Source organism: Schistocerca gregaria, chromosome X, assembly GCF_023897955.1.
Source record: "Schistocerca gregaria isolate iqSchGreg1 chromosome X, iqSchGreg1.2, whole genome shotgun sequence".
Taxonomy (NCBI): domain Eukaryota; kingdom Metazoa; phylum Arthropoda; class Insecta; order Orthoptera; family Acrididae; genus Schistocerca; species Schistocerca gregaria.
Genome location: NC_064931.1, coordinates 482126864 through 483227648, shown reverse-complemented (window position 1 = coordinate 483227648; position 1100785 = coordinate 482126864). Strand labels below are relative to the sequence as shown.

Genomic DNA, 1100785 nt, shown 5'->3' with positions numbered 1-1100785 from the left:
CCTTTATATAACAGGATAACATAAGAATAACTTCGACCCAGAAAGATTAACTTTGCACAGAAGTAAGTTGTTAGATGTGTTTAAATTTGAAAATTTTTTGATAGAAGGTACAGAAGACGTAATGCTCTTTTCCTCAAATATGCATATCGATGAATTGATTGCAGAAGTGATGAAACTGATAACGATTGCTGTAACTGTTTCATTTTCTACGTATACAGCAGACCATTCTTTCTTCACCCTTAAAGATTAAAAACCTAACTGCACAACACCATGATGCAAGAGTAATAGAAAGACAACGCTATCATGTGTTTCCACAGACAAGAAGCAGAAAACTTTTACTTTAACACTGTGTCGAACATTTAAATCAAGTGTTCCACTGTTAGTAGAAAAACATTCTTTATGAGTGAGAAGCAGAAATTAAATGAAGATTTGATACTGGACCTCTCCTCTTCAAACCGGAAACATACTTCAAGACACAGTGTGCCAATGACAAACATTGAGAAAGCTACAAAGAAGAGACAAACGTAAAAAACGTAAACAAACAGTTTTACAAGTCTTTAGTGTATTTTTGTTTCTGTCGTTTAAAGTACAAACGTGCGTGATTTTTTTCACCACACGCGTTTCGCTTTGAGGTAAAGCATCATCAGAGGTTTGTAATTAAGTTATTTACATTTTGATGTGCTTTTAGGTCGAAAAACAGTTCGTTAAGAATAGATTGATTTGTACTTATGGTGGTGGTTTGGCTGATTTCTCGCTTACATTGGGAAATGCGATCTGCTAGCAAATCGTTGTTTTGGAGACCGATAATATTGGGCTAGTGTTTAGATGTTCTGCAGCACTATGCATTGCTAATGTTTTTCACAACACAACTATAAATCAAAAGCTCGATGGTACATGTTTGTTGTTTTTACAAAAGCCATAACACAATATTCCTACAAAACACTGAAATATTATTTGTGAGTGAAAAACACAGTGAAATATTTATTTATACACATAATGTAGGTGATATTACTCCACCCAACATTCTGCAGCTGTGCTGGAATTCTTATCTTTTGCATATCCTATATGAAATGCACTACATGTGAATCTGACGTCTGTTGCAGATTTTTATGATGCTGTGATGTTAATGACCAGTAACGTACAAAACTCTTTTTAAGATGCATAGAAAGGTGAAACATTTACAGTTTACAATGTTACTCACTCTGTAGGGATAGCATACCCCCAAGGAATGACTGCTGACAATATCATTGCTGGATTTAAGAGGACAGGAATATTTCCTTTAGATCGCCTTGTGTTCACTGAAGATGATTTTCTTCCATTCTCTATTGCTGACAAACCTCTAAATGAAAGCCTGGAAACACACATCACTCGAAAAAGACCTAAAACCTGAAACTGATGTGGGACACCCAGCACATGATGAAAGTGAAGCACAGTCTATAGCATCCAGTTCTTCACAATCACATGGAAAATCTGCATCAATGTCTTATCTCTCTCCAGAAGAGATATTAGGTTTCCCAAAGACAAAGAAAAGTTGCAGCCGCCGACGACCTAAAGGAAGAACAGTGATTGCCACCGACACATTAGAACGGAATGAATTACAAATAAAAAGGAAACGAAAAGACATTAAGGGACCTAAAGCAAAGCGAGCTTTATTCCTAGTTGATGAAACTGATGGTGATAGAAGTGAATTAATTTTGCAAGATTCTTCAGATGATGAGACCATTGATCAGATACAACTACTTCCAGAACCGGAAATGGTTAACTTTGAAAACTTACAGTGCTCACCCAAAGTGGATGACTGTTTTAGTAGAGTCATCCGAATGCAAAATAACATTTGTCCGGAAAAGTTTGAAACTAGAGAACAAATGTCATGCCTGTAGTTCCAGATATTTCGTTCTTTGACAGAAAATGCATAAAAATGTTATTGCCTAACTCTTCTACAACACATAGGAAGACAAAAAGACAACAATATGTTGTTTCATTTGAGATCAACTTTGCTTCTCATCATGATCACTAGAATTTGAGACAATGTCTCAATGTACCCACCATTAAAAATTCATGGGTAGAGTGAGCACTCATGATTAATTTTTTAAAAGGAAAGACAATACATTGAAATATTGTTGTACAACTTTGAATATACTTAAGCACAGTATCCATGGTTGTAAGATATTAAATCAATAAGGATTTTTTAAAAAACAGTGTCATTTGGATTTCAGTTTTTGTGTCTCAGTGTTCCCCTATACAGAGATCCATCATGAGGTACATCTCCACCATATGAGTAATGGGTCTGAGCATCGTGAATATATGCTGAAACTGGTAATCTAGCTAATGTAAAATATTGACTGTTTTAACAGTAAGCAAATTCGTTGTAAATTCATTGTAAGCTTGGCCAGCAGGTGTGGCCGTGCAGTTCTAGGCGCTTCAGTCTGGAACTTCGCAACTGCTACAGCCACAGGTTCGAATCCTGCCTCGGGTATTGATGTGTGTGATGTCTTTAGGTTAGCTTGGTTTAAGTAGTTCTAAGTTCTGGGAGACTGATGACCACAGATGTTAAATCCCATAGTGCTCAGAGCCATTGTGAGCTTCATTGATAGCCAGCATTTTCCATTTTTCCTTCTGTGATATATGATATGGCAATTTTATAACCTTTCCCTGTAATTCTAATGCATGTAGTATGTTTAAAAACAAGAAAAGTCAAAAATATGACGACACACACGTAAATTGTTTCTGTGCATTCATTACATTTTTAAGCACTAGTTACAAGTTATTTCACATCTTTATTTATTTATGTAGGTTTTCTTCATTTTTCTGTGCCTGTGTACAATATGGAAGAAGTTAAATTGTAATGAGAACTACAGGAAAAGAACATGTTTTAAATGATCTTAAGAGTACACTGAAAATATAGCTCACAATTTATTTAAAATACACTAATGCTTATGTGTGCAAATAAAATAAAACAATCATTTCATATATACTGGGTGTCCCAAAAAAACTCCACAAAACTTTATGGACAGGTTCCTTTTATACAAATGCACTAGCTGGACAGTGTGTCTAAGGTGCTCAGCCTTACCGAGTTGCCTCCAAACACGTCTCACTGAAAAGTAAAAGCTCTTATGGAATTGATGGCATTTCCAGCAAGATACTTAAAGCTTGTTCCCCACAGATAAGTAGGATTCTCAGCCACGTATGTAATACCTCTTTGGAGCAGGGTGTTTTCCCCTATAGACTGAAATATGCCACTGTAAAACCATTGCATAAAAAGGGGGATACGTCGGATGTCAACAACTATCGCCCAATCTCTCTTCTGACAGCTCTATCAAAAATTTTTGAGAAAGTAATGTATTCAAGAGTGTCCTCCCATATATGTAAAAATAAAGTACTAACAAAATGTCAGTTTGGTTTTCAGAAGGGCTTTTCAACAGAAAATGCTATATACACTTTCACTGATCAAATATTAAATGCTCTGAATAACCGGACATCATCCATTGGTATTTTTTGTGAGCTCTCAAAGGCCTTTGACTGTGTAAATCATGGAATTCTTTTAGATAAGCTAAATCATTGTGGTTTGAGGGGGGCAGTGCACAAATGGTTTAATTCATACTTAACTGGAAGAATGCAGAAAGTTGAAATAAGTGGTTCATGTAATGTTAATACAACAGCTGATTCCTCAAACTGGGGGGGGGGGCTATCAAGCACGGGATCCCACAGGGTTCGGTCTTAGGTCCTTTACTATTCTTGATATACATTAATGACTTACCATTCCATATTGATGAAGATGCAAAGTTAGTTCCTTTTCCTGATGATACAAGTATAGTAATAACATCCAAAAACCAAGAACTAAGTGATGTAATTGTAAATGATGTTTTTCACAAAATTATTAAGTGGTCCTCAGCAAACGGACACACTTTAAATTTTGATAAAACACAGTATATACAGTTCCGTACAGTAAATGGCACAACTCCAGTAATAAATATACACTTTGAACAGAAGTCTGTAGCTAAGGTAGAATTTTCAAAATTTTTAGGTGTGTCCATTGGTGAGAGGTTAAACTGGAAGCAACACATTGATGGTCTGCTGAAACGTCTGAGTTCGGCTACGTATGCTATTAGGGTTATTGCAAATTTTGGTGATAAGAATCTCAGTAAATTAGCTTACTATGCCTACTTTCATTCACTACTTTCGTATGGTATCATATTCTGGGGTAATTCATCGTTGAGGGAAAAGTATTCATTGCTCAAAAACGTGTAATCAGAATAATTGCTGGAGCCCACCCACGGTCATCTTGCAGACATCAATTTAAGGATCTAGAGATCCTCATAGTAACCTCACAGTATATATATTCACTTATGAAATTTGTTGTTAATAATCCAGCCCAGATCAAAAGTAATAGTAGTGTGCATAGCTGTAACACCAGGAGAAAGGATGATCTTCACTATGCAGGGTTAAATCTGACTTTGGCACAGAAGGGGGTAAATTATGCTGCCACAACAGTCTTTGGTCACCTACCAAACAGCATCAAAAGCCTGACAGATAGTCAACCAACATTTAAAAATAAATTAAATGAATTTCTAGATGACAACTCCTCCTACTCATTGGCTGAATTTTTAGATATAAATTAAGGGAGGGGAAAAAAACTAACTTAAGCATTAGTGTCATGCAATATTTTGTGTAATGTAATATCTTGTACAGACATCTTTCATTAACCTGACACGTTCCACATCATTACGAAGTGTCGTATTCATGACCTATGGAACAAGTATTAATCTAATCTCCAACGATTGTCTGGTTGAAGGCATATGCGACAATCATCTGTGAAGAGAGCGCGTTGTGAATCCTAAGCAGTCCATTCGGCATGTTGTTGGTCCTATCTGTATCGCGCTGCATGGTGTCGTGGTTGCAAAGATGGACCTCGCCATGGACGTCGGAAGTTAAGTTCGGCATCATGCAGCCTAATTCGCTCAGTCTGAGTCGTAACACGACGTCGTGTGGCTGCACGACAAGCATTATTCAACATGGTGGCGTTGCTGTCAGGTTTCCTCCGAGCCATAATCCATAAGTAGCGGTCATCTAACGCAGTAGTAGCCCTTCGGCGGCCTGAGCGAGACATATCCTCCACATCTGAACAACATGCGAGACGTATCCTCCACATCTGAACATCGCTTTGGTTGACTCAGAGACACCTGGACACTTCCCTTACTGAGAGTCGTCTCTAACACAAAGTAACTCCATCGTTTTCATTGGCGATCGTGGCAATCAGTCGCGATCACTGACTAACAAACAATATTGGGAGACATTCCACCTACAGTCTGTCAGTGTACAAAGTCTAGGGGAGGTCTAGGGGTAGACGCCGGCGTCTATAATTCTGACACACTAGCGTCGTTGGATGATGTTTCCCGAAACAAGGCCAGATAATCGATTTGTTTGTCAAGTCACCCTCTACAACACCCGAAAGTTTTTCGTAGGATTCCTGGAACACCGTGTACGAGGTGCATTCAAGTTCTAAGGCCTCCGATTTTTTTTCCTTATTAACTACTCACCCGAAATCGATGAAACTGGCGTTACTTCTTGACGTAATCGCCCTGCAGACGTACACATTCTTCACAACGCTGACGCCATGATTCCATGGCAGTGTCGAAGGCTTCATTAGGAGTCTTTTGATCACTGGAAAATCGCTGAGGCAATAGCAGCACGGCTGGTGAATGTGCGGCCACGGAGAGTGTCTTTCATTGTTGGAAAAGCCAAAAGTCACTTGGAGCCAGGTCAGGTGAGTAGGAAGCATGATGAATCACTTCAGTGTTGTTATCACGAAAAAACTGTTGCATAACGTTAGCTCGATGTGCGGGTGTGTTGTCTTGGTGAAACAGCACACGCGCAGCCCTTCCCGGACGTTTTTGTTGCAGTGCAGGAAGGAATTTGTTCTTCAAAACATTTTCGTAGGATGCACCTGTTACCGTAGTGCCCTTTGGAACGCAATGGCTAAGGATTACGCCCTCGCTGTCCCAGAACATGGACATTTTTTCAGCACTGGCGGTTACCCAAAATTTTTTTGGTGGCGGTGAATCTGTGTGCTTTCACTGAGCTGACTAGCGCTTTGTTTCTGGATTGAAAAATGGCATCCACGTCTCATCCATTGTCACAACCGACGAAAAGAAAGTCCCATTCATGCTGTCGTTGCGCGTCAACATTGCTTGGCAACATGCCACACAGACAGCCATGTGGTCGTCCGTCAGCATTTGTGGCACCCACCTGGATGACACTTTTAGCATTTTCAGGTCGTCATGCAGGATTGTGTGAACAGAACCCACAGAAATGCCAACTCTGGAGGCGATCTGTTCAACAGTCATTCGGTGATGCCCAAAACAATTCTCTCCACTTTATCGACCATGTGGTCAGACCAGCTTGTGCGGTTCCGAGGTTGTTTCGGTTTGTTGTGTCACGATTTTCTGCCTTCATTTAACTGTCACACTCAAGAACGCACTTTCGATACATCCATAACTCCATCACCACATGTCTCCAACTGTCGAATTTCAACTGGTTTCACACCACGCAAATTCAGAAAACGAATGATTGCACACTGTTCAAGTAAGGAAAACGTCGCCATTTTAAGTATTTAAAACAGTTCTCATTCTCGCCGCTGGCGGTAAAATTCCATCTGCCGTACGGTGCTGCCATCTCTGGGACTTATTGACAATGAACACGGCCTCATTTTAAAACAATGCGCATGTTTCTCTCTCTTTCCAGTCCAGAGAAAAATAATCGGCCTTAGAACTTGAATGTACCTCAGATATATACTGTGTGTGGTGTGTGTGTGTGTGTGTGTGTGTGTGTGTGTTTTAGGAGTCGAAAGGTGTATTTTCTGTTGGTATTTCAGTAAATGTTTGTAATTTAGATTTTGCATTGTGTACCAGTAAACTGACTAATTTCGATAAAAGAAACATTTAAATGATCTATGGAAGATGTAACTAACTAAGCCCAAATAGTTAATGCTTATAACGTCTTTCATGCAACGCTAATTGTCAAAAGAAAGCATCGGTTTGTTTCCCATCATAAAGGAAATTATTTTTAAAGCGGAGTTTTAAGTGTCCTTTCGATAGAACCCTCCTAAATTTGTCTAATCCGATATTCATTTTCTCAACGCATTAACAGAGACAGTAAATTCGATTCAGTAGCGTAGCATGTCTGGCGGTTGCAGACAGCGCGGACGATGGCAGTTGTGGCTGCTGCAGTACTGGCTATGTTTCCAGTTTTAATGTCCTTTTTAATACATATCGATAAAACAGGTATCGCACCAGACTAATCTGGGGCCGTACTTTCGAATGGTCTCGTAAAATTTCGCTTTAAAAATTATTTTCTTTGTAATGGAAAACGGACACTTTCTGTCGACACTGGCTGTCACATGAAAGATGTGATAAGCTGTCTTTGTTTGGGCAGACCCTAGCTGCACAATGCAAAAATGAAATGGCAAATAATTGCCAAAACACCAGAAAACGTGTGCGTGAAGACTCTTAGGAGAGATACAGTGTATGTACAGGTCGTCCGTCATAAATAGTCTCAAAACCTTGTAAGGGAGCTGCAGTGGAGGTTGTTCTGAGAAGTAATTGTTAAGAAAAATGTTCGACACTGTTCTGTTTCCGAATTATCTAGTATTCAAGTCAGCCAGTCAAATAGTTGCGAGCGCAAAATCAAGCACTTGCATGCAAAGAAATATGTTAATACACAAGATGGATGTCCGCCCCAGTAGCCGATCTCGACTACCGGCTGGGTCGGAGTTGTCCTAATTATCTCCCCCATATCATATATCATCATCTCCTCATCCCCATCGACACGCAAATCGCCGAAGTGGCGTCACCTCAAAAGACTTGCACCAAGCGAACGGTCTACCCGACGGAAGGTACTAGCCACTCGACATTTCATTTTTTTCACAATATGGGCCACTGAGTTGTGTTTAATTAGATTCATGTCTAATTAAAATCTGTTTATTCCATGTGAAAAATATGGAACTGAAACTATCTTATCACTGAAGAATTTTGTCAAAGATCTCAATAGACTTTTTCCAAGATCGGTTTACTCATATTAAATGTTTGAATTTGTTTTTACTAAATGTTTGTAGATTTATACTTCCTCTAGGACGTTCCTGTAGCATCCTTTTTTGTCTCTGAATAATAGGAAGATTAGTGGTTATGTCACTGTAGTGTATGAATCTACTAGAAAGATTCGTACTAAATGTGGAGCAGTTTATTTGCTTTTGTTTGTATGTTCCTTGTCTGTTATAATAAAATTTTGTCTTGTTGTACGATGTAGATCATGTTACATTAGAAAAAAAACTTCACAAGTTTATTCTGCTAGTCACTTGGGCAAATTAATATCAGAAACTTGCTACTAGTACTTTGCAGAAGTGTTTCAACTAGCATTGTGCCAAGAGATGGGCAAGTGGAAGTTTACAATGTTGTGCTTAAAAACCATAGCAGACACCTCCATTGGGGCAATATTATTGTCAAAATCTAGAGGAAAGTAAAAAAATTAAGAAAAAATTTTTGTTCAAGAAATGGATACATAGGCGTATGTAATAAAGTTTTCAAGAAAAATTGGAAGAACTAAAACCAGATGACTTCACTCCAATTAAACATTTCCTGAGAATGTCAAATCTACATGGATACTCTTCAAATCACGTTTAAGTGCCTCACAGAGGGTTCATCGAACCACCTTCACAATTTTCTGTTATTCCAATCTCGTATAGCGCCCGGAAAGAAAGAACGCCTGCATCTGTCGGTACGAGCTCATTTCCCTTATCCTGGTGATCGTTTCTCCCTATGTTGGTCGGTGTCAAAAAAAATATTTTCGCATTCGGAGGAGGAGGTTGGTGATTGGAATTTCGTGAGAAGATTCCATGGCAACGAAAAACGCCTTTGTTTTAACGATGTCTACTCCAAATCCTGTACCATGTCTATGACACACACTCCCCTATTTCGCAATAATACATAACGTGCCGCCCGCCTTTGAACTTTCACGATGAACTATGTCAGCCCTATCTGGTAAGGATCCAACACCACACAGCAGTATTCTAAAAGAGGATGGACAAGTGTAGATGTTAGCATTCTCTTTAGTAGACGTGTTACATTTTCTAAGTGTTCTGTCAATAAGACAGTCTTTGGTTAGCCTTCCGCACAACATTTTCTGTGTGTTTCTTCCAATTCAAGTTGTTCATAATTGTAGTTACTAGTCACTTAGTTGAATTTACGGCATTTAGATTTGACTGACATTGTGTAATCGAATTTAACGGATTCCTTTTACACTCATGTGGATAACCTCACTTTTCGTTATTTAGGGTCAACTGCCAATTTTTCCACCCTACAGATATCTTTTCTAAATCGTTTTGCATTTGCTTTGATCTCCTGGTGACTTGACTAGCTGATAAACTATAGCATCATCTCCAAACAACCTAAGACAGCTGCTCAGATTGTCTCCTAAATTGTTTACACAGATAAGGAAGAGCAAAAGGGCCCATAACACTACCTTGGGGAACGCCAGAAGTCAGTTCCGTTTTACTCAATGACTCATCAGTTACTACGAACTGTGACCTCTCTGACAGGAAATCACGAATCCAGTCACAACTGAGGCAAAATTCCGTAAGCACAAAATTTCACTACAAGCCATATGTGTGGTACAGTGTCAAAAGCCTTCTGGAAATCTAGAAATACGGAATCAATTCGAAATCCCTTGTCAGTAGCACTCAACACTTCGTGTGAGTAAAGAGCTAGATGTGTTTCACAAGAACAGAATTTTTTTAAATCCGTGCTGACTGTGTCAAACCGTTCTTTTCAGTGTAATGCATAATGTTTGAATACGAAATATGTCCCAAAATCCTGCTGCCTATCGACGTTAATGATATGGGCCTGTAATTTAGTGTATTACTTCTCATATCCTTCTCAAATATTGGTGTGTCCAGTTCAACTTTGCAGTCGTTGGGTATGTATCTTTCGTGGTTATATGATCGTTAAGTATGGAGCTGTTGCATCAGCAGACTGTGAAAGGAACCTAACTGGTATACAGTCTTCACCGAAAGACTTGCTTTTGTTGATTTATGTTGCTTCACTACTCCGAGGATATCAGTTTTTACATTACTTATGTTTGCAGCTGTTCTTTATTCTAATTCTGGGATATTTACCTCGTCTTCTTTAGTGAAGGAATTTGGGAGGGCTGTGTGTAGTAACTGCTTTGGCAGCATTGTCGTCGATAATATTTCCCTTGGTGTCGTACAGAAAAGGCATAGACACTGTCTTGCTGCTAGCATACTTCACATAAGGTCACAATCTCTTTGGATGTTCTGCCAGGCTCCGAGACAATGTTTCGTCGTGGAAACTACTATAAGCATCTCGCATTGAAGTCCGCGGTAAATTTCGAGCTTCTGTGAAAGATCGCCAGTCTGGGAGATTATGAGTCTCTAAATTTGAGATGCTTTTTTTCGTTGTTTCTGCGAGTGTGTTCTGAACCGTTTTGTGTATCGGATCCATCGTTTGCTAATTTATTTGGTATAAATCTTTCAGTTGCTGTCGATACTATTTCTTTGAATTCAAGCCACATCTGGTCTGCACTTACATTGTTAATTTGGAAAGAGTGGATATTGTCTCTCAGGAAGGCGTCAAGTGAACTTTCACCACCTTTTTTGAACAGCTATATTTTTCGTTTACTTTTGTAGGATTTGAGCGTTATGGTATTCAGTATCGTTACCACAACCCTGTGCTCACTAACCTCTATATCCATTTTGATGCTCGTTATTAGCTCAGGATTATTTGTTGCTAAGAACTGTGTTTTCACAAGCGTTTACTATCCAGTGTGATCATGAACTAACTGCTCGAAATAATTTACGAAGAATGTATTCAGCACAGTTTCGGATCTTTTATGCATAACTCCGGATTTGAACATGTATTTTCGCTATCATATCAAGGGTAAATTGAACCAACTATAATGGTTTTAATCTTGTACATGTTTGAGATTAAACTCAAGTTTGACGTTTCAGCAATTACATCATCTGAATTGGGAGGTCGGTAAAATGATCCAATTATTATTTTATTCTGGCTGCTAAGAATGACCTATGCCCAAGGGCGTACCCAGGATCTGAACTGGGGGGGGGGGGGGGGGGTCTGGTCATACTAGTCTCAGGAAACAAGGACTCGAGACAACATACAGCACTTCTTATTAAATAAAACAGTAAACGAGTGAAAAACTGCTTTTAATAAAAAATTTAAAAACAAGAATGCACTTGTACAATCCCAGAAAACATGCACCATTTCTTATTAAATAAAACAGTAAACTAGTAAAAAACTGAATATCTTCTAGAGTGAGGGGGCAGCTGCCCCCCTGCCCCTCGCTGGGAACGACCTTGCCTATGCCCATGCTAACTAACAGGAACTATCTACTTCAATTTCGCGACAGCATTAACTACTTCTAACAGCAACACGCCACCGCTGATTGTGTTTAGTCTATCCTTTTGAAACACAGATTTTTCGCAAAAATTTCGGCTGAACTTAGCTCTGGCTTTAGCTAGCTTTCAGTGCCTGTAATGATTTCAGCATTAGTGCTTTCTACCAGTGCTACGAGCTCTGGTACTTTCCCAACACAGCTACGACAATTTACAACTGTCATACCAACGGTTCCTGTATCCACGTTCTTCCTTTGTTCGGCCTGCACCCTTTGACACTGAAGCCCTTTGTGTGTTTTCCTGAGACCCTCTAACATAAAAACCGCCCAGTCCAAGACACAGCCCCAGCTACTCATGTAGCCACCCCCGCATGTAGTGTTTTCCTGACCTATTCTGCAGAATCCGAAACTCGTCCACCCTATGGCGGAAGTCGAGGAATCTGTAGCCTACACTGTCGCAGAACCATTTGAGCCTCTGATTAAGACCCTTCACTCGGTTCTGTACCAGAGGTCACAATAGGTCCTGTCGATTATGCTGCAAATAGTGAGCTCTGCTTTCATCTTGCAAACAAGACTGGCAGCCTTCACCACTTCTGTTAGCTGCTTGAAACCAGAGAGAATCTCTGTGCTCCACATGGCATCCAGAACAACACATTGCACATCTGGAAGGGCTACATCTGGTATGCACATGGAGTGTACATTGGCTTTCCACCCATTCTTGGCAGCCATGTCCCTAGGGGTCACCATAACACGCTTAGCATCAGAGTTCCAACTACCAGTAATCCTACCCTTTGTGGTTACCTGGATCTTGCAGGCTGAGAGGTTTCCTCTGAAACAGAACAGGTGACTGCATCTGGCTGAGCGACAGTGTCAGCCACAGACACCAACTGCAACCTGGTTGACAGACTAACTGGGGAGGCCTTACCTACGGCCCCCTGGGAAATCTTTGGCAGCCTGCCACACCCTGAGGCGACCTCCCTATCGACCACAAGTGAGGGATCAACCTCAGTGCGAACAATAACTGGGCTGGCCACCAGGGTGGACCAATCAGCCAGCCAACAACAGTGATGCCCATCCACGGCAACTTTCAGCTGTGTAACCGAAGTTATTACAGCCTGCAGTTGACAGCAAAGTGTCACCAACTCGACTCGCATGCACACCCTAGTTCTGAACATGTTTTGTCTTCTGCGCAATCAAGTATTCGAAAACAGGATACAAAAATGCATTAAACTGTCATAAATAGATCGTATTTCAATTGCTATTTGATTTTTAGTTAAGAACAAGAAAATAAGGCACTTACATATATCTCAAATAAAGTATTTACTACCAGAAACATAGTATCTCATCTGAGTCACAGTGTGCAATATGAAGTTTATTATTTTGAAATTTCATAAGGTCATTCAAATATTCACTTAAAGAGAAAAAATTACAAAATAGTTACCTTGTGGGTGATGCCTGCAGCTGTATTGAGATAAAGTAATCACTTCACCGGTCAAAATGAAATTTGTATTACCACATACCCAAGTAGTACTACAAACAATTGAATTTTCATCTTCTGCAAAAACTTGCAGAAGTGCTTGCTATACTATACATTTTAATTTGTTTTTGTTTGGAGCTTGAAATACACTCCTGGAAATGGAAAAAAGAACACATTGACACCGGTGTGTCAGACCCACCATACTTGCTCCGGACACTGCGAGAGGGCTGTACAAGCAATGATCACACGCACGGCACAGCGGACACACCAGGAACTGCGGTGTTGGCCGTCGAATGGCGCTAGCTGCGCAGCATTTGTGCACCGCCGCCGTCAGTGTCAGCCAGTTTGCCGTGGCATACGGAGCTCCATCGCAGTCTTTAACACTGGTAGCATGCCGCGACAGCGTGGACGTGAACCGTATGTGCAGTTGACGGACTTTGAGCGAGGCCGTATAGTGGGCATGCGGGAGGCCGGGTGGACGTACCGCCGAATTGCTCAACACGTGGGGCGTGAGGTCTCCACAGTACATCGATGTTGTCGCCAGTGGTCGGCGGAAGGTGCACGTGCCCGTCGACCTGGGACCGGACTGCAGCGACGCACGGATGCACGCCAAGACCGTAGGATCCTACGCAGTGCCGTAGGGGACCGCACCGCCACTTCCCAGCAAATTAGGGACACTGTTGCTCTTGGGGTATCGGCGAGGACCATTCGCAACCGTCTCCATGAAGCTGGGCTACGGTCCCGCCCACCGTTAGGCCGTCTTCCGCTCACGCCCCAACATCGTGCAGCCCGCCTCCAGTGGTGTGGCGACAGGCGTGAATGGAGGGACGAATGGAGACGTGTCGTCTTCAGCGATGGGAGTCGCTTCTGCCTTGGTGCCAATGATGGTCGTATGCGTGTTTGGCGCCGTGCAGGTGAGCGCCACAATCAGGACTGCATACGACCGAGGCACACAGGGCCAACACCCGGCATCATGGTGTGGGGAGCGATCTCCTACACTGGCCGTACACCTCTGGTGATCGTCAAGGGGACACTGAATAGTGCACGGTACATCCAAACCGTCATCGAACCCATCGTTCTACCATTCCTAGACTGGCAAGGGAACTTGCTGTTCCAACAGGACAATGCACGTTCGCATGTATCCCGTGCCACCCAACGTGCTCTAGAAGGTGTAAGTCAACTACCCTGGCCAGCAAGATCTCCGGACCTGTCCCCCATTGAGCATGTTTGGGACTGGATGAAGCGTCGTCTCACGCGGTCTGCACGTCCAGCACGAACGCTGGTCCAACTGAGGCGCCAGGTGGAAATGGCATGGCAAGCCGTTCCACAGGACTACATCCAGCATTTCTACGATCGTCTCCATGGGAGAATAGCAGCCTGCATTGCTGCGAAAGGTGGATATACACTGTACTAGTGCCGACATTGTGCATGCTCTGTTGCCTGTGTCTATGTGCCTGTGGTTCTGTCAGTGTGATCATGTGATGTATCTGACCCCAGAAATGTGTCAATAAAGTTTCCCCTTCCTGGGACAATGAATTCACGGTGTTCTTATTTCAATTTCCAGGAGTGTAATACATGAGCAAGGTATCGACATTTATAGTGAAGACGTTACTAAAATATTTAAACACAGGTTTTATCCAGTTTTCTGTTTTACTAGTGTTTTGTGAAGGGACAGAATTTGTCTCACAAGCAGCTAACGATACAAGGACTGAAAATCTCCCAGGATAAGGAGAACCCTTGTGCCAAGTGCCAACACGCTGTTTCAACGATGGATGAGTAGGCAGAAGGTAAGGCACTCACTCTCCTACCCTTGGAGTTGAAACCACTCCTGGAGGTGAATGAACCTGGTATGGCCAACGGCATAAGATATGTATGACAAGGGTAAACCACAATGTTAAAACCAATGTGGTATCTAGTCCCACTGCAGTGTGCTCTAAGGTCCGGTTGTTACTGAGAAAAAGGATTTACCGAGAAATATTGCAGCAGAGACTTTTTTGCTTGGAAAATGTTTTTGGGCTAAACGAGGTTCGATGGGAAGGAGAATTTTAATCAGGAGAATACGAGACAATTTACAAAAGACTGAAAAGGAATGAAAATGGGGTTGAGTTGAATACAAGAAACATCTAGACAAGAACATGGAAATGGTTATTCCAGTTAGAGGCAGGGTGTTAGCAGTGAAATTAGATAGAATCCTGTGGATATATTTATTATTCAAGTTTACATACAAACATTAGATGAAAGCGAACAGGAAATGAACATAATATATGAGCAGATTGAGGAAAGCTACAAATAAATTGGGAGATTGCAAGTAATAACAGTAATTATGAGAGACTAGAATAGTATAGTGGTATAAAAGGACAGTAGTACATGTTACATTACGACGATTCTGCCTCTCTCCATTCCATGGATTTAATGACTGATAGTTTGAGGAAGCTTATAGTGATAGGTTCTATTCAAAACAGCTATTATTAGCAGATCACCGGCAGTACAGTTTATTATTTAAAATATTATTTGCTCTTAATACTTTTAAATATGCAAAGTTTATCAATTTTCCGAAATGCCACCATATGTCACTGATCGGTTCACACTGAAATTCTAAAGTAAGCAATCGTGTGTGACGTGTTAAACGCGAATTAGCAATTTCCTCCAAACAATGCCAGCAGGAACATCGTCTGAACTTAACTCGACTGACGATTTAACACTCTCCCCACACAAGGGCCACACTACATGCTCTCCCCCAGCAACAACATTGTGCAAAGCATTTTCAGTGTGCAGAGATTACTTTAAACTTGTATCTCAGTAAAATCAGAGGCACCTGCAATATAGACTACAATAAAGCAAATCAATAAATTTGAGATGGAATGTTATAGATGACATATCTCGACATGTGACGATATAGAATGCTCACACGTTCCTGGATCTCAGAAAAAGTTCGCCTGGAAATTTATAGGGACAAAGTTTATCTGTGAGACTGATCACTTACGAAGGGACCAGAAGACAAGAAAGACAGAACAGAACAAGAATACATGGTGTTAAACTGGCAAGCTTTTGGATTATTAACCCTCAATTGGTTTTACTACACGAAAATATATGTTTAAAGTTAAGGTTTCTGTGACACTATCATACATTTCTTTATACTGTGACCACGAACGTATTGGTAGAGAGGGCAAAAACAAAACATTTAACGGTAGATGGTGACAACAGTACTGATTGATGTAAGTGTCGCTATTAATTTTTATAGGCACATTTTTAGTGCACAATCTGTCTCCGCCCATAAAAAAGTATACTTTGATTTAGCAACACTGTAGTTAAGAAATAAATGAACCAAGCATACTAACTAATGAAGTACTGAGCAGTTTACTGTTAAGTTTCTGCTTTCACAACAATGTAAATCAACTGATCTTATCCTATTTTATCCGTCATTAGAACGAACAAATTTTGTATCAAGACAAATTTTCTCATTTGTATCACCATACTAAGCAAATATCAAATTTTTGCTTTATAATAAAACAAAAGTAATTACATAATCAATAAAATGTACACACAAAATAGATAAACATTAAATGTTGAATACACTAAGGTTAAAAAATTAATAAAGGTAGTGGAAGAAGCAACTAGAAAAGGACAGTTTTGTGGCATGCAGTGCACACATTTAATAACACAAATACCTAAAGGTTCGAAATACTCAAATAGCAGCACTGTACTTTGCAGTTTTTTTTACATACATTCATTGCACTCGTGCATACTCTGCTTTTGTAACGAACCCGACACACACTGTAAATACATCACATGAAATTGAAGATGGCGTGGCTGCGCTGCTCCACGTTACACTGTTAAAGAGACGCCTCTGTGTTGCCAGCTATGGGATGACGACGGCGCAGCCAGTTCCCGCAGCATGGCCTAGTGTGTCGTCCGTCTGGTGCACCATGGACTCCAGCGCCACAAAGGAAAAGATTTGTCAGCTTTTGGCTTTGCGTGTAATGACGTCGATCTCCTATGAGCCATCATCTTGCACATTAACAAAAAGAGAGAATAGCGAGAAGTGTTACTTCGATACAAAACGCACGCTGTTGCATCATAAAATTAACAGTCGCGTGCAAGTTTTCCTAACACTGCACCATGAAGTAGCTTCAAATATAACATCGCTCACCCTAATACATATTGCCAGTCCCAAGTAACTTTCTTTGCGCACATGTAATATGTTTACACACTAGTCCACTGTTAGTAATAATGCACGAAAATAATAGAGGGGAGTATGCTGAACCAGTTCCTTACACTGCGTCACTGGGAAATGTGCTCAAGCAGTCTACCACTTTCTAATACAAACATTACAGGAAGATCTCATTCCTACAACATTATTCATTTCTTTCCATATATCTATGGTACAATTTAATGTTCACATGATGTAGTTCAAGATGCTTTATACGATTACATTTCGCGAACTCAACGTAAATTTGAATGTGCTACCTGATGTCATGAATCATTTCCTCTATCAGCGTGGACACATTATATATATATATATATATATACACTGTTGCTTCGATTCAGTTACCTGTCTTTTGGATAATTCTAACCCTGCAGACGCTTCTTTTTCTCTGACTAATCTGATGAAATTAACCTTGAATTCTTAAACTGGCAGTCATCCATTCGATCGCTAAACTGTTGCTGTTGTGCACAGAACTAGCGTACATCATCTATTCCAGGTTGATGTATGTGTATCTCTGGTGAACTGTGTCTAGTAAATCTTTGTAACCTGTCCTAAAGAAACATTAACGGAAATATGTTCCAATATTGTTCATTTTGCAACAAGTAAACACTGCCCCTTTTAAAAGTTTCCTTGTCATGGGCACACTCATTTTAGCCAGTTTAAATATTCTGCCATACAGTTTCTTTTCTTCTTCTGAAGTTAATATGGTGGGTCTACCGACTTGCTGTTAAAGAATACCACTTGAATTTGATTGCATCAAGTCCAGTAAGGGATCTGGAATTCCTTAGCAGTAGTTTTCACACACATTCCATCCGCAATTACATCTGACGCATTCCCTCAAACTTCTCGTGACCACTTTCCTCACTTTCTGGATTTGTTATTGTCTCGCATATTTTATCCTAAAAGCGGAAAAGTATTCATTCATTTAGGCTTACTTATTTTATGAAGATAAAGTCGTCAGCATTAGGCTTCATAACAACCTCCTGTCAGAAGAGTGTTCACATGTCCCAACTCTCACATAGACCAAAATCAATTATGACAGAGGACAGTGAGGTGTGAGTGTCAGGCACTTGGGAAGCGGAAGGTGGGGAGGAGTTTACTGCGTGGACAGTGTCCAATACAATGTCACCTTGAAGGAGTATGTAAACTGACAACCCCACTTGAGTTCTGCAGGGTAGCTACTGTGGATGTTGGAGCCGACAGCAATAATGTACACTCCTGGAAATTGAAATAAGAATACCGTGTATTCATTGTCCCAGGAAGGAGACACATTCCTGGGGTCAGATACATCACATGATCACACTGATAGAACCACAGGCATATAGACACAGGCAACAGAGCATGCACAATGTCGGCACTAGTACAGTGTATATCCACCTTTCGCAGCAATGCAGGCTGCTATTCTCCCATGCAGACGATCGTAGAGGTGCTGGATGTAGTCCTGTGGAACGGCTTGCCATGCCATTTCCACCTGGTGCCTCAGTTGGACCAGCGTTCGTGCTGGACGTGCAGACCGCGTGAGACGACGCTTCATCCAGTCCCAAACATGCTCAATGGGGGACAGATCCGGAGATCTTGCTGGCCAGGGTAGTTGGCTTACACCTTCTAGAGCACGTTGGGTGTCACGGGATACATGCGGACGTGCATTGTCCTGTTGGAACAGCAAGTTCCCTTGCCGGTCTAGGAATGGTAGAACGATGGGTTCGATGACGGTTTGGATGTACCGTGCACTATTCAGTGTCCCCTCGACGATCACCAGAGGTGTACGACCAGTGTAGGAGATCGCTCCCCACACCATGATGCTGGGTGTTGGCCCTGTGTGCCTCGGTCGTATGCAGTCCTGATTGTGGCGCTCACCTGCACGGCGCCAAACACGCATACGACCATCATTGGCACCAAGGCAGAAGCGACTCTCATCGCTGAAGACGACACGTCTCCATTCGTCCCTCCATTCACGCCTGTCGCCACACCACTGGAGGCGGGCTGCATGATGTTGGGGCGTGAGCGGAAGACGGCCTAACGGTGTGCGGGACCGTAGCCCAGCTTCATGGAGACGGTTGCGAATGGTCCTCGCCGATACCCCAAGAGCAACAGTGTCCCTAATTTGCTGGGAAGTGGCGGTGCGGTCCCCTACGGCACTGCGTAGGATCCTACGGTCTTGGCGTGCATCCGTGCGTCGCTGCGGTCCGGTCCCAGGTCGACAGGCACGTGCACCTTCCGCCGACCACTGGCGACAACATCGATGTACTGTGGAGACCTCACGCCCCACGTGTTGAGCAATTCGGCAGTACGTCCACCCGGCCTCCCGCATGTCCACTATACGCCCTCGCTCAAAGTCCGTCAACTGCACATACGGTTCACGTCCACACTGTCGCGGCATGCTACCAGTGTTAAAGACTGCGATGGAGCTCCGTATGCCACGGCAAACTGGCTGACACTGACGGCGGCGGTGCACAAATGCTGCGCAGCTAGCGCCATTCGACGGCCAACACCGCGGTTCCTGGTGTGTCCGCTGTGCCGTGCGTGTGATCATTGCTTGTACAGCCCTCTCGCAGTGTCCGGAGTAAGTATGGTGGGTCTGACACACCGGTGTCAATGTGTTCTTTTTTCCATTTCCAGGAGTGTAGGTAGGAAATGTATGGTCTGGTGAGCAAGCCATGGGGGGGGGGGGGGGGTGGGGGTGGAATGAGGAGATCAAACGGAGATCGTGGGGCAAGTAAAAGTTAGAAATTTGATGACGAGGGTAAGCATAACGTGTTCAGTGGGAGGATTGTAAAAGGGTTGTGGCTGAGCAAGGATTTTCTTGAGGTGGCCGATTGCATCTTCACCTCTAGCCAGAGGATGAGAATTATCTATATGGTGGAGGTGAAGGCATAAGTTCAGATGATATGATATGGTTAAAGAAACGTTTCATTAAGGATAAAGGTTATGACAGTATGCATTAAAATGGCCTAGATGGTAGAGAGGGAATGCATGTTGTAGTACAGGATGTTGTATTGCTATCACACTATGAGAGGCTAGGGAGTGGGTTGTGCAGGTGAGAAATGAAGAGCATTTGAAAGAGGACACTGGAACTGGTGAATACAAAGTGGACTTGTTTTAAGCAGCATATGGTTCAGGCACTGAGGTAGAAAGCAGAGTGGGCTGCAAGGCAAATTCGTTGGAAGGTATGATGTTGGAAGTGGTAGATTTTTGCAAACAATGGTGAGGAGTCTGATATCTTTGGAAGTGGGGGGGGGGGGTGGGAAGGTGGAGTTTTTGATTGGTGGGACAGGCATGGTTAATTCTGGTTTGATTGGTGGGGGCTAGGCTTTTCAATTGGAGGAGTAGGTAGGATGAGTATCATTGCAGATTGGAGGGGAGGCCAGGTTTAGAGATTGCTTGACAAAGTGGGAGGTTGTACAGTGAGAACAGATTGGAGAATTTTGTGATTGAGAGTGATGTGGTCATTACAAAGTAGGCACCTTTGGCAATGGTGGGACTGGAAAGACATTTAGAGGGTTCGATTTTGTGGAACCAGTTCTAAATCAGGGCTCCTCCTTTAAGAAGGTGAATGACTGAAGGAGCAAACTCGGTAATATCATGCATGAGGAAGAGACATTGCAGATGTGAAGAGCTGTGCAGATTTCTTTAGCAGGATGGGTATTGAGTTCGAATACCACCTCCTCTGCTATGATCTCAGGGCCAGCCCTTCATTACCATGGCAGTCAGGCTGGGGTTGGTTGATTCGAGAGGTGGTGCTGAAGGAGGTGAAGTAGGCATGAGTGCCAAAGGTGGTGGAGGCTGTCAGAGTGGGGTTTGTGGATTTAATAAGCATTCAATTGCTGTGAGACATGACTGTGGCTATGGGAAGGTGTGGGACATACACCTTGATTTCAAGAATGATAGATTTAGTATTAAGGAGTCTGAGATCAGGGAAGGATAGGATGAAGGTGGTGGTGGTGGTGGTTGGGATGTTTAAGGGGGACTAAACAGCTAAGGTCATCAGTCCCCCATTCCAAAAACAGGCGAGACGAAAATTTACGGAGCAGGTAAAACCCCAAGAAGGGGAGGAGACGCCCCTCCCCCCATTCACTGAAAGAACACCAATGTGGCAGCGAACGCTAGAGACAAGAAGAGTACAGACGAACACCGGACAGAAAGAAACGGAAGAAAAGGAGAGGGCCGGAGACTGGTTGACTGACCATGAGAACAAAAAAAATAAAAAAGAAAAGGGAAAGAGTCAACCATCCAAATACACACTAAAATCTGCAACCAGTGAGAGACTCGAAGACAAGAGACGCAGAAAGGGAAAGGGGCAGGACCCCGCTAAATGGAACCATAAAAAGGACTAACACGGATAAAATTTAAAAAGTCGTCAGCCATGGAGGCATCGTCGCTTAAAACCAAAGGCAACATGCCCAGGAGATTAAAGGACTACCGGAGGGTGCGCAGTCTGGGACACTCCAACAAAATGTGGGCGACCGTCAACTGGGATCCGCACTGACACAGGGGGGGATCCTCCTGACACAAAAGATGTCCATGCGTCAGGTAGGGATGGCCGATGCGGAGCTGACACAGGATGACAGAGTCCCTGCGAGAAGCCCGCAGGGAGGACCGCCACACATCGGTCATCTCCTTAACAGCCCGCAGTTTATTCGGCGAAGTCAGGCTATGCCACTCGTCATGCCACATCCCAAGCACCTTACGGCGCAACGCCAGCTGCAGATCACGAGCCGGGAGGCCGATCTCCAAAGTGGGGGCGTCGATCGCCCCTTTGGCCAGCCTGTCGACACGTTCGTTCTCCGGGATGCCAACGTGACCTGGCGTCCAAACAAAGACCACCGAACGACCAGAGCGGGTAATGGCAAAAACAGACTCCTGAATAAAGGATACCAGAGGAGAAGAGGTATAGCAGTGGTCGATAGCCTGGAGGCTGCTCAGGGAGTCACTGCAGATGACTATGGACGTACCTGAGCAGGAACGCATACGCTCAAGAGCGCGCAATATGGCCACCAGCTCTGCAGTAAAAATACTGCAGCCAGCCGGCAAGGAGCGCTGTTCAACATGGGCAGCGTGAGCAGAAGCGTAGGCAGTACGAGCATCCACCAGGGAACCATCAGTGTAGACAGGCTCACAGCCTGAAAATGAGGCGAGGAGCGCAAGAAAACGGCGACGGAGGGCCACATGCGGAACCAAGTCCTTCAGTTCCCGTGCCAAGTCCAGGCGGACGGACGGCCAGGGCAGGCACCAGGGAGGCGTGGGTGCACGGACCCGGAAGGGTGGCAGAAGAGGGAACGACCCCAGTTCCGACAGCAGGGACTCGACGCGGACAGCAATGGAAAGCCCAGACCTAGGTCGCCGGTCGGGCAGAGGGAGGATCCTGGCAGGGAAAAGCAGGCGATGATTGGGATGGCCTGGTGAGGAATGCACGTGGACAGCATAGTCGGCGAGCAGTCGGTGGCGGCGAATCCGCAGTGGAAGAACCCCGGCCTCCACCAGTAGACTATCCACGGGGCTCGTACGAAAGTGCCAGTTGCAAGCTGAACCCTACAGTGGTGTATGGTGTCCAATAACGTCAACACTGAGGGTGATGCAGACCCATAGGCCAGGCTCCCATAATCAAGCCTGGACTTCTCAAGGGCTCTATACAATAGCAACAGCTGGTTGGGTTGGTTGGGTGTGGGATTGAAGGGACCAGACTGCTAAGGTCATCGGTCCCTTGTTCCACGATAAAATCACACGAAATAAAAACTGTCAGTCGTTAAAAACGGAGAACTGAGACTAGGGACGACACAATACAAGAAAGACAGACAAAGACCAGACAAACGGAACTAAAATCACACCGAGTGTGAAGGTGGTTGGCCGACCATGAAAATAAGGAAAAGCCAACCACCAAATGACATTAAAACCCACAGTTTAAAACCACAGGCCAAAGGCCCAAGTCAATACAGGAAATAAAAGGACAAACACTCAAATCATACGATAAAAACCCCCTGCCCGAATAAAACTCAACACGAGGTCCGCCATAGCAACGTCATCACATAAAAGGGCAGAAAGGGTATCAGGCAGCGCAAACGTCTGCCTGAGTCCTGTTAAAAGCGGGCAGTCCACCAAAATGTGGACCACCGTCAGAGCTGCCCCGCAGCGACATAGCGGTGGGTCCTCCCGGTGCAACAAATGGCCGTGCGTCAGCCACGTGTGGCCAACGCGCAGCCGGCAGAGGACGACAGAGTCCTTCTGAGAGGCCCGCATGGAGGAGCGCCACACACCGGTCGTCTCCTTCACCACCCGAAGTTTGTTGGGCGTGGGCAGGGTGCGCCACTCGTCACCCCAGGCACCAAGCACTTTCAGGAGATCACACTCCAAAAAAAGGCCGAGTTCCAGAGCCGGTGAACTCACTGCCTGTTTAGCCAGCGTGTAAACCCGCTCATTGCCCGGGATGCCGACATGACCTGGGGTCCAAACAAAGACCACGGAGCGGCCGCAACGGGCAAGAGCATGGAGCGACTCGTGGATGGCCATCACCAGACGGGAACGAGGAAAGCACTGGTCAAGAGCTCGTAAACCACTCAGGGAGTCACTACAGATGACAAAGGACTCACCTGAGCGGGAGCGGATATACTCTAGGGCGCGATAGATGGCAACCAACTCGGCAGTGTATACACTGTTCCCGGGTGCCAGCGACCGTTGCTCACAATGATCCTCTAGAGTAAGAGCATAACCAGTGCGACCAGAGACCATCGAACCGTCGGTATAGGCCACAGCAGATCCGGGAAACTCGGCAAGGAGAGAAACAAAGCGGCGGCGGAGGGCCGGAGGAGGGACCGAGTCTTTCGGACCCTGTGCCAAATCCAGCCGAATGCATGGTCGGCGCACACACCAAGGGGGCAGACGGAGATTGGCCCGGAAAACAGGCGGGAGAGGAAAAAACTCAATCCCACACAGTAGAGCCCGGATGCGAACCGCGATCGTACACCCTGACCGGGGCCGCCTGTCTGGAAGATGGACGATCGAGTGCGGGAACAGGAGACGGTAGTTGGGATGCCCTGGCAAACTACAAACGTGGGCAGCATAAGCGGCCAGAAGTCGGTCGCGCCGGATCCCCAATGGAGGAACACCAGCATCCACAAGAAAGCTGTCGACAGGGCTTGTCCGAAATGCTCCTGTGGCGTGTCGGATCCCGCAGTGATGGATGGGATCCAGCAATTGCAATGCTGATAGCGATGCCGAACCATAAGCCACACACCCATAATCAAGGCGGGACTGGATCAGCGCTTGATACAGCCGGAGAAGGGTGGACCGATCGGCACCCCATCCGGTGTGGCTAAGGCAACGGAGAGCGTTTAAATGCCGCCAGCATGTTTGTTTAAGCTGCCTAATATGAGGCAGCCAAGTCAACCGGGCATCAAATACCAGTCCCAAGAACGGATGCGTCTCTACCACAGCAAGAGGTTCACCGTCAAGGTAAAGGCGTGGCTCAGGGTGAACCGTGCGACGCCGGCAGAAATGCATGACGCAGGTCTTAGCGGCCGAAAACTGGAAGCCGTGCGCTACAGCCCACGACTGCGCCTTGCGGATAGCGCCCTGCAGCTGGCGCTCAGCAACTGCAATGCCAGCGGAGCTGTAGTAGAGGCAGAAGTCGTCTGCATACAACGAAGCTGCGACGGACGATCCCACCGCCTCAGCGAGCCCATTGATCGCAATTAAAAACAGGGAGACACTGAGGACAGACCCCTGTGGGACCCCGTTCTCCTGGACCCGGGAGGAACTATGGGACGCAGCAACTTGCACGCGGAAGGAACGATACGACAGAAAATTCTGAATAAAAATCGGGAGCGGGCCCCTAAGACCCCACCCATGAAGTGTGGCCAGGATGTGATATCGCCAAGTCGTATCGTACGCCTTCCACATGTCGAAGAAGACGGCAACCAGATGTTGGCGGCGTGCAAAGGCTGTACGGACGGCAGACTCTAGAGAGACCAGATTATCGACGGCAGACCGGCCTTTACGGAACCCACCCTGAGACGGAACCAGAAGGCCTCGAGACTCGAGGAGCCAACTCAACCTCCGGCTCACCATACGTTCTAGCAACTTGCAAAGAACGTTGGTGAGGCTTATGGGGCGGTAGCTGTCCACCTCCAGCGGGTTCTTGCCAGGTTTCAACACGGGGAGGACGATGCTTTCTCGCCATTGAGACAGGAACACACCCTCAACCCAGATGCGGTTGAAAACATCTAGGAGGCGTCGCTGGCAATTCACAGATAGGTGTTTCAGCATCTGGCTGTGGATGCGGTGTGGCCCAGGAGCCGTATCAGGGCAAGCAGAAAGTGCACTCTGGAATTCCCAGTCGCTGAAAGGAGCATTGTACGACTCCACGTGGCGCGTGTGAAAGGAAAGCCTCCAACTTTCCAACCGCTCTTTCCGGGAGCGGAAGGCCAGTGGGTAATTCGTAGATGCGGAACACTGAGCAAAATGCGCTGCTAACTGGTCCGCAATCGTGTCGGAGTCAGGACACACCACTCCATTCAGCGAAAGCCCAGGGACAGAGACAGGTGGCCGGTAGCCATGGAGTCGCCTAATCTTGGCCCAAACCTGCGATGCAGAGGTACGGACGCCAATGGTGGAAACATACCGTTCCCAGCACTCCTGCTTCCGTTGGCGAATAAGGCGTCGGGCACGGGCATGGAGCTGTTTAAAAACGATGAGGTTCTCCAAGGACGGGTGCCGCTTATGGCGTTGAAGAGCCCGCCGGCGATCTCTAATCGCCTCTGCGATCTCGGGCGCCCACCAAGGCACAGTCCTCCGCCGAGGGGACCCGGATGAACAGGGAATCGCAGATGCCGCCGCAGAAACGATGCCGGTGGTGACCGACTGAACCACCGCATCAATGGTGTCATGGGAAGGAGGTGCGATAGTGGCGAGAGAGGAGAACAAGCCCCAATCAGCCTTATTCAGAGCCCATCTGGAGGGGCGTTCAGAAGAGTGACGCTGTGGTAGTGACAGAAAGATGGGGAAATGGTCACTACCACATAAGTCGTCATGGACACTCCAGTGGATGGATGGTGAAAGTCCGGGGCTGCAGATAGAAAGGTCGATGGCCGAAAATGTGCCATGGACGACGCTGAAATGTGTCGGCTCTCCCGTGTTTAAGAGAGAGAGGTCAAGCTGCGAGAGAAGAGTCTCGACATCTCTACCCCGGCCAGTAATCGCGGCGCTACCCCACAGGGGGTTATGAGCGTTAAGGTCGCCCAGTAACACAAAAGGAGGAGGCAGTTGTGCTATCAATGCAGCCAACACATGACGCGAGACATCACCATCTGGCGGAAGATACAAACTGCAGACAGTAATAGGCTGAGGCGTCCACATCTTACAGCGACAGCCTGTAAAGGTCTGTGAAGAGGTACACATTCGCTGTAGACAGAGTTAAGGATGTAGACGCAGACTCCACCTGATACCCTCTCATAAGCTGCCTGGTTCTTGTAATAACCCCAATACCCACGTAGGGCAGGGGTCCGCATTGCCGGAAACCAAGTTTCCTGTAGGGCAATGCAGATGAGTTGGCGAAGCTCAGCAAGGTGGTGGAAAAAAGCGCTGCAGTTCCACTGGAGTATCGCTTTGTCCATGTCCGAAAAAGGCATGAAGGGACCGAGGAGGCAGATCACGCCACTGGGTCACCTGCTGCCACCGATGGAGGACCAATACAATCTGCTTCCATGGTGTCTGAGGGTCCGGCGAGATCTAGGTCCTCAGCGGACGCCCGGATCTCCACCTTATCCTCGGACGCAGGGCCTGTAGGGAGCAGTGGGGTGGATGCCACCGCGTGTTCCTTGGCCTTAGAGGTCTTCTTCTTCGTCTTGTCTCTCTGGTCCTTGGGTTTCATTGGCTGGGAGGGCTCCAGCGAGTCAGTCTCCGGGACGGAGGAGGAGCGGGAAGCCCTGCGACCAGCCGCTGGTCTGCTTTTCTTCCATTGGCTGACGTCACCCTTCCCAAAGGCGGAAACCTGGGAAGGAAAGGACCCAAGGGACCCTTTCCGTGCTATTCGAGCCGGGGAAGTTTGAGGCTTCCCCAGCTTAGAAGTGGGGACTGATGTCCCCGATGGTTGGGGGGTTGCTGCTCCTGAGGCAGGTAGTGCAGGAGCAGCAGGGAGTGAAGTGCCCCCCACCATCAAGGGGGCAGGTGTAGCATTCCGGCTCTGAGAGGTGGCAGTCTGAGGGAGAGCTAATGGGGCCGTAACAGTAGTAGCCGCGGCATAAGAGGCAGTCATTCGAACAGGATGGAGGCGTTCGAACTTCTGCCTGGCCTCAGTGTATGTCAGGCGGTCCAGGGTCTCATACTCCATGATCTTGCGCTCTTTCTGGAAGATCCTGCAGTCCGGCGAGCAAGGCGAGCAAGGCGAGTGGTGCTCTCCGCAGTTTACACAGATGGGAGGCGGAGCACATGGAGTATTGGGATGTGATGGGCGTCCACAATCTCGACATGTGAGGCTGGAAGTACAGCGGGAAGACATATGCCCGAACTTCCAGCACTTAAAGCACCGCATCGGGGGAGGGATATATGGCTTGACGTCACAACGAGAGACCATCACCTTGGCCTTCTCAGGTAAAGTATCACCCTCGAAGGCCAAGATGAAGGCACCGGTGGCAACCTGCTTATCCCTTGGACCACTATGTACGCGCCGGACGAAGTGAACACCTCGCCGCTCTAAATTGGCACGAAGCTCGACATCGGACTGCAATAGAAGGTCCCGATGGAATATTATGCCCTGGACCATATTAAGACTCTTATGGGGCGTGATTGTAACCGGAACATCCCCCAGCTTGTTACAATCGAGTAACCAGCGGGACTGGGCGGAGGACGCCGATTTGATCAAAACCGAGCCCGAGCGCATTTTGGACAAGCCCTCCACCTCCCCGAACTTGTCCTCTAAGTGCTCGACGAAGAACTAAGGCTTCATGGATGTAAAGGATTCACCATCAGCTCTCGTATACACCAGGTAGCGGGGCGAGTATGTTTCGCTGGCATCCTTAGTCTTTCGTTCCTCCCATGGTGTAGCCAGAGAGGGGAACGATTTGGGGTCATATGTAGTTGCGTTGTATTGAGCCCTGGAACGCTTAGAGACTGCTGGTGGCTGGCCGCCAGCAAGAGATGATGTACCACGCTTCATTGCGGGTCATCCGCCCTGATGCCACCTACTCCGACCAAGGGCCCTCCCCATGGGCGCCACCCAGCCTCAGCAACGACCACCTGGCAGGATGGCCATTGCTGGGAGTCCCAATGCCCCAAGGAGATCTACTCCTTGGCATACGTGGGGAGTTAACGGCGCTGGCATCAGCAGAGCGATCCCTGTGTAGTCAGGGGGCTACAACCAACAGGGTACATGGCGGCCCCACCACAACGGACTGGCTACCGTGCTGGATTTCAGGTGATGTAGTCCAATATCGTCATTGGCGCATAAAGCGACACAGCATAGCAGACTGCAATAAACTGCACCCAAGAACAAATCCACGCCCAAGAGATGGTAGGTGAGCGGGACTGCTAAGCGATGACGACAAACCTGGCTAGAGATGGTAATGCATGATGGACACATCGCTCCTTGTAAGGCGCCCTTCCCCAATCGGCTCGCTCTTCGGAAAATTTAGAAGGATGGAGGTCAAACCCGATAGGGGACCATCTCACAAGGCCAAAACGTTTGAGACTCCTTTTAGTCGCCTCTTACGACAGGCAGGAATACCGTGGGCCTACAATCGCAACAGCGTGCAGCGATCTGCACCCCAAGACACGTGGCTCAGGCAGCGGAGGGCGTTGAGGTGCCGCCAGCACTTTTGCTTCAGCTGAGTAATATGAGGAACCCATGTGAGCCAGGCATCAAAGGCGAGTCCTAAGAAGCGGCTAGTGTCCACCACTTCAAGTAGGTGACCGTCGAGGTAAAGTTCCGGATGAGGGTGGACCGTCCGACACCTGCAGAAGTGCATAACGAGTCTTGGCTGCAGAGAACTGAAATCCATGAGTCAGAGCCCATGACGCCGCCTTGCGAACGGCTGCTTGCAGCCTGCGTTCGGCGACTCCCGTGGTCATTGAGCTAAATGAGATGCTGAAGTCGTCGGCATACAAAGAAGGAGACACTAACGACCCCACGGCTGAGCCAGACCATTAATGGCCACTAGAAATAAGGAAACGCTCAACACCGAGCCCTGCGGGACCCCATTTTCCTGTATATAAGATAAACTAGAGGCGGCACCGACTTGCACCCGGAAAGAGCGGCGCAATAAAAAGCTTTGAAGAAAAGCTGGGAGCTGACCACGAAGACCCCACTCACGCAACGTAGCAAGGATATGATGCCTCCATGTTTCATATGCCTTCCGCAGATCAAAAAATACAGCAACGAAATGCTGACCACGGGCAAAGGCCGTACGGATATCAGATTTCAGCCGCACCAAATTGTCTGCAGCAGACCGGCCCTGACAGAAGGCACCCTGGGATGGATCAAGGAGACCGCGCGACTCAATGACCCAACACAAACGCCGCCCCACCATACGTTCTAGCAATTTGCACAAAACGTTGGTGAGGGTAATGGGACGATAGCTGTCCACCGTCAGAGGGTCCGCACTGGGTTTCAAGATGGGGACAGTAACACCATCTCGCCATTGCGACGGGAACACGCCCTCGCTCCAAATGCGGTTAAAGATGGTGAGGATGTGTCTCTGGCAGTGCCTGGAGAGATGCTTCAGCATCTGCGCATGGATGCAGTCCGGTCCTGGTGCCGTATCAGGGCAATCGGCGAAGGCAGCGAGGAATTCCCTCTCGCTGAAAGGAGCATTGTATTTTTCAGAATGACGTGTGTGGAATGATCACGGCGTCCGCTCGGCGCGCTCCTTTAGAGAGCGAAAGGCGGGAGGGTAAGTTGCAGTCGCAGAGCTCGTAGCAAAGTACGCGGCAAGGTGGTCAGCAAGGGCGGCAGCGTCAGTGCAGACAGCGCCGTCCAGGGAGATTCCAGGGACACCCATAGGGGTCTGGTATCCATAAATCCGCAGGATGTGGGACCACACGAGCGACAGGGAGACACAGGAGCCCAAGGATGAAACGTACCTCTCTCAGCACTCCTGCTTATGCCGTGCAATAAGACGACGGGCCAAGGCACGGAGCTTCTTAAAGGCGATGAGGGTCTCCAGAGACGGGTGCCGCTTATGATGCTGGAGAGCCCGCCTACGTTCGCGAATAGCCTCAGCCATCTCTGGCGACCACCAGGGGACAGCCTTCCTCCAAGGGAGTCCAGAAGAGAGGGGGATGGCAGCCTCAGCCGCAGAAATAATTGACGTGGTCAAGACACGGACCACCTCGTCAATGTCACCCTGTGGGGGAGAAGCAATAGTGGCAGCGGAAGTAAAAGCCGGCCAGTCAGCCCTGTTGAGTGCCCAGTGGGGCAGGCGCCCAGAAGAATGACACTGGGGCAGTGACAAATTGATGGGAAAATGGTCACTACCACACAGGTCAGGATGCACTCTCCAGTGGAGGGATGGGCCAAGTCCGGGGCTGCAAAGAGAGAGATCGATGGCCGAGAACGAGCCATGGGCCACACTGAAATTCATGGGAGCACCGGTGTTCAAGAGGCCGAGCTGAGCCAACACATGCTCCACGGCACGACCGCGGTCATCAGAGACAGTCCCACCCCATAGAGGGTTGTGGGCATTGAAATCGCCCAGAAGCAGCAATGGCGCCGGGAGTTGAGCCAGCAGTGCAGCCAAGACATGTCGGGGGAGCTGCCCATATGGAGGAACGTAAACAGAGCAAACAGTAATAGCCGGCAAGAGCTCAATCCTGACAGCGACTGCCTCTAAAGGCGTCAGAAGGGGTACTGGCGAGCTACAGACAGAGTGGTGAACAAAGAGGCAAACTCCACCTGAAGCTCGTTGACAGGCAGTGCGGTTCTTATAGTATCCCCGATAACCGCGAAGGGCAGGGGTCCGCATTGCTGGAAACCAAGTTTCCGGAAGAGCAATGCAGAGAACAGGGGAAACACTCAGAAGCATCCGGAGCTCAGGCAGGTGGCGGAACTAACCGCCGCAATTCCACTGGAGAATAGAAGCAGGAAGGGACTGGGAGGGCGTGAAGGCGACCAAGAGGCAGACGGCGCCTCAGAGTCAATGGCCACCACCGGTCGAGAGTCAGCTGTGTCCATAGGAGAGGCCCCCAAGGGTTCCGTGAGGGCGAGATCCGCGGCAGAGGCGAGGATCTCCACCTCATCCCCAGAGCCAGAACTATGTACAGCAGGCGGTACTGAAACCGCTGAGCGTCCTCCTCCTTGGACACGTTCCGTTCCTCCTCCTCGCGTCGGTCCTTTGGTTTAGAGAGCTGGGAGAGTTTCTCTGAAGGAGCATCGGAGGCTGACGACGATGTAGAAGCCCTACAACCAGCAGATAGCGGAACCTTCAGCCACTGGCTGACATCCGGCGGGGTAGGAGAAGAAACGGAAGAAGGGAGGGCCCCGAGGAACCGGCAGAGGCAACGCCGGCGGAGAAGGAGGGGGAGGGGGAGGGGGAGGGATCGAGCCCCCTGGTTTTGGAGCAGATGTCACTCCCGAAGCATGTGCGGGGGGAGTGACAGAAGAGGGTTGCCCCCAACTGCTAAGGGGGCAACAGAGGAAGGCTTGCCCCCAGACACGATGGGGGCAGACAGATGTACGGCCCCGAGGGCCCACTGAAGGTGGCACAGATGAGGCGACAACTGCCGCCCGCGAGGGCGACGATAATGTGGCTGCAGCATAGGATGTTCGAAGTGGGACAGGATATAACATTTCAAATTTAAGTTTTGCCTCACGATAAGTAAGCCGGTCCAGGGTCTTAAATTCCATTATCTTCCGCTCCTTATGAAGAACGGGGCAGTCCGGCTAGCATGGAGAGTGGTGTTCCCCACAGTTGACACAGACAGGCGGAGGCGCACATGGAGAATCGGGCTGAGAGGGGCGGCCGCAATCTCGACATGTGGCGCTGGATGGGCAATGGGACGACATATGCCCAAACTTCCAGCACTGGAAGCACCGCATCGGGGGAGGGACGTATGGCTTGACGTCACAACGGTAAACCATTACCTTGACCTTCTCAGGCAATACAGCACCCTCGAAAGCCAAGATAAAGGCACTGGTGGCCACCCTGGTGGTCTTGGGTCCTCTGTGTACATGACGGACAAAATGTACACCACGTCGTTCCAAGTCAGCTCTCAGCTCGTCGTCGAACCGTAACAAGAGGTCGCGATGGTAAATAATCCCCTGGACCATATTTAAGCTACTGTGGGGAGTGACGGTAACAGGGACATCTCCCAGCTTATCACACAAGAGCAATGCCCGTGACTGGCGTGGGGACGACGTCTTGAGGAGGATGGACCCATTCCTCATTTTAGACAACCCCGCCACTTCCCCAAACATATCCTCCAGGTGTTCCACAAAAAACAGAGGCTTTGTCATAAGCAAGGAGTCACCATCAGTCCTGCTGCAGACAAGGTATTGTGGTACATACGGCTCCGGCTTGGCACTAGATCTGGGTCCCTCCCACGGCGCAGCCAACGAGGGGAACGACTGAGGGTCATATTGTGTAGCATCAAATTCAATTCTGCCTCGCTTAGAGACGCTGGTGGCAGTGCGACCACCAGCTTGGTGCGATTTATTGCGCTTCATTGCGCCACATCCGCCCAGATGCCACCTACTCCGAACGAGGGCTCTCCCCAAGGGCGCCACCCAGCCAAAGCAACGGGTACCTGGCTGATATCCCATTGCCCGGAGTCCCTGTGCCCCAGACAAGATGGGCACATACTCCTTGGCATGCATGGGGAGGTAACAGCTCTGGCATCTGTAGTGCGATCCCTGCGTGGTCAATAGGCTACCACCAAGAGGGTACATGACGACCCCACCACAACGGACTGGCTACCGTGCTGGATTTTAGGTGTTGAAAGGGTCCACAGTTGTTGTGGGCGCTAAGAAGGGGATTGCGCACAAGACGAGGAGGCAACCCAGAAGACATGGGGTGTAAATCCCGCCACACAACAATAGATAGCATGCAAGATGGTGGTGCACGATGGACCAATAGAAAAACACCATGTAAGGCGTCCTTCCCCAAATGGCACGCACTAACAACGGAAATTTTGAAAATTGCATGTCAAACTCAAGAGGGGACCATCACATAAGGCCGAAACGTTTGAAACTCCTTTTAGTCGCCTCTTACGACAGGCAGGAATACCGCGGGCCTATTCTTACCCCCGAACCCACAGGGGGGGATAGGATGAAGATGTGGACAACCAGGAAAGAAGCGCTGGGAGGAGTGGTGTCCATTTGTACAATGGAATCCAATTTGCTTTGGTGTCTTGTGAACAGTGCTGGTAGTACTTTGATTTAATGGGATGAAGGGGAGCTGGGGAATATGTCAAGGTATTGGTACTTCCATTTGGCTTGAGTTGGTGTGGCAGTTAGTTGATTGGATTACAGTTATTGCTGATTCTGCCATTGCTACAGTGACACATCCAAATGCTATATTTGTTTGTAGTAGAGCATGGGAAATGGTCGGAGTTGGAGAAGCTGGAGGTGAGATATAGGCAAAGGAAGTGGTGGGAGTTGGGGAAGGGTAGACTAGCTGAAAAAAAATTACTGCAAATCAAGGTGAGACAATGTGAAAGAGATGGTGCACGTTCAGTGGTGGATTTGAAGAAGTGCTTCACATAGTAATAGTGATAGCAGGGAACAGGGTGGTACAGATGATGGAGGCAACAGGGCTAAGGGACACAGCACAGGTAGTACATGATTATTACCATGGACGAGTGTGACAGATGGAGCATGACAGCTGGGGTAAATAGGGAGATTTGATGGTGAGGACAACAAGAGATGAAGGCCGCAGTGATAGTGGCAGTGGCGGTGTGGCTGGTGGCGATGGAGACGCTGACAGACAGAGGTGGGAGTGAAGAAAGCGACACGAGTGTCATGTCAAGAAGACTGCAGCAGAGCGGCGATAATGATGGTGATGACGCTGAGAGTGATGAACGCACATGAAAGAAATCTTGACAGTATGAACAAAGTAGACACAAACAACAGGTATTGTTTTCAAAGCGTAGAAATGGACTCCAACAAGTCTACACTGGACAGGAGATGAATTATTGGTGAACCATGATCTAGCACGATGGAGTGCTCAGGCCAATCTACTCAATAGGGATGAGGAAATCTAACATTCATGTAAGTTGCGCCAGAATGAGGCACCTGTCTACTTATATGCAAGTCAAACCATAGCCTTCAGAAATATAGCAAATATATATGGTGAGAAAAGAATTCACAATAGCAATGGACTGAGACATGTTGTATGCAGCATCATAAAACAGACGACTGTGTTAGGTGTAGGACTCGACGCCACTGAGTGAAGAGATGTTAAACAAAATGGTTCACAACAGCACACAGTCTATCCATACACAGATTCGTGGGACATTACTAATGCATGTCCACATACCAGCCACTGGACTAGGCTCAGGTTTCCCCTCAGAGTGACAACAGCCACTTGCTCCCACCACACATGGCAAGGAGAACCTGCAGCCCCCAGCCCCCCCCCCTCCTTTCCCACCACTCACATGCACTGGTGACTGGTGGCTGCAATGAAAGTTCTCGGAAAATGAAAAACTTGCGTTCAGTTCTAAAGTACTTATCCACTGGTAAGGTATCGTTAGAATTAGGTAAAATAGCATTCCAGAATGGTATGGTAGCATTTATCGGACGAATTTAGAGACAACTAGAATCACAGCTTGTCAGTGCATCCATGTGAAAGTTCAACAAAGATGGTCTGAGAAGTTCCCAGAGAATGTGACGATTCGTAGAAAAGTTTCAACATCTGTTGCTATGAAAATATAACGTGGTCTTTCTAATGAGACAATCGGACGAAAGGAAAACGTCGAAGAAATTCAGAGACGTTCGGATGCTCTTATCGTGAAATATTAATTTGAAAGTTTACAGAACATACATTTGCAAACAGGTAGCAGAACGATTTACAGCCATGGACGTACATGTACTGAGAAGACAGAAAAAAATGAGCGTTTTTATGGAACCACATAGTTATTCTCCTATAGCTATATTTGCAAAAAGAAAAAATGGTTCAAATGGCTCCAATCACTATGGGACTTAACATCTGAGATCATCAGTCCCCTAGACTTAGAACTACTTAAACCTAACCAACCTAAGGACATCACACATCCATGCCCGAGGCATGATTCGAACCTACGACCGTAGCGGTCACACGATTCCAGACTGAAGCGCCTAGAACGGCACGGCCACACCGGCCGGCTCGGTTTGCAGGTGGAACAGGAAAAGCAATGACTATTAGTGATACAAGATATCTTCCATTAGTTAGTTACTTATGTAGTTAAATGATCCGTAGGTCATCAGAACGATTCTTTTATCGAAATTATATGGCAAGAGCCAGTTTACGAGATATGTGTACGTAATTGGTGTTAACGTCAACGAACACACATTTTAGTGCTACTCATGCAAATACATTAAAAAACTAGTATTTTTTATTTAATCATTTGCTGAAAAGACCCACTTCACGTGGATAATGCTTTCATTTGTTTTCTGCAAACATTCCAAATCACTCGAGAGCATAGTAAAAATAAACCTTGAAAAACCCTTAAAATGTTGGTATACCAAGCTAAAAGCACTCAAATGCTAAAAAATGCTCTGCAGTACTCTGAAAAATTTCACCAATAGCCCTATATAAAACTACTCTGTCAATAACTTATTTATAGAACACTGACATTGATACATGCGTAAATAATATACCAGTGGCTCCCTCTGTACCAAAAAGATCAGACTCCCCGTCCGGAGTTCGCCGACACCCTCGATGGCTCCTGCCCACCTTTGAGAATTTTAAAGATGATCATGTACACAAACAACCTCAAAAGTAGTTCGATGCGCCTGCAGGTAGGCAACTCTTTGACATGCCTGAAAATCCAGTTTCCTGCAGCGAATTTTGTGGGGATCAACGCCCTAGGAAATGGGGTGGTTTTATTGGCGCCCTTTATGCCACTTCCTGAGGACTTGGCGCGCCGATTCGGATCGGCATTGTGTCTGAAACGTTTCCCTAGACCGGTCATAAGAAAACCGTGTGATTTCAACGCTGGACGTAGGGGTAATAACTTCTTCATTTGCATCTTCATGATTACTTTGCAATTCACAATTAAGAGCCAGGCAAAAAGGACTATCGAACAACCTTCAACCTATTTCTCTACCACAAACAATCCTGTTGGACGAATATCCGCAGCTGAATATTATACTAGAGGTTGAAAATACCGCTTCAGTTGTAAACTGCTTTTGTTATCACGACCGGTTTCGGGCTCTCATAAGCCCATCGTCAAGTGTCACAACTCTGCTGTGGGCCCCTTGCGCCGCGGTGGACGTTTACTAGGCGCGGTAATATAGGTCCACTGCGGAGCTCGGGTGCCGCAGAACAGTTGCGACACCTGACGATGGGCTTATGAGCCCGAAACTGGTCGTCATAAATTTAGAACTGAAGCGGTATTTTAAACCTCTAGTATTTCTCTACCCTTCCACCTTGAACAGCGCGCGGGAAAAACGAAAATTTAAATCCTTTCATGCGAGCTCTCATTTCTTTTGTTTTACGCTTATGTTCAGAAAAAATAGAACACCAAGGAAGAAGAGAGATAGGACGTTCATATTCACAGGATATGTACATTAGTATGTTCTACAGAAATGATTATCATATCAGTCATCTGGGTTCAGCATGTGTCCTGTTGCCTAGTAGGCACAGGGTCCACCATGGGCCCTGATAACTTGCTCCATGTGTGATGGCATCGATGTGTATAAGGTGTGAATGGGGTCTTGTGGTATAGCCATCTGTGTTGCATTCATCTGGTTGCAAAGTTCACCTGTGGTGGTTGGCAGTGGATCACAGCACTGCACCTGTCATTTCACTATAACCCCCACTTTTTCGATTGGCGACAGTAAGACATTTTTAGGTAAGAAACAATTTATGAGTTTCTTATTTGGTGGGGGGGGGGGTACGTTTAAAAATAAAATAGGATTGTAGAAGGGATAGCTGTGGCAAAAGAAAACACTGTCCATTTCACTAAGGTCACTACAATCAACGAATACGCGAGTTCTGAAGAATTCATCATAGCCTTGGAAGAATTACGACGACATTTTTCTAAACGTTTTGAGGGCACTGCCAATCTTGCATCGGTTTTCGAGCTTATTTGCTGTTTCACTTGAAAGCAACCCGTTGCATGTGTATGTACAGATTCGCCTTGTAATATTTATGGCTTATTCAGCCATTATATTAGCCTCCAGGAAGCTGTTCCCAGGGCAGTGGAGATGCAAGAATCAGAGATGACGCAATGGGGGATGAGGTACCGGTGACAGGAGTTAGATTCGGTACCATTCGAGTGGGAAAGACTACCTGCATGATGCTGCTGCTCTGTGATTGGCTGCTGTGTTCGGCGGTAGGGCGCCAAAACGTTAAATTTTAGTTGCTATTATTAATTAAACCTGTCATCCAAATTACTTTATTTTCTTAAACAAATATCTCTCAACAGCCAGCTATCAGTAAGTCATTTCAAAATTATTAAAATTACTAAAACAGAAGACTGACGATATTACTGCCGATCCACTTCGGTGGTGTTCGGGTCACGCCTTGTTAGCTTGGCGCACGAAGTGTCTCAGGCAGTCCGGCTCTCCAGTTATGACCGTTCCAGTAGACACACATGTCTGTGGCAGGATGTATTTCATGTTATTTTAGCCAGATATAATGACTGTGGAAAGATATGTTCAATACGTTGTGATCAAGAAAAGTTTCTCGTGTCTATATCAATAAAAACGCGATTGGTATCCCAAATGAGTTAGTTTATTCGTAGCAGCAGTTCCTTGCGAAGTAAATTTCAGCCTCAAGAAAAAGAATCTACGACGTGCGTGCTGTTTTCTGCGCTGGGGACATCATGAAGACAGCAAGTTAGTGAAGTGTACAAGAACTTATGTATTCCACACAGGGCAGTGGAAACAACTAGGCACCTCACGTGTACTGCATGCACAGTACAAATGTGCTCAGTGACGTCATCTGCAGTAATGCAGAGGAGGTAAAGAAGGATGAAAGTATTAACACTATCACTTATTCCCTTTTCTTGCCGTAGCCTGCAGTGTTATTCCAGAGTAAAGGCAAATTCTTTTATGTTCAAACTGTTCACGAGGTACACTTTGCTTTTCTCGGAAAGAGTTTACACAACTCCAAAATAAGTTTGCAAATAGGATAACATATTTCGATCAACATATGACTTTGAAAGGCTTTTTTCGAATATGAAACTAAAGAAATCATGATTATGGGCAACTTGAGTGCGAAAATTTATTAAATTGTCTGTGCCTAACCATACGCTGACAGTTTGTACAAGATAAAAATTAAATAATACCGAAAATTTGTTTAGTCTGTGACCTATGTTGGTGAGAAATATGAAACACAAAACCAAGTCATATGTGGTGTGCCTTCATTGCCATTTAAATGCAGTGTGTTCCAATATCACACACTTCCCCCTCCTCGATGTCAGACAACGTAGCGTCGTGGTGGGTGAAGCGTACACCCGGGGAAGAGAGCTGTGGCGCTCGTGCCAAGTCATTGCTAGTGTGCTGAATTGTTGGCCGCTCCTGCTGTAGACTGTCACAGTTATGAGAGAAGTATTCTTCAGTAGCATCTTCTAGGTTCCAATCAACATAATTGTTATCTATTTGTTTCAATAGTTCTGACTTCGTGTGCAGCTTTTAGATATGTTGCAACTCCTTTTTCCATGTTGTTAACTCCACATGAAAATGGTGGGAATCTTTGACATTTAACTTCTCCGTCCCTGTGCTTATGTGATGTTCAGAGAAGCAAAGAACCTCTATAACTTCAGAATTGTTTACATCTTCTAGGCATGCAAAAATCTCATCTATCTTTTTGAACAATCTAATGTTCTACAGAAACAAATTAATTTTTCTGTAAGCTATTACATATATTATGACCCTGCTCTGCCCCAGTTTCTTTCAATACCAGTAGCAGGAACCAGCGGGTGCGAGATAACCGTGACCCCGACCTAGAGGTCATGAGCCCCGCTCCCACACCCCTCTACTTTCGTTATTTCATAGTACTATAATTATGAAGTGCTGCATATGTTGTAAATGTTTAAAATGCTTATCGATGCACGTAAATAATTATCTACCTATAATCGACATTACGTTTCTTTTAATTACAGCAGCAGCAGGTTGTAGGTTTTTTTTTTTAAAATATCCAAGCACAGCACTGTCTCTGCATTTGTGCGTTTACACTGACCGTGACTGATGACGTTGACCACGCGGATTTACAAAAAAGAAGCTCTCCATTCTTACACCACGCTGTTAAACATTCAATTTTCTATGTTCAATTTATTTTATTTGCGCAACATGATATGATGGCAGCGCTGATGAATATCTTGAGGCGACTTCCTGTTATCGCTAGTAGGGAGGAATATCCGGTAGCATCCCACATTGCAGGTTGTGTGCATCAAGGACAAGCATACACCAGGAGGCAAACTTATTATCTTTTGATTGACAGCTCCCTAACACAGTTCTAAGTGAATTATGACCCCCTGGGGATAATCCATCCTAAGAAACCCACACCCCTCCTCCCCGTCCACCTTCTCCCCATGCTCCTTCCTAACTCTTCTAGGAACTCCCCTCATAGATACAACAACAGTTTCGATATAAATCTGATTAATTAATAAAATCCATCAATTAATGAACACCTCCCCAGTGGGAATATCTAGCCCTCCCTCTCCCCACCCCCACCAACATTGTCGGGGAAAAGACTCAGTTCATTGGCCATTCGACAGTAAACCTATTGCAGTGTATGGAATATTGTTTAAACAATTTAGACAATTTGCAGAATATCGTTTATCTTTAAACCATTAATGGGTACAGGGCGCTGTATAGAATATAGTTTAGTTATTTAGAGAATTTGGTGGGCAGTCGATTGCAGTGCATTGGATATTGTTTAAATAATTTCTGGTAGACAAAACATTGTGGAATATTGATTATTTAAACAATTTATGGGATATAAGGCAGTATTTGGAATATAGTTTAATTAGTTGAAGAATTTCTCGAAAAATTGGCTGCAGTGTATGGAATACTGTTTCTTTAAGTAATTTGTGAGTGACAAGGTACAATGGAATATTTAAACAATTGCGCGCTTTGTTATTCTGGTCGCACACGGAAATGCTGAGTGGGCTTAGATTATATTTGAGCTGCAGTCAGTGATGGTAAGACATTTTCCTCACTTGTCGAACACTGGTGTCCAAGAATAGAGAGGAAAATCAGAACAATTACATGTTTACAAGTTCATGACATATTTCGAAACCCAAAACACATCGCGAAAAAAAAAACAATTCGAAGCACTGTCCTACAGACGAGAAAAATACTGTATTTTTCAGCGAATTTTCGATGTCTTACAAATCATTGTATGGAAATGCTCTAACGCCACAAGGATGATTAGGGGTGGGGGGGGGGGGCAGTATCGCATCCGTCCCAACCAGGAGGAGGCTGGCCTGCTTTTACTTGTTTCTGAACGCTCGAACAAAGATACATCACGTGACGTAACGCAACACTGTACATACACTGCTCTGCTCCATTCTTGTTCGATCCAGTCTGTAGACTTCTATACCCCCTCAAACGATGTCATGTCACACTGACGTCACGGAATTTTCTGTGAATGGAGCATTCTGATTGGTTCTTAATTTACCCACCAAATTGACGCTGCTCGTGTGGGAGCACAGTCCGACACTATCTACAGACGCATAAATTACGAGAACTCCAGCAGCAAACTATTTTTTACATATCGAGAAACATACAGCAGTCATATTGCGCTGACAGTTAAACACTGCAAAAGTGCTCTACAGATCATGAACGGAATGAAGTGCAGTACAGTAGCCACCATTTGGGGTCTCCCGCGTGTGTTTGTATCGTCAGGACGCCACCACGAAGTTCAAAATCGCCAAATGTCCTAATTACAGATCATGCTATTAAATGCCACCGACAAGGTACCGGAATCGGCCTCCTTTGATTTTTAGTTTTATTTACACGTCAAGTTCCGTAGGACCAAATTGAGGAGCAAATCTCCAAGGTCATGGAACGTGTCAGTACATGAACTTATAACATAAAATAACATAAAAATAAATGTTCACAAACCTGAAAAAGTCGGTCCATAAGTTTAAGTAAACTGTATCGGCAATACAATAAGAATCAGCTTAATTTTTCAAGGAACTCCTCGACAGAATGGGAGTGACATGAGGAAACTCTTCAGTTCCGATTTGAAAGCGCGTGGATTACTGCTAAGATTTTTGAATTCGAGTGGCAGCTTATTGAAAATGGATGCAGCAGTATAATGCACACCTTTTTGAACAAGAGTTAAGGAAGTCCGATCCAAATGGAAGTTTGATTTCTGCCGACTATTAACCGAGTGAAAGCTGCTTATTCTTGGAAATAAACTAATATTGGTAACAAGAAACGACAATAAGGAATGTACATATTGAGATGTCAATGGCAAAATACCCAGACTCGTGAACAGAGGTCGACAAGGGGTTCGTGAACTCACACCACTTACTGCCCAAACCGCCCATTTCTGAGCCAAAAATATCCTTCTAGAATGGGAAGAGTTACCCCAAAACATAATACCATACGACATAAGTGAATGAAAATAAGCAAAGTAGACTAATTTACGTGTCGAAGTATCACCCACTTGATACCGTTCGAATAGTGAAAATGGCAGTATTAAGTCCTTGAACAAGATCTGGAACGTGGGCTTGCCACGACAGCTTACTATCTGAACACCTAGAAATTTGAACTGTTCAGTTTCACTAGGCCTAATCATGTGCCCACTATGTGAAATTAAAATGTCAGGTTTTGTTGAATTGTGTGTCAAACTGAAAAAACTGAGCCCTACTGTGATTTAGCATTAACTTATTTTCTACAAGCCATAAACTTATGAACTGGTCCATTTGAAACAGAGCCAATGTTGCACACAACATCCTTTACTACCAAGCTAGTGTCATCAGCAAACAGAAATATTTTAGAGTTACCCATAATACTAAAGGGCATATTTATATAAATAAGGAAGAGGAGCGGCCCCAACACTGATCCCTTGGGCACCCCTCACTTGAGAGTACCCCACTCAGATCCCATATCACAGCCGTTATCAGCATTGTGAATAATGGCCTTTTGCTGCCTGTTGCTAAATTAAGAAGTGAACCAATTGTGAGCTACTCCCCTTATTCCGTAATGGTCCAACTTCTGAAGCAATACTGAGAGATCAACAGTCAAATCGCTTTGTTAAATCAAAAAATACGCCAAGTGTTCGAAACGTTTTGTTTAGCTTATCCAGTACTTCACAGAGAAAAGAATATAGCATTTTCAGTTGTTAAACGACTTCTAAAGCCGAACTATACATTTGATAGCAAATCTTGTGATAAAATTATCAATTAACCTTACATACATAGCCTTTTCGACAACTTTTGCAAACACTGAAGGCATAGAAATAGGTATAAAACTATCTACATTATCCCTTTCTCCCTTTTTATAAAGCGGCTTTACTACTGAGTACTTTAATCGCCCAGAAAACTGACCATTGCTAAAGGAAAAATTACAAATATGGCTAAATACAGGGCTATCATGTGCAGCATAGTACTTTAATATTCTGCTAGACACTCCATCATGACCATGAGAATCCTTAGTCTTCAGTGATTTAATCATTGACTCAATCTCCCTCTTGTCTGTATCACAGGAGTATTTCAGAAGTCAATATCAGAAAGGAATTTGCTAAGAAATTCATATGATTCCCTGTAGAAACTAAATGTTTATTTAATTCACCTCCAATGCTCAAAATGATTGTTAAATACTGTACATATATCTGATTTATCAGTAACACAAATATTACTGTTAACTGACTTCATATCATCGACCTTGTGCTGCTGACCAGACACTTCCTTCACAACTGACGATATGGCTTTAATTTTATCCTGTGAATTAGCTACTCTTTGCATACCACATACTTTTTGCCTTGCTAATAACATTTTAAGCACCTTACAATACTGTTTGTATGGGCTACTGTAGCTTGATTGTGACTACTAACATTTTGATACAATTCCCACTTTGTTATACATGATATCCTTACCGCACTAGTCAGCCAACCGGGCCGTCCATTACTGCTAGTACCCTGTTTAGGATGTTCTAATGGAAAGCAACTCTCAAAGAGCATGAGAAATGTTAAATATTTATCTATATTATCGGCACTATAAACATCTCGTTCCTTGACAAGTTTAAAAACTCTCCATTGCTGTTGGATTAACTTTCCTACGTAGTTTGTAATTAAATATGACAGTGGTTTGTGTACAAAAACCTTTTACTGTTAAAATTTGTGCACCATGGCCTGAAATGCCATTCACCCATTTACTAACAGAATGCCCATCTAATAATGAAGAATGAATAAAAATATTGTCGCTGGATGTGCTACTGTTCCCCTGCAGCCTAGTTGGAAAAAAACAGTTTGCATAAGATCATATGAATTTTAGAGATCTACTATCATCTTTTTTCTTGCACAATTATATACAAAATTAATATTGAAGTTACCACATAACTACTTTCTGGTACTTCCTATGAAGTGAATCAAGAACCTCCTCTAGCTTAATGAAAAAATGCTCTGAAGTCGGAGTTAGGGGACTTAAAAACAACAACAATTAGAAGTTTAGTTTCGCTAAATTCAACTAATGCTGCACAAATTTCAAATATCTGTTCAGTGCAATGTCGTGATACGTCTATGGACTCAAATGAAATGTTTTTATATATTTTTTTTACATACAGAGCCACTCCCCCAATCCACAAGGAACTCTTTGAGAAACAGCCAGCTAATCTGTAGCCTGGTAAAGGAAGCGTTTGAATTGCCAAATTATTTCAATGGTGTTCCGATATACCAATAATTTCAGAGTTAACATCTATTGGCAGTTCACTAATTTTATCACTAATACCTCATTTTGATGAAATGTGCTGATTCCTTCTCTACCTGGGAACATTAGATCCCCTGGAGGTGAGCCCTTAGAGGCACTTCCTTTAAGCAGGTATACCTATCAGCAGACTTAAGTCTAAAAAAGGTGCAGCTCTAACACCAACTACTACAGGCATTTTTCCATGAGTGACACCCCCCCCCCCCCCCACACACACACACACTACACTGCCACTTACAAGCTTATCCAGCCACCCCTTCCCATACCTATTGAGGTGCAGGCCATGCCTAGTGAAACCCCATCTACTGATAGACCCAACTGGCACCACTGAAATGTGGTCCATGCCCTCCGCCATCAGTGCCCTCCCCAGCCGCACATTAACGGGCCTAACAGTCGCATTAAGGTGAGGCCGATCATGACGCTAAAACAGTTGCACGAAATGCACATTAGTGCCACCAGTTTGAGTAGCTATCTTAACCAAGTCACCACTGACATATTCCCTGTCCCTATCGAGACTGTTCCCTGCTCCACCCACTATCACTACCTGATCCTCCTCCGTAAAATTCTTACGTAACTCCCCTATGCCGTCAGTCACTTGAGTTAACTCTGCACTAAGCTGCACAATGTTGGTGACCTGGTACTCACTCCCCAACACTTCCTGCAACTGCTGTCTCACACATCTCTCGTGGGAACTACCTAGCAGCAGAAATTTCTTCTTTCTTTTAGACTTTGCAGCTAACCTAGGCCTCCTAGTTGACGAGGACTGCTGCATGTTCCGTGCATCTATAGCTACACAAGGCTCCTCTCCCCTCAACTCTGACAGTTGGTCAAATCTATTTCAAATACGCGAAGTAAAACTGTCTGAATACCTCCTCTTCCTAGCTATCCTCTTGCCAACTGCCAGTTCCCATTCCCCTCCACCTTTCACCCTCAACCTATCTAGTTCCTCCTTTGCACATTGTAACTGCACCTAAAAGGCCCAGATCTTATGCACCTGCTCCTCTATTAACTTGTTTCTACTACAGATTCTGCATTCCCACGAGAGGATCTCCCTAAAATGACCACTGGCTTCCCCCCAATAAAATACTTTTAAAAAAAACCCACACCATAACCCACTACTCACAAACCTACAACAGAGCCCACACTTCCCACTCATGGTAAAATTTTGTAGTTACTGAAAAAAAAAAAACTATGTCTACGTTATCAAAGATCAGTTACACCATTAGAACTATTTAAGAACTAACAATAATGGTCTCGAAATTCTCTGCCTACTAACAAAGCAGCTACTTGTATTAATACTACTACAACACAGCCGATACCAATACCAGCAAAATTTCACAAGATTATTAGCTGAAACCAAAAAATTAAAACACTGTAACACTAAGCGAAGTTAAAACACTGAATGAAAATTTTACTGAAATATTTCACTAGAAAGAATAATAAACGTCAGTTGAAAACTAAAGCATGAAATTTACTAAACGATTTCAACACACTGAAAACTCTATAAAAACACAGCTAGCGAACGATTACAAAAGCTTATTAAGTCGTTATTTCGCCAAAAACCGGCACGCAACACCACTTACATCTATTAAATTTAAAAACTGTATTACAGAGCACAAATAAGTTCATCAGTACTTAGCATAAAACCGTTACAGCTGCAGTGCACGCCGCAAAACGTAAACACACGGCTTGAGGCGCAAGGCTTAGACGAACGACGAAAGCACACTCAGATAATAGACCACTCGAGTCAAAAACACAGGAAGAAAGACTGAGATTAATGAAAATCCACTAATAAGTTACTTTTACGGCAAATATTAACACAAATAAACTTTAAAATAAGTAAATGAAGCCTAAAATTTATAAAATATTAACGAGCTATTTCAACAGCAGTGCAACACTCGTGACGTCACACGTCATGCTTCAGCGCTCTTTGTACCTACCTGCCCATCACAGGTTGAGCTAATCAGTTCTCACACGAAATGTAGATTTTTCCCTTTTATGCAACTTATTTTCAGAGGCAGAATAAATCTGCGCACACACGCGTTTTCACATCCCTGAAGTATCATTACCTGTTGTGAAAATTGTGTAACAGTATGGCATAAGTTGCATTTCCTCTAAGTATTTTCTCATCAGGCAGAAAAATTCTGTTCTAAGCAGCATAATATCTGTTACGTTATACATCACAGGACTAGAATGTTAAACTAATTTTTGGCTCATGACGGAGTGCTAAGATCTACCTCTGTCACAGGATGCCTCCTCAGTTTCGAACTCCCTTAAAGTACCCAAATGCTTCACAACATATGAAGTCTCTTAAGATAACAGCACAGAGAAGTTGTAAATATCAGGTTTATGCTATGTATCACCTCAGAAATTCGGTAAGACATCTGATTTCATTACGATGCCCTTGTAGGAGGCTGAAATTTCAGTAAAAGATATAGCCCCAAGAAAACCTGATTATTGCTCCAGCTCAGGAATTACACCCATAGTACCCTAGCCATCGCTTCCACCCACCATTGATAACATTTTAGTAAGCTAAATAATTAAATTGATCGTGAGAGTCACTTTGAATGGCGAGTAGTTTCTTTTTGTCGGGTTACACTCACCATGTAGCTGAAATGGGAATTCCTGGAGGGAAGACGATGTTCTTTTCAAGGAACACTGTTGAGAACCGACGTTTGAAATTGACCACATGTTCTATCATTGGCAACAAAGGTTTCGTGTTTTCGCGCTATTAAAAACATGATCACGATGACTATGTTACCGTCACCCTGAATAAAAAACCATCCTGGTTCTACAGGAACACACAAGAGTCGCTGATAGTATTATGCTCTCTGGTAGAAATTCTATGTGCGATTTGGAATCAGGTCTACCAATCCTATGGAGACATCTTTTAATGATTACAGCCAGTGGTGAAATACATTCATGCCACTCTCATATCTCGAAACGAGTCACCTGCTGCAGCCACATGTAGTAAGTGTTGCTTCACGCAGTGGAGAATGGCAAAACAGAGGCACGCCAGCGACCGAGGCATTGCGAAGTAGGCAAGCACAGATAGCCTTGCTGACAGCAGCAGTCTACCAGCAGGCTGACACAAGGACGCACACAGACCGAGCACCGAGCGAAGCCTGGAGATTGCTGAGTAAGGGGAAGTGAGGCCAGCACGCTATGTTACGTTGCAATATACAGCGGAAGTAATAACGAAAAGCTACCACCGAGGGTAAAAAACGTCATCCTGCCAGATATAAATAGTGGAGCGCAGGCAGCAACAGACAGAAGCCATTAGGAAGCAGTTCGAATCTGAGGACGGACGTGGTCTGTGTCCGAATGTTCAGTCTTCGTAGGTGGCGATTCCGGAAGTCTGTTCCAGCTCGCAGGTGTCATCCGTTGGCCGCCAGATGTCAACTTCAGCCCTGGAGGTCAGCCCGAGTTCGGTCGGCACCATGGCTGACTAACTATAGCGGGAACTTCCAACAGGACTTGCCACAGCGAGGTCTTGGTCACAGGCGCCGCCGGGGACTGACGCCCGGACTCCACGACAACCCGGCCCCATAGCGCGCAGTCCGTGCATGACGGGACCTCGCGGACATCGTGACTGACGGCTTCTTAGACGTCGGTGCAGCAGGCATCGGCAGCTGACCTCACGGCGACGTGGCTCCGTGGGCGTGCCCGTACTGGGGCGCCAAGCGGCAACTAGTTCATCTCAACCACAGGGCATTCTGGCTTCAGCAGCAGTTCATCTCAACCACAGGGCATGCTGGTTTCAGCGGTGCACTGGTGGCCTGAGGCTCCAGAGTGTGCGATCAGCGGCGCGCGTTGCGCGCATTGTGGGAGAATCTACACAGCAGCATCCAGGCACAGGGATCAGCAGGGCTGGGCAGCGACGACGAGGGAGAAATTGTAAAGAAAGTTCAATAAAGAATTGTAAAACTCCACGCCATCTCAGTCTTTGGCGCAGCCACTGTGTCTGCTGCTAACAAGTGGTGCAGAAGTCATAACACACCTTTTTCGAACCTATCTACTAAGGATCCCATACAGCAAAACTCCAGTGTGGTTTTTTAGGCAATTCGTCTGCATCTTATAACTGTTCCTCAGTTTCTGCCCCCCCCCCCCCCTTTCTGCAGCTTTATCCCTGTGATGGTTCCAATTTAAGTCGGAACTGAATGGAAGTCGGAGAGCGCTGTAACTAACACCTTCTGTATCCTGTGGAGAAACAGGGTGAGCCGAGTTAATCCGACAGGGTCGTGTTTTGACCACTTGTTGGAAAAGTGAATATGTTGTTGTCACTCTGCCAACAGTGTATATTGTGTAAGGCCGACGCCAAACGAAACTTTCTGCTGCAACATGAGGTAGTAGAAAAGACAGTATATGAAGTTATGGTGGTGTTCCTTATCGGGAAAATTAAGAAGACTCCATATCATACAGGAACTGGAAGGTAGATGAGGACCTTGCTCCTGCATTGTGGCGTATCTCAAAACTACATGCAGGTACTGCAGTCCAAGGGAGATATTCATCTCACATGGTGAATTTATTTATACCTGTCACCCAAACATTCTCTCCCTCCTCGTTATTTTGTAGCATCCAACAGAGAAAAACTATAAACTTTACAACTCCACTAACGTCACCCAGTAGACAACTCGGTAAGACATTTCCTGGGGGTCTTCCGATATGTCAAAAACAAATGCCGTCTGCATGCTGGCGTCGAGAATATGTCGGGAGCCTACTAAATAAACGGAAATTGGTCCACTGGAGCAGGTAGCCCGTTATCAACGTCGCTTCCACAGACCAGTGCAAAGTTTCATCACCTGTACTGTAGGAGGACCATTTCCCACAGACTGTCGTGAGAGAAGGTCCTTGTGTTGTTCTTTCATAAGCAATTTGATGCATTGTTTTTTTTTTCTACTATAACACATCCAAGCAGTATATGACAACAGCTATGAACACCATAATCATTTTGTTTTATCCACCACGACTTTGAGGTCTGTGTCAGGTGCTAAACCAACATTAACACGTGCCGATCCATTGGCTCTCAATGAAAGCTGGCATTGCTTCGTTTAAAGTGTGCTCCTCCAACAATGTACAGGATGGTTGAAATAAAAGACAGATGCGGTGTTTTTTTATTGACAAAAATGTGGAAGACATCGCAACATTTGGAAACTGGAAGAATTTGCGGCATTGTGGAACGGTTCGAAACAGCCGCCCAAATTGACTGGTGGCCTCTACATTTAAACTTATCTTCCACAGTGACATAATAGTAGATGTCTAGGTGATCTGTTTCAACTGGTTCCTCATATTGCAGTCATGTACGTGATTACTGTAGCGAGGAGGCCATTCCTGGAAGGCGCTGCTCCCACCAAGACTCTCTTCCTCTCAAAAAAAGGGACATCAGTCAGCCTACTAGTGGATGGATCGGATAGAAAAGACACCATCCATATGGGGCGATGTAATGTAATAAGCACCACAGTTGTTAGTGCCATCAATTTTAGCAATTTCACCAGTTTTTCCGTAATTTCAACGCTGACCAGTGCCATGACAGTATGCTCCTCAGTTTCTGTATCATCGCTAAAGTTTCATGGTGAATTCTACACCAAAGTACACCAAACAGCGCCCAATACCAATGCAGTTAGGAAATCTACATATTTCTCGAACTTCAAACATCGTGCACAATTTATGATTACGATTGCCCATCTACCATTATGTGGATGGCAGCCACAGAGAATTCTCGCAATCTTAGGATAAAATTCTAGATCTCTCCGCATTGTCTTTCACTAACCCTCCCTACAACACTGTCCACGATTTAATTTGCAGCTGATCAGATGTAGGAGGGTACTAAACCCACTATATTCCACTTCTCGTGAAAGAAAAGAGCAGGCCGAGTCCAAGTCTGCTTTTCAGCGAAGACTGTTCCGCAAAAATCTTACTCACGGCACCATCTAAGTGCAGAAGATCTCTCCAGAGAGATGTTGAGGAAGTTAGCATCCCTAATTGGTGTCTAGTAGATATGACCTTCTTATGATGATATAACAAAAGGTTAAGAAGAAACGTGTGGTTTATGCATGATGGAGCTCCAGATGGACGTAGTTTGAAACATTTTATGTAAATCAACCGTGCTGTCAGCTTTGAAGTATTGTTTCTATACCAAGAAGATATCAGAAAGTGAGATATGATCATGAAACATAAACACTTTCCAAAGACTAAACGGTTCCACAGTTAAACACACTATAAATCTAGAATGGCGCTGTTTCCGACCTATTAGTCATGTGGAATGCAACACTGTCAGTATTCGAGTGTAAGAAATACATTTCCAGCGCATGACATACATTCTCCATGCAAGTTTCTCTACGATAAAAGATGGTGACATACTGTAAAGTGATTAAACTACTACCTTACACATGAAAGAATACATCAATTCCTTGTGACACAAACACTACATAGGTTTCCAGAGGTGAATGACGGCTGCTGTTTATGAAGTTGAAGCCTGATTACGGTCCGGAAATTATGATATTTTCAGTACAGTCCTATGGAATGCCCGTCGGCAGCCGAAAATGCATACGAAGAAACAGTGACATCTTACAAGGAAATGAACACCAAGATTAGTAGCCAGAGAAGATGTAAAAGACACGTCTGAGTTTACCACCATCCCTGGAAACCTTCCTATTGCACACATATGTCATGGTCCGATGATAGGTTGATCTGATAGTGTGCAGGTTAATATTGTCGTTTTGCCTTGACGCCACATCCCTAGAATGGCCCCTCTTTCCGCTATTAAGATGTGTTTATGTAGCATCATTTTACTGTCCTCCTCCAGGACACGCAATTTTATTGATTTTGGTCAGTACTCATTTCATGGTACTTTTCTCTAATTTTACATATTGTCAGTCAATTTTCATAATTTTACGAAGTTTCGGTTATTTTATATATTGCATCGTATTTGCCTCAGTTTTTACGTGTTTCACGTTGATTTTTCGTGATTATACCAGGTTTCCCTCAAATTTTACTAATTGTATGCCTTTTTCAAATTTTTCCACAGTTTTCCGTTTGTATATGTTTATATTGCTGACATACCCATGTGCTGTTTGATTTTCTACGAGAATATTTGCCTATCTTATACACCATCCCACTAAAAAAACCTATGACTTTTCCCCTGCCTTATGATCCACATGCACGCGATTTGATGGGACGAACATGAAAAGTATAGTAATTGTCAGTTCGTACCTATACGAAACTCACCACTCGGTTTATGTCCAAGATGTGGCGGGGAAATGGAGTTCTTTGCATACATCTTCGTTCATTGGGTAGGGGTTGGATTGTTTGGGGAAGGAGACCTGACAGCGACGTCATCGGTCTCATCGGATTAGGGAAGGACGGGGAAGGAATTGGGCCGTGCCCTTTCAAAGGAACCATCCCAGCAGTTTCCTGGAGCGTTTTAGGGAAATCACAGAAAACCTAAATCTGGATGGCCGGACGCGGGATTGAACCTTCGTCCTCCCAAATGCGAGTCCAGTGTGCTAGCCACTGCGCCACCCCGCTCGGTCATCTTGGTTCGTCTAGAGGAGGGAGGTGAAATTGGTTTTCCATCGATGAACATGATTCGTCACACATGTGTTCGAAGACCTCTGCTGACAGTGGTGTGGGGATGTTTGCTGTCAAAAACTGCAAGTAGACAGCGCTCTAAGTCACAACAGAACAAGCATTTGTATACAAGTCGATCGCAAGTTATATCACATAACTAATGCAACCCAAGACAGCAACGGAAAAAATGGTTAAATGCGTGATAAATGACCTGCGGTGACTTCTCCCTCTGTAGAGTGCATCATCAATCTAGCATTAAATGATACCTTGTTACAACCCCTCTGAACCGATGATTCCATCTACTTTCTGTCATATGTAAATTTAGAGGCAGGTGGTTCTCTTTTCCAGGAAAGCATCAAAGACAGCAGCTAACTTGCATGTATCACAATTTCCTCAATAGACATACAGCTGAATGTTGTTAAAAACCATACAGAAACTGTTCTGTACAGTATTTATTAGCTGACACTGTATAGTTGTGATTAGTAGAGATTGCAGATAATCACACCGTAATTACTGATTGTTAAGGCAAAAAACACCTGAACAGTCTCTTAGGAATATGGTCACATCATCACTGTTTGTTTCGCAATACACCGCAGCTGGCGGCAGGAGTGTTCACAAGAGTAATAGGTCAAAGTTTCTATGGCCCCACTCTGCATTGTTGCCAAACATATCCAAGATGGCAGATCCAAGGTGGTGGTGATATGTGACAACATCACAATGACGTAATACCGGGAAGTTTAAATTTTGGCGGGAAAATAGTTCAAATGGGCTACCTCCACTAACCTAATCCCCTCCCCTCCACACTCCACTTCCCTCCCCTCACCCAGAAAATGACGGGAAAGTTGTGGATAGAAAAAAGGTCACTGGGGCTACCTTCACTAACCTAAGAAAGTGGTGGGAAATATGTGGAGGGAAAATAGGTCAACTGAGCTACCTTTACTAACCTAAATCATCCAAACACCACCTCTTCCTTGAAATTGGCGGGAAAAGGACTCAGTCTGGTCCAGCAGCTAGAAAGGAAGAAGTGTATTTTATTAACCTTCAGTGTGAAGTTAGAACAATTTATTTAAGGTTGGATTTCACATAGTTTATGATTCTGATACAAAACTCTCGCCCTGGTGTGCTTGGGGTCACAATACATAGGCTACTGACCTGCAAACTACTCGTAAATTACCGAAATAATGTAGTACACTGATGTACAGACACGCAACAACTCGTAAATTGTCAAAATAATGCATGTAAAACGCTCTTTAAACACACTCAGTCATTATAAACTGTCGAAATAATGTTTTGCACAGCCTACATACTTGTTCACAAAGTAATGGCTTGGTTCAAATGGCTCTGAGCACTGTGGGACTTAACATCTATGGTCATCAGTCCCCCAGAACTTAGAACTACTTAAACCTAACTAACCTAAGGACGTCACACACATCCATGCCCGAGGCAGGATTCGAACCTGCGACCGTAGTGGTCACGCGGTTCCAGACTAAAGCGCCTAGAACTGCACGGCCACAACGGCCGGCCACAAAGTAATGCAACTGAAACGTTCACTATGCATAAAATTGCCAAAAGGTTGCATGTATAATGCTCTGCAAAGCCGCTCATTTTATCTACATCTAAATCTACATCCATACTCCGCAACCCACCTGAAGATGTGTGGCGGAGGGAACTTTGAGTACCTTTATCGGTTCTCCCTTCTACTCCAGTCTCGTATTGTTCGTGGAAAGAAAGATTGTCGATATGCTTCTGTGTGGGTTCTAATCTCTCTGATTTTATCCTCATGATCTCTTCGCGTGATATCAGCCGAAATAATGCAGTGTACAAACATTCATTCGAACTACCATTTTGAAAGTCGACCATGACGTATCAGCGAACTGTCCCCCACGGGGATCCAAGTCAAAATGATGATCAGATGTGCCGGCCGTGCACAGCGATATAACCTTATCATATGCGAGACGCGTCTGGCCCCACGCAAGTGTTTATCTCCCCAGCGTATATGACACATAGCCGCGAGATTTTTACCTAGTGACTCAACCTTGTAGGTGCAGCTGAAAGGTTGCCAATGTTATACTGACATCTCATGTTTATGTAAATAACAGCCAAGTCTCCCTCTGGACGCGCTGTAGAAATCTTTTGCAATGCTTTCAGAAACTGTTTATGAAAATATCCCAGAATAACACAAGATGCATTCTTCCTTGCGATCCTAAAGGGACAGCCCGTCCGTTATACAAGGTGCAACAATAAATTAATGAGACTGATGTGGAAAAACTGTTGCTTACTGTTTTAATCAAGTTTAGTGTCTGTCTCCTTCAAAGTAGTTCCCTTCTGATTGCACACACTTTTTCTACATCTACATCTACATTTATACTCTGCAAGCCACCGAAAGGTGTGTGGCGGAGGGCACTTTACTTGCCTCTGTCATTACCTCCCTTTCCTGTTCCAGTCAAGTATGGTTCGCGGGAAGAACGACTGCCGGAAAGCTTCCGTGCGGGCTCGAATCTTTCTAATTTTTCATTCGTGATATCCTCGGGAGGTATAAGTAGGGGGAAGCAATATATTCGATACCTCATCCAGAAACGCACCCTCTCGAAACCTGGACAGCAAGCTACAACGCGATGCAAAGCGCCTCTCTTGAAGAGTCTGCCACTTGAGTTTGCTAAACATCTCCGTAACGCTATCACACTTACCAAATAACCCTGTGACGAAAGGTGTCGCTCTGCTTTACATCTTCTCTATCTCCTCGGTCAACCCGACCTGGCACGGATCCCACACTGATGAGCAACACTCAAGAATAGGTCGAACGAGTGTTTTGTAAGCCACCTCCTTTGTTGATGGACTACATTTTCTAAGGACTCTCCCAATTGTACGGAAGCAGCCTACTCACGCCGTATAAAATTCACAGCAGTCTTTCCATTGTGTGCCAGCCAGTCCGCTGTAACTAGCTCTGACGTCATAAATGTTGCGCAATACTTTAAGAATCAAGTAAATGAACTAAAACGTTTCTAGCATGTCAGGAGTAATATTATATCATTATGTGTTGAATATCAGTTCAATAGCTTTAACCATTTTCGAGATTTGGACGTTTTTCTGTAAAAAACAATGGTGCAACAGAAAAGAGCTAGAAAGTTAAAAATTTATATTTAGATTCCTTTTGCATAATAATTTAGTGGAAACAGTATTCTGGATCTCACAAATTAAAATTTAAGTTGAAATTCATGATTTTCTGGTTTTCGTCTTAAAAATTAAGGATTCGAGATAGATTAAGTAGGTGAATGAATAAAGCTAGGATGTTTAAATTTAAGTGGAAGGGAGATACGCTACAACCATAAATATGTGAGAAGTTTCAACTGAATAACTATAAAACTATAGCGATAGCGTATCTCCAAAGGGCAAGTTCAGAGCTCGTCTACTGCGTGCAGTGTAATTAAATTAATTCTCTCGCCCAAAATATTGGACTTAGCCACGTCAGACTTTTATTACGATTACTTACCTGTGTGCTGATTGCACATGTAAATTGAGAGCTTCATTGGCCATCAGCGAAGGAAGCAATAATTTATTTGATAACTTGAATTGGTGCATTACTAGTCCAGCGGCTAGTCGGGACAGCGAATTTAATCAAGCGTTCCCTTAGCCGTCCGCACCGCGGCTTTATATATAAGAACGCTGCGCGAGGAAATCAGCATACGTTCCCAAGCGGGAGAATTCCGCCAGTTTCTGCGAGACGAACACGTGGACGTCTGTCTCGTCACAGAAACTTGGCTGAAGCCGGGCGTGGACGTGCGGGCGGCGAACTACCGCTGCTAGCGCACCGACCGGGCCACCCACGGCGGCGGAACGGCGGTGTACGTTAAGACGTCGCTGCGCCACCACCAGATGCAACTCCCGGAGACGCCAACCCTGGAGACGACCGGCGTCGTGGTTAACACCTCCGTGGGCCATGTAACATTCGTGGCGGCCTACTGGCAGCCGTCAGGACACCTCCACCCCAGGCACATCGAGACGCTGCTGTCGATGCGCGGGAACCTGTTCATCGGCGGCGATCTCAATGCAAAACACCCGGAGTGGAACTCCAGGGTTACCACCATCAGCGGCAGACGGCTGCTCCGCGTCGTTAACGACCACGACGCTGTGGTGCTGGTCCCTACGGCCGTCCCGACGTGCTCGACATCGCGGTTGTGAAAGGGGCAGCACACAACGCGATCGCGACCACTCGCTGTGCCCTATCTTCCGATCACCTGCCAGTGATCTTCGACCTGGACGCAGACGGTATGGCGCCACCTGAGCACCGCAGCGCCCGCCTCAACACCGACTGGGCGCACTTCCAGCAGCACCTGGCGGAGGCGGTCGCAGCAACACCTGATCCTGACGAGGAGGGGGTGGATGCAGCACTAGCAGCATTCACCCACTACACACTTGCGGCGGCAGATGCAGCAGCGTCGCGAGGACCGCGGAAGCCGACGGTGGCATGTCAACGGCGCGCCACATACGTGCGGGAGTGCCGCAGGGGTCCATCCTTGGCCCCCTGCTGTACTCCCTCTTCACTGCCGTCGTCCCGAAGACGACGCCGAGTGTTCATCTGGCGCTCTACGCCGATGACACCGCGCTGTACACGCGTAGCATGAACCTGCAGCTCGCCTGCAACGAGATTGGAGCCTGGGTCACCAAATGGCGGCTCAAGTTCAACGCCGGGAAGAGCCCGACGCGCTGCAGCAAGTACGGATCATGGGAGGCCCCATCCCGTGGTCGCGTACTGGAAAGTACCTCGGCGTCACCATGGATCGACGCCTGACCTGGGGACCACACATCAGGGAGCTGAGGGGCCGAGCGCTTGGACGGATGCGCTCGCTCTACCCCCTCCTCAACCCCACGACGACACTGCCCCCCCCCCACCCCCCACTGCGGCCTCACGCTCTATCTAGCACTAATCAGGCCAGTGCTGGAGCACGCGGCCGTGGTGTGGGGAAATGCCGCAGACACGCATATTCAGACGCTGCAACGAGTGCAGAACAAAGCCCTTCGTCTGGCGCTCCACCTACCAAGGGACTACGACACTCGTATGCTACACGACATCGCGGGAGTTCCGTTGCTGAAGCGCCGCTTCCGCGCGCTCGCAACGAACTTCTACGAGTCGGCGAGGACGTCCGGGAACCCGCTGATCAGGGGACTGGGAAACCAGATCCACTGGTGTCCAGCGACCAGATGGCCGGAGCGGTTGCTGGAATAATGTCCATGCAGCCAGAGTGGATGACCAGCATTCGTGGCTACGAGATGACAATCAACAACGAGAGGACCATTGAATAACAAGAGATCCACGACGCAGGAACAGCAGTTGATCTGCTTAACCTGCTAAAAACCGTGCAATGAATTACACGTGAGTCACGCAGTAGAGGAAAAAAAGGCCCCAGTTCTCTCCAGACGCTGATCTGCGCACCACCTGTGCCGGGAGTCGCGTCGGTATCATTTCTAGAAACAGCCTCGGATGCCGTTATAAGTTACTCGGGATACGTGTAACCATGATATCATTTTCGAGTGAAGTGTTAATTCTGGGATGACTTTAATCATCTATCTTCAGTTCGCGTATGTCGTATTTTCACGTGCCGCCGCGGGGCAGACATTCTACCATTATTTAGCGTGGCGTTTGATGAACATTATCATCAAATTATGGCGAGCATTCACTTAAACATTTAATTTGTGCAGTTACAGTTGCATCAGCGCATTAGACTCTGAACTGCTCTGGTAGTTGGATTGTCTGGATTCTTTTTGGTCTGTGACTTTCAGAATATAGTGAACATTTTTGAAAGAATCGTTTTTGATGATGAATCCCAGACAATCTCCTAATTCCTCAGAGCTATAAGCTGTAGCTATAAGTGCATTTCTCAGCTGAAGTGGGCAATAGGAATTCTAATTACAGGCTTCACGTTTTGTTAATCACTTTCTGGTTGCCAATATTGTAGTTAGAGAGCCAGTGTTGCGAACGGCAAACAACAGCATTAAATAAATCATAGGAACATTCAATTAACAATAAATTCCATACGCCGTCCCAAATATGGTGCATCGTTGGGAAACACATTTCCACATTACATTTCATTTATTCAATTACTAAATTTCCACCCGCCGCCCCACACAATGAATCCCCACCTGGCATCCGCCTTACTAAAAATTAATTTTATATGATCATTCCACTTCAAATCGTTCCGTACGCATACTCCCACATATTTTACAGGAGTAACTGCTATCAGTGTTTGTTTCGCTATCATATAATCATACAATAAAGGATCCTTCTTTCTATGTATCGCAATACATTACATTTGTCTATGTTAAGGGTCAGTTGCCACTCCCTGCACCAAGTGCCTATCCGCTTCAGATCTTCCTGCATTTCGCTGCAGTTTTCTAATGCTGCAACTTCTCTCTATACTACAGCATCACCCGCGAAAAGTCGCATGGAACTTCCAACACTATCTACTAGGTCATTTACACTCCTGGAAATGGAAAAAAGAACACATTGACACCGGTGTGTCAGACCCACCATACTTGCTCCGGACACTGCGAGAGGGCAGTACAAGCAATGATCACACGCACGGCACAGCGGACACACCAGGAACCGCGGTGTTGGCCGTCGAATGGCGCTAGCTGCGCAGCATTTGTGCACCTCCGCCGTCAGTGTCAGCCAGTTTGCCGTGGCATACGGAGCTCCATCGCAGTCTTTAACACTGGTAGCATGCCGCGACAGCGTGGACGTGAACCGTATGTGCAGTCGACGGACTTTGAGCGAGGGCGTATAGTGGGCATGCGGGAGGCCGGGTGGACGTACCGCCGAATTGCGCAACACGTGGGGCATGAGGTCTCCACAGTACATCGATGTTGTCGCCAGTGGTCGGCGGAAGGTGCACGTGCCCGTCGACCTGGGACTGGACCGCAGCGACGCACGGATGCACGCCAAGACCGTAGGATCCTACGCAGTGCCGTAGGGGACCGCACCGCCACTTCCCAGCAAATTAAGGACGCTGTTGCTCCTGGGGTATCGGCGAGGACCATTCGCAACCGTCTCCATGCAGCTGGGCTACGGTCCCACACACCGTTAGGCCGTCTTCCGCTCACGCCCCAACATCGTGCAGCCCGCCTCCAGTGGTGTCGCGACAGGCGTGAATGGAGGGACGAATGGAGACGTGTCGTTTTCAGCGATGAGAGTCGCTTCTGCCTTGGTGCCAATGATGGTCGTATGCGTGTTTGGCGCCGTGCAGGTGAGCGCCACAATCAGGACTGCATACGACCGAGGCACACAGGGCCAACACCCGGCATCATGGTGTGGGGAGCGATCTCCTACACTGGCTGTACACCTCTGGTGATCGTCGAGGGGACACTGAATAGTGCACGGTACATCCAAACCGTCATCGAACCCATCGTTCTACCATTCCTAGACCGGCAAGGGAACTTGCTGTTCCAACAGGACAATGCACGTCCGCATGTATCCCGTGCCACCCAACGTGCTCTAGAATGTGTAAGTCAACTACCCTGGCCAGCAAGTTCTCCGGATCTGTCCCCCATTGAGCATGTTTGGGACTGGATGAAGCGTCGTCTCACGCGGTCTGCACGTCCAGCACGAACGCTGGTCCAACTGAGGCGCCAGGTGGAAATGGCATGGCAAGCCGTTCCACAGTACTACATCCAGCATCTCTACGATCGTCTCCATGGGAGAATAGCAGCCTGCATTGCTGCGAAAGGTGGATATACACTGTACTAGTACCGACATTATGCATGCTCTGTTGCCTGTGTCTATGTGCCTGTGGTTCTGTCAGTGTGATCATGTGATGTATCTGACCCCAGGAATGTGTCAATAAAGTTTCACCTTCCTGGGACAATGAATTCACGGTGTTCTTATTTCAATTTCCAGGAGTGTATGTAGATTGGTATCAACAAAATATTTTCGCATTCAGAAGAGAAAGTTGGTGACTGAAATTTAGTAAATAGATCTCGCCGCGACGAGAAACTTCTTTGCTTTAATGACTTCCATCCCAACTCGCGTATCATATCTGCCACACTGTCTCCCCTATTACATGATAATACAAAACGAGCTGCCCTAGTCTCCAAAAGCCTTCTGAAGCTTACCGTAAGATGTCGTCGTATTTTCACCCAATTTGACGCAAAAATGAATGGAATACCGTTGCACAATATTATGTGGTTCAATTTCTGTGATGAAAGACATAAACACATGTTGACTTACTGTAGCACAACTCACGACTGAGCAGTTGCATCGATGTGCTGCTCAGACTAAAAGCAGCTTATAGACTAAGGTCAAAGATATTGTGCCTACACAAACCTGCAGTGTTGCCACATCTGGTAAAGAAAATCAGTCTGATTACTTTATTGTCGCACCTCGTATATCAGTCCCTTCTCGGAATTCGTAAAGAAATTGTTAACGGTCTCTTTTGTTGCTGTAGGGAGCTTTTGTCTGTTATGAAAACTGCTCAGAATAACATAGAATGCATTCTTTCTGTTGGTCCTAATAAGGCACGCTTTTCATCATGTGTTACCCTTCGCAGAAGTCATAATGTCTTGCTTTCAACATACATCTCAGAAACGATATAAGTTTTGCTCATCTTCTCACCACTAAAAGCATTTATCATGTCAGTGCATGGTTGCAACAACACCATTAATCCTAAAACATTAGTCCTAAAAATGGCTGGAATTTTCGGTGTCCTACAGCTACTGGTCTGGAGATGTCCTAATGCCAATTTGGCGGATGAGGGACAGCATTCTCCCAGAGATGGATGGTCTGCTTCAACTTGTTTTCGTATGCTTGAACATAGAAGACATCACGTTACTCTCAAAATTTTCCGTAGATGCCTCGCCTCTATCTTGTCTGGACCAGTCTGTAGAGCCTCCTATGTCCCTGCACAAAGGATGTCTTGTGAACGAATGAAGCATTCTGATAGGCTATTACTGAATTATTCACGCTAAATTACTGATGCTGCCAGGGTGGGAGCACTGTCCATCATTTTTTTTCTGCAGACGAAACTTTCAGTGGCACAACTATTTTGTGCACATTGTCATATTGCACTGACAGTTTAATCCTGCAAAAGTGGTCTAAAGATCGTCAAATACCGACAGATACTTCCTCAATTACACTGCTCTGCCACTTATGAAAGGAGCTTCAACATTTCAGCGTGGAAGAAATCCCCAACCCAGCTATATATCACCACATACTGCAACGATGTACTGAACACACAATTCGTATACTGCGCCTTATGAAATGACCACTTCTGCATCCTGTATATAGCTATCGACTATCAGACACTCGCACATACAACACGAAGAGAGACAGCATAAGCACATGCGTCATAGATATTCCTCGCAGCACTAGAAATTTCCCACGAGGTCGGGCGGTCATCCACCGCACCTCTGTTTTGCTAACACGTCGCTCTGACTCATATCACCTGAGTTGGGCCAGTGGGCCCCTTCTGACTGTAACTTGCGCCATGCAAACCGCTGTGTTTACTCTTTTCAGCAGGTCTACAGCTGTGGCCTCCATTCTACTTTGCAACCGCTGGTTGTGTAACTTACTGCCAACATTCCCATGCCCGGCTGTAACTTGTTCGCCCCAAAATATTGCCCTAAAGCTAATCTTTTCCCATCTTAAACAGTGGTGCCACTGCAATTCAAACAGTGCAGTAACAGTAAACACATAAGTGAATCCGGGTTTTCTAGAAGGTAAAACACGGCCGTACTCACCCAGGGTTGACAGAACTGTACAATAAGGGACACAAAAACGACGGAAACTAACATAGCCTATAACACAATACGAACCACACAACTGACTGCAGACCACCTAATGGTAGGTAGAGTATTGTGAGTAAGACATCATAATACCCTGCTGACACATTTGACGGAGTACCTATGCAATGACTGTGCTAATATAGTCAAGCAAGAGTCATGCAGCACTTCATATACACATGTGTATATTTCGGAACCTATGCTTTTCCAGACTCATGTTTATTGGACTTGTTTCGATGAGTACTAGCACCATTCAAAGAATTCGATACTTCTTTTTAACACACTGAGTACTCTTTGAGACAACTGGTGATGATGGGAGTCAAGTGTCTTAGCTATCGCCTTGATATCTCCACATATATATGTCAGTTTTGTGCTGACTTCTTCAGTTTTCTGGTTGACATATACGTAGTTCACACTGCTGCATTCCAGCATTCAACACCTTGACATTTACAGCCCCTGTCTCGACAAGAGTTTCCAGTTCCGTTAATTTATCATTGGTTACCTAGATTTTTTCCATCAAATAGACCTGTGTGCTTTGCACTGTCTGAATAATTGTGCGACATACATGCAATTTGTCCATAGTCTACAGTATACTTGATACAGCAGCGCTTTGATACACTGCCTTTTATGCAGACTTTCACTGAAGTTTCGTGTGCATGGACTCTCATTCAATTTCCTAATTCTATCGACAATAACCAGAAAGCCACACTGTGAGTTATTCTAGCAATCCCTACATGTTGTGACGAATTCATTGAGTTAATTCCTACATGTGCTTCATACATATGGTTTAAATTCAGCTTTTCCTGTTTGAAACTGATACTAAGGTTCACATTGTACCCGACCCAATGCTTCAGGATGCTTGAGTATGTGTGGCTAAAATAAAATATATTTACAAATATATTGACTTGCATATGGCGACCAATGCCGAAATATTTGTGTACACTTTGAGACAACTGGTGATGATAGGAGTCAAGTGTCTTAGCTATCGCCTTGATATCTCCACATATATATGTCAGTTTTGCGCGGACTTCTCCAGTTTTCTGGTTGACATATAGTTCACACTGCTGCATTCCAGCATTCAACACCTTGACATTTACAGCCCCTGTCTCGACAAGAGTTTCCAGTTCCGTTAATTTAACATTGGTTGCAATCCTGATTTTCCACTGCAATGTCATAAAATATTAATACGTTGTTTGGCTTTATTTTGTCAGGTGGTGTAATATCATTGCTTTTGCTGAACGTCTGATATGTTACTCCCTCGATGCCACGCAAAATCTCGTGCAATAGCTGATTTTTTTCCGAAACAGAGGTTTTGAAAAAATATATACATGCTCGAAGTGGATTCCCTCAGGATGTGTTAACAGTATTAGAACGAGGTAGTTTTCCCACAGTCTGGAGGCCCAATAATTGAAGCACGTGTAATATTGGGACGTAACAATCCATTTATCGATTTCTTCTGGTTTCCAACTTCATCCAAGATGGCGGCTTATATACATGGCAACAGCGCTTGACATCATCCAAGATGGCGGCCGTGAGGTCATCCAAGATGGTGGATTTTGGTGGAAAGATAGGTCAGTTAGGCTACCTCCACTAACCTAAACCCCCTCCTGCATAAAATGGCGGGAAGTTCAAATTCCATCAGGACAATGCAACACACCTAAAAAAAATGGCGGGAAAGTAGACCACTTGGGCTACCTCCACTAACCTAAATCATCTGACCGCCAACTCTTCCTAGGAAACAGTGGGAAGAGGACTCGACCTGTGGTGGACATTAGTCTTTATTTTCATGCACTATTTATTTAAACAATTAGTCAGTACCACCATCCAGTGTATTCACCATGAGGTCCAGACTCCAACTGACCTAGTACACAGTACAGCAAGAAAAGGGCCCTGGTACTCGTTCTGCGACGTAATCCAAGATGGCGGCCATGACGTCAGCTGATGACGGAGGTAAACAGTGTTTTCGCCATGAGGTCCGGGACTAGTACACAGTACTGCCTCCAGAGAACACTATCATCCCTCTCATCTGTTTGACCGCCTTCTCTGTCCCGCGATTCTGACAGGAGTCGTCTGAAGTGTATAGATCGCACACGCACACATATTGATGTGACAGCATCTAGCCCGCACATGCATATGTGTTCTAGAAACCTGCTAGTGATCCTAACGGAACACGTGTAATGTGTAACTGAAACATCGTCCATCTAACAAAGTTCTCAAGTCACATCACTATATAAAAATATGAACCAGGTCGAACTCTCGGAAATTCTATAGTGTCCCACAAATACTTAATCTAGTGTTCTGCACTTCAGGATGCACATGTGCTTACCATTGCTGACGCTAAACCTATGGATACTGATGTCACAGATAGCGCTACAGGAATCTGTTCCAGAATAGCATATTCTGCTTTCTTCCTAGCGATCGTAACGGAAGTTACGAGCTGCGTCCAGATGTTATGCTCGATGCCACCCATTCACGCATATGCTCTCCTTAACTATCGTACCTCTAACAGCACATTGATATAAAAAAAATCACGCAAATTAATTAAATCGATATTTTTCACATGTATATGGTAGTTTTTTGATTAGGATCATCCTATTTGTTGATGAAATCAATCGAATACAGTTTAAACAAAAGATCGCTTGTAAAAAACACATCCCGCCACTCAACGCCACCACCGCCCCGCCGCAACGGCAGCTGGTGCCGCTGCCCCCACCCCCGACCTAACCCCGGCCATGGCTGCCACAGTATCACTCTGGCGTCCGTTGGGCACCCTCCCTCAGGCTAGCCTCCTCCGCCGTCACATCCTCGCCAATCACGTGAGGTACAGCACTCACCTCTGTCCACCTCACCACAAAACAACAAGGCGTGCTCGCACTGATCCCATATGCGAAACGACTTCAGGATGCACATGTGCTTACCGTTGCTGGCGCTATACCTATGTCAACCAGAAAACTGAAGAAGTCAGCGCAAAACTGACATATATGTGTGGAGATATCAAGGCGATAGCTAAGACACTTGACTCCCATCATCAACATTTATCTCAAAGTATACTCAGTGTGTTAAATAGAAGTATCGAATTCTTTGAATGGTGCTAGTACTCATCGAAACAAGTCCAATAAACATGAGTCTGGAAACGCATATGTTCCGAAATATACACGTGTGTGTACGAAGTGCTGCATGACTCTTGGTTGGATATATTAGCACAGTCATTGCATAGGTGCTCCATCAAATGCGTCGGCAGGGTTTTATGATGTCTTACTCACATACTCTACCTACCATTAGGTGGTCTTCAATCAGTTGTGTGGTTCGTATTGTGTTGTAGGCACCAACACCCTTTCAGCTCAAGGTGCACAAACATCTGATGCCGACATTTCAGGACTGCTGGATTGACTGGGCGGCCCCACACCTTGGCCTGCTTGTTCCTCTGACCTCTAGCTGGAACTGATCTTTGCCATGGCAATCATCAATGTGCAAACACTACAGGGTTGTGTCTTCAAAGTGTGCCACCAGGTACAACAACAACAACCGGGTATACTCCAAAGGATGCATCATTCTGTATCTGGTGGGCAGAGGGGTGTATTGTCATAAATGGACATCACGTTGGACACCTCCTGTAAACACATGTTTATCGCAGAATGTATGAATTTCCGAACCCATGTTTATTGGACTTATCTCAGAAAGTGTACATTTCTAGACCCATGTATATTGGACCTTTTTTTTGTTTCGATGAGTACTACCACCTCTCAAAGTATTCGTCTCTTTTTTTGAACACCCTGTATAAGTTTTAAACTTTACATGGATTAGCATACAGCAGCATGCTGTCGAAAAAGCATAAAATTACTGAGGTGCGGAAGGCTATGCGATGGAAAAAAAAGTTCAAATGTGTGTGAAATCTTTTGGGACTTAACTGCTAAGGTCATAAGTCCCTAAGCTTACACACTACCTAACCTAAATTATCCTAAGGACAAACACACACACCCATGCCCGAGGGAGGACTCGAACCTCCGCCAGGACCAGCCGCACAGTCCATGACTGCAACGCCCGCAGACCGCTCGGCTAATCCCGCGTGGCTATGCGATGGAAGTTGCGATTGTTAAAGTCAGGGCAGTTGCAACCACATCAGAATCTCTCGGAGACGTTTAAGCCAGTAACCGACAGTGTGAAGGTACTATCACACAGTATGGATGGAGGCAGAAAAGAAGACGAAGAATAAGTAGAAGCAGAACAGAATAAGAACATGCTATTACTGTCGTAAGACGGCGAGGGATCGGGGCGCTGGTGAAAAGGGCTCAGCTTCTCATCAAAGCACAACAGTTTGCTGAACGCTCGCAATTTGCTACATAATTGGAAACGCAAACCTTTTACCACGTAGTAGTGTGGCTTGAATGCTAGTAAACGTATCAACAGAAGATGGCGGCCGTATTCTCGAGTATCTACCATTCGAACTTCATATCCCCCGATAAAATTTTTGTGGACCTGGAACGAAATTGAAACAGCGTCTGTCTCGTAGTGATAGGGGAATTCATATCCTACACAAAACATGCAAAGAGCAAGACATTTATTATGCTGCAAATAAATATCGTCGAATTAGAGAACAAATATTAGGTGATAAGGCTAAACAGATACGTCAAAGAAAGGAAAATAGTATAGTACAACGTATTGCTGCATTCGTGGTCGATAAGGCAATGCGTGCCAAACAAACTGGGTGCTGGAATAAGGTTCAAGCAAGTAATGAGTGCAGCTAGCCGTACATTGAAGAAGAAGAAAAAACGTATGGGGTATTTAATAAAACTGCCTCGAATCAGCGGTGACAGCGGCTGTAGGTGCAGAAAGGAGGTAGGAAAAGACGTGTTAAAACCCCCAGGGCCTGCCAACACCAAAGACATCTGGTGGAATAATTATGTTTCGTTAGCTGCAGGAGCCGCTGCCATAGCTCAAGCAGTAAATAATGCTCAAAACGCTGAGAAGCATTTAACAATCAGTATAGGATTATATGTAAAACCATACAGGTAACTGCTTTGGTTGTATATAAATAAAAGAAAGCACATAGCGATCACACCAGACACACCGCTTAGAAATATGGATCTGTTTAAACTCATCAGAAAACTCTAAATCCCGAGATTTCGCTACTTGAGGCAATGTGAAAATCCACACAATGCAAGATTGTCAGTCTGGATGTTGAGTGACGATATGGAAGTCATTGAGTTGCGTATGTCTAAAAAACCGGAATCAGATCTACTACTTTGACTAATCCCGCTCTTTTAGGCCGCCTGAAGAATTGTGTCGTTACTTCACCGTCAGGAACTAGAAGTTGTATAATTTTCGACGCAACTGAGGCTTCAGTTCATAACTGTGGAAATTTCTGCCTAATGTTTCTTCTGACAACTGCATAAAGACAAGTAATATGTACGAGGATCGTTCAATAAGTAATGCGCCACTTTTTTTTTTAAGCCATTAATATACATAGCCAAACGTCCTTGCTGGTGCTTCATATTTGATGTTTGTTCTGTGACCCAGAGAAGTTTCTAACCATTCTGGCAGATGGTAGAAGCATGCTACAGCGTCAAAATGGCGTCTACATCGACTCACGTTACAAGCAGCGTCCTGTTATTGAATTCTTGTGTGCATAAAAAGAAACCGTGGTGAACATACATAAATGTTTGTGTGCAGTGTATGGCGATTCTGCAGTTGATAGGAGTACAGTTGGGAGATGAGTAAAGAAAGTTACAGCCTCAGGTAATGCAGAAACAGAGCTCCATGATCAGCCACGCTAAGGACATCCTGTCACAACCACTGCTCCACACATGCTTAGTCGTGCAGTCGACAATTTGCTCAGTAGGTCAGCATTGGAAGTGCGTCTGCAGTGATCGAGACTCTCGAATATTCAGAGGTGCTCACAGTGGATTTCACGAATGCTCACACCGCATCGCAAGATTCAAAGAAAGGGCATTTCATCTCAATTGTTGGAGCGTTTTGAGACCGACAGAGAGGCCCTTCTGTCACCGTTCATTACGGGGGACGAAAGCTGAGTGTAGCGCTTTATGCCGGAAACAAAAAGGCAGTATGTGGAGTGGCATAATCCTCATTCAGCACAAAAGAAGGAATTCAAGGCATCCCTTCTGCCGGAAACGTCATGGTGACAGTCTTTTGGTATTGTGATGACGTCATTCCCGTGGATGTGGCGCCGGTTAACCATCAATTCAGAGGCATACAAGAAGAATCTGAATAAACACAAGAACCGTTTCCACCGTGTTCGATCGGACAAGAATCCAGGAGAAATCTTGCTCCAACACGATAATGCACGCCCACACACAAGTCTGAGAATCCAGGAACATACCACAAAATTGGGTTGGACATCAATGCCTCATATGGCAATCTGAGAAGCCGTCTATGTTGTTTTCCAGATGACGCTGTCGTTTATCGACTAGTAAAATCCTCAGAAGATCAAAACAAATTGCAAAACGATTTAGAAAAGATATTTGTATGGTGCGAAAATTGGCAATTGACCCTAAATAAAGAAAAGTGTGAGGTCATCCATCTCAGTGCTAAAAGGAGTCCGTTACACTTAGGTTACGCGATAAATCAGTCAAATCTAAAGGCTGTAAATTCAACTAAATACTAAGGTATTATACTTATGAACAATTTAAAATGGAAGGAACACATAGAAAATGTTGTTGGTAAGGCTAACCAAAGACTGCGTTTTATCGGTATGACACTTAGAAAATGTGACAGATCTACTAAGGAGACTGCCTACACTACGCTTGTCCGTCCTCTTTTAGAATACTGCTGCGCCATGTGGGATCTTTACCAGATAGGACTGACTGAGTACATTGAAAAAGTTCAAAGAAGGGCAGCACGTTTTGTATTATCGCGAAATATGGGAGAGAGTGTCATTGAAATGATACAGGATTTGGGATGGACATAATTAAAACAAGCCCGCCAAGTGGCCGAGTGGTTCTAGGCGCTACAGTCTGGAACCGCGCGACCGCTACGGCCTTGGGCATGGATGTGTGTGATGTCCTTAGGTTAGTTAGGTTTAAGTAGTTCTAAGTTCTAGGGGACTGATGACCTCAGAAGTTAAGTCCCATAGTGCTCAGAGCCAATTAAAACAAAGGCGTTTTTCGTTGTGGGGGAATTTTCTCACGAAATTCCAATCGCCAACTTTCTCCTCCGAATGCGAAAATATTTTGTTGACGCCGACCTTCATAGGGAGAAACGATCACCAAGATAAAATAAGGGAAATGAGAGTTCGTGCGGAAAGATATAGGTGTTCGTTCTTTCCGTGTCCTGTACGAGAGAGGAACAATAGGGAATTGTGAAGCTGGTTCGATGAAGCCTCTGCCAGGCATTTAAATGTGATCTGCAGAGTATCCATGTAGCTTTAGATGTAAAAGTAGATCCATCCTACAGTCCAGACTTCCATCTCTTTAGGCTGCTTAGAGATTCTCTTTGGGGAACACTTTGAGGATGACAATATTGTCAGCCATTCAGGGAAAACATGGCTACGCCTACGGGATAAGAGAGCTTTTACTAGCAGGGAATACATGCTCTTCCACAACGTTGGGATACGGCCATAGAACGTGAAAAATAGGACATGGACAAGACATGTTGGTGTATATTGTCACCAAATTCTGACTCTTAACAATAAATATGATCTGAAAAAAAAGTGAGGCATTACTTACTGGACGAGCCTCGTACATCACTGCCTTATTTGAGGTTGATATGCAATTTCATTCACTCTGGCCCTGAAAGAACGTTCGTTCAAATTTAAAGCGGACTACTTTCCTCCAATATATCTGAACCTGCGGTTGTGGAGTATAGAACTGATTGGTCTGCAAACAGAAACAGCATAGCTAATGTCACACAACTAAATAATAAACTGCATCTAGGGAGTAGGGAAGTTGTAGTAATACGTCCTGGCTCCTGTGACACTGACGATTTAAATGTGTATATAAAACGATCTGTAAAAGGATCTGATCCACACGCAAACGTTAATATGTTTAAAACAGAGATAAAAACAACAGAAGAGACAGTGGACTTCAGTCACAAAAGTTCAGTAGGATCTCTGCTAGGTTTCTCGAGGGGCCAATTGCTGGTGCATGAAAATGATACAATTTATGAGTCGAATCAGCCAGTGGTCATGCTGCCAGTCAGTATCATTTGTGCAGAGTATAATATAGCGACGAATTCTTGCTTTAACGACAGATTAGTCCATGTTATACACGCATTCTTGCCGCAATGAGTCCTGGTTATTAAACTGCAGAGGTTCCCGGTAATCCGAGATGTCTCCCTGAAGCTATTCAGACATTAGACCACATCGAGATGAATATCATAGATCAGAATGCGAATCTAGTCGATTTTTTGCGCTGAGAAAATTATAGTACGTCTTCATCTGAAGTAAAATGATGGGTATTAAGTATAAATGCGCATTACCGACCGATCAGAAGACCGCTTTGCAGCTGGGCAGCAGGTGATAACATGCGAGAATTACGAGTATCTTAAATCCATTGGACTGAAACCTCGCAATGATGTCACTAACACAAACTGTCTGCCTAGCAAAGCTTAATAATAATGATAAAGTACGAATTATTATTCAGCATCAAGATTGACTGACACTTCCAAACAATAGCTTCCTATATTTGGAGAGGGTATTTACACATAAGAAAGTTGGGGCATAATCAGTAATATCACGCCTTACACGTAACGCTTTGACCTATCGGTTACAAGAAATAATGTAGGAACATATTAGAGTTCGAGTCGACCACAACGGAAATGGTGGAATCACATCTACACACAAGACAAAGGTCACTTCGTCAACACCGGATATGAATTCTCTAAAAACGTAGGATGGTTCATAGGCTCATCGATGAATAACTCCTTTAGTGTCTGCATTCCTTTCAAAATAACGAGCTTCTTTGAAGACAGCAATCGTGTTGTGATGATGCTAAGCAGGAGCCGATTCTAATGCTACAGATAACAACTCAAACGTTCAAGGACAAGGGAAAGAATACCATAAAATTGTGCTGGAAAAATTGATATGGAAAGTACTACATTTATCACTATCAGATGAAGAAAATCTGAAACTTTTACTTGTGCAACTGTTCTTCTGTTGAGAGTTATTTGAATACCCGATCGTTCCACAGTCATCTCGCCAAGCATGGACTCTTACGGCTCCTATCCAGCTATAAACGCCTCACTTTATTATTTTGGCGCTGTAAACAGGCAGGGAAGAGAGTCTTGAAAAGGATTCAAGCATATATGAAACTGCAATATAAGCAGTACTAGAGTTTATCTAAACTCCCAGTTCCCAGTTTTTTCGTACAATAATTCACAGCTGGACTGGAGTAGAAAATGTTAACAAGATTTTACATGTCATATTTCGAGACTGATGTTGGTTTTGGATCTGGAAACAGAAGGATTTTGTGCCCTCGAGCACTTGAAGAAGCTATACAGACAACATAGGTTTATCAACACTCCAGAAAACGTACAATTTCCCCACAGTAGGGTCTATATCGCAATATAGGTCACAGTATGACATTTTAATGGATAGTTATCGCCTGTTACCTGCTTAAACTTTATTGGTTTTTCGTACTGTAAACTTATTTCAATGTTATTTCCATTTTGCAGTACAACATGCAATCATTATACATGATGTAGTTGTCATCAGTTAGATGGAATTTTACATAGAGTGTGTACAAAAGTATACTCTGCATTCCCTACTGTTGTATCATGAACAAGTATGTATTTTCCATACCATTTACAGTTTTTTTTCTATTTCGTCAGCTTATTTACTTGGTTCTGGTATAGTTGCATTAAATTGTTTAACGTGTTTATATACTGGATTTGTATGAGGTTATAATTTCCTTGCTGTCCTATATTGTGAATAATTACATATTTTTTGTAAGATCTAACAGCATTATAACTTGAGCCAGAGATGCTGTATGTTTAAGTTTGCTTATCTCTAACATAAATACTGCAGTTTGAGTTGTTGTTAGTGCAGTCTTTGTATAACACTAAAACTGTTAGCTGGAGTTTACATGTAGGTGTTGGGTTGTACATTCTTGCAGTGTGCCCTTATATAAGCAACTACAGACTACCTAAGAGACTTAAAGAAACAATGACTGAATGGTATAGAAACAAATTAATATATATAAATAATTAAATAAAAGGAAATTAAGGCAGTAATCCCTCAGGATATTAACGTTGGCTAAGCAGACTCTTGGATTTTTCTGTAAATGTATTCACAGAAGACAAATTTATTTTGAGTGATGGCCCTACACAGGAGAATATTATATACAGTAGTAGAGATGAGATCAGAAACAACTGTTATAGTAGTGTGAGCAGAGCAATTTTAGAGACTAACTACCATTAACCAAGGGTATTGTGCAGTGTACTCAAATTTACTAGCCTGCATAAATTCATAATTCTTAACAAATTCAACCAAATCTACAACTTCATCTAAATGACTACTCTAGAATTCATACTTAAGTACCTGGTACTGGCTACTTACCAGTATCCCCCCCTCCCCCAAGGTCATTGCATGGCTAACAGACCAATACGACATTTTATCCATGTCTTCTTTGCGCCATTGATTAACTGTGTTACTGGAAATCTCTTATACTTTAACATCATGGCATATTTTCTCATACTATTTATTGTTAATACACTTATACATTTTTATTATCAGTTGTCTCATTGTTTTACCATTTCATTCTTTGACTTCTTTTTGTACATACCATTAAATACAGACATTTTTGTCCCTATTACAAGCACGACAAATCTGTTGTACATTCCACCAGTTTTGTGTGTAACATTGATTAAATTTGTATAGATTAATATTTTTTATATTTCAAAATTTTCATGCACACTTTTGACTACTTTTCACGTACCATACTGAGTTCACATACTTGTTTCTTTTGTTATAAATTTCATACATTTTACTTTCTATTTTTTTTTAAATCCTACTATCCAATCTGAATCATAATTTATTGTAGTAGTATCTCATAAATCACATTTTTATTAAGATGGTCTATTATGTGGACATGCACAATTATTCTGAGTGTCACCAGTACACAGTTGTATGAATAGTAGATTCATCTTTTTGTATTTCGTAAGAGGAGCACATTCCTGTAAACTCTCTACTTAAAATTTGATTGATATATTGTGTGTTTTAATTTCAGAGAGCATATATTGATTATTTTCAATTTTAGAAAAGCTTTTTTTTCTTATTATGTTTTACTTTTTGTGTCTTTTACATATTTCCAATGTAACAAAGTTAAGAGTTGCCCCTACATTCACAGCCCTGACTCACATGTTATGGAGAGCAGTAATCCTCGTCTTTATTGTGAGGGCATTGTGAAAACAACATGAAATAAGACTAAAATTATTTTTAAAATGCTTAGAACTAACTTTGCATTGGAAGGGCTAATTCCGACCCATTTTCTTTCCACGAGATGTGGTGTGATGAGACAGATCTCTCAGTACTATCTCATATATAGTTCACATATTGTAGCTTTGTCATGATTTACATCACCACTAGACTTGGGTCATTCTCGAACAGACTAGTGCAAAGGAAGAGTTCACTAAAGTGGACAGAAGGATGGAAGAACGATTTCTGAGGACTGATTGTTCACCATTCACTTTGATCATTTCAGGAACGATCAGTGGCAGGCCCTTCTTCCCAGAATGGTAGTTGCTAGCTGATGTACCAGGAATGCTCAGTCATCATTGCCACAACTGCCAGTCCTCATTCTCAACACTGTTAGTCCTCATTCCCAGTACCGTCCTTGTTCCAGAAACATCTGCGACCTATCTCGGTCCTACCTCCTTCTCATTCTTTTTCGGGTAGCCACTCATCCCATATCAACTTTTTTATACATTTTAGGTCTCTTCGGCTTGGTTGAAAAACGAGGTTTTGATAGAAATACCCTTTTTAATTGTATAGTAAGAAAATTTCTATAAAACTTGCAATTTTCACTTTTCTTCCAAAAATGAAACATGACACTTACAGAGCCTCTTATTTTCCGTTTTGTTGTTTCCCAGTACTGCCACCAATTTGATTTCTTTGCACAAAAAAAGAGCTGTTTGGGGTTTCAGCTCCAAAGAAAAAGGGGAGGGGGCCTCTCCATTTGAAAAATCGTAGGATGGAATATAAAATCATATTTACTTTTTATCTTAAAAATATTGTTCAGAAATAAATTTGTACTTTATTACTTTCAACTTAATTATTAATACTGTGCTGCTGCATTAACTTTAAAAATACAGCATATAAACCTACTTTTTGCTAAGCCTGTGAGGCAAATATGACAATAAAATCACGTTTAATTTTAAACTTAATTATTCTTCAATAATTTTTTTGCCCTGGAACAGTAAGGGAGTACTCAGACACAAACTGAAGTGCACTCAATTTCTGTTCATCTTTTTTAAAATCATTTATTAGTGTGTTCCATGAATTGACCCCTATCTCAATCAGATCATTTACATTTAGTTTAGTAACTAGACGTAGATTTTGACATCTTCAATTGCATGTCACTGTGAACAATCTGTCTTAAGGAACTTGTCACAGAAAGCAAATTCTTTAAATATTTTTGGGTTTTCATCGATTCCTACTTGAATCCTTGTGTACCTTCATAAGTTGGAAAGAAAACTGTTGTTCTACAGATCGGAGCGTGGAATGTCAGATCCTATAATTGGACAGGTAGGTTAGAAAATTTAAAAAGGGAAATGGATAGTTTAAAGTTAGATATAGTGGGAATTAGTGAAGTTCAGGGGCAGGAGGAACAAGACTTTTGTTCAAGTGAATACAGGGCTATAAATACAAAATCAACTATGGGTAATCCAGGAGTAGGTTTAATAACGAATAAAAAAATAGGAGTGTGGGTAAGCTACTACAAACAGCATAGTGAACACATTAATGTGGCCAAGATAGACGCGAAGCCCACACTTACTACAGTAGTACAAGTTTATATGCCAACGAGCTCTGTAGATGAAGAAGAAATTGAAGAAATATATGATGAAATAAAAGAAATTATCCAGATAGTGAAGGGAGACGAAAATTTAATAGTCATGGGTGACTGGAATTCGGTAGTAGGAAAAGGGGGAGAACAAAACGTAGTAGGTGAATATGGATTGGGGGTAAAAAATGAAAGAGGAAACCACCTTGTAGAATTCTACACAGAGCACAACTTAATCATAGCTAACACTTGGCTCAAGAATCATAAAAGAAAGTTGCATACATGGAAGAAGCCTGGAGATACTGACAGGTTTCAGATTATATAATGGTCAGACAGAGATTTAGGAACCAGTTTTTAACTTGTAAGACATTTCCAGGGGCAGATGTGGACTCTGACCACAATCTATTGGTTATGAACTGTAGATTAAAACTGAAGACATTGCAAAAAGGTAGGGATTTAAGGAAATGGGACCTGGATGAACTGGCTAAACTAGAGGTTGTACAGAGTTTCAGGGAGAGCGTAAGGGAACAATTGACAGGAATGGGGGAAAGAAATACAGTAGAAGAAGAATGGGTAGCTTTGATGAAGGAAGTAGTGAAGGCTGCAGAGGATCAAGTAGGTAAAAAGACGAGAGCTAGTAGAAATCCTTGGATAACAGAAGAAATATTAAATTTAATTGATGAAAGGAGAAAATATAAAAATTCAGTAACTGAAGCAGGCAGAAAATAATACAAACGTCTCAAAATGAGATCGACAGGAAGTGCAAAATGGCTAAGCAGGGATGGCTAGAGGACAAATGTAAGGATGTAGAGGATTATCTCACTAGGGGTAAGATAGATACTGCCTACAGAAAAATTAAAGAGACCTTTGGAGAAAAGAGAACCACTTGTATGAATATTAAGAGCTCAGATGGAAACCCAGTTCTAACCAAAGAAGGGAAAGCAGAAAGGTGGAAGGAGTATACAGAGATTCTATACAAGGGCGATGTACTGTAGGACAATATTATGGAAATGGAAGAGGATGTAGATGAAGATGTAATGGGAGATATGATACTGTGTGGAGAGTTTGACAGAGCACTGAAAGACCTAAGTCGAAACAAGGTCCCAGGAGTAGACAACATTCCATTAGAACTACTGACACCCCTGGGAGATCCAGTCCTGACAAAACTCTACCATCTGGTGAGCAAGATGTATGAGACAGGCGAAATACCCTCAGCCTTCAAGAAGAATATAAGAATTCCAATCCCAAAGAAAGCAGTTGTTGACAGATGTAAAAATTACCGAACTTTCAGTTTAATACGTCACGGCTGCAAAATACTAACGCGAATTCTTTACATACTAGTGGAAAAACTGGTAGAAGCCGACCTCGAGGAAGATCAGTTTGGATTCCATAGAAATATTGGAACACATGAGACCTTACTGACCCTACGACTTATCTTAGAAGCTAGATTAAGGAAAGGAAAACGTACGTTTCTAGCATTTGTAGACTTAGAGAAAGCTTTTGACAATGTTGACTGGAATACTCTCTTTCAAATTCTGAAGGTGTCAAGGTTAAAATACAGGGAGTGAAAGGCTATTTACAATTAGTGCCAAAACCAGATGGCAGTTATAAAGAGTCGAGGGGCATGAAAGGGAAGCAGTGGTTGGGAAGGGAGTGAGACAGGATATTATTCAAACTTTATACTGAGCAAGCAGAAATAAGTTATATTTAAAATTAGCATTGGGTTCCTTGTACACCTCATCCCAGTCTAACTGCTGAAGATTTTCTCTGAAATTTCTAATTGATGAGTCATTAATTGAAGGCAGGACTTTGGAGGGTAGTTTTGAATTACTGAATGGAGCTATGTCATATACTGTATCTAGCTGAGCATCATGATCAGAAAGCCCATTCTCAAAAGGACAAGAATTTCTGTTTTTAAACCTGTCTTGGTCTATAAAAGTGTTATATATCAATTTGCTGCTGTCCTTTACTACCCAAGTAAGAAAATTAATGACAGATGTCAAATTGAAAGAACCGTGCAAGACTTACAGGTCATTCTTCCTATTACACTCTTTCAGTGAATCAACATTGAAGTCCCCATAAACAATAATTTGATTTCCCCTATCTGACAGATAGGCATCCAAGTTTTCTGGGAATAAATGAAAGTTCCCTGAAGGGGACCTATATACTGTTACAATTATAAAAGAACACTCCTTCGGTTTAAGTTGACAGGCACATGCATCTAGACAAAACTTTTTTGTATCTAAGCTTTCTACACAGTGATAACTTTTGACATATATGGCAACTCCTCCTCTCACCTTATTCTCTCTACTCATATGTGCAGCTAGTTTATAACCACTGATGTTTACCTTTTCCATATCAGACACAATGTGATGCTCAGACAGGCATAGTATATCTAACACATTATTAGATTCAATGTCATCTAAACAAACCAGGAGCTCATCTACTTTATTCTTCAATTCTGGAATATTTTGGTGAGAATGGTAAAATTAGTTTTTGCTTTACTTTTGTGAGAATCTATTTTTTTCATTAATCCACCAATATTTTGGTTAAATATGGTAACATCATTATTTACTTTCCTGATATGAGAATTTTGTGAGTCTTGGACCCCTTTAGCACCTGCCTGCCTGAACTTCTCATTGCACACTGACATTAGTCTAAAAAGAGGTACATCCATGAGTACTAGTGTCCCCCCCTTATGCATTTCACTGACAACCCTGCCAGTTTACCCTTCCCTTTCCTATTGAGGTGTAGGCTGTGCCTTGTGAAATCCCCCCTTATCAATACCCTTGACAGGAACCAATCCAATGTCTGACAGCAGGCACCAGCCCAGCATTGGTATGGGTCGTTGCTGAGGCTATTTTCACCAGGTCAACCTCAATACTGTAGCACTGATTCCTATCAATACTGTTTCCCACTCTACCCACTATCATCACGTGAGCCTGCTTTGTGAAATCCTTGCAGAAGGAACCTGTATCCTCTACCACCTGGCTAAGACTTGCGCTTTGCTCGAAAAAGTTTGTGACCTGGTACCTGTCGCCTAATTTTTCCAGCAAATTCTGGCCCACACCTCTTCTGTGGCTGCTACCTAGAAAAAGAACTTTCATCTTACTTCTACCTTTTTTTGATACAGTTGGTTTCCTAGTGAGATTCTGTTGCATCTTAACTACATCTACTTCTACTGGAGCCTCTTCCTTACTTAACTGTGGTAGCAAGGCAGATCTATTGGTTGTGCCAATTGGTAAATTGTCAGACACTGTCCTCTTTCTGTGGTCCCTGTTCCCAGCTACCACTTCCCACCGCTGATTACCCTCCTGTCCCCTTAACCTCCTCAGTTACTCCCTCGCTCTGTCCAAATCAGCCTGAAGGGCTCCTGTTCAGCTATAATCATATCTCTTGAGCAAACCCTGCCAAAGAATGGAAGAGGCTCGTTTGCTTCCCCAAATCCCACGCCGCTACAATTTCCCCACAGCTGTCACAACAGCTGCACAAAACCCCTGAACTAACTTTCCTACTGCAGCTCACACACTTAGTATCCACGGTAGTTTGGAAATTAGTTAATAGATTTACTAAGTGATAACGATAATATATTAAATACAGTTGCAAAAGGACACTAAATATGTTTTGGAAACTTATATGTAAGTAAACTATTATCAAATGCACTAAAATTTGTGGTACAACACTAAATACGCACGATCAAAAATTAAGCTAAACAGCCGAATGAAACGAAAGCGAACTTTCTGCAATAAGTGGAAGAATACGTAAATAAAAGAAAAATCTTTAATGGCAAGCTTGGTGTGCATACTAATGAACGTATTTAATTAGTTAATCTATACCAAATGTACTTAAGATTGCGGTATAACGCTAAGTATGCACACACGGAAAGTAAGGCAAAGCCGCGAAATATAAACAAAACGAACTATTCGCGATTACTGGAACAATACGCAAATAAAAGAAAAATATTTAATGGTGAGCTTGAAAGGCACCACAATGAACGTATTTAATCAGTTATACTACAGTAAATACAATTCCAGTTGCGGTATAACACTAAATATGCACACTCGAAAAATTAGGCCTAAGCAGCAGTTAGTAAACAAACGAACTTTTCGCGATTACTAGAACACTACGCAAATAAAAGAAAAACTGTTAATGGTGAGCTATAAGTGTACACTAAAGAACGTATTTAATCAGTTAAAAGCGTTCAACTACAATTAATTACAACCCAAATTACTTAACTTTCACAAGAGCTCTGTCTCTGTACGTGCGGCCTTGTTCAGCGCTACCAACCCTGTAATTTCCTAAATTACTAGTTAATAGAAACCTTTAAAATGGTGGCCATGCTTAGAATAGAAAGGGTCAGTAGTAGTAATCTTTCAGATTGTGACCGTTCCCAGGATCATACACTTAACAATTGATACTGTTCTTTCAGTAGATACTAAAAAGGAGATTCTAAGTAGGAATGGCTGAAGAGATGGGTGTAAAATTTCAATCTGGACACGTAGTGCTAAATAACATGCACTTACATCTATGTCACATTCACTGCCTATAATGCCTGTCTTTCATAATCATTAATGTACGTGAACTTGGGCCATTAAACAAATAAATTTTGATTTCACACAGCAGATAATTGGAATCTATACAAGCATATAGTGGTAGGTGATTACAGCACAACTACACTAGGCTTTAGCTCAATACATATTTTTTAATTGGCTTATTACTTTCTCTAAAAGGTATGCTAATATTCCATTAGCATTATTCTTTTGTATAGGTGTATGTGGATGGATAGGAAATGGAATGCAGAATAGAAAAATCATTACAGAGACGTAAGATTATTTTATCATGAATGCTGATGATTTATTCATGTCAGATATAGAACTGCCACTGATATCACTTAAAAACATATTTATAAAATGTTTTTAAGGTGCAAACAGAGGTGTACAATCTAACTCATGACTCCAATGCGTAATTCTTTATTAATTAGGGGGGTATCTTGATCGTTGTGAGTGGCATCAGCGTTGTGTTCAAGACATCTAACTTGCAGAACATGAGACAAGATTCATTTAAATTCACATGAATTTTTAACTGTGCAAGAGTGAGCAACAGTCCATGCTATAGTCTACTCCCACTGATGCAAGCGAGGAATGAACAGAAAGGGCAGTGAATGGTATTGTCTCAAAGATGAATGGTCATAAACATTTTTATTGATAAAGAAATAGTCAATGAATAATAATTCTTTGTCTATGAAGCTATTCATTAGAGGCAGAATTTCATGATCTACAAGATGCATGGTCGTGTCAACTGAAAATTATGCAATCACAAACACGTGGCGCCCTAACAGACGAGGGTGATCACATGAAACACAAAAATATTCCAGAATTTAACCTATTATTCCTCACACTATGCATGAGTGAATAAGTGATCAAATTAGCAAAGGGGGAGCTCGTAGTACATGGCGCATTAGACTCAGGACACACATGGTGGTAGCTCAGAGCCAAACAAATCACACTTCCATCTGTTTACTCTCAGCTCAAGAAATTAAATAATCAAAATCGGAAAAGGGATCATGAAACGCATATCTAACATAACAAATCTGCTACAGAATGTATTAATTAACCCTGCAAACTACAATATCACATTCACTTACCATGATTCACAATCAAACAAAACATCTCAAGGGATCATATCTGTTAACTCACCAATTCGCTGCAACAGTAATAAACATGGCGCTTGGCTGAAACAGTTTCTCTTTTGAACAGGTAGTGGAAAGAGATCCTGATACATCTGACCAAATAAACCTGAACAGCATTCAGACTTAGCATTTGTCTTTGGACATGTACACTGCTTTTGCTCTCTGCTATTATCTCCCCACAAGGTGAAGTTGGAAAGGGTTAACGGCTATGTTTGCTAACTCTGACCACCTGTGGAAACATTTGAAATCCACTTGGACACATCCCCTTATTCATTCATGGTCATAGAAAACATGCATAACGAAGAGGACTTATATAAGCAAAATAAATAAACAAATTGGTATTAACTTGACAGAGTAGTTTCTGGCATTAATGCGGCACAACCACTATGGAAGATTTGTTAGAAATCGGAGTTTTATGAAGCGGCTCTGACTGACCCATTTCAATGTTGTTAAGCATTCTACACCAATCTTCAGCTCATCTACATGTTCTGAAAGCACTGTACGAATGAGAAATGTAACCTAATCAAACAGCCAATACGCTACAAGTATGTGAGAAACTTAAACATCGTCAGAAACACACAATTGCAAAGCCAAGCATATAAATAACTTACCTACACTGTAGTGTCATGAGTTAAAAATGTGAACTAATGATCATTCTGGATATTTATATTGGAACTTATGATGTTTCACCAAACAAAAGTTCAGTACCTCTTCGACGCATTATTGATGTACATATTTTTTGATCTTATTTCTGTCACTATTTTCAATAAGCTCAGGACACTCATCATACTGTTAAAACTTTGTCTGAATTCCTCAGAGGTTCCCAGTAATGACTACTCCCTCCAGAAATGTGTATTACTGGTGTTGAGAGAAGTACCATAAGGGACTTTGCTCCATACTACTGTTCATTGTGATAGCTAGCCATCGACTTACCACAGCCAGCATTGGAAAGAAGTACCATCTGTACCATTATGTCTATCTACGCTTTCACTAAGCCAGTATCTTCACCAGTACCTAAACTACAAACTGATAATTTAACATTAAATGATTAAATGCAAGCGATCTATTAAGGCCCTTCTTCACTTACTATGTGATTACAGAAATGTTAATGAACTTGAGGAGTTAATTAACTTTGTAATGTCAATTCATGTTGTGACATCTGACATTACTGATTTCCAAAAGGACACTTTCATAATACTACTCCACTCCAAGCACCTCTTACACTATTGAAGGTCTACCTACTCCACAAAGCTTCTAATCCACACAGCTTCCCTTGCAGCTATTATATTACCTAACTTTCTGGCCACATACATTTATCGCAGGCTTTCCACCAGGGGCAGCCTACAGCCATCTCTACAAAAAGATTCAACACATACTGTTCCCATTCAATACAGTATTTGCTACACAACTTTTCTGTCTTAGACGTACTTGAAAACATAAATTTTAGGAATGAAGTAAGCATAGTACAGTGGTAATAAGAGTGTCTCCAGTTGCCAGATATCTTAATGTTATCTGACCCTGCAACTTATCAAACCTAATTTTATAGAATTTGTAGACTTAGAGAAAACTTTTGACAGTGTTCACTGGAATAATTTCACTGAAATTATGGGGTAGCAAGTGTGAAATACAGAAAGCGAAAGTCTATTTATAACTTTTACAGAAACCAGATGGCAGTTATAAGATTCGAGGAGCATGGAAGGGAAGCAATGTTTGAGAGGTGTTGGAGGAGATTGATTTTTAAAGAGGAGTAGGATGAGGTGGTCAGAGAAGGGGACAGGGGAAGCATGTGATGAACAGAGAGGAGGAGGGGATGGCCAGAGAGAGTGTGGAGGAAGATGAGTTGAACAGAAGAGGGGGCAAAAGGGATGGACAGAATTAGCGGAAGGAGGGGATTGTATTGTATTGTATGTTTACTGGGGACCTAGAAACGACAGAGAGGCTCCATTCCGGCCACAGCCGCAGTGGTTCACAACCCCATCGATGATAGAGACGTTAAAATTACGGCCATGTAATGTCAGCATGATCAAATTTACACTGTTATTGGTCCCTGCAGATAGTGCGCTGTACCAATATGTTCCCCAAAGACACGTGCAAAAATGCGATTTTTCATGTGGTCATATCTTAGGTCCCATTGATCGTGTAGATGAGCGATGAAATGTCTTGGATAGCGTTTGGCCTAGCGACTATTTGTATACCTATCAGAAGGATGAGCAGACTCATAATTTCAACATTACACACTTCCTCCAGCCCTTGCACATTGAGCAAATCAGTTGGTTGTTTTGTGTTAGGTCTGGTTTAGGGTGACCCTCAGGCAGCTTACAAAAAAATCATTTGTTCATGGGTGGTTCCTGAGAAAACCATGAAAAACCATGACTTTTAGTAGAAAAAGTACCAGTTGTGGTGATGGTCATTTCTGTTATATTACATCAAGGAAGATCGTCGAATTTTTTACCATATGGTCTTAAGGCGATGTTTGTGGGGAACTTAGAAATTTTTTTCGATATCATTATCCGTTGGTGAGATCCAGAGGTTCAGAGCTACTGTACTTAAACACTTAAAACATGAATACAATACCTGGTCTGGGGCATAAAAATAGTTTTAACTGACATGGTGAACATTTGGCAATGGTTCTAAAGCCATTGTAACGGGCATGAGGTCACCAAACTAAGTTTTTAGTCAGCATTTTTTCGCTAGTAAAAATTTATGACACACCGTATCTTTGCACTGGGCACTTCATGCCAATACAAATATGCAGAAGTGGTATTTCAGTGATAAAAAATGGTCTGGAAAGAGTTTTAACATGCCTGAAAAGAACTTAAAATGACTACCAAAAATTATGTAAAACTGGAAAAACTGAAAATTCAGTAAAACGTTCCTATAACATGTTTACTTTTTTAAGATATGAATCACAAGTCCGGCGATTATGGTAAACTGGGATTCATGAGCAAAGCAGACAGAAAAATTGAAAGCAAAGGATTTTGTGTTGACCTTATATTGTACATACTTATTTGTTAATCAAAATATCCACGGATGTACTGCTGGTCTATAGTGTCCAACGGGCACAATATTTCGGCGATCAAACATGTCGCCATCATCAGGTGAACTGACGGACTGAGCTCCTGTGAACGCGCCGGCACGGAGATCCGTATGCTATGGCTGCTCAGGGGGAACTGGGTTCGGTCGAGGCGGCGGCCGATTTAAATACCCTCCCTCCGCCGTCCGCGCCCCGCGCCACTGTAGCGCGGTGGAACAGATTGCGACGGCGTCTGAGATGACGTCGGTGTGATGGCTCTGTCCGCCGTGGTCGTCACAACTATGCGTATGTTCGATTTACTCTTGATTAACCCAACCGCTGGTTCCCAAGCCTTGCTAAGATTATAGCCACAGTCACGGTTTATGAGGTCGTCATTGGTGCGAATTTCGATGGCCTCTCTAACAACGCTGTCCCAGTATCTCGACGTCTGTACCAGAATCCTCGTGCGGTCATACTCCATAGCGTGATTTTCCGACAAACAATGTTCAGCGACCGCCGACTTGCTCGGATACATCAGTCGAGTGTGCCTCTGGTGTTCACGGCATCGATCCTCGACGGTACGCATCGTCTGACCAATATACGACTTGCCACATTGACACGGAATCTGGTACACGCCGGCCTTCCTCAAACCGAGGTCATCTTTGGCGCTTCCCACCAGTGCACGAGTTTTATTCGGAGGACAAAACACAGTTCCGACCCGGTGTTTCTTCAGAATGCGGGCGATTTTCCCCGAGAGTGCGCCTGTGTATGGAATAAATGCAGTGCCTAGCTCCTCCCTCGTGACTTCATCCATCTCAACAGGTTGTGATGCAGTGGTTGGGCGGAGAGCACGTTGGATCTGCCACTCTGAGTACCCATTTTTTCGAAATACAGTTCTCAGATGTTCCAATTCCTGGGGTAGACTCTCTGTGTCAGAGATAGTGCGCGCCCTATGTACTAGAGTTTTAAGTACCCCATTCCTCTGTGAAGGGTGGTGGCAGCTGTCTGCGTGCAAATACAGATCGGTGTGTGTTGTCTTTCGATACACCCCATGACCTAGGGTGCCGTCAGCCCTTCTCCTGACCAAGACGTCAAGGAAAGGTAATTTACCCTCCATTTCAGTCTCCATAGTGAATTTGATGTTGGGGTGTATGGAGTTTAGATGTGTAAGGAAGTCAAGGAGTTTATCCATACCATGTGGCCAGATGACGAACGTGTCGTCCACGTAACGGAAAAAGCAAGTAGGTTTCCATTCGGATGACGACAGGGCTTCCTCCTCGAAGTTCTCCATGTACAAATTCGCTACCACCGGTGAGAGTGGGCTACCCATGGCGACTCCTTCCGTTTGTTCGTAGTATTCTCCATAAAAAGAAAATACGTGGAAGTCAAGACATGCCTAAAAAGTTCAGTGGTATTCTCGTCAAACCTCTGACCAATCAACTCTAGCGACTCTCGCAGGGGTACCCTCGTAAACAAGGAAACGACGTCAAAACTCACCATGATATCTGACTCATCCAACCTGAAGCTATCAAGGCGTTTAACAAAATCCACGGAATTACGGATGTGATCAGGGCATTTACCCACATAAGGACTTAATATTCCCGTCAGGTATTTGGCCAACAAATATGTAGGTGCCCTGATGTTGCTGGCAATGGGGCGTAATGGTACCAATGACGACCTCATAAACCGTGACTGTGGCTATAATCTTAGCAAGGCTTGGGAACCAGCGATTGGGTTAATCAAGAGTAAATCGAGCAAACGCATAGTTGTGACGACCACGGCGGACAGAGCCATCACACCGACGTGTTTCATAACACTTCATTCACTACACACACACACACACACACACACACACACACACACACACACACACACACACACACTGGTGATCTCTGGGACATTTTCTGTACCGCAACTTCCCATTTGCTTTTCTAAAAAACTGGGTCAGCATTCCTCGATAATAAGCGAGATGTTAAGCTCAGAAACATGAAGAGGTGTTAGTATTGTGCTATACATAGCTTGGGGGTAAGTATTTCTAGAAAGAAAAACAGAAGGAAAAAAACGTAAAGGGAAGGTGTTATGTGGAATGTTGGATGTTTTATAATCATTATTATTATTTTTTTCATTCGTATTACATTTTTTTATCAAACCCCTCCTCTGTTTTTTCTACGTAATCCTTCAATGTATAAAATGTATTGCATAACAGGTACTTTTTAACTTCCTTCTTTCATCTCTTTTGGTAATTTATTGTACCGTTTTATTCCTTGGTAGAAAATGCTGTTTAGAGTTTTATGTTTATTTTTTTCTTGGTAAATGTAAGTTAAGTATATTTCTTGTTGCATGGTCATGGACAGGGCTATTTGTGCATTAATTACCAATGTTATTTTTGATGTGTACAACTGACTGATAAATGTATTCACATGGAGCAGTTAAAATCCACCATGTTTTGAACAGATCTTTACAATGAACTTGACTAGCATTTTTGGTTATTTTTCTTATGGCTCTTTTCTGGAGTTTGAAAATTGTGTTCATATTTTGCGCCTTTGCTTCCCAAAAAAGAATGCCATAGCTATGAATTGAGTGTACATATGAAAAATATATAACTAAAATACACTGCATGTTACACACGGATGATAGGATTCTAAGGGCATAACATGCTGATGACATTCTGTTTGCAAGCACCTTTATATTTTGACACCACTTCAACTGAGAATCAATATTCATTCCTAGAAATTTTGCATTTGTTATACAGTCTGTAGAGGTGCCATCTACATGTAATTTAACACTGTCATTTTTCCTCTTCAAACTGAAATTCATGCCATTAGTTTTCTTTATGTTCAATGTCACTTTATTGCTTATTGACCAATCATAAACTTGCTTAAGAGTTTCATTTGCTTTCTCGGCAAGGAGTTCTCTTGTTTTCGCAGTGACTATAATATTGCTGTCATCAGTGAAGATAATTTTTTCACCAGGAGCAACACTACTGGGAAAGTCATTGATGTATATCAGGAACAGTATTGGTTCTAATATGCTACCCTGGAGAAACCCTTATATTAATGTTTTTTGATGCTGCTAAGTGTTTTACTAAAGGTTGAGATCTATTTGAAGTATGTGTTATCTCTACTCTTTGTGCCCCATATGTTAGGTATTACTGAAACCAGTCATTAGCTACCACTCTTTTTTCTAATGCTTCTAATTTATTTAATACAATCTTGTGGTTGGCTGAATTAAACGTCTTAGAAAGATCCAGAAAAATTCCTGTGACACACTCATCTTTATCAAGATCATCAACTACAACTTTTGTGAATTCTACTATGACTGACTCCGGGTTGTTGCCACTTCGGAAACCAAACTGTGATTCGCTTAAAAGATTGTATTTATTCAAATAATTCATTAATCTGTCTTCCATAATTGCTTCTATTAATTTTGATAATGCTGACGGCAGCGAAATGGGCTGGTAATTTTCTATGTCTTCTGCATTACCTTTCTTAAGCAAAGGTACAACTCTCACATGTTTCAACTGCTCTGGAAATGTCCCTGATGCAAAGGATTCATTTATAATATTTGTCAAGGGGCCTCGTATAATCCCTGTGCATTGTTTCAGGACACACATTGGTACTTCATCTAAGCCTACTGACTTTTTACTTTTTGGTTTTTGAACAGTTTTATTGATTTCATTCTCTGTGGTTGGAAGTAACGTCATTGTATTTAGGTGCAACATTATTTACACGTGTTATGTTTGTTTTGGGGAATTTTTGCTGTAACTTCTCTGCTATACTTGAAAAATGGTCGTATAATTAGTTTGCTAAGTGTTGTGGATCATTTATTACTTTATACCCCTCTCTTGGCAGCGGCCTTGTCGCATTAGATACACGCGTTTCCGCGAGATCACTGAAGTTAAGCCCTGTCGGGCGTGGTCGGCCCTTGAATGGGCGACCATCCAGGCCGCTTTTCACTGTTGCCATTTTTCGGGTTTCACTCAGCCTCGTGATGCCAATTGAGGAGCTACTCGACCGAATAGTAGCGGGAGAGTGGTGTGCTGACCCCATGCCCCTCCCCTCCTCTCCGCATCCTCCACTGGGGATGACACGACGGTCGGATGGTCTCGGTAGGCCACTCGTGGCCTGAAAACGAAGTGCTTCTTTTTATCCCCCTCCCTTAGCAGTTTCTTATTGTGCATTTGTTTGCCTCTCCCTCTTTCCTATTATATAACATCCCAAACTGCTTTGCTTTTATTCTCTGCATTATATATTATTTTGTCATTAAATTACTTTTTTGCAGCAATCAGCACCTTCCTATACATCTTTTTGAATCTATGATATAAATTTAAGAATTCTGGATTATTGCACATCTTTTTCATGGAACTGAGGTGTTTAAGTGTTTGGGAGGATTTCTTAGTGCCTGCTGTTATCCAGCTGTTGATACAGACATGCATACTTTTGGAAATGCCTTTTCAAAGTTCAGTTTAAACAATGTGCAGAGTTTAGAGAACTTCATATTCACAGTGGTTTCCTCATACACTTCATCCCAGCTTTGTTTTTCTAGTTCTTTTGAAAAATCTTTTATTTCGATTTATGATAGATATCGTTTGTAGGCTTGTAGTTTAGGGAATGATTCGATGCCTGATTTTACTGTTGTTATTTACAGAGATGGTCTGATAGTCCGAGATCTTTTAGAGCTACATCACATTTTTCGCTGTCCATATTTGTGGCCACATGGTCAATTACTGATGCAGTCGTTGTAGTAATCCTTGTTGCACTATTGACCAATAGAGAAATGCCAAAACTTTAAAGGATGTTTATGAAGGTGCTGCTGGATTCATTTATGATATTAGTGTTGATGTTAATGTGCCCACACAGAATTATGTTGACCTTTGTCCCTGAGACTTTATCTAGAACTTCTGTTAATTTACTGAAAAAAGTGTCCACACTACCACTGGGAGATCTATACACACACAAAATGATTAATTTCTTGGTGATATCAAGCCCTGTTAATTCAATAGGTGATATTGCAAAGTGTTTATCTCCACTTACTGTACTGAAGTCATGTCTTGATTTGAACTGTGTTCCTTTTCTGACATAAATACATGATCCTCCACACCTTGGAGTAGTTCTGTAGTAGAGTTTGCCTTTTCATACGATGATAATACTATATGTTGGATTTCTGTGTCTCTACACCAGTGCTCGGTAATACAAACGACTGTGCAGTTCAAAGATTGGAGCTCAACTTCTAATAGTTATATTTTATTGTTTATTGAATGTGTGTTTTTATGGAGGACTGTTAAGTCTGTGAAATGCCCCATGTTACTGTTTCCAATGGTTTGTTTTTCTTTGTGTCATCTGGTGTATGTGATATGTGAAGTGTTAAAATCTGCTGGAGATACTATTTAGGCATGGGAACCTGTTGTCTGTTCTTCATAGTATACACTGCATTTATAAAAGTAAATTCCAACAGGGAATATAACACAGAAAACGAGCGAAATGGGAACAAGTAAGCTACATGTGAATAGGAAAGTGTACCAAACGTCTTAGCAGCAAGTTTTAGAACGGTAGACTGATGATCATAGATGTTAAGTCCCATAGTGCTCAGAGCCATTTTAGAACGGTAGATTGGTGGAACACATGCAGACACGTGTTCTCTGAAGACAGTCTCTGAAATATGGTCATTTGACGTCTATTTCCAGCCAGAAGCGTCAGCGCAGCCATGCGTTTCGCTGGTGCGAGACACTCTCGTACTCGCAGCACCTCTATTTGTCTCAATTCAGGGTTTTTGTGTTATCAACTAGTGGGGCGATATCTCGCAGGAGATTCGATGTATTACTTGTATGTCATCTCTGTCGTTTTTAAACGTCAGGATGTCGAAGTGCATTTCATGATATCTTCCCGCTGATTGTTTTGCTGATATGTTACATCTTTGGAAAACACGGCCAGCATCATCTGCTGTCGCACGAGTGTGTCGTTTTGTAGTTGTAGTGTAATAGTGTAAATTTCTGTTTGTGTTGACTTAAGAAGAAAGACAAAATGGTTTTAGCAGATCTAGGACGAAAAATCACCTCGGCGTTGAGGTCTCTAAGCAATGCCACGGTCATTAATGAAGAGGTAACACTCTTTACTATAAAAACATTCATTGTTGATTAACAGCTGGCACTTTATTTGTGATTTACTGTTGTTTGAAATGACTTAGTTTTCTGCGCTAATAACGTTATATAAGAAAATATTGATTAAAACGAGGATTACGTCACCTATACGAGTGATTCAAATATTTTTGTATTTACTTTGTGGGGGAAAGATTTTCTGAATAAACATAACTCTTTCCAATTGCTTGGGCAGACTCAGTCATGGAAGTACTATACCATCTCTATGTTCCTCAGTCTTTTACTTTTAGTTGCTAGAAATGTTGTTGTTTTAGAATCTATCAAACAGCGCAAAAAATTCTAGTTATTACTGGAGAGGTGTTCATCTCGAATTAATTGTTGAGGAACCTGTATTGAAATTTTCTGTGTGTATACCCACTGCTGCAAATGACTTGAGCGTATCACACAATAATGATAATCTGTGTTGTCGGAATTACCTAACACAGGACTTTGATAGAAAAATTTTATATCTTGTAGATTTTTATCATATTTAGTTCTGGATACAACTTTTCCCACAGTTGTTATTTGCTTTCGAAACTTGCCAACAGTCATAATCTGAAAATAAAACGCTGAAGTGTGAAAAGATGTCTTAATTGTTAGCATTTTCTTGTGGCTGACAGCTAGGTTTGCTACCAGCAGATCATGAACTTCCTTGGAGGACGCTCATCCATTGTTTCCATTAGGCCTGTGCTCAATTTCTTAAGGACTTGAAGCGCATTCCTAATGAGTTGGTTGTCCCAAATATCTTTCTTTCTGTAACTATCTTATTGTAACAATTATGTGCACATGTTAGTTGTTTTCATATAAGTGTGCTATATGACATAGTAGTCAGTACAATGAACTACTGTTAACAAGGTGTGTGCCGTTAGCTTACATCACAACTCCCTGACTTACAGTTTATTTCCTTAAATCACATCAGTCATATAACATCCTACTGAAGTAGCAAATAGTACAGTGTCGTTTTTAAAATGGAGATTGCCCAGATATAATCAATAAATACATATGCTCTCTTTGTTTTCAGAGTTTAAGGACCTGTAATCTTCCTCTTAGACTACTGAGATTGGTTGTCATGATACGAAATCTCATTGCTTGACTCCGCTTTTAAGTTTTCGCTTGTTTGATTAAGTTTAATCGACGATGGAGCATTGGCGGGTATTTTGTATGCATACCTACATATGTCAAATCAGTGTTAGTACAGTTTTTGTTCTTTTTTCTTTTTTTAAGCAGAATGGAAGCTTTCTTAAACTATATGCCTCTCATAAAAGGTAAGAATTCATGCTTGTTGCTCTATTCTGTAATTTTCTTCGCAATCTCCAGGTGGTCTTCTGCGCTATATCAATTTTTGAAGCCAGAATATTCATTTCCTCATTAAAATCTGATAGTTTTTTGCTGCAGATGATCATAGTTCATTGACAGGGTGTTAACAGAGCTATAGAAGTTGAATGGTTACTTCATTGTGCTTATACCAGGTTTTTGGAATGGTCTTCTGGAGAAATTCCTTAAACAAATTTGGAAGTTCCTTTTTTTTTAATATTTTCCTTCCAGCTTTAACATTTTCTTTTGAAATGCCTTTATTTCTTTGCCCCTTAGCTCATGTCCCATGCTTTACCTGGCATTACTGCTGGAATTTCATTTTATTTATTTATCTACTAACTGTGTGTATGATTCACATCTTGAACCACACAAAGACATAAATTAATTTTACAATGTTTGTAGGTTACAATTTTATGAGAATTGTTAGTTACTTTGTCACCTGTTATCTTATAAATGTAGATACATTCATTCACCTTTGAATGTCTTTACATACAGTTGATCTCTTCAAAGATAATTGTTATCTGTGAAAATATATATAATTTATAAAACAAATACTCTCAAAATTGTCACTAAGTTCAAGAATATAATACAAGGTAGATGCACCGCATAATTAGGTAAAAGACTCCAACAAAAAATAATTACATAAAAGATCAACTACAAGATAAATGCTCTATAGAGCATGACGATATGATAAGTGCAAGATGATAGTAAAGTAGTTACACAATATGGCATATGTGATTACATAATGAAATCGGTTTGTTTATTTGTATTTCATTCACATCAGAAATGTAAGTAATTTGTTACATGCTCTTGAGCAAAGTAAAATCCTTTACGTTTTGTACATTTTACTATTCTAGATTGAAATATATTTATTGGCACTCTGTAGACACTTGGGTAATTTTTTTTAAGTGCTCAGTGCCAAGGTAATATAGCTGTGAAGAGTCATTGGCAGCCTAAAATATTCCATCTTAATTGTATGCCCACTTTTTGTGTTATAATCATGGGTTTGACCTTAGGTCATACATACTTAGGTTTTCTAACAAAAAGACAAGGCAGTTGTAGACATGAACGCTAGCTACTGTCATTCTATTTAGTTGTTTGAAATAGTATTTACATGGCAGTACCTCATCTTCTATCTTCCAAACTTCGCAGAAGCTCTCCTGCGAATCTTGCAGAACTAGCATTCCTGGAAGAAAGATCCCTAGTGAGTCTCGGTCCGGCACATAGTTTGTCTGCCAGGAAGCTTCATGTCAGCACACACTCCGCTGCAGAGTGAAAATGTCATTCTGGAGTCTGTACATAATTCATATGGTCTTTCTTTTACCATGTAAACACTAATTTTCAGGCACAGATTTACTCCTTAGTTGCATTCCATACCACATTGGAGTGGGAGAGTGCAAAATATGGATATAATGATAGTTCTTTATTGACAGTGCTCTTCAGCTTGTAGAGTAGATAGATGACAAGTGTTACTGAATGATATACTTTTCACTTTCCGTGTGTGGGTATCTCAAATGTTGAAATGTGGTACCTAGCCGTACAAGTGTTTTTGTCAGATACATTTCAGAATAGTTTCATTTGTTTCACTGTATTCTATCATGTTCCCATTATAATTTCCGTGAAACTTTGGTGTTGGGTGCCTCTTTGAATTTATGATTCTTTCCATCTGCTCTCTTGGTACCTGCAACTTCTTTTGATTTTTGCATAAGTGAAGTTGTTAAACAGCAGCTCGTTTCATTTGGTAAGAGTTACTTAGTGCCATCCTCCTGGGATACTGAAAGAACTGTGCTTGAGGCTATATTTTCTAACAGTTGATTGTGCACTACCACCATAATGCTCTGGACATCAGCTATGTCCCTGTGCCAGTATCCAGGATATTAAGGACCAGTTAAAACAGTTGTAGCCCAGTTTACCTCAGGAGAAGATGCAACGGCTTTGTGATACACTTTCCAAAGTAATCAGTGTGTGCATACAGGTCAGAGGGCATATATCATCATACTGATAATGGGCTCATACTGCCAAGTTCTTTGAAATTTATCTGTATTTCATAATTACTGAAGTAATGTCACATATATTCTCTGCCCCTGGAGTTTCCTTCTGTTTTCTCCTCCCATTCTGGGTGCTTCATTTTCTTCTTGAAGCAGGGTTGTATTATTCCCTGTAAGTGTTACAGAGATTAGCACAGTGAACTAATTTACAGTTTTTGATGCAAAGCTCCATGGTGCTGAAGGCAAAGGAATAGATGACATGTAATCATACCACCAAAGTTCCTTCTTAGCTGCCCTTCAAGCTATCTGCTGCTTATTCTCAGCAGATGAATAACTACAGGACATTTATTTATGTATCACACTCTTTGGGATCATGCAAGAGACCATTGATCATTGAACCAATCAGTACAGGGTTTACAGAATGCTGATTAAAAAATTTATAGCCGAGCAAGGTGGCACAGTGGTTAGAACACTGGACTTACATTTAGGAGGATGATGGCTCAAATTTGCACCCAGCCACCCTGGTTTAGGTTTTCTGTGATTTCCCTTGATGCTTCCGGCAAATGCCAGGATGGTTCCTTTGAAAGGGCATGGATGACTTCCTTCTCCATCCTTCCCTAATCTGATGGGACGGATGACCTCCACATCAATATGATCAATTTGACTGACACTCAGACTAGCTTGGCGACAATAAAATTTAACTTTTGATGTAGTTCTGTATTGGGAACTGTATGCATTACGTTCTGTTCTCTGAAACCATTGCAGATGTTATTGACTACCATGTTAGCTGCATCATTTATCTTACATGTATTTCACAAAAACAATTGTGTCATTGACAAAGAAGAATTTTTTGTCATCTGTCACATTTAATGGCAGATCATTGATATATATCAAGCAAAGCAATTGACACACATCAAAACTCTGTGGTACCCCCACTTCTTGCCACCCTGTCACATTCAAACCTCTTCCCAGTTATATTAGTGTACATTTTTCTGCTTGCTACTTTCTGGATATGAAGTAAACCATTGTTGAGCCTTTCCCCTAATCCTATAATGTTCCAATTTCTGCAAAAGTATTGCATGCTTCAACAACGAAATGCTTTAATTAAAGAAAATACTGTTCTCAACGTATCATTGAGACCTGATAGTGTGTCTTGGCAAAAGAATAAACTATATTTTCTGTACATACCTTTTCCTGAAATCAAATTGCAAGTCTGACAGAAAACTGTGTGTACTGAGGTATGACATTACTCTTTCATTCATTGCTTTCAAAAAACTTTTCAAAGCAGAGGAAGCAAAAAAAAATTGTCTGGCAGTGGTCCACATTCCCTTTTTCATCCTGTTTATAAAGTGGTTTCACTGAAGAATATTTCAGTCTTGTCGCAAAATTGACTGTGCCTGAAAGACACATTGCACAGGTGAATAAATACAGAAGTAATGTGTGGTAAGTGGATCTTCATAATCATACTTGAAGTTTCATCGTACCCATGGGGGCCCACTCTTTAATGATGTAATAGTGGATCCAATTACATCTTTTATTGTTTCCCATAATAATAATGGATTCAATTACTTCTTTATTTGTTTCCTGTAGCTGCATGTGACGTAGTTCTGTCAGAGCACGAGCTTTTAAGAGATTGACATATTTACCTGTACCAATAAATTTTTGAATTAACATGTTGATCATGGACAAGATTGATTATTAAATATTTTTCACATTGTTGATGGATCATCAGTAGTTCCATTCTTACACAAGATGGGTATAAAATGCTGAGTACAGACATTCTGCCCTGATACCTCATTCACAGTTGACCATATAGCTTCAATTTTGTTCTGAGAGCTTTTTATTTTCTTTGTATAATGCATTGTTTTAGCCCATTTTATGAAGTTTCTCGGCATGTGTTAGTATTTTCTCTAGCGAGATTCTACTGCTGGGCTGTGGTGACTGCCCTTCGTATTATAATTCAGTCCCTATTTCCTCCTACGTGAAATTTTAATGCCATTAGTAATCCAGACCAGTTTTATATTAGTGTTCCTTTTGGTTTCTGTAAAAGTTGTTGAGGCAACCGAAAGGGAAACAGTGGTTGAGAAGATAGTGAGACAAGGTTTTAACCTATCTCTGATGTTGTTCAGTCCGTACACTAAACAAGCAATAAAGGAAACAAAAAAGAAATTTGGAGAAGGCATTAAAGTTCTGGGAGAAGAAATAAAAGCTTAGAGGTTTGCCAATGACAACATAATTTTATCAGAGAAGGCAAAGGACTTCAAAGAGCAGTTTAACAGAATGGACAGCATCTGAAGAGGAGGATATAAGATGAACAATAACAAATGTAAAACAAGGATTACCGAATGCATTTTTATTAAATCAGGCGATGCTGGAGAATGAGATTGGGAAATGAGACGGTTGGTGTAGTAGATGTGTTTTGGTTGGTTGGGTTGTTTGGGGGAAGAGACCAGACAGCAATGTCATTGGTCTCATCAGATTAGGGAAGGACGGGGAAGGAAGTTGGCCGTGCCCTTTCAAAGGAACCATTTCGGCATTTGTCTGGAGCGATTTAGGGAAATCGTGGAAAACCTAAATCAGGATGGCCAGACGTGGGATTGAACTGTCGTCGTCCTGAATGCGAGTCCAGTGTGTTAGCCACTGTGCCACCTCGCTCGGTGTGTTTTGGTATTTGGGCAGTAAAATAAATGATGATGGTCGAAGTTCAGAGGGTATAAAAGGTGGCCTGGCAATTGCAAGAAAATCTTTTCTGAAGAAGAAAAATTTGTTAACACTGAATATTGATTTAAGTGTGAAGAAGTATTTTCTGATGGGTTTTGTCTGGAGCATTGCCATGTATGGAAGTGAAACATTGATCATTGCCAGTTTTGACAAGACGCTTTTGGAATGTGGTACTAAAGGATAATGTTGAAAATTATATGGATAGATAGCATAAATAATGAGGAGGCACTGAATAGAATTGGGGAGAAAAGAAATTTGTGGCACAACTTGACTGGAAGAAGGGATTAGTTGATAGGACACATTCTGAGCCATCAAGGAATCACCAATTTGGTATTGGAAGGAAATGTGTGTGTGTGTGTGACTACATAGGCTTTTCCCAGCGTAATAAGTCTTGAAAGTCTCTTCAGGTGTGCTGCCGGATCCTAAAATCAAGCAGCAAACCCGAAGAGTCTCTCTCTCTCTCTCTCTCTCTCTCTCTCTCTCTCTCTCTCTCTCTCTCTCTGTGTGTGTCTGTGTGTGTGTGTGGGGGGGGGGGGGAGACAAAGATCACGAGATGAATACAGTAAGCAGATTCAAAAGGGTGTAGGTTGCAGTAGTTATTGGGAGATGAAAATGCTTGCACAGAAAAGAGTAGCTACATCAACCACGTTTTTGGTCTGAAGATCACAACAAAATCAGTACTGCATATCTACCTGCAGTTGTTTTTATATGGAAAGAGCTGAAAAAGAATGTGATAAAGGTTTGAAGAAATGTAATATATTTGTTCTTCAAATGGTAGAATTCTTTCCAAGTTGGCCCTTCGATATTGACTTTAAATGTGTTCATTGTAAATTGACTCATATCTACAAACCTTTTGTTCACTACTTTCGGACATGATTGTGCCTTGAATCCTTTCTGTATTACAATACGTGCATCATGATCTGTTAGGCCAGTACTTGTTTTTCTCTCACTGACCCCTTCAAGTAATCTATGACCATTTATTTCATTTACCTATTCATCCATCGATCCATCCATCCATCCATCCATCCATCCAGGGATCATTACCCATTAATATAAAACTTGCCATCACAAGACAACAAAAATAATGATCTCCAGTATACATACACACAGAATATTTTAGTATGTTTATGAGGATACAAGAAGTGGTAAGCCATGGTCTTGCTGAAGGAACCTTTCTGGCATTTGCCTGAAATGGATTAGGAAAAACTAAATCAAAATGGCCAGACAGAGAAAACTTCATCCTCTCAAATATGAAATCAGTGTCTTAACAACTGCACTTCCCCCCCTGCAGGACTGGGGGTAAGAATAGGTCTGAGGTATTCCTGCCTGTCATAAGAGGTGACTAAAAGGAGTCTCACACATTTCAGCATTTGTGTGATGGTCACCTGTAGGGTTTGACCTCCATTCTTCAAATTTTTTCCAAAGAGCAATTCAGTTGGGGAAGGGCACCTTACATGGTGCATAGTGTCCATCGTGCCCTGAGATCTGTAGTCCGCTTTCTCGACATCGCATTGCAGTCCCGCCCATTCTCCATCTCTTGGGTGAGGTTACCTTCCTGGGTACATTTTCCACCACACACTTCGCAGTGTCGCTTTCTGTGCCGACGATGACCATGGACTTGTTTGCACCTGATATCCAGCATGGTAGTCAGTCCATTGTGGTGGGTCCGTCATGTTCCCTATTGGTTGTAGCCCCCTGACAACACAGGGATCGCTCTGCTGAACCTGCACCATTAACTCCCCACATATGCCAAGCAGTAGATGCCTGTCATCCTGGGGCATCGGGACTCCCGGCAATGACCATCCTGTCAGGTGGCCTTTGCTGCAGCTGGGTGGCACCCGTGGGGAGGGCCCCTGGTCGGAGTGGGTGGCATCAGGGCGGATGACGCACGAAGAAGCGTACCACGTCATCACTTGCTGGTGATCAAACACCAGCAGTCTCTAAGTTTCAGTACAATGCAAGGAAATATGACCCTAAATCATTCCCCTCCCTGGCCACACCATGGGAGGAATGCTAGGCTGAGGATGACAGCGAACCTTATTCACCCAGGTACCTCGCATGTACGAGAACTGATGGGGACTCCTTTGTTTCAATGAAGCCACATTTTTTTAGACCATTTAGAGGACAAGTTTGAGGGAGGTGGAGGGAGGACAAGTTTGAGGGAGGTGGAGGGCCTGTCCAAAATGCGGTCAGGGTCAGTCTTGATAAAAACAGCATCCTGTGCCCAGCCACGGGCATCACTCGCTTGTCACAAGCTGGGGGATGTTTCCGTTACCATCGCACCCCATAAGAGCTTAAATATGGTCCAGGGTATTATATTCCACAGGGACCTTCTTTCGCAGTATGATGACGAACTGCACACCAATTTAGAGCGGCAAGGTGTTCATTTTGTCCATCGGCGTCCGAGGGATAACCAGGTTGTGCCTTTATCTTCGCCTTCGACAGTGACACATTGCCTGAGAAGGTCAAGGTGATGGTCTACCGCTCCGATGTAAAGCCATATATCCCTCCCCCCTATGCAGTGCTTTAAGTGCTGGAAGTTCGGCCATATGTGTTCCCGCTGTACTTCCAGTGTAACATGTTGAGATTGTGGACGTCCATCACATGCCAATACTCCATGTGCCCTATCTCCCATCTGTGTCAACTGCGGAGAGCATTATTCCCCTTGCTTGCCACACTGCAGGATTTTACAGTGTGAAAGGAAAATCATGCAATACAAGACCCTGGACAGACTGACCTACACTGAGGCTAAGAGAAAATTTGAGCATCTACATCCTGTGGCTATGACCACCTCTTACGCCGCCGCTACGAGAACAGTTGTTGCCCCATCCATTCCACAAATTCCAGTCGGCTCTCTGAGCCAGAAGATTACACCTGCTCTCTTCATGGTTGGGGGCCACTTCCCTCCCTGTTGCTCCCACACCACCTACCTTGAGAGCACTGCCCCCCCCCTCCCCCCCGCCAACCGTTGGCGACGTCAGTCCCCACTTCTCAGCCAGAGAAGTCTTCTTCGGCACCTTTTGCTAGGAAGGGGTCACACCCTTCCCACGTTTCTGCTAGTGGGAAAGATGACTCCTGCCAGTGGCTGAAGTGCCCAAAAGTAGCTGGTCATAGGGCTTCATGATTATTCTCGGACTGAATCAGTCAATCCCTCCCAGCCAGAGAAACCCAAAGAGCAGTGAGAGAAATCCAAAACCCCCAAGACCAAGGGACTTGCGGTGGCACCCACACCATCACTACTTAGAAGCTTTGATGCTGAGGATGAGGTAGAGATTCTGGCGTCTGCTGAGGACCTAGATCTCGCCAGACCCTCGGACACCCTGGCTACAGACAGCTCAGGAAATAAATAGGTGGCAGCAGGTGACCCTGGGGTGTAAACTGCCTCATTGAATGTTCCATGCCTTCCCAGCCTCACGATTACAGTGGAATTATGGCGGTTTTTTCCAACGCCTGGCTGAACTATGGCAACTGTTAAGCTTTACACCTCCTTTCTGCATTACCCACCAGGAAACCTAGTTCCCAGTAGTGCAGAACCCTGCCCTCTGCGGCTATAAGGGATATTACAGGAACTGTAGTTACAATAATGGAGTGTCAGGTGGCATTAGCATCTGTGTCCTGAACTCAGTATGCAATGAACCTGTGCCTCTTCAAACCCCTCTTGAAGCTGTGGCTGCCAGGATAAGGACAACATAGGAAATAACTGTCTGCAACATATATCTTCCTCCAGATGGTGCAGTACCCCTGAATGCATTGGCTGCACTGGTTGATCAACTCCCTAAACCTTTCCTACTTTTGGGAGATTTTGACGCTCATAACCCCTTGTGGGGTGGTACCATGCTTACTGGCCGAGGCAGAGATTTCGAAAATTTACTGTCACAGCTCAGCCTCAACCTCTGTGTGCTAAATACAGGTGCCCCCAAACATTTAAGTGTGGCACATGGCACATATTCAGCCATTGATCTCTCGGTTTGCAGTTCTGGCCTTCTCCCATCTATCCACTCGAGAGCACATGACGACCTGTGTGGTAGTGACCACTTCTCCATCTCCCTCTCACTGCCCTGGCATCAGGCCCACAGATGCCTGCCCAGATGGGCTTTAAACAGGGCGTACTGGGAATCTTTCACCTCTGCTGTCACCATTGAATCTCCTCCAATGGTGACATCGATACATCGATGTGATGGTTGAGCAGGTGACTACAACTATCGTTTCTGCAGCAGAAAATGCGATCCCTCGCTCTTTAGGGTTCCCCCTGGTGAAAGGCAGTCCCTTGGTGGTCACCGGAAGTCACTGAAGCAATTAAGGAGCATCGGCGAGCTCTACAGCGGCATAAGTAGCACCATTCCCTGGAGTACCTCATAGCTTTTAAACAGCTCTGTGCCCACATTCGCCATTTTATCAAACGACGGAAGCAGGAGTGTTGGGAGAGATACGTCTCAACCATTGGGTGCCATATGTCACCTTCCCAAGTCGGGGCAAAGATCAAACGTTATTTTAGGTAGCAGACCCCATCAGGTGTTCCCTGTGTTAACATAAATGGCGTGTTATCTACCAATGAAAACACAATTGCTGAGCACTATGCTCGAGCCTCTGCGTCGGAGAATTTCCCCCCAGCCTTTCGCACTCTCAAAACAACGGCTGGAATGGAAACTGATTTTGTTCAGTACATGCCATGGTGAATCCTATAATGCCTCATTTACAGAGTGGGAGCTCCTCAGTACACTGGCACTTTGCCCCGACACAGCTCCTGGTCCAGATTGGATCCACAGTCAGATGATTAAACATCCCCTTGTCATCTTCAACTGGATCTGCTATGATGGCCTCTTTCCATCACATTGGCAGGAGAGCACCACCATTCTGGTGCCCAAACCCGGTAAAAACCTGCTTGATGTGGATAGCTATCGGACTATCAGCTTCGCCAACATTCTTTGTAAGCTGCTGGAACGTACAGTGTGTTTGCGATTGGGTTGGGTCCTGGAGCATGTGGCCTACTGGCTCCATGTTAGGGCGGCTTCCACCACGGTCGCTCTACCACTGATAATCTTGTGTCCCTCGAGTGTGCCATCCGCACAACCTTTTCCAGATGCCAACGCCTGGTTGCCATCTTTTTTGATTTACGAAAAGCATATGACATGACCTGGTGACATGATATCCTTCTTTCATACCAGTGCACACTCCACTGCAGAGTGAAAATCTCATTGTGATATCCTTACCACATTATGAGAGTGGGGTCTCCGAGGCCTGTTTCCGATTTTTATCCAGAATTTCCTGTTGCTTCATACTTTCCATACGTCCAAGTTGGTGCCTCCCATAGTTACATCCCTACCTAGGAGAATGGAGTCCCGCAGGGCTCCGTATTGAGTGTAGCTCTATTTTTAGTGGCCATTAACGGCCTAGCAGCAGCTGTAGGACCATCCGTCTCACCTTCTCTGTTTGCAGGTGACTTCTGCATTTCATAGTGCTCCTCCAGTACTGGTGTTGCTGAGCACCGCCTACAGGGCGCCGTTCATAAGGTGCAGTCATAAGCTGTAGCCCACTGCTTCCAGTTTTGAGCCACTAAGTATGTGTCATTCACTTCTGTCGGCATCATACCGTTCATCTGGAACCAGAACTTTATCTTACTGACGATCCACTCACTATGGTGGAGGCATATCGATTCTTAGGACTGGTTTTTGATGCCTGATTGACTTGGCTACCTCACCTTTGTCAGCTTAAGTGGAAATGCTGGCAGCACCTCAATGCCCTCCGCTGCCTCAGCAACACCAACTGGGGTATATTTCGCTCTATGCTGCTGCAGCTCTACAGAGCCCTTGTTCAATCCTGCCTTGACTATGGGAGTGTGGTTTACAGTTTGGCAGTGCCCTCAGCATTGCGTTTACGCCACCCAGTGCACCACTGTGGCGTTTGCCTAGTGACAGGTTCTTTTAGAACAAGTCCAGTAATCAGCCTCCTTATGGAGGTCGGAGTCCCTCCATTGGTGGTTAGGCATGCACAACTGCTCGCCAGTTACGTTGCACATGTTTGTAGTTCTCCTGCACATTCAAATTACTGTCTCCTTTTCCCACCCGTGGCAGCCTGTCTCATACATCGGTGGCCCAGATCAGGGCTAATGATTGCGGTTTGCATGCGATCCATTCAGTGTGAACTGGAGTCCTTCCTTTTATACTTATACTTGAGGTCCATTCATATACACCTCCATGGTGTACACCTAGGCCACAGTTTTGCCTGTACCTTTCATATGACCCTAAGGACTCAGTTAAACCTGCGACTCTCCGCTGCCTCTTCCTCTCTTGATTCTCTGCATGTACCGGGGCCATGAAGTGGTTTACACTGATGGTTCAATGGCCGATGGTCACGTTGGCTTTACCTATGTTCATGGAGGACATATAGAACAGTACTTCTTGCCCAATGGCTGCAGTGTTATCACTGCAGAGCTGGCAGCCATTTCGTGCTCTTGAGCACATCCGCTCACACTCAGGCGATTCATTTCTCCTGTGTACTGACTCCTTGAGCAGCCTACAAGCGATCAACCAGTGCTACCCTTGTCATCCTTTGGTAGCGACCATCCAGGAGTCCATCTATGCCCTGGAACGGTCCAATTGTTCAGTGGTGTTCGTCTGGACCACAGGTCACATCGGAATCCCAGGCAACAAACTTTCCGACAGGCTGGCCAAACAGGCTATGTGGAAGCTGCTTCTGGAGATGGGCAACTCTGAACCTGACCTGCGTTCTGACTTATGCCGCAGAGTTTTTTGGCTTTGGGAGACGGAACAGCACAACAAACTGTGTGTCATTAAGGAGACTACGAATGTGTGGAAGTCTTCCATGTGGGCCTCTGCCAGCTCCACATTGGCCATGCTTGGGTGACCCAAGGTTACCTCCTGTGCCATGAAGACCTGCCTCAGTGTTGATGTGGCACCTGCTTGACAGTGACCCATCTTCTGGTGCACTGTCCCACTTTGGCTGCCCAGTGACGGAATCTTCAGTTTCCAGAATCGTTGGCTGATTTAGTTTTATGTTTTAGTCATTAGAGTGGGTTTCATCATTTGATCTTAGTTTTTGCGTGTGCCCTTTGTCCCCTCCACCCTACTGCTTTTAGGGTGGAGGCTTTCCTATGTTGCAGAGTGGCTGGCTTCTCCTTTTTATTCTCATGGTATGCCAGCCATAGTCATCTGCTTTGTTGTTTTACTCTTTTCATCCCATTTCTTGCATTTCTGTGGTTTTCTTGTCTGTCTTTGTCAATTTCCACATTTGTTGCTCTTCGTCGTTCTTGTGGTTTTTCCTTTCATTCCATTTTGAGTGTTCAGTGTCATTTGTTTTATTCTCACACTTGTGACATTGTTTTCTTTGGGACAAGGGACTGGTGACCTCGTATTTTGGTCCCTTCCCCTCTCTTGTAAACCAACCAACCAATCAAATGCACTGCCTTATTTGGCTGCTTCCTGGGCCACCCACATGTTGTTAAGGTTGCTTTGAATATGTCATAGAAGTTTTGCTGGGAAGCCCTTACACATTCTCCATACAGTCCTGATCTTTTCTTATGCAATTTACTTATTTTTAGGGCCCTGAAGAAAAATGTTTACGTAGGAAGAATAGGTGAATGCCTAGGTAGAATCATAGTTCTGTAGGCAACCAAAACTTCTTTCCATGAAGGCATTGACCATCTTATCTTGCATTGGGATAAATGTATGACATTTACAGCAGTTGCTTTTGAAATAATAAACAGTTTACTTACTTTTTTCCATTTGTCTCATTTTCATTTCACTGGCCCTTGTATTTTAGTAATTTTGTTCATCTCATTGAGCAGATTGTTATATAATTTTGTTCCCTGTTACAAAATGCAATTTTGGGTCCCCCCCCCCCCCTCCCCCCTTGGTAAATGCTAGTTCAATCTAGCTTTTGTTAAATGTTTGTTTATGGAACTATTGCTGAAGTACTTACAATGTTTTCCCTCTCACACACAACATATTGATAAATGCACTCACTTGAGGCATTAAGAATACCCAGTTTTTAAACCGTTCTTTACAGTAACCCTGACTCCTACTTTTGGTTACTAATCTTGTGGCCCTTATCTGAAGTTAGAGAACTTCGTCCATGTTTTGCACCTTTGACCCCCAGAAAAGAATCCCATGGCTAAGAATTGAGGGCTTGGGACACACCTATGTGTATGTGTGAATAAAAATTTCTGCTCTACAGTACTGCAGTTTTCCTGAACATTTGTTGGAAAGTATGTACCAGTTTGTAAGATTCAAGTAAATCCATAAACATTCTCTTCTCTGGGCAATCAGTCAGAAAGTTTATTTTGAAATCCTGATCCAAAATCAACCTAGAGTCTTTCATAAGAAGCAAGCTTAGCATAGCATCTAGTCTGGTGAGGAAAACCATGTAGTGTGAACTGGGGGCTCTGTAGAGGCCTACAATGAATATATATGTATCCCCTTGAAAATTCAGACTCCTCTGCACAACCTTCAAAAATTTGGTATTTAAAATATTTTGACATGTCAGCTCTTTTGAATGAAACATATTATTTAGCACAAATAGCCACTCCTTCTTTCTGCAATGAACTCCTTGTATAGAAATTGAGTAAGGTGTACGCATCAAAGGAAGCTTTAATAATTTTTTCACTGTGTAGATAGTGATGTGAGGTACTGATAATGTCAGTGTCAAGATCTGATAGCAGTTCACCTACTGTAACTTTACTTTAATTTCCCTGATATTTTGAGGAAACAAGCATACTGCACTTTCTGATCTGCATTCCTCATTGATTGCACCAACTTCCAGCATTAAAGTAGCCATTATCAATCATGGATACCCCTACTTGCCTCTATTCTTAAAAAAAAAAAAAAAAAAAAAAAAAAAAAAAAAAAAAAAAGCTTGTCTCCCATGTCTACCTTTGGAGCAGGGAGATCTCATTCTGCTGGGTACTATAGTATGCAGGAATTCTGGGAAATCGAGCAATAAATGGAACCATTAAGGGTGTCTACATTAATAAAACAATGTCAGAATGTGTCATCCCCTTAGATGCTCTCACATTTATTGTTAAAACGCAGAACCATGTGTGAGTGTGAAGAAAATTGGCTGATGTTAACAGTCTATTGAAGCCAACTTTTATGAAATTTTTCCATCCTGCTGCTTAACTGAGATTCTCCTTCTAAATGCACATCTCAGTAGGATGCAAGCATACAATTTGAACTCTTATTTTAGCAGAAATGAAAGAAATGCTGTATGCATTTTGTATTTTGTCAGAATTTTCCTTCCTAGTTTGGTGGGTAGGAAATTTTAACGTGTTCTCAAGGTAATAAGCTTGTCCATTTATTTTGTAATTTATCATCCAGCCACATTCCATAAAATGTTTTAACCCTTATTCAGATGGCTATTCGTATTTTAAAACATATACGTTGTTAGAGTTTATGCAACTCATAGCACCTGTGTAAATGGATGAGACCATGGAAGTGTGTGTGATTTTTGGTAATAGGCGGGTGTTCAGAATTAAAGCAACAAACTGCTATTTCCCCATCCTGCGTCTAATTCTCAATATAATCATATAAATTGTCAACAGGTGTCATTACAACCATGTTCTGCATGGAAGATGGCATTCCAATCAACAGACAACCATGACAGCAATGACAGTCAGAGCACGTATCAAGTGGGGTAGTGTTTGCAGAGTAGTCCCACCCACAGTTGCTGTGAAAAGTCACAGACGGTGCAGTATGGCACAGAGAATACTCCTACAGTCCCTCTGCTGTGGAGGGCCATCCGAAGAGTGGAAGCAGGAGAGTCGCAAACTTAATGTGAGTCATTCTGTTGTTTCTTGGACAAAGCAACAGTTTATAGAGACCAAAACTCTATTCCAGAGACCAGGACAGGACCAACATCATGTGACATCAGAAAGAGCAGACCGTTATTGGTCTCTGGCACATGACAGTACCACCTTAATAGTGCACTGCAACTGGCATCTGACCTTGCAGCATCCCGTGGACATATTGCATTGGAGCAAATGGTCTACAGAAGGCTTCAGTAGAGTGGCCTTTATTGTTGGATATCTGCTGTCTGTTTACATCTGGTGTGTCTTCACTGAAGGGAACATCTAAAGTGAAGTCGTCAACATGCAACCTGGATGGTCAAATGGTGGATCGATGTTGTTTAGACAGATGAGTCCTGATGTGGTCTGGAGAGCGATTCTTGGCGGATTCGCATCTGGGGTGGGGGACGTGGAACTCGATTTTGGGATCCAAACAATGCAGATAGAGACAGATATCGAGGAGGATTCCTAATTGTGTGGGCAGGGTTGACCACTCAAACACCTCTTCATGGAATTGTGTGGGTGAATCAGCAAGATTTAACTGCTGTCAGGTACCATGACGAGGTCTTTGGGATCTCATGCATGGTGGTTGTGAGAAGTGCTGCAAAGGAATGTTGAACATTATGGGAGCAGGGGTATTGGCTTAACTGCCTATATCATGAAGAAGGTACAACTAAAGAGGAGAATGGAGGTTGGGGGAGGGCCGTGGGAATTACTTCAACCTCAAAGTGAGTTGTGTGCCCTGAAGTGGATATTTCTTAAGTCAGAACAGTTGTTAGCAGACAAACTCTGAGCCATTTGTTGCATCACAGCTGTATCAGGCTTACTCAGTCTACAGGGCTCAGTAAAGTAGAAGGAGGGGGGGTAAAAAAAAAACCCTCAGCAGAGAATGAGGAACATTGGTTAGTGTTAATACACAACCAATTATGATAACGAGTAAAAGCTATTCTGAAAAGCAGTTATTATTAATTGTAGCAAGATATGGCAATGTCTCAGACTATATTTTTTGAAACAGTAATGTCTGAAAGGGCCATTGGCTTCACCAAAAAGGAAAATGTAGAATAAGTATTCAACATTCTTAGTTTGTACTAGGGTATTGTAACATGCAAACATCTGATGCACATCCAAGATCAGATATGAAGGAGTAGTGCCTAGCAGAAAGTGTTTCAAGTATATTCAATGTCAGGAAGAGCAAAAAGGAAGTGTCACAAAGAAGTTGGTTTTGTTCTTTTCTTTTACACGCAGACATTATTTTAAATTGCTATTTAAAGGTAAGGTCCTGTATTCCAATTCCCATGTGTAACTATAATTTTCAAGAGTTTGGAGATTATATTGCTACATGTCGAGACAAAGCAAGGTACGAAAAATGTGTACCAGATCTGGTAAGCATTTGACGTGAAGCTGTATTATGATTGCTGAAGAAATCATATATTTCATTGTGAACCAAGAAAGTGAATACCACCCTAGACTTTTGTATGTCATTTGCCTGAGCCTCCAAGAAAAATATAAAGTTGCATGGAGTCACAAGGACACATGATGGTACTGCATTGTGTACCCTGTGCACTTCCAACGTAACATCCACTTCCAACATGATTAAAGCAGATCCCACCAGTGAATAAAAAGGCAGTTCCAACTATAAAAATACACAGTTAGGCGAAGAGCCTTTATAAAATACAAATAATGAATATCCATTGTTAACTACACCACATTCTCCAAGAAAAGAAAAGAGAGCAGGGAATGCAAAACTTGCTTTAAGAAGACAAATCCTTAAAATGGAAAAAGTTAAATCTCGTACACCAGGTGGAGATGGCTGTGAAATAGCACTCGACACACAGATCAAGAATGATAATGTCCTATGGCATCTCCTTTAGTCTTCATCATAACTCGGATGGAAATATAAGATCAAACTTGCCACTGAAATACCTCTCTAATTCAGTGGAATATGAAGGTATCCAAGCTTCTTGTGGAAGAATTGAAGCTTCTTGCACATGCTTGTGTCCTACAGGAGATACATTTTAAAAACATTGACATACCTGTGCTGAAGAACTACAATCTACATAAAAGGCACGAACTTGTTGAAGACAGAGCCAAATGTCTGTCTACAGTTGGCTGGGTTTTCAAATGTTTACTACTCCTTACTGATCCAGCTTAATGGTTTCTTACTGTTCTCACAGAATCTACACCTACACACATACTGTGGAAGCCACAGTATGGTGCATGGTGGAGTGTACCCTGTACCACTACTAGTCATTTCCTTTCCTACACCTCTCGCAAATAGGGTGGGGGATAAACAACTGTCTGTATGCCTGCATATGAGCCCTAATTTCTCATATCGATGAGCCCTAATTTCTCATATCGTATCTTCATGGTCCGTACGCTAAATGTTTGTTGGCGGCAGTAGAATCAGTCTGCAGTCAGCTTCAAATTCCATGTCTTTAAATTTTCTCAATAGTGTTCCTTGAATAGGTCATGCCTTTCCTCAGGGATTCCTTTTGAGTTCCCAAAATATCTCCGTAATGCTTGGGTATTGTTTGAACCTTCTCCTTTACAGATAAACTACACTTTCCAAAATTCTCCAAATAAACCGAAGTCGACCATCTGCCTTCTCTGCCACAATTCTCACATGCTCGTTTCATTTTATATCCCTTTGCATTATTACACTCAGATACTTAAACGATGTGACATGTGTGAAGCAGGACACTACTAATGCTGTATTCGAACAGTTTACGGATTTGTTCTTCCCACTCATCTGCATTAACGTACATTTTTCTACATTTAGAGTTAACTGCCATTCATCACAGCAAGTAGAAATTTTGTCTAAGTCATCTTTTCTCCTCCTACAGCCACTCAATGACAGTATCTTCCCTTACACCACAGCATTGTCAACAAACAACTTCAGATTGCTGCTTACACTGTCCACCAGATAATTTATATAAATAGAAAATAACAGTGGTGCTATCACACTTCCCTGGGACTTTCCTGACGATACCCATGCAATTCTGCAACAAACCAATGTTAAGGATATTAGTTTGTAATCTTGTGGATCCGTTCTTTTATACTTCTTATATACAGGAGTCACCGATGTTGTTTTTCCAGTTATGTGGGACTTTGCACTGGACGAAAGATTCATGATAAGTGCAAGATAAGTATGGAGCGAATGTCATAGAGTACTCTTTGTAAAACTGAATTGGGATTCTGTCCAGACCTGGAGACTTAAGTTCCCAACTCTTTCAGTTGTTTCCCTATGACATGGATGCTCTATTACTATGTTGTCCACACGGGAGTCTGTGCAGTTGTCAAATGATAGTATATTTGTATGATTCTCCTGTGTTAATTATTTCTTAAACGTTAGGTTTAAAACATTTTCCACTGAAAAAATGGTTTGTTCTTTGTACCTGCCACATGCCGCTGTAGACCTAGAGGCTCGTAGAGACTGTTGTAGACAATTCTCTACCCAATCAACATCCTCAAAGAATTCAATGTACATAATTTGAAATGGGGGCTCTATGAACATCTCAAGTGGTCGAATTATAGAGGACCTCATCCAAATTAAAGAAATTTGTTATGGGTGAAGGTTGCAAAGTACACTCCTGGAAATTGAAATAAGAACACCGTGAATTCATTGTCCCAGGAAGGGGAAACTTTATTGACACATTCCTGGGGTCAGATACATCACATGATCACACTGACAGAACCACAGGCACATAGACACAGGCAACAGAGCATGCAAAATGTCGGCACTAGTACAGTGTATATCCTCCTTTCGCAGCAATGCAGGCTGCTATTCTCCCATGGAGACGATCGTAGAGATGCTGGATGTAGTCCTGTGGAACGGCTTGCCATGCCATTTCCAACTGGCGCCTCAGTTGGACCAGCGTTCGTGCTTGACGTGCAGACCGCGTGAGACGACGCTTCATCCAGTCCCAACCATGCTCAATGGGGGACAGATCCGGAGATCTTGCTGGCCAGGGTAGTTGACTTACACCTTCTAGAGCACGTTGGGTGGCACAGGATAAATGCGGACGTGCATTGTCCTGTTGGAACAGCAAGTTCCCTTGCCGGTCTAGGAATGGTAGAACGATGGGTACGATGACAGTTTGGATGTACCGTGCACTATTCAGTGTCCCCTCGACGATCACCAGAGGTGTACGGCCAGTGTAGGAGATCGCTCCCCACACCATGATGCCGTGTGTTGGCCCTGTGTGCCTCGGTCGTATGCAGTCCTGATTGTGGCGCTCACCTGCACGGCACCAAACACACATACGACCATCATTGGCACCAAGGCAGAAGCGACTCTCATCGCTGAAGACGACACGTCTCCATTCGTCCCTCCATTCACGCCTGTCGCGACACCACTGGAGGCGGGCTGCACGATGTTGGGGTGTGAGCGGAAGACGGCCTAACGGTGTGTGGGACCGTAGCCCAGCTTCATGGAGACGGTTGCGAATGGTCCTCGCCAATACCCCAGGACCAACAGTGTCCCTAATTTGCTGGGAAGTGGTGGTGCGGTCCCCTACGGCACTGCGTAGGATCCTACGGTCTTGGCGTGCATCCGTGCGTCGCTGCGGTCCGGTCCCAGGTCGACGGGCACGTGCACCTTCCGCCGACCACTGGCGACAACATCGATGTACTGTGGAGACCTCATGCCCCACGTGTTGAGCAATTCGGCGGTACGTCCATCCGGCCTCCCGCATGCCCACTATACGCCCTCGCTCAAAGTCCGTCAACTGCACATACGGTTCACGTCCACGCTGTCGCGGCATGCTACCAGTGTTATAGACTGCGATGGAGCTCCGTATGCCATGGCAAACTGGCTGACACTGACGGCGGCGGTGCACAAATGCTGCGCAGCTAGCACCATTCGACGGCCAACACCGCGGTTCCTGGTGTGTCCGCTGTGCCGTGCGTGTGATCATTGCTTGTACAGCCCTCTCGCAGTGTCCGGAGCAAGTATGGTGGGTCTGACACACCCGTGTCAATGTGTTCTTTTTTCCATTTCCAGGAGTGTAGTTAGCACACTGAGTTTGCGTAGGTAGGTAGGTAGGTAGGTAGGTAGGTAGGTAGGTAGGTAGGTACTGTTTACTAGACACAATTCTCATATTTTTGTTTGTATCAGAAAGTAAATCAATTTTGTGACATTTTGTAAGTTCCTAACCAGGAGCAAATTATTTAGTCTCATCTGTGTACTTTGGTTTTTTTAATCTCTATATGTTAATCTAATTTATTAGACACAGTCCTTTCGTTTTTGGCAGAGTGTACAGTAGAGTTCCACACTGCATGTTGGTAGTTCTTTGTTTGTGCGTGTAGTGTAGTTTTCCATGGTCTTTAGTATGGACAGGGACTGTGATTGCTGTGTGCAGATGTGAGCCCCGTCAGTAACACTTTGCTCTCATCTCCAGGCTGTGTGTTGCCTTTGGTTACACAGCTTGAGGCTGCAGTAGATGGGCATTGCTGTTGTGGGATGGCAGTGGGCATCCAACAGACTTCCAGCACGACCCCTGAGTCCAACGATTGGTGTGCACCAGTGGCCAACCCAGTTACTGCTTGCTTGCATTGAGGTTGACTCCTCACCCGTGGTCGAGTGGGAGATTGCCTAGAGGCATCGCAAGCAGCGAAAGACTTCCCAGGGGGTCGAACCTAAGGCCTCCCCAGACAGTCTGACCAACAGGCTCCAGATGTTATCTGTGGCTAGATGCAGTCGCTTCTCCTGTTTCAGAGGAAACTTCTCAGCCTGCAAGACCTGGGCAGTCACAGACGGTGGGATTATTAGTAGCTGAGAGCTCCAGTGTTAGATATGTTATGGAGCCCCTTAGGGATATGCCTGCTAAGGAGGAGCAGAAAGCCAGTGTGCACTCCGTGTGCATACACCACCCGTAGAGTCATTCCAGATATGGAAAGAGTGTTCCGGATGAAGAACACGGGGTGCAGCCAACTGCAGGTGGTGGCTCACTTTGGTACCAATGATGTGTGTCACTTTGGACTGGAAGAGATTCTTCCTGGTTTTTGAGCAGCTATCAGAAGTGGTAAAGGTTGCCAGTCTTGTTTGCAAGATGAAAGCAGAGCCCCCCATTTGCAGCGTAGTCAACAGGGCCGATTGCGGACCTCTGGTACAGAACAGAATGTAAGATCTGAATCAGAGGCTCTGGCGATTCTGCGTCCATGTCCATGTAGGTTGCAGATTCCTTGACTTGCACCATAGGGTGGTGGGGTTTGGGGTTCCACTAAATAGGGCAGGAGTCCATTACATGCAGGAGGCAACTACGTTGGTAGCGGGGACTGTGTGGCATGGACTTGGCAGTTTTTTAGGTTAGAGGGTCTTGGGGAAACAAAAAAAATGGCTTCAGTCTCAAAGGGTGCAGGTTGAACCCAGGAATAACATTTATCTAGAATCAGTTGGTATAACAGCAGTAAATTGTCGTAGCTGTGTTGGGAGAGCACCAAGCACTAATAGAAAGCATTGATGCTCAAATCGTTATAGGCACTGACAGCTGGCTAAAGCTGGAGATAAGTTCAGGCAAAATTTTTGCAAAGGACCTAATGATAAGAAACAGTAGGCTAAACACACTTGACTCCTGTGATTTAGTTGGGTTAGAGGTCATTCTTGGCAACTGGAATAAAATAATAATTGGATCCTTTTACTGAGCTCCCAACTCAGGTGATGAAACACACTTTACCTCGTAGCAACAAATAATCCTGAACTAATAATGAGCATCAAAATGTATACAGGGATTAGTGAACACGGGGTGGTTGTAGTGATACTGAATACCATAACACCCAAATCCTCCAAAAATAAACAAAAATATATATATTCAAAAAAGGAGGTAAAAATTCACTTGACAACTTCCTGAGAGAGAATCTCCACTCCTTCCATATTAACCATGTAAATATGGACCAAATTGGCTTAAATTTGGCTTAAATTCAAAGAAACAGTATTGGCAAACAATTGGAGAGATTTATACCAAATATATTAACAAACGACAGAGCTGATCCCCATGGTACACAAAACAGGTAAACAGGTCAGAACACAGTTGAAAAAATAACCAAAAAAGCATGCCAAATTTAAACATCCATAAAATCCCCAAGATTGACAATCTTTTATATAATCTCGAAATTTAGCATGGACTTCAGTGTGAGGTGCTTATAATAGTTTCTACAATGGAACCTTGTCTCAAAACGTGGCAGAAAATTCGGACAAATTCTGTTAGCATGTAAAGTATGCTAGTGCCAAGATATAGTCAATGCCTTCTCTGCATGACAGCAATGGAAATACTATCGATGACAGTGCTCCTGAACCAGAGTTACTAAACACAGCTTTCTGAAATTCCTTCATCAAAGAAGATGAAGTAACTGTTCTGGAATTCAAATAAAGAACAGCTTCCAACATGAATAACTTAGAAGTAGATGTCCTTCGAGTAGTGAAGCAACTTAAATAACTTAATAGAAGCAAGTCTTCTCGTCCAGACAGTATAGCAATTAGGTTCCTCTCAGAGTATGCTGATACAACAGCTCCATACATTTAAGAATCAGATACAGCCGCTCGCTCAACGAAAGAGCCGTACCCAAAAACATGAAAGTTGCGCAGGTCACACCAGTATTCAAGAAAGGCAATGGTTAATCCACTAACTTACAGGTCCATATCATTAATGTCGATATGCAGCAGGATTTTGGAACACATATTGCATTCAAATATTATGTATTACCTCAAAGAGAGTGGTATATTGACACACAGTCAACACAGATTTAGAAAACATTGTTCTTGTAAAACACAACTAGCTCTTTACTCACACAAAGTGTTGAGTGCTATCGACAAGGGATTTCAAATTGATTCTGTATTTCTAGATTTCCAGAAGGCTTTTGACACCATCCCTCACATGCAGCTTGTAATCAAACTGCATGCTTATGGAATATTGTCTCAGTTACGTGACTGGATTCATGATTTCCTGTCAGAGAGGTCACAGTTCATAGTAATTGACGGAAAGTCATCAAGTAAAACAGAAGTGATTTCTGATGTTCCCCAGCATAGTGTTGTAGATCCTCTGCTGTTCCTTACTTATATAAATGACTTAGGAGACAATCTGAGCAGCAGTCTTAGGTTGTTTGCAGATGGACTGTCATTTACCATCTAGTAAAGTTATCAGAGGATCAATACAAATTGCAAAATTATTTAGAAAACATATTAGTATGATGCAAAAATTGGCAATTTACCCTAAATAATGAAATGTGTGATGTGATCCACAAGAGTGCTTGAAAGGAAGCTGTTAAACTTTGGTTACACGATAAATCAATCAGATATGAAGGCTGTGAAGTCAAGTAAATACCTCGGAATTACAATTATGAACTACTTAAATTGGAAAGTATACATAGAAATTGTGGGGAAAGGTGAACCAAAGACTGGGTTTTACTGGCAGAGCATTTAGAAGATCAACAGATCTACTAAAGAGACTGCCTACTCTCAACTTGCCCAGCATCTTTTGGAGTACTGCTTCATGGTGTGGGATCTTCGCCAGACAGGGTTCACCAAGTACATTGGGCAAGTTCAAAGGAGGACAGCATATTTTGTGTTATCGAGAAATAGGGGAGAGAGTGTCATGGACATGGTACAGGATTTGGGGTGGACATCATTAAAACAAAAGTTTTTCTCTTTGCAGAGGAATCTTCTCACAAAATTTCAATCACCAACTTTCTCCTCTGAGTGTGAAAATATTTTGTTGAAGCTGACATACATAGGGAGAAATGATCATAGTAATAAAATAAGGGAAATCAGCATCAGACAGAAAGATATAGATGTGTATTTTTTCCGTGCACTGTTTGAGAGTGGAATAATGAGAATTATTTTGAAGATGGTTCGATGAATGCTCTTCCAGGCACTTAAGTATGATTCGCAGAGAATCCCTGTAGATGTATACTATGTGATCAAAAGTATCCAGACACCTGGCTGAAAATAACTTAAAAGTTTGTGGCGCCCTCCATCGGCAATGCTGGAATTCAGTATGGTGTTGATCCACGCTTACCCTTGATGACTGCTTCCATTCTTGCAGGCATATATTCAATCGGGTGCTGGAAGGTTTCTTGAGGAATGGCAGCCTATTCTTCAGGGAGTGCTGCACTGAGGAGAGTTACCAATGTCAGTCAGTGAGGCGTGGCACAAAGTCAGTGTTTCAAAACATCCCAAATGTGTTCTATAGGATTCAGGTCAGGACTCTGTGCAGGCTAGTCCATTACAGGTGTTGTAACTGCTACCAGGACGGTCACGGGGTAGCACTGACACTGACGAAAGGCGCGGCGGGACCCGCGGAGAGGCCCGCGAACAACAACACAACAGAAAAAGACGGACACAACCAATGTAGGAGAGAACGAATACGACAAGACCGAACAACAGAGTCACAAGGAAACAAACTCGTACACAAACCAGGAAGAAAGCAGTCTAGCGCAAGCGAGGTGCAAACCGACGTAAGTCAGATAAGACTGACTTGATGTGCGAGTGGCCGGCTCTTAAGTACACTCTCGGGGGCACCGCTATTGGCCGCTGGGACCACGTGTTCCACTGGTGGTGACCCCACACTAAAAGTGGGACAGGAGGCACGTGCCGCCACAGCTTACGGTGCAGCGACCTCTATGGGTCTTCCGACGTCCATGACGTCTGGCGCGAATTCAAATTCTGCAGCGTGCGGTACCAGAACAGGGATGTTATTTTTGTGTACCACTCTGCCACAGGCAGAACAGATGCTCGATCACGTTGAAAGGTGCAGTCGCCGTCCCCGAATTGCTCTCCAACAGTGGGAAGCAAGAAGGTGCTTAAAACATCAATGTAGACCTGTGCTGTGCTCTTGCCGTGCAAAACAACAAGGGGTGCAAGCACCCTCCATGAAAAACATGACCATACCGTAACACCACTACCTAGGGATGTTTAGGAGTGTGGAAATCTCCTGTACAGACATATGACACAAGTGGCACTCAATCATCTGGCCAACTTCGAAGTCCATGAGTTCTGCGGAGTGCCCCATTCTGCTCTCTCATGATGTCTAATGACTGCTGAGGTCAATGATATGGAGTATCTAGCAGTAGGTGGCAGCATAATGCACCTAAGATGAAAAATGTATGTTTTTGGGAGTGTCGGATACTTTTGATCATATTGTGTATATATGCTAGGATGGTTCCTTTGAAAAGGCCAAGGCGAATTTCCTTTCCCATCCTTATCCTTTCCAACTTGTGCTCTTCTCTCTTATGCCTATCGTCAACAGTACGTTAAAACTTTTTCCTTTCTTCCATAAGGAAATGCGTCGTTTGTGCAGTGGGCAAGGGACACACCTCAGCTTTGCAACTGAGTTGATCTCAGCCATGGGCCTCTCCTCTTCCTTTTTCTTACTTGCTCTTGTGGATACTGTTCTTAGGTTATTGTAACCATTTGCATTCAAGTGACTACTTCCTTATGTTTACTTGCCTGCTTCAAAAGAGCTCATGAAGATACACACATTTCAGTGTGAAATGGATGTTGTTTGTCCAGCTGTCAGTATCAGAGTGATCCTCTAAGTCACTAAACCATTCATCACAAAATCATTGAATCAGATTTGAAGATAGACTGCCTTCTGACATTAGGGGCAAGCAGATTGCTCTGCAGAGGTCCAGATGCAAACTGTCAACAGAGCACATTGCAGTATTTCAAATAACAAGAGCAAAATCAAGTACAGCAACTATAGAAAGCTGGAGATCATGATAGAAGTTAATAACATCAATCATTTGTTCCACACCAGCTACCACTGTATTGTAGTCAGTGGGATCTCTGGTAAAGGTAAATAAACATTGGTTGTTGCTGTGGCGAAATGAGGAAAACCAACCAGAAATTGTACAGCTGTCACTTATCTATAAGGAATGTGAAATGCCTTCTAACATTGGCTAATGTTACAGCACCAGGCCTAGAAACTAGAATGATGATTGCAAAATCAACCTATAAAATCTGTAGGTATCCGTCTTGGACTTTTTAATTTTATGTGGTCTGAAAGAAATTACTTCAGCTTCTGACAGGAAGCCAGTAAAATATCTCTACTAAAGCGGGAAAAGGTTTCTATATCCTCTAGTATTATAATGATTCTGTTGTTACCTGCTACATACGAAAGATTTTGGAACATGTGATGAACTGTCACCTAAGTTGTATTCTTGAACCTGTGTAACTCATCAGCCACTTCCAGACTGGTTTCAGTGAGTACTATTCAGTGCTGAACAGAGGCTGTATGATACAGGAATTTTTCCTACAGAGGTTGCATCCTGTAGCCATCTTTTGCAACAGTGAAGAACTTACGGTACAACATGAACATTTAACAGTTAGAGGGAGCTTTGCCAGTGAGGTTAGCATGGATGATTTTCAGCATATTTAGAATTCTTACCAACTGGAGAAAGAAAACTGGCGTTCTACGGGTCGGAGTGTGGAATGTCAGATCCCTTAATCGGGCAGGTAGGTTAGAAAATTTAAAAAGGGAAATGGATAGGTTAAAGTTAGATATAGTGGGAATTAGTGAAGTTCGGTGGCAGGAGGAACAAGACTTCTGGTCAGGTGACTACAGGGTTATAAACACAAAATCAAATAAGGGTTATGCAGGAGTAGGTTTAATAATGAATAGGAAAATAGGAATGCGGGTAAGCTACTACAAACAGCATAGTGAACGCATTATTGTGGCCAAGATAGATACGAAGCCCACACCTACTACAGTAGTACAAGTTTATATGCCAACTAGCTCTGCAGATGACGAAGAAATTGAAGAAATGTACGATGAAATAAAAGAAATTATTCAGATAGTGAAGGGAGACGAAAATTTAATAGTAATGGGTGACTGGAATTCGGGTGTAGGAAAAGGGAGAGAAGGAAACATAGTAGGTCAATATGGACTGGGGCAAAGAAATGAAAGAGGAAGCCGCCTGGTAGAATTTTGCACAGAGCACAACTTAATCATAGGTAACACTTGGTTCAAGAATCATAAAAGAAGGCTGTATACATGGAAGAAGCCTGGAGATACTGAGAGGTTTCAGATAGATTATATAATGGTACGACAGAGATTTAGGAACCAGGTTTTAAATTGTAAGACATTTCCAGGGGCAGATGTGGACTCTGACCACAATCTATTGGTTATGACCTGTAGATTAAAACTGAAGAAACTGCAAAAAGGTGGGAATTTAAGGAGATGGGACCTGGATAAACTGAAAGAACCAGAGGTTGTACAGAGTTTCAGGGAGAGCATAAGGGAGCAATTGACAGGAATGGGGGAAAGAAATACAGTAGAAGAAGAATGGGTAGCTTTGAGGGATGAAGTAGTGAAGGCAGCAGAGGATCAAGTAGGTAAAAAGACGAGGGCTAGTAGAAATCCTTGGGTAACAGAAGAAATATTGAATTTAATTGATGAAAGGAGAAAATATAAAAATGCAGTAAATGAAGCAGGCAAAAAGGAATACAAACGTCTCAAAAATGAGATCGACAGGAAGTGCAAAATGGCTAAGCAGGGATGGCTAGAGGACAAATGTAAGGATGTAGAGGCTTATCTCACTAGGGGTAAGATAGATACTGCCTACAGGAAAATTAAAGAGACCTTTGGAGAAAAGAGGACCACTTGTATGAATATTAAGAGCTCAGATGGAAACCCAGTTCTAACCAAAGAAGGGAAAGCAGAAAGGTGGAAGGAGTATATAGAGGGTCTATACAAGGGCGATGTACTTGAGGACAATATTATGGAAATGGAAGAGGATGTAGATGAAGATGAAATGGGAGATATGATACTGCATGAAGAGTTTGACAGAGCACTGAAAGACCTGAGTTGAAACAAGGCCCCCGGAGTCGACAACATTCCATTGGAACTACTGACGGCCTTGGGAGAGCCAGTCCTGACAAAACTCTACCATCTGGTGAGCAAGATGTATGAGACAGGCGAAATACCCTCAGACTTCAGGAAGAATGTAATAATTCCAATCCCAAAGAAAGCAGGTGTTGACAGATGTGAAAATTACCGAACTATCAGATTAATAAGTCACAGCTGTAAAATACTAACGCGAGTTCTTTACAGACGAATGGAAAAACTGGTAGAAGCCGACCTCGGGGAAGATCAGTTTGGATTCCGTAGAAATGTTGTAACACGTGAGGCAATACTGACCCTACGGCTTATCTTAGAAGCTAGATTAAGAAAAGGCAAACCTACGTTTCTATCATTTGTAGACTTAGAGAAAGCTTTTGACAATGTTGACTGGAATACTCTCTTTCAAATTCTGAAGGTGGCAGGGGTAAAATACAGGGAGCGAAAGGCTATTTACAATTTGTACAGAAACCAGATGGCAGTTATAAGAGTCGAGGGGCATGAAAGGGAAGCAGTGGTGGGGAAGGGAGTAAGACAGGGTTGTAGCCTATCCCCGATGTTATTCAATCTGTATATTGAGCAAGCAGTAAAGGAAACAAAAGAAAAATTCGAAGTAGGTATTAAAATCCATGGAGTAGAAATAAAAACTTTGAGGTTCGCCGATGACATCGTAATTCTGTCAGAGACAGCAAAGGACTTGGAAGAGCAGTTGAACGGAATGGATAGTGTCTTGAAAGGAGGATATAAGATGACCATCAACAAAAGCAAAACGAGGATAATGGAATGTAGTCAAATTAAGTCGGGTGATGCTGAGGGAATTTAGATTAGGAAGTGAGACACTTAAAGTAGTAAAGGAGTTTTGCTATTTGGGGAGCAAAATAACTGATGATGGTCGAAGTAGAGAGGATATAAAATGTAGACTGGCAATGGCAAGAAAAGCGTTTCTGAAGAAGAGAAGTTTGTTAACATCGAGTATAGATTTAAGTGTCAGGAAGTCATTTCTGAAAGTATTTGTATGGAGTGTAGCCATGTATGGAAGTGAAACATGGACGATAAATAGTTTAGACAAGAAGAGAATAGAAGTTTTCGAAATGTAGTGCTACAGAAGAATGCTGAAGATTAGATGGGTAGATCACATAACTAATGAGGAGGTATTGAATCGGATTGGGGAGAAGAGAAGTTTGTGGCACAACTTGACCAGAAGAAGGGATCGGTTGGTAGGACATGTTCTGAGGCATCAAGGGATCACCAATTTAGTATTGGAGGGCAGCGTGGAGGGTAAAAATCGTAGAGGGAGACCAAGAGATGACTACACTAAGCAGATTCAGAAGGACGTAGGTTGCAGTAGGTACTGGGAGATGAAGAAGCTTGCACAGGATAGAGTAGCATGGAGAGCTGCATCAAACCAGTTTCAGGACTGAAGACCACAACAACAACAACAACAACAACCACCACCAACTGAATGCTGTAGAGTTAAGGCGGATAATGAGAATTACATCTGCCAAATAAGTATTAAAAGTTCAAGTACTGTGATGTACAGTGTAGTGTCTAAAATAAAGAGACACAATAAACCGACCAATGTATTACTGTGTGAGAACATAAAAATTTTTAATTCGAAGAATGGAGACAAGGGAGTAGCTGTCCAAAATCTTAAATGTGTGAGAAAGTGCTCTTGAGGGGGAAAAACAAATTAGTAAATGCTGAATAACAGCCAACTGGAGGGAATATTTTTATGAACTAATTAACTGTTTAAATCCACAAGATACTTTCAGTACAACAATGGCCAAAACTGATATTTGAGGCAGGAACATCACCAAATGGATGATGAATGGCAACATGAAAATGTTTTAAAATTAGCTGCCTGATAATGATCAGACATCAGCACTTACTAGAAGGAAGTTGGAATATACAAGCACTCCTTAATCCATAGGCTTCACAAGTATGATATGTGAAATTTGGAGTTGGCTTGTGGAAATGAAACCTATTTAGAAAAGTAAAGGGTTGACAGCAAAAACTAGTAGGACCAATTTCTTAACATAACTTACAAGCCTCTTTCCCCATTTGCCCCTCAATCTCTATTTTATCTTCTTGAAACCATACATTCCAGTGCTGACAACAAAATTGTACCTTCAGCAACATTGGGTGTATAACAAAACTGTGCATTTCTTTTTTTCAATGGTTTTTCTTTTTTTTTTGGGGGGGGGGGGGGGGGGGTAAGTTGGGCATGGCAACATATGGTTGTAGTTTGTATAGAGACATGAATGTATTCAACAGGCCAACAAAGTTTCCTAAGATGACTCAGTTGGACGCAAAGAGCTTACGAGTTGTAATCAAACTGGATTACATGGCATATAAATGTCTCATATATGCAGGTAACATAGTACTGCTAAGAAAGAAGGGTATATATTTTGTAAAATAATGTAATTCACAGTTCAAACATGCATGAAAGATTGAGTTAGTGACTAACCAAGATAAAATCAAATACCCAACACTTTTCATAAAAATAGACTCAGTTAAAGCCTTAGAAATGGATAACTGCACAAGTGCCAATAATGGTAAACAGTTGAAATATCTTGGCAACTGGATTAGTAACTCAAGTGAAAGAATAGATTTAAATGGAAATATTGTTGCAAGATCAAGATGCTTTTTCACTTTTAATACCTCAAGTTGAAAGCTCTGTCAGTCACCACGAGGATAAAATATTTTATGTAATTGGCATGTGCCGGCAGCTGTGCCCAAGCAGTTCTAAGTGCTTCAGTCTGGAACTGCGCTGCTGCTACGGTCGGAGGTTTCAATTCTGCCTCAGGCATGGATGTGTGTGACGTCCTTAGGTTAGTTAGGTTTAAGTAGTTCTAAGTCTAGGGGACTGATGATCTCAGATGTTAAGTCACATAGTTCTTAGTCATTTGAACCTTTTTTTTTTTTTGTAATTGGCAAGTGTTCAGTACCAAAAGTACTTTGGACAGTTGCCAAGTATGAAAAGGAAAAACATTAACTAGTCATGGAATGTCAGTTAGCAGAATAGCTTAGTAAGTTGTTAATATTACCAAAATTCTGCAGAAATGATGTGATTTCATTACTTATTGTTTCAGGTCCTCAATGCTATGCTAAAAGAGATATGTGCTGCTCTCCTAGAAGCTGATGTGAATATAAGATTGGTTAAGAAACTTCGTGAGAATGTACGCTCGGTTATAGATTTTGATGAAATGGCAGGTGGTTTAAATAAGAGGAGAATGATACAGAGTGCTGTCTTCAAGGAGCTCGTTAAGGTTGGTTTTAAATCCCAGTGCATTACTGCGTCACACACAGAGTGAGAATGGTACTTAACAAGGATAATCTCATAATTTACCATGCGGGCTATTGTTGTGTAAGAAGTCTTTCATAATGTTCACATGGTGACATAAAATTAAATGTTTCATTAACTTAACGGTCCCAGTCAAGTTAAAGAAGTAAACTATTATCAATTTGTGACAGAACATTATATTTTATTTATTTATAGTAATTATGTTCAATATTATTTAGTTTCCTTGCAGAAGAAAGTCGATTGTAAAATCAAAGTACTCTTTCTGTGTGGTGACTTATGCAGATGAATTTGCTTTGAAATTCCCAGTATTTTAAGATGCTGTTAGTCAGCTGATACCAGAAGAGATTTCATCAGTGAAATTTGTTGAGGTAGCCACCATTGCCATATGTCAAAATTTTTAGTAGTGTTCATTTTGAAAAACTGCAGTATTTAGAATAAATCACATACAAAATCTTGTTCTGTTTCCACATTCAACAACACTTTTTAAATCTAAGTTCAGTTTTTCATTGTAATTTGACTGAAGCAGTATAACTGTCAGTGAATTCTCAGGTCCAACCGTATGTTGGTTTACATTCTTCTATTGAAAATGATTCACAAATTTTGTGTAATTAGGCCAGGTTTTCTCTGAAGTTTGTATTCATTGTAATTACCTATTGGATTATATTACTGTCATGCTATTTGCTGTTTTCAGTTAGTCGATCCAGGTGTGAAAGCACACCAGCCTGTGAAAGGAAAACCGAATATTATAATGTTTGTCGGGCTTCAAGGTTCTGGAAAGACAACAACTTGTACAAAACTAGCGTACCACTATTTGAAGAAGAATTGGAAGGCATGCTTGGTTTGCGCAGACACATTCCGTGCGGGTGCTTATGACCAACTCAAGCAGAATGCTACAAAAGCAAGAATTCCATTTTATGGGAGGTAATATGTAAAAACAGGTCTAAAAAGTTGATCTGCATGTAATTATCTTTATTAATATTTTCTTTTGTTTAATCAAATTTTGTTGCTTTCATTGAGAATCAACAAATAAAGAAATATTGGGTGGATGTATGAGAACCATAATGAACCAAAAAAATATCACCTGTTACCTCTTGTTTTAAATGGCTCTGCCTGCTCAGAAGGTGGTATTTGTGAAAATAGATTGTTCACATAAGCTTTTATATCAGTGTCATTGAACTAGTAACATTCATAACATCAGTAATGGGTTTTCCAACTGGATAGATAATTTTTTGTTTTTAACTTATCAAAATGTGTTTTTACGATTGAGGAACTGCCAACCAAACATTATTTCATTAGTGAAACTGTCACATTTTAAAGAAATGCCTTAAAGTGAAAAGAACTGTCATTTACAGCCCCCCCCCCTCCACTCACACACACACACACACACACACACACACACACACACACACACACGCACACACGCAAAGTCTGAAACACATGGTTTCCAAATCTCAGAACAGAAAGATACTGGAGCTTCCACTTATTAATACAAGGTAACCATAAAGTACTGCTGTCATTTTAAAAAATCATAACTTGGAAACTATTTAAGATAGAAAATCAGGGTTTGTTGTAAAAAAAATTTAGCAGCTCTCATAGTTTTCTACTGCTGTGCCAGAATATCAGTGTGTGCCCCCACTCTCTCAAGGTGATATTAGAAGTCTGCACTAGTACAAGTCAGCATTGCATCATCAATAGTTCTGATTGCAACATTTTATTTATTTTATTTAGACGTCAAGTTCAGTAGGACCAAATTGAGGAGCAAATCTACAAGATAATAGAATTTGTCAGTATATGAAATTACAACATATAAGTAATAACAGATAAAAATAAAATGTTTATGAATCCAAAAAAAGTTAGTCCATAAGTTCAAGTCAACGTAGTCAACAATACAACAAGAATCAGCTTAATTTTCAAGGAACTTCTTGACAGAATAGGAGGAGTGACCTGTGAAGAAACACTGCAGTTTCCATTTGAAAGCGCGTGGGTGACTGCTAAGATTTTTGAATTCGAGTGGTAGCTTATTGAAAATGGATGCAGCACTATACTGCACGCCTTTCTGCACAAGAATTACAGAAGTCTGATCCAAATGCAGGTTTGATTTCTGCTGAGTATTAACTGAGTGAAAGCTGCTTATTATTGGGAATAAGGTAATACTGTTAGCAAGAAATGACAGTTTTATATATATATATATATATATAGAAGCCAATGTCAAAATACCCAGACTTGTGAACAGGGGTCGAACGACCCGTTTCTGAGCCAAAAATATCCTTTTAGAATGGGAAGAGTTACCTCAAAACATACCGTATGACATAAGCGAATGAAAATAAGCAAAGTAGACTAATTTTTTTGTTGCACGGTCAGTCACTTCAGATACTGTTCGAATAGTAAAAATGGCAGCATTAAGCCTTTGAACAAGATCCTGAATGTGGGCTTTCCATGACAGTTTACTATCTATCTGAACACCTAGAAATTTAAACTGTTCAGTTTTACTAGGCCTAATCATATGCCCATTCTGTGAAATTAAAATGTCAGGTTTTGTTGAATTTTGTGTCATAAACTGTAAAAACTGAGCCTTACTTGTTTTCTACAAGCCATGAACTTATGTCATGAACTGGTCTATTTGAAACAGAGCCAATGTTGCACACAACATCCTTTACTACCAAGTCATCAGCAAACAGAAATATTTTAGAGTTACCCATAATACTAGAGGGCATATCATTTATATAAATAAGGAACAGGAGTGGCCCCAACACTGATCCCTGGGGCACCCCCACTTGAATGTACCCCACTCAGACCCCACATCACAGCCATTCTCAACACTGTTAATAATGACATTTTGCTGTCTGTCTGCTAAAGTAAGAGGTGAATCAATTGCGAGATACCCCACGTATTTCTGTAATGGTCCAATTTTTAGAGCAATATTTTGTGATCAACGCAACAAATGCCTTAATTAAATCAAAAAATGTGCCTAGCATTCGAAACCTTTTGTTTAACCCATCCAGAACCTCACAGAGAAAAGATAATATAGCATTTTCAGTTGTTAAACGAATTCTAAAGCCGAACTGTACATGTGACAGCAAATTGTGTGATATAAAATGATAATTTGTCCGTACATACACAGCCTTTTCAATAACTTTAGCAAACACTGATGGCATAGAAATAGGTCTAAAATTGTCTATGTTATCTCTTTCTCCCTTTTTATAAAGCAGATTTACTACTGAATGCTTTAATCGTTCAGGAAACTGACCATTATTAAAGGAAAAATTACAAATATGGCTAAATACAGGGCTAACATGTGCAGCACAGTACTATAATATTCTGCTAAGCACTTCATCATAACCATGAGAGTCCTTAGTCTTCAGTGATTTAATTATTGACCCAATTTCCCCCTTGTCTGTACCACAGAGGAGTATTTCAGAGATCAATCTTGGAAAGAAATTTGCCAAGAGAATTATATGATTCCCTGTAGAAACTGAAGTTTTATTTAATTCATCAGCAATGCTCAGTAAATGATTGATGTATCTGTTTTATCAGTAACACAAATATTTTTACTATGAATTGACTGTATCGTCAACCTTCTGCTGCTGACCAGACTGTTCCTTCACAACTGACGATATGGTTTTAATTTCATCCTGCGAATTAGCTATTCTATTTGCATACCACATACTTTTTAATTCTAATAACATTTTTAAGCACCTTACAATACTGTTTGTAATGGACTACTGTAGCTCGATTGTGACTACTTCTAACATTTTAATATAATTCCCTCTTTGTTCTACATGATACCCTTACCCCACTACTCAGCCACCTGGGCTGCATATTACTGCTAGAACCCCGTTTAGAATGTTATAATGGAAAGCAACTCTGAAAAAGCATGAGAAATGTAATAAGGAAAGCATTACATTTATGTTATCGGCACTATAAACATCCTGCCACTCATGTTCCTTGACAAGGTTTAAAAAACTCTCTATTGCTGTTGGATTAACTTTCCTACACAATTTGTAATTATGTGTGACATTTGTTTGAGTAAAATAGTGTTTTAGTGGTAAAACTTGTTCATCATGGTCTGAAAGGCCATGCGCTCTTTTACTAACATAATGCCCATCTAGTGATGAGGAATGAATAAACATATTGTCTATGGTTGTGCTACTGTTTCCCTGCACCCTAGTTGGAAAAAACACAGTCTGGATCAGATCATATGAATTTAGGAGATCTACCAACATCCTTTTTGTTGCACCATCATATACAGAATTTATATTGAAGTCACCACACATAACTAATTTCTGGTACTTCCTACGTGAATGAAGAACCCTCTGTACCTTGAGCAGAAATGCTCTGAAGTAAGAGTTAGGGGACCTTTAAACAGCATCAATTAGAAGTTTAGTTTCACTAAATTCAACTGCCCGTGCACAACATTCAAATATCTATTCAGTGGAGTGCCGTGATACATCTATGGGCTCAAATGGAATACTGTTTATTACGTACGTAGCAACTCCCCCACGAAGGACTGGTGTTGTGCACATGTGATCCTTGATGTAACCCCACCAAACCAAGTCTAATGGTGTGACTTCTGGAGAATGTAGGGGCATAGGGACCAAAGAATGAGATGATAATGACCCATTCCCTCTCCCAGGAAATATGTTATGTGGGGCATCCCGCTCATTCAAATTCCGATTTTGTGGTACCCCATGTTGTTGAAATTCGATTTAATGATATCTCTATGAAGAAACATTACCCTACCACCCTATTGCGCATTAGGCCATGCCAAACATTAAGCTTTGTGCTGTCACAGATGTTTCATGCATGTTGTGTGGGTTGTTGGAGTCCAAAATCCCAATGTTGTGGTGACTCACATGTCCAGAAATGTGGAACATTGCTTCATCTGAAAACAGGCACTTTGCCAGGTAATTTTTGTGAGCATCTATAGAGGCCAACACGAAAAACACAAATGCCTACTGCAGATGAGATCATTTGGCAGCAATGCATGGACCATTTGCACTTTGTATGTAAAATGGTGTAATTGGTTACATAACACGTAATGAGCAGTTGATCTTCTTTGCTGAAATTTGTTTGATGCACAATGAACTGACTTGTGCTGGCTGCATTGAAATACAAATTATACACTGTCAACATGTGCTTGAGACAAAGGGCAGTTTTCATTTCGAGGAATGTCTTTTGACACTGCTCATCTCTTTCAAATTTTTGTTTTTGCTTGTGCTGCCCTCTGGTACTGGCATTGATAATTCTGCAGTACCGTTGTCACATACATGGATTCTGCGTGCCAGATGACACAGTGCACCTTCTCGTGGTCTGACACCATTTTCATGCACACTCATAAGTCAGATCTGCAACAAAGGGCAAACAAGAAAAAGTTTGAAAGCTCCTAAACATTTTACAACAAACATTGATTCTCTATCTCTGATAGTTTCCAAGTTATGATTTTTTTGAAATGATAGTGGGACTTAATCCCATATATTTGTTTACAACAGAATGAGTGAAGATGGCCACTGTATAGTGGAGGCCTTCAGCAGTAGGTAGGCACACAAACTACGTCAAGAACATAGTAGTCCATGTTACCACCCTACAGTATTCCATCTTCCTTCAGATAGCAGCTGCTTGTCCGGCAAAAGTCTCTTCCTCTCTTCATAACTACTCCAGCCAATGTCCATCTAAACCTGCTTTATAGTCAGGCCTCAGCCTCCCTCTATACTTTTTACCTTCCACACTTTCTTCCATTACCAAATTAACTATTCTTTCGTGTCTCAAGATGCACCATATCAGCTTTTCTTTGTCAAGTAGTCCCATACATCTCTTTTCTCCTCATTTTGTTTCAGTACCTCTTCATTGTTTATCCTAATGACTCGTCTTATCTTCAGCATTTATCTGCATCATCACATTTCAAAAGCTTCTATACTTTTTGTGTCAGCATTTTTTATCATCTTTGTGTCACTTCCACATGACACAACTCCAGGCAAATACTTTCTGAAAGTTTCTTGCTATTACCAGTCTACATTTTGTACCTGCTTTACTTCTGCCATTGTCATTTACTTTGCTGCCTAAAAAGAAAAACTCATCTATTGCCTTTAGTTTCTCTTTTCCTAACCTAGTATTTTAATTTACTACATTCCCTCAATCCTCTTTTACTTTAGTTGATGTTCATCTCATAAGTTCTTTTCAAAAAACTTTCTATTCTGTTCAACTGATCCTTCAAATCCTTTGCCATTTATGGCAGGATTACAGTGTTGTTGACAAACCCCAAAGTTTTTATTTCTTCTCCTTGTTTTCAAATTTCTCCTTGGTTTCCTTACTGCTTGTTCAGTGTACAGATACAGTGATATCAGGGGTAGGCTACTACCCTGCCTTACACTCTTCTCAATTACTACTTCCCTTTCATATCTTTCAACTCTTAACAACAGTTTTATTTCTACATAAATATTAGATAATCTTTCACCCCCTTGTATTTTATCCCCACTACCTTCAAAATTTGAAAGAATGTACTTAAATCAACTTTATGAAAAGCTTTCTCTAAATATACAAGTGCAATACATGTGGATCTGCCATTCTTCATTCTACATTTAAAGAAAAGCTGTAGGATCAATATTGCCTCATGTGTTCCCATACTCCCCTTCACCCAAGTTTCTCCTCCCCCAGGTCAGTGTCTGTAAATCATTCCATTCATCTGTTGGTAATACATGCCATTATTTTGCAGCTATGACTTATTAACTGATTGTTCTGTAATGTTCACACGTGGAAGCACCTGGCTTCTGTGGTACGATTATTACTACATCCTTCTTGAAGTCTGATGATATTCCCTGTGACTTGTATAACGTGCCTGCCTGGTGGAGCTATTGTGTCATGGTTGGTTCTCTCAAGGATATTAATAATTTTAAGGGTATATCGTCTGCTCCATGTGCTTTGTTTCAATATACATAAAAGTCATATTTATTTTTTTCTCATGTTGATGGTTAAAAAGCTTTCTAACTAAATGTGAAAAAGCACTGTATTAACTTTGATTACTACCATCTGTAAAGCTGCTGTGCACTAAATTTGTGATGTAAATATGATCATAAAACCACATTTCCTTGTAAGAACCCTTGTTCTTTGATAGTTGCTTTTTATGCCATGGAAACTTATTGCGATTCTCAGATAAAACTTGTGACACATACTGCTTCTGTTCATCATTTTTTGAAAATTATTTACTGTAGTCCCCCATGAGCTAGATGCCTATCTTATCTGGATCATTTACAACTTTCAGATTAATAACTGAAAATCTTTATTTTCCTGCCACTGTGAAGGACCTGTCTTACATAATTGTCACCCAAATCAAATTTGGTAATAAATACTACTGTTTTATTTGAAGCAAACTGTTAAATACCATTATTAAAATTTTCTGCGAGCTGATTGATGTCTACTTCAATTTTTCTAATATTTGCCTCTAATGCAGTGCATATACCATTTCCATTTTTAACGCAGAAAATTAATGAGGATTAAAAGTGGCCAAAATGACAGAGCAGGCGGGAGGTACCACAAAAGATTTTTCAGTTTTAATAATTCTATGTGTGGAATATAGTGGATCAACAAATGTTATTGTTATTTGGTTTTGGAAAAGGTACTGAAATCCAAATACACATACATTGCTTTAACTTTTGAAGAGATGAGAATCATACCTCAACGTACACAGTTGTGAAAATATGCAAATTGCATTCTCTTCTTGTTGCCATAATTAATATTTATAACAGAACATACATATATCCTAATTATAAATGCATTTTGCCATCCACCCTGCATGATGGATGGCATCAGAGCATAGGTAAATACTCCACAAGATTCTAATTTGACAAGGCACATACCATTGAACTCTAACCCTTCCAAATAATACTCTGTTCTCACATTGTATCTCAAAGTAAAATGAGGATTCAAGACATATCAACTTGATCCCAGTGTTCTGTGACTTTCAGTACTGAATTGCAGTTTGGAATTTGTTAACGTTATTTCCTGACCTAGTGTTTTGAATTGTTTTCAAAACTGATCTAGTCAGACCTGTGTTTCCACACATCATTTCCACAAAAACTCTCCTAAGAATGATTTAATATATTTATGCCTGCAAGGTAGATACAAAAGGTCTTTAAAAAAATTCAGTCAAAACACTTGCACCACTAAAAGTGCTTGTATTTGGTAGTTTTATCTGAAACTAATTCTTTAACATAGGACTAAAAACCTGATTCAACATGGTTTTGTAGACAACTTTTGTCTGCTCCTTTCCATAGTAAGTTAAGTTTCATAGTGTCATTGTAGAAATTAATGCTTTTTCCCAATTAATCATCACATCTCGTATAGCTGGGAGAGCACTTTGATGCTTAGTTAATTTGTACATGACAAATTATAAATGAAAACCATTCACATTTATTTGATATTGGCAGTTTGTTTCATCAGAGTAATATCCTAGCAAATAAATTATGTACTATAAATGAACTATAGACGAATACATTGTACACTCTCCTCGGAGGTGAAAGACTGCTGGATTGGTCTAGGCTCGACCATCAAAAGGGGCAGCTCAGCACACTTACCAATGAGAATGCAATCAGCTAAGAAAATTAAGTAAACAATCTGTCTATATTAGGTAATAATGAATTTATCACTCAGAAGCAATATTTTGCAGAGGTTGATTTTTTGTGTGTTTACCAATTTTGAATGCCAAAATTTCACACTGCTCATTTTTACATAAAGTAGGAACAAACTAGGGGTGTAGCCCAAGAGAGTGCCAAATAAGAGCCACCATAAAGTTGCTGACTATAGCTGCTCTTAACATGGAACCCATAAACTATTCATTTATTCTCTTCCTTAAAAGGCTGTAGATTTCAGTGATGATTTTTGTTTGACATGCTATCTGTCAGATGACTATACTGAAGACCTTGGTGTGCCAAATAGGCCTAAACTTTAGATACAAAATTTATGGTAAAATAGTAACAAGGACATGAAATGTTGTAACATATACCATGATATTTAATTACCAACAAGGCTTTTTAACTGGAAGGTGCTGTACGGGCTGTGTATTTAGTATGACACAATTATTTGAAAGACACAGATGTATCCGTAATCTTACACATTTGTAGGCTTCATAAATTATATTAAAGCTTTTGACAAAGTGGCCAGACACAAATTGTAGAAGAGGAAGGAGCTTCAGCCCACCTACTAACTGTTTTTTAAAACTGCTATTTAGTGTAAATGGGGGGGGGGGGGGGGGCGGGGGCAAGCACATAACTGTGAGTAAAGGAGTCTGTATTATTTAACTTTTGTATGGACATCATCATTCACAACTGGAAAAAAGTTTTGCTCTGAAATATGATAAAGAGCTACCAAAGACAAACTGTTTGCAGATGATGTAGTAATCGTAAAAGATTCAGAAAATGATTTACAAAAGACAGTCCACAAACTGTATTTAATCAAAAAGTTATATACCTTTGAATTATCTTTAAAAAAACTTATATACAAGCATCTACAAGGAAATGTTTGGCAAAAGAACAGCTTTTGATATGAGTCCAATGTGTCAAAAAGGCAAGGTTTTTAAATACATTGTGTACAGAGTGTTTCAAAAATACTTTTACAATCTCTGGGGAGAGGTTGCTTACACCAAAACAAGGAGAAAAGCTATAAACATATGTGTGAAAATACTTTGTTTTCAAGTTTTTAAAGAAAGTTAAAATTATAGGTGGTAGGAGCACATAAGCATATAAACTCATAATAAATGCTCAAAACGTCGTCCTCTTGCTTGTAAACATGCATGCTCTCATCGAATCATGGACTGTTGCACCATTTCAAATATTCTCTGATGGTTTTGAATGGTATTGCAGGCTTCCTTGATGCGTCAGGGAGGAGTTTCTGCATCCCGATGATCAATTGCATAGACAGAACATGTGCGCCCTGGTACTCATCATTCTCTACGTATCCATATGTCATTGTAGATACTAGCCAGTGCATCTCAAACAGTGAGACTGAAATGTGCTGGTACTCCATCATGCGTAAATCACATGTTTGTTCTTGTGTGCAGGGGAACATCTTCTAGTAAGTCTTGGAGGATGTTCTGAGCAAAGTTCCTATAGGCAGCACTTATAGGATATGGTGGGAGAACGTATGATCCTCTCAGTCAGCTATAATTCCAGCCCACATATTAATCGTAAACTGATGCTGATGTCTAGCCTGTACTGTAGCATGAGGATTGGTGTTTGACCATATGTGTTGGGTATGGAAAATGTTATTCCATCTTTTCCAAATGTTGCCTTGTTTGTAAACAAAATTGAAGAGATAAGCAACAGGCTAGCAGTTCATGCATCAAACCATCAGCAAAAGGTCTCCATGGTGGGTGGTTGGCAGGTGGAAGGCCCTGCACACTGTGTTGATGATATGGATACATAAGTTGCTCGTGAAATATCCTCCATGCTCAACTTGAAGATGGTGCCACTGTTCCTGTCTCAGCAACACGATGATACGCAGCATCAAAGGTTGGATGACTCTGCTGTCTTTGGTCTGGAAACACCATACAATACAGCCTTGCAGCCTGATGTCCATTACCATTTGTGTGGCTGCACATAAATACAACTACCTATAGTACATGTGCACAGTAAACACATTGAAGACAAATGAATGCCAAATGTAAACAAGTCTCCCTGGCAACACAGCCCCATCTAGGATACTAGGAATCAAAGGGGTTCAGAGATAAGTGCAATTTTTGGGTTGTTCCTAGAAAGCCGTTGAAAATCAGATTTAATTAACTTGAAAAATGAGTGATGTCTTAATATTTGGAATATTATGTTTTTTTCATGTTTTGCTGTGAGGAACCTGTCCCCAAAGTTTGCAAAAGTATTTCTGAAATATCCTGTGTATTCCATTATCTTTCTGGCGTATGTCCAGTACATTATTAATTCTTGTTCCAGTACATCAGCTGACACTGTCAGCTATAATCAAGGTGAGTGTTTTACAAGGTTTTTAAGTTAACAATACTGTGGAGTAATCATGCATGTGTCAGAGATAACACTGTTAGTAACAGAAGTATAAGTCCTAGATGAAACTTTACGCATCTGAAGAGTAAAACTAAGCAACTGCAGTGCCAGCAAATCCATGGTGCTTACAAAGTATTTGGTTGATTATTGTGAATGGTATATTTTAGTATGCCAGGCAGTAAAGACTTGGAACAATATTTCCTTTTAAAGCACAGAGATGAAATTGTCTAACTGGAAGCCTTCGCCTCAGTTGAGCAGGTTGTCTGTTAATTATATTTCCACAGCTTCCTTAACCACTGAATCCCAGTAGGATGTGACTGGGGCCAGTCTCTTTACTTACCCATAATCCACGGAATAGCCAGTCAAATTACATTGTTCAGCCACTGCAGATTTATTAGGCTGTAGAAGACAGATCTGTCACTGGTGTTCAATGTAACACACTTTTGCAGTGCATGTAGTTTGTCCTATGTACCTTTTACCTCACTCACAAGAAATTTCAGTGAGCACCTGAAATACACCCACCTTCTACAGACCAATAAGTCAGCAGTGGCTTAACACTGTATTTCCACTGCTCACTCCATGTATTATGAGAAAGTTCAGATACTGGCAACAGCCTCATCCTGCTGGGATCAAGTGGTCAAGGAAGCTGTTTAAATACAATCAGCAGACAACCTACTCAACCGAGATGAGGATTTCCAGCTCAGCAAATTGTGGAAACTCATTTCACATCTGCACTTTCAAAAGAAGTATTGTTGTAAGTCTTCATTGTGTAGCATCCCATCACATGCCATCTGTAATAATCAACCAGATACTTCGTAAGAACTGTGTATTTGCCGAGTCTGCACTTGTTTTATATTACCCTTAGATGCATAAAATTTTGGCTGTGACTGATGCTCTTGTTACCAACAGTGTTACCTCTGGTGTATGCATGGTTACTGCACAGTATTGTGTAAAGTGATTTAAAAGTCTTGCAAGTGATTCACCTTCAGAACGGCTGAAAGGTTGTCAGTTGAAATATCAGAAAAAGAATTAATAATATCCCAGATGTGTGTCCAAAAGATGATGGAATATTTGATCTGCTTGGGATAACCTTTTATATAATTAACATTTAGACAGTTTCAGAGATATTAACTTCAAAATAAAAGCATTCTATATCTTATGTGGCACAACTAAAACAAGTTCAAATGACAGTGCCAGTGTTGAGATGGTGATGAAATTTTATAAAACTGTGGCAGTCCCTATAATCTTTAAAGAACAGAGTGTTACTTCTTAACAGTAAAACAAGAACAAAGGATCCAGGCAGGAGAAATAATTTTTTATGTTCAATTTTTAGAACTCTGAAGACCTGAATGTCCCTAATATAAAGATACAGGACTGAGATTAGACGTAAAGAGTAGCAACCAAAACACACCAGATGAAATGGCTAAACCTCTCAAAAGAATGAAGAGCAATAAATATTTTAAAACATTGCATTGCTATAAAGCCATCTGGTGACATATGTCATGGCAGTGAAGTGATGTGTATCTCGCAATTAGTTGTATGGAAGCAGTTCAGCATGATGTGTAATGTGGAGACATGACAGAATGCCAGGAGGGAACTATCATGTTGGGATGCACCCATGATCACACTGTGAATGTAGCTACATGACTTTTTTTGTCTATAAGAATGGTGTGCCACTAGCAGCCACCTAACATAGTGTAAGAAAGAACAGTGGTTGTAAAAAGATAGTAATAGACAGGAACTAGAGGTGAGCGTGGCAGCATGTCAGTGACAATCAGTATCAAACCTGACAGGAACTGCTGCTGTCAATGCATGCAGGTCAGTCTCAACCAGTTTCCAAGCAAACAATGAGGAGTGAACTACATGTAGTGGTCATTTGGAGTCGGGGTACCTCGCAAAAGATCATTGCTCATGTTAACTTCATTGAACCAAACAACACAGAAACTGGGCAGTACGTGATTGGAAGCATGTACTGTGATCTGATGAGTAACAATTTTGTGTCCTTTCAAGTGATGCAAGGTATCGAGTACATTGACAGCTCAGTGAGTGTGTGGAGCATCTAATTCAGGCCAAAAGTGATTCTGTGAGATTTTGAGGGTGTTTTTCACACTGTGACCTTGGATCACTCATTCAGGTTATCGGGAACATAGTATGTTCATTTCAACATTCTTGGTGACCAGGTGTTGCCTTTCTGTAGTATTTTCATGGTGAATATGTTTACAACACTCCAATCTTCAGGGATGACAAGAGCCCTGTTCACACAGGTGTGTGCATACATTCCATGTTTGACAAACACTCGGTCACCCTATCAAATATCAAATAGTGTACTAAATCACCCGATCTTAATTCCATAAGACAGCCAATACATTTGCAGTTTGGTGCCTCCACAGGATTTAATTATCAATGGATCACATCAGCCAGATGTAACATACCTGAAGAAAATTATGGACTCTCTTCCTTTCCAAATTCAGGCCGTTATCAAGTCTAGAGGTGGTGATAAAATGTGTTAGCAAGGTGTCTCCTGGTGGTGACAATTTGTTTATCTGGTGTGCATATATCCATTTTTTTATTATTGTCATAATTTTGGAAGATGTGAGTATTGTAATCGAAATAGTGACTTTTGATTCTCTAGTTGTTTAAATAATGTTACACTTTTTTAGTGGGAGAGTTGGGGAGGGGGGCTTGCTGATAGTCCAGGGCAAGAATTTGTAACTGGAATTCCTCTAAAGCCATTTAGCATCATGTACATGCCTTACACTATTTGTACAGGTGTCTAAAATCAAAAAGGTCCAAAAAGTGTTTTCTGCATTTCATAGCAATTGTAGTCATTTCCATTAGCTTCCATAAGTAGTAGTTCTCCAGTTGATTGACTAGTATAACTTATTTCACAGCAGGATTATAAATATTTTCTGGGGCAGTTTTATCTCAGCCTTGTTGTTTGTGTATTGTAAGTCCTGCAAAGTTCAAAAAGTGTGTTTTGCAGCATGCTCTTTTCTGTCATTTCATGTCTTCTGATGTCTTAGCATTATTGTACCTTTTCCTATAATATCCCACTGAATAAATAATTTTAATTTTGATGAATATGTGCTTGGGTAGGAATCTAATGTTCAGATTTTTTCAACATTTTTTTCACTATCACCTACTTAACTTTACTGCCACAGCAGTTAGGAGTAAGTGGTTGTTATGGATACTGTATTGTGGACTTTTCTTTTTTGCTGTAATGTTTATGATAGACATGTCAAATTTTGGCATTCTTTTACTTGCTTGCAGTACTCCACAGGTATTCTTTGTTTGCTTTTCTTCAATGTGTGCAGGTGTCTAAAATTTGTTGAACTTCTGTTTCAGTGAGTCGTCATCTCACATTTCCTATTAAGTTAATCATTTATCTTTGTCTCTTTGATGCAGCTACACTGAAGTAGATCCTGTAGTTATAGCACAAGATGGTGTAGAAATGTTTAAGAAAGAAGGCTTTGAGATAATAATTGTTGATACAAGTGGACGACATAAACAAGAAGAATCACTTTTTGAAGAAATGTTGCAAGTTTCAAATGCAATTGTAAGTAATATTCTGAAGCTTCTTGTTTGTTAATTATTTTACTTAACTAAACTCAACATATTTTTTTTATTCTCATCAGAAACCAGATAATATCACATTCGTCATGGATGCAACAATAGGTCAGGCCTGTGAAGCACAGGCTCGTGCATTCAAAGAGAAGGTTGACGTTGGTTCAGTTATAATAACAAAGCTTGATGGACATGCTAAGGGTGGAGGTGCTCTCAGTGCGTAAGTGTTACTTTTATTTTGTAGAATTGTTGTCACTACCGTCTCAAATTGTGATAAATTTTCAGAGGCTTTCCTTTTTCTGTTTTAGTGTTGCAGCTACACAAAGTCCTATTATTTTCATCGGAACAGGAGAACATATTGATGACTTTGAACCATTTAAAACTAAACCATTCATTAGTAAGCTTTTAGGGATGGGTGATATAGAAGGTTTAATTGACAAAGTAAATGAGCTGAAACTTGATGACAATGAGGAATTAATAGAAAAGATAAAACATGGGCAGTTCACATTACGTGATATGTACGAGCAGTTTCAGAATATTATGAAAATGGGTCCTTTTTCACAAATAATGGTGAGTTGCTTTCTAATAGTATATAAAATTTTCAAATAGTACAGAGCTGATAATCAGTGAGTCCTGTGTTTCCCACAGTCAGTATTTATCGATTGTCATTTCATCTTGTTTTAGGGTATGATACCTGGGTTTAGTACAGATTTCTTATCGAAAGGTAGTGAACAGGATTCAATGGCCAGATTGAAGAGGCTCATGACAATTATGGACAGCATGAATGATGGTGGTATGAAATTATTTCATTTTATTTCTATAGAAACCGTTTATCTGCAATAAAAATTGCCTTCACCCTAATTAATAATTCTTTGTGTCTGCTCATTTTCCATGTGGTTTAATTTTATTTCAGAATTAGACAGCCGCGATGGTGCAAAACTATTTACAAAACAATCCTCAAGAATAGTGAGGGTTGCACAAGGTTCAGGAGTGACTGAAAGGGAAGTTAAAGAACTTATCTCACAGTATACAAAATTTGCTGCAGTTGTAAAGAAGATGGGTGGAATAAAAGGATTATTCAAAGGTGGTGATATGGCAAAGAATGTAAATCAAGCCCAGATGACGAAACTTAATCAACAGATGGCGAAGATGATGGATCCTAGGGTTCTTCAACACATGGGTACTTATTTTCATTCATACATATTTATCTTTAACTGAATCTTCTCTTTTCTTCTTGGTGGTATATGTTGAACAGTTGTTGTAGTGAAGTGCATATGTAGAATATTGTTAAAAATTAGGCTTTCACTACATTAGTTAATTCACAAACAGAAATTGTTCAATATAACATCATCACTTCATCATCGACAAAAAACATTTATTGATGTAGTGTATCTGAAGTTCTTTTGACAACAGTTACATTTTATTATTTTGTGTTCTGTGTGATGATGATGCTTACTGTATTTTTTGAAACAGTTTGTAAATAATCACTGCAAAGTACTTATAAGACACACAAAGACAAATGGACAGTTCATACACATAGTAAAGATCATAGTTGTATGTGTGTGGCAATAGCAACTGTTTCTCAAGTTATTGCTGCATACACAGGTCATGGGAGTAAATCATTGACCATGTGAAGCTCAAACAGTCCTGTTCATTTGTACGCTTAATCCCTTACTTTCTTTCTGTTGCCCTGTAGCCACCTGATGCATGGTTAAGAATTGTATGTTGCCTCTCCAATTTTGTGGAGAACCAGCCATATTTGTAGTATTACCATGGGATTGTCACTCCCAAAGGCATTCTAAAACTTATTGCCAGCCCCTCCTACCCCCCCCCCCCCCCCCCCCCCCACCCTGCTCTTCCAGGACAGGAATTTGTGTACCCTTCAAGTGTGTGCATAAACAATGTGACAGTTTTTGAAGTGGGTGTGCATTGTGTAACTGAGGTGGGACATGGGAAACAGCCTGTTGTATATATGGAAAGAAGTGGGAAACTGCCTAAAAATCATATCCAGGCTAACCGGAACAGCAACCCCCCTCATTAGTCAGCTAGGCAGATTTGATGGGGGCAGTGTGCTCCCTGGTGTCCTGGTAGGGGTCATATGATGAACTTGGCTATATGGATGTGTTATTCATACACTTGCTGTGGACATCAAAAGGATAATATGGTTCTTTGTTGCTAAGCTCAACACGAACAGGAGTTCCAAGATGTCAAATAGCTGAAAATCAAGAAAAATCTAATAGTGCTTGGAGAAAGATGGAAGTAAGTTTTATGACAGCAGAGTATTTAAACTCTTCCAAGGCTGTGAATGCAGAGCTTCTAGGAAAGTGGCCATGCTTCACCAACCACTGCAGGGCACAAAAGTGGAACTGTGGGGCCAATGCAAACCATTATAGAGCCCTGTCAATCTCAAGGTGTACTTTGTGTTTTTGGGGTGGATGGCTGTTGAGGCAGTTCAGTCAGGGGGGTGCGCACGTGTTTGTGTGGGGGTGCACATGCAGTTTTCTGCATAATGGAGGAGGCATAGTATACTTTGTAGCCTCATAAACATCATTACAGTGCAAGAGAGGCAGAACAACAATCATACAATCAACCAAAATACTTAAGTACATATTTGCACTCAACTGTGAGAGTAAGTTGTAGACACATCATGTTGAGCAGGGAAAAATACATAACTGGTGTAGTATTTCATCATATAAATAATGGATGAATGACACAGCTGCAGGCTTTCCAGAAACACCAATTATGTTTAATGAAATTTAGTCAAACATTTCAGCTTCCCAGACAGTTGCCACTTCCCTGTCAACTGCTAAACATAGTACAAAATTCAGATAACCTTTATTAGATAGTAAATGAGTCCCTGGCTAGGACTTTGATGCCTATTATATACATATATCACACAAAAAAGTTCCTTGAAAAGCTGGGCTCTACTGCATTATGTTTTTTGTTGTTTATATCAACAAAATGTGCTCTGGTGCATCCTTATTGTGAGACAAAACCCATTTTCACCATCCGAATAGTAAACAAAGGTAGAATGAAGCGGAACAAAGTTCAGAGCAGCATGTCGAGAGTTCTGCATGAAATTTCTCATAGCTGGTGAAAACTGGGAACTTACACATTTTCCATCATTCATTTCATAATAATTCTCACCTTACAAGATGTAAATTGTGGTTAATTTTGTCAAAAAAAGTTTTATAATTCCCCATCGAAAATGATCAGCAAGCATATCCTGTGTGTCTCCTATCACAATAAATAAGTGAACTGCCCCGAGTTTACTATAATTTTAATGGAGTATCTCTTAACACATGTTTAACTTTTTACAAGCTTCTCAAAATTTGGTTTGCAGGGTTTGTATAGGCCCAATTTTGGCTCCAATAATGTAGTCAGATTTTTGTGTACCTGATTACAAACCAAACAAACATGAACTAATATCTCTCTGCAGACCCGGAGCTGTTGTGTAAACCAAGGAACATTGTGCTGCAATCAGCTTTTCAGATGAACAAGATAACAAATGAGCCATAGCACATGTGAATCAATGATCAAACTTAACTCTTAGTGATCAGTTGGTTTTGGACTTACGTGGCAGACTATATGAGTTTTATGAGAGACCTCCCGCAGGACACAGTAAACAGTGTAAGCCTGGCAACCAGTCGCAACATATACCAGACACTTCGTTGTGATTCTGTGTCGACAATAAGCAGACATACTAAAGAAATGTTATTAAAAAAATCGAGATTCTCTGCGATCATGGTTAAAAAATTTTGTCAACACAAAACAGGAAATGATTTGCACTTCGATAAGACTTCCTGTAATGTGGTATGTCAGGTAACAACAGACTTGGTAACAACATAAACATAACACACCTTCAGTAAAGAATATGTGATAGCATGTATTATATCTGATATATTTTGTATTAATGAAATCACAAAATGAAAATTAATGTTACCTGTCTCTTTGTGCAAGTCTTTTTCATAAGTACTTGAAGAAATATGCAGCAAGCTCCGGATTGTCCAGGTTAATACAAAACTCAGGCTACAAAACATGGATAGTCCAAAATAAATGTTTTTTACTGGGAACGGCAATTTTCTGTATCTAAGAAATAAGCCACATGTCACATTTGAAAGCCCACTGCATTGCTTACAGGTTACTCACCAGAAGCTGACAACTATTTTAAAAAATTATATTTAAAACACACTGTACTTTGAATCATCCATTTGATTTTGCAAAATAATCATCAGTTATTTTCTATTCCAATTCACATTTTTCCTGACGATAGTTCTCATTTGCTAAAGTGCCTGATTCTGGGACACAGGGAGGAATGCCAGCCCTAGATCGAATACTCGTGGATTAATGATACGGGGTGGTGTGCTGGTCAGCCTGGATGTTGGTTTAGATGGTTTTCCACATTCTTTTCAGTGAATAGTGTGTTGGTTCCACTACACACATTAGTTATGTGATCTACCCATCTAATCTTCAGCATTCTTCTGTAGCACCACATTTCGAAAGCTTCTATTCTCTTCTTGTCCAAACTGTTCATTGTCCATGTTTCACTTCCATACATAGCTACATCCCATACAAATACTTTCAGAAACAGCTTCCTGACTCTTAAATCTATTTCTCTTCTTCAGAAACACTTTCCTTGCCATTGTCAGTCTACATTTTATATCCTCTGTACTTCGACCATGAGGAGTTATTTTGCTCCCCAAATAGCAAAACTCATTTACTATTTTAAGCGTCTCATTTCCTAATCTAATTCTCACATCATCACCCGATTTAATTCGACTACAGTCCATTATCCTCGTTTTGCTTTTGTTGATGTTCATCTTATATCCTCCTTTCAAGACACTGTCCATCCCATTCAACTGCTCTTCCAAGTCCTTTGCTGTCTCTGGCAGAATTACAATGTCATCGGCGAACATCAAAGTTTTTATTTCTTCTCCATGGATTCCAATACCTAATCTGAATTTTTCTTTTGTTTCCTTTACTGCTTGCTCAATATACAGATTGAATAACATTGGCTACAACCCTGTCTCACTCCCTTCTCAACCACTGCTTCCCTTTCATGTTCCTCGACTCTTACAACTGCTGTCTGGTTTCTGTACAAATTGTAAATAGCCTTTCGCTCCCTGTATTTGACCCCTGCCACCTTCAGAATTTGAAAGAGAGTATTCCAGTCAACATTGTCAAAAGCTTTCTCTAAATCTACAAATGCTAGAAACATAGGTTTGAATTTCCTTAACTTATCTTCTAAGATAATTTGTAGGGTCAGTGTTGCCTCACGTGTTCCAATATTTGTACGGAATCCAAATTGATCTTCCTCGAGGTCAGCTTCTACCATAATAATAATAATAACCTATATATGCAGAAACGATTGGTTCTCGACACAACAGAAGAAGCATCATACCAGTCCCAACATGACAATGACCAGATAAAGGGCAACAGACAGGAAGGAAGAAGGAAGGTAGCCTCTCATATTTTGGAGAGTTAAAGCATCAGTGCAGTCAATCAAAATTTGTATGGCATACTGTAATGACAGATAAACACATTTTTGTGCTCTTATGTATGTATTGATTGGTTCCCAGTTAGTCGCATGTTTGCTCTCGTCTGTTACAGAACACACTTTGTTCACTACATCCGTGTCACATACCGGCTCAGAGCCAGGTTCAGAGACATTTCTATTAAACCAGTCACACACTTATTCCTGATGTACTGAACCACCAGAAATTTATGTCCTAAAAGAAAATATTGGTTCTGGTTATAACAATACTTCAGGCTTCATTTTTTATTTTTCAAAATTTGTCAAACTATGCATGGATAATCCTCACCTTGAAGATCAGGAGCTTGCTGTATATGATAAGTACAACCACGTAATAATATTAGTTTCATACACAGAACAACAAAATTTGAACTTGAGAAAGTTACCTACTATTGTATTGAGCTTGTGAATATTTCTAGAACTAGGTGAAAACTGTAGCTACACCAGCAGTGTAAAATGTTACATGAAAATTTACTTCATAATGATGTAATGGCTGAGTTTGTTTATGCCACTGAGATATTAAAGAACAAATATAGAGGCCACAGCCTTCACTGTACTGAGAGTAAAATTTATTTATAATATGTTTCAGAAACTGTCAAAGGGATTCATTGTACTGTTAGCTTTTAAAAATCTGCTCATTACTTTATATTTTATCTTCAGGCAAATATCGTCACGAGTGTATTCTTTATAGAACATGCAATGATTTTAAACCCAAGTGTGATAACTATGAATTATTTAGGAATGACAACTCGCTGTTAGGCAGAAGCCCTTCATCGTCGATAGGTACACAAATGTACAGAGCTTGGCTAGCTTTTGGAATGCACTTTCTTTTCAAAGCTTGTAGGGAAACACACACACACACACACACACACACACACACACACACACACACACACACACACACACACACGACTCTCCCTAAATTGTGCTCAATTGACTGCCAGCTCTTTCACGGCCCATGCTGAGTGTACTGGGGTGAGGGATGGAGATAGGCGGGAGGGGGTTTGTGGGAAGCGCCTTATGAGAGAGTGGGGAACCATCTGTGGGCCAGCTACTGCCTTGTTTTTGGCAACAGTTTGGCAGTGGCCATTCATTCTAGCTGACAACTGGTGGTTTTTCATATCAATGTATAATTCTGTGCAGTGGTTACAGCAGAGCTGGTACATAACATGGCTACTTTCACAGGTGGCCTTGCGCCTGATGGGGTAGAATAAGCCTATGATGGGTGGGTGGATTGGGCACGTCTTGCATCTGGGTCTTCCACAAGGGTATGATCCGTGTGGCAGAAGATGGGGGGTGGGATGGCATAGGGATGGACTAGGATGTTGTGGTGGTTGGGTGGGCAATGGAACACCACTTTGGGTAGGTTTGGATGTATCTTGGCTAGGATGTTCCTCATTCCAGGGCATTGGGTGACAATGGGTGTGCTTATTTAAAGCATTCATGCTAGTAGTCAAATAGCTAAGATCAGCAAGAAAAAGAATGTAAAGCTTGAGACTGTAACTTGTTCAGATAAGTTACAGGTATTTTCGTTCTTACGAGCATATTATTTTGCATGTGTTTAAAGTTCTAACATTTCCCTGTAGTAATTTACATTTTTTTCCCTTTCTGCTTTAGGTGGAATGCCAGGACTTCAGAATATGATGAGGCAGTTGCAACAAGGAGCAACAGGAGGTCTTGGAAACCTAATGGGTTTCGGAAATAAGTGATAATAGGTTTAACAGTGATGACACATACTGCATATTTATTCTACATTCGAGTATGAAAATTGCAGTTTGGTTTATTTATAACTTCCAAATAATTACTCAGTGCAAAAAAGAAATGGAGTATTCTGTCTGCGATCTTAATAGTTACGAAATTTGCAGAATGGTATCTAGAATTTGGACATCTTTGCATGCCTGTTACAAAATTGAATGTCTTCTCAAATTTAACATTTGAAATGATTTGAATGTAAATTGAGAAAATGAGAGTAAAAATAGCAAGAAATAAATTCAGTGGGCCTGCATGTACAAGTTGTTGTTAAACTTTCAAAAGTATCATATACAAATTTTTCTACTAACTAAAACCCAGTAAAGAGAAGTGTACCCCACTCACCTGATTAAAATTTTGTATGGCAGGCAAAATAAGTTAAGTATATCTTTCTTTTGAAGAGACACACAATGTATGAAGGGAAAGAAATTGGCAGTCATACTGTAATTTAAGGGTATAAAGTGAAAGATTGAAACAATCCTCCATGATTTAGGTGAAAATGCCTTGTCTTGTAATTTTTTCCATTCAGATTTCATGTTCGACATCTTTGTTCCCATTTCACAGTAATGACTTGTCATAACAACATGGATAGCTGGTCATCTTAAATATATTTTTCAGTGTGTGTGTGTAACCAAGACCCACAAATTCTGTGAGTAGATCTGGTTCATGAAGAATTGTGGTTTTGTTACCACAGAGTTGTTACTATGGCAGGCACCTGACTGGTTCCCAGGAAGGAGACAATTTCTTCAGTATCCTAAGGCACTGTGGGAGTCTCTTTCAAAAAAAGAAAAAAAAACACAGCATGTGTGCATTTCCTATGTTTCTGTAGATGATTGTGTCTTTGACAGGTTGTATGTGTATAAGGATGTGCTCACTAGTTACAGTTCCTGGAGGGTAATTTTGCATGACTGTTGCACTTTTCTGTACCAGAGTCCAACTCTGGTAAATAGCAGCATTCTAACAACAAATACCTTAACTTCACAGTATTTGTTGTTCTAACAACTTATAAAGAGGTTTGTGGGCACTGTACAGAAATATAACACCCTGATAAGTGGAATTTTATGGTGCTTACTATGCTTCAACACCTTTATATTGCTCCTAATAGAAGTCACCATTCAGTAGTACCTATTATTTGTCCATCGTCTGCCTGCAATATCACCTCATAGTTGTGCTAATGTTATACCAATCATTCCCAATGGTTTTACAGTATTCGTTTGGTTTGTTTCAGTCTGTTACAGTTTTCTCAAAATGAACTAAACATTTTGTGCATCACACAATGAGCATGATCGTCGATTTGTCATCTAATAATTTACACATGGTTTTTGGAGTGCTAATGTGATTATTATTATTATTATTATTATTATTATTATTATTATTAGTGCAAAGCAGAATTAATTTTATTGTGTGATTCATGGCAGCTACTTAAAGTATGTGCTTGCATTTGTATTTTTGGTTTTGCTTTTCGTGAGAGATCAAATGGGTATCCATCAGTTAAGACTTTGAAGTTAAACTGTAAGAAAAAATACACATATACTCTTCAGACTCCACATGCATAGCTCTATTACTAACAGTATATTGATACTGCATGAGACACCCATAGTGTGTTGTGTGGCAGTTTATCTTTCATCCTAACATGTTTTAAAATAATAATACTCACTGCTTTGACAATCCAAGCAATATAAAGAAACACTTTTTTCATGTCTAATGTACAGATCTTCATCTGTGCTATGGTCTGTCTAGTGATACTCAGTATCCTGTTGTTGCATAATTTCAAAAAGTCTTTTTGTTTTGCTTATTGTTACCACTAATTTACATTCATAAGGGCAGTAAGAAAGTATGAAAATGGAAAAAAAAAAAGCAATCCAGGGCACCACTAGAATGAATGTTGCCCTCGTAATTATACTACATACATGCTCAAGTTATTAGATTAAAATCATTTACCTTGCAAAAGATAAATTTATTACAAACCTATATACAAGAATTTACATTCATGCACTTAATACCAAGCACGCCTTTATTCATCGTAGATGGTTGTGCTGTGGAATTGTTTTCATCAACTTTTCACATGGTATGAAAATATTTCCTGTAACATCTCTTCTTTAAAGTTAAAACTACACATTTAAATTGATGATAATTATGACAACAGACATTATAATACCTGATTAACATTTAAAAAAGTATAAGGCACAGGGACATAACAGCCAATGACTTTTCTCACAAACAAGAAGTAATGCTGTTTATACTACTAAATCACTGTGTCCACTTAGAGGTGCACTAGTAGTGTGCCCACACTGTGAAAATTAAATCATTGTGTGATTTATTACAAAAAGGGTGCATCTGCAGCACTCTAAAATGTCAACATCAAACAAAAAGAGGATATTTCTTTAATTTATGCAGTTTAATTTCAAAGTATTAGAATAACTTGCTTTAGTCTAATAATTTGAATACACAGTTTTCTTAATTTGTGCAAAGAGACTGCACTGTCATTCTTTGAAGAAGTACCTTCAGAGGCAGCCCACTTCAGTTTTAAGTTCTGCAATTTTCATTTGGTTCCCTCTTGGCTTCTGCACTGCTCAACTTGAGATGTGTGGGCCCTACCTTTGTCTGAAGCAGTAGGTATAGGTATATCGTGTGTGTGTGTGTGTGTGTGTGTGTGTGTGTGTGTGTGTGTGTGTGTGTGTGTGTGTGTGTGTGTGTGTGTGTTGGGGGAGGGGGTTACTAGAGTTCTGAGTATTCTTTGCACTGCAAATACAGGAAATGTAAATACATGATGTTTTATAAGTGGAGGCCATTAATGCTACTGAAGCATTGAGTGCTTATACGACTAATACGGTGTGTGTATTATTATAATCTGGAGACGTGGCTTTCCAGTAATGATGACCATTATTCCTTCATCATGTATGAATACATGATACTGACAAAATAGCTGCAGTGAGAAGTCCCATAAAGTTTGAGGATGACTAGTATAACAATGACGATGATGATGATGAGTATGAATTATTCCAGTACTAATAATGAAGATCTAAGTGCAAATTTTGAGATGGCCAAATTCAGGTGGTCATCCTTTTGTACCAACAGAAATCACATTATACTCTGTGTAAATAAGAATTCAAATGTATTTCTACAACCCTCTGGCGTGGAAAACTGTTTGCTAAGACAGTCTGTTGCGACAGTGTGAAGAATGTTCAGAACAGTATGTAATCAGGAAAGAATAATTAAGATCTCTACTGATGCTGTGAAGAAAATGACTTCATTGATTGCTAATATTACCTGTTCACAGGTTATGAGACCAGAACACCACAGTATGATTTTTGCTGCTTGTCGCAATATCATACATGCATTAACAGTTCTATCTGTATTACATATCTTAATATTTAATCCAGCTTAAATTGTGAAGTGAAGAATTTCTGCAAAGGAATAATTCAAAAATTATTAATTTTTTTGAAGTATCTGAAAGCAAAATATTTGCATAGCACTATCCTGAGTGCACAACATTCAACAGAAACTAACATATGTGCAAATTATTTTCTATCTCATTAATCACTTTCATTATACGTGTTACTTAACCGTTTTGCTGCTCTGATCTTGTGTACACATCCTACTACGCTGTTCCCCAGGTGCTGCGGACACGTATACACGCGCCGCTTGGGTTTTTGTACAGTCCTATGGATGTTTGGATGAGTCCTGAGCTGCTGACTTCTCACTGCTGCAGAGAAGTTACTTCCATATCTCTGTGGATAAAAAAGTTTGAGTATTTATTGTACAACATGTGTACCTCATTGTGTGCTATTATTCACCAAAAAAAAACCTCATTTAGGTATCTTGAATCATTTGAGATATGACGGTTGTCATAACCACGATTTGTGATGCGCAAGGACGTGAATGGGTGCATCATATGCGGCCACATTTAGATATGAAACCCAATAACTCAAGAAGGAAATGAGATACCATTCTGCTCTCAATTTTAAATAATATTTTGATATCTTATATATATTTCATTCACTTCACTCTATGGGTTAAAATCAGCCATACACAAAGCTTACGCAGTGTGTTTAACCTCTGCAGAATCTATAAATTTCACTCAGTGCTTTACTTAATTTTCTGCAGTGCAGTAACTATGGCACATAATGAAAAGAAATTCAGCTCTTTATAAAGCACAAAGATGTCAGTCAAAAATCAACTTGTTTCAAGTAATAGTTTTAAAAAAATTGTGTAAGTATTTCATATCGGTCAGAATGCTGTCTCTCAACACAGGTACCAACATTTGGCGAGCAATGTGGCCATAACAAAAACCATACTCAGCATGGAATGTAGAAAGCACATCTGTAGCAGCGAAAGGGTTAACAATATTTACTGATGAAAATTTTCCAAAACAAGGTGTCAGAAACAAAAGAATATCATGGCCTTTAGCTTAATAGTGTTCCTTCTCTTACGTAACTCCTTACCAGTTCTTGCATCTTAGCTCACAGAGGACTTTATAAGCCAAAATAACTTTTCGTTTATTGAAGTCACCATTCCCCTGTTCACAAGCTAGTACATTCTTCCTCATTGTCTTCACTTCATGATAGTACATTCTTCCTCATTGTCTTCACTTCATGATAGAAAACAGCCTGAATACATGTACGCTAGAGCTGTATCTATTTTGTTTAGTTATCATGTTACAAAAATAAGAGTAATCACAAAGAAATTGAAGGAAATGGACTCCACATTTTATATATGGAACTGAAATGAAGTAAAGACACCAAGAGAAATATGGACAAGTAGATGAACATTTGGACTGACTCAGGATAGTGCATTGTAAACATTTGGCATATCTGAGATAACTCACAATGATGAACCAAGAGGTTGAAAAGTATTGGCACTGATGTCATTCGATTTCTCTCCCCATACATCCAAATTTGGAGACGAGTGTCAGTATCACTTGCATACTTCCATTATTTACTTAATACAATCCTTTTGTGAAGTGTTGATACTAAAACAGAATGTTTATTGAAACATGATTACTATAATTTCGTCACTAATCCGCTCCTTTCACTTGACAAATCAAGTCTGAAATAAACCATATAATTTAGATTTAACTGACGACCCTTTACTAACTACATAAAATGTTATAAAACATATAAAAGTAGACATATGATGTGCCTTACATAATCTTTGCACAGATGTTACTGTCTGTTATTTCCCCCTATACTGTTAGTTTTGTGTGCTTCGATTACTGCTTTGCATAGCTGCTATAAGATATACACTCATTAGCAGTTGAATTAGAGGTACATACTGATTAGCGTGTAGCACTCTGTTTTGACCTGACGATACTGGTGTCTTGTCATGCTACAGACATTGAGGTGCTAAAAGGAATTTTTGTGGAGAGGGTGAGGGATGGGGAGAGACATACTGACCGACAACCGCTCAACCACTTACCACAACTAATGGAAAATAGACAGAGCTATTTTCAGGTCATGCATCTCACGATTGGTGTTCTACATATGCTCAATAGGGTTCATTTCATGTGATGGATGGGAGCTAGAGCTGAGGAGGATGAGGACAAGGGGGAGGGGGAGAACACACAAGCAATATCATGACTGTAGAGTGTTCTTCAAATCATTCTGACATTGTTGAGGAATGATAGGATGGTGGATGGTGCTTTGTCTCGGGGGTCACACATTGCTTGCAGGATTCTGTAATCAAACTAATTTATGCATGTGGCTGGATCGTATGTTTTTGTATTTTTCTGTAGTGGAAGATTAAGGCACACTAATAGGAGCCCTATTTAATCCTGTGCAAACATCCTCCACATAAGAGCACCTTTACTACATGCTCCAGTGGTGTCCTGTTGATAAGTGTGGTGCATTGTTTTATGATGTTTTTTATGTTGTTTGATGTGTATCAGCACATATCATTACTCCTTAATCCCCGGTGACCTTTCTCCATGCTTTGGAAGTCCGGTGATGGTGGTTGTGCACCCATGCTAATCTCTGCACCCTGTGACATGCTATGTACAGAGGTACATATGTGGGCCAGCGGCTTCTGTACCCAACAGCATGTTGGTGTTTCTGGAATGATACTGCTTCTCACTGGTTATTGTTCCCCAACATTAACTTAATGAGTGATTTGCTTCACTGTGACTAGACAAGTCACAGTTAGAGACCACAACAGTTGACCCTAGCAGCAGCAGTCTTCTTAGAATTGAGATACTCTGTTTAGACTTGACACAATAACATCTGAAAATTGCAGTGCCTGCATGGCCTTGGATATGAAAGGTTCCATGCATAAGAAAACAATAATTTGGCTGTGAACAAACACACTGATGTTGCACATCTTGCACTCAACTGTCATATGAGTGGCCAGTTTGAGGTCAGTCGACTTTTCAGTCATGTGACCAGCTATTTCTAATGTTATTGCTGTTGAGTGTTTGATGTGATAGACTTTAGGTACAATATTCCATATTACATGCAAAACTGTAGCCCCCTCGTGTGCCCTCTACTAGCTGTGTGAACCAGTTCACAGGTCAGATGATAACAAGGACATGCAGTCTCCAATAGAACAATACCTAGTAAATAACTCTATTGTCAAACTAATGTAGAGACTGGTGACTTTTGTATTTTATACATTAAAAATTAAGTCCATTGTTATCATGTTGTGGTAGTTTTAAATACAGGACTTAGTAATAGATACATATACATTTAGGTGTTAAGTGGAAATAGTCCACAACATTCAGTTCATTTGAAGAAAATATTGTTGTGGTAACATTACTCTATGAATAGTTTGATGGAAAATTTATCAAATGCTAAATCTATCACATAAATTGTATAAGTAATTCTGACACTTCTTGCGAGGCAGACTGATTGCTGGTTCTGTCCTGTACCTTCTTCTTCTTATTATTATTGTTTGATAGACTTGTTCCTTTGTATAAGATGATAATGTTATTCGCCTGTTGTGAGAGGATCACCTTTTCAAGTCTGCAGATAGATATTTAGTTCTATGTCTCATATTACGTAACATAAAACTGTACCAAGGACTATTACAGCCTGTGTTGTTGTCTGCTGAAAGACATTTCACATTTTCAAGAGTGTGTGTGTGTGTGTGTCACATCGTCATCATCATTATTAGTAGATAACATTGCAATGTATAGGAGGTTTTAATATGATTCATTATATAGTTTTATTTATCTTGCACACATTGGGGAGTTAGTTTTCCCCTGCTATAACTGGGTGCCACACAAGAAGACAACAGCGCGATGCATTCTGTGCAGAGAGTGACAGAGTTCCTTGTGGTGGCATTAGTGTGCGCTGTGTGTCTGTCCCATGCTCACACTCCAGTCATTGCCAACTGGTGATGAATGGGTGAGCACGACACCCAGCCACTGTTTCTATTTCTGATTCTGCCTAGCAGAATTTACATGCTCGAGAAACTATCAGTCACTTCTTGATGTAATACTCATAATGTTTGCTTTATGTAACACATAATGAACACTACAGTGGCTAAGTAACCTCACTATACTTACACTAACGTGAGAATGAATGCTAAATGTTCACACACAACCCAATGCACATGCTACCGACATGTTGCAGAATTATGCTTTTGGCTGGTGTGTCACATGGTTCACTGATCTTCGTCACTGCACATCACCCCACCACCTGCCTTCTTGTGTGCGCGCTCCACTATATCATCATATCACCTACATTTCTATTGTCGTGTGAACATTTGCCTCAGAAACCTGTTATTTACATTCCTAGCAATGATTACTTGCACATAATTATTTTTCAGGATTGTAAATTTCAATTTTATTTTATTTTTTTTTTTTTTCAGAAACTCCATAAACCATGTGTCCTTTTTAGCCTTCTTTATATAGTTTTCTATCCTGCCGCTCTTACGTGTGCATGCCACAGTAGACAATATAGACAAATAAATTAATTTTTAGTAAAAGTAGTTCTTTTTGCATATTTTGCAATTTACCTTTTCATCATTTGCTGTAATTCACCAAAAAGCCTTCCTGCAATGCGTTTATTGTGTTGGGGGCAGGTTTTATATTTATTTTTCTTTTCAGATTTCCCCTCTAGTGTTTTCCATTGCAGCTGCTCAATTATAATGGCATATCACATGTACATTTTCTGTATAGCCAGTTTTTGCCCACAGCACTTCTAACAAAATGCTAATGTATGCTTCAGATTGTTATTTTCCTACTGGAGCTGATCATCATTGTCGTGAGTACCCATTGATATGCATCTGTTGTAAAGAGATTGCGGCAAATCCAGTAGTAACCAACAACCTCTAAAGTAGTCTGAAAATTATAGTGGCCTGCTATTACCATTGTACTATCACAGAAATTTTGCTTGAAATATTCTGCAGAGGCAACTGCTGTTTCCTTAGCAAATAAAAATGTCCTGGTACTAATCATTACATACCTTAGACTGTTTCAGATACACAATTCGTACATTCTGTGTCATATATGACCTTGCTACTTCTGAAACTATACTACACAAACAACTATCTTTTGTTGATGATGTTTGTATTTGTGATGAAATTATTAAATTACATCATTATTCCTTTATTGACCAACACTTTATATGTCAGAAACAATATGTAAGGGATCGAGGGTAGACAATTTATGATAGTATATAAGCGAGTGTAAATATAGTCAGTGTTAAAAAGTAGCGTAAATTTTGGTGTGTACTGTTTAAAGCCACATTTACACGGAGTTTAAAAACACATTTCTGTACATGACATTGTCTCTGACAAAATCTGCAACATGTTCGCAGCTATGTTCATGGTTTGTATCTCCATCTGCCCTAGTAACAAGTATTTATGTATGTTTATTAGCATCATCTGTTATGTCAAAGCTAGTGGCAAACACTTCATGTTGTGTGTTTGAATTGCATTCTATGCTATGTCCAACAAAAATGGTGAATTATACGTGGTGCTGTGTTAATAATAAAGGAGAATATAAGGAAGCATTGGTGGTTAAGAACAGACTGTACAAGATGTGGCAGGAGTTACATGCTGTGCAAGCAGAATTTGGAGGATGGTGCTGATTTTTGTAACTTCGCCAGGATATCACCGTCCGGTTTTGAAATTCTAAAGAATATGATAGAGCCATTTGTTTCAAAGAAAAACACACATTTCAGAAAAGCAGTTCCTGTAAAGCAAAGAGTTCGTGTTGCTATTTATTTTTTGGCAAAGCCTTGAACATTTATTCAGTTTCTCAAAGCCAGGTATAGCTTATACAGGATGGTCAGAAACAGTACGAAGAGTTTGTGAGAGTGTTGTGAGGTAGGTTCTGCTGAGAAACAATTGTTCAGAAGAAAATTAGTTAGTGCATCATTTGTGATGTAATTAGCATGGCCAATCAGACCATTGTGCATGCAAATTCAAGTGGTCCCAGAGAAAGTGTTTTTTGTTTGGTTTTCTTAAAATGAACCTGAGAGCAATAGAAGAACTAGACATAGGACAGTAGTACGGATCGAACGTGAGCCAAAACCTCAGCACTTTTGTGCACTGTTGTTCATGCTATGAGAACAACTGACACTAATTGTATTTGGTGGTCCACTTGAATTTGCATGCGCAATGGCCTGATTGGGAAACTTTAATGTTAATTAACTCGGAAACAGTGCAACATATTGAATTTTTTTTCTTAACAATTATTTCTCTGCACAACCTACCCTGTAACCCCCTTACAAGCTTTTCAGATTGTTTCTGACCATCATGTATAGTTTCAACAGTTTGTCAAGGCAATTTAAGTATGTAAGTAACATTGACAGACATGTTTTATTGCAAATAAATACTTTCAGTACATTAACAAAGACAGTGAGTCCATAAAGTCATGATCCAGTTTTGATCAGTAACAGAAAAGCAATCAAACAAGAAAGAAATATGAAACAAGAAGGAACTGAAAGACACACTCTCATTGTGTGTCTACCTGTTCAGCACAGTTCAATGTCACTTCAATTTGTTGCTCTACACAAATCTAATTGGTATTTCCTTCCCACACACTTGTAAGGACATCTAGTGTAACAGAGTGAATTGTGTCTGTGGTTCTCTGTTTTAAATGATTGATGACATTGATACATTCTCTGCACACAAATTGCTTCACATAACCCCAAAGGTAATAGTCTGATGGTGTTAGGTCCAGGGATCTTGGTGGCCATGACTTAAAACCACCCCTTCCTGTCCACCACAGGGGAAATTATGTATCCAGAAACTTGTGAACCGTGTTCGTGTAGTGTGGAGAGGAGTGTTGTCTTGTTTAAGAGGACTCTTTGTGGAAATTGTGGAATTACAACATGTCAGGGTAATTGTTTGATGTCGTAGTCTGCTCTGCAAAGAAAAACAGGCCCTTAACTACTTCATGTGTCAGGACGCACCACACATTCACCTTAGAGGTGTTACGTTTATACACAATGTGGGCATAAGGAATTTCAGAAGCCCATATTTTGATGTTACAGTGATGAACATGACCACAGTCATGGAATGTGGCCTCATTGCTAAACACAATCTTCCTCATAAATTGTTCTTCATAATCAGTCTCGTTAAACTTAACTGTAACAAACTCTAATCATTTTGGTCTATCAGTCCGTTTGATAGTATGCAATAATTGCAATCTGCAACCCGAAAAACAAATATGTTACTTTAAAACCTTATGAACAGCAATCTTTTTTAGGCTTAAGCCTCAAGTGCGCGCACACCAATTTTTGGTGCTCCTTAGGTAGCTGTGGCATATAGCTTCTTCAGACTTGTCTCTTACCGAAGGCCCTTTAACGGCATATCCTACCAATTAATGTTATTTCTATGTGGTGGCTCTTCACTGTACATGTGATGATATTCAGATTGAACACTGCGCACATATTCGAATTTAGCAAGCTGCAAAAGACAGTGAACTTTCCTTTGCACCATCCACATCTCAACTGATGTGGCCTGATGTGCTCCTGCTACATGGTTTGTCGTGTTGTGTCACCACCTTGCCCGGGTACACCATTTAACTTCATTACATAAACTCTTTGCAATACTGTCCAGTGTAGAGAAAGCTTCAACCTTTCGTTTCATTTATGTTAGCCACAACCAGCGCTCCTAACTGCACTATGACTTTACAGACACACTGTATAATCAAATCATCTTCATTATCAACACAGCCCTCCTCTTCCACAGTTATGTTATAGTTGGTACCAATGATTGTGGTGAGGAAATTTTGTCAGTCCTCCTGCCACATCCAAGCTCACTGATATTTTCTCTGTCCTCTCGCATAAATCCATTTCTGCCTCAAAGAGAACCGGATACAGTTTGTCTGTACTGTATTTGTAGATACCTCAGTTTCTTTTCCATGTCACTGCTGTTGCTGTTAAGAACAGCAGTGATTTACTGTATGGAGTCCTGTTTTAACTTGGATTTTTTATAATTTGCGCTTCACACACTCCACATGTACTCTTCTCACAGTGTGTTTGATTTTGACAACATATGTTTGAAGTTACCAAGCTGTATGAGACAACACAATTGCTATAGTCTGTTACATGAAGTAAGTCATAAAATAAACAAACACTAGTGCCACACAGTGGTATTTAGTGGCTGCAGGCCAGAAACAATGTTATGCTTGAAACTCTGTATAAATGTGGCTTAACTGAAGAGTGAATGAAATTAACGTTTCTGGTGCAAATTATTCAGGTTACAGTTTCTGAAACAAAGTAAGTGTTCTGGTTGTTGTTCAACTATTCTACAGAAGTGTCTGTATAACATTACTGGATGATCACATGTTGCATGCCTGATAACTTTTCATGATGGTGTGTGTATTCAGATCACCCAGTTTTCTTCATTTGTTATAAAATTAGTGAAATATACCATTTTTCCTTTAATAGGTAAAATTGTATACATCTAATTCAGTGTGTAAGTGATCAGGTATGGAATAGGACTTTCTACTGCTAAATGATGGTGAAAAAATTTGTAGACATGTGATACATGTTTGTACAGAGGCAGATGTAATCCGGACTTCTCAATCATTTTTCCAAGTTATTTATTTGTACTGATCACTTGAAGATATAGCCATGGAGGCCAAAATCAACTGATTGTTTGGAAACAGACATTTCTCTGTAATTAAACCCTAATAAAGGAAAGATAGTCACTTCATAATTTTTATGCAGGCTGTGGATCCCAGTTCCGAGAAATTATTTGTAGTAAAGTTGCTGTCTCTGAATTTCCATTACAAACATTCTCTTTCTAATTTTGTTGTCAGTTAAACAATCAGACTCATACCCAAAATTGTTAGTTGTGTTTTCAGGGAAACTGTAATAGGTATTTGTAAATAAACCTGGAAAAATGATGAGAACTGGTTATACAGTTCTACCATTTTATACGTCTGGAATTGTTTCATACCTTTAATGTGTGTTGGTGAAAGCTCATAAAGAGCATTCACCTGCAGAACTGACCATCCGAGCTGTTGACTGGAGCATGTAAATCGTGTATTGTGTTTTTATATAAAACATATATGAAAGAGAGGCTGTATCTTTATATGATTAATGTAAGCTGTATAACTCTGATATTGCCCCTGTTAATCTTTAGGCACAAAGTACAAAATAACTGAGGTTATAAATTTTGCAAAATTTGTGAATGTTGCTACTTTGTGTGCATTTAGATTTGCCAGTTTACTGTGTCATACTCTGTAAATTTTACTGTACAATATGTATAATATATTGTTATTTTTCTGTGTGTTAGAAGTTTTTGTATTTTCATGTCATTCTATGTGTATATATATATATATAAGTATTAAACTGTTGTAAAAGATCTGAGATAATTTTCTTATTAGTTTCAAAGGGCATCATAAGTGAAGAAAAAAATTCTTTTCTGTTTCCATCAACATTTTGTTTAATAAAAAACAAATGTTGGAGAAACAAATCAAGCAGTTGAAATGGGAACATTACATGTTTTACAACAAAACCTTAATCTTTTGATTAATTTGTATTCTATTATTACATATGTGAAAACATAGTCTGACAATTCCCTCATATGTTGCAGTCTTTTCCTCAGCTTATGTGAAATATTTTACCGTATTTGCAGAAGAAAAAATTGATGTGTGTTGATCAGTTCTTATTTGGGAAATGACAAATGTACAAATGAGTCACATTATAGTTCTTTAGAGACAAATTAAGCTGACACGGTGCTTTGTCAACTTCATCCATGCGCACGAGATTTTGAGATGCATGATATTAATGGATGCAACAGAAAATTTGAAATCAGCATTTTGGCAGCTGTGTAACAGAAATGTATTCCATGTCCCACTGAGCTGTTGTACTGGTCAGATACAGTAAAACTATGACACTACAAGAGAAAAAAATTAAAATGAATCAACGAACTTACGTGTATATTGTTGAACCTGGACATACTTATGATTGGCACAAGTAACAATCAGACAGCGGCATTCTTTTTTCATCAGAGAGAGATAATGAACTTAAAACCACCAATTTATGTGTACAGTGTAGTCTCCATATTTGTGGATCTTCACCCTGTAGGCAGGCTGAACATGTTTACGATGTATGTTTTGCAATATGTAGTTTAATAGTGAGTGTTCCTTTTTTTTCACTTACAACAATACTCAGTCTCTTAAGTATTTTAGTATGGGCACAAAAGACAAGTGCCTGTGACTGTATCATCAACATGTCCACTTGTCCTTGCTCATATCCTTTTGTATCATCTAAGTAGCAGTAGTTGTTGTTTATAGTTAGGACTCTTATGTACTGTTACCTCCAGCTAACCATCATTTAACATAGTTTGTACTTTTTATTCCCACATTGCTGTATGTGTAATCCTTGGGGTTTGAGAAAAGGGTGCATACTCTTCAGATTACTCCCAGGTTCTCACAGTTCCATGCAACGAATCGGCAGGGGTCCTGCTCCTAACTGAAATTTGAATATAGTGCTGTTCTGTATAAACATCCCTTTACACACATTTTAGGGGAAGGTACCTGTTTTCATATCTTTTATTGCAATGTAACTGTACCTAAAGGCTAATTCACTCGAGAAAACTATGGAGTTACAGAACAGAATTGCTGGTGAGCACCTACCTTCAGCAGGCCAAATTTCAGTACTGTCAATAGGCACACATGAAAATATCTGGCACAATCCTTTTTTCCAGAATGAATAGTTCCTTCTTCACCAGAGTAGGGAGGAGGGGAGGGGAGTGCAAAGGAGGGGGGGGGGGAGACATTAAAAAAGCAGCCAACGCCAGCCTATCGCTGTCTCCCATATTGGAAGGAACTATTAGTTCCGAAAGCTAGGATGTTGTTGTGTATTTTTATATGGGCCTAATGGACGTACTGAAGTTTCATCTCCTGAATGTACATACTGCCAGCAACTATGTCTCATTATTTTGTAATGTAATTACTTGGTGCACCATTGAATACAAGTGATCTTGACTTCAACATATTGAGTGCAATATAAATAGAAATCGCATCATCAAGCAGATTTGAGAGCTAGACCACATTCAGGAAACTCGTGGACCATATGTATACAGGACAAACCTTTAAAAAAATGAGGGGGGGGGGGGGGGGGGAGATACCACTGCTTACCCTGCCTGCATGTTTGTGTGGCATGTCACCCATCAAACATATCTGGGACATGGTTGGCAGCTTGGTCATTACAGTCCTCTAGCAACCATTGTTGATGCTTTCTAGACATGCATACAAATTACATGATGGGAGAATCCTCAGGAACATATCAAGTTTCTTTAGTTTCATGCCATAACATTTAATGTAGTGTTAGTTTGTTCCATATGTAATAGGAGGTTCATTTCAGTTATATTACACTTTTTTGTGATGCAATTTTACAGAGGTTAGTATATTTATTTTTGTTTCATTGGACCTGTGTGTCAGTGACACGTGATCATAGACACACCAATAGATAACCAAAACTTTTTAATCTTTGACTGGGGAAGCCACATACTTTTCATGGGAATTATCCCAGAATTTGCCATACGAAAACCTAAACCTGGATGAACAGCCAGAGATCTGAATTGTCATTCTCCAGAATTCCAATCAAGTGTGTTAACTATTGCACTGTGTTGTTTGTTGTGCTATTCAGTTCAAAACTGGTTTGATGCAGTTTCCCATGCTACTCTGTTCTGTGCAAGCCTCTTCTCCTCCAAGTAACTACTGCAATCTACATCTTTGTGAACCTGATAACTATATGCATCTCTTGTTTTACCCCCACACTTCTGTCCAGCACTAAACTGGTGACACCACTGATGATTCAAAAGGTGTCCTATCAACTGATCCCTTATTTTAGTCAAGTTGTGCACACAAATTTCTTTTCTCCTCAGTTCCAATCAGTATCTCTTCATTAGTTACATGATCTACCCATCTGATTTTCAGGATTCTTCTGTAGTACCACATTTCAAAAGCTTCTGTTTTCTTCCACGTTTCACTTCCGAACAACTGGTGCACTCTTGACAAATACTGTCAGAAAAGACTTCCTAATGCTTAAATCTATATCGAGTGTTAACAAATTCTCTTTTTGGGAAAAGCTTTTGTTGCCATTGCCAGTCTGTATTTTATGTCCTCTCTACTTCGCCCATAATAAGTCATTTTGTAGCCAAAATGGAACTCATTTACTACTTTTAAGTGTCTCGTTTCCTAACCTAATTCTCTCAGCATCACCTGATTTAATTTGACTGCATTCCAGTACCGTTGTTTTGTTTTTGTTGATGTTCATCTTATATCCTCTTTCCAATACATTGTTCATTCCATTCAGCTTCTCTTCCAGTTCCTTTCTGCCTTTGAGAGAATTGCATTGTCAGCAAACTTTAAAGTTTTTATTGCTTTTCTCTGAACTTTCTTTCTCAAAAATTTTTCCTGCACTTTCTTTACTTGCTGTTCAGTGTTCAGATCGAATAACATTGGGGATAGGCTGCAACCCTGCCTTACTCCCTTCTTAACCCTCCATCCCTTTTCTGCCCCTTGACCCTGATAACTGCTGTTACACCCTGTATTTTACCCCTCCTACCCTCAGAATTTCAAACAATTTATTTCAGCTAACATTGTCAAAAACTTCCTCTAAGTGTGGGCTTGCACTTATTTAACCTATCGTCAAAGAGAAGACATAGGGTCAGTAATGCCTTACATGTTCCTGAATTTCTTCATAATCTAAACTGCTATTTGTGTGTAAAATCTTTGTAGAAGATCCTTTAAAGTTGTGGAGCAATCACCACAAACTTTTGTGTGGGGTGTTCATATATTCTTTTATAAGTGATCCTAGGCAGGTAACATATTACCTCCCATAATACAAGGGAGGCACTTTCATAGGATTTTTAAAAAGGCACTTAACAATGGGAATTGGTGCAAGCTGTTCAAAATCTTCACAGAAACAAGTATAGGCTTTATAGAAAGATGAGCAATGCACAGTGTGTACAAAAATTAAGAGGGAACAATCATAGTTGAAGACCAAGGCAGGAGCACTTGCATTAAAGTAGAGGAATAAGGCAAGCATACAGTATTTGTCCTTTCCTAGTTACCCTTACATCAAAGAAGCAATGAAAGAAATAAAAGAAAGGTTCATAACTAGGCTTAAAATTCATGGTGCAACAACATTGACAATAAGATATGCTGATGACAGTTGTGTCTTTAGTGAAGTGAGGTAGAATTACAGAACCTGTTGAACAGAATGAACACACTGCAAGGCTCAGGATATGAATTTATAGTAAGCCAAAAGTACTGAGGAGCAGCAGAAATGAGATTAGTGACAAACTTAACATCAAACTGGGGATGATGTAGTAGACAAAGTGATGCATTTCTGCTACCTTGGAAGCAAAATAATACATGTAAGACAAAGCAAGCATGATACAAGAAAGAGACTAGCTTGGGCAGAGACAGTATTGCATGTAAAAAGAAATCTATCAGGTCAGACATAATCTTTAATTTGGCAAATTTCTGAGAATAAACTTCTGGAGCACAGTATTGCATGGAAGTGAATCAGGGGCTGTGGAAAATAAGTGGACTGAAAAGAAATGAGGTGGTTCTCTGCAGAACCGCAGAGAAAGAACCACTTGGAACACTAATTATGGGTGGGATGTGAGGATAGAATTGATGCTAAGACAACAGGAAATAATTCCCATAGAGGGCAAAAATTACAAAGACTGAGATAGGAATAATTACAATACATGAGAGCACTGAGTGTAAATGCTACAAAGATATAAGGTACAAGAACAAGATTATCTAATAGATGTTTGTCTCACTTTGTGTGGCCTGGTGTCACTGAACATATACTCATCCCATCAGAAGGTTTGTTGATGGCTACACAGCAAGAGTAATACTCAATTGACTTTGTATGGTCTGACTTTGTCCTGGCTTCAAAGAACTGAAAACACAAGTCTCAAAATAAAGATAAAAATTTCATCCAAAGTGTTTTCAGTATAAACCTATTTTGAGTGTTGCTGCTGTAGACTGTTGCTAAATGTTCTTGCAGATTCATCACTTGCATACCTAAATGTGTATAACTTCCTATGAGCAAGTTCTACAGTTGCCCTATGTCTAGGATCATAAATGCCACTACTTTTGCTTTATCATAATATGTAGTGTCTGGAAATATTTCAGAGCCAGTCTCATTTGAACAATCTACACTTCTTTTAATACAGTGGGAGACAAGTTTAAATCACAAATTAATGATTCTGTTTGTCTGTCTCTGTCTGCAGGTGCAATTTTGAGAGTACTCCAGAGCAGTGTTGTAGGGACATTGCTGGTTGTACTCTGGTTGATAATGTTAAAAAGCTCTGTGAAGTTGTTAATGGATAATGCTGTTGTATATAGGAAGCTCACAACACAAGAAAGCTAGCAAAATGCAGGAAGGCTTGCTGTGATTAACAGTTGCTGCAGGGACTAGCAGTTGACCTCTTTATGTAAATAAATATAGCATGTTATACATAAATAGGTGTAAAAACCTGTTGTTATTCGACTACATGATTGAGGACTAAACATTGTAAACAGTAACAAACACAAAAAATGTGGAAGTGACGTGGAGGAACTCTGATTCAAAACTATTTCTAGGAGAACCAGATGCATGGCTGATTAATTTTAAGGAAATTTGATTAACCCTTGAAAGAAAGAGATAGGTGACAAAACCCCCGATTCCAGAGTGTTATTGCTCACCAGTCTGGGACTGTTGCCTGATATGATTAGCTAGAGAGATAGGATTAATTCCAAAAGCATGCTTTCCAAGATGTGTCAAGAAACAAATTACTTCCTCACACATGCAAAATGGCCATCACGAGAAAAACTGAAGAATTTTGAGTCATTTTTCCTGCCCACTACTTGCCATAGGAACTGGATAGGTAATAAATCATAATGGTACCAGTAGTGCCCTCCTTCATAAACTGAAAGATGATTTGAAAATTACAGATGTAGATTGTATCAGATAGTATTAATACAACTAGTAGCCTCTTCCAGAAATAGTGACATACAGGATTATGAGTTAATAAATATTTTATTGTTTTGCTTCTTTATACATTTATGAAATGTTATTTGAGGTACAAGTGATGGATCATTCCATGATGTGTATGGACAACAGTTTGTTATTGACACAGTCATGACTGACTTTCATGAGCATGATGTGACCTGAAAATGCTTTCATTCTGAAACAGAGGAAAAAACAGAACAACATCCTAATAATAGGTGTATTTAGTGTAAGGACTTGAAACTATAATACGCTGCCTATTAAGAGAAATGGGTGTTTAAGTAATTAGGTTAATAATAATAATAATAATAATAATAATAATAATGCAGGAGCATTCCTAGAATGTGACCATGTCCGTTTACAAGAAACTGGCATAGTTCATTAAAACATGCATCTCTCATTATCCTCATCTTTGGGACTATTTCATTTCCATATTAAAAATGTCCTAATTTATACATTTTTTCCATGATTTTTTTACATCTTCCCCAAAGAAGTCAACAGTCTTAGATTATCTTTTTTTCTCATCATATTCTCTCTCTTCACACCTACATTGCTCCACAAAATGTCTTTAATTTAGACACATTGTGCATTGGTGACACTCACATTGTGCATCAGTACTGGAACATAATGTATATCACACTTTTGTACAGAATGATTAGTTTCCAGCTGTACCTCTGTATTGTATTTGCACACTTCATAGTCTTTCAGCTTTCTGTAACTGGTTGGAAGTGCCCTGATTATCTCACCTGCTCTTCTCTTTCCATTGTGTCATCAAGTAGTTGCTATTGTCTTAGAATAATTGTTATCACTTCATTCTTCTTTGCAATAAAGTATATTCCATGATGTCTCACCAACTCCTGCAAAGAGACTACATGCTGCTGAGCTTTCTCTTCTTATTTCTCCACAAACCTCTGACAGTAATTACTCTGAACCACAGTGAGGACTGAAAGTAGTGAAAACTTATTTTTCTTTGTTAACATAATTGTCTGTGTCAGTTATCTTCTTTCCCCTTCAATCTTTTACATTATTAACTTGTTTTAAACTGTCTCTTATCATAGAGACTTCAATTTCCATTGCATACTAAAGCACAAGATGTGCAGTGTGGCTGCAGCATTCTCCTTTATTCACAACATTAAACTTCCAAGTTCTGTTAATGTAACTGAAACCTGTTCTTGATCATTAACTGCCTCACTTAGGAAACACACATCCCATTGACTTGCTTCCAAGTTCTTTGTTTTATTGCTTTTATTAATTATTAATGATATTGAAAAATTTGCTTTTTCATTCTTTGCCCATTATAGTCTATTATATGTGTACTTTTGCTAATATCTGTAGCTTACCAAGACTTCTCATTTCGTCTACTCGTGATCAGTTTGTGAATTTTTAAAATGCCATATGCTGTTCCTGGCAGCTCTCTAAAAATAAAATGCTTCAATTACCAGGCTTCCTTTTATTTTAAAACCAATTTCTTTTTGGATTTGTTGCTGTAGCACTTAATGCTGCACTAACCTGTTTTAGAAATTCCTTGCCAAGTTTGCATGTGAGCTCCTTGTAGCTGCCACAAAAGTTTCAATTGCAAGTTCCTCACTCTACCATGTACTTCCAAAGTCACTTCTTTCTTAAATACACAAACATTATCTCATAACATGCACAAGTACTTTAACTTAACGATCATAATAATAGCTGAATTGTAAAATAAATATTGAATGTTTTTATTAGTTCTTGCCGAATTTTTGAGATGGAAGGATCACATACTAGTGTGAGGATGAATAAATACAGGTATGGGCAACTGTACTGAGATCACCAAAATTAGTGATAGTGCCATTGGTGTTTCTTCCTTCAATCAGTAGGTAAGAGATATCCCTAAATACTTACATTTTTGTGAATTTTATGGAGGAATTTTACATACTTTAATCAAGGCATCTAGTCTTTATATTGTAAAGGCTATTACAAACCTGTTTCTATAATAACATATCGTGCCATTTACATCTGTTGCACTACATCTTATCAAATCTGATACGTAAAGTACAAGGGTTGGGGTTAGAGTCCAGTATCAAATACGTACAAGAGAATAATATACACACAGTTGTTCTCCCAGAGTAGTTCATGACTTATTTTGTCAACACAGAACAAAAGGTTCGCATTTAACATAAGCCGAATTTCACGTCCAGTCAGTAAGAATATAAACTTTTGAAACCAGCTGAACAAATTGCGCTGTACCGACAGTTCTCAAACATGAAAGGAAACAATTTTTCGTTTGCTAGTAAAACGCTAGGGCATGCGTCAAAGTGTTTATGCATATAGAGCCATATTTCGTGTCATTTAAACAACATACGTTTATTGTAGTATCAATCTACTACTATCTTTACTGATCTTTCCAAAAATTACCACAAATTTTTTGCGGTTTTGCACTTGTTATTATTATTTCGTTTTATGGCAGTGTTCGCCCTCACTAATTGATGCATTTCTGTGAAGTAGATGTGTTGTTGACAGTTTCTCTAAAATTGTATTAATGGTAAACAAAAAACACGACAAAAAAAATCGTAGGACGTGCGGCACATATGTATTACCACTGTTCCAACTAAATAAACTGAATTTCAAGTTTACTGTTCTGCGTCAAAAGCTAACTAACTAATGAACCAGCTGAAGTATACCAGACGTATTATCGCGATGAGCGCTTTTGGAAAGCTATATCCAAATAGTTCGTTTACATTAATAAATTATCTTCGCACACGTACGACTTCCTGAGTGACTTGCCGTGGCAATGTTTTGTCGGGACAGACGGTACGACCACGAACAGACGGCCGTGCAGACTGACTACCGTAGACACAGTGTGGCCAATACGTGAAGACTAAATGTTATGCCTGTAATGTTAACAAGTACGAATTGAATTGTTTTAGGAGTTCTGAATAACAGGCGACTTTTCGATGATTAATGAATTCAAATAGGAACAACTGTACGGATATATTGTTCTCTAATGATATATGTCATATTGTGATTTTGAATGTAAGCAAGTTATGTTGGCAACACTATCAAATAATAGAAGCCGCAGCAGTCAGCAGTTTGGAAATTGCAGTTTACGTGAAAGGATGGCTTAAGAGCGTTTGTACGCGGAATGCCAAGCTTTTGGTCGCCTGTTGTTAAAGCCGATGGGCAGTTGCTTGTGACACACTCCTTACATTTGTGTGGGTAAGTATATCCTGTTACTGTTGTGTTTAAAATTGAAGAAAAGACATTCTAGGGTTCTGCTGAAGCCGAGATTCTTGAAGTGTTGTTAGCCGGCTTGAAAGTTTTCTTCATTTATGCCATACATGGACTGACACACTATTACGAAACAATAACCTTTCATTGTCTGATATTTTCTTTACGTTGACATTTCGTGTAATTGACTACAAAATAAATAAAAAATGTTATACATGTTAATTGCTGGTTTCAGTTGGTCCATTTCAAATTTTTGTTAGTTTCACGTTAGATGCATTTTCGATTAATTGTAATGATCTGGAACGAGTAATTTTTCCATTCACATTAAACATTCATATGTAAATAGGGTTACATGCTGACAATTAAAATTTTTATTTTTGACATTTAACTTATCCTAGAGTAAGTGATAAAAAATTTTAGTGTCAGTATTTCTGTGCTAAAGACAACCTTAATGAGGAATAATTAATGTCATGTTTTTTTCTGGTACTGCAATTATGCACAACATTGTCCCTTCTGAATGGTAGTGGATTATCTACAACAGATTTCATAAGAAAGTAAATATACCGAGAAACAGTAGTCAAAATGATTTAATCCTTAAACAGATGGCTACAAGATGAGCACCACATATTATCCATAAATCACCTTTTTGAGTATCTGAATTTCTGCTTTGAGTTACCCTAAAACATTATTCCAAATGACCACCTCATCCTCATCGCCACCTTAAAGCCACATTAATTCGTGTCGGCGTCGTTCCTTATAGTCTTTATCCTTATCCAGTATTCTTTGATTCCTAAATTTTGCAACCTAATTCGTCCTTCTGCCCACGATGATTTTGTCTTGGGTCTGATTCTGTCGTGGAAACTTTTGACAATCTGAATTTTTTATTTGAAAATCACCCTGTTGTAAATCTCTGTTTCCTGTATTCCCATTTGTTCCAGATCCCTTTTTACCTCGTGGATCCATTGTACTTTGCCTCTTGTGTTCGTTGTTGTTGTTGTGGTCTTCAGTCCTGAAACTGGTTTGATGCAGCTCTCCATGGTACTCTATCCTGTGCAAGCTTCTTCATCTCCCAGTACCTAGTGGAACCTACATCCTTCTGAATCTGCTTAGTGTTTTCATCTCTTGGTCTCCCTCTACGATTTTTACCCTCCACACTGCCCTCCAATACTAAATTGGTGATCCCTTGATGCCTCAGAACATGTCCTACCAACCGATCCCTTCTTTTGGTCAAGTTGTGCCACAAACTTCTCTTCTCCCCAATCCTATTCAATACTTCCTCATTAGTTATGTGATCTACCCACCTAATGTTCAGCATTCTTCTGTAGCACCACATTTCGAAAGCTTCTATTCTCTTCTTGTCCAAACTATTTATCGTCCATGTTTCACGTCCATACATGGCTACACTCCATACAAATACTTTCAGAAATGACATCCTTACACTTAAGTCTTTACTCGATGTTAACAAATTTCTCTTCTTCAGAAACGCTTTCCTTGCCATTGCCAGTCTACATTTTATATCGTCTCTACTTCGACCATCACCAGTTATTTTGCTCCCCAAATAGCAAAACTCCTTTACTACTTCAAGTGTCTCATTTCCTAATGTAATTCACTCAGCATCACCCGACTTAATTCGATTACATTCCATTATCCTCGTTTTGCTTTTTTTGATGTTCATCTTATATCCTCCTTTCAAGACACTATCCGTTCCATTCAACTGCTCTTCCAAGTCCTTTGCTGTCTCTGACAGAATTACGATGTCATCGGCGAACCTCAACATTTTTATTTCTTCTCCATGGATTTTAATACCTACTCCGAATTTTTCTTTTGTTTCCTTTGCTGCTTGCTCAATATACAAATTGAATAACATCGGGGAGGGACTACAACCCTGTCTCACTCCCTTCCCAACAACTGCTTCCCTTTCATGTCCCTCGACTCTTATAACTGCCATCTGGTTTCTGTACAAATTGTGTTCGTGTTCGTAAGAAACTGTTATTTGAGGTGTCAACCCCAACCCCCGTCCCATTCTAAGACTGTGCCCGAAAAAACGCGATCCCTCTTCTTTTCCTGGTGGCATCCGAGATTCTCTCTATCTGGATGCACAGTTCTTGGTTCGCTCGCCTTCTGTATTGACCATCTCCTGTTCTCGAGACCCCAATATCCTCCTGAAAATCCTTCGCTCCATAAGTTACAGTCTCATAAGTACCCCAGTCCTTTCAAGGTTCAGAATTCGTGCTGAATGTAAAGAAGCGCCAGGGCAGACCACTGTGGGCAATGTCTCAGTTTTGCGTTGATCGAAATATTCTTATTACCGTAGACGATCATAGTTAGTTTGCATATTGAATTTTTTTTTTTTTATTATTTTTTTTTTTTTTTTTTTTTATACGTGTTCCCAATGCTTCTGTTTCTGTCAGACCAGGTTCTGTCCATTCTGACAGGTATCTCTCTCCTAGGACCAGCCTTAGGCATGTGCAAACGGTGCAACCGCACAGGGTACCGCACAAAAAATTAAAAGGTAATTTGAAAACTGTCTTCCGTAATTTTTATTACTGATAAACTGAAAAAATGTTTCTGTAACCACTTTTAATGTAATGTAATTCAATTATATACCCACTGTGACACGACTTTGGCCACTGGAGTACGTCCCAGAAAATTACGCGTCCATCGGAGTGGAGGAACCAGAGGCTGTGTTACAGATGCTCTATAGTAATATTTGTTGTCAACATATGACTAATACTCATGTCTACATTAAGAGGTACGCGATTCATTGTTTCTCGGCGCCTCTCCGCCCCCTTCTACTCACTGTTGTGGCTAACAATCGGGCATTACATTATTCCGTCAGCAGGTGTTTCCCACAGAATGATTTGTTCATTGTGGTCAGTTTAAACGTACGGTACTTCCCCAGTTCACACTGTTTCACGCCTGGTGTGTGCACACTGTGTGAAAATACAGTGTATTTGCCTGTCCGTTGAAGTTCAAAGTGCCATGTCGTGACAGGGACATATTTAGAAAATACGATTCAGGTGCTCAAAAGTTCAAGAAAAGATACAACATGAAAAATTTTTGAACTCACGAAAAGACGCTTTCGAAAAATTTCTTCGAGCAGAAACTCCAGACAGTGAGGCTAAAGTGTGCTTACAGGACGATGGCCTCTCGCCATGTGGTGCTTGAGATACAAGTGAACATGAAGCACTGGAATGCGGACTGCCTGTTATCCCACATTCAGGTAGGCCTAGTAGCAGCAGTTGTGAAGTACATACAAAGTCCGACCCATGCATCTGGCCTAATATGTTATCATCCATGATAAACGAAATTGTACAGAAAGGCCCTACTAAAATTTTAAATTTTAAATTTTTAGTTTCCTTAAGTGAGAACAGAAGAAAATTTTCAACTCATTTTTACGTAAGAACTTTACCAAATGGAGAAAAAGGCATCGTAAATGGCTTGTATATTCGAAATCTACCAACAAAGTTTTTTTTTGTTGTAAATTTATGGATCTCCTTCAAACAAGCTGTCAACTGGAAAAAGAGAAGGAACATTGACGTCAGGTTCAAAAAAAGAATTATACTCGCCGTCAGCTACCTAGCTCAACATAATGTGGCCGTAAGGGGAACCAGCGACAATCTCCGTCAAGAAAATAATAGTAATTTTCTTGGTTTGATCGAAATAACAGCAGAATTTGACCCTGTTTTGCAGGAACATTTAAGTTAGGTAAAAGCTCAAAAAATTCATGGCCATTATCTTGGGAAAAACATTCAAAATGAACACACAAATGTGCTTCTCAACAAAGTAAAAAACTGCATTCTTTATTTTGTAAAAGAAAGTAAATATTTTTTCTGTCATGCTTGATTGTACTCCTGATAACAGTGAACAAATTATATTGGTTGTTGGGTTGGTAAATTTATCAGAAAACACAGTGACTGTAGAAGAGCACTTCAACAACAGTAGAAAGTCTGACATCCTTTTGTCGAGACTAGATCAACTAGGACTCTATATTCATGATTGCAGATGCCAAAATTACGATAATGAAGCAAATACGAAAGGTTATCGAAGTCATGTTCAAGAAAGAACCCTAAAGTGCAATCCAAGGGCATTTTATATGCTATGTGCCAGCCATAGTCTTAACCTTGGTTATCAGATGCGACAAAATTTACAGCAAAAGTACTCAATTTTTTGTGTTATTCAGAGAATATACATTGTTTTCAGAGCATCGACTCAGAGATGGGAAATCTTATTGAACAGGGTACCTACCAACTTTAACAATGAAGAAGCTTTCAGATACTCGATGGGGAGTGTCAAAGCGGTAAGGTGCTAGACAAGACAAGTCAGAGACGCCCTTTTTGAGGTGAGCAACAGCACTACTGAATCGAAAACAAAGAGCGAAGCACACTCTCTTGCTGTGAACGAATTAGAAAGCTTCGAATTTATTGTAGACTTTGTCATATGGTATGATCTCTTTGCCGTTAACGCAGCAAGAAAAAGGAAAACATGGACGTGAAAGTAGCAACTAAATCCCTCGAAAGTCTCGTGAAATTTGTTGAGAAATTCCGCGAAAAAGGTTTTGTTAATGCAGATCAGCGGAAGAGATTGCTGGAAGTTTACAGACTGAACCAAAATTTGGAGAAAAAAGGATTGGCAAGAAGGCAAAGCAATTTGATTATGAAGGTGACGACATGGTTTGCAGAGCTCAACTTTCTTAGGAGAAATGCAAAATCGATTTTTTCTACCCTGTCGTTGACACAGTGTTAAAAAAATCTGAAAACAACTCTTATGTTAATACTGAAATACTTGAATGACATTGGAAACCCATTGCCCAACATTTATATTGCCTACAGATTTTGTTAACTGTGTCAGCGACTGTCGCCGCCGCTAGCTGTTCACGTTTAAAGCTCATGAAGAATTATTTCAGAAGCAGCATCTCACAAGAATGCCTGTCTTCTCTTGCCATGCTGTCAGTGGAACACGACGTGGTTTCAAAATTGAATTCTGAAGATATTATTGATGGACTAGCTTGTCAGAAAGCAAGGAAAAGATGGTTTGTGTAAAATGTGTAAAGCAGAAAACCCCATAGCGTTTATAACATAAAACTCATTTAATTTGGAGTAAATGTAGAACACAGTCAAGCGATGAAAACATTTAAGTGTATATCCTGAACAAAACTTGAGAACCTTAATGAATTTTGAATTTCATTAAATTGGAAGAATTCCCATAGCTAATTACATCTAATTATTAACATTTTAGTACTTAACGAAGCCTGTTCAGAGTCCTTCTCTGATTGATTATTTTCCTATCACGACAGTAGGTCTGCTGTTACAACAGTCTCCTGAGATATTGGTAGTATGTCAGTGACGAAACTTTGAATTGTTTTGAACATAACGAATATCACCTGTGTTAAGAGGGATGCTCGCGCGCAAGTTTTGCACATGGATCCGCGCCAGCCGAGGCCGGCCCTCGTCTGCCTTCGGAATTTTCCCCCCTGTTGTCATCCATCTAAGAGTTTACTTAAGGTTTGTCATGTATCGTGTCTTCTCGATAGAGATATGTAGGCCTGCCTTAGCGGCTTAGCTTTGTAGCTGCGTGATTTGATTAACTGTCTCTTCTAATAATTCAGACAACATGTCGACATCGTCTGCGAATGTCACACCGTCTACCCGAATTCCTTTTTTCTTGTACTCCAGTCGTATTTCTTCCACTCATTTCATTTCTCATCGCCATTCCTGATCATTATCAAGTACCGGTACACAGTTACAGAGCAAAGGGGAGAGCTCGCCTCCCTTTGTGACTCCGGTTTCGCATTTTTCTTAAACCTCAATCCCCGAATTATTAACGCTCTTGGTGACAGTCTTGGGTTTTATTTCCTTTACTGCCAAGCCAATTCATTTTACTGCATCCAGGACAGAAACTGACCGTGCAAGAGCAAACGCACTTTCGGCTTCCTCAACACTAAGGATAAGAGATTGCATCAGTAATCGCCTAACCCCGTGGTCCATGGGTTGTGTGAGGCTGGTTGAACCTGGAGGGATCCAAGCCAATACCACGTTTAATAACTTTACTTTCGGGTGGCAGGTTGCATTGTCTAAGAAAAGGAGAACTTGGCGATTTCCTTTTTCCATTTTTGCATTGAATGAGTCGAGGCATTCTTCCATAAGGCCACTCACCATCCACGCCTTTTCATAGCTTCGCCATGTGACTGGAAGCTTACTGACGTCTATGTTTTTGAAACAGTGTGGTTTTGCCGCCATTCCAATCACCAGTGGCTTCTCCATTTAACCTAATATGTTTCCACGCAGCAATACAGTGAGTCCTTCCTTGGACGTTTCTCCGCCGGTGCACTTTTCACTTCTAATTTCTAGCTATTTTTAAGGCAGCGCGCAATAAAACAGTCCCGTTTCATCGGCATTGAGCTCGTCTTTCGGACCATAATTCACAATTGAGTTGGACAGTATTGTCTTCCATTCTGTTGCTACACTTTCCTGCACATCCTTAGCTTCCCCACACACTTCATTCCACACGATGTTGTGCGTAGCTTTGAAACTGTCCAGCCATTCTGTGGATGCCTTAAACTCCGTAATTCCAAGCTCTTTAGCGACTTTTAGAAGTAGTTTCATGTCCGCGCACATAGAATCATTCCCACACTTTTTCGGTAATTTATTCATTTCCATTCTTCTTCGGCTTCCTTTTAATCTGCCCGTTCCCTTTCATCCATTCGTCCCGAATCTTATCCTTGTTTCCTAAAGTCTCATAAATTTGTGTTTTACCGCATTTGAAACGCAACATTATTTTGCGCACAGAGAGTTTGTCTTTCTCACTCGCCTCGATTACATTAATCTTTTCGTTAAGTGTTAACGACATATACCGTCGTTCGACGTCATGTTACTGTATCTCATAAAGTGCTACTAGTCAACTGAAACTGGTAGAAAATAATGACCCTGCCGGGTAAAACCATTGTTTAACGCAACACTACCCACCTCTTTCACTGCGCACATTAGAGCAGAATGACGGTAGATGCGCAACAGTGTTACTGTATGTGTCAGCGTATGTCAATAATGAGGAAAACGAGAAAGCCGACAAACAGAACGCTGACGAACGAACCGTTTCCTTTGATGTACTGTACCGACACTGAGCGTAACTTACTCGTTGTTGCACAGAGCGGCGCGGTTTCGGCCCGCACCAGCAGCGCCGCGCTGCGCTGGACCTATTTTCTTGGTTTTGCGCCGCTGAACAGAGGTGTTAAAAGTAACGTCCTTGTAGAGTCGTGAATAACTAATGAACTGAGGCTCTTTTCCGCATTATGCAATGAATTACTATGTATGTTCTATGATTTGCTTTCCGTTTCCGTGTTAGGTACGTTCCGTTTTATACACAAAAAAAAAAAACGTATAAAAGTGCACTGAATGCGTCGAGACTGAAATACTTGTGCGGTTTGGGCAGATTTCCGAATCATACACGTGCCGATTTGAGCAAGTTTTACTGTCTTAATATATAACCTATAAGCAACCCCCAGCGGCTTGCTCTCATACCGTGTCTAGTTTCATTGACTGTTGCTGGCAACGATGTATAACAACCATTATTCACTTACACTGAGTAACTTTAGTGCCATTAATTCGGTTACCGTTGCAGTGTGTGTGTGTGTGTGTGTGTGTGTGTGTGTGTGAGAGAGAGAGAGAGAGAGAGAGAGAGAGAGAGAGAGAGAGAGAGAGAGAGAGAGAGAGAGAGAGATCTCGTTGTATTGTGATGTCAAAAGCGAAACTTGAATGTTCTTCCTATGACGGATACATAGAAATATGGCCTTTCAAATACATTTATAATGATAGGTAGTGACGCATAGATCATTTTTTCCAGGTGTTTGAAGATCGTCCTTACTCTCTTCGTATGATTGGATTACTGTGGATTTTCTCCCGATTTTGGTACCAACATTTATGGCAACCCTAGATCTACCTTATGTCGATTTGCTGACCTTATGTCCAGTCAGTAAGCAGTAATTACTTCCCCTACTTGACAAATGCTCGATTATAATATAAACTAATATCGCACAACTGCAAAACCCCAGCGGCGTTCATGTACTATTAAACATTCTGCGATAACACTCGGATGTAACGCGAGAAAAGACACTTGTGTGCAAAACAAAACTTAAGGACGAAAGTGACTTGCGCATGACGTGTCACTGACAGGTAACATAACTCGATGGGCCTTGGACAGTACATAGAAGGAACTGCTGCAGTTTAGCACACAAGGTAACTGAAAGAAATCTGCAATGAGACGAGTAGAAATAACGCCTCCATCAAAGACAATAATTACACTGAAGTCACCGAAATTCACGTTGGTCCCCTGGACATTACGTGAGGCGGGACATAGTTGTTAATAGGTTGTGTGATTAGAACGGCTGGCACTGCAAGCTGTGCAACGTGCTCCCATGCTTGCCACAAAAATGATAGTTGTTTGTTGTGGTAGGGCGTTCCATTGCTCCACCCCTGTGTTTGACCGCTGCTGGATGGTCGTTGATGCATCTGCACGTGCTGCAATACGTCTCCCCAACAAATCCCACTTGTGCTTGACAGGATTTAAGTTGGGGGAACGTTCAGATTAGTAAATTCGCCGAATATCGTGTTGTTCCAAGAGCTGCTTCACCTGCACTGTTCGATGCGGTCGTGCACTTTCATCCATAAGAATGAAGTAAGGGCCGAATGCACCCCTGAAAAGACGCACTTGGGAAAGGAGTGCAGTGTCACAACAAAGTTTACCGGTAAGCGCGCCGTCTTCAAAAAGTTCCCACTTCTCTCTATGGGGGTGCGTTAATACGCGCGGGAACATTGTCCAACATGATCGTTTTGGTGGTGCGGGTATTATGGTGTGCGGAGGCATAATGTTGCATGGACGTACTGACCTCCAAATCTTTGTCATGACCAAGGTACCATCATGAATTGTGGTCACTACAGTCTAGTTATTGTCTTGGAATAATAGTGGCATTTCTGTTCGCCTCGCTGCGTATTTCTTTCGGTTACCTTCTTTACTTCACTGTAGCAGTTCTTTCTGTGTATGGTCCAAGTTTCATCGAGCTATGTATGTTACTTGACAGTGAAATTTAGTACAAAAGTTACTTTCGTCCTTCGGCTGCACACACTAGTGTGTGTTAATCTTGGTTTTCATTGGTGTACAGATCTGATACTATCATAGCTTCTTATTTGGGTCGATTACATATTATGTATATATATGTCATGTGTTTAATAACTGTCGTTCACCACTCGCAGTGAATGAAAGAATTATTGCCTTTATTTTATGGAATCTTGGGCAAACATTTTTGCTGGAAATAATGCCTTGTACAGGCGACCACTTGTGCGTCATTGATAACCATCATGACTGCATGGGGCGACAAAAATATGGAAACACCACGATAAATAGTTGCTCGAACATAAATGCAGGTGCTAGACAGACCTGCGGTTTGCACTGTTGTATTTGACCACAGTCAGCAATTGCGCTATGTCCTCAGTACTTTGCATGTGTCTGTCGGGGTCAGAACAGTGTTCTGTGTAGTTGTGAGTGCACGCATTATGTCGGAGCTACGTGGACACGAATGTGGGCAAAAACGAGCGTTGGAACTTAATAGTGGCAACTATTTATTTACAGCTCGTTCAATATAGATACGTGTTTCGAAATTTTACCGACCTTCAAAGTAGTAACCAGCATTGTGTATAACCCGTTGCCAGCGCAGGTTCGAATCCTGCCTCGGGCATGGATGTGTGTGATGTCCTTAAGTTAGTTAGGTGTAAGTAGTTTTAAGTTCTAGGGGACTGATGACCTCAGAAGTTAAGTCCCATAGTGCTCAGAGCCATTTGAACCATTTGAATCGTGAGTTGTTTAATGAACAATTCTTACATTCGTCAGTTCTGATTTATGTAAACCACAGAGAATCTAAATCAGAATGACGTGACAGGGATTTGAACGTTACACCTTTTCGAATACAAATCAAATGTCTTAACCACCCCTCTAACTTTGGAGGTTGATATACGAGTGCATTGTATTCCAGGAACACTAAAACTACATATAAACATGTAAAGTCTTCAGAACAGTTTTCATAATACGATTGGGCCCTCTTTCAGTAACAGAGCTAATGACTCAGCACCCAAGAAGAGAACCACCTCTTTCGTTACAAAGGAAGGACCAGTGTCGGTTTTAGTGCGTGCGTCATCTATGGTGAAGAGAGACTAAAATTTCCTGTTTCGTATTAGTGGAATTATACTTTTACATACGGCGTTTTCTTACCATATTTTTATGTTGTGGTTCGCACCGTAAACACTCAAATTTGTTGTTTTTTCAGTCCATATTGATATGGATAGACTCATTGTGTTAGCCTATAGTTTTGTACATCACTTTGATCTTCATTTACTGTGTCATTAGGCGCAACTATATGTTAATATTTGATTTTATCATTTTTTCCAATAATACCACAGGTTTGTGTGAAAAAAAATTAAAAATAATAGAGTGCAACTTAAATTTATACCACCAGATTAATTCGGTATACGCCACGCACATCCTATTGACAGCTGAAAATAGTCACATTTGCAGCTTCTAGTTTTGAGCCAAATAAGATTCAATAGTCAGTCGAGGAGGAGGAAACCATTAATCTTCTTATTAAAAATATATCAGAGTTAAGAATTCGTTTCATTAATTTAACTTGACGGAGACTGAATTAGGAAATTCGCATAGCCATGTAATTGTCACAAGTGTATGTACGTCAGCCCAGAGAGGTTTGGAGAAAGTTAGTTCCCGAGTGAACTGAAAAAAAAAAAAAAAAACTGGTGTTCATGAAAATAAAATTGAAGCTAACGTCTCCGATAAAAGTGAGAGTAGAAAAGTAGTTTTGTGTGGATAGCTGTTGCCGCGTCATCTACGACGCTAGGCAACCGTTACGTGCAGAGGACTGTTATCATGAAGATGGTTACCATTATGCAGAGATGGCTGCGTATTTAAACTAAAGTGCATAAACAGAAATCCCTTTAACTGGATAAAAACGAAATTTACCAGTAAAATACCGCCATCACGTAAGTGGCGTCCACAAGATGCCCAGCAAATGTGACTTGCTGCTATGGTTTCCTCAGTATATTCACAAAAGTACTGGGAAGTAGCACAAAACGAATCGGTGGAAATTTATTACAAATGACTGAGCCTACCGAAACATACCCCACAGTAAATAACAGTGGGGGGAGGGAAGGTTAGGATTTTAAGATGCCGCGGATGGTGAGCTCAGCAGAGACGGAAAACAAGTCAGTATTGAGCAGGGACAGAAATAAAATCGACCACGTCGTTTTCGAAGTAAACATCCCGACATTCAGCTTTAGCGATTAAGGGAACCACGAAAAACATAAATATCAATGATTGCACAGCTGTTTGAAGGCCGCGCATCCTGAATCCGACTCCTGTAACTTTACCTTAGCTCCATTCTCCATAGCTCTGTACCTTTTCCTGCTGTATTAACGAGCCAGGAGGGGAAGAATCCACGTTATGATTTATTAACGTGGCATCAGAACAGCAGGGCATTCTCCAAATAGCAGATACTATCTACAGACGTCACATCATTAAATGCTGAATCGGAATTACTTTTATTATTATTTGAAGGCCATGCAGAGTCTTTAACACGCCATCGCACTATTATGAGCGGGAAAAACATTCAATGGAATATCATTACAACACCATCCTCCAAGACGACGGTCGATATCAACTATTATTTGATTTCATTAAGTATTCTAATGCAAGGGGAGGATCATTTTGTAACAAATATGGCGGACAAGATTGATACTGTCGAACAAAAATTAATCCATGGGAAAAAATCGCTTTCAGTTTCATGACACGGTACATTACCGGAACTCAAGGCAGCCATTTGTAGACTAGACATGACTGACTATATTGCTATTCCTAGGTTCGAAGAGTTAAAATACAAATATTCGAAGTGTAGATGTTTCTTAGACAACGATTTACCAGACTTTCAGCATCCTAGATTCAGCGGATGTTCTTAGTACGAAACAGACCTGCGGCATTATAGCGCTGTAGGGAGACAACGAAGCCAATTAAAGACAATCAGCTAAGTGCAAATTACACATATCAAAAAAAGTTTTGCATCGCCCCAGTTCCCAGAACTCCTGAAGATCGGTGTTGACTGTGAATATTGTATCACAGACATAGTCCCTTTGACTGTTCAGAGACGTCACTAAACACACCCAAAGATGTAAACAACCATGCATGAACAGCGCGTATTAGACGGAGGAGGTCCGACTGCCGATCAGTTACAGTTATTTCACCAGGAAGGAGGCACACGTCTTGTGTTGTCTATTGTTCAACGAAGCCTAGACGGTCAGTACCGCGGTTCGATCGCGTCCGCATTGTTACTTTGTGCTTGGAAGAGCTCTCAACGAGGGATGTGTCCAGGCGCCTCGAAGTGAACCAAAGCGATGTTGTTCGGATATGGAGAACATACAAAGAGTCGCTTAGGCCGCCCAATGGCTACTACTGCAGTGGATGATCGGTACCTAGGGATTATGGCTAGGAGGAACCCTGACAGCAATGCCACCATGTTGAATAATGCTTTTCGTGCAGCCACAGGACGTAGTGTTATGACACACACTGTGCGCAATAAGTTGCATGATGCGCTACTTCATTCCCGACGTCCAAGGCGAGGTACATCTTTGCAAGCATGACACCATGCAGCGCGGTACAGATGGGACCAACAGCATGCCGAATGGACTGCTTAGGATTGGCAGCACTTTCCTTTCATCGATGTGTGTCGCATATGCCTTCAACCAGACAATCGTCGGAGATGTGTTTTAAGGCAACCCGATCAGGTTGAAAGCCTTAGACACACTGTCCAATGAGTGCAGTGAGGTGGAGGTTGCCTGCTTTTTTGGGGGTGACATTATGTGGAGCTGACGTAGCCGCTGGTGGTCAAAAAAATGGTTCAAATGGCTCTGAGCACTATGGGACTCAACTTCTGAGGTCATTAGTCCCCTAGAACTTAAGTAGTTAAACCTAACCTAGTTAAACGTAAGGACATCACACACATCCATGCCCGAGGCAGGATTCGAACCTGCGACCATAGCGGTCTCGCGGTTCCAGACTGTAGCGCCTAGAAGCGCACGGCCACTTCGCCCGGCGCTGGTGGTCATGGAAGGCGCCGTAAGGGCTGTATGATATGTGAATGCCATCCTCCGGCCGATAGTACAACCATATCGGCAGCATGTTGGCGAGGCATTCGCCTTCATGGACGACAATTCGCGCCCCCTACGTGCACATCTTCTGAGTGACTTGTTTCAGGATAACGGCATTGCTCGACTAGAGTGGCCAGCATGTTCTCCAGACGTGAATCCTATCAGACATGCCTGGGATAGATTGAAAAGGGCTGTTTATGGACGACGTGACACACCAATCAATCTGAAGGATCTACGCCGAATCGCCGTTCAGGAGTGGGGCAATCTGGATCAACAGTGCCTTGATGAACACGTGGATAGTATGCCACGACGAATACAGGCATGCATCAATGTAAGAGGACCTGCTACTGGTTATTAGAGGTATCGATGTGTACAGCAGTCTCGACCACTACCTTTGCAGATCTCGCGGTATGGTGGTACAACATGCAATGTGTGGTTCTCATGAGCAATAAAAATGGCGGAAATGATGTTTATGTTGATCTCTATTCCAATTTTCTGTACAGATTCCGGAGCTCTGGGAACAGAGGTGATGCAAAATTTTTCTTCATTTTTGTTGACGATTGAGGTGGTGTCATCGACCTATAAAGCCTAAAGGGCGTGCTGCAATGAAACTGACAAATTTCAAGAATATTAGGCAATACTGATGAGCTAGTCACTAATCTGTCATTTTTCCCCTTCCTTTACGCTGAGACCACCCTTCTAAATGGACATTTCCTGCTTCCACACTTGTTAGATGAATGCGCTGACCAAACGTGAGAAGTTACTTAGCAGAGACCGGCAGTAGGTGCAGTTAGGTTATGAGCTTGCTGCTGGCGCGTTTTACTTCGACTGAACTGTGTCGTGGTATTTTCATGTGTGCATGCAGAGAATGTTCAAGAACACACTAAATTGTTGTTAGTTTCTCTCGTAAATTCGCTATTGAGGTGAAGCCAAAATCTAAACAAGGACATGTCTTTTAGTCTTACAATAGGGAAAAAATTCTTTTTGTATGGGTTGTTAACGCTGAACGATTAGTACTGACTTAGGCTGCAGTCAAAGTGGCACCGATATCGGTGGATTCCGCTGACGACCGGCGTAGGCCAAACACGGCCGATCTTTTCAGATCAGTACACCAGTACGTGCGTGGTAACACTGTAGCCGATCTCATGGCCCGAACGTACAGACTTCGGAACATAATCGGTGAAATTCAAATCAGTTTTTGTTCTGTCACATCCACGGACGTTCCCATTGAGGAAATATGGAATGTGAGAATCTGATAAGTTTAGTCCAAGAAAGAGTGAGTTTGTAGTGTCCTGAGGATGAAAACTCCATAATCGGGATATAGCTTGGAATCTATGGATTGAAATAGCAGGTTTATTGAAACAACAAGTAGGCAAAATCTTTATTGGAAATTTAAGCGTAAATTATAAAAATAATTTCAAGTGAGAAGGGTGACGTGTCCAGTGCTTAAAGTTACTATAGTGGACCTTTTTTGGACTGTGGTAGACTGACATTAATTGTCTGCAAATTATTATTACTGATTACTAGCGTTTTATCCCAACAGTGTGGTGACTCTGTTATATGAAGTGGTTTGAATATGTGGTGTACGGTATGTATGTCCACTTTTCATTTATTGGGTGTTCAGAGTAGCTTATGCTAAACTTTATGCTTGTCTTTCACATGCATGTTGAACGACGGTCATTTAAGGTTAATTGACGTATGTCTGCACAACTTCAAATAAATAGAGCGAGACAGTGTGTTTATCTTACTTTTCAAGGTCACCTGGAATCGTCTCGAGTATGTAACAGAACGTTTCCCCCATCAGTTCATAATTCGTAAAACTTACGTGATTATTCCCTATAACTGAGGACAGTTTGTGCTGCACTCGCCACGTTCGTTTCGAGGTAGGTATAGCTTATTCACATCCATTCGACGTCTTTTTAATAGCAAAAGCTTTAATGCAGCACTCACCTCCAAGCAGAGGCGCCGCGGCATCCATCCCACCCTAGGAGGTCAAATCTGACCTACTTCATGTACAGGATAAATTCTAACCTAACCTCCTTGACCCCGGCAAAAACTGGAGGAGATTGGATGCACTGTGACCACGCTGTTGCCCGAAGTTATCGGGCGATCTCTGGCGACGGTGACTGACGACCGCTGCTGGTGCCACTGTAAGCGCAGCCTTAGGTAGAGCAGTGGTTAGACACTGGACTTGCATTCGGGAGGACAGGTATTCAGTTCCCTCGTCCGGCCAACCAGGTTTGTTTTCCGTGGTGACCCTAAATCGCCCTATAATGCAAGCATGGTTCCATTGAAAAGGGCCGGCCAAGGTGACCGAGTGGCTCTAGGCCCTTCAGTCCGGAACCGCGCGACTGCTACAGTCGCAGGTTCGAATCCTGCCTCGGGCATGGATGTGTGTGATGTCCTTAGGTTAGTTGGGTTTAAGTAGTTCTAAGTTCTAGGGGGACTGATGACCTCAGATGTTAAGTCCCATAGAACTCAGAGGCATTTGAACCTTTGAAAAGGACTTTGCCGATTTACTTCTCCAGTCTGAACGTGTTCTCCCTTTCTAATGACGTCCTCGCGGACAGAACTATAAGCCCTCCGTTTTGTACGTATAGTGGCATCTCTGAGATTTAATGGGAAAGTGTTACATCCAGAGGAAAAAACACCCACTTAAGATAATCGTCGAGGAAAATCGAATCAATCAGGCATTGGTTCAAATGGCTCTGAGCACTATGAGACTTAACTTCTGAGGTCATCAGTCCCCTAGAACGTAGAACTATTTAAACCTAACCAATCTAAGGACATCACAAACATCCATGCCCGAGGCAGGATTCAAACCTGGGACTGTATGGGTCACGCGGTTCCAGACTGTAGCGCCTAGAACCGTCAATCAGGCATTATTTGATAAATAATATCGAATATATAGAAGAGAGCTCAGTTAATTGAGTTAAATACCTTACTTCTTTCTTGAATGTAAAGCTTTCCTTAAGCCGAACTGTGCTACGGTTAAAGCGAAGCTATATACATAAACAGAACCGTATGGCTCAAGACTCCAGTGACTAGCGACACAATTGGTAATTGTAGCATAGCAGGGGACTGCATGTGAACAGAAAGAGCCACAACCGAATCGCTACCCTCTCCAATATTCGTTTTAGTTTGCCTCTTTCTGTGAAATCAGTTGCGTTGCCACTGATGACAGCGGTGTAACGTGTCAGGAGCTAGTTATTGGCGGAAATTTCGGAGTGGTTACTAGAGAATAAGATCTTTCATCTCCATGGCTGCGGGTGACTTCTACTTTGAAACGTGAACTGGCTACGTTCCTTGAGGAAATAAATGTTCAAGATCCCAACCTTGAGAAGTGAATAGCTTTTTGGCAGAGGCAAAAATATTAATAGCAGTGGTCATGGAGTTATGTTCACGTGTATTTATGGTAAAAATTGGGATATCCCGTGTTTCATGTTTAATATTCATATTCCTTAGCCTGTACGTTTCAAAATTAATTGACTGTACTCTACGGGACAGTAATCTGGTGATCCCAAAAATAAAATCTGTAATGCTGTACTAAATTTCTTCTCAAGAAAGAAAACAGTCTCCTGAAGGAGACGCAATAACGGTTTCCAGTACACACTTTCTTTCTTTAAAACGGCGTTACCTTAAAATTGGTCATGTACTCTCAACACAATTCACATTTTTTCATACACGATATCTTGTATATTAAGAAAATAGGTAGATTTCTGAAAGGCGTTCTTCGCTGTAGAATATAGTCGACTGATGACTTAGATACGACGGTGTGGAGTATCTTCTCAGGCTCAAATAAATTTCTAGCTTTCTTTAAATATGGGTAAGTGCTGCTGGATAATGTCCTTAACAAAGAGAACGACACTGATACTATCGTGTTAAAGATTAGTGGTAAACTTCTGGGGGCTGTCACGTCGTTTTAATACGGGAGAGAGGGGTGTTATTACTACAAATCGATCTGAAATTGAAAAAGCGCTTGAAACACGTAGAAGTGAAATTTAGTATAACAGTAGCATAACACTATCAGTATTAAAATGGATGTATGGGCACGTTCCGAAACCCAATAAATTAAAAACAAAAAAAGTAGATGGTGGATAACCTTTTACAAGACGCTAGTGCACTCATTTGCGTAGCAGTGCCCCAACATTTTCAGATCCTTCCTAATAGACCTAACAGCAGATGTCAAAGAGAAGTATTCCAGCTATCAGAATATTATCAGACACACTGAAAAATTATCGACTGAAAAAAAAAGCCACGACCAAGGATCGAATATGTACGAGCGGTTTGGTAGGCTAATACCTTGACTGTTCTACCAGCGACTTCGCTCTGCTGGGCACATTGAATGACTGGCTCTCAAGCTTTCATCTACATCTACATGACTACTCTGCAATTCACATTTAAGTGCTTGGCAGAGGGTTCATCGAACCACAATCATACTATCTCTCTACTATTCCACTCCCGAACAGCGAGCGGGAAAAACGAACACCTAAACCTTTCTGTTCGAGCTCTGATTTCTCTTATTTTATTTTGATGATCATTCCTACCTATGTAGGTTGGGCTCAACAAAATATTTTCGCATTCGGAAGAGAAAGTTGGTGATTGAAATTTCGTAAAAAGGTCTCGCCGCGACGAAAAACGTCTATGCTGTAATGACTTCCATCCCAACTCGTGTATCATATCTGCCACACTCTCTCCCCTATAACGCGATAATACAAAACGAGCTGCCCTTCTTTGCACCCTCTCGATGTCCTCCGTCAATCCCACCTGGTAAGGATCCCACACCGCGCAGCAATATTCTAACAGAGGACGAACGAGTGTAGTGTAAGCTGTCTCTTTAGTGGACTTGTTGCATCTTCTAAGTGTCCTGCCAATGAAACGCAACCTTTGGCTCGCCTTCCCGACAATATTATCTATGTGGTCCTTCCAACTGAAGTTGTTTGTAATTTTAACACCCAGGTACTTAGTTGAATTGACAGCCTTGAGAATTGTACTATTTATCGAGTAATCGAATTCCAACGGATTTCTTTTGGAACTCATGTGGATCATCGCACACTTTTCGTTATTTAGCGTCAACTGCCACCTGACACACCATACAGCAATCTTTTCTAAATCGCTTTGCAGCTGATACTGGTCTTCGGATGACCTTACTAGACGGTAAATTACAGCATCATCTGCGAACAACCTAAGAGAACTGCTCAGATTGTCACCCAGGTCATTTATATAGATCAGGAACAGTAGAGGTCCCAGGACGCTTCCCTGGGGAACACCTGATATCACTTCAGTTTTACTCGATGATTTGCCGTCTATTACTACGAACTGCGACCTTCCTGACAGGAAATCACGAATCCAGTCGCACAACTGAGACGATACCCCATAGCTCCGCAGCTTGATTAGAAGTCGCTTGTGAGGAACGATGTCAAAAGCTTTCCGGAAATCTAGAAATACGGAATCAACTTGAGATCCCCTGTCGATAGCGGCCATTACTTCGTGCGAATAAAGAGCTAGCTGCGTTGCACAAGAGCGATGTTTTCTGAAGCCATGCTGATTACGTATCAATAGATCGTTCCCTTCGAGGTGATTCATAATGTTTGAATACAGTATATGCTCCAAAACCCTACTGCAAACCGACGTCAATGATATAGGTCTGTAGTTAAATGGATTACTCCTACTATCCTTCTTGAACACTGGTGCGACCTGCGCAATTTTCCAATCTGTAGGTACAGATCTATCGGTGAGCGAGCGGTTGTATATGAGTGCTAAGTAGGGAGCTATAGTATCTGCGTAATCTGAAAGGAACCTAATCGGTACACAATCTGGACCTGAAGACTTGCCCGTATCAAGCGATTTGAGTTGCTTCGCAACCCCTAAGGTATCTACTTCTAAGAAACTCATGCTAGCAGATGTTCGTGTTTCAAATTCTGGAATATTCCATTCGTCTTCCCTGGTGAAGGAATTTCGGAAAACTGCGTTCAATAACTCCGCTTTAGCGGCGCAGTCGTCGATAACAGTACCATCGGCACTGCGCAGCGAAGGTATTGACTGCGTCTTGCCGCTTGTGTACTTTACATACGACCAGAATTTCTTCGGATTTTCTACCAAATTTTACTTTCTCTCTTTCCAAGTATTAATCCCGACTTGTGGGTCTCCTGGTTAATCGGATGTGGCATTTTAATTTTAAGAGGTGGCTAGATGCCCTTCCTATTAAAAAAACAAATGTGTGTGAAATCTTATGGGACTTAACTGCCAAGGTTGTCAGTCCCTAAGCTTACACACTACTTAACATAAATTATCTTAAGGACAAACACACACAACCATGCCCAAGGGAGGACTCGAACCTCCGCTGGGACCAGCCGCACAGTCCCTGACTGCAGCGCCTTAGAAAGCTCGGCTAATCCGCCATTCCTGTCACCACGCTGTACCCCCTCGGAAGGAATTAGTGTACCCCAACTGTCTGCATCTAGTGTAATCCATGGAACAGTGCGAATTTGTTCAGATGTCCGCGAGCCGTGTAACTGAGGCGGAATGTGTGGACCAGCCTGACATTCACGTAGCGGGATGTGAAAAACCGCCCAAAAACCACATCCAGGCTGGCCGGCACACTGGCCCTCGTCGTTAATCCGCTGGGAGGATTCGATCCGGGGCCGCCGCGGCTACCCGAGTCCAGGAAGCAGCGCGCTAGAGCTCTCGGCTACCCTGGCGGGTGATGACAGGCACTGAAGCTACAGCATTGAAACACAAAAACGTTCATAACTACTAAATTATTAATGTCTGACTCCATATAAAATTAATCAAAACATTTTTTTAGGCGATCTTTTCATGTATGGCACTGAAAATGCCGAAATACGTGTGTCTTCATTTTCAGTATAGAACGTCCTTGCAAAACTTGATCAAAATCAGTGATCCACATGTCTGGCCCACCCCTTGTCAGTGCACTTATTTAGATATGTATGTAAGAAAGGTAGGCCGTATCTTTCTACTATTTCGTTTAGATTAGCTGTCCAAGTGGCTTTTTATTGCATTATTTTAACACAGTGTTGAACACCGAGTAAATTTCTAACTGTCAAGATCGCTAAAATCATTTGTTCATATAGATGACAGGTTCTGGCAATTCTCTGTTGCCATCTTCGGCCCTCTAATAGATGGGACCGAAAATGCTACGTTACAGTGACTGACATAACAGCACATAAGTATATCCAGTTCAGTCCCATCTTTTGCAGATCCGAAGATGGCAACAGAGAATTGCCGAAACAGCTCATCTATATGAATAAATGATTTTAGCCATGCTGGCAGTTGAAAAGTTATTCAGTGTTCATAATACTACATATCGCCACAAGCTGACGATGTCAGAAGTCTTAAAAGACTGAACACCAGGATATTGATACAGCTTTCACAAAGATCACGCCAAGTGCACAAGACGAGAAGATCTACTATTATGCAAGGCATTTGACACTGCTGACCTGGACATCTTACTTTTATATATAAATCTTACTTTTAGATATAAATTAGATCGTTAATTTTTTTAGACAGCCACCTGAAGGTCACATATGGAATAGATGGTTCAACTTCGTGGCAGTGGAAACGTGTATTGTGGAGTCGCACTGGACCCATTATTTTCTTTGTGTTGTATTAGAGATATTTCATATGCTTTGCCATAAAGAGGGTGACCTAAATCTGTATGGTCAAAATTATACAGATAGCAGCGGATAGACAGAACAGGGATTTTGGCGTAGACCTGAGAAGAAGAAGAAGAAGAAGAAGAAGAAGGAGGAGGAGGAGGAACTAGTGGTCATAAATTGATATTTAGATTTTTATTACCATGGATAATCTTACAGTAACAGCTTAAGCTCATAGGAACAATTCGAAGTGACGCTGGCGGACGTAATGCATACATCACAGCGGTACGTAATACTTGATCGCACGCTCTCAAATACCCCTGTTGTCCATTGTACAATGTTGCAGGCAAATAGGGTCTTATCGACCATTTGACCTTCCCCCGGGAGGGGGGGGGGGGGGCGTTGGACGATGGGCATTGAATCTGTGTCACGTGTGACTTTACCTTAATGTAACTGTAATGCTTTCAGCCCTGTGGTTTCTGTTGTTAGTGCAACATTAAACTAGCTGTTCACTCTGTGATATTATTTTGCTTTGTCCACCGCTGACACATAGTATGGGACAGGTCCATTATTAATTACTGTTGTCGCCTTATTAATGTTGTTTGGCGACGTAAATGTTACTTTATGGAGACTGATACAGAACTTGTTACTTCAAAACTTGAGGTTTTATGTCAGTTGCAATATTATTTATTGACTTGTTTTTTTGCAGCTTGGTTATGCTTGAAAGAGGATTAAAGGGGTTAATCTTGCAAAGGAAGCTAATGATGCACAAATCATTGTTGTTTTTGCCTGTCGTGAGCATGTATGGAAAATGGTTGAAGGTCGGTGAAACCACGAGTAGGCGACAAGGTGTGAAACGCCCACGCCTCATCACAGAGCATGGAAATCGGAGACTAGCCCACTCCTTAAAGCAAGGTAGTCTACGATCTGTGGCAGATCTTAGAACAGAGTGCAATGCTATTGCAGACGCAAGTGTTTCTGGAGCACACCTTTCAGCGCACATTGTTGAACATGGAGCTCCGCAGCAAACGACCTCTAACGTATCAATAACATCGCCAACTAAGCTTCCGTGGGCACCAGATCACCGAGATTGGACTGTGTAACGATAGAAATGTGTCATCTGGTCGGATGAATAACATTTCTTGTTACACCACAGCGATGGTCGTATTCTGATAACGCTGTCATCCAGACGAACGGCTGCTCGAAACATGACACCCCCCTCCCGCCACGGGCGCAAGCCGGTGGGAGCAGTATTATGCTATAGGGGACATTCATTTGGTCTTCCATGGTACCTGTGTTAGTAAACAAAGGCATCATGGCAGCTGTGGACTACGTGAATATTATTGCAGAACATCTTGCAACCTTTCGTGCTTGATGTTTTCCCCGTCATTGTTGTCAACTTCCAGCAGGATAAATTCTGTCTGTGTCACAAGTCAAGCCAGGATCGTGCAGCAGTTGTTTGAGGACCATGATAGTGAATTCACGCTGATGTCTTGGCCACCTAATTCGCCTGCTCGTAGCCCGATGGGACACATCTGGGACGCTATCTGGCGCCAACTCTGCGCCAACAAACCATGCGCCCGTAATTTAAGCCAGTTGTGTTACTTGTATGTAGACATATGGTGCCTTTTACCTCCAGAAACCTACAAAGGGCTTCTGAAATCCATGTCACGTAGAGTCGCTACAGTATTACGTTCCATCGGTGGAGCAAAACGCTACTAAGCAGGTGGTCCTAATGTGACGCTCTCGCTCTGCTAAACAAACTCACGATGATTTTTATAAAAGACATATTTGTGACGCTCTCGCTCTGCTAAACAAACTCACGATGATTTTTATAAAAGACATATTTACGCCAGTGACTGTAACACTTTATTTATTTCACGATTGCAATTTCGGCCATTATCAAGTGCAGCTGAAAAACACAGAATGTTTTTAAATTATTTAACAAGATCGTTGTGTATCTTGATATTCGACCGATTACACAAAATGAACAATGCAATTGCGTAAGCATGTTACTTCCTTTTTTGTGACTTTAAGCCATGTCAACTTAAACAAGTATAAAACGTTAATTAAACTCACGATGAGTCTCGCGTATCTTCTCTGCCTCTTTAGTCCAAGCTGGTAAATATTTGTAGCGACCGAGCAGTGTTCAGAAAAACAAACCAGTCGAACTTTTCTTATCCTTCTGTTCTCTGCATAATTAAACGATGGAAGCAACAGATTCACGCTACAGTTTTTCAGAGATCGGTTTCTAAAATTAATCTGCGTGCCGTTTTCGAAAATTTTATCTTTCTAGTGTCGTATTGACTGTTCTGGCCTGTTAGAGCCCTATTTTATGTAATAAATAAACAATGCCTCGTCTCTATTGACGTTATAGCCCATACCTTGTTAAAAAGTTCTGGTCGGACAGTGCATGTTATTTTACTGTTCACTGATTTTTAGGGTTCTTCCTCAAATATTAGGCTGCACCATTTCGAAATGGTTCAAATGGCTCTGAGCACTATGCGACTTAACTTCTGAGGTCATCAGTCCCCTAGATCTTAGAACTACTTAAACCTAACTAACCTAAGGACATCACACACATCCATGCCCGAGGCAGGATTCGAACCTGCGACCGTAGCGGTCGCTCGGATCCAGACTGTAGCGCCTAGAACCGCACGGCCACTCTGCCGGCCATTTCGAAACATAGCAGCATTATCGACAGGCAAAAAGTAAAAGCAATCATAGTTCTTCACTAGACACCTTACCTACGGCGAAAGGTATGCCATTGTCTTTTTTTTTTCGATATGCTCCAGAACACAGTGCTAATGAAATTAGTCTCCTGCTGTTGGCAATACAGCTACTAAGGGAGGGGGCGAGGTTTAGGGGGGGGGGGGTTACATAACGAAACAATTTCACAATATAGTTTTTGCAATAGGTAATGTGACAGCCACCGGATGTAACTTGTGAATCTAATGAACGACGTTCGAATTACCAAGACCACTAGAAAATCTGTCAGAGTACAACGCCAAATTTCTTCTTGCGCCGGGAGGTACATATTCTCTGGACGCATTATCGAAATATGAGTCAGCGAGCGACTCGTGGTACATTACGGGCAAATGCTATTCAGTGTAATGGCTCTAGAGTGGCAGGAAATGTGTAACAACTAGGAAACTGTTAATAGTTGTGATTGCAGTGCAACGGACCAAACTGTTCACGTAACTCACCTGGGCAGCTGTGACAGTTTTGATTCTAAAAGAATTAGTCGTGAAAGGAAAGAGAGAGAAAATGTTTTATATCGTCAGCTGGTATCGCCACCATTTGCGGTCGGAATGATTGAATACTGTGTCAAATGGTAACCAAGTAATTTTATCTCACAGTTTGTAAAAACAGTACTTGATGAAGACCTGATGCTGCTTTCAGTCATTCTGGTGACGGCCGGTAGTAGCCCGTTATAAAAGAAATTGTATGAGTGTGTCAAAGAAGATGTTAAGTGAACAAATTCTATTGTCACAACAAAATGTCATATATATGGAGACAGAAAAGAAGGGTAGGGAATACTGGCAAGGTATCACAAGTTCGTAATGAGAGATTAAAAATATATCTTCCCATGGCTTTAGTACGAATACTGCTGCACAACTACGCCTTAACAGACATAAATTGCGTGTGATTTTATAAATGACTGAAAATATGTGTGTTGCATTTCTTTTAGTGATAAGTGCGTCAGTTGTAGCTAGATTGAAGCTCGTCTATCCACTATTAACCATTTATAAATGTTATTTCACCTCTAGCATGTGTATTTTACGTGTACAGTACATTTTTCCGTAGCGAACTTCGAGAAACTGTTGGTATGGAGTGTCTTTCCAGCGTGTAACAGCACCATGTTCGAACAGATAATATCCTTCCATGATAATTCGGTTGGTAGTGACCGAACGACTTTTGATGACACGTAGCCTAGTAAGGAATTCCATTTAGTTATGCCTTCTCTGCGGGTTTAGATGAAACCAACAATACTACGCGGAAGGCGTAAGACTGAGTGATATTTTTGTGTTATGTGTCAGCAGTGCTTTCGCAATTGGATGTCTTCTAGCCGGCTGTAATGCTCTTGACTTCCTCATAGTGACAAATACGGGGAATTCCCAACGTAGACAAGGCTACTAGCTTGTATCAAAAAGGTAATCACGATGCTAACTCTGCAGCATTTCCTTAGTGAATGTGTTCTCTGATATTTGCAAGAATTCATTCTTTAAGATAAAGGCGACTTACCTAGATTAAGCTTATCCATGGCCAGTTGGTTTCATATCACTCATTTTTATAGAATATGTATACATACACACGTTATCCACACATTCGTTATGTATGCATATTCTGTAAAAATGAGTGATGTGGTGCCAACTGATCATCACGATGGAAGCAAGCAGATGGATACTATCAACATACCGCCCATACTGTCGCAAGCCAGCACCCAGCATTATTCTTGAAATAGCTACGTAACTTCTTAAACACCATCTGAAGATGAGCATAAAACGGTTCGAAGACTAGTTCATGGAATGAATAAATAACTATTTCAAAACATTGACTGGTTGCAGTTTTACGTACTTACATTTACATTTTGTAGTTTTCTGATAAAAAAATTTCATAAAATATTCCTTTCCTTCTTCAGATGTCCATGGTTAGTAATTTTTTTATTTATAATTACTGTTTTCCCTCATTGTTTCTACAAGAAGACTGCAAAATGGTTCAAATGGCTCTGAGCACTATATGACTTTAACATCTATGGCCATCAGTCCCATAGAACTTAGAATTACTTAAACCTAATTAACCTAAGCACATCACACAACACCCAGTCATCACGAGGCAGAGAAAAAGAAGACTGCAATTAGTGATAAAGATGAGTCTTATTGTTGATATTATCCTCTCGCGAAAACGTTTATTTATGAAATATTGTCTTTGTCTGTTGATACAGTGCATGATGATTATATTTGTTTTGTGGGGCTCTGAACTGCGCAGTTCATCAACATCGATCTTCTGCAAATCACATTCATTGAACCACATTCACAATAACTCTCTATTATGCCAATCTCGAACAGCGCGCGGAAAAGACGAACACCTATTTCTTTCCGTGCGAGCTCTGATTTCCCATGTTTTATTATGACGATCACATCTCCCTATGTTGATCGGCGTCAACAAAATATTTTCGCATGCGGAGGAGAAAGTTGGTGATTGAAATTTCGTGAAAAGATTCCGCCGTAACGAAAAACACCTTTGGTTTAATGATGCTCAAGGCAAAGCCAGTATCATGTCAGTTACACTCTCGCCCTTATTTCGCGATAATACAAAACGTGCCCCCGTACAAATTCCCAATCGTTTCACTGTCCAGTCCCGCCACTTTTCCCTATGATGATGAGATGATGAGAACAACAGGAACATCCATTCCTCGTGGACAGAAAAATCCCCGAAACTGTCGGGAATCAAACCCGTGATTCAGAGGCAGCAACGCTAGCCATTAGACCACGAGCTGTAGATTGTTGCCACAATGGAACTAGACATTTCAATTACAGTATTGATACACCACTGTTTCTAATACTTCCAACGGAGTGAAGACTCTTACATAACACACAAAACACTGTAGTATTGGGGCAACATTCTACGAGTGCACTCTGCATTGTTGCCAGATATATCCAAGATGGCAGCGATGACGTCATCCAAGATGGCGTCGTGTAGATTTGGCAACAGCGCATGACATCATCCAAGGTGGCGGCCATGACGTCTTTCTAGATGTCGGCTTTTGGTGGGAAAGTACCACGCCTCTCGCCCCTCCTCCAGAAAAATGGCGCGAAGTTCAAATTCCAACAGGATAATGTATCACACCACGCTTATCTCTATCAACCTTAGAAAAACGCGGGAAGATAGGTCACTTGGGCTACCTCCAATAACCCAAGTCACCTGACCGCCACCTCCTCCTATGAACTGGCGCAAAGTTTGAATTTTGGTGGTAAAGAAAGGTCACTTGGGGTTTTGCTACCAACCTAAGAAAATTACGGAAAACAAAGCTCACCTCCACTAACCTAAGTCACCCTACTGCCACCTCTTCCTAGGGGTCGGTGGGAAAAGGACTCAGTCTGCACTAAGCTGATGGTGACATGAAGGAGTGTACTCTATTTACTTTGGAGCAATTTAGTTAGGGATGGAGTATATTTATACAGTGATACAGAACACACGCCCTGACATGCCCCACAGCATACACACCTGCAAACTACTACTACTACATAACTCATGTATGCTCTACACACACACACACACACACACACACACACACACTTGCTAATTGTAAACTGTCAAAAATAACTCATTGCACAGCCTACAGACATGCAAACCACTCGTAAATAATGCAATACATTTACATCCAGAGAGCCAAACAACTCCGAAATTTTCAAAATAATAATCCATCTAAAAGACTCTGCAAACATGCTTGCTAATTGTCAACTATCAAAATCATGCACCAGTCTTTATTTAAACAATTATAGACAGCACCACCATCCAGTGTGTTCACCAGAAGGTCTGGACTCCCACAGAATTAGTACACACTACCACCAGCAGAGGGTGCTGTCGTCAGTGATGTCATCTGATAAGGCAACTACCATTATTCAAGATGACGGCATACAGTGTGTCCACCACAAGGCCTAGTACATATTGACACCACCAAACAGCGACTGTGGACTTGGAATGACTTTTCGCCAATGCCACATCCACCTGGACTTGGAAGACAAAAGTATACCATCTGGTGAACAAGATGTATGAGACAGGCGAAATACCCTCAGACTTCAAGAAGAATATAATAATTCCAATCCCAAAGAAAGCAGGTGTTGACAGATGTGAAAATTACCGAACTATCAGTTTAATAAGTCACAGCTGTAAAATACTAACGCGAATTCTCTACAGACGAATGGAAAAACTAGTAGAAGCCGACCTCGGGGAAGATCAGTTTGGATTCCGTAGAAATGTTGTAACACGTGAGGCAATACTGTCCCTACAACTTACCTTAGAAGCTAGATTAAGGAAGGGCAAACCTACGTTTCTAGCATTTGTAGACTTAGAGAAGCTTTTGACAATGTTGATTGGAATATTCTCTTTCAAATTCTGAAGGTAGCAGGGGTAAAATACAGGGAGCGAAAGGCTATTTACAACTTGTACAGAAACCAGATGGCAGTTATAAGAGTCGAGGGACATGAAAGGGAAGCAGTTGTTGAGAAGGGAGTGAGACAGGGTTGTAGTCCCTCCCCGATGTTATTCAATCTGTATATTCAGCAAGCAGTAAAGGAAACAAAAGAAAAATTCGGAGTAGGTATTAAAATCCATGGAGAAGAAATAAAAATGTTGAGGTTCGCCGATGACATCGTAATTCTGTCAGAGACAGCAAAGGACTTGGAAGAGCAGTTGAATGGAACGGATAGTGTCTTGAAAGGAGGATATAAGATGAACATCAACAAAAGCAAAACGAGGATAATGGAATGTAGTCGAATTAAGTCGGGTGATGCTGAGGGAATTTAGATTAGGAAATGAGACACTTAAAGTAGTAAAGGAGTTTTGCTATTTGGGGAGCAAAATAACTGATGATGGTCGAAGTAGAGAGGATATAAAATGTAGACTGGCAATGGCAAGGAAAACGTTTCTGAAGAAGAGAAATTTGTTAACATCGAGTATAGATTTAAGTGTCAGGAAGTCATTTCTGAAAGTATTTGTATGGAGTGTAGCCATATATGGAAGTGAAACATGGACGATAAATAGTTTGGACAAGAAGAGAATAGAAGCTTTCGAAATGTGGTGCTACAGAAGAATGCTGAACATTAGATGGGTAGATCACGTAACTAATGAGGAAGTATTGAATAGGATTGGGGAGAAGAGAAGTTTGTGGCACAACTTGACCAGAAGAAGGGATCGGTTGGTAGGACATGTTCTGAGGCATCAAGGGATCACCAATTTAGTATTGGAGGGCAGCGTGGAGGGTAAAAATCGTAGAGGGAGACCAAGAGATGAATACACTAAGCAGATTCAGAAGGATGTAGGTTGCAGTAGGTACTGGGAGATGAAGAAGCTTGCATTAGATAGAGTAGCATGGAGAGCTGCATCCAACCAGTCTCAGGACTGAAGACCACAACAACAACAACAATGACTATGTAAAAATAAGAACCGAGTCGACCTCGCTGAAATTCTGTATTGTTCCAGAAATGCTTAATGCTCACTTTCTTGATGTCTCAGCATGTATGCACGGAAGTTCTTGCCCTAACAGAATCTGCTTACGAAAATAGCCCATAATAACATCAAATGCAGTGTTCCTCGCGGACTTAATGAGGTACCCCCTCGATCACGTGTTACCCTTCCTGCTTTCAACACACACAAACGTACCCTTCACTATGTAGAGGCTCCTATATCCCAGCACAAAGGATGTCAATGAATCGAGCATTATGATTGGCTCTTATCGAATTTACCCGCCGAATAACTGATGCCATCGGTATCGAAGTACCATCCATCTTTTCTTTCTTTCTGCACACGGGACTTTCATCAGTAAAATTAATTTGCACACGTTGCTAAACTGCACGTGCAAAGTTGTCTACACATCGTCAAATACATATTAGACGCACAAGAATATTTGAAGCCAGGAACATATTTACCAGTCTATCTACTTCCGCCACAGTCTGACACCATTCGATGTACACGTAATTTATGTTCTTGACAGTTGTCCTTCTGGACACCAATCGATGTAAACGTAATTTGTCCTCTTGACGGTTGTGCTTCTTAGAACGAATCTCAGTACCTATAGCACACATAATTTTCCACGTAAAAAATCTCTCGTGGTTAACCATGTGCTGTATCTATATGTCGCTCACGATAGGACACGCTGTCATCCTCTCTAGTCATGCCACACATAAAGCCTAATAACTTTACAAGTCAATATTTACACATTTTACACAACATAAGCCCGTAACTTTACACCGAGCGAGGTGGCGCAACACCGAGCGAGGTGGCGCAGTGGTTAGCACACTGGACTCGCATTTGGGAGGACGACGGTTCAATCCCGTCTCCAGCCATCCTGATTTAGGTTTTCCGTGATTTCCCTAAATCGTTTCAGGCATCATGGTGTGATGCATTATCCTGTTGGAGTTTGAACTTCGCGCCATTTTTCTGGGGGTAGGGAGGGGCGGAAAGGTGGGCGTGGCACTTTCTCGCCAAAAGCCGCCATTTTGGGTAACAGTACTTGCGTCGTCAGTGACGTCATGGGCGCCATCTTGGATGACGTCATTGCCGCCATCTTAGATGCATCTGGAAAAAATGCAGCGTGCAGTCATATGAACGTTGCCCCAGTACTCACAGTATGGCATGTAAATGAGTAGAAGCAACAGAAACTCTAAATACTTCTTTGTTTATACTGGGGGAACTACACTAATGGTACCAGTCTTTAAAGCGAAGTTATGCCTGGTAAAATGTGATTTAGTAAAATATGTACGAACAAACTTACTGGCAAATCTCAAAACGTGGAAAATGTTTTGGAAACAGGATGAAACGAGATCTGTTTTGGAATGTCAAATAGGAAGATTGTTTCGTTGAATTGAGTTCTAAAAATTGCACTTCATTTATCTGGAAAAAAATTTTGGTATGTTGTACCTATTCGATGACGTTATCGAAAAATATTCGTTATACTGATCAGCTAAGCAAAATTTAAGGAAAGGACAAGCAGTAGAATTATCCAAGTGCTTAAAAATTGCTGTAGTGGGACGAACATCCAGCTGATTTCCCCTTGGTGGGCGGCATATTTGTAGTTTTTGTTGGCTGTGGAGTGGGAAAGTGTGACCAGACAAAACTTGTTCTTTATAGTTTTTGACGCCGCAAAGACACAGTATGTTGATAGAGTACTTAGACAAAGAAAGATGGCAGTAGCTGGGCACTGCAGACTTAATTCGGTAGTACACAAGGTGAACGAAAAATTAAAATTCTTTACTTAATCGTTGCTCAGTTTGTCAACACAAGCGAGATTTTTTGACGTCATTATGGAACTGGTAGAATACGACAAAAAACTTCAAGACAAAGAGTTTAATCGTATTATTCGACGACAATAATTTTGTCATCTTCCCATTTGAAATTCTGACGTTGATTTCTTTTCCTCTACTACCAAGCGAGTTATCAATCACTTCATCCTTAAATGTGTGTAACACATTTACCGGGAAAGACAGGTTCACTCAGTTTTCTAGTAATAGGCTTGGTGCTGTACGTCTGTGACACTAAATGTGTTTATTGAATAAGAGTGTTGAATTTCATGTATCAGTCGGTAAAGTTGTATGAGACATCACTTTTAGTCGACACCAGAGGGTGTCTTATAAAGACGTTAAGCATATCTGAGATGTATCCCAGCAAGCAGATGTTCGTCCACATGTTACTCTGTACTGAACAGACCTGAAGTATTATTAATTGTCGACTTTGTCACCACACTTATCCAGTAACTATTGCAGCTGCACTTTGGACTCCGAAAAACTGTCTAGAATGCCTCTTTAGGTATACGCTCTGATTATATACCAGTTGATGCCAGTGCGTGTAGACGCTCATACTGCTTCGTCAAATAATGTTTTTGGCCATATAATGTTATTCATATGGTCTATAAATTTAATCGTCTCTTAGTTCCCGTAACGAGTCTTCCATTGCATCGAAGAGGCGAAGTGTTTAAGACGCCGGACTGCTATTCAAGAGGAGCAGGGTTCAAATGCCCATCCGGCCAAGCTGATTCAAGCTTTCTCACCTTTTCCCTGTATTATTTCGAGCGGATGTGGGGATGGCTCTTTCAGAATAATCCTGCTACCGACTTCCTCCGCATTTCTGTATCTGAACTGCGCTCCGTCTGACCTCAAATTTGACTCAGCGTTCAACTATAACGATCTACCCCTTGACCTAAATGGGCAGTACAGATCTTATTGTGATAGATAATAAGTTCCCTGTGAAGCATGGCATTTGATTGTGAGGGAAGAAATTGTAACTCATCATTTACCGAGCCGGTAGGGGCGGATTTTCCCAGTATATGTACATTATCAATTGTACTATAGTGCTGACTAGCGAAAAGACTAAATCTTGTTTGAAGGCTGTTTTCCCACTGTCAAATACTATATGGGCTGTACCAGCATTTTACTTCCTCCGGTGAAACCAAACAGTACCGACCTAGTTAGAGTATATACACTCCTGGAAATGGAAAAAAGAACTCATTGACACCGGTGTGTCAGACCCACCATACTTGCTCCGGACACTGCGGGAGGGCTGTACAAGCAATGATCACACGCACGGCACAGCGGACACACCAGGAACCGCGGTGTTGGCCGTCGAATGGCGCAGCTGCGCAGCATTTGTGCACCGCCGCCGTCAGTGTCAGTCAGTTTGCCGTGGCATACGGAGCTCCATCGCAGTCTTTAACACTGGTAGCATGCCGCGACAGCGTGGACGTGAACCGTATGTGCAGTTGACGGACTTTGAGCGAGGCCGTATAGTGGGCATGCGGGAGGCCGGGTGGACGTACCGCCGAATTGCTCAACACGTGGGGCGTGAGCTCTCCACAGTACATCGATGTTGTCGCCAGTGATCGGCGGAAGGTGCACGTGCCCGTCGACCTGGGACCGGACCGCAGCGACGCACGGATGCACGCCAAGACCGTAGGATCCTACGCAGTGCCGTAGGGGACCGCACCGCCACTTCCCAGCAAATTAGAGACACTGTTGCTCCTGGGGTATCGGCGAGGACCATTCGCAACCGTCTCCATGAAGCTGGGCTACGGTCCCGCACACCGTTAGGCCGTCTTCCGCTCACGCCCCAACACCGTGCAGCCCGCCTCCAGTGGTGTCGCGACAGGCGTGAATGGAGCGAAGAATGGAGACGTGTCGTCTTCAGCGATGAGAGTCGCTTCTGCCTTGGTGCCAATGATGGTCGTATGCGTGTTTGATGCCGTGCAGGTGAGCGCCACAATCAGGTTGCATACGACCGAGGCACACAGGCCCAACACCCGGCGTCATGTTGTGGAGAGCGATCTCCTACACTGGCCGTAAACCTGTGGTGATCGTCGTGGGGACACTGAATAGTGCACGGTACATCCAAACCGTCATCGAACCCATCTTTCTACCATTCCTAGACCGGCAAGGGAACTTGCTGTACCAACAGGACAATGCACGTCCGCATGTATCCCGTGCCACCCAACGTGCTCTAGAAGGTGTAAGTCAACTACCCTGGCCAGCAAGATCTCCGGATCTGTCCCCCATTGAGCATGGTTGGGACTGGATGAAGCGTCGTCTCACGCGGTCTGCACGTCCAGCACGAACGCTGGTCCAACTGAGGCGCCAGGTGGAAATGGCATGGCAAGCCGTTCCACAGGACTACATCCAGCATCTCTACGATCGTCTCCATGGGAGAATAGCAGCCTGCATTGCTGCGAAAGGTGGATATACACTGTACTAGTGCCGACATTGTGCATGCTCTGTTGCCTGTGTCTATGTGCCTGTGGTTCTGTCAGTGTGATCATGTGATGTATCTGACCCCAGGAATGTGTCAATAAAGTTTCCCCTTCCTGTGACAATGAATTCACGGTGTTCTTATTTCAATTTCCAGGAGTGTAGTATCTACTTCAAGTATTGAATTTTACCCGCAACGTTCTCTCACAGCTACATGCTCTCGGCTTGCGTGCCCCCATTCGCTGAAACCTTTTTGTGTACGTAATATAGCAGTAACCTTGCTGTCGGTATCTGTCAGATATAATCTTGAGCGGTCACGAAAAAACACTGTGTGGTTCCACGTCATCCATGCTCTCAAAATCGAAATATAGTAGGTTTTTAAAACGTATTTTATTTAATCTCTACAGAGCAGAAGATATGTGGGTAATAAAAACGTTTTGTCACCGCCCTATAAATACGCATGGCGAAATTCTGTGTAGGGGCGATGCCATAAACTCATCAGTTGCTCTAGGTATCGTAACGCATTCGAGTAAAGCATTAACTACGTCAACAAAGACTATATGCAAAGTTCTTTTATTTTTTCTTTTAGCGATATTTTTTCTAGCAGTGTTTCAGACAGTTATTCCGAAATAACGACCGTAGGATCCCATTTAAGACTGTAGAGAATGAGTCGTAGAGCAATAGGACTGCACTGTGGCAGTGATGTTCGTTGGACATTTAGAGAAGCTGGGGAATAGGTAACACACACACACTTACGGCTGAGAAAATTTTGACTGAAAACCGCCCATATCTTGGGCAATACGGCATTCTCCATGCAGTACCATCGGCCAGTAATTCATGGGAATCATAGGACCTGTGCGTAGACATTTGGTGCGACATATCTACGGAAACCTACCAAAGACTTGTTGAATCCATGTCACGCAGATCTGCTGCTGTGCTGCGTTCCGTAAGTGGACCAATAAGCTATTAATGTTTTGACTTATCAGCGTAAGTTGGGAGAGGGTTCAGTGTGGAATGCTGAATGCTTGGAAGTGCACCATTCAGTAATTGTGGAGACGAAGAACTGCAAGCACATTTTTATTTCTAAGGAATTTGTACATTGGGTAATTTCAAGTACAGTAAACTAAAGTGATTTTCAGAAAGGAGATGTAAGTTTAAAATTTTAGTAAATTAGCTGCATCACTTCCAAACTTGGATTCAGATAGTTTGAGTTTTAAAAGCAGTTGCAGTCAGCAGTACACATCGGCCGTGTGTTTATCCTGTATGCAGAAAATTAGACCATGACTGACTTTTCGAATTAGCGTCAGAGTTCAGCAGAATATCGAATAGACAAGTCAGTACTAACTTCTTTTAAATGGATCAACTTTTTTTTTTCTCGTGGTTCAAGTGAATCGGCACAATGCTAGCATTTGAATAGGAGATAATCGTTCCTTAGTCGATTGGCAGTGATTGGATTTGAATTTTGACGTTATGCACAGCTTTTGTATGCAGAATTATTGATATTTGTTTTAAAAGAAGTAATAGACTTGATATGATATTTGGACGTGATACAAAACTATTTGTTTCCCAACGACAGTTGGAATTGGGTTACTTTTATTGTGGCACAAAAAAGTTGCCGGCATCGCTGCTGTTTCTAACTAGATGCACTAAAAGATAATGTTTGTCTTCAGTTTCCTCGCAGATCACATAAACCGATCTACCCTATATTCATGCATCTGCTTTTTAGAAACAATCTTTGTTTCATGTACGCCTATTACTGCTCATCTTCTAAATCTGAAGCTTTGCAGTTTTAATGCTGTGAATTAAGTGACGCGATAAGTTGCTTCGCATGTCTCGAGGAAATGACCACCATTTTTCTCCTGTCGCTCATTCTGAAAGCATCAAACTTTGAACCTTTACGTCCCAGCTGATGCAATTTAAAATATAAATTTGAAATCAGTCTCTGGTTCGAAAAGTCTGCATTGTACTTCGCCCAGATTTGGTCGTATAAGTTTACATGGTTCCTGCAATAAGAAGCGTCCTGTTGTGTGCTACAGTTTTGTAGCCACGCGGTGTGAGGCGTCTTCTCACGGTCTGCGCTGCTTCCCCCCGTCGGAGGTTCGAGTCCTTAGCGTAATTTAGATTAAATAGTGTTTAAGCTTAGGGACCTCAGCAGCTTGGCCCCGTAAGACCTCATCACAAATTTCCTATTTTCCAGTTTATAGGCTTGCGGTGAGGTAGCTCAGCAACCAGTCGTCAGGTGCACAACAAAACATAGGTTGGTTCCAGCTGCTGCAATCGACTGATTTTTCTCGTGCGAAGTTTTATTCTGTATTTTGAAGTAGCAGCTGATAGGATATAACATTACACAGGCAGTGTAGTAATACCGACTGTGGTCGTGTATTGAGTAGTGTCTTGGAAATTGGCATCCACGTGAGCTATAATCTGCGATTCTGCAAATGAGTTCAAGAAATATGCATGTGGTTTCTGGCCAGTGTTGCATTAAATTATGTGGTAAAGAAGAAAAAGTGTTGCCACAGTTCATCATTCAAGGGTAAAAGTAGAAACACTGGACATACAACGAAGCAAGACTGACTCTCTCTCTCTCTCTCTCTCTCTCTCTCTCTCTCTCTCTCTCTCATCTTCGACAGAACATAGGCAAACACGTGAAATAATATTCTCTCACACCGTTTTCAGTTTTCGTCCTTATTTTCCAGTACCGATCGAATAGAGTATAATGTAATGATGAGCGTGAATAGATGTATTTGCGTGCTGTTAATATGGATTAAAATTTGAACCATAGACCTATCTCTGCTGTTTACTTTCTGTCCAATAGGGAATCCGCTTCTCTGCCATGTTGTAAACAATCTCTTCTCATTCATTTCTTTTTCTGTTTCCCTCCCATCTCATCTGATAATCTTACATCATTATTTCTTGCTCTTTCTGTCACCAGTCAACTTCTTCTCAACATTACTTCCTTCTGTATTGTTGTCACAAGTTCCTGATACAAGTCATTACGCACATTCGATATGAACGTAATGCGGAAATTGCTTAATGAGACTTATATTATTAAATTCCACATACGCATTACAATATATGTTCTTTTTCTTCTTCCTATTATTATTATTATTATTATTTTATATTGTTCGTGTACTATGCAAACTGCCGTGGTAACTCGATAGGGATGTGTGGCTAGAAGTAACATAATGCCCGAAGACCCCAGTCTTGCCAGGTGAAATAAATGCACAAATAAATAAATAAACAGTGGCAGAAATTCAAGTTATGGCTTACAAACTGATCCTGAGGAAGGATGCATGTCAGTAACCGACCTTGAATGGTCATTGTGGGCGTGACCAGAATTATATTCAGAATAAGATATATTGCCTCAGAAGCGCTCCAGTATCTTATCTGCTGCAGATAATACACTTCTCGTCGATAGATAGCACAGTACACACACAGTGCCACAGTGTCTACAAAGGTGTAGGTCAGTCGTGGCAGAGTCCCGTCTCTCGTTTGTGTACGAAGACAACCATCAGGTGTCACTGATGTATTTGAGCTGTTGTTATTAGAGGACTCGATGATGTGCTGTAATCCAATAAACATATTTCATGGCGAGACCCTAAGTTTAACGCTTTGCTACACGAAGTATGTCTTTGATGGGTGAATTCCAGGTAAGTGGGTTACAATTGAATAATAACTACAAATGTGAAGCTTTTGGAGGCGATGAAAATATTATTATTTTGAAAGTTGGAAAAGTATAACACCTAACGTTTATCACACTAAAAAAAAGTGTGGCTGCCATGCCGAGACATTAACTTCGAATTTTGCATTGGTTTTTTAAACTGAACCAGATGAACGTCGAGATGATCCTGAAAACGCAGTGGGTCACTTTCTTCTGCAGTCCTTATCAATTTTTGAGATGTGCTTCATTTCTGGCGGTATTGTACACAATAATTAATTTAAGGACCAATGAGCTTATTGAATTGATTGTACCCGTAAAGGGGTTTGAAAGTATTAGTGAGATGTAGTATGTAAGCATGGGTGGATGTGTTTCATGTCTTCAGAAGATAATTTCCTTCTACTGATTTTTATTTCTATTCATTTATATATTTAGTACCTGCCTTTGAAGATTAAACAACGCTACATTGTGATTCATCGATAATTGTAAGGGAAAGTTAAAGGTGAGAGAAACAACTCGATTTTGTTAAAAACACTTGCCTATTATCGGTGCAAAATACCTGCATAGAATGCAGCAGGAGTTCCGCAATCCCTGCCTCAGGACTATACTATGCAAATAGTAGTACAAATAACGTACAATGTGAATAAAATTTCTGATATCCGCCATTCCAACGGTATGGAGACGGACACGGAGAGTGGCAGCGATATTTTGTGTACGGCTCAATAATTCCGTCTTCGACAGCTGCAGGCCTAGTGATCGCGGAAAACACGTCACGTGGGGATGGCCGTTGGCTGTCTACTGTAAATAAATACCGGACATGGGAGCAAGCAGTTCGTGTTTTGTTACTGAACCCATAATTACGCCGACTCTCGAATACCGCTATTACCTCGCTTTCTGGACCTGGCCTTTGACCTTTGTTGGATTGTGTAGTGTTGTGTAAGAAAAATCTGTGTGTCGTCCATCTGTTCTGAATCGGGCTCACGTTACTAGTAATCGTAACATTCGCTGTTTATTGCGTTTTCGGTTGTCGACGTAGCGTCGACTTGTTTTCCATACGCTGTGTGATTTACGGCAGTGGCCTGTAGAGTTTAGTGACAGGCTAATGAATGGAGTTCAGTATGTAGCCGACAGATGGCTCTTAAATGTATTCTAAACATCAACTTAGTAAACCACCAATATGTGGTTCGTGGTGTGATGACGCTGGTTTACAGAAGCTTGTTGATAGTGTTTTCAATTGCGATAACGAAGTGAGTGATGCAGATTCTGAGGAACTGCAATCATTAGTTCAGAGTGAATCTTGTTACGAAAGCAGCGATGGAAGTGACGATACTGATGACTGTACACTGACTCCTTCAGCACGTATTCGTATTACGACGCACTCTAAGCAGAGTGAAAGAGAAATGAAGAAATGATAATACCTGTAATCTTTCCCTTCAGTGTTTACACTGGAGTTCGTGAAGATTTATTGAATAAATACAAATCACAGCCAGCATTTAAACTTTTTTTGTTTAAGAATATATAGGGCCATTGTTCGAACTTATTCTTGATGAGACCAACGCTTTGCGCAAAAAAAAAAGAAAGTTGAACAATAAAGACCGAAAGAATAAAAGAGAAAGACAAGTGGATAGAAACTACACCCGATGAGCCTAGGACATATTTTCCATTAGTTATTGTGATGTCACAAGTGCGAAAATCTAGAATTTAATTATAATGGAGGGAAAACGGGTATTCGGAGACACCTGTTTTTAATTAAACAAAGAGGAGAAAGATTCACCCTTACTTAACGGTTTTTTTTGGCATTTCATGAATGATGAAAAATAAGATCAACATGATAAACTGAAAAATTTGATCAGTCATTGAGCATTTTTTCAAATTTGTCATTTGTGCTCTCCATACTAGGACGTTACTCTAGACGAAAGTGTAGTTGAATTCGGAGACTGTCTTGCATGTGTTGAACGCAATGTATCTATATGTACAAGATTTGGTATGAAATACTAAAAAAATCGTGACTCTAGGACTGGCTACTGTCTATCTATCACTTGAGCCTTGTCCCGCAGTTACACAGGGTCAGCCATCGTTAATCGGATTTGGCATGTTAATGTTTAAGGGGTGGCTGTATGCGCTTCCTGCCGCCACCCCGTACCCCCCGGGACGGAATTCTTGTACCCCAACTGTCTGCGTCGAGTGTAATCCATGGAATTGTGCGAAAGTGTTCAGATGACTGCGACTCGTGTAACTGAGACGGAACATGGTGACCAGCCCGGTATTTACCTAGCGGAATGTGGGAAACCGCCTAAAAACCACATCCAGGCTGGCCGGCACATCGGCCCTCCTCGTTAATCCGCCGGGCCGATTCGGTCCGGGGCCGGCGCGCCTACCCGAGTCCAGGAAGCAGCTCGTTAGCGCTCTCGGCTACCCTGGCGGGGTAGGACTGGCTACTGTCTCTCGTTCAAAATTTGTAGACAGCTCCTAGCCTCCGGTCAGTGGAAATGTAGTGGCAAACATGTACGAATCATTGTTAGGTAGAGGTAACATTGTTTAGAATAATTAGTATTCTTCCCATTATAAATTTAGTAGACTGACGGATAGACAGACAAATGTTGTAGACAATCTAAGACAAAACAGAAAAAATACACCCCGGGACATCTCTTATTTTGTGAAGGCATTTCGGAAGGCTGTGAGTTACTAAACACAGCCTTCCGAAATGCCTTCACAATAAAAGACGAAGTAAATATTCCAGAATTCAAATCGAGAACAGCTGCCAGCATGAGTAACCTAGAAGTAAACATCCTGGGACTAGTGAAGCAACTTAAATCACTTAATAAAGGCAAGTCTTCTGGTTCAGACTGTATACCAATTAGGTTCCTTTCGGAGTACGCTGATGCATTAGCTCCATACTTAACAATCATCTACAATCGTTCGCTCGACTAAAGATCCGTACCCAAAGACTGGAAAGTTGCACAGGTCACACCAATATTCAAGAAAAGTAGTAAGAGTAATCCACTAAATTACAGGTCCATGTCGTTAACATTGATATGCAGCAGGATTTTGGAACATATATTGTGTTCGAACACTATGAATTACCTCGAAGAGAACGGTCTATTGACACACAGTCTACATGCGTTTAGAAAACAGCGTTCCTGTGAAACACAACTAGCTCTTTATTCACATGAAGTGTTGAGTGCTATTGACGAGGGATTTCAGATCGATTCCGTATTTTTGGATTTCCGGAAGGTTTTTGACATTGCAGCACACAAGCGGCTTGTAGTGAAATTGCGTGTTTATGGAATATCGTCTCAGTTATGTAACTGGATTTGTGATTGCCTGTCAGAGAGGTCACAGTTCGTAGTAATTGACGGAAAGTCATCGAGTAAAACAGAAGTGATTTCTGGCGTTCCCCAAGGTAGTGTTATAGTCCCTTTGTTGTTCCTCATCTATACGAACGATTAGGGAGGTAATCGGAGCAGCCGTCTTAGGTTGTTTGCAGATGACGCTGTCGTTCATCGACTAATAACGTCATTAGAAGATCAAAACAAATTGCAAAACGATTAAGAAAGGATATCTGAATGATGCGAAAATTGGCAGTTGAAAAATGGTTGAAATGGCTCTGAGCACTATGGGCCTTAACATCTGAGGTCATCAGTCCCCTAGAACTTAGAACTACTTAAACCTAACTAACCTAAGGACATCACACACATCCATATCCGAGGTAGGATTCGAACCTGCGACCGTAGCGGTCGCGCGTCTCCAGACTGTAGCGCCTGGAACCGCTCAGCCACTCCGGCCGGCTGGCAGTTGACCCTAAATAACGAAAAGTGTGAGATCATCATCATGAGTGCTAAAAGGAATTCGCTAAACTTCATTTATACAATAAATCAGTCTAATCTAAAAGCCGAAAATTCAACTAAACTCTAGGTATAACAATTACAAACAACTTAAATTGGAAGGAACACACAGAAAACGTTGTGGAGAAGGCTAACCAAATACTGCGTTTTATTGGCAGGACTCTAAGAAAATGTAATAGATGTACTAAGGAGACTGCCCACACTACGTTTGTCCGGCAGCTTTTAGAATACTGCTGCACAGTGTGGGGTCCTTACCAGATAGGACTGAAGGAGTGCATCGAAAAAGCTCAAATAAGGGCAGTACGTGTAGTATTATCAGGAATTATGGGAGAGAGTGCCACAGAAGTGATACAGGATTAGGGCTGTACATCATTAAAAGAAAGGTGTTTTTCGTTGCGACGGAATTTTCTCACAAAATTCCAATCAACAATTTTCTCCTCCGAATGCGAAAATATTTTGTTGACCCCGACCTACATAGGGAGAAACGATCACCACGATAAAATAAGGGAAATCAGAGCTCGTACGGAAAGATATAGGTGTTCGTCCATTCCGCGCGCTATACGAGACTGGAATAATAGAGAATGGCGAAGGTGGTTTGATGAACCCACTGCCAGGCACTTAAATGTGATTTGCAGAGTATCGATGTAGATGTAGAAGTACAACAAAATTGAAACATGTAGTGCGTGAGAGATGGTCCTCTTAACACTATGCGATAACACAGACATTTGTTTTATATGTAGTAAACATGTCTCTGTTGACATGATGGGAATAGACAAACTAAGAAAAAAGGAGAGTCAATCATCCGGAGAAGACGCAATAATACCTAAATGTGCCGTTGAGTATCAGAAGGGAATGGCTACTGTAGACGTTCAGTTCTAGATGACAGCTCTCCTTCCAATCGTTCGACGCAGACTGAAGGGGTGTAGAAAGATTTTTCATCTTCCTTATACGTTTTTTCAACTCCTTCATTGTGTATCACAGTGGAAAGATAAAACCCGGTACGCTGACTACAGGACCAACGCTGCACAGCAACTGCTAGAGTGTTTACAGCTATCTAAGTACTCTGTTCACGAGCGACCATCAACGAGTACCAGCCCTATGAGACTTCAGGAAAGAAAAAACTTGGGCTCATTTACCAACTGGAAAAAAATGCAAAAATCTGTGTTGTGTGTTACTCAAGAGGAGAAATAAGTAAATGTGCTTGGCCATGTCAACACAATGGTGTTGCTCTATATTTAGAAGACTGTTTTGAGGCCTACCGTACCCAACAGTCATACTAGCTGATACGTATTAAATCTGATTTCATAGCAAGCAGCAGTGTATTTAAATACGAGTTTACTGGCTTAACTTTTCACAGGCAGGTGACACGGCCTCTTCTCCATTAATGTGGACATTGTACTGGTTGTGGTGTGTAGTTTATATTATATTTGACGTGCTTTCTGAATGTTATACATTCAGATCTCAAAATTATGGAGTTGTATGGATCAAATATTCAGTTGTAATCACGACAATAATATTTTAACTAAGAGGAATCTGGTAATATTGCTACATGTGAAAGTAAGGACGCAAGGTACACCGGGAAACACACCATGAGCTTTGAATGGCTCTTATCGTGGAGTCCATCCACCGATTTCATACGGAAGATCAATTTGGAGTGTGATGCCCTCGCGTAACACAGGATGCACAACGGCTCCCCACGCAGTGCACCTGTTCTAGCAGCGTTGATTGCAGTTACCCCTGCCATTGATGAATATTATAAATTGTCCATGGCGGCAGTGTTACAGCTCCAATGCTTCGGCCTAGAGCCCCTACCCATTTCCAATCTGTTCATGTCCGGGGCGTTCTCGATACAGGTGATGTTATCACGTTGCAGGTACTCGACCACTCAATCTGGACCCAGATCAAGGCGCACCACACGAAACAGGCGCAAATAGTTTTGTAGGACGAATCCCTGTACGCCACAGGAGACACATGCAGTGGCGTATGTGCACGTAACATGCCGTCCCAAACGAGGAAACTGCCGACGCAATACCTGCTTCTTTCCATAATACTGAAAGGGTTGTAAAGTGTTCTAGGTGCATACCAGCAGACTAGACAGGAAGAATGACTTAGTAGGCTAAAGTGCGCCTCACCTGTGAATATGGCACCATCCTACTGTTTGTGGGCGCGTACAGTAGGGAGACACCACGTCTGCCGTGCAACGCGGTGCTTTTCATGTGAGGATTTGCATCATTCGGGTTGTCGAAGGTGACTTCACGCATTCTGGCAAGGGGTACAGTATGTGATCCAGCAGCAGCCGAGAGATCTCTAGTAGTTTCTTGTACTAGCAGGCACTTAACAACGATCTTGGCATTGGGTAGTGACACGTAGTCAACCTTGCTCATACTGCCGTTGAATGTTTGCCCCCTCCTCTCCCTCGTTGGAAATGTATCCACTGCCCTGAAATGTCTCTACGAGCGATATTTTACTCTCTCCCTCCTCCTCCCTATCCCCGCCCGTCCTTGGGCTTACTGCGGCCGGTTACTAATCTGCCAGTGATCCGTCACGCGTGACATCGAATTGTGTTCTCTGTGTCAGCTTACTTATCCAACACATGCACACTGTCAGCGAAGACCCACACATGACAAAGTCAGGATCACGTATCTTAGATCTCTGTCCACGCGGAGAATCGCAGCCGTAATAAGCGTTCTCGTACTGGCGTGCCATGTCCGTCCTGCCCCACCCAGTTTAGGCCGAACACTGTCACAATGTGTTTTCGTGGATCTAGACGAGACTTAACTTGCGGACATGCGTGTGGAATGGAGAGGAGCAGGGATCCGACAGTGAGTTTATCTTTTCATTCCCACAATGAACGTGGACTAATAAAACTACTTAAAGCGGAGGGAGAATATTGTTACGTAATATTCATAGTTCGTGCTTAGAATATATGTCACCAAATAACTGGTTCACTAGTCATTCTCAAAATCGCAGCGCCAGACAAAACTTAACTGCATTTTCATCATTTTTATGCGATATTTCTTGTGCATGTGAGAGCTTTTGCTTTTTGCTATTGGTCTTTAAGATCTTTAGTGTTCTCTTAGACCATTGATGCCGAAACGTTGTCATTAAGCCGATAAAACTGTAATGTTTACGAATTAAGTTAAGAGTACGGTTACTCACATTTCCTGGCTCTTGTACTGAAGCGACTGTGGTTTATTGCTGCAACGTGCATACAAATAACATGACGATTTCTAGCTCATAAAATAAATGCGGGGTGAACCTGAACTCCTCCCGCAAAATTTCGGATGTTGTTCCGGGATATTTTCTAAGTATTTTGGTAACAGCCTAAAAATGCTCATATCGAAGCACAAAATATGCGGATATGTTACGGTTTATTTAAAAGACTGGCTGAAAAGTGGGGTACCAGCTGTCTCATTCTACCGTCCTCACCACCGTTAAAATTTTTCCCAAATATTTTGGCATGTGAACACATAGCTGTAAGTCGCTTATATCCAGCCACTCCGTGTTCCCCTTTCTCACCCACTCATTCAGCCGAACTCATTGCCATTATCTCTTAGTGCCTCTGTCATTGTCTTCTGTGTCACAGCCACAGTCCCCTTCGTTCTGTCCTACTACAACAGTCTCCTCTTACTGTCGCTGTCTCCCTCTTGCTCTCTCTTACTTCCAGTATCTCATTCCTTCCTTCCTACTGCTGCTGTCTCTTCTCACTATCACTATCTCGCTCTTCCTCGTCGTCATTGTCATATACTCTTCCTCCAGCGGGCCGGGTGTAAGAATAGACCCGAGGTATTCCTGCCTGTCGTAAGAGGCGACTAAAAGGAGTCTCACACGTTCCGGCCTTTGTGTGATGGTCTCCTGTAAGGTTTGACCTCCATTTTTCAAATTTTTCCAGAAGAGCGAGCCAGTTGGGGAAGGGCGCTTTACATGGTGCATCGTGTCCATCGTGCATCGAGATCTTTAGCCCACTTTCTCGTCATCGCATTGCAGTCCCACCCATTCTCCATCTCTTGGCGAGTACACCTTCCTGGGTGCGTTTTCCACCATGCACTATGCAGTGTCACTTTCTGTGCCGGCGGTGACCATGGACTTCTTTGTAACTCGTATCCAACCACGGTAGCCAGTAGGTTGCGGTGGGGCCGCCATGTACCCTCTTGGTTGTAGCCCCCTGACAACACAGGGATCGCTCTGTGATGCCTGTGCCGTTAACTACCCACGTATGTCAAGGAGTAGATGCCCGTCACCCTGGGGCATCGAGACTCCCGGCAATGGCCATCTTGCTAGGTGGCCTTTGCTGTGGCAGGGTGGCACCTGTGAGGAAGGCCCCTGGTCGGAATGGGTGGCATCAGGGAGGATGACACGCCATGAAGCGTAATACTTCATCTCTTGCTGGTGGTCCGCCGCCAGCAGACTCTAAGCGGGCAAAATCTAACTTTAATGCTAAGAAATATGACCCCAAGTCGTTCCCCTCCCTGGCCACACCATGGGAGGAATGCCAGGCTAAGGATGGCACTGAAGCTTATTAGCCCTGGTACCTCATATGTACGAGAGGTGATGGGGAATATTTCATATCCATGAAGCCTCAGTTTTTTGTGGATATGTGGTGGACAAGTTTGGGGAGGTCAAGGGCTTGAGCAAAATGCGCTCTGGGTCAGTTTTGATAAAAACGGCATCCTCTGCCCAGTCACAGGCATTACTAGCTTGTGGCTAGTTGGGGGATGTTTCTGTTACTATCACGTCTCATAAGAGCTTGAATATGGTCCAGGGTATTATATTCCACAGCGACCTTCTTTTGCAGTCTGACGACGAACTACGCGCTAATTTAGAGCGGCAAGGTGTTCATTGCGTATGGCGCGTCCATCGGGTCCGAGGGATAATCAGGTTGCCACTGGTGGCTTCATCTTGGCCTTTGATGGTGACACTTTGCCCAGGAAGGTCATGGTGATGGTCTACTGCTGTGACGTCAAGCCCTCCCTGATGCGGTGCTTTAAGTGCTGGAAGTTCGGCCATATGTCTTCCCGCTGTACTTCCAGCCCCACCTGTCGAGGTTGTGGACGTCCATCACATTCCAATATTCCATGTGCCCCGTCTCCCATCTGTGTCAGCTGTGGAGAGCATCATTCACCTTGCTCGCCAGACTGCAGAATTTTACAGAAAGAGAGGAAAATTATGAAATATAAGACTGTACCGACTGACCTACACTGAGGCTAAGAGGAAATTTGAGCCCTCGCTAGAAAGGGGTCCCTTGGGTCATTCCCTTCCCGGGTTTCTGCTAGTGGGAAAGATGACACCCGATAGCGGCTGAAGAGCGCAAAAGCAGCTGGTCGTAGAGCTTCAACCTCATCCTCAGTCCCAGAGATTGATTCAGTGAAGTCCTCCCAGCCAGGGAAACCCAAGGAACAGCGCGAAAAATCGAAAAAAAGACCCCTAAGAACAAGGAAATTGCGGTGTCGCCCACACCATCGCTACTTACAAGATCGGCATCTGAGGATGGGGTGGAGATTCTGGCGCCCGCTGAGAACATGGATCTCGCCGGACCCTCAGAGACAATGGATATAGACTGCTGAGGCAAAAAGTCGGTGGTAGCAGGTGACCCTGAGGCATAAGCTGCCTCATTGAATGTTCTATGCCTTTCCAGTCTCAAGATGATGTCATCCACCAGTGCAAATGCGGCGGTTTGTTCCACCACCTGGCTGAGCTACGGCAACTGTTAAGCTTTACACCTGTTTTCTGCATTGCCCTCCAGGAAACCTGTTTCCCAGCAATGCGGATCCCTGCCCTCCGCAGCTATAATGGATGTTACAGGAACTGTAGCGACTATAACAGTGTGTCAGGCAGAGTTTGCGTTTATGTCCTAAACTCAGTCTGTAGTGAACCTGTGCCCCTTAAAACCCCTTTTGAATCTGTGGCTGTCAGAATATGGACGACACTGGAAATAACTGCCTGCAATCTATTTTTGCCTCCAGATGGTGCAGTACCCCTGAATGTATTGGCTGCACTGATTAATCGACTCCCTAAACCTTTCCTACTTTTGGGAGGTTTTAAAGCCCATAACGCTTTGTAGGGTGACACCGTGCTTACTGGCCGAGGCAGAGATGTCAAAACTTTACTGTCTCAGTTCAACCTCTGCCTCTTAAATACAGGGGCCGCCACACATTTCAGTGTGGCTCGAGGTAGTTACTAGGCCATTGATTTATCAATTTACTGTCCAGGACTTCTCCCATCTATTCACTGGAGAGCACATTACGACCTGTGTGGTAGTGACCGCTTCCCCATCTTCCTGTCACTGCCCCAGCGTCAGGCCCACAGACGCCTGGCCAGATGGGCTTTAAACAATGTGGACTGGAAAACTTTCACCTCTGATGTCACCGCTGACTGTGCCCCACATGCTAACATCGATGTGATGGATGAGCAGGTGACTACCGCAGTCGTTTCTGCGGCAGAAAACGCGATCCCTCGCTCTTTAGGGTGTCCACGGCGAAAGACAGTCCCTTGGTGGTCGCCGGAAGTCGCTGAGGCGATTAAAGTGCGTCGGCGAGCTCTACAGTGACACCCTTCCCTAGAGCATTTAATAGCCTTAAAGCGGCTCCGTGCCCGTGTATGCCAGCTTATAAAACGACGGAAACAGGGGTGGATGAAGATCAGACGTCTTTTTGGGTACCAGACCCCAGCAGGTGTCCCTGGCGTTACCATCAATCGCGTGCTATGTACCGACGCAAACGCGATTACCGAGCACTATGCTGAGCACTATTCTCGAGCCTCTGCGTCGAAGAACTACCCCTCAGGCTTTCGCACCCACGAACGGCAGGTGGAAAGGAAAGTCCTCTCGTTCACTACACGGCACAATGAACCCTATAACGCCCCATTTACGGAGTAGGAGCTCCTCAGCGCAGTTGCACATTGCCCCAACACAGCTCCTAGGTCCGATCGGATCCACAGTCAGAGGATTAAACATCTCTTGTCTCACTACAAGCGCCATATCCTCGTCATCTTCAACCAGATCTGATGCGATGGCGTCTTTTCATCGCAATGGCGTAGGAACACCATTGTTCCGGTGCTCAAACCCGACAAAAACCCACTTTATGTGAATAGCTATCGGCCAATCAGCCTCACCAACGTTGTTTGTAAGCTGGTGGAACGTATGGTGTGTTGGCGGTTCGGTTGGGTCCTGGAGTCACGTGGTCTACTGGCTCCATGTCAGGGCGGCTTCCGCCAGGGGCGCTCTACCACTGATAATCTTGTGCCCCTCCAGTCTGCCATCTGAACAGCCTTTTCCAGACGCCAACACCTTGTTGCCGTCTCCTTTGATCTACGCAAAGCGTGTAACACCACCTGGCGACATCATATCCTTTCCACATTATACAGGTGAGGTCTCTAAGCCCCGCTCCCGATTTTTATCCAGAATTTCCTGTCGCTCCCATAGTCCCCCCCCCCCCCCCCCCCCCTATCCAGAAGAATGGGGTCCAGCAGTGCTCTGTATTGAGTGTATCGCAATTCTTAGTGGCCATTAACGGTCTTGCAGCAGCTGTAGGGCTGTCCGTCTCACCCTCTCTGTATGCAGACGACTTCTGCATTTCATACTGCTGCACCAGCTGTGGTGTTCCTGAGCGGCGCCTACAGGGAGCCATCCACAAGGCACAGTCATGGGCTCTCGACCACGGCTTCCAGATTTCGGCCACTAAGTCGTGTGTCTTGCACTTCTGTCGGAGTTGTACCATTCATCCGGAACCAGCGCTTTTCCTTAATGACGATCCACTCACTGCAGTGGAGACATATCGATTCTTAGGACTGGTTTTCAATGCCCGTTTGACAGACTACCTCACCTTCGTCAGCTTAAGCGTAAGAGCTGGCAACACCTCAATGCCGTCCGCTGCTTGAGCGACATCAACTGGGGTGTATTTCGCTCTATGCTGCTGCAGCTCTACAGAGCCCTTGTTCAATCCCGCCTTGACTATGGGAGTGTGGTTTATGGTTCGGCAGTACCCTCAGCGTTGTTTTTACTCGACCCAGTGCACCACTGCGGCGTTCGTCTAGCGACGGGAGAGTTTAGAACGAGTCCGGTGACCAGTGTCCTGGAGTAGGCCAGATTCCCTCCATTGCAGATCCGACTTGAACAACTGCTCGCCAGTTACGTTGCACACATTCGTAGTTCTCCTGAGCATCCGAATTACCGCCACCTTTTCCACCAGCGGCGGTTCATCGGCGGCCCAGGCCAGGGCTAACGATTGCGGTTCGCGTGCGATCCCTTCTGTCTGAACTGTAGTCCGTCCCTTTACCACCTCCCATCCAGATCCATCCGCATACACCACCATGGTGTGCACCTAGGCCGCAGATTTGCCTGGATTTTTCGCATGACCCTAAGGACTCAGTTACTCCTACCACTCTCCGCTGTCAGTTCCTCTCGATTCTTGACGTGTTACGGGGCTCTGAAGTGGTTTACACCGACGGATCGATGGCTAATGGTCATGTTGGCTTCGCCTTCGTGCACAGAGGCCATTTTGAACAGCATTCCTCGCCCGATGACTGCAGTGTGTTCACTGCAGAGCTGGTAGCCATCTCTCGTGCACTTCATTATATCCGTTCATGTCCCGGAGAATCGTTTCTTCTGTGTAATGACACCATGAGCAGCCTACAAGCTATCGACCAGTGCTACCCTCGTCATCCTTTGGTAGCGTCCATCCAGGAGTCCATCTATGCCCTGGACCGGTCCCGTCGTTCAGTGGTGTTTGTGTGGACCCCAGGACACGTCGGCAATCGAGGCAACGAACTTGCCGACAGGCTGGCCAAACAGGCTACGCGGAAACCGCTTCTGGAGATAGGCATTTCTGAACCTGACCTGCGTTCTGACTTATGCCGAGGGTTTTTCGGCTTTGTGAGACGGAATGGTATAACAGTACACACAACAAACTGCGTGTCATTAAGGAGACTACGAATACGTGGACGACTTTCATGCGGGCCTCTCGCAGGGAATCAGTTGTCCTCTGCCGGCTCCGCATTGGCCACGCTTGGGCGACCCACGGTTACCTCCTGCGCCGTGGAGACCTGCCAGAGTGTCGGTGCGGCGTCCGGTTGACAGTGGACCATATTCTGGTGCACTGTCCCATTTTGACTGCCCAGCGACGGAATCTTGGGTTACCGGACTCGTTGCCACTAATGTTATCTGTCAACGCCTCATGGGCTGATTTAGTTTTACGTTTTATTCGTGAGGGTGGGTTTTATCATTTGATCTAAGTTTTAGCGCGTGTCCTTTGTCCCTCTGTGTTCTCCACCCTAGTGCTTCTAAGGTGGAGGTTTTAATGTGTTGCAGAGTAGCTGGCTTCTCCTTTTTTATTCTCATGGTCAGCCAGCCATGGTCATCTGCTTTGTTGCTTTAATCTCTTCATCCCGTTTCTTGCGTTTCTGTGGTTTTCTTGTCCCCTTCTGTACATTTAAATGTTTGTTGCCCTTCATCGTTCTTGTGTTTTTTCTATCATTCCGTTTTGAGTCGTCAGTCTCGTTTGTTTTATTCTCACACTTGTGGAATTGTTTTATTCGGAACAAGGGACTGATGACCTCGTAGTTTGGTCCCTTTCCCCCCTCCTTTAATCCAACCAACCAATCATATACTCTGTCTCTCATTATCACTGGCTCTCACCCATTTCTAATTTCTCTCTATCTTTATTCCTTCCCTCAGGTATTGTCTCCTTCACTCTTTTCCTAGCACTGTTCTATCACTGTCAACCATGTTCACCTGCCGCTGTGTCCCTCGCTTTCTCTCAGATATCTATTGCGTCCTTCGTTCTTTCTGTCACAAAACTACTGTTCTGTTTGTTCCTGTATTTATTACTTTCCTGTTTCTGCGGTAGCTATCACTGTCTTCTTCTCTCTCAGCATAAAAAAGCGAAAAGATGTTCGCTTACCAACATTTTTGGGAAAATTTTTAAAGGTGCCGAGGAAGATGGAATGAGGCATTTGGTACCCCTCTTCAGTGCGAGTCTTTTAAAGAAACAGGAACATATTCTCATTTCTTGTGCTCCCTTCTTTCTCCGTTGCCACAGGGCGTATGACTCAAATGAAAATAAATGCGGAGGTAAGTAAAATTTAGATAGTTTACATATGTGAAATTGTAATGACGCAAAACTTATTTTACACCTCAAACCGGATTTTACGTGAAAAAGAGAAAGAGAGAGAGAGGGGGGGGGGGGCGTGGGGGGGGGGGGGGGGGATGGCTCTAAGCACTATGGGAGTTAACAGCTGAGGTCATCAGTCCCCTAGACTTAGAACTACTTAAACCTAACTAACCTGAGGACAGGGGATCTCAAGTTGATTCCGTATTTCTAGATTTCCGGAAAGCTTCTGACACCGTTCCTCACAAGCGACTTCTAATCAAGCTGCGGAGCTATGGGTATCGTCTCAGTTGTGCGACTGGATTCGTGATTTCCTGTTAGGAAGGTCGCAGTTCGTAGTAATAGACGGCAAATCATCGAGTAAAACTGAAGTGATATCAGGTGTTCCCCAGGGAAGCGTCCTGGGACCTCTACTGTTCCTGATCTATATAAATGACCTGGGTGACAATCTGAGCAGTTCTCTTAGACTGTTCGCAGATGATGCTGTAATTTACCGTCTAGTAAGGTCATCCGAAGACCAGTATCAGTTGCAAAGCGATTTAGAAAAGATTGCTGTATGGTGTATCAGGTGGCAGTTGACGCTAAATAACGAAAAGTGTGAGATGATCCACATGAGTTCCAAAAGAAATCCGTTGGAATTCGATTACTCGATAAATAGTACAATTCTCAAGGCTGTCAATTCAACTAAGTACCTGGGTGTTAAAATTACGAACAACTTCAGTTGGAAGGACCACATAGATAATATTGTCGGGAAGGCGAGCCAAAGGTTGCGTGTCATTGGCAGGACACTTAGAAGATGCAACAAGTCCACTAAAGAGACAGCTTACACTACACTCGTTCGTCCTCTGTTAGAATATTGTTGCGCGGTGTGGGATCCTTACCAGGTGGGATTGACGGAGGACATCGAAAGGGTGCAAAAAAGAGCAGCTCTTTTTGTATTATCACGTAATAGGGGAGAGAGTGTGGCAGATATGATACGCGAGTTGGGATGGAAGTCATTAAAGCAAAGACGTTTTTCGTCGCGGCGAGACCTTTTTACGAAATTTCAGTCACCAACTTTCTCTTCCGAATACGAAAATATTTTGTTGAGCCCAACCTACATAGGTAGGAATGATCATCAAAATAAAATAAGAGAAATCAGAGCTCGAACAGAAAGGTTTAGGTGTTCGTTTTTCCCGCTCGCTGTTCGGGAGTGGAATAGTAGAGAGATAGTATGATTGTGGTTCGATGAACCCTCTGCCAAGCACTTAAATGTGAATTGCAGAGTAGTCATGTAGATGTAGATCACACATATGCATCCCCGAGGCAGGATTCGAACCTGCGACCGTAGCAGCCGCGTGGTTCCAGACTGAAGCGCCTAGAACCACTCGGTCACTGCGGCCGGCGGGGAGGGGGGGGGGGGGGACAGGAGAGGAGATACCTTACAATGTTTTTTCTCCGTCTGTCGTATTCAGGTCTCACTGGATTTTACGTGCATATTGTACGTGTACTAGTAGGGTAACTTTGAACCTCTATACCTCCGAAACGGATAAAGATATGAAGAAAAGTTTCAAGGTTTTTAGAGATCTGCGTCTTAGGAATACATAGTAACAATTACAGCCATGTAATGTGCATAGCCGTCTCGGAATCCGCTGGTGGCTTGAGGTACCTAAAAACCCAAGTTGCTAGTATATTTCTCGACAAAGGATAAAAATTTTTGAAAATGGGGGTATAGTTCTTCTAGATAAATACCTAGAGTATATACCTTCAAAATTTGAACAATTTGCTGTTGTTACGTATTTAGTATTTAGATTTCGCCTTATACCGTATTTTAAGTGTAGAAGTAGGATAACTTGGAACCTCGGTATCTTGCAAACGGATTAAGATATCAAGAAAATTTTAAAGATTGTTCGAGATCGGTATCTTCGGAATAAATCAGGACTGTCTATTGTCAGTGTGAATGATTGTGTTGCTAGAAACAAGCCCATTTCATGACTCGAGGTCCATAACGTGGTTGTACGATGCTGTGCGGCTAAGTTAACAGTATGTCTGTCCTGTCAAGTGCTAGTCGTATGGGGCCGCTGAAACTCTTCGTGGTGTCAGGTATGGCCCACCTGAATCTGTGGATACCATATTCACGTGATAGTCGCAAGATCCCGACCATGCTAGTAGCAATATCACGGAACGATAAACCTCAGTCTCGATGGACTACGATCCTACCGCTGTCTTAATTGCGAGACGTGTCTTCTTACACGACACATAACACAATCTTCTCACGAGCAAACAACAGTTAAGAAAGATTTCTGATTGAGAAACTGGCTACGTAATCTCTCCATGTATACGGAATGTGGATGGCACTATTCGCACCTAGTTTATGCGGTTTAGCTGGAATGTTAATCATTTGCATACTCGAGCATGTTGTACACTCGAACATGTTGTACAGTCCTTTCTAATTTTACTTTAGTTGTACGCCGCTTTGATCACGCTGCAGTTTTAATGGCCAGCGGTGTATCTGGTACAGTGGAAACTATCCTCTGCCGTGCACCTAACATGTGTTTGCAGAGTTTGTATCTCGCTGTAGACGAAATAGGTCCAGTGAACACGGCGTCTAGAAGATAGCGTCAGAGCGGAGTGGCGTCCGGTAGGAAGATGAGTTGCGGCGGCTGTGATGAATCGCGTACCGGCGAGGGAGAGCTGGTGCGGCGGGGCAGGTTTTGCGTGCGCGGCTGCGCGCGCCACGGACACACGGAGGCCGGTCGTGACTGCCGACGCCGCTGATATTCCGGCAGCTCACATTCTGGCTCCGGTGAAAGGCGCTCGGCGCCGGCCCTACCCTACCCTGTCTCCTCTCCCCTCCTCCTAACTCTTGCATGCGGGAAATGCGCTACTTCCGCCGCAACGCTGTTCACTCGATCTGGAAAAAGAATGCTCGTGTTAAGTAGCACCATCCGCAGTTTTCTCTGTCTCCTCGTATTCGCATTATTACAAATGCACTTAACGTAAATTGCCCTCGTCCGGTGATGATAGTCTTACGATTATAATTATTTTTTCCAATTAAGTGCTGGGAGTTTCAAGTCATTACCGTCGCTTTCCAGATTGTAATCGTCGCCGTCAGACCACTAATATTCCGATTCCGTAGTCGTTCACAGCCTCGCAGCTTGCCGGCAGCTTCATTTCGCATTTCCCGCTTATTAGCAAGTGCCGGACCGCTGTTCCAGAGGAGGGGGAGGGGAAGGACATCAGATTGCTTGAAAACTTCTAAGAAACTACAGTGACAAATGAGGAGATCGTAAATCGTGTCCGGCCATCCTGATTTAGGTTTTCTGTGATTTTCCTAAATCGTTTCAGGCAAATGCCGGGATGGTTCCTTTGAAAGGGCACGGCCGATTTCCTTCCCAATCCTTCCCTAACCCGAGCTTGCGCTCCGTCTCTAATGACCTCGTTGTCGACGGGACGTTAAACACTAACCACCACCACCACCACCACCACCACCGTAAATCGTGAGTTCCGCGGAAGGTGATGCGTATCAGAAGGAAATTTTAGCTGAGATGTCAAGCACAGGAAGTGATAAGTGACTTGGGTGTGGATATCTAGCGACGGCGCGTACCACATCGAGCGAGGTGGTGCTATGGTTAATCCCATTGGGGAGAGGCGGGATTCGGATCACGGGCTGACCATACTGATCGAGACTTTCGGTGGTTCCCCTAAACTGATTAAGAGAAATGCTGCGACGTTCCTATGACAAGTACTCGGCCGATGCCCTCATCAATTCTAGTTTGTTCAGACTGTGTGCTCCGTCTCCAGTGACCTCTTAATCGAAGGGCGTTGAACACGAATCTTCCGTCTTCCCATTCGCGTTTCACGTCATATTAAAAACTGTGTAGATAAGGATCAATGTTCGAGGTAGCCTCCACAGTAGTTTTTCCTTTTCATTGGTTACAGAGAGAGGTTTTAATTTCGTGAGTTGATACTCCAGTACCTATGAGTTTATTTATCGAGTGTCATTTTTGTTTTGAAGTTAAAGTTCTCAAGTTGTCTTTGAGTTAACTCAATTGTATTTTTCAACTGAGATTATAATTTGTTAGCCAGTTCTACTATATCGTTTCAGCATACCGCATGTATTACTAATTCTGAGTATGCTGACAGGGCAAAAGGTGCCCATAATTAAAGTTCCAGTTTCAAAACGCTGTAGAAAGAGATCCTCTGCTCACAATGACGTCAAATTTGAACGGGGTATTATTGACAAAGGGGAAGTGTCATGGAACAGAAATTTTAAAAAAAATTGAACAAATTCACCAATAGATGTGCTGTAAGCGCCTGGTTGGCGAGAAATGACAGATGAATCCCATTACGCCGGCCATAGTTTGAGTTGCACATTACAGCATCGGTATTATTCAATGTGCATGATTGCACAAGTTTGGCAGTCAACAGTTGTAGCACTGTTGGGTAAAACCGTCCATCACTGCAAGGTCGTACCACATTGGATAGGAAAAATCGGTTTTTACCTGTCCTGAGGCCAAAAACCGCATAAAAAACAAAATGACATAGGTTTTTAATTGTCCTGGTGCGACAATCACATAAAAATCGAAAGGACATTGGTTTCTAACTGTCGTGAGTCAGCCGGTGCAAGACATGATCGATATGCTGTCCAGTTTTCTGCCACAAGGGGGAATCGAGAAACAACATTTTCCATGACACATCGAAGTGTGTCGGGGGTCACTTTCAGAATGTATTGCGCAATGCAGGTCTTCAGTTAAGCTACGTCCGTTACTGGAACACTGATCACAGCGTCTTTCAGATAACTCCAAAGCCAGAAGTCATGCTGATTAAGATCAGGTGAACTGGCCGGCCAGACTGTAGGGAAATTATCGCACATAATTCTAGTATTTCCGAAATGGCTCTGCAGCAGGCGTTTCACTAACTGTGACATGTACGGAGGAGCGCTACCGTGCATCCTACCCATACACTATACGGCGTTCAAGGGTTGGACTGACATTGGTGCGCAAAAGACTCTCATAGCGTTTGCCAGTGACGGTACAGGTAACATGACACACGGGACTTCTCGAAAAAATAGGGCTCTATGATAAACGACGCTGTCGACCCGCACCATACAGTCAGTTTTACAGTCTGAAGTGCTACAGGTTGATGTGTGTGCGGATTTTCTGTTGCCCATATTTCTGCAACTCTGAGTACTGATATGTCCATGGAAACGGAAATGGGCTTCGTCTGTCCCCAGAAGGTTCCATGGCCATTCATTGTCCACGCGAGCAAGAAGAACGTTCGTCTTTCTGACAGGTCAGCAGGAAGCAACTCCTGAACGTGGGTAATATTGTAAGGATACCAACGCTGGATGTTTCTTAGGATTTCATTTGCAGTCTGCTCGCAGGCATGTCCAGCGTTCGGGCAGTTCCAAGTGCGCTGCATGTTTGCACACCAGCACCAGACCTCACCTGCAATGCTGTGGCCATATCCTCGACAGATGTCAGATCAATTGCTTTCCTCTCTCTGCCACATAGCACTTCAGAGGAACCTGTCTTTTTGAATTTTATTTTCATTTTCTAGATGCCTTTAGCAGACATCAGACTAATGCCTTTTTCATACGCTTGAGTGTTCGAAATGTTAGCAGGGGTACTGGCTCACAGGCACCGTTCTTCTAAAAGAGATTTACCACTACCGCGCGATGCTTCAGGGAGACAGTGATGCCGAGCATCTCGGACACAAACTGAGGAACAGCCCTGTGCCGCGCGTCTGTTGATGTGCATATTCTGATGCTTGTAGCGCCATCTATTAGTCAGTTCTACAAGGACGCTCAGAGTTTCTACATGTGTCGGTGTTTCACCTACAAGAATGTGGCGGACATTAGTTATGAGAGGCTTCTAGCCTATCATATACAGCAAATCAAACATCTTAGTGAAGGAGATGAAGGTAGACGATTGGAATTTGGTCGTTGGCTAATTTCAGATGGCCGAGTAATCCTGTTTACTGTTGAAACCGCTTTCCGTCGTGACGGTGTCAATAAAATTCGTAACTCACACTGATAGTCTGGGGAAAACCCACGTGCCTTTTGTGGAGACGCATTATCAAGACTAATTTCCTGTAAATGTGTGGTGCGGAATGATAGCCACTCATGATTGGGCCTGTTGTGTTGCTACATCGTCTTACAGGGGCCCCTTTATATAGACTTCCTTATAAACGAGATTCCAGCGTTACTGAAAGAGGTGACTTTGGCTACAAGAATGATATGATGTTCTGGCATGTCTGGCCCCTGCTCATTCTAGCCATGTAAACCTAACAGTCCCCGGAAGATGGATCGGCAGACATGGTCAAGTTTGGTGGCGTCCAGGGGCCCCCGGACCTTACTTTAGCGTTGTGCCTGTAGGTATAGTTGAAAAGCGAAGTCTACAAAGAAAAAGTATATACAAGAGACGACTTGATCGTTCTTATTATGAGTAGTGCTGCCCTCATAAAAGAACCTATGACGACCTCAGAAGAGTTACACGTGGTGTTGTCAAGAAAATTCGGAAGTACGGTACATTGAAGACGGGGGTGCAGATGAACACGAAATATATCTTTACTGATTACATATGACTTAACTTCTGTAGTTAACTTAAAACCGTGTGTGTTTTAGCAGTGTAATGTAATTTCCAGAAATAATATACGTACTTGTTTGAAATAATATTACAGAAAGGTTTAGGAATCAGCAATGAAACTAATAGAGGACGACATAGCTATTATCACCACCTATCATCTAGACAAGATAGCTTTAGCAGGACTCATAGTTCATGTAAACCTCCTGTGATTAAAGTGGCCCATGTATTCCGTCCATGTCGTATAACACAGTGCGAAGGCATACCTACTCGTGCTACGTTCGCACCTACGTTAACAGCAGGTAGCCCCTACGCACGGTTTCAGCTGCTCGCAGGTGGTGCGCAGGCAGCTATTGAATAATTCATCTGTTTGTGAAACAAGTTTCCGTTCTGCAGTTTGAAAGGAGTTTAGCATTATTTAATCACAATCGTGTAGCTCTCCTACAGCAGGCTGTAACGCTGTAGTGAAATTTATGAACGTTGGAATCTGTTGCGTCTCTCTATTCGCTGATGAATAGTGATTGCGAGATCTTCTAGGATGTATCTGGATCGCTGCAGTTGGCGGCTCAAAGCAACGTATCATAGTAATTTGATTCACTATCCTGAATATTTAGCCAGTAACCAGAAAAGGAGAGTGGCCAATATCGCTTGCTTGGTTTGACGCATATCTAGAACCCGAAGTGCGCACTAATGGTCTGTTTCTCGCTCCTTGGTAATCTGCCAGCATTTTACTGATGTGACAGATTATCTGAGTTCTAGTATTTTTTACGAACGCATATTTCATACTTCCATACATTAGGAAGAGTATGTACTGGGCGGAATATGGTGGATCTTCCTAAAGCACGTCTCTCTACATTCGTGAATGTAACTGGACTGACTGACAAATGTCAGACGTCCAGTAAGTGGAATCAAATGGACGTTCATTAAGGGGTGGATGACCAGGCTTCGCTGATAATTTTTCGAATCCTTGTGCCCTTACGACAGCAAGAACTCAAAGAAAGAAGAAATAAAATAGAGAGAATTTCCAACTACAAACTACAGTTGAGCGCTTGCGCGCACTCGTCTTCCCCCCTCCCCTCCCGCGCCCCCTCCATCACACACACACACACACACACACACACACACACACACACACACAGATATGAGAGCGCGCAATATCAGCTCCCCCCCCCCCTCTCCCCCCGACTTTCACTCGACACTCAATCGTGCAATAAAGCAGAGAATTTCAAAAGGGAAAATAGTAAGTTGAATTTAGATGTAGTGAGAATTGGTGAAGGTCGGTGGCAGGAAAAACAGGACGTCTGGCCTGGTCGGTGCAGGCTTATCAACACAATATCAGACAAAGATACTTCATAATTGGCCCTAACAGTAAATAAAAAAAAATTAAACGTCGTTAAGTTACTATGAATACATAGTGAACCCATATAGTAACCAAGACAGACGTAAAAGCACCACCCAGTACGGAAGTATATGTTTATACGCTAAACAGCTACGCTAATGACGAAGAAACTGAAAGAATGCATGGTGAGGTATAGGAAATTTTTCAGATAGTTAAGGGAGGTAAAAGTTAATTGTAATGAATGAATGGAATTCTATTGCAGAAAAAGGAAGACAAGAAAAAATAGTAGGAAAATTTGGACCGGAGGAAGGAATGAAAGATGGTGCCGCCTGCTAGAATTTCGCAGAGAGCATGATTTAATGATTGGTAACACTTGGCTTAAGAATCATGAAAGAAGGCTGTGCACGTACAAGATTTCACATTGGTATATAATGTTCAGGCAGAGATTTCGTCAGCAGATTTTAACTGTAAGACATTTCCAGAGGCAGGTGGGGATTCTGATCATAATTTATTCGCTATGAACTGCAGATTAAAACTGAAGAAATAACAATACGGTGGGAATTAAAGGAGAAGGGATCTTCATAAACTGAAAGAAACATGGTTTATTGAGAAATTCAAAGTGAGCTTTAGGTTTTGATTGAGAAACGAAGGGAAGGAATACAGTAGAATGAAGCTCTCTGACGGGAATACAGACATCTAAAAATGAAATTGGCAGGAAATGGAAAAAGGCTGAGCACAAACGGCTGGATGACAAACACAAGGCTGTAGAAAGATGCAAGATCATAGGAAACATAAATGTCAGCTATAAAAAAATTAGACACATTTAGAGAAAAGAGAAGCAGCTGTCAGCTGTAAGAATATCAAGAGCTCAGACGGCAAAACTGCACTAACCGAAGATGGGAAAGCTGAAAGATAGAAGAAATATTTATAGAGGATCTATAAAGGGGAAACAAAACTTGAGGAGAGCATTGTGGAAAGAAACGGGGAAGTAGGTGAATATGAGATACGAGATATCATACTGCGAGAAGACTTTGACAAAGCTCAGAGAGACCTCAGTGGAAAGAAAGTCCCTGCAGTATTGAGATCCTTCCGAGAGACAACGATGACTAAACTATTCCATCTGGTGGGCAAGATAATGAGACAGGCGAAATAACCCCAGAATTCCAGAGAAATGCAATAATCCCAATTCCAAAAAGACAGGAGTTGACATGTGAATAGTATAGAATCATCAGTTTAATAAGCCATAGTTGCAAAATCTTAACATGAATTATTTACAGGAAAAAGAAATACCGGTAGAATCTGACCTCGGAAAATCATTGTGGGTTCAGGACAAATTTAGGAACACTTGAGGCAGTACTTGACCTTACGTCGCTTCTTAGAAAAGAGCTTGAAGAAAGGCAAACGTACGTTTGTAGCATTTGTAGATTTATAAAAAACTGTCGACACTGTTGACTAGACTGTGGTCTTCGGGGTTGTGAAGGTAGCAGGTGTGAAATACGGGGCGAAAGACTATTTACAACTTGTGCAGAAACCAGATGGCAGTTATAAAAGTCGAGGAGCATGAAAGGGAAGCAGTGTTTGAGAAGGGAATGAGACAGAGTTGTACTCTGCCCTCCATATTATTCAATATGTACATTGATCAAGCTGTTAAGGAAATCAAGACGAAATTTGGACAGGGAATTGAAGTTCAGAGAGAAGAAATAAATTCTTAAAGTTTGCCGATGACATTGTAATTCTGTCGGAGGCGTTAAAGGGCTTGGAGGAGGAGAAGGAGGAGGAGAAGCAGAAGAAGAAGAAGAAGAAGAAGAAGAAGAAGAATATTAGTAGTGTTTAACGTCCCGTCGACAACGAGGTCATTAGAGACGGAGCACAAGCTCGGTTTGGGGAAGGATAGAGAAGGGAATCGGCAGGGCTCTTTCGAAGGAAGCGTCCCGGCATGTGCCTAGACCGATTTACGAAAATCACTGGAAACCTAAATCAGGATGGCCGGACACCGGTTTGAAAAGACTTGGAAGAGCAGTGGAACGGAATGGGTAGTATCTTGAAAAGAGGTGTGTGGTCAACAACAGAGGAGTAAAGGTGGCCGTTTTGGCCGAGCGGTTCTAGGCGCTTCAGTCCGGAACCGCGCAGGTGCTACGGTCGCAGGTTCGAATCCTGCCCCGGAGATGGATGTGTGTGATGTCCTTAGGTTAGTTAGGTTTAAGTAGTTCTAAGTTCTAGGGGACTGATGACCTCAGATGTTAAGTCCTATAGTGCTTAGAGCCATTTGAACCATTTAAAAAAAAGTAAAACAAGGTTAATGAAATATAGTTGAATTAAATGAGGTGATCCTGAGGGAATCAGATTAGAAAATGAGACACTAAAAGTAAAAGTAGTAGACGAGATTTGTTATTTGGACAGGAAAGTAGTAAAGAGGATATCAAAAATACAGATGGAATATAGCTAGAAGAGCCTTTTTTATATAAAAAAAGAGGAATTTGTTAACTTCTAACAAATGTTTAAGTGTCTCGGAGTCTTTTCTGGGGGTTTTGGTCTGAAGTGTTACCTTGTACGGAAGTAAAACGTAGGGGATTATCAGTTCAGACAAGAAGAGAGCAGCAGCTTTTGACATGTTGTGGCGCCGGCCGAAGTGGTCGTGCGGTTCTAGGCGCTGCAGTCTACAACCGCGATACCGCTTCGGTCGCAGGTTCGAATCCTGCCTCGGACATGAATGTGTGTGATGTCCTTAGGTTAGTTAGGTTTAACTAGTTCTAAGTTCTAGGGGACTAATGACCTTAGAAGTTGAGTCATATAGTGCTCAGAGCCATTTGAACCATTTTTTGGCATGTTGTGCTGCAGAAGAATGCAAAAGATAACGTGGATTGATCGAGTACCTAATGAGGTACTGCATCGAATTGGAGAAAAAAAAATTATAGCACAGTTTGAATATTAGAAAAGATCAGTTGGTAGGACACATTCTGTGGTATAATGGAATAGTCGATTTGGTCATGGAGGCAAGCGTGGGAGGTAAACATTGTAGAAGGAGACTTAGGCATGAATAAAATAAGCTGATTCAAGTGGATGTAGATTACATTAGCTACTTAGAGTTAGAGAGCCTTGCACATGATAGACTAACGTGGAGAGCTGCATCGAACCAGTCTTCGGACTGGCTCTGAGCACTATGGGACTTAGAACTTAGAACTACTTAAACCTAACTAACCTAAGGACATCACACACATCCATGCCCGAGGCAGGATTCGAACCTGCGACCGCAGCGGTCACGCGGTTCCAGACTGAAGCGCCTAGTTTTCAGTGATTTTCGTTGGTTTTCTTCATTGACTGTATCACGAAAAATACGCAGATATGCCGGTCTATTGTCAGTATGTTGTTGCACAGCAAACGGGTCATCTCTTCGTAGATAAAAATCCTCAGTGAGTTGGTGTTACTAAAGCACACTGTATGATACCACTTACACAGTGTAGATAATTGCGCTGATTTCAGAAGAAAGAAAGTGGAACATTCCTCTAATCATTCCAACCAACATGATATGGTTGGTTGATAAACGTCATGTTAACCGGAGTTAAAGTACTGCATCGCATAATGGCATTGAAATAATACAACTTTAAATTTCAGGATCTTCATATATAATATGCATCTAAGTTATTAAGGACTGTCTGAGACCCGGCGTTGCCCGGGTATATATTTATTTCGGTTCCATTAGCCCAACTACTGCGCCCTACTCTCTCTGTCCATCTGCTCCTTCTCCGTCTTTCCAGCTCCTATGCCTACTACTCCTCTTAGTCCGGCTCCTCCTGCCCCTCTCTCTTTTCCTCACTCCCTTTATTTCCTTGTCTTAGTATGTAACAAGCACAGCTGGGGGGATGTTCGTCACTTAACAGAAAGTAGCACGTGGCTGTCACGTGCCCAACAATAGCCTCTGTGTGTCAAAGGCAAAGTAGCGGGCAATGAGCCCACATCGCGACGTATGTATGACGTATATGTGATATGTACACCGGCGTAACGCCGATGTCGCCGATGTATACGCCATATTTATATGATTGTGTGTTTTGATAGAGTTGAAAATAAAGTATATTGATGAAATACTTCTTCATAGATATTTCCTGCAAATCTTACAGCTGCTTCTTGCTTGGTGGGAGACTAAATACACATATCAAAAGGTGTGTGCAGTTCCAGCAAATGCAACACGTGATGGACCCAATCAGGTAATGCATCTTCTTACCATTCTGTTTCATAGTCATTGTTTGTTGGACAGTAGCGGTGGTCTCGCGGTTCTAGGCGCGCAGTCGGGAACCGTGCGACTGCTACGGTCGCAGGTTCGAATCCTGCCTCGGGCATGGATGTGTGTGATGTCCTTAGGTTAGTTAGGTTTAAGTAGTTATAAGTTCTAGGGGACTAATGACCACAGCAGTTGAGTCCCATAGTGCTCAGAGCCATTTGAACCATTTTTTTGTTGGACAGTATTCCTCCTGTCTAAAGTCATATGCTCCTCCGTTGCCATACCTGTCCATTCTAGATGCAGAAAGCTGTGGGCACATATCTCTGATACATGTTCACAACAAAAAGAGTAGTTAGTCGTCTTTGTTCAAAGCAAGCGGCTCATCAATTGAACAATGAAACATGGACTTACGCACAGACAGTGAAGAAATGACGGCGCTTGCGCAAGCGAATTATAAAAATTAAAATTTCTCGAAGGGTGTGGGGACGAACTTGGACGCTACTGTTCCCCTGGGGAGCCCTTCGCACTTTCGCAAAAACGCGTAATGCCATTGGTGACAAGGCCGAAGTGTGAGGGAGAGGGAATTCTGGGGATAATGTAATTGCCCGAGTGTTGGATGCTGGCGTCAGCGTTCTTTGGGGTCGTACCTGCAGTGCCCTCTGCTGATCACTATTAAGATTTATCGAGACTGATAAAAGTTGTAGACACTGGGTAAAGGTTGTTTCTACTAGACTGAAGAAAATCGCAGTATCCACATCTGACCAATAGAGCTGGTTTTCGAGCGTCTTCTGGATACTTTCATCTTTCCGAAATAATATAAAAATTCACAGATTACACGTTCAGGACTGAGGTACAATAAAAGATACTAACGATTTATATCTAAACTGCCTGACAAAAAATGTAAACCCAGGGGCGGTGTTGGATGTCAATGTGACTTCGTACAAATGGTTCAAATGGCTCTAAGCACTATGGGACTTAACATCTGAGGTCATCAGTCCCCTAGACTTAGAACTGCTTAAACCTAACTATTCTAAGGACATCAAACACATCCTTGCCTGAGGCAGGATTCGAACCTGCGACCGTAGCAGTCCCATGGTTCCGGACTGAAGCGCCTAGAACCGCTCTACCACAGCGGTCGGCCGACTTCGTACACATAAATACCATCGTCGGATATGCCAATGATTAGAGCTGCAATTCTCTGTAACAGGTAGAACGGTCATAGCAGTGTATTAGTGTTGTTACCAGGTCTGGTAGGGAATATAAGGAGCGTGAGCAGCGTCAGATGCTGAGTGATCTCTGTCGTGGACTCGCGTGAGACAGCGGTATCAACACCTAACGGTAACAGAACGGGACCTCAATGTGGTTCTCTCTTTGGTCAGTTATTAGAATTTTGCAATACCTGGATTTTCACGCATTCGGATGTGACAGTGGCCCGACGTAAGAATTGCATGACAACGAGGAGGCAGGCACACTCGTTGTCAAGATTCCGGTCGACAGTATCTGGATCGCCGTATTACGCACGAAGCTCAGCTAACCCCTTCACATCTGCGCCTGCCATCCGAAAACAAATGATGGGCGTCCCTGCAACATTGTTTGACTTCTTGCACCACTGATGGGAGAATGTCCGCAGCTGAATTACGGTATTACCGTCCCATCCGAATGCTGTCATTAACATCACAACAGACATGGCTGTGTTTGAAGTGCTGCATTGACCGGGCAGCATGGACTGCTGATAAATGGCGTCGCATTGTGTTCAACGATAAATCGTGGTTCTGCACTACTCCGGGTGGCCACCGTCGGAGAGTATGGCGGCTACCTGGGGGAGGTTCCATCCTTCCAAGGTTTTGGAAAGGCACAGCGGTGTTACTCCTGCCGTCATAGTGTGGGAAGCCATCAGTATGACTTCAGGTCACAGTTGTATGTTAACTGGGGACCTAGAAACGACGGAGAGGCTCCGTCCCCGCAGCAGCCGCAGTGGTCCACAACCCCACGACGACTATTGCAGTCACTTCACCCCTCCGCCGCCCCACACCGAACCACTCTTTCAGGGTCATTGTGCTGTTCGGCCCTCGGTGGACCCCCCTAGGGAACGTCTCACACCAGACGTGTGTAACCTCTGTGTTTGCATGGTAGAGTAATGGTGCTGTACGCATACGTGGAGAACTTGTTGGCGCAGCAATCGCCGACATAGTGTAGCTGAGGCGGAATAAGGGGAACCAGCCCGCATTCATCGAGGCATATGGAAAACCGCCTAAAAACCATCCGCAGACTGACCAGCTAACCGGACCTCGACACAAATCCCCCGGACGGATTGGTGCCGGGGACCAGGCGCTCCTTCCCGCTCCGGAAAGCCGTGCGTTAGACCGCTCGGCTAAATGGGCGGGCCTGCAGATCACAGTTGGTAGTGATTGAAAGAACTATAACTGCTCAAAGGTGCGTCAAGGACATCCTACGCCCTAATGTGTTATCCCTCATGCGACTTTTCAGCAGGACAATGCTCGTACACACATGGTACGTGTCTGTGTGACCTATCTGAGTGATTTTGAAGTACTCCCGAGGACAGCAAGACCTCCTAGGCCGGTCTCCGATAGAACATGTGTGGGAACGGCTCGGATGTCAACTCCGATCCAATGTCATTATGTAGGGTATCAAAGACGAGTTTCAACAGTAGTGGGCCAGCTTGCGTCAGGGTAGAAGACAAACGGCTTTTTGACACCCTTCGCATCCGAATCACTGCTTAAATCCAGGTTCGGGGGAGAGGGGGGGGGGGGGGGGAATTACAACGTCGGATGAATAAGTGATGGGCTTATACCACCAAGTTCTTCGTAAATATGACTCGCTTTTGTAATCACTGAAATTACATTTCATTTCCTGCTCTCCTTCAGGGTGCTCTATTTCTATGTCAGACACTGGCTACTGTTAGCCACGGACCACTACACAACAAAAAGGTACGGAGATTTAAGGATAACAGCCACTCATTCTGAAAAGAAAATCGCAAAAGGTAATAAATTTTCATTTAATAAGCATAAACACAAGGATCCCACTGTTATAATCAATACTCTAATCCCCTGCCGAGTGAAGTGTATGTAAAATTGTCTGCGTTCGATATTTTTCGGATATAGTTAACTTGCGCATGCTCAGAAGTTGCGCGTTAGGTTGGACAGAAGTAAAAGGTAATAAATTAAAGATCGTTAAGACTGTTCTAATGCATTTAGTTAAAAAATTTCTTACATTTGATTAATAAAATAAAGTTACTTAGAGCAAAACTGAGAGTACGATGAAGTTGAGAGGAATACCAGTTCGCCATCCGCTGAGAGAGAGATGCCCATAGTCATTTTTTGGGGAGATGTGGAGAGAAGAGGGGATAGCGTTTCTGAAACGTCCAAGTTTATAAACTGTAGGCGTACCTCCGTGGTTCAACTGTGTTGTGAGTGGTTTAATGGAGTCATTGTGGAAATCGTCACGGTAGAACCGAAAGCTGACCAACTAAAACCAGAACCGCTGGGCCACTTCGGCCGGCTTTACTCCATCACCTGAACTGAAGTGACGAGACGACGAGATATCCTTTGCAGTCTCCTGAAAATTCCAAGATATTTTCTGTGACCGTTTTTTTTCAATTATAAACGTCTCGCAGCTTCCATTGGACGAGGATTTCAAGGAAGAGCACTTCGGAATCATTTCTGGTGCATCCGTAGGAAATGATATGTTCTTCGTTGGAAATCTTGAGCGTTCTACTATGAAGTTGAAGGTGAACATTGCCGGCCGCTGTGGCCGAGTGGTTCTAGGCTCTTCAGTCCGGAACTGCACTGCTGCTAAGATCGCAGGTTCGAATCCTGCCTCGGGCATGGATGTGTGTGATGTCTTTAAGTTAGTTAGGTTTAAGTAGTTCTAAGTCGAGGGGACTGATGACCTCAGATGTTAAGTCCCATAGTGCTTAGAGCCATTTGAACCATTTGAAGGTGGACATTGCCGGTACTATCCTATGTCAAATCTGTCCCATACAAACACATCTTTACAGTACTCCTGATTTTAGTAGTGATGTAATATACTTTACACCAAGGTGACGAAAGTCATCGGATAGCAATATGCATATATACAGATGGCGACAGTATCGCGTACATACGGTATAAAAGGGCAGTGCATTGGCGGAGCTGTCTGTAATTTGTATTCAGGTGATTGATGTGAATAGCTTTCGACAAGAATATGGTCGCATGACGGGAATTAACAGACTTTGAACGGTGAATGGTAGTTGGAGCTAGACGCATGAGACATTCCATTTCGGAATTAGGTAATTCAATATACCGAGATTCACAGCGTCAAGAGTGTGCCGAAAAGACCGAGTTTCAGGCATTATCTCTCACCACGGCCAACGCAGGGGCCGACAGCCTTCACTTTACGATCGAAACCAGCGCCGTTTGTGTAGAGTTGTCAGTGCTAACAGACAAGCAACGCTGCGTGAAAAACCTCTGAAATGTATGTGGGACATACGACGAACGTATCCATTAGGATAGTGCGGTGAAAGTTTGCGTTAAGGTGCTATGGCAGCAGACGACGTACGCGAGTGCCTTTGCTAACAGCACGACATCGTGCGCAGCGCATCTCCTGGGCTCGAGACCATATATGTTGGATTGTAGGCGACTGGAAAATCATGACCTGGTCGGGTTCGAGTTTGGCGCAAACGACACAAAGCCATGGACCCATGTTATCAGCAAGGCACTGTGCATCCTGGTTATGGCTCCATAATGGCGTGTGCTGTGTTTACATGGAATGGACTGGGTCTTCTGGCCTAAATGAACCGATCATTGACTGGAAATTGATACGTTCGGCTACTTGGAGACCGTTTGCAGCCATTTATTTACTTCATGTTCCCAAACAACGGTGGAATTGTCACTGGGCTACAACTGTTCACGATTGGTTTAGAGAACATTCTGAAGAATTCGAGCGAATGATTTGGCCACCGTGATCGCCTGACATGAGTAGTAATTATGGACTGCTATAGAGGCACATGGCTGAATGTTTCTGCAGGGGACTGTCAACGACTTGCTGAGTTCATGTTACGTGTGTGTTGCTGCATTACGTCAAGGAAAAGGAGGTCCGACACGATATTAGTAGGTATCCTTTAAATTTAGTCACCTCGTTGTATTTTTGTTTGCTCATGTAGGCTCTCTCAGATCCACACCTGTTAACTTTCTGCTGATAAAATGTTTTCCCGCAAAACAGACTTTGTTACCCAGATCATTTGCGCTACTTAATTCATATTGGTGGGTATCATTAAGTTCTCCATCTTTTATTCAGTTCCAGTTTTGCGTCGTTGTCTCCCGTATCAATCAACAATTACGTCTTCTCCGAAGTTTGTGCTTCTGTGATGTCGATGTCCACTTCCTCTGAACTTCTGGTGCGAGGGTGCGCATGGAGACTTCTATGAAAAACTATTAATTTGAGTATAATATACGTATGTCTCTCGCAGTTCTTACTTAACAAGGCAGCATCAATATGTGTGGTTGCATCTTCATAGTTTTGGCGGTCGATCAGACTTTATGAAGGTGCTTTGTCATGAAGTCTTCTCAGTCGTGCTTTACTGATGCCCAGATGCCCAAGTATTTCAGAATTCTGCCTGTCGTGATTATTATATTGTACGTTAATGCTCGTATTTCTCTATTCTTTCTGTTCGGATTGTTGCCCTCTTCAGATTGCCTGAGGCAGAGCAATGTGTAGTCAATATAAGAGTCTGACCATTCCGATCACCACATAGTTTTATCAACGGTAAGAACTTCAGGGTGATGTGTGCCATTAAGAGGCGCTACGGAAGATGATTTTGTATGCAGCTTGCTGTATAGATGTTAAACTGTGTATCGATTCCCGTGGTAGTTGTCGTGGTACTGGTCTTCCTTTCCGTATAAGTTTTATATAGAGGGAGACGATGATGCAGCTTTAGCTAGTCGTGTTTCCGCATCCGGCACATATGCGTCGTTGTGTCAACTACCTGTATACCAGGCACGATTAGCCGATACGGCTTTCGCATACAGAAGACCGCTGGCGGTATCTTGTTTCACATGGCTTCCCTCGGCAGTGGCATACGGCTTCGTGATGGATACGGCCACACTCGCGTTTTGCTAGCGTAGCGGCGACGTTTGTTTTCAGCCGCGAGAAGAGCCTACTGACTAATGGCGCGCTCGCGCCCTGTGGGAATTGGTGAGACAGGTGACGGCTTCGATTACCCAAATATTACCAAGCAATCATGTTCTTACTCTTGTCACTGTAATGTGAAAATACTACATAGCATTTCTTGGCAGTTGCAGTCAGATTACAGATTATCAGTTAATTTCGTCTTTCTTGGGAAATTTTATCGATTGCCAACACAATTTAACAGGCTCAATGTCAGCGATTATAAGTGCAGTGATTCTTTGCTTTTCAAATCGTAGTCCAGTTCTCAATTGCAACTACCCTTAACGTTGAAAAATAGCAACCGGATTAATTGTTTTGTGATCATTATGTTCGTATTTTGTGACACTAAGCGAGAAAAGTTCATCTATGTAAACTTGAGTGCTTCTTTTCTACTAGTGTATGTACGTGGAAAAACAGGTGCCTTTTACTGTCCATTCATATATCGAATCTCTAGGTTGTCATCGTGTATTCGGTTGCCACCTTAGTACTGTTGCAAAAATGTAGGATTAGCGTTAGGCGTCCCATGAACATGGAGCTTACAGCGTCAAAACCCTAGTTAGGTCGAATAGATATGAGGGAACGACATAGGGAGAACTTTATGGGGATACCTTACGGGCATTGACCTGAAGTGGATTATGGAAGGCAAAGGAAACGTACTTAGGGTGAACACTGCTTCTGCTGAAGAAGAGTGCTATGTTTTAAGGACTACGGCGCAGACTGGGGAAGCGGAAGAGCGTTCTCCTGCGTTAGTGAGTAGGTAAGGAGGCGGCGTGGGAAGTGGTAGTGCGTGCGGTCAAGCAGGCGGCTCAACTTCCGTGGCCGGATGTTGGGATTAAGTATTGCCTCTCGTGGACACGCTTCTCGCGCCGCGCGCTGTGCGCAGCTGTTGCTCAGTCGCCGACAAGGAAGCAGCGCAGAGAAATTTGTTTTACGAAACTCTAGGGCCAGCCTAGTGGAACGTTTACGCCGCGTCGTTTCAGTTCTGGATTCTCAAGACTACGTTGCAAGTGGCTGTGTGTTGAAAAAATCGACCATTGCAAGTGGCAGACAATTTACGCTCCAATAATTTATATTTTGTAGTGCTTATTGTTTCTAATTCGATTGCATCTTACCACCAGCGCCTGAACATGGTTCGTCCATGCATTGCGTTCCTGAAATTATCTTGGCTTTCAAGTCTGCATAGAATATTGACGATGGGTGCAGATAATACTCTAACTGCAACTTTGCTTGATGGTAAGTCATCGAGCAGTTAACAGGTACACAGAGTGGAGACCCAGCGCGCAGAAAGGATGCCGCTAAAATTGTCGTGGGTGTAAGATAAAGGCCAAAAATAGCGAAAAAAGTTTCAACTTGCCAAACGTTTTCTATTGTTATGACAATTACTGATTTTAATAAACGCGTACAGATGGCATCATTGAGCAGGAAAGTAAAGGCAGTAGACAGCCATACGAGATGTGGCTATAAAATAAAGGGCCTATTGCTGTAAAACATTTTATTTCAAAAACATTAGCATTTAGCTATTGTCGTCATCAATATGCCCTCCTCTTCTATTCCTACAATGCTCCATGCGAATTTTTCATTGCTGGAAACACTGCTGGAAATTTTCCTATGTGAGCTCCTTGACGACGCGTGCCGCTTTTCCTTTCACTGCTTCAGTGGACTGAAATCTTGTTCCATTTAGTGCAGATTTAACATTGCAGAGTAGATAAATCAGATGGTGCTAGGTCAGACGAATAAGGTGTGTGGTCCAGCAGTGGGATTCTGTACTTCGTTAGAAACCTCTTCACAGACAATGCGCTATGAGCTGGTGTGTTGTCTTGATGCAGAACCCATGCCTTGTTCTTCCACAATTCGGATCTTTTTTTAAATTTTTTTTCGGAGTTGAGCAAGAACCTCAATGTAATAGTGTTGATTAATAGTTTGACCTTTAGGAACCCAATGAAGGTACACAATTCCATGAATATCGAAAAACACAGTCATCATCGCTTTGAATGTTAATTTGCTCATTCGAGCTTTTTTTCTCTGCCAGTGAAGCTGGGCCCTTACAGTCCACGGATTGGCGCTTAGTTTCTGGATCATAAGTGGAAAAACCAAGATTCATCATATGTTATCACTCTTTCCACGAAATTAGGATTGGTATTCAAGGTGTCTGTACAAACATTATCAAGAGGTTCTTTTTGTTCGATCACGAGACTTTTCGCCACCAGTTTCGCACACGCTTTACTCGTGTTAAATTGCTTATCCCAAGTTTACCTAACGTATTCTGTTAGTTCCTACAGTTTCAGAAAGCTGTCGAATACTTAGTCGACGGTCAGATCGAGTCAGATTCCCTACATTTTTCATATATTCTTCCCTTTTTGATGTTGAAAAACGTCCCGGGCGTCAGTCATCTTCGTCTTCTCGGTGATGTTGGAAATGCTTGAACCACTCAAAAACTCGCGTTCGTGTTAAACAGTCTTCGCTATACACTTCTTTGAGTAAAGGACAGATTCCACTAGCAGTTTTTCCAAATTTCGTGTGAAACTTCATGACAATTCGTTGCTCCAATATTACACTTGGCAAAACAAAATAACAACTCTTACTAACAGCTCTTACACAAACGAAGGCGACGGCCACACTGATTTGTCTAAGACACTAGAGATGCCGCATTCGACTGAGAAGACTTCACGCTTCACAGCTATTGGTTGTTAGTCTTTGGCGAATGCTTGCTTACTCTGTGAAAGCATCAGTCCCATTATTTTATAGCCACATCTCGTATTTTTTTCGCTGCACCTTAACTCCACTTCAGCTTTCCAAAAATCTGATGGTTCTACGTCTAGACAACATACTCGTATTTAGCGCAGAAAACGAGCTAGGCGGCGTGCTTAAGACTCTGGTGTCACATAAGGGGGCAGCAGGATTGAAATTCAGATTTAGGTTTTCTGTGGCTTCCCTAAATTTATTAAAGAGAATCCTGGGGTGAATCTTTTGAAAAAGACACAGCCGATCTCTGTCTCCGTTCTCGTTCAATCGGTGTGTTAAAACTGGTCATATTTCCTTCTTAACATATAATCTAGCCTCAGGATAAAGAAGTCAAGAAGATAGAAAGATAGAAAGGAAAATCGTGCCACACTAACCACTCTGTTAAGGACGATACAGCAGACGAAATGAAAACTCATTGCTGTCTAGGAAGCAACATTAAGCAAGACAAGCGACGTTTGACAGCGGAAGCAGATTGATGTGGGGAAGAAAACTGTTTGGCAGGGAAGGGCTCCATAGGAATCTGATTTGGATGTTGAAGATGGTACTGAAAATGTGCATGTGGAACAGAGCATCGGAGTGAAATGCGGACCGTGGGAAAAACATGAGGAGGAAGGAGATAAAATGAGAAATGGAGAGCAGTGAACAAATTGTAAGATAAAGTGGGTAGTATAAAAAGGTTGGAAATAAACCTTTCAGAGATACTTAAGAGAATAGTGGACAGGTTAGTGGAGCATCGACGTATTAATTCAGACCTACTTTTGGCGAAAAACTGTACGGTCAGACAAACATAACAATCTGCAAGACATGTAACTGAAGATGCTCAGTTATACAGATGTTAAAAGATAAACACAAAATAAACAACATAGAAGACGGAATCCAAAACGAGTCAAAAGAAAGGCTGAAAAAGTGTTGAGTTGGTGGATTATGTGGCGTCGGCGTCTCCTTAGAGATGACACGACTCAGTGGTGATGGTTGTCCCAGTCGGTATGACGTGGAACTGCGTCCGTCGCTCACGACAACGCCACCCCGCCACCCTGTAACTAGTAAGAAAACACAAACTCCTCGCGTGGTTTGGTCATATTTCAGATACAGTCTTTCGTGATTAATGTCAATATTCGATAGAGCAGCGCATCAGAATGTGTAAGCCGCTCTTGCTGCTTCTTTTTGTTATGCCCTAGATAATGGATGTTGAATATTAATAATATAAAGTCTTGAATCTTCAGTTCATCACTCAAGTCGTTTGGCGTCGTCGAGCCCCGCGTTGTAGGCGCCAAATAATGTGGCGTCTGCGTCTCTTTAGAGTTGACACAACTCGGCGGTGATGGTTGTTCCAGTCGGTATGACGTGGAACGACGTCCGTCGCTCACGACAACGCCACCCTGTAACTAGCAGAAAAACACAAACTCGTCGCGTGGCTTGCTCATATTTCAGATACCGTCTTTCGTGATTAATGTCAATATTTCTATAGAGCAGCGCGTGAGAATGTGTAAGCCGCTCTTGATTCTTCATTTTATTATGCCCTATTAGACAATGGATGTTGAATATTAATAATATGAAGTCTCGAATCTCCATCCATCACCCAAGTCGTGACCACATAATGGAATTGCGAGGATGTTAAGTTGATAAATTGTTATTCCGTCGTCAAAACGTCGCTATGTCGCATGTTCAATAACTGCACGACGTAATTCCAGAGATAACATATACTTAAGCAGTGTTCAGAATGCGTCGTAATCTTGGGACAAATCTATGACTGTTCACTGTTAAATAATCATGAATACACTTTTCACTTCATAATATTCTAATAATCAATTAATTTTCACTAATACATCTGATAACGTGTATTCAATTATGTAGGCAACACGAAGAATTAAAGTTTGAATCCAATTTTATTGTTCCTTGTAATTAATTGTCCCTACGCTGAGCACACACACCGATTTCTCACTCAGTGAATTGTTTCCGTTTGCTTCAGTAATCCTGTCGTTGACAACTGACAACTCGGCGCAATTGTACGTTCTTCGTATTGGCGTTTGTATGTCACCTACTCGAGACTAATAATTGTTTTTCTGTCGGCGATTTTTGTTTTTCAGTGTCCTTGAATGTTCGTGCTTATTCAGTATCACGAAGGCTAAGTCCGATCACACATCTCACACGATTTAACTTCGTCGCGAATCACCGTATCCCGTTATCTTGCTAACAGTAAAGATGACTTTGCTTTAGTATGACTTCTGAATAATGCTTCAGTCTATATCGCAAAACTTTCGATTACCTTAAAACAATCTATTAGCGCTTACATGCATGTTACGATCCCAACAGTACTAGAGAGCGACTAGATAGCAACTGAAGCTAACATTTCCATTTCCGAGTTACATTGTAGTCACACCGAACTTCCTTTTCGATGCGGCTACAACTCTCTTCTATGGTAAATGTTATCTTTTGACAGTTTACCATCTGGGCTTTAACGTTCGTTATTAATCATTTTGCAATTCTTTCTTTGATGTTTTTGTTGCATATCCTATCATATTCTTTCATACAGTCTCTATTTCATGATAAATATTATTATTCACATGACATCGTGCATTCCTGTTGATCAAATTATCACAAGTGTAAAATTTGTCGTCAGTAGCTGACGCCACTGTCAGGGTGACTAATTTTCCTACTTCTTTTACAACAAAGGATTGTTTATTAGGGTTTCTGTAATTGGGGTGTTACAGTTGGCATGAATTTCATGTTGAGGTGAGTGTTCTGTCACTTGTGTGCTTCTGCTGTGGCGTATGTGACGGCCCGGAAAGGCGAAGCCGATAAGTTACACTGAAGGGCCAAATGAACTGGTAGGCCTGCCTTATATCGTGTAGGGCCCCCACAAGCAAGCAGAAGTGCGGCAGCACGACGTGTCGTGGACTCGACTAATGTCTGAAGTAGTTCTGGAGGGATTGACACCGTGAATCCTGCAGGGCTGTCCATATATCCGTAAGACTACGATCGGGTGGAGACCTCTTCTGAATAGCACGTTGCAAGGCATCCCAGATATGCTCAATAATGTTCATGTATGGGGAATTTTGTGGCCAGAAGAAGTGTTTAAACTCAGAAGAGTGTTCCCTGAGACACTCTGCACTAATTCTGGACGTGTTGGGTGTCCTGCTAGAATTGCCCAAGTCCGTTGGAATGCAGGTGATCAGACAGGATGCTGACGTACGTGTCACCTGTCAGAGTCGTATCTAGATGTATCAGGGGTCCAACATCAATCCAACTGCACACGTCCCACACCATTACAGAGCCTCCACGTGCTTTAACCGTCACCTGCTGATAAGCAGGTTCCATGGATTCATGAGGTTGTCTTCATTCCCGTACCTGTCCATCCGCTCGCTATAATTTGAAATGACACTCACCCGACCAGGCAACTTGTTTCTAGTCATCAACAGATCATTGTCGGTGTTGACGAGCCTAGGCGAGTCGTAGAGCTTTGTGTTGTACTGTCATCAAGGGTACATGAGTGGGGTGCGTCGTCGGCTCCAAAACCCCATATCGATTATGTTTCGTTGAATGGTTTGCACGCTGACACTTGTTGATGGCCCGGCATTGAAATGTGCAGCAATTTGCGGAAGGCTTGCGCTTCTGTCACATTGAATGATCCTCTTCAGTCGTCGTTTGTTCCGTTCTTGTAGGATCTTTTTCCGGCCGCAACGATGTCGGAGATTGATGTTTTACCGGATTCCTGATATTCACGGAACACTTGTGAAATGGTCGTACGGGAAAATCCGCATTTCATCGCTACCTCGGAGATGCTGTGTCCCATCTCTCGTGCGGCGACTATATCACCACGTTCAAACTCACTTTAATCTTGATAACGTGATATTGTAGCAGCAGTAACCGATCTAATAGGTGTGCCAGATACTTGTCTTATATCGGCGCTGCCGGGTGCAGCGCCGTATTCTGCCTGTTTACATATTTGAATACGCATGCCTATACCGGTTTGTTTGGTGCTTCAGTGTATATTCAGTTCACACAAAAAATATAATCACAGACATTAGGGTAACTGTGAAAATAAAGTGTGATTTGTGAGAGTGCTGTATCTCATAAGATCGAGAGAACAAAAAAATGGCTCTGAGCACTATGGGACTTAACTTGTGAGGTCATCAGTCCCTTAGAACTTAGAGCTACTTAAACCTAACTAACCTAAGGACATCACACAGATCCATGCCCGAGGCAGGATTCGAACCTGCGACCGTATCAGCCGCGTGGTTCCAGATTGAAGCGCCTAGAACCGCTCGGCCACCGCGGCCGGCTCTAGGCGCTACAGTCTGGAACCGCGCGACCGCTACGGTCGCAGGTTCAACTCCTGCCTCGGGCATGATTGTGTGTGATGTCCTTAGGTTAGTTAGGTTTAAGTAGTTCTAAGGGACTGATGACCTCAGAAGTTAAGTCCCATAGTGCTCAGAGCCATTTGAGCCATTTGTTGAAGAATAAGGTAACGAATGCCCTAATTTATTATAGAATTTGACGTCATAAATTTCAACGATTTCGCGTAACTAGTCCCTTTCGAGCGTCACCTGTGTCTATTTCTTGGTGTTGTTTTCTTTGCTACCGGTGTATCTGTAAGTGAAGGTAATTCAGGCCTGGGGATTCTACTATGTGGAAGACGATAAGTTTGTAAATGGGTAGTTTATTCGAGTCGCCTATACTCCGATGAGATGTTCGTAGCAATAATGAGAAATGTATACGTACTCGGGAAAACTGGCCGTCTACGATATTGGTAAGAGTATTCGCCGAAGTTGGGTAAAATGATAATTGCTGCAAACATTTTTTCTTAGCTTTTACCACATCGAAAGTTTCAAAATATGCAGTGTGTATATTCACATTATATCAATTTGGTTAAAAGTGTGTAGCTGTTTTCACATTTGATTTACCTCTCTAGCGTCTTTAGTATTAATGGAACAGCTACACAAACAGTAACTAATCATTCTACATGCAACGTAACTGGGAGTAACTTCTGTGTTCTCTGTAAAGCTTTAAATGCCGTATTTTTGCTTTTTAATGGTACAATCCCTTGATGATGCTCGAACTACAGTAAAGTAATACGACAAGAAGCTTCAGTACGGAATGAAACAGTTGTAAGATAAAACAGTTGCCGAAAGCCAGCCGGAGGTAACGATACCCTCACAGAATAAATGAGATAGAGGAGGAGGAGGAGGAGATTAGTGTTTAAGGTCCCGTTGATAACGAGTGCATTAGAGACGGAGTACAAGCTCGGATTATGGAAGGATGAAGAAAAAAATAGGCCATTCTCTGTCAAAGGAACAATCCCGGCATTTGTCGGAAGCGATTTAGGAAAATCACGGAAAACCTAAATCAATACGGCCGGACGCCGGTTTGAACCGTCGTCCTCCCGAATGCGAGTAGAGTTCGCTAATCACTGCGCCACCTCGCTCAGTAATGAGATAAAAAAAGCCTTCTAACATGTAGGGGAACGTGACGAATGAGATGTAAGAACTTTTCTACTGCATATCCCATTTCATGAAACAGCAGAAATGATGTTAAATCAAGCACACCCGTCATTTGGCTAGCTCACATTGCATCTCCATGCATTTGATCTGGGCAGGGGTGAACCTCCTTTGTTTGTACGTCGTCTCCTTTCGACAAGACTATGGCTGATGCACTTGAAGGAAGTGCATATATTTGCACCCCTTATTCGCTGTCTGTAGTATGCTGTGCACCATCGCCAACATATGGAGAAGTGAAAAATAGACTGAGGGGGCCACTTCTCCGAGGGTGGCTGTTAGTAGGGGGTTCAAGTACCTCTCATGTTGGCACTCAGCATTGTCAGTGTCCTGAACAAGTTATTCACTGTCCTGATTGCTTGGCCTGCAAACACCATGTGGGACACAATTTCCATTTTGTGTATGCTGAATGATAGGAGCAGCTTGTATGTATTCGAACAATTCCCCGATCCTATGATACTTACTCTAATGTGAGTAGATACTCACCTCCCTGTTGTCAATCTCGCTGTCTTCTCTGTGTAGCTTTCTATGCAGCTCCTCATGAGAGCTTGTACTCGAAAGACACTTAGCTCTGAATACATGAAAAGCGAATGTAAATGTTCCCAGTGCCATTAGGGATGTTTCCTTCAGCGTTTTCTAGTATTTTAACGAAAACATTCTCCAAGGTCTTCATTGCTTGTTTGACCTTTGTACTTCTCATGTCCACTACAAAGAAATACTACTCAAAATGCGTTACAATAACGCAAAATATTTTTAGAGCTACTCTTATCAGATCCGTTCTAGAGTTTATTCTTCCATCAGAGACGATCTTTTGAAACAATATCAGCAAGTTTGATATCAGAAAGTCTTTCAGTGTACCTTACCAAGTCAGGCCTTATGATTGTCGTATATACTCTACTGCTGACATGCGAAGCACTGTGTCAGGAATCAGAATAAAGAAAATTCGACCTACTTATACTAGACAAAAGATCGTTCTCGCGAAGGGCCACCAACTATTTCGACTTGTAACTCTTGATTCAGAGTCATTGTTTTAATCTGATATTTTTTGAGTTTCTCCGTAATAGAAAGTTTGTATCGTCATCGAAACACATGTGTATATAAAAGCTGTCTTTTTCCGATTCGCTACTGATACCTTAAAGCAGTGCCTTGCAGCATCCCAGAGGTGGTGTATCTGCACACAGCTGGGCTTATTTCTCAGTCTTTCTTCCAATACTGTTATGATAATGTCGTCTTACAGGCATGTATTTTGAAGCAGTGTTTAAAACAAGAAATTTTGATGCTATCGACGTCAGAAGTACAGAAATTGGACAAAAATGTGCACACAACGCATTACCATGCCTAATACGGTGTAGGGAAATCATTGGCATTCAAAACAGCTTCCAGTCGTCTCGTTATGGATAAATAGAGGTTCTGTATGGCTATTTAGGGCATCTTGCACCATTATTCAGGTGACGATGATAGAGGTGGACATCAATCACGTATCCTTTTTCCAAAGTAGACCACAAAAGCTCAATAATATTGAGATCTGGTGATTATGGTCGCCAGGGGACATGTTACAATTTATCTTTGTGCCCAAAAAACCTGTCGTGGACGATGCGAGCTATGTGAACAGGAGCCTGTCGGCTTGGAATACAGCATCACCATTGTGGAACAAACATTGTGCCAGGGGATGGACTTGATCAGCATAAAGGGTCACATGATCCTTGGCAGTAATGCGACCTTGTAGAGTAACCATGGTGCCAAAGGAATACTTCGATGTTGTTGTCCAAATCACCCTCGAACCCCCGTCATGTTTCTAAACTCGGTCAGAAGTTAGATGCAGTGGGAAACAAGACTCATCTGACCAAATGGCATTCTTCCATTGCTTCATAGTCCAGGTTCTATGGCTTCGCCACCACGTTTTCCTGACAACGCGCATTTGCATCAGTGATGAGTGGTTCAAATGGCTCTGGGCACTATGGGACATTCATTTGAGGTCATCAGTCCCGTAGAACTTAGAACTACTTAAACCTAACTAACCTAAGGACATCACACACATCCATGCCCGAGGCAGGATTCGAACCTGCGACCGTAGCAGTCCCACGGTTCCGGACTGCACGCCTAGAACCGCGAGACCACCGCGGACGGCCCCAAAGGTGATACAGGTGATACTGTTATTACATAGAGCCTGTGAAAGAGTGTCGGAAACGGCATAGCTGGTCGGATGTTCACTTGCTACTATAGTGAGCGTCTATGGAAAGTGGTGGAACGCTAGTGAAACTACCTAGAACCGCTCGGCCACTCCAGCCGGCTGATGAGTGGTATTGGAATTCCAGCTAGCCCTGCAATTCCCAGCATATGGAGCTTCCTTGGTGTTGTTTTCATGCTGATAGGATGCGCAAGTGCGACATTCAGTTCTGCAGTGAGTTTTGCACCTGTCTTCTCTTTCGGCGCAATCCTCCTCAGTGTTTGTCCGCCACGATAACTCGACACACACTTTCGTCCGCGATGTGACTTAGTGGATGATGTTTTTCCGCTTTCCCTGTATGCGGTATAAATAGTCGATACATTTCCTCGTGAAACACCAAATATTTAGGCTACCTTCGTTACGGAGACACCCACCATACGAGCACCAACTATTTGACAACGTTCAAATTCACTAGCTCCGATACAATGGATTCATAACTACACAGAACACTGTTCTGAACATTGTTCTGAACACGAGTGACACTTACAAAATATTGAGAACATAGTATAGGTGTCGAAAAAATGGTTGAAATGGCTTTAAGCACTATGGGACTTAACATCTGAGGTTATCAGTCCCCCCTGCTTAAACTTAACTAACCTAAGGACATCACACACATCCATGCCCGAGGCAGGATTCGAAACTGCGACCGTAGCAGCTGCGCGGTTCCGGACTGAAGCACCTAGAACCGCTCTGCCACAGCAGCTGGCGTATAGGTGTCGTTCATGGTTAAACACAACAGCGCCAAGTGCAGTCTTGACTATCGTCAGCATTAAGTTCAAGCAAGCGCTTCTCGCGGTATTTACATATTTTTGTCCTGCCCTAGTAAATACTTTTTTGTTTGTTTGCTGAGTTCAACCATTAACTCCTATTACTAACAGTGACACTCCATAAAATGGATACGCTGGATGTAGGTATTAAATTCAACGCTTTCGCATGCGTATGTGCTTCAGTAGTTCTGTGTGAACGTCCAGACGCAGGCACTGCGGAACCGTTTCAGGCGCAAAACTGAAACTTACTTTGAAGTTCCTGTACAGCCAGCTCGTAACTTATCTGGTAAACATAGGGAATGGTAACTGGTCACCTCAGTAAACTGTAGCTGTAATGGGGCACCCACGTATCCAGTATCCAAAAATTACTTGCTATTGTCATTGTGTACTAATGCTTCCAACTGCTTTACTGTTTTACTCATTTATGTTGGGAAAAGTGTAGAATCTTCTTCCTTTAGAATACCGTTGGTGGGCGGCTTCTGTTGTGTCGGGTTAGTGTTGCTGTCCGGAAAACAGAGGCCCGATTCGAGACCCGTCTCGGTCGTGAATGTGGGTTTCAAAGATGGTTTTGGTGTTTGGTCGTGTGAGGCCTTACAGGAGCAAATCTGAGATTGAAAAAAATATATTTCATTGTATAGCGAACCAGACCGATGCATATCCTTAAAAAGCCTGAATTGTTCCGTAAGTGAAAGCCAGTTGAGGTATGGTGTAGATGTTTTGATTTCCCTGAGCCGGTAAACGTCATCAGCTGTTTACCTACCGTCTCATTGTATCACATACAGCTTTGTTTTTCCGACAGTTGGTTCTGTTAGCTCGTCTGTGAAGGCAGTGCCGACCATTAACGGTCAAATCTTTTATCGGCCGTAAGCCATCCTTAATACCGCTTTCCGTCACAGTTCGCCGTCAAGGGCAGCGTGCACCTTACCTTGATACATTCAGCTGAGAATCCGCTAGCGGCTTATGTTGTATCCTGCAAGAATACATTGACACAGTGCCGAAACGTAATTCAGAGGATTTCGACTGTTTCGCTGTCAAGTAAACTATGTTGATACCGTTTGTTAATATTGGGAAGGCTGTTCTGTTCCATGTGATTTACTACCCATACGTAACAGATCAGAAAGAATTTTTGTCTGGAGGAGACACACATAACATTTATATGGAACTGTGTGTGTGTGTGTGTGTGTGTGTGTGTGTGTGATCTGCTCGACAGTGTATAACGAAGAAAACAAAAAGAGAAATAAATATGTCAACACTAGAAAAACGATAGAATGTAGGAGAAACGAGACCTATTGATAAAGCATTGCTTTAAGAGTTAGATACATTTCTTACAAGTTCTTTTGTATTTTTAAAGTTTCTGTAGCGACCTTGTAACTGCTGTTATAGGAATCTGCCCGTTTCGCAGGACATTCGTTATTGACTTTCTCCTTTCATCTTAGCATATGTAGAAGTGCTTCCAGCCACTGACGTAAAACTAATGTTGGCTTTGACAAGGATCAGACCTTCAAGTGAATAGTGAAACGAAATCTTTCGATCGAGAAATGTGTTAATAGATGACACTACTTCGTGATTTCACAACTAGTCTGATATCAGTATCTTCATTGCACTGTTGATAATATCAATTTATTACACCACACGTAGAAAGTGAAAATTTAAGTCTCTTCAGCGATTCTGCACCCTTTTCTTGCCATAACTATCTTTTTTCCTCCAAGTACTAAATTATGTTCATAACTGATAGACAATTTGAAGTTGAATGTGTGCTTTATAATCACGTCAGGCCCTTAATATTTCCTCATATTGTGTTCGATGAACCGTATTGTAGGAGACAATGTCATAATTGTCAACACAATAGCTCTGTCGCAAGATGCACTTAAAAGTGTTGCACAGTACGTATCGAGCTTACGTGCATCCGTGCATTCTACATATTTGTATTATGAAATCTAAGCTGTACGTACCGTTGAAGGATGTCATCCTTGTACACTGCAGCTGTCACAATACCGCTATAAAACACTTGCAGTGGCTTGCGTCTTCCTAACATTATGCAGTCTCCCACAACGTCGTGATTATAACGTGCTCTAGAGGCACGGCGAAAATCATTGTCAACGTTAAACCAGAACTCAGCCGGAAAGAGTGCTGGTGACGTGTGCCTTGATCCACTCTCGGTGGACAAGGGCACAACAGACGCCAAGCTACGCTGTGACTTAGTGGGAGGGGAGAATGAATCTGATGAGCTACCATGTGTACAGAGCCACTTCTCAGAGCTGGCAAAAAAAATTCTGACGGGAGCCGTATGACTCAGCGACGGCCGCAAGGTCTCTAGCCGGGATTGGTACTGTTCTAGCAGCGCGTAATCAGGCACTTAGATAACGATCTTGGCATTGGGTTGTAATACATGATCGAGCTTAACCGTACTGCCTTGCAATGTTTCCGTATTCCCGGGATATTCACGAAAAATGCGAAAGGACGCTACAAGAAACATTTAACTGCCGGCCAACTCCGCATCGACTGTGGCTGGCCGCTAATCTTTCAACAATGCGGCCAACTGTAATGCCATCCATACGTATTCCATGTGTAATTCTATTTCCTTACTATGCAAATAGTGTTCCAAATGCACACAACCCGCAGTCAGAATCATTGTACACAGGATCTCGACCCACACGGATTGTAACACACGCATTACAAGGTCTGGTGCTGCTTTGTCATGTAGTCACGTCTTTTCGTGATGTATTGCAACAGTTTTCCGCATAATGCCGCCATGATGCAAGTGCTTTTCGTAGATTGCGAAAATCATTTATTTTTTGGATGTGACTGTACTAAGATACTAGGTGGTGATGCGTTTGTCGGATGGGAACGTTAAACTATTTCCCCCCCTTCGATGTTCTAAAGTTGACTACGTGTCGCTGGGTTTCACACTCTCCCAGTCGTTCTGTGTCCATATCCGTTTATAGCAGCTTGCAGTTCCCAAGTCATCCCCTAACGAATCTGGACCAGTGATTCGATTGCACTTCACGTCACACCATACATTCACCTTTGAGCTACCCCAGAGAAATTAAAGTTTTGATTGTGTGTTCTCAGAGCCTCATATTCTTTCATTATGGGTATGTATCTTGCTTGAAACACGGAAAATTACCTTACCACTAAAACTAGGTTGGCGAGCGTGTCATTCTCCGATATTCGTTTTAGCATCTCCACCGCTAACCTTTTTTTTTCCAATTTGCGCTTTTCATCTGGCTATAGTGCATATGAACCGCAACAGTTACAGGCATACAATCATACGGTGTTCTGTAGGACCTTATGGACTGTGGGTCGTAGTATCTGTAACAGTCTGTAAGGAGCACGAGTGGGTTTTATAGGACAGCGCACTGTTACTGTTGTACGGTCATTTCGTGCATTAGCTAATACTGAAAAAGTCATCATGAATTTCTTGTGCTTTCCGCGTACTGACGGCCGTTGTTTTGGTTTACTTCCGTACTTAGTCCTATTGTTCACCTGAATGTGTGAGTCAGTAAGATTTCATTAGGATATCTCATGTTTCATTGAAACTGTTTGGTAATCTTGGGGATATTCTGTTGTCTTCCATAATTTTTCCTAAAGCAACGAGGTGAATGCATGAATGCAGAAGTTGCTCCACTGAAAAGGTTTCGACCAATTACTATCCGTTCCCACCATTCATTTGTAACATTGCTCCCCCTAGCCTTTTCATTTTAACAGTATAGCATTCTCAAAATAGTGCTTGTATCTATCTACAAATGACTGATTCGCTCATTGTTTCATTCCCGTTAACAGTGCTTAACTAACGGTGAATATGTGACGCTAAAATGTTTCGCACTTCAGAAATTTGTAGTCGGTGGCTGATTCTGTCTCGTTCATCTTTATAAACAGTTTATCATTCGCACACAGATAACAACTAAAGACAAACGGCGTGTATTCCTGGAAACAACGTTTTCGTGGTGGCAGTGCGAAATGATATTTGCATTGCAGTGTTAGAAGGATTCATCAGCGGAGCTTACGTTTCGTGTGAACTATCGTACATTCAAGAACACATTCAAGAACACTAGCCGGATGGATTCTAATGAAAGGCAACGAGCAGAGGGCGTGACTAAAAAATCACGTGCAAGATTCATGTATAATCCCGGCGACTTCGTTAGACTACTGTGCGAAATTGATAACAACGTCTAATGTTAATTATCTGCATTACACGAGACCTTGCCGTATTGAACTCCACCGGGTGCCTCAGTTCCAGATCGCGTGTCGAGCTGCTAAGCGTGCGAGGTAGCAATGAATTGTGCGTTGCACGGAAAAAGAAAGTAACCTTGAACGCATTCCACATCGACCGTCTTGCTCGATGCAGTTCAACTGCGGAACTTCGTAGTGCCACGTCATTACGGAAAAGGGCCACTGAATTATTCGTTTTGTTCACTGTTGTTTCAAAAGTTCACATACGTCAAGGTAAACAGAGCAGTTAAGCCTACTGAAGAGATCGCAAGGCAGATTACTGAGACCATTCTGCGGCAGGCTGTAGAAACTAGTGAATATGGTGGTCCATTTTTTCAGTGCAGCGTGCTGTGCCAATTTTGCATCTACATGGAATCCCAACTCCATTTATTACTATGATTTTCTGTTCGTTTGGTAGTGTCTGGAAGTATCAACTATGGAATCTTTCGCTTGTCAGTTATAAAGTTTGTGTGTTTGCTGTCTGTATAAGACTTTTTATCTGGCCCTGCAGAATTTAATAACAGTCTTGCTTTACAGAAATTACTGTGTACAGAACTATTTTTTCGGACTATGTAGTAAAATACTTGTATGTATCTTTCCCATCCACTAGAATTATGGACAGATTGCTGCTTCTCACTATAAAGTTAAGTAAACTGGAAATTTGTAGTAAGTTCCTATGGGACCAAACTCCTGAGGTCATCGGTCCGTATGCTTACACACTACTTAATCTAACTTAAACTTAGTTAAGCTGACATGTGCCCATAATTGTTAGCACATAAAGGTATATGTGTTTTTCCTTTGTTAATATCAATATTGTTTGCACAATGTTGGCGTAATGCTGCTGTTTGGCATGCTGTATGTTTGTCTTTCTAAACGATGCCTAATTTGTAGAATATGTAAGTTGTTCTTGAGGGCATGGATATTTTTTTCTCATTTTTGTAGTAGTTTTCCAGTCCAATCCAGAAGTGGGACACGCAGCTGGTAGGTGACTAACTTTTGACTGCACGAAATCATGCCTGTGGTTTAACATTAACAGTACTGTGTGGTTCAGGTAGTCAGATACTTAGCACATGCTATGACTGCCGCGGTAATGGGCACGGATGTTGGCGATCTGCCGCTCATCTTGCAAGTGAGGAAGTACGTTTGAGAACGAACTATGACCATGGTCATATGCACTGCACCGTTGTCGTTGCAGTCGGTTCTCTTTTCTTCCTAGACGAACTATTGTGTAGTCTACGCGCGAAATCACTTTCCAGTCAGACGAAAGGAACGACCCACCCCACTGCATTAATTGAATACCGTAATTATGAATGAGCTCGTACTTGTCATTAATTTGTTCGTACGGCTGCGTTCACCACAAATTTCTCGACGTTTCTCGTAGTTAGTTAGTGGCATGTTCCATGGATCATTTGTACGATTAATCGTATGTAAATATGACTACATTCCTGACCGCTTATAAGGTAATTTTTTTAATGTAGATGTGAATTAGGAGTAGTCTGAGAGAAATTTTTTCAGTTTGCTTTCAGATTTAACTTTGTTGTCTATCAAACAATTTATATTATTTGGAAAGTGCTCAGTAATCTTGGTGACAGCGTTGTCCAATCTTCTAGTACTGTAGCTACGGGCGTCATAGTTTCTTTTGAAATGTACTGAGTTATTTACAAAACACTTCATGAGGGAATAAATACACTGTGAAGTAATAGTCAAAGTGTCTAACTTCTTAAACAGATGTCTACAAGATGGTGGTTGGTGAGCACCACATATTATTCTTACATCAAGTTTTTGAGCAATGAAGACTTTATTAAAGATGAGTTTCCCAAAAACATTATTAAGTATGATGTTACTGAGGTAAAATAGATAAAATATTTTACTTTACTGACTGTCTCTTCCCAAGATTTTCAATCATTCTAAGTACATACGTGCCTGAACTAAGTTGTTCTAAGAGTTCCAAAATGTGTTTCCTCAGTTAAATCCTCATCAATATGGACCTCTAAAAATTGGGAAGTTTCCTCGCAAGTTATAATTTTCTTACCATCAGTCACGCTTATCATTGGCGTGGTACTTGTTGTTGCGTAGAACTGAAAGTATTGTGTCTTTATTGAAATAGAGAGTGAAACCAGTTCTATTTTCCTATTTAATGCTTGTAAAATTTGGCGAGTAAAGGTGTACATGGCTTTCTCAGTTGTCTTCTAAGACCCAAACTGTGATTTCCTGAGAATATTATTGTTTGGTGGGATATTATTCTAGAACACACCTCCCCCTCCCCCCAAAAAAATGGGAAATAATTCCAATAGTAAAACGTATCGATAGTTACTGACATCTCTCCTGTCACCTTTCTTATGTAGGGTCTTAACAATGAATGGCATGTTTCAATCTGTCTTTGAAGATGCTCTGAATTAGTGATGGATTACATATTTCAGTATTTCCCATCATCCGCCATCTTGGTGTTATGCAGTCAGTCATTGATGATGTCATGTGTGCACGTGATCGCAGGTTCGAATCCTGCCTCGGGCATGGATGTGTGTGATGTCCTTAGGTTAGTTAGGTTTAAGTAGTTCTAAGTTCTAGGGGACTGATGACCTCAGAAGTTAAGTCCCATAGTGCTCAGAGTCACTTGAACTATTTTTTGCACGTGATAGACAGATGTGTAACCTTCAGGATCGCATGATAACCGTGAAGGTCAAAGTAAACCAGGTAGTAGGTCGACATACTGCTGACTCCTAGCAGATTTTCTGCACTGTTTCTGTTTTTGCTGTGCCTGTGCAACATAACTCGTTTTGTTTTCTTCATTCTGTTATTGTTTTTATGTATCTTACTGAATTTTCTTATTTCTTTACATCCTGTCTTTGAAATTTCCGAATATTTTTATTTAGTTAAGGTCCTATTGTCCTGTTTGCCCGAAACTCTTGTTTTCTCTTTAATATTTGCCTTTTTTCATTTGAGGTTTTCTTTACCTTTGTTCCTGAATATTTTTTTTGCGGAAAACTTCCAAATTTTTAGGGGTACACATTGATGAGAATTTAAACTGAAAAAACCCATTTTACTGTTTGCACAAGTGCATTTATTAAATAGTTGACACTTTTGTTTGTGTCTGTACAATATTAATTTCCTGAGATGTTGAACTTGTTGCTTAATTTAATCTGGATTTTCACGCAGGCCTTCTATAAATCTCATAATGTAAACTTTTGATTTCTTGCGTGATCTTTTGTTTTCTTTGTAGCAGTGTATCTTTTTTTGTTCTGCATCTTGCGAGTCTGTAATCCTTTGCAGTTCCAAAGGGGTTTATGACCGTCACATCTTGATATAATCCCACGTATCTGGTATGTTACATTTTTAATCCAACAGTATGAATTCTCACACGAACTCGCAACATGAAACAAATGTAAGTAGAAAGTAGTACTGATAACGGGATCTAGAGAGCTCTTGAGTGTCACATGTCGAATTCGAGTGCGTTGGCGTCATGCATCTCAAAGCCTGCGGCGCGACTCGTTGCTTAATCTAAAATCGCGATGACAAACTGTAGCCTCGAATGTGCGTGGTATTTTTTTCTGTTGTAGATATGTTTGTCAATAGTTACTCAGCAAATACTTCCCATAAACGAACGTTTCACAGACACAGTGTGGTGTACTGCCTGCGTTATCAACGTCATGGCTGAATTTGCGGTCGTGTCAGGTCGCTTGTCATGTGCATTTTACCGACACATTTCAAACAGGAACTGGAATCATTAGATTCAGGCAGCGAATTCGCAGGGGAACTGTGGCCCATTTTAAAGCTGTAGTCGCCCAATCTGTGGAAAAATATATATCCGGGATAATAACTAAAGATGATAGGAATATCCCTCGCTGTATAAACAGTATCAGGAAGCTTCTTAAGAAACAGTGCCTATTGCAGAATAGCGAGATCCGAAGGACAACGCGAGAAGCCTTCTGTAATTATCATAGCAGAACATCACCAAGAGACCTGTCTATCAACAATAAAATGTGTTGACTCTATATTAAGGCTCGTCACACAAAAATCTATTTCCAGACGCGTATGAACGAGAAAGGAACCGAAATAGAAAATAGCAGAAGAAAAGCGAAAATATTGAATTCTGTTTTAAAATGTTCCTTCAAAAAGGCAAATCACTGAATGATAGTATCATCCAATAGCCGTTCCGCTGTGCTGCTAGCAGTCTTGGAAAGCAGCTTAAATTGACAAAACAAAATAACGGCCAAGGGTCCAAAACAGTCCCTGTCGAATTTCTACAGAGACGTTCGGAGTGAATTATCCCCGCTGTTGACCATAATTTACCGTAGCTCCCTTGTGCAGACATATATTCTCTAACTGGAAAAAGAGGACTGGTCATACACACCTAGAATGAAGTAGAACTGATTCACAGAGCTGTAGTCCTGTATCATTTAGTCTAGTCTATTTGTAGCCGAATACTGAAATATATTGTGATTTCAAAATTTACGACGTATCTAGGAAAACAAACTTTTCCATGGAAATCAGCATGGGCTTCGAAAATATCAACCACACGAAACTTGACCTTATTTTACGCACATGATGTTCCCATTGCGATGGATACAGGAAACAATGTTAATTCGGCGTTTGTTGACTACTGAAAAACGTGTGATTCAGTGTCACATTGAGGCTTCCGAAAATAAAATATATACCTATCCAATATCTAACCAGGTTTGCGACAAGATAGAAAATTTCCCGGCAGGCGGAACGCAGTCATCTGCAGACCCTGAAGTAATATCTTGTGTGTTCCAGCGCAGTGTAAGAGAACCGTTGCTGTTCAAATTATACATGAACGACTTAGCGAATATTAATGGTTCAAATGGCTCCGAGCATTATGGGACTTAACATCTGAGGTCATCAGTCCCCTAGAACTTAGAACTACTTAAACCTAACTAACCTAAGGACATCACACACATTCATGACCGAGGTAGGATTAGATCCTCCGGCCGTAGCGGTGGCGCGGTTCCAGACTGAAGCGCCTAGAACCGCTCGGCCACATCGGCCGGCCGAATATTAATAAGTTAAGTTTCAGACTTTTCGCAGATGATGCAGTTACCTACGAGAAAATTTAGTTTCTTAAAAATTGCAGTTATATCCAGCTAGATCTCGACAAAGTAACAGCCTTCTGGACAACTTGTAGTTTATGTAGAAAACGCCGAATTGTGCGCTTCACGAAACGCAAAAGTGTGGTATCCTAGGACTATAGCGTAAATGAACCAGAACTAGAGTTAGTCATATCCCAAAAATATTCTGGAGTATCAACGTGTGTAGATATCACTTGAAACTACCACAGAGGCTTAGTTCTAATGAAAGCCAATGACTGACTACAATTCACTCGTTCGATGCTGGCCTCACAACAGTGTGTCTACTAAACACAGAGCACTTGAACGGGCCATACTTAAGTAATGTTGATGTGTATGGGAACCAAATTAAGTGAGGTTAATAGAAGACATAGAGCGTATGCAAAGAAGGGAGATGTGAGTGGTCACAAGCTTGTTTGAATACCGAGAAACCGTAACGGAAGTATAGAAAAATGTTAACTAGCACACACTCGAAGAAAGACGTCATACGTCTCGCAAGAAACTGCGTATAAACTTTGAAGAACCGTTTACCAGGACACAAACCATGAATATTTTTCAGCCCCCTACGTAACGATCCCGTAAAGACTGCGAAGATAAATTAAGGCAAACGACAACACGCACAGGGGCGTACAGACAGTCCCCGTACCCGTACTCCATCCATGAATGGAACGGGAAGAAGACTCAGTATTGGGTAAGTAAAAAAGTACCCTCTGTTATGCACTCCAGTGATAGCGTGCTGTTGACACGTACCAACTGGATTATAATAATAATAATTATTATTTATTTATTTATTTTCTGTGGCTTGATGAGGATGATGCCAGGACACATTGATTTGCGTTCAGTACTCACTACATATAAATCGGTTAAAAATGAAGTAACATACAACTGTTGGCTGTTGTTCTGAATTCTCTTCGTAGAAGACCCTAATTCGTTCCCTGAGAGCCGTGACCACAGAACTTCATGAGACGCACTGAAATACAGCCGGATCATGCCTTGTAGATACTGTAACTCTGATGTTACCGACCGTAGCACTCGCACGGTTCCGGACTGCGCGCCTAGAACCGCGAGACCACCGCGGCCGGCAATGCCAAATTTAAACAGACGCAAATCCCCAAATTTGGCGATATTTTACAGAAGCTGGAAATTTAGCGCGGACTTCAGTGCGATTCAATGCGAGATGGATATAACAGTTTCCACAACGAAACTTTGTCTCGAAACTTGTCAGAAAGTCCAAGGAGATTCTTGTCTTACGTGAAGTATGTTAGTGGCAAGAAACAATCCATGCCTTCTCTGCGCGATAGCAATGGCGATACTATCGAAGACAGTGCTGCCAAAGCAGAGTTACTAAACACAGCCTTCCCAAATGCCTTCACAAAAGACGAAGTAAATATTCCAGTACTCGAATCAAGAGCTGCTGCCCATATCATTAACGTCCATATGCAAAACGATTCTGGAACATATATTGTGATCGAACATTATGAATTACCTCGGAGAAAACGGTCTATTGACACACAGTCAACGTGGGTTTTGAAAACATCGTTCTTCTGAAACACAACTAGCTCTTTATTCGCATTAAGTGTTGAGTGCTACTGACAAGGCATTTCAGATCGATTGCGTATTTCTGGGTTGCCGGAAGGCTTCTGACACTATACGACACAAGCGGCTTGTAGTGAAATTGCTTGCTCATGGAATATTGTCTCAGTTATGCGATGGCTTCGTGACTTCCTGTCAGAAAAGTCACAGTTCGTAGAAACTGACGGAAAGTCATCGAGTAAAACAGAAGTGATTTCTGGCGTTCCCCAAGGTAGTATTATAGGCTCTTTGCTGTTCCTCTTCTATATAAACGGTCTGGGAAGCAATCTGAGCAGCTGTCTTAGGTTGTTTGCAGATGACGCTATCGTTTATCGACTAATAAACTCGTCAGAAGATCGAAACAAATTGTAAAACGATTTAGAAAAGATATCTGAATGTTGCGAAAATTGGCAGTTGACCCTAAATAACGAAAACTGTGAAGTCATCCACATGAGTGCTAAAAGGAATTCTCTAAACTTCGGTTACACCATAAATCCAGTCGAATCTAAAGGCCGTAAATTCAACTGAATACCTAGGAATTACAATTACGAACAACTTAAATTGGAGGGAACACACAGAAACTGTTGTGGGGAAGGCTAACCAAAGACTACGTTTTATTCGCAGAACACTAAGAAAATGTAACAGATCTACTAAGGAGACTGCCTACACTACGCTTGTCCGTCCTCTGCACGGTGTGGGATCCATACCAGATAGGACTGTCGGAGTACGTCTAAAAAGTTCAAAGAAGGGCAGCACGTTTTGTACTATGGCGAAATATGGGCGAGAGTGTCACTGAAATGATACAGGATTTGGGCTGGACATCATTAAAAGAAAGGCGTTTTTCGTTGTTACGAAATCTTCTCACGAAATTCCAGTCACCAACTTTCTCCACCGAATGCGAAAATATTTTGTTGACACCGACCTATATAGGGAGAAACGATCACCACGATAAAATAAGTGAAATCAGAGCTCGTAAGGAAAGATATAGGTGTTCGTTCTTTCCGTGAGCTATACGAAATTGGAATAATAGAGGATTGTGATGGTGGTTCGATGAACCCTCTGCCAGGCACTTAAATGTGATTTGCAGAGTATCCATGTAGAGTAGATGTAGAAGTACCTGCAGTGTAATTTTAATTAATTTTTCGTTTTAATGATGATTTTAGCTGGTTTATTTGATCTATAATCACATTACCGACAAATGGTGCTGTAACTTCAACTCTACATGTGTGGGTAAAAAGAAGGAAAGAAAATGGTGGTTGCTCAAGGTGGAACCCGTCCAAAAACAAATTTTATTTTTTGAGCAAACACAGACACAAGAGTGAGCTTCAGCCTCTCGATCGGTTTAATTCGATACAAATTAGAACCTTCATCTCCCTTGATGCGTACATCCAGTGCAGCCACAATCTGCAATTAACCAAATATAAGATGGTAATCCAATAAATTAGGAACATAAGCGTTACATGACGTAGAAATAACAATTCGTTCAATACACAATTCAGGATTTCTAACGAACTAAGGTAATTTATTGACTATACGTCATGTAACTCAGTCACTCTGGTCAATTTCTCATTAATGCAATAATTATCTTGTATGAAATATAACTGACGTTTCTAACAAGTATCTAAAAGGGTAAGGAAAGAACTGCAAATGAAACTGCTGGAACGTGGGTATTGTGAAGCACGTTTTAATTGTAACGATCTGAAACTTATGTCATTGTGGCTCACCAGAATTGTCGTTAATTTGGCACCCATCCCTATTTGAACATTAAGGAGAATCATCTGTGGCTATGTACAAATTCACATGAAAGTGAAGTTTTGATTGTGCAGCAGTGTGTGCACCGTGTAGAAAACTGTTTGCCGGATCGGGACTCGATCCCCGAATCTTGGCTTTCGTGGGCAATGCTCTTATCGAATGGGCAATCCAGAGGCAACTCACCACAGCGCCTTACTTCCGCCAGTGTGAGCACTGACTCCGAAAGGCAAGATTTCCAGGTGTGAGTTCCGGTCCGGGGCAGTATTTTAATCTGCATCAATGTTTACATAAACTGACGTGACAAAAGTCGTGCTATAGCGATATGTACGTATACAGATGGCGGTAGTGTCGCGTACACGAGGTATAAAAGGACAGTGCACTGGCGGAACAATCTCTCATTTGTACTCAGGCGATTCATATGAAAAGGTTTCCGACGTGATTGTGGCCGCATAACGGGAATTAACACTTTGGAAGCGGAACAGTATTTGGAGCTATACGTATGGAACATTCCATTTCGGAAATCGTTAGGTAATTCAATATTACGAGATCCGCAGCATCAAGAATGTGTCGAGAATAATGAATTTCAGACACTACCTCTCACCACGGAAAATGCAGCGGCCGACAGCCGTCACTTAACGACTGGGACCAGCGCCGTGTGCATAGAGTTGTCAGTACTAACAGTCAAGCAACACTGCGTGAAATAACCGCGGAAATAAATGTGGGACGTACGACGAACGTATCTGTTAGGACAGTGAGGCGAAATTTTGCGTTAATATTGTTGTGGCAGCAGACGACAGGCGCGAGTGCATTTGCTAACAGCACAACATCTTGCGAAGAGCATATCTTGGGTTCCTGACCATATACGTTGGACCCTAGCCGACTGGAAAATCGCGGGCTGGTCAGAAAAAGACCCGATTTCAGTTGTAAGAGATGATGGTAGGGTTCGAGTGTGGCGCAGACCAGACAAAGTCCTGGACCCAAGTTCTCAACGAGGCACTATACAAGCTAGTGGTGGCTCCATAATGGCATGGGTCCAACTGAACCGATCATTGACTGTAAATGGTTACGTTCGGGTACTTGGAGACTATTTGCGGACATTCATGGATTTCATGTTCCCAAACAACGATGGACTTTGTATGGATGACAATACGCCATATCACTGTGCCACGACTGGTTTGAAGAACATTCTGAACAATTCGAGCGATTGGTTTGTCTACCCAGATCACCTGATATGAATCCCATCGAACATTTATCTAACATTTATGGGAAATAATCGAGAAGGTCAGTTCGTGCACAAAATATGGCAACCACAACACTTTCGCAGTTATGGACGGCTATACAGGCAGCATGGCTGAATATTTCTGCAGAGGACTTCCAACGACTTGTTGAATCCATGCCACGTCGAGTTGTTGCAGTACGCCGTGCAAAAGGTGGTCCGACACAATATTGGGCGGTATGCTGTGACTTTTACCACCTCAGTGTCTTAACACGGTATGTCGTAACAATTCCTGCCATTACTAAACCAAATATACTGTTGCTACTTAATTTGGGAGGAGAGTTCAAATATCAACAATACTGATATACGTAATCCGTGGTTTTGCTTCGGCTGTTCGCTTCGACAAGGCCACGGATGATTTCTTTCCGTTTCCCTATCTATTCTGATCTTGTCCATCGTCCCCAAATTCCTTAATACGCGTACCATTTAATTCAGATCTCCCTTCCTTTTTTATATTGATGTTTCCGTGTTTAAGCTAAATGTCTTAGAACTTAAATATTCCGTTCATTATATAAGAACGAATTTTTTGAGCTAAGTATTATTTTGAACTTTGTGCTCATTAGTTTTGTTGCAAGGAGAGGTCGATGTTAAGCTGCCATTTTGGTATAAATAAGTGAATTTATTGTGGAAAGCGTGTGCAAGCTTCCTCGTGTGCTGGAATTGCAACACGTTGTAGAAACTTTCCTCGCTAGATGCCAAACATCAGTAATTTTTCCCTTTCACCCTCAGTGGCTTCCTGCTTTGAGGTAGATTTATGAGAAGAAAGTATCCTCCAGAAATAGGTAAGGAATCGTACTTTGCGACCGTGAACATCATCTTCGTAACGTGATGAGCGTATTTTTAACAATGCTCACTTGAAGTTTTACAGTTTTCGTGCTCTGAAATGTGACTTTTGTGTGAACACTCGTTGATAACATTCTAATTTGTTTGTCAAATTGTGCTGGTCGGAAGCAAAGCCAAGATAAAATACGCAGTTAGCTGAAGCCTGCTTTAAATTATTGTGAAGTTGGTTACACTGACCAAGAAAGGCATGCGTTCAGGTTTCTGTCCTGATGATGCACACATTTATAATATTCCACTAGCGATCATCAACACGAATATTCCTCTGTGACTGATAAACAGGAAGTTTTGAAGTTCCTCTTAAAAACTCATAGGGTTGATAGACGGCGCTGGTAGAACAATTTGAATAAGAATCATTTTCTTGAAACGTGTCATGTTCGTTACAAAGGACACAATGTATTCTCCTCTCTTTCGTCTGTTGTATGAATGACTAATAGCAGTTGACCGTGAATGTGATAAGACTCACTTATAAAAAAGTACCTAATACGAACAATACCAAACGCTAGCACATTGTGACGTAGATATGAAACGGGATACGGACCACAGTCAACATGGATTTAGAAAGCATCATTTTTGTGAAAGACAACTAGCTCTTTATCCGCATTAAGTGTTGAGTGCTAGCGGGCCGCGTGGTCTCGCGGTTCTAGGCGCGCAGTCCGGAACCGTGCGACTGCTACGGTCGCAGGTTCGAATCCTGCCTTGGGCATGGATGTGTGTGATGTCCTTAGGTTAGTTAGGTTTAAGTAGTTCTAAGTTCTGGGGGACTGATGACCACAGCAGTTGAGTCCCATAGTGCTCAGAGCCATTTGAACCATTTTGTTGAGTGCTATTGACAAGGGATTTCAGATTAGTCCCGTATTTCTGAATTTCGGGAGGCTTTTGACACTGTACCACACAAGCGGCTTATAGTGAAATTGCGTGCTTATGGAATATTGTCTCAGTTGCGTGACCAGATTCGTTATTTCGTGTGAGGGAGGTCAAAGCTTGTAGTAATTGACAGAAAGTCATCGAGTAAAACAGAAGTGATTTCTGGCGTTCGCCAAGGTAGTGTTATAGGCTTTTTGCTGTTCCTTATCTGTGTGAACGATTTGGGAGACAATCTGAGCAGCCGTCTTTGGCTGTTTGCAGACGATGCTGTCCTTTATCGACTATTAAAGTCATCATAAGATCAAAACAATTTGCAAAATGATTTAGAAAAGATACCTGATTGGTGCGAGAATTGGCAGTTGACTCTAAATAACGAAAAGTGTGAGGTCATCCACATGAGTGCTAAAAGTAATCCGTTAACTTCGGTTACACGATAAATCAGCCAAATCTAAAGGCCGTAAATTCAACTGAATACCTAGGAATTACAATTACGAACAACTTAAATTTGAGGGAACACATAGAAAATGTTATTGGCGAGGCTAACCAAAGACTGCGTGTTATTGGCAGAACACTTAGAAAATGTAACAGATCTACTAAGGAGACTGCCTACTCTACGTTTCTCCGTCCTCTTTTAGAATACTACTGCGCGGTGTGGGATGCTTACCAGATAGGATTGACGGAGTACATCGAAAAGAAGGGCAGCACGTTCTGTATTTTCGCAAAATAGGGGAGAGGGTGTCACTGAAATGATACAGGATTTAGGGTTGACATCATTAAAACAAAGGCGTTTTCCATTCGGCGGAGTCTTCTCATGAAATTCCAATCACCAACTTTCTCCTCCGAATGCGAAAATATTTTGTTGACACCGACCTATATAGGGAGAAGCGATAACCATGATAAAATAAGGGAAATCAGAGCTCGTACGGGAAGATATAGGTGTTCGTTCTTTCTGCACGTTATAAGAGATTGGAATAATAGAGAATCGTGAAGGGGGTTCGATGAACCTTCTGCCAGGCACTTAAATGTGATTTGCAGAGTATCCATGTAGATGTAGATGAAATAGGCCATCAGTGGAAGAAGAGACAGTGTGTGGCGCGTGACAACTCTAATTTTCGCTTTTATGTTAGTGGTAGGAATTGCCACCAGATTACTTAGTTTGTTACAACAGTAGCAGTTACTAGATGAATCGCTCTTTCACCCTGATACGCGAGAAAATGAAATACATTGTCTTACGCGTTTGTTCCTGTAGTAAGGAAACGGTACATTCCCCGACATGAGTTAAGTAATAATCTACCCGACGCCTACATACCGTGTGAGTTTGTAAAGGATATTTCGAAATACTCTGCATTTATAACTAATACTAAAATAAATGTGTAGTTGCCAGTATTAGCTTTCGGTGTGTGAAACTATTAATCATATGTAATTCTGTTCATGGCTTGGAATAGGACTCTGTTTTCAAATCGAACATAACTGCCCTCTTCACTTTACAACATAAACAGACTTCAGAGAACTGCAGATGAAGAAATGTCCCTTCACTACCAGTTAATTACTTAGTCGTTTAGTAATTGATATAAATGCGGTACTGCTAAATCCCTCGTCATGATGTAACTCCAGTTCTTTGTGATGAAGGTACTAGTGGTCTCGGCAAATAAAAATCTAAAAATTGCTCAGTACCATTCGGAAGTCCTTTAAACAATACCTTAGTAATATGGAAATTTGGGGGCAGAAATAAGAGGAAAAGGTCCAATCAGAAATCAGTTGTCAGTGTTACTATCGTTGCAGTCGTTTAAAAAAGAGAAAATGCTATGGGAAGTAGCAATCAGGAATATAAATTAACAAGTGGACCAGCGAGATATTCAGACACATGTCTTCGGACAGATGTTATCATGTATGCCTTGTAGCTCGACATACAAATTTCGTGTGTATGAGAAGAGGCTTGTCATTGAAATGACTTGCCGGCCTGCTTCTACAGAACGTTGCCCTTAAATGGCTTGGCAGCTGTTTTCTCAGAGAGCTTGTTAACGTGGCAAGCTGGTCTCTTGAGCTGCAGTAATGCCGCCATGCTTTCTGCTGGGCACCACACCCACAGCTTTCTCTCGCTTAAAGGTTGCGAGCCCTAATCGAATGCAATGGAAATGATCGGCGGCTTTCGATCACATGCCGTGTCGACGTGGTATGAGCTACTTGTAACATCTGATTTTAGTTAGAACCTTTCGCTCAGATATTCAATCCTTAGTTCTAAAGTTGAAATGAAATTTTTTTATTTAATTTTTTTCAGTTTCCCTCGTTGCACAAATATTGTTACAAATTTGTCTCAGCAAGATATAAACTTGTCAGATTTTGTGCTGAAATAACCCTCAACTCAAATCATTTATCCTTTATTAGCGTCTTCATTCTGACTTTCCCTCTTGCGAGATTACTCACTGTCACAAGCAGTTGGAGACGTCAATTTCACCACCCAGAAGCATTACGTGTATCGTTTGCGGGAGAGAACATCGATTGTGGTCAGCGCTTTCCCTTTGATCTATTATTGCCCATCGGGAAACAACTCCCGGGAAAGATCATTTTGCATGGATTCCCTATTGTTGAATACAAGATTGTCTTTATTACTTCCCGAGTTAATGAAGTCGAAAAGGACACTGTCCCCTATAGGAGTGTGAACATGGCCTTACATGTTCTGACATGCTTGGAAGTCAGATCATTACTACAGTTCTGTCCTCTTAGTTGTTTCTTCTCTATTACTGACCAAGATCAGTACTAAAATAGACGATAAAGATAAAAATTTAGTATCTCTATGAAGAGATTAAACACTACAATAATATTTTACGATATAACTAGCAATGACTGAAATAAACTGTATACAATTGCCACGAACCATTTGCGTTACTTTTTGTCCTGTTTCCTATTGATGATATAGGATACGACTAAGGAAGCCTTGGACTCATCAAGCATACTGGAATTTGTTTTCCGTGAATGTAGTGAAATTTTCATTATAATGGATGACTTTCAGGCAATGTGCTGAACTGAAACACTCAAGGTGAAAAAAAAAGAAATCTTCGCTTCTTCTGACGTAGTTAATTCACTTGGCAACAAAATTTGAAATCTGCCGACTGAAACGATTTACCAAACCATACAGCAGTGTTTCAATAAAGATTTATTGATTTTTATGACCGAAGGTTCCTCCAGCGAAGAGGGCTGCGTGCAAGCATTCAGCCACTAAGATTTTCCCTGATACTAAAGCAGACTTCACCATCACAGCTTTTACACTGTACGTATATATTTAGTGACTCAAACTGAAATCAATAAAAAAATAAAAATTATCGAGTTGCATAGACCTTCGGAAAATACTTTCTGCAATACTTCTATGATTATCTACTAATTCAGACTATTAGACAATGCTGTATGTTCGTTTCAGTAAAAAATATAGTTCAATAGCTCCAGCCAAATGAAACCTTTTTGTAATAAAAATTTGTGTGACTGTCTACGTTGTTCCTTTTTAAAACGTCCCTTGGAAGGCCTGTTTTTTTTTTCCCAAAATACAAAGTGTAGACGAAGTTCATGTGATACGTACCTTAAGTTGCAACGACCCAGCAAGTGGATTTCGGAGAAATTTTGGCATTCTGGTTGCAACATCTAATCCAGCTCCATAGTACTTTCGTAGTGTTGCAGGATCGTATGCACACCCTTCAGCCACCTCCTAAATTCTCGATTAAATTCATAGGGGGCGAAGGGGACGAATAGGTTATTGTCTGGAATTCCTCGGAATATTCATACGATTGGCAATTCTTTGTAGTATAAAGATTATAATAGTAAGACCATCTCTTATATCTAATCATGAAGACATTTTATTTAAACACTTCATTAATCGTGACACATAGAGTGGTTGGAAAAGAATATGGAAACACCCCGAGAAATGCGTACCTGAACATAAATACAGATGCTAGCACAGCCTGCAGGTTGTGCTGTTGTATTTGACAACGAACAGCATCTGTGCAATATCCGCAATACGTTAAAAGTGTCAGTCATGGTCAGAACGGTGTTCTGTGTAGTTGTTAGTCCATCATGTCGGAGCAAAGTAACTTCGAACGTGGGCAAATTGTTGGTGCACGTATGGTGGGTGCTTCCGTGACCTTGGTAGCCGAAATGTTTGGTGTTTCAAGAGGCACCGTATCGACGGTTTATAGTGCATGCGGGGAAAGCGGAAAAAACATCATCCGCTAAGTTACAACGCGGATGAAAATGTGTGTCGAGTGATCGTGACGGACGGTCATCGAAGACTGTGGAGAAAAATAAGAGGACGGTAGCTGCAAAAGTCACCGCAGGGCTAAATGTCGCACTCGCGAACCCGATCAACACTAGAACAACGCGAAGGGAGATGCATAAACAGGGAATTGCAAGGCGAGGTGCAATACCGAAACCATTCGTCAGTGATGCAAATGGCCGTAATGGGAAATCGTGGTGCGTGGTGTCGAAACCATAAAACCTGTACTATGGAGAAATGGAAGGAAGTAATTTGGTCGGATGTGTCTTGTTCCACACTGTTTGCAACTTCGGGCCAAGTATGGAAACATAGAAGGTGTTCGGTGATAATTTGGGCTGTCATATCGTGGTACTGCATTGGCCCATGGTTACTCTGCAAGGTCGCATTACTGCCTAGGATTATGTGACCATTTTGGCTGCTACTATACTTGCTCGTCAATGGCGATGCTGAGTTCCAAGAGGACAGGGCCCCTATTCACACGCTCGCGCATCGTTCAGAACTGGTTTTGTCATCGAGAGGATGAATTGTCGCATGTCTCCTGTCAACCATTGTCACAAAATATCGATATTATTGACCTTTGTGGTCTGCTTTAGAGAGAAGGGTGTGTGATCGATATTCACCTCCGACGTTGTTACCTGAACCTGCCACTAATTTGCAGGAAGAATGGTATAAGACTCCTGTAAATACCGTACAGAATCTGCATTTATTCGTTCCGAAACGATTGGAAGCAGTTTGGAATGGCAAAGAGTTTTCTACACCATATTAGGTATCGTAATGTGTTGTGTTTATGGTGTTTCCATATTTTTTCTACCCCCTGTACGTTGCAATACACCGTAGAGCTGCATTCAGCGTCCGTAACGTAGACGAATAGTTTCTCATAATTTTTGCAATAATGAGATGGATACAAAAAGAGGAATGAAATTAATTTATACAATGGCACAACACCCCACACAGGTAAGGAACTCGGAACATCCGAATCGGCTGTCAGCTCGAAACAAGTATTGCCATTATTCGTACAGTCAAGCAAGATCTGTACGCTGTAACCAAGTGGTCACTTAATGAGACGTTGGCTCATACTCGATGGGCTTAACAGAAATTGTCCCAACAGATTTCTGTGTACCATGGAAACTAAAATCATCATTTCACTGTCCTGACAAATGTACGTCTCGTAGTTCCAACATTAAGAAGTGATGAAACGTTAACTAGAACGGCGTGCTGAAGGTTTCCGATAATTCATACTAGTCTGTCCATTCGCGTTTTATTAAATGATGTACCTGTTTGCTGGATACTCCTCATCCTCACTTTGAATTAGGATCCATTGGAGTTTTCCTCTGTCCTGAACGGATACATATCCCCAAATGGCGAAGAAACTGTATTTTCCCCTACTTCTGTGCATCCCACAAATACCGTGAACTAGTATTTCTTGCTTCATGATAATAGAAGCTAACACGTATATATAGTTAGCGATTTCTTTAAAAAAATATTTGTGTTGGGGGGAGGGGGGGATGTATTTTTGACATAACTTAAAACAAGTTTAGTGATGTAATCTGTTTCAACCATTAAAATAAATTTTGCTTTTCTGGTCCATATGGGTCTCTTGTATCAAATGTATTTCCGTCAGTGCTTGGAAATGTTTCCCGGAAATTTATCTTGATTCTTAAGAGCGTCGGAAGTCAGAAATATTGTAGTCAGCGAAGTAAGCAAGGAAGCTTTGAAAATTTGAGACTTTCTCTATTAATATGAGTTGTAGCTAGGGAAACAACATCGCTGCTACAAAGTTTCACGAGCAGTTTGATTTCTGTTATGGCACGTTGATTTGCCTTCTTAGAACTTGTTTAGCCTTTTAGCAGCACCACCGATTTCTGACACAAGTGTTGGCTATTCAGTCTGCCATGCTGCAGTAGCTCGCCCGTCAACTGCGCGCCATATGTGCTACGGGGACTGTGCTTCAGTTATTCCGCTAGGGACATAAAGCTGCTGCGTGGTAACCATTCACGGTGCACCTAGATTTTACAGTAATAAGTTAACATTAGTCAGTTCTTAGCCTTCTACAGTATCCCCTTTTCCGTCCATCTATTAAAGTGCCACTTTTTTCAGCTCTTCATGTACTCGTCGATCGTTTCAAACAAATTCCTTTTCAGTGAGTATTCTTTGCTATATAAAAATACATCTTCACTAGCACGCCACCGTAGGATTTAACATAATAGATAACTTTTATGTTTATTTAATATCACTATGAAATCAGTTAGTGGGCATCCAATGACTTGTTTCTGTACCAGTCAGTTTTCTTGGTAACGAGTATTTGTTGTTTTGCAGAATTCATGTGCACGTCACTGTCTATTTGTCTATTTACGCTAAGAGAGATCATGAAACAGTTTCGAATATCGGTTTCTTCTGACAACATCCTAAATTGTGATTTTTTTTTGTTCATGGAAACAGGCGAATTTTTGTACGAACATGACAATCACACTTTAGATAGTTGTCAAAACAAACGGATATTCGAAAATATGTTTCATGATCCCTCTTCGCGTAAAGCCGGCCGCAGTGGCCAAGCGGTTCTCGGCGCTTCAGTCTGGAACCGCGCGACCGATACGGTCGCAGGTTTGAATCCTGCCTCGGGCATGGTTGTTTGTGATGTCCTTAGATTAGTTAGGTTTAAGTAGTTCTAAGTTCTAGGGAACTGATGACCTCAGATGTTAAGTCCCATAGTGCTCAGAGCCATATGAACCGTTTTTCTTTGCGTAAATAGACAAATACAGTGACGTGCACACGAATTCAGCAAAAACCACAAATACTCGTTACCAAGAAAATAGTCTGGTTCAGGACCAGTTCATTGGGTGTCCACTAACGGATTTCATAGTGATAGTTCATAAACATAAAAATTATCTGTAATGTAAAATATGACGGTGGTATTCTGATGAAGATGTTTCGTAGAAATTAAACGAAAAGTGCTTCAAGCGTACTAACAAAAACATGCAATTGTTTCATTTTGACTAGTTTTCTTAGTTAATACCAATCTAAAAAAGTAATTAGTAAATGAGGGCGAATCGACTTACATAGACTGCTGAACCAAAACATTATGACCACTGCCCACCGCGAGGTTGGTTGTCGCCTGGTAGCGTTGCGAGAATGTGATACGGTGAGGAAAGTCATTCTAGCGAACACGGGCCGCGAATGGGGATATCTGCTGACATAAGCGACATTGACAAAGGTGATACAAAAAACAAAAAAAAAAATGGCTCTGAGCACTATGGGACTCAACTGCAGTGGTCATTAGTCCCGTAGAACTTAGAACTACTTAAACCTAACTAACCTAAGGACATCACACACATCCATGCCCGAGGCAGGATTCGAACCTGCGACCGTAGCAGTCCCACGGTTCCGGACTGCGCGCCTAGAACCGCGAGACCACCGCAGACGGCCCCAAAGGTGATACAGGTGATACTATTATTACTTAGAGCCTGTGAAAGAGTGTCGGAAACGGCATAGCTGGTCGGATGTTCACTTGCTACTGTAGTGAGCGTCTATGGAAAGTGGTAGAACGCTAGTGAAACTACCACTGGGCGGTAAGTGGTTGGACATCCACGACTCTTGACAGAACGTGGGATTTGGAGACTTGGTGCTCTGTAAAGCAGGATAGGTGGTGATCAGTGGTATCACTTCCACAAGAGCACAATGTTGGTGTACGCGTAAGTGTTTCGGAGCACGCTGTTCATCGTACATTGTTCAACATGGGACTCCGCAGCAGACTACCCCTACGTGTTCACGTGTTGGTCCAGCGACATCGTCAATTACGATTGCAGTGGTCAGGGGATCGTAGAGATTGGACTGTGTATCAATGGATACGTGTTGCCTCGTCGGATGAATCACGGTTTTGCTACAACAGGTCGATGGTCGTCTCCACAAATGCCGTCATCCACGCGAACGGCGGTTTGAAATGTGGGACCGGTGTTATACTGTGGGAGACGTTCTGCTGCGGTCGCGTGGAACCTGTGGTAGTAATCGAGGACACACTGACAGCTGTGGACCACCTGCACAGCTCCATGCTTGATGTGTTACCCACCGGCGATGTCATCTTGCAGCAAGATGATTGTCCGTATCTCACAGCCAGAACCTTGCCAGAGTGGTTTGAGGATCATGATAGTGTACTCGCGTTGATGTCTTGGTCATGAAATTCGCTTGATGTGGATCCAATGGAACGCATTTGGTTCGCTACCAAGCGTCATCACCGGATACACAAATAAGCGGCCCGCTGTCGAAGGAAATCACACGACTTGTGCGTGGACACCTGGTACAACATACACTCCTGGAAATGGAAAAAAGAACACATTGACACCGGTGTGTCAGACCCACCATACTTGCTCCGGACACTGCGAGAGGGCTGTACAAGCAATGATCACACGCACGGCACAGCGGACAAACCAGGAACCGCGGTGTTGGCCGTCGAATGGCGCTAGCTGCGCAGCATTTGTGCACCGCCGCCGTCAGTGTCAGCCAGTTTGCCGTGGCATACGGAGCTCCATCGCAGTCTTTAACACTGGTAGCATGCCGCGACAGCGTGGACGTGAACCGTATGTGCAGTTGACGGACTTTGAGCGAGGGCGTATAGTGGGCATGCGGGAGGCCGGGTGGACGTACCGCCGAATTGCTCAACACGTGGGGCGTGAGGTCTCCACAGTACATCGATATTGTCGCCAGTGGTCGGCGGAAGGTGCACGTGCCCGTCGACCTGGGACCGGACTGCAGCGACGCACAGATGCACGCCAAGACCGTAGGATCCTACGCAGTGCCGTAGGGGACCGCACCGCCACTTCCCAGCAAATTAGGGACACTGTTGCTCCTGGGGTATCGGCGAGGACCATTCGCAATCGTCTCCATGAAGCTGGGCTACGGTCCCGCACACCGTTAGGCCGTCTTCCGCTCACGCCCCAACATCGTGCAGCCCGCCTCCAGTGGTGTCGCGACAGGCGTGAATGGAGGGACGAATGGAGATGTGTCGTCTTCAGCGATGAGAGTCGCTTCTGCCTTGGTGCCAATGATGGTCGTATGCGTGTTTGGCGCCGTGCAGGTGAGCGCCACAATCAGGACTGCATACGACCGAGGCACACAGGGCCAACACCCGGCATCATGGTGTGGGGAGCGATCTCCTACACTGGCCGTACACCTCTGGTGATCGTCGAGGGGACATTCCTAGACCGGCAAGGGAACTTGCTGTTCCAACAGGGCAATGCACGTCCGCCTGTATCCCGTGCCACCCAACGTGCTCTAGAAGGTGTAAGTCAACTACCCTGGCCAGCAAGATCTCCAGATCTGTCCGCCATTGAGCATGTTTGGGACTGGATGAAGCGTCGTCTCACGCGGTCTGCACGTCCAGCACGAACGCTGGTCCAACTGAGGCGCCAGGTGGAAATGGCATGGCAAGCCGTTCCACAGGACTACATCCAGCATCTCTACGATCGTCTCCATGGGAGAATAGCAGCCTGCATTGCTGCGAAAGGTGGATATACACTGTACTAGTGCCGACATTGTGCATGCTCTGTTGCCTGTGTCTATGTGTCTGTGGTTCTGTCAGTGTGATCATGTGATGTATCTGACCCCAGGAATGTGTCAATAAAGTTTCCCCTTCCTGGGACAATGAATTCACGGTGTTCTTATTTCAATTTCCAGGAGTGTATATTCTCAAACACACCGACAAACAGTTGAATCCATGAAAAGCAGAGTCGGTGACCATTGCGTTTCAAACATGGACCAACAAATTATTACGCAGGTAGTCATAATGTTTTGGCTCGTCAGTGTATATATGCGGAACCAAGACAACGTATATCCTGTGTACGTTTATTTATGAGGACGGGAACAGCTGTTTCTAGTTTTGTGTAGCTAATAAATTAAGTTGACAACGGCAGTCACCGCCACTACCAACACACCGACAGCAACAACAACAACAATATTATTTCAGCACAGTATAACCGCTTTAGCGCTTGCACCTTACGTCGAAATAGCATTATACAGAAAAGGGTGGAGAGTAATGGTGAAAGTAGTTGATCTTGTCAGCGCAGACATTTTGTTGTAAGGTCACGTCCAAGGAGATGAATGAGAGCCTAATGGTACGGGAGCGCTGCTTTCTGGTCACGTTCCAGGACAGCTACGCCGTTGTCGAAACGTCTGATGCGATAATATCAGTGCGAGCGGTTCGCTCCACGCCAGCTGCGGTCTTTTGTGCCGAGTGAAGTTACCTTCATTCACTTTTACAGGTCGTGCCCACTGCACAGCGGGGGCGTGAGACTTGTTTTAGATGCGAGAATGCCGTAACCTTTCTCCTTGCAGGTTAGCTGCAGTGAACTGTGATAATGTGTGCAGGTGGGGGGAGATGGAATTGACTGGAGTCGAGAACCTGTGACGATTGCACGCTGTAAGAACTGCGAGGCCTCACTGTGACGCAAGCAGACACGTTAAGCAGCGGGTAGAACGTATATCATTTAACAGCCATGGTAGCTCTACACACACGTGTGGCTACCAACATTTGAAATCTACTGTCAGTGTTTTGAACAATACACGGATGGTATGGCACGGCTTCTTGTATACCCTCAATAACCCCAAACGGAACTTATTACAAGTCGTTAACAGCTGTCTTAGAGTTTTCCATGACTTTTTAGCTATTTTGTTTCACTTGTGTCACTGCCTTCCACAACATTGTGTACTGATGAAGCCTCAGTTTTTCTTTTGCAAAACGAAAAACTCGTGTAGAAAATTTCTCTTCTTGTGGAATTGTTCCTCTGCATTCCGCTCCCAAATCTCATGAAGATCCTTCACCTCTTTAGTCACTGTCCTTCTTTCGTTAGAAGTAATATGATAAGACACCATAAACTATTGAGAGCTAATAGTAATTGATTTGAAACTTCGTGGCTAATTAAAACTGTGTAGCTTACCGAGAGTCGAACCCGAGACCTTCGCCTTTAGCTGGAAAGTGCTCTATGGACTGAACTATCGAAGCACGACTCAGGACTCCCCTACAAAGCTCCACTTTTTGCTAGCACCTTATCTGCTACCTTTAGAACTTCACAGTTCTCCTGCATATCTTGTGGGATTAGCACCCCTGCAAGAAAAGAAGTTTCGAAGATAGTGCATTCATACATGGTCGGCCGTGTCATATTAACGAAAAGCTTGCGTCAAGTATCATAGTTAGGGCACTCTTTCGTGACCCATGAGTATATAAATTGTAACTGCCGTATCAGTATAAAAGTAAACCCTGGTATAATCACGAACTGAAAGCAAAATTTTGTGGTTGATAGTAATTAAAATGAATAATATCAAACTATAGTTGTTAATCAAAATATAATCCGACAAAATGTTACAGAGTACTGGTTCATACTCGTAATATTTTGACACTAGAACAGCAGTTTTATAATAAGAATTCTTTTAATATTTTAACACCTTAAAACTTTCTTTGATCTGTGTTCTACATTGACGTACGACTTCCTCTATGCTGGAACTGCCGAATATGACCCTTACGATCTGTTCAAAACATGCTTTTGGCAATGACCCAAGTCATTTAACTCACATTAGTTGTTATAGCAGAGGAGTAAATATGGTTACACATTTTGGAAGCATGACTGAGTACAGGTAAAACTCGCTTTGCAGGTTTCATTCTAAGAACTCGGTGAACTATCCAGATATGCACAGGGAAGACTGTACAATGACTATAACCAGCAAATACAAGTTTCTCCGGAAGGTCATCTGTTTGACAGTAAAGTGATAAATATTAACCTCCTTTCGGTGTAAGATGTCTGTAACGCTGGTAACGTAGATTAATGACTTTAATACCGCTGTCAAGAGATGGAATATTACCAAGAGTGTCTGACGTTTTCTAGATCATATGCTCAACTGGTCATGGACTAAATACGCGGGGGAGTTGTGATGGAAGCTAAAATATACCTTACAAGATGTTCTGAAATGTATGTAGGGTACTAGTTACTACGGCGAAAGTCAGCACGTAGTGAGCAGTGCTTCAGTAGTAACATTAGGAAAAGTAAAATGAAGGTCTTACGTTAAGGGATTTTTGACATCGACGAAAATTCATTGCGTCGTGGCAGCACTGTACAAACGCAGTTGTGGCAGGACAACGCCGAAACAAGTGGTTTGCACTGAATGACTGTATGAGGCCGCTGCAACAGTATACGTTGGCGGAAGTCTTGGGCGTAGTGCTTGTAATTGTCGTGTGCCTTTGGCACCACGTATTTCAGTCGTAGGTAAGAAGGTTGGTTCAGTGAACACACGGAGACGTTACAGTTAGCACATTAGATGCTGCGCACTGTCAGCATAATGTGACCCAAGAGTTAACGGCTGTGGAAAAGATTGCAGGGTGGAGGCAACATTCGACGATAATAGTGCAAGGTCGACAACATGCTACAACACAGCGCCAGGTTAGTTGCCTCGGCTTAAGTGCCAGAAGATGTTAAACCAGTGCATCAGCAGCCGTAGACAGAAGGTGCAAAGCAAATTATGTCGCACACAACTCTTATCGGAATGTGAGATTAGGGCCTCGCTCGGCGTCTCGCAAGATGCATTACCCTTACATAAAGACATCACGTGAAAGTATCGACGTGATTCTGACCCAACATGAGTGGAACCATCAGTAGTTGAGTTTTCCTGCACACGGGAGGGTTTTGGCTGCGTACGGGAGCTGATTCAAGCCGTCTGTTCATTTAAGAGCGCCCTTTCGGCACGCACAACAGTGACAGTATGGTGAAATGGGCCCGATATGGCGGCGGCAGTGTTCTCGTCTTGGTCATCAACTACAGAACTCGATAAATTAAAAATTAATTTATATCCTTCGTTTTGTAAATAAAAACCGCCTTTTCCTGCTGCAATGTATTTTATTTCTTCCAGACGCGTTTCGCCTTTTACTTTAAGGCATCTTCAGTGAGCTCTCGAATAAAACAGTTTTGTTTTGAGATGTGAGATTTGTACATTATAAAACAGTTCACGTCTCGTTTTTTACGTAATAAGTGATTACTTCGAGTGCTTTGCGTTTTTGTTTGGCATCTGCGTGTCCTGTCATCTGGTCACATGCTGGAGGTCACACTAATAACTTGGTAAGTGAAGTCACAGGGCGACCTCCAGCATGTGACCAGATGTGAGGAAATGCAGATGCCAACGAAAAACGCGAAGAACTACAAGTAATCACTAATTTACGTCAAAAACAAGACGTGAACTCTTTTAAAATCTACAAATATCACATAGCTTGATCAGCCAGAACATTATGACAATCGACCTGCTATCGAAGTAAACCCATCCAGGCGACAGGAGCGTCACCTTGCGAGAAGTGACTGTTAGTCAGACACACACGCGGTGCATGCAGTATCAATGAGTGTGCTGTCCGTGTGTAGAATGGGGTAGGCGCGTATCTATCTGAGTTTGACCGAGGGCAGATTGTGATGGCCTGGAGGCTCGGCACGAGCATTTCGGAAACTGCACGACTTGTCGGGTGTTCGAGTAGTGCTGTGGTGAGTGTCTTCAGCACGTGGCGAAACCAAGGCGAACCACGTCCAGACGTCGTGTGGTTGGGCGGCCACTCCTCGTTACACATATTGAACGTCGTAGGCTGGGCAGAGTGGTAAAACAGGACAGGCGGCCACTCCTCACTGGAGATATCGGATGTCGTATTCTGGTCAGAGTTGTAAAACAGGACAGGTGGCGAACTGTGGCGGAACTAACATCAGACTTTAATGCTGGGAAGAGTACAAGAGTGTCTGAAAACACAGTGCACTGAAAGCTCTTAAGGATGGGCCTCCGCAGCCGACGACCCATGTGTATGCCAATGTTAACAACACAACATCGGCAACTACGACTGAAATGGGCACGTGACCATCAGCACTGGACGATGGCGCAATAACAGAGCGTTCCATGGTCTGATGAATCCCGATACCTTCTTCATCATGCCGATGGGAGGGCGCAAATCCTTCGTCTTCCAGGGGAAGAGCTCTATGACACCTGTACTGCGGGACGGAGGCAAGCTCGAGGCGAATCCATTATGCTCTGGGGAACATTCACATGGGCATCCATTTGGCCAGTTGAGCTCGTGCAAGGCGCCATGACGGCCAAGGAGTATAGTACGCTCGTTGCAGACCACGTACACCCCTTCATTACGATAATATTTCCCGGCGTGAGTGGCATTTTTAACAAGATAACGCGCCATGTCACAAGGCCAGGAGTGTGAGTGAGTGATTCGAGGAACACAGTGACGAGTTCCAGTTGATGTGCTGGCCTACCCAACTGCTAGATCTGAACCCGCTCAAACACATCTGGGATGTGACTGAATGTGGCGTCAGAGCTCATCGCCATCCTCCCTGCAATTTACGGGAATGAAGTGACTTGTGTGTGCAGATGTGATGCCAACTCCCTCCAGCGACCTACCAAGACCTCATTACATCCATTCCACGATACTTCGTCGCTGTTATCCGTGCCAAAGATGAAAATACCGGCTATTAGGTAGGTGGTCATAATGTTCTGACTGATCAGTGTATCAAAACAAAACTGTATCATTCTAGATTCCACAGAAGATGCCTTAAAGTACAAGGCGGAACGCGTCTGTAAGAATTAAAATAAATTTCAGCAAGAAAAGGCGGTTTCTATTTACAAAACGAATATTTCTGTGCTCGCTGCGGATGATGGCTACGCAAAAATACTTGTAATTTATGTTGTGTGTGTAACATTTGGTTTCAACTTGTTTTGTTACTGGAAGACTGCTTTCTAAGAGAACTGTGTATATTTTCTTCTCGTCCATTCGTAGTAGAATATAAATAAAGAGCCACTTCAGAATACACTGAGATCGATGTACGTTAATTGTATTGACAGTAATACTTCAGCGTGTGCATTTCAGTCTGCTTTCCATTGTAATCGGTACGTTGCACCTTGCTTAGTTTTTTACGGGTGGCGTCACAGGTTGTACATCTTGTTTAGTCTTTGCAAATTTTCGTCAAGTGAAGAAATCTCTAGCATTACGGTATTTTCAGAGTGCAATTGACATGTAGACAGTGCAGCTTGAGGTCATATTCCTGCCATCTACCTAAGGGACACCCCAAATACAAGCAACCACGTTACGTCGTTCGTTTTCAAACAAATATTTTAACATCTCTGAGACGCCATCAATATAATTCACAGAAATAGACTGAAAATATATTCCTTTTGAATGTTCCGCTCTTTTGTTCAGTACCCAATATTTAAATATATTATCAATAGACCAAAATGGTTATCACCGTTGTATTTTTCTCGCTGAGTTCATCTCTAAATTATCAGGTTGAAAACACAGATTGTCGCAGGAAGAATGATCAGTATTTGGGTGAAACGCTCATATCAAGCCAAATACCTCGTATGTACGTAAGCCATATTCCCAATGATTTCCGAGATAAAACTCAGTGAACGTACATTTGTTCTTGGGCTAGTGATGCGTACGTGTGTATCTCACCCTAATCGATGGATTGGTGGTGGTGGTAGTACAAACTGGCAACCAAGATCGTCATACCTTACGCCTTAGAAATTTGTTTATTGGATTGTATGAAGTCTGAGGTGTACAAACGAAAGGTGAATACGAGAGATGAACGGTTTGGCCGCATCAAGGACGCTGCTGCCCTCGTTAGGGAACGTGCAGAGGCACTACCCGACAAGCAACGAAATATGTTCTCCCAAGAGAGCAAAAATGCATTGAAGTTGACGATGGGATATTCTAATACTTACGTGAACTGTCAAACTGATGTAATATGACGTGTACGCTAATGCATGGGGGTGAATGTGTTAAAAATACGTGTTTTTGAGTCGATGCGTGGCAAAACGCATGCTGTAATGTTTACTAACCGTTTTACATGTGTTAACTTGACAGTGTGTTTAATTACACAGAGAATAAATAATAATGTACATTAAATGTGTCCTACATCGGAAACCATTCGGAATAAGGAATATGGTCATGTGTAGTTTTTTGCTTCAGATGATCGTTCCTGTCATATCCCTGAATGTTGATTATTCCTCCTGGGACTCCCTGTATATTTTATTACAATATGCCCTTTCGGAAGCCATTTATCAAGTGTGGTATATAACATGTTGGAAACGAATTTGTGTGTGTTCACCATTGTGTGATACCGCGATTAAATTTGCTGGAAACCCAATTAACAAAGTATCGCAAATGCACCTAATGATCGGGAATTTGCTGTGAAACGGGGTGCTTGCCGATACAGTTTCTTGTGGTCACAAAAATGCGTCGGTGCACACGCGCGCTGTGTCTCTCATTGTTCTGCTAATACGATACGCTGCCGGCCTGCCTCTCTAACATGGCGTCCAAGCCAGACGGCCTTTTTACTGGCCGGTGCCCATTTATAGGGCCGCCACCGTATTTTCGTCTCATTCATTCTCGTCGGCTGCCTCGTTTTTTGTTAGACGCCCCGTGGGGCGACCGCGTTTGTACAGCTCACGTCTTTTACGAACGTCTGGTGCAGTACATGTCTTCAGATACCGACGTTGAGGCAGTAGAGGTTCTTGTTACGGTCATGTTCATCAATGTTCTCCAGCTATTCCGTATCCCCCTTGCCCATAGCATTAAGCTATGTGGTGTTACCAACTGAATACTTCTTCCATTATAAAAGGACAACAATATTCCTAGGCGGTGCTCGGTGGAAATTAGCTGCTTTGGGTAATTTGCGAATAAACTGCGAAGGGCGGCCGCTGTGTCCGAGCGATTCTAGGCGCTTCAGTCCGGAGGCGCGCTCCTGCTGCGGTCGCAGGTTCGAATCGTGCCTCGGGCATGGATGTGTGCGATGTCCTTAGGTTAGTTAGGTTTAAGTAGTTCTAAGTGTAGGGGACTGATGATCTCAGATGTTAAGTCCCATAGTGCTCAGAGCCATTTGAGCGATTTGAAACTGCGAGGAAGAGAGTAAAGAATCGAAATCGTGATTGTCACATCTTTTATTGCTAAAAGCCGATATATTACGAGCTATTTTCCAATTCAAAAATGCAAGTCGTATTTTGCAAACAGTAGCAGCATTGTTCTGCTGATGACGACCTAGGGCAAATACGTTATCCACATATAAGTTGCTTGTATTTATCTTTCTCCTACCTACACTGTCTTACGAGAAGGTATCCCCCCCCCCCCCCCCCCTATGAGATGCGGAATTGACCATTAGATTTCACGAGAGTCCAGTGTAAAAGGACGCACGGAGTGTTGTCAGTAGAGAAGCATTAAGAGCACAATAGATTGGTCGGCACAGCTCAGTGTCTTCGGACATAAACTAGTCTTTGGAAGTCACCTGAGCAACAAACCCATCAGGGACATTTCAACGCTTCTATAGCTGCTCAAGTCTACCTTTAGCGATGTTACTGTAAAGCGGAAACACAAGGAACAATCACAGCTAAACTAAGACCAGGTAGGCATCTTGTCCTGACAGACAGGAACCGTCGAGCATTGCGGAGAGTGGCTGTAAAAAATTGCATGAAATCCTCGGAAGGAATCACTCGTGAGTTCCAAAATTCACAATGACTGTGAGCAGTGAGTAAAAAAGAATGGGGTACAATAGTCGAGTAGCTCCTCCCTAGCCACACATTTATGTAGTCAGTGTTAAGCGACGGTTGAGGTGGTTTAAAGAGTGACGTGACTGGTCAGTGGATAAATGGAAACCATTGATTTGGAATGACGAATCATCCTATACCGCAAGGGGATCCGAGGGAAGGGTTTGGGTTTGGCGAGCCGGCCGCGGTGGTCTCGCGGTTCTAGGCGCGCAGTCCGGAACCGTGTGACTGCTACGGTCGCAGGTTCGAATCCTGCCTCGGGCATGGATGTGTGTGATGTCCTTAGGTTAGTTAGGTTTAAGTAGTTCTAAGTTCTAGGGGACTGATGACCACAGCAGTTGAGTCCCATAGTGCTCAGAGCCATCATCCGGGTTTGGCGAATGCGTGGAGAACGTTACCTACCATCATGTGTAGTGCCAACAGTAAAGTAATGTGGAGGTGGTGTTACGGTATGTGGGTTTTGTTCTGGGTTAGGGTGTGATCCTCATCTTGAACTGAAGAAAATGCTAAATGCGGAAAGATACGAACACATTTTACAGCACTGTGTATTGTATAAAGTAGAGAAATAGTTCGAAGTATCACCATGACAATGCACCCTGTCGTAAAACACCATCTGTGAGGCAATGGTTTGTGGACAGTAACGTATCTGAAATGGAAAGGTCTACCCAGAGTCCTGACGTGAACAAAGTGGAACACGTTTGGGATAAGTTAGAACGTCGACTACACTCCAGACCCCAGCATCCAGCATAACACTACGTTTTCTAATTTCAGCACTTGAGGAAGAATGGGCTACTATTTCTCCAAAGACGTTCAAACGCCTGGTTGAAAGTTTTCCCAGCAGAGTTCAAGTCGTCATAACGGCAAAGCGTGGACACACCCGATATTACTGTCTGCTAGTGTGTGTGGTGATACTTTTGATCAGATAGTGTATATATGTCTCCCATATTTGTGACGCTACAGTGTGAAGTATAGCCTTGTACCAATTTCAGGAGTAATGTTTATGTTGTGAATCGCTACGGCACTGAAAGAAAGAAAACAAAAGAGAAAAGCTTCATGTCAGCTGCCATATACTTTTGGAAATCACAACAGCCACACTTACCGTCTGTTCGATGGACAATACTCGTATGTTATATTCTCTCAGCACAAGATGGTGCTTACAACTACTGCAATGTGTTAAGAGCTTCCTACCGCCAATTCGTTCTACCTGGCAGAGCAGTCTTAATAATGAGAAGTATGCTCTGTCATGAGTGTACGTAACGGTTTCTGTCTTGGTGAATTATCTGTAAATCCGCATTGAAGCGGCAACTGTGACAACCTTCAAAGTTAATCCCACATGCGTAAATAGGAAAAAAAATTCAAGCAAGTTAGCTGCTGCCCCGGTGATATCAGGTGCCTTTACTGGAAGTTCATTTCTGCCCTTAGTAGCCAGGTACATTACAACGAGTAAGCAAGAAAGAATGAGGCAAGGACTGCATTACTTCATAAGTAGCATAACAAATTTCGACTCACATTCTTCTGAATATTTTTAAAACCTTTTTTAAAAAAAGATTCAGTCTTTCTCTAGTGTATTTGACTCACTCATGATCTGGCATGTTTTTCGCACGGAATATACAATGCCGTTTCGTGTATATGATAACAGTATGTTTAAATTCCTGGACGCACGGTATTTACGTGTTTCCGATCACTACTGCATGCGAGGCATTTCGATCGCTGTCGTTCGCTGTGAATGTGAGGCGGTGGTTGGGGAGGAGGAGGCGGTTGTAATACCGTAATTACAGACTGGCATATAATTCACTGGTAAATGAAACCCACTAGTGAAGGGATTATATTGTTGAACACTCATAAACGTTCAAATGAAACTTTACACCATGCTTATGTCCTGCATAATTCTAATTTTTTCGATCGGGTAACCTATTTCTCGAGACACTTTTGACCACAGAAAATCATACGTACAACCACCGGTATAATGGCGGTAAAAGTAATTTTAAAGACCCACAAAATTTTAGCTCCAGGGACGGCTCGTGAATCGTGTCTGGATTGCTCAGTTGGTAAGAGCATTTCCCACGACAGACAAAGTTCCGATTTCGAGAGCCGCTCTGGCACATTTGCCGGTAGGTCTCAAAACATGGCACATTCCGCTGCATAGTGAAAGATTTATTCTAGAATCGAATATTCCTTATCATTAATTGTGTATTTTTCGTTTCTGCCTACTCGGGTCACTATTATCCCCAGTGTTCTAATATGCTGTTCTTTTACAGGTTTCTAACCATTTCATGGGTAATGGTCACTTATAGATTTTTTTTTTGCTCGTTTCAGTTGCTTCACACACTACAGATCGTCTTTACTATTTACTGCTTTATAAATTGAAACTTTTTCACTTGTCGTCCGTTTTACATAATCAACGTCCCTCGTAAAAAGAATCGAAAGACGAGAGAATGTTGTGTCTTATTGATGTCGGTTTGATCGTGGGCGAAGACGATTTTTGTCATGACACCTGTACCTTGTTTTAGCACCTGCTTGTTTCAAAAACATTTCTTAAACAAAACGCCATTGTAGAAAGTGAATAATAGCACCTACTTCGCTTTAGTTCCTTTTTCTATCTGTTACAGTATGTGTTGTAAGACAGGAATCGTAAATAAACTCGTTTGTAATTTCCGTCCTACAATTGACCAGATATGTTTGAGACACCGTTTCTCAGTTTGGAAATGTCATAATGTTTATTAGAGTGGAGAACCATTGGTTGTAGGTGGTTGGTTTCTGTCTGAGTTTTTTTCTGACTTATACTTGACCGAAACCGTTCCGGCGTAGCTGTCATGCCTCGACAACGCAGGCTAGCTGCGAAGCGTGATCTTCGTGCTGCTCAGCCATCTGTGTGCGCAACGTCGCGGAACATCTGCAGTGCTGGCTGGTGTCCTTTACTTCGTCGGTAAAACGATATGACTGGGCGAGCCCAGCGGTATCTCTAGTTTTCGCTTGTTTCATAGCAATCCGGATAAGCCACAGGTGTGTCGTTGTTTGTGTCGATGTAGAGAATGAAAGAAATAAGTAACGTTATTGGACGAAGATGATACTCTTTTTCAGCGACATAGTATTCGATGTCCCTAAACACTGTTACCTATATCAGTTTCATTGGCCGAAGTATTGTTAGTGGAAAATTTAATGTTAAAAGAAGAAGGAATTGGGGGGGGGGGGGGGCAGAATTATACATTGATACCTGTTGGTATAAAGTAACCTTAGCTCTTTAACCTGCGAAATACGGAAGTGAACCAGACCCGTACGAAATCGGACACGGGATTGACGGCCATTGGTGTTTAGCACTGAGCAGCTTATTTGTGTGATTTTTTAGGTGATTCCCCACACTTGTTGAATAGAATTCCAGGATGAGAGTATTCAGTCATCAAAAGAAGTGCCACGTCTACAATTTGGCGATCAAAGGTATTTCAGGTGCAAACCATACGAAGTGGAATAACGCCTGAAATGAAGCATTAACGATGCAAAATTACTTCTTTAGATAAGTTATTTGATGTTTCTTCAACCTGAAATAGCTGCACTGTTGGTGATTAATCAGTCGCGTCAGTTACAGTTGTATGTAGCGAATTAATATTCTCAGTGTTACTTGTTGAGATAACATGGGTTTTGATTTAAAATGTTGATTTTGAATCTTTTTAATCGATGGAGAGTGTTTAGAACGTCTTACGGAGGTTGCGTCTTCGGAGCCTGTCAGTTCGCTAGTAAATGTGCGTTTAATAGATTAAACAGGGTGTTACAAATACGAGCGTAGGGCCAAACTATAAAGATGGTAGAAGATCCTAATTTCATTACTTTGAGTTAAGGAGGTAGCGGTCAGAAATTGCTTATTTTATGCTGACATCAACACCTTGCACCTGAGAGCAACAACTTATGCTCATAGCAACTGTTCGTAAGTGCTAATCGCAAGTTTCAATACATGCATTACAACGCCGCATAATTTTAGGCCACACACTCTCTCAATATCTCTGTTGTATTATGAGAAGCTCATTCTGATTTTATTATCCGGAAAGTCTACATTCGCACATCGCATTTGTCTGTTGTGTAAAGAGACAGACAGAAAAGTCCTAACAGACGAATCCCCTTCACCATATTTTGGAGTTCCATACGCCGACGACTTCATGTAGCCCCACAAGAAAAAATAAATAGGGTTGAAGTCCGCTCCACAAGAAAAAATACGTAGACGTGAAGCCCGCGGTCATCGAATCCAACGATGAGAATATTTGTTGTTCAGTTGTTCATGAACATTAATGTCGAAATGTGGCAGTGCACCACCTTATTGAAGTCATATCCTCACGCGGAGGAGGTGTGCAGTCTCCAACAACCGTGCCAGCACATACTAAATTAACACTAGGTAGCGTTCACCATTCAAGTGAGGTTACAGCAAATAAGTTCCAATTAGTTGATCTTCAATAATTCCAGCCCGACTCTGTAGAAGACATACCAGTAAATAATTAATTTTCCAGAAACAGGTTGTAAACTACAGGAAGCTGTCCATAGTTGAGAAGAGAGGTTCCAGAGTTGTAACAACTAGTGAAAAATGAATGTATATGATAGACGTGTTATTAACATACTTAGAAGTGGTACACGATGCGTTCACATGATCTAGAGACGATCGTAGAGTTGCCGGATCTCATCTTGGAGAGGAGTGTCCCACGCTACTTAATCAACATCTATGTATACTTTTCAAGCCACATTGTGTGTTGTCGCATAGGGTACTTTGTGTACCGCTGTCCCTTACCTCCTTTCGTGTTCCAGTGGCGAATTGTGCGCAAGAAGAACGGTTGTTGGTCGTAAGCTCTCGTGGGAATTCGAATTTCTCTAATTTTACCTTCAGAGTATTTTCGAGAAATAGACGTAGGAGGAAGCAATAATATACTGACTGACTTGTGTGGAGGAAATACGCTCTCAGAACTGTAACAATAAACCACACCGTGGTGCACAACGCCTCCCTGGTAGCATCTGAAACTGCAGTTGGATTAACATATCCGAAACGCTTTCGCACGTACTAAACGAACCTATGAAGAAACACGGTGCTCCTCTTTAGATCTTTTCCATTTTCTCTATCAGTCCTATCTGGTACTGGTCCCAGACTGATGAATACATTTAAATATCGAACGAACGACGGCTTTGTATTCTACCCTTCCTGAAGATTCTTAATACGAATCTCAGTCCGGCATCTGCAATTCATGGGATTTGCTTAATGTGATTGTTCCACTTTAAATCACTCCGTACGCATACTCCCAGATATTTAGTGGATGTGATTGCTTCCAGTGATTGTTCAGAAATCGTATAACCGTTCAGTAACAGGTCTTTCTGCCTATTTATTCACAGTACATTACATATGTTTATGAGGAGGATAGACTGGCAATCCCTGTAGTAAGACTCGATCTTCTGTCGGTCTTCCAGTCCTGCGCTACAACATCATGGAGCTTCCGACGTTATCCACTTGGTCATTTATATACAATGATGAACCAAAACATTTCAGTAGGATTCCGAAGGTATGTGGTACCTGATGTCTACACATAGGTCACGAAATTCCCACAACTTACAAACCAGCGGTTTGTGGGCGCAATTCTGGCAGCCGGTAACGTCCAGTGTGTTCTATGGAATTTTGTAGCCAAGACGTCAATAGTAGTTCTATACCATGCTCCTGAAACCCCTGTAGCATGATCCTTGCCTTGTGACACGGACAGTATGTTATCCTGCTGGAAGATTTTTGTCATGGTGCCTTCGATTAGTACCTCAGGTCCCATGGTAGAAGTCCAAGTAAATGTTCGCCGTAGCATAACACTGCCCATACCGACCTGCGTTCGTGACGCGGTGCGTTTGCAGCAGCCGTGCGTCTGCATGACGGCTTATCCGGACACGACCATCGACCGAGGTAACAAGAAATGAGATTCATCGAGGTAAGACAGATAATTCATCAGACCAGATGACACAGTTCTCTTGATATATAGTGCAGTCTCGATGCTCAGGGGCCCACAAAAGCTTAATTGACGATGTCGTTGGGCCAACATGGGAGTACGTTAGCAATTGTCTGTTGCGGAGCCCCCTGTTCAACACTGTGCGCTGAACGGTGTGCTCCAAGGCACCTGTGCTTGCACCAGAATTTTGCTCTGTCGTCAGGTCTGCTACAGATCTCTACCTGTCCTGCTCTAGAGCGGGCAAGCCGCTGACTTCGACGATCGTGGTGAGGCGTATATGTCCAACAACTTGTCGCCTAGTTGTTGGTTCGCCGTCCTTCAACCACTTTCCATAGATGTCCGTGACAGTAACACGCGAACAGCCGATCAGCTTCGCAGTTTCCGGGGCGTCAGGCCACAGCAGTCTTCCCCGTGTCAGATTCGGTATTTGCGGCCCACATTCTAGCTAGAATGTTTCCCGATTCTTTTCTGCTCCGCTTTGTATTCTTTTCTTGTCGCATCACATACCCACAACAACACTAGGTGGTATTCAGTCTCATGGTGGGCAGTAGTCAGAATGTTTTGGCTCGCCGGTGTATATCGTCAACAGTAATGGTCCCTTAACACTTCGTTGGGGTACGCCTGAAGTTCAAGAAAGATTCCTGTCGATTAAGTGTGACAAGCTATGTTCTGTTTTGCTAAGAACAGCTTAATGCAGTCACAGAGTTAGACTGAAATTCAATACCCTTATATAAGCAGCAATCAAAAAGTTTCCGTGCATATATTGCTTATATGCAATTTAGTGCTACTCCGTTGCGGGTATGTAAGCACCGACATGTAGGCAAGGGATTAGTGTGGCATTCGTGTCTTTCCAACTAGCCTACGTAAATGCGGAAGTGTGAACTATAGCGACGTTATTACCAAATGCTTCCAAACAGGACCACCAAGCTTCCGTTCTTTTTTTGGCTGCCAAAGGACAGGCAGCGTTAGCATCCATCGGAGGCTGAAGAATGAGTATGGGGCAGAATGTCTGTCGGAAACCATCGTAGTGCAAAACTGGGACAAGGGGTCCTGCTGCTTCATGGTAACGCACGTCCCCGTATCTGAAATGTCGCAACGCAGAAGTTAAGCCAATTCAAATGGGAGACATTCGAGCACCCGCCCTATTGTCCTGATCTCTCCCCACGTGATGATCACTCTTTCGGTCCCTTTCAAAAGGCCTTGAAGGATCGACAGTTTCTGTCAAAAGATTATGTGCAGTGCGCAGTTACGGACTTTTCCAGGCATCAGGACACGGTGTTTTATCAAACAAGCGTCTTCAACCTGGTGCGTTGGTTGGATGATTGCTCACGGCGATTTTGCCTGATTGGCATACCGATTATGGACTGTACAATCTTCGAACGGAAACTTTTATGATCGACTCGTTATATTTTGTTCATATGGGAGAGTGCAAATCTGTATCGAACACCTTCTACCTATTATATAATATGTTCAGGAGAAGTTGCTGCTAATATATAGCAAACCAGACTACATTCCACTGTGTTTCACACTTGCTCAGAGTCGTGTATGCTAGCCTTGGAAGTTGCTGAACATCAAGGAAAGCACTTTGGGTGCGCTAGAGTGTGTGCACGGGCATTGTCCTGGGTGAATAGCACATATCTCTGACGTCGTAGGACGTCAAGAGAATGTACTACAGGATTCTCTTGGCGCACCCTCCAGTGTTCCGTTTTCCCTCAACACGGTTGTTCTAGATTATGGTACCCCACACGACCGGATTGCGTCCTGATCTCACATTAGCGTATCATTAATTATCTATGAACTTTACAAAGATTTAAAAACTTCCGTAAAAGTCTTTGCGAAAAGTGCACTATACTCACTTGCTCATAAAATTCCTTGTGATAAAGAAACGACCATAAGCAGAAACACAACTCAATACGGTAAGTGCACCAGAAAGCAATATGGTAGACTCAGCACTCAGCTGACGTTACCACAGCAGATAGCTAGTAGCTCGCGCATGTGCAGTGAGATCACTAGTACCGAAATTAGAATTGCCCTATTCCTTTATCCTTAGAATTACAGCGCGTCGCTACTAACGCGATCATAACAGTAAGCCCGTCCACACCATGGACGGCCGCCATTCACGCAACTGACTGCCAATCGATTACAAAATAGTTCATCGTGCAAAACGGACATAAGATGCGCTGTTAACCATGCGAGGAGCAATGCTTGCTCGTCTGATGCTCCAGTCTTAGCTTGAATCTATATGCAGTTGCCGTCCGGAATCGGAACAACCTTCTTTAGGGCGTTGCACAAACACTGATACCTGACACTTATCGTCAAAGCGTTCGGAAGTTCTTTTGGCAATTCCGTGGTAGGACTATTCATACTCCCACAATATAACTTCAATGAAATTCAATTGGCTCTCGTCCAATTTATCCACTCATGTTTACTAACACAGTACGATGCTCAAATGAAGTTATAATTTTAACATTTTCAAACTTCTACTCCGTCAACTGCATAGCGCTGTGAGTCATTGCGGTTACCAAAATTGGGTTAATCAAGAGTAAATCGAGCAAACGCATAGTTGTGACGACCACGGCGGACAGAGCCATCACACCGACGTCATCTCAGACGCCGTCGCAATCTGTTCCACCGCGCTACCGTGGCGCGGGGCGCGGACGGCGGGAGCGCGCCGCGGGCGGAGGCGCTCATAAAGCATTGTTTTCCGAAATCAGTCATTATGAATATATCTACGGTTTGTTATACAATACCGCTTTCAATTGCTTCATAGATCCGTGCAGAAAGAAAGTGGCTGCACTGTGTTAGCGATTGCATTTTAGGATTACTGGAAGAACTGATGTCAAAGTGCTCGTGTTTTTACCTTAGGGAACATAGCTGGGTTTAACTGCGGTCATGTGTGGCAAATTTGTGGCTGCTGTGCTGGAACCTGGTCAGCACCGTTGGTCCTCCATTACCGCAATCTGCATGCACACTTCAGCTACCACCGTTGCACATGAGGTCTCAGCCCCCGGGTTGCGAGGAAGGCACGAACCTTTTTCTTTTTTTATAACAATGAAAAGTCGGATAAATGGATGCTGAAGCGGAACGCTCGTTTTCGTGCAGGATCTGGAACGTGAGTCGAACACAGTCGTATATTTTACTTCAACAAGCCTAGTTAGACATTTCTTCTATGTTCTAACCTCTTAACAGAATGACTGAGAAACTCCCAGCGCGGAAGGCGCCCGAAAACCAAATCATGTGCCAACTATATTTTCTTGAGATGAATATAGTGTTAGTGTTTTTCGTTTTAGTTTTAATAACGATCTCTGTTCTCGAAAGCAACCGGTTTCTGACAGTGAGCCGGTAGCGTCATGTGGGCACATTGGGAGATACACGTTGATTAGCAGCAAAAGTGCAGGGTTGCGCAGAAAATTAAATGGCGATTAAAGCAGTTTAAAAATGCTGTAGATGGAAGAACATAATGGCAGAAGCAACCTCAGTAAGGTATTATTCTACATCTCAGTGTACGAAGTATGTTTATATTTATTGCCGGCTGGTTGGATAGATATTACACAATCTGCTCCTGGTACTCATTTGCACCATCATGAAGCGCTTCTAGCGCTTGCATTAATTATTATTGTTATCATTATCTAATAATGCACAGATCTAGTTTTTTATTGGTACTGTAGGAAAAAAGTATAATATCTATCTGGCGTAACAGATGAACAAGTGAGAGAGAAACAACGAATCCTGTACTGACTGATTGTAGAATCATCTTTTTGCAATGTCTGTAATACTGACTAAATTTATTGGGCCATAGCGAGTTGTAAATTTACTTCCCAAATGAGCTACTGTATATACATCGTAATCTTCACTACTACATAACCTTTAAACGATTTGAGGTAGCTAAGCAATATTTGAGAAAATACGATAATATGTAATTTAAACACTTTTAAATGCCGCTTTAGCATAAATAACAGTTATCAGAGCACTTGGCAACTCTGCGAGAAGAAAAATTCACAAATCAGTCTTTTTTTGGTATTTAGCCTTTTCTAGACGATCGTTTGCAGAAACTTTTCTGGCCTCATTGTGAAGGAGACGCGTTTTCACGAATCATGCAGTTACACCGCTATTATCCAGTGATAGTTTTTACATTTATCCTCTTCCAGAGACATTCTGTAAAAGACATCACAGAATGTACACGATATATACTGATATACACGTAACATATGTACATGTTGCAGACAACTGAAGTACAGATCAAGAGTCTAAAATCTGAATAACAACTGACTGACTAAACCTGCAATTGACACGCTTTCAATCCTTATATAGTTTTAGTGTTTGGTGCTCGAAACTTCTGGATATTTGTAGTTTTCTAATTACAGTACTCACGTACTTGAAAAATTTATTTTTACAGAATTACGTTCTTTTAGAATCGACAATTTTGTTGCTGTAAAACAGTGATAGGCCTATCAATTTTTAATTTGATTTCAGTTTTAGTTCTGAAATTAGTAGATTATGAAACTTACACTTTTTTTCGAGGCCGAAGCTCTTCTGCCCGTGTTTGCTCACAAATAGTTTTTTTGGGAGGGATCTGCCTTGAGAAAAACACAAATTTTATCTTTTCTTTTATTTCCAAGACATGTTTCGCTGAAGTTACAGCATCATCAGGTGCTCTTATTATGTTTTTTGTCACCACATACTGTGGTTTTCCTAGATTTTTATATTTTTTCTTGCAGTTTTCTTTCACAGGTCGTCATTTTTTTTCTGGCTTTCCCATTATCTTCAATGTGAAGACCTGCACTAAGTAACTTTCACTGTCACCGTTTACGAACTGCAGAAAGCTGTCCGCATCTTGTTTCCGTAATTTTTAAACAGTGAAAGTGAAATTTGTTTAGAGTAGGTCTTCACCACAACGTACGCTAACAAGAAAGGTAATAAAAGCCCTTGATGATGCTGAAATTTTAAGCGATACAAGTTTGGGAAAAAAGACAAAAATTGGCCTATTCTCCAAGAACAAATCTTATACTCCTTTGGTTAGTTTTTTTTGTAATTATTCCTTAAATAATTTTTTCGACAAAACCAACCATCGGTAATACATGTCTAACTAATTAAGTATAAACTGAGATGAAAAACATTTTGTGAAGTATGACATACGGATGAAATGTGCTGCGAGTTTCAAATGAAATTTTTATTTCGTCTAAGAATTATGTACCAAATTGTGAATTTAATGACTGGTATCGTACACTTCATAAACAGAATGTAGCTTATCCCTTGATGCTTTATAGAGTGATGATTGCAGCGTTGTGTTATTCGGGGCCCAGTTTTCATATAGATACGAACTGTTTTGCGGAACTAAATACAACGATGTGTATTGACAAACTGTACATCAAGAGAATCTCAGAAATATACATAGTGCACAAGTAATTATGAGAAACAGATGATTAGTGATAACGAACTTACACTCTAATAATCTCTACAGTCATACACGGAGTGCTAATGATGGTTACGAACATGAGCCATTATAACTTTTGTCATCGGTGTAATTGTTTCAGAACGACTCCTCAAACGTCATTACTTTAGCTGTTCTTTGTTGTCGGTAAACACGGTGGAGAACATTTTTCATCGTTATGGTAGACTCAAGCGCAATTTGCTTGAGTGCAGCGATCGGAGAAGCCTGTTTGGGGGACCAGGAACGAGCCAGTATATCAGATATCGTTTGCTTGCTACTGCAAACAGGCTGGTAATTTGACTTTGTGGCCACCGCGGATCTATTACGTTGTTAACACTATTATGTTCTGCCAGAAGCACAGAGCGGTGAGTAGCATTTTATCTAGAGGGATACTGTAACTTTCAACTTGTGGTTTAGACATTAACTTCCAGCTGCTAGGTTCGATAACGACCAATCGTTGGTTCTTTGAATGTACCTGAACATAGGGCTTTTGCCCGTCAACAAACAGTGACATATGTAAGGGCGGTAGACGTTGTTTATTGCCTTTAATTTTCCGTCGTACCAACTTTGGAACTTTATGGGTAAATTGTGGGACATTAAACGTGAAACCTTGTGTGCCTACTGTTATTATTATTACTGTTATTCCTCCAATAGTGAGCTTGGTTTAAATAAACTCTGGAAACCGTGTACTTCCTTTTCTCCTCGGTCAGAGCAGCAGTATTTTTATGGCCAGTACCTGCCATGGATATCAAATTTCCGCATTACCGCCGCAGACAAGGTGGTCTGCCTTTGACCTTCTTCGGCCTTGTATTCGTACCGAGCGAGGTGGTGCAGAGATTAGCACACTAGACTTGCAATCAGGAGGACGACGGTTCAAATCTGCGTCCGGCCATCCAGATTTAGGTTTTCCGTGATTTCCCTAAATCGCTCCAGGAAAATGCCTGGACAGTTAATCTGAAAAGGGCACGGCCGATATGATTCCCCATCATTGAAAAACAATCAGAGGTAGTGCTCCATCTCTAATGATTTCGATGTCGACGGGACGTTAAGCCCTAATCTTCCTTCCTAGATCCCCAGTGTTCCTAAACATCATTCACCCGTCCTTGTATGCGTAAACAACATTCGCCAGCCCTGTCTCAAAATCTGTGCATCTAGAATAGATTCCACACGACTCCATGCATCTAGAGAACGTAAATTGTGGATAAATTTAGGCTGGAAATTCAGATTAGAACCTGAGATCTGTCTCTACTGCCAGACACCATATCGCCACCCAATAGGATGTGCTAGATGATGTCATTGGAGTGATCCTGAACACTTCATAAAAGGTCGGAAGAAGGAAATAGCAATCAACCTCTCTGGCTGGTTATAGAGGATACCCTCATTGTCGCCAACACTCATTGTCTAACTGTCGGACTGATTTAGACGTTTATTCAGAGGTTGTTCGGTTTAAATGTTCTGACAAGATATTATTGGTCAGTTTTCAGTGTTGGCTTAGTTCTCGTCTTGCAACAGGTATGGTGCATACGACCTTGTGACCGATAAAGTTATCGAACCCAAAACATTGTCACTTCAAGTACCCTTGTTATCCGTGGCGGTGACTGAGTTGCTCTAGGCTGAAAGTAAATGTCTGTATTGTCTGGAACGACTGAAGTACAGTCACTGGGAACCAGCAGCAGTGGAAGTAGAGTGGCTAAATGCAGTGCACACATTTTGTCAGTGTTCACTGTTCTTCAAGCCTTCCAGTCTACCGTACTAAATTTTATTTTTACAGCACTGCTTTTACTTATTTGACAATCTCAGAAACCGTGTTAATTTTTATTAAATTGATGTTTATACTGTTCAGTCATAACGGCTTTTCACATGACATTGGTTATACGCAACGTATGAGACAGTACCTGTGGAGATGACCCAACCGACCAATGTCGTGTCTTCGAAAGAACGTGCTATGATAAGATCACTAGTAGTAAACTTTCTGTCTGTATAACGCTGGTGCACATTTTGTGAATTATGTCCAAAACTTTGATTATTGGAGATTGTGATAAGCCGGAGGAGCACCAGAAGAAGTGCTGGCAGACAGTTACGGAGTAATGTGTTGCACTTTATTCCTCCCTGATCATTGAGGTGACGCCACAGGAAGCGTTGAGAAGCCACTATGAACCATGGCCGCTCAACCGCCTCCCAAAGCTATCGGAGATGGGCCGTAACTGGATCCTGAGTGAGAGTCGGCGATACAAGATCCTGACAATTGCTGTGGGACTGGTGCGTTTCTTTCGCGCATCTACTTTAACCAATCGCATGATGCTATTTTGTATACGTCTGTATGGCAACGGCACAAAGTTGTCACAGCTGTATATACAACTACTGTTTTCGCTGCAGCTTTTTGAACTTTGCAGTTGAAAGCTAGCAACAAGCGCTGCCAGATGTCAGGAATCATCTCTCGCCGACCGTAGTATAGACGCGCACATCGCGTTCCAAGCATGCTTAATAGGATCGAAGTGAGGTCAAATGGAGGGGGGAGGTGAGCACATAAGCACCATCAAGTGCACGAGTTTATTCAAACCATTCTGACAATTGGGGAGAGATTGGGTGGTATATTGTCTCGCTGAAAATACAAGTCACTTTCGGGACGTTGGCAAACAAATGGGCACACGTCGTGAGACAGTAGGTTCCTGCCCGATTCGCCGTTGAGAGACGATAGCAGATGTATCAGGACCACCATTTAATCCCCTGAAAACATCCTCCACACGAAAATACCACCACCACAACTTGGCTGAACGGTAACCAGTTGGCCACTGGGATGCATCGCCACATTTGGTTTTCGACATATTCGTACCCTGCCATCGGTGTATGCCATCGTGTACAACTACTCATCAGTCGAGGCACACCCTTTTTTCTATGTTTCGAGCGTCCATTGGCGGTGCTCTTGTGCCCATACTGGTATTTTTGCTCTGTGACGTTCACGAGCTTAAGTACACGTGTGGGAGCGATGATATGGCTTCTTACCGGTTGTTGTCCAGCGTCTCACAGGCGAGTGTTTTACTGTATTGGAGTCATGTATCCGTTAATAAAAGTCGATGTAGCCCACGGCAGCACCTGTCATCAGTTCTTCGTTGTCGACCGAACTTGACGCTGGTGTCGGCGATGTTAACATATTGAGGTACCCACGGTACACCCTAGGCTCGGTAATATATGTGGAGACCAATACTTACACAGTCTGTGAGGTGTAGTGTTTCACAAGTCGGATGCGGACAGCCGCAATGATACACGCTAATATAGGTCGTCTTACCCATCCTGTGCGCGACACTGATACTAATCATCAGTGCAACTTCTAACCATATCCCAGTCTCGTGACATGTCGGGCAACTCCGTTCGCCTTGGCCATAGAAGCACTATCAAACCCATAAGTGATAGTGGAAGAGGCCTGGAGAACTGTAAGTGTCAGATAGATTATATAATGGTAACACAGAGATTTAGAAACCAGGTTTTAAATTGTAAGTCATTTCCAGGGGCAGATGTGGACTCGACCACAATCTGTTGGTTATGAGCTTAAGACTGAAACTGAAGAAACTGCAGGAAGGTGGGGATTTAAACCTGGATAAACTGAAAGAATCAGAGGTTGTAGAGAGTTTAAGAGAGAGAATTAGGGAACAATTGACGAACACGGGGGAAAGTAATAACGTAGAAGAACAATAGGTAGTTTTGAGAGATGAAATAGTGAAAGCAGGAGAGGATAAAGTAGGTAGAAAGACGAGGACTAGTAGAAATCCTTGGGTAACAGAAGAAAAATTGAATTTAATTGATGAAAGGAGATAATATAAAAATGCAGTAAATGAAGCATGCAAAAAGGAGTACAAACGTCTCAAAAATGAGATCGACAGGAAGTGCAAAATGGCTAAGCAGGGATGGTTAGAGGACAAATGTAAGGATGTAGAGGCTTATCTCACTAGGGATAAGATAGATAGTGCCTACATGAAAATTAAAGAGACCTTTGGAGAAAAGAGAACCACTTGCATGAATATCAAGAGCTCAAATGGAAAACCAGTTCTAAGCAAAGAAGGGAAAGAAGAAAGGTGGAAGGAGTATATACAGGGTTCATACAAGGGGGATGTACTTGAGGACAATATTATGGAAATGGAAGAGGACGTAAATGAAGATGAAATGGGAGATGTGATATTGCGTGAAGAGTCTGACAGACCACTGAAAGACCTAAGTGGAAACAAGGCCCCGGGAGTAGACAACATCCCTTTAGAGCTACTAACAGCCTTGGGAGAGCCAGCCGTGACAAAACTCTTCCATCTGGTGTGCAATATGTATGAGAAAGGCGAAATACCTTCAGACTTCAAGAAGAACATAATAATTCCAATCCCAAAGAAAGCATGTGTTGATGGGTGTGAAAATCAGTTTAATAAGACACAGCTGCAAAATACTAACACGAAATCTTTACAGACGAATGGAAAAATTGGTAGAAGCCGACCTCGTGGAAGAGCAGTTTGGATTCCGTAGAAATGTTGGATTACGTGAGGCAATCCTAACCCTACGACTTATCTTAAAATATGGGTTAACTAAAGGCAAATCTACGATATTAGAATTTGTAGACTTAGAGAAAGATTTTGACAAGTTGACTGGAATACTCTCTTTCAAATTCTGAAGGTGGCAGGGGTGAAATACAAGGAGCGAAAGGCTATCTTCAATTTGTACAGAAACCAGACGGCAGTTATAGGAGTCGAGGGGCATGAAAGAGAAGCATTGGTTGGGGAGGGAATGAGACAGCGTGTAGCCTATATTCGATGTTATTCAACCTGCATATTGAGCAAGCAGTAAAGGAAACAAAAGAAAAATTTGGAGTAGGAAATAAAAGTCCATGGAGAAGAAATAAAAACTTTGAGGTTTGCCGACGACATTGTAATTCTGTCAGAGAGAGCAAAGAACCTGGAAGAGCAGCTGAACAGAATGGACAGTGTCTTGAAATGAGGATATAAGATGAACATCAACAAAAGCAAAACTAGGTTAATGGATTGTAGTCGAATTAAGTCAGGTAATGCCGTGGGAATTAGATTAGCAAATGAGAAAGTTAAAGTAGTAGATGAGTTTTGCTATTGGGGTAGCAAAATAACTGGTACACTGGCAATGGCAACGAAAGCGTTTCTGAAGAAGAGAAATCTGTTAACATCGAGTATAGATTCAAGTGTCGGGAGGCCCTTTCTGAAAGAATTTGTATGGAGTGTAGCCATGTATGGAAGTGAAACATGGACGATAAATAGTTTGGACAAGAAGAGAATAGAAGCTTTCGAAATGTGGTGCTACAGAAGAATGCTGAGGATTAGATGGGTATATCACTTAACTAATGATGAGGTATTGAACAGAATTGGGGAGAAGAGGAGATTGTGAAACAACTTGACTAGAAGAAGGGATCGGTTCGTAGGGCATTTTCTGAGACGTCAAGGGATCACCAATTTAGTATTGGAGGGCAGCGTGGAGAGTAAAAATCGTAGGGGGAGACCAATAGATGAATACACAAAGCAGAGACAGAAGGATGTATGTTGCAGTGGGTACTGGAGATGAAGAAGCTTGCACAGGATAGAGTAGCATGGAGAGCTGCATCAAACCAGTCTCTGGACTGAAGACCACAACAACGACAACAATTGATAGTTACTACTTGATTGAGTGAAAACACTTGAGTTTATATTTCTCGTTATTTTTTGACTAAGTTGTCAGTAAACTGCAGTGTGTCAAATCGAAACTGGCTGTGACTGAATTTTCATCCTCTTCGGCATAATCTCAAGTAAAAGCTTTCCAGCACTTGTGATTAACTGTACCCGGCATTTGTACAGCATATGACGTGTATAACGTAGCAGGATGCTGCATATTGCACTCATCTACAAATTAGGCTGTGGGGGGGGGGGGGGGGGGGGGTAAGAGTGCGTGACGAGCGGGAGATTGAGTAGAGTGCAGGGGCCACGAGATAGGCCGCTCCCACCCACCAGATCAATACTACGAGCCGAGTCTGCACCCACACTTTCTCCATTGCCGCACCAGTCTGCCCTACAGGTTGGCAAGCGCCAGCCGCATGCTACGGCTGCTATAGGATTTTACCTTGGCGAATAGCGCTGTGGCGAGACTGAATATAGTAAAAAACAAATCCACCAAAAATAAATGCAGAATATATTTATTTCAAATACCAGATAAAAAAATCGCTTGACGTCTTCCTAGGAGACACTCCACACTTTCCAAACCATCTTAGCGTAGACCAGATGTGGCTTAAATTCAGAGTGTAGTATCGAGGCAGTTGAGAGATTTATACCAAATAAATTAATAAGAGACGGAACTGACCTCTCCCCCCAGCCCCTCCCATTCGCCCCAATAGTGCACAAAACACGTCAGAATACTGTTGCAGACATGAGCAAAAAAGCATACCAAATTTAAAAGAACACAAAATCTCCAAGATTGGTTTACAAAATGTTTTACAAGATGTTTTACAAAAGCTCGAAATGTAGCACGGACTGTTACTAAGCACTGTTTCCCGAAATACCTCCACCAAAGAAGTAATGGTAAATATTCCATGATTCGAGTTATGAACTGCTGCCAACCTGAGTAACTTTGAAGTAGATATCCTCGGAGTAGCTGAGCAACTCGACAACTCTAGTCAATTAATAAAAGCAAGTCACCTGGTCCGGATTGTATACCAGTTAGTTTCCTTTCAGAGTGTTGTTGTTGTGGTTTTCAGTCCGAAGAGGGGTATGATGCAGCTCCTCATGAACTAACTTACGCTAAGGACAACACACACACACACACACACACACACACACACACACATGCCCGAAGGATGACTCGAACCTCCGGTGGCAGGGGCCGCGCAGTCCGTGACAGGACGTCTCAAACCGCGCGGCCATCCTTCTGAATCTGCTTGCTGTATTCATCTCTTGATCTCCCTCTACGATTTTTACCCCACGCGCTCCCTTCTAGTACTAAATTGATGATCCCTTAATGCATCAGAACGTGTCCTACGAGCCGATCCCTTCTCTTAGTCGGGTTGTGCTACAATTTCCTCTTCTCCCCAATTCTGTTCAGTACCTTCTCATTAGTTACGCGATCTATCCATTTAATCTTCAGCATTATTCCGTAGCATGACATCTCTAAAGCTTCTATTCTCTTCTTGTCTAAACTATTTATCTTCCATGTTTCACTTCCATACATGGCTACACTCCATACAAATACTTTCAGAAAGGGCTTCCCGACACTTGAATCTATACTCGACGTTAACAAATTTCTCTTCTTCAGAAACGCTTTTTTGCCACTGTCAGTCTACATTTTATATCCTCCCTAGCTCGACCATCATCAGTTATTTTTATTCCCAAATAGCAAAACCCATTTTTTACTTTAAGTGTCTCATTTCCTAATCTAATTCCCTCAGCATCACCTGATTTAATTCTGCTACATTCCATTATGCTTGTTTCGCTTTTGTTGTTCTTCGTCTTATATCCTCCATTCAAGATACTGTCCATTCTGTTCAGCTACTCTTCCCAGTTCTTTGCTGTCTGTCAAAATTGCAATGTCATTAGCAAACCTCAAAGTATTTATTTCTTCTCCCTGGACTTTAATTCCTACTTCAAATTTTTCTTTTGTTTCCTTTACCGTTTGCTCAATATACAGATTGAATAACATCGGGGACAGGCTATAACCCTGTCTCACTCCCTTCTCAACCACTGTTTCCCTTTGATGCCCCTCCACTCTTATGAGTACTATCTGGTTTTGGTACAAATTGTAAATGGCCTTTTGCTCCCTGTATTCTACCCTTGCCACCTTTATAATTTGAAAAAGAGTATTGCGGTCAACATTGTCAAAAGCAACAATATCAGAAATTGAATACGCCTTGATGCAAAACAATACTTTATTTGTTTACTTCTTTATTTTCCGAAACTAGTTTCGGCGACAAAAAATAGCAAAGTTATACAAACACAGTAACATATTATTACATTTTTACTGTTTGAAATATAGTTTCGTATGGATACTTTCATACTAACTTCTTTGTTGTATATTATGGCATGTTTTTAAGAATTATTCTCGCTGTTTGCGGCATATTTTCTGAGCTTTTTTCTGTTGCCCCTTTTTCTCAGCGTACATCATGTCATCTGCAACTGTGTGAGCGGCTGTTAGTAAGCAAATACTAAAAGGTGGACTTAGTATGGGGCAATATACACTTGCGGTTGCGGTAGTGTTGTGGAATCCAGTTTTGGTGTATACTGGGCTGCTAATTAGTTATTATTGTACTCACTTTCGTTAGACGGCATGTAAGTGATTCGGTACAGAGAAAAACTAAACCTTCGCACTTTGTTTATTATCAAGAACATTACACCGTCTTGCTGTTCTCGTGTGTCGCGAGAGGTGTATCGCATGTTGGGAGAAGGCAATGAAAACTGTAGCGGGAATTACGACTACTACTGTTCCATATATATTTATCTGTGTGTGATGGGGAAGTGGTTCTTTTGCGTGTGTGTGCTTTCTGTTATGTGTCCTTGGTCAATTCTCTCAGAGCGGTAAAGAGTGTGCTGTTGCAAAGTATTGTGTTTCCGTTTATTACATTTTTCTCTTCCACTATGCCGTCCAACGAACGTGAGTACACAAGTAACTAATTAACAGCCCATTACACACCAAAATTAGATTTCACAACACTACCACAACCACAAGTGTATATTGCTAACATACTAAGTTCACCTTTTAGTATTTGTTTACTAACAGCCGCTCACACAGTTGCAGATAACATGATGTACGCTGAGAATAAACGGCAACAACGAAAAGCACAGAAAATATGCCGCATACAGCGAGAATACGTCCGAAAAACATGTCATAACATACAATAAAGAAGGTAGTACGAAAGTATCCATATTTCAAAAAAGGAACAGCAAAAATGTAATAATATGTTACTGTGTTTGTATAAGTGTGCTATTTTCTGCATGTTTTAGATTTAAAGAAGCCCACTGATGATGGTGATATTTGTCGCCGAAACTAATTTGGAAAAATAAATAAGTAAACAAATAACAAGGTGTTTTGCATCAAGGCGAACTCAATTTCTGATATTGTTGCTTTCTAAGCAAACACGGACGAAAGGGAAGAGTTCCAAGAGAAGGTTATTGTCAAAAGCTTTCTCTAAGTCTACAAACGCTATAAATGTAGGTTTTCGTTTCCTTAACCTGTCTTCCTTGAGAAGTTGTAGGGTCAGTATTGCCTCGCGTGTTCCTACATTTCCCCGAAATCCAAATTGATCTTCTCCGATGTTGGCTTCTACGAGTTTTTCCATCCTATTGTAAATGATTCGTCTTAGTATTTTGCAGCCGTTACTTATTAAACTGATTGTTCGATAATTTTCACACTTGTCAGCACCTGCTTTCTTTGGAACTGAGATTATTATATTCTTCTTGAAGTCTGAGGGTATTTTGCCTGTCACATACATCTTGCTGACCAGACGGTAGATTCATGGCTGGCTCCCCCAAGGCTATCAGTAGCTATAATGGAATGTTGTCTACTCCTGGTACCTTTTTTTTTTACTTAGGTCTTTCAGCGCTCTGTCAAATTCTTCACGCAGTATCACATCTCCCATCTCATCTTCATCTACGTCCTCTTCCATTTCCATAATAGTGCTCACAAGTACATAGCCCTTGTATAGATCCTCTGTATAGTGCTTCCATCTTCCTGATTTCTCTTCTTTGCTTAGGACTGGTTTTCCATCTGAGCTGCTGATATTCATACAGGTGGTTCTCTTTTCTCCAAAGGTCTCCCTAATTTTCCCGTAGACAGTATCTACGCTATATGATCAAATGTATCCGGACACCCCCAAAAACATATATTAGCTGCAGTGTGCTGCCACCTACTGCCAGGTACTCAACATCAGCGAACTCAGTACTCATTAGACATCTTGAGAGAGCAGAATAGGCCGTTTCGAACGTGGTCGGGTGATTAGGTGTCACTTATGTCATACGTCTGCACGCGAAATTTCCACACTCCTAAACATCCCTAGGTCCACTGTTTTCGATGTGATAGTGAAGTGGAAACGTGAAGGGACAAGTACAGCATAAAAACATACAGGCCGACCTCGTCTGTTGACTGATAGAGACCGCCGACAGTTGAAGAGGATGAAATTTAGGCGGGAGGTGAGAAAACTTGGCTTTCATGGTCGAGCGGCTGCTCATAAGCCACACATCACGCCAATAAATGCCGAACGACGCCTCGCTTGGCGTAAGGAGCGTAAGTAAACATTGGACGATTGAACAGTGGAAAAACTTTGTGTGGAGTGACGAAGCACGGTAAACGACCCGATGGCAGAATGGGTATGGCAAATGTCCGGTGAACGTCATCTGCCAGCGTGTGTAGTGCCAACAGTAAAATTCGGAGGTGGTGGTGTTATGGTGTGGTCCTGTTTTTCATGGAGGAGGCTTGCACCCCTTGTTGTTTTGCACGGAACTATCACAGCCCAGGCCTACATTGTTATTTTAAACCCCTTCTTGCTGCCCTATGTTGAAGAGCAATTCGGCCATACCGATTGCGTCTTTCAACACGGTCGAGTACGCTTTCATAATGCATGGCCTGTGGCGAAGTGGTTACATGACAATAACGTCCCTGTAATGGACTGGCCTGCACAGAGTCTTGACCTGAATCCTATAGAATGCCTTTGGGATGTTTTGGAAAGCCGACTTCGTGCCAGACGTCACCGACCGACACCGATACTTCTCTTCAGCGCAGCACTCCTTGAAGAGTGGGCTGCCATTCCCCAAGAAACCTTCCAGCACCTGAGTGAACGTATGCCTGCGTGAGTGGGAGCTGTCATGAAGACTAAGGGTGGGCCAACACCATACTGAATTCCAGCATTACTGATGGTGGGCGCCACGAACTTCTCAGTTATTTTCAGGCAGGTGTCCGGACACTTTTGATCACATAGTGTGTCTTATTCCTAGTGATATATGCTTCTACATTCTTACATTTGTCCTTTAGGCATTCGTGCATAGCCATTTTGCACTTCCTGTCAATATCATTTTGTAGACGTTTGTCTTCCCTTTCGCCCACTTCATTTATTACATTTTTATATTTTCTCCTTTCATCGATTAAATTCAATATCTCCTGTGTTACCCAAGGAATTCTACTAGCCCACGTCTTTTTGCCTACTTGATCCTCTGCTGCCTTCACTATTTCATCTCTCAAAGCTACCCATTCTTCTGCTACAGTAGTCCTTTTCCCTGTTCTTGTCAATGGTTCCGTAATGCCCCCTCCCCTGAAATCCTCTACAATCTCTGGTTCTTTCAGTTTTTCCAGGTCCCATCTCCTTAAAGTCCTCCCTTTTTACGTTTTCTTCTGTTTTAATCTGCTGTCCATAACCAATAAATTGTGGTCAGAGTCCACATCTGCCGTTGGAAATGTCTTAGAATTTAAAATGTGAGTTCTAAATCTGTCGAACTATTATACAATCCGTCTGAAACCTTCCGGTGTCTACATTTCTCTTCCACGTACACAACCTTCTCTCATCATTCTTAAACCAAGTATGATTAAATTGTGCTCTGTGCAAAATTCTACCAGGCGGCTCACTCTTTCATCCGTTCCCCCCCAGTCCATATTCACCTACCACTTTTCCTTCTCTTCCTTTTCCTGCTGTCGAATTCCAGTTCCCCATGACTTTTAAATTTTCGGCTCCCTTAACTATCGGAATAATTTCTTCAATTAATTCCTCAATCTCCTCCTCATCTGCGGAGCTAGTCTGCATGTAAACTTGTTTGTGGTGGGTGTGGGCTTCGTGTCAATCTCGGCTACAATAATGCGTTCACTATGCTGTTCATAGTAGCTTATCCGCGTTCCTATTTTTTTTTTTTACTCATTATTAAACCTACTCCTACGTTACCCCTATTTGATTTTGTATTTATAACCCTGTATCCACCTGACCAGAAGTCCTGTTCCTCCTACCACCGAACTTCACTAATTCCCACTATATCTAACTATAACCTAGCCATTTCCATATTTAAGTTTTCTAACCTACCTGACATTCCACGCTGCGATTAAGGGATCTGACATTCCACGGTCAGATCCGTAGAACGCCAGTTCTGTTTCTACTTATAACGACGCCCTTCTGAGTAGTCCCCGTCCGGAGATCCGAATGGGGGACTATTTTACCTCCGGAATATTTTACCCAAGAGGACGCCATCATCATTTAATCATACAGTAAGGCTGCGTGCCCTCGGGAAAAATTACGGCCGTAGTTTCCCCTTGCTTTCTGCCATTCACAGTACCAGCACAGCAAGGCCGTTTTGGTTGATATTAAAAGGCCAGATCTGTCAGTCATACAGACTGCTGTCCATGTAACTACTGAAAAGGCTGCTGCCCCTCTTCAGGATGATGATGATGATGATGATGATGATGATTGGCTTGTGGCGCACTCAGCTGCGCGGTCATCAGCACCCATTCCAAATTCCAGTTTTTACACAGTCATTTTTTCCACAATCCAATCTACTGACTGTCACACATGATTATGATGAGAATGATAATGATGAAGAAGAAGAAGACAACACAAACACCCAGTCCTCGGGCAGAGAAAATCCCCAACCCGGCTGTGAATCGAACCCGGGACCCCGTAATCCAGAGGCAGCAACGATAGCCACTAGACCACGAGCTGTGGACCCATCTTCAGGAATCACACTTTGTCTGGCCTCTTAACAGATGCCCCTCCGTTGTGGTTGCACCGACGCTACGGCTGTCTGTATCGCTGAGGCTCGCAAGCTTCCCCACCAACATACCGATACTTAAGAAAGGAAATAGCAGTTACCCTCTGAATTACAGGACCAGATCACTGACATTGGTTTCCAATAGTGTTTTGGAACATATACTGTGTTCTAAAATTATGAACTACCTCGAAGAAAACATAGTTACCACGGAATCGTTCTTGTGAGAACAAGTAGATCTTCATTCACACGGAGAAATGGATGCTATCGACAGGAGATCTCAACTGGATTCCATATTTCTAGATTTCCAGTGTGCTTTTAACACTGTTCTGCACAAACGACTTCTAATCATACTATGTGCCTACGGAGAAACGTCTCAGTTGTGCGACTGGATTGGTAATTTGCTGCCATAAAGATAACAGATCGTAGTAATCGACAGAAAGTCATCGAGTAAAACAGAAATGATATCTGGATTTCCCCAGGGATGCGTTACAGCTCCTCTGCAGTGTCTAATATACACTACTGGCCATTAAAATTGCTACACCACCATGATGACGTGCTACAGACGCGAAATTTAACCGACAGGAAGAAGATGCTGTGATATGCAAATGATTAGCTTCTCAATGCATTCACACAAGGTTGGCGGCGGTGGTGACACCTACAACGTGCTGACACGAAGAAAGTTTCCAACCGATTTCTCATACACAAACAGCAGTTGACCGGCGTTGCCTGGTGAAACGTTGTTGTGACGCCTCGTGTAAGGAGGAGAAATGCGTACCATCACGTATCCGACTTTGATAAAGGTCGGATTGTAGCCTATCGCGATTGCGGCTTATCGTATCGCGACATTGCTGCTCGCGTTGGTCCAGATCCAATGACTGTTAGCACAATATGGAATCGGTGGGTTCAGCAGGGTAATACGGAACGCCGTGCTGGATCCCAACGGCATCGTATCACTAGCAGTTGAGATGACAGGTATCTTATTCGCATGGCTGTAACGGATCGTGCAGCCACGTCTCGATCCCTGAGTCAACAGATGGGGACGTTTGCAAGACAACAACCATCTCCACGAACAATTCGACGACGCTTGCAGCAGCATGGACTATCAGTTCGAGACCATGGCTGCGGTTACCCTTGACGCTGAAGCACAGACAGGAGCGCCTGCGATGGTGTACTCAACGACGAACTTGGGTGCACGAATGGCAAAACGTCATTTTTTCGGATGAATCTAGGTTGTGTTTACGGCATCATGATGGTCCCATCCGTGTTTGACGTCATAGCGGTGAATGCACATTGGAAGCGTGTATTCGTCATCGCCATACTGGCGTATCACCCGGTGTGATGGTATGGGGTGCCATTGGTTACACGTCTCTGTCACCTCTTGTTCACATTGACGGCACTTTGAACAGTGGACGTTACATTTCAGATGTGTTACGACCTGTGGCTCTACCCTTCATTCGATCCCTGCGAAATCCTGCATTTCAGCAGGATAAATCACGACCGCCTGTTGCAGGTTCTGTACGGGCCCTTCTGGATACAGAAAATGTTCGACTGCTGCCCTGGCCAGCACATTCTCCATATCTCTCACCAATTGAAAACGTGTGGTCAATGGTGGACGAGCAACTGGTTCGTCACCATACGCCAGTCACTACTCTTGATGAACTGTAGTATCGTTTTGAAGTTGCATGGGCACCTGTACCTGTACACGCCATCCAAGCTCTGTTTGACTCAGTGCCCAGGCGTATCAAGGCCGTTATTACGGCCAGAGGTGGTTGTTCTGGGTACTGATTTCTCAGGATCTATGCACCCAAATTGCGTGAAAATGTAATCACATGTCAGTTCTAGGACAATACATTTGTCCAATGAATATCCGTTTATCATCTGCATTTCTTCTTGATGTAGCAATTGTAATGGCCAGTAGTGTATATATAAAAGATTTAGGAGGCACTCTGAGCAGTCCTCTTAGATTGTTCGCACATTACGCTGTCATTTACTGTAGAGTAAAGTCATTAGAAGACAAAAAATTATTGCAAAATGATTTAGACAAGATAAGAGTATACTGCGAAATATGGCAACTGACTCTACATAATGAATAGTGTGAGTTTACCCACATGGGTACTAAAATTAAGCCGTTAAGCTTCGGTTACACGATAAATCAAACAAATCTAAAGACCGTCAATTCAACTAAATACCTAAGGGTTGCAATCACGAACAGCATTAATTGGAACGATCACATAGATAATGTGTTGGCAGAACACTTAGAACATGTGACGGGTCCGCTAAACAGTCAGCTTACAGTACGCTTGTCCGTCCTCTTCCGGAGTTTTGCTACGTGGTATGAGATCCTTACCAGATAGGATTGACGGGGACATCGAAAAGGTTCAAAGTAGACCAGCGCGCTTTGTATTACGCAGGTTGGAGAGGCAGTTATTAAAACAAAGGCGCTTTTCATTATGATGAGATCTCTTCACGAAATTTCAGTCACCAAGTTCCTCATTCGAATATATTTTGTTGGCGCCCTCCTATATAGGGAGAAATGATCTCGCAACAAAACAAGATAAATCAGAGCTCGCACATAAGATTTAAGTGTTCGTTTTTCCCGCGTGCTATTCCAGAGTGGAACGGTAGAGAAATAGTCTGAAGGTAGTTCGATGAACCCGCTGCCAAGTACGCAAGTGTGAATTGCAGAGTAGTCATGTAGATGCAGATGTCTTGAATATAGTATCCGGTGCAGAACCATGGCTTCTTCTATTTCTGCATTGCCCATAATAATGATGATCATAATTTTGATATACTTTGCATAAACAAAGAGAGTCAATGGTTGTTGGCTGCAACTTCGAAAATTTTTGTTCAATATTTTATTAGAGCCTTTAGTGATTCGTCGTTTTCTGCAGTGATCGCTTGAAAATTCATGCCAGGAGCACTCGTATGTTATTATGTTATTTAGAAATAAAGGTCCAAACATTTTCCTATCTCACACAAACCACTTGTTTTTTATTTCTTTATCAGTACTGACAAGATGTCACTATTTAAAAGACATTTGCTTTGACTTAATATAACGTATGTCTGGCTTGATTAGTCTCTCAGTTTACTGAAATTAAATAAACAATTGCTAACGCTGTCACTGTCGAGATGAAACTCTTACTTGCAATAGCTGCAAGATATGTACATATACGATATTGATTCTGCACTGTACCGCAATTGTGTGTAAAGTTGTATTCGTCACATATATTTTAAATCAGTACTAGTAAAAACAACTGTGTAACTTGTTTACCTGCAGTGATTGTGGGGACGACCGTGGGGACAGTACATACAGTCAACTTTAACAAAACTGTTTAAATTGTGTAAGTAATTAGTTAAATAAAATATTTTTATTGTGACTGGTAGCTGTTACATATTTTTAAATGTGTATATACTACTGCAGTATAACCTGACTCGCAACCGATTATTAACAAAATGTTTGATTTCGTTTGATTATTTTTCACCATTACTGTTTAACGCTGAGCAAAAGTAACGTTTTCATAGCGCCGCGCATGTGAATTATGCAGATGAAAGTGGATAAGTGTCAGACTGCATATCCAAAGATCCGAAGTTCGTTATTCAGTTGTTTCTATAATTCATTCTGTCGGTAATATATATATATTTTCCTCTGGCAACTATCTGTATCTGTGATTGAGGACAGCGTTACCTTACTGAAATTTTTGTGATATTCGTGTGAAAAATGTTGGATAATGACGTTGCCGAGTAACTGTTTATTATTTTTGCTTTCCTTTTCGAAGAGTGTGAGTAGGTAATACAGAAGCTTTGCCGCTTCCATGTAGCCGTTTCAAAAGGATCTGTTACCTATACTGCTTATTTAGTAAAAGTCATCTAGCTTTTTCACTGCGTGTATTTCTGTTCACTGTAGAACAAGTATCTGAGTTCATGAATCGCAATACATGTCGATGTTGTTACACAATGAAGGAAACATTACTAAATGTCACAGACGGAAGTTCTGACGGGACTGCTGAAAACTGATTTCAGGTTTATTATTTGGTTTTGCTCAGTTCTTACTGGCAGATAAAAAATTATACGAAATATATGTAGTATTTATTTGCAATGAGTCACATCCACAATGTAGCCGCTACGGAAAAACAGCGTCATGGTCCTCAACTCCGATTCTACTTAACTCCGATGCTACAAGGCTCGGGAACTGGGTATATCGTAATTTTAAAAATACGCGTAGTTCATTCGCATGAGTAATGAGTTTGAAGCCTCACACCACTCTCTCCTATTAACCGAACTCGCGTTCTAGTACGCAAGCTAATAAAACGCGTTTGCAACACAGGCAAGTTTTTTGTTGAATATAACGCATTCATAAATGGCCAAGTATTCATAAAAATTCACTCGAAAGGAACTGGTACGGTGCTGTTCCAGCGTCGGTTGTGCTGAAAGCCCTCTTTGTTATGAGTCTGGGAACGTTATCTTAAACTGATAGTGTTGGTACACAGTCTGCACTCAACAAAATTATTGCTAGGACTACGCAGAAATCTTTCTTCGTCCAGCCATTAAATGAGAATACTGTTTTAACACAGCGCTGGGGCTGTATTCTTACTGGTTGCAGATAATCTTATCACAGTCAGTGGCAGTGTAGCCCTTATCTGCATCCAACCAAACACCTGAGATCGCTGGGCTCGTAGACTTGGGCTTACGGCATTGTGGAAGGGTAACGTGCTTTGGCCTCAGTATGTATGTTGCGGTCGCGTGTTGCATGCGTCCATTGCGAATATCTGCTTTAGAAATTCCCAGTAGTAACTGGAAGTTTGTATTGGAGAAACAGATGGACTCTCTTAATCGATGATAGTATAAACGTTAGTGTCTCGTGGTGACAACTCCTGTAACAAGCGTGACACCCTTAATTCTTTTATTGGTTTTTATCAGATGTCATTGCTTCGGTGGCCACAAGTGCACATAATGGACATTCGGACCGAGGTATTTATATTACTAGGCATACTTGGAATGAACTGCTTATATATTACAGTATATCGATTAGATCTGTTAGAAACATTGTACATGTACTGTCCCTGATAAGGAGCACAGATTGTTCGACGGTGTGTGGTCGTAAACGCGCGCGCTTGAATGCCTGTGTCAACTACGTTGCTGCACGGAACTAAAAGTATCTTGGAGAGTTAACAAGTTTTTGGAGAGTTACCAAGTTCTGTACATAAAATCTTCTACATTGTTCGGCCGAATCATGAATCTGTTAAATTCTACTGTCATATTGGAGAAATTGAATGGGGACATGACGCTGCCTAACAACGTAGAACTTTCACTTTCAATGACATCGGCTATGAAAACCCAATGAGTTACAAAATTTGCATGTTTGTTTGTGTATACATTTCATATAATTACATTGACGAAAAAAATCGCAGTGACAAAAAGTAATTAATGTACAATATTGAAATTTTGGGACTACATTCGTCTAGGTAACATATGTAAGTGTTTAACATTTCACGATCACATGTTAATGTAAGGGCGAGATAAGCCATTGCAAATGTGAAATGCTGGTTCATTAATAACCGGTGTAAATGCCAGAATGTTGAATGCAAGTATGCAAACGTGTTCCATTGTCTTGTACAGGTTCCGGACATAAGTTTGTGGGATGGAGCTCCAAGCCTGTTGCTCTTAGTCGGTCAATACAGGGACGTTTAATGCTGTTTGTAGATGACGTTGGAGGTGTCCGATGATGTCCCATATGTGCTCGATTGAAGACAGATCTGATGATCGAGCAGCCCAAGGCAACATGTCTATATTCTGTAGAGCAATTTGGGTTACAACAGCGATGTGTGGGCGAGCGTTATTTTGTTGGAGAAAACTCCCTGGAATGCTGTTCATGAATGGCAGCATAAAAGGTCGAATCATCCGACTGACGTACAGATTTGTAGTCAGGACGCATGAGATAACCACGAGAATGCTCCTCCTGTCATGCGAAATCCCATCCCAGACCATAACCCCAGACCTGGCACGCAGAGAGGCTGCTTGCAGGCCCTCAAATTGGCCGCCTCCTAACTAACACACGGTCATCACTGGCACTTAGGCAGAACCAGCTTTCGTCAGAAAACTCAACAGATCTCCACCCTCCGCTCAATTGAGCTTACGCTTGACACCACTGAAGATGCAAATGGTGGGGGTTTGGGTTCAGTGGAATGTACGTTACAGGACGTCTGGCTCGGAGCTGTCCGTGAAGTAACAGATTCGCAAAAGTTCGTGGTGCCAACTACTGCTCAAATTGCTGCTGCAGATGCAGTACGATGCGCCAGAGCCATACGCCGAACACGGTGGTCTTCCCTCTTGGTAGTGCAATGTGGCTTTCTGGAGCCCGGTCTTCTTGTAACCGTACATTCTCGTGACCACTGCTGCCAGCAGTCATGTACAGTGGCTACATTTCTGCTAAGTCTTTCTGCAGTATCGCAGAAGGAACATCCAGCTCCTCGTAACTCTATTACGCGACCTCCTTTAAACTTAGTGAAGTGTTGGTAATGACGTCTTTGTCACCTTAAAGACTTTCTTGACTATCATCAACTCACCACTTCCTATCTCAAAGGTAACTAACGCTCACGACCGTTACAGCTTGTATTTAAAGCAAACCTGACTTTAATTCTCATCCTGGCGCTACTAGCGCCACTTCGAGCAACTGGCGCGAAATTTTAAGGCATAATCTTTCAGACACAGAAACATGTATGCCAACTTTCGTTTATGTGGTGTTGCCATTCTTTTTCCATCAGTGTGTATATTCGTTATTAACACACACATGTGTTTTTGATAACTGCAGAAAAGCCGTTTTTTTATTATAATCGATGGGACAGTTTAAAGATTTGTGTGAATGGTTCAAATGGCTCTGAGCACTATGGGACTTAACTGCTGAGGTCATCAAATGGTTCAAATAGCTCTGAGCACTATGGGACTTAACATCTATGGTCATCAGTCCCCTAGAACTTAGAACTACTTAAGCCTAACTAACCTAAGGACATCACACAACACCCAGTCATCACGAGGCCGAGAAAATCCCTGACCCCGCTGGGAATCGAACCCGGGAACCCGGGCGTGAGAAGCGAGAACGCTACAACATGACCACGAGCTGAGGACTCCGAGGTGATCAGTCCCCTAGAACTGAGAACTAATTAAACCTTACTAACCTAAGTACATCACACACATCCATACCCGAGGCAGGATTCGAACGTGCGACCGTAGCGGTCGCGCGGTTCCAGACTGTAACGCCTAGAACCGATCGGCCACTCCGGCCGGCTTGTGTGAATGTTCTGCGTCTAACGAAGTAATTAATTTTGATGCACCGGGTTGAGTGAAGTGACCACATCTGTGCTGAGTCAAAGCAGTTCCACTGAAGATCCAAAGAAACGGGTACGTGCAGGGCCCCCTGGAGCACGCAGAAGTGCCGCAACACGACGTGGCATTGACTCGACGAATGTCTGAAATAGTGCTGGAGGGAACTGACACCAAGAATCCTACAGGGCTGTCCATAAATTAGTAAGAGTGCGAAGGGGTGGAGGTCTTTTCTGAGCAGCACGTTGCAAGGCACGCAGTGGACCTTCAGCTCCGAAAGCCCATATCGATAATATTTCGTTGAATTGTTCTTACGCTGGCGCTTTTTGATGGCCCAGCATTGAAAACTGCAGCAATTTGCAGAAGGGTTGCACTTCTGTCACGTAGAACGATTCTTATCAGTCGTCGATGGTCCCGTTCTTGCGCGATCTTTTTTCGGCCGCAGCAATGTCGGAGATTTGATGTTTTACCGAATTCCTGATAATTATGGTACACTCTTCATCACTATCTCGGAGATGCGCCAGACACTTGTTATGTTGTATAGGTGTTACCGACCACAGCGCCATATTCTGTCTGTTTACATATCTTTGTATTTGAATATGCATGCCTATACAAGTTTCTTTGGCACTTTAGTGTATTACGATTGTAGTGGAAGACGTACTGTTCCTGCCCTCTCATTCCCCACGTTATGCAGACATAACAGCACAGCAGGGATTAGTGTATGTAAATTGCACCTTTCTCACATCCTGTTTCTATTGGGTAAGGAAACCCCGCTAAGAAGGCGTCGATCACAAATGAAAACGGTCTTAACTACAAACGGTGCTAAATTATTCTGAAGATACACTTTTGTATTAGTATTTGACGCTGAAAATTGTTAGCGAGGAGACCTTTGCATAATTTAAGAGGGTTTAAAACAATAAGTTGCACTTTATAGTGGCAGGGCAAGCATCTGTTCTTGACTACTGCACTACAGTTCAGAGTGCCACACATACATGACAAAATTTCTAAACCTAGTCACCAATATTCCGTAACAAGAGTAAGAAGTTCTACGTTGGTCGTGGAGCCATTCGAGAACTGGTCCCTCCCCCCCCCCCCCCCCCCCCCTTTTCCCCAGATGTTCTTGAACGTGTCCAAAAGATGGAAATCACATCGTGCAAGATCTGGACTTCCCGATTATCATCACCCAAGTCTGTGCGGCCTAGGTCAAATTGTTGACACCATTTCACGAAGGTTCGGCGCAAAATTGCAGTTGGTCCATAAACCGCCATATTTTCAGGGTGTATCTGTGCAACTCAAATGTTGTACTCACAAGGATCGAGCTGTCCAAAGTTGGAGTATGTTTCTAGTTGCCACGCCAATTTACTCGGACACTGGGAAGCATCTGTAACGCTGTCTGCAGGGAACCCGAAACATGCACTTCTGACACTAGTGTTACGCAATGGTCTTAGCTTGGGACGACAGTTATCTACATAGAGAACAAGAGTAGTCTTATCACATTTGCCTGGGGATTGTTGATGATACTCTTGTCTTTGGTGAACAGTCGCCATCTAGGACAATGTACAGGGTTCTGTTACTTAAAATGTCTTCGAGCTATTCACGTATCGGAGGGTCTATTCTGTATGCTCGGACCTTTGTTAACATTCTGCAGGGGAGCACTGCTTTACCCTCAAGAATCATACTGTGCCACGTACTCCTACTATGGGGTACGTTTCCATTTGCCGCACCATTTCAGCCGCGCATTGTGATGCACCTATTACCCGTACCGCAACAGAACTGTGCCTGCAGGACAACCCAAACATGTACTCTATTCCGACAATACGCCACTCTTGTTGCTTAGTGGTCTTAGTATAGGACATGTGTAACATACTTTCTGGTGGTACATGGGTCGTTATTTCGTGATGATGATTCTCGACTACGTTTCTATTACTCGTGTTACATAAATTATTGTGAAATGTACACAAGCAGGCTAAATGGAGGTTGCGACGAAAGTTAACAATTCTTTCTTTGGCTCTCTATCAAATTATTCTTTTCACGAAGAGCTGCGTGCCCCTATCAACACTTTTTGTGTGGTCGTTTGAACTTGTATTTGCGCTTTTGTTCCTAGCTTAATCTTGGATTTTCACGAATCATTTGTTCGAGAAACAGCATCAGTGCAGAGAATCCTTTGAATTTACGCCCTATTAGAAGTGAAGGGTGGAGGGAGATAGTAAGGAATCGGAAATTAAAAGGAACCATATAAAGTATAGTAGCCGGAAAGCGCACTCATAGTGATAAAAAGTATTCTGTAGGATGTGCTTTCCCACGCTGCATTCAAGGATGTCGTATTATCTCACCTTTCCCCCCACTGTGGAATTTGTGTGCTACAAGGGAATACTAAAATCATACTTATGTTATGTCTTCTGAAAACTGATTGCTTTTTACAAACCGTTGGAAATTACACTCATGATTAAGTACTGAAACATCATGACACGCCGTATGAAACTATAAGGAATCTCTGTAAAAGATCACATTCTAATTTCATTCGTCATAAGATGACCTTGTGCCCGAATTATAAAGCAGAGAGGAAAAATTCCATTACTACCACAGAGCTTGCTAAACGCATATGAAACGGAGAGTTTAATTTCACTACCTTTAAACCAAAGACACTTCTTTTAAAATAGTACTGATTAATCTCTAAATCTGACCGCCATAATTTAAAATGTTTATTATTTTCCGACATGATCACAATTATCCTTACAGATGTATGTTCCCCCGTCTTAGAACGGCCATTTTCAAGTCCAGTTGCTGCACACTAGCATCTGTAGATGGCCATTTGAGATGCTCGAAACCGGTCATGTGTAAGGACAATTGTGATTGTGTTGGAAAATCAGAAAAAAACATTTTAACTTACTCGATGAGGTTTCGGAATTGCACCCGGATCATGTTGACGTCTTGCCCCAATATTTCGACTGGCTATCGTCCAGCGATCTTCAGGTGAGTGTGGCGGATACTCGCAAGATGCCAACATGATCCGGCAGCAATCCAGAAACCTCATCGAATATTCAGAACGCCGAGAAAACACAAAGAATAACATTTCAACTATTTTAGTAATCGCAGTCGTCTTCACACGATACAAAGACGTCGTAATTGTCATTAAAGTGTCACATGCAATTCCGCAGCTTTCACTAATGTGGCCTCTCAGACTTAGTCCATGCAGATGTATTACAAATGTAACGAACAGAAAGACAAACCATGTGACGAATATGATCTATATATCTCGAATGTTCACTGTCTTTATCCTGTCAGTAATCTGTCATGAGAAGATGCAAGGGTAGTTCATGTGCACACTATTGCTGGTGCGTTTCCAGCGCGGAACTGGTAAGTTTTTGTTAAGGACTAGAAATCTAACTCTATTCCACTGTTTGAGTAAGAGACCGCCTTACGCTAAGTATAATGGTGCGAAGGATACGTGTCGAGTGAATGAGTTTTAACTACAGCGCCGTGTGCGCAGTGTTGAACTGAGATGCTGTTTTGGATATGGAAGGTCGGTGTGTTTTAGGCGCCGGGCGTTGGGCAGGGATCCACGACACCGGAAATCAGACAACTACGCAGCGGAAACCCCAGTACCGAACAGAATCGGTCCTGCCGATGGTGGGTGGTTAGGGGAGGGAGCTTGTGTTAGGGGGAGCAGGAAGACTGACAGAGCGTCCCCAGGCAATATACTGCTGCTCAGGGCGGCAGCGCCACAACAGTAGCAGGTTACTTCACATCATTAGTTGAGTTTTATAAGGCTAAAACAAACCAATTGTTTCTTTGTAAAACTGTTACTACGATAATTATTTAGCATAGGTTTTGCATTTCGAACATGTTTTCATGTAAGTAGTTGTAATGCTGGAAAAACCTATGCTATTAACATTTTAAAACAGCCGTAAGCAAACGATATTTTAATTGCATTATATTTTAAACGCTGAGGTGTACTGATTTCCATGTTTGAACATACGTTCGGGGAGAATCTGTTTTTTTTTTTTATCATCAGAATCATTTCCTGCCATTGAAGATTTAGGCCGGTTGGAAACTCCCACGCTTTAGCTTAGCCTTTTCTGCTCTGTTCTCACATACGGTGATTATGAAGCTTACTTTCGAAATTAACCTACAAGGCACAGGGCATGCTGCTTCTTATGCATGAAGAAAGGGAGGGTGCGTCTGTCTGAAGGCGAAATTCGAATACCAGTAAAGTCAAGCAGACTCTCGGCCGCAGAATAATACTTCAGAAAAGTAGCTGCAATATATAGAATCCTATCTTGTAGTTTGAACAGCCGGTATGTTCCTGGTGGTTGCACGATTATTTGTAATTATGAATTTTGTCGACGTCAGTCGTTCTTCAGCTAGACCGGGCGGCGGAGCGACATAGTGTCGGTTTAATCTGTTGTTAGATGCTAAGGCAGCGAAGTGGCAATTGATGGCGAACCTCGAGTATCACGACTTCATTGAATTCCTTTAAATTTTCTAACTGTAAGAAATATAGTGCTGCCACTTATTGACGTTTTCCATATTATGCAAAAATCATGACATTTGAGAGGCATTCCATACTGATTTACAAATTTTCCCATCGTTTGTGGTGTTCCATTTGACTCATCATTACAACCTCAAGTATGTAGTACTTTGGTGTAGCTGTAGGTGGCAGGACTATCGCTAGAAGTGTAAACCCTGCACAGAGCAGCCCATTTACCCGGCTTGCTTTCATTATGTGAGCGGACAACATGTAGTGTGACCATAGAGGACGGCATGGCTTCTGTGGAAGGAAGATGTAGGGTATAAACACTGCGGATATTCACTCGCAATTGGTGGGAGAGTTTAGAGAGCGTGCACCGTCACAAAAAGTACTCTAGCAAAATCACGGCTGCCATGGCTAAAATGGCGTCCGAGGCAATGCCACACCCACTATTTTCTCCCAACTCGGCCCCTCTAACTTCTGTAGGCCCTCCTCGAACTATGGTTTTAGAGACTGTCGTATCCACCGCAGGACAACAACTCGCAGTTCTTGAAAGTCTACGGAAAGATGTCCGCGCAGAGGTTTCATATAGCCTCGAATAGGTGGTAATCAGGAGAATACAGTGGGTTTCGCAGCACCTGGAAACCCACTTCATTTATGGCAATCATGATTTTCCCACCTTGCTACAATGACGTACGTTAGCGGTGAAGGTTCACATGACCACCGGGTACCAGTTTTATACCGTCTACATCGCTTCAAAGCTACCAGTGTTTTCCTTCAGGGGAGTTTGGTGCAAGCAGCTTACGTCCTCGCTGGTACGTATTGCGTATCGCTCGTAATTACTTTGTCATGATTAAGTGATGCGTACAGAAACACACTGGTCGTCTAGGAGTAGGACAGTGAGGGGGGGGGGGGGGGGAGGGGAATAGCTTTTACGAAGTATGCCTTCACTAAATACCATATGGTGACTTGCGGTTTATGTACATGGAAAAGCGTGTTGATGTTGGAGCCGAACACTGTATAGTGAGGTCGCTGAAGTCGCTTCACTGAGTAGTTTTGAAGTCGTTGGCCAGCGTGGAGCTCTCGAGTGGAGCGCGCGACTCACATGCAGAGTGCGTGGGCTTCTGTTCCGATAGCGGCGCTAGGCGACGCGGTGCGCTTTGCTGGTCGGCATCTCCGGTTGCGGAGGCTGGCTCGCAATGTGAGCTGTGGTAACTCGAGAGCACGCACCCGCACGCGACACTTCCCTCTCGCAGTGCGCTGCCCTTCCTCTTCGCCGGAGGCTGCACCTTCCTGTTTGCCGACAGTTCAAGAGTTCCGAAAGTGCCGCTGTACGACTTCTTGGCTTCCTTAGGAGTTCTTGGCGGACAGTTGTCATACTATTGCAAACCATCACGGTTCCAGGACAGAACTGTGTACAGTTTCTTAACTAATCACACACACACTCACCCATTAGGGGATTTGATGGTAAGTAACTTAATATGTGACCTTACTTCTCGATGAAAATATCATGAAAAGTGTCTTTTCGTTTGACACAATACAAATACCAATCACTTTTTGAATCTAAATATCGACGTTGTAGATATCAGTTTAAACTGACTTTGTCTCATATTTTATTCGCTAAGCCCATTTTCGTACGCTATATAGCAGCAACTGTTACCCCGTTGACACTTCATACAACATTACTAATGTGGCGTCGAAGCTAAACTGGTTCACTGCCACACGAGTTGTCCAAAGTTTTAGGATTAGAATGTGCTGAGCTCTCTTGTCACTTTCGCCATTCGTAATGGCATCTAGCGTAGTCTTCATCACTGGTCAAACCAACTTATCTAGAAAATCTCTGTAGGCTAGAACAGCTGCTTTGGTGTCACTTATCAGATCCATGTCTTGTTATAGTTAGTAAGTGACTGCATTTCACATTTTGACGCTACCCAATTGTACATCATGCTCACAGTCTGAAAAAAAAGGCTGCGCCTGACGATTGCATTGCCCACCCCAACTCTCTCTCTCTCTCTCTCTCTCTCTCGACTTCTTCACTGTATTTGTGTGCACCCACCTGTTCCATTCAGTCCCTTTGTTCAGAGCAGGCACGAAGTTAGTAGACGCCGCGGTGAGCGTACGTGTCTCTGTGGAGGAAGTGAATCCTCGTCGCACTGTACGCCCCAAAACTAAATGTGCGACAGCAGGTGCTAGAGTCCTGCAGGTGGCAGTTGCGTATAGAACCTCCTACTGGCTCGTCGCTTTTCTGTGTCACTTAAGATGACTTTCACATACACGAAGTTTTCTTCTCAATGTGAAAGGTGCCAAGTCTCGCCTTTGGTAGGATTCCATGCTGAATTACAAGTTCTTCCGTAACTGACTGGGTAAGCTGCTTCTCTGTATGGAGAAAGGCAAAGATACATCACCGCCAGCTGTGCCATGAGTGCGAAACCACTCAGGCCGCCAAACAAACCTGAATATTTATTAACAATACTGCGTTAGTTACAGTGTGGTTGATCAATTTTTAATCGCTATAGAGGTGCCATACTGTCGTTTCCGTACCCATTTTCAAGATATTTTTCTAGACTTAAGCTCTAATTTTCTGTACGCTGTCTGAAAGTGTCGCTTCACGTCTAATTATGTGATAGCGGCAGAGAGCTAAAACGCTGGATTCGCAATGAAGAGGAGCACAGTTCTTGGTTTTCTGTCGACGCTGACTTATTACCCGTCGTTGGCATAATCGCATTAAGGCAAGTAGCGGAATGGTGCTTCATCTAAAGCGACGGCGATCTCCTTCCTACGTTGTTGGCTGATCCGAGCTAATCCATGTCTGATAACTTCGTTGCTGACAGAAGACAACGTAAATAAAAGGGAAAAAGTAACGCCGTTGTGGCCCAGAGCGAGAGAAAGGCAGTGAGGAGTGAATTCATAAGTGAACGGATCTACCCAAACACCTCGTCCATCGGGCTGTTATTGGAAGGCTGAGACTTATTAGGTAATGCACAAATAAAAACAATTTTCTGAGTGTTAATGTTGAAACAAATTAGCACTTTTCGTTTAATTTAACAATTGCAGTTGAGAAAATAGCTATGATGATATATTGCAGTTGTATTCTACTTCGCCAGTGTTTCAGAAAACGTTCACAGATTAATCGCCGTTGTCGTAATTCGTTAGTGCCTGGAAGTTGATAAATATCTGGCAGTCCTCTTCGTTTTTAATTCTTTTCATGCCGAAAATAGTCTTCTAAGTAAAAACATTGCACTCTCTCTCTTACTGTAATGTCAATTTATTTTGCATATTATATTTCCAGTGTATGAACTGTTCTTACAAAATCTCCAGACAAACAGAAATCCCCTTACGGAAGCAGAGATTCGAATTAGCTTACAGCAAACAATTTGACGCCAGTACAATTGCCAATCTCAGTATATACTGTTTAAGTTGCAAGAGATAACTGGGAAGGTCCCATTGCAGTCAAGCCTAGATTAGGTTAGGCAAGAAATGCCACCATTCGTAAGGTCTAACTACCCGTTCTTGTGAACCTGTATTTAATTGCTGTGCGTCATTAATTAACAGGAGCTGTGGAAACGATTGTACTGTTCTTTCTCGTGAACTTCTCTCTGTTAATGTTGAACGGAAGAAATCTAATGCCATGATGCACGCAGACTTCAGCTAAAACTTCTAAAGAGAAAAGTAAGAATAAAACTGCCCTTCATCGACAAAGCGGTAAAAACGTTTTATATTACAGATATCTATTAGAACTGTTCGACGAAGATTTTGTCTTGCTTTATGGGAAATTTTGTGTGAAGAGCTATGATTAGAGTAAGACGTCATAATCAACCACGGACTGAGATGGCTTAGTGTTTATCAGCCTTGGCTCTCTTTCGGAAGGAGCGAGATTCTAAGCCACGAGCGATAATGCGTTTTAGCTTTACCATGATTTTTCTAAGTCATTTTAAGCCACGTGACGGGAAGCTACCTTTGAAAAAGATGCGGCCGATTTCTTTCCGCACCGTTGTCCATTGCGAGCCTCTCTTAATTTTCTTATGACTTTGTCGACGAGTCGGTAAAACTTAATTTGCCCTCCTTTTCCTGTCAACCGTTTGATTAAGCCATGCGTATAGTTTTCAATGGACTTCAGTGCATTTTGGCAGTAGTAGCTTTGATTGGCATACCAGCAGTAACAGCATCTTAAAGAAAGTCCGGAACTAGTTACCTAGCGTCAGAGGCTAGAACGTTAAGTATATTTACTAGGGTTAAAATATTTCCGCATGCACTCAAGAGTCATTAGCGACCTAAAAATATACTTGCTGTATGAGGAAACTCTTCATAAGAATCAATGTCATTGTATTAGTAAACGCAACACACAAGAGAACAGTTTATAAAAATTCATCTTGTGTCTACAAATGAACACGTATCTCCAATATTAAGTTACGAAATTGGACACCATAATTTCCCAAACCAAATTGAGTATTATGAAACATTACATGCGTCTGTAGGATGGGTTTGCAGTGCCAGCGGCACTGCAGCTATGTTGGCCACCAAGACTTGCTGTGCTACTTCTTAATATCAGGCACAGCACGAAATTAGCTTAAGTTGCTTACATAAACATTTAACGTCACGAACACATTAGAATACGACTCGGATAGGAATATCCGAAATGACATTAACAGACAACATCTGATTACTCCAGCTGTATGAACTGCTTTTAACGTTGCGCTTACCAAAGTACTTCAGGAAAAGGATTCCCATGGTTTGGTACTTTAGAAACTGAATTAGTAGTAATCTCAATCCCAACGATATCTCTCTCTCTCTCTCTCTCTCTCTCTCTCTCTCTCTCTCTCTCTCTCTCTCTCTCTACCTCCTACCTATCCCTCCCCCCCCCCCCCTCCCCTGCGGGTCTGGGGGTTAGAATAGGCCCGAGGTATCCCTGCCTGTTGTAAAAGGCGACTAAAAGGAGTCTTCCACTTTTCGGCCCTGTAAGTTCAGGGCCCATTTTATGGTTTGGCCTGCCACTTTCCAAATTCTACAGAAGCCATATGGGGAAGGACGCCTTACGAGGTGCACGAGTTATCCTTATTTTCGATCTCCTGAACCTCTTGTCATGGCTTTGCATCTCCACCTGCAATTCAACTATTTGCGCGAGGACACTTCCTAGGGTATGCCATCTTCTTCCATTGTCTCCTGTCCTCTTTCGCTCCCATGACGATATTGGTTTTCTCTGCGCCCAATATCCAGCACGTTAGCCAGTCTGTTGTGGTGGGGCCGCCGTGAAACCAATTGGCGGTAGCCCCCTGACAACAGAGGGATCGCACTGCTGATGCCTGAGCTGTAAACTCCCCACGTATGCCAAGGCGTAGATGCAAGTTTCCCTGGGTCATCAGGACTTCCGGCAACGGCCTTTGTTGTGGCTGGGTGGTGCCCGTGGTGAGAGCCCCTGATCGAAGTGGGTGGCATCAGTGGGATGACCTGCAATGAAGCGAACTAAGTCATCTCTTGATGGTGACTGTACAGTGCCAGCAGTATCTAAGAAGAACAAGATCGACTACAATGCTGACAGATATGACCCTAAATCGTTTCCCTCCCTTGCTACGCCATGGTAGGAACGTACGGCTGGGGAAAGAAGAATGCCATATTCGCCTCGGTATTTAGTCTCTAGCAGAACGGACGGGGACTCCTTTCTACCTACGAAGCCCCAGTTTTGTGTTGAACGTCTTGAGGATACGTTTGAGGAAGTGACAGCGCTGTCCAAGATGAGAAGCGGTGCAGTCTTGATTCAGACAGCATCCCCAGCCCAACCCCGGGCGTTACTCGCTTCTGACCGACTGGGTGGTATTCCTGTTTCTGTCACTTCCCACAGAAGCCTCAACATGGTGCAGGGGATTATTTTCCATCGCGACCTCCCCGTGCAGTCTGACGACGAACTTCGCGCCAATCTGGAAAGGAGGGGGGGGTTCCATTTCATCCGGCGCGTTTACAGGGGACCCAAAGACAACAGGACTTTAAACAAGGCAGACTGAGAAGCTTTCACCTCTGCTGTCACTATTGAATCTCTCCCACATGGTACCATCGATATGGTAGTTGAGCGGGTCATTAGAACGATCGTTTCTGCGGCGGAAAACACGATCCCCTTGTTCTTTAGGCTACCCCCCAGTCTGGACGAAGATCAGACGTGTTTGTGGGTAGCAGACCCGAACGGGTGTCACTAGAATTAACATCAACAGCGTGTTATCTACCGACGCAAACGCAATTGCTGAGCACTTTGCTGAGCACTATGCTCGAGCCTCCGCGTCGGAGAATTATCCCCCAGACGTACCCTCAGACGGCAGGTGGAAAGGAAAGCCCTCTCGTTCACTGAACGTCACAATGAACCCTGTAATGTTCCATTTGCCAAGTGGGAGCCCCTCAGCAACCTTGCACATTGCCCCGACACAGCTCCTGGGCAAGATCGGATCCACAGTCAGATGATCAAACATCTCTGGTCCGACTACAAGCGACATCTCCTCGGCATCTTCAACCGGATCTGGTGCGATGGCGTCTTTCCTTCGCAATGGTGAGAGAGCTCCATCATTCCAGTGCTCAAAACCGGCAAATACCCGCTTGATGTGGATAGTTATCGGCCCGCCAGTCTCACCAACGTTATTTGTAAGCCGTTAGAACGGAGGTTGGGTTGGGTCCTGGAGTCACGTGGCCTACTGGTTCCATGCTAGCGCGGTTTCCGCCAGGGTCGCTCTACCACTGATAATCTAGTTTCCCTCGAGTCTGCCATCCGAACAGCCTCTTCCTGACGCCAACACCTGGTTGCCGTGGTTTTTTTATTTACGAAAAGCTTACGACACGACCTGGCGACATCATATCCTTGCCACATTATATGAGTGGGGTCTCTGGGACCCGTTCCCGATTTTTATCCACAATTTCCTATCGCTCCGTACTTTCTAAGTTGGTGCCTCCCATAGTACCCCATCCAGGGCTCTGTATTGAGTGGATCTCTATTTTTAGTGTCCATTAACGGTATAGCAGCAGCTGTCAGGCCTTCCGTCCCACCTTCTCTGTATGTAGACGACTTCTGCATTCATACTGCTGCTCCAGGACAGGTGTTGATGAGCGGCGCCTGCAGGGAGCCATCCCCAAGGCGCAGTCATGGGCTCTAGCCCACGGTTACCAGTTTTCAGCCTCAAATTCGTGTGTCATGCCCTTCTGTCGGCGTCTTACCGTTCATCCGGAACCAGAACTTTAACTTAATGACGATCCACTTACTGTAGGGGAGACATATCGATTCTTAGGACTGGTTTTCGACGCTCTATTGACTTGACTTCCTCACCTTCGTCAGCTTCAGCGGAAGTGCTGGCAGCAACTCAATGCCCTCCGCTGCATGAGCAACACCAACTGGGGTGCAGATCGCTCTACGCTGCTGCAGCTCTACAGAGCCCTTGTTCAATCCTGCCTTGGCTATGCAAGTCTGGTTTATTCGACCCAGTGCACAACTGGCAACAGGAGCCTTTAGGACGAGACCGGTGACCTGAGTCCTGGTTTAGGCCCCCTCCATTAAAGGTTAGGCGTGCACAACTGCTCCCCAGTTACGTTGCACATATTCGTAGTTCTCCTGAGCATCCGAATTACATTATCCTTTTCCCACTCACGGCGGTTCATCTCCCGTATCGGAGGCCCAGGTCAGGGCTTACGATTGCGGTTCACGTCCGATCTCTTCTGTGTGAAGTGGACACCTTGCCTTTACCACCTATACTCTAGGTCCATTCACGTATACCTCCATTGTGTACACCTAGACTGAAGGTTCGCCTGGACTTTTCACATGGTCCCAGGGACTCAATCCCGCGGCTCTCCGCTGTCACTTCCTCTCGATTTTTGCCATGTACTGGGACCATGAAGTGGTTTACACTGACGGCTCGATGGCTGATGGTCACTTTGGCTTCGCGTATGTTCATGGGGGACATATTAAACAGCATCCCTTGCCAGATGGCTGCAGTGTTTTCACTGCAGAGCTGGGGGCCATTTCTCGTGCTCTTGAGCGCATCCGCTCATGCTGTTGCAAGTCGTTTCTTCTCTGTACTGACTCCTTGAGCAGCCTACAACCTACAAGCTGTCGACCAGTGCTACGCCATTCTTTGGTAGCGATCATCCAGGAGTCCATCTATACCACTGGAATGGTCCAGTTGTACCGTGGTGTTTGTGAATACCCCAGGCCACGTCGGAATCCCAGGAAATGCACTTGCCGACAGGCTGGTCAAACAGGCTACGCGGAAACCGCTTCCGGAGATCGGCATCCCCGTAACTGACCTGCAATCATTATTACGGTGCAATGTTTTTCAGCTTTCGGAGACGAAATAGCGTAATCTCAGTACGCACAACAAACTGCATGCCATTAAGGAGACCACGAATGTGTGGAAGTCCTCCATGCGGGCCTCTCGCAGGGACTTTGTGGTTCTCTGCTGGCTCCGCATTGGCCATACGCGGTTAACACATGGCTATCTCTTCCGTCGCGAGGACCCACCTCGATGTCACTGTGGCTCACATATGACTGTCGTGCACATCTTCCTGGACTGCCCACTTTTAGCCCCTCTGCGGCGGACTTTTAACCTTCCAAGCACCCTGCTTCCGGTGTTGGGCGACAATGCCTCCTCAACAGCAGATTTAGTTTTACGTTTTACTCGTGAGGTTTCTTTTATTGTACCATCTAAGGGTGAGCACTTAGCCTCCTCTCCGAAACCGCCACCTTCCCTCTATTTTAACTCTGTCGTACTATCTTTGCGTATGTTTGTCTTGGTGGTCGTCTTTTCACTACATATGTTCATCTCGCCATGTCTTTTTGGGGTGGATATTTTAATGTGTTGCAGAGTGGCTGGCTCATCCTGTTTTATTGTTGTGGCCAGCCACCCCAGACCATCCGCTCTATGGTTTTACTTCTACTTTCCCTTGTGGTGTATGTTTTCCCCGCTGTTTGTCGGTTCCATTCGTTTTCTTTTTAGGTGTTGTTCTCCATTCCTTTTCCCCCTCTTACTTTCTCAGACGTACTTTGGGCGTTTCTGTACATTGAGCCTTGCTTCCCTCAGGAAAAAAGGACTAATTACCCTATAGTTTAGTCCCTTATACCCCAAACCAATCCAACGAATCTCTCTCTCTCTCTCTCTCTCTCTCTCTCTCTCTCTCTCTCTCTCTCTCTCTCTCTCTCTCTCTCTCTCTCTGTGGGTGTGGGTGTGTGTGTGGGGGGGGGGGGGTGGCTTCCCAATAATAAATACAAAGTAAGATTTCACATTTTCAAACATGAGCTGCAGTAATATGTTCAATTGCAACCACTAATTTGTTACAGGCAAGCAGACGTTGTCCTTTATTTGTAAGGGAATTACTACGTTGTTTCCAGTTTAGTTTGTCAAACAGTAGGGTTTTGAAAGGAGATTAGAAGAGGTGTCAGATGTTTCCATGACATGGCGTAAACTTTAATGGAAGCAGATGCATTGCGTGTGATATACAAATATTGAGTATGGATCAGTAAGAGTGTTGATAACTTTCAACAGCTTCTTCATTTCCTTTCCGCCAATATACAATGAATTACTTAGTTTTCAGGTCACAATTTCACCTCATGCTCACGAAACTTCTGCGCTCATTCTTGTACGATCGTTTGTTCTTTCACTTGGATCGTCGGATGGCAATGAAGGATGGAAGTAATTGGAAAGTTCGGGACGGAGATATTTACTGTCAAGGACGGAGGCTGCGAGTTGGTCTTACATTACTGGCCAGCCGAAGTAAATATGTAGACCGTCTGGAGCTGGCGGGCAGGCCCGTAATCGGTTAGAATGTAGGTCCGCTCGCGCTCACGTACCTGTTCCGAGGCGAGAGTCAGCTGCTGGCGCGGTATCGGTGCCGGCGCAGCCGTTTGAACTTTGCAGCGAAAATGCCAGACGCAGCACATGGATACACAGGAAACAGGAACTTCCTGCGCCGAGCAGTGTGTGTTCCTTCAGGTCGAACTTCAACAGATTCCTCGTGTGCTTTAAAAACCGGATGTTTTTTATAATGTGATGCGGGAAGATAATGATAAGAATGTACTAGAAGGTTTATGTTACCCGAGATGGTTGTAACTGACAGCTCGCTATGAAGTAACTAAGCGTCTGAGAACAGATGGTCGCTTGATGTCTAAGTTGATTATTTGGATGAACTTTTTTGGCACTAAAGTTCAGGTACTATCTGAAAAATCATGAATAATATTATGTAAACGAGGCAACATTGACTTCAGGAATACGGATTTCTTCGAGCTTGTTGCAGCTGAAGGTGTTGGTTCCATGCTAGGAGCTCATTTATTGCATGATTGAATGGGAGCTGTACCATGTGATGTCACATGTCTGAAAAGATACGCAGCGCTAGTGAACATAGTTTCACTGGGGAACGTTACCCCTAAATTAGTAAATGAATCATAAAAAATTAACTTTTTTAAAAAAGTTCTTTGGCTGTTACGAGAATTCGTTTTCTTTGAAAATTCTAAGAGTAACCCTTTGTTCTAGTAGTGGCCTTGTAGATACATTAGTTGAATTACAAAATGGTTCAAATGGCTCTGAGCACTATGCGACTTAACTACTGAGGTCATCAGTCGCCTAGAACTTAGCGCTAATTAAACCTAACTAACCTAAGGACATCACACACATCCATGCCCGTGGCAGGATTCGAACCTGCGACCGTAGCGGGCGCTCGGCTCCAGACTGTAGCGCCTAGAACCGCACGGCCACTCCGGCCGGCAGTTGAATTACAACCCATGTAGAGGTCTATAAGTTCCTCTTAGGAACTATTCGCGAATGGAATGAGAGAAGTACGTAAAAGCATGGAGCAATGAAAAGTTTCCTTGAAATGAGGGGAGGGGGCCGCCGGAGCGGCCGAGTGGTTCTAGGCACTACAGTCTGGAACCGCGCGACCGCTACGGCCGCAGGTTCGAATCCTGCCTCGGGCATGGATGTGCGTGATGTCCTTAAATTAGTTAGGTTTAAGTAGTTCTAAGTTCTAGGGGACTGGTGGTCTCAGAAGTTAAGTCCCATAGTGCTCAGAGCCATTTGAACCATTTTTTGAGGGGGGGGGGGGTATAAGTCATAGTAACTGACAGAGACATAACAGTAGATAATTTATTGTCTGGATAGGTGAAAGAAACGAACTCAAAGAACATAAAAAACGTTTCACATGTAACAAAAAGCGCAGCATAATTAGGCTGTATACTGTTGAACGGCTGTGTGGGTTCCTATACCCATAATTACCATGCTACCCGAGTGCTATTCAAGAAACACAAACTGTCAGCCTCCTACAGCCTATTATGAGACTTGATGCATGATTGATTGTAACTCAAGTAAAAATGGTTCAAATGCCTCTGAGCACTATGGGACTTAACTTCTGAGGCCATCAGTCCCCTAGAACTTAAAACGACTTGTTCCAGACTGCAGCGCCTAGAACCGCACAGCCACTCCGGCCGGCGTAACTCAAGTACGTTCATTTGACGGATTATACAATACAATAGCTTGAAAAATGTAACATAAATGAAAACAATATTTGAATCCGTTCAACGGCAGCCATTGTGTCAGAATGTAATCGTTCTGATAATTTTCTTTTTAACAACAACAGAAGTAAGCTATAGACGGATGTGGACAATACGCTATTACATTAGATATTTTTTATTTTGAAGGCGAAATATTCATCAGGAATAGTAACCCTGGATGACAAGCCATACCACAAACCTGACGTATCGCCGATGATTTCGGGGGGGGGGGGGGGGGGGGGGGGGGGGCATCTACAGAATTTTCCAGTAGCCTCTAGACACTGCTCTGCGGATGAAAACTACATCTGTACCTCAAAAATTCGCAGTATTTCTTGTTGCTGGCTCCTGTGAATGTTAACTTAGCATTACTTGTTTTTATCTGTTGTCATCATTGTTTTCTGTGGTATTCTTTCATCGTTTACATTCGAAATGGAGCAACGTTCACTAAAATGTGGACCTTTTTTCCCATGTCGACGCAGGGTCGACATATTAGTTTTCGGTTTTGGCATTGTTAATGTTACCGGGTGGCCAGTTGCCATTCCTGTCGCCACCCCTTTACCCTGGGACCGAATTTACCCTCCCCCCCTCCAGATGTTTGCCTCTAGTGTTACCCATCTGAAAGTGTGCCAACGCTTTCGAAACATTTGCAAATCGTGTAACTGAGGCGGGCCGTGGGTGTCAGCTCTGCCTAAAAACTACATCCAGGCTGACCGGCTCGTCTTCCCGTCCCAGAAGCGATGTACTGACACGCGCGGCTATCCGGGCGGGTTAGTAATTTGTCGGCTTGGCGCTAACAAAGAAGAGTCCTGAGTAATGAACAATTTACCCGTGTGGTTAGCAGAGTTCGGAAGCTGGTAGAAAATTCTGAAGGTGTCCCTCACTGTCGCGATCGAAAAGTGTAAAAATCCTTATATTTCTTTGACCACGACAATAAAAACCAAAAAGTTTCGTCGGCGTTGAATACGAGATTTATAAACATCGTCATATACCAGTCAGTAAGACGTCTTTCTCGCAGAAAAGAAATTCCTGAATGATCTGCCGGCTTCTGATAGAATACTTATCCACAAGCGACCCAGAATGGATGTGGTTTAGAATGGTGAATGTAGACAGCCACTATCGATTGTCCTATTTGTGTTCGCTGTACCTGCGTCCAGCTTTCAAGGTGATAGGATCAGTGAACGTCCGATGTTTGTCAGCGCCTTTTCCTCCCGCTTCCGATAGTAGAGCAATGTAATGGGAGAAAGTAAGACCATAGGTCGTCTGCGATAGTTGTTGTTTCATCTGAACGCAATTTAGTCTCGGTTTCTGTTCTGACACCTAATAGTAGTAGCAACATTTAAAAAGTAGGTCCGGGTGCGACTTTAGCAACATTTCACGCATATCTGACCTATAACACCTCCATACTATTTAGACAGTGCATACCAAAATCGAGGTATGCATTGGGGAGCATTCTTAGATTTGCGTTGTTTTTTCTAGTTTTCACATTGAATTAAAGACTCTAATGCTGTTATTTCCCATAGTAATTGTTGTGCACTTTAACCCGAAGACTGGTCTATTCTGTATGAGCCTCTCCATCTCTGCATAACTTCCGCAGTCTACATCCATTTCAACCTGATTTCTGTAATCAATCCTTGTTCTTCCCCGTACGTGGTCTTCCCCCCCCCCCCCCCCCCCCCCAAACTTCCGTCTACATCTACATCGATACTTTGCACATGAAAATTAAGTGCCTGGCAGTGTGTTCATCGAACCACCTTCACAATTCTCTATTATTCCAATCTCGTATAGCGCGCGGAAATAACGATCATCTATATCTTTCCGTGCGAGCTCTGATTGTCCTTATATTATCGTGGTGATCGTTTCTCCCTGTGTAGGTCGGTGTCAACAAAATATATTCGCATTCAGAGGAGAAAGTTGGTGATTGGAATTTCGTGAGAAGATTCCGTCGCAACGAAAAACGCCTTTCTTTTAATGATGCCCAGCCCAAATCCTGTATCATATCTGTGACACTCACTCCCATATTTCACGATAATACAAAACGTGCTGCCCTTCTTTGAACTTTTTCGATGTACTCAGTCAGTCCTATCTGGTAAGGATCCCACACCGCGCAGCAGTATTCTAAAAGGGGACGGACAAGCGTCGTGTGGGCAGTCTCCTTAGTAGATCTTTCACATTTTATGAATGTCCTGCGAATAAAACGCAGTCTTTGGTTAGCTTTCCCCACAACATTTTCTGTGTGTTCCTTCCAATTTAAGTAGTTCGTAATTGTTATACCTAAATCGTTTTGCAATTTGTTTTGATCTTCTGACGACTTTATTAGTCGCTAAACGACAGCGTCATCTGCAAACAACCTAAGACGGCTGCTCAGATTGTCTCCCAAACCGTTTATATAGATAAGGAAGAGCAAAGGGCCTATAACACTACCTTGGGGAATGCCAGAAATCACTTCTGTTTTACTCGATGACTTTTTGTCAATTACTACGAACTGTGCTCTCTCAGATAGGAAATCACAAATAGTCACGTAACTGAGACCGTATTCCATAAGCACGCAATTTCAGTACAAGCCGCTTGTATGGTACAGTGTGATAAGCCTTCCGGAAATACAGGAATACGGAATCGATCTGAAATCCCATGTTAATAGCACTCTACACTTAATGTGATTAAACAGCTAGTTGTGTTTCACAGGAATGATGTTTTCTAAACCCATGTTGACTGTGTGTCAATAGACAGTTTTTTTCGAGGTAATGCATAACGTTTGAACACAATATATGTTCCAAAATCCTGCTGCATATCGACGTTAACGATACTTTAGTAGATTACTCCTACTACCTTTCCTGAATATTGGTGTGACCTGTGCAACTTTCCAGTCTTTGTTTACGGATCTTTAGTCGAGCGAACGGTTGTATATTATTGTTAAGTATGGAGGTAATGCATCAGCGTACTCCGAAAAGAACCTAATTGGTATACAGTCTGGATCAGAAGACTTGCTTTTATTAAGTGATTTAAGTTGTTTCACTACTCCGAGGATATTTACTTCTACGTTACTCGTGTTGGCAGCCGTTCTCGATTTGGATTCTGGAATATTTACTTCGTCGTCTTTTCTGAAGGCATTTTGGAAGGCTGTGTTTAGTAACCCTGCTTTGGCAGCACTGTCTTCGATAGTATCTCCATTGCTATCGCGTAGAGAAGGCATTGATTGTTTCTTGCCGCTAACATACTTCACATACGACCAGAATCTCTTAGGATTTTCTGCCAGGTTTCGAGACAAGGTTTTGTTGTGGGAACTGTTACAAGTATCTTGCATTGAAGTCCATTTCAAAACTGACGATTCTCTGGTGCCATAGGATTTGTCCTATCAACTGACCACCGCTTTAGTTAAGTTGTGCCATAAATTTCGTTCCTCCCCATTTCCGTTCAACACCACCTCAGTAGTTATTCGATCTACACATCTAATCTTCAACATGAGTCTACAGCACCACCTTTCAAAATCTTCTGTTCTATTCTTGTCTGCACTGTTTATCGTCGCTGTTTGATATTCAAAGACCCCAGATAAAGCTTCTTAGCACTTAAATTTACTCTGGCTGAAAAAATCGCAACACCGAAAAATAATGAACGTAGAGTAACGAGATTTCGGGAATACATATGTCTAGGTAACATATTTAAATGATTAACATTGCAAAATCACATGTTAATATAAGCGTGAGGTAAGTCATTGCAAATGTGAAATGCTGATGCTTTAATAACCGGTGTAACCGCCAGAATGTTGAATGCAAGCATGCAGACGTGCATGCATTGCGTTGTACAAGTGCCGGATGTCAGTTTGTGGGATGGACTTCCATACGTGTTGCGCTTGGTCGGACAGTCCTGTTGGATAACACCCCCTGCAGTGTTGTTCATGAATGGCCGCCCAACAGGTCGAACTACCCAATTGTACAGATTTGCAGTCAGGGTGCGTGAGATAACCATGAGAGTGCTCCCGCTGTCATACGAAATAGTACCCCAGACCATAACTCCAGGTGTAGGTCCAGCGTGTCTAACATGCAAACAGGTTGTTTGCAGGCTCACAGTTGGCCTCGTTGTAATCCACGCACGGCCATCATTGGAACCGAGGCAGGACCAGCTTTCATCAGAAAACACAACAGGCCTCCACGCTTCCGTCCTATGTACCCTTGTTTGACACCACTGAAGTCGCAAATGGCGGTGGTTTGGGGTAAATGAAATTTACCCTACGGGGCGTCTGACTCGGAGCTGTCCTTGAAGTAACCGATTTGCAACACTTCGTTGTGTGACTGTGGTGCCAACTACTGCTCAGATTGTTGCTGAAGATACAGTACGATTCACCAGAGCTATAGGCCGAACACGTGCCAGTAATCATGTATATTCCTGCCAAGTCCTTCTGCGATAGGTTCTCACAGCCTTATAACACGACCTCGTTCAAACATGGTGAAGTGTTGATCATGGCGTCTGTGTCGTCTTACAAACATCAGCTCATCCCATCCACTGACGACCGTTATAGTGCGTATTTAAACCAAACATGATTTGCATCCTATAGTGGCGCTACTGGCGCCACTCTTATACATCTTGGGCGAATTTTGAACGGACGTGATCTTCCAGATGTAGAAACACGCCTATCAACTTTCGTTTATATCGTCCAACTCCTTGGTGTTGCGATTTTTGCCGTCAGTGTAAATTCGATGTTAACAAACTTCTGTTTTGCTCAAGTAGCAGAACTTATGTATTACTTTTAATGCCTCAGTTCGTAATCCAGTTCCCTGAGCATCTCCTTCTTTAATTCGAATACACGCATTATTCTTGTTTCACTTTTTTGGCTTCTTTCATTTAACCTCTTTTCAACACAGTATCCATTCCGCTCATCTGATCTTCCATATCTTTTGCGTATCTGACGGAATTACAAAGTTATCGGCAAACCTATAAGATTTCATTCATCTCCCTGAACTTCAGTTCCTTTAAAAATTTCTCTTTTTTCCGTCACTCTTTTCTCAGTGTATAGATTAAATAACGGTGAAGATAGACCACAACCCAGTCTCATTACCTTCTTAAATTCTGCTTCCCTTCCATGTCTCAAATGCGCATCCGACGTCCAGTTTTCCCTAAATCGCTCCAGGCAAATGTCGGGACGGTTCGTGGGCGCGACCCCTTTTTTTTTTTCCCCATCCTTACAACAGTCCGAGCTTGTACTCCGTCCCTAGTGACCTCGATGTCGACGGGACGTTAACCTGTAATCTTCCTTCCTTTACGTCTCATGTCCTTCAATTCATATAACTGCTGTCTGGTTTTCGTACAAGCTGTAGACAACCTTTTGCTCCCTGTATTTTATCGCTGTTACTGTCAGTTTCAAAGATTGTACTCCAGTCAACACTGTAAAAGTTTTGTCTAAACCTATAGTTGCTCTAAACGAAGGTTTGCCTTTCGTCAGATTATCTTCTAAGACAACTCGTGGGGTAAATATTGCCTCGCGTGTTCATATATTTTTCCGGAACCCAAAATGATCTTCAACCAAAAATGATCTTCTACGAGGTCGGCTTTACCAGGTTTTCCATTCGTCTGCAAATAATTTGTGTCAGTATTTTATCTGTATGACTTATGCAACTAATAATTGCTGGTATTCACACTTGTCAGCCCATCCTTCCTTTTTAATTAGAATTATTAAATGCTTCGTAAAGTCCGTCGTTATTTCGCCTGTCTCGTATACGTTACTTACCAGGTGGAAAAGTTCTGTCGCGGTATGTTCTCCAATGGATCTTCACAATTCTGAGGCAATGTCGCCTACTTCAGGTGCTTGTTTACCTTCCAGTGTTCTGCCAAATTTTTCTTGCAATATCATCTCTCGCATCTCATCTTCATCTACTTGCTCATCCCTTTCCAAGAATTGACTAGAAGTTGGTTTCCTTTGTATCTGCCTTCTATACATTCCACCTTTAAAGAAACCGCAGAAAGGTAGGAAATTAAGGCGATGGTATCTAACAAGTTGCAGTATGTGTTGGTATAACAGCACAGCAGCTTTCTGTGTTAATTGATTTACCTTTCATTACTTGAAAGGAATATTACTTCGCGCATCTGTTTGGCCGCACCTCTGTGTACGTACTAAGCGACGTTTCGAATTGGTTAAGATACTAAGATTCATATTTGTGGGGAGCACCTTTCAGATCCCCCCTCTGGCATTACAGATTTAAGTTTCCTTAACTCACTTCTAGTGAATGCCGTATCGTTGTTTCAAGACCCAGGCGGTAAACCCTAATCAAAGCGGTTATCGCGAATGGGTATCTTCCTTTGTATATATAACTTACAAGAACTTTGCAACTGTTATAACGAAAAGGTCATTTGATGAATAGTACCGATTCTGGGAACCTGTCAGATGATGAGAGAAAAAACTGAAAAAACTTTGAACAGATTCAAGCGTTTATTCCTGTAAGAATAAGTTAAACCTTCCACGACGTCATACAACATCAGTGTTGTACACAATGAGGAGGGGTGTTACCCTGCGCATCACCTCAGAATCAAAGTTTTAATTCTTCATATTGCGAACATCATTTTTCAGAACTGGCAGTAATCTGCCCGTCTGTTACCGCTACGGCAGTCAGCAGGCCAACTCTAGAAGGCAATCGTGAAACTGGGAATTTCCCTACCCACAAGTGTCACGAATCTTGCCCGACAGCCAAAAATGTGTGTCCACATCGCAAGATATTTTCAAGAGACGGACATTGATCTCTAAATTCCAAGATGTGAGGAAACCGAGCCACAGCAACCACATTACTAGGTAGACTCCACAGGAGCACATGAGCCACGTGATTCCACAAGATGAAACTGCCTGCATTCATTTACATAATTAGTTAATTGTACACTGTGTTAATGTCTTGCCGTATTAGCTATTTGCTTCCAGTGCTGAGCCACATAAAACTTATCACAAGTGAAATACGAATATCGGTTTATGTTATTTGTAGAGATAATACGTATCACCCCGTAAAGCGAACTGGTCACCTGGCGAGGGAGGCAGCACCGTCTTGTTTACGCCCGAGAAGCAGTGTGGGGAGGCAATAACAGTGTACACTCCTGTACTCTTACAAATGGAGCTCCGTTACACGCTACTTCTCTGTACGCACCACTAAACCAAGTGACCATTTAGCACAAGAACAGAAACAGGATGTACAGTACTCTTATATCTCACAGGGGCTGCACACGATGTTTAGCTGGCAGTATCTGTAAAACTACGTTCCCCAAAGGTATTGCTATCTTCCACAACAGTGTCTCTATTCCATCACCTGTTGCTTCAGTCAAGGAACTCTTTGTTCGAATCTATGCCGTCTGATTTTAATATATTTTCGGTTTCTTTGGTCGTCAGAGTATCTTTCCTCCAGTAGTCATCACGCGCTTTTCTGGGCGTGATGCACCGTCGTTCAAGTCTTCTAATGCCACAACAGTGAAACTTAAAGCTATAGCAGTAGAAGTTGACTGACCGCTTAGTGTAGCGGCTAGCTGTTTTGGTCAGTAATGCCAAAGTCGCGAGCTCGATTGCTGATGACCACCTCAGTTTTTCTCTGGTAGAAGAGTGTAGAAAGAGGTCCAGTCAGCCTTGTTAGCCCAACTTCAAGCTGCTGGATTATAAAGACAGCGAAATTGACGCATAAGTCGCCGAGGTAGTGTCACGTCAGTTTTGTGGTTTAGAGAGCGAGATGCTTCACTACATAGTACTATTACGGGTTTTATTCTTAGCAACATTTCAGACCAGTTATGTAGGATTTATGTCTAGATGGTATGGGAGGAGGAGGAACGGAAGAATTTTTTTGTAAATTTTTGTAAAGAGGAGAATGTTCGTGTTCCTAAATTAATATCAAAAGTTCGGCATTCCTTGTCTCAATGTATTTTTATTAGTTTTTTCTGTCCAGTTTTATATGATAATCTCAAGTATTCATGTTGTAGTCATAGAGCAGGAATAAAAACGAAGCTTCACATTCACAGTAATTAAACGTTGCTTGGCATTTTTGTTTGACAGTACTCTTCGTATATTGTTACTTTGGCTCTTTCTTTTCAGTGTAGTGTGTATGAATCCACCTTTCGTCTCAATAAACCAGTGGCCACTTTAATTGTGGTGCTTCATATTTCGCAAAAGAAGAGTCTCTTCTTGCAAATGTGTTCTCTCTTCCGCACATGACGACTTGTTCATTCCGGCACCTTTGAAGATCAAATCCCGTACATGGAACAGTTTTTCTCAGTATCTTTGCTAGCCTGTAAGTACAGTTCTCTGCGACAAAAGCTGTGAGGTTTTTGCAAAGATGATATTTCCTTGTATTATTCGTAATATAACAGAAACTGCTGTCTAATAACACATTTATCTATATCATTAATGAAATATTTGTTATGTGCATTTTAATTATTCCGTCCATGGGCAAATACTTGAATCTTGCTCCATTCGGCATCGTGTCCCTCATTCCGTAATGTGAATACCATTGTCTTGATTTTGCTTGTAATCAGGTCATCATAGCTTCCGTTGCCTTGTCTATTGGCACTGTCACGCGATTCTCGCTCTCATTGTTAGTAAAATTAATGGCGTTAACAGAAAGTTGTCGCGGCTTCCTGCGAAGGTATTTTCCATGATCGCTTTTCCAGACACTTTTCGCGCTGACACTGCAAGGTAAAACCGCGCGCTACTTTGACTTGGAATGTGACTGTACCTAGTCACGTGACCAAGTTACTTTCCGCTCAACCGGGTAACCAGTTCACCTTTCCTGAGAAATAATTAGGAAAGAGTGAGATATATCGAAACTTCACTGTATACGTAACAAATAAATATGTAATTTCTAAACATATTAGATAACAGTGTCTTGGGTAAATAGGTGGGCAGCTAGATGCCAGATAAATATGTTAGGTTGGTGCATAAGTTCGTAGCGTTTTTGCTTTGCATCTTGGTATTCCGGTTGCTTTGGGTTTGTTTATCGATTATTATTTTTTATTTATAGTTCATATTCACTATCTGAGTTTATACATGGTCATTTTGTCATTTGGAGATGGTGGAGCTGTGGACGCTAGAAAATGAAGCACCAAGTGGAGAAATCGGAACATTTCCGACATTTTCTTCTGTTTGAGTTCAATTGAGGGGTGACAGCAGCGTAGGCACCCAGAAACATTTGCGCCGTGTATGAGGATTGACATTGGTGACTCTCCACGTTCAGGAGGACCTTCAGTGTTTGATAAAGATCGATTAAACGCATTAGTCCACAATGATCCGCGTCAGTGTACTCGATAACTGGCAAACGTGATGAACTGCGATCATTCCAGCATTGTGCAACATTTTCATGCAACGGAGAAGGTTCAAAACTCGGGCGTTTGGGGTCCACATGCTCTAAGACAAAATCACAAATCAAAATGGCTCTGAGAACTATGGGACTTAACATCTGAGGTCATCAGTCTCCTAGATCTTAGAACTACTTAAATCTAACCAACCTAAGGACATCACACACATCCATGCCCGAGGCGGGATTCGAACCTGCGACTGTAGCGCCTAGAACCGCTCGTCCACTCCGGCCGGCGACAAAATCACAAAAATTAGCGGTTGGTCATATGTGCATCTCTGCTTGCTCGTCATTTGGCTCGTGAACAACACCGACTAATCATTACTGGTGACGAGGAATAGTAACACAAGGAAAACAAAGGCATGGTTAAATCCTAACAAAGCAGCTACTCCCCGTATAAAGACCTGCTCGCATCCACAAAAGATAATCTTATACATCTGGTGGAACAGCGACGGTGTGGTGTACTACGAATTGCTTCCCCTATGTGTAATCCTTAGTCTTGACATTTGTCAACAAATGAAACGTCTTGCAGACGCAGTCAAAGAACAATGACCTGGAAGACTGACGCCCACATTCTGTTAGACTCACAAGAGACACCGTGTCCACCTGATCTTGCGCTCTCAGATATTCATCTTTTCCGCTCTCTGTTGAACGCACTTCAAGGACTTCCTTTGTGGGTGAAAATGTGCTGTGAACATGGCCTGACGAGTTCTTTGCATCAAAACCACGTGATTTCTACAGCCGCCGAATCTAAAAGTTAGCCCAGCATTGGCAGACTATTATAAATAGTGAAGGAAAATATGTTGTTGACGACTAAAGGCTCTGTTATGTGTATCTGTTGTGTTTATTAAACTTATGGAAAAACGCTACGAACTTATGCACCAACCCAGTAATTAAAAAAATGTTTTATCCAGGGGAGGAAAACGTGAACATTCTTACACATTTTTGTGTGGGGTTCATTTGTACATTGATATTGTCTTCTCGCTAGGAAAAAACTCTACTTCAGTGGAGAAAGCGATTGAATTCTATTACTCGGAGCCAACGGTATTTTACTTAATCCAATATCCAGAATGCGCTATAAGAGCTTCCGTGTGGGCCACTTCCGTGCTGAAGTTACTTCGTATAAGGTGGCAGGGGACGACGTTCCGTTCTTGCAGGGTATAATTGATTCCTTTCTAGCCAGGGATGGTGGAACAGGCATGATAGTGGCTGAAATTAAAATGCGAAAGCAGCTCGCCTGATATATCAGGCCGTTGGCAGTGCACTTTCACCGAAGAGGGGGCGGCGCGGCTGCGGCGACTGGCGCGCGGCTGCGGCGGCTGCAGCTTCCGGGCGCGCTCCAAGGACACCTGTTCATTCACGAGGCGCTCCATTGAACGTGCCCACGCTCGTCTGCCGCCACCACCACCTCCGTCGCTGTTGTTCCCCTGCTGCCTCCGGCCACAGAGTTGGCGGAAACGCCGCTCCCGGCGCAGCCTGGCGCGTTTCCCAGGACCGCCAAGCCGTCCCAGTTCTGAAGAATAGATGTCGTGTAACAGCACAGGAGCAAGCGGTTCTTCGCCACTTGTCCTTCAGTAACTTTTTTTAAGGACATGAAAAGATGGGGTGTGAGTGTCGCTTCGTCCCAGGCAGGCGCGGATCCAAGTTCCAGTTTATTTGGTAGTGGGGACTGAAAGTCCTAAGTAGAAACAAGGTGTCTGGAGTGGTCAAAAGTCACAAAACTATTCTACTTGGTATGTGAGATACATGAGAGAGGCGAAATATCCACAGACTTCCAGGCGTCTCTCTCTCTCACCCTCCCTCCCTCCCTCCCTCCTCTCCCCCCCTCTCCGCCCCTCTTCTTAAAATAGGTTGCCATCACTCACACTTTTAATATTTTAATATGGTACAGATGCTTGCAGTTATAATAACAATAACATATATAAACTTTTTAAATATAATAATTTGTTCACTGCGTGCTTATTTCATCCCTCTAGCATAACTTCGAATAAAATTCAGTTCAGATTAATACAAGATTTAAAAAGCATTCGTCTGAAATGTGAATACATGTCATACAATTAATAAAAGAATTTCGATAGCAACAAACTATCACAACTTTGATATCATCACAGTATTGAAATATGCATTCACCTTTATCGATTGTAATCACGGGTATGCGGGCTATAGCTGTGCGAGCTTGAAATTAATGTGTTGTTTTTTTTTATTTTTATTTTTTTAACAGGCAAGTATAGTCAGCGAGGGAATGGGGCCTTTACCTGGTTGGAATGTCCTCCAAAGGCTGCTGGACACAAGCTTATTCACGTGGGCAAGAAACTGAAAAGTATCATAGTTAGTAATTTCCTATAATTCCTTGCCATTTTTGAGACTCAGCAGTGCCCCCTCACCCCTCCCCGGCACCCGACCCCAACCCTCTGTGACAATAAAAAATTAACAATATTGGATGATGATGGGAGCATTGTGACGCGATCTTAGAGTGTGTGAATCCGTCCGAGGCGAGTGTTACAAGTTGCAAACGGCAGTCGGTTTTAAACCCGACAGGAGTAGCTGCTGTTAATGAATACAGGTCAGTCTCAATCAGTTTCCGAGCGAAAATTACGAAGGGAATTGCGTGCGGCCGACATTCGGAATCGGGTACCTCGAAAAAGGCATTTGCTGACAGCAGCACATAAAACCTGGTCTTGAATTGCCCATACAACTGGGCAGTAACTGACTGGAAGCGTTCTCTCTTCCCATATAATGCTAGGTGTCGAATGCGCCAACGGTCCGTGGTCCTTTGGAGCATTTAATTCACAGTGTTCAGAAGGTGCAGTTTAGGCCTCAGGTGGTCCTAAGAACTTTATGGGGTGTTTTTCGCACCATAATCTGGGCTCACTCATTCCATAGAAAGGTCTCAGACTACTTGGAATTGTTAGCGAAAGCCGGCCGCCGTGGCCGAGCGGTTCTAGGTGCTTCAGTCCGGAACCGTGCTGCTGCTACGGTCGCAGGTTCGGCTCCTGCCTCGGGCATGGATGTGTGTGATGTCCTTAGGTTAGTTAGGTTTAAGTAGTTCTAAGTTCTAGGGGACTGATGACCTCAGATGTTAAGTCCCATAGTGCTTAGGGCCATTAGAAGTTAGCGAAACGTAGCAGTCAGCATTGCCGCAATCAGTTATCTCTACAGAATCTGATCATCAATGAACAGCTTCAGCTGGATATGGTGTACCCTGAGAAGTTTTGCTCGTACGTAAAATCAGTAAGCGGATAGAAATCACCTATTCACTCAGTGGCCATACTGGCACCGAAACAGAAGACAGAGAGAAGATTAAAATAATGAATTCGGTCTTCCGAAACTTTCATCGTGAAAGATCGCAGTACGGCCTCTCCTTTCAATCGTCACACGAATGCCAAAATGGAAAATAATGAGATGAGTGATCGCAAAATAGCATAACCACCCACAATCGCTTAACAGTGCAAAGGCGTCTGGACCAGGCGAAATGCCTGTAAGATTCTACAGAGATTATGCAGTTCATTGTTTGTCGCTGGAGCAACGAAGGCTCCGTGGGGTGTGGAAAAATCCCAGATCATTCTTGTTTTCGAATATGGTGGTAAGACAGGTACACATAATTATTATTGCAGAATTATGGAACATGTTTTATGCTCAGGTATTATGACATTTTTGAAGAAAGAAAATCTCCTTTTTAAAAATCAACTTGGATTCTGCAAACAGAGAGGTTGCGAAACTCGGCTCGCTCTGCTCCTCCATGAAATCGACATCGCTGGAGACATGGGTGCTCTGGTTGACTCCATGTTTCTCGATTCCAGGAAGCATTTTACACTGTCCCGCACTGCCGTTTAATGCAAAGGTTACGAGTTTGTCAAGTATTGGACCAGATTTATGCCTGGATTCGAGACATCCTCGCAGATAAAACTCAGCGGAACAAAATCTATAGATATGAAGGTAATTCCGGGAGTACCGCAAGGAAGTATGATAGGACCGTTATTGTTCACAATATGCGTAAATGATCTAGTGGGTAATATCGGAAGCTCCATGAGGCTGTTGGCAGATGATACAGTTGTCTGTAAGAAGGCAGCAACGTCAAAAGACTGTAGTGAACTGCACAAGGACCTCCTGAGAATTAATAAATGGTGCGGAAACTGGCAGGTGACACCAGGCCTAAGTACTGTAACATATTGCGCATACATAAAGAAATCACCTATTGTACAGTTACTGAGGTTCATAGGAATAATCTTAAGGAAATGTACGAGGGCTTGCGGAAAAGTAATACCTCCGAATATTATATGTGAATACTCTTAAAGCTATTTAAATAAAACTAACTTTATTAATTTTCTGCATCTTTATTCTTCATGTATACATATTTACGGTCCTCTGCCGCTAGAGGGCTGCGAATTGTGGAGTGTAGCATGGCAGTGTGTGAAGTGACTATGTCGGAGCGTGAGAAGCCCTAAGAGAAATGAAAGGACGAATTCGAAGAGTTAACTCACACACAGGGAATATTCTCCTTCAGCTTGACAATGCCAAACGACTCACGAGCGCTGCGACATCTGCGACAATCCAACACCTAGGAGTCATTCTTATAGATCATTCTCCATACTGTCTCGCCTTGCCCCATCCGATTTTCATCTGTTTCCAAAACTTAAAGAACATCTTCGAGGACACCACTTTGACAGTGATGAAGCGGTTGATACAGACGTGATGATGCGGCTCCATCAACAAAGTCAAGCATTCTACAGTGAGGCATCAACAAACTGGTCTCTCGTTGGGTAAAATGTGGTCGTCGCCGGAGATACTGTGTTGAGAAGTAAATATGTAGACATGAAGAATAAAGATGTAAAACATTTGTTAAGTTTTTTACCAATTGTTGAGTATTGCCCCTTAGTGCGGCACCCTTGCAAGGATGGACTAATAGAAGAGATAGACAAGGTCCAACGAAGAGTGGCGCGTTTCATAACGGGATGGTTCAGTTGGGGCGAGAGCGTTATGGAGAGGCTCAACAAACTCCAGTGGAAGATGTTATAAGAGAGGTTTACTATTGAAATTTCGAGAGTAAATTCCGGAATGGGTCGGACAACATAAATGCGAGAAATTAGAGCTAATACGGAGATTTAGCGACAGTTAATTCTTCTCACGCGCCATTCGCGCATGGAACATGGACGAGGGGATCAGATAGCTATACAAGAAGTACCCTCCGCCACACGCTGTCAGGTGGCTTGCGTAGCATAGGTGTAGATCAAGAAACTTGTGAAATCTCTTCCTGACCGTACTGAGGCAGTTACCAGGTTTAGTGTCTATATTACACGGTATGAGGCTGTTGTCTGCAGGGAGTATCTAATTTTAGGACCAGTGTGCTTATTTTGGCATATTGTCTAGGCCATCAGTTGATATTGAACCGAGCTAGATACACCCATTAATCAGCTGTTGGACCAAGTAGCTGAAAGAGGCCGCCCATTTAAAATGAAGATAGTTTTTAACATTTTTTGGAGCTTTAAATGCTCCTTAAAGCAGATACTACGGTGAGTCAGCCAGAGAGTATTACCTGACATATCCAAGTGCAGACCCTACCGCCACGTGGCTCAACTGGATTACTTGACAAGCAGCTACTACCGCGTTCATGTGCGTCCTCTTATAACCATTGCAAGCCATGATACGAAATACGTTGACAGACATATGCGAAGTCTGACCCCAACGGGCTATTCAATACCAACCGGCCGCCACGTCATCCTATGCCGAGGGCGTCATTCTGAGGGACTTGGTGTCACCACACAGCTCTCCGAGCAATTGAGTCATGCTGTTAATGCAATTAAAGTAACTGCCATTCAGAAGATTGATGCTTTAAATGTCTGTCGTTACATCGACTGCAATTCTCCGTTATTATTCTTACGAACAACTACTTTAAACGGTAAGCTCTTTTTCACAAGTATTTCCTTAAATGAGACAAGTGACATAGCAGTTTCAAACTCATTCTGATATATGAACGTTCAATATTGTATTTCCATAAGTAACTGTTACTACGGAAGGTGTTGTTACCCAATCTAAATATCTTTTATTGTATTAACACGATTTTATTTATTTGATGTTTTCATTGTTAATGTCATGTTGGTAGTCTTCTGCCCGATCTCTGCATAAGCTGCAACCTGCATCCGCTTGAACTTTCTTACTTAAGTCAATCTTTAAGGTTCGTGCACGTAGGCCATACCTTAAACGGCAATTATTTGGCCGCTATAGCGTTCCCGACAACATTGCTGCAACGTGACTGCAATAGACGGCAGTTTTACGGTATGGCCGTGCAGTATTTCTGATGTTGCAAGTAGTTGACGACGTATTGCTGAGGGGTTTCGGCCTTGCCCACCATGGATGGAGAATATTCCGTACTGCAGGGCAAACTTTTGCTCTGTCCTTGTCTGTAAACGCTTCCCTCTCGCTCTCACATTTGTTTCCTACTTCTCTCACCGACAACGCTGCAGTTATGTGTCTGGGGAGAAACAATATCGTTTCGCTTCTGTTCGAAAGTTGGGGTGCAGCAATGGAGAAGAGGGCACATGAGATAATTATGAATTTCATGTATGCTATTCTGGATCGCATTCTGAATAGGGACAGTTCGCAAACTGTTGCCGAGAAAACCGGAATCACGCATCATTTTGTTGTGACCTTCATCTCTTAAGTTGGTGAACAAAAAGAAAATAAAAATAAAAATTCTAGTATTTCAAACTTACGTTAATGAAATCCTTTAGTACTTCTACTAAAACATTGCATATTTGTGCCAAAAGGCTTACTGATGAGTAGTGCACTTCAAAGAAGTACAGTTAACTTCTTTATCAATCGCCAGCAGTTAAAACCCGAGGGTGGTCGCTAGACGGATTGTAACTGGTATTGCTTTCACATATATGTATTGGTTTTAGCTGTTCTCGGTCCGATTGCTTGTACGAGATATTCAAAATCTTGTTTCGGCACTCTGGTAAAACTCTGGAAAAGGTATGTATCCGTCATCAGTTAACGAATTAAATTTTCTGAAACATTCCTTTTGGTTAACTAAGAGCGCATCCACAAAGTCCGATTTCTCTTTTTCTTTCTAACTTTATTCCTCGTGGGCTGTAACAGCAGTAGAGCCGCACTCACTTTCACTAGCCTGCGTTCGTCCATTTTGTGACACTAGTGTATCCCCTTGTAAATTCTTCTGGCCCGGAAATGTACAGCTGCAAATATTGCTGGCCAGTAGCGTGGTAGTACATGTCCCTGCAGTGTTGCTGGACAGCATTGTCTGGATATATTATCGACATTATGCAATTTTTACGACCCTTTAGTCTTGCTTTACAATTTTTACCTTTCTCACTTACTTCCTTGCCTTAAAAGCGTTATGCCTTCGGATGTGTCAGATAAAACGATTCCTTCTTTTAGTCAAGTTGTCATTTTTTCTCCCAAATTGAATTTATTATCTCTTCATTAGCTACCGAATATTCCTCTGTAATCTTAATCATTCTTCTGTGGCACCACGTTTTAAAAGCTTCTCTCCTTTTCTTGTATGCATTGTTTATTGTCCACGCTTCGCGCCCGTCCAATGTTTAGAAAATACGTCCTAACACTTAAATTTGGAATCTGTGTTAAAGTTTTGTCCTTTTCTTTGAAACGCCAGTTTGCGTTTTATACCTTCTGTGCGTCGACAATTGGCAGTTTGTTGCCCAGATAACAAAACGCATGTATTACTTTTAGTGTTTGATTTGCTAACCTAATTGCCGGCCGGCGTGGCCGAGCGGTTCTAGGCGCTTCAGTCTGGAACCGCGCGACCGCTGCGGTCGCAGGTTCGAATCCTGCCTCGGGCATGGATGTGTGTGATGTCCTTAGGTTAGTTAGGTTTAAGTAGTTCTAAGTTCTAGGGGACTAATGACCTCACATGTTAAGTCCCATAGTGCTCAGAGCCATTTTTTGCTAACCTAATCCCTTCAGCGTCACGTGATTTAATAAAACTACGTCACCACATTTGCGTTGTTTTAGTATCGTTCGTATTCGTCTTATAACTTATTTTGAAGATACTATCCATTTGATTCAACTGATCTTCCAATTCCATTTCTGCCTCTGACGGCGTAACAATGTCATCGGCAAACCATGAAGTTTTTATTTCGGGTCCCTGAGCTTTTAACTCCCTTCCCAAACTTCTCTAAGGTTTCGTTTAGCCCTTGTTCAATTTACAGATTGAATAACATCACGGATAGGCGACAACCCTGTTTCACTTCCGTCTTCAGTAACCTAATATTGAAAATAGCATTGAGTTTTCCAGCTGTAATAATTTCAGTAGCAACATGTAGATCAGTTTAGAGAAATGTGTGGCTGTTGTTGGCCGATACTTGCTTTGTTTGACGGTGAAACTTAAAATTTCTTAATATCGGCTAGAACACAAATATACAAAGAGCGAAGAGTTATTATTGTTAAAATCTGTAGCATTCTTGGCAGAATACAATTCTACTGTCACAACTGACTAAGATGTCGACATCACTATAGAAAATGATTCTGGGCGTACTTACAGCGAAATTTCGTGAACTATAAAGAAAAAATGGGTATATTAGTGTTTTTGTAACAAATTGGGAGGAATTTTAGTGATGATTTATTCGAATAGTGTTTAAAAGCAGTCTATTTGTAACAGTGCAAGATAAATTCTCTACGTTTCAACAGTACTTCAGTATACCTATTTTGTAACCCTTTCTCGAGTATAAACAAGACGAGCCGACACACTGTCCGCGACACATTAGAGTTTGTCTAGTCCGAAAAGAAGTTCAGATGATTCAAATGGCTCTGAGTACCATAAGACTTAACTTCTGAGGTCATCAGTCCCCTAGAACTTAGAACTACTTAAACCTAACTAACCTAAGGACATCACACACATCCATGCCCGAGGCAGGTTTCGAGCCTGCGACCGTAGCGGTCGCGTGTTTCCAGACTGTAGCGCCCGAAAATAAGTGCCTCATGTGAATGCAACATACAGAGCGGTGCAATACTCTTTTTTACTCGTTGGCTATGCTAAGGTTTTTGGTTTGGCAAAGAGTATTCCCCAATCGCAATTACCTTATTGAATCCGTTTCTGAATGCACGAATTACGAAAATGCTATAGACATACGCCTTCATACATGAGAGATTTTGGGAGCAGTCCTCAATAAACCACCTGGCATACTTAAATGGGTTCGTCCGACACTAATGCCCAGTCACAACAATCACAAACTTTTGCTGGAAGCGTTCTCGCTTCCCGCGCCCGGGTTCACGGGTTCGATTCCCGGCGGGGTCAGGGATTTTCTCTGCCTCGTGATGATTGAGTGTTGTGTGTTGTCCTTAGGTTAGTTAGGTTTAAGTAGTTCTAAGTTCTAGGGGACTGATGACCATAGATGTTAAGTCCCATAGTGCTCAGAGCCATTTGAACCATTTTTTTGCTTGAAGCCCGTACCTAATGATTGATCTGTCTTGCAATGAAACTCATATCTCACGTCATCTCAGACCATTCCATGCGGAACGTGTTTTTTCGTCGATTCGAAAGAGACTGTAACCTGCTAAATGTGACCTGGTTCCGTGCGCGTGCGTGTACCGGATGATTCTATTATCCTCTTTAAGGCATGTTATGCTTGGAGTTCCGATGGTAAGAGTTTAATAGCCGCTGTGCACGCGCTGTACTGTGGTTTCGTTCGGCGACGGCTATTCATCGTCCTGACCGCAACCTCTCGAAAAGCGGAAGTCGCGGCTTCGAGTACCGCCTTTGGCGTGGGCGAGGACATGGCTTTTAAATGTGCCGTTACAGCTACAGAATTCAACGTATGTTGGTTGTAGGATGAAATAACGTGTGATATTTTAAGATGTTTACCATAGATGCTAAGGTGCGATCTAGAATCTAAACTGGAAAAAGAAAAACATTACGACTTCAGAGAAGATATTAACGTTTCTCATCAGTATTATTCAAGGTCAATAAAGTTAACATGATCCAGTAGGGAGAGAGCGGAGTGGGGGGGGGGGGCATTTGACCGCGACCTTCACTTGATGAAATACAGGATGTATTCATAAATATTGGATAAGTTAGGACTAGCTCCACAATATTATGCCATAGGCAAGAGAGAGAATAATATACTAACCGAGAAAAACCGCACTCACACTTGAATCATTTGAAATAAACTGAAAAGGACACACATCCCTTTTTATATAATTAAACTAGAGGAGATAAAGTGCAAGCACCTACAGGAGCGGACAAAAATATGGAAGCACCGCAAGCCCAACGTATTACCAAGTTTTATAATATGTTGGAAACCGTTGGCATTCAAAGCAGCTTCTGGTCGCCTCAGAATGGATAAATACTGGTCCTATATGGTTTTCAAATAACTCTTATACCATTCTTCCTGCAAAACAGTGGCAAGTTCAGGTATCGATGCTGGAGGTGGGTAACGATCACTCATCCTTCTCTCCAAATAAAACCACATACGCTTAGTAACACTGAAATCTGGTGACTGTAGTGGCAACGTAAGATGCGACAATTCACCCTCGTGCTCACAAAAGCATACCTGGTGAAGATGAACTGTGTGAAGAGGGGCCCTGCCGTCTTTGAACATAGAATCACCACTCGGGAACAAACATTTCATCATGGGATAGAGGACATCATTAAAATCCTTCGTTAAACTAAAAAAAAAAAAAATCTGAAACCATCCACCACAAATCTTACATATTTCCTTATTGTCTATGCGATCATCGGCATATTACTCATGTCTCGAGACAGCTGAAAATTTGTTTCTCTGCAGATTTCGCACCCAGATTTCCTGTTTATCGTAACCATTCTCCTTGGCCATCCGATCACGCCCCAGGACCGACCCAGACATCATGCCAATCATTTGAAATGTCAACGCGCGATATGCAGGAGATGTGCGTTCGATTAAAGAAAATCAGATCATGAAATATGCATCATAATATTTGTCAAATTATAGCTTTTATTGTGAAAAAGCTTCTCTCTTTCTATCATTGAAGGATATGTTCCTGCTATTGAATCTGTGTATATCATTTAAATATTATTATTTTCCGGATCTCAGCATATAAGCGATGTGGTGTCAGTAGATTATTCCACAACACACGTTACAGAAATCCACCATTTCCTCATTTTTTATGTAAATTTCTTGTACGTTGTCCGTGTAGTGTAGCAGATTGATAACTTGTGTGTCGGCTGAAAAATTAGTAAGCTCAAATGAGTTAAATGTCTTTATCCACTACACGCATTGGTTAATTTGATCATAAGGCACAGTGTGCTCCAGGCTTTACCGTGAGCTCGACTTTTATGCATACGCACAATTTTGGACCTACCTGATCCTGAGTGATGCCATAAGAAACAAACCAGACACATTAAAACAGCACGATTGCAGTGCTTGTGACTACAGTATATTGCGAAGAGCTTTATGTTGATTCGGAAAAAGTTCCTAACACGTAGTGTGAATAAAGTGTGAGCATCACATTTAGGTAGAAGAAGGAAATACGTAAATAGTGAGATGAGCTTAATATTCGTCTTAGTACGCACCCTGAAATTAGAGGTTTTAACACCAGGGCTAGAAAGGTACTTTAGTATTGAACAGGTGGAAGGTTCATATAGGTTACTTCTAGCAGTGTAATAAAATAACACTAGTGTCACATTTCGCCATTATTTTATGATTGTGACCGACGAGTTTGATCATAAATGTGAAAGAGAGCAACTCCAGGAAATTACGTATGGGAATTTATTTTACTGTGCCGATGATATAAGAATAATTCATTGAGAGAGGACATTGATTTTTTTTAATTTTCACTGCTGCCAGAAAGCATACTGAAAGCAGCTGTTAGTTTATTTTATTGAAAGGCTTCTCTTTGATTTTTTCGGAAATTATGGACAAGTCTGACGCAGAAGTTACTTTAAAATACGTCAGTGCTTATATTACAATGTAATTCAAGTATATTGGGATTGTAAACTTTCTTTTGAAGGCTAGGATAAAAAGCTGCTAGACATGAATGTATTTTATGTTTCCCGTCTAAGGTGTTAAGAGTTTTCAGCGGATCTGACATACTTGGTGACTTTTCCGCGACATTATTTTTTATTTTACTTGTGAATTCACACACGTGTTTAGTTTATTTGGCCATAATGTTCCCACCATGCTCGCAACTTTCAGTCAGCTGTTTTAGGATAGGCTTAATGCCTCATCTTTAGTGACGTAACTGTCGCCATGAGGTAAAACCCCCTCCCTGAAAACAAATATATATATGCTTGTGACATACATTTAATATGTTTGTAACTAGAATGCTTGCAAAAATAGGTTTATACCTGCAGGAGAAACTAATGTTTTGATGTTTATGATCAAAAGTTTAAGGTCGTGCTTGTCAGGAGAAAGTTCGCGCCTGTCGAGCACAGTTAATTCCTGCTTAAGGCCCACGCCGTCAGACACCTTCCTGTCTGACAGGTATTCATTCGGCATTTCTAAACGGGCTGTGTTCATCGTGCACGTTACGTGAAGGAAGTGAATTCAGTTGCTCTGTATCGCATCTTAGTCCACTGGCTTTGCTTCATGCCCTGTAGCTTTTCACTTAACATGTGGAGTAATGTCATTAAAAACGGGACCAGTTTCTGCATTTTCTGAATGCTCTGAAAGAAACCGGCTACAGGTCCGTGGAACCACGCCAGCATTAACATGGAAATTGCAGTGGGAGGTGTGCAATTCCGTGGCGAAGCGCACAGGATTTCTTAGCTGTGTATTTGCTTTTCATGAGTCATTAACTGTGACATCTAAATGGAAGAACTGAAGATAGAGAACAGCTAGACGACATTTTTTAAAGTTATTTGCTGAATAAAACAAGGCAAGAGTTGAAGTTTTTCCGGAATTGTGTGTATAATATGGGGATTATATTATCCATGACGACTTGAAAACTCCGCGGCTCTATAGAAAAATAACTGTGAAATAGAAATAAACACTGCATCAGCCACAATATCGCTGAATGAAGGATTTATTTCTGCGTAACGAATTTGAAACCTAAGACCATCTTGAAATGATGACTTGCAAGTTTAAATCTTTCTTATGATTAGGCCCTTTTTGTCTAATATAACTTAGAAACTACAAATTGCTTTGTATTCGCTATTTTGACCTGTGAGTAAAACGTGATCTCTTTCTCCTAATGAGAAATGTGTAATATCGCATAGAAAAGTATTCTGAAGAAATAGGCATGTTATAAACTTACCTACACATATTACAGATTACAGTTTTTGGTCGCGTTTTTATATCTGTACGTTAAGTCTAATCTCGGGACTACTGTAAAAATTTTGGTACAGTTTGCATTAATAGATAGACCGATTCACGAGGGAGATTTGTGTATATAATTTTGTAGTGCTGTGCCGGACAATTCTTCCGGCAATAGATACTCAGTGCAACCGGTGCGTAGTCGGGGCGGGCCGCAAGTTATAGATAAATAAACTGTTTTTTTGAATGGTGACTCTTTACAATGTTCTTTTTTCTCTTCTCCCCCCCCCCCCCCTTTCATTCCATGAAGTGAAAAAAGACTGTAGAGCCAAAACCAGTATATGGGATAAAGAGTGTCGTATCTTGCTGTTGAAACACGCTATTTATTGACTAGAAAAGGGATCATTGTTAGGAAGTATAAAATACGATGTAGTATTCTCAGAATCGTATGTTGCTCGTTTTAACTTAAACAACGATGTGTAGTAAAAAACCTGGCATTGTAACATTCGAGAAAGAGTCATAGTTTCTTAGCGTTGGATGATTAATGTAACAAACACCTGCGTTTTAATTTGCTATTACAACCTGAGGAGAGATGGTTGCACTTCGGTACGTCGACCTATCGACGTCACATCATTGAGACGCGTCAGGCGACAGGGTGTAGTCGCGTCTGCCGACCTGATATGCAGCTACGAGAGCTGGTCACGCACAGGAAGCTCGCCTGCTGCATCCAGCGGATACTGCTTCCATAACCGGTCCTCATTATTGCTTTTGCTTCCTCTGTCTCGTTTCGCCACGGTCAACAACTCTCGCTAGTGTTTAAAACAAAGAACTTGGCGCCTGTCTGCAGTCGATATAAACTTCTTCTATTAGGGGTGCTTTTGTTAAAGAGTCTCCTGATATACTTATGACAATGAATATTGCTCAACGAGCAGTGGACAGATGTATATTGAGAGCTGGTAGAAATTAAAAAAAGACAAACAAATACGTTCATAGCAGACTGAACTGGAAGCCTTAATTCGGACCTCAATGAAAATGTAATGAAGTTTGGTAGGACTAGTAGCCAGCGGAATGGTTAACAAAAGGACCAAGGCAGATCATTACTGTGTTCTAAGAGTTAAAGAAAAGCATTCCAGAGATAAAAAAAGGTCGAGATCACGACGTAACGCAAGACGATAAATGGCATTAGAAAACATCCAGGGGCAGCGAGGATGCAGCTGAAATGAAGTGAATTGGTATTATTGTTATTGTATGTTAACGATCTCTTCCAGGACTTTAAACTCTGTATGTTACATAGGTAGGGTCTTAACAAGGTATTTAAATGTCTATGAAAAATTCGTGATCCAGTAACGCTGTTACATAAAACTATAATTATGGACATCGCAACATCAGAATCTGTTTAGAGAAAAAAAATCCTTTCTCCCTTGATTGTGTGTTGCACTGGAATTATATTGTTGCCTAACCGTATCGACCTTCAAGGTCTAAAATATATTTTTTTACTCCAAACGATATTATTATGTGTGTGGAAGGTGATTCACCGATAACGGTCATGACGGAATTATATCATCTATCTCATTTAAAGTTTTTATGATGTAATAAGTGATTAGTATCACATCTCTACAAAACGTATTACAGGCACGAAACACTTTGTCAAGCTCTCACGATTTCCGAGTACTGAATTAGATAAGCATTAGTTGCAGTACTGATGGGTATTGTTTACCAGGCTCCATCGGTCCAGGTGCACATTTCATTGGTACCAAGCCCTGAATAACACGGCTGAGCTATTCTTCGAATAAGTGCGACCTATGTGTGGCCGATCAGCAACATCTTTGGCCAAAGATCAAGCAGAAGCGGTTTTCGACTCGATATGAATTGGGCCAGATCATTTAAGGTGACATGTAATGTAGTCGCGATTCCTATCTTTGTAGTTCAGCGCCAACCTTTTTTAAGGAGACCAAAATTGCCGGTGATAATCAAAGGTAATGACCAAATCATTTTGGCCGTTCCCTTTTCTAAGGACATTAATATCTGTGGTACATTAAACTGTATGTCTCCCCTCTCCCCTACCACTCCTCCTCCCTCCTCCTGTCCCCTCCTACCCCCCTCCTATCCCCCTCCCCCTATGTCGTTCACCTTGTATGGTGCTCACGCACATTGGAACAGATGTGCCATCTTCGTGAGCTTCAGCTAGCCGGAACGAACTTCAGTTCAGGGTCAAGTCAATGCTGTACAACGCTTATACACACCCTCACACAAGTGATGCCGTTGAATGGGGAAAGTAGATAAAGTCATTTCTATAAGGAACTTTATTATTGCGCCAGCACTCAGTAAGCACTCTGATTCGTTACTGTGAAATTTCTAAGCTATCTTGTCATTCCCTAGTGTTTAGAAATTTCGTGACCTAACGAATTCTATGCTAATTCGACCTGCTTTAGCCCTTCACTATTTGCATCAAAGACGTTGCCGTACGCCCCATACGAGCAGCAGAATCGTTGTCGAGATGTCCCCGGCGCGTAAATCTTCGCGTCTTGTGTCGACAAGGCCAAATGATGCCATATAAAAATTCGTCACACTGCGAGTCACATCAACGGTTGTCTTCCGTCTCAAGCCGCCTTCTGTTCCCACAGTGTTGTTCGCGGGGTTACAGGAAACCAGTCATTATCTTGTATAAACGTTGGACAAAAATAAGGAAACACCTCGAAAAATCCATGCTTGAACATAAATGCAGATGCTATCCAAACCTGCAGGTTGCGCTGTTGTATTAGCCACGAACGGCACCTGTACAGTGTCCTCAATACGTTGCAAGCGTCAGTCGTGCTCAGAACACTGTGTAGTTGTGAGTGCATTATGTCGAAGCTAAGCGACTTAAAACGTGAGCAAATTGTTGGTGCTCATGGTAAGTGCTTCCGTAACCAAGGCAGCCGAAGTGTTGGGTTTTTCAAGAGGCACTTATTGAAGATTTATACTGCAGACAAGGAAAGCAGGTAAACCTCACCCGCTAAGTCAGAACGCGGAAGAAAGTGTGTGTTGAGCGCTCGTGACGGACGGTCGTTGACGAGGATTTTGACGTAAAATAAGAGGACGACAGCTGAAAAAAATCACTGCAGAACTGAATATCGTCAGCAACAAAACAACACATAAGTAGGGAATTGCAGGGCAAGCAGGAATTCCGAAACCACACCGTGATACAAATTCCCTAACAAGAAAATGTGGTGCCAAAGCCATAAAATCTGGACTAAAAAGCAAAGGAAGAATGTCATTTGGTCGGATCAGTGTTGTGTCACACTGTTTCCAATTTCTGGTTTTACGTCCCTTTAGTGAAACATTGCGGGTGTTCGGTGGTGGTATTCCATGGCTCCCATGGTTACTCTGCGGGGACACATTACTGCCGAAGATTAATACGATCTCATGGAGTAGTGTTTGTATCCCAATGGTTATGCTGTGTTCCAAAACGACAGGACCCCTGTTCACACAGCACGCATTGTCCAGGACTGATTTTGTGAGCACGAGCATGAGTTTTCCAATCTCCCCTGGCTACCAAAGTCACCAGATCTCAATATTGTCGAGCGTTTGTCGTCCACTTTCGAGAGAAGGATGCGTGATCGCTCTCCACATTCATCATTGTTACCTGAACTTGCCACTACTTTGGATGAAGAATGGTATAAGATTCCCATGAAAACCAAAGGGGAATTGTATTTATCCATTCCGAGATGAGTGAAAACTGTTTTGAATGTCAACCGTTTTGCTACACCGCATTAGTCATGGTAATGAGTTGTGTTTGCGGTGTTTCCATACTTTTGTTCACTCTGTGCACTTCTCATTTCTGATAGCAGTCCATTCCTCTTCGTATTCACGTAAATTTCATAATATGACGATTCTTTCGTGATACTGAAATTTTCACAAACATACATATATACACATATTCCATTCGCCCACCTTCTTATGTAAAGATTCAGTCCGCAAGTACAGTTCGTTCAGCTTCTATGACATGAAAAAGGCGTGTAGAAAAAGTGCTTAAAGGAAGCTGTAAGCTTGGGCAATTCCAGCAGCACAATGTGACACCACACACGTCCAGAATGGCTACAGAGTGGCTCCAGGAACACTCTTCTGAGTTTAAACACTTCCGCTGGCAACCAGACTCCCCAGACATGAACATTGTTGAGCATATCTGGGATGCCTTACAACGTGCTGTTCCGAAGAGATCTCCACCCGTCATGCTCCTACGGATTTGTGGACAGCCATGCAGGATTCTTGGTGTCAGTTCCCTCCAGCACTGCTTCAGATATTAGTCGAGTCCATGCCACGTCGTGTCCGGCACTTCTGTGTGCTCGCGGGGGCCTTACACAATATTAGGCAGGTGTACCCGTTTCTTTCGTTCTTCAGTGTATTTTACACTGAATACGCTGCGGAATTAGCCCCTTTCCTTGTTCACATATGTATCAAGAATCTCTTCAGCTGTCCCATGTGACTGGAGGAAAGCACAGAGCACTTCTTCTTGCAAAATGAGAAACAGGAAGAATGCACATAATTACAGAGCAATTTCGCTGACATCTGTTTGTGCCATGATCCTAGAGCACATACACAGCTCAGAAATTACAAATTTGCTGGAGAAAAAAGATTCTCTCAGAGAATCAATACAGATTCGGGATAAAACACTGGTGTGAGAAACACAGCTTGCTTTAGTCACACGCAAGTGGTGTAGTTTCATTATATCTTCCCAGATCTCCGAAACGCGTTTGTCATTGTACCACATCCTCGAATAGGAACACATACGATCATACGGACTATCTTCGCAGATAGGCTACTGGCTGGACGAATATTTGATTAACCCAATACGCAGTGCTGTCCGGCGAATGTTCAACAGAACCCAAAATAATATGTGGTGTGCGCCAGAGAAGCATAACAGCATCTCTAATGTTATTGATATACGTAAACGATTGATCAGGTAGGCTCTCCAGCGGTATTAAATAGCTCTCCGGCGATGCTGTTATCTACAGAAAAGTAACATCGTTGGGCGAGCTTAAGGAAATGCAGAAAGACTTGGTAGAAATTTGTTCAAATGGCTCTGAGCACTATGGGACTTAACTTCTGAGGTCATCAGTCACTTAGAACTACTTAAACCCAACTAACCTGAGGAGATCACACATATCCATGCCCGAGGCAGGATTCGAATCTGCGACCGTAGCGATCGCGCGCTTCCATACTGTAGCCCCTAGAACCGCTCGGCCACCTCGGCCGGCTAGAAATTTGCCCGTGGTGTATTAAAGTACAGCTCTCTTGAAATGTGGACCTTGCTTGTGTGCGCCCATGCAAACATGTCCACGTCTATGTCCATGAAATGTGGATAAATACAAGTGAATATCTTTAACACCGTGAAAGAACACGATAGGATGCGATAATAAGATTGACAACGGACGTCTGCAGCACTTCACATCTTTGGATATGCGGGATCAGTATTAAGAAGCGATATGAAATTGGGTAATCACCTAAAATCGGTATTAGGAAAGTCTTCTGTTAGACTTAGATATATTGGAAGGGTTCTGAAAAAGTGTAGTGCATCTGCAATGGGAATCGTGTGCAAGACGCTAGTGCGACCAGTTTTTGAGTATTGTTCCAGCGTTTGGAGTCCGTATCAAGTAGGCATGGCTACATGACAACCTGCTAGGATTGTAAGAGTTCGGTATAGCTCATACGGTAGTGTAATACTGACGCTTGTTGAACTTGAAAGGAGTCTAAAGAAGAAAGGTAATATAGCTCTCGGGAAACCATGTTGGTTAAACTTAGAGAACCGTTGTTAGAGGGTGGCCGTGCGACCGTTCTGCGCCCATCCCATGTCTCGTGTGTAGATCATGAGATAAGAGAGATACGGCGCATACGGAGGAACATAGTGTCAAGTTTCCCTCGCCCATTCGCCCATAAAATACGATAGAAAATTCCTAATATTCGCACGAAGTGCCCTCAGAAACGCACTCTATTGTGGCTTGCTGTTTATATGTAGGTAGTACAGAATTTTCTCAGCAAACACCGCGTCATATTTTTTTTTTATTATGCGTGTAATTCTAAATTAAAGAAGTATATATAGCATTTGACGAAGGTCTTGATTTCCTAGGCGCTTCGTATGGTGGTTCACTATTATTTGTAACAGACGGTTACGCCCAACCATGGTGAAGTGCTATAAAAACTGGATTCTTATTCGGTAGCAGCGGAATTTGAATCCCCGTTGAGCCGTCCTAATTTTGGAATTGAGAGTGACCCACTACTTGAACTCGTAATCGTGTTGGTGACTGTTGTATACATCTGTCTTCGGTGAGAAAATTCAGTACTATTTCCAACCCAAAAGACCATGCTCGGTGTTATTATTTTGAAAACCCTTTCACGAAGTAAAAGAGTAGCATGAATAATTTCTGTGGAATATTGGTGACTTACAAAACGGTTTACTTTAGTAGCAGCAAGTATAAGTACTCGTACCCACTGACCATTCACACATTCTCTAGGCGTTGTTGAGTTTTTGGTTCGTGCGTCGGCCGTCTTTTCCCTTTTGCTGTGACGCTGTTCCACAAGTTCTTAGGCTGCGTATCTGAAGCCGCCTGAAGAAAGAAAGAAGCGACGTGCCAGACGCGTGCCGGCTGGCGCGGAAAATGGCAACACTGAAACTCAGGGACCGACGGAGCGCGCAGGGAAGCGCTGCTCCCGCTGGGAGCACACTCCTCGCCACCCCGCCCTGCCTCCCATGGCTCGGTGCATTCCAGGCAGTTCATCACACATTCCTACTCTCTGCCAACGCAAGCGCTCCTATTCTTCCGTCTCGTAGCCCTTTCTGCCAGTCGTCGCAAGAAACGCAACGTATCCAGGTCGCGGTCCGGGCAGAGCCAAAAAGATGCGGTGACAGCTTTTCGACCGAACAAAATGAAGCGCAGTCAGTCACTGTTGTCCTATTTACTTACGTGGTCAGTAAAACTACACCTTTTGTGAAATCCGTCATCTCACCCTCAGTGGCGACATGTACATACAATGCGAAAACACAGACTTCCAAACTGTAAGCGAAAACGGTTACTGCGTACGCAAATGTGTAAATGGGGAACAGATTAAATATGGCAACGTCACTGCAATAAAGGTATCTATAGCCACAAAGCATCAGCTACAAGAGCGCGGTTAATTTTAAAGAAATGACAATTTGCGGATTCTTTTGCCTTTTTGTATCCTACAGTCACAGTGTTTCCCACATCCATATGGTCAGTATGTTCTGAGAACTTTTCATTTCTGCTGAACTACGTAATGAGCAAATTGTGGACTCTCCTGCAACTACGAGTAACTGTTCAAAGTTATGAAGCATGTAATTCGTTTACAAATTTACAGCAAGCCGCATTTCTGACAGTATATTATGATATATTATTAAGTTTATTTTCTCTTACCGACAGTTATATATACCAGATGAAATATATATTGCCAGGCCTTCAGTCATTCAAATGTGTATTCGTTATAACCAGACATAGCTGTTAGAGAACCTTATTTTTATTTTATTTTTTTACCCCTCCAAGTTGTACCTGTTCTGTGACTGGATATTTCTCGGTACTCTCTTTTCTGATAGTTCCTATGCTCACAGATATAAGTATTTCGGTTCTCATTTGCTTACTCAACTGACACTTCATTTTTTTAAACTATTTGTTTTGTTGCTTAGTGTAAGAAGATGAATGGTAGTAAATAAGAAATGTTGGCGGAACACGTCTTTCAGACATAGTCCTTGTCGTACTTGGATGATGTACTGACCTTGTATGGGGTGTTACGTACCAGTTTGTGTATACAAGCCTTCATCAGTACAGGAAAGCCTTCGTCTCTAGTGAACTTACTGTTCATTCGAACGTCACATTATTGAGCTGGGCACACCACACTCGTGTCGTTCAGTCACAGAAATAGCGTAATTATATTTAAAAAAAAACTGTCTGCTCTCGGCGTCCATTTGATTTAAAGCAGAGTCGAGAGATCCCAGGAATCTTAATTTTGGTGTTCTGTTTTTCCATTTGAACCATTTCAACTTCTGATAATTAGTGAGTTGGGGAGTACAAATGTAGACGGATATGTAATAGGTTATTTCAACGAGGGCGCAGGTGATTCTTCAAACGTTGTCGGAACCTGATACTTCTGTAATGACCACTGTCAGTACTGAAGCATTTATTTCCTCCGCCAAACTCCTTTTCCTTCACGGTGCTGAGTTAGGACATTCTTTGGTTGTTGTTTCGGCTATGAGCCTCGACTTCATAGAGGGCTTAGAGTTTCACTGGGTAAATACTGATTTATGTAAGATTAATTTTTTTCTGTTAAAGGTGATCACGTTTCTTTGTGGTTTTGTTCTCACTAAAGGCGAAGTGAGTGAACAGTACCCCGGCGGGAGTGAGAATGTTGGCGTGACCCAACCTCGAAAGTCTAAATCAATAATAGACATATTCTTATTGAGAAACCTTTGATTTTTAAGCTAATCAGCAGCAGAAATGCCCTCCATTTCACAAAAAGCAACGTTGGGCGTTTGGGTTGCAGCTCTAGCGGGGTGCTTACATCAGTTGTTGTTCTAGAAATAGATATCACGGGAAAACAACAGATGTACATGCGTTTCTGTGCTTATATAATTTAAAAGTTGTACCTTAATATTTATACACGCTTGCAAAGGAACGAAGGAAGACAACTAGATCATACATCTGATGACATAGGTTGACACACAGGTGTTGCGAGTGGCATGTGGACGTGGATGTGGTGTTATAGCAAACGATGCGGAGACGCAGATTCAAAGAGCGCGCCCATGCCATTGGAATAGTTACGCGGTCAAGCACAGAGGGCAGGTCGAGCGGCGGCCGGTGGTGGATTGGCAGAAACCTGCAGTCGTCGCCGTCGCATTGCCGCGACCGCGTGTGCTGTGTAGGCGTGGCTTTGTCGCCGCAGCGACACCTGCTTTGCACTTACTTTTGCTGTTTGTGTCGCTTTTCCTAATAAGTGTTCCGCATCTTCACTTTAGTCTTCCATGTGCTTTCGGAAATCCTTCCGCTTCAAAAGATGTTTTCCGAACTTTCTAACCGGTGTGTGTTGTGACTAAGGTGCTACTCTGCATGTTGTATGTGAGGTCAAGGAATTATCCTAAACAGGAGAAAAGCAGCAATGAAGACAAGAGCCGTGTTTGCAGTCTCTCAATATTGGAAGCAGGATATGTTAGCTGTAACAAGCCACATGCAGAAAGGTAAGTTCTTCAACTTAAGCCGTATCTGTTTGCCAGATGTGTTCATCTAAACAATGATGCAATGTAATCCAGTCTCTAGGTTCTATTGTGAAAGACGCAGCCTTACTTAATTTACACAATCTGCACTGGTGTTTCAGTGAGACTTCATGTGAGCACCTTTCAGAACCATAATGTCTGACGAACTAAAGTGACAATTGGTAGGTTTGTAATTGTGTTTTTTTTTTTTTTTTTTGCGGGGGTGCGTATTGAGCTAAGTCCTTAGCTTGGCTCGACAGATAAAATATTACATGAAACCATTAACGTTGTGAAACAACAAAAAACTAGGCAGCTTTCTGAAGAGAGAATGCTAAAGAAAAATGTTGGATGTGAAATATAAAACTCCCCTTGGTGAAATAAACCAGAGAAAAATGAAAGGAAGGACGACCGTTGATGTAGATGCTGGAATAGAAACACCGTGAACTGTTTTCGTGGTGATTTTGTGTATGCCGTGATAAATGAAATGACCATTTTTATTTCCGAAAGAACACATTGTTGTTCGGGATTAGTTTTCTTGGTCAGATGTTTGCTTCGAAAGACTCAGCAGATATTACTTACGAAAGATAGAACATCTTTATTTGTCGTTACTCACCATTAATTGGATAGGCCGCAGTCGAGTTTACAACCATAATTTTATAGTATCCATTAAAAATTAGATTTAAAAAGAGATGAATATATATTTAATGGATGCTTTTCATGAATTTATTGTATTGGAAATACATGATGCTAAACTAACTAGTTCTTAAAATATTCTACAACATATAGTATACACTATAGTGGTTTTATCTATAGCCAATGTTGTCGCAAAGACGGTCACCAACCTCTCAGACGCAGGGCAGGATGTCCTCGAAATAGCATGCATATAAGTTTGCCGTTTAGGAAAGAGCTGCAGTGTCGCTGTCACCGCAAACCCATCTTAGACATGCATCTATGCATCTAATGTTTCATAATTCTCAATTTAGTTTACAAAATTTTGTGGTTCTTGAAAGCATTATTACTGTTTCTGTGTGTAAATGTGAAAGATATTAGACATCATCATCATTGCCCCCCTCCCCGCGTACACACACACACACACACACACAGAGAGAGAGAGAGAGATAAGTTCTGATTGAAATTAATACCAGTTAGTTTCCTAATATTATTTTCTTTATTTGCAGGTGAGTACAAAACCATCGGAATCCTTCCGCTGAAGTAGTTTGGTGAGTGCTGTCTTAATAGCTATTCATACAACTGAGATAATGGGTGATTGTTAATACCACGTTCGACATTCATATCAGAATAGTATTCTGATGTGGTTGTAATGTTAAGTGTTCATTTATGCAGTGTGAACTGATTTTGTGCTGTAGGCCCTACCTCATGTTAACGAATAGCATAATAAGCTTCGGTGGCTATTTCATAACTTAATATCGAAGGTACGTGTTCATATGTAGGCGCGAAATGAACTTCTATAACTTGTTTTCTAACGTTTCGACAGTTGCGTTTTATATTATTTATTGTTATAAGTTTATTCACACAGCAATTATATTTTGAGTTCGCTAACGACTCCTGTGGGCGCGCGGAAATATTTTAAACCTGAGTACTTGATCTTTGCCCGAATGCTCCTTTATATTATTTATAACAAAAGCAACAGTTCCCGCACCGTCACATATTCATGTTACTGTATGGAAGTTCGTTGATAGATATGTAATGACACACGCACTCTAGGAATCTGTCTAGTAACCCACGGGAAGCACGAGAAAGAGGTCCTCTTGTTAGGGACTAAAACAAAAAATTAACCATTGGAATGGTTTTATTCTTAGCAGATAGTACACAAATACTTCGCATCATTTGCTTTAATTATTATGGTGATTTTTAGACGTTTTTAAAGTACTCTGTTGGTAAAAGAAGTCAGAGAAATGGCGTGTCTTTCGGAGTGTAAAACGTACGCAAAATGTGGACCAATTGTCAAAGTAAACGGTGAAGGAGTGTCGCGAATACAGAGCACCCGATAAAATTAAAGGCAGTAAGTACCCTAATTTACTATGAATAGAAAATTCAGAATTGAAATTTTAAACCATGCAAGACGAAGGTATATTCCTTTCTATCATTATAGTCAAGCAAAAGTTTTTCCAAACTTCATTTCGCGTTATAAGCAGTTCTTTGGGTGGTCAACAAGAGACAGAGATTGCTTAGCTGAAGACTTGGATATTGTCATCCCGATGCATTGCTGAATATACATAAGTGTTCTTCATTGGCTCATTCTGTGGTCACGTTACAGATGCAGTCAAGGACATGAGGCGACAAAAGTGCCAAAGATCCATCTCAGTTTTATTTTTATCTATTTCTCCTCCTTGTTGCAGAATAGACGCCTTACGATAGCTAAGTACGTGGGAAACCATTCCAAGAGATGGTATAGCTAGAACTCCAAAGATTTTCGTGAGTTTATAAAGGGTCAGTAGAGCAAACGTTAATGTAGCCTTAATACAAAAAACAAAAGTAATGACACTGGGAAGAAATAAAAAGATAAACATAATGCTGAATGGAGAAGTGTTAGAACATTTGAAAGCTGTAAATACCTCGGAAGCAAGATACAAATCGATTGGAAGAGCAGCACAGAAATTAAAACCACATTAGCACTGCCGAAAAAGGCATTTTATAAGAAACGGAGAATTTTTTGCGCCGATTTATGGACATGGATTTAAGGAAAAGCCTAATAAAATGTTTTGTATGGAGTTTCCTCTATGGTGCTGAAATGTGGACACTGCGGCTGAAAAAAAAAAAGGCTTTGAAGTTTTGGGAATGTTGACGTGGCGGAGGATGGAAATAACGAAGTTGGATGGGAGTGAAACATAAGGAGGTTCTGACAAGAGTAGGAGAGCAAAAACAATTACTGGATATAATAAAAAGAAGGAAACGAAACTGTGTTGGACATATATTAAGCAAGAAGGGACGCGTTTAAAAACTGCCTTAGAAGGGTATGTAGAAGGAAGGAGGCGGCAAGGAAGGAACATATTTCATATCCTGGATGATATGATGGTCAGCACATACACGAGCACTAAGAACAACCTGCTAATATAGCACAAAATATTATGAATATGATGGTGGTGGTGGTCATGTATCCATCTAAAACAGTGATGTTATGTAATTAAAATGGTTTAGGATACAATTTTACCTGTGCGTCTTACAGTACACATTCTTTAAATCACATTTACCAAGAAGATATAAAGTTTTTGCAATCATATACGAATAAACCAGAATTTGCAGCTGCAGCATTTTGGCAGACAGCACTTGCCCGCGAAAGGCAAAGGTCCCGAGTTCGAGTCTCGGTCGGGCACACAGTTTTAATCTGCCAGGAAGTTTCAGTCTCTCTCGTATTCGTAAAACTATAACAATGTCTGGACCCACTTTTGCATTGTCAAAATACATGTCTCGCTGGTTATAAAGTGTCTAAAGCGACTTTTTGCGGACTCATTGTTTTAGAAGTGGGTGTATCCCAAAAAACTGAGATGGACTTAATTTGGTTCCCCAGCAAGCAGTGTAATTGTGTAATAACACAATAGGAGAAGTTGACCTTCATGAACAGAAATTGAGTAGCTGGGTCTAGGACATGAAGACAAGAACAATGAGATAGGTGTTCAAACTTCTGACGAGATTAGTACTGTATGTGTAGATTGTTAAAACAAGGGAATCATAGAAAGATTTCTTTGCTTGTTTGCGCATAGCATTTACAGTAAAGCATAATAGCTGCAGATAAAAAAACACTGGAGTTAGAAGAAATCAGTTGATAAAACGTTGCTCAAAGTGAGAGACGCTCATCGTCTCCAGGTACGAGAAGAAAGGGTACAGAGCATGAAAATAAGGAAGGAACTAGAGCTTCATGCATTGTCTGCCACTTGGCTCCGTGTGAAGAATCATGGCCGCATTTTATAGTCGACGATGCAATTTTGTCTTCTTTGATTTTGAAGTAATTGTGTGAAATTAAAAGATAATGACTGTTACATTCATTAATGTTGAGATTGCTTGTAATTTTCAAAGTATGTCAAGATTCATCTATAGTTCGACATACGTACTTCCAATCGTAACAGGAAATACACGATCGTTCCCAATGGCAGCCCTGTTTGTCACAGATGAACAAGAGTGGCAAATGAATGCTTCAAGTTCCCGCGCTCCTAAAATTAGTGGTGCAGTATTTCTGCTGTATTGCTATACTTTATTCTTGATAGTGCTCCTCAGAATATTTAGCCATGTTAACATATTCCCCATGTTTTTTGCTAATATAATTATATAAATGAAAAAACGACTACAAAAGTTCTGTTATAAAACATTCGCAGTTATGATCGCATTCGTAAAAATGGAAACTGTAAGAATTAGTACAAGGAGGAGGGAGCAACAGGACAACTACCACAATTAAAAGGCTCATCATACCAAATGTTGACTTCAGTACCGTAGTGCTTAATTAGCACGTACTGTTGACATATCCTTGCCTTCCTTTGACCTAACCGCATCACGGTGCCAGTTACTGGGGCATTAAGAAACAAAGATTTTAACGTGGAATCCAAACTACAGGTCAGCTTAACATTCTTCACACAAGCCAAAGTTTTCATACGTGACAAAAGCTGTCAGTGACAGAAATTGTCCTGGTACCGACCGCAGATGGTGTTAATAGGCTGACAGCAACCGAACCACAATGTATACTGGTGATAATGGCTACAACGAGTAAGCCTGCTGATCAACTGAGAACCTTGAGCTCGCGTGGGACAGGAGACAGCCATGAGGAGATTGATACTACTGCTTAATTGTAGGTAGTAATGGTGTTCAGTAATGTTTAAATTCTAATGACTCTGTATTATTGACTGACTGGACAAAAATTACGGTATTAATTTTGGAATAGCTTTACTTACAAAGAGGGTTGGTGGAATATCCGTAACAAAAATGTTAACCTCGATATAAAACTAACAAGGACAAAGATCTTTTTATAATTCTATCACCCGCCGGAATTAAAGGCACCGACCGATGCCTACATATAATGCCCTGTGTGCGTCGGAGAGTACTTCGTATCAATATTAGAAATTTCTTGTCGTACTCCTTGAGCCATGGGAAAATAAATGCTGTCTATATGCCTCTGTACGCGTCTTATTCCCTCACACATTATTCTCATGACAGCGTGGAGCTTTTCGTTGTGGCACTGCGTTGCGCCTACAAATCAACCCATATATATTTTCCAATGGACCCGAACTACTCGTGCTTTTAACCATTATGCTTTGTTGCAGTTGAGGGAAACCCCACAGATTCCCGGGTCAAGAACCGGCTGGCCGTTGTGCCAACTCTCTCGATTGCCACTTCACTCAGTTTGCTGGCACTTTTTGTACCTCTGGCGATTTAGTGCGTGACTGGTCACCTCTAGACTGCCTTACATCTACTTTGTAGGAAATAAATGTGCTGCGCCGTTCGCGTTCTGTTTGTGTCTGTCTACTAGTGCTCTTACTGCTATGACGAAGGAAAAACTGAACCAGGCTTGTGACGCATTTGTATGCATTCGTCGTTATAAATGACATTTCGATGACCCTGAACCCATTTTTATGATGAATATGCTTTTGCTTATAACGATCTTTTTTAAAATTAGGTCTATTATTATGATACTGTCCCAAATAGGGCAAGATAGATCTCGGACCTCTCAAAGCAGTTGGAACTTGAGCTCCTTAGCTCGTCTCTTGATGTAGATTATCACAGTTTTGTGGTTGACTAAAACGTCCAAAGGGCACTCGTCCGATTATTCTCCATCTTTGTTAGCACACTACTCTCCCTACTGCATACTTTCGTTTAATTAGCGCTGGTGTCCTATATACCGAACATGTACATCAAGGTCATGGCCCAGAAACTGCTTACTAACCACTTTCAACTTCGGTAGAATGCGTCCTTCATTTTTCACAATCCATCTATAAGCACGGCAAGGTATTAATAAACATATATGCTTGGCAAAGCTTTCAAACAATTGTCAGTGCAATCACAGTAAAAAAAAAAGAAAGAAACACACACACTTTTCCGATAGAGGAGAAGCCATGCGATTGGGATGTACTGAGGGCGGTGGACGGAGCGTGTAGCATTTCAGCGACCACCTGTTGCCGCATCTCGCTAGCCACATGTGGTCTGCCAAGATGGTTCACTGTGTGCGGTCCTCGGCACAAAGCCGCTCTCTCGTTCAGTGTTCGCACTCGTTAACCTTCACGAGGATTCTCAGGGAACAAGGCACATGTTTCATATGCCTAGCGTTTTCATTGACATATTCTTTACTGTTTTATCGGCCATCCGTTTTATGTCGAAATGGAGAGTAATGGTCGTCAGGCATAGTGGGTAGTAAATTGTCCTATGTTAAAGGTGCCCTTAACATTGAAAGTGGGGAATACAGTGCTCTCATGCACTCACCTCATTTCCGATTAGAACCAGGCTATCGCCAAAGGGCAATATTAGATTATGGTAACCGACCGAATGCTGCGTTACATTCGGTCTGCATTGGGTGTAATCCTCATTAGCCCAGGGTCGGAATTACAGAGGCAGTAGAGGAGTCTGCGTGCTGTTGAACGCCCCAAATCCAAGATAATCTTCCTTGCCTGGGATTCTGAACTGAGTGATGCCTCTATTCGGCGATATTGGCAGAACTGGGTGATACATGGTCGAACACAGCGTCAGGAAGGAAGCGGTCGACCTGAAGAGACGATAGAACGTGAGGACCGAGCAATCGTCAGAGGGGCACTCAGAGCCCCGAGTTCATCATTATCATCGATTCGACGTGGAGCTGGTGCTTCAATAACCACAAGGACCATTGAGACGTGTCTGGAGACGCCCTGGACAGCGGTGGCATTCCAACCTGACTGTCCCCCGCCACATTGCCCCGAAAATCAGGAGTGATGATCTGGGGCGTCATTCCATTTAATAGCAGGGCCCCTTTGATCGTTACCCGCTGCACCATTACAGCATAGTGGTACGTCGACGATATTGTATGCCCCGTTTTCTTGCTCTTCACAGCAAGCCATCCTGGGCTTACATTTCAGCAAGATAAGCCCATTCGCATGCTGCGTGAGGTGCTACTGTTTCTGTTCGTACCTGCCAAACCGTGCCTTGGCCAACAAGGTCGCCTGATTTCGCCTCAATTGAGAACGTGTGGAGCATTATGGGCAGGGCCCACCACTCAACTTGGGATTTTGACGATCTAACGCGCCAGTTGAACAGAATTTGGCACGATACCCCTCAGGTGGACATCCAACAACTCTCTCAATTCCACGCCGAATAACTACTTGCATAAGGGCCAGAGTTGGACCAACGCGTTATTGACTTGCTCCGTTGGTGTAGCTCTTTGAATTGAATGAATCATAGTTTTTTTCTGTTCGTTTGTCTGTACATGTACACCACATCTACCAATTTCAGCTCGATTCGGATAATTTCTTCGTGGTACGTCTTTCAGGCTGTACAAAGTTTTCACTTGGCAGTGCTTGTAGGACTCGTGTTTCTTAACTGCTTAAGTTTTATAACAACCAAACTGCCTGCTGCTTCGACATTTGGTGGCTCTAACCTGAATGATAGTGTGCAATCGTATGTGAGCCAGACCAGAAGTCGCCAACGCCCTTTTACACGATGGCGTTCGATGCCGAGGTACCTGGTCAGAATCATGGTGCCCTGCAAATGGAAAAGAGGCGCTAGCACCAAGTTCATTATTACCAGACTTCGCGCTGGTGTCTCGTAGAGTAGTGTTATGTGACAGTCTTGGTATGTGCGTGACAGATGAGAACGCTTAAGCTCGGCGGTTCCTTTGGTGGTATCAGAGAGGACAAGGTTGTGCCGGCGCTGGATTTCATCTTCCTCCTCCTTTATCCACAACAGCACAGATACTACTATGCAGTATACAAACAAACGTCATAATCATCCACGTGGTGGCACAAATTCACTCTTAACACTTCTTAATTGATCGGGAAAAACATTGGCAAACGAGCTTCACTAAGACCTTGCCCAAGACGTCAAAACGGAAGGCCCGCATGTGCCCCCAACACTAATACCTTGACTTCTGGATTACCTTCGACCTCTCTATAATTCTGTCTCTAACTTTTTACTACATCCTGTATACTTGCTGTGCAGTGGTAGTTAACGATGAGAATTCTACATATTGGGCTACAGATTGGCTGCAGGTAATCGCCAACACGTCCTGGTACTAAAGTGAGGGATTTACAAAACGCCACCGGAAATGGATTGCAGCCCAGCATTTGAGGAATTGTGCTACAAGTTAACAGTTATTCTCACATAAACACCACATGTTTATTATGTATATTAAACCGTTAAAGAAGCTAGTCGTAGAAATGTCACTAATGGAGAACAGGGTGGCCCAAAAATGTGTACACTATTTAATTGCTCATAACTTCGAAATTACGTGACGGAAACATCTCATTTTCCAATAAAGTTTAGGTTAAAATTACTGAAATCAGTGTAGGTGTTCAAAGTGGTCACCATAAACATCCATTCACAGCCTTGCCGCTGAACTGCTGCTCGAACTACAGATTGCAACGTGTCCAGTTGGATATTTGTAGAGGGATGTTCGATGCCCTCTCGAAGTTCATCCAATGTGCATGGTGTTTGTCGATAAACGACATCCTTTAGTATTTCCCATAGATAAGTCAAGCTTCTCTAGGTGCATCTCACCTGTAATTGTGACATCAAAGAACAACGGCCCAATCAAACCCCTATAAGATATCCGACACATCATATTCACGCCCGGTAAATGTAATAAGATTTCTTTGTTTCTATTGACTGTTTTCAAGGTTTTTCAGGCCCATCTTCAGATTAGGCGCGAAAACTAGTTAGTGGTTACTTGTGGTAGCTATCTATATTTCACTTGATATTTAATATTATTTACAGAGTTGTACAGTAAACGTGATGGATAAGCGTAATTAAGTTAGTGGAATTATTCCTGACAACAATAAGAGCAGAAAAAGATCCGCTGCGGTAGCTTGCCATTCACAGGAATTAGCTAACTGTGTGCGTATAAGAGCCTGGAATAAGGAAAGCTTGAATAAATTAATCATTTTGATAGGGGTTGATCAAATAGCGTATTGTGCTGTTGTAGCAGTAGGAATGGAAATGGCTGGGGGTTTGATTACGAAGTAAAGGCGCGAGATAGATTCGTCTAGAAATGCAGCTGATCTTTTGCCAGAACATAGTCCGTGTGATTTATATTTGTTATAAAGTAACTAACTACGCAATCAGTCGAAGAGGACTACACGATGCCGAACTGCTGTCGTATCATTCTCTGTCATATGGCTTCATTTGGATGCGGTATGGACGGCTGTAGAATAAGCACACTACTCTCCCGACCGCTGCCAGCTTTCCTTATTGCTCCTACTCAGTTGGTCCCACAATACATACTTGATGGAAATAAATATACATTGAAGTGCGTAATGCATACCAGACACTATAGTCTGAAACTGCGATGTGTGTCGTGGTAGTTGCTGCATATATAAGGAAACCAAATAATATATCAAATTAAATAATGTAAGATGTTGTAGTAGACTACACATACATAATTGGATGGTCTGTGGTCTGGACTACTAATCTGTTAATACAAAGTGCTTCAACATCCAAGTTCTTTTGTTAATTGAGATGGACTTCAGTTTTAAACGATGTGAAACCTGGAAGAGGAATCTAGTTACTAATTTCAAAATTAGTCAGTGTTAAAAATGGGATTTTAAATCTGTTAAAAGTAAGTAGTGTTGTTACTTAATTTCATGAAAGTTTAAATATTGTCATATGAACGATTTACCAGCTAAAGCCATAAGGGGCATGTAAAAGAGGATAAAGAAAATAGACTGAAAGCTGCTTGAGAGGAAGGTTTTTTTGAAAACCGATAAGATATGAGACGTTACGGCTATTGACCCAAAGGTTGTAACTTTTTGTAGAGAGCTGGTGCATCAGTAGTACAGAGCAGTAACGTACATAAATGCTGTTAAAATTGTAAAAATAAACTCGTTAACGTAACGTCGTTTCCATTAGAGGGAGACAAAATCCGTACAGGGCAGACGAAGTTGAAGATGTTCACATGTTCTGGGACTAGTGTGCTGAATTACCAGTCAAAGCGCCATTTTTTTCTTTCAGTTGCAGGAAGGCACTCTGTAGGAATACAATTTCGGTATGATGCAGGCGACATTTTATGTTAACGCTTAATGGACCACTGATCACGACTTTGCAGTGCCATGAAGAGTTAAAGTGTGATAACACCATCCACAAAAAAATAAATTTCGTGGGGTTTCCAGCACGTTACAGGAGACTTCGGCTTGCGCGAAAATGTAGCTACTTATTTTTTATCCAATATATTCTTATTTAGCGCCACGAGGCATAGTGCACCTCGGTCCACACGTTTCGATCACAGATAAATAGCCATTCATCGGTCTCGACACATCCGCGACAGTAGCCAGCAATGTGAACTACTAGACCACGAAGCGGACGATCGTAAACTAGAAAACAGTCCATGTTGTATCACACTTAATACAAAACTTTAACTTCCCAGCTCATTAGGTTCTCGCGGAAGATGGTCAGACATGAGTGCCTTTTTGTTGCTTTGTTATAATGTGGACAACATGCCGATATGGAAAACCTTAGGACGAAACTGACACATGATATGCCAAGCAACACAGCTCGATGAAACTTGGACAGTATAGTGCAGAAGGTAGCTGAAAGAAATACTTCATGATACGAACAAAAGTGACGCCTTCATTCGAAAACAATAATTAGCTTTAGGTATCGCGAATCATGATGGTCCCCTGGACATCACAAACAGCAAGACATGGTTCCCTAACGGTGTATGATAACAATGGACAGCAATGCATGTCCGCAATGTACTCCCGTGCTGGTCACATAAGGTGGTCTTGTTGTAGGGTGTTCCATTCCTTCAGCTGCGCGGTTGACAACTGCTGAATGTATTGGAGCATGTCCACATACACCTAGGACCGCCTTCCCAACGCGTTCCACTCGTGCACTATGGACTCGCAGAATATCTTCTCGTTCTAATAAGTCCACTCCACTTGCGCATTTTGATGTGGTCGCGCACTGTCATTCATAAAAATGAAGTCAGGGTCCATTGCACTCCTGTAAAGACGCATATGGGAAGGAGTACCGTGTAACAATAACGTTGATTCGTGAGTGTACCGTGTTCAAAGACTTATAGGTCAGTACGCCCATGAAACATTATGCTTTACCACATCGTAACACCTAGCTCACAAAAACGATCATGTTCGACGATGATCCTGGGTGCATTAGGTGTTCCCACCTGTCATGTTGTAATGTCAACGAAACACAATGTACTGGTCGTCGGGCAGAGATACCACCCCGTCATGCAGTCGCCGTGCCATTATGGAGCGTGAGATTCCGTGCGTTGCGTTCCTCTTCAATGTGGATGCAGTTGCACCGGCTGTTTGACGAGGGCCTTTTCTTGCCTGTTGCACAACGTAGCGGTGATGTGCTGCTGTAGTAGACCGTGGTCTGCTCTCCTTCGAGCAGCAGTGCCTGCGGTTCAGTGTTTTACCCATACATTAAAAAAAAAAATGCTGTGAGCAGTACCAAACTCATGGGCCCCACTCCTCACACTTCGCCTTTGTAGTTTCCCAATGATTCTTCCTCGTTTGAAGTCATCCATATGTTATCTCCAGGTCATGTTGTAATGAAGAACGCCACCGCACTGCACCGTAACTGCTCACTGATTGATACACACTGCCCTTTCCCCTTCCTTCAGCTGCCTCGTGTTAAGAGAACTGCCCAACGTGGCACTCTGAGCCCACGCCATGTGATGTTCAACTTTATTGCACGGTTTCTAGACCTGTGGCAAAAGTCCCTCACTTTATTTCCACTGAGTAGTTAACGTTACGTTACATTAGCTATCTCGTCCGTAAGTTTTGCAGAGCATTGAATGTATATTAAAGAAAGGCCAATGCTGGAGGACTTAATATGAAAATGAATGTGTACCAGAGTTCCGTGTTTTTTTCTTCCTTCTTTCTCATTTTTATTTTTTTACTCACTGGACATAGTTATTGGGGAGTTGCCTAAATAGTAACTCTTTTACTCTTTTCAGATTTTATTCATTATACCCTAAAGAATAAATTACGTACAAAATTATTTAAATAATGCCATCCTCAACTGCAAACTGTTGTTCTTGGTGTCTGATTTGAAAACGGAAAATTTTCAGAAAAATAAATACACTGCACGTAATTTTCTAAACGTCTGCAATTGGCACGAATTAGGAATCTGGTGTCCCAAGTTGTATCAGTTGGTGCATAAATTGTTCCACCTTTATGAACTATGTCCCTGGGCTTAAAGAAGTGTACTAGTCTAAGGAAATGTTCCACATTTCAGTTCTTAGTCGATTGCAGTATAATTTTTTCCCTCCATTCCCTGCCGCTGCAAACGTTGTATGAACTCATATTTTGCATTTCATGTATTAGATCATTTCTTCCTTTCGATCTTCCTTACAGAACTCCCTATACCAGTCATCAGTTTAACGAATGAGTTTCTATGGTGGATCCCCCGCAGAGTCACTAAAACAATTCATTTTGACAGTTGCAGCTGTACTTTTAGATTTCTTCTCCTTTGCTTCGATTTGCCTTAAAAAGCAGCAGCCTGGACAGCTCCTCAGCTCACAGATCCCTTGGTTACGCCTTACAAGTTTTTTTAGCTGTCGCAATTTCCCTCAGATTTCTTGCGTGGACACCTTCAGCCCACATTTTGCCTGGCATGGTTTCCTCTGTGTCGAAATTATGGGGCAATCCGTTCCCTTCTGCAATGTCCATGCAAGTTTCTTTAACGTTTGACTCCCTTAAACCGAACATCTCGTCAGATGTAAAAACATTCCCTTCATATTAGTTTTAAACTTCGTTGGAAAATTCTCTACTGCGGCCAAACATTTTTAGTGTCCCAGTTTGCATTTTCAGCATGCCCCTTAGTTGCTGGTTTACGCACATTTTATATGCATGCACATTCATTTAATGCAGGATTCCCATTTAGATATACTGTTGCTTCGAAAATCAATTGATCTGTGTTCCACTTTCCATAGCGTCTTTCTGTTGCCGTACTGTAATACAAAATAATTATTTAATTAATAACGTAGGATAAAGAACACAGTAGAAAATTCACCATATCATTTCTAAACATTGTTGCACTAATAATGCTGAACGCCTTTTTTAAGCTTGATGTAAGAGCTAGTTTGTGAAATTTTTACCGGAACTTTATCGGAAACGTCGTCAGTTTCTCTTTATCAATTTCCTGTAAACGAGCCACAACGAATACGCTACTAAGATTATTCCATGCGTATTCGGGCATGACTGAAATTTTATGTTGCCACTTGTCTTATAACAGTTATTCTCTTCGTCACTTACACAAAGTGTTAGACGAAAACCACAACAAAATCAACACTGTCTTCTGAAGATCTGTCCCTCAAAACACACACACACACACACACACACACACACACACACACCATAACTGACAATATAGCTTCAAGAAGCACGTAGTCCATTCTGACCTCACTAAATGTCGGTTGGTACAAGAAGTGTCAATTTGATAGCAGCGGAACAAATTAGGAGCCGGTACAATATGACAACTATCTCTTACAAACTGATACACACAGCGACCCTTCGACAGCAGCACTACAAATCCGACTCGTGTGAAGTAGGACACTTTATTTTATCTGTTTTTAAGCCTGGTGTTATTCTTACGTTCAGTTAATTTTATATTTCTCATGGCATATTCAAAATCACATTTTGGTCGCTCAGGATTAACTTTGTTTGAATGTTCAACAGTCCCAATATCAGAGGTGGTGCACTTAACAACAGATACACATCCTACACAATATCTTGCGTGCGTATCTATGATCTATATTAGTGGTGTCCAATAATTAGTGGTCAGTTTCAACTAATCGCCGCTTGATCACCAGTTATTGTGGCGCTGTATTCGGGATATTTGTGGAATATCTTGTTGGAAGCGGTTATCGTCAGCGATACAAATCAGAGCAAACGATGGCATCACCGTATATATACGTACTGCCCACGGTGTCCGTTTCAGTCTTAATATTATTTCGAGTACAACATATATATGTGCAGCAAGAAATTCCGCCATGAAACAGAGTACCCCTTAGAAGGAAACCTCTTAAGCAGTGTATACAGAATTCGCTGAGGTCTACTATTTATCGCGACCACGCGGGTAAGAACACTATTACGTCTTTTCACGGTCTATGATCCTCTCATCACCGGATACACATTGGTCATTGCTGAGAGTATTCTTTTTCCCACTGCAGGTGCTTCAGATTCCGAAACATACTTTGCAGACCTAGGACCGCGAGTATGATTGATTTGCTTCATCCATACGATAAACTAGAAAGTAGACAATTAAGTCCCGACTGGTACCTACAAATTTCTTTTTCTAAACTAGCATACCAGAGGCGGCAGATTAACTTCAGGAGAAAAAGAAATCAATTAGTGCGTAGAAATATCACACGAAACTGCCAATTGTGGCTGACAGAGTCGCAAAATTTAGTTGTCTGGCTCAGTTACATGTTTGTACCTTCAAAAAACCTATTCCAGAACAACTTACGGTGGATGTCACCGTTTCTTGCTTGCCATTTTCCATTGATTCTTGTCTATGTAGTCTCCATATTACAGATATACACTCCGAGTATCTTCAACTAAATCCCGTTTCAATGTTCTTGCTCTGCCTCTTTTTCCTCTTCCTGGAAGCATCAAATGCCACACTCGTTTCAGCCATCTTGGACCATCCATCCTTTCAAGATACCCCACACCAATGTAGCCTTTTTGTTTCAGTTGTGTGTATAACAGTGCTTTCAACCTCCATTTTCCTCTTTATTTCCTCAGTTCTTATGTGATCCACTCTTGATGTTCCGCTACTCCTCCAGTAGTTCATTTCCAGTCTAAGAAGTCTCTATCTCCTTTACTAATTTACCAGGTTCCTGACCCATACGTTGCAGCGCTTCCCACAGTTGTATGGTATATTACTTTCGTGATTTTGTTCGTTATTTTTAGTAGTTATTAAAATGCAAATAAAAATACACTGAACTGACTGTGGAGGAAGGGATTCGAATTCCAGTTTGGCTATCGAGATTTGGGTTTTCCTCAATTTCGGAAGCTGACTGCTGAGACGGCTTCATAGGAAGCAACATAGAGTTCCTTCCCCATCATTTTGCAAGCTGAGCGTGTGCTCAGTCTCCAGTGACGTCAACATCACAGGGTATTAAACTCTTAATCTATCTCCTTCTATCCCTTCCTCTCCTAAATTTGTGTCTTTCAAAAAATTACTTTGCCAGGGAGGGAGAGAGAGAGGGGGGGGGGAAGCCGGGGGGGGGGGGGGGAGCGAGAGATCGAGCGCTATTCTTTCTTCAATTTTTCTGTGGTCATTAAAATTTTCTGCGTGATATTGTTTGTCATTCTGCGTGTAATCCGTAAAATCCTCTACCTCTGTGACGGTTTGTATATGGTCAGTGATAAAATATCATGTTCACGTATCGTCGTTTCGTTAAAACACATTCCTTACATGAAGTGAATCTTTCGTACGTTTCGGTAAGCATCACTACTCCTCTGAACCAGTTTCACTCTTTCATGACTGAAGAAAGAATAGTTAATATTTCATTGCTCGTGCGAGCATTTGGGAAGCTTCTAATGACCTTGATATCGACATGTCATTAACATCGGAAGTACCAGTAATGTGAAGGTAAAGGAAGAGATGCCGGGTTACAGCACTGAAATAATGCACTGACCTCCACGCGCTTCGTGAGATAATGATAGGTTACGAGCCGGCACTCCTCAGTGGGTGGGAAGTAAATGAGGAGGACTGTACCTGGGTCTCAGAGTGCATTCGGACAGCGTGTACCCTCATATTACCTACAGGACGCTATTGAATAACCAGTAATATGAATAACATTGTACAGTTGCCGTACTCCAAGAAGACTGTTACACGTACCTGACAACCGAAAGTTTTTATCTGATTTGATTGTCACGATCAGCAGTTTAATTGGGTGTAGAGCAGAGCACTGTTGTACGTAACGATTGTTGAAAGAGTTCTGGATATAGCATCGTGAATGTTACACGAGACAGGGTACTTGTAACTTCAAAAGTGATCTGATCTTAAACAGAATGTCACTTTACATTGGTCAGCCTCGGAGGTTCATGGCGACCGTAGTACACTACTGGCCATTAAAATTGCTATACCAAGAAGAAATGCATATGATAAACGGGTATAATCACTACCCAGAACAACCACCTCTGGCCGTAATAACGGCCTTGATACGCCTGAGCACTGAGTCAAACAGAGCTTGGATGGTGTGTACAGGTAGCTTCAACACGATACCACAGTTCATCAAGTGTAATGACTGACGTATTGTGACGAGCCAGTTGCTCGGCCGCCATGGACCAGACATTTAAAGTTGGTGAGAGATCTGGAGAATGTGCTGGCCAGGGCAGCAGTCGAACATGCGGTCGTGCATTATCCTGCTGAAATGTAGGGTTTCGCAGGGATCGAATGAAGGGTAGAGCCACAGGTCGTAACACATCTGAAATGTAACGTCCACTGTTCAAAGTGCCGTCAATGTGAACAAGAGGTGCCCGAGACGTGTGACCAATGGCACCCCATACCATCACACCGGGTGATACGCCAGTATGGCGATGACGAATACACGCTTCAAATGTGCATTCACCGCTATGACGTCAAACACGGATGGGACCATCATGATGCCGTAAACACAACCTGGATTCATCCGAAAAAATGACGTTTTGCCATTCGTGCACCCAGGTTCGTCGTTGAGTACACCATCGCAGGCGCTACTGTCTGTGATGCAGCGTTAAGGGTAACAGCCATGGTCTCCGACCTGATAGTCCATGCTGCTGCAAACGTCGTCGAACTGTTCGTGCTGATGGTTGTCGTCTTGCAAACGTCCCAATCTGTTGACTCAGGGATCGAGACGTGGCTGCACGATCCGTTACAGCCATGTGGAAAGATGCCTGTCATCTCGACTGCTAGTGATAAGAGGCTGTTGAGATCGAGCACGGCGTTCCGTATTACCCTGCTGAACCCACCGATTCCATATTGTGCTAACAGTCATTGGATCTCGACCAACGCGAGCAGCAATGTCGCGATACGATAAACCGCAATCGCGATAGGCTACAGTCCGACCTTTATCAAATTCGGAAATGTCATGGTGCGCATTTCTCCTCCTTACACGAGGCATTACAACATCGCTTCACCAGGCAACGCCGGTCAACTGCTGTTTATGTATGAGAAATCGGTTGGAAACTTTCCTCATGTCAGCACGTTGTAGGTGTCGCCACCGGCGCCAGCGTTGTGTGAATGCTCTGAAAAGCTAATCATTTGTATATCACAGCATCTTCTTCCTGTCGGTTAAATTTCACGTCTGTAGCACGTCATCATCGTGGTGTAGCAATTTTAATGGCCAGTAGTGTATGTAAACTTGTTAAAGCAGTTTGCATTATGTATAGATATGCTCCCAGTTCCGTCCTATAAATAAGAGGACATACTTGAAGATACAGTTAAATATATTGGAATACAACGATGTAGGTTTTGTTCTTACCCGTCTTTTAGGAGTTGAGAGGAAAGTTTTTGCAAGCCTGGGAAGTCCAATAACGGCAATAAACCGCAATCCATTATGAAGTGTGGTGAACACGAAGGTCACCACTGCTTCTTACCTCTGACGCAAAGGTGGGAAGAGTAATCTTCACAAATGGAACCGAGGAATCTTGCCAAACGTGACATTGATTCCAAATTCAGGGAACGCCCTCCCAACAGCATTTGCGTTATACTATTTCCTTTTAGCATGCGCCCCACCATCTGGCTGCACTTGGACGACCTTGGTATGGTGTGAGACCACCACCTGTGTTGCTCCTAAGCGAATTTATGGTTTTGCGACACTGTAACATTTGCTGCGTTGTGCTTTTAATGAGCAGCTTCCTCTATTATTCTGCATTAGACTTCCGGCCGGTGTGGCCGAGCGGTTCTAGGCGCTTCAGTCTGGAACCGCGCGCCGGATACTGGCGCAGGTTCGAATCCTGCCTCGGGCATGGATGTGTGTGATGTCTTTAGGTTAGTTAGGTTTAAGTAGTTCTGAGTTCTAGGGGAATGATGACCTCAGATGTTAAGTTCTATAGTGCTCAGAGCCATTTGAATGTACATTAGTCTACTCGTGCTAGATTCCGCGTTTGACAGTGGCACTTCGGCACCACAGTGTCGTTACTGCTATTGCAGGGAACTGTAGGGCTGAAGGAGGATTACTGAAGAACTGCATTACGTGAGCAGTGTCGTAGTGTATAGTCAAATGATTTGTCTCTTGGTGACCCGACAGGAGTGTCGTAGTGTATAGTCAAATGATATGTCTCTTGGTCACCCGACAGGCCTCTGTTCTCCCAACGGGTAATACTAAGCCGCTGACCAAGAAGCTGTCGCACTCGATTGTCTCGTCGCCTCCCTCTGGGTGCATCATAACGTCTGTACACATTCACTAATCGTATCGACCCGTGTAGATAATACCTCTTAACAGTCGTAATATTGTTCCGCACTTCAGCCATTCTACATGGGATAGAGTGCTGTGTTTCATTTCAAAGAAAATATCATTCATGAAATTGTCCAAAAGGGATGTTCAAATGTGTGTGTGAATTCCTAAGGGACCAAGCTGCTGAGGTCATCGGTTCATAGACTTCCACATTACTTACACTAACGACAACACACACACCCATGCCCGAGGGGAGGACTCGAACTTCCGGCGGCAAGAGCCGCGCTATTCGTGACATGGCGTCTCTAAAAAAAAATGGTTCAGATGGCTCTGAGCACTATGGGACTTAACATCTGTGGTCATCAGTCCCCTAGAACTTATAACTACTTAAACCTAACTAACCTAAGGACATCACACACATCCATGCCCAAGGTAGGATTCGAACCTGCGACCGTAGCAGTCGCGCGGTTCCGGACTGAGCGCCTAGACCACCGCAGCCGGCATGGCGTCTCTAACCGCGCGGCTGTCCAAAAGAAATTTCGGCCTTGGCCAAAATGAAATTCTCGTTTCTGTTAACAATTCCAGCTCACATTATGTACAAAATCACAAAATACTTCCTCACTGCTTATCATTTGTTTTACCTGGTATTCTGGAACGAGTTATGACTACTTTGTTCGAGCATATAATCAGAATATTTGAGAATATTTGCCTTGCCTCGAGAAATTGGCAGTTGTCAATTTAATGCCGTGCATCAGACCGAATATTTGTTGGTTGAATAAGCTACCGCAATGTTTCCCAGTTTCGTCGCTATGGATAAGTCATGCGACTTCTGTTACATCACTTAGATTTTCGAATTAGCGCTGTCAGGGAATACACAGATGTTTCTTTCTCCGTAGACGTCGATGTTTTTTATTTTTCACATCTAGTTTCGTAGGACCAAATTGAGGAGCTAATCTCCAAGGTCAAGGAACGCGTCAGTGCATGTAATTACAATGTAAAATTAATAACAGATAAAATAAAATGTTTATGAATCCAAAAATAGCCATAAGGTTAAGTAAACGCAAACAATATAACATAGGAATCAGCTTAATTTTTCAAGGAACTCCTCGACAGAATAGGAGGAGTGGCCCATGAGGAAACTCTTCAGTTTCAATTTGAAAGCGCGTGGATTACTGATAAGGTTTTTGAATTCTTGTGGTAGCTTATTGAAAATGGATGCAGGAGTATACTGCACACCTTTCTGCACAAACGTCAAGGTAGTGCGATCCAAATACAGATTGAATTTCTGCCTAGTATTAACTGAGTGAAAGCTGCTAATTCTTGGGAGTAAGCTGATATTGTTAACAAGAAACGACAGTAAAGAATATATATATATATATATATATATATATATATATATAGAGAGAGAGAGAGAGAGAGAGAGAGAGAGAGAGAGAGAGAGAGAGAGAGAGAGCTCATTGTTAGAATACCCAGACTAGTAAACAGGGGTCGACAACAGTTTCCAGAACTTACACCACGGCCGCGCGGAGTGACCGCGCGGTTTGGGGCGCCATGTCACGGACTGCGCGGCCCCTCCCGTCGGAGGTTCGAGTCCTCCCTCGGGCATGAGTGGGTGTGTTGTCCTTAGCCGATGACCTAAGCAGTTTGGTCCCTTAGGATTTCACGAACATTTGAACTTTCACCGCTTATTGCTCTAACTGTCCAATGAAAATAAGCAAAGTAGACTTTTTTTCGTGTCGAACGATCTCTTACTTCAGATACCGCACGAATAGTAAAAATGGCAGCATTAAATCTTTGAGCAAGATCCTGAACATGGAATTTCCATGACAGTTTGCTGTCTATCTGAACACGTAGAAAATTGAACTGTTCAGTTTCACTAATCATATGCCCATTCTGTCAAATTAAAACTTCGGGTTTTGTTGAATTGTGTGTTAGAAACGGTAAAAACTGAGTCGGTAACGAAACAGACTGGAAACAAAACTAAGGGGCATTGTACGAATTGGGACGACAGTTGGGGAGGCTGTTGGCTTAGTGTCAGTGTGAATAATCTGGACCGCCTCAGTATCTCTTCCTTGACATCACTATTGCTTCCTTTTCTTCTTTTTCCAGCACGTGCAACAGGTTAATTTTTTGACATCAAAATGGTTGTGTGCTATAGTTTTACCAGTCCTGTATTTACTCAAAATCCTCTCTCCGTGTGCTGGCAGCAGTTCTGTCATGACCACTTGACAATTTCCTTCGTTCCACACGCATTTATTCGTTCTGATGTTGCTTCCTGTTTCAATGTTACGAGCACCTTACTCGGATAAATACAGTTTTTTTATTTGCTTCAGGTTTTCGTTTGTAACTGCATTAATTTCGGAGATCTGTCATGTACTACGTGTATTCATATAAATTATAAGCACTAATTGACTTGTCGTTAAACGTTATTCTGACGTTCTCTTTGTTTATTAATTTGACTTAGTCCAATTGTTTCCTCAGAGTGTTAACATAAACTACCTTCGTTCCGCTAACCACAACAAGTCGACTTTATGTATATCCTACAGTAATTAATGAACACAAACACGCACTGTTACTGTTTGTCTTGTAAGTATCTTTATTTTGTTTCTTTATAGCTAACCACTATCAAACTCAGCTATTCTCGAAGCTTGGTACGAATCGGTCCGTGCCTACCACAGTATTTTCTTCTTTTCGTCGAATTGTAATTTTCCCATTATGGGGTTCGTCTTGGCTTTTGCGACCAGTGGAAAAGTAACACATTGTGAAGCCGATAACCGCGGGCAGAGTGGCTACCGCGGAGTCTGCGCGGTGCGGCGCTTCCTGCGGCAGTAATTGCCCGTGGCACTGCAGCTGATGGTCGCGGGTGAGCGAGCGGTCGGAAGGAGACCGGATGTCGGCAGCTGCGCCAGCTAGCCCGTCCGCCTACCCGCTTTGCCTTGGAATTACAGCGCGGCCAGAGGTTACCTAACTGTAAGAAAGGGAGAGTGCGATAATTGCAGATTCACCCATACACCTACCACAGAATAGCTGGTTCTTGATAACGAGGTGACTGCTCTCAGTGTGGCGGCCTGACCTCATTATTCTTCATGAGGGAGACACAGAAGAAAGATGGTAACCGGTTTCGGATTTAACAGTTCGGTGTCATGATTCAGTGACTAGTGACATTAGAGACCTACATATTTTCAACGTCATTTCTGGGGAGATTCAGGTTCGTACTTATTAGGGTCTTTCAAAATCAAGACCAAGAGATAAAATACAAGTTTCTAACCAAATGACTCCAAAGTTTTAGCGATATGTTAGTTTATTGAAGTAAACCCGAACGAGAACAATTTTATGCTACTCATGGTATGAACTATGAAAGGTGAGCATATTTATGTAGCACATTTTTGTTATCTACGCTAGGTTGTGGTGCTAGGAAGATAAAACTAAAGAGATTCGAACCCTCACGGAGGCATACCGGTAATCACACATCTCGCGAATTGTTCGCGACTGGAAGAGGAAAGGGGAGGGGAGTGACGATGGTAACAAAGTACACCCCGCCACACATAGCAAGGTGGCTTGCGGAGTGTGGGTGTAGAGGAATGACCTATGACGAAAAGTATACCGTTAATCGGCTTGCTGAGGATAGGTGTAGATACGAACTGCGTTGTCTGAATCGAATGGAGAACATCCTAACCCAATTTAGCCTTCCAGAATACTGGGAGGAAGAGGAATTAGGTCGGAAGAGGTAGACAACTTGGTGATGTAGCATGTGTTATTCAGGAACTGCAGTCTATGGGCGACGACCTTGTTCTGGAATGTGACTGCTTCAGTGGCACCAAAACGGAGTTCGATTGACAGTTGTGGTACCTGCGCGCTCTTACGTCTTCCGCTTGTTTCCAGGAAAAGCCTATGTGAATAGTCATCTTTCCAACGTGCTAGCCAGGATAAATTCAATTTTAGGCAATACGATGGAGAACTTCGTATTGTAACTGAGGTTCTAGCTAGCAAGTTAATAAAAATCGTCTCGGGTAATATTCGTTCTCCTGTTATATACTATACGAATGCAGACTGAGATGACAAAAGTCATTGGATACCTCCTAATATCGTGTCGAACTTTCTTTTGCCCGGCATGGTGGAGCAGTTCGACGTGGCATAAATTTAACAAGTCATTGGGTGCCCGCCGCAGAAATACTGGGTCATGCTGCCTCTATAACTATCCATAATTGCGAAGGAGTTGTCAGTGCAGGATTTTTTGCTCGAACTGACCTTTTGATTATGTCCTATGGGATCATACTCACGTCAGGCCAAATCAGGGGGCCAAATCATTCGCCCGAATTGTCCAGGATGTTCTTCAAGCCAATCAGAAACATGAATTAAAATAATGGCCGCAAAGGTTCCAAGTAGCCGAACATATGCATTTCCAGTTAATGATCGGTTCAGTTGGACCAGAGGAACCAGTCCAGTCCATGTAAACACAGCCCATTCCATTATGAAGTCATCGCCAACTTGCGCAATGCCTTGTTGATAACTTGAGTCCATGGCTTCTTGGGGTCTGTGCCACACTCGAACCCTATAATCAGCTCTTATCATCTGAAATAGGGAGTCATCTGACCAGCTCACGGATTTTCAGTTGTCTAGGCCTAGGGTCCAACCGATATGGTCACGAACCCAGGACAGGCGCTGCACACGATGTCGTGCTGTTAGCAAATGTATTCGCGTATATTTAGCCACACTATCCTAACGGATACGTTCGTCGCACGTCGTACATTGATTTCTGCTGTTATTTCTGACTGCAGGCTGTCGGCCACTGCTTTTTCCGTGGTGAAAGGTAACTTGGTATTCGCGGCACACACTCGACACTGTGGATCACGGAAACTTGAGTTCCCTAACGATTTCCAAACTGGAATATTCCATGCGTCTAGCTCCAACTACCATTCCGCGTTCAAAGTGGGTCAGTTCCCGTCTTGTGGCCATAATCACGTCAGAAACGTTTCCGCGCGAATCACGCGAGCACGAATGACAGTTGCGCCAATGCACTGCACATCTTGTCCCTTGAGTACGCGATACTACCGCCATCTGTATATGTGCATATCTCTATCGCATGGATTCTGTCACCTCAGCGTATAAGCATTGGGAATAATCCACATTAAACAAAACTAGTCGGAAATGTCTTGGATGGGATGGGAGAAAATACAGTGAATATTTGATAAAGTAGCAGCTGAAAAGGATAACAGTATGATTAACATTAAAAAGAAACGTATGTTGGGTTGGCATTATATTTCATGAGTCAAAATGGGCGATAGCACTATGACTAAAAGAGAGAAAATTGTGCAAGCATTCTAGGATTTCTTTAAATATTTGTGTAGTGCAAGAGGTGGATAAAAAAGACAGTCAGTGGGTGATGAAAATAATGATCAGAAAGGCAGTATTGAGTCGCCGGGAGATAAGTGAGCTTGTTTGTTTATTTCACAAACAGGACACGCTATAAATCACGTATCTAGCTGTATAGAAGGCTCATCTGTTCATAAAAAGAAAATAAATGACTTTCCGGAAGCAGTGGCACGTAAAGTATATAGTCATTCGAGCTACGAAAAAAGCAAAGGCGCCTGATGGTGGTGATTCAGTAGAAATGGTTAAATAGTGCTGTAACTACTGTACTTTTTGAGAAACGGGACAGGCAAAATATAATAAAAATGAACTATTGACCTGTCAGCCAGGTACAAGGTATTCGCCTAAATTTCTCAATGCCGCATAGAAACAGATATTTTAATGAACCAAAGAGACGAACTCACATGTAAAAAAGGATATAGCGCAATGAACTTTTTGCAAGTCATGACTGATATCAGGGAAGAGACAATTGAGTATGAATTATCACTTGTCTGGGGTTCGTAGATGGGAGGTTCAACAAAATGTCTGTTAATAATCCTTGAGAAACAGGACATTCTTGCTTCGAAATATGTTACATACTGGAGAATCCGTAAGTCGTTACTGCAACAACTTCCGTTAAATCTCATCAGGATAATGGGAAATTTAGAATTAAAATGAAAGGATATTTCGTTTCTCAAAAGTATTTTCAGTATACCTAGCGAAAGCTTTTGAATTATTAGGCAGGGAAAACTGAAGCCGTTAATCGAGCATACCTGCACTATCTGCATTTTCCTGGTGAAACTATTTTTGCTTTTAATGATGATAAACTTCAACAAAAAATGGAAGACTTTGAGCAATTAAGAAATTATTAAACTGTAACAATGAAGTTATAAAACCGGTTGATGAGATTCTCATTTAGAGCAGTTGAAGACAATCAATGTCTGGTCAGCATAAAAGTAAGAGATAAATGTCATGCAGTGTGTGTGGTAAGCTAAATCCGATTCTCAAAACGAAGCTTCCAGCACGTGTGAAAGTTGACAGTCCGTATGTATTACGGTATCAAATTTAACTTACGGTAGTGAGACATGGTATTAGAATGGGAGAAGCATTCAAAAACTGATGGCTGTTTGACGAGCAATTGAGGGATGCATGTTGAGAATTCTTTACGTGACAGGAAAAATAAAGAACGGAAAGGAACAAGACTGGATTGAAAGGTGTAATTATGAACGTACAATTACTGAAACTGAAGTTGTGAATGTGTGAATGTACGGTACATGGATTAACGAACTTCTTTACAGGATTGCAAGAGGTAAGAAGTGACCGAGCTGACGGCATAATGGCATCAAAGCCTTAGGACCTAAAGTGATCAAAATGAAAACTACAATGCATGGGAAAGTCTAGATTCGGTCTTTATCCAGTGGTACATGTCAAATAACTGCTGCCGTTACTGCTGTAGATGACGACGACGATGATGATATGATAGTCGAACTACAATAAGTAAAACTGTCAACCCCTAGATGGTTATGAACACACGAATGCTTTGTTGCCACGGCCCTGTCGGAGATGGCGTGACCTTGCTTTCGTCCGATATGAAAACAAGATCGCTCAACTTTTAATAGAGGACTCAGCAGTTTGACGTGAAGTTAAAGCCACATTCAAATTGTCATTTTCCGTATACATGGAACGTACTCAGAGGCGAACTCACGTTAATCTCAGAAAAAAGAAAAAAAATGAATTCGTAAACCGGCCAGAGACTGATCCCGAACCTTTGGATTCGTAGCTTGAGACACGCAGACCTTAAACCTACACAATTTGTTCGTGAGAACATTTAAACTTAAGTTTCAGTCGCAATCAAGCATCTAAATTCCTAACTACATTCACATTAACTCATCGATAATACTACCACTATACCCATATTTGCAATGCTGTTGACAGTCTTGAGCATGTTTTCGTAGGCTGTTGCTACTCACACATACAGATAACAACTTGTAACTTGAAAAATTCTTGGAACGACTGCTCCTCGAGTTGAAATCTGTGATGGCCCTGTATTTACTCGCATATGAACACTAATTTTATAAATTTCCATGTTTCTTACCGGGGTGGCGCATTCTGTTGTTACAGTCCATACAGATCAGTTTTACGTGTACCAATTATCGGTAACATAACTGATTTAAGCTGATTTTACCCATTTGCACGTTTCCATGTTTGTTCTTCACATTCCGTTTTTAATTGTTGATTGTTGAGTCCCCATTTGTCGTTGCAGTTCATCCGTATACCAGAAAGCTCTGTCATAAAAAATCTTTCAGTGGGAAACCTTAGCATCCTATGATCATAAAAACTACCAAAAACAGTTATTGGAACAATAAATATCATTGTAAACTGTTGGCTGGTGAAAAAAATGGAACTTTACTCGTTGTAAGTTCATTACTAAAAGTAATACGGGAATAATCATAACAGACGAGGAAGGTGATGAAGATTGCCTCAGATATCACCTTATCTTGAGGATTCTTAGTCGACAGTGAGAACCAGTGAGGAACACTATCTGGTAAATGTTGCACTCTAGGCTGATTTTATTCGAGTGAGGCAATCACGAGAGCGAACATTAGTTTGGTTACTACAGTCTTTATTGGTTCGGTCCAGTAGGAAGTGATCCAGCTTGTAGCTTCTAATCTGTGTATCGCCATTTCCAGGGAGATTTGAGGCGTCTCTAGAGTTTAACGGAGAGTTTTAATCACGCTGTAGCATCGCATTATTCACACGAAGCGTTGCCAAGAGTGAAACACTTAAGTATCTGGTTCCTAACACAGTTCCGTGTTGACTGTTTTTCTACCATTTCAAGTTGTATTGCTTTCGTCTTTTCCAAGTTATTTTCTCATTGGTTCCATTTATTCCTTTTTAGATAAAGGAACTCAGCCTGCAACGTTTCGGGGGAGTTAAGACTTCCTTCGTTTTCGAAGTGCAATAATTAGCGTTCCCGTTCTATCAACATATGATTATACTGTAATCTGCAGGATACGGATTGGTTGAAGCTGCTAGACCTCACGAATGGTTTCGTAGATGTAAACTTACTACACTGTTGTTTAGAGAGTGTGGACATTTTACTTGGCACCGTTTCATCAGTTATCAATTAAATATTTATCTTTGAGAGCTGTGTGCTGCATCTCGCTTCTGCACGATCGCTAAATGCGGTGCATTGTCATTGGCATCACCGAATCTTTGGAATGATACAGTCCACTGACTAAGAGCGTTGCTCGCGCTTTTGTTTTTCCTTGGTCCCACACTTGAGGGCGTGCGTTCCTGTTCACTGGCTGTAAGAAGGCTGCCATCAAAAGCGGTGTCAGAGTCGGCGTCGGGAGTGTTACGTCACGACGCGTGTCGCTGTCTGGTGGACCGCCGACCGTTAGGCGAGCCCGCGCGGGAAAAGTGCGCGCCAACCGGTCTGAACGCCTTGCGTTTGCTTCTGCAGATTTAAGGCCACCTGTAGTAAGAGTTTAAACTGCGCTCCACGCTGCATTCAACCTGCTTTCTTCGCGGATGTCGATTGCAGACTACCTACTTCTCGGTCAAACGAGTTTCCTGCATGGTGTCGTTACTTATGTGGCTTAGCTTCTGAATGTGCCAGGACGCGTATGTATAGTCCGGCCTGTGCCAATGTTGAATTTTCACTCAGATTTATTTCCAGCTGGAAGGGACAGGGGTTCAGGTAAACTGTACTTTTTAACACTCGAATAACTGGAAAGAGGAGGTTGACGCCAGTGAATGACGATGCCCCTAATGACATCTGTTTTTGTTGTTCATTTGGGGGGAGGATATGATTTACGCTCATGCAACTGAGGGGGCACAAGTAATCATTTGCAGCAAGCGGAATCACTGTCAACTGTTGTAATATCGGTTAAGCCAAATGAGATTTGCAGCATGGGGCGCGGTCGTATGGAAACAAACTGGTCGTATTTGATAATCGATTCACTGTCATCCTTCAGGAGCCACTTGGGATCTGCTTTTATTGATGGGCGTCTGATGAACAAGAGTAAATGGGTGAATAAATCCGTTCAAGTATGACTGTCAGGCTGTATCTGTCTGATAGGAAGAGAGAATGGATTGAGACGTTGCTCCTCAGCGGTGACGGCGATGGGCTGCACAGGGAACGCACGACATACATGCGCTCAAGTCGGCCAGGGAGCACTGATAAACGCATTGACTAAAAGATCATCATGACCACCGAGTGAACGAACGGCGACCGCCAATGTTGTCACTAAAAACACAATCTTCAGGAGGTCAGATAGAGCTCAGTAAAGAGAACGACTCGACGGAAGAATAAATGAAAAAACGTAAAACAGTATCCTTCACACATAGGAGGAAACAGAATCTCCAGTATGTTTAAAAGCGACAGAGAATGCAATATCAGCAGTCTTTCGCGCGTTCATCAAGCACGCTGGCTAATGTATGCTGTCCGTCGCAAAGATTGTATTTAGTGGTTTCCGGAGGAAGTTAAATGGAGAAGTTAATTTAAGGCTACGCGAAGCTGCAGTTAGACGTTTTAGGGGAAGGTGACGTACTGTTAATATCAGTTGATACGCAGTAGGGTTAAATTAGGGCACTCTTTCTATCAGTGATGTCGCCAATAGCGTGCTTAATCGGTTTGATTACCTCGAAGCATTGCTGTTTTGGGCGGATGACGCGCATTCACAAGCGACGAAGTTAAAACAGCTCCGTGTGCACGGTTATACCCTCTGCACAAACTTCCTCGATCTGTGGACCACAGCGCGTGTGGGACATACCAGGAAGGCCTGACCTCCAGCACGACCCCGACCCCGATAACAACCACCGTGCAGCTACGCCAAGGTACCCAGCGCACGGTACCGTACCTTAAATAGCCGCCTCCTTTACGACACATTACATGCCACATGCGCCTATGTGTGAGCATGCCAACTGGTGATGGTCGTTGTGTGGTTATGTGCTTTGTGCATGTTTTATCTTTCCTGAAGTACTGTGTCTCATTTCATGTTGTGGTCAATATCACATACAGTAATCTCGTTTTAATCCCATTTACACCAATTTACACGTGGCACGTCGTGTATGTTACGTAACGTTTTAACAGTCTATATATTATGAGCCAGAAGTATTTGACTCTGTGAGGGCAAAGCACTTGCCCCAACACACCTATTAGTCGAAATAGTTACTGAAAAGGAAAATGTGCAAGCAGTACGGGTGCCCTCGCATATATTCTGTACTCCTGGAAATTTTATCAAGTGGGGCGTAACGGTCACGGAACCGTTGTGAGCGGGTGAGGTCGCTAGGTTATCACGAGCTGTCAGGATATACGAGCGTGGCATCGACCTCCTGAACTAGAAAGGCTTTTACGTATTCACGGGTCGCTAAAAAGAACTGTTCCGTGGAGGCACTCGTCCAGATTGTGCTGTTTTGCTGACGAAGACAGAAAAGGATATACTGACAATCTAAAACATTGTTTTCTGTATACCATCGTATTCATTTCGTATTTTACTGATTTTTCTCAAGACGTCCTGTCTTCAAAATATGCAAATAATGTTCCTTTAAAATTTTCAAAGCATACTGTTTTTATCGCCCTGGTCAACGTTTCAAAACAAGATTCTACAAATTGCAAGGGAACATCAGTCTGTTTTTATGGGTGATGCTTATTGCGATCAGGTGTATAGAGAGGTAGAAAATGTGACAATGAAAGTACTATGTGCTATTTTGTATGCATTTGCACTGTCCAGTTGGCAATATCTTATGTATTTATGCTGGGAGCCAATAGCGTGGTGCGAACCGAACAACTTATTACAATGTGCCGAATACACTACGTGATCAAAAGTATCCGGACACCCCCAAAAACATACGTTTTTCATATAAAGTGCATTGTGCTGCCGCCTACTGCCAGGTACTCAATATCAGTGGCCTCAGTAAGCATTTATACATAGTGAGAGAGCAGAACTCAGGGATTTCGAACGTGGTCGGGTGATTGGGTGTCACTTGCGTCATATGTCTGTACGTGAGATTTCCACACTCCTAAACATTCGTAGGTCCACTGTTTCCGATATGATAGTGAAGTGGAAACGTTGAGGGACATGTACAGCACAAAAGCGTACATGCCGACTCCGTCTGTTGACTGACAGAGACCGCCGACAGTTGAAGAGGGTCGTAATGTGTAATAGGCAGACATCTATCCAGACCATCACACAGCAATTCTAAACTGCATCAGAGTCCATTGCAAGTACCATGACAGCGGGAGGTGAGAAAACTTGGCTTTCATGGTCGAGCGGCTGCTCATAAGCCACACATCACGCCAATAAATGCCGAACGACGCCTCGCTTGGCGTAAGGAGCGTAAGTAAACATTGGACGATTGAACAGTGGAAAAACTTTGTGTGGAGTGACGAAGCACGGTACACGATCCGATGGCAGAGTGGGTATGGCAAATGTCCGGTGAACGTCATCTGCCAGCGTGTGTAGTGCCAACAGTAAAATTTGGAGTCGGGTGGTGTTATAATGTGGTCGTGTTTTTCATGGAGGGGCTTGCACCCGTTGTTTTGTTTGGCACTATCACAGCACAGGCCTACATTGATGTTTTAAGCACCTTCTTGCTTCCCACTGTTGAAGAGCATTTCGGGGATGGCGATTGCATTTTTTCAACACGATCGAACACTTGTTCAAAATTCACGGCCTGTGGTGGAGTGGTCACATGACAATAACTTCCCTGTAATGGACTGGCCTGCACAGAGTCCTGACCTAAATCCTATAGAATACCTTTGGGATGTTTTGGAACGGCGACTTCGTGCCAGGCTTCACCGACCGACGTCGATACCTCCCTTCAGTGTAGCACTCCGTGAAGAATGGGCTGCCAGTCCCCAAGTAACCTTTTAGCACAGGATTGAAAGTATGCGTGTGAGAGTGGAAGCTATCATCAAGCCGAAGAGTGGGCCAACACCATATTGAATTCCAGCATTACCGATGGAGGATGCCAGGAACTTGTAAGCAATTTTCAGTCCGGTGTCCGGATTCTTTTGATCACATAGTGCGTATCAGAATGTATTCTACATCTCTGCCGCCTATTTGAGTGACTCAGAGTGTGAAGTATGAATAAATTCAGAATATTTTGAAAAGCACAGTATATCTGAGGAACTGCTGAGCGTTTCTTTGGCGTTCTACGTATCGGAAGTAGCGTTTCCACACGAGGAAAACTTGAGCTCTACTGAATAAGGTTAGTGGTCTGTTCTTTGTAATAACAGTATCAATTGGAGAGTCGTCTGTGGAATTCAGAATTCACGTGGTGTGAAGACATGTCCGCAGCTGGAGAGTCAGAGGTGCAACTAAATTTCCATAGTAAACGACGAGTTGTTTGCTGTGTTCACACCTACGTTTGCGTGAGACGTACGCAGGGAAGGGGCCAGTCAAGGCCGCAGTGGGAACGGAAGTGGCTGGCTGCACGGGGCCACCTCACCGTTTTCCAGGGATTCTTTCTCTGGTTGCTGTGAAACGGGCCAGAAGACGTGTATTTAACAGCTTGTTCGGAGTAATGGATGTTACGTTGCAAGTTGTAGCGAGGTCATTGAACGACCCGTTCAGCCCAGTTTATAAGACCATTGTGCTTAAGAAAACTAAAATCTATCAAATTTATGCGCTATGGAAATGTCGAGAAATTCTCCTACTTTGCGGGGAGCGATTTACGTATCAGTCAAAAGTAAGTTCGAAATGTCGAAAAATTAATGTATTTTACAATATCCTGTAATATAAATACACAATATTATGAGTTCGTGAACTTCATACTGTTTTATTGTGATGTATCTTCTAATTTCTAATTGATGGTTATATAATACCTGAAAATTATTGGTTGGCTGGGTGGGGGAGTCTCACGGAAAACTGTGTGAAAGTCAAATTTATCATGTAAACTTTCCCGAGAATTATGCATATATATTGTATAGCTGACTATTTTTTTACATAGAAAATAATTTATTTTCATTAACCTAAACAGTGACCTATAACTAGGAACTGCCGTTGCATGATATGATGAATTGTAATACATTTCAATTAAGCTTCCTATGGTGGCGGAGAAACGCAGATCTAATTGAATATTTAGTTGAATTAATAAGAGTACAAAAATAGAAAAAGCTGTAAAATATTCCCTCGTGGGATGCAATTTCTTGCCTATTCCTCAGCCAGGCCGCGTGAGTTTTGACGCAGTGTTGAATTGGCCTTGTGTTCATGAATCTGCTGTCGCTGGATATTACAACCAGCGACGGTGAATGAAATGTGCGTGCGCCGCAGCGCCCCCCCCCCCCCTCCCCCCGTCCGCCAGTACACACACGCGGATGAGGAGAGAGAGAGAAGTAGCGATAGAAAAGCTACCTAGTTTCTCGCTTTATATTTGTCGCTGTTATTCTAAATGGATACTTAGATGGCGTTAAATTGGCGGGCTCCGAGATTAATGGGGGTGCCAAGTAGTTCTAGTGGCGTGTTTCTCTAGCCGGTAAAAGACTGGACTATTCTTCTCTCTCACCTTCACCAAATGTATACGATGCTGACTTCAGGCTCATTGGCCAGATGGCCGTTAACAGCACAGATATTTGAACTAATTATGCCAGAATCAGCAACGGTCTTCATTCTGCTTTTTTTCTGAGATACTCATGGAGCTACAAGGCATGTATTGTATTGAGTATCCTGCTCGCTTGGGTTTTTCTGGTTTCTTTGCCTCTGTGGCTCTAGGGGTCAAGGTAAGCATCTTGCTCAGCGCACAGCAGACTATCAGTTTTCGCAACCGTTGATGAACTTGCGACGGGTCAGGCTCTTATCGCGCAGTTTCCTTTCCCTGAAAGAAAATCCACCTACCTCGTTTCTTAGGTAGTTGCTGCACTCGCCTCTCCTGATAGCAGCTACTGGAAAAATTGCAGAAAAGCAGTGTTGAAGAAACTGCAATTTAATAGCCGCTCACCGGAGGCCGCGATACATGTTTGCTGAAATACAATCTATGAGCAATCTTCCTAAATAAATTGAGTTATTGGAATGGTAGTAATTGTTTACTCAAACGAGAACGCGAAGTTGGTAATTCTATTTAAGCTCTTTATTGTCTTTAAGCCTGATCATCAGCCCGCTAATCTACGTTTGAAGAAAGTTCAGTTCACAATTCTATCCACACTCAAACCCCGCCAGAATTAACTTTCAAAGTTACGGAATTTACTTAACTGCAACACAGACGATTTTCTAACATACACGTTTGCAGTCGATGTTCAATAATAGTTCGTTTTTTAACGTTAATGCTCGCCATAAGCACTTAGTAAAAGTTTACGAAGTACCGCCACGCTTTTAATTATTAAAGTTACTCGCGTCTTTCGCGGAACGAAAAGTCACAACTCGCTCAAACTCACACTACGCGTTACTGGACTCTTCCAGTCTCAAATCGCACAGTACCGAACCGATGAAGCCGTTTTATGACTTCATTTTACACATTATTCGCGAGGACACATCAAGCATGTCTCTTCTCGATCACAGTTCCTTCGCGACTCTCATCCACTCGCGACTCACTCTCCTAGTCTGCTAACCGTCCTCGCATCTCATTGGCTCACACATCACACAGCCAATCAGAATTAACTCTTTGGGTGCGCCTCGCGCCAAAATCTAGCACGCACCAGTCATGACTTCTGAATCATTTACGTCATGATTTCTTGTTACACAAAATTTACTGTATAATTTAACAAACCGAAAGGAAAACTAGACTTTACTTTATTTCCAGAAATTATTTAAATACTCGCGAACGTTCTGGCGGCTTGTACAATACCATACACTCTTGGACATCCGACATTCACTAAGATGGGGAATCACTGGCGACTGTTCCCACGGTTACATCGTCTGAACACTTGCGAGTTCCAACCTAGATTTTATACACTTGCAAAGAATGGCGAATGTCCCTCTTTCATTCACTCAGGCACACTCATTCACTCTCACCTACTCATATAAAATAACTGTTCACAAAAATTCAAAACATTTATGGTTTTAACAAAGTTATAGGTGAATTTCTAAAAGTAAAATTCTCAAAATAAATACAAACGCACGGAAGGTGATTTTGTTTCATAGTTGGATGGTCACTGAAGGTGATCTATATATAATGGTATTTATTTAGACTCGAAAATTGTAGAAATTTGCGTTTTCCGTAAGATTTTTCTAATTTCCAAAATATGCAGGTTTCAAAGCTCAAATTTGGATGACTTATTTTTATTCATAACAGAAACTAGTATATTAACTTTTAATTTCCTCAGGTTCCTCAGTTAGAAGTTATTAAAGATGAAAGTTCCACGTTATACACGCGGCTAGTTAGCGCACAGGTCTTACATTCTCACGGTACAGACATGCCATATGGTCGTGACGTCAGACGAACGGACACCGGTAATCTGCCCGCTACAGCACATATGCTAATCTGATGGCTACTTTACAGTCTGTCTACATTTCACAGTAAATATTTGATAGAAAACTGTGCGCTCGCACTAGTTGCGACGCCACAAACTGTGGACTGATACCCAAACTCAGAATTAAATAACAGTCCTTTTAAAATTGCCGTAATTAGATCAAAACTCGTCTTGGTCAGATAATGGAATTTGAGCGAGGATCTTTCACCGGAACCAATATAATCATAAATAATCGACATAGCGCCTATTGGTGCTCGTGAAAATTGCGAAGTCGCAAACATAGTTTTGTCATGTATAACATGTCGAAGGAAATTTACGACTGCATGAGTTCAATATCCTTAAACCTGTTTTTTTTCCTGTGTAACTGATATCTACATTGAGAATAAGTGTGTGTGTGTGTGTGTGTGTGTGTGTGTGGGTGGAGACACTGCTTTAAGAAATGCGTAACAGAGTGTAATGTCAGTAAATGTTGGATAGAATGCAGAGTGGGAGTTCTCAGAGGAGAAAAGTAGAGCTGCATGCCTCACACGAGCCCGTAGCTATTCCGCAAGCAGTACAGTTTCTCACGTCGCATGAAGGCTCAGTTCCTGTTAACTGTAGGATTACGCAGCAATTAGGGAACTGTGAGCCCGGAGCGACACGGAGATTACAGGTGCACTCGTTCGCACAGAGGCTGACCGTAACCGTTACCACTCACTGAAGCAGCAAAGTCCAGGTTCCCACAGAGCGCCACTGCAGCTCTCAGCAGCGCTGCCGCTGTGACCAGGCCTTTTATTATTGTTTGCCGAGTGGCACGTATCTCCGGGGACAGAAGTGGACGAAGGCCTAATATCTCTGCATACAGCACGCTGGAATATTCCTGTCTGCCTGAATAACTGAACGATCTGTAATCGATCCTCTGAGAATACTACGGATGACATACCAAGCGTAGAGCGATACTGTTAACTTGTTGCATAATGCCGACGTTCTTTAAAGGCACTGTTTTGACAAATTGCTAATTTTCAGTAGATGGTACCGTGTTCCCTCAATGCGAAAACTGCTTCTAATGATGGTCATATTTTTATTTAAGACAACGTATGAAAATGATACATAAACATATACCTATCATATTGTAGGAAAAAAATCATTGTTTCTATTTTCGTATAGATTATTAGACAGCGCTGAAAATGTATCTATAATTTCGTTTCTTTCGTATACGTTTCGTAGAAAGTAAAACTGTCCTCAACCGGAAGATTGGTTTGAACACAGCAGTGCCCTTGCCTACACCCTACCTTCGAATTATTTACCTAGTCAGTTATGAGCGTCCCTACAGTTTAACGTCGAATACGAACCACGATGCAACTTCGCATTTATACATAAAAAATCGTTGCCAGAGGTGAAAGAAGTGAAGAGTGAGAGGATAAAAATATCCCCGAAGCGACTGGTGATCGAATCCCGGACCACTGGATGTGCACTCGAGCCGTTACCCACTGATGTCTCCTAGAATGAATATTCAATGTGATCTACCTCGGTGAACGGCATACACGCCAATGACTGGTTGTGTTCGGTACAATTTTAAAAATCAAACTGGCGTACAGTTCAGTTGGTGCTCTAAGAAACTGTGCTAAGAGCATCGTATAGTGCAACTTAATCACTTCAGTACCTTTGCGTGTCCTGTGTTACATTTTCGTCTTGTTTATTTGTTTCAGTATACTGCGGATGTAAAATTTGTTTTGTGTCCGAATCTGTCATATGTTGAGCGTGTGCAACTTCGTGCCAGGGTACGACTTTAGTTTAAAATATACTCTGAATTGTCAAAACAAACTGTAATTTATGCTCAGAAGACTGTTCGATACATAGGGTTGGATACATGTCACGCACTTCTTATGCAAGTTTAAGGAAACTATTCAGGAAGCCAAAAATGAATGATAAATGGATATGAGTAGTGTGCTCAAGATCGTAGCAGTGTGTTTATGAAGGGCAAAGATTCTGTGGCAGCGATAGTGAGGATCACATCAGACGGCGTGCTGTTGACTGATTTTAAATTACAACCACAGGCTAGACGTAGAGTACATTGCAAACCATTAAGAGCCTGGTGCCTTTGAGGCATTAAATGTTTTTTAATGCATGCGTATTCGTGTTGACAACAGGGTGTTGTTTCTGCGAACTCTTGCTTCAGTTGCTACTACAATAATAGTCACAACCGCTTTAGAAGACGTGATGGCGTCATTTTCCAGGGTGCACCTTCAGACATATTTACATTACTTCATTTACTTTCGCTACGTCTCTGCTAACTCTCGTGATCTGTGCCCACTGGGCAACGTAGATCATTAACTGAATGCTTTCCAGGCGGAGAAGTAGCCACGCACGTTTAAGTACCCACAATAGGTTAACGACGTTTAGTGTGTCGCGCCCGCCTTTGTGGTTGTTCGACTACTGCACGCTGGTTTGGGCGAATGATGGAATGGGACCTAATTTGAAGATAGGATTCACAATGTACTGTTTTTAGAATTATACACGAAGATTTCCCAAGTGAGTTTACCGATCTTAGATTATGGCGAGTTTGGTTTCAGACTGTGCAGCAGATGTAGGAACCGTCAAAACCTACGATGAGAGAAACTGAAACGAAGAAGGGTAGTAGGAGTAATCCATCGAACTACAGACCTATATCATTGACGTCGGTTTGCAGTAGGGTTTTGGAGCATATATTGTATTCAAACAATATGAATCACCTCGAAAGGAACGATCTATTGATACGTAATCAGCATGGTTTCAGAAAACATCGTTCTTGTGCAACGCAGCTAGCTCTTTATTCGCACGAAGTAATAGTCGCTATCGACAGGGGATCTCAAGTTGATTCCGTATTTCTAGATTTCCGGAAAGCTTTTGACACCGTTCCTCACAAGCGACTTCTAATGAAGCTGCGGGCCTATGGGGTATCGTCTCAGTTGGCGACTGGATTCGTGATTTCCTGTCAGGAAGGTCGCAGTTAGTAGTAATAAGACGGCAAATCATCGAGTAAAATTGAAGTGAAATTACAATGAAATGAACACCCTTAGCTGCTTACAGGCGTTGACATAAGTCAACGGTTCAGATGCAAATGTGTGCCCCGACCGGGACTCGAAGCCGGGATTTCCTGCTTACATGGCAGACGCTCTATCCATCTGAGCCACTGAAGACATAGAGGATAGCGCGACTGCAGGGATTTATCTCTGGCACGCCTCCCGCGAAACCCACATTCTCAACGTATTGTCCCGCACTACATTCCTATTGCCCCAGCCCATTATACTCATTACTCGCGGCGCGTTGCCGTGTAAGCAGGAGATCCTGGGTTCGAGTCCCGGTCGGGGCACACATTTTCATCTGTCCCCGTTGACTTATGTCAGCGCCTATAAGCAGCCAAAGGTGTTCATTTTATTGTAATTTCATTCTAATGAGCTGCTTGGTCACCGATGGTATCTGTTCTTTCGGACATACCATCGTAGTAAATAAAATTGAAGTGGTATCAGGTGTTCCCCTGGGAAGCGTCCTGGGACCTCTGCTGTTCCTGATCTATATAAATGACCTGGGTGACAATCTGAGCAGTTCTCTTAGACTGTTCGCAGATGGTGCTGTAATTTACCGTCTAGTAAGGTCATCCGAAGACCAGTATCAGTTGCAAGGCGATTTAGAAAAGATTGCTGTATGGTGTGGCAGGTGGCAGTTGACGTTAAATAACGAAAAGTGTGAGGTGATCCACATGAGTTCCAAAAGAAATCCGTTGGAATTCGATTACTCGATAAATAGTACAATTCTCAAGGCTGTCAATTCAACTAAGTACCTGGGTGTTAAAATTACAAACAACTTCAGTTGAAAGGACCACATAGATAATATTGTCGGGAAGGCGAGCCAAAGGTTGCGTTTCATTGACAGGACACTTAGAAGATGCAACAAGTCCACTAAAGAGACAGCTTACACTACACTCGTTCGTCCTCTGTTAGAATATTGCTGCGCGGTGTGGGATCCTTACCAGGTGGGATTGGCGGAGGACATCGAAAGGGTGCAAAAAAGAGCAGCTCGTTTTGTATTATCACGTAATAGGGGAGAGAGTGTGGCAGATATGATACGCGAGTTGGGATGGAAGTCATTAAAGCAAAGACGTTTTTCGTCGCGGCGAGATCCATTTACGAAACTGCAGTCACCAACTTTGTCTTCCGAATGCGAAAATATTTTATTGAGCCAAACCTACATAGGTAGGAATGATCATCAAAATAAAATAAGAGAAATCAGAGCTCGAACAGAAAGGTTTAGGTGTTCGTTTTTCCCGCGCGCTGTTCGGGAGTGGAATGGTAGAGAGATAGTATGATTGTGTATTCGATGAGATTTCGGGATTGCAGCCGGATCACGTTGACTTCTTGCCACGATATTTCGGCTGGCAATCGTCCAGCCATCTTCAGGTGAGTGTGCGTCACTGGAGACTGCAAGTTCCGGGAGTCAGCTTTATAGCAAAAAATTGGCGCGAAAACGCATGCGCATTGGCCACCGTCACAGGAGCGTCCTCTGTCGAAGTCCGCGCCCTCTGGAGCTACTGTTCTATCTTTGGAGCGCAGGCACATGCGTAAAGGTGAAAACTACATGTCCGCCCTCTGTCGGAATGCGCGCCCGCGTCGCTAAAAACAGACGTCAGATGTCGCTAGACGTGTCATTTAGAATAAACCGTCTTCTCTCAGAGGAAATTAGAGAGATCACCGGGTCCCAAGCCTTGTCCAGTTGAAAACCGCCGTCACGATTTATAAGATTTTGCGCTAGGCGTATCTCCACAGATTCTTTAATAACGGAATCCCAAAAAGTTTTCGCTGGGGCCAAGATTTTCGTGGCCGAAAATTCCATAGCGTGTCCTGTAGTAATACAATGCTCAGCTACGGCCGACTTACTGGGCTGCAAAAGGCGAGTGTGGCGTTCGTGTTCAACGCACCTTTCATGTACTGTGCGCGTCGTCTGACCGATGTAAGCTTTGCCACACTGGCAAGGAATTTTATAGATTCCGGCCTTCCGCAGACCCAGATCGTCCTTTACCGAACCGAGAAGGGCACTAATCTTCGCCGGTGGCCGGAAGATTACTTTTACTTGATGTTTCCTTAGGATCCTGCCTATTTTAGATGAAAGGTTGCCGGCGTATGGAAGGAACGCCCTGGACCTGAAAAGCTCCTTATCTTCTTGATGTGAGTGGTCACGTTTCTTCCTTCTTAGCGCTGCTCTAATCTGATGTGGAGAGTAACCATTACCTCTGAACACCGACTCTAAATGTTCCAGCTCCTTTGTAAGGCTGTCTCCATCAGAAACAACATGAGCCCGGTGCACCAACGTTCTAAGGACACCAGTAGTTTGTGCAGGATGATGACAACTCGACGCTTGCAGGTAGAGGTCCGTATGTGTGGGCTTACGGTAGACAGAATGCCCTAATGACCCGTCCACTCTCTTGGTAACCAAGACGTCCAAAAACGGCAAGCAACCATCCTTCTCTATTTCCATCGTGAACTGGATGTTATTGTGGATTGCATTCAGATGCTGCAAGAACCGTGACAGTTCTTCTTCACCATGGGGCCACACTACAAAAGTGTCATCTACGTACCGCCAGAATACACTCGGTTTAAGTTCTGCCGAATCTAGTGCCCTTTCCTCAAAGTCTTCCATAAAAAAGTTTGCTACCAAAGGCGAGAGAGGACTTCCCATGGCAACACCGTCAGTCTGCTCAAAATACTCGTTATTAAATAAAAAGTAGGTTGAGGAAAGGACGTGATGGAAAAGTGCTGTTATGTCGGCCGTGAACTTATTGCTGATGAGAGACAAAGAGTCCATAAGAGGAACCTTAGTGAAAAGTGAGATGACGTCGAAGCTGACTAGTAAGTCAGTTTCACTGAGCCGAAGTGACTTTAGTCTACTAATAAAGTCAGCCGAATTGCGAACATGATGCGCACACTTCCCCACAAAAGGTCTCAGTAGAGAGGCGAGATGTGTCGCCAAATCATACGTGGGGGCGTCGATATTACTGACGATCGGCCGTAAAGGAACCTCTTTCTTATGGATCTTCGGAAGACCGTATAACCTGGGTGGCACAGAACTGTGAGGTCTTAGTCTTTTCGCCACTTCTTGCGGAATAGAAGAAGAATTCAGCAGTGCTGATGTTTTCCTTTCCACTTTCGCTGTGGGGTCTTTGCCAATCTTCCGATACATTGGTTCATTCAGCAAGTTGTAAATCTTCTGATTATAGACCTCACGTGGCAAAAGCACTGTAGCGTTTCCCTTATCCGCTGGTAAGATCACTGTATGAGGATCTTCTCGTAGCTTTCGTAATGCGGCCCTTTCCATGGCAGAAATGTTGCTCTTCTGACGTGGAGCTTTCGTGAGTGCACGGCAGGTTTCACGTCTAATTTCTTCTGCAGCATCACTAGGAAGAGGTCTTACAGCTTCCTCAACAGCACTAATAAAATCAGTTAAAGGCAGGGTCCTCGGCGTAGGAGCGAAGTTCAGGCCTTTCCCAAGCACAGACAGTGTTACGTTGTCCAAAACTTTATCCGTTAAATTGACCACGGAGCGTCGTAAAGCATCTTCTTGCGGTAACGTATGATTGTGGTTCGATGAACCTTCTGCCAAGCACTTTAATGTGAATTGCAGAGTATCATGTAGATGTAGACGAACATGAACATAAGAGAGTGACTTGGAAATAGCAGAAAAGGATTTAGCAACATTAAGTGTTCCAAAAGATGCTCTTGAGTGGTCTTCCGATGGGAACTGACAAGTTGTTTTGGTATGCATACTAAGACAGACATCACGAAATCAACATAGACACCCCAGGACTGCGTTACACGGCTTCCATTGTCGTGTCTATTATATTGATCTTTGAAATCATTGCAAGTTTGTATTTTGTTTCAATTATTACAGGAAGCGCAAGGTAGAATTTCATCGATATCAACCTAAGTATCAAAGTGCTTTTGTACACTAGGACTACGACTATGGTGGTCTTTGAGGATTATCTTTACGCGTTACTGTGAAGTTGATATTTGGCTCGAAATGGCTTTATGGCCGCATCTTCTCTCTCGTAGACGACGAAAATCGAAGTGTACTCAGTTAACAATAGCTTCGCATCAAGAAAACCACGGCCTATTTCTTCTCCCACCCGTGTTCAATCTGTGCAAATGCTCGGATTGCGGAATAGATAGCGGAATTGAAATTTTTTGCTGTCGGATACAAAAAGGTAACCTGAATATTGTATCCGAATTAAAATTAACAAAATAAATCGCAGTCAGACTCAATAATGTCAGATTTACGATTATCTGTGACTGTAATTATCTATGACATGCGAACAGTGGTTCATTTTTCTAGGTTAGGTGTTTGAATACCGTACGTCTGCTTGAAATTAGTGAGCGTCTCATTCACCTTCCCTTTTCATTTGCAGCTAGCATCAAAGGACGCGCTTCCTTGACCTCTTCTTCGCGTCTTACGTGAAAGGAAAGCTTTCTCCGGACCGTAACCCACAATACCTTTTTCGGAGACTAGTTTTTCTTTCCTGCTGCGTTCATCGGTTGTCAGTGCGTAACGGAAAAAGGACGTGACCAGCTTTGTCAAGAGGTGTGTTTACGTGTTATCCTCTTGGGCAAAGTGCTTAAGTGCACACGCAACGTTGTACTACACGGCTTGTGTAAATCTCTTTTATTGAAGTTTTATGGGTTCTATTTATAGCAGCAATTATCTTTAACTACTAAGCTAACGACCAGATACGAGTACATGTAATAAATCGTTATACGAAGGATAGTGTAAGCACAAATTTGTCGTTTTTGAGAAACAGAAAATAGAACATGAAAACCACAAAGGAATGGTTTTTCTCGATCATTTTGCACGGAATGCTGCGATTTCAGTTGAATAGGTTCACTTGAACCTATTACTAAAAACCATTATTACAACTTACATTACCGATTTCGGCTCAAGAACGTCTTTGTATGTCTTGACGCCTGCATTATTTTGCGAAGTACAAGGAATTTACTTTTCGCCCACACCAAAAGACGCTTTCAGTGGTGTTTACTCTGTACCAATGCCGTTAGCTTTCTATCCCTTGAAGTATTTGTGCACACACGTCACCACTGTAACCATCATAGGTGTTTGTATTTAAATAGAAAGCTAAGTTGTGGGCAGTTAATGGCAGTGGTTCCAGTTGTGGCGTTGAATTTCTGTTTCAGTTCAATAGGGCCAGTGCATTCATATTATGACTCCTTGTCAAACAGACGTGCCAGCTAAAGGTTATTTTGTTGTTATTTGCTATGTACTTGGATCTCACAACCCTCCACCAACACACTGTAAATTAGTAATCCATTTATCAGAATAGGAGGATTTCATATTATGTACGTGAGTGTCGATAATTGTAATACATTTACTATTCGAGGTTTCTTCAACATATGATCTATTTTGCGTTCTGCTCCATATTCCTACATAAGCTCTTCCACAAAAAAATGAATATCATAGGAAGATTCGGCACACACAGAAAGAGACTGACTGGGAAAAGAGTTCACTTGTGGCCAAGGGCGCTCGTACAGTAGTTTGCAAGGAGTGGGGGCTGCATACCAAGGAGTATGGGGCATTTTTTATATTTTGGAAGACGAAGCAATTTGTAAGTAGTCATAAAAAGGTCCATCTCCGACCCCTGCTGAAAACCTACATAATACCGACTTTTAAATAATTTTCTTGAAAGAAATTAACTTAAAACACTTGGGGTGGGGGGTGGGCGGTCGCCCTTGCCCCGGGCATGGACGCCCTTCCTTGTAGCTCAAAATTAGCATAATTTCCCGCCTTGTAATGCTACAGATATATTATTGATGAGTCCGTTGAGGGTGAGATTAGGGGACTAAGTCGATGACGTTAAATTTGTTTGCACACGGGCAGCGCTAGTAGCTCTGACCAGAAAAGTAGGTTGACGCAAGACGTGGTATGAGTCTTTCGGGAAACAATGAAAAAAGCTTTACTCGAAGCTAGTCATTTTTATTACGTACTTAAAATGGAATCAGCCAACTCACAACCCCACTGGAGGTCAAAGCTGTGTCGAATCAAGACGCGAGCCTAGACCCTTGCCTTTCTCAGGTAGTTCTCTTAAGCATCGTTCGTACTGGAGAGAAACTGTAGACTCTTTTTGCTTCACTTCCTCGTATTACCCTTTCTTCGAGTAATGCTAGTCCAGCAAGGGTTGCAGGAGAGCTTCTGTGAAGTTATTTCAGTTGTGTAATACTGGTTGAATGTGTGGAGGTGGGTCGTTATTCGTTCCTGGATAGCCCAGTCGGTAAAGGCATTACATGGGAAAACCGGGATTGTAAGTTTGTCACAGTTCGGTACACAGTTTGTTTGCCAGGAAGTTTCACAATAGCGTACTCTCCGATGCAACAGACAGCTTCCTTTGTATAACGAAGTTGGTAGAAGTTCGTAAATTTCCTTCAGTTAGTCTGGATTTACTTCTAATCTAATCCATTACGCAATGACCAGTCACATTACTGTGACAACATGTCAGAAACCTGAATAACTACCTTTTCATCTTGGACATCTGCGAGACGTGCAGGAAGTGTGTCAGTGTGCTTCTGGAAGGTACTGACAGGAGCTATGGTTACTCCAGTGCCGTGGCCAGGTGTGCTAGGTTTCTCGGTTTAAGGATTCATGGCGCGAACAGTCCGATAACAGATTCTTGGTAGGGGTTAAATTCCGTCGAGTCTGAGGGCCAGTGGAGTACGATAAACTCATCCTTGTTCCCTTCGAACCACGCACGCGCACTGCGAGCTGCGACACGTTGCATTGTCCTGCTGGTAGATACCATGGTGCCGAGGATAAACAAACTGCATGTAAGGATGGAAGTGGTCCTCAAGGATAGATGGATACTTGTGTTGATACATTGTGCTTCCAGAATGACGAGGTCACCCAGGAAATGCCACGAGAATATTCCCCAGACCATAACGGTTCCTCCTCCGGCCTCAACCCTTCGCTTTCTCGCCGTACACACCAACGGGCAGCTATCTGATGGAACATAAAACGTGATTCATCTGAAGTGGCCGTCTGTCGCCACTCATTGGACGTTCAGCTGAGATAGTGGAGTCCAAATTTCAGCATTCGTTGTCGAACAGCAGCCAGTATGGGTGCAAGAACAAAGCGCCTGCTGCAGAGGCCCATACGCAGCCACGTTCGCTGAGCTGTGGCTGAGAAGACACTGTTGGTAGCCCCTTGGTTCATCTGGATGATCAGTTGCTCAACAGTTGCACGTCTATTCACTCGTACACATCTCCGCAACCGTCATTTACCCCTGTCATATACGGCTCGTGGTGCCCACAATTGTCTCAGTGCCGGTTTTGGATATCGCCATTTCGCAATGCACGGTATGCTTCAACCACGGTGGAACTCGAACAGTTTACAAACAGTTTTGGAAATGCTTCCACTCTTGGCGCGAAAGCCAGTGATCAAGCCTTTTTGGACGTCAGATAAGTCGCATCGTTTCCGCGTTACAATGTCTGCACTATTTTCCACGTCCCAATGACTCGTTTTATATGCTGTCCACTGCCAGTGCTGCTACCAGCCGTCTGTGAGAAGTTATTGTCCGCTAACATCGAAAATAGGCGGTGGTTACATTAATGTTATTGAGCCGTGTTGATAAAAGTTTGTCATTGTACATCTGGACTATGCCAATAACCAAATAAGGCAATAAGCTATTACATCTGTTTCTAATAATGATTAGCAAATTATTTTGTTGTATTAGATAATTTGTTAACATTATGAAGCTTCACATTTACGCAAAAGTTTGCTGTTTTGTTTTGTATACCGGTTTACGCTCTCACCGGAAACCCCAAAAGTAACTTTCAACTGCGTTTCATTTGTAACATATGCGCATTGAACTCCACGTTATAGCTTTTAGCTACGTGGTTTCACCGTCTCAAAGAATAAATAGTCACGCTTTCACCTTCATAAGACAGTCACTGACTCGAGCGACAGTGACTGAAATGTTATCAGCTAAAACATCTGAAAAAGATGTGTTGTCGGATGCACGCTCGAAAAATGAATGGTTGGAATTTCAGTACTTCATGACGCCTACTACATGCAGTTTCCACCATATGTTTCTTAAATGACAATGTCATAGCAGTATACGTAGCAATCGCATACGACTGTCCCTTTCTCAACGTGAAAGAGAAGTATCAGGTTTTGCATCTCTGGCGCCTTACTCGGTGTTATCATTGTGTCGAATTTAGCTATAATTTAATTGCATGTCCTCTGTTACCGAATAACTCATAAGAACTACATGAGAGATTTACGAGAGCTCTGCCAATTCCCACCGCCGCTCTCCTTCATTTCCCTGCTTTTGGACCTTCCCCCGCACGACAAATGCGATTACTATAGTAAAACTCGGCAGTAGACTATGGGCAAACCGTCGCGGTACAAATATAGTGTCTCTGGATCTATCGGCATACGAGTATGTTGGCACCGACTAGGGAGACTTTCCACCCTGAAATCAGGAAATCGCTCGCGTATCTGTTAAGCCCAGTGTGCAGCATCGCAGAAAACGTAGTACTCACGCGAAGCGATCCTGTAGGGGAGGAGCGAGGTACAAATTACCGTCCAACCATCCAGATTAAGTTTTTCTGTGACTTCTATCAATCAGTCGAGGCGAATACTGTGTTGACTCCTCCAACAAGATAGCTGTCACTTTACTTCTCCATCCTTGACCAACCGAACATGTGCTACTTTTCTTCTTTTTTGCTATCGTTCATCTTCGACGGTGTTGTTATTGCTCCTCCTCGACGGATGAAACGGATTGGCGACCGACCCGTATGGAATCTCGGTACCATGTTGCTCAGTATTACGCATATTGAAATTGATTTAGCGCTGTCACAGGTAAGAGCTTTATGTCCGCACTCCTGACTCAGCAATTACAATGATCATGAGTTGTATACTGCAGTTGATTTCCATGCAGTCGCCGGCAAACATGAGTGTTTTCTTCCAACAGGATAGTTGTGGAATGTTGTGCAGAGCAGCGGCCAATAGAATGGAGAAAGCTGGCTTTTACGAAACGCAGGACGCTCCTCCCTCGCAGGTGGATGGAGCGGCTGAGACCCAGATCTGGCAGTCACTCGGCCGCGGTCTCCCAATGCAAATGAGGCGCTCCGGCCCGATCACATGACCCACCTTACCGAATGACAGGAACCGGTTGCGGTCTCATTGCTACCCGATACCAGCGCTGCTCATTGGGCGCAGCACACGCGCTTTTCGTCCACTTGCCTTTGTAATACTCACGACTCTGCCGTCCTGCAAGCGGTAATACAGTCTCGGCTGAAAGTGACCAGAGACTTTTCGCACTGCCAAAATGAAATACTTCATTTGTGTGGCTTTAACATCCTTAGTTCCTTCACAATTGTTGTTCAAGGCTTTCCAAATCCGTCTTTGCAGTTAAAAAAATGCACTTTTATTTTACTACACGTATTTCGATTTATTCATTTCAAACGTCGCTGGTAACATGTGTGTCTAATTTTCGTTTACATCTGGAAGTGTCCGTTGCATGTAAATTTTCCAGGTATTCCTACTTTCGGCACTTCGTCGTCTGTATACACACATTTGTCTGTAGACATCCATTTAGCCAGGGGAACGTAACGAAACATTAGTTGTTCAATATTTTGTCGTGTTTCACACCAAAGACAGCGTAGTGCTGCAAGCCAAAGTGAAATCAGGTCAAACCGTCTGTGTCAAACGCAGGAATGCCTGAAAAAATACACGCAGAGGACACTTCAATGTGTAATGGTAGATCAAAAATGCTTACACTGACGACGTTTTACATTAATAAAACGTAACGCGCGTAGTAATATAAATACCCTTTTTAGTAGCTGCAAAGACGGATTTGAAATGTCTTCAATAACCAAAATGAACTCTTACATCTACGCCCTATGATGACCGAAGTAATTTTAAACAATTATTTACTTGTTTCAAATGACCATTTGCCGTAGTTTTTAAATGAAAATAGTAAAACACTTTCTGCTGCTTTTAATTCCAGACAACCTTAAGGATGTTACATTTATACATGAGGTCAAATACATTCAAGGTTCTCTATCCAGCATTAAATATGAAATTACTAATGAAATGTTATTGTCATCAGGAAAAAGTGTATACGTGACACTACTTGTAACTTAAGAAACTTATTTAAGTAACCACGCATTTGGAAGTTGGTGATTTCAGATTCTTGTCTGCTATCGTCATCTATGCTTGTCGTGTTTTTTGGGAAGGCTAATAATTTGAAACTTGCACGTAGATTAAAACTGTATGCCGGACTGGGACTTGAATCGGGAGACTCGCGTTTCGAGTGTAGTAATGTTCTTACCGTCTGAGCTCTTCAGGTACGACTCACGACGTACCATCACAGCTTCACTTCTGCCACTACCTCTCTCTGCTCCAAACTTCACAGAAGCTCCCGTGCGTACGATGTAGCGTAGCATTCCAGGAAAAAAAAAAAAAAAAAAAAAAAAAAAACATTGCTCGCTAAGCGCAAAGTTCCTGGTTCGAGTCCTGGTCTAGTACGCAGTTTTAATCTGCTACAAAACAGCGTACGCTCAGCTGCAAAATGAAATATTCATTCTGGGAGTAACTGATTTATTACTGCGTTTGACAGTAAGTCATCTCGCAATTTCCTGGTGCGATGAGTACGCTTCACGTCCCTGGAAATCGATTTTACACTGTTTCGGTTATTTTGAGGCCTGATTAACCAGAACTAACTACACCTCCTTAGATTGAAGTTTACTCTTGCAAGTAATCTCCAAAGCATAAAACTAAACGAATTACTAACAATAACAGATTTATTGTTGCATAAGCTGTTTATCTGGGAATTTCAAGATTGTCAGTTGATCCAGTTTTACAAAGTGAGAAGTTATGTTTTGAACACACACTATAAAATAATATATTGCACAGTATACGAGTAATTATATTAAGAGCATTCCAATACGACACTTGTTGATGATTTCCTTTAACACTGATTTGGAACAGTACTTCCATTCACCTTAGTTATTTCGAAAACACGTTCTGTACTTCATATTGTTAATATATATCGAAAGTTTTGATGAAGACAAGATACACACACAGATTCGAATATCTGTTTTGACATGACCATCTTAGATCCCCTCTGAATCCTATAACAGAGCATGGGAGGATAAAAATGACACCCCCCCCCCAATTGCTTTAGTGAATTTTTTAGACGGTATATAGTTGGGACTGGAATGGCCTGAAAGTAAAGCTTTACATTGCATATAATTAGGTTGTTCAGTTTTGCGAATGCTGATGGGGAAATATTTGTTTTGCTTTCCATTGTGTTAACGAATCTTTCCTGCATATGTATAAGGACAGCTTCCCACGATAAGGGTTTTCCTTCGCTTCGTATTTATCGTGTTTGTATCAGTGTTCCATCTGCAACTTGTAAACCAGGTATTAAATAAGCGATAAAAGGCGCCTATTTTATGACAGTTGTGTTGAATCTCTCTGTGGAATAATATTTCGAAACTCACGATGAAGGCTGTTGTCACGCGACTACTTTAAGTGCTACCAGTAGTCATGATGTACATGTTCTTCCTTCAGCACTTAGATAACTTTAAATTACTTTGATGGTTTAATTAAACATACTTCAAACTATGTCTACATGGCTAAGACGCAAATTCCACTTAACGCCTAACAGTGGATTCATCGCACTCCCCTACACAATAATTCTGGTATTCCAGTCGCGAACAGCGCGGCGAAAAAACGAACACCTATGTCTTTCCGTGCGAGCTCTGAGTTCCCTTCCTTTTGTTGTGATGATCGTCTCTCCTATGTAGGTCAGCGTCAACAAAATATTTTCGCATTCAGAGGAGACAGTTTGTGATTGAAATTCCGTGACAAGAACCCGCCAGGAACGGCTGTGTTTTAATGATGTCCACCCAATAATTTATCACGTGCATGACACACTCTCCCAAATTTCGTGATAATACAAAACGAACTGCCCTTCTTCGAACTTTCTTGATGTACTCCGTTAATACTATCTGATAGTAGTACATGCACCCTCTCTAGCAGATCTGTTGCATCTTCTGAGCGTTCTGGCAATAAAATGGAATCTTTGGTTCGCCTTCCCCACAACATTTTCTGTGTGTCCTTTCTGTTTAATTTGTTCGTAATTGTAATTCCTAGGTATTTAGGTGAATTTACGGCCTTTAGATTTGACTGATTTATCGTGTAACCGAAGTTTAACGGTTTCCTTTTAGCACTCATGTGGATGACCTAACACTTTCCGTTATGTAGGCTCAATTGCCAATTTTCGCACCAAACAAATATTTTACCTGAATCGTTTTGCAATTGGTTTTGATCTTCTGATGACTTTACTAGACAATAAACAACAGGATCATCTGCAAACAACGTACGACGGCTGCTCAAATTGTCTCCTGAATCTTTTATATAGATAAGGAACAGCAGAGCGCCTGTAACACTACCTTGGGGAACGCCAGAAATCACTTCTGTTTTACTCGATGACTTTCCGTCAATTACTACGAACTGTAGCTTCACTGACAGGGAATCACTAATCCAGTCGCATAACTGACACGATATTCCACGAGCAACTGATTTCAAGCTGCTTGTGAGGTACGATGTCAAAAGCCTTCTGGAAATCTAGAAATACGGAGTCAATTTGAAATCCCTTGTCGATAGCACGCAACACTTCATGTGAGTAAAGAGCTAGTTGTGTTTCACAAGAACGATGTTTTCTACGTCCGTGCTGACTGTGTGTCAGTAGACCGTTCCCTTCCGGTAATTCATAACGTTCGAACTCAGTCAATGTTCCAAAATTCTGCTGCATATCGACGTTAATGATACGGGCCTGTAATTTAGTGGATTACCCCTACTACCTTTTTTGAATATCGGTGTGATCCGTGTAACTCTCCATTCTTTGCGTGCGTCTAGCGAGCGTTTGTATATGATGGTTAAGTATGGTGCTATTGCATTAACATACTCTGAAAGGAACTCAATTCGTACACTGTCTGGACCTGAAGACTTGCTTTATTAAGTGATTAAAGATGATTCACTACTCCGAGGCCCCCCTGCGGGTTCGGGGGTACGAATAGGCCCGCGGTATTCCTGCCTGTCGTAAGAGGCGACTAAAAGGAGTCTTCAAAGTTTCGGCCTTATGTGATGGTCCCCACTTGGGTTTGACCTGCCATTTTCAAAATTTCCGTTGTTAGTGCGTGCCATTTGGGGAAGGACGCCTTACGTGGTGTTTTTCTATTGGTCCATCGTGCACCTCCATATTGCATGCTATCTATTGTCGTGTGGAGGGATTTACACCCCATGTCTTCTGGGTTGCCTCCTCGTCTTGTGCGCAATCCCCTTCTTAGCGCCCACGGCAATTGTGGACCCTTTCAACACCTAAAATCCAGCACGGTAGCCAGTCCGTTGTGGTGGGGTCGTCATGTACCCTCTTGGTGGTAGCCCCCTGACCACGCAGGGATCGCACTACAGATGCCAGAGCTGTTTCCTCCCCATGCATGCCAAGGAGTATGTGCCCATCTTGTCTGGGGCACGGGGACTCCGGGCAATGGGATATCGGCCAGGTACCCGTTGCTTTGGCTGGGTGGCGCCCTTGGGGAGAGCCCTCGTTCGGAGTAGGTGGCATCTGGGCGGATGTGGCGCAATGAAGCGCAATAAATCTCAGCAAGCTGGTGGTCGCACTGCCACCAGCGTCTCTAAGCGAGGCAAAATTGAATTCGATGCTGCACAATATGATCCTCAGTCGTTCCCCTCGTTGGCTGCGCCATGGGAGGGACGCAGATCTAGTGCCAAGCAGGAGCCTTATGTACCACAATACCTTGTCTGCAGCAGAAGTGATGGTGACTCCTTTCTTTCGACAAAGCCTATGTTTTTTGTGGAACACCTGGAGGATAAGTTTGGGGAAGTGGCGGGTTTGTCTAAAATGAGGAATGGGTCCATCCTCCTCAAGACGGCCTCCCCAGCCCAGTCACGGGCGTTGCTCTTGTGTGATAAGCTGGGAGACGTCCCTGTTACCGTCACTCCCCACAGTAGCTTAAATATGGTCCAGGGGATTATTTACCATCGCGACCTCTTGTTACAGTCCGATGACGAGCTGAGAGCTGACTTGGAACGACGTGGTGTGCATTTTGTCCGTCGTGTGCACAGAGGACCCAAGACCAACAGGGTGGCCACCGGTGCCTTTATCTTGGCCTTCGAGGGTGCTGTATTGCCTGAGAAGGTCAAGGTAATGGTTTACCGTTGTGACGTCAAGCCATACGTCCCTCCCCCGATGCGGTGCTTCCAGTGCTGGAAGTTTGGGCATATGTCCTCCCGTTGCCCATCCAGTGCCACATGTCGAGATTGCGGACGCCCCTCCCATCCCGATTCTCCATGTGCGCCTCCGCCTGTCTGTGTCAACTGTGGGGAACACCACTCTCCATGCTCGCCGGACTGCCCCGTTCTTCATAAGGAGCGGAAGATTATGGAATTTAAGACCCTGGACCGGCTTACTTATCGCGAGGCAAAACTGAAATTTGAAAGGTTGCATCCTGTCCCTCTTCAAACTTCTTATGCTGCAGCTACGTTATCGTCGCCCTCGCGGGCGGCAGTTGTCGCCTCCTCTGTGCCGCCTTCAGTTGGCCCTCGGGGCCGTCCATCTCTGTCTGCCCCCCTTGTGTCTGGGGGCAAGCCTTCCTCTGTTGCCCCCTTAGCAGTTGGGGGCAAACCCCCTTCTGTCACTCCCCCCGCACATGCTTCAGGAGTGACATCTGCTCCAAAACCAGGGGGCTCGATACCTCCCCCTCCCCCTCCCCCTTCTCTGCCGGCGTCGTCTCTGCCGGCTCCTCTCTCGCGGAAGGGGTCCCTCGGGGCCCTCCCTTCTTCCGGTTCTTCTGCTACCCCGCCGGATGTCAGCCAGTGGCTGAAGGTTCATCCACCTGCTGGTCGTAGGGCTTCTGCGTCGTCGTCAGCCTCCGACGCTCCTTTAGAGAAACTCTCCCAGCCCTCTAAGCCAAAGGACAGACGCGAGAAGAAGGACCGGAACGTGTCCAAGAAGGACGCTCCGGCAGTTTCAGTACCGCCTGCTGTCAATAGCTCTGGCTCTGGGGATGCGGTGGAGATCCTCGCCTCTGCCGCGGATCTCGCCCTCACGGAACCCTCGGGGACCTCTCCTATGGACACAGCTGACTCTCGCTCGGTGGCGGCCGTTGACTCTGCGGCGCCGTCTGTCTCTTAGTGGACTTAACGCCCTCCCAGTCCCTTCCTGCTTCCATTCTCCAGTGGAATTGCGGCGGTTATTTCCGCCACCTGCCTGAGCTCCGGATGCTTTTGAGTGTTTCCCCTGTTCTGTGCATTGCTCTTCAGGAAACTTGGTTTCCAGCAATGCGGACCCCTGCCCTTCGCGGTTATCGGGGATACTATAAGAACCGCGCTGACTGTCAACGAGCTTCAGGTGGAGTTTGCCTCTTTGTTCACCACTCTGTCTGTAGCTCACCAGTACCCCTTCTGACGCCTTTAGAGGCAGTCGCTGTCAGGATTGAGCTCTCGCCGGCTATTACTGTTTGCTCTGTTTACATTCCTCCGTATGGGCAACTCCCCCGACATGTCTTGGCTGCGCTGCTGGCTCAACTCCCGCCGCCATTGCTGCTTCTGGGCGATTTCAATGCCCACAACCCTCTATGGGGTGGGACTGTCTCCGATGACCGTGGTCGCGCTGTGGAGCATGTGTTGGCTCAGCTCGACCTTAGCCTCTTGAACACCGGTGCTCCCACGCATTTCAGTGTGGCCCATGGCTCGTTCTCGGCCATCGATCTCTCTCTTTGCAGCCCCGGACTTCTCCCATCCCTTCACTGGAGAGTGCATCCTGACCTGTGTGGTAGTGACCATTTTCCCATCTATTTGTCACTGCCCCAGTGTCACTCTTCTGGGCGCCTGCCCCGCTGGGCTCTCAACAGGGCTGACTGGCCGGCTTTTACTTCCGCTGCCACCATTACTTCTCTCCCACAGGGTGACATTGACGAGGTGGTCCGTGTCTTGACCTCGTCAATTATTTCTGCGGCCGAGATTGCCATCCCTCGCTCTTCTGGACTCCCTCGGAGGAAGTCTGTCCCCTGGTGGTCGCCGGAGATTGCTGAGGCTATTCGCGACCGTAGGCGGGCTCTCCAGCGTCATAAGCGGCACCCGTCTCTGGAGACCCTCATCGCCTTTAAGAAGCTCCGTGCCTTGGCCCGTCGTCTTATTGCACGGCGTAAGCAGGAATGCTGGGAGAGGTACATTTCATCCTTGGGCTCCCGTGTCTCCCCGTCGCTCGTGTGGTCCCGCATCCGGCGGATTTATGGATACCAGGCCCCTATGGGTGTCCCTGGAATCTCCCTGGACGGCGCTGTCTGCACGGACGCTGCCACCATTGCTGACCACCTTGCCACGCACTTTGCTACGAGCTCTGCGACTGCAACTTACCCTCCTGCCTTTCGCTCTCTAAAGGAGCGCGCCGAGCGGACGCCGTTATCGTTCCACACACGTCGTTCTGAAAAATACAATGCTCCTTTCAGCGAGAGGGAATTCCTCGCTGCCCTCACCAATTGCCCTGATACAGCGCCAGGACCGGACTGCATCCACGCGCAGATGCTGAAGCATCTCTCCAGGGACTGCCAGAGACACATCCTCACCATCTTTAACCGCATTTGGAGCGAGGGCGTGTTCCCGTCGCAATGGCGAGAGGGTGTTATCGTTCCCATCTTGAAGCCCGGTGCGGACCCTCTGGCGGTGGACGGCTATCGCCCCATTACACTAACCAACGTTTTGTGCAAATTGCTCGAACGTATGGTGGGGCGGCGTTTGTGTTGGGTCCTTGAGTCGCGCGGTCTCCTCGCTCCATCCCAGGGTGGCTTCCGTCAGGGCCGGTCTGCTGCGGACAATTTGGTGCGGCTGGAATCTGCTATCCGTACGGCCTTTTCCCGCCGTCAGCATCTCGTTGCTGTATTTTTTGATCTGCGGAAGGCATATGACACAACATGGAGGCATCACATCCTTGCTACGTTGCGCGAGTGGGGTCTTCGTGGTCAGCTTCCAGCTTTTCTTCAAAACTTTTTATTGCGCCGCTCTTTCCGGGTGCAAGTCGGTGCCGCCTCTAGTTCATCTTATATACAGGAAAATGGGGTCCCGCAGGGCTCGGTATTGAGCGTTTCCTTATTTCTAGTGGCCATTAATGGTCTGGCTGCAGCTGTGGGGTCGTCGGTGTCTCCTTCTTTGTATGCCGACGACTTCTGCATCTCATTTAGCTCAACGACTACGGGAGTCGCCGAACGCAGGCTGCAAGCAGCCGTTCGCAAGGCGGCATCATGGGCTCTGACTCATGGATTTCAGTTCTCTGCGGCCAAGACTCGAGTTATGCACTTCTGCAGGCGTCTGACGGTCCACCCTCATCCGGAACTTTACCTCGACGGTCACCTACTTGAAGTGGTGGACACTAGCCGCTTCTTAGGACTCGTCTTTGATGCCCGGCTCACATGGGTTCCTCATATTACTCAGCTGAAGCAAAAGTGCTGGCAGCACCTCAACGCCCTCCGCTGCCTGAGCCATGCGTCTTGGGGTGCAGATCGTAGCACGCTGTTGCGATTATACAGAGCCCTTGTGCAGTCCAGGCTTGATTATGGGAGCCTGGCCTATGGGTCTGCATCGCCCTCAGTGTTGACGTTGTTGGACCCCATACACCACTGTGGGGTTCGGCTTGCAACTGGTGCTTTCCGTACGAGCCCCGTGGATAGTCTGCTGGTGGAGGCCGGGGTTCCCCCGCTGCGGATTCGCCGCCACCGACTGCTCGCCGACTATGCTGTCCATGTGCATTGCTCACCGGGCCATCCCAATCATCGCCTGCTTTTCCCTGCCAGGGTCCTCCCTCTGCCCGACCGGCGACCTAGGTCTGGGCTTTCCATTGCTGTCCGTGTCCAGTCCCTGCTGTCGGAACTGGGGTCGTTCCCTCTTCTGCCGCCCTTCCGGGCCTGTGCACCCACGCCTCCCTGGTGTACGACCCGTCCGTCCGTCCGCCTGGACTTGGCACGGGAACCCAAGGACTCGGTTCCGCATGTGGCCCTCCGTCACCGTTTTCTTGCGCTCGTCGCCTCGTTTTCAGGCTGTGAGCCTGTCTACACTGATGGTTCCCTGGTGGATGGTCGTCCTGCCTACGCTTTTGCCCACGCTGCCCATGTTGAACAGCGCTCCTTGCCGGCTGGCTGCAGTATTTTTACTGCAGAGCTGGTGGCCATATTGCGCGCTCTTGAGCATATGCGTTCCTGCTCAGGTACGTCCATCGTCATCTGCAGTGACTCCCTGAGCAGCCTCCAGGCTATCGACCGCTGCTATACCTCTTGTCCTCTGGTATCCTTTATTCAGGAGTCTGTTTTTGCCATTACCCGCTCTGGTCGTTCGGTGGTCTTTGTTTGGACGCCAGGTCACGTTGGCATCCCGGGGAATGAACATGTCGACAGGCTGGCCAAAGGGGCGGTCGACGCCCCCACTTTGGCGATCGGCCTCCCGGCTCGTGATTTGCAGCTGGCGTTGCGCCGTAAGGTGCTTCAGATGTGGCGTGACGAGTGGCGTAGCCTGACTTCTCCGAATAAACTGCGGGCTGTCAAGGAGACGACCGATGTGTGGCAGTCCTCCCTGCGGGCTTCTCGCAGGGACTCTGTCATCCTGTGTCGGCTCCGCATCGGCCATACCTACCTGACGCACGGACATCTTTTGCGTCAGGAGGATCCCCCCCTGTGTCAGTGTGGGTTCCGGTTGACGGTCGCCCACATTTTGTTGGAGTGTCCCCGCCTGCGCATCCTCCGGCAGACTTTTAATCTCCCGGGCACGTTGCCTTTGGTTTTATGCGACGATGCCTCCATGGCTGACGACGTTTTAAATTTTATCCGTGGTAGTCCTTTTTATGGTTCCATTTAGGGGGGACCTGTCCCTTTCCCTTTCTGTGTATCTTGTCCTCGAGTGTCTCATTGGTTCCAGATTTTAATGTGTGTATTCGGATGGTTGACTCTTTCCCAATTTTTGTACCCATGGTCAGTCAACCAGTCTCCGACCCTCTTATTTTCTTCCGTTTCTTTCTGTCCAGTGTTCGTCTGTACTCTTCTTGTCTCTAGTGTTCGCTGACACATTGGTGTTCTTTCAGTGACTGGGGGGAGGGGCGTCTCCTCCCCCCTTGGGGTTTTACCTGTTCCGTAAATTTTGTTTCGCCGGTTTTTTGGAATGGGGGACTGATGACCTTAGCTGTTTAGTCCCCCTTAAACATCCCAACAACAACAACAACAACAACAACTACTCCGAGGATATCTGCTTCAAAGTTACTCATGTTGGCAGCTAGTCTTGATTCGAATTCCGGAATATTTACTTCGTCTTCTACAACAACTCTGTGTTCACTAAGCCCTGCCTGTTTACCATTGAAGTGAGCTCATGAACGAACTGCTAGTTATAATTTTCAGAGAATGCGTTTAGCACAATTTCGGAATGTGTTTTATGCTTAACTCCGGACTTAAATATATATTTTTCGCCAACATATAGAAGGTAAATTGAAGTCACCTCTGACTATAATTGTGCGAGTCTATATGTGTTTGAAATTAGACCAAAATTTTCTTCGAACCTTTCAGCAATTGCATCATTTGAGCTGGGTGATCAGTAAAAGGATCCAACTATTATTTTATTCTGGTTGCGAAGAATGAACTTTACCCTCACGAACTATCTACTTCAATTTCGCTACAAAATAAACTACTTCTAACAGCAACAAATACACCACTGGAACTATATTTAGCCTATCCTTTTAAGAATTTGAGCATCAGTGCTTTCTAATAGCACTTGGAGCTCTGGTACTTCCGTATCACAGATTGAAAAATTTACAACTCACTTCTCAGTGTATTCCTGCGTTTCCTTGATTTCTTTTTAACCGATTACTGCCGAGTGTTGCGAAGTCGCATCATACGAATGCTGTGCTAATAATTGGAAGGTTAACTGTTTTTGAATACCAGCGCCGGTAGGGTCCTGATTTTACATGAAGCTACCAACGGTTCTACACGTGCTGCTTTCTCCTGAGTGTTTGGGGTACCTCTAAAGCGCATTTTCTTTTATCTTTCATCTAGAAATTTATTCAGATTTTAAGGGGTTAAAGAAAAGCAGCATTTGTGCTTCAGATCCTCCGCAAATTTTTTCTAGCATGATTAGCACGATACGTTTTCGCATAATAACGAAGAGTTTAGTCACAGTGACGTCTGTTTTGTATTCGTGATATAACTGTACATTATTGTTCGCACTGAAAAGGGCCAGCGTGTTCATTTGTTAAATATTTTTTCAGTTGTGAAAATACTTCCATAAGGACGCTACTTTCTGAAAACTCGTAGATTTGTTTAGAACTCAATGTAGCACCATAATTCGTTGTAATTTTGTAAAATGCTGTTTTGCTGCACACAGCGTAGATATGAGTGTTCTGTAACCCCAAAGCAGTTGTTGCCGATCTGTGTCACGAAATGTTTGGCTTCTTTTAAAAGATGGCAGTAATTTCTTGGAAAAATATTATAAATTAATTTCAAGAAGTGTTGCATTTATGATTGGTTTTTCGCTTTGGTCATCAGTAACCGTATGGAGGGAAACTAATTCTTCGTGATAGCACTGTATCCCTCGAGTCGGTGTATCGTTGTTTCCTGTGTAAACAAAAGGTTACAAATAGAATTTTTACAGCAGCGAGGTTTTAGAATTAGTTCGCAGCTAATTACAATAGCTGTAATAACTGTAAGTTCCAACCACGTGTAGTTATCCACAGTGTCGGGTGACACCGTAATGGAACATATTGGCAGCGGAATGCTAACAGTAAGCGACACGGTTCCTATTTTGAGAAGCAGAGAATGTGAAAATGTTAGCTGCAGCGTGTCCACAAATCTCAGTCGGAAGAGTACTGTCCATGAAAGCTAGCTGTGCGGTTCGAGTCTCGATCAGGTACGCGATTTCATCTTACCACAAAAAAATTCTGAATACGCTGACTACTTAGTTGAATAGTGAAGCATTTTATCCTACATGAAATACTGCCAGTCCCTCTGTTATTCTTCCTCTGCATCTGCTGCACCTACTACATAGATAAATTAGATGGTAAACTCCCCCTGCAGTTAATTGTGGGGTCCATACTGAAAAGTTATGACCTGTCCTATTCTTATGTTTTGGTGCATCAAGAAACTTTCCTGTTGTATTTCAGTTTAGACCTTTGACGACCTATTTTATTAATGGCTAATAAGTAATTTCGCGTGAAATCAAATATAACCGAAGCTTCTTGTTTTAAATATTCATTAGATAATAATAAGTTCTTGTAATTACATTTGCAGACGTTACAACCTCATAACTCAAAATCGTCGGCACTGTTCATAGCTCTTCTTAAAATATGAATGTGGATAGTTGTTTTCATCTAATTTATTTACTCTTTATTTTCTCTCTATGACTCCAGTGTACTGGACAAGTTTCCGCATTTTGCACTGTTTTAACGTTGATTGTGTGTGGAGGACAACACGCGTCAGTTGCGTTTCACATTTTGATCTTTTACAGCGTGAAATTTTTACTCTACGTAGCTCCGCCTATTAAGTATTCTGCATTTACTTGTCACACTGCTGCTTTGTTTAGAATATCTGGTGAACGTTTGTAGATTCTGTACTTTTTACTGTCTGGATTGTTTACCCTGCCGACATAAAGCCTAGAAAATTGTAAATTATTATTTTTGCTTCAGTCATACAAGGCATCTCTCTCCTGTTTGTTTTATTTTTCACGTTCCTCCAATATTCTTTCAACATCATTTCATGACGTTCTGTTTTTCGTTCATCCAGCAGTTCCAGTCCTATTGTTACTCCTTTTAGTTTGCAATCGCAGTTCTCACACTTCCGTTCAGTTCTCGTTCCTGCTGTTTCGTTGTTTGTACTCTAGGGCTCCAGTTCTTTTTCGATACTCTCAATACCAGCTGGTCAGTTTCTTTACGCAAAACTACTTACAGATCTCTTTCCGCATCCAACTGTCGTCTGCTTTTGGATTGCAATTTCATATAATTTATTGGCTTCAGCCTAGTCAAGCCTGGCAGGCATCAGCTCAATGTTGCCATCCATGGGGAGACCCTACTCACGCCTACTGTAGTGTCTTCGTCTTTTCAGTGTTTACTATAGTACTGCTTCTGTCCGTCTCACGTCATATTTTCACACAATATGTTCTGTCCATTTCCATTTTAGAGCCTTTACCCTTTCCCAAATATCCTGAACTCCTTTGTCTTCACTTCTTTCCCGACCTTCCTTAGTGAGACTTGGAAGCTACCTTTCCACAGTACTGTGTGCTTTTTCAAGTTATCTTCTGAAAATCTCGTTTAAAATCCAAGATTCACAGCTATATGATAGCCCGGGAAGAACGCACAAATCGAAAATAACAATTTTTATGTTGGTTTGCGAATGTTTCGATGGAAATTTTCAAACTTTTGGTCTCCTTAGATGTTACTTCCTGTCCCAGGTAAACATAAACGTTAACATTTTTAGAGAGTTGTTCAATATTATTTGTCTTATTGTATTATTTTAGAGAGCAAAATGGGGCGCACTGCGGAATTCACGGATTTCGAACGTGGTTAGGTGATTGGGTGTCACTTGTGTCATACGACTGTACGCGAGATTTCCACACTCCTAAACATCCATAGGTGCACTGTTTCCGATGTGATAGTAAAGTGGAGACGTGAAGGGCACATACAGTACAAAAGCGTACAGCCCGATGTTGTCTGTTGACTGACAGAGACCGCCGACAGTTGAAGAGGGTCGTAATGTGTTTCGTAACGATTTACTAACAATGTCATCTCCCTGTAGGCAGCTGGTCTGCGAACAGTTTCATTTATTGGTGCAAAACTAATACTATTTGTTGTGTCTACGAAACCTGCCCACTTGGTTCGCTAGACAATCAATCAAACAACTCGTATTAATGAGTTTGATTACAATAATAAAATTACAATAATTAACTTTGTGAATTACACTGATTTGACGCTAGCAATGGGCGACACACGAAATAATCAGTCTTTGCAGTGACTGCTGATCTCTAACTGACGAAAGTCTGTGCTGAACTGCTATCGAAGAGCCTAACGTTGACGATGCAACCGAAGTCGCTAATCTTGAAGCCGCTAGTGAAGTGAAGTGGGCCGCACCAGTCGGGCGGGGCACTTGTTTCCTCTTCACATAGTGGCCGCTGCTGTGTCGTTGTCGTCCTGGAAGTGAGGTGGGTCAGTCTCCGATTGGCTGACTTCTTCTCACAACCTTCTCTTCCTTCTCGTTCCCGACTGGCGTGCTGCCGCTTGACTTTGCGCCGTGACACTATTTATTCCTGTTTTCTTTGTGTGTCCAGTCAGCTGTAGTATGTTGTTGTTGTGGTCTTCAGTCTTGAGACTGGTTCGATTCAGCTCTCCATGGTACTCTATCCTGTGCAAGCTGCTTCATCTCCTAGTACGTACTGCAGCCTACATCCTTCTGAATCTGCTTAGTGTATTCATCTCTTGGTCTCCCTCTACGATTTTTACCCTCCACGCTGCCCTCCAATACTAAATTGGTGATCCCTTGATGCCTCCAACTGTAGTATATAAGACACTATGTGTTTTCGTTTTTGTGAAGTGCACGGTTTTACATTTCTGAACATTTAAAGTAAGTTGCCAATCTTTGCACAACTTTGATATTGTGAATTGACCCTAAGTAATGAAAAATGAGAGGTCATCCAAACGAGTGCTAAAAGGAAACCGTTAAACTTCGGTTACACGATAAATCAGTCAAATCCAAAGGCCGTAAATTCATCTGAATACCTGGGAATTACAATTAAGAACAAATTAAATTGGAAAGAACACACAGAAAATTTTGTGGGGAATGCGAACCAAAGACTCCATTTTATTGCCAAAACACTCAGAAGATCTACTAGAGATGGTGCCTACACTAAACTTGTGCGTCCTGCTGCAAGTTGTTAGATCGTTACCAGGTGGGATTCAGGGCGTACATCGAGAAAATTCAAAGAAGGGCAGCACATTTTGCACTATCGAGAAATATGGGGGAGAGTGTCATGGACGTGATAAATTATTTGGGGTGGACATCATTAAAGCAAAGGCGTTTCTGGCGGGATCTTGTCACGAAATTTCAATCACAGCCTTTCTCCTCCGAAAGCGAAAATATTTTGTTGATGCTGACCTACATAGGGACAGACGATCATCATAATAAAATAAGAGAAATCAGAGCTCGCACGGAAAGATATGTGTGTTCGTTTTCTCCGCGCGCTATTCGAGAATGGAATAACAGAATTATTGTGTAGATGGTTCGATGAACCCTCTGCGAGGCACTTGAATGTGATTTGCAGAGTAGCGATGATGATGTTGAAATGTCATAGTCAGACTGGATATTTGTACATGTAGATAACTGCATCTTTGCTTTACAATTTAATTGCATTCGATTTCAAAGCTTTAAGGCTGCATCGTCAGTAACACAGTGTGGGAATCGAAATGCAGTGCATCTGAAAGTGTATCATCTGAACATATGACCACTCATCCATCCATCAGAAAGCACGAAAACGTCTCCATCTCTTCCATCACTATGGAAGCAGTAAGAAAAGTTCGATTTCATTTTCCTAGATACTGAACAACTTGTAGTCGAGAATTGTTTTTGATCAGTCTATCGTATATGAAGTCCGGGGATAACTACCATCAGTCCAGTCCACATCATCCGCGCACCGGTATCATTTGCTATAATACCGCTGACGAGCCATTAGGCTTAGTATTGAGGTACCGAGATCACAACGGACGTCGAATCCAAAAACAATGTGAGAACATTAAGGATTTGTGGTATTTGTTAATAATGTAAACTTTCAGCATTCAGAATGAATTTATTCTAGACCAATAGCAGAAAACGGTAATTCTGGTTGTCCACAGTCAGGTACAGTCCAGATCGTCTCAAATTTGCATTTAAGGACTCAGAACATAACTTCATCAAAAATACTAACAGTAGGTTGAACTGTCCAGCTGCTTATGGAACGAAAACTTGATTGCTTGTGTTTGCATTCTCTCAAAATCTTTGTAGGAGTTTGATGCAGTATGCCGAAAAATTGTTTAAAAATTCCATCAGTATATTTCTGTCTTTTCGAAAATAAAGACTACAAATTGCGTGTGGTATGGTATTTTAATATCTAGTATCCTAATTGCGGTATATTTCCACGAACCCTTTCTCATTACGATGAAAAATTCCGCACTTCGTTTTATATGTTATCCATTGTGTTGCACTAATGGACAGAGAAAGACATTGCGTCGAAATGATCGGTATATTCTCGGATTAAGAAATTAAAAACAGAAAAGCAACTGTAACATAAGAAAAAAATACATAAATTATTAAAATATGTCAGGTTGACTGTACAAACGTGGTTCTTACAGTAATTTCTGGCGAATAAGTAAATTATTTTATACCTCGACAACAGCAGAAGTAATTGTTCTAAAATGTTAACCGCAGAGAATGTAACAAATAATTCATCTCAGTGTGCTGGACGTTTATCAAATAAGGACAAGTATTTTGTGCGTAGTTTCACATTGAACTACAGACAAAGAATTATTTTTCCCATGTTTGTATGGCGATGCAACTGATTTCATAAAATCTAGAAATATGAAGGGAATTTCACAGTGTTCCTGCATAAGCGAGGAGCAAAGAGCGACAAGACTCCACAACTTGCGCATTGCAGTAGTCTATTTCGGCCGCGCTTTCCGCTTACAGCTTAAACTTCATGTTACACGAGACTACCCGCTGTTGCTGTCGGCTTGTGTTTCACAAGTTCTCATACGATTTCTTATTCTCCACAAATAAATTAGAGTCCCAATATCTTCCCACTGCTGATCGATACAAATCAGAACCTTAGTGTATCATGTGATGATATACGCGAAAAAAACCTGTCTAGATCTTGGTCTTCAACGTCTAGTTAAATGATTAACTAGTTTTCATTTTGTAGCTAATAAGTCCAATAGAAAAGAAAGCCAATGGGTCTTGACTTCTAGTTCATGGAAATGTGATTCACTCCGAATAAGTTGTTTACAAAAAAGTCAAATAACAGGCTTCTAGCAATAAACTTCATTGATTAACAAACTGGATTTAGAAAAGGAAGATCAGCAACGTACAATACACTTACCCTACAGTAAGTAAGAGAGGAAGCTAATGATTCACCAGAAAAAGACACACACTTTACTAAAGCTTTTGATATTTTAAACATAAATACAATCTGGAGAAAAATGGAAAATAATGACTTAACGTCTACGAGGAAGACAAAAGCTTGTGACATACAGGGAGAGTTACAGTATGCACAATGCTTTTTAATATTTAGTAAACGAAATTATCCGGAATTGGAAGCAACGTATACACAAATTTGTCAAATATATCAGGGCAGTATTCAACATGTTTTAATTTATGTAGATGATGGCTTAATAGTAAGAGGAAAAAACGACTGTTAACATATATTGCCCCACTTTAAACATGTATGTAGACAATACAACGTTGTGATTTGTAGCAGCTGCCTTCAAGTAACGGTTTTCCGGCTCAGTGCTCCGAGTCTGACAAACATTACTGTGGACAACATGATTTGGCGAAAGTATCACCCCTAAACTGTTTCGGTTGCCAAACTGGCCAAGAGAATAATAATGAATGACAAAGAGCTGGCCAGATCGGAAAGCGTGTAACACGAAAAAATCAGCCGAGATATAAAAGTAAAAGTAAAATATTGTAAAACTATGGTTCTTGTGTCACTTCTTCTTAGAAGCAATTGCTGGGTGCCGACAAAAAGAACCTACGGAAAATACCGACGTGCATAAATTAAATTTCTGATAAAAACGGGAGATGACTTAAGGGACTAGGTAAGATACGAAACATTGATACAATCACCGTAAGTAGAATCAAACGAATGTAGAATCATTTGAAACCACGGTACAAACACATAATATGATACACTGGAATTTGGAGTCAGAAGAAGATAGTTAAGTCTTCTCCTTCATTGCTGCTGAATACCGTTTCTACCATGTCGTCGCTTGGACGTAACGGTGTGTGAACCAAAGCATTTCTTTTGCTAGGCGAACGCGTCAGAGTGGAGACGCCACAGCATATTTTTCTTTTTTTTTCTTTTAAATTTGGTATAAGAATATTCGTTTGCGGTAAAGGTATTCGGAGATTGTGCCCTCTGGTGATATCGAACAATTTGAAAATCGCTTATTTAACATCACTGTAGGCTTGTTTTTCGGTTTGGAGCTAGAGGGAGCATTACATTTATTCGTTTATTTATAACGCAACCGCAATCTTATATATAACTGTTAATTATTAATTAAGACACACATCAAAAAAAGTTTTGCGTCATCTCGGTTCCGAGAGTTTCAGAAGCTTTACAGAAAACAGGAATACAGATCAACATAAACATCAATTCCGCCCTTTTTATTGCTCATGAAAACCACACATCGTATGTTGTACCACTTTACAGCGAGACCTTCAGAGATGATGGTCCAGATTGCTGTACGCACCGGTACTTCTAATACGCAGCAGCACTGGACTCGCATTCGGGAGGACGACGGTTCAATCCCGCGTCCGGCCATCCTGATTTAGGTTTTCCGTGATTTCCCTAAATCACTCCAGACGAATGCCGGGATGGTTCCTCTGAAAGGGCACGGCCGACTTCCTTCCCCATCCTTCTCTAATCCGATGAGACCGATGACCACGCTGTCTGGTCTCCTTCCCCAAGCAAACAACCAACCAATACGCAGCAGCACGTCATCTTGCATTGCTGCATACCTGTATTCGTCGTGGCATACTATCCACAAGTTCATCGAAGCACTATTGGTCCAGATTTCCCCACTCCTCAACGGCGATTCGGCGTAGAAGCGTCAGAGTGGTTGGTGGGTCACGTCGTCCATAAACAGCCCTTTTCAATCTATCCCGGGTATGTTCGATAGGGTTCATGTCTGGAGAACATGCTGGTCACTCTAGTCGAGCGATTTCGTTATCCTGAAGGACAGCGCGTAGTAATCGACGGAAAACAGAGTAAACCTGAAGTGATATCCGGCGTTACTCAAGGAAGTGTTCAGGCCCTCCGCTGTTTCTTATCTACATAAACGATGTAGGAGATAATGTGAGCAGCTCTGTTAGACTGTTTGCAGATTATGCTGTGCTGAAAGTGGCAGATGATGATGTGCGAAAAGTGGCAGTTGTCTCCCAATACGGACAAATGTGATGTCATTCACATGACAAAAAAAAATTAAAAAAAAATCCGTTAAATTTCGGTTGCTCGATAAGTCACTCATGTCTAAAGGCTGTCAGTTCAACTAAATACAAGGGGATGACAATTACGAAGAGCTTAAATTGGAACGATCACATTGATAATGTTTTGGGGAAAGTAAACGAAAGCCTATGTTTTATTGGCGGAGCACTTAGAAGATGCAACATGTCTACTAAAATTACTGCATACAGTACGCTTGTTCGTCCTCTACTCAAATATTGCTGTGCTGTATGGGACCCTTACAACATAGGATTGACGGAGGACATAGAAAAGTTCAAAGGAAGACAGCTCATTCTGTACTATCGCAAAACAGGGGAGAGGGCATCAGATATGATACGCGAGTTGGGATGGGTGTCATTAAAACAAATACTTTTTCATTACGGCGAGGTCTTTTCACGAAACCTCAATCACCAACTTTCTCCTCGAAATGTGAAAATATTTTACTGTCTCGAACGTGCATAGGGAGAAATGATCATCATAATAAAATAAGAGAAAGCAGAGCTTGTACAGAAAGATTTAGCTGTTCATTTTTCCCACGCGCTGTGAGAGAGTGCAAGGGTAAGGAAACAGACTGAAGGTGCTTCTAAGAAACCTCTCCTAGGCACTTTTGTGTGAATTGCATAGTAGTCACGTAGATGTAAGAATAGATGTACGCTGCAGAAGTTTCGCTGGGAAGCCGTTACACATCCTCCGTACAGTTCCTATCTCTCACCATATTTTTGGAGCCCTGAAGAAAGACATTCGTGGCCGTTGATTTGCTTCGGACGAAGAGTTGCACGCCTGGATAGACTCATGGTTCCGTAGGCAATCGCAAACATTTTTCCATGATGGCATTTACCATCTTGCCTCACGATTGGAATAAATATATTAACAGTTATGGCGATTGTTTTTGAAATAATAAACAGTTTATTGAATTTTTCCGTCTGTCTTGTTTTCATTGTGCAACATATCGTTCATTTTGCATGTCCTGTCCTAGATCAGTTTAGGATGGTCCGGGTATCCTTCTTCAGATCAAATTCTGGTAGAGCAACCGTTGGGTTTACTATACCATGTTTGCATATTGATGCTACGTTACATTTTTAACACCAGTAAACTATAGTCTGGTAGCTGTGTTCGGTGACTGCAGCCCACAAGTTGTTCGGAGATTTAACACCGTTTCACCGAGAGTTATTTAGCATCTCGTGGATTGGTAGGTCCTCTAGGTGGTATTGATGTTGTAGCCCTTACAGTGGTATCCGTCTGTCTTTCTGGGGATGATATTTTACTGATTGTATGCAGCGAAAAAAATAATGCGGATTTCTTAGTACCCGTGATTATGCAGTCGTTCTGGTAAATATCCATCTTCCTGGTATGGGCATTCCGCTGCCATACAGGGGCATAGTACTCAGCCACTGGATATACCATAATCAAAGCCGCATTGTGCAGGGTGGATGCATCAAGTTCCAGTGAAGTCCCAACAAGTTGTCTTGTGACATTATTATGAAACTTGACTTTCTAAATCAATTTTCCATGTGATACTTCCAGGTAGGTAAACTATCTAGTGCAATGCCGTGGCATTTAGGATAGAATTTCCCTCACACTAATGGCAAAAGCTAATGCTCAGCTGTTGGTTAGCTATTCGGTTGTTGAAGTGGAACGCACAAACTTCTATGTTAGATGGATTTGGGCTGAGTTTCCTCTATTTATAATATCGATTCAGTGTTTCTAAGTCTCTGGAAAGAATAACTTATCTTCGTAGTGCTTTAGTTTGGGTAGCTATTGTGACGTCGTCCGCAGTTGTTTTTGGCACGTCACTGGTGTACCAGCCGGTACAGATTGTTCTGGAAGGCCATTTTTTATGGTGAATGGTGTGCTTGTTCTATCTTCGGAGACTAGTAGTAAAGGGACATTAGAGGTGAATGCGTTCCGGACGGTGGAAGACCCTTTAGCAGCAGCCTGTTAGCGCAACTGCCGCGTTATTTGGCCTTCGTCAACAACAGGTGCTCATCACGCCAAATGCAGGTGAAGACATCGCGAGTATACTTGAGCAACAACTTATCTCAACGGAAACACAATATAATCTTAAAACTGTACGAAATATTCTGCGTGCGAGACTAATTCCTGCCACTGTAGACTTCTAAATAAGTGCACTGTTGGTCTATTGTGAGTAGCTCAAATTCAGACCAGTTCCTTACAGTTAAACCAGTCACGTTGGGTGAAAGGAAAAAGAAAAATGTTTGCAGGTTAAACGGTTTCATGTGTCGTGTAGCCCTGATGCAGACGTGGTAGATAATTCCATTGTGACTGCATTAAATGTTGTAGCCGCTCGCTTGTGTGCGCGTGGGCAGTTTTCCCACGCTCGCCTGGCAGATACTGGAGCGTGCCTGAGAAACGCCCTAAATGGTCTGATTGGAAAGTGTAGCGGTGTGACCTTTCTTACAATACCTGTCAGTGCAGCGTAGTGAAAGCTTCGCTAGTTCACCTAGCTTTATGGCATCCGCCAGAAACTTCGCCATTGTTTACCACATCCTTAAGTCGAGTCTTAACATAAAAATATAGTGTAACCATAACCCGAAGCTACGGAGTGAAGTAAACGTGATTGAAGACAAGTGTGCTGCCGAGGTAAAAGATGCATAGAACCAAGTGCTGGATACCGTGTTTTCTTTATTTTTTTTAATCTGCTCGACATACGGTATGACTAATTTGATTTGTTAGTTGAATGAAACGGCTTACAATTACTGCTGGAAAAATTGAGCAGCATGTTGCATAATATTACAAAATTTCATCGCAGATATGGAGAGAGAACCAATTCGACCGCTATTCGGGTGGTACTGGGTTCAAATTGAAATATGATGATTTAGGCTTAACGTGTTTTTTCGTAAATCACATAAACAGGTGACAGAGTGGATCTTTCAGAAAAGAGTATTCTTTACACATACTAGTTGATGGTGAACTGGGTTTCAGTCTGTAGTAAAAATGCGGATAACTGGAGTAAAAAGATCCGTCATAGACACAAGGTTGCATGATTGAAACGATCGCAGGGCAGTTTTTCTCTGCGATTGTTTTTATTTCTGTTATACGTATGGTGGGCTAGTTCCGAAATGACGGTCCTTGCCAATTTCTTTTTTAAATCACCGCGATATAACAATGAACACTCATAAATAAGTCTTTGTCGCCTGCGCCAAGAAGCACTTTGGCATTCAGATTTAATTTGCGTTTGCCCTTTGATCGATACACTGTGTCAATGTCTGAGCACCTCCATAATATGCTGAGTACCGGTTCCGTCTTAGGTGAATTGTTAAACAGAGTTCTGTGTTAACCATAGAATAGAAGCCCCACCGGCAGCTCTTCTTCCCCACCTCCTGAGCGTAATATGTACCTTTCTCTTACAGAATACAATTTCGTTGATCACTGTTGGTCACGGACTCATGAAGCGCTTACCTGGTACTTGCGTGCTTTAAATATTAGCGTAATACTACAGAAGCGGGTAATGAATATGTGTCGACTCGATGTTTCATTTCATTCATTTAAGTAAGCAAATTAACTGGGTTTGGACTCTAGCAGTCCGTTATTTCCTGAACTGTACCCACCATACTACTGATTGTTAGTCTGTCGCTATGATCATGGTAAAAGTGGGCTTCGTTGCTGTTAGAGCAACGACAGTATAGCTTGTACATGGGATTCTAATTTCAATAAACTTCAGCGAAACACAACTCCTCGCGTACATACACGTTCTGTAGTGAATAATCATAGAGCAGAATTAGCCTATGAATTTTATTCAGATGTGTCGCATTCGCAACTTGAAATCATAACTAGTATTGGCAGCCGAGATTTGAAACTGTACTTACAGTTGGGTGTTAACTAATTGTAGTAGAGAAGCATCACTATCAAGAAAAGTGGTGTTATTAGTAGCTCGTGGGAGGCAAGAATTAGAAACCAACGTGCCCTCGGTACAGTAAGGCTGCATGGGGTGTTCTAGAAAGTTCTTTATCTATTGAGTTCTGAGAAGCTTTTCGTATATGTAATGGTAAATGGGAGATATTTCATCAGCAACCGATTTCTTGGATAAAACATTTTCCAATTCTTCCGTGTACTGTTTTGCAAATAAATAAGATGCGTTAAACTTTGACACATCGCTATCCAAAAGAAGTTAACTTGTGAAATCGAAAGTCGTCGTCCAGTGTGTACTAATGTTCGGTCGCTAATAAGATCGCGACGTCTACGGGAAGCTAAATTCGTTAATTCCATAGTTGCCATACTTGCGTAGTTGTCGGGCCCCATTTATTGACTCTTGTTGCTTGCAAAAGCGCTTAACTTAGCCTGTGTGAGGCGCTTAGAGACATAGTTGCATTAGCTGCTGCAGTTCGGTTTTCGTTTAGCACTGTCTGTACATGTTAGATATTTCACTTATTAGCCGTTCTAAAATTTAATTTGTAACTTGTTTCATGCTGCCAACGCCAAACTGCAATGCTGTGCAACACTAAACTGTCAGTGTGCAGCTTGCCGTTGCAGTTGAGCTATTGTACTGCTGAGAGGTCGGTATTTTTCTTTGTAGCTGTTGACTTTAAGTTATCAGGATACGGTGACAGCTTTACACTAGCCTACCGGACTACCAGTCCTGTTGGCATTGATATTTTCGAAAATAACATATGTTACTCGCTGGTGCCCCTTAATAAAATTAGCCAACGCTTAAAACTAAAACAACGTTAAGTCGTTGAATAATATGCCATGTATGGTTTCTTGTTGTACTATCTTATCGTATTATGGATGAATATTTCTAATTCCTCTATGATCATGATATACATACTACTACGTTTTATGATTTTATGGAGGGCTACGTTATCGTGTATTGTAAATAGGACTCCTTCTTTAACATGTTCCACTACTGGAGATTTGCTGTGTATCTTGACCCTGTAACAGTCCGGTATGAAGTCCTGAAATTTCTGTCCATTTGGCCTGTATAAAACGTTATGCACTGGCTGCATGTGATTTTATGGAAGCCCGCAGCTATATGATTTTGGCTTAAGTTTTACACTTGCATTTCTCAACGCCTTTACAAAATTTCGGGCATTACATCAAGGTATGTCACTGTAACTGCTCGATTGGTTCTGGATGCGAGTGTAGTTTGCACATGTCCATTTAGTTTACTTTTTTGATCTAATGACAGTGTCGTAATCTCTGTTTCTTGGCGGAGATTTATTTTTGGGAGGAAATCTGTGGTTTCTGATTAACAGTGACCCGTATACTGCTTTCTTACGAGTGCTGAGTGTGTAGATCGGTTTGGGACAGTGGCATCTGTGCTAGTAGGTTTCCTGTAAATGTTAAGAGATCTGGTGTTTCTGTATGGATACCGTACTGTTAAGGAGAAGTTCGGTGTTATTCTGTTTATTCTCATTTGACTTGAATATTTTATACAGACTACTGAATCCTTTAAAAAATATTACTCCATGAACTGTTTTGCCATCAGGTGCTGTTCAGCGTATCTGAGAGCAGTGAGGTTCAGGATATCAGTCCCCTACACAACTGCAGTGTCCGGCAAAAAGTCCTCCCGTATTTCAAAAAGTAGTTACCAACCAACAAAGATACAGAGAAAATACTTTTATACGAGAACAACAAATACTGTGCCATTTTACATTAACTGTTTTATACACTTGAGCCCTTAAGTGTTACCAAAGAAAAAGATTACAAGGTGATAAATCGGGCGACAGTGGCCACCAGGCGATGTCTCCTCGTGAAAAGAGAAGGCGTCCAGAAAACATCTCTCAAAATTTCTAGAGGATGTCGAGAGGTGTGAGCTGTGGTTCCGTCTTGTTGGAACCAGACCTCTCTCTTCGTGGTCCCCAAGAACCTATTTTGACTTAGGTAGGAGGAAGGTCGCAGTCATGTGATACTAGTGATTTGAACTAACCTTTAACGTTACCCCATATTCTTCGAAAAAATACGGACCCTCACACCAAATTCAGCACGATACACCAAACTTTCTGATGATGGCTGTGAAGTGGTCGTTGGTGAAGTTACTGACGGTTTTTTGCTGCCCAGTAGCGGAAATTTTGTTCATTTACAGTACCTGACAAGCGGATGGGCCTCTTCAGAAGTAGTAAACACTGCGCCCAGGGGAATGTTCTGAAGAATTTCCTCACACACAGCTCTGCGAGTTTCAAAATCTCGCTCATTTACGACTATGGCAGTCATAATTTTTTATGGGTGCTTGTGAAGATCTCTGTGCAGGATTTTTCTTAAGCCGTTGGCACACGGGCCTTGCTTTTGAACGTCAGCATTGAGCGTGTCGAGTTCAGCGTGGTGCCGAACGCTCGGGAGCGATGAGACTTGTGCATACGTCACGTGGACCCAGCGTGGTTGTATTTGGCTCGTAAATTACACTGTTTACAAATGGACAGGTGTAAAATCCCTGTATTAACTCTGTTAAAACGTCCGTTTCCTCCCTTGTCCAACTGCTAGTCAGGCTGTTCTGTCTGTAATATAGGGTGAACTCGGAATAGACGGCCATGCGAGAGAGTAGTAGTTCTTCCACGATTCGCCATACGGCGCTGGCAGTCCATTTGGTAGTTAGTAGAGTGAGCGATTGTTGATGCTCCGGATGACTCTTTATTTCAATTAAAAGTAAGTAATTTCCATGCTTTTAGTTTTCAGTATAACATTAAATTATGTTTCATAAGTATCTCATAAAATTTCGATTTAAACCTAACTTTGTCTGTGAGTAGCGACGGAAATTTCAGAGTTGTGCAGGTGTAGAGGTGTTCAGGTTTTGTTTGAGTTTGCGTCGACCATATTTGATGACATTTGCTACATGCACATTGGATCAAAACGGACTGTTTGACTAGAACTATATTCACAGTGATACGATTACTTTTTCGTGCAGTACGAACGTGTAAAGAAAAGGCATTACAGTACGAGACAGTCTAAAGGGCTATTCCTTTTTTCCCAAAAATAAGTAAAAATATGACGTATCAGACTTCATTGTTATAGAAAGAGGCGACATTTTAAAAATTTCTTAATTTTCTTTTCGTTATTCATAGTACCCACAAATCAACATCATCATTAGTTTTCATAAGCCTTGCATTCGGGAAAATTATTGTACGCACAGTTTGGCAAATAGTGGTAAAAAAGAGGTGTTGGAAGAGGTGTTTTAATGCACAAAGTTTGATGATAACTAGTCACAAAATAGCTGTTCCTTGTATTAACATTCTTATATTATACTTCGTTCGCTGCTCGCGGTCTCGCGGTAGCGTTCTCGCTTCCCGAACACGGGGTCCCGGGTTCGATTCCCGGCGAGGTCAGGGATTTTTCCTGCCTGAGATGACTAGGTGTTGTTGTGTCGTCTTCATCCCCATTACGGTCGGAGGAAGGCAATGGCAAACCACCTCCACTAGGACCTTGGCTAGTACTGCGGTGCGGGTCTCCCGCATCGTTCCCCTACGCTCCGTCACAGAGTATGGGACTTCATCATCATAATATTATACTTCATAGATAAAAATATTTTGTTAGCGCAGAGTATATCTTTCAGAACTGTGTTTATTTTACAAAGTGATTTTGTTCCGATTTAAACTGAAGATTTAGCCAGAGTAACGTTCTTGACTGCAACTTTCTTCCAAGTGCGCTCGTTGATACGTAATTCTGCGTCTTCCAAGCCAAACTGTATATGATGCTAAAAACAGTATATCAGTAGGTAGTAACTTCAATATGATATAGTTCTTCCTCCCTTTTTTTAGATTTCATGTAAGGAAAGTCGTCATAAACATCCCAACACTGTTAATTACTTATTCACGTTTAAATCTATGACATGGCCTGCCAAGATTTTGTACAGGTGGAAAGAATCTACTTAACGTTGTCAGTTGCTAAAGCCGTGAAAGTTTCAGGTGGTGATACCGACATCAATAGATTTTTAGCAGATTTCCCATTCTTTCGGTTCGAAGTGGCGGTAAGAGCAGATACAATACGAATTGTGTGCCCCGCCCTTCCATACAGCCAGGCAGGGAACAAAGACGTTAATATCGCCGTGTTTCGCAGGTTCATATGGGAAAACGCGTTGCTGCCAGTGTGGCAGGTGAATCAACGAGCGTGGAGTTGAGTCATCCGTAAGCCGCTTACGTCACTCGCAGCCCTCAGAAACGCTGCTGCCCATGCGTCGATGTCGCGCCGGTAACTCAGGCATTTCCGTTACGCGGTAGTTGATACAGACATTTTCCGCGAAATTCTATATAGTGTCTTTATAAGATGAGTGAAATTGCTGTTTTATGGACCAAGAAGAGAAAAATTAACTTCAGAATATAAGGCAGACTACATTTTACAAGGCATGAGCGGAAGGGAAGGAGGGATTGGACATAAACTCACGCTTTATGGGTACGTTTTACAACCACGGGCGGGGCAAATGCATCTCATATTCTTCATGGTTGCACGCGAGCCAGCCACTGGAGACCGAAGTGTAATAGCAGCTATTGCGCAGGCCTCTGGTAACGGGGTAGCTTTGCTGCTTCGCGAAGAGTGGTTTGAGTCCCGTACTGGATGTGGATGCGAATATTCCGTTATTATGTTTAAATTGACAGACATGCTTTCTCATGTGTACTGGACGGCAGACTCTTGAACTGCGTTCTGAAAATGCGTTAGTCTAACTTGTAAACTGCGCTGGAACCTCGTGTGTTGGAATCGTGCAAAATGGAGAACGCTCAGAGGCCAAATAATAATAAAATTCAGTTGGTGCCGAAGGATACCCAACGGGTTGAGTCGGTTAGTTTTTCATGAAGACAGTGAGAGGTGGGAACTGTAGATTCGCGCGCATTTGTTCGTGTGAGTCTATAATTAGAAAAGAAAGAAAAAACAAGAAAGGTATATAACTAATTTTTTCTTCGATTTACCTCTGGACCAAAGATAACTTCACACAATCTGGAACCAGTGCTGCTAAAGTGGAGACATATTGCAGTAGTTAAAGTGAGTTGGCTGAGTTGTAACTTTGGTGCTGGTGTTCGTCTCCTAAGAGAACAGGGTAGTATCGAAATAGTTGTCGCAAGTTAACTGGTGACTTAACACAGCTTCCAATACTGATGTCAGGTAATTAGTCATAGAGTGACAGTATATTAAGCCTGAAATATATTGTTAGTCTCTTTTTTTTTCTTGGTCGTCAAAATTCGTTATCAGCCAACAAAATCATGCGTTTCTTTTTAACCCTTCATAAGATTTGTGCATAACAACAGCAAATAGTGAAAATACACTGACGGAAAACAAATTGCAGCACCTAGAAGAAGTTGTGCGACATAACCGAAAGTTGGTACCCATGTTTCTACGTCTGAAAGATGATGTCTTAAATTTTGCGCCAGTCGCTTAAGAGTGACGCTAGTAGTGCCGCTATGAGGATGCAAACCAGTTGTGCCTCAAATACACCTTGTAACGGTCGTGAGTGTTAGTTGCCTTTGACACTGGACGTGGTGAGTTGATGTTGGTCAGGAATACCTTTAAGGCGACAAAGATGCCATTATCAACACCTCACTGAGTTTGAACGAGGTCGTGTAAGAGGGCTATCAGAACCTGGATGCTCTTTCTGCGATACTGCAGAAAGATTTAGCAGTTACATGATCGCTAGTAGTGGTGGTCACGAGAATGTAGGTTCGCAAGAAGACAGCTATCTGGACGGCCACGTGGCACTACCGCGACCATCGTGTTCGGCGTATGGCTCTGGCACATCGTACTGCATCTGCAACAGCAATTTGAGGAGCTATTGGCACCACAACGATACAACAAACTGTTACAAAACAGTTACTTCAAGGACAGTTCCGAGCCAGACACCCTGTAGCGTGCATTCCACTGACCCCAAACGACCGTAATAGGAGATTTCAGTGTTGTCAAGCAAGAGCTCATTCGAGGGCAAGGTGGAGGACTGTTGGATTTTCTGATGAAAGCTGGTACTGCCACGGTGCCAGTGGTGGCTGTGTGGTGTTTAGAAGGCCAATTGAGGGCTTGCAACCAACTTGTGTCCGTGTTAGACACACCGGACCTTCACCTGGAGTTATGCTCTGGGGTGCGATTGTGTATGACAGCAGGAGCACTGCCGTGGGTATCTCACGCTCCCTGACTGCATTTGTACATCAGTCTGCTGATTCGAACTGTTGTGCTGCCATCTATGAGTAGGATTACAGAGGCCCACATAGCACTGTTGTAACCCTACATGCTTTACAAAGTGTCGACATGTTACCTTGACCTGCTCTATCAACAGATATTCTTCCAATCGAGCACATATGGAACATCATCGGACACCTCCAGCGTCATCCGTAAACAGCATTAAACGTCTCTGCACTGACGGACCAAGTGCAACAGGCATGGAACTCCAGTCCACAAACTGACATCCATCACCTGTACAACACAATGCATGCACGTCTGCATGCTTGCGTTCAGAATTCTGGAGGTTACACCGGTTATTAATGTAACAGAAATTCACATCTCGCACTTACATTAAACATGTGCTCGTACAATGTTAATCACTTCCATAGGTTAACTAGACAAATGCATTCCCGAAATTTCATTACTCTGCATTAATTCTTTTTTGGTGTTGCGGCTTTTTTTCCGTCAGTGTATATCAAAATACGCCATATTATAAACAAAGGAAAACGTACCAAAATATAACCCACCAACACTAATTGTCACTTATTGCTACATTTTGGTACGTTATTCCACGTGGTGTTTCTGGGCGGTAACATTGCATATTTTGGTAAATTTTCTTTCGATGCTGTTCTTATGCCACACATAGGATGAAGCAGTTGCACCTAAACGCATAATGTATGGTGATTGATTAGCAAAGAATTTTGGCTGTCAAGACAAAGAGAACTTACCATTAGCGCTGTATAATGGTCGTGAATCTCTTAAGACTGTCAAAAGTAACTATACAGACTTGAAACAATGGTGTTTTGCTTACTTACTGCTTAATGTTTATAATTTTATGCATTTGTCAAGTGGAGTTACTTTGTTTTCAAACACTGGGCTTGTATTCGAGAGCATCTGGTTCAAATGCTGGCGGAGCTGTAGTGACTAGTGTTTCCTTCAATCACCGAAAATTTCAGAGACTGGTGCCGACATCATCTATTAATGAGTCCACCATAGGTTCCTTCCCCCCATCGTTGTCGAATTGAGCTAACCCTCCACATCCAGTAGCCTTAGTCGACACAACATTGAACACAACAAGGGTGGAGGTATCTCACTTGGAGTATGCGTTCAAGCTTAACGATGGAGATAATCTAACGTACGAAGAAGGTTATTGGGACAAATACACAAATACAGTTCGGAGTAAATAGCGGCGAAGTGCTCAATGTGCTGGGAAAGGTGCTAATTGTGATACGCGGTGTGTGGGGTCTGATGCGACTGTGCAGCGTGGGGCCCTGGGCCCGGGGCGTGCCACACGCAGCAGTTACCTCCGCGACCCTCGGACAGGTAACGCCCCGCCCGCGCCCCGATCGATTACGCTACACAGGCCCCGCCATTTCCTGCCTCAGCCTTACCAGAGGCTGTGTTACCAACACAAGGCTGACTCACCAATTTTGTTACGATCCGGCCTAATTAGACTGCATTCTTATCGTATTCTACATCCACATCTATATTCCACCCAATGGTGTATTGCGGGGGGTACTTTGTATACCTTCCCGGCCGGGTTGGGGATTTTCTCCGCCCGGGGACTGGGTGTTTGTGTTGTTCTCATTATTTCACCCTCATTCATGAAAGTGGCGAGATTGGACTGAGTAAAGATTGGAAATTTGTACGGGCGCTGATAACCGCGCAGTTGAGCGCCCAACAAACTAATCATCACCACCATTATCATTAACGGGCAGAAATATTGTCGGGCATGCTTCCGTGTGAGCTTAAAATTCATGTGATTTTACCGCTACGGTTTTTTCGAAAGATAAAGGTAGGAGGAAGCAATATAGTGTTTTTACACTCCTAGGAACGGACACTCTCGGAATTTTAACCATAATGCATTTTTGCTTCACTTGCAGCGTCCGCCACTGGAGTTCGCTCAGTATGTACGAGGCGCATACGCGTTCAGTAAATGAACCTGTAATGAAGTGCACTGCTTTTCTTTGAATCTTCTCTATTTCCTCTATCAATCTTATCGGCTTCAGACCCCAGACTAGCGATCAGTAGTCAAGTATTGGTCAAAAGAGGGCTCTGTAAGCTATCTTCTTTGTGAGTGAACTGAATTTCCTGAGGATTTTTCCAGTGACTCTGACTGGCGTCTGCCTTATTTGCGATTAGTTTATTGGTCGTTCCACTTCACACCACTCCGTGCGCATGCTCTTCGATATTTTATGGATGTGATTGCTTCCAGTGATTGTTCTGCAATTCTGTAATCCTAACAGTTCCTTCTTCCTGTTTCTGTGCAATGTGTTACACTTGTTTATGTTCAAGGTGAATTTGCCAGTGACTGGACATAACGTCGATCTGCTGAAAGTCTTTCGTCATTTCGCACCAATTTTTTTGCAGTGGGACATGATAGTATATAATAGCATCATCCGCGAAAAGTCTCATGGAACTTCCGTTATCCACTAGGTGATTTAAATACACTGAGGTGACAATACGGTGTCGGGTCTCCTTTTGCCTGCTGTAGTGCAGCAACTCGACGTGGCATGGACTCGGTACGTCGTTGGAATCTCTGCAAAAATATTGAGCTATGGTGTCACTATAGCCGTCCATAATTGCGAAAGTGTTGTCGGTGCAGGATATCGTGCACGAAATAACCCTTTGACTATGTTCCATAAATGTTCGATGGGGTTGTGTTGGGCGATCTGGATGGCCAAGTTATTCCCTAAAACTGTCCAGAATGTTCTCCAAACCAATCGCGAACAACTGTGGCCCAGTGACATGGCGCATTTTGTCATCCATAAAAAGTACATTGTCAATTGGAAATAAGAAGTAAATGAATGGCTGCAAACGGTCTCCAAGTAGCCGAACATAACCATTTACAGTCAATGATCGGTTTAGTTGGACCAGAGGACCCAGTTCATTCCATGTAAACACAGCCCACAACATTATGGAACCACCACCTGATTTTACAGTGCCTTGTTCACAGCTTGGGTCCCTGGCTTCGTGGGATCTGCGCCACACTCGAACTCTACCATCAGCTCTTACCAACTTAAATCGGCGCTCATCTGACCAGGCCACGGTTTTCCAGTCGTCTAGCGTCCAGCCGATATGGTTACGAGCCCTGGAGAGGCGCTGCAGGCGATGTAGTGCTGTTAGCAAAGACACTCGCGTCTGTGTTCTGCTGCCATAGCCCATTAACGAAAACTTTTGCCGCACTATCTCAGCGGATACATTCGTCGTATGTCGTACATTGATTTCTGCGGTCATTTCACTTAGTGTTTCTTGCCTGCTAGCACTGAAAACTCTAAGGAAACGCCGCTGCTCTCGGTCGTTATGTGAAGCCGTCGGTCACTGTGTTGTCGGTGTTGAGAGGTAATGCCTGAAATGTGGTATTTTCGGTACACTCTTGACACCATCGATCGCGAAATATTGAATTCCTAGCGATTTCCGGAACGAAATGTCCCATGCGTCTGCGCTCCAACTACCATTCAGCGTTCAAAGTCTGCTAATTTCTGTCGTGGTGCCATAATCACGTCGTAAACCTTTTCACATGAATCACCTGAGTACAAATGACAGCTCCATCAATGAACTACCCTTTAATACATCGTGTACGTGAGAAACCACCATCTGTATATGTGCATATCTCTGGCCCATGAGTCTTGTCAGCTCCGTGTATCTTGTGAAAAGTAATTGTCCTATATCATTCCCTTGAGATACGACCGAAGTTACTTTTACATCTGAAGATATCCCTACGTTCAAAATGGCGCGCTGTGTTCTGTTGCAAGAAACTCTTCAGTCCACTCATGCAGCTGGTATTCCGCACACTCGTATTTTGTTCATTAGGCGACAGAGCGGAATTCTATCGAACGCCTTCCGCAAGTCAAGGGACACGGCATCAACCTGGCAGCCGGCATCTACTACGTTCAGGGTCTCGCCTACGAGCAGAGCGAACTGGGTTTATATGATCGTTTTTTTCCGAACCCATGTTGATTCCTATAGAGGGTATTTTCGATCTCCACAAATGTCGTAATACTTCAGCATAAAAAATGGTCCAGAATTCAACTACAGGCCGACAGATAAGATATATAGGCCTATAGTACTGTGCATTTGTTCGACGATCCTTCTTCGAAACGGGAATCATCTGCGCTTTTACAATCGTTAGAAGATTTTGCCCCCTCCAGCTACCTGCGGAATACTGCTGCTTGGAGACTAGCAAGTTCTTTCTCATACTCTGTGTAGAATCATATTGGTATCTCGTTGTGTCCAGTGACCTTATCCTCTGTTGAGCGGTTAGAGTTGCTTTTCTATCCCATGAGCACTTACTTCGATGTTTGTCATTTTGACGTTCGTGCAACGAATTAACTGCATTGCGATCTTCCTCATTTAAAGAGTTTTGGAAAAATATGTTGAGTTTTTCGGCCTTCTCTGTGTCATCCTTCGTTTCGATGCTATTACGACCGTGATATCTGGAGAGCTGGCATCGATCTGTGTACTGATTTAACATAAGACCAAAACTACTTAGTCTGTAGATAGAATTTTACTTCAAAATTCGTTGGACGCTTCACGCATGACTCTCTTTACCCTAATTTTGCCTTACTGCAGTTATTGTTTGTTTGTGAGGTTTTTGCTACGTTTAAATTTTCATTGAAGTTCTGCTTTCGAAAGTATCTTTCTAACACGGCTGTCTAGCCACGGCGGTTCTGTCCCATTCCTCACAACTTACATGTCTAATGCGTGTTGTACAATACTCTGAACTTCGTCTGTTGATACTCACCATTGTCAGTTTTGGAGATCAACTTTCCATATACCTCTCAAGTACTCCGAAATCTGTTTCTTATCGCTCTTTCTAAGCAAAAATATCTTCCTGCCTTTGTTTTTATTCCTATTTACAACCGAAAAGGCCGAAGTTGAGGTGTCTGATAATAAAAACATGTTGTCTGGGCGATGTCAAACATTAAAAGCTTTATCAAGTAAATTCGAGGCCGGCCGTGGTGGCCGAGCGGTTCTAGGCGCTAAAGTCTGGAACCGCGCGACCGCTACGGTCGCAGGTTCGAATCCTGCCTCGGGCATGGATGTGTGTGGTATTCTTAGATTAGTTAGATTTAAGTATTTCTAAGTTCTAGGGGACTCATGACCCCAGAAGTTAAGTCCCATAGTGGTCAGAGCCATTTGAACCAAGTAAATTCAAGGAAGGAAAACATAAGTCGTTCTAGACCGCAGTTTGTATAATTTATTCCTGTTTCAGTACAGTGTTTAATTATGTTTTTCATTGCAACACTGGAGTCACAAATCACATGGAGGAGTCAGATACTGACTGTAAGTGCACAGTTATCTGCATATGACTATGGAGACAGGTTAAGAACTGAAAATGACAATGGAGAGTTCCCATTCCAGCCAGCAACACACTCGCCTGACCGAGCAAAGCAATTGGGAAAATAATATAAAATTACGAAGAAAATAGATTAAATTGTACTTGTTTTGAGAGTTAATATATAGGCAAAGTGTTGCCTGGTGTAACTGTTTTTTTTTTAAAGACTGAAAACGAAAACAATACTTTTGCATTTCACTTCTCATAAGAGTACGAATATTTGTCTTCGGGCCTCCAGAAACATGTAAACTGCGTGGAGAGAGACCGGAACTGTATGCAAGATTTGCGAAACGTCTGCAGCGTACTCGAAACAACCTTGGCAATATGTGGGCTTAAGTTTTGCTTCAACATTTATACAACTTCGTAATTTAGTTTAGCACAATGAATGTATTTCAGCACAACGAAACATGTAAGTAAAAAATGTGGCAGAGTGGTAAAGTGCCAGATTACGCAGTCCAAGGTCTCGAGTTCGGTCGCTAGTCGTCATAGGACTTTTGTCTGTGATGTCACTTCTTTCGCTTATGTCACTGTTAATGTGGAAAATACCGTCCATGTTGGACTTTAGGTTTCTTTGTAACTGGCTGGCTGAGTGCGTTCGAAGGTAAAAGGAAGGAATGGTCACACCACCTCCAATAGGAACATGCCTTGTATAGGTATGTAGTGTTCAAACCAACCTTCGGATTGATAAGTTGTGTCTTTATATTGCCTTATTTATGTTTTATTACCTGTTCTGTGGATAATCTATAGATTAACCGCATGGCAACGCTGCATGATCAATGACTCCATAACAACCAATTGGAGCCAAACTGGAAAATTTGACTTGTTTGGTACTGAATCCAGTCGCTGTAAATTGACTAAGTGTCCATCCCCGTAAATGTATTGTGTAGTAATTGTTCTTACGTTTCTTTATTGTGCGTAATGATTGATAGTTCATGTGAGTCTGTATATGTATATACTTCACACAATTGTTTTTCACGCATTCCAAAACACACACAAAATGGAATAAATCTTTATGTGAAAATGTGTCACATCAAGTGAACCACTTGTACTAAACACTTGTGTGTGTGTGTGTGTGTGTGTGTGTGTGTGTGTGTGTGTGTGTGTGTGTGTGTGTGTGTGTATAGGGAGGTGAGAAAGAGGCGGGGGCAGGGAGGGAGATATATTACTTGACAATTAGTTCTACCATTTCGGTTATGGTTGTTTCAATATACGTAGTAACCCATACGCACAGACATCGTAGCAAATCGTTCATAAGCAAGAGGGAGAAAAACCACCTGTGGATAACGGCAGTAGTCTCCTGAACACGTCATTAAATCAAATTGTAACAATTTTCTTCTCTTTGGTAGTCGCACGCAATCGTGAAAGCACGTTCGCACCGCTGTCCACGCGATCGATTCCTATGCGACACACGGAATCCCGCTACGTCAAAGGAACTCTTAATTACCGGACCTGGATGAACTTTCTACACTGCCGTATTAATGATATATTTTTTTGCTAAGGGTCGCCAGCTCGGTTTTACTTGCAGGACTAGGTACAGTAGTCACATCTCTGACAAAACTATCACTGCCGTGCAGCCTTACGGACAAAACTCAAGTATTGGTACAACGAACGTTTTTGTATGTATTTGTGTGTGTGTGTGTGTGTGTGAGAGAGAGAGAGAGAGAGAGAGAGAGAGAGAGAGAGAGAGAGAGAGAGAGACTAGTCAGAACGAGGGCACTTCATCGCGATCAGATCGCGTATGTCGTACAGGGTTGCCAACGATCATTCAATGAAAATAGGGTAACAGTCTCGCAAAAAGGCTAGAAATGGCGAAATTATAATTTATGTGTTTAATACATAAAAATGTTGTAGTTGTTATGGTCTTCAGTCCAGAGACTGGTTGGATGCAGCTCTCCATGCTAGTCTATCCTGTGCAAGCTTCTCCCAGTACCTACTGCAACCAACATCCTTCTGAATCTGTTCAGTGTATTCATCTCTTGGTCTGTCTCTACGAGTTTTACCCCCCACGCTGCCCTCCAATACTAAACTGGTGATCCCTTGATGCCTCAGAACATGTCCTACCAACCGATACCTTCTTCTTGTCAAGTTGTGCCACAAACTTCTCTTCTCTCCAATTCTATTCAGTACCTCCTCATTAGTTATGTGATCTATCCACCTTATCTTCAGCATTCTTCTGTAGCACCACATTTCGAAAGCTTTTATTCTCTTCTTATCTAAACCATTTATCGTCCACGTTTCACTTCCATACATGGCTACACTTAGTACAAATACTCTCAGAAACGACTACCTGACACTTAAATCTATACTCGATGTTAACAAATTTCTCTTCTTCTGAAACGCTTTCCTTGCCATTGCCAGTCTACATTTTATATCCTCTCTACTTCGACCATCATCAGTTATTTTGCTCCCTAAATAGCAAAACTTATTTACTACTTTCAGCGTCTCATTTCCTAATCTAATTCTTGCAGCATCACCCGATTTAATTCGACTACATTCCATTATCCTCGTTTTGCTTTTGTTGTTGATCATGTTATATCCTCCTTTCAAGACACTGTCCATTCCGTTCAGCTGCTCTTCCAGGTTCTTTGCTGTCTGTGACAGAATTACAATGTCATCGGCGAACCTCAAAGTTTTTATTTCTTCTCCATGGATTTTAATTCCTACTCCGAATTTTTCTTTTGTTTCCTTTACTGCTTGCTCAATATACAGATTGAATAACATCGGGGATAGGCTGCAACTCTATCTCACTCCCTTCCCAACCACTGCTTCCCTTTCATACCCCTCTACTCTTATAACTGCGCGGCCGATGTGGTTCTAGGCGCTTCAGTCTGGAACCGCGCGACCGCATTTTGCTCAAAACTCATAGTTAACAACAAACCAGTAATAGCTTGTTGTTTCACTGTTTTTCATGTTTCTCATTTCAGCATTAGTTGGTGGAGTACTTCAGAATTATGTGGAACCCTGTTTTGAGGCTCCTGACCCAGGTTTTTTGGGAAATTAACGCATCTGTCCCTTAAGTTTCGTTTTCGTCATTGGACAGATTGGAGAATTGTAGTTCATTTTTTACTATGAGCCAAGATATGGGGAGCGATCAATATAATTATCAGTGCTGCTCCTGAGGGGATTAATTTCAGCAGTGAGATTAATTATTGTGCCACCTATGGACAGAACTAAATTGGCCAAACTGTGTAACAACTTGCTGGGTTCCATGGTCTTGGATTCAAATTTTTTTTAGTCACAGTAGTCTGCATGTAGTATGGGTGCACCTTATTAGCTGGATCGTTTCACATATTATACAGAATTTATGTAGTAAAGCACTGTACCTTATCGTGGGCTGATTCAGAATGCAATGTTAGTTCTGCATACTGTTATAAAATTCGTGGATCACGTTCATCTTTATCACAATTAATTGTGTTGTATATGTGCCTATATTCTAAGCTGTACTTCGACGAAAACGAGAACTATTCATGTATTTCAAGAAAATTGGTGAATGACAGACGCGACACATGGGAACAATAAAATTGTTTTCAAATTCTTTTTTCACCTGAAGATATACCCCATTGTTAACAGTGCACATCGCGCCGGCATTGTTTGTTTCGAGCCCTTGAACTTTTTAGGAGTGTTTGAATGCAGCAAAAGTTGTTTCATTGTTAAAAATATGGATACAGCGTCACATTTTTCTAGCTCAACAGTAGCAAAAAACATGGACACTATTTTGTTCATTTGTGTGCTGTAATATCGCACCGCAGCTGCTGATAATTTGGAAACTGGCATGTCGGTTGACTGACCTTCTGTTTGCCTACACCTCTCATGAATAATACATTGAAGTGTGGGGCGAGTGTATGCACAATTATTTCCGTACATTTTGTCCCATACAGATAAAGATCGACTGTTTGGCTGCCACTCAAAGAAAATGCGTTATTCCGTAACTGGTGACATACTCGTATGATCAGTGCTAATCCAGCTTGAGTCATTTTCCTACCCGTGGTTTCATCCTTTCTTTTAAGCGTGACTTCAGTTTGAGGTTTGCTACTGAATGGAACAGATACTGAAATGTGTCTTTAAATGAGATTTTAAATCGTATAATTTTGCCCTTATTTCTACTTCGGAAAAAAAAGCAAAATGCGTTACTTGTGTCTGTTGCAACTGGTTGTATGTACACCAACGTATTCTCCGACTCCATTCTGTAAGTTTGTGTACAGTAATCATCCATAACATTATAACCACCGATTTATCATCCATATAAACCCATCCAGGCTATAGCAGCGTCATCTGTCGAGGAATGACTGTTAGTCACACACACACACACACACACACACACAGGGTGCATTTAGTATCAGTGATAGTGCTGTCCGTATGTAGAAAAAGGAAGGTGCGCGATCTATCTGAGTTTGACCGAGGTCAGATTGTGATGATTCGGAAGCTAGACAAGAGCATTTCGGAAACTGTACGACTTGTCAGGTGTCAGAGGAAGGCTGTGGTGAGTGTCTTCATGGCGAAACCAAGATGAAACAAAGTCCAAATGTCGTGTAGTTGAGCGGCCACCCCTCGTTAAATATGTCGACCGTCGTAGGTAGGGCAGACTAGTAAAACAGGCAGAGTAAAAGTGTGTCTGAACACACTGTGCATCGAGCACTCCTGATGATGTGCTTCCGCAGCCGACGACCCATGCATGTGCCAATGTTAACACCACGACATCAGCAACTACGACTAAAATGGACACGTGACCATTGGCACTGGACGTTGGCGCAGTGGCAGAGCGTTGCATGGTCTGACGATGCCCGATACCTTCATCATCATGCCGATGGGAGGGCGCGAATCAATCGTCTTCAAGGGGAACAGCTCCTTGACACCTGTACCGCGGGACAGAGACGAGCTGGCGGCAGCTCCATTATGCTCTGGGGAACATTCACGTGCTTCCACGGGTCCAGTGGAGCTCATGGAAGGCACCATGACGGCCAAGAAGTATCGCATACTGGCTGTAGGCCACGTACAGCCATTCATGACGATCGTATTTCCCGATGGCAGTGGCCTTTTTCAACAAGAAAATGCGCCATGTAACAAGGCCAGGAGTGTGATGGAGTGGTTCGGGGAACTCAGTGGCGAGTTCCAATAAATGTTCTTGCTCCTCAAGCTCGCCAAATCTCAACCCAATGGAACACATGTGGAATGTCATTGAACGTGATGTCAGAGCTCATCGCTCACCTCCCTGGAATTTACGGGAGTTAGGCGTCTCGTGTGTGCAGATGTGGTGTCAATTCCTTCGAGCGACCTACTAAGGCCTCATTACTTCCATGCGACGACGCGTCGCCGCTGTTATCCGTGCCAAAGGTGGACATACCGACTGTTAGTTAAGTGGTCATAATGTTCTGGCTGATCAGTGTATATTGTGGTTTAGGTATGATGTGATAATTAACTGTCAAAATTAGAAAGTACACTATAGTTTCCCATCACTCACTGCTCACACACGCTATGAACGAGAAATTTCAACGACACCGTTGTAACTTTTATTGCAATTCCAAGCTGATAGTTGTGGCTTCTGGCTTCCTACTGGCAGGAGAATCTCCAGATTAGATGTCATATTATACAGGGGATAAGACGGTGTGTATTATGATGTCATTGCATGGGTATGCACGTGCAGGGATGTTCAGTGTTAACACACGACCAATGTTTTGTTTTTGTAGTATCATTTAGGAAAAGGGACATAAAAACAAATACATACATAGTAAAATGCGAAGTTGTATTACTTTTGCGTTTTTATTGTAAAAATTATTCAGTAATAAAAATGGCTAGATTATATCAGTAATGACGAGGAATGCTAGGAGTGGCTTTTTTTGAAAGACAATAACTAATTGCTACTTCAAAAAGGCGACATCTAGTCATAAAATGGCTAAGTTGGCAACACTGCTGCCAGATGCATGGGGCATTCTATTCCCGAGATCGTGGAGGTGCAAGGCTTTTTACGTGTCACCGTGCTAATGGGAGAGTCAGCTGACGGTGACAGAAGCATGTTCATGATAGGTGTCGCTGTCAGCTATCGTGGATTGTAAATGAGGATACACGGGCTACACTACAGCAAGTAACTCGTCTAAGCAGCACTTGATTACACACCACCCGTGAGTAGCCGAACCATCGACGGTCACCACTTCGCTATGGGGCGTAGAATCACAGCTTCACAGTTTTACCTTTTCTCCACAAGCGATATTAATACCTATCAGTGGCCACAGGCTGCTTTTCTGAATCGCATTTGCATTATACATTTCACGACACTAAATGTCTTGATCTGTGAACTTAAATAATTTCTTTTCTAATTTCTACTGCCAGACATTGTACCGGTGCCCAGAATATATGTACAGGTTGCTTGTGTTCTGTTCATGTAAATAAATCCATTTTATGGAGGGACAGTCCTCTGAAATGCATAGTTCAAAGATTAATAATAGCGACTAACATAGTTATCTATGTACTACGGTGCATCCCTACCCAAACGAAGACCTTCGCAAACAGAATGTATTTTTAAAGTCAAATGAAATCGGTTTTTCCTTCGCAACGCCTACAGTACTGCAGAGACGAATTGTCGAATATAAATGCATGTATTCGATGCATTTATTGTTCCGCGTATAAAAGGGCCAAAACATCTTTATTTTGGAGGCATATGCTACAGAAGCTATTTTTCAGCGAGACAGAGCCCCCAGGTTACCTAGATGTTAGTATGTACAAATAGTTTGTGGTTTGTTAACTGAAATTAATTCATCTGAGGGGGCAGCTACATTCCTCCGCAGCGTGTAGTGGAGAGATTGGCAAAGATAATTCGTTACATTTGTGTGTTTCAACGGATACTAAAAATATATGTACTGTTGCTAGAAACCTTATATTGTTGAATACGGGATTGCATTTCAGTGTTCGTTTCTGACGTAAACTTTTGCTTCTAACATTTCCATTTGCTGTTGCTATCCTTTTTTATTTCAAAAGAGGTTAAATTTGTGAGTGTAATAATTTTAATGTGGTAGTTAATATCGCAAAAGAATCTAGTTTCTGCTCTTTCGTCATTTTAGGATTTTATTATTGATTGAAAATGTAAATAATTGTATCTCTGTTATGCTGTAAGACAACAGTTACAACTAGGTAGGTATTTCATTTTGGTGTATAGCCTGAACGATTCTAGAGTGACCGGCCGCGGTGGTCTCGCGGTTAAGGCGCTCAGTCCGGAACCGCGTGACTGCTACGGTCGCAGGTTCGAATCCTGCCTCGGGCATGGGTGTGTGATGTCCTTAGGTTAGTTAGGTTTAAGTAGTTCCAAGTTCTAGGGGACTGATGACCACAGATGTTAAGTCCCATAGTGCTCAGAGCCATTCTAGAGTGCATCGGTTTTTTAAACATTAAAAAATGGAAATTTTGAAAGTAAACTGTAACTGTCATCAAAATTCTAACAGGCAGATCAAGTGGTGGAGGTACAATTAAACAAAAAAAAAAAAAACCACTTATTACTGAAAAAGACGTTATACATAACCTCTCTTAGCAATATATGTTGGAGTTGGTTATCCTGTTTTTTGGGCAAAGAATCAGCGGAGCGGTCGGTCATTTGATTGCAATTTGTTGTCGGTACTCACAAGAGCGTCACTGCGTTGAGGTATACTGGGTGAGTGTTCTAGTGAGGATTTTTCAGTGTGTTGGGCGCTCCAAGATTGCTGGCGGAGCACCGCGGCACTGGCGCCAAATTCCCGGCACTTTCTTCGTCTGTAGGCACGTACCGTGGCCGAGACCAGCATAACGTACAGCCGCGGGCGGTTGCGAACAGGTCGTGCGCAGCGGCCAGCAGCTGCTCTGCATACGGATTCACTTTAGCTGCCTCTGCTGGCGCGCCATCTGCGAGCCACCAGAGGAAGACTAGCGGATGCTGGCGCGTCACACTGCTCAGTTATGGATGACTTGTATTAACATTTTGCTCTTGTGTATTGTCCTCGATCCTGCGTTACCACTACTTTCAGTAACAACGGCTGCGTCAAACAATTCACGTGAACACACAATTTGGAAAGAACGTAATATTGAATATTTCTCTCACTTACGATATATTTCATTTACATCCTTGCTTCATGCAAACCACTAACAGTGGGTGGTAGAGGGCACACGTTATTGTGCCATTTTCTCTGCTCCATTCACAGTTATAGCGCCCGAAAAATGAATTATTATATTGCATACAGGCAGATAAGTAGGCTATTTTTTCGTCTCATTAAGATCATCACACATCACTCCGAGAGTGATATATATGTAATGCTCTTAAAAATTTTCGTAGATTGTGCCGAAAAACAGGTCCATAGACGCAATTAATCCCACGAAAATGTGTTTAATGTTTTATCCTAATGCGTAACAATTCATATTTTGCGGCGTTTTTCTCATTCTCCCCCGCCATATCTACGAGGCTGTGAGCATTCACTCTATTGTAAATGCATGACGTTCTACGTTAATTCATTCTGATCTGAATCTCCCACAGTAGATAATTACTAGCGTCAATCGCACCACATTATTTTATGTAATCTCATATACCACCCGCAGTTTCCTGGTATACCATCGATGGTTCAACACCTTTCCTTTAGCTGCAACTAGAACCTAAGAGACCGTTAAGCTAGATAGGATGACTGATTCCAATCGTAATTTATTCCCATAGCTAATTCTTCCTTAAGTATCCATGTCATCAGTAATCATCACAGCTTCGTTTTAAATGCGAAGTTTTTAGCCGCTGCAGTAGCTTCGAAGGTAAACGTTCCTTCTAATAAATGAAACTGATCACTGTTCACAAAATTTGTGATAATTCAGAGAACTGAGACTGATATGCCGTATTCATCCGACACTGTTAGTGGTAAATGTATTTTATGGAACATAATACCTCAACATGTTTCATAATTTTCCGTATTCTTAGATCTACAGCTACATTGTAAGGTAGCTAGTTCGTCAGTAGACTTTTCGCCGTACGCACATCACCGCGTGTTCTTGAGCAACCAGCAGTTTCTGCGCTGGTGTTGTTGCACCTTCTGTACGCAAATATTTTCGCCGATAAGCTATGAATAACTATGCCTACCTTAAGAAATAAGATTCACCAGCCTGTACACGCACATGCAAAATGTCAGGCAGTAGTGAAAACAGCCACTTCCAGCAGATCCTATACTAATGATTCACATATCTCGTAGTCCACGCAGTGACTTGACGTGTATGACTCTTGTAGCGCGAATAAGCTCGCACTCAGGTTACACGTCAGCATACGGCGTCGAACGCCGATGCGTGCGTTCTCCTTGTGCGCCAGTGGGAGCCGCCCTACCGGTAGCGAGAACAATGCTTCGGCTCTTCTTGCAACGTCTGCGCTAAAGCTGTTGTCAGGTCCTGCGGTACGTGAGCTGTATGCTGTATACTCCCGTCACGCGACTCAATAACTGTACAGCAGCGTCTGGCGACGCCTTTCCGCTCTGACGGTCACATGGCTGCCTTCCCACCGTACATCCATTACGGTGGGTGGGACTTCGATCTAAGGGAATTGTATGGCATATACTCTGAAAAAAATCATTAAGATACCATTTCATCCTGTGACCTGCATGACGAATTTAGAGTACCTGCCGACTGTGCAAAGCACAAAATTCTCAGTATCCTTGCCCAGACATGTTTTAGGACATCCGTGTTATCAGAGATTACCTACTGTAGTAATTAAAATACATAACAAAAGTATTTGATGCGTTCTTGTGTGTTGTGTGTCATCCTATTTGTCAGTGTTATTCCCTTCATGCACATATTCCTCATGTGTAAACAGCGTGCACAAAAACACTCCATGTGACATTTGTTAATGGCACTCTAAATTAGTAAGCAGCTGCTTTCATAAAACATTAAATATTGTGTTTAATGAATGTTAGTGCTTAACAGAAGTAAGTGCTATTGACGAAGTATATGTGCAGAGTCTCTGCCAGTTTTTATAAGAGGAACATAAGCAGGAAGGAAGCAACATGGACGTAAACCACGACAGTGCAACTAAACGGAAACAGATGTCGTACAAATCAAATAATCTAATCAAAATATGTAATGGAAGCGACGACCACTGACAACAATGGAACTGTCCGAAAACATATTTGAACAAGGAAATTAGGAAGAGTTTCGTATTTTGCAAAAAACAAACTGACTTCATACGTAAAGCTGGTTTTTAAACTTATTTCAGTGTTCCAGCATCTCCGTGACGGCCTCCCATGGATCAGACAAACCTGTTATCATCCGTGCTGCTGTTCTTTGTACACTTTTAATGTCCACTGTTGTTCTGTTTGGTACGGGTGCCACACACTTGAGTAACATTCTAGGATGGGCCGCACGAATGTGGACTGATGGCATTTCCTAGTATTCTGCCAGTGAACCGAAGTCTGCCAAGTGCTTCACCTACGACTAAGCTTATGTGGTCGTTCCACTTCATATCCCTAAAAATTCACACCTAGTTATTTGTATGAGTTGACCGGTTCCAGTTGTGGCTCATTGACACTTTGACACTTTAGGCAGGGGATACTACGTTTTATCGTTTTTTGAAGTGCAAATTTTACATTGTGGACATTATAATTAAGTTGACAATCTTTATACTAGCTTGAAATCTTTCAAAGATGTGACTGAACATTTGTGCGTCTTTCAGACAGTACTTCACTATAGATCCTTGCATCATCGGCGAGAAGTCAAAGTATTCATATTGTCTGCAAGAGCGTCTACGTCTGCAGCTACACCAATACTCCGCAAGCCACCTAACGGTGTGTGACTGAGGGTACATCTGGTATCACTAACTGTTCCTATCTACCCTGTTCTATTCACGAATGGCGCTTGGGAAGAGTGATTATTGGTAAGCCTCTGTATTGGCTTTAATTTCTCGGATTTTCTCGTCGTGGTCACTGCGCTAATGCACGTGGTAGGCGGTAATAGGTTGTCCGACTCTTCGCGGTAAGTACTCTCGAAATTTCTATAGTAAACCTCTCTGAGATACATAACTCCTCTCTTGTAGCTTCTGCCACTGGAGGTTGTTGAGCGTCTCTGTAACGCCCTCGCGCCGACTAAACGATCCCGTGATGAAACGTTCCCCTCTTCGTTAGATCTTCCCTCTATCTTCTAAAACAGCCCTGCCAGGTAAGGATCCCATATTGATGAACGATACCCAAGAATCGCTCGAACAGCCGCCATGTGCCCTTGTCAGCCACTTTATTTGTGGATGAGTTACATTTCCTTAATATTCTTTCTATTAAGAGCGTCTACTTTTCCTCCTATTTGTTTTATGTGGTCATTTCACCTAAGGTCGCTCTGGATAATTAGTCTTAGATATTTTCGGTATTTCTTTCCAGCAATATATCATCAGTAGTGTAGTTGTACAGTAATGAATCTCATTTCCTGTGTATGCGCAGTGTGTGTCATTTATTTATGTTCAGGGTCAAGTGCCAGAGACTGCACGATACATCAATCTTCTGTAGGTAATTTTGCAAATCGACGCTGTCTTCTGGGTTTGCTACATTCGTACAGGCAACCGCATCATCTGCGAACAGCCAGAAAGAGCTTCCGACCTTTTCAACTGGATCATTTATATAAATTCTACACAGTAACGGCCCTACACATCTCTTAGGGTGTCCCGGAAAATACCTTTAGCTCTTTCTATTTTGTTCTGTTAAGAGCCGAGGTGTTGAGTTCTGCTTTGCAGAATACATATTGATTTTTATAGAGGAGCTCTCCATTCTCCAAAAAGTCATAATTCTTTAACATAAAACGTGTTCCATAATTCTGCAACAGATTGACATTAACGATGTAGTCCTATAATTATGTGCATCTGTCTTACGACGCTTCTTGAAAACGGGAATGACCTGCGCATATACAGTATACAATCTGATATGGATAGGGTATAGCTCATAGAGAAAGGTAACAGAGATGCTCGGGAAAGTTGGAGTATAGACAATGTAGTTTCGCGAAGTCCTTTTAAATTTAGAGAACCATATTCGTGGAAGTCTGTGCGAAAATTCCGCTAAATTAATAGAACACATGGTGTTGGGATTCCAAGAATAATAAATTAGAAATAAGGCAAGAAGTTAGAGAATTTGTACGGAGTATCCTCCGCCATGGTCCGTGTAGTGGCTTGCAGAATATGTATCTAGATGCTGCTGTCTATCTTTTTTTTTTTTCTTTTTGTATTTCCTTACGACACTTAATGTGTCTTTCTTTTTCGGCGGTGCTTCGTGCTTGTGAAATATAGGTTGCCCCATGGTTCCATGTTAATTGTTTACCTCGTAACTAGCTGCGTGAGCGGTTACTTAGAATGAAGGCGGTAAGGGTAAGGCACCTCTAATACAACGATTCGTATCAAGCCATTGGTCTAAGCAGTTTTCGGCGAGTGAAACGAGAATCTGCAGTTTCACCTGCATATGTGCTGTGAACAAGTAATTCGTAGGGTATTCACAGTTGTCAGAAATAATTTCCTGACGTGTACCTTTATTATATTTACAACATTATCAGTCTACTAGAAACAGTGTTCATTAAGGCTTTATTTTCCACTTAGTGTTTAGACATTGCTTTGGCGGTTTCTTTGCTGGGCAGCCGACTAAGCTAGGAGAGTGTAGCTGCACATGTTAAATGTTTTTTAAGGACACTAAACGATAAATTACAAAAGGACCCAGCCATTCAGGTTTCGTGGATTGCTCTCACGCGCGTTTGTGTGGGTGATTGGAGGGGTTGGCGAGGAGCGTCTGGGAGAAGGAGTATATACTGTATGGTCCTCAGACGGTAACAATGAGTTTGAGCACTGCAAAGGACCAAAACACCAATATACAAGTGAAGCTTCTTGTGGCAGATAGTGATCCTGTTGGTCTGCCACAGGAACTTACTATAACAATAATGTAAAAAAAAAATATTTTTATCACTTTATATGTAGGTATCTGCATCCACAAGGCGGAAGTACGCACCTATAACTGCCGTCCTCTTCTATGTTCCATTCGCGGATGTTACCTGGTAAGAAAGACTTTGGGTAGCTTTCTGTATGAGCTCAAATTCCTCGTGGCTAATGCGAGAGATGAGTGTGGGTGGAAGCAGTGAATTTCTTGACTTGTTTTGAAACGTGAGCTCTCGGAATTTTGTAAGGATCCCGACGATGCACCACGGTTTACTTTTGATGTCTCCCACTGCAGTTTGTTGAGCCTTTCTGTGACACCTTCACACTGACTAAACAAAACCGCGACGAATCGTGGTCCTTTTTTGAATGTTCTCTTGCACTCCTGTTATTCAACTTCGTAAGAATCACAGGCCGAAGAACAGTACTCAAGAAATGGTGGAACGATGGTTTTGTAGGCGACCTCTTTAGTGCAGGAATCGTACATCGTAAGGATTCTTCCGAAAAATCTCTAAGGCCTCTCTACCTTTTCCTCGGCAGCACTTATGTGGTCGTGCTCCTGAAATCGCTCCGGACTGAAACTCCTGGATATCTCATGGCTGTGATAGATTCCAGTGACTAATCACGTGGTGCGTAGTCAAAACCCATCGGATAATTTCAAATCCAGTAAATTCTATTTATTTATATTTTTGAGTCAGCTGCCAGTCTTTGCACCGCCCGTTGATTTGTAGATGTTTGTTTCAGTATAAGTTTCTAACGAGGTAACCTCTCTGGACACAGTGCGTCGTCTGTGAAGAGACTCATAGGGCTATAGACGGTATTCGTCAAATCGTTTATATAATCAGGTTATGAATGTTCGAAACAAGAATAAAAAAGTTACTAGAGAGATACAGGAATTGTACCTGCCAAAAAATAATGGCATTGACGCTGTAATCTCCATGTTTCAAGAGATTTTTATTGTTTTTGACCAGAATTTGATACAGTCCAAAACGTAGAGTAACACGTAGGATGTACGTCGGTTGCTTAAAACTAGCAATGATCAGTTGGTAATTCCCTAAACTACAGTAATATAGTTTGCATTGACTTTGTAGCGCTATGGGGAGAAAAATACTTGTTACTCAAACCCAGCACGTGATTTTGGACGGCTGATGTTCAACTGCACACCAAGGAAGAGTAATAGGTCTACTAATTTTTACGCTGGAAAACAAACGATGTGTCAGTTGGTCTCCGTGGCACCTACAGATTATACGCTGTTGATGCTGTTGTCTACGGGAAATTATCTGCGCTGGATGATTGTAAGAAAATGCGCAACGATATAAATATTATTTCCTTTAGAGAGAGAGAGAGAGAGAGAGAGAGAGAGAGAGAGAGAGAGAGAGAGAGAACTGAGTATTATTCGACTACAACATAAGTGCTAAAATTGCGGATTCTGACACATCGTTCTAATATTTAGAAGTAACACTATGAAGCGAAATGTAATGAGTCGAATACGTGAATCAATTTTTGGAAATTTCACTTTGGAATATAATTTTACAATTTTTCACAAATTAACCTTTATCATAGGAAGCAATGAATACAAGAAGAAATTGCCAAAAAGTAAACAATCAATTGTTTTAAGGAGATGATTTCATTTTGGAACCATTAACACGTACAGTTTTCAATCATCCATCATTTTGTGTGATTTATTTGAAAGAAAATTCGCCTCCTAAACAACAACAAAATGAATCGAAAATCTAATAAATTTTTCATCAAACTACGTACTATGCCAGTGGTATCATTTCGAAACTAGTCATAAAAGAAGTAGTAAAAACAAATTTACGTTACAATAACTGTAGATGTACTTACATTTACTGTCAATGATCTCCCTCAATATGACCATTATAAAACGACCGCGCATCATAATCTCCTACAATCACTTAAAACAATCGCTGCGTCATTTATTGCTTTCAACGCTGGAAGTGACTGCTCCAGTGCACTACTTTCGTGGAAGTACCTCGGTGTATCACGTGTACCACAAGATGTGTGTCTCTTGGAACAGCATTGATGGTTTCATGCTAACGTCACCGGTATTTAAAAAGGAATGGTGGCTTCAGGCAGAAACCACTGGTAATCAAAGGGTTAATTACTGCTTCACAATACATTTATTCACTATGAAACTGGTTGTCAATAAGCTATTTGAGGTGTAGAGTTAGAGATGTTCATAAATATAACATTAGTGTTGCATTCCAGTGTATCTAACTTTAGCACGGAAAGGGCATACGTACTTAACTATCTATTTACGGAAATAAAATGTCGAACCGTATTTTAGAATGCAGATACCAAGAAGCGTAGAGGAAATCTCAAGTAGAAAAACTCAGTTACAAATTGTAAATAGGCAAATGTACCAGTATGGCCAAATGCTGGCTAAGAAGTACGTTTCGTCCAGTTGACTCGTTTCACATGATAATGTATATTGTGAAGGAGATTTATGAGTTACCTCACAAGCACGCAGCTACAACACAATGTATTCATGCCCATACGATTCCAGTAACATTCTGCGTCCACATCCTACAAAGGACCGTTGTTGTCTCATTCCCCTGTTGTTGGATAATTTGTAATTTCAGCGAAGTGATGTTGCTTTCCATAACACGGCAAACAGCAAATAAAAACACCGAAAAAGATTCAAACGTTCTTTCAGAATTGTAATTTGCTGTACTATAGCATTTTTTAAATTGCAGCAAACAGAAGTGTAACTATCACAGCACTGTGGTAAACAAGCACATTTCGTCGGTTTGTTGGTAAAACCGTTATTATCTCATGCATCAACGTCGAATGTAAATTCAAAGTAGCAAGAATCTGAAATAATTAAAAAATGTAAACACAGTGTCTGTCTTGTCTGTGGGTGCAGGAGTTCAATGTGATAATAATAAATTCCATCTGGCACGTTGTCCCAAAATGTCGGTCATTTCTCCCTGCGACCTTTACCACCATCAGAAATACACTACCGGAAGAAAATTAATACATCTGGAAAGACGACGTCGACTTTGATCCAATGACGGCATGTATCACCTGGGGGATAGTAGATACGGTTTCAACGTCGTCCACCTAAAATAGCGTAATGGCATAGCTACCAGAGCGCCGTCTGTGTCTACCCTTTAACAGGGAATGCTCACAGCCAGAAGGCTCACTATGGTGCAAACTTGTGAAGTAAGCAGGCAAACCATGCTACGGAGACGCACTCGTGCTTTCCATAGCCAGCTGAGCGAGTTTGAAAGGGGTTACATTGTGGCCTTCCGAGTGGCAGAATTGTACTTTTGGAGAATTCCACACAAGTTGACCGTGCTGCGTCAGTTGTGGTCACGTGAATATTCTTCCACCTGTAGACGACGTTCTGGACGTCCACGCAGCATAGACGAGCGCCAGGATCTTCGTATTGTAAGGGCAGGGGTAGTAGGTAGTAGAAAGCTGCCACAGCTCAGATAACAGGGCTTGTGAGCCTAGACGTGTCACCACTGTTGCAAATCGGTTGTTAGCAGTGGGACTACGGATACGTACAACTCTAACCTGTCTTCCACTCGTGCCGCAGCATCGACGCGTTCGGCTCAGTCGTCAGAGGATCGCTTGGAAGATGGAGTGGTGCGTCGTAGTTTTCAGTGATGAAAGCAGATTCTGCTTTCAAGCAAGTGATGGTCGTTTGCGCGTACGATGTAGACTCGGCGAGTGTTTTCTCGTGGAGTGCATTCGTCCAAGACATACTGGCCCCACCCCGGGCCTTTTGGTGTGGGGTGCGGTAAGTTTCGACTCTCGTTGACCTTTGGTGTTTCTGGTGAGGAAGCTAAGCAGCGCTCGGTGCGTGCAGAATGTTGTTAGACCGTTCATTTGCTGTTCTTGCAACAGGAAGGTGATGTGTTGTTCCAATAGGATAATGCTCACCCACACATTGCCCATGAATCTCAACGTGCTGTGCAAGAAGTGCAGCTACTTCCCTAGCCTGCACGATCCCCTGACTTGTCTCCAGTCGAGTACGTGTGGGTTATGATGGGAGGAGAAGTGACTTGTGCGACTTGTCAACCAAGAACTCTTACAGAAGTACGTGAACAGGTTGAAAACATGTGGAATAACGTATCCCAGCACATTATGCCAATGTGTACGATCTACTGGATGCTAGAGTCGTCAGCGCCTGCAATGCCGTCTATGGAGGCTACACCACATACTAATATGGGTGTATGAGCATGGATCGATACCTGGCACCTAAGAACCGCTTGAACTATTGACCTGTAAATGTAATCATTTCATGTATCTAATATGGACTGCTCCAATAATAAATCTTGAGCGAATTGGAAACCTCTAAAAAGCTGTATAATTTTTTTCGGCGAGTGAAGTTTCGATAAACTAAATGTCACTGAGATTAGATGTTATTTAGAAAACTAACCTCTAACGCATTTGGACTGTCAGTGGCAAAATGTAATGGGTGTTATTGCTACCATAAATAAGATGACGAAACGTGGTATACAATGAATCGTAGCCATGTTACAAGAGCGTAAATTTTTTTGGATACTCTGTCGGCCAGACCTTGCGTAGCGATAATGCTAGCTTTTCGGAAGCTCCTAAAGCAGACGCGGTGAAGCCTTAGAAATGAATGTGGCAAACAGGGGTATCGGCGGTAGGCTATTAGCGACTCACACTCTAATGGAACTACTAACTTCAGCTTTTAGCCGTGAAGCCAGCCATGCGTGTTTCCGAGCATGCGCACACGCATTTCTTGGTTACTACACACGCACGTGAAGGTTGTGAAATTAGTGGTGGGACTGATTTGTCAGCTATTCCGTTGCTGCGGTTTGGGTGAGAGGGCTGGTAGAACGTAGTTGTCGCAGAATCAATTAACTACGGTAAAAGAACAGGTACTGTCGATATCTGGATGCTTGTTGTTAAGATCTATGAAGTCGTTGCCGACTCAAGCTGTGATTAATGGTGTCTTCCCTGACATTTCTGAAGGGTGTGTCATTCCCCAGATCTTCAAAATATGTCATCTATCCACGTCCTTGTTTTACCTCTTCGCCTTTGATACTGAATTCTTAAAAAAGATTTGAAATGCCAATGTATTGCAGAATTAAGGTACTGTACAGTGGTCATGCTATGAGAGCTGAAGTACTCGGAAGAACAACTTGTCGAAGAATGCTATTACAGTCTAGTTTCTCTCGGACGAGCTGGTGGGACGTTCAGTCTGATTAAGTGACTGTGATCCTTCCCGTACACCGACAGCCGCTGCGTGCAAAGCGCTTGAGTAGTAGTAAGATCCGCCTGACAGATGCCCGCTAGCCACAAAGGACATAGAATTTATTCTTTTTATCTCGTAATGAATATTTTTTGATGGTGAAAATGGCACACATAGGTAACTGATCCTTTAACATAACCAGAGCTGACATTACATATTCAGACATGTTCAGTAACGCGAAACATTCTCCTGAGTTTACTTCAACTTCATTATTTGATTGCAAAGGTTGACTGCGACCGGAGAAAAACGGCACTGGTCCGCAGTCTAAAGATATCTTTATTAATAGGTACCCAATTGCTCAAGAAAAAGGCACACAATAGTTCATTCATGCTAAACCCTTGTGAACTAGTAATATGTAGTGATAATCATTGTAGTGAACACAGAATAGAAACTTTCCTTACTCACTGATGTAGCTGCTTAACTTAATAGAAATATAAAAGGCATTTAGAGCGAAAAAATAGAAAATATATCAACTTGGCATTCCAAATAAAGGACCAGTCCAAGCTAACTAATGTTAATGATCTTCCATTCATTGTATCAGACACAGGAATCCCCAGTAAGATACTTCCAGAAACTCACTCTGATAGGTCTCGAACAAAGCCTCTCGTATTCCTCCAGAACTCAGAAAATCCCAGCCGGATTGTGCGCATCTTTGTACAGTGCTGTTGTACCACAGTAAACTAATGTTACTTCATGTAGCGTTTCTCTATCGGGAATGCATTTGTTACTTCTGATACTAGAACATCTGTTTTATCAGTACTTACCTACACTAATCATAATGATTTTGAATGACTTCATCGTTACTATATTTCTTTGGTTGTATTGCTATTAGAAACGACAAAATTTTGTGTGTTTAATTTCTTGGCTGTATTGGCCCCGAAATGGACATCATGAAAATATGATACTAATAATAATAATAATAATAATAATAATAATAATAATAATAATGTTTTGCAGGACATGCTTCCTGCAACCACTCTAGAAGGAAAACAAAGACAGAGGATGAGATGGTCAGATGAAGTTCTGTTATTACCAAGCAACAAACTTAGGAACCAACACAACTGGATACAGATCACAAGTGTACACAAATTTATTACCAGATACCCAGAATTAAAATTTTTAACAGAACAACGACTAGCTGATCAGATTCGTGTAATAATAAAAAATAACAGGATACCCCATTCAGAATTAGAAAACATCAAACAACAAGTACAACAAATACTGGAACAAAATAATGTGCAATCAGAAGAAGAAGAAAATACAGTAATGGACTCAAACATCCCAGAGCAAACAAACAAAGAACACCACGCATCAATTAAACAATCAGAGGAAAATGAAATCTTGAGACAGCCACCAGAACAAACACAAATAGAACGTGAAGTTACACACATGTTAGGTATAGAAGAAAAATTTCAGCTGACATATATAGAATACAAAGACACAAATACAGACATTAGACCATTCTTGCATAGGCCACCAAATAACCCACAAGTCGAAACAACAATAACAACCATCAACACAATCATACACAACAAAATAAATGAAAATTCAACTATGGGAGAGTTACAACTACTGGTTTATATAGGAGCACGCACTACAGTAAATATACACACTAGGCAGAGATCAGAACAAACGAACACACAGAAGACACCCACAAAACCAGCATGGCAACACAGGCTACAGATCAGAATAGAAAAACTGAGAAAAGACATCGGACAGCTAACACAATTTATAAGAAATGAAATATCAGACAAAAAACGAAAAAACTTAGGTAAAATCTCAAAACAAGAAGCGATAGAGCAGTTAGATGAAAAGAAGCAGCAATTACAAGCATTGGCCAAACGACTTAGAAGATACAAAAAAAGTGAAAATAGAAGGAAACAAAACCAAACATCCAACATAAACCAAAAGAAATTTTATCAGACAAAAGATAGCACACACATTAAAATAGACAATCCACCAAACATAACAGACATGGAAAACTTCTGGAGCAACATATGGTCAAACTCGGTACAACATAACAGGCATGCACGGTGGATACAAACAGAAACAGACACAAACAGGATGATACCACAAATGCCTGAAGTGATAATTTTGCAATATGTAGTCACCCGAGCAATTAATTCTACGCACAATTGGAAAGCCCCTGGAAAAGATAAAATAGCAAATTTCTAGCTAAAGAAGTTCACCTCAACACATTCAGATCTAACTAAATTATTTAAGTTACATTGCAGACCCATACACATTCCCTGATACACTTACACATGGAATAACTTATCTGAAACCTAAAGATCAAGCAGACACAGCAAACCCAGCAAAATATCGCCCCATAACATGTCTACCAACAATATACAAAATACTAACTTCAGTCATTACACAGAAATTAATGACACATACAACACAGAACAAAATTATAAATGAAGAACAAAAGGGCTGTTGCAAAGGAGCACGAGGATGTAAAGAGCAACTGATAACAGATGCAGAGGTGACATATCAAGCTAAAACTAAACAAAGGTCGCTACTCTTCGCATACATTGATTACCGAAAAGCTTTTGATAGTGTACCCCATTCATGGTTACTACAAATATTGGAAATATACAAAATAGATCCTAAATTGATACAGTTCCTAAACGTAGTAATGAATAATTGGAAAACCACACTTAATATCCAAACAAATTCAAATAATATCACATCACAGCCAATAGATATTAAGTGTGGAATATACCAAGGAGACTCATTAAGTCCTTTCTGGTTCTGCCTCGCTCTGAATCCACTATCCAACATGCTAAATGGATACAATATTACTGGAACATACCAACACAAAATCACACATTTGCTATACATGGATGATCTAAAACTACTGGCAGCAACAAATCAACAACTTAACCAATTACTAAAGATAACAGAAGTATTCAGAAATGATATAAATATGGCTTTTGGAACAGACAAATGTAAGAAAAATAGCATAGTCAAGGGAAAACACACTAAACAAGAAGATTACATATTGGATAACCACAGCGACTGCATATAAGCGATGGAAAAACAGATGCCTATAAATATCTAGGATACAGGCAAAAAATAGGAATAGATAATACAAATATTAAAGAAGAACTAAAAGAAAAATATAGACAAAGACTAATAAAAATACTGAATACAGAATTGACAGCAAGAAACAAGACAAAAGCTATAAATACTTATGCTATACCAATATTGACCGACTCATTTGGAGCAGTGAAATGGAGTAACACAGACCTAGAAGCACTCAATACACTTACACGATCACAATGCCACAAATATAGAATACATCACATACATTCAGCAACAGAAAGATTCACATTAAGCAGAAAGGAAGGAGGATGGGGATTTATCGACATAAAAAACCTACGTTATGGACAGGTAGACAATTTAAGAAAATTGTTTCTAGAACGAGTAGAAACTAGCAAAATACACAAAGCAATCACTCATATAAATACATCGGCTACACCATTGCAATTTCATAACCACTTCTACAACCCTTTAGATCACATAACATCAACAGATACGAAGAAAGAAAATTGGAAAAAGAAAACACTACATGGCAAGCACCCGTCTCATCTAACACAGCCACACATCGATCAAGACGCATCCAACACATGGCTAAGAAAAGGCAATGTATACAGTGAGACGGAAGGCTTCATGATTGCAATACAGGATCAAACAATAAACACCAGATATTACAGAAAGCATATTATTAAAGATACCAATACCACAACAGATATGTGCAGACTTTGCAAACAACAAATAGAAACAGTTGATCACATCACAAGCGGATGTACAATACTAGTAAATACAGAATACCCCAGAAGACATGACAATGTAGCAAAAATAACACATCAACAATTTGCCATACAACATAAACTAATAAAACAACACGTTCCCACATACAAGTATTCACCATAAAATGTGCTGGAGAATGATGAATAAAAATTATACTGGAACAGAACCATAATAACAGATAAAACAACACCACATAAACCTGACATACTCACCAATAAAAAGAAGAAATTAACACAACTAATCGAAATATCTATACCCAATACAACAAATATACAAAAGAAAACAGGAGAAAAAATTGAAAAATACATCCAACTGGCTGAGGAAGTCAGACATGTGGCATCAAGGTAAAGTTGACATCATACCAATTATACTATCAACTACCAGTACATCAACGCAACACAGCTACATCCAAACGTATATATACAACTACAGAAATCTGTAATTATTAATACATGTTCAATTACCCGAAAGTTCCTAAATGCAATGTGACATATACCGTACAGTTAAAAGGAAGTCACGCTTGATCAAGGTCCGCGTCACTTTCCATTTTTAACCAGACACAACGTCTGAGACAGGAAAGAGAAATAATAATAGAAGTAGTAGTTTGTGTGAATTCTGTTTTCAGTATTTTTATTAGAAAGAAATAATAGCGATACTGTGGGCTGTAAAAGCAAATGTTTTGAACAGGCGTTATGGTGAATGTCAGTAGACTAGACAAAAGTGGGAGGAAATAAAACGTATTGAGCTCGGCCGTGATAAGTTCAGAATCCTCCATTTATCACAGAGGAGAATTACAGTTGAGTGTCGCTGTGTGTTTATGGCGATGAATATTTTATAAAGTTCTTACGTTGGTAAGATTTAAATAGAAAGTACAGGTAGGGTAGCTAAAGCCCCTGGTACCATCCCATTCGAGAGAAATGGGTTACGTGCCAACAACGGAATTCCGACTCTCTTTCTCTGTCTTACCTATGATAAAGCAAACACGACAAATGTGAGTCCGTACGCACTCATCAGTCACATATAACCTTAAGACACAACTCTCACTCTTCATGAAGAAAAGGTGCCATTGTGCACGATAAAATAAAATATTTTCAGTCGGGCTGCTGAACCTATGCCTCGGGGACTCCCAACCAACATTTTCCAGTACCTTAAATGTTTCGCTTTTTCAGCGTTAAAGACAAAGTGCTGAGTGTCAGACACATGTTAAAGGTATTGATAGCTGTTAAGTTCTTTATTTTGTTGAGGACAATACGTTTACACTTACACAGCCGATATCCACACACTTTCGATTACCCGATGTTATTCCTGTTAATGATAGGCCTAACAACGAGAATGTTTTTAAAAACGCGCCACTTCACTGCCAGTCGCAGTATTCAGATAATGTTATACACTGGTGTCCAAAATTAAAGCAACAAACGGAAATTTTGCAAGGTTGCGTTTATTTTGCCACAAAACAATATAAACAGATGATAGTAAAGTAGAAACAATGTAAGGAATACAGAACATAAAAAACTGCAACATGTATAATGGTAGACAAAAAGTTCATTTTTTCCAACGTAACGAATTTGCACACACATTCCGACAACTGGTTAATTGTGCTTAGTATGGGGTGTGACCACCTCTGGCGTCAGTTCAGGCCTGACAGCGACGGGGCATGCTGTGAATGATGTTATAAATCTCATGTTGAGGCAATAACGCCCATTCTTTACGCAGAGCTGCTGGAAAATCTTTGAGAGTGGTTGGTGGATGCTGACGTGATGGAAACCCCTCCCTAGTCTGTCCCAGACATGCTCTATGTGATTAAAATCGAGAGAGCGATAAGGCCACGCAATGTGTGCAGTATCCTCCGTTTCCAAGAAAACATCAACCACCTGCACTTTGTGGGATCGAGCATTATCGTCCATCAGTACAAAGTCTGGGCCCACAGCACTTCGCAACAGCCTCACATGAGTCCCAAGATTTCGTCACGATACCTGACAGTAGTTAAACCTTGTCACTTCACCCGTACGATTTCTTGAAGAGGTTTGCGAGTGGTTAACTTACTCCCGGCCTACACCATTAGCGATCCTCCTCGATATCGGTGCCTTCCCACAATGTTTGGTTCACGACATTGTGTTCCAGGTTACCTCCAGATGTGAATCCTTCGAGAATCACTCTCCAGTCCAAATTGGGACTCATCTGTGAAAAGAATATGGGCCCACTGATTGACCGTCCAGGTGGCATGTCAACGACTCCACTTTAGACGTCCGCCTCTGTCAAGACGCATCAACGGTACACATACAGTATGTCTCCGACAATAAAGGCAACTCTGCCGAAGCCTTCCGTATACCGTTTGCCGCGATGCAACGCGTCCAGTGAATGCTGCGTGGTCGGATACCAATTGACGTGCAGTACTAAGGCGGTACCGTCGCGCCCTTGAACCAAATAAGGGTCCTCTCTTTCTGACGTCACACGTGGTCGGCCCTGCGTTGATCTTCGAGATACAGTTTCGGTCTCTATAAACTGTCGCCACATCCGAGAAACAACAAAACAACAGAACGATGCATATTACGCCATCGCGCCACGTCAGTTTGCAGCTGTCATACTCCCATTATTCCTATGGTCCTCCACCTCAGAGAGTCTGGTAGGCGCCTTCTCTGTGCCATGCTGCACCGTCTGTGACTCAGTGCACGACGATTGTGGATGTGGGACTCCCCAAGCACACACTATCCCGTTCGATAAGTGCCCTGACGTCATTGTTGGCGTGGTGGTCCGTTGACGGGAATGCCATCTTCCGTGCACAACACGATCGTACGGACGTATGTTGTCAATTTGTACGATTTTATCGTGAATTAGACAGAGGACGGGGAAATGGCGGTTTGTTGCTTTAATTTTGGATACCAGTGTATTTTGCCACAATATTTAGTCAGAGGAGGTCATTTGATAACCTTCTGTGGTGGAAGTATAAATATTATTTTCCTCCAACTGAACAAATTGTTGAAAGTAACTGCGTCTCATGTAAATTATCTTGAGACCAGCAATTAGAAACTTGTTTGCTTGAGATTCTTAAAGTACATTGTAACCGAGCCCATAAAAATTAAAGATGATAGGAGTGAATTTGATACAACATTGATAACACTGTCATCGTCGTCACAAGGTTAGCAGTTTTTCAGTAAATTTCCAAAACCGATCAAGATGGATCTTTAAAAATACTTAAAGCATATTTGTGCCTATTCTAAAGGCATATGTAGAAACTGTTCTAGATAGTTTCATTTTAAAATAAGAAAATTACATATTGCTTCTAAACGTGTCTGAGAAAATAGTGTGAAAATGTGTTGCACTGTTGGAAAGTGTAACTGAAGACTGAAGGATCGTCAGCGATTTATGGGCATATTCCGCTATGTTGTACAGAGAGGAGTTCAGTGCTACGGTGACGTCTTGACTTCAATTTTTAGACTGCTCATCACCACGCACGCTCGTATGAATCCCAAATATTGCGTTCCATTTAAGCGACGATTTTTCAGTGTAGTGCAATTGCGAGTCAGCTATTATGCAGTCTTTTTCCAAGTTAGATGATAGGATGAATGAAGCTGAAATACTTTTTAATTATGTTGGTGGCTGGACCGTGTATATAACGCGATATGTTGTGGTATAATGTGCGAGCGAATCGATTTTTTGTGTTAAAGCCATGCATAAAGTAATTTTTTGATGTTACTTGTCACACCAACAGCAGTATAACGTTCACAGCTTTGTTTTACACTCCATAAATTAACAGCGCACACCTGTAATATCATTGATATGGGCTTTCGGAACCGAAGACCCACGCGTGTACCCTTGAAAACTGCACGACGCAAAGCTGGGCACGTCAACACCGACATTGGACTGTTAATGTTTGGAAACAGGTTGCCTGATCGGACGAATGTCGTTTCAAATTGTATCGAGCGGATGGACGTGTAGGGGTATGGAGATAGCCTCATGAATCCATAGACCCTGCATGTCAGCTGGTGGAAGCTCTGTAATGGTGTGGGGCGTCTGCTGTTGGAGTGATATGGGACCCCGGATACGTCTAGGTACGACACAGACAAGTTGCACGTACGTAAACTTCCTGTCTGATCACCTGCATCCATTCATGTTCATTGTGCATTCCGGCGGACTTGGGCAATTCGAACAGGACAATGCGACACCCGACACGTCCAGAACTGCTTCAGAGTGGCTCCAGGAATACTCTTCTGAGTTTAAACACTTCCGCTGGCCACCAAATTTCCCAGACATGAACATTATTGAGTGAATCTGGGACGCCTTGCAACGTGCTGTTCCGAAGAGATCTCCACCACCTCGTACTATTACGGATTTATGGACAGCCCTGCAGGATTCATGGTGCCAATTCCCTCCAGCTCTATTTCAGACATAGTCGAGTCCATGTCACGTCGTGTTGTGGCAATTCTGCGTGCTCGCGGAGGACTTACGCGATGTTAGGCAGGTGTACCGGTTTCTTTGGCTCGCCAGTGGAAGATTGGCTAGATAGTTCCATTTTTATAATGTTAGGCAGATGAAAATCATCAAAATAAACATTGCTGCTTGCCATGATCGCACTTACTGGCAGAGGAATGTTTTTTGTTTCACTCAGACAATGTATCTGATTATGATAACTGAAAATAAATTTGCCCTCTTCTTTCACTCGGGGTTTCATTCACCAAAACTAAAATTTAATACGTACAGTGACTGAACATAAATAGCTGAACTACACCTGACGTCTTTGTGAAGCTTGGCCAACGTATTGTCTGTGCTTCAAATACAATTTTAACTTCACTGTGAAGCAAACGAAAATGTTCAAAAATAGTTTATTCCTTTCATTAATAAACTGTGATGTTATCTCACCATGTGATAAGGTTTACGTGTGTGCAACGTAAAACGCATCTTCCACCTGGGCCTCGCAGGATAAAGACAGAGGCGTGTGCTCAAACATTCCAGTTGGGAAAAAAAAAGGATGGGAGGCTTAGAACAGGGGAAATTTTTTCTGATTTTAAAAAAAAGTTTTACTTGTGAAAGAAAGGTTCGTTGGATGTGCTACCAACGTTTACCAAACTCCCTTAATGATATTAAATTGCGTTTTAGTGAAAGTCGACCTTTTCGCTAGGTTTACGTGTTGTTATGAAAGGTTTTTTTGTGTTGACTGGGCGTCATTCACTAATAGGAGAGATAGTGTGTTAATGTGCTTGCCACTGCTTACGTTTTGGTAACGTGTGAATTAGAGGATTTGAAGCCTTTAACCTCTTGTTGAAGTTTGGGTTTTTGGAAAAATGCTGATGCAATACAAGTATGTCGGCTCTCGGCGTTTTATTTGTTGGTGGTTAACCTCGAATGCTGCCCCTGACGCTTGGGCGCTACTTGAGATAAGGGTGAGCGCAGTTTGCCTTTGTTGTGGGAGACCAGGCGCCTGTGGCTGTCTTTTGTGTTGCCCATGCACTGCTCATAAAACGTATTCACGTTCTCGCCGTCGTTACGCGCTATCCCGGTTTTACGGTCGCACGCAGTTCCTGCCGACAGCACTGTACGGAGCCGGTTACCTCAGTGTGCTGTTGCAACATTTCACCAAAACCGTTTCCTTGTGCGGGAATATCCATTGACGATAGTTTGTGAAACAAACAAAATTGATAATTGGCTTTATAAAATTGAACATGCCATGACCGACTGTGTTCCATTGGATTATATAAAGGTTGTAATGTGTACTTTTCACATTAAATGCAGTTGATTCGAACCATATAATTCTGCAAGGCACAATGCAGATTATGACAGGCAACAGGTGAATTAATCGTGGTCGTGGTTGTCCTGCTGGAACAGTGTCTCGTTACGGGTGACTCTCTAGCGAATTTAGCAAGGAACTGTGACATATTGTGGGATAGGACTAACTTGGGTTCCTCAAGCAGTCTTTTTTGTTTCTTCGTCGTAGTTGTGTTAGCCATGAAATCCGGTGACTTACAGGGAGAGCTTAGAAACTAATTCCAACTGTCTAGGTGTATTGTTAAACGCCATTAAGGTCGACGGTCTCTGTCGTGTAATGTTTTTAGTTTGACATTTCTGCCAATTTAAATACGAAAGTTCTTCTCGCAGGTGCCCATTTAGTCTCACGGACGTTTCATTCCGCCTGTTAGTGAGAGCGAGAAAACTGCAGATAATATGCATAATCTTTGCTGAGACTTAAATTCTCATAATCAGGGCTGATAAGGGTTGTGAAACGGCAACTTTGACTGTTAATGTGGGAACTGTAATTAGCACAGATTTCTATGTTAGCCTCAATATTAGAACAGTAAGCGTTAGCAGTGAAAAGTCAGTCAGCTTCACGGCCGAAACTTGAGTTTCCTGGCCACGGTTGAAAATGCTCCGAAGTGGCCGATAACACATTTTTTTGTATATAAAAGTAAGAAAGGTACTGCAGAACCGAATGATCATACCATTTCAGAATTTTGTCAACGGCTGTAACTGTGTCGTTTCCAGCTACAATCTGAGAAGTGCTTTATGTATGGCCTGAGAGGTTGACGCGCACTAAGCACCAGAAATTGACAGTTGCAGGACAGCTCTGCCCTGATCACCTGCGCTGTATTCCAAAAACACACAAGGAAAGAACAACTGTTAACATACTGCAACAGAAACATAACATTTACACATTAATATATTACGTAAAAATCCGGAGTACTCCTGTACCGTATGCATCAATTTCGTCTCTCTCAAAAGAAAAAAAGCTTGTAAGTAATATGTCACACGAAGTTAAAGAATGAAGTTATTTAGCGGCCAACAAAATCAACAAACCAACAACCGTTCTGTTCATTATGGAGTAAATGATTCAGCTCTCAAATAATCGCTGGGAACGCTACTTTGAATTCCAGTTTTGTAATATTTGGAACCCACTTTGTTACAGAGTTTAGACACGTGTTTTATTAGCCGTTCTCATTGAAACTTTGACGACTTAAGAAACAATGATGATGTAGCTTTCATGTTGTGCAAAACTGAGCAGAAACAAGATTTTAGAATGGGTGCGTATTTCCTCAAATGAAAATGTTTTTTTCTTCCTTGCTGATAGGACTAGAAGTTTAGAATTAATTATTCCGAAATATCGTTGCAATTTCGGTACTATTTTGCATAAAAGTAACTGGAGATTTGGTTGTAGCTTGAACAACTAGCTACTTTCTTCACGTCAACTTTTTCTGTGTTAACGTTTCTGCTTAAAAAAAAATACTATTTGAATTACTGCTGTTATCAGCAAGTCACAAAGCTTACGGACAAGAGCCGCGATTATTAAAATATGTGGGCTGGTGAATAGTTGGCGAAAATGTTCAAATCTCACGAAGCTTGCATGTACATTCAGTCAGGGTAACTTTTTACCAGTCAGGATATCTTTATACCACTTATCGCCTTTGCTTCAAATGACTGCTGCTCCACCTACTTACATTATTTTGTAGTAAGAGTAACAGTTTTATTAGCTCTGTGATTTCTAGTTAGTATTTCAGTTGTTTTTCCTACTTTCTGCAAGATGTTAAGCTTGTGATTATCCTTTAATTGCGTTGGCTGTGAAGAGAGCTTCTGGCTGCAGTGATTTATGTTGAACAAGGCCAGGTCGACACAAATATCGTGATATTTCACAGTAAACCTTCAGTTTTAACCGATTTTGTTTGTTTTCACTTTTTATTAATATCTGATTTCCTTTAGACCTGATCAAAATTTACCCGACGCATTAGATACAGAAAACACTTTATTTTCTAAGACTAGTTAAAAATTATCTGAATGACAATGTAACTTTGTACTAGTATTAAAGCTGAAATTTTATTCTAATAGGGCATAGTTAGTGTACATTTTTACTTTTCCAAACACTCAGTAACTAAAGACGTAAAACATTTCAACGTCTGTTGCGATGTGTAATTTTTGTGTGTCCAGTATTTTTAAAAAAAGTTAAAATGGTACAAAGTTACCCAGATTGACTGTATTGGAAGGAACTACAGATTGCCGTATCCATTAAGGAGGAAGTCGTGCCGCGCTTTCTTCCTTCTCTCTAAGAGACGGGCACAGTTTCGCGTCGAATTGATTCAGGAAGATCTCCTTTCCCTCACAGAGCAGGTTATCTTATGCGATTTGGTTCCTCTGGCGGCTGTCCGCCCTGTTATTATGTCTCAAGTCGTCGCAGTTCCTGCTTTGAAGAAGCATAGACCGTAAATTTATTCTCCGTTGAGAAAAATGTTAGAGAAATCAAAGCGTACGTCTTGCATTATAACCGATGACATGGCTTTCAAAATTTCTTAGAATGCAAGGATTGAGTTAGGCAGCATTTAGCATAGCCACTGACATTCGTTCGTCTTTCAAATGTCGAGAAATTAACTCAAGAAGAAACGGCACTGATTAAACGAGCATTACATTTCGTTCTGGTAGAGGATTCAACTAAATACCGTTTTGTTTGCCTCTTTGGTAGATAGATTTTCACATGAAGAATAATACACACAAAATGAAGATTCAGTTATGCTAGTATATCTATGTTTTCAGTTACAGGACAGGTTTAGCTTGTATAAGTCTTCTCATATCTGTCCATTTGAACCTGTACACCATAGGGAAGCCTTAGTCCCCGACTACTGTTTCACCCCTCTCCCCCCCATTATATATATATCACACACACAACTCTCTATCATCAAATTAACTATCCTTTTTTACGCTCAGATTTCATTCAGTACCTCTCCATTAGCTATCTGGCGTTCCCATCTAGTCTTCAGGATTCTTCTGTAGCACGAAATTTCAAAAACTTCTGTTCTCGTTAGTGATGTATATAGGATGTTTATTTTAACTTGGACTACTAAATAGCTTGAAAAATACGCATAGTATGAAACTAATGTCCCAGATGAAAAGTTGGTATTTCCAAAGGTGGCATCTGTCTGTGCTAAAACTGGCCACCACCTAACTCCATCACAATCTATCGGGGGCCAACTGTTTGTCAAATCGGAACCCCATTTTTATTGCAAATTCGGATTCTACGCAAAAAAAACTCCCTGGATTTATCTGAAACCATTTTCTTTCCATTCGTGGTAGAAGGAGCTGTAATCGGCGCGAGAGTTACGGTCGTTTGACGGAAGAACACACCGAAATCAGTCACTCCGATGGTGTGGGGCTCTCCGAAATCAGCCATGAAGGGAACAGGAAACTACGTTACGTTAAATGTAGCTTATTTGTCAGACTTTTAACTGCCTGAACGTATAAACTTTACTGTACAATCTGATTTACAATACTAAATTAAAATTTTAACGATGATACGACAGTTTAGAATAACATGTTAACATTTTTATCGAAAATGTTAAGTAGAATCAAATGAGTAAGTTCTTAATTGCAAAAAATGTAGAAACTGTGTTTTGTTGATTACAGCGTCATTTATCACGAATGGAAAGAAAATTCGTGTAACCCCTCTTTAGTTTTTCGTGTACCATAAGTATTTTTTAGATATTTAGTTGTTCCATGTCAAATCAAACGCCCTGTATATTATAGATGTGGCAGCAGTCAGACGCAGTTGTTATGATTAACTGGAAGCACTTCCATAACGTACCTAGTTTAGGGTCTCCTTGTTCTCTGAGTATTTCGAGACATACACATTCGTAAATGCCATTTTAGGTTGGGTTGTAGTACCTGCATAGTAACGTGTTCCCGTCTGTTTCAGGAGTCTGAAGAGAACTCGGAAGACTCGGACCAAAACGCCAGACCCAGCAAAACAAAGTGAGTATATAGGATATGCAGCTAATGTCTCAAAAAATTAGCTCCATAATTAGAACACAGTATAATTGGACACTTTTTATTGATTTCGCTTCCGCTGGACAGCTTTGGCGTTAAACGTAGTGCTTGAGGCGAGCACGCGGAGATTTGATGAGCTTAGCGTTGTGAAGCGACAACATATCATGCCACAGTTAATCTCTCTTGGAGTAAAGCGTTTTATAATTAATCCCGAAACCCTCGCTTTTGTATTGCATACGGTAATGTCCAGATCCTTATACTTTTTGTTTCTGAGTATAGCTCGTTCGGGTACACTTCATGCTTTCTATTGTGTTGAGTATAATTTGATAGTCGCATTCACTGCGCGGCTGTCATGAAGAGACTAACTAAGGATGCAGCCATCGTTTGAATATTCGGCGGTACATTGTTAATGCTTTTTTGCGTTGGACACAGTGCAATTTCGGCCCTGTCTAGTTACCTGCCTCTTACTGCACGATATGTTTTGGAACGGTGACACTTGTGTTACGGCCGGTGGTAGCTGTTGAAACTGTAACCGCCTAACAATAAACGCATTTGCTATGAGAACCCCGTTACACCGCCCTTGCTCTACTGACTGTAGCATACGGCGTGGAACGTAATTTTTCCCTTCCCACCGGATGGTAGCGCTAATTGGAGCTCCCTTGAAATAACTGCAACTTTTTTTCCCATACTTAAGTGCTTGTACTTCTAAGACCGAACATTAGCGCTCGTTCTTCTTTGTCAAGAACCGTTAGGTTTTATTGGTGCAGTCCTCAGATATTATATGAAAATAAGTCGTGATTATCTGAAGTACAAACTACTATGGTCGGATATTTAGCAATGGCCGTTCTTCGTGAATAACAGGTAGGAAAAAATCTGTTAATTATACTGCAAGAAATCCAGATGCCAGCGTATGTTTGGAAAGAAATTTGAGAAATGGAACATTAAAGTGCAAGACCAATTAAGCCTGTTAAGCCTATTTTGGGATAACTCTAAACAGTGTACATTGATGAGCCAAAATATGACGATAGCTAATACCGCATTGGTCCACATTCCGAACGCAATACAGCAGCGATCCTACCTGGCATGAATCTAACAGGTCCGCGGTTGATTTCCTGAGGTATCTGGCACCAAATGTTAATGTAAAGATCGCACAATTGTCATAAATTGTGGGCCGGTGGTTAATGGGTGGGGAGCTGGTGCCAGATAGCATCCCAAATACGTTAAATCGGGTTGAGACCAGGCGTATTTGGTGGTCAAGACATCACTGTCAGCTCACTATCATACACCTCAAACTACTCTAGCACGATGTCAAATTAAACACCTTTCAGCCGTCTAGTTTCCAACCTTATTTTACTTGGAAACCAGTTTCAGCGTTTTACTACGCCATCTTCAGGCCCCTGACCGATGTATACGAAGATTCTACCTCGGTTTTGATCAAAACAGGGGCCAGCAATACTGGTATTAGTAGGACGGCAGATGATGGTTGAAGTTATCGCTATAGCAAAACCCTACTAATACCAGTATTGCTGGCCCCTGTTTTTATCACAACCGAGGTAGAATCTACCTACACGTCAGTCAGAGGCGTGAAGATGGCGTAGTAAAACGCTGAAACTGATTGCCAAATAAAATAAAGTTGGAAACTAGAAGGCTTAAAGGTGTTCAATTTGATATCCTTTATCGAACAGACGCGTCCCGCAACTATCTCTAAACAGATGGATATGCATGAGACTCTAGCACGATTCTGACCCTATAAAATGGGCTGTTGTCCTGATGGATGATGGATTCGCTGCCGGGGAAGACATCAAGATGAAGGGACGCAGGTGACCCATAATAATACATCGTTTGCAGCTGCCTTGGTGCCGTAGATTACTGACACAGGTCCCATGGAAGCCCGGGTGGATGTCCCACATAGCATAATACTGCCCCAGCAGCCTGCCTCCATGGCATGGTGCGTGTTTCGAGCATCCCTTCGCCTCGATGACGGCATATCTGTGAAAAAACATTGACCTGGTGTAACAAGAAACGTGAATCATCGGACTACGCGGCACGTTTCCATCGATCCATAGTCGAATCTCGATTTTCCCTTGCACATTGCAGGCGTGATTAACGATGTCGTTGGATCTACAGGGTAACAAGTAGGGGTCATCTACTAAAGAGCCCCATGTTCAGCAAGGTGTATTGAGTGGTGTGCTCCAGCGTACTTGTGTTTGCACCAGCGTTGTACTCTACTGTCATATCTGCCACTGGTTGCCGCTTACCATGTTTTACAGAGCGGAAAATCCTCCGACGTCCAAGACCCCTGATGAGGCGTGAACGTCGAACACCTTGTCACCTCTTTTTCAGTTGTACGCTTTCCTTAATGTGAAATGTATCCTCAACGCCTGCAAGCGTCATTCAATCTCCCGGTTGGCAGTGGTCATAATGTTTCGGCTCATCAGTGTAAGTCTGAACTGGTGCAGCATTTAGATGCCTCGTCTGGACCGGTTGTCGAATGTGAAGCACGCTCCCGTGGTTTGGGAATTAGTAATTACAGACGTAAAACCTTTAGTTACATGTTGTTTCTGAAAAAGCCGCTAAAAACAATAAAAACGGAGGGGATATAGATGATGAAGATTCTATGTGGTGTTGGTGGTGGTAAATTCCTCTCTCAGCGATTTCTAAAGGCTACTGTCAATGTAGATTGAAACATCTGTTGTATTGCTAATCCGACCTTGTCTTAAATTTTCTTCTTTTATTATTATTATTATTATTATTATTATTAGGTTGTAACACTTAAACTGTGTTGAAATAAGGCCCCTTTCGCACACAGACTTTGCCTGTAAATAACCGTGTACTATACTGTCCTTTATCTGTGGGTGAAATTTAGTGAAAACTGGATTATTACTTTAAAAAGTAATATCAAAAGTAAAGTAACTACGACCATTTAGTCTTAGAGTATAAGAAGGTAAATAGCCTTCGCGCTGGAGTGTTAGCATAGCACACGGATCTACAGTAGTTCGCGGCTGTAAACTTCCACGTCCAACGCACATGCCCACAAATACATTTTATCACGTAACTAAAAATTTCAAATGCCAAAGCTGCAGCCTTGACAGCGCCTGGTAAAATAATTACCAGCCAAATCCCTGAAGCACATGCCGTTTTTTCAAAATTTCAATACAGACTTCGCTGTGGGGAGGCACATTATCTTTATAGCACACCTCGGTTTGTTCGATTTATTTATAGCTATGCTCATGTAAAAAAATTAACCCTGGCTTGCCAGTGGTGTTTGTGCGTAACCTAGTTTACCAGTGGTTTGATAGCGGAACCAAGAAGTTTGCTTGTAACTACTGACATCTATTGCCACCTGTAGCTCATGCTTTTGTCCTCCGCTGCCTATAAGCTGTTCCTTGTTTGTGATTATACAGTCCAGTGAAATTCCATTTTTACTGATTCGTTGATGTGTTGAAAGTCACACTTCTTATGCCGCAAGTATTTGTCAGTAAAATAAACGTGTGTAGTGTCAGTCTGTAAACACTGGCAAGTAATTAGTCATCTCCTCGTCCCAGCGTGTTGAAGACCTGACCGGTGTCATGTTACATTAACTACTAGATGAATTAACAAGTAATCAGAAGTACGTGACCTCAGGCAGTGACAATGGAAGTGACAGTGTGGTACTGTATAATGTAGCATTTTCTTGATGAAGCTCAAGTCAACGACAAAATAATCGTCAGCGAAATTAATGCAGAAGATACAATGAGTGTGTAAGATAGTTGCTGCTATTGCAGGGCATCAACGTGTTCGCCAACAACGGACGACAGCAAAAACAGTGCACTTCAGCTGCTACAAACGTTACATGCCTAAAGCCAAACTTGTAAATGAATCAATGTAAATGCCTGCAAATGGAACATTAAGGTGTTCATTATGTAGCACAGTATGACACCCACATCATTCGAAATGGAAATGTCAAACATGTTGTTTTAGGCTATACAAGAATAATAACTGTTTTAGGCAGCGCATAGTGGCGGCGCAATTTGAGGCGCCATGTCACGGATTGCGCGGCCCCTCCCGCCGGAGGTTCGAGCCCTCCCTCGGGCGGGCGAGCGTGTGTGTGTTGTTCTAATAATAAGTTAGTTTAAGTATTGTGTAAGTCTAGGGACCTATGACCTCAGTAGTTTGGTCCCTTAGGAATTCACACACATTTAGTGTTCTGCAGAGTACAAAAAATGTGAACAATACCGGATTCACCAGTAATTTTGTTGTGAAACCACAAACAACAAAAATATTTTAAGAATTTTTTTCGCAAGATACTCTTATTAAGATAATCAGACATGTATTTGAATATACCTATGCTAAGAAAATAGTAATTCTAATAATGCTTCAAGCAGTGGACACTTAAAATAGGTAAGATAATTCACCCTGACTTCGCTATTCTTGTGTGCACAGCTTCAAACTTTTTCGGCGATGAAAAATAGCCGCGTTTCCCCACATGTATTTGCTATTCGGACTTCATAATGTCACTGGTGTCCTTACCACTGACAATACGGTAAAGTAATACATGTCTTGATTTATGTAAATGATCTCCCCAGTGGCATCCAAAATAAGGCCATCCTCTATGCTGATGATACCAATATTGTGATAAAGGGTGCAAACTTAGAAGAATGTGCTCTAAACACTGAAGGGATTCTTTGTTATCTTGATACTTGGTTCTGCAACAACAGATTAGTACCAAATTACAAGAAAACTAATTTTATCTGTTTCAAAAATAACAGACCCAAACAAAATTTGATAGGATTAAAAATCAATGACAACAGTCTTGAACAAGTAACAAGTGCGAAATTTTTAGGTCTCTACATAGATGACAAACTGTCTTGGTCAGAGCACATCAATGCTGTATGTCATAAGCTTAACTCAGTTTGTTTTGCAATTAGGAAGCTAAGTGAAATTGTTAATATGGAAACTCTGATAAAATATTACTTTGCACAATTCTATTCCATTATGTCCTATGGAATTGAGCTTTGGGGGAGTGCATCAAATATGAAAAAGATCCTTATTATACAAAAAAAGGCAATCCGCATAATGACAAGACAAAAGTGGCGAGCCACTTGCAAACCAAAATTTAAAGAACTAAATATCCTAACGGTAGCAAATGTCTACATCTACAGAATTCTAATACTCACTAAAAAACACATTAATCTCTACCAAACGAACGAACAGGTACACCAATATGAAACCCGGAATTGCTGGAAACTAAGGGCAATTCAGCATCGGACCAGCCGATATGAGAAAGGGACAACATACATAGGAATGCGCCTCTATAACTGTCTACCAAATGTCATCATAAAAGCAGAGAGCATAAATGAATTTAAAAAAGGTATTAAACCAATACTGACAGAAAACCCATTCTATACTATACAGGAATACTTTGATTACAGCAAAAGTATGAATAAATAAGGTATGATAATAAACCTGTATAATTGTAGACTATCATGATTACTAACTTAGGTGATTTTAACATGTGTTATTATTAACTTTTTATAATATTGTTAATTTGAAGCTGTATAAGTAAACCCTTTCCATTCAATAAAGGGATATTTCGACTACAGCAAAAGTATGAATAAATAATGTATGATTATAAACTTGTATAATTGTAGACTATTATGATTATTAACCTATGGGATTTTAACATGTATCGTTATCACTTTTTATAATAGTATCAATTTGATGATGTATATGTGAAATTGTAATGTATTCTCAACTTCAATGTAAAACATGACAATGCCTATATGTAAAGATACAACATGTATCAAATGTATTACATCAAATGGCTGCTGAATCAATCAATCAATCAATCAATCAATCCCTCTCGATTCTGCTGCTTTTGTTATATGTTATATATGATGTAGTGCCATACTTTAAACCCTTCAAAACATATTTCTTCCGTTTTAGTTACTCGGTTCCCATTTTTCCTGTGAAAATTCACCAAATGTAAAAAAATTGGAAACCTGTTTTGGACTTTGACCACCTTGCAATGTGTGTGTGTGTGTGTGTGTGTGTGTGTGTGTGTGTGTGTGTGTGTGTGTGTGTGTGTGCGCGCGAGCGTGCGTGCATACATACATGCATGCATGCGTGCATGTGTCCTTTTCAGCACAGTTGATTGAGATTAAACAACGTCGACCGCAAGTAACCGTCAGGCTATGATGTGTTCCTTGTCACTCAGTACTCTTTTTTTTTTTGTCGAAAAGCTATCTACCTATCCTTTCTGTTTTATTCACCTATTCTTCTGGCATAACTGTCGTACATACAGTCTTGAATTGGGTGCAGTAAACTCAGTATGTTCGGGGACGAGTAATTACTGCCCTTTTTCTTACACGTCAGCATCTGTAGTAAACAGCATTTTTAAGAGTTACGGGTTTACGCGTCTAACTCATTCTCGTTTGAAAGCACTTAGTGATAATATTGCGTAACGTGTGGTGGTCGATCTGATCCATCATCCAGGTATTTTCCACTGAGGTGTTACATCACCTATACGGTTTGAAATGCGGTATCGGTTAACTGTCACCACACACTGGTAGCAGATTTCACAGGAACCAGAGAAACTGTGATACAATTACGTAAAGTATCTTGACGTTGGACGCCAGCTGTAAAATGACACTTAAAGTCCACGGCAACTTGAAGATTTCCATCTATTCTTAAGTAAAGGTTACACATTTTGATTCCGTCACGATGAACATCGGTTCATCAGTGAACACAGTGTGTGCAATAAACCGACCATTATCAGCTTTTGTCTGACGCAGGGTGTTCCCTCAATGGTGATTGGAAGTATCAGGGTTGAAGGAAACGCGAAAACATATTGAGACGCAGAACGCTAATATGGATCGAGTGAACATGGGAAAATTTGATTTTTACCGGTTATCTATGGAAGCATAACATGCCCGCAAGTTCTGTCGTGTTCATTCGAACAACGCTGTACGAACAATGTCACGGAGTGCGTGAATCCTTATCAGGGCCGCCTTTTACATTGCGACGTGACTCGTGCACGTGATTTTTCACACGTCATCAGAAGAAACCAAGTAGTGTCAGATCTGATCAAGTAGCTGGGCACCTTACAGGGTACGCTGGACACGGCTATTCACATACAACAGTCGTTCCCAAGCTTTCTTAGACCATTATCCTTGAGTGCAGACAGATTTTTCTCGGAATACTTTTATTTTTAAAATGATGGGAGAGGATTGATACTTACTGTGTGTGCGTGTGCGTGTGCGTGCGCGTATGTGTGTGCGCGTATGTGTGTGCGCGCGCTCGCAAAATAAATGACCAAGCATTTCGTGGTGTATCGCAAGTGTCATCCACAACTTCTCCCCAGAAAAGAAAGCTAAGTATCCACAGTGAGGGTACGCAATTGTTACAAAACATGCTTCCCCTGCAGTACTCCTCTCCATTGAGACACTTGTTTGACCTGAACGCTGCAACATCATTTAAAATCAAACAAGTTCAGATATGTGCACTATACTTAGTGTCCGTAAATAATTTCATTGCTGCACTCCTTACTTGTGAACTGGCAGAAACTGGACGACTTCAGGCTGTTAATGCTTTGTGTCTAACCACTATAACAACGAGAAAATAATAATAATAATAATAATAATAATAATAATGCTGTGTACAGCACTATAGTAGCCCTTATGTAGTCACTGCTGTGTCGTGCTCTCAATTAATTCACTTATCTGTTTCGAAGCGAGTAATGAAGCAGTTCCTGGACTACTGCAGGTACTACCTCCAACTTGGAGAAGACATTTTCGAGAGATATTTAGCGTTTGCTACATATATGTCTCACTTTTATCATCAGCGATGCACGGGACAAAGCGCAACATACGCGTGCGGTGAAAAACATGTAACTTCCATCGCATTAATGCTACTAATTGAGAAAAAGTAATTATTGATAACTTATGTAATCAGTATTAGAGTCTTATAAAACTGTCGTAATAGTAATGATCTTGTGAACATAATTTAGTTTCGTGACTGAAACACAATCGAATTTTTTAGCCTTTGCCCATTAGAAAATTTAATTTTACGCCTCAGGGGGCTATTACCCCCAGGTTGGGAACCGCTGACGTACAAGATGCACGAAGTAAGCTGTGGCTCCATCATGTTGGAACCACTTTCGCGCACGAAGATAAAATGGGCTATCTTCTAGCAATATGGATAGTACCTCACAGTACCACACAGTGTACACAGATCCAAATAAGCGGCAAGTAAGCAGATGCGGGCGCATTAACCAGTCATTAGCAGTGGCCGCTCACGAGTTCACTGCAAATTTCCTTTGATAACTAGTCACAACTAAAGCGTAGGAATTCTCAGCAGTACGTACGTGATTATTGCGACTACTGAAGATTCCGTCTCTGGCGAAACAGGCCTTATCCCAGAGAGATAAGTACGGACGAAAGTGAGGATGAGCCATATAGCGCTGTAGCACTCATTGTCTCAACACGACGCGAGGTCCGAAGACAACACGAATTGAAGCTTGTACTTGTAAATAATGAGGTATTACCTACAATACCGTAGCCTAGTCAAAGAAGACCAAAAATGTTGAGTAGGGGGGGAAATATTTTAGTTGCAAATTTCTGTACAGTAGTAGGTGGGAGTGTCGTGAACAACCTACTGAAAATACCCACCGGTGGGAGGTAACCATGGGGTTGAGGGCACATTTTTATGCTTACCTTGAATAACTGCAAAGACGGCGGCTTGTAGCGAAAATGTTTGCCAGCACGAAATTAAACTACATTAAATTTTCTACAGAAAAGTTCTTGTTCATTTTTTCTCTAGGACTAATAGTTTCCACAGTTGAGGGGATGGAAAAATCGCAACATTAAAATTAGTGTTTTAATGGTGTAAAGGGACTGTTTACTGTTACATGAAGAGGGTTAAGAACAAATATTAAATCGTGTTATGTGCGTGTAACAGGGTGAAGGGGCGGCTGTGGGTGGAGAGTAGAAGCGCAGAGAAACGTAGGTCGCCGGACTGGATTGCAGTCATGCAATTCCCTCCTTTGTAGTTCTACAAACGGAGACAGATAACACTATATGGAATACAGATATGGGTTACAATAATACTTAGGCAAGAAACGCATACGTACAGGATCTACGTAAACCTCTGCGCGCTGTTTTACATTGCTAGAAGGGAAATTGATTTTACTCATGCTTTACGGCAGGTAGTGTTCTTTCGGGAAAGGAAGATTCCCCACCACCATTAGCGCTGCTTCGTTTTCAGTTTATACATAGACGTATCTCTCTCCAGCATCTGTTGTCCATTTCTCTTATGTGAGTAGACAAAATAACTTCATGCAGCTCAGGTATGTTATTTTCAGGTTACTGAATACATACTTGCAGTTGTTAAATGAATTATTATGTAGAAAAGTTCATAAACTGCAACTGTCTGTCACACTAAAGAGCCTGTCGGAAATGTTACAGGCTGTCAGTGTGTGTTTGACAATGTCGATCCCAATGCTGCTACTATCACTGGCTGGAACAGTTTTCACCGCATGAGGTATATCGTATTCATCACCGCAGCCTCAGCTCTGTCAACTTCTGAAGATGCCCAGAGGCCTAAATTGTGTACCTCTCCAACAGAAATAGGTCACCTACGTGTTGTGGAACAAGATATTTCAACATAAGTCAATCAATTCATTACAGGGGGTTACTGTTCTAGACTTAGACATGATCAGTCCCATTCCATCACACACACTCACAACCACTTTGCAAAATAAACTGTGGATGTTTGGTAAGTGGCGCCATTCGGTGCAGCCCCATCTGCAACTGCCAGCAATTCATGAACGGAAGAGATTTATGCATTCTGTCAGTGACATAATCAATGGTGAGAGAAATGCATTAACATTCTTCACATTCATTAATCTACCACCAAGTGACTACAACATGGCTTTACAATACGGTGTTAAAGACAGACAGCAGAAAGGTGCCACAATTTCCAATCCAGTGCCTTTCCCACCAGCACTACGAAGGGCCATAACAACTTCACATCTAAAACTAATACGTTTCTCAGCCACTTTTTTACTATTTTTAGTGCGAAGATGTCATTGACCTTCGTAGTGTAGGTCTGCAATTTTGCAGACAATCACGTCCAGACCGACGGCATCAGTACACATGTCACGCCGTCTGCAGTGCAATAATGGACTTTCCTGTTGGTCGGATTTGCCTACTTTACGTTGTTAGCAACTATCAACATTAATAATTGAGGTAGACGTCTTACAAACAACGATTCATAAGTTTTTGTACATATTTGCCATTCCTCATCTCCCTGAATGTTTATCACGATACCAAAAACCTTGGCCACCACTCTGGTGCTTAAAAGACCCAGTTTCTTCTAAGATTCTACACGCTGCAATAAATTTATTCCAGTTAGGAGACACCTGTTGCGAAATTTCCGTAGGTACAGTCATTTAGCTTCCGAGCACTAAATATTGCTGCATTGTACATGCAGATTATTTGATCAGTGGTGCTCAGTCTTTGACAACCAGTCCTGATCGAAATCAGTGGATAAACTTCAACCGTGGATACACAGCAATTCAGTTTATACTGTTGTCAAGGTAGCACCGTCAGTCTCGATGTGGCAGGCAGTTATTTACTCTGGAACGTAAGCACTTAGAAATACGTGTCTCACGAGTATTGCTCAAACAAGACCTCATGCCACCTGAAATTTTCTTTGGTTCCATGTCTCAAAATAATTAGTTTCGGGTCTCTACCGTCTACATAATTTTATCCCTAGAGGTTTCGGACACCATCTAGAGATCCCAACAACTGACAGTAAAGCCTCTGTGATTATATGAATGCCATCTGGCGTCACGTTGCTTCCGCTGTGCAGCGTTCTTCAACGAAGTTCCGAGGCTGATTTTATTCCTGTCGTATAAGCGACGTCAGCTTGAACTAACAACTGTACATAATAGATGTGAGCAGATAGTAATGGACGTTCGGCTGTGGTGTGTGAATGTTGTTGTGGCACAAATCGCAATGGAGCAACACCTCTAAATCAGGTGATCAAGAAATTCTCCAGAAAGTATGTGCAAGGTTCGTCTCTTACACCTTGACTGCCGAACAAGAAACAACGATGCGCAGACGCCTGCCGCGATTTAATTGAATGGGGAAACGCGGACAGTTATTCTTTTCCGAAAAAAGTCGTCATGGATGACGAGACTCGGTGTTAGCAGTACGAACCTATAACAAAACGACTTACAGAAATTCACATGAAGGGTCAGCGCTTTGATGACGTAACCAACATTCAAGCCAATGTGACATTAGAGCAGAACAACATCGCAAAGAAGGAATTTTCTGACAGATGACATTGTTATATGAAAGTTCTGTGCAATGTACTCAAGTGGGGGGACGCTACGTTTAACAACTGAAGCATTAAAATCACCATGTTAAGGTGTTTTTTTTTTTTAAATCAAGTCTCGAAACGTTTTGAACTGGCGCCGTATTGTAATATTTACACACGTCACAGGTACTTATCGATATCATCCTTGCTTTATGATCGCAGTACCTGTTAAAGTTGACATTGTTGATGTACTCTGCAGTAACTGATTGTTACAGTACACACACAGTACACTAAAATCTCACACTGACACACCGTGAAATATGCGACATACTTGTGTGACTGGTGGGGGAGAGAAAAAGACCCCGAATTATTGTCTCCTTTCCCCGAAGAGAAATTGGCGCAAGGAATCACGTTAACTTTTTAGGATACAATTAAAAATGGAGCATTTGTATCAAGTGTCCCTTCGGAAGCATCTGCAGCATTACTTTGCAGAATGTGGCGCCTTCCGATTCTGTGGTTTTCTACCTGCAAAGGAGTGAAGTGGGCAAACAGATTTCGAAAGCCGTACATATAATTGCAAAATCTCAAACACTGCAAACGAAGAGTATGATCTGTGGTTGATTTTTGGTAAGTATAAATTGAATTACACAGGATGAAATTAGCTTCAGGCTCGATTACGTCAACGATGAACGTAACTCACATCCGTAACGCTACGGAAATCCACATACAGTCGTTTTGGCATATTTTCAACGTAACACACTGCTAAACGGATGTTTTGGGGTAATCGACAGTATGTTAATTTGCACTGTTGTCTTATCGAATAGTCTTTCACAGTGACAGAATAGATCAACATGAGTTGTCTTTTCTTATTAGAAAGGTATCTCCTTGCACATTCTATTCGACAAGTAACGTATCTATATATTCAGGTATATGACTACTCTCGTTTGTTCTTCTGTGAATGGACATCAACAAAATACTTTCGCATCCAGAGGAGAAAGTTGTCTAGAAATTTTGTGAAAAGACCTTGCCGCAACGAAAAACGCATTTGTTTTAATGATTGCCATACCAACTTCCGTATCATATCCGTGACACTTTCTAAGTTGTATCGCGATAATATAAAACTAGCTGGCCTGCTTTGAAATTCTTCGGTGTCTTCCGCCAATCCTTTATGGTAAACATCTCATATACCGCGCAGCGATAATACAGCTGAGGGAGGGACAAGCGTGATATAGGAATCTCTTTAACAGATTCGTCGTATCTTCTAAGTGTTCTGCCAACACGTCATCAAGATTTAAAATTTCATGTGCAATAAAATCTAAGTTAGTGATCTAATTTCAGAACATGTAATTCAGTCTGTTTTCCATTATTCGTTAATTTCGTACAAATGAATTGAATTGTTTATATAACATTCAAACAGCTGTAGTCATTGTGGCCGGCCGCGGTGGTCTCGCGGTTAAGGCGCTCAGTCCGGAACCGCGCGACTGCTACGGTCGCAGGTTCGAGTCCTGCCTCGGGCATGGATGTGTGTGATGTCCTTAGGTTAGTTAGGTTTAAGTAGTTCTAAGTTCTAGGGGACTAATGACCACAGCAGTTGAGTCCCATAGTGCTCAGAGCCATTTGAACCATTTTTTTTATCTTAAGTCAGAATGGAGGGGAAACACACACACACACACACACACACACACACACACACACACACACACACACACACACACAAAAGTCTGCACGTGCCCGATCTAGAGAGTCAAAGAGGTTTCCAGACTGGATTAATTAAATTATAGAAAAGTGTGCCCAGGAGTCAACATGTGTGCACAAACTTTGCACACACTTTTCTCTTCTTCAAAGCATTCTGGAGAATGTCTTGACACGCTTGATGTAGAGATGTTCAGTTCATTGCTTCCCGTCTAATACTTAATACTACGTGCTAGCAACACACTGGTCGAATGTACGACGGTTGTTGACAGGTTTTATTTCAAGCTGACAGTTACTGCAAATCGTCGCTTTTGCGTCATAAATGAAATCCGTCTCGGAACTTTTTCTACAGCCTGTTTACAATGGATATTAAAGTTATGCAGCGCTTGAACAAGAAGTTACGCACATGGATCGTGGTGTGTGGAAGGGCACGGTCGTGCAGCAGACACCATTTCCCAGCCCCATACAACTCTGGCAGTACATACCGGATATGTAGGATCAACCGTCTCAAAACAGCGTCGTCAGATTAAGTATTCACAGTGTGCTGTTGATGTTAGGAAATCTGTTTAACGTAGTCTCGATCCTCGACTTGTATAGGCGTCTCTTTTTGGGAACGTTAACAAGCTGATGAACAGCATACCATTGACTGTCACTTGGACTCCGAATCAAATTGGAAGCACCGTGTCTCATCCCTGTTGTTGTTGGTCACTTTTGTCACTGAAATATGACGAGAATAGGGCAATGCGGATGGAAACTACCAATCAATTTTTTCGCCTTAAATCGGGTTCAGACCTACCACTTCTTTATATAGTTATGAATGATCTTTTTTGTCTTTTTCTTGTCCTTGTCCCGTGTCTACACGGGATGTCATGTTAATATGTATCTGGTGATGTTGGTGGCAGTGTGTGGCCGGATTCGACGGGAAGGGCCACTCAGCCATTCTGTGACGGAATTTATGTACCTCATCTGTCTGCGGCGAGTCTTACCTCATGGGAAAGCTTGAGAAATTTTTCGAAATGTTTGCGAATCGTTTGAAGTGGAGCGTGGTTACGAGCTCGGTAATCACTTAGTCGGATGTGGGTAACCGCCTAAAAAGCACACCCGAGCTGGCCAGCACACCAGTCCTATTCGTTAGTGCGAAAAATGAATACGATCCGGGGCCGGTACGCATCCTCGAAACCCGGAAATGGCGTGCTAACGCTCACGGCTGTCCGGGGGAAGGGAGGGGGGGGGGGGAGGGAGGATGTCGGATATCTTTCTGAGTGTTGTGTTAAAACTGCTAATAATAACTTTCATCTCCTGTAACAATCTCTCAATCTCAGAGTCGCCAGATTAGTACCACATGTTCGATGTTATGCTTGACGATGGTCGACCGCATTATGCCATAGTATTTACAGTCCTTTGCTCTAACATTTGAAGCAGTCATTGCCACATTTTATGCTCGTAGCTTGCGTTATGTTCATTTGCAGCAATACAAAAGCGTCTCTCTCGCCGATACGATTATGCGTTGCATTGTACCAAGACATGACTGTTCACATGCACTACTTTTTGATGACTGCTGTAAACAAATATGCTTCAGCTTAAGTGTGTGCGCACACTAGCTGGCGCTAAGCGGCATCCCACCCAATGCGCATGTAGGTGTTGTTGATATCTTTCGCCATGTGCGTATCCCTCCATCCTCCGAAGGTTTTGCATACATCTCGTTTTTACCAGTCGTTGTGAAACACCGTACTTTTGAATCGATGAGCGTCTCGTACGTCGAGACGGTGGAATCGTAAGATAGATACCGGACTCTTGTTACGGAGAACGGCGGTTCAGGTCATCTTCCATTCATCCAGACGCGAATTTTGTTTATTTTTGCTACATCTCTTAAACAAAATGCCGGATTGGTTCCTTTGAAAACGATACTATTGCGTTTTGCCCCGTCTTTTCATAATACTAGCTTGTGATCCATCGCTACTGACTTCGTCATCAACGGGACGTTAAACCTTAATCTCCCAGCCTTCCTTTCAAACGTTGAGAAATAAAGACTTTGAATCTACAAAGGATCTTCTACTTAAACGACATGAAACTCTAATCTATACAACTCCACTAACTTCACCTGGATGAGAACGTATTTTCTGGAGTGTACAAACGGTTGTCGGTAGTATGCTAGGAGCTGTCACTAATTTTAAATTATTTGGGTACATTCCAGGTGAAACTGAGAGACTAACCGCCATTATATGGTACTCTGTCCATAGAGATAAATATTACGTTCTTGGATTCTCGTCACGGCGCTCTTATTTTATTCTAGGCTTCCACAACTATTGGTTGTACGGGATCTAGTATGACTATACGAAACTGTTTGAGCTAATCATGTTTCACAATGCGAGAACAGAATGACTGGACTTAGAAACCTGTCCTGTAAGAGGCAGAAGACTGTTAACGGAGGTCAAAACATACGGAGTAAGTTCTCACATGTAAGAGTAGCTCGAAGACTTCTTAGTAATAGACACCAATACGTTGTCCTCGACGGCTAGGTTCATTGCAGACAAGGTTATCGTGAGCAGTGCCTCGGGACAGTGTGACCCGACTACTCACGTTCTCCAGATGAATTTAATACCGAGCGAGGTGGCGCAGTGGTTAGCACTTTGGACTCGCACTCAAAAATGGCTCTGAGCACTATGGGACTTAACTTCTGAGGTCATCAGTCCCCTAGAACTTAGAACTACTTAAACCTAACTAACCTAACAACATCTCACACATCCATGCCCCAGGCAGGATTCGAATCTGCGACGCAGTGGTGCCCAGAACCGCTCGGCCACCTCGGCCGGCGACGCGCACTCTCGAGAACGACCATCCTGATTTAGGTTTCAGGCAAAAGCCAGGATGGTTCCTTTGAGAGGGCACGGCCGACTTTCTTCCCTAATCCGATGGGACCGATGACCTCGGTGTTTAGCCCCCTCCCCCAAATCGACCAATTGATCGATCTCTATATATCTGTATAAACCATTTAACGGATAATGTGAGCAGCAATCTGCGGTTGTTTGCTAATGACGCTGTTGTGTGCGGGAAATCATCGCCGTTAAATGATTGTTGGAGGATGCAAGATTGGTTGGACAGAATTTATATCAGGTTTGATGACTAGCAGCTTCCTCTCAATATAGAAAAATATAAGTTAATGCAGATTAGTAGGAGAAACAATTCTGCAGTATTCGAATAGAATATTAGTGGTGTGCTACATGACAGTGACGTCAGTTAAATATGTAGCGCTAACGGTGCGAAGTGATAAGAAATGGCCGGCCGCTGGTGGCCGAGCGGTTCTAGGCGCTTCAGTCTGGAACCGCCCGACCGCTACGGTCGCAGGTACGAATCCTGCCTCGGGCATGGATGTGTGTGATGTCCTTAGGTTAGTTACGTTTAAGTAGTTCTGAGTTCTAGGTGACTGATGACCTCAGATGTTAAGTCCCGTAGTGCTCAGAGCCATTTGAACCATTTTGATAAGAAATGGAAAAAGCACGTAAGGTCGATAATAGGAAAAGCCAATAGTCGAATTCCGTTTTTTGGGATAGCTAGAGGAAACTGTATGAAAGAGAGGAAACTGTATGAAAGAGGTCGCGTGCAGAACACTAGTGCGCCCCCATTCTTGAGTACAGTTAGAGTGTTCGGCATCCTCACTAGGTCGGATGAAAGCTAGATTTGTTACCGGTATGTTCGATCAGCACGCGAATGTTGCGGAAATGCTCAGTGAACTCAACTGGTGGGGGGGGGGGGGGGGTCCCTGGCGGAAAGACGATGTTCATTTCGCGAAACACTATTGCGAAATGAGTAGGTCTGCAAGTTGCAATTAGTTTTTAAAATGATTCTGTGGTGCCCTCAGCTGACATTTTCTTTATTTGATTTAAGATTTTTCAAGTATCTAAAACAGAAGCATTATATATTGGATGCATTAGTATCACTTATGAATTTAAAATAAGAACTAGTCGTTTCTCGAGATGTCCTAGGAGGATTATAACTTAATTTATAGATGATACTTTCATGGTATAATAGGCCATGTACGTCTTCGCTCCTAAGACTGCTTGTAAATGTCATAAAATAAATTGGACGCTAAGAGCTTTGCGACAACTGCTCTGAAGTAAAGTGCTTTTAAAATTACGAAAACTATTCCCGATTTATTTTACAATTATATGCGGTAATAGGAGCAAAGTAGTACACGGCATAGTATACATCAACGTGTCCTCTATAACGTAAGTTGTTATCCTCCTATTATATCTCGAGATATGACTTCTTCTTATGTTAAATTAATAAATGATACTAATGCATCCATTGTATAAAGCTTCCGGTTTAATTACCTGAAAATGGCCCAAGGCCGAAATTGTACAATCCTACACCAAATAAAGAAAATGCCGGCTGAAGACATTGCAAAATTATTTAGAAAACTGCTAAGGAAATTTTGGAGAACCGGCATTTGCAACTGATTGCAGAACGATTCTGCTGCCGAGACCGTAAATTTCGCGAAATGACAGCCAAGACAAGACGAGAGAAATTAAAGACTCGTGCGGAAGCATATAGATACTCGTTTTTCTCTCACTCAATTTGCAAGTGGAACAGGAAAAAGATTGCCTGGTGATGGTATGAGGTTCCCCCCGCCATGCACTGTGTGGTGGGTTACAGTGTGTATGTAGATAAAGGTGTAAATGTAGCAGCTTCTTGCATCTAACAGATTCATAGCGGCTTCATTTTCTGCTGAATGTATTTTCCTGTTGCTTTTAGTTTTTCTCACTGAAAGGTTTTCTTCTGCAATGTGGGCAGCAAATGTAGTTTTTTTTTTTCAAATTTCCAAGCCTTATGGCATCAAGGTGTACTTTGTGCAGATCGAAACGTCTGCATGCCCGTCCAATGTAGAATTATGGTCACGAATCACGTTGGATTCTGTATATTCCTGACTTACTGTCTGGGCCCTTGGAAAGATTTACATCATAGATCACTTCTTACTGTAATTTGCTATTAGTAGAGAAGTTGATTTTAATATTCCTCTTTTTAAATAAGTATGCAATTTGGGATGATAGTGGGCCTATGTGTGTGATAACCGTATATTTAGATTTGGTTCCGCGGGAGGCTGATGTGGCTTGGATTGAATGTTGTGTGAATTGCTGTTCTTCGGAGCACTGATATTTGTTTTTATTTTGTTGAGGAGTTTGTCAAAGAGTCATAACCATTATTATGAGTAACTGTTTGAATTACATTGATTTCATTTTGTTTATCTGGGTGACTCGAAGGTACTTTTTGAATTCGGTATACCATGGATCTGATTGGATTGAATTGTTTGAGGGAGGAGACCAGACAGCGAGGTCATCGGTCTCATCGGATTAGGGAGGGACGGGGCAGGAAGTCGGCCGTGCCCTTTCAAAGGAACCATCCCGGCATTTACCTGGAGCGATTTACGGAAATCACGGAAAACCTAAATCAGGATGGTCGGACGCGGGATTGAACCGTCGTCCTCCCGAATGCGAGTCCAGTGTGCTAGCCACCCATGGATCTGAAATGTGACATTTTGTGTTGACTAGGATGACATCAGGAACTGTCGGTGCTGACATTTGTTGCTGGTGGATATTTTTTGTAGATGAAGAAATGATGTTAACAATTTTAAGATTGAGAAAATTTGTGCTCTTACTTGTTTCATGCTCAACTATGAATTTAAGATTTTTATGCATGTTGCTGAGATTTGCTGTCAGTGCATCACTTTTGCTGTTTGTATCATAAAAAAAGCATCATTGTAACATCAACATAACTTTTGCAGTATATTATTTTGTTTGTGATGATTAGTTGAAGTGTTTTTTGTTTTATATGGTTGTTGTAAATGTCTGCCAAGCCATCATATTGTTCGTAAAATTTGTTGAAGGTAAAATAATTTTACTCTACGATAGGTGTGTGTATTTCTATACGTTCACAGATCTCTGCATTACTAATTTTCTTACACCTAAGCAGATATTTTCTTATAATGTTAATAGTATATTTCACAGGGATGTTCGCATATAGATCGACTATGTCCAGTGATGCCGTCGTCGATTGGCAGCCACACAAACACTCTAATGCATGGTGTAAGGATGTAGAAGGCGTGGAAAAGCATTTGCCTGTTGAATATAAAGCGCCGACCACTGACTGAATTCTTGTCAGATTTTACACTCTAATACGTTGTAGAAGTAATTCCTTCCAGTTTTTTGCTAATGTGACACAACTTTCTCACTGCGGATAGGCATAAATTACAGTAAAAGACAGATTTCTCCGGTATGTAAAAAAAGTAATAAAGAACAGATGATCTAAGTTAAATATAATGAGCACACACTTGCTGGAGGCTTCCAGAACATACACCGATCGTGGATATAATGACCTACTTAGTACAATAGCTAATAACAAAATACACTGAAGAGCCCAAAAAACTGGTACTAATATCGTGTAGGGCCCCCGCGAGCACGCAGAAGTACCACAACAGGACGTGCGTGGAATCGACTAATGTCTGAAATAGTGCTGGAGAGAATTGACACCACGAATCCTGAAGGGCTGTCCAATAAATCCGTAAGAGTACGAGGTGGTGATCTCTTCGGAACAGCACGTTGCAAGGTATGCCAGATATGCTCAATAATGTTCATGTCTTGGAAGCTTGGTAGCCAGCGGAAATGTTTAAACTCGGAAGAGAATTCCTGGAGCCACTCTGTAGCAATTCTGGACGTGTGGTGTGTCGCATTGTCCTGTTCGAATTGCCCAAGTCCGCCGGAATGCACAATGAACATGAATGGATGCAGGTGAACAGACAGGAAGCTTACGTATGTGCCACTTGCTAGAGTCGTGCCTAGACGTATCAGGGATCCCATATCACTCAAACTACATACGCCCCACGCCATTACAGAGCTTCCACCAGCTTGAACAGTCCCCTGCTGACATGCAGGGTCCATGGATTCGTGAGGTTGTCTCAATACCTGTACACGTCCATCCGCTAAGATATAATTTGAAACGACACTCGTCCGACCATGCAACATGTTTCCAGACATCAACAGTCCAATGTCGGTGTTGACGGGCCCCGCTTTGTGTCGTGCAGTCATCAGGGGTACACGAGTGGGCCCATGTCGACGATGTTTCGTTCAATGATTCGCACGCTGACATTTATTGATGGCCCAGCGTTGAAATCTGCTGCGAAAGGGTTGCACTTCTGTCACGTTGAACGATTGTATTCAGTCGTCGTTGGTCCCGTTGTTGCAGGATCTTTTTCCGGCAGCAGCGATAACTGAAATTTGATGTTTTATAGGATTCCTGATATTCACGGTACACTCGCGAAATGGTCGTACGGGAAAATCCCCTCTTCATCGCTACCTCGGAGATGCTTTGTTCCATGGCTCGTGCGCCGACAACAACACTTTTGGAAACTCACTTAAATCTTGATAACCTGCCATTGTTGCAGCAGTAACCGATCTGACAACTGCGCCACACACTTTTTGTCTACATATCTCTGTATCTGAATACGCATGACTATATCAGTTTCTTTGGTGCTTCAGTGTGCAACAAAGTTTGATGTATCACTCATGTTAAACGTAGCTCACTCTTTGCATACAAATTATTTCCCAGTTTATGGCCTAGGACAAAGAGGGAGAAGTCTTACTTCTGTATTTCTGAAAGGCATCATTCACCGTACCACACAATCGACTGTTAAAGTACAAACATACAAAGTACGTCCATTAGAATACAATGGTTTCAGATGTTTTTATTAATATAATTTACGGCGGACAACAAGTGTTAATCATAGAAAAGGTAACGTCGAGGCGTACCAAGAAAGCGTGTAAGGCCATTCTTATTCGGGATGAAAATAAACTATCTGTCAGTACGCCGTCAGAATCGATTCGGCTTCAGATAATGATCTTATCACCTCTGGTATGAGGTTACATGCTTGGGATTCTTGGTGATTTTCCCTTCCCCAAGGAATCACCGCAAATCGATTAAGGGTTCCAGAGTAAATTATATGGTAGTTCGAGCGCAGACGCATGGGATCTTCCATTTCGGATATAGCTAGGTAATTCAATATTCCGCGAACCCCAGAAGAGTGTACCGAGAATACCATATTTCAGGCGTTACCTCTCCCCACTGACGACGCAGTGGTCTGCGGCCTTCACTTAAAGATCGAGAGTTGCCGTAGAGTTGTCACTTCTAGAAGACAAGTAACACTGCGTGAAATAACCGCAGAAATCAATGTGGGAAGTACGACGGACGTAACCGTTAGGACAGTGCGGCAAAATCTTGCGTTAACGTGCCATAGCAGCAGATGACCGTCGCGAGTGCCTTTGCTAACAGCACGTCGCCAGCTGCTCCTTTCCGGGGCTCGTGACCATATCGGTTGGACCATGGTCAGACGAGTCCAGATTTCAGTTGGTAAGAGCTGATGGGTGGCGTACAGTGTGGCGCAGACCCCACGAAGCTATGGACTCAAGTTTTCAGCAAAGCACTGTTCAAGCTGGTGGTGACTCCATAATGATGTGGGCTGTGTCTACGTGGAATGGACTGGGTCCTGTGGTCCAACTGAACCGATCATTGACTGGAAATGGATATGTTCGGATGTTTGGAGACCATGTGTAGCCATTGATGGACTTCGTTCCCAAACGATGATGGAATTTTTATGGATGACAGTGCGCTATTTCACCGAGCAACAGTTGCCTGCGGTTGGCTTGAAGAACATTCCGAACAATGTGAGTGAATACTTTGGCAACCCAGATCGTCTGAATAAATCCCATCCAACATTTATGGTACATAATCAAGAGGTCAGTTCGAGTACAAAATCCTGCACTGGCAAGTCCTAGCAATTATGGGTGGTTATAGAGGCAGCATGGCTTAATATTTCTGCAGGGGGTTTCCAACGACTTGTTGAGTGCATACCACGTCGAATTGCTGCACAACGCAGGGAAAAAGGAGACCCGACACGATATTAACAGGTATCCCATGACTTTCGTTACCTAAGTACCGCCTCCTCCACCGATCTCTCTCCACGTCCTCCCCCCTCCTCTCTTTGTCCATCCCCACCTCCCCACTGTGTCCAAGCCCCCTCCCCCGTACATTTGCTCTTCCACCTTCTCGCTGACCTTGTTTATTATTGTAGCCAACAAAATGTTCATTGGGTACTGAAGTAGCTTAAAATAAATGGGTAAATCGTGTGGGATCATTTCTATACAGGTTACGAGAGACCTTGAGACATCTCCTGCTATTAGACATGTCAGGATAGTAGCTTCAGCGGTAGTATTTCGCATTAAACTGCAAACGGTAGGATTACAACGTTTCAGATGATTCAGATTTCGTAGTAGTCTTCTGTTCATAAACCATAAATGCAATTTCCCTGTTTTCTTTTAAAACAGAGTGTGAGGCAGAAACCAAAACAGCACGTAGTTGGGTAACCAATCTTTTTCAAAATTTAATGCAAGGAGAAAGAATGTGTATGGGAGAAACGATTTGTCTTATGGTTTAAATGCCCTGATACCATAATTAAACGAAGCCACTCAGTATTGCACAGCTGTGCTGTCTGGGTCATCTCCAGACACTTCTTCGGCCTGGTACGTCATTGCCTGGAGTAGAATAGTCTTCAGTGATTAGACCCACTTCGAACTGAACTCCGATGACAAGCGAAGACGTGTCTGGAGACGCCCTGGATAGCGGTGGGATACTAACCTGACTGCCCACCGCCATACGACCCGAAAACAGGGAGTGACGGTTTGGGATGCCATTTCATTCCATAGCAGGACCCTTTTGGTTGTCATCCACGGCACTCTTACAGCACAGCGGTACGTCGACGATACTGCATGTCCCGGTGTTTGCACTTCATGGCAAGCCATTCTGGGCTGATACCTCAGCAAGACAATGCCTGCCCGCGGACGGCGAGAGGTTCACTCAAACTCTTCATGCTTGCCGAACCCTGCCTTGGGCAACAAGGTTGCTGGGTCTCTTCCCAATGAGAACATCTGCAGCATTATAGGCAGGGCCCTCCCAAGTAGCTCGGGATTCTGATGATCTAACGCGTCTATTGGACAGAATTTGGGACGATTTCCCGTACAAGGACATCGAGCAACTCTTGTAAATCGATGCCGTGCTGAATAACTGCTTGCGTATGGGCCAGGGAGGGACCAACGCATTAGTGACATGCTCAGTTTGTGAAGCTGTTTCTCTTGAATAAATCATCCTCTTTTACTGTAACTGTAATCATTTGATTGTCTGTACATGTACGTCCTTACAGATTTTCATCCCATTTTTAAAACTCCACCGTAGAGTATCGTTTTTTTTTTTAGAGTATATCCACTATGTGATAAAAAGTATCCGGACCCCCCCCCCCCCCCCAAAAACATACGTTTTTCATAGTAGGTGAATTGTGCTGCCATCTACTGCCAGGTACTCCATATCAGCGACCTCAGTAGTCATTAGACATCGTGAGAGAGCAGAATGGGGCGCTTCACGGAACTACGGACTGCGAATGTGGTTAGGTGATTGGGTGTCACTTGTCATACATCTGTATGCGAGATTTCCACACTCCTAAACTTCCCTAGGTCCACCGTTTCCGATGTGATAGTGAAGTTGAAACGTGAAGGGACACGTACAGCACAAAGGCGTACTGGCCGATTTCGTCTGTTGACTGACGGAGACCGCCAACAGTTGAAGAGGGTCGTAATGTGTAGTAGGCAGACATCTATCCAAACCGTCACACAGGAATTCCAAACTGCGTCAGGATCCACTACAAGCACTATGACAGTTTGGCGGGAGGGGAGAAAATTTGGATTTCGTGGTCGAGCTGCTGCTCATAAGCCACACGTCACGCTGGTAAATACCAAACGACGCCTCGCTTAGTGTAAGGAGTGTAAACATTTGACAACTGAACAGTGGGAAAACGTTGCGTGGAGGGACGAATCACGTTACACAATGTGGCGATCCGATAGCAGAGTGTGAGTATGGCGAATGCCAACAGTAAAATTCGGAGGCGGTGGTGTTATGGTGTGGTCGTGTTTTTCATGGAGAGAGCTTTCACCCGTTGTTGTTTTGCGTGAACTATCACAGCACAGGCCTACATTGATGTTTTAAGCCCCTTCTTGGTTCCCACTGTTGAAGAGCAGTTCGGGAATGGCGATTGCATTTTTCAACACGATCGAGCACCTGTTCATAATTCACGGCCTGTGGCGGAGTGGTTACACGACAATAACAGCCCTGCAATGGACTGGCCTGCACAGAGTCCTGACCTGAATCCTATAGAATACCTTGGGAAGTTTTGGAACGCCGACTTCGTGCCAGGCCTCACCGACTGACATCGATACCCCTCGTCATTGCAGCACTCCGTGAAGAATGGGCTGCCACTCCTCAAGAAAGCTTCCAGCACCTGATTGAAGGTATGCCTGCGAGAGTGGAAGCTGTCAAGGCCTAAGGGTCGGCCAACAGCATATTGAATTTCAGAATTAACGATGGAGGCCGCCACGAACTTGTCATTAATTTTCGGCCAGTTGTCCGGGTACTTTTGTTCACATAGTGTACACGTAAGACGTAACTAACACCCTTTTTATTTCATGAACGATTTCAGGTATGGAAATGAGGTTTTCGGCTATACGCGAAAAGGTTCATGTTTTTCGATGTGTGATAGCTAGTCTTAACTCTTAAGGTTTTTTTTTTTTTAAATAGAATGATATACTTTTCTTAACGTTTTCCGAAAACGATTGAAGAGACGGGTGCAGTGATATAACGCCTGGGAATGTTGAGGTCGAAACTCTTCGCTAAAGAATCCGAGAAATGTGCTAAAATTGGAAAGCATTGTTGCAGAGTTAGCTATAGTGGTTTAAACGCTGCCATGCTGAGCTCTTATGCGAGCCTGCGTCGTTGTTCGCAGCAATACAGGCCTACGCCTCTAAGATAAAATGTTGTTTCCTGTAGAACATCGAAACTGGGCCAGCTTTGTTTTTGTGTTCAAATGGTTCAAATGACTCTGAGCACTATGGGACCTAACGTCTGAGGTCATTAGTCCCCTAGAACTTAGAACTACTTAAACCTAAGGACATCACACACATCCATGCCCGAGGCAAGATTCGAACCTGTGACCGTAGGGGTCACGCGGTTCCAGACAAGCGCCTAGAAACGCACGGCCACACCGGCCGGCCTGATTTTGTGTAACTGCGGCAAATGCTAGCTTCTGGCGCGTCAGATGGGACTTAGGAAAACTATTTGAAGTGTGTGTACGTTTCCAAGTTTTCGTGGGAATAACTACCGTTCAGTCAGGCGTTTTTCCATTCAAACCATTCCCTTTGCTGCTTACTTGTCAAAGCCGAAACAACGAAACTGGTCATTCATGCTTGATAATGATGAACAGCCCTATTCAAGGTTGTTGTTGTTGTTGTGGTCTTCAGTCCAGAGACTGGTTGGATGTAGCTCTCCATGCTACTCTATCCTGTGCAAGCTTCTTCATCTCCTAGTACCTACTGCAACCTACATCCTTCTGAATCTGCTTAGTGTATTCATCTCTTGGTCTCCCTCTACGATTTTTATCCTCCACGCTGCCCTCCAATACTAAATTGGTGATCCCTTGATGCCTCAGAACATGTCCTACCAACCGATCCCTTCTTCTGGTCAAGTTGTGCCACAAACTTCTCTTCTCTCCAATTCTATTCAGTACCTCCTCATTAGTTATGTGATCTATCCACCTTATCTTCAGCATTCTTCTGTAGCACCACATTTCGAAAGCTTCTATTCTCTTCTTGTCCAAACTATTTATCGTCCACGTTTCACTTCCATACATGGCTACACTCCATACAAATACTTTCAGAAATGACTTCCTGACACTTAAATCTATACTCGATGTTAACAAATTTCTCTTTTTCAGAAACGCTTTCCTTGCCATTGCCAGTCTACATTTTATATCGTCTCTACTTCGACCATCATCAGTTATTTTGCTCCCCAAATAGCAAAACTCCTTTACTACTTTAAGTGTCTCATTTCCTAATCTAATACCCTCAACATCACCCGACTTAATTCGACTACATTCCATTATCCTCGTTTTGCTTTTGTTGATGTTCATGTTATATCCTCCTTTCAAGACACTGTCCATTCCATTCAACTGCTCTTCCAAGTCCTTTGCTGTCTCTGACAGAAATACAATGTCATCGGCGAACCTCAAAGTTTTTATTTCTTCTCCATGGATTTTAATACCTACTCCGAATTTTTCTTTTGTTTCCTTTGCTGCTTGCTCAATATACAGATTGAATAACATTGGCTACAACCCTGTCTTACTCCCTTCCCCACCACTGCTTCCCTTTCATGCCCCTCGACTCTTATAACTGCCATCTGGTTTCTGTACAAATTGTAAATAGCCTTTCGCTCCCAGTATTTTACCCCTGCCACCTTTAGAATTTGAAAGAGAGTATTCCAGTCAACATTGTCAAAAGCTTTCTCTAAGTCTACAAATGCTAGAAACGTAGGTTTGCCCTTCCTTAATCTAGCTTCTAAGGTAAGTTGTAGGGACAGTATTGCCTCACGTGTTCCAACATTTCTACGGAATCCAAACTGATCTTCCCCGAGGTCGGCTTCTACTAGTTTTTCCATTCGTCTGTAAAGAATTCGCGTTAGTATTTTGTAGCTGTGACTTATTAAACTGATAGTACGGCAATTTTCACATCTGTCGACACCTGCTTTCTTTGGGATTGGAATTGTTATATTCTTCTTGATGTCTGAGGGTATTTTACCTGTCTCATACATCTTGCTCAACAGATGGTAGAGTTTTGTCAGGACTGGCTCTCCCAAGTTCGTCAGTAGTTCTAATGGAATGTTGTCTACTCCAGGGGCCTTGTTTCGACTCAGGTCTTACAGTGCTCTGTCAAACTCTTCACGCAGTATCGTATCTCCCATTTCGTCTTCATCTACATCCTCTTCCATTTCCATAATATTGTCCTCAAGTACATCGCCCTTCTATAGACCCTCTATATACTTCTTCCACCTTTCTGCTTTCCCTTCTTTGCTTAGAACTGGGTTTCCATCTCAGCTGTTAATATTCATACAAGTGGTCCTCTTTTCTCCAAAGGTCTCTTTAATTTTCCTGTAGGCAGTATCTATCTTACCCCTAGTGAGATAAGCCTCTACATCCTTACATTTGTCCTCTAGCCATCCCTGCTTAGCCATTTTGCACTTCCTGTCGATCTCATTTTTGAGCCGTTTGTATTCCTTTTTGCCTGCTACATTTACTGCATTTTTATATTATCTCCTTTCATCAATTAAATTCAATATTTCTTCTGTTACCCAAGGATTTCTACTAGCCCTCGTCTTGTTACCTACTTGATCCTCTGCTGCCTTCACTACTTCATCCCTCAGAGCTACCCATTCTTCTTCTACTGTATTTCTTTCCCCCATTCCTGTCAATTGTTCCCTTATGCTCTCCCTGAAACTCTGTACAACCACTGGTTCTTTCAGTTTGTCCAGGTCTCATCTCCTTAAATTCCCACCTTTTTGCAGTTTCTTCAGTTTTAATCTACAGGCCATAACCAACAGATTGTGGTCAGAGTCCACATCTGCCCCTGGAAATGTCTTACAATTTAAAACCTGGTTTCTAAATCTCTGTCTTATCATTATATAATCTGTCTGAAACCTGTCAGTATCTACAGGGTTCTTCCATGTATACAACCTTCTTTCATGGTTCTTAAACCAAGTGTTAGCTATGACTAAGTTGTGCTCTGTGCAAAATTCTAATAGGCAGCTTCCTCTTTTATTTCTTAGCCCCAATCCATATTCACCTACTATGTTTCCTTCTCTCCCTTTTCCTACACTCGAATTCCAGTCACCCATTACTATTAAATTTTCGTCTCCCTTCACTACCTGAATAATTTCTTTTATTTCATCATACATTTCTTCAATTTCTTCGTCATGTGTAGAGCTAGTTGGCATATAAACTTGTACTACTGTAGTAGGTGTGGGCTTCGTATCTATCTTGGCTACAATAATGCGTTCACTATGCTGTTTGTAGTAGCTTACCCGCATTCCTATTTTCCTATTCATTATTAAAACTACTACTGCATTACCCCTATTTGATTTTGTGTTTATAACCCTGTAGTCACCTGACCAGAAGTCTTGTTCCTCCTGCCACCGATCTTCACTAATTCCCACTATATCTAACTTTAACCTATCCATTTCCCTTTTTAAATTTTCTAACCTACCTGCCCGATTAAGGGATCTGACATTCCACGCTCCGATCCGTAGACCGCCAGTTTTCTTTCTGCTGATAACGACATCCTCCTGAGTAGTCCCCGCCCGGAGATCCGAATGGGGGACTATTTTACCTCCGGAATATTTTACCCAAGAGGACGCCATCATCATTTAATCATACAGTAAGGCTGCGTGCCGTCGGGAAAAATTACGGCCGTAGTTTCCCCTTGCTTTTAGCCGTTCGCAGTACCAACACAGCAAGGCCGTTTTGGTTAATGTTGCAAGGCCAGATCAGTCAATCATCCAGACTGTTGCCCTTGCAACTACTGAAAAGGCTGCTGCCCCTCTTCAGGAACCACACGTTTGTCTGGCCTCTCAACAGATACCCCTCCGTTGTGGTTGTACCTACGGTACGGCTATCTGTATCGCTGAGGCACGCAAGCCACCCCACCAACGGCAAGGTCCATGGTTCATGGGGGGGGGCTATTCAAGGGAGAAAAGAAATTACTGTATTAACTTTCTTAGGTAAGAAAAAAGAGGTACCTGACCTGTCTTTGCTTGGAGACGCCTGAATGCTTGTTAAAGTAAACCATCTGCTGTCTTACAAATGTGTTTATAAATACTACTCGGAACTGTAGGTAGACAGAATAAACTTCAAATAAGCTAAACACTTGATTCAGAATGATTGTCGACATGTCACCCACAAAATAAATACTATTCTTAGCGAAATCTAGTTTTGTCCTCGACATAAGTATATACACAAATTGCTTACCATCGTCTGCAAATAACATTTGCCGTCGGCGTTCGAGACATAGATGAACAGAAGAAAACACTGGATGATGTGCTTTGGCCATTCGACAGCATATCGTGCCTGGCGTAGTTGAGGAGGAGGAGGAGGAGGAGGAGTGGGTGGGGGAGGAAGAGGCCGTTTCATGATAGACTGCGTCTTTCAGGGCTCCCCTTAGAAATAGATCAACAGGAGTCAAGTCAAGAGACATGGCCAGCCATTGTACTGCCGCATTCCGTCTAATTAAACGGTCAGACTTTTCAGTGGTATTTGCATTGCAACACGGGAAGAGTGATGTGAGCAGCCTTCATGTTGGAACCACATACACTGTCGCTTATCCAGTGGTACCTTTTCTAGAACAGATAGTGTGTTGGTGAGAAAGTGTGCATGCGTATTTCCATTTAACGTTCCTGGGATGAAGTAAAGTCCCAAGGTGGAATTTTCTGAGATATCGCACCATAGGTTTACGCTTCACGGTCGTCGTCGTCGTCTTTATTGTACCTAACAAAGCCAGTGTGGATTTTCAGCTGCCCAGTGGTGCATGTCACATAAATTTACATTACTTTGGTTCAGATACGTTTCTTCGTCGGTAAAGAGCACACGTTGAAAAAAAAAAGTAGTGTCCTCTCCCAAGCAATGCAGAACAAACCAGCAAAATTCTGGACGGTTTTCGAAATGACGTTCTCAGAGTGCTTGACGTAGTGTTAGATGACAAGGGTGGAGTGTTAAGGCGATGCCAGGTGCGAATAACACTCCTCTAGCAGATTCCACATGCCTTTGCAATACATCGTCTGCAACCATTCAACGTCTAAAGGTAGCCTGTCTGTCTTCTCCTTATTGGTGTACATGTTTGCATGCACGGAATTTTGAGGCAGAAATGCTAGTTCTGCAGTGTAGACAAACAGACAGTCGAAAGGCTTGATACGACGAAGTAGTCCAGCATGTGCGAGTTTGCAATGCAGTAGCCGTTTCTGGCCGACTTGCCTTCCAGTTTTACGATAGTTATCCGATTCTTTTCTAAAGAAACAACATTAACTAGCGATATACAAGATGGATACAAGAGTTAAGACTATTCATTACATACGGAAATTCATGCCACTTAGCGTACTACAATTTGTCGGAAACCTCGTTCGATATCTGGATCCGTTCGAGAAATAAGGGGGTGTTATGTCTTTGCTAGCAACTTTTGCCTATTTTGTACATTACTACTACTACTACTCCTGCTGCTGCTACTGGGGTGCACCCAGCCTCGTGATGCCAATTGAGGAGCTACTCGACCTAATAGTAGCGGCTACGGTCAAGAATACCATCATAACGACCGGGAGAGCGGTGTGCTGACCCCACGCCCCTCCCATCCGCATCCTCCACAGAGGATGACACGGCAGTCGGATGGTCCTGGACTACTACTACTACTACTACTACTATTATTATTATTATTATTATTATTATTATTATTATTATTATTATTATTATTATTATTATTATTATTATTATTATTATTCTCTATTATTCCCCCTCAGGAGAGCGTGTAAACTGGAGGTAATCACAGCTTCACTTCTTTTCTTTTTCTCCCAAAACCTCTTAATTCACTAACTTTTTCCTTCCTTTCGTCTCTCCATTTTTCCTGTCGTTTCTACCCTTGAGATTTGTTCAACTTTCTTGTTTTTGGTTTTACTTCTGACCTGACTCTGTCCTAAATTTCGTCTTCTTAATTTATCAGTTGTTGCAGATCACCATATGTTCTTTTGTCCGTGTGTTCTTTTGTCCGTGTGCTCTTTTGTCCGTGTGCTCTTTTGTCCGTGTGCTCTTTTGTCCGTGTGCTCTTTTGTCCGTGTGCTCTTTTGTCCGTGTGCTCTTTTGTCCGTGTGCTCTTTTGTCCGTGTGCTCTTTTGTCCGTGTGTTCCCTTTTGTCCGTGTGTTCCCTTTTGTCCGTGTGTTCCCTTTTGTCCGTGTGTTCCCTTTTGTCCGTGTGTTCCCTTTTGCCGGTGTGTTCCCTTTTGCCGGTGTGTTCCCTTTTGCCGGTGTGTTCCCTTTTGCCGGTGTGTTCCCTTTTGCCGGTGTGTTCCCTTTTGCCGGTGTGTTCCCTTTTGCCGGTGTGTTCCCTTTTGCCGGTGTGTTCCCTTTTGCCGGTGTGTTCCCTTTTGCGGGTGTGTTCCCTTTTGCGGGTGTGTTCCCTTTTGCGGGTGTGTTCCCTTTTGCGGGTGTGTTCCCTTTTGCCGGTGGTGTGTTCCCTTTTGCCGGTGGTGTGTTCCCTTTTGCCGGTGGTGTGTTCCCTTTTGCCGGTGGTGTGTTCCCTTTTGCCGGTGGTGTGTTCCCTTTTGCCGGTGGTGTGTTCCCTTTTGCCGGTGGTGTGTTCCCTTTGCCGGTGTGTTCCCTTTGCCGGTGTGTTCTTTAATTTGCTTGTTTTGACGATGTTAAAAAATTTCCTTACAAGTCTCTTTTCATCTGTCCTGCATAGGTGTCCATAGAACTGTACGTATTTTTTCCTAAGTTTATTTGTGATATCTGTGTATTTGCAGAGTTCCTTTGTAGGTCTTGTGACCCAAGTTCCGTATCGGAGAACAGCGCCATAGATTTTTGTAAGAATTTTTTGTTCTTGTTTTTCTATGTTATGAATTTTTGTCATCGCTCCAATAACTGTGGTTTCTGCCACATGCAAGGCTTCTGGTGAAACAACAGTGTTGTAGTGCTGTAGTTTTGCTTTACGAGATATTGCTGTTTTGTTGTGGTGATTCAGTGTCAGTTTGTAAGCCTTTTGCAGTTTGAATATTCTTTATGTGTTGGAAATTGTATTCAGTCTTGAGGGTTGGATGGTTTCTCCTAAGTGCTGAAAGTGAGTGACTTGTGAATTTTTTTCCATAATGTGTTTTTTGTGAAAGTGCCAAGTTGATTTTGTGTCCATATACTGATTGTTTTCATAGGAAATTTGGAGTCTGGTTTTATGGGAGTTTTCGTGTAGCGCTATCTTGGCTTCATCTGTGTTGCTTGTTAAAATAGCCAGGTCATCAGCAAAGACCAGGCATTTCACAGTGACTGTCTTTCCTTTCTGTTTTGCAGCCTGGATACCTTCGACATGGTTTTCCCATTCTTTGGTTATTTTTTCCAATACAATTTTGAAGTGTGGCAGTAAGAGTGGCAGTAAGCCGCCTTGTGCGTGAGTTTCGAATGAGTTTGAGATTTCTCCCATGAATTTCACTTTTGAGATGGTTTCTGATAAAGTTAACTGGATGCTGACAGTGGCCTTTCTATCGACTCCTAATTCTTCTAGGCTGTTAGAAAGCTTTTGCGTGTCAACAGAATCGTAAGCTTTTTTTTTAAATCCACAAATGTGACTGTAGTGTTGCGGCATCGTCTGACATGTAGTATGATTCTGAGGTTCCAGATCTGTTCAATAGAGGATCTCCCTTACCTGAATATCGCCTGATAATCGCCAATCTGTGGGTCCGCTTACGTTCAAATTGGTTCAGCAAAGCTTTGGAGAGGATTTTATAAGTTACTGGAAGAAGTGAGATGCCTCTTTAATTGTTCGGATCCGTTTTGTCTCTTTTCTTGTGGAGTGGGTTTATCAAGGCGCTCTTTCATTCTTTTGGGATGATATGTTTTCCAGACATATTATTCTATGAAATTTTGGTGCTACGTTTTTGTGGTTCAATTTTCATAATTTTGCGATAATTACAGCTTCACCAGGTGCTATACTGGTTTTTGATGATTTGATTATTTTCAGTATTTCTTCGTGTGAAGGTGGAAGGAACTCAGAGTTTGGTGCTGATTTTACAAATCGAAATTATTCATGTGTATCACAAATCGAAGCTCATACCGGCTGTCTTTCCTATTGTTCGTCAGGCGCATTTTCTCTGGTATTTCGGCAGATACTCGCAATTCAGTTTTTGCAATGTGTAGCTGACGTCAGTCGAAACAACTTCTGCTCATTACGTCCTTCATGCGCCGCCCAGCGTCGGTTTGTTTACCGTTACAAACAAAATTATTTTCGAAGTGGAATTTTACGTGCTTATTAGATAGATCGGTCCCAGATAACGCTAATGCGATATTCATTTTACCAACATGTATTAACAAAGCCAGTAAAATGAGAAATAACGAGTACTCCATCAGCTACAGCACGGCTGTCTCGCACTGACTGTTCCGGCCATGCAGAAGCGTGCTGCTCAGTCGCTGCTGGAGTACCAGTTACCCCTCGTGTTTTACTGTTTCCGTTAATACTTATCGGTAAAATGAATATAGTTACTAAACTACTCTGGTAGCGCTCTGTCGAATGGACACGTAAAATTCTGATTTAATAACAACATTGTTTGTTACGGGAAACAAACCGACGCTGTCCATCGACGATGGTCGTTGCATGAAAGACGTGTTGAACAGTATTTGGTTGGGCTTAGTCCAGCTATACGTTGAAAAAACAAAATTGCAAATACTTGCTGAAACACAAGAGAAAATGTGCCTGACAACTCTTACGAGGAACACCCTGTGTGATACATATACAAGCAGGATGTTCGGAAATTGACATAACACATTTCTAGTACTTTTAGAGGGGAGAGAGTACATAGAATATTGAATAGGGACCAATTTCTGGAAATGTAATGTTTCCGTTCTACGATGGTTTCAGTTCAGGTGCTTAACTCGTCCACTTCTGGTTGAGGAATTGAATTGGGCGAGAGGCAGTACAGTTATTAGAGAAAACACATTTATTTTTATTAACACTTAAACATTTCATGTGTACATTATTCCAAAACAAAATGGAACCGAGCATACTGTATTGGAGACGCGTAGGCACTGGATAGGTCTTGCAGCAAGGCGGACGTTTAAGGGATATCAAGTGACCATTTGACGCAGTAAAAATTATTCTGTCCATTGTACTGGGTACCAGGACAAGCAACTCTGAGACTTTTTTTTTCTTTCCCTGGCGATGAATATATTAGAATTTCTTCTGTAATTAGTATACAAACCTTACAGCAATCTTGCTTATACTAATAATAATGAAGGCTATATTTGTTTTTATATTGTATTTACGTCTCTTCACTCTATTTGGAAGTGCTGTCTGGCTGAAAAGGCCGGCCGGAGTGGCCGTGTGCTGCCTCACTAGCATAAATCAGTACGCGATTGGTTAAACGTTATCCAACCACTGGATTGGTCGCAAGGGGCCGGATGGTAGAGCTTGTTTTGCATGACCATTTCACACACGATCTGACGCCATGTGATTTTCACACACATTGATCAAGGTTTGGGAAGAATTCACCTGTCGACTCGATGTGTGACGAATGGCGCTCAAACGTGCAAGAAAAACGCAGTTGCTCTTACATTTGATGTATTATGTAAGTTGAATGTAATAAATGCTACAAAGCCTTAAAACCGGTGTATTTATTTTGAAACACCCCGTATTTGACAAAGTGTAACAAACCTTATACGAAGCAACAGACAAGAACAACCATATGGAACCATCAGAAAGGACACACAAGGAGCACGACAGTATAACACAGGGAATGACACAGTGGCCTAAGCAGACACAAATAGTGATATACATATCCAGACATAAGATAATATCAAGAGCAGCACAGTGGCTGCTAAGTCCTACATAAAGTTCTCAAAACTTGTTACAAGTAGTAACAGTTAACAGATAGGAAAGCACGTATTATTTTACGATAGTAAAGAGGTACCGATCTAGAGCTAGGATCACGTCATCTGAGGACAAGAGGGACAACGTCGCTGAGGTCCTCGCCCTCCGATGGTGAGTAGTAAAAGATCGGGCGGTGACTGCCCAGGAGCGAGAGGCTCAAAGTCTTTTTCAGGTTCTCCCTCTTTGACCGCATCGGTGGTGCCATTCAGTGAATGTAAATTGTTTCCTGTCTTGCTGTTTTCATATCTTCTTCATACATAAGTCGTTAATTTTAGTAATTTCGCTTTCCTAATTGGATTTAACTTTACATATGTTTAAAGCTGCAGCATTGTTCAATCTTTGCTAGAGGAATATCATATTATGCACGTGCACAATTTAATATTGTAAAAACACGAGATGTCTTAGTCACTAGGTGGTACATTTATGGTAAGAAGTAGCAAAAGAAATTTAAAAAAATGAACTCCCATTTCAGTACTATGCGCTACTTAATTTCATTTCGCTACCATGGTATTCAGAGGCGTTTACGGATAGCGTACAATTGTCCCCAATGAAGATTTTCCTAATTCTCATGAATGGAATTGTTGGAAAAAATTTGGAAATTTGCGGTAAGTTCCTGCGGGACCAGAGTGCTGGGTTCATCGGTCCCAATGGTTACACACTACTTAATCTAACTTAAACTATCTTACTCTAAGTTACTTATTGCACTACAAAGTGTAAGGTCTTTGTTAGCTATTTTTAGGATGGCGAGTCAAGAATCTCCACTGTAATTGGTGCGTTTTAAAACTAGTCTCACATTATGATGCTTTGAGAGTTGGTTAGGATGTGGCTAAAGACCGTCTACATTAGGTAAAACAAACTGAAACGACTACGTCCATGTCATCTAAAATAGAAATATTCCTTAGTACGAGGTTTGCTGTCTACATCTCGTAAACCGATGCTCATGCTAACGGATAGTAAAGCCGAAACATCACTTCGCAGGCCCACTCTGTCTGATGAAATGCGTAACTTAGGGCTTTCTACATATTAATACACAAGAACCTCTTCACTGATGAAAAGGCGGCTGACTCCAGTGAGTCACTAGCAAATTAAATGAAAATCTTCTAATTTTTCCTCGGCGCTGGGTTAGTCCTGCCCAGTTGCGCCTGTTTATTTAAAATAAAAGACGTATCGAATAGATAGAAAAGCAAGATGATCCTATCAAACGTGAACCTTTCACATCTGCATTGAAATGATAAAAGACAACACAATATAAATCTTAGATCATAAAGTTCCCTCCAGTTTCAGACAACTGGAAAAGCCTTAACTGTCCATAGATCTTTGTGCCTGCACATCGTACAAAAAAAAAATTACAATTTAGTAAATTTAGTAACATCTAGCAAGGATAGTTTCATATTTACTTTTATTCTGTACTCTTCACAGGAAAACGCTTTCTGGATAAGATCATGTTTAAATTGTGCCGTGCTTATCGACATCAGTTTGGTGAGTTTAAAAGGGTTAGTTACCAACTGTCGGAGAGGGACGTACTCAGATTGCTTGGCTCTTGCGAAATCTTAACGGCTGCGGTGGTAGAGCGAGAGCAGCACCTCACTGGCCTTCCATTTTCTCCCATGCGCTAATAGCAGGTCCCCGAACTCAACTAGGTGACGCAGCGCTGTCGCGCTCGTTTTATGTTCTGCAGAAGCTGGTCTCACTCCCTTCACCTTTAGTAGTTCTCAAGCTCCAAGTTCCCATTAGCTCAGAACGCGCGGAAATCATCCTTTGACAAGACGTCAACATTTCGAGAAGCAAACAATAAAACGGTATAAGAGCCTGTTAAATGAACATACCGACAAGCATAGCTTGTATCCTTCTCCCACTAATAGTAGTTGCCTTTCAAGTATTGGAAAAATTGACTTCCCCAAACATGGATCTCGCCGTGGGGAGGTGGTGGCTTGCGTGTCACAACTGTACAACATCGCAGGACCATCTGTGACGTATGCGTCTTGAAGACAGGCAGCAGCTTTCCAGAAGTTGGAGGAGTGGACTTAATAACTTTAGTCTACATGGCCTTCCTGTGCTGGTACTTCAAACGGCTGAAAGCAAAGGGAAACTAAAACTATTATTTTCACAAGGGCATGCAGCGCTATTGTGTGGTTACATGATAATAGCATCCTATCGGGTAAAATATTCCAGAGGTAAAATAGTCCCAATTCAGATCTCCTGGCGAGAGCTACTCAGAGGTATGTCGCCATCAAGGAAAACAAAACTGGCATTCTAAGGGACGAAGTATGGAATTTTAGATCACTTCATCGGGTAGGTGGGCTAGAGAATTTAAAAAGGGAAATTGATAGGTTGAAATTAGACACAGTTGACATGAGTGAAGTTCATTGACAGGATGAACAGGACTTTGGGTCAGGTAAGTACAGGGTTATAAATACAAAATTATATAGGGATAATGCAAGACCAGGTCTAATAATGAATAAGAAAATATAAATGTGGATATGTGCAGTGAACGCATTATCGTAAAGAGGAGGGGGAGAAAGCCAGATGCACCACAGTAGGAGAAGTAAGTATGCCTACAAGTTCCTCAGAGGGAGGAGATTGAAGTCATGTAAGACGATATAAAATAAATTGTTCAGTTCGTTATGGAAAGTGAAAATTTGAGGTGAGGGATTAAAATCTGATAGCAGGAAAAGAAAGCTAAGGAAACAAAAAATGTAGTAGACTGGGGAAAAGGGTGATAGGAGAACCCATCTGGTAGACTTTTACACATAGCACTATTTAATCAGTGCTAATACTTCGTTAACGATTCATGAAGGAAGGCTGTATACGTGCATGATGGATGTTAACCAGACTTCAAATTGCAAAAAAAAAAAAATCCAAGGGTAGATGCTAGCTCCAGCCATAATTAGTCGGTTATAAACAGCAGATTAAAAGTGAAGAATCTGTCGAAAGATAAATTAAGTAGATAGATGTAGAGAAATTGAAAGAACTAGAGGCTACTGATATTGTCAAAAGGAGCTTTAGACTAAGATTGACTTAAACAGTTTGAAGGAATGCAGTAGAAAACGAATGGTTAGCTTTGATAGATGGTGTAGTAAAGACAACAGAGGAAGAAATAGACGAAAGACGAGGCTCAGTAGACATCGGTGGATAACATAGGAGATAATGAAGTAATTGACGAAAGTAGAAAAATATAAGAGTGTAGCAATCCAAGCAGGCAGACGGGGGATACAGACGTCTAAAAGTGAGATTAATGGGAAGTAAAAAATTGTAGAGTTGTAGAAGCACACATGGATATTTAAATGCTATATAATCAAATGGTATGTATAGTTGACATAGAGAGGCTATCCATGCGTTAACAAATGTTCCGGGCGGCAGCGACAAGCAGCGCTGGCCGCCATATTCTGTAACGTCAGCATAGTAGTTTACCTAGATGGATGCAACATATGGACTTATATAAACATTATACACCTCTTTGATGCAACAGAAGCTTTGTTTTGTGATGGAAATCTCACGTAAAAACGATTTTTCTGAATCATAAATCGTGCCCTGTGGGTGTTTCAAAGCGACAGGGAGGGTCTGAAGGAATTGTCGAACGTCAATAGGGGAGAGGAATTTCTTCTTACGTTCCTATCTTGATGTATTCAGAATTCGAGATAGAGGCGGAGTTTATTTACTGGGTTTCATCACCTAATGGTTTCCTCTGAAAATTGGAAATTTGTGGTAAGGACTAAGGGACCGAACTGCTAAGGACAACACACACACACACACACACACACACACACACACACACACACACACACACACACACCCTTGCCCAAGGGAGGACTCGAACCTCCGACGGGGGGAGCCGCGCGAATCATGACAAGATGCCTTAAACCGCGCGGCTACGGTTTCCTCTGAATTTCGAGAAGAATCTTGTCCACTCTGAAAAGCTGACATTATCGGTACTTCACTTGCAGATTGTCCACCTCCTGGCAGCTGAGTGGTCAGAGCGACGGAATGTCATACCTAACGGCCCGGGTTCGATTTCCGTCTGGGTCGGAGATTTTCTCCGCTCAGGGACTGCGTGTTGTGTTGTGTTCTTATCATCCTTCCATCCCCATCGCCGAAATGGCGTCAACTCGAAAGACCTGCACCAGGCGAACTGTGTATCCGACGGGAGACCCTAGCCACACGGCATTTCTATTTTAATTGCAGGTTACATCACTTTGCAAAACTAAATCAGTTGAGGACAGAGGAAAACAGATAAGACATATGTACACGAAGTTAACATTGTTTAAAGGGCAGTGATGGGCATTTATTGTTAACTGGTCTACTAAATGTCGAAATATATCGTCAGCTACCTTTTATTGTCAGATAACTGTAGGCCTAGATAAAAGAGTACTATTTATTATTAAACTTTTTAGTTACTGTATATCAAAACGTGTTTTATTTCCTTTCTCTTTATTCTCTAGAGATTTGTTTTGTAGCTGCCGGCTGGTGTGGCCGAGCGGTTCTAGGCGCTTCAGTCTGGAACCTCGCGACCGCTACGGTCGCCGGTTCGAATCCTGCCTCGGGCATGGATGTGTGTTATGTCCCTAGGTTAGTTAGCTTTAAGTAATTCTAAGTTTTATGAGACTGATGACCTCAGATGTTAAGTCCCATAATGCTCAGAGCCATTGGAACCATTTGTTTGGTAGCTCAGAGCACAGCGTACAACGATATGTTTCACTCTTATTTCATCCGTTATCAAATTATCCTTGAAAGCCGGCCACTGTAAAATCAATGGTTTTGCTCGTTGAACAGTGATAATGGCATTTCTACAATGACATCACATACGTGGGCAGATGGAATGGATGAAACCTTAGACGACGAAGAAATGTGCGAAGTTCAGGTAAACACACCCAAGAGGCACAAGAAAGTTTCCAGAAAAGGACAGACAAGCGGAGTCAAAACAACGGTGTCAGACCGGGCGACAGAAAGGGAACAGTTTTCAGACAGGTGTTAACTTGATGAAATTTAGTGTAACTGAAAGAAACATGAAACCTAATAAGAGCGGCGCATTATGAACCGCATTTAGTCGTATAGAATAGCGACTCTGAACATCAACAACATAAGTAGTTTTTAAAATTGCGTAGGTTGAATCGCTAAAGAAGGGCTCGTCGACAATCAAGTGGAAATCTTGTCAAACTGCGGAGGTGTGGCTGTCACAGTCCACAACACCTAGGTTATCAACATTTACGCACCATTTGGCAGAAGTAAAAGACGCAACAGAACCTAGTTATAAAAAAAGAGGGGGGAGGGGGGGGTGGAAGGAGAAATCATTCTCCTCTTCAGAGTGCACCAAGACAATTTTAGCTAAAGATTGTACCTGTCTCTTAAATGCTAAAGATAAAAAAAAACCATTTTCATACATCACCAGAATTAGGCTACTTAATCCAAGAGATGGGCTTAACTGACACATGGGAGTTTAAGAACGAGAATGCGCCTAGTTTTAAATTTATCATGAATATTTTTGCACGTCGGCAAGATAGAATTCAGGTATCCAACAACTTGAAGAACCGACTTGTACAAAGTGAAGAATCGGCCATCAGGCTTAAGAAACACGTAGCGTGTATACATACATTCGGTAAGGATTAAAAAAAAACACCGATCGAGAAAGAGGAACGTGGAAACTGAGTGTTTACAAGATGAGAAATGCCACTTGCAATGTAGACGAATATGGGAAAAATGTGAACGGAAATTAGCATGAATAATTCTGAAGTAACCTGGTGGCTCAAATGTCCCTGGCCCAGAATACGACAACTTTTGATGAACTGCTCTCGGAAATAAAAGGTTCTGGTAGAGTATGTGAAGATCCAGAAAATAAAATCTAAAATTTTGTCGCTGAAGCCGAAACCATCAGATGGATGTAAAATGTAATGTGAACCGGACGCGGTGTAATATGAAGGGCCAGGTTGCATATAATGAATCGTGCGTTACCACATTCAACTAGTTAAATAGATTCCAGATTTTGCACACTTCCGAAACATAAATTACATAATTTCTTTCTCTAAGTAATGAGCATTATAAATTCGTCAATAAATGTAAAAGTCTGCAGTATGTTAAGCTGACAGAGTCAGGTTCGAAATTGTTGTAATCGAACACTTGTATTCACTTTCTATTTCACGTATCACTATCAGTAACTAACTACAGAATTTAGTTACACTCCATAAGAGTAAGAGGTATAAAACTTTGTAATAAGGGGATTGGTGGAATTAGCCAGATAATTATCTATTTTATGTATTGTTAAACGAATTGTAAAAACCAGTTTTCACGCAAGAAGCTTACATTTCACGATAGAGAACATAATGTAACAATTGGTAGATGCTTTTGTAATCAATTGATGAATGTTAAGAAACGCAGAGTCAGTATATCGTAACATTTCCGATTGTTGAAATGTATAAAAAGCTGCAGCCATTGTTGTGGTACAGACATCAAAATTTGGTTATGGCCCATGTCATTGAAACTCGTATTTTTATTGTATCTTGCTAAAGCTTTGTGACTGCATATTTTGATCTCTGTAAAGAAGTGATACTAATAAACGGCAGTTAATTGCAAGCCTGATGTCGTCTACATTATTTAGAGAACATATTCAAACTATTGATTAATCAGCCCAACGATCTGCAGATAAATACCCCAGATCTTTGTGGACAACAACACTAAAAATCAGATGAGTATTTGCAATTTCATCTTAAGTGTTAATTCTGCTTCGTTAAAATTAACAACTACGTGACACACACACTCGTCAGAAAGGGTGGGGAGGGGGGGGGGGGGAATTGACACGTGGGTTGCTAATTTTAAAATTTGGAATCAGTTACTAGCCATACCACAGCGGAATACTGTACACCACGAAGAAAACTTTCTATCTCGTCGTATCTGAAAGGAAAAGCGCACTAAGAGAAATATCGGCGGAAGTAAAAAAAAGAAAGTCAGAACACTACACAGCACAAAGCATGAAATAAAGGAAGGCATCTGCAATCACTCCACCGACTTGATGTCCGGTGGATCTGTTGACAACAGCGCACAGCAAGACCCCTTACGGTAGGGTCGGTCACGGCGTGCCAGACCAGCGCCACCTAAGCGATTTATAGGTGGTGTTGGCCAGACGAGGGCACTGTGTGCGGGCCGCGGGCCGGCCAAGACTCGGCCTGTCTCAGCTTTGCTCGTTCCTCTTCGTACAGCGCGACATTTCATCCAGCATAACTGTGCGGCATTTTTCAGCCGGCAAGATTCCCTTTAGCGCGGCAGTATCGTGGTGTCGGCGCAGTTTACCCTTCACTGTTTGTTCGTCGTATGACGGACGTTCACATGTTCAGTGACTGACTCCACAAAATGAGACAATCTGTCAATCTTTCGTCATAAACCTTTAGAAATGAATGTGAATAACAGAAGAGAGGGTTGAGAATCCTCAATATCCATTATGCAGTTACATAATTGACGTGTACTGCAAATCTGCTATGAAACGACATTACAACAACATGTAGAAATAATTAAAAGACTTACCTGACAATGAAAGAGCAAAAAATTACCACGAGCGACACACGGGGTTGTTCTGTACATCAAGCTAAATTTGCAAGTATGGAACACGTGAACAAATTGTATTGAATATCAGATATCGCCCGCATTATTCAACCGGTGATCTGAAAGGAGAGTATGTAGAATTAATATATTACTGCTCAGTACGTTTGTGAAGTCAAGGGGCATGTCTGAAACGATTTTTCGATTTAAAGCCCGCTGTTGTTGAATTTACGAAGGAAAAAGCGTGTAAGAATGAAAATCAGAACATCCGGAATGGATTGCAGTCCTCACATTTTGAGTGGACTTGACTGCACACTGCCCATCGTGAGAAAGTGCAAGGTGAGAAACAACTAATTATAGGAATAGTTTTATAAACGTTTTTGAGGATACTATCAGTCTTACATGTCTTCCAACTGGTTTCGAGACGGTTTGCCACTTCAGTTGAAAGGGCCGCTTTGCATGTGCTGATGTAACTAAATGATTTTTAAAGTAATTTCCCGTTTTAAAGACAAATCGCTTATGATAATACTGTCCAGGACGTCTACATTGTTCTCCTCAGGGAGAGTTTGTGTGTCTGTAATGGGTTTGGAAACTACTTCCATCGGAATATGTTGCTGAAGGCCTTTTTTTCGATTATGAGACATAATAGGCACTGTTACGTAGGAAACTGAATTCGATAATCTGTGAACTGTCTCCGTTTTTCTGTCTGTATGGCGACACGTTGTGCCAGATAAAAATTGTATTATGTCTTCAGCGTGCCAAAAGTAATTAAGTAATACGGAAAATTTGTTGCGTTTGTTTGTTATTGAGAAATACGGACCCAAGACGTATGCTGTACGACTGCATTGCCATTTAAAACCGAGCTAGATAGCGCAGTGGTGAGCATACTAGACTCGCTCGCATTCGGGAGGATGACTGTTCAAACCCACGTCCGGCCATCCAGATTTCCCTAAGTCGCTCCACGCAAATGCCAGGATGGTTCCTTTGAAAGAGCACGGTCGATTTCCGTCCCCATCTTTGACACAATCCGAACTTGTGCTCCGTCTCTAATGACATCAATGTCGACGGGTTGTTAAACCCAATCTTCCTTCCTTTCATCCCACTTAAATACGGCGCGTTCGCCGTTTACTGCTCTTCCCCCTCTGCCCGCTCAGACAGCATGGCATGGTGGTAGGGGAAATTTTCAGTCTCACTTGACGCTGTGGCACACCGGCCAGGGAGTGGCCTGTGTGCCGAATTCTTTGTCACCCCTGCTTTAAGCAATCTTCAAAGAAAAGTAATCAATACCGACACAAAAAATCCCACGCTGGAGATCGACAAAGACGACCTGGAAACTGCAGCAGCACACAGTCATAAAAATAAATTGTCGGATCCTGATGGTATACCGGCAGAATTTTATCAGATTTTCCTAGAGCAAATGAAGACTAAATTGTTGTGCACATTCAGTGAACTAGTGATCCCTGTCGCAGAAATACCAGATATCTTCGCGGAAGGAATTATTGTTTCAGTATACAAAAACCCAAACAGTGATTCATCCAAAACCTAAGACCCATAGCATTGCTTAATAGCGATTATAAGATAGTGGCTCGCTTACTAACTCAAAGGCTCAAGACAGTAATGCAACTACTAACCGGCACTTAGCAAACGAGCGTGGGCAAGAACAGATCGATTGTACAGATCGTGTGTGATTATAGAGAGATAATAGCCAAAGTTTTTTTCAGTTTAATACCCAGAATATTAAGGAAAAGATAAATGTAGTCCATCAACTCGTTCGACCTATACTCTAGTATTGCTCATCAGTGTGGGATCCGTGCCGGGTCGGGTTGACGGAGGGGATAGAGAAGATCCAATGAAGAGCCGCGCGTTTCGTCACAGGGTTATTTGGTAAGCGTGATAGCGTTACGGAGATGTTTAGCCAACTCAAGTGGCAGACTCTGCGAGAGAGGCGCTCTGCATCGCGGTGTAGCTTGCTGTCCAGGTTTCGAGAGGGTGCGTCTCTGGATGAGGTATCGAATGTATTACTTCCTCCTACTTATACCTACCGAGGAGATCACGAATGTGAAATTAGAGAGATTCGAGCGTGCACGGAGGCTTTCTGGCAGTCGTTCTTCCCGCGAACCATACGCGGCTGGAACAGGAAAGGGAGGTAACGACAGGGGCACGTAAAGTGACCTCCGCCACACACCGTTGGGTGGCTTGCGGAGTATAAATGTAGATGTAGCCGACGTTCTGAAATTGAAATGCGCGATAATGTTAATAGACTTTCAAAAAGGCCTTGACTGAAAAAGCCAAAATTGCTTATGCGAAACAATGAAAGCAATTGGTTTTTCCCACAGTTTTTTCAATTTAATACCCAGAATATTAAGAAAAAATTAATCCAGAATCGTAATAACGGTCAGCTAACGATAACAATTGATTGCGACAGTTCAATAAGAAAAGGCTGCTCTATGCCTGTCGCGTTGTTCGCCATCTCATTAGAACCTGTATTAGCCACTCTGGACCAACAGCTAAGAGGACTAAAAATAAATGCTCAAAATGTGTGTAGGGCATACGTCGATGACATGGGTCTCGTAGTTATGAATAGCAATGACGTAGTAGGCATTGGCTAGTACAAACTGGCGTCAGGAACAAAGCTAAATAAATCTAAATCAGATATTATGAATATCGGATGTGCAATAGCTATACAAAACCCAGGGTGTCTAAAGCTGGTCTCCAACATGAAAATATTAGGTATCGACTACGAATCCAACGCAACGCACACCACCGCCTCCAGTTGCAAAAAGTCCCCGCAAGCATATGAGTAACTCTAGAAGAGCACGGTATTGGCAACTCGATGAACTTCAGAGGACCTCACTGCCAGATACCATATGTCGTTTCAGACATCACCTATTTCTCAAGACACTTCTAGTAGAATTGCTTCGGCCTTAGGCCACTTCGTGACTCGTGGCACCATCTTCTAAGTTAAATTTGATACTCCAACTCTCCTTGAACAAAAGTCAGTATCAAGTTCAAATCTTTATATGTATATACAATGTGTAAACTATGGAAGATATCAATCAGCACCTCAGTTGCTAAGTGAAATTACTCCTGCCTATGTGAAACCACCTATAAACTAGCGGCATGACCGGATTTCACCATTTCAAGCATTTTCTTAACCGAATTCAGTTAAATACAAACATTCCGTCGAAGACTATGACCAAGGCAAAATAAATATATCCTTAACGACAGAAAATAAAAGTACTCGTACAAACGCGATCGAACAAAAATTTCGAGCCTACGACTTCGAGCCTATTAAGAAAAAATATCAGTTTCCGGGATCTGCCATTAAACGTGAAGGCGACACGGTACAAAGTAGTTAACGGAAAAGTTCGGACCAACTCCAGACCCTATAACAACTTCGTAGCAGGTAACCCATATGTGTATTTTGTAAATTATTCGACAACGAAGAACACAGATAAGTAACCATCCAAGATGCTCACAAGTTTATCCTTATCAACTGATGAGTAGCCGCGCGGGATTAGCCGAGCGGTCTGGGGCGCTGCAGTCATGGGCTATACGGCTGATCCTGGCGGAGTTTCGAGTCCTCCCTCGGGCGTGTGTGTGTGTGTGTGTGGGGGGGGGGGGGGGGGGAGGGAGGGAGAGGGAGGGAGAAAGTGCAACATATTATTTACGAACTGACTGTACTGTGGTGCCTGCAGCGAGAATTTTGTTGTATGAGTTCCGTGGAAGATTTGAAAACAGAATGAAAAGGTTCAAAACTAAACGTAACTGAAATTTGGCAAAGTGTCAGGGAGAAATTAGCGAGTATCTAACCGCACGACGCAGTGCTGTGAACTGGATTAAAGGACGGGCAACGTACTGTATATTGGCAGAAGAAAATAAAAGCGGGTAGGGCTTTTGGCTGTATATCACTACACAGCATCACAGCTTAACTAAAACTAAAATGTTTATGGAAAAGTTTGCAACTCGTTAAAACTTAGGATTACGTAACAAAAAATTGACTAAATGGAAAAGACTTTGAAGAAAGGAAGTAATGGAACAAAAATCCCCTGTCTCTATGGAAAGCGAACATTTGATACAAGACACGAGCGAAAGAAAATAACAGTTTGCGGATAACATATTTATAGGGAAGAAAAGACAAAAAGGAGAAAAAAAGAAAATAAACAAAAAAGTAAATTAAGGGTGGAAACTCCCATGAAGTGAGGGCACTTGACACAGTAGGTCCTGATCAGCCCGTCGGATGGGGACGTTAAACTCGGCAGCTGCTTTGGTGCTATTCGAGAGGAGTAGGCTGTGCGCCGACACCAGGTTTCACCCTCTCCCTTTCCTTCATCAGTAACAACATTACACCGTGCACGCACTCGTCAGTCATCCACACGACACAGTTACACATTTGGCACTCCATAACAGGTCGGTGGAAGGCAACAACAAACCACCTCTATCAGGACGTAGCCAAGAGCGGCATTGAACGATTCCTGCGTCTGTTCAAATGGTTCTGAGCGCTATGCGACTTAACATCTGAGGTCATCAGTCCCCTATAACTTAGAACTACTTTAACCTAACTAACCTAAGGACATCACACACATCCATGCCCTAGGCAGGATTCGAACCTGCGACCGTAGCGGTCGCTCGGTTCCAGACTGAAGCGCCTAGAACCGCTCTGCCACACCGGCCGGCTGCGTCTGTTCCCCTACGCTCATTTTATGCATTGGGACGAGTTTGACTGTTACACGTACTATTCGTTCATAAACCATAAAAATAGACAAAACCTCGTGTGCTTCAAAATATAATAATCTCCAAACAGAGAATGAAATTTTATATGAACTGCCCATGTATTCTATATGCTTATCATACGCTTTCTTCCTAAAGTCCACATCCTCTCTGGTAAGCAGAAGTGTGAAGGAAAACATATTAATATTTTCGGTAACTGCTATTTTAGAATACATTACACGAAAATTCACTCTTTTCTCTGACCACTGACGTACCCGTAAGACCTTACAGACTTACATTCGCTATAAGAACCACTTTCGTGTGGTTCCTGGTACTAACTAATGGGTGTTGGTTGTAGTTATAGGTTATTTCTAGTGACTTGACCGGAGACAATGATGATAAAAAAACATGTTAAGCGTAACAAATAACTGTTCCCAGAATTAATCTTTCAGTCTGTATTGAGTGTGCGTTGTGTTGAAACTTGCTGAGGAAGTGTCAGAGGGGTGCTGGGTGCTGGCAGAAGTGCAACTGTGAGGACGGATCGTGAGTCGCGCCTAGATTGCTCAGCCAGTAAGAGCATTGGTGCGAAAGGTAAGATTGCAGATTCCGAGTCACGGCAGGAAGTTTAAAATAAACAACTTAATGTTAAGCCTAACAAATAACTGTTCCCAGAATAAATGCGCGGTTTCTGAACTTATCGAAGGTAGTACGAAAAACTGCTGCGGTTCGTATTATACGCTAATAAGAGTAAATAATAATAATAATAATAAGACGAAGTGAAATTTTCTGTAACGAATTCCTTATTGCTGTTTGACGGTAATGCTCCAATAAAGTCTTTTATAAAGAACGTTTCTTTTTTGTGTTGCTTCGAGAGCTGTTTATTGTATTGTGATGATTGTGTTTAACGAAGGAAGGGAAATTGATTACAAACTGCGCCTTTCATAGAGTTCAAAAATATACTCTTTGCTTTTTATACTATTTATTCTTCATCATGGAGTAATATATAGTCAACTGTAATTATGTTGAAACACTTGGATGATGCGTCGGTTAAACGTGCCGTTTGACGCAAATGGCTCGGCGCAGAACGTTTCACTAGATGTCTTGCTCATAGGAGGAAGGCTCCAAGGGGGCAACTTTTTTCTTGTAGAGTAGTGCGTCGCGACAGGGGTTCGAGGAAGTAGCTACACTGCATTCATTCCTGTAAAAGTGAAAGTGATACCCTTTAATGGTTCTCTAGATCGGTCGCTTACTTCAGTCTTGACATACGTGAAGCCATGTTGCGGAATTTTTGTTGTATATATCGAACAGATTACCGGTAGACCCTGATTATGTGGCTAACGTGTTGATCGAAGTGGAGCGTGATACACGAGTAACATATTCAGTGACTTAACGTGGTTGCTGCTATTGTTGTTTCAGGAAAGCTTTCCTTGGTAAAGCAATTTGGCATTTTATATACTCAGTCAGTCAGTCAGTCAGTTATTCTGTGGTGCAAAAAACAAAACTCATCTGACGGTTAACATCTCATTTTGTAATCCAAGGCGCCCCCCCCCCCCCCCCAAACTTCCATCGCCACTTGTTTTAATTCATACAACACACTCCTCTGCTACCCTTGTTTTACTTGGATCTACATTATAACTCCTGTTCGAGGTGCTATCCATTCCAGTCAAATGATCTCTGTCTGACAGAACAACAATGCCGTGGACAAACCTCAGTTTTTCATATTTCATTTTCCTGCTTTTCAGTTTCTTTTCCAACTTGTTCTTAAGTTTTCCAGTTCAATGAATATATCCAATGACAGTTTCTACTCCTTTGAATGCTAGAATTTGAAACATATCTGTTACAGATATGCATTATGCTAGATGGAACGTTACTGTCGAATAAAATTCAATCTCGCATTGCCGTTAATTAATAATAGTTTGTTTACGATTAGTAAAGCTGGATAGTCTATTTCTTACTATTTTGCGCGCTATCACTCCGTCACATTACGAATGCATAGTTTGTTCTGTGTTTTGCCTTTCTTTAATACTTTTCCAAATTTGTTTAGAGTTATACGATTATAAACACTTTAACAGATTTATGCCTGATGGTAATATTGCACCCGTTTTTAGTGTATATTAGTGTGAGTAATGCAGTGAGAGTTCTTACATTGCGCTTGATAATGAAAGCAAAACTGAAGGAAAAAAAGCAAGATACACTCATATGATTTGTCGGTCTAGAAAAAGCGTTCGACAGTGGGAAGTGGTGAAAGGTGTTCCAAATTCTAAGCAAAATTGGAGTAAACTGTAGCAAAATAATTGTGTTATACAATATGTACAAGAACCAAGAAGGAACAATAAGATTGGGAGTCCATGAACTAAGTTTTCGGATTAATGAGGGTGTAAGACAGGGTTGCAGTTTTCGCCACTACTATTCAATCTATACGTCAAAGAAGGAAAACTGAAATAGACGAAAGGTTAAAGAGTGGGATAGAAAGTCAGGGTGAAAGTATATTGTAACACTTTTCGCATCGTATCGATTCCTGCACTGGTCACTGAGCAACAAATCCGGTCAGACTTGAATTGGTAACTTCAGTTGACATTTTTTCGCTATGTTGTAAAGATTAACCAGTCTTAACTGGAATAATAACGTTCTCAATAATGACAAATACTCACTAACGTAAAACACAAAATTAATCTTTTCCAGTTAGTGACATTTGATGATGAGCCCCTCCCGCCGGAGGTTCGAGTTCTCCCGTGCGTACGTGTGTGTGTGTGTGTGTGTGTGTGTGTGTTTGTGTGTTGTTCTTAGCATAAGTTAAAGTAATGTGCAAATCTAGGGACCGATGATCTCAGCAGTTTGGTCCCTTAGGAATTCACACACATTTGAACATTTTGATGACGCGCCAAAATTTCTTCGATGATCGAAACTACGTAATAATGCAATACTAATCAACAGGAAAGCGTAATGGTACCCAATCTAGTCTATTATAACCCAAGCCTCGTTATTAACCTTCAAAGTCAACAAAACATGAAAGCAACATCAAAGTTCAAGAAGCACATAAATCACGAAATTTCATATTACGTAAATTATATACCTTTTCTGAAATTTGTATCTCACTGAAAGCTCAGACGATGGAGAATTTGGAAAAAACACTCACTCCTCATCAAATTTGCTAGATTGTGGATTATTCAACGCAAGTAAGAATTACACTGCGTCGTAAACAACATACCCAAAACACAACTGATACACTTCCATGTCATTTGTAAACCTCAGCTTACAATTTTCTACAGTCAATTAAATTAAATAACACGAGAAACACCACATGTTTTAGACAGGTATAATAAAATTGTAATGATGACGAGGTCGCTCAGAATGGTACACGCTAGTGAAATTATACAATTTTTTTTTTCAAAAAGAGCTCGTAAAATTGTATCTCCATATTTAAGCACCGATAGTGTAACGACTGATTTATTTAAAAGATACACCAATATCTGTACTAATTTTTACGCCTGTATTGAATTGTGGTAAACACATATATCTGAAATCAATATTGTAATTGATAATTTGAAATTGGGCGTGCTTCAAAGCCCTCAAGCATTTCTAGGCAAACGTGACTTGAATTGTGTACATGATAGAGAGCAGGCGTGTGTGTAACTGGTTCTGTAAACCTGCTATTGCGCAACACTGATGGAAGTGATGCAGCATACAAGCTTTGTAGTTATCAAGCTAGAAGCTACTAAATATCGATGTCTTCCACCATGAAAACGTATTTACTTAATTAAAAGGCAACAGAGACAATTACGCAAGGAAGCTGCTTGAAACTGTAGAATCTGGGAACAAAGTGCAAATGGAAGAAAACAAAGCAACAGAAGATAAGTACTAGCCGCTCAGCTGTCTTGAAGCAGCGGATTTCGTTGGGCACATCTCATGACCTACGATCGCACCTACGACTTCTAACGAAGGGCGCTGAATGCAGCTTACAATATCAATGATAAGGTTCGCTAATGACATTGCTATCACGAAAATGAAGAATAACAGTATCTGTTGAATGGAATGAACAATCCAATAAGTATAGAATATGGATCGAGAGTAAACCAGAAAAGACAAAAGTAATTGGAAGTAGAGAGATGAGAATAGAGAGAAACTTAACGTCAGAATTGATGATCACGAAGTAGACGAAGTTAAGGAATTCTGCTATCTAAGAAGCAAAATAAACTTTGATGGACGAAGCAAGGATAACATAAAAAGGTGACTAGCACAGACAAAGAGGGTATTGCTGCCCAAGAGAAGTCTACTGGGGTCATACATAGGCTTTAAGTTGAAGAAGAGATTTATGAGAATGTATATTCGGAGCACAGCTTTGTATGGTATTGAAGAGTTTGAGATGTGACGATACATAAAAATACTGAAAATCAGGTGGACTGAAATAGGATACAGAATGAGTAGGTTCTCCACAGGATCGGCAAAGACAGAAACACCTGGAAAACACTGACAAGAAAAATGGTCAAGATGATCGGACATCTGTTAAGGCATCAAAGATTAACCTCTATGGTAGCAGATGGAACTGCGGACCGCTACAAACCAGTCAGAAGAATGATGATGACAAAATGCAAGTTTCAAACTTCAACTAACAACGCTGATAACAGTGCTGAAAATGGAAGTTTTATATGACAGTCTGCATGGAATTAAAGACTAATATTACTAAAGACAACAGAGAACCTTGTAAGTTCAGACAATCAGCACAAATTCAGAACAAACCCCACGTGTGGAACAGAGCTTGGTTTTTCGTGCGCGAAATCTTTCAACAGTGAAAGTCATGTGAACAGGTACATTTTCTCTTCCTATAGTTGCGAAAGGCGTCGATCCATAACCATAACACGATCATAAGAAGTATTTTCGTAGATATGCGACTGGCTATACAAAGTTTTGACCAATAAAAACCCGTAGGTTATGCTGGACGACGAATGTTCAACAGAAAAGCCAAGGAAACATAATTTGACACCTTTTGTTCTAGATATACGTAACAGTTCATCAGATAGGATCTCCAGCACTGTCAAGTGGGTTCGCTGACGATAGTGTTACCTACAGGAAAGTCTCGTCGTTGGACGATCGTAAGTAAATGCAGAAAGGTTTGAACAAAATTCGTACTACTTGTAATGAGTATAGGATCTCTTTAAATGTGGGTAGGTGCAAGATAATGTCCGTAACAAAGAGAACGAACTCGATAGTAGCAGTTTACAAGATTAGTGGCGAACATATGCAGGATCACATCGTTTAAATATTTGGGGCAGTTGTAAGAAACTGGGTGAAATAGGATCAGCACCTTAAGACAGTATGAGGGAAGGCGAATAGAAGACTAAGATTAGTCGAAAGAATTCTTGATAAGTGAAATGCATCCTTAAAATAAATCCCATATTGAACCCTAGTCCGACAATCTATTGTCTGAAAGTAATGTTCCGGAGCTTGTACTCCTCATCGAGTAGGCACGTCTGCAGCCATAGACAGAATTCAGAGACGCGCTGGCGTAACAGTTCGCTATAGCTCGTATACAAGTGTAACTGAGATTCTGGGGGCACTTAAATAGGAAGCTTTAGAAGTAAGGCTATGTTTTTCTGCGAAAACGCTTTGGGTAAAGGTAGAGAACCTACATTCGAGGAAGACTTTGTGATCATACTACTGCACTCTCTCTCTCCTAGGCTTCATGAAAATAAGTTAAGACAGCCGAGGGCGCGTAAAGAGGCATATACACTGAGGTGACGCAAGAGATGGAATAGCGATATGCACATATACAAATGGCGGTAGTATCGCGTGCACAAGGTATAAAAAGGCAGTGCATTGGCGGAGCCGTCATTTTTACTCCGTTAATTCATGTGAAAAGGTCTCCGACGTAATTATGGTCGTAGGACGGAAATTAACAGACTTTCAATGCGGAATAGTAGTTGAATCTAGACGCATGGGATATTCCAGTTCAAAAATTGTTAGGGAGTTCAATATTTCGAGATCCACAGCATCAATACTTTGCCGAGAATACCGAATTTCAGGCAATACCTGTCACCGGACAACGCAGCGGCCGACAGCCTTCACTTAACTTCCTACGGCAGCGCCATTAGCGTAGAGTTGTCACTGGTAACAGACAAGTAACACTGTGTGAAATAATCGCAGAAATCAGTGTGGGACGTACGACGAACATATCCGTTAGGACACTCTGGCGAAATATAGCGTTAATGGGCTGTGGTGCCATACGATCGACGCGAGTGCCTTTGTTAACAGCACGTCATCGCGTGCAGTGCCTCTCCTGGGCTCGTGACCATATCGGTTGGAGCCTAGACGACTGGAAAACTGTAGTCTGTTCAGATGAGTCTCGATTTCTGTTGGTAAGTGCTGATGCCAGGGTTCGAATGTGGCGCAGACACCACGAAAAGGCTCTGTGCAAGCTGGTGGTGGCTCCATAATGGTGCGGACTGTGTTTGCATGGGATGGACCGGGACCTCTAATCTACTTGAACCGATCATTGACAGAAAATGGTTATGTTCAGCTACTTGGAGGCCATTTTTAGGCATTGGTTTACTTCTTGTTCCAAACAACGATGGATTTTTTATGGATGAAAATTCGGCATGTGTCCGGGCCACAACTGTTCGCGGTTGGCCGTCATGGTTAATTCCGAAGACCCTAATGTTGGCAAACATTGGCGGTTGCTCGGTAGTAGATATCATTACAACGGTAAAAATGCAGTCTTTCAGCTGAGGACCCAAAGTAAAAATCCATGTACGCACATTGTGATTATCTTTCCCGCTATTTACCCAAATCACTCCGAACGAATGCAGTGGAAATGAATTCAGTAAAGACAACTACTTGGTTCCGCTGTTCTTTTCGATGGAGTAGTTCGCTTTCTATGCTGATGTAAAAGGTTTTTTTCTGAAGCAAGTATAAAGAAAAGCAGTTTCCGTTATTACAAGAATATGACTAGCATGTATCTTGTGAAGTACTTTCCATTGTTTTGTGGAAGGAGGATTCTTTCTCTTTTAGAGAAGTGAGAGCGCTATACTACGAAGGGAGGAACTGTAGACTTACGACGAAGAAAGAATTTGTGAAACACTAGTGTCGATCCGTGATGTAATTAGCTTAAGATGTTCGATGCTCCTCAAAACTTATAACAATAATAGCACAGTTTCCCTAATGATGACGCACGTTACTGGAAGATTATTTCGTTTTGGATATGTATGTTGGCGGGACGTAAACACTTGCCGAAACAGACTAGACGAATGTCGAGATATCAGATTGAAGGCAGATATGTCAAATTACCGACTATCGCTGTACTAAATGTATGTTCAGCAACAATTCAATTCAAGGAAAATATTCCATCCAAGACGTAAAGGGTATCTAACCCAAGATTTACTTGCTATTTTACAGAGTGCTCAATTTGCAAACGTGTGACAGAGAATGAAACGACAAAAATGTACTTCTCACTTTTATATCCTAACATACAGCCTGCCACCTGCTACTAACAGTATTTAGTACCGTTTTACTGGTAATACTGTTCTCATAAATTACTCCTGGCAAGCGATATGACAGCTGAAAGCGTAGTTAAAGCATTTACAATACTACAAACGGCTCCACAAGGCAACGGTGTAATTTCTTTTCATGTTTCTTAATGCAGACGGTGTGTTAGTGAAACGACTGACAGTATTAGGTGGCAAAGATAACGAAAAATATTTTACGTCTGGGCTAATATAGTAATCTAGCATTTGTGTATAGATCTTTTAGTGTGTTGTGCATTCACAAGCGCAGCACCCACATTGTCGACTATATACGCCATTTGCAGCATTCCAGACTTACGTTATCATTAGAAGCGACTATTCTGGGCTGCAAGGCGAGTCAGTGCCAGCCTTGAAACGTTCTGTTCCCTTCCGCAGCGACAGCAGTTGGCGCTCCCATGCCGCTACTCACGTGGCGCAGAAACTCGCCGTCTAGCCGCTTCTTCCAGCCGTAGCACTGCCGCTTGCTACATGTTCGCACAGCTTTTGTATACCTAGTATACTGCACACTGTATTAGCTCGTGTCGGCTAAATTCTGCAGAAGCTAATGAATCCAGGTTCCGGTTGATTTAATCTGAAGGACGGGCACAAGCGGCTTAGATGGAGAAAGCTGCTGTATCACGTCAGGTTTTAATGTAAACAGCAGAATGCAACTGCTGCAGAACAGCGCCTTAAAGTGTGGAACTAATTTGTTTCAGTGGTCGCCGCAGCCGTCATCGGAACCACCGCCATGTTGAACGAGTAGCGGCGCGGCGCTGTCGTTCCGACACTGCCATAACAACTAGCAAGATGCCCACAGGTACGCGTGCACGCCTTTCTGCTCGGTGTATCTATTCGTGTGGTCGCTTGCTTCTGTCTTTTCCGTATCCCACACTTCAGCAGCTATTTTAATGAAAACATGTATTCATTTGCTAAAGCAGTTTGATGCTCATTCGTTGCAAATGTATATAGTTGTTTAATGGTAAATAATGTGCATTAAATGAAATTAACTTATTTAGCGGCTTATTTTAACACTGGTTGCTGCATTTCCGTCGCGAGCTCGCCATTATGGTATTTATTTGCTAGATTCATATTGCATCCTATGCCATATATGGAGCCAAAAGAGCAAATTGTCGCTCTTCTATGGAAAGAATTCGTGCTTATCACTTTCGAAACTATTTCTTCGTTTGATAGATAATTTTAATCAATATTTAAGTTTGTGTGTGTTAAATGATCGATTTAGAAAAGTACAGAAAAGTCATCACTTTGAGTGATCTACCCAGATAACACTTACTCGTTTCTGCCTTAAATTTTCCATTAGCAGTTTTGAAGGGCACCGAATGCTGAATCGTAAAATGATGTTGTGTTATATGTAATTTAGGCTGCGTATGTTTTCTAAGGACACGTACATTGGCACTTTTTTTTACCACTAAATTAGTTCCTGCAAATTCAGCCATATTTCAAGTACTAACTTAAAAACTCAAGCCTCATACAACTGATAGTACTTGTTAGGAAAAGAGAGATGTTATCCGTTATTTATTTAGTTACTTTTTTGTTTGATTGGTCCGATGGAATCATAGGAGTCAAAGCTACGTGGTAATAGAACGAGTAAATACCTAGTTCACAGAATGATGATAAGCAAATTAAAAAAAAAATGAAATTAGTAAAACTCGAAAATGTGATTGTGTACCCGAATAAATAACACAGTATAGACAAGTTGTCAATTACTCTGAAGAACTACTCTAAATCATAGGAGAAGCGTGTCACAAGGTAACCTTTCAACTTTTACTTGAAGACTTTGGGTTCATTACTCAAGTTTTCTCAACTCAGCTATAAGTCAGTTGAAAATGAAACCTACTGAGCAGTGTACACCTTTCTGCATAGTGCTTAAGGGGAAGTGTTATCCAAGTACAGATCGTTTTTCTGTGTAGTGTTAAGTGAATGAACGTCTCATTTCTTCAAAATGAGTCAACGTTGTCAACAACAAAAAAATCATGTAACTTTCTAGCGGATTAGAACTGTGTGCTGTATCGGGGCTCGAACCTGGGATCTTTTGCGGGCAACTGGTCTGCTGACCGAGCTATCAAAGAACGACTGACGACCTACCCTCGCAAATTGTCTCCGACTTTCCAGACTTCACAGAAGTTCACCAGCACATCTTGCTGGACTGGCAAACCAGTAAGAAAGGATACTGCGGAGCCACGGCATAGCCTGCATTCACAGTGGCACCAGAGGTAGCCCGATAATATCGGGCCGGCCGCGGTGGTCTCGCGGTTCTAGGCGCTCAGTCCGGAACCTCGCGACTGCTACGGTCGCAGGTTCGAATCCTGCTTCGGGCATGCATGTGTGTGATGTCCTTAGGTTAGTTAGGTTTAAGTAGTTCTAAGTTCTAGAGGACTGATGACCACAGATGTTAAGTCCCATTGTGCTCAGAACCATTTGAACCATTTGATAATATCGGCCGTGAGCTTGGTCATGGTGCGTCCGATCTCCGTCTGTCTGTGGAGGGGTCAACGAGGTTAGATTAGAATCTATTCTATTTATGAACGTTTGCTGTTAAAAAGAGGCCGAATGCGTGTAATTGAGCTATATCTGTATCGAAAAGACGTGGGTGAGTACTGTACCCTCTGTCATCTGTGCTTGGAATTACAAGTTCTACGAATATGTGAGATTAAGGAAAAAACGCCAAGCCACAAAAATTAAAACGCTTTAACTTTGTGATACCACTTTCTTTCTCCCATCTCCGATTTGCGTTAGGAGGGGCCGCTACCTGTCAATCTAACATGCCACACTTGATGTTTTTCATATTAAACGTGTATATTACCAAAATGTGTGATTTTTAGTGATATACCATATTAAGGATCTGTCCCAAACATGTTCTTTCGAATAAGGTTTATTATGCTACATTGATAGGATGTGCCACTTTGGTGTGTGAAGGTTTTGTCAATGAGATTGTAAGCACATAATGGTTAAGTTACGTAGTGAAAGTAGATGCTGTTTCTATTATATGGTGCATGGATAAAATTTGCATGTGAGTAAGCAATTATTATTTAATTAATGAAAGGTAGATTTGTGGTTTCACAGCAGCTCGCTTTATTGTAAATATGATGAAAATTAATGCAGTTGCTGGCAGTATATTCAGACTCTAATACTGGAAACTTCAATGTTCTTTAAACATTTGCTCAGTGGATTTGAGAAAGGAAGTAACAAGGATTCTTATGGCAGTATTATTTCAGATTGAGTGTAGCTTTTAATAAAGAAAATCATTGTCTTTTTAGTGCACGTGCCCAAATCATAGCTCCAGAATTCGGTATAGAATAAATTTAACATATCGCAGTATCTGAGGTGCGAGAGTGAAGACATTAGCTTTTAAATTAGTCTTTAGGACGTCGTAAATAGCATCCAACATATTATAGAAAAACTTTGAAGTTGCACTTTTCAGAAAGTGGTATAGACTTTAATGTTGAAAAGATGCAGTCGCTAGATGTCAAATACCAAAATGTCACTTCTAGTGTTACTGGGACCATAAGTGCTTCTTTATTGTGAATATCGTATAATTTCTTAGTGCTCGAATAACACCGCTAAAAGTATACGAAATTAGCTTTCGTTATCGGGAAGTGTTTCACGTATGACCCTTCGGCTTAACGTTCTCAAGTTGATTAATAGTGACTTGAAGAGCAAGATCACAAAAACAATGTTTTTTCTGAATTTTTTGAAGTTCTTGATTGTTATTTAGCATACGTATGAAAGATAAACAAAGTTTAGAATAAAACACTCAGAACACGTGATGCACTGAAAAGTGGAAACACACTGCACCACATTTGCAAACCCATTCTTGTACAGAATCGTCAGCCTTCTGACATAAAACGCCATTAAGCAGTAATAATAAATTGTAGACAGCTAATTTCCACCTGCCATAACCCAGAAAAGATCCACAGCAGTAACTCTAAGCATATGGTACGTCATCCTTTTCACTTGAACAAATTATTTTTTGAGGTTTAATTTACGCCTAAAATTTCCGATAAACGGTTTGCCTACTTGTGATCTCCAAAAAAACCTGCGATTTCAGTCCATAGATTCTGAGCTATATTCCGGTTATGATAGTTTCATAATCAGGAGTCCACAAACTCACTCTTTCTTGGATTAAGCAGTATCTCACAGCCCATATGTGAGAACGTCGGTCAATTTGATCGACGAAAACAAACTGATTTGAATTGTACAGAATCTCGTCCGAAGTCAATACGTTTGGGCGATGGGGTCGGCTACAGTGTGACCGCGTTCATAGTGGCGTTCTGATTTGATGTCGGTCGTCGGCGGATCCACCGATGTCGGTGCCACTGTGACCGCAGCCTTAGCCACACACAGGGGGGTTGTTTTCAGAATCTATTTACACTCAGCAGCGGAGTGTGTGCTGATTTCCGGTTCTGCACACTGTTCCGACTTGCAAGGGAATAAATCCCATGATCGAGTATGTGTACGGGGATGCCTGAATTAGAATTCTGAGGCACCTGAGCAAAGCCCTACCCGAAGCCTGCGAACTGACACCGCAGCTCTGCCGCCGAAGTATAATACAGTATTGAGGAAGAGCCAACAGAATTGACATCAGTGGGATATTTGGGAAACATTGAGGCGAATAATGTGTGAGAGATGGGGCTGTAATGCGGTAGTCAGTTGACGCTGTGGCGCCTCCCCACTCCACACCCCCCCCCCCTCCTTCCCCCCACACACGTGTGTGCATGGCTTCCGAGATATGCGCCTTCTGGCCCGGACTGGCAGGTGCGTGCTGCTTTCCTACGTGCTTTCCTGCGCAGCGCCTCAGCGCGGGATTCGGAATGCTGCCGCCTGAGCGACGGGTTTCCCGCCACGCAACACTGGCACGCAACGCTGGCACATGACGCTACACAGAGTTGCTGCCTGCAACCAATCTTCCTAAAGGTGCGTCCACGCGATGTCTTTTTTTTTATATATCAACTTTGCGCATGCGCTTAAATTTCCAACAGCGCAAGCACGCATGCGTATTTGTGCATGTGGAATTTCTTTTATTTGAGGGCGTGGGTAAAATTGAATTGCTCACCCGTTCGGTTGGAATCTCTAGGTCTGCTTAGCGGACGACAGCCAGCTGGAGTCCATGTGTGTTCTGTTGTTTAGTGTGTTGAGTTTACGCATCAAAGCGATTTGTGTGTAATAATGTCCGTTGACTTCGAAGGACGCACGCTGAAATTTACATATGATTACAGACTAATACGAGTAATATGGAATGCCGCTTCAAAAATAATACGAATACAAATTTGATACCCTAGCGTCAGGTATTAAATGAAGACTCCGATAATATTACTGTAAAGAATGTCAGTCTCGAGTAGGAAAACACAGAAGCGGCCTACAAATTTATGAACAGTGCGTATGAAACCTGTGGAGGAACATTCATTAATAGCACAAAAGTTGCGGAACCTGAACAAAAGAAAAGAAGCGTTTGGTGAAGCCCCTCGACAAACCACTAGAAATGGAAATAAAGAACATTGATGAAGCAAAAAATTGGAAAACACGAACTCCATTGAAATTGATTCTGGGGTCTAAGACATTTCCGAATTTTTCGAGTCCGAGGATGTTATATGTGTGTGTATATTTTGACTCAAGTTTTGTAAACAGCTTTTTATAAAATAAAATTAAATGACGTACTGAACGTCAGATTAACCTTTGCATAACGACTAAGAACCTCTCTTAATATTTTCTCAGTTTCATGAATAATCACTGAAATTTTCTGTTTTGAAATGCGAAATAAATAGCTCAACGTAGTATGTAAGTCGGTGGGGGCCCGCCTTATAACATGGAGTTTCCCAAGAAGATCGAAAATCTCTCTGTGACCTCCTCCTGAAATTTGCAAACAGAATATTGCCGCCAATTTGTGTTTCTATGCCTGTTTTATTTATATACTGTTTTACCCATATTTGCTTTAGTGTTTTCTTCTTCTGTCGTCTTTCATCTCAATAAATGCAACACAAATTTCCGAGCAAAGAAATGGATGCGTAACTGACAAAGAGAGAACGTGAGGGCACGAGAGTACGCATCCTTACGCACTTTGGTTCTTTTAATTTTTGTGCATACGCTAGAGGAAAGAGGCATCGTGTGCACAGACCTTAACTTCTGCGTGGCAGAGGGTATTTACCTTAAACCATATCCACCTCACGTGATCTCAGTGTCCACGAGATGTTAACCGTTATTTCTCTTTTTGTATCATGTATTCATTAGAGTACGGAGCATAGGAGGCATGCATGTGTGTGTGTCTGCGCATTGTGTGATTAATCATGTCTTCAAGAGTCCTGCGGAACAGGTAGTAACAGATTGTATGATATGTATACGTTACTGATGCAACCAAGTTCTTGAAATATCTCATCTGTATTTTCCCGAGATTTATTTTATTAAGAATGTTGGCTAGCATCACATCACACAAGAAAAATCTCTTTTCCTTTATCAATACATGTACGCACGTATTTCACACACACGAAAATTTGTGCTTGCAAGATATTAAATTTACAGTATGTACAAGGAACAGGAGGTCACAGAGATATATCCAACTGCTGAATATATACAGCTGATGTCTTCGTTGCCATCAGTAACTCCTCTGGATCACCCAGGAGACTATCGTTTTAGACACGCTTGTATGATATGCTGAACAGTTTGACGTTCTGCGCTAGTCACAGCTGGGCATGTTGTTGTCTCCCATTTGCACATTGAATAATCACATCTTTCGTCACTATTTGTTCTTATTCTGTTGACCGCAGACCAGATCTTGCGGTGCTCTTTAAAACCCAGTAGCCTGAACGAGATTTCCCGAGATAATTGACGTGTTAGAGCGCCTGGAAATTCAATTCGTAGTTCTTTTTTTTTTCTTTTTTTTTAAATTGCTCTTCCTTCTCTGAGATTAACAGGTCAAGGGGCTACCCTTTCATCAGCACGTTCAGCGATTTCAGTTTTATAACGATCGTCCATCCTGACCATAACTCCATAATTCGTTCAAGTGTTTCATAAGAAGTCTCCTTCGCGAACGATCTGCTGTTCAACGATTTCTAATAAACTTACAGCTTTCATTTTATTACCCAAGGTTCCTTTTCATGTGATTATACAGGTTGCCCAGGAGGAACTGTCAGTATTCCGGGATATATCAGCAATGATAATTCAAAGCAGTGAGTGCAGCAAACATGGGCTCTAAATTCATACCTTAAGAGCTGTGAGCATTTTTCAGTCTTCGATATTGTGAAATGAATCTCATTTACTGCAAACTCTTTGCTTTCCATATTTTGAGAGGTGGTAGTATGGACCAAAAAGAGAGAGAGAGAGAGAGAGAGAGAGAGAGAGAGGGAGAGAGAGAGAGAGAGAGAGAGAGAGAGAGAAGGTCCAGTAGCATAGGATATGAAGTGCAAACGTTGAGAGCTATGAGCTCTTTTTTTCAGTACAAGAGAGATGTTTCACACTAGCGAAGATGAAAAAGTGCTCATAGCTCTTAAGTTATGAATTTTAGGGCCCATGTTTACTAGATTTTTTTTGCTTCGAATGATCGTTCCTGTCATGACCATGAACATTGATCGTTCCCCCAGGGACAACCTGTATATTTTTAGTACAATCAGAATTTCCGCTGTTTATGTCACGACTTAAAGGTCGATCCCTCCGATCGTCAAATTTATTTGCTTTTAGAGAAATGAACAGATTAACATTTTCCCCACAACTGTTGGAGATAATTGGTATTCGCTTCGCCATTTCAATTATAGTCGAGATCTGGCAAATCTGACTGCATAATATTTTTTTCGTTCGTCACCATTTAGCGGATTGTAGATAATTGCGTAATGAACTTCCTGGAATAAAATTTGTATACTGCCCTGGAAGTTTTCTGTTCTGATAAATTTTTCACTTCTTTCGCTGATACCCATCAGTATGGTGGCTGTACCAATCCTCGTGCAGTGACTTATGACTTCCCTCCCCCACCTGTCGCTTTCAAGGTCATACCTTTCCTCTCCCACCGCCCCTTTCCCTGTGTTGGCCATCTGTGCTGTGTTTATTTAGGATCTAGTTATTTTTACTATAATTTATGACCCAATATGTTTGCCACAATGAAACATAGTTGCCTAAGATAAGTCTGACACTATGATATCAAACCCACTGTAAAGCCAGCAGGAAATTAAAACACTGTAGGTGAGATAGATTGGATATTGCATGGTCTGTTTATTCAGAAACGTTTTTGGATCCCTGTTGGCCTGTGTAGTAGCGTTAAAGAGGAAAAAAAAAAAAAAAGCAGCTAACACGAGACACCGCCAGCGCTGTGGCATGAAATTAAAAAAGTAAGATATTTGTTTGTTAAAAACGGTTTCTGACGTTTTATAGCATTATAATTTTTAATCATTTTTTATCATGAAGAGCACCTTTTTTACACACATAAAACAAATGTATTTGTTGTAAGGAGCTTGCACTAGCATCAGACAACATTACCAGGACTATTTTCAGAGATCGTCATTCAAACACACATGAAGACTATCGTAAATGCAAAACTTCCAGTTTTTTAAACAGTTACCGCTGCATGTGCGTGGGACAGAAACGTTTATTCACCTAAACGGATACCACTCTGGACCCCCTACAGCTCCACCGGCCAAGTAACAGGATGCAAGCGCTACTCCCTCAAAGCCTTTGCGTAGGATCGAACCAGCATCCCCGTTGAACGCTGTCAGAATATGCTAAACCCAACACCACTTGTAATGTACTACGCTGTTTGCCGTTGTCTGCGTGACCGCTTGCGCCTCTCGTGCAAAGGCCGATAGCAGCTGCAGGGCAAGTGCTGACAGATTCTCCGGCTGGTGCCGTCAGTCAAATCACCGCGCTGTGCTATGCTGTGACCCTCATCCAACTGTCGACACACCATGGAAACCACCACAGCCGACGTGATTAGATCTGACACATGTTTCCCACGTGCAGTACGAGCGTGGAATGGTCGATGTTGCTGACATTGGTTCGGTTAGGGGTAGCGTATATATCCTGCCCTTGGGCAGTGCACGTGCAAGAACTTGCCCCCCTTTCAGTTGCTTGCAGTGCACTGTGTGATCTACATTTTGCATACATAATCTGATCAAACGTATCAGGACACCTACCAGTGGGCATACATACGAGGTGTGTCTGCCGGTCGAAACACATACCATATTTAAAAAGGAAATAGTGACTAGAAGTAAAACAGTTTATATATAAGTGGGATTTGCGTACATTTGTCTGGTACATAGCTCCGCCTGAGAGTTTCGTCGTGGGTAGTTCCTGACATCCACACGTTATTCCAGGACTGGTTTCTCATCTCTGCATTTCAAATGAAATTGTGTTCTTTCCAATTGTTCTGTTTCCAAGGAAGTCTAGTGTAATATTGTCAATGCTTATTTTGGAATCATAAGACGATACGACAGTACCATTCTATTAGATATACAGCGCGACAGTGACTGTGTAAGTCGCTAAAACTAAATACAAAATTCACAGTCATGCGAGATTTCTTGTTGCAACTCTACAAACATGATGCACACACCGACAGGCAGCGATAAGAGAGAGAGAGAGAGAGAGAGAGAGAGAGAGAGGCTGTAGCGAACACACACACACACACACACACACACACACACACACTCTCTCTCTCTCTCTCTCTCTCTCTCTCTCTTAGAGAACGATGCAGAATGCTGAACAAAACTTATTCATTGTCCAGTTGCGGGCATAACATGGGTAACAAAATCATGGTGTGTACGACCGAGGTATTTTGTACCGCTATAATGATAATCACAGCCACACAAATATGCGAGAATTCCTTTAACACACACTCTGCAACAATTAGGAACTAAAAGAATGCATTGAGGGAGTAGCACATGCATCGTGTTAGTGCTACGGAAATCCCCCTCCCCAATACAGGAACTATTCACTGACTGGCGAACTATCTCACAGACAGTGCACCTACTCCAAAAATACGTACAGTATGGAGTTTTTGGCCATTGATCTGTGTGCTGTACTGTGTAACACATTTAAAAATGCCTGCTTCAGAACGCATTTTCCGTAGAAGTAGATACCACTCGTACTTAATTGTTTGTTTATGAAGTATTGTCACCCTATTACTGATTCCTCTGCACAAAAAGAGGGTGACGCTAAATCACTGAAGGGTTTTTTAAGTAATATATCTACAACTACTATGTAGTTCATATCTTAAAAAAAAGTAAATTGTGACTTACAGCATAAAAAAACTTATTTTATGAACAAGTCCATTACTAAAATTTCATTCCTAAGATGAAACTTCTGCTACCTCTGTTATTTAACTCCCATCCCCATTCCATTTGCAAATGGTGCTTGGAATGACTGACTGACTGACTGTGAACACCCAAATTTGCTTTAATTTCTTGGATTTGTCAATGTGATCATTTCATGAGATGTGTAAGAGGAAATATAATGTTCCAGTTCTTCCAGGAATGTACTACTGTTTCATGTAGTCATTCCACTTTAGATCATCCCGAATGGTTATTTCCAGGTATTTTAAAACAGTGACTATTTGTAGTGATTTGTCATCAATAGTGTAATAGTACAGTAATGGATTTCTGTGCTTATTTAAGGGCACTGCGTTACATTAACTTACATTCAGTGTCAACTACCAATCTGTGTACCAATCATCAAATCTCCAAATGTATTCTGGAAATTCTCTGCAGTCTTCTGGCAGAGGTGTGCTCTTATAGACAACTGCATAATTTGTGACCAGCCTCTTAGAGCATCCAGCATAATTCATTGAATCATTTATATTGGTGCAGGTGCTTTGCAAGTATGCCACAACCAATCACATGACATGTTGTTATCAGTAGTGACAATGTGCGATCCATTTTTTCTTCTTCTGCTATAGAGTAAATAAGTCGCAACAGTAGCACCAGATGTGTTTTGTCCTTGAAATAATATGTATTTTAAAACATAATATTAGAGAAAATTTTATATGACCCAAGTTTAATTTTTTTTAAATTTGTGATCCTAAATCTTTAATTATACTTGTGTATTACAATAAGTAACCTGCAATAGTTCTGTAGACATACTGTTATTCTCTGCTCCAGAACATATACTTATGGAAGAAATTTAGCACTTACTACAACAGGAGTTCTGTGAGTTTATACCCATTTGAGACACTTATTCCTCTTCGTATTTTTTCCAGGATTTGAAAACTCTGCACTGAAGATGAGCTTCTCCCTTTCTTCACTGCAGCCCTCTAGTGGTAATCTAGAAGGCACAGAGCATGTGAAGATGAGGGCAGAGAGACCCTATAACAGCCTAACAAAGAAATCTAGGTAATACCATCGTTTTATACTGAAATATTTCCAAATTCTAATTCTTCATCAGTTCATAAAATGTGTGTAAAGGATAATGTGTATTTGTACCAGAATGTCTGTCTGGAGCAAACAGTAATTCCAGTCAACATGAATGGGCTTTTTTTCCTTTTTTCCCCCTTTAAAAATAAATTCAATATGTTGTATGAAATAAATGCTCAGAAGTTTTTCACTTATATCAGTCTTTTGTATAATTGTAACTGCGATTAATTCAGAAAATGACCATATTTGTAACTAAACGCATGTAGCAGTTTGTGTGTGTGTGTGTGTGTGTGTGTGTGTGTGTGTGTGTGTGTGTGTGTGTGAGGATCATTTGAAGGAAATCGATGTTACCAATGCATCAGACTGAAGTATTAATTTCTGATATGTCTTATTGAGCTCCATATTTTTAGTTTGGAGAGAAATGTAAGCAAGTGTATCCTTTCAGAGATAAGTTCAGCCACGGTAAACTTATTTTTAATCAATTTAAAACTAATTAAATGTATTAATATTTTCTCATTTGAACACCTCATATTGTTCACATTTGGTTCCAGAGCTTCTGTGAGGATAATAAAACTGTGATCCGATCATTTCTGCACTGCTCTGTAATTTTTTACCCGTGTCAGGGTTTGGACTTAGGACATTCTCAAGTGATTTATTTAAATTATCACATGTTAAATTAAGATCAAAACTTATCTCCATAAAATTAACGTTCAGTATAGTAAAGTACCTCTCTTGGAGTGCAACACACAGTGAGCAACATACCATAAATAAAATGTGAAATGTTAGTTAAATTGAGAATTTCTTCTAGAATTTTGAATGTGATCGTAATATGTGGTATACTAGTATAGAAAATGGATGTTGGCTTGTTGTAGGCTGTTTGATAAATACACAACAGATAACAACCTGTAGTGTTCTTAGTCACAGTATTTAGGGGCTACACTGGAAGTTAACGGAATTCTATGTGCAAAACTATGAAGTGCAACATCACTTCTACTGAGAGAACCTAAAACTTGTTGTGGGGTTCAAGTTGGTAACATGAACTGACTATTCTGTACACTGAACTGTTTGCTATTGAAGATATTCACCCACAAAATGTGTGATCAATCATTGTGATGGTCACATAATGGTTTAGCGTAAGGATATAGAAGTGCCAAGGAAGTTGTCCCTACAGATCTGTGCAGTGACAGTTTCATGTGGAGAGAATGAGTTCAGCACATCACCTTATAAATACACTACACCAAACATGGTGACTATTCTGTCAATAAGCACTCTTTAGATGGATTATGAGAAACTCTTCTCTCCAAACAAATATATATTTTGTATCACTCTGCATTCTCTAATTCATTTGTGAAGAGAGAAACATCTAAGCAGTCTGCTGTTAAATCTGTGTACCATAATGATGCATCAGTCAACAACTGAATACTTTTGCATCAAATAAATTTACATTTTGTGAGGAAAATGAAGAAGACGTGGTTATTCATTGTCAAACTCTAAGAAAAGTAGGAATGTTGATCAAATGTACATTCTTTTGCTGTTAAATATGACTGGTTTCAATCATTTACATTTTAGATTGCAGATATCTCCGAGACTGCATCAGACAAAATATTTTGTGGGACAGTACGTTGGCTGCTTCATTAATGTCTGCTTTTGCATGGTTTATCTGCACATACACTGGTTTCCATAAATTAGGTGTGAATTCGTAAACAGCGATTGCTTTAGGAAACAACTGATACGGAAGTTGAATATACTGTAATCATCAAATGCAAATTAGCAACATTGCAGTCACATTTTGCCATCTGTACATAGCAGAAAACTTCATGTCATACTAACATTTTGCATACATTACCCAGTGTTATCTCCTTTTCATGACTGTGAAAAGATCAGATAGTAGTTCGGGTAGTGATGTAGGGCAGTTGTTTGAATTGATGAACTAATAAGAAAATAATGATTATTTTCTTCAAATGAAGACATTGAAAGCATTTATTTGACAAATTATTTAAGTGTATTTCTGCTAGTTTAGTTCCAGAAAAATATTTGAAGAATGAGATTTTCACTCTGCAGCAGAGTGGGCACTGATATGAAACTTCCTGGTGGATTAAAACTGTATGCCGGACTGCCGGACCGAGACTCGAACTCCGTACCTTTGCAAAGGTCAAGAGTTCAAGTCTCGGTCCGACACAGTTTTAATCTGCCAGGAAGTTTCAAAATATTTGAACATAATATACTCTTGTTCCAGGAATTCACTTCACTTTTGAAAAATCCTAACTGGTAGATGAGTTGTATAAATTGGAAATATCATTTATGTAGTTAATTATTTAATTTTATGACAGTGGTGTAAAAAATTCAGTTTTGAAGGTTATGCATATGACTATTTTTTGGTCATATAATTTTATTGAATACAAACTGCTCTTAATCAGTTCCGTAGATCTGTGAATGTGTTTTGGCTTAGATTCAGTGGGTACAGGGAATAAAAGAATAAGTCTTATGAAACTAAAAAGAAATGGGTATTGTGAAATAAAAACAAGACACTGAGAAAAATAAAGGCAGTCTGTTTGAAAATGCACATCTTTGAACATCTGTGAAATCAAACTTTATTGCTGGGTAACATTCAGTATAGTTTTCCTCTATCCTGACATCTCCTTGGCATGCTATCCTCAAGGTAGTCAAGATTTTGATGCTCAGGACTACCCTATTTTTTGATGGCAGCTGTACTGAGACCATTTATTGTGTGAGAAGGGTTCCTGTGAAGATAAAAAGCAAGTTTCAGCTGTCCACAGGAATGCTCAATAGAGTTCATGTTTGCAGGCTTGTAAACATTTCCATTAGGTTGATTCCTGCCTTCTGTAGTAAGATATTCATGAGATGGACTCTGTGCACTCATGCATTTTTGTTGTGAAAGATGAATGAACTCTTCACTGAATTGGTGACTGAAGGACTGGACCCTGCTGATATTGCATAGAACTTGAGTTGCTGTCAATAGTGATGAACAGCATCTAACTTACGTAACAGTGACCTGAAACATGACTATTCCACCTTCCTGCTGAACATGTCGTGCTGGATGGCTAAACTGTGCATTGGTATCTGGACTCCTTCATTACCTTGAAGATACCAAGATGTTAGACCAATACTGTACCTATTGAGAGAACTCGATACCTTTGGTCCAGGTACCATTTCACAGTTTCAGGTGTTTCATTGACAAGCTCATTTTCACAACATGATGGTGGTGGGATGCCTTGGTCCCCCTCTGCAGTTCTTGCCCCCCCCCCTCCCCCAATACTTGTCTCCATTACCAGATTAACAATTCCTTGATATCTCAGAATGTGTAGTATCAACCAGTCCCTTCTCTTAGTCAAATTTGTTACAAATATCTTTTTTGGCACAGTTCTAGTTAATATTTCGTCATCAGTCACAAGATTAATCTATCAAATCTTCAGCATTCTTCTTTAGTACCACATTTAAAAATCATCAACTCTCTTCTTGTCTGAACTGCTTGTCACCCATGTTCCACTTCCATTCGAGGCTACTCTTCAGACAAATAACCTCAGAGTAGACTCCCTAACACTTAAATTAAATTTGATATTAACAAATCCCTCTTTTTCAGGAATGCTCTTCTTGCTGTAGACAATCTGCAGTTTATATCCTGTTTACTTTCACCATCATCAGTTGTTTTGCTACCAAAATAGAAAAACTCATGTACTACTTTTAGTGTCTTGTTCACTAATTCCCTCCGTGTCACCTGACTTAATTCAACTACATTCCATCATCCTTGTTTTACTTTTGTTGATGTTCATCATATAACATCTTTTCAATGCATTCTGTTCAACTGCTCTTAAAAAAACTGCAAGCCTCAAAGTTTTTATTTCTTTTCACGAGCTTAACTCCTTAAGACAAAATAACTTTGGTTTCCTTCAGTGCTTTGTCAGTGTAAATATTGAATAATGTTGAGGATAGGCTACAACCCTGTCGCACTCCCTTTCCAGCCACTGTGTACCTTTCCTGTCCTTTGACACAACCGCAGCCTGGCTTCTGTATGTAAATAGCCTTTTGCTCTCTGTATATTATCCCTGTTACCTTAATTTCAGAGAGTATATTTCAGTGAACATTGTCAAAGGTTTTCTCTAAACCTACAATTGCTGTTTATGTAGGTGTACATTTTGCAGTGTTGCCTCACATGTTCCTACATTTCTCTTGCACAAAAACTGATCTTCCCTGAGGTCGGTATCTACCAGTTCTTCCCTTCTTCTGTAAATATGTTCTGTTAGTATTATGTAACTATGACTTGTTAAACTGTGAGTCACCTGTCATCTGTCTTCTTTAGAACTGGAATGATTACATTGTTCTTGAAGTCTGAAGGTATTTCGTTGGTCTCATACATTGTGCACGCCAAATGAAATAGTTTTGTCATTTTCCTGAGAGAGTGTTGCTTACCCTAGGTGCCTTATTTCAACTTAGAACTTGCAGTGCCAGTAAATGCTTTTTGTTGTATCATATCTCCCATCTCATCATCTACTTCCTTTTATTCTTTTTTTTTTTTTTTTTTTTTTTAGCCCTTCTATTTATTCCTACCACCTTTCAGGTTTTCCTTCTCTGCGTAACCCCAGCTTCTCATATTGACCTCTTGAGTCTTCCTGGTGCTTCTCTTTTCTCAAAAGGTATTTTTAATTTTCCTGTGGGTAACATCTATCTTTCCTCTTGGTTGTGCATGCTTCTATGGCCTTACATTTGTCATTTAGACATTCCTGTGTAGTCAATTTGTGTATGCTGTCAGCTTGATTTTTAGATACCTAGATTCCCCTATGCCAGGCTTCATTTGATGTTTTTTTTTAAAAATATTTTCTTCACCAAGCAGTCAAAATCAGTGTCCTCTCCTGGGCTTATCCATTGGTTTCTGCTAGGCCTTGTCTTATTACCTATTTGATGCTCTGCTGCTTTCACTTTCATCCCTTAAAACTAGCGAGTCATCATGTATTCTATACCTTTCCCAGATTTGGATCAGTTGTTGCCTAATGCTTCTAATGGTTTCAAAACCTCTGCCTTACCAATATATTATCTATCTGAAACCTTAAAGTGTCTGCAGGTCACTTCTACATTTAAAACCATCTTACATGATTCTTTAGTCAAGCATTAGTAGTGCTAGTGTCGTAAATGCCGGCTGCTTCACATCTGCTGTGCAGCAAGCTACGTAAATTTAAGTATTAATTGTGTTTTTCTTACATGTAACTTCTTTTTCTGTGTGGTATTGTTTTTAGGAAGCTTTAATTTTCGAGTACTAGTAATAGTGTTCCATAGATTTTGTGTTTGCTTTGAATACAATCCAGAGACAGTGCTTATTTTCGTTGTTTCCAACAAGAATTGTCTAGTAACCACAGTTTAGTCAGCTATCAGTTGCTTTTAGTGAATTAGCAGTCTAGTTAAAATTTGATTAACTCTCTACAGTAAATTGATTTCTTAGCATGGATAGGATGTGTGACTGCTGTGTATGGACACAGGAGGAACTGGCCACTGTTCGCGAACAGCTGAATGTGTTGATGGCTGTGGTCAGCCGTCTTCAGGCTGCTGCCTCGGAGTGTAGCGGCAGTGGGGAGTCTGGTGCGTCGCATGGCACACCCCAGGTGTTGTGTGCTTCACCCACTGTCCCTGCTGTCGAGATATCTTCACGGGTACCAGGTGCAGTTGGGCCGCCCTCTCCCCAAGGGAGTGTCAGGTTCAACGGCGTTCGCACCACATGAGGCGGAGGGTCAATGTGGAAGCTGGTCGTGTGGCACCACCCGCTCTGCCTGTGGGTGGACATGTGGCCACTCCTTCAGCAAAGTCCGAGCAGGCACACAGGGGGATGGGTTTATTAGTGATTGGGAGCTCCAATGTTAGGCGGGTGATTAGCCCCTTGGGAAAGTAGCGGAAAGGTTGGGGAACTAGGCCAGTGTTCATTCTGTCTACTTGCCAGGGGGTCTCATCCGAGACGTGGACGAGGCCCTGCCTGTGGCAATAGAGAGCACTGGGTGCACCTGACTGCAAAATGTTGCTCATGTCGGCACCAGTGACTCCTGCCATCTGGGTTCAGAGGTCATCCTCAGTTCATACAGGTGGTTGGGGGAGTTGGTGAAGTTAGAAAGCCTTGCTCGCAGGGTGGAATCTGAGCTAACTGATTGTAGTGTCGTTCCCAGAACCGATCGTGGTCTTCTGGTTTGGAGCTGAGTGGAAGGCTTAAACCAGAGGCTCAGACGATTCTGCGGAGGTCTGGGGTGCAAATTTCTGGACCTCCATTATCCCTGTATAGGTCAGGCATGAACTACATGCAGGAAGCGGCTACAAGGGTAGTGGAGTACATGTGGAGTGCACATGTGGGTGTTTTAGGTTGGAGAATTCCCTCCCTAGGTGCAACAAGACACCTCGTGAGAGGCGACAAGGTAGCAGTAGGAAAAATGCAACAGGGAATGACAGTATTAATGTGGTAATAGTAAACTGCAGGAGGATCTATAGAAAGGTCCCAGAAATTGATCTCACTAATAAACGCTCACAATGCCCACATAGTACTAGACACGAGAAGTTGGCTGAAATCAGATGTAAATCGTAATGAAATTCTAAACTCAGATGTAAATCGTAATGAAATTCTAAACTCAGATTGGAATTTATACCATAGAGACAGGCTGGACAGCGAAGGGAAAGGCGGTTTTATAGCAATTAAAAGTGCAATAGTATTGAAGGAAATTGACATAGATCCGAAATGTGAAATAAATTGGTTGGAGGTCACGGTTAAAGCAAACTGGATGTTTCTATAGGCCCCCTGGCTCAGCAGCTGTTGTGGCCAAACACCTGAAGGAAAATTTGGAAAATATTTCGAGTAGATTTCCCAACCGTGCTTTAATTTTCGGTGGAGATTTTAATTTACCAGATATAGACTGGGAGACTCAAAGGCTTATAATGGGTGGCAGGGACAAAGAATCCAGTAAAATCTTTTTAAGTACATTATCTGAAAACTACCTTGAGCAGTTAAACAGAGAACCGACTTGAGGCGATAACATATTAGACCTTCTGGTGACAAACAGACCTGAACTATTTGAAACAGTTAACGCAGAACAGGGAATCAGCGATCATAAAGCGGTAACAGCATCGATGATTTCAGCCGTAAATAGAAATATTAAAAAAGGTGGGAAGATTTTTCTGTTTAGCAAAAGTGACAAAAAGCAGATTACAGAGTACCTGATGGCTCAACACAAAGGTTTTGTCCCAAGTACAGATAGTGTTGAGGATCAGTGGACAAAGTTCAGATCCATCGTACAATATGCACTAGATGAGTATGTGCCAAGCAAGATCATAAGAGATGGAAAAGAGCCACCATGTTACAACAACAGAGTTAGAAAACTGCTACGGAAGCAAAGTGAACTTCACAGCAAACATAGACATAGGCAAAGCCTTGCAGACAAACAAAAATTACACAAAGTTAAATGTAGTGTGAGGAGGGCTATGTGAGAGGCGTTCAATGAATTCGAAAGTAAAGTTCTGTGTACTGATTTGGCAGAAAATCCTAAGAAATTTTGGTCTTACGTCAAAGCGGTAGGTGGATCAAAACAAAATGTTCAGATATTCTGTGACCAAAATGGTACTGAAACAAAGGATGACAGACTACAGGCCGAAATACTAAATGTCTTTCTGCAAAGCTGTTTTACAGAGGAAGACTGCACTGTAGTTTCTTCTCTAGATTGTTGCATAGATGACAAAATGGTAAATATCGAAATAGATGACACAGGGATAGAAAAACAATTAAAATCGCTCGAAAGAGGAAAGGCCACTGGACCTGATGGGATTCCAGTTTGATTTTACACAGAGTACACGAAGGAACTTGCTCCCTTCTTGCACCGGTGTACTGTAGGTCTCCAGAAGAGCGTAGTGTTCCAAAAGATTGGAAAAGGGCACAGCTCATCCCTGTTTTCAAGAAGGGATGTTGAACAGATGTGCAGAATTATAGACCTATATCTCTAACGTCAATCAGTTGTAGAATTTTGGAACATGTATTATGTTTGAGTATAATGACTTTTCTAGAGACTAGGAATCAGCATGGGTTTTGAAAAAGACAATCGTGTGAAACCTAGCTCGCGCTATTTTTCCATTATACTCAGAGGGCGATAGACACCGGTTCCCAGGTAGATGCCATGTTTCTTGACTTCCGCAAGACGTTTGATACAGTTCCCCACAGTTGTTTAATGACCAAAGTAAGAGCATATGGACTATCAGATCAATTGTGTGATTGGATTGAGGAGTTCCTAGATAACAGAACGCACCATGTCATTCTCAATGGAGAGAAGTCTTCCAAAGTAAGAGTGATTTCAGGTGTGCCGCAGGGGAGTGTCATAGGACCGTTGCTATTCACAATATACATAAATGACCTGGTGGATGACATTGGAAGTTCACTGAGGCTTTTTGCAGATGATGCTGTGGTGTATCAAGAGGTTGCAACAATGGAAAATTGTACTGAAATGCAGGAGGATTGGCAACGAATTGACGCATGGTGCAGGGAATGGCAATTGAATCTCAATGTAGACAAGTGTAATGTGGTGCGAATACATAGAAAGAAAGATCCTTTATGATTTAGCTACAATATAGCAGGTCAGCAACTGGAAGCAGCTAATTCCAAAATTATCTGGGAGTAGGCATAGACAATGGAATGACCATATAAAATTAATCGTCGGTAAAGAAGATATCAGACAGAGATTCATTGGAAGATTCCTAAAGAAATGCAGTTCAAAAACAACGGAAGTAGGTTACAGTACACTTGTTTGCCCCCTGCTTGAATACTGCTCAGCAGTGTGGGATCCGTACCAGATAGGGTTGATAGAATAGATAGAGAAGATCCTACGGAGAGCAGAGTGCTTCATTACAGGATCATTTAGTAATCGTGAAAGTGTTACGGATATGATAGACAGACTCTGCAAGAGAGACATGCAGAAGCTCGCTACGGGCTTTTGTTGAAGTTTCGAGAACATAACTTCACTGAGGAGTCAAGCAGTATATTGCTCCCTCCCACGTATATCTTGCGAAGGGACCATGAGGATAAAATCAGAGAGATTAGAGCCCATACAGAGGCATACCGACAGTCTTTCTTTCCACGAACAATACGAGACTGAAATAGAAGGGAGGACCAATAGAGGTACTCAAGGTACCCTCTGCCACACACCTTCAGGTGGCCTGCAGAGAGTGGATGTAGATTTAGATGTAGGTTAGCAATGATCAAATTATGCTCTGTGCAAATTTCTACCAGATGGTTTCCACTTTCATTTGTTTCCTTCTTACTACATTCTCCTCTTCATTTTGGTGCTGTAGAATTCCACTATCCCACACAAATTTTTGCCTTCCGTAACTACCTCAATAATTTCTTTTATGTCATACACTCTTTCAGTCTCCTTATAGTTTGTAGAACTATTTGGCATATAAACTTGTAAAAATGTGATGGATGTTGGTTTCATGTCTATCTTGAAAACAATAAATCATTCACTGTGCTGTTCTCAATAGTCCTCACACACTAAGATTTTCTTATTTATTACTGGACCTCCTCCTACTTTATCCCTACTTGATTTTGTATTTGTAACTCCGTACTTGCCTGACCAGAAGTCTTGTCCCTCCTACCACTGTGGAGGAGGAGGATCTTAGTGTTTAACGTCCCGTCGACAACGAGGTCATTAGAGACGGAGCGCAAGCTTGGGTGAGGGAAGAATGGGGAAGGAAATGGGCCGTGCCCTTTCAAAGGAACCATCCCGGCATTTGCCTGAAGCGATATAGGGAAATCACGGAAAACCTAAATCAGGATGGCCGGAGACGGGATTGAACCGTCGTCCTCCCGAATGCGAGTCCAGTGTGCTAACCACTGCGCCACCTCGCTCGGTCTACCACTGTGTTTTGCCAGTTCCCACCACATTTAATTTCAAAGTATTCATTTCCTTTTTAAGTTTCCTAGCATACATACTCAATTATGGATCTGACTTCCACACTTTGACCCATAGAATGCCAGTTTTGTTTGCATCCCACTGAGTAGTCCTTGCCTGGTGATGTGAATTGGGGGGGGGGGGGGGGTCTGGCTATCTTACCTCAAAAATATTTTACTCAACAGGATTCCATCATCGTATAATCATATGGTAGAGCTGCAAATCCTTGGGAAAAATAACAGATGCAGTTTCCCTTTGCTTCAACCATTTGCAGCACCAGCACAAAAAGCTGGTTGATGTTACAAGTCCAGGGCAGTCAATCATCCAGGCTGTTGCCCTGCAACTATTGAAAAACGGTGCTTCCCTCTTCAGTAACCATAGATTTGTCATGTCTCTCCATAGATACCCCTCCACTGTTGTTTTATTTAAAGTGTCCCTGTCTGTATTGATGAGGCACCAAGCCACCCCACCTCGGCGAAGTCCATGGTTCGTGTAATAACAATTAACTTTTATGCTCAATATTGTAGTTACAAGCACAGATGGTGATTATGTTTATAATATTTAAAATTAATGTTAGTGATAACAGTAAATATCTGCTGTCAGTTCAATGCAAGGAGATTGTCTTTGCCAATAAATATACATTATGAAACTACTGCTAATTTCTGTGAATAAAATGTAACTTTTTGTCATTTATTTTTTTCTTTTTTAAATTACTTTCAGGAGAGATCCTGAGCAAGAATCATGGAGGCACTCCTGGGGAAGTCGTGAAGTAAACAAAGATGAATTCTGGGCAGCTTTACAACACAACTATGACTACATTATGGACAACAACCTCATTGACAGTTGTAAAGTATGCAAGATAGAGAATGTGGAACTCTTATGCAAATAGACTATAAAATATTTTATCATTTATTATTCACAAACTACATTTATTATGACTGAACTTTGAAAAAATGTCTGATTTATAAAAATAAAAGCTTCGATAGTTCAAAGATTTTATACATATTGAGTTTGTAGAAACTTTTAATAATGTATGCATAATTAATTGGCATTGAGGAAATACTATATTCCATTAGTGTGAAATACTTATTTAAAGAGGGTTGAAGTGACATGTTGTAGAAGTGTGGGGTACTTGTTGAAGCAAAATATTGGGGTCTATAATTGATATACATGTCATTGCTGCAGGCATTTTGCATTTAAATAAGCCTTAAAGTTATCTCTTATAAGTGAGAAACAAGGTCATTTTCTTGTGTACAATATAGTCGCAAGCAGAAGATGACAAGATAGAAATAGTATATTGAAGGTATTGACCATTTAACTGACAAAGGAACATCACAAACAACTGCAAGTCATCAGCCCTAGCACTCGATTCTGTGTGAATGGGCCATAATTCTGATAATATGCCCTTATGTCCATCTGAATGTACAGCTTTTAAACATTTGCAAACACAGTTTGTCAGTTGCTGTTTCCCATTGCAGCCACCTAATGGCCAAGGGTGAAGCACTGTACAGTGGAGTAAGAGGTCCATTTTCATCATGTTGGTCAACCAACTACCAATAGTGCTTCATTTACTGTGCGAAATTGCGCAGCTTTCTATCCTGTATTGGTGTCAGAGATCTCTCTACTTCAAAGACTTTTGTGCTGTGATACGCAAATGCAGGGTAAAGTAATGAAATGAACGAGTGTGTCATGAAATAAGTAGCATAACACTGTTTAGTTATTACCTTTGCTGTTGTGTGTTATTTTCTTTGGACTGGAAAGCCGGCCGCGGTGGTCTCGCGGTTCTAGGCACGCAGTCCGGAACCGTGCGACTGCTATGGTCGCAGGTTCGAATCATGCCTCGGGCATGGATGTGTGTGATGTCCTTAGGTTAGTTAGGTTTAAGTAGTTCTAAGTTCTAGGGGACTAATGACCACAGCAGTTGAGTCCCATAATACTCAGAGCCATTTGAACCTTTTTTTTTTTTGGACTGGAAAGTTGACATTGTTGAAGTGATGTAAATTGGCAGGAGCTGTGCTATTCTTTAGTGTGAGAGGCACAATTAAATTGTAAATAAAAAATCATTAAATCCAATTCATAACAATTTTTCAGTTGCTTAAGTTTCTTCATATTGATCTTGAGGCATGTATTGTTAAAATAACAATGAATTTACATGAGGTTGACATAACATGTACTTTTTCCATGTGCTCTAGAACAAGATTCCAAAACATGTTTGCTGGACATGACCCTCTTTCTTTTACTCTTCCTTCGCTATCATCATCCCGTGAATAGGAGGGTGCTGGTTGTCGCTCTGATACACAGTATTTTGTGCTTGGGCTGTAGTGAGGTGGAGTAGTGAGAATTAACCAGTGTGCATGAACTGTTGAATGCTGCATATTCAGAAGGTCATAACCACATACTATCAGAATTATGGCCAAAATTTTTGTGCGGGTTTGATTTCTGGGGCTAATATCCTGCTTGAGTACTTTATGCTCCTTAGAATATGAGGTCAAGTTGGTGGTTTCCTCATCAGTGTGGAAACTGAGATAAAAATCTAATATTAATGGAGACTGGAACATTGTAATAAAAAAAAGAATAGAAGAAAGAATTATGCGAGGATATGGATTCAGTAGTAGGAATTAGGAAGGTGGAGATCTTCAGGTAAATTCTGCTAGTACATAACAGATATGCTGTTCGATAACAAGAGGAGGAGGTATACATGAAAACATCTGGATACATGGGAAGGTACTGCTTGGATACACTGTCGCGAGACAGATTCTGAAATCTGATGTCGAATTCTAAGGCATACCCTGGAGCAGATATAGACTCAGATCACAAGTTAATGGTGGTGAATAATAGGCTGACTTATAAGAGAATCATCAAGAAGAATTGATGTGTAAATGAGTCTTACACTGGAGTATTGAGGAATGATGTGTGTTTGAAGTTCTCTTAAGGCTGTAGGTATTGTGATGATGTACACCACAGTAGGAAGCTCAGTTAAAAAGGAATGGACATTCATCAATAAAGGCAATCAAAGAGGCTGGACAATTATAAACTGATGAGTCAGAACATTATGACCACTGTCCACCATGACATTGGAGCCACCAGGTGGCCTTGTGGGAACGTGACGTGGTAACAAATGTATGTAAGGTAAGCAGGCAAGGACAAGGGATCGTCCTAGTGAAGATATGGGTTGCAAATGAGTAAATTCATTGGGATAAATGACTTTGACAAACGGCAGATTATTATTACACAGAGCATCTGAAAAAGTATCTCAAGAATGGCAAAGCTGGTCAAATGTTCATGTGCTACTGTCATGAGCATCTACAGAAAGAGGCAGGAGGACAGTGAAACTACCATTAAGTGCCAAATGGCTGGATGTCCACAACTCTCCACAGAACATAGGGTTTGGAGGCTTGTTCTGTTCTGTAAAGTAGGAGAGAAGGTGGTCCATGGTACCTTTGCCGAAAGAGTACAGTGCTGGGTGCATGCACACTATTTGTCATAAATTGTTGAACTTGGAGCTCTGCAGCAGACCACCCCTACATGTTCAAGTGTTGACACAACTACATTGTCAATTACAATAGCAGTGGGCATGGGGCCATCAGAATTCGACCGTTGATCGATGGAAACGTGTTGGCTCTTTCGATGAATCACATTTTTTGCCACACTATGCTGACGGTCGTCTCCATAACCTGTGGTAGTAATCGAAGACAAGCTGACCGATGCAAACCACCTGCATCCTTTTATGCTTGATGTTCCCGACAGCGTTTTCATCTTTGAGCAGTGTAATTGCCCTTGTATTGGAGCCTGAACCGTGCTACAGTGGCTTAAGGAACATGATAGTAAACTCAGGTTGATGTCTCAGAGACCAAATTCACCTGATGTTAATCATCTGAAACCCACCTGGGTCCCTATCGGGTGTCATCACTGTGTATGCAGATCAGCAGTTCATTACTTACATGAATTGTGAGACCTGTGTGTAGACATCTAGCGCCACATACCTCCACAAACCTACCAACAAACTGTTGGATCCCTGATACGCAGAGTCAGCGATGTATTTCATTCCAAATATGGACAAACAAGCTACTGAGAAGGTGGTTACAATGTTTTGGCTCCTCAGTCTAGGTACAAGGAAGATGATTGCAAAGAACAATTGGGTAACAGAATAAATAATTCAGTTAATCAATGAAAGAAGAAAATGCTAGACTCTTAAGTAGGAGAGAGGGATACATAAATTTGGGTTACTGAAAAATGAAATAAACAGGAAGTGCAGGGAGGCTAAAGTGACATGACTTCTGGAAAAAATGTCAAGAAATCAAAAAGGAACTGTTGCTTGGAGAACAGACTCAGTATATAGAAAAGTAAAAAACAACTTTTGATTAAATTAAAAAAAAGGATGTGAACTTTGTGAGTGCAGAAACAGTTCTACTGTTAACGGTAGAGGATATTGCTGATATGTGGAAAGAGTAAACTGAGGTTATCTATGAGGGGGAGGAACTGTTTGCTGACATGGTGGAAGAAGAAATGAGGGGAAATCATTGTTAAGTTTGAAAGAGCTTTCATTGATTTGCAAGCAAATAAAGTAGAAAGTATAGATAACACTCTTGCGAAATTTCTAAAATTGTTGGGGACAGAGGCAAACAAATCATCATGTTGGTATGTAGATTCTATGAGAAAGGACATTTACCATCAGACTTTTGGAAGAATATAGTCCATCAGCTACACAATCCTGAAGATCTGAAAAGCAGAAAAATGTGTGAACTGCTGAACAATTTGTATGATAGTTCATCCATCCAAGTTATTGATAACAATTATATACATAGGAAAGGGAAAGAAAACTGAGGATCTCTTAGATGATTGTCAGTTAGGCTTTAGGAAAGATGAAGGCATGACAGAGACAATTCTGATTTTTTTTTGTCATAATGGAAGCAAGAGTCATGAAAAATGAAGACACATTCATAGGATTTGTCAACCTAAAGAAAGTATTTGACAGTGTGAAATGGTGTAAGACATTTGAGGTTCTCTGGAAATACATATTAGCCATAGAGAGAGAAGGGTATTATGAAGTACTTAAAAATGCGAGACAGGTTAGTAAGAATGGGAGACAAAGAAAGATACACTTGATTTGAGAAGGGCATAGATCAAGGCTGCATCCTTTCTCACCCACTGATCAACCTGTACATCAAAGAAGCAACAATGCAAAAATGAGACTGGTACAGGAGTGGGATTAAAATTCTGGGTGAAAGAACATAGATGATTCTGTTGTCTGCCTGTGGTATGTGCATCCATGCTCACAGAGTTCGTGTTGATATAGAATCTTGCACCTCCCATTTTTGTGACATTTTATAGTAGTATCACCTTCAGTGCCATCTAAAAGGCATCACATATATTTTTTTTTATTTTCCTTGTTTAGCAATTTGAAATTGGTGGCGATTGTGCTTGATGTATGTGGATGCGATGTGAGTTGGCCACTGTCTGGCAACAGAGTATGTTTAGTGTTCTTCCCCTCCCTCTTGAACCTTTCTGTAAGGACAGTGTAGAATTACCTATGTAAGAGAGAAATGTCATCCACATTACAGTGGAAGCTGAAAGCTGTGTTGGATGTGGTTGGCAGTCTTCTGGCTGCTGCTTTAAACTGCAGCTGTGTTTGGGCATCAATGGTAAAAGCCATGACACCTTTGGTACCATTATAGTCCCCTTGAAATGTTGATGTCATTGTTTCTTCAATTGTGGAACAGCTTACGGATTTTTCATCACTTAAGGCTGAGTTGCAGGCAGTGATTGATTCATACAACTCTGATTTGTGCAAGATGGATGTGGATACTGGCTACACAAGTTGTCCTTTAGGCCTGAGCAATAGTTACAAGGTGCTGACCAGTGCTGATAATACATTTGAACCAGTACAGGATACCTCTTCTGTTAGTGGCCAATTTTCCAATCAAACCCAGACAAGTGCAAAGCATAGATGTGTTGGTCGTAGGAGCTCTGACATTAGGTGGGTAATATCACAAAGTCCGGGAAAGAAGGCCATTTTGCACTTGATTTGCTCTATGGGAGGTCTTGTCAGAGATACAGCTGTTGAATGCACTGGGTTCTGACAACATTCTCATTTCTCTTGAACAGATGTCTGAATTGGTGAGCTAGGCTATAGCACGTCAGATGGGAATATGGCTAGCTATTTGCAACATTATACCTAGAGTCAATTGCCCATCATGGTCCTTTAATTTGGAGCCAAGTGGAGGGTCTAAACCAGAGGCTTAGATGATTCTGCATTAATCCCATTTGTGAATTTCGTGACATCTACTATTGGGTGGAGAAATGAAGGACCACCCTCAGTAAGGAAGGCCTGCTCTACACAAAGAAAGTGGATACTCTGGCAACAGCGTAGTTTTAGTGTTCATCATCTCTCTCTCTCTCTCTCTCTCTCTCTCTCTCTCTCGAACCCTTCTGTAAGAACAGTGTTGAATTACCTATGTAAGAGAGAAATGTCGTCCATGTTACTCTCAGAGGAGAATTTTATGCCTTTGTGCACCAGGCAAAGAATATTAATGTTGTATAAGTAAACTGCAGGAAGATTCATTGTAAGAACCCAGAATTAGTCTCACTTATATTATACTTATTCATGGCCACATAGTATTAGGAAGATTTGACAAAAACCAGAAATGAATATTAATGAAACACTAAATTCATATTGAAATACATATTGCGAGGGTTAGGACAGATGCCAGTGATGTGGCATGTTTATTGCCACAAAGAATTTGATAATCTCTAGTGAGTTGAAATATCTGTAAGGTAAGCATTACAAAGTTGGGTCAGATGTAGTAATTCCATGCTTTTATAGAAGACATGCTTCAGGAGCCACATGGACATATGGCTTCAGAGGAAACTTGGAGAACATTGTAACTAAGTATTATGATTTTACTATTGTAATAGGGGAGACTTCAGTTTGCCAGCTGTAGAATGGGAGAGTCATGCAATTAAAACTGGTGCCAAGGACAGGGATTTGTTTAAGATTGTTCTGTCCATCTTGTCTGAAAATTACTTCAAGCAGATAGATAGAGAACTGACACATGAGGGCAACCTCTGTAACTGCCAGACCTGAACTTTTGGAATAGGTTATGGCAGTGAAATATTCTTGGTTATGAAAAGTGACACAACACAAATTTCCACCAGGGAGGGCTCACATCTCTCTTGTGAGTATGCGCGTGGATAACATAGAGCCCATGGCCCGTGCAACACTACTTCCTTTCCAAGTTGCAAGGCCATCCTTCTACCATTCTTTTCTCTCCCCTCTGCCTTTCCACTGGATGGTCTTCATGGTGCCAACCATTCTAGAATTTGGTTTGATTTTGGACACTAGTTAAAATAATACTTACTTTTTTCCTCCCTCTTCTGGCAGTTTATACAACTTTTGTCCTTCACTACTTAGTCCTCATCATTAGGTTTGACCTACCATTCCTCTTCCAAATTTTACGGCAGTATGGATCGTGCAGGGAAGGTCTCCAATGTGGTGTACATTTCATCTTTTGGGCCTTTCTATATTTGCACCCTTCCTTTCTGGTCATCCCATTGTGGGAGGGTCATCAAGTACCTGCATGGTGGTAGCCCCATGACCCTGCAGGGATCACATTATTGCTGCTTGCACTGCTCTGAACTCTGTCTGTGGTTAACACAATCCACTCAATAGGAATGTGGAGGCTGAGACAGTTCATGTGAGGATGTCTTGGGATCTGTAATGTGCATCTTCCTCCTGATGATGAGGTGTGTGAGAATTTATTGTCTGCACTGATCTCTCAAATCCCTCCATTATTACTCTTCTTAGTTATTCCAGTACCCACAACCCTTTGTGGGGTAGAACTGCAACCATTGGGCATAGTAAAGCTACTGAAACTTTATTCACAAAGCTCAATCTTTGTCTCTTCAGTGTTGATGTCCCAACAAATTACAGTGTTGCAAATGGGTCTCATTTGTTCACTGATTTCGTTTGCAGTCCTCCCCTCCATCATTTGAGAGTTCATGCTAATCTGTGAGACAGTGATCATTTTCCAATCATTCTGTCCCTAAGCATCACTCCTCTGGACATACACCCATATGCACTCTCAGCAATGTTGTCTGGGATGCTGTTGCCTCTACTGTCACCCTTAGTAGCCCACCACATGGAGGCATTGATGCAGTTGTCAAGAGCACAACCATAGCCATTCTATTCGCAGCAGATTTAGTGATTGCCTATTCCTTGGGATCCCCCAATCGGCAGACAGTACCATGGTGGTTCGCGGGAATTGCCTTGGCAAATATAGATTGCAAACAGGCTCTCCAACACCATAAGTGATGTCCATCGATGGAACACCTCATTGCATTAAAACGGCGCCATGCTTGGATCCAACACCTAATACAAGACAAGAAACAAGAATGCTGGGAATCGTATGTTACTACCATGGGACAGTGTACGCCTCCATCACAGGTTTGGGCCAAATGCCATGTGGCCCGAGCTGCTGGAGTTGGCAGTCATGTGTGCAAGAGTTGTGCTTGCTTGTGAATGAATGGTGGTGTTTCTCTTTTTCTGATGAAGGCTCTGACCAAAAGCTTGCATGTAAGTGTATTTTAATTGTGCCTGTCTGCAACTTAGCATGTTACCATTATGGTAAGTAACAATGTATTTTTTTTCCTGCAGTGTTGTTATTCCTACCTGGAGTTTCCATTGTGTAAGACATCTATTACTGTTAGTTTGCACTGTTGGCAAAAAAAAACCTCTGGAAGCAGTAACAACCATAGAGTACCTAGCAGTAATTTCCTTGAGTGGTCTGAAGTGGAATGACCACAGAAAACTAACTGTACAAGAAGTAGATGCCATACTGACAGGGATTGGAAGAATCTGAAGGAAATTTAAGGAAGAACCTTAGTAAACACTGGTTAGACCGGTTCTATAGTACTGTTCATCATTCTGGAGCCCTTACTAGATTGGATTAATGAAAGAGATAGTGAAGATCAAATGAAAAGTGGCACATTATGTCATGGGATCATTTAACAAGTGCGAGAGTGCTGTGGAGATAATAAACAGACTCAGCTGCTAGAGGCTACAAGAGAGAAGCTATGTATCATGGAGAGATTTACTGCTGAAATTCCAAGAGTGTATATTTGGAGGATAGTCTGATTGATTGATTTGGTGGAAGAGACCAAAGAGTGAGGTCATTGGTCTCATTGGATTAGGGAAGGATGGGGAAAGAAGTCGGCTGTGCCCTTTGAAAGGAACCATGCCAGCAGTTTGCCTGAAGTTATTTAGGGAAATCATGGAAAACCTAAATCAGGATGGCTGGATTCGGGATTGAACTGTTATCCTCGTGCATATAAGCCCAGTGTGCTAACCTCTGCACCACCTCGCTCAGTGAAGGTCAGATGATATATCACTTACTCCCAAGTATGTCTTGTAAAATGACCATGGTGAGAAAGTCATTGAAATTAGAGCTCATATATAGGGTTATTGTGTTTCTTCTTCTTCTTCTTCTTCTTCTTCTTCTTCTTCTTCCTCCCATGCATCTTTCACAAATGGAACAGGGAAGCAGGTAAATGATAATTGTATTAGATGTACCCTCAACCACACTCCATAAGATGGCTCATGCAGTGTAGATGCAGATGCAGATATTCTGATGGCATTTCATCACCAATTAAAGTGAGTGTGAATTACAGGAGATGTTGAATGGAATGAAAAAGCTAATGAGCACAGAATATGGACTGAGAATAAATGAAAGATGAAAAGTAATAAGAAACAGCAGGAAGGAGGTAAGTGATAAACTTAACATTGAGGTTGGAGATTGTGTAATAGATGAAGGGGAGGAATAAATAATGCACGATGGACAAAGCAAGGAGGATATAAGAAGCAGATCAACAGTGGTGAAGAGGCTGGCACTTTTCACTAAAAGAAACCTACTAATGTCAAATGCAGGCCTCAAGTTGAAGAAGAAATTACTGAAGATGTACATGTGGAGCACAACATTCTATGTTACTGAGTCATGAACTGTTGGAAAGTCAGGAAGGAAGTTACTTTTCCTGATAAGGGAAGTATCTTCATTAAGATATCAGATATAAACCAACAGAAAAATTAAATATTGAGTGCTTTGTTAATGTAAATGGATTATCACTTTACTTCAGTTACAATGCAGCACATACAATTGTGTGAGAGACAGCATGTAAATAGGACTTTCCTTTGTTACCAACATCAAACATGTACAGGAAAGCTGGAACATCACATTATAGTGTAATGTTTGCAGTACTCTACCCTTGAGTTCCTTTGTTGCTGTGTGATAGTGAATCAGAATATGATAGCGAAAGTTATCTCTGCACATTCAGGCAGACATAAAAAGAATTAAAAGTCTGACTGTTAGCAACTTAAGTTTTATGCCTTACATATCTAAATAGACACAAAGTAAGGAAAATTTAAAACAAACTTGAGATGCTAATGAGTTACATGTGTTAATTGCATGTCCATGTGTTCATTAGTTTTGAATCTATGCCACGAAAAAAGTAAGACAGTATGTGCTGGACAAACATTTTTTCCTTCATTATTGATTTTTCCAAAGCTCCAATTTTACTCAAACATAATGTGATTTATTATGGTACATAATAACTCTATTTTGCTATTTAACCTGCTAATTCGTTGTTTTAGGAGGCAAGTGGAGAGCTTTCATGGGACGACCAGGATGTGGCACCTGCTTTGACATGGAGTTTCAATGAGTTTATAAATCAGTTCTCTGAAATCTATTCTTGGCTTAATAGTATTCAAGAGGCTGTTTATGGCAAGGAAGACAGTGTTATGGATCAGAATCTCAGAACTGTGAGTGTCAGCTGAAATTTGTTAATTTTCATAATGTAGAGTTAGTTACTTGAAGTAGCTCAGAAGATTGGCAGGGACAGTTCAAGAGATAAAGCTATAGAATACATGCACAAAACAGTGCCACCTGTAGACAGACAGATCAGTTACTCCATACTTAACCAAAGAAAACAATAATTTAGTATATGCTCTCAAAAGCATAAATTTTGATTGTTTACGCAGAGGTGTAAATAATTTATTGTATGAGAAATTTAACTTCAAACACAAGGTGAAATCATACCTACTTCACAACTACTCTTCTTCAGTAGAAGACTTCCCAAGGACCATGATAGTAAAAAAAAAAAAAAAAAAAAAAACGTTTAGGCTTGCATATACCATCCATAAATGTGGATGATGATAAAAATAAATAAAAGTAAAAAAATTAATCTGGAACATCGTGTCTGGGGGGCCTATAGAGTAAAGTTTTAGATTTGTTGTCTGGCTGAGTTACAGTGCAGTTAATTACAAATTAGTGTAGGAGAATAGCAAAGTTCGTCAAGTTAACATAATTTTCCATAATATTCACTCTCTTGTAAATCATGATATTGGTATTTTCATTTGAAAGAGATATTAGAATTTGAAACTTCTTACCAAAATATGTTGGTGCACAGCCAACCCACTGTGTTAAATTTTTTTCACAGTTGTACATCATAAATATTTTATTAGTAAGCTTCTTGTTCTGTTATTATCAGTTTTATCGATAGTAATTTTGATTGTAAATAACAATTCTGCCATCTTCAACATTATTCAATATAATTTGAGATTATCTGTGGAATGTCATTCACAGAGTCATTTGGAAGAGATGCGACGCAATTGTTACCGCCGTAAAGTGTTCAATGACCAAGCACGGAAACTACTTTCAAGGTATCCTGATGTGAGAGATGAAGTATCATGGAGAGTTGCTCATTTGAATACTAAATGGGACATGTTGGAACAGGCTATTTCTCCATGCAAAAACAAATCTGATAAAATGGATCAGTATGCAAGTAAGTCAAATCTCTAGTACCATTCTGAAAAATAATTCATTACATTCTGGTGATACTTTTTGTTATACTGTATTGACTCTTTGTGTTTCACATTGATGCTACAGATGGATTTATCTGATGATCATGCCCTGTTGTTAACTGAAATTAATATTTACCTCTGATTTAATGATGCTAAGACTTATAGCAGTTCATTCGAAGCAGATGACTACAAATTTCTGCCAACATCAATGTTTTATTTTACATGACTCTATAATGTTTCATTGTACAGACAATGCACAATTACATTCTGTATAATATTGATAGCACATTTTAGTATGCACTAGCGATCTGTGCCAGCTTCTTGTGGGTAGCACTAAGACTCTACAGCTGGACTACTTCTCTGGTGTAGTGGGAATAAATTATTTACATAATCCTTCCTCATGAATCAGTCTGCCTATTGGTGAAAGCTCTGTCAAAATTGCTATAGTACTTCCTGATATTAGCAATTGATACTGATAGGGTATATTTGTATGGTCTCCGAACTGCTTTTCAGAATCCTCTGCTAACAGTCCACTGAACTTCCAGTTTGTCTGCAAAGTTAATTACTTGAAGATTATTCAAATTGTATATATTATTAATAATATTGGTAGTAATATTAGTAGTAATATATTAGTAACATAATTAATATAAACTGCATAATAAATACTGAAAATTTGGAGAGGCTTATACTGTAAAAGGAGAAAACCTATTTCCAGAAACAGGTAATTGAAAATTACTCCCATTATACAGAATCGGTCACAAAAATTGTGGATAATAACACCTGGCTTACACTCTCTCATGAGTGATGTGAAGCTGTTTGTTCACTTAAGATGGCGAAGAAGACTTCACTTGTTCAAAGAATACTTTTTGTGTGTCACATAAGCAAAAACTGATCCTGAGAGGTTAGTTTGTTGTTGTGAGAGTGTGGCAGAAAAATATTGCAATGTTGGATACCAATAAAACAGCACAGTCAATCTACGAAGGATATTGCGTACAAAACACTATTGTGATACACCATGAAATATTGGTCAATTGTGTAAGATGTGTGCCAAATAGGACTAGTGGAGGCTATTGAGTGTATACAAACCAGGGCAGCACAAAGGGTCACATGTTTGTTTGACCCATATGAGAATGTCAGAGGTGATAAAGAAACTGAACTGGCAGATGCTTGAAGATAGATATGAAGTATTCGGAGAAAGCTTGCTTACAAAGTTCCAAGAACTAGATTTAAGTGATAAATAGAAGAATATACTAAAACCATGTGAATGGAACAGGAAGAAACCATACTAACTGCTGTTCATTTCATTGTGGTTTGCAGATGTAGACAAATGAAGTGCAGGTAGAAGGGAAGAAGCAAAACTTAAAAACAGAAGATAAATGAAAACAGACTTAAATGTTGTGAACAGGAATAGTAGGAAAAAATGATGATTGAAAGAAATACTTTATCACATGGCAATGAGGTGTGTGTGTGTGTGTGTGTGTGTGTGTGTGTGTGTGTGTGTGTGTGATAGAACCTTATCTTGTGTATCAAGATGCTATGAAATGCAGACTATTCCTGTGTTCCATGATAAATTTATACACGGATTCTGTGGCTGCAGCTAAATTAAAAAATAGGTAAGGGAGAATCCCTGGTGAGAAAGAGGATATATAATACATGACAGGAACTGAACTTCGGGTATTTTAGAATCACTCGGCAGGATCATGACACAGTACACACGGTACTAACTGACTGGATGAAACAGCTATCAAAGGTTCCTCAGACTGTAAAGTATGACCAGCTCAAAGGATAAAGACCACAAGAAGATACACCATGACAGAAGACCATGTTGAATCTCAGGGAAAAGATTGTGGATGATGTACCATGTTTGGTGATAGAGAAGGGCTACTCCTGTAACAGGTGTCATTAATGAAGAAGATCAGGCGATACCAAAGTTTTTCAGCAATAGTGCAAAATAAATTAAGCTAGTGAGCTACTGCATTCTTTCTCAGGCTCCGTCCATGTAGTTCAATAAAGCCTCAGGAGAAAGAAATGCTCTCCAAAACTTGTGGCAAGACAATATCTTCACTTCATTTGCCAACAAAGAGAACCCCAGTGCCATTGAATCAATTATAGTGGCCAAACATATAAACTGATTAATGATTATGCATTGCAGCCAATATGTATTGGCACAAATGACACATTAACAGTTTTATCACATGTGATGCGGACACACACATTTGGACTCAGACCTCAAAAGCCTGTTCCTTATAGTAAAGATGTCTGTTTACTAAATTGATCGAGGTTGGTTACTTTATGAAATTACCAAGCAAGGTTGCATAGTGGTTAGCACACTGGTCTCGCATTTGGAAGGATGATGATTTAAAACCACATCCGGTCCTCCTGATTTATGTTTTCTGTGATATCCCTAAATTGCTTCAGTCAAATGCTGGGTTGATGTCTTTGAAAGGCCATGGCAGATTTCCTTCTCCATCCTTTCCTAATCAGATGGGAGTTGAATTTTGTAGTAGAAATACGGCTGGCTCTTGAAGGAGAATGGAGGTAGTGGATGTTCCTGACAAAACGGTGCAGTGGCGCACGCACATACACTCTCTCTCTCTCTCTCTCTCTCTCTCTCTCTCTCTCTCTCTCTCTCTCTCTCTCTCTCTCTCTCTCTCTCCACACACACACACACACACACACACACACACACACACGATAAAAGTAAATACATTTATTGAGAGTGTGAAGGGCTGTTAATGCAATAATAGAATAGGGCAAGATAGTTGCAGGAGAACACATAGGAAGGTGGAAGGGGAGTAGACACGAGTGATGTACAGGGAATGGTGGATATTAATAGCTGGGATGATGGCATGTGCTGGAGGAACATTTCATGCTCCCATAATTAAATGGAACTGCTGTTTGAGGGGTGGGGACTGTCTAAGTAGCATGAATGGTGCCACAGTTGTTGAAATCACTATGTTGTCCTGTGCAAATGTGATGTAACTCTGTTATAGTTTGCCTCTGGATGTGGTTTAGTGGTGAGTAGGCATATATATTTGTTTATAGTAGTTCATTGAACAGGTGTTTTGACTACACTTAAAGACTGCAATAGTCGTTTTAGGGTAAGAGATGCCTGTCACAGGACTGAAGCAGGTATTGGTGGGTGGTTGTCAGGATTAAATATTCCTCATTTTCCTCCTGGTCCACCTCTCTAACTCAGTGGTCAGACTGTCTGGCTGCTAGGCAGAGGATTTGGGTTTGATTCCCAATACTGCAAGAGCTTTTCTTTGGTGGAAAGACTGGAACAGGTTGCATTCAACTTTGTGATGCCAATTAAGGAGCTACATGAATGAGAGGTAGCCACTCCGAGGTCAAGAAAGCTGACAACTGTTATCAGAGTGGTCTCTTGAACCCATGTCCCTCCATAGCGCATCCAGATGAAACCATTAGCAGTGGATAACATGGTAGCCAGCTGATCTTTCTCTCTGAATTTCATTCAACCCTATTGCCTCCTCATTTGAAACTTTCGAGATCCCTTCAGAGAAAAGTGTCTGGGTAAGTGTCCCTTGTCCCTAATCCCATAATGTTGCTTGTGCTCTTTCTCTTCTCAAAATATTGTTGTTTTGTTATTAGGTTCAACAGTTATATTTCAACGAGATCATCATATACATATCTTTCATCATTTTGTGCAGCAAATGAAATTATTATTTCAAATCGCATAACATTTTCCACAGTATGTTTATTGAGGTAAGTAGAGGAAACAACACACATGGAATGAAATGTGTCATGATCAGAAGCATTCTGACATCTGTGGTTGGGGTAACTTTACCAGATTGTTATTGTAGTTACTGTAGTGGTTATGAATATCAGTTGTAAAATATTTTCATTATCCATTTTCAGTTAGCAATGTGGGAAGGATATGGTGCAGATTTCCTTAGCACCAGGCAGCTGATGTTGCTCTTCTGTCTTGCAAGCAGTAAATATGACACAGCTAATGGTACTAAGTCCATCATAAAGAGAAAACTAATTGTGTTGTGTGGCACTCTTTGGTAGGAATAGGAAATGTGCCTGCATTAGATTTCACCTTGCCTTCTACAGTCTTCATCACTGATGCGGTATACATAATCTTGCCCTTCACAAGTCTTCATCAAGGTTGTCTGCATTAAGGAATTACACATTATGCTTGCCAGCATCCACAGTTCTTGAAAGTGTTTGCAAGTACACAAGTATAAGGAAAATAATGGAGTCTTCAGGCCCTTCTACAGTTAATTCAAATGTAACTAAACTGTTAGTACAAGCAAGAAGATCCTGCCATAATTTCTTCAATTCAAAAAGAGTCAGAGTAAGTTAAAATCTTAAACGTAATGTAATGTAATGGAATGGAAGTGTTTGTTATGAGCTACATGGGATGGGCAAATAAATGAAATCTTCTAATATCCTAAAGACCTAATAAAGAAAAAGGATATCTCCATTTTTTGGAAACAGCAGCAGTTGTGCTCCTTAGAACGGCAAATAGAGCAGTAATGTAAGCTACAAATAAGTTTGTTGATCAATATAAAATCTAAAAATTGATTAAGAGAAAATCAGTGGCATTCAGTGGCTGGAAGATTGGATTGGCTGGGTTTTGTCTTTTTTTAATTATAAATCTTGTCCTTAACTCTGACTGAAATTTTACACATTTATATGACCCAATAAAAACTTCAAGCTACAGTCATGCCACAGATACCACTACCTGACAATATGCTTGTTGTAGCATATATGATTTGACTAACAGTTAAAAAACTTTTTCAGTTTGCAGTAACTTTACTATTTGGTTCTCGTGGATTTGTGTAACATTTCCATAGTTCAGAAAAGCTGGTGATGGAAAGAATGATCCAAATGACATAGATCGTGAAGCAGCCGAAAGCAATGATTGCAGTAGAGGTAGTATACCACATGGCTGCTTTCACAGGTGGACCTGTCTCTGATGGGATAGGCTGAACCTAAGACTGCAGTGGAGTAGGAACTGCTGGGATGGTGGATTGGGCAGGTATTGCACCTTTGTCTTCCATAGGGTATGCTCCATGTGGCAAGGGATTTGGATTAGGAGTGGCATAGGGATAGAATATGATGTTGTTTAGGTGAGTGAGGGAGTACCACTTTAGGAGGGGGTGAGAATGTGGCACAAAAAATGTCTTATCTGACTAGGTTTGGGTAGTAGTGCCTGTCTGTGAAGACCCTCATGAGACTTAAAGAATACTGGGTAAGAGAGTTCTTGTCACTGCAGATATGCATGCCCTCCATGGGTGGAAAGGCTGAGTGAGAGAGATTTTCTGATTTGTAAAGGATGGCAACTATCAAAATGCAGGTACTCCTGGGTTTAGTGGGTTTAATATGGACAGAGGTGCAGATGAAGCTATTGGAGAGATGTAGGTGGACATCTAAGAGGGTGGCAAATTGTCTTGAGGAGAACCGTGATTGTATGTTTCATAAGGTGGGAACAGTGGAAAAGATGCCAATGAGACTCTTGAGGAGACATCTACATGACAATTATTTTGCTTTAACTTATTGCTATTTTCAAGAAATAGTGTCATGTTTAGCATGTCAGAAGTTGAAAATGTGATGTCACAAAATGGGATTTCAAGGATGTGGTAACAGAGATGTTTCTTAATTCACATTCAGAAAATGTGTGTTCTGTGTTACATGCTGTGAATACAGGGCCTGTAACGATTTGGAGGGTATTGTAGTGAGTGAAACTTGCTCACATGCCTTTTTCTGCTGATACAGCTACTCGGATCAGTTGGTTTTACATTTTGTTTGGAATTTGTGGCACAGTTTCTTCATCAAAGTGTTGATGATGGTGCCTTCTGCACTTTAACATGATATTTTCTTTATGCATACCATTTATTTTAAGTTGGAATATAACTACAAAAGCCCATTTGCAATTGCTGTTTGACCGCCCTAACAAAACTTTTTCAGGGACTTCTGGCGTCAAATGGCATGCAATCACCACCTGCAATACACAGTTCTGCCTACACACACAACTGTAGCTGCTTGAAGTATTACTCTTTGCTAAGCACAACAACATCTAGTTCCAACATAATGGAGTACTAGCATATTTCAGTGTTGGTACACAACACACTCAACAGCTAAATTTCGTGGAACATGTCCATTTACCTATTTGTGTGCATAGCAGTTGTGTGGTTTATGTTACTTCAGATGCTGGATGGATTGCCTGAAACAATGATGCATGTCAATAGAATACTGTCATGCTGAACACACTTGTTGTTGTGAAAGGATCAAGTATGTAATGAGGCTTAGGGTGGTCTGGTCAAGGGCAGTTGTAAATTTATTTGAATATAACTTCAATTAAATGTGATTTTTGTACAACTGATCTTAGTCATTCAGAGAAGCTTCCAGGAACTTCATACATGTGATTAATAAACAAGAGCTTAGAAGGAAATATGTTGCTTGATAATCAGTTATGTGTGTTGCTTCACAAAATCATTCCACATCTGTCAAGGTGGTATTCCATTATCCCAACCAAGCTACAAAATATTTTAGTCAATCATTATTCCACTCCTGCCACCAACCCCTTGCCACATTAGTACTATATGTGTGAAAGATAGAAATGCAAGAAATGTCCCACACATACACCCAGAAAATGTTATCTTATTCAGTCCTGTTACTTGGATGTACTACACCTCAGAGACTGTGTGTGAAAGCAGTGACATATGTTAATTCATCTGTTACTACTGCTTCACAAGTAACCCATGCTTCTTGGACAACCCTTACCACACACACACACACACACACACACACACACACACACACACACACACACACACACACAGTTTTCATGAGCTGCACAGGTGGGCCCACTCTCTCCACCTTATCTTTCAGTCCTTTGTGCCCCATGGCCTCAATCTATTATAGTCCCTGTCTTACGACCACCTTGTCCCATCCTATTTCCTTCATCTTCAGTCCAATTCTTACTCCTCACTGTTCCACTCTGCTTCCCATACTTCAGTTCAATCTATAAGTCTGTGATCTTCATTCTTCTCTGAGTGGTTGCCCTCTACTAGCCTTGTTGGCACCAAGGTGTGTTACAGTCACCTTCCACTGCACTTTACAGCTCCTTCCCCTCACCACTTCCCTGTTGGCATTATCCGTTTCTCTCAAAATATCTCTCCTTTCAGGTTGGAGTGATTGGGCTATGTAGTAATGTGTATACGGTTTGTGTGGTCAACAGGCTGGTAAAACTTGATGTTTCTTCTTCAAAAATAATGTTCACAGTGGTTCTTCTTCAAAGATAAATAAAGGTTGTGAAGATATGCTGTGACCTGACCCTCACCTTTCTTCTCACACCCACTTGGTGAGAAGAAACAAGAAACCTCCAAAAAATAAGGAAGACTGGATAAGATCATAAAAGAAGACTGGACAAGATCATAAAACTTCTAACATACAAAAAGTAAAATGTCCATTGACTTTCTTGTTGCTGATGGTCTAAAACATCATAATAACCTGATGCAGGAAAGCCATAGTTTACAGAGATGACCTGCAACTAAAAAAATTATCATACTTTATTTTATTATTATTTACATATTTTACACCCACATTGGAGCACTTTATTCAATTCATATAAATTTAAGTCTTAGTACTAGTTGTAGATTTGGCTTTCCTTTTCTGCTCCCAAAACTTCTTCATCCTTTCTGACCTGGCTGCCCTTTTTTCATCAGTTATGGTGTATTTTTTTGCATGTAAGTGTCTTTAGTTTAAATCTCATGTCACCATGTTTCAGTACCTTCTTCTCTTCTCTGCCATTAATTTGTTACATTGTCAAGCCTAACTTGTCTAAATCCTCTTGAACTTCTTTGAACCAGTTGTTCTTGGTCTTATTTAAGGAATGAAGAGTTGTTTCAGTAGCCTGGTTTCTGGTGGTCAGGAAATGTGGTAGAAAAAATCAACCCTCCTTTTTCGCATTGTGTCAATTATCGACTCGGTTTCTTGGTATACAAATTCGTTAGGTAATAGTTGCTGCTGTCACTCTTCTTGGTATTTTTTGCTTATAATTGTTCTAAGGCTTCTTCTGTCTGCCTTCTGTAGTTTGTCTGTGGTTGATTTGGTGCTCATCTTGAACAGTGTTTCACTAGCTTAGGTTGCTTCTGGTTTAATAGCAGAGTGGTAGTGTCTGAGTTTTGTATTTATCGAGACACATTTCTTCTTGTATGTTGGCCAGATGATGTGTTGCGCTTGTTTCAGTTTAGTTTCTTGTTTGAATTCCAACTTATAATAAAGTAATAAATTCAAATATCTTGGGGAGGTTATAATTATGATTGTTTTTTATAAACCTGTTGTATGTCTTTCTTGCCTTTGATGATTATATTTGTCTCTTCTCAGACTTCATTCCTGATGTCTGTAAAATCAGTTCTTAAATGGTGTGAATATGTTTATTTGCTTTCAGAAAGAGCATCTAAATTATCACATGTACATTGTAGTACGGATTGGCGCACAACTGTTCTACAACGATAAGAAAAAAATACTTAAAATATAATGAAACAAAAAATGGAATCTGAGGTTGCTAGAAAAAACAGACATCTCACTTAGATAATGAATTGCAATCATTGATGAATTATGGGCACAGTTGAAGCAGATTGTAAATCATGCTCTGGAGTGCCTAGTAAGAGGATTAAGGATGGAAAATACTGACTGTAGTTTAACAACAAAATTTGGAAAATGGTGAGGAAGAAAAGACTGTTGTACTCTCGGTTCAAAAGAACACACAAATGATGACAGGCAAAGGTTAGTAGAGATTTGTGCATCTGTGAAAACATGTACCACCTGAGAAAATCCTTGGCCTGCATAAAATTGCTAATTGTGTCTAAGGTGTCCATCCAGTCACTCATTTACCAGTCTGCTGTGGCAGCTGAAGATAGCAAAATGAAAACTGAAGTCTACATTTAAGAAATCGTTCATGCAGGAGAATTGTGTAATTATACTGTTCTTTGACTATTGCAAAGAGTCCTGTATGGATGATGAAGTGATAAGCATCCATGGCACATAGAAGCAACTAAAAGAGTTGAAAACGTGTAAGTCACCAGGTCCATATGGAATCCCAATTACAAAGAGCACTCTGTGGCATTGGCCCCTTGCTTAGCTTGCATTTATCATGGATCTCTTGCCCAGTGCAACATTCCAAGTGACTGGAAAAAAAACATAGGTGACTCCTGTGTATGAGAAGGGTAAAAGAACTGGCCTGCAAAATTACAGACATTGGTTTGCTACATAATTCTAAAACATATTCTAAGTTTGAATGTAATGAATTTCCTAGAGACCGAAAAGCTTATGTCCATGAATCAGCATGGTTTTAGATAACATCACTTATGTGAACCTTAGCTTGCCCTTTTCTTACATGATAAGCTGTAAAATAGGGATGAAGGGCAACAGGCAGATTCCATATTCATAGATTTCGGAAGAGCATTAGACACTGTACCCCTCTGCAGACTGTTACTGAAGGTATAAACATATGGAATAGGTCTGATATATGTGGATGGCTTGAAGACTTCTTAAGTCTAAGTAGAACCCAGTATATTGTCCTCAATGGCGAGTGTTCATCAGAGACTAAGGTATTGTCAAGAGTGCCCCAAGGAAGTGTTATAGAACCGCTATTGTTTTCTGTATACATAAATGAACTGGCAGACAGGGTGAGCAGCAGTGTGCGATTGTTTACTGATGATGCCATGGTATACATGAAGTTGACAAAGGTGAGTGACTGTAAGGTGATAAAAGATAACTTAGAGAAAATTTCTAATTGGTGTGATGAATTGCAGCTGGCTCAAAATGTGAGTTAATGCACATGAGTACGAAAAACAACCTGTAATGCTCAGATACAACATTAGTAGTCTCCTGCTTGACACAATTATTTCATTTAAATATATGGGTGAAACACTGCAAAGCATTATGTAAAGGATAGAGCATGTGAGAATTGCGGTGGGGAAGGCGAATGGCGACTTCGGTGTTGTGGGAGAATTTTACGAAAGTGTGGTTCATCTGTAAAGAAGACCATATATAGGACACTAGTGCAACCTGTTCTTGGGTGATGCTCAAGTGTTTGGGATCCACACCAGGGCAGATTAAAGGTGACATCGAAACAGAGGCAGACTGCTAAAGTTATTACCAACAGGTTTGAACAACACACAAGTGTTACAGAAATGCTTCGAGAACTCAAATGAGTATCCCTGGACGAAAGGCAGTGTTATTTTTGAAGAACACTTTAGAGAAAATTTAGAGCACTGGCATTTGAAGGAGACTGCAAAAAAATTCTCCTGCCACCAACGTACATTTTATGTAAGAACCATGAAGATCAGATACAAGAAAATAAGATTAATACAGAGGCATATAGGCAGTCATTTTTCCCTCACTTGATCTCTGAGTGGAACAGGAAAAGAAATTATTATTATTATTAGTAGTAGTAGTAGCAGTAGCAGTAGCAGTAGCAGCAGAAGTAGAAGTAGAGGATACCCTCTGTGGCACACCATATGGTGGCTTTCACAGTCTGTATGTAGCTGTAGAAGTAGGTAAGTCTTATGTATACAGTACCAGCTAAGCTGTTAAGTAGGAGTGTTGTTTCCAAAAATTATTCATTCTGCCTGTATAGAGTTGGACATGTTGTTTCATTCGTTCTGCAGTATAAAGTTGTAGTGCCACACGAGTGAAAAAACTAAAAGGAGGGAGGGGGGGGGGGGGGGAGTGTTGTAATGAACTACAATGTTCAAAATTTTAATAGGTGACCAGAATCCTATAAAATTCAGCTGGAGTTTGTATTGAGCGTGTTGCAGCTGAATTTAATGCTATTTTCTTCTGTCTTCCAGTAAATTGTCAAATTTTAAACAGAGTGAAAGCTTGCTGTTAGAGCTAGTTTGTAGTTTCTTTCATATCACTTGCATCAGTCCCATGTGACTAACCTATCACATCACTATCCAAGGAGAACTTACCATTGTATTGAGCTATGCTATGAATTTCAAAATCTAAAGCACATTTGACCATGAGTATTGTGTGTATCACCTCACTCGTGTCCATTCGTATTGGAATAAAATTCAATTTACAGTTTGTGACATTGTTTGGAAGTCAAAAGGAAGCATGGAATAAGGACCATTACTAACAGTTCAGTGAATTTGTGTTGCCTTCACTTGACGAAGATGTCAGTGGAAAAATCCGTAAAATCAATTTTTATTGAGCATGTATGTATGCCATAGTGAAAGTTCCACCCTTGTGGTTCTTAGATTATAATTGAAATCATCAAGGCCATTGAAGTGTCATAAGTGTAGTTTCCAAAAGTCTTCTATGCTGTCCGTTCCTAATGGGTTTCCTTTTCATTCTATCATTTGTAGTGCACGCATGGTGTAGTTTCCAAAAATCTTCTATGCTGTCCGTTCCTAATGGGTTTCCTTTTCATTCTATCATTTGCAGTGCACGCAGATAAAATCACAAAAAAGTGATACATATAAACCAAAATCAACAATTTTTGTGGTGGTGTTAAAATATATGTTATTAATGGTTTTTAGTGATACGGTGCATGCCATATAAAGCCAGGTGCAAAAAGACAAGCAATTTTGAAATGAATAGGTGGAAAACACTTGCAACTGCAGTACAAGTATGATTCTGAGTCTGTATGCCTATGAAGAACAAACAGTAAAGTCACCAGGATACACGAAAAGAAAATTAACTAATAGTTGCTGAATATCCTGTAAAATAAAAGGCAAAACACACATGCGTTAAAAAAAAAAAAAATCAACATTTCACTATACTGGGAGCAGTTTTCTTTATAGTGAGTGACTATACATGGTGTTACAGGAGGAATGGTCAATGTTTAGGTATATGACAGGAATGATCATTTGAAGCAAAAATGTGTAGTAAGCACTGACTCTAAAATGCATATATTAAGAGCTATGAGCACTTGTTCAGTTAAAGATATTTTTCACAGTACTGAAAATGACATAGCACTCATGGCTTTTAAAGTACACATTTTAGAGCCATTGTATACTAGACTTTTTTGCTTCATATGGTTCTTCCTGTCATATCCCCAAATACTGACCATCCTCCCATTCACTACACTACCTGACAGAAAAGGTCAAGCACCCAGGAGAGGAGCAAAGAAAATAAAACTTTACGGTTTGGGAGGATATGTGATTGTATTGCAGTGATTACAGTATCGAGTCAAATTTATAAAGAACTTCAGTATGAACTTCCTTGCAGGATGATGCTGCACTCCCTCTGCCCTGGATGCATGCAGTGATTCAGTTGAAGATATTGTATCCTCTCCTCCTACAAGTTGACCCACAACTGTTGTAACTGGTCCTTCGTATCCTAAATACTATTACTGAGACAGAGTTGACATCTGAGCTTGTCCCACACACAATCTATCGGGAAGTTTTGTGGATCTTGCTGGTAATAGGAGTACGTCAACACCATACAGATAGTTCATAGGGACATACTTCATATGTGAATGAGCATTGTCCTACTGAAAAATGGCACCATGATGCTTTTGCATGAGAGGTATCACAGGATGTTCATGATGTACTGTCGTGCCTTAAGAATTCGATTACTCACTATGAGCTGTGATCTGATATCATACTTGAAGGCTCCTCACGTCATGCTGTGCCTCTCCAAAACATTTAAGAATGGGACCTCTTTTCATTTCTCTACCATACTCACCAACACTGGCCATTTGGGATAGTGCACAACCACAACTCATGGCTCAACGCAATGTGACACCATTCATCAACAGTCCATGCTTCCCAGTCATGGACCACTCCAGGTACAGCCGTATGTGTGATGATGTTAATGGCAGCCTACACATTGCCCTGTAATTTCGTAGTCCGGACGCTGCTAGTCTCCAACTTACTGTATGGTATGAGATAGACTGTGAAAGGGAGTCCATTACTTGTTCTTCTATAACAGTTGCAAATATTATGGGACTACAAAGTGCTTGGTGCACGATACTGCAATCCTCCCATATGGTGGTCAGGTTTCCACGCAATCCACATCTAGTCAATATCACCTCCAAATGCACAACAAATCTTAATGCGGCATTATTTGACCAGCTGGCAAAATGGAGACCTACAATCTGACAGTGTTCATGCCCTCATATACCATACCAGGCCTGGTGACAACACTGAACATGTACAACATTACAGCACTTTGGTGGCTGTTCTACATGTCACATATAATTGTATCTCTATGATGGTGTGTACGTGTACAAAGTTACATCATTGTCATATCTCTCTCTCTCTCTCTCTCTCTCTCTCTCTCTCTCTCTCTCTCTCTCTCTCTCTCTCTCTCTGTGTGTGTGTGTGTGTGTGTGTGTGTGTGTGTGTGTGTGTGTGTAAGCAAACTGACAGGCTACAATATTTTGGTCTTTAAACTGAAAATTTTGAGCCAAGATTTGCACTCATCTGAAATAGTTACATTTAAAGTTTCATGTAGCCCATCTGGAGTCTCGTGTGAAGTGGACTGTTGGGTTGTACTGTAATGGTCCATAAAGGGATTATGATTTTCTCACAGAATACTACAGCACATGAAAGTAAATGAAACATCTCATTCGTCAACTCCAGTGGCAGATATTGTTTTAGCATCTTGACTGATTACATAGGATGACCAGAACTGAAACACACATACTTGTCAAAAATCTTTTGATCCATCCATTGTGAGACAAAATAGTATGTTCATGTTATTGTGTGTGGAAAGAAGACAACTATGAAGCTATTGTGATCCACTATTCCATACCAATGTATCAAAGTGATCTACTTCTTTCAGAGATACATTAATTGCTACTTTTTCAGTTTTTGGATAGTACAAAACAACTATTTAACTATAAAAGTTTTACATCTTCACTATTTGTGAAAATGTAAAATTTTTATTTCATGGTGTTTGACAAATATATTATTACATTCTTTACACAAGAATTGTCGTATGTTTGATGTGAAACTTGAGTAGCTATACTGTTAAGTGTCATTGATATTTAGTTTATAACTTGTTTCACTTTGTCAAACACAGGAGTCGAGGTGTTCATTAGCCAACCTTGTTCAGTGCTTATTTTTAATAAAATTTGTATTTGAATATGATGATTCACAAAGGTAACCGGAAGGATAGAATAACTTTATCCTAAGTGCAGCACCACCTAATACAGGATATTTATCCTGAGGAACTGCAACAGATACAAATCATTTTTTAAAGATGTTACTTAAAGTTCAACAGCTGCCCTATCTGCCAGAAACATTTCTGATGGAAAAATGTATATTCAGCCCAAGGGAATGATACAAATTGTGCTACCACCGAAATCTCTTTGAAATCTGGAAACCAGTCACTGAAATCATCCCTGAAATTGGTGATCATAGTTACTGTTTTCACTATCATTAGGTATCTCACTTCCTTCTGTTTGTGTCTTCAGAGATGGAAAGTGTGTTGACTCATGTCTTTTAATGCAGCACTCTCATAAACACAATTTATCATTAAAAGAATTTATGTAAGATGTCATATAAGCTATATCTTTGTCATTTCCTTCAAATTTAAAATTCAGCTGATGGAGTTTTTTTGCTAGGTTAGTTAAGACAGTAAAATTCATAAGCCATTGAGGATCTTCAATATAAGCTAACAGACTGTTCTCATCTTGTCCATGCAAAAACAGTGTGGTAGCTGGGAAGAGATTGTGAATATGTTGAAGAGCTTTTCCCTTACTGAGCCAACACTCTTCAGTATGGAGAAGTAAATCTCCATATTACAGTTCCAGTTCACCTGCCCAATCTTTGAAAATTCTTATTTCAAGAGAGTGAGACCTAGTTTTGTTGAATATCTTGACAACAGTGTTCATAGTTTCATTCAAATTTTAAAACTTTCCACACAGAGATTGCTTGTGTAAAATTCAGTGATAAATTAAGAACTGTGGAAAACTTGCACCTTTCTGGCACTGAGGAAGAAAAATGTTTTTTAGAACCTCATAAGCTGGAATTCCATCTGTGGTAATGCTTAAAAACTTGCGGATAGGCATTTTATCAGACAGGATGAGTTGCATCATAGCAAAATATATCATATGCTCATCTTATATGGTCTTCTTCCTTGACAGTAAAGTTATTAAAATCACCTTCACAAAAACTGGCAACTCAACAGTGCTTGTTGCTTCATTGGACTTGGCTAACTGCATTGAAAAATAACATCACTAATCCAAGTCTGTTTTCAATTGAGAAATAGCAACATTAGATGTTGTTTCATCTCTTCTTGTGACAGTTCTTTATGAAAGTTGGAGGGATATGATGGCAGCCACTATTCCGGACTTGGTTTTAAAATGCTGAAAAAACTCAACAGCAGATTCTCGAAATTCTTTTTTTTTTTTTTTTTTTTTACCATTCACTATCGTTTTTGCCAACACATTTGAAACACTATAAGCAGCAAGAGTGACAACAAACTTTCATCTACTGGCTTTCTTTGTGAACAGATTTTGCTAAAATTTAAAAATCAGTTAAGTTTCTTGATTTTCTTTTCTCAGTTCACAGTATAAAGGAAAGTCAGCATTCACACGCAGATGCACAGTTTTGAAATGTGTCTCTATGTATGTCTTTTTCACAAGTGCAATAGTAGCTTGACACAATAAACAAATGCATGTGCCATTGTATCCATGCAAAGCAACGATCAGGCAAGGGCACTGCATACCATGTCCACTCAATGTATCTTGCTAGAGTGAAGGACTTTAATCATGACACATATGTAGTTTAAAACTGCAGTTTAAGTGATAACACTGCACAATTGAGTGTGTCTGTTATTTGAGACCGATTTAATTGTGGACCAATACAAACAGAATAAAAAGAATTTACCATCAGTTGACCACAGTATAGCAGATTATAGGAGTCATTTAGTGCAATGTTTTTCATATATTAGAGAGAATAACAAAGAATAATAGCCCACAAAAAATAAAGCTACTGACAGAAAAGTTAAATATGTTGCTATCACAGTAGTGCAACAGTTGTTGCTGTGAAATATGTAAAGTCCAAATGCCCAGCTCGTCAGGGTGATACAAAGTGCAGTTGTGACAAAACAGCAGAATATCTAACTACAATGTACATCCAAGAGTTGTGCTAACAGGCTAAGTACCATTATTTCCATTTGAATAAAGTGCCTGAAATTCCAAATGACTAATAAGTACAGATTTCAGGGACTGGTTATGGAGTGCTGTTGTTGCATTGACTGTTGGACATACTGTCATTGTCACAGCCTTAACAAGTGTGATGAGATGTCAAGTTGTAACACTGTTTGTTGTGTCTGATAGTTTCATTACACCATCAGTGTCAGAGCAGACCACACGACTGTTGTTTATAGATGGCTGCCTGAATTAGTGTTAACCATGTGGGGAGTAACTGTTCAGAAACAATCGGGATATCTGGTTAGGAGCTAAGAGGTGGCCTTTAACCTTCAGCTCAGAAGATTTTGCAGGAATCTAAGATGCATATTTCTTAACCTCCACTGTTGAGTGAGGAATTTTAGGGCTCCCCTCAATAGGTTAGCCATGCAATATGAAGAGGAAGTGACTACTAGGATAGCAGAGGACATATGTGGTGAGCATGGGGAATTTTTAGTTCAAGAGAACCCTCTGTAGGATTCTTAACAAATTTTATACCATATTTGGAGAAAGTAGATCAGTTACATGAACAACTGTCGATATGATATCAGTTAATCTGAGAACTTCATTCTTGGTCTTCCGCTCTTATTGTTCTCTCTTGGTTCTTGTACGTATTGTATAGTACATGTTTTTCCCTAAAGCTTACCACAATGTCTCTCAGAATTTCAAACATCTTGCACCATTTTAAATTGCCAAATGCCTTTTGCAGGCCAACAAGTCCAATGACCATGTCTCAAATTGTATTCAGTCTTGCTTCCTTTATCAGCTACAGTGACAGACCTGCCTCTCTGGTGCATTTACCTTTCCTAAAGCCAAACTGATTGTCATCTAATGGATTCTCAGTTTTCCTTTTCATTCTACTGTATATAATTCTTGACAGAATTGTGTAGTAGATGATAACAGACTTACTTTTGTTTATTATAAAAAGCTATTTCTTGATTTCAGTTTCACTGGCTGTGCTATTATGGCCAAACATAGGGTGTGTGGCATATGTGTTTTGCTTTTGTTTTTCAGCATCTGCAGGTGTTCTTGTCCTTACTTTTGGGGAAGCTGTATCTATAACCTGATAGGTCTAATTTACAGGGATAGGGCAAAAACATCCTGTAATGATATGTCCTTTCTCATTCAGGACATCATCTACTTATTTTGCATAAGCAGAGCTTTGCCTGATGGAGACTGCATATTTTACAGCAGAAAAGCATGAAGACAAAGCAGACAGTCATGAGGAACTGTCTATTGTGCTCCCCATCTGCAAGTGACTAATTTGACTCCCAGATATTTCAAATTAGTGCAGTGTGAGAGGCGATATCCATTCTATGTTAAATTAAATTCTCTCTTTGACTTTGTGGTGTGCAAATGGAAAGCCGGATCTTGTGTTCAATTTTTTTTTTTCTAGTGTTGGCCTTCAGATGATTATAATTGTAATAAATAGCTAAGTTCCTGTGTGCTGCAATTAGTTTCTTTTCTGCCCCCCTTCAAAAGTTGTGTCCTGAATGGTGATGGCTATATCATCTGCATAGATAAAGGAATGAGTGTCCAGTTCGATTGGCTGGTCATTGGCATATATGTTAAACAGCAATGGGTTGAGAACACTTCCTTACAGAAGGCCATTTTTTCTGCATCCACTATAAACTCCTTTTTGTTGGCAGGGTAACAAAGAATTGCCTATTTTATAATAAGCACTGGATAAATTGTGCCATTCTGTAGTCCTTCATTGTGTTGTTTACTTTTGTTGTCAATTATGACTGACTGTATACTTTGGTTATCAGTTTCTTGTGATCAATTATATTGTATGCTGCTGTTAGATCAGTGTTAAGCCTCGCCTGTGATCCGCTTTCATTCATAGAAATGGTGCATGAGGTTTCGGATTTGACCTTAGCATGACTTGCTGGGATGGAAGCGTCCTTGTTCTGTAATAATCACTCGATCTGCATATATCAACGTGCATTAAGAAACAGTCTAATACTTTGTAAAGTTGACATAATAAGGAGGTGTGCCTGAAGCTTTTTTGATCTGTTGTGTCCTATCCAGGCCTTGGCATTGCAGTAATTTCACTCTCCTCCAGATCTTATGGATTTGCATTTTAAGAATGTATTTGTTCATCATAGGTATTAATCTTTCTCGGTTTAAGACTCCAGACATTTTCAATTGCTCAGGATGCAAGTCATCAAGTCCTGCAGCTTTACTTTCAACACTGACTCAATAATATCATCCAGTTTCTTCATTGCAAAAGGGATCCCGAAATGGTTTTCCCCATGGTCTATCAAAGGATCAATTACAACATATGTTAAAATGATTAAGAAAGGAAAGAAAATATTTCTGCTCTGCGTATGTGATAGGAAGCAGATTGCATATTACTAGTGCGGTCAGCACCAATCTTTTATATCTGTGGATGGAAGTGTGGTGTATAAATCAATAAAATTCTCTTAATATTGTACAATATGCTGTTGACAAGATTGTTCACAAAAAGGAGTTTGTGGATGGGAAAGACCTGCTGTGATTCAGTAGCCATCTTGGAAAAAAAAGAGCTTCATCACAAGTGTAAGGGACACCTTGTTAACAAAACAAAAGCTGGGTGAAGCTGAAATGAGTGTAAACTTAAGCCCTCAATGATAACACTGTTCAGCCTTCTTTAAGGTTTCTCTTCCAATCTGCACACAAATGTGAAATGGCAGATGCAGCGGTAAATAATCATGGAGTAGAAAATAAATTAACATAACTCAATTGAGCGAAGGCAATTGTACCGAGTGGGGTACACATTCAGTTCAGTATAGTTTATGTGAAGGAACTTACTCAATTTGTGAACCACAAAGCTTTCCAGTTGATTTGAAAAAAAGCACAGGTCACTCACATTATCAAGAAGGGCATTGGCAGATGCGTATAATTTTCAGTTTATATTGTTGGCATCAAACTATTGTAGAATTATGGAACATTTTAGGCTCTCATATTATGACCTCTTTCGAGAACAAAAACTTCCTTTGTAGGAATCAATGTGAATTCTACAGACTGTGATGTTTTGGTATACAACTCACGCTGAGGTGTCAGGACCCAGACTGATGCTGTATTTCTGACTTCTGGGATATTGTCAAATCACGAGGCTTATTAACAGCAATTTCCTGCATGCACTACCTGAATGTAGGAAGTACAAAGGGGGAAATGTAGTGATATCTAAAATACTCCCCATGACACACCCTAAGGTGGCTTGCAGAAATGAAATAGGAATGCAGAGTCGATTATGTTGGGGTCTCTACACTTATATCAATTATGAGTATGTCCTACTACTCATACAGATGATACTGACTGTACTGAATAAATAGTTTAATTCATAAACACAATAATGGCAGGGCTGATGTCCAATCTGGTGGCTATTTTTGACAATTTAGACAAGTACTGATAAACACACACAATTAAAGTTGTATGAATTAAAAGGGTTTACAATTTTCTTGGGTATTTGTGTATAATCTTTGGGAATACGGACATATAATTGTCACCTAATGATGGAATGCTGGACATTATGGGTTGATAGTGTGTAGAGTAAGGAGTCAAAGCCGGCAGATGCATTTTGAGTGAATGATGTATGTAGGGGGGGACCTGACGATATTGGTAATTTTGTTTGCTAAATATCTTGTACACTAACATTACCTGTTTGCCCAAAAACTATCTGCACTTTAGTGTTGATTGTATTTACTTTTTCCTTGACATGTTTTAATGTTTACACTGTAAAAACAGAAAAAAAGGATTTCCTTAATTCTCTTAATTCTGGGGGAACTTGTGTTGTGATGAAAAATGTTTACATGCTTTTCAGTCTTAGTTATATATCTTCTTGCCCATATTGAAAATGCTAAAATTGCCTTAGTCACAGTAACTTCAATTGTCACTTTGTTGTGGCAACTGAATTGGCCTGTGAACTTTATATAGTTATGGGTCTTTGCATGTGCATGTGATTGTTATGCTCATTCAAATTTTTTATTTATGACTGCCAAGCTAAAATTTGGTCTGAGAAAGCAAATTATCAATCTTAATACTGAGGCTAATGTTTCAGAAATATTGGAAACTTGTTTTCTGAGTTTATAATTACTGTTAGATAGGATTTGAAATTCATCTGTTTGTTATTGGTACACTGGTCTGTTTTACATCCAGTGTCAGCCATTGGACAATGTTCCAATGTTTATTTCTTAACGGCTTCACACTTTTATCATGACTGAAGAGATTATGGATGTGGGCAACTTGGAACAACTAGACTAATGAAAGCTATTATTTTATACTGAAAAACTGTCATAGGAAAGAATATTACAAAATGCTGAGATACTTGTATTATAAAATAGGATTTCGTTAATACAAGATTATGTGATACCAAGCTGATTAATTTCTGAGCAAAATCAGACAGGAAAATCCAGGATGGAATACAACAGTATGGAACAGGATAAACTGCTGCTCACCACATAGAGCAGGCATTGAGTGGCAGAGAGGCCCCTTGAAGGAAGACTGTTTGATGCTATCAGTCTAGTGTGTTTAGTCTATATCTGATGAAGGTAGCTGATGATGTCAAGCAGTCTTCTTTCAATGTGCTTGTCTAACACTCAATACCACCTCTATGTGGTGAGCAGCAATCCATTCTGCTTTGCATTGTTAAATAATTGCTGAGTATTATTTTATATTTTCTTTCTCTCTGTCCCCCTTCTCCTTACTTGTTTTAAATGCTAAGCAGGCAAATAAAATTATGTGACAGTCATATTAACGATTGACTACTTAGTTGTTCAACAGAAAAATAAATACTTTCACTTTCTTCATTCAGGTGTGGAACATGAGGTAAAGTGCTTGCGCAAGTGGGTTCGAGAAATGGAAGGTCATTTGGAACCGCTTGACTTCAGAGTTGTACAAAGGTGGTCCCATCCAGAAATTGAAGAGAAGGCACGCCAGCTGTCGGTAAGTGCTGTGTTTTGGATGTATGTCTCTGAAATAATTTTTTATTTTGCATAAGCCTGATAGAATGTTCAGATAAATGTGGATACAGAACTGTGTGAATGCCGAACTGTTTTTAAAGTAAAATAATTAGAAAGAAATCACTTCAGTGCCTCCTTTTAATGTGAGGATAATGTCAAAGAAACTGACATATTGCCTAGCAGTTAAACTTCCAGAGAGTCCTGTATGTCTACATAAACGTAAAGGTAATTTGCAGTGGAATAGTGTGCATTAAAGGGGCACAAATATGTCATGGCTTTTCAAGGCATTAAATCACATAAAGCTCCAGGTTTTTATGGTATACACCTGGAATTTTTTCTGCATGATAGCAAACATGCTAAAACATAAGGAATCCAGCTTTTCTCCAACATTTAGAAACAGGATCCATTCCATGACTTACGAAACAGGCAAAGATCATCGCTATCTTAAAATCAGGTAAATGCAATGGTATCCTATTGCCCTTCAGAGCATAATTTACAAATTACTTCAGAGGCTACTGTATAAGAGAATACTTATTGAGATACTTCAAAAGATCCCTGTTAAACATGCTGGATTCTGATCAAACTGTAGTTGTATGGATAAAGTACATCGACTGACAACCTGCATAGAAACTGGATTCGAGGAACAACTAAAGACTTCTGCTGTATTTATTGATTTGTCTGCAGCTTGTGATGCTGTGTGGAGGCATGGTGTTGTCCATCAGTTGTTCTATGTAATACCCTGCAGAAGAATAGCACAACTTCTGAACAATGTGTTGATTGACAGAGTGTTTAAAGTAATTACAGGCAATACCGTTAGTTACCAGAAGACCCTAAACAATGGCCTACATCTAGGCTCAAATATAGTGCTGCTACTATTTAGCTTTTACACTGAAGCACCAAAGAAACTTGTGTAGGCATGCATATTCAATTACAGGGATAGGTAAATAGGCAGAATGTGGTGCTGTGGTCAGCAACACCTTAATAAGACAACAAGTGTTTGGCGTAGTTGTTAGATCGGTTACTGCTGCTACAATGGCAGGTTATCAAGATCTGAGTGAGTTTGAATGGGGTGTTACAGTCGGCGCATGAGTGATGGGACACAGCATCTCCGAGGTAACGATGAAGTGGGGATTATCCTGTATGACCATTCCACAAGTGTACCATGAATATCAGGAATCTGATAAAACATCAAATCTCTGACATCGCTGCAGCTGAAAAAAGATCCTGCAAGAATGGGACCAACGACAACTAAAGAGAGTTGTTCATTGTGACAGAAGTGCAACCTTTTCACAAATTGCTGCATATTTCAATGGTGGGCCATCAACAAGTGTCATTACGTGAATCATCCAACGAAACTCCATCGACATGGGCTGTTGGAGCCTAAGGGACAGTCATGTACCTTGATGATTGCACAACACACAGCTTTATGCCTCACCTGCACCCATCATCACTGACAAGCTGTTAATGACTGGAAATATGTTGCCTGTTCGGATGAGTCTAGTTTCAAATTGTATTGAGCGGATGGACATGTACAGGTATGGAGACAACCTGATGAATCCATGGACCCTGCGTGCCACCAGGGGACTGTTCAAGCTGATCGATGTTCTGTAATGGTATGGAGTGTGTGCAGTTGGAGTGATACGGGACCCCTAATATGTCAAGATATGACTGTGACAGGTGACACATACATAAGCATCGTGTCTGATCACCTGCACCCATTCATGTCCATTTTGCATTCTGATGGACTTAGGCAATTCCAGAAAGACAGCGTAATACCCCACACGTCCAGAATTGCTACAGAGTGGCTCCAGGAGCACCCTTCTGAGTTTAAACACTTCCGCTGGCTATCAAGCTCTCCAGACATGAACATTATTGAGCATATCTGGAATGCCTTGCAAAGTGCTGTTCAGAAGAGATCTCCACCCCTTCATACTCCTACAGATTTATGGACAGCCCTGCAGGATTCATGGTGTCAATTTCCTCCAGCACTACTTCAGACGTTGGTTGAGTCCATGCCATGTCATGTTGCAGAATTTCTGCGTGCTCGCGGGTGCCCTACGCGATATTAAGGCAGGTGCACTAGTTTCTTTGGCTCTTCAGCGTATATTGAAGATACGCTAGCCACTCAGTCCAGGAAGTTCGGTTGTGCCTCACTGAAGATATATTAACAAAAGACCAAAGTGTAATGGGACAATATTTTTGTAAATGGGGGACCTCAGCTAAACCCTAATAAAACTAAATCCACTTGCTTCCATCTGAGCAACACCCTAGCCAACCTTGAACTAGACATACTTTTCGAGGGCAATTGCCTGGCCCATAATTAATCTATAGTACCTTGGAGTTTTACTTGGCAGAAAGCTGTCATGTAAACAGCATCTAACAAAGACAGAGCTAAATTGATATTGAGAAATGTCAAAAATTATTTGATACAACATGGGGTCCTGCAGCTTTGACCTTATGATCATGTGCTCCTGGCCCTGTCTACTCAGCAGCAGAATATTACAGCCCGGTCTGGATAAACAGCAGCCACATGAGACTGATAGATATGAAACTAAATCAAACAATGCAGATTGTTACTGACACAATCGTGTCCACTCCAGTATTCTGGCTACCTGCTGTGACCCACATTCAATCACCTAACCTGGAAAGAAAGAATATCCTTCTGAAGGAATATAAGAAAATGTGCAACAACCAGCAGCTGCCAATTAATGAGGACTTACCTGCACCAGATGTCCCACTCTCAGAACTGCTAGGTACCTGGTAGGCTGTAACTTCAATCTCTATGATACTCGGATGGAAGAATGCCATAAAATACTCCACCAGAGTTCCATAGCTTTCTTGAAACAAACAACAAACCATGGGAACTTCATCAGCCCTGGAGGACATGAAGTACACTCAGAATATCTGAACTAACCGAGTCAGATGCGGTGACCTTCTGTACAGATGTGGAAAGACTATCAGTGCAGAGTGCACCTGTGGCTTCCCAAAAAAGACTGTCAGACATTTTGTCGATGAGTGTCCTCAAAATTTGGACCCTGGATACCAGCTGTAGTTCTTGGACACTTCATCTAATGTAATAAATAATATGTCTAAAATTGTAAATTGTGTACCTATTTTATTGTATTTCTGAAGTGATTTGTAATTGCCATATGATGATTAATAATAATAATGGGATGATGATGATGTGCACAAATGATACTTACACTTTTAGTAATGTATTATTGTCAACTGTATTCAGTTTCTACACTTGTTGCTGGATAATGACAAAACTTTTGTGATGTTAAATGTTCTTCTGTACTGTACATGGAAGGAGCTAGTGATCAGTAGTCCACTATCAGTGAACTAGGTCAAAGAGAGAGATGAAGTGAAAATTATACACAATTGTTTTAAATTTTGGCGCAAGTACACCTACCTTTATATATTTTTGCCAGAATACTGCTTTCATGCTCTGTACACATAGAGTACGAGGGTAATCCAAAAAGTAAGGTCTACAATTTTTAAAAGTACGGAACTCTATTTGTGTGGCAGTTGGTCACACTGTTATGAAGAGTGCTTCACACGCTGTGTGTAAACATGCGAACGCTGCGCTGAGGCCATTGAGATTGCAGCTCCCGTTGGATGTTACCACCAAGTGTGAATTGTGTGCAGTTATTCGGTTTTTGAGCGCAAAGGTCACTGTGCCGATTGAAATCCATTGCTAATTGACGGAAGTGTGTGGTGGGTCATGCATGGATGTCAAATATGTTCATAAGTGGTGTAGAGAGTTAGCAGCTGGTTGGATCGAAATTCATGACGAACAAAGGAATTGGAGACCGTCAATCATTGGTTGACTTAATGCCCACTGGGACCACAATTAATGCTGACAGGTACGGAGAGACACTGAAAAAACTCAAATGAGCAATTCAGAACTGAAGAAGAGGATTGTTGAGCAAGGGTGTACACATTCTCCAAGACAATGCTGTCTCACACATCGCTCGGCAAACCGTTGCTCTCCTGCAACAGTATCAGTGGAACTTAATCAACCACCCACCCTACAGTCCTGACTTCACACTCAGTGACTATCACCTGTTCCCTAAGTTAAAAGAACATTTGGCCGGAAAGCGATTCAGCTCCGACGACGAGGTGAAAGAAGAGGTCTGTAACTTCCTGAACAGCACAGTGGTGAGCTGGATTAACATGGGCATACAAAAACTGCCACAGCATCTCCAAAAATGCATCAACAGAAATGGCGATTATGTTGAAAAATAGCTAAATGTTTAGCTGTAAACTGATGTAAACCATTGTAGAAATAAACAGATATATATATATATATATATATATATATATATATAAAGGAGACCTTACTTTTGGGATTACCCTCATACATTTAGTTTTCAAGATGTGTATGTCCACAGTCAAACCTAAACTACCATACTTTTTGAACAATATAAAAATGCATTTTGAACAAAAAGTCCCTCCATAACAATATCCTGTGAAACACACAAGGTCATGAGGCTGTATCTGTATTTCGTGAATATATATCATCTTCCATTTGAGTGCTACACCAAACGTAGATTAAAGAAAATTTCTTGACCATTGTGTAATTAGATTTGAGACTCACATAATGCAGGATGTTGTTCTGGACAACTTGTCATTCATATACATTGTTTTAATGGTTATAAATGCACATATTTTTATGTGTGGTACCTTAATATGTACAAAAATCAGTGTGTTGGCTGTTTTTTCTGTGCTCGAACAGTCTTCCCACAAACACATCACATAATTTACTAGCTGATGTTTTCTGCACAGTCAGAACTGTATACTAGTCCTCAACACCTGGTCTGTTGCTCACAGGAAAATAAGCATTGATGGTTTGCTCTTGCCACATGTACTCTGAGATAATAACCAACCTGAAAACATATTGCTCCCAGTAGCTTGGAGCATTTCTCATGGAAACAACATATTGCCAGTAGCACTGAAGATACATTTAGCAATTTTGGAGATCATATTAGTCATTACCTCATGACTTTCAAAGATAGGGTTACCTCTTATGAAGTGTAAGTGGAAAGAAAAAGAAACTTTGCAATTATGTAGTCATATCTTGAAAACTTTTGAGTTTCCTGCAGAGTTTGACAGCTGGATGTAGTCATAGGCAAAAATTTAATATTGAGCATGTTACTTAGTGGAAAAGAAGAAGAAGAAGGAGAGTAATATTTGATATTAAAATGATAAGACAAGAGTTGAAGTTACTACTCTACAATGACTTGAAATTTACAGATGTACATGGGGCATTCTAAACTGAATTGCAGGTGTACTTAGCCATTCAAAAAGGTACAAATTCTTTGTGTGTGTGTGTGTGTGTGTGTGTGTGTGTGTGTGTGTGTGTAGTACTAACTATAGAATGCTGAAAGACATAAGTGCTCATAATAAGCAGTACAGCACATTGTGACAAGCAGTTGTCCTGAGTCACATGTTGAGTACAATGAATAATGATTATCTTTGCATTAAACTGTGTGGGAGTTTTAGGAAGTGGCATTAATGTGGTATTATACAAATCATTCTTACAAATATTCTCAAACAGCGTTGACATATGGGAAACAACTAGTCAGGTTTCTGAGATGTATGAAAGTTGCACTTAACCTTGGAGGTAAAAATCACTGCCCACGGCATTATTATGACATGGGATCCAGTCAGGGAAGAAGGACAAGTGAAGAAAGACAGAACTGTTGGATATAAATGACACCATAACATAGTGTTCGTGTGAAGTTGAGGGTATGCGGTTCATGGACAGCCTCACTGTATGGGAGGTTGTATTCTGATAACTCTTTCTTTGCAAAATTAAAGAGGAGTTAAGTGAAAATAGACTGCACAAGATGATAGGTGTCAAGCTGTGATCAACCCTCTATAACAGTGGCATTAGTAAGAAGGATGCCAGGGAGACTACATCAGCCACACTTACAAGCTCATTACAGTATTCAACTTTTATTAGGGTAGTTCCATTGAAATCTGTATGATCATAATTGTTGTAATTGAGATTTCAATTGAAGCTCTTTATCAGAATTATGTTTTCAGAAAATATGGTAGTTCTCAAGTGTGTGTGGCAGTAAATATTCTAGATTACCACATTTCGAGGCATTTTTAATTTTGGTAAATTTTTTGGGGCTTGGCTTACCTTCCTTTATCGTTTTGAGCATTAGAACACAAATGCAGCAAGTTCAGGAACATGGACAGCATTTCAGTGGTTCATTCACATTACATGCACTAAATTCTTATGTTTTAACATTTTTGAGACTGAGGAGTTCAGCATATAACTCCCATGTTCTTGACTAGTCTTCTTTGTATATGTGTTGTATTTATTACACATGCTTTCTATTTTGAGGAAGATGAAAAATAATTTCAGAAGTCTGCAACAGTGTAAGGTAAGTTTCAATTAAAACATTTCCAAGTCCTTACTAAGTCTCATGAAAACCACAACAAAGAATTAATAAGTAACATTTATCTATTTATAGCTGGATTGCTATGGAAATCAATTCACAAATAATTCTGATGATAAGCAGTTGGTGTGTGCACTGTATAAACGTAGTGAGAATATTTGATATGATTGGAGAGGAACAAAACAGTACAGTGCCCAGTCACAAAGATTTTTGGGATATTAATTTTCTTCCACATACCTGAAAAAGAAATTCATACTGAAAAATCCATAGGTCAGCTTTGCTACACTGTGGCTAGTTCGCCAGACAAAAATGTATTTTTAAAGTGAATATTCATAAAAACAAAATATTTCCCTGCCATGATCTCCTGTGGTGCAACACATGTTGCTCTCACAAATCTTCATGTTCATATTCATGCCATCACACGAACTGCAACATTTGTGGCGCTCTGCTTTAGAAAATAGTAGAGATGGATCACTTTCGTTGCTGCTGTTAAGCAGCTGGAGTTGTGTTGACAGCTCAACAGCATGCCCAGCTGGACACAACACCTGGATGCAGTGAACCAGAGCAACCTTGCTACGATATGCCCATAGCTAGGTGAAAGGGAATTTGTGGCAGTGAAACGCACATTTTTGTTATAATCGTGATTGTACGATCATGTGCCTCATTCATTTTAATGAGATTTAAGGCCAGTACAAAAAAAGAGACGACTCGCGGCAATTATTAAAATAACGACGTAAATAAAGAAAGTGAAAGCTGGCGCATGTATCATCTCGCGCTCTTCTTTTTCGTGTCTGCTGTGGACTGTCCGAGAAAGTGAACGCTGGCCACGTGCTCTGAGCCGACGGGAGGAGCAGTTCCTTTTACGTCCTGTCTCCTGCACCGGCCTATTAATACAGCTGCGTGTTACAACACCTGGTTGCTGCGTGACTTCCCGGAGAAGTTTTATTACTTGCGAAATGTCAGTGGCATTGGCAACGAGATTGTGGGCCGCGATAAAGCAGCGCCGGCGGCGGCTGGCTAGCATGGACGGCTCGCGCTGTTTGTTTATTTGAGTGATGGCTGAGCCCCACGGCGCGATGGGAGGCGCTGGTGACGAGCGATGGGCGGGCAGATGCGGTGCACAGGAAGCTGTAGGAATGCGCGCGCAAACAAGCCCGCTAAGCAGATTATGAGCGCCCTGCTAATTGTTCGTCCTTCTGGTTGCTAGCCGCCTGTGGCACCACCTGCGTCGGTCGCCGAGCTCGGTGCAGTTCAGTGAAAGCGTACCAATGGCGTTCTGAGTTAAGGGGATTTCATATTAGTGTTTGACTCGGTGGGTAAATACCGCACTACAAATCTAAAGGTGCGCTCTGCGTTCCCCAGCTGGTCCTAGGAAATTGTTTTTTTGGACTCGTAAAACTCCGACAATGCTTCGTTAATGGGGAAAAACGCTAAGCTGCATCGTCGTTCAGATTCCACGTCAAACTATCGGTCCCGCTGTAACTAGCCGGATGAGTCAGATCGGAGGTCGTAGGAAAACAGTAGCCTAGTACGTCCAAGCCAGCCTTTTCGTTGACAACAGCTTCATTTGTTCATCTGTATTAGAAAGGAAAGGGGTACAGTTATCGATTACTGCGCCTATCTCTGAAACATCCCTCGCTCATTTCCTCAATAGTCACGTAATGGAGCCCAAGTTGACGCTGTGTTTCTTCACTCCCAGAAAGCTTGCGATGCAGTTCTGTATTGTCGCCAGTGGATTGAAGACCCCATGGAAAACAGAGCTCGGAGGTCGTAGGAATCATCATCAGTAGGATGACTTCGTCAGAAGTAAAAGGAATTCTTTGAGGCTGTTGAAGGACGGCGCAGTTGTGCACAGGAATGTTGCAAAATGCAGGAAGGTCTGTCTACAGATGGTAACTGAGTTAAAAGATTGGCACCGGCATTTGACAGTCATACAACGAAACGAGAAGTAATTCATGTAAACTACGAAGAGACTTCATATCTACTGACTACACCTGTGTGTATCTACTACTGGTATCGGCCACAGCGGAAAAGTCTAAGCGTATTCTTCCAGAAAGATTATGGAGAATGACCTTACAAAACGCATTGCCAGGAACGCAGATGCCGGACGGACAGTCATTCGAAGAATTATGACAGAGGATAGTTAATGCAAGAAAGAGCTACCAAGTGAGGTGGTGCAGTGGTTGACATTAGACTCGCACTCTGGAGAACGGCGGTTCAAATCCTCGTCTGGCTATCTTGGTGTCGAGTTACTGTAGTTTCCCTTAAACTGTTCTGACAGATGTCGGGATAGTTCCTTCGAGGAGGTCGCGATGGATTTCCTTCCCCCAATCTGAGCTTGTGCTCCATCTGTAGTAGCCTCGTCTTCAACTCGGTGTTACGAAACCATCGTCCAGCCTATTCTTGAGCCCTTCCACCTGTCCAGATCCGTAATAAAGTTATGTTACCGGGAAAGATAGAAAAGATACAGAAGAGAGCCGCAGGATACGCCGTGGTTTAATTTAGGTAATGCCAATTACTGACCTTACAAGCAAGACATTATACATCATAAAAAGATCGTTATGAGAATGCCGCAAGCACACTTTAAAGTCAGAGAAATATTAGTTACTACCACGTGCATGTTTCATGACGACGATACCGGCCGTAGTGACCGTGCGGTTCTAGGCGCTACAGTCTGGAGCCGGACGACCGCTACGTCGCAGGTTCGAATCCTGCCTCGGGCATGGATGTGTGTGTTGTCCTTAGGTTAGTTAGGTTTTAGTAGTTCTAAGTCTAGGGGACTGATGACCTCAGCAGTTAAGTCCCATAGTGCTCAGAGCCATTTGAGCCATGACGACGATGAAGTTTGCAATCAGAGATGCAAGCTAATCTTCTGCTCAAAATACGAGAATGGATTAGGAAGGTCGTAAACTTTACATACTGGTATATAGTACCTTTCTACACGTACTGAACAGTGACTTGCACGGTGCAGATGAAAAGGTAAAGTTAACGCACTGTAATTCGAAATAGACTTATAGGGTGCCGTATTGCCGTCGTGGTTCTTGAAACGGCCACCAGTAATTAAGTCAGCTCTAGAATTTGTGCGATATTCGACATGCTGCTATGGAACATTGATAGACCTGTTGAAAAGCCGTACTCTACTTTAGCTTCAAGCCATATTCTCCTTGAAATAACATATTTGAAATCGAGGTACAGGTGTTTGGCATTGCACGACGGATTAAACGAAAACACTGAAACAATTCAGAGGCGTGATGCTAGACTTGTTACCAGTAGGTTCTATTAACAAGCGAGTATGACGGGGGTGCGTCGTGAACTCAAATTGGAATCGTTGGAGGAAAGACGACGTTCTTCTCGTGAAACATTATTGACAAAATTTAAAGAACTGTCATTTGAAGTAGACTGCAGAACGATTTTAGTGCCGCCAAAGTACACTGATCATCATAAAGGGAGCTGCACCTAGTAGCCGACCGATCCACTGCAAACTGGGTGGGCATGTTGCACACTGTCAGCTATGCTAATGATTACTTTTGCACGGTCGGCCACGCAAGCGAGGAGCGTGAGTGGAGTCGTGATGATGTGCACATAGGTTGATAAAGAGGGCCCCCGAAAAAGGCGGTGCCGGCCAGTAAGACAGCAGGTAGCGTCACTAGAACATCACCTGCACTTTCACTGTGCTCAGGTGACAAGTACAGCAGCGGGTTGCCCAGCTAGACGAGTCTGAGAGGGGCTGCATCATGGAGCTGCATGAGATTGAGTGGTCCTATCGACATATTGTGGGTGTCGCTGGTCGTTCAGACACCACAATTGCCCATTGTTAGCGGCAATGGATACAAGAATGCACACATGCGCGACATGCAGGATTTGGACGTGCGACACGACCACAATGGCAGACGGATTGTCCACCACGTGTGACAGGTCCATCGGCAACTACAGGGCCATGCATCGGGCTGACCTGCCTTTTCTGCGACATCCCTTAAGTGCTAGTACCATTGGCAGGCGGTTGCATGACACAGGGCTTGCAGAACGTTGGCCTTTACAATGCTTTCCACACGCATCCTTGCTGCGTCATGCCCTGCTCGCCTGGTGTCAGCAATGGCGGGCATGGGGTCCTGCAGACTGGCGGCGGGTCATCTTTACTGACGAGTACCGCTTCTGCATTGTAGGTGAAGATTACAGGGTCCATGTCTGGAGACGCCGTGGAGAGCGCCACGAAGAGCGGTTTGTCGTCGCCCGTCACAAGCCCCGCCAGCCTGGTGTGGTAGTGTAGGAGCGATATTATGTGGTGCTTGTTCACGGTTAGTGTTCCTAAAGAGTCCGTGACAGCCGCACCGTACGTAGAGGTGGCCTTGCAACCGTTGGCTATGCCATTCACGAACGCCCATCCATGCCTTGTTTGAGAAGAACAATGCTCGTCTTCATACCGCTGCCACATCCCGAGCATGCCTTGCAGCTATGGAGACTCTGCCATGGCCAGCCGCATCACCTGATCTCGCCACGATTGAAAATGTGTAGGGTGCCATGGAACATGCAATCAGGACTTCGTCTCCACCTACCAATAGGCGAGAACTGCGCAGCATGGGTCGGAGTATCACAGGACTACATGCGACACCTGTACAACACTATGCCGCGACATCTGGGCGTTTGTATTCACAACCACGAGGGCCCGACGCCATACTAACACGTACATTTTATGAGTGCGTGGTGCAATAAATGTTGCCTCTTCAAAGTTGAAAGTTTAATCATTTCATATGTATGGTACCATCTTTCTGCCTGCCAACAATGAAATCCGCCTTGTCCTTTTAAATACGGCGCTTCTTACGACGATCAGTGTATATTTTACCTAAGGACCACGAAGAGGGATTAGCTGTCTTACTGAAACATGTAGACAGTCGTTTTCCCTCGCTGTATTTGCGTGTGGAACAGGAAAAAAAATTGGTACAAGGTACTCTCAGTGCAGTGGCTTGCGGAGTATGTATGTAAATGTGGATCCCGAACGGCGTTATTGGATACAACAGGTAACCACCATGTGAGAATAAATCTGACAGTGCCAGTAATGGTTATGGTCCACTAGAGACGTACATACATATTAGTTGTATGCGCGTTGTTTTCCCGTGCTTGGTCACAATATCAAACAGCTGAGTACACAAGTGAAATTGCTGCATTGCCTAGCGTATCTGCATTGGCTCCTCAGCTGCTTCTGGCTATTTTTTCGGGTAGATTTACTCTCGACTCAAGCTTCTTTAACAAATACGTGCAGCGCTGCTTAAATGACAGAGTCCGATCGATGGTGACACCTAGGTACTTTTGGATCTATGTATGATAAACTACGACCCCCGTCAAATAACATGTGTAACTTCCTGCTTGCCTCCTTATTAAGGACATCAAACGCTGTTACTTCTGTTTTACTTGAGTTTGGTTGGAGTCTCCGTTTGCAAAAGTACACATTGAGTTTCGTGAGGTTGCTTGAGAGCGTACTTTCACAGTACTTGATGTCTATTCTGACATTGATGCCAGATCATCTGCATACTCGATTTCATTAGCTGGAATGTCGTGGACGTACAATTTTAAATAGTACGTGAGCCAGGACTCATCCTTGAGGTAGGCCATTGTTTGGGGTTCTGCATCTGCAAATTTTTCAATTAAAAAAAATGAAAACCTTCGATCATACAGCATGTTATTGAGTAAACTTGCTAGCTACCGATATGGAATTAGTCAAAAACCAGGAGCGTCAACTCTTCTCTCCATACTGTATCGTAAGCTACCGTCAGATCGACGAAACATGTAGCCGCTTTGAGGTCTCTCGGAAATCGGGAGTTAACCGGCCAATGTTATGAGCTTGATGGGAGCAACCCCGATTTTTTTAAAGCCACCGTGATCGGCTGTGATTAGTCTGTCAATTGCCTTTTGGATGCGATTGAGAATTTGCTTCTCCAGTAATTTGTGTGTTATGCTGAGAGTAGGAATATAGGCTGATAGTCGCTGTACTAGTTTGTTCTTTGCTTGGCTTCAAAACTGCGAATTTCGTAAACATCTTTGGTAGTATTCAGGTTTGTGATATTTGGTTCAATTCTAGAAGCCGTTGTTTCATCTTGGGCCTACAGGTTTAAGGAACTCCGGACACACACTATCAAATTCAACACTGTATTTGTCTTTCGAAAGCCCAGGACTATAGTGGTTTCATGTACATCAGAGTCACGTGCATACTGAGGGTGAGGCTCAAACAAGATGCCTTTGCGTATAACTGTTTTTTCATGGTTTGTGTTTTCCACGGTTGGCATGCGTAAAATTCAATCCAGCTATGGTCTTCTGCAATTTCCCTCTTCTGTTCTAATTGAGAAACTTCAATAGATTTTCAGATGTTATGCCACTGTCTGATTGCTGATATTGTGTGTATAATTCGTCACATTCTTGCGTCCATCCAGGTACATACAAATGTGAAATCCACATGTGTCAACTTATTGGGCAGTAGATTTTACAGCACCCACGAATCTCTCACAGTTGGGAGGGAGTGGAGAGATCCACTGGATGATGTTATCAGCTCCCTTCTCAGACTGATCCCAATCTGCACGTTAAAAGTTTACCGAGATTGCGGGACTGAGGCAAGTGGAATGTTTATACTACACTGGATGATGAGTGGTCTATGTTGGCTGCGTAGGAATGACTTGCCAATTTTCCTTTATGTTATACTTTCGTTGCTGGATGTTGATGACGACAGTATGCAGAGATCAGGAGCGTAATACTTTCGCCATCTGCCACAACTGAACATTCCTGGTGTTTAGCGTTGTAGATTAAGTGCAGATTGTTCACTTCCATCCAATGCCTGAGAGCGGATCGATTTTCGTCTTCTACCGCATCTTGCCACTCACGGATAGGGCTGTTTAAATCCCCAACAAGTATTACAGGTTGAATGAAAGCTCTTATTTGGAAGATGCGGGAGTAGCACGCTCACTGAGCTTTGTAGGTATTAACTACCGTGACGTTGGCAAACTCAGCTGCGAAGACAAATATATCTGCTTATCTGTTCTCATGAATTACTTGAAAATCCGTATGTTGTGACTAGACATATGTAGCTACTCCACAACGCTCATATTAAGTGCCCAGCAAATTCTTCCAAATAAGTGCTGCTGCACAGCAACAGAGAATCTGCAATGAAACACAGTTGCTTGTAGTCCTCCTCAGGTCCAATTAGACACCGGGTACAACTCGATTAACACCGGTTACGGCTTACGAATGTGCCGTATAAACATTGAGACGATAGGAGCGCCGAACAGCCAATATCTCTCGCACCGTATTCTGGAAAATAGCGTACATGTAATAGCAAAACAGGAGACCCATTTTAAGGACAGTACTGATCCATATACGAGAGGAAAGAAAATACCTTGCTAAGACACAACGGTTATAATGTTTGGTCGTTCTTGGCTACAGAAATGCGTTTCCGCGTGTATAGCATTATTTTCTGTTGAGTATTGCACCACTACGTCGTCCAAAAAAATTTGCCAGCTGTTTCCAAGTAATCGTTAAACGCATTACTGGACTCGTTTCCTCGCAGACACTGTTGAAACTTCTATTTAGTATCAGCCAATATGCTCTTGTAATGTTGTTTATAGAGTGACTCCCTGCTATCTTCAGTCTGATGGTTATTCGAAGACCTGTGCCTTGTATTTAGCTACACTCCAGTGCTACAAGATTACCATCTTACAGTTAGTGGTAACCGGGACGTTATTCGTGGCGTTCAAGTAGTGGGACATGGCAACACAGTATCTCGAATTCTACCATTCATGCTACCTTACAAGGACACTGTCCATTCTTCGTATTGTCTGTTCTAATTGGGCATTATATGAGACTAAAAGTATTTCATCTGCTGTTTGTGGCAGTTTCCCAGGTGTCAGGTCTCCCGTATCCTACACGTGGGAAGTTCATAAGTGGCGGTGTAAATTAATAGTTTTAATATATCGCCTGAATCCATCTGTTAAAAGTATAATGTATCCTAAAGGCCCACCGCCTTCTGCGTTTTAAGTTACTCACAAAATTAGTGTTTTGAAAGCACGAAAGTTACGTACATGTAAAACCTCTCGTGGGACGTGTATGTTAGAATCGCAGCTGCCGAGGTGTCATGTTCGTCATAATTGTATTAAATCAGGGGTTAAGTGATTTGACACTTCACTTAACAACTCAGCTAACAGAAATACGACGACCACGGCATATGTAGACTTGTGTAGTCAGCAATTGACAATGGATTACAATTATTGTGATATTATTATATGACTATATGGTCACAGATTATTTTCAGTACAACTAGTCCTTCGACGTTTTTCCTTTTCAGATTCTCGTTTGATTAGAAAGCAGTGACAACGCCCCAGTCCTGGAGCACCACTGCGAAACCCCATGCTTTTGTTGTAAGAGATTAGACATCTTTATTAAAAAAAAAGATATGGTTGTGAGATTTAGCAGGTTAGCCATCTGAGAATCTTCAGTGATTGTTGGATTGTCTGCTGGTATTCTTATTGACATGGATATTTGGACCCTCTTCGGATTCAAAACGTTTCATTTTCAGAAAGGGAAGATACTTTGATTACTCAGAAGATGTGTGTAAAACTTTTCTCAGAGCATAGCAAATCACATAAAAGAATGATTTTGTCACAGACTTTCCAGCTGAAGATTTTCACTTTTTTTTCTCTTTCTCGGTTTCTGTCTGTCTGTTTTTCTTTCTTTCGCTCGACCCACGTAACCTGAGGCGTTTTCCTAACAATATGTCAGTGCGTACTCTTTCTCGAGGCTCCTTCAACCGTAACGTGCTGCGATACCGTGTCAGCCGTCAAGAATAAAGGGGCGGCGCTGCACTTCGTTGCTTTCGCCCCCTATCCAGTAGTTTCGTTACGGCACTTAAATGACCAACATCAGTTGTAGCAAAATGAAGTGTGGGCAGGCAGATAGTCGGGTTCTTTGTGCCAACGTAAGTTAGCTAGCGCTCTCTCTCTCTCTCTCTCTCTCTCTCTCTCTCTCTCTCTCTCTCTATCTCTCTCTCTCTCTCTCTCCATGGTCGTGTAACAGTAAAAGAGCGCACATCATTTGTTGCAAATTTCAGGTTTCTGGAAATCTTCAGTGCCCTATATTCCCATTTTTGGATTCTAAAAGCCATGTTTTCGAGTAAAGGCATATTTTTTCACATCTCTATAAAATGTTTGTGTGCAGTCTTCTTCGTACTGATAGTGCCCCATCACACTACACTTCAGTCATAATCTGTACAGTATTCCCTAAGAAAATATGTAGCGAGTGTTTACTTACTTCCAATGTTTATAATTGAATTAACTGATGGTTTATTACAGGAAAAAAGCGTTCCTCTAATAAACTGTCTCTTCTTAATGTGCTTGCTTTGAGTGCGAGAAAGGAGATAACTGCCGGATTCGTTGCAGTTGCAGAATATCGGAACATATTGTTTCGTTCCAGTATGAGTTTAATTATTGTTACGAATGATGAAGCAATCTTAATTCTGGCTTAGAAAATATAAGGGCAGTCAAATTGAAATTAGATAGGAAAAAAGTAAGTAAACTGTTTATTACTTCAAAGGTAGTCGCCATAACTGTTAATACATGTATCCCCCTGTGAGACAAGACGGCCAATGCCTTCATGGAAAAACGTATGCTGTTCCCTGCGGAACGATAATTGTACGCGGTCGTGCACTGCTTGATTCAAAACAAATCGGCGGCAACAAATGTCTTTCTTCAGGCCTCCAAAAAGAAGATAGTCGAAACGGGGGGGAGGGGGGGGGGGGAGGGGCTGCATGGAGGATGCGTAAGGACTTCCCAGCGAAACTTTTGCACCCTGATCGAAACACCCTTGGCAACAAGTGGGCGGGAATTACCCTACAACAGAATGTTGCCATCCATCAACATTATTGGGCGTTTGGAACCGGGGCTCACAGAAGATAACAAAAACGCTCAAAGAACCCCCGAGCAAAAAGTTATACGTAAAATTTATGGTTCAATAAGGGTGGAAGAAGACTGGTGGGTACGCTATAGCACCGAAATACAAGCATTAATACAAGGAAGATATGAAGTAAAATGTATCAAATGACAACGGATACGATGACTAGAACATTTGGAGAGATTGGCGGAGAATAGAACAGAAACAGAGACTGATGAAAGGTATGATCCATGATGCTAGACGGAAAGGGAGACCTAGAGGAAGATGGATTGATGATGTAATAGATCTCAACAGCATGTCAGTCCGACGGCGAAAAAGAGCTGCAAAAAAACCGAGAAGTTTGGAGGGAATAATTCAGGAAGCAAAGGCTCGCCAATGGCTGCAGCGCTGAAGAAGAAGAAGTAGAAGATTGGTGCTGTCGATTTCCTTCGGACGAAGAGGTAGAGATGAAAAAAAAACTGACAGGCCAAAACCTATACTGGTATTTTATTTCTGAATAACCGATATTTTTCAGTATTTGTGTGGTCTATTAGAACAGTTGCTGTTTGTTACTGACAGCCGGGTAAAAATCCGAAATATCAGTTAGCCACATTTTCAGTGCTAAGAGTTTTGGTTTTTAAATAAACCTTTTTAAAAAACTCGTAATTTTTATTCGTAAAATTTCCATTGCTTTAAATATCAGATTATCACAGAAAATAGGAAAAGCGTTGAGTGCTCTTTTCAGTGGCATGGCCTATTGGATGGTAGGCGTGAACATGCAGTGTGCGAGACTTGCCGTATCTGGGATCTATGGTAGTTTCTCTCTGTTGCCGTTGGGCATTATTTGTATTACTGAATCGCACCATCCCTACGCAGGAAGTATTTAACGAAGTGCAGTATCAATGAAGTACAATGTTCCATTTGTTTTAAAAGATTAAGAACCTGAGGAGCCACAACAAACTTGGGACATTATATGAAGAGAAAACTTAAAAAATCATTCATAGTTTACAGTATAAATAGAAAGTAGGTAATATGTTGCCTGTGTCTACATGTTGTTGTTGTGGTCTTCAGTCCTGAGACTGGTTTGATGCAGCTCTCCATGCTACTCTATCCTGTGCAAGCCTCTTCATCTCCCAGTACTCACTTCAACCTACATCCTTCTGAATCTGCGTAGTGCAGTCATCTCTTGGTCTTCCTCTACGAGTTTTACCCTCCACGCTGCCCTCCAATACTAAATTGGTGATCCCTTGATGCCTCAGAACATGTCCTACCAACCGATCCCTTCTTCTGGTCAAGTTGTGCCACAAACTTCTCTTCTCCCCAATCCTATTCAATACTTCCTCATTAGCTATGTGATCTACCCATCTAATGTTCAGCATTCTTCTGTAGCACCACATTTCGAAAGCTTCCATTCTCTTCTTGTCCAAACTATTTATCGTCCATGTTCCACTTCCATACATGGCTACACTCCATACAAATACTTTCAGAAACGTCTTCCTGACACTTAAATCTATACTCGATGTTAACAAATTTCTCTTTTTCAGAAACGCTTTCCTTGCCATTGCCAGTCTACATTTTATATCGTCTCTACTTCGACCATCATCAGTTATTTTGCTCCCCAAATAGCAAAACTCCTTTACTACTTTAAGTGTCTCATTTCCTAATCTAATACCCTCAACATCACCCGACTTAATATGACTACATTCCATTATCCTCGTTATGCTTTTGTTGATGTTCATGTTATATCCTCCTTTCAAGACACTATCCATTCCGTTCAACTGCTCTTCCAAGTCCTTTGCTGTCTCTGACAGAATTACAATGTCATCGGCAAACCTCAAAGTTTTTATTGCTTCTCCATGGATTTTAATACCTACTCCGAACTTTTGTTTTGTTTCCTTCACTGCTTGCTCAATATACAGATTGAATAACAGTGGGGAGAGGCTACAACCCTGTCTCACTCCCTTCCCAACCACTGCTTCCCTTTCATGTCCCTCGAATCTTATAACTGCCATCTGGTTTCTGTACAAATTGTAAATAGCCTTTTGCTCCCTGTATTTTACCCCCGCCACATTCAGAATTTGAAAGAGAGTATTCCAGTCAACATTGTCAAAAGCTTTCTCTAAGTCTACAAATGCTAGAAACGTAGGTTTGCAGTTCCTTAATCTAGCTTCGAAGATATGTCGTAGGGTCAGTATTGCCTCACGTGTTCCAACATTTCTACGGAATCCAAACTAATCTTCCCCGAGGTCGGATTCTACTAGTTTTTCCATTCGTCTGTAAAGAATTCGCGTTATTATTTTGCAGCTGTGACTTATTAAACTGATAGTTCGGTAATTTTCACATCTGTCAACACCTGCTTTCTTTGGGATTGGAATTATTATATTCTTCTTGAAGTCTGAGGGTATTTGACCTGTCTCACACATCTTGCTCACCAGTTGGTAGAGTTTTGTCAGGACTGGCTCTCCGAAGGCCCTCAGTAGTTCTAATGGAATGTTGTCTACTCTGGGGGCCTTGTTTCGACTTAGGTCTTTCAGTGCTCTGTCAAACTCTTCACGCAGTATCGTATCTCCCATTTCATCTTCATATACATCCTCTTCCATTTCCATAATATTGTCCTCAAGTACATCGCCCTTATATAGACCCTCTATATACTCCTTCCACCTTTCTGCTTTCCCTTCTTTGCTTAGAACTGGGTTTCCATCTGAACTCTTGATGGTCATACAAGTGGTTCTCTTATCTCCAAAGGTCTCTTTAATTTTCCTGTAGGCAGTATCTATCTTACCCCTTGTGAGATAAGCCTCTACATCCTTACATTTGCCCTCTAGCCATCCCTGCTTAGCCATTTTGCACTTCCTGTCGATCTCATTTTTGAGACGTCTGTATTCCTTTTTGCCTGCTTCATTTACTGCATTTTTATATTTTCTCCTTTCATCAATTAAATTCAATATTTCTTCTGTTAACCAGGTATTTCTACTAGCCCTCGTCTTTTTACCTACTTGATCCTCTGCTGCCTTCACTACTTCATCCCTCAAAGCTACCCATTCTTCTTCTACTGTATTTCTTTCCCCCATTCCTGTCAATTGCTCCCTTATGCTCTCCCTGAAACTCTGTACAACCTCTGGTTCTTTCAGTTTATCCAGGTCCCATCTCCTTAAATTTCCACCTTTTTGCAATTTCTTCAGTTTTAATCTACAGGTCATAACCAATAGATTGTGGTCAGAGTCCACATCTGCCCCTGGAAATGTCTTACAATTTAAAACCTGGTTCCTAAATCTCTGTCTTATCATTATATAATCTATCTGAAACCTGTCAGTATCTCCAGGCTTCTTCCATGTATACAGCCTTCTTTTATGATTCTTGAACCAAGTGTTACCTATGGTTAAGTTGTGCTCTGTGCAAAATTCTACCAGGTGGCTTCCTCTTTCATTTCTTAGCCCCAATCCATATTCACCTACTATGTTTCCTTCTCTCCCTTTTCCTACTACCGAATTCCAGTCACCCATGACTATTCAATTTTCGTCTCCCTTCACTATCTGAATAATTTCTTTGATGTGATCATACATTTAATCAATTTCTTCGTCATGTTTAGAGCTAGTTGACATATGAACTTGTACTACTGTAGTAGGTGCGGGCGTCGTATCTATCTTGGCCACAATAATGCGTTCACTATGCTGTTTGTAGTAGCTTACCCGCATTCCTATTTTCCTATTCATTATTAAACCTACTCCTGCATAACCCTTGTTTGATTTTGTGTTTATAACCCTGTAGTCACCTGACCAGAAGTCTTGTTCCTCCTGCCACCGAACTTCACTAATTCCCACTATATCTAACTTTAACCTATTCATTTCCCTTTTTAAATTTTCTAACCTACCTGCCCGATTAAGGGTTCTGACATTCCACACTCCGATCCGTAGAATGCCAGTTTTCTTTCTCCTGATAACGACGTCCTCCTGAGTAGTCCCCGCCCGGAGATCCGAATGGGGGACTATTTTACCTCCGGAATATTTTACCCAAGAGGACGCCATCATCATTTAATCATACAGTAAAGCTGCATGCCCTCGGGAAAAATTACGGCCGTAGTTTCCCCTTGCTTTCAGCCGTTCGCAGTGCCAGCACAGCAAGGTTATTGTTACAAGGCCAGATCAGTCAAGCATCCAGACTGTTGCCCCTGCAACTACTGAAAAGGCTGCTGCCCCTCTTCAGGAACCACAAGTTTGACTGACCTCTCAATAGATACACCTCCGCTGTGGTTGCACCTAAGGTACAGCTATCTGTATCGCTTAGGCACGCAAGCCTCCCACCGACGGCAAGGTCCATGGTTCATGGGGGGAGGTGTGTCCACATAGTAGGCCTTTATCTGCTCGCAGCCTTTGAAGACGGACAGATTAACATGAAAAACAGTGTTTTCATCCTTTAGCACTGACTATTAGTAATGCGCGAATAGTGGTATGATCCTCGATAACACGAGTTCACTGCTGGTCTTTTGTATTAGTATTCAGCTACTTACCACTTTCAGAGAAAAGAAGCGAATGGTGGACGGACAATTTTTATTTATTTTCCTATTTAATGTTTTGATCCGATGTATTTTGTCACTGAGGGAGTCAAAATTTTTCAGTCTTTGTTCGATTTCTACTTCAATTACAGGCAATAAAAGGAATAAAAAAACGTAAAATCAGTATTTCAGAAACTTTTTTTTAGCCTTTTGACATTCAGGTTAAACTGTCGCTGAAAGAAAGCAATATAACTGAAAACTGCTTGTTTCAGTGATAACCGCCATCCATACGAAGAGGTGCACGCCTGGGTACAATCATGGTTTGCAGGCAGCTGCAAACATTTCTCTCAGTGGAATAAATGTACTAACAGTTCTGTCAATTGCTTTTGAAATAATGAACAGTTTACTTACTTCATTTTGCATGTCTCATTTTCACTTGATTGCCCCTTATATGTCGCGCGGGCACACAACACGCCGTCGTGATGCTTCATAATAATTCAGCTGTAATGAGTTCTAAGAGGAATCACTACTGACGGAATACCTAAAGGAGACACGGATGTATTAAGATCTCTTTGATCGGTAATTTTGCTCTGCAAAAGCTAATTGTTGTAAGAATTAAAGTGACACAAGTAACGCTCGCGAGTTATTAGCTCGTAGGTTCCAATGTAATGAAAGGAAGCAGTTAAGTAACGATAATTTTCTCCAATTCACGTTCGACATTAGACTATGTTCGGAAGAGATCGGTGCGTGTGTAGTGTCTTGTGAACGGTTCTTTCCTGCTGATAGCTTTCATCAGTAAATTATTTTACAGAAGTGTCAGTTTTTTAAAAATGTATTGCAAATTAAGAATACTGTTTATACATTTGTTGATGCTGCAATTTAATGCTTGACAAACAGTTTCTGATTTAGATAACATGTGACTTGATCTAGTAAAGTTTATATATAAATGCGGTACCTCAGTATCCAGTAGACAATATTGTATGATGAAAAACTGTTGGACTTTCGTGGTTATGCCGTCAGCGACAACGTTAGAGGCCACCGAACGAAACTATCACACAGAATCGGAAAGAGGAATTTTGAGTCGGACGAAGGGGAATTTGAGCAAAGAATACCAGAGTATGTTATAATGGAACAGTTATGATGTTAGAGTGATTAATATTATTTTCTTCCTACATATCACCAACCCAAACGTTGGGATGTATAAAATGCGTCGTAGTAATATCTGACTTAGCCTCAGATTGTTTGTGTTTTGGCGAATGTTAATAACATTCTTGTTATGAAATGTCAGACGATACAAGGATGTAGCGACGTGGACGCGGGGCGAACTAAAGCGAAAGATGGTTCAAATGGCTCTGAGCACTATGGGCCTTAACAGCTGAGGTCATCAGTCCCCTATAACTTAGAACAACTAAAACTTAACTAACCTAAGGATCACACACATCCATGCCCGAGGCAGGATTCGAACCTGCTACCGTAGCGGTCGCGCGGTTCCAGACTGAAGCACCTTGAACCGCTCGGCCACCAGCGGCGGGCTAAAGCGAAAGAAAATGGCTTATGGTGCGTTGCGCCGTAGGTTGTTTTGAAAACGCAACAGCACACTAAAGCACCATGCCAGTTCCCTAATCTGATATATTATAACACAAACAAACTAATAATAGGTATACTGGAAACAAGACTTGTACTGCTGTGGTACTTCCTTCCACTTAAAATTGTATTTACCTGCATATTTCAAATTTCTTGAATTTTCAAGTAACGTGATTCTCCTAGTGTAGACCTAACATAACATTAAATACGGACGTTTTATGTCGATGTTACCATGTAGAATGCGTAAGAGTTCTTATGAAAAGTACTTTTGGTGTGGAGAAATTTTCTTCATGCTCACGTCACGCCAAGCCACTCCGTGGCTTCGATCGCTGTAAATCGCGACAATTGAATAAGAATTTGAAGGGCGAAACACTTTTTTGTAAAGTTTGGTGTAGGTATCTGCCAACAGTAAAACGCCTGTTCGACATCTGTGGGAAAGAGCCATGGTGAATAGTGTGTTATCAAAGTCGGATTGTTTCTTCCCTTAACAAGTCGTGGGTTGGGGCATCGTTAATGGAGTGGCATACGGAATGGATAAGTGTGTTGTTCTCCGATGAATCGCGATGCGACGGCAATTACTCTCTCTTTATTCACAGCATTAACTGCCTAATTTCAGTTAACCTCATGGGCAAGTGCACATAATTGAGTGTAGCGTCCGGTTCAGTGCTGCTTCATTATTGAAAAAATACTTGTTCTAGCTGTCCGTTGCTTCTTCAGGCTCAATGTAGTTAATCCTACAAATACTGGATTGTCTGGCGGCTGTGGAGATAATTGTAAAACATATCATCTGTAGTACAGCAGCCAAACATCAAAAGTTTCTCTCATGCGGATCGTTGTCGGAAACTGAGGTCATTAAAGTCAATGGGACAGCGATATGCACATCCAGATGGCGGTAGCATCGCGTACGCAAGGTACAAGTATAAAAGGGCAGTGCATTGGCGGAGCTGTCATTAGGTGATTCATGTGAAAAGATGTCTGATGTGATTGTAACCGCACGACGGGAATTAAGAATTTAAATCCGAAATGACAGTCGGAACCAGACGTATTGGGCATTCCATTTTGGAAATCATTAGGAAGTTCAGTATTCAGAGATCCACTGTGTGAAAAGTATGCCGAGAATACCATAGCGTTACCTCTCACCTCGAAACGACTGGGACCAGCAGCATTTACGTAGAGTTGTCAGTGCTAACACTGCATGAAATAACCGCAAAAGTCACAGTGGGAGGTACGACGAACGTGAAGGTTAGGACAGAGCTGGGAAATTTAGCGTTAGTGGCAGCAGGCGACCGACACGAGTGTTTTTGATAACATCATATCACATCACGACATCACTTGCAGCGCGTCTCCTGGGCTCGTGACCAAATCGGTTGGACCCCAGAAGACTGGAAAACCGTGGTTTGGTCAGATGAGCCCCGATTTCAGTTTGTAAGAGCTGGTGGTAGGGCTCGCGTGTGGCGCAGACCCTACGAAGCCATGGACCCTGGATGTCAGCAAGACACTTTACAGGCTGGTGGTGCTCCATAATGGTGTGGGCTGTGTTTATATGTAATGGACTGGGTCCTCTGGTCCAAGTGAAGCTATTATTGACTGGAAATGGTTATGTTCTGATACTTGGACACCATTGGCAGTCATTCATGGTGTTCGTGTTCTCAAACAATGATGCATTTTTTATGGACGACAGTGTGCTGTCACCGGGTCAAAATTGTTCGCTATTGGTTTGAAGAACATTCTGGACAATTCGACCTAATGATTTGACCACCCAGATCGCTCGACGCGGGACATAATCGAGAGGACATTTAGTGCACAACATCCTGCGCGGACAACACTTCCAGAATTATGGACGGCTGTAGAGACAGCATTTGTGCAGGTTACCTCCATGGACTTGTTGAGTCCACGCCACGTCGATTTGCTGCACTACGCCGGGCAAAAGGAGGTCCGAGGCCGTATTAGATGTCCCACGACTTTTGTCACCTCAGTGTATATACATTTCGGAACAGGAAGTATTCGTGGTACCTTTCATTTACTTTTATTCACACCTCTCAGTGCTCTGAACTCTGACTTCACGGTAGGTTCGGTGTTCTTCCACATAATCGGAAAAGTTCAGCTCGCTGTCTGTTGATGACCATCTTTACTGTTGTTCAGAATCAGTCATAAAGACAGTCGAAAGCTTTTTCCTTGCCCGTTAAGACGCAATATAATCTTCATATGAATCTCTTCCTCCTTCGTTTTTTAATTTTTCTTCACTGCACTTTTCTTCTATAAGCAGTAGTCAAATGAAAACGAGACTGATGGAAGAAAGTAAGTAAACTGTGTACTATTTAAAACATAATCGCCCTAACCGTTAATGAATTTATATCATTGAGAGACAAGACTGTCAGTGCTTCGTGGAAAAATGTTTGCGTTTGCCTATGGAACCAGGATTGTACCCAGGCATGCACATCTTCGTCCGAAGCAAATCGACGGTCTCGAATGTCGTTCTTCAGGGTTTCAAAAGCATGCAAGTCGCATGGGGAGCGTTCGAAACTGTATGAAGGATGTTTAAGGGCTTCCTAGCGAAACTTACGCAGCGTAGTCGAAACAACGGCAAAATGTAGGCGGACATTTTGTTGGCTGTTTGTTTCTATTCCTTTGCAGAAGTTTCGTAGGGAAGCTAGTAAACATTCTTCATACACTCCCGATCTCTCCCCATGCGACTTCCATATTTTTGGAGGCCTGAAGAGAGAAATTCGTGGTCGTTGATTGGCTTCGGACAAAGATGTGCAAGCCTGGGTGCAATCATGGTTCCGTAGGCAACGGCAGACATTTTTCCATGACGGCTATGCCCATCTTGTCTCACAGTGGGATAAGTACAGTGGTATCCAAAATTAAAGCAACAATTGGAAATTTTTACGAGATTACATTTGCCGCAAAATAGTACAGACAGCGGATATTAAAGCAGAAACAATGCAAAGAATACGTAACTTTACACATATAGCAGCAGTTTACGTTAAGACAAATATGTTCTTCGTTTTTTTCCAGCTTAAGGAATTTGCACAAACAGTCCGACAACTGGTTAATGTGCTCAGCATTGGGTGTGACCACCTCTGGCAGCAATACATGCCTGACAACGACGGGGGATGCTGTGAATAATGTTATGAGTCTCATTTTGAGGCAATGAAACCCATTTTTCCTGCTGAGCTGCTTGTAAGTCTTGGAGAGTGGTTGATGGATGCATATGTAATACAACCCGTCTCTCTAGTGCATCCCCGACACGCTCTATTGGCTTGAAATCGGGAGAGCGAGCAGCCACCCCATGCGTGCAATACCTTCCGTTTCCAAGAAACATCACCTGTGGTCTGTGAGGTCCAGCATTGTCGTCCATCAGTACGATTTATGGACCTACAGGAGACCGCAACAACCGCACATGAGGTCCCAAGATACCGTCACGATACCTGACAACAGTTAAACCTTGCTGATTCACCGATACAGTTTCATGAATGGGTGTTAAGAGTGATCAACATAATCCCTGCCCACGCCATTAGGAGTCCGCTCCCGGTATCTGAGTGGTCAGCGTGACAGAATGTCAATCCTAAGGGCCCGGGTTCGATTCTCGGCTGGGTCGGAGATTTTCTCCGCCCAGGGCCTGGGTGTTGTGTTGACCTAATCATCATTATTTCATCCCCCATCGACTCACAAGTTGCCGAAGTGTCGTCAAATTGAAAGACTTGCACCCGGCGAACGGTCTAGACGACGAGAGGCCCTAGTCACACGACATTTACATTTACGCCAGTAGGAATTATCCTCGATATCGGTCTCTGTCCACAGTGTTTGGATCCTGACATTGCGTTCCCCGTTGCCTCCAGATGCGAATCCGTCGAGAATCACTGTCCAGACCAAAGCGGGACTCATCTGTGAAAAGAACACTTGGCCACTGCTCGACCGTCCAGGTGGCATGTTGACAACTGGATTACAAGTTCTCTACTATGAAGAAGCGTCAGAGGTTCACACAGAGCAGGTCTCAGTCAATAAACGCCACTTTGCCGAAGCCTCCCGTACACCTTTTGTCTCGGTACGACACCTCCAGTGGATGCTGTGACGTCAGATGCCAGTTGTAGTGCAGTACTAAGGCGATACGATCGTGTCCTTACAGCCAAATAACGGTCCTCCCCCTTTCTGATGTAACACGTGGTCGGTCCTGGTCTGGTCTTCGGGATACAGTTTCGCTCTCTACAAACTGTCGCCAAATCTGAGAAACAACAGAGCAATTCACATTGAGGCATCGGGCCACATCAGTTTGCGACTGTCCTGCTTCCATTCTTCCTATGGCCCTCCACCGCAGTGTGTCTGGTAGGCGTCTTCTTGGTGCCATACTGCACCGTCTGTAACTGTCCACAACGATTGTGGATGTTGGCCTACACGTCAACCACTACCCCGTATGATGGGTAACCTGTCGTCGTAGTTGGCGTGTTTGTCCGTTGACTGAAATGCCATCCTCCGTGCAGAACACGATCGTGCGGACATCTGTTAACAGCTTGTATGATTATGTCGTGAATTACAGATGTGGCGGGGAAATCGCGCTTTGTTGTCTTAATTTTGGACATGAGTGTATATTAACAGTTATGGTGATTACTTTTGAAATAATGAAGAGTCTACCTTTCGTTTTCCCATCTGTTTCGCTTCCGTATGACTGGCTTTGTACATACGATCTCGTGTGTGTGTGTGTGTGTGTGTGTGTGTGTGTGGGGGGGGGGGGGGGGGTGTCAAGATAGGCATACTTTTCAGTTAGTTACGTTCCATGAATACATAAAGCACATAGCTCTAATCGTTGTGTTGTGAGTTTAAGCAAATATTCACATCATTTACTAAAGCACAGTACGTTCCATGCATAAGGCTCCTCTGTACGAACAACACTCAGTTTTCTGGAAGTTAACATTATTTTGAAAGCTGTTTACCCATCTAATGCTTTGTTATATGCTTGTTTACTTGGACCTATCTAATTATTATGTCGTCAACTTCCGACCAATCAGTTTTTTTTTTTTTTGAACCGCCAAATTGAGGATCTTACCCTCCGTTCTGGGGCGCCCAATATAACGAATTGTCTCTGGAACATTTCATCTACTGTCGAACGCTACCTATTCGCAAGGATAAATTACAGTAATTATATTATCATTTCAAGACAACCTCTGCTAGCGAGGTAAGGACATCAGTCTCAGTAAGTCTTAACTTACATACAGCAATTTCTCAATGTGTTCAGGGTCAAATAGAAGCTATCTATAAATGTTCCATTGAATGATAAACACGTGCAGTCAACGTTGTTGCACATAGGCAATAAGCTGGTTTTATCCCCCCCCCCCCCCCCCCCCCCACATCCCCTTTTGCAAAGACAGCGTCATTTGCTTGGATCACAAGCGAATTGTAGTTGCTGTTTAAATAAGCTTTTAAGCACTTTAGCAGACCTTTCTGAATGTACTGAAGACTTTACTAGATTACTAGCGCGCAATGTGACTCGCATTCGGGAAGAATGGATTTCAAATGTCATTCCCAGTCAGAATCAATGTTCCCGTAGTTTCCCTAAATAGGAAATAGAATCGCGGTGGTTTCTCCGAAAAGGCCGTAATTGATTTCCTTGTCGAATGTTGCGAGCCTGTGTTTCCTTTCTGACAAGGTCATCAGCAGGATGTTTAATCCTGATCTTTCCTCCTCTGTGAAATTAGTATAGCTGAACACATCCTAAATAGTTAAGATGATGAAATATCCTCCGTACAATGTGTATGGTGGGTTGTAGATCACATTCATATCTATACATCCAGAAGAAATTAGTAATGTACAGTACAGGAGTACCCTCGGCAGTGATCGCAGTGCGTGTTACAGGTTCTCAAAATGTACTTCAGTTGGTACAAACAGCCCAGCTACCGAATATTGGTAGAGTGGCAGGAACGTGACCCAGATCCCGTTTCCTGTTTGGTTTAATGCAGGGGCAGACAACGGAAACCAACAGTCGGCCTTTAGAGAAAGCGTACGCATTCACTGAGAAGTTACACGTTTAGCAGTGCTCTTTACGACTTGCTGCTCACCCGTTTCCTTGCCTCCGGCGTTAGAACGCACTGTACGGGGGTGGGGCAGTTTCAGGTCAGAAACTTTATAACGCAAAGAGCCTGACTTTCATTCACTAACGGTTAGCTGTATGTTGATTAAAACTACGTACTTTTTATTGCTGAAAAAAGGATAATTTTAATCGTTTTACCGAGCCACTCTTCACGTTGAGACATAGGAGACAATTTTGCTTATGAAATGAGGAGTGATGTTATGTGAAGAAGATATCTCCAAAAGTTGACGATTAATGGAGTGTAATAGTAGGAGAATGACTTGTGATATTCTGGAGTACCTGGCTTCGTTTCACGTTCCAGTGAAGTGCCAGTATATTTAAAGTATAAATTTCTGAGCAGGTATCATTTATTAATAGCTGTGATTAGTGATCTTACGTTGGCGTATTACTGGATATAACACTTGTCGCATGCACAGAAGGACAGGAAGATAAGTTCTATAGAATTACTGCGAGGCATTTAGGACACAGGAAGAATAGCTATTTCGAGTATTTTTTCTAGTGGAAACTGTATATGAGTCACGTAGTAGCTTTATGGCAGCTGTCACTGGAGACGGGTTGTCCTGTGTAAATGCTGCACTATGTGATCAAAAGTATATTAGGTGTATTGTGCGGCCACCTACTACCAGATACTCCATATCAGCGACCTCAGTAGTCATTGGACATCGTGAGAGAACAGACTGGAGCACTCCGCGGAACTCATGGACTTCGAACGTGGTTAGGTGATTGGGTATCACTTGTCATACATCTGTATGCGAGATTTCCACCCTCATAAACATCCATAGGTCCACTGTTTCCGATGTGATAGAGAAGTGGAAACGCGAAGGGACACCTACAGCCCGACCTCGTCTGTTGACTGACAGACCGTGCGCAGTTGAAGTGGATCGTGATCTGTAATAGGCAGACACCTATACAGACAATCATACAGGAATTCCAAACTGCATCAGGATCCACTGCAAGTACTATGACAGTTAGGCGGGAGGTGAGAAAACTTGGATTTCAAGGTCGAGCTGCTGATCATAAGTCACATATCACGCCGGTAAAACCCAAACGACGCCTCGCTTGGTGTAAGGAGCGTAAGCATTGGGTGGTTGAACAGTGGAAAAACGTTCTGTGGAGTGACGAAGCACGGTACACGATCCGATGGCAGGGCGTGGATATGACGAAAGCTCGGTGTACGTCATCTGCCAGCGTGTGTAGTGCCAACAGTACGATTCGGAGGCGGTGGTGTCGTCGTGTTTTTCATGGAGGGGGCTTGCACCCCTTGTTGTTTTGCATGGCACTATCACAGCACAGGCTTACATTGCTGTTTGAAGCACCTTCTTGGTTCTCATTGTTGAAGAGCAGTTCGGGGATAACGACTGCATCTTTCAACACGATCGATCACCTGTTCATAATGCATGCCCTGTGGCGGAGTGTTTATACAACAGTAACATCCCGGCAATGGTCTGGTCTGCACAGAGTCCTGACCTGAATCCTATAGAACACATCTGGGATGTTTTGGAGCGCCGACTTCGTGCCAGACCTCACCGACTGACATCGATACTTCTCCTCAGTGCAGCACTCCGTGAAGAATGGACTGCCATTCCCCAAGGAAGCTTCCAGCACCTGATTTAACGTATGCTTACGAAAGTGGAAGCTGTCATCAAGGCTATGGATGGGCCGACACCATGTTGAATTCCAACAGTACCGATGGAGAACGCCACTAACTAGTAAGTCATTTTCAGCCAGGTGTCCGGATACTTTTGATCGCAAAATGTAGATTCTGTACGCCAAATGGCATAAGTACACTCCTGGAAATGGAAAAAAGAACACATTGACACCGGTGTGTCAGACCCACCATACTTGCTCCGGACACTGCGAGAGGGCTGTACAAGCAATGATCACACGCACGGCACAGCGGACACACCAGGAACCGCGGTGTTGGCCGTCGAATGGTGCTAGCTGAGCAGCATTTGTGCACCGCCGCCGTCAGTGTCAGCCAGTTTGCCGTGGCATACGGAGCTCCATCGCAGTCTTTAACACTGGTAGCATGCCGCGACAGCGTGGACGTGAACCGTATGTGCAGTTGACGGACTTTGAGCGAGGGCGTATAGTGGGCATGCGGGAGGCCGGGTGGACGTACCGCCGAATTGCTCAACTCATGGGGCGTGAGGTCTCCACAGTACATCGATGTTGTCGCCAGTGGTCGGCGGAAGGTGCACGTGCCCGTCGACCTGGGACCGGATCGCAGCGACGCACGGATGCACGCCAAGACCGTAGGATCCTACGCAGTGCTGTAGGGGACCGCACCGCCACTTCCCAGCAAATTAGGGACACTGTTGCTCCTGGGGTATCGGCGAGGACCATTCGCAACCGTCTCCATGAAGCTGGGCTACGGTCCCGCACACCGTTAGGCCGTCTTCCGCTCACGCCCCAACATCGTGCAGCCCGCCTCCAGTGGTGTCGCGACAGGCGTGAATGGAGGGACGAATGGAGACGTGTCGTCTTCAGCGATGAGAGTCGCTTCAGCCTTGGTGCCAATGATGGTCGTATGCGTGTTTGGCGCCGTGCAGGTGAGCGCCACAATCAGGACTGCATACGACCGAGGCACACAGGGACAACACCCGGCATCATGGTGTGGGGAGCGATCTCCTACACTGGCCGTACACCTCTGGTGATCGTCGAGGGGACAATGAATAGTATACGGTACATCCAAACCGTCATCGAACCCATCGTTCTACCATTCCTAGACCGGCAAGGGAACTTGCTGTTCCAACAGGACAATGCACGTCCGCATGTATCCCGTGCCACCCAACGTGCTCTAGAAGGTGTAAGTCAACTACCCTGGCCAGCAAGATCTCCGTATCTGTCCCCCATTGAGCATGTTTGGGACTGGATGAAGAACTGAGGCGCCAGGTGGAAATGGCATGGCAAGCCGTTCCACAGGACTACATCCAGCATCTCTACGATCGTGTCCATGGGAGAATAGCAGCCTGCATTGCTGCGAAAGGTGGATATACACTGTACTAGTGCCGACATTGTGCATGCTCTGTTGTCTGTGTCTATGTGCCTGTGGTTCTGTCAGTGTGATCATGTGATGTATCTGACCCCAGGAATGTGTCAATAAAGTTTCCCCTTCCTGGGACAATGAATTCACGGTGTTCTTATTTCAATACATAATGGCGGCGGTGGGGGGGGGGGATCCAAGATCGAGGAAAGCTGATTTAGTGTTAAGTGTCGCAAAATATTTCTCATATCGTCATATTTTTGAAGGCATCTTACCATTTGATAAATTTGACGACATAAATCACCCTCTGTCGCATGTCGCTCAGTAATTTCAGGCCGAGAGAGTTGGGGGAGGGAGGGGCTGTTATTTTATCTGTACTCTCTCTATAACTGTAAATACGTGTAGTTCGTAACATTTTCCGGAACGGTAAACACATTTCGCAAGATATGAGATTTTGTAGTGAGGAAATCCACAGTGGGAGGAATTGCACTGCATACTCGTTGAGCCCTGAATGGTTTAGATTGACTGGGCAGTGAACATATTGACGATGTCATAAATACAGGACATTACACTAACTATTGGGAAACATCAAATTAAATAATTGACATCTTCGTTCCCCTTCGAGTGGTTTTAACTTTCTTATCGCTTTTCATGTGATGATTACACGCAGTACCTCCACGGTAGCTTTATATTACTTTTACCGTAAATATATGCTCCGATATTTGGTGTCTCTTTTCGGAAGATCCTCCGTAATTTGTTGTTCACTTCAGAGCGTATTCTGAAATCTGAGAAAACTGTGTGCATTACGGAATGTGAAGGTGTTTGTCTCGTCTTAGCATTCAGAGGGATAAAATAATTTTGTTAGTGAAGCTGGTTGCTACAGTTGGCATGACAGTAGCCAAACTATTTTGGAGATTCGCCTGCCTGAAAATGTGGATGGTTCCGCTCAGAAACTCGTACAGCTTTAGTTAGGAGATGCGCATTTCCGTCGTTCGTTAACCCCCACGCGTCATAAGCCTTAACTTCACAGAAGTGACCCCATTCGCTGTGACCGAATGGAAAGCCAGCTGTTAAGGAGACGTGTAGGTATTAACGCAGCTGGCACTGCGAATCCTGCTGAGGAGAATAAAGCTCTGCCTTTGATGCAATCTTGCCTATTGTAGCCGAAGTACTGTGCGAACCTTTGACTCCCGATTAGCGTATCACTCTCACGGGAAAGCCGCCTTGAGGTTAACTTGCTGAAAGCTTTCCCGGTTTTTACGACCCCCAGCCCCCTCAACGACGCACGTAGAAAGTGTTGGCTCATGTTTATGACGACCAGTGTCACTGTCGACTTGGAAGCTCGATAAAAACGTCAGAAGTATGTCGTAGATTGTTGAACGTGTCACAAAGAAAGGAACGGTTTCGTATTGTCGGTAGCGTCAGAGGTATCCTTTAATGAATTTCGCATTTAACTGACAAGCATGGGATCTGTATATGGAAGTGTTGCAGATTCTGAATTTGTTGAAATACCGGGAAATCTTCTGAATTTAGAAGAGAGCTGCGACCAAAACTACCGTACATCAACATCCATTGTCAACGGCGACCCAGCTGTTTGCAGTAGGCACTACATTTACATTGACGTCCCAGTGCACTGCTTGCCTGTTTTATATCGTGCTCAGTAGTTACTCGAGACCTACCCCGGCTTTGCATGCTCAGCACAAAGTATCCACGGCCAGACGGATTGGCTGGCGTAGAGGTGTTATAGTATATACACAAACCTTCCTCGTGATTCAGTCTATCTTCACATACAGACAGATAAACATTGCAGATTAATTTAGTAATGAGTATTGGTGGGACAATCAGTTTGGATACTGTTTTCAATCAGTTTGTATTAATTATGGTGATCGCGACCTAATATACTATGAATATTGCTCATGGACTTGAAACCCGAAAGGAAGAAGCTTGTCTAACGCACCTGTGTCAAGGTTCAGTCAGGGGAGCAAGATTACATGTGGTCTTCCGTTATATTACCTCTATATTCATGTCTATTTGTAGCCGATAATCTACTCAAGAAACATGACAGATTTCCAGCCCCCTCCCCTCCACACACACACACACAATCAGATTGCTGAGCATAACGAAATTTTACTTATTGCGCGCATGCAGTATAGTATTATAGTATGAAGAATACGTGATTGAATTTGTAGATAATATAGACGTATACAGGGTGGAAAATATGGTACACACAGCTGTCACCTCTGGCAACAACAATGGCTCCAACGCGACTGGGCATCCTGTTGAAATGAGATAGAATGACTCATAGGTTGCATCATTTTATGCTATTATTATTATTATGGCACAGAGTTAATCAATCGTACTGATTGACGAGTGGTGTCGTGCCAGAGTCTCGGCAACGCACAATAAAATGCTTTCAATGGGTGTGAGATTTGGGGAAGGCGCTGACCAAGATAACAGCTGCAAACACTCTGGTTCAAGGTTCAGTCAGGGGAGCAAGACGACATGTGGTCTTCCGTTTTATTGTTGAAAGATAACGTTACACAGAACTGGAAGTTAAAGTATAGTCACCGGTTCCAATAAGTCAGAAATGTATTAGCTGCTGCCAAAATTACGGGTTACATGAACCATAGGTGATCCAGTTGAGTATGCAACGCAACCTAGTAACACAACGCGAGATGGTGGGCCCGCATGACGACGAAGAATTCAATGGGATTTCCACTCACTTGGAATTTCCACTCACGAATATATCCATCGTAATACTGAACGCATAACCGAGACTCGTCTGAAAAGACTACGTGGTGCCACTCCTTTGTCAGCGTTGGGCGCTGCACTATCAGAGCGCCTACCTCTGATGCTGCATCAAGCGAAGCCGAAACACGGGTTGCGTGCTGACTATTTGTGGTGTCTCAAGAGTGTTCGCACTGTCTGTGCACATATTGGTCTTTCTGCAAATAAGCCCATTTCTTGTCTAAAAATACATGACGTGCCTGTTTGATCCTGCAAAGGCGAGTGAACAGTAGGCCTTCTGTCATGGCGGCACTGCTCATATGGAATCGTTGAGATCCTACATAGCATTGGGTATGGACCCCCAGAAGCCATCTATCCTATATTATCATTACAGTCGTGGGACCCCGGCTAATGCGAGCAGAAATATCGTTGAACGGTAAACTGCTGTCTCAATAGGACACTGTAAACTTTATACATGTGCAGGTACAGCCCGAGCGAGGTGGCGCAGTGGTAAGGCACTGGACTCGCATTCGGGAGGACGACGGTTCAATCCCGCGTCCGGCCATCCTGATTTAGGTTTTCCGTGATTTCCCTAAATCACTGCAGGAAAATGCCGGGATGGTTCCTCTGAAAGGGCACGGCCGACTTCCTTCCCCATCCTTCCGTACACCGATGAGACCGATGACCACGCTGTCTGGTCTCCTTCCCCAAACAACCAACCAACCAACCTTCGTACAGAAGGCATAACAGTCTTTTCGCAAACAACCAACATACATACGCGATTCCTGAGTGAGAAGCACAATGCTTAATCTTTCCCTATAGACAGCATGTATATGGCGTTATTTGTACCTACTCTGCTAATCATCTGCATATCCAAACATGTAGAACATTTCATAACGATTTGACGATTGTTTCAAGTTTGCACGGTGGTGCCGTTTTAATGGGCAGTAGTAATACGTACAGAATTCGAAGAAATTAAAACTCAATGAGGTGACCCGTTTCGTATTCTAGTGCTTCAGATTTTTAATTCGCTTTTAGAAAATCTGATTTAGATTTCCTGTATCTTAGGTGAAATATGGTAGCTGCCCAAGACTCGTGGTTTTAGCAGCGCATTCTGTGAGAAACCTTGAAGTCTAAATTTCTGGTTAGTATAAAAATTTCGTTACTGTGAAATATTCTTCTCCAGACATGCTGACTGAGCACCTAAAAACTTTGATGAGGAAACTAAATTTTTGAAGACAGTCATCAGAATAATTTTTTTCGAACGGCCGACTGCTTCCAGACTCTAACAGTCTCCATGCAGATCACAATTTGATGCTTTTCCTAGTAAAGACGTCACTTTTGTTTACCTTAAAAACAGAATGGATGAAGGTGACGTTCGTGGCACACAATTATTTCTGAAAATTTTCCACACTGCTGTTTCTATCGTCCACATGTGCTGTCAAACTTTTACTCTATCTTTTATTACTATACTGGCATACTAAACATAATTGTTTTGCTTCCTGGAGGCATTAGAATAAAGAAATTATTATTATCGCAGTACTGTTTATTACCTATTGGCAAGCATTGCAGAATTATCATGTAGCTCCTTTTCTAAGTGGCTTTCTATTTCATTTCAAAGAGACATACTTAATTTGCTTAAGGCAAATGCTGGTACAATTCCTTCAAAAAGGACATGGTTCACCACATCTATCAGCCCCTCGTGTATCTCATGCACTCACCTCAGAACTGTACCCATGCTCCTTCTCCTTACCCTCACCGTTTACGAGCCACGTCCTCTCCCCCGCCGTTGAGCTGCTCCCCATCCCTCCACGACCTCTGACTTAGGGTTTTCTACCATCAGGCCCTTGCGTTAACTCCCACAAACTTGCCATCAGGTCCCCCATGTCACCCCACCTAACTTGGTGTGAAGTCCCCGTTTCACTAACCCCCTCTGAATTGCCTTCAGGCTCCCGTTTAACGCACTCCCTCTCTAAATTGCCACCAGCCCCCCCCCACCCCCCCTCTCACCCCATCGTCAGCCCTGTGCCATTCGACTCCAGGCTCCCTCGTCTCCCATATCCCATGTGACATCATGCCCCATTGCTTCCCACATCCCACTAGTCATCATTCTCTTTTGCCTCCCCCTCGTCTTATCTCTCCTACTTACCTTCATGCCCCCTTTCGCGTCCCTCTTTTTTAGTCTCAACTCTTCTGCTCGCCATCATGCTCCTTTCACTTCCCACTAGTGGCATCTCTCCAACCCAGCATCACCCCCTTTCGACTTCAACATCGCATCCCCCCATCCCAGTCTTCCAGTTCTTTCTTTCACTTAGATTATTATGTAACTCTGATATCCTTCCTCGTGCAATTTATCGTCTGTATTCTGTCCTGAAAGAGAAGTTAGCTTGTTAGATAACTCCGAGGAATTTTTTTAAACTGTTAAATAAGTCGAATGATTACAGATGTAACTCTGCTGACGCGTTGGAAGTGAAGCATTCATTTATAGCAATTTTACTGCCCCCTTTCCTTACAAAACCGTCCACTATTGTTACCTTAATAACTACATTCTTCGCAGGGTCACTGCAACATATCTTTCTTTTTTGCGCGTACTTGCACAATTTTTGTGCATTACTTAATTATACAGTGTACAGCAATGCTTACTGGCCTTTAAATTGACCTGAAGCAATATTATTCCCAGTTGATATTTTGTGTTCCAGTTTGAATGATACTCATAGATTAGAAAACCAGACACATGCGTCGTGAAATAGATCGAATTGTTATCAGTTGCTCACTTGAATGTTTCGCATGAATTTTGGTGTGTAACAGAGTTATATAAAAGATGTTTTATGGGTTCGGCTGAAAAGCAGGACGTAGTTGTTCAGTTAATTATAACCGTTGCTAATAGATTGACATACAAATTGATCCAAATATGGTATATCCGATTAAGTATATCTTGATTGTGGTTCCCTAATTTGCTGGGAAACAGTGCACGCCCTCAAACCGTAGGGAACCTCCCCACCGTGGACGCGGCGACTTTAAGAAGTTGCGCATTGTACTGGAGAGTCTGACAAGTAGGAAAAAAAAACTGCATACCGGTTTTGTTAGCTTGCCTGTGCCTCTCCTTCCCCTGCTCCCAAAAAGTGGGCGAGTCGCAGTTAGCGGAGGGGCGGCAGTGCTGCCACGAATTGGTTTCGCTGCTAGTGCTAGAGAATCTGGCCGCCCGCTTCGGGGCATTGCCCTGCCGGCCGCGGCCCGCGTCCCCGCACTGCTGCACGCCTCCGCTACACTCGCGCACTCTCTTAATTATTGTGTCGCAGATATTCATGCAACAGTATGAGCCCACTGCCTGACGTACGTTATGATGTTTCGTTCACTCGGATGAAGCTCCTGAACAAGAAAACAGTAGTTAACTTTGCGAGTTTTTTTAAAGCATTACACTGTTAATCGGTTCCTTCTAAACACTCGAGATACCTTCACGTGTTTGGCTGTGCGATTTTGTGCTGAACAACATTTGGTGGTCGTCCACGGCGACAGAAGGCACCACTTAGCATGAAGTTCTCAATGATCCTACAGTGATGATCGGATGTCAGTTAAAGTCCATAACTTTAAAGCTCCTCCTATAAGGATTACAGGTAACTTTTGGTGCCACATCAACAGCGTGCACGCGGTGACGAAGTTTAAGATCAGTTGGATGGGAATTTCGGAAGCAACCGATCATAGCTGCCGTCAGTGACCTCGCCAACATTCACTTGACGTGTTTGTAGGAAAAGCGGAAAATGTAAATCAAGATCTCTGAACCGGGACTTAATTGCAGCTTTTGCAGAACAAGAATGCATAAAAATAAAACAATGTACACGAAAGGTATCACTCATAGTGAATCAGTGCAAACTGTATTTGTGACCTCCTATTCCGCACTTAGATGGCTACTATAGTCATCACTACATAGATTTTCTCAAAATGTACGTGCAGAAATTTATCATTATACCACCAAATCAGCCGCAGTTTCATCTACTCAAAGTGTCTCTTAATGTTTTTAGATATCTGTAACAGAATGTCGTTCGAAAAAATATTTTAAGTTGAAGCAAGGCAACTTGCAAGTGAGACACTGGCAGATTTGATGTTCAACAACTGCTCAGTACCCAAGTATTTTCAGTTTTGACACAAACAGTGTACGTTTTTTACCTACCTGTAACACACACACAGAAATGTTTATCATTTAAAACACCTCAAGATAGACAAAATTGCCAGACAATAAATCAAGAGTTAAGAAATAGAATCAAACCAGACAGGAACAAGATTCGGGAACAGAAATGCATTCAGATAAAGAATTCAATATGGTGGACGACAAATTATGGAAGTGTGGAGGACAATTACATGTATGAAAAAACACAGTGAACAAAGCAGTAGAAAACTTCATTTCTTTAACATAATGGAAAAGTGTTATATAGATCAAATTGACGACACACGCTAGTAAATAAGAGGAAGAAGGTAAGATTGTAGAAACTGTTCGAAATATGACCACTACGATAAAAGTCAATAGTGAAGTAGCTACAATGAAGAATGGCCGACCACCTGCTCGTGGGAACGTTGCTGTAGTACTATTGAAAGCTAGAGGACGTCATTTGTTCGAAAAGAATAATGCACCGTATAAGGAACTGCTGTCAGCGGACTGAAATTCCATCGTAGTGGAGAGGCTCATACATTCTTTCTATTTTCAAATAGAGAAATACTCCTAGAAAAGGCACAGAGACATTAGTGTGAAATGTAAGATGAGCTGCTTTTTTGGCAGTATCATGTATGAGCAAAATTAGGCAAAATATTGTCCGCCATATTGCGGAAGACCAGAGTGGATTTGGAGAGACTGGATCCTGTACAGATAATCTCTTTATTTTTCAGCTGCTAATGGAGAAATTTATAGCAGTAGGAAAACAGTTGGGCCAATGGCCTCGCCGCAGTGGTAACACCGGTTTCCGAAGTTAAGCGCTCTCTGGCTTGGCGATCACTTGGATGGCTGACTGCACTGCATCTGTGAAGCCAATTCAGGAGATGATTGATTAAGAAACAGCTGCGACGGTCACGAAAACTGTCAGCAGTCGGGAGAGCGGTGTGCTGACGGCATGCTCCTCCATATCAGCACCCAGCATGGGCTGAGGATGTCACAGCGATCGCTCGGTACCTTTCGGCCTTCAAGACGTGTCCTGACAGAATTACTTAGAAAGGAGTTACTCATTGCCTTCGTATATAAGCAGAATCGCATGACACGATTCATGGAACAAAACTGTGGGAGACTCTGAAAGATATAGATATGAATGATGATCTTTTACATATCATTGTTTACTTCTACGGAGACAATAGGTATAGATTAAAACAGGGTCAGAGTTACCAGAAACTGTTAATCTCAGAAAATGGCTGAGACAACGAAGCAGTATGTCACCTAGTTGTGGAAATCATTTTAATGATGTACGGATGTTTTCATTAAGTTTCGCTGTTGATGAAGCAATTAGAGCACGAGATGAATACGATCTTGAGTTTATGATACGACATTTATATCAGGATCATGACAAATGGGGATTGCAGATGAGTCTAACAAAAACCAAATATGCAATAGTGAATGGTAACACTAAATTTGAAGTACACGTCAGTGACAGAGTAGTAATGAGACAGATAGGAAAATTTAAATATCTGGGTGTACATATTGACAAGACGACTGGGTGCTACAGAAGTAAAATATAAATTACAAAAAAGCAGAAAGCTAACAAAGAAAGGAGTGGGTTGATAGCTGAATCTGCCCAATGCTACGGATGAGAACTATGGATTTAAATGCTCACCTCGAAAGAAGGCTAATAGCTGTGGAAATGAACTATTTCAGTGGAGCGCCTGAATTTAAACTATCGAGGAGATAAATAACGATGAAGTAAGACCTAGAACGAGGTCAACCGAAACAGTGATAGGATTGAAAGAAAATCATAAAAGTGCTATCCAAATTTATTGAGAATGCTAGATGATCGGTAGCCAGAGAAAATTTTTGAGTGAAACCACCTGGCAGGCAGAAACACATCAGTCCAAGATGTTCCTGAAAAGACAATACACTGACGAGGGAACCTCCCGATCGCACCCCCCTCAGATTTATTTATAATTTGGAACAGTGGATAGGCCTTGAAAAACTCAACACAGATCAATCGAGAAAACAGGAAGAAGTTGTGTGGAACTATTAAAAAAATAAGCAAAATATACCAACTGAGTATGAGTAGTCCATGCGCAAGATAGGCAACAATAAGGATAGTGTAAGATCAGGGGCGCCGGGTCCCGTGGTTAGCGTGAGCAGCTGCGGAACGAGAGGTCTTTGGTTCAAGTCTTCCGTCGAGTGAAAAGTTTATTTCCGCAAAGTTACGATCTGTCCGTTCGCTCATTGACGTCTCGCACCGCAAAACCGTGCGATTAGTAGACGAAAGGGCGTGCCTCTCCAATGGGAACCGAAAACATTAGATCGCAAGGTCATAGGTCAACCGATTCCTCCACAGGAAAACACGTCTGATATATTCTATACGACACTGGTGACGGCATGTGCGTCACATGACAGGAATAGGTTGTCGACCCACCTGACTTGCATACTTGGCGAATGGTTAAAAAGATTCTTCTACCTTGCCCGATTTAGGTTTCCTTGTGGATGTGATAATCACTTCCAAAAACAAGTGATGAAAACATAAGTGTGTTTCACAGTAGCACAATTTTCTCTGTGCTCTGTCAAAACCTGTTTCTAACGTTTTCAAATTTTTCTGTGTGTAGACCGTCAAATCCTGCATATGTTCAAGCAAATCTGAACATGTCCTGGAATTTTGCAGAGCGAAGTTGATTATGTTTGAGTGTCTGAACTCTGATAATTGTCTGAAAATAAAAAATTAAACTTTTCACTCGTTGGAAGACTTGAACCAAGGACCTTTCGCTCTGCAGCTGCTCACGCTAACCACAGGACCACGGCGCCCCTGTGCTCACAGCGTCCTTAATGTTGCATATGTTACCCATGGACTACTCAGTTTGTATATTTTGCTTATTGTTTCATAGTTCCACACAACTTCTTCCAGTTTTCTCGATTGATCTGTGTTCAGTTTTTCAAGGCCTATGCACTGTGCCAACTTACAACTAAATCTGAGGGGGGTGCGATGGGGAGGTTCTTCTGTGAGGTGACAAAACTCATGGGATATCAATACCCACATACACAGATGGCGGTAGCATGGTGTACACTAGGTATAAGTGGGCAGTTCAAAATAGTTCAAATGGCTCTGAGCACTGTGGGACTTAACTGCTGTGGTCATCAGTCCCCTAGAACTTAGAACTACGTAAACCTAACTAACCTAAGGACATTACACACATCCATGCCCGAGGCAGGATTCTAACCTGCGACCGTAGCGGTCGCACGGCTCCAGACTGTAGCGCCTAGAACCGCTCGGCCACCCCGGCCGGCAAGTGGGCAGTGCATTGGCAGAACTGTCATTTGTACTCAGGTGATTCACGTGAAAAAGTTTTGCGGGGATTATGTCCACACGACGGGCATTAACAGACTTTGAGCACAGAGTGGTAATTGGAGCTGGACACATAGGACATTCCATTTCGGAAATCGTTAGGGAATTCAATAATCAGAGATCCACAGCGTCAAAATTGTGTCGGTAATACCAAATTTTAGACATTACCCCTCACCACGGACAACGCAGTAGCCGACGGGCTTCACTTAACGACCGATAGCAGCGGCGTTTGCGTAGAGTTGTCAGTGCTAACAGACAAGCAACACTGTGTGAAATAACCGCAAAAATCACTGTGGGACGTACGACGAACGTAAACGTTAGGACAGTGCGGCGAAATTTGGAGTTAATGGGCTATGTCAGAAGACGACCGACGCGAAACTTTTGCTAACAGCACATCACATCTCATCACATCACATCACGAAATCACATCTCCTGGGCTCGTGACCATATCGGTTCGATCCCAGACGACTGGAAAAGCGTGGCCTGGTCAGATGAGCCCCAATTTCAGTTGGTAAGAGTTGATGGTAGGGCTCGAGTGTGGTGCAGACCCTATGAAGCCATGGACCCTGGTTGTCCGAGTGTAATGCAGACCCCGTTTGTCAGCAAGACACTTTACAGGCTGGTGGTGCTCTATAATGGTGTGGGCTCTGTTTACATGTAATAGACTGGGTCCTCTGGTCCAACTGAAGGCATTATTGACTGGGAATGGTTATGTTCTGGTACTTGGACACCATTGGCAGTTATTCATGGAGTTCGTGTTCTCCAACAATGATGCATTTTTTTATGGACGACAGTGTGCCATGTCACTGGGTCACAATTGTTCGCGACTGGTTTGAAGAACATTCTGGACAATTCGACCTAATGATCTGACCACTCAGATAGTCCAAAATAAATTCCGTCGAACATTTATGGGTCATAATGGAGAGGTCAGTTGGTGCACAGAATCCTGCACGGACAACATTTTCGGAATTATGGACGGCTGTAGAGGCAGCATGGCTCAATATTTGTGCAGAGGGCTTCCAACGACTTAGTGTCTCCGTGCCACATAGAGTTGCCACACTACGCCGATCAGGTGCTGGTCAGACACGATATTAGGAGGAATTCCATGACTTGTCGTCTCCGTGTGTATCGAAATAATAGAGCACCACAGGGAGGATGCCTCGAATAGAAAGGCTTGGCAGAAGATAGCAAAAACAGCACAATGTTATCAATTAATCTTTCTATTAATTAATGCTATGTTGATAATAATAAAAGTGTTGGAAAAGGGAACAATGGCGTTAATTACGCTGTCTATTCAATAATGTGCTGATAGAAATGCCATCTGTTGTGCTCATCTACGATATTTCACTAAAACTTAAGCAAAGAAGTGGCAGAGTGGGATAAAGTGAGAATTCAGATGGGCTGGTACTCTTGTATGGGCAGAATCAGAAATAGTAGCACCAGAATCGTGATTGTATTTTGGTGCATTTGGCAGAGAGGTCAGAAATATGTAGTGAATGATTATTGCGACTAATGATATAATTATACACTTGTTTGTTTACGCCCAGTGTTACTAATGGTTGTGATTAAACAGGGACACAGTGTTCGGTCCTTAAGAAGAATCTTCGTTACCCTCTTACCTGGAGTTTTTTCTGGGCTACAGTTTAGTAGCACGCCCCCAGTCTGAAATATACTTCTGGGAAATAGGGTTTGACACAAGTCTAAGTTACCGTATAGTTCCGCCTTTCATCCTGAATACGGCGACGACACATCATGACCATTACTCCAAGAGACAGCTGTAGCATTGGGAGCCATCTTGATGCAGGCCAGCTCAACCAATGCCATAACTCAGGGGCGTTAATCAGAGTTGGGCTTAGGGCGCTAATGTGCGTCCCTTGAAGTCCATCGACTGCACAGCAAACCATTCGAACACAGACGCCGATAGGTCTGTGTGCCGTCTCGGATCAAGCACCAGTCACCCGTGTATTGTCGTAGGCGAACGAATGGATGGCCATGATTAAATAGTCGTTTCCTAAATCGTTCGTCGTGGAGAGATAATGAATGGCACATCTATTAGCGGCTCCATTTCTTCACATGTAAACGTCCTTGACACGAACAAACGTCTCCACTAAAACTTACGGCAAAGGCGATATTTTCTGTACTTCGAGCGTCCAATGCTGAAACCCGTGCTAACCTTTGTCTTGTGACGTGTTGCAGGTGGAGTATGAGTGGTAGCTGTATCTATTCCATTGTGAGGTGGTGATTCCTTATGTTGTGGTTGCTGATGGGACATCGTTGTTAAGCATTGAATCGGCGAATAAGTGTACTTCATCCTGCAATAAAACAACCCCCGTCATCAGTACATTTTTGCTCACGGCAGTTAATGCTGGTGTAAGACGTTCCATCCAAATCTACATACCAGCGTTACGCCCTTGGCACGGCGGCTTGGTGAAAGCCCAGTGATAGTTTACGGCATACGCGTCCGCCTCCGTACAGTGCCTCCAAGACCACAAAGATGATGTGCCCAATTTTTTGGATACCCATGATCTCGCTGAGATGAAAGGGGGCGATATCATTCGTCTTGTCAATTTTGCTGCTGGCTAAAGCTCCGTGGGCCAGTAACACCTGTTACGTTACACGCAGAAGTTTTCCATTTTCTCGTGGCTGCAGGAGAGTCGCCACTCCTACACAGTACTGTAACTAACTTGTTCGTGATTGCGCTACTCTCTCTCTCTCTCTCTCTCTCTCTCTCTCTCTCTCTCTCTCTAACCTGGATGGTTTGACGATAAATCTGCGTGTCGATATATTCTCAAGCTATTAACAATACAATGACATTGCCATTCATACCTGAAGAGAATCAAAACGTAATATGAGCTATTATAACTGTTGGTGGTGGAAGTCCTACTACTTTCATCGTTCCCTCGGTGCATGTTTGACTGGCGACCATTGCAAAATATCGGTTACTTCGGCATTTGTGATTCTGTTTCTGCATCGGTAGAACAACCTGTAACACCTAAATGCGTAACAGCGAGCGCTTAGAGATGTATCTGAAAATTCTTGCTTTTAATTGTAAATTTATGGTGGATGAATATTGACCTTTTCACTGCCGCATGTTGATCAGTTCACAATAAAGCAAATGAAACATAGGTGGTATCGCCATGTGTGTGTGTGTGTGGAACTTCCGTAGACTCAAGATTAATTTTTGAGGAAAATTGGAGCCAACAACTGTGTTGCAGACATCCCTTAAACAAGAAATATCTGTTTCACTAGCATTGGAATGTTGACCGGTGTGCATATAGGTATCACAGGTTGTTCTTCCAATGAAGAGATAAAATCACTAATGCCGAAGTAAGTGCTATTTATCGTGATCGATAATCAAAATGTACTGTTGATAGTAACATTGCTAATTCGCAACACAAAGTGTCTGTGGTAGCGTAATTAGTTAAGAAGTTAACACGTAAGTTTTTCACATATTTAACCTTTATCTTATTTAGCAACGAATACAAGAAGGAACTGGCAAATAGTGAAGTTAGTTGTTTTAAGGATGTGGTTTCACTTCTGAACCACTGGGACAGTTTTCAACCACTCATCATTTCATGTGATATATTTGAAAGCAAATTCGCATTTTTCCTAGGCAAAATCCCACATCTCGAAACATACATGAATTCATAACGTCTAAAACAAATTACAATCCTAAATAATAAACAAAAAATAGTCTAAAATTTATTAAATTTTGTATCACATATACCTACCGTCTCAGTGGTTTCATTTCGATTATGCTCATAAAAGCAGTAGTGTAAACCCATATTGACGTTACAATAACTTAGAAATACATACTTTCACTGATCTCAATATGGCCACTAAAAAAACCGCGTGTCACAATCTCCTACAATCACGGAGCTGTGAAGTACCTCATTGTACCATTAGAAATCTCTGTCTTGCAGTAGCATCGGTGGTTTCATGGGAAAGGTTTCGGTACTTCAAAGAAATATAAAAAATGTTGGTTTCATGAAGAAACCACTGGGCCTCAAAGGGTTAAATTCACGGATACATCATGGGATCAGTAAACAAGGTCTTCTTGCCTATTCTTTGAAGCCAAATGCCGGAAAAATTTAAATCGTTATCAGTAGTCATAATTTTGTCAATTTCTTCAGATAAAGATCCTCCAAAGTGAGCAACGCGTCCGTGATACATTTCGTTCCAAATAAACGTGGCGCTAAACATTTAATTTTTCGCGTGTCTTATTTGATAATTTTGCGTGCGTTCCGATGTAGCAGTAACGGCAGCTATTAAAAGGTCTCTTCGTCATACTGGTAGGATATCCCTGAATAATATTTTGAGAACAGTAGCTAATTTGTTCGACATATTGCAACAGCATTCGTATTTGTTAAGTTCGCGTATTGAGATTCATACTTGCACTTGATAGTTGAGATTAAAATACATTCGGAGGGAAAAAGTGTAACGTTGACCAAAAGAAAATTATTTAGGGCTCTTCTCCCAACACACAGTTCACAACTTACATGCAGGGTGCAAGATACCATATAAATCAGTCGTTACGTATCCGCGCGAAGGCAGATCTAAGTATAACACGAATTGGATGTCCGCGCCAACTGCCAAGCTACTGTCTGTTACGTTGTGTGGTCGATGTGATACGCCCAGAACGAAGACAGTTGTAGAATTCCTCCGCAGTATAAAAGTTGAAAAGAAATCCTTCGTTTCTGTTGACATCAGTACCGATAGCATTTTAAACGTCGTAGTCAACATTACCGTGTATTGTTCGCATATTCTGCTATTTTTCTGGAATCCGTTACGTAAATGTAACAAATTTTACTCTCCAAGAATCTTGGAGAGTCGAAAAAGGTGTAAATAATATTTTCAATTGCAATACGTAGCACTATGGGAAGATAAAATATGGTCAGTAAAAATCCTAAGAAATGTGCGGTTTTTGGTCTCTTGAAACTGTTAGAAATGCAGTGTACTAAAACTCGGACTCCCCAGCCTTTTGGGCTAGGTACGCCCTAGTGAAGGTTGCAGTAACACCGTCGAAATGCCTGTCATTTTAGCTTTTTAAGTGCCTCCTAGCATGACGCGGCAGTGCATCTAGAGGATCTACGCCGGCTTCCAAAGCCTACATGTAAAATAAAAGTTGACTTTTGTAATAGTAGCACAGTAATGATGTAGACATATTCTTATATATTGCCTCCTTTACGAAAGAGAGAGAGAGAGAGAGAGAGAGAGAGAGAGAGAGAGAAAGGGGGGGGGGGGAGGCAATTAGTTTAAGTGAAGCATGGAAATCATTCGACTTAACCATTTGTTGTATGTCCGTCTCGTTTTCAGGGTGGATAATCAGCTCATCCAACTAAAAAAATTAAAGTAAACTCTGCATTATGATTGTATACCTCATACTTGAACTTAAACTATGTATTACCAGAGGTGCAAGTAACGCTAAATGAGTAAAAGTCCTGTTTTATGGCAAACATAGGATGGATAGCCAAAATATTCAGCTAAGTGAAATTGTTATATTGAAAGTATATTCCTGATGGTGTATATTCTTTTGTGACACACTTAGTCTTCACAATACGTTTGTATTACAATAACGTTGCTCGTTTTCGAAGACCTTGGTCCCCAGAACTTACTTCTTATGCTGAGCCATTGTCAAAGACAATTTCAATTCCTGAGACACTGGATGTGTACTAAAACACCATGTTAGAAAACAATACACTTTCATGTCCTTCCGTTTTATTTGTAAATGTGAGGGTGTAATAAAGTCACATTGGCTCATTTGGACATCGGCATTTGCGGAACTCAGCCTTTCATTTGTTTGACGAGCGACGTGTTTCAGAAGCGCTGAAATAAACATTTCTCTTAGTAATTGACGTCCTGCACTCGTTGCTTTCGTAGATGAAAAGCACTGATTATTTTTTCTGCTGTCGTCTTGTACGTTACGCATCACTTACCAAGTGGCAGAATGAATTTGAGTGTACATGATTCTCGGGATATCTTGTCTGGCGTAGTGAAACTTAACTTTTCCTCCCATGTTCCTTTCTAACTGAAGTATTTACATGTTAGAGCAACATTCACTAGGAAACGAAGTGTAAGCACAGTTGCAACGAGTGCCGCGACCTGCTGTCTGAGAGAGGAGAGGCTTACTGTACGAGGAAACACGGACAACAGTCTGGACCCAGAGTGAACTTTTCTGACAGATGAAAGTGGTAGTTAACTTTAATGCTATGCCGTTTGGTGAAACAGCGAAACAAGTTTCAGTGCGAACTCACACTTGGTGCCTTTCCCTCGCTGCCCTTTACGTGCTTGTCTCTTTCTTCTCTTTCATAGTGCCTGATCTTTTGTAATGAAGTAGTGTGATTTAGAGCCGCACCAGCTGCTCTTCGTATTTTGACGAACCATTACTGTAGGGCCAACAGAACAAATACTTACGATGTGTGCTCGCTTTTACTTACAATGACAACTTAAGAGCATCGTTAATTTCAAGAGATAAATACATTTTTATTTTGAAAATTACTCCTTTCTGTAAATGTAATGTTACAGATAATGTTCCTTGACGGTTTCCCCAACTGAAAATGCGTAGTATGTAGATGTGCATGAAACATAAACATCCTACAGACTGAATTACGTATCTCAGTTATTCATCCGCAGTATGTGACTGACCATCATCCAGCTGGCATCTCCATGGGCCTACTGTCAAGCACATTACTTATCATGAAAGAGTTCGATGCATATTCCTAACAGCAGCACATTAAAATCCTCCCCAGCCCTCTCGATTGTGTACATCGTACGTTACATAGATTATACCAAACAAGGTGAAGTGCGACTTAGAGAAGGGCAGTATTCCTTAAGCTTAACATCTTCTGAAACTAACGAGTGCAAGGCCGAATCAAACTAACAATCTCGCATAACAAATATGGACTTAAAGAAATTTATGCCCATCCCTAAATTTTCTGCAAGCTCTTTATTTTCGGTGAGTGCTGTTCCTCCACCTGACTGAAATAAGTCCCTCTTATTTGAGTTGATCCACAAATGGATTTAACAGAAAACATTTTACGGAACAGTTTTATTTTAGTTATTCGGCATTTACGTCGTGAGGTGGTAAGTTTTGTGATTGTGACTGGAAGAGTTGAGAAAAGTCTGTTGGAGGGAGGGAGAGGTAGAGGGAGAGGGAGGGAGAGAGAGAGAGAGAGAGAGTGAGTGAGTGAGTGAGTGAGTGAGTGAGTGAGTGAAAATGGCTCTGAGCACTATGGGACTTAACATTGATGGTCATCAGTCCCCTAGAACTAAGAACTACTTAAACCTAACTAACTTAAGGACATCACACAACACCCAGTCATCACGAGGCAGAGAAAGGAGTGAGAGTGAGTGTAATTGAGAATGTAAATAGCCGTACGGAGACACGACCTTATGCTGCAGTCCATTGAGCTGCGTTTGAATCCAGAGGCTAAAATAATTCCAAAGCTCCAGGATGAATGTATGAAGATACTTTTCGTTAGACGTCAACAGTATTAAGTAGGGACACACATCCTCGTATAACAGCTGACGACTCTATAGGTGAAGTTGCCGGTTTGCAGCCGTTACCTCGTCATCACAGAGGACGGCCTGACGGGAGGTGGTCGGTGATGTGTAGAGAAGAGGGCGGTAAATACGAGTATTATTGTCCCCGGGCTATAACTCCGCTGTGCAGCGTACCCCTTGTAGGATAGTGAAAGGGGCTGAAGTTATTCAATCAAATATTGGACATAACATACATTTTACCGAGCGAGATGGCGCAGTGATTAGCACACTGGACTCCCATTCGGGAGGGCGACGGTTCAATCCCGCGTCCTGCCAACCTGATTTAGGTTTTCCGTGATTTCAATAAATCGCTCCAGGCAAATGCTGGGATGGTTCCTTTGAAAGGCTTGGCCGACTTCCTTCCCCGTCCTTTCCTAATCCGATGAGACAGATGACCACGCTGTTTGGTCTCTTCCCCCAAACAACCCAACCCAACATACATTTTTTTTTTCTATTGCGGACAGTACGGGTAATGTAAGGGATGATGATAAACAGAAGGCCGAAATTCTAAACCTAGCTTTCAAGAACTCGTTTACGGCAGAGGGCTGCAGCACCATTCCCCCGTTCAATCATCGAACAAACGCAAGGATGGCTGACATAGTGTTTAGTGTATCTGGGATTGTAAAACAGTTAAGATCCTTAGACGCCAGGAAGGCATCTGTCCCAGACGGTATCCCCGTAAGACTTTATGTTGACTATGCTACAAATATAGCACAATTCTTATCTATCATCTATCAGAGGTCATTGGAACAGCGCAAAGTTCCACGAGACTGGAAGAAGGCCCAGACCATAGCAATGTATAAAAAGGGTAGAAAATCGGATGCACATAATTACCGACCAATTTCGCTGGCATCGTTTTGATGTAGAATCATGGAACAGATTTTGTGTTTAGACATTATGACCTTTCTAGACTCTGAGAAGCTCATCTGCACAATTTCGCTGGCATCGTTTTGATGTAGAATCGTGGAACAGATTTTGTGTTCAGACATTATGACCTTTCTAGACTCTGAGAAGCTCATCTGCACAAACCAGCACGGTTCTAGGAAACAGCGGTCATGCGAGACACAGCTGGCCCTCTTTGTGCATGATATACAACAGGCTCAAGATACCGGCTCCCAGGTTGATGCCATATTCCTCGACTTTCGAAAGGCGTTCGACTCAGTTCCGCACTTTCGCTTGCTCCAAAAAGCGCGAGCTTACGGTCTATCCGATGACATATGCGGTTGGATAGAAAATTTTCTGACAGAGAGTAGTATGTCGTCCTGGATGGGGTAACTTCAACAGAAACAAGCGTAACATTAGATGTGCCCCAGGGGAGCGTAGTACGTCCGTTGCTTTTTACGATTTGCATAATCGATCTGGTTGATGGTATTGACAGCGGCCTTAGACTGTTTGCCGATGATGCTGTAGTCGACAGGAAAGTAGTATCACACGAAAGTTGTGAACAAATCAATGAGGATTTGCAGAAAATAAATGCGTGATGTAATGATTGGCAGTTATCTCTCAATATTAGTAATTGTAACCTAATGTGTATAACAAGGCGAAAATCCCCATTAATGTATGTGTACAAAATAAATGATCAGTCTTTGGAAGCGGTAACATCCGTCAAGTATCTTGGTGTGACTATTCAAAATGATCTCAAATGGAACGATCAGATTGCACAAGTAACTGGTAAGGCGAACTCTCGATTGCGGTTTTTGGTAGAATCCTGAAGCGATGCAGTCCTTCAACAATGGAAACTGCTTACAATACTTCAGTTCGTCCAGTCTTAGAGTATTGTTCGTCTGTATAGGACCCTTACCAGTTGGGTCTGATTCAATAGATTGAGAAGGTCCAAAGAAAAGCGGCAAGATTCGTGACTGGTACATTTAGCCATCGCGAGAGCGTTACAAATCTCATAGAAAGTTTGAAATGGGGCACACTTGCAGATAGGCGACGCGTTAAACAGAAGGGCCTGCTCACTAAATTCCAAAATCAGATCTTCCCCGAGGATGTAGAGCATGTATTATTACTACCAGCTTTCATATCGCGCAATGCTCACCATTCAGAGATAAAGGAAATTAGAGCTGCTCGTACTGAGGCGTTCAGACAGTCGTCTTAAAATTCCTTTTGTATGCCTTGTCCAAAAAAGTTGTGTATGATCAGCGATGTGTGAATATTGGATAGAAATGGGAGTGGATAGATTAAAGTCAACAGTAAAACAATTTCATGCTGCAAATGTAATAACTGAATGTTAGCAGCGTATCAAAGAATCCAATTCAGTTACCTCAGTACTAGTTGAGTTACAAGTGATACTTCCTGTATAATGTGTTTGGGCTGTTTTTTCTGAGACGACGTCAGCGTCATACCAAGTGTGCTAAACTAAAATGTATTCGGTGACGCACTGACCAACGCAACTTGGGTGTGAGTGAGGTGAATTTCACTCTCTGCTGTTAGCTGACATGTCGCCCGTGTGAGAAGCCGGTTGCCGTGAGAAGCCTTCCCACGCCGCAACTTGCTCGTCCCGGAGGCCGCCTTGAGCGGCTGGCTCTGTTCAGCACGCCGCAGCTCACTCCACCGCAGAACTTAAACTCCTCACCTAACGGAAGACGCCCCACAGAAGACGCTGAGTGCTACAAGGGTCGGGTTCTGGTCCACATAAAGGGGAGCACTTTTGAGACAGGAAATAGTGCGTGAAGCACAGTTTCGTATCGGATGGCAAAGCTTTTACCAGTATCGGCAAAGCAGCATGTTTTGAATGCGGTCTCTTTATTTGCGAAATTATGCCACTATCAGAATTGTAATTTTGTGCTCCTGTTCCCAATATTGTTTAGATTTCGTGATAGTATCTTGGGAATGGCTAGAGTAAATTATAATGTTACTACTGCTTAAGAGCAATTGACAAATGCACTCATTATTAGAGGAGTGGGGAGTAAAAGTGAAACAATACTAATCTTTCACTAGATTTTTTTTCCAAGTTTGATCGTTCGCGAGCTGTATTTTGTAAAGGATAACCGTAAACGCCCGCGGGATATTAAAGTAATTGAATACGGATATTATTACGCTTTGATCATAGTTATTGCAAAGTTACAACTGATACTGCGCAACAAAACTTCAGCTGATTTTATTTCCTTTTGTGACGACCGTGTGCTGAGGCCAGATTAACTGTAGAGTATGTCAGCCATCCTTGCGTTTGTTCGATGATTGAACGGGGGAATGGTGCTGCAGCCCTCTGCCGTAAACGAGTTCTTGAAAGCTAGGTTTAGAATTTCGGCCTTCTGTTTATCATCATCCCTTACATTACCCGTACTGTCCGCAATAGAAAAAAAAATGTATGTTGGGTTGGGTTGTTTGGGGGAAGAGACCAAACAGCGTGGTCATCTGTCTCATCGGATTAGGGAAGGACGGGGAAGGAAGTCGGCCGTGCCCTTTCAAAGGAACCATCCCAGCATTTGCCTGGAGCGATTTATTGAAATCACGGAAAACCTAAATTAGGTTGGCCGGACGCGGGATTGAACCGTCGCCCTCATTATCATATCAGTGTCTTCCTACCCGCACAAAATTAAATTTAACAATTTATTATCTTTATTTCTACCGAATAACTAGTATCGTGAAAGAAAGTCTCGACTAGTGTTAATCGTTCTGCTTAAAAGTTTTATCACTTGTAACATGGATCCTGTTTGCAATAATTTGTTCGCCAAGGGCCACCTCCCTCTGCCTTCCCCAAAAAAGTTTTAATTGGTCTGCGAAAACCCCTGATGTTGATTGAACTGTGAATTAGCATTCATATTTCACAGGAGCATTCAAATTATGAAATCCTGTAGGATGTCGATACTCCCTTGCCGTACCTAATTTTAGGTGGCGGTCGAAGGTAAGTTCAGCAAGTTTCATACATGTTACCGCCTGTTTATTTACTTTGTTTTAATACCGCCTAGCTGACTATCTTCGGTTCACTTTCGTTTGCAATTCAGCCGTCAGTTTGCCCACCGAATGAAGTGACCCCGGAATTAAGGTACCGGACTCACAGTAGGAAGGAACGGGTTCAGACCTCTGTGTGGTCATTTAATTTCATGTTTTCAGTGTCGCTCAAGACGACTTTTGTGTATAGTTCCTTTGAAAAAGCATAAAACTAATTGCCTTTCATATCTTTGTCCAAGACAAGCTTGTAGTCAGTCTCAAGTAACCACCTCGTCGACGAAAGCTTAAGCCCTTACCTTTCCTTTCTTTCTTTCTTTCTTCCTTCCTTCCTTCAATTTGCATTAATCAAACAATACTAAAGGATCAGTGAAGACCATTGAGAGTCTGATGATTGTGTCTCATTTCTCCAACACGTGAAGTAGTAGGTTTCAAGTGTGGTTTTCTGTCTGCTCTAATTTTCTATCATCTGGTTGTAGCTCGATGAGTTTGTCTGGTTTTAGAGATTAACGTTACATGACACTTTATACACTTCCGTCAGGATTCTTATTTACGTTTAAAAAGCGGTCATCATTATTAGCGGTGGCAGGGCATTGAAATAATTACTAGCGGTATGCGAATTATACTCTGTCAGAATTACTTTTGAAGTGTCGGCTATGAAGAAGAAAATAAGTGTAACGCGGGATGCACGGCACGTATAACATATTATCATGGTGTCTCTAAGCCATTGAAACACTCCGTCGTTGCCAGATGTTCACTCCCACAATTACAGTACATCCCCAATGCAATAATCATCAGTTTCAGGTAACATTCTGTACTGTGTAATGGTTCGTTGAGCTCAGTGATTTTGCCAGTCAACATTCAGCAACATCACTCTTTGTAGTACGAACACTCTTCCTAATGAAAACCTGAAATGTCGGCTACATTGCTTGCAAAGTTATTGCTTAGTTATTGATACAGTATTTATTGTTATTTCTAGTTTTCTCTCACTCCTTAGATATGTTGGAAATAAATATTTCTCAGCTTGATTAATGACGAAGAAATTAACGCCACATTTAAGCTTATATAAATTAGCAGGCTCACTAGAAAAAGTAATTAGCAACGCGTTTCTGGCAATGAAATCGAACACACACCTCCGCATTTCCTGACGCGCGGGCGGAGCATTATGCGTCGTATGTTATCCAAATTACTTCGCATTAAGGATCTCTGATAACATTCTGGTTTGAAGCAGACGTAAATATGGTTTAGCCTTTAGGATTTGTGAGGAAACTGTATGCATCTAAATTCAGTAACGGTAGATTTTCTGTCAAAGGCCTATTGATGATTCGGTAACGTCGTCAAAAATGGATTTTTCGTAGACTCTGGTATACCGCCTTGAAAGTATGTTACGTGTTGTAACATTAAAATGGAAAAAAGAATCTTCTAGCACACGGTAACAGCAATTCATATTTTGACATAGAAGAGACTAAGAGTTCGAACGAGTTGTATAAACTATGTTCCATGCCGGACGTGGCGATTCTGCTCCGTACTTTCAAGGGAAACGTCAGTCCGGAAAAAATAGTAAAGATTACTATTTTTTAACGTACACGTACGACGTTTCTTCGTGCAGCAAATTTGTTGCTGAATATGGTCGTTCAACGAGTAGAATGTTGGAAGCTAGAGCCGCTTTACGCTTGCTTAATGCGCTAACGAACATTCTAGAGAAGTCGGTCGTTAGGTAACTGCAGAACTGCTTCTGGACCAACGGCGCAGACACGTGACAAAAAAGCAAAAATAAGTGGAGCAAAGATTAAATTATTCACACACCTGTAGCGTGCACGTAACCATCGTCTCCTCTTTTTCCAGTGTACATCTGACTATTTCATCATTACGGATTTCGCAGACACATGGATAATGCCACTCACTTGGAGTATTTGTACTCGATCATAGAAAATAAGACACTAGCAAACATACTACATACTTAATCCCGTCTATTTTCAGGGAAATTGATGTAGACGGGTTCGTCACAAGAGCTTAAAACTTTCTCAAGCGATACCGTAAAGACCGATTCACGCTGGACGTCAACGGAAAGGGAAGTTACAGTCAAACGGTGGAGTGTTCAAACTAGACGGAACATCAACACAATTTCACTTCGCTTAGCCCTCTGCCGAACGGCGAAAGTGAGATTATAAGACACGAAAAAGTTGGCATATGGCATAAGAATTAAGAACTAGCTATGATTGTTTATTAATGGGGAAAGTCAGATTCGTAACTGTTATACTTGACAAAGTTTGTCTGGTAAGCTGCTGAGAAGTGAAACAATAGGTTCAAATGGTTCAAATGGCTCTGAGCACTATGGGACTTAACATCTACGGTCATCAGTCCTCTAGAACGTAGAACTACTTAAACCTAACTAACCTAAGAACATCACACAACACCCAGCCATCACGAGGCAAAGAAAAATCCCTGACCCATCCGGGAATCGAACGCGGGAACCCGGGCGTGGGAAGCGAGAACGCTACCGCACGACCACGAGCTGCGGACATAATAAATGCAACTCTCTTTACCATAGGCTCAACATGACCAGCATGTGTTGTTCGAGAAACGTCGAAACTTAGTCCATTTCATTCCTCACACGAATCAACATGTCCCTATTTATTGAATCGACAGCTTCAACAATTCGACTTCTCAGATCTTGAAAAGTAGGTGTCATAGATGGGGCAAAGACTTTGTCTTTAACGTACCACCACAGGAAAAAAATTGCAAGGTGTGAGGCCTGGTGACCTGTGAGGCCAAAAATAATGAACAGTATCTAATGTTCACGTGTTCTGCAGTCCAGTAATGTGGGATGGTGTTATTAAGACAGCGCCGCTGCTCAAAGTGAAAGTAAAGTGGGGCGGCGTCATGCATAAAAATGAAATCATTGGAATCTTCGGTAAGTTCAGGGAACAAGTAATTTTGCAGCATGTCCAGGTATGCCATACCTGTCACATTTTCCTCCGCAAAAAAGGTCTATAAACTTTTTGAACAGGAACGGCATAAAACTCGCCCAGTTTCGGTGAGTCTGTTTCATGTTCGACGACAACGCCAGGATTTTGTGACCTCGAAATTTTTAAGTTATGGAAGTTTACTTTACCCGTTAGATGAAGCGTCTATTCGTCAGAAGGCGAGACGTTAGGAAAAAGTGTCCTGTGTGATATCGTGAAGAACTGAAACGCGAAATTCATACCTTCTCGTGTTGTCGCCGGGACACAGTTGCTTCAGTAACTGCAATTTGTAAGACTTCATATGCAGGCGTCGTTTCAGAACAATCTGCATCGTTTTTAGAGGAAGCTTTAAGTTCATGGCCTGTTCATTTTCTGGACTTCCTAGGGCTCCATGTGGACGCATCTCGGATACGCTCGACATTTTCCTCTGATGTGCGTGGGCGACCAGTGTCTTCCCTTTGGCATAAAAAATTCTTGGAAGTTGGTTGCTTATGCAGTCATAAAACTGCTTGTGCAGAGGCAGCTACTTGCCGAATGTACGACGGAATGCACGTTGCATTTGAACAATTTACTTCGCCAGTTCCAACACATAAAGTGATTCCTCTTGTGGTGTAGCCGCACACAAACAGCCGCACATCTATGTCAAAACTCTGAATCTTCCTCTATACAGTGACACACGCAGTGTGTTTCTGTCTTTTATAGTTCGTCTGTAATAACTGTTGTTTCATTTTGAATCACCTTGTACAGTCACACTATTGATGAAAATTTCTGGAAACCGTTAACTTTGCAAAATATCTAGGGTATCTATCTGGAGCGACCTTGAGTGTTATGACCACAAAAACAAACAGCGGGAAAAGCAGATGCGAGACAGAGATTCATTGGAAGAATCTTAATGAAATGTAATTCATCCACTATAGAAGTGGCTTACAAGGTGCTTGTTTTACCTATTCTCGAATACTAATCATCAATCTAGGACACTTACCAGGTACGACTGATGAAAGAGCGACGAGTTTGGTCACGGTATCGGTTAGTCGCCACAGGAAGAGCGGCGAGGTTGGTCACGGGATCGGTTAGTCGGCGCGACAGCGTTACAGAGACGACGAACAAACTCCAGTAGCGGCCGCTATTCGAGAGGCGTTGTGCACCACGGAGATGTTTACTATTGAAAATTAGAGGAGTAGCCTACTTTCCAGGAAGAGTCATACAACATATTGCTTCGTCCCACATACGTTTCGCGAAGAAAAAAAAAAGTTCAAATGTGTGCGAAATCTTATGGGACTTAACTGCTGTCCGCAGCTAGTGGTCGTGCGGTAGCGTTCTCGCTTCCCGCGCCCGTGTTCCTGGGTTCGATTCCTGGCGGGGTCATGGATTTTCTCTGCCTCGTGATGACTGGGTGTTGTGTGATGTCCTTAGGTTAGTTAGGTTTAAGTAGTTCTAAGTTCTAGGGGACTGATAACCACAGATGTTAAGTCCCATAGTGCTCATAGCCATTTGAACCATTTGAACTTAACTGCTAAGGTCATCAGTCCCTAAGCTTACACACTACTTAACCTAAATTATCGTACGGACAAACACACACACACCCATGCCCGAGGGAGGACTCAACCTTCGCCGGGACCAGCCGCACAGTCCATGACTGCAGCGCCTAGACCGCTTGGCTAATACCGCGCGGCCCCGTTTTGCGAAGAGCTTATGTGAAGTTTGGTAGGTAGGAGACGAGGTACTAGCAGAATTGAAACTGTGAGGATGGGCCGTGAGTCGTGCTTGGGTAGCTCAGTCGGTGGAGCACTTGCCCGCGAAAGGCAACAGTCCCGATTTCGAGTCTCGGTCTGGCACACTGTTTAAATGTCAGGAAGTTTCAGGTAAGGGGAATCAGTTGGTGATACCAGAACATCTCTCTTCCACACACCGTCAGGTAGCTCTTGGAGCACTGCTGTAGATGATGCAGTGTGTCGCGAAAAGGAAGTAAACAATAAAGTAAAGAGTAAGAAGGCACAAAAGCGCGAAATCCGGTACTATAACATGACTGAGCGCTGAGAGAATACGTTAACTTCTGGTGTTGGCAGCGACAATGCACCGCCATCCTCCCCTCACTCAGCAAAGCTCGTGTAAATGTCACATGTGAGATGCTTGGTGGTATGCTTCGACGTTCCGTTCCGTCTCGTCAAGTGTGGCTCGACCTTAATGGGATGAAGATGTAGGGATGGGCCTTGCTGCAGTTGTAATATTTGTCAAATAACGCGTAATACATTGTGTATTCGAGCGTTCTTTTAACTTTGGGTAAAGAGCGGCTCTTCCATATGCTTCCTGAGTGCACTTTTCCACAACGAAAGACTCGTTTGTGTTGGGCGTGTAGAAGCAGTAAGATTATTGCTTTAACGATGACTTTGTGGTGCGGTGAGGTGTAAGGCGGTGTGACATAGGCTGTGCATCTTAGTCAGATGTCAGATGGGCAGCACTTTCTCGCTGGGCCGACACGTAGTCCGCCGTAAAGAGTGCAGCTGGAAAGTACGTGTGAAACCTCGCTGCTTATTCTTGCTCACGCCCGCTGTGGCTCGTGAATTTCCCGTCGCAATGAGCTTTTGTTGCGGCATGTCTCTCCGCAGAATGTGGAAGTGTGCAGGTGGGTGTTGCTTTCACATCCAAGCGAGGTCCAGCTCCTTCCCCTACTTCTAAATGGATAGTCTGCAAACCGCACCTAAGTGCCTGGCAGAGGGTCCTCCTTAAAACACATTGGAAAGAAATGGTGTAATTTTAGTTAAGGTCACGTGATCGATACACATTACCATATTGTGAAGAAAAGATTTCACCCACCCAGCCGAACTTATAGGAACAGTAGAATAACAAAAAAGGGAAAAGAACGATTTTCTTATCCTTATTTAGACTTTAGTGTAGCGTGTATTTAAGGGGGAGGGGACTACATTTAATTCACTATGATGTAGAGACGCGCAGTCCACTTGGTAAACCTGAGTCTCGAATAACCGTCATTGCCGTATGTATTCATATTTTCCTGTGAAACTTAATACAGTCCATTTTATTCGTGAAACTGAATGAAATTTTGCCTGACGCAGGGTACAATGCTGATCAGTCATTTCCTTATCACTTGTCACTCAGAAGACCATGTGCACGAGTGTAAAATAAGTAAAATTTGAGCCTAAAATTTTCTTTCCCGTTAAATACGCCTTGAGGACTTACTTCTCTTCGTCTTTAAGATCAACAGGGACAGCATTTTAATCAATACAGGCAGTTCTTTCTAGCGAATTACGGTTTATACCTTTATATCCATCCAAACAGTACTGCAGTAAACTTTCTAAATCCACCGTGCATTTAAGTTTTATTTTCCGACTAGATGAACTGAGTCAACGAATCTTCTAAGGGGTTAATTTTCAGTTCTTGACAATGCCCTCTGTTAGTATTTTTGGGCACAAACTACATTTGTTAGTTCGTTATACAACTTAGTTCATTTGATGCAGAATTTCATTCGATTGATGTTCTTTTTCACTATCACGACCTTATTATTCAGAAAATCTTATGGTGGTTTATTTCTTTGCGTTAGATGCCATTCCGTAGTTGACTATCCAAACTGATAGAAAAACACTAGACGTACACGCCCTTTCCGCTAGATCTTTCTAAGAAATTGTTTCTTTGTCATCATTGGGTGTGTGTAATACATTTGCATTGTCTTGTCTACAGTGTGTTTAGCATGGTAATTTAAGGTTATATTGTGTTGTTTTTCCGTCCTTAAATAAAGCGAATAATCTTTTGTGTATTCACTTTTTATCACTATAATTACGCGCTTGCTTCCTAATCCCAATTAGATTTTCGCCGTGTAAATAAACACAGCCTTTTCTTACTGCAGTGTATTTTATTTCTTACAAAAGGAATATTTCCGAGCTTGCTGCGGATGTGGCCGCTCAAACGAAATTGTTAGAGTAGATTTTATTTATTTTTTATGAATGTCACTAATTCGAACACTTACTCTTCTCTGGTCGTATGTGTGATAAATTAGTAACTGTATCTCTGGTTGTTAACCGTATTATAATGTGATTTGCACTTATTTATGAAGGAACGGTGGTTTTCTAGCCACACCTTTGTTAACTGTGTGTTGGTCTTCCTATAGGCCCTCCAAAGTCTATAAAAATAATCATTTTATTTATTTTGTATTTTATCTTACGGCTTACCTACTTCGCTATAGCTACGTAAGGAAACTATCGTGTTATGGTTGTGTTTCTTTATAGTATTAAATGACTACGAAAACAATGATGACAAACGGAGTTCGCGGCTTAATTTTTCCTCTAAGACATTAAGCTCAAACCTTAGAAATGTGGTTTAGACTCCGGTTAGTCACGTAGTTTCGTTGAGTTCAGAAGTACTTAATGATGGTTGCTGCTTTTTCCTACCACTGTTATTCATTCTTCAAAGTGAATCACGAGGTTCATGTATAGTTTTTGGTATTGTTCTTTCACTACTGATGAAATCGCATGTAGTAGGAAAATAATCTTTGCCTCCTATTCAAATGGTTGACGGATATGAAACTAAATGACGGAAGTATCAGATCGATATGTGCCTGTGAGTATTAGGTCAACATTCGCACAATGCGCTCCCTCCCTCCCTCCCCACACATAGCAGACACAGTTATCGTTATAGTGATCAATTAAAAAAATTTCTTGAGTGCTATCAGTATGTGACCAACATATTGGTATTAGCGTAACTGTGTGCAGCTCAGTATGTCACAGCGCTGTGGCAGTACGAACCTGTTGGTAAATTTTTTTTTGTAAAGAAAATTTAATTATTACCTGTATATTCACAAATTAAGAAGCTTTTCCTTTTTGGATAATAGTACAAAAATATGTTATTTTTAAGTAATTCGTACATTTTGGAATTGTTAATGGGTGAAATGTGTAATTTTTTAAGGCTTAACAGTGAAGTTGTGGATGGCTAAAGTGTGGATCCTCATTGAAGGCAAAAAATACATACATACATACATACATAATTGCTGACTCGATGGCAATGAAGCAGACCTGTGATACAGTGCACTGAGCCGCTGCTTGTACGACTGTGAATGTACGTAAGGCGCGCGCCTAGCGAGGCGCGCTAATTCTCGCTGGCGTTGTCGTGCCTTCTGCTTGGTTGGTCGCAACAGGCTGTCTGGCCTTCAACACTAGTTTCCTTAATACGTGGTCCTGCACGCTGCCTTCACGCCAACACTGCGCGCAACCGCCACACTGCCGACTGACCTTCGTTTTACTGGTAATACGTAAGAGATTGGCGGAAAGCTGGACAGAGTTTATTCTGGAAGATATGGAAAATCGGTGAAATAAGCAGCAGCCATTTTTCCAAATATTTGTACGTTGAATAGGTGTGATCGGTATATGAATAAAACATTTAATCTCTGACAAAAATTCAATGTGTGAAGAGTTTAAGAAATGTTATTTTATAATAACTGTAGTTGAGCACTGTGCCTATAAATTATATCAGTTAGTGAAATTTAATATCCATCTGCAATTTTAACTAGCAATTTACAAGGCTAGTTTCTGGTTTTGGCCCATCTTCAGTTGGCTTTCTGAAAAGTTGCTCGAATCTCAGACTGGCAAACCTGATTTAGTTTATGTATAGTTGCCCAAGCCTGGGTTTTGAACAGGTTAAGGGACAGGTTTCTTGCGACGTTCCCGCGAGTACAAAAAATGTAATATTTTAAGACATAGTTAATTTTTCTTGTGGTTGGTCAATCCCGCCATGAGAAGTAAAGTTGATCTCGTACATCAGTGGCATAGGAGCATATCTACATCTAAATGGACACACTGCAAATCAGTGCCACATTTAAGTGCGTGGCAGAGGGTTCATTGAACCACCCTCAGAATTCTCTATTATGCCAATCTCGTATAGCGCGCGGAAAGAACGAACACCTATATCTTTCCGTACGAGCTCTGGTTTCCCTTATTTTATCGTGTTGATCGTTTATCCCTATGTAGTTTCTCCCCTCTAAATTTCGAGCTTCTGTAAAAGATCGCTATTCTTGGGGATTTTCCGTCTGTTTAAATTTGGCATGTTTGTTTAGATGTTTCTGCAACACTATTCTGACCCTTTTGTGTACCAAGGAGGATCATCTCCGTAGTTTTTTAATTTATTTTGTATAAATCTCTCAATTGCTGCCGATACTATTTCTTTGAATTCAAGCCACATCTGGCCTACACTTACATTATTAATTTGGAAGGAGTGGAGATTCTCTCTCAAGAAGGTGTCAAGGGAATTTTTATCTGCTTTTTTTGAATAGGTATATTTTTCGTTTACTTTTTGAAGATTTTGGGGTTACAATAACGATAACTCTGTGTTCACTAATCCCTGTATCCGTTTTGATGCTCATTATTAACTCAGGATTATTTGTTGCTAAGAGGTCAATTGTAGAGACGGTCATAAAGTATGGTACATTTTTGCAGTAAGGGATATGAAATTAAATAGAGGCTGTTGAACTACAACTCAGTGAGTAGAAGAAACATTACAGTCAGAACGTTTAGTAAACATATGTGATCGTGTCTCATGTTGCTTTTTGCATTGAAATATAAGTACAGTTAATCAGCTGATCTTGCACCTGCACAGACAACAAATGACTTCGTCAGGAATTTACAGTGTCACGCCTTTATAACTGCTGAGGGTGGCAGCAATCTGAAACTAAGACCAGTCGACACGAACTGTTCCGAACTGTGCCTACTTTTAACAGTCAGTACTGGGGACCCGGTGGTTAGCTTATCACGTCCTTAATATAGCTAGTCTATTGGGGGCTCATAACATAATAATTTATGTAGATTACCAATTAATAATATGATTGTTACATATGCGGACCAAGGTGCCGCTCCACAATGTTAGTGTTGCCTCTTGAGCAAAAAAGTTTAACGACTACTGTCCTACACAGTCACGTTTCTTTCAGACTTCAAAAATGTCAACTGCGCTCAGAACAATTCTTCAGCCTTCGAAACCACTATCGAGGGTTGTGGCGCAGTGGTTAGCACATTAGACTCGCATTCAGGAGTAGGGTTCAACCCTCGTCCGGTCATCCTGGTTTAGAATTTCAGTTGTTTCGCAAATCTATCTGGTCGAATGTTGGCATATGCTATTGGAAGGAACATTGTGATTTTCTGCTCCATCCTTGCGTTACTTGAACTTAGTCTCCGTGTTTAATGACCACGCCGTCGATTGGACGTTAAACCCAAACCTCATGCCTTGTTTTCCCCAGTCGAAAACACTCGTTGAACATTATTTTGTAACTGTCGGTCACAGTTGAGGATATCCATCCTCCCAAACTTTTATCACTTCCTGCTCCTTAAGAAATAGATTTTTTAGCTGATTACGCATTTCCTGAAACGTGGGACATGTTTATAGCGACAACGGGTGTGTTATGTCCTTCACTTTGCCACTCGTAGAGCCACCTAGCTCTGAATCGTGCAAAACTGGTAGGGGTCAACATGTAGGCTGCTTCTTGTCGGGAACTGTCGTAAGTATTGAGTGTACCTAAATGCTACATCTGGTCCCTTTGTTAAGGGCGAGCAGGTAGCATGGAGACTACAGCGAGCGGACGTATATCTCAGCCAGGCAAGCACCGCAGTGAGCGGAATGCATAGGATTTACGAGAATGAATGTGTTTTACAGTCAAATAATATTGTGTTGTTGTAATTCATGTGGGCGGAAATAAGGAAAGGGCAGTGAGGAGTCCTCTCACAGTATACTCTCATAAGGTAAATGTACTACTGCAGAACCAGAGACCAGCAAGTCAATTGTGAACAGAGTGAATTATGTACAGTGTGCGTCCAAATACTGAAGGCTACTGCAGAAGAAGTTAGTAGCAACCTCGTATCGGCTTTCAGATATCTCCTTGTGATGAAAGAACCGTCAGTGGTAAGGGGATTGTGGAAATATCGGTTCTCAAAACATTGAATTGTATTTGAGAGGTGTTTAGCTCAAATCACCATCTGGCAGGTCCTTCTTTGGTTTGCACTGCATAATTCATTTCCGACAATGGGCGGAGTGGTTCTTTAAAGGCCACGACCGGGTATCTTTTTGCTCATTCCTAAAGACCTCGTTGTTGATGGCTCATTAAAACCTAGTCTTCGTATCGAGTGAGAGGACGTTGGTTTAAAATCCTCATCTGTCTATCCATATTCAGTTATACTGTGATCACTGTAAGTATCAGAAGGTAAATTAACATTGAGATGGTTACAACTAAAAGGACAGAGCTGATTCTCTTTCAACATCCGAACTTGTGCTAGGCGTTCAGTGACTTCGTTATCGACGGGACTCCCATCCGTCCTTACCGCTACTCCCTTCGAGACAGTTGGTAGAGCAGACTCTGTACCGCTTACATCTTGCCACAAATTTTTTTGTGCTTTCGTTTTCACCAGGAGCCATCGTGTGAAGCAAGCACCTTCATCAAGGACGGGGGTACTCGCAAAGTAGAAAACATCCTTTCTTTGATGCTGTCTCAGAGGATAGTGTGACATGTTGGAACAGACAGATCCTAGATTCGTCTGTCTTTGAGTGTACCACATGACAATACGTCACCATTAGTTTTTCTGCTCCAGCATAATATATGGAATTATTTGTAAAGTAATTGTACCTGTTGGTGGATTTTTACGCAGCATAAATGGGTTAATGAAATTATATGAACTACTGTTTCACCAAGATTCATTGTAAATCAGTTGATGCCTACTCTTCTTTCTAGCCCCGAGACATCTATTGACAATGAACTACTGAAAGTTAAGGCAGAACTGGTTAGAGGTGCTAGAGCTCTTGTTCACAGTGCTTGTGTGGAGAGATCCAAACATGTACAAAAGTAGATTTGTGATTTGCGGCCTCACATATCAAAATTTCCATGTAGACCTTGGTTCTAAGCCTGTTCGCCACCTGTAATGGTTCGTTGAATGTGAGGGAACAGAGGAGTGGAAAGAAATAAGAATAAAAGAGGTCATACGTTGTGTGCCAGGCCAGTAGCTGTGCGTCCCCACCACCTTAGTCCTCCGTTCGTGATATGCTCAAACGAATTTCGCAATATTTACCTGTTCGGCACACGAAATTAGCAACTTGACGAAAATTGCCCTTCATTTTCTCTTGGCCAGTGTATATCAGTAATTTTCTGTAATGCGTTGCTTGACATAGATTGAAATACACTAAAAAAAAAAAACGCACCGCGAAGGAATTATCCGAACGGGAAGGAGATCGGTAGATAGGATGCACGTGTACAAACAAGTTATTTACAATATCACAAAAATATGTCCTCTCTCAAAAGCTGACATCTGTGTATTTTGCTCACGGGACTGTCTGTCAGGCATAGTTACCGTCCAACTGAATGCAAGGAATGAACTTAGCAAAGACTTTATGCCCTGCTATCGATATGTTACTTGTTTACTATCCTTTCCAGCTGTGTGGTGAAATTGCACTGCAGCGGCTCACAGTATTTACAATTTTGTATTTTTCGTCGATGGCTGTATCAATATCGGTTTGTGATCAATTTGCATAACTCGTTCGTCGTGCGTTGTGGGTTTTATTTATTTACTTATTTCCTTGTGTATATGTATGTGCTCGTCTACCTAAAGAGCATACTACATAATTCGAGTAGGGGAATTACTCGACTCTTCCTCGAACTTCTCTGAAGTAAGGATTCCGTGCCCGCCCTTCATGAGTGTACAGTTTGGATATACTGCAGTCATACACGCTGCTCGTGTGATTGCTTCTGAGTAAAGTGTGCAGTTAATTCGTTTTTTAAGTTATAACCAGTAATACACTTATCAGCCAGAACATTATGACCACCTGTCTAATAACCGGTATGCCCACCTCTGGTACGGATAACAGCGGCGATGCATCATGGGATGGAAGCAATGAGGGCTTAGAAGGTCGCTGGAGGGAGTTGGTTCAACTTCTGCACGCAAGTTACCTAATTCACATACATTAAGGGGAGGGGAGTGATGAGCTCTGACGCCACGTTCAATCACATCCCAGGTGGGTTCGATCGGGTTCAGAATTGTCGAGTTGGCGGGGGGGGGGGGGTACATCAATTGGAACTAGGGATTGTGTTTCTCGAACCATTCCCTCAAACTCCTGGCCTTGTGACATGGCACATTATCTTGTTGGAAAAGGCCAGTGCCGCCGGGAAACACGATCGTCATGAAAGGGTGGACGTGATCTGCAACCAGTGTGCGATACTCCTTCGGCGTCATGGTGCCTTGCACGAGGTCCACTGGATCCATGAGTGCCCATGTGAATGTTCCCCAGAGCATACTGAGCCACCGCCAGCTTATTTCCGTCCAGAAATACAGGTGCAAGGAGCTATTCTTCTGAAAGACCACAGATTCGCGCACTTCCATCGGCATGATGAAGAAGGTATGGGGATTCATCAGACCATGGAACACTCTGCCACTGTGCCAACGTCCAGTGATGAAGGCCACGTGTCCATTTCAGTTGCAGTTGCCGATGTAGTGGTTAACATTGGCATATGCATGGGTCGTCGGCTGCGGAGGCTCATCGTTAGAAGCGTTCGGTGCACTTTGTTGAGACACTCTTCTATTTTGCCCAGCATTAAAGTGTGATGTTAGTTACGCCACAGTTCGCCCCCCCCCCCCCCTGTCCTGTGTTAACAGTCTGCACAGCCTACGACGACCGTCATCTGTAAGGAGGGGTGGCCGCCAAACCCCACGACGCCTGGACGTGGTATTACCTTGGTTTGGACACGTGTTGAAGACACTCACCGCAGCAATCTTCCAACACCCAAAAATTAGTACAGTTTCCGAAATTCTCGTGCCGACCCTCTGGGCCATCATCATCTGCCCTCGGTCAAACTCCGATAGATCGTGAGCCTTTCACATTCTACACACGGACAACACGTACTACAAGCGCCGTGCATGAATCTGACTAGCAATCACTCCTCGCAAGGTGAAGCTGCTATCGTCTGGGCGAATTTACGTCTATAGTAGATCGGTGGTCGTAATGTTCTTGGTGATCAGTGTATTTGCAAGACTTCGTAATGTGGTTAATAGATTTTACTAGTAATAGAGCTTTGGCAGATTGTATTTACCATTTAGTGAGTATTCAGACAATACGATTCTTTAACATTTAACCTAAACTGAATTAAATGTGTACTCAACGAGACGGTTGATGTGAACACTACAGTGGCTTACTAGGCATGGAAGGTGGTTTGCCGTTGTCTTCTTCTGACTTTTGAACGTTGTTCTCTCTCCAGTCGTAGGGCGACCTATAGTTCAACAAACTCTTACCCATTTACTCACACAACTATAAGTTCATACTCAATAAACTTCTCATCGAATGAATATTAAACAGTAAGCGTAATATTTTTTGTGATTCGATATGAATTATTGCCGTACAAGGAAACTATCAATTTTATACGTGTAGGGAGCAATGTTCATAGCATTTGTGCTAGTAGGCAGTCTGCTTCAAACACATTTCGTGAGTGCAAAAACGGTAGGTTGAGAATAGAACGAAAATTATACAGAATTTGAGAATATTTCTTGTGAAGTTGCTGCCGTCCGCAGCTACTTAGAATGCTTTTAAAAATAGGAAACAAAAATCATTTTCTGCGTTATCTCTCGTGGGATGATGATAACCCTAATGCGTCTGTCATACTAGCATTGTTATAACGGATTAGTGTTTCCTCATCTTTTCGTAACTTTCACACAAAATTGTCGAAGGACGTATTTATAAATGGAAAGGGCATGAAGTTTGTGGTTCAGTGAGCATAGGCGTTGCTGTCGTTATTGCTTGTAAGTTAAGACGTAACGAATCGACTTGAGATAAAGATGTAGTGAAACTTCTGGCTCACGGCTCTGCGAGAGTACGTTGATATACTGTAAATAAGACAACCCTCTCTAACTGAAAGGGAATAGTCAAAATAACTGAAAGGGAATAGTCAAAAGGTAGAAACCGTACTTGGATTTCGTGTCTTGTTATTCTGATTCGTGTTTTCCTTGGTTTCATTAAGTTGAGTTGATGGGTGCCGTGAGACATCTACATTGTTATCTAGAATGTAAGACTAGCGGAGACTCATGTTTACGAAGAGTGGAGGATGCTGAAGCATTTCTCTCAGCCACTCTCCTGGTTGTTCTACGAACTTCAGTGGTGCAGCAGAATCAACAGGAAAAGTGGCCAAATTCGTCTGAGCATCCAGTGAAGGCGAGTAATGGTGAAGATCCGCAGGCAGGCGCGTACTTCAGTGTCTGGCAGGTTGAGTGTCATGTCGTCTTTTCCATTCCGCTCTGTTTATAGGCTCTGAATATTATATAGTGAATATATGAGGTTCTGTCCGTAAATTTCAAACTACAAATCCGAAGGTTCAGAGCTCGATCTCTAGGAGTCCTACGATTTTTCTGACACGCTTCTGTCACCCCTGGCTCTGATTCGTTAATGTGCAAAATGCCAATTTTCACCGAGGTCCGCAGTGCGCAGTGAACTGTAGGTACTCCCAATAACTGACTTGGTCAGCAAGTTCAAAGGCAAAGCATTTCACCCACTGTGACAAAGCATGAAACGTTTTCGTTGTGTGGGGTCCTTACCGTGTCAGACTTTTCCGTCCGTTTTTCTGCGAACTTTGTATCTAAAATTCTCACTAGTGGAAGTGCATTGGAAAATGAAGCTGTAAGGGAGTTAATTAAAAATTCACAGCTACATGCTATTTATGGGCAGTTTGTCTCCACAACATTTATAATTTTGATGATGGCAGATTCTGTTCACTATTTTGCTCGCCCACCACAGTCATTACATTAACACAGTTTTCGAAAAATCTGATAATATCCTTACGAGGTACAGTTCACATTAGGCTTTCATCACCTAGACTACTAACACAGTATCCCGGAACCCGGTACCAGTTTGCAGGTTGCCCATCTAATAGCTTTCAGGTGCAAAATGGTTCAAATGGCTCTCAGCACTATGCGACTTAACTTTTGACGTCATCAGTCGCTTAGAACTTAGAACTAATTAAACCTAACTAACCTAAGGACAGCACACACATCCATGCCCGAGGCAGGATTCGAACCTGCGACCGTAGCGGTCGCTCGGTTCCAGACTGTAGCGCCTACAACCGCACGGCCCTTCCAGGTGCAACAAAAGTTTGATTTTCAGTGTTTCACGTAATTATTGACCGAAATTGAAAACATAAAATGCTTTCTTAACCTACTTACTAAGAGTTATACTCTTATTTTAAAAGCTTCGAACAATAAGACTAGTATTACAGTTAGAAACTTTGCTTATCTTGAGGTAGAGTTGCTGACGGCGCGCCAGTACCCGGACATCATTCATCCAGTATTTGAGAACGAGAGCACTTAGCGACTTCCAACAAGCCTTAAGCATAATTCCAAACCTTTTCTAAACTTTTTCTCGCTTATGTGCTTAACGTCAAATATTTAACACATCAACTCATTTGTAATCAGACGTTTGAAGCTTTTCTATAGATGAGAGTTCGTTTCTTTTAAGAATCGGGGCTTTACTGGTTACCACTAACATAGTCCTTCCTCTCACCAGTTCAGTCCTACTCCCCGCTCTCAGGTCACGTCCAGCTGTTTACAGTCTCGCCTTTTGGCGGTAAAGAGTCACTTCATGATTTTTAGTAATTTTCAGGAGAGGGGTACATTAATTAATTATACGAAAGAGAGATTTCAGATACATTATATAATGATAAAACAGAGATTTAGGAATCAGGTTGTAAATTGTAAGACATTTCTAGGTGCAGATGTTGACTCTGACCACAATTTATTGATTATGAGCTGTAGATTAAAACGGAAGAAACTGCAAAAAGGTAGGAATTTAAGGAGATGGGGCCTGAATAAACTGAAAGATCCAGAGGTTGTAGAGTGTTTCAGAGAGAGCCTTAGGGAACGATTGACAGACACAGGGGAAAGGACTGCAGTAGCAGAAGAATGGGTAGCTTTGAGAGATGAAATAATGAAGGCAGCAGAGGATCAAGTAGCTAAAAAGACGGGGGCTAGTAGAAACCCTTGGGTAACAGCAGAGATATTGAATTTAATTGATGAAAGGAGAAAATATAAAAATTCTGTTAATGAAGCAGGCGAAAAGGAATACATACGTCTCAAAAATAAAATCGACAGGAAGTGCAAAGTGGTTAAGCAAGGATGGCTAGAGGACAAATGTAAGGAGTTACAGGCATATATCACTAGGAGTAAGACAGTTATTGCCTACAGGAAAGTTAAACAAACCTTTGGAGAAAAGAGAACCACCTGTATGAATATCACGAGCTCAGATGGAAAACCAGTCCTAAGCAAAGAAAGGAAAGCCGAAAGTGGAAGGAGTATATAGAGGGTCTATACAAGGGCGATGTACTTGTGGGCAATATTATGGAAATGGAAGAGGACGTAGATGAAGATAAGATGGGAGATTTGATACTGCGTGAAGAATTTGACAGAGCGCTGAAAGGACTAAAGAGAGAAAAAAAGAAAGGTTTGCCGATGACATCGTAATTCTGTCAGAGACAGCAAAGGATCGGGAAGAGCTGTTGAACGGAATGGACAGTGTCTTGAAAGGAGGATACAAGATGAACATCAACAAAAGAAAAACGAGAATAATGGAATGTAGCCGAATGAAATCAGGTGATGCTGACGGAATTGGATTAGAAAATGAGACACTTAAAATAGTAAATGAGTTTTGCTATTTGGGGAGCAAAATAACTGATGATGGTCGAAGTGGAGAGGCTATAAACTGTAGACTGGCTATGGCAAGGAAAGCGTTTGTGAAGAAGAGAAATTTGTTAACATCGAGTATAGATTTAAGGGTCAGGAAGTCTTTGCTGAGAGTGTTTGTATGGAGTGTAGCCATGTATGGAAGTAAAACATTGACGATAAGTAGTTTAGGCAAGAAGAGAATAGAAGCTTTCGAGATGTGGTGCTACGGAAGAATGCTGAAGATTAGATGGATAGATCGCGTAACTAATGAGGAGGTACTGATCGAATTGGGGAGCAGAGGAAACTGTGGCACAACCTGACTTACGAGAAGAGACCGGTTGGTAGGACCCGTTCTGATGCTTCAACGGATCACCACTTTAGTACTGGAGGGAATCGAGGAGGGTAGAAATCGTAGAGGAAGGCCAAGACATGATTACACTAAGCAGATTGAGAAGGATGTAGGTTGCAGTAGTTACTCGGAGATGTAGTTTGCACAGGATAGTGTAGCATGGAGAGCTGCATCAAACCAGTCTATGGATTGAGGACAACAACACGAAAGAGAGAAATTATGAAGGTGATCAGCCCGGATTTCCAGGAACATTTCCTTAATGTACCCAATGTTTTGTTTGCTGGGGTTTTACAGAAACACAAGGACTACTTTTTGGTATTGTAATATGCAATAACTTCATGTTCAACAAAAGTGCTTAGGCATTTAAGTGACAAAAACTTTTAAATTACGGAAATTTTTGCTACATCAAGCATTCTGTCGGAATCACGCACTTGGTCTACAATACTAACTGTATTGTAAGTTCTTAGGTTTCAGTTTGGACACACGTATTCCTGCATGGTAATGAAATTATATCGTCTTCAAATCCCGATATCTCCCGTATTACTAATTAAAGTGAAAACAGTTACCCAAAGTGTTAATTGAAGGAGACAATGTATCTTATCTGTAATAGTAAGAATATGAAATCCTTGACCAAATGTAAAAGCAGGTAACTTCGTGTACTTTTACGGTGCAATTACGATTTGATATTTGTAATAATGAGACAATCAGGTTTGTGACTGTAGCATGTTAAATGGTTGGATCGAACATGGTTCGTTTGAAGTACTGTCGTGATCAAAGCAATCTCGGAGATGAGGACAGCTTTAACTTTTAATAAACTGAAATATAGACAAATTATGTTATGTTTTAGTTAGTTTGAAGAGATCGCAATATCCACAGTATGATAAAAAGCAACGTCAGAAGGCGTTCCTCGGTGGAACGCTGAAAGCTGTATAGTACAGAGACCATACTGGAAATCTGTTACGTATTTTTAGTGTCGGTGCAGGCGAGTTTTGTTTTGTTTCGTGTTACAACCAGCTATAATCGCACTGTGTGTTTCACGTGGTACCTGTTTTTGAAAATGAGTTAACGTGACTTGCACTATGTAGAAGGGAGACCTAATATTAAATTACGTTTCTGTTGGTGTTGTAATACAGATTAGAGACGCAATAAAATAAAAGTTACAACCGAAATTGTGTAAACATGGGGCTGTTGAAGTAGTCGCGGCGAGAGCTTTTTACGAAATTTCAGTCACCAACTTTCTCTTCCGAATGCGAAAATATTTTGTTGAGCCCAACCTACATAGGTAGGAATGATCATCAAAATAAAATAAGAGAAATCAGAGCTCGAACAGAAAGGTTTAGGTGTTCGTTTTTCCCGCTCGCTGTTCGGGAGTGGAATAGTAGAGAGATAGTATGATTGTGGTTCGATGAACCCTCTGCCAAGCACTTAAATGTGAAGTGCAGAGTAGTCATGTAGATGTAGATGTAGTGTTTGGAAGTTACCTGCTTAAAAGACTTGTTAGTAATTCGTATATCGGGATGACCCTTGGAATAATCCGTGGTGATGTTTCTTCTCTCGTCTTTCGGAGTTTAACCGCATCCCGCGTATAATGACCCACCTATCGAGTTCTGTAAACACGCTGTGGAGGCGATATGGTGTGTCGTTGCTGTGATATGCAGAGTGTCGTCTCGGCGCTGCACAAAAGATGTTGCGACGTCGCGAAAACCACAGCAAGCTCTCCCGCGTTGTGATGCCGTAGGTGAACTAAAAGCGTCGACCAGGAGTAAACCAACACGGCCCGCAGTGTCAGCACCGGGCACGTGTGTACGCTTCTGGTGCGCTTCCAGCACGTCTGCGCCTTATTGGTAACCACGATAGACTTACGTTTTCCCTTTCTTACGCAAACGTTGGTTAACATAACACTTCCCTAACGCTCCTTTTAAGTTGATGGCCCACACAATTCTTTTTTCATCACATATTATGAATCTTTAAATGAAAAGATTGTTGGTTAAACGTTTAGTATCTGGCTATTCTGTCAGCGTATTACGAAAAAAGGAAGGAAGATCGTTTTAACTTCCTGTCGGCAACGAGATCATTAGAGGAGAAGGAAGTCGGCTGCGTACTTTCAAAAGAATCATCCTGGCATTTGCCTTAAGTGATTTTGGGACATCACAGAAAACCTAAATTAGGATCGGCAATTGCGGATTTGAACCCTTGTCTTCCCGAATGCGACGCGCGGCCTCCCCCGTCGTAGGTTCGAATCCTCCTTCGGGAATGCGAGTGTGTGTTGTCCTTAGCGTAAATTAGTTAAAATTTATATTAAATAATGTGTAAGCCAAAGAACCGATGACCTCAGCAGTTTGGTCCCATAAGAACTTCCCACAAATTTCGAATTTTCCCGTATGCGAGCTCGGTGCACAAACCAGCGAGCTACCTAGCTCGGTCAGCGTAAGCTGTGCAGCATGCTGGTTAGTAACGGTTACTTTTGGAACGTTCGCTGTAGACTGGAACTATATGATTGGCTGGAACTGTATGATTTAATTACATTTTTCTCGTCTAATACTCAGGACATTTAAAGTATATGGGTGCGCCTTTGTCAAATCGCCTACGTACACCCATAATTGTCTATACTTCATGTACTTAACCTATGCTGTTTCAAATCTTCGTACTCTCAACACACATTGTAAACTGAATGTCGGCCATCCTTAGCAGCACTGAAAGACGAACTTAATGGCTGTGTAAGTCTATCGGTTACACTGGAATAAAGATTTAGGCTTTGTATTTAATTTTGTGCAACTCTGTAAAGTTGAAATGACGAAAGCTTAGAATTTCCGTTCGATACGTGTAGGAAACAAACTAATGTAATGTATTGGTTTACTGAAGAAATGGCAAAAAAAGGCACATCTTCTGAGGACATTGTTACATACGAGTGACTTCGATTCCAATGGGGCGACCATTGAGTTTTGGGGAAGGAGGCCTTTGTCAGGGTGCAGATACTAAATGTGTGGATTCAAGACACAACTGCGGAGCCGTTTGAAAAACGCGCTAGTGGGGGCGGCTGGAGGCACGACGCGCGCGCCATCTGTGGAGGCGCTGTGAAGCTTCCGTGTGAGCGTGGCGGCTGGCTGCGGTCTCAGTCGGCATTCTAACGCTGGTCGGAGAGGCTCGCCGTGCCTTCTGCTTCTGCCTTAGCTGCTCTGCTGCTTCTAGTGACTTAGCTGTTCTCTGTGTAGGCTGCAGTTTAGTGCATTTCCCGTAGCGCTTTCTCTGCGTCCTGTTTTCTGTGCCTCCGGGGACGTCGGTACAACCGTTGCATTTGGCGCGGGAAATTTACCGGCCGGCGAAGCCAGTTTTTCAGTCTTTCCTTTTTCGCTCGGGATTTTTTTCTGAACGACCTGCGCGGGATTCTAGTGTAACCTTGCTTTGAGGTAAGTAGCGGCGCTTTCTTATAACTTTGTACCCTGTTGTTTAAGGGTAGATTTAAATCTAGATTGATTATCAACTTTTATAACGTATATTGAGCGTGTATTGACTACTTTTGGCGATGCGAAAGGTGGAAAGAGACAGTACCTGTCGTTAGTTGCCGTCAATTTCAGTGATGTTGATGCGGTACCAGCCAACTACAGTCACGGAATTGGCCTGTTGTTGCAACCGTTTTACAACAGATACTTGTGAAAAGACTCGGTTGCGCTGTGGAAAAAGGTGTATTTGCTGGTCCGCAGCAGCTGATCGCCGGCGTGTCAGCGCGCCAGGCCGACCTCAGAATTCCCCGTAACGCGCCGCTTGTTCAACAGGTTGAGCGGCGCGCATTGTCCCCCGGTATGTCGCTTTTTGTTCGCAGTTCGGACATTTGAGAACAAATTAACAAATTGTTAAAGACTTTGATTTGTGCAGAAACTGCAATAATTGCAACAATAAAGACTGTCAACTGGTCGGGGACAACTAGAATTTTCAGTAATCGATATCAATTTCAAATTTATTACTTTGCATCGAATGTATCGTTTGTGATCTTTTTCTAGTTACATTCCAAGATTTGGTAGAACTTTAAGTGAATCGAAGAGAGAACTTCCGTATCTTACACAAGCAATCCACGTTTTCTGAGGAAAGCCGTATACCGTTTAAAAATGAAAGACTTAAATATTAAAATAAGAAGAAACAGAATATCAACCACAGTCAGACAGCATGTGAAATTAACAGGCTTTTACCAGCGACACAGTCTAAATGTTTGTGTACGTGCACAAGGACTTGGCGGATGTAACAGAAAGACAGTCATTGGAAAAAATACACCATTGACCCGTATCGCCACGCCCACCACTTGTCAGCCGGCAACTGACGTTTCAGCGCGTTCCGGGCGCTTACGTAAGCAACGAGCAAGATTGATATTAACGCGACCGGGCCTGGTACAAATAAAAAGACTGCTACAGCAGCTACCTTCAGCGATGACGTGCACTGACAGTAGCATGGAACGTTATGTGGCAGCATTAATCGAAACGTCACTTTCTCTACTTATCAGTCGGAATTGCATTATTGCTCGAATGGATTTGGCATCAAAAACGTGTTGTTGGTGGTGTAGCGACAGTCGCAGAGTTTACTTTATGCTGGTCACTTGTCAAGAACTCGACGTCGTTTATTACTTTCGCAGTTCCACGTAGCAGCTTGCCGTCGTAGAGCGATCGCCTCCTTTGCGACGTAATCGCAATAGGTTTCAACATTCGTGTGTCCGTTAAATCGTATAGAACATTTATTTTTGTGTTAATAGCGAGGTTTGTTGTGTAGCCAGATTGTGGCACGGCGCCGCTGGAAGTCTGACAAAGGGACACGCGAGAGGGTGTGCGGTCACGTGGTGGCGCGCCTCCATCCCAACCCATCCCCTGCCCTGCAGTCTTGGCGGCACGAGCCGCTTCAAGCAGCCATTTTGCAGGTGTTCGCGACCCAAGCAGCAGGTGTTCCTCAATGTCTTCTGCCTGACCCGGTACTGGATTTGGGAGGAACGACTGTTCCATTCTTGTCTGCTTGTCAGCGGTCTGGCTGCACTGTATCGCTGCAAACGTCCATTTTGAAAAAAAAAAAAAAAGTTTAGTCGCTTACATTCTGCTCGAGTTGGTAAAATTTTGTTACAGTGCAGTGTAAACTCACGGAGTGTACTCATCGGTACCTGATGCTGTAGCTACATCGTTATAATAGTAATTGCTGCGGCGTCGATGGGTGTAAATGGTATATATATCACATGTAAAATGATGTATATTAGTGTATGATTTGCTCATGTTCATATTCAGTGTATGCTCCTGAGCGTATGTCTGCCTTTCATCAGCGTCATCATCGTTACGTGGCGTACTGGTGCAGCTGTACTCAACTTTTCCCCGTTAAGGCTGTGTAATTTCTTTCTTTTTTTTTCTTTTTCTTTTTTTTTTTTTTAACCACCCTGTTTGTGTCTTTCTATATTTTATTGACTCTCGCTTTCCGCGGAGTACAACTGTCGCTAATTTTATGACACAAAATTTATAATCTGAGACTGACGTACTCAGTTTCTCCAAGAGTAAAAGCCTGAGCTATAGTTTTCCTCTCGGCTTACATGAAGAGTTCTGTTAATTTTAGGTGACCACTTGCAATATTTTAAACAGCGGAACATTGGGCCGCATTGTCATACCAGCTTTCGTAACTACAAGTCACTACAAGTAGATTACACACATATTGCAGACATTGTTAGGCAATATTCCATACAGACATCGCTGTCGACCGGACAGAGGATTTTTCATGAACCTGGAACGGTATTTTTTTTTCGCTGCACTGTTCCTGATAAAAGTTCTCTACCTAGACGTGATATGCAATGGTGTGACAGGTACATGCATATGTTTTGCCTCCTTTCTTTCAGCTGCCTGTTTTCATTGTATATCAGGGCAGTTGCTCGAGAAGACGCTTCGGGGATTGTGTTTGCCTTGTTAGGGATCATTGTGCCACGAAGTTCCTTCCTGCACTAAAAGCTTTCTGTAGACGTTAACTGTTTATTTGATGATTAAGATAACTAGCGGTTTGGATGATACACACATTCATTTGTAGCGCCACTAATATTTATGACAATATGACGACAGGTTGTGGGTATAGTTTTTACCTGTGATACTGATCCAGCCATTCACTCTAAGACTTGCACGGAAACGTTCTCCTACAGATGCTTTATGGCGCCGACAAGCTGTTACGTCGGCTGACGGGAATTCACGCGATGATGGAGCCAGAAACCAGCAAAATTGAATACTGTGTGTGATGAAAAACATTCATACACCCAAAGTCAGCCCATGGTGTGTCACTGAGAACATCGTCCACCACTACTATGTACCTTTTCTCTTCCATATACAAACAGTCTACGGGATGCCCGACTGGCGGTTGACATGTACATATACAGGCTTATCTGTGTTTGCCGATATTTCGTACAATATATGTCGGAGGACGAAATAAATTCCGTGACTACTCTGGAGCGTTCACTTTTGGAATCATCCTGCGAGCGTCGCCGTGATGCACAACGTGTTTTTTTTTCCACTGGAGCTGGTGAACTATCTCTTTGACGCTGTTTCGCAGACTATACCTTTCACGCTCTGCAGCTGACAGAATGAGTGCTTACGATAACGCGCAGCTCCCCTTAAAATTTTCGCCCATGTAATGCCATCTGATCAAAGTTCCCGCCTAAAGTTTGGTACTCAACAATTAGCCAAATGGGTGTTCTGCAAAATTCCTGCTTCATGTATGAATTACATTTTCCAAAAGATTCTCTTAATAACTACTGCTATGAACGTTAGCTCAATAGGAAATCTTGTCGCGTTGCTAGGTTGTTCCTGATTATGCTTTACAAGCAGGGAGCTGAAAACTTCAGTTGTTATTCTGAATTATGCCTTGGGACGGTGTAGATGGCCAGTGGTGTTGGTTTAAATGACGAAGGCATGCTAAAAATAAACAGCTATTTGCCTTGGAAACCACGAGACACTTCCCTGCCAGCCAGCGCTGGAAGCATTAATGATCTAAATTGGCCACAATGAGTCAGTGTTGTTGAACTCTGCTCGCTCAAGGACTTCAGGATCGCCTCCTGTGCGTCTCACGAATACTATTCTTCAGCTTTAAAACTTGATCTTAGAGTTAAATCTTGTTTATGTAAGTTGCTTTGCGCACAATATCTGTGAACTGGATATGCAAAAAGAAAAAAAAAATAGATTTTAACAGACGTATGAGTTTTACTGAACTAAATGGATGAAACCATTGGTACCAGGTACTTCGGCTACACAGTTAAGGCATCCTGTTTCCTCTCCATATATTTTGCGACGGTGTAGTATGATTCGTGTATATCAAAATGTCGTCTAGAAACGCGGAGTTCCTCTTTACCTGCAGAGAAAGCCACAGCGTATGTAATTGAACTTGTAGTCCAGCAATTAGGTCTGTTGGACATTTAACTTAGCACATTATCTGACGTCAGACTGCATGAACCAGGTCTTTTTCTCTACAAAACTGAGAGTTCTTGAATAATGACAAAGATATTCTGCGTTTTCGAACTGACAGTATCCAAATAGGTCCTTGAAAATGCAAATGCCATTATTCATACATTAATGTGACAAATGAATAACTGCATTGTGCAGGCCTTTCTGGCTGATGTCGTTTCGATGGCATGAATGTAGGTTGTCTTGAAAGTAGTTTCTTAGTGCAGGGGACAGTCATATCTCTGTATAAAGTGGAGTGTCTTGGTAATGTAGGGTAAGAATAGGCGAGAGGAAGGAAGAAGATAAAGCTGTGCTGGCCCATACCTTATCCCAGTCCATCACCTCCCAAGTGTATAAAATCCAAATCTTCCATCTGAAGGAAGAAGCCAACGGTAGTGTCACACGTCCCCGCCCGATGAGAGACTGCAGATAGTTTTGAATGAGAACCCAGTGGATTGGCACACAGTTTGGTGAACCGGAATTTCGCCAGCAAACTACTGGCGATGTAAATATCTTCCACATGCCAAGTTACGACCCGAATGCCTCCGAATCGAATGACACCACACTGCGGTGCTTTAGCGAAGGCAAGTGAGGCTAATGATGATTGACAGCATATGACGAAAAATGCATGCGTATCAATATAGATGATGTAGTATGAGAGTTCACAGTTAGCAACGTTTGCTCATAAGAAGTGAAAAGTGCGCCGCGCGGGATAGCCGTGCGGTCTTGGGCGCCTTGCCGTGGTTCACGCGGCTTTTCCCGTCGGAGGTTCGACTCCTTGCTCGGGCATGAGGTTGTGTGTTGTCCTCAGCGTAAGTTAGTTTAAGTTCGATTAAGTAGTGTGTAAGACTAGTGACGGAAGACCTCAGCAGTTTGGTCCCATAGAACTTACCACAAGTGCCTCAACTTTCGAAGAGCGTGTGGATAGTCACACGGCCAGCGAGACAACGTGATATGAACGCTACATCGTCTCAGTCCAAATTAACAGTCGTTGCGTCTGCAGTGCACCCTACAGGGGTTGAACATTGAAAACTGAAATACTGAGAGAAAATAATATATTAGAATTAAAAATGGTCTTCATAGTCCCATAAGTACTCTAAACGACGGAGGAAGATTGATCACTCTCCAAGCACAAGAGAAATACACGGATCAGAATTACAGTAGTTTCATGGTTATACCAAGTTCACCTAACAACTATTTATTCTTTATCTGAGACACTGTTACGTATAATTTTCTCATTTAAACTATGGTCATGATGTAACCCTGATGTGTGAAATGCTGCATGTGTGAAACACTGGTCCTATGTAAGAGAGGGCCTGATGGCCCTAATATGATCAGGTTAAATAAATAAATAAAATAAATACATACAGCCCACAGCTCTTGGTCTAGTGGCTAGCGTTGCTGCCTCTGGATCAAGGGGTCCCGGGTTCGATTCCCGGCCGGGTTGGGATTTTTTCAGCCCGGGGATTGGGTGTTTGTGTTGTCATCATCATCATCATCATCATCATCTTCCGCGACAGTGGCTGGATTGGACTGTGAAATCATATGGACTTTGTACGGGCGCTGATGACCGCGCAGTTGAGTGCATCCACAAACCAAACATAACTGCTATGTATTCATGTGTTCCACACATTCAAAAGTAATTAGATGATGGGATTTCTCTTTGTTACATTCAATACCCATGAGTTTTGCGGTAAACGGACCAAGACACTGACCCGCTTTCTAAAGGTCAGATTCCTTCTGTAGAACTCCGTGCTCTGTCGGTCCGTGTTAATTGTGGGGCGGACGGAAAGCTGTGATCAACGGAATGTTGTGAAATTTTTAATTGCACACTTTCGGTCTCAGGAAGTGTACGTTTTGCTGGACCTTGATGTGTCACAATTGCGAAATGACTTGCAACGTACTGCATATCCTATTACTTGGTGTATGTGTAATCTTGAAAGATGGAATTCAGCTTCGTAGGTAAACGTTGTTGCTGCCATACTGTGATAAGACACCCAATCACGGCAATCCAGCGTATCTAGAATATTATAGACACGAGAGAGGGCGAAGGCTTTTGAATTAGCGAAAGTAGCTGTTGCTGGGAATTATTTTTGGATATGCGGCGCCCAAGTGGTTTTAATGAAATTATAGACGCGGATAATTACACGTAGGTAGTAACGCATTTGGTCTGGTCGTCCCACTGACATGTTCGTGGTAAGATGATGTCAGCCACAATTCGAAGGTGATTAGTAGCATACGAGTTTCGCAAGTCTGTCATGGTATTTAGCATCTTACATAGTAATTGCATCACGCGCTCTCTAAGCCACCTCCTACATCATTAACGAAAGAAATAATGTACAAAGCTATATCAGATTGCTTTATAATAACATGTGATATCGTAGACGGGAACCTGACCTAAAATTGTACGGTTAGTATCTTCACTTGCGGCCTAAACCTAGCGAATCACTAAGTATCGAATCTCGCTTGTATGCATAGTTGTCGGCGAATTTGAAAATGACTTTATTTCAGTTATTTTGGAGGAACAGCATCATAAATAACTCAACGTTGCGTTGGCGTCGAAACCATTCAGTAAGAGTAGGTCTTTTATAAAATATACCCCTTTTAATATGTATACATTTAAGCACAAAAAGAATCCAGGCAGCATTTACGCATAAATTGCCCGTAAGTAAAGCTACCGTGAACTTTAAAAAGTGAAACTGAATTTCCGTTGTTTTAATCCTAAAACATAAAATCCCAGGTCAGTTATATTCACAGAATTAGTCACTTGCATGAAAACTACGATAAAACAAAAAATTTCGCGAAACCACTAATTTTATGCAAACATTTCATAGCAACGTACTGTACTATTATTTACTTCGTTACTTACCTTCTGCTGCAGTTTCCCATTACTGTCTGTATGTTCCGTATGTTATAAATTAAGGTCTTAAACTATATAAAAAGCCCCACAGGACCTTAGAGATGCATATAAAAAAATACTTACTTGCTGTAGCGCAGAATTAAATTCTAAAAATTATCACAAGAATACGGTTCCGACTTAACATTGTTCGATTCCATGTATGAAAATTTATAGCGAACTCTAAACGGAACTTACAGCATTTATTTGGAAGGGTGCAAAGGTAATAAAATAAAATATAAAGTAAAATAAAATAAATAAGTCGAATTCGCAGTACACTCGGTAATATACGTTCTGTTAAAAACCATGTTTTACCACGGCCACTGCAAAATTGAACCACAATCAAAAACACATCGAAATAAGGATATAATGCCAAAAGGCGGCTTTAATTAAAGGTATTTTTTCACAGAACAAGGAAGTATCCACTTACACACATTGTAAAATAGCATCAAAGTGTAAAAAAGAAGCCAGAGCGACCATGTAAGTAATCGAGCATATGCACTGCTTGAACGAAATTCATACGTATTATGCTGAAAATTCGGTCTCTCGTTATCAAATACAGAGCGTGAGCTCCTGTGGATAAGATGGGGAGTAAAATAGTCAGTGTCCTCCCTGAAGGATCCCCAGTGATATTCTTCTTCAGAGATTTTTAGGAAAACAATGCAAAAAAAAACATGTATCTGGATGGTCAGCTCGGAATTTCGACACAGCTCCACTGAAAAATTTCACCACCTCACTCGATGCTGTTATCCTGACTCAATATTTCTCGGTCAGTAAATGTTCCGTAATTTTCCTCCTCTTGGACTCGCACTTTGTTTCTACTGTTCCTTCTACGGTCGGCTAGTTAATCTGTTACTCTCACTTCCTTTGTCCTTCAGTGAGATTGAGATTTGTGGTAAATGGCCATTGTTTGCTGCTGCTGCTATGACGCTGAGTGCCCCACGGTATTGATTAGACAGGCAGTTGCACGTACGCACATAACGGTTCTAACACATTTTGTGTAATTCAGAAAATAGAGTTTGAGCGTGAGAATCAGCTCCTTGCCGCTGTGAGTTAATAAAAGCTACCAGATTTTCATTCAGCGATCAGTCGACTGCAACTCTGGTTGTTGGAGAGGGAAGAGAGAAGGGTACTGAATATCCAACGAAGTTACCACTGTCCCGCGTCTCAGGAGATTTCTGTTCATTAAATCTATCTTCTGACGTGAATATACCGAGAAATCGAAGCTCTGAGGAGTGCGGGTAAGCTTTTTGATGGGATTTTTTTTGTTAAGGGCCTGTTCCACGAAGAGGTGTATTTTTGCAGGGAAGGCTGACAAGGCGAGGGTATGTCCTGTTTGGTATTGGGGTCACCGCCGTAAAACATAAAGCGGCAGCCGCGTCTGCCGGCTGCTTGCCGCCTCCGCCTCCGTTTTCTTGTATGCCACTGTTCCAGCGCCGTGGTTCCAGCCAGCGCTAAACCCTACTCATGTACTCGTGCACTGCTGCGGTTCACCTGCAAACCCTGCTGCTCTTAATGTAATCAACACTGAGTAAGAAAGATCTGTGTTCAACAGACGACGTTGACGACAGATTAACACGTCACTACCATGATCTCAAACATAATCACGGCTCAGAACGTTTCTAGAAATTTAGTGGGGATGTGGGAAAGAAAGTGTGCCCAACTTAAACGTATGAAAGGTACCTTAGGAAGTTAGCGCAAGTCTGCTGATTCGTATGTCATAACCCCCCCCCCCCCCCTTTAAACAAAAGGAAAATGCAAAAGCATTCATGTTTTTATGTTCATCATCTCCCAGACTTCACAGAAAACTTTCGGAGATAAAATAGTATGAAAACTGTCTCGGAAATGAGAGGCTGATCATATCTGCTGTCAACAACAAATCAAAGTATCGTGAGTCCACAAGTATTAAATTTTATGTTATGAAAAATATGACAGAACTTCTAGGGCCCTTATGACAAAAGGGAGACCGGGTTATCAGTGTCTAGTGCTTGAAATTAGGTAAAAATAGTCGGCAACGCTGACTGACTGAATTTTCAGCAGCTATATTGCTAATGGCCTCCGACCCTTCCCCCATGTTGGAAGCATTTCAGCACTAGCCATTTGAGAATGTAGAAGGTGTTTGCGCGAAGTGCTGGATTTGTTTGCATGCAGGCGCGTGAGCACATCGACACGATTGCACAGCTGGAGCTATTGGCGGAATGAGTGGAGGGGTAGCTCGGCAGCCGGGGGAGGCTCGTGGGCTCGTGCCTGGCAGCTGCAGGAAGCTTCCGGGGCTTCCAGCGGTAAACGCCGTGCCGGCGGAGGGGGCGGTTTCCTGCTGCCAGTCCTCGGCAGATGGTCCGGTAATCGCTGTTAGCCTCAGCCCAGCTGTAGCGGCTGTGTTTTACAGTGTCACACTGTCGTCACGTCGCGGGAGCGCGGGGGACCACATGCTGTTGCCATGGCTACTAGGCGTTCCCTGATGTAAAAGCGTTGTTAATCATCCTTTACAAATGTGATTCTTGAGTTTCTCCCGGCGTATTTGATAATCAAAATATCCACGGGTGTACTGCCGGTCTACAGTGTACAACGGGCACAATATTTCGGCGATCATACATGTCGCCATCGTCAGGTGAACTGACGGACTGAGCTTTGGACGTGCCGGCACGGAGATCCGTACGCTATGACTGCTCACAGGGAACTGGGTTCGGTCGCGGCTGCGGCACGTTCACAGGAGCTCAGTCCGCCTGTTCACCTGATGATGGCGACATGTATGTTCGCCGAAATATTGTGCCCGTTGGACACCGTAGACCGGAAGTACACTCGTGGATATTTTGATTATCCTTTAAAAATGTTCCTCACGGTCTGCAGTACTACTATGAACGTTGCTATTGTCTACACAGGAATTTCGTCGCTGGAAGGTCGAAATTACAGAAATACTTGTTTTCGCTTAATGTAAATATGCCTTTAAATGTGGTTAAATGTAAAGATAAGCCTATAACAAAGAAGGAAAAAAAGACGGTCTCTCATTACAAGATTAGTGCTGAACTTCTTGAGCACGTCACATGAAATAAATGTCTATGGGTAATACTTAAAAGGTGTATGAAATGAAATGGGACGATCGCGTAAAGTCCGTTTTAAGGAAGACGAATGGATGGTTAAATTGTTGGAAGGGCACTACGAAAACACAGTTAATCTGTAAAGGAAATCGCATACAATATCCCATAGCGATAAACTCTAAAGTATTGTTACATTAATTGGAGTCGTTATCAGACAGGCACGAAAATAGACATTGTGAGACTAGGATCGTAACAAGCCGACTTAGTCCGAACGAAAACGTAATAGAAATGCTCGAGGATCTTGAAAGGAAATCCTTAGAAGAAAGACGGCGTAGCTCTCGCCAAATCCCTTTGAGTAAATTAAGATAACGTTAATTTGAAGAAGGCTGTGCACCATTATCCTGTCACCATCTTACATCCGCATAGAGATCACGAGAATAAGATAAGAGTGATTACGGCACGTGCAGAGACATGTAGACAGTCATGTTTCTTTCGCCCAGTACGCGAATGGAACAGGAATTGATAATGTTGATAGGATGTGTACTCCCCACCCTGCACTGTGTAGTAATTACTTGCAGAGTATGTGTCTAGCTGCTTATTGTTGGAGATTTTTCACATAATTAAAAACAGTCTGTCATTTCCGGGCTATATCTCATTGGCTGTAGTCATGCGCTTTCATAAGTAAATAATACTGGTCGTGAGAAATTCTTCCACTGCGTGTTACGTCTGAACACTTACCTTTACGTTCGTTGTTTTGTCAAGAAATAGCAGCTTCTCCTTGTCATGCAACATGAAAGTGTTTTTCTTGCATCCCATCCACTTGGGCTCCGATGTACTTGAGCTACAGAATTCCTATACCTTGATGTCCTATTTGAAGGATGTGCTAGGGTCAAATTGAGAGAAGTGACATACTAGTCCAAGAGATTAGATACACAACGTGTACACAGTGTTGGAATACTTGCAGAACTGAACTACCGCTTTCGTAGGAAGATAATGGCAAACGACTAGGAAAAGCCTATAAAAGGAGTTGGCCAAGAATAGAGCGACGGGGTCTATTTCGAAGGACCTGATATGAAGTGAATGAACTTTAAATTGATTCTATAACGTGGCAAAAGTACGAACGTGTAGAAGGAGAACTAAGGACTTGGTTGTGTAAGTTAACAGAGCTGAAGAATTTAATTCAAAATGGGAGCGATTAAATCACTTTAAAAAAACTCAAAAGAATAACAGAAACAAACAGTAAACAGGGATAACTTTAAATGCGTTATGTTATTAAAATGTCGATTCCTATTGTGGGTGTGATAAATGTAAATCTATCATCAAACCGAAGGCTGGTGCGTTACTAGGAATGATCCTACTGGAGTTGGTATGTGTGCACTTACTTTCCTTCCGCTCCTGAAATGACCGACCCAGCCAACTAAAGGGTGACCTACAGTTTTTGAACTTCGTTGTAACTTGTCCGTCCTCAAATGCCCATCGTTGCCAGAGAAGCGATAAGAGGCAGACTGAGAATCGAACACAGAACTACTTCGAATTGTAGTCTAAGATTCATCCACTGATTTTAAAATAAAGGAACTTTCAAATATATGTCAGCATTACTAATTCTTAGTTTTTCTAAGCACTTGCAACTTATTCAACTGTTCATCTTCCATTAATAATGCATCGTGAGAAACGTCGTCGTACTTGTTAGATTTCAAATTACAAGTTACAGGCGTTAGGTTACTCTCAATGTGTATCCATGATAAATACTATTACATGTGAATTAGTCAACACTTAGGCATTCGGATGTTATCGCTTTTTTTCCTATACACCCTAAGAAGAAAATCACAGACTATGAATGGATAACGGATGTCACTATCACTTGAAGATGTAAACAATCTCTAGGTTGTGACGGTGAATGAACGTAAGCCGTCTCAAGTAAACGCTTTATGCAAACACTTTACAATAATGCTACTAATGCTCCTTCACAAGTACAGGATAGTACTTCTGTTGTTGGAAGAATTATTCTGAATTTGAGTTTAAGACTCGGTCTTTGCTCGAGCAATATGGTTACATCCAACATAATACTTTACGTAACGCCTAAGACTTGAAGCGGACTGTGCTATGAACATCAGTTTCAAAATGGGTTGCTGAAAAAGTTGAACGAGTTTTGTTGTCTTAGGATAACTTCAGAAACTGAGATAGCCCTTCAAGTATATTTCACGGATTACTTTTTGACAGCAAAAAAGGTAAAGTTCCAGCAATCGATTACCACAAAGCTGCTACTTCTTATATACAGAGTATTTAATCGTCCCCCTTACCCCTGCATCCCTCCCCCACCTTGACCCCCACCTCACCCCCAATACCAGAGGCTCATATCCTACTTGTAGTAATTACAAAAAAAGAGAAGTTATAAAAAATTCCGTGCTCAGGCTTTGTGGTCAGTGACGCGAATTCATTTGCACGTGAGCTATAATAAAAGTCTGTTGACGGTGTCCCTTAGAATCTAAGTGGAAGTTAACGTGTGTGAAAGAGCTCATCATGAAATGATTGCGTTGTGGTGGTGTCACGCCATTCTGTAATCAGTCACGGAACATTGTCGCATAACTAATAACACTTCACCTTCTGTGGGCAGAACATTTTTCGTTCTGTATACAACCCCCTTGCTTATTTTTTCTGTGTTGGTCTGCGGTAGTATTAATGACACATAGAATATACTACATTGGAGTGCCACAGAAACTGGTATAGGCATGCGTATTCCAATACAGACATACGTTAACAGGCAGAATACGGCGCTGCGGTCGGCAACCGGTATATAAGACGACGGTTGTCTGGCGCAGTTGTTAGATCGGTTACAGCTGCTGCAAAGGCAGATGACCAAGATTTAATCGAGTTTGAACGGGTGTTATAGTCGGCGCACGAGCGGATGGGACACAACATCTCCGAGGTAGCGATAAAGTGGGGATTTTCCCGTACGACTATTTCACGAGTGTACTGTGAATATCAGGAATACGGCAAATCATCAAATCTCCGACATCGCTGCTGCCGGAAGAAGACCCTGCAAGAACGGGACCAGCGAAGACTGAAGAGAAATGTTCAACGTGACAGAAGTGCAACCCTTCCACAAATTGCAGCAGATTTCAATGCTGGGCCATCAACGAGTTTCAGCGTGTGACCCATTGAACGAAACAGCATCGATTTGGGCTTTCGCTGCCGAAGGCCCACTCTTATCCTTGCTGACTGCACGACACAAAGCTTTACGCCTCGCCTGGGCCGTCAACACCGTCATTAGATTGTGAATGATTGGAATCATGTTGCCTGGTCGGACGAGTGTCGTTTCAAATTGTATCGAGCGGTTGGACGTGTTTGGGTATGGAGACAACCTCTTGAATCCGTGGACCCTGTATGTCAGCAAGGGACTGTTCAAACTTGTGGAGGCTCTGTAATGGTGTGGGGCGTATACAGTTGGAGCGATATGGGACCCCTGATACATAGGCAAAATAATGTGAACAGTGGTATTAATAAACCATTCCCAAGTAAGTACAGGTGTTCACATTATTTTGCCTATCCCCTGTATGTCTAGATACAACTCTGACAGGTGACACGCACGTAAGCAGCCTGTCTGATCACCTCCATCCATTCATGTCCGTTGTGCATTCCGACGGGCAATTCCAGAAAAACAATGCGACACTCCACACGTGCAGAAGTGGTACAGAGTGGCTTCTGAGTTTAAACACTTCCGGTGGCCGCAAACTCCCCAGACATGAACATTATTGAGCATACCTGGGATGCCTTGCAACGTGCTGTTCAGAAGAGATCACCACCTTGTTACTCTTAAGGATTTACGGACAGCCCTGCAGGATTCACGGTGTCAATTTCGTCCAGCACTACTACAGACATTATTCGAGTCCTACAGGATATTAAGGAGGTGTACCAGTTTTTCTGGCTCTTCAGTGTACATTGAAGCTATTAATCTTGCATACATTGAGGTACTGTGAATTCTAATTAAACATAATCGGTTAGAATATTAGAAGCGTTAGAGCTAAACCGCCATGCTACCGTCAGCAGAAGTGTCCCACTATTTGGGGAATGGCCAATTGTACGGACATTACCCTATTAGCAACCACTTTTGAAGCCCATTTGCATTCAGTCATATTCATATCTGAGTCGCAGTTAACCACAGTATCCTCGAATTTGTACAAACTGTTGTATTTTCCAGGCACGAACACCGCACACGTATCACTATTACTGGCAGCCATGTTTTTGGCGCTTACCGCTCTTCACATGCCCACATCTTGACAAAGCTGCCATTAGTGACAATCTGAAATTAGAAATGGAACTTCATTTCTCGGTTTATCGTGGAACTATGACCTGACCACGCCATGCACCATGTTTTACACGCAATAACTCTGTTTCTCATCGACTGTTCGTTATCATGTTTACAGCCGAGGTCTTCAGTTCTAATATACTAAGAGCTACAACGAGCGCTCGCTGAAAAGTAATGCCTTGTGGCAACTCCTAGCTTTATAAATAGAACAAACGTTATTAGCATCCTACATCTTTGTTCTTCATGTCTCCAGACTTGTTTCTGAGCATAGACACTCTGGCGACCAACACATTTCTCGCAACGAGAGACCAGTTTGTTGATAACGTCACTGTAGAATGTTTCACTTTATTGAGGGAGCCAAATCTTACCTCTGCTTCGTCACTGTCAAAGTGAAGTCCTAGAAGGTGTTCTTTAAGTTTTGGAACCAGATGAAAATCGAATGAGACCAGGTCGGTACTTCATGGAGGATGATGGATGACAGAGAACCCAAGGCCCTGAACTGCTACAGATGCCGCAGCGCTCGTGTGTGATCCTGGATTTTCATGGTGAACAAGAGGGTGCTCCATGTGTGGCCGAACTCTTCTAATTCGAACTCGACTACAGCGCGCTGTTTCTAATTCACCGTCATATTTACCTTAAACTCTTCGGTGACTTTACTTTTCAGCACGCTATCTTACATTTGAGTAAGCGTAGAGGCTTGGGTAATACAGCCGACCTATCGGGATACGTGTTGCTCATGTCAATATAAGAACTCGCAGAAGTAATAAGAATAATTTATGGGACTCTTAGAGCTACACCTATTTTCTGGCTTCCAGTGCCAGCGCATATAGGTTTATCATATCACTGACGCTTAAAAACGTCACGAATAATAGTACAGTGCATTCCTGACTTGCCATTCCGTCAGTATCTACATCAAAGTACAGTGCCTGAATTCTGGAAGCCATTTTTCACACATTTGTAGCATGTTAAGCCCGACGGCTGGAGGAGATATTGACAAATGGAGTTTGGTAACTGCATATTGATGGAGAATCCACTCAAGCTTGTGCACGGCTTTGGATTACCCTGAAAACTGCTGATCACATGAAACAAGATTAGAGTTGGCATGAGATGAAACATACAGCTTATGACGAAGAGGGCACTACCCGAAGATGCAACGTGGGAGCTGCAGACAAGAGACCATTTTCTCACGTGTGGAGATAATGGTTTTATGGCATAATGGACGTGTCCAAGTCAACAGATAATGGCAAATAATTAATGAATAAAGTTTATTTGTACTATTAATTCCCTATAATAAATCTTCAAATCACAAGGTTGTACATTAATTGTGAACTATTTTATAGATACACTCACGTTCATAAATTAAGGATAACTGCAGAATGTGATTCGACATAACGTGGCACTACACAAAACTGGCGCTAGCAGCATAGCCACATAGGCAACACACACTACACACATCTGTAAGTCCATGGTATTGGTGATAAGTTCTGAAAACAGTCCCGAAACACATGTGCTACAAAGCGCCACTCTTTCCTGCGCATGTACCCCAACATCAGTATGGGATATGATCACCATGCACACGTACACAGGCCGCACAACGGGTTGACATACTCTGGATCAGGTGGTCCAGCAGCTGCTGGGGTAAAGCCTCCCATTCTTGCCCCAGTGCCTGACAAGCTCCTGAAGTGTCGTAGGGGTTTGAAGACGTGCAGCGATACGTCGACCGAGAGCATCCCAGTCGTGCTCGATGGGTTTTAGGTCTGGAGGACAGGCAGGCCACTCCATTCACCTGATATCTCCTGTTTCGAGGCACTCCTCCACGATGGCAGCTCCGTGGGGCCTTGGGTTATCATCCATCAGGAGGAAGGCGGAACCCACTGCACCCCTGAAAAGGCGGACATACTGGTGCAAAATGACGTCCCGATACACCTAACCTGTTACAGTTCATCTGTCAAACACATGTAGAGGTGTACGTGCACCAATCATAACCTCACTCCACACCATCAAACGACGACCTCCTTACAGACCTCTTTCAAGGACATTAAGGGGTTGGTGTCTGGTTCCTGGTTCACGCCAGAGGAAAACACGGCGAGAATCACTGTTCAGACTATACATGGACTCGTACGTGAACATAACCTGGGACCACTATTCCAATGGGCATGTACTGTGTTCTTGACGCCAGGCTTTACGGGCTTTCCTGTGACCAGGGGTCAGTGGAATGCATCTTGCAGGTCTCCGGGCGAATAAACCATGTCTGTTCAGTCGTCTGTAGACTGTGTGTCTGGGGACAACTGTTCCAGTGACTGCGGTAAGGTCCCGAGCAAGGCTACGTGCCCGTGGCCTTCTGCGGGCACTGATGGTAAGATATCGGTCTTCTTGTGGTGTTGTACACTGTGGAAGTCCCGTACTGTAGCGCCTGGACACGTTTCCTGTTTGCTGGAATCGTTGCCATAATCTTGAGATCACACTTTGTGGCACACAGAGGGCCTGTGCTACGACCTGCTGTGTTTGACCAGCCTCCAGTCGCCCTAGTTTTCTACCCCTCATAACGTAATCAAAGTGTGTTCTCTGATCCATTTTCAGCATACAGTCACCATTAGCACGCCTGCAACCGTCTGCACACTTACTCGCTACACTGTCCTCTGACATGCACAAACACTCCTCTGCGTATGTGGACTGCTGCCAGCGACACCGTGCGACGACCGCAGGTCAAATGCACCGTGTGGTCATACCCCGAGGTGATTTAAACCCGCATACCGCCCATCAGAGCGTCGTTTCACCATGTGTTAGCATTATCATTAATTTATGTGCATGAGTGTAGTTCTGGTATGTGTTATGTAAAGATACTATTCTGTGATATCTGTCGAATGCAAGATGTAGGTAACGGCTACTCTTGTGTATATTCCTCGGTGTACGAAACACGGTGGGAGAAGCGGGGCCCAAATCCCCATTGAGGTTAAAGTTTTCCTTGGCTTCCCTTAATCGATTATAGCGAATTCTGGGCTGTACCCTACGAAAAGAACACTGCGATTTATTTCTCCATCATCGTCCCATCACAGTTTTTGCTACGTCAGTAATGACCCCGTCTTCGAAAGGACACCGAAATCCAAAACTTACTTCCATCCAGGCACGATGAAACATAATGCAATGTAAGAAAAACCAGAGTGTATTTTTCGCTTTCGGTCCGTATTAAATATTAATTTTATTTTGCGGAAACTTTTTTATGGCTGTAATTACAAATTGAGATCTAGGTCAGAGAAGCAGATTCCAAGTTGGGTTTTACGTACACGTGCAGTAGAAAGCTATCGTAAAATTCAACTGCACTGAAGATATCAACATAACGTTCCTCTGTGTCTTCTGTCCAGAGCTTAGTTTTATGAGCATTATTGTGGCAGTAACAGCGAAGCCTGAATGTTCCGGTTAGCGCGCTCAGACGCCAGACTTTCCCTGCGGCTTGCGGAACGGCCGAATGAGATAATCAGCGTAATTTAGCGCCACTGGATGAGAGACGAGCGTTGTTGTGAGAAAAATTTGTAGTTTTATTTGTAGTATTCATGCTGCTGTTCTGCGTTTGATATACTTGTTTCCCGAAGAAGAAGAAATGATTCAGCTATAATCGGACAGATGTGGAAACTGACGTAGAATACCACTTGAGAAAAACATATATGTAGCGTGGAGTAAATTGGACGTCGTATTCCTTCCAGTCGCCTGGCGAAAACTTTATCGTTCCTTGAACATATTTAAATTTGCTAACGAAGACAGAGCGCCAGCTGCACGTATTCACCGTGATTTAGTCTATCGGAGTCGACTAAATGATGGGTGAACAGAGTTAAAAGACCAACAACAAAGTTCTTATCACACTTGCTTACAGGCCTTTCGTTCTGTGCCAGGCTTCATTAGCGGAGTGTCGTGGGAAGTTGGTCTATGGATCAGACAGATTCATGAGACAGCTGAAACATAGACGACACGGTCGAAGTCACAGTATCCACAACTGTGTGCCTGTATACTGTAATAAATAAACGAAGAAGCAATAGAAAAAATAACGAAAATTACGTGAGACTAGGATGGAGTGGAGGAGGGATTTTTCATCGTCATTCGTGGATAGTCAACATCTCACGTTTTATACTTCTCTAAAATGTGCAGTCCAAGTTTAAACGTGAATAGATCTGATCAGTTGTGATACATATGTCACTAGGGTAAATCCGTGTCACTGGAGAGTAGGGGCTGACCCTCTGGTTGGCACTGGAGTAATCTTAAGCGCCTCACGGAAATTTTTCAGGATAATTGCCATTTTTCGTTTTTAGTGTATGCATACTGCGAGCAGTAGCTGATGACTCTCGTGTTAAAATGACGTGGTTCATTCCTCACTAGTCACTAATACGTTAGATGTACATTGCATTCCGATTCAATCTGCTTGTATATCAACAACATAAGCTTACTTCTGGTTTAGGGTTCTATGTGCTACATAATGTAAAGACAGGGAGGAAAACCGTGTCGCGTTGCAAGAGTATAGCAGCGTAAGTGGCCGCAACATAATGCTCATTTCAATTTTATGAAGTGATAAAAATATCTGCTGAAATGTTCCAGGCACGCGAGAGTGGACAATGTCAAGGTAGCTAGAGTCCATTGAAACGCAAGCAGTTGTAGAGGACGGAGACAGTCATTAGCGATACCCTCTTTGAGCACAGCTTTCGCTCTCTGCGCACGTGTGCGTGGTAATAAACAAAGCGCAGCCATCAGCCACCCAAAACAACGGACACTCAACGTGATTACAGAATGAAGATCACAAACCACTCTGTAGCTGTATCGTACGAGTGGTCTGATGCTCGCTGCAGTAATTCAGTTCTGATTTACCTCGCAGTAAGTCCATTTGCATATGACGCTGTTCAGTATTGGAAACATGTTGTATTAAGCTACAAATTAAAAGTTCAGGTGCGGCATAATGAAATTAATAAGGTCTGCAACTGCTAATTGTGTAGTGAATTTTGAGTGTTTGTCGATGTTTGCTAACTTGTAGATAAAACTCTGTTAATGCACTCGGCTAATTTGAATCCACCCTTGAAACACATGAGATTCTGTGAACCTTACGAATATGGTGAAAGATCCAACGTGAATGGTACTACATAAATGGAGAGGCTGTGCCATGTAGGCTGTTACCTTGCCACTATCACTTCAGTAACTGTTAAGCTGTAGAAATATTTGGCAAAATACTATGAAACGAATCGCTTACTACTTCTTTACGGTGGTGAAAACTAGAGGACACTTTCGCACTCGATTGCATGAGTAAGTCATATTCACAAATTTGCAGAAATATGACAGGATTATTAATCTTTCTGAGATTGGGTAAAGAGAATGAGATGCGCATAATAATGTATGACTTTGTATTAATTGAAGTGGTGGTTGTTCAAGTGATAGTAATAAATTAGTATATTCTCAAGATTAACGTGGCACGTGTCTGTTAGCCTGTAGTCCATTTTTTACACGGTCTTGGTTCCAAAGATCTGAGGTTCGATCCCTGGTCGGTTCTAGTATTTCTATGTCACCATATATTTCGCCTGTGGCAACGTTTGCTAGTTTTAAAATGCCACGTTGCCCCATGGTTTGGAGTCCACGTTAACATGTAGGTATGGCTGTAACTGGCAGTGTCATTTCGAACGTTTGGGGAAGGAATGGGCACACTACCTCCAATAAGACTGTACTTAATATAGCTCTGTGCTGTTCAAATCAACCTTCGAATTGGTGACGGCTTTACCTTTTGCTTATTAGTCAGCAATATGCACTGACATTACGAGAGTGATTTTTTGTTAATGAGTAGTGCAGGGATTACATCAACGAATGGACGTGTTTCTTGTATCCATACGAACGTCACCAAACGCTTTTTTTTAGTGGAGCCAAAAATGACACATATCCATATTGACAGGTAGAAAACGAGCCTTAGTCGAATACGGACGACTGAAGAGTGTGCTGGCAGATGCGAGCTAGTGTGGTGTGGTGTGAAGCGTGGCTATCGCAGCCGGTATCGCCTTGAGAGGGGGAGGCCAGCTCCCCCGCGTTGGCGTGCCAAACCGGTCGACGGAATGCTGCCCGCACGTGCGCCTCCGCCGCTGCGCTCTTTGAAACCCCCACAGCGTATCTGTGAGGCACCTGTCTCTTGCCCCTCCCGGCTTTCAGGACCCTCTGTTATGACACAACTACTTCCCAAATACTAAGCGACGTTTCGTTTCTTGTGTCGTTCTGTTCCCGTTCTTCGCTTGCAGACAAACAGTAAACGTAATATTTGTCGGGTCTTCACATCTGTGCGGATATAGTTGTGTTTAGCTCATGACAGAAGCATCTCGATCGTTTAGACGGCTATGTTAAATAAATTATTGTTGGGCAAAAATATGGAAACACCAAAAACCCAACGCATTGCCATGTCTAATACGAATTACGGAACCGTTGACATTCAAAATAGCTTTCAGTCGTCTCGGAATGGATTAAATACAGATCCTGTGTGGTTTTCGAGGGAATCTTGTACCATTCTTCCTGCAGAACTGTGGCAAGTTCAGGTAAGGATGATGGAAGTGGGTAGCTGTCACGCACCTTTCACTCCAAAGTAGGCCACAAAGGCTCAATAATATTGAGATGTGGTGATCGTAGTGGAGATGTGATACTTCATCCTCGTGCTTCCAAAACCAGTCTTGGGCGTTGCGAGCTGTGTGAACAGGGGCCCTGTCGTCTTGGAAAACAGCATCACTATTGGGGAACAAACATCGTACCATGAGATGGACCTGATCAGCCAAAATGGTCAAACAATCCTTAACAGTAAAGCGACCTTGCACAGTTATCATGGGACTCGTGGAATACCACTATATGGCTGACCAAATGAGCACGAAATCCACGCTGTGAGTCACACTCTGGACGTAAACTCGGCCAGAAGTTAGAAACAATGTGACATAAGACTCATCGGAACAAATGACTTTCGTGTGTTGCCCTATAGTCTATTTTATGGCTTCGTCACCACGTTTTGGAGTGCTAGCTCGCCCTGCAATTCCCTGCTTATGGAGCTCCTTTCGTGTTGTTTTGGCGCCGATAGTGTGATATTCAATTCTACAGTGACTTTAGCAGTTGTCGTCCGCATATTTTTCATCACAATCATCTTCAATGCCCGCCATCACGAACACTAAACACACACTTCCGTCTGCGTTGTGACTTACCGGGAAATGTTTTTCCGTATCATCATACGGTGCTTCTTGAAACAACACACATTTCGGCTGCCTTGGTTACGGAAGTACTCACCATACGAGCACCAGCGATTTGCCTACGTTCAAAATCACTTGGCTGCGGCACAGTGCACTCACAACTACACAGAACTCTGTTCTGACCACGATTGACGCTTGCAACGTGAAGACATTGCACAGTTGCCGTTCTTAGTAAAATACAACGGTGCAACCTGCAGGCTTGGCTAGCATCTGTGTTCTTGTTCAAGCATGCGTGTCTCGCGGCGCTTCCGTATTCTTGTCCAACCCCTGCTGTTCTGAGAGATAGTTATTCGTTCTTCACTGAACGAAGCGCAGTACAGTAAAGATTACTTTTGGAGACGAGAGTTTCGTACTTGATATTCTCACAGCGTAACTGGTTTGTTCACGTCGATACTTCAACGACCGCAAGCTATTGGAAAATGACACAGGAAGAGCACGTTTAATTATAGATACTAATAATAAATCCTAAAATATTCATACACTTAAGTGTGTGGGTACATTGGAAACTATATTTTATAGAGGTCGTAGCTGGAAGCTTGCAGATCTCTTACGCGAAAACCTGTTGTTCGTATGCAGGTCTACTTTCATAAATTCGTTGTAACTTGCTATTTTTTCTTGCTGTTACCAGCCTGTGTTTTATAATATCTGTGCTTCAGCGTTTCCAATTATTATGCAGCCCAAACAGCAAAACTCGTCTACTTGTTTCAGTACCTGTCGACTCTAGTGGTCTAGCGGTAAAGTGCGTGCCTGCAAGCCAAGAAGCCGCGGGATAGATTCCTGGTCGGACCACAGCTTATTCAGCCTGCGTTGTAATTTAGCCTTCACCTCCCAACGATATGGGAAGTATCCAGAAACGACGCGTGGTTCTGATTCCACGTTAAACTTTGGATCCCCCTTTTCCCTGTTGGATAACATCTCCTAATCTAATTTCCCCAGCACAGTCTGATTAGTTTTTGTAGATTACATTGCCCTTGTTTCACTTTTGTTGATGTTCATCTTATCTATTTTTCAGGAGACTACGCATTCCGTTAAGCAATTCTTCCAAGTCTTGTGCCGTCTCTGAGGGAATTAAAGTAACATCGTCAAATATCATAGTTATTATTTATTGTCCCTGGACTGTTGCCAAATTATTGTTTTTCTTAAGTGCTTGCTCGATGCACAGATCGAATAACATCGGGGATAGGCTTCAAACTTGTCTCACTCCCTACTCAACTACTGCTTTCCTTTCATATTCTTAGACTCTTACAACTGTATCAGATTTTTGGCGTTACAGGTGTTCAGTGCCTGCAGGACATTTGAAGTTCCATGTTTCTGCAGAGCTTCATATATCGGCAACACAGGACCCATCAGTATGCGCTTTGGTAATAGAAGATTAGTATCTGGTCACCCCCAGATCTGCCCATTATTTTTTTAGATTTAATACGACGTTCAAACAGTTGAAATTGCCAGGAAGTAAGTGGTACCATTTTCTGAGGAGAAGAGCAGACACGTCCAGTTATTTGAAGACGTCAGCCTGACATATTATTCAGAATGCCCCTTTTTTAACTTCTGTTTTCATTAAAAAATTGAGAGTTGTGACGGCGATTGAGACAGCACAATGGTTAGCTCACTGACGTCGTATTCCGGATGAGATGATCGGTGCCCAAATCCTCTTCCGGCCTTGTAGATGTAGGTTTTGGTTGGTTGTTTAGTTTAAATGAGGGTGGGGGGGGGGGGGGGGGAAGGAACCAAACTGCTCGGTCATCGATGCCGATGTGGGTTTTCCATGGTTCTCGAAGGTAGATTAAGGCAAATGCTGAGATGGATCCTTTCAAAAGGATACGACCGATTTCCCTCTCACATCCTCGACTGTAACGATCCAGATGTCCATGTATAATGATCTCGTCGTTGACGGGAAGTTAAAACTGACCCTTAGTCCTTTGGATTTTACAACTCTGTGTACTGAGATTCCAGTAGATGTTTCCTTTAATATTTTGTAAAATGTTTCTCCTTTTCATATTCCCATGTTGCAGCTGAAGTTGTTTGTCGACTAAAGCAACATTAAGAATTCGAGGATGCCGTTTCAAGCTGATATTTAAAATAAATGGTATGCGGTACGAGAAATAAAGGACTACTGTTTGAGAAAACAGTGTGTAACATGGAAAAAGATATTTGGTGTTTGTGCGTTAATGTGCATTGCTAATATCTGGAATAACGAAAGAGGCGTTAAAATGCAAGCTTTCATCTTTTCATATTTCCCTTTACCAAAGTGGTCTTTTATTACTTTCATGTCACAATCCAAACTTGAAAACAATTAAGATAAAAGAGATACATGTTAATCGATTAAACATTGGCGCGACCGAGCACATTCAGAACCCTCCAGCTGCCCCATTTTCTCATTGTTTTCTCGTGTACCGCCGTCTCTTCCGTAATCCCAGAGATATTAACCAGGTGTGCAGCTGTTCAGTGTATTCTAACCAGTCCTTAATCACACGTTGCGGCAGTACGAGCAAATAAGAGTCGCATGTTGTAGCGCGTACCGGCCGCTGCCGTTACGTGCCTCCTTATGTAGACAGACGCAACCGGCGAAGTCCAGTCTGCAGCGTGCATTTCGCCTGACCCGGGCACTGTGGTCCGGTGCTACTTCACTGGAAGTCACATGACTCTCATAACAATGCAGGCGCCTCGCGTCTAAGAAATGTTCTTTGCTACTTGATGGAACATGATCGATGTTTTGATACGATAAATCGTTGACCACTTTTCATTTAGTTCGTTGAGTTTTCATTTTTTTTATTATTATTGTGCTTTTACGGCCTCATTGGACCACTTCAGTCAATTTCTTTCCGGTCTTCCTAAGATTTCTCATTGTTTTTTCCTTCTTGACTTTCCAGTATTTCTTCATTCTATCCGATCTTTGTTTTCGTTCCTCTTCTGAAAATACCCTTTTAGTTGTTTCTCTTTTATCAATTTTTGGCAAGAATCTAATATTTCTATTTTTTAATTTATTTACTTGTTTTGATTTGGTTTTCAAGTCCTCCAGCGTTATGTCTAGTTCTTTCATGTCTTATTTTATTTCCTTTAGCCAGACAGGTTGTTGTTTTAGTTTCCAGAGTTTCCCCAAAATTTTGCGTATTAATCTGTCTTCAGGTGTTCTCAATAGATGGCCAAAAAATGATATTCTCTTCTTTCTCATGGTATCCGTTACTGGTTCTATCTCCTGATATACTACTGCATTTGGGACAATACGCCATTCTCCTGCTTTTTGGTACTTTTCATTGATGCATGTCCTTATTATTCTTCTTACTATTTTTAGAATTTTGTCTGTGTTGTTCTTCTGATTTAGCTTAAATCAGGTTTCACTTCCATAGGTTATTTCTGGTTGGACAGCAGTCTTGTAATGTTTTAATTTGGTATTTATTGACAAACATTTTTTGTTGTATATGTTTCTGGATACTTTTTGTGCTCTTGATAATTTATTAGTTCTCTCTGTCCAGGACATTTTTTCATTTAAGTTATAGGTTATATTTTCTCCAAGGTACTTAAATTGTTTTACAATTTCTATATCAGTCCCACACATCTGTACACTATTTATTACAAGGGGGTCTGTTGCCATTATTTTTGTTTTTTCAAATGAAATTGTTAATTCTATTTTTCCTGCAATATTTTGGAGGTTTGTGAGTTGATCCCTAGCCTCTTCAATGTTGTTGGCTAGTGGTTCCAGATCATCTGCAAATCCAAAACAATTTAGGCTAATTTTGTCTTTATTGTACCCAATTTTTATATTTTTTATTTTCTTTATACCATTCTCTCATTAAATATTCCAGAGTACAGTTGAACAGAAGGGGTGATACTATATCACCTTGTCTTAGTCCTGTTTTAATTGTGAAGGGTTCAGACATTTCACTTCTGAACTTCACCTTTGATTTAGTATTTGTTAAAGTTAAGCTTATCACCTTCACTAGTTTAGGATGTAATCCAAGATTTCGTATTATTTTCAACATTGAAGGTCTGTGAATACTATCATATGCTTTTTAAAGTCCACGAAAGGTATAATCATTTGTTTCTGTCTTCTTTTGTAAATATCCATTACCAATTTTAGTGTTATGATTTGTTCCGGACAGCTGCGCCATGGTCGAAATCCTCCTTGGTAATCCCCTAAATCTTTTTCCGGATCACCTTTGCATCGATTATAAATTATTCTAGAAAATATTTTATATGTACAAACCAAGAGAGGGATTCCTCTGTAGTTGTCCGGATTAGTTCTATCTCCTCTCTTGTGTAGAGGGTGTATTACTGCTGTTGTCCAATGTTCCGGCAATGTTTCATCATTCCATATTTTAATTAAACTTTGGTGAAGTGATTCTTTACTTGATTCTGATGCATTTTTCCACAGCTCTGCAAATGTTTGGTCTTCGCCACTAGCTTTATAATTTTTCAATTCTTTAATGGCTTGATTTACTTCATTAATGTTTGGTGGACCAATGTATTCTGTTGAAGTTTTAATGGGCGTTTCTGTGTTTATATGAAGCCGTTCTTTTGGTTCTTCACCATTCAGTAGTTGATCGAATGCATCTGCTAGAATTTGGGCATTATCTTTATTGTTGTGTGCTGTTTTTCCGGTTGTATCTTTTAGCATGAGTGTTGGTGGTGCATATTTTTGAAGTTGTTTACTAAATATTTTATAATAATCCCTTGAATTTGTCTTTTTATGATCTATTTCTATTTGTTGAATAATGCTCTTTTGATATTGTCTTTTAGTACTTCTGATTGTTTTTTGAGTTAGTTTTCTTTGTTTAGTCAATTCTTCATGTGATTTCTCTGTTTTCTGGCTTTGATGATTTAACCATGCTTGGTGTCTATTTTCAAATGCTTTATCGCATTCCTCATTCCACCATTGATGCTTTTTCCTTGGGTTTGGAGGGGCAATTTTTTCGGCTATTTCTTTTAGTTTCGGGACTATCTCTTCTAATTTATCAGTTTTCTCAATTTTTTGAGTTAGTTCTTTATATTGATCATTGTTTATTAGTTTATGAGGGTCATATATTCTTCTCATTTTAAATTTGGGTTTTGGTTTCTTTGCAGGTGTGAATTTCCATTTGATTTTCACCATGTAATGGTCTGACCCCATGTCTATTCCTCTAAGTACTTTAACATTTTGGATTTCTTTATGGTAATTTTTGCCCATACAGACGTGATCTAATTGCCATTCCCCTTTTTTCCAATCTGAGTGTTTCCATGTTTTTAGTTTATTGGGTTTTCTCATAAAATAGGTCGATTTTGATATCATGTTATGGTTTCTACAGAATTCTACTAATCTTATACCATTTTTATTGGTTCGTTTTTGAGCCGGCCATTTTCCTATTATGTCTCTGTGTCTCTTTTCATTGCCCAGTTGTGCATTCAAATCACTTATTAAAATTTTACTATGATTTTTGTTTATATTTGTCACTGTTTGATCTAGTGGGTCCCAGAAATCATCCGTCTCTTCTCTGGGTTTTCTCCTATTGTTTTTATCATTCGTGGGAGCATGGGCGTTAATTATTGTATAGATTTTATTTGATGCTTTTACTGTCAGCGTCGAGAGCCTAGGAGATTGGACCTGGAAATCTGTTATCGAATCAATTATTTTTAAGTTGGCTATGAATCCCGTACCAAATTGTGGACAATTTTTCATCATTCTTTCTCCCGGGATGCCTTTGTATATTCTATAACCTTTAGATTCCACGGGCACCTGGTCCGAATTCCTCATCTCTTGTAGTCCTGCTATTAGGATCCCATGTTTGTCTAGTTCATTAGTTAGAATTTTCAATTTTCCTACTTGTGCCAGGGAGTTAATGTTAAATGTTGCTAAATAATTTATTTGTTTCATTTTTAATTTCTTTTTCGGTCTTTGGTCTGTCTTGGGTATTTCTAGATGCTCCGACTCATCCAACTAATCTTTTAAGTGACTGCCCACCGTATCCGAGTGCAGTCTTTCTTAGGTAGTGCCAAGCGGTGGAGATCTTCTTAAAAGATTTCCGTCCATATTTGACTACCGAAGGCATTGAGCCTTGGATGGAGCAAGCTCCGAATTACAACTATGGTTGTGAACCATAGAGGTTGAGTGTTTGGTCCGCGAGAGCTATTTTATTTCACTCATATCCGCCGGCAAGCCGGTGAGGACACCCCTATCCGCCACCCGGGGACGCGCCACGTCGGAGTATCACCTCTCCGCCTGCTACGACACCGTAGTAGGTTCGTGGTGAGTTTTCATTATCAATAGATTTTTTTTAATAGAACAGGGCAATACGCCTGCGCTTCAATGCGAATATAAGGTGCATTTAATTGAAACCTGGTCACTAGTGTAAAGTAACGGTAACGATTTTATTAACTCAAAAATGTAGTTATACACAGTACACACTCAAAAATAGCCGCCAAAGCTGTTGGCACTTTTGTCCCATTGGGACACTAGCCGGTCGATTCCGTCCTTGAAGAAGCTTGGAGGCTGCTGTCGGATCCATGTCTGGACCCAGTCACACACTTCGTCGTCCGTTGCGAATCGATGTCCGCGAATAGCTTGCTTTAGAGATCCAAACACATGAAGGCCACGCGGTGAAAGGGCGGGACTGTGCGGTGGATGTTCCAGCGTTTTCCACCAAAACTGCCGCAATGTCGTCTTCACCGCATTGGCCGTATGTGGGCGGCATTGTCATGCAGGAGGATAACGCCATTGGACAACATGCCTCGGCGTGTTGACTTCATGGCTCGTCTAATGTTCTGTGAAGTGGCTTGATAACGCTGGGCACTGATGTTGGTTCCCTGTTCCAGGACCTTGACAAGCAGTGGGCTCTTGTGGTCGAAAAAGGAGGACATCATGACCTTACCAGAACTGGTGTGCACGGCCTTTGATCTCTTTGGAGGTGGGGAAGTCGCATGTTTTCACTGCTTGCTCTGCCGCTTGCTTTCCGGTTCAAAATGGTGACACCATGTTTCGTCACCTGTCACGATACGCAACAGAAAGCCGCATTCATGATAACTTTGCAGATGACTCAAAGACGGCGCCACTCGAATATTGCGCTGTTCGGCGGTCAGTTGGTGGGGAACTAACTGCGCACAGATTTTTCGAAAGTTCTAGTGTTGACACATTATGGTGTGGGCGGTGCCCACGCTAATATCCAGTAACCGATGGATCTCGTCCACGGTGATTCTGCGGTTGTCCAAGACTAAAGCATTCACTTCCGTAACCATTTCCGGTGTGATGACACGATGAGCCTGTCCAGGTTTCATTTGAATGACCCTCATATCTACATATACATCGTTACTCTGTAATTCACACTTAAGTGCCTGGCAGAGGGTTCATCGAACCATTTTCGTACTACTTGTCTGCCATTCCACTCTCGAATGGCGCGTGGGGAAAAAGGAACACACAAATCTTTCCGTTCTAGCTCTTATTTCTTTTATTTTATAATAATGACCATTTCTCCCTACGTAGGTGGGTGTCAACAAAAGAAAGGCTGTGATTGAAATTTCGTAAATAGATCTCGCCGCAAAGAAAACCGCCTTTGTTTCAGTGACTGCCACCCCAGCTCACGTATCATATCAGTGACACTCTTCCAACTATTGCGCGATAACACGAAACGAGCTGCCCTTCTTTGCACTTTTTCGATGTCCTCCGTCAAGCCTACCTGGTAAGGACCACATACCTCGCAACAATGTTCCAGCAGAGGACGGACAAATGTAATGTAGGCTGTCTCTCTAGTGGGTTTGTCGCATCTCCTAAGTGTTCTGCGAACAAAGAGCAGTCTTCGTTTCGCCTTCACCACAATATTATGTATGTGGTATTTCGAATTTAAGTTGCTCGTAATTGTAATTTGTAGGGATTTAGTCGAATTGACAGCCCTTAGATTTGTGCGATTTATCGTATACCCGAAATTTATCGGATTTCTTTTAGTACCCATGTGGATGACCTCGCACTTTTGTTTAGTGCTTCCTTTGTTTAGTGCTTCAAAATGGTTCAAATGACTGTGAGTACTATGGGACTTAGCATCTGAGGTCCAGTCCCCTAGAACATACAACTACTTAAACCTAACTAACCTAAGGACATCACACATATCTATGCCCGAGGCAGGATTCGAACCTGCGACCGTAGCGTTCGCGCGGTTCCAGACTGAAGCGCCGAGATAATTTTATAATTGGAATTGATCGTCTGATGATATTACTAGACGGTAAATTAGATCGTCATCTGCAAACTATCTAAGGGGTCTGCTCAGAAGATCACCTAGATCATTTATAAAAATTCGGAACAGCAGAGGGCCTATAACACTATCTTGCGGAACGCTAGACATCATTGCTGTTCTACTCGATGATTTACCGTGTATCACTACGAACTGTGACCTCTCTGAGAGGAAATCACGAATCCAGTCACACAACTGAGACGATACTCCATATGCACGCAATTTGATTAATAGTCGCTTGTGAGGAACTGTATCAAAAACCTTCTGGAAATCTGGGAATAACTTCATGGGAATAAAGAGCTTGCTGCATTGCACAAGAAAAATATTTTCTGAATCCGTGTTGGTTATGTATCAATAAGTCATTTTTTTCAAGGTGATTCATAATGTTCGGGTATAGTATATGCTCCAAAATACTACGGAAAATTGAGGTTAGTGATATGGGTCTGTAATTCAATGGGTTACTCCTATTTCCTTTCTTGAATATTGGTGTGACCTGTGCTACTTTCCAGCCTTTAGGAACAGACCTTTCGTCAAGCGAGTGGTTGTATATGATTGCTAAGAAAGGCGCTATTGTGTCTGCACACTGTGAAAGGAACCTGATTGGTGTACCATCAGGACCGGAAGACTCTCCTTTCTTAAGTGATTTGAGTTGTTTCGTAACACCTAAGATATCTACTTTTGTCACTCATGCCAACAGCTGTTCTGGTCTCAAATTCTGGAATATTTACTTCGTCTTCTTTCGCGAAGGAATTATGGAAAACTGTATTGAGTAACACCGCTTTAGTGGCACCATCATCGGTACCATTTCCATCTCTATCGCGCAGTGACTGTATTGACCCTTTTTTTGCCGTTGGTGTACTTTACATACGACCAGAATCTCTTAGGGCTTTCTACCATATTTTGGGACAATGTTTCATTGTGGAAACTATTAAAAGCATCTAGCATTGGCGTCCGCACTAAATATCGAGCTTCCGTGAAACTTTGCCAGTCTTGGGATTTTGCGTTCTTCTGGATTTGGCATACTTTTTTGTTGCTTCTGCAACAGTGTTCTGACATGTTTTGTGTTCCTTGATGGATCAGTCCCGTCTCTTATTAACTTATGCGGTAGGAATCTATCTATTGCTGTCGATACTGTATCTTTGAATTTGAGCCATGTCTGGTCTACACTTACATAATTAGCTTGGAAGGGATGGAGACTCTCTTGGGAATTCATCAAGTGAATTTTTATCTGCAGTTTTAAATAGACATATTTTGCGTTTATTTTTAGTGGTTTTGGTTGATATGGCTTTGAGCCTCGCTACAATGACCTTTTGTCCACTAATCCCTGTATCCGTCATGACGCTCTCTATTAGTTCAGGATTATTTGTCGCTAAGAGGTCAAGTGTGTTTCCGCAACCATTTCCAATTCGTGCGGGGTCATGAACTAATTGTTCAAAGTAATTCTCAGAGAAAGCATTTAGTACAATTTCGGAAGATATTTTCTGTACACCACCGGCTGAACAAATCGAGAGTAGATTGAAGTGTCCACCAATTATAACTGTATGAGTGGGGTACTTATTTGTAATGAGATTCAAGTTTTCTTTGAACCGTTCAGCTATTATATCATCTAAGTCGGGGGGTCGGTAGAAGGATCCGATTATTATTTTGGTACGGCTGTTGAGTATAACCTCTACCCATAGTAATTCGCAGGAACCATCTATTTCAACTTCTCTACAAGATAAACTACTACCAACAGACACAAACACACCACCACCTACTTTATTTAATCTATCCTTCATGAACACGGTTTGCGCCCCTGCAAAAATTCAGGCAGAATTTATCTCCGTCTTTAGCCAGCTTTCTGTTTCTATAACGATTTCAGCTTCAGTGCTTCTTATAGGCGCTTGAAGCTCTGGTACTTTTCTTACACAGCAACGACAATTTACAACTACAATACCGACTGTTGCTTGGTCGATTCTCGTCGTTTCTTTGCCCTGTACCCTTTGAGACTGGAGCCCTTTTTTATCTTTCCCGAGACTGTCTAACCTAAATAACCGCCCAGTCCACGACACACAGCCCCTGCTACCCGTGTAGCCGCCTCCTGTGTGTAGTGGACACCTGACCTATTTAGCGGTACGCGAAACCCCACCACCCTATGGCGCAAGTCGAAGAATCTGCAGCCTACCTCGTCGCAGAACCGTCTGAGCCTCTGATTCAGACCCTCCTCTCGGCTCCGCAATCGGTCCTGTCGACAGTGCTGCAGATGGTGAGCTCTACCTTCATCTCGCTAGCAAGACTGGCAGTCTTCACCAACTCAGATAGCCGCCGGAAACCAGAGAGAGTCTCTTCCGATCCATAGCGACACCCGTTATTAGTGCCGACATGAGCCCTGTACCCTTCATGGCATCCGGGAGGACCGTTTCCACATCTTGGATGACTCCTCCTGGTATGCACACGGAGTGCACATTGTCTTTCTTCCCGTCCTTAGCTGTCATATCCCTAAGGGATAACATTGGAGCTCCCAATGACAAGCAGTCCCACCCTCTGCGCTTATCCGGACCTCTCAGGAAGACCGGCCACTGCCGCAACAGCGAGGCCGCCCTTGCTGGCTCAGAAGTACTTTCAGCAGTAGGCAGTACCTCAAACCTGTTGCGGAGGCGTAAGAGTACAGCCTTGGCGGCTAGCACCAACTTTCGCCTTCCGCCCAGAGATTCGCCACCCCGTCACCGTTCGCCAATCACCGTCAGGCAAGTGTCAACCGGCAGGAACGTCCGAATCAGAGGGCGCAGTGGCATCAGAGTTCCCAGGCGATGCTACAGGTTCCAGAGGCTCCAGGTCGCTCGCCTCAGGTGTCCCAATGTCACCGCCGCCCAGGGCAACAGCCTGGAGCCTGTCGACCACAGCCAACACAGCGTCCAGCTGTTTACGGACGGTGGCCAATTCCCCCTGAATCCGTACACAACAGGCGCAGTCCCTGTCCATTGCTAACAATTTTTTTCCTCTCTTTTATCTCACAAGCCGTTCAAAACAAACAGATAACTGACGACTAAGCGAATTTACACTATAACGGTACTAAAACGCAATGCTACAACTTTCAGATACTAAAACATGCCCGAAATTTGTGAATGATTTACGATTTAGATCAAGTTCGAAAGTGCTGTGGTGGAACTGCTGTTTCATCCCCTATATATAATGGATAAGTAGCGTCGGCTTCATGTTTTTACCCTCTCTGTTTAGAAATAATTAGTTATTCTTCTGTAAATACTTCCATCAAATAAAGCCACAAGCGCAATACTCCGAAAAAGTACGATGACGAGATGTTATTGTTGCGGATGTTTACGACAGTATTTTAACACATGCCATCTGGCACTAGGAGTAGACGTTAACTGTTGATGTTCCACAGTGGTGTAGGGAAAGTCGAAGCGAGTAATACTATACAGGGCACTTGTAGTCTATAAAGTCGGAAACAGCATCAAAGTGGCCTACAAAAGCCACCTACGCTACAGCACATGTGAGCCGCGCGAGATTTCGAATATCCTCTCGCTCACTAACTCCGCCTGTTTAGTCAGACAGGTTTTTTAATTTTTTTATTTTGTTAGCAGTAGTAATGTAAACTTTCACGTGAGGGTAATGAAAGAAAAAATACTTTCATAGACGTTACGAAAAAATCAATTACGTAGAATTCGATTTAAACCTAACCCTTACAAGCACAGTGGTCTTGTAGTAGGAAGGGCAGAGAAACAAAATAGTTTAATTATTAATTTTACCTGTGTTACAATACGCAACATTTAAGGGTAAAATTTACATGATACTCAGGTTCACAGTTTGTAAGTGCAAGAACAAGCTGTGTTTAGTATTCAAGGACGATTTTATAGAGAGAAAAAAAGGAAATGGTCGTCAAACGGTTAGCCAGTTGGGTAAGAGGTGAGAGGATATTCAAAATCTGGCGCGACGAGCATTCGCTGTAGTTCAGGTAGCGTTTGTAGGCCAATCTGAGGTAGTTTTCGCGGCTGATGGAGCACAAGTGGTCTATATCAAATTGTTTGCCACGGCTCCCCCCACCCACTTTGTTGTAATCACTTAGCATTGGCATCCTATATTTATACTTTCGATAAATGCAGTTCTTCAAATTAGTACATTGCTAAGGAAAATTGGTTGTTATTAGTCGACTGCCGTATTATTGCACCTGGGAGTGAGGGAGCTTCAGTTGACTTATCATGAGTTTTTATCATGTTGTTATACGAGGAAACGCTGAACCACATGATAGTATTTGCACAAATTTCTTAGGCCAAATGCAATAATATCGTGGTCGGACAATATGTGATACAGAATGTTGATGGTACAAAGCAGCAAGCAGCTGTAATTTGGTGTACTTTCTTAAAAAGCCGCCGTTACTGGTTTCGAATTGATACATTCATCTACAGGCAAATTACATATCTTTTTCCCCAAAACACGTGGACTTTGATTTAAAGATGACTTGTACTGGGATAAACAAAAGTTTCAGAAGTGTGACAACCATGGTTGCGGTAGATGTTCGTGTTAGAATGCAAATTACGTGTAATGACGACCAGGAAATTTGTTTTTATGGTTTTTTGAACGAATAATTCGTAGACCGTTCTTCAGGTTTATACATACACACATTGTAATCTTCATTATTGTTCGTTGGACTGTAGCACAGAATATCCCGGCTCACTGTGTGTTTAGACAGAGTTTCACCAGATGAAACATTATTTACTTTAAAAGAAAGTCCGAGAAACGCCGTATGCAGCAAAACAAAATAAGATCAGCATCATTGGCTTGTTTATTTGCTTTCGAACAGGTTTGTCAAACGACCGCAGTAGATTTCCATAGTCGTCGTACGCAAGGTGCATTTGTGCGTGATTCTGACGAAGTAATAGCCTATCCAAGAGCGACAGTGTACGTCTATTCTTGGCAAAAAGTTTAACAGTGAGATATCACATGAAAATTTTCATATTGTGTGTTCACCTTACAGCACTGTGTTCGTCCGACGTTTAGAGTCGAAATTATCGGAAACTGTGATTTGAAATTGGGATGATTCGGACACTGTTATCGAAACGTTGAAAATAATCGACCCAGTTGTTGTACCCCGTGAAAGTTCAGTTTGCTTCCTAATTTCTTACATATAAAATTTTCAGTGCTGTTAGCTCTGAACGTTCAGTTCATACTCGTTCGAGGTAATAACTGTAAGATGTGAATCACGAGCGTCTGCCCCGCTGCTTTGTCGCGACGACTCCAACTCGAATCACGTCTGCTTTTTAACGAGCCATTCGGAGGAGTGAGTGTCTTTTATTAGGTGAAGGATAAGCAAAGATGCCGTCAGCGTTTATTTACATCGGAATAGTCGTCTGTAGGCGATCATTGCAGCAGCCGTGTGCGGGGTATGAGCAACGCAGGCGCTCCTAACTGTGAAGTTGTGGCATTCAAGGTTTCGATAGTTGGAAGGACGTCGCCGCTCACTGGCAAATCGGATTCAACGCCTTCCATTATCCGCACAGTGCGCGTCTCTCTGTAGCCTTTTCAGTGCCCTTTTACATCGGAATTGGATGCTTCAGATTCTATTACCCCGCACACGAGCAGGAAACGATTGAACACCTTGTACTGGAGCAGGTTTTGATTCAGCCGCATTATTGTCAAGTGTATGACATGACTTTCAGAACGTGTCATTCCTGTTTCATCTCGGAGGTCTCGACATTCCCCCCATCCTCTCCCCCTCCCTCTCTCCCCCCTCCTCCTCCCCCTCTCTCCCCCCTCCCCTCTTCCCCCCCTCTCCCCCCCTCTCAGTAGCTGTTTGACATCTGCTGCATATAACTCTACTCCAGATATATCAGTGCAATTCCGTCTTCAACCATATGCGTCTTTCTGTATACCATCATTCCCCTTGTTGGCATATCCTGTTCACCTCACCACCTCACTTCCATTTCCATGACAATCATCATCTTGACTTTGAATCCATTGTATTCCCTGATCCTTTTTTTTTACCTTAATTCTGTTTTCAGCAAGCCTCTCTGCAGCTGTAATGGTCTTTCATATTGAAGTTCCTTATGCTACAGCCATAACTCAAAAATAGTGATATACTCTGGTTGTGGTCACTCTTATCTTATTTTTTACTTCTATATTCATTCACGCATCATGTTAAACTGCCTTAAATGCAAAGAATAACCAACTGTTTCTTTAACTTCATTGTTATATGTAAAGTTTTCTTTTCGATGTGCTGATTGAACAGTATTTCAGTAATATCACATTTGATTTTTAGACCTGTTTCAAAATTTCCTTTATTTAGATATTTCATTCGTTGTCAAAATTAATCTGCACAGGAGGCGAACAGGCAAAACGTAGGTGATTCAGATATGACCATTAACAGGTGTTCGTACTTGTTTTATCCCGTTTATCTGAAGTCCTTTCTTTTCTGAGGGACCCTTAGTAATAGTTTGGCTGAATCTAACAGAGACATCACCAACCCGATCTGATATGTTCAGGAAAAAAAAGTTCCCTTGCAAGATTTCAGTCCCAGAAATCGCTCCAGTTCGGAAATCTGTGCCGTGTTTCTGACAGTACGCAGTTACGACCTTTCGAATGCAAAGCTTTTGAATTTCGCGCACCAGTTGTTTCTCACTCTCTCCCCAGTCCCCTGCAGACGCCGAATCCCCGAGCGCTACAGCGGAGTGACAACCGGAGTCCTCGTATCCGTGGGATGTTGATGGCGAAGGGAGATGAGGGGGAAGGAGGACACATGTGACAAACGTGTTACGACACCTTGTTCGACAGCAAATGTTATTCTACCAAAAAAAAAAAAAAAAAAAAAAAAAAATTGGTAGGTAACCTTAGTATTGTGCATAATGTCATCGCCACGAATATAGCCTTGAAAGGATTATGTAACTGTATTCTCTTATTGGTATTCTGGAGCTACACATAAGCTTAAAAAGCAAAATGAATAACCTAATCAACCGAAGAATTATTATGAAATGAAGTTAATTATTTTCGATTTACGATTTAATCATGCGAATCACGTTAAAGAACAGTGCATCTCGTGCATATGCACTTCATATAAACATTGTTAGCTTTAAAATTCAAAGAATGAAAGGCACAGAAGTAGTGTTAATAATGCAATAGCGCTCCAGTACTACTATATCGACACTCATTCGTTACATTCTTTCATACTGCATTTGTGAGTGCCTCCGCAAAAAGGTTCAAAGCAAAGATAACTCAGGCAGGTTAGAAATGAACAAAGTGTGTTACAAATGTCACAGCAGTATTTTACAAAACCCTATACCGTACATAGCGCTCAGGACTGCAACAATGGGGTTGAACTAATGACAAACAAGGCGCGCGAAATTCGAAAGCTTTACATTCAGAAGGTCATAACTGTTTGTTGTCGGAATTATGGCTCAAGTTTCCGTGCAGGATCGATTGCTATGACTGATAGCTTGCAGGTGTGCTTTTCTCCCCTTAAGATATGCGGTCGAGTTGGTGATGTTTTCATGTAAGTCCAACGCTTTCGAAAGATGGTTTTTGTTCTATGGTTTTACGGAATATGCGATTAGTTGATAATACATGACAACCCACTACTGCGCACAGCCGTATATACATACCGACTTACTGATTTTTTTAAAAATATAAAAATATGTTGCAACTTTATTTGTTCAAAACTAACCTCAGCCCTTATTCAGTTGTGCTTTTTCAGAAGCGACCACATACATAGAAGTGAGAGCGCTTCAGGGTGATTTTGAAAAAACGCATAGACTACATTAAAGTAAATTGTATAAAAAAGTAATTATACTAATGCAGAAATGGTTTCGAAATAAAAAAAAGTAAAGTCACAGGTGTTGTGTGGCAATGTCCGTTATGTTCTCTCATAAACTGACTTTTCTACTGAACGTTAAGGATGAAGAATGAATTAACAGTACGAAAAGAAATTCTTTGAAAAGTCAAAGGCAATGAATCTTAAGAGATGTGGAATTAGACATCACTGCTTGTGCATACAGTGATGCTATGCAACAATACTTTTTAACTCAAAACATTGTCTCAGCCTGAAGCTGCTGGAGAGGCAGATTGGGAAAAATTGTCTTCGGTACTTGGGGATTGGGGAAAAGTAGCGACTGTTGTCTGCAATATCCAGTTGGGTAATACTTATTGGTCTTGTCACTAAATGGTTCAAATGGTTCTGAGCACTATGGGACTTAACTGCCGAGGTCATCAGTCCCTTAAAACTTAGAACTACTGAAACCTAACTAACGTAAGGACATCACACACATCCATGTTCAAGGCAGGATTCGAACCTGCGACCGTAGTGGTTGCGCGGTTCCGGACTATAGCGCCTAGAACCGCTCGGTCACTCAGGCCGGCTGTCACTAAATGGCCTTGTCACTAAATGGCCTTGTCACTAAATGGCCTTGTCACTACTTTGAGTTACTGTGTATACGCAGTTGTCTAGCTACAGGATTAATCCTGAGTTAACGCCATTCTTCGATACAAAGAAGTACATTTTCTTTTCCAACTTGCAAAACGCGTCTCGCTGCTGGATTAAAACAAGAGTTCGTCGCATTAGCATTAGGCAGTGTATTCGTTGTCATAATGTTGGATAATTGTGGTTGATGTTACTGCAGTAAGCCAATGCTGGCGTGGAAGTAATGAACCGGGCGGACACGTGTTAGACGAGGGCAGCCTGCGGGACAAAGCCAGCTGAGATGGGATCGTGACGAGGCCCCGCAGTGCGAGTGCTTCCTTTCATGGTTGCCACTCTGCGTTAGCTAGGTGAACGGCCTGCAAGGCTAGGGTTTCCCAACATTTTCGCGTGCAACCAAGCGGACCTGGCTTTGCACGCGGCGGTAGTCACTTTCGCTATCTGCCATGTGCTGCGCCCTTGCACAATAGGCGTCTTCGCTACCGTGTTATTTGCGAGAAACGACGTGACTGCTAATGACTGAGTCCACGACTTGAAGTTGGATGCGGCGTGGCATTTTATGGGAGACTTTGTTTACAGCTGTTGATTCCCAGTCGACTAGGTAGACTTACTCGAAACTGGTTCCTCCACGGTTACCCATACTGTTTTCGTCATCAGATCAACAGTAATGAAACCGTTATGTTGCATACGGTATGGCGTACCATATATGATGATGATGATACCCACTGCTTTCGTAACTCTGAAGCAAGGTAACCACAGAATCGATGAATGGAGATAGCAGTCTGAGATGAGGCTGTTAATGTTGGCCACCAGATATGTACTCAGGCGCAAATCACGCTTGGTGATCTTCAGTCGTCGTAATTGCAGAAGCATCAGGAGTGACAGCATCAGTTACTGTCTAAGGTTCTTCGGTATTTTTTTTTCCATTTTCATCTCTGCCGGTAGATTCTACTTTCAGCTTGTTGATCGTTTTCTTGAGAGATGTGGCAACTTCGGTAGGCTGGACGCTCGAGAAACGACTTCCCGTTTTTCTTGCTCCGTCAGTGAGAAAGGGGTAAGGTTTGTGTGCGTCGTTTAAGAGACCAGCACAGCAATAACATTCTTTCCTGAGTGACACGAAAACGCCAAATGAAATTATTTTTTTCGGTTTTTCCCGGTATTGATGTATTCCATAACGTTACCTAAAGATTAGTAGTGTTGATGGGCTATTTTTGAACTTAAAAAGCGGCCATACGAAGATAGGGTTTTGCTAATGACAAAGATTTTATCCTCTTTAAAATATTCTGTAGGAATGAATATCTTAAGAACAACTGTGGTGTACATTTTCCCCTATTTGCTTTTTACGGGATTAGACGTGAGAGACTCGTTGTTCAATTATTCTAGTTTTGGTGGTGCCTGAGTTGACGAAAAACGTACCTTAATCATGCAGTGACGATTGTGTAAGAGGCACATTTTCACATCTAATCGGAGAATGAGAATTCAGCAAACTATTCATCAACGTCACTCACCTCATGTCTAATTAACTACGTTGTTTAGCCATTGTTCACTAGCCTTTCATCGTGTTTGTGCGGACAGTGACTACCGTTCCTATTATAAAATTGACAGAAACCCGGAGATCAACATTCAGATGACATTTTAGTATTCGAGACGTCGTTAAGCCGATACAAAAACAGGTCACCATGTTATCAGTTTTACACAGGAAATAAATCTTGAACGCGCACGCTACTCCAGATTATCAAGTATTCATTCTCATATGTAGTACACCTTTGCTCGATGAGATGTGGTAGTGTTTCAATAACCATCGAACATAGCCACGGGAACGACCAAGCCAACCTTCCCATTACAAGCAGTTGTTCTTCGCCGTGTTACGCGCAGATGCCTACATGTGACAGTTTTGCCGCTTACGGGCGCGCGCAGAAAAAGCCAGGACAATGAACGGCGCTCTCTGGCGGTCGAATGCCCCTGGGCGCGCTGTGGCGGAACGACGGCAAACCGAAGGCCGCCACCACCAGCATGGGCGCACCGACAAAACTTTGTCCTAACATATGTTGCGTGCTGCCACTGTTTCTTTGGACAGTTCGTTTCTCTCACACTGAAGGGGGAGGTTAAAAAATGTGTGCATATTTGCGCTCACGTTTGCTGACGAATGTAAGCATTACAACACGACTGTTGAATATAGCTACACATTACTGAAGGAGAGTGCTCACAGGTTTTTCTGCTAAATAATTATTTTTGATAGCAGGCTTTCAAACAATACAGGAGGTGGACAAAAATATGGAAACACCCGGAGAAAAACATGCTTGAACATAAATTCAGATTGAAGCCAAGCCCTACAGGTAGTGCTATTAGATTTGGCTATGAACGGCACCCGTGCAATGCCCTCAATACGTTCCAAATATCAGTCGTTTTATGTATTTGGGAGTGCATTATGTCGGAGCTAAATTAATTCTAACGTGGGCAAATCGTTGGTGCTAGTATGGTGGCTGCATCCGTAAGCAAGGTAACCTAAGTGTTCCGTGTTTCAGGAGGCACCGTGTCGAAGATTTATACGGCATACAGGGAAAGAGTAAAAACTTCATCCATTTATTCACAACGCGGACGAAAGTGTGTGTAGAGTGAGCATGACAGCTGGTCGTTGAAGAGGATTGTGGCGAAAAATAACTGGACTACAGTTGCAAAAGTCACCGCGGAAATGGATGTCGCACTAAAGAACCCTGTCTGTACCGAAACAGCACGAAAGGAGCTCCGTAAGCTGGAAACTGCAGGGAACTGCCCGTAACAGGAAAGCGTGTTGGCGGAGCCATAAAAATTAGACTATGGAGCAATGGAAGAAAGTCATTTGGTCAGATGAGTCTTGATTCACACAGTTTTGAACTTCTGGCCTAGTTTACGTCCTGAGTGTGACCCACTGCGGGGGTTCGGTGACGATTTGGGCAGGCATATCGTGGCAGTATTCTATGACCGCCCCCCCCCCCCCCCCCCATAGTTACTCTGCAAGATCGCATTACTGCCAAGGACTATGCGACCATTTTTTCTGATCATCTCCGTTGTATGTTACAGTGTTCGTTCCCCAATGGTGATGCTGTGTTCCATGGTGTCAGGGCCCCAGCTCACACAGCTTGCATCATCCAGGACTGTTTTTTTGAGCCTGAGGATGAATTGTTGCGTTTCTCCTGGTCACCAGTCTCAATATTACAGAGCATTTATAGTCCACTTTAGAGAGATGATTGTGTGATTGCAATCCACATCGTTACGCTTATTTTACAGGATGAATGGTATAAGATTCCCTTGAAAACCTTCCGAGACGACTGGAAGCAATTTTAAATGCTAACTGGTTTCCTACACCATATTAGATATGGTGATGTGTTGCGTTTTTGGTGTTTCCACGTTTTTGTCAACCCCCTGTAGTTTTAGTGTGAGGAACGTATTTCAGTTCGAAACCGGAATAGTGCAAACTAAAGTGCCTACACTCTAGTATATGAATAATACAGATTGGTAGCATGCGTGTTAGGATATTATGTAGTCTAGTGTCACATTTTTATGCTGACTATTTTCACGTCAGTGCATTTCTGATACTTCATTCTCGTCTTTTTTATGAACATCCTGTTTCAACAAGATTGACCTTAATTAACTGGACCGCATCTTCTGCGTGAATGAAGATAAAACTTGATGATGGATTTAAACGCTCATATATCTTTACAAATGTGTATTTTTCTACATGCATGCACCTGGATCCTTGCTGTATATTGTACTTGTAGCATCAGATTAATTGCATCCACTACTGTTGTTACGCAGAGGCGCAGTTCACCCGAAATTGTAGTAAGGGGAAGCTTACAGACAGTCTTCCCCCCCCCCCCCCCCCCCCCCCCCGGAAAAAAAGTCACTCTGTGCGATGAGGTGCCGTTGCAGCCCTATATTGCAATTCTAGATCCGCACGCCTCTTACGGCGGGTTCATCATTGAGAATCTCATTCATTGTAAATGCTCTTACATGCATGTGCCTGTGCGCTGGTGCTCCGGCCTGCTAAAAAATGGCATTTTCAGCATATTGTCGCAATTGCGGAAAATATGCTGGTACAAAATTCCTGCAACCGTCTTTGTCGCAGAAAAGAAAGAGCATTAACTCTTTTCTCGGGAAGCGGCGGAAAATGCATGAAGCCTCTCATGCTCAACACTGATATGTAGCTGCTGTGTTCCCCATATGTTTAAATTATTGCGGTTCAATTTTCCACATAAATAGAATGTAGCCTTATACTGAACAGCAAATGTGAAAGGTAAATTATCATCCTCCTCCTCCACGCTTATAATGAATTCACAAAACTCTATTCGAAGTCATCACCATAGTGAAGGACTTGGAGCAGTTCAATCTTTCATAATATGCAACACATACAGGGTGACAATTATTGAACTCTAAAAAAACGTAAATTAGTTACAAACTACGGCGTGCACGCACTTTATTCAACATGTAATCGTCGCTACAGATTTTCGGATTAAGGTTTCTGACATGGTCGATATGTTTGTCATCACTGGCGGTGATGTGGTGCAGACGAGTAGCGAAATTCTGCATGACCCGCTAAAGTGTCCTCACATCGATGCTGTCGATGACCTCCTGAATGGCTGTTTTCAGCTCAGCAATGTTTTTGGGGCTATTACTGTACACATTGTCTTTAATATAGGCCCACAGAAAGGAGTCGCATTATCCAGATCTGGAGAATATGGCGGCCAATCGAGGCCCATGCCAGTGGCTCAGGGTACACCCCCACCACCCAGAGCAATAATGCGGTTCCCAGAGTGCTTCTCCAGGACATCAAACACACTCCTGCTTCGATGGGGTCGAGCTCCGCCTTGCATGAACTACATCTTGTCGAAATCAGGGTCACTTTGGGTAATTGCGATGAAATCATCTTCCAAAACCTTCACTTAACATTCGGTAGTCACCGTCCCATCAAAGAATATCACACTGATTATTCCGTGATTGGACATTGCACACCATTTTCTCAGTCCCCCAAATGCGCTGTACCGTGACATTCTCGCGACAACAAGGCGCGTGCGCATGCGTACACAAATTCCCATCACGCCCCGCGGCCAACCAAGCAGTTTGAACGTCGTAACGCAAACCGTTCAGAGGCTCTGACGATTTTATTTCATATAGGTCAAAAATTATCACCCTGTACGTCGCCTCTAAACACAGCAAACATACGAATGAATAACTGTCGGCAGACACGACGAGTAGACCTTTGCGGACTACGTACTAAACTCTTCTGAACGCTGTGTACGTTTTGAAAGATCACACGGGGGATTTACCAGTACACAAACAACCAGCGTCCTAAAATGCTACAGCCTTCGTCGAGGGCTTTGAGCTGCAGGAGATGCAGTCCCATACTCTCGCCGACAACCATGTTATACAATTGTAACTGAATTACACCTTTTAAAACGGAGGACGCAAGACGCCTTTTGTTGCTGTATCATGGTCATGTGTGCGAGACGCACATCCGGTCATGAAAAAGCGGAGACGCACATTCGGTAATGAACAAGCGCAATTAGCTAGCTGTATCATGGAGACCCATACCAGCTGTCATGTGAACCAGCAAATTCCAACTTACGATTCATAAGTTAAAATTCATCCCTAGTTTCCATCTTCGGTCATGTACACGACACAGCCTTCTGAAATCGGGTCAAAACACATTGTATGTCTGTAACCCGATGGACAGTGTAATACCGTAGTGTAATTTGTAAATATCGTTTAACATTGGTTGAAAAGTACCAGTCGTGTTCTCTCTTTCGTTGTATTACAAGCTTTAAGATTTAAATATTTTCAGTTACCACAAACCGCAAAGTATTTGAGCGTAAATTACCCTACTTACGCATAAATGTTTGTCTTCAGCAAACTACGTCTCAAAGCAAACTTTTTAAAAAAGGGTAAAGAATTCGCTTATTTATATGACACGTGTAGGGCTATAGACTACCCAAGGTAAATCTGTTTACCAGGTTGGTGCGAAAATGTGACTTGACAAATATTTGTGTTATAACTTAAGCAGCGGTTTGCAGAGCAATGCACGATGTAAGTGTGTTAGCAAGTAACTCACTTCATTTGTGCAACACCGACGTAGACGAGTCTCACATTTTGGTGAAACATCATTCAAATGCCTATATGGCCGCCAAAATTTAAACTGTCCGTAGCTTCCCTACATCTCTTAAGGCAGACATCGAGGTAGTTTCTTTCAAAAGGATACTGTCGAGTCGCTGTGCCATCTTTGTTCGATCAGAGCTCGTGCAAATGGCCGACAACAACAAGGCTTGAAGGTGGTTCATTGAACCCTCGGCCAGGCATTTTATTGTGAGTAACAGATTAATCACGTAGATGTAGATGATAGACTGTAGTCTTCCTTCTCCTTCCTTAAATCTTGTGAACTGAGCCAGTTACTTATTAATCTCAATGGTACTGTTGATAAGCTCTCATATTTAGCCAACGGGCACTGTCTGTTATCTTGAACGTTCCTAACACACCACGCTGCAAGACACAAATAAGCTGGAAACACTATTAGTGAAAGCTGATTTCTTTAATTTTATTAATTACCGGACTGTTGTCTTTAGAAATGATTAACAAAATGTAGCGTAGTTGGGAATGTTTCTATGGAGATTTTAATGTTGGCTGTTATTCCGTATCTGTTTCCAGCACGCTCGGGAGTTTGATCATCAGCGTATATCTTCCAAAAAAAGGAAACACACACACACACACACACACACACACACACACACACACACACACACACACACACACAGAGAGAGAGAGAGAGAGAGAGAGAGAGAGAGAGAGAGAGAGAGAATATTATACACGTCTTTTCATTTACACACAAAAACATAATAAGAAAAAAATGATACTCGGTTACCAGATTATGAGAGTCTTTATAAAATAAAAGTGACTATTTTTATAGGGGTATGTACTCTCAAACTTGCCCAGATAACGGAAACTGCACTTAGTGGGCCATAAACTTGTGCAGCTAAACCTTCACTCTCCTTGCCCTTTCGCCATCGTCTGCCTATTGGCTTACTGGCGTAGCCGTTCTTCCCGCGCGCGCCAGTGGCTCAAGCTTCATGTGAAACTTAATCCCTACGCAGCCCCTTCTATGTAGTGGACAGCGTCGACCAACAGCGACCCCATCGAGACTTTCACGTGCTTCATTTTCGCGCGGGAAATTAACGTCCAGTAAGCGTTTACCTGCATCATATAGTGTGCCTTGTTGACAGAACTTTCGATATCAGAAAGGTTATGTACTCTAGGGGTAATTACGTTGTACGGTAACAAAGTGCAGCTCAGTGGAACATCGCGCCATATGCTGAGTCTTAAATTTTGTGTCTTACATTCGCTTTCCGTATTCCAGTTCTGAATCTACGGGCTTTTACTGTTGCTCGAGAATTCAGATAATGTGTTAGTCTTTTAGGTATCATTTTGCCGGTTCTAGTCCCACAAACCTTATTTATGTACTATTCATTCCATTTCTTATAGTCACTGTTAGTCTTTCATCATATCGAAAACTGTCAGTAGTCTCAGGTCTGTTCATAGCATGTTAGACAAATACAGCATAGACAAGTGTTCATACAGTTGCAAATAGCAAATACATGCCACAATCTTGAAAGAATGCGGCCTCGCGGTTCTAGGCGTTCAGTCCGGAACCGCGTAACTGCTACGTTCGCAGGTTCGAATCCTGCTTCGGGCATGGATGTGTGTGATGTCCTTAGGTTAGTTAGGTTTAAGTCGTTCTTAGTTCTAGGGGACTGATGACCACAGATGTTAAGTCCCATAGTGCTCAGAGCCATTTGAACCATTTTTGAAAGAATGCGGTAGTCTTTAGTAATATTTAGGATATACATTACAATTGATTTACTTCTTAATTTATTATCATAATCACTACACATTCACGATCAAGAAAGCAAACAATGTGTTCAAATATTGTATGAAATTGGAAACTTTGTCTATTGTTGTCGCACTTCTATAAAGCAAAACTTGTAGTGATAAAGGAGTCATACATGAAAAGTATGAAACTCTAAAGCAAAAACAAATCATGTATTGCCACCATTCGTAGCATACACAAATCACCACCACCACCTCCTTCTGTTTTTCAATCCCCCTGCTCTCTCCACTTACCATTCTTCTCCTTCGCCTCGTTTTGTCGTTCTTTTCAAGTCAAACCATTTCCACTGATGAAGCCTATCTGGACTCTAGAAGAGACATTGTGTTAGCACGTGGCCTAATGACCGTCAGCCATCTCTGATTAATTGGCATTAAAAACTCATTTCATCGGTTGAGCACAGTGCTACATTGTTCAATTTAATAGTTAATTTAGATGTTTCACACCATCCTGAGGACGACGGTTCAAACCTTCGTCCGGCCATCCTGATTTTAAGTTTTTGATTTCCCAAAATCTCATAAAATACTGGGATGTTTCTTTTGAAAGAGCAAGGCAACTTCCTTCCCTAATCCGATGACCTCGCTGTTTGGTCCCCTCCGCCATATCAACCAACCAACCACCAAATGGTTCAAATGGCTCTGAGCACTATGGGACTTAACTTCTGAGGTCATCAGTCCCGTAGAACTTAGAACTACTTAAAACTAACTAACCTAAGGACATCACACACATCCATGCCCGAGGCAGGATTCGAACCTGCCACCGTAGCTGTCGCGCGGTTCCAGACTGTAGCGCCTAGAACCGCTCGGCCACTCCGGCCGGCACCAACCACCAACCTAAGCTTTATTGGCAGATACTCTTTATGATATTCAGATGAATGCCTCAATCAGCACAACTTGGAAAGCATCTTCACAGCTTTGGATAGACTGCACGTACAGTTTCATCCGATGCACAGCCTCGTAAGAATGTTAAAATTCGATATGATCCGTAAAATTTACGTGAGATGTCTCAACATACATCTCTTATTACTTACAAAAACGGCCCTGCACAAAAAGGCTTTCTGGGGGATTCGATCTTAATAATGTCTTTCTGTTTTTAATAAGAAATCCTTCGTTAGTTGTACCCCTGAGGATCTCCCCTACTTCACTGTTAGTTCCGTCATAGTACTGCTTGATTATTTAGTCAAGATTTTCTATTTCTGGTATCATTTGTCATGTTACAGATGTTTCTCTTAGTGAAGATTTCTGCGGGGAAAATTAACTTGTCAGGGCATAGTTTTACGTGCAATATCCTATTTTATTCGAAAATTTACCAGTAGTCGTATCTGATTGTTTCATTTGTTTAACTGCGCATCCAGATTCTATATTGCGTGATAACTGAATCTCTTGAGTTGCAGCTCCTACGGCAACTGCAAGTGAGTTATGTCCACCAGTGCTCTATAGGTACAGAATGTAACGTCTGTTAGTTTCCGATATTTAATTTTACTCCACTTGCGTTCTTGATGGAGACAAAATTAGCACACATTAAGTGATAGCTTACTTTCCAAGTGTATGATATTGTTCATTGTTACTCGTTATTAAGTTCAGCAACATGCTTCTGCTGTATTGGCCCGTAATTCCGAATGTTCGGTAGAGCTCGCAGTTCTGTCAGAGACTTCAGTTATGAAAAACCATTGTTGGTTTTCACTAAAGTTTAAACACGTGTACACCCCGTAATCAGATATTTTTATTACAGCATCACAGATTTTCATAGTTCAGGTTTCTGCGGTTGCTGGTTTGTGTGTGAATTATTATGTGCTTGTTTCCAGAGTTATGTATTCTGCTATCTCATTCAGGCAGCAGAGTGCTGACGAAAGCAAATCTGGGACATAATTCTGTGCTGGATCATATTTTACGATACCAGCCGTACTTAAGTCAATGAAAATTTGGCTACTTTTCAATTACGTAATAACGTTTTGCCATCTGTAGCTCGAATTTCCCACTCTGTCACTGGAGGCGACGATGAAAAGCAAGTTCGATATTTTAAAAAAAAGTTGTTAGTGATGGCCCGCACGAAGGAGGAGTTGGCTTTTTAATGGAAACGAGTAACTTTAAATCTGAACATTTGAGGCCACACTTGACGAACACCATTATGAATATCAATTAAAAATACAAATTGCTGTCACGTTTATTATATTATACTTTTCACTGCGCTTTTTTAGGTGTTATATCAACAGGTAGCTGTATGTAAATTAATAAGATATGCATATGTTCGACGTTTTTGGGAGCCTGTGGCATTGTCTTTCTGTGATTGCACGCTCCTTTTTCAGTCGTATTTTCATGACACGCTATAGATCGTGTGTAGTATGTAATGTACACACGTATTTTATGTCTTCAGTTAATTTCAGTGGGAAACAAATAAGTTGACCATATGTAAAAAAGGTAATGCTGTGCCAGAAATCGAGGAAGAGTTCCAGCTTAGGCGGTGCCCAGCCCGGAAGCGCTCTCACGGGTTTGTGAAAGCGGAGCAATTGGCGGTTTCGTCCGGGACTCTCCTCCGAACTGTCGCAGCTCAGTGCTCACTGCAATTATGAGGTGCACGTTTGTGTGTTCGAGGAGTCTGGCGGCGAGGTGGACGGACAACAGTAATAGGCCTACACGTGACCACAGAAAACCGTTACAAAAATGTGTCCATAGCGTCCAGGCGCGTTGGAATCTCAAACGGGCATTGAGGCGTCAAAGTTTCTTTCTCCTGGAGGCTGCACATTTTTTTTTTTATTTATTAGGGTGAGGAAGGAGGGGGGTAAAGGAATAAAAGTGCAATTATGGTTTTCCATTTACTACTAAATATTCAAAACATAAAAAGAAAGCACCTGATTAATATATTCACTACTGTTTAAAGTGATTCTAAACTTCTTTCAAAATAGTGGTTGAGTTACAGGAATCAGGAAACTGGCTAGGAATTATTAATTGGATGTCACCGTTGTCCTTATTTTTGTCAGCGTTGGCATCCGAGCTTCTATGCAAGATGATTATTAGCTGATTGTTCAACAGTTTTTTATTTTTATTTTACATATTTAGTTTATTGGGGGTGGGGGCAGAGACGAGCAATCGCCTCAGTAGTGATCTGGTTATCATTGAAGGTTGCTACAACTTACACCTATTACAATAAAAACTCTAGCTCGTTTCTTCGTTTACTATTGTTTCCCTAAGAAACGTGTGTGTGGTGGTATAAGCGCCTAGTAGGTTTTTGTTCCTCTTTTTATCACATGTAATTTTGAGTATTACTCTGAGGGACACGTTTATAAGCTAAAGGGAAGATATTAGTCGTCTGCGTTCTGTTGTTATGTAAAAGAGTGGTAGAAAGGATAGTGGGTTCCAGGGAATGGGTTCTGACTTAAGTATGTGGTGTTTTCTGTGCCTACATGTTTATCATTTTCTGTGTTGCTGCAGTGTTACCGCCAGCTCGCATGTACTGGAGTCACAGAGTTATTATTTTGAGGCTGAAACGATAAACGACGGTAAATATGTTCACGCATATAGGAAGGTACAAGAAAAAAACATCTTGGTAGACAACAAAATGGTAATTGCAGCCGTGATTACTGCGCAGAGAACGTAAAGTGTTACACAAGGCTCTAAGCAAGGTCACAAAACTTCCAAGACTGTAGATCCACGTGTAGTTTTTATGAGTTTTACAATACTCAGAATGTAGTATACAAGGAAGAGGAAGTCGTGAGTACACTGCGTCGTTGTAATTACGAAGAGAAGTTATGTGCCAACAACTTCTACCTTTCTTTGTGATGGCGGTATCAGATTTGGCACTGATATTCGCTTAATAGCTACAAGTAGGCTTGGGCACAACTTAGCGAGTTTAAATGCATGGCTGCACATAAAAACTGGTAAAAATTGCTGATTGCATGTGGAAATTATTTTTCTCACTTTAATTCGTACCGGCCAGATACACTGATGAAATTGTGATTGTTAGAAGCAAATTAAATGCATTACTACCAGAAAGTGTGTTACGTTCAGTTGCCTGCATCCTGTAATATTGAAGATATTTGAATAAACTTTGCTGTTAGTTGCATAATATTTGAAGAATATTTTAGAAAAATAAGTTGTGTGAAGTATTGAGAATTATCCATTTACGTGACCAATGACGCATCGGGTGTGGAAAAGGATGGTACCGCAATATGATGTGTTTCCTTATTGCTATAGATGCTCGATACTACAGAGTTAAGTTTTATTTCCAGATAGTCCTATGTGAATGGTATCTAATGCTTTCAGTCAAATGGAGTGCAGTGTCACTTCCAGAATTTTAGTTCGTTATTTCTATACGATCTCGTTCTAGACATAAAGATTTGAATTGTTACATGTTTATAATGAACTTTGTTCTGTGCAAAAGCCGTAACGTTTGTCTGCATGGATAATGTGACGGCGTTGTGGTGAATTCAGTAAAATCCCTGGAAAGATGCTAATCCTATGATGAGCGTGATATCTGTAAAATTTTTAACAATTTGTAACTTTGCCTTGCCTTTATTTTTCGCTTCAAATCGCACTTGGGCAACTTGTAGAAGGAATACCGTATTAGAAATGCGGGGACCTATAATTGAATAACTGCAAAGTGAGTGTATGTTCTAACTTTGAGTGCGACCGTCTTGACCTTATGTAAACTGGATTCAAAAATTAGGAAAGGATTTTTTAGATATTTAATTTTAAAAAAGTCTGTTGAACGTGAGGATGACGTGTTAGGAATACTGCGGTAATTATTTTTACCTTAATTTGAAACGCGGTAACTTGATTCACGTGCACCATGAAGCACAAAGAAGTCGATCTATGCGAATTTACCCCCATCATAAGGTACTCAGTTACAGAATTTGCCTACATGTTTATCATTACAATCTTGTAAATAAAATTAAGCTCCCTCGTGCTTTTAGTATGTTTTACATGTGCTGAGTAGTTCTATTTTCCCTCGTCTACAGACGAAGCTCAAATAGTTTTTAAAAGTGTAGGTTGATACCAGTCTCATTTTGCTACGAGTGTTTCGAATAACACAGTCCGCCCCGTGCGTTCTTTCCGATCGATGTGCGCGACGACTCGCGCCTGGTACCAATAATAACAGGGCGCGCTCCGAGGCGCCAACTAATGTCGTTTGTGGTCGTCTCTCTATACGGCAGTATTTGTTCAATAAAAGGGTGGACGTGCAACAGGTTGTGGTAGATCTAATCACGATCTTTTTGTGGGTTTCCGAATACAATATTTGTGAAATATTCGCCTAAACGAAAATCCGTTCCTCGATTACAGGCAACCTAAGATGCCTTACGATAGATCGATAAAAAAGAAAATTGCTCCCAGAGTTCCTATCGAAGTAAAATGTTAGAAATTGTGACAGCTGTGACAAAGCTGCAGGGTGTATTCTGCAGTTTCTTTTGCATTCTTTTACTGCGCGTTACCATACTTGCAGTATTTTCAAGGCTCTTATTCCTTTCCAGTCTGCGATGAACTGCTACTCTGAAAGAAATAAGCTGTTTCTGTCCATCACAACAGGCTCGTTTTCATTGCCCTCACTACTGACTACTCGTAAAGATCTGAAGGGGAAGATACCAGTTTAGCTCGCCAGCTTAGTATTAGCACATGTCACTTCTTTCGTAATGTTTCTTCCGGGTATTGCAGGATGACGACGCGTCTTTCTTCACTTCCACCAAAATGTCTTTGTAGCGTTGGTCTGTTTCTGAAGCAGGGTGCTCCAGCATTAACAACATTCTCCTTGCGGGTTGGTCATTTTAACTCAGAACTGTATACTTTATGTTTGTGTTTTCGTACAATTGCTGTTCCTAATTTCGACGTTACATTATCAACACTATGAAGTGACGTCACGGTTAATGTAGATTTTTTAGTATTAGCACATCAATAACTTTCTTTAGTGGTTATATACTAGCGGTATGCCCAAATACATAGTAGTACACATGACTAAACAAATGAAGAAATGTAGGTTAAAATTTAACTCTTCATCAACCCAGAGGTCAGAGTTCGAACACATGCTCAGATGGAACAAAGATAGGCGAAGAAATTGGTCGGGATCTTTAAGGTACCATCCTTCCGTTCTACTCAAGGAATTTTGAAAAACAAGAAAACGTGTACTTCAGAATAGTTTGGTCACAGTATTAATGGTGAGCTATTCGAGTCTGTGATGTTCATTAAGTAGCGATGAAGCTTTGAAGAATAGTTTAAAAAAAGGTAAACAAAGTAAAGCAGCTCTCTACGCGAAGATTCGTTTTAACTGCCTATTTGCTTCTTTCCCTGGTTCTTTGGCCGACTTTCGTCTGATGATTTTACTGACGTTTCGCCATCACGAGTGGCCGGCATTGTCAAAGCTTCACCCTCCATTGCCGGTGATGGACTGTAGTGATTTATAGGCATGGTGGTACGCCCCTGTCCACCTCCGACCTGTGAACAGGTCTGCGTACCACGTTACTGTGGGACCTTTAGTATAACGCCGTTTTCAAACCACGATGCAACTTAGCAATTTTCACGCAGAAAAATCATGCGATAAAGTGAGAGAGAGGGACCCAAGGTCGAACCGAGGATTCAACGCTGTATGTCTCGATATGGAGTCAATTATGCACGTAGCAACCGACTAACCTAAAGCTAGTATTGAAACTAGAAAATGGCATTCTCTTTTTCCTGCGAGAGTTTTGAATGTAAACATTTTCCTTGTGTAATGCGACATTGCAAGGTCTGTTAACCTGGTTTCCTTGGAAGAGTCCAAACAGGTAATTCGCATTAGCATACATATAACCCGAAGGATCGGAGTGCTCAAACTAGGAAATGTACAGAAAACAATTTTGCCTCTGATACTAAGCGGAAAGTCATGGGTGGTGCGTCGTGCTGTGATTTTTCATGATAAAATTGCAATAATTATACCAACGGGCATTGATTTCGTTCTCTACGAAACTTTCAAATGAAAGCAATGTGTTTCTCGCCCCCCCTTGTAACTCTCTTTTTCTCTACCGGTAACAGACAATGTGCAAAGATGCAGGAAGACAATATATTCACCAGTGAGTAATTTAGTGCGATCTGGGCAACACATGAATACCTCAAAATTCAGATATAGCTACAGGCTACTTTACGGTGCTTTCTTATGTCTTACCAGAGATGGCAGGATGATTTCGTTGTTTAGGTGGTCGAATTTCCAAGTTTAGTTCCTTCTTGCAGAAAATTATATATGATGATAATTTTACATACCTTCTGAAGGGGTGAAAGGATTTTGTGAAATGAGCGCCACATTTGCTTCATTTTACAGTGCATAGATGCATCCCTGCCGATGCCAAATCTATTGTTACGTTGAAAAGCTATACAATAAAGACGAATGTATGATATTTTTGGCTATGTGGGCACTTAACAGTTTCCGAGAAAAGAACAGAGTTTACGGACGCCATGCATTGGACCAAATGATGGATAATTGGTCTCCTTCATGTACTGCAGCCATCTGAAGATGAAGATTTGTTCAAAACCGGCACATGCAGTTAACAATAAAGGATTTCAGATGTCATGAAATTTAGTTGTTGGTAGCTGTTTCTTAACTTACCACTTAATTTTGAAGGTTTAATACCTTGTAGCTTTCTTTAGTTTGGGCTGAACTTAATGCGAAGCTTTACATTAAAAACAGTAAATATGCTGCGACAAAAACGATTTGTTTACAGTGTGAATAATTTACCTTCATCTTGGAGTGACCACGGTGACTTAGATATGCAGTTCTGAAATCAACAATAAATGAATAAATGAAACAAAAAGCCTACGAAGTTGCTATGTGATCTTCTTAAGGGCTGCGCTGCACGTCTTGGCAGAATCAGATATCTTAAATAGTTACTGATCAAAAACGCAATCAGGTGCAAATATTACGAAAACATTTGTAATTTTTATCAGAGAGCGTCACTATTTATCTTGAGGAAGTAGATTTCAATACAAATGAGACTACTATTCACTGGTACAGTAGATACTGGAGTCACTATAACTGTCAAAGTACTGGGACTAACGTCATCTAAAATGAGAGCACTTAGTCAACACTGAAGTTGGTGACTTCAGTTTTATGTGAGTCGATGCTCAAAAACTTTTTTTCGTAAAGAATCAATAGATATTAAAAAATAAAAAACTGAAAACCTGAATTAATGGATTCGTAAATTCTCAAAATACTTGTTTTTCGTGCCATAAACCATATTCATGTTTTCAGTCTTAATTTGGCGATGTTCACAAATCCATTTACCCACTTTGAGTACAGTGCCTATAGTAATTTACTGTCTTCAAGGCCGTAAAACGCACGCTCTCATCGACATTATAGATTTGGAAGTCACAGCCGAAAAAAGTTGATTGGATGTAAAGAATATCCTATTACATTAATGAACGACAGTTATTCGGACAACAGATAGTATGCACGATTAGCCAGTAACACATTTGCATAACAATTAACTTCAGTATGCACTAGAAGAATTTGTTTTGTGTCGTATTCACACCCTTATTGATAGGCATATTTTGGGTGTCATATTGGGTTGAAAATCGTTTATCTACACTATTTTCGCGAAGTAACCATTCTCCTTCATGAGGTTCGGCGTCTTAGATATGCTCTGTGTGGACTCCAACCAAACTGGGGGTATGGTAGCGAATCCGCCATTTTCATACTAGAGTTCGAACCCCGGAGCCTGTAACTGGCGAGAGTTTGTGTTCCACCAGTAAGATTGAAATATGCAATTTTTACATCCGATGTAAAAATAATTACTTTCATGAAATACTCAGAAAGCATTTTGGACGGTAGATGAGTTACAATCCCTTGTTCACTTCACTCGGATGTAGTACATAGGAGTATATACTTATTGATGGTACATGTACTATCTAGTGTAGTCGGTGTGACTAAGGATATCGAAGGGCAGATGTTACACAATTGAAATACTTTAAAACTAAGTGAGAGGAACCATAATTATTGAAATTACACTGACGTAAACTTCCGAAAATACATATCACTGAGTTAAAAAGAAACTAAAAGCATCATGTATTGGTTTTTTGCTGTACTACGAAACTGTCAGTGTCATATATTGATTCTTTGATGTACTAAGCCGTGATGGTTAAACATTCGAACTACAGAGCAGAGCAGACGATTTTAGATAAAACTTTAAATTACGATATCTTTCTTCTCGTTTTCCTATTTTGATGAAATAAAGCGTGAATATTGCCCCAGTAGCAAAATATCTACTTCTGTTGCGGCAAAGAGCTAAAACATTAAAATGTCCATGCAGTTCGCCGCCCCGTTTTGTTATAAACTAACTGGTATACTCCTGGTAATGGTCTTGTGAATATTCAGCATGGTTCGCGAAAGCAGTGTTTAAATACCAAACCTGTAGAATAAAAGCAAACATTTCCACTAAGTATGTAATTGTACCTTATCTGACTGAGCGAGACTGTGGCAGTTCAGTATTTAAAATATACTACAATAAATAAATTAGTAATTCCCGATCGACATGAAAATTCTTCGGACTTTAACCTATGTAATCTAGTTCTCTCCTTCGCTCATTCAGTTTGCAAGTGTTCTTGTTGGTAAATTTGAGATACTGTAAACGCGTCAGTAATAACTGTTTTGAATTTTACAAGAGTATATTTTGTTATTTTCCATTTTACTCCAGTCGAATTTCATTGTTGGCCTGACAGCCGCCAACCTTTTGAGTGATCAGAGCAAATTCCGTAGATTTCATCGAAGTTTTTTCTGGGGGAAAGCTGTAATGTTTACTCAGTGCAAATGTGAAACAGATCGAGTTACGAGTAACATTGTGACAGTTTTAACTCGAAATTTGTGCCTAATGATATCGATCTTCACTGTGTTACATGCAAAACGGACATCCATTGCAATGTAATTCAGTGTATAAACCGTTTACGGCAATCACCACAATTCCCCAGAAAATATGGAACTATCTCACTAGTTTTTGAATAATTCGGTGTTCAGTGTTCTAAGTTCCGTAAGAGGTTTCTTCGTGAATATGGTCCCTGTATTTTGCATATTAACGAATCGGTAGAATGGAAAAAAGAAAGTGATTGACGCATGAGTGCACACGGTAAAATTTGTGAATGCATCTGTTGGGTGTGCGGCGGTTGCAATGTCAGAGCAACGCGAGCGCTGGCCGAGAAAGCTGACGAGGCTGAAGCCGGCGCTTGTCCTTGTCGCCGCCATCTGGGTCGCCTCTGCCTGTACCTCTTGAAGACACCCTTTACTTCGCTCCAGTTCGACATGTTAAGTTCTCGTTTTTCAAGTATCTTGGAGTGTTTATTTGTAAAAGGCTGAAGCATGCTGCAGGATGCTAGTTGTCTTTCCCATTTTGTTACAACGGCCTCGGGGCGAAAGCGGTGAGCAAATTGGCCAACCTGGTAGACGGTGAACAAAAGCAGGAGACACGGCAGCCTTCCATCAGTTTGAGAGCTAGACATTTTCACGTCTGTAAAGCGCTTGCGTGAGGCACTCGGCTAACGGTTTCGTTACTCATTGCAGGTCAGCGTGACGTAATGCGCAAGTTATAGCGCAGCCGCCGGCTGCGCACTCCCGGTTTTCATAGCCGCCACAAGCTGTATGCCGCGTGAGATTTCTGCCTCTCCCTGAAGTCCGTTAGCAGCAACGACAATACTCTATAATACGAAGCCCTTTCTTAATTAACTCTCAACGAGGTGAAACACCAAAGATTAAGATTTAAAAAAATAAACAGTTCGGAAAATCTGTTTTTATAGTACGGATGACCTGAAGAATGAAAGTACTGTCGAAATGAGGATGTAGGATCTTATTGCTTCATTGTTCTTCGCAGGTTCTCAGTAATTACACAACAATTTCTGGATTAACGGCGTGCAGTTCATCTGTGCACCGTTCGGCTATATTTTTTAAAAAAATACAGAAGTAATTATTTGTATTTTTCTGCTACCAGTCACATATATTTATTTTATTTTTAATTTAACTCAATTTAATGCAGTGCGTATCGAGCATGTTTTGCTCATCATCGGGCGTTTATGCCTACAGATGTTACTGGAAGATAAAATGTCTTAGCCTAAATAACCTAGAAATGTCTTACTCACTTGTTCTGTTGCCGGAGTAGCTATTAAGGTAATAGGGGGGAGGAGGAAGGCAGGTTATCTTGAGCTGTGCCTCTTTGTTGCGGTTGATACCACAGCCTGTGGAGGATGTTGATAGTTTAGCATCAGTTGTTATGACACGATAATCGTGTCATTCTTTTATATGCCGATTTTTCACTTACGAAGTTGACGTCCCAGAGAATCGTCTACATCGTTGGTGCACTGGCGGAGCTGTTGTTCAACATTGCACTATTACACTGCTTATTTTTAACACTGTTTGTTGACGTACTTTCACTACACAAACGTTTCTCCATACATGTAAAAACTATATCCTAAAAAGAATATGTCGACGTTACAGCGTGTAGATTATCATTTCTTCCATCGATATTCACGATACTGGCAGTCTGGTAATCGTGGCACATCTTCAGTCTGTTGCAGTTCTCGTACCGTTTTACTGGTTTAAGATATAGAAGAAATTTCAATTTCTGAATTCAGTTATCCCATCGAGAACATTATCATCACGTTTTTTATTGTGAATGAAAATTTGTATTTCTTCAATCACACGCATTCTTTTACTGTTACCGATTTTTTGCAAAATTTCCAAGTTCTCTTCGATTTTCAGAGGGTGGCCTGTGTCATTAATGTGTGTTGCTACTGCTGATTTGTAACATTTCTCTGGTCTGTAGCAGTCTGTATGTTCTTTAAGTCGCATTCAGAAATTTTCGCCTGTGGGATTTATATAATCTCGTTGTACCGGTTGCTGGTAATTCTGCAAATGCCAGATACGTCAAGATCTGTATCTGGCGGTTTTGTATTGTGAATAAGCCTCCTACTTCGGTTGTTGTTGGTACTGAAACTGACTTTCACATCTGTGTTTTTGAATAATACAGCTGACTTATCAGTCATTATAGCACGGTACATATTCCACTTTTTACATATTTCACTGCTGAGGTGCTTTCAGTTGTGACTGTAGTTTGTTTATATTTGTTGTATTAATGAGTTGCTACGGTCGCAGGTTCGAATCCTGCCTCGGGCATGGATGTGTGTGATGTCCTTAGGTTAGTTAGGTTTAAGTAGTTCTAAGTTCTAGGGGACTAATGACCACAGCAGTTGAATCCCATAGTGCTCAGACCCATTTGAACCCATTTTTTATTAATGAGTGAAGGATCGTATCCATTGTTTGTTCCAATGCGTTTTAAGGTTTCTATTCCTTGTTGGAGTTCTGTATGTTGAAGTGAAAATTTATGGGTTCTATATAGACATGATATGTATGCAAATTTCTTGTGGGATGTGTAGAAGAGTTCGGTGTAGTGGTGTCTGTGCCAGTAGGTTTTCTGTGATCATTGAAAGCTATCTGCTGGTTCTGTTTCGATATTCTTGTATCAAGAAAAGGTTTGATGATGATTTCCTCATCTTCAAAGGTGTACTGGATATTTGTATACTGACTATTGAATTTATTAAAAAGGATTGTTGCTTCATCATTTGTTCCAACAAATAGAATGAGGGTGTCATACGCATACCTCTTGTGGAATTTAACTTTGCTTGTGATACTGTCTTTTAGTTTCAATATTTTATTCTCTCTTTGTATTTCGTTATAAATGGAAACAGTATTTATGATTAGTATATACTATGAAGCATGTGTCTCATGTTTTACCATTGGGAAATGGTACAGATCCCAGTCGCGCCGTCGGACATCCCTGTAATATTTTGTTATTATTTCCCATTCTATCTTGAAGTAAAAGTCGGTACTCTACTCCAAACTTGCGGCTGATTTCCTTTGTTTGCTAGCCCCTTTCCTTAGGAGCTAAAAGTCGATACAAGTCGACCCACTGTTTCCGGCGGATAGCTCGTAAGTAGTTCAAATGGCTCTGAGCACTATGGGATTTAACATCTATGGTCATCAGTCCCCTAGAACTTAGAACTACTTAAACCTAACAAACCTAGGGACATCACACAACACCCAGTCGTAAGTAATGCAATAGGTTTTAAGATGCGACATGTAGTATGTTTTGAAAGGAAAGTAAGTTCCAGTTTCCACTAAAAAAAAGACTGTATTTTGGATTATCCGTGTGTTCGGTTATCGGTGCAGTCTCTGGTCTACATTAATCCTGAATGTCGGGAGTTTGCTGTGTTTAAAATGAAGTCATACTCGCCGAAATAATAAAAAGAAATAGTGACGTGAAGAGACACTCCAGTTGTTCAGAATATAAGTTACCACAGCAGAAAAATTTACTTTTGAAAGTTTGGAGTTAAAATGTGCTTCCATTTATAAATTCGCATTGAACGAGCGAAGCAGCACGGTTGTTAGTATTCGGGAGGAACGGTGTTAAAATCCACGTTCGCTCATTCCGTGTTTCCCCCAAAGTCGACATCAGCGATTGCGGGATAATTAATTTTGAACAGGAAACGACCGATTCCCTCCCTCATCCTTGCCCTGTCTGAACTCGTTTTTAATCGTAATGAGCACACATTATCGACAGGATATTGCACCAAAACCTTCCTTTCGTTTTTTTTTTTTTTTACTCGCGCGTTGGAATCTCTCGGAACTTACCGTAAATCTTCTGTCACTGAAAGATGTGACGCACGAGAAGCAAATCGTGCTGGAGTAGTTGGCACGCGCCGTGTGCATATGTTCTCGCCAGACCTGCGTTAACCGGGCAGGTATTGACCGTGTTGCCTGTGACGTAACAGACATTCGGACAAGCGTTCCTTCTTTTCGTTTTTTCTCGCTTGCTTCGTCATCCTGCCACGTTGCCGACACATGTGAAGATAGGTTTTTCTTCGGATGTCGTGAGAAGCGTGACCTTGACAGTAGGCCGGAACGTGTGCCTCTTATTGTTTGACAGTCCAGTCGCGTCTGCCGTTGATGCGGACAAGATAGTGGCGAGACGGCGGATGACCATTTGGGAAGGCGGGTTATGTTCCCGTGCACCGGACGTGTTTGGCGCACGCCTCCTCTCTCACCGCAGGCGTGTGCATCCTTTCCCTTTGTCTGGGAGTCGGCCGCGTGGGCGAAGGCTACGGACATTTGTGGCTCCAGAGTTCCCACTTCAGGTTAGCTTGCGAGGAGCAAGCGCGAGGAATGATACCACGAGTGTCTGCGAAAGACTGATAGCATTCTGTTTGATAGTAAGTCGTCAACACGCGACTGCAGTGCTTGATATTACAGCATTCGACTGAGGCGTAGTGTGGAGTGGATGCGAGAAATCAGAAAATTATTTGAGTAATCGTTCGGTAAAGCTAGTCTCTACAGCAGCCCGGGTCGTTTTCCCCTGTTTTATTACTTTCATCGGACAGCACACTTTTACAACACAAATTAAACCAATCAGTCGGCTAAAAAAATTATTTGAATGTTAATTGTGAGCATTAAAAGTGCACATTGTCGATCTATTGGTCACAGTGAGAATAAATTTCTGTTATGTTCCGCATAATTTCGACAAAATGTTCATGTTTCAGTGAAACAGGGGTGGGGGAGGGGAGAGAGAGAGAGAGAGAGAGAGAGAGAGAGAGAGAGAGAGAGAGAGAGAGAGAGAGAATTGGGGTGTTCTCTTATCTTGCGGCGTCTCAGTTATTTAAAGCATGACCCTAGTAGTTGCAGACAGATCTTCCGTTTTGGGTCTGGCAAATGTCACACGCAATGTAGGTGGTGCTGCACGACACCAACTCGAAGTATCAGATTCGAAACTCCATGACGTAGATAATTATTACAGTAGTTTCTGGTTTCTGCCTGTTATCATGCACGCTGTATTCCAAGTTATTATTAACGATGTCTACGACGACAATGGTAATGTTCTATAAATCTAGTACATACACTAAGGTAACAAAAGTTATGGGGGACCTTCTATTATCGTGTTGGACATCCTTATGCCCGGCGTAGTGCAGCAACTCGACGTAGCATGGACTCAACAAGTCGTTGGAAGTCCTTTGCAGAAATATTGAGCCATGCTGCCTCTACAGCCATCTATAATTGCAAAAATGTTGGCGGTGCAGGGTTTTGTGCACGAACTGACCTCTTCACTATGCCCCATAAATGTTCGATGGGATTAATTTCGGGCGATCTGGTTAGTCAAATCATTCGCTCGAATTGTCCAGAATGTTCTTCAAACCAATCGCGAACAATCTCATTCATAAAAATTCCATCGTTGTTTGGGAGCATGTAGTTCATGAATGGCTGAAAATGGTCTAAAAGTGCCGAACATAACTATTTCTAGACAGGGTCGGATAACTTTTTGGACCAGAGGACCAAGTCCATTACATGTAAAAACAGCCCATACCATTACGGAGCCACCAGAAGCTTGCACAGTGCCTTGTTGACAACCTGGGTCCATGGTTTCGTGGAATCTGTGCCACACCCGAACGCTACCATCATCTCTTACCAACTGAAATCTGGGGTTATCTGACCAGGCCACGTGTTTTCAGTCGTCTAAGGTCCAACCGATATGGTCACGAGTCCAGGAGAGGCGCTGCAACCAATGTCGTGCTTTAACAAAGACACTGGCGTTGGTCATCTGCTGCATTACCTCATTAACGCCAAATTTTGCCGCACCGTTCTAACTGATACGTTCGTCGTACGACCCACATTTATTTCTACGGTTATTTCACGCAGTGTTGTTTGTCTGTTAGCACTGACAGCTCTAAGCAAACGCCGCTGGTCTCGGTCATTAAGTGTAGACCGTCGGCCACTGTGCTTTCCATGGTGAGAGGTATTCTCGGCACACACTCGACACTGTGGATCTGGAAACCGTTTCACATAAATCACCTGAGTACAAATGACGGCTCCGCCAGTGCACTGCCCTTTTACATCGGGTGTACGCGATACTACCGCCATCTGTATATGTGCATATAGCTGTCCGATGACTTTTGTCGCCTCAGTGTTTATTAAACTAGATCTTTCTGTAGCTTGTACTTCCCTGACAAACCACAAGTTTCGTCTCAAGTGTTAACACAATTTATGGGTTTCCATTTCAAAGTTTTCATATATCTGCTGTTGTTGAGCAGACAATAAATTCGGAATTATGACGGATGAGTTCAAAGTTATGATGAACATCACATTAGATGAAGAGATCTTTGAAATATGGTTCAGATCTTTGTGAGAGCGAACTGAGAAAATACCCAAGATCGTGAAGTTTGTCACTTTTAGATACAGAGGTATTGTCTTTCTGTCTTCGCTGTATGTCCCTTGCATTAAAATATGGTTCTGGGCTCAAATGCATTCGTTAATGGTTTGGTGTTGTTCTTCCCGTTCATTGCGTGCTATAAATACGGGTTGTGCTGATACTGCCATATTGTTGTGCCATAGCGCTCGCCATGTTAAAGGTTAAAGAGTATCGATGCGGTATAAAATAATTGGAGGGCCTGCTATTGAAGGTGGTATCTGAGAAACGGCTGTCCAAGTTTTGAAGGCGGGTGAATGTAGTCACCGTGGGTGCAGCTAGTAGGTCGTGAGCGGTGGGTAAGCCCCAGGAATTCGCCGTGTACGTGACGGAGAAGCTGTGGGCTGGTTGCCCCATTATAGCTGTACAAGGCACAGATCGTGTCGTCGGCGGACGCCTCGCAATTACGCGGTTGAGCTGCTCTCATCGTCTCGCCTCTATGGAATACGTTGGCATCTGTCCACTCCCCAACTTCCCGGAGCCAGCGCGCCGCGCTCTCTGCATTCACGCAAAGTGTTCAAAAAGTTGAGCGTACCTTACTTACCTTAGCGGGATCGTATGAGGAACATATGAATTCTCCTGCACGATACACACGTTACTGGGTTGTGGGTAGCTTCTGTAAAAAGTCTGCTTCTTTTTACCATCATTTCAAAAAGTCTTGCCGCTTTTCAGACATCTTATACAGGCTGCCATGAGTTTTTTTCCTTCTATTTGACATATTACCTCTAATGTATGAATGAGTAGTAGGTCATTTTCTTCTTCTTGTGAAAATTTGGGGTTATTTTACCAACAATTTGTGAAAATAGACAAGTAACGTTGATATTTGCCGACAATTAGCTGCATAAATTGTCTGGATACGATAAAAAGATGTTGATCGATGTATGTGATCGTAGTGAAAGCGTCATTCTAACTAAAGCTAGTACATTTATAGAACATTTTTGCACACATTCATCTCAGACGTGCCCGTTACCCTCATCATTCACTATCACAGGAATAACAACACTATTCACTTCTCAAACTAACTCTGTTCTTACCTAACTCACTTTTGATTATTTCTTTATGAATAGCATCTTAGTTTTTAGGTAACAGAGAAGTGGCGAAAAATTCTGTTAACAATAGACTATTTGTACTGAAATGATCATATCTCATTTCCATCTTGTTCCTTTTACAGAAGTGTAGTTGCCTGTAATTTAGTTGCGGAGAAATTGTTTTTAACGCTGTATTCTTACTACTTCATTTATCCAGCAAATGAAGATTGGAACGGATAGCCGGCCGGAGGTGACCGAGCGGTTCTAGGCGCTACAGTCTGGAGCCGCGCGACCGCTACGGTCGCAGGTTCGAATCCTGCCTCGGGCATGGATGTGTGTGATGTCCTTAGTTTAGTTAGGTTTAAGTAGTTCTAAGTTCTAGGGGCTGATGACCTCAGCAGTCAAGTCCCATAGTGCTCAGAACCATTTTTTTTTTTTGGAAACGGATAACGTTTTAAATACAATTTTTTTCCCAAAAATCATTTTCGGTGCTACTGTCCCATCTGTTGCGTGCCCCTGGAATTGGCCCAGGTGCTAAACCATAGCGAAAGTCTTTCAGACATGTGTTGGTGGATAGCGCATGGCGTTAGAACCATTCTGTGCTTCCCTCTGGAGTTCCAAAATTTGAAAGCTATGAGAAATTTTTGTTGATTACAGTTGTACTAGTTAAAACCTAATGCTGTATTTCAGTATTTGTATTATCACAGATAAAACGTAGTGCCTCAGTATTAATGATTTTTGTAGCAAAAAAACTGATATTTCTGAAACTGTGGCTGATTGCAAAATACCAGATGACTATTAATAATGCTATTTGTTTATGCAAATAACGCCGTTCCCGGCTTCAAACTGACAGGCTCATCTTCAGACGGTTGTTCACGTGTATATTACATTTGTTGTTGTTTAGTTTGGCTTTTGGCTGTTTATTTTCTAATTTTCCCTTTTTTTTTTTTGCTGTGAGCAGCATAACACCGTGTAATTTTTTTGGATGCATATCATTTATGTATGAGCAGAGATAGTCCATTGTTTTTTCATTATCGTGAGAAATGTCATATTTATCCGTTGGGACGTTTTCAATTTTCACTCTTCAAAGAACACTTCCCCCGAGAGAGAGAGAGAGAGAGAGAGAGAGAGAGAGAGAGAGAGAGAGAGAGAGATGCAGTTTAACACCACCTACGTTTGTGGCCGTGTCCTTCGTAAGGTAACTACCGAAACCTGTAATTGCTACATATGTATGGGTGTTGGATATACGTCCTTAATCTCGTACACCCCCCCCCCCCCTTTTTCTTTCAGGGGTTTTGGATATATGTCCTTAATCTCGTACACCCCCCCCCCCCCCCCTTTTTCTTTCAGACCATCTCTTACTCTCCTCTCTTTTTGTCCATCTCCTCCTTGCTACTTATTTCTCTCCAACTCCTCCCCCCCCCCTCCTCCTCCTCCACAGCCCACCTGTTTTCTCCCCACTTTCTAACGTTTAGCCTTGTTTATTGTTATCGCCAACGGAACTTCGACGGCAATTAACGTAGCTTAAAATGAATCTCTAAATCGGTTGGGGTTATTGGTGTACAGCGTATGAGATACTTCTCCTGCTGCTCCATCTGTTAGGATAGTAGCTTCGATGACAGTATTTCCCATAGTTTTCTGTTGCCAACGGGTAGCATTACAAACTTTGGACGATTTTAGATTCCCTAGTAGCATTCTAATCATGCGCCGATAAGCCATGAATACAACTTTCCTGTTTTGCGTTTAAACCGACTGCGAGGAAACAAACATCACATAGGCGTTTATACAACTTATCCTTAAAATTATATGTAAGAATATATTTGGGAGAAACAATTCATCTAATGGTTTAAATGGCCCACTTTTGTAGTTCAAAACCGTCTCCAAGAAAGAAAACGTAATCGCACATGTTCACATCATAGCGCAGCATTTGCCTTCTCGCACTCCGTGTTAATAGGAAATCTCTAAGTTGTTGTTAAATATTTAGCCTGTGTCCGTCTGAAATCCTGTAATATATAAGCCAACGCATTCAACGCAGTGTACTAACAACAGATATCTGACAACCAAGCAGTTAATTGTGTCCCGAAAAGTAGTAAGGAATGTGAAAGAGTAACAATAGTCTACACCTTTGTCTACACTGCAAGTTGTATTTTACAACGTGTCAGCGCATCTTGCAAATATTAACAAAATACGTAGCTTATGTCCTCTGAACGTGTATTAAAAGCATCGTGCAAATACTTAGAGTAAGTCGGTCATTGACTTTTTCGATATTTTTGGTAACAACGTTACACAACGACTTGCCTTTATACAATAATATAAATATTCAACGAAAGCCACTTGTAAGAGGCGCTGAAACGTTGTAAAATACAACTTGAAGTGTGTACAAACGTGGAGACTAACATTAGCTTTGCACAATTGTTGTTACTTTCGGGATACAGTTAACTGCTTAATTGTCAGATATCTGTTGTTACTACACTGTGTTCAATGCGTTAGTTTTACTTTGTTAGGGTGGCAGCCTTTCACTGGAATCACGTGGCATACATCTAAACTTCGTTCCGCAGACGCTAGCTTTATCCTTCGGGAAGGTGACGTCAACATTACCTTTCATCGACACGATGTTAAGGCCAGGTGGCCGACCACGTCGCGAACTCCCAGAGTACTGGAACCAGAATGGCCGAAGGTAACAATGTGGTATATACAGTAATGGATCATACCACTGCATAAAGTATTGCAAACTGTCATTATATTTCCGTGAAATTGTTGCTTTTCGCAACTTGAATTGTGTATGACAGTATAGAGTTCTTCTTTCTGAACAATTAACTGAAAGTTGTAAAGTGACGGCTCAGTGTTCTTCTAGTTAATATTGCAGATCAGTTAAACTGCGATTGCAGATTACTTCACTCTGTCATACATAGCAGGACGCTAGTGGGGGGTGATCTCGCATTCCCATTCCGTTAATTTGTAAGGGGGCAGTCAAACGAAAACGAAAGAGATGGGAAAAAGTAAGTAAACTGCTGATTCTATAAAAATTAATCGCCATAAATGTTAATGCATTTGTCTCACTACGAAGCAAGACGGTCAGTGCCTGCATGGAAAAATGTTTACGGTTGCATGCTGAACCATGATTGTACCCAGGCGTTCACCTCCTCGTCCGAAGCTAATCGACGGTCGTGAATGACTTTCTTCAGGGGACCAAAAATATGGAAATCGCGTGAGGATAGATCGGGACTGTATGGAGGGTGTGTAAGTGCTTTCCAGCGATACGGCTGCAGCGTAATCTAAACAAGCTGATCAACATGTGGGGCAGACATATCCCGCAACAGAATGATGCCGTCCTTCAAAATTCCTGATCGTTTGGATTTGATGACGCTCTTCAGTTTTTGAAAAGTGTCCACGTACCGCCGTGCACTGATTTTGGCGCCGGATTCCGGAATGTCAATGAGCAGAGGGCCCTTGCAGTCAAAGAAACAGGTCATGATGACTTGCCCTGGTTAGCACACTGGACTCGCATTCGGGAGGTCGACGGTTCAAACCCGTGTCCGGACATCCTGATTTAGGTTTTCGTGATTTCTCTAAATCGCTTCAGGCAAATGCGGGGGTAGTTCCTTTGAAAAGACACGGCCAACATTTTTCCGCTTTCCCTAATCCGATGGGACCGATGACCTCTACGATTGGTCCCCTCCCCCAAATCATCCAATGAACCATGACTTGTCCGCAGCTGACGTGCATGGCTTTAGATTTTTCTGTGCGGGTGAATCCATGTGCTTTATTATTTACTCTGACGCTTGTTATCCGTTTCAAAATGGTATCATGATTCATCTCCCATGACAATAAGGGACAGGTAACGATAATAATCTTCGTAATACCGGTCCAGGTGCTGCAGTGATGTCGACAGTCTGTTCAGTTTCTGCTCCTTCGTCAGGCTGTGGAGAACCTACTACGAACAGATTTTCCCCAACTTCCGATGCTCCGTCATGATGCAGTGAGCGGTACCCTGACTGATGGCTAACATGACACGCATATCTTCCACCGTACGTCGTCGGTCATTTCTCTCGGCAGCATCCACAGTAGCAGTGGCATACGGGATAATAAGACTACAAGCCTGTCCTGGCCCACTGCTGTCTTTCAGTGACACCCGACCTTGACACTCCTTCCGTAGTCAAAAACCTCACTACACCACGCTGTTCCTCATTCCCGGCCTCCATCGTAATGGAGGCACACAATACTCGCTGACGTCACGTCGAGCAAGTCTAATAGAGAAATGCAACAGCGGTGAACGTTCGCGCTGTTTCCAGTAGATGGCAGTTCTGTACACACAGGTATCTGCGTTAGCAACGTCCGCGCCATGCTCGTTATGTAGTCTGTTTTGTTTTCATTTGACTGATCCTTGTAAATTTGTTTTTCCTCCAGATATCGACCTCTGTGACCAGTAGTCCTCTTCTGAATTTGTACTATAGTCATTTTCCTGAGCGGGCAATTTTTTTTTATTTTGAAAGAAACAATTTCTTTTACATTTGACATATTTTGTCGATACTTGGAAGTACGTAGACATATTTAAAATTGCAATAATATATATTGTGTGCCAAAGTGTATGTAGGTCTGCATGATGTAGACCTAAAACTACTACATGCAAGAAGTTTGAGAGTCGAAAAGAAAGATTCTACCGTTGTTGAAGATGGTCTCAATGAATACCATTGTTACGATATTAAATGTGATGTTCTTCATAGAGCAGATAAAGGCAGAAAACTAACAGTACTTGAAATACTAACTATATAGAAATGCAAGTCACAGAATCATCATTTGGCCCTTAATGATCAAAAACTTCCTGTATTCACCCTTCATATAGCAGCAGTAGCTAGTTAATATTTTTCTCACCGTTAGATAATATGCGTGCTGTGTTGTTAGTAGTGTAACTGTTCCCCATTCACATTCCATCAATTCCTACGTCTTTTTTTTTTCTCATCACATAGCAAGTTATTGTGTCCATATAACATACTAGTTCGTGCCATACCCACTTGTGTACTGTTTTGGCCTGTACGTTCTTATACTTTCAATGAGTATAGCGTAATATAAGATTACTTTGTTCACAGTTCTTTAGTTCGTTTAGTTATGCTTGTGGTTTCTATATAGATATGTAGTCATAAAAGGTAACAAATCTTTGGAAAAAACAATATTTTTACAGCTATAAACTGTCACTGATGGTGTGTGGGCAATCTGCGTAGTCTTAAATTGTCTGAGGGTGGCCTAAAGAGCCGAACGTTGGTTCACGTCGATCTAGAAAATAAATATTGTTATGGAACAGCAGTAATGTGTGTTTCAGTCTTTTGTCTTTATTTTGTTATTTAACAATTGGTTAGTTCGACCCTGTTGGGCATTATTAAGCTACATCACCGTAAAAAATTTTTAGCATGTAATATTTGCAACCTTTACGCAGATGTGGATTCATACAAGAAAAAGGGTACTGAACTAATAATGTTTTGAATATTATTGTAATATCGCATGCTGGACACTAAATTTAGAAGTAACCTATTGTACGTGGAAATAATAATTCCACGTAAAATACTGAGAGCGTTGGCAGCCTCCAGCGATCAGTTGTTATTTATCCGAGAGATCCGCTGTTAAATGACAAGTGGATTATTTAGGAATTCACGCAAAAACAATTTACATAGCTTTCGATCCGTACCCTTTTAAATAACATCTGATGAATGACCGTTTGTTATCATACACTGGGAACACCAGCTGGCATAAAATATTAGTCAGTGCATAATGTAATGTATTTCAAGTAGAGTACTAGTGGAGACGACTGAGATCGTTGGTGGCCAATACAAGAAAACTTTTGCAGCGAAGCTGCTGAGGGAACAATAGGCTGTTACATTCTCACATCGAAACAAAACGTAGAACGTTGGTAAAGACAAAAGCCAATCTAAGAAGCGTGTTAATAAGAGCAGCGATGCGTGAGGGATCCAGGAAGTTGAGTAGCTGAATGTTGGAACAGGGGCTTTCCGAAGAATTGAGTAGTACTAAAACGAAGAAAAGAGAAACTTTTATTGTACCATTCCTCAGTCTATCCCATGACAATACGTGTCTCATTTTGAATCACTTCTGTGGAGACACTTTCGCACTGGGGAGAAATTCACTTCTTTACTGACACAGCAATAATGAGAAATCTGGTGTCATTTAAAGTGGACAGTAGCTTGTCTGAAACCTACAGGAGGGGGAACAAGCATCACTGCAAAATGTGAAGCACTTCAGGAAAGGAAGAAATCCTTGGCCATAGAAACCATCCCTGTCGATTTAAGATCAGCTTCATGATTGAACAGCTCATCTGCGACGACAATTCCTCATGACAGGTACAGTGATGCTTTTAAAAACACTGTTTCGAAGTAGCAGTTCACAATATCGTATTGCAAGATTCACTTAAGACTTTTGAATGATGACACAGGCACACAGCGGATCTTAAGTGCTTGGCCAAAGGCGCCTCTGTGCCACAGACACCGTCATGGATTATTGAATTACATGATATACGACTCTCCAGACCACCTTGTTGAACGATCACATTCCGTTCTCTTGCGAAGGGGAGAAAAAAAAACTTTTCTCGGAAACTTATCAACGTCGTCATAACTCATACCGTATTTTACAGACTATAAGACGCTACGAGCCATAAGATGGACCTTGATTTTTAAGCAGTTTAAAAAACAAAAACATAACATTTTTATTAGATAGCAAAGCCAAACTAAAAATATTCTTAGTCTATAAAACCGAACTGAGCTTTAAAATCCATGAAATTTGTCGTCTGAACTTTCTTCGTCGCCGTCGTCAACGTTAACGTTGCCCTCTTCATATATTAGATGATCTTCACTGTCATATAGAACGTTTCTTATGCCGCAGTTCTTGAAAGATCTAACAATACGAGTAATGTCTTCTCTTACAATAGACCACGACTGTTTTATCCACTGACACACTCGTTTGATGGTAGATCGTCATAAAGCTCTCTTCGGCGTGAATTCATGTTGGGTTTCATTGATCACCCATTTTTTCTATTCCCTCTCGTACACGCTATAAATGGTTTACTTATCGAGACATCAAGAGGTTGCAATTGTGAAGTCCTCCTGCGAAACAGCGAACTCTGTAATTTCCCTGTCTCAATTTTGGTTTCAGAGAATTTTTCCAGTGACTACTAAACTGATCTAGCACAGGAAGAGAACCCTTCTTCAGCAAAGCGCCTTAGCTTCTCTCCCACAGGCTGTTAATCTATAATTTCGTACCAGTCTCGTCCATCCAACCCCTTGTCATGTACGTGAACGCCACCACCTGGCGGTATGTCAGGTTTTGGGATTGTTTTGCTCTTGAAAATGTTCATTGGATTATGTTTATTACCGTCAGCACAACACGAAAGCACAACAACGTAGTGCCGTTTTTTCATGTCTACTTTCTATAGTTACAGTTTTACAGTTTTAGCACCTTTCACGGCAACGGTTCTGTTACTCCGCACATCAAATATCCGAGGCGTTTCATCCATATACACCATTTGGCTTAATTCAACACTGGTTTTCTTTCGATGTTGATTAATAAAACCATGGAAAGATAATATTTTCTCTTCGTACCCTTGTGGCATTTTCTGAGATATTTTGATTTTGATTTACATGCTAAGTCCATGGCGCTTCATAAACCAATAGCGCCAACCAACTCCACTCTTAGAGTACGTTAAACTCCACTGTAGCTCTAGTTTACGAGCGTGTAGTTGAATCACTTTCGTATTAATTTCAGTGCCACTCTCTCTCTCTCTCTCTCTCTCTCTCTCTCTCTCTCTCTCTCTCTCTTTTCATTTTTTTATTTTCAGTTCTTTACTAGCCCGCCGATCGCGATTTCTCTCTCTCTCTCTCTCTCTCTCTCTCTCTCACTATTGATGGAGAGCCGAAATGCCGCTCAGCTGCTTGGTTTCCATGCTGTTCTGCATAAGCTGTTAACTTCAATTTATAGCCCACATCATAGAAATACCTTTCATTTTTTCCATTACGAAAATACCGGCTAACAAAAATATCACAAATCACGTGCAGTTGAAGTTCACTGGCACCGTAGACTGCAATAACGCGACATAGGCTAGACAGTATTCTGGTTGTGATGGCGGGCCGGGAGACTGTGTCAGCAAGCTTGTGAATCCCTGCAACTGATGTTCGTCATATCCGTGCACTGCTGGTGCCAGTTGAATCCAACGTTGCCAGATAGAGATAGGTTTCCCGCGACATCGAATGTATGGCCACTTTTAAGACTGGCGGGAATTTTAAATAAAGCACTGGACATTTTTATATTACTTTCGCGTATAAGACGCACCTGAATTTTGGAGGTAGTTTTTCGAACAAAAAACTGCGTCTTACAGACCGTAAAATACGGTATACGTTACAGGAATCATCACTGTGAAACGATCCCTGCATAAGTGAACTAAAAAATAATTTCACATCGCTAAAAACTGAATTTAGCTCTTTCCCGTGTTTCATAGAAGGAAAAAAAAATATTACGTATTACTACACGAAGTTATTTTACTTCTAGATAAAATCTGTCACGAGAAATGGAGAAAGGCACGAAATCTCTGCATTCCGTAGTTACAGTATTCACTTTCGATTGTGCCCAACACCCACTCTGCAAGCAAAAGTTCAGAAAGCAAGAAATAGGGGAACGTCAGCGTTGTAACCGCAGAGGACATTTCAACAAGAAAGGGAGAAAGTACGCTTAATAGGTGTAACTTCCTGTCACGATCTCCTGTGTAAAGGAGATACTTCTGCTATTGCTGCTGTGTTTTCTTTTTTATTTGTATACTAGAAGTGAGTAGCAATATTGACGGTACTTCTGCGGCTATGAACGCTCGTTTCGACATTGAAATGAAATGAGCGTATGGCATTGTTAGCCGGGAGGCCCCATCCGGGGAAGTTCGGTCGCCAAGTGCAAGTCTCATTGCAGTCGACGCCACATTGGGCGACTTGCGTGCAGGTGATGAGGATGAAATGATTATGAGGACAACATAACACCCAGTCCATGAGCAGAGAAAATTTCCAATCCGGCCTTGAATCAGCTTAACAGCAAGACCGGACCTGTTAGCTATTTTTCGTATGATAGAATCCCGTTTCACTTGGTAGATAAGAGGTTCCACATGCATTAACAGAATTGTGAGTATACTTTAAGTTTAATGTCAAAGATGCCAAGTTTCGAATATTATTTGCGTACCTCTGAACTAGTTCTAGCTTTTATAAAATTAATTAATCAACGTAATTCATAATGTTGTACGACTATATAGCGTTAAGAAATTGGACATTAACTGCTTGGGGGAGGTACCTAGTTGAAAAGAAGAAATAGCTTTTTGTTGTGTGGCGGCGGCGGCGGCGGCGGCGGCAATAATTTGCGTTACAGATAAGAGTGGCATGTTCCTATGTATTCAAGAACTTTGAAAGAGTTACTTCTTGTTAACATCTTCAAATCAGATTTTCTCTGGTGTCTAGTGGTGCTAATGTGATTAATGAGTAAAGGTGTATCAGCGCTTGTATTGTATTTTAAAGCACAGTGTATCAAGAAGTAGAAAATAATGGTACAATTACAATGCAGTTAGTCAGTCCGTATTCTGCAGTGATTATACTTCTATCGCAAAAGACTCAGTATGACATGGGAAATCTGCTTCTTAATTAGTAATGCTTTGAGTAAGTGAAAGATTCCATAAAATTCGCTCTACAATAAATGCTTGTGCCGTACAAGCTGACGTTGGAGTACAGTTGGATGAAGTTTGACTCTTACTATACATTTTTAAGGAGTTTTCTTAAGTGGTTTCACGCAAAATACACCGTATCTAAATAGAATGATGCCTTTCATTTTGAAACTGCGCGGTATAACACAAGTTTACATGAGTGTGCTTCACCGATGACGGAAAGATTTGCGTTGACTCCAGCCACTGGCTGCAGGCACGTGGAGTTCAGGGGTCGGTGACTTGACCAGGAACTGCGCACTAATGCAAGGTATGATCACAGCGCACTGTCCACGTGCTGTTTTGTGCCTCCTGTTCACAGCTCTCGTATTTTCATTGTTTAACGATCCGACACTGTTCACATAATTCTGCGGAAACCCGGTCGACTGCTCTGTTTCCTTCCCGGAACAGAGTTGCTTTGTGCCTCCCACCACTGCTGATGTTTGTCGGTGTATTGCGCAACAGTAAATAACTTTTGGAATTCGCGTATACTTAAGGGGTGGAAAATGACGGCAACATAGGTTTATTACAAATACTGCTGTATGACCAAAATGTCGCAGGTTTCTTTCTCGCACACGTTTACAAGTGTTGTTTCGGAGGCAGCAACGTGACTGCCGTAGTGTATAAAAGCAGACAGCTATGTTGAGGAATGGACTTTTCGAAGGTAAACAGAAAACTGTAGTTTTCAAGTAACTTTCGAACTGAATGAATGAATGTGTGTGTGTGTGTGTGTGTGTGTGTGTGTGTGTGTGTGTGTGTGTGTGTGTGTGTGTCCGCAGCTCGTGGTCGTGCGGTAGCGTTCTCGCTTCCCGCGCCCGGGTTCCCGGGTTCGATTCCCGGCGGGGTCAGGGATTTTCTCTGCCTCGTGATGACTTGATGTTGTGTGATGTCCTTAGGTTACTTAGGTTTAAGTAGTACTAAGTTCTATGGGACTGATGACCATAGATGTTAAGTCCCTTAGTGCTCAGAGCCATTTGAATGTGTGTGTTTTCTTGGGGCAACATAATTACTAATCAAGTCTCCAGTGCTCGACTTTCTAGTACATTTTTCGCACTGCGTTTTTTTTAATGACTATGGGTTGTCATAAATTAAGCAGAATGATACTAGTGTGCGATATATTTTACAATCCTTTCCTGGGCTCAGTTATCTGTATATGAGAAATCCTGCATTACATGTTTATTCGTTAAGAAATGCCAACCGATAAAATGCGTAACCTCATAGCTATAGCCAACAACATACGTGTAAAGATCATGAGACAAATTAATACAACTTTTTGACTAGTTTAATTAGCACCCACTTCGCACTTCAATGTAGGGCAACAAATAAATTTCATCTGCTTTACCCTCCAACCATGTATTCCTGCTGCATTAAACCCACCAAAGAAACATTTTTATTTTGAAATACAACGTTGTTACCGATTTATTTTGTGTCGATACTATTTTTCACTCTATATTACGCATATTTGGCTTGTAATGTGTTTATTCAGGTCTTTCTTCTGTTGAGGTTTCCACCGTAATCCGTTACCATGAATTCATGTTTCCATGGTAGGCTATGGAATCAGAACCGAAACATTTACATTTTTTATTGAAATCTTATTTTCTTTTTAGTGTACTCGAATCTAGCTCATCCATTCTTGTTTGTGTGCTTTTCATCCTTATGAATCCTTAAGCCTTAAACGCCCTTTGAACTACTTTTGATTCAGGCAGACAACACAATTTGTAGGATGAAGAACATCTAGGGCAGGTGTTTAAAAAATGGTTCAAGTGGCTCTGAGCACTATAGGACTTAACTTCTGAGGTCATCAGTCCCCTAGAACGTAGAACTACTTAAACTAACCAACCTAAGGACACCACACACATCCATGCCCGAGGCAGGATTCGAACTTGCGACCGTAGCGGTCGCGCGGTTCCAGACGCAGGTGTTCAAAACGGAAGTGTTCTGTGCTGTTGATCTCTGAGTCTGTAGTTGACTGTTCTGTGCATTGTTGCTGTGTAGGGTGAATCAGAACATTTACCGCAAACCTGAGAAAATGTAATTATCGTAAAGAGAAGGATTTCTGGCAAGCAGGTCTTATCTCCTGGCTTACTACATTGTTTCGCAGTTCCTCTTTCATATTTATCGTGCAAGTTAAAAATACTCTGACTGTATACCTCGACTGACTATTCCTAATTTGCTGACTTTTGCCACATCTGTCACTGCTTACAAACCTAAACCACCGACGTATACCGGGAGCATTGGTTTGAGGAATAGAAGATGACAAGTGCGCGGGCAACACTCCAATTATGTGATTTGGAACTCACTGACAGACTGAAACTGTGTGCCGGACTGGGGCTCGATCTGGGACCTTCTGTTTTCACGGGCAAGTGCTCTACGGACTGAGCTATCCAAGCACGACTCACGACCCACTCTCACACCACTTCGATCAGCACCTCATCTCCAAACTACCAAACCTTACATAAGTTTTCCTGCATACCTAGCGGGGCTAGCACATAGGATACTTCGGAGATATGGCTTAGCCGCTGCCTGGGAGGTTGTTTCTTTCTGGCACACAGGTTGAATCTGACAAAGTTTATAAATTTGCTGTATTTCTTTGTGTGGTTTGACCTCTGAATGGATTTGGTAGAGGGAATATTCATTGTTTTTTTAGCTAACTCAGACCTTAGATATTCTAAAGGTGAATTGCTGTTACAAAGAAGAAATGAATTTAAAGTTGTTCAGGGCTGAAAGTGCGGAAACCTTAAGTAAACTGTTCGTTTGCTTACTAACGGAAAGAAAGCGACATTTTATTTTGTCGTCACCTAAGCTATGTTGTACTCGGTGCTTTTTTGTGTTGTTACTAAATAATGCAGTACTGAACACGTTGCCGACATAAGTGACTACTGGTTCAGTATTGTAAGATAACCAAAGATTTTAAAGTTCGCTGGCTGCGCCAACTCATATCTACAGCAATCTAACCCATCGTATAAGTTAAGACTTTGACAGGGTTGCGTAATTACCAAATGGCAAGCAATAATACACAAATTTATTTATAAACTAGTGAAACGCTTCGTGTAGCCATTTGCCACAGAGTTGCTAAATATCTTACATATGGAAGTAACCTAAGTTTATTTGCCGATCCGTTTCGAAACGTGTTTACCCCGTTTTTCAAATTATGGCGGAATCGTTTGTTAAGATGACAAAATAAACTTATCGTAAAGATGTTCTTTTTCAATGGAGGCGTGTAAGAATGATAGATGAACTAGGAGATGGAAGTAGTTACATGTCGGAAAAGAGAAACTCCTGTTGTATTCAGAAGATTTTTTGATTGGGAAGTAACGAACGTCTCGTTTCTGAAGCGCAGATTCTCTTGACACTTCGCACATCAAACTTGTATTGGACGTGTTCGCCTGATGTCTAGCGGAGTAGCTGTTAAACGACTACACAGGCGTGCCGGTGGTGTGTAAGTGTCTTGACGAGAGGATGTAGGTTATTGTGGGCCTAATGGAGGCGAAGTGCGTGCCCGAAGTCACCTGACCACGTGGGTTACCCCCGCTACTGCTACAGATGGGACAGCTCCCGCGGGAAACCAAGCTGCAGCTGCTGCATTATTCTTCCAAGTTTTCTTTCCCCGTTTTCTGTCGGCAGATATCTAACCAGAAAATGATTGACGACTATTAGAGAGACGAAATTTCTAACTCGAATAGTTCCTTATTTATTTATTTTTTAAAAATCAGTAAGGTTACAGAAAGCACTGCCCTTCCCGAAGGTTCCGCGCCGCAGGCAAGGAGCGCAGAAATAGCCAGCGGCTGGCGTTGTTTCCAGTGCAGCTCGACGCTCGCATGTCAGCGGAAGTGCCGGCAAATGCCGCGCCACGACGGGCTATTTTCGTTGTAAGTGGAATTGCGGCGCTCATTCCTGCCTTCGCACAGGTTCTTTTGTTATCCTGTTTTAAATTCTTTGATTACGATGGCCGAGCGAAATGACGCACAGGGCAAGCCACTGAACTCGCATTCGCGAGGGGAGTGCTGAAAATTGCGATCTGGCCTTCCTGATCCAAATTTTACCCCAGTTTCTGAAGCCATCCGAGTAGGCCGACACCGATTCGTGCATCTTCCTCCGTGTAAACTGAACTAATGCTCTGACAGTAAATGTGAAACTGTAGCGAAAATGTGAAACTACGAAACTTGTAGGATTATCCGAAATTAGCATTGTAATTCCATCCTTTCGTGTTTATCAGATCACATAGTGAAATTGTATGTACAGACTATTCTAAAAATGTTGTATGATAATGTAAACTTCAGTGGAATTGGTGTGTTTTAATGTATTTCATTTGTAATCTACTCACAACGTCTTTCATGTCACGACCAGTGTCGAAGGAAATCGTTAGTTTGTATCCTGTTAAAAAAATTTAGAGCGGAATATTACGCGCCCATTCGATAGAGCGGTCGAAAATTATTTATCCCAATTTATCGATACGTGTTAACTGACCCAGTAAAATATGAAAAATAACCAGTAATCCAGAAGCGACAACACCGCCATCACCCGTGCTGACTTTACCGCCATGAAGCAGTACTGCTCAATCGCTGCTGGAGTTTATTCTTCGTTTTTTACTGTCCCTGTAAATACACATCGATAAAAAATATTGCACTAGGCTAATTTGTGACTGTTCTATCGAATGGGCAGCGGAAGTGAACGTAAAACCCCTAACTGTGATTGATTAGTATTTTCGTTATCTAGGGCAGCAAACTATTCTCAGTGCAAGTTTGTTAATCGGCGGGCCCATTTGTCTCTCGACACGTATTTTGACTAAAATACTAGAAATATAATGAATGTGGAAAACAGATGAAAGTCTCTGGTTTTACCATATGTGATAGACGTTTATATTTCAACATAAGAAATTTAATCGGACGTTAAGCAGACAGCAAGTAAGTACAAAGCTACAGTTCCTTCCGCAATTTGGCGACTGTTTGGCCCAGCGCGAAAATTGTTTGAGGTAGTTGGCCAGCGTCTCTTTTTAAGACTAATTGGTGTATGGTAAAATGAGCATACTGAGATGTTTGAATTCAAGTTTTGAAGAATATCTTCCATGTTGACTAACAACTGTTAATAACATATTCGTGTGCACTCGCTATGTTACTGTTAGCTGCGTGCTCTTAATGTTTCACTGCGTCTTCTTTTTTATTATTTTATACTGTACCCCACAGCTCGAGACATAGTTTTATTACACTGGAAGAACCGGTACATTAGCTTGCGGTTCCAGGTGTTAGGATGCAGGCTGCGATGTTACAGCGGTCAATTTTGTTCAGCAGCAGCTGTCCTCTGTTTGGTGACCTACTGAGGCGAGGGGTGGCCTATAGCAGCTCGGTGAACAGTCTATCATTTTGTAGGTCATATTCTCCAGCGGAACAGTGAAGAAGAAAGACGGGGCTGGAGTAATAGTTATTTGCGAGACGTTTTTTTGAGAATAGTTTTGTTAAGCAGTTGTGTTCATTACTCTTAGCGCGTATTGTTTGCAAATACAAATGAAAACCGAAATTGCAGTGTTTCACCTACCGGAAACAGTCAATTTGATGCCGCCAGGGTATGAGACGTCACGGGGAAACAGTAGTGAAGAGTGAAGATTAATCTATCAACAGTTTGCCTGTTTGTCAAATGTCATACAAGGGCAGGCGCGTGTGGCCGAGCGGTTCTAGGCGCCTCAGTCTGGAACCGCGTGACCGCTACGGTCGCAGGTTCGAATCCTGCCTCGGGCATGGATGTGTGTGATATCCTTAGGTTAGTTAGGTTTAAGTAGTTCTAAGTTCTAGGGGACTAATGACATCAGATGTTAAGTCCCATAGTGCTCAGAGCCATTTGAACCATTTTTTTGTCATATAAGGATAAATGCGCTGCCGTTGCTGTAGCGTACGTTACATAGTTATTCACCTTTATCGTGTCTTCGTTTCAAAGAAGGAAACAGTTACGAAGGCCTTTAGTGGAAACATATAGGGTTCGATCCAACATTCAAGTGAAAAAGTATGAAAAACCGCCGGAATATACCTTCAGCCGATGTAATTGGCGCGTCCACGTCGAGCGGTTTCATTTACTGTCGCTTTGAAAGCCTCACATGAGGTCATCGCTTGCTATCATTCCGATAAGGAAGGGAATTTGAATTTCACGACTCCGTAACGTCGAAGAGCTTAACACGGAGTATTAACACAGATGAAAGACGGCGGAAGGAAGCGGTTGCATGCTTTTTGTGTAGACACCCAGGAATCCATCCGAAGTGGCTATAGGTAGCCACGGAAAATCGGGATGACCAGACAGGGATTTAAATCTTGCTTCTATAACTTAAAGAGTCTAGAGGTTTATAAGCTGGGCTGCACCGTATGGTAACCAGCAAAGTATTTTGGCACTGTTGCGTTCTGGTGGTACTTCGTAACTACATTCGAATCTTTGCTGTTTTTACTTACGATAGTGGAAGGAACTGTCGCTTGTACTTACTTGGTGTCTGCTTAACGTCAGATTAAATTTCTTATGTTGAAATGTAAACGTCTAACACATATGGTAAAACCGCAGACTTTCATATGTTTTCCACATTCATTATAGTTCTCGTATTTTAGTCAAAATACGTATCGAGAGACAAATGGGCCCGCCGATTAACAAACTTGCACTGAGAATAGTTTGCTGCCCTAGATAACGAAAGTACTAATCAATCTCAGTTAGGGGTTTTACGTTCACTTCCACTAGGCTTTAGTGGATTCGGCTGCAATGGCTTGTAGTTGCATCTCTACGCATGACATGATTCGTAGAAAGGTGCTATGATCAGCTGTGTTCGTTGAGCGAATGTAAGATGCGTTACTTAAGTTGTTACTATTCCGTAAGCTGAAAATGAAATATTTTAAAGGGTAGTACAAAAGACTTTTTCCGGATGCCGCAATTCATGTTAAGATATTGATGAGATGTTAACTCGAGTTACAAATTTTAGATTTCGAGACCTGAAATGCTCGAACGCACTAGCCTTTCTGCACGGAGGTTGGTGAGTTCCAGCTGACGGTCCAGACTGGTACTGAAAAAACATGACTAGTTTCCTCAAATCGGTCAAAGCTGCGAATGCTTGTGATCTTTATTTCGTTTAGGTCACGTCAGATCTACAGCCAAGGAACCTTCGTACCGCACCAGTCATGCACACTGTTCCATAAACCTGTCTCATTTCTCTGATCTGCATTTCCCTTCATATTGCCGTAGTTACTTGTCTATCGAGACTTGTTCTTTCTGATAATCCTGTCCCCTAAAGTGATGCAGCTGACATTGGTTTGTTTGTGGTCTAGAAAGAAAGAAAAACACACACACACACACACACACACACACACACACACACACACACACACACACACACACAGAGAGAGAGAGAGAGAGAGAGAGAGAGAGAGAGAGAGAGAGAGAGAGAGGGGGGGCGGAGAGGGGAGTGTATTCTTTTCGACCAGTGATCCTTAAAACTGCTGGCTCTAAATGAAAAGTGTGATATAATGTCGACAAACAATGCCTTCCTTCCCCAAAAAATGTGGTCCTCGAATTGCATTGAGAAGAAGGATGAAGAAACAGAAATGAGTTATTAGGTTAAGTGGCGAGCAGGTGAGGTGCGAAGACTTGGGAATTGGCACATGACGAGAGGCGCGTGCGTTTTTCCGGGGCGGGAGGCGAGCGCGGCCGTGCCCCGGCGGCCAGCAGGCGCGCGCACGTGACCGCCGCTGAATGCGCTTCTGTTTATTTTTTGTTGGGCCGGCCGTTTAGAGACGTCTGTGCGCGCAGCCAGTCGGCTCTTCGTTGCGTGCTCGCGCTTGCCGCTTCTTTTGTGGCCCAGTTCCTTCTTCTGAGATTTCCTGAAACTCTTTCCTTCTTTTAGAGAACGTAGCGTGTAACTTGAATGGCACGTGACCGTACTTGCATATGTATCGTAGACGAAGCTTTTTGCGAATCCATTTCGCTAGTATTTAAGACACAGTGCTCCCAGTCCTCACCCATAAAATGTTTCCAGAACCAGGGGGAACAGTTGGCGAGTTAGCGGTATTTAGTTGCCTAAGACTATCTGCTGTACAAGTGGAACAAAGGGCATACAATACTGCCGATCAACCGAGTCAGAGTCGGATTTATCAGCACAGCCATTAATTCAATGTCAGGAACACGATGGATCACACCGTAGTTTATTTGATTCTGAGAATAGTTCCTTGCAAGCGTTCTTAGCTTTATTGATAGACTGTCGGGTAACTAAAAACATAAACGACACTCCGTCGGCACATTTGGTACTGGTATTCGTATGGAAAAACTTGGTAGTCTTAAATACGACTACTGTAAACTGTTTTCAGTAACTGACGTGCTAGCTCTCGAGTGACAGGAATTAGGAAATTCACCGCCAGTCAACGCATCTTAAGTGTACTAGAATATGTTCCAGATACAGGCGGTACTTGTCATCTCGAATACAGTGTCACGCAACTTTCCTGTGCAGATAATACCAGACTGTGTCGCAAAGACGCATCTCTGTTTATATGATTAGCATTACAAACAATCGCTGTCCGGAAACAAAATTGAACAATACTTGACTCGAATCCGAGACAGTTTAAAAGCTAGCTACTCGTCTTAGCATGCGTGGGTAACTAGTTCGGTCTATTGACAATCTTCGTATTTTATTTTCCTTCTGTAATCGTTCTGTATTTGAACAGGGGGTGTCAGAGATCTCCAGCCACTGCGCTTGCTGCTTGCAGTAAAGAAAAAAGTTACTCTATCATTTAGTTCTCTCAGTCCCATTTCGGTGAACTTGCGTTCTTCAGACAGTGATGACTGAAATACGAGGATAAGAGTGTCCCGTGATCTGTTAATACGGGATGCTCACAAATATCGCTTTGGTTTTGCATTGTGTGGATTACAGCGTTTTAAACGAGACCAAAGTTTTGACGCGTGATCAACTGTAGGAGTTTCTTTTCGTCAGTTTTCCGTCTGGCGTGTCTATTGCACGTTGATAACCTAGAAAAGCGAACTCCGCTATCAGGCTCAGGAGACTACTGTTTCAGATCGGCCGACTACTGTTTCATCCTCTTGTCATTGTGTGGCACCTGGTTAAAACACCCGCTGTCCTAGGCGCTACTACAGATTTCGAAACCTTAGTCTCCAATTCCTCTTCATGTAGCGCCTCAGTTGTTGTGATGCCGAGGAACCTCGTTGTAGTCGTCGCACCAAAGAAAAATCTTAAGCTATGACGAAGATGGAATTCCATCACCAAAGCTTATATCACGAAAGCAGCGTTGAGGGTTCACACATGGAAGAAGAATAGATACGTATTGTTATGGGAATCTTAAGATTATCAGTAGCCTTATTGCGGTCTTTCATCCTCTGGTTCCTTACAGTATGAACGTTCAGTGAAAAGTGAAGATGATAATGCGAGCTAGATTTTTAAGTTGATTTGGGCAAAGACAAGAAGCAATAGGAATTACTTTTCTGCTCAGTTTCGTTCAGGGACACCGCATGCTACATGAAAATAGCGTCGATAGTGCTGATGGAACTATCTGAATTATTTCTATCAATGTAATGAACGGTCTATCAGCACATTTTATTGTGGTCTTCTGTTTTGTTTTTTCCGCATAACTTTGACCTTCACCCTCTTTCCCATTCAATCATTTCCATTAGAGAATAATCGCTGAAACTGTTTTACGGTTTTTTAACTATGCAAAATTTTTATGTTGATGTGTAAACATCAAGCGAACGCTTCTTCATGCAACATGCGTTGCAAATACCTGATTTTAGAACAGGAACTAGCAAAAGACGCTTGCCATTGCTTTCGTTATTTTACAATGCAGAGTCAATATCATTCCCGTAGCCCCAATATCTGTACCGATAAGCCAAAACATACGACCAGCTACTTAATAGCTTGTGAGTCCACATTTGGAACGCAGCCTAGGAGCGGTTTTGCGTGGCATGGATTCGAGATGTCTTTGGTAGATTTGAAGATATGTGGCGCTAGATGATAACACATGGGTCACTGAATTCCCGTAATTTACGGGCCGGTGGTTTTGCGAATACGGAGCTGGCACCCGATAGCGTCCCAGATGTGTTCTATCGAATTCAGATCACGGCGGCCAAGCATCAATATTAGTTCAGAGTTCACTGTCATGCTCCTCAAACCACAGTAGTATGATGGGTCTTGCATCACGGATAGTTATGCTGTCATAAGGTGCCATCGCTATCGGGAAAGACATGAAGAATGAAGGGATGTAGGTGGTCCACAGTAATGTGAACAGCCGCTCGCATCTCTGACTGCGTATCCAGACGCGACGATCGGCTTGGTGCACAAGAAACGAGATTCATCCGACTGACACGTTTTCATAGATGATCCCCTGTCCAATGTCGATGATCTCGTGTCCGCTGCAGTCGTAATTGTCGATGACGTTGGATCAACATGGAAACTATGTAGGGAACACCTGCTGCGGAGCCCCATGTGCAACATCGTGCGATGAACGGTGTTCTTCGTAACACTTGCATCTACACCAGCGTTGTAATCGGGCATCAGGTCTGCCACGGCTCGCCTCCTACCATGCTTCACACAAGAGAGCCAGTTACTCACCTACACGTTCCGTGATGTGATGAGACGTCGATGTCCAGCAACTTATCACCAACTCTTGGTTTCACTGTCCTTTAACTACTTTTCATACATTCTCACGACAGTAGCACGCGTTCAGCCAACCAGCTTCGCCTTTACCGAGATTCTCGTTCCCAGACATGTTAGTGGATTTCCTCATTTCCGGCTCGTATCGTCGTAAGAACGATTCTCCATTCGCCTCTGCTCCACGTATATACTTTCGTTACAGCGCCCGTGTCAGCAACGTCACCCGGCCGGTGTGGTCGAGCGGTTCTAGGCGCTACAGTCTGGAACCGCGCGACTGCTACGGTCGCAGGTACGAATCCTGCCTCGGACCTGGATGTGTGTGATATCCTTAGGTTAGTTAGGTTTAAGTAGTTCTAAGTTCTAGGGGACTGATGACCTCAGAAGTTAAGTCCCATAGTACTCAGAGCCATTTGAACTTTTTTTTTTTTTTTTTTTTTTTTTTTCCAGCAACGTCAGCAATTCAGCATTCAGTTTCGCGGTGGGCAGTGTTCATAATATTTTAGGTCATCAGTGTGTGTTGGTTACTCTTCTACGATACGTAACGCAAGAGCCCCGTAACACGAATATTCAGTAAAAATTGCTAGATTGTAGTAAGTGATAGAGTTGATTAGCTTCCTTCCGGTTTTCCAGCTTTCTGTAATGAAACCACTGTCCGAGGTTAATTCGTTTTGATAAGTTTAATGAGATGATACCATTGTCTAACTTCTCTATTCCTACAACTGGCTGACAGTTTTCTGCAACTCATTGTAGTTGTAGAATTCGCTTGATTAATCACCACAGGAAACCTGTCGGTAAGTTGTATAAACGTTAGAGAGGAGTTTTTATCGAACTTAGACATGCTGTTGTTACGCTGTTCTACTGTAGCGAACGTCGTCGGTAATTTAACACTCATATTAGTTGACTTTCGTGGCAGAAACAAAAGCATATTTCAGCCACAAAATAGATCTGGAATTACAGGTTCTCGTGTGTGTCACATAAACAAAAATTATAACTCTTGGGCAATATTTGAGGCTACTGGCAGCGTAGGGTAGTGTAATGTTACTGTCACTGACTGGACAAGCAAACTACGTGATTTGGTACACAATTTAGAACGGAGTGCGTGTACTAGGCCACTTCTGCATCAAGCAGAGCAGAATCTCTGTTTTGATTTCTTCAGAATGGAAGCGAACTTTTGTAAGTACGAAATATATATTTGTCAGTAGCGAACGTTAAGCAAAATTAGATTCTTCATTTCGAACATGGAAAGCATGAATCACGCAGCGAAATAGACTGGAATTCACCCGTCTCGATCATGGTGCTGATACATCCATAAGCTCCAAAGACTTCTTGAAATATTCACTGTTTTAGTGGAATGATACTAAAAGTTTCCATGAAATGTTATTTTACCGTAGGGTTTTAGAGTATGACTCTTCGAACAGGTGACGATGTCTACCATGATGTGGTAGAATGATGATGACCAGGAAGAATGGTTTAACTTGTGTTTGCCAGTGCAAGCAGACCGTTCTGCATAATAGCTGGTGACATTTAACGAGGCCCTCGGTATCTGACAAATTGCTCTTCGTGAATAGCTCTGCAGATGACGGAATCGCGTGACTCTTGATGTAAGTGGAGCCACTAAATGTGACCCGCACGTTCAGACGTACCAGCGGGTTCCATAGGCAAAATTATTGCACTGATGAATCCTTCAGCGGAATTTCACATTATGATATTTGAGATTTAATTTCCAGTTGATAATGCTCTACGATGCACATGTTTGACGTTTCTGTTATTTACATGAATGCTAAAGTGCTTTATTCTTACTCTGTATTGTTACAGTAGTCTGTGAAGTGAAAACAGCATATACACTGATAGGATATTTCTGTTTCTGAAATTCTCTAGCGAATTGTAGCATAGATAATTGATGCCGCGTAAGATCAAGTTCGGTGGAAATGCCACGAAAAATGACTTGACAATCGCACTGCCTACAAATATATGCAAATGACTGAACAGTAAAGTGAAACAAAGTGGTTCATATGATTGTTGGCTGTCAGTAAGAATGTAAAAGGGAACTCGATTCTACAGATTTTTTGTGAAACACCTGTCAGGCCAGCAGATCAGCGTTATTTATACCAGCAAATAGTTTGAAACCACCCCTTAAATTTGTGCGTCATTGTACTTCATGGCTTTATTTAGATATCAGCATGTGGTGAGCCAAGTTCGGTTTCCTTGGCTGAGTTACACTTGTGGCAGTTATGTTACTGCCGTAAACTAAATAGTACTCTCTCCATAGTTGGGAACAAACAAAATTTTTGTTACTTCTACCAGTTAAAAAGAATGGCAACGGTCTTGTTTACCCTTATAAACGGTGTCACGTGGTTCCTTTTGTCTTCTGTTTGCGCGCAACGGACGTTACAATCAGTAGAAATAGTTCACTTTCGGCTGCGGCTTACTTAAAGTTTTTTTTCGTTGAGACATAACGCCCACAATTACCATTATTTTACCTGTTGGTACAATGCATGTAATGGTCGGTAGTTATTCACTTGTATTTTAGCAGTGTGAGTCATTCAGATGAAGTTAAGTGCCAAGTTTAACGTCAAAGGCGTTGGAAATACGCGTAAAATTTTTCATTATTATCTCGTAGCTTATAGGTGGCGCACGACATTGTCACTAACCTAGTTTTCCTGAGAAACAGTATTCAGAGCTACACCTTGCTGATCCGATTAAGGTTTTTCTAGTTTCTCTTAAACACTTCACGCTGATTCTAGAGTGCTTCCTTCGATAAAGACGCGGCTGATGTTCTTCCCCACCCTTCTCCAGCTGATCCGAACGCAGTGATACTGTTATCGACGAAACGGCAAGCTCAAACCTTCATTTCAGTACGAAGTTCTTGAAATTCGTGCAGGGTGCGGTACATCGTGCATATATAATCTGTGATCCTCCCTTCCTTGAATCCCTACCACTGTCCTCAGACGACTCATAAGCGTGGCGGGAGAGGGTGAATGTGTTTATCCGCTTTTTGGCATAGGTAGTAAACTATTATTTGACGTTGGTCGACGCGAATATCACTGAAAGTTGCAAATCTTGCGCTATTCTTGTACAGCCCAACCTGATCTTCATTTCTATGCTGTCTCGCTTACCATCATCAACAAGATCAACTCGCATGAGCTGCCGTAAAATTAAAGTCATTGTGGCTCCATTCGTAAACGCGTTGTTTCATTTTTCATCAATAACAGTGTCTCTAATCCTACGGTGACTCCGTCGATTTAAAATAGAACAGTAGTTGCTTGTGTATCAGTTGTCTACAGTTTCGCTAAAAGAAGCCCTGTAAACATACGCACCGCTGATTGGTGCTACGTAATGACCTGAAATTGCCTTTTTTGCCACATTTTATGGTACTCGGCAAAGTAAAAATAACAGTAGCACCAGGTTCATCGAGGCGTTTATGATTTTAAGTTAAATCCCTTTGATATCACACAGAGATATTCCGTAGTAACAGGATTCATTTACTGTAACAGGATTCATTTACTAGTTGTGCCATCAAGTTTTAAGGTGTATGTGGTTATCACAAATTACTCGAGGCGAATTTCGAAACTGTTGCTTCACCATCACGATGACAGATTCCTTCCTTGGCATTATGGAATCGAACTTAGTATAACGCTTCTAGTTTCCTATCGCCAGCACAGCACCACGGAAAGAAAAAAAGCCCCAATCGACGAAAATAAATACTGATTGTAAACACAAGACAACACTTGTAAAAAAAGCATATTTTAACTCTAGCAAAACACGTATATTAAAATACTTGCAACAGTCCCACAGGGCGATAGTTCCTACGACGAGGCGGCCACAACTGCGTGCTTGCCACGTTACTGTTAATGGAAAATAAACGAATTATATTCTGCGAAGTTCATTTTCATATCAGCACACATCACTGTATCCAAGTACAACTGATTCATATAAATGATATCAAATGACGGGTAAATGCAGTAAATATGCATTGAGCAGCTGCAACTCAGCATCTATACGAATTGGTGAAATGTTAATTATTGTTGTTGTTTGTTTGATATTTAATAATTTGAAGAATGTCATTTATTTGAAATTAATATTATTTACTCTATTGCAGCTAAATATTTCTTTAATTGTAACGACAAGAGAAACTTTTCTCTGTGTGTTCGACTGTTCTCCTTCAGTAACTGATTCAACGTTTGGGCGCTCTCGAAATTTGCTCAGGATAGGGTAGCCAGTGGTGTTTCTAACATCAGACCGTGATTAGTTGGATACTGAATTGAGAGAGGCAAAGACTATCAGCAAATGTCCGAGTAATCGGCAACGTACGGAACTTCTAAACTGTTTTAATACTTCTTGAACTCGGTGAAGGCATCACCTTGATATAAATACGGTGCCACAAATTTTTAATTCAGTACGTTCTGGCTGATTAGAAGCAAAAAGTCCACCGGGAACCTATTTAATTCTTCTTTAGTGGAAATCTCTCTTAAATTTGTTGCTCCGTCTATTGCCTGGCTGTAACATTAATAGCGAAATATTTGTGGAAGTAAGTAATTTCGTATAAGGTATGATTTGTTCCGCTAACCTTATTTGCTTCACTACATTTCCGCCTTTGTAGTAGAAACTTCAAGAGCTCGTTCTTTCGTTGTTGTCGGATACAGTGTTTCTCCTGATGCTGCACTCGAGACCTGTTCACTATTTTTTTTTTATTGTAAAAAAAGATTTTCTCTCAAGGGAACATTTCCACGCGCTTAAAAAAAAGCATTAACCTAACTACAAATTTAAATTTATTTTTGCACTTCTACGAGCCCGCATCTCGTGGTCGTGCGGTAGCGTTCTCGCTTCCCGCGCCCGGTTTCCCGGGTTCGATTCCCGGCGGGGTCAGGGAATTTCTCTGCCTCGTGATGGCTGGGTGTTGTGTATTGTCCTTAGGTTAGTTAGGTTTAAGTAGTTCTAAGTTCTAGGGGACTGATGACCATAGATGTTAAGTCCCATAGTGCTCAGAGCCATTTCAACCATTTGAACCACTGCTACTATTGTTTGTGGCTTAAACAAAAATGGTTCAAATGGCTCTGAGCGCTATGAGACATAACACCTGAGGTCATCAGTCCCCACAGAACTTAGAACTACTTAAACCTAACTAACCTAAGGACATCACATACATCCATGCCCAAGGCCGGACTCGAACCTGCGACCGTAGCGGTCGCGCGGTTCCAGACTGTAGCGCCTAGAACCGCTCGGCCACCTCGGCCGGCGTGGCTTAAACATGTAAGAGGTCGTTCATATACGGCAACTGAACGACAAAATCGTTGTAGTGTCCTCTTGTCGTTGCTGTCATTTCCACAAAATCGCAATATAGTTGGAAGCAGCCTCAAAAACTCTGTGGGATATCTCATACCTAAAAACAGCGACTGATCACGCTAATGCAGGTGCATGTCTTGAGAACTCTATTGCGTCTAATGTATTCTTTCTTCGTGTGAAGTAGAAATGGTTATTGGTATCGTGAGATGTCATCGTACTTCAGATGTAAGATGCATCAATGTCTCCTGCCATAGTTTAAGAAGTAGTAGCCCCAGAGGTCCAGGCATAAATGCCCTAAGTATGATGTACTGCAGGAAGTTTCCCATCTGAGATAATTGCCTCCACTTTATACATGTGTTGTTGCACTGCTTAGTCAACAAATCACTATTCGCTGGTGGGCGTATCAGCTGCCTATCCAATTCGACAGTGGCAAACTAATTTCTGTGTTTTTGCTCATGTACAACAGCTCGGTCCTTGCGCTCGGCGAAGTTAGAAAAGGAGACTTTATTTGTTTGCAGGTGCTGCTTCGAGGCATAAAGTCGCACGGGAAGATCGTGACATCTGTAGTGCGGTTGTGTGAGAAAGCGGCTGCGGCTGCAGCGGCGACGTCTGCGGCTAGCGACGACGAGGGTGGAGCCTCGAGCGGGACAGCGGCGTGTGGGAGGACAGGAAGGTCGCGGTCGGCGGGCAGCGCGTGGCGCGTCGCGCGCACCCTCGAGCGCCGCTGGCACCACCTCTACCTGCGCGCGCTCGAGTGGCAGTGCCACGTCGAGGAGCTACTCAACAGCCGCAACCCGGTACGTCGCGCCATCTCCACATTCTTCCTTTCCCGTCACTTGTAATATGTCCGGCACGAAAAAAAGATTAGTCTTCAGTATCAGTAATATTTCAATAACACCACCTCCGTTCCATTCACGGTGTTCACGAGGGGCCATTAAAATTGCAGTTCCACAAAGGAAACCAAATAACGAAATTTTGCTTATTGGTCATCGACAGTATAGTAGGAAAGGACATTATTAAATTTTTAGGAGCTTAGAGATATTGCGGGTCGCGAAATTTAGTACACAGAGCCACCTGTAGAAGCAAAAATATCTCTCGCAACGGTTGGGTATAGATTCGAAATCAGTTTCGATGACAGATACTGTTTCAACTTTATGCCATATTTTATCAGTAGTAATGGCTGGCGAGTGGTGTCGTGCCAGCCCAAGGCCAGATGTTTCCAGTGGATGAGAGATCTGGAGAAAGTGCTAGCCAGGGCAACAGTCAAACACTTTCTGCAACGAAGTTGTTCATGACAGTATGAGCGTTATCTTGTTGGAAGATAACGTTACGGAGGCCTCGAAAAGAAGACCAGCCATTGACTCTAACACGTCAGAAATGTAACGTCTGATATCCATATTACTGCGCGTGCGAACCATGTACCTTATGGCATTCACGTACAATCACGCCTGGTGCAGAGCCCGTATAAAGACGAAGAATGTAATGTGACAGCTTTCGTTCTTGTCAGAACTTCTACACCCAAATCCGTCCGGCGTGATTCTGTACACATGACCAAGACTCGTCTGAAAAGGCTACGTGGACCCACCGCTGTCGTATTTCTTGTTGCTGCCGCGTCATAGGGAGCCGGAACAAGGTTCAAAAATGGCTCTGAGCATTATGGGACGTAACTTCTGAGGTCATCAGTCCCCTGGAACTTAGAACTACTTAAACCTAACTAACCTAAGGACACCACACACATCCATGCCCGAGGCAGGATTCGAACCTGCGACCGTAGCGGTCGCGCGGTTCCAGACTGAAGCGCCTATAACCGCTCAGCCACCGCGGCCAGCACGGAACAAGGGTTGCCGTGCTGTCAGTTGGTGGTGCACCAGACGTCGTCCGGCTGTCCTTGTGCAAAGAAGTCCAGTTCTCGCCACGAGGTACATGATGTGGCTGTACGGACGAGCCAGCAATACGTCTTTCGTCTCCGGCGCTTGTCGCGTTGGTCAGTTGAGATCCTGCATGGCACTGAATGTGGCTCTAGCGAATTAATCGATTTCACATTTGCATGATGCTCGCGAGCAGCAATATCGTGGAAAGGTAAACAGCAGTCTCGATAGTCGACGACCCTGGCGTTGCGGATTCCCAAACGTGGTGGAAGACTTTCTCCTTCTTACGTGAGGTGTAACATGATTACAACCAACCAGAAGCAAATTTTCCAAGTAAGGATCTAGCTGAACAGTGTTCCCTTATACATAATGTAGATGGCGGTACTCCCAATTGATTTCTGGAGTCGTTGGTGTGAGTGGTTTTGATCTGAGGAGAATGTAAAGTTACAGATAGCTATAAGAGTACAAGTTGATTCACGCAAAGAACAAAACAACAGCCAGCCACTTTCTATTTAATTCTGCGAATAGCGCCTTTGCCGATTTCAGACAGACAGGCTATTGATGTTTACATTAGTTGTCGACGGCCCTGGCCACGTCACCCTTGTGACTGTAGTTTCTTGATGAAATGATGGATGCCTACAGTAAAAAAAAGGTGGAACTGAATTAACAGTGGTTGGTTCTTGATTCGTTAACTAACAAGTAGAATGTATTGGAGTGTGTCACGTTTTAAGAATAGACTTAGTCTTCTCCTTAAAGCTACATTTCCAGATAACAAAAACTCATTTTGCAGGTTAGCTCGATTAGGGAACTGAATATTCGATAGATAAAAGGGCCAGTTAACAGACTGTTGACCAGGTTCTGAGCCATACTTTTACATACAACTCTTTTGGGTATTTTACCTCTTCTTAATTTCCGTACTTCATAAGTAAATTTCCGTCTTATAGAAGACATAATTTATTCTTTTCTACCCATTCACGATGCAGCACTGTATGTGCTATCTTCAGTGTTTCTTGTATCAGTATTCATTCACATATAAAGAAAGAAGTATTTTGTGCAGGTGGTGTCATATGAAACATACTTTATCGTGCCTTGCATATTTGTAGTGCTGTCTGTATCGTCTGGTTATGTGTCGATGGGTCGCCAGTCTCCCATCCTTACGATCAATTTAACTTCGTTGATATTACGAGTTTGACAGTTTCTCTTCAAATCTGCTTCATAAAGGCCATGTCATCTTTGATTTGCGCACATACTTCCGCAATTGTTCCTGCGGACTGGCTGTTACCAATCACGACGTCAGACTGACTTCCGTTACATTAGCGTGTGTTCTCTGATCATGAAATCATGTCTACTTTTCTTCCCCCAGAAGTTTCTGTTATTGATTTTCTTGCTTGAAGAATTAAAGCAGTGACGTGGTAGCTCTTGTTGGAACCCCTGATGTCTCGGTTCTTCAATATGTTTACATGTACCTGGAAGGGGACAGTTCGTTTGTGAGTAATACATTGTTGTGTGGCAATTGCGTATTCTTTAACCAAGTACTGTGTACAGGGTTGTTCAAAAGGTTGCACACAAATTGAAGGAGCTGAAAGAGGAGTCTAAATGCAACAGTTCACCGAAAATAACGTACTGTTTTTGTGAACGTGCAACTGCTTATCATTCAGGCGCATTCCGTTTGTCGTTAAGTCTTTGCCTCTTGTATCAGTTGGTGTGGACGTGTCTCAGGCGTTGGATCGGAAGGGGTAGTCCAAGCGCATGGTCACCTCGCTCCCCTGATCGAATGCCCTCGTGGATTTCTTTTTTTAGTGGGGGCGCACCAGAAGCCTTGTTTACGTGAGGCTAGTTCACAACTAAGAAACGCTTCTTACCGGGATACTTGCAACGTCTGATGAGGTTCGTACCATGTCTGGTATCCGTAAGAGACGAATGATCACACTACCTTCGGACGGTCAGACTAACGCAGCTCTTTAAAACTTTATCAGTGAGCAGGCCAGAACTCAAAATACTATCAAGATGGCCTGCGTAGAGGGAGTCAGAATTTTCTGCAAAGATGCTATGACTTTATTTAATGTAGTGACCGTCATTTTGGACGCCTTCTGCAATGAACAACGTTGTTGAGTAAAGAGTAAATTATTTTTTCTGAAGTGTGTACATTGATTGTCCTTCCTGTTCTTGCCATTCCAAAACTTTCACTGGCTTCCAAGTCCTAGTCCATAGTTATTGTATTTCGACTCTTATCACAGTTCCTTCAGTCTTTTGCAAAACCTTTCGAGTCATCCTATCTACTGAGTTCGAAAGCCGTTCTTTGCGCTTCCTCCTCTATAGACGCGCGTCCTTCTGTTCTTTTTTAATTTATCACCATATCATCTATGTGAAAGAGAATTACTATAGGCAGATTTAATTTTGAACTTCTAATCATGTATGGTCTTAGGGATGAGAGTGTATAATTGAATCGTATTTTAAACGACCAGTAGACTTAAAAGTATTTGTTTTCATTAGTACTAGAAACAGCGCTACCTTAAATACCTTAACTTTGATATTTTTGTCGTTTTTTTGCTGTTACTTCATTCACGGTTTATCATGTTCGTTTAATTAACTAGATGTTTGTTTACTTTCCACCGTTGTTTTCTCTTTTATCAACAATAAACGTTCCTGTGGATTGTGGATAAACGTTACGTCTCTGTGCCCGATTCCTCCTACGAGCAGTCAGCATGTGCGACTGTCATGCGGAGTACCTGGGTTCACTTCCCGTACTGCTAGCGATTTTTCATTTGTGGGAGAAGTGGAAAGCATTTCGCCTCGTGAGGCCTGCTGAGGAGCTACATGAGTGAGAAGTTGCGGCTGCAAGATCTGGAAAGCTGACAACGGCCTGGAGAGCGGTATGCTGACCGCATGACTCTCCAAACCGCAGCCAAATGACGCTTTATGTCAGAGGATGACACTGAGGCCGCTCGGTATGGCGTTTTCCTCTGTATACTTCAGACTGGTTGTCTACACGCAAAAGACTCGGTGGATAATAAACTACGTTAATAGAAATATCCCATAGTGTAGCTACAATGTAGCCGAGGTATTGGTTCTCATATTTCTCACTAATTTATCAGTAATTGCTGTGGTTATGTGCTTATTACATTGTAGAATACCTAGTACGCAGTACTGTGACAAAGTCTGCTTTGTCATCGTTACTTTTTCGATATTCCGCAAGGAAATGTCTGACCTCTGCCCTTCAAAGCCTCAATTTTCCATAGTGGTTTTTGTCCACGAGAGGGAGTTAGTAAAGCGAAGGAAGCCTTCCAGTGATGCAGCTCGATGGAAGAAGGCGATTGCTTGGGTGACGGGCGAGCCATGAAAATTTATATTGAAGTCGAGTGACAAGTACCTGTTGCTCATTTCGTATATTACAATGCTATAGCTGGGGGACACTGTGATTTTACCAGTAGTCTGTACTGTCTTATAAGATTTGACATATTAACAGTGTGATCAGACATATGCGAACTACTAGCGGTGAAATATTAACCTATTGTAATGTCACAGAAACATCATTTGATTTCATTAGTTGTCAGTAGCCAGAGAATAAAATGTTGTACGTGTGGCTGGGAAGCCTGCAGGTTACATGTAATTATCATAACTATTTCATGATGTCGTCAGAAAAATGTAAAATACCACCACTTAGACACATGATTAGAATCTTATTGTTTGTAGTTAGGGTCGTTTCATAGCCAAGCAATCATAATACCACCTGCACAATGGGATAAGGAGATATTTTACAGCTCGTAAATCACGTCTTTGATGCCATTTGTTTCATTATACAAAATGAAATCTACCGCTAAACATTAATAAAAAGTAACACGAATTTTTAGAAAAACTATTCCGAGGCCAACTGAAAACGATGGTTTACAAGTACAGCGTGCTTTGTACCATTTGCCCACGACGTCTCGGCTTTATTTTGCGTGCCTTCTGTGGCGCAACGACAGCCATAATTTTTAAATTTTTCGTGAAGAGTATTACCACGTTTTATGCGCACTCGGTCACAGCACAACTGGTGGCATAGAAAACAAGCTTACAATCTACCGGATCACTAACGCTGGACATGTGGAGTGTCATCAACGACTACTTGCTCTGGTGTTTGCTAATGGCAGGAAGACGTTAAAATAAAACCTCACAGTGGTTTTTTCTTAATTTTTTTTCGCATTGTAGTATCGTGTCTGAGGTTAATCTGCTGTAATCTGTGCAGATAGCGCTATTCAACTCTGTCTGTCTCACGACTTGCCACGTTTACTGAACTCAATTGAAATTTGATATGACACGGTCATCTGCATTGTCAACAACATTGCAGAAACTGTAAAAGAAACCCGTGTAACCACGGCGAGAATGGATGGACGTGCATTTAGACCCTGTCTCCAAGCAGCGTAGTGGAATGTATCTATAGTATCTTCCCACTGGAACAGTGATTATTACGTCGTGCCTCCTGTCTGTCGGACACACCTGATCTGTGATTTTATTATGTGCTTGATTAGCGTAATTTTAGATAAGAGCTGCGTGCCTTTCATAACTTCTGATTAGAACTGCGTGCTATGAAAGAAAATACAACACTCCCCATATCCAGCGGTGTAACTACTGGTATTAACCCAAACACGTCCATTCCCTCCCCAGGCGAGAGTCGGCGGCGGCGTTCGCTACCGCTTAACGGAAGTGATGTCTGAAAGAACATTTTTCAAAATGGCGTGTATTTGCCACTGACGCAGCCAGTGTGGAAAGGAAGTCACACGCTCGCTCACACTGGTGCACCAGTTCACTGTCTGGTGGAAGGGGGAGACATCGTACTACTTCCTATAGAACCATGAGTTGAAACTTGGGTAATGATAATCTTTCTTATTCAATAAATAATATTCGTCTGTGGGGAAAATGTGTTCGCATAAGCGAAGCAACTGCGAATCCTGATTTTGTTCGTGGCCTTTGTGTGTTAGATTCGCAGTTGGCTTTAATAACGATGTCCATAGTACGAGAAATTCTAGAAAGGAAACAAAACTATAAACAACATTCATTAAGCACAACGTGATAAGTCAAGGTATGCAACACAAGACATGGATATTCTCACTACACAAATAGCTTTATATAATTTATGCTGTCATTTTCTGTAATTTTAAGTGATAAATGGTCTCGAGAACGAGATAAGCAACTCTGCACTGCTGTAGAGCTGTTCCGTTTTCAGTATGCTTCTAACGAACGTACTGATTAAATTAAATATGTCTTATCGGAGTTCATAGGACAGTTTTAAAATTCGGTATTCGTAATCCGAAAGACAATGACTATCATCCTTATGTGGCCATTAGTATTAAGGTTTTCCAGTGTTTTTGTGCATTTCTACATAGTGACATTGTTGTTGTTGTTGTTTATAATATGATAATACTTCCACTGAAGAGAAAAGCAAAAGGGAAAATGAAGAACTCCATGTTCACTGCCAGTTACCCATGTTCGGTAACTGATACGCTTTTCAAATAATTCAAAGGAAATGAAGGCATGAGCGCTTTGGGCATTGAAATACATCGTTGGGAAAGTTGGAAATTAGTGCCAGACTGGGGCTCGAACCTGGGTTTTTCCATTCCTCGCGACCGTCTCTTGACCGCCTCGACCAGTCGGACGCAGTCCCTGACCGGGTCAAATTTACAACTTATCCACACACTACTGACGTAGTGCCCTGTGCCTCACTATTCGTAGAGATTTACTGATACCCGTAAGAGTTCCGAGCATGTTTGTACTTCTGCACTGAAGAGATCAGTGAGTCGTCTCGCCCTAGTTCCATATACTCGTATATACTTTTCAAACGATGTTGCCAGTCCACCAGTTTCTTTGCAGCTTTGTCCCATCTACACGAAAGGCAAAATTTGTAGAACGTCCACCGAGGTGGTGCAGTGTTTAGCACATTAGACTCGCATTCGGGACGACGACAGTTCAAACACACGGTGGGCCATCCAGGTTTAGGTTTTCCGTGATTTCCCTAAATCACCATAGGCAAATTCCGGGATGGTGCCTTAGAAAAGACACGACCGATTTCCTTCCCCTTGACACAATCCGAGCTTTTGCTCCGCTTCTAATGACCTCGATGGGACGTTAAACCCAGTCTTCCTTCCTTACGTTCCTTGTAGAATGTCCCCAAAGAACGAGCACAGTCGGTGTTCTCACCTCCGAAGCAGGCCCGAAACTGTTACATAGTATCATTTCAGCGAGCAAGAATTGTTGCAAAACGCGTAATACACTGACCAGCAGAGATGTCTAGCTAATTGATACCGCAATAGATGTTTCACTACAAGTAATGTTTCATGAAAGTCGCACACATTTAGGACAATTGTCTCTCTGCTAGAAAAGGATACTTAAGTCTTTTTATGATATGCGATTCAGTAAGGCTAGTGTACACTGGCCCGAAGCGATATTAGAATTGCAGGTGGACATCTCTCCGTAGCGAATATTCCCTTGTAAATTTTCATTCAGTCCCCAAGGCAGCCAATTACATAATTACGCTTTCCAGATACTTCCTTTTTCCTTAATATCATCCACATTAGACCGTAAGCGATCAGAAACACACAGACAAGCCAAAACATTATGACTACTACCTACCGCGACGTTGGATGCAGCCTGGTGGCGTTACGGACACGATTAGAATAAGAAGAGCATGTAAGCGGAGCAGACAAGGACGAGGGAGCACCTTGGCGAAGATATGAGCTGCGAACGGGAGAATTCCATTGAGACAAGCGACTTTGACAAAGGACAGATTATTATTACACAGATCCTGTGAATGAGTATTTCGAAAACAGCAAAGCTAGTCGAATGGTCACGTGCTACTTTCGTGAGCATCTACGGAAAATGGTGGAAGGACAGTGAAACAACCACTAGGCACTCTTCAGAGAATGTGGGTTGGGGAGGCTTGTCTGCTCCGTAAAGTTGATAGATAACGATCTGTGGCATCTCTGCCGAAAGAGCGCAATGCTGGTGCACGCACAAGTGTTTCGGAGCACACCGTTCATCGTACATCGTTGAACATGGAGCTCCGCCGCAGACACCCCTACGTGTTCACATGTTGACCCAACGACATCGTCAGTTACGCTTGCAGTAGGCACGGAACCATCGCGATTCGACCGTCATCAATGGAAACGTGCCGGCTCTTCGGGTGATCACATTTTTGCTAAACCAGGTCGCTGGTCGTCTCCACAATCGCCATCACCGAAATGAATGGGGGCTCGAAATGTGGAGCGCGCCACAGACACAGACTGGTTGTAGTATTATGCTATGGGAGACATTCTCCTGCGCTTCCATAGGACCTGTGGTAGTAACCGAAGACACGCGGACAGCTGCAAACCACCTGAATCCCTTCATGCTTGATGTCTTCCCCGACAGCAATGTCATCTTTTAACAGTATAATTGCCCGTGTCTCGGAATCAGAACCGTGCTACAGTGGTTTTGAAGAGCATTATAGTGAGCTCTTGTTGATGTCATGGCGACCAATTCGCCTGAAGTGAATCATGTGGAACCCATCTGGGTCGCTATAGGGTGCCATTACAGCATACGCAAATCAGGGGTCCGCTATTTACGCGAGTTACATAACCTGTTCGTAGGCATTTAATACCTCATATCTCCACAAACCTTCTGACAAACTGTCGGATCCCTGATACGCAGAATCAGTTATGTATTTCGTTCCAAAGACGTACAAACAAGCTATTAAGCAGGTATTCATAACGTTTGGTGCATCTGTGTATATGCATGTTAGTGTCGCGAAAATCACTAAGCCGTCTGGCTGGTGTCGCAGTACAGATGTTGGTAATGCGGGTACCATGATGAAGTTACATGTGACAAAACGTTATTTTGAGATAAGCTGCGAAACTTGCTCTGGTACGTTCTGTAGTGGCGCTGAGGAAAATTAGGCAATATACTGTTCCATGCTAGCGGGGGATTTCGTTAATCTGTTAATATCATCATTTTTTTCTGAACATCGGCCTTAGGTCTTGCAGTTGAAATAAGTTTTGTGCCCAACCAAGTGATGGCTGATAAACCGCTCTCGGAATGTACAGTGATACGGTCGTTGAGTGTTGGGGGTCGTGCTCTCAGCATCAAGCGCTCGGAGAATGAGTTGTAGAATGAGTTGTTTCTGCAGTTTCATCGCAATAGCCTAGTAGCGCGTACAATCGAAATGAAAATTCATAATGCACAGTCTGTACAAATACAATTTGCCAATGCGCTGACGTTGTAATTAATAAAGAAACGACACACTGTCCTAAAAGTTCGTTGGAGCTATACATGTTATAAAAGAATGCTCCCACAAAAGCACTTTTTGTGGTCCCAATATAAAACTAACACATTTGTTGGTGTTAGCGGAGACGATGACATTTGTCACTCACGAGTGTTGGCTTAATTGGTATGTGAATTTACATCTTCTTCTAGAAAGATAAACAGAAATTCTGTAATGTTCGAAAATATGAACTGATTACATAAAAGTAAGGTATATTGTCTCGTGTTACATCGTGATCAGATATATTTAAATCTGTAAGTTCGACACTTCGAACGGCGTAATTTCAGATAAAAGCGCTTCCCCTGTTGTATACTGTAGCTCACAGACTTTTACTTTTGCTAACACTTTATTGACAAGCACTAGTGTCGTGCTAAGATGTTCATACCTATACTGGGAGTAAATTCATAGATATCTGTGGATATATGTTGACGGGTATCTATTATTTTTCGCTGCCTAGAAGTCAATTATTCGTTCATCCACTACTCCGTGTTTCTAAAGAGATGTACGTAAGACAGTTACTCGTGGATGGAAACTGATAATTACGTGACGGGTATGGAAACAGAGATCAGCTGCCTCACTCTGATGGTTGCAAAGGAAGACGTATGCTCTTTGTATCGTTTTATTCCGTTTAGTGCTTTCACGGAAATCTTGACGGACGCTTATCTCGTGCATAGATGGCGTCCGTGTTTTAGTGACTGAGCTGATAAGTTCCAAAAAGACGCATCTGTGCGCTGTGGCACGTTCAATAAGGTGGTATCGGCTCTTGTCCAGATAAGGTGCCAGTTGGGAGCAGAGAGCTGTGTAGGGCAGTGCAGTAAGCTCCTCGGTTAATGGTCGTCGGCTAGCTGTCTATGATACCGGTATTCCGAAGTTCGCTCCAAAGATCTGTACGCCCTACTTTCAAGAGGCGTTTACTTAACGTCTTTCGTTTCACACACACCGTGTTTTTTACTTTGTCGTTCGTGATAATGGACTAGTCCAGAGCGGAAGAAACTTTAGTGAAGTGGCCTCAATGGCGCTACGAAATTAGCAAAGTGAACATTATAGGCTAATTTTTTTTTTGTGAGTTTAGAAGCTATACTCTGAGAGGATGCCTGAGATCAACACGAAGCCTGCCGAAGAATGTAAGGTTCGTAGTTAAAATGCAATTTTATTTCATACTAATGACAGAATTTGTGTGATATTTGCTGCCGCGCGCGCGCGCGCGCGCATGTGTGTGTGTGTGTGTGTGTGTGTGTGTGTGTGTGTGTGTAAGTAAATGATGCAGAATTTAAATTGGACGCGAAATATTTAACTAGCAAGAGCGTATTATTTACGTGCATTCAAAAAAATCACTTACGTTCTGCTTAAATATTTTTAGTTGACGTAGAATACAGTGCAGATACGTAGATACCCTAGAACAAAACATGAGCAACGGTCACATATCTGGTTGAATGTTTAGCGTCAGAAGATACAATATCAGGCAGATATCATATCAGCAATGTGCCTCATGTAAATATCGCTACCTCCGAATCGATACGCGAAACTTCTGTTAGAGGCAGCCATGTTTCTCACAAACCTGCATGTATGTGAATCAGCATTAATGCGCATTTTGCGTGTCCGGTTGCGCTTTCATTCGCCGATGCTGACGGATGAAGCGTATGTGGGAGTCCGTTTGCCCACAGTACTCTCACATGTTGAGAACTCTGAATATTATACCTTAAGCAAACAACTTTTTGATCTTTATACTGTTACTTCATTGCGGTATAGTTTCGGTCTGTGAGATTCCAAATAAGCGCTATAGTTTTCTTGTTAGTGGTTCTGTTGTGTCCATTTGTGCTTTTTTTAAGTTATCGTTCAAACTAATAATTGTTTTCTAAACTCAGTAACATAAAGGACATTACAAAGCTGGTTCAGTGATAGTACTTCCGAAACTCTTGGGTAACATACTTTCAAGTATTGCCAGTGTCTAGGTTTGTTTTCCTTATGGCATCTGCTTGTCATATAATTGTAAGATGGGTTAAGGAAAAATTATAAAAGTTAAAGAAGAAATGAAGATATATGCGGCCGAAGACCACCACCACCACCACCACCACCACCACCACCACCACCACCTCCACCACTAAAGAACTGAATTAATATGGTCTAATGAGTCATCTCAAAGTTGCTGGAAACACTAGTAGTTAGTAGTAGTAGTAGTAGTAGTAAATTATGTCTTACTTGGAGCGTAGCTACAAAAACCGTTGGGCAAAGGTAGGCTTAAACTCACATTCGTAAAACTGACGCAGATAAAATTAGTCTGGAGAAAATGTTAAAAAAACCTATTTATTTAGATACCTGTTACAGTTGCGTATGTATTCCTTAGTGGTGACTAGTTTCGAACAAGCCCATTCGTTTTCGAAGAGGTGCATACGCCAAAATGTATCACCAGTGAAAAGTATAAATACGAAACGTTAAAACACACAAAAGTTCTCAAGTGCCCTGCGTTTACAGATCACAGTTCACTACAATAGCTATGACATAGCCGCGTCTTTATCGAGTGATTGTAAAATAATTCCAGTGTAATACATGAATGTTGGCAGTGCAGAAATATTGGAAAACGTTAATCTTCCCAGAGGAAACAGGTTAAGAAACATTAACAATAATGTGAAATCTGCCCTCAACTATTTCTAAACAAACGTATTACCTTTCAACTCAGTATCATTGATCGGTACTTCGGCACTCCTTTCTAAAACGGCCAAAGTTGATTTCAGATTAAAACCTATTGAAGAATAGTGATGAAACTGCAGTCAGTGTAGACATAAAAAATGGAGGTGGTTTGAATACACTTCAAAAAACCATATTATACTACACAGATGGCAGTGAGATGGCGTGTAAAGGATAGGAGATAGCGGGAAAGACCAAGAAACAACTGAATCGCACCACCGAAGGGGAATGAGTATAGGAAGGGAAAACTAAATAAAGGATTTAGGTAAAAACAAAACAACTTGAAAATATTTCGCTGATGCATGATGCTCCACAGGACGGATAGAAAATGATTATTATTTTCATGATCGATTAGCGAACGTATTTGAGACCGAGGATACGAGAAATTTAGTTAATCAGCAGGAAGTATTTTGTATTGCCTGTGCAGATTTGAATTTGCTGCGACTGCGTTAAGAAGTGAAAAATTTGTATTTCTTCCCCATAGCAGTATGTCGTCAGTCATTAGAGGTTACTGAACTCGCTTCGTGATCATCTTTCACTGATTTCCAGTTAGGTGATCATGAGAAAGGAGCAAAATTTTTTTGTGCTGGTCTCATCCAATACCCCTCTCCTCTCGCGGTCATTATTTTTCTTGGAGAGCCAGTCCTGAAATACTGCCGATAGGTCTGTGTTTAACATCACAAAATAGAAAAGAGATACTGTAATAACAAAGACACGCGTATTATGATTTCTGTGCTTTCACACTTATTTCAACTGCGTCCTTCCCGTGGCGAATACATGACCGTCTCACAACGAGAAACGAAATGCATTGCGTTGCCAGGTCAGTGTTCCCGCTTATTACATATTTGATCCGCTCCAGAGCCATAATGGCAAGCTAGCTTTCACATTGACTTTACCCGGAAATTGGAATCAATTGGTTTGTAATTAGGTCTCCTTTGACAGACAAAAATGAACTTGTAATTTGACTACCATGCAGAGAAAAGACAAACTCCATCTGTAGGAGCCGCTATGTTTTACTTGATTGGAAAGCTGCTTCAGAGGGAGTTAAAAGAAATATTTTATGTTGTTGTAATTCATTATCCCATTAGCATCATCCAGGCGAAATATTTATTTTTTCAATCGATATTACATCGCACTCCTTATGGTGCATTCCCTCCCTCCCTCCCTCACTCCCTCCCTCCCTCCCTCCCTCCCTCCCCCTCCCGCTGCCTTTTTTTCGCAAAATATGTTTTAGTTCTGGTTTCTTCCTGTTTTTGCACTGTACCATACGCATACATGTTATATGGGCGTCTTAACACGTTTCCTGCACTCATGTCTGAAGAGTGTCAGTACGGAGCAAAGTTAATTGACTTAAAGTTTTGTGATCAGTGATCGGAGTAAAAATACATATGACGTATTTCTGGATCCCTGTGCCTACTCCACGATTAGGTCGCAACTTGAGGAAAGTATGTAACAGTAGTGTTTTTGTCTTTTTTACAAAAAGTTGTATTCAGTTCATGGGCTTTGCCAATATCTTACTGTTTGATATTTGTCATTGCTGTACATTACATTTTGAATTCTGGTTTGGCTTAACTTTGATATTTCTCTAGAAATGTGTACTTGCCTTTTCTTTTAGTAAGGCATCATTTCAGTGCTAGCATGACGTGTGGCCTTTCTGTAGACAAAATATGGACGTGTATTTACCAGTTTAAAATTGAACGAACCAGAAACTTCGGCTGCTCTTTTGGATTTCGCAAAGGAAATGAAAACCATGAAGTGATGGGTAAAAAAATAAAATTCGGTGGTGTGATGTTGGACGTTAATTGTGTGGCTTGCATTAACAGCTATCAGTGATAAGACCTAGAGGGGGTTGACTGTTAACAGACTGGACGGGGACGCAGCAGTGATATTACTGTCATCGGATGTAAGTTACTGCACAGTTTCCCGGCATTTGAAAGAACATGGAGAAATCAAAAAAGGTGAATAACTTGTATCGCCAAATGAAGTGTTTCCTTTCTCTGTTATTCAGTGAAAGGGAAAAAGAATGATGTAGGTCGGAAAGTAGCTGTGCGATTATAACCGTCGCTCTGCGCCTGCCAGAAACTGATGGTACAACAGAACGCATCGTTATTCACTATCAGTTACTGAAACCAGCTGTAACTGCTGAAAGATAAAGCATCCTGTCCGGTAAAATAAGCAAGTAAGTAGCATACATTGATCACCCCCACAACCTCTAGTGGCAAGAACTACGCACTTACACACACTTTACGCACACACAGTGCTCACAAAACCTCTTACTAGGAAATGGTTAGCAGGCGTAGGATACTCATATACGATTTCAGGAACTGCTTCGGTTCAAAAATCCTTACTTCCTTTTGAAAACTGGATTGATGCATTAGTATTTCCTTGAGGGATGTACTACTTTCAGTTACGCAGATTTTATTTATATTTGGTCCCACGAGACTGGAAACTTTTGCAGAAAGTCGACGTATTTGGTAAATATATCAGTACATGTAATATTCATTGAGTAACATGCTGACTGTGAACAATGTAGCATTCGTGGCTAATCAAGAAGAACGTTTTATCTTGCTTCTTTGTCATTATCTGGGACGCTGAGATGGGAACGAGGCTGAAAATGGTTTAAGTCACGCAACAGTTTTTATCGTCATTTAAGCAGGATAAAGGGCATGTAATTGCATTTTCCGCGCTTTACGTTGTAATATGATTGACTACCAAGCAGCCGCTTAATTTTGATATCTCACTCAATATTGTTTTGTATGTATACTATTCTTGTAAAACAGTTTCGGAGGTTGTGCCAGTGAAGACGATTATAAAGTTTCGAGTGTCTAGAACATATACTACCAAGCTGTACACTTATTTTTCTATTTGTAGCTGGTATCTGTACAGGTATCATTGGTGATCTTGCAGCTATCGAAGAATGAACTTATAATGAAATCTAGACCTTTAGCTGCTTACAGGCGTTGATAAATATCAACGGGGACAGTTGAAAAATGTGTGCGCCGACCGGGACTCGAACCCGGGACCTCCAGCTTACAAGTCGGATACAGTAAACGCCTGTAAGCAGCTAAAGGCCTAGATTTCATTATAATTTCACTTATTTTTCTTTTCTACAAATTTCATTTTTGGCTCAACATTTCCGCTAGTAGCTGTACAGCATATTGCCTAGAGTGCTCGGTACCATTAACTATCAATCCTTTTCCATTGGACTATGAACTGAGATAAAATATCTCCCCATATGACTCCTTCTCATTTTGATTTGTATCATGTTCTACTTGTGATGTCAATTACTCGATCGATATGAAATTTAGGTTGGGTTGATGTGGTGCAAGAGACCAAACATCGAGGTCATCGGTTTCATCGGATTATGGAAGGAAGTCGACCGTGCCCTGTCAAAGGAATCACTCTGGCATTTGCCTGTAGCGATTTAGGGAAATCACGGAAAATCTAAATCAGGATGGCCGGACGCGGGATTGAACCGACGTTTTTCCATGCGTCTTCATTATGCAGGTTATGCTTGAAGGCGATTTCTGAAGAATGAGTTTTCTTTTCCAGTGAAAGCCTTTTTAGTCAAACTTAGGATTCTGTAAATTACAGACAAAAGGCATTTTGTTCTGTATTGCTGCGCACCAGTTCTGTACTGCTGTTATATAAAAAGTCTGAAAATGTGTTTTACGTGCTGCTTTTCGTCAGCAAATCGTCACAATGAGGAAGAGAATAGATCCATAAATTTAATTGCCATCGATAATGAATAGTATGTCATTTTCGATCGTAACTGTGCATTATTATTTAGTGTAGTCGCATAACACTGGCGTATTTCAAAGCATTATGCCGGTGTTCATGAAACATCCTCAAACGTCTATACTTCTCAGTACAATCTTCCTGTTTCTTCTTAACTATGTACAACATCGTCATTAGCAGGCACTAAGTTCCACATAAAGCTAGCATATGACTGACACACACCATTTTCCTGTCATCAACAAGGTCATTTCTTCTAGTAATTATCCCTAAAATTTGGTTATCAGTTTACCCCTGTACAATTTCCCCCCTGATGAATTCTGTGCTCTGATAAAAATGAAATGTTTTATATTCAGCCTCCTAGTGATTGTAAAATATCGTAGAAGAAAACGTTAAGGATTTTGAGAGATAGAGGATGTCATGGAGAACGGAAAGTTCACTCCCAGTGCAACATTCGTGACCAAGAGTAATCTTGTTGCCTAGAAACGCTTAGATACAGCCGGTGCAGATATGTTGGCCGTCACGCGCAACCTTATGTCAGAGCACCATTACCTGGAGACTTCACCTGAAGTACGTCGTAATTAACATTTCTATAAGATTTAAAAAATGGCTCTTTAATAAGTATTGAATACATTGTCTACTATATCATATGATAATACGTAGTCATTAACGAGTAGATCATGTCAGTTGGTTGTATGAGTTGGCTTTGTACACATTGAAAATACGTACTTCATTAAGGGATAACTTCGTGAGTCTTCAGAGTGGAGAGTTGTAGCTTTATACGAAGAAAGATTCTTCTGTGAATAACAAGTAGCCGAGCGGCAAATGAACGCATGAGTGTGATCTCGAGGTCAGGTTAAGTGTGTAACTGTTTGTGTGTGCTTTAATTAATGTATTACTCTACATTTTTTCATTGTAGTACCAAAAAACGAAAGACATCGAAGCGTTGGAGTCCATGAGTTCTTACGAGCTTGGATACTAAAGACGGCACATAGCGCTATTCGGATGGCTCTATTGCACTGCAGTGCCATTCATACCATCGCGTGTCGCGACCAAATGACGTATTTTTGCAACTTCGAAGAAAGAGCTCTCCATATAAATTCTATTTAAATTGATTGCTTATTCTGAATCATTGTTTGACGATACAGCAATAGGGAAATTGATTAAAGAGGTGCAGCCTAGCTAAGGTGGCTAAGATGTATCCGCTTCCTTTCATTTCTTGCTTCTGTCGATCAACAGACATCCAGTCTTAAGACTGAGGTAAATTCTTGTGACCATTTCTTTTTCATATCACAAGAAGCATTAGAATCTGTTTGGTTATAATCGGCGCTGGTGAGTTTGTTTTCAGTAGGACAATTGTAAATCTGCTTCTACGACGTCATCGACATCGGGTAAACATTAAATGAACAGGCAGTCTGCTAGGTAACCCTCAGGAACTGTGATACGTGTGTTTCGCATTTCGTCTTCTTGTTACACCGGCCGACATACACGGCAGGTTATGTTCCGCTTCTGGTTGAATGAGTTCAGGAGTGTCTTGCGGTTTCAGCGGAACGTGATAACGTTCCCTATTAATGTTGGTTGCAGTTTTTTGGTTCTTTCATGTCGTTCCACTTACAAGACCACATAAATAGTTGCTGCAGTCACAGAGCGCAGACAGGAGTTGATAAAGGCACTGGATTTCGATTACGGGGGAATAGGACTCAAACCCCTCTGCCTAGCCACTTCAGGTTTCCCGTGATTTCCCAGGATAGGTTAAAACGATTGGCCGGGTGGCTTCTTTGAAAAGAAGCATGCCGATTTCCTTCCCCATTCTAGCCTAACCGGAGCTTTATTTTCTCTCCCTGATGATCTTGTCATCGACGGGACGTTAAACATCAGTATTCCTTCCTTCTTTCCTTCGCTGCGAAACCGATGCATCGTTATAGAAGGATAGTGACGACTATGGTGTGGTGCATTGCTGATATCAGACACCGCAATGTCATGAGAATGAATAAAAGCAAATTCTTGGCGGTACTGCTGCATGCTGTGTGAAATAGGGGCAAATAAGTTATTTCGCCTTTGTTGATCGACAGAAACACGACGCGTTAATGTTTGGCAAAAAATGCACGAGAGACACGAAAGATACTCGGAACTTTACTTCTGCAACATGAGTCTCATTGCTATACGCTGTACTTTGTCCTTCTCCTGGACTACTTTTAGTGGCATTTCGATATTTTTCTTCGTTTCTAACTAGTGAAATGTGCGGTAGCGAGAATCCGCAAAGGGAGTTTGAAGATGAGAACGCAGTTTCTCGAGATAATCTTACGTATTTTTTATGAAATTATATCTCACTATCAGCGAAGATAATTAGCTGCTGACAATAACTACAGAGAAGTTCTCACTTAAACCTGACGTGACAAGAAAACCGAGGTAATTTTACCCAACTTGTTTGATGGATTTCTAATAATGAGAAGGTTGACCCAGAAGCGTGACTTGACTTGAATTTACTAGCACCTTGTTGGAATAAATATGTAGGTAGCATTGTGTGATGCCCGTGGCTGATAAAAGTTAATTTCCGTTGTGTTATTTTTACTGGAAGATTCACTGGAATTGACAGTCTTTTGTGTGAAACAACTTGATACTGACTTAGTTTTTACTTTTCTATTATGTTTCCCTTAACATTCATGCATTTTTGTAGACAGAAATAATTTGATGCAACAAATCATGGGGATATATTGCAGTAGTATTAAAGAGATGCAAAACGGCAAGTACGGAGAAGGAAACAATTCATGCTTTAAAACTCCTAAGGAAAAATTTTTCCGATCGCTGTTGATAGTAATATTTCCTTTATTTTAACTAATGTTCAGGATTTGGGTCGTTAGCATGAGAGTATGTATAAGAACCAAGAGGAAACAAGAAGCATGGGACATAAAGAACGAAGTGCTCGGATTGATAAAGGTGTAAGACAGGGACGCAGTCCTTCTTTTTTAATGATCAATATGTGTATAGAAGAAACAATCACGAAAATAAAAGAAAGGTTCAGAAGTGGGATTAAAATTCAGAATGGAAAGATATCTATGGTAAATGAGATTCGCTGCTGAGATTTCTGTCATCTGTGAAATTAGGAATAAGTACAGGATCAAATGAATGGAATGAACTATGTAATGAGCGCAGTATATGCGTTGAGAGTAAACCAAAGGAGGCCACAAGTGATCGGGAGTACCTGAAATGAGATTAGCGATAAACTTAACATGGAAATTGGGGACTAAGAAGTAGACGAAGTGAAGGAATTCTCGTAAATACGCATGAAGGACGAAGCAAGGAGGGTATAAGATGCAGACTAGCACAGACAAAAAAGGGATTACGTAGAGAGAACCGGAAAAGAAGAGAATCGAACCCTGTGAGATGTGGTGCTATAGAAGGATGTTGAAAATTAGGTGAACTAATTCGATAAGAATGAAGAGGCTCTCCGCAGAATCAGCGAGGAAAGGAATAATTGGAAAGCACTGGGAAGAGGCAGCATGATATGGCACATGTCAACACATCAGGGAATAACCTCCATGGTGGTAGAGTGGGCTGCAGAGGGTAACAACAGTAGGGGAAAACAGAGATTAGAATACGTTCAAAAACAATGAGGACGTTGGGTGTGAGTGCTATTCTGAGGTGAGGAGATTGTCACAGGAGAGGAAGTCATGGCGGGCCGCATCGAGCCGACTGAAGAGTGATGACCTAAAAATGATTTGGCAAGTTGCTTGCCAGTTTTATCATCCAAAAAATCACTGTCTGTTCCTCATTTGTTTAAGGATTATTTTGCATTTAATGTGAATTTCACCTTGGGCAGTAATTCGTCCGTGCGAAAAATACCTAGCTGTGCTTTGGTTCCTATTGCAACTTTCTCTATGGGCCTTTCCTACAACCAGAGAGGAGAGAAGTTTGTCTTGGCGTAAGTCAATGGCCACTTTCAATAATACACGGGAGCGATAAGTCGAAAATTCAACTTGATTCATTAGGTTTCCTTCATACAGAACCAGTGTATTTATGCGGGTAATATGAATTTGACTTGTAACGCTTTTGATCCGGAATATATATATATATATATATATATATATATATATATATATATATATATATATATATATATGTGTGTGTGTGTTGTGTGTGTGTACGATGGCCGGCATTACGAAAGTGGATCCCATATTTCTGGAGTAATTGCCTCGGCGGCCTGCTTTGACAGGCTTTGCAAGCGCTGATAGCGCTAATAGATTTGTGACCTTGGTTGACAAGCGGTTACCGTAGCGGACTGTCAGACAGCCTGAGTACAATCGGCGGCTGTTGCTGGAGATGTGAAAAAATGCCGGCGCCTTGGCCAGCAGCAGCAACGTTGCCGCGCCTGCCCGGCTGCAGCCGCCGCCATAGCCCGGACACGGCGGGCTGCGGAGCTGGCTTGCAGATGGTACACTGACCTTCATCTGGTCGCAGACGTGCTCAGCTCGCTGGAACCACATTCGTGTGGCCAGTTCCGGCCTCCGCGGCACGCGTCCGCAGCCGGCGTAGCTAGTGACTCGATGCACACGTAGCAGGGCGCTGCTCTAAAATACCCAAGCTGTTCGGTCATCATTTAGACGGGTTCCGGCAGAACTCTGTTGCCGAGGGAAGGTCGCTTAAGTAAAAAAAATTAGGTCACATTATTACCTGAAAATAATGAGTTTACTAAAAATGCCACAGTAGTCACGTTTCTGTTTTGAAACAGCCTTTGTAGTGCCCTCGAACTTTTGGTTTACAGATTGTGCAAAGTGAAATAACGTCTTAGAGATGTCATGTTCGTAAAAATATGCGCTCGATTTGTGCTGCATGCGGCGTGCTTAATCTTTATCCGCGTAGAACGAATTCACAGAAGATAACGCGAATACTTTCTTCCTCGTGTGCCAAGATACTAAAGTAATACTGTAGCGTTTCTAAGATAGTCAGTAAGTCCATTGTATCCAGAATAAATTTCCACATTGCAGCGGAATATGCGCCTATTTGAAACTTGCTGACAGATTAAAAATCAGTGTCGGAGCAGGAACAAAACACACAGAGTCCTGATACAGCACACAGTTCTAATCTGCCAACCAGGTTAAATAAAGTCTACTGTTTCTTTCATGCCCTTCATATTTAAGGAAAACCAATGTCTAGCACTGTAGAAGAGCGGAGTGTAGCATTGCGCCTAATTTTCTCGATGTTTCGTTGGAAGCGGCTTGAATACTTTTTCGATGCCATTTAATTTCCTTTTATGTACGCGTTTACTTTCATCGTTGCCAGGATACTATTGATAATTCTGCCTTCGGACATTTGTCAGATTTCTGAATTTCTTAGAGGAGCTGCTGATTGTCACAATTCTTCTCTCCAAAGCGTGGTTAGCTCTCCGCTTGCACCTGGGCTGCAGCGGGCTCAAGCCGTGTGTCGGTGCCTTGGCCGAATCGTCCGGAAGAAAGGAAGCCCCTGTAGCTCCGGACGACGCCATAAGCCGCGCGCCGTGCTCTCGCAAGCTGCCACCAGCTTCCCGCCAGGCTGCCATCTACTCGTACCTCCTCTCTTGAGCAACGCCGGATAATTGCCAGGGAAACTACGTATAATTGCTCACGTTCTGGAAGTTTCGTCCTTCCAAATGACTTGACGCAGTAACCCACAAACGAAAGATTAAATGTAGAAAGTTAGATTTGCCAGTGTCTTTTGGCATTAAAATATTCTGTTTCGTTGCATCTCCCCTCCAGACTAAGTTCATGGGCATATTTTTGTTTCAAACTGCATGTTAGGTGCTTTAGCAAATGCGGGCTTCACATTCTTGCTGATTTCAGTTATAAGGGCATTACACTGCGGTTTAAGGCATGCTTCTGTGGTTAGCGTTTCGTCTTCCAATATTGGAGACATCCTCAGAGGCTGTGAAATCTGAAGTCTCCGGCATTAAGAGACAAAACGTCCCAGAAACACGCCTTAGAATATGGCCTGATGCCCACCTAGGATTGGTGTTTCTGTGATAAGTTATCACGACTAAACATTAACCTGAGACTTTTTTCTAATGACAACATGGTTTCACAACTAGCTGATGTAACCTTTGTGTTACACCAGTTTCGGTTGTTGGTCCATTTTCGAATGACGGTAATGGAATCACAAATCGGTATGGCACTGCTGTTCAAATAGTTAAAAAGTTAGGTAACAACGCTCTGAATAGATACATACTTGAACTGAAGCCTAACAGCCGAAACTGCAGTAACACCTTTATTAGGTTGGAAAAATCGGGCAGTTGTGAAACCAAGTTCCCATTTAAAATGTTCACAGTGGCCGAGGAGCCACAGGCGAAAAGAATAATAAATCTTAGACGTGAGTGATGAAACTGTCTAGTGGTAAATATCAGAAGTGCGCGCTACACCCGAGGTTCATCCAGAACTACTGGCTTTGTTCACGAGGTCGCTGGAAGGGAAATGCATAGCACCATAATATCGGACGTCATGAAATACTTCAGTGTCAATACGAGTTCTCGTGCTGATGACCTTTTTGATCGTGCGTGAAGTTTAATCATTCACATATACACTCCTGGAAATTGAAATAAGAACACCGTGAATTCATTGTCCCAGGAAGGGGAAACTTTATTGACACATTCCAGGGGTCAGATACATCACATGATCACACTGACAGAACCACAGACACACAGACACAGGCAACAGAGCATGCACAATGTCGGCACTATTACAGTGTATATCCACCTTTCGCAGCAATGCAGGCTGCTATTCTCCCATGGAGACGATCGTAGAGATGCTGGATGTAGTCCTGTGGAACGGCTTGCCATGCCATTTCCACCTGGCGCCTCAGTTGGACCAGCGTTCGTGCTGGACGTGCAGACCGCGTGAGACGACGCTTCATCCAGTCCCAAACATGCTCAATGGGGGACAGATCCGGAGATCTTGCTGGCTAGGGTAGTTGACTTACACCTTCTAGAGCACGTTGGGTGGCACGGGATACATGCGGACGTGCATTGTCCTGTTGGAACAGCAAGTTCCCTTTCCGGTCTAGGAATGGTAGAACGATGGGTTCGATGACGGTTTGGATGTACCGTGCACTATTCAGTGTCCCCTCGACGATCACCAGAGGTGTACGGCCAGTGTAGGAGATCGCTCCCCACACCATTTTGCCGGGTGTTGTCCCTGTGTGCCTCGGTCGTATGCAGTACTGATTGTGGCGCTCACCTGCACGGCGCCAAACACGCATACGACCATCATTGGCACCAAGGCAGAAGCGACTCTCATCGCTGAAGACGACACGTCTCCATTTTTCCCTCCATTCACGCCTGTCGCGACACCACTGGAGGCGGGCAGCACGATGTTGGGGCGTGAGCGGAAGACGGCCTAACGGTGTGCGGGACCGTAGCCCAGCTTCATGGAGACGGTTGCGAATGGTCCTCGCCGATACCCCAGGAGCAACAGTGTCCCTAATATGCTGGGAAGTGGCGGTGCGGTCCCCTACGGCACTGCGTAGGATCCTACGGTCTTGGCGTGCATCCGTGCGTCGCTGCGGTCCGGTCCCAGGTCGACGGGCACGTGCACCTTCCGCCGACCACTGGCGACATCATCGATGTACTGTGGAGACCTCACGCCCCACGTGTTGAGCAATTCGGCGGTACGTCCAAGCGGCCTCCCGCATGCCCACTATACGCCCTCGCTCAAAGTCCGTCAACTGCACATACGGTTCACGTCCACGCTGTCGCGGCATGCTACCAGTGTTAAAGACTGCGATGGAGCTCCGTATGCCACGGCAAACTGGCTGACACTGACGGCGGCGGTGCACAAATGCTGCGCAGCTAGCGCCATTCGACGGCCAACACCGCGGTTCCTGGTGTGTCCGCTGTGCCGTGCGTGTGATCATTGCTTGTACAGCCCTCTCGCAGTGTCCGGAGCAAGTATGGTGGGTCTGACACACCGGTGTCAATGTGTTCTTTTTTCCATTTCCAGGAGTGTATATTAGACAACGGATCGATAATCTGACAAGTGATGCGATGCTGTTTTTCGTGTTTATGTGGATACGGCAAAAATATTATGCCGTATTTGCCTCATACGAATGTACTACACCATGAGTCCAAAAAGTTTCAAGACTGGATTAATAAAAAATGGGGAAAAGTAAAGATGTCTTACGGCATAATGGGTCTTACATAGTCTCCCCCCCCCCCTTCCCCTCTCCCCACCCACGATCAGCAGTACAACGCACAGAAAGTTCATACTACCCTTGTGAAACTGTCAGATAAGTCTTTCTTTGGGATCTTCTTCAAGTAGCACGTCAGATTGATAAGGTCTTGGCGAACCATCGGAGACCCATTCTGCACTTTGTCGTTTTGTAGTAGCATGTATAAACCAGGTGCCGTCACCCGTGATGATTTTTTGCGAAGAAGAATTGTGCTCGTTTATTTCACTCAAATTGGGGCAGGCCTCCATGCGTCGTTTTTTATTGTTCGCGAGTCAGGGTATGCAGAACAAGCTTTGTACACACTTTTGTCTTCTTTAAAGCATTCTGGAGAATATCTTGAGCACATCATGTAGAGATGGTCTGTTCGATGTTCCATTGCGATCTATGTCACAACAGTTTTGACACACTACGGCTCGTGGTCTCGCGGTTGCGATCTCGCTTCCCGGGCGCGGGGTCCCGGCTTCGATTCCCGGCGGTGTCAGGGATTTTCACCTCGAAATGACTGGGTGTTTCTGTTGTCCTTATCATTTCATCATCACTCATGTAAGTGGCGATATTGCGTTGATAAAAGGTTGGGAATTTGTAAGGGGGCTGATAATCACGCAGTTGAGCGCCCAACAAACCAAACCATCATCATCGCACGTCCAGTGGTTAAAACTGCCTGCTCACAACTGACTAGTCGACTGCACATCGTCGTTTACAGTTGTTAGCCCAAGCTGCCATTGTAGTTACTGAGCTGACGTCGCTTGTACTCCAGGAATAAATTCAGTCTCTGAACTTTTTGGACGGGCGGTGTTTGTACGAAACTGCTAATACTGGCGACAACCTGAAGTGAGAAAAATTGTTGATTATGACCTATTTTTATGAGTAATATAGCCTGGTTGTACTATTGCTTCACTTCTCATCAAGATTCTTCTGAATTTGGCGAAGGAAAAACTGAATGCATTGTGAAGAAAAGTAATTCTGTGAGCACAGTGTAGCCAAAATAACGCCCAGAGTGCCTTCGATACAGTTCCGCGCCGTCGCCTATTAAACTACACGCGTGCATGTGGAACACTCGAAGAGATAAGGTATTCGATTTAAGACTTACTTACAAACTGGACACAGTTCCTGATGGGGAGGCATCGTCGGATGCAAAAAGGTAGATTCTACAGTACCTCTTTGCTATGTAAAAGAGCCACCGCCGTTTACGATAAACGTAAATAAAATGACCTGGCAGATAGCATACGGGGTTCCATGAGGCTGTTCGACATTTAAGTTGTGTACAGGAAAGCGACATCGTTAGAAACTAGTCACGAAATCCAAAGCGAGTGGTAGATGATCAGTGCTTGGTGCAAGATTGGCAGCCGACTCCAAGAGTAGATAAACGTCAAGCAATGTGCATAAATAAACGAAAAAAATCGGAGGTTGTTAGATTATGCGATCAGCTATCAAAAACTTCAATAAGCGACAACCATTGGATATCTAGTAGCGTCCGTCCGGAGCAAATTAAGGTGAATCCACTGCATAAATTTAGTATTGGAGGGGGTGTAGGGGGGGGGGGGGGGAGGAAGGTCGGATGTCAGATTTATTGGAAGACTCTTAAGGAACTGGATCTTACGCACGAAAGAAGTCACTTAGAAAACCCTCGTTCGACCAGTTAGTGAGTCTTGTTCGTCTGTTTCGGACTCTTACAGAGCTGGATTAACAAAAGATGCGGAAGAGGTAAAGAAATTATCTGCACGATTCTTCGTGGATTTGTTTGATCAGTATAAAGCTTTCACGATTACTAGAAAAAAATCTTACAAGTACCCTCCACAACTCAGCGTGCGGTGACTCGAATGCAGGTGGAGGCAAAACTAGCCCGAAAATTGTATATTGGTCTGTCACATGATCCCTCCTCCTATCAAATGTTGACACTGTTTTTTTTTAATGTCTCGTGATGATGAACCGAATGTATAGAGGTTACTAATTTTACTAGTTTCTGTCTGAATTACGTTGTAAAAAAGCCGTAAGTCCTTTCCGTGGAGTTTTATGGTGAACTAATGATAGTCGACCTAACAAACTGTTAAAATACTTTTGAGAGAATTAAAAGTTTAGTGAAATGTGTGGTATAAAGCAGAGAGAACATAAAAAATAGTCATTCTGTTAGCAAGAACCACAGTGCTGTTCTTATCATAGCATGATGACGGACGGAACTGTTATGGCATTACATTCAGACGTGGGCTGATCGGCGCGAGAAACGGTTCTTCGGCTGTAGCAATGACTATCTACTACTTAAAGCGCAAAATAAAAATAGAGAAGTTCCGATAATTCGAAGGAGATACACGTTAGAACTATTTGTTTTTTTTTCCCCAATGCTGTGCGCTATTTTTACGAGGTAACAAACTTCTCTCCAGTGCGTGACGTTTGAAAATGATTAGTTCTTACAGATAAGACATCAGTTTACTGACTCTTCTGCTACGACTGTATTTCTATAGGGGAAAAGTATAAGATGGTGAAATAGAAAGGCCTTAACTTGTTAAAAAACGTAAAGATATTCCTGATGATAAAAAGGTATATTGTGGTCTACATTTAGCAGGGAATCATCCGTTCTCAGGTACATTATCAGAGGACCATTACTCTGCTCTGTGCGGTGGTCACACCCGATCTTTGAACTTCTTACATGATGATAACCTCGCTTCTTGTGTCTCATATATGTTCGTCCATTTTCAAAAGGAAAGAAGGCAGGCATCAAGAATATAGCTACTACTTGACATATTTCCGCTGTAAGAATTTAAAACTTTCACAACGTTTATACCGGAGCGTTATAGGTGGGATATCAGACGTTTAAAGTTGTTGTTCTCAACAGACTGTATGGAAGTTCATATATGCCCTGAGTTCGATGGTTGGGCATTTGTAGTTACTGAAGTTAGCGGATGCAGCACTTCCACGAATAGAAGGCAGCTAGAATCCGGGAATTTTTGCCGCTGTGTAGTTGGTAATGTCCAATCGAATCTTTTAAACTGTCCCCAATGATGAAAATCCTTTCACTATTCGCAACTCAATTCGGTACCGGTAGTGTAGTTAAATGATGATTGTTGAGATACATTTGGAACGTTAATGTGTGTTTATCATGCTACAGACAGTTGACTGGAGTGGTTGTTTCACTCAGCAGTCTTATTGAGCTCCTAATGTTATTGGGAGAGGCGTCTTGGTAATTAGAAAGGACACACTGTTAGAGAATGGTGGAGATCATGAGAGTTCCAGCAGCAATATTTACATCACTTACTTTTACTGATGAATCATTCGTGGCAGCCATGTACTGGCTTGTGGTTGGTTAAATTTCTCTGTTATTATAAATGAAAAAAGGAAATTTACACAGTAAAATTTCACACGGGCTTCAATTATGAACTTAAATTATGAACTTTCTCGCAATATTATGCCGTGAAATGTTAATTGCACTGGACTTTTTGAAAATATGATTTAAATCAAACTCCTCGTTGTTACATCTTTGGCAGCTGCAATAAGTAAGTTTCGACAAAATGCTTTTCTCTTCGCCCCGATTTATCGTCAGTGGTCAAGTTGTCGGCTCCTTTTATCGCTGAAGTAGGTTACCAGACGCTAGCATAGGTGTGTCGTCACATATAGCAACACTGCGCTGTAATCTATAGTTGAGTCATTTAGCAGTATGTTTCCGCGAGTTCAGCTTTATAATCTGAAGATAGGTTAGACGTGATTCGCTTAACTGTTACGCGAAAGACCCCAGAGACAACAATTTACATTCAAAGGCCGTTATGGTGCACTTTTCTGGTCATATCCGTTTCTAGGTGGTTACATAAAAGTGAGAGATGGAAGCTTTCGTGCAAAACAGTTGGTTAGGATCACTAGTATGGCAGGTTTACTCTCTCTGGGAAGGAATTACGTGTTTTTATTTCCGAGTACCTTTTCCACTTGAACTTTACCAGTATGAAACTTGTTACCTCATTCAAATGATAACTACTCAAGCTGCCGCAAACTTACCTTTTTATTGCAGGGAGGCCCATATTGGACAATAAACGATCTTAGACACAACTTTTTATGACAGTAAGAGCACGCTTTTACTTCTACAAGAAATGTAAGAGCATAACTCAGTTCATAGTGAGATATTTTATAAAACTTGTTTTTATAAAGAAATTTTGACAGAGACCTTAAGCAGTGTAATGCGGAAAAGAAGCGGAAAACACAGTTAACTACAGTCAGACTTCAGTGAAATTAGGCGCCAGGTGTCATTGATAAAGCACACACTAATTACGCTGCTGTTCGCGACACGCATTCTCTGAGAGATAGCGTTGTTTAATAACTCAACGTGAGTCTTATGCTGTTAGATACGTTTACTTTGTATACAACTGATATCCAAGAAAATTAGTTAGCTGATACAGACGAGCTCAATCCTGACTCAGTGTAAGGTTCCCATATTGACCACCTTCACTCAGATAGTTAAATTTTCCAACATTCCTGGTATTTACCATTCCTCGTAACGATATATATCTCTTGAATAATTTTCAGCCACTTCTGAGTAACATGATTTATGACGTCAGTTATATTTTCCCATTTATCGATGAACGTTATTATTGCATCGGAACTTGACATTTGTCTCAAATAATTTTTCTTACTTAAAAGTATTCATTATCCGTTTTATGCCATAAGTAGCCACAGTTATACATGACAGGTAAAGGTATTGTAAGTTGGAATACTAGACTTCTGTTGTATTTTGATCGTGGTCAGAAACCATAAAGTATTATGCAAATCCCTCCTGCGCCTCTTTCGTAAACCAGACAGTTGAAGAGGAAGTTTCTGCTCAGGGCAGTGTGTGAGACGAGGAGGAACAACATGATCATCTGCTATGCAGTGCAGGGCAGGTTATTCGTGGCGTTGCCGCGGACGGACATTGATCCGCTGCTACCGACACAGAAGCCATAAAGTGCACCATGCCGCCCACAAGCAGCACTTCAGTATACCAGTGCTCTGGCTGAGTCGCTAATCTGAAGACGACCGCACGGCCACCTACCACCTTTGGACCCGAACGTCGCATGCAGTTCCAGTGTTAACGGTCCCTCCGCTACTTGACATCTCTGATTCGTATCTTATCGCATAGATCCCTAAACAATGGAATTAGATTCCGATGCTTAAACTAAAAGGCAGAAATGCGTCGTTACTGTGTCAGTGTACATTCATAGATCGAAGCAGTTACTTATTCAGTATAGAGCGCTAGGAAAATATCCGAATAGCACAGTGCCTAGTGCTGCAAAGTGTAGCGCAAACCAACTTTCGTGTTGATGATAACCGTCAAGTTTCGGAGGTACTAAATAACTCTGTATCATATTTGCTAAGTGACGCTATAATTAACCTCTGCAACTGAAATGAGGCATCAACTGAACATTTTAAGTCGAGATTCGAAGAAAAAAATATGTTACGACAGATAGTAAAGATCGCTCGTCTCTTGCTAAGTGAACTATACTTCACTGATTACGAGACCTAGCTCTTTGCATAATTACCTGTATTGCACTCAGCGATATTGTGATTGTGGTATATGTATATTAGTGCTGGCAGGAGGATTAGAACATACTGAGAAAGGAACATTTATGCACGTCTTACGGAGTAGCGCACGTGGTTGCTCTTCTGATAGCCGATGGATAGAGGTAATGTAAGATTCTGTTACAATGACTCTGTAAAATTATTGTCGTGTTGCACTGAAAAATTAGGTAAGATGGTAGAGAATATAATGGCGAATAGCTGTTCTTGTAGTTGACAGACCGGTTAGTGTCTAGACGGGTGCAGTGTCCTTGAAGGCAACCAGAGCGAATTTCTCCATGGTCGCCAACCTGCACCTGTGGCGCCTACTGACACGAACCGCATACTTCACCTGGTCCAGGCTTGTGAACTACTTTACAGCTGTAGATGTGGTGTAGGCATATTGTAGATTAGGGAGAATAGCGTTCTTTATTTACATATATTCGCCACGGCAATATAACTTATATTTGCGTAAATATTAGTAAGGTAACCATCGCAAACCGTGCAGTACAACTAGTGTGTTTCTCTGCCTGACCGTAAAAAATGTGTGACTTTCTGTGTTGACTTCAGTAAAAAGGCGGCTATATTCTTACTGTTATTTTAGCGCTGACAATGACGCAAGACGTTATTATAAACAAGGAAATGTAGCACCACTCATTAGCACAAATACATAAAATGGAGGAAGTGGTATGGAATTTTGGCGACGCCCCTATTTTGCAATAAAAAGGATGTTTAAGACTGCACCAGTTCGTCTACCATTGATAACACGCCAGGAAATTAGAGAAGTCGTGAGGCTCATTTGAGCAAGTGTAAACTGAGGCCCCTGACGTTCGTCTGTAGTTGATCTAGCCAGATGTTTAGAATCATTTCACTATGTGGATTGTTACTGGTTACGCCGATAAGTACTATACTACTCGTTTCGCCAGCTTCATCTTATTTTGAATGCTAATCTACTTACTCACTGACGTGTAAGGGACTGAATTTGAATAAGGATTAGTCCTTTAATATTTCATTAAAAGCAAGTCATTGTTCTTATTTTAGTTATTCTTTTTGAATGCTGATCTTACAATAAGCTGCAGGTCACATTTCTTCTGAAATGAGACTTTGGAGGAAACTGCAATAAAGAATTAGGAATATTTCGGACGCTAGTATTAACTTAACGGGGAAGAAAGTAATTGCTACATTTCGCTTAATTCCAATTTCAGGCCGTCATACCTCACCACTGACTCGAAGCACGGCGGAGGAATCGTATTTTCGCCGTTCATGGAAATTTTAAGCAGAACGCATAGAAGGAGTGCGTGTGGAAGTAATTCAATACTTGCGAAGTAGCGCTGGCAGAAAAAGTTGAAACAGTCACATTTTCTTTACATAAGATATTATTAAGTGCTGTAGTTGTAGTTCTTCAGTGGTTTTCATATGTAACGCTAGTTGTATGGCAGAATGATTGGCAGTAACTGTCATTACATGTCCTTTGCTGTATATCTTAATTCCGAACAGTTGTTGTTTACAACGGTCTGTCATTATGACACAAGATTGTGGCTGTAGGATATCGACGTTTTTAATAAGGCTTGATGACGTGCAAATGATTCTGCCATAGGTCTGATCACCCTACGCATTGCTGCCTGAGATTTGGTAACAGCGACAGTTGATCAATCCGGTCGTATATGTTTTCTTTCATGATTATCTCTGCGTCATTTAAAAACAAGGCCATTGCCAGTGCATTTCAGATAATTCTTTCTTCACTGTGAAGCTACCTTATTTGTTGACATTCTTTAAAACCTACGTAGATTGTAATTGCAGGTTTCAGGTTTTGATGACTCCAAATACAGTGAACGAATATCCGGACTGAAATTGAAAAAAGTTTTAAAAATTTTGTTTGCGTGTGCAGGAAGAAAAATTTTGTCCTGAACCTGAGCTGAGACAGAGAGCAAGACTAAACTCACTGGATCGTTGTTAGATCTTAACCTACATGTACCTACAAAGGAGAGAAATGTATATGAAAAAAGAAAAACCTGTGGCGGAAGCAGGTGTGGGTGCGAAGCCGGAAGTGAGAGCCCGATGATGGCTTCCATACCCGCGCGATGACGCCAGAGGCCATCTGGGATCTGGGCAGCTTCTGCGGCTGGCCAGGGCGGGCGGGGCGCCCCACATCGCCATTACGTCACCCCGAGAAAGCGTCGCAAATCTGTACCTACGCTCAAATACTTGTAGTGCAACATTCCTCATTACTAATACATTATTCGTAATGGTACACGCGTTAACTCTTAACTGAAGACACATTTCTTCCCGTGAAATTAAGGTCAATTTTGTTGTTGTTTATTTTGATTTAATTTGCTGCTGTACTCTAAATATGTGGGATACGGGCCATGTTCCGTTGAAAATTTAACCATGTCCGAATGGGCCGGTGGACCGTGGACAATTTTTAATCGCAATGTAATGTTGGGGGATAATGGGGATAGCCTTCAGCCATTAACGTTTTTGCCTCATTTTCTTTAAAAGAAATTCACTCGCCATTTTATTTTTCTAAGCTTTTTCTGGACTTCGTTTAGTTTACCCACCTTCAGCCAATATGCCGCGGTATCTGATGTTCAGGTCTGTCAGATTTATTCCAAGTATAACGCATAGTGATATCACTGGCGTGCTGCGGAATACCCAAGCTTGTCTCAGCAGCTCACCCATTTGTCCCCGTCTTGGACTAGTCCCATTCCGCACAAGACAGAGGCGGTGTCCCCGTATACTGGCTATAAAGCATGTCTCAACTCTTAATTAAAAACTAATTGCACTGGCGACCTCAAGTGTACCGGATTTTTCGTATTTTTTAACCTAGTCACTTATCCTTACACGATGTTCTTTAAAAAAAAAAACACTGGACGAATTTCTCTTGCCTTTTCTCAGTTACTGCACGAATTTGAGGAATGTTGACATTACCACTTTATCGTCCGAAAAATTAAGCTGTGGTAAGCGTCGAGTTTAACGCATTACGTAGATTTTATCGAAAACTAAATACTTTTGCTGGCCCATCAACAATGTGACGTGTTTGGACTTCGATGTTCAGTTCTAACAACAGTGTTGTTATTGTTAGGCATTGCATCATGTGCTATAGTTTAATACATAGCCAAATACTTGCAGCTATAATTTTAATAAATTGTATTTTTTATTTCGTATGTTTTTTACGCGTAAATGTAAATGAAAAAAAAAACGTCAAATATTGCAAGACTTTCCGTTAATACAAAGCAGAACGAGTATGTCGACTTTATAGTACGTGATCCAAGAACGAAAAGATCGTTCAACTGAGACGATTTTCAAATGAAGTCCTTATGTTCTCAAAACTAAGAAGAAACCAGTGATCACTGATGTAAGAGTCCCATGTGTTACGGAACACTGAAGAAATGTTCTTAGAAAAGCGCAGTTTATTTTAGTAACTATCGATTCTTCCAGCCACGTGGATTACAGTTTCTTGCTTTACTTGTTGTTTGGTTCAAATGGTTCTGAGCACTATGGGACGCAACATCTTAGGTCATAAGTCCCCTAGAACTTAGAACTACTTAAACCTAACTAACCTAAGGACATCACACACACCCATGCTCGAGGCAGGATTCGAACCTGCGACCGTAGCAGTCCCGCTGTTCCGGACTGCAGCGCCAGAACCGCACGACCACCGCGGCCGGCACTTGTTGTTTATACAGCCAGAATTACGTCAGATCTCGTCACGAACCAGCGCCACCAACTTCCGTTTAAAATAAGTTATCCTTATAATAACTAAGTTTTATGCTCAATAAAGTCATTACTCTTCTGTTTTGTCCATATAAATTAGCAGTCTATCTGTATAAATTAGCAGTCTATCTGTATGACCCAAAATCCAATCTCTCCTGATTTTTATTCAGTTACCCAGAATGTTAGTGTGGTATTTTGCAAAGTCCTGATTTTGGTTAAAGGTAATATGGTAACATTTAGCGTTTAACGAATTGTGTGCGTTTTGTGTAGCTTCGCTTGTCGTCGTAATTAATGTCGACTGTTTCTGTTCTCGATTCATTGGGACATATGTACGAATGGATAATGCGTTGAGGAATTTTTGTGAATGCCAAGAAATTCCCAAAATTTAGTAATGGAGTCTCAGAAAATGAATGCAATTGTTTTGTTTCACGAACGCTGTGTTTTGGTTTAGAGAATATCGCAAAATAATTCCATCCCTGTAACGTTTAATTTGGATCAGGCTGAGAATGTCTGTCTACTACTGAGAGCTCCGCTTTTGCACTTGAGCTTCAGCAACACAGAAGTGACCTTCCTGTTTGGTTTAATTGCCTGTTCATTATGGCGCCTGATGGGGCCCAACTGTCGACGGGAGGCAGGGAATTAGTTCCCATACAGCTAGCTACACCATGTGATCAAAAGTATCCGGACACCTGGCTGAAAATGACTTACAAGATCGTGGCGCCCTAGATCGAAAATGATCAAATTCAGCATGTTGGCCCACCCTTAGCCTAGATGACCGCTTCCATTCTGGCAGGCATACGTTCAATCAGATGCTGGAAGCTTTCTTGGGGAAAGGCAGCCCAATCTTCACGGAGTGCTGCACTGAGGAGAGATCGATGTCGGCCGGTGAGGCCTGGCACGAAGTTGGCATTCCAAAGCATCTCAAATGTGTTCTGTAGGATTCACGTCAGGACTCTGTGCAGGTCAGTCCATTGCAGGGATGTTATTGTTCTGTTACCACTCCGCCACAGGCCGTGAATTATGAACAGGTGCTCGATTGTGTTAAAAGATGCAGTCGTTATCCCCGAATTGGTTCAAATGGCTCTGAGCACTACGGGACTTAACATCTGAGGTCATCAGTTCCCTAGAACTTAGAACTACTTAAACCTAACTAACCTAAGGACGACACACACATCCATGCCCGAGGCAGGATTCGAACCTGCGACCGTAGCTGTTGCGCGGTTCCAGACTGCAGCGCCTAGAACCACTCGGCCACTCCGGCCGGCTATCCCCGAATTGCTCTTCAACAATGGGAACGGAGAACGTGATTAAAACATCAATGTAGGCCTGTGCTGTGATAGTGCCATGCAAAACAACAAGGGGTGCAAGCTCCCTCCATGAAAAACACACCACCACCGCCTCCGAATTGTACTGTTGGCACTACACAGGCTGGCAGGTGACGTTCACCGAGCATTCGCCATATCCACACCCTGCCATCGGATCGTGTAGCGTGCTTCGTCACTACACACAACGCTTATCCACTGTTCAATCGTCCAGTGTTTACGCTCATTACTCCAAGCGAGGCGTCGTTTCACATTTACGCGCGTGATATGTGACTTACGAGCAGCAGCTCGACCTTGAAATCCAAGTTTTTTCACCTCCCGCCTAACTGTCATAGTACTTGCAGTGGATCCTGATGGAGTTGGGAATTCCTGTGTGATGATCTGTATAGATGTCTGCCTATTACACATTACAGACCTTTTCAACTGTCGGCGGTCTCTGTCAGTCAACAAACGAGGTCGGCCTGTATGTTTTTATGCTGTACGTGTCCCTTCACGTTTCAACTTCACTATCACATCGGAAACAGTGGACCTAGGGATGTGTAGGAGCGTGGAAATCTCGTGTGGAGACGGATGACACAAGTGACACCCAATCACCGGACCGCGTTCGAAGTCCGTGAGTTCCTCGGAGCACCCCATTCTGCTCTCTTGAGATGCCTAATGAATACTAAAGTCACTGATATTGAGTAACTGGCACCTAATATGAAAAACGTTTGTTTTTGGGGATTGGTGCATACTTTTGATTACGTAGTGTATGTCCTTAGTTTCCATAAACCACTTCAGGCGGATGTCGCCACGGTTCCTTTGATAAAGCTAAGGGCAGTTCCGTCGCCCACTCGTTTTCCACTCGAGCTAGTGCTCGGTACCTGACGACAGGGACAGTAGCCACGATTACCCTCAGAAACTCTCTTTAATTCTTAATTCAGATCAACTTTTCGGTCGGTACGTCGTATAGCTGCGCCGATTCCTGGAATCTTTTTTTTATTTTTTCCTCTTTTTCCATTATTAGTGCATTGTTCACGTATTCGGTGTCTCCCTATCTCACATGTCTGTTCTAAAACATTCATTATTGAAGGTACGTGGCTCCAGAACCGAACACAGAATAAACACACAACAGTAATTTCATGTGTAGGGTATTGTTTCATCAATCTGTTTTCGTACTATATTCTTCAGTGCGAAGTCAGACAACTATTTGTCTCCTTCATTTTCAGTCATCTACTTAGTTCTTGGGTCCACGATATAAAACTGACAATCATCCATTATTATTAGCGTATCAGATCAGGTGATTCTACAGTGAGTATGAATTTAGATACACTTGTTTGGAATTAACTGTAGTCGGGGCTACCGAACTTTAAAAGTCAAATTATAAAAGCCCCTGCACGTTCTTTAAGCAAGGGTATCACTATAACAATTAGTCATGGATAAATTACCCAAAGAGAGGCTTCTGCAGATACATCGCTGTATGGTAATAAAAGCACTTCTAAGTGATTAGATGAGCGACTTCCTCTCCCCGTCCACTAGCTTCGGTCGGGAACGATGCTACCGGTGTGAATATCTTGTGCGAATGTGGAGGATTAAGATAAAGGTATACATCTTAGACGAGAGGTCATAAATAGCAGGAATTTCCCTATACCATTGAGCTTTTACGAAGGATCATAACAACATCCAGCCACCGTCGATCCTTACTACGTTCATGATGGGGATATTTAGGCGCACCAGCTTTCTAGTGTGATGTCCCAGATTTGGTATAGACATGATGGCTTGCTCCGTCCACCTTAAACTTTCTTCGTGGCTTGTCTGTTATTATATCTCATCGTATATGAACGTGCGTTACCTAACTAATGAATAAGCAGCGGAGTGTGCCACCTGTAAGTACGTGTCGTATCCAGACTGTCACCGCCAGATTTCACTTTCGGCGTAGGTGGCGGTAGTGTGCTGGCCTTGCATTATCACCTGACGTTATGAATCTTAAGTGCTACATCTGCATCATAACTACACTAGCTATACCGTATCGTGTATGGCGGAGAATACTCGGTACCAATAGTATATGGATATCATACTCCAGAATCTCTTGCCGAGTAGGTTTAAATGGCCACTCAAGCTTTAGACGACTTTCTTCTTCGTCATTGTCAGGAACAGACGAGAGTCCTCTCTTTCGGTTTCAATTCGTGGACAACTACGCTGCCAGTAGCCGCCACTACTAGTTTGACTGTAGTAGACCGGTGTGGAATTAACTATTTGTTCACAAAGTCTCTGTGGCTCGCTCCTTAAGCGAGTTTACAGTTATAAAAAATTACTCGTGGGTCCATAACCTAAAGACAAAACTTCCTCGACAGGGGGCACAGAGTGAGTATGCGGATATTACTAGTGCACTATCGTTCAAGACTAAGTAAGTTTTGCGACAATTCTTATAGTTTGCTCCATAACAATTTCTTCGCTAAATCTGCGTCAGAGTGAGCTTTCCTGATGAACTGTGATGTAAAGTAATACAAAAGGTCTATATGTACGGACAAAGTAAAAAGGAATTATTTACAAATGAAATTACGATACGCCTGCATACGTCATCGGACACTGAGCAACGTCTACATTCAAGAGAACCTTGATTCAAATGCCTATCCGTTAGTCATGATTCAGTTTTTCTTAGCTACCCTGTGTGAATAACCGGATACTTTTTCCAACACGATTATATCGGATCTCTTCATCTACATCTACATCCATACTCCGCAAGCCACCTGACGGTGTGTGGCGGAGGGTACCCTGGGTACCTCTATCGGTTCTCCCTTCTATTCCAGTCTCGTATTGTTCGTGGAAAGGAGGACTGTCGGTATGCTTCTGTGTGGGCTCTAATCTCTCTGATTTTATCCTCATGGTCTCTTCGCGAGATATACGTAGGAGGGAGCAATATACTGCTTGACTCTTCGGTGAAGGTATGTTCTCGAAACTTTAACAAAAGCCCGTACCGAGCTACTGAGCGTCTCTCCTGCAGAGTCTTTCACTGGAGTTTATCTATTATCTCCGTAACGCTTTCGCGGTTACTAAATGTTCCTGTAACGAAGCGTGCTGCTCTCCGTTGGATCTTCTCTATCTCTTCTATCAACCCTATCTGGTACGGATCCCACACTGCTGAGCAGTATTCAAACAGGGGGCAAACAAGCGTACTGTAACCTACTTCCTTTGTTTTCGGATTGCATTTCCTTAGGATTCTTCCAATGAATCTCAGTCTGGCATCTGCTTTACCGACGATCAACTTTATATGATCATTCTATTTTAAATCACTCCTAATGCGCACTCACAGATAATGTATGGAATTAACTGCTTCCAGTTGCTGACCTGCTATTTTGTAGCTAAATGATAAGGGATCTATCTTTGTATGTATTCGCAGCACATTACACTTGTCTACACTGAGATTCAATTGCCATTCCCTGCACCATGCGTCAATTCGCAGCAGATCCTCCTGCATTTCAGTACAATTTTCCATTGTTACAACCTCTCGATACACCACAGCATTATCTGCAAAAAGCCTCAGTGAACTTCTGATGTCATCCACAAGGTCATTTATGTGTATTGTGAATAGCAATGTTTGTTCTGAACATTATTCAAATGCTTAACCTTAGAGCACATTTTGTAGCCAGACATTTAAATACCGCGAAAAGGAAGGAAGGTACGAGTAAGTGGTAAAGGGGAACGAATACTTATTGGAATTTTCCTTGGATTATCTTTTTTCAAATATCTATAATTGCATTGTACCAATGGTCACACCACTGTGTGATGATTAAGAAGTATTTTCTCTCTTCGAGTGATTGCTACATTTCGTGGTAATGTATCGTCTGAAGTCTTTGTCCTCAGCCTATATAATATTGCTTTTCATGTCAGATCATTATGAGCTATGTTAGAAATTAAACGGTACTGTTTTCATATGCTTATAGAGGATTTGTTGGTAGTAAAGGAAATATGACAAAGTTTTGTAGGTACACACGTCTTTAAACTGAGTTGCTGTTTTCAAGATGGCAATGTGGTAAGATTTTAAAGAGTGCAGAACTTGAGTTTTCTTCGCAGAGGAAACATCTGGCAATAAAGTAATTTTCCTTTCTATTTTATCCTTGCAGAACGGCAAACTGAAAGATTTGCAGTTGGGCTTAGACGTTTTGTAATGTTGGCTTAGTCATACCGACTTGTGTTTTCCTCATTAAAAAAAAAAAAAAAAAAAAAAAAAAAAACAACTGGAGGCCGATGCCGGGAGGATTACTCCGTTATAGCCGCTGCTGACTACTTCCCTCCTGCCTGTCTAAAATGGGATAGTGTGTTCTTTTGAGGCTTACGATGTCGATGATATGTGAACGTTAAAATTTGACAGTATTGTTTTTTATTGGATGGTACGTTGAGCGAGATTTAAACCGAAACTGTAACAAAATGAGATGCCAGCTATAAATTCAGATTAGCAGGAGTGTATTGTGACGTAAGTGCAAACTAGACACCGAGAAACTTTTTATTGGCTTTGAAATTTTATTCTTTGTCTTTGACGCGGGATGCAAGAAACCTGTGCATGAGTAAGGTGCGTTGAAAGTGGATAGTGCGTATTTTCCAGTAACACAGATAAATTATTTCGTCCTTTCAAAAAGGTTAGGGTGTAGTTATCCAGACTTGGACTTTTTTAAAATAAAATTTCAGCCTAGCCTTTCGAATCATTTATTTGCAAGTAAAAAATTATGAGTACCGTCACCTAAAATTTGTCTTTTGTAGGGATGATATTTGCACAGTATGCAGTGGTTACAAAGTAGCAAGCCTTTTCATTAAGTGATACTACTAGAGTCCCAATTTATGTACTTTTTATAAATAAAATTTGGGTCATTTTAAGAATTTAGTAAGTGGCCAACGAGTAAATACTTAATGCTGGGCTTTTGCGAGGATGAAGGAGTTATTAAATCGTTGAAGATGTTCCTGTACATAGTTTGTTGCTGCAGTTGTATGTTTTATACATTTTTAGTGAGGTGGGTATAAGTCTTACACTCCCGAATTAATTGCGAATTGTTCTCGCTTTTGAAGAAGTTAAATGTCCTTGATGATTCACCAGGTATGAGTTTCTAGTGGAAAAAACTTCATTTGGCTTGTCATGAGAGACTAGTGGAACAGACATCAGCAAGGCATGAATATCAAAAAAGCAGTTGAAAGGACTGTAGGCTATGAGGTATATAGCTACATTGCCTTGTTTTGTATTACAGTGGCGTAAGGAAAGGTGCCTGTCAGAAAAGCGATTCTGTTCCAAATAAACTCTGGCGACCAGGTTCGTCTTTCTCGCGGAAGTTATAATTTCTTTTGTTTCTATATTTATCATCAGCCACAGGTCGAGATGCGATCACCCTTTTAACACGTTATCAGCTGGCTGTGAACAAATATTGGAGATAGCACTGATGGGGTGTAGTTCGCTAGAGGAATATTTCTTCCTTCTGCCCTTCTTTCCACGCTTGCCGTTACCTCTTACTTCTTACACCACCTCGGGCTTGGTTAATTGCCAGCCTTTTCTTGCCTTTTTTCCCCTGGTTATAGTAGTAAGTTGGGAAGCCATCCTGCCCTAAAACATTAGAATGTCAGATATTCAGGGTACAGTTCTGTTTGTAAAATTTCAATATAATGTTTAATGTAAGATTTTAAAGACAGATGGACGACTAGAGGCAGCTGTTGATTCACTTAAATGTTACAGTCCACAGTATTAATAAAATAATGAGTTCGTTGCCTAGCGAATTGCATATATATTAAAGGAAAGGCTAGGTCAAATAGCAAGTAAGCTGTGGGTGTCTCAATTAGGAGCTTTCATAACAAGAGTTGTTAGGGAAATATGGGTTAAGGCAGCGTCCTCACATTGGTATATATTACAGTAAACATTGAAAGCGTATTTAAATCTAGCTTCACCCTTATAAAAGGCCAATTTTCATTAAAATGAATAACGTTGGACTATTTAGGTTCTACTGCAACAGCGCACTCGCTAGGTACAAGCTGCTAGGACATTTCAATGTCTTCCCAACAGTTCACGCACTCGCAGCGAAATCATCTGGAATTGTTTCACCGGTGTTTGCTATTAAGGTGGGATATTCCTTGCGAGAAAGAATGTCCCTTGCAAGCAGGTAGTATCACGCTATGGTAATATGCACAGGAGATAGATGGAGAGAGAGAGAGAGAGAGAGAGAGAGAGAGTATTCGCTTCTTTGTCAAGTACTGGGTGATGATGCAGGTGTGCAGTGTTAGCAACTGGCAAGGAATGCTGAGCAGGGGGTGGGCAGGTGTGAGCGCCGAGGGCCACGGACTAACCGGCTCCTCTCAACGGGCAGCGCGCGGCTGGGAGAAAGCGCCGCCCACCTCTCGATGGCTCGCAGTTTTTCTTGGCTTCGTTTCGCGCGCGCGCTGACCGACCACGTTTGCGAGCTGTCATCAGAATTAATAACTTCCTCCAGTACTTCCTTAGAGGCAACGTAGAAAAACTTCGTTTTTTTAATTCTATTGACTGAAAACGGTTACGAATCGCACTGCTCCTTCAGATTTCATCTTGAAAATCAAATGCTTATCGTCATGCTCACAGCTTGTAGTCCAATAGCAGAAACTATTTTTGTCCGATGTGCGGCTTCCTGTTAACACAGCACTGTGTTAACCAAGAATGCTGCGAAGCGGTGGCGATGTTGGTTTCTTTATCGCGGATTTCCTGCATCACTCTAGGCGATCAGTGTGCTGACCCCATGGCAGAGATGGAATGTGGTTTCCTACCACGAAAATCTGACTACTCAAAATGTCATCCATGGCATCCCCTCATTAAATCAGGTGGCTGTTCGGCGGTACGCTATGGACTAGTGTAAGCTAGAACCCTCTCCGATTTCCGATGTCCCTTTGTGTGAATGCCGGGATAGTTTGTCTACCTCGACTATCATCAGTTTCCCTCTTATTTGGCCAAAACTAGTCGCCCTCCTCTCAGAGCTTTATTAGTTTCTTGCCGCTAATGAAGGTCAATGAAGAACATTAGCAGATATTGGCAGACTTCTGCCAGGCCAACAAGCGTGCTGCTGCAATTGGATATTAAGTATGTCGTTTGGAGGAGTAGAGTCAGACTGCATTCGGCCGCCCTGATTTTAGGTCCTCTGTTGTTTATCTACATCACTTCACATGAATGCCGGGATGATCCCTTCAACAGCATCACAGCTGATTTCTTCTCAGTTTGTTGTACACTCGGATCTAGCGATCCGTTTATGATGACCGGGACGTTGATAGGACATGAATCTGTACATTTTAATCTTTCCTTCGCTGCCACGAGGGCTTTGTTATTATGAAACAAAAAATACATCTTTAGTGACAGATATCGCTGTAACGACGACGACGACGACGACGACGACGACGACGACGACGACGACGACGAAGAGATGGAAGCAGAGTTACGTATTTGCATATGAAAGTTTTTATTTTAAATTACGTCCAAAAAATTTGCTTACTGAGACAAATAGACAGGTACTGAGCTCTCTCTGTTTTCTTTTTTTGGGGATGCCGTGGATTTTGCTCATTTATGATAGTTTGCTCCATTATATCTTTTGTTTTGATGCGACAACAGATTCACACAATAATGTCTAACAACACTCTATCATTGCTAACAATAAATGCGCATGGCTCAAAGGCCGGATGCACATATTTCAATTGCACAACACTTCGGCGATTTGCATGTCCCTAACTTGCCTCGGTTATTCAACCGGGAAAGGGGACCTGCAGTTTACCGTGGAATCCAAACCACGTGTCTTTCCTAAGGACTCCTTATATCGTTGAGAGATGAAGGTTAGATTAAAAGCAGACTGAAAAAAAGGACCGTACTTTGCCAACACGAGTAGACCACTAGACCTAACATATCAGGGCTGAAACAGCGAAATGGCCAGAAATACTCGCGCATTTGTGTTATTTTTCGTTGCTGTCTTCAGTTCCCTGAAATGTGAGGTACTGATTACGGCCGTCCGAAAGATAGGGCTGGGATTAGATCTCGCGCGAGTCTGGTAACGCAATGAAGTAGATGCAATAGACGTAATTTAACAACTGTCGTCAATAACAATCATGATTTCGGCGGATCAACAGTGTTCAAGGACAGGGAACGATAGTATTCGTATCAAATACACATGTACTGGTAGAATGTATGTAAAATAGCAATTTCGATAGTAGTAGTAGTAGTAAAAGCCCTACATGGACGGAACAAAGGCAGCAATGACACTAACTTCGTGATGAGCTCCAAGGAATAAAACAGCCCTAAAGAGAGCTTTTTCAGCATCTGACGTATATTGTCGTTGCACGGCAGTTTTGGAGGAGATGTACTAAGCACATACCTCTCCCAACCACGATGTTGGCTTTCGAAATCGGAAACTCTCCTTCCAGTAGCTTCTCAATTGGGCCCACGAGGCTGAATGAGCCTCACTTCAGTCTTCCACCACTGATAAATCCTAGACGATACTGGGGATCAAAACTGACGACGGCAGACAGTAGGAATATATCATATTTTCACCTTTCATAAGATTTACCGTTAAATACTGCAAATAACTGATTTTTAAAAATGACAATTTCCATCGAAAACCCCATCCTTCCCTTGCAAAACCTGGACTAGTATAATGGATGGCCAAAATTAGCTATAATTGGTGTTATACACACATTTTTAGCTCGGTTGGATGAATGTCGCGTAAATTAAGCTCCGCGAACCATTTCTGTTATTTCTTTTACTCTATCTCGCTTAACTGTGAAGTTAAAGTTGTTGGAGAGAGGATAATCTGCTTAAGTGGATGGTTCTGTTTTTAACTGCCCGAGTGCACATTCTAACGCTTTTAGACTAAGTTTTCATGTAATTCTTCGTCATTGTCTGCCAATATTCTCTCAGAGGATACGTAGTGGTTATATGAAAGTATTAAAATCCCATTTTACACAGGCAGGAGGGAAGTAGTCAGCAGCGGCTATAACGGAGTAATCTTCCCGGCATCGGCCTCCAGTTGTTGTTGTTGTTGTTTTTTTTTTTTTTTTTTTTTTTTTAATGAGGAAAACGCAAGTCGGTATGACTGAGCCAACATTACAAAACGTCTAAGCCCAACTGCAAATCTTTCAGTTTGCCGTTCTGCAAGGATAAAATAGAAAGGAAAATTACTTTATTGCCAGATGTTTCCTCTGCGAAGAAAACTCAAGTTCTGCACTCTTTAAAATCTTACCACATTGCCATCTTGAAAACAGCAACTCAGTTTAAAGACGTGTGTACCTACAAAACTTTGTCATATTTCCTTTACTACCAACAAATCCTCTATAAGCATATGAAAACAGTACCGTTTAATTTCTAGACCCCATGGAGTACTTCTAAGCACCATTCTATGTCGAAAATTGTTGAAATATGTCCAAAATTTCCATCAGTTCCTTTCTGTTGAATTTCATGTTTCTGTGGTAATAACAGAAGGTAGGACGTTACATCTTGACCTTGGATATGGGGACGATAGACTTATTTTGTTCAGTGGGAGTAGAATCAGTCAGTATTACACGTACGGAACAAATGATGTGGGTGAAGGTAGATAACAAACGTAGTGTGCTAGCTTTCCTTTTCAGTAATGACGATGAACTTGGAGTAATCATAAGATGTTATTGCAACTATACTATTATCTCATAGCAGATTTTCTTTACTCTGAAACTGCCTGAAAAGATTTATGAATGTCACTGCGACAACGTCGAAACTGTCGCTTCTGCTGGATGCCGCGTTTAGAAGTTGTAGTTGTATTTTTACTCTCCGTATCCGTAAGTTGTTTATAAACCTGAGTTAGCACACATGCTCCATGTCACAGTGTGGAACATCTACCAGAGTTACCGCGACCCCGTAGATGGTGCAAATGTTACAGAATACGCTGCTCTTCAGAGCAGAGGGACTATCATTCTTTGGTAAGTTAGTTTCAAATTCTTCCCTACATTGAGCAGGTGGTTCATCTAACTTCTCCTTAAACGCAATAGCTGTCATGCACACACTTTCATTGTGTTTTCTGAAATGTTAGATACTGATTATGTGCGTCTTAATGATAAGGCTAGGATTACAACTCGCGAGATTTCGGTATCTGTCTGTCTCAGTAAGCAATGAAGTAGATGCAATAGAACTAATTTAACATCTGCCGTCACTAATAACCATGAGTTCGACGGATCACCACTTTTCAAGACAGGAAAAGATGAAGTCCAAATCAGTTACGCATCTATACGCGGTGTCTGTTCTTTCGGCCATGTCCGAAAGAACAGACACCATTTACATAATTAAGACGAGGACGGCCAACGATCACGTCGGTGCAGATGAACACCACGCTCGAACTCTTACGAAATAGTTTAAATGCTGCGAGTAATGAGGATAATGGGCAGGGGGCACTACATCAGTAGTATGTGGATACGTTGAGAGTTTGTGACTGACGGGACGCGTGGTACGGTAGCCCGTGTTGTTGCGATGACCACTTCGTCGGGATGGCCCAGTGGTCAGCGCATCTGCCTAGTAAGCGGGAGACCCGTATTAGATTCCTGGTCCAGCACAAATTTTCAGTTTTCCCCATCGATTTAAATTAATACCCACTGGCAGATAATGTCATTAATTCCTTTGTGTCTTAATTATACATGTATTGGTAGGATCTATGAGAATTAACAATTCCATTCTCAGACTCGTAACTTGTTGCATAATTACAGAAGCAATATAAAAATAAATGGGATAAATAACGGACCGAAATCGCGGAATTTGTTTGGCTTTTGATTAGGATTATCTATTGATGGAGTGAAAGACATCAGAGTCACGTCACCCACTGGCCTTCCCTAGTTTCACCGGTACCTGGTACGTTAGTGTCGGCAGTAAACCAGAATGGGACGCGGAACGTGAAATGACATCCCAGGTAGTAGACACAATAGAGGACTTAACTGCCAGGGCAACGACCGAGAATATCGATCTTTCTTAGGCGTTTTTAAAGGGAGGCCATTGACCTCGAACCCTTTCTGCTGTGACACGCATTGTCCGCATCCAGCGATCGATGCGGAACTAGCACGTTTCTCTAAGTGTTCATAAAACTCGCACAAGCCCCTCCCCCCCTCTCCCTCGCCGCTCGTATCTCTCTCTCTCTCTCTCTCTCTCTCTCTCTCTCTCTCTCTCTCTCTCTCTGTGTGTGTGTGTGTGTGTGTGTGTGTGTGTGTGTGTGTGTGTGTGTGTGTGTGTGTGTGTGTTGCGTTTGAACAGTTGGAACAGGCAAAATACTATTTATCCGTACCGGTATTTGATGATGCAACCTGTCACAGATAAAAATCACTACATACGTTGCGTATAGTCTGGCGAAGGAGAGGATACGGTTAATAATATGCTGCACTTTCCTTATTTCATGTCACATATTTACATTCCATGTGAGTTATAAATCTGAAGAAGCGTGTTGGGCTTGACAGTTTTTTTCATTATTAGCAATTGGTTGGTAAGTGGGTAGCTTAAACACACGTTAATTCTTACGTTAATTTCTGCGCTATTTTGAGGAGAGCCGACACGTTGTGCGCCAAGAGATCCGTCGCCGTCTGCAGTTCGCGATTGCTACCTGGCGAGGTATAAAGTTTCAGATACCTGATACTGAGGCGCGATATTCCGACCAGTCAGAAGGAAAGAAAGATTGTTTAACTTCAGGTCGACAACGAGGTTCTTGAAGACTGTGCACAAGTGCAAGATGAAGAATGCGGAAGGAAATCAATTACGTCATTTTCAGAGTAACCTTGCTGACTTCAGCCTTATTTGAGTCAGGTGAAACCACAGCAAACTTAAATTTGGATGGCCGGACGAGGATCTGAATCCCATTCACGAATGCTGGTCCGGTGCCTTAAATGTTGTGCTACCACACTTGCTCAACCAGAAACAACTCTGAATGGACTGGCAGTGAAAGTGTGCTAATGCAAGAAAATAAAGAACGATTTCAGGATTGAAACTAATTATACTGCAGAACAACCACCTTCAGGTGATCCGCGCTTAATTTAGCCCGTTTCGCTGCGTAGAGCAGTCTGTTAAGACACATTCTTAAATATCAGGCAGGTTTCATGTTTCGATGAATCCCTTTGCAATATTGACATATTTTATTGATGATTCCGTTTTTGAAAAAGGATGATAGTATTATTAAGTTAGCTCGTTATGGCCTATAGGTCTGCAATCAAATACTAGGTATGAGACTATAAGACGCTACCGCTTGCGTTATGAGAGGATAGATTTCTACCGTTCTTGCTCTGCTGGGTATATGGTACACGATATTTGTGTACTTCAAAACGTTCTCCATTTTTAATTGCGAGCCTTGATGGGCATACTAAAACGCATGCCTTAAAAGCTATGAGCACTTGTTCAGTATAAGAGAGATTTCACAGTAGCGAAGATGAACAAGTGCTTATGGCTCTTAAGGTATGCCGTTTAGAGTCAATGGTTACGGGACAATTTTTTGTTGTTTTTATCCGTAGTACCACCTCCGAATTTGGGAAGCAAAGACCTTGAAGTAGAAGAGATTTGTTTCACAGTATCAAGAAAGTGCCCATAGTTCTTAAGGTATGCATTTTAGAGCCCATTTATACTAGACGTTTTTGCTTCGGATCGTTCCTGTCATATTCCTGAATATCGACCATTACTGCTGGTGCACCTTATATTTGAAGCCACTTCGACGACTTACATTGCAGTGTCAGCGCGTATTTAGGCATGCGCGTTCTCATTTGGTTTCACGAGACAGAGCAGGTCCTGTTCCATCTTCTCTAAGTACCAGAAAAACTCCTAACTGATCACCTGAACTGGAACACAGGATTTGGGCGTCAGTAACCAACACCTCTAACAACTAGACTTTGGAGTAGTTTACTTCTGTTTACAATTGTAGTGTAATCGATACAATCATCTCCGTGGGAAAACTGCAGTTCTGCAAATTTTGTTCTACGGAATTTTCCCGTCTAACTGCACGTATTTAGTGTCAACCAGTGTCGCCAAGCTTCTGAGCTATCGTACCGATTTTAAGTTGGTAGTGGTTGCCGTTCGAACACAGTTGTCCAGGTGTTCATCAGTCAGTTTGAGTATATATTCAAACTGACTGATGAACACTGGGACAACTGTGTTCGAACGGCAACAATTACCAACTCTTACTACGTTAAAAAATGTGTTGATGACAAAAAAGAGTGCCACCATTTTCACCGAAGTTACGGAGCCTGATACGAAAATCTGTTCTTACATTTGTAATTCATTACAAACTGCACTTCAATTGGTTTCTCATGTACAACTCGATTTCTTTTTCTTTTATACAGTTTAGTCAAAATTGATTTCATATTTACTAGAAACAAAAATTCATAGGCTATAAACAAATGTAAGATTTTTAACATTCTGAATTATCATCCTTGGCTAAGTCAAATTATCTATGTTATCTACTATATATATATATATATATATATATATATATATATATATATATTTGATTTTCAAGAAGACAGTGCTACAGTGGAGTCGGAACTAGCTGATTTACAAAATGATTTATCTTTATAACCGTTTTAGTTTTCTTCAAGCTCTTAAAATATTTGGCCTCTTGTTCCTAAATAAAATTACCCAATTTCCGTCCAGGTTAGCCTCAAAGTGAAGGCAATGTTCAGTTGTGAGGCTTCTTGTTTCTATATATATCAGCTAGTTCCGACTCCACTGTAGCACTGTCTTCTTGAAAATCAAATTTCTCTGACATAAGTAAAGAACATCTTATCATCTTGCTCTATAAAAGGCGATTTGACAAACTGTGCAACAATTTAAATGCTTTAGAAATTTTGAAAGCGTTTGTTGAATTGACTTCTCAAATCTGAAAGAATTTCAACGTATTGTTTACTGTTGTAAGGAGGCATTGAAGAGTCTTGCTTGTCAAAGGTTAGTTTCAAACAAGAAACATGTTTGTATTAACCTTGTATTAGGTATTTTACCCACAGTTCCAGCTTTTTATGGAATGAAGCTATATCTGCAATTATTCCACTAGTATCTTAATCGTTACCTAGAAGCTGCAGGTTAAGGATATTTTAACTTTTCTGTGTCGTCTGCGAGAAAGGCAGAATGCTGCAGCCAAACAGGATCTTCATACTCGCAGAAGTATTTGCTTCGTTCTTTCAAAAATTCTGCTAAGGCAGGAAGTTAATCTATAAAACGATGTAAAACTCTGCCTCTACTAAGCCAGTTAACTTCCACGTGAAGCATTAGATCACTGCACTGGATTTTAGCTGCCTTACCTTTTTGTTTCCTTAAAGCAATATCCAGTGGGAAACCCGTTTCACTCTCTGAGTGAGCGATTTTGAAGTGACGTTAGGTGTTCCCTTTTTCCCAAATGATGTACTTACGTAGCACAGTACACGCACATATTTGCCCTTTCCCTGGGTAAAGAAGTAAACGGTTTCCCACTCCGAAAGTGATAAGTTTTTTTGCTTTTTGCTCTTTGCTCGGACACGCCATCATTAGAACAAACCTGAATTATCATCCATGGCTAAGTCAAATTATCTCTGTTATCAACTGTCTGATACACCTACGAAAAACGACGTGCACAACCTCACACGTGCACAGTTAGCTGTGATGCTGACAGTGTAGTAGTCTTGACTGACAGAGGCAGTTGTACCGGAGAAACAAGCAGTTACTGCCGGTGCGTTCTGAGCTCGGAGGAGCAATCCCGGTTAGCCAACCTGAGCGTTATCGCGATGTACCGAAAATGTCGCCGCGAGTTACTAATAGTCCGCGATCAGCGGTTTGGTGGTCACTAGAGTAAACATTGTGAACAATTAGTGGAGATTTAACACTCAGTGCATGTTTCGTTTGGACAAACAGCTCCGGGTCTAGTTTCAGTTGCGTCTTCCAGCTTCACTTTGTGATCAGAGTCGAAATATGCCACCCACGATATTTGGAGTTGCCATGACACACGAATTATTTATGTGAGAATCTAGAACGAAATGATTATATCGAAACCACGTTGTGTTATACTGTTTTGAAGTTGAGGTTGTGGTGTCCTCAGACTACGCACATTAGTGGAGACATGGTGCCAAACCTTCCTGTCAACAGAGACAAGAAACCAGCAGGCCACACATGGAGCGTATACTTGTGTGCAGGCCGTTACTCGTGTTATCTTGTTGCGTAAGTCTCGTGAAACTATTGGTGCTTTGGCTGTTATCGACCTACCACTTTTTCATTATCTTCTGGCAGTTAGTTGCGGAGGATACGACCAGAGACTAGCGATAATGCAACTGATATTATCTGCCGCCGTCAGACCATATAACACAAACTACGCCATTACCTGTTTTAGTGCTACCCACCTCTGCACAGTGGAATGCCTTCGTTTCGGACTTCGATATTGATGCTTCTTAAACTGCCGCCTTCGTCATGCAGCGCCACTTTTTTAGTATTCGTCAAAACATCTTAAAATACACGCCAACAGACCTCCTGCGTAATGGAATCAGCAGGCGGTCCTCGCATACGGGAGGAACGATGCTCAAATAGCTGCCTGGGCCCATCTACATTTAGGTTTTCCGTGGGTTCCCTAAACAAATTAAAGATAATGGAGGGATGATTCCTTTTGACAGGACTCTCCCTTTTTTTCTGTAACCTTGTTCTATCCAAAATTGTACTACACTGCGCCTCTGAATGTCCTCGCCGTTAACTGGACGTTAAGCTTGTCTTTTTCTTTCCATTATTTCGGCTTGATGGTGTGTACTGAATGGAATCCGCGTTATTAGACAATGCTGAATATACGAAACATGATGAACTTTGCAACAAGTGTTGCGCCTTAACGACTGCAGGCGAATGCCGGGATGGTTCCTTAAGCAAGGTCGTGGCAGTCTTCCCCTCCGTTCTCCGCCTTGAATGACCTAAGTCTCGACAACACTATAAATTGTAACCTTCGTCCTTGGTAATTTGAGTGTCATTTAACCATCCGGCGATAAATGGTGCCCGTTTTCGTTGATTTATTTCAATCATCTTAGCTTGACTTTAAAATGGATTTCTTCTACAGACTGGAAACGTGTTCAGGTGGGCAGTAGGTGCGACCGAAGACCTCACCTTCTCTAAAGACATCGCTGCAAATTAAATGAAATATCTTGGGCCTGTCAAGAAATCAACGTACGCGCAGCTTCCTGAAGGCCGCGAACTGTCTTCCTGTATGAATTTACGCGTTTCCCCATGCATTACGGAACCCATAAAGACAGGAAAATGTAGATATCCCTCGTAAGGGAGTGTCAGTCTGTTGCTCAAGCGGAAGATTGTGATACGTAAATCGCAAAAGTAAAAAGCTACATGAATTTTTTCCTCATTTCTTGAACTCCTACGACTTTTATTTCACCCATTAGTTATTTAATAAAGCAATGGCAATGATATCAGACTTGCTGCAAAGTTGGGAAGAAATTTACAATGTCAAATGTGTCAGCCATACTGATTTAGGTTGGTTAAGAATTGCGAACAATCGATAGTGTGAAAAAATCACAAAATACGAAAAAGTATGCACTTAGCAAATTGAGTTAAAGAGATTATATTAAGTATTTTGACAATTATAATTTTTGGCTTTGAAGCTTCCACTTCGTTCTCCCTCCCACTGTCCCCACACATTCCCTCACAGAAAAATGGCATTGTGCCAACAACCACACGGAGTGAGCGTTTAAGGTATGATTCTTTCTCATGTAATTATAACAAATTTGCAAGCTACTAAATAGTTTGGCAATACACAGGAGCCGGCCAGAGTGGCCGAGCGGTTCTAGGCGCTACAGTCCGGAATCGAGCAACCGCTACGGTCGCAGGTTCGAATCCTGCCTCGGGCAGGCCTCCTTAGGTTAGTTAGGTTTAAGTGCTTCTAAGTTCTAGGGGACTGATGACCTCAGAAGTTAAGTCCCATAGTGCTCAGAGCCATTTGAACCATTTTTGAATACACAGGTCCTAACCACTTCGGCTATCCGTAATGAATAAAGTAAACAAATTCGCATATCCTAATGCTCGCTTTATGATAGCCTAAGAGACGGGTACTACATACAACTGTCAAATGAGTGGTAAAGATGCGAGAACAAATCAAATGAAGGGCAAAGTTATTATAGGAGTTTTTAACCCCTTCAGGTAAACTGGCGTGACATACCAAATGGTCTTTAAACCCAGTTCAACAAAAACACACACGACTTGAAGAAGAAGAAGAAGAAGAAGAAGAAGAAGAAGAAGAACTGCTTCAGTACTTAATACACACGCGTGGGGGTTAAAAGCCTCCTTATTAGCACTACTAGCATATAATGACAAACAGTATTTTGATTGGTAAGTTTCCCAAAAATGTTAGTTTATAAGATTGATTTACTTCTTTCTTTTTAAGTAAACCCAGAAATTAATTAATGCAGAGTAGGAATCACAATATCAAATATGGAAGGAATTACCGAAGTGACTGGTAAAGGACGATTTAAGTTTTCCATACTAGTATTTAAATACGGTCTTCGATAAAAGGAAAGCGTATGTTTTAGCCGCGGAAGGAATTTTAGTAGTCTTGTATCTAAGGGACGTATGCTGTTGGGAACGAAAAGTATACGAAAGTGCGGCACACACCTGTCATTTCAAATGCAAACTAAGGCGGCTTTTCAGGAATTGCGGTAGGTTGCATGTGTATTTTCAACCTGAAACTTGCCTTTACACAATGGAAATTTGTTAATAGTACACCATCTGATCAAAATATCTAGATGTCCCTATGTCTTGGAGAACTGACCACTGTGTGTCACGAGAACCGCCTCCGCCGATATAGGAGGAGGCAGAAAGTATTGTCTTGTCAGTAGAGAAGCAATAACAGTAGAGTGAGTCTGTCAGGAGAGCTCACTGAATGAGAATATGGACTTGTCATTGGATGACACCTGACTAACAAAATCCATCAAGAACATTTCAAACCTTCTAAAGCTGCCAAAATTGACTGTTAGTGGTGTCTCTATAAGCTAGAAACGCGAAGGAACTACCACAGCTAAAGCAAGACCAGGGATACCTCTCGTACTGACGGACGGGGACCGTCGAGCATAGCGGAAAAAAATCGCATGAAATCAACAGTAGGAATCCGTGATGAATTCCAGAGTGCTACCAACAATCCAGATAGTGTAATGACTGCGTAGGGAGTTTAAAGCAATGGGGTGCAATGGTCGAGCAGCCTCTTGTAGTCCACACGTTTGTGTAGTCAGGGCTAAGCGACGCTTGGGTTGGTGTAAAGAGCGACACCACTGAGCAGTTGATGACTGGAAACGAGTAATTTGGATCAAGAATCACGCCATAACCTGTGGCAATCCGATCGAAGGGTTTGAGTTTGGCGAATGCGTCAAGGACGTTACCTACCGTCTGGTACAGTGGCAGCAGTAAAGTAAAGAGGTGGCATTACGGCATGTGTGTGTGTGTTTTCGTGATTAGGTTGCGGCCCCTTCATTGCGCTTAAGAAAATACTAAATGCGGAAGAATATGAACAAATTTTAGTGTGTTGTGTACTACTTACAGTAGAGCAACAGTTTGGAGGCAATTGTTTATCTCAGTATGACAGTGCACCCTGTCATAAACTAGTATCTGTGATGCAGTGGTTTATGCACAATAACATTCCGTAAATGGACTGGCGTACCCTGAATCATAAATGGAACACCGTTGGGATGAATTAGAACGTCGACTTCGCTCCAGAGCCCAGCGTCCAACATTACCTTCTCTGGTTTTGGCTTTTGAGGAAGAATGGGCTGCTATTCCGCCACAGACATCCAGATACCTCATTGGAAGTGTCACCAGCAGAGTTAAAGCCCACATAAAGGTGAAGAGTGGACACAATCGATATTAATGTGCACTTATAGATGTTCGGATACTTCTCGATCAGATAGTGTATGTGTAGTCACATCTGGAAGGTGGACGTGATCTCAGGTGCAGAATAACCAATTAAAATAGGTTACGTCAGCGTGTCATTTGGCACACAGGCCTGACAATTAAGACACAGTTGTACAAAGCCGCATCTTCCCATTCTGTTACTATCAATTTTGCTTATAATCTAAGTAACATTTTAAAACATCACATTAGATATCAAAATATTTTGTTCAAAAGAGCGTACAGCACCTACATGAGACACAATGTGGAAGAAGCAAGAGGCTTTGAACCTCAAATCATTAAGGCATTAGTCAGTGATGATAGTCAAACGCTTTGTCACTAAGTATTGATATTCCTCCTAAATTCAGATTTACGTCTCATGAAACATATTGAAACTTGCTCCTCAGGCATACTAGTATTTCTTATGCTTCAAAAGGTGATCTGAATTTTATTTGACATTAAATTTTTGTGTTTTAATTAATAAATTAAGACTAGAGATTCTGAATTTTCCAGCTTTGAATGTGTTATCACTATTCTTGTTGCTTGCAATAAATTAATGTCCAGAAAAGTGTGAGAGATGTTGTTACAACATCCGTTGTGCGCGATTGAACACAAATTGCTCTAATTAACATGTTAATTCGTCTCCAGGTAAAGCTCAAACCAAGGAAAACATACAGGTGTCCGAGTAATCCCTGTGTGTGTGTGTGTGTGTGTGTGTGTGTGTGTGTGTTTCCTGCACTCCAGTAATGAAGGGTTATTGATGGTTCTGAGTTTTTGACAACTCATGCTGTGAGTGTTATACATTCCATGAAAGAAATAAACATCACTTAATCTTAAATTTCCAGACCACCTACAGTGATTCATTTCTGCAAAAAGTTTCGAAGTATTCGTGGATAATTTTCATTCTAGTTAGATATCAGACACAACAGTGCAATACATATATACATAGTTAGGAAGTAATATTTAAGATTAATAACACACCTAATATTTAGATTGTTTTAAAATACTTTTTTAGTAGGAAAAATCTTTGTCAGAATCTTCTCCGCGAACTACAGATATCAAAAAAGTTTTGCATCACTTCGATTCCGAGAGTTCCGGAACTGTTACAGAAAATAGGAATAGAGATCAACATAAACATCATTTCCGGCCTTTTATTGCTCATGAAAACCACACATTGCATGTTGCACCGCCATACAGCGAGACCTCTAATACCCAGTAGCACGTCGTCTTGCTTTGATGCATGCCTGTATTCGTCGTGGCATACTATCAACAATTTCATCAAGACATTGTTGGTCCAGATTGTCCCACTCCTCAACGGCGATTTGGCGTAGATCCCTCAGAGTGGTTGGTGGGGTCACGTTGTCCATAGACAGCCCTTTTCAATCTATCACAGGCATGTTCGATATGTTTCATCGCTGGAGAATATGCTGGGCACTCTAGTCGAGCGATGTCGTTATCCTGTCATTCACAAGATGTGCGTGATGGGGGCGCGAATGGTCGTCCATGAAGACGAATGCCTTGCCAAAATGGTGCCGATATGGTTGCAGCATCGGTCGGAGGTGACATTCACGTATCGTACAGCCGTTACGGCGCCTTCCACGACCACCAACGGCGTACGTCGGCCCCACATAATGCCACCCCAAAATAGCAGAGAACTTCCACCTTGCTGCTCTCGCTGGACAATGTGTATAAGGCGTTCATCGTGATCGGGTTGCCTCCAAAGACTCCGACGATTGTCTGGTTGAAGGCACTCATCAGTGAAGAGAATGTGATGCGAATCCTGAGCCGTCCATTCGGCATGTTGTTGGGCCCATCTGTACCGCGCTGCATGGTGTCGTGGTTGCAACGATGGACCTCGCGATGGACGTCGGGAGTGAAGTTGCGCATTATGCAGCCTATTGCGCACAATTTGAGTGATAACACGACGTCCTGTGGCTGCACCAAAGCATTATTCAACCTGGTGGCGTTACTGTCAGCGTTCCTGCGAGCCATAATCCGTAGGTAGCGGTCATCCACTGTAGTAGTAGTCCTTGGGCGGCCGGAGCGAGCGCCTCCTCCATGTCCGAACAGCATCGCTTTGGTTCACTCTGAGACGCTAGGACACTTCCCTTGTTGAGATACCTCCCTGGCACAAACTAACAATGCAGACGCGATCGAACCGCGACATTGACCGTCTAGGCCTGGCTGAGCTACAGTCAACACGATCCGTGTACCTCCTTCCTGGTGGAGTAACTGGAACTGATCGGCTGTCGCCGCCCGGTGTGGCTTAGCGGTTCTAGGCGCTACAGTTTGGAACCGCGCGACCGCTACGGTCGCAGGTTCGAATCCTGCCTCGGGCATGGATGTGTGTGATGTCCTTAGGTTAGTTAGGTTTAAGTAGTTCTAAGTTCTAGGGGACTGATGCCCACAGATGTTAAGTCCCATAGTGCTCAGAGCCATTTGAACCATTTTGATCGGCTGTCGGACCCTCTCCGTATAGTAGGCGCTGCTCATGCATGGTTGTTTACAGCTTTGGGCAGGTTTAGTGACATCTCTGAGCAATAATAGGGACTGTGTCAGTGATACAATATCCACAGTCAACGTCTATCTTCAGGAGTTCTGGGGACCGGGGTGATGCAAAACTTTTTTTATGTATGTAATACGGATGTTCTTATCCGTAGCGTCCGTTTTTAGGTCAGTCCTATGATGTACTCTAATAAGATGCATGTAGTAACGATTCGTACATTTACGTTACTGTATCTTATTGTTATTTTTATTTGAACGTGTAATATGACGCAGAATCATGAGACATGTTATTAATTATGCAGAATGTTTAAAAGGAAATAGCGAACATCATGACTTTGAACTATAAAAAGCCGAAATGAGGGGGAAACGACAGCAGTGATCATATAGCATTAAAAATTAAACTTTGAAAAACTTGTTATTTCACATGGTGTGGAGACGGTTTTCTCAGTTACTGTCAATGGACGTAATATTTACTTATTATAGAACCCTATCTGGCGCTGTAAAACAAACGCTAAGCCTGGCTGTTAGGGTATGCACTTTCCATTTAACAGCAGCCGTGAGCAGACTTGTTAGTACAACTGGTTGCGAAAGGAGGTTGAGCCTACACAACTGACTCCTCGTGAAGTCCTCACTGGCGTGGAAGGTGCTTTACCCGAATCCCCAGGGAACGTATCCGTAACTGATCGTCTGCCGTGTTTGTCGTTTTTCATCTACGAAAGCTGAATCATTTGAAAAACAGCTAGTTGTTCCTGCTATCAAAGGAGTTTTTCCAGTATCTCGTGTTCTGTGTGTCACAGAGGAAAGTGCGGCCTGCTACGACAAGAACTTGGTAGTCAGCCAACCTGATTCAGGTACGCATAAAACACTTTGGGCGAATGGAAGAATAGCTACTTTATTAAGTGATGGAAAGTTCCTTGGCTCGTCCCAGATGTGATGGATAGTGCACAGTTTCAATGACGTCACAGAATAAGTGCTGTAAAACCCTACCCATCGTAATGGCTCTGAGCACTATGGTCATCAGTCCCCTAGAATTTAGAACTACTTAAACCTAACTAACCTAAGGACAACACACAACACCCAGCCAACAGAAGGCAGAGAAAATCCCTGACACCACCGGGAATCGAACCCTGGAAACCGGGCGCGGGAATACCCATCGTAGCCAAATAACTGAAACAATGACTCAAAATTACCACCCCTGTTGTCTCTTCACATTCACAAACCAATGCAGTCAAATGCCTGCGTGATTTATGAATGAAAACCGCAAACTACTGGTTCCTCAAAATGTATCGAGCTGAAGCAACAGTGCTGTGCCTCGTTGGTTCACTGCCCACGACGCTTGTAATAATAAGCACTCGAACTCGTCGACGGAAGTCTTATTTTTCTTGTGCAAATGGTTTCTTTCGACCTACAGCTTTCAGTTATGTTTCCTGTCAACTGCTGCATCACTTACGGCGTATCCAAGAATGGCACACAAATAACGGCAAGATTAGCTCTTAAGAGGAAGAAGGTGCTCCGTTTCTAACGGCATGGGCGTTAGCGAAACATAAAACACTCAAATTGTCGACGGCAGACGCAAACTGGGGCGCGGCTGTAAAGCTAATAGCATGAGTAAGCTGTACGCTTTACGAGCTACTAATCTGGTTTAGTCCCCGCTTCAACTTACTGTCTGTATTTTTTTTTTTTGCCGAACTTTTCATTAGAATCCGATGGTTACCTAATTTTCAAGTACTTACAATTTATTGATGTCAGACTTCCAACACTTAACGCAGATGTAAATATATATTATCAGTTTTAAGGAATTTATACCGCAGAAGAGACAGGAGAAAAAAGTGACAACAGCTAAAACAATCGAGGAAGTCCCTGTTCTTCTCCCAGCTGACGTATTAACACAGTGACACATCGGTTTTTATTACACGAGAGAAGAAGGCTAACTATTTTCTCTGGATTCAGTTTCACTCCACTTGAAAAGTACTTCAGGTCAATATTACATTTAAAACTACTTGAACTTGAGTTAATATGGCAGATTATGTATCATATTTTGTGTAATCTTGTTAGCATACTTCGCATTGTAACTTTCACTTTGCAGGCGACACGCTGACGAAAACTGGCCGTCGCGCCTCGAGTCCGCTTTGTGGCCTGCTCAGACCAGTTGGTTGCGAAGTGAAGTAACGATGAAGTGGGTATAAGGTTACTAGTCAGAACTTACTCAGGATAATATGCCCGCGGTTTCTTTGGAATATCAATGGCCTTACGTTCGTTAGAGCAAGGACCCAAAGATATTTGTAGTGAATTTTAGTTTGTTTCTCCGTCCAACGCGCACTGCATTTGGCACCGTGCCAATTATGTCTATCCACTGGTCGTATTTCTGCGAGAGAAGGAACTCTAGCTTCGTATCGCAAATGCGGTGAGAAGCTCATAATACCTATTGCCGTTGACCTCCTTCAATTCTTTCTTCCGGGTCATTGTGTCAACCACAGTGAATTCTACTTTCGTAACAATCGATAAAATAATGACCTCGCAGGTGACACGCCTCTTGCGCTCAGTTCGGTTTTTCGGACTGTAGGCTTTGCACCTAACACGAGTATTAACTCGGTTTTACCTAACTCTGTTTTACTGTGATGGATACAGATTCGCAACATCTTTTACAATTACGACTAGAACCGACTGTAGCAGAGGGTATTCTGGGACTGCTTAGCTTTGCGTTTAATTTTGAAAACAGACTGCAGATTTTCTTTACATGAATAGCGAAGAAAAATATTTCTGTGGAAAATATTGAGTCCTCATCATGCTGACCACGTCTTCGCGGTTGCACTATCTGGTGGACTAGTCTGGTTACAAAGCAAGCATGCCTTCAGTGCCGGTGTGGTGATTCAAGCTTCCGTCACCATACGTTGTCGTTTAATAATTTTCTCATGCCATCTCGGATGCATCCTATGAAAGGCAACTTGGGCGGGTCATGCGCGCGGTCATCGAGTTGGCCCGGGAGTCACGGCCGCGGCGGAAGTGAGTCACTCGCCTCTGTTGCTTCCAGATGCTTGCAGCCTTGCAGCCACTATTCTGGCTTGCGAAAATAACCCACCACACTCATTTTAGCAGGCGCTCTTTATCTCTTATTTTGCGGATGATTTTCAGTTATTTTATTGACTACAAACATTTAATATTGCTCCAATTTGATAAGTTTGAGGCGGAAGGTGTGCTGGTTATTTACGTGTCAATTTAACTGTTAGACGCAGTGCTTGTAACCTTTGAGAGTGCACAGTAACAAAGTACGTTATCAACAGACGCTATATTTATCTTGGTGTTGCCAACAAGGGTAGGCAACCAAACGTCAGGGTCACCGTGTCTGTGCTCCCTGTTTCAGATACAGATCACTCTGTTGGAATGACTTCCTTACTCGGTGAGCATTTATAGTAGGAGGGGGAGTATTAATTTTTTCGCCATAAGATCTGAAAAAGTTGTTAATAAATGCCTATAATGATCTGTGGTTGATGAAGAAAGTTGCATTAAACCGTAGTAGGAATGTTCAAATAAAACGTCTGTGGAATACCTTAATTACAATTTTTCATGTGGTGATTTATGATCTCACACTACTCATGTCACTAAGGGTGTGGCCAAACCAACAGGGACACTTATGGTGTAGACATTTGTATAAAGTTTTTCAGCCGACACACACACACACACACACACACACACACACACACACACACACACACACACACACACGCGCGCGCGCGCTCGCTTTGTAGTTTCATTGTTATGATCACAATCAGTATAATCTGTCACTGTGATTGCTAATCTGTAACAATGTAGTAGCCGTAGATTCTAAAGGAAATTTGCTTGTTTCAGAGCCCAAGTGGGGTGTCTTCGGAGAGTGACGAAGAGCCTGTTAGTAAACATCCACGTCTTACAGGATCTGGTGATACTTCAGATGAGGGTTCATATTTTGAGGTTAGTGGATCTCAATGAAGATACTGTATGTAACTGTATGTGTATGAGAACCTAAATACTTATCTGTCAAGTATTTTGTGCAGGCAGGTATTTTGAAGGGCCGAGTTGTAAACATGTATGCAATTACTCCAATTTTGTTGTATCTTGGTGGCTACTTTGACTCTTTGACCAAGGGAGACCTGGTAGTACTAAAAGTATGTAGTAATGTGGAAGCAAGTTCGATACACAGGAAGCAAATAGGTGTTGTGGTGATGGGCTGCAGCTAATAATATAGTTTGTCCTTCATTTGTTGGGTCTTAAAAGTGTGTGCCATCAGCCTTAACAAACTATGATAATGTGATAGGGCAAATGAACATTCTTCAGGGCACTTGTGATGACAGTGTTCTCTTATTTAATTGAGAATTGCACCTTTAATGATATAGTAACTATGAGAGGCAGTCAAGTGAAAATGAGACACATGGAAAAGTAAGTAAACTGTTTATTACTCTGAAAGTAATCGCCATAACTGTTACTACATTTATGCCACTGTGAGGCATGGACAAATGTTTTTGGTTGCCTGGGAAACCATCATTGTACCCAGATATGCACTACTTCATCTGAAGCAAATTGATGGCCACAGATGTCTCTCTTCAGGGCACCAAAAATGCGGTAATTGTTTGGGCAGTGTAGTCAAAACAACCATGGCAACATGTGGGCAGGCATTATCCTATAACAGAATGATACCGCCCATCAACATTCGTGGGTGTTTGTATGCGATGGCACGTTCAGTTTTTGCAAAGTGCCCATGTTGCCAAGTTTGTTTCAACTACACTGCAGAAGTTTTGCTGGAACTTCATACAGTACTGATATGTCCCTTTGTAGTTGCCACATTTTCAATTCCCTGATGAAAGACATTCATGGGTGTCAGTTTCCTTTGGACAAAGAGGTGCATGCCTGGGTACAAGCATTGTTTCATAGGCAACAACAAACATTTTTCCATCAAGGTTTTGACCATCTTGTCTAACCGTGGGATAAATGTATTAACAGTTATGGTGATCATTTTTAAATAATAAACTGTTTACTTACTTTTTTTCCATCTGTATCATTTTCATGGAATTGCCACTTGTATAATTATTGGACAAAACTTCTCTAAAATCATTTACCGCAATAAGGGTCAGCACTCTTATAAATTTTAATGTCCCACTGTTATTCAAAATAAGTATTTGGTAGTACAATAGTCGTAGAATTATCTTTCAGAATGATTAAAAATGGGGGCAATTTGAATAAATACTTCATGGAGTTATTGCTCCATCAAATTTGTATTGAGTTACAAGCTTTTGGCGTCTTTCTTTGTTGTCATCATAAGCAGACTGGATGCAAATGTGATGTGGTCATGAAAAGCTTATTCAAAAATGCTGCTGTGAAAACCTACATTGTCATGAAAGGCAGTTTGCTTCTGACTGCTACAGTATGCATTATGCATTACAGTATGCATTATAGTATGCATTAACCACAAATTTCAGTCCTTCGAGGGACAATAGAAATGTATCTTTGATAACTAAGTAATTACATTGCTGCTGTATTGTAAGTCTATACTTTAGGTTGTTCTTGATAATTCCATAATTCTCAATTGTTTTTTCTTGAGAAGGTTTCTCCTTGTTCTCTCTTTTTGCCATTTCCAGCTGCATAGGTATTATTTCTGCAAACTAAATAAATGTTTCTCAGCAGTAGTGTATGGTGATAATAGTATAATTTTTCTTGGAAGAGTCGATGCTACTTGGGTTGCAATTCTGAAACAAGTATATGACACTCTAGTGAATTTCATGAAGGTCAAAGTACTGGAAGTTAATGGAGTTAGGGTATGTGTCTTTAGTCGGCAAATCTACTCGGAATCAAAAACTTGATTGGCTAATGGCTTGAATCCTTTATGGTGTCAGGAAAATTAACTTCACTGCATACACTAGTGTGCAGTAGGAAATTCACTCTGTAGTGGTACAAAATCTTCAGTAAATTGTATTGATATCATCAAAAATGCAGTATTCATTGGTACAAGTCGTGCTGATAGTTTGCTGTATTGAATGACATAAATACTTCATTTAAAATGGCAGCAAAGTAGTGTGACAGGAGGAACAGTGGCTGCCTTTTTCTAATACATATATGTAATGTAATATAGAAATAATTCCTGTAATTATGAGTGTGTATAGATAAGCACTATTCATAATTTGCTGTTGGTATAATGTATAGAAATTACCTGCAGTGGCCACTTCTGTCTATTAATATATAATGTCACTCATTATACATCCCTGAAGGCTTTTCTTCGTGATGGGATTTATGAAAACAGTGAATGACTTGATAGTCCACTCCTTGACTGTTGATCTGAATCTGAATGCTACCAGAAAATTATTGTGATGTTACGTGGGTTAATATGGTGCCCTGTCTCCACCCACCCTCCATAATGAGTGGACTGACACTGACTAAGACACTGGGCTCATATTCATGGATGTAAGGATTTAAATATATTTCTGGTTCTCCTGTTTTAGGTTTACAATGACAATAATTGCTCTGAATCATGTAATGAGAGCACTGCCAGTATGGTTTTGTCAAAAAGGTCCTCTCTCTGTCTCTGTCTCTCTCTCTGAATCTGTCTCTCCCTCCTCCTCCCTCATCTTCTCTCATGTTAGGTTATATCCCTTGAATGAGTTAGCTCTGAAGATTAACTAGGTTTTCAAGTAAATAAAACAATATGATATTACATACTTTTTGATGTGGGACTCTGTATTAGAACTTCAGAACTGTTAATTAGACTGTGAGGAATTATATTATTCACAATGTTTTAGTGAGGCAAGCTTCTTTCCTTGTTCAATAAGGTATTTATCAGCCAAATATGTCACAGCTACATGTCACAAAAGGTAGTGTTAGTTATTTCTTATATTTTTCACAAAAATGTAGTCATGGAGTTCCATCTCATCAGTTTATGTTAAAATATAATTTATCTGTTTCTTGTGCATGTTTTAAATGTTTTGTTATAATAATTCTTTCTCTGTAAACAGGATGACTTGGAGGAGCTGTGTGTGATGGAATCAAATGCAGATAAATGTGAAAACCTTCAGCCAAATCCTGCCCATCCTCGAAACACTGAATCTGATTTTAACATGGTGGGTGCAAGTGGCAGTGTATGCAGGCCAACTAGTCTTACCAGGGATGGCTTTGCAACTAGTGAAGATTGCAGTAATTTCAACAGGTCAGGAAGCAAAAGCAAAGTCAGTCTCTCTCTCTCTCTCTCTCTCTCTCTCTCTCTCTCTCTCTCTCTCTCTCTCTCTCTCTCTCTCTCTGTATGTGTGTGTGTGTGTGTGTGTGTGTGTGTGTGTGTGTGTGTGTGGTCATAAAATTATGTTCTCACCTAAAATTGTCCAGTATATGAACAGAAGCACTTTCTCCACACAGTTAAATTTTTTAAGAGCCTGTATGGTAAAGTCTTCTGTATGTTGGCACTGGAAGTATACAAGATTAAATTGAAAAAAAAAAATCCAAGATGCACCACCTGTGTAATTAATTTTGATATTAATTTGAGTTCTGAATTTCATTTTATTGATCATAAGTTAAACTACTGCATTAAATTATCTTTTATGAAAATCTTTTTCACAGGAAGCCTATTTTCTTTAAATATTTTTTTATGTATATTATTATTTACTGCTATCTATTTTAAGTTTGGCACTGAACTATAAAGAAATGGTTGTTGATCAATTACACTGAACTTGAAGTTGGTCGTTTACCTCTGATAATTTGTTGAAAAAATTGTGTTGAACGAAGACTTATTCATGTTTTGTGAAATGCTAAAGTATGTGTTTCTGATGCAAGTACTTTTAGGAATGCCAAATATTACAATTATAAGTTTCTTTTTGCTTTTTGTGTTACTTAAATGTAACTTACATTTTCAAAATTCATCTCATAAAATAGAAAAGTTCTTTTATTCATTTGCTTGCCTGATTCCCAGGTCAAATTGGTTGGCTAACAACATTGGAACTTTTTACTTCAAACATATGGACACTGACTCTGATCAGGACAAGGAAAAGATTAAGAGTGATGTGAGTCCTGGAATATCAAGGATCTCAATTAATGATTCCAAGTCTCAGGAAGAGTCTTCAGAAGATGATGAGTGGACATACACACCAGGCAGCATTCCATCAAGGCAGCGTAATCGTAAGAGTGACTGCTCAAGTAATATGTCAGAAGTGACTGTCCGTAAGAGCTCTGCAGCAGTGAAGTTAGATTTTGGTAGCAGCTCATCTGAAGGAACTTCAAGTAGTGGGAAAAAAAATGTAGAACCTTCAGCAGAAGAGACAAAGAACACTGAACTGTCAACCTCCCCTCTGAGGAGGAAAAGCAAAGAGCAGCTTGTAAAGAGAGCACTAGGCAGAATTGAACCTGAAAAGCTTCAGAGTGATAAGAAAACATCTGGTAAACCCATGCATACACCAAGAGTTTTTGAACCACTTCTTTTGGACCCATTCTCTGATCCACTTGTAAGAGCACAAGCAAAGAGTGCACGTACCAAAGAATGGCTGAGACTACATGCCCAGGGCCTGGCCACAGATAAAATGCAGGTAAGTAACCTCAGGAAAACTTATAACAGAAAGTACAGTAATTCAGAGTGATCATAAGGCTACTTAGGAATAAGTAATAACAGAATGGAGAGAGATTCAAAGGCACTATTTATATTAAAATACTGGAAATCTTCTAATGTCTGCAAACTCGACCACTATTTACATTAATAGCAGAGCATCAGACTGGCTAAAATCTTGAAAATGTGTGACTAAATGTAAGGACTCGTGCCTTTTGTACCTGGTTATGAAACTTATAAAAGGTGATAATTCAAATTATTTTTTGTGCTGATTCAGATCAGCAATATTGCTTCACTCATCAAGCAGCACATAAACAACACTGAGAACTTTGCTCTGTCTTGTTTATGTGCATTTTGATGACTCAGCGCCCCCTGATATTTAATTGTCTGTTACCTTTAGTTCTTAAAATTCACCAGAACTTCCCATTACCGTAACCATTGTTTCTCAACAGTTTACTGCAAATCTGGTGTTTGGCAAAGTGCTCAGAATTTCTACAGAGGTTACTACATTATTGCTATTTGGGTACAAAAAGATACTGATGTCGGCCTTTATACATTGCATTGTATGTGTAAAAAGGATTTTACTTCCAGTAGCACCTGCTGTTTTGTGCTAAGAATATCACACACACACAGTTGTTATTGTATAGGTGGTGAATGGCCTTAAGTTATGAGTATTTTAACAGAGCTCTGTGCAATGCCCTGTTAACTGGCTACTGCATCAAAAATTTATGACTGTGGAGTGTAGAAAATGTAAAATTCATGATGATGATCTGGAATTGTACATTAGAAAACATGAATGTGATGATGTTCTAGGGTACCTCCTTTTGGGATTACTTTATAGAAACAATATTTCTGATCATATTCTTCTTGTATTCTTCGTACTTCAGTGGTAACACCAATAAAATTCCATTTCACAAAAATCAGAACTTTGTGGTGACTTTCTTTAACAATTCTTAAATTTGTTTCTTTTAACAGCTCATGGACAGTTGTGATGCTAGTGGAGAGTACACAACAGGTGATTCTGAAGCTGAAAAGGAATCTGTATCATCCGAAGATCAGAATGGAAGTGTGTCAACATGTCGAAAAGGTAGTTCACTTCCAGGTTGTGAATCAAGATCAGTGTCAACAGATGTACTGTTGGATCCAGAAACAACACCTGTAGCAGAGAAAGCTCCTGCCCTCCCTTCTTTGTCTCCAGAGCAAAGTGGTACAAAGGTAATAAATAACCACATCACAGTAGTAGATCTTCATTTATGTTGTTCCAGTGATAATACATCAAAAGTAGAAAGCTGTTGTTTTGGACAGTAATAATGCGAGAAAAAAAGGAGAGGACTGTATAAAATTTAATTATATCTCTTAAAATTACTCTCCCATGTATGAAACGCTTATCTGTAAGTTGTATCTGAGTTCCTCTGTAAGCTCAATAAACTGAAGTAAAACCCTTCTTGTCTTCTGTTAATCACTTTGACCACTAAGGCATCTTCCAGGATTTGAGCTGTTTTTCAATATTTTGTATTAGTCTGCTTTTGTTCCATGGATGCAGCAAACTATTCATAGATTCATGTAATAATGTGGCTGTGAGATAAAGTAATTGCAAGTGTGACAGTTACATAGTCTAGATATTGGTTTCTATTTAGTTTTACAGTCCGCCCTGATAGCTTAGTGGTGAGGATGATGGATTGCCGTCCTATGGGACCATGTCTGGTTCCCAGCTGGGTCGGGGATTTTCTCCACTCAGGGACTGGGTGTTGTGCTGTCTTCATTATCATTTCAGCCCCATTCAGTGCACAGGTCACCCAATGTGGCGTTGAATGTAATAAGACCTGCGCCAAGGCGGCTGGACCTGCCCCGCAAGAGGCCTCGCAGCCAATGACGCCAAACACTCATTTCCATATTCCATCTAGTTTTACAGAGGAATGATGATATTTGCGAACATAGTTTTTCTCAGACACATTACACTTCACCTCCCAATGAGATTTCTTAACAATGTGTTTTATTTTATAGAAACCTTTAAATTTTTCAGGTTGTCATGCGTACAAAACGGCGTCAGAATCATGGAGAACGCCCATGGAGTGTATCGGGCATAACACAGTTGGCAAAAACTGCAGCACAGTCTGGAAAAAATGAACCTCTTGCACAGTTCTCAATATCGGAAAGTGCTATAAACAAAATGGCTACAACTCCACCTGCTGCAAAAGCCGGCTCAAATGGTGCAGTGCATGGAAATCTTTCATCATCTACAATAGATGAAGTGTCTGTAAAGGCTGCAGAAGGATCTGGTTCAAGAACAAGTTCTCTTCGCAGACGGAGAATGAGGCTCCGCAGGAGGACAGGGGTAATTCTGCTTTGCTATTATGGAAGGTCATAAGTTTAAATAGTAGAGAGTTTTGTACTCCTTTTGTGAGGCCAGTCTCTCCGTAATTATTTATTTATGGCATCGCAAGTTGTGCTGCTACTGATAATTAACACTCTGTCATTTAAGGCTTTCAATAGTCCTGTAATGTTTTGGAAACACTTCATAAAACATAAGCCATGATATCTCAACATAGGTCTAGAGTCACTGTGTTCAGCACCCAAAGTATTATTATAAAGTCTTCGTCTCACAGTCAGCTTGTTTAGCAACAGGTTTAGCATTTCTGTGTTTTCACGATCACCAGAATCTGTGCTAGACAGGAGAGAAAGATGGGGGGGGGGGGGGGGGGGGGAGTACAAAATAGTTAAATGAGAATTGGAAATCATGCTGTGACAAGAATGTGACCTAAGTAACAATACAATTGTACTCTCCTTTTTTATTACAAGGAAATAAACATAACACAATTTCAGACAACCTCAAACTTTATTGTATCACAGTGTGTAAGCTACGTCATGATAATTTTTGTAAGCTCATGATGTAATGTATGTGGTGCTGTATCAAAGCTTTAGATTGTTGGAGATTGTACTTTCCTTGTAATGAAACACTGGCAAAGTACAAATATGCTGCTAGTTGGATCATGCATAGTTTGATTTTCAGTGAACTACATTTTTCTGATTCTCTGTTATTTCAGTGTACCACAGATGCTGATTATAGACCAAGCACTAAAACTCATCAAATGAAGTCAAGTAAATTTTACTGTTATCTTCAATGTTTTGTGGAGTGGCTACAAAGCATGGTTACAAACATTTAGGTACCATTATGAACTTGCAGAGTAACTTTAAAGGAATATAACAATAACAGGGTAGCATATGTCCAAGAAATGGGTATTTTTAAGTGTGCATTGCTTGTTGAGCGTCTTTTCTGTTTTTTCAGGTATGCACATAAGTATCCTATCTTGTTGTATGAAGAATTACAAAGTTGTTTTCAATACTGTACGCCATATGCCTCTCTTGTGTGTAGTGAGCTGCAAAAGCACATGTATTTCCTAAGTATTTTTTCCATTTTAATTCTGTCTGTTCCTTATGTTGTATCTTAAAACTCCTTCTGATTTGTCTAATGTAGTCAGCCATACAATCAGAGTAATAAATTTTGTGTATGCCATGGTTTTGTTGTAAGTCTGACATTGTGTTAACATCATGTATTAAAAGATGAAACAGTGAAGATTGAGATTTATAAGCGATATTTACATTGTGGTTTTTTAAAAAAATTACTGAGACTATATGAGACATGTCCATAGAAAGGAAGCAATACAAATTGTTCTTTATGTTGCACCTTGAACAGTGTCAACCAATTCCTTTAGACATCGTCAAATTATAAATTTTATAAACGATCATTATAGTTGTTATTCCAGGCTATATTTCACAACCAGTAAAGTTCCTTTTCTAGTTGATAAGCTGGTGTGGCCTGTTCCTATTGAGCCAGGCAGCAAAAATAGTGACATCAGTAGATGTTGATTTATGATCAGTTCCAAAAACAATATCTTGAATCATAACTATGGAAAGATCTAAAAAAAATTATATTATTATGTGTCTTACTAAAGATGTTTGCAAACTATTTAATTTCTTCAGGAGAGAGACTGAATAAGATGAGGACATTGTCAACATAACATTTTTAGTAAATTGTGTGGCATTTAATTTCAGCGTGTTCTATGAAGAATTTATTTTCCAAATGATTGATGGAAATGTGGATAGATCTTGTTTTGAAAAGTAAAATAGTTATACTTCAGGACAACTTCCATTAATTCAATAATTTCCAAAGGGAAAAGTGTCTTTTGCATTAGCAAATGATTTTTTATTGCTGTAATTTTGTTGGCAGGAATATTATTAGACATGTTTGCTACATCACACAAATTGAACCTTGCATTAACAGGAATACAGATTTTTTTAACTGCTTGTGCAAGTTTGCAGATATTTGTTGCATAGTAATTGTTTTGAAACATATAATGATCTGTTAATAATTTATGATTTTTTTTCCTCCAGTAAACAGCTAGGTTTAATTATGTTAACCATTGGTCCAGAAACCTTGTTCTTTTGCATTTTAATGTGTAGATGAAGAAAAGGTGTTCTGGGATTCATTATTTTCAGGTTCTCTCTTTCTTATTTTTATCTTCGAACTGAAAGCAGATACTATCTATAGCTTTCCTGATATCTTTAGTTTTGTAAATAAAGTGCCTTTTCTTGGTACACTGTGATTTATTCCTCCCAGATGCATTTCGCCCCACCCACCCATCCACCCACCCACCCACCCACTTTTTTTTTTTTTTTAACTCTGAGCCTTCTTCAGTGGGCTGGAGGATGATACAGTTTTGTTTTGATGTGTGTTATTTTTAGATTATAAAACAGTTCACAACATGTTTTTATAAAAATAAGTAATTACTTACAGTTCTTCATGTTTTTGGTTGGCCTCTGCAGTTCCTCTCATCTGCAACTGGTCTGGGGGTCACACTACCTTTTCATAAATGAAACATAAGCACATTTTTATATTCCAAACTTTTTCTTCACATTGCCCGCATTGTTTACCCTTATTTTTTTGGTGCGCAATTACTTTTCTGCCAGTAGCTACAGATATTTGCTGTTTGAAAACTGTGCTTTTAAAAACTTAAATATTGTGGGTTCAGTATGGCTTTCACCCAGTTTGGTATGCTTACTTACGAAGTATATGCTGTAAACTAACATCTATTCCTAATCTTTTAATCATGAATACACATTAGTTTACAGGATATACTTTGTTAGGTTGGCAACATGTAGATAAACAAACCAAACGGGATGAAGCACATAGGGAGCCCACAATATTTATGTCTTTAAAAGCACAGTTTTTGAACAAATATGTATAACTAGTGGAAGACGGGTAATAGTGCACCACAAAAATGAGGGTAATCAAGATAAACAGTGTGAAGAAAAAGTCCGGAATGGTTATGTTTCGTAAATGAAGTGGTAGTGTGACCTGCAGACCAGGTAGAAATGAGGAAATGCAGGTGCTAACAGAAAATGTGAAGAACTGCAAGTAATTACTTATTTACGTAAAAAAAATGTGATATGGGCTGTTTTATAATCTAAAAACACCACATAAAAAAACTGTATCATTATAGATCCCACTAAAGATCCCTTAGAGTAAAAAGGGCAGGGGGTGCAGGGGGCAAAACACATCTGGGAGAAATAAATTACAGTGCAGCAAGAAAAGGCGATTTTATTTACAAAACAAATATTTCTGTTTTTGCTGTGGAGGATGGCCACACAAACAAACTTATTGTTCCTGATATCTGATTGAAGTTTATATGTTGGGTTAATACTTATTTCTGTAATATTACTTTCCAAAAGGAACTTTTCACTGTTTTCATTATAATTGTGTGTGTACACAATAATCAGGGTGTTCACCTTGTCTGCCTTGATGATCAAGACATTATGCTGTTTTTAGTTTTTTGATTAAGGTTGTGACATAAGTGAAGCTCAAAGCCATTAGTTGTAGGTCACTTTGTGGCATCTCTTAGAATTTTGTTCACTCCTATGGCCAGTCTCACTTGTTCTGTTTAATCAACTTACAAACACCAGTTTCCTGGACAACTGCCACCCTGTTATTGATGAATTCCTTTGAAATTGATATGCAAGTTTGTCACTATACCTGAATATTTGTATACATGCTTTGCAAGCAGTTCATGATGCATCCAAGCTACACTAACGCCCTCTATAGTTCCTTTTGGCTCAACTTTTGCATGCTAGAGGATGTAACTTCACACTCAGCTTGCATGCTCCAACCACTGCAAATATGTTATGCTTCTATTAAATCTAAAAAAAAAAAATATTTTTAACCTCTTTTACTGGTAATACATGCAATTTATAATTTTTGAATTTGTGATACAGCTGAAGCATGACAGTATTTTTATTGTATGGAATTGTGCAGTTCTTATAATATTGTTAATCCTATTTTTCTCACAGTGTCATAGTGCACATAACTTTTACTCCTCTACAGTATAATTCAAACCTTACTCTTATCTGTACTTTTATTCTACACATGTGACCTTGCTTTTTCACCTTCCAACACTCTGTTGTGTGGGAGTTTTCAGATCCACTTGAAAATGGCTTAATGTAAAGCCAAAAATGGTGGTGGACTCAATGAAGTTCCCAATAGCAATTGCAATGGCTTTCATTAATTAATTTGGGATGGTTGATGTAACAACATTAGAGCCAGTGGTTCCTATGCTTCTCCAGCTGCACTAATGGTCCATCACTAGGGACCCCATTGTTGAGGGGAGACAAATTTTTATTGTCACTGTAATATTATCATAACTGAAAGTGGATGTGGAAGTCATCTGTCTACTGGTTAACTGTGTAGACTTCACTTTATATTTTTGTATGAGGTGGAAATAGCAAATGAGTGTGGGATTCAACTAAATGGATCTTGCAGTTTTAAAATAGCTTACAGGTTTCACATGTTACGATGAGCAATATGATGTCAGATTTCAGCAGTCTGAGGTCAGCCATGGCACAATACTCTTATACTCAAAATGAGCTGTCTGGCTGGACACAAATTCAGTTTTATGTTGTTGTAAACTAATTATGAGGCACAGCACATGTCAGTTTTAACCAAAACACTACTGGTTATTTTTTGTGGATTTCATCGATCACAGTATAAGAATTGAGGTTCCCAACTTACAGTTTGTTAATTATACGAAGCACACTGAAATGCAAAACTAGAGGAGGAAAGTAATTTTTGCATGATGTCTCACTGCTAACTACGATAGCTGAATGAAACTTAGATCATGCATAGAAAGTTATGCTACAGTACAGTACAGTACAGAAAGAGACTTAAATAAATATGCAATGAGACAAACAGAAATTACACTTTGATTCAAATACAATCATTACAATGAAGTCATCACCATTAATGATGGTCCCCTGGACATTACAAAATGTAGGACATGGTTTTTAATAGGGTGTGTGATCATCACAGATGGTACTGCATGATCTGCAACTTGCTCCCACGTGGGCTGCAAGGTTTGTAAGGAAAATGTAGGGCATGGTACTTAATAGGGACACAAATTGTCTATTCCTCTACCAGAGCAGTTGACAGCTGTTGTATGGTCATTACACATTCTCACTTGTTGCCATATGAGAGTATGTACAGAACTACTACTCAGACTGAGTCTATAGTAATCTGAGACGAATAAGTGGCCCCACTCCTTATGCTCCTGGCATCATCAAAAATGGTGCCACCAAAGTGCTGGTATCGTTGGAACAAAAGGTATATTATTTACTGGACAAAGGGACCACTGTTGAGCATGAGATTGTGTACCATGCAGTCCTGTTAAATGAGGTTGTAATTGCACCCACTGTTTGATGTGGGTCCCCTCTTGCTTACTTCACAATATAGTGGTCATCTGCTGATGCAGTTGACCTCGATTGGATATCTCCTGTTTCAGGCAGCAGTGCCTGTGGTTCTGAATGCTCCCTGTGGAAGTGAAACAATCCTTCCAAAGTTGTCCCTGGGCCATCTTGTAATGAACACCACCACCAAAGTGCACCATAACTGCACACTGATTGACACACACAGTCTTTTCCTTGTTCCTTCAACTACCTCTTGTTGTGGGCCAGTCACATTTGGTGCTATAGTCACGACTTCACACCCTGCTACATCCAGCTTTCTGTGGACGACTGGTAGACCTGTGACAACATTTTCCTGCACTTCTACTCATTTCCACTGAGTTGTTAATAATATGTTGCCTTACTTTGTCTGTCTTGCCCTTAAAGTTTTGCAGAACACTGTCCATTTTCCTCTCAGGTGTACAATTGAGTCTGATGTAAAAGTTGTACTGCATTTGATTTCAGAATCATAAAATCCATCTTACACACTTGTAAAGCACATGGTATCTGGAAATCCTCAACTGATAACACTGTCAAGAATGTAGAAAAAAGAAAATATCCACAGATTTGTCACATATTTGGGTTTTGTAACTAGTGGCCACCTTGATTTTGTTTCAACCACAAATACTATAGTCTGTTCAAGGAGATGAATGAATTCTGATCGGAGTGTGGAGAGCAAAAGAAGCAAGCTGTGCCCGACCGACTCCCAGGACAGTCTGCTGAGGGGCGAAGGATTGTGCAGGGGAACAAGCTGCACTAGCGCCATGCTGTGGTGGCACTACAGTTGTGCTCATATATCAGTTTATGCTCCAAGAAATGTTGACAGTGCCATGTACCGTCCTCCATCCCAGCTGTCAGTTGCTATGTATTGCACATCTACTAAAGTAATAAGAGAGATGGGTGTAACAAAAACTTACAAGATTCATGAAACTGAAATTGATAACTTCATGTCGAGTGATAGTGTTTGTTGCTACTAATTGCATATCTATTCTTATACACAATTTGAAATTGAAACGAGCCAGTCATAAAACTTACATTCCAGCAATAAAAATAATGACTGAAATTTTGAAAATTCATAAGCATATGTAACACCGAATTGTAAGTGCTCATAATTCACTTAGAATCAGACTCATTATATTCCTCATCTCTGCATAATTACTTGCAAATGAGGGGCTGCCAGGGTAAATGAATGCAGCATGTGACATAATACTGGGATGCCAACCCTGAGAACCTTTCCACATAAGAGAAATAGTACTAGGAGATCTTACAATAAATATAATTGCTTTCACAGACATACACAAAATGACAATTTTAAAGTAATTCAGATAAAGTAGAATGAAGTTTCAAAGCACTGTTGAACTGCAAAATCTGAGTTGAAATTTACCACCTTTTTGCCAGAAGTTTCTGGTGATTTTCCATGCTTATCTTTACAAAAATTCTCAAGTCTTCTCACAGAGATGAACCCTCCACCTGTATATGCCACTGTTTATCTCACTGGCTGAGTGAGGGGTCAACAAATTCTTTGTTTTTCGTCACCTGGTCCCAACATTCAGCAACATTATTAATTATTTTTTTAGCTGCACTTTGTAAAGTGCTACACCTTGCCCTTCTCTGGAGGAGAGGAAAGAATATATAGTACTGCCCATGATGGGCCAAGAACTGCTTCATCACTCATGAAGAGATGTGTTAATTTGTGATACAACACAACACAGGATAGCACAACAATCACTTTGCTATGGCTACATACGTAAGGTTCTATATTAGATCACTATAGTTCAGTTCTTTTATCTTGGCGGCTCGTGCATGCCCGCCCACACGTGGTAGATTGCTGTGTTGCCAGTTGCAGGTGCCAAGAGAAGCAGTGCCATAGAATAGTATAGTTCACAAACTTACATTTATGAAGTAAAGCCACCACGGCTGCATTAACCCTTTTGCTGCTACAGAGACGTGCTCCCTGCATTCCGTGCTGTGCATGATTTTGTCATCATTGCACTGCTCGCCTGTGCAGACACAAGGTGTTCTGACTGCTTTGACACACTTATCATTCGATTTCACAAAAACTATTTGGCCCAAATATTTGATTTTTACACATCTTCTTGACTGATACCTTCCCCCCATAAATAACTTCATTTTGTTTCTATGTTCAATTCAGTTATTGTGTAGTATTAAATGTAGTAAACCATTGCATGAAAGTTTGGAGTGTTTGCAGAGGTAAAAGTCCACAGTGTATACTTTCTGTATGGTCAATTTTAGTTGCCACTAGAAATTTCAAAAAATTACATTCAAACAAATGAAATTCATGAAGTAAGACACTTCTTTATTGTTTTTAAATAAAGAAAATATTAAGCACTGAACAAGGTTTGAACTCGGAACCTTCTGCTTAGCAGCCAAACACTTTAAACATTATGCTAATGCAGCTTGTCATTCAACAGACTTCCTTGAGGACTTTAAAGAATCACACAAAATACCAACAAACACTGTTGGTATGACTATGGATTACTCACATTTCGTCGAAGTGCACCAGGATATAAACAATTACCACTGTTCTTTATTGCGAAAAAGCGGTTAGTGAGAATGAATTTCCTTGCTATCGCCTGAATTAGGAGGCTTATTACTTGTTTGGTTTAATTAATTAATAGAATATGAAGCAATTGGCATGAAAAATGCTTTTTCCAAGCATTCTTTTATAGAAAGTCTGCTAACAAGACATTGCTTTTGTTCAGTTACTTTATTTGTGACTGAACGTTTCTAAAACTGAAGACACTTGTTCATGCTCTGCACTGCAGTCGAACTCTGGCAACGTCGTTCTCTGTTCATTGGTCGACTGTGTTTTGTGACATCAGATGTGCGGAACTAACCTAAACTTGGCCGCCGTCATAAATAACGGGCACTTTAATGTTGGCAGTGGTTGGACATAAAACATTAGTGGGCCAAAGTTGAAATTCCTGCCAGTCTAGAAATAGGGAGCCTTTATTCATCTCTTTGTGGGCAAACTGTACTGGCTGCTGTATCAGTTGTCAGCTGCTGTGTTTTGCATGTCTGCAGAAGTAAAAGCTGAGAATGGAGCATAACAAAATCTTACAGCATTCATAAAATCGAAATTGATAGTTTCTTCATGTTGCGTAACGATGCTTCTTGCTACTAGTTTCCTATCAGTTCTCAAGTAGGCAATTTGAAATTAAAAAGAGCAGCAGTAAAACTTACATTGTAGTAAAAGACAGAAGAAATTTTGATCATATATATATATATATATATATATATATATATATATATATATATATATATACACACACACACACACTGGTTCCCATCATAGCACTGAAGTTAAGCACTTTTACACTGGGTCACTGTCCGGGTCTGCCAAGTACTGTTTGCAAGTGATGTTCACTCAGCCATTGTGAGGCCAGTTGAGAACTGAGTTGATTGAGAAGTAGTGGCACTGGTTAAAAAACCTGTCAATGGCTGGGAGGGAGGTGTGCTAACCACATGCCTCTCCATATCCACTTCGGTGATATCTCAGGGCTGAGGATGACACAATGGCTGGTCAGTACCGTTGTGCCTTCAAGGCCTGTTTGGACAGCTTTTTTTATTTTTTAACATGTGTAACTCTAAAGTGTAAGTACACACATGTGTAGCTTAGAATCAGTCTCATTATATTCCTCATACGTACATAATTCACTATTATTGTCGCTACTGTCTGATTCAGCATGTGAATAAATATTTCGTCCACTACTAGTTCAACAACATTGTTGTGCCTCCCAGTAATCATCTTCTAGTTGTTGGTTTTTTTTCACAATGCCCTTGTCAGTCATCAGCAGATACTACCAGAAGGGATTCATGGGCAGTCTTAAACAGATATTTATTGGAAATGTGCCACGAAATGTTGTACTCTCGAAACAACCTTTTCACTTTTGCCCAAGCCAGTTCCATGACACTTAAATCGCAATTATAGGGTAGCAAGTGGATGATCATGTGGCCTTTCTCTTCAGTCATTTCATATGCCACATATTACTTTAAGCAGCTCTATGTTCTTGAATTGAAGAGAACAGATGTTGCTTCACCATGCTTACATTGCAGGTGACACCCTTCTCGTGCAGCCATTGCAACATCATCACTTGGCTTCATAATTGTGTTTGTCTGGTGGTTTGTTATCGCATGGAGAATTGTCCATCACAATGACAGCCTGTGTTGGAAGATTTGGGAGAATCATATTTACAGTGCAGGCACAATTAATTGAGTAAAAATAATGATGATAGTCATTTCTATAAAGAGGCAATACAAAAATTACAAGTGATGGGACATGAACCCACTATCTTCAACATACTATCCAAATGATTTGAACCCCTGTACTGCAATGATTTTCTTTTCTTTCTGAGCCCCCGCCCTACTCTCTCTCTCTCTCTCTCTCTCTCTCTCTCTCTCTCTCTCTCTCTCTCTCTCTCGTCATTCATTTTGTTGATTATATTCAAACAGGGGTCTATCAGGGTAAATGATCTCAGGATGTGATATAATACTTGGGATTTGAACCTGCACAACCACCTCTGTGGTTTCAAAGATTGGATCCCAACCTTGGGGACCTCTCCTTCTAGGGAACGGTAAATAATTGCAAGGTGTGGGAAAATACCTGGAAAGCAAACCTAGACAATGCCACATGTGATTTTAAAAAGTTGTTTCTCCTAGAAAGCTAAACAGTACCAAGAGTCAATACAGTAAATGATACTGCTTTTATGCAAACAAATGAAATGATCACTTTAAAGAAATTCAGATAAAGGGGAGGCGGTTTGCAATCACTAGTGAACTGAAAAGTTTGAATTGAAATTTACCATTTTTTTACGTGAATGTCTGGTTATTTTACAAGATTATCTTTGCAAAAATTCTGAATTATTCGCACAGAGCTGAAGCTTGCTGCTTTCTACATCATTATTTGTTTTACCACCAAAGAGAATGTGTGGAGCAACTCTTTATTTTAGCTCTCCTGTTTGCAACATTGAACGACATTATTATTTCCTAGCATAACTTCATGAAGTAGTAACCATCACCTTTTTCTGGGGAGTGGAAAGAGTATCTGGTACTGCCCGTGAATGTCAAGGAACCACTTCAATATTTATCAAGAGATGTATTAATTTGTGATGCTACATGACATGACATGACATGACATGACATGACATGACATGACACAGCACAGCTTGTTGCAACAAGCACTTTGCACAGGATTCTGCACTAGATCACTGAGGTTGGCAGCAGCTATACACAAAACATGAGCAGGCCATAGTCGACCAACTTATACAGACTTCTACCGATTTATAAATAGAGAGATCTTGTTCATCACTTTGTATGAACAGTCTATACCTATGTTGACAAATGCACCTGTAAGACTACGTCATTGGCATAATAAAATTGCTACTGGTTTGCCTTGATTCCATATTTATGGTGATTGTATGTTCTACCTTGAATGTCATATGTGATAAGTCCTGTGGCAGCTTCTCTGAGAGCATTTTTTTAGGCTCGGGTTTGAGATGTCATTTTGATTTGTAGTGGCAGATGGAGCCGTGTAAATGTTGTCCTTTGATTCAGTTTCCCGTTTATTGTAAGAGCCATAATATCACCTATGTTTTGCTTTATTTTATTAATGTTGTTTAAGAAGCTGGGTACTAAGTAATATGTACTATGAAACTGTTTTCTGTTTCAGGGGCGTAAAAGTGAATCTGGATCAGATAGCCTGAGTACAACACAGAGACCTATCAGCCGAATGTTTGGTAGCTCACTCTTAGTGAAGTCAGGGTCTTTCTCTGGAGTTGGTTCTAGATCAGCAGTTGGTTCAACAGAACGCAATACTGCTAGTGATCCATCTACCTTAGCGCATGCAGGAAATTCCACTAGTGCTAGTGGAACAGAGGATGACTCCCGGCTACAGCTGCCAGTTTTTAGGTTGGGTCCTCTGACACTGCCAGCTGACAGTGATATTGACCGCGGTAGTGCGCAGGGTACTGAGGAGCAGCTCAGTTCCTTTTCTGAACAAGCATGGGATAATTATCAGGTTAATTTAATTTCTGTACTTCCTAGATTTGCACTAAAAAATTATAATTATTGTTTAACTGAAGAGTGAGCAGCATTTGTTCGGGGGCAAATAGTCTTTCCTGGAAGAGTGCTAAAACTTCTGCACAGGATGTCTGAGAAACAGTTTCTCTTCTAGCAGTGCACTGCAGCTTGGGGCAGTTTAGATGGATACCATTAGTGTGCATTTCTTCGGTTTGTTTAGTAGTTACCAGTTACATATTCCAAAGCATTTAGTGGAAAATAATTACTCTCATCTCTGTCCACTGTGTTACCACTAATTTAAAAATGTGTGCTGTGAAAAGGACAGTATAATTTCATGAAACAGACTGCAGGTGACCCTTCTGATGTAGTGTGGCAGAAAGAGTAAGGACTTGCCTGCTTGCTCTTCGGTTTGCACATTGATGCTATCAATAATGTTTATCTACTTAAAAGCTTTCAACTTCACTATCCAGTTCTGTAAGAAACTGTCAACATTACACAAGACAAATAATGTTAAAAATACTTAAATTCATTAAATTTTCATTATCACTCTATAGATATATAGGACTCTTATTAGGAATCATTGATATATAAATGAATAGAGAAATAGTTAACATCTTGTGATATGTTTTTGAGTTCTGCTTTGCTGCTTGTAGAATCCTGAGAGGTAGCATCCCCACCTCCTTCTCCACTTATTATACAGCAGATTGACCTGTTGTTTAACAGTTTTGTGTGTTACAGTTAGAAATTGCAATGATATGCACTATGTGATCAAAAGTATCCAGACACTCCCAAAAATATACGTATTTCATATTAGGTGCATTGTGCTGCCACCTACTGCCAGGTACTTCTTATTAGCGACCTCAGTAGTCATTAGACATTGTGAGAGAGCAGAATGGGGCACTCCTCCGAACTCGTGGACCTCGAATATGGTCAGGTGATTGGCTGTCACTTGTGTCATATGACTGTACGTGAGATTTCCACACTCCTAAACATCCCTGGGTCACTGTTTCTGATGTGATAGGGAAGTGCAAATGTGAAGGGACATGTACAGCACAAAAGTGTACAGGTCGACCTCTTCTGTTGTCTGACAGAGACCTGGACTTGCATTCGGGAGGACGATGGTTCAATCCCGTGTCCGGCCATCCTGATTTAGGTTTTCCGTAATTTCCCTAAATCTCTCCAGGCAAATGCCGGGATGGTTTCTTCGAAAGGGCACGGCCGACTTCCTTTCCTAATCCAATGAGACCGATGACCTCGCTGTCTGGTCTCCTCCCCCAAAACAACCCAACCCAACCCATCTGACAGAGACTGCCAACAGTTGAAGAGGCTTGTAATGTGTAATAAGCAGACATTTATCCAGACCATCACACAGGAATTCCAAACTGCATCAGGATCCACTGCAAGTACTATGACAGGCAGCAGGTGAGAAAAAACTTGGATTTTATGGTTGAGCGGCTGCTCACAAGCCACGCATCATGCCGATAAATGCGAAACGACGCCTCACTTGGTGTAAGGAGTGTAAACATTGAACGATTACACAGTGGAAAAATGTTGTGTGTAGCGACAAATCATGGTACACAATGTGGCAATCTGATGGCAGGGTGTGGGTATGACGAATGCCCGGTGTATGTGATCTGCCAGAGTGTGTAGCACCAACAGTAAAATTCAGAGGCAGTGGTGTTATGGTGTGGTCATGTTTTTCATGGAAGGGGCTTGCACCCCTTGATGTTTAACATGGCACTATTACAGCACAGGCCTACATTGATGTTTTAAGCACCTTGTTGGTTCCAATTGTTGAAGAGCAGTTTGGGACAACTACTGCATCTTTCAACACAATCGAGCACCTGTTCATAATGCACGGCCTGTGGCGGAGTGGTAACACAACAATAACATCCCTGCAATGGACTGGCCTGCACAGAGCCCTGACCTGAATGCTATGGAATACCTCTGGGTGTTTTGGAATGCCAACTTCGTGCCAGGCCTCACCAACTGACGTCGATACCTCTCCTCAGTGCAGCACTCCATGAAGAATGGGCTGCCATTCCCCAAGAACGTTTCCAGCACCTGATGAAACATATGCCAGCAAGAGCGAAAGCTGTCATCAAGGCTAAGGGTGGGCCAACACCATATTGAATTCCAGCTTTATCAATGAAGGGTGCCACGAACTTGTAAGTCATTTTCAGCTAGGTGTCCAGATGCTTTTCATCACATAGTGTAGGAAGAATGCATATATATCGTATTATTGATCTGAGTGCTTATGATGATTTGTACTGATGACATTTATTGAGTAAAGTACATTATGTTCTGAAGATTGAGGTAGAAATGTGAAGCTTGTCTAACATTTACACAAATGGAAATAAAAAGTATAAAATTCTGTACTGAATGTTAGATGTTGACTGTTGACAGAATTAATACAGCTTATCTGCTTAATACAAAATCCTGAGTATACTCAGGCAATTTATGAATAGTCCTATGAAAAAATATAGCCTCTCTTATATCCATTTCAGCACTGATAGTCAAATGTTCAACCACAAGAGCACATCCAGTCCTACCTTTGTAGCGAGACTCGTGTCTTAGTAGAGGTGTTTGCTGAGAGGTACAATTTTTACTGTTTGAAGCTATGGATACTTGACAACAAAACACAAGCCTGTGTCCTGTATTATTTTTGGGCACTGCTTCCAGAAACAATAGCTATAATGATCTCTAGTTTTCTGGTGAATTTAACATCTCAGAAAATGAAAAAGAATGTGGTGATACTTCATTGGAGACTGAAATTGATGACAGTTTGTCAGTTGACTGACAGCTGCTCACCTGTGGTACGAGATAAATATATCCACTGGCCTCCACCCAGCTCCTCCAAGTTGTCTGTTAACAGGAAATCATTGTTAAGTGATTGGTTCAACTTCATATCAACACAGAAACTAAAAATAATTTTGAGTTTCAGTATATTTTAGTCAAAGTCCAGAGCAATAGTGCCCTTTTATTTTATTAATGATGTTCTCCAAACATTTGTAACTTCCTGTTTTGAGCCTTATATGTCTGTTTGTAATATCATTCATTATAGGGCAAATAAAATAAATTTTTTTTTAACATAATTTGAAAAAAAATTAATATCTTAAGGGGTTAAGCAAGCCTGTATCACTTCTATCCATAGATGCCAATATAGAATGAAGTGCCTCTGTGCCATTATAAAGACCTGGGATACTCTTAACATGCCTAATTACTTTTTGTTGCTTATTATGATCGATAAGCATTTGGAGGAGCTGCCATATGTTGTTTCCTTAGGTCCAACAATCAAAATATGACGGGAAAAAGCACACATCAGAACAGAAAGGTGGAAAAGAATAAGCTGAAATCAAATTGAAGAGAGACATGAAAAGTACATGACAGACATTGGTAGTAAATGTGAGGCTTTAGAGCTGAAATTAAAGTTGTTGGGTACTGATCTTAGGTAAAGTACTTACAATGTTCAATCACATACAGTTTTGACCCAAACAGAAAATTTCTGTGAGATATGCAAAATGTTGCCATTTATCATTATAACAACAGCCATATTGTTTTTTGAAGGTTTGCTGCGAAAACTGCTAAAAACGATTTTTTGTTGTGCAGTCCATAATGCAACTACCTACATACTTCTGTAATGTACCATTGAGGCCTATATGTTCACATTATATATCATTTGTCATGCAAACTTCAGTGCTGGATAATAATTCTTCTGGTGTCTGCTTTCTCTTGACCATTTCTGCTTTGTCATATATGGCAAACTTGCAGCAAAACCAACAGTGGACAACTACAGACTTTAAATGAGTTCAGCATGATTTGGTGTAAGGGCAGCAATTAGGACAAGTCATGTTCATGTTGTGAGGAAGCTCTATGCATGTGTTCTGAGTGTAGACTCAAATTAAAAGTGATGACTATTTCCCTTGTTAACATAACATATGAGAACACAACTTTAAAATCAAAAAGGAAATCTGTTTTTTAGAAATTAAATCTTCATTGCATCCCCTGCCTCAGGCTTTGAAATTCCTGTACCTCTGCTGCTTGATGGTCTTGATGAAGTGCTTCCACTATTAGGAAATGGGGTTATGGCACTTGTGTCAAAGTTATGAAGTCAAGGTCTCCACAAACCTTAATTGTTTTCACAATCTGAATTGAATGATTTGACCAGAAACCTGTCACTCGTAGAAGATGCTGCACAGCTGTGAGCTTCTAGACTGCAAGAAAAGAACTTGTTAGCCCCTGGATCATCTTTCTATTTTTCCAGAGATAGAGAAAAAGATTTCCTTTCATTCTTTTGTCATGTGGATGACTTTAACAATCTGTTATTCCAGGTTTGATGCAAAAGTTTCGAATTCAGCACGAAGCAAGAGATTGGCGATCTTTCATTAATTCTTCGAGAAGCAGGTCAAAGTGGGCCTCCTACACTACAAAAACAAATGTGCTTCAATGTCTATGGGATATTTAATACATTTAAAAGAGAAATTTGATTCTTTAGTCTTTATTGTGGACAAGCTTGATTACAAATCATACAAGTAATCCATTTGTGAGGATTTAAAAGAATTTTCTCTGATCCCCAATAAATTGGCTATACCATGTATCCCTGCGTCCTATGCAAATGGGACCATCTGCGAAAAATACAAGCACTGGTGTGAGAAAATCTGGCCAGTTAATACAGGAGTTGGAGGGAGAAACATACTGTTCAATCCTTTGGAGGACCCAAAATAACTTCCCCTTTCAATTTGCATAAAATTTGGCATTATTAAACAATTTACCACAAAAAGATGGTAACACTTTCAAGTATATGGCAAATAAGTTAAGGGAGCCATCAGAAGACAGGATGAAACAAGGAATTTTTTGTCAGCTCTGACAAAATTTGAAGATAAAATGAATGAAATTCAATGATGATCTTAGGTGTCCTTTAAACGAAGTGTCAACAAGTTGTTTGGCAACTGTAGAGACTGCATTTAAGAAAATGATGGATACCTTCAAAGAGTGGATGCCTCTGTGAGCCTGAACTCCATGCTGCACTTTCTAACTCCCACATCAGCTATTTTCTGGAAAATGTAGGTGCTGTGAGTGAGAGACAGGGAAAAATGTTCAATCAAGAAATTATAGAAATGGAACAGAAGTACCAGGGTCAATTGAATGTCAGCATGATAGCTGACTACGGATGGATGCAGCATGGGGAATGCCCTCAGGCAGTGCAAGGAAGAAAACAGTGGACATTTGAGGAGGAAAAAGAAGAGACATTAAGGTTTCTGCGATTGTATTAGTGTTGAAGAACATAATACATCATTACAATGTTAGCAGTAGACATACTTTATATTGCCATGTTTGTTGAAAATGTATATGTTTTGTAAGAATTTTCTGGATCTTCATCATTACATTGTTTAAACAGATTATCTTTATAAGACAGACAGAAAAGCTTAGCATTTCTGAACTTACCGTGTCAAAAAACATTAGGCTGTCCTCCAGTGATTACAATTTTGTCTTCAAGTATAAATTGGTAGTCCTGTGTCATTAATCATGTTTGAAGAACTGTTTAAAATAAGAACAAAGCAACAAGAACTGTGCAGTAAACAATACAAACAATTGTAAGTATAGCTAAAGTCAAATGAAAAAAGATGTAGAAACATGAAAAGTTCACAGTTGGATAAAAATGATTATAATGTGTAAGGTATGATAATATGGCCTCCAGAAGAATGGGCTTCAGCATCATGAAAAGTGATTTTCATTTGAAGCTGGTACAAATAAATTTAATAGGAGAAATAAAGTAAAAGACAGGAAAAAAAGTGATGGCTCATGGAATCCAAATATGAAAGATCCATTGATTTAGAACAGACTCGAATATAATATTTTTGGAACTCGTGAAGTTGAATGCACTTTTTTATGGTAGCATGAATAATTTGTTTAATGGTTAGAATTTTGAAGGTTAAATAATTGTTGATCCGATGAAAAATAAGCTATTGGCTATGTAAACAGATGGGTACTGGAAGAGATGCTCAGCAATGAATATACCATATGTGTGATCTCAATAAATATGACTGGTTGATAGTGGTGATATGGAGGTGTCTGGTGCTGCTTTCAAAAGCCAGTAAAGTAATAAGTCGTGCTGGATATAAAATAGAAGTTCGATGGCAAGTGGTTCTAGGTAATTGATAAAGACAAAAGAAAGTTTTGCTAAAAGGACTTGAAGTACTTAAAATGGGATGCTCCCAGTAATGCAATGTAGGTATTAGATTTGGGAGCTGGTAGAAAGTAGGTGCAACAGATTTTACAGTAAAAGGAAAATATTAGTTTAATTAGTACATCATAATTGTTGGAAGCATTTGTGGATGTGTGGGACTTGGCCTCATATGGTGACAGCATTATATATATATATATATATGGTATGAAACAATTTAAACGTGTGCTTACCATGTAAAGAAAACAATTTGATAAGAGTTTTTGACAACTGCAGTGGGCACAGTAATGAGTAGATTGTTTTGGATTTATGTATTTAATAATTTTATTTCATGGGAATTATTTTTAAGTCTTTGGGAGAGATATTACAGAGCAAAGAAAACAAATATTGAATGGGAAGAACTTTGTGAGGTTTAAAGTACGAGTTTGTAATAGTATGGTGGATACTGTACATTTACAGCCAGTGTAGCCCTTCAATACTGATTTCAGTATTCAGCTTAATTACCTCTGTGTTTATGACAGTGACTATTTTTCTTAAGAAATAAATTCTGTTCTGTGAATATGCTTAGGCAACATTAATTTCTAGGAAAACATATTTTATGTAAGTTTATAGATATTTGTTGGGTTCACAAAGTAGCTTAAGACCTTAGCTTTTAGTAAGTAACAGCAACCTCACACAGCTGCCAGTTCTCATAGCATGTCAAAGTTGTTGGAGCTGAGGACTGATAAGATATGATGATGTAAATTCTTTAGGATTAAAGGGGACCACTCACCAAAGAACAGAAGTATTGTTGGTGTCTGCTTTTCAGTGAGTGGTCTCCTTCAGTCCTAAAGTATTTACATTCTACAAGAACTTTCTTAAAATATGTTATGATGGTCAGATGTGACACATTTTTTATTTAATGTAAAGGTACACTTCATTGTCTGATAACAGTCTTTATTATTTCAAAATGCCTCTTACAGTTGATAGGGGCAAAGAATTTTACTTGCTGTTTCTTCTTTTGTTTAATTTGTTGAATAGTTTTTGAAGTAGGTTGATAATTTTATTGCAGGAAAAGTATTTGAGTGAGCCGTATAGTGAAGAACCTGCTGACCCAGAAACAGCACGACGTTTGTTAGAATTTGGAGATGATTATCGCAATTTCTTAGACAGTCAGTCAGACTGCAGCTTGAGCAGAAGTGCCAGTAATGGTACTTCATCTCTAAGACATCGTAGGCCTCCTGTAAGTTCCTCAAGTGTGTCCAGAGAAAAGTTATTAAGTGGGTGTTGGACAATGCAGTTACATAGTAATCATTTGTTTGTTACAGGGACCCGCCGATGACAGCTCTGTGTTTGACAGTGATTCAGACTTAGAGGACTTCAATCATGCTATTTACCTTTCTCAGGCTCAGTTAGAATACGTTGAAATGGTTATCAATGAACATATGAGCAAGCATGCAGATTTGGTTCTTGCCCCTAGTTTGGTAAATATTCAATTGTTTTATTCAATTTCCTTGTTCTGTAATAATTATTTTTATGTCTGTTTCCTGAAGGCAGAGTACAAGGGGATGCTCTGTGGTGCTAAAAGCAGCCATAATGTCTGTGTCATGTGATTATTATGCACATGTATGTACCAGTTATGCTTCACTGTAAGACCAGTGTAAAAATCATTTGCTGTTGACAAACAGTTGGTCAAAAGTATGCATTGGTGGTGACAACATTTCACTAAATAAACAAAAGTAAATGTAATTATACAGAGGTCAGTGCAAGGAATAAAAGTTTTTTTTGATAATAAGTAGATACTTCTTATCATTCAAGTAATTAGTGTTTACCAGTTCAGGATCTTAAAGAAGATAAACAAAACCAACACAAATTTAACAGATAATGTTGTACAGGTTCACAACATACATTTAAATGTAGGTGAATAATACTAGTAAAAATTCTTCTTTTATTTAAGACCTTCATTCATGTCAATACATGCTGACCAAGATCCTCATCCAAATTTGATATGTTATTGACCAGCTATACTCATGACTTGCCTGTTACATTATTTTCAATATCTTTGTATATTAACTTCACTTTTTGTAGCATATGTCTTAAGATGTAAATGATTGCAGCTATGTGGGAAACAAGGAACATTTTTCTTTGAGCTGATCCAGGAATTTTTTATCAGCCCTTTTTCTAAATTTCTTTCTTGTGCCAACTCCTCAAAAAGAAAAATACAAAACATACGTTTATGATAGCTTGTTGAAAATATAGAAATTCATGCACTGTAAATCTGGATTAACTATGTGATACTTTGAAAGGTGCTGACAGTGAGAATACCACCAACTTGAAAATTTTATACTAAATGTGTTTGATCATCTAGCAAGAGTTACGTTACATAAATTTCTTGTTTCAGAGACGTTAATTACCATTGGTAGTATTCCAGTCCATAAATACTGAATTTTTCCTCCTTGACATTGCCCACTTCCTTCTCCTCAACAACCAGTTTCCTTCCCAGGTTGTTTTATTTAAAGTACTTTATGGAGATATTTAACATTCCCAAACACTATCTACCTCAAACAATACAGTTTAGAGTGCAACTGACTATTACGTGGAATGCTCACTTGAATTAATTCCTAGGTTAAAATGTTCTGTACCAGATGGCTCATGTGGGATGCGTGTAGAATGGAAGTCATAAAATGCAAGAAAATGTCTGGTTATTATAGCAATTAAGAGTTACAAAAGATCCTCCAGGAAGAACATTCCATATGCCAGTCACATGGGTGGCCAGAAGTTAATTATGTTAAAAAAAGAACAGTGGTGCTTCAGGGTGACTGTGAAATAATAGAGAGAGACTGAGCCAGGGACATACAGCATAAAGCGGTCTGCCCCGTAAGATGACTGACACTCATAAGAAGACATTTAAGAACACTTTGACATCTGGCATGTAGGAGATCTAGAACACGGAAGAACGATATTCAGAATTGTTTCCCTGTAGGTGGACACAGGAATCAGTCACATGGCCCCCCTCCCGTGTTTCTGCATTGGTTAGTCAAAGTGTGCTGGACTATGCAGTGTGTCGGTACAGCTCTTTACTGCCTTCGGGCTTTGATCTGTCAGTTTAGTGCAAACATTTGTAGCATATGTAGCTGGCTGGAAAGACTGGGTACCGAATATAAAATTTTGGCGATTTAGGAAGACAATAATAATCATCAATTTCTTGCAATTCACAGTGACACTGGCAATTGATATTGTACATACGGTTACTGGACTGAACAGTTATTCCCCTTCCATATAGGCCCATGGTAGGTGGGTAAAGGAATTCTAGGAGGGACTTACAGACTGAGGGGTAACAGTGCTTACTTGATGTTTCAGTAATCACAAGTATAAAATGATTTTATGGTCTGTATAGTAAACAAGTTTGTCAGTACGGTGTTCCAGGTCTGGCACTTGTTGATAAGGCAGGCCTGCAAGCATGAGTTGTTAAGGGAGACAATTTATGAAACACCTGGACAACTAATATGAGAGGATGTCTGAATGAAAATATTAGAATTTTATATGATATTTGGATACTGAGGACCAGTTGCAACAAGCAGTGTTTTAATTAAATTTAATCAAGAGGCTAAGTTATAAGGTGAACACAGAACAGAATCTAGATATAAATTTCAGTGCTATCAGTATGAACAAATAACATATAGTTGAAATTGGAGTGAAATTAAAGATTAATTATGTAATACTAAATCTATAATAAAAATAGAAATTCACAGTCAGAATCAATTGTTTACGTTATTAACATTCCAGTTCCCATAATATAAACATTAACTAACCTAATACATAAAAAACGTAAAAAGAGATCAAAAATTTGACTATTAGCTCATAGCATTTCCAGAAAACAACCAAAACCCATAGTAGTAAATTCTTAAAAAAAACATTACAATAAATAAAATAAAAATGAGTGTGACACAAAGGAGTAAAGTTATTGTGGGAAGATATCACTATAGGTCTAAACAAATGGTGTTAGAATTAGGACATGGCCAGGAACTGCCAAATGTCACGTCAGCAAAGACCACATGGAGAGAAGAGGCAGTAATCTATGATAGGCTACAAATTCATAATGGCTGCTTGGGAAGTTTAGGAGGAGGGGGTGGTACTCATTCCGGCAGCTGTGTGTCTGTGGGAGGAGTGAGGCAAGGGGTTAAGATTGAGGGAGGGGGATTAAAGTAGCTCCAAAGGAGAGGAGCTCGCATTCTGGCACTAGCAATCATGTACTCAATACCTAAATTGGCTTGAAAACAAGGTACATTCAGATGTGAGTGCAGGAAAGCTGATTCTGATGTGATTTATTATTTTAAGACGTGAAGGAGTTGCCTGTTCAAAAGTTGCAATGAACACAAAAATCAAAAATATACACACTATTTTAAATATTTATGAGTAATGCCTTGAAAGAAGAATGGAAATACATTGACAGAAAGACTCACAACACTAAAAAATAATTAATGCAGAGTAATGAAATTTTGGGAATACATTTATCCAGTAAAATATTTAACTGATCAACATAGTGAGATCACAGGTTAATGTACATGTGAGATAAGCCATTGCAAATGTTATCTGCTGGTACAGTAATAACTGGTATAACTGCCAGAATGTTGAGAGCATGCATGCAAACATGCATGCTTTTTGTTGTCCAGGTGCCAGATGTCCGTTTGTGAGATGGAGTTCCATGCCTGTTGCACTTGTTCAGCCAGTCAGTGTAGGGGTGGTTAATGCTGTTTGTGGATGATGCTGCAGTTATCTTATGATGATGTCCCATGTGTGCTCAGTTGGAGACAGATTTTGTAATTGAGTGGGCCAAGGCAACCTGTTGACACTTGGTAGAGCATGTTGGATTATAACAGTGGTATGTGGGTGAGCGTTATCCTGTTGGAAAACACTCTCTGGAATTCTATTAATAAAGGACAGCACACAGGCCAAATCACTAGAATGATAGACAGGGTGCATGAGATAACTGCGAGAGTGCTCCTGCTGCCATATGAAATTGCACCTCTGACTGTAACTCTTTAGTAGAGGTCCTGAGTGTGTGTGTGTGTGTGTGTGTGTGTGTGTGTGTGTGTGTGTGTGTTTGTGTGTGTGTGTGTGTGTGTGTGTTTGTGTGTGTGTAGCATGTACACAGGTTGGTTGCAGGTCCTCAATTGGCTTCCCCCTAAACACCACCGAGGCAGAACCAGCTTTCATCAGAAAATCCAACAGACCTCCAATCTGCACTCAAATGAGCTCTTGCTTGACACCACTGAAGTCAAAAATGGCAGTGCTTTGGGGTCAGTGCAATGCACACTACTGTCCTTGAAGTAACCAATTTGTAACAGTTTGTTGTCACATTGGTGCCAATTGCTGCTCAAATTGCTTTTGCAGATGCAATACAATGTGCCAGAGCCATACCTCAAAACACAATGGTCTTCCTTCTCAGTAGTGCCACATGACAGTATGGTGTGTCATTTTAGAGGACAAAAATAAAATTTCATGGTTTTTGTGAATGAGGGAGTTTCAAAAATGCCTTTTGACGTGTAATATCATAATTTAAAGGTTTTTCTTTGTTGATAAACATTTGGTTTGGTAAATTGGCACTTGATTCTAATATATATCGACAGGGCATGAATTAATATAAACTCCACCAAAATTTGCACAAAAACTGGTTTAATGAACTCAAACAATTTTCTTTGTATACTGTTTCTATTGTCAAACACTGAAAACACATAGTAAAAATGTAAAAAGCTACAACCAACAATATTCATCAAATCTGTCTTTGATTCATCCCTAGACATCATTCTTCTGCTGACTTCCTGGCACCTAATTTATCCTTCTCGTTTCTCTTGAGTATAACTCAGACAGGAGCATCTGTTACTTGTTCCACTCACCTTTCTATGGACTTCCCATGACATGGCCACTTTGGAACTTCTATAGGCTCTTGAACGAACTTCCTTATGTCTGATATTTTGAGTTTACAAGTAAGTGGAAGTTAATATACTTTTTATGACCAGTCTGTCAGTTCCAAAAGAGAAGTTGCATTTGTATTTACTGCAAGAGTTTTCCTAGGGTGAACAGATAGGTCTCCTGGTGTATCATCATCTCAATTTCTCAGTTTAGTTATTTTATGGACCCCCGCTTTCCTTTCTTCTTGTTCTTCTGAGCATAAAAATGTCTCAAGCATCATTTCACTAAATGCAAAGCATGATGAATGTTGGACTGTTGGCTAAATAATATCTGCTACTGCCTTCTTTCGCCCGAGAGTAATTAGATTTGACATTAAACCATTAGGGATAGTAAATGCCTATAATATACTCCATAAGAAATTGTAACATCTTCAAGCTGTTGTCTTTAAGGCCAAATTTCAAAAAGCATATGCGGCAAATCCTGTTTGCAGTTGTTAACCACTGAGAGTAGCCTTACAGGGCCAATTTCTAATAATGGCTGAACAGTTAGAGGTGGTCCACCTGTCCTCATAGAATGAGTTATCCTGTAACTATAGGCCAGATCTATAAAGAGATTTTTGACAGCAGAGTCACTCAGTGGAACTGAAGGGTATGGAAAAGATATTCTGACAAATGAGGGATTGATTTAAAGTTCTGTTGTACTATCAAGCATCTTGTAAATCTTATCACACCATTTGTTGGTAGACAAAGTTTTCCCATCCAACTGTTTGATCAAGTGATGTAAAGGTAGCTTATTAGTATGAAGAGCACAAAACAACCAGATAAGTTTACGATTCTGCTTTGTCTCAACCCAATGTATGTCTACTCCTTTCCGACCAGTGTTGAAATTTGTTGAGTCACTGTCAATAGCCTGCAAATTTTTATCAATGCTGTTTTTCATTAAAGTAGCCACAAGGTGATTAGCAATAACTTCAGCAGGTTTTCTTTTCATTACGTCTCAAATGGCAAAGGTATCTTCCACTCGTCTCACTGCAAAAAGAGTAATGCTATCCTTTCACAACAGTTGGAGACTGATTACTTCAGTTACCTGCTTTGTGACAGATGATAGTGGTATCTTGGCATCCATCAAAGAAAATACATTAACTCTTGCATGTCCTGCACTGATCATGAAATTCTTCATCAAGTGATGTCATGACTTTTCCTTTGGTCCTTTTAACTCATTTTGATCAACCACAAGTATCATGTTTTATTCAGTAATTAACACAGCACCCAAATATGCAGTAGTTTTAACAGCAGCTTAGCACATACCTAATACTTTTCAATGCAATGTTATGCAACTGTGTCTTATACTGCCATATAACTGAAGTAGAAAGTATGTCAGAATCATCACATGGTATCTGCAAAGGATCTTCAGAATCTTCATCTTTAATATCAGTTGTCTCTTCACCTTGTTAGTAGAAAAGAATTTCATTTGGTTGTAATGTTAAATCTTCCTTCATTTGCTGCATGTATTCAGAAATTCTTTTTAATTTGTCTTATTACCTCTTGTGCTTTTTAATTTGACTGTGCTCAAATATATTGGGTAATTGAATGTGCTCCTGTCCAACAGATCCAACCTTCTCTCTTTGACCTTTAATAAACACTTGGAGATGTGCACTTCATGTTTACAGTCAGCACCATCTGGACATGGACCCTCAAATTCTGATCATAGCTTAATGTCACACTTGCAACTAAGGATATCGAAAAGCTTGTCTAACATTGCTGATAAGCCGCCTTCTTTTCCAGGTTTCCTTTGCCAGGTGATAAGTTTTCGGCCTTTTCTCAGTTCTCTTCTATTTTCTTCGGGACTGTGACTCTCGAATTTAAAATTGTTGCCACAAAACAAATGTTTGCTAGCCCACACTTTTCAAACACTTTGTGATAAATATAAATATCCCTTGCAAGAGTGGCTACTTCATAATTTCTGACATTCTCTCCCCTCTGTTGTCTTAGCAGAAGCCCATATCTTAGAATATCACACAGAGTTGGGGGTTGAGAAGGCAGCATTTCTCTACCAGTTCCAATGAAGTTACTCATGTGAGTGGTAGTGACCCGTCTTGTCTTCCTTTTACTAGTCATGATAAGATTTTCAGGTTTTTTAAGTGGAAAAAATTATTTGTGCCTGGAAAAAGATATAGACAAAAATGTTACTATTTGTGTGATAATAAAATAACACTGCTTCAAATGAGTACTACTTGTTTGAAAACTTTTAAGTCGCATAAAAAAGTTCACAGATTTTGTAGTATATTCTTAAGCTTAGAGTAGAAGTACAGACAAAAATAATGATAAGAAGGCACTTCTTGAAAGAAAACAGTTTGCTGTGAATTGTACACGAAATGACAAAAATAGCATGGTATTGAATTAGTTCACAATGTAATTCACATTTCATATAGATATCATTGGGAATTGCTAACGTAAACACAACATTATGACCTCCATTCAGTTTTTGCAAAACAAAGTCAAAATATTTGACATGCCTTAATGCACCAGTACAGAGTACAGTCTTCTTGTGACTCTTCTTGCAACTCTATTACGCAATCTTGTTCAAACTCAGTGAGGTGTTGATAATGCTATCAACCTTAAAGGCATTCTTGACTAACATGAACTCAACACCTTCAGTCTCAAGGGTAACTTAACACTCAAGACTGTTAAAGTGTGTATTTAAAGCAAACCTTATTTGTATCCTCATAGTGGTGCTACTAGCTCCACTCTTACGTGACTAGTGTGAAATTTGAATAGACATAACCTTTCAGATGTAGAAAAATCCGCAGAACTCCTCCTTGGTATTCTGTTTGTTTGTTTTTTTTTTTTAAAAAAACCTCCAGACAGTGTAGATGTGTCAAAACAGGAGACATAATGAATTTAACTTCAGGACAACATAACATTAAGCATAGAGAAATCATATGAACGTCAGAATTAGGTAGCAGTTTGCAAACATACACAGATTGCGAGGCAAACTGTACATCCCTTTCAGTAACACGGAATCAATAATACATAACATATAAAAAACTGAAGAGGGTTATTCATAGTCAAAAAATAGACTAACTAAAATCGTGACCAATGTAATAAAGACATTGATATCATTGAATATGTTAGACTCTATAAAGCTATATTTAAAAAAGTTGTGAAGGTGGAAAAACAATTGGCAAATAACAGGCTAATTTTAAACCACAAAAATGAGACAAAGACTCTGTATCAGTCATTAAATCTGAGTTAGGTGTTAGAGACTGTAACCAAGAAATTTAAAAAATTAACATTAAAGGATACATTACTGTAAGTCCAACTCAAATACTAGAGTGCTTTAATGAAGTCTGAGTAAAAGTAACAGATTATCACAAAAAAGTAAACCCCTTTGGCCTAAATTAAAACTCTGAAAACTTTACAAAATTTTTAAAAATTTCTGTGAAGGATGTAAAAAATGCAGTCCTAGCATTAAAAAACTAAAAATCTGCAGGTTGGGATGGAGTAGCCACCAATGTTACTAAAGCAGTACACAATAAAATTGCAAACCCGCAACTCAAATAATAAATCAATGTTTTGTAGAGGGCTGTTTCCAGAGGTACTGGGTAGACACTGGACTTGCATTTGGGAGGACGATGGTTCAATCCTGATTTAGGTTTTCCGTGATTTCCCTAATTCGCTCCAGGCAAATGCCGGGATGGTTCCTTTCAAAGAGCACGGCCGACTTCCTTCCCCGTCCTTCCCTAAACCGATGAGACCGATGACCTTGCTATCTGGTCTCCTTTCCCAAACCAACCAACCACCCAACCAGAGGTACTGAAATATGCTGAAGTCAAACTGCGCATCTAAAAGGGATCAAGAGAGATCATGGGAAATTATCGTCCTATCTCAATTCTCCCAGTCATATCTAAAACACCTCAAAAACTTGCTATTGCCCAAATCCAAAACTTCATTGCAAAATATTCTGTTATTGTAAACCATCAATTTGGTTTTCAACAAGGGAAAAACTCCATAGTTGCAGTGAAGAGTTTCACCGAGAAAATAAGTACATCATTAGAAAAGAGCAGTAAGGTGGTAGGAATTATCTGTCACCTCACAAAGGTATTTTATTCTGTAAACCATACATTGCTTATTTACAAACTTGAAAAGTATGGCATTAATGGCGATGCCCTACAATCATACTTATCAAACAGAAAGCAAAGAGTTAGCATCTTTTTAAATGGGGCAAATTGTTATTCTGTCTGGAAAAAAAAAAAATGATCTCAGGATGTTCCACAAGGCTCCTTATTAGGTCTAGTCCTGTTTCTCCTCTGTGTTAATGGCTTACCATTAAATATCAGCTCTGTGCCAGTTATGTTTGCATATGGTACTTCTGTGTTAATCGAAAATCAGGTTTCAGAAGAAACCCCAAATCCGTGATCAGTACCCTTTGTACCTTAGGAACTTGGTTTCAGCTAAGTAGGTTGAATCTGAACATATCTAAGATTCACATGATGCAATTCAAAACAAAATAGTCAAAATGTGATTAGATTAAGAGTATTCACAACAACCAAGATTTAGAAGAAGCTGACTCGGCATATTCTTAGGCTTAAATGCATATAAAAATTTGAACTGGCAGGTACACATTGAGTACCTAGCAAACAAATTGATTAGCTTTGTATTTAGAATGCAAAAACACTTGTGTTCTGTCATTATTCTGAACACCTTGAATGACTAGAGATAGGACGTTCATATTCACAGGACATATACATTAGTATCTTCTACAGAAGTGATAAGTGTTTGAACCATATCAGCCTGCAGGTTCGAGTTCAGCATTGATATTTTGGTACAATATCACCTACTGTAAAATGTGCCTGCAGCTCTCATTGTCAGTATAAACTGAAGCTAATGAGTCAGTGTGATTTGAGCAGATGTGCAGAATAGCTCACAAAAATATGCATGAAATGTACCATTAAATCAGTGAGTTTGAAAAAGGGCGCATTATTAACATGAGGGAATGTGATGCATCAATCCAGGAAATTGCTGCTCGTGTGGGACGAAGTGTTTCGGCAGTGCAACTGGTGTGTGCTAAATGTTTCACAGAAGGCTTTAGAACATGATGAGATGGGTCAGGTCACACTACCAGCCCCCTCGCCCCCTGCCCCCGCTTTCCCTTTGAGAAGGTCAACAACTCATCCAGATGGCTTTGCAGCACACATCTGCATCCTCGTCAGCTCTAGCACAACAGTGGGATAGTGTTACACATTGTGCACTATCAGGGGTGACAGTCTGTCACCATTTCTTTTGGCTTGGGTTATGCACGTTGTCCACTTCTCCGCTTACTTTTGATGAATGTGCAGACACATGCTAGACAGCAATGGTGTATGGAAAGATATCACTGGGGACAGGAATGGCATCAGATAGTGTTTTTTGATGAATTGAGGTTCTCTTTGTGTGAAAATGATGGCTGCATGTTAGTTTACCAGAGGCGGGGGAGTGGCATCACAGTGACTGCATTTTCACAAGACATACATTGCCAACTCAAGGCCTTATGGTATGGGGCGCTATTGGGTGCACCCGAAAATCACAGTTGGTGCATATCCAGGGCATTGACCAGTGTGACCTATGTGAATGATCTCCTGCGATACGTAGCCATACCCTTTCTGCACAACACCCCAGATGCCATTCTTCAGCAAGACAACGCACGACCATGTCTTCATGGTGTCACGGGATGTGTGCCTTTTACTCTGGCCTGCCATATCACAAGACCTGTCACCAGTGAAAAATGTGTGGGATATGTGAAACAATGGGTGCAGCGCTGTGACCCAATGCCAGTCAGCACAGATGAACTTTGGAGCCAGGTGAATGCAGCATGAATGGCTACATCACAGGACAGCATTCACGCCTTATACGTATCGATGCCATCATGCATAGAACAAGTTATCAGGGCCCGTGGCGGACCCTGTGCCTACTAGGGGACAGGGCACTTGTTGAACCGAGCTGACTGAAATGCTAATCATTTCTTCAGAACATACTAATGTACATCTCCTGTGAATATGAGTCCATCTCGAAATTTTGCAAACTGTGTGGCATAATGTTCTACTCAATACAGCACTGAACAATAACTAACAGACATACAACAATTAAACTTCTGGCAGTTACACATTAAACATAAGTGTGTGCTGGGATGCCAGCTGCATTTCGTTCCAGTACACCATTGGCATGAAATTATGAATGTTCCAGAATTTTTTGAACAGACCTTGTATTATAAATTTTTGATATGTCTCCTGTACTTAAACCAAATGTATTGCAAGTATATATCATGAGTTGAATAAACCCAATTTCCCAGTTCCATATGGATGTATGAAAACTACTGATAACCACTACATGTATAAAAACCATCTTTAAAAGGAATTTAAAAATAAATGGTTTGTGTATAGAGGTCCAGTTACTGTAGTTGTTGTACAGAAATTTAGTTTATGAATTGATATCACTGGCCTGCTGAAGGTACCTGTGGCAAGTTAGCTTCATCATTACAGAACTTCATGCACACATTCTTCATTGTCACTGGTATGTCCGCCTGGTTCTGCTGACATGAAAGTTTGTAATATAAATTGATATAACAAGTTTATTTAACTAGAAAGACTACATGTCTAGTGCGATGAGTTAAGTACAATGTAAGAATTAATTACTTTAGAAAGACAATAGCATCTTGAATAAGAATAAACAGTATTAACAAAATGTCTCTTCTCGAGTTTGGAAATAACAGCAAGGTATATACATGGAGGCCAAAGGTGTGAACAAAACAGTCACTTCGTGTACAAAGAGTAAACATCAAAATTGTCAGTGGCTTAGTTGAACTTAGTAATTACAGAATGGACAACACTAGGAAATTTTGAGTCCCAATGGGACAGTCCAAATACTAATGTGATTAACTGAAACTATATAGTTCCAGAGACTTTTTCTGGTCTTGGGCATCTTTGCTGTATATGTACAGACCGAAGTGCCAAATGAAAATTTGTACCAAGGCTGGGATTCAAATTCATGTCTGCTACTCACTAGGCAGCTGTACTAACCACTATGCTACCGTGGCACAATGGCTTTTTACACAACTGCACAGACTATCCTAGCACGCCTCCCTCCTCAATCGAAAGCCCTCCTATTCATGCCCCAGCCCACTTGGAATTTCCACTAAACTTGAACAGCATCATAGAGACTCTCCAACTTTACTCTAATGGCACCTCAGCATCTGCCTAGTGAGCAAGAGACCTGGGTTTGAATTCTGGGCTTGGTGCAAATTTTCATTCGTCACATGGATCTGCATATATACACCACAGATGTTTGAGACTTGAAAAGGTCTCTGGAACCATGTAGTTTCATTTGATTAAAAACACCTATGCTTGGGTTTCAGGCAGGACCCCCTTCTCGTTCATTGCTGAGGTGCTATTAGCAATACAGTTGGAGTACCTCTGCAATGCTGTTAGAGTTTAAGGGGAATACCAAATGGGCTGAGATGTGAATGGAATTTTGTTTGAGGTGGGAAGCATGCCGTAGTAGCCTGTGCACTTCTGCAAAGCCATTGTACCAGGGTGGCATAGTGGTTAGTGCATCTGTTTAGTGAACAGGAAACCCAGATTTGAATCCTGACCTTGGTACAACTTTTGATTCGTTACTTCAGTCTATATACAATGGTATGATTGTTTTGAAGTTAGAATCAGTACAAGTTAAAATCCTAGGAGGACAGTCCAGTATCAACATTATATTTCGAGGAAACACAGCCAAGTCCAGTTTAGCATTAATGAAACAAAGACCTGAAGTCTTACCAGGTCCCCTAACTTATCACTGAGATGGGAATTGGCATAATCAGTGTAGCAGCTTCAAAGATATTCCTGATTGATGGAATGGTACTGCATTTGGTGAGCACCTGGCTAAAGAAGTCCACCCAGGGTGAACTGGCTCTCCTGGACCAAGGAGTGGCCTAAATACTGCCCCAGGTGCCAGGATACAGCCGGTACTATTTTTCGTCACCCGTGACCTGCACAGGGAAAAGGTCCATGGGGCCAGTGATCTCTGGATGTCAGTTACATTGCCATCTTGTGGCTGTGCAAAATACAGTAGAGTTAAAGTGTCTTCTGCAAGGAAGGTGGCTGCCCACATAGCCTGGCTGTAATGTGGGCTGTTGGCAGAGTAGGTATGGGCCCATTATACAACAATTACTGTAAATCCCTTTACAAACTCCTTGATGCATATTTCTCATGGTAACTGTACGTATAGTAATGCTTTCTGACTTTCAGAGCTGCATTGTGCTTTAGGGTCTCAGAATTAAACTCTGACATAGCTTATATTAGCATTCAACTGAACTTGGTATTTCATGTATCGTACACAGCTCCCTGGTTGTCATATGGCAACTTCAACTTTTAACACATTCATTATAAAACTCTTAAAAACAGCATACAATCATAATCTGCATGTCTCATCGTAACTAATGACCTTTTATATTTGCATTGCTGGCTGAGATGTATTTCAGTACTGTGTAGCTCACATACGCTGTCAAAGATTGCCACATGACTTATGTAGGTGAAAGCCTATCATTATATGTGAGTGTTGACCAACCTGGTATTCGTGGGTGCTAAGTATATAAAAACTGAATTTCATTCTGAGAAGATTCTCCAGAATACTTCTTTCCTCTGTAGGTGTCTCAGTAATGTTACTACTACTACTACTATTACTACTACAGTCTTTGCTTTAAAATGTAATGAGATAAACAAGTGAAAGAGAATTAAATTGTATTTGTGGGTGAGGTTTGAAAGGTTTAGTATCCCATCTGACTGAGATGACTTTTTAAGGCAAAACTAATGCTCTGTAAAGGAAGTTTGGATTCAATTAGTAACTTTTTAAGAAGCTGCTCTCATACCTTTTTTGCTAAATTAATTGAATAGGTGTAGTATTTAATTTGTAAATTGTGTGTCAGGCATTCCACTGTGTTAAAATGGGAGTGAAAATGCATATATTCCATCTCTCCACACTCTTCAGCATGAATGATGACCCCAGATAATTTGCATTTTTTTTTTGTTTTTTTATCACAATTGAGTATTGGAACTTCTCTGTCCAGCATCTTTTATTGTACCTCATTCCATGTGAATAGTGTGTACACTAGCAAAATGATTTGCATCACCCCTCCTCCAGTACAGTCTACCATTTGTATTATTTGTGATGAATGTTCATCTCCTCATTTTCTTCTATTTTTTTATATTTATTTATTTAATGCCCTCCCCTTTTTGCCTCACACGGATGTAGAATTGCTCTCATTTCATGAGCATTGTTATTGTTATCATTCAACCCGTTCTAACTTTTCTGATAATTATTAAGAAAATATCAGCTTCATTCAGTATTAGCTGCATGCTCACCTGACTGAGGTTTGTTGGTTGGCTTCATTGATTTGTTTTCCTAAATTATTTCATATGGCTACTGTGATAGTGCTTCAATAAATGTGGACTAAAAAAGTACATCAACCCCCCCCTCCCCCCTTTCTCTCCAACTTCATTTCCTCCCTCTGCAGCAAATGGCATTGAAATGAAAGATGTGTCTTCAAATATGAAAATGGTCTTAAGCTATATCATAACACAGACAAATCCAGATCCCTCTCCTTCCAGGCAAAATAGTGGTTTAACAACATGGTAGAAAGTGCACTATAACTTTATTCTGCAGAGATATTTGCTAAAATAATCTCTCATTGGAAGAAAGGAAAGCTTCCTTATTAGGTTATTATGACCCACTGATGTTTTTTTGTAAGTGTTTACATTCTGCCTGCAGCCCAATAAGGCATTAGGCTCTTATAGGTGGTGCACATTACTGAGCACAAAAATCAACAGGGTTTCATCACAGAAGAACCATCATGAAATAATTGGCAAAACTAAGGGACAATAAAAACAAACTTTTCACCTGCCTTGAGATAACTGGGTGTTTGTGTTGACCTCATCATTTCATCATCATTCAGGAAAGTGGCGATATTGGACTGAGCAAAGGTTGGGAATTCGTGTGGGCGCTGATAACCGCGTAGTTGAGCGCCCCACAAACCAGTTGTGGTCGTCGTCATCGTCGTCGTCAATAAAAACAAACAATCCATCAAACTCCAGATTATCTCAGTAGAAGAATGATAAAAGTCGCAAAAGATGTGAGTGATGGCAAAGGTACCTTTGGAGGGATTGTGCAATAAAAAGCTACAGCATTAGAAGGAAAAAGCTCAAATACTCTGTGGTCTTGTAGCCCACAGAGGACTGTACCATATGCACAAAGTTTAATTTCTGTGGATTGTTTTGAAGACACCATTTTATTAAAGGTGGAAAACAATGTGCAGCAAACAGGAACCTATCATTTGTTTGCTCTAATGTTATGTGTGTGTTACTGGTGGACATTGAGTGGGACTAAGGATTTGTAATGAACTTCCTGAATACAGTCTCTTGCTCTCAAAAAAGCACCTACTCAACTTAACAATGTCAAGTGACAGACAGAAGATAGGTGATCAGAAATATTGTCTGTCTTCACTCTGTTACAGAATTTGGATCTGATAGTTATGAATTATATGCTAAGCACCTCTTGTCCCTCTGTTGACCAAGTTTTGGTTATGATAATCTCTTCCTCCACTAGCGTTTGAATTACGTTCCTCCAAGTCAAACACATTTGTTATAGCACAATTTAGAGGGCTTATATGTGAAAGCAGGTAGACTATGACTCAAGATATTCAGTTGCAGCAGTACTGATAAAGAAAGACACTAATCAAGAAAGAAAGACACTAATCAAGGTAGTTGTCTAAAAGCGCATATACTTCTCAAGTAATTACTAAGTGGTATCAAATGTGTGAAACAGTTGTCGACCTCCTAGTGAAGTTTCCCATGTTCATGGCAGTAAATGATGGGGAGTTTATTTATATTGATTTCTTTTTGCAATTCAGTGTGACACAAAAAGTTCAGACAACTACCGGTTGTAGAGGGTTTTTGTATCCCCAAGGTGAACTGCCCATAATGTAACTCATGTAAAATATTTGATATTAATGAAACAGTTCTTGATGGCAGAAGCCATGGTGCTTATTGCTGAGTATACATACTCTCTATATGGGACCTGCTACTTTGCAGCCAGAGGGAATTGGAGAGCAATACATGATTGCCTCTGAATATCACTTGGTGTGAAGCATAGTCAAAGCCATCAAATTAAAGCAAAGGAAGCAAGGAAGCAAGTAGATGAATACACACACACACACACACACACACACACACACACACACACACACATATATAGCGCCGGCAGACAGTCACAGTGAACAAAACACACAAACACACACACAGAATTACTAGCTTTCGCAACTGATGGTTGCTTCTTCAGGAAGGAGAGGGAAAGACGAAAGGATGTGGGTTTTAAGGGAGAGGGTAAGGAGTCATTCCAATCCCGGGAGCGGAAAGACTTCCCTTAGGGGAAAAAAAGGACAGGTGTACACTCGCGCACACACACACACACACACACACACACACACACACACACACACACACACACACATATCCATCCGCACATACACAGACACATGTGTGTGTGTGTGTGTGTGTGTGTGTGTGTGGGTGTGGGTGTGGGCGCGGGCGCGTGCGAGTGTACACCTGTCTTTTTTTTTTCCCCTAAGGGAAGTCTTTCCGCTCCCGGGATTGGAATGACTCCTTACCCTCTCCCTTAAAACCCACATCCTTTCGTCTTTCCCTCTCCTTCCGGAAGAAGCAACCATCGGTTGCGAAAGCTAGTAATTCTGTGTGTGTGTTTTGTTCATTGTGCCTGTCTGCCGGCGCTTTCCCGCTTGGTAAGTCTTGGAATCTTTGTTTTTAATATATTTTTCCCATGTGGAAGTTTCTTTCTATTCAGTAACTGTTATAAAATGATTTTTAAATTTATAATTGCTCTTCATATGGCAAACATGATTGAAATTTGACATGTTTTGTATTTCAGGCCCATATAGTGTCGACGTGCTCAGAAAATATAAGTGCTTTGAGTGTTGTTTTGGAGAAGGAACATGGAATTCTCCCAGAGAAGAGGTTAAAAGAACTGAGAGGTAAGTTGTTGTTGCTTTTGTGTGTGTGTGTGTGTGTGTGTGTGTGTGTGTGTGTGTGTGTGTGTTTGTGTGTTTTCCCTCTTGAAATGTATGTTTCTCACTTTTTGTAAATATCATTGACGAAGGTTTTTTTATTTTTTATTTTTTTTTTTTAATGACAGCAGTGTTACAGCTCATTGCTCTTAATAGCTGCATTGCCTCTTAGTATACTAGTTTCATTCGAAGGTGGTGAACATTGCTGACTGGTATCTGCAAGTGTGGCAGTATCAGGTGATGCCAAATGTGTGTGGAATATGCTTGACTTTATTCAGCATTATCATATTAGAAAGTAATTATTAATGTGGAATGAAACACACTGAGAATGCAAAGAGCAGGAAGACAGACAAATAACTAGAGGAACAAAGGGAATGAGTTGGATATGCTTTTTAAGTCTTGTCAATGGCTTATGGATTGTATACTTAAACAGGGATGTTAAGGTGGCTTAGTAGAAATCTGTGTTGATATAAAACAGCACCATAGAGAGGAAAGAGAAGATACAGTGTGTGTCATTGGTAATTAGTGTTGCCAGGTTTTCTGAAATAAGGGAGTTGCTGAAAATTGGCAACATGTCGTATCATGTAGGATGTAACACTACACTGTTAATGTTTTGTATAGTATTTCAATTTTCAGTTTTTGTAGAATTTTTGTACTCACACACTTGAATGCACAGACATGGTTATGAATGTTTATAATTTGATTGGTATTCAGAAAGAAACTTATCATCTTCCATACAACTGAATAATTCTGAATACAATTTGCAGTTCACTTTTAATGAGTTCAACAGAATGTCTGTTTATCACATCAGTCCACGTATTATTCATAATTGAAAACACACTTTCTGTGTGGTCATTAGATTCTGAGATACTTATCACAAAACAGGATTCTTCTTTTTTTATTTTTATTTTTTTTCATATTCTGTTCATTAATTGGTTTGCATCTAGAATCACAAAACACAGATACCCATTACTCAAAAGCATTATCAGCAAAGATTGACTTTATCATTTAAATTTCCCCTGACATTACAGAACCCACCATACAATTCATCTTCATTTACATCAAATCCAAATAATATCTTTCATTTCACTGAAATTAATTTCTTTGGTTATACAGACAGGAAGAAAACTTACCTGCATTTTCTGTGAAACATTTCAATAACTGACATTGAATCAGTAAAAACTGAAAAAATATTGCACTTCACCCAAAAAACAGTATATTACAATGAGATCAGGATAAATGCTTTTAACTTTATGGGACAAGAGACTGAAAAAAAGGTCAAAATGCATCTAAACCTGGGAAATATTGGAGACCTGGCTACCCTATTTGTAATGAATATGTTATGTGTACCAGCAACTGCAGCCAAGGGCATATTCCAGGAAGCAAATAGAGCTTCACTGCAAGTTTAAACCCAGCCAAAACCTCTCAGACAAACAGAAGCTAAACAATGTCAAAGTTAGCGTAAGGGGGGCTATGCATGAAGTGTTCAGTGAATTCAAAAGTAAAATTCTATGTACCGACTTGACAGAAAATTCTAGGAAGTTCTGGTCTTATGTTAAATCAGTAAGTGGCTCGAAACTGCATATACAGACACTCCGGGATGATAATGGCATTGAAACAGAGGATGACACACGTAAAGCTGGAATACTAAACACTTTTTTCCAAACCTGTTTCACAGAGAAAAACTGCACTGCAGTTCCTTCTCTAAATCCTCACACAAACGAAAAAATGCCTGACATCAAAATAAGTGTCCAAGGAATAGAAAAGCAACTGAAATCACTCAACAGAGGAAAGTCCACTGGACCTGACGGGATACCAATTTGATTCTACACAGAGTATGCGAAAGAACTTTCCCCCCTTCCTGTGTACCGCAAGTCTCTAGAGGAATGGAAGATTCCAAATGATTGGAAAAGAGCACAGGTAGTCCCAGTCGAGCAGATGCGCAAAACTATAGACCTATATCTCTGACATCAACTGCTGTAGAATTTTAGAACATGTTTTTTGCTTGCGTATCATGTCATTTCTGGAAACCGAGAATGTACTCTGAAGGAATCAACATGGATTCTGGAAACAGCGATCGTGTGAGACCCAACTTGCTTTATTTGTTCATGAGACCCGGGAAATATTAGATACAGGCTCCAAGGTAGATGCAATTTTCCTTGACTTCCGGAAGGCGTTCGATACAGTTCTGCACTGTCGCCTGATAAACAAAGGAAGAGCCTACAGAATATCAGACCAGCTGTGTGGCTGGATTGAAGAGTTTTTAGCAGACAGAACACAGCATGTTGTTCTCAATGGAGAGATGTCTACAGACGTTAAAGTAACCTCTGGCGTGCCACAGGGGAGTGTTATGGGACCATTGCTTTTCACAATATATATAAATGACCAAGTAGATAGTGTCGGTAGTTCCATGCGGCTTTTATGTTGCTGTAGTACACAGAGAAATTGGAGCATTAGAAAATTGCAGCGAATTGCAGGAAGATCTGCAGCGGATAGGCACTTGGTGCACGGAGTGGCAACTGACCCTTAACATAGACAAATGTAATGTATTGCGAATACATAGAAAGAAGGATCCTTTATTGTATGATTACATGATAGTGGAACAAACACTGGTAGCAGTTACTTCTGCAAAATATCTGGGAGTATGCGTGCAGAATGATTTGAAGTGGAATGATCATATAAAATTAATTGTTGATAAGGCGGGTGCCAGGTTGAGATGCATTGGGAGAGTCCTTAGAAAATGTAGTCTATCAACAAAGGAGGGGGCTTACAAAACACTCATTCGACCTATACTTGAGTATTGTTCATCAGTGTGGGATCCGTACCAGGTCATGTTGACAGGAGATAGAGAAGATCCAAAGAAGAGCGGTGCATTTTGTCGCAGGTTTATTTGGTAAGCGTGATAGCATTACGGAGATGTGTAGCAAACTCAAGTGGCAGACTCTACAAGAGAGGTGCTCTCCATCGCGGTGTAGCTTGCTGTCCAGGTTTCGAGAGGGTGCGTTTGTGGATGAAGTATCAAATGTATTGCTTCCCCCTACTTATACCTCCCGAGGAGACCTTGACTGTAAAATTAGAGAGATTTGAGCGTGCACAGAGGCTTTCTGGCAGTCGTTCTTCCCTGCGAACCATACGCGAATGGAACAGGAAAGGGAGGTAATGACAGTGGCCCATAAACTGCCCTCTGCCACACACCGTTGGGTGGCTTGTGGAGTATAAATGTAGATGTAGATACTGTTGTGGCTTAAGTCATGTGATAACTTCAAAACATTCGTGCTTTTGCATTCTAAGTGATTTAGGACTGAATACTGGCTTAATGAGAAACATTACTAATTGAGCATTAATGGAATTGACTCTAACACAAGCAGTGGACATACATAACAGCTCAAACTTTATTTTAATTTTCTTAGCACTTTTACTGAATCACCAGATTTACAACAGCTCAAAGGATCTTCTGACTGCAACCTCAGTTCACAAACCCGACATCTATGCCATGAGATCAAAAACACTTTTATGAGGCATTTGAGAGGACTATGCAAGTTTTGGTGCTGAAATTGGCCTCCTTCTACATGTACACAAATTAAAGATCCCCCGGCACACTTTCTGTAAGTAAGTTTGGGCTAATCTTGGAAAATATTTTGGGATTTTTATACGGTACACTGATGCATAGAATGATTCATGAGGATGGTTCATGTATATCATCTATATGTATTTAGTGTGAATTGGCTGCATTTTGAAGAATTAAAGTCCTCCTCCATGGTGAAAACGATGCCACTGCCATCTTGTGGGAAGTAGTAGAACTGCTTGGAATCATTCACATAAGCCTAAGGCTACCAGACTAAATCACCATGCTGTCATGCCAGTGTTGCTTGGCATATGATATTACCATATTACATAGCAAAGAATATTGGGAACCAGTGTTGCATGGCAGAGGGTGCCTCCTACCAGTGTTGTGTGCAGAGCTGCTTCATACCATGTTGCATGGCCGATTGTGCATAGCAGATGGTGCATTGTACCATACGAAAGTTACCTGACATTGTTCTCTGAATTTTAGTCATAACTCTTTACAATTGCCTGTAAACAAAATTACTGATACACCAGACAAGTCATACGCCCGTAGATACTTAGTGCTACCCATGCGAAGCTGGGTAAGATTGCTAATTTAATATCTTTCAGGAACACTGTATACACCTTCTCCTGAGTTGCACTCAAACCACTCCTCTTTTGCTGTTTCAGTTATTGATGTTATTATTTTGGGCACATATGGAGAGATTGCTCATTAAAACACTATAAGAGATGTTTATGCCATTTGTTGATTTTTCTCGAGAACTATCAAACAAGCCATTCATCGTCCCAAGGCTGGTTTGAATAGCCCTAGTGAAGTTGGTATGCCTTTGCCCTTAGTCTGACTTGGAACCAGCTCGTTTATAGGGGAACTGACTGAGTACCAGACGTTGCCTTCGTATGTAGTTCTTCCATTCTTCTATTACTCCATCTCCACCTCTCCCCTCTCTCCCCTAGCTGTTGATCTCCTTCTCCATCCTATCTGTGTCCCCCCACCCCTGTGGGTCCATGGGTAAAAATAGGCCCGAGGTATTCCTGCCTGTCGTAAGAGGCAACTAAAAGGAGTGTCTCATGTTTCAGCATTTATATGATGGTCCCCTGTAGGGTTTGACCTCCGTATTTCAAAATTTTTCTGGAGAGCGAGCCACTTGGGGAATAGCGCCTTACATGGTGCATCGTGTCCATCGTGCATTGAGATCTTTAGCCCACTTTCTCATCGTTGCATTGCAGTCCCGCTCATTCTCCGTCTCTTGGGTGAGGATACATAACTGGGTGCATTTTCCACCATGCACTGAGCAGTGTCATGTTCTGCACCGATGATGTCATGGACTTCTTTGCACCTGATATCCAGCACGGTAGCCAGTCTGTTGTAGTGGGGCCTCCATGTACCCTGTTGGTTGTAGCCCCCTGACAACACAGGGATCGCTCTGCTGACGCCTGTGCTATTTACTCCCTACGTATGCCAAGGAGTAGATACCTGTCACTCTGAGGCATGGGGATTCCCGGCAATGGCAATCCTGCCAGGTGACCCTTGCTGAGGCTGGGTGGTGCCCATGGGGAGGGCTCTTGGTTGGAGTGGGTGGCATCAGGGTGGATGGCATGCAATGAAGTGTGGTACATCATCTCTTGCTGGTGGCCAGCCACCAGCAGTATCTAAATGTTCCAGGGCTCAATTCAGTGTGCAGAAGTATGACCCCAAATCGTCCCCCTCCCTGGTCGCACCATGGGAAGAATGCCAGGCTAAGGATGGCAGTGAAGCTTATTCACCCTGGTACCTTGTCTGTTTGAGAGCTGATGGGGAATCCTTTATGGTGATGAAGCTTCAGTTTTTTGTTGAGCATTTAGAGGACAAGTTTTTGGAGGTGAAGGGCTTTTCCAAAATGTGCTCTGAGTCAGTCTTGATCAAAACAGCATCCTCTGCCCAGTCACGGGCACTACTCGCCTGCGATAAGCTGGGGGATGTTTCTGTTTCCATCATGCCCCGTAAGAGCTTGAATATGGTTCACGATCTCATATTCTACAGGGATCTTCTTTTGCAGTCTGACAATGAGCTGCACGGGGTTTGAGGGATAAACAGGTTGCTACCAGTGCCTTCATCTTGGCTTTTCAGGGCGACACATTACCCGAAAAGGTCAAGGTGATGGTCTACCGCTGTGATGTCAAGCCATATATCCCTCCCCTAATGGGATGTTTTAAGTGCTGGAAGTTTGGCCCTATGTCTTCCTGGTGTACTTCCAGCATCACGTGTTGAGATTGTGGACGTCCTTCGCATCCCAATACTCCATGTGCCCCACCTCCTATCTGTGTTAACTACAGAGAGCATCATTCCCCTTGCTCGCCAGAGTGCAGGATCTTACAGAAAGAAAGAAAAATCATGGAGTACAAGACCCTGGACTGACTGAGTGACCTACACTGAGGCTAAGAGGAATTTCGAATGACTGCATCCTTTGTGAATGACTTCCTCTTATGCCACCACTACGACAACAGCGATAGCCCCATCATTTCATCGAATTCCAGTCGGCTCTCAGAGCTGTAAGACTACACCTGCCACCTTGACCAAGGAGGGAATTACCCTCCCTGTTGCTCCTGCACCACCTACTTTGGGAGCAACACCCCCCCCCCCCCCCTTTTTCTCCTGCCCCCAACCTTGGTCTTTAACCAAGGCAGACTGGGAAACTTTCACTCCTGCAGTCACCGTTGACTCTCCCCCACATGGTAACATCGATGTGTTGGCTGAGCGGGTGACCACAACAATCATTACTGCAGTGCAAAACATGATCCCTCACTCTATTGGGTGCTTCTGGTGAAAGGCGGTCCCTTGGTTGTCACCAGAAGTCGCTATGCAATTGAGCATAGGCGGGTTCTACAGTGGCCTGAGTGACACTCTTCCCTGGAGCACCTCATAGCCTTTAAATGGCTCCGTGCCTGTGTTTGCCAGCTTGTCAAAAGACGGAAGCAGGAGTGTTGGAAGAGGTACATGTCAACCATTGGGTGCCATATGTCACCTTCCCAGGTCTGGGCAGAAGTCAAACTAGTTTTTGGGTACCAGACCCCAACAGATGTTCCTGGTGTTCACATAAATGACTGTGCACTTTGCACTTTGCTGTACACTTTGCTTGAGCCTCTGCGTCGGAGAGCTACCCCCCCCCCCCCCCCCCCCCACACACACACACAGCCTTTCACACCCTCAAACACAGTGAACCCTGTAACGTCCCATTTATAGAGTGGGAGCTCCTCAGTACCCTTGCACACTGCCGCGACACATTCCTTGGGCCAGATTGGATCCACGGTCAGATGATTAAACATCTCTCATCTGACTACAAGCAACATGTCCTCGTCATCTTCAGTCGGATCTGGTGCAATGGCATCTTTCTATTGCAATGGTGGGAGAGCACCATCATTCTGGTGCTTAAACCCATCAAAAACCCACTTGATGTGGATAGATTTTGACCCATGAGCCTCACCAAAATTGTTTGCAAGCTGCTGGAATGTATGGTGTGTCGGCAGTTGTGTTGGGTTGTGGAGTCACGTGGTCTACTGGTTCCACATCAGGGCAGCTTTCGCCATGGTCACTCTACCACTGATAATCTTGTGTCCCTCGAGTCTGCCATCCGAACAGCCTTTTCCAGACACCAACACCTGGTTGCCACCTATTTTGATTTACGAAAAGTGTATGACACCACCTGGTGACTACATATCCTTGCCACATTATATGAGTGGGGTCTCCCATAGGCGACCCAGGTCAGGGCTCACAATTGCAGTTCACTTGCGATCACTTCTATCACTTCTGTCTGAACTGGAGTCTTTGCCTTTACCACTTCTCTTCAAGGTTGATTCATGTACACCTCCACAGTGTAGCCCTGGGCCGAAGCTTTGCCTGGACCTTTCACGTGGCCCTAAGGACTCCATTAACCCTGCGGCTCTTCTCTGTTACTTCCACCCGATTCTCGATGTGTTCCAGGGCTCTGATGTGGTTTACACTGATGGCTGATTGGCGTTGGTTTTGCCTACATTCACGGCGGCCGTGTTGAACAGCATTCCTTACCCAGTGGCTGCAGTGTATTCACTGCAGAGCTGGTGGCCATGTCTCGTGCACTTTAGTATATCGGTTCATGCCCTGGGGAGTCCTTTCTTTTATGTACTGATCCTTGAGCAACCTACAAGCTATCGACAAGTGCTACCCTCATCATCCTTTGGTAGCGTCCATCCAGGAATCCATCTATGTCCTTGAACAGTCCAGTCATTCAGTGGTGTTTGTCTGGACCCCTGGTCATGTCAGAATCCCAGCAAATGAACTTGCTGAAAGGCTGGCTAAACAGTCTACATGGAAACCGCTTCTGGAGATCAGCCTCCCCACAACTGATCTGCGTTTGTTATTATGGCGCAAGGAGGAGTGGCAAAATCTTAGTACGCACAACAAACTGCGAGCCATTAAGGACACGACGAATGTGTGGAAGTCCTCGATGAGGGCCTCTCGCAGGGATTCTGTGGTTCTCTGCCGGCACCGCATTGGCCATGTCTGGGTAATGCACGGCTACCTCCTGCACCGTGAAGACGTGCCTCAGTGTTGGTGCAGCACCTGGTTGACAGTGGCCCATATTCTTCTGCTCTGTTATTATTTGGCTGCCCAGCAACTTCATCTTCGGTTGCCGGACTTGTTATTATTGATTTTAGCAGACACCACCTTCTCAGCTGATTTGGTTTTATGTTTTATCCATGAGGGTGGGTTTTATCATTCAATATGAGTTTTAGTGCATGTCCTTTGTCCTTCTGTGTCCTCCACCTTAGTGTTTTTAGGGTGGAGAATCTAATGTGTTGCAAAGTGGCTGGCTTCTTCTTTTTATTTTCGTGGTTGGCCAGCCACTGAAATATGCTTTGTTGTTTTACTCTCTTCTAACTGTTTCTTGTGTCTGTCTGTTGTTTTCTTGTCCCCTTTGGTTCCTTCTAGTGTTTGGCGCCTTTCCTTTTTTGTTGTGGTTTTTCCTTTCTTTCCATTCTGTGTTATACATATCGTATGTTTGATTTTCACACTTGAGGCTTTGTTTTATTTGGAACAAGGGACCATGCAGTTTGGTCCCTTCCACCCCTGTTTTAAACCAATCAACCTACCAACCTCTGTGTTCATCTTTCCCTTTCCCCTTTCCCCTTTCACCTTTTCAGCTCCTCCTCACCCAACCCTTTCTTTACTTCATCTCCATCCCAGTAGCAGCACCTGGCGGGTGCGGACCGCAAACGGTACGCCCGACACAGAACAGGCCTCAGAGAGCTGCCACAGATGGCGCCCAAGTCGGGTGCGGACGTCCAAGGGAACAACGGGGAAGAGACAACACCTTACAAGCAGCGCCAGGCGGGCGCGGACGGCAAAGAGAGCACCCAGCCCCCTCTGGGCATAAACACTGGACAAGATCCTCCAACACTGCAGTCTCAGGTAGCACCTGAAGAAGGCAATGAGTTACATGGCCGAAATATTGTGCCAGAGCGGCACAAACATCTGGCAGTAGACCCGATTATTCCACATGTCACTGTACCCATTGTTTGCAAGTTGTAGAATTTCATATCTCCACTTGGTTGTCACATGTTCTGACAGATGTGGCCATAGTCATTTGTGATATCAGTGGGGGGGAGTGATTCTCAAAGAAAGTCTTTATAATATCTGGAACAAAGATTTGTTTGTATCAAGTGAAAGACGATCAAATCGCAGTAACTCCCTTTTGAAACACCCTTCTTCTTGGATAAATGACCAGGTTGATACTGTAAATATGTGCAGTATTTTGGCTGCAGACAGAGTTACTATCATAAAATAGAATAATGAATTTCCATACTGTGGTAACTTATTATCTACGAGCACTTCAAACTGCTACTTAACCTCTTAAAAACGTTACAGCAGATCAGCAGGCCTAGCATCTTCGTTTACTTTGTGAAAATAAATAAACTGTACTCTTGGATACAAAAATCTGGGCATTTACTCATTACTTGTTAACCATCTACTGGTATAATCTGAAGTATCACAATCTGTTGTTTTATGTGAAACTGAAGAAGACTGAAATTAGTGTGTTGGTACCAGCTGTACAAATTTGTGGAACTGAATAATGTTTGTAAGCCATGGAAGACCCAGTGAATCAGCTGGTGAGTGATTTAATGGAAACTAATCAAATAATTTGATACAGGAATGAGACACGTTCCGGCAACTAAAAGAAATGCATAAACAGAGAGTTATAAATAAGAAAAAACCCTTGAGAATGAACAAAAACAGTTGAACAAATTAAAACGAAGTTGACATGGTGGGAAGTGAAATATGTAGTTTTCCTTTAAGAACAATGGGCAAAATGAGTGTCTTCATGTTTGAAGATAACATTTAACTTACCTGAATGATATGAGGAAGAGATACTGATTCAGGAAAAATACTAGATCATCTCTGTGGCAGAAACAGGAATGATTTTTTTCAACAATAACATGACGATTCTTCCACACATCCTTTTCTAAATGAACATCTGTGTGCTACAAGCTACCATAAAGTCAGTGGTAATGGGCACATTATGTATCAGCATCATTGTACACCCTTTGTATTCCAATTGTGGATGGTGATTCTTGAAAACGACTGTTAATACACTCTGTGTAACCCTGAATAATGCTTTTGTTACTGATGTGATCATTTCTTGAGTTAAAATATCTGTAGGGTAAAATAGCATTCCTTAATTTGTTTTGGAACATCTACTATTGGAATTTTGAGAGTAAGTTATGTAATGCAAAGCCTCTTTTCCTATAAGGGAGCAGTGAAAGTGACATCAGGAGGGGCAAGTATAGAAGGCATCTCCTCCACCTTTTCTGCCCATTTCTGCATGCTTCCCCCATTCATATTCTCACCATACACATCAGTCGTTGCCACAAGTCAGAAGCCTTTGGCATATGCACGTCAAGTTGAACGTATAAACTGTGCCATTAGACATTGCTATCTGGTACATTTATGCTTAGTGCATTACAAGATGATCACTTTAAAATGTTATGATACCTGAAATCTGCATATAACACATCACAATAAACATTTTATGATCAGAAGTGGACAGTGATGCGATTCAATGACTGCAACATCATATACCAAGAAAATTTTAGAAAATAGTTTAGTGAAACACTAGCCTCTCCATATTAATGTATTCTCACAGGTTTTAAAAGGTATATTGCGGTCAAAAATGCATCATTACTGCTCATATATTAAATTATAATGCTATTTCAATTTTGACTATGTGAACATTCTAGCTTAGTGCATTACAAGATGATCACTTTAAAATGTTATGATACCTGAAATCTGCATATAACACATCACAATAAACATTTTATGATCAGAAGTGGACAGTGATGCGATTCAATGACTGCAACATCATATACCAAGAAAATTTTAGAAAATAGTTTAGTGAAACACTAGCCTCTCCATATTAATGTATTCTCACAGGTTTTAAAAGGTATATTGCGGTCAAAAATGCATCATTACTGCTCATATATTAAATTATAATGCTATTTCAATTTTGACTATGTGAACATTCTAGCATTCCTTGGCTTTGCATGTTAGTTTTAACCATGGTACAGAGCAGAAAACATGAATCTTCTGCTACCCACAAGTACTGCTGACAAACTTGCCAGCACAGGCAGTGTACTCCTGGTGGCTTATCTGACATGTATTGATAAGCATTTGGGGTGGGACGGAGGGGGGAGGAGGAAAGTGAAGATTACAGGAAAGGGAATCGGAGGGAACAGCATTCCTAACTTCAGGGGCAGGGGAATGAACTACAAACATGACATTTAATACAATTTATTGCTGTTTGTTATCCTGCTCTGAAGCCTCACTATCTGAGGAGTCATTTGAAGCAATGACAATGCTTTCAATGAACTTTTTTCACATGCCTTCCTTCAATAACTAATTTTCTTGCAATTTTCAATGTGGTATATGCACTAAATGCAGTCTTACACTGTGACATCAACTGCTTCCTCAAGTAAAATTTGCACATTTTTCATTCTGCATGTGCAATTTCTGGCTCTGACTTTTCTCTTAACTAGCTCCTCATTCTGACCCTGATGGGCCAATCAGAGCCAAACTGAGCATTGTGTCATCCCCTGCCAGCGGTGTCGTTGGATGCGATAAGGAGGGGGTGTGGTTCAATACACTGCTCTCACGGCTGTTGTCTGCTTTCTTCACCTTGGAGCCATTACTTCTCATTTAAGTATCTACTCAGCTGGCTTCAAGAGGCTCTTTGCACCCCATGATAGACCTCCCATCAAGGAAAAACTGACAGTACTACTAATCAAATCTGGGCTATCTGTCTAGCAGTCACACATGCAGACCACTGGGCTCTGGAGGCTGATGTTTCTACTCACTAGGGTCCATATGTTTTTCTATTGAATTATACTGACTGTTGTAAGGGGACAGACTCACAACCTCGTGGGCAGTTTCTGTCGCATAGTTCAAATTGATTGTAAAGGTGCTTGTGGCACCTGATTTCCTCCAACATCTGCAATTTTGTACAGTAGCTTGAAATTTTGTCTTCTAGCCACTGTGCATTTTTTTCCTCCTTTGAGTCCAAAATAGGAATTTTCTCATTTCTTCTTGAATGATAAGTGGTGTTATCCATGACAATCGCACAACCCTCTTTTAAACCGCATAATAGAATCTAAAAAAAGCTAGTGTTTAAGTATGTACCTATTAGTTTCTTCATGACAATCACAGAATTTGCAGGATCTAAATATTAGCATTAAGGTTTTGATAAAGCCATATTCAGATGGTCCTGCATGACAGACAGTAAGGGTATTTCCTTTGCCAGTCAGTGCTTTCAACTCGCAGCTGCCTTCCGAATCCTGCTAGATATGCTTTATAGCATGATTTTGACTGAATCGGCTATCCTTGAGCTGAATAATGGGGCAAAGATTTTCTTTCCTGATGTGGATTTTTCTCAGAAAAGTAGCCATAGCTGCTAAAATATTGGCTCTCTCCATCAGAATGCATCTTCCACTGTTGCATTTTCTGTATTTGAATTCCAAAGATTTCAAACTTATTTAACTTGAATAGTGGCCCCTGTAAAAGCAGTCTTGCAGGTAAAAGTCTGCTACTTTTTACCTTGTAGGATGCTCACCACAATCACAAAATTCCAATACATTACAATGTACATCATCTTTCTGGAAATTGTCCATATTTGTGATAGTTCTTCTGAGAGATTGAAACTTTACTTCTTGATCACAGGTTTCCTCTACCCATCTGTCTGCCGCAGTTACTTCTACTGCTGCAGATATTCTCTGTAAGGTTCATAGTGAAACACCATATACTTTTACTATTGAAATTTGTGACAAGATTTCACCTCTTCTGGCATTGTCTCTAAAATGACAAAGGAATCTGTATACTGTGTATATGACTCCCTTTCTTTGGCTCTTTGTGTCTTGATACTCGGTCATCCTAATTCACGGACAAAAAGAGCAATATTACCCAATTAAAGTCACTGCTCTCTCTCTCTCTCTCTCTCTCTCTCTCTCTCTCTCTCTCACTCACTCTCTCCCTCTCTCTCTACTAACATATGCTTCCATGCAGGCGCAGGCGCACGCGCGCGCGCACACACACACACACACACACACACACACACACACACACACACACACACACACAAGAAAATGATGGATTGAGGGTATCATCCAAGTTGCAAAGCTGTGTTAGCAGCAGTATAAATCAATTGGTGTATTGCCAAATAAACCCTGTTAATGACAGGTGTTTGGTAGCCGTCGCTTCTTACGAGCGACCTGGATAAAACCTGTAGCAGAAATGACAGTGGTAAGTGTGAGCTTAGAGTCACAGATCAAGCTGGACTAGGCTAAAGGCTTCTCATTGGCACTTAGAAAAGGCAGGAAGACAAGTATTAGGAGACTCAACATACCTCTCAGAACTGCCACTTTTTCTGCTCCCTAGTGTGGTAGTGTTTTCCACTGGAGTTTATCGAGTATTTCTCCAAAGTATGATACAAATTGATGACAAGTCACACAGAAACACCTTCAATTGTCTCTGTTACTTATGTTAACTCAACTTGGTAATGATTTCATACTGATAAGCAGTATATAAAAATTTGTTGGTCAGGAGTCTTCCATGTGGTCTGCTTCATGGATTCTTGTAATGTAGTTTAACTTGATGTGTGCCTTACACACAGTTAGATTCAGCACGGATTCAGAAAACATCATTTTTGCAAAACACAACTGGCTCTTTATACTCGTGAAGTAATGAGTGCTATTGACAGGGGAAGTCAAATTGATTTCATATTTTTAGATTTCCAGAAGGCTTTTGACACCGTTTCTCACAAGCGTCTTCTAAACAAACTGCGTGCCTCAGTTGTGAGACTGGATTCATGAGTTCCTGTCAGAAAGATCACAGTTCATAGTAATAGACAGAAAGTCATTGAGTAAAACAGAAGTAATATCCGGCGTTCCCCAAGGAAGTGTTATAGGCCATCTATTGTTCCTTACCAATATAAACAATTTCGGAGACAATCTCAGTAGCTGTCTTAGATTGTTCGCAGATGATGCTGTCATTTACCATCTTGTAAAGTCATCAAATGACCAAAAAGAATTGCAAATTGATATAGATAAGGTATCCGTATGGCGTGAAAAGTGGCAATTGACCCTGAATAAAGAAAAGTGTGAAGATATTCACTGGAGCACTAAAAGAAATCCACTAAATTTCAATCATGCGATGAGTCACATAAATCTGAAGGCCATAAATTCAACTAAATGCTTAGGGATTACAATTACAAATACCCTAAATTGCAATGATCACGTATACAGGGTGGTCCATTGATAGTGACTAGGGCAAATATCTCACAAAATAAGCATAAAACGAAAAAACTACAAAGAACAAAACTCATCTAGCTTGAAGGGGGAAACCAGATGGCACTATGGTTGGCCCGCTAGATGGTGCTGCCGTAGATTAAACGGATATCAACTGCATTTTTTAAAATAGGAACCCCCATTTTTATTACATATTCGTGTAGTATGTAAAGAAATAGGAATGTTTTAGTTGGGCCACTTTCTTCGCTTTGTGATAGATGGCGCTGTAATAATCACAAACGTATAAGTACGTGGTATCACGCAACATTCCGCCAGTGCGGACGGTATTTGCTTTGTTATACATTACCCGTGTTAAAACGAATCATTTACCAATTGCGGAAAAGGTCGATATTGTGTTGATGTATTGCTATTGTGATCAAAATGCCCAATGGGCGTGTGCTCTGTATGCTGCTCGGTATCCTGGACGACATCATCTAAGTGTCAGGGCCATTCGCCAGATAGACACATTATTTAAGGAAACAGGAAGTGTTCAGCTACATGTGAAACGTCAATCATGACCTGCAGCAAGGTGTTTTAGCTGCTGTCGTGACTAATCCACACATCAGTAGCAGACAAATTGTGTGAGAATCGGGAATCTCAAAAACTTTGGTGTTGAGAATGCTACATCAACATCAATTGCACCCATACCATATTTCTATGCAGCAGGAATTGCATGGCGACGACTTTGAACGTCGTGTACAGTTCTGCCACTGGGCACAAGAGAAATTACGAGACGATGACAGATGTTTTGCACGCATTGTATTTAGCGACGAAGTGTCATTCACCAACAGTTGTAATGTAGATCAGCATAAAATGCACTATTGGGCAATGGAAAATCCACGATGGCTGTGACACGTGGAACATCAGCGACCTTGGCGGGCTAATGTATGGTGCGGCATTATGGGAGGAAGGATAATTGGACCCCATTTTATCGATGGCAATCTAAATGGTGCTACGTAATGTTCTACTGATGTTACTACAAGATGTTTCACTGCATGACAGAATGGCGATGTACTTCCAACATGATGGATGTCCGGCACATAGCTCACATGCTGTTGAAGTGATATTGAATAGCATATTTCATGGCAGGTGGATTGGTCGTCGAAGCACCATACCATGGCCCGCACATTCACCGGATCTGATGTCCCCGGATTTCTTTCTGTGGGTAAAGTTGAAGGATATTTGCTATCGTGATCCACCGACAAAGCCTGACAACATGCATCAGCACATTGTCAATGCATGTGCGAACATTACGTAAGGCGAACTACTCGGTGTTGAGAGGAATGTTGTTACACATATTGCCAAATGCATTGAGGTTGACGGACATCATTTTGAGCATTTATTGCGTTAATGTGGTATTTACAGGTACTCTGGCTGTAACAGCATGTTCTCAGAAATGATAACTTCACAAAGGTACGTGTATCACATTGGAACAACCGAAATAAAATGTTCAAACTTACCTACATTCTGTATTTTAATTTAAAAAAAACCTACCTGTTACCAACTGTTCATCTAAAACTGTGAGCCATTTGTTTGTGACTATTACAGCACCATCTATCACAAAGTGAAAAAAGTGGTCCAACTAAAACATTCACATTTCTTTACGTACTAATGAATATGTAATAAAAAATGGGGGTTCCTATTTTAAAAAATGCAGTTGATATCCATTTGACCTATGGCAACACCATCTAGCGGGCCAACCATAGCTCTATCTGGTTTCCCCCTTCAAGCTAGACAAGTTTCGTTCTTTGTAGTTTTTTTCATTTGACGCTTATTTCGTGAGATATTTGGCCCGGTCATGATCAGTGGACCACCCTGTATAATTTTGTGGGTAGAACCAACCAAAGACTGCAATTCATTGGCAGAACACTTAAAAAGTTGCAACAAGTCTAGTAAAGAGACTGCTTACACCACGCTTGTCTGTCCTATTCTGGAGTATTGCTGTGCAGTGTGGGATCCGCATCAGATGGGACTGATGGATGACATCAAAAAAGGGCAGCTCGTTTTGTATTATCATGAAGTAGGGGAGATAGTACCACAGCGATGATTCGTGAATTAGAGTGGTAATCATTAAAACAAAGGCGTTTTTCGTAGTGATGGGATCTTCTCATAAAATATCAAATCGCCAGTTTTCTCCTCAGATTGTGAAAACATTCTGGTGGCACCCACCTACATAGGGAGAAATGATCAACACAATAAAATAAGAGAAATCAGCCTCACACAGAATAATGGAAGTGCTTGTTTTTCCTGCACGCCGTTAGAGAGTGGAACGGTAGAAAGGCAGCTTGAAGGTGGTTCATTGAACCATCTGCCAAGCACTTTATTGTGAATAGCAGAGTAGTCATGTAGATGTAAATTTCACACTATGCCAGCAATTCACAAATTGTGTTCTGAGGAACACTGGTGTTCCATGAGAAGTGAATATGGGCTCCACCAAAAACTATTGGTAATATTGCAGTTTTTTTACAGTGCTGATGGTTGTTGTTGTGGTCTTCAGTCCTGAGATTGGTTTGATGCAGCTCTCCATGTTACCCTATCCTGTGTAGGCTTCTTTATCTCCCGGTACTTACTGCGACCCACATCCTTCTGCTTAGTGTATTCATCTCTTGGTCTCCCTCTACGATTTTTACCCTCCACGCTGCACTCCAGTGCGAAATTTGTGATCCCTTGATGCCTCAGAACATGTCCTACTAACGGGTCCCTTCTTTTTGTCAAGTTGTGCCACATTCTCCTCTTCTCCCCAATTCTATTCAACACTTCATCATTATTTATGTGGTCTACCCATCTAATCTTCAGCATTCTTCTGTAGCACCACATTTTGAAAGCTTCTATTCTCTTCTTGTCCAAACTATTTATTGTCCATGTTTCACTTCCATATATGGCTACACTCCAAACAAATACTTTCAGAAACGACTTCCTGACACTTAAATCTATACTCGATGTTAACAAATTTCTCTTCTTCAGAAACGCTTTCCTTGCCATTGCCAGTCTACATTTTATATCTTCTCTACTTTGACCATTATCAGTTATTTTGTTCCCCAAATAGCAAAACTCCTTTACTACTTTAAGTGTCTCATTTCCTAATGTAATTCCCTCAGCATCACCCGACTTAATTCGACTACATTCCATTATCCTCATTTTGCTTTTGTTGATGTTCATCTTATATCCTCCTTTCAAGACACTGTCCATTCCATTCAACTGCTCTTCCATGTCCTTTGCTGTCTCTGACAGAATTACAATGTCATCGGCGAACCTCAAAGTTTTTATTCCTTCTCCGTGGATTTTAATACCTACTCCGAATTTTTCTTTTGTTTCCTTTACTGCTTGCTCAATATACAGATTGAATAACATCGGGGATAGGCTACAACCCTGTCTTACTCCCTTCCCCACCACTGCTTCCCTTTCATGCCCCTCGACTCATATAACTGCCATCTGGTTTCTGTACAAATTGTAAGTAGCCTTTTGCTCCCTGTATTTTACCCCTGCCACCTTCAGAATTTTTAAAGACAGTATTCCAATCAACATTGTCGAAAGCTTTCTCTAAGTCTACAAATTCTAGAAATGTACGTTTTCCTTTCCTTAATCGTTCTTCTAAGATAAGCCGTAAGGTCAGTACTGCCTCACATGTTCCAACATTTCTGCGGAATCCAAACTGTACTCCCCCGAGGTCAGCTACTACCAGTTTTTCCATTCGTCTATAAAGAATTCATGTTAGTATTTTGCAGCTGTGGCTTATTAAACTCTTTGTTCGGTAATTTTCACATCTGTCAACACCTGATTTCTTTGGGATTGAATTATTATATTCTTCTTGAAGTCTGTGGATATTTCGCCTGTCTCATACATGTTGCTCACCAGATGGTAGAGTTTTGTCAGGACTGGCTCTCCCAAAGCCGTCAGTAGTTCTAATGGAATGTTGTCTACTCCGGGGGCCTTGTTTCGACTCAGGTCTTTCAGTGCTCTGTCAAACTCTTCATGCAGTATCTTATCTCCCATTTCATCTTCATCTACATCCTCTTCCATTTCCATAATATTGTCCTCAAGTTCATCGCCCTTGTATAGACTCTCTATATACTTCTTCCACCTTTTTGCTTTCCCTTCTTTGCTTAGAACTGGGTTTCCATCTGCGCTCTTCATGTTCATACAAGTGGTTCTCTTATCTCCAAAGGTCTCTTTAATTTTCCTGTAGGCAGTATCTATCTTACCCCTAGTGAGATAAGCCTCTACATCCTTACATTTGTCCTCTAGCCATCCCTGCTTAGCCATTTTGCACTTCCTGTCGATCTCATTTTTGAGCCGTTTGTATTTCTTTTTGCCTGCTTCATTTACTGCATTTTTATATTATCTCCTTTCATCAATTAAATTCAATATTTCTTCTGTTACCCAAGGATTTCTACTAGCCCTCGTCTTTTTACCTACTTGATCCTATGCTGCCTTCACTACTTCATCCCTCCGAGCTACCCATTCTTCTTCTACTGTACTTCTTTCCCCCATTCCTGTCAGTTGTTCCCTTATGCTCTCCCTGAAACTCTGTACAACCACTGGTTCTTTCAGTTTATCCATGTTCCATCTCCTTAAATTCCCACCTTTTTGCAGTTTCTTCAGTTTTAATCTACAGTTCATAACCAATAGATTGTGGCCAGAGTCCACATCTGCCCCTGGAAATGTCTTACAATTTAAAACCTGGTTCCTAAATCTCTGTCTTACCATTATATAATCTATCTGATACCTTCTAGTATCTCCAGGATTCTTCCATGTATACAGCCTTCTTTCACGATTCTTGAACCAAGTGTTAGCTAAGATTAAGTTATGCTCTGTGCAAAACTCTACCAGAAGGCTTCCTCTTTCATTTCTATTTTCCCAATCCATATTCACCTGCTATGTTTCCTTCTCTCCCTTTTCCTACTCCCAAATTCCAGTCACCCATGACTATTAAATTTTCATTTCCCTTCACTACCTGAATAATTTCTTTTATCTCATCATGCATTTCTTCATCATCTGCAAAGCTAGTTGGCATATAAACTTGTACTACTGTAGTAGGCGTGGGCTTTGTGTGTATCTTGGCCACAATAATGCGTTCACTATGCTGTTTGTAGTAGCTTACCCGCAAACCTATTTTTTTCTTCATTATTAAACCTACTCCTGCATTACCCCTATTTGATTTTGTATTTATAACCCTGTATTCACCTGACCAGAAGTCTTGTTCCTCTTGCCACCGAACTTCACTAATTCCCACTATATCTAACTTTAACCTCTCCGTTTCCCTTTTTAAATTTTCTAATCTACCTGCCCGGTTAAGGGATCTGACGTTTCACGCTATGATCCATAGAACGACAGTTTTCTTTTTCCTGATTATATTTTTGAAATTGTAGTATGAGTTCTGTGTTATTACTTATAATTTAAAATTGGAGTAATCACTGCATAAATGAAACAAGTTTATCTCATTTTTAAAACTTTATTAACCTTCAAAATAAACAAGGTGTTCCATCAACATGCCAGGATTCTCGAAGTCACTCTCATGACAGAATTTTTAGTATTAGAATGGAAAAAGCAAATTTTTGTAACATGTGAAAAGATACCTGTAAAGGCAAGTCATACCAAGTACTGTAAATGCATAGAGTTCAGTGTTGCCTGAAATAAAGGAGAAGTTAAGAACAGTTATAATGAATAAATTCTAATGCCACCATACATAAAAATCAACAGACAGATATAATACTAAGAGGAATCACATTCTGTATAGATTAAATTTTACAGTTTCTTCCATTGATTCTGGATGGTTGTTAGCCAATACCACGAACATGGGAATGTGTCTGGAGAGAGCGGCGGGGGTGGGGGGAGGAATTCCGTATATGTTAATGACGCAAGTAGTTCAAACGCGTGAAAAACAATTAACTGAGTCAGTCAGTTGTAGTAAAGATTACAAGAAAACTGTTGTCATTTACGGGCGAAATAAGAATATATTCACATGCATGGTACTCAGTTGAAATGTGACATTTTCGAATATGTTTCGTTGGCTCGTATAAGCAACTCTCGCTCTTGCACAACCTATGTTGAAATGAGGAGACAGCGGAACTACACGCCACTGGAAACTGTGCCAGCGCTCACAGCGCCCCTACCGTTAGCAGCAGGAGGCTTGACAGAGGCGCGCCAACAAGCTTGGACACTGTTTCGTTCGCAAAGCTGCGCGACGTTGATCACGTGATAATTTACGTAATGTAAACACGCTCACTGGCATGACCCACCTGTCAGTCCGGTTTGTGCTTCGGTCGAGTTAGGAGAGCGACCCGTTGCGTCGTACCGTGTGTCATGTGCGTTGACAGTTGCGCCGGGGGAGGCCGAAACTGCACGTAGAAGCAGCTGTTTCTTGTCATGGATGCAGCAACATGTACTTGGGAAGATGGTAAGTGTCCGCAGCGTTGCTATAAAATCTTTTAAATTCATGCAGTCTTTCTGGCAAAAATAAAGAAAATGCCTTAGTCGCAGGAAAGGATGAATGACAACAAACACTCTTGAATTTTACAGTATGTCTCTAAAAGTGGCGTATGTTTATGATCACCGACATGTTGGTGGTTGTGTGTGGTTAAATAACAATAATTGTTTCATGGGTTGATGGCTGTATAGCTAAAATGATTGTGTCGTTACATTTTCTTATCTCCTTAGTCACGACGCACCAGTTAAATATTGATTAGTGCTTATGTGCGCAAGTATCACCATTACGAAACTGCATTATTTAACAAGCAGTCAGCTGTACACGAGAACAGTTTGGAACAAATGGGCAATTGTCGCAAAAATCCGTCTGAATATAGAGCCCCGTGATTTTAGTGGAATTTTCGTTCACAAAAATTACAACTAAAATTTCTCTGAAAGCCCATACCTGAGTCATTTGTTGCACCCAACCGTTCTGCGGCTTGGTTTCACTGCGTCTGCGCTGTTTTCACGGTGACATGAAGCAGAGGGCCTGTAGATGTCACTAGGTGCACGCCCAAAGATATTACGAAATTTCACATCCGCAATTCTAGGGCAATGCTTCTTAACCACTTGATGCCGAGTGTCGCGAATTCGAATCATACCAGTGCTGTGCTAGTAACTGGAAGGTTAACTGCTTTGGAATGTCAGTGCCGGTAAATGCTGATTCTTCGTGAAGCTGCCAACGCTTCTAACAAGAGCCATAGTCTCCCGAGTGTTTCGGATACCTCTGAACCACCACAGTTTTTGATTTTTATCTTTCATATTGAAATTTATTCAAGCATAAAGGGGTTGAGCAGTAATAAGATATCAGTTTTTTGGAACAGCCTTAGCTTCGTACAGGGAGACGTCAGTTATCCCAGATAGTAAATACTTTCGGACGTTCTGCAGGGATTTAAATGTGTGTAAAAATGCTACCGAAGGTGGCGTGCTCGCTCAGTGTCTGTCATCTTGTGATCGAAAGCGAACCACTTGTGCCAGTTACCAGACATTGTTTGCAATTAAGAGCGCGGCTGCGTCGAGGCCTGGCGTGGGCAGCAAGTCAAGGAAACGCCACGGTTACGTGCTCGCCGACCTCGGCAGGCACGATCCCACGTGTGCTCTCACGTCGACTGCCTGTTGCATCCTGAAAACACGCTCTCGCACGGAGTTTCTCACGTTCTGCGCGAATCTAATCCCAGAAGTGCCCTCCTTTTTTCTAAACATGCGGTGGGGATGTCATTTACAGCGCTCTCTTCTGTTGCTGCTGCTCCTACAGTTTTACTTGTCAGGGGCTTAGTGCAGAAATATCTATCCTGAACGTGATTTCAGCGGAACCGTTTGATCACTACTCGGTCTGAATTCAATGGCTGCAGATTTGTCGAACTGTCCCTGTATGATAGGTTATGCTGTTTTATATAAAACTTTTAAAGAGTGCCGAATTGGCGTCCATTTGTCTCATTCGCAGCCTTCAACACAACGTAAACAATTAACTTCAACAAAAGCTTAACACTACGTTTCAGCAACTTTTTGCGCCGTGGATACCGACTGTGGACCCGGGCCGTCTGACAGGCAATTCATTGGAAGCTTTCCGCTCTGCTGCCCACGTCTCCAACTTCACAATCATCTTCCCGTCCGTTGGATAGTTATGGACGCCTTATGTAGAACGAATAGTTACGTGCAGTGTTTCTTTTCCATTCAGTAGTGCTATAAAGGAGTATGCGGAAGCTTTGAGTGCATCCGTGATTCCCGATAAGGGTAGCGAGCGCCACAGTGCAGTGACGTCTTGCTTCCTTCCTGCATGAGCATCGACTCTTCCGGTGAACCCTGCTCTTAGTGAACTTTAGAACTTGGCACAAGGCATAGACGTAGCTAGCTTCCATTTGCTAGCCCTCTGTCTTGCTACAATGAAGTCTGATACACATTATTTCTTTGAAAATCTGTACGTCGTTCAGTGGTGAAATGAATATTAAGACTTCTCTAATCAGCTTCCTAATCATTCTCCACCGATGACTCGTGCATCGGCACGTTCATCTTTCATGTCGTGCGCTTGAAACCAGTCGTTCGGTAAAGATTGTTTTGTCTGGTACCTGTTCGTAGTTCAATACCAAACTATTTGTGTTTATAAGTTTGTGCCGCTGTTTTACTATTGCAGCGCCTTAGTAAAGTACTAAAACTGACTGAGATTCAATAAGTGAATTGTTTTTGTGCATGGGGATACACATTAATGCGTTCCAAAACGTAGTTCAGTGATTTTATATGTAATGCGCCGCCTTCCCCTCCTCTCTCTCTCTCTCTCTCTCTCTCTCTCTCTCTCTCTCTCTCTCTCGAACGGAGCTACGGAAAGAAATTAGCCATGGCCTTCTGGAGGAAACGCTAGCGCACTCTGCTAAAGTCACCGAGTAGACCGTACGGTGTTGCAAATAGCCTGTTTACTGTTGTCACACCTTAATAATGTGTTAAAATTGTCTAATACGAATATATTTCGAACATAAATTAACGCTCTCTAGCAGCAGAGTGATCTTAGGACAGACACACAAAGTAGTTTTTACAAGGATAAGCCAGTAATATTTTTGTAAAACGCAGACTGCATGTATAACACTATCGAAGCTTCCGTGCCGTTTGATTAGCTAGTTACATTAAGCTTCTGTGACAGTCACTGACCGTTGTTTCCGTAATGCCGTTTTGAAAACTGTGTTCACCTAAGCAGGTGGGGTGTGACCATACGGCATTTCCTGCCCGTCGTCGAGCGGAAGCGGAACTAACTGTTGCACTTTTGACTCTCTCTTTCAGGGCAGCAAATGACAGTGCTGCTGCTGACTTGTTCAACAACGGCTTTTACTTCTACTCTAGATCTTCTAGTTATTTAGGATCATTTTAATTCGTTGTTTAACCAAGTTATAAGTGTCTGGCTGTGTAATTATAATGTTCACTATTCACAGCGGCCTGACAACTTTGAGTAGTCAATGTTTTTACATAAGGAAATGGCTTCGGTATTTAACATTCGATGTGTTTTCATTTAACAAAGAAATTAACTGGTATCTCTAATGACTCGTATGCCGACTGGCCATTGGAAACTAAATGAAAACATAAAATCACTAATAGTTTTTAATATGGCGTCCTGAAGAAATTTCTACGTTATTAGTAAGGCGAAAGTTTTACTTCCTGTTTTGGAGAGTTAATATGCATTGTGATTCGTCACTATGGGCAGTAAGGAGGGAAAAAACTGGTAACAAACCAGTTCCATTTCTACCTGCATAGTAAATTACATGTATTTGTTGTGAACCTATTCAAGATTTTTCTCTAATTGTTGACCATCTTAACGTATTCCTCCATTCTAATGGTGTGACATCTGTGTATAAAACTGCGTCGTCTGCCAACAGTGTCAGAGTTAAAAACATATGTATGAAGCCTTATCACCCTTTCTTGTGATACACTGGACATTACTTAATTTTCTGACATGTCTCCCAGCTAGGAAGGGAGTACTACTTTTTATCTGGGAAGTCTTCAGTTCAGTTGCGTAACTGTTCGATGTTTCGCAAGCCCGTTTTGTAAGTGACGATCCGCAACTCAATCTTAGTCTTTCTCGAAGCAGAAGAAAAACACAGCATCAGTCTGGGCTCGGCAATATACCATCTTGTAGACCTAGTGAACGAACAGAGTATCACATGGAAGCGATGTTCGTCTGCGCATACGAGCTCCCCAAAAGTCACCATACGCCAGCAAACAAATATGTAATATAATAATGCAACAAACTGACGTCAGTGGGCATCTGTCCGACGAGCCGCCTTAAATAATGGAGCAGCAACTCGTGCCTTTTTCCAACCACATGGTTCGCTTCAGCGTTCCATTACCCCATGGTAGACTTGGTGGAAGGAGAAGGGGCGGCGGCGTCACAGCTTTCTGCATATTCGTTAGAGAATCTCGGGTTTGATGACCTTACCTCTATACACACGCTATAGGAGATGCTTGCCATTTGAGAGTAGAAAGCATGTTGTACTCTTCACTGAAGAAATTTCGGAATGTTGAATTGAGCATTTCGGCCTTCACTTCATCTTTAGTTTCCGTGTCCTCATGATAAATGAACATCTGGCCAGAAGACTTCTAATCCATCGATTTTATTTACCAAGGCCGAAAGCTTTTCAGGATTTTTTGATAATACTGTGCTGTCGAATTCATTGTAAACTTTTCGCGTTAATGTCCTTACGATTGTTTGATTTTGTTCATATTTTGATCGTCAGGTAGTACTCGGCTGTTTCGGAATATGCTATGTATGTGTGTCTCTGCAGTGGTAGTAACTTTCTGATGTTTCAGTGAATCGTGGTACATCCCTCCTATCTATCTTCCACGGCGCAAACTTGTATAGTGCGAGGACTCCAATACTTTCGAATTTGTGCCATAGCTCTTCTATGTTCTCCTCGCTGGCCCTGAATTTTCTGTTTTCAAGAGACTGGCGTTGGAATAGTATTTATTAGAACCACGCCTACGCAGTTTATGTAGGTAATAAGTGCTCGTCGTTCAGCTCAAGAAAGCAGATTTAAATATATAAATTTTTGATGTAAAATTTCTTTTCCAAAATCAGTGCTACTGACTTCAGATTTTTTAAACGAAACTTGAAACGTCCGCTGATATTTCTTCTGTTACCTATTCGCTTTGGTTTTATTTCGGGTTTGCCCCTTTCACCTTGGAAATAAGACCATACAGTTACTTCATTACAAAGTGAGTCGATCTTCGCAATTTAGTATTACAAATGAATAATACATATATTACAACGTTTTATTATAAGTGGAATAGGCAAGGACATGAAAAGGGATTGTTTGGTGTCTAACTGTATCGTTGTAATTTAGTTACAAAGCAGCAAATGGAGATGAGAACAGTTACCAGGGAACGCGTGCCAAGCTGCACTTACGGAGCTACCTTATCAAGGAGCGCACAGTGTTTACCGTTCAGTGTTTCGTCATGCACTGCTTGAGGGACTTCAGATGGCGTAAAAAATTTCGACGTTGAACGATGACATCGTTATTTGCATATTTCTCTAATGTGCATAACTGAAGGTACAAGCATCTCTGCGATAATTATTGTTGGAGTGACGTTGGAACACTTTGCTGACCTGAATATCGACCAAACAGGCCGTTGCTAACGCAACACGGAAGGGCTCCGAGAATCTCTCCGCACGCAATATTTGAAGAGTTAATAGCCGTTGCCTGAAAGGATATTCCACGGAGAGAAGCGTACTACAATAGCCACCCCCACCCCCCCCCCCCCACCCCCCCACCTCCTCCTCCTCCTCCTCCTCCTTCCTACAGTTTTATGCTGATTTGTGGATTTTATGTGTAAAAGTCTGGACGCTTCGCTACCAAACACATGACATCGTAATTGTTGTTACAAAGATTCTGTAAAGTCTATTGACGAAAGCAAAGTTTAGCAATTTCTGCTGCCTGTAACCATCTAAAGAATGTATACGAAACAGCCCTTCGCCGGTAGTGTTACTGAGAAAGTCGCACGTATCATTAGGCGTTTGTCATCTGCTGCAGTACTTGCTAGACTTTCATAGTAGGGCAAAATCATGGCGGAAGAAAAAGTTCTTTCTTGGTCTGTGCGTTTTTCTGCACAGCTACGTCAAATGCGAAGTGCAGGTTCTCCGTGAATAACAAACACAGGAAAAAATTCTCACTAGCTACACGTAAGATTTTACACTGCTTAGTGTCTAGTCGCATTACTTTGTAAAAGAATTTCACAGTTATGTAGAATCTTTGCTAGTAATGTTAGAGGGATTTGTAGGTTTTGATTTACTATAGAAACGGGAGTAAATCTAACCGCAGTGAAATTTGTGTTTGAGATAGAAAGACGTATGAAATTCATTCTTCACGACCAAAGGCCCAACTGTGTTTGGCACTTTCTGCCCGCTAGAACGACTTGCTGGAGACATCTCTATTAGACGTAGTAGACAGGAACTGATCGGCCTGGACAGCCGGCAGCCGCGCGCGTTAGCACACCGCTTCCGGGATTCGGGGAGACGCACGGGCCGCCCCGAATTGAATCCGTTCGGTGGATTAACGACGAGATCTGGTGTGCTGGCCAGCCTGAATTTGGTTTTTAGGCGATTGCATACATCCGCTTAGGTGAAAACCAAGGTGATACCTACGTCCCGCCTCATTTATGTGATTTGCACATTTTGAAAACGTTCTCACACTTCCACGTGGATAATACTAGACGCAAGCGTATGGGGTGGTGACGGGAAGGGTATCCGGCCACCCTCTACCACTAACATTGCCAGATCCAATTAACATGTCGACCTGGTGTGTGCACAGGACAAGGCCAGGAAAAAAGAATGTAATAATTTGGAATTCCAAGGCACATGTCAGCTTGGTCGTTTGATGCCACTTAGTCACAGTGGATATCATTCCTTTGTATTTGGACATGCGTAGTAGCTTGCGTAAGTGGAATGCTTTTATCGGAAGCCCATTTCAGGAATGACTCCCTCATCCTTGAAACGTGCTCTCCCAATTGCTTGCTCTGAATAAGACAAAAACAGCAACCCAATTACTGGTTCAGAGGGGACACAGTGGGGTATTCAGGGGGAGGGGGCGGTCTCCGGTTGTCTCATATGTCAAAGTATGCGTAGTGAGCAATAAATGGATTGTCAGTTACATCCAAGCCGTAACCACAACCCAGTTGCCGGAGAATGCTTTACTCATTGGAATACGAGAAATGTAGCAACTCATTGGGAAACTCATACATTTTGTTCACGTGTGATGGAAGCAACCATTATTTTAGAGATGACTTTGTTCGTGAAACTGCTGTTCATGGCTTTGTAATATTTAGAGGGCGATTCCGCTGCCCCTATCGTTATCGTTTTGTGCAACCCGCAGTGTTACAGCTGGCGTTCATAAACCACAAGCGAGATGCTCATATTCTCTCGTTACGTGAAACTGATAGTCCAACAGAGAGAAACGAAAAAGACCTTTTTATAGTAAATTTTATACTGGGGTAAGTTTTTGCTAGAGGTCGTAGTTTGAGTTACTCAAGGAGAACGTACAAAAGCGACCTCCAGACACACACACCACTCTCACACTCCGGCCCCACCGGTCAGGATTTCTGTCATGTTGTTCATGACACTCCCTCCTACCAATGTAAAAATATTTGCGACTGCACGCATTATTTCCCACACTCTACTTTTTTTTTAGTCTTCATTGAATAGTCGTAAGACGCCACCGGCTTAGTTAAGCACTCAGTGTAAATTTGACGTTTGTGTAAAATTTACCTCACAATTCGTAATTTTAACAGCACAAAATTAACAATTACGTCGTTGTATTGGTCAAGCCTTCTCACTAAGAAGTTAACATATTTATAGATTTCCGGAAAGCATTAGACACTCTTCGTCATTGCAGGCTTTTGAAGAAGGTACGAGCATATGGAAAATATGAGAGTGGCTCAAAGACATTTTAAGTTATAGATCCCAGTATGTTGTGCTCGATAGCGAGTGGTCATCAGAGATAAGGGCATCGTCAGGAATGCCCTATGGAATTGTGATAGGACCGCTGTTATTCCCTATATACAAAAAAAAAAAAAAATTTGGCGGACATGGTGGACAGCAAGCTGCGATTGTTTGCTGATGATTCACTGGTGATGGCAAGGTGTCTAAGTGGAGTGACTCTAGGAGAACACAAGATGGCAAAATTTCTAGCTGGTGTGATGGATGGCAGTTCGTCCTAAATGTAGAAAGGTAATGAGGATGAGTAGGAAAAACAAACCCGTCGTCATCGGATATTATATTAGTAGCGTCCTCTTGACACAGTTACGTCGTATAAATATCAGGACTAACGTTGCAAAGCGATATGAAATGGAAAGAGCATGTGAGGATTGTTATAGGAAAGGCGCATGGTCGACTTCGCTCTATTGGAAGAGTTCAGGGAACGTGTGGTTCATTTATAAGGAGACCACATGTAGGACGTTAGTGCGACTTATTCTTGAGTACTGTGTTCGGGATCCATACCAGGTCGATTTAAAGAATATCGAAACAATTCAGAGGCGGGCCATTAGATTTGTTACTTGTAGGTTCTGACAACACGTAAGAGATTCTTCGTGAACTGAAGTGGGAATACTTGCAGGGAAGGCGACGTTCTTTTAGAGAAACACTATTCAGAAAATTTAGAGGAGGAGTATTTGAAGCCGACTGTAGAACGATTCTGTTGCCTCCAACGTACATTGCGCGTAACGACCACGAAGATAAGAGACGAGAAATTAAGGCTCATATGGAGACATTTAGACAGCCCGTTTTTTCCTCGTTCTATTTGCGAGTGAAACGGGAAAGGAAATGGCTGATAGTGGCACGTGGTACCCTCCGCCACGCGCTATTTAAGAATAGCCAATAAACTTGATATGCGGTTTACCCTGCACTCCTGCTAAACGAGACATTGTATGTAGTTTGGAAGTATTTATTTTTATGCTCTCCAGCAACAAAAGTTTCTGACAGTGTAGTGGCATTGTGACCAAATTTTGATACTGTATGGCATGCGGCAACAAACTTCGTCAAAACCGTGCCCATACTGCTGTTTAGTATTCACTGACGCGAGAGCCGCCCTCTGCCTGCTGATAAGAGTTCCAGTCTCGCGCAGGTACAAGCCAGAGAGAGCCCAATTACTAGGTGACGTCAGTGCTGATGCTCTCAGCGCTGTCCTTTCTGCCAGCTGGGCGGTCACCTATCTCGCGGTGAGTCGGGGCTCCCTGTTTTACATGCTGACTCAGTCCACTGTAAGCACTCCGAAATAGATGAAATGTCGTAGCCTAACGCTTTTCGAGTAAGACTGCAATCAACATTTTGTGACAACGTATCGCAGTGGATTCACTACGGATCATTCGGGACCGATTTTGATACGTTTGTCACCTCATCTCGAGTACATTCTCACTCGACATGTAATAGGCTCTTCGAATTCATCTGCATTCGAAAATTTCTTATGTGTACTTGGTTAAATTAAACCCTTGGAACATTTTGTAGATCATACATTTATGTGAGCGTAATACCAAAATACTAAACCCTTACACGAGATATATTTTTGTCCCGCTTTTGTCATTTTCCTGAAAAACATCGCACTATCATGGTACATTGTCACGGAAGTATCATGTCGTTTGTACGCAAGATGTGCTCTAGATGTAGTAGGAATAATTTGTTAATACTACGGGTAGAAGTCCACCACCAACTGGATTTAAATTTTTTATATAGTTTATTTAACTTTGTATTCACAATGCTTATGGTGTCACGACCATTGTCAAGTCGCAGTCACTTACTACTGCAAGAATGTACGAGAACGTGCTGAAAAGTAATGCCTCCGAATTTATGTAAAAACTCGTGAAGACTTCGAAACAGAACAAACTTTATTAACCTTCTATACCCTTATTCTTTACGTCTAAACATTTATTTCCCAACAGTCACCTTTCCGACGAACGTATTACTCCCAACGAGAGACCAGTTTTTTGATACCGTTACTGCAGGATGTTTGACTTAGTTGGCGGAGCCAGAACCTCACCTGTGCTTGCATCGCTTCATCGCTATCAAAATGAAGTCCTCAAAGGTGTTCTTTAAGCTTTGGAAACAGATGAAAGTCGGATGGGACCAAGTCGAGACAGTATTGCCGATGATCGATGACAGTGAACTCAAGGCATTGGATTGTTGCAGGCGTCCTAACGCTCGTGTTTGGCACACTGAAGGAGACGATGCTCCCATGTCTGGACGAACCCGTCGAATTCGTGTTTTCAGTTTTGGCTCACAGACGGACAGCTACATTACACACCGCCACGTTACACGTTGCTGTTTGAAGCTCTCTAGTGGCAGAGGTTGCAACTTGCCGTAGGAAAGCCAACTGAATATTATGCATGACATGTAATGCCTCATCCGATATTAACAACAGAACAAGAAATGCGGAGACATCGCTTTTCTGCACACCCTCGTATAAGCAATGTTACACACTAAATCGAAGTAGAATGAAGTATAAAGAACACTTTATAAAAACCAAGTGAAACAGGGACAATTAAACAGAACCATGTGAATCAAACACTTAGATATATGAAAATGGGCTGCTTTAAATATGAAGTGACAGTAGTTTATTTCATGTACGTAGTGACCACGCCTTATAGCTCTAACGTTCTGCAATCTGAAAAAATGAAAACGTGAACCAACAAAATCCAAGTATACAGTTAAGGATTAAAAACATTGCTTTCCCAAATACCAAGGGTAGTAGACCATGAGAGCGACACGGTCATACCGCCATATTTATTGGAATGTAGAACTGGCGATCACGCGAATCACAGAACAGCATGCACTCTCTGCAGTCGTGAACAGGAAGCAACTAGCAGACTGTCAACAGCGGCTGCTCTTCAAGAGCGCGGAATCTACCCCAATATTTGTACAAATATCATAAAAGTAAGCACACACAAATATCGCAACCTAACGTCTGGAACCGAGTGTAGATTGAGAGATATCTTGGTAAATACCGTACACAATACATAACATCAGGCGACATACAAAAAAACTCAGTATTAGATAACAAAATTGCTTTCGAGAACAGGAACACAAGCAACATATCCACATGGAAGCAATCAATCAATAAAACTGCCAACAGAGCACTTGCCCGGGAAAGGCAAAGGTCCAGAGTTTGAGTCTCGGTCCGGCACACAGTTTTAATCTGCCAGGATGTTTCATATCAGCGCACACTCCACTGCAAAGTAAAAATTGCATCCTGCCAACAGAAATTGGAAGATTGCAACATCAACATGTTCACACTAGAGTGGGCTTTGTCCCACAAACGTCTTAAATTCCACGAAGACAGTCTCCCGCGTACAACCTCCGAATCACTGTTTTTATTTTTTTGTATTCTTCTCTTTAATGTCGAGCACGGCACTTTATTTTCTTAATGGGGTGCAAAGAGAAGTTACAATTCATTTCAGTTCCTATACCCATCTCAATGTACAGACAGTTGCGTCACTTGAATATTTGCCTAATCGTTCTTTTGTGCGATAAGAAGAAATGAGCTATCTATTCAGTTACCTAGTAATACGGTAAACGCGAAGACCAAAACTTCAACCTTTCAATTCTTTTTGCAGAGTGATGTGTGTTGTGGGTGGAAACTTGTTAGGGGCTTCCTCTACAGCAAACACTGCTCGTGCGTTTTCGAGGCTAAGTTACACCCTCCACCTGGAACAACCCGTTTGTCTGAATGTGATAGAGCGACATGAACTCTTCCATCCTAGAAGCAGAGCTATTTTCTGGAAGAGGTCGCTCACTGTCAGCTCTACAGAAAAATTGTATAACAAAACTGATCGCCACTCGCGTCTTCAGCTACTACACCTCTCTATGCTAACTGATGGCCAACTACGGCAAACATGCCAGGGTAAGCTCTGACTCTTTGTACAGTGCATGTGTTGACACAAGCGAGATGCGACTTTTGAGCGTGAAGCCTCACACTAAGAAAAACGTCCCAGTTGAGTTTGTACATTAGATTGCTAATCAGCCACACTGTTACTAATAATAGCTAGCGCGTGAAATGTCCGTTTGGCATCGTCTGCTTATTTCCGGTAGACCGCGCTTCATTTATTTAAAATGTACAATAAAATTGTAAAACACCGATGTGATACTTAACAAGTAACTGGCAACTCACGTCCAAGGTGATGGAAGCAAGTCCTAACGTCTTCCTGTTAAAGGCATAATTTCTTATTTTTATTTTTGTGATAAGAATCTTTTATCTCGTGGCAGTGTCACATAGTGCAGGCGACTTGAAGAGCGAACGAAGAAGACGCTAACCTCTGTAGTGCGTTGCACGAGGCTGGCAGATCTCCTGCCGGCTGATGTGGCTAAATATAAGCGTCCGCTGTTGTAAGAGGGGTATGAGACCAACGGAGAGCCGCTCATATGCTAGTTTGCTGCTCCTCATTCCACAAAAAGCTGTGTCGCAGTGAGCATCTGAAAGGAGCATCCGCAACAGCTCGGTTGTAGGAGTAACGTCATGCGAAGGAGCTTCTTGCACTGGACCTTAGTGTACCCACAATGAGCTGCTGCACCTATCTATAATACGGAACGTGAAGCGCCAAGCGCCCGCGCGTCTAATGATCATTCCTTCATAGTGCTCCAGTGTTAGCAAACAGTAGTGTAGCTGCAACGCACTCTAACAGATTGTTTATGAGGTTGTGATCTGACGAATGACTGAAAGAAACCAGAATATGCAACAACACCAAGAAAGATTGGAACTTTATATTAACGTTGATAAACCTCAATCGTTGACCACGTTCCCTGAAAACTAACTATCTCTCTTTCTCTTTCCGTGGCTCACCACCTTCCCCACTCGACATTTACGTTTCACTAAAGGTGACATTTTTGTGAAGTTCTGTATTTTTTGAACAAAGGTATTTGAGTTTATTGAAGACAAATTGGGCAGGAATAAAACCTGAATGTGGACATCAGGGCATATTTTAAATATAAACACAATGTTACTGTACAGTCTCAGTTGACAATTCAGTAGGCATGTCTGAAGGAATACACACTGCGTGACGATCTACGGCTGTTCATTAAGAAGTGTGAAATTTGATTCGCAAACTGTGAATCTGAATTGAGTTCAGCTGTACTATTTATCGGTGGCAGGGGAAAGTTTGTGCCAGACTGTAACTCGAACCCTGATTTCCCTCTTAAAGCGAGCAGTCGCCTTAACCAGTTTATTGGGAACAAATTTTCACACGTCACCGATTAATAGTACAGCTGAAGTGAATTTAGATTTGCAGTTAGCGAATCAAATTTCGTAATATCAAATACCAATGTTTTTAAGAAAGTTACTAAGTAATTGGTTTGGGGGAAAATTTGCTGTACAAAATGGACGAAGAAACAAGCCACTGCGAAATTCATTAGTAGACTCTAACCACAAGTAGCTGGTTTGATAATCATCTTCAGAAGCTGCTTATAATAGGCTGGCTGCTAGGATTGGAATGTTAAGAGAGCTGTAGGATATAATAAACAGTTTGTGAAGCATTCAGTGAGAAGAAACAATAAGGTAACGCAAGAAAATAGTCAGAAGGGTGATGATACGAAGTGTTTGCTAGTAAGAGGCGGATACGTATAGATTAATCAGTTTTTGTTCTCAGAAAGAAGACAAGGCAGGCAAGCATCAACCGACTGTATTTGTGAGATTCTGACGTCCATCTACTTCTCGCTTGAAGATGTTAAATGCTAGTAATACATTCTTTATTCCGTTGAATCAAAAAAGTCCTCCGTCTGAACGTTTTGCTCCTAAGTAATGTAAATGATTTTGCAGCACTGTTACTGCGCTGTTTACTTGCACTATCTTATCAAGATTGTGCTGTTTCTTCGACTGAAGCAATTAACATATCATTATTCGGCTAATTTGAGGCTTTCTAACAAAACAAGTGCCGGCGTAGCACACGTTTTTGCGGTAATGGGAGCCAGAGTCGTACACACAGGCCCAGCCCACGGCCGGATGCCGCACTGCTCCACGCTGGCCTTCGAGTCTCGGACGAAGCAGCCCGCGACGCCCCACCGGTGACATTGACCTCCGTTGCGAGCTGCGGTATATCAGTGTTTTTTGATACGCCCTAGTGTCTAGGCTAGTTTACATAATTACCAACTGTTTCACTTTGTCTTGGAATAGAAAATCATATCGCTCATCGAATCTTCGAACAACCTTGTTTGAGCCCTGAAATTCCATGAAATAGTTGCAATATCTTTAAGAACAGAACACTGGTTTTTGTTTTCAATGGCACTACCACATTCACAACAGAACTCGTAATGTCGCTGGTCTGCGAAACGATTTGTTTAAACGTCATTATTTCTCTAATCAGGTAAAAAGTGTAAGGGTATAAGAGATATGTACGAACCACGAAAGGACCATTACATCATCAAATTCCACTACCTCTGAAACTAAAAAAAGTTCATTTTGTGCACAGACGTCGCTGGTAGCCCTAATCTGACGGTCGAGTTGAAGAAGTTTCTAAATCAAAGCTGTAAAATCGAAGAAAACAAAAGGGCAAAAGTTTTCCAGTCCCTAAGAAGAGCGATACAAAAATATTTTGTATACAAGCATCCAGCCGGGCTTCTGAAAGAAATTTTAGTTTGCCGGTTCCATTCTCAACGCGAAACGGTGACTATTACACCCGGACTTTGTTAATGTTCTTCCTTTTACTGCTAGCAACGCAACTGTCGGAGACAAATAAATGAAAGTGTATTGAAATTAATTTTTTTCACATTAAGTTTCGTTTCCTGTAATCTGTACTTGTGAAAAAGTTTTCGTTTATTGCATGTTTGATTTACCTAAATCGTATTTCAAATTATCTTTGATTTATTGGGGTGAATTAAAACTATTCCGAAATTATTGTTGAGCGGCAAGGGCGATATTGGCAGCTTTATTTCAACCATGGATCGTCCTGTTAGTCCGTATTTAGGAAAATACCTCAGTGACAGCAGGTAACAGCAGGACGCATCTGTCGCGTAACGGGGGAACAGCATGGTGCTGTGATAGTGCAGGATGCCCGCTCTTCTTCAGCTTGCTCGCTCTTTTCCTCGACGCAGCCCAGAACCACGGACTGGCGGGCCGAGTCACGGCCGTGGTCTTGGCCTCGAACACAATGCACTTGTAATTTCAAAATGCGGAAAGAATCATTGCCTACAGTGGCCAAATAACTACGGGACAGGCGGGATATCATACATCACGAACAGATCGTGTTTCCATCCATTCTTACGTCAAAGGTAAGACAACAGTATTTTATATACTAGTAGTAGAACGGTGAAGGTCAGGAAACCCGACGACGACTGGGAGATCGCTGTGCTGACCACATGTCCCTCCCTCCATGCCGCATTCAGTGACAACATTGACAGAGGATGACGTGGCAGTCGGTCTGGCCCTGCTGGCCTATTTGAGGGCGAGAACGCGGAACTTCCAGTTGAGTGATTAGTATAATAGTGGAAGTGATGGACCGCATTTCAGTGATTACCACGAAAGGTCAATAATGCGGTGAGGTCTTGGATTCATTGACTGTTCATGAGTTCTTTAGTGTTGTTACTTTTCCTGTCTTCAAGAAGAGCAATCACTTTGTTGTATGACACTTGGCAGGTGATGGCGTAGCTGCAACATCTCATCAAAATGTTAAAAATATTTGGCACTGTGTAACTCTCGGAAATATGATGGCGACAGAAATGCAGATCTAACTGTACCAAGGTTTCTTTGTTTTATTAAGTCCAGATTCTTTCAACACCAAAACTCTTAGTAGAGCAAGTGTGTGTAACTACACTACCCCCCCCCCCCCCCCCCAGGGGGCTCACAGTTCTTCCTTGAGGTCGTGCGTGGCGCAGCCCGTTCTTCCTTCCTGGGCTGAATTTCCTTCGCCGTGTCCCTCGCATCATCTTTGCTCCTTCCCCGCTCCCCCCTGTCGGTTTTCTAATTTGTGTCGACCTGGCTATCCACCTGATTCCCTGTATTCCTTGCGGCTTTGTTCCTCTTGCATTTCTTCTTTCATCCTTTTTGACATTATTGGTTCCCCTTTGGGGTTTGAATTCCACATCTAAATTACCTGTCTTTAGTGTAAGCCATTTGGGGGAGAATTCCCTCCCCTGCGTCTGCGGCGTGGGTTCCTCTTCCTCCCTCCTCCCCCTTCCTTCCACGCCACAACCCCCTCCGCTTCGCTAGATCACCAGCACTTCTAGCCAGTCTGTGTGGTGGGGCTGTTACATACTCATCTTTCTGAGCCCGCTGACACCACATGGATCACACCACTGATACATGAGCTGTTGCCTCCCCATGCATGCTAAAGAGTGGTTCCTTGGCATACCAGAGCATCGGAATTCTCGGCAACAGCCACCATGCCAGATAGCCCTTGCTGTGACTGAATGCCATCCATGGGGGAAGAGCCCGTGATCGGAGTGGGTGGTATCAAGACAGATGCTTGCCACATGAAGCATTTCAGGCTGCAAAATATATCTGTTCTCAAACGGTCGTCTCTCTGAGTGGTACCACATCATTCAATGAGGCTTCGTATGAGCCTGCAGCCTTCCCTTCCATGGCTACACCCTGGGAGGAGGGCCCGGCTCGCTGTCTTGGGGTGAAACACTTTTCCTGCTACCTGCTCTGTACTAGGACGGACGGGGACACATTCACCACCACAAAGGCATTGTTTTTTGCGGAGAATATCGATGAATGGTATGACGAAGTGGAGTGTATCAATGAAAATGCGGTTGGGCTCCCTGTTAGAGCTTCTTCTGCCGCCCAAGCTGCAGCTCTTCGTGAGTGTGTCTTTGCGTCCATTACCCGTCCCCTCCTGTGGGTCTGGGGGTTAGAATAGGCCCGAGGTATCCCTGTCTGTCGTAAGAGGCGACTGAAAGGAGTCTCATACTTTTTGGCCCTGTAAGTTCAAGTCCCATTTAATGGTTTGACCTGCCACTTCCCAAATTGTACAGAAATGCCGTCCAGCTGGGGGAGGACACCTTACGTGGTGCATGAGTTATCCATAATGCCCTTAGATTCGATCTCCTGGACCTCTTATCATGGCTTTGCATCTCCACCTGCACTTCAACTATTTGGGTGAGGACACTTTCCGGGGTATGTCATCATGTTCCATTGTCTCCTGTCCTCATTCGCCCGCATGAAATTATTGGATTTCTCTGCACCCAGTATCCAGCACGGTAGACAGTCCGTTGTGGTGGGGTGTCATGTACCCATTTGGTGGTAGCCTGCTGACAACACAGGGATCGCACTGCTGATGCCTGAGTTGTAAACTCCCCATGTATACCAAGGAGTAGATGCTTGTCTTCCTGGGACATCAGACTCTTGGCAACGACCATCATGCCAGGTGGCCTCTGTTGTGGCTGAGTGGCGTCCATGGGAGAGCGCCTGATCGGAGTGGGTGGTATCAGGGCGGATGACCCGCAATGAAGCGGACTAAGTCGTCTCTTGCTGGTGACTGTACGGTGCCAGCAGTCTCTAAGAAGGGCAAGATGGAGTACAATGCTGAAAGATATGACCCTAAATCGTTTCTCTCCTTCGCTACACCATAGGAGGAACATGGGGCTACTGAAAGAGGAGAGCCACATTTGCCTCAGTATTTAGTCTGTAGCAGAATGGGAGGGGGGGATCCTTTCTACCTATGAAGCCTCAATTTTTTGTTGAACATCTTGATGATAAGTTTGGGTAAGTGACAGCGCTATCCAAGATGAGAAGTGGTGCAGTCTTGATTCAGACTGCATCCCCAGCCCAACCCCGGGCGTTACTCACTTGTGACCGGCTGGGTGATATTCCTGTTTCCGTCACTCCACATAAAAGCCTCAACATGGTCCAGGGGATTATTTTCCATCGTGACCTCCTCTTGCAGTCTGATGATGAGCTACGCGCCAATCTAGAATGGCGTGGTGTTCATTTCATCCGGCGCGTTTACAGGGGACCCAAAGACAACAGGGTTGCTATTGGTGCCTTCATCTTGGCCTTTGAGGGTGATTCATTACCTGAAAAGGTCAAGGTGATGGCTTATCACTGTGACGTTAAACCATACGTCCCTCCCCCTATGAGGTGCTTTTAGTGCAGGAAGTTCGGGCACATGTCTTCCCGCTGCACTACCAGCGCCACATGTCGAGACTATGGACGTCCACTGCATCCAGATACTCCCTGCGCGCCTCCTCCCACTTGTATCAGCTGCGGAGAGCAGCACTACCCCTGCTCGCCAGACTGCACAGTACTCCAAAAGGAGCAGAAAATCATGGAGTGAAAGACCCTGGACCGGTTGACTTATCAAAAGGCTAAGCGTAAATTTGAACAATTACACCCTGTTTGGTTGACGTTCACCTATGATGCTGCTACATTGCCATTGCCATCGCCATCGCCATCGCCATCACAAGTACTAGTTGCACCACATTCTGTGTCTACTTCGGGAGCAAGACCCCCTCCCCCCAAATGCAGGGGACATCTGTCCTCTCCTCCGGCTCCTTTCGTGTGGAAGGAGCCACTTGGGACCCTCTCTCCCAAGGTCTCTAGTAATGTCACAGCGGACACTCGCCAGTGGCTAAAGGAGCACAAAAGCTGCTGGACGAAGAGCTTCCTCTGTGCCTGAAGCTACTTCGGAGAAGTCCCCCCTGCAAGCCCCTAAAAAGAAGCGAGAGGGCAAGCAAACAAAGGAGTCTCTTAAGAAAAAGGACCCTCTGATGGCCCCAACACTACTACTCCCTACCAAATCTGCACCTGAGGACCTGTATCTCACTAATGCCTCATTCACATACTCAGTCCATGGCAGCAGGTGACCCTGAGGCGTAACCTGCCTCCTTGCATGCTTCATGCCTTCCCAGCCTTCGATAACGTCATCCTCCAGTGGAATTGCGACGGTTTTTTCCACCAATATGCTCAGCTACGGCAACTGTTACGCTTGACACCTGCTTTTTGCATTGCCATCCAGGAAACCTGGTTCCCGGCAATGCGGACCCCTGCCCTCCGCAGCTATAGGGGACTATACAAGAACCGTAGCGACTATAATAGTATGTCAGGTGGAGTTTGTGTCTGTCCTGAACTAAGTATGCAGTGAATCTGTGCCCCTTCAAACCCCTCTTGAAGGTATGGCTGTCAGGATGATGACGACCAGGAACTAACTGTCTGCAACGTATATCTTCCTTCAGATAGTGCAGTAACCCTGAACACATGGGCTGTACTGATTCATCAACTCCTAAACCTGTCCTACTTTTGGGAGATTTTAACGCTCATAACCCCCTTGTGGGGTGGCACTGTGCTTACTCGCCGAGGTAGAGACGTCGAAACTTTGTCTCAACTCGACCTCTACCTCTTAAATACTGGAGCCCCCACACATTTCAGTGTAGCTCATAGCACTAACTCGGCCATTGATTTATCCCTCTGCAGCCCAGGACTTCTCCCATCTATCCACTGGAGAGCACACAATGACTTTTATGGTAGTGACCACTTTCCCATCTTCCTGTCACTCCCCCAGCGCCATTCCCCTGGACGTCTGACAGACTGGGACGCATTCACCTCTGCTGTCACCGTTGAATCTCCTCCTCAAGGTACCATCGATGTCGTAGTTGAGCAGGTCACCCTGAAGATCGTTTCTGCGGCGGAAAACACGATCCTCATGTTGTTTAGGCTGCCACCAGCGAAAGTGGTGGTTACAGGTAACCGCTGAGGCCATTAAAGAACGTCGGCGAACTCTGCAGCGCCGTAAGTGGCATCCTTCCCTAGAGCACCTAATAGCTTTTAAGCAGTCCCATGCCCGCGTTCTCCAACTTATAAAAAGATGGAAACACGAATCAGGAAACGGTAGACGCTATGATGAGGAAACAGGAATGTTGGGAGATGTACGTCTCGGCCATTGGGTGCCATACGTCACCTTCCCAAGTCCGGACGAAGATCAGACGTGTTTGTGGGTACAAGACCCCAACAGGTGTTACTGGCATTAACATCAGTAGCGTGTTATCTATCGACGCAAACGCAATTGCCGAGCACTGTGCTCGATTCTCTGTGTCGGAGAATTATCTCCCAGTATTTCACACCCTCAAATGGCAGATGGAAAGGAAAGCCCTCTCACTACGGAACGTCACAGTGAACCCTATAATGCTGTATCAACAGAATGGGAGCTCCTGAGCGTTCTTGCACATTGCCTTGATACACCTCTTGGGCCAGATCGAATCCACAGTCAGATGGCCAAACATCTGTCGTCGGACTACAAGGGACATCTTCTCGTGATCTTCAACCGGATGTGGCGCGATGGCGTCTTTCCATTGCAATGGCGGGAGAGCACCATCATTACAGTGCTCAAACGCGGTAAAAACCCGCTTGATGTGGATAGCTATCGGCCCATCAAGATCGCCAACGTTCTTTGTAAGCTGTTAGCACCAATGGGAAGCCGGCGGTTGTGTTGGATCCTGGAGTCAATGGCATACTGGCTCCATGCCAGGGCGGTTTCCGTCGGCGTCGCTCTACCACTGATAATCCAGTTCCCCTAGAGTCTGCCATCCGAACAGCCTTTCCCAGGCGCCAACATCTGGTTGCCATCTTTTTTGATTTACGAAAAGTGTATGACACCACCTGGTGACATATCCTTGCCACATTATTTGAGTGGGGTCTCCAGGGCCCGCTGCCGATTTTTATCCAAAATTTCCTATCGTTTTCAGTGTCCAAGTTGGTGTCTCCCATTGTTCCCCCTCCCATATTCAGGAGAATGGGGCCCCGCAAGGCTCTGTATTGAGTGTGTGTCTATTTTTACTGGCCATTAACGGTCTAGCAGCAGCTGCCGGGCCGTCCGTCTCACCTTGTCTGTATGAAGACGACTTTCTTACGCAGTCGCCATTCACTGATTCCCTGACCATCCCATGTAAACTTTCCTATTTGCAAATGAGGGACATCTCCTTCCTGATACCCACTCTCAGGTAGGATTGCTGGTTGGAATGCACCTCACTTCTCTCTTTTGGGACCTCCATCTCCACTCACTGGAATGATGTGCCCCGTCTATTTCCGTATGGTGCATAGACCATGGATTAAGAATTGTAGGGCCTAAGGTTTTTCGCCTCTATGATACTGCGGAATCTTGTACATTCCATCCTCGAAGAGTTCAAGGATGCTGATTGTTCTAAAACGATAGATACGACGAGATACGCTTTTACTTCTTCTACGGGCATTGAACACCATTTACTGCAAGGATCATGCCGTTGATAGTGCCGCCCCCCTCCCACCATAGTGTTTTAATATGTACCAACTCAATGAGCAGCCTTTAGGCTATAGACCGATGCTAGTCTCGTCATCCTTTGGCCTCTGAGTATATGACCTTATCTGTGCCGTTGGCTGTGCCACCTGCTTAGTTGTCTGTCTTAGGGTCCCAAGTCATGTTGGCATCCCAGGGAATGAATTGGCTGACCGTTTGGCTAGAGGCAATACTTGTCCCCCATTTCCTTTCATGAATTCAGGTGCAGATATGCGGCTACACATTAAATCTCTCTTTGCCCAAAAATGGAATAGCATCTGGTGCCCTACTGCTGTCAGTAATAAACTTCGCACAATCAAGGAGACTACTACAGTTTGGCGCTCTTCCTTCCACTCCTCTCGGAAAGAGTCCACTTTCTTATTCCGTCTATGCATCGGTCATACTAGGCTCACCCATTGTTTTCTCTTGTGTAAGGAGCCACTCCCAAAATGTGTCTGTGGAGCCAGACTGACGGTATCCCATATACTGGTGGAATGTCTGTTTCTTTTGGCCCTTCATACTAAGTATAGCCTTCCGGATTCCTTGTTTTTAATATTAGCAGATGATTCACAGATGATTGAACTGGTTCTCAGTATCCTACGTGAAAGTGCTTTTTATTTTCAATTATATAGTTTTCATTTACTAGTGGAGCAGGGGCAGGGTGGTTATGCTTGGGCCTCTCTACGTATTTTCTGGGTCTGGGACCGATGACTACTACCCCCTTTACAAAGACCACTCATTTATCCCTCTGTTTTCCAATTTCTGGCTTTGGCCTACCCTTTTACGCTTTCTACTGTGTGGGCTTCTAGCTTTCTCGTTTTATAGTTTGACCCCTCTGACTGGATTCACCCACTTTTAGTGGACACGTCTATCTTACTCATGTTATTTTTGAATTGCAGGCCGATGACCTCGCTGTTTTGTCCCATAACCGCCCTCAATCAATCAACTGCTCTCTCAAACCTTCGGTAAATGTAATTAGTCACCTCCCTCCTTGCTGTTCAGTATCCCCCCTCCCCCCTTCACATTCTATTAAGTATTCCCACCTGTGTCACTCACACCTGCTTGTGACCATTAGCGACTGACTAACTACTTGGGGAACTGTGCCTGTTGATTGGATCCGGTTGAAACCCGTATTGTTTAGAGTGCTGAGCTTTGTTTGATAGACACGGCGAGGAGGCTCACACTGCAGAATGCTAGCATATGCCAAACTCTTTGACGCTGGTATGTAAGGTACCTTTCGCCTCTGATGAAAACTTTCGGTCGAAATCGAAATTCCCGGAAATCCATGCGCATGACTTAAAATAGGATGTTTTTCTGGTTCTCGAATAAATATCAGGTGGATTCGGTGTAAAGAATTCATTAATCAGTAATACGATAAATGGGTTTTTTCTTGTCGTGGGATATTCATCGATGCTTATGTGCCCATTAAGTCCAAAAGTCTTGCAATCGATATCAAATCCGTATGATTTTTCATTTAACTACATACAATAGGAACTTACCAATTAATTTCGGCCATCTTACTTCATTGTTGAAACAAATCTTTAATCGGCTTTTTCTGTAATAGAGTTTTGCCCATATTTTTTTGTAGAGTATCTGTATTTGGTTTATAAAATTAGAACTGTGTCGATAGGTATGGACTAGTGTGTGATAGATTACCCCTTGAAATCAGGGTTGTGGTGACACTGATACATAGCGTAGTCAGAGGCTTAGGTTATACTAGAAGATGACAATTTGGTTGTGAGTCCGCGAAAAGTGATGTCAGCAGATTGATCTGTAGCGTAGCCCGATGTCTACATTCGGCCTGTATTTAACTCATTGTTGTTTTATTAAAACTACAATTTCAGAGGACATTGTAAGGAAGGTTCCAGTATGACTGCGTAAAACATTTACTGAGTATTACGACAACTGTTTCGGAAGACTTACATTTTCAAGTACGTGCATATGCAAATTTAGAGAATTACAATGTGCTGTATAGTGCTACCGGAATTCTAGACTTAATTTTTATAAGTGAAGAATTTCGTGAGTTATTGAGGTGTAACAGAAATAAGTCGTAATTCTCATTATCGAGAATTACACAAATAACTATGTTGTAATTAATGTTTATATTTCTAAATTGTGTAAGAGGAACACTTTCTTCTGCGTTGTCCTGACGTGTATATCTCATCGGGTGTGACTGTATCTGGTTACTTTTCAGTCAAATTTCATGTGAAATTCTAAAATATCGATTTAACGTCGATTTTCTACTTTTTAATACAGAATGGCGTGATATTTTGTTATATTTACTGTAATTTTTGACAGTTCACATAAGATATGTTTTATATTTAAATAGTAACAGACTACGGTCATAGGTGATTCTATCTTTAGGTATCGTAAGTATGTATGTCCTATCTTTGGTTCTCAACTTACGTAACGTTTTTCTGGCGTGACTGTTCGTGGTACATTTCACGTTGACTTTGTGCTGTTGGTTTTCATACAGCAGGGTGTGACGTTTTAGTGTAAATTGTAAATATTTAGTATGATTTGATAGTTGACACCGCAGATGCTTTACATTTGTGTGAGAACAGACTTTGGTCAGAGATGACGATGTCTGTAGATGTCTTTGGCATATGTATCCACTCTGGGAATTTCTCGTGCTTTGGAAGTGTCATTGGTTTGTAATTTATCGTGTTTTTTAAAAGTGCGTTCATTTAGTTGGAAATGTTACCTGAATATACCGTGGGTATGTATTTTGATTGTGTGTTTTGTTTTCTCTAATTAGGTGGATGTCTTTGCGTAGTGTGTCTCGGTTTGGTTTTATTCCTTTTTTATATAATTGGGTGACAATTTTAGGGTCAAAGTTGTTCGCGTAAGCTATATAATGTAGTATTTCAAATTATTTATCGAATGCTTCTTTATATAGTGCAAAATTTATTAATCTATCGATCGTGGATTTGAAATATGCAAATGTATGTGAAGTGGGATGACATGATTCGGCTTTTGTGATTAAATCGGTGGTGGTAGACTTTCTTTATATTTCGAAGTTGTGTTCAGCAAAAATTACACTGAACTCTAGTACATTGTAATTATCAAACTTTTTATACGTAGGTTCTTAAAAACGGAAATCTTCCGATACAGCTGTCGTATTACTCAATAAATGTTCTAAGCAGTGATACTGGAGCCTTAATTATAATGTTCTTTCAAGACATATTTCACTGCAGGCACAGTCCTCAAGAAACTAAAATTTCGAAGTAAATTTAGAAGAAGCTGTGTTAATAGGCAAATGTTCCACAAGCATTTTCATGCGTGTTAGGCACATCAACTATGAAAAATGTACTGATGCAATGTACACTTATCTAGGAATGACTAGGCCATATTTTTGGTATTGCAAGGAAGTAACCAGAAACAACAAAACGTTCAGCAAATGCTAAAGCTGCTGCCATCAAAAACTTGTATTGCTTGATCACGATACTCCCTCGACATCGACGACTGGGTGATGTGTATTTTGTCCCGCTAAAACTGTGAGGTAGACAATATACACTGTATTGAAACTGATCTGTAGACTTCCTACATTTAATTGCGGATTTCGCATTTGCAACTACATTTTATTTACTTTGTTACGCTGCTTACGTGCTGTCAAGTCCGAACTTCATGGTTTGTATTAGAAACTCAGTAGCACTGCTAGTTACCATTGGTGGTGATGGGGGACGCGTTTCCTGACAGGAATCATTGGCTGCTTATAAATCGAGGACGTACTCCTCCACTATCGAAAAGCCACACATAATTGCTTTCTCCCCATGTGAGTGACTTTTTATGGTAATCCTTATTCTAAAGGAGATATTCTAGAATTTTCCTTTATGCCAGTTTTGCTTAATAATAGCAATGTGATTTTCTCGTGGTAGTGGAATTGTAACGTAATGAAATTACAGGTGGGGGGGGGGGGGGGGTTACAAATCCTTTCGATGGGGAAGCTGGACGAAGCAATAGTCTGTCAGGACGTAATGAAACTGCCAACATGTTCTATAGACATTACATAAAACTGACTTAATTGTCTGGCAAATTGCAGTTGTCTAGTTTCACATTTTTACACCGTAGAAATCTTAGTCAGTCGCTTGATTGTGAATCATTTTCGTTGAAGACAGTGTGCTGCAACATGATAGATGTATTTAGTTTTGCACACTGAGTTGTTTGCTAATGGTTATCTTTCGAGGGAAACCGTCAAAGTCACGTCACTCTCTCTGCCTCTTCCCATTAACATTTCACACCCCTTCGACGACAAGGCGTTTTGAGACGATGTACATAGTCATGATGGACAAGAATGGCAAAGGAACTTGACCTTATTTATGTCTATGGATCCATTCCGACATTTGACTTCAGCGTTTTAGGGAGGCCAAGGACAGCCCAAATTTAGATTGTCGGACGGAGACTTGTACTTCGGTTCTTCCGAATGTTAATCCGTTGTCTTACCCGCTGTGCCACCACGCCCGATAATTTCACAGTGAATATTTTTAAGATAAAATGTGAAATAGGATTTGGAAGTACAGACACCATGATATCTTCAGTTGATTCTCCGAAGTATAACGGAAACAGGGTTGTCACATATCGTTTCGTTTTAAGGGCGGACCATCTACAAATAACAATATCAACAACAAGCGCTTAACTTCCAAGTCTGCTGATGAATGAACTACTGTGCTTTATTGTGACTCGGTAACGTGCTGTATATTAACCAATTTACCCAGTGTGTTAATAATGCCAAGTGCTAAGGTACACACGAAACGTACAATTTTCGTGTATATGTCAGTGCCTCTCCTTCCTCTGGTAACCAGTGCATCCTATTTAATAGTACAACAGTAATTTGCGTTGGATGTTTTTACCGCAGTACTTCGTTTGTTACAAACTAGTGTAATAGCATCTCTCTCTCTCTCTCTCTCTCTCTCTCTCTCTCTCTCTCTCTCTCTCTCTCTCTGTGTGTGTGTGTGTGTGTGTGTGTGTGTGTGTGTGTGTGTGTGTGTGTTCCGGTAGACGCTGTGTGGAAAACATCCATTTACATGTTTGTACCTGTATTGCGGAAACTAAGTTTTTTAACATGGTTTCCCGTTCAAACCACAGTGTCCTTCGCCTGTACACACTGAGTTCTTAAGGGGTTTTTAAGAGCACGTCATTTTCACATTAGTGACACCTTGATTTAGTGCGCACTTTCTGCCGTATGAAGTGCTCGTGCAAAAGGCATTATCAAGCGGACCCAACGACCTTCGTGACGGTTGCTTTATCAGCCAGCGAAGTCGACACGATTTTTTCGTTTTACCGACGCGCTTGCAGAGGTGGAGAGAAGTCCTACGCAGCTTCCTCACATATGCTGCATGTCATTCTTTCGTCATATGTTGGAAAACGCATGAAAGTATGCTTTCACACGCAGATACTAACTGCAGACATTACTTGGTTCGTATATTAAAAGTACCGTAGTTTAAAAAAAATATGGAGATTGTGTATTGTGCTAACAGAACATGAAATTTTTTCGAGCGACGATGTTAAGAAACAGGAACATTTGATGCTAAACGAAGTTACTGAAAGTTCATTTCCGTGTGTTAGGTTTCTGGTGGGCGATACACAAGGGCCTTCCGTTGAGACATTGGCTGCCTACTCGTAGGTGCCAAGAACGGTTTTCCTTTTGTCTTGCCGCGGTCGACCTTCGTCGAGCTTGTTTTATAGGCCAAGCTGAGTTTGCAGTACGACCGAGCAAGTGCCATAAAAGCGGCTGCATTACGCCACACACATTTTCTGTAGCTTGCTGCAGGAGTACAGTTTCGTGGCATTATTACGTGCTGTCTGTAGTTTATTTTTAAATAGGAGATATTGCCTAGATTTTGACAGGAAAACGAATTGCAAATTGCGAAACGGCAGTCGTAAATATCTTGTTAAAGGAAAAGCAAGAAGTTGATAATTTCGTTTCAGCACTGATTTTGTTACGGGACGAACTAAATGGGGATATAGAGACACATTTGGTATAATTGCGTTTAGAATTTAGATTTATTATCTGTGCATCGTGGGCAACCATGCCACACAGCATGCCGTTAATTACAACTAAGTATATTAAACATATATACGTTACCCGAGCACGTATCGTATCATTTGGCGTGGCCGTGGACAAGGTTTCAAACACCAGTAAAGTAAGATTTGGTGATTACAGTCGTGAAACCTAGTCAGAGTGTCTACAATCGTCACCAACACTTCTATAGGGGGAGGATCATCTTATCAGTCCATTCGTTTCGATCTGGTCACCAAAGGAGTGCGATTTTCTGAAAATGTACTGTAGGCTCGTCCTTGCTTTCCACTATCACGATGTTCCGGTAGCCGCAGTTACAGTAACTCCGAATTCTCCGCAACGTAATGATGTAATTTCGTTATCATTGTGACTTAATACTTATTGCTGTACAAGCCAAGTAGCTTTCTTTCATTTTTTTTAATATGTCAGACAGTGCTATCTCCTAATTACGTCAAGTAAATGGAATTTTCTGGAAAAACTTACATGCCACATATCGAAAGGCAATTAACGGACTCATTAACATTTATTTGGTGGACATGTATACTGTGCAGTATGTCAACCAAAGATACCTTCTATTAATTTATTTCTTTTTCTTAATCTGGGTTTGAGTAGTTCAGCACATCTGCAACTACTAATTGCGTTTTAGGAGGATGAGATTGCTGAACAATACCGATATGGTGATATGTGCAAATAATAGTTAAGTAATGCTTAAACCAGCTGCGCTGTCGTTACGTGAAAGTTCTCTCTGTCGTGCGCCGAGGCTAGAAATTACTGCCACGAAACTTACACGAATATACAGGATGTACATAAAGTCCAGGAACACTCAATCATTAATTGCTCAAGAACTAAACATTGTACAGATGTCACATACTCTGAAAGCTTTTTTTAATTATTTTTTTATACGAACATTCGATATGCAAATCATGATTGGCGCGGCAGACGTCAATACGGTAATCGAATTCTTGCCATACCCGACCCAGCGTGGCATCGTCGACTGTGGCAGTCACTTCCCGTATTCTCTCTCGGAGCTCTGCTACATCACGTGGTAGAGGCGGTACATACACCAGATCTTTGTGTCCCCACAGAAAAAGGTCGCATGTGGTGAGATCTGGTTATCGGGGAGGCCATTTCATGAAACAACTGTACCTTTTCCGTAGCACAGCCAATACATCGATGCAGCAGCTCCGCGTTCAGGTAACCACGAACTTCACGAAGAAAATAGGGTGGAGCCCCATCCTGCTTAAAGATGAACGCAGCGTCTGATTCCATTTGAGGCATCAGCTGTAGCATACTTGATTTTGTCTATCTCCAACACACAGAAAGCTCTCTCCGCACCTGAACTCACCACTTTTGGAACTAGCGCTGACTATCGGCAAATTACCAAAGTACGCTGTGGCGGTATACATGAAGGGGGGAAAAACCACTTTCAGGGTTTCCCTTCAAAATGACAGACGTGTGATATCTGTACAATGTTCGGCTCTTGTGTAATAAATAATTGAAAGTATTCCCGGACTTCATGTACGTCCTGTGTAGTTAATGAGGCATCATTAGCTTAGAAGTGCGGTATCAGAAGCGCTGCCGTGGTCAGCGCCCAACAGCAGCGGTCAGCCTTTCGTGGCAGCGGCGTATTTGTGTAATTAGTCTTGCACGTTATGACTAGTTAGAGCTCTTTCACTGTAATGGACGCTTTGTCCTTCGTTGCTTCCGCTGGCACAATGAAAAGTGTATCAGAACAACTGTTTCCTTTAACGTATACTGGACACGTGAAACCCTTCTTCAGAAACAATTTCTGTTAGCTTAGCCTGCATCTTAAGTTCGATACAACGGTCTGAGCAAATAATTGTTAAGTAATGCGTAAAGTAGCTGCCCTGTCGATATGTGAAAGCTCTGTCGTGTGCCGAGGCTAGAAATTAAAGCATTATTGCGGCGCTGCGACAATCTTGCATTATGCTATAGCTGTGATTCGTGTATTCCGTATCACCTGTTATTTGGAAAAAGTGTTTCGTTACTTAAAAGTTCGGACTGTCATTTATTTCAAAACCTCTTATAACAGTATTACGCAGAATTACTAAAACCTCTTTTAGAGACTGCCGCCCTGCCTGTTGTGACAATGAACTATTCAGTAACTAGGTTGCTTCTGACATATCTTTGTTGTTCGCGACATATCTTATTTGTGGGTTGAATCCTGAGAAGCGGGGACAAAGTCATACTTGGAGTCTGTGTCAACAATAATCGCGTCGTGCTTGGGTAGCTCAGTCGGTAGAGCACTTGGCCGCGAGGGGCAAAGATCCCGAGTTAGTCTCGATCCGGCACACAGTTTTAATTTGCCAGGAAGCGTCACATCAGCGCACACTCCGCTGCAGGGTGGAAATCTCTTTCTGCTTTTAAGCTTTCACTCGGAATCTGGAAGCCACTGTGACATAGATTTTTCTTTTTACTACGGCAAGACAAGCGTCATGGTAAGGAATAATGTATTGAGAATAAGAATTACGTATGCGTAACGTGGCAACCTTCGCCATTGCACTTAATAATATTCGAAGTTGACCAACCAGCTGCCTCGCCCAACCAGCAAAAGTCCCTCAACCCATTTTACGATCAGGATGGGTGCCGGTTAAGAGGAAGTGCGAAGCCCTTAACGCGATAATATTGAGTAGGGAAGGACGTTTTGGTTGTGTGAAAGATAGTAGTGAGACACATAAATGACCCACGAAAGGTAGAGTCTGTGTTGTGTTGCAAAAATTCTCATAGATTAAACTTCAAATTAAGATATGTTTTATATGGGTGTTTCAGGAATCTGCATATTGAAGTTTTTTTTAATGAGTTGTGCACTCCTCTGTCTCGTACCTCTCATGTTAAAAACTGACATACATCTTATCCTCGCATTGATTTTGAACAGTGAAATAGTTACTTTTCGAGATCCACAAACATTGGACAGTAACCCATCTCGGATTCGATGGTTATTTTATTTGAGTGTGCCTTTTCGAGTTCCAACAATTTGTGCATTGTTTTGGAGGTGGATGTGAGAAATACGCTCGACATTTGCCTAGATTGTGGGAAATCTCATAAAATCACTTACAGGTTGGACTGTGTCGTGTACGTTAAACAGCATCTTGCTTTGATCTGAGTCTGGCTCGTAAGGTAGTGAGTCGCGCGGTTAGTTGTAAAAGAAATTGGAAAGTGGAACAAATTTGGAATGCGGAGGATTGTTTCGTTTCGAAATAATTCTCTCGCCACCTTCGAGTGAGAACCTGTTCATTAGCTAGCATTTTTAATAGTGTGTTCCTCTACCAGAATCATCGTTTCATTTGTTTCACTTGTTGAACAAAACGGTCACAAAATGGAATCAGCGGGTTCCCTCGTGGCAGTCTCCACACATTACGTTTTTAATAGTGTTTGCTGTGAATGAACTATGTTCTATGAACATAGACAAAGGGAATGATATCATCAGTCCATCAGTTTTAGGCGCTACATAATTTTTTTTTACTCAAAAGGTGACACTCAGATACATAAATTTCATGCTTAAAAATTACTAACGTTTGGCGTTTTTGCCATTTCCGTGACATTCAAATAGCGACTCGGTTTCTTCGGTGTCAAATACTCTTTCGATGGACTAAACTGTGCACGGAGTATTGCCCTTAATTTGCTACTGTTGAACTCATTGGCTAGCGCAATCCAAACAAACGTAAGATGTCAAAAGCAGAACAGCTTAATTATTCGTGTAGACCCATTACTTTTTCACAGACCTGCGTGAATGTCTTTAGCTGCATTGGCTTCTGTTTTTACATGGCGGAATGAAGTGGGGATATCCAAGTAATTTTTGACATTTGCTTGCCCTAAAGATTACTACGAAGGCAGAAATAACGAATTTACCTTATATGACGCACAATTTTTTTATTCGGATGCAAGTTGCCCTTATGTTACGATATGGTGTTAGTTTTTGTTGTCGGTACCGAACACTTGGCACGTTTGATAATTATCATGGTGTCAAGCATGAATCTCTCTTTCTGCAGCAGTGTGTGCGCTGTTCTGACAATTCTTGACAGGTTGAAATTGCCCCAGAGCGCGACTCGAACTTGATTCCCTATCAACTGTTTGGCGTGTCGTCGACAAAAACATTGATGGAAACAGGACAGTCCATTAAATATTCGGGGCTCATATAAAGACAGCACAGCTATAGCAAAAATGAAATAAAAGTAGGGTACGTTATCAAGCTTTACACGTCCAGGACACGTCAGTAGCTATAAATCTGGGAGAATGTATAAGACACCATAGTAATAAGCTCATTTAGCTTGTTTTTTATAAAACAAACTTATTCATATCCTTTGTCGGTGCCTCAGTAATATTTACGTTGCTGCATTTTTGTTAACTTCTTACTTGAACTTTGGCTAGATGTTGTTTGTGGATTCTGCATTCGTTCCTTATAATTATTTTTCACCTTCGAAACTGGTACGTTTTCAAAAAAAACCCAAGGTGATATTGATTTTTTTTTTCCAGTGTCATTCTTACAATACAACGGTTCTCGTCGGTGATAGCCGTTCTGCTAGACGAATATGCATTAGATACCATAAAGAGTTTAACACAATATTTCCTTTTTTATGCGTAGTTCTACCCGGAGAACTTACGTCAGGGAATTAACATCGAAACTGCGCTGTAATTAGAAGATGCTTTTCTAAAGTAAGCTTTTAATTGAGGATTCTGGTATAGATGTGTTCGCAGATACTTCCTGTTTGTCAGAATGTTATTATTCTGTGTAGATCGATTCGTATACTAGAAATGACCGTTCAGAGAATGTTGGTAACTAAGTGATGAATTTCAAATTCTTTGGATTACAAGCCGTATGCCAACGCATTATTTTACTCCTATGTTCGCACATTTCCTTTCAGGCTGGCTGGATCGCTGGCAGCAACTGTACAGCACTGCAGAAGAGCTGCAGAGAGTGCGCTGCTTACAGCGCGAGATGGTCACCATGCGCGAGGAGATGATGGATCTCGCCAACAGGGTGACCAATATTTCCAGCGAGCTCAAGGACAGAAGTCAGCTCGATGGTGTCATCCAAAAGGTCAAGGTGAGTACTCTCTTTCTGAGCCACCTTTCTATTTTTGCGCATGCACGCATACCTCGACTGAAAAATGCGGTGTGAACTATCCGAGGCTCCGGAATTCTGTCTCATTGTCTCGTATGTTTATCGACCCGCCAGGTTAGACGAGAGCGCTAATGCGCTGCTTCCTGGACTCGTGTAAGTGCGCCAGCCCCGGATCGAATACGCCTGGCGGATTAACGACGAGGGCCGGTGTGCCGGTCACCCTGGATGTGGGTTTTAGGTGGTTTTCCACATCACCACGTTCCGCTTCAGTTACGCGCCTAGCAGACATTTGAAAAACGTTCGCACTATTTCATAGTTTACACTTGATGCAGGCAGCTGGGGCACACTAATTCCATCCCGGGGTAAGGGGTGGTGGCAGGAAGGGCATCCGGCCACACCTTAAAATTAACCATGACAAATCCGTACTTAAGCTTGCCGACCCTGCGCACGATGCGGGACAAAGGCAGTAACAAAAAAAGGAGAATCTCGTATGTTTATCGGTATCACGTAGTGATTTATAATTTTTATGCTCTCGCTTTTTTGGCGAAGGTTGTTTCTAGTCCGATAATATCGTGAAGAACAAATTCCTAAGGGACCAAACTGCGGAGGTCATCGGTCCCTACACACTTACACACTACTTAAACTAAATTGTGCTAAAAACCACACACACACACACACACACACACACACACACACACACACACACACACACACACAAACACGTGTCCGAGGGAGGACTCGAACCTCCGGCGGGAGGGGCCGCGCAATCCACGACATGGCGCCTCAAACCGCACAGTCACTCCTCGCGGCTCTTGTCGCATGACTTCCAGATAGTATTCCTTATTGACCCTTCGACCATACGACACTACGCCATAGTGATCGAAGAAAACAGTGAGGAGAACCTTCACATGTGACCGAAATTATCGATCTTTTTTTCGGTCTTTGTTCTACAGGCAGTTTTTATTTGGATGAATGGGCCTTGGTTTTGACGTCATACCTGTTATGACATCCTTTACAAGTTTTGGGTCGATGTCGACTTCATTCAACAATTCCTGACCGATTTCTACGCGATGTCTTTGGTCGAAATTCAAGAATTTCGGAACGAACTTTTCTGCTACACTTTTCATGCCCAAAACATCGGAAGAAATTACTTGGTATGAGCCAAATGATATACCGACATAATCAGCAACTTCTCTTATGGTAATACGACGATTTCCCAGAACCATTTTCTTTACTTTTTCCACATTGTCGTCAGTAATTTCCAGGGCGGGCGTTATCTAAAAACTTCATTTCAACCGTCTTCGAGGACGACGGTTCACATCGCCGTCGGGCCATGTACATTTACATGCTGGTTATAATTGAAGAGGTCCAATGTGGGCTGTAATTATCTTACGGCAGCGAAACTTCGTAGAGATTCTAATGCGTTAATGCGGAATCGATTTACGCTGGAAAAGAAAACAGTTCCAATTTCAGCCGCTAGGTGCACATATGACGCTGTGAATGTGAGAAAGAACTTTAGGAATGTTTTCCTATGTAATGGATTAGGAACAGCATGTGGGCAGAAAGAGACAAACAAGTGATAAAGGCATAATGTTGATTTCATTATTAACCGCCGCTTACACAATTTGTTCAGTATGGGAGCCCAAGACGTCGACCAGATGTCGCATTGCCGGCCTGGGTGGCCGAGCGGTTTTAGGCGCTTCAGTCCGGTACCGCGCGACCGCTACGGTCGCAGTTTCGAATCCTGCCTCGGGGATGGATGTGTGTGATGTCATTAGGTTAGTTAGGTTTAAATAGTTCTAAGTTTTAGGCGACTGATGACCTCAGAAGTTAAGTCGCATAGTGCTCAGAACCATTTGAACCATTTTATTTCGCGACAAAAACGCCATCTTTCTTCCATGGAGTCTCATTTGGGTTCACGGAGCATCTCCGTAGTACATCTTGCTTACGTTACTTTTAGTTTTCCGTAATCGTGTACTGTTAATGCCAAGATGGTTCCTCTGAAAAGAACACGGTCGGTGTTCTTCCCCCAGTTCGAACTCTTGCTCTGTCCCCAAAGGTATGTTTGCATGGGCCATAAAAATTTAACATTGCTGACAATATATTTCAGTGTTGTTCGCAAATATTGCGACCATACGAATGGCAGCCACATGTACAGCATTACGGGCCACTATTGCCCGGCAGTGTTTGGCGCCATACATTTCTGGGCCAGACGTGTTTACAATGGGCCACACTACTGCCACAGTATGGGCGAACACGAGATAGTGGAAATGTGTGCGGCTGTGTTACTTGTACATAAGACAAAGAATAAAGTTAAACAGAACGAGCAAATTCGTGTTTTGTGGACGCGTTCTTAAAGTACAATAACGGCAGCAAATCGGAGCGTAGACTATCTCGTCGACGTACCTATAGGTGCTGTCAGGGTGCGGCGGAATGGCACCCCAGACCATCACTCGTGTGTTGTCGGGCCGTATGGCGGGCGAAAGTCAGGTTCGTACCCCACCGCTGTCCGGTTCGTATTCAGACACTCCTTCATCCTGGAATCTCATTGATTGGAATAGAATTGCCTTCAGTGATGAGCCCCGCTTCGAATTGAGCCCCGATGACCAGCAAATACGTGCCTGGAGACGGACTGGACAGCAGGGGATACCAGCCTGAATGTCACCGACCACATGGATCGACAGCAAGGAGTGATGATCTGGTACGCCATTTCATTTCACAGCAGAACCCCTTTGGCGGTTATCCGTGGCATCCTTACCGCACAGCGATATTCTACGGTCCGTTCTGTTGCCCTTCAGGGCAAGCCATTCTGAGCTTACATTTCAGCTAGGTAATGCCCTTCCGCAACCTACCTTGGCCAGCAAGGTCGCCGGTTTCTACCGAATTGAGAAATTTTGGACCATCATGGGCAGGGTCCTCCAACCGTCTCGATATTTTGTTGATCTAACGCGCCAGTTGGACAAAATTTGCCAAGATATCCCCCAGGATGACATCCAACTACTCTGTCGATCAGTGCCAAGCCGAATAACTGCTTCCATAAGGAGCATAGGTGGACCAACGCATTACTGACTTGCTCAATTTGTGAAGCTCTTTAATTGAATATATCATCCAGTTTTCTGAAATTGTAATGGTATGTTTGTACATACACATCACATTTACCGATTCCTTTGGGCATCGTTTTAATTTTTTTTTTTAATGTGTGCCTTACGGTATATGCTGTTTCCAGCAATTCGTCATCAGTAATGCAGCTGTACAGTAGTGGATTTCTTTTCCTATGTGTGCGCAATATGTTAAATTTGTTGATGTTCAGAGACAACTGCCAAGAGCCTGCGCCATTCGTTAATCCTCCGTGTAGGTCATTCTGCATATCGATACTGTCTACTGGCGTTTCTACTTTGTTATAGACAACAGCAACATCTGGGAACAATCTTAAAGAGCTTCCGTCGCATTCTACTAAATCCTTTATATGCACTGTAAACAGTAGCGGTCTTACCACACGTCCTTAAGGTACTCCGGAAATGCCTTCACATTTATCGTATATGTTCTTTTAATAGCGGCGTTTTGAGTTCAGTCGGTGTGGAAGTGTTGTATCCAGTCTCAAATCTGGTCTGTTACTTGGTAAGCTGGTAATTTTTTGCTAAACAGCAGTGCGGGGTGGTGTCAAATACCGGTGTCAAGGAACACAGCTTCAACCTGAGCGCCTATATTTACGGCTCTCTGCATCTCAAGGACGCACAGAGCGAGGTCAATTTCAAATGATCTCTCTCTACGGAATCTATATTGAATTTTACATAGAATAGTTTCGTTCTCCAGAAACGGTATAATACGTCAGCACAAAACATGTTCCATAATTCTGCAACATGTGCATCTGTCCTACGACCCTTCTTGATAAACAGGAATGACCTGCGCTTTTTTCCAATCGCTAGGTACCCTTTCTTACTCCAGTGATCTACGATAAGCTGCTGTTAGAAGATGAGCAAATTTTTTCGCATAATCTTTGTAAAATCTTAGAGGTATCTCATCTGGTCCTGATGCCTTTCCACAACTAAGAGATTGTAGTTGCATTTGACTTTCGCGTTTGGTTATCTTAATATATGCCATTTCGACGTTCGTACGATGACCGAAAGGAAAGACCGTGTTATGATCTTCTGCGGTGGAACACTTTCGGTGAGACCGAATTCAGTATTTCGACCTGCTCTCTGTTATCTTCCGTTTTGATGACAGTATGGACACTGAGTGAATCAGTAGAGGTTTTCGAACGGCTTACTGATTTTACGTAAGACCGAAACCTCTTAAGGTTTTTAATCAGATCGGTTGACAAAATTTTACTTTTTAAAGTCATTGAACACTACTCTCATTGCTCTCCTTACCATATCTCAACAAGTATTTGTGTTTCACAAATGGTAACAGGACTTTTTTCTAGTTTTAGCCAATAATGTCTCGTATGAAAATGAGACTTCTTTGCCGTAATGCCATTCCTTCGTATTGTATTGCTAAGAAAGTGAAGTGTATACTAAAAACTCTACAGCATGTCGATGCTTGGCTTAAGTCAATTCATCGTTTGAAACTAGTTTTCCACAGAAACGTGACATGACTGTCTTATCTTTACGATCCTGAAAAAAAGTGAGAAAACTATTTAAAACATAGTCGTGGCTGTAGGATAACAGACGTACAGTGGCAGTTTATTTATGGCCTGTTACCAGTCGGAAGTGATTTTTCTCTGAGTTTTTTAATTTGTTGGTGAGGTGCGTTTTTTGTTCTCAGTTTACTCCTTATTCTGATGATCTCCGCTGACCTTTCAGTATGACCTAATGGAAGTTTAGGTCTATGGTTTATACAGCCGTGGTTTCAGATGAGTTGCGTTTTGTGCATACTGTACGTATGCCATTAATTTAGCGAGGTCTGTACACTCACTGAAAGATGAGCCTGTGGGCCATACTCTTGTAATGGACGAATGGCTCAGAACTCTGTTCAGTATTGTAGTAAAGACGCCTTTGAACTTCAACAGAAGAATCAACGCGCAAGAGCAGAAAGACGCGGGAAGAGGACGGCCGGCGTACCGCCGCGGTATATCGTCTTTCCGGAAATTCAACACTACTGTGGAAACCTGTGGCTTCTACCAACGACCGAGCAGCCACGTACCAAACAGGTCTTTGTGCATGCATAGCACGTTGTAAGTCATATTGATAGTTACTAATTTGACTGCTACGTCGATTTGTGTTAAAAAAATTTTTACTCGCGTTATTTAGCAAATATACCCCGAATTAAATTCCAGAATAACTGCATGCGAGATCCTGGCCACAAAGGTTCTGTAATCCGCTATCAGGGTCTTAAATTTACTTATTGGCTTTTCCGAGTTTACATTTTTACGTAGTTTTTGTAATTCTTCTGGCAGTTTAGAAAGGTTTTTCGGCAAAGCTCTGACCAGGTACTCTCTCCTCTCCTCACTCACTTTTTGACAGAAATAATTTCACAGTTGACAGGACTCATAGACGGATTCTGGAGTCATCCGTTTTGTGTTCGGAATTTTTCTCACAGAGCGTGACTTTAGTGAGAACGTTGGTGGAAACGTAATCCAAACGAGGTACTGTATAAGGAACACTAAACTAGCGTCACAGTTTCAATACAGGATATTACCAGCCGTAATTCTGTATCATGAAAAAGGATTATAAGTGTAACAAATTCAATGAAAAGTTACAACACGTATTTGAGTCATTGATCAAAGACGTTAAAACGACTTTATGCAGCGCGAAAGCTGTTACAGTTAGTCGATTTGTCGGCTGAAGGCCGCCAGAGACCGGAAGCGCCCATATTCTGTGTCGTTTTTGTCTAGCGCTCTGTAGAAATGTCAGTTGCCTAAATCAATGGTACTACAGAAGGTAGTACGTTAGGGACGTATCAATACGTCACACTCAGCTGGATCGAGATTGGTAGATAAGTGGTATTCTAAGGGATTTGCATACCACGTCGTTGTCAACTCACAGTAATACGTTTTGCTGTATTTCGAAGGTCTTTGCTAGAGCCCTTAGTTTCATGTTTTCAAACTGTTGTTAGTCGCACTTCTGACAATCACAAATTACGTTTTACAGAATACTTTTCAGTCATCTTCGCATTTCCATCCTATATATGCCACCCTAGACATTCTTAAGGGTACTTTGTATGTCCTGTGCTGCCAATGTTAAATTATGTAATTTTGTGACCCATTACCTTGGAAACTTTTTAAGACACCAACTTAAAATTTTCCATTATTATTGAATACACCTTTCTAGATACACTGAACTAGAATTATTACTAAAATTGTATTGCTGGACATGTTATCTTTTTTTCAGACACCAATTTTTTTGAAATTTCGTAAATGAATGAACATAAAAAACTAAACAACTCAGGGTATTTTAATTACTCTAGCCCCATGTGTTTTGAATCTCACACTTGGCATGCACTGAAAATTTCATGTGTCGACCATCAGTACTTTTGTAGAAAATGGGTCATTAATTGAAAAGCATGTAGTTCAGAGATATTGAGATTTAAAACTTTTTCATTGCAAAATCTCATACAGACTTGCATTTCTGAGTCTTTTATGCACTATAATTGCCCTGGCCTATAGTGTGTGATTTCTTTAGAGTCACAACAGCCCAGTCCTTGCCGCCTCCTTTTCTTTCGTGCTTCTTTTGTCATTTGCTGAGCAGCTAACTCTGCTTCACGTACATGAAGCTCATCCAGTTCCTGCAGTCCTTTAGCAGTGTCCTGTCCAATCTTACCTCTACATTCTGCAGAACCTTAAGTCGTTCATAGTTCCCACCATTAAAAGTTGTTACAGCATCAGACACTGCTATCTTTAGAGTCATAAGGCCAACAAATACATTTTTAGGCACACGGCACCACACAACATTACCAAAGGACTCATTCATATTCTGGGTCTTCCCATGTAAATACTTCTTTAGTAGCTCAGGATTTGCCAAATCTATGTAAATAGGTTTGATTGTCTCCATTACTGCCAAAGGAACAGAATGTTTGTGTAAATTCATGCAGGGTGCCTGAAAATTCAGTTTGCCTATATTTACACCAAGTTTTTGGTGGAGGTGGACACAAAGCATGACAGAGCTTTTCATCAGTTGACATTCGATGAAGGAAAGTGCTCCACACAGCTCTTTTCGTCTTCTCTAGATTGTCACAGTTATCTCTAATGGCCTTCCCATCATATTCCTGTAATTTATCAATTACTTTGTCTTTTAGTCTTCTAGCACATTTTATTGTCTTGCCATCAGACAGTTTGGTGTTACCCAGCTTGGTTTCTAGGTTACACAGATGTGTTCCCATCCTTTTCTTGACATGTTCTATACACTCAAATTTTTGTACAGGAACATCATATGGCTTACTGTTCTGTACTGCAATGAAAGCCTTGCTGTCTCCATCACCTAAGTAATTCACGTACGACACATATCTCCTCCTGTGAACGCTGGGAAATGTTAACTGCTCCTTTTAACTCCATTTCTCCACTTGTGCATCATAATTTTTTATACACTGCTGCTTATGAAGTAACCTGTTTTTCTGGCTCACTGTACAACCTTGGCAGTACTTACTGGGAACTTCAAAATCCAAAACTTTTCCAGTGTGTCTACTTATTGCAGATGTAAAACTATTTTTGGAACTAAACCCACGATTTTGCCAGGATCCATCCCGAGCAATGCTGATGTCTGTGTCACCCACATTTTGTTCAACAGCTTCTGAAGTTAAAGAAACCATCGAATCTTTAGTCACAGCATTTACAGAGTTCCATTGCTGTTACTTTTTTCGTATACCTAGAAGGTGGTTTTGGTAAATTCAACACAGTGCAAAGAACATTACCAGCCCTTGCACCTTTACCAATGCATCTAAGGTCATACAACAGTCTCAAATTAGTTTCATACAATTCATTACCTGAACACTTTGATGAAGTATGAAATGCTTTATCGGTTTTGCACGTCTGACATTTAATAATTAGACACAACACCTATTCTAGCTCCAATATCCTCATCAAGTTTTTCACCACCACAAAGACGGCAAGGGACAGTTTCAGAAAGAACTTGTGCAAGGATTTGCAGATCAATAATGACGTTATTCATAATATCATTACTTTTACCACTGTCACCCGTTTCTAAACTTACTTTCCTTTTAGCTGCACTAGGGGGCGTGGTCACTTAAGAAACATTATCCTGGTTTCCTTCGCTGCTAGCACATGTGTTTTCAAGTACTTCAGAAGAAAATGCAGGTCTCTCATGTTACCCACATGTTGGCGTTTCTTGAAGTTAATTTTACGCTTAGTCGTTTTATTACGCATAAAAAGCAATAGAAGTTAGCTTACTACAAAAATAGCCGATAATCTCACTACTTTCAACAAAAACCAATACCAGAAACAAAGGACTGATTTGTTTATTCGTTATGCCAACTTCTGAGACGTAGCAGTAGGCACAAAACAAAGAAATCCATAGCCTTCTAGGCTGTGTAGTTCGCAAGATATGACTGCACAACTGTGGCAGTATATGCGTAGCCGCGAAATTTGACAGTAGTACGTCAGCATTCAAAACTCATTCTTAGACATCCTTGCTATAAAAACATAGCGATGACAAATTGCACATATCGAATAGCTTCGTATGAAAGCAGATTATCGTCGCCGCTGTAGTTGAGAGTTCTTTCGTAAATGTCGCACCGTGTTACTATTAGCATATCGGTTTTACTTTCCTTGTTCTTGTAATACTCCATGGAAATCGTTCAATCGTAGATAAATCAGAAGTACGTTGACCCTACCAGGTTACTGCGGAAACGCCCTCTAGTGAGGTGGCACACTGGTAATTTAACTATTGCCTTTCGAGGAAAATAGATTCGAATCCATGTGGTTTTGACGCTTGGCGTGCGTAAATGGTGGTGAGTGCCGAAATAGCAACGTACATAACGCCAGGTATGGCCCCTTATCCTCTTTCTGATACATAAACAATAAATGGACTACGCTATCGATGGGATTAAAAAAAGAAAGCGTAACGTCCAGTCTTTACAACTTGCGGAGTTTCGAAGTTCTGCCGCCAGAGGGCTACTAGAAAGTTGCGTCGCTGCCGTACAGATGGCGCGGAGGTGCTATTAGGTCACCATTCTGTAAAATGAATTTCTAATATTCTTCGTATCTTCCATCTCCTTCTGCTACTGGGAAGACATTTTTAAAACTCTACAAATTATGTTATACCCGCCGTGGTGGCAGTTTTAACCGTACAGTACGAATCGCTCCAAATATGCTGCTGTCCTCCCCGTTGTGTACACTTCGCTTGGTCGACCTGCAACGTCATCGTTTTTCAAACGTGCTGTGGTGTGGAATGTAAACCCTCGTTGCACTAAACTAAAAATCTTAGCATGAAACTCCATTGCATGCTATTCTGCGTGTAACTAGGTTGTATTCACAAACATTCCGTGGCCAACCACGTAAGACAAGGTTACACGGAGTCCCACACTGTTCGGTAACAGTTCAGAAGTAACACGTCTTGCTTTCAGTTCCTTCTGGTAGCTACTATGTTGAAAAGAGCCATGACAAGTCGTGAATCTCCTCATGTCTGAAGCAAGAATCTTTGGTTTCAAGTGGATGTTGCCACTTATAAAAAAAGTTTCTTTCGGTGGCTGTTAACTGCTGAAGTAATGTTGTTTGGCACACCAATACAGTTGTTAGCGCTTTGTCCGGTGTTGCAGCGGCGATAAACAGCGGGTGGCCTATTATAAAGCGCCTGGTTTCTATTACGCGCTACACAAGCGCTCCCATTGTGCTCTGAAAAGAGACTTCAGCCTTGTGAACAACGGACTTGGTGTTTGATTGCCCCTATAGAAACTCATATGCCAGGTCCGTGATATCAAGATGCACTAGAGTTATTTGGCAGTCCCTTCGCAGTAGCACTCAACCGGATATACTAGAGATAAATAACTCACAACTAGGTAAAAAGTGTACCAGTCGTGCTTACGTTGTGGCTTCACGTCAAGAGTTGCATGCATTAGCAGATAAATGGGCGTATTATCGTTTAGGTAGTAAATACTGTTTGAATAAGTATTGCAATGAGTTTATTTTATAAGATCTTCAGTACTCTCCTTCCCTGTCATATATGGTGAAGAAATTACGTATCTTATAGTCACACCATCCGTTCCATACTCAACCATCTTCAACGTTGTCAACTTACCATTTACTCGTATTAACTATTATGCTGTGAAAAAAGTTTTTTTTTTTTTTCCTCTCCACAACTGTGTGTGGTGCGTTTCACTTCGATCACTACAGTCCCGGGAAAGGAAGGTAGATGAACGTCGCACGTCCCGTCGACTCGAAACACAGGCATATAACGTAGGAGTTCAATTTGATGCAGTCGCTTGATTGCCCAAGATTTTCAGGAAAGTGGGCCAAGTATTCCAGACTTGTGATTCGTCTTATTATAAGTGTAGATACTGTTTTGAAGAACTTCACATGACATTTTTGGAAGTTTTTTTTAGATATAATATAATAATTTAGTAAGTTTGATAATAATAAAACCGATCAACATTGTTTCTCTTATTTCCAATGCGTTTTATCTTAACTTCACTGTCAAGTACGGAAGTAGTTTCCTTTTTCCTTTCTCCTCTGTCCCAGCAGGCCGGCCGTTGTGGCAGAGCGGTTCTAGGCGCTTCAGTCTGGGACCGCGCGACCACTATGGTCGCAGGTTCGAATCCTGCCTCGGGCATGGATGTGTGTAATGTCCTTAGGTTAGTTAGGTTTAAGAAGTTCTAAGTGACTGATGACCCCGGATGTTAAGTCCTTCAGTGCTCAGAGCCATTTGAACCATTTATATTTGCTCCAATTTGCCGCCTATCATTAAAAAAACTGAAAAACTATAAATTCTGTAAAAACGGATGAAAAGACCGTGAAAACTGAGAGTAAAGAAATGAAAGCACCATTTTATGAATTCATGATAATAACCTTGCTTTTGCCTTTGCATATTTTTCACCTGGACTGTTGAAATGGCCCCGCATTTGCATTCACACATAATGAAATTTCACGTTTTCATGAGGTACTGTATGACTCAAAGGTTCACTGTTACTAATCACTCCCTTTTTTTCCGAACATGTATGGGCCTCCTGAAAAAAAAAAAAAATTCATTGTTATACATGATGTCGATAGAAGAATGTCCCAGTTACAAATTTCATTGTCGTCAACTGTAAATGTTGTAGGGTGTTGGTTCAAGGTTACAATTAAAGTAATTTAAACAGTTTTTTTCCGCTTGCAGCTCCTTTTACGCCACATACGTAAAAATAGCGACTCCTGAGCATAAAGCGTTTTGTTTTCCGCAGTTTTTTTAAGAGTGAATTTGTAATTTAAATTCCATGTGCGTTTCGTCATGTTTGTGATATTCACCATGCGACAATAACATCCGCTGATGGCAGTCAGTTCTTAACGACGAGATGTGTGTGTGTAAAGGGCAAAGCACGGAACGACCAAATGTGTTCGAAGAGAATGTTGACGGTGTCAGAGCACCTTACCTTCGTAGTGTCCGCCCCTGGTAGCTGAGTGGTCAGCGCGACGGAATGCCATGCTTAACGGCCGGGTTCGTTTCCCGGCTGGGTCGGAGATTTTCTCCGCTCAGAGACTGGGTGTAGTGTTGCCCTTAGCATCATTTTATCCTCATCGACACGCAAGTCGCCGAAGTGGCGAGAGACTTGCACCAGGCGAACGGTCTACCCGACGGGAGGCCCTAGCAACACGGCATTTAAATTACCTTCGTAGTTCTTAGAAGTCGGAAACCTAGTCCTGAACTGTAGTTGCCAGAGACGACAGTGTGGAAGGTTTTAAGAAAACCTTTACACATGCGCCCGTAGCCATTGCTATTCGTATATGCTTTAAAGCCAGATGACAATGTTGTAACTTATAATTTTGCAAGCGAAGTGTTGCGGTGAGGAGAAGACTCTGATCGCCCTCATGAACCTGTACAATATCAAAGAGATTCCTTCTTCTTCTTCTTCTTCTTCTTTTTTCCGCCTTCTGATGAACCTATCGTAGCAGTGGTGGCTGATTTGGATATATTGCAAGAATGCACCTCTTTTCCCCCATTAAAAGATGAACCTGAAAACTTTGTTTGGCAGCAATATGGGCCCCTCTTCATCGGCATCTCGTTGTACTAGATTGGTTGAACGTCGACGGACGTTCCTGACCGGTGAATTGGTTGTAATGGTCAATACGACAGAGCTCTTTTAAGCTGGCCTCCACGTTTATATGACCTCACATCATGCGGTTTTCTTCCTGTGGGACATTGTAAAAGGTCGTGCCTGTTCCGTCACTACTTAATGATTTGTCAGGGCTGTTAACCAATGCGTGGAAAGAATTGGATTTTAGGTTGGATGTGTGCCGTACAACTAAAGATGCAAATAGTGAACATTAATAACTAGTTTAGTTTATTACGGTATATTGTTAATTATTACTTGTTGACCGTGGAACTACAACTGAATGAAACACAATTTTCGTGCCATACGCTTCATTCTCTGCAAGGCATTTTAAGTGGCCTGGAATATGTACACATTTTGGGAGAATGTATATATAGGTTATAGGCAGTTCTGATGGTCGGATTTTCTATGACGTATTAACATGTTGTATATCATATCTCTCTCTCTCTCTCTCTCTCTCTCTCTCTCTCTCTCTCTCTCTCTCTCTCTCTCTCTCTCTCTCTCTCTCACCCCCTCACCCTCTCCCCCCTTTTACCTCCCCCGTCTCCCCTCCCCACACACACACTCACGCACGCGGTGCAAAATCAGATCACAGACATCTCACGTCATATTACACTTGAAAGTTGGCTGTAACATTCAATCTCTGGAAATAGCATCCGCCAGTCGGCAACACAAACCAAAACACAGCATCAAAACAAGTGTTCAGTTCCTAGTGCACCCAAATGGCAATTATAAGGACATGTGGAAAATCATCCACGGAACCTGTAAGTAGAATTTAAAATATTACTGCGCCTTAAAAAAACCAACCGCCAGAACTGTTTATAACCTACATATACATTGTCCCAAAATGCAAACCAAACAGTAAAAATATGTACATATTCCAGGCAACTAAAGATGCCTTGCAGAGGATAAAATGATTTCGTTCAGTTGTATTTCGATGGTCTGGAAGTGAAATTTAACAATATACCGTAATATTACGTGCAGGTGAGGAAGACAGGAGGAAGAGATTAGTGTTTAACGTACCGCCGACAACGATGTCATTAAAGACGGAGCACAAACTCGGATTAGTGAAGGACTGGGAAAAAAATCGGCCGTACCCTTTCAAAGGAACCATCCCGGCATTTGCCTGAAACGATTTAGGGAGATCATGGAAAACCTAAATGAAGATGGCTGGAGACAGGTTTGAACCGTTGTCGTCCTGAATGAGAATCCCATGTACTAACCACTGCGCTACCTCGTTCGGTGAAGAAGAAAGGACTACAAAAGTTTAAGGCAATTTAATTTACCCTTAATTTGATGTGTGATTTGTTGCAAATAGTCTAAATTAAACTGATATAATATTAAATTGAAACTGGAACACTTTCTTTTGGACCCCTGTAAAATTCATGCCTATAGTGTACATCGTATTAGAGATGATAAATACTACAGATGAACGGTAGATGCTGTTGGATTCAGCTTGCTGTTGTAAAGAAGAATGGAGGAGGGGGAGCTCGATGGCATGGTGAATGGGTTAGTTTCATTACCAGTTGTTTCATGTGACTAGATTACTCTTCCTGCACATCTGAGTTCGTAGTATTTTGTAGCTGCAAAAGGAGGCATTCCTCTTCAGTCTTCCTATTTTTGCCTTCTGTCTGATCAGTGTTCTAGGCGTGAGGGGGAGGGTGGTGTATAGATAGATTTTTGATGTCTCCAACGCCTACGTGTTTTTGTACCATATCTTGAGTGTTTATGTTGGTGGTGGGCTGTTTGATTTTAACCACCGAGTTGGTTTCAGTTCTTGATAAAGGATGTCTAATGATCTGTCTCTTCTGTAAAGTAACAGTACAGTTTTAGTACATTACCTTAGAAACACCCATCTGGTTGTACTGGTCTATTTTGTAGTAGTTGTTGGTAGGTGCTGGCTTTCTTCTGGAAATACGGAATAAAAGTAAGTTTCTACACCACGAACCAACGTAATGGTTTAGCAGCCTGTCCACTGTTGCTGGTTGTCTGCATTTAAGCATTTAAGGGGACAGAAATTTAAGCTTTAACACCCATCGACGATAATGCCATATTACAGAAGGAGCAATAGTTAGTATTGGCTAAGGTTGCGGAAAGGAAATCGGCCATTTCCTTACCAAAAGAAACATCGTGGCATTTGCTTAACCGAGCTAGCGACACCACAGAAAATTTAAATTTTGATTGTCGTACGAGGGTTTGAACCACTGTCCTGTTGGGTCCGGTGTCTTACTACTGTGCTACCTCGCTCGTTGTGCCAAACTTCAATAAAATTCCTCGGTAATGGTTTACAGTTGTTTCGAAGGCTTGCGCCTCTTCACTGAAATATTTGCGAAGGAATTCACTCTGCTTTGAATATTAGATCTATATGTGTTAGGTGGTCAAGACATGGATTCGTTGCCAGAAAAGAATTGGATTTATGGTGACGGACGCTGTAATTTTGTCATGGTCCGTACAAGACGTTGCAGGTTCCTGATCCGGGATGGTTCCGAAGCTGTATGCCAAGCCTGGAACAGCAAATGCTCTAATAGTAGTTACGATATTTTACCCGTGTTACACTTTTAATATTATTGGTTATTTTTTATTGTTCGCTGTTTTGGCCATCACACCCGCGGCGAATCCTGTGATTATAGCCTACTAGATTATTGAGTTAAAACTGAAGGGAGTTGACCAACCACAAAATCGCAGTGGCAACTGTACAGTCGTTCATAGAGGCTTCGAATGAAATGAAGTGAAGGAATTGTGTACGGACGTCACGTTTCCGGTGCTACGGGTGCCGGACGTGTCAAAGTTTGGGCGTAAACAGCGTTTTTGTGCGCGTCCCGGGGCGGGCAGTGCGATGGCCTCATGAGCTATGCCAGTCGTGTGCCGTGCTGTGTGCATGCCGAATGCCAATCAATTGATTGCTTGTTGATTGCAAATTGAATTAGAAAGGAATGCTGGCCGGACGTGTCGTCGGCGCTGCATACCAATGCCGGCGCTAGCTCTGCCGCGGCTTTCTCTGGGATCCGTTTGTTCATCTCCAGCCAAGTACATTCGCCGAACTCTCCTTTTGTCACTTGCACGCAGTTTCCTCTGTGCTGGCATGCACCCTCGTGTGGTTTTCTCAGGCGGCTCATTGATTTATTTGACCATCAATCCCTTTCATTTGGATATCGCCTAAACATAAAAAAGCGGCTGATTAAGAGAGAATTTCGTAATTTTTGGCAAGGCAATTTCAACGTGCAAGAGCTTTGGGGAGTCAAGGCTGGCAAAACCAAGGATCGAATTTCATGGAAAGGGAACGTTTGACTCGGCAAATGTTTTTACGTTTAAATTAGTTTTATGTAACAGTCTTTTCATAAAGTAAGCTGTTAGTCCGGCACCTCAGTTTACAGTCGTGTTTACTTTAATTCAGAATGGTAATGATAGAAAACTTAATCAGTTTGTGACACCGCCGCTCATTTTTACCTCTCGCCGGCACATATGCATACCAGAAATCATTACAGAAATATTACAACCAGATACTTCTGGCAATGCCATCCACGAGACAGGGACTAACGGCTATAATGCAGTTACAACGATGAAGTACGTCAAAAGAAAAGTTTTATTAATAAAGGTAGGAGATTATTTGTATTTCGTAGAATTTATAGTCACCACACGATACATTTAGATCAAGTTAAGACCATTTTATTCAAATTTGAGAACAGTGAAGCCGGCACGATTAATAAAATATTTTAAACGCTCAAAGTGGTTGAATATTAACATTTGGAGCCTTTTCCGAAAATGGTGCGTTAACTCTCGCTTCAAAAGAGAATACAGGGAAACTGACAGAAAAATGGGTGGCAAGGCATGCGTCCGTAAGAATAGCTGTACAGGAAGCCTTCAACAAATTCCACAGTCAGATGTTAACGAAAGATGTTTCGTAACGTTTTAGGAAATTCTGTTCCTCTATATAGTCAACGCTCTGACCTAAATGCAACAGACGAACCGTAAAAATTTTAGAGCGTTTAGAGGAGATAAAAATAAGCACGTTTTTTTGTGATAGTCATAGGTACACCGTTTCCTCTCTAGGGATACGTGAAGGTTTTGACGCAAGTGATGTTCAGAGGCGGTTTTGATGACGTATGGTCATGAATATTGCTTTTGAGATGTTGGTGAAAATGCCGCGATTTACATAAACGCACAGCTGGCATATGCATGCATATGACTGCCTGACACGCTCAAAACCACCAGATATTCGAGTAATGGCTGCAGCTTTAGCCAAGTAAGCGAGCATCTCTTGTGGAGTGTCTGTAAGTGTCTTGTACACCAAACGCTGTGTGTTAATATAAACGGACGACATTTTCAGTAATATCTCTAAAACATCAGTTCTCACGCCTGTTCGAACACTGTCTTTGAAAATCGGTAGCGATAAAACCTTCATGGACTTCTACAGGGGAAACTGTTAACCTGTGACAGTTTTGTAACATGAAGTGTTTGTTTTTATCTCACCTAAACACACTTAAGTGTTGTATATTGTTTTTTTTTTTTTTTTTTTTACACCATGTATAAACGATTTATCGGATAGGGTGAGCTGCACGATCAGATTGTCCGTCGACTATTGTTACCTGCGGGAAACACTCATTTCTGAAATTTGCAACATAGGACATCGATGGCTTGCAATCAGCAGCGTGCTTGCATCGGTGAAAAATTGGAAGGAAATACAGAACGGCTAGACGATATTTTCAGTAGGTGTTCTGAATTGCGCGGCGAATAAATTAGATATAATGCCCGCAACAAAGTGAAAAATTACTGTATCTAATTACAACTTCGGTACCAACTTAGTAGAGCCTTCCTCATTGCTTCAACACGCAACGAAGTGGTATGAAATTAGACGAACACTTGAAATCAGTTGCAGGGAAGCGAATGGAAGATAAAGATTGTTTGGAAACTCCTAGGAAAATGCAAGGATCCACAAGAAACCGCAGACAAGACGCTAGTGCGACCTGATCGAGAACGTTGTTCCAGCGTTTAGAGTTCTTATCACGTAGGCCAGTCATCAAGCATCGAACAAATTCAAAAAACGCGCTGCTAGGGGTGTAACGAATTGGTATATCTCCCACAGAAGTACAGCAGTGATCAGAGAATCTCTGGAGTAAGCGTGACGTTGTAGTCGCGAACCGGTATTTGACGTAGACTACGCAACGGTTATATTACTTGCATTGTATATCGCGCGTAGGTATCAGGAGAATCAGGTGAAACGTTCGGACGCGTACATATGCATCCAGACGGGCATTTTTCCGTCGGTCTGTTCGTGAATGGCAATAGTAGGGAGTGGTGTAAGGTGGCTTGAAGGATGAAGTGTAAATATGCAGGTAAGTCTCAATAAAAAGTATTACATTTCGTCCTGGTTTAAAAAACCCTTGTCAAGTGGTAGTAACAGAATCTTCTTTCTTTTTATTGTACAGTCGTGAGTTTCCATTACAGTGATAGCAGACGTGGCCAATCCTTGTATAAGTCGCCTTAATGTTTTGGCTCCGTCGCTGGCCCCAAAGAGCACTTCGTTTCGTCAACTTCCAGTAGTCTGTTTCAGTCAAGATACAGGAATCAGCAAATAGTAAAATTAGCTTGATCTGGAAAAAGATCCGTGACGGCTTGAGAACCATTTGACCTATTATGTCTCTCCGGCCTCTGAATCACCTTCAGAAAATTTGAGAGTTCGTTTACTTATTAGACCTGGTTCTGGAATTCAACTGGTTATTCGTGTGGCTCACGGCTTGATGAAAGTCTTCGTTGTTAACGCCACTTCGGCGAACTGCGTGTCATACGTCTTAACAAAACCATAACTGGTCAGTGCAAGTGACCGTGATGATTCTGTGTGGTGTAGTGTCGTGTCTGGTGGCTATGCTACATCAGCGAAAATATGAAAATCGATGCTGGCAAATTTCTTCTGTCGGGAATCATCAAAGAGGCTGCTGAGCCTAAGTTGCCCTTTCTAGGGACAGATTAATGCCAAGTGTCTCATGCCCCTCCAGCAAACCGAGCGAGGTGCCATTGGACTCGGAATCTGGAGGAGTGAGACTCAAAACCCATATCCACCAAATGCCATAATGGCTTGAAATAGCGTACTCCATCTTTCTTCAGTCGAAGCTTTTGATCGTTCCTAATGAACTCGTCGTCGCTGGTACGCTATTCCGGATCTTGCTTCCTTCTATTTCACTTCATGAAACACTACGGATAATTTTGGCACAAAGTCTAATGATAAGGACTTTTACGCCAACTCATGATCTCCCGCTGACGGCTAAATGCTAGCGGTTGAGTTTTATTCATTTTCTAACTGACGTGAGAACTTGATGTTGAAATTTTTACGAACTTCGTGAGTTCCGCTTCATTTCTGTCTCCAGCAAAGAGAGCAACCATATATCCATTGTAATTTTTGTCTCGAGACGCTGAGACTATACCTTACAGCTCTGAATAAAACGTTATTTGGAATTTCTGTAACGGTTTTCACGAAAATGTTTGAATTGTGTTGTATCATTGTCATCCTACGCGTTATTTTATGAGCACGTTGACGATTAGTAATTATGGAGGGTGTGGATGTTTGCTTTCCATACAGATGTGAGTTCATCAGTGTCATGTTCTCTAATCTGTTCCTAAAGTTGAGTTTCGTATCAGTTATTCACGTCAGAGATTTTATGTTACATTGCTGTAATTTCATTTCTCCTCTGACAAGTTACACTTTAATTTTGGCCCGTAACTATTGAAGGCATGTATGTGAACTGAAACGGAAAATAGAATACTGACGGACCGCTGGAATGTTTTCTCCTTATTTGTCCAAGTTGCTGTGCATGTACCATTCGCGTTGCTGCCGCCCTATCCTGTAGCTGGTACGGGCACAGGAAAATGACGGAGAGTTGCGAGGCCGCGAATGAGCTCAGTATCGACACTGTACTACTTTCAGCGCTGCCGTGAACCAAACATAAGCGAAGCACTAATACCATCGCGCAAGGCCGAAGGGAGGCGTGGTGCGGCGCTGCGCTGCTGTATAAGTAAGGCGACCTCGTAAATAGTGAATGGCTCGAGCGGCATGTGTGTGCGGCTAGTGGCCATTCCCAGGCCGATGTGTCCCTTGCCGCCCCGCCTGCTACATAATACACGGCACGCCCACAACCCCTACCCCCATCCCTCCCCTTCTCGTTTTGCTCAACGAGACACAAGTCTCCTAACACAAATTTAATTTCCCATTTCCGGGATCTCGCTCATAATGTTTTTCCACAGTGGCCGAAAATCATCTGTCAATCGGTTTACAGGCAGAGGCCCTTCGTAGTTACTGGGTTAGCAGCAATGCAATACAGTTCTGCGATACGGAACGTGTAACGTTAATAATACTGGAGAGTTATTTCTTGCCGAATAATATATACAGGCACTGCATGCAGCCTTGTGCAGCATGCTGTAAGAGATCTTAAGAGACAAGAATCCGGATCCGAGGATCTGCAAGCCAGATTATAACGATCCTTGGCCCGGCACAATGGGTAGTAGCCCACGAAGTTACACGATTCACAGGTAGGTGGCGTACATGACTTCGTCCCGCCCCCCAAATCTTACAATGATAGAGATATCGGCGCTTAAAAGACAATGCAGTACTTTAAATGCGAACATTTTTAGGCTAGGCTTTACCGTGACTATTACTGACATTAAATGAAACAAGTTCACTGTTCCCAGTCACCATTTTATTTATTTCCACGACGCGTTTCGAAGGTTTAAACCTCCATCATCGGGTGGATTTACATGAGTAAGTATTACATTTGTGTGTGCGTGTTGTGTTACGATTTTTTGGAGGAACTTGTGACACTGCCTACCTTCAGTGGTCACAGGTTCCTTTTGCTGTCGTAACACATCACAGATATACTGCCACATTTGTAAACAAATATGGCGTCAGAAATCAGCTGGGTGTAAGGATCGTTGTTTTTTAATATTAACTTCTTTCAGTTCATTTTTCACCCAGAGTTTTCGTGCGATTTCCAGTGGTTTCTTCGCAGTTCACTCTGGGTGAAAAATGAACTGAAAGAACATTATATTAAAAAACAAAGATCCTTACACCCAGCTGATTTCTGACGCCATATTTGTTTACAAATGTGGCAGTATACATGTGATGTTACGACAGCAAAAGGAACCTGTGACCACTGAATGTAGGCAGTGTCACAAGTTCCTCCAAAAAATCGTAACACAACACACACAGAAATGTAATACTTACTAATGTAAATCCACCCGATGATGGAGGTTCAAACCTTCGAAACGCGTCGTTGAAATAATAAAACGGTGACTGGTAACAGTGAACGTATTGTTTCATTTAAGACAGTGCAGTCTTGTTCAAGAGGACACGTGTTGCTTCCCCGATCGAGGTCATACATACACTCCCGGAATTACTTCTGGCAAATTCTAATGTGTTCCCTGCAACAAGACTGCCGCTGGTATCTTGACTTATCGGTATTAAACTGAGATAGTGCTCCATCTAAAGTGGCGTTGGCATTGAGGTCAGTAAACTCTAGTGTACCTAGTAAATTAAGATGATGTGGCTTTTGGAAGCGCACTCGCCCACAGAATGGAGAAAGGATCTTGAACATGTATTGAGGGTGATACTGTAAGTGAAGGCGAAGATCGCAATGTGGCTTAAAAGACATCGTGTGACTTCTGGACAGTTTTCCAGAATAAAAAAAAGTAAATACTTCATTGAAGGCAGAATGGAGGAAAACTAGTGTAGCAGATTTAAGGATTCAGCTTTCCGTCGGGATTGAGACGAAACAGTTGATCGTTTAGAAAAAATTGTTGAGGGAACAATCGGGAAAGGGCTCCGAAAGGGGCCGTCCTGGTCTTCGTACGAAGTTATTTAGGGAAACTATGGAAAACTAAAACCATGGTAGCTGAACAGGGAACTGATCTAAATTTCCACGATTACTAGTACAGTGCCGAAACGAAATGTTTCATAGACAGAAAAGTTCGTAGAGGGCGAAGTGAAATATTTTGCTTATTAAGTGAAATTGCTGCCGTACAGATCCATGTGTTCCCTTTTGTAGCTTGGGTATTTTTTCCATCTGCCCTAATTTTACATACCTACTACACTGATTCGAAAGAAATGACTTCGTATTACAAAGGAGCTATTTGTTGTACCGTATTGGTGTTCGTTTTTTCCCTGACCTTGAACTGTGTCGTTACGCTGTGGAAAGTTTCATCAAAATTGAGTTACTCAGTGACAGCAGAGGAGCAGTTTACTGACGATCTGTTCTTGAACGCAGACGGAAGGAAATTAAAGAAATGGAACTCCTGCTCAGCCTTGTGTGTAAAAAAAAAAAAGCAGTAAGGTTTTGCGCAGTGAAACGAACTTACACAAAATGTTTTGGTCTAAAGTGTGTGTGGGCACCAGTAATTAAACATATTGGGAAGTACATGACATCATCTCGTTTTTTTTCGTGTCAGGCTTACTACAGGACATTCGTTTTTTCATTATCTCGATGCTGATTATGCGCCATACGCAAGAGAGACCAAATTTATACAAGCTTTCGCACCAACGTGTTCAGGGTGATTTTTTTCCACCGTGTACAAACTCTAGTGATTGATCGTTGAGAGGATACGGGACAAAAATGTCTAATGAACTTATGTCTGGAAATGCATGGTTTCCATGCTAGAGACCATTTATTCAGTCGTACTTTGAAATTGCGGTCTAATACGCGCTGTACCATGCAAACACAGTTAATAGATGCGTTGAAAATGGCTTCCATGTGCCTCAACACATGCGTGTGCGCGCCGTAGCATGTTCTGTCTCTTATGTTCACTTCGGCCAAGCTGCATTCGAACAGCGTCAATGGCAGCATGAATACGCTGCTCCAGTGTCTCCACATCTGGAATGGGCTCTGCATACACGATACTTTCGTTATGTCCCTATAACCAGAAATTGCACGGGTTGAGATCCAGTGAACGAGCAGACCATGCAACCTCCTCGTCCGATCCATCGACCAGGGAAGACACGATTGAGATTCGTCCGGGCGTTAACGGCGAAGTGGGCTGGAGCACCATCATGTAGCAGCCCATAACCCTTAGAATCATCAACGGCACGTCTTCCAGCCGGGAACGCAGAGTTACACTTGAGAACCGCCGATAGTTCCAGCCTGTTACGCGACGTCGATCACGGGACCCCGAGCTAGTGCAGCTCTCTTCGCTTTCTGAGCTGCATACCTTACCTTACCTTCCCTTTCCACATCCCTCCCTGTCCCCGATCCTTCTCCCCCCCCCCTCCCCCTCCCTCGTTCCCTTCCCTCCTCCCTCTCTTTGGGAGTATGTTTTGTGCCTACGTCCGGAGACGGACGCTTCTGACTGTAAGACATGGCTTCTTTTCTTTTCTCTCTATATTGGAAAGTCTGTCCTCACTTTGTCCTTCCCTTCTCTTTTCTTTGATTCTTCTCTTTACCTTCTCCGATGCGGCGTTTGAGACCTCTCCATTCCTTTTCTTTGTTCCTCCCTTTCTCTTTCTTTCATCCCTGTGCGTGTCTGGGCCGATCCACGCGTAACAGGTGACGGGGTAAAGCGTAATTCCCCGCCCCAGGTAGACAAGTAGGACACGTACGTACCCCCTGGTAAAGGCCAGGCCCAGGGAGGGGTGAGTACCCGAGCTGGCACCTTCTGTACGTGCCGATTGGTCCCTCCGTCCGTTTCCCGGGAGGTGTGACCTGAGGTGTGGACAATCACCTAAGGCGGGAGTGCCCTCAGAGAAGGCCCCCACTAGGAAGGAGCGCGCCATCGGAGACCCCGGTAATCATGGGGGATACTTTCCGCAATGGTTTTCTCTACTTCAACTTCTGCACACAAGAGAAAGTTAGATCAGTCTCAGCCACGGACAATTCTTCCATTAGTGCCAAAGTTCCTAGTTGTTTCTCGGTCTGACAAAGATAGACTTCTCCAGTCAACCCTTTCATTATTCAGAAAGGTGTCGACGCAATTGCAGGTCCTGTTAAGTCTTGTCCCCGGTTACGAAATGGCACCTTGCTGTTAGAAACGGACAGTACCCTCCAGGCACATAAATTGCTTCGAACTGCACTGCTACACACCTTCCCTGTCCGGGTGGAAGTGCACCGTAAGTTAAACTCATCGCGCAGGGTGGTTTACAGATCACTCGACGGATTATCCAATGAGAACATTCAAAATTACCTGTCTGATCAGGGCGTAACGGCCGTACACCGTCATGAAACGGGTTGAAAAAAATTGGTACCGACTCATACTGTATTCTTGATGTTTGGCAGAGTTCAAATTCCATCAAACATTAAAGCAGGATATGAAATCATTTCAGTTCGCCCTTACATCACCAATCCTACGCGTTACTATCGGTGTCGGCGGTTTAATCATACCAGCCAGCTGTGTTCCAATACGGCCAAATGTATTACATGCGACAGGGATGCCCATGAGGGTGATTGTACACCTCCATCGCCTCGTTGCATCAACTGTAAGGGCGACCATGCTGCTTCCTCTAGAGATTGCCCTATTTTTAAAGATGAACGAATTATTTAGGAAATCCGAGTGAAGGAAAAGGTGCTCGTAAGTTATTCGCCAGTAGAAAGACCACTATACTCCCAGCGGGTAACTATAGCACTGTCCTCGCCTCTCCTCTACCTACTATGGAGGTAGCCACGCACACTTGCGATCTCACCTTCAGCGCCACGGTCGTCCGATCGGCCAGCCCAAAGATCGCCCATTCAACCTCCCCACTATCACCCGCTCACTTAAGGCTCGGCCTTCATCGGCTCCTCCTAAGTCACGGGGCCCCAAAATCGGACGCCTGGACTTCCAAAAAAGAGCCTACTCGCGAATATTTTCTATGTACCCAGACCTCACAAGCATCGACTCTTCCCTCATATCAACGTCCTGCTTCCAAGAAGGCTCATAAGAAACGAAGTTCCTCTCCTCCTCCACCTCAGCGTGTCTGTTCTACAGCGCCAGCCAGTGGTATCCGCCCTCGGTCGTCTTCCGTGTCGCCGAGACTCGCCACTGGAGGCCGATCACTGGCGGCAGGAACTACCCACGAACAACCTATGGATCAGGATCTTCACCTTCTGGCTGAATGCTGTTCCACGCTGTCGGCCGCTGGCTCTCAGCGGTCGTTGAGTTGACGGCAACCGTGGTGAGATTTTTCCCTTTTCTGTCCACCCTATGTCAATTATCCATTGGAATGTCCGTGGAATTCGCTCCAGTCGGGATGAATTGTCGATCCTCTTACGATCCTACCCCTCCTCCCCCCCCCCCCCCCCTCCCAGTCGTTTTCTGTTTTCAGGAAACAAAGCTACGTCTCCATGATCGCTTAGTCTTCCTTCATTTACAATCAGTCCGGTTCGGTTTCCCCTCTGTTGGCGCCCCGGCACATGTGGGACTTAGGATTCTTCTCCATTATCACCCAATCCCCTTGAACAGTTCCTTCCAAGCTGTCGCTTTATGTCTGTCCCTTTCTGGATACATCTTCTCTCTATGTACCACACCAATGGCAAAAGCCGATCGCCTTCATTTCCTTGGTCAGTCCCCCCCTCCCCCCCCCCCCCACCCCCATTTGTGTGTTGGGGACTTCGACTCCCGCCACCCGCTTTGGGCATCTCTGCATCCTTGTCCAAGAGGCTCCATATTGATTGACCTCTTCCACCAAGTGGATCTTGTTTGCCCCAACACTGGGAACCTACATTTTTGTCTGCCTCCACGTCAACCCTCTCTCATTTGGACCTTTTGGTCGGTAGTGTTCAGCTAGCTCGGCGCTTTGAATGGTTCGCTCTTGCTGATACACATTCGAGTGACTATTTTCCCCAGGACCAGATGGCATCCACGACCAAATGTTGCTGCATTTATCATACCATACTCCACACTACCTCCTTCGCCTTTAGAATGGAATTTGGACCGGCAGTACAGTTCCCAGAAGACGGCGGTAAGCTGTCGTCATTCCTGTCCGGAAACCAGGAAAGCGTTAACACCTCCCCTCTAGCTATCGCCCCATCTCTCACGAGTAGTGTATGTAAGGTTTTGGAGCGTATGGAAATTGCCGTTTAGGCTGGTGGCTGGAGTCCTGAAACCTTTTAACACCTGCCCAATGCGGTTTCCGAAGGCATCGTTCTGCAGTTGACGATCTTGTTGCTCTCTCCACCTACATCATGAACAGTTTTCTTGGGAAACGCCAAACGGTAGCTATATTTTTTGATCTTTGGGGGGGGGGGGGGGGGGTCGCCATAAAGCGCCCTCCCCCCCCCCCCCTCCTTTGTTGGAATACAGGCATCCTCTGCTCACTGTTTTCTTGGGGCTTTCGAGGTCGGCTGCCCCCTTTTCATTCGTGAATTTATGGAGAGAGCCCAAATTTAAGGTGCGGGTGAACACTACTGTCTCCTGTACTTTCTCCCAAGAAAACAGTCTGCCCCAGGGGTCTGTTCGAAGTGTTGTGCTGTTTGCCATTGCCATAAATCCAGTTACGGATTGTCTCCGTTCCTATGTCATGGGCTCCATCTTTGTCGACGATTTTACGATCTACTACAGCTCTCAACGGACCAGCCTTCTTGAACGACGTCTTCATGGATGTCTCGATAGCCTCCACTCATGGAGCATCGAAACCAGCTTCCGATTTTCTCCCAGTAAAACTGTCTATGTAAATTTTTGGCGTCGTAGGGAGTTTTATCCACCTTGCCTACATTTAGGCCCTGTCGAACTTCCGTTCGCGGACGTCGCCAAATTCTTGGGACTTAATTTTAGAAAATTGTGCTGGCCTCCCTACGTTTCATATCTTTTGGCTCGCTGTCTGATACCACAACACCCTCCGTGTTCTGCGTGGTACCTCCTGGGGAGCGGACAGAATGATCCTCCTCCGCGTCTTAGTGCGCTCTGAATTGGAATACGGAAGCATGGTTTACTCCTGCACGGCCGTCTATTCTTCGGCGTCTAGATTCTGTCCACCACCGTGGATTGCGTTTAGCCTCTGGAGCTTTTTACACCAGCCCTGTGGAGAGCCTTTATGCTGAGACTACTGAACCTCCACTGTCCAATCGGCGAGCTGTCCTGAGTCGTTACGCTAGTCATCTGTCTTCCTTATGACTGCTCATCCGATCCTTGCCCCTCCTCCCCTTTCTTTACTTCTCCTTGGATTTAGGGTATGTAGGCCGCCCTGCCTCTCTACCACCACTAAGAGTCCGGTTCCGTCAAGTGCTACACTCCCTTTCCTTCCAATTTCCTAAAACTTTCTTGACCAATGGGGCTGCGGCGCCACCTTGGTTTCGCCCCCGGACGTGCCTTCTCCGTGACCTTTGTCAGCTTTCCAAGGATACCCCCTCCTCTCTTATAGTTTGTCAGGCATTCGCTCCTCTGTGAGTACCAATGGAGGCTGACTCATTTATTTACACCGACGGCGCAAAGACCACGTTTGGTGCTGGGAGTGCCTATATTATTGGCGACAACCATGTTAGATTTCGGCTTCCCGACCAGTGTTCGGTTTTTAGCGCGGAGCTTCACGATGTTTCCAGGCTATCCAATACATCCGTCGCCATAAGCGGATGCAGTATACTATATACTCGGATTCGTTCAGCTCTCTTCTCAACCTCCAAGCTCTATCCCGTCCACAAAGCCGGACGCGGTGCGGTTCCAGGCGCTTCAGTCCGGAACCGCGGGACTGCTACGGTCGCAGGTTCGAATCCTGCCTAGGGCATGGATGTATGTGATGTCCTTAGGTTAGTTAGGTTTAAGTAGTTTTAAGTTATAGGGGACTGATGGCCTGAGATGTTAAGTCCCATAGTGCTCAGAGCCATTTGAACCATTTTTATCCCGTCCACCTTCTGGTCCACCGGATTCAGGACTGCCTATACATGCTCCACTTGGGGGGCGTCTCTGTGGCATGCCTCTGGATCCCAGGGCACGTCGGTATCCGCGGAAACGAGGCTGCAGTCTCTCTTACTCGGCCCGCCGTTCGCATGGTTGCCTTTGCCGATCTACAGAACGATTTATGTAGTCGTGTTGCTCTTTTATGGCTCACACATTGGTCTGCACTTCCTGACAATAAATTATGGGACGTAAAACCTGTTCCCTGTGCTTGGACCTCTTCCTCCCGGTCTCGTCGTCGGGAGGAAGTAATTTTAACCAGACTCCAGATAGGGCACTGTCTTTTTAGCCATTTACATCTTCGTGGCAATCGCCCCCGGCTTTGTTCCCACTGCTCCCAACGGTGGATGGCGAGACACCTTTTACTTCAGTGCCCCTATTTTATTCCACTGCGCGACCTTTTACAGCTGTCGCCTGATCTATCCTCCCTTTTAGCAGACGACACACGCTCAGCCGATCGCGTCCTTGAGTTTCTTGAGTTTATTAGTGTCAGTACGATGGCAACGGTCATTTGAAGCTCTTTTTCGGGGAAAACAATCTCTCTTCAATAGCAGTTATCTCGGATTTACTTTCGTTTTTAGTTTCCCTCCTCCAAGAATTTCGATCCCATTGCTGACGATTCAAATTTTTTGTTTACTAAGCCACAGAATGGGCGCTTACGACCGTTGCAGTTTTGGGCCTTAAAACCGTAATTAAAAAAAAGTTAGGCGACATGGAAGGAAGACCGGTCCCAAAATACGGTCGCCAGTTATCTGGGCCCCACAAATTCCGGTTGCACCGTTGCTGATGATTCACGGTCGCCATACCACGGGGGTTCTGCATACTATCCCACAGATGACTGTGTCGTTGAAGATACCACTCCGCGTAAATGTGGCCTCATTTGTGAATAGGATGGATGACACAAGTCCCGGAATCGTGGTTGGCTGGTGAATAAACAAGTGACAAAACTGTTCCCGGTGTGGAAAGTCTGTCGCTAGTAAGCCATGCGCACGCTGTAAGTGATAAGGGCAGTAACAATTGTCATAGAGAATGTTCCGCACTGTCGTCTGGCTGACCCTGTACTGGTGGGCCGACTGCCTGGTACTGACACGACGCTCGCCTTCCACAGTGTTAATCACATTATTCTCAAAGTCTGGTGTCCGAACGTTTCGGGTACGTCCTTAATGATTTCCTGCTTTCTGAAATGACCCTGTCTCACAAAAATGGCGACACACAGCCGCAAACATTGAATGCTGTGATTGTTGTCGGCGGGGACCGGTCTCCTGATTCAACTTTGCTGCCCGCCGCCCGTTGCAATTTTTCGGTAAGCTCTGGAGTCAAATACTGAACCATATTATACAACGCTGTATCACATCCATTGGAAGGTGAGTCAGCAAGAGAAATGAATCGGACACAACATTACCAGTTAGTATGGCAGTAGAGGGCGCTAGGGCACGACGTATGAGGAACAGTACCACCCCGCAGGTGGAAACCATGACTACTGTAATTGTGGCTGCATGGTACAGCTTGTATTATAGCGCTGTCTCTGTAACAAAGTGTGATGGAATAAATGGTCTCTAGTATGGAAACCATGAATTTCCGGACACATTCATTAGAACTATTTTGTTCCGTATTCTCTCATCGATCAATCTCTAGAGTTTGTACACGGTGGAAAAAGTCACTCTGTAGAATAGTTCTTCGGATTCCTAGATCGAAGTGTGATGGTTAGATTCACTAAGTTTCGTTGCCACGGAGTGGCCAGCAGCGTTACGAATAGATGATGATTTTTCAGATACGGTGCCAGATTCCAGTTGCCACCGATATTGTTAATTAGCCAGTGTTGTTCACTCTTGGTTTAGATTTCAGGTAGCTATCACTTTGAGTCTCAATAACTTAAATAGACCAAAACAATAAAAAATATGTAATGATGATCAACAATTGTGGTCTATACGATGATTGCTTTGGGTATATGGGGAGGGGGGAGGAGAGATGGATAGATACGTTGGATGGCTGGTTGGCGTTTGTGAAATTCTTTGTAAGCCTCACTTGCCATAGTTCGGTAAACAGAGACTATGCTGACAAGTTGAGAAGTCTTTGATAGGTGCGGCCCAAACATATCAAATTTTTTCTTGTCTATCGCACACTATATAATAATGTCAGAAAGCGAAAAGGCAAGAAACATACGAATTGTATACAGTTTCTCGCTACGTTTCTCATTAAGCAGTTATTCATTACGGAATGTCGTATACAACGCAGTGTAGTTGAATTATGCTAGCTCGAAGCAACCAAAAAAAGCTAAAAGCTGTTTACGTTGTCATTCTGTTGCTCCAGTCGTCAGACTTCGAAAACAGGGCGTTTCCTTTAGCAGCAATTATCGTTTTACCATCTGAAAACTTGTTTTGTGTTGAAATAATTTGGTTATAACGTGAGGTGAAGAGCTGAATTAGAACATGTTTTTGCACTTTAATGCTAATTTTCCTGGTGATCTTATCTAGGGCTCCACTTCGTTACCATTTGTGCAGGTTTCTTTAGTGACTGAATACCTGGATCTAGAGAAGGGCCATTGATTGTATTTCTTTCTTCTGTCCGCCTAAATGCCGATTGGAAGGACACAGTGGCTCAACCGGACATCTGCAAGACTGTCCTACAATAACAGCAAGCGTTGTATGTCAATGGATGAAGTCTGAAAATATTACAAATGGAAAAATTAGTGCTGCAGAAGGCAATGATGTTTACATTGTTGCAGGTGGAGCTGACGTCCCTGCTGGATCGCAAGGCGGATCTGCTGCGCTTCAATGTGGCGGTGCACCGCTACCACACAGACACCGGACACCCGGCTAGGCTGCTCAAGGACGACGTGGCCGAACTCTACCGCGTCTGGGACGACATCGTGCAGAGGTAAGTACACTAGCTCCCAGCCTGCAGAGGCTGGCCGCTCCTATTTATTGGTTGGCTCGAATCGAATTGTGCCTCCGACGAACGAAGGTAACATTACGGTGGACCGGCGTAACATTTCCTGACACTTTCAAGAACAAATCGTCTTAAAGGACGCATTTTTGAGTGCTCTCCCGGTTTAGTGCTGCAATTAAACTGCGTATTTTCACAACACGCAAGATTAAGTAAGGAAATTATCAAATACGGCACTGGAGCGTCACGAACATGTGGCCAGCAGAGCCTTGCTCATATCAGCCAATCACTGCACAGGGTACGAGACTTCATACGGACCTCTCACTGGCCTGACGAAATATCCAGGCCCTGTGGCGTATGTCATAGCATGTGACACTAGAGGTCTTAAACGTTGCAGCGACCGTCTCCAGCGGGGAGCGAGTTGCTATTTGAGACCGCTGTAATACTTCATAGCTGCACGCTTAAATACTCACGCTCTTGATAACAGATGACAGAGTTAAGGACTTTATTGGCTAACTTTCCGTTAACATACTGATTTCCTGCACGTAGCCGCGCGTTCGCGATTTATGGCGGACAAGACAACGAGTGTGACGTCTAAAGTTCGTTGCGGTACCCATATTTCCCGTGGGCCCCGTATGTCGCTGTCGACAAACGTGGGTGGAAGAATTTAGTGCATCTTCATCAGCAGTATAATAGCTTTGTATGGAATCACATCTTATTATGACTTTCACTGGCAAATCATCGCTTGTCCTGAGCTCTGAGTGGCTTATAGAAGCAAATCGAGGCGGCTTCATTTTGGATTGTGTGTTGGTGAAGCTGAAATGCCGTGTCATTGGAAGAGACATAGTACAACCTCGGTTTGATGAAACATGTCTGTCATGCTCTTTAAAACAAACCATGCCGGCATTTAACGTAGGGAAAATAACCTTTGTTATCTGAGAAGGTTATACTAAGCGTGATTTGAAATTGAAAGGGCCTTGCATAAGCCAGCCGCTTGTCTTACTGCAGAGGCTGTATGTGCTTATAACAACGAAGTTGTTACTGTTTCCAGCGTTAGAGATGTAGGGGTAACAAAATGTTCGGCTTAAGCCAGCCTGTATCTCTTGCCTGTCTGTCGGGCTAGGTATGGACCGGGAGGCGTGAATCAGTGTAGAACGTACAACCCAGAATCCGAATAGCATAAAGACATGGTACGCGGCTTTGAGAGAGAAAACGGTGGTGGTCTACGTATGGCGACCCACACAAGGATTACAGTCTGTTCTTACCTTCTTTAAACGAAACGAAAAGTTCTGCTCAGTTGGTGCAGTGTCAGGATGGCAGCTCAAGTAGCAGGCGATAAATGCAGAGGGGTGAGCCGTGCATTAGCATGCAGACGAATGGCGTGTAATCCGGAGTGACCGGCCGCAGAGGTCGGCTTATTGCAGCTCGCCTGCGCAAATATTGACCCTCCCGGCGGCGTGATGATCTCTCAAGGCGCCCCGGCCCCACAAAAATTGGCTCCCACGGCTCTCCCTCTGGCCAAATCAAAACAAACACGGGGCTGTGTAGGAGCTTTCTTTCTGCACCTTACACGAGACGTGATAGGAGAACGTCAGTTGTTGTTGGATGTTTTTACTGCGCCGTGCCTTCTAAAGTGTTACTAAATTGCGTCCACTCGTCTGTGCCAAGTCCCGCAATTGAGTTAAACACGCCAAATCCTCCACTTAATATTGATTTTGCGTTGGAATTCACCACAAAAAGCCACACACTTCAGAGGTAGAGTTACTGCATCTTGCTTTCACATTTAGTTGATTGCAAATGGTGACTGAGAAACAAACTAAACCTGTAGACATGTACCTCTCTTGGCCTGAAGTGAGTGCAAAGGAACTTTTGATTCGTGTAATTTTTTAAAACTGGTCAGTGATAGGAAGAATTGGATCTCTCCCTCCCCTTACTGTATGAAGTTCCACATACAGGAATTTGTATAATCTGTTCTCCACAGTGTGGACATTTTATTTATGCGTTCAGTAGTGCTTTCTTCAACAATTCAGATCAGCTGGTCAGATGTTTGTTTTCAGATTGCTGCAACCAAAACTCTTTTTCACTTCAGCCACATGTTGTTGCATTCATCTTGTAATATGAGGATGCTATGTCGTGACTGTCAGTCCAAACACAGGATTGACACAGTTCTCCACCCTAGTCTATTCTCTTGCAAGCTGCTACATTTCTGCATAAAATTGCATTCACTTCAGCTTGCTTTTATAGTCCAGATTTGGTTTCCCTCTACTACTTTTGCCTCTATACATCTCTCTCTCCAATATGAAATTAACTCCTTCTTGATACTTAGTTGTGTTTTAATCACCCTGCCTTTAGTCAAGTTTTTCACTAAATTCCACCCCCCACCCTCATTCAGTTTCACTTCATCATCATTAGTCATCTGATATAACCATCTAATTTTGAGCAGTCTTCTGTAGTGCCATATTCAATAAATGTTGTATTCTCTCCTCAGAACTTCTTATTGTTCACTTTTTAATTCCATAAAATGCAACAATCCAGGAAAATATTTTCAGAAGATACTTCCAAACTCTTAAATTTACATTAGATGTCAATAGATTTTTTTCTTCTTCAGAAAAAAGTTTGTTACTGTTACTTGTCTGCATCTCATAATCTTTCTGCTGCATCCATGTCAGTTATTTTTCTGCCAAAATAACAAAATTACCTTCTACTTCCAGGGACTCCTTTCCCAATCCAATTCTCTCACCTCACCTAACTTAACACTCTCAAGGCTTATTTTCTGTGCAGTTACCGATATATTTGCAAATATGTGTCCCATAGATGGGGACAAAAGGGCACAGAATAGTTGTACAAATCTACCACAACTTCTGAGCCCAGAAGTTTTCACTGGAGTGCAATAGCCACAGCAATATTCATAACTGCACACCTAGCATGCTAATTCAAAGTTATTCTTCTGAACCATTAATGCATTTTGTTTTTCATCGAATTCTAGGCTCAAAAAAGTTAATATTGTTGAAAGTCCTCTGACTCTTCCAATGTAATTTATTAGTGTGAACAGGCCACTACTTTTATAGTAACATCAAAGACAATAGCGATGTTATGTGTGAATGTAACAATGGCTTGTGGCAAAATTTTGCATTTTGTTTATGAGAAGCAATATTCGACTTCATAAGTAGTTATAACCTGCCACCTTGATTTGGTAGGAACCCTCAAACGAAAGATCCCAAATCAATAAAAATTCTTCCAATCCATATGTGGCATTCAGCAAACCATCGCTTTACAGTATTGGTTAGAAACAGTCTTGGTTGCAAATCAATAATTACTTCTGAAGCCATTGTGGCTTACCAATGCAGTTCACATAAATGCATTTACAGCAGTGTAATTCAAATGTAAGTTGCCATATTTATATACACAATGATGTGTGGATTCCTGCTGAGGAATATCACTTGATGGATGCCAGAATGAGTTCGCAGTAAAAGGAAAAATTGGCAAAGACTGTTGCTTCCTTCCAAGGATAGTCCCCAGTTTTATGGGTGTTGTTTTTAATATCTTTGTCACCTCTATGTGTGCAGAAGATAGTGTCACATGGATTTCATTCTTTAGTTTTATTTTTAATGGTCTAGTTGTTATTGTGGACATTACATTGTTTGAGATTAATTTCACATTTTCTACGTTTTACGTAAATTATTGATTTGGGATTTCTCTGTAACACTTTCTCCAGCAGCTAAATATCAGACGTGACTAATGGAATTTGGATAGATGCTGGAGACGCAGTGTGTGGCTCCCTCAGCAGCATTTCTGTTTTGGAAGTATACAACAAAGCCAGTTGATTTGCAATTGCTCCTGTTCCAGTAGTTTTGTTAGCTGTGGACAGCTGGAATATTTCCTTGACTCTGTAATTAGTAATTGGCTTCTGGCCATGAAGACTTGGATTTAACTGATTTAAGGATTCTTTGGTCTCTTCGTCATGTTGTACAGTTCTTTGAACTGCCACTTTGCAAACTGTACAGTGAATAGTTAATAAGTTCACACTCATCACTCTTGCAGGAAAGATTTGAGGATAATGTTTTGAGATAATTTGTTATCCCTATTGTCCATAGTCATTAGGCAAAGAATGATAATTTTTGGCCTCTCTCTTTCCAGTGCTGCTTGTGCCAAATATATTCATTTTTGTAGAGTTCGTAAATGAGGACGACATGACATTTGTAGTTTCAGTAACTTCCCAATGGTGTTTATTAATATGCAGCAACTTTTGAAGATATGGCATTCAACATTATCCAAAAAACCATCAAAACTGAAACAGTTATGTTATTCTGTACTGTTGAGTGCTCTCATCTTTGTATTACATGCTATTTGCAGAGAAAACTTTTTGCAGTTTACTTTGAAAGTACAGAATACCCATATAGTTCAAGCTCTTGCGGCTATCTTGACAGCGGATGATTTAAGCGATGAATGTTACCTTTATAATGCAGAATATTGTCACCAAGAAATGTGGTGCAAATAAGTGAGAAAATTCATCTTCCTGTGACGTGTCTTGTATTACGTTATTATAATGCTCTTAGATTCGTACAAATGATCATTATGTTGAGAGAGAAATGTCGTATTTTTGGATTGGAAATAAATTCATAGACTGTTTCTTGGAGACCTAGTTGACATAATTGGGTAGCAGGGTCTGAGAGTTTAACATCTAAGTGTTGTTGTTGTTGTTGTTTTAATTTTATGTTGTTTGGCATGTAACTTCAGGTAGGGGTTTTGTCATATTGGAATTTCTTAAATTAAAACTGGGCCAAACAGGAACTGTGGAATCCCTGTAAGTCACACACAGTGTTTTATAGTACAGAATCAATTTTATATATGCTGTGGGGATGGATTTCCAAATCAACAAGAGGTAGATTTGTGTTGGAACACTCTCGTTGATTTTGAAGTGAATATTGTCAACATTAATTTGAGTACAACACACAGGAAAGTAAGTGCAAGACATTGTTACCTGATTCCACACTCACGCTCTCCTCATTTGGCTTTCCATGTTGAAATCGTTAGTCAGAAGTATGTGAATAAATTTTTGCACAAACTGCTCTTGTCTTACATTAAAAGTACCTTCAACACAGGTGAACATTTTGAAGTGGACATCAGAAAGCTCTTTATTCAAAATGTAAACTGTCTGTTGATCAGAGCTATTCCAGAAAAAAAAGCAAGATTAGGTTTTAACATTCCGTTCGAACAATAGATCTTCTAGAAACTGCACATCAATTCAGATTCAGGAAGGATGGCAAAGGAAATTTGCCATGCCTCTTTCAAAGGAACCCTCCTGGGACCTTAAGCAATTCTGAGAAACTGTGTGAAACCCAAATCAGGATGGCTGGACTGGGATTTAAACTATCATCCTTCCAAATATGAGAGTACTTGGTGCTATGTCAGTTAGTAGTGCTGGCTGGAAAATTCAGTGTAATTACATTTCTTGTGGGTTTTCTTGTATGCTCTTAGATGCAAATTTAGAGTGAGAACAATATTTAGTAGTAGGCTTCATTGCCATATCAGCCATTTCAGTCTCTTATATTTTGTAGAGACTTCTCTTCATTAGCCATCTCTAATTACAGTCATACTTCAACAGCTGGTACTATGTGAGTTACAGTTGTGCCTCAGTTTCATATAAAGACCAGTTGTCTTTTGGTAGGCCAATGACAAGAACATCATTTACCTAGTATCTCTCAAATCAGAAGGTACTTCACTGTATTACTAACTTACAATCCATGTTCAAGAAACTTGTGCATTAAAATCTGCATAACAACTAAGTGTTATGCAGTAATCATTTCAGTATTTGGAAGTATGCTGGGAATATGCCCATTTTCTTGCAGTAGACTTGTGTGACTGACACGTCAACTATTCTCAACAATTGTAGTAATTTATGTTTTAGTATTTAATGAGTGACAGCAGATTTGTGGTGGTTCTTGCAGTTAATGTTTTATGTGAATAATTTTTCACTTTACAGGGTTACTCAACAACTGGCAGTATTGCAACGAGCTGCACAGACGTGGCAACAGTTTGACACAAACATGACAGAACTGCAAGGTCTACTGTGCAATGATCGAATGACATTACATATGCTGGACGCAGCTCTCCGTGGAGGCCAGCTGCAGCCTGAGGTGGCTCGTGTGCTGTCTGAGAAGCAAGAAGCACTATGTCAGGTCAGGCCTTGTCGCCCATTATGTCTGGCCATTATTGCTACTGCCTCTGCCTGTCTTCTCATAATTATTGCAGTCTTATGGATGTGGTTCAGTAGTTTCACCATCTGGTCATTATTCATATCTTAAATTGTAGTGGCCCCTGAATGTTACCAATTACTGTGAAGTGCCGAGCAATGAATTTTGAGAACGCACCTGCATGTACCTGAGATTGCACATCTTGTACATTCAGTAGTTTTCATTTTTTCTTTCTTTTTTTTTTTAATTGCAGTCATTGTGGAGGATATAATTTCATCTTATATTAGGAGTGAAAGTGTAGAAATATTAAGTTTGATATTTATCTTTGCTGAGTTTAATTGAGAACATTACTCAGTATTGTTCATAATGCTCAAGAGGACTCTCAGGAATTTGTATTGGTAGAATTGGCTTCAGTTTTTAGTCTGTTTCACCAACTTTTGTAGCAATTTGAAAGAGGAAGAACTTTTGTTGTCCCATATTTTCAAAGTAATTGCACAAATGGCATGGATGGGACAGTGATGCAATTACCTCTTTCATTTTTCAGGTATGGTTTAGATAGTGTTTACACAGCACAAAAGTGTTGACATGGAGGAATTATGCCATTCTTGCCATCTAAAGACATCTAAAGTACAAAATTAAGGGATTTCACTATTACATATAACAAATTTTTCTACATCCATGTAGGCACTAACTGATGTGAAATACAAATGGTAATGAACATCCTGACAAGGTTTCGAGTGGAAATCTGGGTTTTAGTCTTGTCTTTTTTCGCACTGAAGTGTTTTTGCCATACCTCTTTCATTATTTTCTTGTGTTTTTTGTTGGTGCTTCGTGAAATTTTTGTTTCGTTACAAGAAAATATGAGATTGCAGATCCTGTTACTCTCATGTAAAAAAACTCTGTTCATTCTTGTGATCCAAGACTACTCTCATAACATCTTACCACCTGAATTAATGTCACAGATCTTATGTCAGAATGCTTCCCAAAACTTGTACATTTTTGACAGCAAAGGCATAGCTAAGAAAGTTGAGCAGTTGGAGGGTCTGTTTCTCAGAGAAACCTACTCTTCTTTGGCAAAAATGCAGTATAAACTTGTTGTGATAATGGAGTTAGCTGTTGTTTTAAGAAACACTTTATAATGCCAAGGCTTCGATTCTGTGTGATACTTACACAGTGATGGGTGGCGGGACTTAATGGAATCGGTTGTCTGTGACTGTTCCAGCTTACAACATCCTGACTGTATTGCTACAACTAAAATTTTGGGATGAAACATTTTATTTGAAATATAAATAATGTCACAGAAATTTTCTTAGAGAGAAGTTAAGGATCTGGGAAATTCTTAGATGTAATGCATTGAGCAGAGAATTTTAATATGATCTGAAGCTGGAACAGGCAATGCATCTGCTGTCAGTGTAGAAGAAATATATATCCTGACCAAAATTTTTATTCCACTGGAAGAAAGTGGTATCAGTTTGATGCAGATATGACTGAAGTGTTCTCCATTAACCAACTTCTGCCCCCTGTGAAACAACCTTGATTACATTTCACCATTTGAAAAGTGTGCTTAAGTAGTATATTGCTCTCAATATAAAATTTAGTGGTCTGTGTGTCACAGTAATTCACTACCAACCTAAGATTGTATTGTTGATTGAAGAGAGAATTTTCTTTCAGCATGAGTAGACAAAGTTGAGCTTATGGCCAAAATAGTGTGGCAAGCAAGTTTTCGTTCACCTACCGTGGTCATAATTGTAACATGCAGGTTCTTGTTGTCAGTTTTGTTGTTGTCGTTGTTATTACTATTGTTTCTTAAAAGTTTGTTGAATATATGAAACATGTACATCTGAGAATTTAGTTCTTAGTAGCCTGATAAATGTTTTGCTTGTGTAATGTTGTACAGTACCTGATGTTGCTACCTTGCACAAGTGATAGAAGAAATATCATCCTCTTTTATTTCACCTTATCCAGATTTACAGTGTAGAATAGTCGTTATCTGTCGATCTAAAAGGTGATAAAAGAGGGAAATTATAGATAAATAAACTTAAATAATCAATGGAATGTTGAGGGGAAAATACTGTAACCTTGAATTTAATATGTCTGTACAGTAAAAGGGAGAAAACAAATTTCTCATTAAAACTTAGTATTGTGAGCTGCACGTGTTAGACAAATACTGGAGTATCCTGCTTGCAGTATATCATTTCTATTTTCACTCTTTATGTAAACAGGCATAGTACACTCCATTATTAGGCAGAATTAATAATTCTTTGTAATTTCATACAACTAATGAGTATAAATCTATTCACAAGAAAATTTAATGTGCTGGCAACTGATTGAAGCAGTGCTGATGTTTTCAATAAGTAACAAGGTAGGTGAAAAAATGAGGCATTTGATTTCCTCTATCTGCATGTATAAAAGAAGCTATACTTTGCCACTGTTAGTGATATGAATCTCTAGAACTTGCATAGTGACACAAGAATTCGTGAGTCAGTAACTGGAGGAACTGGAAGTTAGGCAGCATCAACTTGATTTTTTGTTTTGTTTTAGTGAGAGTTCTTGCATGCTGAAACAGTTGGCAGCACTGTGTTAAACTATTGTGCATTGATTCGTTGAAACTCAAGATATTTGTTAATGCTTCATTGCATGGTGTTTTATGTTTGCATGTTGTTTGCAGTTTAGATGTGTTTTAAAAGTGAACGCTCTCATCACTATGCAGTTCATGTTAAATGACTTAAACTTGTACTTACTAAAGAATGTACTGTATTAATAAAGGTGTTTATTTAAAAATGTTTCTGTTCAAATATGCTTATCACAACCCTTTAATTCTTACATTACCTAACAATGATAAAAGGATTAGCAAAGAAGATAAACTTTTTTAAAAAACTCTTTCATTCCTTTGATAAAATAGAATTACTCAGGACCACAGTATCGATAATCCATATGAGTAAATTTGCAATACAAGAACAAATAGCTTATTTTTGATTTTATATACATTAGTCGTATTGTTTAGTTATGAAAAAGAAAAATTCTGAATGCTTCACAGTGTAATAAATGTAGCTTCTGTGAAGCTGTTCTATTGCAAAAAGAGTTTATTTTAGGTTGACGTAAAAGTTTATATTGCTGAATATAGATGAAATTTGTATCGAAATTAGAGAAAATGTAGTAATCTTTAAATTCTATCATTAGTAAATTCTGTTCTCGAACAATTTTGTGATTTATAATGTAACTTACTTCATATGGCACAAAGGATTGTGATAGTGTTGTTAACTGGTTTCATATTCCTTGATTTTGCACAGAAGCAAGCATGGCAAATATTCTTCCATCATCATTGAGTTATAAGTCATAAAAAAACAGACGAAGACAGAAAATGCTTTACTCCCCATTTTACTATTAATTCTATGAAAAGAAGTGATGGGAAAGTTGTTAAATAGGGCATACTTACACATAAGCCTGGTGCATACAGTTTTCTAAAAAGAGAGCAATGTGCACTATTACACAATTTCATGTTCTACTTGATCATTTTCTAAAGTGCAACAGTGCGGCAGCTGATGATTATCGTTCAGATGTATGTTGAAAGGCCTCAGTTGTTACTGATACCAGTTTTGTTGCAGCAGTCCGAACCAACCATAGTTAGTAGATGATAGTGTGTTTAGTGTGCCTTCGAACCAGTAAACAAAAGCAAATGTAACCCACTTAGTTAAAAATCACAGAAATTTTGTATGTATTTGAGTTTTAAGTGGTTTTAATTTGATGATACGTTCAACGAAGCTCCTCTGTTACAAAACACACAGCAGCTATGGCATATATCATTATTATTGCATGTACTTAAAAGCCTCTTTGCTACCAATAAAAATGAATATTTTCTTAGCTGAAAAGTTTGGTTTTTCCATTTAACACATCGTCAGTAGTTGCATTTTTGTCTCATTTCTGCCTGCTCATTTTTCATTAGCTGCAAATATGGATTTGAAATACCTTTAATAATTATAAAGCACTTATGAACATTGTGACAAAAGAAATGCAGTATTAAAATCAGATCTACTTCATAAAGTTTACACAACAATGAATAAATTGCCAACAATGCCTTCTTCATTTTTTTACTTTTCACGAAAATATCTAATTTAAATCTTAAAAATGGAACTACCAAAAGATTACATGCTGGGACAGATTGCCACAAGGCTGTCAGTTTCACCTGAACTGCCTCCAACACATTTGTCCATCCTTGATTGTTCATATTCATCACCACTTGAGTGAGTGAGCTGTGCCCACATTAATAATTATATAAATTGATGGCAACTTCCATGATGCCATCATTTGTCCAATACAGTTTCTAAGCATTTCACCTTATTATGACACCCTGTCCAGGACTGTGCAGTGATGGATTGAAAGGGAGCATCTACCCAGTTATATTGTGTTCCCAGAAATGTCTCTTAATTTTTGAGAAGGTTTGGCGAAATTCATTCCTGAAACCATTTTTTGAAATTAATAGAATTCATTTGGCCATAGTAGCTGCTCTGTGTAGATCTAGCCCAGAACTGTAGCTGAGTTTATCTTAGAAACACATTTTTGGAACCATACTTGCAACTGTAAGTCCTTCTAAAGCACTTCTCCGTGCTGTAACACTATCTATTTATTTGTGTTGCCAGCATTTTACACACAACATTGTTATTCAACTGTCTCTTTCATCTCCACTAGGAACTGGGAATACAATTCTACAATGTCTTTATGTTCTGTTAACACAGGTAGTTTGCTTTGCACTTTTCTTCACAAGAAACCCATTGACTTTAGTACTGCATCTCCATCTAATCTTTTCTTGTAACACAGGCAACAGTTTCCTGATGCACAGTATAACTTTCTGTATGGAATAAAATTCATCAATGAAATCTTGTATGACATGCGTGTTAAAGTCATCTAACTTGTATTTTTCCATCAACTCTCCTAAGGAAAGAAAATGGAAGAGACCCTGAAGATACAGTGAAACCGTTGTACACTAAACCAATTAAAAGTACTATATATCTCACAATCTATGCAATATATAGTTGTACTTCTCTTCAAAGTGATTTGGCAATACTCTAAAATGTATTCCAGACTGTCTTGAGCACAAAAGCATTTATTTCGTTGGTAACCAGTTTTGGTCAGTGTTTTACCATCCACAAACCTTCATACCAAGGTCAGGCAGTTGATGTTCATGGAGTTGAAACACCCTCTCCATTCATCGCCACTATCTACCATCATGTTATGAGAGTCTGACAATGGTCAAACACTGACCCAAACTGGTTATCATCAAAATAAGTGTTCTTGTTGTCGAGACTGTGTGGTATCCATTTTAGAGCACTTTTAGCCAGACTTCTGTTTCTCAATGAGAAATGTTCTAAAAAATTACTGATTTGGCTGTAATCAAATACACACGTTAAAATAATTCTCATGGATAGAAAAGTTTATTGAAGACTGTGAAATAGAAGAATTACCTAAACTAACCTCTTCTTCTTTCCATGCATTACTGGTGATTCACCAGGAAGTGTATTACTGAGCTTCAGGAGCCTCTTCATGCTGGCCATATTTTTTTATTTTGTAGACAACAGCTCCCTTTCTAGACATAGCAAGTGGCTGTAGTAGCTTGTTCTGCTCCTTCACAGTGTCACAGCATGTTACCACATTTACCATTATTCTGTGACCTTGGCTCTGAATCATAGCTGCCTTTCCATGAATGGGAGTGGAAGGATTTGAAGCTGTTACCCTGCATGAAGCAGCATCAGACTCATCAGCAGATTACTTACATGTTACAACTTGTCACAGTGGAGTTAACCTGGAAAAGATATTTCTACAACAACATCAGCATACTAGTAAATGTTGTTTGAAGCTAAGGAGTAAAAGAGTGAATATTGTTCGAAAGCCATACACAATCTTTCAACTTGTAATAAAACAGCAACTTCTATCAGTCATCATGCTATGGCTCTTTGGAAAGTGAACAAGTAGCCATGTAAGCTTTGTGAATCATAGTTACATCACCGATTATCATCTCCTAATTGCAAATGAAGAAATAAACCATATTGAAGTATGTCAACAGAAATGAGAGTTTTAGGTAATATTCTATTATCTGTTTGAGCAGCTATGGATAAATTGTGAAATATAGTTTGTTATAAAGAGTTTTTGCCTATTGGAAGTCACTACTCGCTACAGTTTAATAAAAACCATCCTTGTAAAAACAAGACTTGAAAAAAGACTTTAAAGAGTAACATGTTTCAGAAACAGCAAAATATAGGCGTTAAATCTATATTGCCATTAATTGAAAACTGATTTGGTCAACAGTATTATGTAATGTGATTTTATTTATTTTTACCTTGTAAAGAAGGAATCAATTCTGGATATGTCGCAAAGACTGGTTTAACATGTCCCTGTGTTTTAGTCATAGTTCTACTTTTATAGTCTCTGGTCTTTACTACATGCTTTTTGTATTTATGAACATTAATATAAACTTACAGATTTAGACCTCTTGTTATGTTCTTAAATAGTCTTGCTGCATGCTCTAACATTCTTCATCAAATGGTGAACTGTAAAAAAGGTTGCTAAACCCTTATCCAGCTATCTAATAGTGTTCACATATTCACTGATAATGAGAGAGTCGAGGTTTGTGACGTATACATTCATGCTACCACACATTTATAGAGAAGACAGGCATATTACTGTAGTGATGCTTGTGTTTAAGAACTTAAACCAAGAATATTATTTTCTTTTTCTGTGCCTTTTAATGTTGCCAAGATGTTTCTACAGCAGCTTTATTGCATGATGTCAATGTTTTAACACACTTTCACATAAAATGTGGGATACGGGCATCAGCTTAAACTTTTGCTTCTAGCCTTACACCTAGAATGTTTGCTTTTGTTGTTTGCACAATGGGAAGCAAGATACTTGCATGCTACATACAGAAGGTTTTCTTTGCCGCTTAAACCCTTCGTTATATATCATTAAATTGTATTGAGGTTTGGAGATTTGAGATTATGTGTAAAAGGTGAAAAAGAAAACCTGTTACTTGTATGGATAAGGTTCATATTGTTAATTCGCTAACACCAAGAGCAACAAATACATAACATACCATGGTTAGCACTCTGGACTTGCATTAGGGAGGCCGATGGTCCAAACCCAAGTCCCGCCATCCTGATGTAGGTTTTCCACGATTTCCATAAATTGCTTCAGGCAAATGACATGATGGTTCCTTTGAAAGGATATAGCCAACTGCCTTCCCCATCCTTCCCTAATCCGATGGGACCGATGACCGTGCTGTTCGGTACCCTCCCCCAAATAAACCAACCGACCTTATTTGTTAACCATGGGATGAAGACTATTTCTAAATGCAGAAAAATGAAAAACATAAATAAGAACATGTTGGACATTTTTGTATCAGGCAATGGTTGCTGAAGTTTATAAATTCCCTCTGAATTTATGTTAGTCAGTTAAGGTAATGTCTCTTGTGCATGCTTTTCAGAAGTTTAGCTTGTGTTTTCTTTTATCTTCTATCATTACTGTAAGATGGAGACTTGCGGCTTCATTTTTTTTTCTTCTTCCCTCCTCTGGAGGTACTGGTATCATTTCAACACATTGTAGTTTTATGCTTTCCACCTACTACTGATACATCATCACTGCCCTTTTTCTTTCCTTTGACAATTTGGCAGCACAATTACTTTCCACCATTGTACACATTTCATTTCCTGCAAAATAGACTTGTCTTCAGTTACTGTATATGCTGTGCAAGGCACAGATAACTGAGGTGTAACTTATATAGTAGATTTGGTAGGAAGATAAAATACCTTGTCACTTAATACTTTGTACTTCCTTTGTGAGAACCAGGCATTTTTAAGATACAACTCAACTATACATTATACTTTGAATAGATGTGCAAGTAATCCTCTCATTACGAGTGAAAAATTGGCAGTTGTCACCTGTGTATTGCCTGTAAGCAATATAATTATTTCTTTCATCTGTGATGCTGGGTCAATTGAGTTGTGAATCCTATAGGTGTAACAGGAACCACACATGGAATCATGACTGTAGAGGATATTGGGTTCCTTACCCAATGAATGAATTGTCAGGATATCTCACTATTTTGTCACTTCAGCACATAATTTCATTTTATTTTTATTTTTGTGACGTAATCTGATGAGTCTGCTGACACACATTATAACAATTGATCTAGAAAAATAAAATGCAGCTGTAGTGAGTGCATTATGATAGCTGACTTTTATGAAGCCATTGTTGATCAGTCCAACTGATGTGTTTGCAAGGCCACTTCTTCCTTGGCTACATATCTTCAAGCAATGTATGATACACTGTCGTAGCTGCACCTCAAAGTGGATTACACCTGTCAGTACAGACTATCTGTTTTGTGTCCACACATCCACACTACAATAGCATACCTACTGCCCTGGAGAAAATAAACATTGGTGACTTTTTTGTGCAATGTGTACATAGTTACTAACCAAGACAAAAACATGCCATTTGTAATAGCAACAATTACCAGCCTGCAAATGAAGTGAACACTATTATAATGTTGTTTAGTACACTGTCCCCAGTCGACAATAGAAATATCTGCACTTCTACCCCTGATATCATGTACATAGTCTATTGTGTAGTTGAATGTGAATGACAGCAGACAACAGGAGTAGCTCCCTGACTGTTCACTGATGATTCTGTCTTGTAGGAGTTTGTTTTGTACAAATAGTGGCAACACACAGACCTGGAGGAAGCTAGTTCCTGATGCATTAACTGTTGTTTATCACAAGTGTAAGAGAGTAGACTACTGAAATAATATATGCAACAGAATTCTCTTTGAGCCTCACCCCTCTCTCATCTCTCTTTCCTTATACCCATTTAGACATTCATTCTCTCATTTATTGACTGCTGCCTCCTTTACTCTGTTTTCGTTTCTTTGATGCACAGTACTGCATAATGGGTGTCTAATCATTGGATTGTACACAGTAGTATTAATGTGTGTTACCTCAGTCAGTAAGAACTGACTTTGTGGAAGAAACTAAATTAGTCTAAAGTCCAGATAATCTTTCATTTCATTGCTCCTGGCTTCATTAGTGAGACCACTGTAATAACAATTAGACAATGCTCATTCGTACCCAGTAATGTTAGCTGAAAAAATGATTTGCCTGTTACTGTTAGTCCTACATACTGGTAGAGAAGATTATAATATCTGTTGCTTGAGTTGAGAAGAAAAAATTATAACCTTGCATTGCTTACGTGAAGTATTCATTTCCTGTGCAACTACACCCACAGCTGAAGACACCAAAAGGCATCATCAGCTGGATGCAAATATAGCATCCCAATATTGCTGAGATTATGACTGGTAGTTTTTGAAATATTTTTAAATTTAACTCATTAAGTATTTGTCAATATGAACCAATTGTATGAAGATCATGAAACCCTCGTCAAACACTTTTATGTATTATACACATACTATTAAATGTGTATGCTGGATAGAATTTTCATTGATTGACTTTTGGTGTTGGTTAGAAATCTTCTGGTGGTTGTAACTATTTTTCAACATAATAATATTGTTTAATGCCTGAGAAAATGGCAATTGCTAACCTGTTAGGAAAATGTCTGCCGTGATAGTCTAACGGTTCATCGGAGTTCTTGATCTTCACTGTATACAACAGCAAAAAAACTGAACAGTCACAAATTAGTGTGAGTCTTCAGTCATGGTAAAATCAAATTTAGTCACATTTGGTTTGAAGGTCTTTGTAGAAGCAATTAAAAGATACCACTTAGATTTGTTACAATTATAGCATATTCATATCATGTGAGTACCATTGGAAATTAGGCCTGTAAGAATGCGATACATGTACTAAAACAATATCTCACGGGAGTTGATTTTGTGATAATGGGCACATGTTGCACTAAATGTTGTACCTGTGGCAGTATTATTCATTATTTATAGTGGAAACTTTCCTGAGATGATATTCAATCTGACAACAAAATGCCAAAGGATGAAATGTGTAATACGTTTATGATCATAATTCTGGTATCACTGATATGCATAAACCTTTCATTTATTTTGTATGTCTTATGATGCAACCAGAGGTGCAGCATGAGGATCAGTTGGTTATATTTTCTTAGTATGAGGAAAGGATAAATGTCATTTTCATTTTCTGTGGATTTCCAGAAAGGTGAGTGTTCATAATAGGATGGAGAATTTGCCACACTTGATAGACTGATTTGATTTTGAAAGTGATAACACACTCACATTTTCATATCTTATATACAAAAGTGATTTCAGTAAAAGTCAGTGGGATTTGTCTAAAACCCTTGTTGGAAAAATATAATAGACCTGCTACAGAAAGAGTTCCAGGCAGAGCTCAACATATTAGTAAATTTCTGATTCATTTCATTTGCTTACTGATTTCAGGTAAGTAAACATTAATTTGCTGTAAAATGACAAGGGTGGGGGGGGGGGGGGCAACACAGAAACTTTTGCATATCATGGTTGTCAAATTTGATGTAAAACAATAGTATGTTGAGCTGACTTCTGAGGAGTTGGATTTAATTTTTGGTACTCAGTTTGCACCTTCTGGACAAAAAATTTCTACCCCTGATTTAGCTTCCAGTTCTTCCAATCACAGTGCTATTATGTATGATTTGACAATTTTGGCAGTTTTTATTTTCAGTTTACTCCAAATATAGGAATTTAACTATTAACCACATTTCAAAACATAACGCTTTCCAAAATTACATTTTCATCAGTCTTCATCTCCTGCAAATTACTATTGATTTCTTGGAGCTGTTTGCACTGACACGCTCAAAAATTCTTATGCATGCATGATTTTCATTCCTCTGTACTAAAGGGCTATGAAGTGTCATTCTTTGTTTCCTCTTTTTTACATTTAGTTGTCTAGTTTTTTTGTGTATCTTCATTACTCTTGGTCGTGTACATATTGTTTTATTATTTGAAATTTTCTTAGTTTTGTTTCAGGAATGAATTCATATACATTGAAATATTTTATTGTGTGATGATAAGTCAATGATTATCTGCAAAGTAGTTATAAAATTTTATTGTAATAAAATGGGAAACTTACAAGAACATCATTTTTCGACATAGTCTCCTTGAATTTCAACGCACTTGGTCCATCATTGTACAAGCTTCCTGATGCCATCATAAAAGAAGGTTCTCAGTTGAGCTGCGAGCAAGGAACGCACCACTTCTTTCACTGCTTCGTCCAAGGCAAATCAACGGCCCCTTAATGCCTGTTTTCAATTACCAAACAAGTGATAGTCAGAAGGAGCAAGATTGGGACTATATGGATGATGATCCAGTACTTCAGATTTGAGTTTCTGAAGCGTTTCAGCAGTGTGGGCAGCAGTATGCGGACTGGCATTGTCGTGCAACAACACAACACCTTTTGACAGAAATCCTCGGCATTTGCTTCGAATTGCAGGCTTTAGCCTGGCAGTAAGCATATAACTATAACATAAACTGTTTATTGTTGTGCCCCTTTCCCAATAACGTTCCAGTACTGGACCTTGTGGGTCACAAAAAACCGTAAGCATCAGTTTTCCTGCGGATGGATGGGTCTTGAACTTTTTCATGCACAGCAATTTGGATGTTTCCAGTCCATACTCTGCTGTTTAATCTCCGGCTCATAATGATGGATCCATGTTTGATCACCAGTAATGATCCTGTCTAAGAAGTTGTCTTCTTCGTTACCATAGCGATCCAAATGTTTTTTGCAGATATCCAAGTGTGATTATGTATGCAACCATGAGAGTTGTTTTGGGACTCATCTTGCACAAACTTTATGAAACCAAGTCTGCTGTGGATGATTTTGTAACCAGAACAGTGACTAATTTGCAGACGGTGTGCCACTTCGTCAATAGTTATTCGTCTGTCTAAGAGAATGATTTCACATGAACACTCAATGGTTTTTTCATTTGTGGCTGTAAATGGTCATCCGGTTCCTTCATCACGCATAACACTTGTGTGACCGTTTTGAAATTTTTCAATCTGTTCGTAGACACTCTGTTGTGGCAGAACACTGTTCCTGTACTGTATCGAAAGTCTTCAATGAATTTCAGCCCCTGATATGCTTGCCGACCACAAAAACAGATCACTGAATGTTGCTCTTCGTTGGTGCAAATAGACAGCAGAGCAGTCATGATTAAGAGCATGGCAGTGATAACAAAACTGACCTAGCAGCTTGAAAATTGCAAAGATATAACAACAAATAAATAATGCATGTGTCATCAATGTAAAACACCAGTGCTATCAAAATAAGCAAAAATATAACTAAATTGTGGATAGTAATTGAATTATCCTCATATAAAGTTGTGCCTCCAGTGACAAGTTCAAATGGCTCTGAGCACTATGGGACTTAACATCTGTGGTAATCAGTCCAGTGATAAGTGCTGCGACTTCTTTCTGTGGCTATCTGTGAATCACTATCTGATATTACTAACCATTCTGTCTGCACTAGAACTGCACAAAATATTTCTTAGATTGTGAAACCAGCAGAAAAATTCTACCACCAAATATCCATTCCCATTAGTCAGTAAATTTTCTGCGTCACTGCTAGCTGGCTCCTATGTTGTTCATCATAATTATTAACTCATATAATTTTAAATGAATGGTTCATAATTTCTTCCCCTCTGTAGGTCACATAAATCACATATTTTAAATTAAACTTAAGAACGAGGGGGGGCGGTGGCGGCGGCAACTCTTGTGCCAGAAAAGAAAGTTTTTATCTAGATTCTAAAGATTACACATGCAGGAAAGCAGTAACTATATTGCCTCACAAAAAAAGTGAAGCACCCAGAAGGAAAGTAAGAAGAAAATGAAACTTCATCAGTTCAGAGGGCATGTAATGACATAACAGTGATGATAGAGTGTCAATTTTACAAAGAACTAGACAGTATGACCCTGATCATCAGTATGACATTGTACACTCTACTCTGGGTGCACACATGACTTGGTTGGGAAGTGTGTCATGAAGCAGTTGTATCCTCTCCTGAGGCAAGCTGGCCCACAACTGTTGTAAATGGTCCGTGATACCCTGGATACTGGAACTGGGCTGGAGTTTGCCTCTGACTTGGCCAACATGTTTTCTATCTAGGACAGAAATGGATATTTTGCTGACCATGGGAGTACCTCACTGTCACACAAACAGTTCGTAGAGATGAGTGCCATGTGTGGACAAGCATTGTCCTGATGAAAAACTGTACCACATTACTGTCACATGAGAGGTAATACTCGAGGATGCAGCATGTCTGTGACATCTCGTTCTGCCATCAGAGGTACTTCAATCACTACCAGGCCTGACCAGAAGTCATACCCAATGGCTACTCACACCATGGTGCCAGAAGAAACACTGCTGTGCATTTCTAACATATTGGAAGAATGGGACCTCTCCCCAGGTCACTGACATATTCTGACAGTGGTTGTATGGGATCGTTGGGATTGTACAGAATGATGATCCATAGCTGAATAGTATCTGGTGCTATTCATCAACAGTCCATGCTTCATGGTCTCGGCATCACTCCAGACGTAGCTGTTTGTGTTGCAGTGTTACTTGTCGTGTATATGTGGGATGATAATTTCTTAGTGTGGCTGTTGGTAGTCTCAGACCAATGGTTTAGGATGACACAGAACATTTCACGGGGTCCATTACTTATTTTTAGATGGCAGGTACAGATGTGACGAGGTTATGCTGTGCTTGGTGCGCAGTATGACGATCCTCCCATGTAATAGTCAAGTGTACTTGACTGGAACCTTGACAATGAGTATGCCTGCCCCCAAGTTTTCATGCAGTCCAGCATTTGGCATCTGTAATATCCAAATGCCCTGCAAAACTTTATATTTCACATTTCATTCAGTTAGCCAAGTGGAGACACTCAGGGAGGTGCTGATAATGCCACCTCACATATGTACATGGCATTTCTGCATGTTTCAGTGATCACTCAACATCTATCACTGTTCACATTTCTTATATACCGCACTAGGGCTGGTAACAACACTAAAACACTGCAGTGGCTGTTATACCTGTCAGAGATTTGAACTTGGAACTATTTACGTAACCTGCTAATGGAAGTGTGTGTGTGTGTGTGTGTGTGTGTGTGTGTGTGCACGTGCGCGCACAGTTACATTGGCATCTGGTCATGTCGTCTGTCTTAATGTGTGAATTATGTCATGTATGTTAGGTGGCTGTGGGTGGGTCCCAATGGCATGCCAGCTGCCAAAAATTTGTCAGCATTTTCAGTAGCAACCATATTTAGGAATGTTTTGATTGATACTGTTTTGTGGTGGGCCCAGTTCATTTACATGGAAATTATGTCATTAGTAATGGTGACTTCAATGGGTGAACCATTTTCATCCAACAATTTACCATGTGATAGCATGGAAGTTAGGTTTGGGAAGGACCTGTGATGTACCCTTATCTTTCAGGACAACTCTGTTCCTACAAACAAGAGACTAAAGTAACAAGAGTCTGAGCCAAACATGGTTAACATTTTTGCTTCTCATAATTCTGAAAGATGGTGATAAGTAGAATGTAGACGCATGAAGGTTTTTTTTTGTTTTTAGGCAAAAAGATGTCATGAAGCTATACACAAAAATGAGGAGAATTGAATATTTGAAACGTCTAAATTTTCAGAGTCCTATCAACAAAAACAGTAGTGGGGCATTATATTTTGTAGCAACTGTAGCCTGCCAGTTACCTACTATTCATAGTGTGGAACTATGACATCAAGAGTGCATTGCTACACTTTTGTGTAAAAGGAAGCGAAAACTTACGAAACATGAACACGAAGAATGTTGGCTTGGCATTATTTAAGCAGATTTTCCACGAATTGGTAAAACTATACGAAACCTATGCCATACCGGCTGTATTGACCTTAATAATCGCCGTATTTTTCACCCGTTTTTGCAGAATGTTTTCCTATAAATTAAAAAAAAACTACATACATTCTCTGAAAGAAGCAATTGTTGCTTCAGTATATCGTTAGATAAAAGCTCTTTCAAACTCGTATCATACACGAACAACCTTCCCTATTTCGTACGATCACATTTCTAGAACTTCGTATGATATCTACAACGGTTCTGAGAATATTAAAGTTAACATTTTAGGCAGCTGGCCAACTGTTTCTTTCGTATTTGCCTTTGACAGGGTTGTGGCAGTTAAACACGTGAGTCATTATTTACGACGTATTTGTGCTAATTTCAATCCCTGGGTGTACCAGCTTTTAAGGTAACGACTGGCAAAAGATTATAGCGTGTTTCAAAGGCATTCCTCATAACGTGTTGCACCCTTCATCAGTTTTTCAGTTTTTATGGAAAAATGGTCTGTTTCGTGCCTTCGGCTTGGAAAATTATTGGAAATGTTCGTGATCATCTATCTCACACTCAACAGGTCTGTGACCCAATATGCAATTTTCTTTAACAGTATCTGCAGGAATACAGACGACTTTCTATTAAGACGGTACCATGTAGTCAGTCAGTTTTCTCGGCGTGAGTGAGAAATAACGTGCTCCGAGGTGTTCAGCCGAGATGTTATTCTATTTTTCTGCACTATTTTGATGACCGGCGCAGTCGTCGTCTTTGGGTACTCTGACCTGTGTTGTATGTATGCACGTAATGGAGACAACTGGATCTGAATATTATTCAGAACAAATGGATCATGAACCTCGCCGAAGACTAGGAAGTAAACTATTAAGGTGATGCCAGTTTACGATTTAGTCTCTTTGTGTTCAGAGGACTGAAACTAGTGATTATTTGCAATTAAAAAGTAAATATTAGTTTGCAGGCACTAAAATTGGAGCAAGTATAACTGATTAATTTTCTGAAGCTTTTCATTTTAATCATCGTGTAATGAAACTGGAATTTAAAATGGCCCTGTATAATTATTTCCAACAAATCAGTAGAATTTCAACGTTCTTGCGTGTGAAGCCCTTACTGTCACAAACTTCGCTCCAACAAAATACTAATTAGGTACCTGGGACTGCCTAGAAATAGCCCTAAGCTTTGCACAAAAGTCGTGGAGCGTTATCCTAGACCGACATTCGCTCACTTAAGTGACAGTACCTTCGGGCCATAGCTTATAATGTAGAATTCTAGCAATGACTTATGCTCACATGCGCGAATCCCTTATTTATGTAAGCTGAAATTTTGTTTGAGAGGGTGTAGTTTTGGTGACGGATCATGACTAAACTCGATCACTTTCTCCAGTATGATCCGAGGAGTGTTAATTCTTGACCATAATTGCTTTCAAACCTCTCTTTGGCGCTCTCTGAGCGGAGCACTTGGGCGTCCATTTTCCAGTTAAGTTGTGAAGTGGTTCTCAGTGTGGAGCATATACGTCAGGGAGCTGAGTGCCGCGGTATGCGCGCCGCTGCGCTACTGGGGTACCAATGCAAACAACGTATGTTTGACGGGCCTTTGGAAAACACTTCTTGGGCACACAAGCATGTGTAATGGCCGTCCGCTCGCGGCTTGGGGCACGCTGTTTCCTTGTCCTAATCGCTGCAGCGTAGCTTCTGGCTTTAAATGTCAGTCTCCGCTGCTATACGATCACCCCGGAAAATGTACCATTTCTCTACTAGTTCCTTGGAGTGTAGTGTCGCTTGAAGTCAAGACAGTAATGCAAAGATATGAAGTCCAAGTGTTGGTAGGGCACTTTTCTAACATTTAAAGCGACTCTAATCGTAAGAAAATCTTGAGCTGCAGATGTATGTTGTGAAAGTCTGTGTAAGGTTTGTAGTATACCACAGGCAACCAAAGGCGTACTTCTTTCAATTTAACTGTTTCGTGATGCACTGGGGTTTTTGAATCAATCGCCAGGGCATTGATTTACATCACTCTACCGAGGAAATACACAGTTATATTTCATGGACCATCCTCAAGTGAAAAATGAGAATTTGCTTCCGTTTTCAACATTGTGCCCTTTCATTACTTGATTCGTGTCCTTAATAACATATAGGTGTTTTCCGTTCTTTGTTTCTGATTATTGTGAGCGCAAAAGACAATACTATGTCTGCAGTTTTAGTGATTGTGTACTTTCTGTCGGCTTGTTACCTGAAATGACAATTTCACTGGTCTTCTTAAAGACGATGTGTAATGTGTTATACCCGGCCGGGTGACCGAGCGGTTCTAGGCACTACAGTCTGGAACCCCGCGACCGCTACGGTCGCAGGTTCGAATCCTGCCTTGGGCATGGGTGTGTGTGATGTCCTTAGGTTAGTTAGGTTTAAGTAGTTCTAAGTTCTAGGGGACTGATGACCTTAGAAGTTAAGTCCCATAGTGCTCAGAGCCATTTTGTAACGTGTTCATTGCGCTTATCCTAAACGATGCTTACTTTTTTCCGTCTTCTCGTCCCACAATTACCGGATACTATTACAATCTAAAAATGTGCAGTCAAAACGCTTATTTTTTCACCCTCGCGGTCATAAAACAGTATCTGGTGTATCCAGTCGTGTGAATGAAGGCAGTATAGTATCATCTTGAAAGAGGCAAAACGCTCTTGTGAACAGTGCTTACGTTATTGAATGAATAATCACATAAAATTTTCCAAGTCCTTACCAATCACCTTTACTTTCAGTGCGAGGCAGGACACTGGAATGTATACTGCCGGCAAAAAATCGCGAGACCAAAAAATAATCAAGGTATAGTAACGAAATTTCGATAACGCATCTGTCTAGATAAAATATTTATATTATCAACGTTACAGGATCACAGGTTACTGCAAGCGCGAGATAAGCCATTGCAAATGGGAAATGCTGGTTCGTTAATAACCGGTGTAACCGCGAGAACGTTGTATGCAAGCATGCAAACGTGCATGCATTGTGTTGCACAGATGCCGGATGTCAGCTTGTGCGACGCAGTTCAATGTTCGTTGCACTTGGTCACTACAGGGGCGTTTAATGCTGTATGAGGATGACGCTGGAGTTGTCGTCCGATGATGTTTCATATGTGCTCCATTGGAGACGGATCAGGTGATCGAGCAGGCCAATACAACATGCCAAAACTGCCGATCATGTTGGGTTACAACAGGGTATGTGGGCGAGTATTATCCTGTTGGTAAACAACTCCTGGAATACTGTTCATGAATGGCATCACAACAGGTCGAATCACCAGATTGACGTACAAATTTGCTGTCAGGTTGTGTGGTATAACCAGGAGAGTGCTTCTGCTGTAATACGAAATCTCACCCAAGACCATAACTCTAGGGATAGGTCTAGTGTGTCTATCACGCAGATACGTTGGTTGCAGGCCCACAACTAGCCTCCTAACGGGCACACGGCCATCAATGCCACCAAATTTGATTAGCAAACACAACAGCCCTCCAATAAGCTCTCACTTGACAAAAGTGCAGTCGCAGGTGACGGTGGTTTGGCGTCCGTGGACTGCACGCTACGGAGCGTCTGGCTCAGAGCTGCTCTTGAAGTACCCGATTTGTAACAGTTTGTTGTCACTGTGGAGCCAAGTGCTGCCCAAATTGCTGCTGCAGATGCAGTACGATGTGCCAGAGGCATACTCCGAACACCATGGTCTTACCTTTCGGTAGTCCCCCGTAGTCTTCCGGAGCCCGGTCGTCTTTTGACCGTACATGCTCGTGACCACCACTGCCAGCAATCATGTACATTGGCTACATTCCTGCCAAGTCTTTCTGCAGTGTCACAGAAAGAACATTGAGCTTCTCGTATCCTTATTACACGACCCCATTCAAACTCACTGAGGTGTCGATAATGGCGTCTTCGTCGCCTTAAAGTCATTCTTGATTGACATTAACTCACCACGTTCAGCCTGAAAGACAACTAACGCTCAGAGGGTTTACTTCAAGCGAACCTGATTTGCATCCTCAAAGTGGCGCTACTACCGCCACTCTTACGCGACTGGCGCGAATTTTGAATAGAAGTCTCTCGGAGGTAGAAAAACGCCTACCAACTTTCTTTAATATCGCCCCATTCCTTCTTGGTGGGCAGTGAATCCATGATATCACAGCTCATTGTGGCGTTCTCCACATATCCGTCGCTACGCGATAATGTGCAAGTACACTCCCAAGAATACAATTCACACATTTATCTGTGTCGGTAGTGCAGAATTCGCTCTCCTTGCACTATTGAACCCTTCAGATGCACATAGTTCAGCAGTAACTTTCGCGGCCTCTTATTTGTTCTGGTAATTCCTTTTAGTGAGCCCTGCTGCATCTATCTTTGTTTTACTTCCACAGTAACTTTACAGACGAAGATATTCTTTGAGCTCCAAATGTTTAGATCATGACGTATCCGGTAGCTCTAGATAAACATGGCAGATTTTCAACTGGTGTCAGGGATTATAGCAGAATGGCTGAACATCACGGTAAATCAACATTTTTACCGCTACGACTGCAGACGTGTTGAGGCCTCAGAGCATTTTGAGGCAAGGTAAAGTTAAAGGTGAAAACAGAAGACAACACCACTGCGTTACAACAGAGTCAGAAATAAGATCTGGAAATTTGATGTTTATTTTAGTGTGTTCATTTTATTTTGACAAGTCCCGGTATATCTTCCGCCAATCATTGTGAGTGCAGCTTATTTACTAAATTTTGCTTATTGTATCTTTTAGTAAATTTGGGAAACGAGTGGTTTCTTTTGTAAGAGTCACCAATAAATGAGAGAAATATTTGAAATTAGAGGGAGGAGGGTGATGTTAAAGTTATGATGAAATATGGACTAATTTTCATGTGGTTGGCTTATGTTAGAGATCTTGCACTTAAATACTGTTTTGTAGTGACACACATGTTTATAATCAGATTATTTACCATCTGATGTGTATATTATTATAATTAAATGTTTCACGTTTTCTCAGCAACTGCTCGGTACAAGTCAGCATAACTTCACACCCGGACTCTTTGCGTGACGAACACAGCAGAGAACCTGTACTGTGAGGTTTTGAAATATTGCGGTAGTATTGTTACAGTAACGAAAGTGACATGAAGTTAGGGATTGTGGAGCAGGCTCTGAAAAGGGTTCCACACACTCCTTTGTACAAAGCAACAAATATTATAGCTGTGATGGGACTACGTTGTTAACATCTAATGTTATCGTTTACTGTTGTCTTGGTATTACTGTAACTCAAAACTTACATTTATGGTTCCTAAAAAATGAAGTACTTCACGGTAACTTTCTTTGAAGAAACATTTTTCATTGGATATTTCTTTGGCCGAAATTTAATAGTAGTGATTCTTATCACCAGTGGGTTCTTTTTATGACTAAAGGTAAAGTACAGGGTGTGTCAAAAAGAATCATTCGATTTGGCACGTCTATATTTCCGAAACTAAGAAACACACACAATGAATTTTGTTTTTTGATGAACGGGAAACTCGAAGTTTTATCTTTTCATAGGTGTTCAATATGCCCCTCTTGAAATGCACGGCATATGTCAATGCGGTATTCAAATTATTTATATATGAATATGGTATCTGTTCTTTCGAACTTGTCCGAGACTTCTGTGCGGATGCACAAACAGTGCCCGAACTCTTACGGGAATCGTCTGTCCCCGTTAACGTATATCAAAGCATGTATGCAGCTAAGCGTAGTAATTCCATTGTAATTCAATTTATTCCCACACTGCAGTGAGCATGTGTTGTTACAGCTTTCACAACTGCTGTTATGGGGTATCTCAGTTCTTTCTTTCATTCATTGTTGTTGGTAATGGAGGCACATAAACAGTGTGTCTTAGAAACCCTCATAAGAAATAATCACATATAGTCAGGTTCGGTGACCATGGAGGCCAGTAATGTGAGGCTGAATGATTTAATCGAGTGCGACCTGTCTGTGGCGCCTTGCCACGGTTTGTGCGGCTCCCTCCGTCGGAGGTTCGAGTTCTCCCTTGGGCATGGGTGTGTGTGTTGTCCTTAGTGTAAGTTAGTTTAAGTAAGATTAAGTAGTGTGTAAGCCTAGGGACCGATGAACTCAGCGGTTTGGTTCCATAGAACTTACCACAAATTTCAGTGCGACCGATCCTTCGTTCAGTAATAGTTTGATTTAAAAATTCCTGCTTTGTCAGATGCCAGTGTGGCGATGCCCCATCCTGATGGTAAATTAAGTAGTTCGAATCAGTCTTCATCTGTGGAAAAGAAAGTTTTCAAGCATAACGAGATGCTGTGCTTCCTGTAACAATGTTATCGGCAAAGAAAAATGGACTATACCCCATTTCCTGTGAAAATTCACAAAACTCATTAAATTTTGGAGAATCCCTCTCATGTTGTACAACTTCATGTTGTTTCGTACCCCATATTCTCGCATTATGACAGTTCACCTTTCCATTTAAATGGAATGTTGCCTAGTCACTAAACACTAAGCCTGGAAGAAAACTGTCATCCTCCATCTTGCCAAGAACGAAATTACAGAACTCCACACGTTGTTGTTTGACACCTTCACGAAGAGCTTGCAATAGCTGAATTTTGTATGGCTTCATCTGTAAATGTCGACGCAACACATACCGGACGGACATCGGGGGCGTGTTAAGCTGTCGAGCTTAACGGCGAACGGATTTCTACAGACTCCGTGTGGAACTATGGCGGAGCGCGGCGATTTGCCTTTACACAGCCAACCTGTTTCTCGGAATTGTTCATGCCATCGTCTAATGTTCTGCGCTGTAGGTAGATTCACACCATACCTAGTACGAAAGTCACGCACTGCGTAAAACATAGACCACCACCATTTTTACTAGAACTGAAGTGGGCGCACATTGCTGCTATCTAGTGGAAACCATATAAAAATTTGAGTTTTCTCTTTCCAACAGTACGTTGTTCACGCTTGTATCTCAAATAACATAATAGTTATGATTTTTTTTAAAAAAATAAGGTTATTCTTTTTTATACACGCTGTATATAAAAACAAAGTACATATTTGAAGCCATCATTTTCATTGAAAAGATAGCATAGCAACCAGTCACAGTGTTTCAAGATTATTAATCTAATGGCGATTTACTAGCAACACCTTTCGAGCTATTAGTGCTCATCATCAGGCAGCGAGGTATATAACAAATATTATTTACAGTGCTAATACTGTTAACTAGATTATCGCAAATTTGTTGATCTGTCAGGGTCTTCATCAGGTCTAGGACGTACGTCCAACGCAGTGGACGTATGTGCAAGTGTCATAGCCGGTCCCGGCGGAGGTTCGAGTCCTCCCTCGGGCATGTGTGTGTATGTTTGTCCTTAGGATACTTTAGGTTAAGTAGTGTGTAAGCTTAGGGACTGATGTCCTTAGCAGTTAAGTCCCATAAGATTTCACACGCATTTGAACATTTTATTTTTATCTTTTTTATTTTTTGTGGCAAATCAACAAATCAGTAGTAATGTAGTTAGTAGTATTAGTACCGAAAACCATACTAAAGTTATATTACACCTCGATGCCCGATGAGCACTAGTGGTTCGAAACGTGTCGCTAATAAATTCATGTCGCAAGATTAATAGTCATAAATATTGTGACTGCTTGCGGTATAGACATACTACCGGGGTCGAACAAATAAATGGAAACCCCGTGAGAAATTCGCACGTGAACATAGATCGGATTCTAGGCTAGCCTACAGGATGCAATGTTGTATTTCACAATGAACAGCACGACAATGTCCAATGCGGTTGTGAGTGCATTGTGTCGGAGTTAAGTGAATTAGAACGTGGGAAATTATTGTTGGTGCTTCCATAACAAAGGTAGCCGAAGTGTTCGATGTTCCAAGAGACGCCGTATCGAAGATACATACCGCGTACAGGGAAACCGGAAAAACACAATTCACAATGCGAACGGACGTGTATGTTCAGCGATTGTGGCAGATGGTCATAGAAGACAATTGTGACTAAAAATGAGAAGACGACAGCTACAAAAGTCACTGCGGAGCTGAATGTCGCATTCGCGAACCAAGTCAGCTCTAAAACAACACGAAGGGTGCTCCATAAGCAGAGAACTACAAGGCGAACTGGAATGCTAAAACCACTCGTTACTGTTGCAAATGACCGTAACGGAAAAACGTGGTGCCGAAGTCATAAAACCTGGACTATTGAGCAATGGAAGAAAGTCATTTGGTCGGTCGATTCTTGCTTCACAATGTTTATGACGTCTGGCAGAGTTTACGGGTGATTTGGGCAGCCTGTACCATTTTGGCCGATCGGATCCATCCCATTTTACAATGTTTGTTCCCCAACGGTGGTGATGTGTTCAAAGATGTCAGGGCTCCTGTTCACACAGCTGGAATCGCCAAGGACTGGTTTTGTGAGCACGAAGATGAATTGTTGCATCTCCCGCGGCCACTACAGTCACCAGCTCTCACTGTTATTGATTCATTGTGGCCTACTGTGGTGAGCAGGCTGCACCATAGCTACCCACGTGCATCATCGTTACCTGAACTCGCTACTATGTTGCAGGAAGAATGGTATAATATTCCCTTGAAAGTCATTCAAAATCTGTATTTCTCCTTTTTTAGACGACCGGAAGCTGTTTCGAATACCATCGGGTTTTCTTCACCGTATTAGGCTTGGTAATGGTTGTGTGCTATTCGTGTTTCCATATTTTTGTCCACCCCATGTGTATCCATCATTAAAATACAGGCAGGTAAACTAATTTGCCAAAATGGATAATGATTATGTGTAACACACATCTTTGTACGTTATTTGGTTATGTATTTGTGTGTCTGTTGGTATACGCATACTTTTGGAGCTACATCATCGGAACTTCAAATGAATACACGTTGAAATATTATGGATAGTTAGATTTTGGAGAAAATGTAAAAACGTCATTGGGCCCAAATTTCACTACACGAAGAAAGTTAAATCAAAAGCATGCTTAGTTTCTAGCGACACAGCTGTACCAATAGAAGGAGCTGCGTACACAAGCAAATATTGAGCAAAGGTACATCTAGCAACTGGTTTTCCATGTAAATTCCATTTCACAGTAATAAAAGGATCCACTGACCATGGTGCAACAGCAGTGGGTCTTGCCTGATAGAACAATTTCTGTTTGGTCCGAAACAGTAGTTTATCATTTACAGTGATTCAAATATAGCCAGTGGTGCTGTCAGAGTGCAACTTCAGAGAGGTGAGAACGTAGTTTTTCGCGGCGACAATCTTGGATAAATGTTTCTCGGTTTTCGTACTGTGTCAGTGTTCCATGAATTAATAAAATTCCTTGGGAATGTGGTTGCAGTTACGTTGGTCAGTACGTAGTATGCTTTCAGAACGCAGCACAGAACACCGATGCCACATTAAATATCGCGATTCTGATAGATCGCAGAAAACAGCCATGTGAAGATTAGGTGTCTGAAAAGTTCATTGAATGGTGTCAGAAAATAAAAGAAACTGGACTTCAAAGTAATAACCAAAACCCTCCTGAAATCGGTTCTAAAGCCTTTGTGAAGCAAACGCTTCTTGTGGAATCACATCATTACAGGAGATAATTGGTGCTACCATTACGTACACCAGTCAGTGGCATGCAGTTGATCGTTGTCCCCGTCTACCTCGGATAGAAATCCTTGATGACTAAGCCCCTGCTGTCGGAAAAAAGGCGATCAACACCATCTTAGTCTTGGATTTTGTCAGTCAACTTTTTTTTGAGTGGCGAGGAAGACGATTAACACCATGCCATAGACTGTGGCGTTTCTCTCCGGATCGTGTTGGTAGTACCAGGTTCAATCTCTTGGAATGATGCGGATATCCAACAACACGTGATCACGGTGCTTGGAACGAATGTACAAGAAGCGTCTGTTGACAGTTTGCAACAGCTTTATAACTGATGTCAGAAGTGTGTTGTAGCTAATGGTGACCACTTTGAGGGCCAGTAAAGGTATTTTGTTTCAAATTCTTTTTTTCCTTCATTTTCTGAGATTATTCACCGAACTTTTCGGATGCACTTTGTATTTCCTATCGCTCAGGTACCATAGTCGTACAAAATTTCTAAAGTGAACTATGGTACATTTTCGGATATTATGCCTTTTTCAGTGATAAGTGACGTTTATAATATGGTGGTAAAACACAAAACTTACGACAGGTAGTCCTTCATACACTTGGTATAAAAATACTTTAAAACTTGTGGCACAATCGAGAACGCTGCACAGTACGAGTGGACTGTAATTTAAATAAATAAATAAATAAATAAATAAATAAATAAATAGTCATAGCACCTGAAATCCTCAAACGGGTAAGACCATCAGCAACAGAGTACTCATTCCGGTGTTCGTGTAACGAGAACACCACCTCAACGTGCAGTCAGTTGCTAATCTGATTACGTGCCAGTGATACGACTTTTATTGCAGTTCACTCGCAGTGAACAGTGTTTCCGTTTCTACTAATTTTAAACTGTTGTTATAGCAAACGTAACCAAGTCTACTTGTCGTAAGTTTTGGCTTTTGAGCGCCATATGCTAGTGGCTGGACGTAAACTGAAATCCGAAAATGACATAATAGCCCAAACTGGACGATAGTGAAAAATCAACAATTATCACAGCCGATAGCGGAAATGTTGTCATTTCATCATACGACTGTTTGATGGAACGAAAATATTGTTCCGTGCAGCTACCCTTTCAGATAAGAATATACAACAACTTTAACCAGGACCTACACCCTCAGTGGTGCATGTAAACGGGCACTCTTTGCTGAAAGGCCACAGAGAAATACCTCAGTTACGTACCATCTAACAAAAACAGCACCTCTACTAATGTCCCTCCATCACAGATGTCCGTGCAATCTCCGTTAGAATCTCGAACGTCAATAGCTTAGTGACGTCTCCATGACACAGTTCGTCCAACTGCATACGAAAGTACCAAACGGCTTATTAGTACGACACCTAAATAGTTACGATGACGATGGAGGAAGTCGTTGAAAGGTATAGCATACAAGCAAATCTGACGCGGCAAGAACACCGAGTAACATTTATCAGAGTTTTTACTAGGGGTTTGTGGTGTGGGACGGTTTAGCCAGCACTGGCAAAGTATCGCCCAGGTCTGTCTAGGGACGGCTACGTAAAAACGGCCTGGCGCCTCACTGTGTGCAGAGTTCGATGCTGATGGAGAGCAACAAGGGCAGCGCGTCGGAGGGCGTCGCGGTGGCGGCAGCAGCGACGCCGACGCCGACGCCGACAGCGGCAGCGCCAGCAGCGTCGGCTGTGGCAGTGGCGGGGACGGGTGCGGGGACGGCGCCGGCCTGCCTGCTGTCCACCCTGGCCGAGCACGGCTCGCTGTCCGACTCCGGCATCTCGGACTCGGGCTCCGAGCACGAACTGTGCGAGCGAGAGCGCCGCCTGGCGACGCTGCGCAGCCTGGCGCGACACCTCATGGCCGTGCTGCCCGCCGGCAGCCACGCGCTCCTCACCGTCTCCAAGGTAACTCCGCCTTCACCTATATGTTACTGCACGTGCATTTTCCCCTCTTTAACGTGAAATAAGGCGGCCTTACCTTACTCTGCAGTCCGTAGGTCTGAGCAGTAAAGCATCGATTTTCCGAAAGCGTTCCAGTTGGCAAATTGAAATTTGTACGCGTGCCGTATAGAAATAGGCGGACACCTATTAGTGGACATTAGTACAGGGTGTGTCCATTCTTCGCCTTTGAGGATTTTGACTCTGCCGGGGATACCTCTCGTGAGGTGTCTGAATGTCCGTAGAGGAATGGCAGCACATTCTTACTCAGGATCCGAATCCAGAGAAGGTAGTGATGTCGAACCCTGGCGTCTGGAGCAGAGTCGACGCTCTAATTCGTCCCAAAGATGATCCACTGCGTTCAGATCACGACTCATGGAAATATTTTTGTTCACAAATCATTTCATCACAGGTGATGCTTCATGACAGGGTGCATTGTCATGCTGATACAAATAACTGTCTCAGAACTGTCCCTTTATTGTAAGCAGTACACGATATTGTAAAATGAGTTCAAATCCATCCGCATTTAGAATTTCCTTAAGTGCAGTGAAGAACCACACTCTAATAACGAAAAACACTCCCATACCGAACGCCACATACTTCACCCTTCACTGTTGGTACTACACATGATGGGAGGTGACCTTCTCCATCAGACTGCCATATGGTGTAGTGTGAGTCATTAATCCAAATCACTCTTTTCTAGTTAGCTACTGTACTGTGGCGTAGCTCTTTAAGCCACCACAAATGTCGCTTAGCACAGACTTCAGAATTGTGTGGCATATGAGGACCTGCTCGACCATTGTACCCCGTTCCTGCCGCTGATTTTGTGCATGCCGAAGGAAATTTGCATCCTCCTCTTCAACACAGGCATTGCAATATCGTAACCTTTTATACTGGCTGGTCCGCCTCTCGTGACATCTAGTGGTCAGTTCCGCATCGCACGGCGGTGGCCGGATACTTTTGATCAGATAGTGTAGAAGTTCCATTGGCACGGGCTGGCCAGTTCGACTGTTTCCCGCTCCCTGTCTACCAACCGACGTCGCACCTGTTGTGTGTTCACGTCTCAACCTTCACTTGTCTCATGTCATGCTATTGTGCCATTTGCAATGTCGCTAAACGTAAACGCTTTATCCTTAGTATTTCCGGTGAATTTTATGTTATTGATGAGCTGAAGAAATTGAGTTGAAGAACGCTGTGCACATAGCGGCAGAAGCTTGGAGCTACTGTGAAGGACGATGTAGTAGGAAATGTTTGGAACCAACCTCTTGTTTCAGATACACTTAAAGAGCCGCGAGACAGCCAATTTCATCGTCCTGATTACAAGATCTTGAGAATAGGTAAAATTCAATCAGAAAAAAATATTCGGGTCTGGCTGATAGGTGATATTGATCACAATGGATATCAAAAACTGGCACTCTATGAAATAACTGCCAGTGTCATAGACCATCATCAGGACCCTTGCGACGACTAGAAAATGCGAAGAGCCAACTACTACACTGAAAAAACATCATCCTTTCACTGCCTTGGAACGGGCGAGAGGCGGTGAGGACAAGAGGAGGAAGGAGTTGTCCGATTGTTGTTTTTAAAGTCTTCCCAAAGAATATCGAAAAAACAAACAAACTAGTCTCTGCTCTGAATCAAAAACAAAATTTTAGACTACTCTTTCTAAACTGTAGACCTACTTTAGTGACAGTTTTGACATTTTCAAACTTTGTCTACACAGTTGTCTTATTAGGAAGACATATGATACAAATTATATATGTAAACTTTCGTTTTAATTAAAATGTTTCTTGTTTCTTCTTCCTATGAATATTGGTACATATTCGTAAATGATCGATTATCTGATAAGAGTGATTAGAAACATCTCGCTCCCTCCCTCCCTCCCTCCCTCCCTCCCTCCCTCCCTCCCTCCCTCCCTCCCTCCCTCAGTTGTTTCGGCTAATCGATGCTCTACTGTAAAAATTCTTGGCAGCAGCATTCCAGTAACGAGCCTTAATGTTCACATTACAAAATTCCGCTTTGCGAAAAGGCTCTTAGTTCCATTTTCAGTCACGTGAAATTTTTATCAGATTTATTACTGTGCGCCGTTAACGCTTTCAGCAGAGTAAGAAAGGCGTCAGAAGCAGATTAGCATTGCATGGTGCAATTTGTTCCAAAATGCAAATCTTAGTTGGATTAAAAACAACATGCCATGGACAAAGGTCTGTATAAAATGAAATGTACGTCGAAAAATCCAAGACCATAATGATTTCGACTGTACTGAGATGGCCGCTGGAAGAGTCGAGGTGTTACCATAATTGCATAAGAAACAGTACAGCTTTCATAGGAAAAGGGGAAGCGATAGATAGATAGATAGATAGATAGATAGATAGATAGATAGATAGATAAATGGGCAGAAATATGAAGGCTATCATTTGCAGTAAATGTAGCTGAACATATTAACATAACCAGAACTGAACTAAGCCACACAAGAAAATGGGTGGTTTCATCAAGAAAGTATTAGCGTTAGATTATCATAGATATATTAATAACACATCTGTAGAATATTTGGTGAGAGCGTCGTACGTACCACATATTTAGGAGAAAACTACGAGGAAACGGTCGACAGTAAAATAAGACATTGTAAATAAAAAAACTTGTGTGATCAACGGTGAGGTTATTACAGGCTGTCGATAGTATATTAACTGAAGGAGTGAAGTGTCTCACTAAATGAGATGTGCATCTTTAGCATATTAAAAATGGACCTATGTTTCCCGCGGTTTTCAGTCGGTCTAGGGGAGATATCAAACCATAAGAATTTTTTCACGAGTACTGTACTTTATTGCAGTGGACCCAGGGTCAACAGACATGTATTTCTCAGTTAAGTCTTAATTTCGAAATTCTAACTTAAAATGCGTTTACTGCTGGAAAAAAGTGTGTCCCGAGTTCTGTTAGTGTGGTATGTACCAGGTGCAAAAAGTCAAGAAACCTTAATGGTAATGGTACGTTGACTTCTGAAGCTGCATGTTTCCGCTGTTCAATGTCTCTGCATAGAATTGTGCCAATGTACTGCATAGGAATACCACTGAATACTTGAAGGTTTGAATACCAGCAACACTTGTCAGTCCCAGGAGAGACACTTCTTTTCTCCAAAACATAATACGCTTTTGGTGGCAACTCGGGTGAGTCATACAGTACTTACAGAAATTTGCTGAGACGCAGTATGCAGCTTAGTATTTCTGCAGGGTTACTTTTATGACGCTAGTTTCATGACTCTTGTTAATACTGCTTACATCCTATGAGATTATTACAGGAGCACTTTGCATAAGGGGTTATTCGATAAAAATTCATTTACTGCTCAGTAACGTAGAATACAACAAAGGCGGTAATAATGAAAATTAAGTATTGTGATGTATCATGAACAAATTATATGTATAATCTCTCAGTGTAGCACCAGCTCAACGTGAATGTAGAACGGATGTCAACTGAGTCAGTGAGCCGGCCGATGTGGCAGAGCGGTTCTAGGCGCTTCAGTCTGGAACCGCGCGACCGCTACGGTCGCAGGTTCGAATCCTGCCTAGGGCATGGATGTGTGTGATGTCCTTAGGTTAGTTAGGTTTAAGTAGTTCTAAGTTCTAGAGGACTGATGACCTCAGAAGTTAAGTCCCATAGTGCTCAGAGCCATTTGAACCATTTTGAACTGAGTTAGTGAGCCATTAATACTGCGAACCATCAGATCGACAATTGCTTAAGACGTCGTGAAATCTGAACTGCTCTGTTTAGCAGCTGGAAGGTAATTATGTTTAGGCATTTTATGTTTTGTTGTGATTATGATGTTTCAAGTGAGAATTTTTGTTGCTGTGAACTCACGTAAGTACAAGTACTGAAGTGTGGTGTAATTTGTTTCCAACTAGTCGACGGGCTTCATGTGTGTAACAGCGTGTCCTGAGGTGTCAACCATCTACAGGAAGGATCTTCAGTGTCTTCAGCAAACCAGTTGCTTGTTGACGCAACTGCGCTGGCAGGTGATCCCCTCTCTCACGTACAACTGATTGCAGCCTGGGGCGGCTCCAGTGGCTTAAGCTTCGCCGTTAAAGGCGAAATGAGATTTTTATAGTGGTATTTTGATAAATAAATTAGAAGAATTATAAGGCAGCGGTTTTATCTTTTTTCTAACTTTTTAGCGACTGGAGCCGCTCCTGCATTGATAAACGTATTGATCGTTTGTCAGAAAAAAATACTCTTGTAATACCTGGCTGTAGAATCAGTTCTGTCAGTGTTGCATGCAGTACAGTTGTTGCGCATCTGTCTGTCGCTGTAAATAACATTTCCTCTAACGGAAGGACTAATTAGTTTATCATTTGGATGTGGCAGGTGCTTGCAAAAGAGACTGCAATCATTTAAAGTTCTCGAAAGCTTGCACAGTGCTTGAAAAACAAGCGACCAACTTTTTCTTTCGAACACTGTGGATGATACTGCCATTTCTAAAACTGATAGTAAGCTGTGTGTCAAAAATATCTCGTTGGGATCTGCATCTGCAAGAACGTTTGTGAATAATCTAGAAGTACTGCTGTAAATGTTGCTGACAGGAACAAAATATGGAATATCCCTTGTTCAGACTTGAGTTGCCGAACTGGAAACACTACACTGAAATGAAGTGGCTGAACGTTAACCTTAAATCTGATACGGCAAAATTGTACTCATTAGCGATGTACCCATTGTAATGAATGTTCGTGATCTTCTGAAAATATCAACCGGAGGTTGAACCTGGATCCCTGCGGACAGCTCGCTGCCAGTGACGCCATCCTAACGAACCTCACATTCCTCTTGAAGGTTTCAAGAAAGAATCGCGGCATCGTTGGAACCTCTGTTGAGTTCGAAATGTTGGAAACGGCCCAGTGACAAGTTGCAACTCAGTGTTCGGATAGCGGAATTCGTAGCACACTGCCTCCAGGAGGCCAGAGTGCGAGCTAGACTACCGGCCTATTACACATTTCTAAGTTGTAAAAAAAGAGAATTATAGCACATTTTTGCTTTTAATGCAATGATGTTACTTTCCGTCGTTTTTTGTTCGCTTCCTCTCCTGAGAAGCAAGATTTGAAATGAATCTGCGTTGCAGGAATGATAGGTAACGTAATCTAAAAAGCTGTAGTATGTTTCCTGAACTGCGTCACACAGATGCCATACAGCGGTTTCCTACAACTAATTGTAAGTTCTGCTTGTGCAGACGGTGACGGCCGTTTCCGTCAGAGCATCGTGCGTCTGGCTAACGTCTACATTAATAGATTCTGGTGGCTCAGCGGTTCTTATGCTTGCGTAGTAAAAGCATCAAAATATAGTTATCTGAAAACGACAGTGATGTTAAGAATGAGATCCGGTACTACTTCTTCGACTTAAGAAAGAAGTGACACAAAGACTCGTTACTAGTATGTGCCCATCTTTAAGGCAGATAATTTTGCACGTGTATCAGGCTAACTGCATAACTCTTTGATGCTGTGGCAGCTATTTCTTTATGTGCAGTGTATAACAGAAACGAGGCAGTAGGACGGGGAAACGTTGCAGCAATTTTGACTCGTGTATTTTGTGTCGATGCGCCGACATCTCTAGGGTTGTATAGCTTTAAACTTCGTACATAAGCCGCCCTCACACTGTACATGAAAGCTAACGTAAAAATGGTGCGGGATGAATTGAGTTGCGTCATATCGTAGGAATATCACTTTGCGTCAAATTCGCATAAGTCCTGTCAGATTTCGGTAAATCGCTCCAGAGCATGAATCAGATTGAAGATTGTTTTCTACGTCACACGGTGAACCGCCATATTGGAATACAGCTCACTGATCTAAATTGTCATATTTGGTAGCTTTTGTATTAGAACTTGCAAAGAATCAAACATGCTGCTTCAGTGCTCCACAATATTGAAAACGCATACAAGATGCGTTTTTCGTACAATTTTTTACAATAAAATGTCAGATAATGGTATGTCAGTGGTTAAAAGGCCTACTATATATGTAGATGCAAAGGTGTGGGATGCGGATTATAAACGTGTCCAGATGTTTTAATCAACCAATGTAAACAATCTGACCCAAAATACCTGGACACCTATTAGTGTACATTAATGTGGGATGTGTGCACATTTCGTCATTATGACGGGTTGAATTCTGCTGAAGACGTTTTCAGTGAGCTGTCTGAACGCCTGCAGAGAAATCGCGGCCCATTCTTCCTTAAGAGCTGAAACCAGATAGGGTAGTGATGTTGAACGTTGGGGTGTGGAGCGAAGTCGACGTTCTAACGCGTCCCAAAGATGTTCCTTTATGCTCAGTTAGATACTCTGGGGAGGCCAGCCAATTTCAGGAATGTTATTGCCCATAAGTCATTGCCTATAGGGTGCACTGTTATGCTGATACAATCAGTGACAGTCTCTGAACGGTTCACCTCCTCTGTACTTCACTGCTGGCACTACAACTTATGGCAGGCATTTGTCAAACCCTTCCATCGGATTCACGCAGGGTATAACGTGATTCATCACCCAAATTATTCGTTTCCAGTCATCCAGTGTCCAGGGGCGTCGCTCTTCACACTACCTCAACCTTCATTTAGCACCGACTACAGAAATACGGGGATCTGCTCTAGCATTGTACCCCATTCTTTTGAACTCGCTGCACACAGTTATTCTGCGGGCTGGAGTGTTGGTAGCACTTTAGGAGCTTAAGTGTCACTCCTCTAGCTGATTTCATGCATTTTTATCTCAGCAATGCTCGACGATCGGTGCATGAGGTCTGCTAGGTCTTGGCTTAGCTGTGGTTGTTAATTCACGTTTCCATTTCATGAAATGTCCCTGATGGGTTGGTTACACAGGTGACACTCAATGACGGGTCCACGTTCGAAGTCACAGAGACCTGACGTAACCACTCAGCTCTTATCGGTTTTCTACCGATAACACAATATTCCCCGCCTCCATTTATACTGGCAATCCGCCTCTAGTAACGTCTAGCAGTCAATTCCGCATTACATGGGTGTATGCTGATAGTTCCGATTAGGTAGAAACGAAACTTGCCTCCCTATCTGCCAAGTTCATCTCAAACAAGCAACTTAAAACTACATACCGTGATCACGTATCTATTATTTGTGCCACAACATATTTATTAGCACACTGCGGTATGAAGTAGGGGATCCATGTTCGACTTGCTTGAACATCCAATTTTGACGCTTTTTGGGATTTTTCTCCACGCAACTTTGACAGTTCTGAGTGATGTTAATATAGCTATTTCGCGCAGGTACGTTTTCAGAAGCAAAATCTGTATGGTTGGCGCGTCAGATGTAGCTGACAACCGCGTTTAGGTAGCGTTACTGTCGCAGCTTCCTGACGAGCATGTCCTGTGTGATAGTTTCCAAGCGCTGACCGACCTCGCTGCAAACGTCATCCGTGTGCTGGTCCGCATTAGTTTTCTTGTCGCCGTCTTTTCTAAAACTTCAGAGAAAATTAATTATGAGAGACCCATAGCACGCTGGCCTACTGACGGATTGCTGCTATATTAGTTGGCCAAGGCGTCAGTTAGATGGCCGTATTTACAGACTCCCAGATTGGACAGGTTTTCTGGAGGCAAGTGTTTCTTGTTTCGTGAGTTCAGTACTGGCTTGTAGGACGACCATATTTAATCATCATATGCCGACAAGAGTGTGATTACGAAGTGATACGAAATATTATGACTGGCAGTCATCGGCACATACTGAAACGTGGTGGTTACGTTCACCGTAATAGTAATCTTATTGCTATGTTCATTATTCTAGTGGTCCCGTGACATGGAAAACAAGCTTTTCAGTTCTAAATTCACAAACTAAAACTATTACTGACATTAATATACGAATAGTAGTATTTGCTGTGCAGCTCAAATGCCACTCTGATAAGGCGTTATATTATTAACTTTCTTCTGCCTCTGTACTAAGCTGATGGCTTTCATCCATGTATATTTGGTCGATATTCACTGTAACTGCCATGTTTGGCGAAGGAACTATTGTTCAGTTACAAAGGTTAGTTGTATATAAAGTTTAATAAGAGAAATTTCTTCCGGCCTTAGAAGGAAAAAAAAACTAATTTCCAGTTAGTTCTAATTTCTCCTGTAAGTAACTAACACGTTAGTATTATACATACAAATAGAGGTGGCAGTGCTTCGCACAGGGACAAAATCCGTGGTAATGGAAAGTTTCGGATACTATGCGGTAACGTTCGTACAGCATCCCTTTCACTAAATTACTTATTATTCTCAGAACAGTCCATCAGCTCCAAAGAAAACCTACTCTATGCTCGTACACTTACGGATTAGAACAATAGCGACTAATTTCGTCGCAGGAAGGTTCTTAGTTTGTTATACATCAGAATGACAGTTTTAATGGACTTTAATACGGTTTTCATGCAAGCAATTTTTCAGCCGGATTTGATTAATCGTTGCACTCTGATGCGTGAGGAATGGCTTCAGTAAAACGAGGTAGGAAAATTTGTCAGAGACAAGGACTTCCGTGCATGCGCTTATGTGTACTTGTGTGTGTGCTCACGTCATGTAGTGTTCTTGCTTTGATTAACGCTTCATGTGATGTCTTGCTTTCTTTTTGTTCTTCATAAATTATAGATCTTATATATAAATTATAAATCTTAAATGTGTGCCGGGGTGGGATGGGCTGGGTTGGGGGGGGGGGGGGGGGGGAGAGGAGTTAGAGGAATTCAGGTTTGGTCACATGTCACATCGATATTTTTTTGCGATGTAAATATACAGGGTAACCATCTAAGATGGTAACATGAAATAACTGTGCAGTAGTAGGATTTACAAGGTTTTCGACAAGTAATCGTATGCGGTGGGACTAGTATTTTGAAGTAAGGTCAGTAGTGACACTGCTTTCATTGCATTAGAAATCACTCAAAAAGAAATGTTAACTGTTTGTATGTTTGATATGTTGTGAGATAAAAATTTCTCTAAGGGAGGTGGAAAATACACTAACGGAAAAAACTCGCAGCACCGAGGAGGAGTTGTGCGACGTTAACGAAAGTTGTTAGGGGTGTTCCTACATCTGAAAGATGCCTATTCACACTTCGCGACAGTCGTATAAGAGTGGCGCTAGTAGCGCCACTGTGAGAATGAAAATCAGGTTTGCTTCAAGTAAACACTGTACCGGTCGTGAGCATCAATTATCTTTGAGACTGGACATGGTGAGTTGACGTTAGTCAAGAATGCCTTTAAGGTGACAAAGACGCCATTATCAACACCTCACTGAGTTTGAACGAGGCCATGTAACAGGGCTGCGAGAAGCTGGATGTTCCTTCTGCTGTATTGCAGAAAGACCTGACAGGAATGTAGCCAAAGTACGTGATCGTTGGCAGCGGTGGTCACGAGCGTGTACGGCCACAAGAAGCCTGAGCTCCGGACGGCCACGAGGCCTCTGGTGCATCGTACTGCATCTGCAACAGCAATTTGAGCGGTACTTGGCATCAAAGTGACACAAAGAACTGTTAAAACTCGGATACTTCAAGGACAGCTCCGAGCCAGACGCTCTGTAGAGTGCATTCAACTGACCCCAAACCACCCCCGTTTGGGACTACATTATTGTCAAGCGAGAGCTCATTGGACGGCAAGGTGGAGGTCTAATGTAAACTAGTGGCAGTGAGTGGCCGTGTGTTGGTTAGAAGCAAGCCAGTTGTGGGCTGCAACTAACCTAGCGGCGTGCTAGACGCACTGATCCTACACTCCTGGAAATTGAAATAAGAACACCGTGAATTCATTGTCCCAGGAAGGGGAAACTTTATTGACACATTCCTGGGGTCAGATACATCACATGATCACACTGACAGAACCACAGGCACATAGACACAGGCAACAGAGCATGCACAATGTCGGCACTAGTACAGTGTATATCCACCTTTCGCAGCAATGCAGGCTGCTATTCTCCCATGGAGACGATCGTAGAGATGCTGGATGTAGTCCTGTGGAACGGCTTGCCATGCCATTTCCACCTGGCGCCTCAGTTGGACCAGCGTTCGTGCTGGACGTGCAGACCGCGTGAGACGACACTTCATCCAGTCCCAAACATGCTCAATGGGGGACAGATCCGGAGATCTTGCTGGCCAGGGTAGTTGACTTACACCTTCCAGAGCACGTTGGGTGGCACGGGATACATGCGGACGTGCATTGTCCTGTTGGAACAGCAAGTTCCCTTGCCGGTCTAGGAATGGTAGAACGATGGGTTCGATGACGGTTTAGATGTACCATGCACTATTCAGTGTCCACTCGACGATCACCAGAGGTGTACGGCCAGTGTAGGAGATCGCTCCCCACACCATGATGCCGGGTGTTGGCCCTGTGTGTCTCGGTCGTATGCAGTCCTGATTGTGGCGCTCACCTGCACGGCGCCAAACACGCATACGACCATCATTGGCACCAAGGCAGAAGCGACTCTCATCGCTGAAGACGACACGTCTCCATTCGTCCCTCCATTCACGCCTGTCGCGACACCACTGGAGGCGGGCTGCACGATGTTGGGGCGTGAGCGGAAGACGGCCTAACGGTGTGCGAGACCGTAGCCCAGCTTCATGGAGACGGTTGCGAATGGTCCTCGCCGCTACCCCAGGAGCAACAGTGTCCCTAATTTGCTGGGAAGTGGCGGTGCGGTCCCTTACGGCACTGCGTAGGATCCTACGGTCTTGGCGTGCATCCGTGCGTCGCTGCGGTCCGGTCCCAGGTCGTCGGGCACGTGCACCTTCCGCCGACCACTGGCGACAACATCGATGTACTGTGGAGACCTCACGCCCCACGTGATGAGCAATTCGGCGGTACGTCCACCCGGCCTCCCGCATGCCCACTATACGCCCTCGCTCAAAGTCCGTCAACTGCACATACGGTTCACGTCCACGCTGTCGCGGCATGCTACCAGTGTTAAAGACTGCGATGGAGCTCCGTATGCCACGGCAAACTGGCTGACACTGACGGCGGCGGTGCACAAATGCTGCGCAGCTAGCGCCATTCGACGGCCAACACCGCGGTTCCTGGTGTGTCCGCTGTGCCGTGCGTGTGATCATTGCTTGTACAGCCCTCTCGCATTGTCCGGAGCAAGTATGGTGGGTCTGACACACCGGTGTCAATGTGTTCTTTTTTCCATTTCCAGGAGTGTATAACCAGAGTTATGGTCTTGCATGCGATTACGTATGATAGCAGAAGCACTCTCGTGGTTATCCCATTTCATTTTGGTGATTCGACCTGTTGTGCAGCCATTCATGAACAGCATTCCAGGATGGTTTTCCAACAGGATAATGCTCGCTCACATACCGCTGTTGTAACCGAGTATGGTCGACAGTGTGTTCACATGTTGTCTTGGCTTACTCGATCATCAGATATGTCTCCAGTCGAACATATATGCAACATTATTGGACGACAGCTCCTGCGTCATCCACAAACACCATTAAATGTCTCTGTATTTACCGCCCAAGTGCAACAGGCGTGGAACCCCTTCCAACGAATTGACATCAGGCACCTGCAAAACACAATGCATGCACGTTTGCATGCTTGCTTTGAACACTGTGGCGGTTGCACTTGTTATTAATGCACATTTGCAGTAGTTTATCGCGCACTTACATTAACCTGCGATCTTTCTGTGTTAATCTCTTCAATATGTTGTCTAGACATATGCATTCCGGAAATTTGATGCCTCCGCATTAGTTATTTTTTGGTGTTGAGGCTCTTTCTCCGTCGGTGTGTGATAAATGTGAAGATCAAATCTGCAGGCCAGTGTAGGTCGCCCTTCGTTATCCGATGTTTACGTGGAAATCAGGCGGAATCGTGCAGTGCTGGCACACTCAGCTCTTACTTTTTGTACCTTGTCCGGCTCGTTTTTTGATAAATTTCTGCCCAAGAGGCTATACAATACAGGGTGGAGTAAAGCGACGTTATCATAAGGTCAGAGGACGGTAGAGGACTAGAAACATGATGATGATGATGATGATGATCGACGACGACGTTAGTAGTAGTAACAGAACAGTGTGTCTCGAGAAGCGGTGTTGTTATTGACTTCGGCGTAAGATGGCAAGCCGGCCGGGGTGGCCGAGCGGTTCTAGGCGCTACAGTCTATAACTGCGCGACCGATACGGTCGCAGGTTCGAATCCTGCTTCGGGCATGGATGTGTTTTATGTCCTTAGGTTAGTTAGGTTTAAGTTTTTCTAAGTTCTAGTGGACTGATGACCTCAGAAGTTAAGTCCCATAGTGCTCAGAGCCATTTAAACCATTTTTAAGATGGCAAGAGTGTGTTTCCTACTTATACATTTGCACTGCGCTCCCTCTTCACGTAGAGTTGTGTGTTGTCTGTTGTATGTGGTGTGTTGTGTGTCGTGTTGTGTGTCGTGTGGAGTGGCGGCAACGAACGCGTGACGAACGACGCGGTGGCCTGTTTCAGCAAATCGAGCAAGCAGAGGCGATGCTGCGCGGCTTGCAGCGGTCGTGCCGCGCGCTGTTGGTGCAGACGGGCGCCGCGCCGCCGGACGCCAAGCCGCTGGCCGACAGCCCCGACGCCGGCCTGGGGCCGGACGTCGACGCCGAGGACTCTGCGGCGCTGCCGCTGCCTCTGGCCGACGCGCAGCCCGCGGACCAGCTGCCCGCCAAGCGCAGGACCGCCGCCGCGTCCAGGTCAGTCACAACTTCACTCTATCCCTTCCAGGCCTCGTCATTTCTGCACCACTACTGCTACCAACATACCTCCTTGTAGTCGAGCCTACCTCTACAATTTTGTACCCCTAGCACTTCCCTCCATTACAAAATTGACGATTTATTCGTGCCCTGGGAACCTAGTCATTTCTCTTCTTTCCAATTAGTTTCACTACCACCCAGTTAGTTATCCTATCTATCTAATCCACAACATTGTCCTGTAGCGCCACATTTCAAAACCTTCTACCCTGTCAGTCCAAAATGTTTCGAGTTTGGATTAACAAAAAAAACTATAGAAATGTTAAGACGATGTTCTTGGTGCTTTAGGTATTCTACACAGTCTCCGTACACATGAATACAACGCACAGAACGTTCATACAACATTTTAAAACGGTCACAAAAGTCCTCCTTTCGGATATTGTTAGACTCGCGCGTGACAGTGGCTTGGAAGTCGATTATATCGTCAAAGCGTTGACCCGTCATGTGAATTTCAGCTATTTTTCTTTTTGTTGTAAGTTTGTATTGGTATCAGAGTCTCGTTATCCGTGATGATTTTTTCCTAGAGAAGAACTGTCCACGTTTTTATTTCAATTGAGCCGCGGCAGGTGGCCACGCGTTTGTTTTTGTTCCGGAGTCTAAGTGCGCGGGGCGAACTTTGCACACACTTTTCACTTCTTCGCAACATTCTAGAGTGTGTCTTAAACACTTGATTTGTAGATAATGTTCCGGTGCGATTTGTCACACTCTGTTGACACACAACGACGGCACGTCCACTACTTAACGCTACATGCTCACAACTGACTGGTCGAATTCACATTGTTGTTTACAGTTGGAAGTTCAAGCTGCCACCGTTGTTATTGCACTGACGCAGCTTGCACACCTAGAATAAAATGAGTCTCGAAACTTCTTGGACGGATGGTTTATTCATCCTTGTCCGATATATTCAGGATAAACTTCCTAACGTTTGAATTTATGTTCGATATTAACAGCCGGCCGCTGCGGCCGAGTGGTTCTAGGCGCTTCAGTCCGGAACCACGCTGCTGCTACGGTCGCAGGTTCGAATCCTGCCTCGGGCATGGATGTCTATGATGTCCTTAGGTTCATGTAGTTCTAAGTTCTAGGGGACTGATGACCTCAGATGTTAAGGTCCATAGTGTTCGAGCCATTTGAACCATTTGATGTTAACAAATTTGTTTTTCGGAAACGCCTTTCTTACTGTCGCCATTCTACGTGTTGTTTACTCTCTAATTCAGCCATTGTCACATAGTCTGCTACTGAAATGGAAAATCCTTGGTTTACTTCACTCGATGTTCGTATTATAACTTCTTTCCAAGACACTATTCATTCCTTTCAGCTGCTTTGCCAATTCCTTTCACGTCTTTGAGAGGAATACACTGTAATCGGGAAACCTCACAGTCTTAATTTCTTTGCCGTGGTTCACAATAGACCTATAATAAATGCAAGTAGCTCTTATAAATGAGTAATCGACAAGTGGGCGAGTGTGTCTTCGCATACGCTTTAGTATGTTGTTGTAATTTAAGTATATCAGCAGCAAGATAAATACCTGAACTTCGCGAAAACGATGGTAATGTTACCGATGACAGTGCCACTTAAGCAGACTTACTAAACACGATTTCCCGAAATTCCTTCATCAAAGCAGACAAGGTAAATATTCCAGAATTCAAATAAAGAACAGTTGAGAACATGAGTAATTCAGAAGTTGATACCCTCGATGTATCTAAACGACGTAAGTACCCTAACAGATGCAAATCTTCTAGTCCAGATCGTAACCCAATTTATTTTCTTTCGGAATATGCTGATGAAATAACCCCAATTACGGCAGTCACATACAACGGCTCGCTGGACGAATGATCACTGCCTAAAAACTGCAAAGTTGCATAGATCACAAAAGTACACCAGAAAGGAAATAAAAGTAATTTGATGAATTATAGGCCTGTATCTTTGACATGTATTTGTAGTAGGATTTTGGAATGTAAACTATGTTCGAACATAACGAAATACGTCGAAGAACGTAATCTATGACAGACAATCGGATTCAAAAAAATGTCGCTCTTCAGGAACACAACTGACTCCCTTTTCACACGAATTATTGAGTGTTATCGACAGGCGATTTCGAATCGAATCTCTATTCGTAGATTCCTAGAATCCTTCCAACACTGTTCTTCACAAGCGGCTTCTAATCAAATTGCATGCTGTGGCGTATCGTCTTAGTTGTGCAACTGGATTCGTGATTTCCTGTCAGAAAGGTCGCAGTCATCGAGAAAACAGAAGTGATTTCTGGAGTTTCCCAAGTTAGTGTTAAAGGCCCTCTACTGTTCCTTATCTATATAAGAGATTTAGGAGACAATCTGAGCAGCCGTCATCGGTTGTTTGCAGATCATGCTGTCGTTTACCGTCTAGTAAAGACATCAGAAGATCAAAAAAATTTGCAAAACTATTTAGAAAAAATCTCTCTATTATGCGAAAGTTGACAATCGACTCAAAACAATGGAAAGTGTGAGGTCATCCACATGAGTACTAAAAGGAGTCCGCTAAACTTTGGTTACACGATGAAGCTGTCAAATCTAAAGGCCGTAAATTCAAGTGGATATCTAGGTAATACAATTACGAACGACTTAAATTGGAAAGAACACACAGAAAATGTTGTGGGGCAGGTGAACCAAAGACTGCGATTTATGTCATAACACTTGGAAGATGCGACAGATCTACTTGTCCGTCCTCTTTTTGTAGTACTGCTTCGTGGTGAGGGGTCCTTACCAGATAAGGATTAACGGAGTACATCGAGAAAGTTCAAAGCAGAGCAGCACGTTTTGCATTATCGAGAAATAGGTGAGTGTGTGTCACTGGCATGATACAGGATTAGGGGTGGACAAAATTAAAATAAAGGCGTTTTTCGTTGCGGCGGAGTCTTCTCGCGAAATTTCAATCATCAAATGTCTGCTCTGAATTCGAAAATACTTTGTTGACGCTGACACACACGGGGAGAAACGATTATTAATGAAATGAGGGAACTTAGACCTCGCACGGAGAGATATAGGTGTTAATTTTTTCCGCTCGCTTTAATAGAGAACCCTCTGCCAGGCATTTAAGTGTGATTTGCTGCGTACGGATGTAGAGGTAGATATAGAGAAACCCCTCTGCCAAGCACTTAAGGGTGAACTGTCATATAAATGCAATACTGACTGCTGTGGAGTGGGCGGTGCATGATTATTCCGAGAGCGATGACGAATCAGGCAATGCATCTTGCAGCAAAGCTAATCTTAGGAGTGGAAGAAGATTTTAAAATGCCATAGAAGGGAAAATGTGTACGAATGTAGATTCATCGACGAGATTTGCGTCGAGCTGCGACTGTGGTTTATTTTGTTTCTGTACGGGTCACCTTTAACATACATACGCAGTTACAAACTTGGTTATCGCTTCATTAATTTGTCGATCCATGTTACCATTGCACAGTAAACAGATTACTGAAAAGAGAGCGGAACGAAGATGGAGGATTAGTAATTCGCTGTACTGAACAGGTGATAGTGCCACCTTCGCTGCGTCATGCCAGTGAAGTTGCAGAGGGGAAGCTATTCGACTATCTAGTATCCAACTCACTGGATCGGACTCACTGAAGCGTTTTCTTAACTTCTGTCTAAATTATTTTGTCCACACACTTTTAGTAACTGAAAACTGTACTCTTGACTAAATTACTGGCTTAGTGTGACCCAGTAGTAGGGGGTTCGAAATAGCCTCTGTCGTCTCGGGTATTGATGCCTGTAGTCCTGACTGGTAATCAATGGCATTCTGCGCAATTCCACGCAAATAATGTTACAGTTCCAAAACCGGACACACAGGGTTGATAATATTCAAATCTGGTAACTTACAATTTCAAGGAAGACGTGCTATTTCGTCGTCATGTTCTTCAAACAACTTTATTTTCAGCCACGTTTGTCGGAGCAAGAAAAACTACCTTCTACGATCGTCGAGCGACTTGGCACAGTGAATGGGATTGTACTCGTTTTCGAAAAGGCATGGTGTCGCTTCTCTCCCGGCCATCCAGATTTAGATTTTCCGTTGTTTCTCTAATCTCCTTAAAGCAAATTCTGGAATGATTCCTGTGAAAAGAACATCCTTACTCAATCCTACTTCCATATCAAATGACCTTTGCGTTCCCGTTACCTTAGACCTCAATCTTCGTTTTCTCAGTCTGTGAACAGTGACTGCGCTTTTAATGACCTCAATCGCCTGAGATGACTTTATCGTCACTAGCAGTTACCTTTTCTTCTAGTGTGACCATAAGACCACTGAAATCCAAGATATATGACTGTTCAAAGCATGACAGATACTTCACCTTGCTTCACAGTAGGGACAAATGTTTCTGGACTCCATCCTTCCCTTAGTGTTCACCACGAGTAACCGTATCCTGCGGTAGGGAACAATACAGAGGTAGAGTAGTTGACTCACTTTAAATGTTTCAATTAGTAGTCTAGATTTTACCTTCAATGGTTTACATCAGATATGGTAACAACTGCACTTCCACCAATGTTTTGCTTTGTAAATCCCGTCGCAATATTTTCATTGACAGTTCCCGAATCACATATAAAGTCCAACGTAATTTTCATAGCAATGATCATCTTACTAGAGCTAACAGTGCTCTTCTGTGACCTCCCCCTATCAGGATGCTCAGTTTCTATTTGCGTATTGTGTTCAGAAGACGAAATATTCTCATTATCTTCCTACGCTCTCTTGACTCTAGGTGCAGTAACTGTTGATACTCGTAGCAGATTTGTGACTTATCGAAGTTGCAAGAACTAAACGGGTACGGTACCAAAAGTTTTTATGGTTTGACACGATCACAGATCAATAACAGCGCTATAGCGATCGTAGCTCAAAACTCATCTGAATGTTAAAGTATGGGAGAGAAAACACCAAAAACAACGTTACATTATACGGGTTTCTGCAGGAGGTTTTTACACAAGTTCATCTTACAGGATTTTGTAATAGTAAATTGAAGCGAAATTTCACGCGCTTGTTTCACTATTTTTATATTAGTTACAGGAATACTAGCGATTGTACTCCACCAATCACGTTTACCGTTCCCGAATGAAGTCCGTATTTGGCCGTTTTTCTTTGGACCAGAAGAGAGTACTTTATAAAAATAGTTTTGTTCCGTGTCTGTCCGGTAAGAAAACTGGAACGCTTGAGTTATAGGAGAACGCAGAAAAGAAAGATGTAGCCAACACGTCATTTATTTTCCATGAGATCATGAGGAACCTGCAAATCCGGCGTGTCAACTTTTTCTATTTATTGAGAGTGTATAAACAATAGATGTTAGAGCACTGCATCGCCCGGGTTCATAGTTAGTTGTTAAAAGCGGCTCACGTAAACCAACACTCTTCATCTCTTAGGCTCGTGTTCTTGGAACTGAATGAGTCTTCCACGCCCGTTTTAGCGTGTACGGCTTTTGGAACGAGCCGTTGCTAGTGTCTGCACATGCGAAAGGAGTGTGTCCGGTTTCGAGTCACAGTTTTAATCTGCCAACTGTACGGTCAATCTTTTTATTGTACCATATAGATGTTTACGGCTGCCTCTACCGCGTCCTGGTAACTTTTGATTAAAAAAAAAAGTTTATTCGGATTAGGTTATGTAATATCAGGTACGTTATCTAGCATCTTACAGATTTCATGCTCACGTAAAGGCTTTTTACCTTCCAGTATCTGACACACTGTTACAGTTCACGTAGTGAGTCGAGAAAATTAATTCATAATTCTTTTTATTCAAGTGGTCACTATTTTTTTATAGGTTTGTGCAGTGGATGGCTATATGGAAGCTTCACGTTTGCCTCATGGTAAGACAGTATAGGCAGGCAGCAAAAGAAAAAGATGGAAGTGATTACTGTGGTTTTGTTCACCATGTGTACAAACTAAATCACGAAACGTGAAGTTCCATCTGTTAGGGAAGGTGTATGCTTAAAATCGAGAAGCAGATGGTTGTATTTTGCTATGTAAGTTTCGAATCTGATTTCAGTATGCCGTGGTTAGCCACAACGCCAGCGCTAAAACTGACGCTTGTTCCATATGAGTATTGATGTTAGCCATCTACAAAATACAAAACTGCCACCGTCAACTAGTTAGTGGAGTTTCTTCGACCTGAAGTTACCGTCCATTAGCAATGACCTTCATATAACCATTATGAGTAGGTACAATAGCAGATATAGCTGTCACTTATAAGGCGTCGTAAAAGATTTTGATACAAGTTTTGGGAGCATTTTTTAAAATTTCCGTTTGAGATCGTGAGAATTTGACTTTAATTCTTGTTAGACCGAGTGAGCAATGACAGTTATTGTGTCGTCGAACTGTTCTTTCACAATCTCGCCCCCAACTATCCCACTGATGCCTTATCGTGAAGTATGTATAATAATAATAATAATAATAATAATAATAATAATTGGTTTCATGAATATATTACACATTCATTCCAGATGTCCACTAGACTGTCGTGGAGGGTATTTTGTAACATTATATTGTTCCCCTTTTTTTATACTGATCACGAAAGAAATTAATTTTGGGATTGCAGAGGATAGGATGACTATCAATATCCTTAATTGACATAATCTTCCTAATGGCCTTGATGCGACATTTTATTTTGTAGAAATATTTCATTTGGATTCTCTGAGCATTTGCGTAACTTTCTCGTACTAATGACGACAGTCCTCTCGCATGAACAGTGATAAGGCGCTTAAGACATCGCGGCAACTCCACGCGCCGTTATTAATGTTCATAAACGACACATGCAGAGAGTCGGGCTGAAGTATGATACTATCGTCTTTTGAATAATTACCATAAACAGATAATAAGTGTTTGTGTTCACAAGGCGACAAGCGTTTCAAACCATTGTGAACGAGACTCCCAACTATGACGACATCGATGTCTTAGAGATTTTACAATAACAAGTTGTAATAGAAACAAGGGATTACGCCCGCTGAAGACAAACCCAGAAAGTAGGGGAAAAGAGAACACCAATTAAGCAACTTACCGTCCTCTGCTTTTCTGTTGTGGCCCATAGTCTTAAACTGGATGGTAACGTCTTGAAGAAATGACAAGTACTGTGTTCAAAAATGGTTCAAATGGCACTGAGCACTATGGGACTCAACATCTGTGGTCATAAGTCCCCTAGAACTTAGAACTACTTAAACCTAACTAACCTAAGGACATCACACACATTCATGCCCGAGGCAGGATTCGAACCTGCTACCGCAGCAGTCGCGCGGTTCCTGACTGAGCGCCTAGAACCACTAGACCACCGCGGCCGGCAGTACTGTGTTATTTCTACTTTTATTGGGAGGGTTAACATTGCGACAAGTGTTGAAAACTTATAAATAAGTTCATGGATTTGGTGTGGATTTGTGATTTTGTCTTTACACAATATTTCGACAACTTAGCTAGTGCCTTCATCAGGTGTAGAGTGCCAGTTTCGTTGCTCTCTCTTTGGACTACAACCAAACTGTGAACGGGGCATGCTGCGCGCTGCCGTTGCGATGATCTCCCGGCGCAGTTGAACAATAAAACTACAGAAATTCAAATCCAACAGAACGATAGAACGAAAACTGAGAAAAGTTAAAAGTAAAGATAATGGCGTGAGGCAATAGCCTTCCCCAAAGAGGAGGGAGCGTTAGAATATTTTGCGTAAGAAAGCTAAGTGCCGGATCCCTTCAGCTAAAGCATCCGACCCTGTCAAGTTTCTTTATTGACTCCTTTATTACACTGTCCCAGTTATTCGTCCCCTGCACGGCGATGCTGGTATTTACGTACCTCCTGCCATTTTCATGGAAACAGCAGATCGTTTAGTTGGCTGCTTCAGTCGGGTTAACGCTTCTGTTATTTACGTCTTTCCTCAACAGTTGCTGTAGTCTTTCCAACTTAGGGTAGGATGCGTTTGCACAGTATGTAGTACGCACCTATTTTCGGAGCCCTAGATCATCTTCTACGCAGCATAGTAAACTTTACAGATTACAATTTCGTTGGAGCGGTCATACACGTAGGAATCCACGTCTTCTAAGTCTTCTCCCAATGTCCTATGAAACTGTGCCAGCACATGGAAGGTACGGAATTATGTCTAAATCATTGGTGTCGGTTTCCTGTGCAAACAGATTCGTTTTGGGTTTAGGGCACGCACAATCTGTTGTTCAGAGTCCCGTTCTTTTCTAAAACTACGCTCAGTTGTTTCAGTTCTCCAGCGAGGCTTCATTCTTCGCAGAGCGCGTGTGTTCTAAGCACGGAACATCCATGTGTTGGTTGACGACGGCTCATGGCGTGCAGATACTGATCGATATGAGTGGGCTTCGTGTAGCCACTGTGTTCCACGGATCCATCCGTTCTCCTCTTAACCAAAACGTGTAGAAAAAGTAACTGTTTTTCTCATTTCCGCCATGATTTTGTTTTAAATAACCCGGCGTTTTACATCTTGCATAGTTGCTCAATTGAGCTATTCTTGTGTGTAACGTACCCATATGGCGTGTGAAACTACGAAGTGCAATCCAAAGCCAAGAATCGTGTGTGTGTGTGTGTGTGTGTGTGTGTGTGTGTGTGTGTGTGAGAGAGAGAGAGAGAGAGAGAGAGAGAGAGAGAGAGAAATCGGTATGCTTATGTTCTAGAGCGTCGCAAAAAGACAATAGTGTGGCAGTCATCGTTGCCTTTCGTACTTCAGGTTAAATTCTGTGCCGAGCGAAATGGCGTAGTGGTTAAGACTCTGGCCACAAATTGGATTGACCTTTCATTAAGGCCATAATGACTGAAGTATCGTGGTTTTCTACGTACGACCTGTCGAACGGTGATGAGTTCCACAACACGACTTAAGGCGATTGCCTCTCCAGACATTTAAGATGCGTTTTACACCTGTGAAACATTCGATGCACATTACGTGCACATCAGCACGTGGTCATTGCTCGAAGAGGCGCCAAATGGCACAAAATACTGATGTAGTGGCACATGCTTCCGCTTTATGGGCACAGGCCAACGTGCGTCGGCTGAGTCACCCCATCCCAGACAGACAAGTACAACAGTCATGCACCTGTACGCTGTTCATTCATTTGGTGCCACTTTTTACTACGTCTCACTGTTAAGCTGCACTTTTTCCACATATGCAAATATTCCTTTCTGTTAGCACTTTGGCCGAGACGTCTAAAGAGGAACACGTGGAATTTAATGAGTATTACCATACATTTTCTCACCCCCTTTTTTTCTGGTTGATTCCGCGAATTATAAAGGCAAAGTGAAACGGAATTCGTGCTTCTAATTGAAATAGCTACTTCCACTGTTAATGCCGATGAAATTTGACATTCTTACATGTGAACGGAAATGTTACCCTTTTAGCGCTTCCTTTCAGTGTACGTGTACAATGCTGCATGTTCAGAAACACACATTAAGCCCCTTATTGACTGTAAATGTGAAGTATGAAATAAGTGTTTCGCTTTCCAAAGAAAGAAACGTTATGTAGTCGTGAATCTAGTAGCTTAAGATGGTTTTCCAAAGATTTTACCAGAACCGGGGAAGAACTGGAATAATATTAGGCTTTGCTGTAATAGATACTTTGAATGGAACTTCAGACTGGGGTAACTACCCTCAGTAGCAGGAATTCGAAGTGTCAGACGTAAAATTGCCGCTACCGGTATAGCGTCTGTGTATTTTTCTTTTGTTAGTGGCCCAACAGAATGAAGCATTACTTCGAAATCACAAGTTCGGTAATTAAACACAATACTCCTCGCCATCTTTATCGTTCCCACCACGCTTACACATGCGACACGCAAAAGGTATTAATTATCCCAGTACTTCTGGCATCTTTGAACTATGGTTCAAATGGCTCTGAGCACTATGAGACTTAACATCTGAGGTCATCAGTCCCCTAGAACTTAGAACTACTTAAACCTAACTAACCTAAGGACATCACACACATCCATGCCCGAGGCAGGATTCGAACCTGCTACCATAGCGGTCTCGCGGTTCCAGATTGAAGCGCTTAGAACCGCTCGGCCACACCCATCTTTGAACTATTTCGCCTTCACCACAAAATACAGAACGATCTGAAATTCCCGTTACAAACTTCTAGGACTTTAAAAAGGGAAGAGTACATTACATTTTGAGTAGTAACCCATGTCCGTAAACGTCATCCAACGATGGTACAGAGCGTTGAAGATATGCGTGCCGGCGCCTGCAAATGTATGTATATACAGGGTGATTCCGTGATGATGATACAAATTTTCTAGGGTGATGGGGACGCATAACCACTTCAATTTGGGGTAGGGGCCCCCAGGTTCAGAAACGAAGGAGTCAAAAGTTATAAGTGAAAACCGTTGTGATACCTCTGACAATGGAATACTTGTACCGGTACTGTTTCTACTAAGATTGTGGGCTGTGCAACTTTCAGTATGGACCAAAGCCAGAACCAATGTCTAGTAAACTTGAGCTCTAAAACGCATACCTTGAGAGCTGTGATCATGTGTTCAGTAGAGATGTATTTCACAGTAACGAAGATGAAGTGTTCATAGCTCATCCGGTACCCATTTTAGAGCCCATGTTTATTAGACATTGTTTCTTGTTATGGTCCATACTACCACTTCTGAAAGCTGTCTACCCTGCGATCTTAGCAACAAATCGTATTCAACTGTCAGAGGTATCAGAACGAATTACGCTTATAACCTTGCGACTGATTCGTTTCCGGATCAGGGTCCCTTAACTCAAGTAGATATATTTGTCCTTCTCCATCATCCTAGAAAGTTTGTAACATCGTCGCAGAATCATCCTGTATATACATTCATATACAGGCGTCGGCGCCCATAACCTCGACGCATCTTTGGATGACATTTCTGGACACGGGTTCCTATTCAAAATATTATGTCCTAGAAGTGTGTAGTGGGGATTTCCGAACACCCTGTATATCGTCTGCGGCGACAGTTGCTGCAAAGCGGATGTCTCGAACGATGGAACAAAGTGCGTGCTCCTATTTAGATGTGAATGGAATCACGGGTGTGCACGTGTCGAGCATGAGGCGTGTATTCCTACACACGTGCTTCTGGTTTGAAGTATGCTCGTCGGCTGGCTTTTCTAAGAATGGTTCCTTATTTTATGGAAGCCAGTTGCACGAATAATTGGTAGAGGATTCAGTTTCTAGTATCTCGTGGTTTGAGCAGATCTTGACGTATAGAGCCAAGTGTCGGTGACAAAACTTGCAGAGCGGCTGGCTGTGGCTGGGGAAACTATTACAGACGGCAGCGGTGGACTGGTCCGGAAGTTTAATATTCCCCCGAAGCTGAAGGCGTCGGAATGCAATAGCGCGGCGGGGGCGTACCGGTGGCTAAATCAGGCGATTCCTATGCGTCGGGGCGCGTGTCATTACCGCCACTTAGAAAGTGGAGAACGTGAAAAAGCTGCGCCGCGTTAGCAGGCGCGCTCTGCGACGCCGCGGGTCCCCCCTAATTTGCCCAAATTTGTTTCGTCTCTTAACACTCGCAACGCTGCATATTGCATTTTTGCACGCATTTAACGTCCGAGAATTCCTATTTGCGAAATGCGTTTTTTCATAACTTCTAGAATAGAAAGGAGTGCCCGGTAGAACTTTAACGTTGACAGAGCGACGATTTTAGAATACTGTCACACTTCTTCTTTCTGAGTGGTACTATTCATACCTATTAAGCCAGTGTGAGTTCTCAGTGGTTCATAGTGCGTAAAGTGTGACAGAACATATTGTTAATTATGTGCATAACTGTGAGAGCAAGTTTCCTTAACAAACAGCTGTTGATGGCTAGAGGTGGTTGACATTGGCACAGTTTGTGTAGTGTTTAGCAATAATGCAAAAATTCATTAAGCGAAATTTAAAACTTCCAGCACGGTCTGTTATAGTTGAGGAAAAATTATATGATAATGATTAAAATGACCCTCTGCAAAATTGCGCATTTCTTGTTAAACTGTTGTAAATTCTGACAACCTCGCCTGCAGTAGAACTGTGTGAACTGCTCAGGAACTGCTGCTGTTGGAAAACTGTGATAGAGAAGCCATAGGTGATAATACAAAATTCTTCAATTCTTTTTCTGAGCAAGGAATAAGGTTTTAAAATCTTTTTTAAAGTCTTGAAAATTTGTAACAGCTACCATGCACCTAATAACAGGCACAAAATTATCATAATTTTCCAGCAGGTTTGGAAAGAAATGCTGGTGCACAAACTTTGTTAGAATTAATCTATTTTCAATTGATTTAGTATGTGTCATCTGATTGCTACTGGGAAGACATTTGACTCTATCAGATAAAATGTGTTCTCATATAAAAATCAGCTAAATGAAGACCATTCCCTTGCACACTTCAGTTTTTTTGACTGATTAACTTCGTTTTGTGTTTTTTCATGCTTTTGATGCCTGTCTCTCTTCATCTATCGTATCTCCAATATTCTTTGTTGATTGCTTTGTCATCCTTTCTTTATTGACCCTACTCCGTCTAACATCACTGTTAATCTACAGTCATATTTCGATTGCACATTCAGTTCCTGACAGTTATTAATCACTTTACTTTTATGTGATTTCTGACATTTTCATTATCACCTGGCCACAGTCAAGACTGTGACTTCAAGATACTTGATACATGAAAAAGCTGAATATTCATTTGCTACCATTATCAGTGTTTTATGATTACTTATCCTGGATTCTTTAAAAACCTTTTCCAAATCATTAATTACAACGGTATTTGGTACATTTATAAGGAGTCACATGGCATAGTCTTTGAGTATCTTATAACATGCCATTTGGTATGCTTACTGAATAAACATCATACTCTAATGAAAAAGTTATAAGTGGTTTGTTCAGTAAACTTCTACTGGTAATTACAAAAATTGTATTTCCAACCCTGAGAGAGGTAATAGTTTGTCGGAAAAGGAGTGGCCATGGTGTTATACACAAACTGTGATACATAAAAAATGTAATTGTGAGTTAATTGTAAAGAATTCTTCCTCATGTTTTATTGAATCAAAAGTTTTCTGGTTAGCACATTGACAGCACAATTAACCCTCAACTTTTCCTGACTGTCAGAGTGTTCTTTCCTGATACAATGTGCATGCCAAGTTACATTGCACATGTATGCGTCAAGAAATTAACAATTGCTGTCATGAAGTCACAATTACATCGTGCACATGATTTAAGGTGTTGATATGAATGTTGCAGGCGGAAGAAACATCGTGGAGGAGCATGCAAAGGTGATGGAGGTGATCCTGAGGCTGCACCAAGTGGAGTGCGACCATGGTTATGGCGTGTGTTACGTGCTTCTTTGCCCTTCCATGTCACCATCGTGCTACTCTTCTGTGTTGCATACCTCCTGGAGCCACGCTGCTGTGACAGTATGAACACCATGCAGATGTCCTTCACACCACAGCTACGTTACGTTCGTGGTCCTCCACCAATCTAAACTGCCACCAGTGAAAGTGAACTGTTGCATGTAGGCCAGTTCAGCTCACTTAATTGACACACACAGTGTGCCTGCTGACTACCTATCTGTGTGGTGTGACAGTGAGGTTTTTCTTATTGACTTTGTTTTATTGCCTGCTTTCTTGCAGAGACACAGTTTTTATTTTGTCAGTTTTTTGTTCTTAGTGAAAAGAAAATGACTATTAGAGGTTGTGTGTGTTGTACTGTGGCCTTTTTAAATTCCTTAAACTTGTGAAACTGTGAAAGCACTTTAAGAAGAACGTCTGGATCTAGAGTCATGACATGAGTTGCTGATTACTGAGCAATGATTAGGATGTGATGTTCATTTATAAAAAGAATTACACATGTAATTCTCCAGACTTGCTTCTTGGTGTAATGTCCATTGACCATCAGTTAAGGATACTGGTGATCTTCTAACTGAATCTATGTTTAAACCATGTGATGGGACGTATCAAGGACATTGCTTCATAAAAGCTGCAGAAATTCTGATGTTCATCATATTAATGAGTAACTGAAAACTGAAGAAAAGCTTCCACATTCAGAAACTCAGTGTGTGATAACTGAACTATTGTAGTCAGTGCACCTTAAATGTTTTAAGGAGTTCCTGCCGCATACGTCTAGCGCATCTAGTCTGCTGAAATATTATTTCAATTATATGCAGCTGTTTCAGTGTATGCCAACCCCTACCCCCCACTCTCTCACACTCTCATGTTTGTCTGTGAGAGAGAATGAGAGATTGGGAGTGGAGGACAAGTTGTTTGAAGTCTACAGTTCCACTCAGTACCTGAAGTTTTCACTTTTATTGCACCTTCATGAGCACCACTGCAAATGTAGCAATGAGTAGATCCAGGGAGCAAATGAAGCACTATTGACAGTGAGTACTTAAGTGCCTACTGTAATGAGTCAGTATGTTCCTTTGACTGTGAATTCTTGCATTCACCATTACTGTTCAAGTAATCAAAAGAGTGGAAATGTAATGATACATAGTTAATGTGCTGAATATAATAAAAATAGTTTTTTATTATGATGATAGAATAAATATTATTTTTAATAGTTAATTATTTTGAAAAGATAATTTATGTGGTTTTTATAAAATTTTAAATTTAAGATCTCAAGAGCATGAGACTATCTTTGGATTTGGGTTAGCAGAAAATTGGTCATGTAAAGCAACTACTGGAGTCAGTAAGAGTTACATGTCTTATGTTGTGACACACAATCAGTCATATGAATAGATTAGCTGCTGAAGCACAGGAATTGTGTTCTTTTTTTTCCAGAGAATTTCCATCTTTTTATGCCTAGCAAAGGATATAATACATATTATAGTATTTATTTATCCTTGGCTGTTATAACGGAGTGCTTGTGACTTGAGTTCTTTTTATTCTTTGTTGTTCAAATGAAATTCTTCTAAAATGGTGCTGCATACAATCAGATTTATGTTAATCTGTCTATGGTATATGTGATATCCTTAAAGTAAACTCATTTTGTGTGTGTGTGTGTGTGTGTGTGTGTGTGTGTGTGTGTGTGTGTGTGTGTGTGTGTGTGTGTGTGAAGTGCATGCTTCTTGGTCCTCTTATTTTGGCTTTTGCTACAACACTGTCAAATTGCTTTCTGTAAACTAACTAATAATGTACCTTCCAAAACCTCATATCATTTATGGATTACATGAAATGCTTCATATGTATTCATGGTCATCATTCCTTTTGGGCACTTCTACGCTCATGGAAATGCATGTCAACACAGCCAAGTTTTAAATTTGTGCTGTCTTCAGGTCTCCATGCTTGTAACTGTTAACTTTCAGATATATTTTCAGTAATTCCATACTTCCTCCATTGCTGAATTGGCTGTTTGAAGAGAGGTTGATTAGTATTTGTGTTTGGTAGTCAAATGTTTGCTGTCCTACTTTTAAACCCAAATTTTTGTTTAGCCTTATCATTTATTGATGGTGCAAGTAATTTACTTCAATGCCATTTATAACAGTTTAGATTTTTACCTCATACAGTTGTAAGTTGAACAATAATTTTAAATGACGATGATGAGATGATGATGATGTAAACCAAAATTTCTAGCATTCATAAAATACTTATCAAGTAATATGGACTTACCTGATTACTCTTAGTTGCAGAATATCTGCACATTCCTTGTCTCGCTAAATTTTCCATTGCTGCTCTTCTTGTTGATAGCATTATTCACTTACTCATCCATGCATGACACATTTGGGGCAGATTATGAAGTATATACCCATTTTCAATGAAAATGTTGTAAGTTAAGAAACAGTTTGAAATTTTTATGTGCTGTAGAATAAAGGAGGGGTCACCTCATATATTGACAGTGCACAGTCACTTATCTGATTTCACTCATTCAAAATGTCAGTTCCTATTAAACTGTGTCTTACGTCTTATTTAATACACAGCTGGTGCGTTCCTAATGGCAACAATCAGTTGCCTTCTAAGATATCATATGATGTAGACAATAGCTGGATAAACCTCACATTCTCAAAGTACTACCCACTCTTAAATTTGCTTCAAATATCAAGAAAGATAAAATCAGTTCCCTTTCTTCATGTGACACTCTTTTGAGCATCACGTTTCTGAGTTTCCATATAGATATCTTTTACTCGTTCGAAGAACTGAGTGAGTGAGTGTTGTAAGCTATCATAAAATATGTAAGCAATCAATTTTTCAAGTTCCTAAAATTTAATGGCTAATATTCAGTCACTGGCTAACTCTGTCGCACTGAATAATAATTTTATATAAATAACTCCTCCATCACTTTTCCCTGTTACAGCAGAAGTTACACAGTACACCCCCAAGAATATTATATAGTTCTCCTAGATGCAAGTGTTGTCTGGTGCAGCACTGTGTGTATTCTGTATGTACAAATCTCTTCGTAACATGGCATAAGTATTGAGTGCGATACTTGGCTGTTAATATTGGGAAGCCAGGACATGCTAGATATTGGTCATCATGTGCAAATAGGTTTGTATCATATTTTACAGTCATTTTGTATGCAGTTGGGAGGACAACATTTCACATAACCGTCTGACCATACAGATTTAGGCCTTCCACAGTTTCCGTAGCTCACTCCACTCGTTGTTCATGCCTTCCTTATCCTTTTGTAATATGAGCTTGTGCTCCATCTCTGATGACTGCACTGTTGGCAATATGTTAAACTCTTAATCATCCTTCCTTCCTTCCATCTACAGCCATTTTGTGACTGCCACTAATATTAGCAACTCTTCAACTGTGGCACATGGATAGGCCCATCACTGGTCTGGAGACCTGAAGACATATTAAGCATTGATTATGTACATTCATGTCCTATAATTCAGTTTTATATTGTTAACAAATGTAAAAACAGAAAACCAAGTGTCAGCAGATCTTTAAAGAAGAGATTTTGAGAGACAATTTTGTGCATTTAATCCTAAATTAGTTTTCTTCAAAAATTTGCAAATGTTCATGCTCTAGTAGCATTTGTTGCTTTTTAAGTATTTTGTCTTATATGTGTAGTTAGCAAAATTATTTTTCAGTTTAGTTATTGCATGCAATATAGTTTCAATTAACATAATATAGGCCTTGTAATATGCCTTCTCTCAATCAGAAAACGTGCCGCCAAAGAATGATGCACCTGTCGAATAGTTATTATTGAACAGAGTGAAAGAGCATTTTTTTTTTCCTCCAATGGACATAATGTGATGTTAAGCTCCACTTTCATGGGAGTGGTTATAAATGGCTGAGATTCATTGGGGAATAGTTCTGGCAATAGATTGAGAACATACTTAATTTCTGAAAGCTGCATAACAGAGCTAATAATTCAAATTTAACAACAGAGGCTATGCAGTGAAACCTGCACAGATCTCTGATAATGTTTATGGTGCTAGGTCTGGCAGATGAATAAAAGTCAGTAAAGGTTAAAGTGTGAGATTTTATTTTAAACAGTTCTCTCCATGTGTAAGAGTACGGTTCACATTCCATTGCTAAATAAATGTTTTTTCATAACTTGATATTTTTTCCTCTTAGCATTTCAGATAAAACTGATCTTGCATTCAGTGGTATTGCAATTTCAGTATGCATCATTCTGTTTCGCCACCACTCCCATATTTTAGGGGAAAAGAAAAATAGATAATTTCATTCTTTTTACAACCAGTGTATTAGTTCGCAATGTGTAAATATCACATTCCTGTAGTCTTCAGCTAGTATTTTTTTCAGTTTTGGAGACCAGGCACATATGAAAACTCCGATTCTGTTTCATGTTAAAAACATGAGTGGGAGGGCATTCAAATTTTTATACCTTTCCTACTGTTGTCATTGTGTTGTTCCATAAGCAACCCTCCCCTCCCCCCTCCCTCCTCCAGCTACTAATCAGTTTTCATTCTAAATTTGTGAGAAGTAAAAACTTTCTTCTCAAGTTTGAAAGAGTTCTATCCAAACAGAATTATAGAACACATACATTCAACACTTCACCATATAGTTAGAAGGGGGGGGGGGGAGGGTGTAGGAGTTACTGAACGACAAAATATTAAGCTAAACCAGACATACCTCACTGTGTAAAAACTAATTTCTACCATTGGGCTTTACATTACTTGATTTATTTTATAGCCATAATGCATGAAACAAGGCTTAGATTGTTAGAAATGCAATGCAAAATTGTAGCCTTCGATGAGAAAGTAGAGAATATAATGTAGAATGTTTCCTCTGAATTACGATTACGCACACCAGGTAATGTAATCTTTCATTGAGAAAAAGGGTTGGGGAATACGTTTTACTGTAGTAAACATGGTTAAAATCAGCTCACAGAAACAGTTATTATTAAATTGTGTGGTCTTCAGAACTTCTGAATACTGTTACAAAATTTGTTTGAAGGCAAAGTATGGCTGGTATTTGCACATTATAACTGAACCTATAAAAGAATATTTTCATAAAAGAATCACAAAAAGTTGAAGATACACTAAAAAATAATTTATTTCTTGAGCACATTTTCCCTGAGAAAATTTGCTCAAGACAAATGTTATATTTTCTGATACTCTGTTTTAGTGTGAATGTCATTTATCCAAAGAGGTGCATTTTAATACATTGGAGGCAGGTAATTGATAGTGTAATTACATTTAATTTGAACATGTAAATTTAAGAGGAAAGCATGTTAAGAATAAGTGTTTGTCTATCCTAACAACAGTGAACATGTCAGGTAATTTAAAAGGTAAAGACAGCTCTTTCTTTTTCCTTTTGTGGCACTATCAGCAGCAAATATTAAAGAATAACTAACCTTATTTTGAAATTTACTACTAATCTTTTTATGCATAGATGCGATTATAATTTACTGCCAGTTTAATTTGTGTTACTTTCAAAAAAAAGTATGTGAAAGAATGGAACTGGTAATTAAAACAGACATACATTGTATAGTACTGTTTTAAGTATTACTTTTGAAAAAAGGTGGCCCACACTCACATTCAGTTTTATGTTCAAGTCACAGATCTCTTCCATGGATTGAGAAATCAAAAATAAAAATATTGTGCTCACAATGAACTGTGTGTGTAAATGTGTAAGTGTGTGTGACTGACATGTCCACTTACTGTTAGTAATGTTCGTAAATGTTTTTGTATAAATATGCATGCATTATGAACTTTGACTTGCCTAATGTATAACAATTTGCACTTTCTAGAATGGGAATGTCTTCAAGAACCCATCATACTATTTTCTTGTTTATGCAGTTGAATTTGTACCTGTCATAGTGAAAAATTTAAAAGCACAAGACATTTTGCTGGTTCAGAAAAAGACTGTCTCTTTTATTTTAGAAAATAAGTGCAGGTGTGTCAGTTGTCTGGGTTAAAGCTAGTAAATGACTGAGATAGTATAGTCTGTGGGTAATTTCACAGTATAATTTTTAAAGATTACCCATATTTTCTGTATATGTTTCTACCACAAAACTTCATCCTTGCCAGTGACATTCCAAATTTTACATGAATGGAATGAAATACTATTGTATCACTGACTAGAGGTGAGGTTTTTAAAAGTGGATTTACCACAAATTATTGCAAAAGTATTGATTGGGTAGTACGTACAAACGATTTTCAACATGGGTTTGTGTACCACATAGCCAATAGAGTGAAATTAACTTCGTTGCTAAAAGACTGAGACATACTTTATAAGATTTTCAGTTTGGGGAACATTTTTATATGGTGGTTGTTAATTTTAAGAAATTATCAGTTTCCATCAATGGGGAGTTTTATACGTTTTAAGTATGTAAGCCTCTTCAGTCAAGTAATGTTTCAACACACAGTACTTTGTAAAGCAACTGCATTTGAACAGTGTTTATTGTTACTATCTGTTCATTCTGAGTTGTGTGTTGAATTTGAGACCAATCCATATTCATAAAATGGAGTGTCGGGTAATCAATTGTTGCTAAAGAGAGGTAACTGCCTATTGTACGTTGGAGTCTTAAAATAATACAGTGGTACAAAATAATTAATATTGTATCACTGTTCTAGTATGATGTAATTTTTATATACATTCATTAATTTATGACTCCATGTGCATAATTATTGTTTGGTGTGAAATGAGATGTTAAGTACAAATCAGTTTTTATTTTTGTAGTGTAGTTAATGCTTTGTAAATTATTAAGCATATTTAGGAATTTTTACTGTCTCATTGATTCAGATGTATTCAGAATAGAGTTTCTCTAGTCTTCATATTCCAGTTATTCCATTTTTAACAAAGCAAAATAAGAACCCAGACAGCTGATGGCATGTGTGGAAAAAAAAGGGAAACAAAATTTTTTAAAAAAAATTCTGTGGTTAACAATGTTTCATTTTTATGTCAAAAATTGTTCAATGTTCCCATGTATTGATGGAAAATGAGTTTGAAATATAAGTAACATTGAAATGAATGTTGTATTTAGTGTTATGTTTTATAAGGAAGTTGTAACCTTCCACTTGTACCGGGTGCAACCACTAATTTTCTTGTTGCTCTGGAAATGAAATAAGATTTTTCAAGCCAAGTGAAAATTTTTCAAGCCAAGTGAAAATTTTTTCTTGGGCCTTGCACATGATGTTAGAAAGATTTCTCTCTCAGTATCTACATGATTTCTGCTCTGTAAATCCACTACAGAATGTTTGTTGCTTCATAAAAGAACATAACCGCGGTCTCCCAAGATCATCTTGATATAATTTTATCAGTGACATGGGCATTTTTACTTTTTTCAGATGATACCAAAGTGATATTTTTAATTTGACATGGCTTGTTTTCACTGCCTGTTCACTTAACATCTTGTCTCTTTGGTACTTAACAGAATGTGAGACAGTTTCATTTTCTGTCACAAAATACCATACTCCAAGTAAATAAGTTGTTATGATTCTAGAGACTAATGATAGAAATATGTGAAATACAGTGAAACAGTGCAAATGTATGTTGGCAGCCTGAGGCATCAAGAAATTTAGTACTCTGATAAGAATCCACCTCTTCCTAAGCAAATTAAATGTTATGTCATGCAGTGCACATTTTAGAACAAATGTTTTATCATAAACATTTACTGTGGGTATATGAAATTTGATTGTGGGTTTATATTTGCAACGCCATATCAGTTATGATGAAACTCTTCTAAGCACCGTAAACCTGAATGAAGGCAAGTCAATGTGAGCCACAAAATGTACGAATGTTATGAATGAGATGAGTGATAATAAATTTCAAAAAATGGACAGAGGATGCGAGATATTTAGTGGGTATACTTCTCGTGTGTGTGCATAATAATGCTTCACGTATACATATTTGTTTGTGCGTATAATAATGCTTCACGTATACGTATTTGTTTGTGCGCATAATAATGCTTCACGTATACGTATTTGTTTGTCTACATAACTTAAGTCTAGACAAAACAGTGACATAGTACATCCATATGAAGCAACAGTTATTTCCAACATGTTGTAAAAATAATATGATAGCTGCATCATTTACGTATGGTATCAGATTTTGGGCCATTCTTGCAGGCATTGTGCTTAATTTGAAGAACCATGTTGGATGCATTGCACATTTTGGGCAGGGTAATTCACAGGTATTCCTCCATTGCCTTGCGTCTTAAGTGTTTCGTCAAACTAGTCATGAATGAGGTTAGGGTTTTTTTTATGTAGAACCTCACTGCAGTCTACATAAATCTAGAGGAGGGCATAAATTTATCATAAACAATTATTCAAGTTTTATTAGTAATTGTTGTATTCATAATGCAGTTTATTGGTGTTCCAAAACAAGAACTTCTTTTGGTATAAAACTATGTTGTGTACAAACTGTATCAGAGTGTTGCTGATATCTCCAGTCCAACTGCATCCAGTGATGAGCACATTTTTTTGTATACAAGGCTACAAAATGGGCTTCACTGTCTACAGTCTTGTGGAGCATCTCAGTTGAGGCTTGTAAAATCAGTATTCATAGTTAAAGAGGAGTTGTTATGTCTCCTGGCAAATCTGTGTACATGATCACAAAACAGGTTCCATAATGTGGCAACAAAATCTCCAGTCAAATGGAACTTGTTGACACTTGAAATACTAACAATAATTATATGCTTGAAGAGCAGTTCTTGCGCATAATCAGTATAAAAACTGTCAGTCCTTACGAGCCAGTGGCATTACGTCTATGAAGTTACTTGTCTTGCTTTTCAGTATCATTATCACTTCTCTCTATACCATCAATGGGAGCAAAAATTGGGGTGAAAAATTTTGCTGTGGAGCAGCTTTGGAAGACAGAATTCTAATTTTTAGTTTTCTTTTTACCATTTGTTTTGGTGCCTGTTTGATTGCATGAATAGTAGCAAATTCAGAAAATTTATGCCAGGTTAGTTTCTAAATCTACTTCTTGAATAAGTCTGATGCCCTTAGTCACTTACTGAAGTATCACTGAAAGAAGTTGCACTTATTATCTAACATGTTGCAAGTACTGTTAGTTTTGTCTGTTCTAGGAAGTTAGTTTACCGTACTCTGTGAGCTCTGTACACAACTCTATTATGTACGAAGCTGTATAATAGGTTATCCTCAGCTGTGGACACCACATGCTAGTTATTAGGCAATGTAGACTTTGGGTTCATGAGGAGCAGAAATAGGTTGACAGTGAGGAAAGACACACACACACACACACACACACACACACACACACACACACACACACACACACCCGAGGGAGGCCTCAAACCTCCACCAGGACCAGCCCCACAGTCCATGACTGCAGCAGCACCTTAGACCGCTCGGCTAATCCTACGCAGCACCAATTTATTCCCAAATACACTAACATTTGCACTATGCCCATCTACCATCACTACGTCTGTCACTCTGAGCAAATAGTTATCAAACTTATCAAGACTCGCCAGCATGATTTGAGGAGCACAGACACTTTGTATGATCCTTGGTTAGTTAAATAGATTTTTAGTTGACAGTTTACCATGTACAGGACAGCAACCCAGCTGTTGAGGCATTCTGTGGCAGACATCCATCTGTACTGATGGAAGTAGCTTGTCACCATTTCTGAGAGCATGGCAGCTAACGGCATCTGCATGAGTTGGTGTTTGCATGACTTTAGCCTAACAGCTATTTATTTTTGATAAACGTAATGACATCTTTATATGCAGATTCATAAAAAAATATTTACATAGAAACTTTAAGCACACTGATGTCTTTAAATCTGATAAATCATGAACACAGCAATTACTCAAGGAAACATCAGTAACTGTCTCAGAAATCGAGTACATTCTTACCATAATGTAACTGAAGTATGCAGACCAGTAGTGCTGCAATTTACGTGTCATTTGGTATTGTAGGGGTGTGGGGTGCATGGCTTCTACAGTGTCAGGGTTGAGTTGAGGTGGTGGGTTGTCATCAGGATATCACCTGGTGGCGTTCCGAGAAAACTCATTAAGAGTCACATATTTTATTAGAAACCAAGCTACAGCAACTTTCATTGTAGTCCTTCAGGAGCAATGCTCCCTCAGTGCATACTGATTGCAGCAAGATCAGTGGTGCTGATGCAACAGAAGGCCACCTGACTCTATGGCAGGTGACCCTGCATCTGATGCAGCGGTGTTTTTGTTCACTCTGTGCCTGCTGGCACCTGTGACCCAGTTGTGGCAGCAGTGGCAGTGTTATTTCATAACGGTGATCAAAAAGTTTCCATTTGAGGGCACTTGCTGTAGTATATAGGCAACATAATGTGACCCCAATGTGGATATGTAAACACAGACTTGTAGGCAACGTGAACTGTGGAGACGTTATTACCAAATGCATCCAGACAGGACCAACATGCTGTTATCCATTCCTTGGCTGTTGAAGGACAAAAAGGACAAACACCAGTAGACATCCGTTGGAAAATGAAGTATGTGTGTGGAGGCAACATGTCTGCTGAAAACCACAACTGTGGAATGTTGCACAGAGGGGTGCTGCTGCTTCATAACAACACACACCCCACATTGTAAGTGTCGTAACGCAGAAGATACACCAACTCAAGTGGAGGACAGTCGGCATCTGCCCTATAGTCTTGTTCTCTCCTATGCAATTCTCACGCCTTTGGTCCCTTAAAAAAAGGGCTTTGAAGGTTTGACAATTCCTGTTGGACAAAGTGTACTGCAGACAGTTGCGGACAGCTTCATGCAGCGGGACGTGGTGTTTTACCAAATGGGAATATTCATCTCGGTGTCTCAGTGGAATGATTTCCTTGGTGCTCCTGGTGATTTTGCCTGTCTGGGATACAGATTTTGGATTGGACGGGCTTAGAACAGGAACATTATCACCCGTTACACAGGGCGGAGCAGGTAAGTGGCCTGGACAAGTGGAAACAATTGGATGTGAATGTATGCAATAGCCACACCCTGTGATGCACACACCATGTGTACACCTGCCACATAATCCATACAGTTCAGAACCTAGTTCAGGCTGTGTTAGTGTGAGTGGAGCAGTGCAAAGGGGACAGCGGTAATAACAATGGAGCAGCAGGTGTTCATTGTGAAAAGTTATGTGACAACAGAGTCATAGAAATGGTATGGTCAGTTTTTTGTTCAGAAGGTCAATGGTGTCAATGTGCCAGCAAAGATTTCCATGCTACACTTAGTCTGAAAATGGCATAGGACAGGATTTGTTTTAAACAAATCAAAAAACATTCTGAAACATGCCTGTGCATCAGAAAATGTGGCTGCTTCACAAGAAAATGCTTCATAGTAGTATTATCAAATCAATCCAACACCTATCACGAGAGACCGGTGCATCACATCAATCATGTGGACAAACACTCCACCTGGAGCTGCACATGGATCCCTACCGAGTATTTATTGTTCATGCATTAAAACCAGCAGATGCTTCTCAGTGCCTCCAGTTTTATGAGTGGCTGTTCACTGAGATAACAATGAATGCTTGGACAGTATCTGTTCTTTATGTCTGATAAAGCATTGTTTCACCTTTGTGGTTATGTCAACTCACAGATTCTGGGCAGTGGAGTATCTGCACAACTTCCACAAAACACCATTGCATGATCAGAAGGTTGGGGTTTGGTGTGCAGTGTCTGCAGGATACATTATTAGTTCCATCTTCTTTTATCAGGTGCTGACTTAAAGAGCATTACTTTGCCACATTTTGAAACGGTTTGTGGCAACATTAACAAAGGAGGAAAAGAACTACAGTCACTCCTGACAGGATGGAGCAACTGCTTATACACCTGACTGAAACTTGGAGCACATTTACACAATCTTTACACCTGACAAAAGCTGTTGGCCAAGAGGTCAATCTGGTCATGGCCCTAGCTGGCCACACAGGTCACCTGATCTGTCAGTGTGTAATCACTATTTTTATGAGAAGCCCTCATGTCTAAGGTGTATCAAAAAAACTCCTCAGAGTCTTCAAGAACTGCAGCAGAACATTTCAGATGAGACTGCTGTAATTCCACCTGTCCAGCTGTGATCCACCGATGTCAGTAACTCGCAGACCAGGGCCCAAAAGTGCCATGAGATGAATGGTGATTACTTTCAACATCTGCTATAGTCAGGTTAGTACTGTATTTTCCTTCATCTGCTGTATTTCTTTGTACCCTGGAACTCTGTTCTCCAGGCCAATTTCATTTGCCTCTCCCTGTACTTAGTGATACTGTAAATTAGTTGTGACACTACGTACCTGGACCTTACGTCAGGGTAAAGGTAAAGGTAATTACCTTTCCACAGTGGTAATGGTAGCTACATTAAGTTAATATTTGTCAACTAACACGGAAAAGTTACCTAACTCTTCTCTCTAGCTGGATAGCCTGTAACAGTAAATTGGCTTATTAGTTCCCCTACAAAATTACAAAAAACAAAGAGCAAATGGTACACTGATTCCTACTAATCCACAAACCATTGGCAATTCGTCAACATGCCGTAAACTGTTTATACCACAAAAAAATCATTTAGAGTACTTTCTCAGTAACCCCATCATTCAGAATATCAAAACAGTCTGCAGTGTCACTGTTAATTGTACATACACACATTCATACCATTAGTGACACTATGAGGGTGGTTAAAAAAAGTATCAGACTTCTATTTATAAAATCAATCTTTATTCAGATACAACTGTTTGATACTAATCATATTCAAAGTAGCCCCTTTCAGTTTTTACACACATCTCCCAATGCTGCTGCCACTACCTGAAGCATCACTGGAAAGGCTCTTTGGGTATGCTGCACGGCTGCCATGTCAAATTCTGTGTAATGTCTTCCATATTCTGAAATTTGGTCCCTTTCAAAGTCTTTCTCAGTTTAGGGAAAAACCAGAAGTCACTTGGGCTTAGTCAGTGGGATAGGGAGGCTGACAGACCACTGCTGTGTTGCCTTTGGCCAAAAAACTCCAAATTAATTGAGAACTATGAGTGGGTCCATTATTGTGGTGAAGGTGCCGACTGCCGGCTGCCCCCAAATACAGCTGTTTGTGTGTCACTGCTTCACAAAGGTGATGCAGACCCTCTTTGTAGTACTCCCTATTGACATTAGCACCTTCTGGGGCATACTCATGATAGATCATACCATTGCAATCAGACAACATGGTCAGCATGACAGTCACATTGTTGCAGACCTGCCTTGCCTTTTTAGCTCTCTGGGATGATATATCCTTCCAATGTAGTGACCAGAACTTTGTTTCTGGGTCATATCCATAAACACAGCTCTCATCACCAGTGATCACTTTCTTAACAAAGTTTGGATTCCTGTAAACAGTATCCAGCATGTCCTGCATGATCTCTGAAGTTGCTTCTGCTCAGCTGTTAGCAACTTTGGAACAAGTTTTGATGAAACCCTCCTGAGGTCCAGATGTGCTGTTAAAATGGAATGATTGGACCGAGTACTAACATTTTAACCTCATCAATAAGTTATCTGATCATGATTTGTCTATCCTGTATCACCAGGGTCCTTACGTCATCAACAAGAATGTGCTTCACTCTTCACTCGTGAGTAGCCATCTTCGGAGCGGTTGTACCATTCCTTTACCTCTGTGGTATTGATTGCTTCATTGCCAAACACTTTTCAAATCTTATGGATTGTTTCAACTTGAGTCACCAACCTTGAAATAAAATTTGATGTCTATAACATTGTTCCACTGTTTCTGTCATTTTCCCACAACACAACACAAGCCAACTACTAACTGTTTCGCAACAAACGACTGGTTGTTTCTGCTGTCACGAAAAAATTGGGCATGCATACTACGTATACCTACAAAACTTAGAGTGTGTGCATGCTCCGATACCAGTGTTTGTTTCAACAACAAAAAATAAGGTCAAATACTTTTTGAGCAGCCCATATAAATATGGAACAAACTACTGTAGACTTTGAAAAGTCTTCCCCAAGCTACTTCTGGTGCCTTGTGGCATTGTATCAAGCAAATGATGTCCTGGTGAGTATGCACACAGTTTAACTGGTTTTCCCCTTAAGATAGATGTACATTGTGACAGTGTTTCAATGAAGACAACTTACCTTGGCTGGAACATTCTTCCCTCAGGTATTACCATGCGTCTTCAAAGGTACTTGAACTGAAAGTCTAACCCTAGGCTGGTGCAGTATACTTCACCTATGTAAAATTCCTTGTGCATAATGAACTGTAGCTGATCCATAAACAGCTCACCATCTGCATCAGCAGGTACACTGTCTGCAACTACGAAAGGCTGTGCTCCAGTGTCCATACTATCACAACAATCCAATTCTCACGCACAGATTTCTCAAAGGATCCTGCCATGTAAGCCTGAACATTCTACTTACAAACACATTTACTCTTTTTTTCTCATACATTGTCCCTGCTTCTGTAGAGGTGGTGCCACCACAGCTCACGACAAATGAGCAACCTCTGAAAATAAATGTGTGTCTACCACTTAATTACTTATAACACCTGCAGTACATTTAACCTCATTGGTAACTTCTTGTACACCCTGTGCAGTATCTACAACAATAATACTGTCTGTAGTTCTACACTGCCCGACACAAAAACCAGTAGCACATGTACTTCCCCATACATCTAGCCCAAGGCCTCTAAACAACACTCATTATCTCCCACTAGGGTGGAAACTACTGCACTTAAACCACCCATGTTGCTATCCACACATTTACTTACTTACTTTAGTACAGCCTACACTTCATCTGGTGTTATAGCTACTTCAGACTCCACATTTTCACAAGATCTTGGAGCTGAAACTTCTATATTACTCTTACCTTCTACAACGTTACTATTCTGTGCATCAACTGAAATTACTAACTACTTTCTCCTTGCTCTCTGTTTCCTTCCGCTTTTTTAAATTCCGCCAAAATCCTCAATTCCCCTCTCTTAGCAATGTATGCTTTCCTTCAGCCATCTACTTGTAAAATTTTCTCTTCTATTTTTTCACCCAATTAACTGGGCACTGTTTTGTACTGTTGCTTGGTCTTTTTTTCCTGAAACTTAAACGCATTGTCTGCTTGCAGGTTAAGGTCCTTGGGCTGCTAACATCTGTAACATATCATCCTGGTTAGCCTCCTGCATTATTGCAGACAACATAATTAACCCTTTACCAACCAACCAAACAACAACAAATGACAAGACCAAAACAGAACCACAAGGACTAAATGTACTACTGCCCTAACACTTTAACTTAACTTCTCTACTTGAGTGGCTGCTCCTAATCACTACCTTACGTGCCTACCTATCTAGCCATGTTAATCACTCAACATGAAATACATTTCTATTCAGAACAGCTCAAACCAGCACACAAATGGTGCAAATGGGACTTAACATCTGAGGTCATCAGTGCCCTAGAACTTAGAACTACTTACACCTAAATAACCTAAGAACATCACACACATCCATGCCCGATGCAGGATTCGAACCTGCGGCCGTAGCTGTCGTGAGGTTCCAGACTGAAGCACCTAGAACCGCTCGACCACAACGGCCGGCAAACCAGCACACATTTCCTACAGTTTTCAGACTCTTGAGCTGTGGTAACACTCTTCAAAAATACAACAAAACAAAATCAAAGTACAAGAAAGGCACTTAATTGTAACACTATAGTAATACTGCTCCACAAAATGCAGCTTTGTATGGTTAACACATAAAGGACTTTGAGATAAGGAGCTACAATCATTGCTTATGATACAGTATATTGGCCATATTAATCAGGCAAAAACTAACACCCATATTCACATATCCACATAACACAGCCTGAGTTAAACTGCCACACACTGAACTTGAGAATACAAGTTAACCTCCAGCAGAAGACCCAGCAACCCACCATGATACTTGGAGTCAAACAAAACTCAAAAAAAGAAAAACTGGTCTCATCACTCTGCATGTTGATGCTGCAAGATGTAGCTGGAGATGAGGTTCCTGGTCCATGTGGAGACATTGATCCATAACTGCCATCAACTACAGTGGCCTCTACAGTGGCAGGGTTGAGTTGCTCAGTTGTTGACAGGACATCATCTGGTGTAGGCTCAAGAAAACATGATTAACAGGCAAACATTTTATTAGAAAACAAGCTACAGTACTCGTAGCATCCACCCTAGTAGCAATGCCTCATTAGTGCCTGCTGGCAGCAGCCAGGCCAGTGGTGCTAATGCAGCAGATGGCCAGTTGCCAGCTGGTGGCTGGACGAGACTGCTGCTGTGTGACATCTGCAGTGGCATGTGCACCGTCTTAGCGCAGCTCTGCAATTCAGGGCAGTGCGTACCTGCAGATGCGGAGGCCTGCCACTATTCTTGCAGAGGAAAACAGCACCCAGTGGCGATGTCTGCTCCTACAGGCAGAGGTGTAAAGTGCCAGTTTGCCTGCACAAGTACGGCTAGCTGGGCAGCAGCACCACCTCAGTCTTAGCCAGGAACAACTGTCCTTAAAGGCACACGTCAAGATACATCTGAGGTAAGCTGGCAGGTGGTCCACTAGTTGGAAGGGACAAAGTTAATGGGGGTGAACTTAGAACCAGCAGCCAGCTCATGAGTAGTGAAGCCCAAGTCTCGTGGTGGCAACATGCAAAACCATGTTGCCTCATCACCTGGCTTGGACCTCACCTCATAGTAGGTGCTGCCAAACTGAGATGCTCTTCACTAAAACTACCTACACCAAAACAAGGAGTCAACCAGAAGGTGTGGCAACTGATCAGCCATTCAAGTGGTTGTCCGTCCTTTCTGCTGTGTCATTGGTACTGCAGGCACTGGTTCCTGGCCAACAACATGGAAACTGGCTGGTGGTATTGCTGCATCTGATGCAATTATGTTTTTGTCTGCTTTGAGCATACTGGCGCCTGTGGCCCATTAGCGATGGGTTCTGGCAATGTTGCTATTTTATTCAGTGACGCCGAGAAATAGTGGCGGCGCAACAGTAAGTAACAGATAGTGCCATGCTTCAGAGTAGTATGACTGCTGTAGATATGAGGATGAGAGAAGACTGCTTAGATAGCCAATTTTTTTGAATACGATTTGAGTCATTCCATGTAAGAACTGTGAGGAGGACAATTGGCACATGGGAGGGAGGCAGGCAAGCCAAACATGGAAATAGCCATATAGCTGTGTTTATCTGCTGTTCTTGGAATGTAGTAACAATTTATTAACACAAAGTCAGTAACTAGAAAGCCCAGCAATGTGTGTGCATATCGTAAAAACTCATGTGATTGCGTCTCCAGGCTGGCCACAATAATATTTAATGTGATTTAAGGGCCATGTTCTCCATCCAAAAAAGTTCTTCGTTTTCATTAGGTTGGCTGCATATTAATCCTGAATGGTGGTTAGTGGGATTTTTTTACCATTCTACACAAAGAAACTGTCTTACCCGAAAACCACAAAGAACAAATATTTAGGAAACCTGTGCATGATGGAAATACATTAACTAGAATCGCAACGTTTATGAGGATATCTACATTGAAATCTGTGTCAGTGACCGTGAGATAGTTGCAGCATCAGTGACTGATTTCATAGGTACAAAGAACAACTGCAACAAGGAGAAATTTTTGCATGTTTAATAAATTAGGTAAAGATGTGGTAGCGTCGTGCCAATCTCCAGAAGGAACTTGAAATTTCTAACTCTGGGCGGGAAGACATAGAGGAACTTCGACTAACGTTAAGAACCGGTGACTGACCATTAGAAAGATAGCTTCCCGATGTAATAATTCATGGTGGGAGGGAATCTCCATAGTGTACGTCAAACACAGGCTCTATAAAGAAATAATGACTATTGCACAGTAGGTGTAAAGCAAAACGTCTGACTATAGATAGATGCTAAATGAAACACATTCGTTTGTCAAAAGGGAAATGTGTCAAGTCTTCAACTATCCTAGCACAATCTTATCGACAAACCTCTCACAAAACCAAAAGAAATTATGGCCGTATGTAAAAGGTATCAGTAGTGTCAAAGTTAGCGCCCAGGTACTTCTGGATGAGAAAGGAACTGAAATTTTGAGTTTCGAAGCAATAACAGAAGCGCTGAACTACATTTTTAAACTGAGCGAAGTGGTGCAGTGGTTAGCACACGGGACTTGCGCTCGGGGGGGTGACAGCTCAAATCGCCATTAGGCCATCTAGATTCAGGTTTTCCGTGATGTCCCTAAATTTCTCCAGGAAAATGTCACGATGCTTCCTGTGAAAAGGACACGGCCGATTTCCTCCCCCAGCCTTTCGTAATCCGAGCTTGTGCTGTGTCGCTGGGACTTCAAATACTAATCTTCCTTTTCTTTTTTTCCTTCCTTCCTTCCTTCCTTCAATTTTCAAATGCTTGTGTAGAAAGGAAAATTCAGGAGTGCTGCTGCTCTATTAATCCTTGCACGATTGCAAAGATGAGTGATATAGATGTTACTACAACTGGCGACCAGAAACAGATGAAATCGCTAAAATTGAAGTAAATTCTAGGGCCCCGATGGAATCCCTGTCAGATGCTATATACGGTTTGTGACTGAGTTAGTTTCTCTTTTAACCTTAATGTGTCGTGGATCCTTCAAACAAGAAACTGTGTCCAGAAGTTGGAAAAAAAACAAGGGGTCACACTCTCTTCAATAAGGGGAATAGAAGTGATCCACAAAACTATCATCCATTATCATTGACATTTATGTGCTGTGCAGTCTCAGAACACAGCTCAAATGGGATGAGTTATCTAGAACATAATTGCATCATCCATGCCTACCAACACAGATCTTAAAAACATTGGCCATGCGAAACTTAAGTTACGTTTTTCTCATATTATGATCTGAAAGTCGTGGATCAACAGTTGAGTATATGGTCGGTACCACACCAACACTTGTTAACGAAAGTAATATTAAAATTTGTGACTGGATTGACGACTTCTTGAATCGAGAAATACAGCATGTTATCTCAAATGGAGGGACATCGAAAGATGTAGAAGTCGCCTGAGAGGTGCCGCACACACGTGTTTTGGGACCATTGTTATTCAAATTTTTATATAAAAGACCTTGCATGAACTATTAATAGTAACCTCAGTCTTCTTGCAGATGATAGTTATCTGTAAATAAGCACTGTCTGGAAAATCTGCACAAATATTCAATCAGATCTTGATACAGGGCGACAGTTATTGAACTATATGAAAAAAACGTAAATTAGTTACAAACTAACGGTGTGCACACACTTTATTCAACATGTAAACGTCGCTACAGATATTCGGATCTAGGTTGTGACATGTACGATATGCCTGCCGTCATTGGCGATGATGTGGCGCTGACGAATAGCGAAATTCTTCATGACCCGCTGAAGTGTCGCATCAATGCTGTCGATGACCTCCTGAATGGCTGTTTTCAGGTCAGCAATGGTTTTGGGGTTATTACTGTACACCTTGCCTTTAATATAGCCCCACAAAAAGGAGTCGTATGTGTTCAGATCCGGAGAATATGGCGGTCCAGTGGCCTCTGGGTACCACAGAGCAAGAATGCGGTCCCAAAAGTGCTGCTGCAGGACATCAAACACTCTCGTGCTTCGATGGGGTCGAGTTTCGTCTTGCACGAACCACATCTTGTAGAAATCAGGATCGCTTCGGATAATGAGGACGAAATCATCTTCTAAAACCTTCACGTACCATTCTGTAGTCACCGTACGATCAAGGAATATCGTTCCAATTATTCCATGACTGGACATTGCACACCACACAGTCACCCATAGAGGGTGAAGAGACTTTCTCTATCGCGAAATGCGGATTCTTAGTCCCCCAAATGCGCCAGTTTTGCTTATTGCGAACCCATCCAGATGAAAGTGGGCTTCATCACTAAACCAAATCATAATGCACACGCTAATTCCCATTGTGCCACTTGGCCAACCATGCAGTTTGAACGTCCTAATGCAAACCGTTCAGAGGTTATGACGATTTTATTTCATATAATTCACCATGTGAAATTTCAGAGTGGTGCAAAGAGTGTCAGCTTTGATTGTAAAGAAATGGAAATTAGTGTGTTTCAAAAAAATGTAAAACTGTAGTTGCCTATAACTACAATATTAATATACAAGTTTTTAGGTATATAAAATGGAATTATCACTTAGGCTCTGTCTTACGTAACGCCGGAGACAGACTGCGTTTCATTGGTAGGATTCTGGGGAAAATACATTCAGTTCACAAAGGAGATTTCTTACAAAAGACTGACACTATCCATCCTAGAATACTGTTGAAGTGTATGGTAACCATAGCAGATACGACTAATAGGGGATATTTACCATACAGAAATAAGGACTGCACAAATGTTAATATTATGGTCTGCCCAAAAGAAGAGCGTTATGGAGAGGCTAAAAAACCTGAATTTGCAGACGCCTGTACAGTAGACTTACTTTTTAGTGTAAAGTAATCCACTGGCTGTACACGTGGTGATGTAGGTGGTGGTGGTGGTCTTCAGTCCAAAGTTTGGTTAGATGCAGCTCGCTAAGCTACGCAAACATCTTCATCTCCAAATAACCTCGGAAAAACAACACCCATTTGAACCTGCCATCTGAACCTACCTACCGTACTCGTCTCTTGGTCTCCCTCTGTATCTTGCTCCCTCCCTTCCCCCCACCTCCCACACACACTTCCCTTTAATGCTAAGTTGACGATTCCCTGATATCTCAAAATGTGTCTTATTAACAAATCCCTTCCTTTAGTCAACTTAAGTCACAAATTTCTTTTCTCTCCCATTCTATTCACTACTTCTTTATTAGTTACGCAATCTAACCATCTAATCTTTCTCATTTTTCTGTAGCACCACATTTCAAAAGCTTCTGTTCGTTTCTTGTGTGAACTGCTTATCATCCATGTTTCACGTCCGTACAAGGTTATACTCCAGATAAAAGCCTTCCGAAAGTACTTCCTAACACTTAAATGTATATTTGCTGTTAAAAAATTTCTCTTCTTCGGAAAAACTTTTCATATCAGCACCAGTTTACATTTTATATCCCCTCCGCTTCGGCCATCATTAGTTATTTTACTGCCCAAATAGCAAAACTCATCCCCTACTTTTAGTGTCTCATTTCCTATATAATTCCTTCTGGAACGCTTGATTTAATTCGACTGCATTTCATTGCTCTTGTTTTGCTTTTGTTAGTGTTCATCTTATATCCTTCTTTCAAGAAGCTGTCCATTCCATTCAAATTTCGTTTTCTGTCTCTGTCTGAATTACAATGTCATCAGCAAACCTCACAATTTCTGTTTCTCCTCGCTGAACTTCAATTATTTGTCGAAATTTCTCCTTACTTCCCCTCACAGCTTGGTTAATGTATAGATTCAATAACTTTGGGGATAGGTTACATTCCTATCTCACTCCCTTCTCAAACATTGCTTCCCTTTCATGCCCTTCGGCTTTTATAACTGCTGTGTGGTTCCTGTATGAGTTGTTTATAACTTTTCGCTTCCTGTATTTTATCTTTGCTCCCGTTAGAATTTCGAAGAGTTTATTTCAGTCAACATCGTCAATAGCTTTCTCTGAGTCTTCAAAAGCTATAAACGTAGTTTGGCCTTCCATTTCCTATCTCTTAAGATAGGACGTAGGAGCAGAATTGCCTTGTATGTTCAAACATTTCCCTAGAACCCAAACTGATCTTACCTGTGGTCAAATTCTACAGTTCTCCCATTCTTCTGGAAGTAATTTTTATCAATATTTTGCAACCATGACTTAGTAGAATGATAGTGCAGTAATATTCACTTCTGTCAGTACCTGCTTTCTTCGATATTGGAGTGGTTACATTCTTCTTGGAGTCTGAGAGTATTTTCCCAGCCTTATACATTTTTCGCAGCAGGTAGAGTAGTTGCAGTCAGGGCTGGCTCTCCCAAGGATAAGAATAGTTCTGAGGGGGTTATCGTCTGCTCCAGAGGCCTTGTTTCTGAGAAGATCTTTCGTTGCTCTGTAGAATTCTGCTCGCAGTGTCACATCTACATCTGCATCTACATGGATACTCTGCATATCACACTTAAGTGTCTGGCAGAGGGTTCATCGAACCACCTTCACAATAATTATCTATTATTCCTCTCTTGAACAGGGCGCATAAAAAGCGAACACCTATATCTTTCCTTGAGAGCTCCGATTTCCCTTATTTTATTGTGATTCTCGTTTCTTCCTATGCAGGCCGATGTCAACAAAATATTTTCGCATTCGGAGGAGAAAGCTGGTGATTGAAATTTCGTGAGAAGATTCTGCCACAACAAGAAACGCCTGTTTTAATGCTGTCCATCCCAAATCACGTATCTTCTTTAATGAAGTACATCGAGAAAGTTCAATCCTGTCTGGTAACGATCCCAGACCACACAGCAGTACTCCAAAAGAGGATGGACAAGCGTAGTGTAGGTAGTCTCTCTAATAGATCAGTTACATTTTCTGTTATGCCAATAAAACGCAGACTTTGGTTTACCTTCCCCACATCATTTTCCATGTATTCTTTGCAACTTAAATTGTTCGTAATTGTAATTCCTAGGTATTTAGTTGAATTTACGGCCTTTAGGTTAGACTGATTTATCGTGTAACCAAAGTTCAACTGAGTCCTTTTAGCGCTCATGTGGATGACCTCACGCTTTTCATTAGTTAGGGTCAATTGCCAATTTTCTCCCATTTGATTTCATCTACTTCGTCTTCCCTTTCTGTAACGTTGCCTTAAGGTTCATTTCCCCTTATATAACCTTCCGTATATTCCTTACACCTTTCAACTTTCTATTCTTTGCTTAGTGATGGTGTTCCATCTGACCTTTTGATTTACCTTTCCTCCAAAGGCCCCTTAAATTTTGCTGGAGGCGTTATCTGTCTTTCCCTTGGTTACACATGTTTTATGGTGCAGCATTTGTCCTTTAGCCGTTCCTACTTAACTATTTTGCGCTTGCTGTCAATCTTAGACGCTTGTATTCCCATTAATGTGCTTCATTTGTTGCAATTTTATATTTTTTCATCATCAAATTCAATATCTCCTATATTATCCAAGGATTTCTACTACACCTTGACCCTTTACCCATTTGCTCCTCTGCTACCTTTACCACTTCGTCTCTCAATGCAACCCACTCATCATCTACTGTATACGTTTCCCCTATTTCAGCGAATGGCTGCCTCATGTTCCCTTTCGTGGTCCCAAGATCTTGTGATTCTTTCATCCTATCCACGCCCCCTCTCGTTAATTGCCTACTTTTTTGTAATTTTTTCAGTTTTAATCTGCAGTGCATAACTAATAAAAGAGTTTATATATGTCTTGCAGTTTAAAATATTGTTCTGAAATATTTGTGTAGCTATCATGTAATCTATCATATAATCAACCTGAAACCTTGCAGTACCTCTAGGTCCCTTCCACATTTACAACCTGAGACGTGGCAGTGGTACCTCATTTCACTGCTTATGCTTATTACTAAGCTTGTAGATTACACCAGTGATTAAGATAAGAAAGCAGACGGAAATCTAGAAAGGTGGATGTGATTTTTTATTGACGTGAGTTTGGTGAAAACTGCATTGAGATCCAAGCTTTAGATCTCGAGATATTTGGATTTTGATTGAGTGTAAAAATCGGAATTGTTGGGAGCTGGCAGTGGCCATGGGAAGCCATTGTCAGTAGTGGGAAGATTGGAGGGCTGGCGTAAGAATATGGTGCAGTTTGCAGGTGGCAGACACCACCTCATATACGACCAGGTGGAACAGTCCAAGGCAGTGCAGACAGAAGGGAAAAATAGTCCATCATAAAATTACGTTTTGTCGGTTAGGAGGTAAGGGAAATTATTTAACGAAGCATTCTGAGTCTCCACTGGAGTTTGCAGGTGGCAGACACCACCTCATATACGACCAGGTGGAACAGTCCAAGGCAGTGCAGACAGAAGGGAAAAATAGTCCATCATAAAATTACGTTTTGTCGGTTAGGAGGAAAGGGAAATTATTTCACGAAGCATTCTGAGTCTCCACTGGAGCAATCGAGTTAGGCCATTGTATTATGAGTAGGATTAATATTCCTAAAGCAGACTGTCGGACGCCACTGCAGCCCACAAAAGTTCGCTGTGGGGATGACGAGCCATTGTTCAGGAAGAACGCGCAGGATAAAATATCGGACTTGCCTCGGATGACAGTTGCAACTCCATGGCGTAATAAGCTTTTTTTGCTCATGTCCCGTTAACAACTTGTATTTTAGTACAATCGCATAGGCAGTGATTTTAGTTGGCGTTGATAAAATATATTTTGATTCTGACAATCCACACAGACTTAAATGATAATAGATCATGAGCAAAGCTTATGCCGTGCAACAGGCCATCACTTCTATGCATTACAGTAAGTGGGATGAGATATACTGTCTAGTTGCATACAGCTTCAGTGTTGTGACTATATCGTCGCTGATGGCCTCTTGGTCTCTATGATGGATTTAAATCATTTTGTCTTGGAGAATACTGTGTTTCTTGTTGCCAGCAAATCCAAACCTATCCTGGCATTGTAGTTTTAATTGTCACACGGCAGAAAACGTAAATCATAAGCCACTCAGTACAACAGTGTTGTGGCAGCTTATAACTGTAAATTCATACGTGGATAACTGTTTCGTTCGTGTTAGTAGTGCTATGATGATCAGAATTAATTAAGGTCGTGTGAGCTCCGTGAATTCTAATAAACTGACTCAGATGAGGGTTGTTCAAATAGTAATACGTCATACTGTTCCCAAAACAACAACAAATCATTCTCAAACAAAACTGTAATTCTATAAAAACCGAAAGTAGGACAAAAATCATCTTCTCGTAATAATTACAATATTACCACTTCTCACGCTTTGTCAATAAAAGCGAAAAGCGTCTATGTTGAAGAGCTTTTCAACTTGTAGTAGACTTAAGACAGAGAGAACCAAGCAGTGCTTTACAATCGAAGCAGAGTGTTATTGATTTAGTCCGTAATGGTTTCATACGACGGCCACAATATGCGTACGAGAATTATCGAGATGCAATGCAACGGATGTGGTAGTAGGTGATTCCCTCTCACGATCCTGATGGGAGCAGGGTGATCTCAGGTTGGGGGAGACCTTACCCTATACGAGCGCTTGTTCTTCCTCACCTTCATATCCGGCTGGGAACACACCTTAAAATCCTTATCCATAAAAAATCTATTAATACCTATACAGCCATCCACTTTTTCTCCACCCAGATTGGAGCAGAATGAGAAGATGTGGTTGAAACATTCCCTGAAAGAAACTGTCGAATTTGAAAAGTAGAGCTGGAGGCTCTGCGTCTTTTACTGAAACGTCGGCCTGGCCGATGGAATCTGGGGACTAATCATATTGAACAACCAAATAAATACAAAAGAAATAGGAACACATGGAACGAAATTGTCTATGCTGCAGCAGATAATATTCACACCATGAAACTTGAAGAACATCTCAGCTATTTGGAAAATGAATTACAGAACATCAAATGTGACATACTCGAAATCAGTGAGACGAGGCTCAAAGGCAGAGCGGCTGCTGTTCTCAGGTTGCACACCTGTGCTAGTTATATTCAAGGTTACGCCCACTCCTTTCCCCCAGGGAAACAACAGCAATCATTCAACGCTTCGCAGGGAAACCCTCACCCCACCCAAACAACTGTGGCAATTGGACTAGTTATAGTCCAGGTCATAACACATATCAATACCAGTTGCAAAGTCTTGTGTGATCTACACAGTCCTGTCACGTTAATCTGACCAACATATATGTTAAACGTCAACATGCAACAACTACTAACAATGGACGGTGTGTAAATCGTGTCGGGGGCGTTAAAAACTGTGGAGTCGTATTTGTAGTGCGGAAATGGAGCGATTTATCTGACTTGCAAAAGAGCATGATCATTGAATTTCAGACGAAGGGAGGAAGTATTTTCGAAATGGATAAGTTTGTAAGCTGTTCACTTTCTACTGTGGTTCAAGTACACTGTGCATCACAGAATGGCGCTATCCAAAACTGGCGCTGAGGCAACTGTGGCTCATCACAGACCGTAGAAGACAGGGGTGAATGACAACTATAGAGATGTGTATGGGCGAACAGACGTGCAATTGTTGAGCAACTGCCCATGAGAAGAACCAAGGGGCTACCAACAGTGTCTCCTCAATGACTGTTCGGCGAACATAGCTGTGTATGGGCTGCAGCAGCAGGCACCTGATTCAAGCACCCATGCTGAATGTTGTTCATCGAAGACAATACTGCAACTGGACATCCACTGATAGGAGAAAGGTGGCCTTTTCATATGAATCTCATTTTATGCTCCATTGAACCGAAGGCCGTTGGTGTGTAGGACGTGAAACGTCTGTAAGCAACAATCGTCAGAAGAGTTCACAACCAGAGGACAGAGCGTCATGGTCTGGAGCATTTCCTGGGTGATCTTCCCGTTGTGGAAGGCGCAATATACCACCCCAAGTATGCTACTATCCTGGGTGACCATGTCCACCCTACATGCAGTTCGTTTTTTCTTGGCGTGATGGCATCTACCAGCAGGACAATGAACATGGCACACAACTTGCTGTGAATGGGCATTGTTTGAAGAGCCACAGGATGAGTTTACTGTACTCCACTGACCACCAAATTCTCATCATGTAATCGCAGTTGAGAATCTATGGTACCACCTCAGTCAAGCTGTTTGTACCATAGATCCTCAACAGAGAAAAATAGTTCAGCTGGCCATGGCACCTGAGTCAGCTTCACAGTTGGTACCGTCCAGTACCTCATTGACTCTGCAAATGCTGCAAAATGTTGTTATTAAGCCTGTTGACTGGTGCTCAACTAAATGTGACTGGACAATGTAAAACTACTGAGTAATTCCTATATCTCTCTGTCTCTGGGACGAAATTAAAATGGCAGGGAACCTATCGCCACCTCATAGACCAATGATAGTCAAGATCCACGTCCCCTCTTCATCCTTTGTAACTAGTTCAGTTGCATAGGCGTCTTCATTTCAGGTCTGTGAGTCATGGAGGGAGGTTCAGGTTTGTTATAAACAAATTATTATTCACAAGAATTCTGTAGTGAAAGGCTTTGGAAACAATAACAAAGATGTGACTAATTAACTAATAGTATATTATAAACATTTTTTGCAATACAATCAGGTAACAGTATTGTTTCTTTTCTAGGGTTAATTTGGTCTTCTGTTGGGTTATTCACACCCTCAGCCGACCTGTGGGTGGTACCTGCATGTGGTATGTGTAAATATTCGACCTGACCCGTACAATCTCTTCAAACTGTTAACTACTCGCCTCATCTTTCATCAGGCCAATAACATTTTCGTTTTGTGATGTTACGCCATAAGGAGTATCGGCCACATGTACAGGCATGTGGAATTCTTTTGGATTGTACCTAACTGCAGTACTTCATCTGGATTGCAATCTTTTGTCAACTAGATAAAACTCTCTGTATCCATATAAAGTACTTTGGACTCTTTGAAGTTTAGCTTTCTAGACTCGTAGTGGAATTGGTACATGTGTAGTTTGGAGAGATCCAGAATACACATACTGGTACATAGACGCTCGCACTGAAAAACCTGAGTCGAAACAAGGCCCCTGGAGTAGACAACATTCCATTGGAACTACTGACGACCTTGGGAGAGCCAGTCCTGACAAAACTCTACCATCTGGTGAGCAAGATGTATGAGACAGGCGAAATACCCTCAGACTTCAAGAAGAATATAATAATATAATAATTCCAATCCCAAAGAAAGCAGGTGTTGACAGATGTGAAAATTACTGAACTATCAGTTTAATAAGTCACAGCTGCAAAATACTAACGCGTATTCTTTACAGACGAATGGAAAAACTGATAGAAGCCGACCTCGGGGAAGATCAGTTTGGATTCCGTAGAAATGTTGGAACACGTGAGGCAATACTGACCCTACGACTTATCTTAGAAGAAAGATTAAGGAAGAGCAAACCTACTTTTCTAGCATTTGTAGACTTAGAGAAAGCTTTTGAAAATGTTGACTGGAATACTTTCTTTCAAATTCTGAAGGTGGCAGGGGTAAAACACAGGGAGCGAAAGGCAGTTATAAGAGTCGAGGGACATGAAAGGGAAGCAGTGGTTGGGAAGGGAGTGAGACAGGGTTGTAGTCTCTCCCCGATGTTATTCAATCTGTATATTGAGCAAGCAGTAAAGGAAACAAAAGAAAAATTTGGAGTATGTATTAAAATCCATGGAGAAGAAATAAAAACTTCGAGGTTCGCCGATGACATCGTAATTCTGTCAGAGACAGCAAAGGACTTGGAAGAGCAGTTGAACGGAATGGATAGTGTCTTGAAAGGAGGATATAAGACGAACATCAACAAAAGCAAAACGAGGATAATGGAATGTAGTCAAATTAAGTCGGTTGATGTTGAGGGTATTAGATTAGGAAATGAGACACTTAAAGTAGTGAAGGAGTTTTGCTATTTGGGGAGCAAAATGACTGATGATAGCCGAAGTAGAGAGGATATAAATGTAGACTAGCAATGGCAAGAAAGATTTTCTGAAGAAGAGAAATTTGTTAACATCGAGTATAGATTTAAGTGTCAGGAAGACATTTCTGAAAGTATTTGTATGGAGTGTAGCCATGTATAGAAGTAAAACATGGACGATAAATACACTCCTGGAAATTGAAATAAGAACACCGTGAATTCATTGTCCCAGGAAGGGGAAACTTTATTGACACATTCCTGGGGTCAGATACATCACATGATCACACTGACAGATCCACAGGCACATAGACACAGGCAACAGAGCATGCACAATGTCGGCACTAGTACAGTGTATATCCACCTTTCGCAGCAATGCAGGCTGCTATTCTCCCATGGAGACGATCGTAGAGATGCTGGATGTAGTCCTGTGGAACGGCTTGCCATGCCATTTCCACCTGGCGCCTCAGTTGGACCAGCGTTCGTGCTGGACGTGCAGACCGCGTGAGACGACGCTTCATCCAGTCCCAAACATGCTCAATGGGGGACAGATCCGGAGATCTTGCTGGCCAGGGTAGATGACTTACACCTTCTAGAGCACGTTGGGTGGCACGGGATACATGCGGACGTGCATTGTCCTGTTGGAACAGCAAGTTCTCTTACCGGTCTAGGAATGGTAGAACGATGGGTTCGATGACGGTTTGGATGTACCGTGCACTATTCAGTGTCTCCTCGACGATCACCAGAGGTGTACGGCCTGTGTAGGAGATCGCTCCCCACACCATGATGCCGAGTGTTGGCCCTGTGTGCCTCGGTCGTATGCAGTCCTGATTGTGGCGCTCACCTGCACGGCGCCAAACACCGATACGACCATCTTTGGCACCAAGGCAGAAGCGACTCTCATCGCTGAAGACGACACGTCTCCATTCGTCCCTCCGTTCACGCCTGTCACGACACCACTGGAGGCGGGCTGCACGATGTTGGGGCGTGAGCGGAAGACGGCCTAACGGTGTGCGGGACCGTAGCCCAGCTTCATGGAGACGGTTGCGAATGGTCCTCGCCGATACCCCAGGAGCAACAGTGTCCCTAATTTGCTGGGAAGTGGCGGTGCGGTCCCCTACGGCACTGCGTAGGATCCTACGGTCTTGGCGTGCATCCGTGCGTCGCTGCGGTCCGGTCCCAGGCCGACGGGCACGTGCACCTTCCGCCGACCACTGGCGACAACATCGATGTACTGTGGAGACCTCACGCCCCACGTGTTGAGCAATTCGGCGGTACGTCCACCCGGCCTCCCGCATGCCCACTATACGCCCTCGCTCAAAGTCCGTCAACTGCACATACGGTTCACGTCCACGCTGTCGCGGCATGCTACCAGTGTTAAAGACTGCGATGGAGCTCCGTATGCCACGGCAAACTGGCTGACACTGACGGCGGCGGTGCACAAATGCTGCGCAGCTAGCGCCATTCGACGGCCAACACCGCGGTTCCTGGTGTGTCCGCTGTGCCGTGCGTGTGATCATTGCTTGTACAGCCCTCTCGCAGTGTCCGGAGCAAGTATGGTGGGTCTGACACACCGGTGTCAATGTGTTCTTTTTTCCATTTCCAGGAGTGTAGTTTAGACAAGAAGAGAATAGAAGCTTTCGAAATGTGGTGCTACAGAAGAATGATGAAGATTAGATGGGTAGATCACGTAACTAATGAGGAAGTATTGAATAGGATTGGGGAGAAGAAGAACTTGACCAGAAGAAGGGATCGGTTGGTAGGACATGTTCTGAGGCATCAAGGGATCACCAATTTAGTATTGGAGGGCAGCGTGGAGGGTAAAAATTGTAGAGGGAGACTAAGAGATGACTACACTAAGCAGATTCAGAAGGATGTAGGTTGCAGTAGGTACTGGGAGATGAAGAAGCTTGCACAGGATAGAGTAGCATGGAGAGCTGCATCAAACCAGTCTCAGGACTGAAGACCACAACAACAACAACAACAACATAGACGCTTCATGAACTGCAATGACCTTGGCCATATCGACGTCGACTAGTCCTTCATTGAAGATGATGATAGGCTTTAAATGTGGCCTGCAGATATAGGAGAGACATAGCGTCACATGCAAATACATAGAAATGAAAGAGACGTTATACATACGGAGTAATTGGACTATATAGTAGAGAGAGGCAGTAGGTCCTTCCTTAATGTAATGACTAGACGTTTTAATAGTGGGAAGACGGTGTATTGTAGAGAGACATGGCGTTAAGACGAAACTGTCATATTGTCACTAGTTCCACGTGTGTGTGTGTGTGTGTGTGTGTGTGTGTGTGTGTGTGTGTAAGTGTAAACAGCAGTAATGCTTTCCCAGGTATAAGATTCTATTGTGGCTTGAACTGGTGTGTATCCAGTTGGTAGTTAAGCTGCTAGTTCTATATATATATATATATATATATATATATATATATATATATATATATATATATATGAATATAGGGTGAAAAAAGAAGTTGCTGACATGTTCTATGTCCCAGAATGAGATTTGCGCTGTGCAGTTTTAATCTGCCAGGAAGTTTCATGTGCTATGTCCTCTTAACTCGTTTTATTACTGTGGATATTTAAGATACCCTTTATTTCGATTCTGAATGCTGAGGTATTCTCTCCCAATATATGAGAGCTACAGGTCATATGTATTTGGAATTATAAAATATTTGGATGCAGTTTAAATGATATGATTCCACAAACGAAAAGCGATACTCATGGGTCACATATTGGTGCTACCACAGGTGAAATCACGAGAAGTTCACTGTTAGAGGATAAAAGGGCTCTGTCTACAACATGGGTAGCATTTATTTTATCTATGTGACTTAGATTAACAACAAAATATTGTTGCACACCAATCGTCTAATTTTATAAACAATTTACCTTACATGTAACCAATATTCTTCTATTGTTCTTTCCTGAAGTACCAATTCATATAAAGTTGATTACTTACAAGGGAACCTCCCCATCGCACCCCCCTCAGATTTAGTTATAAGTTGGCACAGCGGATAGGCCTTGAAAAACTGAACACAGATCAATCGAGAAAACGAGAAGTTGTGTGTAACTATGAAGAAAATAAGCAAAATATACAAACTGAGTAGTCCATGCGCAAGATATGCAACATTAAGGAGAGTGTGAGTTCAGGAGCGCCGTGGTCCCGTGGTTAGCGTGAGCAGCTGTAGTTTACCTTCTTTATTTTCTCAAAGTTATGATCTGTCCGTTCGTTCATTGACATCTCTGTTCACTGTAATAAGTTTAGTGGCTGTGTTTTGCGACCGCACCGCAAAACCGTGTGATTAGTGGACGAAAGGACATGCCTCCCCAATGGGAACCGAAAACATTTGATCGCAAGGTCATAGGTCAACCGATTCTTCCACAGGAAAACACGTCTGATATATTCTATACGACACTGGTGACGGCATGTGCGTCACATGACAGGAATATTTTGCCGACCCACCTAACTTGTACATTTGGCGAATGGGTAAAAAGATTCTTCTACCTTGCCCGATTTAGGTTTTCTTGTGGATGTGATAATCACTCCCAAAAAGTGATGAAAACATAAGAGCTTGTCACATAAACTGCAACAAATGAATGCAGCAGTTTCACAGTCGCACAGTTTTCCCTGTGCTCTGTCAAAACATATGTTTTTAACGTTTTCAAATTTTTCCGTTTAGATGTAGCATCCCCATACTGCGGCGCAGTTACCTCGCATCGGACGGACGGACAGATAATAATTGTCTGAAAATAAAAAATTAAACTTTTCACTCGAGGGAAGACTTGAACCAAGGACCTCTCGTTCTGCAGCTTCTCACGCTAACCACGGGCCCACGGCGCTCCTGAACTCACACTCTCCTTGATGTTGCATATTTTGCACATAGACTACTCAGTTTGTATATTTTGCTTATTTTTTCATAGTTCCACACAACTTCTTCCTGTTTTCTTGATTGATCTGTGTTCAGTTTTTCAAGGCCTATCCACTGTGCCAATTTATAACTAAATCTGAGGGGGGTGCGATGGGGAGGTTCCCTTGTTAGAAGGTGAGTTAATGCATACTGGAGAGAGAGAGAGAGAGAGAGAGAGAGAGAGAGAGAGAGAGAGAGAGAGACAGACAGACAGAAGTCCAAAGATGCTGTCATCTCGATTGCTGTTCGTATCTCATCTCTGTTGTATGGAAGGTTAGGTCTGACTCTTGATAACTCTACTTGCCAGCCTGTGAGGTAATGTTATAATTCTTTGTTATTTAATGTTAGCATTTTACCGCCATGCATTGTTATTTTTTAAAATAAGCAATTACATTCTTGCTATAAAGTAGACTGTGTGATGTTAAAACGATTTTGATGATTTTCCTCCATTAATATGCACTTTTGGTGCGTTGAGGTAACACGATGCATACCGCTGGCCATGGGATATCCACGTCACAGCACATACACAATATAGTGCAATTTGATTGCAAGTACATCCACACTTAGAGGGTATGGCCGAAAGTACTGCCGTCTTGGGTGTTTACTCAGAGGTTTTTGCTACAGGTATGAACGGTCAACTAAACTGTGCTTGACAGCTGAGTATCTAATGCACAATATTATCTGTCTATAATTTTAATATAGTAATAGATGCCTCAACAGCAGCTTGATTCGGTAGGTTCTACCTCACTATGCTAAGTCCTGGCTCATGCTAGGATTGACCCAGGTTACCCAGATCCTACACTTTCTAGCTACTCAAGTCCAATTTTTCAGGTCTATCTCACATAATTTATTTAAAAACGTATATTTTATAATAAATTACTTAGAAAATTAATGAAAATGAATATTTTATCTTGCCACATTCACTCATTATGAAATAATAATTGTTTTATACAAAAGGTGAATGTAGGAAAATAAATTTAATATTTCTTTATATCATGTGCATTAAGAAAAAAATTTAATTCATTCTTGCAAAGATTAATTCATACTAAAGATTTACTGGCCCTCCAGTTCAGTGTATTATACTATAAAATGTGAATGTTCTATTCCTTACTCAAAATTTTTCTAATTATCTCTTCTTCAGCAGCCACAAGCTCTTTATGAAATGTTGATTTTTTTATGTTTCTTTAATGATTGCTCGAGTACAGCTCTACTGCATACACAAGTAACTTTAATTTTTGGGTAATATTTCTTACATTCTTTACAAATCAAACAATATCCATCTTTTCGATATTTATCTTCATAAAATTCATTAATATTCTTTTTCTCTAGACAGTCACCACGGTGCTTTTAGTTGTTTGGTATTGTCCATTTAAAGATCATAAAATTTAATAGGCAAAAATAAAATTCTTAAAATATTTTAATTCCTTATTTCTATCTGTAAGTTTCTTCATTCCTTTATATTTCAGTGTCATCTGGTCGTTTTCAACTAACTGAAAATCCCAATCAGTAATTAATTTAGAATATCTATCTGGTAAATTAATATTAAACTCATTATTAAGCTCCATTCAAATTGTTTCCCCATATCTAGCATTTAAATATTCACATCCAGTAATATTATATAAAACATTTTTCTCTAACTCACTTAACTTTTTTATCTCTTTCGAGACACTTGCGCAGCTGAGCTTCTCGATTAGAGTCTTCATTTACAAAATTTGTATTAGATTTTTTATAATATATAATGCCTGTGTGTTAATGTATCTGTTTTATATTCCAAAACATATCTTTTGTCACCATGAGAACTCAATGCTTTCTTCTTTATTTCAACTGTGTATATTTCATATTTTCACTTCGAGTAATATAAATTTTTCTGTACTGTTTTCTATTGTTAAACAAACAATCTTTATAATCTTCTAAGTTTATTCTGTTTTTAACAATACATTTCTTAACTCCTTTAGATTTTTCTGTATTTTAGCACCAACTTTATAAGCATACATTTCTGCTGCTCTGTGTCCTGAGTCCTTCGACGAAAGCCACTGCCTTCGTAGCTTCCATGTGGCGAGTCTCAAGTTTCTCAGTTAGGTCTGGAAGGCCACCCAAGGGTGCTAGGATGAAAGATAGGCTGTGTAACACGCTGGAATTTTTCAGGGAGTCCTTGGCTTTTGGTATGGCTAAATTTTTGCTATCTTCAAAGCCCTATAGGACCTGGAACAAGACAATAGTAATCTAGTGAATGTCGGTTTCAGGCCGAAAACTGCTGTGCAGAGAAATAAGCTTAATATTGGAATTCTATGTTGTGTTCGTTTTCTTTGCTTATTCAATTTATCCAGAACTACATACGCATCCCTACCTCTTCAAATTTTCTGTGGTTCTCTGCATAATGGTTTGCAGCTGAAATCCACGTTCCCCACCTCGTCAAGACTGTTTCAGGGGGAGACGACAGACAGGCTGACCAGTCTTGAAAGCTCTCACTCGACTTCGTGCCTTGATGGATACCTTTTTTACCGAAGGCTGTTGACCTCTGGCAATGTAGCTCTGACCTCTTCAGGGACTCGATGGATCCTATGAGCCAGGCAGGTGAGGTGAATAATTTTAGGGTAAAACACCTGGAGACACTCTGCGGCCTTCAGCATATATGCGGCACTATCTGTCACAATGGGCAAAACCTTGTTCTCCCCACGTTTCTGACCTTCACTTCTCCATAGTACGCCTGAAAGAAAATCAAAGGATTTTACAAATTTTACAATTTTTTTTATTATTGGCTTGGGACATATGAAAAAGTAATTATTGTCTCGAGATATGATGTGAAAAACTGCAATCTTAAATTACCTATCATTTATTGTAAACTATTCAGTATTGGCGAAACTTACACAATGCTCTAGCTTGAGCAGAAATGCCCTGAAGTCAGAGATAGGGGACCTGAGAACAACAACAATTAAAACTTTAGTTTCACTAAATTCAACTGCCCCTGCACAACATTCACACACTGTTCAGTGCAGTGCCGAGATACGGTTATGGACTCAAATGGAATACCATTTTTTACATGCATGGCCACTCCCCCAATCCACAAAGAACTCCTTGAAAAACAGCCAGCTAATCTGTATCCTGGTAAAGGAAGCCTCTGAATTGTCAAATTATTTAAATAGTGCTCCGATATACCAATAATGTCAGAGTCAAAATCTATAAGGAGTTCACTAGCTTCATCTCTAATACCTGTTATGTTTTGATGAAATATGCTAATTCCTTCATCACTTGGATACCTGGCCTCCCTTGAAAGTGATTCCTTTGTTAGAGGGATTTCCTTTAAACGGGGATACCTATCAGCTGATTTCAGTCTAAAAAAGGTGCAGCTCTAACACCATCTACTAAAGGAATTTTCCCGTGAATGATCCCACCACTGCCCACTACACTGACAACTTAAAGCTTTCCCAGCCTCCCCTTCCCATACCTGTTGAGGTGCAGGCCATGCCTAGTGTAACCCGATCTATTGATAGACTCAACTGGCACGAGAGCAGTGTGAGCTGTGCCATCAGTGCCTTCTCCAGTCCCACGTTTAACACGCCTAACAGCAGCATTAAGATGAGGCCGATCAGGATGCTGAAACAGTTGCACGAAGTGCATATTAGCGCCACCAGTTCGAGTGGCAATCTTTAACATGTCACCACCTACATCATACTCCCCATCCCTATCAAGACTATTCCCTGCGTTACTCACAATCGCTACCTGATCCCCTTTCGTAAAATTCCTATATAACTCCCATATGTTAACAGTCAGCTGAGCCAAACCTACACTAGGCTTCACAATGCTGCTGACCTGGTACTCACTCCCCAACACTTCCTGCAACTACTGGCCCACATTTCTGTCACGCGAACTACCTATCAGCAGAATCTTCTTCTTTCTGTTGGAATTTGCAACTGACTTAGGCTCCCTAACTGTTGAGGACTGTTGCATGTTTCCTATACCTCAAGGGTTCAAAAGCTCTTCTCCAATCAACTCTGACAGTGGGTCAAATCTATTGGTTATAAGCAAATTACAATGGTCTGAATAATCTCCTCCTGCTCTCTCCTCCTCCTAGCAGCCTTCTTACCAACAGCCGGTTCCCTCTCCCCAGGGCCCTTCACCGTCCTCAACCTATCTAGTTCCTCCTTTGCGTGTTGTAACTGCACATACAGGGCACACATCTCACACTTCTGCTCCTCTATCAACTCATTTCTGCTACAAACTCTACTTTTCCAGCAGAGGATCTCGCTAGAATGCCCACTGGATTCCCCACTGCACTCCCCCCCAATGAAAATACTTTGAACAAATCGCACACCGTAACCCACTACTCACAAACCTCTGACAAAGCTCACACTTCTCACTCACGGTAAAATGTTAACAGTTACTGAAAAAACCAAATGTCTACGTTACCCAAGTTCAATTAAAACAGTAGAACTATTAAAGAACTGTCAACAGTGATATCTAATTTCGCTCTTTTACTAAGAAAACTACTTTTATTAATACTGCTAAACCACAACTAATATCGCAAAAACTTTACATAATCTCTGATCAAAAACCAAAAATACAAGAGACCACTGGAACACTCAACGAAATTAAACACAGTGAACGAAAGTTTTTTTGAAATGTTTCACTAAATACAAAACAGGACGAGACACCGATGAAAATAACCGAATAACAGTGCACAAACAACTTTGTCAAAACAGCTACAGCTGCAACTGCACACCACAAAATGTGCACCCACTGCTGCGACTTCAACCAATGACATAAGAACACTCACGGCACTCGAATCAGTGACACAAAAAGAAAGGATGAGACGAATGAGAATCCACTAATTAGTTACTTTTACATCAAATGTTAACACAAATAGTCTAAAACTTTTTAAAATATTGGTGAGCGATTTGAACAGCAGTCCAGCATATGTGACATCACACCAAAGATGTCAACTGTGGTGCTTATTACAGTATATCGACGGTGTCTTTTCCATTCATCTGTCTGCTGATACGCTGTTGATTACCATGTTAATGATGGACTGACACCACTTGTTTGAGGTTGAGAAAGTCTTAGTGGGAGCAACACCTTCCGGGAATGGCCAGCACCGAATAGGCGATTGTGTAAGGAATCAGTGCTCTTGGTGTCTTCAGAACGGAGCACCTAGGCAACCTAGGCATCTGCTACCCTATCACTGTGACAGATGAGATGTCACTTCCAGGCAGATATTTGTAAACACTCCACGATGCCGCAGATTGTTCCAATTTCCATATGTTGTGACGTCTTACACATTTTTGTCAATAAGAAATGCCACCTCTGTCTTTTATTTCAAGCATCCCATGTGTTGCGGGAGCAGCATAGGTTAACCATGCGATGTCCAGCATTCTTTGAGAGCCAATGGGCCAAAATGTGTTAATGTCAGTTTAGCACCTGCCACAAATCTTGAAGACGGAGTGGAAAAGCAAGATGGTGGTGTACAAAGCTGTAGTCATACACTGCTTGGACGTGTTACAGCAAAAAAAAACTATGTATCAAACTGCTTATGAAAGAACACGTGGTCCCTCTCTTGCGATTAATAGTCTGTGGGATATTGTCCTCCTGCAGTACAGCTGACAAAACTTTACACTGGTCCGTGCAAGCGACTTCGATCACTGGCCACCTGCTCAAATGGACCAAAAGATGTATATTTAATAGGATCGCTACATATGCTCGATGTCAATGCGCAGACAGTATTTGTTTTCGATATATCAGAAGAGAGGGATGCGGTAAAATCTTAGCGAGTTCTCCACCGGGTGACATTAGCGAAGTTTTTATAGTTCATAGTTTTTGTCTGTTGGTTGGTACGTAATAACGAAGATAGAGAGAATGTTTACATAACAGATGTGAATGACCCTGAGGGATGCAGATTTTCTGCGGACTGCAGATCATGTATGTAGTTGCAATGTAGTAGCTAAATCCTTGGGCTTGTTCCGGTACCCTTATGATGTGGAGTGTTCCTAATTTTCTTGATAAGAAGCACCACCACAAATGCCCATACTGTCTTTTCTGCTACCCTGTGTTGCAGGAGAAAGCTTCGTTTGACACTATCCTTACACATTGTACACAGTTGGCAGAGCTATGGCAACATGTTCTCATTTTCACCAATTGGTCAATACACGGTCCTGTCGCATTAACTGCGCTGACACTGTTTGTCCACTGGACGCAAAGGGCCTTAGATACAGTGCTCTATGACTTCCGCTCAGTTCTGCCTTGAATTGGGCTGATCACATGGACAAAGCAGCAGGGAGGACTGGGGAGAGACTGAGGAACAGTTACAAGCTGCGGAGCGACTGATTAAAACCGTGCTGGAGTTTTGCTCTATGGGGTCCTTAGAAGAGAGGCTCGACAAAGGTGACACGTTTCGAGATATGAGAGTGCCACAGATATGATTCATTAGTGGCTGTAAGCATTAAAAAACATCTTCATAGGATCCAAGGCAAGAATTTGGTTGAATGGAGGGACTTGATTCCAAACCGCAGACAGCATTTCTACCAGGAAGCATAACACTATAGATCTGAAAAGCCAGTGCACTGGACATAGGATTTTGTACATTTCTTATGATTTCAATCTAGCATTGCAGTTTTAAGTGATTCCTCACATAGCACAACATCTGCTGTATGTAATCATTCTGAGTCAACCATTATCCTCCCTCGCTTATATCCCCATCAATATATCGCAGATCTTCTGTTTTACTGTCTACATGGTACTAGATAGAAAGAGCCACAAATGCTGTTTGTTAGCGTGGGAAATATCTATCAGTGGCATGAGGGAGTTAAAAATATCGGATTAATACCACATTCATTAGCCGATTCATATTCTAAATTCAGTGACAAAGATGGTACTCTTATGGGCTTACACCTCTGGCAACATGCAGCTATTCTTTCGATCTGTTAATACACACCCCACGATCACCACCTATATGGAATGTCACAGCATCATTTGGAAGCAATACCGTACATCAATTTATAAAGCATGTATAATTTTTAACACGGATATCATTAACGAGACTTACGTGTGCCTGTAGGACCAAGACCGCTTTTTGTGCAGGGCCACAGTAACATGAGGGTTGCGACCAGGTTTTTAACAGCTGGTCGCTTATAAAACGATTATGTCTCTCTTCCTAAGATACACTAGTTCCAGTCGCAAGGAAAACAAATGCGGCATCTCCATCCATACCGGACTTTCGCTCAATATTGTTTGGTACCACCAGAATTTAGTTACTGGCGAAGTATTATACTTAGTACGGGATGTGTGATAGACTCGCTGTGATTGGCAGGTTTATAAAGTTTTTGTTGGGGTGTAAAGTTACTGTGGTTATTGTTCCGGCATGTGCAAAGAAAATGACTGTCTGGTCGTTAGGGGGCTATGGATTTCACGTGGGAGATTGCAGTTTAGACACACTTATAGCCTTAAGGGGGATGAAGGATTTTATGTGGAAAATTATGTCCAGTCATACAGATACTGATATTTCCAGAGCCACAGCTGTCAGGGGGAGGTAATTATGATACTTTTATCATTGTGGAATGTGTAGAGCTGGGGCTGCAATCGTAATATTTAATTGTAATTACGGTAACAAATATATAGCTGGTTTCATAGAACGACACCATCTGGTGTGTGGGGAATGTAGTGGAAATGACCTGTGGCCAGAATGAATTTCTGGCTTAAGGTTATCGAGAGCGGTGAGTGCAAAGAAATGTTCCATGTGGCGTGTTTTTCGGTTCTTGTGCGCAGCTGCAAGGGCAAGTCCCGGAGACGGCGCCCTATGGATAGCTGAATAGCGAACCAATACTCATTATGCATTGGGCTGACTCTGCAATTGTGTGTGTTGCATGTGTTATCTGTGGAAAATTGAGCAATTCAGTATTGATCACTGACAATTGTTGCCACTGAACATATTGATGACATCTGAATTCCTACCACTCAATCATCCCCGGATGTCCTCCATGGCCTGGGGTGGTGCACTCTGGCCTAAGCGCATGCACACGGCAGCAAGTAGCACTGCGTGAGTCTTTGACCTAGAGCGCTGTGTGTGGACGTAGGAACACGAGCGTGTGGGATGTAAGAATGTTTCAGTGGTCTCCGACATCTAGCGATAACAACTACTACAACTATGGATTGGATTGTGGTTTAAGTGTGTCGTGTTTAGTGCTTCTCGGTACATCGCAGTCACTCTGTCTTGCAGAGGTATTTTTTGTTGTTGTCGTCTCAATCCTTTCACGCAGTAGGCCCTGCCTCCTCCTTCCGAAAGTGGCAGTGCTTTAAAAACCCAATTGCAATACCAAATTCTCGACTCATCAATTTATTGTTTACGATAGCGCTGCTGTGAGCACATACGCCAGTGCGACCTCTTCGCAAATTGTATAAGGACATAGCATACAGCTGAGCTGAAATTTGAAATTTTCTACTTGCAACATAATGGACTTCCTAGTAAATGACCTAACTTTGCCAGTATCCACCAATAGAAGGCAAGGTAAAAGGATCCTTTAGGGTTGGGAACCGGGTGGTTGCAGGATCAAAACCTGCCAAATATTCCAATCCTAGTATCCACAAAAATGAAGCAAGGAAAAACTGTCCCCCGCAACGAGTATAGATTTAATTAATTAATTATTTAGTCAATAAATATGACAGAGTGAGGGAATGATTCAAAGACATCAACAGCTGGGATGTTTACCAGCTAAATGCTGCTTTGTTTGTGGTTTGGTGTGACCGTGACCAAGAGTGTGTGCAGACCTGGCAGCGGCAAGGGAGGGAGGGAGAGACAGAGAGAGAGAGAGAGAGAGAGAGAGAGACAGAGAGAGAGAGAGAGAGAGAGAGAGAGAGAGAGAGAGAGAGAGAGAGAGAGAGACAGAGAGAGAGAGAGAGAGAGAGAGAGAGAGAGAGAGAGCATGTGTTTTAACAGGAATTTCTCTGGTATAAATATCAAAGGATTGCCACCACCTGACGCTTTTCCTTGGGGATTAGCGTGACACCCTGTCTGCTATTCGCTGTGCCTGATGGGGTGTAGCGCGACCTGTGCATGCGCGAATATGCAACGTGGTGGGTGCGTAATGCCCTGCGGTCGGTGCAAGAGGTTTTTAACAGTGGAATTACGTGCAGTGGATTATGGAGACAGTACGCCTTGTGCGTTTGGGATAAGAGAAGCATCACGATTATTTAAATATTCCACACTGCCTCGTCACCCTCAAAATGTTTAAATAAACAGTATCCCTTGCACTATAGACAGTTTTCTGGCAAATTTCTTTAAATAAATAAATAAACTATATTCCAAACACTGCCTTGCATCTCATAAATCGTTTAAATAAACCACATTCCACCCATTGTCTTGTCTACCAGGAACTGTTCAAACAATACTCCACAAACTGCAAACGATTTCCTGCCAAATTCTTTAAATAAATAAATAAACTATATTTTATACACTGCCTTGTATGCAATAAATTGTTTAAACAAACAATATTCTCCACATTGTTTTGCTACCAGAATCTCTTTACACAATATTCCTTACACTGCAGCTATTCCCCGCCAAACAGCCAATCAACTGAGTCTTTTTCCAGCCAATTGCCAGATGGTGGAGGGGAAGGGGAGGGAGGGGAGGGGGAGGGCGGGGTGTTTCCCAGAGGGGGAGGGATTAATTAATTGATCGGTTTAGTAATCTAGTCAATTAATTTGGCATCAAGAGTGTGTTTGTATCAGGGAGGGGAGTTCCTAGAGGGGTGGGGGAGGAGGAGGGCCACGTGGAGGAGGAGGCAAAGGGAGAGGGGGAGGTTTTTTTTGAGGAGACGGATTATCCCCAGGGGGTCATAACCCACTGAGCAGAACAGTAGGTTAAGGACATGTCAATCAAAAGAGAACAATAGGTTTGCCCCTGAATGTAAACTTGCACCTGAATGTATGAGGCCTGCACTATCAAAACGCACTCATGCTGCTGGTGCCCCATTACTTACATTATCATAAACAGATAACAGTCAAAACTGACGATCGGTAATATGTATGAATCACGAATGATTATACGGTCACGAAAAAAAAGAATAGGGCATAAATATAAGGAGATGTGATGGGGTTGCTGTCACTATGGATATAGCTCTTCATAACGTCATAGCCATTATGGCTGAAAATAGTCATTTTGTCTTTCTCGCAATCCGCTTCCTAGTACACGAGATGCATATCGGCCTATTCAGAACATATAAACCTTCCAAACTGTATCAGTGCTTAGATGGAACTATATTTGTGGGAAACAAAACCTGAAACACACTGGTCTATACACAAAACATAAATGTGAGAACAGAGAGCGTTTAACTGTATTGTCAACAGTGAATAGTAATGGGTCAGTATGGTGGCTGCTGAAAATTAGATATGTAGGTCGGATAACCAATCGAGAGTCACTGGTTCAAACTGGGGAGAAAGAGCTGTACGTTACAACATGATTCAAGAAAGGGATAGTATGTTAGAACACAACGCGAGGTGTCAGCGAATCGTTAATTTGGTAATCTGGGGAAGAATGAAGATGAAAACTGTAGAAGGAAACCAAGATTTGACCAAAGCAAGCAGGTTCAGTTGTCTATATGTTGAACAGCCTGAAAAGCTTGTAGTGGTGTTTCAGCGGAGGTTGTGCTGAAAAATAACTGTTATGAAAAACATTCGATACGTTGCGCCGTTTCAGAATTCTTTTGCACTGAAGTTAGCCAATTAGGTCGTTGTTCACGCAAATTCAAGCACTTGCATGCCCCAAAATGTGCTAATGCACAGACATCTGTGTACCCGTGAACTATAACCTGCTGAAATGCTCATTAGCAGTTTAAAAGTGCGTTTTTCGGAAGTGATAAATTTAAGATAGGTGAGCAAAAGCCACGTTGGTTCACTTTTAGGAAACCAAACGAAGAACACGTTTCGAGGAACTGCTCCTTGCAGGCTGCTTGAATTGCGCGCGGAATGACCTCATTGGCTAACTTCGATGCTAAATAACTCGGGAACGTCGAAACGTTTTTTTAACAATTATTTCTCTGGCAACATCCCCTGCAACAACCTTACAAGCTTTTCACACTGTTTCTGACTACGCCATAGACTGGCTTGGAGAGCTGCATCATACCAGAACAACACTTAGATTTCATATTAAGTGGCCTGTTGGAACACAGCACTTAGATTTTTAACATCTCATCGCCACGAGGTCATTGTTACCGGACGTCAAGCTCAACTGGAGAAGGAGATCGGCTGTACCCTGTAAAAGAAACCATCCCAGAATTCGCCTTAAGCGATTTAGGGAAACCACGGGGAATCTAAATCTGGATATTAATCTTAAATCAATCAAAGTAGCTTTTTGTTCATAGTGTAAGTAGGCTGTTCAGGTTTTTTATTGGTAACGCCGCCGCCACGTAGCGCTCTGTATGAAAATCACTGGCTGTGCCGTATGCAGTCAGTGGCTGGTTGGCTTTGTTGTAATACTCGCCATTGTAGTGCGGGACAGCGGCGGCTGAATGTGAACAGTGCGTAGCGTTGCGCAGTTGGAGGTGAGCCGCCAGCAGTGGTGGATGTGGGGAGAGAGATGGCGGTGTTTTGAAATTTGTAAGAATGGATGTCATGAACTGCTATATACACTCCTGGAAATTGAAATAAGAACACCGTGAATTCATTGTCCCAGGAAGGGGAAACTTTATTGACACATTCCTGGGGTCAGATACATCACATGATCACAATGACAGAACCATAGGCACTTAGACACAGGCAACAGAGCATGCACAATGTCGGCACTAGTACAGTGTATATCCACCTTTCGCAGCAATGCAGGCTTCTATTCGCCCATGGAGACGATCGTAGAGATGCTGGATGTAGTCCTGTGGAACAGCTTGCCATGCCATTTCCACCTGGCGCCTCAGTTGGACCAGCGTTCGTGCTGGACGTGCAGACCGCGTGAGACGACGCTTCATCCAGTAGCAAACATGCCCAATGGGGGATAGATCCGGAGATCTTGCTGGCCAGGGTAGTTGACTTACACCTTCTAGAGCACGTTGGGTGGCACGGGATACATGCGGACGTGCATTGTCCTGTTGGAACAGCAAGTTCCCTTGCCGGTCTAGGAATGGTAGAACGATGGGTTCGATGACGGTTTGGATGTACCATGCACTATTCAGTGTCCCCTCGACGATCACCAGAGGTGTACGGCCAGTGTAGGAGATCGCTCCCCACACCATGATGCCGGGTGTTGGCCCTGTGTGCCTCGGTCGTATGCAGTCCTGATTGTGGCGCTCACCTGCACGGCGCCAAACACGCATACGACCATCATTGGCACCAAGGCAGAAGCGACTCTCATCGCTGAAGACGACACGTCTCCATTCGTCCCTCCATTCACGCCTGTCGCGACACCACTGGAGGCGGGCTGCACGATGTTGGGGCGTGAGCGGAAGACGGCCTAACGGTGTGCGGGACCGTAGCCCAGCTTCATGGAGACGGTTGCGAATGGTCCTCGCCGATACCCCAGGAGCAACAGTGTCCCTAATTTGCTGGGATGTGGCGGTGCGGTCCCCTACGGCACTGCGTAGGATCCTACGGTCTTGGCGTGCATCCGTGCGTCGCTGCAGTCCGGTCCCAGGTCGACGGGCACGTGCACCTTCCGCCGACCACTGGCGACAACATCGATGTACTGTGGAGACCTCACGCCCCACGTGTTGAGCAATTCGGCGGTACGTCCACCCGGCCTCCCGCATGCCCACTATACGCCCTCGCTCAAAGTCCGTCAACTGCACATACGGTTCACGTCCACGCTGTCGCAGCAACCAGTGTTAAAGACTGCGATGGAGCTCCGTATGCCACGGCAAACTGGCTGACACTGACGGCGGCGGTGCACAAATGCTGCGCAGCTAGCGCCATTCGACGGCCAACACCGCGGTTCCTGGTGTGTCCGCTGTGCCGTGCGTGTGATCATTGCTTGTACAGCCATCTCGCAGTGTCCGGAGCAAGTATGGTGGGTCTGACACACCGGTGTCAATGTGTTCTTTTTTCCATTTCCAGGAGTGTATATTATGACTATTAAGGTAAATACGTTGTTTGTTCTCTATTAAAATCTTTCATTTGCTAACTATACCTATCAGTAGTTAGTGCCTTCTGTAGTTTGAATCTTTTATTTAGCTGGCAGTAGTGGTACTAGCTGTATCGCAGTAGTTCGAGAAACCAAGATTTTTGTGAGGTAAGCGATATGTGAAACGTATAGTTTAATGTAGTCAGGGCCATTCTATTGTAGGGATTTTTGAAAGTCAGATTGCGTTGCGCTAAAAATAATATGTGTCAGTTTAAGCACAGTCATGTATAATTTTTCTAAGGGGACGTTTCATATGTCGACCCTCAGCCGAGGATACCTCACTGGAATCTTCTGACTTTTTGTTGTAGTTTGTGTAATTAGTGTAGCTATTGTTTATTGCCAGCGCGTAATCATAGAGAGAATTTCCTTTGTAGTTGCAGTCTTTCATTGTTGTACAGTAAAAGAGTTGTGGCATGCATGTAGTATTGCACGAAGTATTTCGCAGCTGCGCTTGCAATTAACTAGATATTATTTTCAATGCTACGTTAATGTGTCTTCTTATTTTGCTCTTCAAATTGTGCTTTTCTATGTTATCGTGTGAAATATTGTGACAATAATGGCGTGTGAAAAACGTAATACTAGGCTCCAAAGTAAACTGAGAAATGACAGTGAAGACAAAAGCAGTGTCTTAGTGCCACGGAGTAATGAATTAACTAGTGTTCAAAGTAGTTTGGTAATTGTACATAGGGAAATGGAGCGGGCTGCAAATAATGGTGTAGGCAGTGAAACAATTAGTGAACAGGGAAGCATTATCGATCGATCGGTCGGCAACAGCTCGAATCAGGATTCCGAAATGACAGGGCACAATCTTGCAAACACTGTAGATTCAGGTTTTGCGTCCTCGACGTTTTCTCAAATAAGTCAAGATACATTATCTGTTTTTCAAACTGCGAATATTGCCAGTTCAAATGCATTGCCGAATAGCACTGAGGAACATGTTTCAGACACCAGTGCATTGTTATTACAATTAATGCAACAAATGGGACAAAAGCTTCAAAAGTTAGACACAATGAAACAAAATCAGAGAGAAACAGAGCAAAAGCTTCAAAAGTTAGACACCTTGGAACAAAATCTTCTGAAGTTAGACACCACACTTGAACAAACACGTGAAGATTTAACTACTGAGTTACATAACATTGAATCGAAATGTTAAAAAATCTGTAATGACATAAAAACACAAATTTGTGAGCATTTTCAACCTATTTTTTCGCGGCATGAAAATGCATTGCAGAATCACGACGCAGCCATAAAAGAACTGCAAACTATTGTTCGTGAAAATCACGACACCTTGCAAGCTAAAATGGACTCAGTTGCATCCACCGATTCGGTTACGCAACTTGCAAGAACTCAGGAAAACTTAAAGGACACAGTAGATTCGATTTCCACACAAATGGACACACTGAAACTTGGTTCCAAAAAACACACTGAGGAAATGTGTTCACTATCGGATCAGTTCACTAATTTATCTGCAAAGGTAGATGATGATCTGAATGACACAAGACCTGTAGCCATCACTGACACAGAAGAGTATGAACAAATTAAGAAATTCAAACAAAAGCAGAATCAAATTAATACGCAATACAAAAGAGAAATCCGGGAAGTACAAGATCAGTTGACGCAGGTAATACAAAAATTACATATTTCAGAGCACAGTCACACTCCAACACGGGAAGAGGAACTTAGAAATACGGAAAAGCCACAAAATAGTTACACAGGGCATTTCAGAAATCATGGAAGAAATTGGCAAGGTGCACCGAATTTTGAGATGGAACCGCCGAAACGACGTAACAATGACCGACATGCGACTCGCCGACGTCATGATTTTGACTATAAGCTATTCATTACTACATGTAAATTCAAAACATTTAAGAATTCTGGCAACGACATTCATCCAAAAGATTGGCTTCATCAATTCTCTCATCCCCCCCCCCCCTCCCCAACTGGTCATTAGAGCACAGATTAGGATTTATGTGTGGCTACTTAGAGAATGAACCAGCTGTAAGAATGCGATCGGTCATTCACGATTGCCACGATTTACCATGCCTTCTTCTCAGCATATTGGTCTCAAGCCACACAAGACCGAGTAAAACATGGCATCATAATGATGAAACATTTCGAACAATCTGAATTTTCCAGTCTTGTGAAAGATTTTGAAGACATGTTGCACAAGAATCAGTACCTGTCAAACCCACACAGCCCCTCAGAACTCATCCGCATTTGCTTAATCAAATTATCTGAACATTTACGACATATTATTTTGAAAGGACGTTGCAAAGACGACATTGAAGCTTTTCAGGGACTGTTACAAGAACTGGAAATTGACACTGACAATCGCGGAACGCGAAAACAGGAGCATAACAATTACAGGTCGCATCCGTCGCAATTCCGCGATGAAAGAAATAATAACTGGACACGACAAGGCTATTCTTACAACGTAAATCGTCACCAAAACAGACACCACCCGAATGACAACCGTTGGCACAGTAGTAAGAGTTACAGAGAAAGATCGCATTTCCGTAGTAATGAATATAACACAGACAATAATAGAAACAGACAATATGTCAACCAGAACTATTATTATCAAGGGAGACAGAATAACTTCAGACGCAACGGTCCACCACGCAGTTACGATTCCGGGAGAAATTCTCCACCACATGACCGACAAACAAGAAACTATGTAAACTACCGACATAACGACAGACCTGAATTGCATCAGAACTGGCGGGATTCAAACAGAGCAGGGACCTCTAGACAAGGTGAATTTGTAGAAGTTAGGTCTCCAAATCCCAATAACGACCCGCGCCAACAAAGAGACAGACAATGGCTCGCACCGCAGGCAGCCACGTGCGCCGGCTGGCTCAGCGAAAAATAACATTGATGCTAACCTTGAGAAACATTTTAGCATTCCTTACCGACGTATACAACATGACCATTGCTTTGAAGTTAAAACTCTGCGCACTAGAAAGGGTAAAAGATGGCACCACATTTCACATGTGAAACCGTTTATTGAAAGATAATCTGCTTTATAACTTAGTCTTTGCCATAAAATTTTTCACTTCACGTTACTAGTATGCTTTGTCAGACTTAGAAACTGTTAACATGCAACAATGTTTTGAAGTTCACTATCCAGTCTAGAACCTAGGGAACATATTTAAACAGAAATTACGAATGCATTGTTATAGTGAACAGACGACATAGTGTTGTATTTGTATATTCTTGCTTGTTAATTGCACGATTACGTAACGACTATCAGGCTTACATACTTAGGACATATACCGGTACTGCTAATGAGATTTTAATGCAACATTTTGGTTTACTTGAAGATACATTCTGGATTTAAAGTACTTTCTGTGAGATACCAGATGACACAGTGGTTAGTTTATGTGAGAACTACACGATTTTATCACGAAGTTACTAATAAGTGTGACACAATTTACATTGTGCTTTTGCGGTGTATCTGTTTTATATCTGCACAGTTTTTCTGAATTCTTCTGGAAAGGAAAACATGTTTTAGTAGTAACTTTTAGCTACAAGGAGACAGCCTTTTCTGTAACACAACCATACGTTACAGCACACTACTTACTTCATCATGGCAATAAGCGTACTAACTACGATATCTATACGCATAGCATTTCACTTTGGTTTATCATGAGGTAAGTACATTGACTTCTGCAGAACTTAGCTTTCTGAGGACGATAACTACGACACTTCCACAGAGATTATCTTACAAAAAGGCGCACAGTTTAGCGCTACAGTACACGTATTTGAGTGATTAATTTCGTACTTAAAACATTTATTTTTAAAGATATTTGAAGTACAATGATACAAAGGTTTTCCGTGATACATTTGTTTCCATTGCTGTAATCTGTAACACCTGAGGATATAATTACATTAATCCTCAGGGGGGTACACGCTTACTTTGTGTACCATGTGTTTGGCAAGCACAAGGAGCCCTAGCTAATGTGGTATTTGCTTATACAACTTTATATATCGGCACCATATTTCTCTAACACATAAGTTACACAGCTACCTGATCATTTAACTGAGAGAGGCAAATATTTATTTTACTACATCAGTGAAAGATGTTAACGTAATTACACAGTTGGATAACTTCACACTTGTGAAATTGTATTTTGTTTATACTTTGTGAAATGTTCATATTTTTTCGGAAACATTGTGATACTATGAGAGCTTTGAATGTCGCATTTGGTATGGGGTCATGATTTTTAAGGTACGTTTGAGGTAGACGACACTATTGAAATGAGCAGAGAATTTTTTTTAGGTTTTGAAATTATTGAAGGTAGCCACGACGATTTTGAGATTTGGCTGAGGTTTTATGATGTTATGATGACGATGTGTATTGCGCTGTTGCAGCATGTTTATGATCAATAGGCTGATGCTATGTGAGGAATTTGATTATGCTACATATTTATTATGATGAAACATTGAGAAGTGTCTACGAAATTGTATATATATAATAAGGTAAGGAATAATGAGTAGTGGTTAGGGACTCTGATTTGTGGAAAAGGATGTTGGAAACCAAGAATCGTACTTTAAGAATTATGAAATGTGTGTACATGCGTGAATGTATTACAATGTAGTCGAAAATTTTTTGGACACTGTTATATTTATAGGATTTTATTTTCTACACGTTTGTAACGCAAATTCTCAACCTGTGAGAATATTTTTAGATGAGACTGTCACTGTAGCGGAAACTGCTGCCGTAAATATTTCGGTAAGAAAGTTAAGTGACCACCTGCACGTAATGCGTCGTGGGCACCCAGCTGGGCGACAGCCACCTGGACACAAGCCATTAGTGTGTACCTTTCAGAGGCACAGGTGGAGAAAAAAAAAAGAGGCCATTATCCTCGCTATTGATTCATTTGTAGAAAGCATCGCAAATGCGACACACTCAAACTTGAAAACGTATGATTATACTGTGGAGTTCTTAATTTATGATATTTACTAAAATGCCTAATGAAATGATGAGAAACATTTTACATCTATTGTCTTTCTAGTTGAGAGAATTTTTTTGCCTTTGGAGACGCCATTTGCCTAGTGAATGGCGTTTCATATGTTGCTTTATATATATATATATTTGCTCATTTCGTTTAATATCTAGTTTCTAGCTGCACTGCAGCATTGGTTAAAATAAAATTTTATACATGTACTAACATAAATGTTTTCTGTCTACAGATCCAGTATATAATAATAATGTGATATACTTCCAAAAAAATGAGGGAGCACTAAAAGACATTTCCCTTCACAGGAACTGCATACATAATTTTCTTTTCAAGTACTTGGTAATTTATTTCATAGAATAAGTTGTGGTGCACCACTTTAATTACATAGACATTAAGATGTGAATATACATTTCCCTTATCTGCGTTGTTGTCTTTAGTGTACTATTTTTTCTGCTTGTGGGTTTGTCATGTTTAGATATAAGTTATTACATTTATTGCTGCTTGCTTTGCTTACTTCCACTTTTTTGTCCTTGCTGTTTGTGTTAATTTGTTTTGTGCTGCTGCATTGTGTCGTCCCTTAGTTTAGCATCTGAGCTCAGTAGATTTAAGTTAGCTTAAGAGGGGGTAGACTATATAAGAGAATGAGTTGCGATGAATTGGAAGGAATGCATTGAGAAGCTATAAGAAAATGGTTTGGCCAAAAAAGTATTTTGAAAGAGGATAGGAACAAAAAAAAGTAGGGTTTAGGGACAACAGGTTTAGGTAGGATTTTCTTGGAAATAAATGATGATGTAAGATGATGGAAAATAAATAATGAGGTAAGAAATATGTGAACATATAACTACAAAAAGCGTGCTTGGATAGGATTTTTTTGGTGGAAACAAATTTTGAAATAAGACGAAAGATCTATGGATTGAAGTTTTGGGTTGGACTGCAGTACCAAATGTTACACTGAAAACAAACGCTGTCCTTTCCTTCTGTTATCCCACTATGTGTTTGTGTACCCTTGTGTATTTATGTTCTACCGGTCTTTATATGTTTATCTGATAAGACTTATGTTGCAGAATTTTTCTAATACTCAGCTACATGAACTATGATGAGGAATACTGTTATCCTCAACTATAATTTGCATTAATATGTTATTTACTTTGTAAAGATGTTAGATATTATTAATTCTGATCTGTTTTAATGCTCATGTGTGAAGTTTATGTTTCAAAAGTTATTCTGATCTTTATGTATTTACTTATGTCATAATTCTTGTAACACTGATGTATTTGTTATTTCGATTCTTTTGTAAAGCCTGTATTACTGCAAATGTTATCTGTACTAATATGTTCTTTATTGACATATTTTGTACCTTTGTTATTGTATTCTCATGTTATAAAATTGTAATTGACACCAGTTGATCAAATTAAGTAATTTGTAAATTACATTTCACTGCACACGTTTCTGTTGGTCATAGTATATGGATAATATGTGAGAAGAAGAACTGATAGTGTTTGCACTTGTGTTAATAATTCAGCAAGGGACTGGACAACAGCATTGCTGGTTCTAAGGACAATTCCAAAAACTTCGTGTGTGCACAAGTGGTGGTTGATGGAATTGCTATATTCTCCGCAAGACTCTTTGATGGTGATTGTGCACCTGCACAGTCGCAACAGATGGCTGCTGGCTATCTCTACAAGGACTGAAGTGGGTCTACGCCTTTGATGACTCACCAATACAATTATTTCTACAAGGACTGCAGTGAGTCTGCACCTCTGGTGGCCCACCAATACCGTAATCTCTACCAGGACTACAATGGGTCTACTCTGTGTTGACCTACCTACCAATATTCTTCAAAACTTCGACTGACTCTGCTGTGGGTTTGCTCTGTTGTGGCCCATTTCCTGTCTGCATTTCAAGAGTCAGCACTGTCTTTCCGTTGGAAGGAAAACACTACTTCTTCAAGACAGCATGGAAATCCATCACTTCCGTGTGCATTTTCTTTTACTGCCCAGACTTTGAGAAAAGCACTGCTATTTTACTGTGATGAATGATCAGGACTGTCTTTATGGACTTTGAGAAAATGTTAGCTTTTGACCAACATTGTATCAATAAGTGTGTGCATTTGATTTCTTTGTTATTGTAATTATAATTATCTAAAATTTTTTCAAATCTGTATTGACCACTGCCCAAAACAATTTGTAAAATTTTTTGTGGGGAGCATGGGGGCTATGTAAGTAGGCTGTTTAGGTTTTTTATTGGTAACGCCGCCGCCACGTAGCGCTCTGTATGAAAATCACTGGCTGTGCCGTGTGCAGTCAGTGGCTGGTTGGCATTGTTGTAATACTCGCCATTGTTGTGTTGGGCAGCGGCAGCTGGATGTGAACAGTGCGTAGCGTTGCGCAGTTGGAGGTGAGCTGCCAGCAGTGGTGGATGTGGGGAGAGAGATGGCGGAGTTTTGAAATTTGTAAGAATGGATGTCATGAACTGCTATATATATTATGACTATTAAGGTAAATACGTTGTTTGTTCTCTATTAAAATCTTTCATTTGCTAACTGTACCTATCAGTAGTTAGTGCCTTCTGTAGTTTGAATCTTTTATTTAGCTGGCAGTAGTGGTACCAGCTGTATTGCAGTAGTTCGAGTAACCAAGATTTTTGTGAGGTAAGTGATTTGTGATACGTATAGGTTAATGTAGTCAGGGCCATTCTATTGTAGGGATTTTTGAAAGTCAGATTGCGTTGCGCTAAAAATAATATGTGTCAGTTTAAGCACAGTCATGTATAATTTTTCTAAGGGGACGTTTCAATAGTTGCTAACGATTTTTACCGAAACCGTCAACCAAGTACATTCATCGGTCACATGGGCTGCTTTAAGATCATATTTCGAGAAGCAGTCGCTTTGGTTCCATACACACTACACATAATTTTCAATACGCGTGACAGGAAGGGGCTTCAGTCCCTCTCGTCCGAACGTGAATCCACTGTCTTGACCACTGGCACCTTCTTACTCGATACTATAACAAGCCAATGCCAAAAAGTGCTGCTTCTAGGGACTTATTCGGCGTAGCAAGTTCCCATCACTCGTTGTGTAAATTACGCAGAGAAAAAACTTCTTCTTTAAATTTTTACGTTATAGATACGTTCTTTGTTTCCTTTAGTAGGCAATGACAAGTCTTAGAGGAGTCAACAACACGATAACCGCCGTCGAGCATCGTAAGGCGGCACGTATATGATGGACAACTCTTCCTTGGCTCGAAACCCGTTCAAGAAATATGCAAGCGACGGATTTGGTAGTAGTAATAGCATTAGTAGTAGTAGTGGTGGTAGTAGTAGTAGTAGTAGTTGTTGTTGTTGTTATCGTTATTATTGTTGTTGTGTTCTTAACTTTCTCCACTGTAGTCTATTCTGTGCAAGTCTCTTTATCTCTGCATAAATACTGCGACCTACATCCATTTGAATTCGCTTACTATGCCAAAACCTTGGCCTCCCTTTACAATTTTTACCTCACTCACTTCTTTGCATTACTAAACTTTATGCCTTGATGCCACACAATCTGTCTTATTAATCGATCCCTTCTTTTAGTCAGATTGTAACATCAATTTCTTTTTGCTGCAGTTGGATTCATTGCCTCCTCATTAGGCACTCGATCTATCCATTTAAACTTCAGTATTCTTCTGTAGAATCATATGTGAAAAGCTTCTGGTCTCTTTTTATCTGAACCTTTTGTCATTCACGTTTCAGTTCCACACAAGGCTACAATCCAGAAGAATACCTTCAGAAACGACTTCCTGCTTACACTTATATTAAATGTTAACTGATTTCCCTTTTTGCGAAATGTAATTCTTGCTATTGTCAGTCTACATTTTAGGCTCTCTCTATTTCGGCCATCGTCAGTTATCTTGATGACCAAATAGCAAAACTCATGTCCAAATCTAAATCCTTCAGTATCCCCAGATTAAATTCGACACATTCAATTACCACTTTTTAATTATTTTTTTTCAGTTACTGGCTGTCGGGCAGTGCCCATATAGCCATCCCAATGGTAATGTCAGTTATGACAGTGCGAAGGCAAAGACAACACAACACCCAGCGATGGCGCCGAGAAAATATCCGATCCCGCTGGGAATCGATCCCAGGCCCCTTCGCCTAGCTATCCATCACTCTGACTGCGCCGCTTCGAGGCGGATTACCTTTGTTTTGCTTTTGTTGAAATTCATCTTATATCCCCCTTGCAAGGCCCTGTCGATTCCATTCAGCTTTTATTCCAAGTCCTTTGCTGTCTTTGACAGAATTACAATATCATCAGCAATCCTCGAGGATTTTATTTTTTCTCTCTGAAATTTGATTCCTTCTCCCAATATTTCTTTGGTTTTCTTTACTGCTCGCTCCGTGCTCAGTTTGAGTACATCGAGGACAGGCTCAATCTATTCTCAACTGTTGCTTCCCTTTCATGCCCTCCAACTCTTGTAACAGCCGTGTGGTTTCTGTACAAGTTATAGATAACTTTTCGCTCTCTGTATTTTATTCGTCCTATCTTCAGAGTTTCAAAGAGTGTATTAAAGTCAACATTGTCAAATTCTTTCTCTAAAGCTACGAATGTCCGCAGCTCGTGGTCTCGCAGTAGCGTTCTCGCTTCCCGAGCACGAGGTCCCGGGTTCGATTCCCGGCGCGGTCAGGTATTTTCACCTGCCCGGAAATGACAGAGTGTTGTTGTGCCGACTTCATCATCATCATTCATCCCCATCACGGTCCGAGGAAGGTAACGGCTTTAGGACCTTGCCTAGTACGGTGGTGCGGGTTTCCCGCATCGTTGCCGGCCGCAGTGGCCGAGCGGTTCTAGACGCTTCAGTTTGGAACTGCGAGACTGCTACGGTCGCAGGTTCGAATCCTGCCTCGGGCAGGATTGTAAGGTGTAAGTGGTTCTAAGTTCTAGGGGACTGATGACCTCAGATGTTAAGTCCCATAGTGCTCAGAGTCATTTGAACCGGCATCGTTCCCCTACGCTCTGTCAAGAACCATGGGACTTCATTTCCATTTCCAAAGCTACAAATGCTATAAATGTAGGTTCGCCTTTTTGCTATCTATCTTCTAAAATACGCTGCCTGATAAAAAGTGAAGCATCCAGAAGAGGAGGAAGAAATGGATTGAAACTTCAGGGGTTCAGAGGATATGTGCTCACGTATCAATTATCAAAAGATCAAGACAAATTTACGAAGAACATGGCAGTGCGAACACCAGAGAGGCTGGTTGCGTGAAATGGCTAGATTGGGATGGATGTCGCCTTCTGAGGCATGCTGGTCCACAACAGTGGTAACTGGTCTTTCATCTCCTCGATTCTGGCGCTGGGATGGAGTTGACGTCGGGGTTGGACCTACAAGTCTTATATCGGGGGCAGATGTACGGATCGTGCAATATGTCAACGTGAAGCAAACGGTTCGTAGAGTTAAGTGCCAATTTTTTTATCTTCTGAGGGACCGATGGCCTTTGTAGTCTGGCCCCTTCAACCCCCACAAACCAACCAACCTTATCTTCTGATACGCGGTAACACTATACTGTTACCTGACATGTAAGACATGTCCGTGACGCACCTTCGTGTCGTAGGAGTTCTCTCAATCACAACAAGCCGTGGTCTGAAGTCATACCCAAGGGCTCTCGACACCATGACGCCCGGGCTAAGGCCGCTGAGCCTCTCCTAAACATTAGAAGAATGGAACCTTTCCCCGTGTTACCGCTATGGTCATCTGGGGAAGTCAAGAAACGCGATTCACAGCTGAACACGTGGCAACGCCATTCTTCATCAGTCCGCACTCCCGGTAGTGGCATCAGTCCTATCGTAGGCGTTTGTCTACATCTACATCTACATCTACATCTACATGGATACTCTGAAAATCACATTTAAGTGCCCGGTAGAGGGTTCGTCGAACCACCTTCACAATTATCTATTATTCCAATCTCGTATAGCGCACTGAAAGTACGAACACCTATATCTTTCCGTACGATCTCTGATTTCCCTTATTTTCTTGTGGTGATTGTTTCTCCCCATGTAGGTCGGTACCAACAAAATATTTTCGCATTCGGAGGAGAAAGTTGGTGAATGGAATCTCGTGAGAAGATTCCGTCGCAACGAAAAACGCCTTTATTTAATGATGCCCAGCCCAAATCCTGTATCATTTAAGTAACACTCTCTCCCATATTTCGCGATAATATAAAACGTGATGACCTTCTTTGAACTTTTTCAATGTACTCTGTCAGTCCTATCTGGTAAGGATCCCACACCGTGCAGCAGTATTCTAAAAGAGGACTGACAAGCGTAGTGTAGGCAGCCTCCTTAGTAGATCTGTTATATTTTCTAAGTGTCCTGCCAGCAAAACGCAGTCTTTAGTTAGCCTTCCCCACAACATTTTCTGTGTGTTCCTTCCAATTTAAGTTGTTCGTAATTGTAGTTCTTAGGTATTTAGTTGAATTTACGGCCTTTAGATTTGACTCATTTATTGTGTAACCGAAGTTTAATGAATCCCTTTCAGCATTAATGTGGATGACCTCACACTTTTCGTTAGTTAAGGTCAACTGCCAATTTTCGCACCATTCAAATATCTTTTCTAAATCGTTTTGCAATTTGTTTTGATCTTCTGATGACTTCACTAGTCGATAAACAACAGCGTCATCTCCAAACAACGTAAGACGGCTGCTCAGATCGTCTCCCAATTCGTTTAAATAGATAAGGAACAGCAAAGGGCCTATAGCATTACCTTGGGGAACACCAGAAATCACTTCTGTTTTACTCGATGATCGGTTTCCACCTGTTTTACCATTATTCTGCATATAACGCATGACAGTATTTTGTAGCCATAACTTTTTAAACTGGTAGTTCTCTATTATTCATACCTGTCATCACTTGCCTCTTTTTGAATAGAAATTATTTCATTCTTCTTGAAGCTTTGGGGTACTGCGGCTGTCTCATATGTCTTACACACCAGTTGGAATACTTTTGTCATTGATGACTTTAGCAGGGATCTCAATAATTTTAAAGGTATGTAACCTACTCCAAGAGCTTTATTTCGACTAAGTCTTTCTGTGCTTTGTCAAATTCTTCTTGCACTATCATACCTCCAATATCATTTCATCTATTTGTCTCTTTCTACCAGAATATTGTTTTCAAGTTTGCTTCCCTTGTATAAATAAACCTTCCCAGTATTCCTTCCATCTTTCAACCTTCTGTTCTTTCCTTAGTACGGAATAGCAATTTGGGCTCATGGTGGTTACGATATTTCTGTGGTCGGATGTAACTTCTGTCCACATGCTGTATTATAGGTGCCAGAGAAAGTCGTGTACGTCATATCTTTGTGACTCGTGCAAATTCTGTGCACTTACCTTTTTTGTGTGTGTTTAAGTGTCCTTTCTCCTCATCCAGCCTATAAAACAAGCGAATTTAACGATTTTTTTGGAAAAACTACTGAAGCACTAAAGATAAATCTTTTTTCACATCATTTATTGATTCTTTGACAACTTTTTCTTATTTTTTAAGAAATTCGGTCATCATTAAGCCTCTCATTGAGGAGCCAATTTTTTTCTGTCCAAAATGAGGTGTGTCCATGATGGAAGTCCTGCAGTGCGCAAATCTCAATTTCAGAAAGATATTCTTACTAGCTTGCCCACAATCAATTTTGTCGTCTTGAAATACACCATATCTCAAGCTGACAGAATGGACTGTGGGAACACTAACAAAGACATTTGAAATTTGAAAGAATTACTATTACGGCATGTCCATAAGGAGTAATACGCTAATATTTTATTTTAATTTTTTCATTAGTTATGGCGAAAGTCCGTCAAAAAATACCCACGACAAAGATACATCTTTGTTACAAACGTCCTCCATTTTATTATCTTGTCAAATTTCAAAAAACTGTGCTTTTACTCAGAGCGCAATATCCAATAAATTAAGGAAATAATTTTTTGATTTCAGATAAGATTTGCAGACTACAGGAGCTCCATCCTGAACACACTTATTTCGGATACTTGGCTTAATGATAAATGAATGTCTTTAAAAAAATAGAAAATATTATCCAAGAATAAATAAATAAATAATGTGCAAAAGATTTACGTTGATTGCTTCATTAGTTTTTCAAAAAAATCGATTTATACACTGAGGAGCCAAAGAAACTGATACACGTGCCTAATATCGTGTACGGCCCCCGCAAGAACTCAGAAGTGCCGCAGAACGACGTGGCATGGACTCGACTAATGTCTCACGCAGTGCTGGAGGGAACTGACGCCATGAATTCTGCAAGTCTGTCCATATATCCGTAAGAGTACGAGGGGTTGGAGATCTCTTCTGAACAGCACGTTGCGAGGCATCCCAGATATGCTCAATAATGTTCATGTCGGGGAGTCTGGTGGCCAGCGGGAGTGTTTAACTCAGAAGAGCCACTCTGTAGCAATTATGGGAGTGTGGGGTGTCGCATTGTCCTTCTGGAAGTGCCCAAATCCATCGGGATGCACAATGGACGTGAATGGATGCCGGTGATCAGACAGGATGCTTACGTGTCACCTGCCAGACTCATACCTAGACGTATCAGAGCTCCCATATCGCTCCATACCATTACAGTGCCTCCACCAGATTGAACAGTCCCCTGCTGACATGCAGGGCCCATGGATTCATGAGGTTATATCCATACTCGTGCACGTCCATCCTCGCTATACAATGTGAAACGAGACTCGTCCGACCAGGCAACATGTTTCCAGTCATCAACAGTCCAGTGTCGGTGTTGATGGGCCCAGGCGAGGCGTAAAGTCTTTCGTCCTGCGCTCATCAAGGCTACACGAGTGGTCCCTCGGCTCCGAAAGCCCATATCGATGATGTTTCGTTGAATGTTTCGCAGGCTGACTCTTGTTGATGGACCAGCACTGAAATATGCAGTAGTTTGCGCAATAGTTGCACTTCTGTCACTTTGAACGATTCCCTTCAGTCGTCGTTGGCCATCGCTACCTCGGAGGTGCTATGTTCCATTGCTCGAGCGCCCTTTATAACACCACGTTTGAACTCACTTAAATGTTGGTAACCGGCCATTGTAGCAGCAGTAACCGATCCAACAACTGCGCCAGACACTTGTTGTCTTATATAGACGTTGCCAACCGCAGCGCCCTATTCTGCCTGTTTACATATTTCTGTATTTGAATATGCAAGCCTATACCTGTTTCTTTGGCGCTTCAGGGTATATTATCTCCTGATTGAGGAGAATGGACCCATAAATGACCGAGATGGGGAACCACTGCGGTGTTTACCTACTTGGGTACGGGAAACCACCGAACAACTCCAGTCAGCCTGGCCAGTGTACTAGGCCGACGTTCGTCGATCCAGACTGGATCCTGATCGGGATCACTTCCCTGTCTTATAAGCTTGGACGCTATGCTTTACGCTATACGACCGACTCAATTAGTCACCGGAGGTGTAAGGTAATTTTTCTGTAGTGCTGATGGCGGTAGGTTAGCATGTGAGTTCTTTTTTTTTTCATCTCTTTTCCAACTAAGACGCAGCTAAGCTGCCGGACCGAACTGAGAGAAAAATATTTCAGTTCTTTCTTTCTAAGTATAAAAATTAGTGGCAGATGAAAGAGTCGCCGGTTATCTTATAATGATACTTATATAGCATTTGGTTCACTACGTGATTATTCCGAGGTTGCAGGGTGAGTTCCCCTAAAGGAGCCCAGCGAGTGGACGGTAGCTCCGAGCGCTCTTGGTGCTCGCTGCCCGCTGCATTGTGCGTCTGCTGGGAAGACGGCTATTTCTTCATACCGTTCCTCCGAGAAAAACGCGCTTGATATATTGGTACTGATTGTTGGTCCGTTCATTATGTCTTACCGGTGATTGTTCGCTTACCTTATACGGAAGCCTGCCGTCCCAAGTACCGGAGTCGCGTTTCATTAACGACTGCATGCGCATTCGGCACGAGGACCGAGTGTAATAAAACGGTATCGCTGTCCAGATCACGAGTGCACATACTGTTCACGCTTTTGATACTGCCGCCGCTGTTCCGTGCTGGCGCAATCGATTAATTGCGATGTTTTACTCGACAGAACTGTTATTCTAACCTGCCAGATATTTCGATCGCCTTGATTTCAGCGAGTAGTCCAAAAGTTTTAAACATCCTTAAGTGAACTGTAGAGCATAAAAGTCATAAATACATCAAATTTTGAATGCAGATATATCATGCTGAAGATCTAAAATACTAAGGTATTAAAATGTCAGAAGGAATTCTGTTGGTAACAGCATGTATTTTAGCACATGGCTATGGCTGCCCAGAGTCAGTCTGAAAAGGAGTTAATTTTATGTAGATTGTAGCAACGTTATAGTAACGCGTGGTCAACATAGTCATGGTCAACTCAGTGAGTAATGGAAAGAAAAACAAGAATAAGTTTAAACATTGATATGTCAGTGACTTTCAGGTCATTAGAGATGGAACATTAGCATAAAAGCAGAATGTTGAGTAGTCTGCGAAAAAAAACTGCCGCAACTCTTCCTTAAGAAAACCTTTATCAGGATGGTCAGACGCGCTGTCAACCCCTGCTTCTCCCGAAACGAGGGTCAGTAACATTAATACTAATGTAGGAATCGCGTGTTTCCGTTATGAGCAAGACAATAGTAAGGAGGTTTGCTGATTTTTTCCTCCGACCTTTTATGATGCGACTATGTGTCGAATGTCTATCGTACATGTTGTTCTGCAGCCTCAATAAACTGTACGAAATGCATGCTGCTATAATACTAATTCACCAGAATGGGCTACAGTTAATCTTGAAGTATCAAATAACGGCTGCAATCATAATACAGTCCATAAAATATACTGAGAAAGTTAGGACCAAATTTGTAAAAAGTGACGAAATAACATTAGAGCAAGCTTATACTTCTTTATAGAAGGAAGAGAGAGAAATTCGTTACGCCACCACATATGGGAAAAAATTTCAAAAACTATGTAACACATCTCTTGATACTAATGTTAAAATTAGCTTTTGCACAGAGAATAAACTAGGAGTGAACATAATATACTGAACAGAAAAAGTTCGTAAGCATGACCCATAATGAAGGCATAAAATTAAAGACAGGGACTGTGATGCGTGCTGCATAGGACAAACAGGACGAAAGTTTATTATAAGACACAAAGAACATTTAAAGAAAAGTGAAAACAACCTCTCCACATGTAATATGCGCATCGAGAAAATCTACATTCTACAGTAGACATAAGTACTAATCGGTCCATCATTTAGAGATGCGAAAAAGGAAGCTATATGAACATCTTATAGGGAACAGAATTCTACATAATATCTGCTACCATTTTAAACGAACATACATAATTAGAAATAAAATTATATTGAGAACTTCGAGAAAATTCTTTTCAGTCGTAATTAAGAACAAATGACAGTCCTAAATTTTGTATATGATATACACAGCCGGAAGAAATGCGACACCCTCAAGGACTGAGTTCAGTGGCACTGAACACTGAGAGGTTGGTGTTAGTGTAGACCCTCTGTTTTGACTCTGCACGCAGTAACTGTGCTGCGTCCAGAAGTGAACAATGTTTGCAACATTCATTCTAGGGTGCAATCGCGCCCCACTGACGAATACATACTCTTGATGAACAGCTTCAGCCATTTGAACGGGGCCTGTGGAAAACTGGGTGGATGTATCGACAGACTGCTGCACATGTTGGGCGCAGTGTATCTATGGGACGTCCCTGCTTTCACAATAGTCTTACGTCGTTACCACACCTATAGAGTAGTTTCTGTACTTCCGTGTAGTACTGATGCATGTCAAGATCGACGCACTGTGCGAACAGCGTTGGCCGACCGAACCCCATCCAGGGACCAAATTCGGGCACGTGGTGCACCTGCTGTGTCACCAGGGTCCATTTGGAACCGTCTGCTTATGGCAGGATCGAGATCAAGTGTGCCTCTGGCCAGATTACCACTGGCACCACTACTCCGCTGGTGTCGTCAAAGAGTTAGCAGGAGAGTGGAATGACGCTTTATGGTCTTCAGTGATGAGATTAAGTTCTGTCTCTTTGAGAATAACGGCCATACACGTGTCTGGCGTAGACCCAGTTACTTACCACGGCACACATATCCCACGCCACGCTTCATGGCGTGGGAGAGCATCAGTTACAGCTTGCAGTCACATTTGGTGTCTCTGGAGGGTAAAGTAACCAGTGTCCGCTACAATGCACAGGTTGTTACCTCCCTGCTACTGCCATTTCTTCGACCTGAAGGTGGCGTGCTTTTTCAGCAGGACAAGATACGTGCACATACGGCTGCTGCAATGCAATACGCTCTTCGTGGTGGGCCGGCCATTGTGGCCGAACGGTTCTAGCAGCTTCAGTCTGGAAACGCGCTGCTGCTACGGTCGCAGGTTCGAATCCTGCCTCGGGCATGGATGTGTGTGATGTCCTTAGGTTAGTTAGGTTTAAGTAGTTCTAAGTCTAAGGGACTGATGACCTCAGATGTTAAGTCCCGTAGTGCTCGGAGACATTTATCTTTGTGGTGCACAAGAACAGCCCCGGCTAGTAAGATCACCAAATCTGTCACCAATTGATCATGTATGGGACATGATACAAAGGGAACTTACTTGCTCTCTAGAGCCTGTAACAGCCTTTGTCGCATGGCAAGAAAAGGCGCAAGGTGCTTTGCACAAGCTGCCGTACGATGTGTACGAGAATGCAGGCCTGCGTTGCCTCCAGAGGGGGGTAAACTGTGTACTGATGCGACTGATTGGTCACCATTTACTGTGACGTATGAGTTTCATTTCACCTGATTTTCGCATCATATGCTCCTACTAGGATAAAGTATCTGTCACTTGACTATCCAATAAAATTACCCTGTCCTTGAGGGTGTTGCATTTTTTCTGGCCATCTAAATCGATTTTCATCAAAGATAGAATCTTAATAACAAACCATATCACTGACTCATAGACCGAAATTGTAACAGTACTTCATAAATATGACAAAACAGAAGTGAAAAAATGTTCAGGCTTTCGTGGCCACTTGTTGACAAACTGCCTATTGGCTCCTGTCTCGGGTTCTTCGGCCGGCATTCATCCAATGATTTTACTGACGTTTCACCAGCACGAGTGGCTGGCATTGTCAAAGCTTCACCCTCCATTGCCGGTGGTGAACTGGAGCCGAGCTCGCGGCCGCAGACTGTATGTACCTGGCGCGCCAAGGTCCGAGAGCTTCACTGCGGTCATTTCCGGTGCGGTTCTCCTCTTGCTACCTACGACGGTTGTTCACTGCAGTACGGGAAGCCAGAATCCGTTTACCTTAAGGCTTTCCTCTTTCTTGTTGAAACTGTTCGCGTGTTTTTGTATTTCTAGAGCTTCTCTGAACAGACGCCTGTGATAGTGCTCCTCTACAGCCAGAACTTCCATGTCGGCGAATTTTATTACGTGGTCGGTCTCACTCAGTGCGTGCTCTGCCACGGCCGATTTATCCACCTGCCCCAACCTGCAATGTCGCTTATGTTCTTTGATCCTGGTGTTAATGGATCGTCCAGTCATTCCGACAAGCTTTTCCGCATTTGCATGGTATACGGTATATTCCCGACATTGCAAGTGGGTCCCTTTTCTCCTTTGCCGATCTAGGACACCCTTTGATCTTCCTTGTCGGTTTGAAAAGCGTGTTTACGCCATGTTTGCGCAATATACGGCTTATTCTGTCCGTCACTCTGCGAATGTATGGCAGAAAGGCCGTACCCGACATTTCTTTTTCTAATTCCTTACTTCGCCGAGTGTTTGGCTCTGTTACACTTCTAATATAATTTGTAGAGCACCCATTGCTCTTCAGAACACTTTCCAGGAGTTGCATTTCGCGTCTGAGGTGCTGCGGCTCATATATTCGTCCTGCTCGCGTTACGAGCGTATTAATCATACCCCTTTTCTGGTTCGGGTGGTGGTTTGATAGTTTGTGCAGGTATCGGTCCGTGTGTGTCGGTTTTCGATACACGCTGTGTCCCAGATTTTCGCCATCCCTTGTGACCAGCACATCTAGAAATGGCAGCTTTTTGTCCTTTTCTACTTCCATGGTAAATTTTATTTTGGCATGGATGTTGTTCTAGTGTCTTAGGGAGTCACCGAGCTGTTCTTCACCATGGCTCCACACAACGAAAATATCATCAACGTATCTGTACCACACCTTAGGTTTGCAAGTCGCCAAGTCCAGAGCCTGTTCAAAATGGTTCAAATGGCTCTGAGCACTATGGGACTCAACTGCTGTGGTCATTAGTCCCCTAGAACTTAGAACTACTTAAACCTAACTAACCTAAGGACATCACACACATCCATGCCCGAGGCAGGATTCGAACCTGCGACCCCAGAGCCAGTGCTTCGAATTGTACCATGAAGAAGTTGGCCACCACTGGATTGAGAGGACTACCCATGGCGATGCCTTCCAGCTGTTAGTAGAAATCGCCATTCCACGTGAAATACCTCGTGTTAAGACATGCATGGAAGAGCTTTGTGATGTCTTGAGGGAAAATGGTACCGATGTGCTCCAGAGCGTCACTGAGTGTCACTTTCGTAAACAAAGAAACAAAATCAAAGCTGACCAGGATGTCGTTTGGTGCAAGTTCCAGTTTCTTCAGCTTCTCAATGAAATGTCCTGAGTCCTTTATGTATGTGTCAGTGTTCCCCACGTGTGGCCGGAGCAGAGAGGCCAAGTGTTTTGCCAGTTTATACGTCCGTGAGCCAGGAGCGCTAACAATCGGTGTTAGTGGAACGTAGTTCTTATGGATCTTGGGTAATCCATACAGCCGAGGTGCTAGGGCTTCTGTGTTACGCGGTTTCTCTGTATTGGCAGAAGATCCTAAGAAATTTTGGTCCTATGTCAAAGCGGTAGGTGGATCAAAACAAAATGTCAGACACTCTGTGACCAAAATGGTACTGAAACAGAGGATGACAGACTAAAGGCCGAAATACTAAATGTCTTCTTTCACAGAGGAAGACTGCACTGTGCTTCCTTCTCTAGATTGTCGCACAGTTGACAAAATGGTAGATATCGAAATAGACGACAGAGGGATAGAGAAACAATTAAAATCGCCCAAAAGAGGAAAGGCCTCTGGTCCTGATGGGATACCAGTTCGATTTTACACAGAGTACACGAAGGAACTTGCCCCCTTCTTGCAGAGGTGTACCGTAGGTCTCTAGAAGAGCGAAGCGTTCCAAAGGATTGGAAAAGGGCACAGGTCATCCCCGTTTTCAAGAAGGGACGTCGAACAGATGTGCAGCACTATAGACCTATATCTCTAACGTCGATCAGTTGTAGAATTTTGGAACACGTATTATGTTCGAGTATAATGTCTTTTCTGGAGACTAGAAATCTACTCTGTAGGAATCAGCATGGGTTTCGAAAAAGACGGTCGTGTGAAACCCAGCTCGCGCTATTCGTCCACGAGACTCAGATGGCCTTAGACACGGGTTCACAGGTAGATGCCGTGTTTCTTGACTTCCGCAAGGCGTTTGACAGAGTTCCTCACAGTCGTTTAATGAACAAAGTAAGAGCATACGGACTATCAGATCAATTGTGTGATTGGATTGAGGAGTTCCTAGATAACAGAACGCAGCATGTCATTCTCAATGGAGAGAAGTCTTCCGAAGTAAGAGTGATTTCAGGTGTGCCGCAGGGGAGTGTCATAGGACCGTTGCTATTCACAATATACATAAATGACCTGGTGGATGACATCGGAAGTTCACTGAGGCTTTTTGCAGATGATGCTGTGGTGTATCGAGAGGTTGCAACAATGGAAAATTGTACTGAAATGCAGGAGGATCTGCAGCGAATTGACGCATGGTGCACAGAATGGCAATTGAATCTCAATGTAGACAAGTGTAATGTGATGCGAATACAGAGAAAGATAGATCCCTTATCATTTAACTACAAAATAGCAGGTCAGCAACTGGAAGCAGTTAATTCCATAAATTATCTGGGAGTACGCATTAGGAGTGATTTAAAATAGAATGATCATATAAAGTTGATCGTCGGTAAAGCAGATGCCAGACTGAGATTCATTGGAAGAATCCTAAGGAAATGCAATCCGACAACAAAGGAAGTAGGTTACAGTACGCTTGTTCGCCCACTGGTTGAATACTGCTCAGCAGTGTGGGATCCGCACCAGATAGGGTTGATATAAGAGATAGAGAAGATCCAACGGAGAGCAGCGCGCTTCGTTACAGGATCATTTAGTAATCGCGAAAGCGTTACGGAGATGATAGGTAAACTCCAGTGGAAGACTCTGCAGGAGAGACGCTCAGTAGCTCGGTACGGGCTTTTGTTAAAGTTTCGAGAACATACCTTCACCGAAGAGTCAAGCAGTATATTGCTCCCTCCTACGTACATCTCGCGAAGAGACCATGAGGATAAAATCAGAGACATTAGAGCCCACACAGAAGCATACCGACAATCCTTCTTTCCACGTACAATACGAGACTGGAATAGAAGTGAGAACCGATAGAGGTACTCAGGGTACCCTCCGCCACAACCCGTCAGGTGGCTTGCCGAGTATGGATGTAGATGTAGATGTCTGCCGCCAGAGAAGACACATTGATTAAGTGGATTATAACCGAAAAAGTACAGTTAAGATCTTATAATGTGAGTAAAGAATATACACTCCTGGAAATTGAAATAAGAACACCGTGAATTCATTGTCCCAGGAAGGGGAAACTTTATTGACACATTCCTGGGGTCAGATACATCACATGATCACACTGACAGAACCACAGCCACATACACAGGCAACAGAGCATGCACAATGTCGGCACTAGTACAGTGTATATCCACCTTTCGCAGCAATGCAGGCTGCTATTCTCCCATGGAGACGATCGTAGAGATGCTGGATGTAGTCCTGTGGAACGGCTTGCCATGCCATTTCCTCAGATGGACCAGCGTTCGTGCTGGACGTGCAGACCGCGTGAGACGACGCTTCATCCAGTCCCAAACATGCTCAATAGGGAACAGATCCGGAGATCTTGCTGGATAGGGTAGTTGACTTACACCTTCTAGAGCACGTTGGGTGGCACGGGATACATGCGGACGTGCATTGTCCTGTTGGAACAGCAAGTTCCCTTGCCGGTCTAGGAATGGTAGAACGATGGGTTCGATGACGGTTTGGATGTACCGTGCACTATTCAGTGCCCCCTCGACGATCACCAGAGGTGTACGGCCAGTGTAGGAGCTCGCTCCCCACACCATGATGCCGGGTGTTGGCCCTGTGTGCCTCGGTCGTATGCAGTCCTGATTGTGGCGCTCACCTGCACGGCGCCAAACACGCATACGACCATCATTGGCACCAAGGCAGAAGCGACTCTCATCGCTGAAGACGACACGTCTCCATTCGTCCCTCCATTCACGCCTGTCGCGACACCACTGGAGGCGGGCTGCACGATGTTGGGGCGTGAGCGAAAGACGGCCTAACGGTGTGCGGGACCGTAGCCCAGCTTCATGGAGACGGTTGCGAATGGTCCTCGCCGATACCCCAGGAGCAACAGTGTCCCTAATTTGCTGGGAAGTGGCGGTGCGGTCCCCTACGGCACTGCGTAGGATCCTACGGTCTTGGCGTGCATCCGTGCGTCACTGCGGTCCGGTCCCAGGTCTACGGGCACGTGCACCTTCCGCCGACCACTGGCGACAACATCAATGTACTGTGGAGACCTCACGCCCCACGTGTTGAGCAATTCGGCGGTACGTCCACCCGGCCTCCCGCATGCCCACTATACGCCCTCGCTCAAAGTCCGTCAACTGCACATACGGTTCACGTCCACGCTGTCGCGGCATGCTACCAGTGTTAAAGACTGCGATGGAGCTCCGTATGCCACGCCAAACTGGCTGACACTGACGGCGGCGGTGCCCAAATGCTGCGCAGCTAGCGCCATTCGACGGCCAACACCGCGGTTCCTGGTGTGTCCGCTGTGCCGTGCGTGTGATCATTGCTTGTACAGCCCTTTCGCAGTGTCCGGAGCAAGTATGGTGGGTCTGACACACCGGTGTCAATGTGTTCTTTTTTCCATTTCCAGGAGTGTATATAATCAAAACTTTATATACATGGTGTAACGGGTATGAGTGTAGAAATTTCTGTTGGTGACTGAGGAAGGGGTATTGAACAATATTACATCAGTATTTACGTCATTTGCTGATTAATAATTATACCCATTACAAGTTGTACGTCTTTAAGTTGGTTAGTGACTCCAAGTACGAGTAGCAAGAGCAAGCCATTAATGCTTGTTTTCCTCTGGAGAGCACGTCAGATGCTAAAGTGTGCACGCAGAACGGTTAGTATACACTGGCAGGCGTAGTCCTCTTGGTGGTGCAGTTGTGACCACGCAGAAAACATCAGATCGTAAAGCTTGTCTTTCTGGGAAGACTGCTTGACACAGAGAAAAAACAACCAAAACACTGATGTGTGTACCTATTAAGACAATGCATCACAAAATATCTGCACTTATACATGTTACATCCTGTATATACAGGGTTAGTCACCTAACATTACCGCTGGATATATTTCGTAAACCACATCAAATACTGACGAATCGATTCCACAGACCGAAGGTGAGGAGAGGGGCTAGTGTAATTGGTTAATACAAACCATACAAAAATGCATGGAAGTATGTTTTTTAACACAAACCTACGTTTTTTAAATTGAACCCCATTAGTTTTGTTAGCACATCTGAACATATAAACAAATACGTAATCAGTGCCGTTTGTTTCATTGTAAAATGTTAATTACATCTGGAGATATTGTAACCTAAAGTTGACGCTTGAGTACCACTCCTCCGCTGTTCGATCGTGTGTATCTTGTGTATCGTAGGGATCCAAAGGGAACGGTGATGGACCTTAGGTACAGAAGAGACCATGAGGGGTGAGATACGCGTACACACGTGGTTTCCGTTTTCAATTACGGAGTGGAATAGAGTTTGTACCGACATGTCAGGCCAATAGATGTTCAATGTGGTGGCCATCATTTGCTGCACACAACTACAATCTCTGGCGTAATGAATGTCGTACACGCCGCAGTATACCTGGTGTAATGTCGCCGCAGGCTGCCACAATACGTTGTTTGATATCCTCTGGGGTTGTAGGCACATCACGGTACACATTCTCCTTTAACGTACCCCGCAGAAAGAAGTCCAGAGTTGCAAGATCAGGAGAACGGGCTGGCCAATTTATGAGTCCTCCACGTCCTATGAAACGCCCGTCGAACATCCTGTCAAGGGTCAGCCTAGTGTTAATTGCGGAATGTGTAGGTGCACTATCATGCTGATACCACATACGTCGACACGTTTCCAGTCGGACATTTTCGAGCAACGTTGGCAAATCATTCTGTAGAAACGCGATGTATGTTGCAGCTGTTTGGGCCCCTGCAATGAAGTGAAGACCAATAAGGCGGTCGCCAATGATTCCGCACCATACATTTACAGTCCACGGTCGCTGTCGCTCTACCTGTCTGAGCCAGCGAGGATTGTCCACGGACCAGTAATGCAAGTTCCGTAGATTCACTGCCCCGTGGTTTGTGAAACCCGCTTCATCGGTAAACAGATAGAACTGCAACGCATTCTCTGTTAATGCCCATTGACAGAATTGCACTCGATGATTAAAGTCATCACCATGTAATTGTGATGTAGCGACACATGAAACGGGTGAAAGCGGTGACAATGCAGTATGCTCATGACACTACTTTGACTCAGTCCACCGGCTCTCGCAATGTCCCGTGTACTCATGTGTGGGTTCATGGCAACAGCAGCTAACACACCAACTGCACCCGCTTCTCCTGTGACGGTCCTGTTACGCACCCGTTTGCGTGCTACGACCATACCTGTTGCATACGGTTGGCGGTAGATGTTTTGCAATGTGCGGCACGTTGGATGCTCTCTGTCCTGGTACCGTTCTGCATACACCCTGCAGGCTTCAGCTGCATTTCGTCGACACTCGCCATAGATGAGTAGCATCTCCGCCTTTTCAGAGTTAAAATACACCATGGTCACAGTTCCTACAACACTACACTATCACAGACGTCTAGTAACACGGTGTACTACAATTGGTCTGCGTGCGGAGACGACTGCAGAATAACAATAGCAGCAACCGCTACATGCGGACACTGCGACAGCTAGACCAAACCACAACAGTGCACTACAGCCACACTCGTAAACACGGTCGTCATCGTAAACATATCTCTGCAGATGCTGCTTGCTGACCATGGCCCGTTTTTGTTACAACACGCAACTGAATGTCGGAGGTTTCAAGCGTCAACTTTAGGTTACAATATCTCCGGATGTAATTAACATTTTACAATGCAACAAACGGCACTGATTACGTATTTGTTTATATGTTCAGATGTGCTAACAAAACTAACAGGGTTACATTAAAAAAACGTAGGTTTGTGTTAAAAAGCATATTTCCGTGCATTTTTGTATAGTTTGTTTTAAACAATTACACTAGCCCCTCTCCTCACGTTCGCTCTGGGGAATCGGTTCGTCAGTATTTGATGTGGTTTACGAAATACATCCAGCGGTAACGTTAGGTGACTCACCCTGTATATACCAGGTGACTGATTAAGAACAGCCGCGCAGGGTAGCCGTGTCGTGTAATGCACCTTGTCACAGTTCGTGCACTCTCAATGTCGGAGGTACGAGTCCTCCCTTGGGCATGGCTGTGTGTGTTGTTCTTGGCGTAATTTAGTTTAAGTTAGTTTAATTAGTGTGTAAGACTAGGGACCGATGACCTCAGCAGTTTGGTCCCAAAGAACCTTACCACAAATTTTCTAATTTAAATAAGAACAGATTTCAATTATTTATTAAATAAAAACTATAAAAGATAGTAACAAACTGCGCATGTCATTGGACAGAGGAAGTTTCAAAGTTTTTTGTGACATCATGGCGACTACAACTTAAGATAAATAATTTTGTGTGTTGGAATTTGGGTTAAGTCTATCCACTGTTCAAGTGTAATGTGCTTTCCGCCGTCGATTTAGCTAAAAGCTGCCTCTGCACAACCCAGATTTATAAATGGCATACAGAATTCTAGAAAGTTGGTCGCAAATGCAAAGGGAAGAGTACTGATCGGCTACGCAAGTCTGATGAAAATGCTGAGTTTATCCGAGATGCGTTCACAGGGAGCTCTCGGGAGTCCACACCATTTTTTTTTTATTAGAGGTGGAGCCCCTCCACGCCCACACCGGCATGATGGCCAACTCAAAAGGTCTACTGCCATGTCTGCATAAGGGTTAGTATTCACTAATGTGAGGTGTCGCAGGATGTGGGTACTGCGATGTGTGCGTACGTCTGGTTATGGTTAACCATTAATACGCGCTCATCTGGAGATAGATCGGGTCGAAAAGCGAACGAAGGGTAGCGGTTTGAAGGGCAGAGGAAAAAAAGTGCCAAGGCAAGAGCCATGGGAAAAAAACCTCTGCGATAGTTAGGTCGGGTGGTAAGAGCAGTAGCGGATGTCTTGCTGCCTGCGATAGGTCGTGCAAGGGTAGGTTTTGTTAGTAGTGGGTATCATGCTTGTCGATACCTTTACGTAGTGCGTTGCTGCTGCTCGGCGGCTGCCGCTGGTGGCTGCGTTGGGCTCTTGCTCAGCGTCAGCAACCTGCAACAGTTAGGTTTGTCATCATTTTGTGTCCAATAGGTCATATATCGGAAGCACAGTGTTGGGTGATGTTGGCGATTGTTTGTGCGTCAGTGGGCGAGCTCGTCGGTTTCCCTGCGATAGCCTGTTTGCCGGCTTTGATAGCAGCTGGTACTTCCAGTCAATGTTGCTGATAAACAGGGGCTTACCGAAGTTTTGTCGCTTGTTAGTGTAGGTTATCTTGCCATAGGTGGTTATGCCCTACCTAGGAGTGTTTTTGGCCGTTTATGCTTCCACCTATGGTTGTGATCGTAGTTACCCAGAGTAAGGATGAAAGGATTGTTCGAGTGTCTCGAGTTCCTGTATAGTCGTGTGGCGTGTTTTTTGAATACTTCCTTGAGAGTTTCAAGGCGGTATTCATTGTGTAGGTCCACGTTGCGTGTGTAGCGTGGAGCGTTGCTAATGATTCGTAGTACTTTGTTCTGTATGATCTGCAGGCGGCGCAGTCGTGTAGGAGCCGCATATCCCCAGACGGGAGCTGCGTACGTCATCAGAGGTCTAATCAGTGTCATGTAGATGGACCTCGACACCCTCCTATTTCCACACCATTGCACCAAGAGAGGAGGCGCAGTGGTTAGCACATTGGACTGTCATTCGGGAGGACTACAGTTCAAACCCGCTTCTGGCCATCCTAATTTAGGTTTCCCGTGGTTTCCCTGACTCGCTTCACGCAAATGCAAGCACGGTTCCTTTGAAAGGGCAACGCCGACTTCCTTCCTCCTTCCCTCATTCGAAGATCTCGCTGTTTCGTCCCCTCCCCCGAGCCAACCAACCAACCAAATAAAACACAGGCAAGCCAGGGACTTCAACTTCCTCAAGCAACGCCCGCATCTCGTGGTCATGCGGTAGCGTCCTCGCTTCCCACGCCCGGGTTCCCGGGTTCGATTCCCGGCGGGGTTAGGGATTTTCTCTGCCTCGTGATGGCTGGGTGTTGTGTGATGTCCTTAGGTTACTTAGGTTTAAGTAGTTCTAAGTTCTAGGGGACTGATGACCTAAGATGTTAAGTGCCATAGTGCTCAGAGCCATTTGAACCTCAAACAACTGCGTGTCGTGTTCTGAAACGACACCTGCATATGGAGCCTTACAAGCTGCAGTTACTGCAGCAACTGCGTCCTGGAGACCATAACAGAAGGTACGAGTTTTGCATTTCATTTCTTCAGGATACGGCAGAGGGCACTTTTTCCGAACGTCTCATCTTTTCGGACGAGCCGACGTTTCGTCTATCGGGTAGCTTAAACCGACAAAATGTAACAATCTGTAGGTTATAAAATCCTATCGCCGTCGTCGTCCAACACGAAAGAGACTTATGGAAACTGGATGCGTATTGTGCCGTTTCTGTTCACAAAGTTTCTGGTCTTTTCCTTTTTGCTGAGGAAACAGACAGAAATGTCATATCTGGACATGTTGCAAAATCGGGTATTTCCACAACTTACGAAAATTCCATTGATGTCATTTTTCTGTATGACAGCACCCCGCCTCATTTCCACATTGAGGCGTGTCGGTTTCTTACCAACACCATCCTACACTGTTGGACTGGAGGATGTAGACTGCAAGAACTTGTTTACTGTTTTCGGCCTCCCGGGTCACCAGATCTCACACCTTGTGATTTTTTTTCTGTGGGGGTGCGTAAAAGACAAAGCCTTTGTCCCAGCAATGGCAGCTACTCTTCAAGAGCTAAAAAATCGAATAGTTGAACCTGTCGATCCAACAAACAGGGACCTGTAGATCCGTGTGTGGAATGAAATGGACTACAGTTTCTATCTTTCTCAAGCAACGCATGGTGCTCATGTTGGGTGTACGGTATAGTGTCTGTGCGAACACGATACTCTGAAGCTTCCTTTATGCAGTGATATGCGCAATGTGTTTTTGTCTTTCGTAGTTTGTCGGTAATAAACAACTGAAATCTGCTCTTTCTTTGAAGCTGTTCAAATGTGTGTGAAATCTTATGGGATTTACCTGCTAAGGTCATCAGTCCCTATGCTTACACATTACTTAACCTAAATTATACTACGGACAAACACACACACCCATGCCAGAGGGAGGACTCGAACCTCCGCCGGGACCAGCCGCACAGCCCATGACTACAGCGCCTGAGACCGCTCGGCTAATCCCGCGCCACTGCTCTTTCTTTCTCAATCATCCTATATACAGGGCGACTAAAAGAACACATTTACGAACTGACGTGGCACGTCGGGCACACAACAAGGATCAGTAATAACATAGGGATCGGGGGTCGCAAATGGCACGAGGGGCGCTACGTTCACGAGAGGGTGTTGCTATACAAATACAGGCGGAGCGCTCGTAGACCATCCCCATTCACACCATGGGAGTGTTGGAAGTAACATGGCTAGCTACACATAGCGCGAAATGGCTGAGATGCATTTGATTGGTGGTGCAGACAGCTGCAAAGAATGAGAAGCCGTGCGATTATATCGTGTAAACTATCCCCATAGAAGGGTGCCGTGCCACAGATTATTCGCAATGGTTCCTTGTGCGAAATCGGCTAGTTTCATGTGCAAAAACCGGATGCTGGTCGATGCCAACGAACAACATGGACACTTGCGGCGCAAGAAAGCGTGCAGTGTATGTAGTCAAGACACACACAAGGAATACCCCACGCCACTGATATCCCCAAACCCTCCGTCTGCTGCATTATACACGACGAAGGACTGCATCCGTTTCATTTCCAACGGGTCCAGCCGTTGCAACCTGGGGACTACAACAAGCACATGGGATTTGCGCCATGGTTTTTGCAGGAATCCGCTGCAAACCGAAGCTTCACAGCTAATGTCCTCTTCTTTGATGAGGCTGTTTTCTCACTAAAGGGTATGATCAACGTTCACAACGTTCACAACTTGCATGCATGGGCGAATGTGAGCCCACGTGGTACACGTGCGCTTGTCTCACAACGTAAATTCACCCTTAAGGTGTGGGCTGATATCGTTGCAGACCGTTTAATTGCGCCGTACATTATCCCGGAGCGACTTGGTGGTCACACATATCTCGTATGCCTGCGAGAGGCTCTGCCGGACATGCTGAATGCTGTTCCCATGCCGCATTCGATTTCAGCACGACGGAGCCCTCACACATTTCAGCAGACAAGTGAGAGCACATCTGCAGGCAGCCTTTCAAATCAGCTGGATTGGTCGCTACCACTTTCGCGCAACGACGCTCTGAGCGTGTTTTTTAGGGAATTAACTAGTTTGAACCTGGGACCTGTTGCTGATAAGGAGACCCCAGACCACACATGACATGTAGAATTCAAAAGAGTTCAGTGAGACTAGCGATGATATAACCAAATACTTAATGATCTCAGCGTCAGCTCCACTGCACTCTCTGTAAAAGAATCTTAATACTAACTAAATTTAGTGGAAGGGGTTCAAGGCTTTCCTATTTTTAGTTAGCTGGTAAAATAACGTCCAAAAAGCAGTTACGTTTACCATTGGAAATTTTATTCTACTCACAAAACATCGTTTCTAAATTGCACTATTGATAAAAGAAAATGTTTTAATACAGGATGGTAAAAACCAACTGCGTTCAACAAAAATGTGAACGAATATTCCCTGAGTGGTTTTCCAAGTTCTACAATGGATCGAAGGATGACCTATGCCATATCACATCTATGATCTAGGTTTACATTAAGTTTCACAAGAGAGAAAACTATCAAAATGGTCTACAGTGACCCTCAATTATCTTTAATTACTGATCTAACTTGTCGTAAATTACAGTGGCTGATGTGGCTTCTCAATAATTATACAACAGAGAAATCATCGCGTTTCAGATTTTTACTTCAAGTGGCAAATGTGAACACCATGAGCTTGAATTTACGATCGACACTAGTATTACGCAAAAAAGGGGGTGTTACAGATGAGACTTCTGCAGTTCTGAGTGAAGCTTTATGCGCTGTTATGCGGCATCGCGTGCGTTCATTACCTTGTCGGTGTTCGTCAGGGGGGCGGTGGCCGGCGCAGCAGCCATCCAACTCGCCGTCTCAGAACTAACTCTTTTCTCCTAACTTCTCCTTACTACAATTTACCGAATTTGGTTTAAAAAAACTATCTGGCTGTGTTTTCATCTGACCAATGTTAACCTTAAGATCCGCCTACAAAAATTCTGTCTATCCATTGAGAAACGTTATACTTTTCGTTGTGGGGCAATGTTTTTAAAGTTTGCAACGTAACAGAGAGGCGAAAAAGTCTCACGGTAAAACTTGCAGGAGGTGTGGTCTTAGCGGTAGGCTGGCGACGTGGGTGTCCAGTCCGTCCCTTATCGTAGGGCCTTCTAGCTTAATACGGTTCTGCTCTCGGCTTCTGTTCTCGTTTCTCCCTTCGAAACTGCGTCGGTCTCATGGTGGGAAGGTACGACATGCATTTAGGCATTCTTGTGTTAGTCTGTGGTATTCCATTTGCTCACTCGTTACTCGTATTACTTTGGTTAATTTAATGTCACGATTTATTCGGAGCTATGTGACATACTACTGGATTTACTTATCATGTCAGGTTTTTCATGGAAGGTGTTGGATTTGCCTGACACCTTACATATCACCACCCTTTGAACTTAATTTTTGCACTGAATTTAGGCAATGATTGAATCGTTGTCTAAGTCAGTCAAAAATTTTCTAATTTGTCTAAATTTTGTTGCGTAATGTTCAACCACGTTATTCTGTTCTATGCTAGTTCGTACTACTAATTTATATTTTTATATTCTTCCACATTATAATTAAAAATGACAAGAGAAGAATATTTTTATGCTATTTTTAATTTTTAATTATTTTCTTTCTTTATTTAAGTGTGAAGTTTTTTAAAGAAGTTTGTTATCGAAAGTGAGGAGTCTTTCATATCGATTTTCTTAGAAATATTGTTTTTATAAATGTAGTAATTAAGTATCTATTCCTAACACATTTTCTAAATATCATGTACAAGTAAAATGTTTTTGCTTCTAGACACTCATTTCAACATTGTTACACTAACAAATATGTATTATTTCCAAGAATTGCTTTGACAAAGAAATCTACATACACAAGTATTGACATATTATCCTAACAAGTGGTACAAATGTTAAAAAAAAAGGGAAAACATCCAACAAGATAATTTTTTATTGTTTTTATAAGGAGAAAATAAGTAAAATATAGTTATTCTTTTATTTTTATGAGGAGAAAATAAGTGGCATATTGTTTCTTTATATACTGTCCATTTCAGAACTAATGACTTATTTTTATCGATAGCCTATTTTTTACTTAAGTCCATAGTCAATGACTGTTATTTTGTAGTTTATTAGCTGTCTGGTGTGCTTAACGTATTTAGCTTTTCATACGTTTCTTTTGCACAATTCCTACATCACATAATTTGATTTCACACATTCACACAATCCTATAAATGTTCAAGCATGTGGTTGGCGAATGTTTTTGCACGAAGGTGATGGACTTGAGCGAGATGGATGCATCTCCTGAAGTGGGTGTCCATTTGCAGTATGTGACTAAATATCTACAACGACATTTAGTAGCCTGGATGGCCTTTGCGACATCTGATTCCTATGTGATTCCTGATCCATGTTGTATGCCCGATTGCCATGTCAGTTTGTGAAGTTTTTTTTGAATTACCCTGCATCTATACTAACAATACCTTGATTGTATCTAGGTGCCACATGAGAACGAGCCACTGCTCGCATCTGGTGGTGGTAAATAAAATATAAACAACAGCTCTTGTGGATTGATATTACATCAGTATGTTATGTGTGTATCTAACTCACATGTGTGATTTTGATGACTGGTCCTGTAGTACATTATAATAATTGTAAAGACCGAGAGGAAGTTAACTCCTGCTAAATGGCATCCCGAAAGCAGCTGATTTTAACGTCCCATTTGTAATGGTTCTTTATTTACGTGACCATTACGGCACTCCAACCACAGTTCTCAATACCTGTAATATGGTACTTCTGCGAAGTAACAGACATATTTTTGTGACAATATTCACATTTGGTTTTATTAATGTATAGGTACTCCGATGTATCGGTATATTACAGTGATATGGTTCTTTTTTTGTATTCATTTCCGTGAGAGTGTCATCATCTTTGTCTTACTTATAATCGTTTTGACGCGAATGCGCACAGAGAGCAATCTTTGTTTCACTTTGCAGAAGTTAAGTTGTTATTTCGCTTTGTAAAAGAACAGTCAAGTCTTGTGTTTGGTTAAAGTGGAAATTAAATATATGAATAGTGATACAAAACTATTTTCTTGATGATGTGACAATTAAGAATAAGTATATGTGAATTTACAAGAAGTTTAATAAAAATGTGGATCGTGAACACCAAGTCAAAAATTATTTCTACCATACCATTGTTCTGATCTGGGATTCTTTGATCATTAAGAATTTCATGAAAAACGCATTTGTTAGGTCTTCAAATATTGCTAAAATACAGATCTGGACCTTCTAGCAGTCAAAGTGAAATCATCCTAGAATCAACAAGATGAGCCATAACAACTTCGACGAAATCTACGTGGGAATCCATTCAAGACAAGTGCCAAAAATTAATCACTTTTTCACAGTGACTTCATTATTCCCATTCTGACGATACAATCCACAATCAATAACTTTGTTGTCGCCCGATCAAGCGAACATATGCTGCGTGAGCAACATTATTAATCAGATTTCTAACCTACTTTGCAAGTGGTGGTATTGATAGACACTCCAATGGACGGAAGCCTAAAAAACAGCGCCACATGTCCTTGACCGGTGCTGACTATTATCGATAGTGGTTGTCCACTAGTATCTGTGGTAGTTACCCAACAACAGAATCAGCTATGTCCGGTGAGAGGGCGTTCCTTGTCTGCTTGCGGGACTTTTACAGGGCTCGCCGCACAGGCTGGTTTCATTCTGTTATGGCGTTTGGACTGGTGCCTACTGAGGGTCACGTGCTGGGCCTATGCAGAAAGCAAGAGGAAGCAGACATGCTGTCAGGACTCCATTCAGCGATAATATGAGGACAGTCCCACACTGTCTGAGGAGTCTCCAGACACGTCTTCGGACTGGAATCCTATTGAATGGAACAGCAATGTCTTCAGTGAAGTGTCGATCTTCAAATAAGCCCCTATGACTGGCGAAGACGTGTTTGGAGACGACTCAGGCTGTGGTGGGATGCCAATCTCACTGCGGGCGCGCCATACGGCCTGAAAACTAGGAGTGATGGTCTGGGGTGCAATTTCATTTCATAGCAGGACCCCTTTAGCGGTCATCCGCAGGGCCCTTACAGGACGTCGGCACGTCGACGATATTCTACACCTCGTTTTGTTGCCCTTCATGACAAGCTTTCCTGGGTTTACATTTCAGCAAGATAGCGCTCTTCCGCGCACGGCGAGAGTTTCTGCTGCTTGCTTAGTGCTTGCCAAACCCTACGCTAGCCAGCGAGTTCACTGGATATCTTCCAAACTGAGAACGTTTGGCGCAGTATGAGCAGGGCCCTCCAACCAACTCTGGATTTCACGATCCAGTCCGCCAGTTGGACAGAATTTGGCACGGTATCCCTCAGGAGGACATCAAACAGTCTATGAATGCCAATCCGAATAACTGCTTGCATAAGGGCTACAGGTGGACCAATGTGTTATTAGCTTGTTCAATTTGTGAAGCTCTTTCTCTTGGATAAATCATCCAATTTTTCCCAAATTGTAATCATTTGTTAGTCTGTACATCTGCCAATTTTCGCCCCATTGGAATTATTCCTTCGTGGTGCGTCCCTTTTTTTCTTAGAATGTACTTACAACACAATTACGTCAAGCGGTTCATTCATGGATTCGTAAGCAGGAGAAAATATACAGAGTGATTATAATTAAAATTAAACTTTCAAAACTTTGTAGAAATAACAGCACTGGTCAGAATGACGTCAAATTGCAACGAAATACTATTGGAGAAGGGGTAAAAAGTATTGCAGAAGAAAAAAGTAGTCTGAAAATTGATCAATAGATGGCCCTCTATGTGTCAGACTAGGTAAATGAAAACACCTGTCACGCACAAGACCCCTTGGAAATGGAAATGAGCGTTTGGCATCATTGGCCGGGAGGCCCCTTGCTTTTCCTTCTTTCGCGTCTGCGACGTTTGCCATGACTGCCTCAATACAGGATCGCGCTGTGCTTGTGGAGTTGTATTACAAGAATGATGACTGCGCACACGTCGCTCTGCAGAAGTACCAGATACTGAAGGGTTTGAAAAAAAGGCGTTGGTCCGATGACTGGAGAAAATGATTCGGCAACTCGAAATGACGGTTTTTTTGTGTGCAGCCTGGTAGAGGGAGGAAACGAATTGATTCGACGTCAGTGGAAGAAGTGGCCACAGCAATGCAGGAGGAGACGATTGGAGGTGTGCAAACGTGTAGTACACGGAGAATTGCCCGAACATTGGACATACCCGTGAGCAAGGCGCGTAAATTCCTACGAAACATCCTTCTTTGCTATCCATTCAAAATTACCCATGGGCAGGAGTTGCATGCTGTTAACCTGCCAGCAAGAGAGACCTTTGCTTTAGAATTTCTTGCTCACGTAGAAGTGGGCAATGATTGGGCGTGGAAGATTTTGTGGACGGACGAAGCCCACTTCCATCTGACACGATATGTCAATACACAGAATATGGGCAACGGAAAATCCACACGCAAATCAACCATTACCACTTCATCCTGAAAAGGTCACTGTGTGGTGCAAGTTTACAGCATCATTTATCATATGGCCATATTTTTTTCGGAGAGACAGGTGCTTCCGGCCCTGTTACCTGTACCGTAACTGGTAAGCGCTATGAGTGCCTTTTGCGCAACCGTTACAGCTATCCAACAGCGTGGATGTGTGGGTGGGATCATTTTTATGCCGGATGGGGCATCTCCACACATTGCAAATTCAGTTAAGCAGCTGCTGAAGCGCCATTTCGGAAATGCTAAAATTATCAGCCGCCATTTCCCTACAGCCTGGCCGTCCCGATCGCCAGATCTTAATCCGTGTGACTTCTAGCTGTGGGGCTATGCGAAAGATGTGTTCAGTGTTCCGATTGCAAACTTACCTGCACTGAAGGCACACATTGCGCAACACATTCTGAACGTGACCACGGAAACACTTCGATCAATTATGGGACATGCTGTTTCTCGATTTCAACATGTTGCAGAAAACGGTGGACAGAATATTGAACATGTTTTGCGCCAGTTACACGGAAGTTAATAATCCGATTTGATTTTGATTGATACTTTTTATGCGTTTTTTTGCCTCAGGATAGTTAAAAATCGATGTGATGGATGCTTTTTATGTGGGTTTTGACCTCACGACAATTAAACACCGATGTGAATGATGCTTTTTATGCGGTTTATGGCCACAGGATAATTAAAAACCGATTTTTCCCATCCGATGTGATATGACCTTGCCGTAGTGGATGGGCTTACGTAACTAACAGTATCACACCTGTACACTCGCTCACACTGAGTAGTACGTACACCTTAGGCATTGTTGTATGATTCATTTGTCATTTGGAATCGACCACTATTAAAGTATGATGCTTACAGCGCCATCTATTGCTACATTTTGCAACTATTTATTTTTCTTCTGCCATACGTTTTCCCCCTTCTCCGAAAATATTCCGTTGCAAAATTTGGAAATTTGTGGTAAGTAGCTATGGGACAAAACTGCTGTGGTCATCGGTCCCTAGGCTTGAACACTACTTAATCTAACTTAAACTAACTTACGCTGAGGACAACACGCACACCCATGACGGAGGGAGGACTCGAACCTCTTACAGGGAGAGCCGCGCGAACTGTGACAAGGCGCCCTAGACAGCACGGCAACCCCGCGCGGCTATTCCGTTGCAGTTTGACGTCATTCTGACCAGTGGTGTTATTTCTACAGCGGTTTGAAAGTTTAACTTTAATTATAATCACCTTTTACATGAGTCCAAAGAACACCATGTGACGAATTAAGCTTATGTTTTACACGAAACAAGAACAAATATGAAATGAAAATTAAAACACTTGCAGCCGTCTCCTTTGCAGTTAATTTAGTTGCCACTGGCGTAAATAAATTAATTGTAAAGGAGGCGTCTGCAGGTGTTTTAATCTTCGTTTCATACTGTACAGGCCGTGTAGCTCTACCATCTATTACAAGGATGGACACAAAGAAAGGAAATCATTAACTCCACGCAGCAATCTGAATATGAGCAAACACTACGTAGTATGCGAACAACATACTTAGAATGCAGTTCAAAGAGTGAATTACATACAAGACGTCGTAATCAAGAACATAAGATAATGAAACCAGTTTATGTGTCATTTCATCTCAGATGATTTTTACATTTTGAGATGCACTAAAGCGCGATTATTTCTGCTTGATAATGACCGTATGGTCGTAACTGCAATGTTGGATTTTACGAATAAAAAATTTTACAGCCAAAGGGCGACCACGATATCATTTAAAAAATTTGACCCGAGTGTGAATCCCAGCTGCGAGAAGTTAATTTTAGTTCTCAATTGAAATTTCTCAGCCGGCCGTTGTGGCAGAGCGGTTCTAGGCGCTTCAGTTCGGAACCGTGCTGCTGCTACGGTCGCAAGTTCGAATCCTGCCCCGGGCATGGATGTGTGTGGTGTCCTTAGGTTAGTTAGGTTTAAGTAGTTCTAAGTCTAGGGGACTGATGACCTCAGATGTTAAGTGCTTATGGCCATTTGAACCATTTTTTTTTTAGATTTCTCAAACATTCTAGTTTGCAAGATCCAAAAATGTGTCCATTCACGCGCTGTAGCACTAGACTGCTAGGCCCACCCATAAAGTATAAATGAAATATAATATCATCCGATACTCTTATTTCGAAAGCAAGAATACGCATTTTCACGCAATATTTACTCGTATTCTGAGTTCACTGCTGCATTCGTTCTCTGTTTCTGTATTGTAACAAGGGTCTTACACCATTTATAGTTAAGTGTTCTGTGGGGTCGCTGGTCAGGTCGTAAACGAGTCACACTAGGGAGATCCCTACTGGCAACAACATGAAGCGGTAGCCTACAACTGCCATCAGAGGAAAATTTTAGTTTCGATGAATTAACTTGAAATCCACCCCAAATTTCTATATTTATAGTTGTAGAAGATATAAACATGTGATGCCGGATGAATCTTTTTGAAACAACCCTTATTATGGACTCGAATCACGAATTTTCAAAAACTTAGAGATTTTCACACAGTAATATCAGCTTTTAGAATGCTTCGTAGTCAATATCAGTTATCTATACATAATCATCTATATCCTGCCTTTAACAGTACGTAATTTGAAGGAGGGTATATAGCCGACCAGTATTATATTAACTCCTCCCAATTCTGGCCGCGGAATTTTGTGGGAATACTGAGTATGGACAGGTTAATATGTAGTTAAATTCCTCAAAAATTCGATGTGACTAATCGGGCTAGATATATATGTGAGGAAGTATCGTATTTACAGACTGCATCTGGAACGTGAGATTTCAATTTGAAGTGTAAAGCTATACGTAATACACAGTGGCATTCCTGTACCGTCTGTAACAGCCTGCTGAGCATGTCTGTTTCGTGACAGACTGAACAAACCCATGGAGAACTGGATGGCTTCCAGGAATTTTCCCCTATATTAACTATTAATTCTAGTTGTTATCGTGAAAAATGTTTAGAAATGTATCGGAAGAGCGTCTTTTTTTCGAAAAAAGCCAAGAATATTAGGGTTCAATGCCTCGTCCAAGACGAGGTGGTTAGAGGCAGATCTCGAGTTCGCATTACTTAAGGATGGGGGAGAAACTGTTCATGCGCATCACAGATACCATTCCTACATTCGCCTTACGCGATCTGGAGAAGCGGCCGTAAACCATTAATTTGGGTGGCCGAGCGGAGATTTCAACCACCGTTATCCGGAATACGAGTCCAGTGTCTTAAACACCTCCCCCCCCCCCCCCTCGCTCCGTAGGGTTTCTAATCTCTTCGTGGGAGAATAACAGTGACGACCATGAAATGCAATAGTGTTCCGTCTTTTCTCCTATTTACTCACTATGTAGCATTAGAACACTGATGATAATGTTGCTGTAGTACGAGTACCAGTACAGGGGGAGATGCCTGCCAGACACACACACACACACACACATACACACACACAGCAGAGAGGGAGAGAGAGAGAGAGAGAGAGAGAGAGAGAGAGAGAGAAGAATTTTGAGAAGATGAGACTGCTTTAGCTTTAAGTCACAGGCATGACCGGTTTCGCAGCAGTTTAGCTCCATCATCAGGTGCAATCTGTGCATATTGGTAGACAAACATTTATGCAAGGTGCTAGAAAACATAACTAAGATGAAAAGCTATATGCAGGATGGACATACTAAGACAATCAAGTCACGTTTAGATCGGAAAAAAGAATTTAATGGCCCAGTGTGCATTGTCAACAACTTTTCTCTAAGTGTCGTAAGTCAAAAGTAAAATCACTTAGAACGCTCCCGTAATACCTAGAAAGGAGGAAGAAATGATCACTATGTGGACGATGTGGCCTATTCTACATCATATTTTAAATCTATGTGACGATGCTATGCTGATTATATTTATATGTTTTGACGATGCCATTATGGCCGTATCACTTTAGGACATGGTGTAAAAAAGATCTGAGGATGGTCATTACAGACTGAAACCGGTCATCGGCTAAATAGTTCATTTGTGATTATAGACTGGAATAAAAAAGCATTTTCCAATAAAAAAATTCCCAATAACGGACTACCAGATGGGAAAAATACTAATCTGGTGTGCAGTAAGTACTCGGCCACCCAAATTAATGGTTTACGGCCGCTTCTCCAGATCGCGTAATGCGAGTGTAGGAATGGTATCTGGTGAGCTAGCAGGGCCCCCTTATGCCGAAATGGTGCTCAAAGCACAGACCGCATATACCTGGAATCTCGTTGACTGGAGTAGAACTGTCTGCAGTTATCAGTCCGACTTCGAACTGAGCCGCGATGACCAGTGAAGACGTGTCTGCAGCCGCCGCAGACAGCGGTTGGATACCAGATTGTTGCCTGCCATATGGCCCGACCGTCAGGAGTGATGTTCTGGCGCGCCATTTCTGATCATAGCAAGACCCTTTTGTTGTCATCCACGGCACCCTTACAGCACAGCAGTACGTCGACGATATTCTACGTCCCGCTTTGTTGCTCTCCATGGCAAGGCATTCTGGGGTTACATTTCAGCAAGATAATGCCCGCATGCACACTGCAAGAGTTTCTACTGCTTATCTCCATGCTGGCCTGCCTCAGCCAGCAAGGTCGCTGGACGTATACCCATTTGAAAACGTTTGGATTATTGCGGACAGGGCCGTCCGACCAGCTCGGGAATCTGACTAGCCAATGCGCCAATTGGACAGAATTTGTCATGATATCCCTCAGGAGGACATCCAACAGCTTTATCAATCAATACCAAGCCCAATAACTTCTTGCATGAGGGCCAGAGGTGTGTTATTGATGTGATCAGTTTGCGAAGATATTTTTCTTGAATGTTGTTGTTGTGGTCTTCAGTCCTGAGACTTGTTTGATGCAGCTCTCCATGCTACTCTATCCTGTGCAAGCTTCTTCATCTCCCAGTACTTACTGCAACCTACGTCCTTCTGAATCTGCTGAGCGTATTCATCTCTTGGCCTCCCTCTATGATTTTTACCCTCCACACTGCCCTCCAATGCTAAATTTGTGATCCATTGATGCCTAAGAACATGTCCTACCAACCGATCCCTTCTTCTCGTCAAGTTGTGCCACAAACTTCTCTTCTCCCCAATTCTATTCAATACCTCCTCGTTAGTTATGTGTTCTACCCATCTAATCTTCAGCATTCTTCTGTAGCACCACATTTCGAAAGCTTCTATTCTCTTCTTGTCCAAACTATTTATCGTCCACATTTCACTTCCATACATGGCTACGCTCCATACAAATACTTCCAGAAACGACTTCCTGACACTTAAATCGATACCCGATGTTAACAAATTTCTCTTCTTCAGAAATGCTTTTCTTGCCATTGCCAGTCTACATTTTATATCCTCTCTACTTCGACCATCATCAGTTATTTTGCTCCCCAAAGAGCAAAACTGCTTTACTACTTAAAGTATCTCATTTCCTAATCTAATTCCCTCAGCATCACCCGACTTAATTCGACTACATTCCATTATCCTAGTTTTGCTTTTGTTGGTGTTCATCTTATATCCTTCTTTCAAGACGCTGTCCATTCCATTTAACTGCTCTTCCAAGTCCTTTGCTGTCTCTGACAGAATTACAATGTCATCGGCGAACCTCAAAGTTTTAATTTCTTCTTCATAGATTTTAATACCTACTCCGAATTTTTCTCTTGTTTCCTTTACTGCTTGCTCAATATACAGATTGAATAACATCGGGGAGAGACTACAACCCTGTCTCACTCCCTTCCCAACCACTGCTTCCCTTTCATGTCCCTCGACTCTTATAACTGCCATCTGGTTTCTGTACAAATTAAAAATAGCATTTCGCTCCCTGTATTTTACCCCTGCCACCTTTAGAATTTGAAAGAGAGTATTCCAGTCAACATTGTCAAAAGCTTTCTCTAAGTCTACAAATGCTAGAAACATAGTTTTGCCTTTCCCTAATGTTTCTTCTAAGATAAGTCCTAAGGTCAGTATTGCCTCACGTGTTCCAACATTTCTGAGGAATCCAAACTGATCTTCCCCAAGGTTGGCTTCTACTAGTTTTTCCATTCGTCTGTAAAGAATTGGTGTTAGTATTTTGCAGCTGTGGCTGCAGCTGTGGCTTATTAAACTGATTGTTCGGTAATTTTCACATCTGTCAACACGTGCTTTCTTTGGGATTGGAATTATTGTATTCTTCTTGAAGTCTGAGGGTATTTCGCCTGTCTCATACATCTTGCTCACCAGATGGTAAAGTTTTGTCAGGACTGGCTCTCCCAAGGCCGTCAGTAGTTCTAATGGAATGTTGTCTACTCTCGGGGCCTTGTTTCGACTCAGGTCTTTCAGTGCTCTGTCAAACTCTTCACGCAGTATTGTATCTCCCATTTCGTCTTCATCTACATTCTCTTCCATTTTCATAATATTGTCCTCAAGTACATCACCCTTGTATAAACCTTCTATATACTCCTTCCACCTTTCTGCCTTCCCTTGTTTGCTTAGAACTGGGTTTCTATCTGAACTCTTGATATTCATACAAGTGGTTCTCTTTTCTCCAAAGGTCTCTTTAATTTTCCTGTAGGCAGTATCTATCTTACCCCTAGTGAGATAAGCCTCTACATCCTTACATTTGTCCTCTAGCCAACCATGCTTAGCCATTTTGCACTTCCTGTCAACCTCATTTTTGAGACGTTTGTATTCCGTTTTGCCTGCTTCATTTACTGCATTTTTATATTTTCTCCTTTCATCAATTAAATTCAATATTTCTTCTGTTACCCAAGGATTTCTTCTAGCCCTCGTCTTTTTACTTACTTGATCCTCTGCTCCCTTCACCACTTCATCCCTCAGAGCTACCCATTCTTCTTCTACTGTATTTCTTTCCCCCATTCCTGTCAATCGTTCCCTTATGCTCTCCCTGAAACTCTGTACAACCTCTGGTTCTTTCTGTTTGTCCAGATCCCATCTCCTTAAATTCCCACCTTTTTGCAGTTTCTTCAGTTTTAATCTACAGGTCATAACCAATAGATTGTGGTCAGAGTCCACATCTGCCCCTGGAAATGTCTTACAGTTTAAAACCTGGTTCCTAAATCTCTGTCTTACCATTATATAATGTATCTGATACCTTCTAGTATTTCCAGGATTCTTCCATGTGTACAACCTTCTTTTATGATTCTTGAACCAAGTGTTAGCTATGATTAAGTGATGCTCTGTGCAAAATTCTATCAGACGGCTTCTTTCCCCCAATCCATATTCACCTACTATGTTTCCTTCTCTCCCTTTTCCTACTCTCGAATTCCAGTCTTCCATGACTATTAAATTTTCGTCTCCCTTCACTACCTGTATAATTTCTTTTACCTCATCATACATTTCATCAATTTCTTCATCATCTGCAGAGCTAGTTGGCATATAAACTTGTACTATTTTAGTAGGTGTGGGCTTCGTGTCTATCTTGGCCACAATAATACGTTCACTATGCTGTTTATAGTAGCTTACCCGCACTCCTATTTTTTATTCATTATTAAACCTACTCCTGCATTACCCCTATTTGATTTTGTATTTATAACCCAGTATTCACCTGACCAAAAGTCTTGTTCCTGCTGCCACCGAACTTCACTAATTACCACTATATCTAACTTTAACCTATCCATTTGTCTTTAAGTTTTCTAACCTACCTGCCCGATTAAGGGATCTGAGATTCCACGCTCCGATCCGCAGAATGCCAGTTTTCTTTCTCTTGATAAAGATGTCCTCTTGAGTAGTCCCCGCCCGGAGATGCAAATGGGGGACTATATTACCTCCGGAGTATTTTACCCAAGATGACGCCATCATCATTTAACCATACAGTAAAGCTGCATGCCCTCAGGAAAAATTACTGCTGTAGTTTCTCCTTGCTTTCAGCCGTTCGCAGTACCAGCACAGCAAGGCCGTTTTGGTTAGGGTTACAAGGGCATGTCAGTCAATCATCCAGACTGTTGCCCCTGCGACAGCCCTACTGAAAAGGCTGCTGCCCCTCTTGAGGAACCACACGTTTGTCTGGCCTCTCAACAGACACCCCTCCGTTGTGGTTGCACCTACGGTACGGCCATCTGTATCGCTGAGGCACGCAAGCCTCCCCACCAACGGCAAGGTCCATGGTTCATGGGATGGGGGGGGGGGGGCTCTCTTGAATAAGTCATACATTTTTTTGAAACTTGCAAGCTTCCGTCTTTCAATTGTAATTATTTATTTATTTATTCGTGTCAGAAGCATTTACAATATATAAAATAATTTACAATATTTACATGTTGTTTGTAGATTCATTTACAAGATAATTATCTACACTTTTGCCGCCCAGAAGTTAGCGACCTCTATTGCATTTGGCGTTGCATGTAGCAGGTCTTCTGTTGTGCATGTTGTTGGACATTGGGTACACTGGAGCAGGTGGAAGGTCGCAGAGTGGCGGCTCCTCTAGGAAACCCCATTTGGTCAGACTGCTCTTACATTTCGTGACACCCGAGCGTAGTCTGTTGAGGGATCTCCATGTACTCCAACTCTCTGTGTAGCCGGGTGGTAGTTTTTCGCTTGGTGTAATCCATCCCACGGTACTGGTAAGCCTTGAACGCCATAGTTCGATTCGGCATTGCTGTGGTGCCCCAACTAGAGCCTCGGTAGATCTGAGGAAGCTCTTTCTGGATTTTAGTCGTGGGTTTGCTGGCTGATAGCCATATAGGGGGTGAGCTGCAGAAGTTTCTGATTTTTCCTTCTCGCTTTTTGCTGCTACCTCCCGGCGGATGTCGGGGGGTGCAATTCCCGCGAGGCTGTACAGTTTATCCAGAGGAGTAGGCTTCAGGCACGGCATGGCAAGAATTGAACCACACTGGTCTTGCGTATTCTCCGGCAGAGTAACACAACGCAAGGGAAGAGGTTCTCACAGTGTTGGCGTGTGCTCCCCACGTTGTGCCTGTTAGCTTTCTAATGATATTGTTCCTGGCTGCCACCTTTTGCTTGGTATTTAGGCAGTGCCTCTTGTATTTTAATGCACGGTCAAGGGTGACCCCTAGGTATTTGGGATACGTACAGTGTTCTAGTGGTGTTTCTTCCCAGGTGATTTTGAGGGCTCTAGCTGCCTGTCGGTTTTTTAAGATGGAAAGCGCAAGTCTGTGTTTTTCCAGGATTTGGTCTCAACTGGTTTTCCCTGTAGTAAGCTGACAGTTCTCTCAATGCTTTGGACAGATTCTCTTCAACAGTTTCAAAGCAGCGGGCTTGGGCGGTGATAGCACAATCATCTGCATAGATGAAGCTCTGTGTTCCTTCAGGTAGTGGTTGATCATTTGTGTAGATGTTAAAAAGCTGGAGCAAGCACACTTTCCTGGGGTAATCGGTTTTTCTGTGTTCTCCATCTGCTTCTCTTGCCCTGGAATTCAACAAAAAATCTTCTATTTTCAAGGAGATTCCTTATGAAACAGGTTAGCTGGTAGTCTCTAGTGGCATTGTACAGCTACATTAGAAGTCTTCTATGATTAACTGTGTCATAAGCTGCTGTTATATCTATAAATACAGCTCCTGTGATCTCTTACCTTTCAAAACTATCTTCGATGTGCTGTGTTAGTTTCAACACTTGAGATGTGCAGCTCTTTCCCTGTCTAAATCCAGCCTGCTGTGGGATGTATATTGTCTCTAGCTTCTCCGTTAGTCGGTGTAGTATGAGTCTTTCAAGGAGTTTAAACAGATGACATAGGAGAGATACAGGGCGGTAGCTTTTAGGATCATTTTGGTCCTTGCCTGGCTTGCGCATAGCTACAACTTTGGCTTTCCTCCAGATTTTAGGAATCTTGCAGGGTTGGACACAGTTGTTCATTAGGTCTCTCAGCCATGCTTTTCTTATCGGCCCAAAGTTCTTTATCTGCTCAACTCTTATATCATCGAGGCCTGCCGCTTTCCCATTTTTGCACTTATTCAGAGCGAGATCCACCTCAGTCTGGGTAAATGGTTGAAACAGAGTATTGGTCTCTTGGTCAAGTCGTTTCTCACATGTCTTCTTACCAGGCCTGGCTGAATAAGGTGGTTTCCCATTTTGTACGAGTTGGTGTGCAATTTGATCAGCTCGGACATTCGCATGTATATTCGCCTGTGAAGGGTCATTATTCAAGCGTTTTAGAAGCCTCCAGGCCTCTTGACTATTTCTACTCATATCACAGTCTTCCATCAGTTTCTCCCACTGGCTTCTCTTTGCCTCGGAGATTGAGGAGAGGACAGATCTAGCTATTTCGGAAGTTTCCTCACTGAATGGGTTTTCAGAGTATTGGGTATAATACTCCTCGAGCAGTGTAGCTGTTTCTGAAGTTACACCCTGCAGGTAGTTTGTCTTGCAGCCTCTTGGGATACATGCACGCGAGCAGAATTTAACAAGCTCAACAAAGTGTTCATACTCTGTTCTTTGAACTTTATCGTCCAGCATTTTAGAAAGTTTTGGCCAATCTGCCTTCTTAAAATTATACCTTCGTCTAAAACCAATTTCTCGGGGTCTTACGATGGGAAGAATTCGGCACATTATTGGTCTATGTTGTGTGTTAGGTATGGGATGACACATTGATTTGTGGCACTGTTGCGCTGCATTTTCACTCACAAATAAGAGGTTAGGGTTGCAGCCTCGTTGCCACCTTCCACTGTCAAAGGATGGAGGAAGTTTACTATCATGAATGAGGGAGAGAGAGTTAGTTTCCGCCCAAGATATAACGGCTTCCCCATTTTCATCTTCTCGGGTGTATCCCCAGGTATGGCTGTGGCTATTAAAATCCGCTATTACCACATATATCTTCCGTGAGTCAAAGTTTTTAGGAGGAACGAAGGAGAATTTTTCGGAAGGAGGCTCGTACACTGACGTTATCACACAGTTGCTGAGTTCCAAGGTGATGATCTCGATGTTATTGTCATGTGGGCAATAGGCACTCAAGACTTGGATTTCAGGCTTGACGAAAATAGCACTTCCATATTTAGCATGAGGTATTTCTGCAGCTAGCTGCAAACCAGGTATTTTCGGTCGTCTTTGCTGGGTATCTCTGTGAGTTTCTTGTATGCACAGTACATCACACTTCTGTTCACGGCACAGTTCTTGAAGCAGCTGTTGCTTAGGTCGTGACATGCCTTCAATGTTTACTGAAATAACTGTCAGAATAGGTTCTAAAAAGAACCGTTTGTTTAAACGTATCTTGTTTGGACTCATAAGGGCTTCTGGAATGCTGATGTTAAGTTCAGTACCTATTTCAGATACCTATGCAGGGGCACCACGTGCAGGAATCAGCTTCAATTGTAATCAAGACTGTAATAAAAATGGCAAAGGTAATGTTAATCAGAACACTGGGAGGAGTTGTGGAACTCCTCTACTGTACTCTACTATTCCATAAAGAAAAATATGGTTCGAAGAACAGGGCGCTGAGAAGCATATATTGGAGCCCTACGCCGTAGCAGCGAATACTTTACCCTTATGCTGATCAGGGCGGAGTATGCAAATACGCGGTCTCGCGTTCGGCTAATTCAGAATGCAGGTACTTCCCTATGAGCCTCTGAAACCCCGGTGGATTCCAGAGTGCAGATGGACCCGTTTACTGGTCCGCCAAACCAATTTGACTCCGTGCCACGACTATGTGTGATGACATATGTCAAACGTTTAGACGGCCAACTCAAAACAAATAACTACACTGACGCATCACACGTGTGAGTGATGCAAGAAGCAGTACCTCTGACGGTTCAGATGGTGACTGGCATAGGCTCTAAGTGGTACACTAGCAAAGGACACAGGTATCACCGTTTAGGTAAAGACCTGCCGTTCTTTACTAGCGAAGTGCCAGTACAAGCATGTGATCACTTTCTCTCAGCTTTCCTCGCCAGCTCGGGAGATAGCACATTTACGTACTTAGACTACTCCCACTTTAGCACAAGCCAATCACGAGCTGGAGTGGGCCCTCGAACCTGGGAGACCGCCCCTTGCTCTGCATACACAGATTTCACCAACCAGCAACTTTAAAAATTAATTGGGAAAAAAACGAAAAAAGATTCAGCTTCGTGGCCTCTTACCCACACGTTTACACCATGTCATGACCTGGATGGAACCACAGCCCTCCATAAAAAGATAGTTATCTAACCTGTTGCATCTGCTTCAAACTTTCCAAAGAACTGCCATAAACTCGCTAAAAGCCTGGTGCCTTCACAAATATGTTTTGTAGCAGAGTCTGGACGCCTGAACGCCACTGACCTATCTCATGGAAATTCGCTGAAACTCACAGCCATCTGATCAGCTTCATACGTAACAAGGGCTCATCCTGTGCTTTATTTCCAGTCAGCAATGCTCTGCTCGTAGCACCAGCGACTCCTCGGCTCTAGTCAGCCTAACTGGACGCGGCTGACGACCGACTGGGGCCATCCAATGTGTCTGCACAATGAGACCGAGGGACTGGGCAGTCTGGAAACGTTTGCACCCAGGTTCTGCAGAGAAAACGCTCTCCTCGCCCCTCAGTGGCCGTACGCTTTTACGGCAGTCAATTAACTCGTCACCCTCTTCCTTTGAACGGAGGTAGAGCTTACTGCTACTCTTACAGTAGAACACACAAGCAAGAGCGTTAACTACTGCCAAACATTTCGTCATATGAATGAAGTCAGATCGTATCCAGTATAGCAACAAAGTAATAAAGATCATCTTCCCTAAGAACATTAAGCAGCATAACACCGTATCAGAAGTGAGAGTGCCCTGCAATCTCACAAACTGTAATCATTTGTTTGTCTGTACACATACGTCACATCTACTGATTTCGGTCCCGTTTTTATATTTCCTTTTTTATCTTAGAGTGTATATCTCCTACTCTCAATGTACAATATTTATTATTATATACTTCATAACCATATCGTAATGAACGCAAAATGTTCTCTAAATGCGGTTCACTTGACAGTGTTTGATGATCTAAACCGATTCTGAACGAGCCTGGTTCTGCTTTTATGGCGTAAAGACTTCAGCGTCTTTCGAATCAGATCAACAGTAGGATGATGGTTGTCCTCTAGAGAAGAGTTTGTGCTAGTAGAACCGGGCTCGCTTAGACAGTGTCACAACAACGTTGACAGGTGAGTGTACAGTGTTCAAAGATTTGGTTGTCAGTACGTCCATGTAATACTATGTCTTTCCACACCATAAAACCTGGTCCTGCAAAACGGACATATTCGACAATGTTCCTGGTTGCATTTGGTGTTCCCACCTCTCACCACATCAGCGTATATCCAGAATCACTATCCAGGCCGAATCTGCTCTCATCAGAGCAGAGCACACAACCTCACTCCTCGTCGACCCAGTCCTTACACTCTCGGCACTATAGCAAATCTTTGAACATGGTACACTCACCGATCAACGGTACTGTGACACTGTATTCCTTCCCCACGTGCGTCTTTTCACGGGTGCATTCGGCCAAGACGTCATTTTTATGGGTGACAGTTCACAACCGCATCGAACGGCGCATGTGGAGGAGCTTTTGGAACGAGAGGATATTTGGCTAATAGATTGGCCAGCCCGTACTTCCGAATTAAATTCCATCGGGTATGTGTGGGGTGTGTTGGGGAGATGTATTGCAGCACATCCACTTGCATCAACCACCATCCAGCAGTTGCCAACCGCGCTGGCGGGGAAATGGATCGCCCTAAAACAATAAGCCCTTACCAACCTTGTCATCAGCGAGGGGTGGCTTCAGCGTAATTATTGTCTTTGAATGACAGTTTCGTTTTTGTTGGTCTCATTGCGCATTTCTTTCAGTTACGTTGTATACTGTACTGTACCAGTTCTTTCTATGTATCATCCAGCTTTCATTGGGGCTTTTTTACGTGACAATGGCACATCATGAGAACGCTACTTTCTTCCTTATGTTTTGTACACCAGTGAGTATATTCACTGTAGCGTTAAAGAAACTGGTATAGGCATGCATGTTCAAATACGGAGATATGTAAAGAGGCTATGTAAACGGCGATGTAGCCGGCAATCCCTATATAAGAGAAGGGTCTGGCGCAGTTGTTAGATCGGTTACTGCTGCTACAATCGCAGGTTATCAAGATTCAAGTGAGTTTGAACGTGGTGTTATAGTCGGCGCACGAACAATGAGACATAGCATCTCCGAGGTAGCGATAAAGTGGGAATTTACCCGTACGACCATTTCGCGGGTGTACCGTGAACACCAGGAATCCGGTAAAACATCAAATCTGCGACATCCTGCAGGAATGGGACTAATGACAACTGAAGAGAATTTTTCAACGTGGCAGAAAGGCAACCGTTCCGCAGACTGCTACATATTTCAATGTTGGGCCATCAACAAGTGTCAGCGTGCAAACCATTCAACGAAACATGATCGATATGGGTTTTCGGAGCCTAAGGAACACTTGTGTACCCTTGACGACCGAACGACGCGAAGCTTTACGCCTCGCCTGGGCCCGTAAACACCGACATTGGACTGTTGATGACTGGAAACATGTTGCCTGGTCGGACGAGTCTCGTTTAAAATTGTGTGGAGCGGATGCACGTATGTTGGTATGGAGACAACCCAGTGAATTCATGGACCCAGCATGTCAGCAGGAGACTGGACTGTTCAAGCTGGTGGATGCTCTGTATTGGTGTGGCGCAGGTGCAGTTGGAGTGATATGGGACCCCCTATAAATATAGATACGACTCTGACAGGTGACACGTAGTTAAGAATCTTCTCTCCTCACCTGCGTCCATTAATGTACATTGTCTATCCGACGGACTTGGGCAATTCCAGCAGGACGTCTAGAATTGCTACACAGTGGCTCCAGGAACACTTTGTTGAGTTTAAACACCTCTGCTCGCCAACAAACTCCCGAGGCATCAACATTATTGAGCATACCTGGGACGCCTTGCAACGTGTTGTTCAGAAGAGATCTCCACCCCCTCTTACTCGTACGGATTTATGGACAGCCCTGCAGGATTCATGGTGTCAGTTCCTCCCGGCACTACTTCAGACATTAGTAGGGTCCACGCCTTTCGTGTTGCGGCCCTTATGCGTGCTCGTAGGGAATCTACACTATATTAGGTAGATGCAATAGTTTCTTTGGCTCTTCAGTGTATAACCAGCCGAAAAATGTTCCTATTGGAGCACAAAAAGGTTAATATCCTCTGTTCAAAAGACTCTGAGTGAAAAATGGGGTACCATCCGCCTGATTCTACCGTTCTCACGACCTTTGAAAATTTTCCTAAAACTTTTAGCATGCGAATATCAGCGCGCTCTTTTTAAAATAGGACTCACCCCTCGCTCCCACAAGCTCCCATAACTGTAGCTGGGTCACAAGCACTACGTTGTCGCTGTTAATCGCTCATATCCACTACCACTTGCCCATGATCACTCACTCATTCAGCCCAACTCATTGTCATTATCTCTGTCCTAATACTACTGTCTCCTCTCATTGTGACTATTTCCTCCTGGTTTTTCTTACTGCTACTGTCTTATTCATTACTTCCCACTGCTACTGCCTCTTCTCACGACCACTATCTCTCTCTCTTGCTCGTTGTCATTGTGATAGTCTCGTTCTCTCATTAGCACTGGCTCTCAACCATTTCCATTTTCTTCCTCTCTTTATCCCTCTCCCACTGGCACAATCTTTTTCACTCTTTTCCTAGCACTGTACTGTCACTGTCTACTATGTTCCTCTGGCACTGCTTCCCTCCCTTTCTCTCACACTGTCACTGCCTCATTCGCTTTTTCTATACCACAACCACTGTCTACTGTCTTCCAGTATTTCTTACTTTTCTGTCATCCTACCATTGGCATTGTCTACTTCTCTCTCACCGTAAGAAAATGGTTCAAATAGCTCTGAGCACTATGGGACTCAACATCTGATGTTATTAGTCTCCTAGAACATAGAACTACTTAAACCTAACTAACCTAAGGACATCACACACATCCATGCCCGAGGCAGGATTCGAATCTGCGACCGTAGCGGTTGCGCGGTTCCAGACAGAAGCGCCTAGAACCACTCGGACACACCGGCCGGCCCCACCATAAAAAATCGCAAATGTGTTCGCATGGCAAAACTTTTGGGAAATTGTTTAAAGGTGTCGAGGTAGATAGAATGAGGCAACTGGAAACCCACTGTTCGGTCAGTGCCTTTTAAACCAAGCAGTTCTAGGCGCTACAGTCTGGAGCCGCGCGACCGCTACGGTCGCAGGTTCGAATCCTGCCTCGGGCATGGATGTGTGTGATGTCCTTAGCTTAGTTAGATTTAAGTAGTTCTAAGTTCTAGGGGACTGATGACCTCAGATGTTAAGTCCGACAGTGCTCAGGGCCATTTGAACCATTTCTTTGTCTTTTAAATGGGATGCGTATTTCTCCTTTTTTGTTCCAATAGGAGCATTTTTCCGCTGTTTCCTTCTTTTACCTGCCAGAGCAGGGCATGTTACTCGTATGAAAAGAACTTTGTGGATCAGTAATATTTTGATAATTTACTTAGGTGAACTTGAGATAAGATAAAAATAATTTTACACTACAAACCAGATTTTACGCGCACGAAAATTTTGCATGTACTTCAGTACTACACTATCAGCTTTCCAGAACTCTTCCGATGATAAAAGACAGACTTTAGAGCATATTTCTCTGTGCTACGTCACTTTACAATCTTCGTTTTCTCCTGACACCGGATTTTACTTGCATATTTTACGTATACAGGTAGGATAACTTTGAACCTCAGTATCTCGGAGACGGATAAAGATACCAAGAAAATATTCAAGGGTATTCAAGGCCGGAATTTTTGGAATATATCGAAAAAGTTTCAACCATTTACTGTTGATAGTCGTCTTGGAATCCGGGGCTCTGTTTTGGTACAAAAATGGTAAAAAACCATTTTTTGTAGGTTGTCTAAGGATCTGCCCATGAACTAATGGCGCCTCCGTAGATCCCTTCAGATCCACCGCAAAAACATCAAATGCAGAAAGCACCACCGGGTATGCTCCAGTTGCCTGAGCAGGAGGAAGTGTGCAATATTCATACTCGACCCTCTACTGTCCTTCTGTCGTGTATACAAATGGTCTCTGGCCCAAAGGCTATCTAAGACACTCCATCCTACCTTTCTGTTACCAATAGAGCCATAGGTATGAGACCTGAAAAAATTCCGTTTTTATGCTCGGAGGTTTGGAACATATTATGTAGCGCACGCTGTCGCTCGCGTTCGTGTGCCATTCATCATATTAACGAGAGAGGTTATGCTTATTAGTTGACTAATAGGCGATGTCTCGATGTCAGCAGATATGGCATTTACCTGTCAGTTTCCAGACTGCTACGTTAGATTTTAGTGGAATATTTTTCGCAGAAACTCTAATGATGTGCTTTTGTATGGTTGCTTAATCGGTGAGTTATAAACTTCCTCTACTAACGCGATGACACCTAAGCACCAGGCCGACGTTGGAGAGCTGATATATCACTTGTAATTTGAGTCTCAGTGGAGCGTCGTCACGTCTACTTAGTATCCGTTGTTTTGCAGCCGCCCATTTGTAAACGAAGTGATTACACACCGAGGAGAGGCGTTTCCGTTGAGACGCTTCATTTGCAAACGAACTTGTTTTAAAATTTCTTCACGGAACTTGTTTTAAATAGATTGCACCATTTGTTAAACGTTCTCGAGGTCACGATGACTAATTGAGTATAAATAAGTGCCGCAGTGAGGGGTCAGGAGTGCGCAAATCCACCTCGTATGTCAACGCTCGCAGCCCGAGAGTCCGGCGCATTAATCCCAACACTCGGGCCATCTGGTTGGAAGCTCGTGCACGCTGTGTAGCCATGCAGCAGGAGCGTCTGCCCGTCACGTCCAGCAGTTAATCATTTCAGACCATCAGGCGTCGTTTCCCGTCTCGCAGGTGGCTGTGCATATACGAAGGCGTCCGGATCAGAACTGACATTACCGGCTCTTACACGGGAAGTGATATTTGCTATTACAGTGTCTACAGTGAGTTGCCGAAGAAGAGTAAATAGCCTCTGCAGTGCCCGTTCCTTACCTTCTTCGAAAAAGATAAAAAGAGGCTATAAACAGTTGCAGACTATCTAATCAAGTGTATCTCAACACCCCCCCCCCCCCCCCATGTAATACGAAAATGACAGATGTCACGAGAGAAGGACGTGCCAGTATAAAAGGAGGTGGGGAGTATTTTTTTGCCATGGGAGAAGTAGTAGTAGCATTCAATGTCACCTGAGTACCAAACCCATCAAGGACATTTCAGCCGCTCTAAAGCTGCCTTAGTCGACAGCTGATGATGTGATTGTGTAGTGGAAACGTGAAGGAACAACCACAGATAAACCAAGCTCAGGCACACCTCCCGTACTGTCGAGCAGTGACCGTCGAGCATTGTGGAGGGTGGCTGTAAAAAATTGAATAAAATCAGCGAAAGAAATCACTCGTGAGTCCAAAGTGCGACCAACTGTCCAGCTAACACAATTACTGCGCGTAGGAAGCTAAAAAAATGTGGTACAATGGTCGAGAAGCTTCTCATAAACCACACATGTCACATATGCTCTGAGTAACCGGAAGTCACTCGTTGGGTTTTTTTTGTGATGTCTCAAAGTCTTTTATTGTGTAAATCACGGAATACATCTGGATAAGCTCAACTACTGTGGTATGAATGGGACAGCGCTCAAATGGTTTAAATCATCATCATGGAAGAGTGCAGAAAGTTGAAATAAGCAGTTCACATAATATGCAAAAAAACTGGTGATTTCTCAAACTGGGGAACAATCAAGAATGGGGTGCCGAAAGGTTCGGTCTTGTGTCCTCTGCTGTTCTTAATATATATTAATGACCTGGCATTCTATATTCACGAAGATGCGAAGCTGGTACTTTTTGCCGATGATACAATTATAGCTATCACACCCAAAAGACAAGAGTTAACTGGTGAAACTGTAAACGATGTTTTCCAGAAAATCATTAAGTGGCTCTCTGCAAATTGGTTCTCATTAAACTTTGACAAAACACAGTACATACAGTTCCACACAGTAAATGGAATTACAGCATTAATAGATATAGACTTCAATCAGAAATCGGTAGCTAAGGTAGAATAGTCAAAATTTCTAGGTGTATGCATTTATGAGTCGTTGAACTGGTAAAAACACACTGAAGATCTGCTGAAACGTTTGAGTTCAGCTACTTATACTATTAGTATCATTGCAAATTTTGGCGATATACATCTCAGTGAATTAGCTTACGACGCCTATTTTCACTCTCTGCTTTCGTATGGCATCATATTCTGGGGTGACTCATCATTGAGTAAAAGAGTGTTCATTGCACAAAAGCGTGTAATCGGAATAATTGCTGGAGCTCATCCAAGATCATCCTGCAGACACTTATTTAATGGGCTATAGATCTTCACTGTAGCCTCACAATATATATATTCACTTATGAAATTTGTTATTAACAATCCGAACGCATTCAAAAGTAATAGCAGTGTACATGGCTACAACACTAGGAAAAAGGATCTTCACTACTCAAGGTTAAATCTAACTTTGGCTCAGAAGGGGGTATATTATGCTGCCACAAAAGTCTTTGGTCACTTATCTAATAGCATCAACAGTCTGACATATACCCATATAGCATTTAAAAGGAAATCAAAAGAATTTATTAATGGGAACTCCTTCTACTCATTAGATGAATTTTTGGATATAGTAAGTGGGTAATTTCCCCAACCCCCATAAAAAATATTAAAAATATTAAGTGTCATGTAATATTTTGTGTAATGTAATATCTTGTATAGACACCTTTTATTAACCTGACACGGTCAACATCATTACGAACTGTCGTATTCATGATCTATGGAACAAGTACTAATCTAATCTCATCTAGTGGCAGCCAACCGATGGTTCAGGTGGTGTAAAGAGCGACGCCACCAGACAGGAAAGGAGTGATTTTGAGCGATGAGTTATGATATACCCTGTGGCAATCCGAATTAAGGATTTGGGATTTGTGAAAGGCTGGAGAACATTACCTACCTGTGCGTAGTGCGCACAATAAAACAAGGAGAAGGTGGTTTTATGCCTGTGGGAGGTCTTTTACTTGGTTACGGTGTGATCCCAATATTACTCCCAAGAAAACGATAAATACTGAAGGACATGAACATATTTTGCAGCACTGTGTGCTTTGTGCAGTTCAGAGGCGATAGCTGTTTATGTCAGCATGCTTTCTGAAATGATCTGATCTGCCCAGAGTCCAGACCTGAACCCAGTGTAACACACCTGCACAGTTCAAGTCGTCAATAATGCGAAGGGTGGACACATTCCATAATAGGGGTCTCGATACTTCTGATAACATAGTGTAATTACCTTACCAATTCAGTGCTTAAACTACAGGAATGGCATTCCGGAGGATTGGTGTTCCAATTCACAGTAAGGTATTCTGTGGCTACACTAAATAACTTAAGGCCTATTACGTGATAGTTTCTTTGAAAGGGGTAAGCTAATTTACTTACCTATCCTTCCCTAGTATGGCCTTGTGTTCTTCCTCTAATTTCCTCCTCGTCGACGGGACCTATACATTAATCTCCCACTTCTCCTCAATAATTTCAAGGAATGTTCAAACTCATGTACTTACAGGCAATTACTTTCATGTGCAGACACTACAGAGCACTGGTCTCTTGAAGTGACTTATGTACATTGAAAAGCCAAAGAAACTGGTACACCTGCCTAATATTGTGTAGACCAATGTTTGAAGTAGTGCTGGAGGGAATTTACACCATGAATCCTGCAGGGCTGTCCATACATCCATAAGAGTACGAGGGTGTGGCGAACTCTTCTGCACAGCACGTTGCAAGGCACCCCAAAATGGTTCAAATAGCTCTGAGCACTATGGGACTTAACATCTGAGATCTGAGGTCATCAGTCCCCTAGAACTTAGAACTACTTAGACCTAACTAACCTAAGGACATCACACACATCCATGCCCGAGGCAGGATTCGAACCTGCGACCGTAGCAATCGCGCGGTTCCGGACTGAAGCGCCTAGAACCGCTTGGCCACCGCGCAAGGCACCCCAGATATGCTCAATAATGTTCATGTCCGGTGACCAGCGAAAGTGTTTAAACTCGGAAGAGTGTTCCTGGAGCCACTCTGTAGCAGTTCTGGATGTGTAGGGTGTCGCATTGTCCTGCCGGAATTTCCCAAGTCCATTGGAATTCACAATGGACATTCATGGGTGCAGGTGAGCAAAAAATGGTTCAAATGGCTCTAAGCACTTTTTTTTCATTTAAACACTACGGAGTAGCCCACCACCTGGGTTACTAAGGTGGGCCGTGCGCTACTTAAGGCAAGTAACAAGCCACGCAGCATGTAGGTCTCTTAGTCGTCATGGCTGCTCACAAGTTAGGTTAGCTTGGCAAGCACCCATTCGTTTGCCTGTCCCTGCCACGAGGAGGCGGACCTGTTTCTAATATTTCTGCCCCGGCTGTTGCTCTGCATGTTGGTCCACTATATAATACAGAAAGTGATGTTTGACTTCTGCATAATTAATAAAAGCAATATAATTGTACAGAATGTAAAACAAAATAAAAATAGACAAAGAAATTTCTAGACGTTATGGTATCAACCAAAACCAAGTTCTCACTCATGTGATTCCAGAGTGTCCTGAAGTTGAACAGAACTACATTTCTCAATATAAGATTATAAGTGAAGTTAAAATTTCACATGAAACATAAAAGCATAATGAATATTAACATATAATGATGTAAGTTTAAGATAAAGTTTCAATGCTATTAGTAATAATTGAAGCTAAAATTCTTACATATACAATTTTAGATACAGGAAGTATGCAAATAGCTAAGGTTGAACATAGCAAAATTCCTTCACTCAAAATTTAAAAATTTAATTTAGAGATAAGGTAGCATTACAAATCAACAATTGTTAGAGACAAGTGCTTAGCAAAGTTAGTATAATTAATAAAAACAATGTAATTATACTAAGTATAAAATAAAATAAAAATAGACAGTGAATTTTTGAAATGTATAGTGTTACACGAAACCAAGTTCTCACTTATGCGATTCCTGAGTACAGAGCATGTGTATGTGCCTTGAGGTTGAACATAACTAGATTTCTCTATATGAGATTATAAATGAGGTTTCAAATTTCACATGAATAATAAAAAAAATATGAATATTAACATATAACAATAGAAGCATAACATTTGAAAGCTATTACTCATAACTGACGCCAAAATTCTCGCATAGACAAGTATAGATACAAAAATTTTCAGGTAGCTAGAAGTCGAACATAATCAATTCCTCTATAAATAAAACAAAACACTATGGGACTTAACATCTGAGGTCATCAGTCCCCTAGACTTAGAACTACTTAAACCTAACTAACCTAAGGACATCACACACATCCATGCCCGAGGCAGGATTCGAACCTGCGACCGTAGCAGCAGCGTGCTTCCGGACTGAAGCGCCTAGAGCCTCTCGGTCACAGTGGCCGGCGCAGGTGATCAGACAGGATGCTTACGTACGTGTCAGCAGTCAGAGTCGTATATAGATGTATCAGGGTCCCATATCAGTCCAACTGCACCCGCCCCACACCATTACAGAGCCTCCACCAGCTTGAAAAGTCCACTGCTGACATGCAGGGCCCATGGATTCATGAGGTTCTCTCTATATACATAAACGTCCATCCCCTAGATACAACTTGAAACGGGACTCGTCCGACAAGCAACACATTTCCAGTCATCAAAAGTCCAGTGTCGGTGTTTATGGGCCCAGGCGAGGCATAAAGTTTTGCGTCCTGCGGTCATCAAGGCTACGCGAGTGGACCTTCGGCTCCGAAAGCCCATATCGATGATGTTTCGTTGAATGTTTCGTAAGCTGACACTTATTGATGGACCAGCATTGAAATATGCAACAATTTGCGGAAGGGTTAAATTTCTGTCACTTTGAACGATTCTCTTCAGTCGTCGTTGGTTTCGTTCTTGCAGGATCCTTTTCTGGCCCCCGGCCAAGTTCAAATCACTTAAATCTTGTTAACATTGCATTGTATCAGCAGTAACCGATCTAAGAACTGCACCACACACTTGTTATAGTCGGCGCACGAGCGATGAGACACAGCATCTCCGAGGCAGCAATGAAGTGGGAATTTACCCGTATGACCATTTCGCGACTGTACCGTGAACATCAGGAATCCGGTAAAACGTCAAATCTGCGACATCGCTGCGGCCAGGAAAATTTCCTGCAAGAATGGGACTAACGACGACTGAAGAGAATCGTTCAACGTGACAGAAATGCAACCGTTCCGCAAATTGCTGCACATTTCAATGTTGGGCCATCAACAAGTGTGAACGTGCGAACCATTCAACGAAACATCATCGATATGGGCTTTCGGAGCCGAAGGCTCACTCGTGTACTCTTGATGACCGGACGACGCAAAGCTTTACGCCTCGCCTGGGCCCGTAAACACCGACATTGGGCTGTTGAAGACTGGAAACATGTTGCCTGTTCGGACGAGTCTCGTTTCAAATTGTGTCGAGCGAATGGACGTGTGCGGGTGTGGAGACAACCTCATGAATCCATGAACGCTACTTGCCAGTAGGGTACTGTTTAAGCTGGTGGAGGCTCTGTAATGGTGTGGCACATGTGCAGCTGGTGTGATATGGGACCCCCGATACATATTGATACGACTCTGACAGGTGACACGTACGTAATCATGTTTTCTCATCACCTGCATCCATTAATGCAGGGCAATGCAACACGCCACAGACCCACAATTTCTACAGAGTGTCTCCAGGAACACTCTCCTAAGTTTAAATACTTCCGGTGGCCACCAAACTCTCGAGACTTGAACATTGTTGAGCATATCTGGGATGCCTTGCAACGTGCTGTTCAGAAGAGATCTCCACCCCACGTACTCTTACGGATTTATGGACAGCCCTGCACGGTTCATGGTGTCAGTTCCCTCTAGCACTACATCAGACATTATTTGAGCCCAAGCTACGTCGTGTTGAGGCACTTCTGCGTACTCACGGGGCCCTACCCGATATTAGACGGGTGTACCAGTTTCTTCGGCCCTTCCGAGTGCATTATGCACTCGCATAAGCGACAGGTACTGCAAATTTGCTTGAAAGCTAATATCATTAGATAAGTCGCTGTCATGCAGTAATGCTTAGTGGCGTCGTGCTACACCGATTTCTTTATTCACTGCAGACTTTTTCCGTACTAAGGCTCATACAGGTTGCAGATACACAACATTCGGGGATGAAGCTCTCAGTATAGCTACTTGAAAAGACGCGACGATCAATGAGAGTGACGGACAGTGAACTCATGTGAATTCAGCACCCTCTGGTACCGTGTACGCGTGGCCCCACCCTTCAGAGACAGCAATCGATGGAATAGTGAGGTTCTGTCTCCCGTGTAGCAGTGTGCGACGGTCGGCGCTCCGGGTGTGGTCGACGAAGGCGTTGTCGATACCGCACACATAATCGTACTTTCGTAAATAATCACGGATGGGGCAGTGAGTCAAATTTTTTCGTATGTCAGGAAACACTCCATCTTGATTCTTTGGACCACGGCTTTCAGGACTTAATGAAAAAAGAGCAAGCGTCGGGTTTCGGATGATTGATGTTCTCGCAATCCGTGATCTTTGGCATCGGTAAGGACATTCTGTTCGAGGTACCACATTAAGTTTGAGCCCAGAATGCGACGCAATTTTCTGCAGCAGATGGGTGTTTGAGGATGGACGGTAGTTACAGGCAACGTGTAGATTCAAATGTGTTTGTTTTGTCGCTATAGCACGTGAGACAGGTATTGGCTATAGAACTTACAACTAGAGTGTTACTGACATTTTTATGCATTATTTGTGCAAGAATTTAGTTATCAAAAGTGACCGAGCGGCGCCCACTGTGGGATATGACACAGGAAAATTATCGCAACAGATTTTTGTGTGACCAAGAGTGGACGAACGTGTGAAGGCTCTGGAGTCAGCAAGTGCGTATTGCTTTATTAATTTCTAATTTATGTTTTAGGTGAGTTTCTTCTGTAGTTCCTTCTCTAGACCGTCGCACAGATGACAAAATGGTAGATATCGTAATAGACGACAGAGGGATAGAGAAACAATTCAAATCGCTCAAAAGAGGAAAGGCCGCTTGACCTGTTGGGATGCCAGTTCGATTTTACACAGAGTACACGAAGGAACTTGCCCCCCTTCTTCCAGCGTAGCGTTCCAAAGGATTGGAAAAGGGCACAGGTCATCCCCGTTTTCAAGAAGGGACGTCGAACAGATGTGCAGAACTATATACCTATATCTCTAACGTCTATCAGTTGTAGAATTTTGGAACACATATTATGTTCGAGTATAATGTCTTTTCTGGAGACTAGAAATCTACTCTGTAGGAATCAGCATGGGTTTCGAAAAAGACGGTCGTGTGAAACCCAGCTCGCGCTATTCGTCCACGAGACTCAGAGGGCCATAGACACGGGTTCACATGTAGATGCCGTCTTTCTGGACTTCCGCAAGGCGTTCGATACAGATCCCCACAGTCGTTTAATGAACAAAGTAAGAGCATATGGACTATCAGACCAATAGTGTGATTGGATTGAAGAGTTCCTTGATAACAGAACGCAGCATGTCATTCTCAATGGAGAGAAGTCTTGCGAAGTAAGAGTGATTTCAGGTGTGCCGCAGGGGAGTGTCGTGGGACCGTTGCTATTCACATTATACATAAATGACCTTGTGAATGACATCGGAAGTTCACTGAGGCTTTTTGCGGATCATGCTGTGGTATATCGAGAGGTTGTAACAATGGAAAATGCAAGAGGATTTGCAGCGAATTGACGCATGGTGCAGGGAATGGCAATTGAATCTCAAAGTAGACAAGTGTAATGTGCTGCGAATACATAGAAAGAAAGATGCCTTATCATTTAGCTACAATATAGCAGGTCAGCAACTGGAAGCAGTTAATTCCATAAATTATCTGGGAGTAGGCATTAGGAGTGATTTAAAATGGAATGATCATATAAAGTTGATTGCCGGTAAAGCAGATGCCAGACTGAGATTCATTGGAAGAATCCTAAGGAAATGCAATCCGAAAACAAAGGAAGTAGGTTACAGTACGCTTGTTCGCCCACTGCTTGAATACTGCTCAGAAGTGTGGGAACGGTGTCAGATAGGGTTGATAGAAGAGATATAGAAGATCCAACGGAGAGCAGTACGCTTCGTTACAGGATCATTTAGTAATCGCGAAAGCGTTGCGGAGGTGATAGATAAACTCCAATGGAAGACTCTGCAGGAGAGACGCTCAGTAGCTCGGTACGGGCTTTTGTTGAAGTTTCGGGAACATACCTTCACCGAGGAATCAAGCAGTATATTGCTCCTTCCTACGTATATCTCGCGAAGAGACGATGAGGATAGAATCATAGAGATTAGAGCCCACACAGAGGCATACCGACAACCCTTCTTTCAAAGAACGGTACGAGACTGGAATAGAAGGGAGAACCGACAGAGGTACTCAAGGTACCCTCCGCCACACACCGTCAGATGGCTTGCGGAGTATGGATGTAGATGTAGATTACGACTGACGTTACTCTTGCGTTTGACGAAGCTCGGGTTTTATTCTCAAAATACGCTCGTCTGCACTTATCTAAAAAAAAAGTATCTACCAGTATCAGTGGGAGCTGCTCTCGAAGACACGAATACTGATGAGCCATAATTCTATGAACACTAACCGCCGGGAGTTCTAGTGCTGCCTGGCGTTGCTGCGCACACGTGACTTGGTAAAGAAAGTATATACTAGGAATATAGACGAATAGTGAGTGAATCATCCTAGAAAATCTACGGGCGCAGATGGGGATATCCTTCGATCTAACGGACTTTGACGAAGGGCAGATTGTTACGGCCAGGCAATTGGGACCAGGCATCTCGGAAACGGCGAAGATGGACTCTTGTTCTATAAATAGTGGAGTAAGGTTGGTGAACCACGAATATGCAACAAGATGTTGGACGTCCACGCCTCATCACAGAACGTGGGACGTCCACATAGCATACCCATGATCTGTAGAAATAAATTTGCGCCATATTATTTCTCAGTTGCCTCTAGGTATTTTCTTTTGAATTCTGCGGATGCTTTCTCCCTTTTAGTGTGTATTCTTTTCGATCAGGAGATACATCTTGTCCTCAACACCCATCTTCTTCCTCTTACTTAAATCTGTGCCGCTGGCATCGAAACCTTTATTTATCTGCACAGAAGTTGTACGCTCATCTGAAACATTTGATAGTTTGTATTTCTCATCTCAGACTCCTCCAGTTTAGTTGATATGCATTCAACTTCTGTATTGTCACTGGAATCAGTCTCCGTGTTTAAAAAATATGCCGTATGTCTTTTCTTCGACGGATAGAGTCAAATATTGGAGACAGAACTGTAACAAAATATTTCTTATTGTAGCTCGTTAGATGTATCAATAATGAGCCATACTTATTATTCATAATGACAAAGAAGGGAAAACTATCGAGAGATTAAAGTAATACACTTAAAATCTGTTTACTGTGTTTCGGGTTGGACTGTCTCCAGGAAAGCAAAGTGATCATGCAGAACCTGTTTCTCTCGTTTCGCTGAGACATATGATCCTCTTCGAAGCATTCTTTCTGTTCTGTTTTTACGATATGAGCCGCTAATGTTTCTTCATGTGTTCTTGAATATTTTCCTTGCGAATCTCTTTGATGACCCTCGGATCTGTGTCACGTATTTGCTTTAGCTCGGGTGCCGGCTTGTCACATGATGGGAAAGCAGAGCTCTTGCGTATAAAGTCAAAACTATACCGCCCGTGACTGTTAATATTTATGGAATAACTACTGCATCGATATGTATGGCACCCCTTTCCTGACGCACCTCGCAAACAAATTATATCTCAGAACTCGCGCTTTCGAGAGTACATTGATTTTATGTTCACTGTGTCTTCAGATATTTACATTTATTTAGTTGTCGTGAGCATTGTTTCTTTAATTACGACGTATTGCAGTAACTGTCTTAAAAACTATCATTGCAAAATTCTGCAACGCCGTTAGTAAAGAAAAAATGTTCAAGGCACGTAAATAAATGTAAACGCCTGAAGACGGAGTGCCAAGCACCATGAAAAGTCATATGGAATATAAACGCCAATAAAAGGAACTGGTTACAGCTAATTGATCATAATTCACCTTCAGCTTCAACAGCTGCAACATTTCAATATGTCTGCAATGGACAAGAGTTATTTACTAATGCAAACTCAAGAAAGAATAGAAAAACAAAATACGGCAATGAAACAAGCAATCCCCATCGACAAGACATTAACAATAACTTCGCGATAATTGGCCACAGGCAGGTCATTAGAGTATTTGAAATTTAGTGAGTTCATATTCGCAAACACTATTAGCAAGCACTTTTTAAATATTTGTACAAGAATATTTGTCATGACTGATGGCATAGCAGTGGGTTATTTCGCTAACACTAAATAAATTAAGCTACGTTTTCTTTGTTCGCTTTAAAAAGTTTAAAAGTCTAAATCGCTCTATCATACAGAAACCAAACTGGAAAAATGCGACCAGTAAAATGGTGAAAACCCGAAAATGCATCACGGGCGGAGTACAACGCAATCGCCCCGCTCTCTCATCCATACCTATTTCTTCCGCAGACCGGACTGAAACCAATCGCGGGTCTGATCCAGCCCGCAAGCCCCCGTTTGCCCAGATATGCTCTAGAGGATATATCAGCAGCAATGTGCAAGGAGTACTATCTTCATATCTCCACCAAAATTCTCCTATTTACATGAAATATATTCGAAGTTAGTAATATGAACAACCGTAAGATGTATAAGGGAATGACGACAATGAAAATCTGTAGTGGAGCGGGGGGGGGGGGGGGGGGGGGGGGGCTAGGCCAGTGCAGCGCAGCGCCACTCTCCATTGTTGTGAGCTGTATCAAGATGGCGGCGATGATGTCATCCAATATGGTGGTCGTGACATCGTTCAAGTTGGCTGATTTTGGCAGGAAGATCAGTCAATTGAGCTACCTCCACTAACCTAACCCCCCCCCCCCCCCCCCCCCCGCTCTCCTCTCCCAGAAAATGGCAGAAATTTCAAAATCCATAAGGACAATGCAACACACCTCTATTAACCTAAGAAAATGGCGGGAAGATAGGTCACTTGGGCTACCTCCACTAACCTAAGTCATCCGACCGCCACCTATTCCTATGTGTTGGTTGGAAAATGACTCAGCCTGTGATGGGCTGCTGGAAGGAGTGTACTTTACTTATTTTGGAACAATTTATTTAGGGATGGATTTTGAGAGATAGTATATTTATCACAGTGATACAGAACACACAATCTGACATTCTTGGGGGCTACTCCACACACCCAACAGACCTGCAGACCACTCATAAATAATGCAATACATTTATGTCCAGAGAGCCAAACAACTCATAAATCGTCAAAATAATAATCCATCTAAAAGACTCTGCACACATACTTCCTAGTCATCAACTGTCGAAATCATGCACCAGTCTTTATTTAAACAATTTGAGGCACTACTGCCATCCAGTGTGTTCGCCACGAGATCCAAAGTCAAACTGACCTAGTACACAGTATCTCCACCTGAGGGTGCTGTCGTCTGTTCTGTGGTGTAATCCAAGATGGCGGCCATGATGTCAGCTGATGATGCATGTACCATTATCCAAGATGGCGGATTTTGACAGAAACAGTGTGTTCACCACGAGGTCTGGACCTAGTACACATTTCTGCCACCAGAGAGTGCTGTCGTCCATTCCGTGACGTAACCCAAGGCGGTGGGGGTAAATGGTAGGAAACAGTAGGGTCGCCTTGAGGTCTGTACCTAGTACATAATACTGTCACCAGAGGGCGCTGTCATCCATTCTGTGACATAACCTAAGATAACTGACTGTATGGAAAAATGACTCAGCCTGTGCTGGGCTGCTGGAGAGAGGAAGGAGTGTACTTTATTTATTTTGGAACAAGTTATTTAGGGATGGATTTTGAAAGAAAGTATATTTATCATACTCATACAAAACACATACTCTGACATGCTTGGGGTCATGCCACACAGCCCACTGACCTGTAAACTACTACTACATAACGTCCTTCTGAGAAGCAAACAACTCCTAAATTGCCAAAATAATTTCAGTACAAACATGCAAACTCCTCAAAAATAAGGCAGTACACTGATGTGCAGATACGAAATCAACTCGTAAAGTGTCCAAATAATGCAGAGCACAGCCTACAGACCTGCTCGCAAAATAATGCAACAGTCACGCAAACGATGTGCACAACACAGGCACTGACCACTGCCCCCTGTTCACTGTGTCGCACAGCGGGCTACCGCACACGCTCCCAGAGGTTGGGATGCACCAGCACCCCCATGAAGTGACGCACAGGTGCCCATTACGGTCTCACAAGTGTGAGGCAGTGACATCCCTTTCATACTTGGTACCTGAGAAATTCCTCTCGAAATATGTGTTCACCTAGGCACCATAGCTGACATGACCAGACAGGAGCGAAGACCTATTTGCAGAGTCCGTCCACGTCGTGAGCTGTCGCCGGACGCAATCCAGTGCGAACCATCACTCTTACTACGCTGCCAATGGCATGTGAAAGTTCTTCGAGTGTTATACGGACGTCACATGTCCATCTAAATAAGCGCCAAGTCGTCCTCTAGACCACATGCGAATGTGTTTCTGCTGCTGGCGCGATGACGCATAGCTGCATTGTGTGTCCAATGGGAGCACCATTCGCCATTGCTTCCAGCAGGTGGGACTTTCAGCTGTAAAATTATCTTGCACAGATTGCTAAACTGCACTGATGGTTAAACCCACAAGATTCTCTGAAACAAGTGTTATGAAGGACAGGTGTGCGGCACTATGTGTGATAATGAATACGACACCTGGAGATGTAATGCTTGGAAAGACATCACCGACTCGGGTTGGTGTACTGTAATCTTCATCACTGTCGATAGAACAACAAGGAAATTGCGAATGAGTTCTTCCTCATGGTCTTAACATGGCATCAAATCCATCAGATGTTACCCTTCCTGCTTTCAACATACACAAACGTTCTCACCACTATGTAGATACTCCTATATTCCAGCACAAAGGATGTCTTGTGAATGAAAGGGGGATTATGATTCTTATCGAATTTACCTGCAGAATTACTGATGTCGCTGGTGTGGAAGGACCATCCGCCTTTTTTTTCCTTTCTGTAGATAAGACTTTCAGTGCCAATAACTATTTTACACTGATCGCCATATTGCACCGACAACTGAACCTTGCAAAGTGCCTAACATATCGTCAAATACGGAAAGAGTCTTGCTCAGTTAAAATGTTCTCCCACTGAGGACAGGAGCTCGAATATTAGAGCGTGAAACTGATCTCCTGCATATTTCCACTCGCGAACAGCGATGTCGGTGATGTCACAGATTCCAAATCATCCCCATAATTTACAAAGTCAACTAAGGTCTTTCTCATGCTTATAGAACCGGCAAACTTGTCTTAGACCTGCTAAATGCACATTCCACAATCGACATTCTCTCAACTAAATAATGAAGTCAAATGGGAAGAAGCAATCAACCGAACAATTTACGTGGGAGGGAATAATGACCCAGGGCCAACACTTGCTCATATTGAATCTTGTGAAATTCCCACTTGATCGCGAAAGCTATCCAACACATTCTAAGTATTAGTTCACTATTCAACTGTCTAGAGGACAATACGTTTAAGTCAGCTACATTCCATTTGGACAGTTTTTACCGTTAACGGGAAACGGGAATTATTCCCGTCACCAGCACTGCTTGCTAAGCACACACAGGTAGAATCGTCCTAGGAAACCGGTCACATATGTTTTATCATTCTACTTACAACTAAATTTTACGATTGCTGTCTATGTTGAACGTCATTCGACAATGAGCGAAGTATTGGAAATACACCCTGCTGACGGCTGTGACTCTGGAAACAGAAATATCTATACCATTCTTATGACTTGACATACTCTTCCCTTTACTGTCACGGTACTTCACGTGAAATCCATACCTTCCTTACGACTGGACATAGTCATTTCCTTTGTATATGTCAGAACACAAACACATACTTTATAAGCCTGATGCTCAAGGTGAACCTATCATGCACCACTTACTACTAAGTATAATACATCACCAATAAATGATTACAGACGATACAGAATAAAACTGACTGAAAATCAACAATGGGTGGACATGTCTCATAAAATTTTCTTGTGGCTGCTACCACCAAGCCATAGAAAGAGAGGTGTAATCGTCTTACAAACCGCTATATGTTAAAAAAGAAAACACAACCATATTACCATCACAAGTGGTCTTTGTTCTACATGTACACACAAGTATCTATGTTAAAAGCTATATCAGCTTTATAAATCAATGTATGGCTTTACCTACGAATCACGTGGTTTTTCCAGACAAATATCGAGATGGTGATTGCCGGAGTGTATATTATCATACCAGAAGTGCAGTTACACATCGCCGACAGTGAACCCTCGTAGTAAAATTATCGAATATTGAAAGTGATTCGGCTAAGGGGTGTGGTGTGAAACGGGTATTTGCAACTCCCTCACGCTGCTGTCACTAGATATTTCTCCAGTATCTGTAACGCATTCTGTCTCAATGCCATATCATATTTCTGGCACTCTCATATCTCGAAATGAGCCACCTTTCTCGAACCTATCTGCTGCAGTAAAATTCCAACATATCAGTCATGTGGAATGTAGCGATGTTAATATTCCAGTGTAACAAATGTATTTCCAGTGCGTGACATACATCCTTCTTGCAGGTTTCTGTACGATAAACTGTGGTATCAAACCGTAAAACGAGAAAATTACTTCCTTAAAACAGTGGCTCTGTGTGATACATGCACAACATAGCTTTCCAGAGACGTATAGCGTCCACTGACCACATCCAATCATGGTTCAGAAATTATACTATGCCCACATCAGTCCTATATAAAATGATCCTTGGTAATGGAGAATACCCCTTGCAAGGAAACAAATAAACGCATAGCAGCAGCGTCCGACATGTGAAATTACAAGCAATGCCGCCACTAACTTTGGAAGAAGCACATCTGTCAAGCAGATGTATACACTGGGGACTGCAGTGTCTCACAAACACCTATCACTAACTTAGTTATGAAACTGAAGTATCGATTTTACACTTAAGATGCGACAGGGGAATGGACTACATCACAGAAATCTTCGTTCGCTTAGAGGAATGTGTCACGTTTCATCACATGGCAAATGGAATTGCTCTGATGACCGAAAGGTTTACTGTTAACTATCGCAAGTAGACACTGCTCTAAGAACCGCACAGAACAAGTGGTTGTATATGAGTTGCGATGTTGCCAAGTCTACACGCCGCAATCTTGGATGACGTCATCGCCGCCATATTGGATACATCTTGCAACAATGGAGCATTGCGCCGCACCCGCCCACCCCCTACTTAGATCAGCAGCAATGCACATTTGTCTATCAAAATTCTCCTGTTTACATGAAATATATTCGAAGTTAGCAATACGAACAACCGTCAGCTGTATCGGGGAATGACGACAATGAAAATCTGTCCCAGACCAGGAGCCGAACCCGGATTTCCCGCTTTGTGTGAGAGGTCGCCTTAAGTGCTTTGGTGTTTGTGC

General features: G+C 42.0%; 2 protein-coding genes across 5 annotated transcripts; both read left to right on the top strand.

The window, feature by feature from the left end:
- Nucleotides 1–88944: 88944 nt before the first annotated feature.
- On the top strand, nucleotides 88945–155797 carry LOC126298946 (signal recognition particle 54 kDa protein). The gene is made up of 9 exons (XM_049990550.1): nucleotides 88945–89198; nucleotides 120981–121157; nucleotides 121884–122113; nucleotides 135595–135745; nucleotides 135825–135973; nucleotides 136062–136323; nucleotides 136438–136546; nucleotides 136667–136933; nucleotides 142904–155797. Exons 1-9 carry the CDS (start codon nucleotides 89121–89123, stop codon nucleotides 142993–142995), a joined length of 1515 nt encoding a protein of 504 aa, XP_049846507.1. The 5' UTR covers nucleotides 88945–89120; the 3' UTR covers nucleotides 142996–155797.
- Nucleotides 155798–164611: 8814 nt separating this feature from the next.
- On the top strand, nucleotides 164612–993469 carry LOC126298945 (uncharacterized). Of its 4 annotated transcripts, none has more exons than XM_049990548.1 (25): nucleotides 164612–164640; nucleotides 470203–470258; nucleotides 525294–525394; nucleotides 535763–535895; nucleotides 546554–546683; nucleotides 556476–556643; nucleotides 557467–557665; nucleotides 578606–578736; nucleotides 742672–742950; nucleotides 802637–802738; nucleotides 805768–805958; nucleotides 806712–807321; nucleotides 808314–808553; nucleotides 809362–809673; nucleotides 820798–821145; nucleotides 828383–828553; nucleotides 828639–828794; nucleotides 845187–845289; nucleotides 897796–897977; nucleotides 927751–927902; nucleotides 933895–934090; nucleotides 960109–960435; nucleotides 964362–964472; nucleotides 972878–973107; nucleotides 986330–993469. In XM_049990548.1, exons 3-25 carry the CDS (start codon nucleotides 525385–525387, stop codon nucleotides 986568–986570), a joined length of 4722 nt encoding a protein of 1573 aa, XP_049846505.1. In that variant the 5' UTR covers nucleotides 164612–164640; nucleotides 470203–470258; nucleotides 525294–525384; the 3' UTR covers nucleotides 986571–993469. The 4 variants fall into 4 exon arrangements, with proteins under 4 accessions (XP_049846505.1, XP_049846503.1, XP_049846504.1 ...); XM_049990546.1 differs by lacking the exon at nucleotides 164612–164640 and adding an exon at nucleotides 201436–201566; XM_049990547.1 differs by lacking the exons at nucleotides 164612–164640; nucleotides 964362–964472 and adding an exon at nucleotides 201439–201566.
- Nucleotides 993470–1100785: the final 107316 nt, after the last annotated feature.

What these genes read in the sequence shown, in the direction of transcription:
- LOC126298946 (XM_049990550.1), top strand. Translation starts at nt 89,121, where the DNA reads ATGGTTTTAGCAGATCTAGGACGAAAAATCACCTCGGCGTTGAGGTCT. An exon ending in CCACGGTCATTAATGAAGAG is followed by an intron (nt 89,199 to 120,980) that starts GTAACACTCTTT and finishes TTATTGTTTCAG; the next exon opens with GTCCTCAATGCTATGCTAAA. An exon ending in AGAATTCCATTTTATGGGAG is followed by an intron (nt 122,114 to 135,594) that starts GTAATATGTAAA and finishes TCTTTGATGCAG; the next exon opens with CTACACTGAAGTAGATCCTG.
- LOC126298945 (XM_049990546.1), top strand. Translation starts at nt 201,543, where the DNA reads ATGTCTTTGATGGGTGAATTCCAG. An exon ending in CTTTGATGGGTGAATTCCAG is followed by an intron (nt 201,567 to 470,202) that starts GTAAGTGGGTTA and finishes CGTCTGTTTCAG; the next exon opens with GAGTCTGAAGAGAACTCGGA. An exon ending in TACTCAACAGCCGCAACCCG is followed by an intron (nt 742,951 to 802,636) that starts GTACGTCGCGCC and finishes TGCTTGTTTCAG; the next exon opens with AGCCCAAGTGGGGTGTCTTC.